The sequence below is a fragment of the Schistocerca americana genome, chromosome 2, assembly GCF_021461395.2.
Source record: "Schistocerca americana isolate TAMUIC-IGC-003095 chromosome 2, iqSchAmer2.1, whole genome shotgun sequence".
Lineage (NCBI taxonomy): Eukaryota > Metazoa > Arthropoda > Insecta > Orthoptera > Acrididae > Schistocerca > Schistocerca americana.
The window spans coordinates 623,471,107-624,489,506 of NC_060120.1; the positions used below are offsets into that span (position 1 = coordinate 623,471,107).

The window sequence follows — 1,018,400 nt, forward strand, 5'->3', positions numbered from 1 at the left end:
AGAGAGAGAGATATTTATTACCAATAACCCTTCCCACTCCAAAAGCGATGGCAATGTGCATTGTTACTACATAAGAAGAAAGGATGATTTTTACTATCCTGGATTAAATCTGACTTTGGTACAAAAAGGGGGGAATTATGCTGGTATTATTTTAAAGAACAATTTGCAAAAACAAGTTAGGGGTTTGATTTCTCATCAGGGTTTAGTTTTATTTTGTACTTCCCAGTTACAAAACATACGAATATCAGAAACAAATACTGAATACCATTTGCAAAAAGGTAGTTGTATGACCTATGTTAGTTTCCAGATAATAAGCTGTAATGTATGGGATAAATAATATGCTGCTACAAAAATCTTTGATCATTTACCAAAAAGCATTAAAAGCCTGACAGATAGCCAACCAGCATTTAAAATCAAACTAAAAGAATCTATGAATGACAGCTCCTACTCAGTAGACGATTTTTTAGGTATAAATAAGTGATTGGAAGAATTGTCATGTAATGATAGGTCTACCTTTCATTAAACTGACACTGTGAAGTATCGTATTCATGATCTGTGGAACAAGTATTCATGTAAGTAGGTACTGATTTTGTAGATATCTTATTTGATACATCTACGAAACAAACTGTTTAAACCAAAAAAGAGCTTTCAAATGAAACTGCTTTACGTTTTGTGGGTGAACGACACAATTGAGTTCGTTACATTCGATGTGAACACGTGTGTTTACGTTACAGGTTTCGTTGTTTATGCCGATTTATGAAGTCTATAACACTTTCTACAACCAAGGCACTAAAACACACACACGCAATATTTACATTTTATGCAGTGCATAACGCATATTGTTAGTAGAGAATGCATCTCATAATTGGTAACACTGAAATATTCGCAGCGAATATATTGCCGAACATCGAAAGTGTTTCAGCAGTTCACAAAGTTCATTGTGAAGTAATGGCTATAAAACCAAATTTGTACCGTGGTTAAGCAGTAATTTATCACTTCTAGCTGTGTTTACATAAGCTACATTTAATGTGGTGAAGTTAGCAGGAAATCCACTGAGAAATACTGGAAGTGAAATCAGGAATCAGAATGCTGCCTTGAACTCCCGCCGACGTTCTGCCAACAGTCACGTGATTCTATGTTGCAGCCACGCCAGATGTATAGCCGCTGCACTGCTTGCCCAGTCTATTAGTATCTATGGTCGAAGGTCGTCTTCTACTTCTTCTCTTGTCTTGGTTGCGTGTAGACGGACATCTTGCGAGTGCTGGCAAATGTAAGCATATTTGTACTAATTAAGCAGATAATATATTGATTTAATGTTATTGTTCACTTTTAATTTGTAAGAGATGATCCCGATTTCCATGTCCGCCTTCCTTGAATTAACCTGCATTCGAATAATTTACTGTGCAACTATCGCAGCGGCCGATGCAGCCAACGACGCCATTACGTGGCGATATTAACTTACAAAAATTTGCGGAAGCGAAAAACTCGCCCGCTATTAACATAACATATTTCTCCACAGCCGCCCGACGGCGCAGAAAATAAGTAGCTTTAAGATTCTTATTTTCAGTACAACAGCCGAGAGCCAGAGCCAGGAATCTACAATGCAATAGTTAAAAAAAAAAAAAAAAAAAAAAAAAAAAAAAAAAAAAAAAAAAAACCCCTCTCGCGCGTGTGTTGGCCGCAATTGTAATTAATATCTTAGGATTTTTTGCTTTAAAGTTAACTGTCTAGCCTAGGAAATTAATATGAAAAGTTTATTCCATTGTTCAACTTATACGCTCATGTTTTAAGATTAAGCGAGTCTAGCGTTCATTAACGTAACAAATAATTTCACTGAAGATTAATATTGTTAAAAAGAGAACTTCACAATAACATTTAATTGTAAATCAAAATTGAATGAAATATCATTTTGATTAAGGCCCACCACGTAAGTCTGCAACAATCGCCATTACCAATCAACTTCTGTAGTAAATAATAAATTAAATTACGACGGCCGACGGACGCGAGATATTATGAGTAGAAGAATTGCATTGTACGTTTGCCATTGAACAACGTCGGTAGTTTCTAGTCATGCATTACTAGTGGGTTGATTGGTGACAGAAGATTGCTGTGTTGGTTCAGTTATATGAATTGCACAGTTGTTTTGATCTGTAGAATGCCGCAGTGGATGGAAACCAACATTAGGTTCATTAAGAAGAAGAGAAATAACAAAGGTAAGGCCTATTGTGCAAGCCTCCTGTGTAGCTCTGTGGGGAATATCAAACGCATATGCACATGAGATACCTTCGGTGAAAAAATAGTAAGTAGAGTGCAAATTAAATTGTGTGTACTTGTGTATTTATGTTTTTATTTTTGGAGGGGATAATTATTCGTGTGTGTATCAGTGTTAAGGGTTAGTCAGTGCCTTAAAGTGAATTTATCATGGGTAAGATAGGACAACCTAAAGCATCCGTACCAGACGAACAAAATTCTGTTAACATGGAAAGTGAGGATCATTTGCAAACCGTAAACGAATCCCAAGTCCCAAGCCACCGCCCCGGATAACATAATTTCCGGAGCGAGGGTTGGGTGGGAGGGGGGGGGGGGGGCGAGGGTCTTTGGAATAGAGTAACAACCAACTCCATTGCATGGGCAGGGGGGCCAAACGAGTGCTAGATTAGGTGGGGCATCACTATGCTACCCGTTTGCAGACCCTTTTGCTGAATTTCTGCGTTCGCTCGAACAAAGAGACAGAGAAAGGGACGAAAAATTGGCTCAGATGCTACATGAGCAGGAGAAAAATTAACGCAAAAGCTCCATGATCAAGGGCAACAAAGAGACGAAAAACTGGCTCAAATGCTAAATGAGCAAGGGAAAGAATTTACTCAAAAGCTCAGTGAGCAAGAGCAGCGCTGTGAAGCGAAACTAAACAGTATCCAAAGCGAACTTGCCGAGATGCGGGACGCTTGCAAAGAAATACCTGATCTTGTGCAAAGCCCAGCCGGCGAGATGCAAAAACTAAAGATATCGCAGGCCAGGCTAGAAGACAATGTTCATGGGTGATGTGGAGGTAGATGCACGGAAAAGTATTAATAATTATTTGGAAGTGCAAGGTCAAAAAGTCGAAAGAGAATTTAATGATTGGCTAGAAGTAAAGGATCGCGAGATATCTGCAAAGATTGAATGCGATGTAAAAACAGCTGTAGAAGAAGCGACTGCGGCCGCGAGCGTAAATATTGATGCTAGCGCTGCCGCACTACACGCCGAATTAACACAGATCAAATCCCGTGCGAAAAATGGTTCAAATGGCTCTGAGCACTATGGGACTTAATATCTGAGGTCATCAGTCCCCTTGAACTTAGAACTACTAAAACCTAACTAACCTAAGGACATCACACACATCCATGCCCGAGGCAGGATTCGAACCTGCGACCGTAGCAGCAGCGCGGTTCTGGACTGAAGTGTCTAGAACCGCTCGGCCACAAAGGCCGGCAAATCCCGTGTGACAGCGTCGACTTGCTTCTGTAGCTTACGTGTAGTTTTGTTCCTCTTTTTCAATTCGGCTTTAATTGTGTCAGGGTCCTGCACCAGCTCCAATTGTTCAAGATGGAAGTTTAACGACTCAGTGTCGTTTGTGCACTTTTCTTCAACTTTCTGGATTCGTGTGTCAACAGTGGTTTTGAAATCAGTTACGTCTGCCTGTATTTGGTTCTGTGATTGCTTTATTGTGTTAAACTCATCTGTGACGGAAGTTATACTAGCGTCAACACGGGTTGTAAGACTAGTGAGCAACTGCTGTTGTACTTCCTGTCTTTGTTCTGCTAATGACTGGAAAAACTGATTGTTTTCCTCTGTCTTTGTATCGTTTTTGTGAGGTCTCGGTGTGAACTTTTAAGACGTGCATCTAATCGGATGTCTTGTTGATCTATTCTTTCGTTAACTGACTATATTCCATCTGTAAGCTTTTTATAGGTTTCACTACATGCCATCTTAAAGCATTAATGTCATCTCTCAGAGATTTGGTACTGTCTGCGCATTGCCTAGATATGGCTTCAATTTTATCGCAAAGATGTTTTTCACTGGCCTTAAGGTCTGCATCTACCTGTTTGAAACGGTTATCACTCGTTTCTGTATATGATTTAAGCTCGTCAATGCTGGAAAATTGTTCATTGAATTGAGTGGTGTTGTCATCTTGTTTTTCTCGTATGCTGGAAAGTTGTTCATTAAACTGAGTGGTGGTGTCATCAAGTTTTTCTCGTGTTACAGAAAACTGTTCATTTTCTTCTTTCGCTTACGCCTTCTGTCCCACAATTTCGGCAGAGTCGGCGTTGTTACAATCGGATTTGACGTGGAAATGGTGGCCGAATGCCCTTCCTGCCGCCACCTCGTACCCCCCGGGACAGAAACAGTGTACCCCAACTGTCTGCGTCTAGTGTAAATCATGAAATAGTGTGAATGTGTTGAAATAGTGTGAATGTGTTGCAAATGTCTGCGGGTCGTTTAACTGAGGCGGAACGTGGGGACCAGCCCAGTATTCACGTAGGGGAATGTGTAAAACCGCCTAAAAGCCACATCCAGGCTGGTTGGCACACGACCCTCGTCATGAATCCGCCCACGGGCCGGCGCGCCTACTCGGGTCCAGGAAGCAGCGCATTAGCGCTCTCGGCTAACCTGGCAGGTTGTGGAAAAACTGTTCATCATTTTTATTAAATCTTTCATTGAATATGTGCATGAGATTTTGAAATATTGCTTCCATATTGCTTTGAATTGATGCATCGAGTGTCACCAACATTGTCCTTTGTGACGTGGAGACATCATATACAGCCATGGACGTTTCCGTTTGTTGCTTTATCTGCAAAATTGTCGTTAATAAAATCCGACGGATTTCCAATAACAGACTGAGCACTTTGCACTAGTTTTTCCTCTGACATACTACTGGCGATCTGACCAATTGTGTGAAAAGTAGGCAAATCACCGACCTCACTCAGTAAACAGTCAAGTTTCGAATTGTGCACATCAGCCATGTGCAGATCTGCGGCGTCCGCAATACCGGAATCTACCGTCTGATTACTAGTCAAATTAGTGCGTGAAATTATGGTGTCAGGAAACTGTACATTACTTTTGGAAACGGAACTCATGTTTTCTGTGGTGCTTTGCACTGTCGCGCTGCAGTGGTCACTATCAATCTAAACATTGTTGTTAATAATAGGAAAATCGTCTATTTCGGTATCTTTAACTGTGAGATTACGCGCCGGAACCTTAGCAGTTTTGCGCGGCATCGTACATCACGCACAGGGTGCAAATCCAAAGACAAAAATTCAACACTCAGCTCAAAGAAAAGAAACAAGGCGGAACATAAGAATGCCGGTGAACTGTGGGATAATTTCGTGCAAGTCAGTAAACTGCGTTGCACCAAAAAATCTAACTACTATTATCGCTACAGAGTGGTTGAGAGGACAGAATATATTTATCTGACTATTTTAATATCAAAGAATTCGCAAACCGAACATCCTGGCAGAGCTGTCGCCAAGTATAACGTTCCTTAATATAATGAAATAATAAACTTCACGATTACGTTGAATGAAGTGTTAACTTTGGAATGGATACAGAACTCGATTTGTCGTGTTGCGTGTTGTAACTGCAAGTGGTGTGCTTAATCTGTGTTATTGTTAGCAAAACTTTACGAATCGATTGGGCAATGCAACTCCCAATACCAATAAAGAAATGTAGCCACTGCAAAATACATTCAGTCCCTTACGCACTGAATCATCTGACCCTGTTCAAAACTAATAACTTTGCTCCCTATGCACATAACAAATAAATAAAGTGTCTTGCCGCTAAAGCAGCAACAGAGTAACGCGACACATTCTAGTCTCTCATAAAAAAGAAGAATGTTCTAATTACAGGCTCAACAGCGTGCAATGCTGTCCATAACACTTGAAATGCACATGAAATTCTTTTGGCTGATAAACGAGAACATTTAAGAAAATTCAACTTCTTTGAAAATTATATAGCCTGGACTGGGAAGCGGTACTGATTATGGTGAATTCCTTAACACTCAGCTTTCTAGTAAAATTATATTGCAAGTTAAGTTTAGCTTTTCAAAAACATCTGACTATTGAAGCTACATTACAACTGATTCGCAAACAATGAGATTTAAACAGCAAGTATTATCTGACTTCATTAATGCAACATAAATGCTAATCCTCAAATTAGACATAGTTCTGTGAACAAGTCTTAAAAGCATTGCAAAAAGGAAATATTTAACTAGTCTTTTTCTCAATACAGTTTACGTACATTCTCGGTTTACTCAACAATTACGAATTATCAACCAACTCATCTATACCAACAGGCTGGCTAAAACAAAAATCATCATTATTTAAATCTTTACCTTATTTGCCTGAAGACTTTTGCTTCCATGTTCAGCAATATTGACATACCTACATTAATCTAACTCTTGGTGGCGTCACACAGCACACCACAGAAACTGCCTACTCCATCGTCTTTCACTCACAGACAGCTTCTACGACTGAGCGCCCAGCGCACTCTTACTCCAACAAAACAGTACAGTATCTTTGGCTCTGTGGTCGCGTACAATCAGCGATCCACATTATCGAGCCTATCAGAGACATTCATTGTTTATAGTGCACTAGTTTCATTTGAATTTATTAAGATTCTTATCTTATTCTGGTGCCACATACAAGTGTGCCCCAGTATGCTCCTTTCACAAAGAAATAGCAAACCTTGGAAATTTAGCTAAAGCTTCAGATTTTGAACCATAAATTATTAAAGAAATGTACAAAAAGATGTTGAAAATTAAACAAAAGTGAGCCAACAACTACATTACTCTAGAGCAGAGTTTCTCAAACTGTGCTCAACGAAAAACTCTTAAAAACACAGTTTTTTTCCAGTATTTTGACGATACTAACTATTTTTTTTTAATTTTAAAGTATCGCTGTTATTACTTATGATTAAAAATTTAAGTAATCACTGAATAAATAAATTTTTCCTCACTTTTAAAATTTTCATATCCTTCAAAATAAACAAGATGTTGCATCAAATTTTCCTATTAGACTGCAGGAACACACGAAATGTAAAGAATATAATCGAAGTGCATTCGATCTGTGTCTCATAAACAACGAACACACATCCACAAAGACTAACAATAGTTTTGGAACATTAATGAAAATACAATCTACGTGGGAAATGACGAATTTGTTTCGTAGATTTGTTTCTGAACTCTAAAACCATTTGGAACATCCATCGTAGGCTGCCAGATGCTTGATAGAAGATGACCTTTATTGAACATGTATTACACTACACTATTGGCCAGTTTCAGCCTGTAGGCATTTTCAAAAGCCTGTAATAACAATATCAACAAAGTAAAAAGGTAAAACACATTTTTGACGTCGCTATACGTTGCATATTATGACTGTTCCTACACTTCTTAAAGTTGCTTCGCTAAATATGACGCACATATCAGCAAAACAGCTGTAAGATAACAGCAATTACAACATGCAAAGAGTAATAATACCAAAGAAGTGTTTTACCTTTTTAGTTTGTTGATGTTGTTATTACCGGTATTTGAAAATGGATTGGCCGAAACGATAGTTTTAACATTCAGAGTTTTCGTCGAGGCTGTGGGGACCTGAAGAGACTAATAAATTTACGGCTTTGGTACCCACGATGAAGAACATAGATTAGTCTGATTAGATCAGTTTGGCGCAAACCAACAAGTTACTGTAAAGACAATACTACACACATCGCACGTTTACTTTACTATTGTTGTTGTTGTTGTTGTCTTAAGTCCTGAGACTGGTTTGATGCAGCTCTCCATGCTACTCTATTCTGTGCAAGCTTCTTCATCTCCCAGTACTTACTGCAACCTCCATCCTTCTGAATCTGCTTACTGTATTCATCTCTTGGTCTCCCTCTACGATTTTTACCCACCACGCTGCCCTCCAATGCTAAATTTGTGATCCCATGATGCCTCAGAACATGTCCTACCAACCGGTCCCTTTTTCTAGTCAAGTTGTGCCACAAACTCCTCTTCTCCACAATTCTATTCAATACCTCCTCATTAGTTACGTGATCTACCCATCTAATCTTCATCATTCTTCTGTAGCACCAATTTCAAAAGCTTCTATTCTTTTCTTGTCCAAACTATTTATCGTCCATGTTTCACTTCCATACATGGCTACACTCCATACAAATACTTTCAGAAACGACTTCCTGACACTTAAATCTATACTCGATGTTAACAAATTTCTCTTCTTCAAAAACTATTTCCTTGCCATTGCCAGTCTACATTTTATATCCTCTTTACTTCGACCATGATCAGTTATTTTGCTCCCAAATAGCAAAACTCCTTTACTACTTTAAGTGTCTCATTTCCTAATCTAATTCCCTCAGCATCACCCCATTTAATTCGACTACATTCCACTATCCTCGTTTTGCTTTTGTTGATGTTCATCTTATACCCTCCTTTCAAGACACTGTCCATTCCGTTCAACTGCTCTTCCAAGTCCTTTGCTGTCTCTGACAGAATTACAATGTCAATGTTTAAGACTAGTATATTGTAATGTACAATGTATAGTAATGTTCCTTATTAAGGAACTTTACCATACATTGTACATTGTACATTACAATATACTAGTCTTAAAAATCTAAGTATCTGTGTATAATGTGTTGATGTTGTGATCTTTAATGTGAAGACTGGTTTCATGCAAGGTATATAGAAAAACGAGGTATGCCATTCTGGCCCCTGGTGAGCAATAACTTCTCAGATGTTCTTGCGCGCTTTGAGTCACTTGGAGGACTGTCGTGGCTGTGCATTCCGCAGAACATGGATGTTGTATTTCGCACCCAAATATGTGCCATTCGTGAGCAAGGATCACTGTAATTGCACTGTGGCACACATTAATACTGCTCAGAATACGACAAACATTATTTATCATGGTTTTCCCAAAGATAAGCATTCGCTACATAAATAGATAGTTCAGTGCAAACGCGCGGACTAACCGAATACGAAAACTAAAAGTGTGTGTTAAGTACATTTGCGGCTGAAGATTATGAACTAATATGAGAAACAAACTTTTAGGGTTATCTTCAAGAAAGAATCTACTACCCTCAGCAACTCACAGCGTAAACATTCCAGACTGGCATGGGAAAGAAATTACAGAAACCAGGCGTGCAAGCGAAAAGGTAAGAAGTTAGACGATAAATAATATTGAAAATATAAATATAACTCAAAAATTACTTTAAAGTAGAATAATTCGCATAAACTTAAAGCTTTTTTTCATGCTATACTGGATTACTATGAGACAGTGAACGACTTGCTACTTTCTGTAGGATATTATTTCTCATGGATGTAGCCGATATTTTTTTCTAGTCTCAAGACTGCTATTGAACTCTTATGCCTGCACATATAGCGTGCTGGTCGTAAGTCTTAACAATAACGATGTTTGTCGCAGTGCGTGCATATCTCTGTTGATAACATCTGTTGGTAACACTGAAGGTTGAGAGTTCGGATCCTTTTATCGGAATAAGCTAATGTAGCTATTTACGTTACTGATGGTTTATCTCTTTTGTCTGTTATTTATTTGGTCAATAATGAGAAAGTAGTGTTTTTGTATAGCACTTTGTAAATACATTCAAGAATAATAAAAATAAATTAATTCCTTAGAGATCATGAAGTCGTGTACATCGCTGCGAAGCAATACATTTGCAAAAACGAACTTTGAGGGCTTTAGAAACTGCAACGGAAAAATAAAAGAAATTCTACCAGACTACAGCTAAGGATCCCTTCATGAGCTCGTTGAAGCAGAAGGATTTAGAAATTAAAGAACTGAGGATAGAGATTGAACTTTTAATAAAGCTAAATACACAGAAAGAAGCAGCACCAAAGAGATGTGGTGTAGCCTTATGGAGCAAAACAAATGCTCGTCGCCGTGTTCTTTTGTTACGGCGGACAAAAAGGTCATCTGACGCGAAGTAAACATCAAATTACACAGAAGAGTAAGCAAAGTGTTGTCAAAAAATTTCACACTGTCGCAAATACGGTAACTGTTGAATGAAAGCAAAAGTGCAAAGTGGAATTCAGAGGACATTGCCCAAGCATTGGTTTTAAGAGCTCTGTCGCCAGAAGCATACGCTTATTTGTGAAAACGAAAAATGCCATTGTTGTGCAAGAAAGGATAAAGGAATATAAACGCACACCGGGTACTCTCGAGTTTGTACTGTGCTTATTGAACGCTAAGTGAAATAGTTTTACTGCTCAAGAGTGAATGTTTATTGATCGTATAAGTTAGCATTCGTCGGAGGAGACAATGGTCGGTCCACATTCAACTGTTCAGATTTGTGTGATGCGTGGGTTGTGTAAGCAGTGGAAGCAACAAGTTTATTGTGACTTCGACACAATTACGACTTGTTTCTTTTTTTTCTTCAGAGCGTCGTTCAGACGGCTGTGAAAGTTTGGAAGGAATTTGTGCCGATACAGATAAAACATATTTCGCAAATCTAGCAATCGGTTTTAGGTATACTTGGGTTTTCTTCGATGTACAACATCAGTTAAAGTTATTGAGGAACCATTTTATAGATAAAGGCATTTTGCTACCTATTGGGTCCAAAACATCTGGGGAGTTTGGTTGCGAGCGGAAGCGTTTAAACTCAGAAGAGCGTTCCTGGAGCCACACTGTAACAATTCTGGATGTGTGGGTTGTCGCATTGTCCTGCTGGAATTGCCCAAGTCAGTCGGAATGCATAATGGATATCAATGGATGTAGGTGATCGGACAGGATGCATACCTGTCACAGTCGTATCTAGACGTATCTGGTGGTCCCATCTCGCTCCAACTGCACACGCCCCACACCGTTACAGAGCCTCCACCAGCTTGAACAGTCCCCTGGTGACATGCAGGATCCAGGGATGAATGAGGTTGTCTCCATACCCGTACAAGTCCATCTGCTCGATACAATTTGAAACGAAACTCGTCCGACCAGGCACCATGTTTCCAGTCATCAACGGTCCAACGTCGGTGTTGACGGACACAGTCATCAAGGGCACACGAGAGGGCCTTTGGCTCCGAAAGCCCATATCGAATATGTTTCGTTGAATAATTCACATGCTGACACTTGTTGATGACCCGGCATTGAAATCAGCAGCAATTTAGGGAAGGGATGCACTTCTGTCACGTTGAACGATTCTCTCCAGTCATCGTTGGTCCCGTTCTTGCTGGATCTTTTTTCGGTCGCAGCGATGGTCGTACGGGAAAGTCCCCGCTTTATCGCTACCTCGGAGTTGCTGTGCCCCATCACTCGTGCACCGACTATAACACCACGTTCAAACTCACTTAATTCTTGATAACCTGCCTCTGTAGAAGCAGTAACCGATCTAGCAATTGCGCCAGACACTTGTCTTATACAGGCGTTGCCGACTGCAGCGCCGTATTCTGTCTGTATTTGAATACGCATGCCTGTATCAATTTCTTTGGCGCTTCAGAGTATATTGCATAACGCAAAATCATTGATGAACCATTAGGTTTTCCAGCGGAAAAAAGTGAAGTAGGAGAGTCTAATGCAGAATGGACATCAGTTATATTTCTTGGTGGAAGTTATTCTACGTGGACAAAGAAAGTAGTGGAGTCTGAAGAATAATTTGCTGCTTTACATGGAAATAGTGTTGGCAAAAAAGCTAAAGTCTTTATGCTCTATTTTGAAACAAAAGTTCCTTGAGGTTCATGACGCAGTTCAGTACAAGGACGAGGTATCTGAATCAAAGTTTAAAGTCATGAAGAAATGTGCCATAAGGAAAAGTAGCTATGGAGTGCAACTTCATCTGGTAAACAGGAACTGAAATCTGGAGGAGGCTACATTGACATATGCTTCTTGATCAAACGAATGAGTTACTTTTCATCTTAACTATCATTTATTTGGTCCTCATGTGTAATACATCTATCATGGCACTTGATTTGATTTGTCCAACAATGTATTGAACCAAACCGAAAGAAAATGAACAAGTAACATGCCACAGCGTCCGTTGTGCGGCGCATTCGCCATACATTCACACAGCTGCTCTATGCTACGCAGCCTCTCCGTCACACGTCAGGGGGCTACATTCAGTAGCAAGCATGTCTGCCGGAATAACCCCCCCCCCCCCCCCTCTCCCCCCGCCACACCGAACTTGTGGTTTCGTGCACGTCACCGCTATAGTCCATGCCGTACATGTCCCTCCGTCTCTACATAACTATTGCAACCTACATCTGCTGACTGGACTCCCTCTATCATTTTGCTCACTGCGCCTCAATGAATTACCTAATTAACTATTGACTGATGCCTCCGAATGTGTCCTGTCACCCGTATCTGTCTTATAGTAATGTTGTGCCATAAATCCATTTTCTTCGAAATCCGATTCTGCACCTCTCCATTGCTTGTCCGATTTATCCACCTAGTCTCCAGCATTCGTGGAACATCACATTTCAAAAGTAAGCTTCTTGTCTGTACTGTTTATTGCAGAAGTTTCACTTCGGTATATGGCTCTATTGCAGACAAATACATTGAGAAATGGCTTGCAGACACTGACCTGGATCTCATGTCAATGCATTTCTCATTTCAAGAAAAGGGTTTCTTGATACAGCCAGTCTTCATTTTGTATCTCTTCACTTCTGTCACAGTTATTTCTTCTGTTATTTAAACAGTAAAACTCGTCTTCTGTTTTTAATGTCTCATTTCCTAATCTAATTTCCTCAGCATCGGCTGATTTAATTGCACCAACGCTCCATTTGTCTTGTGTTACTTTATTCATATTTGTTATATAACCCTTTTTCATAAGAACATTGTCCGCCCCGGTAGCTGAGTGGTCAGCGTGATAGACTGTCAATCCTAAGGGTCCGGGTTCGATTCCCGGCTGGGTCGGAGATTTTCTCCGCTCAGGGACTGGGTGTTGTGTTGTCCTAATCATCATCATTTCATCCCCATCGACGCGCAGGTCGCCGAAGTGGCGTCAAACCGAAAGACCTGCACCAGGCGAACGGTCTACCCGACGGGAGGCCCTAGCCACACGACATTTCCATTTCATTTATAAGAACATTTTACAATGTCTTAGCCGTGTGAGTGAACAGAGATTTGTGAGGGAGCTAAACGTTTCCAGTAATTACTACCATTATACCATGTTGCTTATAAGCGTGGAAATACATTTTTACAGTTTGCATATTTTTAACTGTGCCTGATGTCATACTATTTTTTAGGAGTTGATAGTGGGATCATGTCTTAAATAAACATGTTGTGGAAAATTGGAAATTTGTGGTAAGGTCTTGTGGGACCAAACTGCTGAGGTCCACGGTCCCTAAGTTTACACACAACTTAATCTAACTTAAAACTAATTCACTAGTTCACGTTGAGGATGACACACACACCCATGCCCGAGAGAGGACAAGAACCTTCGGCGGGGGAAGCCGCGCGGACCGTGACAAGACGCCCCTGACCGCTCGGCTACCCCGCGCAAACATGTTGTGTTTTTAAATAAAAAATGGCACATTTCGACAACTGGAGCGTCATTATCTCCTTACTGATGTCGTGATACATTTACACTGTGGCTTCACAAAAGATACGACGAACGTTCAGTAAGTAATGCAACAAAATTTTTTTGAAAGCAGGTTGGTTTTATTCAGGATTCCAATACTCCATATTATTCTCCAACCTTTTGGCTAAAAAATCCTAGTTTTCAATATAAGCTCTGTTCAATGCGACGGCCTGTATGCATGTTTTTTTTTACCGTGCCTGATGTGATAATATTTTTAGGAGTTGATAATGGGATCATATCTTCAAGAAATATGTTGTGTTTTTTAAATAAAGAATCACAAATTTCGGCAACTATTGCGTCATTATATCCATATTGATATCATGATACACTTACATTATGGCTTCACAAAAGATACAAGTGGCCTTTAATAAGTAATGCAACAAAACTTTTATGAAAGCAGGTTGGTTTTATTGAGGATTCCATTATACCTTATTATTCCCCACTCTTTTTGCTACAAAACCCCATTTTCAATGTTCAATGCGACGGCATTACACTGAAACCTTCCCGTCTCCTCTATATCTCTTTTGTTACGCAACCTTCCCTTCTATAACAACCTATGAAATCTTCCCTTGGGATTTCTATCTCTTGCTTAATAATAACAAATGAAATCTTCCCTTTGAAATTTATTCTCTTTCTCAATCTTCGCATACAAATTTAATTGCTGCTTATTAAAAGTGATTTTCTGATTATTTCGACGAAACATAGAATGTGTTGTCGTCGTGGCCCTCAATGGTTATCTGCAATAACCCAAAACTGTTCCTTACCTTTTGTACTGTTACTGGATCGCCATCTGACTGCTACATCGAACTGCGACATGAATATACTTACTCTGTTTTATTATACTCTATTAGCTGCTGGTGGACAGTCATAATAAGTGGCTGCATTTATTACCAAAGCTGACCTTGTTCTTTAATAGCAAAGTTGACATTATTCTTTAATTAATTTGACTGAAGTTACGTAATTCATAGTTAAACTTTTTCTTCACATCAATAAAATTTTGCAAAGTTTTACGTTGATGGTTTTTGGGATGGGTTATAATCAGTAATGCAAAATTTCTGGCAAAAATTAATTATATTCTGAATGAAATGATTTTAAAAACGTTCAAATGGGTCTTACTTTATACAATAATCTTACAACTAGCATTGCGCAAACATACCTTCAGTAGTCTTCAGTTTCTCAAAAAAATAGTTCAATAATGTTAGTTCCTCTTGTGATAATAGTTTGCTGATATCTCTGTACATCCGTTTATAATCTCTTGTAAATCATAGCTGGTGGCTGGCAGGTACACCGCTCCTCTCAACCTCTCGCTTCAGACCTGCTACTGACTCGCTTCACATCTCGCTTACTACTGACTTCCTACGAAAGCTAAAGTGCGGTCTCTCCCGCCATCAATGCTTTCTGGTGCAGACAACCCCTGCTACCATTACAAAATGTATCAATGCGGGGTGTTTCCCGCTCTTTTCTTGAAATGTATCCATACGAGGTCTCTCCCGCCCTTTTTAAAATTCTATCAATGAGCAGTCTCTCCTACCAACAATACTTTGGTGCAGACATTCCCGGCTACCACAATTATTTCCAACATGACAAATATTCCAGAATGAGATTTTCACTCTGCAGCGGAGTGTGCGCTGATATGAAACTTCCTGGCAGATTAAAACTGTGTGCTGGACCGAGACTCGAACTCGGGAGCTTTGCCTTTCACGGGCAAGTGCTCTTCCAACTGAGCTACCCAAGCACGACTCACGCCCCGTCCTCGCAGCTTTACTACTGCCAGTACCTCGTCTCCTACCTTCCAAACTTTACAGAAGCTCTCCTACGAACCTTGCAGAACTAGCACTCCTGAAAGAAAGGATACTGCGGAAACATGGCTTAGCCACAGCCTGGGCGATGTTTCCGGAATGAGATTTTCACTCTGCAGCGGAGTGTGCGCTGATATGAAACTTCCTGGCTGCTTGGGTAGCTCAGTTGGTAGAGCACTTGCCCGTGAAAGGCAAAGGTCCCGAGTTCGAGTCTCGGTCCGGCACACAGTTTTAATCTGCCAGGAAGTTTCATGACAAATATTAATTATTCCTACTTAATCCTATTCATAAAATATAAACATATTTCATAAATTGTGGTTTGACAAAAGAGAATAGAAATATACACGTATTACAACACCACCTTCCTGGAAAGACCTGTAGGCCTGCATGGTACTACCCTAGTGGTCGACGTTCGAGCCATCATCTTGCTGCATCAATAACCTTCCCATCATCCACGTACTGCTTCCTGTGGAGTGCATCCTTCATTGGGCCAAACAGGTGGAAACCGGAAGCTGCGAGATTCGGGCTGCAGGGTGGTGAGGAAGAACTGTCCAATGCTGTTTTGTGAGCTCCTGTTGGGTGACACCTTGCATTTTCACGGAGAAGGAGGAGTTCGTTTGCATTTCTGAGGTAACGAACGCGCTGAAGTCGTTTCTTCAATTTCCTGAGCGTAGCTTTGGGAGAGCCAGGCCTAACAAAACTCTACCATCTGGTGAGCAAGATGTATGAGACAGGCGAAATTCCCTCAGACTTCAAGAAGAATATAATAATTCCAATCCCAAAGAAAGCAGGTGTTGACAGATGTGAAAATTACCGATCTGTCAGTTTAATAAGCCACAGCTGCAAAATAATAACGCGAATTCTTTACAGACGAATGGAAGAACTGGTAGAAGCTGACCTCGGGGAAGATCAGTTTGGATTCCGTAGAAATGTTGGAACACGTGAGGCAATACTGACCCTACGACTTATCTTAGAAGAAAGATTAAGAAAAGGCAAACCCACGTTTCTAGCATTTGTAGACTTAGAGAAAGCTTTTGACAATGTTGACTGGAATACTCTCTTTCAAATTCTGAAGGTGGCAGGGGTAAAATACAGGGAGCGAAAGGCTATTTACGATTTGTACAGAAACCAGATGGCAGTTATAAGAGTCGAGGGACATGAAAGGGAAGCAGTGGTTGGGAAGGGAGTGAGACAGGGTTGTAGTAGCCTCTCCCCGACGCTATTCAATCTGTATATTGAGCAAGCAATAAAGGACACAAAAGAAAAGTTCGGAGTAGGTATTAAAATCCATGGAGAAGAAATAAAAACTTTGAGGTTTGCCGATGACATTGTAATTCTGTCAGAGACAGCAAAGGACTTGGAAGAGCAGTTGAACGGAATGGACAGTGTCTTGAAAGGAGGGTATAAGATGAACATCAACAAAAGCAAAACGAGGATAATGGATTGTAGTCGAATTAAATCGGGTGATGCTGAGGGAATTAGATTAGGAAATGAGACACTTAAAGGAGTAAAGGAGTTTTGCTATTTGGGGAGGAAAATACTGATCATGGTCGAAGTAGAGAGGATATAAAATGTAGACTGGCAATGGCAAGGAAAGCATTTCTGAAGAAGAGAAATTTGTTAACATCGAATATTGATTTAAGTGTCAGGAAGTCGTTTCTGAAAGTATTTGTATGGAGTGTAGCCATGTATGGAAGTGAAACATGTACGATAAATAGTTTGGACAAGAAGAGAATAGAAGCTTTCGAAATGCGGTGCTACAGAAGAATGCTGAAGATTAGATTGTTACATCACATAACTAATGAGGAGGTATTGAATAGAATTGGGGAGAAGAGGACTTTGTGGCACAACTTGACTAGAAGAAGGTATCAGTTGGTAGGACATGTTCTGAGGCATCAAGGGATCACCAATTTGGTACTGGAGGGCAGCGTGGAGGGTAAAAATGTTAGAGGGAGATCAAGAGGTGAATACACTAAACAGATTCAGAAGGATGTAAGCTGCAGTAGATACTGGGAGATGAAGAAGCTTGCACAGGATAGAGTAGCATGGAGAACTGCATCAAACCAGTCTCAGGATTGAAGACCACAACAACAAAAACAGCACCAAAAATGGTTCAAATAGCTCTAAGAACTATGAGACTTAACATCTGGGGTCATCAGTCCCCTATACTTAGAACTACGTAAACCTAGCAAACCTAAGAACATCACACACATCCATGCCCGAGGCAGGATTCGAACCTGCGGTCGTAGCAGTAGCGCGGTTCCGGACTGACGCGCTTAGAAGCGTTCGGTCACAGCAGCCGGCGAGGGTAGCACAATCGCTTCAGAGTTGATAGTTGGACCATGAGGGAGGACATCAAACAGATTAACTCCTTCAGAGTACCACCTTCGTCGTGACTTGACCGGCTAATGATACGGCTTGGAACTGTTTCTGCGGAAGAGAGTTGGTACGACGCCGCTCCATGGGTTGCCGTTTCGTTTCCGGCTCGAAGAGATGAACCCGTATTTCATCGCATATGACGATATTCGACAAAAAATTGTCACGATCAGCCTCGTAACGCGCAAATTGTACCGCACAGATGGTCCTTCGTTGATCTTTAGTCTTCTGCTAGACTGCGAAGAACACAGCGAGCGCGCACCTTTGAGTGCTTCTCGCGTCCGTCGGCCGTCGTAATTTAATATATTATTATTATGTTGATTGTTGCCGACTTACGTGGTGGGCCTTAATAAAAATGATATTTCATTTTATTTTGATTAACAATTAAACGCTTTTGTGAAGTTCTCCCTTTTTTTTAACAATGTTAATCTTCAGTATAAATTATTTTTTACGTTAATGAATGTAAGACTCGCTGAATCTTAAAACAGGAGCACGTAAGTTGAACAATCGAATAAACTTTTCATATTAATTTCCTCGGCTAGTCAGCTCACTTTAAAGCAAAAAATCTTTAGTTATTAATGACAATTGCGGCGCACATACGCGCGAGAGTATTTTTTTCTTACCTCCGTTGACCATTGCATTGTAGTCGGAGTCCTGACTCTGGCTCTCGGCTGTTGTACTGAAAGTAAGAATCTTAAAGCTACGTAAGAAACTTCCTGGTAGATTAAAACTATGTGCCGGACCGAGAGTCGAAGTGGGGGCCTTTGCCTTTCGCGGGCAAGTGCTCTACCAACTGAGCTACCCAAGCACGACTCACGCCCCGTCCTTACAGCTTTACTTCTGCCAGTACCTCGTCTCCTACCTTCCAAACTTTACAGAAGCTCTCCTGCGAATCTTGCAGAACTAGCACTCCTGAAAGAAAGGATATTGCGGAGACATGGCTTAGCCACAGCCTGTGGAATGTTTCCAGAAAGGCAAAGCTCCCGAGTTCGAGTCTCGGTCCGGCACACAGTTTTAATCTGCCTGGAAGTTTCATATCAGTGCACACTCCGCTGCAGGGTGAAAATCTCATTCTTAAAGCTACGTATTTCCTGCAACTTAGGGCGGCTGTGGAGAAAATTGTATATTATGTTAATAGCGCGGGAGTTTCTCGCTTCCGCTAATTTTTATAAGTTAATATCGCCACATAATGGCGTCGTTGGCTGCATCGGCCGCTGCGATTGTTGCACTGTAAATTACTCGAATGCAGGTTAATTCAAGGAGGGCGGACATGAAATCGGGATTACCTCTTACAAATTAAAAGTGAACAATAATATTAAATCAGTACATGATATGCTTAATTAGTACAAATATGCTTACATTTGCCAGCACTCGCAAGATGTCCGTCTACACACAACCAAGACAAGAGAAGAAGTGAAGACGACTAAAAAATAAACAAAAGAGCGTATCTTATCGTCTCTTTATATCATTTTGTTATATTTTCTTTGCCCTCGAAACTTACACAGAGAAATTATTATTTTACAGGTACATGAGAAAATGTATATTATTCAATTTTTAAATGTCTCTTCTTTATAGATACTGTTTTTAAGTCTTTTCCTATTATTTCACTGGGGACGCTATATTGCCCCCCGAAATGTTTATGTCTTAAAAAATGTTCGTGTTTTTTGACATAAATATTTCCTGTTTCATGTCCACAGTGTCCACACGCAGATTTTTTTCTTTCACAGTCCACATATGTCACATCGTATGTTTTAGTCATTGTACTTAATAATGTTTGTTGCACACAAAGTAATACAGATGAAGTTATTTACATAACAATATAATATACAATTGGTTACGAATATAATCATGTACAAAAGAAAAGGACATAGAATACAATTGGTTTGACAGTTATGTTATGACCTTTTACATTGGTACATTCATTTTGTCTGCTTCTTTTTGGTGTTGCAGTTTTTGCAGAGTTCAAAGGTATACAATCACGAGTTAGTCTGTAATTCTTGAAGTCCCAGGGGTGTCAACCGTTCGCTCTCCATCTGGCGCGGCCGTAGGGAAACCCTGGGAAAAACCTCGGCGGAGCGACAGATTAACTGCTGTGGTTACTTTCACTTAATTCTTTCTGGGATGTCATTGGAGTACAGGATGTGCATACGTTACGAACAATTTTTTGTTGCACTATGCAAAGAAATGAGATCATTATAACAATTAATATATCGTCGTTATTGATTGCGGTGTCGTTGATGATCTGCGTCGCGACGTCTAGCTCGCGACGGCTCCGTTTGATGTGTTGGGTGCTCGGCGTTCGCGGCGGCTGCGGAGAGGTCAACGCCCGCTCGACGCCAGCATATCTCTCGCCGTCGTGGAACGCCAGAATCAGCTTATCGGTTGCACGGTTGGCGATGCGTTTCTGTCTCGGCCGGGCGTGGCGGAGTGGGATGATATCCGCCCCCCGCGCTTGTTGGCAGGAGTCAGCTCAGCTACGCATCTCCGACGTAGTACATGAAACATAAACGCAACCAACGTAATTTTTCCCTCCCGCTGCAGATGGTTGCGCTAGTGGGAAAGAAGCATTTATTAGTGCGGCAGTTGTTGTTAAGTTTTCGCCAGTTTCCGAGTGTCAAGCCAGCATTGTCTTGCAGAATACATAACATGGATCTTCTCCCGTGAATGCAGTTTTGATGCGATACTGTTTCTATTACACGTCAGTTTTTTTTGGTAAAATTGTTTGTTTTCGCCGCACTCGCAGGTACTGGTGAGTGTCCCAATACGAGCTTAGCACAAACACTCGCCGTTTCTGCGGTTTTGCAACAGTCCACGCATCGCATTTCTATCTCGCGTTATTGTACTCACTGAAATTACAGTCTGTCCCAAAAATGTTGACTGTGGGTTCACTTCACGTTAACAGTTCACATTTATAAGCAAATTCACAGTTTTTCGTGCGTAATATTGGCGTTTGGCGTCTTTACTGCTGTTGAACGTTCAATACTAGCACTTCACTTTCCGTATCACAGTTTCACCTTCACAGTTTTTCACACTGCTTAAAGTAACTGTTCCGATTAATTCACAAACGCTAATGCATTTCATTCGGCCTGAACTGGATTTTGGATCGTGCTGTATTTTACCAGTCTCTCGCACTAATTACCTCGTCCATTTTCCACTTACAGAGTCGTACTTGCCTTCAGACTTTTGACTATACGATTGTATTTCCGTCTTATCTGAGGTAAGTCCCCATGTCATGTCTGCCTATTCACTGTGTACTTGCCCTCCAGAGCCAGGCTCGACTTAACAAAACTTTACCTCTCGCATTATTTTACACGTTTTGTAATCTAGGCCTAGCGTGCAAGTTCCTAGATTAGTGTTAGATTTGTGACTTTTGTTTACACGATAAATTCGTGCAAATCTCTGCCTTAGCAGATGGCAATATATTTTAACAGTGCTTTGCGTTAGTCGCGTTTACTGATTTGCTTTGTACCTTGTCCACAACACATGAGGTACCTTGGGTGATGTACACCCTGCACTAATGTTGTTTAGTAAATTATGATTGATCATATTTCAGGATCGGTATAGACATAAATACATGGAATAACATATACACTATAATATTGAATTTAATAAGTTTCATTACTACTACAGTTCAAAAATATTCATGACACACTAATGTAAAATTCTTTCATCATTACATGCTGTTGAATTTTTTTCAAATATTTTTAAAGCATTTTTAAAAATGAAATTTGTAAAATATTTTTTAACCTAAGTTCATTTTTCTTTAAAATGCAATTGCTTAAAAATACTGTTATTCCATAACATCTACAAAATTGAATAGTACTAATCCTGTGTGCCTCATTATCTTTACCAGTTACACAGAAAAAAATACACTATAAACTTAACCTACTACTCGCGTATGAAAAGTTGCTCTAATGAGCGAACGACTTTATGTCTTTGTAAGTATTTTTCTTATTTCCTTCGTAACTGCCTCCTTCTTTGACCACGGGATGGTGTAGTTTTCGTGACAGAAAGTATCGTGAGGTACCACTTCTATGTTATATGTGTAGCCCTCGATAACACCAGGTTTTTCCGAAAACACGTTCTCATAATCTGTAAGTAGCTGAGTCAATTCGTTTTGTTGTGCATCAGTCAAACGTTCTGACTCACTGACTTTCATGGCTATCAGTTTCCCTTTTTTCTCTCTGTCTTCAGTAATTAACTCTTTATAATATGCTTGTCTTGAATTTAAGTCAGAATATAAATTCATTACCTGTATTCCTTCGAATATCGACTGAAAGCTCCGGCAATATTTACCGTGCACTTCCCGTGTCCTCAACAATGGCAAAATTACACGTCTACCCTCATTCATACGGGTTACTTCAGAAGGATGTAGGTTGCAGTAGGTACTGGGAGATGAAGAAGCTTGCACAGGATAGAGTAGCATGGAGAGCTGCATCAAACCAGTCTCAGGACTGAAGACCACAACAACAACAACAACTTCACCGCACAAGAGGTCGATTTTTGCGTCCCTTTGGCGTAAAAATTCCATCCCCAGGTTGCAAGCAACACACGAATAGGAACGAGCTTTTCATTGTTTCATTGCCTACCGTAAACTCGAATTGCACCTGGTGCTTTATGATATGAGATTGTACACCTACTGCACCTGTTACACGACAATTCTTCGCTGGCAATACTGGTAATATATTATTTTGACTCAAGTACTTATAAAAATTTGCACTCATGACATTGGTTGACCCACTGGTATCGACTATTATCTGTATGTATATATCTGCTTGCAATATAGCCTGCACAACACTTTTGTCGGTTCGGTTACATTTCTGCGGCATGTCTACAAGTTCCTTTTCTATATTTATTCCCTCATTGTATCTCAGCATACAAAGTTTATGGCTGTCATCCGTGAATGTGCCCTCACTACACCATCCTGCAGCCAACAATGGAGAGCGTATTTTGGCTGTCTTTAGTTTAACGTATGAGCATTAGTGGGTTGACAGTTGTCTGTCTCTTCCACTAACCTCACATTATGGTTCTGGTTGTTGTTGTTGCTACTGTTGGGTTGGCCGCCCTGCCTCCTCGATGGTGAATTTTGATACTGTGTATGGCTCTGGTCTTGCGGTGGTCGGTTGTAACTTCCTGACATGTCCTGTGATGGACCTGGGTTGGCGTTCCATTGTGGCGCTGTGTTTTGTTGCCACTGTGGTGTCGGTTCATTACAACCACGCCACTGGTTTCGTTTGTTCCGCCATTGCGGATTGCCGTTACCATTATATCCATTAGACACGCGTCCATCATGATGTCTCTTCCGATTTTGACGATTATAACCGTTGCCGTTATAACCATTCCCATTGTTTGTGCCTCGATTCTGTTGCCTGTGCTCTTGCCTATTCCCGTTACCATTTGGTACAAGTTACTACCGTTTCTGTTGCTGCCATTGTAATCGGCTTTTTGTTGATTACAGCTTTCATGGTTCCACTTGTTTTCGGTTTTCATGTCTTCGATAAATAAGTCAACAGAATCCACTATTTCCATGAATTGTTCTATATCATATTCCGGCACATTATGAAATACACTCCTGGAAATGGAAAAAAGAACACATTGACACCGGTGTGTCAGAGCCACCATACTTGCTCCGGACACTGCGAGAGGGCTGTACAAGCAATGATCACACGCACGGCACGGCGGACACACCAGGAACCGCGGTGTTGGCCGTCGAATGGCGCTAGCTGCGCAGCATTTGTGCACCGCCGCCGTCAGTGTCAGCCAGTTTGCCGTGGCATACGGAGCTCCATCGCAGTCTTTAACACTGGTAGCATGCAGCGACAGCGTGGACGTGAACCGTATGTGCAGTTGACGGACTTTGAGCGAGGGCGCATAGTGGGCATGCGGGAGGCCGGGTGGACGTACCGCCGAATTGCTCAACACGTGGGGCGTGAGGTCTCCACAGTACATCGATGTTGTCGCCAGTGGTCGGCGGAAGGTGCACGTGCCCGTCGACCTGGGACCGGACCGCAGCGACGCACGGATGCACGCCAAGACCGTAGGATCCTACGCAGTGCCGTAGGGGACCGCACCGCCACTTCCCAGCAAATTAGGGACACTGTTGCTCCTGGGGTATCGGCGAGGACCATTCGCAACCGTCTCCATGAAGCTGGGCTACGGTCCCGCACACCGTTAGGCCGTCTTCCGCTCACGCCCCAACATCGTGCAGCCCGCCTCCAGTGGTGTCGCGACAGATGTGAATGGAGGGACGAATGGAGACGTGTCGTCTTCAGCGATGAGAGTCGCTTCTGCCTTGGTGCCAATGATGGTCGTATGCGTGTTTGGCGCCGTGCAGGTGAGCGCCACAATCAGGACTGCATACGACCGAGGCACACAGGGCCAACACCCGGCATCATGGTGTGGGGAGCGATCTCCTACACTGGCCGTACACCACTGGTGATCGTCGAGGGGACACTGAATAGTGCACGGTACATCCAAACCGTCATCGAACCCATCCTTCTACCATTCCTAGACCGGCAAGGGAACTTGCTGTTCCAACAGCACAATGCACGTCCGCATGTATCCCGTGCCACCCAACGTGCTCTAGAAGGTGTAAGTCAACTACCCTGGCCAGCAAGATCTCCGGATCTGTCCCCCATTGAGCATGTTTGGGACTGGATGAAGCGTCGTCTCACGCGGTCTGCACGTCCAGCACGAACGCTGGTCCAACTGAGGCTCCAGGTGGAAATGGCATGGCAAGCCGTTCCACAGGACTACATCCAGCATCTCTACGATCGTCTCCATGGGAGAATAGCAGCCTGCATTGCTGCGAAAGGTGGATATACACTGTACTAGTGCCGACATTGTGCATGCTCTGTTGCCTGTGTCTATGTGCCTGTGGTTCTGTCAGTGTGATCATGTGATGTATCTGACCCCAGGAATGTGTCAATAAAGTTTCCTCTTCCTGGGACAATGAATTCACGGTGTTCTTATTTCAATTTCCAGGAGTGTATCTTTTAATTTCAGTGGGCTACTTCATTTTAATTAATCTGATTATGTCACGATCGGACATGGGCTCGTCCCAGTACCTGGTTTTGTTTATATACTTTTCAAAATATTTGCGTAACGTTCCCACCTTAGGATTGTACATTTCTGGACTGTACAACTGCTTGCGTAGTCTTTCCTGGACGCTATCGGACCAGAATTTTTGCAAGAATGCGCCTTCAAACTGTTTCATCGTTAGACATTTTTCGGACATGTCGGTGGCCCACAGTGCCGCGTCACCTTGAATAAAGGAGACCACGAACTGTATTCTTTGTCTTTCCGTCCATGTCCTGGAAACACATTCCTGAAGCTCTTAATGAATACCACAGGGTGGGCATTTTGTTTTTCGCTATTGAAACGTTGGAATGTCCTGTGTTTTGTCACATTGTCCTCCTTTTTGCACATCTGATTGCTACCTTCTGTGGCATTCATTACTTCATGATGTGCGCTGCACGGTATCGCATATTGTTCGTGCCCATAATTCACATTAGGTTGCGGTTGCGCACTTGCACCCTGCATACCGTCAGCGTTATTATAGTAATCAGTACGCAGAATCGGATTCATTATCTGTCCGCCACTGTTTACATTGCTTTCCAACACAGTCTCCGCGCGACCTCCTGTTGCCAATTCGGCAACTCCGTTGTCACACGGGATATGATCAGTGTTAATTCGGCATGTAGTGCGGCAGCGCTAGCGTCAATATTTACACTCGCGGCCGCAGTCGCTTATTCTACAGCTGTTTTTACGTCGCTTTCAATCTTTGCAGATATCTCGCGATCCTTCACTTCTAGCCATTCATAAAATTCTTTTTCGACTTTTTGAGCTTGCACTTCCAAATATGTATCAATGCTTTTCGTGCATCTATCTCCACATTATCCACGCGGTTGGTTAAAGTCTGGACATTGTCTTCAAGCCTAGCCTGCGATATCTGTAATTTTTTGCATCTCGCCTGCTAAACTATACACAATTTCGGATATTTCTTTACAAGCGTCCCGCATCTCGGCAAGTTCGTTTTCGATACTGCCTAGTTTCGTTTCACTTCGCTGCTCTTGCTCTCCGAGCTTTTGCGTAAATTCTTTCCCTTGCTCACTGAGCTTTTGCGTAAGTTCTTCCCCTTGCTCATGTAACATTTGAGCCAGTTTTTCGTCTCTTTGTTGCCCTTGCTCATGGAGCTTTTGTGTTAATTTTTTCTCCTGCTCATGTAGCATCTGAGCCAGTTTTTCGTCTCTTTCGTTTCCCTCTGTTCTGACATCCTTTCTTCTTCCCTTTCTTTCTGTTCTCTTTGTTGTTCTTGCTCAAAGAGCATCTGAACAAATTTCTGATCTCTCTCCCTATCTCTTTCTTCTAACCTGCGCAGAAATTCTGCAAATGGGTCTGCAATCGGTGAGCATACTGGTGCCCTGCTTAATCTAGCACTCGATTGGCCTCCCTGCCCAGGCAGTGGAGTTGTTATTATATTCCCATTCTGCTGTGGAGCATCATTTACCGTCCACCGGTCCTCGGCCCCCGCTCCAGAAATTATGTTATCCGAGGCGGTAGCTTGGGATTCGTTTACGTTTTGCAATTGATCCCCACTTTCATGTTAACAGAATTTTGTTCGTCTGGTACGGATGCTTTAGGTTGTCCTATCCTACCCATGATAAATTCACTTTAAGCCACTGACAAATCTTTAACACTGATACACAAACGAATAATTATCCCCTCCTAAAATAAACATATAAATAAACAAATACACACAATTTAATTTGCACTTTACTTACTATTTTTTCACCGAAGGTATCTCATGTGCACATGGGTTCGATATTCCGCACAGAGCTACACAGGATACTTGCACATTAGGCCTTACCTTTGTTACTTCTCTTTCTCGTAATCCTTTTTCTTTTCTACACTTTTTCTTCTCCAGATCTCCTCAGGGTATGGTTTTGTTATTGTACATGTAAAAGAATTCATATAGGCATTAATATTTTACACCCATTAGACACATACATAATTACATTAATTACAATAGAATCATATTGATCGGGCCCCAAAGTTGCGGCGCCATTCTCGCGTCCGTCGTAATTTAATATATTATTATTATGTTGATTGTTGCCGACTTACGTGGTGGGCCTTAATAAAAATGATAGGGTAAACGATCCTATTATTGGCACCCCACCAGTAATTGGCACCCTGCTAAGAAACATTTTGTAATAAAGAAAGTTTTAAGATGGTAGTGCTGTTATAGAAACAGATGAAGACCTCTGTTTCCGCTTGTTGCGCTGCATTTGTTTCAACGCCTTCTGGGAACTGGTTTGGCGGGAAGCTGACCTGAAGTCGATTGTTGTGAAGTTCCCTGTGCAAGAAAGGATTTTCTAAGAGGTAAGTTAAGAAATACTGCCGTATATTAAGTGCTGTAACTGTGTGGACATCTCATATTTCAAAATTATGATACCATGGTTATCAAATACAATCAGTATGGAGTTACTGGAATAATTGAAACATTCTAACCTCAAAAGTGTAGAAGTTTAAGCTGTGCCAATAACTGGATTTTGAAAAGCCTGTAATTCTAACTATTGGCACCAGGTGCCGACAACTGGTATTTTGCATTGATTCACTTTCATAGTGAAATTCATTTTAATCTTGATAAGAATGGGAAATAAATGTAGCTGTAAAAACAGAAACTTCCAATGATAACTGTAACCAGTAAATGGCACCGTGCCAACAACTAGAAAATTGTGTGCCAATAACTGGAAAATTATGTACCAATGACTGGAAAATTATTAAGCAATAATTGGCATTGATTTTAACATTTTTCTGCATCTCTTTCATTATAGAAGTAAACTGAATGAAATATGGGTCCTAGGCGAAAGATTCATACAGTGAAGAAAGCCTTCAGGAAGCAATCCAAGAAGTAAAGAAAGGCATCTCATTCAAAGCAGCATCCAGAATGTACGGGATTCCCAGATCAACATTACAATTCCAGCTGAGTAATAAATATACCAAATCATCCCATGGGCCAGCGCCTATACTGACCACAGAGGAGGAAAACACCCTTGTTTGGTGAGTATTGCTACCCCTGTAGATTGACTCATTGACAAATTACAAGCTAATTCATTACATCTGACAATATTCTTAATTATCTTTTCAGGTGGATCTTTGAATGTGCTCAGAAGGGATTCCCACGGCGAAAACAAGATATTCAGGCAAGCGTGCGAGAATTTCTTCATAACAGTAAACGTCCTAATCCTTTTAAGGATGACACCCCTGGTAACAAATGGTATTCTGCCTTTTTAAAAAGGCATCCGGAAGTTTCTGAAAGAACACCTGAGGGTGTAACTGCTGCAAGTGCTTGTGTTAGTAAACAAGACGTGAGAGGATGGTTTACGTCCACAGAAGACCTCCTTAAGGAGGAGAATGTATTTGATGTGCTGTCATGTCCAAGCCGTATTTTCAATGGCGATGAAACTAATTTTGTTCTGTGCCCTAAGAAAGATATTGTACTTGCACCCACGGGCTTTAAAAATCTCTATGAAGTAGAGAAAGGTCCAGCCAAAGCTACTCTCACTGTCATGTGCACATTCTCAGCAGATGGAAAGATGTGCCCTCCAATGATAATTTACCCCTATCAGAGAATTCCTACCAAAGTTATCAGCAAGGTTCCTGAAAAGTGGGGCATCGGGAGAAGCGACAGTGGATCGATGATATCTGAAGTTTTCTTCGAGTTCATTTCTCCTACGACCAGTAATTCTGTTTGTTTATGGTCATAAAACCCATTTAACATACCACTTGAGCGAGCTGTGTAAAGATCTTAAAATTATTCTGACATCTTTGTATCCCAATTTTACACGAATATTACAGCCTGCTGATGTTGCTGTCTTCAGACCTCTCAAAAGTGAATGGAAGAATGCTGCATTCTCATTGCAAACAAACAACGGTGGAAAAGCTATAACTAAAGAGGACTTTGCACCAATCTTGAAAGAAATGATTGAAAAAATCGACCTTGAAAACACAATTAAAAATGGTTTCAGAGCTATCGGGTTGTACCCATGGAACCCAAGTAACACTGATTTCTCAAAGCGCTTGGGTAGTAATGTTTCTGACCGCAATAATATTACCAGCAACAGCAGGAAGTCAGAAATCCTGCCTCTTCCATACGACACTTTCGTTCAGGTTGTTGGAGAAGATAAAATAAATGAATTTGAGACTATACAGAATATGACAGAAAACGCTCATGGAGAAGATTTCTTTCTTCTATATTGGCTATGGAAATGTTATCAAAATGAAAAACAAAAACAGGAACAGAAAGCTACTCAAATCACGCCGTATGCCAACGTGTCCCTTTCTGATGAAAATTTGAACATTTCAAATCCACAACATGCCTCGAGTGAAGAAGCTAGCCAGAGTTCATCAGGAAGAGATGCCACAGAAAATACGCCTATAGTAAATAAAACTCCAACCAAATGCATAAACGAAGTGCTTCTTTGGTCAGAAACGCCAAAAAGGAAAGGAAAGCGACAAGTGGAACGAGTCCCATTTGTTTTAACCTCAAGAAAGTGGAATAACCTGCACGAAGAAAAGGTGAAAATGAGGGAGGATGCCATGAAACAGAAAGAAAAACGAAAGCAGGGAAGAGAAGAGAAGAAAATGAAAAAGCAAGCTACTCAACAAATTAATAAAAAGAAGAAAATGAAGAGAGATACCAGCATTCGGACAGAGCTGACATCCCAAGCTAAGCATTCAGAGGTTGAGAACGCTCCAGCTTCTACAAGTGGTTGCATGAGGACTAAAGAAAAAGAGTTTCATGGAATGTGCTTCAAATGTACAAGAAGTGTTTCTTCCAAGAAGGGATATGAATGTAATAGCTGTAAAAAACTTTTCCACTCTACATGCATACCCAGTGGACATCAAATACATATCCCAGATGATTCAGATGATGATTTCTTTGTATGCCATAATTGTTACGTGGTACATGATAGTGACAATACTGATGCCTTTGATGATGAAAGTGATTTCTCAGAATCGGTGGAATAAATTCTTACTGCTTGCATCACGCAAAGGCCTGTGAATAGCAGTTATTCAGGAATAGTACTCACACAAAGGAAAGGACTGAGAACAAACTCAGTTTGGTGTTTCTGTAATTCATTTGTTCTATTTGTATAGAGTGTTATGTAATTTTACTGAATTAATAAATTGATTCTCAGTTTTTCTTTATTTTCTTAATTTTCACCTTCCATTGCATTACCAAGCATTAGAAACAGCTTGTGATAGCTAGTTGTTAGTAATAATATTATTAATAATAAGTGAAGTCGTTATAAATTGGGGGTGCCAATGACTGGTAATGTGCATGCCAACTACTGGAAAATTGTGCCAATAACTGGTAAAATTTTACATATTTTTAAGCAACTTATTTAACATGGAAAATAAAGTATAATACTTTCGTAATTGTGGTATAATGTTACTTTAATATTCTAGTATGTTTTATGTTAGAATTATACATCAAGCAAGGAAAGTATTGAGGATACATAATTTACCCTACAAACATGTTCTTAAAGTGCCAATAATTGGATGGTTTACCCTATTTCATTTTATTTTGATTTACAATTAAACGCTTTTGTGAAGTTCTCCCTATTTTTAACAATATTAATCTTCAGTACAAATTATTTTTTACGTTAATGAATGATAGACTCGCTGAATCTTAAAACATGAGCACATAAGTTGAACAATGGAATAAATATTTCGTATTAATTTCCTCAGCTAGTCAGTTCACTTTAAAGCAAAAAATCTTTAGTTATTAATTACAATTGCGGCCCACACACGCGCGAGAGTATTTTTTCTTACCTCCGTTAACCATTGCATTGTAGTCGGAGTCCTGGCTCTGGCTCTCGGCTGTTGTACTGAAAATAAGAATCTTAAAGCTACGTATTTCCTGCAACTTAGGGCGGCTGTGGAGAAAATTGTATATTATGTTAATAGCGGGCGAGTTTTTCGCTTCCGCTAATTTTTATAAGTTAATATCGCCACATAATGGCGTCGTTGGCTGCGTCGGCCGCTGCGATCGTTGCACTGTAAATTACTCGAATGCAGGTTAATTCAAGGAGACGGACATGAAATCTGGATCACCTCTTACAAATTAAAAGTGAACAAAAATATTAAATCAGTATGTTATTGTTGTTGTGGTCTTCAGTCCTGAGACTGGTTTGATGCAACTCTCCATGCTACTCTATCCTGTGCAAGCTTCTTCATCTCCCAGTATCTACTGCAGCTTACATCCTTCTGAATCTGTTTAGTGTATTCATCTCTTGATCTCCCTCTAACATTTTTACCCTCCACGCTGCCCTCCAGTACCAAATTGGTGATCCCTTGATGCCTCAGAACATGTCCTACCAACTGATCCCTTCTTCTAGTCAAGTTGTGCCACAAAGTCTTCTTCTCCCCAATTCTATTCAATACCTACTCATTAGTTATGTGATGTAACAATCTAATCTTCAGCATTCTTCTGTAGCACCGCATTTCGAAAGCTTCTATTCTCTTCTTGTCCAAACTATTTATCGTACATGTTTCACTTCCATACATGGCTACACTCCATACAAATACTTTCAGAAACGACTTCCTGACACTTAAATCAATATTCGATGTTAACAAATTTCTCTTCTTCAGAAACGCTTTCCTTGCCATTGCCAGTCTACATTTGATAACCTCTCTACTTCGACCATCATCAGTTATTTTGCTCCCCAAACAGCAAAACTCCTTTACTATTTTAAGTGTCTCATTTCCTAATCTATTTCCCTCAGCATCACCCGATTTAATTCGACTACATTCCATTATCCTCGTTTTGCTTTTGTTGATGTTCATCTTATACCCTCCTTTCAAGACACTGTCCATTCCGTTCAACTGCTCTTCCAAGTCTCTCTCTCTGACAGAATTACGTCATCGGCGAACCTCAAAGTTTTTATTTCTTCTCCATGGATTTTAATACCTACTCAGAATTTTTCTTTTGTTTCCTTTACTGCTTGCTCAATATACAGATTGAATAACATCGGGGATAGGCTACAACCCTGTCTCACTCCCTTCCCAACCACTGCTTCCCTTTCATGCCCCTGCTTAATTGGTACAAATATGCCTACATTTGCCAGCACTCGCAAGATGTCCATCTACACGCAACCAAGACAAGAGAAGAAGTGAAGACGACTAAAAAATTAACAAAAGAGCGTATCTTGTCGTCTCTTTATATCATTTTGTTATATTTCTTTGCCCTCGAAACTTACACAGAGAAATTATTATTTTACGAGTACATGAGAAAAATGAATATTATTCAATTTTTAAATGTCTCTTCTTTATAAATACTGATTTTTAAGTCTTTTCGTATTATTTCAATGGGGACGCTATACGCTCTGACTGGTGGACGAGTGTATCTGCAATACCAGCAGAGACGTGCACTCGTGCTGCGAGGTGTTTGTTTGTGATCCAGCTGTCACCTCAAATGAGAGTGTTCGCACATTGCTACATTGCAGGAGTCACAGCTGTGGGCAACCGGCCGGCACGTGGGAGATCGGACATGTTAGCGTGGCCTTGTTGCGATAATAGCAGAAGGCTCGCTCAACGACTCACCGTGCTTTCGTTCACAGCCGTGTCTCCTTAGACATTCTCCAAGGGCCTATGAACATCTGCGATGCTTTAGTTTTCCGCCAAAAGAAACTGAATAACAGCTCTCTGCTTGGATTGCACCTCCGTTATAGCCGCTACTTTGAAAGTAACGCTTAGCGCAGCCACCTATCGGAACTCCATGAAACGGGAATATTCCACAACGTCCCACGACAAATTCCGAATTTTTTGAACAGAAATTGCCCGAGAAAAGAATGTGTTTCATTACTTATTGAACGACTCTCTTAAGTGGTAATATATGGATTTGGATTACCAGTTCCTCCATTTGCTTTACAATCGAAGAAAAAGTTGGTTGCAATCGGGGGACTGAAGCTAATTTTAAATATGTATCTGCTACAATACATAGTAGGTAAAAATTTTAAAGTCTAAAGTGTGTATGTGTATATATTACTATATGTAATGCCCGACATCTACAATAGTTTATCTGGCGACGTCCTCTCTATCTCGCTGTTGCTTTCATAGAATCAGATCAGTGAGTTCGCGCAGGGAGAGCCTGAGAGAAGACACACAGATTCGTTAAGTGTATACCAAATGGAAATCACGAAACGACGCCGTTGCTTGAGATAAACTGCTCGTACAATGAGGCCGTAATTCAAAGACGGCTACGTACAAGCTCATCAGTATTCCAGCGGACGGCTGCCTACTGAACGCATCATTCTGCGCATGCGTAAACTGCTGCCTCAGCAGCATTGGAGATAATTTGTGTCGCCGTGGTCAGTGTTGCTTCTCTTAGCACGACAGTCTGTTAACAGGTACGTCCGACTTGTGTGTGTGCGTGTGTTTGTTTGTCTTTCTTTTTTAGATAGATTTATCGAAGTTCTCGAGGTAAATTTTAACTATAACTCCTAAGAAAAGCACAGCTTGATTCTTATTGCGGCACCTCCCGCCGGAGGTTCGAATCCTCCCTCGGGCATGGATATGAGTGTTGTCCTTAGCGTAAGTTAGTTTAAGTAGTGTGTAAGTCTAGGGACCGATAACCTCAGCAGTTTGGTCCCTCAGGAATTCACACATATTTTTACATTTCGATTCTTACTGCACTTGTCGTATACTTGCTTCATGTCGAAATTACCATCTGCCATAAACTTACAGTACTGGTTACGAAATCGTATTAAAATTACAGTATCCGACAATGTTTACCTAGGCCTCCCCTGCTAACATACTACTCTCAGGTATTAACTTCTATTTTTTCGAGTCTCATAGCTCATTTGATTAATAAGAGTGGATACTGAATTGTACTATGTCTATCAACAGCCGCGCGGGGTAGCCGCGCGGGGTAGCCGCGCGGTCTGGGCGCATTTTCACGGTCCTTGCGGCTCCCCCCGTCGGAGGTTCGAGTCCTCCCTCGGGCATGGGTGTGTCTTGTCCATAGCGTAAGTTAGTTTAAGTTAGATTAAGTAGTGTGTAGGCTTAGGGACCGATGACCTCAGCAGTTTGGACCCATAAGACCTTATCACGAATTTTTCTATCAATAGTTGCAAAATTGAATGCCACTCGAAATAGCTAAGCACTAAAGCGATTTGAGTGAGTTTCAGTTTAAAATTAGGATCACAATGTATTTGCCTAATTACACTGTGTCTGATATAAAAGGAAAGAAAGTTGCATCCATAACTTCTTCGGTCATGCTTCATAATGGAGCATTACAACGATCAAACGAAGCTTTGTGCTCGTAAGATGTACTTTTTCTCGCGGAGTATGTGAAGATATAAAATCTTGGACCGTCAAATTCCTGCAAAGGTATCAAAGAAATGTGCTAAAGTTGAACGGTATGGCGTTCCTAATCGACTCCGTCATTATGTGTAGCCCTGCTACTAAGAAGAAACGTATTTGATCTTGTCCCTACTTTATACGACATAGACACAGAATTAGCTACGGCTGTTGTAAGTGGTACTATATGTAGAGTGAAAATCAATAACTGTCTAAGCGTCAAAAGAATCATTCCGAATTATTCAGTACCTTTTTTTTTTTTTTGGGCAAAAGTATTTCAATGAAAAAATCTCAACAATATTTTTTATTTATTGTCTACAGTAAGAATCACACTACTGTAAAAATGTTTTAAGTTCCCTTCGTTTTATCAATGAAAATAAATATTTTATTGTGAAAAACGCAGAAATCGCTAAATGCCGTACAGGTATCGGCAAAAACGAGGTAAGTGCGAATGAAAGAAATTTCAAACATTTATTAGTTTTGTTAATAATAAACATTATACAGATAGAGTATCCTGTGATGAAATTATTTTTAACTCTTCCGTTAATTTTATAGAGCACAAAGCAATTTTAATTGATTAACTGGCCGAAAAATGTTCTATTAGCTAGTTTCAAACACGGCAGCATCTGTTGCGAATCCCTTTTCTTTTCACCTGACTATTTGTTTTTACATTGTTGTGTCGCTAAAATAAATTCTTCATTATGTCAGTGGTAATCCTTTTTTTGAGAATCTTGTAGGTGCTCCAGTCTTCAAATTCGTTAAACACAGTTCTCATCTTGACGACACCAGGTGCATTTTTTTTCACTCGAATCCAACAACATTTGGAAATATTTATTTTCGTTGTGTTAATATATGTATCGACTGTCGCAAATGGATTATTAGGCATCGCATTCTCCATAAGTTTTACAATCTGCTTAGGTACTTGGCACTCTGACATTTTTTCAGCTTCTTACGTCTTTCAATCTGGGCAAAAGCTCCGTCACTCGCTGCAAAAAATTAGCCAGCTACGAGCATCTGGTATTTAGTCACACTGCACTGAAGGTCACATGCCTCAGCATGCCAATTTGCCTACCAAAATTTGCTTTCATTCCAGGGTCTCTCCGCCCCATGGGCGGACGATCCAGGTAAGGGAAATATTTACCAGCCCCACAACTAACGTTCCTGAACTCTCCCAATTGTGCCTCACAGGCGGATAACCCAGCTTATTCTTTCAGTTCTTTCACATGATATGTTTAGTTACCTTGAGCGCTGCAGCTTACCTAATGTTTCAGTGCGTCTGCTTAGAAGAATTTGGAGTAAATAACATTGTTCATAAAATCACAACAACGAACTTACTTGTTTTTAAGTAAAGTTTCACTTCGTGTCAGTATGGTTATCTTTGTTTATGAGCGACAGTTTTACTTGTTTGAAATATTTTCTGTGCATTGATATGTACTTTAAACAGAATCAGTTTTGATTTGATTTTGTATGGCTCACTCATTTCCTATTGTTTCTTGTTTGTTTGCTAATTTGTGTTGGTAGGTAACTCCTCGTTTTGCATCTCTTTTCAATACAGTTAAGAGGAAAGTTCTAGCGCGTTATGATTCCCAACTCATGCCGTTTATTTAGCAATGGCTGGAAAAATACCCGGAAATGTGTCTAACAGAAACAGGCTATGCAAATGATGGAAGAGATATTTTTTTGAAGAGTCTAACTCTTAAGGTGACCAAGCGATTCATATGTTCCTGCTGAAAACGATCTGTTAATGGTAGAACTTGACATAGGCCCAGAAATGGCCGTAAACGAATTGGATAAAATGGTTCAAATGGCTCTGAGCACTATGGGACTCAACTGCTGAGGTCATTAGTCCCCTAGAACTTAGAACTAGTTAAACCTAACTAACCTAAGGACATCACAAACATCCATGCCCGAGGCAGGATTCGAACCTGCGACCGTAGCGGTCTTGCGGTTCCAGACTGCAGCGCCTTTAACCGCACGGCCACTTCGGCCGGCGAATTGGATAAAAATATTTTGTATGAATAGAATGCAACTGCTACTACTAAAGACGATCACGACCACCCAACTGAAAATGTGAGGTACCTAATTTCTGATGATAATGTGCCAAATACAATACACACGGAATGTGACCCTCAAGATTCACCACATGTTCCAATTTCCTCTGTTAGTTTATCTCAGGACTGCTGAAGTGGCTTTGTTCCTTATTTCTGTGCAGTTAAAATGTTGTACAAGACTGATTAAACTCCCTTTGAGACATGGATTTTCTTTCTGGAACTGAATAAAAACTTAAAAATCTTCATCTTTCAACTCTTCATTCATTTTAAATTTTCAGATTAATCCCAATTTTCAGCAGTGGCTTAATACACTAAAGAGCCAAAGAAACTGGCACACTTGCCGAAGTGCCGCAACATGACGTGGCATGGACTTGACTAATGTCTGAAATAGTGCTGGAGGGAACTGCCACCATGAATCCTGCAGAGCTGTTCATAAATCTGTAAGACTATGAGAGTGTGCAGTCTCTTCTGCACAGCATGTTGCAACGGATCCCAGATATTGTCAATAATGTCATGTCTGGGGAGTTTGGTGGCCAGTGGAAGAGTTTAAACTCAGAAGAGTGTTCCTGGAGCCACTCTGTGGCAAATCTGAATGTATGGGGTGCCTCATTGTTCTGCTGGAACTGCCCAAGTCCATCGGTATGCACACTGGACATGAATGGATGCAGGTGACCAGACAGGATGCTTACGTACATGTCACTGTCAAGAGTCATATCTAGACGTATCAGGGGTCCCATATTACTGCAACTGCACACACACCACACCATCACACAGCCTCCATGAGCTTGAACAGTCCCCTGCTGACATGCAGGGTCCATGGTTTCATGAGATTGTTTCCATACCCATAGACATCCATCCGCTCGGTACAATTTGAAACGAGACTCGTCTGACCAGGCAACATGTTTCCAATCATCAACAGTCCAATGTTGGTGTTAACAGGCCCAGGTGAGCTGTAAAGCTTTGTGTTGTGCAGTCATCAAGGGTACACGAGTTTGCCTTCAGCTCCGAAAGCCCATATCGATGATGTTTCGTTGAATGGTTCGCACGCTGACACTTTTTGATGGCCCTGAAATATGCAGCAATTTATGGAAGAGTTGGAGTTCTGTCATCATTGGTCCCATTCTTCCATTCTTGCAGGATCTTTTTCTGGCCGCAGCGATGTCAGAGATTTGGTACTTCTGATAATGACGTCCTCCTGAGTAGTTCCAGCCCAGAGATCCGAATGAGGGACTATTTTACCTCTGGAATATTTTACCCAAGAACACAGCATCATCATTTAACCATACAGTAACGCTGCATGCCCTTGGGAAAGATTACAGCTGGAGTTTCCCCTTGCTTTCAACCGTTCATAGTACCAGCACAGCAAGGCCGTTTTGGTTAATGTTACAAGGCCAGATCAGTCAATCATCCAGACTGTTGCCCCTGCAACTACTGAAAAGGCCGCTGCCCCTCTTCAGGAACCACATGTTTGTCTGGCATCTCAACAGATACCTGTCTGTTGGGATTGCACCTACAGTACTGTTATCGGTATTGCTGAGGTACGCAACTAAGATATCATATTGTTATGCAGGCTGGAAAAATACCCGGAAATGTGTCTAACAGAAACAGACTATGCAAATGATGGAAGAGATATTTTTTTGAAGAGTCTAACTCTTAAGGTGACCAAGCGATTCATATGTTCCTGCTGAAAACATTCAGTAGTATTTGTCACATCATAGCAGAGATCATCATGAGTACATTATTACAACATGGTCTCTGAAACAGTATTGCAGTTGACAACCAGTATAGCGAATAAGTAATATAAGATTTGTAATACACATCATGTAAAGAGGTGTGGTCAGAATTGCAGTGAACTCCTGTTTCCTATTCACTGCAATGCTGGCGGTAAATTATGGCCATTCTGCCTTAAATTTTGGATGCTTTCAGACCCTGAGTGTGGGAAAGGCAGACCAAGAATCCCATGGTAAAATATTGTATCAACATTGGGAATCGTCCACCAATTAGTCAGCACTTGCAGCTGGCCATACATGAGCAGATATCCACGATGGGCCACAATCGCTAGCTAGTTCCGCAGACACCTCTGACTTATCTGGCCCACTGATCTGATAATACTCACAATGTCTTCAACTGGATGTGGTAACTTCTGTGAACTTTGTCACTTCCGCATTTTGCTGTTGCTAAAGTCTTGTTGTAATACATCTCCTGAAACATTAAACACCAATAACTCATTATCTGACATTTAATATCAATAAATTGTACCTTTTTGAGAGATCCTCAATTTGCTAGCATTTATTTATATGATGTAAGTTATAATGTGACTATAATAGAAAATATACCAAATATGAGCTTGACGAAATTCAATATGACCTCACCTGGAAGCTTCAGCCAAAATATCTTTGAAAGGTGTGCAGTCACAGCAGCTCTTGTAGTGTATAGGCAAACAAACACATGTGTAATGTAATATCTGTGTAATGTTACTTTTATATCTTTGTAATGCAAGTGCAGTTGAATCTGTGGACTGGTGAATCTGCAAGTGTTTTTGAGTTATATTGTTATGAGCGTACTAATACTGACCCACGTTCAGCAAATCTTTTCTCGTCTCTCTGCAATAAATAATCTTAACAACATGATTCCTTTCTTTTATCCACTGACTTTGTGGCAGGGGGGAAAGCCTTTCTGCATTTGCATTGTAAGATGGAGTGGTAAGAAACTGAGCAGTTTTTATCACTTCTGAATAGTGGGAATAACATCTAAATTTATCGAAAAAACATGGCCCACTTTTTGTGAATGAATCCATAGCTATGATCATGTTCTTCATTCACAAACTTCTTCAGGATGCAACAACCAGAGATACACCGCTATCCTAAATGCATTTAGAGTTTGATTCCATGTCCTTCCACTCAGACAATTCTTGAAGAGACATCCATCTAACACACATGAACTCCTGCAGGGGGGCCAACCATTTCTGAAGATATTCTGTACATAAGTAGAATCCAGGTACTGCTGCAGTGAATTTGTCACATTCAGCATGTATTCCATTGGTACTTTTCTTTTCCAATATAGTTTTTTTTGCACATAAATTTATTGGCTTCTCAATAGTTGGTATGTTATTAATGGACAGTATTACTCCAAGGACTTCAACAAGGGAATTAGTTTCTTTTTCAAGCACTGCTGTGTGTGAATTAAATATGCCAACTAGTGTATGTAGATGGTATGGCACAAATAATTCTTGCTATATTCATTTTCAGAGAACATCTTAATGATTGTAGGCAGGTTACACTCTGAGAATAGGTATTGTTTCTGAGCAAGGAACACTTGGATACGTTTGCTTATCCATGGAAGTCATGATAACCACCTTTTCTTGTTGTGGGATAATAATTCTTTGTATTAAATATCAGCAAATTCTAAAAACTCTTAAAGTTTAATAGTCTGAACTGTATAGTTCTGGAAGTAATGAATTAACTTGAAAATTGTACTTTTGATATAAGTTTCCAATGTGTCCACAGCTTGATGGATACAGATATTTAGGATATGAGCTGGACATTCGATGTCAGTCAAAAGTTCTCACCCTAACATCCTTTTTTAAGCTTTGAAAAAAATGTATTTCCCTTCTAAATCCTGCGCAATTCTCCAAGCATTGTGTTATTGTGTTACAATTATCTCCCACAAATGTTATATATTTATCAAGAAGCCACCTTTTCTGAAGATCACTCTGAACACAAATGGACAGTATCTGCCATCCAATTAGGTTATTTACCTAATTTAGTTTATTTGGATTGCAAACCCCCAACTTTGCATTCAAAATACTGAATAATGATTTGGACTATTTTCATGGACACATGGTCACTGCTATCAGTGGAAATACCACAGTAAGCTACATAATTATCTTCACAAATCTTCATAATACTTTCAACAGAATGAGGACAAAACACTGAGTTTATTATTACTTCTGCTTTCGTTCTTGCATTTGAAAACTTTTTTGCACTACTGGAATCTGGAAATAAGGATTTTGTCAGACTACTTGTGCAGTCCGTCACTTTACAGCTGTTATGGTGCTTCACAATATGAAACGCAGAAATATTTTTAGTGGCACACACACACACACACACACACACACACACACACACACACACACATTGTCTTCTTCTTTCACAAAAAACTAAGTTAATTTTGAAATGATGCTTCCCCTCTGATAGTTCTTTTGTGCTTTTCAGACTCCAAATGAGTTTGTAAATTTTGCCCTCATTTATTTCCCACAGACATGTATGTGCCAGATTTACAAACCCATGAACCATGGACCTTGCTGTTGGTGGGGTGGCTTGTGTGGGGTATCGTTTGATAGACCTGAGAAACATGTCATTTCTGAAGAAGTGAGCAGCCTTTTCAGCAGTTGCATGAACAACATTCTGGATGACTGACTTCTCTGGCCTTTAACATAAAACCAAAATGGCCTTGCTGTGCTGGTACTGTGAACAGCTGAAAGTAAGGGGAAATTGTAGCTGTTTTTTCCTAGGGCATGCAACTCTGCTGTATGGTTAAAATAATGATCTTGGTATCCCTTTGGGTAAAATATTCTGGAGGTAAAATTGCTCCCATTTGGATCTCCAAGAGGGACTACTTAGCAGGAAGTTGTCAGCAGAAAAGGCAAAACTGGCATTATACAGCTATCAGAGTACTGAATGTTAGATATATGTTGAAATTAGATATAATAGCAATTCGTGAAATTCAGTGACAAGAGGAACAGGACTTCTGATCAAGAAATACAGGTTTATAAATACAAAATCAAAAAAGATAATGCAGGAGTAGGTCTAATAATGAATAAAAAAACAGTAATGTGAGTAAGCTACTATGAACGGCATAGTGCAGCCATTATCATAACCAAGATAAACAAGAAGCCAACACCCACCACAATAGTACAAGTTTATATGAAACTAGTTTCACAGATGAGGAAGAGATTTTTAAAAAATCTGCGATGAGATAAAAGAAATTATTCAGATAGTTAAGGGAGACGAAAATTTAATTGTGATGGGGCTCATTATATAAAAGCTTTCAGACTGATTATATAATGGTAAGACAGAGCTTTCAGAAACATATTTTAAACTCTAAGGCATTTCCAGTGACAGATATGGACTCTGATCACACTTTATTGATTATGAACTGTTCTTAAAACTGTAAAAAAAAAAAAAAAAAAAAAAAAAAAAAAAAAAAAAAAAAAAAAAAAAAAAAATGGGAAATGAAGGAGGTGACACCTGGATAAGTTGAAACAACCAGAGGTTGAAAGTTTCAAAGGAAGCATTAGGCAACAATTGATTGCAACAGGGGAAAGGAATACAGTACAAGATATACCAGAAAAAGAGCTTTGAGAGATGAAACAGTGAAGGCAGCAGAGGATCAAATAGGTAAATAGACAAGGCCTAGAAAAAATCTATGGATATAACAGGATAATTGAATTTAACTGATGGAAGGAGAAATTATATAAATGTAGCAACTGATGCAGGCGAAAGGGGATACAAACATCTAAAAATGAGACTGTCAGGGGGGAGTGCAAAATGGCAAAGCATGAATAGCTAGAGGACAAGTATAAGGATGTAGAATCACATATGATTAGGGGAAAGATGGATTACATAGATAAAAAAAATTGAAAGGGCCTTTGCAGGAAAGAGAAGTGGCTGTATGAATATCAAGAGCTCAGATGGAAAACCAGTAGTAAGTAATGAAGGGAAATCTGTTAGGTGAAAAGAGTATATAGAAGGGCTATACAAGAGAAATGAACTTGGTCACAATATTATAGAAAGGGAACAGGATGTTGATGAAGATGGGATGGGAGATATGATACTGCAAGAAGAATTTGGCAGAGATCTGAAACACCTAAGTCAAAACAAGATCCCTTGAGTAGACGACATTCCATCAGAACTACTGATATCCTTGGGAGAGACAGCCTTGACAAAACTATTCCACCTGGTGTGAAAGATACATGAGAGAGGTAAAATGCCCTCAAACGTCGAGAAGAATATAATAATTCCAATTTCAAACAAAGCAGATGATGAGAGTTGTGAATATTACTTAACCGTCAGTTTGATAAGTCACAGTTGCAAAATACTGTAATGAATTCTTTACAGAAAAATGGACAAAATGGTAAAAGCCTACCTTAGGGAAGACCAGTTTGGATTCATGAGAAATGTAGGAACATGTGAGTCAACACTGATTCTCCAACTAACTGTATCTTAGAAGCTAGCTTAAGGAAAGGCAAATCTACCTTTGTAACATTAGTAGACTTAGAGAAAGCTTCTGACAATGTTGACTGGAATACACTCTGTGAAATTCTGAAGGTAGCAGGGGTAAAATACGAGGAGTGATGGGCTAGTTAAAACTTGTGCACAAACTATATGAGTTGTGGAGCGTGAAAGGGGTAGCAGTGGTTGAGGAGGGAGTAAGGCAAGGTAGTATTCTACCCCCAATGTTATTCAATCTGTACTTTGAGCAAGAAGGGAAGGAAACTGAAGAAAAATTTGGAGAAGGAATTAAAGTTCAGAGAGAAAAAATAAAAACTTTAAGGTTTGCTGATGACATTGCAAAACTGTCAGAGAGCAAAGGTCTTGGAAGAGCAGTTGAATGGAGTGGACAGTGTCTTGCAAGGAGGATATAAGATGAACACCAACAAAAGAAACAGAAGGGTGAGGGAACACAGTCAAATTAAATCAGCTGATGTTGAGGAAATTAGGTCAGGTAAACAGGAAATGAGACACTAAAACTAGTAGGCGAGTGTTGCTGCTTGGGCAGTACAATAACTGATGATGGCTGAAGCAGAGTGGATATAAAATGTAGAATGGAAACACAAGAAAAACAATTCCAAAGGAGAGAAATTCGTTAACATCAAACATAGATTTGAGTGTCAGGAAGTATTTTGTGAATGTTTTTTTCTGGTGTGTAACAATGTATGGAATTGAGGCATGGACGATAAACAATTTAGACAAGAACAGAACAGAAGCTTTTAAAACGTGGTGCTACAGAAGAATATTGAAGACTAGATGGGTAGATTGCATAACTAATGAGGAGGTGCAGATTAGAATTTGGGAGAAAAGTAACTTGTGGCGCAACTTGACTAAAAGGAGGGATCAGTTGATATGAGACATTCCGAGATGTAAAGGGATTGTGAATTTAGTAATGTAGGGAAATGCGGGAGCTAAAAGTCATAGAGGGAGATGAGATAGTGAATATAGTAGACAGATTCAGAATAAAGTAGGTTGCAGTAGTCATTCAGAAAAGAAGAGATTTGCACAGGATAGAGCTACATTGGAACAGTCTTCAGACTGAAGACCATCACCACCACAACCACCACCACAACAACAACAAAAAAAACACCACCTACATTTGAATTCATTCCTGCCCCATCTAAAGCAATGATACCTTCTTACAGTTGTATAGTAAAGTTGCATGCACTTTTACTCATAATTTTCATTAATTTAATACTATATTAAAGACCAACTTACTCATAGAACCATTACCAAACAATGATTGGGTACATCTGTGTGCAATGCCTCTGGGGGTGCAGGGAGAGCAGGAAAAACTGCACGTGGATTGTTGCTGGGAGAGGAATGGTGTGGGGGAAGGAATTTCCACCATCTTGATCAGCACTGACAATACAGGCCTGGTTCTGACTTCTTAATGATCACCTACTGTGGCACAAATTACACACAATAGTAACAAGGTTTTGAGAAATTCTAGTGTAGAAACTTTTATGTTGAAATGTGATATTTATTTGTGGTTCCAGCTATAGCACAAAGTTTGCAAACCCATACCCACCATATCAATGTAGGCAGGGCAAATAACGTTGCACAGAAGACTTTAACAGTCGCTTATACATCGTTTGGTTTTGAAAAGTCAGGTGCTGCACTGAAAATTTGTTGCATATTTTATCTCTAAACTAAGACAAATCATAATCCTGGATATTTTAACAAGTTTTAAAATTCCTTCTGCATGCAAATTTCAGGATCTGAGAAGAGGACATGTCTGGGAACATTCAGATGTATGATAGTCCTAATGTTGGCTTGCTGATCCTGTATTCAGATTTAGATGGCACAGTAGTGTAGAACAGTTGTAAGAAAACAGCCATGTTATTTTGTAGATTAGCTCTTCTATACTTAATTTCAAACACATGAAATGAAAAATGAAAATTCCATGACTTTTTCTTCACTAACAGAGAGGGGAAGAACAATGTATTTTTTTAAGGTGGAAAAAATGTGCTGTCTGGGATTTGGACGCTCTCAAAGTCTATAGATATAAATCAGTACACCACAGAGTCACAAATATGTAGATTCTGTATTCCATTTGGCATGCTGCATAATCCATACATATTACAAAACAGTGTGAAGAGTGTGTGTGTGTGTGTGTGTGTGTGTGTGTGTGTGTGTGTGTGTGTGTGTGTGGCGCGCGCGCGCATGCGTGCACACAAATTTGTTTGCATCCTAAACCACTCGAGTGATTTCAACCAAACTTGGCACACATACCCTTACTATCAGGCAACAGTCACTGTGGAGATAACAACAACCTACCTATGATAGTTGAGGAGATATGCCATCACAAACAATGAGATGTGTGAAAAACTGCCACATAATGTCTGACATCTAAATTTATTACTTCTGCGGTACTAACCCCATTTGCAATACATTTCACAGACAGTATCCACATGAGCCAGTAAATGCACCCACAAAATTATATAATGGTACCACACATAGTTCAGGACATATGACATCATAAAGACTGAGGTGCATGAAAAAATGCTACATTATGCATGAAGTTTCTATACATTTATTCTTTACTACAGTGGATTTTCTGTCAACACTGACAAGTCTCCAGATAGAAATAACCAATATTTAAAATCAAACACTCTTTATTTGCATGCAGTCACATGAAAATAACACAAGCAAAAACAACCCAAGACTAAATGTTTCCAGAGCTCACTGGATCCAAAGCTAGAGCACTCCTCATTCCTGTCTCATAGGCAAGCAATGGTCATCCCTACTCTGGAATATGGAGCACTGGGGAGAGGAAATGGGCATTGCCAAATACAGGGGTGTTGTAGGTCACTCGACGTGTGTTGGTTGATTATGCAAGATAGCATGACAACCCACGATCCAGTAAGGACGGTGGCAGTGTCAGAGGAACTGTGAAGAGAAGACTGATCCATATTGGAGCTGTAAGGAAAGCTCGTCACATGGGCACCCAGAAGTGTTAGTAGGAAAGTAGTCTTGCCAATGGAAGTTATAGGGGCCACTGTGGGAAATGGGGGGAGAATCGTCACATGCAGTCACTGATAGACTGATGGGCATAGGCTCAACACACACAAGATCTGGTTGATGCACAGGAGAGGTTTGGTATGTGCAGGTTCAAGGCCAGTGCACGATGATGGAGAACTTCACTTGAGATGTTGTGGTGGGATATGTTCCTTGATCATCCAAGCTGGTTTAACACTATGACGTGAAGCTGTCTGATGCTGGTCATCGATGAGGATGTCAATAGTATTAGCCGGGCATGCCAATACTCTATGCAGCAGTAGTGCTGGATTGCTGTATCATCCTGTTACATGATAGACTTGCATGAGTCCAGGGCTAAATGCAAGAAAACAAGGGAGCAGGTATGCAGTTATGGAGAAGGCATATGGATAGCAGCTATGTATGACTAAACATGCCCAATGAAAGTGTGGAGGTCAGATAGATTGACAGTTGCAGCATCTGTTGTGACAGTGCCACGACATTCAAAAGTGCCGCTACGTTAGTACGCGAACACGGCGATAGAGGCGCTCCGCTGCTCGGCCGAGCGCGGGAGCGCCACCTGGCTATGAACGGCGCCGGCCGGATGTCACGGCACGGCAGTCGAATGACAGATACGAAGTTAGTAACATGTAACCCGCTAGTGTTTCTACTTTTGTATATCCACGCAATTTATTGGTGATTAAAGGTTATAACACTTTTTGGCGACGAGGTCGGATATTTTTTTTTTCCTGCGTTGTGGAATTGTGAGTTCGTGTCGGGGCAGACATGGAACAGCTTATGCAAGCGCTTATTGAACAACAAACACAGCTGACGGCTGCTATTCAGGCGTTGTCGACGTCGCTTACTCCTCTTCTCCGCCTCCGTTCCCTCCTTATGACGAGGCCGCTGAAGACTGGAAGGATTATGAGAAGCGTTTGCGGCAACACTTCTTGGCTTTCGGCGTTGTCGACGCTCCTATGTGTAAGTCGTTATTTCTATCTTGGATTTCCCCACGGATCTATCAGCTGCTATCTCAGTTAGCCCCTCTGCGGGAACCTGCCTCTCTGTCCTTCCAAGAAATGTGTGACTTATTGTCTAACTATTACCGGAAAAACACCCATGTCGTTGCCGCCCGCGTGGCGTTCTACCGGTGTCGTAAACAGCCCCATCAATCTTACCGGGCTTGGGCGGCGGAACTACACGGTCTGAGTCGGAAATGTCAGTTTGTCACGGACACTCATCATGAGTCTTACGCTGATTCAATGGTTAGGGACGCTATTTTACGGCTTGCTCCTGATAAAGAAGTTCGGCAACGTGCCTTACAATTGCCAAACCCGTCGTTGTCGGAAGTTCTCAGCATCGCTCAATCGTTTGAAGTGTCTCACGCTGCTGGTGCGCAAATAGACGCGTGGTGTGATGTAGGCGCTGTACAAACCACTTTCGACGCGGTCAATTTGCCTGTTTCACAGGGAAACGACGATGTGGCGGCGGTGCACTCGCGTCAACAACGTCGCGTTGGGCCGCCACGCTCGCAGCGAAAACAGCAACCACAGAAGCAGGTTCGTTCCGCCCTTCCTTCTTGTCCACGTTGTTCCGTACAGCATGACAGGGCCGCGTGTCCAAAACGTTGGGCCACGTGTAATTCATGTAGGAAAAAAGGCCACATTGCTTCTGTGTGTCAGTCCCCTCAAGTTCCTGTCGACGAGGACGAGGCATCGGACATGGATGTTAACTGTGTGCTTTCTCAAACGAATAAGTTGTTTGTTACTGTTCATGTTCTGGATAAAGACATTCGCATGCAAGTGGACACTGGCTCTGCAGTAACTCTCATTAATTCTCGCACGTATTTGGAGTTAGGCTCCCCTACATTGTCTCCAGTTACGCGAAATCTACGAACTTAAAATAAGCAGAAAATTCCTATCGTTGGCCAGTTTGATGCTTCCACTGCCTACAAGTCGGTTGTTAGGCCCCTCACGTTTTATGTGGTGGATCATGCGGGCACTGAAAACCTGTTCGGTTATGATGCTTTCCAGTTGTTTGGGTTCTCCATTGATGATGATGTGCACCTCATATCTGAGGACATTCCGTATCAACAGCTGGATGGCTTGTGTTCTGAATTCTCGTCCGTGTTCTCTGCTGGTCTGGGTCGTGCCAAGGATTTTGAAGCCCACATTACTCTTAAACCTACGGCTCGCCCTAAGTTTTTCCGGGCACGCTCTATTCCGATGGCGTTGCGTGCACCTGTCAGAGCTGAGATAGACAGGTTAACAGCTTCGGGGATTCTCCTTCCGGTTACCTCCAGCGAATGGGCATCGCCCATCGTGGTGGTTTCTAAACCAAACGGGAGTCTGCGATTGTGTGGTGATTTTAAAGCCACTGTCAACGCTCAAAGCCTCATTGACACTTATCCTCTTCCCCGTCCTGAGGAGTTATTTACCAAGCTCGCTGGGGGCCAGTTCTTTTCCGAACTTGACTTATTGGAGGCGTACCATCAGTTGCCGTTGGATGCATCTTCCAAGGAATTTCTCGTCATCAACACTCCTTGTGGGTTGTATCAGTACCAGCGGTTACCATTTGGCATCGCTAGCGCGCCAGCCATTTTTCAGCGGTTTTTGGAACAGCTCACGGCTTCCGTTCCCGGCTGCATCAACTACCTGGATGACATTGTTGTCACGGGGGCCTCCACTGAGGAGCACCTTCGCAATTTGCGTTCACTGTTTCGGGTTCTGCATTCAGCAGGGTTGAAGTGCAATCTGGACAAGTCACAGTTCTTCCAACCCTCCATTGTGTATCTTGGTTTTCACTTGTCCCGTGAGGGTATACGTCCTCTACGACAGCACGTTGCAGCCATTACCGCTCAACCCCGGCCGTCTACGGTCAAAGAACTTCAGGCGTTTCTAGGCAAGGTTGCTTATTATCACAAATTCATTCCCTCCACGGCGGCGGTGGCTCATCCTCTGCATCAGCTGTTACGCAAAAACGTTCCTTTCTGTTGGTCCGCCGAGTGTGAGCAGGCTTTTGTCCGCCTGAAGGCTCATTTGCAGTCGGCGCCTTGTCTTGCCACATTCCGTCCGGGTCAGCACTTGGTTCTGGCGACTGACGCGTCACAGTATGGCCTAGGGGCTGTTCTCGCCCATCGGTATGAGGAGGAGTCGGAACGACCCATCGCCTACGCTTCCAAGACCCTCAACGATGCACAACGGCGTTACTCTCAAATAGAAAAGGAGGCGCTCGCTATCATTTATGCGCTAAAAAAGTTCAGCGTTTTTTTGTATGGTTCTAAGTTTCACCTCATCACCGACCACAAGCCGCTGGTCTCTCTGTTCAGCCCCTCGGCGTCGCTTCCGGATAAGGCAGCTCACCGCCTGCAACGTTGGGCCTTATACTTGTCTCGTTTTCACTATGAGATTCACTATCGCCCCACGGCCCAGCACGCCAACGCTGACGCGTTGTCACGTTTGCCGATGGGACCCGACCCAGTTTTCGATCGAGATGAACTACTCAGTTGCCACATTGATGAGGAAGAACGTCGTGCGGTCGAGGGTTTTCCACTCACAGGTTCGCAGGTCGCGTCGGCTACTGCGCGGGACCCGGTCCTGCGTCAGGTGATCGGTTTTGTTCAGCGGGGTTGGCCGGACAGGACCAAGGGCCGGGCATCGGATCCCCTTCACAACTACCATGCCTTGCGCCTTCGTCTGTCTGTTCGTGAGGGTGTTGTTCTTCTGGCCACGGATGGCGCATCTCCACGGGTTGTGGTGCCCGCCTCTCTTCGCAAAGATGTTCTCAAACTATTGCATGAGGGCCATTGGGGGATTTCTCGGACTAAGTCCCTGGCCCGCAGGCACGTTTATTGGCCCGGCATTGATTCGGACATCTCCCACATGGTCGCTGCGTGTGATCAGTGTGTTCAACAACTGGCTGCGCCTCGTACTCTGCCCTCTCCGTGGCCTTATCCGGCGCAGCCGTGGGAACGGGTGCACGCTGACTTTGCCGGCCCCTTCCTCGGCACTTATTGGCTACTGTTGATTGACGCCTTCTCGAAGTTTCCGTTTGTTGTTCGATGTCCGTCGCCCACCACTGCGGCGACGACGCTGGCTTTGTCCAAAATCTTTGCGCTAGAAGGTCTTCCATCCACAATTGTCACGGACAATGGCCCTCAGTTCTCTTCGCAGGCATTCCGTGATTTTTGTACTGGACAAGGGATTCATCATGTTACAGCACCGCCCTTCCATCCGCAATCGAATGGGGAGGTCGAGCGCCTTGTCCGCACTTTCAAAAGCCAAATGAAAAAATTCCTTAGTGATTTTTCCACAGATGACGCTCTGTTCCGATTTCTGAGTTCTTATCACTTCACGCCTCTGGGTGATCGCAGCCCTGCTGAACTCTACTGCACCTGCTTCACCCTGTCAGGCCTTGTACTGTGTCCCCTAGTGTGGGAAAATACCCGGTGGGCGCCGTCGTATGGGCACGGGGGTATGGATCTCGCCCTAAATGGATTCCAGGGGTGGTCCAGGCTCTTCGCGGCCGCCGGCTTTGTGAAATACGTACGGACGACGGCATGGTTGTTCGCCATTACGACCAGATCTGCCCACGAGTGGTGGCCACGCCGGTACCACCGCCCCTTCTTTCGTCTCCACCGGCCCGAGAAGCCAGTCCTGTCGCTGTTGCCGATCTTCCGGGCGTGTTGCTGCCGCCGCCGTCGCCACCGCCACCGCTTCCGAGTACGCCGGAACCGGCCCCAGTCGCGACGCCGCCTTCTCCGGGACCCATCTCACTGGAGCACACCCCCCCAGGTCCACGACACCTATGGATGCTGCTCCGGAGTTTTCACCCATCATCTCGTCCAGGAGGCACGTTCCACGCGGAAGCTTCCGTCCTGGACATTTTCGACCATACTCTCGTGTTTCTCCGCGGGATCTTCTCGGGGCCTCCCAAGAGGCCATGGATGTCTCCGCGCTGTCCGTGTCTCCAAGGAAGTGAGTGTTTTTTTTTTTTTTTTTTCAAGGGGGGAAAAGTGTTGTGACAGTGCCACGACATTCAAAAGTGCTGCTACGTTAGTACGCGAACATGGCGATAGAGGCGCTCCGCTGCTCGGCCGAGCGCGGGAGCGCCACCTGGCTATGAACGGCGCCGGCCGCATGTCACGGCACGGCAGTCGAATGACAGATACGAAGTTAGTAACATGTAACCCGCTAGTGTTTCTACTTTTGTATATCCACGCAATTTATTGGTGATTAAAGGTTATAACAGCATCATTGACAAAATCAACTTCAAAGACTTATGTCTCACCATATAGGATCTCAGCAAATGATGCTTGGAGGTCTGCCTTATAAGCTGTGTGCAATCCTACATAACCCAGGGAAGGGCATCAAACAACTAACCATCATTACACATGAGGGCCGCTTTCAGAGACCTGTGCCAATGTTCGAGTCCATTGCTCTGAGAGTGGTTTGTTGTAGTGCGAAATTTATCAACACTGCAGAGCATGCAGAGTTTGCCAAATAACAGGTGATTCAAACTGCCTTCCCTGATTAGTGTTGATGGATGTTGGCCACCCAAATCTAGCTATCCAGGAAGATACAAATGTTGATGCTACAAAATCACCAACGCCCACCATGTAACAGGTTAATGATGGACAAGATCTATCTGAAATCATCAGACATGGGTAATGACCGGGTGAGATCTAGTTGCATGTGTCAGAAACTGCCTCTTGGTATGTCAAATTTTCCTAAGGGGGTTGCATCTGTCTGCCGATTTTGCTGCACTGACATGGCACACAGGTGGGAGCCAGCACACAGCAGTCCCTTTTCACACCTAGCCACACAAACTGTTCTTTGATGAGCCGCAAAGTAGCCTTAGTGCCAGGATGTAAAAGATTATGCAAAGTGGCAAAAACTTTGGGTTGTAAAGCAGCCAGGACAATAGGCTGAGTGACACCTATGGATTTATCGCACCATAACGGACTGACCAAGGCAGTAGTTTGCAAGAAGCCCCTTAGAGAAGTGGAAGAAACCTGATGTAGCACCTGATGTTTGAAATCACTGTCCTGTAAGCAAGCCAGTTCATCAAAATTAATAGGAGAAAATGGCATTGACACGTGACTGACAATCAGCTGCCACATTTTCTGAACCATGGATATACTGGACATCCTTCATGTACTGACAGATGAGTTCCATCTGCTGAAGCCTGCATGGGGAAAAGTCAATAGTATAACTGTGAAGAGCATCTGTGAGGGGTCAATGATCCATGAAAATTGCTATGTTCCTTCCTTCAATGTATGAGTGGAAATATTTGACAACCTCGTACATTGCAAGAAGTTTCCTGTTGAAAGCCGACCACTTACGTTGAGCCATAGATAGTTTTTGGAAAAAAAAAAGAAGTGGCTGAGATGTGTCACCAATATGCTACTGAAGGAACACACCTATTGCAAAATCACCTGCATCCACCATAATAGAGATGTGCATCTGGCAATGGGTGGGGGAACGTTATGTCATGCTCTAAAGCTGTTTTGAGATCCTTGAAAGCTTTCATCATATCGTCAGACCACTGTACCCAGTTGTTACCGGAAGTTTATTTGCCAGCTAATGTGTTGTTAAGAGGGATTGGATAGTTGCTGCCTTCAACAGGTTGCACCTATAATAATTTATGGTCCCTAAAAACCTGCACAATTTGCAAAAAGTCACTCAGAGGGGTAGATTGTGAATGCTGTCGACCTGATCTTGTGGAGGGTGTATGCCCTCACAAGAGATGATGTACACAAGAAAGATCATGGGAGTGCATCAAAGTTTTGATTTATCATTATTAATCTTGACTCCATTACATGACAGTAAGTCCTGTGCCATGGCCAGCAATAAGAGAAGTTAAAGGGAAGTGAGTCTGTAAGACATTGCCAAATTTGAGCACCATTTCTGAGACCATAAGGCACATAACAAAATTTGTAAAGGCCAAAGGAGGTGATCAAGGCTGTTTTTAGTACATCACTCTGTTCCATTGGTATTTGTAAATATGCCTTTTGGCAGTCCAAACATTGAAAGTGCATACTCTGATAAGTAGCTGTGCGAAGTCTTGAATATGTGGGACAAGATAATCATCTATTATGGTACGCATTGAGACAATGACAGTCACCACAGAGGTGCACTGTGCTGCCCTAGGGGACTAAATGTATGGGGGAAGACCAATTACTGTCCAATGGCTGAACAATGCCTGCAAGCAGAAGCTCATCCACTGCAGTCTTAGTTGGGCATAGTTTGTGTGGAGGGAGGTGGCATGTGCTTTACGATACAATGGTGGGGCTATCAGTCATCACTAGGGCCTGGATTTTAATTACCTAAAAACAGTGAAATATGCAAGCATTTATGACCTAAAACTTACATAAATATGACCTTAAAAAATAAAATATGACTTAATAGAAATTTATTTACAGCATTCTTGATTGTTTATTTAATTTTTTATTCACCATAAAATACAAAATTCACTTCTCAAAATATTGTGAGTACAGTTCTTTCTTTCTGTAGGGTTTGTGGCTAATTTGCACCTATTTTTTGAATGTCTGAATGTTTTATTTTCTAAACGCAAAGTATCTATGGAAACAGTAAAACAATGTTTTTTTTCTACATAGTATTCAAAGTGTTTCACATTATTTAATACCGTATGTCAATTCTCAGTATCTGCAAAGTTGCACTGGATAACAAGGTGCATTTTCAGCTTTTCCATTGTCAAAGATCTACGGTTGTTGCTGAGGATAGTTTTATACCTGTAAAAGCTCCTCTCCACTTCACAAGACATCACTGGAGCATATTTGAAGGCAGCCAGGTCACTGGAGTTCAGCTTTGTTTCAGTATCTTCAAATGTAGCAGCATTCCCTGAAAGACTGTCACTAATTTTGCACTGTGTAGAATATCCAAGATTCCATTGGAAAACACTTTGCAATTTGGTTTTCACTTTTTCAGCCACATGACTATGAACTCAACCCAACTCACTCTGCACATGTTGTACAATACTCAGGGCCTCACCAAGCTGAGTGCCAACAGCTTCCAGTCATTTGACAGCTTTTGATATCACTGAAAAATTGGCATTGATGTATGCCAAGTTTCAAGGCAATGTATCTGTAAAAACTTCTTTCACAATTTTGATAGCACTTGATTAATCACTATCAAGCTCACAGAAGATTTTTATTTGGGTGTAGTTGGTGCAGTAATACTCAGCAGCATTAAGCCAAGAACCCCATCGTGTAAGAACAGGTTTAGGTGAGAGGAGTGTCGAAGGTGCTTGTTCCTTGAATTTCTGCACCCGTAGCAGAACCTTCACATAGATTTTCTTGCCACAGGAAATTAATTTGTCCACATCAGGGTAATTTGATTGTACCTCTTCGGCAACTCTGTGCTATGCATGTGCAAGGCAAGTAGCGTACACCAAAGGTGGGGTGGAGATTATGTAGTCCTTTGGCTGCTTTAGCCATATATGAAGCACCATCCGTTACAAGCAGCAAAACATTGTCTCTTTTCACACCATCTGCCCACAGTAGCTTCAGAGGCTTGTCAAACAAAATAGCAATTGTCGAATTGTTTACTCTATCGAGAGCTTCACATGTTAGTAGGAAAATATCTCCAGGGCCATCAACTTTTAGAACACCAACAACAACATTTGCAATATATTGCCCACTAATATCCGTAGTTTCATCTATTGACAGCCAGATCTTTTGCTCAGCAATAGTAATTTGTATTTTGTTGAGCACATCATTGTAGCATACAGATAAATAGTTCTTTCTCAGTGTAGATTCATCTGGAACTGGATGTGTTGTGTACTTCTCCGAGAACCGTCTGAAGTGTGAATTCTTCAGCTTTTCCAATGGGATGTTACAGTACACCGTCATCTCACACAAATCCTTTCAGAATGATTGCACGGTTGATGATTGACCTGTCTGTTCAGATAACAGCGTTTCCTGCTGTTATTTTCAGCACTTCATTTCACACAGCTGCTGTGTTTAGTGGTATTACAGTGTTGTTGCACATTAAAGTGCTTTTCTGCACTAACTTTAACTTCACACAGTTTACAAAATAATATTTTCCCATCAGTATTAAAGAACTTCTCTCCAAATTCTCGAACATATCCTCGCAACTTCACACTGTCAGAGCACTTTGCTTTAGGTATGTTGAACAAGGCAAAGGCTGTATTCAAACTGGTTACTGGAAGCACCTGTGCGACTGCGATGATTATTACGGCAGAAGCTGCCTTTGTTGGCTCTGAGAGCGTATTGTCAACTCTGCGCAACAATGTTTTACGTTCATGAAACGACTGTTGTGTTCACTGATTTTCAGCTACAGTCCTGAGAAATAAAGCTGTGTACTAATTTATCTGTTTATCTTTCATAGTAGCATGTTAACTATTGTCTGGTGAGCAACATATTCATTTTCTTATTCGTGTGTCCCGTAAGATACGAGAAAAATGGTATATGCATTTCTGGCAAAACTTGACAGAAATATGACCTATTATCTTAAAAGTTAGCCACAATATGACGTATTACTAAAATTCGTTGAAATATGACTTTATATGCACAATCTAAATACATTTTTTGACACTAAAATGCCTAGATTTGTGTATAAATTGTTCTAAAATTCACCCTATAGTTCAGAAAAAAATATGACTTGTCATTAAAATCCAGGCACTAGTCATCACAATTTTATGTGTCATCCTGTTCATAATTGCATTCATTTGAACTGACAAACATGACAAGGGGAACATCTCGAGCAGGAATCAGTAGCACACAAGAGTCACTAACATGACATGCCATTGCTGCAGGCGAAGGCAGGCACACCAGAGTCGTAAGAACTGCATCATTGGTATTGAGGTATAGTGGCATAGTTAGTCAGTGTATGAGGCATTGCACATCAGCAAGGGCCTGCTTAGCTGTTGAGATGGTGCGGTTCACTTCTGCATTGTGAATGCAAAGGTCTTCGACCACAGAGCTTTCAGAATGGAGCTGAGTGATAGAAGCAGTGAGGCAATATGCCAGAGAAGAGCATTCAATGAATGCTGTGCCAGTATCATCAGAGGGTTAAGGGGAAAGGGAAGTTGAGAGAGAGAGAGAGAGAGAGAGAGAGAGAGAGAGAGAGAGAGAGAGAGAGAGAGAGAGAGAGAGAGAGAGAGACTAAACATGCAATATGTGTAGCCAAAGCATGGTGCAATAAAGCAGACAACAGGAGGTCAGGTGACAGGTCAAAATGAATCAGGGAATCGATTCCAAGTTGATTCAACTGTAGAAGTGTCTTTGACATCAGCCATATGGAAAGATCATGTGAGCAGTTCACCAAGGATGAGTTTAATAGGTAACAGACCATGAAGTCAGCGTGAAGCATTGATTTATCTGCTGCTCAAAGGAAAAGTTTGGTATGTATCACATCTGCTACAATGTATGATAGTGATACAACACTGATGTCAGCTCCACTGTCGACAAGGAAGTGTTGACATGAGCATAAATCAAAGGTATATGGACTACCTCATGGAGTAGAGGAACAAAAAAAAAGTGCAATGTCTTTAGGTGATGTTCACCATCCTTGCAAGCCATGGTGCCTACTGAAGCATGTGTGAAGCATTTGGGAACACGCAGGATGGCTGGCAGTTGTGGGCGGCATCTGCAAAAGTTGTATGGAACCAACAGACTGGATATGCTGGTTGGGGGGCTGCACTTGGGTCTATTGGGATCACTATGCCTTCCATGGTGGTAGGAGAGGGGAGCAGAGTGGGGGCTATGTTGGTTTGGCTGTTGTCAGTGAAGTTCAGTGAGAAGCAGCCGGTGGTTCCCTTTGCTGACTGTTAGGTGCCTGCAGTTCATTGCATTGCTCAAGGTAAGCCTGCACCTGACCTCTGCCAGCTGATGGAGGAAGTATAGCTGCTGGCATACCAACCTCAGCAGCAGATGCTGCACTAACAATGGAAATAGGCAGTTGTGTCGAATAACAGCGTACACCTGGTCAGCCAAACATGGTTTATCCTCATGTGATGATGAGATATGAGGACGCAATTGTAATTGTAATTGTAATTCCTGTGGCAGTTTAACTAACCACAATGCCTAGAGTGCTAAGTCTGGCATGACCTCTTTTGTGACCTGAGTACAGAGGTGTTGACCCAGCTGGAAAGGGGTTCTTTCACATAATCTCTCGTCATAAATGATGCTGTGGATTGCATTTGCTGTCATATGTGAAAGAAGCTAGATAAAGAGTGCATGAGCAGAAGTGTATTTGTTATGCTCAGGTGGGTTTAGCAACAAGTCACTAATAATATTGAGATGGTAATGCAAGTGGTTCACCAAACTAGCAAAATGAGTGCCCTCATCTATGATACCATGTATGTCCAACAACTTGTCCAACAAGGTAAACCACATCATGAGCTTGTCCATATGTATCATCAGCACCTTTGGAAAATGATGTGGATGCAGAACCTGTGGCTGGGTTGATAGGGTGCAGACCACACAAGGGTCCAGAGAGGTAGCAGCCTCACGCATTCACCGTGCAGTGGTGATAAGTGTGATGTTCTAATGAAAGTCCAGCACTTATGTTGGCATGATACAATTCCCAGCACTCATAGGTTGTGTGAAGAAGGACCTGTATGTCACATGATGAACACAGCATGGCCAGCGCAGAAGAATCGTGAAGCAAGAGGGGTGAGGGGTGAAATGAAAGAAGTGGTGTCAAGGTGTGCTGCTGGTGACCTGTTATATGAGGTCTGTGTAGGAGGGGGCAGCACATGACCACAAATGAAATGCAATGCAGAAGCATCAACAATGGATTCCAGAAGGAAGGTGCGAAATCGTGATTGAGTCTGGAGTGGCGGAGTGGAACCATGGCTGGTACATTGCTCAAGCTCCAGGCCTGTGCAGTGCAGCAGGTTGAGTAAATTGAGGATATCCACATGCAGTTGACTCAAGTGGCCATTGACTGGTGCAGAAATGGGCACAATAAACAGCAAAGCAGAGAGAAGAAACCAGAATCTCATGCAGAAGTGACCTCCTGGCAAACTTGGAATCCAGTATCAGGAGTCAATGCAGGTGCAAGTGTGTGCAACACCCAGTGTGGCATGACAAAGGAGGTTAGAGTCGTCTGTTCTGGCTTCAGATTTGGAAGTCAATTCTGCAATAATAACGTCCTGCACTGTTAGGAAGGTTGAAAGTTGAGTCATTGTTTGAGCTGGTGGGAAACCACTAACAAGTGATGCACAAATTGAAGCGTATTCACGTAACTCACTTTGTCGACGCAGATTTTATATCGAAGCTGATGAGTCTCTGGTTAGAAATAATCAAACTTATACTCGAACACTCTTTATTCTCACACAATCACATGAAAATATCAAAGCATGCAAAAACAACCAAATTCTAAACGTTTTCCAAAGCTCATTGGATCTGAAGATATGCACTTCTCATTCCAGAGTCATTGGCAATTGATGGTCACCATACTACTAAGACGCTCCTACATTTGAGTCAGCTTAGCCTTGACACCTGGCAATGCTTTTGACAGTCTTCACCTGCGAAGCATGAATGGTTGTAAGTGAAAACAATAGCTGACAATAGAGCTATGAAGAGGCGTTGCCATAGAAACATTTACAAAGCTGCATTGTAGACATGCAAAGCAGCTGCACCCAGTGTATGGAAGCTGTCCAGGGTCATCTCACATAGAGTCTATTGCAGGAGCACAATATTAAGGTTTCATTTCTAACAGAGGTTGCCAAAATGAATTCCTGGGAAATGTCAGGTTTGTCAACTATAATGTGATAAAGAGGAGGGATGAAGATTATCTTGTTGCAATCCTAGACCACTAAAAGTTGATTCTATTGACCACTTTGAGGATTTGTTTGAGAAGTTTCCCACATTTGTCAAGTTGTTTATTGGCCATGGGCTACACTTTACATGAGAACCAAAACAAAGTAATTTCAAAAACACATTTTGTTCACCTTCAATAATGACAGTCAACACTAAGAAATAGAAATCACCAAATTAAGACAATAAATCCATTAACATGAACAGATGCAAAGTTCATTAGAAAACAAAATGATATAGATGCCAACAAGGCTGCATAAGACTTTTTTAAACTTTATTCCCCGTTTCTCTCGTCGAGGTTGATATCCAGCAGGATTTTCTCAATAATTCTTTCTTTCATATTTTAGATTTTTAATCTTCTCTGTTTCAAGAAAACATTATTTTTATAAATATTTTCTAGCTTTACTTCATAACTCATTGGAAAGCCTGAAGATGTAATTTCAGATGCTATACCTGAATCAAAAAGGTGGTAATCATATTCGTAGTAAGAACATGAAAGGATGTATTTTGTAAATAAGGGTGACTGCTGTACATAGGAAACCTTTTCAGATTTTCACCCCTAGCAAGCCCTCTAGTAAAATTTTAAAATACACCTTTTTGTATTCCACTTTGAAATGAAATCATTAACTCTATGTGTGTGGCAGTATTTTTTTGGAATTACAAAAATTATTCCACAAAAGTAATGTTTTTGTGAATGTGAAAAATTGTTCCAAGGTACAAGTATTCTATTCAAATTTAAAAGTGTTGCAACTGAGAAAATTTTGTCAACAGTGATTTAATGGTCTGTGTTACACTGTTGCTCTGCTACACACCAATAATTAATAGATGAAATCAGATTAAGAACAAATATTAGAAAAAAACAGGACAACTTAGAAATTTTGAAATAGAAGCTATTGGCAACTAACGCAAATTTCCATTTACAGGATGAGAAAATTACTAACAAATTGAAGAAACTCTGTTCATTTGCAAAATACCACATGTTTCATGGTAACCATCTACACATTATGTAACAGGTTTTAAAAATATATAGAATTGTACTGTCACAAAACTCTTTAACTGAAGAATTAACAATTCCTCCAAGCAGTTTGAATACATTATACAGCACTTAAATATGTAGAACTCATAATATTTACAAACAGTGCACAGAACACAACCTCATGTCTCACAACACACACTAGAAAATGCCAAAAACTGTTTGTGGTAGCCTATAGTGTGCATTCCATCATGCAATTCTAAAATCAGCCACTAGACTGAAACAATGACCAGAAAACATGTGTTCCCAAGCACACTATCCTCAGTGTACAGCACTCTCCCCTATTGTTAAAATATTCTTACAAATTAGGTACTAGTGCCAAAGCAGTCTACTTTAAAAATATTAAGCACATAACTGTCAATCTTTTGTGATACAATAAGTTTTGTTTAGTTCTTGCCAAAGTTTGTCCTTGGGACATGACAAGTTTTCACTTATAGAATCTGTAACATAAGAACTGACAAGTTTTGAATCTTGCTCCCTCTTGGAAAAATTTCTGAGAATGCCCATGGACCAATCAGAATGGTCCCATTAAAATGGGACTGTTTGGGGAATATAGATCTAAGAGGGTACTTGTTTCTGCTTGTGTTACTGATGATACAGACAATCTTATAATTTTTATGGATGCGGGTAAGCCAATGTGGGCATACTTGTACAAGAGATGCTACCACCACAATGTACAAAGAAAGCTATGGACAACATGATAAGACTGCATAAGTACAGGCTGATGCTGAATAGCTCTAAGGATGTACTTTAACGTCTCTACAGTCACTCTGTAGTACACTTAAAATTTTCGTATAGTGCAGGCTTCCACAACTGGTATTTATATCCTTGGTAACTTTTTATTAAATGGGAACTAGGTCTTAATGTAAGGCATGTTTCTGAGCTATAACAATGTTGTTAATCTTTCAAACTTAAAATAAGCTCAGAAAGCTGAACAGTTCATGACAGACCACAACATGCAATTTTCTCACATCCCTTTTCAGTTCTAAATGCCGGTTTTGCAATTTTCCAAGTCTGCTTTGTCTGGTAAAGACTAATGCAGTGCTCCCTTCATTTTCACTAGTTTTGTTGCCCCAAGAGCTGTGGATTTCCTAGAAACTAATTTTTTTCAGTTACCTGATAACTGACTGGAAACTGGCACCATTTTGGATATTATTGGGCTGCAATAAATGATGTTACACACTAAGCTGCAATCATATGATCTGTTAAATGGCTGCATGCAGTTCCAGTGGATGACCAGCATGACTAGACATGATTGACCTCTGGGATATTCTTGACTGCAATGAGATTCTTGCAGAACAGTCTTGAAAATATGGAGTGAGGCTTCCTGATTTTCTGAGAACACTCTACAATGTGTGTCACACCAATTATTGTTCTACAGCCAAGCTCCAGTTTCTTGTATTGTGGCCCAGTACGTAATTTCTAAAATTTTAGGAGCCCAAATGCATCTCTTCAATAACCCCCCCCCCCCCCCCCCTTTTCCCTACGCTGCCCAGCTCATAAAAATCACAAGTTTCAACTTTTTAAAACTTCAAGAATATTCACTGGTGCCAGTGCAACGGTGAATTATAGTTACATTGCAATTTAATACGCATGTACTATTTTAAATGTCTAGCACTGACTTGTTCCAGTGAGTTGAAAAAAAAATACGTATGAGATGTAGGAATGGTGTTCCAGTGCACACTAGCCAAAATTACTTAGAAAGACTTCTAAAATTTCAATGAATTTTCATATGGTGCTGCACTTGTCTTTAAATAAGTACCTATACATATGTCCCTTGTAATTAATAACATTCATATAAACTTCAGCTATACTATCTTTTTCCTCCAGTTAGTTAAGACAGTTAGCCTCTAATCAGGGTGTTCATGCTTCAGCTGTAACCGATTTTATACATTTTTCAGCCTCCCAACTAATTATCTATTGGTTCTGCTTTGAAAAGCAAGATGACATTTACTCATAGAATGGATTCTGTAAGTCCTTCATAGGTCACCAAACTCGATGGCATCAAATGTTCAGGCCAATGTCAAACATGTCCATGAGTCTGTGGTTTCCAAATTTGGAAATGGTGAACAGTCTAAAATACTACTATTAATTTCCTCTTTTATACTTTTAATGGAAATTATCTTTTATAAAAGTATGATACATTTTGGAATTCTGACATAAAATTTCAGTTGCAACATCCACAACTATGGGGGCTGGTTGTTAAACCTACTAAAAAAATATTCAGAATTAGGTTATTTAAAAAAATGTTAATATAGTGCCCTTATGTGATTATCTAGTTAAAGCAGCAAGATTCCTATTTTTGACATATTCCAGAAACACTCCTTTGATGGCAGCCACTTCCATGTTTGATAAAAATTCCTTCTACTGTACCAAATTGTCAAGTTGTGGAATGGATCTACACCATGAAAATTAGGTGGAACCAACTCCAATCTCAACTATTGCAATTCATTATTGTGATTGTTGCTTCATCAAATGTAGTGATGTCCCAGAGAAAAATTTTTCTAGTATGCCTGTCTTTGCCACTTTGAATCAACTCTAATTACAAACACTGCAGTAATAAAGGACAATTTTGTTCACTTAGGCTTCTGTATTTGTCCAAATAATCTGTCATGACATGACATGTCTACATTCTGGGTCTCCAAAAGCACTTACTAACTCATTCTGCAAACACACACCCACCCCCCCTGCCCCGACCATACTCCAACCCCTCCTCCTGCCCACCCCTTTCACCATTAAAATGGTACTCAGATACTCATCTTCTATGGGAAATCCTATTAAGGCTTTATTTGTGGGTTAATTTGTTGTTTGGGTTCAATAATATAATGATGACTCCAAGATTCCATTCACACACACACACACACACACACACACACACACACACACACACACACACACACACACACACAGATCCTATGTGCTATGCATAAATGTAGCCGTACATTACTGTTTGGTCGAAACTAAAATTGTGGCATCTCAAGTACACAGTGCTTTCTCAAATAGATTTTTTCATGAAGAATACTTGCAGAAAAGAATAATCATTCACCTGAGATGTTGCTAATGTTAGCTATCACAAGTGCATTCATTTTGCAATCTTTTATTGCCATATCATGAATAGTTTTGATGGTTTCACGTGTCTTAACAACAACTGATCGACTGCACTGCATTTACACTTCTGAACTTTTGCAATTCCACTTAAACACAGAGAGTATTCTAAAATTTAATCAAAGTAATATTAGAAAATGGCATGTTCGGTGGTAGGATCCATAGGAACTAAAACATTTAAGATTTTGTTGGACTCAGGAGCGCAACTGTCAGTAGCTACTAAGAGTTTAATGGGATGAAGGAAGTTAGACCCACCACGTTATAGGTTGTGTGGAGTAGGGGATAAGGAGGTCACACTTTGGGGTCAGTGACAGTTGACTTTCGCGTAGGGAAAGTCAGATTTGTTGCATGTATGGAGGTAGTACCTTAGGTAAGTGAGGGCTATGACATGATACTAGGAGTAGATTTCTTGCATCAACATCATGCCAAATTGACCTTGGACAACAAACTGTGGAACTTGGTGGAATGTTATTTCAGCTAGGGGAAACTCTTGTTGATGCAAAGCTGTTGTGAGGGGCATTCAATGTAATGAACAAACCAATTAAACCGCATACATTAGCATTAAGGCTTAATTTACATAAGTGTGTGTCTGGTGGGACCTGGAAGTTGCTTTGGGTAAGTGTGGAGTCGAATCTACCTGTGGGTACAGTATGTGTTAGTGAACCATTGGAGGATAATGATGTTTTGGGTTCATTAGGTTGTTTTGTGAAATGTAGTATTGTAAGTGTACAGGAGGGGAATGAATGGTGAGTAGTTCCCATGAACGTGGATAATTTTAGTGCTGTAGATGCGAATTTGAGAAAAGGAGTTTTAGTAGCAAGTTTGGATGTGCCAGATGATGAAGACTGGTGTTCAAGAGGTAGGTGAAGTGATCAACCACTAACTGCTGATAGAACTGCATTGCTTGACAAAATTAAGCATTTGAAAGGAGGAGAAAGAGAGCATATGGAAGAATTATTGTGGGAATTTAAGGATTTGTTTTTTTCCGCAAGTTCAACACAGGATACCAACAGGGAATGAAGCACCTGTTTGCTATAAACCATACAGAATAACGAGGTATTTCCAGCCAATGGTGGAGGATTTCATTGATTAGCAGCTTGCGGATGGTATTATAGAGCACAGTAATAGTCACTGGGGAGCGAGCATTGTTGTTGTGCCCAAAAAATCTATGGATGGAACTAAGAAATACAGGTTCTGTTGTGACTACTGGTACCTCAATAATGACACAGTAATGGACGCATACCTCATTCCAAACATATCGGAGATGCTGGATCACTTAGGACAGTGCCAGTACTTTTCCACCATGGATTTGACAAGTCATTATTGTCAGTTAGAGGTGGCTCCAGAGGATCATCCAAAAACTGCTTTCTCTACTCCTGGAGGCCATTACCAGTACATTAGAATGCCATTCGGTTTGAAAAATGCTCCAGCAATGTTTCAGAGGTTGCTAGACAGTGTCTTGAGGGGTTTGAAACCACAGCAGTGTCTTATCTATTTGAATGACATTATAGTGTTTTCAAGTAGTATGGAGCAACATAGACAGTGGTTAAGGGAAGTCTTTATGAGGTTAAGAGCAGCTCGTTCGACATTGAGCCTGGAGAAGTGTCATTTTACATTAGAAGAAGTAAAATATTTGGGTCATATTGTCAGTAAGGACATAGTGTGAACAGATCTGAGATTGGTACAGGCTGTAAGGGATTTTTGGGAACAAAAAACAGTTAAGGAAATGCAGTCATTCATCAGAATTTGCAATTTCTATCGAAAGTTTGTGAAGGGGTTTGCAGAGTTAGCACAGCTGTTGACGCGATTGTTACAGAAGAGTGTGAAATTTGAGTGGACAGAAGAGTGTCAGAAAGTGTTTGACAAACTGAAAGAAGTGTTAACATCAAGTCCGGTTCTTGTGTTTCCAGATTTTGAAAAGGAGTTAATACTAGCATGCTATGCATCAAATCAAGCATTAGGGTGTGTTCTTAGTCAGGAAGTTGTTGGGAAAGAACATCCTGTAGCCTATGCGTCTAGGCAGTTGAATGCAGCAGAGAGGAATTACTCAGCAACAGAGAGGGAGATGCTTAGTGTAATCTATGGTATCACATATTTTAAATGTTATTTATATGGGAGAAGATTTGAGGTAGTGACAGATCATGCTGGATTGAAGTGGTTGTTGGAGTTGAAGGATCCATCCACTAGACTCGCTAGGTGGGCTGTGAGGTTTAGTGATTTCGACTATGAGGTGGTGTTCAAGCCTTGGAAAAAGCATGGTAATGTGGATGCACTAAGTAGGAAAGTGGCAAAAATAGAAGTCATAGGTTATGACCTAACAGTATGGAAAAAATTACAGGATGTGGAAAATGATTGTCAATTGTATCAAACACAACCACAATGTAATATGTACAACAGTCTTCTGCGCAGGGAAATGAAGTTAGGACCAAGGGTAATAGTGCCAGTGAAACTGAGGGATGAGGTTTTAAAGGAAGCACATGATCATGTGTTATCTGGTCATGGAGGGTGTAGAGCAATGAATAGGAGAGTGGCGGAGAGGTATTGGTGGAGAGATAGTAAAGTAGATGTGGATCAGTATGTCAAGGATTGTATACCATGTGCGCAGAGAGCATATTTGAGTCGGAAACAGATACATCTACAATGATTGCTGGAAGCTACATGACCATTCTCTATTTTGGGGGCTGATGTCTTAGGACCTTTCAGGCGAACACCATTGGGGGACAGATTCGTTCTGACAATAATAGACCATTTTTTGAGGTATGTGGAGATGGTGGCTATGCCAAATCAATAGGCAGTAAGTGTTAGTAAACAACTGGATTTTGAAGTTTGGTGTACCAGAGACAATAATTACTGACCAAGGGACCTACTTCATGTCGGATTTATTGAAGGAACTGTGTAAATTGTTGAACATAAAGAAGTTAAGGATGAGCATGTTGCATCCACAGGCCAACAGAAGGGCATAATGGGTACACAGAACTATGGGAAAAGGCTGAGTTTTTATGTGGATTCTCATCACCATCAGTGGGATGAGTATTTGAAGCATATTGTACATGCATATAATGCAAAAATCCATACAAATACTGGTTTGTCACCATATGAGGTAGTGTACAGGTAAAAAATGTTGTCATTGTTTGATTTGGTGAGGCTACAGAAAAAAAGGACCAGTGCATCTGTACGTCAGTTCGCAAGAAGAATTCAGGATGTTAGGAAACAGGTACAAAAGATGAATATGAAGGCTTTGGAAAGGCAGGAAGATGCAGTGAAGTGGAAAGGAAGTTTACCACAGTATAGAGTAGAGCAATGGGTAATGCTATCCAGCCCCTATATGCCAAGAGGGAAAATGAAGAAGTTCCTCACGAGGTATCAAGGGCCATCCCAAGTAGTTCAAACCACATCCCCCATTAATGTTAAGCTTCAGCTGCCAACTAGAACAATGATAGTACACATTGGACCTGGATGTGATTCCAGGCATGTCACAGGAAAGAAAGAGAGAGTGAAGAGAGGTGTTAAGCACAGAGAAAACCAGGAAGATAGAGTACAGCATGATGTACTGTACGCTTTGTGATCCAGAAAGTAGTAGAGTATTTGTAGTTTTTTTGTGTTTTCTTGTTATGTGTCATTGATTTTGCATAGATTAATTAGGTATTATATTTTCATATGTTGTATGTGTTTTTGAGTATTGTGAGCCTGCTAGGGACAGCAGTATTTTTTGTAGAGGGAGGAAGGGTGATGGTGATCACTATCCTCAGGTCACTGAAAAGGGGAGCATTGAGCAAGTTTGTAGAAGTAAAAACTGAGGAGGTATTGCTGATTTCAGCAGCTAGCAACTGGTACACCAAGATGACAAGGGAGGAATTACGAAGCTGCCATAGAGGGAAGGTAATGGTACATCTAGCCAGGATGATAAGCACCAATCCGGACACATGCACAGTGCAGTTATTTTTAGTCAGGAGGAAAGAAATAGACTGTCCAAGGGACATCATGAAGCCAAAATTGGGCTTGCAATGGGTTGGGATGCAGTGGATCTTCTCAACCTACAAAAATTTAATAGCAGTAGCAAGTTGTTTTGAGCAGGGAGTATTTTCTGAAGCAAAATGTATAGAGCTAAAGGGGAGCAGAATTTTAATCAATGGAACTAAGCGTAACATAATAGGACCAATCTTTCACCTGTCAGCATCAATTTCAGAAGTCACACAATTGAATGTTATGCAGCCACAACTGTACTGGCCAGAAGCCACTTTAGAGTTTTTGCCAAGGCAGAATCTGACCTTGTTAAATCAAAATCTGGAGCCAGGTCTGTTGAGATTGGAAACCAGTTCATTTTAGAGCAAAAGGGGTGCATATCAGCAGAACAGCTTATGCAACATGTTGCTCAGTATAGGGAAAGGCAACAGCAAATAATGATCATTGTGCCAAGTGTCTTCGCAGCCTTAACTTTGTTATGTGTTGTTTTCATTCTGATCAGGCAGAGAGCCAATTCCAAGAGCGAACCAAGGGTAGTCCAAGTCCCAGTGGATTAGATACCAAGGGCGTGAGATGAGTAGGTAAGAGATTGATTGAGCAGTGGTCGTCCAGTAAGGAATTTTTACGTTTTGTTTCATGTCATGTGTTTTAAGCAGCACTAGACCACATTTAAGTTTTCTAAAAGTAAGGAAATATATCATAAGTGCTGACTCAAACAAGTTAGGAGTTAGTTAAAGGTCGACCCGGGGACTGGGTGTTTCCAAAGGGGGGAATAATGTAGCAGCACTACCATTTGGCATAGGAAAAGTCAGTTTTGCTGCAATATTTCTGAGCACACAAGTTACAGCCAGGCATGGGCCTGTTTACAGTGAGTTATGCTCACCAGCAGTTGCAAAGTAAAATAGAGGCCACAGGGGCATAGAACTGCCAGAAAAAGTACATGCAGCAGTTTGCATGGCACAAGTCATAGGCAGAAGGGGCCCATTGGCCAACCTAAATGTTATGAGTACGTGATGTGGAGTGATGCATTTAGCAAAATAGAGGCGCACAGCCACTTATAAGTAGGTGCCGGTTCACTAACAAAGCATTCAAGTGTGACAGCTCTCCTGGATGGCACGGCCTGTCACACCACCGGCTACAGGCAGCAGCAGATGGGGCACCACCATTCCAGTCCACAGCAGGTTACTGGTTCGACCCTCTGAGGCCAACACGGGGTCTGCAGCCAGCCAGTGGTAGGTCATGCCACAGCTCGCTACTGCGGGCAGTCTTGTTGGCTTCCAACATACACTGGAGGCATCCCGAGATGAGGGCCGCAGATTCAGACGCCAGATTGTGGGCGCTTTTTGTTGCCGTAATCTTAGCCATGCCGGCAAAGAAACACACAGTGGGTCGCAGTGAGCAGCGCTGATGCAGTGGGGCTGGAGACCGCTGAGTTGACTGCCGGTGCATCCTGACATCAACACAACTCTGTGGCCATACAAGGCCAACACACCAAAGGGCATTGCGTGGGTCGCTGAGGCAGCCATTCCGCGCCAAGCCGTTTCGCAGATGGTGAAGTGGTGTCCTCAGCATTGTGGGACCCAGTGACGCAGACCGAGAGAAACGGGGGCACTGTAATAATAAATCAGTTGGAAAGCTTGGACGAGTCTTAATACGGTGCCTTCTACCTATTCCCACTACATTTGGTGTTGCTGTTACATTCGGTGTCAGAAGTTGCTATTGCACATGCTATGTACACTTGAGATTTTCAACAATGCTTTGCAGAATTATTAGTGCCAACACTGATGCACTTTAACACACTTTTCTGCACTTTCATAGAAATTTATCAGTCTTACTAATCTACTCCAGTACCATAACATAATGCACAGTTATGGATTAAGTCAAGACTTTTCATGTGGAATAAAACCCCATCATGTTTAGAAAAAAGATAAGACTTTAGACTTAAGGAAGAACATAATACCCTCAACACCAAGAAGGTAAGCACTGGAAATGTGTGTGTTTCCAGATCTTAATTTTTGTAAGTCATGGTTGCAAAATACTATTGGTATCACACATCAAGTACTTAATAATGGAATGACCAATAAAAACTGGCATTGGGGAGATCAGTTTGGCAATAATGACTCTGTGACTTATATTAGAAGATTGCTTGAAACCCACATACCAGGTGATTAAAAAAGAAAGAACAGATTTCAGTTGTTTATTACAGATGAACTAATAAAACATAGAAACACATTGCACATATCACTTGATGGAGGAACATTCAAAGTTTTGACACAGATGCACTATTGTCTGTTTGTAGTAACATGGCAACTACACCACAAAATACATCATTTTGTGTGTTGGAATTTGCATGGAGTCAATCTATTGGTCAAGTGCAACCTCCTGTGTCGATCATAGGCGGAAGGGGCATAGAGTACTCTAATGACTTCGAGGCCGTACTGTAGCCTGACTGTCTATTGGCAAATTTGGCCCTAACCACAAGTAGTGAGTCCTGTAGTGTTACAGAAATGTCTTCTAGGAAGTAGCCTCACAGGTAAATTGGCTTGGGGGTCCTAGAGCTGGGGCCAGTGGGGGGTAAACACCAGATGTGTTCGATGAAGTCCATGCCAGTTTTAAGTGGTTCACTGACACCATTGTATTTTTCCAGCTTGCAAGATATCATAAGTGTTTGGTCATCATTTCAGCACCTTGTATGGGCTCTGTACATGGGGTGGAGGGTGGGTTTGACAGCTCAGTCCTGAACATGATGTGTGTACACAATTGGAGATCCTTGAGCACAGAGATGGTCAGTTTGGCATGGTGAGATGGCAGTGAGATTGGGATGCATTGGATGTGGTCCCTGACATGTTTCACTAGGTCTGGCAGGTTGATGTCCATAGGATCAGTGGTTTATGATACAAACTCTGCTGGGAGGGTGATCGGTTCCCAGTAGAGCACCTCTGCCAGTGAGGCATCCAGATCTTCTTTGTAGGCAGCTTGTATGCACAGCAGCACCCAGAGGAGGGCCTCCATCCTCTCCTAGTCATGACATACGAGTGCTGTCTTGAGGTCGTGGTGTCACCGTTCCACAAGTCTGCTGGATTGAGGGTAGGTGGCCATTGTGTGGCACCCGCAGAGGTGGCAGAGCTCTGAGAACAGGGCCGACTTGAACTGCTGGCCCTGGTCAGTTGTCAGGGACTCTGAGCAACTGAAATGTGCAATCCACAGTGTGACGAAAGCTCGGGCAACGATGTCGTCTGAGATATCAGTCACAAGTGAGACCTCCACCTATCGAGTTATCCTGTGTATGGGTGACATGATGTACTCATACCTGTTGGAATCTGGGAGTGGCCCCACCAACGCTCTGTGTAAATGTTGGAAATGGCCCTTCAGGATGAGGAATTTCCCAAAGGGAAGTTGGGCATGAAATCCTGTCTTACCCCATTGACACTGGATACAGGCTCTCATCCTAGCAGTGCAGACCTGTTTAGTGTTAGTCCAAACAAAATGTTCTGTCATAAGTTTCAGTGTCGGGCATACTCTAGGGCGAGACAAGTTGTGGAGGGGGTCAAAAACTGTCTTCCTGAAGTTCTGTGGGACGATTGGTCATTTCCTACCATGGAATACGTAACACTAAACTAGTTTGGTTATGCCTGCAATGGTGCACTGCTTGAGCTTGAGGCCCATTGTGTGTCCAGATAGCAGGTTTTGAAGGTCAGTGTCAGTTGCTCGTGCCTCTGCTAATTGGTCAAAGTCAAGGTGTGCCAATGTGGTGGTGAGTTATGAGAGGTAGTCAGCCACTGTGTTTTCTGCTCCCCATACATAGCGGAGTGAAATCAAATCCAGGTAGCAAAATCATCGAGGTGAGGTATTGGCTTGTGTGTTTTTAATAGCATCAACCAGAGGGTGGTGGTCTGTGTAGATAGTAAGTGGGCAGCCCTTGATGTCATCTCAGTTTTACCTAATTGCATCTTATGTCGCCAACAGCTCATGGTAGAAGGCTGGCCACATTTTCTGGTAGTCGGTAAGTTTCCACAAGAAAAACTGTAGATGCTGGGTTGTATGGCGGACTTACTGTTGTAGCTCTCCCAATCACCCGGTCACTGGTGTCAACCATCATAGCCATATGGGCGTCCAGCAACGGGAGTGCCAGGGTGGTGGTCTGAGTGAGTTCGGTTTTGATGCTCTTGAAAGCTGCTTGCATATCAGGAGTCCAAGTGAACTTACTGTTGCCTGCCATTCTCTTGCCATGGAGTGACTCTGTGAGTGGCAGAAGTGTTCTGCAGCATGGGGGAGGTGTTGCCAGTACAAATTAATTACCCCTAAAAAATGGCACAACTCTTGATAGTCCATCGGGGGTGGTAGATTGCAGGTTTGGTCCATCTATTCCAGGGTGGGGTGGATGCCCAAAGCATCAATGAGGTGGCCTAGAAATGTAACACATTTTAGCTAGAGTTGGCATTTGTTCTCATTGACCTCAACACCATGCTCTGATAGTTTGTCGAATACTGCTTGGAGGTGTTCCTCATGATCTTGAGTTGTTTATGAGAAGTCCAAGTAACAACAGCAAAAAGGGCATGGTAAAAAACAAGCCATCAATGAACCGTTGCCAAGTCTGGGCTGCATTCTGTAGTCTGAGGGGCATAAAGAATAATTCAAATAGGTTAAACATTGTAATTGTTGCCGTCTTTGTCAGTCCTCCATGGCCACTGGGATCTGTGAATAAGCTCTTTTGCAGTTCATCATGCTGAAGGTTGTTGTGTCAGCCAGTTCGTGGGAGAAGTCCTGAATATTGGACACGGGATAATTGTCAATGACACTGCACATGTTCAAATGTCTATAGTTCCTGCACAGGGGCCATTTTATTTTATTTTTTTCATTCTCATGGTAATTGGTGTAGTCCATGCACTGTCTGATGGCCTGATGGTGCCCTCGTGTAACAGTTCCTTGATCGTGGCTTTGGCCGCCTTTATTTTGTGAGGAGTAAAGCAGTGCGGCCAGCATCAGACTGGTGGGCCTGGGGTAGCATTAATTCTATGTACAGTACCATTGCATACGACGTTAATCTTTTTATGGGGCTGATGTGGAGTAGCATGTGAAGAACATGATCTGCTTGTGGAGGCGATATCGCTGTTTACACTTGGCCCAATCGTGAGAGCAATATCACTGTCTCCAGGTGGCTCACTCATGGGAGCATCATCACCAAAAGTAAGAGGCACTGGACTGACCTGTGGTTCTGGAGGCCTGGCAGCATCTCGGGCAGGTGGCTCTCGCTGTTGCTGCTGTGAGCTCAGATCGGCAGTTGTGGAGGTGTTCATTAGATGCTTGTGAGTTGGCATTGGTGTGACAGATGTTGGTGAAAATGGTAGTCACAATTTTAAGCTCCTCTAACAATGCCTGGCAATTTAGTGTGAGGTCCAGTACTGTTTCAGAAGTATCAGGAGGAGGCGACAGAGTCTTGTCCGTGAGTGGGTGGTCACTGTTTACTCCACTGATTGGCATGTGGCTGTCATGATGTAGTAGTAAGGCCCTACCCATGTCCCGCACAAGATTACAATGCCTCAAAAATCTGCACCCAACACTCGCTCTGTGGCATCATCCACAAAAAATGTGCATGGGCGAGGGGTGTGGTTGTCCAGTTGAACTGTGATAGAGGCTGTGCCTATCACAGGAATCACCGAATCGTTCACAATGTGTAGTTGTATAGCGGTTGATGCACATTTCCCAGGTGCCATCTGAGGTGCCAGTGTGGTAACGTTGGTGCCTATGACAACTAGGAAGTATGCTCTACGATGGTTGTCATAGATGAAGACCCGTGCACCATTAGAATGTAGACACAGGGTATGATAAGTGTTGTCATATTTTGTAGTGAGGCAGCTTGAACCATGGGAGCAACCTGTTGGGTTTGTGTCAGGCCTCTGTACTAGTTTGGGTAGCAGCAGGGTGGGTGACAGTGATGTGCATCATCACCAAAGCGTGTATGGAAACAGCAGGGGTGGTGCGACTGATTAGGCACAGCATCCTGACTGGGTGAGTTGTTGTGATGGTTAGGCATGGGTCAATAGCTGGGCGTGAATGCAGCAGGTGGTTATTTACATTCTGCTACAAACACGGCATCTGGGTCTGTCACAGTATCTGACTGTTGGTGCCTAACTGCTGAGGATTCTTACGAGGCTGCTGCTTGTGGGGAGTGGAAGAGCTTGGCTGAAGTCGGAGCAGCTCGGCAACTGTCAGTAGCCCAGGTGCTGTGCAGTGAGTACTGCATGATGGCCTCAGTGGGCGTGAATGGTGTGCAGGCTGACCCAGGCTGGCTGTAGATACAACCAATGTTGACATCGGTGCCGGAGCCAATGCAAGCGTTTATCAAGGTGTGATGGTCGTGAGGGCAAGCATTTGGTCAGCGAGGCATAACCGGGTTTCCACTGGTTTGTCCTCATGCATCAGCATGGCCATCTGTATGTTTTCAGGCAGCTTGAGAAGCCATTGTGACAAGAGAGCACAATCTGGTAAGAGGTTTGTGTTGATTCAGAGGTGTAACCTGCACCAGAATGCTGACAGGGTATCGTGGCCCAGCAACGTCTCAACAATGGCTAGTTGGAATTGATGTTCAGGTGAATGAGACAGGCACTGTTGTATGTGTGTCGTCACTGTCTCATATCTGTCAGTGGTCGGTGCATGCAATAGGAGGTCACTGATAAGATCGGTGTTGGTGTGGAGGTAGTTCAAAAGCACCAAAAACTTGTCATGGTTGTCTGTGATCCTGGCTGGCTGCATCATGCACTCACAGAGTGTGAACCATACTTGCAGAGAATCAACTAGTAGCAGTAGCAGATGTAGCTTGGTGTGTGGCTGGTGGTAATCTGCCTGATGGTAGGGGCTGGGACCAGTATGAAGTCATTGTAATCGTGCAAAGTACACAATGTGGGTTCGTGAACACCATCTGGTGGCACTGATAGAGATGGCAGCTGGTGACACAGCACAGTAGTTGCAGTAGGTGTGTCAGTAATGCAGGTGTCATGACGAATTATCACAGGACTTGGCGCAGGTCTCACAGCTGGTGCATCGGTGTTATGGAGGACAACATTGTAGTGGGGTGCCAAGGAACACTGTGAAATGGACGTATCCTACTTAATCAGTATTATGGTAAATGGTGCATTGGTGTAGGTCACCCAATGCGGCGGCTGTTGTAGGTACTCCTTGTGTTCCCAGAGAATGTGGGTCGCAGCTGCAGTCAGGCTCACCATATTGATATTCTGTGGTCATGAGGTGTGAAAACCCTGCTTGGTTGCAGGTAGACACAGTGTGCCTGCTTGTTGACTAACATCATGTGGCAGGTACAGCCTGGAGCACAGCATGGCTGTTGTCGGTGTGAGTCATTGTGATGACATGACGTGGGTCACAGCATGGCCGTAACAAGCGTGACATCACCCTGGTGTCATGCGGTATCACATGGAACATGATGTTCAGGTGTAGGCCTTGAGAAAACATGGTCTGGCACAGGAAGGTCACTTGTAGGATGGATTCGTCCACAAAAACCCATAAATATCAGTTCTCTGCAATGGAAGGCGGTCGTATATGGTGGCAATTGTTTGTCAACAATTGCAGTACTCTGGGGGATGTCCCTAATTTGGAACATTGCACACAGAATGTCAGTACATGCTGAGTCATTAGAATGAAAATGAGTGTGGTGTAGTTCATTAACACTGTCACTGAACAATACAGGGTCATTACAAATGATTGAAGCGATTTCACAGCTCTACAATAACTTTATTATTTGAGATATTCTCACAGTGCTTTGCACACACATACAAAAACTCAAAGTTTTTTTAGGCATTCACAAATGTTCAATATGTGCCCCTTTAGTGATTTGGCAGACATCAAGCCGATAATGAAGTTCCTCCCACACTTGGCACAGCATGTCCCCATCAATGAGTTCGAAAGCATCATTGGTGCGAGTTCGCAGTTCTGGCACGTTTCTTGGTAGAGGAGGTTTAAACACTGAATCTTTCACATAACCCCACAGATAGAAATCGCATGGGGTTAAGTCGGGAGAGCGTGGAGGCCATGACATGAATTGCTGATCATGAACTCCACCACGACCGATCCATCAGTTTTCCAATCTCCTGTTTAGGAAATGCCAAACATCATGATGGAAGTGCGGTGGAGCACCATCCTGTTGAAAGATGAAGTCGGCGCTGTCGGTCTCCAGTTGTGGCATGAGCCAATTTTCCAGCATGTCCAGATACACGTGCCCTGTAACGTTTTTTTTTTGCAGAAGAAAAAGGGGCCGTAAACTTTAAACCGTGAGATTGCACAAAACACGTTAACTTTTGGTGAATTGCAAATTTGCTGCACGAATGCGTGAGGATTCTCTACCGCCCAGATTCGCACATTGTGTCTGTTCACTTCACCATTAACAAAAAATGTTGCTTCATCACTGAAAACAAGTTTCGCACTGAACACATCTTCTTCCATGAGCTGTTGCAATGGCGCCGAAAATTCAAAGCGTTTGACTTTGTCATTGGGTGTCAGGGCTTGTAGCAATTGTAAACGGTAAGGCTTCTGCTTTAGCCTTTTCCGTAAGATTTTCCAAACCGTCGGCTGTGGTACGTTTAGCTCCCTGCTTGCTTTATTCGTCGACTTCCACGGGCTACGCGTGAAACTTACCCGCACGCGTTCAACCGTTTCTTCGCTCACTGCAGGCTGACCCGTTGATTTCCCCTTACAGAGGCATCCAGAAGCTTTAAACTGCGCATACCGTCACTGAATGGAGTTAGCAGTTGGTGGATCTTTGTTGAACTTCGTCCTGAAGTGTCGTTGCACTGTTATGACTGACTGATGTGAGTGCATTTCAACCACGACATACGCTTTCTCGGCTCCTGTCGCCATTTTGTCTCACTGCACTCTCGAGCGCTCTGGTGGCAGAAACCTGAAGTGCGGCTTCAGCCGAACAAAACTTTATGACTTTTTCTACGTATCTGTAGTGTGTCGTGACCATATGTCAATGAATGGAGCTACAGTGAATTTATGAAATCGCTTCAATCATTTGTAATAGCCCTGTATATTACTAGCACCGGTTATGTGAGAGGTGGGGATGGTGGCAGGTAGCCATTGTTCACCATGTATGGTCACTGCTGATGTAGCACAGTTAATTAAGGGAGTAGCAGGCATCATCTCGCCATCCTCACTGATAACATTATACTTGATTTGCTATTTAGTGTGTTCGCCCATTTGGTGAGTAGTAATGATGCCCTGGTTTGGCAGTTGTTGAAACAATGGGAACATTGTTGACTGTTCATGAACCACAGTTACACTGGTTATATCATCTGGGAATCAGTGAGAACACCAAACAGATGCACAAATAAATTATCTGCAGTGATGCCAGGCATCAAAGCACCATCATGGGGTGTATTCTTCATGGCGTGAAGTTTGCATCCCACGGTAATTGACAGCATGCCGGTGCAAGTATAACTCAGTATTTCACAGTGCAGATGAAAAGAAAATAACAGGGTCATCATTGTAGGTAGTGGGGAGTGGGTGTAGTAATTACAATGATAAATAAACACTTGCACTCCTGTCACTTACTAGGAATACTTTTATTCTTGCAGGGCATACACAATGCTTGTAGCATAGAACACATACTACAGAGAACTGATCTGGCAAAGATACAGTTTTTCTTGCTGTGGTAGGGCAGTGGTATTTTATGGGTCGATGGGGGGGGGGGGGGGGGGGCAGGGGGAACCAGTGGTTCTATGTCACCACAGATATCTCAGTGTATCGCTGCAAAGAAATATGAAATGGAATGAGCATGTGATGATTGAGGTAGGGAGGGAGAATGGTTGACTTCAGTTTACTGAGATAATTTTGGGAAAGCATGGTTCATCTGTAAAGGAGACCACATATAGGACCTATCTTTGAGTATTGCTTGAGTGTTTGGGATCCGCACCTGGTCAGATTGAAGGAAGACGTCAAAACAACTCAGAGATAGGATGCTCGATTCATTACCAGTAGTTATAAACAGTATTATGGAGATGCTTCAGGAACTCAAATGTGAATGAAGGAAGATGACATTCTTCTTGAGGAGTGTTATTGACGAAGTTTAGAGAACCAGCATTTGAAGCTGACAGCAGAATGATTCTATTGCCACCAACATATATTTTGTATAAGGACCACAAATACATGAGAAATTAGAGCTCAGAAGGAGGCATATAGACATTCATTTTTTCCCTTACTCTGTTTGTGAGTGGAACAGCAAATGAAATGACTAGTAGTTGTATAGGTACTCTCCATCAAGCACCGTATGGAGGCTTGCTGAGTATGTACATAGATGTAGATGTAGATTCTAGAAATTAGAAGTTATGTTTAACAGAGAATACTTCTCAGTTCTGTATGTGAGATTCTGCTCATGTTGATTAATTATTGACATTGCTTATGTTCAGTGAAATTTATTTAATAAACTTACATCTTGAGAAAAATTGAGAGCACTTTAGTCGTTAATTTTTGAAGGGGCCCCCATGATTTCAAGTGGTTAGGGGAGATTTGTTGTGGAAGGATGCTGAAAGTTAAATGGACTGACATGATAAGAAATGTACAAGGCCTCAGTAAGGGAACAAATATGTGGAAAACATTGACTGGAAGAAGGAACATGATGATGGGACATGCGTTATTATGTCAGGAAGTAACTTACAACTCACTACAGCAGGGTTTTCGAAACTGTGGCCTGTGGAACACAGGAAGTGAATTAGTGCTCTACAAAAAACTATTAATAACATGGAATTTCTTATTGTTTTATTTTTTATTTTTTTTCTTGAAATTTTGATTAATTACCTTTTAAAAATTTTATTATGAGTTCTCTGTTTTCATTATGATTTAAAAATCAAAGCTATCATCAAATAAAACAAGTTTATCTCATATTTTAAAAATTTTATTAACCTTTTAAACAAACAACCTGTTCCATCAAAGTACCAGGATTTCCAGAGTGTTTCATCACAGGGAAAGGTTTGGGAATCTCTGCACTAAATGGAGCTGCAGAGAGCCAACACTGTTGGGGAAGATAGATATACCCTAGAAATAATTGAAGATGATAACTGTAGATGTGCTCTGAGAATAAGGTGCTGATGCAGGACAGGAAGTCATAGTGGGCTGCATCCAACCAGTCAGAAAACTGATGGTCCCAGGGAATAAGGGAGAGGTCTCCACATGGTTTAGTCTGGCCTTGGCTTCAGAATAAAATTTGAATCACTCAGAGATAATCCAGACAAATTTGCAGTGTTGACACAGACTGTGTAGCTTGGTAGCCCACTTAAAATGATTGACCTGTGGTTCCTGCCATGATACAACCTCTCATAGCAACACAGAAGCCTCAGAACTGCAAAGTAGTCACAGCAGTTAGCAGAGCCAGTAATACATCCCAGAAGGAGATGCTAGTGAAGATATGCTATGTAAATGACCTATTTTTCTTGGCCACTATGGACTGACAAAATAAGAGCAAATGCAGGTTGTGCCTGAGCTGATGAGATGGAAGCAGCCATTCCAAGCTCCTCTAGTGGTATAACATTCGTAACTCTTGTTGCTCATGAAAGAATGGCATACTGTTGTTTTGCCTCTGAGAGCTTCAAAACTGTTTGTTTCAAAAGGTCGTCAATCAAAGTAACTAAGAAAATAATTTATTATGTGTTTCACACTCATCTACACAATTTGCTGCATCATAGGATAAACCCCAGCAGACTTACCATCTGGTGAGCAAAATACCCTCAGACTTCAAGAAGAATATGATAATTCCAATCCCAAAGCAAGCAGGTGTTGACAGATGTGAAAATTACCGAACTATCAGTTTAATAAGTCATGGCTGCAAAATACTAATGTGAATTCTTTACAGACAAATGGAAAAACTGGTAGAAGCCGATCTCGGGGAAGATCAGTTTGGATTCTATAGAAATGTTGGAACACGTGAGGCAATACTGACCCTACAGCTTATCTTAGAAGCTAGATTAAGAAAAGGCAAACCTACATTTCTAGCATTTGCAGTCTTAGAGAAAGCTTTTGACAACGTTGACTGGAATACTCTCTTTCAAATTCTGAAGGTGGCAGGGGTAAAATACATGGAGCGAAATGCTATTTAAAATTTGTGCAGAAACCAGATGGCAGTTATAAGAGTCGAGGGACATGAAAGGGAAGCAGTGGTTGGGAAGGGAGTGAGACAGGGTTGTAGCCTCTCCCCAATGTTATTCAATCTGTATATTGAGCAAGTAATAAAGGAAACAAAAGAAAAATTGGGAGTAGGTATTAAAATCCATGGAGAAGAAATAAAAACTTTGAGGTTCGCCGATGACATTGTAATTCTGTCAGAGACAGCAATGGACTTGGAAGAGCAGTTGAATGGAATAGACATTGTCTTAAAAGGAGGATATGAGATGAACATCAACAAAGGCAAAAATGAGGATAATGGAATGTAGTCGAATTAAGTCAGTTGATGCTGAGGGAATTAGATTAGGAAATGAGACACTTAAAATAGTAAAGGAGTTTTGCTATATGGGGAGCAAAATAACTGATGATGGTTGAAGTAGAGAGGACATAAAATGTAGACTGGCAATGGCAAGGAAAGCGTTTCTGAAGAAGAGAAATTTGTTAACATCGAGTATAGATTTAAGTGTCCAGAAGTCGTTTCTGAAAGTATTTGCATGGAGTGGAGCCATGTATGGAAGTGAAACATGGACGATAAATAGTTCGGACAATAAGAGAATAGAAGCTTTTGAAATGTGGTGCTACAGAAGAATGCTCAAGATTAGCTGGGTAGATCACATAACTAATGAGGAGGTATTTAATAAAATTGGGGAGAAGAGGAGTTTGTGGCACAACTTGACTAGAAGAAGGGATCGGTTGGTAGGACATCGGTTGGTAGGACATGTTCTGAGGCATCAAGGGATCACCAATTTAGTATTGGAGGGCAGCGTGGAGGGTAAAAATTGTAGAGGGAGACCAAGGGATGAATACACTAAGCAGATTCAGAAGGATGTAGGTTGCAGTACGTACTGGAAGATGAAGCAGCTTGCACAGGATAGAGTAGCATGGAGAGCTGCATCAAACCAGTCTCAGGACTGAAGACCACAACAACAACAGTCATGATCATTAAGGACTAATGCCTTTTCTACAGTTGACTGTTTATCAGTCAGTCTTTGTTCTTGCAGTTGTAACTGTTGAATTTTCAGCATGTGTTAGCACTTGTTTCAGAGACCAAATGACCTCATCAAAGAGGTCACTTTTTTTTAAGGAGACATATTTTACATTTCCCATTTTGTGTGGAATATACAGCCTACATTATGATTCTTTGTACTGTTTTTGTGCCATGTTTATGATATGTGGAAGCAAAATAGTGTGGCATTTGCTTAAATGAATGTGACAAACTGCCTTGTCAAGTGGGTGTACTAGACCAATGAGAAAGTCCATGACCATACTTTCCAATATAAAGCCTCTTTAATCAATTTAGCTACTGCTCCATTTCTACTGCTCTTGTTCTGTATCTGTACAAAAAAGGCACAAATAATATCTATAGATGAGTATACATATATTTGTCTCTGAATCCCAGAACATTTTTAAAATTCAAACAAAAACAACTGTTTTACTAAAACGAATTTCATCATAATCAGCATGTTTTTTTGACAAAACCAGTTTGTTAAAACCCAACAAATATTCTTCATAGATGATGTCTTTAGAGCCAGGGATAGAGATTGCCTAGTGGAATCAGTGGAACTTGTTTCTATAATTTTGGTAGCTTATGATTTACCATGACACTAAAGCATTTTAAAACACTTATGTCTTTGTGGGATATGTAGCTAGTTTGATAAGTGAATTTAAAACTTTTTGCCAAAAATACTGCATCATTTTATACTGAATGCAATCATACACATGAATGGAAAAAATTCTGAGATTTTCCAAAGTGACAAATATGTTTCACCAATATTTTATCATTTATGTATCTTTCTCTCATTTTATACACAAAATTAACACATCTGTTTTATTTATATTTATTTATTTGTTTGTTTGTTCGGGTTCCATAGATCCAGTATACAAGAGAACTGTATGGATGTGTAACGAGTCATAATTATACATGAGAACAGTAGCCTACTTATAGATGGTAGTGGATACAAATTGCAATATGTGTAAAGGAACAAAATATGTTAACATTTACAAGCTTACGCCCTTCTCAAACTAAAAGAGAGATATAAATCAATACAATAATAAATTACAATTATTCCATATTAAGTCATAACTTTTCTAGAAGTGAAGTACATTGTTATTCTGACATAGGTCATCATGTATAGTTAGAAAATGGTAACAGCAAATATTACAAGTCAATGTGCAATATTTAACTTACAGTATAGAAGTGTTTATCTCAAAGAACTCATCAAGAGAGTAAAAGGAGGGTTCCAGAAGATATTCTTTTAATTTACTTTTAAATTATGGTATTACACTAGTAATATTTATTATGTCCAATAGGTAGATTAGATTAGATTAGATTAGATTTGATTTGATTTGATTTACCTTCCTTCCAATTGATCTGTAGTGAGGAGGTCCTCCAGGATGTAGAACATGTCAGAAAAACAATAATACATGAAAAATATTTACAACTGAAACAAATAAGCTAATGTACCTTCCACAGGTCCCAAGTGGAATGATCGTCATTTTTTTAATGGACACTATATGAAAGAATCATTTTACAAACACTAATGCACAGAATTTAAAAAAGTTTTTTTATTTATAAGGCAATAAACATGTAATAGAACTACTATAATACTTATTTACAATGAACACATTACTGCACTGAAATTGTGCAGAAATTATATTGTACTTAAATATATACAGGGTTATTACAAATGATTGAAGCGATTTCATAGCTCTACAATAACTTTATTATTTGAGATATTTTCACAATGCTTTGCACACACATACGAAAACTCAAAAAGTTTTTTTTAGGCATTCACAAATGTTCGATATGTGCCCCTTTAGTGATTTGGTAGACATCAAGCCGATAATGAAGTTCCTCCCACACTCGGCGCAGCATGTCCCCATCAATGAGTTCGAAAGCATCGTTGATGCGAGTTCGCAGTTCTGGCATGTTTCTTGGTAGAGGAGGTTTAAACACTGAATCTTTCACATAACCCCACATAAAGAAATCGCATGGGGTTAAGTCGGGAGAGCGTGGAGGCCATGACATGAACTGCTGATCATGATCTCCACCACGACCGATCCATCAGTTTTCCAATCTCCTTTTTAAGAAATGCCGAACATCATGATGGAAGTGCGGTGGAGCACCATCCTGTTGAAAGATGAAGTTGGCGCTGTCGGTCTCCAGTTGTGGCATGAGCCAATTTTACAGCATGTCCAGATACACGTGTCCTGTAACGTTTTTTTCGCAGAAGAAGAAGGGGCCGTAAACTTTAAACCATGAGATTGCACAGAACACGTTAACTTTTGGTGAATTGCAAATTTGCTGCACGAATGCATGAGGATTCTCTACCACCCAGATTCGCACATTGTGTCTGTTCACTTCACCATTAACAAAAAATGTTGCTTCATCACTGAAAACAAGTTTTGCACTGAACACATCTTCTTCCATGAGCTGTTGCAATGGCGCCGAAAATTCAAAGCGTTTGACTTTGTCATCGGGTGTCAGGGCTTGTAGCAATTGTAAACGGTAAGGCTTCTGCTTTAGCGTTTTCCGTAAGATTTTCCAAATCGTCGGCTGTGGTACGTTTAGCTCCCTGCTTGCTTTATTCGTCAACTTCCGCGGGCTACGCGTGAAACTTGCTCGCACGCGTTCAACCGTTTCTTCGCTCACTGCAGGCTGACCCGTTGATTTCCCCTTACAGAGGCATCCAGAAGCTTTAAACTGCGCATACCAACACTGAATGGAGTTAGCAGTTGATGGATCTTTGTTGAACTTCATCCTGAAGTGTCGTTGCACTGTTATGACTGATGTGAGTGCATTTCAAGCACGACATACGCTTTCTCGGCTCCTGTCGCCATTTTGTCTCACTGCGCTCTCGAGCGCTCTGGTGGCAGAAACCTGAAGTGCGGCTTCAGCCGAACAAAACTTTATGACTTTTTCTACGTATCTGTAGTGTGTCGTGACCATATGTCAATGAATGGAGCTACAGTGAATTTATGAAATCGCTTCAATCATTTGTAATAGCCCTGTATATTCACACAGCATTCTTCTATAGCACATCACTATATTTCACTTTGTGAAACTCAAATGTGTAATATTTTGTAATGGGTGCCATCAAACTATATTCAGGACAGTGGAAATTAAAATGTCCTGTGGTGCCTCTTCTGCTCCCAGTGGGCTGGTTTGACAACCTGCCCCTGTTTTAAAAAAAATACAATATATACTGGATGGGATTATTTGTACCTGGGAGAACAGGAACTCTTCAGAAAATTTGCATTCTTTATTGCTTGTTAGCTAATAACTTGATGTTTTGTGTGACATAAAATTACATATAGGATACATTTTACTACATGAAAAAACCCAATGTCGTTGTCTAATACTGAAAAAGCTATTAATATGAATAGTACCCAAGGCTGGTGTGGTTTCTTGATCTGATTATCTGTATTTTGTCACTTTCTGCTAGATAACATGAAATAGATATGCCTAATATTGCAGCAATTGTAACACACACCAAATAAACGACACTGTTTTGGCACAAATGGTCATTTTTATAACACGACAGAATATAATGACGAAGTAGCAATATCAAATGCTTATTAGTCCTACTACAAGCAAAATGTTTCATGTTATGAAATAGTTTTACATTTCATCATATGCTCTAGCTTCTGAAGCATGAGATTGAAAAGTAGTAGTGCAAAATTTTTGTATAAATTTGGAATCGCCAGAGTCTTCTATAATTTGTGGGATGTCCTCATTTCTTCCCCTTCCTCACTCTAACAAACAATCTTGTCATCATTAATTCTGTAACTATTCCTGTCAGGATAAAACTTATACTCTGGTTAACTTGACTAATCCTGCCACAATCACCATTTTAGTTATCCTGCATTTATTCTCCAGTTAGGCTTTATTACATGTTCGGATACTAGGCACTTTGTGAAACAAATTCTTCCTCCCCCTCCTCCCCAGAAATTGCCACCCAGGGCAGATACTCCGGTTTGCACCCCGCCCCCTACATGCAGGCCTGTCGTCCATGCGTGTATCTGACAGCTTAGGCATGCCAGTAAAATTTTTCCGGGTAGCATCTGGCTGCTTGCTGCTATTGCTTATACAGTTAGCTGCCACACTTCTGTAGCCAGAAGTGGGAGAAGATACTGGTACTACTTACACATGACTCAACTGCGCACACGCATGAGCTTGCTCTCAACTGGTCAAACAAATCTAATGCAAGTAGTTGTCACATCACGCTCATCGGAGGTAATTTGCTGTTATGAAGCATTACATAGTCTTCCTAAAGCTGTTGACACATTTTGCTGTTAGCAGACGCTTGTTTGAGCACTGTAGTTTGTTGCTGTATATGGCACATTTCCTTGGCAACTTAGTTTTATTTTCGTTCTCTCTCTGTCTGTCTCTCTCTCTCCCTCTCTCTCTCTCTCTCTCTCTCTCTCTCTCTCTCTCTCTCTCTCTCTCTCTCTCTCTCTCTCTCTCTCTCTCTCTCTCTCTTGTTCATGTTTTATTGCTGCAATTATTATTCTGCAGTAGCAAGATACAGTAATATACTTTGTTGGAGTATTGTTTCTTAGCAGTCAATGTTACAAAAATGTAACTGAAAACTAAAACAATAAAAAATTCCTGGAATTCTAAAATCCCGGGTCTTTCCCAGTTTTCTCCAAGATTAAAAAAATTCCCAGGTTTTTCCCAAATCTCCCAGTTGTCCCGGGTCATATACACCCTGCACCAGCAATACCTCCACTTCAACAGCTGCCACCCTTTCCACACCAAGAAGTCCCTTCCATACAGCCTAGCCCCCTGTGGTCATCACATCTGCAGTGATGAACAGTCCCTCTTGAAATACACTGAGCATCTCACTGAAGCCTTCACAGACCATAATTATCCTTCCAACCTTGAACAAAAACAAATCTCCCATGCCTTATCTTTCCAATCTCCCACCAACTCCCAAAGCCCCACAGTCAAGCCACAGAGGAGCATTCCCCTTGTTACTCAGTAGCAGCCAGGACTGGAGCAACTGAACAACATTCTCCACCAGGGTTTCAACTACTTCTCACCATGGCCTGAAATGAGAAATGTCCTGCACACTATCTTTCCCACCGCTCCCACAGCGGTATTCTGCTATCCACTGTACCTACACAATATAGTCGTCCATCCCTACACAACCCCTGCTCCCAACCCCTTACCTCATGGCTCATACATCTGTAATAGCTTGAGATCCAAGACCTGTCCCATATATCCTCCAACCATCACCTGCTCCAGTCCGGTCACAAACATTACCTATCTCATCAAAGGCAGGGCTACCTGTGAAACTAGTCATATGATCAACAAGCTAAGCTGCAACCACTGTGCTGCATTGTATGTGGGCATGACAACCAACAAGCTGTCTGCCCACATGAATGGCCACCAACAAACTGTGGCCAAGAAACGGGTGGACCATCCTGTTGCTGAGCACACTGCCACACATGAATCCTTCATTTCAATGACTGCTTAACAGCCTGTGCCATATGGATCCTTTCCACCAACACCAGCTCTTCTGAATTGCACAAGTGGGGACTTTCCCTGCAATATACTCTATGTTCCAGCAACCTGCCTGCCCTCAACCTTCACTTTTCCTCACCCATCCAGCTCCTTCCCTGTTCCCATTACAGCACTACACAGCCCTCAATCCACCATCACACTCAGTGTGTTTACTTCTCTCCTTTTCCGTTAACCCCCCACCTCTTTCCTTCCCTCAATCTAACCTGCAGCACTTCATTGTCTGTCATCCCTAACCTACTATTCCTCCCCTTCCCCACCCCAGCCTCCTCCTTACTCCATCACGCACTAGTGCTGCTGCTCGCAGTGTGGCCTCAGTTGCCTGAGACTGCAGTCATGTGTGTGAGTTGCCTTTGTGTGTGTGTGTGTGTGTGTGTGTGTGGCTGAAAGCTTTATTTGTGACAGTTCTTTTGTTCTGCCTCTCTGCAACTCAGTATCATCGCTATATGATGAGAAGCAACTTTCCTTTTCATAATGTTGAACTTGATGTTGCTTCTTGGACCTTTTCTCTTCACTGCTTATATCAATGATTTCTCAAGTGACATGCCATTTGAGAATATACTCTATGCTGATGACATCACACTAACAACAACAGGTGAAAACGCAATGTGTTCAAAATTTCAACAGAGAAATAATAATAAAAATTACTGATCACTGGAGGCTGTCCAGCTGTCCACTAACAAAACAAAGATAGAATAACTTCATTTCAGTCTCTGGACAGCAAAGTCTGAAGGTAATAATAGCAAATTACTTGGACCTGTGGTCAATAAAAGATTCTTTTGAGGTGGACAAATTACTTAAGAAATGAACTATCAAGAATACTATTTCTGTTACATACATCAAGATAAAACGTCAGAAAAAATCTGCTACTGTAGTCACATTACACATTATTTCATTCATACCTACAATATGGAATACTGTTATGGGATCATGCATCACAGCTGGCTTACATTTTCTGATCACAGGAGAAAGTAAATGCACATATTCTAGGTTTAACCCCTTCCTACCCCCAGGAGACTTGTAGATGTCACTTCAGATCTCTTAAGATATTGACAGTCATTTGCAATTTTCTAATTTATGCCATAAAAATTTAAATCAACTTAACCAGAGAAATAATGTTCATTTGCACAACACAATTACTAGCACACAAGCTTGAAATTCTTCAACAAGTTAATGGAAACAGCCCACTTGACTCTTTTACCCAAGTTTTAAAAAGTTTCAGATACTTGGATGAAAGAGCATGAATCCTGCACAGTTGATGATAGCATACGTAAGTCATAATTTACATCCTGTTATTGTATGCAGTACGATATCATTAGAGAAAAGTTAAGGGTAATATAGGGGGATTCAGATAATGAAAGGGGGCTTGGTGGGAATATTTTTGAGTTAAGTGATATTCCCTATTAAGTGATATTCTCTATTACTTCTACTGCCTTCACATTTTGGAAATGAATCTCACATTTATCAAATGGTAAGAAAGTATGCAGAATTTATGGTGACTCACTATTGGTCTAGATTTTAATATATGTACCCTAACAATGGCTACTGATTGAAGGACCTAGAGTAATTGACATACTGCTTTATTTTATTTTACACAGGAAATTTACTTACAGGAGTTGAAATGTACAAGACACTTCCATTGACAATTTCTTTGTAGGCTCAGTTACCATCACACTTTATTGATACAAAAATAATATCAGATTTTTCATTTGGCCATGGTGTTCAAACTTACTTGACAAAATATTGTAACCAATTAGCTTTACATTTAAAAAAATACTGTCTAAAAAATTACAACCAACTCAGTCACAGTGTTTAAGAAAAATAACTGGAAGGACACTTGGAAGTAACATGCAAATCAGAAAATGTAGATACAATTTTAATTCTTTCTTGAACATATTCTGTAGCAGCTGGGTGCTGTTTCTTTCTACAACAAACATGGGTAGCTACTTGGAACAGATCATTTGTGGTACTTAAGTATCTAATATGAGTAAAAGAGGCCACCACGTGCTTCTGAGGGTTTATTGAACTCTAGAATTCAAACTCAAATACCACAAGCACTGTGAATTCCCCCAGTCTGTTATTAAAAAGATGAAACAAATGTACATCACACAAGAAAGTGAAGCATTCCAAGAATAAAACAGAATGAATCTGAAATGTTAGTAAGTGTGAAACAAAAGAGAAAATCAAATGTAGGGATGACTAAAACAGAGATTCAAAACAACTGATGTTCTAAAAATGGTCATAAATAATTTTTGTTGCAAAAATGGTCACATCATTGGCCATTAAATTTAATGTTTACTGTTGCACAGAGTCAGCAAACATTGTATCCTACAATAAATAGCTAAATCTAAAGAAATACAGGATGAATGTTCTGGCAAAATGCAAATAATTTAGCAGTACATCACCAGCAGGCATACACAGAGGAAAATAAAACTTTGCTAGCTGTTGGAAATGGGTAGCTAACAGCTCAGTGGGAGGCAGCATGTGTGCTAGCTAGGAATGGAGGAGGTTAGGTGTCGCATGAGCACAGGCTTAGCATGTGATACATGGATACCAGAGATGGTGAGGTATGGTGCACAATGAAGACGAGTATGAGTGGGTAAGAGGACATAGCGAGACAAATTTACCAAGAGCAGGCATTGTCTACAGGGAGAGCGACTATTAAAACTAAGTTGTGAAACACAGCCACAAGTCACAGTTAGTATCTTTTATTGATCAGTTTTGCTCTTCAAAAGCACATGAGCATCATCAGAATATACTCTGGAAAAGATACAAATTACGATAATATGGAAAACTAATATTGCAATTACATAAAGTACGTATTCTGATTCCAGTGTGGTGACTTCTGTTTAAAGTTGGCTGATAGCATTAAAGATTACCTTTAGAGTTGGCTGACAGCTGTAAACATTAATTTGGCTGTACTATAGTACTTAAAAATTATATTTTGGTTGCTTATCTACAGCACTTCATAAGATAACTGGGAGAACCCATGTAGATTAAATTCATTTTGTTCATTTAATAAATTTTGAGGGTTTTCTTTTTTCCACAAAAATTTCCCATTCTGCCAAAACATTTAACAGCAGAGCTTTATCTGCAGTACAGATAATTTTCTTACTGTCTTGTATCTCACCTAATGTATGTTAAGTTGTTCTCAAATGTTCATCGAATGCTGTAGGATTTGAATTTAAATTGCAATGTTGCTTATAATGGTGTTTCAAATGCTATTCAAATTTGGCCAATGTACATGATCTGACAATTTTGGCACTTCATTTTATATACTCCTGAATTACCATATTTGTCCATATGAACATTCTCCTTGTGTATTAGTGTGTATCTAAGGGAGTTGCTAGTTCAAAACTCCACTTTCACTTTCTGTTTGGGAAACATCTCATGAAATGGTGTATTATAGGACCTTTGTACGTCAGTGAAATATGCCTATATCTAAAATAATGTACTATAAATTTATCAAACAAACAAAACGAATTTAATGTACATGGTTTCTTCCAGTTATTTGATGAAGTGCTGTAGATAAGCAACCAAAATATAATACCTGCCATATCATCCGAAAAGAAATATTTTTAAAAATTGTAATTTTGAATGCATTTATGTATAAACATTTTTAATATGTATTTTTATAATGTATTTTGAAATATTTTTTAAATTTTTACTGGCATAATTGTATTTTTAAGTATAAGCAGATATGTACAGATCTGATATGTCTATACACTTGTCCATAAAACAAGCAATTAATGTAACTTTCATTTTCTGTAGTTGAAAATTATCTTTGGGTAGACTAGGACCTATACAATGTAAGTTACAGGTACTGTTGTACTGTCAAATTCATCTTTGGTGCTGTCAATGTCAATGTCACCATTTAGCATTCTACTTTAAACATTCTTTAAAGGTAAGTTTAAGTTACATAGTATAGCCAAATTAATCTTTAGAGCTGTCAGCCAACTGTAAAGGGAATCTTTAATGCTGTCAGCGAACTTTAAACATAAGCCATCAAAATGGAAGCAGAATATGTGCTTTATGTAGTGTCAATGTTAGTTTCCATATTATCTTAATTTGTATCTTTAACAGTGTATATTCTGATAGTGTTCTTGTGCATTTGAAGAGCAAAACTGGTCAATACAATTAACAACTGTGACTTGCGGCTGTGTTGGAAAACTTAGGGTGGCAAATTGTTGGGTAGAGGGTGTGGTGACAGTGGGTTAGTGGAAACTGAGGCCAGTAGGATTATGGGAGTGAAGGATGTGTTGCAAGGATTACTCCCTCCTAAGTAGATCAGCAAATCTGGTGCTGGAGAGAAGGGTCTAGATGCCATGAGCTGCGAGGCAGCCATTAAACCAGAATTTTTTGTGCTTAGCTGCATGTTATGCCACTGGGTTGCCAACCTAGTTTGTGATGTTCACCTGCTTTATTTCATCATTGATTGCCCTTGGTGTCAACATACTGCGTTGCTATACTGACTGAAAAATGGGGGTGGAAGTTCAATTCTGACTACTTTAAATGATGTAGCCGACAGGTGCATAGTTGCATTTCATGGTTCTTTACTTTCACTGTTCACAACCCCCCAATAATACACAGTTATATGGCGAGTGCACTATTGTTTAACTTTCAATAAGTTTCATTAATAGGTTGCAGGCAAACATCCACATACTGGTACAATACTTTACTGTTGAACATCTATGAGCAGTAAAAACCTAGCCACACAGCTCTTGCCACTTAATACAGTACATATTGAACACACACTGTCCTTGTTTTAACACACAGCATAATTATGTTACATTTATTTCACAGTTAGCCCACTTAATATAGTACATATTGAACACACACTGTCCTTGTTTTAACACACGACATAATTGTGTTACATTTATTTCACAGTTAAGTTCATGCATTGTTGTTGTTGTTCTAATCAACACAGATTTAAATTACAATGAAATGAATAGCATACACCCATTGATATAAGTCAACGGGGACAGTTGAAAATGTGTGCCCCGACCGGGAGTCAAACCCGGGATCTCCTGCTAACATGGCAGATGCTCTGTCCAGCTGAGTGACTGAGGACACAGAGGATAGTGCGACTGCAAGGACTTATCTCTGGCACACCTCCCGTGAGACCCACATTCCCAACTTAGTATCCTGCACTATATTCACAGTGCCCCTGCTCAGCTGGATAAAGTGTCGGCCATGTAAGCAGGAGATCCTGGTTTCGAGTCCCGGTTGGGGCACACATTTTCAACTGTCCCCGTTGACTTATATCAATGCCTGTATGCACCTAGGGGTATTCATTTCATTGTAATTTCATTCTAATGAGCTGCATGATCACTGATGGTAACTGTTCTTTCGGACATGTCCGAAAGAACAGAGACCATCGTCATATATACAACACAGGTTTCTTGTCAGAAACTCGGCCGTCGACTGACTGTCTCTGAACCAAACATCGGCCCTTGTATATCACCACAATAATAGAGATTGAAACTACACATTGTTCAATGTTTAATTTACAGAAATTGCAATTAAAACTTAATTGCTTCAATTAACTGCATACATCAAAAAATAGTGTCTTTATAAAAGTTTCTTCTACTACAAGGGTTAAGGCGTATTATTTCTTTAAATCATGAAATTAACAGATATAGATACGCAAACAATTCTTTTGACAAAACTGGTAATTACTTTGGAATTAAGGGCTAGCTTTGCTAACATGTTTTTGAATAGAGCCAAATGAATACTTAAAGAATGCTATTAGTTGTTACTTCAAATGTTTATAATTAATACTGAATTTATATTTGTTTATAAGTCAACAATAGCATTTAAGTTACGAAACAATTACTGATTTCACCCTATAACAAAAGATACTAACTAGGAATAGTCAAAATAAATTAGAAAATCAATTATATACATAAAACTAAGCACTTAATTAGATCTGGCATTATATTCTTTAAAACTGAGGACCAGCCTTTCTCTTTTATGAAAATGCAGATTACACTAACTTATGTTAATGGTAATTAGTTAAAAGAGAAAAAACAAATTTAAGTAGGCAGGTGGCAAAAGAAGAGGGGAAGTAAAAATATCCCAGCTTGCTTTGTCACATCACCCTCTCATTGGATTAACCAGATAGATATTGCAAATTCATTGAGCACAAATGGGCCCAGAAATTGGGTTTAATGATCTACACACAAAAAATTACACAAGAAATCTTATCAGAACTACGGTATATTTTTTCAAATTTATACATATATGAACTGGCCGTATGAAAATCCCCATACAAAATATTTACATACAGTGTATTGTACGATGGCACAAAATATTCACAAGTTATACAGTTATTAAAAATTAGGCATCTTCATCATAAGTGATGTCCTTTTTGTTTAAACAATGATTCCATTCTAAGATACATATCACTTTATACAAGTCCTGTCTTGCTAAACAAAATAAATCCTCATGGATTGCAAAAAGTTAAATTACACTGCACGTTCCAATTCACTTTTTAGACAATAAATTTCACTTGTTCAATGTTAAGCATTTTTCACAAGCACTTTCAGACTTTTAATGAGCTTTAACACACTTTCTGACCAAGTTGTCCACACCTTCAACAGGTCCAAGTGGCAGTTAGTAAGGAAATGCACTGTTATCAGTTCCCTTGGAGGTGGTTCTCCTCCGCCACAGTACATGAAAAATTGAGACAAAATACCCTACTTTAGTACAGCTACTTTTCCTTCTAACTAAGTATAATAAAAAAATGTTTCTCACTGAAAATGATAGTCATTATTTCATAAATAAATACCTTATATAGTTCTCATAACATCACAATAATTAGCACTAAAATTGACTATAGTATGAAAGGTGGGTACCAGAAAAAATTTGAAAATCAAGTACACATTACACCACAAAACATTAGTCTGAGTCATAACTCTGTCTGAAACTGGTTAAACTTGAAAGAGTTTTGTTTCCTTCCCACTTGCAAAACAGCAAGAAGACAAGATGTGAAGTAGCATAGATTTACTAATTGTTACGTTATAAAAAAATTTGTCATCTTCACGTAACTTAATTACTTCTCAAATCAAAATTAAGGGGATGGAAGTTGTACCAAATCATTGCCCCACTTCCCTACTCAACTCTGAGCACTACTCTAATTCAACCAGAAAATTAAATCCTCACAAAACTACAAAATGTTACCAAGTAGTTGACCTGTCCAAATATTCACATCAGTCTAGCACGACAGCTATCAGTTGATCAACAAAATTACTGTTCTTCATTCCAGTATTACCAACACAAATAGAAGTTTTCAGATAACCTATAGATCCAATGAAGCAGCATTATATGTCTTGTACCTCACTAAAATATTGCTCTTTTTGTTAAGCTCTCATTTCCCAGCTGCAGTGTCATGGATTGCACAGTATAATAGTGCTAAATGTTGCCTAGATCAAAAATAGATCATCAATATAGTTACACCACATTTGTTTGTATACGGTTATCTTTGTCATTAATCATGTCTGTCAGCTCCATAAATTTCTTACCTTTCTTACCTCATTAACTAGATGAGTGCATTCTCAAAAAATATCCCTACTGCAGAGACAGGCTACCTAACCATAAAGACACTAACATTATCCATTATTTTATTATTTCATTATCTAATAAATAAACACCTGCTCTGCTTATCCAATGCAAAATTGATACTACTGAAAAACACTCCACAGTAGCAGATCCTTATGCTAAGGCAAACGTAACTCTCATTACCAATCAGACAAAATTATCAGTTAGAAAAACTACTATTTACTGTATTTCATCAAATTGGTTGAGATTCTAGCCTGAAGGATGACATATACACGCATCTTGCTTATTCTTTCCATACACATTACTCCAGGCAACTATGTTTAAATTTGTAATTCCTTAATGTTAGAAAAGGCTGTACCATGACACAGATAGACAGTTATCTCACATATACTGATTGCACCAAGCACAAACACTTCTACTATACCACAATTAATATCAAGACCTAATATTCAAAATGGTTCTTACTGCATATTGTCTCTGCTGCTATATCAAATTCTACTAATTGCACACATGAGCTGATTACATCAGATGTTAATTATAGTTTTTAGATAACCTACACCATGTCTGCCACACATGCTGACACCTTTTATTTTCTGTTTACCTCGCTCCCTTGATAGAAATTCTTTAACCCTAGTACCAATTTACTTTCTTTCATCCTCTTATGATTCCCTTACTTTGTAACTAACAACACACACACACACACACACACACACACACACACACTCAACCACATACACACACACACACACACACACTTGGAAGTAGAAGATAGAATGTTTCTGATTCACTTATAAACTACAGCTAGGATAGGAGTAGAGGGATAAGCATTATCGCCACATAATGAATCCAACACAGAATGTTGAACCCCCTACTTGCTTGTAGGTCTTACTTTTGGTTCAATGCACTTATAGTAAGTTCCTCCTCTCCTTTTATGGAATAAACATTGCTACCCACACCATCATTTAACATCTCACTAAAGTTAGAAATTACACTTATCTTATTGTTGTTGTTGTGGTCTTCAGTCCTGAGACTGGTTTGATGCAGCTCTCCATGCTACTTTATCCTGTGCGAGCTGCTTCATCTCCCAGTACGTACTGCAACCTACATCCTTCTGAATCTGCTTAGTGCATTCATCCCTTGGTCTCCCTCTATGATTATTACCCTCCACGCTGCCCTCCAATACTAAAGTGGTGATCCCTTGATGCCTCAGAACATTTCCTACCAATCGATCCCTTCTTCTAGTCAAGTTGTGCCACAAACTTCTCTTCTCCCTAATCCTATTCAATACCTCCTCATTAGTTACGTGATCTACCCACCTTATCTTCAGCATTCATCTGTAGCACCACATTTCGAAAGCTTCTATTCTCTTCTTGTCCAAACTGGTTATCGTCCACGTTTCACTCCATACAAATACTTTCAGAAACGACTTCCTGACACTTAAATCTATACTCGATGTTAACAAATTTCTCTTCTTCAGAAACGCTTTCCTTGCCATTGCCAGTCTACATTTTATATCCTCTCTACTTCGACCATCATCAGTTATTTTGTTCCCCAAATAGCAAAACTCCTTTACTACTTTAAGTGCCTCATTTCCTAATCTAATTCCCTCAGCATCAACCGACTGAATTCAACTACATTCCATTATCCTCGTTTTGCCTTTGTTGATGTTCATCTTATATCCTCCTTTCAAGACACTGTCCATTCCGTTCAACTGCTCTTCTAAGTCCGTTGCTGTCTCTGACAGAATTACAATGTCATCGGCAAACCTCAAAGTTTTTATTTCTTCTCCATGGATTTTAATACTTCCTCTGAATTTTTCTTTTGTTTCCTTTACTGCTTGGTCAATATACAGATTGAATAACATCAGGGAGATGCTACAACCCTGTCTTACTCCGTTCCCAACCGCTGCTTCCCTTTTATGCCCCTCGACTCTTATAACTGCCATCTGCTTTCTGTACAAATTGTAAATAGCCTTTCGCTCCCTGTATTTTACCCCTGCCACCTTCAGAATTTGAAAGAGAGTATTCCAGTCAACATTGTCAAAAGCTTTCTCTAAGTCTACAAATGCTAGAAATGTATGTTTGCCTTCCTTAATCTATTTCCTAAGATAAGTTGTAGGGTCAGTATTGCCTCACATGTTCCAACATTTCTACAGAATCCAAACTGATCTTCCCCGAGGTCGGCTTCTACCAGTTTTTCCATTCGCCTGTAAAGAATTAGCGTTAGTATTTTGCAGCCATGACTTATTAAACTGATAGTTCGGTAATTTTCACATCTGTCAACACCTGCTTTCTTTGGGATTGGAATTATTATATTCTTCTTGAAGTCTGAGGGTATTTCGCCTGCCTCATAGATCTTGCTCACCAGATGGTAGAGTTTTGTCAGGACTGGCTCTCCCAAGCCTGTCAGTAGTTCCAATGGAAGGTTGTCTGCTCCCGGGGCCTTCTTTTGACTCAGGTCTTTCAGTGCTCTGTCAAACTCTTCATGCAGTATCATATCTCCCATTTCAGCTTCATCTACATCCTCTTCCATTTCCATAATATTGTCTTCAAGTACATCGCCCTTGGATATACCCTCTATATACTCCTGCCACATTTCTGCTTTCCCTTCTTTGCTTAGAACTGGGTTTCCATCTGAGCTCTTGATATTCATACAAGTGGTTCTCTTTTCTCCAATGGTCTCTTTAATTTTCCTGTAGGTAGTATCTATCTTACCCCTAGTGAGATAAGCCTCTACATCCTTACATTTGTCCTCTAGCAATCCCTGCTTAACCATTTTGCACTTCCTGTCGATCTCATTTTTGAGACGTTTGTATCCTTTTTGCCTGCTTCATTTACTGCATTTTTATATTTTCTCCTGTCATCAATTAAATTCAATATATCTTCTCTTACCCAAGGGTTTCTACTAGCCCTTGTATTTTTACCTACTTGATCCTCTGCTGCCTTCACTACTTCATCCCTCAAAGCTACCCATTCTTCATCTACTGTATTTCTTTACCACAATCCTGTCAATTGTTCCCTTAAGCTCTCCCTGAAACTCTGTACAACCTCTGGTTTAGTCAGGTCCCATCTGCTTAAATTCACACCTTTTTGCAGTTTCTTCAGTTTTAATCTACAGTTCATAACCAATAGGTTGTGGTCAGAGTCCACATCTGCCCCTGGAAATGTCTTACAATTTAAAACCTGGTTCCTAAATCTCTGTCTTACCATTATACAGGGTGTTACAAAAAGGTACAGCCAAACTTTCAGGAAACATTCCTCACCCACAAAGAAAGAAAAATGTTATGTGGACATGTGTCCGGAAACGCTTACTTTCCATGTTAGAGCTCATTTTATTACTTCTCTTCAAATCACATTAATCATGGAATGGAAACACACAGCAACAGAACATACCAGCGTGACTTCAAACACTTTGTTACAGGAAATGTTCAAAATGTCCTCCGTTAGCGAGGATACATGCATCCACCCTCCGTCGCATGGAATCCCTGATGAGCTGATGCAACCCTGGAGAATGGCATATTGTATCAAAGCCGTCCACAATACGAGCACGAAGAGTCTCTACATTTGGTACTGGGGTTGCGTAGACAAGAGCTTTCAAATGCCCCCATAAATGAAAGTCAAGAGGGTTGAGGTCAGGAGAGCGTGGAGACCATGGAATTGGTCCGCCTCTACCAATCCATCGGTCACCGAATCTGTTGTTGAGAAGCGTACGAACACTTCGACTGAAATGTGCAGGAGCTCCTTTGCGCATGAACCACATGTTGTGTCGTACTTGTAAAGGCACATGTTCTAGCAGCACAGGTAGAGTATCCCGTATGAAATCATGATAACATGCTCCATTGAGTGTAGGTGGAAGAACATGGGACCCAATCAAGACATCACCAACAATGCATGCCAAACATTCACAGAAAATCTGTGTTGATGACGTGATTGCACAATTGCGTGCAGATTCTCGTCAGCCCACACATGTTGATCGTGAAAATTTACAATTTGATCACGTAGGAATGAAGCCTCATCCGTAAAGAGAACATTTGCACTGAAATGAGGATTGACACATTGTTGGATGAACCATTCGCAGAAGTGTACCCGTGAAGGCCAATCAGCTGCTGATAGTGCCTGCACACGCTGTACATGGTACGGAAACAACTGGTTCTCCCGTAGCATTCTCCATACAGTGACGTGGTCAACGTTACCTTGTACAGCAGCAACTTCTCTGACGCTGACATTAGGGTTATCGACAACTGCACAAAGAATTGCCTCGTCCATTGCAGGTGTCCTCGTCATTCTAGGTCTTCCCCAGTCACGAGTCATAGGCTGGAATGTTCCGTGCTCCCTAAGACGACGATCAATTGCTTCGAACGTCTTCGTGTCGGGACACCTTCGTTCTGGATACAAACGTACCGCGCCACAGCTATTGCCCCGTGCTAATCCATACATCAAATGGGCATCTGCCAACTCCGCATTTGTAAACATTGCACTGACTGCAAAACCACTTTCGTGATGAACACTAACCTGTTGATGCTGCGTACTGATGTGCTTGATGCTAGTACTTTAGAGCAACGGGTCGCATGTCAACACAAGCACCGAAGTCAACATTACCTTCCTTCAATTGGGCCAACTGGCGGTGAATCGAGGAAGAACAGTACATACTGACGAAACTAAAAAGAGCTCTAACATGGAAATTAAGCGTTTCCGGATACATGACCACATAACATCTTTTCTTTATTTGTCTGTGAGGAATGTTTCCTGAAAGTTTGACCATACCTTTTTGTAACACCCTGTATAATCTATCTGATACCTTCTAGCATCTCCAGGATTCTTCCATGTATACAACCTTCTTTTATGATTCTTGTACCAAGTGTTAGCTATGATTAAGTTATGCTCTGTGCAAAATTCTACCAGACGGCTTCCTCTTTCATTTCTTACCCCCAATCCATATTCACCTACTCTGTTTCCTTCTCTCCCTTTTCCTACTCTCAAATTCCAGTCACCCATGACTATTAAATTTTCAACTCCCTTCACTAGCTGAATAATTTCTTTTATCTCATCATACATTTCATCAATTTCTTCATCATCTGCAGAGCTAGTTGACATATAAACTTGTACTACTGTAGCAGACATGGGCTTCATGTCTATCTTGGCCACAATAATGCATTCACTATGCTGTTTGTAGTAGTTTACCCACACTCCTACTTTTTTATTCATTATTAAACCTACTCCTGCATTACTCCTATTTGATTTTGTATTTATAACCCTGTATTCACCTGACCGAAAGTCTTGTTCCTCCTGCCACCAAACTTCACTGATTCCTACTATATCTAACTTTAACCTACCCATTTCTCTTTTTAAATTTTCTAACCTACCTGCCCGATTAAGGGATCTGACATTCCACACTCCGATCCGTAGAACGCCAGTTTTCTTTCTCCTGATAACGACGTCCTCTTGAGTAGTCCGCACCCGGAGATCCGAATGGGGGACTATTTTACCTCCGGAATATTTTACCCAAGAGGACGCCATCATCATTTAACCATACAGTAAAGCTGCATGGCGTCGGGAAAAATTACGGCTGTAGTTTCCCCTTGCTTTCAGCTGTTTGCAGTACCAGCACAGCAAGGCCATTTTGGTTAGTGTTACAAGGCCAGATCAGTCAATCATCCAGTCTGTTGCCCCTGCAACTACTGTAAAGGCTGCTGCTCCTCTTCAGGAACCACACATTTGTCTGGCCTCTCAACAGATACCCCTCCGTTGTGGTTGCACCTTCGGTATGGCCATCTGTATCACTGAGACACACAAGCCTCCCCACCAACGGCAAGGTCCATGGTTCATAGGGGGGACACTTGTCTTACTACTATCATTTACATTACTCTTACCTGTGATTACAGTACATTTTTATACAAGTGGCTCTTTATCACCACCTGCTCTAGTGGGAGCCAAAACTGGAGCATTATCTAGTTTAAATGGTTTGATCCAGAATTAAAATCATCTCCTGCATTTCTGTTATTTGAATTTCTCCTACCATTTCTGTACCCATTCTGGCTATCCTTCACTGAACTGAATTTCTACTGTAATTAGTCCTGTTCATCCCATTTTCCTGAAATTCTCTCCCTGATTGATTGTTGTCATCCAAATTCCTCCTACAATCTTCCACTGAGGGCTTCACTCTCTCCAGTTTATCAACATAATTCTCTTGAATCACTAATATTACCCCCATGGGCAGGTACAAGCAGTTCTCTAACTTTCTGAGGCAACTTAGTTTCTAAGCCCATAATTATTGATTCACTACTTAGCTCTTTGTCTAAATATTTCAGTTTGTTTAACCAAAGCTGACAGAAACCTTTCACAGTACCCTTCCTAGAGTCAATCTCTCTCCTCCCCAAAATTCACTCAAAATTCTCTGCTGCTTCTCTTTGGTCCAATATTCATCTAAAAATGGTTTCTCAAAACTATGCCACAAAGTACAACTATCAGCTACCTGAGGTGCCCATCCAGAAGCAGACCTGTACTGTAGTTCTGATAAGATTTCTTATATAATTTTTTGTGTGTAGGTCACTAAACCCAATTTCTGAGCCCATTTGTGCTCAATGAATTGCCCAGTTAGCTATTTGCAATATCTATCTGGTCAATCCAATGAGAGGGTGATGTGACAAAGCAAGCTGGGATATTTTTACTTCCCCTCTTCTTTTGCCACCTGCCTACTTAAATTCGTCTTTTCTCTTTTTACCATTGCTGTGTGGTGTTGTGGTTTCGAAGATGGATCTCATGATGGACGTCGGTAGTGAAGCTGCGCATCATGCAGCCCATTGCACACAGTTTTGAGTTGTAACATGACATCCTGTGGCTGCACGAAAAGCATTATTCAACATGGTGGCATTGCTGTCAGGGTTTCTCCGAGCATTAATCCGTAGGTAGTGGTCATCCACTGCAGTAGTAGCCCTTGGGCAACCTGAGTGAGGCACGTCATCAACAGTTCCTGTCTCTCTGTATCTCCTCTATGTCCAAACAGTCGCTTTGGTTCACGCTGAGATGCCTGGACACTTCCCTTGTTGAGAGCCCTTCCTGGCACAAAGTAACAATGTGCACACATTCAAACTACAGTATTGACTGTCTAGGAATGGTTGAACTACAGACAACACGAGCCATGTACCTCCTTCCTGGTGGAATGACTGGAACTGATCTGCTGTCAGACTCCCTCCATCTAATAGGCGCTGCTCATGCATGGCTGTTTACATCTTTGGTTGGGTTTAGTGTCTCTGAACAGTCAAAGGGACTGTGTCTGTGATAAAATATCCACAGTCAATGTCTCTCTTCGGGAGTTCTGGGAACCAGGGTGATGCAAAACTTTTTTTGATGTGTGTTATAAACTGTAACTCTTATCGTGCAGTCAGATAGTCTATGCATTGGCTACAATTGCTAATTACTAAAATACACAGAAATAGAAAATAAAAGATAAAGGAATAATTTAATAACAATAGTCCTATTCTAAGGTTTGTAATTGTTGCAGACAGCAGAGAAATATGTTGGGTAAATTTTGTTCAAGAAAGGACATCTGAAATACATGGAAGTGGTCCTACAATATTCAGTTAAAATACAGACAGAAAATACCCTCACCAAATGCAGTAAAGTTACATAAGTAATGATACAAGAATGGAAGCAATGTCCCCAAATTAAGTAGTCATCAAAGCCTCGCAGAAGCTAAGTCCATTTTGTGATCAGAATACATGAAAGATTCATCTGCTCAAAACAGTCCAAGGTTCAATATGATGATCCACAAATTAACATATATGATATCAAGAATAGTAATCCATGCTCTGTCTATTCTCAGTTATGTAAATCAAGTGGTTGAAGTTAGAGACCTATTCTGGAACACATTCAGACCTCTCAGAGAATGTAGTCCCTTCAGAACCTGAGATATTCACCACCAAGAACCAATCACCTATATGGCTGAATCAGTTACTTCAGGTAGGTCTGCCTTCTTCAAGATCTTGACATGATGTCCAGAATTGCTCCAATGAGCACTTCACTTGAATAGTTCCAGTCTCCACTTTACTCCAGCAGTGTTATCTCACTGCCCAACTCTCATTGGCTGAAGGCCATCCCCACCAAAAACATGTGATCCTCAAGCTCTACAGACGTGATTTGATTAATTAGACTACTTTCCCACACTGAACTAATGCATTACTACAACACTTAAACAAAGGAAAAGTTATAAACATTTAGCCATACTCAGAGCATTCCCCACAATCATAAATAAAGGTTTTCCATTAATAAATAAGACAGAATTCTTGCACAGGTGTGCTCATGATAAATGGAAACAAATTGTTGTTAAATATTGTTTAAGCAATTATTTATGCCTGCTTGACAGAAGCATCTTTTGGCACTTTTTAATGGTGGTGTCCTCTAAAACATGTGACTGACCACTTTTAAATTAGCATACTTTTGTAATAACACTTGGAATCAACATTTAAATAAAGTTACTGGCAAAATAGTAAACTGTTCATTACATACAAACACAAGTATGCCAAAATCTGAGGTATTCGTGCTGAATTCATTTGCTGTGTAAATGTGGAGAAGACAATGTTTTGACAAACATCTGAATAATGTAAAAGAGAGAAAAGATGTCATAAATCAATAAATAAAACAGATACAGATTATATAGATTTAAGAGATGATAGCTATAGTGCAGTGCTATCATCTGAGACACTGTTTGCTGAAATCACATGAAGCAATTAAAAGTTGTCAGTACACAGGTTCATTGTGTAAATGTTTAAATTCACTGTGAGATATTGAAGTCTGTTGTTTTATAGATACTGAAATGTTGTTATGTCATTGTATGTGTCTTATTTTTCTGAGATCACAGATGTATTCAAATTCACTTTAAGGTGTAACTATGACTTATTATCAAAGTTCAGAGAGCTGAAACTTAACTATCTTTAAGATTGTCTGACAGTCCACCATTTCCTGGAGCATTGTCTATTGTACAGAGGGCATGCTGTGGCAACTGTCCAACTTACCATTGTTCAGATTTACCCATTTCCTTTGACGCTGCTCATCTCTGCATGTGGCTGACCAGAAACTGTCAGCAAGCCAGGCTGTCCGTGGCGCACCCTGAACCCTAGGCCTGCCAGCTGTGCAACAAATTCATCTTTCCTCATACCAGTACTAGGCAGCTAATTAGCTCATCTAAATATATGTAATGTTATGATGATCACTAACAGTATGTGCCATAGATTACATCTCATGGACAGACCACTGGTTCGCAACATACCTTTATGCTACCAAGTTCAATAATATTAAGGCTGCGGCACAGGAACTGTTAAATGCAGGTACTGTACACCCCTCTGATAGCACCTCGTTGTCCCCTATTCACTTGTTGCCAAAAAAGACTGTTCTTTCCACCTCTGCAGGGACTTCCACAAACTGAACACTTGTACATCTTTGGACAATTACCCTATTCCCCACATTCAGGACGTTGCCAAGCAGCTTCACAGCATGCAAGTCTTCAGCATGACTGACTGCTGCAAAGGATACCATCAGATTCTGACTTTTAAGAATGACATTCCAAAATCAGTGATCACTGCCCCTTTGGACTGTTCAAATGCTGCTTCGTGCCATATGATCTAAAAAATGCAGCACAAACTTGGCAGCATTTTGTTGACTCTATACTGTTTTTGCTTTGCATGCCTCAATGACATCCTTATCTTTTCTCCCTCCATTGAGGAACATAAATGTCTTCTTCAACAGGTCCTACAAGCCGTTTCTGACCATGGCGTGGAAATTGACCACAAAAATCACAACTTCGATGCTCTCACATCCCATTTCTTGGTAATTCTGCATTCTGTCTCATCTGAGGGTATCTGCCCAATGTCTGATTGCATTGATCTCATCAATAATCTCCCTCTCCTGAAACCTATTGAGAACTGAGATGGTTTCCCAGGGTGGTGAACTTTTTTTGACATCATATTCCCCATGCCATCTCTCTTCAGGCCTCTGTAAACCAATGCTTTGGCTAGAGAAAACACTTCTGGGTCTTATAAGGTTCAGTGGTCTCAAGACATTAATTGCTCTTTCCATGATCTCAAGACAGACGTTAGAAATGCAACCACGTTGGCACATCCTATCACTGATGCTCACCTGTCCATCACTACTGATGTGAGTGAAACCCCCATCAGAGCTGCCTTACAGCAACAAGTCAGTGATCTCTCTCACCCTTTGCATTTCTTCTCCAAAAAAATTCCAGCCTGTCAGCCTTCGACAGGAAGCTTCTGGCCATTTATGAGGCTACATGTTACTTCTGAGAGGACACTGAGGGACAAGAAGTCCTTGTTTTTACAGACCACTGATTGCTGGCTAATGCCCTTCACAACCTCTAACCTGGTGTATATCCTTGCTACTTTTGCCATATGGACCTCGTATGTCAATATATGACTGCTATCTGTTACATTAAAGGGCCCGGTAATATCATGGCACTCTGCATGTCATGTGGGTATGCTGTCTCTTCCTGTCATTGACAGACTACATGTTGTGTATGAATGCTGCCTCTTCTGTCATTGACCTGAATGTACTCATGAGACAACAGCCTCTGGATGCAGATGTACAGTTCTCGATCAACGACCCTTCATCATCCCTGATCATACAGTCCTGTCATCTACCTGGCTCAACACCTCCAATTTTTTGTGATGTTCTCATGGGTACTCCCAGATCTCTGGTTCCAATAGCTCTTTGCTTTCAAGTTTTTTTTGACCTTACATAACCTAGGCCACCCTGGCATTACGGCTACTGTTAGGTTGGTCATGGAGCATTTCATGTGGTGGTGCTTTAACAAGGACTACCATGCTTGGTCTTGGGGCTGCCTCTCTTTGCAATTATAGCAAAACTGGTTGGCATGCCAGTTTGACATCCTAAGGGCTTATTTTATCGTGTTCATCTCAGCCTCATTAGGTCTTTACCCCCTTCAGGTGCTTGTCAGTACATACTATCCATTAATTATTGCAGCACCAGGTGGGTCAAAGCAGTTCTTTTATCTGATATTATGGCTGAATCTGTAGCACAAATTTTGGTTAGTGACTGGCTCACACGCTTCGGGTGCCCCTCCTCCATCACCTCCAACCAGGGTGGCAATTTGAGAAATCAATTTTCACTACACTGTGCAATGTGTGTGTCTCTAACAAATTCCACACTAAGGCATTTCATCATCATCAGAATAATAGCTTGTTGGAGTGTTGGCTCAGGACTTTAAGAACTGCTCTTATGTGCCAGATCCCTCCTGGTCAGAGGCTGCACCATGGGCCACACTGCTTTCAAGGATGATCTACATGCATCTTTGGCCAAGGTCTTGTACAGTGAACCTCTTTTTCTTACAGCCAAATTTGCTGAGGATGATGCTCCTCCTTCTTTGACCGAGCTGCATACCTTTGTCTAGCATCTACGCTCACACATGACCCACATAAGACTGGCTCTATGCCTTGAGTGTTCCTATGCAAAGAGTTGCCACATTGTGAGTACATGATGCTTCAAGACAATTCCCTTCAGCCTGCCCTTTGGCCCCCATATTCAGTTCCCTGTAAGGTCATTGCCTGTTCTGTGAATGCTACTGACATTTGTCTCTAAGGCAAGCACTATGTGGTATCACTTGACCATGTGAAACCAGGATGGATCTTGAACAATTCCATTCCCTTCCCTTCACCTTCTACTCAGCCTTTGTCCAGTGTGGACTTTCTATCCCATAGTATCACCCAACAGACACCATATGCTTCCCCTCGCAGTGATGCATGTTCACCCATTTTGATGAGGAAACCCACTCAATTCTTATCTCCTTGTCTGTGACTACTGCCATGTCTGAGGAACTGTCACCCTCTTCTGCCCACTTGGGCAGCATAAGGTTTGTTGTTGACATTTCAATGTATCCCATCAATGATCTCTCTCTTAACTGTGAGATGGGCTGCTGATTGTCCTCCTCACTCACCTGCGTTCTGTGGAGAATCCTCCCACCACTTCTGTAGTGCTACTTTGCACCTTCCACACTCCATCTGACACAGATGAAGACGCTGTCCCTGCATTCATCAACACAAACAGATGCCTTACCATGATCAACCAACTCCTTCAGCAGCACACTCGATTATGACCACACATTTTGTCCATCACCAGAGTGGGTCATCCCGTATGTCCTCATTGATGGCTCTGCAATTTTGACACTCCTTCATCCTTCCCATGCTCTACACTGCTTGGGGGGGGGGGGGGGGGGGGGGGGAGGGGGGGGGGGGGGGTCTCTGTGGCAACTATCTATATTTGATTGTCATTGTGCAAAATAAAGTGTCGTACACTTACTACTTGTATTTTGTGGTTACTATTAATCTCTCATACACAGCTTGACAAATTTATTACAACAGGCATTGATTGTCAAAAATTTGGCAGTAGTGTAGTATTATAATTTGGGATTTATTTATTTAATTTACTTGTTTATTGGAGGCTACATAATACTGATATGGTGCTATGCAGTTTAGTCAAATGAAAATAAAACAAGAATTTTGCACTTAAGTGTTCCGTAAACAATAGAATGAATTTTTTTCAAATTGAGTCTTACATCAGGAAACATATAATGATTGGAATGTTTTCAAAGCATGCTTAATAAGTTTAATTTCAATTGAGATCTGTAGCTAACTTCAATACTTGTGCTGCCATTAATATTATCAAAATTGTCTCCAGTAACAAAATTATCATATTACACAGTCTGAAAAGGTGAAGTTATGGCAGTTGCCCATTGACGACTTCAGGTATCATGCCCTCGGATCATGCTAGCTACCAGTTTTCAGGTTACTTTTTTTTTATCAGTTTCATTAATCATAGTCAACTATTGAGCAAAGCCCTCCATTTTGTTCACAATCTTTAACCCAATATCTTGACTTCTTTGGAGATTGTAGCATTTGTTCCATTTAATTTAATTTATTATTGCATTGCATTTGATTTGACATAATGTACTCCCATCGTTGCTGCCTGGTTTTTCACCTCTAACATGCACCATTGCTAATGCCTAAAGGGTATGACTGAAACATTCTCAAGACTTCTTGTGCAGTCATTTGTTTACCCATTATTTTAAGTTGTCTCAATGTATCTCCAAAAAGGAAGGTTCTGATTTGACAGCCACTTGATTAGATCATCATTTGAGCTTGTGCACCAGCTCATATAGAACAAGGATGGGAGACTAAGAAATCAAAAAATTGGATGGCCAGATAGGGATTAGAAAACTGCTCCTTTTGAATGTGAGTTCAACACCTTAACTAATGCTCCACCTCAAGATGTGAATTCATTCCAGGAACTCCACCCACATTCATCATCTAATCATCCTTGCTGGTTTCATTAAAAAGATCACACTTGTCAGTTTATAGATTTATGACGCTCTACCACACCATAAGTATTTCTGGGTGACTATATGTACCTTACAACAGTCAACAGCTATTATGAAAGGGCCACCTGTTAATTGGTATAATTCCACAAAAAAGTTGTACTCTAAAAAGTTATTGTAAGGATATAAAAGTTTTGCAACTTTTCCACCTTTTGTGACAGTACTTTTTGAGCATCCACATTTTGGAGTTATTTCTTATAAAAATACAGTCAAGAAATTACAAAGTTCTTCTTTTGAATGGTTACAACTACATGATGAAAACATTTTTTAAAAAATGTTTGGTGATTTTCAGGTGAAAAAGGGCTCTATTCAAGAACTGATGACACATTCCTCTTAGCTTTTTTAAGAGCGAGGAAGCACAATGTGAATGAAGCCTTCAGACTGGTAAGATTGTGGAACTGTATCACCACAGACATTTGTTTTACCTGTATTCATAGGTACATATGAGAGGGTGGACAAAAATATGGAAACACTAAAAACACAACACATTAACATGCCTAACATGGTGTTAGAAAACCACTGGGATTCAAAACAGCTGCCAGTCTTCTTGAATAGATAAATACAAATCCCGTTTGTTTTGAAAGGGTATTTTATACTGTTCTTCCTGCAAAATAATAGCAAGTTCTAGTTAATTAGTTACTTTCATGTTCTGTGGATAATTTTTGTGATAAATTGTTATGATGTGGAATCAGTCATTTCACATTCATGCTGCAAATTAATTTTTAATATTTCTCCATGCTGAACATTAAAAAGTCTTCTTTATAAATTAGTAATTCCTACTCATCATCTTCTATGAAATGCAAAGTATGGATACAAAATGTAACATATTTCTAGAAAAACTGATACAACATTTTGATACTGCCTTCCCTCTGAAAATGGTAAATATCAGAACTAATGCAATAGGCAATGGCTCGATTACTAAAGGAATTAGAACTTCTTGCCAGAGGAAAAGAAAACACCAAATCTGCAAGGGAAATAATGTCACAGCATATACGCACTTTCACAACAAAACATGCACAAAAATTTTACAAAAAGTCATAAAACAGGCAAAAAGAATGCACAGTGATAGGTATAGAATTTTTTTTTAAATCTACAAATAAAATTGAAGCTATTGTTACATTACAATAAAAAGATTACAGAACCAACTGAAATAGCAAATGTATTCAACGGCTGCTTCACTGTAGTAACTGAGAATTTAACAAAAACTAGTTTTGTTGGAAATCGGCAGAAAATAAGATAATCAGCTGTAAACTATCAATGTTTGCAGATCATGAAGGCAGGGAGGAAACAGTCAGTCGTGTTAAAGATCTAAAAACAACATACTCAGCAGGAATTGATAACAGACCCAGTAGAATCTTACCAGGTACTGCTCCAAAACGTTATTGACCTCCTCATTCATATATGTAACTTCTCATTAGAGATGAGCATCTTCCCTGATTAGCTAAAAATATTATAAGTTTTTCTGATATTCAATGCTGTTAATAAATACATTGTGCCAAATTACTGACACATTACATTAACATGCTGTTTTTCAAAAGTATTGGATAAAGTAATGTGTAATAAGTTAATAATGATTATTAATAAAAGTGGAACATTAGCCAGTTCTCAACATGGTTTCCAAAGTAAGAAATCAACTGAGACAACAATCCATGAATGTATAACCACTGTTTTAAAAGCCGTTGATGAAAAACAGCAAATTTCAGGTATATTTTTAGATTTCTAAAGTTATCAACATGGTAAACCACAGAACACTTCTAAACAAGTTAGAGTACTATGCATTAGGGGATTAGTAAATGAATGGATCTGTTCATTTCTCAGTGACCACAAGCAAAAAGTGTGCATTAGACATGTAGATTAAAAAGCAGAAAAAGCCTCAGAATACCTGTCAGAAGAACACCCAATCACCCCAGAAGAACACCCAATCACCTGTAGGATACCTCAGGAATCAATAAAGGGACCTCTTCTCTTGCTGATATATATCACTGATCTAGATATACATGATGGGTCATGATACACAACAGTATTAGTGAAAGCAGCAAAAAAATGATGATATCCAACATGAAGTAAACTCTGTTACAAATCAACGAAGTAAAGGATAAGCAACAAATCATCTTATAATAAACAAAAAGAAAACAGTAGGATTTAATTTCCATAACAGTCAAAACAATATCTTGGAAAATCTAGGTTGGAATGTAACAATGTTATGAAAAGGATAGTTGCTACTCACCATACAGTGGAGGTGCTGAGTCGTAGACAGGCACAACAAAAAGACTGTTGGACAGTTAGCTTCAAGGCCTTCGTCAAAAATAGCATACACCCACACACACACACACATACACACACACACACACACACACACACACACAGACTCTTTTTGTTGTGCCTATCTGCAACGCAGCTTCTCCACTATATGGTGATTGGTGATTAGCAACTACCCTTTTCATAACATTAAAACAGAGAGCATGGTCATCCAACAACCTATTGTGAATAAAGATGAGACAAAATTTTTGGCATTTAAATTCAAAGTGACCTAAAACAAGACAAACATATTGAAAACATTAATGCCAAGTTGAGTACTAGCTGCCGTTTTAAGGGCTCTATAAGGATGCATAAATGAACACTCTCAAGTAATTGTCTGTTACACATATTTTAATGCTCATCTAAAATGCAGACTCATATTCTGGGGAAGCTCAAGAGCAGCTTTGGAGACCTGCAGAATCCAAAAAGGGTCAATAGGATTACTACAGGCAGCTGAGATAGACATGTAAACCAATATTTAAAACATGAAAGTGCTACCTCTGTCATACTGTGTACTCTTGGCTCACTAATATAATTTTTTATAAAATGTAATTGGAAATGATCATGTATTAGAAAAATATGTGACTGACGTAATCATAACACTAAATTAAAATGTAACTTGCATTTACTACCAGTCAATCAAATAGAAAAATTCAATAAGTTGCCAAATGATATAAAATGTATACTAAAAGCTAATGCTTTTGAAAGATCCGTTAAAGAATATCTGTAGTATCACTGTTTCTATTCATTAATTGAGTACTTGAACTACAATAAAGGATAGATCTGTAACTTTTGTAACACATAACAATTAGAACTATATATAATCTTGAAAACTGTTCTCTGTAATGACTACAGTTAAACTCAGTATCATCATGTTCATTTTACTACATATGATCGAAAGACTAATTAAAATAAGTACACAAATAAAAGTAAACATTACTGTGATATAAATTCTTCTACAGAAAGGAAGGAGTTGTTAAGAACAAACTTTTTCAGTTTGTTTTAAAATTTTACTTTGGTGTCTATCAGGCAGTTTATGTTGCTGAGTAAGTTATCAGAAATTTTACTCATGGCATTGTGTGCCCCTTTTTTGCCAAAGGCGGCATTAATGTGGAGTAATGAATGTCATTTTTCCTTCTGGATTTGCTGTTATGTACATCATTGCTCCATTTGAACGACAAAATTCATGAGAGAATAAATACATTGTGAAGCAATTGTCAGAATTCCCAGCTCCTTAAACACATGTCTACAGGATGATCATGTGTAAAGACCATATCTCATTCTTACAGCAAGTGTTTGATTAATATATACTTTGTTAAAGATGAGTTTCCCTAGAACGTTATTTGATATGACATTATTGAATGTAAATATGTAAAATATGTCACCTTCCTGATTTGTCTCTCTCCAAGATTTGCCGTGATTTTAAGTGCAAATGTGGCTGAAATAAGTTGTTTGAAGAGTTCTGAACTGTCCTTTTTCCATTTTAAATTCTCATCACTATGGATACTCAAAAATTTTGATGTTTCCATGCTAGTTATTATTTTCTCACAATGTGTTACACTTATATTTGGTGTAGTACCCCTAGATGTGCAAAACTGATTATTTTCTGCCTTTTTAAAACTAAGGGTGAGACCATTCACAGAAAACAAGTCAATAACATTTCTAAGAACATTGTTAAGCATTTCAACTGTTGGTGTATGTGTGCTTGGATTGATTACAGTACAAATGTCATTTGAAAGAAGAATTAATTCTCCCTGTTTTATATTAGACAGAAGATCATTTACATATATAAGGACCTAAGACTGAGCCTTGGGGAATCCCATATGTGATTTCTCCTCATTCACAATGATGTCCCCAGACTACATTGGTTGAATTACTACGTACAGCTTTCTGCATACTTATGGTTAAATATGACAATATACACGGGCTAGCTACACCATCAATGCCATAAAACTTTGGTTAATCTATAAGAAAGGTAATCATGATGGAAGTAGATAGTGATTGTGCACCCTTCCCTCCAAAGTAGTTCACAAAAGAACAACATTATTGAGACCTGGTGAATGTGGTAGTCGGCAGAGATGCAACAGTTCATCCATGTGCACTCAAAACAAGTACTGGAGGACATGAGCTGTGTGAACAGAGGTCCTGTCAACTTAGAACAAATAATCACCATTGGGGAACAAGCATTTTACCATGGGATTTACCTGATCAGCCACAACTATCACATAATCCTTGTTAATAATGCAGTTTTGCAGAATAACTACAGGGTCCATGAAATGCCATGAAATGGCTGTTCAAATCATCACTGAACTCCCACCATGTTTTACTCTTGAAACATAAACTCAGACAGAAGTTGGAAATGGTATGAAACAAGACTCATCTGACCACATGATTATCTTCTGTTGCTCCACAGTCCAGGCATTGTGGCTAATGCACTCCATTTTCCTGATACAGCCTTTTGCATCACTGAGGCATGGTTTTGGAATTCCCTGCTTTAGAGCTCCCTCCATGTTGTTTTGGTGCTAACAGAGTTTGTGAGTGAGACATTCAGTTCTGCAGTGAGTTTTGTAGCTGCCGTCACCTTTTTTCTCTGTCATAATCCTCTTCAATGACCATCTGTCACAATCACTCAACACCCACTTCCATTCAAGATATGACTTAGCAGATTTTATTCTTCTGCTTTCCCTGTATGTGGGACAAATCTTTGATATGGTGGCTCTTGATATGTCGAACACTTTGGTCATTTGTGTATAGTAGGATCCACCATATGAGCACTAACAATGTGTACACAATCGAATGCACTCAGCAATGATATAATCCATGCACTACAACACAGAACACCACTCTGATCACAACTGACACCTGCAGTGTATTGAGGACATTGTACAAATACTATCCGTGGTCAGATAATACAGTGGAACTTTCTGGCTTGCTGGTTTGGCCAGCATCTCCAGTTGTGTTCAAGGATGCCTTTTTCATGGTATTTCCTTATTTTTGTCCGTCTCCTGTAGGTATAGAATCAGATTCAGTATTTGAACTGTGAAGAAATTTGGTTTATTTAAAGCAGCAGATTGTTGTGCATAAATGAACCTTTCATCTATATATGTGTAACAGCATTCCATTTCATTGACAGGTCAAATATTCGTCTCATCACTACATTTAACTGAATTAGTGATGCTAGTTTCAAAAATTTTTCTTTTCATAAAAGTTGTTTTCTGCTTCCATAAAGAAACTTACACCTCAACATATCACATGAAATTATTGCCATTTCTAATCTTTCTTATGAATCTCAATTTCTTGGATCTTGTGAATAGTTATGATCAGGGAAGTAAATTAACATTTGAGATTGCTTAACTGAGTTTTCCTACTGCAACATTATGTTGAAATACCCTTTCACTTTTTCTTCAGCTCAAGAACTTTTACAAAGTTAAGAAGGCTTATCCAAAACAACTTGAATGTTGCCTTCCATCAGAGAAAGGATATGTTTATGACATGGACATAATGACAGTTCTAGACCAAAAAGATAATGATGGGAGGATTGTAGTGATCATGCGGTTTGGTAAGTGTCATTCTTAAAGACTAAGAACTGCATATGAATAGTGTCCATATACTTGCACCTAAATATTTTGATATTGAAAATTTAATTCTTTATTGATTTTGAATCTTCAGATTGAGTATGAACATTTACATTCTTCAATGACAGATATTTTTCACATAACGTAACACCTTGGTTGTCTCACTATAATTTTTTCTTTAGTACAACTACACTCATGCTCATAAATTAAGGATAATTGCAGAATGTGCACAATGTGGCACTACACAAAACTGGTGCTGATGGCATAGGCACATAGGGAACATACATGACACAGAGCTGTAAGTCCACAGTATTGGTGATAAGTTAAGAAAACCATCCCGAAACACATGTGCTACAAAATGCCACTGTTTCTTGCACATGTACCCTGACATCAGTATGGGATATGATCACCATGCACATGTACACAGGCCGCACAATGGGTTGGCATAATGTGGATCAGGTCGTTGAGCAGCTGCTGGGGTATATCCTCCCATTCTTGCACCAGTGCCTGTCGGAGCTCCTGAAGTCTCGTAGGGGTTTGAAGATGTGCAGCGATACGTCGACCGAGAGCATCCCAGATGTGCTCAATGGGGTTTAGGTCTGGAGAACAGGTAGGCCACTCCATTCACCTGATATCTTCTGTTTCAAGGTACTCCTCCACAATGGCAGCTCAGAGGGGCCGTGCATTATCATCCATCAGTAGCAAGGTGGGACCCACTGCACCCCTGAAAAGGCAGACATACTGGTGCAAAATGACATCCCGATACACCTGACCTGTTACAGTTCCTCTGTCAAAGACGTGCAGGGGTGTACATGCACCAATCATAATCCTACACCACACCATCAAACCACGACCTCCATACAGGTCCCTTTCAAGGACATTAAGGGGCTAGTATCTGGTTCCTGGTTCACACCAGATGAAAACCCAACAAGAATCACTGTTCAGACTATACCTGAACTCATACTTGAACATAACCTGGGACCACTGTTCCAGTGACCATTTACTGTGTTCTTGACACCAGGCTTTACAGGCTCTCCTGTGACCAGGGATCAGTTGTATGCACCTTGCAAATCTCTGGGCAAATAAACCATGTCTTTTCAGTTGTCTGTAGACTGTGTGTCTGGAGACAACTGTTCCAGTGGCTGCAGTAAGGTCCTGAGCAAGGCTACCTGCAGTACTCCATGGCCATCTGTGGGCACTGATGGTGAGATGTCAGTCTTCTTATGGTGTTGTATGCTGTGGACATTCTGTACTGTAACGCCTGGACACATTTCCTGTCTGCTGGAATTGTTGCCATAATCTTGAGATCACACTTTGTGGCACATGGAGGACCCATAATACGACCTGCTCTGTTTGACCAGCCTCCATTTGCCATAGTATTCTACCTCTCATAACGTCATCAATATGTGTTCTTTGAGCCATTTTCAACACACAGTCACCATTACCACGTCTGAAAACGTCCGCACACTTACTTGCTGACATGCACCAACACACCTCTGCATATGTGGACTGCTGCCAGTGCCACCACGTGATAACCGCAGGTCAAATGCACCGCATGGTCATATCTCGAGGCGATTTAAACCCACGAACTGCCCACCAGAGCATTGTTTCACCCTGTATCAACGTCATCCTTAATTTATGAGCATGACTGTATTATTAACTGTTCAGATTGTGTGTAATGGAATTATTATTTTATTACTAAGGTTAATTAAATGATTCTTTCAGAAAAACTGGATTACAAAAAGATCGTAGTAGAAGAATGCTTCCAGACAATAGCAACAGTGCTTTCGTTTTGTTGTGAAGATCCTCACGTTCATATCTCTGGTGCAGTATTTATTGTGGATATGAAAGGGTATGGACTTCAACATTTCCTAGTTGCAACACCATCAAACTTATCACTTTTCATTAAAATGTTCCAGGTAAAAATCAGCATTCTGTTTTTGCAACTAATATTAATTGTAAGTCATGTATGTCTGCAAAAGAGATATGTTTGAGTAATCACATTTCATCTGTGAAAATATGATTTTACAGGACAGCTTTCCTTTGAGGCTGAAGGGTGTCCATATTGTAAATGCACCATCACTTTTTGCTGCTGTGTTTGCAATTTCTAAACCATTTTTGAAAGAAAAGATGAGACAAAGAGTGAGTATCGTATTGAAATGGTATTGGTGTACTTTGAAACAGCTTCTTTCTGTATTCTAATGTAGTGCCAATATAATGTCATGTTTTTAATATGCACTATGAACAGGGAAACATTAGACTTGTTTTTGATAACTGAATTTTTCAGATTCATGTTCATGGTAGAAACATGTCTTCTTTGCATGAATATGTGCCTTATGAGATACTACCAAAACAGTTAGGAGGAATGGTACCTGATTTCAACTTCAATTCATTCAGACACAAACTACAGCAAAATGAAAATATGATCAAAGGTAATGTATTCTTAGTTTGATATTAATCAACTTATACAAGATGGTTCAGAATTCTGTTTCTAACAATTAACATCCCTAAGTTTCACAGGTAGTCATGCAATTTTTGCAAAAACTAAGCTGTTGTCTTGATGATCCATATAATAAATTTAGTTTAATATGTTTTAGCACTGCTTATACATGGCATTTCTTTGTTGTTGTTGTTGATAATGATGATCATGATAATGGTGATGACACTGTTGGTGCTGTTACTGTGTTTATGCTAGCCGCAATAAATAACATACATATAGAAATGCTGAACTAGAACCACATTTAATCAGGGCTTGGTAAAGATGCACATGACATTAACTTGTGCACTGTACAAGAAGTGAATATTTCTAGTACCAGAGAGAGACTGACTTGGCTACTTGGCATGAACAAAGATACAGCATGTCAACGAAAGAGTTTACAGTGTATTTGAAGCACTTCTACTCTTACAAATAAACTATCAAGTATGTTGTAAGCAGATAAATCTATCACCTTGATAGGTAGCCCTAGTTTTCAAATTACTGAGTTAATAATTATAAGTAGAAAAATAAGAGAAAAACCAAAATTACTGTTTTTTTTTTTAAAAAAAAAAAAGAAAAAGCAGAATTGTCAAACACTGTCACAAGGATTGAGACAGGCCACTGGCCATTGTTTGGCCTGACATCAGCAATGCAGGGTGCCTATGCATGTGACTCCTCACCATGACAGAAGCCGGCTACCTACGAGTCTATGCTGGCCAGCATCGCCAGAGTGTGGTGTGCTGGTCTCATGTTACTGTGATGGAATTGTTCAAAACATTCCTCTTGACCACCAGTGAGTCTTTGGGCCCATTGGCCTGTCACTCTATCCCTCACCCCAAGTGCTGTCTACTCTACAAGGTGATGTGAGGAGAACTGATGTCACTACTGTGGGCAGCAGAGGGTGTATCACTCCCTGCAATGCAACATCCAAATCAAAGTTGTGATATCATCATTGTGAGATGACTGAGGCTATAGTTTGTGTTTTGGTGATCATCATGGGGTTGAGAGCTTGATGGCAGCGTAGCTGCAGAGTTACTTTTTTGAGGCTGGAGGAGCCATGGAAACTCTCTTAGTTTAGGGGTAATTCTAGGGATGGCTGGAGCCCATGTCATGTGAACGGTGTAATTTACTTGGGAATTCTGTCCTTTGTGCCAAATCTGTGGCATTTGTTTGTTTTACATCATCATTTTGGCCATATGCCAAGACAGTATAGGGAGTTCAGATGGTTTGTGCTTAGATAGAATAAATAAATGTGATATTGTTGGTAACTGAAGAGTGTTCAGTCCCTGTTATTTTTGAGTTATTATTACTGAAATTGTAAATATGAGTAAGAGTGATGCAATGGCATAATCAGAGACTCAAGATGTCACCAGTGAGGAAGCTATGCAATCATTAATTGATCAGGTAGCTCAGTTAAGGGTAGAGAATATACTTGTAAACAATAAATTAGCAGAGAAAGGCGACTTGGGGTTTTTGAAGTTGCAGAATCTAGGGGCTGGATCTGGCTAAGTGAACCTTTTTTCTCCCTTTTCCAGTAGGTCCTCTGAGGCTGTGTTATCAAATGTGGAAGACCTATTGTCAAGGCCTAATGAAGCCATGGAGGATTTTGTGGACAGGATTAGGAAACTTAATGTGCATACATATGAGCTGACACAGAGTGATGAGGCAAACAAGGCGTTGCTAGGAAGCAAAGCAATGGGCTGTCATTGCTTTCCTAAGAGGTTTAGTACTGGCAATATCAGGACTGCATACACTGGTGCACCTAGGGATCTCTACTTGGCAGTTAAGCTAACAGTGGAACTCAAGGAGATTGATGGTGTGAGAGGGGTAAGAGATCAGAGAAATGTGTTTGAGCAGATATGAGGTATTTTAATTGTGGACATATGGTGCATGTTTGGAGGAAGTGCTGTCAGTCACAGAGTGATGGGGGTTGTATGAACTATCAGTCATTCTGTGGGAATAACAATAGTTAGGGTATGAAACAGCAGCAGTATTATAGGAATAATTTCAGGGGTGCTCTGGGTGTTAATAAGCATCCGTTAAACTCAGAAGGGAGCCCCAGACCTGCTGAAAGGTGTTCTCAGTACAATTGAATGCAGTGGATATGAATACAGAGGTGGAATGTGCCATAGCAGGGATAATAGATGGTAAGAAGGGTACGTTTTTGTTGGACAGAGGAGTGTATGTGTTGGTGGCCTCTAGAGATTTAGTGGGTAAGAGGCAATGTGCTCCACCATGTTTTGATTTGTGTGTGGTGTAGGATAGTGAGATATGACCACTGGGGTCAGTGATGGTGAATTTCAAATTAGAGGAAACCAAGTTTAAGCAGTGTGTGGAACTGGTATCTCATGTGAATGAGGGCTGCAGTATGATCCTTGAGCTAGACTTTATGCATTAACATCATGCCATAATTGACCTTCAGTAATGTGTGATGGAGCTTTGTGGGAGGACATTCCTTCTAGGGGAAGCTGTCATCAACATTGATTTGCCTTGAGGAGCATCTCTTTTACAAGACAGTCCAGTTAAACTGCAAGCAATGACATTAAGGCTTGCATGATCATGTGGCGAGTGGCACTGGGAAGTCACTTTGTGTGAATGTGGAGTCTGACTTGCCAGATGGAAGAACTGTTATTATAGTTTCAGGACTTGCTCTTTCTATGAGGACCATTGCCTGTAATGAACATGATGCAACACAAGATTCCTACAAGGAATGAAGCACTGGTGTACAGAAGGTTGTAAAATATGCCACAGTCTCTGCAGCCAATTTTGGAGGGGTTTGTCAATCAAAAGTTGGCTGATAGCACAATACGAATAAGGGGGGGGGGGGGGGGGCAAGAATTGTTATTGTACCAAAGGAGTCTGTGGACAAAGGGAGGAAGTATCGGTTCTGTTGGTGTTACTTGCATTTGAACAGCCATGTGAACTACCAAATGCTTACCCCATCCAAACACCACAGAAACCATTGATAATCACAGTGATTGACTTGAGAATTAGTGCAATAAATTAGAGATGGACACAGAGGACAGAGAGAAGACTGTGTTTAGAGTATCTTGGGGACATTATCAGTACAGAAGAATGCTGTTTCATTTAAAGAGTGCACCAGTAACAATTCAGTGTTCATTGGATGGAGTGTTAAAAGAATTGAAGCCCCATCAATCTTCAGTGTATCTGGATGACATACATGTGTTTTTAAGAGATGTGCAGGACCATAGTCAACACCTGAGGGATTTACTCAAGAAATTACAGGCTGACATTTAACACTGAGTATTGAAAAATTTCATTTTAGAGTTGGAAGAAGTAAATTACTTAGGTCATTTAATTAATAAGTATGATGTGAGAACTGATCTGAGATTGACACAGGGAGTGTGGGATTTTCCAGTACCAGGAACAAGCAAGGAGTAATTGTCTTCCCTGGACCTCGTAAGTTGTAGAAAATTCATGAGGCAGTCTGCAGATAGAGCATGACCCTTTATACAATTACTACGGAAAGGTACCAAATTTGTGTGGCCTGAGGATTTTCAGAAAGCATTTGCTGCGTTAAATGAAGTTTTCATGTCAAGTGCAGAGTTAGTGTTTCCACATTTTCCAAAGGAATTTATTTTATTTTGTGATGCATTTGGTGCATTTTGAGCCTGGAGGTCAATGCAGGAGAACTCACTATCACTTTTGCAAGACAATTTAATGGAGCGGAGAGGAATTATTCTAGGACAGAGAGAGAGATGCTTAGCCTGTTGTACAGAGTGAGAGTCTTCTGGTGTTACTTGAATGAGAAGAAGTTTAAAGTGGAGACTGACCATGCTACTTTGAAGTTGTTACTATGTTTGAAGGACTCATCTGACAGACAGACAAGATGGGCATTCAGACTCAGTGAATTTGAGTATGAAGTAATCAACAAATCAGGGATGGAACACGGAAATGCAGAAGGTAGCAGTAAATGAAGAAGGTAGCAGTAATCAAGCACTAGTTTAAGACCTTGCTTAGTGTTAAGCAGCACAGAGTGCAGACAGACAGTGTAAGCAGTACTGTAAGCAGCAGCAGTTCAGCATGTGTGATGGATTATTGTGTAGGGAGATTTGATTAGGACCACAACTGCTTGTACCAGCAAAGTTAAGGGAAGAGGTGCTAAGACAGATGTGTGATCATGTTTTGTTAGGTCATGGAGGGTGCAGAGTGAGGACTCAGAAGGTGGCAGAGAAATACTGGTGGAGAGGAGGGAAAAGCAATGTTGATATGTACATAAGGAAATGTGTCAATGTGTGCAGCATGCATATTGGATTTGGAAAGAAGTACTATTTCAGATGTTGCCTTATTATTTTATTGGAATGGTTATGTTAGGTCTGTTCAGCTGATCTCCAGCAGGGAACCATTTTGTGCTGATTATAACAGACCACATTTCTTGTTACACTGAGGTGGTGCTGACTGCTGATGCTTGACCAACAAGCACTTAGAGTTCCTTAAGTGTCAGAGAATAGATAGATGTTGAAGTTTGTGGTGCCAGAGACAATAATTATGGATCAAGGGGTGAACTTCAGGTCAGACCTGTTGAAGGAATTGTGCCAGCATTGAAAGTGAAAAAAGACAAAACTGAGAACTAGTTCACTTTGTCCTTAATCAAATGGCATCAGGCATTTGGTAGGATGCTTATTTATTACGTTAACCCCCACCATACAGACTGGCACACATATTTATCTTTTGTGGTAAATGTATATAATTTGAAGGTACACACCAGCACTGAGCTGTTGTCATTCAAAATGTTTTATGATAAGAAGAAGATGCCATCACCATTCAATATGATTAAGCAGAAAGGGGGCAGGAATGGAGAGTCAGTCCAAGAACTTGTGAGAACAGTTAGGGAGGTTTGGAAGAAGGTCCAACAGGTGAACAGCAAGGCATTGAAAGCCAAGAGAATGCAGTTAGGGGTACGGGAACTTTACCTCAAGACAAGGTGGGACAGTGATAGATGTCAAGTCCATATACTCTGAAAGGGAAGGCAAGTTTATGACGCAGTATCAGGATCCATAACGTGTGATTGAAAACACATCACTTGCAAATGTAAAGCTGCAGTTGCCTACAAGGTCAACGATTGTATATGTAAGACATTTACAGCCATTCAGAGGTGAGCCAGAAGCAAGCCCAGGCATTATATTAGTGGAACCAAGGAAGAAAGGGAAAAGTAACAAGCAGAAGAATGAGCAGCAGGAAAGGAGGTCCATATACCTTGTATACTGTATGTGTTAAGGCGTTCAAGGTAATCAACATGTTTTGCGTTTGGTTATAATTTTCTTTTTTTGTGTATTACATAGGTTGTTAAGGTGATTTCAGGTAGGATCATATGTGTACCTTTAATTAATTGATGAGAGCTGCTGATTGGAGACAGCTGGCTGCTGGGGAGAAGGGAGCTGTCCTCTGGTTGCCATTAGGAGAAGGCAAGTGAAGGAGAAGACTAGTTTTGCCCATGCTGTACACTTTCATCTTTGTTGGAATATGGGTGCTGCCAGGTCATAGCTTGGACAGAGGAGCTACATTTTTCAGGCAGCAATATGTGGTATGATCTAGTCACAAATGCTCATTAAGTTTGATTTCAGTGTATGAGAACTATGGATGGAGGTAAGAAGTTTGAAGAGGTATTTTCGGCTTTACGACAATTAGTGTGTAGTAATGGAGTACTAAGGAAGGGTAAAAAGGGGATGGAGGCATACTCAAGATACTCAAAACACTATTTGGGTCAGCAGATGCAAACAACATAAATGAGCTGAACAGGACATCTGAAGCCCTAGAGAATTGTCAGAAGGGAATAGGGTGACTGTATATTTGCATTCCACGTGCTTTGTGAGTTTCGAGAACAGCATGTTCAACAACACACACATACCTCAGCAGCTAACTAGAGAGGTAATTAATTATAGCAGAGCATCAGCTAACAGACTAAACTGGTATTTAGAGGTAGTTCAAGCATGGATGCAAGTATCAATGCAAAATAAGAGTAAGAGGACTGTTGGAGTCACTGGGAAATAGCATCTGGCATGCAAGAGTCAAGTTGACCAGTTTGAAGGAGGCCGTTCATCAGGCACTTCTGATGTAAGAAAATATTATTATTATTGTTATTATTATTATTATTATTTAAGCATCAGAATGAGAAGGGAGGCAGCATATATTTGCATGGCTCCCTTTCCCATTTAGAAAGTGCCACATACCATTGTGGAACAGTGAACAGTGAGGCTTTGTGCGCATGATGTGCGATTAGAGAAGTTTTCTAAGAAATTCCTGGACGTCACTTGCACTGAAAATGTACCTAAGGGCTAGTTTAGAACTGAGTTGGTGAATATTACAAGGGAGGGGGAATATAAGTAGTATGTTAACGTCAGCCTTGACTATTCTGTCCGTACAATGACACGTCAGACACGGTTGGCTCTGTAAAAAAACTTGGCACACAGAAAGTAAATGATTAAGCAAACACAAATTTAGAGTATTTGACACTATAACTACGAACTTGGATGTACATATAACATGTTAACACTTACGTCAATAACAATGACAGTGCTTGAATGGTTTGAAAAGTTTATAAATCACATAGAAATGTCCATTTATTAACCACTCTGTGTTTTTCACACATACTAGTCTCACACGCAACAAAATAACAGTATTTATCAATAGATTTAAACAAATTACCAATCTTATAATGACGCCTATGTAATGGTGTGTCCGTTTTATACAGGAGATAAAAAGAGAGTGATATCATCCAGCAGTGGACGATGGGTTGCACACTTGTTTTTTGTAATATCCAAATGTCTTCAGAGTCTGTCTTTAATATCAATGTTTTTACATGTGCGTTGAATTAGTCTATAGTTTCTTAGGCACGTCAGTGGTGCTGGCTTCATTTCTCTTTGTAAATTGTCAAAATACATCATTACAACACATAGTTAAATATCATACATTGGCAAATAAATGGCTCTTGGCTTCTTTCATTACTCAAATCAGTGTTTTATGTGACAAGATGTGGTGGTGTGAAAATACAACATCTCACACTACATGAGCAATTGAACCTATAGCCTTATTATCACCTGAGCAATACCTGAAGGGGTAGAGAAAGGTGTAAAGAGAATTATCGCCATAGCTACAGTTAACATCAGAGCAAACAGCCAGAACCTGCCTTTCTACTACCATGGGGCAATGGCAGAAGCAAGAACAAATAGTGCATGGCTGTATGTGTCAGCGAAGGTACCATGGGCAACAAGCACACATTGTTTAAGTGTTACTTGGTGCACACCTGCCCAGTAAGGCTAGAAACTGTGGGAAAGTTTGAGCAAGTAAAAGAGGATGGTGCATTACTGGTGATGGAAAATGGGTATCAGAAAGTGGTAATGACTAAGGGTGAGGTACAGCAATGCAAAAGCAGTGTGGTTACCATATGCCCTACTCACTAGATCCAGATGGGAGGAAGAACATATGCCATGCATTTGTCCGGGGGCAAGGCAGAAGGTCATCCATGCCAAAAGTTGGTGATAGAACCAGAGCCGTACTCCCAGCAAGTGGATCTTCATTGGGTGTGTTCAGTGTATGATGGCATAATAGTGGTTTCAAGTTGCTATGAACAAGGGAAGCTCATAGAAGCAAGTCACTTATAATTAAGAAGCATTGGGCTGTTAGTTACTGGAACTCTTTGTGGTACAATGGGACCAGTACTTCAGTTACCAGCTACAGTACAGGAGTTACTCTTTAAATATAATACAGCCACAGCTGTATTACCTGGATAAGCCCTTAGAGATGTTTCCTGGACAAAACTTTATCTTCTTGAATGATACCTGGGAGCCAAGCCTAATTCATTCAATAAGTTACATGATAGCTGCACAGGATGGGTGAATCTTGGTGGAACAATTAATGCTGTATCAGGATGATAGGCATCATGTAACCACAAACTTGAGGGTCACAGTTTCTAGTGACATACTGACTCTGCTCCTCATAGCTCTTACTTATCAGAGATAACTAACCATTCAGAAACCCAACCTATGAGTAGCCCAGGTTCCAGTGGACTGGATTCCCTGAGCAAGCAATGGAGAATGAATTTGTAGAGCTTCGAAAGAGGGGAAGCAGCCATAAAATTTAATGTAGTAAATACTGTAATGTGTAATGTAGTATAGTTAGCAATAGAGTTTAAAAATGCCAGTCTGGTATAATCTTGGGAGCTTGTACACATTTTATAGATCAAGGGTGATATAGTCATGGTGGAGAATGTGTCCTGAACAAGACCCAAGGGACTGGGTCTTTCCCATGGAAGGGGACAATATAATGTCACTACCTAGTTTTTGTGAAATTTATGGGAGTTTGTAAGGAACCCACCTAAAAGTGTTGTAGTAGCATCCATGGGCTGGTAACTGGAGTGTTGAAATGTGTGGGTCAGTTAACACATATGCAAAAGTATTGTCAGGTGGACTAGCCATACTTGGTGAAACATACATCACACAGTAGTAATAGCCAGAGTAGGTGGACGATGCACCACACCAGGACAAGACCCGTGTTGTGCGCTACTTAACCAGAGGCTGGGCAACACTGCAAAAAATGTGCCTCAGAGGTGTGCATTTTGAGGCAGGTTCATTTAAAGTCCAGCAGCACTGCTATGATGCGATATCCATGCTACATTATGAGGTGAATGGCCACCATCAGCTGCTTCCATGGCTTCAGACTGGGTTAGGTCAGCCACCTCCTGCACTGAGCTCCTTGTGAGACTTGGTACCACAGTGCCACCAACCTACAATCCACATCTGCTGTCACCAGAAACCTGCTATGTGGCACAGATCATGTCCCGTGCACAGTAGTCTTCACCTGTCCGCCCCCACAGTGGATGCACATGGGTACTGAGTCACCAGGTGTGGTCATTCCACAGTGGGACACAATCATAGCAGAAACAGGATAATGCCACTGACCTAAGGACCATAGCCTATTGTCAGGTCTCCAGCCGTTGCTCAGCCAGCCGTCAACAATAAGTGGCAACACACCTCACCAAGGATGAAGCAAGCCGCCTGTGAGTTGATGCTAACCAGAGTCACCAGAGTGGGTCATGTGAACCTCACATTGTTAAAACTTGATGTGTATTTGGATTTGAATAAAAAATGTCTCTCAACTACCGGTGTGTCACTGGGCCCTAAAGCTCATCGCTCCACCACTCACCGCACCGAGTGTCATCTGCATTCTGTAAAGGATTAGATTTTCAATGACGTATCACCTTTACAGATATCTGTCAGTGTGAATAAAACTGAAAGTAGTGATGACCATATTAATAAATTGTAGGATCAGCTACTTAGCTGGTTTTACATTGGCTTCAGTGTCTTCTTTGGGAATGATTGTCAGAACAGGTATAGTCATTTTGAAGAAATTATCTACCAAGTTTATGTGGTACATCAGGATAGCAATTAAGCAATGGATAAAATTTTGTTGAAACTGACTGGGATGAAGCTAAGTGGAGTACACATATTGAGTATGCATTGATGGTGCAAACAATGTCAATACTTGGAAGAGGTGAAGAACAAACAAGCAGGGAGTTTATTGCCTCAGAATATGTGAAGGAAATGTCAGGAACACCTGATTCAATACTTTGATAACAATGCAGCACAATGCTCTTTTGTAATGGGGCTATGCATTTTAATTACACCTAATGACAATGAAACAATACCTTTTCATGCTGCAAACTTTGCATAAAGAGATGCTCTGATGCTCTGAAACTGAACACTAGACTAGCCAGGAGCACTGACAAGCTCAAAAAATGGGAGCACATTCAGTCACCAATACAGGGCATCACATCATCGACTTCTATAGAACCGTCAACTTCCTTCCACTTATTCTCAGAGTTTGGCCACTCCATCTGCATCACTAATGCATGGATGGCCCAGTGAATATAATGAAGTGTTACCAACCATTGGCTGATGGAGTCTACTGTTATGAGTCCACAGCCATTTGCCTGTGTAGGAAACTTCAACTCTGCAAGCTGCATTCCTGCCAATCACACCCGTGACCACCTGAAGATGAGAGTAGTTCAATTTTCCATGAATGAAGAACCGATCTCCCTGTCGGTGAGTTGTTTATCTAGGGAGCAGAGTGGTTGTACCACCACTCTTGGGCACTATAACTACTGCCTTACTGGTTGGGTGCTAGGACTGCCTCTCAGGCTGTCCTTTGTGCTGCTGCTGAGTCTTTTGCCGAAGAAATGGTGCACTACAGTGGATGATCCTAAAATAGTGGCTAATATTTTCAACATTCATTTCTTAACAGTCACAAATCAAATGGGGTGCTTGGGTTTGGTAAAGAAAGCTACAGAATTTGCGCTTAACCCCTTAACTAACAAAATAGATGAGATGCGTGTTCGGAAAATGGCAGTGAAAGAAATTGAAAAAGTAATTCTGTCCTTAAAAAGTAAAAGCTTTGCTGGAGTTGATAACATTTCCAGCAAATTATTGAAATATTGTTGTAGAGAAATAAGTACAGTCCTCAACCATATTTATAATATGTCCCTGGAGGAAGACGTATTCCCTGACAGGCTAAAATGTGGATTTATACAACCAATTTATACGAAGGGAGAATAGACTGATGCTTCAAATTATTGACCCATTACATTACTCTCAGTTTTTTCTAAGGTACTAGAGAAACTGATGCACAACTGAATGGTTGAGCCAACAACCTAGGAATGAGTGGAACATTGCCACTGGAGTAGCTCAAGGCTCGGTATTGGGCCCACTTCTTTCTCTTAACATTTATAAATGATCTGCCACTCAGCACAGAACATGGGAAAATCATCATGTTCACTTATGACACTACCACAGCAGTTAATAATCCATAATGGAATGCATCAAATGAATTAGTAAATAAGGCTTTTGCAGATATGACAAAATGGTTCAAACTAATGGTCTTTCCAGCAATCTAAAAAATACAAATTATGTTCTTTTATCCTAAATGGGTGAACATGAGATTCTAAAGGTTGAGTCCTCCAAGTTCTTGTGTCTGCAAATAGACAGCAAACTTAAGTGGCACTACCATATTCAAGAGCTGTCCAAGCTCAGCAACATTTTCCATGAAAATCAAATCAGACAATAGGGAGATGGCCACAATAAAAACAGCACACTTTGGCTATTTCCATCATCTTATGGCCTACGGTGTAATATTCTGGGGAAATCAACCAATAGCAAGAAAAGTGTTCCATGCACAGAAGTGAGCCTTAAGAATTATGTGTGGAGTATGTCCTAGGCACTCATGCAGGAATCTATTTAGAGATCTTCAAATCTTTACAGCAACAAACCAATAGTTTGTCCCATAATTGTGACACCAGAAGAAAACTTGATATTCTTTATGATCTAAGCACAAAGAGCATGGTGCAGAAGGGAGTTTTACACAGTGGCACCCAGATTTTTAATGCTCTTCCACCAATAATTAAAGAACTGGTTGTAAATATACACAGGTTTAAAGAAAAGCTGAGGCAGTTCCTTCTAGATGGATCATATTATAGTACAGATGAATTTCTAAGCCAAAATGCTAAGTATGCTTAAATCTATTTTTGTGGCCTTTATGGCCTAATCATCATTCTTTGTCTAGCTATTGTGTAGTTTAAAATTGAAATGCATGTATATCTGTATGCATAACAGTATATTTGTTCAGATGTCACGTATGATAACTCATAAGTAAGATTATATGTTAGCTTATTTGTTCCTGTTATTTATATGGTGAGAACAATGTACTTGTGCACTAAACAATAATTTGTAAAAATTTCACTCATTCTATATCCAGAGATATATTCTCATATGGATCTACAGAACACAAAATAAAAAATTCCTTTGACTGCTTGTATTCCAGTTAAGAGATTAGAGTATTGTAATATTTTAAGACTTACACAATGTTCAAAGATTATTTTTTTATAATAAAATATAGCCTATAGTTATGGTTCCAACTTCATTTGCTGTACATATTGTACATATTTTTTCTGGAGAATGTATGTGTGACATACTTTTCTTTACTTTTCAGAAAATTTTAGTAATGTTTCCTGTACAATTCCTGCAGAAAATTTTATTCTCTTATTTATCTCTCCTTCTTTATTGAAGTCACTCATTATGATCCTATACATTACTTACTTTTGTTTAACAGCTTTTATGACTCCTTATAAAGATATTAAACTTTTTATCTTTGCATGAAAATATCAAATAGCTCTCAAATGTCTTCATTTTCTAGGTATTTAATTTTGTGTTTGACATTATTTCAGTATAAAATCAACCAAAGTGTTACTTATTTTTGCTAAACATGGTATCATGTGACAGTTTGCTCAGACACCTAAATTTCTTATGACAAATGAAAATCTTATATTCAGAACATTTTTTTCAGCATGGAACAAATATGGATATGGTATGGAACCCCAAGACAATTTTGAAATTGGAATGTCAAAATGAATGTGAAGATTAACCTTACTATGTCTAGGTAGTATGCCCTTTGGTGGTAAGAAAAATTATTATGCATGCAACTGTATAAAAACTCAGTAAATAGAATTCAGAATTCTAGTGTTATGTTATACAGCCATGAAAACTGAAACATTTGTGCCATATGTATTAACAACATCATTGAAACAGTACAGAATTTATATGTTAGAAACAAACAATTTCGAACATTATCTCGTATAAATTCTTAGTGATTATAAATTGCAGTAAGAATTTAAATGTCTCCTGTCAAAGTGTAAAGTATATTCATTTTGTCTCAGGAAATCTGTTGGAGCTAATCTGAGTGACATTACATCTTATGTCCATGTCATTGTATATTTTTCAGTATTGAAACGCTTATTGTTGCCTTCTTATTCTTTCCAAATCAACATCATAGTTTTACCTCAGTTTTCATAACAAAATAAATATCCACATATGAACATTTTATGTGCAATAGCTTCTGACATAGATGAGTACTGTCAAGAATATGGAATTCTTAGACAAAGTAAATGCAATGAATATGTGGTGATACAAACAAAAAGAGACATAAGTGCACATTATTAAACACAATGAACACTTATTATCTACAGTCATAGTATCTGTATGTACTAGAATCATATTACCAATTTATTACCAATTCTGCATCCTTCACAATCCTTGGCTGGACAGAATGTGTCAAGATTACTATGAGAGTGAATCAAACATAAATGTAATTTTTGTTCCTAAGCATCAACAGTTGGTAGGACTGGATCCACTCTTCTAGTATTGTTGAGTGGGAATGTTAGGAGTGGGGAGAGCCAGCCATTACATACTTCCATTAGTTTTGTCAGTAATGCTCACAATGTTGGAGCAATAGCACCCCTCCACTGCACAATACATAATTATAAAATTTCTTGCTTGTGAAGGAGTTCAAGCAACAGAGTTTTCCAGGATTGGCTGCACAGTTTGGTGATCAAACATTGTTAGGGAGATGTTTCTGTATCTGCCATAAAGAGTTCAAGGCAGGATAAGAATATGTGGAAAATCAGCAGCATGACTGCCATCCCCAGACCAGCATTACAGATGAAAACATTCATGGTATTTTAGCATTCTAGAAGGCAATCAATGTGTGAGAATATGGGAAATTGCAGATGAGGTTGGAATAAGTCAGGAGATCTTCATAAATGATCTAATTTCTGTAAAGTGTGTTCTAGATGGGTGTGTTGCCTTTTGATGAAAAATTGGAAGTTGAGACATCTGGAGGTCTGTCAGAGGTTTACAGCAGGGTTTGAGAAAGAAAGTGATATATTTTTGAGTTGGATCATCACCTGTGAAGAAACATGGGTCCACCAATACAGTTCTAAAACCAAGCAAGCCAGTAAGGAGTCATGGAGGAAAGGGCAGGAAGCTCCAGTGAAAGCTAAGACTTCACTGTCAGTGAGCCAAGTTTCTTTCAACCATTTTTTTCTGACCATTGAGGCATTCTTCTCATTGAGTTTTTGCATGAGCAATGCACGGCCACTGCTACATACTACTCTGAGATGTTGAGGATGGTGAGGGATGCATATCACTGCAAAAGATGAGACCAACCGATTCGACAGGTCACCTCCTCCACAATAATGGCAGCCCCCAATACTGCAGCTCTACAAACTACAGGAAACGCATCATTCTCCTGACAACCTGGACCTATCACCTTACAATCTCAATTTGTTTGGACTGCTTAAAGAACCTATAGGAAGGCACGATTTAAAGATGACAGGGCACAGAGAAATTCGTGTGCAGCTTGTTCCTGATGCAATCAGCTACTTTCCAGAATGCTATGATAAAAAACCTTCCTTCTTGCTAAAATGGGAAATTATGTGTAAAATTAAATTTGTGGTGTCGATCTACATCTACATCTACATTGATACTCCGCAAGCCACCCAACGGTGTGTGGCGGAGGGCACTTTACGTGCCACTGTCATTACCTCCCTTTCCTGTTCCAGTTGCGTATGGTTCGCGGGAAGAACGACTGTCTGAAAGCCTCCGTGCGCGCTCTAATCTCTCTAATTTTACATTCGTGATCTCCTCGGGAAGTATAAGTAGGGGGAAGCAATATATTCGATACCTCATCCAGAAACGCACCCTCTCGAAACCTGGCGAGCAAGCTACACCGCGATGCAGAGCGCCTCTCTTGCAGAGTCTGCCACTTGAGTTTATTAAACATCTCCGTAATGCTATCACGGTTACCAAATAACCCAGTGACGATAGTTCGTATCGACCACGAAATTTAATATCTGTGAACTCTAAGTGCTCTGTCAAGTCTCCATCTTAACTTTACGTCAGTCAGTGCTTTGTTATACTTCATTCTGTATGGACGCAGTGTCAAGTAAATATATATGAGCTACAACATATATGGGAATTAAGTTTTCCATATCCCGATTACCGATCCCTTTCCATAGTGGTGACCCCGCAGTTCGTTCGTGTTTCACGTCTTCCTAGCCGGTGTTTATGCAACAGGTTATATGCACTACACAATGACCATGCCAAACAATGCCTTGTTTGAAGATGTGGAAGCACAACTCTGCTCACCGACTTTTGTCGTTTCTTCACCAACGGCGTATTCATCATTTACACACAGTGATTCACGTTCTCAACCAATGCCGTGTGCTAACCTCATTAGTTTTCAATGGTAGACAACTGTGCTGTTATAGTGAAAATGGACTCAGGCTTCACGTCACTGGATTATATCCATCTGACAGTGAAATGTGAACTGAACAATATTTCAAATCGCGTCTCTTCAGATCGAGTGTTTCAAGAACAAAGTGATCTCCTTTCAAACACGTATTTAGCCACCCACCGGCATGCTACATCAGTTACTGTCAGGCTGTGTGCAATGCCGCAATTACTACAAAACGCGCTTGATCTGTTCTGATCACGTGGTGTTCCAGTTGTGTCCAATTTAAATGCACAATTCAGTGTTTCTCATAACATGGACCCCTTACCTTACCTCAGTGGACCGCCACATGCACTACAGGCATGTTATGCAGCAGATAGTTTCCAAACGGATGACATTCTCAACCCCTCCCCCTCCCACCCACCCACCCTCACTTGTGGGGCTCCCCATTTCCAGTCGCTCAACTGCCTGCCGCTCCCACAGCACCACCTGTGTCTGCCGCACCGGTCTCTCATCCGGAAGCAAGTCGTTTCCATTGAGCAATCGTCACTCATGGTCCAGTTCCGGGGCCCCCTTCGTGTGCCATCCGTCTGCCCGTTTCCACGGTACAGTCTGTGCCTGCCATGCCATCTTTTCGTGCAACACAGTCAACTATGCCAGCTGCCGCTACTACAGATTCGCTCACCTGGTTTAAATCCGGCCCTACTGTGCCGGTCTCTGACTTAACCTCAGTCCAGCTGCTACCCCAGGAGACACTGAAGCTGCCGTCGTCACCCCCTCCTGGCTGCCTGCCGAAGCTAATGCCCTTATATGAGGACAACCCAGCATCGTGGTTCACGCTCATCGAGCATCTGTTCGAATTACATTATGTGTCTGACAATAACTCAAAGTTTCTTTGCCTCGTCACACGCCTCCACAACCACTCGGATTTGATTTGTGATCTGTCCCTTTCGCTGCCGCCTGCACCAAAATACGAGTTTGCAAAGAAGACTATAGTGGAACGACTTGCCTGCTCGCCACAAGAGTTAATAATCAAGATTCTCTACGAGGAGCACCTGGGGGAATGCACTCCCTCACAACTCTGGCGCCGCCTTCAATTGCTCATGAACGAACATACTATGCCTGACACCACACTATGGGCTGTGTGGTCTGCCAAACTACCTACCTACCTGCACCAAAATACGAGTTTGCAAAGAAGACTATAGTGGAACGACTTGCCTGCTCGCCACAAGAGTTAATAATCAAGATTCTCTACGAGGAGCACCTGGGGGAATGCACTCCCTCACAACTCTGGCGCCGCCTTCAATTGCTCATGAACGAACATACTATGCCTGACACCACACTATGGGCTGTGTGGTCTGCCAAACTACCTACCTACCTGCACCAAAATACGAGTTTGCAAAGAAGACTATAGTGGAACGACTTGCCTGCTCGCCACAAGAGTTAATAATCAAGATTCTCTACGAGGAGCACCTGGGGGAATGCACTCCCTCACAACTCTGGCGCCGCCTTCAATTGCTCATGAACGAACATACTATGCCTGACACCACACTATGGGCTGTGTGGTCTGCCAAACTACCTACCTACCTGCACCAAAATACGAGTTTGCAAAGAAGACTATAGTGGAACGACTTGCCTGCTCGCCACAAGAGTTAATAATCAAGATTCTCTACGAGGAGCACCTGGGGGAATGCACTCCCTCACAACTCTGGCGCCGCCTTCAATTGCTCATGAACGAACATACTATGCCTGACACCACACTATGGGCTGTGTGGTCTGCCAAACTACCTACCTACCTGCACCAAAATACGAGTTGGCAAAGAAGACTATAGTGGAACGACTTGCCTGCTCGCCACAAGAGTTAATAATCAAGATTCTCTACGAGGAGCACCTGGGGGAATGCACTCCCTCACAACTCTGGCGCCGCCTTCAATTGCTCATGAACGAACATACTATGCCTGACACCACACTATGGGCTGTGTGGTCTGCCAAACTACCTACCTACCTGCACCAAAATACGAGTTTGCAAAGAAGACTATAGTGGAACGACTTGCCTGCTCGCCACAAGAGTTAATAATCAAGATTCTCTACGAGGAGCACCTGGGGGAATGCACTCCCTCACAACTCTGGCGCCGCCTTCAATTGCTCATGAACGAACATACTATGCCTGACACCACACTATGGGCTGTGTGGTCTGCCAAACTACCTACCTACCTGCACCAAAATACGAGTTTGCAAAGAAGACTATAGTGGAACGACTTGCCTGCTCGCCACAAGAGTTAATAATCAAGATTCTCTACGAGGAGCACCTGGGGGAATGCACTCCCTCACAACTCTGGCGCCGCCTTCAATTGCTCATGAACGAACATACTATGCCTGACACCACACTATGGGCTGTGTGGTCTGCCAAACTACCTACCTACCTGCACCAAAATACGAGTTTGCAAAGAAGACTATAGTGGAACGACTTGCCTGCTCGCCACAAGAGTTAATAATCAAGATTCTCTACGAGGAGCACCTGGGGGAATGCACTCCCTCACAACTCTGGCGCCGCCTTCAATTGCTCATGAACGAACATACTATGCCTGACACCACACTATGGGCTGTGTGGTCTGCCAAACTACCTACCTACCTGCACCAAAATACGAGTTTGCAAAGAAGACTATAGTGGAACGACTTGCCTGCTCGCCACAAGAGTTAATAATCAAGATTCTCTACGAGGAGCACCTGGGGGAATGCACTCCCTCACAACTCTGGCGCCGCCTTCAATTGCTCATGAACGAACATACTATGCCTGACACCACACTATGGGCTGTGTGGTCTGCCAAACTACCTACCTACCTGCACCAAAATACGAGTTTGCAAAGAAGACTATAGTGGAACGACTTGCCTGCTCGCCACAAGAGTTAATAATCAAGATTCTCTACGAGGAGCACCTGGGGGAATGCACTCCCTCACAACTCTGGCGCCGCCTTCAATTGCTCATGAACGAACATACTATGCCTGACACCACACTATGGGCTGTGTGGTCTGCCAAACTACCTACCTACCTGCACCAAAATACGAGTTTGCAAAGAAGACTATAGTGGAACGACTTGCCTGCTCGCCACAAGAGTTAATAATCAAGATTCTCTACGAGGAGCACCTGGGGGAATGCACTCCCTCACAACTCTGGCGCCGCCTTCAATTGCTCATGAACGAACATACCATGCCTGACACCACGCTATGGGCTGTGTGGTCTGCCAAACTACCTACCGATCTACAGAGCTATCTGTCACCACTCTTATTCGAATCCATCGGCTCCCGCCTACGCATCACTGACCAGTTGTATTCGCTGATTCGCTGCTGCGGCAACATCAGTCGGTTCATTCCACACTGTTCATTGGCACAGCCGACCCCGCATACCAACCTTCAGCCGGTAGACGCAGGGCTCGCTCCACCGTCACCTCGTCTACTTCTCCTGGCAGCATCGGCTCCCTCTCTCCGCTGTCCGAGCACTCCAGGATCGCCCACGCCCCTTATGTACCGGTCTATTTAGCAAAACAAATCAACGAGGACAAGCAGCCCCTGCTGTCACAGTCTCCACCTCCTCCTCACACTGCTCACCTATTCTACTGGTACCACAAAGTGTTCGGTAACAACACAGGTTGCCATGCCAACACCCAAACACTGACCGTAGGAACTAAGAGACGCCGAGTCCTGCGGGAAACCTAACAGGCGTCCTCTTACATTACACTCTGTTCACTCACCCACCCGGCCAAGTGGTCGTCTTTATGTGACTGACATTGCGTCAGGTCTAGCTTTTCTGGTTGACACTGGTGATTACGTGTTGATCATACCTAATTCAATGGCTCCACCCACTTCTTCACAGATGAAGTCACTTCTACGAGCTGTCAACGCATCGACGTTACCTACCTCAGGCTCAGTAAAAGTTACGGTGACCCCAGATTCTTCTCTACGTTTTCCGTGGAGATTCTATATTGTCAACATCGATGAACCGATCCTCGGTATGGATTTTTTGTCTCATTATGAACTATCTACGAACGTCGTACAGGGTTCAGTGCTCCAACATCCTACGAACACTCACATACCATGCACCCACACCTATGTTCAACACTCTGCTTCCACAGCAACATACCATATAATACGCGATTGCTCCGCCCTTGCGGGCAACATTGTGACCTGCGTTACCGACCTACTGTCAGAATATGACTCGGCGATGCAACTCCACCAGGACAACGAGAAGCTGAAACAACGCATCGCATCCACTTACAGCGAGCTCGTCTTGGCTCATACCTCACTTCTGCAACTGCAGTCCACGGCGCCGCCAACTAAACAATATTGCTCGGCCGAGCCTAGCTCGAACTCTCACCATGTTAGTCCACAAACATTACTTGCGTGTGATGTTCAGACCCCCTGTCGCACTCACCTCATCCAGTGCCGTGTGTTTCAAACAGTGCTGCTAATGACAGTCATGCGCATGTTGCGACCATGCCCACCTCTTGGACAGCTACTGCGCGTGTTGATAAACATTCCCCCTCTCTCGCTCACTGGCCACATGACCCAGCGTCCATTGTGACCCCACGTGCGGCGCCAGCGCTGCTCTTGCCTGCACTGGTTGCCCAGTGCAAGGTTAACAGCGGACAGTCGTCGCCCGTTCCCCTTTGCTCAGCACTGCCACCACCTCCACACAAGCACCCGCCGCACTCCTGTAAGAGACATGTGACTTTTGTGCTACCTTTCCCCACTCGAGCTGACGGCTACGCCTCGTCGCGCCCTACTCGTCCGAAGACTTGGCGCCTGGAAATTAACCATTCTCATGTGCAGTTCTCAGTTTCTTCCGTCCCTGATGGAATGACGCACAAGATAATTACCACGGCCAGCCCTCCTATTAGGCATAAGGTCCAATGCCTCAACCCTATCAAGTTGCACATGGCCCGGCAGCAGATTAATGAACTTTTGGTGGCAGGTGTTCTGCAACCTTCAGACAGCAATTGGTCTCATCCCCAAACACGACGGATCTTTTCGAAAGTGCGGTGATTACAGACGCTTAAACGCTCGTACTGTCATGGACAATTACCCAATGCCGAACATCAATGACTTCACTCATATGTTATCGGGCGCCACAATTTTCAGTGTAATTGACTAAACGCACCTACCACCAGATTCCTGTGGCGCCGGAAGACATTCCTAAGATGGATATTATCACGCTGCTTTGTTTGTTCCGATACCACTTCATGCCGTTCGGCCTAAAGAACGCGGCGCAAACGTGGCAACGTTTCGTTGACTCTATCTTGCGACAGTTCGAGTTTTGCTTTGCTTATCTGGATGACTTCCTCGACGATGTAGTTTAACAAACTGTGGCATTCATTGTAGTAATGGGAAAGATTTGAATTAGTGAAAATGGTAGGAATAAAATATACGGTATTAATCACCAACTGTAATTACTCAAATAATTGGATTCTACAAATGTAGTTTACTCATTCAAGAAGTTATTCTGTCGCTTGTAAATGAAGGTACATATTGTAAAACGTAACTTTAAGATGAAAGCTTTTTAAGAACATTCCATCTTAATGACTTTATTAATTAAACTCGTATTGTTGTAACCAGATATTAGCCTAATTATAAAATTCTAGGCATCTGTTACAAATTCTGTCAATCAAAACCTGTTTCGTTTTACCCTCTTAGTTTCAATTATTGTTAGGAATGTGAGTCATTGTGTAATTAGCGTGTATTAATTAATTTTGTTAAGTTCATTATTGTACTCATCTTTAGATGGAATTTTCACATTTAAAAACATTTTTACATTATAAATTTCACATATTATTCAATTCTGTAATTTTAGACGTATTATTCTGTGTAATCAGAACATCTTAGCTTTGGAACTTTTAACGGTAAATACGATTAAAAATATATTGTCGTTATTAAGTAATAATGGTCCAAGTGACCATCCATTATTTAGAATATATATATAGGGAAGCAGCGAGGCTGCTGGGACAGGCAGTTTTGAGCTGACATCTCAAAGTGTAACCTGTGTTAATTACTTGAATACTATTACACTAAGATTTAAAGTCGTAAAAAAGTATGTTTCTTGATTTGTGAACCAGTCTGCTGTTTTACGAAGGCATACTGTACAACTCGGCCTCTTTGCAATGTGTCATTATGGATTTGATCAGCTGTTATGAACGGAAGAATAAATCTTTAAAAACTGGGACCGATCACTTTCACTGTAAACTACACACTTCATGAAGATCCAGGCAATCTACGAATATTTCAGTTATGTGGAGAAAAATTTCGCTTTTTAACCTTCTACTTATGATTCTAGATAACATCTGACGACATGCACTTTTGATAAGTCAGTTCATCTGTCTTCGAAGTTTTGAGGATAACCTTACCGACGAGTAGCTAATAATTAAGTAGAAGTGTTAAAAGGTCCATGTATTCAGTCTCCCGTTCAAAATCCCAATGCAAAAGATTGCATGCAAATCATTGCATGCATATCATATGGGACAGTGTATTTGGCGACAAATGAAAACTGGGGTAGTTACTTTCGGCTACAAGTTTGCAAAGGAGTTGCGTCCATATTGAATTAAAACTGCATATCTTGTCATTCCTCGTCATAGGCGGATACAGGGCATGTATCTCCTATAGAACGGTTTCCCAACGTGTGGACCCCTTAGGGGTCCGCCGGCTTTTTCTATGAGGTCCGCGGTCACCTTTCACCAAATCGCGTAAAAAAATGAGTAAAATTATTGAATAAAAATGTGAAAAAATGGTTCAAATGGCTCTGAGCACTATGGGACTCAACTGCTGAGGTCATTAGTCCCCTAGAACTTAGAACTAGTTAAACCTAACTAACCTAAGGACATCACAAACATCCATGCCCGAGGCAGGATTCGAACTTGCGACCGTAGCGGTCTTGCGGTTCCAGACTGCAGCGCCTTTAACCGCACAGCCACTTCGGCCGGCTAAAAATGTGAAAATCAAATTCATCACTAATTTTTTTTTTTTCGTGTGAAAAATGTGTGTACTTTTACTATAGGTCGTATTCCCAAGCAGCCTTTGCGGTTCTTAAGCGAGAACGTATACACAGTTTAGTGCCGGAGAATGCGGCTTCTCTGATCGACTGTTTCGCAACAATACGGGAGTCGTTTGTGCGCCGGCTCACGGCGCTAGATGCCCTGAAACCTTTTACGCATGCGCGGAGCGAGCTTTATCGACCAATCACAGCGCTCGCTGGCACGTTGCGGCCCCAGGCACCATTAAATGTTAAACTTGCTTTGTCAGTGCACTATTTCATTGGTCGATTCTTGATCAGTTTATTACTTCTAACATGGATCGGTGGCTGAAGTCAGGATCATTTTAGATGGGTGCAGTTGCTCCATTGCCTTCACAACAAGGGAAGTTTCCAATTGAAATGAATGAGGAGGGAGGACGACCAAAGGAAGAATAATCGCAAGAAGCTCCACAGCCAGATTTATTATGTGAAAACGCTGCAAGTACTCCATTGGTTGCAATATGCTGTGGAAGTGGAATAACCAAGAAGCATAAGTACAACGAAAGCTATTTAGAAATGGGCTTTATGGAGACAAAGGAGGGTAAAGCTTAGTGTGTAATTTGTGCGAAAGCCCTTCCAAACACTACAATGTTTCCAGTTAAACTGCGCCGTCATTTTGAAGGTACTCACCCGGATTTCCAGGCTAAAGACATCGATTTTTTCAAAAGTAAGAGTGCTGAACTAGCTGCTTCCCAGCATTAAATGAAAACTCATGCAAAAACAATTAATGAAAATTCATTAGAAGCTTCTTTCTTGGTTAGTTATCGAGTGGCAAAAACTGGCAAAGCTCATACCATTGCAGAAAATCTCAGAAAGCCGTGTGTTAATGATATTGTTTCTTGCATGCTAGACGAAAAGGCCGTAAAACTTGTATCTTCGGTGCCATTATCAAACAATACTGTCAAGGGATGCATTGTAGACATGTCAAATGATGTGAAAGACACTCTTGTTTCTCGCATCCAACAAAATTCATTTTCTCTGCAGATAGATGAATCCACCGATGTTGCAGGATTAGCGATATTATTGGCTTTTGTCCGTTAGGAATATTCTGGATGTTTTGAGGAGGTCTCTTATTGTGCAGACCACTACCTGCCAACACAACAGGTGCCGAAATATTCCGTCTGGTGGATGATTTTTTAAGGACTAACGAAGTTTCATGGTCTAATTGCATAGATGTGTGCACAGGTGGTTCAAAAGCTATGACGGGTCCTACAGTCGGAGCAATAACGAAAATAAAAGAAAACGCCAAGAATTGCAGCAGTAGTCATTGTGCTCTCCTCAGATACGCTTTAGCTACGAAACAAATGCCTGTTTCGTTCAAGAAAGTTTTAGGTGAATCCATTCAAATCATTATATACATTAAATCAAGGCCGTTGAAGACCAGACTTTTCACAATTCTGTGTGAAGATATGGGAAGCCTTCATCGTTCCCTGCTTCTCCACGCAGAAGTGAGATGGCTCTCACGTGGGAATGCACTCTCTTGGTTGTATGAATTAAGATTGGAAGTCTTAGCTTTCCTTTTGGAGCATAACACCAAATTAGCAGACCTTATTAATGACGAAAATTGGCAGTGTATACTTGCCTATTTGTCAGATATTTTCTCCAAAATGAATGAAATGAATATTTCACTCCAAGGGCAAAGTGAAACAAAGGTCATTGCTATCGACAAAGTTCGAGCATTCAAGAGGAACATTATTTTTTGGGCAGAGAGTGTCGAGGAGGGGGAGGTCGAGTATTTTTCTCTTTTCAAGGAGTTTTTGAAAAACAAAACATTGGCGCTTGGGAAGAATTTGTTTCATCAAATCCTGAAACATCTCCGAAGCTTGATGTCATTGTTGGAGCATTATTTCCCAACAGCTGAAGATGAGAAGCTGCAGAAATACGAATGGGTGGTTAACCCATTCACTGTGTCCAAAAATCCGAACACTCTATCCTCAAATGAATATGAGTTGTTGATAGAAATTGTCACAGACCCTACTCTGAAATCAGGTTTTGACATTGACGGTTACTCACACTTTTGGATCCATTTGGATAGCAAGAAATACTGCCCCCTTGCTGAAAAGGCAAAACGTGTAATTCTTCTGTTGCCACAACATACATGTGTGAATCTGGTTTCTCGATCTATGCTGCCCACAAAACTAAGTACCGAAGCTGTCTAGATGCAGAACCAGACATCCGTCTCCAGTTGTCAAAAATTGAACAAGTTTTCACAATTGTGTCGGCAGAAGCACGCTCAACCATCACATCAGGACTCCATTATTATTCCTGCAGACTCATCTATAGTAAAGAAGAAAGCATTTTTCTTCGTAGATGCTCAGTGAACATACCTGAACTATAACTCTGTAGGAATTTTGTTTCTGTCTTCTATCATTTACAAAATCATTATTAATTGAATTCTATTGGCATTGATATTTTTGTTACGAAAATTAAAATGATCTCTAAAGCTTATTTCTTTTCTTTATAATATATTCCGTCCTCTCAGTTAAAAATATGGCCTGCCTATACTTCAATTACAATTAATTGCTACTACTCTGACACTATATTGTGGCAACTGGCTGCGAGCGTAAACAAATGAGGACTTTTCACGTGCCACCTTGTAAAAGGTAAACCTCCTCTGCCAGAATTGTTTCCTTTGAGAAAAAAAGTCTTATGTTCCGTGAAATTCTTTGTCTTATATAGAAATAAGAGAGTCTGTTTGTTTGTTTTCCTAATTTGTTTACAGTCGAGGCTGACTGCCACGATTTAGTGTCCAGGTAGTAGTTGAAGTTGTCAGCTGTAGCTAAACTGTTGCCACGCTGCCTGCCGGTTGCCAACTGACAGTACACTGTTGCAACACCGCCTGCTAGCTTCCGGCTATGGACCGACAGCTGCCATTCAGTAGATACGCAAAGACGTAAAATAACTAGACTTTCAGAGCCATTTACATTGGCACGAAAATCGATTGTGGAACTGGAAAACGGCTTAAAAGTGGATTTCCAGAATCGATTTTGAAGTGTTTACCTGACCAACCAGAAGTGGAGCTGAGACATCAGCTTACGAAATCCGGATTTGGAAACGCATGTAAACTGGGTGAATGTATTCCCACATTGCACAACAGATGTCACAATAGTCCTTTCAAGGCAATTCCTTGGCCTCTTTTCTTTCGTGATGTGTTTGTATCCTGAATCATGGGTCTGCCTCTTTTCTTCACAGCCGCGCGGAATGGCCGCGCAGTCTAGGGCGCCATGTCGTCGTGGATTTCGCGGCCGCTCCCACCGGAGGTTCGAGTCCTCCCTCAGACATGTGTGTGTGTGTGTTTGTTTGTTTGTTTGTTGTCTTTAGCGGAAGTTAAACTTAGGTTAATAATGTGTAAAACTAGGGAATGATGTCCTCAGCAGTTAAGTCCCTTAGACTTTACATACATTTGAACATTTTTCTTCGGATTTCAAGAAAAACCACTCTCTCTCTCTCTCTCTCTCTCTCTCTCTCTCTCTCTCTCTCTCTTACACACACACACACACACACACACACACACACACACATGACTGCTACAAAATACGTATGCTCCTTACACAACAGTAGCCATACAGTGGAAGTGAACAACCACAAGCGACAGCCTGTCAACAGCAAACAGTTTGGATGTGACGTTGATTGCTCTTGGAGAAAGGCAGCTCCAATGTGTGAAATGTCAATTACCAAGTAATTTTAATTAGGCTATAGTGTGTTGAACAAAGGGAATAAATCCACTAGTAGGTGTCTGCATACAGTGGGAATTCAAATTGGATCGTTAATTTCAAGTTGTTTTCATTCATCTATAAACCAAAGACTATTGATACTTCTGAGGGGGGGGGGGGGAGGGGGGGGTCATTGGGAACATGGTACTTGTATTAAGAAGTTTTCAGTTCCCATGGGTTTCGCTCTGAAATTTAAAGTTAATGTGCTCTTGACTGATTAGGGGTCCACCATGGATTTTCGACTGAAGAAGGTGTCTGCCAGCTGAAAAGGTTGGGAAGCCCTGTCCTATAGGTTACTGAAACGCATTCCCGAAAGTATTCCGAATGCTCCACCGTGTAATGCAGTGGCAAAACGCGACACTGTAACTAGCGATATTGTTGTGGTTGATATTTACCCAGTGCCATGTAATCATGTTGATATTACACCTGACACTTCACGAAATTCGGATTGCGGCCGCAGTACGGCTGCTTCATCAGTGACTCAAGCTTCCCAAAAAGACCATAATCTATCTCCAGGCCAGTTGTCTAAAAGTAGTTTCCCGAGCAAGAGCTCCAAGAGCAAACACCAACGTGGTGGTGGTAATGTGAATGCTAAGTCAGAGTAACAATGTCCCTTGGCAGCTGCCCCTGTAACTTCAGTTCCTTTTGCCAACACAGAAGCAAAACACCAGCATTACACAACAGTGCAGCATCTACGAGAAATTATTAGCAAACAATAGAAAGAATTGAGGGCACATTCGCTCGTAACTGAGGCCCTGACACCCATGCCAATAAAAAGAAAAGCAGGGTAGCTGCACGAACACTGTGCTCGCCCCATAGCCCAGGTCTCAGGAGATGACACCCATGCAGGTTACGCAGTGCAGGTGGACTCGTCCCAATAAAAAGAAAAGCAGGGTAGCTGCACGAACACTGTGCTCGCCCCATAGCCCAGGTCTCAGGAGATGACACCTATGCAGATTACGCAATGCAGGTGGACTCGTCCCACGTTGTACTGACCCCCCCCCCCCCCTCCCAGAAAAAAAATCAGGTCACCAACAGTTACATGATTGGTCAGTTTTTAATCTGGCTTTTAATTAGTCATAATACAATACTTCAGTCTGAACTGCAATCCAAATTCTCCATTTCAAAGAGAATGGAGTGTTAAATCAATGTAAATTGTGATCTGAAGTTTTCCCGGCGTATTTCCAAATTGAACAATTCTCGGGTATCCGACCTGGTAGCATCGTAATTTCTCCACAATATTTCAGCAGATGTACACGCTACCATCTTCAGGTGGTTCCTGACGATAGCTGTGCTGTTCCTCTCAGCGCCCTATATATACTAGCCGTTACCCCCTCCACCGTTCCTCTCTTGGTGTCTTCGGTGCGGCCGGCTTGGCGGCTACTGGAGGTGGTGGGGGAAGCGGCGCCTGGGTCTGAACTGTGGTCTGCAGTCCCCCCGCTGCCGCCGTCGGAGGCAGTCCTCGATCTCTGGGACCGCATCTTTCTCTCCAGGCTGAGTGCAGGGTTCCGAGCCTGACTAAGTTGAAGGCCACTGTCTTTGTTAATTAGATCGTCCTGTAGTCGGATTTCGATGGCCTCTTTAGTAACGCAGTCCCAGAAGTAGGACGATTGACAGAGTATGGCCAGCCTTTATACACTCCTGGAAATTGAAATAAGAACACCGTGAATTCATTGTCCCAAGAAGGGGAAACTTTATTGACACATTCCTGGGGTCAGATACATCACATGATCACACTGACAGAACCACAGGTACGTAGACACAGGCAACAGAGCATGCACAATGTCGGCACTAGTACAGTGTATATCCGCCTTTCGCAGCAATGCAGGCTGCTATTCTCCCATGGAGACGATCGTAGAGATGCTGGATGTAGTCCTGTGGAACGGCTTGCCATGCCATTTCCACCTGGCGCCTCAGTTGGACCAGCGTTCGTGCTGGACGTGCAGACCGCGTGAGACGACGCTTCATCCAGTCCCAAACATGCTCAATGGGGGACAGATCCGGAGATCTTGCTGGCCAGGGTAGTTGACTTACACCTTCCAGAGCATGTTGGGTGGCACGGGATACATGCGGACGTGCATTGTCCTGTTGGAACAGCAAGTTCCCTTGCCGGTCTAGGAATGGTAGAACGATGGGTTCGATGACAGTTTCGATGTACCGTGCACTATTCAGTGTCCCCTCGACGATCACCAGTGGTGTACGGCCAGTATAGGAGATCGCTCCCCACACCATGATGCCGGGTGTTGGCCCTGTGTGCGTCGGTCGTATGCAGTCCTGATTGTGGCGCTCACCTGCACGGCGCCAAACACGCATACGACCATCATTGGCACCAAGGCAGAAGCGACTCTCATCACTGAAGACGACACGTCTCCATTCGTCCCTCCATTCACGCCTGTCGCGACACCACTGGAGGCGGGCTGCACGATGTTGGGGCGTGAGCGGAAGACGGCCTAACGGTGTGCGGGACCGTAGCCCAGCTTCATGGAGACGGTTGCGAATGGTCCTCGCCGATACCCCAGGAGCAACAGTGTCCCTAATTTGCTGGGAAGTGGCGGTGCGGTCCCCTACGGCACTGCGTAGGATCCTACGGTCTTGGCGTGCATCCGTGCGTCGCTGCGGTCCGGTCCCAGGTCGACGGGCACGTGCACCTTCCGCCGACCACTGGCGACAACATCGATGTACTGTGGAGACCTCACGCCCCACGTGTTGAGCAATTCGGCGGTACGTCCACCCGGCCTCCCGCATGCCCACTATACGCCCTCGCTCAAAGTCCGTCAACTGCACATATGGTTCACGCCCACACTGTCGCGGCATGCTACCAGTGTTAAAGACTGCGATGGAGCTCCGTATTCCACGGCAAACTGGCTGACACTGACGGCGGCGGTGCACAAATGCTGCGCAGCTAGCGCCATTCGACGGGCAACACCGCGGTTCCTGGTGTGTCTGCTGTGCCGTGCGTGTGATCATTGCTTGTACAGCCCTCTCGCAGTGTCCGGAGCAAGTATGGTGGGTCTGACACACCGGTGTCAATGTGTTCTTTTTTCCATTTCCAGGAGTGTATAATGGTGAGCCATGGCTGATTTAGTGACCTGGCGTAAGTCGGTATGGCGCTTGTGTTCGCGGCACCTCTCTTCTACAGTGCAGACTGTCTCCCCAATATATGATTTTCCACACTGACAGGGAATTTGATAAACGCCTAGTTTTCGAAGGCCACAGGCCACTAAATCAGCCGAGGCTGACCATTGTATAAAGACTGGCCATACTTCGAAGTCCTTCGAAAACCAGGCGTTTATTAAATTCCCTGTAAGTGCGGAAAATCATACATTGGGGAGACAGTCTGCACTGTAGAAGAGAGGTGCTGCGAACACAAGCGCCTTACCGAATTACGCCAGGCCACTAAATCAGCTGTGGTTGACCATTGTATAAAGACTGGCCATACTATGGACTGTGAAAAAACAAAAATACTTTGTCAGTCCTCCTACTCCTGGGACTGCGTTACTAAAGAGGCCATCGAAATCCGACTACAGGACGATCTAATTAACAAAGACAGCGGCCTTCAACTTAGTCAGGCTTGGAACCCTGCACTCAGCCTGAAGAGAAAGATGCGGTCCTAGAGATCGAGGACCGCCTCCGACGGCGGCAGCAGGGAGACTGCAGACCCCTGTTCAGACCCAGGCGCCGCTTCCCCCACCACCTTCAGTAGCCGCCGCGCCGGCCGCACCGAAGACACCAGGAGGGGAACGGTGGAGGGGGTAACGGCTAGTATATGTAGGGCGCTGAGAGGGACAGTACAGCATTCGTCAGGAACCACCTGAAGATGGTAGCGTGTATGTCTACCGAAATATTGTGGATAAATTACGACGCTACCCGGTCGGATACCCGAGAACTGTTCAAAATGTGAATTGTATTCCCGCTTTTCTACTGTTTTTTGTCTATCTTTCTTCTTGCTTGCAGTGCTTACCTGTCATGAACAGCTAAAACCTTTATCTGTTCTAACTCTAATACTAACGGTATTTCGGCGTTTCGCAAGGTATTGTCCTTCATTGACTTCCTTCAGTGTGGTCATTATGACATAATTTTCCTTCAGGAAGTAACTGCAAATGATTTTAACAGTGTAAATGGATATAACGTCATCTGTAACATCAACAACAATGTCAAATTTCACACTGCTACGTAACACAAGAAGATGCTAGCGCCTGACATTATTCAGATATTGCCAAACGGGCGCGCGACAGCCCGTGAAATATAGGTGTAAAATTTACCAACATTTAAGCTCCCTAGAGGACAGATAACACACGGACGCACGCTGTGTTCTTCAATCCTGAAGTCGTTCCCCTTCCGGCTACGACCTGTCCCTTCACTCTTGGTAGTGACTTGACCCTGTGCCGATCATCACCGTAAGGCCACAAATGTTCAGAAATTATGAATCTCCTAACCACAAAAGGCAATGGCCTTGCCGCGGTGGCTGCACCGGTTCCCGTGAGATCACCGAAGTTAAGCGCTGTCGAGCGTGGTCGGCACTTGGATGGGTGACCATCCAGGCCGCCATGCGCTGTTGCCATTTTTCGGGGTGCACTCAGCCTCGTGATGCCAATTGAGGAGCTACTCGACCGAATAGTACCGGCTTCGGTCAAGAATACCATCATAACGACCGGGAGAGCGGTGTGCTGACCCCACGCCCCTCCTATCCGCATCCTCCATTGAGGATGACACGGCGGTCGAATGGTCCCGTCGTGGCCTGAAGACGGAGTGCTACCCACTAAAGAACTGCGGGACACGTGGGGCCCCCAACTACAAAGCAATATACATATGTATACAATAGCGTTACTAGCAGAATAGGTCGTATTTATGTCTCCCAGTAGGTCTCAGATGCGCTAAAAATCATTGAGATTGTCCCAGTCGCAGTTAGCGATCGTTGCGGTTATGTGGTCGTTACACATATGCAGAATGGCTGTGCTGCTCCAGCTCCCAGAGTTTGGAAGCTTAATACATGACATCTTGCGATGCAGACTTCTGCTTGGAAGTGCAAGCTGCTTTGCCGGCAGCAAGAGAACACCTACAGTTCAACACTGGAATGGTGGACTGCTTAAGCCGGGAAGTCGGGTTCACTCTCGCATCTAATGTGCCGCCACAGCTTTTGGTTTGCTGTAGTGGCAATGTGAGCTACCGTTCACACAGTACCTCGCAAATTGTACGTAGTTGCACAGCTCAGTTCAATATGGGGTCAATTGAAATCATATGGGTGGTTAGGAATGTTGTAGTGCCGATTATGGCCTTGGAGCTGTGACAAGAGTTGAGTACTAGGAAGACGAAAACCAAATGATGGATCCGAAGATAGATTTCACACAGGAATAAATTAGGAGAAACAAACATGTTTATAAAAGAAATAACACTCAGAGATGAAAATACTGTCTGTAATGGCAAACTAACCAACAGCTGGCATACAAATCTCATCAGCAGAGACGCCACGCTTCCGAGATTTTAGAATCTAATTATATTTGTTGATACAGACATTTCGAATAACTAATTTTTAGTTTAACAGTTGCAACATCACACTCTGGAACTATTTCCTGAGTATAATGCACAATTTATACAATGCTTGGTCTCACAAACTATGAAGATTATACCACTCGCTTTTTTGGTTAAATATCACACACACACACACACACATTGCTGCAGAAAATCAAACATGGGTTGCTCTTCTTGTAGTTGTAGAAGTTGTGAAAGTGTATCTGCCGAACTTTGTTTTCACTTTTCTCATAAATAAAATTAAAAAAAACATTGAAATCGAATGGCGTACAGCAGCAATTACACTACGGTTACTGCAATAGAATGCCAGTGTTTCGAAATACTGCCACGAGGGAGCAGTGACGTAGCTTTCTACGGCTGTAACAATAGTTGCGTCTCGTAAGTAGTGCCTCTAAAAACTGGGAGTTCACACATGCAATTGCAGTACAATTGCAGTACGCCATTAGCTGTGGCGACACTTTCGTTATGTGTGGACCCAGCTTTATGCAAAGCCGCAGATAAGAATGGTCGCTCAATATTACAGTCATGAGGTATCTTCCTGGACATGATGCATGCTGTAATTTTACCAGCAATGCCTGAAGGATGCTCTAAACGCTCCTGTGGGACTAAATGACAACCTTCGCCTACATTTAAATCGAATCAAATCCAAGATCCTGCAAATTCATAGTGAAAGAGCAAAAGCAATCTTGGTCTGAAGTCGCCCTTGTGCACCATAGACGATACTGCCGTCGTATCACCTCGCACTTGAATAAAGACGAGCGCAAAGAAAACATGTAGCACCGATTATAATGGGAACTGGCGAGCATCTCTCACAGAAATCGAGAGATCGCCAAACACGTTACAGCCTATTATAAGACCTTATCCCTATATGTTGAGGGCGATGACGCAAAACTAAATAACCTGTTACATGACATGGAGTGCGACATTTTGGACACTGACTGCGAGAAATTGGGAGCAGAGGTATCGGTACAAGAAATGAAAGCAGTTTATAAAACTGCCCTAAAGGGAGTCTCCAGGACCTGATAGACTTCCAGCAGAGTTTTATTAGGTATTCTGGGACATCTTTGGAGACGAATTTACAGACATTACCAACGAAATAATTCTTGGCATCAAAGTCACTGCTAAATTTCTTGAAGACCGAGTTGTGCTTGTACTGAAAATACAACACATGTGCCGTGTTCCAGATTTCCGAATTACCGACCTCTCACCCTTGAGAACACTGATTATGACTGTGCCACAAGTTGTCTCACAATGAGGATGAAATCAATCATGGACAAAGCCATCAGCCCCCATCACACATATGGAATCACACATCGCAATATCTTCCATGCAGCATCTGTATATAGAGATAGCGGCAGCTTGTGAGCATACATTTTGGGTATTCACGAATTTTTAGATTTAGATATATGAGAGTGTGAAACTAATAGCATCTCCTGTATAACAGTTACGCTTATTAAAATATTTACATTACTACAGCGACTGTCAATAATAATAATAATAATAGCAATAGTGATAAAAATGGGAATATTAATAATATGCATAACTTGTCAGAAAAAAATTGTTTTTGGTTAATTTCGTTATTTTGTACATTATTAAGTACAGTTTAGGGCAAGAATGTATTGCTGCACCAAGAAGAAATGCAGATGACAAACTGGTATTCATTGGACAAATATATTATACTAAAACTGACATGTGAGTACATATTCACGCAATTTGGGTGCATAGATCCTGAGAAATCAGTACCCAGAACAACCACCTCCAGCCGTAATAACGGCCAGGCCAGGGTAGCAGTCGAACATTTTCTGTACCCAGAAAGGCCCGTACGGACCTGCAACATGAGGTCGTGCATTATCCTGCTGAAATGTAGGGTTTCACAGGCATCGAATGAAGGGTAGAGCCACGGGTCGTAACACATCTGAAATGTAACGTCCGCTGTTCAAAGTGCCGTCAATGCGAATAAGAGGTGACAGAGCCGAGTAACCAATGGCACCCCCTACCATCACGGCGGGTGATACGCCAGTATGGCGATGACGAATACGCGCTTCCAATGTGCGTTCACCGCGATGTCGCCAAACACGGATGCGACCATCATGATGCTTTAAACAGAATCTGGATTCATCCGAAAAAATGACGTTTTGCCATTCGTGCACCCAGGTTCGTCGTTGAGTACACCACCGCAGGCGTTCCTGTCTGTGATGCAGCGTCAAGGGTAACCACAGCCATGGTCTCCGAGCTGATAGTCCATGCTGCTGCAAACGTCGTCCAACTGTTCGTGCAGATGGTTGTTGTCTTGCAAACGTCCCCATCTGTTGACTCAGGGATCGAGACGTGGCTGCATGATCCATTACAGCCATGCGGTTAGATGCCTGTCATCTCGACTGCTAGTGATACGAGGCCATTGGGATCCAGCACGGAATTCCGTATTACCCTCCTGAACCCACCGATTCCATATTCTGCTAAACAGTCATTGGATCTCGACCAAAGCTAGCAGCACTGTCGCGATACGATAAACCGCAATCGCGACAGGCTACAATCCGACCTTAATCAAAGTCGGAAACGTGATGATACGCATTTCTCCTTCTTACACGAGGCATCACAACAACGTTTCACCAGGCAACGCCGGTCAACTGCTGTTTGTGTAATAGAAATCGATTGGAAACTTTCCTCATGTCAGCACGTTGTACGTGTCGCCACCGGCGCCAACCTTGTGTGAATGCTCTGAAAAGCTAATCATTTGCATATCACAGCATCTTCTTCCTGTCGGTTAAATGTCGCGTCTGTAGAACGTCATCTTCGTGGAGCAGCAATTTTAATGGACACTAGTGTAGTATTTTTTTGGAAGTGGGAGTTTTCCTGCTTTTTTATTTTTTAGGACAAATGTACAAGATCCCTCACACGAGTCCTAGTTAATGAATTAACTTGCATGCTGAAAATCAGACATTCTTACATTGCACTCAGACAACAACTTACGCTTATTATACATTTCTTTGTTCGCTTGTAGTCGTGCTTATTTAATTTTTCACTTCCTGGGTGAATGGATCTGGTCTGGGAGGACCTAATTCCTTTGTAGCTAGCCTTTCCTGGTAATTTTCTTTCACTCAGCACTTAAAACAAATTCAACGGAGTTCACATTGACACAACACATGAAAGCATAATCCAGCACAGTAAACAACCAACTCCATACACAAACTGCCATTCGTGGAACTGATTAAATTCAGGTAGTACTGTCTGCCAAGATGATCACTTGACTAGAATAGAAATGTGGCACTGAGAACAATAAGGACCAAAAGCACACCTTTATCGATCCTACATTTAACTGAATATCAAAGAAAACAGTGAGACAGCGTTTCATGAATATTCATATATACAATGTTGGCCTACAGCAGAGACAGACCTAACCCATCATGAGATCAACAGATATCAGAAGCGTGAATAAATGCTACAGTCTCTTAATTGACAATGACGTATTTTATGGTTCTCTGTGCCTCAAAATGATTAGTGTATCTTAAAACCCAAAACTTAATATATTATATCTCATTCATAATCTCATAACACAGGTTTTAGTGTCAGGATGACTATAAAATGTATTGATGTTTAATCTAATTTTACTATAAAGTGTGTGAATTGACATACCTGAAGAGTGTACTATGGTCTAGCAGGACCCAAGCGAAGCGAATGAGGATAAAAGTCTGCTGCCACCTAGTGACGTTGAAGGTAAACTTGTAGTTGAGTGGTTAGGCTAGCTGTGCACACCATGAACCATGCATGTTGTTTATCAAATCTGTCCCTATTTGGTCTGTAAGGCAATTACAACACACCAGTTGTGCATGTGCAAAAGCTCCTTGAAACGTGCACAACTGCAGGTGTGCTCACAACTCTGATGCCAAAGTTTTATGGAGTCACGAGGAGTAGCAATGTAGCATAGCACTGTAGATTTAGTGCTGTATATTTCAGATTACTGCTTCTGCGTTACGTCTAACAGCGTTCAAAGAAAACTAAACATTAGCTCCAAAAGTTGTCAAAAGTTAGGGTGTTTACGTGCACTTGTGGTGTTATACAACAGTCACCACTGTATAGAGATATAGTATCACATACGACAGTCAATGTTTCTTTGTTTGTTGCTTTGTTTTGTTTTATTTGGCCTCCAGAGTTTGTACTCTGTTTAGCAATTGAGAACACATCGAAAATACAAAAAATGGAATGGAAATCTGTACTGTAGCTTTTACCACTTTCCATGAAGGCCATTCCTTAAATAAAAAATTTATCTGACAGAATTTGACGTCTAATGCTTAAGAGCATCTCACCTGGATTTAATCCTTTTTAGCATTTCTCAGCAGTAGATTGTATGTGAGGCGCCAGCTGAGCCGAAAGTCAAATATCATACCGAGGAATCGAGCATGAGATTTTATCTGTAGAGTATACTTTTGGCATGTGGCGTGGTCAACAATGCAAGCAGTGCTCGATTTATGAAAAGGTACGATCACCGATTTTTGAACCTAGATCTCCAACATGTTGTAAGACAACCTTCATCGACGTGTTCTACAACAGTGACTAACTCAGTGTTAGCATGTATATATGAGTCTGCAGTTGAATAAACACAAACATCGCCTGCATATTGCAAAATTTTTGTCAACTGAGTATTCTTTCCAAATCATGAGTATACAGAGTATACAAGAGGCGGCCTACAACTGCACCCTGGGGCAAGACCTGAGAGACAAGAAACGGACCGAGCATGTGTCCTTTAAATCTGATACAGATTGTTTTTTGAGAGACCAAACAACTAAAGCCATATGTCATTCTCGAAAATATACCTAGATCCGTCAGGCTGTTCAAGAGAATCGGTATCTGCACGTGATCGTAAGTTCCCTTAACGTCAAGAAATGCGGCAACTACCGTTTCTTTTTCGTATGAAAGGGAAAGACTTAGATGATGTCCATAGCAAGTGACTACAGTTGTCCATAGTCCCTCTGCTTTTTCTAAATCCGTTTTGACCCCGAGGCATTAAATTACACTTGTCAAACCACCATTCCAAACTCGTTTTGACAGTTCGTACCAGTGTTTTTGCTACACAAGACGACAACGTAGTCGGTCGTTATTTAGAGGAAATATCTGCATCTTTCCAATTTTTCAGAACTGTAATTATAACTTGCGTCTTCCAAGCATCCAATAGGTCTTGTTTCATCCAATGCAGATTAAAAATGGACAGATTCTCAAGCATAGGATAATGTGTAGAGTCAATACCAGGACACCTACCTCACAATGTTTTAGTGCATCGTTTAGTTCTGCTTTAGAGAATGGACGAAGGAACATATGATGATAGTCATCTTCAACTGGAGGTGCATGATGTTGGAATGCGACCGTTGGAGGAGCGAGTGTATCAATAGATCCTTCTATCCAAGAGGTTGTAGCAAGAAGAGTGAACGGCACACAGCTGTTTGTAAAAGCTTTTGTTTTATACCAAATGTTGGACTTACTGGTTGCTTTATTGAGGCAAGAACAAAATTTAATACAGTTTTCCTTTTTTGTTTTTTTTAGGAATTTGTTCACATGCGCATTTACTTTTCTCACTTCCATGTAATTATCGAAGTTATGATTCTGGCGATAGGTTTTCAGAGTAAGAAAACGTTTTGCAACTTCTCTAGAGCAATCGGGATTGCACTAAGGAGGGGAATATTGCTTCATAACAGCAAACGCATTTTTATTAGGACTGCTTATATCCGCTGTGGCTTCTATAGCGTTTATAAAAAGCTGGTATGCTTCTTTTTCCTCTAAGTTGCTCTGTATAGTGTGACGGTACGTCACATAAATATTGATATTTTTATCGGTTGTAAACCGCAGTTAAAGTATTTTCTGAATATAATTATTGTAAAAGATATAGTTAATGTTCTTGAAACAACTGATATGCAGCGATAATTTAAGAGTAGCATCTTTATTTAATGTCTACGAAAATAAAAAAAAAGATCGAAAGAGACGCGATTGTACGGTCGAGGAGGAAGGACGCATTTTATGGAAAACACACTGTTTTGTTTCGCGTTACGGAAGGCAGCCATTGAGCGGCTACACATATTTTATGTAAGTTATTCTGTATTCTACTAAAATAAACTAACTATTATTATCACAAATGAATTTCTTTGTAATAGTTGTCACCTCAAATGCCCGCAGTGGCTAATAATTTTTAATAAGCATTTTTTCAGTAATTTGTGCTGCGAGAAGCTCATCTTCCGATGCAGCCTCTGGTCGGCCATTACGCGCCGAAGTATTAATTTATTTTTCAGGGTGTTAACATTATATGTAAATGCGAGAGATTTCGTTGTAAGAACCTATTTAAATTGCAACAGGTAATTAATCTACGTTAAAGCCCATTTTTTTAAAATTATACAAATTCCATGAGTTCAGTAAGTTTTATCTTGGCTGCTCCACAGCAACAATCGGAATTCTCTCGAGCCTTGCTTTGCAATCAATAAATAGAAATTAACAAAATTACATTCAATTCAGTTAACGGCAACTATATTTTAGTCACCACGTTCAAAATCTAAAGTTGGTACATGAATAAAAGCGGCCCTTCAAGAACCCATTTCATATTTACTTATGCACGTAAGTAAAAGTGATAAAAAAGATAATACCCCTGAGAGAAAGAATCATGCTCAAACAAAAGAAAAATTAATTAATTAAAAATAAAAAAATATTATATATATATATATATATATATATATATATATATATATATATGTATAATGTGACAAATGGCACCAACGTAACAATAGTTTCGAAGTTTCTTCGAATTGTGTCTTTATATTTATCCCACTTGGCTTCTGCAATTTCCACTTAGTATTTGCATAAAATATTTGTTTAGTATCAACTTTTATGTTATTGAATTCTATTGGGAGACGATCTGATCCCCCAGGGTAAATTTTAATGTGCCAGTTAGGAAGTTCAGTAGAACAAGGGGTGCAAAGCGTCGTATCTATTGCAGAACTCCTATGGAAGAGAGTAGACATCACAATGGGAGTCCATCATTGACTATCACAAAGCTATTGTTTTTGATAATGTCCATCAAACCCCTGCCATTCCCATACAATCATGTCTCCTCCCCATGCAACATGATGGGAATTCAGGTCACCACCTATTACAAATGGAGACCGAAGCTGCTTTGTTAGGAGCCTCAAGTCATCTTCCAAGATTCTATATTGTGGAGCTTCATACACAGTGACTAATGTAAAGGTTTTGTGAGCAGCTTGTATTTGCACAGCAAATAATTCAATTTCATTGTTTCTTGCATCGAGTGGGAAAATTTTGTGCGGCATCGAATTTTTTGCTAACATAGCGACGCCATCTTTCCCATCGATACGGTCCTCTCTTACTAAGAAATAATTTTAAAAAGGAACATTCTACTGAGACTTGAACCATGTTTCCCATAACAGGACAATATCAAGCTGACTGATGAATAGTTCTCTTTGTAAGCTTTCTCTGTTGGAATTGACTGATCTTGCGTTCCACTGCAATACTAAAGGCTTTATAATTTAGGATGGGAGAGAGTCAAAAATACCTGTACAAGAAGCCTGACATCGTTGTCGTTCATAGTACTGTCTCGTCGCTTATTTGAATAACAATGTTGATAAAGTTTATTATCTTGTCGATTAGTTCATTGTGAAGTAGAGGCTCTCGTTGATTTGATACTTGTGAAGTACTTGTGAACACTAGCACATAAAGATTCTGACTTATAGGAGTGACTGCATGTCACGTGGGGTATGGCAGGTTTTGATATTGAAAACTCATGTGCTTTAGGATACTCGCCAGATTCCACTTGTCGCTTTAAGGTCTGTGAGCAATGTGTGTCAGAAGAGGCTCATCCACATTTCCAGCACCAATCTCACTCACGCACTGATAACCATCTAAAGTTGTAGTGGACAGCGGTGGGAAAAGTTCTTTGGTATGGTGACCTGTCATGCTATTCTTTGTTTGAACAGAAACTAACGTCCCCCACGCAACTGAAGCGACGGTTGGCTTACGAGTAATGTGCAGCGCATCCCTGAAGTCTATGTCATTGAACGGTAGCTAGTTCCTGAGCACTTCGTCATCTATGATATTCAGGACAGGATCGATCCGCGGATGGGTGTTGACCATCACAGTGAGCACAAATAACAACAAGGGAGGCGCAGGAGTCTACAGAATGAGGCCCACTACAATTGCTGCATCTCATCTGAGATCGACAATGTTTGCTGATGAGGCCGTATCGGAGACATTTAAAGCACTGCCTGACAGCTGGCACATAAGGATCTGCAGGACATTTAGTTCCATGAATAAACACAGCGCCTGGTAAAGATCGAGAGTCATGGATCACCAAGAAGGTCTGCAGGTTCACAATTTGATATTTACCACCCATTAGATATTGCTTAGTAAAGCTCCTAATACTTATAATGGGGAATATAGATCGCACAACTTCCAAAATTTCGGCTTCTTCAAGATTTGTATATGGTTTTCTTATTACTCTCTATTTGTGAACAATGAAAGAAGCAATGTAAGCTTCTAAACTTTTAGATTTGAATACTTCACTGTTTACTAAGAGACTGGCCTTTTCTGGCGTTTTTAATTCAATCTTCACTTTGGTTTTCATGACAAGAGATATATTAATTGTAGAAATCTTCAGTTCAGGCACTAGAGCCATAGGCTGTAGGCGACCTGTGTATTTATCCAGACTTTCCATATAAACTATATATGGACCATTGTCTATTTGTCTGTGGCAGTTGGAGGACCTCTGAGTTGGTACAGACTCTACATACTCTAGAGGGAGACTGTTTCTAAGATTTTTTATGGCAAGGACCAGAAGCGGAAATTGCGTTTACATGGAGGCCAAAGACTTTTGAAACAATAGAGGGAAATGATGTTTGGTTAGCTACTGCAATAAAGATTTTTGGATTTCTTAATTCCAGACTAACCTCACTTTACCGTTTATTTTTGGTGCTGGTAAAATTGGAGGACTCCTGTTCTGACATCTCAATCTTCTTCTCTTCAGGGCGTATTCCAGATTAGCCCCTAGTGACCGCAAACGAATGGCTGATATCATCCATTGGAGAGTCCAGTCTAGTTCATGGAGATGCTCGAAAGGGAACAGAATCTTCATGTAACCTCTGGGCAGCCGGTTGTTGTCGATGTTAACAAGTAGGGGTGTCGAAATCGCCACCCCCTTGACATATGCCCCACCATACATGACAGGGCTGGTCTCATACGAATGGAAATTCTCAATCGGACCACACCTGCTGCCCTGACTGTCAGTTGCATCCTGGAGCCTGATTCTAAAACTTTTCCAAAGCCAAAACACAACACACTGGTGCGGATTTTAAGCCACACAGCCTTTGTCTTAATAGACCATAAACGTAGCTATGCTGTTTCGTATCTCTCTTCTTTATAGATACTACACCTTATAAAAAGAGCAGTAAACAGCTACAGACATTTATCCCAGAACAATCTGTCTGTGGGTTTAGAAAATGGATACAACAAAATACTCTGAAATTGATTTAAAACACCACCTATTATGTAAAAGATTTCTAAATTGAAAAAGTACCAATTAGGAATTCACCACTAAGTTTTCGACCCTTACCTAATTTTACTTACATCAGACGACAGATTTCCAAACTGTTATCTGTTTGTAGTGTATATGAAACCTTCCAGGTGAACATGTTTTATCACCAGATTTGTTATCACAATGACAATACAGAAGAAAAGAAGGAACGAAAAGAAAGAAAAATGATACAAAAACATTAGACACCAAATGAAAATCGTGTAAAGGGTATCTACTTTCTCAATGACTTTTCCACGTGTATTGTCATCTGGAGAGAATTGTCTTTACAGAAGTTACTTTGGTATAAATGCCTTTACGTTTTTATAATTATTATTTTATGCTGGAGGAATATGGGAGACTTTTTTTATAAGTTTTCTCTGCCTTTTTTCTCACTATTGAAGTCACCCACCTTAAGCTTATTAGTTTGACTCACATAGACTGAATTTATGTATTTAAAAAATACACAAAAGTAAAAAACAAGAATCTAGGAACTGAATTATTTTAAAAACATAACCGAAAAATTGCAGAAAAACACATGAAGTGTAGAAAGTTTATCCTATTTTTAAATCTTTATCGAAATGATTTCGATTCATCTATCACTATATTCAGTTATGTGAAAATTCCGAGCTACCAGTTAAAAAACAAAATATCAAATAATCTAGTTATATCGACGGTGCAGCAATGCGAAACATATATTTTTCGTTATCAGATGTGCAATGTTTTTAAAGGTAATCATCATACAAACACAACCATTACACTATGGATAAAACAATGCAGATGAAGATATAAATCAAAGAAGGGCTTGTAACGAAATTCAAACAAAATACGAAATAAATATAATCAACACAATAATGTGGACGAAAAGACAGTTTGGTAAAACAAAAGAAATCAAATCAAAATTAATACATAAAATTAATTAAAAACACATGAACTAAGGTTTTGAGTGGAAAAAGAATGATAGGAAGAACAATGAGAGCAAATGAAGAAGTTGATATTATGATGAAAATGATGTGACAAAGAAATATAAATAAAAAATTAGATTTAAATCGATTAACTGGACAAAAATTAAGAAAGTCATTTAGATAAAGATTTAAAAAATAGAAGAAACTTGCTGCACATTGGCGAATTGGAACCCACAACCTGCTACATGTGATGCTACTCTGCTATCCCTTACACCACGCAATCAAACTACTTGTTCCGAATTTTTTTTTCGTCAGTTACTCGCAAATGACGGCCCACCAGACTGAATGTCTGCAGTGTGTGATATCTGGGACCTTAACCTACTTAACCATATAGATCGTTCCAAAAGGTAGATCCCACCGCTGGGGACCTCTCCTTGCCACTTTTGACAGCTGTCTTTTGTACTCTAAAAGTATTCTTTGCTTCAGTAGTTACCCTAGAACATTTCATATTTTGGATGTGAATGAAAATAAACATTATAAACACTCGTAACTGCATGGTTTATGCATCTATTTAGGACCCTTAGGCTATAACAACCATTGGTCAGATTTGAGTTCATGTGTACTACATGTATGTACCATTTTACCTTACTCACTTGGCTCGTTTATGACACTGCTGTATATATTTTTTCTTGAAGATACCAATTTTTTCTACTTTTAGAATAATTATTATTATATCATCTTCAAATAACACCATTTCATGGACATCAATATTCAAGATCAGATCATTACAATGAAGATAAAAGGTTAGCGGTTCTAGTGCAGACCCTTGTGGAATACAACAGGTGAATGGAACTTTACTTGACAAGCACTCAGAAATTAGTTTCATTTTGTTATCTGTAAATCTTACCATAATACTTTTTGTGCAGTTAACTGGAAACTACAAAATCGATTCGTTTCATAAGGGATCTATGTCACAGTTTTTTGGTTCTTTAAGGAAACTCACGAGGTCAACAAAATAAAATAATTTTTTATGTCTGAATATTTCTGTTACTTGTTATTTTATCATCTTTAATTTTAGAACACTATGTATACTGAGACATGTTGCAATCTCTTTCAGTTTCTGGCTGCTAAAGCCATGCTGTGGGTGAGTTAATGCGATTTTTGCTAATAAATACAGTCAACCTATTATACATGATGTTCTGGAATATCTTTGAAAAATTAGATGTTAAAGTAATTGTGCAGAACTTACATATATTACCTTACTCTTCCACTTTGTTAATGGTTATGATTTTAGATGTTTTCTGCACTATTAAAAAAATTTCTAACTGGAAGACCAGTCACATGGATGAATTAGAGGTTTTATTGAATTTTGTAAACATTTTCCTTATCTTAGACTAGTTATACTACCATTGCTAGCTGCTTTCTCTGGTTATGCTGGTATTAAAAAATCATACTTACATTCATTATTCGGAATATACATTTAGGAAACACTACTATTCTTCAAGAAATATGTAATAATAAATAAAACACAAAAAATTCAAACATTCACATTCACTGTACAAGATAACCTTCATGTTATGCATACAAAAACTATCAATGTCAAAAAGTAATCCATGATAGAGGAATAAAACTAAACAAGAAACTTCCAAGTACTATTAAATTTATCACTGGTGTAAATAAGTTCAAAAACATGTAAGAATAAATCTACAATACCACTTCTTCTATTAAATTAAAAAAAATATTTTGGTAACATGTAAAGGAATTCATTTCTTAATTTACTGTTAATAAATTAAATTTGATACAGCTGTGTTACATAATCAAACAATTTTATGAAACATGAACGTGACGTCAAATGGAGATATATATAAGCAACAATAATTAATTTGACATTTTTTTAAACTTGAGTCTATAGTTGAGTTGTGCTTATAATGATTACTGGTTCAATTCAATTTCAGAACATCTTCAGATCTATTATATTTACAGTGCAACTCATCAGTTGTATATTGTGACAAAACGAGCAGCATGATTGATATTTCGGATGCTATAAGGAGGTAAACGCAAATATGTCCTAGAAATGAGTCTGCCAGTAGTATTGTGTATCTTCTAAAATTGCCGAGACTCTCTGCTGTTGAGGAACGACAAATATAAGGACATTTCTGAAATTAGCGGAAGCCCTGATCACAAATTAACATATTTATATGTCATCATCTTTCGTCATCATTTAACTTTAAATGTCCATTTATTTATGATACATGAAAACCAATTGTTAAATTATTTATGATTTTGATTACACTGTGATGAAACAGAATTTGGCACACCAACACTTATTTAATATCAGCGTGTTGTCATTGCAGTAGAGATTAAGAAGTAATAACTTATGTAAATATTATTTGTTAAGTTCATAAAAATATTAAGAAATGCGCTTTCAATCTAGTAATGCTACAGCAACAAGAAGAATATGGACATGTACAGTCATGTTCAAAAGTATCCGAACGACCTGAATTGCATTTCGCTTGATTTGCATGCAACCCACATAACGCAGCTGTCTAGCAGGTCCTCTAATCGCTCCTTGGTACAGTCGTTTGACCATTGAAAATGGTTCCAACAAGTCACCAGTAGAAAACATTGCTCTGTATCACAATAACTCAAGATGTAAAGTAATACTACGATACTACAAATATCAGGGAACACCTTATCACAGACTGTCCTTAAGGCTTGTAAGCTCACATTTATTACAATAAATGACATACCTGAAATATTACCACTCTCATTATTATGTCGGATAGGTAATGCACCTAGTAAGTTCGTCGTATTCATGATTTCCTCTTCAAAGTAACATACCATACTTATTATTTAACACAAAATGACATCAAAAATTTAAGTTATTCACGAGCAGCTAGTTGAGAATATGTATGAACTTCAAATGACACGACGAACCGTCTCGTTCTGCATATGGATTCAAACTCAGGTCATGCAGACTAAGCAAAGATTTCGTGACTGACGGAAACTAACAGTAATTCCTGATTAGGCATGCAGAGAGTGATATACCTCGATTTTAGATAGTATCAGTTAGGAAATACCAACTTTAAATTACATAAAGTAAACGCGAATTCCTACCCAGCACCTATTGTCCCTGTTAACGAACTATGAGAGATGTTAAACATTGCTTCTTAACAAGTAACTTATTTGAAATGCCGTGAGGTAAAGCTTTGTGTTGGGCAGGGATTCGAACCCAGAACCTAATAAGAAAGATATCGAAGCACAATCAACTGTGACATATAGGATTTTCTCGGCAGTAGCTATATGTTTTAACTGAAATGACGAGACGAAACATTAATTTTTTCCTTCCCAGGATTCCAATACGGCACCTATCGCTGTTATATTCTAGAGAAAACGTACGATAAATGTGGGTTTGTTGCACCAGCAGTGACATGTGAGCATGTTTGAAATACAAATAATATGACGAAAAGTTCGGTGCTGACTGGGAATAGAGCTCCATGCATATCGTTGTTGACTACACACAAAGAGACGTCAGCTACCGAATTTTTCTCCACCAGCAGCTCGGAATAACATCTTGAACTTACAGTGATCACGCAAATAGTTCTGTGTCTCGCTGGGAGTCAAAAACGTCAAATATCGTTAGGGTTGACAACGAATGAAAGTACATGAAAAATCGAAATTATTATCCACCAGCAGATAGGTGTTCTCATGCTAGAGCTTGATAATACATAATGAAATCCTTAGTGCCAGGCCAGGATTCGAACCCATTCACGCACAATACGTGGAGATGTTGAGGAATCTGGAGTTTTGAACTTGGTTGACCGAATCACCATGAACTAGCTGCCTCGGCTACCCAGTGCGTGCATTCATCTTTTATTTTGTAATCACCAAAATAGAATCACGTAACTGCCACCAACACCGAACTGCCAACAGCGTACGATGCAGAAATTAAAATAGGAATGTTCCTTTCCACTTGAGCTACTCTATTGCGCTATTGGTTTGTTGAAAACTTCGTGCAGTACAACAAAAAAGGTATAACTGTTTGTCTCTCATAAGTATTGACCTGGCGATATGCATTATCCCACAGTGCTGTGGAATGGAGAAGTTCTGGAGGAATTGTTGTTGACTTCTGGAGCTGTTAGCTAGTGGCGTAATGGTAAGTATCGTGTACATTACATAAGATGTCGCGAGTTCGAGTACATTCACTGCTATACTTTTTAAAACGCAATTCTGCTGTCTGCTAAAATTATCAAGCTAATGGGACTTGCAACATAATTTCCTTCAGTTCTCAACCCAAAATAGTCGTATGTGAGGAAAGGTCTAACTTCTGCAACATGTTGTTCATTTCAGGCTTAATAGACAGTCAGACAGTAGATGCATCTCGAAACTTTTGTATTATGTATGGGTAGACCGCATCGTGCCAAAATAGTTCGAAAAAGTATTTTCTACATTTGCTGTCGTCTGGTAGTGGCATTTTAGTCTTCTTCAAACCTTGTTTGACAGCTTTAACTCAGAATAAGTTTTCTACATACATGTAATCAATAAACTGCATGTGCATTTTCAGACTGTTATGGATGACATCAGACAATTTGCGTATATTGTTGATGATTAATTTCTCTCTCATGTTTACTATTGTTTTTACAACATTAAAGGAAACCTTACGAAAGTTGTGAACTGTATTATAAAAAATGAAATAAAACTACCCACGATAACCTTACTACGAAAGGCTGTTTTATTAAAACTGAGTATCTGTACACAAGCGTGCCTGTATTGTCACGAACTGGTAAAATACTACTCACTTAGATATTGATTGGGTCTGTGTTTAATTGGTATGCTGTGTCATACTCATTAGTGTCTAGAACTCGTAAACCGCTATTTGAAGGACGAGATTAGTTGCGATTTCCACGTGCAACGACTTTCCTCGGCTGAAAACCGTAAATTTACAATCTTTTGTTACACCTCAAGCGATAATAACTCAGATTATTCAATTGAAATGACAGGTAAAATCAAGTGAACTTTGAGGGTCAATTCCGTGCACACCAGGAAGTAACTCGTCGATCACAGAGTTGCCAAACATACATTGCGTTCTTGCCAAATCTCAGTTACAATACCAGCATGAAGAAGACGAACCGATGTGATCTTACAGCGGGCTGGGAAGTGACTATAGCTGGTGTCTCCCAGTCGTGGCTGCTACGACCTGGAATACGTAATGCGTCTGATTCGCATTTCTGTAACTAGGTTTAGGGACTGGAGCGTAGTTTCTAATAATACTCAGAACTGACTGCAAACTAAGCATCATAAATCAGTAACTCTCATAGTTGTTTTTATATTTCTTTCGTAAGTGTACTCAAAACTAAGAAATTCATTCACAGACGTTTTCGTGCGTCGCTGATAGTCGAGCACAACAAACAAATAAAAATAAAAAAAGAATGTGTGTGTTTGTGTGTGTGTGTGTGTGTGTGTGTGTGTTTGTGTGTGTGTGACAGAGAGAGAGAGAGAGAAAGAGAGAGAGATAAAAATCAAAAAGGATGAGAGAGAGAGAGAGTAAAAAATTGTAAAGAAATTGAATCATAGTATGTAAAGAAATCTTTCATTAAAATGACACGTTCCATATCATTACGAAATATCTTATTCATGATCTATGAAACAAGCATTAATCTAATGTAGTCTAATCTAATTATATCATATTGATGACTAGCCATGAAAATTCATGAATTACCGAAGCTTTTCCAATACCAGTAACCAAATCTAAACTTGAAAATAAAAGACGACAGTTTTTGCAATAAACCTGGACTTCTATCAAGACCCTTTCGTCCCTGTTAACTAACCACGAAAGATGTCTGATATACCTCTATTCTGAAGCAACAAAGTGTGCATGCATTTAAAGATGAAGTGCATGATGTGAAGTTCTCTGACGGAGATACGAACCCAACACGTAATCGGATTGTTAAGTAAGTAAAATCAAATGTTACATATCCGTTTCTCTTTCCAGCTGCTAGGTGCTTCGCTCTAAAATAAGGATACAAACTTTTGTGCCCAAGAGACAATCGAACTGCTTACCTACTGTGCATCCACGAATATAGCTTAAGTATCACTTGCTTACTCACCAATAGTAAGATGTGTGTGTGTTTGACCAGAAATAACGACACCTATTGTTGGCAACAAATGAACAGACATTAAAAATGCACGTTAATTTTCACTAACTGGCCGGTGTGCACGTGATAGGGCTTGAAATGAAATTATGAATAATTTTGTACTGTATCGGGATTCGTACCCATATATTTACATTTGGAGGAGATCTAGAGAAGACTGCAGTCTTGAGAAAAGGAACAAAATGATTGAACTATACTGTTCCGAGAGATTCAGATCCTCGAAAGAGGAGATACGAATTCGAATCACAGTCCAGCACCAAATTTTTCAACGTCTCTAGTTCAATCAAGGACAAGTAAAGTAAGAGCCCTGTTCCTTTAAATGGCTATCGGTTCATCAAATAAAATAAAATTTTCTAATGTAAGTAAGTTTACTGGCGACTGTATTTCTGTTTACCATGACTTCCGCTGTGTCATTTCCCAACATAAACCGGCTCTGCCCAGTTGGTAATGAAGGAACGTGATGTTTAATACGGATTCTGGATTATAACGTCTTTCTCTTGATGTAACCAGAGGGTAAAGTAAATCTGTTTGTGCCTCTTAAAAGTAAATGCCTGAACCCATGCATTGCACCTGTGATAGTTCGTTCCGCCAGACCATTGTTGCCACATTTCCCAGCCCCAGGAGTGTGCTGTAACAGGTGATGTGCTTAGCTTACAAAATTAGTCACGGTGAAAAAACGTGAGACTATTAAATGGTTAAGCAGAAAGCAAGCTTCTGAAGCGGAGATTATGCTATTCTCATGTGAGCAGGATGTAAAGACTCTTCTAGGCATCATAGGCTCGATGTAAAGCCATTTTGAAATTTTCACAAATTCAGCAAATTTCTTAGTTCGAGAAAATCCACTGGGAAGTGTGAAGTTATCGTATAATTCGATTATTACCGTCATTATTACTATCATTTTATTCATACCGCTGCTGGAACACTGTACTTGATCATTTGATGCCTTTCGGTCATTATAGAAGCAGTTTCCCAAGAACAGGTTCTTTCCCTGTCTACGGAATCCTTTTCATGTTAATATCAAACATCAGTAATAACTCGTAGATTACATTAAAACTAAAGTAATTGATGAAGACGTTACTTGATAACAAAAACGCGCTGCCTTTCTTCATTTACTTGCGCCTAGAAATAGCTATCGAGTACTGCCAAACCAAAAAACAAGAGATCTTACTGCCTTCCGATATACGTCGCTGTCAGTTCTTCAATATGATTTGGTCGATATGACCTGTTTCAAGTTGTGTATGACAGATAATGTTTTAGAATATCAATTGTTTTCCTTTGCAATAAACAGAAAGATTTTCATTCTAAGCTATCCAAGTCCAAATTTTCGCAATATTAGTTCAAATTTAATATTCGCTTCTATAATGTAGGAAAGTGTTTCACAGTTGCAAAACTCGCATCGGACTCATTGACCTTATACTTAGTCGCTGACCATAAATTCTAGCTCAGAGTGACACCAGATTAAGTAACCTAATGTAACGAAGACTGTTTGCCAGTGCTCTTTCTCACCGGAAAATACGCAATTCAGTCACTGGGCTCCATAAGTATACTGTAACAGTAATTTCTGTGTGTATGCAATGCATATGGATTAGAATTTAGTGCTCTCTCTTCCACATCTGTATACAATACGCCTGACCTAAACGGGCCCTTTATCATTACAGGTCCTGGGCAGTGCAGCATCATACTGACAACAGCACTGTGCTTATACTGACAACCTGACTGTTCGTATTACCTGATTTTGTAATAATTTAAATAAAACAACATGACCTTCCAGTGGGAGACATTTCGTCCCCCTTTTCCTTCTGTGAAATTTGTCAGTAAGCTTTTTGCCTTCGAACCAGTGAAATGCGGTAGAGTACGGCCGGTGAATGATTCACAAACCACGATTTAGTGCCATTAAGACGATTTATTTAAACCTCACAAGACTGCACATAGGTGCAATCGATTTCGAGGTGCAAAGTGTTTGTTATCTTACGTTTGTGACAGGTGGGAATAAGTGATTTCCAAAGACTTTTTATTGTACTGAAATAATCTTTTGTCACAAAGTAACAAGGTAAGTATTTTATTCGTATCTATTTTGTAGGAAACTGTAATCGTGATGGAAGATTATACACCTGAATGTTCGATACAACTGGTAGGAGAAAACGCTGCATATTAACCAAACCCTGCGCCTCCTCTCCGTATCCCCCTTTATTGCAAAGGAAAACAATTGATTTTCTAAAACATTGTCTGTCATACACAACTTGAAACAGGTCATGTCGACCAAATCATATGGAAGAACTGACAGCGACGTATATCGGAAGGCAGTAAGATCTCTTTGCCTTTGGGCAACACTTACACACATTCTTTTTTTAATTTTTATTTGTTTGTTGTGCTCGACTATCGGCGACGCACAAAACGTCTGTGAATGAATTTCTTAGTTTTGAGTACACTTACGAAAGAAATATGAAAACAACTATGAGAGTTACTGATTTATGATGCTTAGTTTGCAGTCAGTTCTGAGTATTATTAGAAACTACGCTCCAGTCCCCAAACCTAGTTACAGAAATGCGAATCAGACGCATTACGTATTCCAGGTCGTAGCAGCCACGACTGGGAGACACCAGCTATAGTCACTTCCCAGCCCGCTGTAAGATCACATCGGTTCGTCTTCTTCATGCTGGTATTGTAACTGAGATTTGGCAAGAACGCAATGTATGTTTGGCAACTCTGTGATCGACGAGTTACTTCCTGGTGTGCACGGAATTGACCCTCAAAGTTCACTTGATTTTACCTGTCATTTCAATTGAATAATCTGAGTTATTATCGCTTGAGGTGTAACAAAAGATTGTAAATTTACGGTTTTCAGCCGAGGAAAGTCGTTGCACGTGGAAATCGCAACTAATCTCGTCCTTCAAATAGCGGTTTACGAGTTCTAGACACTAATGAGTATGACACAGCATACCAATTAAACACAGACCCAATCAATATCTAAGTGAGTAGTATTTTACCAGTTCGTGACAATACAGGCACGCTTGTGTACAGATACTCAGTTTTAATAAAACAGCCTTTCGTAGTAAGGTTATCGTGGGTAGTTTTATTTCATTTTTTATAATACAGTTCACAACTTTCGTAAGGTTTCCTTTAATGTTGTAAAAACAATAGTAAACATGAGAGAGAAATTAATCATCAACAATATACGCAAATTGTCTGATGTCATCCATAACAGTCTGAAAATGCACATGCAGTTTATTGATTACATGTATGTAGAAAACTTATTCTGAGTTAAAGCTGTCAAACAAGGTTTGAAGAAGACTAAAATGCCACTACCAGACGACAGCAAATGTAGAAAATACTTTTTCGAACTATTTTGGCACGATGCGCTCTACCCATACATAATACAAAAGTTTCGAGATGCATCTACTGTCTGACTGTCTATTAAGCCTGAAATGAACAACATGTTGCAGAAGTTAGACCTTTCCTCACATACGACTATTTTGGGTTGAGAACTGAAGGAAATTATGTTACAAGTCCCATTAGCTTGATAATTTTAGCAGACAGCAGAATTGCGTTTTAAAAAGTATAGCAGTGAATGTACTTGAACTCGCGACATCTTATGTACCGTGCGCGATACTTACCATTACGCCACTAGCTAACAGCTCCAGAAGTCAACAACAATTCCTCCAGAACTTCTGCATTCCACAGCGCTGTGGGATAATGCATATCGCCAGGTCAATACTTATGAGAGACAAACAGTTATACCTTTTTTGTTGTACTGCAGGAAGTTTTCAACAAACCAATAGCGCAATAGAGTAGCTCAAGTGGAAAGGAACATTCCTATTTTAATTTCTGCATCCTACACTGTTGGCAGTTCGGTGTTGGTGGCAGTTACGTGATTCTATTTTGGTGATTACAAAATAAAAGATGAATGCATGCACTGGGTAGCTGAGGCAGCTAGTTCATGGTGATTCGGTCAACCAAGTAAATGAATTTACTGAACACGCTGCAAATTGATACAGGGAGCTTCTGTGTCAGAATTCTCAGCCAGTGTGGTACAACGGCGTTACGATAGAAAAATGAGCCTCTCAGAAGAGGATTTGGTGGTCTGTTGGGCTGATGATAGGTTCATATATCTATGGTCTGGGTTGGATTCCAACTTTGGTCAATGATTTTAGATAGGGAGAGACAGATTCCATTCTCTTCTGGCTACACCAAGTGAAGAAGATATAATGGCATTGTGGTCTGAAATTCACATTAAAAATGATATTCCTTCTCTACCAAGTAGATGTTAGGTTGAGCCACAACAAAGCCTGGAGTGGCGACATGTAGAAACTCTATCACCAGTAACCTTTCTTATAGTAGTTATTTATTTCTAGTGATGAAACAAACGCTATGTAGGCTCACAGGACACTTATTCCATCTTTTATCTGAGCTTCTGTATGTCGATAAAATTGGTTCTGAACTGGGAATGCAACACAGACCGCCCTTAACGCGGAATTTGATCCCTTCGTGACAATACAGCTCAGCTACAGTTTGTTGTTTGTTCAAAACTCCAGATTCCTCAACATCTCCACATATTGTGCGTGAATGGGTTCGAATCCTGACCTGGCACTAAAGATTTCATTATGTATTATCAAGCTCTAGCCTGAGAACACCTATCTGCTGGTGGATAATAATTTCGATTTTTCATGTATTTTCATTCGTTGTCAACCCTAACGATATTTGACGTTTTTGACTCCCAGTAAGACACAGAACTATTTGCGTGATCACTGTAAGTTCAAGATGTTATTCCGAGCTGCTGGTGGAGAAAAATTCGGTAGCTGACGTCTCTTTGTGTGTAGTCAACAACGATATGCATGGAGCTCTATTCCCAGTCAGCACCGAACTTTTCGTCATATTATTTCTAGTTCAAACATGCTCACATGTCGCTGCTGGTGCAACAAACCCACATTTATCGTACGTTTTCTCTAGAATATAACAGCGATAGGTGCCGTATTGGAATCCTGGTAAAGGAAAAAATTAATGTTTCGTCTCGTCATTTCAGTTAAAACATATAGCTACTGCCGAGAAAATCCGATATGTCACAGTTGATTGTGCTTCGATATCTATATTATTAGGTTCTGGGTTCGAATCCCTGCCCAACACAAAGCTTTACCTCACGGCATTTCAAATAAGTTACTTGTTAAGAAGCAATATTTAACATCTCTCATAGTTCGTTAATAGGGACAATAGGTGCTGGGTAGGAATTCGCGTTTACTTTATGTAATTTAAAGTTGGTATTTCCTAACTGATACTGTCTAAAATCGAGGTATATCACTCTCTGTATGCCTAATCAGGAATTACTGTTAGTTTCCGTCAGTCACGAAATCTTTGCTTAGTCTGCATGACCTGAGTTTGAATCCATATGCAGAACGAGACGGTTCGTCGTGTCATTTGAAGTTCATACATATTCTCAACTAGCTGCTCGTGAATAACTTAAATTTTTGATGTCATTTTGTGTTAAATAATAAGTATGGTATGTTACTTTGAAGAGGAAATCATGAATACGACTAACTTACTAGGTGCATTACCTATCTGACATAATAATGAGAGTGGTAATATTTCAGGTATGTCATTTATTGTAATAAATGTGAGCTGACAAGCCTTAAGGACAGTCTGTGATAAGGTGTTCCCTGATATTTGTAGTATCGTAGTATTACTTTACATCTTGAGTTATTGCGATACAGAGCAATGTTTTCTACTGGTGACTTGTTGGAACCATTTTCAATGGTCAAACGACTGTACCAAGGAGCGATTAGAGGACCTGCTAGACAGCTGCGTTATGTGGGTTACATGCAAATCAGGCGAAATGCAATTCAGGTCGTTCGGATACTTTTGAGCACGACTGTACTTGACTAGTTTAAATTTAGTTGCTGAATTAGATAAAAGGTGGTGAGTACGCAGGCTAATACACAGCAACAAAACTAGTACACACCTTTTTTACCCAATTAAAATGTAATAAATTGTAATTTTAACTGAGGGATATCCTTGGTGCCACTTTGTGTCAGATGTAACAGGCAAAACTTACACAAAGTGGGGGTTTGTGACAAAACAAGCAGTATGGCCAATCTATTGAATACTATAAGGAGGTAAACGCCAAAGTGGCCTAGCAAATGAGTGTGTCAAAGGTACTGTATATCCGCTATAATTGCCAGGATTGCCTACTGCTCACATACAGCAAACACATGGAGATTTATGGAATTAGCGGAAGCCATTAACACAAATTAATGTTTTGTGATCATTTACGTTTAAATGTCCATTTATTTATGATGTATGAAAACATATTGTTAAATTACTTATGATTTTTATTAAACTGTTATAAAACAGAATTTGGCACACACACACTTATTTGATGTCAGCATTTTGACATTGCAGTAGTGAAAAGATGTAATAATTTATATAAATAGTAATTGTTATATTCGTAAAAATATTAAGAAATGTGCTTTAAATCTTGTACTGCTGCAGCAAAAAATACAATACAGACATGTATTTGACTAGCTTCATAGATTGCCATTCGAAACACAAGTAAAAATTATAAATTGAAAGGACAAAATATAAATATTGCTTATGGAACAAGATGTATACATAAGTAGATTTAAGAATATGTCTATTAAACTTTTATAATGCATACAAAATAATTTATCCTAATAAGTGGGCCAAGAAAGTAACAAATTTGACTACAGTAGGGCGTCATGTGACCACACTCTGGAGGGGGAAGGCAGGGGTACCTCATCATCTTTCGTCGCTGTCACTGGAGGAGTGAAGATGGGCTTCTGATCTTCGGCACTGGAGCAGTGGAGATACTTTTCAATGAGTTTCAGTGGAATGTACAAAACATTGCTAGGTGTTGAAATTTTATATATGCTATAAACTCTGACCTATGTTAATCTCTGGAAATTCCATTCTATGCTTTGCTTGCATTGCTCTGCACTGCACAGTGATTCATTTGTCTGCTGTAAGTTCAGTTAAAATGTATGGCCATTTTTTCACTTGTTTCCATCGATTTTTACTTGTAAATTAAGTTACAATAAAAACCAATCTGCTGTCAGCTCATTGTCCTTTGGGATCCATCTCATTTAATTTGCAACAATCTGATTTAACAAAGTTGAAAATATTTACATAATTCTATAAAATTTCGCTGATCAATATTTTCAGCTATCTCAATGCATAATTATCTGGGCCAAAAGGAAGCAGCACATACCCACCCTTGGATGAAATCAAGCCAAAGTTATTGTATGTTGTGTGCTTGCCCAATCAATACAGCTAGCCATTGACAGCAACACAGAGAACATGCAGGTGGTTCACTTGTCAGGAAGCAGCCAGTGAGCTCGAATTGGGTTTGGCTAATCTAGGATTGTGCACCATATTCGTTACTGCTTCAGGATCTGGCATCCCTATAGTTATGCATGGTATCCACAGAAGATGATTTATTTGGGGGCTCTGAGCTAAGTCTGTGCAGTAGAATCAGTAGCGAAATATTAGGCATTGCTGGCGCTGTTGTGTGTCCATGCCAGATCAGATTCTCCACGTGTTTGTGATGGAGTTAGAACAAGCTATGACCTGTCATGTGTTTACAGCAATATCATAGGACCATTATGGCTACAATGCTGCCCATTCATGCTGCCAGGTGAGTCATACCATGTGCTATCATGTGGGGCACCATGCTGTGTCCACGCTTTGTCACAGGTTAAGCCATCTTCCACACCATTTCCAAGTTCTAATTAAGGTCCACGCTATGGCCACACGCTGCTGAGGGTCCACGCCATTGCCCATGCTTCCAACCGACTCATCCACATGCTGCCAGGAGTCCACACAGTGTCTCCTTGATGCAGCTCACATTCGATATGTTGCTGTTGTATAGCCCATAATTGCAGACCTAGACTGAAATCGAAAGATAAGTACGTCAGTAGTCACATTTTCGGTATTTGTGTTTCGAATCGCCAGCCATGGCCAACGAAATTGAAAAAGTGGCCAGTGAGTGTCAGATGTTGGAAATGATGTAAAAAATCGTAATACACAGAGAAAAGGAATAGGATGTGTTCCAGGAAGTGAATTAATTCATTCTTAAAGACATTAAGTGAGAGACTACTTGGGGAAATAAAAGCTGGTTTTGATCATAAATATGAAGAAATAAAAATTGAAATTGGTAAGAATAGTGAGGAACTGGGAAATAAAATCTCTGCTGTGTACAATAAAATTGCTCAGATGGAAAACAAATTTACAGAAATAAATGTTAGTAGTGTTAGACGGTTTAGATGAGTTCAACCCCTGTCAGAGTAAAGGAGGTGGGAAAAATGTTATCAGAAAAAATGGAGGCTGTACAAAATAATCTTGCACAGGAAGAAAAATGCACATTACTTGAAAGACAGACAGAGGCAGAAATTAAATCAATCAAAGTAGGAATTTCTGATTGTTGTTAGTGGATCAGTGGTAATAAAGGGGAACTAAATTGGAAAATGAATGTTTTGCTGGAAAAAATTAAGAGTGTAGAGGCAGATAACGGAAATTTGTTGTTGGGGTATCCTATGGGATGTGGATATGAGACATAACTTTTTATTGGGGAAAGTAAATACCATGCAATTGTGTTTTTGGTTGCATGCAATGACAGCTTCATGACAGGGATGAATGATGTGGCAAAAATCAAACTTGTTAAGAGACAGTTGGAACGGGATGCTCAAACAAAGGCTAACCAAAATGCAGATAAATTTTGTGATTTTAAAACATTTGAAAATTCGTTCTTGAATAAATTCTGGAGTCAGGCAAAAAAACGAAGACTGCAGAATCATTTTTTGAATGGACCTCATAACAAAAGTGGGAATGTGAGTATGAAATACTTTTGTATTAGAGAAATGAATAAATTAAATCATTTGGACAGGCCACTGGATGTATTAATAGATATTTCAACTCTAAGGAGAAAATTATCAGAGCATTTGCAATGAAATTTGATTCACAGTGCAACAGACTCAGTGGAGAAATTTCTGAATTTTGTGGAGAAAATGGACAGGGCACAGTGTCATAGACCAATACCTATGGAACAGCGGGAGAATGAGCAGTATGAGTACAGTAATAATCACAATAACAGATGAAGAGGGGATAGAACTGGTCAGAATGATCGGGACACAGAGTGGAGAGGCAGGCCACAAAGGGATAACATAAATTTTGGAGGGAGAAGCGACAATTTTGGTCAGAAGTGTGATACGGAAAGTATGAGGATAGAGGAATTGTCACATGCAGATGGACAAGATAGGCAGTCAAAAAACTAGTCGATGCCTTACTGGAGGTCTGCAGAGGGACTGGTAATTATAATGTGAATAGGGCCAGATAAAGACATAATGGGATGAGAACTAAAATTAGCAAGGAAAATATTGATATTGGCATATGTCATGTGGATGCTGTCCTAAGTAATGAAAAAATCTGAGGAGGTTTCAACAGTCATGGGGATAAAAATACAACATAGAACAGAACAAAATGGGAAATGGCTAATACCAGTAATGAATAGTATGATTTTAGCACTGGTAAGATGTTTAAAAGAGCAGAGGAATCAGAGGCAGATAAGGATAATATAGGTTTGTGTACAACAAAATTCATTGATATATCAGAGACAGATTTTGTAGTTTGGACAACAAAGGGAAAAAAAGTTGATATGGAACCAGAGTAATAATGCATGTCATGAAGAAGAAGCAGAAGTAATGTCTCTAGTGAATAGTGTGGTGAGTTACGCAGAAAGTGAGAAGGAGATCATTCAGTGTTAAGTAAAGGGTAAAATGAGTAGTGTCTGTGATAATATGGCAGATGCTGGAGAATTATATGTTGATAATGTTGACGTGCCTATGGTTGTAGATGATAATGACTGTTGTAGAGGTAATGAGTTAAATGTGGATATGGAAATGTGTAATGATATGGAGAATGTTGTTGTGTGTTGTCCTGAAGATAAAACTGAAATCAATGTTTTCTTAAATGGCGAGCATGCAAGTCTGAATGCAAGTTTTAGTTTTTTTAGGAAAGGGGGGGACTAATTATGATTTGAGTGATTAGGTATGATAAGCAAAATTACACAAAACCTTCTTTCCTGAAGAATAGGGTGTACTAAAATTAAAATTGCCAGGAAATTGGCAAATTAAGTGGAGAAGAAAGTGTTGAGTTGCCATTAAGGATCTCCTTGAAGGGGATTTTGGATAAATATGTAAAGCTATTTGTATTTTGCAGGAAGAAAGCAGAAGCGAAATAGAACATTATCTATTAATCAGAACTGAACAGACCTGAAGCAGTAGAGATAAGAGCCAATAATTGAGGTCAGTGTGGGACGAATTAGAGTTGTAGCATTATTACTCTGGATAAATTTTGTCTGCAATTTCTGAATCTTTCTGGCAACATGTTAAATGTTTAGGGTTAGTACAATTAACAGTTACAGGAATCAAAATTAAGACAGCATCTGGGACATGTAGTGAGCCCATCAACAAAGAAGTATCATTGAAATTCAAGGTTAATGATCACTGTGTTAATGTAAGTTGCTTTGTGATCAAGGTCTTGGCACTGAACGTAATTTTGGGCCTGGATCTCTTGTACAAATATGATTCTAACATTTTTACAAAGAACAGAATGATGGAATTTGATGCAGATAGAAACAGAAAGAAAACAAAATTTTAAGGAGAACAGGTCATACAATCATCATATTAAAAACCTGAACACCAGTTTATATAGAAACTCTGCATTTATTAAGAACACTGTACACTATACATCATCATATGCCAAATGCCAGAACAAGACCAAGAACAATATGCAGTGGCAGCACACGTTTGAAAAAGTCAGATGTTTTGTTAGTGCAAAGAGCACATTGTGTTGACACTCGATTTTCGTAGTCGATTACCGCCACAGAGCCGTCCTCCCCCCCCCCCCCCCCTCTAGTGAGGAGCACAGGGAGAGATGGTGATGTAGGTTGGCATGGCGCTCAGTCTGTGGTCGTGTCTAAAGATGTACCTGCAGGGCTTGTGGGTGTAGATGCCATTAATGACAACGTTGCATTGCCACATCAGTTGGCAGAGTGGCTGGCCAAAAAGGGAAACCAGAATCGAGCAGCCCAGCGATGTGGGGTCTTGGCAATCTGTGAGTGGCACAGAAATAGAGAGTTGGCCGTCATTGTCGACTGAGGAGGTGATGAAGCACTAGCGTCACAAGCTCAGCTCATCAGAAGCACTGGGAGTGAGAAGTTGCCCAGAAGGGGGGATTATGGGGGAGGGGGAGTCGTCCTGCAAAATTGCATCTTCGTCAAGTTGCCAAGCAGGTTTGAGATGCGAGGTGTACACACTTTGTCTTTTTCTGTGGAGCATATGTCAAAGGTCTGTGGCGAGCACCAGAATACTTTATGTGGGACCAAGTAGGTCGGGCGCAGTGCAGGTCACACTAAGTTGTCACGCAACGTCACATAGTCACAGACATGTAGGTCTTTGTGCACGAAGAAGTGAGGGCCAATGTGTGCCTGTGGCGGTGGGGGGCTTGCCTGAGCGGTGAAGTGTCGGATGCGTTCTACTAACCTTGGAAGTCCGGAGTGTGCAGGAGAGTTGGAATCCTCAACGAATTGCGCAGAAAGGACGAGAGGTTCCCCATACCATAAGTCAGCTAGGGAGGCTTTTACATCGTCTTTGTAGGCTGTACAGAGCTTCTGAACAAGATGTGTTGTGGAACATCACTGCATCGTTTAAAGTGCAGTGCCAATGCTTGACCAACCCGTCGCTCTGCGAGTGATAGGCTGCTGTACGTAATTTGTTTGCACCGCACAAATCACACAGCTTGTAGAAAAGAACAGCCACATATTGTTGTCCCTGGGCTGGCATGACCAAAAACGGGCAGCAGAACTGTGCTATCCAGGAGGCACTAAAGGCACTTACGACAGGGTCAGCTGTTATATCTGTAATCAGGATGGCCTTGACCCACCGACTGATATGATTGATGACAGACAGGTTGTATGGAAAACCCTCTGAAGGGGGCAGCAGGCCGACCAGGTTGAGATATACGTGACAGAACCTGCCTTTATGAATATTAAATGAGCCCAATGGTGGGTATGCATGGTGACGAACCTTGGAGCATTGGCAGGTTATGCAAGCACGGTTCCAGTTTTTGCAGTCTGCCCTAACCCTGTCCATACAAAACGCTCGGTTGTTAGGCTCGTGGTGGCCCAAATACTAGATGCTCGAGGTCGTGAATAACCACAAATATCTTTAGGAGTGAGACACCCAGAACTAGAGGGTGGGCCATGCCTATGGATACGTCACAGAAGACTTGTAGGGGAAGACTCCAGAATTCCGTGAGGCTCAATGAGAGGGAGGTAGACTCACTGTGTAGTAACTGCTGTATGTCATCATCTGTTTGTTGCTGGGCAGCTAGATCGTCGAAATCTCAAGTGAACGAGATTGTACCAACTCATGACATGTAGTAGGCGACGATGCTGTGTGCGCCCCTAATGTAACGGACATCAGTGTGATTTGACATATTAGGTCGATATGTAAGAAGCATCGGGGAGGGAGGCCCGCTGTAGGATTATGCATTGCATCAGCCAATGGCTTGTGGTCCTTAAATATTGTCACTGACCCACCCTTGATGTCTTCACGGAAATGTCGAACTGCTTCGTAAATGGCAAAAAGGTGTCAGTCGAAAGTGAATTATTTTGCGTAGGGAGGCAGACAACTTCCGTGTGAAGAAACAATGTGGTCGCGTGGACCCTCAATCTGCTGAAGAAGCATGGCGCCGATGGCTGTGTCACTCACGTCCGCCATGATCGATATCGGAGTGTTGGAGACCAGGTGTGTCAGAGTGACAGCGTTCCTAAGTATAGTTTTTAATGGGTCGAATGCAAGTTGCATGTCTTCTTACCATAGGACCTTGTGAAGTCCAGTAGTGTTCTTTCCCGCAGGTGCATCAGTCAATGGTGCTCTCAGGGACGCAGCATTTGAGATGTGTCGTCGAAAAAGTTTACCATGCCTAGGAAACGACATGGATCACGGTAAATCTCGGGCAAAGGAAGGTCCCGGCTAAAAGCGACTCATTCCGACATGGGGCGGATTCCTCCCGCAGAGACATTATAGCCTAGGAAGGTGACACTAGAAGCTGGCAACTGCAATTTGTCTTCATTGATCGCAACCCCATTCTCAGCGAGTATATTAATGACTCTAGACAGATGATGTTGGTAACCTTCAGAAGTAGCTGGCGAAGTAAGAATATCGTCTAGACATGCATAACAGTACGGTAGCGATAATAGCATGGAATTGATAAAACATTGCCAGGTCTGTGTGGCGGTTTTTAGGTCATATGGCATGCAGCAGTACTCACAGAGTCCAAGAGGGGTGATTACTGCAGTATTAGGGACGTCGTCCTTATGTACTGGGATCTGGTGGTACACTTTTCGAGAATCTGAAAACCCATGCACTCTGGAGCTGTTGGACGAAATCCTGTATGTGCGGTATGGGATAATTATCTAAGATTGTCTGGGCACTCAGTTGTCGGTAATCACCACAAGAACGAAATGATACACCCTTCTTAGGAACTAAGTGGATCAGTACGGACCAATTACTGTTGGACAGGGGAACAATACCAGAGTCTAGCAGCTCTTGTACTGGAGCTTTTGCGTCCTAGAATTTTGTGGCGTCAAGGTGCCGACCGTTGTGGCATACTGGGGGGGGGGGGGGGGGGGCATCCATGATGTTCAGTCAGTGACAAGTACTGTTAGTAATCGCGCCTACCACCAATGGACTTCCCTGAGCAACAACAGTGTGGGCAGGTGTAGGGACACTAGCGGCACTAGAGGCTGGAATGTCACCGACCTGTGGGAGTAGGCATCACTATGAGGGTGTCTATGGCATCTGTGCCATGGCGGTATTGGTGTGGTCGTGTCCCCATGGTGCACTGCATCCTCTGCTGCCTTGAATGGACGTGTCAGGTCAGCTGACTCAATGGCGTTCAACTGATGTAGGTTGGTAGTCTTGTGGCACTGAGTTGTTGAGCGGGCCAGGGTGGCTGTGAGCTCTGTAGTGACATGGGTACATTTGGTTGTAGCAGCAGACAGGCTGCCACAGCGTGTGATGGAAGGCAGTCGGATGTAGCGAAGACCCCTGGTACCGGGTTGCCGGTAGAATGGTGTTGGAGGGCTGCTGCTTTGAGGCCCAGCGAGAACCTGAATTTGTGTAAGAAATACATGCTGGTAATGGGGCGGTAGAAATCCGCGGCACAGAATGTCCAGGTGCAGTGTAAGGTGGATAAGAGCTGCAGTGGAAGTTTGGCTGAGCCATGGATACAAATTGTGGAGTTGTTGGCTGCCCAGAGGGGTATAGCAGACAGATGACAAGAATGCAGCAGGAGCGCTCGACTAGGAAATGACACTAGAGTTAGCATCCATGTCTACAAGAAATCAGAGCATGCTAATCCTGTCACAGGTGTACAGTCTACCGGCCAGATGGGCAGCAGTAATGGTTGGCCAAGGATGTGATTGGCGACCTGAAGTGTCGGTGCGAACTGTGGAGCCTATTCAGAACAGTGCTTCACGTTTGGGTAGTTCCAGGGCGAGTGACAAGAAGGCACGGCATTCCCAATGTAATGTGGTACCAACATTGTGGGTATGCTGTGTGCGACACCTAGTCTGGTGTGCTGGCAGCATACGAGTATTGGGGCAAGGCGGTCCTACGCCGAAGTATCGTTATCCAAGATGGCGGCGATGACATCATCCAAAATGGCAGCTGTGATGTCATCCAAGATAATGGATTTTAGCGGGAAGTTTGAATTTTGGAGGGAAGATAGGTCAATTGGGCTACCTCCACTAACCTAACCCCCTCCTCCCCCAGAAAAATGGAGGGAAGTTCAAATTCCAACAGGATAATGCATCACACCACAGTTACCTCTACTAACCTAAAAAAGTGGTGGGAAAATACTTCAATTGGGATACCCCCACTAACCTAAGTCATCTGACCGACACCTCCTAGGAACAGGTGCCAAGTTTGAATTTTGGCGGTAAAGAAAGGTCACTTGAGCTTTCTCTACTAACCTAAGAAAATGGTGGGAAAGAAAGGGCAGTTGGGCTACCCCTACTAACCTAAATAATCCAGCTGCCACCTAATCCTAGGAATTGGCGCCAAGTTTGAATTTTGGTGGGAAGATAGGTCAATTGGTGTATCTCCACCAACCTAAGAAAATGGCGGGAAAGAAAGGTCACCTCCACAAACCTAAGTCATCAGACCGCCACCTCTTTCTAGGTATTGGTGGGGAGAGGACTCAATCTGTGCTTGACAAACTCATTATTATTTTGCATGAACTATTTTATTTAAACAAATAGAGACATTACCACCATCCAGTGTGGTCGCCATGGGGTCTGGATTCCAACTGACCTATTACACAGTACCACAGCTAGAGGGCGCTCACATCTGTGATGTAATCCAAGGTGGCCCCCATGACGTCAGTAGATGATGCAAGTACCGTTATCCAAGATGACTGCTGTCATCCATTCCACGACGTAATACTAGATGATGGTCTGGGGTGGAGGAAATGGCAAGAAAAGGACTCTGCCTGTGCTGGACATAAGTCTTTATTTTGCAGGCAGTATCTCCACCACTAGATCTAGAGTCAAACTGACCTAGTATACAGTACTGCCACCAGAGTGTGCTGTCATCCCTCCTGTGATGTAATCCAAGATCGTGGTCTGGAGGGGGAAAATGGTTTGAAAATGACTTAGCCTGTGTTGGACTGCTGGAGAGAGTAACGATAGAGTGTACTTCATTAATTTTGGAATAATTTATTTAGGGATGGAGTATGTTTATCACTCTGATACAGAACACACATTCTGACATGCTTGGGCTCTCGCCACTCAGCCCACAGACCTGTAAACTACTCCTAAATAACGCTCTGCACACACGCAAACAATTCCTAAGTTACCAAAATAATTTCATTACAGACATGGAATCTCCTGCTAAATAATACAGTAGACAGCTCCTAAACTGTCCAAATAGCACATAGCACAGCCTGCAGACCTGCTCGCAAAATAATGCAACAGACACACAATCAACATGCACAAGCCCTGTCCACCGCCCCCTGTCCAGTAGACCGTACAGGAGGCTACCTGCAGCCCCGTGAAGTAAGGTGACCATCAGCTGTCAAACCATGCACAGTTGCCCTTTCGGGTCCCGCAAGCATGAGGTGGTGACATAACTTTCATACTTGGTACCTGAGAAATTACTATAGAAATACGTGTTCACCTAGGCACTATTGCTGACATGACCGGGCAGGAGCCAAGTCGTATTTGCAGATCACCCCAACACCACCTTGAGGCATCACCCAAAACACAAGTCAGTGCGACCATTTGCTCTCACACTGTTGCTGCCTACAGCAACCAGTTGAAAGTTCTTTCTATTTTCGAGTATACAGTTAGAATTCTCCAAGTGTTATACTAACGTCACAGAACTCCAATGCCTGCTCACGCCGGTCCCATATGCGAGACACCTCTAGGCATCATGTGTGTTTCACCATTGCTGATGCGATACCAGGGGCTACTGACATGACCGAATAGCACAGGGCACATTGTTCCTAGCACGACATGAGAGACGTGCCTAACTGTGCTTAACTGGCCAGCGTGATTGGTGCAACCTGTCCATCAGGTCTTACCCTTCCTGCTTTCAACACACACTAACGTTCTCACCGCTATGTAGAGACTCCTGTATTCCAGCACAAAGGATGTGAATGAATCGGCATTATGATTGGCTCTTATCGAATTTACCCTCTGAATTACTGATACCGCAGGTGTAGAAGCACACTCCACCTGTTTTTTTTTTTTCTTTCCGCAGACCAGACTTTCAGCAGTTATTTTACACAGATCGCCATATTGCACCGGCAATTGAATCTCACAAACTACCACACATATCGTCAAATACAGAAAGAATCTAACTCAGTTACACTGCTCTCCCACCTACTATGGGAGCTTGAATATTAGAACGTGAAACTGATACCCGACCCATCAATATATCACTGTGTACCATGTCGATGTAGTAAACATACAAATCCTATCCTGTGCCATACAAAGTCAGCCCTTTTACATCATTTGTACGTATACCGCGAAGACAGATAGCACAGTACGTATAATCGCAGCACTAGATATTTACTGGCAGGCTGGCAGGGCACCGATGCCCGACAGGTGGCCGGAGCACCCTCACCACCTTTGTTCTACAAATTCTGGCTCGCATCCCCTTGGTACAAACGCGTTAGTGTTTCTGTTCCGGACCTGCTTGCTTGCTTGCTTTTCTATACCCATCTCCAGACTCTGGGATTACACGAACACTGGTCTTTCGCATGGCTTGCCATAACATTATACCATTTTCACGGTACTTCTAGATATCAAGCACACAGTAGTAGTCAATTCATCCCTCGAGCAACATAATTCCGAAGATACAGACTGGAAATTATTTCTCTACAAACCTGAAACCTTAGCGTTTATCCCATCTGCGAGGACCTTTATGTGAGAACTCGAAACAAATAGAGGAAACTGGTATTTCCACTCTCGAATACCGAAATCAGTGATGTAACAGATTCCAAATCATCCCTACAATTTACAAGGTCAACTAAGGTCTAGAGAACTGGCAACAATTTACATGGGGGGAATAACGGTCCAACGCAAACGCACCTCCATATCCAATCTTCGCAAATTTCCACTTGATTCCAAAGCCGTCCAACACATATTAAGTATTAGTTCGCTATTCGGTCGTCTAGAGGATAACACGTTTAATTCATCTACATCCCTAGATTGAGGTCGTAAGAAAATGTACACTAGCTTTTCAGATCTCCAGTGTTACGCTATCTGCTAGAAATGATGTCCATGATTTGGAATCAGGTCTTTCCATTCAAGTACATATGTGCATTGGATCCTATTGACAAGTCCTTTAATGATTACAACCACTACTCAATCACATTTCTGACACTCTCATATCTCGAAACGAGTCACCTTCTCGAACCTGTCTGCTACAGTAAAATTCCAACCTAGTTGTAGTCAGCCCCTACTCATCTTGCAACTATTTCCATTTCTACAGCTTTGAGCATGTGATCGATCCAATTGAAGTCAGAACTGAACAGATGTAGGATAAAGCCATATCCCTCACCTTCTGCAACCCATGTTGAAACAGAACGACCTGAGTTAATGCCACAGGACCAGGTTTTGACCATTCGGTGGAAATGCACGCATTTGGTGCGCCTCCAAAGCAGATACAGATACTACAGCCCGAAGCAGATACGCGCCCTTTCACATCTATCAACCCAACATGTTGGTATGATGACGGATACACATACATACAGAAAACAGAGCAAACACTCTCCAAATGAGGACGTGACTGGACACACGAGTACAGTACTTTACTACACTTCCTGATCTGTGTATTTAGGCTAGGTGTTGGCAGCTGTGCTACATTTACAAGCAATTTTAGAACACAGAACGAGAGGTTATGTCATGATCGCGTGGATGGAACTGACATAGAAAAATCGATAGAATTGCGAAAAATGATGGGGAATAGGTACAAATTGACCGAATATACACCAAAATGCGGGGAAATTAGGAAGTACTTGCGTGTCTTCTGGTTCGCGCGGAACAATTTGTACATGGGGACAAGTATGCAGTAGCAATAGGAATCTGAGAAATCCTCGACATGGAAGCGAAGGGAATCAGGGAAGCAGTCAATCTTTTTCCGTCGAGGTACCATTTTTCTATATGTCTATTGAGGTATGAGTGATACACGCGAGTTGACTACAGTATTTGACGCTTTTCAGGAAGACAGAGAACCATCTGCCTCTAAACTTACTTACATCTGCGTTAAAGGATAACAGGGGGTGGACGGGGTGATCGATTGAGATCGAGCAGTAACAAGGTACGATTTAATGGTAGACTGATGATGCATTCTAGGGAGGGGGAAGTTGCTGCAGGTCAACTTTTCCACTGTTCTGTCAGGATGCATCAGTCGCGTGACATAGCTTGTGTTCGACTCGTATACAGAAACGTGTTCTGTATGTGATTTAAAGCACTGTCTACTTGTGATTTTTAAGGGTAAACTTGTGGGTCATCAGAGACTAACTAAAACCAGGTTGGAAATTTACTGTAGCAGACAAGTTCGAGAAAGGTGACTCATATTGAGATATGAGAGTGAAAGAAACATGATTGAGTAGTGGTTGTAAGCATTAAAGGACTTGTCAATAGGATCCAATGCAGGTATGTGCTTCAATGGGAAGACCTGATTCCAAATCATGGACATCATTTCTAGCGGATACCGTAACACTAGAGATCTGAAAAGCTAGTGTACATTTTCTTATGACCTCAATCAGCACATCAGCTACTACTACTGTTTGTGATTCTTCTCAATCAGTCATCGCCTATAACTCAGTGTACATATGGCAGAACCTCTGACTTGGTATCGAGACAGAATACGTTACTAGTACTAATAGAAATATCTAGCTGGGGCGGTGTGAGGGAGTCTCAAATACCGCTTACGTACCACGTTCCTTAACCGAATCACATTCAAAATTCAGCGATTTTATCATGACGTTGCATCGTGGGCTATGTGTAAACTGAGTTCTGGTCTGATAATACACATTCCTATGATCACAGTCTCGGTAGTTGTCTGGGAAAACTACCTCATTCAGAGGTAATGTCGTACCTCATAGGTACGCCCCTTTATTCTTCCTATATTCTATGGTAAAGGTCAATCCCCTTCTTGCTGCCCCTGCCCGCACAATGTATGTCAACCTCTCTTTGGCCTGCCAAGCTGCCCTTTCTTTTTCATTCACTAAAAGCTGGGTGCGACCTCCCCCCCCCCCCCACCCTTTATCCTTTGTGAGTAGGCCCCATGGCTCATCGCCATAGTATACATCTTCATGTATGCTATCACTAAATATTTTCTGGTAAATATCTACTTCAATCTCCAATATTGCTCATTACTACTTCATTTCATATCCTAGACTCCTCTTTTACTTTTCAACCTCTCTACCATACCTCTATATACCATTCGTTTCTTCTTATGTGTACTTACGTTACGAAAAGGTATACCATCTTTACTTAGGTTATCAGAGAGCCCCACTATTCAACAAGTTGTCAAGTCATTTATATAAATGTACATTTTTAGAATTAGTCAATGTAGAACCATCACCTATAATACCATGTGCTCATGCTTTCCCATGTGCACGTACTTCCCCCCTACAACACTTGATGGTTCTTACAAGCTCTCAAACTGTTTTCCTGTTTGTGTCTTTGTGTTTCTTTGTGTGTATGTCGATGTGTGCCCGTGCAGCCTGATTCTTCAGCCCACTTACTTGAAATAAATTGGAGGTTATAGGAAACCTTGGAGAATGAGAAGGATTTCAGTGTTAGAAGTATATGCATATGGAAAGAGGGAAAGATAGACCAGTACTCAGATGAGAAGTAAGAAAGGATAAAATAGAGATGCTTGCTAAGATCGAAGGAGAAAAAGAAGATAGCCCCAAAGACAGGAAATCCTTCCCACCCCCCTTCCCCAGGATCCCTACTTCGCTGGTACTTGAGTGAGAAGCTGGAAGAGGTGTGATGTTAAATGTCTCCAACAGAATGGACATTCTCATCTTCACCTTTGAAGTCCCCAAGAAAAGATCTTGGCAACTCCTATGGAATGGCAAATGATGAAGAAACAGTTACACTTGTCCGGTGAGGGTCATCTGAAAGGTGTGATGTGTGCGTAGTGTTAGTCATGTTTGTACCTACACTACACACCCTTTCCAAAAGTGATACAAACCCTCCCATTTATCTTATATCTCACAAAAGGTATAAAATTATTCTGTAGAAATAGAAAATTATACACTACGATAACGAAATTGTTTAGTCATTCAGTTTATACTATTTTCCACACACACATAAAGTACTTCGTTCAGTTTTTCACGTCTAGCTATTACTTTGCTTGAATAGTACTATGATATTACCTTTATACTAGTACCGTTTTCTCTTCGTTTCATTCCATGTTTAGAGATGCTGTTCATTCATGATTCTCTTACATTAGTCATTATCTTGTAGTCTTATTCGGTCACTTAAATGTGAACATGATAGGATAGTTTAAGAGATTCTGAATAGATTACAGAATAGTTGAAAATTTGAAGGGAATTGGATGTAGGAAAACTAATGTGGAAGTAACACCAAAAACAACTCAGTCACCGACAGTCGTCACTCCGCCCATTAACACTTAATGTTAACAACCCTGGGGAACAGATGTGACTCCACCCAGATCCTATGGATCTGATATTAACCTCACTTGAGCAAGTGCATACCAGTACCTCTTGTTAAATTTTGTGAGAAAGTCTCCCCACAACAAAACAATCACCACTTTACTAGGTAACACAACATTAGATAAAGTTATTCTATTTTCTACTTTATCATGGACAAGTTTGATTTCTTCATCCATAACCTTGTCAGTATCATTAGGTTTGGAAAAAGCAACTGTTGCAACGTTTCTGGATATTATACTCTCGGAAATTTCTCGATCTATAATTAGCTCAAAAGGTTCTGCCAGACTACTTACATTTATAATGTCAATGTTGACTATTTTTTCCCTGACAGTCCGTCCTCCATATTTACATGCAGACTGACAATGTGTGTACTATCAACTCATGTATTAACCTCTGCCATTTGCAACTGAATAATCGACCGTGTGCTAACACCTGGAATTTTCGATTGAATAATCGACATTACTTTCTTAATTCGATCTGTGCTCTCTTTCAAGTTATTCATTTCCTGTCTTACGGCATTACATTTAACATTGTATATATTTTCACAAGATCCTAATTTTTCATTAAGATCAGGTTCTTTATTGTTACATTTATCTTCAATATCTAATTCTAATTTCTGGGTCAACTTCTAAAACTGATCATCCTGCTTATGGCTAAAATCCGTAAACATTTTATTCATTTGGACTGTTAAAGAAGTGCTTAATTCGTTCTTTAAATTTACTCGTAAATTTTCCACTTTATCATTTAATACGAGAAACTTAGAATTTAAAGCTTCACTCTGTGCCTCCAGTTTTTCATTTAAAGTTGTATTTATTTCATTTCTCAAAGAGGCAATTTGAGCAGTTGAAGCTACACTCTGTGCTTCTAACTGTTCACTTTGAGTGGCTGTATTGGCCTTCCGGTCATCTAATCTAGCATTCAGTTCTTGTCTCTGGTTATCTGATTTAAGGCTTATTGCTTTAATTAAATTTGCTATCTCTGTCCAGGCATTTCCTTTGTTACACTCATTGCCATGGTTGGCTCTGAAGTTTCCCCAACTTTCTGAATAATATTCATGCCTCTACTTTTCCTTGACCTCATAATCATCTGACCTAAAATACAATATTGTGTACAGTAATTACATCCACAGTTTATTGTCATGCAATCCTTTCAACTGTGCCAAACAGTTGTTGGTTTTCGCTCTCTCGTCGTAGAGCTCTATGCTGCATCGGTGAGCAGGTGTAGAATCGGCACCAGTGAACAGCACGGGCGCTGGCAGCATCGAACGGTGGTTACCGCGTCGGCATCGTTGGCAGGATGCTGCGTCGACGTCGGGGCCTGCTTACTGTGTCGGCGTCGGCTGGGTCGACGTATGTGTGACGACTTCTTACTTCCCCACACCAAATCTTCTTAGTCGAACTATTCTCAGGGTCTTCCTTTGTTCGGTGCTTATTAACTTTTTCACCCCTTTTTCTTTGTCTTGTTACTCTCAGCTGGTATGGCAACTCAATGTATTCTTATCTCGATTTCTGTCGTAAAATTCCTCCTTTTCGAGTCCTAATCACGTCGGTCGCCACGTTCTGGCGGTTCGTCAGATGGGTGGCAAAAAATAATATCTTCTTATTTTCCGTAAACTGACGATCACATATACAAACTTCACTCTCAACGTACTTGTCGATTAGCGATGTAGTCGACTCGAAATACAGTAAGTTCCTTTATGTTCACTTAAATATATAACTTCGAGAGCCCCATTCAATAACATTTATGACAGAGTTGGTTTAATAACCATTCCTCTTCCCACAAAATCGTAAATATGTGATTTGGCTTTCCCGAGACCCAAAACCGGCGACTCTAGAGAGGAAGTAAGTAAGTAAGAAAAAGTAAGTGTCTTTTCTTTTCTTTTACACAATTCAACTGTTCACAATAATGACTGACGTAGCACCGTCACGGAGTAAGTCGCGCTTGTTCCTAGTGCTGGTCATGTAACTTCTGTGACGAGCGAGGCAACCACTTGCCCACGCCGATCGACCGTCACTATTGCCGTATTCTCTTGACACACGTCCACCCCGCGCACACAGAAAACAGGCGCGAGTTAGACACTCTCCCGTTTCTCACGTTCGTACGTAAAGTCTCGGGAGTTCGAGACGGTGGAAAGCGGTGGCTCTATAGAATTTGCGTCGAAATTCTCGGGTACTACAAATACTCTCTTTGAAATCTTTTATCGAAATGTATTATTTCTCGATATTCAATATCAATAACAGATTTTCAAGAAGTGTTTTGGTTCTTCATCTAAAGAAAAACTCTCCAAGCATCAGTCAATATTCATGGGGTGAGTCCACGACCGTTCATATCTTGTGTGCTTCAAAATTCGACGAGTCACTATAATGTGAAAACAAAACAAACAGAACAATGAAATCATTGTTATGCATGTAAGATTGCTCTTGTTGGATGGTGGTGAAAAACTTCTGGCTGATCACGTGTTATCTTCAAGGACCCGGAAACAGACAATGACACATCTCATCCTTTAAACTGGCGTGAACTGCATGGGGATCCAACACATCAATCGGTAGTACTATTTACCTGTCCTGCAGTGTTTGGGGCTATGCTGACTTAAGATAAAAAAAAACTGAAATGGAAGCACATTTGTCCTCAACTAATCCAGCAAAACGTCCACTGTAACGCAGTTCCAGCTAGCCTTAGTTTCATTACATTAATTTCCTAAAATAAATCCTATTCATAAGTGCTATGCACAGTTTTATAGGAATGGTGTGCATACTTTCGGACAAGCATGTCCTAAAGAACAGACACCATTGTATCGATTTACAGCAGTATATTAATATTTCATGAAAGAAATTTTCGCCTTTTGCTGCAATGGTGCATTGAGAGAACCCAGTGGCGACATATGAAAATTTCTGCTTGACCGGGATTAAAACCTAGATTTTAGGTGAGCAGCCACCTTTATGACTTTGGCTATTGAGACATGTCACCTGGCCGACCCATACCTCCAAACGCCTCACACTACAGTATAGTGTCCCCGGATCACTATTCTTCTTCGCTCACAATCTTAACTGTATTCCTGCCAAAAGCCGGACATTTTGTGCAACTGCGATGAAAGACTGTTATGTCATAGGTGTATATATCATATAGATATGGTGTCTGTTCTTTCGGACATGCATGACTGGCACTAATTTTCATTTGTCGCCACAGAGTTCTCTCGATGCCTCATTGCAGCAAAAGTCGAAAGCTTCTTTCACAAATCATGTACAGTTATTTACAGTGAAGATAGGTTCAATGTAAAGTATGTAATTATTTACACCCTGTGGTACTACATTTACCCACTGTACAAAAGGGGAAATACCAGAAGTGAACGTCTTACATATTACTAAAACTTAGACATAGAAACATCTACAAAAGTAACAATATTTTGTGGCACCTGCTGTTTTTTTTACTATCCAACTAGAAAGAAATTAAGTAGAATGTTGCAAGCTTTTATTACAATCCACCCACAACGGTCTCAGATAAGATTAATTTATTCTTCTCTTATACTTCCAAATACCAAATGTACATTCTGTTAATTGTAGGAAGTGGACTACAAATAATTGTTTCACTGTTAAATTGTAAATTATGGCCCATTGTAAAACCATGGCAGATGACTGTCCAGAATAATTGGACAATGTCAAGGTAAAAATTCGTGTGTATTTGCATTTTTCTAGACGTGGATCATTAAAATTACATGAGGGACTGGCACCAGGCTTGCTACTAATTGTTTTTTTTTCTGTCCTGCAGTGTTTGACATTACATTAAACCAAGCTAAACCCATTCAAACTCCATAGGCTTGCGATCGCCGCATTAACGCCACTCAATAACTCGCATTTACTTGTGAATGGAGACGGGCATCAGTGTCACTACAATTTAAAAAACGTTTTTGGACTTTTTTAGCTATACTTCACTTGCAGTAATGTATTGTCGATAAAGTATCTAACAGTAAGCTATCCACTATCAAACAGTTTCTCTACAGGTGCACTTGGTTGGGAAACAGCTTCATTTCACAATTATGAAAAGGTAAATATTTCACGGATAACTTTAGACACTACACTATCATGTATGCAAAAGTCAGATTTTTTAACAGCATATTTTTTTCCTAAAACGATTGAGAAACTTTACAGAACTAAAAGTAACTGTTTTTTTTTACAAGAAAGGAAAGCTTTTTTTAAAAAAAATGTGTACGTAAAACGATGTTGCATAGCCTTATGCACTGCCCAGAGTTTCCACAGTGCGAAAGTCAGAGAAGGGAATTTTTACATATTTTACTAGCCTGGCCCAGAGTACAATGTGAACACCCCAGTTGGCGGCTTGAGCTGCCTAGGCATGGGCCATGCCTGTGCATCCCATCCCAGCTCAGCCCCATGCACAGTGAGCATGCAGCCTTATGGTCAGAAAATTCGAGATCTACCTAAAAGAGCAATCCCTGTTGCTAATTATTTGGTCAGTAGCGCTTACACTTTGGTTAGTTACCCTAGCTTGGTATACACCCTTGATATCAAGGTTATACCAGTTGATAAGATTTTTAAAATTAGACTGATCATCGCCTTCTGTAAGAAAATTAATGTTAAAATCACCACAAATTACGACCCTTGGTTGTTTTCTTTTTATCACTTTTTATAATACTGGTGAGATATTTCTGCAGAAGGAGCACAATCTGCGCAAGGGAAATCTATTAACTGATATTACATAAATACCTGTATCTTTTATTCCAATATCAGACAATTCTATGTCTTTATCTGTAAAGTGAGAGTTGGATATGTCCATTGAAGTAGCTGCAACACTGTCTTTTGCAAATATGCAGCTTCCTTCATCTCAGGAGACTTCCCCTTTAAAGTGATGCACTAGTTTGAATTGTGATAAAACAACTGATTCTCTTTCAAGATACTTCATGAAGTGTTCAGTAACAGAGAGTATTTGGATATCTGACAGTTCACTATAAATACTCATTAAAAGTTATAACTCATTTAGTTTATTCTTTAATCGCTGTATGTTATGAGAATAGATTTTTTGACAGAGCACTGTTTCACACCAATCAATGCATTTCCTTGAGAAAATTCTGTCACCTTTTCATTAGTTACAACTGAACGTTAGGATTTATTTGTAGCATTACTGTTTGTATGCACCTTAACTGAAGTTGTTAAGTCTGATCTATTCTTAGAGGGGATGGTAGAAAAATTCCACCTTCCTTGTTGCAAGCCGCTTTGGCCTTAAGTTAGCACTTATTGTGCCTGATGTTATTGGTGTCACTGCTGTTGAAGGTGTCCCTGCTGATGATGGAGCTGTTGGAGTCATTGCTGCTTAAGGTGTTGCTGTAATTATTGCTGCTATTGCTGGTACCTTTGTCATGGTGGAGCTTTTGGAGCCGTTTCTGCTCATGGTGTTGTTGCAGTAATTGCAGAAAACTCTAATTTTGCTGTCCTTTCCGGTTTCTTTTGCAGTACTGCTTCTGTTGCTCCTCTTGATGGTGCCTCTTTGAGATCAGGTTTCAGTGCAGAATCTGTTCTACTCTGGTGGAGGTCAGCAAAGAAGCTGTCCAGTTTGATTTATTTTATTCTGTTGCTGCTTCCTATACTGTCCTTGGTAGCAATATATCTGCTGATGATTTTCTGTTCACTTCTGGTTGTGTTGTTATTATTCACTCATCAGTTCTCATCAGATGTTTTTCTACTGAAGTTGGTTGAGGTTGGATTGTTATTAATCATGATTTACTGGAGTGTACCAATAATGCATATTGTGAATTATTGCGATATTTTTCTTTTTCTTTAAACAATAAATGAAGTCCCTGTTATGTGTAGTCACTTCATTTGAGGAAGATGATGGTGTCCACTATAGAAGTGTGGTTACATCGTGAAACAGTTCTCACTAAGTTACTATACAGTACAGAAATTTTGTTGTTCCTGTCAGGAATGTTGCGTCTGAGTGGAATAACACAGACAGTCACTTTAGTGTGCGTAGTAAATTTACGAAATTAATAACTACCTGGTTTTCTCCCTGATTAGTTTATCATCTGCCCATTACATAGATGCAAACGTTGCAAAATTAATATCCTTGTACAGATGGATATCAAGATTGTTTCATAGAGTAGTTTGCACTTTTTACTTAGCATACAAAGGTTTCCTATTATAATTTGAAGTTATAATTTAAAAAGTAACTATCTGCTCAGAGGAAATTACAGACCCTTTTAGTTTTAATACATACTTAGTAATTTGAAAACATACTTAATTCTAAAGTTCCAGAAAGCAGTGAAAACCATTATTGGAGTAATGCTGTTGGAACAGTCAAAATCTGAATTAGTTACTTTATAATACTCTTCACAAAAGATGTAATTCACCAGATCATCCATAAAGCAACTTATTTTTATTCATAACAAGAAGTGTGAGATTATGTTCCTGACACTTTGGAAATATTACAAATTAAGCCTTTCATCAGGATTCTCCATGATCAAAAAATTCTCAGAATATCATTTGCTTTAAGGTACAGTGCTAAGAGAACTTGGATGAAACAAGCTTTATTGCACAAGCAAGCAAATATATCACTGCGTATAAAACACACCGTAGTTAGAGAGTATATGTATGTAAGAAACCATCCTCCGAACTTCAATCTATTGTCGAGATGTATGCATGCACTTACATCTCGAGTTCATGCCAGGCACTGTTTCGAAACGAAATTCAGCAGTTGTGTAGCTTACAAAACACAAATTTTCTCGCTTTCAAAACAAGTTTTCCCTACCACTTTGTGCACTACTGAAGGCTAAAAACGAAGGTTTAGGAAAGTATGAGGTCGAGCAGCACCCCTGAAGGAATTTATACACTGACATGATTCGATTACACACCAATGGGTTTGCCAGAAGATATATATGAACCAAAGGAAACAGGTAATACAATGTACAAAGATGGTTGTAACTTTATGCTATCTTTATTTATCTATATTTGTATTTCCAGTTACTGATATCTAAAAGATATATATTGATTCCAGGTTTCGGAAGATTTTGTCATTAATGGAACGGAAGTAGTAGAAATTGAAGGTCCATGTCCATTAGTATGCCATCTTCTCGTCCTCCTCGCTCCCCCCCCCCTCCTCCCACTGCCCAAACAATGGAAGGTAGGCGGAAGGCCAGACGGCGTTCAGAGTGCTTGTGATTTATTAATGAAATACTGAAGAAACAAGAAGTCAAAGAGACAGACGAGTGTGGTGCCTATGCCATGTATGCGGCATGCAAATTATGGGGCTGGCATCACTCCATGAGGAAATAACGGTGTACAGAATAAATCAAGTGGTTTTAGGAGCAGAACTACAGGAAAAAAAGTGTTTCAGTGAGTGTGAATGCAGCAGAAGAGTTAAATAGTACCGATTATCTGGGACATTCAAATTAAGTAACAGCGAAGAAATAGAGGGTGTTGTACCAGATAATATATGTTCTAAAGATGACAACATTAATAAAGTATCTGTATGTATTTAAAGATTTTTTTTAAAATTCAGTCACCATTAAGTTTACAAAACTCTTCATGTTTTCAGCAAGTGCTCCAAAAACTTCACATATTAGTTAACATATGGATCGCTTCAAAATGTAAAATAAATATGCTAGGCTGTTAAATGAATGAAGAGTAATGAAATGTTTGGTTCACTGTAATTCCTTTCCTGATATTTGTCTTTATTTGATACAAATAGTCGTAGCATACGAATCACAATTTCAGAATTGGAAAATGACGTTAGAAGTTATGTAGCACTTGCACCTCTTCCAAATTCAACTCATACCACTTTTTCTATCAAATGTTCTTGTGCGTCAAACACAACTACACCTTTCTCTCCACTTGCTTAAATTTTTAGCATTAATCCTAGTGATACCAACGCATTTTGAATAATGTGTATTACCTCCCTATAAAAATTAAAAAACCAAAATTTCTCAATTTGCTGTTGACTTATATTAATGGCATAGTTTTAATGAGATATTGAGGTGTATGTAGGGTACAGTACCTGAAAATACTAAAAATAATAATATTCATTGTGAAAAGTCACATCTACTGTTAAGGCTTGAATTTTTGGGTTACATTTAATTGAAAGTTTTAAAATATGTATAAAATCTGGTAGAAGGCTTCATGAAAACCAATATATATAATTTTGAAAATTAAGATACAAAGTACCCGACTAGAGTACAACACTTTCAAAAGATGAGCAGAAAGTCCTCTCTCCTCTAGTCTTTGATACTGTGAGGGGTAACAGCACAAAGCCACATATAAATATGAACTTGTCACAGTATCAAAATTAAAAATACTTAACAGTTGACACTTCTCACATTGGAGCCTGGCTTCCTCCAACCAAAGCGCTCAATATCTACATCTACTCGATACTCTGCAAACCGCCATGATGTGCATGACAGAGGGTATATCTGACTGTACCAGTTATTAGGATTTCTCCCTGTTACATTCATGTATGGAACTTGAGAAGAATAATTGTTTGAATGCCTCTGTGCATGTAGTAATTATTCTTATCTTAACCTCATGATCCCTATGTGAGCAATACATAGGGGATTGTAGAATATCCAGGGAGTAATGGTTTAAAGTCATTTCTTGAAACTTGGTTAATAGACTTTCTTGGAATAGTTTAAGTCTGTCTTCAGAGTCTGCCAGTTCATTTCGTTCTGTATCTCTGTGACACTCTCCCATGGACTAAACCCCCTGTTAGTACTATATGGTATGGGTACAAACACTTGAACAATATTCTAGAATTGGTCACCCAAGTGATTTGTAAGTAATTTCTTTTGTAGGCTGATTCCACCTCCCCAGTTTTCTACCAATAAACTGAAGTCTACCCTCGGCTTTACCCACGACTGACCCATGTGATCATTCCACTTCATATCCCTGCAAAGCATAACACCTAGGTATTTGTAAGAGCTGGGCGATTCCAGCAGTGACTCTAATATCAATAGTCATAGGATACTACTTTTTTCGTTTTGTGAAGTGTAAAATTTCACATTGCTGAACATTTAGAGCAAGTTGCCAATCTCTGTACCACACTAAAATCTTATCAAGGTCTGACTAAATATTTATGCGGGTTCTCTCAGATAGTACTTCATTATAGATAACTGCATCATCTGCAAAAAGTCTGATTTTACTGTTAATATTGTCCCCAAGTTCATTAATAGGCAACATGGGCAACAAGGGTCTCAACACACTTCCATGAGGCACAATAACAACCATCCAAGATAACATGATGTGACCTCGTTACCAAAGTCCTCAACCCAGTCAGAAATTTCACTTGATATCCCGTATGATCATAATTTTGACAATTAGGATAGGTGCAGCACTGAGTCAAATGCGTTTGGAAATCAAGAAACACTGGATTTACCTGGTTGCCTTGATCCAAAGCTTTCAGTACATCATGTGAGATAAGTGCGAATTGCACTTCACATGACAGAAGCTTTCGAAATCCATGCTGGCTGGCATTGTGGAGGTCAAGTACCTCATTACAGTTTAGCTCAGAACATATTCTAAGTTTCTGCAACAAACTGATGTTGATATTAAATGGCAGTTTTGTGGTTCACTTCTAGAGCCCTTCTTGTAGATGGATGTGACCAGTGCCTATTTCTAAGAACTATACAACGTTTTCTGTTCAAGGGATCTCCAATAGATTATGGTCATAAGATGGGCTAACTCAGCCACAAACTCAGTATAGAATCTGGCAGGGATCGCCCCAGGGCCTGGAGCTTTGTTCAATTTTAACGATATCAGCTGTTTCTCAATAGCACTAACAGTAATACTTATTTCATTCATAGTTTCATTGGCACAAGGATTAAATTGGAGCAATTATCCTGAGTTTTCCTCTGTAAAGGAACATTTGAAAACTGAGTTAAGTATTTTAGCTTTTGCTTTGCTGCCCTCAGTTTCATTTCCTGTTTCATTCGCTAGGGAATGGACACTAGCTTTGATACCACTAACAGCCTTTACATGCGACCAGAATTTCTTTGGGTTTTGTGAAATGTCAGTGGACAATATTCAGCGCTGATAGTCATTGAAGGCATCATGCATCACTCTCTTGACTGCTAAACACGTTTTATTCAGTATCTCTCTATCTGTAGCCCTACGTTTTCTTTGACCTATTATGCAGTAATCTCTATCTATTTAGAAATCTCTTTACAGTGACTTTATACAATGGGGGTTCTCTCCCATTATGAACTGTTCTACTAGGTACATATCTATCCAGTGTGTGATCAACTATTCTTTTAAATTTGAGCCAGAGTTCCAGTACATGCTCCTGACTTGTGCTGAAAGTTTCAAATTTAGTTGTCCTTAGTACTTTGGTCATCATTGTTGCCACAACCATGTTATGGTCAGTGATACCAGTTTCTATGTGGACATTCTCAAAAAGTTAGGTTTATTTGTTACCTTATGCCCAATATATTTGCATCATGAGTAGTGTTCCTACCTATCTGTTCTAGGTATTTTTGAGAGAAGGCACTTAGTAAAATTTGACAGTAGATCTTATCACGCCCACCACTAACAAGATTATAATTTTCCCAATTAATTGTTGAATGATTTGAGTCTCCGCCAATGATTACAGTGTGACTGGGGAACCTACATACAAGAGAACTGAGGTTTTCTCTAAAGTTTTCGGTTATATCAGGAGATGAGTCGGATGGGCGATAGAAGAATCCAATTATTATTTTATGGCCATCCCTGATACTGAGTCCTGCCTAAACAATATCACATTTCTATCTCGATGTGTTTGAGTTTCTTGTCTACAGCAACAAATATATCACTTCCATTTCCGATTTACCTATTCTTTCATTATAAAGTTAAATTTCCCCCAATAATCTCGCTGCTATCAATTTCAGGTTTCAATCAGCTTTTTGTATCTAGTACTATATAAGCTTCACTGCTTTTCATGAGCGTTTCAAACTCTGACCCTTTGCTGCGAATGCTTCCACAGTTTATCATATCATGCCCAAACTGATCGCTGTTTACAAGCTGCCACAGGAATTGGTCATTTCACTTTTAATTCCTTGCCCTTTCTATCTTGATGTGATTGCCTCATGAGTCCTGGGACTGTTCCTTCTATTTTGTATTTCACCAAATATGGTAACCACACTAAAAGACAAAACACACACACACACACACACACACACACACACACACACACACACACACACACGACAGTGCTAACGAAATACACACATGTTTCGTACACAGCACTAACCAGACGCTACAGGATCTTTCTGCGCAAGATGTGATTCAGCGTTGCTTATACAGTTACACTATGTGACCAACAGTATCTGAACATCCCCACAAAAATACGTTTTTCGTACTAGGTGCATTTTGCTGCCACCTACTGCCAGGTGCTCCATATCTGCGACCTCAGTAGTCATTAGACATCGTGAGAGAGTATAATGGGCCACTCTACGGAACTCACGGACTTCGAACGTGGTCAGGTGATTGGTTGTCAATTGTGTCATACATCTGTACGCGAGATTTCACACTCCTAAACATCCATAGGTCCACTGTTTCCAATGTGATAATGAAGTGGAAACGTGAAGGGACACATACAACACAAAAGCATACAGGCTGACCTCGTCTGTTGACTGACAGAGACCACTGACAGTTGACGAGGGTCGTAATGTGTAATTGGCAATCATCTATCCAGACCACCACACAGGAATTCCAAACTGCATCAGGATACATTGCAAGTACTTTGACAGATAGGCGGGAGTTGGGAAAACTTGGATTGCATGGTTGAGCAGCTACTCATAAGCCACACATCACGCCAGTAAATGCCAAACGGCGCCTCACTTCGTGTAAGGAGCGTAAACATTGGACGATTGAACAGTGGAAAAACGTTGTGTAGAGTGACGAATCACAGTACACAATGTGGTGATCCGAAGGCGGGGTGTGCATATGGCGAATGCCCAGTGAACGTCACCTGCCAGCGTGTGTAGTGCGAACAGTAAAATTCGGAGGCGGTGGTGTTAAGGTGTGGTCGTGTTTTTCATGGAGGGGGCTTGCACTACTTGTTGTTTTGCGTGGTACTATCACAGTGCAGGCCTACATTGATGTTTTAAGCACCTTATTGGTTCCCACTGTTGAAGATCAATTCAGGGATGGCGACTGCATCTTTCTACACAGTCGAGCACCTGTTCATAATTCACAGTCTGTGGCGGAGTGTTACACGACAATAACATCTCTGTAACGGACCAGCCTGCACAGAGTACTGACCTGAATCCTATAGAACACCTTTGATATGTTTTGGAACGCCGACTTCGTGACAGGCCTCACCGACCAATATCGATACCTCTCCTCAATGCAGCACTATGTGAAGAATGGGCTGCCATTCCACAAGAAACCTTCCAGCACCTGATTGAACTATGCCTGAAAGAGTGGAAGCTGTCATCAAGGCTATGGGTGGGCGAACAAAAAAATGGTTCAAATGGCTCTGAGCACTATGGGACTTAACATCTATGGTCATCAGTCCCCTAGAACTTAGAACTACTTAAACCTAACTAACCTAAGGACAGCACACAACACCCAGCCATCACGAGGCAGAGAAAATCCCTGACCCCGCCGGGAATCGAACCCGGGAACCTGGGCGAACACCACATTGAATTCCAGCACCACCGATGGAAAGCGCTACGAACTTAATAAGTCATTTTCAGCCAGGTGTCCAGATACTTTGAATCAGATAGTGTATTATAATCACAGAGGTCAGCTTGCGTTAGATAAGCTGCACATGGTCTTGTGTGATGCTGAACCTTTTAACTCTGCAATTCATCACTGTGACTAGTGGTGGGCAGGAAATCGCGTATCTGTTAGAAATCACAGTGATTGAGAAGTCACAGATATCACAATAACAACTTTACAAAATCTAACTGCGATTTCAGTCACAGTTAGCAGTCGGAAGTAGCATTTCACATTCAACGCCGTGAGCCATCCATGGGCCGAATTCGATACTCCTTTCTGCGATTTCAGTGACAAGTCGCGGCTAGAAGTCGCAAGTAGCAACTAAAAAGCGCAGTTAACAGTGTCATCTGTTGGCCAAAGCTCGTACCACGCTCATCTCTGCGACACGCTATCGAGTCCAACTGCGATTTCCGTGACAAGTCGCAACTAAGAGTCGTAAGTAGCAACTAAAAAGCGCAGTTAGCACTGCCATCTGTTGAGCAAAGTTCATACTACGCTATTCCCTACCGAGTCAAACTGCGATTTCTGTGACAAATCGCAACTAAGAGTCGCAAGTAGCAACTAAAAAGCGCAGTTAACAAATTTTTCCTAGTGCCATCTGTTGACCGACGTACGCACTTCGTTATGACAGACTTGTGCCTCACGAGATCGATGTGCTGTGTGTGCATATGAAGCACAGTCTAATATAACAGTCGCGACACTCACTGCTGTAAAAGTTGTTGCCGTTTGACAGATAAAGCGACACTAGCGCTCCAAGCGGTAGGTAAGGTGAACGTCAGACGCGTCGTAAGCATAATGTTTGTTTACATCCATTTCCTACGTAATTTCCGCATTATTTGAGTTATTTTCTTGCCTCCAAGGGTTTGTGTGGTATCAGAAGGCATATATGTTTCTAAAAATGATTCTAAAATAAGCGCCAGCACGGACAAAAATCATGAATAGAGTGGCAAGCTACAACACATTCGTGAAGAAACACTTGTGACATTGGACAGAATTGCAGCTTACCACGTTCATATCAAAAGAATATAAACACACAGATTCACATGTCAGAAGCACAGACATGTACCTCTACTTGCAAAAACGATCGACAGCTCGTTTATCGTTCTGTAGGCCTACTGCGTTTGTTTGTCATTTTCGCCTGTTGCCACAAGTACGACCTTCATCTTTTTATTATTCTAAGTGGGACAAGCAACTGCCAAATAGTGGGAAGAATATGCTGAAAACACTATAATGAGCTGATTACACTACATTTCGCGAAAAACCAAATATTTGTATAATTTTCAAACAATCTGTCAGTGAAGAAGGTGCTGACAAAATAATGTCATCACACGAAAGAAGCAAGGGAAATTAAGTGACTAACAACAGAAGTGAACGAAATACATACCAAAGAAATCAGCAGCCCAAATGAGCCAACTTCTTCAGTTTCTTATTTGCTTTCTTGTTGTTAGAAACTACGTCTTGATTCCAATATTTCAGCCTGTAAACGAGTCTCACTTTAACAAATAACTTGATTAACAGCAGCTTAGTTTCTTCACAACATCCAGGAGGAAAACTTGGGACAGCCATCAACAAGTTCACATATAATTCACCACAGTTTTTCTTGTGAGAATGTTCATCAAAAACTGAAGCCATCTGATTTTCACAATCCCTAAAAAATAAACAAATATTTTCACTGCAAATAACCAAGCTTCCAAAATTGTCTTCGTAACTTTTGAAATGGCAATAAAATTTGTCATTTGCATCTAAGTCCTGGCTGTTGTCTACAAGTAGATTCCTGCACTTGACACAATTATGTAAAGAAAAAAGTTTCTTCAAGATGTAACCAAACACATATCTCATCCTGTTTTGTTCTCCAAGGTCTGCTGGAACTTCCACATTTGGTAGCTTTGTTGCAGAACTTGTATCACTACTGCATAACAACTGTGAGACCTTTAATGTTTGAGCAGATTTCATGTCCAGTATTGCCTGACCCCAGTCAATTCCTTCACATTTACTGCTTGCCACATTAGAAGAATTTATCAGTTTGCTTAGTGTACAGTTGTTAAATGCAGCACAAAACTGCCTTGGAGATGGGTTGCTGCAAAAACCACCTCTCTGCCTTATAGTTGAAAAAAAGTTTTCCAATGTGTCTTGGTTAATTTTACGTGAGAATAAGTACAATTTTGTTCCAGTCAGTACCTCGGCAGCAAGCATTTCCAAAGCACATATATTGCTTAGAAGCCCCTTTACACATTTTATCCTCAGGGAGTAATCTTTCCCATCAGAGCCTACAAATTTCCAAGAGTGAATCCATGGCTTCATCACATGTAGAACATCCAGATGCTCTGAATCACTCCTAATACAGTTCCTTAGATGCACAGGCCCTTTCACACGGTATGTATTAAAGATATCAAAAATGTCATTAACTTTCTGACAAAAGTCTGAAGTGCCAGTTGCAGATAATGGCATACTACCACAAAACACAAGTGTGTCAATACCAGCTGCCACTGTATGGCTTAACACACGAACTGCAGTACCCACTTTCATTTTTGAAAAAGCTGGCAGTTCGACAGCTTTTTTAGTCAGCTTGGGAGCTAACTTGTATTTCCTGTGCAAGTCATTTGAATAGAGCTGAGAAATGTCCTTACAAGAAGCAGTACCAACCAAACCATCATTTGATGTATGAATTATGTCATACCTAAATAGGTTGTTTCTGATGCTCTTAAACAAATGTGGGGTGTCATAGAAGAAATAGATCTTCTGCTCCTCATATACCAAACTTGGATTGTCTTGTGTAATTCCCAGTCTCTTTCTCCAGTCCACAAAATTTGAACCCTGATCAGTCACACAGGTCTTCACAACCAAGCCAATTTCCTTAAGTCTTTTGACTACTTCATAAAATATAGCAGTCAAATGAATAGCTCCCACTGTTCCTTTACAAAAACAGTAAAGCAATGGTTGTTTGAAACATGAAAAAATGCCATTAATCATTATCACCAACACACTGTTGGCAATTTTAGCTGTGCGTGTAAACCCCAAGTCCTCAAAACCAATAACAGTGTCAGAAGTGCTGTCATATGTCAAATTTGCCATTAGCGACATTTCATCCAATGACATATTCACAAGTTTATCATTATCAGAAAAATGTTGCACCTTTTGCTTTAAAAGATGGAATATATTGTCACTTATCCCACATTTTATTTGTATGCCTTCCACATACCTTTGTAGTGTACGCACTGATGGAAGCATAAAACATTCTGATAAAAACCTGTATGCCTGAGTGCTGTAATATAGTAAATTTAGAGCAAACAGCTTATTTTCGTCTTTCCATCTTGCAGCACGTTTCTCTTTCAATGGCATGCTAATCTGGCTTAACAACAAGTCAAGGGCATCTTTTTTTAAATATCGGGATCCTATAGTCTTTAACATTCGTTTGTCCTTGTTCACTTGCTCCTTCTGATACAATTTCTGTCGCTGTCTGTAGGCACTTTCCTTGTCCCGTAATAGTTTCGCTCGAAGTCTAGCGATTTGCACATTCTGACACTTCACACGCTTTTGCAAGACACGAACAGCTGCACTTAATCTAACCACTTCATCGTCAAAGCAGGTCTGTGTTGACGATTCACACGAATCTGGCACTGATACATGGTGAGCTGAACCAGCTGCTTCTGTGTCATAGGACTGTTTTACTGCTTTAGATTGACTGTCGAATCTTTGTGGCAGTTTCCTCTTCATCGTCAGCTGAGGTGGCTTATTTGGAATGTCAAACAGGGTGGGTACTGCATTCCACACGAGTTTGTTGTTGTCTGCGTTCATGAACTGGTTTTGTTCGAAATGTAGCGAACAAAACCTAATATTACTATACAGGTACACTGGGTCTTTCTTCATGAGGTCTTCTCGCCTGCTATTAACAAGCCATTTTCTGCTCCTAAAACGAAACATTCATCATTTATACACATATAGTTTGCAAGTGAATCCTGACGATACAGTTTAGTAACATGATGGTTATACCTCTCAGGATCCTTAGGAAACCTAAAAAAAGACAGCTTTGGTGTCTTCTTTCTGTTGTTGGTGCAATTTATTGCACTACAAACGCTCCCGCCAGTAAAAGCCATTGTAAAAATCAAAATAAACAACCACTATTCTCCTTCACGATCGCGCCGAACTCACAGTGTAACCTACCAGCCGCTTGGGGCGCTGCTGGCGCTGTAGGCAACAAAATCGAGGCGAAGTGTCGCGACTGTTATATTAGACTGTGATATGAAGGGCTTATTTCGATAGTGGTACAAGTCCATTTTTGTTCATTTTGAGATACAGAGTCGTAAAGTTAAATGAGCGCTGAAAAATCTGCAGTTGAGATACCAGAAATATTCAAGCATATGGCTGCTTGCTAGAGATGAACCTTTATTTATGTTTGTTTGGATCATTAATTTCAGAAGCATTATAGACAGGAAAGTGGAGGTAATGGACTTGTACCACTATTGAAATAAGCCCTTCATATTATATGACGACGTGCACATTCAGCATCAGTTATGATTGGTCAAATACTGCTGTGACTCTGAATGTATTATATTAATAAGAAGCAACATTGCCTTTTTCTCCTGAAACTATCAAGTAACGTAACAAATGTGTTTGATTCTGCTTCCAATATGACAGTTTTGGTTAATACTCCACATGCCTACAGGACTTTGCAATGTTAACACAGCAGAACTCAGACATCTGTATAAGTGTAGTGAAATGAAAACAGTCATATGAATGCCTCACTTTTGTTCCAACACAGTTCAAGACTCGGGAGAAAAGTTTTACACCTGGTATTCTACACGGCAACTTTACACACAAGAACTTTTTGCCGACACTACTACCACCTACATAAGTACGCTTTTCCTATGTTACTTTCAAGTAATGCACTTAAGCTATTCCTGATTTAACTGGAAGATCTGTACTTCCCACTTTCATATCAACAGCCTCAAAATGCATATTGTAGATTTCGGGATATGTTACAGGTCAGTGTCACAGCAATATTGTGGAGAAAGGGAGGGGGGGGGGGGGGGGGGGGGCGGCATGTCACTCTCCAACAAGTATTTCCCAATAAGTAAGTGGGGGAAAATTACGGGTATTGGACGGCTTAACATGTGGAAAATGAGATTTTTATTATTCACTCACTGTATTTAACATTTATTATTCCTTTAAAATCGCCCAACAACTTCAATAAAACACAGTTTAATCATTCACACACTTATTTCACAACTATTTCACTTTTAAACTGCAAATCCTCTAAGAGCTGTGTTGAATCTTCACGAGTCTCTCTCTCAACTGCCTTGATGCGGATAGATACGTACAGCAACCAGTAATCAGAGTCAGAACTGCGTCTGCAAAAACACAAGGATTATTAAACAATTTTTGCTGTCACTAATTACTAACAATATAATTGACAGAGTAGATTGCTAATATTTGCTAACTATTACGGTACTGTATGGCTACTTACATATTAATTACACTATAAATATTTTCACAGTTGTTTCTTTAATACAAAATTAATGCAACGGAAGAACAGAAATCGCGGAAGTAGCAGAAATCGCAGAAATAGCAGTGGCGGAGGGATACACGACCAATGTTCCTTAACTGCAACAAATCACAGTTAAGAGGAGGAGGATATTAGTGGTTAACGTCCCGTCGACAACGAGGTCATTAGAGACGGAGCGCAAGCTCGGGTGAGGGAAGGACGGAGAAGGAAATCGGCCGTGCCCTTTCAGAGGAACCATCCCGGCATTTGCCTGAAGCGATTTGAGGGAAATCACGGAAAACCTAAATCAGGATGGCCGGAGACGGGATTGAACCGTCGTCCTCCCGAATGTGAGTCCAGCACAGTTAAGAATAACAGATACTAAAAAGTAGCATTCACAGAAATCACTGATATCGGAAAATCGCAGTTTAGCCCATCACTAACTGTGACTGTGACATCAGAGTCATAACTATAGCACCCTAACTTACCATAATGGAGTTGTCTAGTGATTGGTGTATAAACCTGATGTGTAGAAGCTAATAAGTTCGAAACTCGTCAAATGCTGTGACATTCTTAAATTTCCAAATCTAATCGAAATACTTTCATTGTTATTTTTATTCAATTTATTTACTTAAATGCAATTTTTTGCTGCTAATACTTTGTGGCACCTCTTTCATCATCGTATTGACTTTTTTATTTGCTCGTTTTTCCTATCATTCTTATTTCGTTTGGAATCTGCCTGTGTCACTTATAATCTGCAACCAAATGCCAATCACGACTGCTCATCGGTTGGTAACGTAGCAGCTCGTGAAGCCAGTATGAGGGTAGTTTCAGGCAAGTAATGACAGCGGGAAATTATAGTTTGCTTTTAGCACTGATACTGCATTTTTTTTTTTTTTTCCGTGGGTTTATTTGTAGAGGTTACCTTCAATCGCCGTGGACAAAGCGATCGTGATTTTAGCTCTGTGTCATCTGCCACAGTTCACTCACTGGTCACTTGAAATCAACGATCGACAGAGCATCTTGCATTTCAGCCATACTTCGCGGCGGCCGCTTCCTACGTTGCTCTGCGTTATACATTAACAGCACTTGTGAAGTGTACCGCCGTATCTGTGTGTCACCTATCACGGTCATTTAAAACCGAGCGGTAGCCAGCAGTCGATGTGGCAATTCTGAAGCGACAAGTGACAGAGGTGAACCGTCAAGCACAGCCATAATATATGATTGTGCTGTCAAGTAATTTTAAACGCACTATAGACATATCAGCAGCGTTGACCAGACACAAGAAACAAGGTTGCCGAACAACGCTGGAAACATGTTTTCAACAAAAACTTCAGTGTGTACGCTTCTTAGCAAGAATAGGTTTAACTTCTGATATTAGCAGACGACACCATCGTCCCCTAACAACGTCAACGTCAAAACGATCTTCCTGAGACTTCTTGACGTTAGTGTTTCGTTCTGTTGACGTCGTGTGTAAAAATGCAGCCTTTTGAAACGCATGGTGGGTTTTGGCGTTCTATTCCGTCAGGTGTGACTTGACGTTTTTAAGCACATGCGCAAAGTGAAATAAAAACTACATCTCGTTCTATAACTACCTTTGGACTAAAGCTTTGGCTATTTCACAAAGTTCATGCCCAAAGGGGAATAAAAAATGACATCTCGTATGTTTGGGATAAAATCTTTGGTTTGTTTATAAGTGTTTGCACTTGGCAGACGGCAGTCAGCAGCCGAAGTCTTGCTAATGTTGTGTTATTGAGGATTAGTTGTTGATGGTTGAGAAGTATGTATTTTTTGTGTGAAATATGAATGAACCTGCATTGTTGGTTTGGCAAGTACTTATTGCTGTTTGTAGCACTTGAACTTAGACAATGTCTCTACAGTTGGCCACGAAGGAATCGGGACACTATACCGAGGAACAGATACGGTCTGCTTACAATGAACTGCAGAAAGAGGAAGTAAGTGCTCATGTTTAAAAATTCGCCAGTCTGAAAGTGTTTGTAACAGTAGTTGTAATGTTGCAGATGGGAATTGCTGTTACAGTCCCCTCAGTTGTCAAAATTATTCAATAGAATAGAGATTAGTATTGTTGTTGTTGCTGTTGTTTTATACATCCATGGATAACTTTTTACAAAGTATTGCAGTTTTACGACGGAAAATAACACAATTCATATACATAGTCATTTAGATTAGATTAGATTAATACATGTTCCATAGATCATCAATACGACACTTCGTAATGATGTGGAACGTGTCAGGTTAATAAAAGATGTCTGTACAAGATATTACATTACACAAAATATTGCATGACACTAATGTTTAAGTTTTTTTCCCATAATTTATATCTAAAAATTCAGCCAATGAGTAGAAGGAGTTGTCATCTAGAAATTCTTTTAATTTATTTTAAAATATTAGTTGGCTATCTGTCAGGCTTTTGATGATGTATGGTAGGTGACCAAAGACTTTTGTGGCAGCATAATTTACCCCTTTCTGTGCCAAAGTCAGATTTAACCCTGCATAGTGAAGATCATCCTTTCTCCTGGTGTTATAGCTATGCACACTGCTATTACTTTTGAACTGGGTTGGATCATTAACAACAAATTTCATAAGTGAATATATATACTGTGAGGATCCCTAGATCCTTAAATAGATGTCTGCAGGATGACTGTGGGTGGGCTCCAGCAATTATTCTTATTACACATTTTTGAGCAACAAATACTTTTCTAATCAACGTTGAATTACCCCAGAGTGTGATGCCATACGAAAGCAGTGAATGAAAGTAGGCACAGTAAGCTAATTTACTGAGATTCTTATCACCAAAATTTGCAATAACCCTAATGGCATACGTAGCTGAACTCAGACGTTTCAGCAGACCATCAATGTGTTGCTTCCAGTTTAGCCTCTCATCAATGGACACACCTAAAAATTTTGAAAATTCTACCTTAGCTACAGACTTCTGTTCAAAGTCTATATTTATTACTGGAGTTCTGCCATTTACTGTACAGAACTGTGTATACTGTGTTTTATCAAAATTTAAAGAGAGTCCGTTTGCTGAGAAGCACGTAATAATTTTGTGAAAAACATCATTTACAATGACATCACTTAGTTCTTGGTTTTTGGATGTTATTACTATACTCGTATCATCAGCAAAAAGAAGTAACTTTGCATCTTCATCAATGTGGAATGGTAAGTCATTAATGTATATCAAGAACAGTAAAGGACCTAAGACCGAACCCTGTGGGACCCCGTACTTAATAGCCCCCCCCCCCCCCCCCCCCAGTTTTGAGGAATCAGCTGTTGTTTTAACATTTACTTACTTAAAGGTTTAGTTTGACAGGGATAGTAGAGGTTGATTGGTTGATTTGGAGGAAGGGACCAAACAGCGACGTCATCGGCCCCATTGGATTAGGGAAGGATGGGAAGGAAGTTGGCCATCCCTGTATTTGCAAGAAGCGATTTAGGGAAATCACGGAAAACCTAAATCAGGATGGCCGGATGTGGGATTAAACCGCCGTCCTCCCGAATGTGAATCCAGTGTGCTAACCACTGCGCCATCTCTCTCGGTGATAGTACAGTTTGTCGTCCGAGGCCTAGTGGTAGATACCACCCCATCATTTGGGGCGGTAATTTAGGGAAACCTATATCATAATGGTCTTAAGGGGGTTAAAGCCTCCCTCCTCCTTAATAGTGACCTGTATGATATGTGGACATAGCCTTAAACATGCAGTTTTCTGAAAAGAAAGATGATAAAAGTAAAGGCATAAAATGACAGAAAGCAACCACAACACTGGGTTCAGGCTCTGCAAGACTTCTGGACTGGTTCGTACTGTAATGTTGATTGTATTTAAGTTCAATAAGCTGGTGTATGTCACTTTGTTACAATGTTAGGTTAGAGTGACAGGCTGATCATGGCTTAGGGTGAGGTCTAGATTACGTTACATAGTTGTGAGTGGGAGACGACATTGAAACTGATTGGTAAGTCAAGTAGTGGTAACAGATTAATCTGTAGCATAACCTGATGCCTAGATTTGTCCAATGCTTATTGCACTTTGGTATTTTAAATACAGCTTTGTTACAAAAATTAAAACTGCAAAATACATTCATAAAACCTATTTTAGAATATGGAGACATCCTCTGTGAGTATTCTGATTGTTTACATGTTCCCTGTGAACTGTGAGCTTTGCTGAGATCGGGTGGCTAGTGTGCATCAACAATATAGATTACGATATCATTGGTGCAATTACAATAAAAGGGTATCTGTGGAGAGGTCAAACCAACCTATAGTTCCTGAAGAGGGGCAGCAGTACTTTCAACACATCCAGGGGCAGCAGTCTGGATGTGTGACTGATATGGTATTGTAACATTAGCCAAAATGGCTTTGCTATTGTGGTACTGCAGTTGGCTGCAAACAAGTAGGAACTATAGTTGTTACTTTTCCCAATGACACACAGCTTTACTGTGCAGCTTAATGAAGATGGCATCGTCATGGGTACAATGTTCTGGAGATAAATAGCCCCAGTTTGGATCTATGAGAGGGAAGTACTCGGGAGGATATCATAATCTGAAAAAAGACCTTGCATTCTACAGGTTGGAGTGTGGAATATTAGATCCCTTAGTGGAGTAGGTAAGTTAGAGAATTTAAAAAGGGAAATGCATTGGTAGTAGTTTGAACTACTGGAAATTTATGAAGTGTGGTGGCAGGAAGAATAGGACTTTGGTGAGGTGAGTACATGGTTATCAATACAAAATAAAATAGGGGTGATGTAGAAGCAGGCTAGTAATGACTAAGAAAAGAGAATGCAGGTAAGCTACTGTGAGCAGCAAGGTTAACATGCCATCACAGCCAAGATAGACACGAAGACAACACCCACCACAGTAATACAAGTTTACCGTATATGCAGAATAATTCTGCAGATGATAAAGAGATTAAATAAATGTATGATGTAACAAAGGAAATTATTCAGATAGTTAAGTGAGATGAAAATTAATTGAGATGCGTGACAGAAATTTGGTAGTGCAAAAAGGAAGAGAAGGAAATATGATAGGAGAACATGGGCAAGAGTAAATGAATGAAAAAGGACACCATCTGGTAAAATTTTGCATGAAGCATAATTTAATCATTTGAACACTTTGTTTAAGAATCATGAGAGAAGGCTGTATACATGGAAGACACATTGTGAAACTGGAAGGTTTGAGGGAGAGACAGCAATGACAAAAACATTGAATCTGGTGTGCGAGGCATATGATACAGGAAAAATACCCGCAGAGTTCAGGAAGAATGTAACAATTCTAATTTAAAAGAAGTTAGGTGCTGATAAGTCAGGATAGTACCAAACTACCAGTTTATAATTCATGGATGCAAAATATTTATTTACAGAAAAATGGAAAAATTGCTAAAACCAAACATCAGGTAGATCAGTGTGGGTTCTGTAAAAATGCAGGAACATGCGAGGAAGATAGGTTGAAAAAAGGCAAACCTACATTTATAGCATTTGTACATTCAGATACAGTTTTTAAGAATGTTCACTGGACTACACTGTGAAATTTTGAAGATAGCCCGAATAAAATGTAGTGAGTGAAATGTTATTTACAGCTTGTACAGAAGCAGACAGCAGTTAAATATGAGTCGTAAGACTTGAAAGGGCAGCTGTAGCTGAGAAGGTTTGAGACATGGTTGTAACTTATCTGCGAAGCTGTTCAGTCTATACATTGAAGGAGCAGTGAAGAAAACGAAGGGGAAATTTGAAAGGAAATTAAACTTCAGAAAAAAAAGAAAAAAATACTTTAAGTTTTCTGGTGACTTGTAATTCTGTTAGAGATGGCAAAAGGCTTGGAATGACTCTTGAACATATAAGATAAACATTATCCAAAGTAAAACAAGGGTAATGGAATGCAGTTAAATTAAATTGGGTTATGCTGAGGAAATTAGATTAGCAAATGAGACACTGAAAGTAGTAGATGAGTTTTGCTAATTGAGCAACAAAATAAATGATAATGGCTGAACTAGAAAGGATCCAAAATGCAGAATGGCTGCAGCCAGAAAAGCATTGCTGAAAAAAAAATGAAATTGTTAACACCTAATACCAAATTAAGTGTTAGGGAGGCTTTTCTAAAGGTGTTTGTCTAGAGTGCAGTCTTGTATGGAAGTGAAATGTGGATGATGAGCAGTTCAGACAAGAAAAGAATAGAAGTTTTAAAGTTTGGTGGTATAGTAGAATGCTGAGGTTTAGCTGGGTAGACTGAATAGCAGCTGAAGACATACTGAATCAAATAAGGGGGAAAAAGTAAATATTTGTGACAACTTGACTGAAAGAAGAGATCAGTTAATAATACACATTCTGAGGCAAAGAGGAATTGTTGATTATTAACTGATGGGAGGAATTGTGGGGGAGGTGGGAATTATAGATAGAGGCTAAGGCTTGAATACAGTAAGTAGGTTCAAACGGATGCTGTGATGAAAAGGCTTCCATAGGATAGACTAGGACAGAGAGTTGCATCAATCCATGACAACAACAGCAACATGTACGTGTATTGTACAACAACAAGAAGAACAATGAGATCTATTTTGAGGATTTTACCCAATATTCTGTGTGCAAAACTTACAGGCACACAAACATGAGCCAGAGATGTGATGTGAAATTCATATAGTATGAATAACCCCTTCCTATTACATTATTCTGTTTCCTCAGCACTGTCAATTCCCTTGGGCCTAGCTGTTAGAGATAAGGCAATTTAAGACCTTTAAGCAGCTCAGTACATACTTGTGTAACTCATTACAGCAATTCACATTATGCACACTGATCTTAATTTGGTTATGTAACATTCACAACTGTTTATTAAATTTGCCATAACACATGATGAGTGACTTTTGTAGAGTAATCTTGCACCAGGACAATGTCATACCCTCTCAACATTCTTCAGCTTTCTAACAGTTGGACTTGTAGTTCCACTAGCTATAAAAATTTTAGACTCATAATCAGTTTTGGGTGATAACAGAACTGACCTTGACTTGCTGATGGGTCTTTTCTGACTGTTCACCCTACAAACCAGATTATAGCAGAGAACTTATGGTACCAGTATTATTGTATTCTTTTTGTGTTACTTTCTGGTACATTTATTCTCCACGAACTGTCACACTTATTATAGCAAAGCATACTTCATACTGATGTTATTTGTCTATCATATTATTCCATTCATGGATGCTTCACTGGATGGACAATTGTCTGTGCTTTCTATATGTGCCATAATTTCAAAAATTTTATCAGTTTTGTTTTTCAGTATATGATGAAAGGTATTATGTTTATAAAATTATTGTGTAAACAGGTATTGGAATTTAAGAGCAGTTTTACACGGTCCTTGGTTCCTCTTCTTATACACTGCTTACTATGTCGGTAGAATTTGTTAAGCTACATGTACCTCCTAAAAGGCTCTGTCAATAATAACTGACTTTGTGTTTGATGAAACTAATAATTCCATTCTGGGTTCTGTGACCACCATTAGTTTTCCATCAGTGTAACTTCTGGATAGGCTTCAGCAACTGTGCAGTTTGACAATAGGCTAATATGTCTGTCAGGGGACAGAGATCTTGGCTAAACCAACCAGGCTGTGAGTAAGAAACAAACCTCTAATGAAATACTTCATTAGAGGTAGTGAAATAAATTTGTTATTGCAAAGGTAGAAAAAGGTCTAGCAGACTGTTAAGTCAACAATATTTAGATCATCATTTGAATAATTATGATGAAACAAGAAACTCAGTGATCAGGCAGAGAGGGTGTGCAATGCTGAGTGGCTGCAGTGTCATTTCTACATTCACCTGTGTGCCGTCATTTGAGTGTAACATGGACGGGCAAGAGGTCAGCACAGTGTGATACCAGTCTTTATCAGCTTTCCAGGAACCACTACCTCTCAGTCAACTAGTAGCTTGCTAGGTCTCACAAGGCTCAGTGTACCCAATTCCACTCCCCTCTCCAAGGGAAAAATCCCTGTTGGTACCAGGAATTGAATGTGGGTCCTCTGTATGGCAGTCAGGTGTGCTAACTGCCCAGCTATGAAGATGGACAAGCAAAAGAGCTGTGAATACTAATATGTCTTTGACAGAAAATTGAGCAATGGAAGCTTGAGCAGACACATATACCTGCATGTGGTCCTGCAGATCTACTACTGCTAAGTCAGTTGTCTCTCAGGACACCAGACCATGCTCAAAGTCTATCATTCATCTCAGTATGTGAGTAAGAAAAAATTAAATATTAAAACCCAAATTGTTGAGCCTGTACCTTAATCTATGAATGATAAACATTCACAAAGACAACCATTCAAAAATTTTGCATAAAAACCTCAGACCACACTAAATTTGTTCTGTCTAATGGATGAGATGATAACCCACCAGCATTGTCCATGGACTTGATGGTTAGCATCATGGAACCAATAAATCTCTTGGCTAAGGACCCAGCTCAAATTGTCCGGCTCGATGAAAGACAAAAGAAAGTGAAAAGCTTCACTTGTAATATGACTCTTATTCCACTGCAACAGAAATAGGCTCAAGTAACATGTGCAGGAATTGAGACACTTAGTGCAGGATAGACTCTTGTGTTTGTGCACCCAGGAGGCTCATTCTAAAAACTCTGACGTTCTTCGCTCTAAAGACTGATGCTCTCCACAGGAATGACATCACCAGTGCACCTAGTGGGTTTACTATCTGTTATCATGTGATTGCCCTCTGATACTGCCACATGCTCCTCCTCTGCACCTAATTGCACATAGTGTGCTACAAGGTGAGACCCAAAAATAGCTAGAATCGAAATGTTGCACATACGTTCTTTTTAGTTGCGCATTTTGCTGTTAAGTGGTGTTAGTTTGGGGTCTCCCACATCACTCAGCTGGAATCAGTTGGAGTTAAATTGTTTGTTTGTGATGCTCTGTTGTTTGTGTTCTTATTTCAACCCTTTGGTGATTAATGACATGGCTGACAAGAAGGAACAAGAATGAAAATTTGTTTTCTTTTAGGGAAAACTGCAGCAGAGACTATCGGGATGCTTCAACAAGCCTTTATGATGATGCTGTGGGGAAATCACAGGTCTGCAAGTGGTTTTCTCATTTCAAATCTGGCAGTGTGTCAACTGAAGACATGCCATGCTAAGATTGCCCTTCGACTGTAAAATACGTTGAAAACATTGCCACAATGAAATGTGCACTTGGTGAAGATCGTCGAAGGACCATTGACCAAGTTTATGAAGAAATGAAAGTGTCACGGAGCACAGTCCAGCGAATTTTAACCGAAGATTTGCATGTGAGATGGGTGCTGCAAAATTTGTTCCTTGCTTGCTCGCAGATGACTGAAGAGAAAAGTGTGTGAATTTTTGCTGCAACTTGAAGAGTAAAATGCAGAATGATCCAAATTTTCTGAAAATAATTGTGACTGGGGGTGAGAGTTGGTACTAAGGGTACAATCCAGAGTCAAAGCAAGTGTCGAGCCAGTGGAAAACTAGCTACGTCACAATGACCCAAGGAAGCCCTTCAAGTGCGATACACTGTGAAAACAGTGTTGATCCTTTTTTTTATGTCAGTAGCATTGTGCACAAGTAGTTCATTCCTCCAGGACAAACAGTGAACCAACATTTTTATCTGGCTGTGCTACTTAAATTACGTGACAGTGTACAACAAAAAGGACAGAAATGTGGAGAAATGGGAACTGGTTGCTCCACCACGACAGTGCTCCAGCCCGCATGGCTCTGACAGTTCATGGTATATAAAAAAAAATGTGCTGCTTGCGCTTTTGTTATCCACAGGTGAAGAAATTCTGAAAGGAAAGTGATTAAGTGATGTGGATAATGTCAAAGAAAACACACTAACGTCTTTGAAGAATAACGTGCCTCATGAGTTCCAGAACTGTTTTCAGTTGTGGCAAAAGCATTGTGACAAGTGCATTGATGCATATGGACACTACTCTGAAGCAGACTAAAGTACTGTAAATGTAGAGTTTATTAAAATTCAAAATAACAAAAATTCTGGTTATTTTTGTGTTCTCCCTTGTATGTGAATATGCAATCATCTGCTCCAAATGTCAGGCTGAAGAGGATATCTCTGTTATCTAGAGATGTTTGTCATATTTAGCAATACTTACAGGGCTATTGTTAGCCATCAGTCTTTTGTTATACACTCAAACATTAACACATTCTGCTCTATGACAAGTTCTCAGTGGCCTGCACTACAGTGACTACTTCACAATGTGAGTGCAAATGTCTGACAAAGCAGTGCTGCAAAATAAAGCCACCAAGTCAAGTTCTCAGTATGCTAAATTGACACTGTACAGACAACTCACAGTGCATGTAAAACTGCATACAGACATATTATCAGCTTGATTCACTACACCATTGATGCATCTGTGTCAAAGTTTGTGCTGAATCTTAGAAGACAACTCATTTTCTGATGGACATTGAGTCCCTGTTTTACAATGTAGCAACTAGGCTCAGAAGAGATTAAAACACAGACCATCTCATGAACAGCTCAGAGTCCACTCAACCACCCAGTCCAAAAATATTGTGTATGTATCTGTAGCCACTAGGATGATTTGTGGAAGGAATGGGAAGTGCACTGTTAATACATTCTACAATGCTGTAATAAGCATCAAGACTCTCCTGACCCACCAAGGAGACATTGCCCATAGTGGAGCCATTTGCTCAAATCATTGGCATCATCAGCCAGGATCCAAAATGCTACTACTGCTATGAACTTGCCAGGAGAGGTAGCTCAAAAAAAAAGTCGATTACCGGATGTTGCGGCACATCACAGTGAATTCTAAAGAAGTCCTCATTGGCTTTTTTAACTTAACATTAGAGACAAGACTGTTCTGTAACTCTAGGTAGGGGTGCTCACCACATCCAAGTCATGTGATAAACGATATATACCATAGTAAATGGCAGCAGCACTGGGAACTCCACTGGTTTTTTTGCTGGGTATGGAATTGATGAACCCATTGTCTCAGATCTGATGTGTGCCATCCGCCTATGTAACAATAAGCTCTGTACATGCTTTTCTGACCACTGTGTGACACTGCAGGGAAATATTGTATGTTACGGGGAATGTTTGACTTGATTGCCTTGATCACATGGATAGTACAAACTCTTGGAAGAAACCTGAAGATGAGTTGCTTGCTGATAGGGTGGAGGATGGATGTCGAATCAAAACGGACATTAGTGGGCAATTTGTGAAGCCCCAGCCACACCCGAATGGTACAAGCACCTTAAGAGAAGTGAATGTTTAAGCCATATAAACATACACAAACTGTGATGTGACCAGACAACAGTAGCAGAACACAAATCAGCTGTCACAATTTTTTCCAATAATTAAGAGAGAGGAATATATGCTAGAACGTTTCTGTATTCAGGAAGCTTGTGTGGGACAGCAGGATCCCTCAAATCAGTTAAACACCTCTGAAATCAGTCACTGCTAGCAGAACAGAAACTGCCGCTATATGTCAAGCATCACTGCTGCAGACTGCAAAATCTCTTGGTGAATAGTCAATCATGATGAAGTTGCACAGTGGACCAAATTTCAGTTTAGCTGTTGTGACTTGCAGGGACATAATAGCCCTTGACGCAAGTGAATTAAAGGAAGTATGGGAGGCTGATGAAGTGACTGATGTACATAACTTCACAAGAAAAATCAACTGAGGACAGCAAAAGACAGCTGCTTTTGTTTTGACTTCTGGTATGCCTATTCTTCCTGAAACTAATGAAGCAAACTCTGTGTGCTATAATTCAGCTGTACGTACAAAATTGTTTTGTGTTATTTAAACATTATCATATCACGCACAGTACACTGACGTTTAAGGTTCTGCTAACTGATGTTTATTGTTGCGAAACTGCCCATGGACCTAGCACTGCATATATATCCTCCCTCATTAATTAAATGTGGTGAGATCTTTGCTCCATAGAGTCAAGACTTAAAAGTGATGGAGTGAGGACCATGTAGTAAACTGAAAGTGACTTATAAGGTAAAACACCTAACTTTCTTCACAACATCCACTTTGACCACAGTGGAAAAGCTGGCACAGAAAGTTACCACAGCAACATGGACTGAGATAGTTAATAGAACAAAGTACATGTGGAAACAAATGCAGTAACAAAAAAACAGGTTACAACCTGAAAGCAGCTAATTAAGCTAGTGGTTACAAGTATTGCACAACATACCATGGTATGGTTGTAAAACCTTCACATTCAACAGCAAAATCCAAACAGGAAGCAAAGGAGGTTTACCGGATATATATTTGTAGTGGACTCATGGGGAAGAACAACTCCTGAGCTTCTGGGTGTGACAACTTAAATCCTTTTTCCAACTCAGATTCACTTGGTCCTTTTCCAAGGCATCTGGCTTGACATTGATTTCCACCTCTCTGAAGCCAACATTCAAACCCCAGTCCATATAAAACCTTCCAGTAGGCAGTGATACATAAGTGCTGAGAGCTGCCACCCCTTCCATATCAAACACTCCCTTCCCTGCAGTTCAGGTATCCACAGCAAATGGCAATATCTCTCTACATCCACACCAACAGTGTTTCCTAGATTTTCCTCTGCTGCAGCTACCCCACAAATCTTATTCACAAACAAATCTGGTCAGTATCCTCCATTCAATGTCTTTAAGTAATATAGTTCCCACTTCGAGAAATCTGGAAATTCGGAACCATCCACCCTTGTCATCCAGTATGACCCGGGCCTTGAATGCCTCATTACTTTCTTCTGCCAAGGCTATGATTTTCTCAAGTCAAGCCCTGAAATGAGAGTCTCTCTTTCTCTAATTTTCTCCTCATTGCTTTGTGTTATCCTCCTAACCTCCAAAACATCCTAACCTCCAAAACATCCTAGTCAAACCTTATGACATTCCAAACAGTTATCCCTATCCCAAGGTTACTACACACGCAAATGTCCCTGCTGTAAAATCTGTCCCATGGACACACCTTCTGCCACTTCCTCCAGCCCAACCACTGGTAAATCTGACAATATCAAAGCAGGAGCAACTTCCAAAATCGTGCAAGTTGCTCGTCACACACCTTGGGTCTACTGCGCAACATTGTATGTAAACATTTCGACTAGTAAATTGGCTGAGTGCAAGAAAGGGCATAGAAGAACTGTCCACCTTGAGGATATCTAGTACCCAGTTGCTTAACATGCTCCATAACATGTCTCAAGGGACTTGAGTGCTTGCTACACCACACAGACTATTTGGATGCTCTCACCAGACACTATCCTAACCCCCCCCCCCCTTCCCCTCCACTATGATCTCTCCCTAGAGATCAGAAAATGACAGAGTATGAAGTGAAGACTGAATAGAGAGAAGGAAGTGAGTAGTGCATTTAAGAGTTAAAGTTTGGAGGTAGGTGGTGGCGGGGGGCTAACGTTTTATGCCTGTATGTGTGTGGGACTTATTTGATTTAAATTTAATCAGTGTGTTTGAAAAAAGTTTGATTTTTGCTATTAGTGTTTATGGGTTTAGTGTTCCAGAAGAGTGAGGTGTCTGCTGTTATCACCTCTGATTGTTTCCATTTAATTTTGTCATTGGTGGGTGATTTATTCAATTAAAAAGTTCCACTAGAGCCAAATGGGTGGCATTGTACTTCCACATTCTGATGTGTTCATTGTGTATTACCTCAAGAGCCCTGCTGGTCTTAATATCTTTCACAATTCTAAGAGCTTCGTTGGTAGATACCTGATGCCTAAGTTTAGGTTCATGCTGCTTCTAGTTTTGTAACCTATGTCAATACCTCATATTCTCATTACATGACCTACTTTGTCTGTTTGGTGTTCTTGGTTGTTTTAGCGTGTCTTGTTGGTGATTCCTGGTTTACTGTTGTAGCTCCTGTCTGTTGCATTTTGTTAATGTATAGCTGTTTTGGTTACAAGCTTTTGGAGTAGTCATATTGATACTCCTGCTTCTCATTCTCCTTAACGCTGGGAAAAAAGTTAGTAGGCCCCTCTTTGTATATGGTCTTCATATAGAATTCAAAAAAGTTGTTTCTATAACTGCTTCGTTATTAATGCTGTCTGCTGTTAGTGTAACCTTGTCAGTTAACTGTGTATTCTTGAGCTGTCTTTCAAGGACAGTATAGTTTCTTATAGGTATATAGTATTTGCTCTCAATTATAAATGTCGGTAGTGACATAAAATACAGATCTGCCTAAATGTTGTTTTTAACAATGGAAACCACATTTCCTCTATATACTGTGCTTTGCTCATTAGCAGAAATGGACGTTCTCTTGTTCATGTTTAAGACTTTTTTGTGCAATAAACCTATCCAGATAACGATGTAAATTTGAAATTTTGGTGGTAATTGTTCTGTACATCTGTGTGTCATATATTAAAAGAATTGTCAGCAGTAAGTACACCTGTGATAAGAATAATTATTGGACAAGATGAAGGCACTCCATTTGAGATTTTACAGTCCTTACGAAGTTAGCTGCATCTTGTTGTTTCCAAAAGTGTAATAGCAAAATAATGCTGTAGCTATTTCCTTTGTAGCAGGTAAATAGTTCATGGAATTCAGATGTTTGTGGCTTGTTCAGTTGATTTCATATTTTTAACAACTGTAGTTTATTGGTATGTGGTTCTGTTTTATGGTATCATGCAGCAGCATGTATAGTACTTCAAAAATTGTTTTGTAAATCTCTTATCACCATAGTCTCATACGTGTTAAAACTTTTTAAATGATTTTTGTAATTATCTGCAAGATGTAAGTTTTGTATAGTTGGTTTCTACAGTGCTATATAAAAGTTTATAATGATAAAACAAAATCATCCCAAAAAAACTTTGGTATAATGATGCTCACTATTTTATGCCTGATACATATATAGAAAAATATAATTACTCGCCCTTTGTATCTGTGGTAGAAAAATATAATTCTCAGTTACTTTAATGCCAAGTATTTGTTGTTCACCAAATCAAAATTAGTCTCATGACTTTGTTGGAGGCTTAGTTGCTGCTAATAGCTTAAGATTTAGTACAAGTTGTCATGCCTGAGCTGTAAAGCCTTGTTCTCTAAGCAGCTCTGGGTGAGTCTGACTTCAGATCCAACAACTGTGATTCAGATAACTGCTGGCTCTACTCTGCCACTATCGGAGGCTCATCTAGTACAGCATGCTGTGAACTTTCAAGTAGAATCAAATGAACTACTCTAGAATTGTTTAATTCAGCACAGCGGGCAGGATAATTTCTCAGCTTGCGGAGGGAGGAAAGTTTGAAATGTCTCCTCGACACAGGAAAGGACTGAATACGCCCAAGCAGTAACACACAGTCCCATTAATGAGCTATGTAGAAAAGACTTGGAGTGAAATGATTGATCAACTGTCATCTGATCTGTACACTTAGCCACTCTCAATGTGAGTTAAGGAGTTGTTGATCCGCGATTGATGGAAAATTTTTGGTCATACACCGAAACGCTGAAGAAACTGGTATAGGCTTCCGTACTCAAATACAGAGATATGTAAACAGGCAGACTACAGCACTGCTGTTGGCTATGCCTGTATAAGACAAAAAGTGTCTGGCGCAGTTGTTAGATTGATTATTGCTGCTACAACGGCAGTTTATCAATATTTAAGTGAGTTTGAACATGGTGTTCTAGTCGGCACTCGAGAAATGGGACAGAGCATCTCCGAGGTAGTGAAGAAGTGGGGATTTTTCCGTACAACCATTTTACGAGTGTACCGTGAATATCAGGAATTCAGTAAAACATCAAATCTCTGACATTGCTGCAGCCGGAAAAAGATCCTACAAGTACGGGACCAACGATGACTGAAGAGAATTGTTCAATGTGATAGAAGTGCAACCCTTCTGCAAATTGCTGCAGATTTCAATGCCGAGCTATCAACAAGAGTCAGCATGTGAGCCATTTAATGAAACATCATCTATATGGACATTAGGAGCTGAAGGCCCACTCGTGTACCCTTGATGACTGTACAACACAAAGCTTTATGACTCGCATGGCCCGCCAACACCAGCATTGAACTGTTGAAACATGTTGGACTGGAAAACATGTTGCCTGGTCAGACGAGTCTCATATCAAATTGTATTAAGTGGATGGATGTGTACAGATATGGAGACAACCTCATGAATCCATGGAGCCTGCTTGTGATATGGGACTCCTGATACATCTAGATATGACTCTGACAGGTGACATGTTTGTAAGCACCCTGTCTGATGACGTGTATCAATTCAGGTCCATTGTGCATTCCAGCAGGACAGTGCGACACCCCACACATCCAAAACTGCTACAAAGCGATTCTTCTGAGTTTAAACTCTTCCGCTGCCACTAAAATCCCCAGACATGAGCATATCAGGGATGTCTTGCAACATACTGTTCAAGGGTACTCTTAAGGATTTATGGACAGCCCTGCAGAATTCATGGTGTCAGTTCCCTCTAGCACTACTTCAGACAGTAGTTGAGTCCATGCCACATCGTATTGCAGCATTTCTGCGTACCCACAGTGGCCCTTCACGCTATTAGGCAGTTGTACCCGTTTCTTTGGCTCTTCAGTATAGACCAGATGTACATTACTACTTGGGGACATAGTATTCTAGGACAGCTCCACCAAAGAGATTTTTATGCCTATCAACCTGTATTCATTTTCTTCCTTTTATCACAAGGCTTTTTAGCTACTGTCTTGATAATGTTCTGTCTGAGTGTTTTGAGTTGCAAATTGGTTTCCTTGAAGGGAGTATTTTAAGTGTAAAGTCTCTTTACCATAGCAGAGTCCACTGTAAGGAGCCCTGCTCAGTGCTCCTTTTCACTCATCTATGCATGGCGTCTTGCTCTGGTGTGTGGTGGTTGTGGCATGCAAATCGCTATGTGCCACATTTTAATTTACAGCGTCTTTTTTTTTAAGACATGTGGTGTACAAATTTCAAGATTATGTGAAACATCCAAGTGGTTCTCAAAAGTATAAGGGTAAAGCACCAGGGGTGACCCTTTGCTATAGAATTGTGGAAAATACTTTATATCCAAAAAGAACAAATGTTTTTGCTCTCATCTTGGTCTTCTATCAGAGTTAGCATGCATTTTGTAGGCGACAAGTGTATCAAATTCACTCTTGAAACCAATTCATTTTATGAACAAACTATATATTCCTGGAAAACCTTTAGAGGCATGTAATGGGATTTAGTTATGTATTTATTTATTTTAAAAATATATCTATGGTTTTGTGATGATAAAATATGTCATGTTGCAAAGACAAGTGTAATAGGTCTGTCCCTGTCCCTTTAGTTTTGATAGGCTATATTTTGCAGCCATTAGACTCGAGTGTAATGGCTTTGCTGAGAGAAAACTCTTCATTATGAAAATAACCTAACATTAAAGTTACTTAATCAAAGAATAAAAATGACACTTTGAAATAATAACAGCACAAGTCAAATTACTTTGATTTGTTGTTCCTTTAGCATGTAACACACTTCCCTAACAATGCCTACACTCATCCAGTCTTGTTAACAATTATTTTTGTTTCACATTCACACTAAAGCAACCATTGCTACATTGTGTTTCCACATTAAGTAAACAGGTAACTGCCAATCACACGCATAACACTTTTAACTGTTAAATCCAATTTCTATCAAGTTCTGCACATTACTTATCCGCAGCATGTGCCCTCTCTAAAAGGAAGCTCAACACCGACTCTACGGCATATTCCAAGATGGCTCATGTGCTAGTGCTGGTTCATTGTTTTCATTAAGTGCATCCAACATGCTGTGCTGCACAAAACCAAGGAAAAAGGTTCGGCACAGTCGGCGTGGACATCCAGAGCTTTGGAATCCCTCCTTCCACACAGAAGAATTTGTAGTATGAGCTACCCTCAGAACATATTCGCCAATTGGAAGAGCTCTCAGTGCCCTTACCCTGCGCCATCTTGTTGCCCATCACTGTCACCGCCGCTACGGCTGTCACCATCGCTGCTATCTGTCCCTGTCGCTGCTGCTACTGCCCACCGCCACTGCACATCGCTGGTCAGCTGCCTGCCTGAGCCGCCTGCCGCCAATCATTATTGAGTCGCTGTCCTTCCTTGCTGTCACCGTCCATCATCTTCATCACCCCAGACGGTGGCAGCAGGTAGACTGCAGATCCCAGTTCAGATCCAGGCACCGCTTCCCCCACCAACTTCAATAGCCGCTGCGCCGGCCGCACCAAAGACTTGATATGCCCTCTAGTGAGTAACTAAAGTTACTAAAATACAGAAGAAGTTTGTTTATTTGATTTGTTAAGTTTTCTGTCAATGTTAGAGATATTTTAGGCAATAAAGTTTATTTTAAACTCGTGTAAATTTTGTAAACACAAGTCATTGAAAATGGCATCTTGGAGAAAAATTATGCAAATAAACGGGCCAAGATTTATGATTTACTTGAAAATACAAGTGATTTTATTGACATAGAACATGGTAAAATATTAATGAATGATTCTTAAAGTGAAAGTGATACTTCGGAAAATAAATTTATAAATCATAATTCATTGCAGGAAATGAGGAGTCTTTGAATTCTGAAACACCTCTAGTCATTCGTTTGGAAAAATTAAAAAGAAAATACTACAGATGACAGCTGGTTGAGAATTACGCCTCCAAAGAAATATTTTGTAAGTTTAGGTTTCACTCAGAGAGATGTGGGTTTTCAATTTGCCTAAAAATAGTAGGCCTAGCTAATATTTTAAATTATTTTTTCTGCCATAATTACGGTAAATGATGTTTTGTGTGGAATTTGCAAGGAAATTAATGCATGGAATGATAAACCTTGGATTAAAATGTATGAATTTACTTAGTTAACTTACTTTCAAGGTTCTTTAACTATTAATAAGTGTTAAAACACTCAAAATCTAAAAATTTTCATAAATTCCAAATTTTTGGGAATCTTCCTAGGCCAAAGAACTATTCCTGCCAATATTTCGTTTTATAAGTTCCCTCCCACTGAGAGTATACCCGGCCCACACCACTAAAGGAGAGTATCTCAACAACAGATCATGTTACTGTATTTTGCCAGAGTATAACTGTTAACATTCTAATAGATTCTTCTGTGGCTTGTTGATGGAAGTAGTTAATAAGGAAAATATTTAGAAGTCTGCTATATAGTGAAAATATTTTTTGTTTCCATTGTTAAGTACTATTTTAACATATTACATAATACTAGATACTGACTAGTTTTCCAGCACTTTTAAAAAAAATGTCAGAAGTATGTGTAATTAGATTTACACATACAGATACATCTTGCATATTTGCACAGAGTTTGCTGATTGCCACTAGAGAACCGGAATAAGTGTGACCAAGCTGCTATAAGCTACTTTGAGTATTAGTCTCACAGATTATAATCTTCTTTTACTTTTTTTGTAGTGGGATTAGCACCCTTGAAAGAAAGGATTTGTAGGGACTCACTTAGTCACATGTTAAGCTTGTTTCCAGGATACTGATTTCATTTTGCATCAGACTATGCACTATAAAGATGTTACAATTCTTGATGCCGAACCTGTTGTTGTGGTTTTCAGTCCAACGACTGGTTTGACGCAGCTTGCCATGCTACTATATCCTGTGCTAGCCTCTTCATCTCTGCATAACTACTGCAACTTACATCCTTCTGTCTCTGCATACTGTATCCATTTCTTCGTCTCATTCTACAATTTTTATCCCTCACACTTCCCTCCAATACTAAACTGGTGATCCCTTGATGTCTCATAAAGTTTCCTATCAACTGATCCCTTATTCTAGTCAGGTTGTGCCATAGGGATTGTTTCCCCCCAGTTCTATTCAGAACCTCCTCAATTGTTACATGATCTACCCAGCTGATCTTCAGCATTCTTCAAAAGCTTCTATTCTCTCCTCATCCAAACTGTTTATTGTTCATGTTTCTCTGCCATACATGGTTACTCTCCACAAAAATGTGTTCAGAAATGACTTCGTAACACAAAAATCTGTATTCAGTGTTAACAAATTTCTCTTCTTCAGAAATGGTTTTCTTGCTGTTGCCATTCTACATTTTACATCCTCTCTACTTCGACCATCATCAATTACTTTGCTGCCCAAATAGCGAATCTAATCTGTTACTTTCAATGCCTCATTTCATAATCAAATTTTTTCAGCATCACCTGATTTAATTCAACCACATTCCATTATCCTTGTTTTGCTTTTGTTGGAGTCCATGTTACACGTTCATATTATAGCCTCCTTTCAAACCACTGTCCATACTGTTTAAGTGCTCTTACACATCCTTTGCTGTCTCTGATAGAATTATGTCGTCATCGACAAACCTCAAAGTTCTTGTTTCTTCTCCCTGAATTTCAGTTCCTGCTCCAGATTTTTCTTTGGTTTCCTTTACTGCTTGCTCAGTGTACAGATTGATAACATCAGGGATAAGCTACAACCTTGTCTCACTCCCCTCTTAAACAGTGCTTCCCTGTCATGCCTTGTAATTGCTGTGTGGATTCTGTACAAGTTGTAAATAGGCTTTTGCTCCTTGTGTTTTATTGTGCTACCTACGGAATTTCAAAGAGTTCATTCCAGTTAACATTGTCAAAAGTTTTCTCTTTGTTTCAGCTTGGGTCTTTCAGTGCTCTCTCAGATTCTGCCCACAGTATCATACCTCTTATCTCATCTATGTCCTCTTCCATTTCCATAATATTGCCCTCAAGTACATCTCCCTTGTATAGACCCTCTATATACTCCTTCCACCTTTCTGCTTTCCCTTTAGGAGAGTTTTTCCATCTTTGCTCTTGATATTCATATAGCTGCTTCTCTTTCCTCCAAAAGACTCTGTAATTTTCCTTTAGTTGGTATCTACCTTTCCGCTAGTGATATATACTTCTACACCCTTACATTTGTCCTCTAGCCATTCCTGCTTAGCCATTTTGCACTTCCTGCAAGTCTAATTTTATATACATTTGTGTTCCCTTTTACCTGCTTAATTTGCTGCAGTTTTGTATTTTATCCTTTCATTAATTAAATGCAATATGTACTATGCTTGCCTTTTTATCTATTTGATCCTCTGCTGGCTTCACTATGTCATCTCTCAAAGCTACCAATTCGTCTTCTACTGTATTGCTTTCCCCTGTTCTAGTCAACCATTCTTTAATGCACCTTCTGAAACTCTCAACAACCTCTGGTTCTTTAAACTTATCCAGGTCCCGTCCCATCTCCTTGATTTCCTATCTTTTTACAATGTCTTCAGTTTTTTAAAGCACAGTTCGTAAACAATAAGTTGTGGTCAGTCCATGTCTGCCACTAAAAATGTCTTACAATTTAAAATCTGGTACCTAAATCTCTGTCTTACCATTAAATAATCAGTTTGAGACCTTCTGGTCTCTCCAGGTAGCTTCCATGTATACAGCCTGTTTCATGATTTTTAAACCAAGTGTTAGCTATCATTAAATTTGCTCTGTACAAAATTCTACCAGGTGGCTTTCTCTTTCATTCTTTTCCCCCAGTCCATATTCAACTACTATTTTACTTTCTCTTCCTTTTCCTACTATTGAATTCCAGTCCTCAGTCACAATAAAATTTTTGTCTCCTGTGACTATCTGAAAGATTTCTTTTATCTGATCATACATTTCTTCAGTCTCTCCATCATCTGCAGAACTAGTTGGCATATAAACTTGTGCTACAATGGTGGGTGTGGGTTTCATGTCTGGTTTGACTGCAATAGTGCATTCACTCTGCTGTTCATAGTAGCTTACCCTCATTCCTATTTTTCTAATTCATTATTAAATCTACTCCTGCATTACTCCTGTGTGATTTTGTATAATTAGCCTTGTATTCACATGATCAGGAGTCCTGTTCCTCCTGCCACCAAACTTCGCTGATTCCCATTATATCTAACTTCAGCTTATCCATTTCCCTTTCTAAATTTTCTAATTTAAATGCTTGATTAAGGGATTTAACATTTCACTCTCCAATCTGTAGAATGTCAGTTTTGTTTATCCTGATGATGATGTCCTTGTGAGTAGCCCCCCCCCCCCCCCAGGAGATCCGAATGGGGGGACTATTTTACCCCTGGAATATTTTATCCAAGAGGATGCCATTATCATTTAACCATACAGTAGAGCTGCATGCCCTCAGGAAAAATTAGGAAAATATGTGATACAGTTAGTACTCTTAAATATTTTGTTTTCAGGTAAAATTTCATAATAATATGGATTTAAACAATTAGTTGTAAAAACTTTAATTTTCTGTTAAATAACATAAGTATTTCAATTACTTACATTTACAAATGTTATTGTTGAAGCATTACGTTTTTTAGTTCAGCAAGTTACTTTGCACTTTGTAATATATGTTGTTAAACAGTCTTGATATTTTTTATGCTGATGTGGAACTTTGAAAACTATAATTTTGTATGAAAATAACTGTACTGCAAAATCAACAATACCAGAGAAGGAAAGTTGCTACTCACCATATAGCGGATATGCTGCGTCGCGATAGGCACAACGAAAAGATTCACACAATTAAAGCTTTCGCCCATTAAGGCCTTTGCCAGCAGTAGACACACATACACACACACTCATGTAAACGCAACTTGCACTCCATCCTGGATTTTCTGTTGTTCGATTTTTGTAATGCAAAATCGATTTAATATTCCCTTAGATCTGACACTTCTGTTATAACTAATTGTAAACTTGAAAATACATTGTTAAAAATTATTAAAGTTTGTTATTTTTGTGATGACACATGTACTTTGCATCAGTTGGTATATAATCTAAAATTCTTCAGTGCAACATTAAATAACTAATAATAAATGTGAAATTTGGTCATAAGAAATTGTAATACTCAATACCATGTATACATTGAAAGCTATATATTGAGTAATATATTAAAATCTGTGTATCCCACACTCAAGTATGAGGTATAAACGTACGATGTTGCAACATGTTCTTACCAATTGAAGTTTCCAGCCATACCTTATAGACCAGCTCAAAGCTTTTAGTTTGCCATTATAGCATTCTCAGATTGATAGACTGAGTCTGGAAACATAAAACTCACAAATACTTGAAATTTCCGTGTCAGCAACAAGTAACTGGAATCCATCTCATTATCAGTGTAGCAACTGAAGAGCTTGCTGCCCATTATTACATTACCCACAACTAACCACTGCGGCAGTCCTATTGCTCAATGTTAATGACTGTGTCTTATCAAGTATCTTTTGAGGTTGTAAGCAAATGCAGGACTGCCAGATAACCTAACATTATTTATCTGTCTAAAACCGTTACCAAATTCAATGACTGAGGAACTAGATTAAGTTCCAAGAACTATATGTTGAATGGCTATTTTCAAGAGTCTTTAAAGCAGCTATTGCACAGTGGAATTCTTCAGTACTGGCCAGACCAATGTAATTCTACTATTATTTTAGCTGCTGGTAACTACATTGTCACCTCTTTAAATAATTTATAATTTTCCAAAAATTTTGTTGCAGCATATTCTTCTCTGTAAGAGCAGCAGCATCTTTGTAAATGTACATTAAGCTGTGGAATTCGTAACACATCTTGAAGGAAATCGTTTATATTTTGAAATTGCTTAAAGAATCACAAAATATCAAAATGTGAGCTCATATTCCAACACCAATCCATATTTCATTCTACCTTTAACCTATACTCCTCCTCCCAATGATGTGAAGATTCACCAGGAATGACATGTGGTTTGGATTCCATCTTAAACTGTAGGTCCCCTTTTCCCAGTAGGATTACTGGGGTAGGTTAGGGTCACCAAAGTGGCATTCAAATGAAGGACATGGCAGGTCATTGAGCCAACGGAATTATTATTATTACTATTTTGTGTGAGCTACTTTTAAATTTGAAAATCATTTGTAAGGATTCTAGGAATCCATTACTCAGCTTCATACACCTCGCGTAAGTATCATGATTAAAAAATTAAAGTACAGGGCTTTCAGCTCTGTACAAGCAGTCATTTCCTTGCATTACATCTGAGTGAAATAGGGCAATGCAGTGTACAATAGCTTGAGGAATACTCTGTATTCCTGTTTCTGCCAATTTCTAGCTCTTTTCATTTGGACATGGGACAAATTATGTAAATTTCTTTTTCCATATTTTCATCAATTTTTGTTGTGGAATTCCAATTTTTATCTTCCTCATTTTGTATTTCTTATGTCGCTGCCTAATAGTAGAAGTTCTATAGTGAAAAAAGTATCAAATTTAATAATATACATAATCACTGATGTATCTAGTATTATTTGTCTAAACGTTTCATGTATTCGTTCTATGTTTCTAGCATTTCTGTTTGAGAAGGTTGCTGTGAAGTATTGTGATTTAATTTCACCCATTGGCCAGGCACATAGTGTATTTGTTATTGGGAAACATTTAAAACCACCATAGTAGGAATGTAGGGCATTATCATATGGACTCGCCTATTTCAAACTGGGGCCTGTGACCGTTTTTGTGAATGCATCATTCTTTGTAACAAGAAGTAAAGAGACTACTGCCGTCTCAAGGAAATTTATTTCCTATTGTCTTCCAGTTAACTGGCCGCTATAGTATGTATTCCAGCATCACTTTGTTATTGTAGATACTAATTCACTTTGACAATTCTAATATTTCAGGAAAAAATTAATGATCAGTTGGGAACACTTCTAGGCAGGCAATGCCACCTTGAAGCAAAACTGAGAGGAATTTCAAAAGCACTACCAAACCTTCAGATAGTTCATTCTGATGCTAAGCAGTTAGTGGAGATGATAAGCTTTACTTCAACACTTGCAGAGAATGTGAGTGCCAAAGTCCGCCAGTTGGACTTAGCAAGGGTAAGTGTTTACTGTGATTTTAGACATGTTACATGAAAACTAGGTGTAAAATAGAGAATTTGACAATATGTCAGTCGAATTGCTGCTCTTGGTTGTTTCATTTGAATGGAGAGATGCTGTGTGTGTGTATTCTAGTTGCTGGTAAATTCCCACCAGAGATCCGATTCAGTATTTGCTAGGTATGACCTTGCCAAACACAACTTGTAGAACTAAACCACAGAAATTGCTGTGTTGACATTTTCTGCAGTCTTGCCAATGCCTTTGATTGTGCAGATCATAAGTTGCACCATGTAACGTAGAGTAGTATGATGTGATGGGTATTCCCTTTACATGAATAGAGTTGTATCTTAACAGTAGAAAACAGATGTCACATTAACAAATGATGCAATAAGAATAAGATTAAATTTGGAGAGAGAAAACATAAAATATGGAGCTTGACCCTCTCCTGTTCTAGCCTGAGATAAATGATTTACCCTAAACGTTTGAGAAGTCTGCAAAACCTGTCATGTTGGCTGATGTCACAAGTGGACTGATAAGTGTCCAAACACGCCTATGCGAGGTACAGCTAAGAGAATAATGAAAAAGGCATACAACTGGCCAACAACAGACAGTGTAATCCTTAACCTTACACAGACTTCTAAACAAACAAAAATTATTTAAAAGTACCAGAAATAGAATAAGTTCGCATGCACTGGATGAGGCTCAATTTGTGCAGTTGCTAGGCACCTGGATGGAAGTTTCTAGGCACCAGGGGGAGCTAATAAACTTGAGATGGCACCAGGAAGTGGATAAATCAATCAAAAAATTCAGAGCCATATGCTTTATACATAGACTAGTTATGTTGGCACACAGGCAGACTTGCTAGCATACTTTAATACGATACTGTTGTAAGGCATAATCTTACAGGCCAGAGCAACTATGGTTAAAGGTATTTATTCCTCAGCAACATGCAGTACGGATATTGTGTAAAGTTGATAACTAAACAACCTGCAGAAATTTCTTCATGTACCTAGAGATTCATACATTTCCTTGTCATGACACATTCTTCCTAATACTATTTGTGGTTTATAACAAAAGAGAATTTAGAATGAATTGTGCAATTCACAGCAACAATACTAGACATGCCAGTAATTTCCATGTAGATTTTGCTTCCATATCTAGTGTTCAGATTTACGTTTTATGTTCTGATGCTATATCAAATTATTACTGGACATCAAACAGGAAACTGAAAATCCCCAAACAGCAAAAAATCAAGTAAAAGGCTACCTTATTATGCAATATACACTATGTGCAAAAATATCCTGAGACCTAGTTCTATAGGATTCAGGTCAGGACGTTGTGCAGGCCAGTTCATTACAGGGATGTTATTGTCGTGTAACCACTTCGCCACAGGCCATGCATTATGAACAGATGCTCGATCATGTTGAAAGATGCAATTGCCATTTCCGAATTGCTCTTCAACAGTGGGAAGCAAGAAGGTACTTAAAACATCGACTTAGGCCTGTGCTGTGATAGTGCCATGCAAAATCAACAAGGGGTGCAAGCCCTCTCCATGGAAAAACACGACGACCCATAACACCACCACCTCCGATTTTTACTGTTGGCAGATGACGTTCACCGGGCATTCGCCATACCCACATCCTGCCATCGGATCGCCACATTGTGTACTGTGATTCGTCACTCCACACAACAGTTTTTCCACTATTCAATCATCCAATGTTTACTCTCCTTACACCAAGCAAGACGTCATTTGGCATTTACTGGCATGAGCAGCAGCTTGACCATGAAATCCAAGTTTTCTCACCCCCTGCGTAACTGTGATAGTACTTGCAGAGGATCCTGATGCAGTTTGGAATTCCTGTGTGATGGTATTGATAGATGTCTGCCTATTACACATTACGAACCGCTTCAGCTGTTGGCGGTTTCTGTCAATCAGCAGACAAGGTTGGCCTGTATGCTTTTGTGGTGTACACATCCCTTCATGTTTCCACTTCACTATCACATTAGAAACAGTGGACCTAGGGATGTTTAGGAGTGTGAAAATCTTGCGTACAGACTTATGACACAAGTGACATGCAATCACCTGACCACGTTCAAAGTCTTTGAGTTCCGCAGAGTGCCCCATTTTGCTCCCTCATTATGTCTAATGACTAATGAGGCCACTGATATGGAGTACCTGGCAGTAGGTGGCAGCACAATGGGCCTAATATGATTAACATATGTTTTTGGGGGTGTCCATATACTTCTGATCACATAGTGTATCACAGTATTTTGTTTCAGGGATGTAAATTCTACTTAACTCTAATACTCATATTAGACAAAATCAGACAATGGAAACTCCAGATTGAAATATCAACAGTATTAGTAAAATGATAGATTGCTACTCACCATAAAGATGACCCACTGAGTTGCAGACAGGCACAACAAAGAGACTGTTACACACTTTCAGCCAAAACTTTCTTCAACCAAGAAAACACACACACACACACACACACACACACACACACACACACACACACACACACACACACACACAAGCAAGCACACCTCACACAGACGTGACCACTAACACCAGCAGCTCTGAGCAGTGAGGTGTGCTTGCTTGAATGAATGTTTTTGTTGTGACTGTCTGCAATTCAGTGGGTCATCTTTATGGTGAGTAGCAATCTGTCCTTTTCCTAATATTGTTTATATTAGACAGATCTTCACTTTACCAGTATATAGACAGTTCATAGTTTCCTGTGTAAAACTACACAAACGATATGTTTGAAATTGAGTCCCAGACAATTACAACAAGAAAACTGCTATACATTTGAGCTTTCAGCTGAAAGGCCTTCTTCTTCGGTAGAAAACACATACAAAGATTCATAGAGGCACAACTCACACACACGACAACTGTCTCTGGGCGAGCAACTGGTCCTGATGGGAGAATCAGTCAGTAGATGCTGGTGGTAAGGAGGAGGCTGGAGTGGGGAGCCTGGGGGGGGGGGGGGGGGGGGAATGTAGTGCTGCTTGTGGGAGCATCAGCATCGTGGTGTGTTGTGGTGGGGACAAGGTAAGGCTGCTTGGTGCTTTCGGGAGGTTTGGGGTAGGAGGGAACAGCAGGAAAGAAGGTAAGTAGAGGAGGCAAAAAGACTAGTGGGTGTGTTTATGGAATAGAAGGCTATGTAGGAGTGGGAGCCAGGAAGGGGATAGGTGGGTGAAGGACAGAGACTGGCAAAGGTCGAAGTGAGGGAGGTTATGGGAACATAGAATGTATTGAAGAAGGGAGGGTTTCCACCTTTGCATTTCAGAAAAGCTGATGGTGGTAGGAAGGATCCAGGTGGTGCAGGCAGTGAAGCAGTCATTGAAGTGAAGCATGTTGTGTTGGGGAACATATTCAGCAGCTGTGCGGTCCAGCTGTCCCTTCGTCACAGTTTGTTGGTGGCCATTCGTGCGGACAGACAGCTTGCTGGTTGTCAAGCCCACATAGAAAGCAACACTTTCCTCGTGGCTCACATCACTGCAATAGATCTAGGTGCAAGACCTGTCCCATATATCTTCCCACTACCACCTATTCCAGATCATTCAGTCATCACCTATATCATCCAAGGCAGGCTGCTTGTGAAAGCAGTCAAGTGGTCTATGAACTAAGCTCTGCTTCGTATTTGGGCATGACAACCAACAATCTGTCTGTCTCCATGAATGGCCACCAAGAAACAGCAGCCAAGAGAAGGCTGGGCCACCAAGATGCTAAATGTCCTGCCCAATATAACATGCTTCACTTCAATGATTACTTAACAATCTGGGTCCTTCCTAGTAATACCAGCTTTTCTGAATTGCACAGGTGGTAACTATCTGTGCAGTAAATCTAACATCCCTGTAATCGCTCTTGGTCTCAACCTTTGCTACTCCCTTTCTTTCACCCACCTATCTCCTCCCTTGCTTCCACTTCTACACATCCTTTTATTCCACCAACACACCCACTAGTCTTTTTCCCCTCCTCTACTTATCTCCTTTCTGCACCCCTTCCTCTCCCCACCCCAAACCTCCTGACAGCACCTGACAACTTTACTCTGTCCCCACAATGTCCCTGCATGCTCCCACAAGCAGCACTACCCCCCCCCCCCCCCCCACCCACCCAACCCTACCCTGCTCTGCCATCCCTCCATGCACCAGCCACTTCCTTACCCCCATCATCATAGATGCTACTCCCATCAGGCCCTGTGGCTCACGTTCTCAGTGGCCAGAGTCGGTGGTCATGTGTGCACGAGTTGTGCTTCCATGAATGTGTGTGTGTCTTCTACCTTAGGAGGAGGTCTGTTGGCAAAAGCTTAAATATATAGCAGTTTTTTTGTTGTTCCTGTTTGTGACTCAGTGTCTCCTGTATATGGTGAGTGGCAGTCTATCCTTTCCATAATATTGTCATTATTCCATCCTGAATTTTCCATTGTTTGATGTGTTTGAAGTACTGGATAAGAGTGTTACTAGAATCTTGGTTTTCTGTCAGAAAGGTTACAATTTATAATAATTGGCCAGAAGTCATCAAGTAAAATAGAAGTGGTATCTGGCATTCCCCAGTGAAGCGTTACAGTCCCCCTACTGTTCCTGATCTATATAAATGACTTAGGAGACAATCTGAGCAGCCCTATTAGATTGTTTGCAGATGATGCTGTCATTTACCGTCCAGTTAAGTCATCAGAAGATCAGAAGGAGCTGTAAAATGATTTAGACAAGATATCTGTTTGGCGCAAAGAGTGGAAATTCACTTTTAACAATAAAAAGTGTGAGGTGCTCCACATGCTTACTAAAAAATATCTGTTAAATTTCCATCATACAATCACATAAATTTGAAGGTTATTGATTCAACTGAATACCTATAGATTACTGTGATGAAAAATTTAAAGTGGAACCATCACAGAGAATATTGTGGGAAAGATCAACCAAACACTGCATTTTAAAGTCAGAGCAATTAGAAGATGCAACATAGCTACTAAAGAACCTTCCTCCACTATACCTGTCTTAACTCATCTGGAGTACTACTGTGTGGTATGGCATCCTTAATAGACAGGATTGATGGAGGATATTGTAAAACTGAAAGAAGCACTGCTCATTTTGTATTACCACAAAATGTAGGAGACAGTGTCATGGATAAGATATACAATTTGGAGTGCTAGTATTAAACAATGGCTTTTTTGTTGTAGTGATAACTTTTCATGAAATTTCAATCACCAACCTTCTCTCAACTTTCTCCTCCAAATGCTAAATATTTTTTACTCACATCTCTATTGGAAGAAATGACCAACATAATAAAGTTAAAAAAAATCAGAACTTGCACAGGAAGATTTAAGTGTTCATTTTTCACATAAGCTATGCTATAGTCCAATACTTGAAAAATAACCTGAAAGTGGTTGTATGAACCCACCTCCAAGCACTTAAGTGTGAATTTTATGTGGATTTAGATGTTGGTGTTAATGTTCTGCAATTCCACGGCAGCTGATGCATATTGCTCATGTGGGGATTTATTTGCATGAACTGTGTATTTGGCTCTCTGATCGTGAAAACAGAGAGGAATCTCATAGTCAAACAAATTAAACGGCTCAGATGTGGCACCTGCAAACAAAAATATTCAGACCACCAAAAGTTCAAGAAGGTAGTTTTCTCCATAGATGTCTGCTGCAAATAGTCTTCCAACCACTTGTGACAAGCTAGCCTGATCGACAGATGTTCTATTAACAGTAAAGTTTCTCCTTTAATGTTGCCTCTGGCTTCACTAGCAACCAGAACGAAGGTAGGCAAAGACGTTAGTACACATGTTTTCACATCCAGATAGTCTGTGATAGGGAAACAGTCGTACATGCACGTGCTTCCCCCCCCCCTGCCTCCCCCCCCTCCCCCCCCCCCCCCCCCCCCACACACACACACACACATGCACACGTCTAAAATAAGCAGCGGACCTTTGTGCATGCTGCCCCTGATGTGCCCTCACTAAAGAAGGAAAAGTGTTTGGGAATGAAGCAGAAGAAAAATAACCATTATGTTGCAAAGTAATTTTTGTCAATATAGTGTGAAGGAAAAGGATTAGAGAGGGGTACAGTTCAGAAAAGTCACCCAGAACCTCGAGTCACAGGAGACTTACTGGATGGGATGAGAAGGAAGGACTAAGAGTTTAAAGTGGAAGATAGCGTAATACGCATGGCAGAGATTAGTAACAAAACACTGTATGTGGTAAAGGTTGGTGGAGGACGAGGGTTGGGAGGGGGGGGGGGGGAGGGGTAATATAATGGGCAGAAAAAAGTAGTGAAGAAAAGATTAGTTATTATGAAGAAACACTGAGACATAATAAATTAAGGCCAGGTGGGTGTCAAGAACCAAGGACATGTGAAACAGCAGTACCCACCTGCAAAGTTCAGAGAAACTGCTGTCCGGGGGAAGAAGCCAGATGGCATGTGTGATGGAACAGGCACTGTCATGTTGTAGAGCATGCTCCGCAGCAGGATACTGTGTGTACTCACCCTCTGTGTATGACCATTCAAAATAACTGATAACTTGGTGGTACCCATTCTGATGTAAAAGGGCGAGCAGTGTTTACATAACAGCTGATGTAAGATGTGTCATTTCAAATGTGGCTCTCCCTTTGATAGTGTATGTTTTGCCAGTTACAATGCTGGAATAGGTGGTGGTAGGAGGGTGCATAGGGCAAGTCTTGCAGCAGGGTGGTCAGAGGGCTAGGAGCCATAGGGTAGGGAGATGGGAACAGAAGGAGCATAGGGTCTGACAAGGATATTGAGGAGATTGGGAGGACAATGAAAAGCTGTTCTAGGTGTGGTGGACAAAAATCTCAGACAGAATAGATCTCACTTCAGGGCATGATTTTAGGAAGTCATGGTGTTGTCGTAGTAGCTGATAAATGCGGTCAAGACCAGGATAATACAGGGTGTCAAGTGATGTGCTCTGAAGTTGTTTTTTGAAGGGATCAGCAGTACCAGGATTGGATGTGATAGCCTGGGAAATCTGCTTCTGAACTGGTGTATTGCTGTAAAGAGTCTGTATCAGAACAAATATATTTGCCTCTCGAATACCAAGGCTGTATTGGGAGGAGGGGGGGGGGGGGGGGGGGGGGAGACATTTGACATGGAAAGGATGGCAACTGTCAAAATGTTTGTTAGTAAATTTAATATGGACAGAAGTAAGTAATTGGCCTTTGGTGAGAATGAGACCAACATCAAGGAAAGTGACATGTGATTCAGAATAGGACCATGTGAAATTTAATTGGGAGAAGTTATTTAGAGGGTCCAGGAATTTTATTTAACAGGTCAGCCTCACCATGAGTCCATACAGCAAAGATGTCATTAATGTATCTAAACCAAACCAGGGGCTGAAGGCTTATGGATCCCAGAAAAGCCCCCCTTCCAAGTGCCCCATGAGAAGTTTGGCATAGGAAGGAGCCATCCTGGTTCCCATGGCTGTACCCTGATCTGTTTGTATGTGAGCAAAAAGGATGTCATAGGTTTGGAACCAGGTGAGGGTTGACTGAGGAAATGTTCAGCAGCAGACAAACCATGTATGTGGGGGGTGCTGGTACAGAGGGAATGGTATCAGCGGTGACTAGCAAAGTGTGTGGTGGGAGTGGAATGGGCATGGATTTCAGATGATCTAGGAAATGGTTGGTATCTTGAAGCCAGGAACTCTTGGATAGTGAGGATGATTGGCTTTTTGGATCTTAGGAAGAAGATAAAAGGTATGGGTGTCTGGTTTGGGTGGGATAAGAAGTTCTCTGAATTGAGGTGTAAGTCTTTGTAAGGGGCCCAAGGTTTGTAAGGCAGACTGCAGGTCAGTTTGAATGACAGGGATGGGATCTCGATGGCAGATGCTGCATGTAGAGGTCTCAGACAGCGTAGACCTTCACTAACATATTCCTGTCAGTCAAGTACCACAGTGGTAGATCCTTTGTCTGCTGGGGGGATAATGATGGAGTCATCAGCTTTTGCGAGATGTAGAGCATGGAGTTCTGCAGAGGACAGGTTAGGGTCATGTTATAAGGACCTGAGGAATAGTTGTGAACCAATGCTGGATGTGAGGAATTCTTGGAAGGCTTGGAAGGAATGATTGTGGGGTAGTAGTGGTGGTGGATCAAGTTGCTATATCCTCATATCTACACAACACTTTCTCCCAACCCTATGCATCATGGCTCATATCCCTGTAATAGACCTAGCTGCAGGAGCATGCAGGGATGAGGTGGGAAGAGGATAGGGCAGCTAGGTCGAAGTCTGAAGGTGGGGAGGAGGGGTATAGGAGGGAAGTAAAGAGACTGTAGGTGTGTTTGTGGAATATATATCTGTGTAGTGCTGAAGTGGAAACAGGGAAGGGGGTAGGTGGGTGTAGGAAATGCTCCCACAAGCAGCACTTTACAATCCCCCAACTCTACCCTGCTTTTTGTAATGTCCAAGTAAGACTGTACAGTTAATTGGGCTTCTGCTATTCAGAAATGATGTTTACATTCTCCTGCTCATTTCACCTCCACAGAGGTCTGAAAACATACTGTGAAAGGTTCATTTCTTTCTGCATCAGATGTGACTCTTTACCACCGAGAACTGGAGCAACTGCATGGGTTTCACCTACCGCTCGTCATGCCCTCAAATGAGGAATTCCTGCAGTGGTATTCCACCACCCACCAAGCCTACACGATATCCTTGTTTGTCCCTGCACAACACTTGCTCCCAACCCCTTGCCTCATGGCTCATATCCTTGTAGTAGACCAAGATGCAGGGACAAGATGGGTAGAGGGTAGGGCAGCTAGGTTGCAGTCTGGTGGGTGGGTGGGGGATGGAAAAGGAGGGAAGTAAAAAGACTGTGGGTGCATTGGTGGAATAAAGATCTATGTAGTTCTGAAGTGGGAACAGAAGGGGGTAGGTGGGTGTAGAACAATGCTCCCACAAGCAGCACTTTACTGTCCCCCACCCCTACCCTAATATCTCTCCCCCTCCCTGCCCCAGCTTTCTCCTTACCCCCAGCTTTCTCCTTACCCCCAGCTTTCTCCTTACCCCCAGCTTTCTCCTTACCCCCAGCTTTCTCCTTACCCCAGCTTTCTCCGTACCCCCACCACCCAGACTGCTTCTTCCATTGTGCACTGCTGCTTGCAGTCTGGCCTTGGCAGCCAGAGACTGTGGTCGTGTGTGTGTGTGTGTGTGTGTGTGTGTGTGTGTGTTTTGTCTAATTCCAATGAAGGCTTTTCTGGCTGAAAGCTTATTTGTTTGACATCTTTGCCTATCTGTGTCTCAGCGTCTCTGCTATATGGTGAGAAGCAGTATATCCTTTTCACAATACTGTCATTATTCCATCCTGAATTTTCCATAGAGGCTATGACTTTAATGTACAGTTTCCTCTAAATCAGTTTTTTCTCTATTGTATTTGTCAGTTTGATATATTGCTCATATGTCTTCTAACTAAGCAGTAACCAGAACACATTAAACATTCCAAAAATTGTTGAGTTCATTTTTTACTTTTGTAGTTCTACAAATAAGTGTGTTTTGCAGGTTGAGGATATTCGCTCTTCTATTGAATGTTTCTGTTTTTATTATTTTTTTACTTTTAGAGCCGGGCATCAGAGTGCCAACAAAGGGTGCATGATTTGTTGGACCTGCAATTATGTAGCAATGGTGTGCAAGCAGCTCTTCACAATGAAGACTATGAAAAGGCTGCAGCTCATATACACAGATTTCTTTCCATGGATGAAACTTTGGTGCAGCAAACAGCTGATGATGTTGCTGAAGGTTGAGTCCCCAGTTCCTGTGAATTTTTGACAATTTTGTTTTAATTTAGCTTATCATTCTGCCAAAATTTTGAGACCTAATGTTGTGAGTATTCCATTTCAACAGATTGCACCAATGTCACAAATTCTTTCAAATTACTGCAAGAAGCTGCCTCTAAATTGAGAGTAATTGTAACCCAAAAATTTGATGAATCGGTAAGATCAGAAGATTTAGCATCTGTTGAAAGATTTTTCAAGATATTTCCATTACTGGGAATGCATGAAGAGGGTTTAGGGAAATTTTCACTTTACTTGTGTTCAAAGGTAGGTCATGTATGTTCTTTCTTGAATATATTTTGGTGGGATGTCTCATATATCAAATTAAGGAATATGATGTGAATATAATAGAGGGAAACATTCCACGTGGGAAAAATATATCTAAAAACAATGATGATGTGACTTACCAAACGAAAGTGCTGGCAGGTCGATAGACACACAAACATACACACAAAATTCAAGCTTTCGCAACCAACGGTTGCTTCGTCAGGAAAGAGGGAAGGAGAGGGAAAGACGAAAGGATGTGGGTTTTAAGGGAGAGGGTAAGGAGTCATTCCAGTCCCGGGCGGAAAGACTTACCTTAGGGGGAGAAAAGGACAGGTATACACTCGCGCGCGCACACACACACTTATCCATCCGCACATACACAGACACAAGCAGACCATGGTCATGTCCTTTTCTCCCCCTAAGGTAAGTCTTTCCGCCCGGGACTGGAATGACTCCTTACCCTCTCCCTTAAAACCCACATCCTTTCGTCTTTCCGTCTCCTTCCCTCTTTCCTGACGAAGCAACCGTTGGTTGCGAAAGCTTGAATTTTGTGTGTATGTTTGTGTTTGTTTGTGTGTCTATCGACCTGCCAGCGCTTTTGTTTGGTAAGTCACATCATCTTTGTTTTTAGATATAAATTAAGGACTGTGTTTGAAAGTGCTTTTATTGTATTTTAAGTTCCCATTTTTAACCTTGTTTTTTGATTAATGTGATGGAGTTTTTTGAGAGTATTCTTTTGTTGTGTAGGTGTGATGATGGTTCCTTAAAAAAGATTATAGCTCCACAGGCACTGCTTGTTTGTATAAAAATTCCAATGCTCTTTACCATCCCATCTGTTAGGTAAACATGAAGTTGTATGAGAAAGGAGAATTTCTTCTTGTGAATAGTGTTGGCCTTGTTTTGAAACTGAATGTGCTGGAAATGAGTGACAACCTGGTTATTTCCAGTGAGAAAGAGAGGGAGGGGGGGGGGGGGGGGGGGGAGATATTTGAAGATGTAGTGTTTATATATTTAGAATGAATGTGATATATTCTGCAACATTGTGTAGAGTTTTTAAGAGTGATTATTCATATGTGCTCTTGGGTGGTTTCATTACTGAAAGCTCTTTTATTCTTCAGTTGCAGGAGACAGCACAGAAGAATTTAAGAGCAGCTCTTGAAACGGCAGTATCTGACAAGAGAGCTAATGTTATATATGCAGACACTTTGACTCTTTTATTTGAAGGCATAGCGCGTGTTATTGAAATTCACCAACCTTTGGTGGAAACATATTATGGTGAGTAACCATAAAAATGTAAACAGATTGTATTCCACCTCTTAACATGAGTTATTAAGAAAGTTTAAATAGCTACAAATGAGAAAAAAAAATACTAAATAAAAGACCAGACAAGTGCTAGTATAACTTGCACTCTGAGGGTTCCATACAAACTCAGTTATGTCTATAGGTAGATCATCTATAAGTTCTGATGAGTTAATATCAAAACATGTGACATAAATAGTATCTCTTTTGATTACACTGACAAGGGATAATAGAACTTGGTATTTGGCATAAATTCATCTTGATACGTTTATCCATTCCAGGGGAAAAGGGGTTTTAACAGATGGACAACAAACGGCAAAAAATTGTTTGTATGTAATATAATTACAAATTAACAAATTTTTGGATTTTTTTCCGTTACTTGTACTGAGAAATATTGTTTCTTGCAAAATTTCATGATCTGTGTCAACTGGGAGTGCTCTATTGGTTGTAATGAATGAGTTTGAGTGTCAGAATAGAAACATAAATGGCCATATCTTTTGACTCAACGGACATAGAAGCTAAAGCTTTTACATCACCAAGGAACCGTAGACTTTAGTATTTGACATAAATTTCAAAATGATGCCTCTAACCATTCCTGAGAAAAAAGACAGACAAATGGACATTGTAAGTAAAAGTGAACTCATTCCAGATAGCTGAAATTTTAATGTGAAGAACTGTGACTTATGCTTTGGGGAACTAAATAATCTGAAGCATTCTTTGTTGTGATTACTTTGACCTCAAAACAAGCATGCGAAATGTCTTTGTATTTTAAGTCTTCAGGGAATAAATTTCAATCTTTTATAATTGACAATTTTTTTTTTTTTAGGAGACTAGGGTGATGCTCACATGTCCATACCACATTGTTGCATAAGCTACGAGTGGCCTCAGTGGCCTCAGGCTGATGCTAAATAACAAGTACCTCAAATATCTTGAACAGTACTGGTGAACTAAAATTCTCTATCTTGGGTTTGCGTAGTGCTACTAGATCTCTATTACTCTAAGCGTGTATGAGTACCAATCATTAGATGCAGCAGTGGATTGTTTTGCATTTCAGAGAATGGAACTGGTGGCTTAACTTTCTGGACCACAAGGAAAAACTTCTTTAACATCCAGTCAACTTCCTAGTGAGTCGTCTACTTAGGAATTGAATGGATGTAAAGACAAAATAGTCATTAGTAAGTTGAATCTTCAACATCAGACATAGTTTATTTGTATTACTCGTATTAGGGCATTTGAGACTCTGCTTAGGTGGATTGTGTGTTCCTTCAAATTTTTGTGAAATCAAAACAATTATTTTTCAATTTATTTTTTAAAAACTTCCATTTGATTCTGTGAACCACTGGTGCCCAGTCACAATTGCATCTGAAGAGAATGCAGGCAGTTTGTCCTTCCAATGACGTTTTTCCTGAATAAAATGTTGTAATAGGTTGTTTCCTTCTGCCTATATACCTCTAAAGTCTTATGATGGCATGTACCACTGTGAATTTGTTGGATTGTAACTCACTCAAATGCATTGAAGATGGCTTTTTATAGCGGAAATTTGGATATACAATAATAATAAAAAACTAATGCTATTGCAACTCATTGCCATGTTCCTGCCCTCCCTTTAGTCATTCCATATGGAATAAAAGTTGCTTAGTAGGTAACAAGTTACAAGACGTGTGAAAATGAGTTTGAATTACATGATGGTGGGAGAACAGCTGGTACAGCTTACCTTCTTTTTATATTCAGAAAGCTGTATGACAAATTGCTCAATATCCCAAACCTGTTGAACATCTGTGTAATTGGACAGTTTCGTTGGAGACTGTGATTGTAAATTTAAAATGTCCTCATGAAAATGCAATAGTGGCAGTATTGCATAAGTTATTAAGTTTTAGTGTTGTTTTAGTCTAACCTAATGCATTTATGACTAGAACTGCAAAAATAGTGGGAAATTGAAAGGCTAAATGTGGCAAAGTATCAGAGAGGTAGCCAATGATGAACTACAAAAAAAGTTCAGTTCTTGTTCTTGCCTAAAACTCACCCAGTTGTTGAAACATAGATTGGATTCATCTGTCTCAGTGTGAGACCTTACATCCCAGACTGAATGCAATACTTAGGTTGTCAGAAAATGTGACTGTGTGAAAAAGTGGCCCAGATTTTTATAAATCTTGAAATGAATGTTACTACTAATTGCATGAGCCAGTTATGCTGTTTCATTCAAGAATTGCCAGTTTGATAGAAAAAATTTATTGAAAAGCAGCCTCCAATGTTTACATCGGAGAATACTCTCAAAATGATTAATGTAAAAGTGCCAGTGTAGGTAATAGAAATCCATACAAATACCACATTTACAATTATTATTTTTCTGAAGCACTTCATACCAGTACTGGTAAGGTTCCTTTGATAAGTGCACAACCAAATCCTCCTCTTTGTTTCTGTAAGACAGTGTTACATCTATCACTTTGTTGTTGAGAGGACATTAATTACAGCAAATGTTGGTGTGATTTTTAAAAAAAAGAACATAACCACTTCCTTCCTCATGCTTATTCAGTTGAGCTAGTGCTCAATGTTCATAGGCTTCAAATTCTAACCTACCTTCCATTTCCAAGGCTAGTAGGCTGGGTATCAAGTGGAGCATTGCAACTTGAATTTGGCTACTCCAACTGGATCACCATCAAGCAGTCCATATTTGCCACACCAACAGTACCCTTACTACAAAGGGGCTGTTATCAATGTACAACAGTTTCTCTAATCACAGACTATACAGAATTTTGGTCTATATTGTGTATCTGTCATTTCATCAACTACTTGACAGAAAGACTATCACAGAACTGATCAAGAACTCCCAATGCACTTTATCTGATGGGAAACTTTAGCACTGTAACAGTCTCAGTATCCTTATTACACCTGTCCCTTTCTTTATCAGGACATAGTTGCTTACTTAACGATGACCTATGTCTTTGTGCAATCTGTAAAGGTGTCCTCTCGGCTCAGTACCTCTTCCCGCCCTCTGACTCTCACACAAATACTTTGTAGCCATCTATGTACTCTCCAGTGACAACTTCTGTTCATAGATATATCCGATGAAGATAGCAGTAGGACAAAGAGAATTATTAGTTTCTCCATGTTTAGAGAGTGCTGTTATTCTGCAGCTATATACTCAGTTAGTGAAAGGCCACTCCAGTTGTTGATACAGTCTTTATTTAAATTCACAATCAGTTTCAGCCATCAAATACTGTGTCAAAGCCAAAACTTATTATGGACTTAAATAAAGAATATATTAACAAGTTGAATGGACCTTTCATTGATTAAGAAATACAATTGCCCAGCTGGATTCTCAGTGACATTTAACTGGGCATTTATAGTCAGTGAGATATGTTTGAATTTCACGAATGCATTGAAATCAGGTGCAGGTAGGTAGCACTGCAGATGTCTCCCTGCAAACCTGGACACTTTCCATTGCTAAATCAGAAATCAAATACATTGTTGAAGAGAGCAAGAATCACTTGCAGAAGTGTTCCTATACTCCCCTGACTACAGTGACATAATGACTGAGACATAGGGTTCATGTTTGAAAAGAATGAGGTTCAAATCCTAGCTTAGTTCTCATTAGTATTTCTAAATCACTTCAGGTGATTATTAGAATCTACTTGCTATTTCCAGGAATATCTTCCTAAATATATTCCACTTCCCTCCTAGATCATCCTATATATTCTTTTCTTTATCATCCACAAACTGTGTAAACATCTCATACATTCGTGTAATTTTTTTATTATTATTAATGTTTTTTTCTCTGATCATATAAAAAAGTAATGATCACTTCCAGGAAGTTTCTGCAGACATTGTAAATTTGTGCATGCATTCTTAATCTATTTTCGTCTTTGTTATTTACATGTCCCATAGATTGTTTGAACAATTCTTTTATCAAAATGATGTGGAACAAGCCAATTTACAGAATATGTGTACATGATTAGTGCTAACATTAATGAACAAATTATCATTTTATTACTGGTCATACAATTACACTTAAAAACACCTGTCTTTTTTACTGGCTGTCAGTTTTTAGTAGCACTTCTTCAGTGGAATAGAAGCAGTTGTCCAGAAGAAATAGTTTTAAATTAGATTTAACCCTCTAACAGACGTACCATTTTTCGTAAAATGAGCAGGCGCACGGTGCACTTTGTACACATGTAAAGAGCTGTCTTGATGTTACCAAGGTAAACATGTATCCCTACCAACTGCTTATTTGATTACTAATTATCTCGTAGCTAACTGTCTCAGTGTGGGACTGTGCTGCTAGCTTGGTATTGGGGTCATTTTCTTGCGCAAATCATAAATTTTTTATCACCTAACTTGCTGTTAATTTTATTTTATTTTGTTTTACTGCTGCTCACTTAGACGTCTGACAGCACAACTTACTACTGTGTCAGCTGAAGCAATAATGAAGGGATAGGCACAGCTTGCAAGTGTAAAACAACAGTGGAATGGTAGTAAGCAATGTTATTTGTTATTGACGCATCTTATGCACAGACGCGTCCGCTTGAGGTTTAAAACTTGCTTTCCTCTGTGTCAGATATGTTATCAGGCAAATGATCAAAAATTTTTATTTCTGCATACTGAGCTCCTCTCTGAGCAACAGACAGCTTTAACAGTGGCTAATAAAGCTCATTTTACGATTAGTGTTGTAGGGATGTACATCACTGTTCTTTTCAAATTGTGATAGAGTATTTATGATGAAATTCATAAGCATTGTGACAGCACAGTTAAAACGCCTAGCTCCTTGACAAGGTGCCTACATGACGTCCATGGGTGAACACCACACATTATTCTTGCTTCTTGCTTTTGTGCTCTCAATACTTTCTTTGTAAGTGATGAGTTACCCCAAAAAATTATTCCGTATGACATTGTTGTGTGGAAATGTGCAAAATATGTCAGGAGACAGATATATTTGTTTCCAAGATTAGCAATTGACAAAGAGCAAAAGTGGCTGAACTTGATTGCTTGCAAAGCTCAGTGATACACTTTGTCCAATTTAAGTTTTCATCAGCATGTATACCCAAGAATCTACTCTACTTACTAGCTCCTGCTCATGTGATACAACAGTTGTTGGTATGATTCTGTTTGATGTACAGAACTGTTTGTATAGTGTTTTCTCAGGATTTAGGGAGAGTCCATTTTTAATACCTAATAAGTCTTTTGAAATATCATTTACTAACTCTTCTGCTGCCTTCTCTCTCATGGTATTTATTATAACACTAGTATTGTGTGCAAAAAGTACCAATTTTGCTTGTTAAATGTTAAGTGAAAGGTCATTCACATGTATAAGGAATATAAGTGAACTCAAAATTGAACCCTGTTGGACTCCCCTTGTGATTTTACCCCAGTCTACCTTTCCAACATTGTCTGAGTTATTCATCACAACCTTTTGCATTCTGTTTGCCAATTATGACAAAAACTACCTACTCGTAAAACCAAGAGTTCTGCAAAATGTTAGTTTTTCTAAGAGAGCATCATGCTCTACAGTTTACATGTTCAAAGGCCACAGAGAGATCACAAAAAATGTCAACTAGTGATATATTATTATTTAAATCCTCTGCTGTTTGGTGAATGAAGGTATAATAGCATTCTCAGTCTAGCAACCTATCTGGAATTCAAATTGTGAAATGCTAAGTAAATTGTTTCCACTTACTTGTGTGACTACTCGTGAGTACATTACTTTTTCGAATATTTTGGAAAAAGATGTCAGTGAGGAAATTGGATGATAACTGTTTAAGTCTGTCTGGTCACCTTTCTTATGAAGTGTTTTAATAATTGCATATTATAATCAGATTAGAAAAATTCCCTATGCCAGATACACATTGCTTATATCACTAAGGATATTACTTATTAGGTTGGAACAACATTTCAGAATTTTGTTTGAAATTCCATCAACCCTGCAACAACTTTTATTTTTTAGAATTTTTGTAATTGTACTAATTTCAGTGAAAGGTGTTGGTACCACCGCTAGTTGTGACATAACACACCAGACAAAAAAGTTTGTCCGTCTGGACACATCACACTAATACTATGCAACTTTGCTTCCAGCCTTGATAATAATGACCTCAGTTTGGTGAGGAAGAGTGTCCACAAGTTTCTTCAGGTAAACCACATCCAGATGAAGCCGCTTACTGACAATTAGATCCCACAGAGCTGCCAGATTGCAACTATGTTGATTGCTGCATTTCGCCCACTATTCTGAATAGTCTCCAACATTTTCTGTCTCATTAAGTTCTAGTGGTTTAGCAGACCAGTCAAGATGTGACAGGGTGCCTGAGTATTTGCCAAACCACAGACATATGCACCTTGTCATCTTAGAAGATGGAAGTGTCCACAGCATACTCATCACAAAATGGAGAAGTCTACATATACAATCTGCAAGCCACCGCACAATGCACGGTGAAGGGTCCTTGTATTACTAATAGCCATTTCCTTTCCTGCTCATCTCACAAATGGAGTAAGGGAAAAACAACGGTCTAAATGCCTCCATACAAACCCTGTTCCTTACCCTAAATATACTTTGGCGGCAATAGAATTGTTCTGCAGTCAGCCTCAAAGGCCAGTTCTCTAAATTTTTTCGGTAGTACCACACAAAGAAAACATCATCTTCTCTTCGAGTATTCTCACTGAGTTCATGAAGCATTGTGTAATACTTGCACGTTGATTACAAATATAGAAACATGCCTTTGAATTGTTTCAGTATCTTCCTTTATTCTGACCTAGTGGGACCCCATAATCTCAAGCAGCCCTCAAGAGTGGGTTGCACTAGTGGCCTGTAGATTGTCTCCTTTATAGATGAGCTACAGTTTCCCAAAATTCCTCCAATAAACAGAAGTTGACCATTTGCCTTCTGTACTACTGTCCTTATATCCCTGTTCCATTTTGTGTCACTCTGCAATGCTGTACCTAGATATTTAATCGACACAGCTGCATCAAGCAGTACATCAATAATGTTGTATTCAAACATTATCGTTTTATTTTTCCAATTCATGCGCATCAACTTACATTTTTCTACATCTAGATCTAGCTGCTTATTACACCAACTAGAAATTCTGTCTAAGTCATCATGTATCCTTCCACAGTCACTCAGCAATGGTACCTTCCTGTATACCACAGCATCATCAGCAAGCAGCTGCAGATTGCAGCTCACCCTGTCCATCAAATCATTTATGTATGTACAAAATAAGAGTGGTCCTACTGCAATTCTCTAGGTCACTCCAGATGATACCCTTTTCTCTGATGAACACTCGCTGTCAAGGACAACATACTAGGTTCTATTACTTAAGAAGTCTTTGAGCCAATCACATATCTGGTAATCTGTTGTTGTTGTGGTCTTCAGTCCTGAGACTGGTTTGATGCAGCTCTCCATGCTACTCTATCCTGTGCAAGCTTCTTCATCTCCCAGTACCTACTGCAACCTACATCCTTCTGAATCTGCTTAGTGTATTCATCTCTTGGTCTCCCTCTGCGATTTTTACCCTCCACCCTGCCCTCCAGTACTAAATTGGTGATCCCTTGATGCCTCAGATTATGTCCTACCAACTGATCCCTTCTTCTAGTCAAGTTGTGCCACAAACTCCTATTCTCCCCAATTCTGTTCAATACCTCCTCATTAGTTATGTGATCTACCCATCTAATCTTCAGAATTCTTCTGTAGCACCACATTTCGAAACCTTCAATTCTCTTCTTGTCCAAACTATTTATCGTCAATATTTAACTTCCATACATGGCTACACTCCATACAAATACACTCCTGGAAATGGAAAAAAGAGCACATTGACACCGGTGTGTCAGACCCACCATACTTGCTCCGGACACTGCGAGAGGGCTGTACAAGCAATGATCACACGCACGGCACAGCGGACACACCAGGAACCGCGGTGTTGGCCGTCGAATGGCGCTAGCTGCGCAGCATTTGTGCACCGCCGCCGTCAGTGTCAGCCAGTTTGCTGTGGCATACGGAGCTCCATCGCAGTCTTTAACACTGGTAGCATGCCGCGACAGCGTGGACCTGAACCATATGTGCAGTTGACGGACTTTGAGAGAGGGCGTATAGTGGGCATGCGGGAGGCCGGGTGGACGTACCGCCGAATTGCTCAACACGTGGGGCGTGAGGTCTCCACAGTACATTGATGTTGTCGCCAGTGGTCGGCGGAAGGTGCATGTGCCCGTCGACCTGGGACCGGACCGCAGCGACGCACGGATGCACGCCAAGACCGTAGGATCCTACGCAGTGCCGTAGGGGACCGCACCACCACTTCCCAGCAAATTAGGGACGCTGTTGCTCCTGGGGTATCGGCGAGGACCATTCGCAACCATCTCCATGAAGCTGGGCTACGGTCCCGCACACCGTTAGGCCGTCTTCCGCTCACGCCCCAACATCGTGCAGCCCGCCTCCAGTGGTGTCGCGACAGGCGTGAATGGAGGGACAAATGGAGAATGGAGACGTGTTGTCTTCAGCGATGAGAGTCGCTTCTGCCTTGGTGCCAATGATGGTCGTATGCGTGTTTGGCGCCGTGCAGGTGAGCGCCACAATCAGGACTGCATACGACCGAGGCACACAGGGCCAACACCCGGCATCATGGTGTGGGGAGCGATCTCCTACACTGGCCGTACGCCACTGGTGATCGTCGAGGGGACACTGAATAGTGCACGGTACATCCAAACCGTCATCGAACCCATCGTTCTACCATTCCTAGACCGGCAAGGGAACTTGCTGTTCCAACAGGACAATGCACGTCCGCATGTATCCCGTGCCACCCAACGTGCTCTAGAAGGTGTAAGTCAACTACTCTGGCCAGCAAAATCTCCGGATCTGTCCCCCATTGAGCATGTTTGGGACTGGATGAAGCGTCGTCTCACGCGGTCTGCACGTCCAGCACGAACGCTGGTCCAACTGAGGCGCCAGGTGGAAATGGCATGGCAAGCCGTTCCACAGGACTACATCCAGCAAACACTTTAAGAAACGACTTCCTGACACTCAAATCTATACTCGATGTTAACAAATTTTTCTTCTTCAGAAACGATTTCCTTGCCATTGCCAGTCTACATTTTATATCCTCTCTATTTCGACCATCATCAGTTATTTTACTCCCTAAATAGCAAAACTCCTTTACTACTTTAAGTGTCTCATTTCCTAATCTAATTCCCTCAGCATCACCCGATTTAATTTGACTACATTCCATTATCCTCGTTTTGCTTTTGTTGATGTTCATCTTACATCCTCCTTTCAAGACACTGTCCATTCCGTTCAACAGCTCTTCCAAGTCCTTTGCTGTCTCTGACAGAATTACAATGTCATTGGCGAACCTCAAAGTTTTTACTTCTTCTCCATGAATTTTAATACCTACTCCAAATTTTTCTTTTGTTTCCTTTACTGCTTGCTCAATATACAGATTGAATAACATCGGGGAGAGGCTACAACCCTGTCTCACTCCTTTCCCACCACTGCTTCCCTTTCATGCCCCTTGACTCTTATAACTGCCATCTGGTTCCTGTACAAATTGTAAATAGCGTTTCGCTCCCTGTATTTTACCCCTGCCACCTTCAGAATTTGAAAGAGAGTATTCCAGTTAACATTGTCAAAAGCTTTCTCTAAGTCTACAAATGCTAGAAACGTGGGTTTGCCTTTTCTTAATCTTTCTTCTAAGATAAGTCGTAAGGTTAGTATTGCCTCACGTGTTCCAACATTTCTACGGAATCCAAACTGATCTTCCCCGAGGTCGGCTTCTACCAGTTTTTCCATTCGTCTGTAAAGAATTCGCGTTAGTATTTTGCAGCTGTGACTTATTAAACTGATAGTTCAGTAATTTTCACATCTGTCAACACCTGCGTTCTATGGTTTTGGAATTATTATATTCTTCTTGAAGCCTGAGGGAATTTCGCCTGTCTCATATATCTTGCTCACCAGATGGTAGAGTTTTGTCGAGACTGGCTCTCCCAAGGCCGTCAGTTGTTCTAATGGAATGTTGTCTATTCCCGGAGCCTTGTTTCGACTTAGGTCTTTCAGTGCTCTGTCAAACTCTTCACACAGTACCATATCTCCCATTTCATCTTCATCTATTTCCTCTTCCATTTCCATAATATTGTCCTCAAGAACATCGCCCCTGTATAGAACCTCTGTATACTCCTTCCACCTTTCTGCTTTCTCTTCTTTGCTTAGAACTGGGTTTCCATCAGAGCTCTTGATATTCATGCAAGTGGTTCTCTTTTCTCCAAAGGTCTCTTTAATTTCGTGTAGGCAGTACCTATCTTACCCCTCGTGAGATAAGTCTCCACATCCTTGCATTTGTCTTCTAGCCATCCCTGCTTAGCCATTTTGCACTTCCTGTCACTCTCATTTTTGAGACGTTTGTATTCCTTTATGCCTGCTTCATTTACTGCATTTTGTATTTTCTCCTTTCATTAATTAAATTCAGTATCTCTTCTGTTACCCAAGGATTTCTACTAGCCCTCGTCTTTTTACCTACTTGATCCTCTGCTGCCTTCACTATTTCACCCCTCAAAGCTACCGATTCTTCTTCCACTATAATTCTTTCCCCCATTCCCGTCAATTGTTCCCTTATGCTCTCCCTGAAACTCTGTACAACCTCTGGTTCTTTCAGTTTATCCAGGTCCCATCTCCTTGAATTCCCACCTTTTTGCAGTTTCTTCAGTTTTAATCTACAGTTTATAACCACTAGATTGTGGTAATCTATTCCGTATTATTCTGTATGCTCATACCCATCTTACCAGTCTGCAGTGGAGCACTGTGTCAAATACTTTCTGAAAATCTACGAATAGGCAATCTACGTAATGCCCCTCATCTACTGTTTGCAGAATGTCATGTGAGAAAAGGTCAAGTTGAGTTCTGCACGAGTGATGCTTTCTAAATCTCTGGTGAATTGTAGACAGTAGTTTTTTTGTGTCAAGGAAATTTATTACATTTGAACTCGGAATACTTTCAACTGTTGTGCAGAAAACCAGTGTTAAGGATATTGGTCTGTAATTATGCAGATCATTCTTTTACGCTTCTTATAAACAGAAGTCAGTTATGCATTTCTCCAGTCACTTGGAACTTTGCTCTGAGTGAGAGAGTAGTGGTAAATGCAAGTTATGTGAGGGCGCAATACTGCAACCTGTAAAACCAAACTGGTATTCCACTGCACGTGGTGACTTATTTGTTTTCAGTTCTTTAAGTTGCTTTTCTTTGCCAGGGATGCCTGTACATCCTCTATTTGGGAGCTTGTGTGACAGAAAACAGTAATGTTGAGATAAATACCCAGCTTTTTGTTCATGGTACATGACTGAGTGGGTCTAAGCATGATATGAGAAACAGCCCAGAAACTTCTCATAACCACCTCCAGCCTGAACTACAGCAACTACACACTGGGAGCTCAACACTTCATTGTTCTTTCAGCACTTGGCATCATTTGAAAACAGGTAAAATTGCAACTTGTTTGGCCACATTGCATGTTCCCAGTCACCTAATGTCCAGTTTCTGTGTTTTTTGACCCACTGAAGATGTGCAGTTTTATCTGTCACTTAGAGCAATAAGTTTTTGCAAGATACTCAGCCCCTAATATCCTTTGCAAGCAGTTTCCTTCACAGTTTTCACTCAGGATCAGCTCTAGGGGACCTGCATCCACTGATAGCAGCAATTCCAGTTAGGTTTGAAACAGACTGTCATTGACAAGAGGTCACACTTGTCTCCAGCTCCTTTCGGTTAGGATCTTTTCACACTCGCTAATCTTACACTGTGTTACTGGCTATTTATGGTACAGTCAGTGTTTATCCACCAGCTAACTGTGCGACTTCATTTACAGTTTCATTATGGGCACATTGGAACATTATAGTTCTTCCTAGTGTTCTGTCACACCTTCATGTTGACTCATCTTCCTGTGCTGACTCCATATAACTGGCTGGCACATTCACACTACTTCATTGCAACGCTTTACATCAGCGTTGGATGACCACATGACTGCCAGGCTTCATCTCTACACCATCTCCATATCTGCTGACTATTCCTCCTCCTCCAGATCCCCTCCAGTCTGCTTTGCCACTGATTTCCAGATCTGCCATTAAAGTATTCTGAAATGTTTCCACTCACCTGAAGCGCTTGGCAAGCTTCATGTTTAATCCTTTTTTCCCACATCTTCACTAGTATTGTTCACTGGCATAAAAGTAATAGATTCTGCTTTGAATATACTTTAATGCAATCAGCCATGTTTCTGTCCATAAGGATCCTTCCAATTTTTTCTCATGCCTGCTAAGTTCTTGTTCTGCATAATCACTGCTCGTGCTCCCTCTAGCAGTCTCTCAGCTGTTGTAATAATGTGATTACTTGTTACTTACTTTATTTACTGTTGTTTCTTGTTTATTACTATTGTCAGATACAGGTCTGATAGCCATTCTCTCTCTTATTGTACTTGAAGAGTTCACACATGTACAAGCCCCATACTTAATACCGGGTTGTTGTAATTAAACTTTCTGTATTCAGCATGTTATAATGTGGAAACTAATTACCATACAAGTACCGAACTTGGTAGCATTAGTGTCAAGGACATGGAGAAGAGAAATAACACAGAATCAGTTCAGTCGAAACACTTTTAATGTGCTGCATCATACCATTACATGCCAGTACTGCTACGAAAGGGGCCCAATACAGCACCCATCAGTGTCCGGAAAGTCTGAATGTGCAGAATTGCATTCTGCACGGTAGAATGAAGCTTGTCCGTAGGTATGCTGGCTACCTCTCTTTATGTGCTGTGCTTCAGATCAGCACATGTGTGAATGTTCCCCTGGTAAACCCTGTCCTTCAGGTATTCCCACAACCAGAAATCAGAGAGACTGAGATCAGGTGATCATGCCGGCCAGGCATTTGGAAACGATCACCTGATAATTTGATTGTTTCCGAATGTGCTTTGAAGAAGCAGGTGAACTTCATGCGCAATGTGCGGTGGGGCCCCATCTCGCACGAAAATGTTGAGTTCAATATGTCTCTTTCCTGTAGGGCGGGTATGACATGCTGACGAAACATATCACAGTAACACTGGCCAGTCACACTTCGCATCTTTGTTCCTTGAGTGCCAACCTGCTCAAAAAAGAATGAGCCAATGATGAATGTAGCCGTAATGCCACGCCATACAGTGACATGTTCATCATACAGAGAAACTTCATGCACAGTGACTGGAGGTGAAGATCCCCACACTTGGCAATTGTGTGTGTTCACCTCACCAGTCAGAGAAAAATGAGTTTCATCTGAGAATGGTTTGAAGCACCTTCCGTACAGTGGACCACAGGATGTTCAACTGTCGTGACACAGGACATTGGGGATTGCACACAGCATTGTCTGCCATAGCAACAGCAAATTCATTAACCACCTGTGGTGCAACCAGTTGTTGGCCTCTCTTCCCAGAGCAATGCCCAGTTCTCCAGTTGATCCAGACTTCATCGTCATGCTTCACACAGCAGCTGGAGAAAGAGGACCCTTCCGTAATCCTTTCAGCTGGAAACATTCTCAAAGCGCAGCTCCAGCATTACTGTATTTTTGATAATAGAGCTTCACCATTAATGCCTTCCTCCTTTTGTCCAAGCTCGTGTTGACACATCAACAAGTGCACTGCGACCTGTTAGGTGTGTGAGACTATGAATCACAATGACTGATCACGGCACCTGGTGGCCATAGTTGGAAATGGACTGTGGTGTTGTGACACAAGGAAATCGTGCACCCCATACTCTGGACATCGATGCTACTATGTTTGGTACTTGTATGGTAATTAGCTTCTATGTTATAATGTGTTAAATAGGGAATGTTTAATTATAACTACCCAGTACTTAATGTTTCCAACTGTTGATTTCTGTTTCTTTCACCTGTGTTTTATTCAAACACTTTGGACAAGATCTGTCAGTTTTTGTTACCTGTAGGGGACTTTTGCAGTGTGTGTTTGACCCTACCATGTTTTTCATTGTGGTTTACTGCACTAGATGGATTAGGGTAAGTTCATTCTTAGAGAGTTGTTGAACTACTGTGGACATCTCTCTGTACTTCTTTGGAGCTTCCAGATCCTTCCACTCAGCACTGCTGACGCATTTGATGAGCCAGCATCTTGGGACAGGTCGGCGAGTATCTGGTGTAGTAAAATCTATTGACGTAAGATCAGACAGAAAACTTGTAATGTGTGTTTGGCAATAAGTAACTATTGTAACTCTAACGCACGGCTTTCCAGAGTGGGAAGGAGTGCCCGGTCCATGGCATGAATGCGCCCAGCAGACTTGTGTCAAGGTCCAGTCAGCCGGCCAGTCTGTGAATGGTTTTTAGGCAGTTTTCCATCTGCCTCAGCAAATGCGGACTGGTTCCCCTTATTCCGCCTCAGCTACACTATGTCGGCAATTGTTGCACAAACAAGTTCTCCATGTACGCGTACACCACCATTATTCTATCACGCAAACATAGGGGTTACACTCATCTGGTGTGAGACCTTCCCTGAGGGGTCTACCGGGGGCTGAACTGCACAATAACCCTGGGTTCAGTGTGGGGTGGCGGAGTGGTGAAGTGGACTGCAGTAGTCATCGTGGAGTTGTGGACCACTGCAGCTGTGGCGGGTACGGAGCCTCTCCATCATTTCTAGGTCCCTGGTTAACGTACAACATACAACTATTATAACTACTTTTTTAATTAAAATATTGTTTGCGTGTATATTTAATTTTCCTTTATTCTCTTTTAGGTCCAGGAAAACTTCTCACTGTGGTGACATACCTGCAGCGTGAATGTGACAGGCAAACTAAACATGTGATAACTGAGTTCAGCAGATCTCGTCATTTAGAAAGGAAAATACAGCAAGTAAATGACCTCATGAGGAGTAGCATTGGTGGCACCAGCAGCAATATATACAGTAAATCACCAGAGAAATTAGATCCGAAAGATTTGGATCTCTTATTGGGAGAACTGACCATCATGCATTCAAGAGCAGAACTTTATGTTCGTTTCATAAGACGGAGAGTTCTTGTAAGTGTATTAACCCATTAAGTACCAGTGTCCTATTTTGAGGACAGAGCACATATTCATTTATAAATACACAATTAATTATTAATTTGCAACTATTACTATTCTACGTCACTTGTTGATGCTTTTTATAAAAAATGTATGCTTACAGGAAATTAAAAGCAATAAATCCTACCATTAATTGGTTATTGAGTACTAACAAGGGAACCTTCCCAGCTCACCCCCCTCAGATTTAGTTATAAGTTGGCACAGTGGATAGGCCTTGATAAACTGAACACAAATCAATTGAGAAAACAGGAAGAAGTTGTGTGGAACTGTGAAAAAATAAGCAAAATATACAAACTGAGTAGTTCATGGGCCACATAGGCAACATCATGGACAATGTGAGCTCAGGAGCGCCGTGGTTTCGTGGTAGCGTGAGCAGCTGCAGAACAAGAAGTCCTTGGTTCAAGTCTTCCCTCTTGTGAGAATTTTACTTTTTTTATTTTTGCATAGTTATTATCTGTCCGTTCGTTCATTGACGTCTCTGTTCACTGTAATAAGTTTAGTGTCTGTGTTTTGCGACCGCATCGCAAAACCGTGCGATTAGTAGATGAAAGGATGTGCCTCTCCAATGGGAACCGAAAACATTTGATCACAAGGTCATAGGTCAACCGATTCCTCCACAGGAAAACACATCTGATATATTCTATATGACACTGGTAACGGCATGTGCGTCACATGACAGGAATATGTTGTCGACCCACCTAACTTGTACCTTGCCCGATTTAGGTTTTCTTGTGGATGTGATAATCACTCCCGAAAAAGTGATGAAAACATAAGAGTTTGTCACATAAACTGAAAATAAAAAAATTAAACTTTTCACTCGATGGAAGATTTGAACCAAAGACCTCTCGTTCCGCAGCTGCTCACGTTACCACGAGATCACGGCGCTCCTGTGTTCCTAGTGTCCTTGATGTTGCCTATCTTCCCATGAACTACTCAGTTTGTATATTTTGCTTATTTTTTCACAGTTCCACACAACTTCTTCCTGTTTTCTCAATTGATCTGTGTTCAGTTCTTCAAGGCCTATCCACTGTGCCAACTTATAACTAAATCTGAGGGGGGTGCGATGGGGAGGTTCCCTTGTAAGGAACACTTTTCGTTATTACAGGTATTTACTTTATCGACAATTTAGTAATATTTGAAATGTATGGCAAAGATCTTTTTTTGATTTTATAGTCAACAATGTGTCTTTTAAATTACTTGCATTGTTAGCTCAATTGGAGTTATATTCATTGTTTTCCATTGTTATAAAATTTGGTGTACTCGAAATAGAACACTGAGATTTGGTGTTATCATTTCAGTTATTTGTATTGCTGCACATTTGAATATGAAACTCTGCTACTGCTGCTGTATTGTCAGAGGAATTGAAGGAACAACTTCCTTCCTTGACTCCGAAGGAGATGTTTGAAGAACTGATGAACGAAAACATATACGAGTTCATAGTGAAAGAAACTGAGAGATATGCAGTAAATATGAAGAATATGCAGGTATTTTCCTCACAGTTGAAGAAGTGAAGGTCTTCGTCGGAATTCTTCTGTTTGCTGGCTACCATAAGCTCCCTGCTGAGAAGCTATACTGGTCTGAAGTTGAAGATGTTGGCATACCAATTATAAAGACAGCTATGTCAAGGAATAAATAGCAGAAGTTGAAAACATCGCTTCATTTTCAAGATAATGACTTAGACAATGAAAACAAACATGATTGCGGATTCAAAATTAGACCTCTCTTGAAAATGATAAATGAATCTTTTCAAAAATTTAGAATATTTGAGGAAAATTTGTCAATTGACGAAATGATAGTCAAATACTATGGACGAAGTGGGCTGAAACAGTTTATCCGAGGCAAGCCTATTAGATTTGGCTATAAGTTGTGGTCTCTTTGTGGAGCAGGTGCCTACTGTTTCAAATGTGATTTATACTGTGGAAACGACCCAGAAGATACTGCAAAGGATGACCTATTATTGGGATCAAGAGTAGTCCTAAACATGCTGGACTGCTTTGAAATACCCAAGAATCATTGTGTCTACTTTGACAATTCTTTCACTAGTAGAGATCTTCTGATTCATCTGAAAAATTTGGGTTTTCGAGCAACTGGGACTGTCAGAGAATCGAGTTGATGACTGTCCGCTACTGAGCAGCAACGAACTGAAAAAGACAGTTCGAGGAAATTATGACTACCATTTCGGCAGGAATGGTGAAGTCTTATTTGTTCAATGGCACAACAACAGATGCGTTACAATGGGTACAAATTTTGACAAAGTTGAACCTTTGGGAGCAGCTACGCGGTACAGCAGAGAAGCAAGTAAGAAGACACAAGTGCAACAACCTGCCGTTTTGAAGTCTTATAACGCGTACATGGGAGGTGTTGACCACCATGACTGGTTAGTTGGAAAATATGAGTCAGTAATTAGAGGAAAAAAATGGTACTGGATCCTATTTACATGTATGCTGGAAATGGCCCTCGTAAATGCCTGGCTCTTCTACAGACTAGTACATGGGAAAAATGCACTGGATTTACTGGATTTCAGACGTGCTGTTACAGTTACATACCTGAAATTGGACATTGGAAGATCGAATATTGGACGTCCAATGGAATACCCATCAAGTCAGTTGAGAGTGATACAAGACATCAGGTTTGATGGAATTGGTCATATGATTGAAAAAAGAAGCACGCAAAGATGATGTGTAAGAGCTAAATGCAACGGGAAACCAAAAACATGTTGTGTTAAATGCCATGTAACACTGTGTGTGAAGTGTTTTGTACCATTTCACAGGAAATAAATAGTTAAGACTTGAATACAGTTTAGTATGCTATACGATACTGTTAGATCCCAGCGTCCTATTTTGAGGACAGCCATTATATCAGCATGTATAAATATTCATTGGCTATTTTTGTACTTATTGTGGTTTATACACTATGTACATTATAATTAAGGAATAAAAATTCAATTAAAAAAAATAATTTGGGACTTAATGGGTTAAAACCATTCGAAACACTTCAGATTGTATTATTCTCTATATTTGTCATGATGTGTTACTGAGAGAGAATTTGCAAATATATAACACTATTGAAACAAAAATAATCAGTTATTGATAATATAATGTAAATGGATAGGTAAAAAGTCTACTCGCCGAGCGGTGGCGGGGGAAAAAACACACACACACACACACACACACAAATGGATTTAACTCTTACAAGCTTTCGAAGCCAATGGCTCCTTCATCTAGTAGAAGAGTTGAAGGGGAAGAAAAGGGGATGAAGGAAAAGGATCAGTTTAGGGAAAGGGGTACAGTTCAGGAAAGTCACCCAGAATCTGGGGTCAAGGGAGACTTGTCAGACAGGATGAGAAGGAAAGATTCAGTCTTTCCTTCTCATCCCATCTGGTAAGTCTCCTCTGACCCGAGGTTCTGGGTGACATTCCAGAACTGTACCCATTTCATTAAACCAATCCAGTCCTTTTCTTTCTCCCCTCTTCCTTTCCCTTCAACTCTTCTACCAGATGAAGGGGCCACTGGCTCCAAAAGCTTGTAAAAGTCAAATCTTTTGTGTGTGTGTTCTCCTGCTGCTGCTTGGTGAGTAGATTTTTTTATATCTCCATTTACATAACACTATTGAAATATTTATTTAGAAGACAAAGTATTAAGAACAACTCTGCACAGTACATGACTCTTCACCCAGCAGCTTTATCTAAAATGCATCTTGTGAGAGGTTTGTTAATGGGTGCCATCAAAACAATTTATCATATGGTATGGCTTCTTTATTTTTGTTAACCTAGTTTTTTCACCACTCTTTAACTATAAAGTGAAATTGTCTGTATTTTGCATCAGAAAACTGAAGAGTATATTTTCTGTCAGAGATATGTGGCACTGAAATATTTTCTGTTATAATAGCATGTGTTACATGACTACTGAAGACGTACATTCCTGTTACCGCTATTGCACTATAGCTATGATTGTCTGGGGGTCAATAAAAGTTCTAAATACTCAGCTCCAAAGGTTTGAAATAATTTTAAAAACTTATCTTGTATAATGCTGATTAAATATCTGCAACATGAAGTACATATCCGAACATTTTTTAACATGTATGCATTTTGCATAGAAAGTACAGTGGACTTGAAACAAATTATAACTTTCTTTAGAGCATAACAATTAAAAATAATACAGAAGAGGGGTGTTCCTTTATCAGTTCCTAAAATAGGGAGCTGGCTGTTTTGGAGCTAATGGGAATAGAATTTTATTTTCTGTTGTAACTTGTGAGGAGTTGAAAATAAGAGTGGACTAACTTCTTACTATTTTCAGCACCTTGTATTTCCTCCAACTACTACATGAATTACATTTTTTGCTATTCTGTATGCGTGGTTTTACCTTTATGAAGAAAAGATTTTAAATTGTAGGAGTTGCAGATTGGGTATCTTCTTCATTTGTATGTGCCTATTAGTTCTAGTACTGTTTCAGTAATTGGTGACTGGAAATTCCCTTTCTTTTTCCAGTAGTATGAAATTATAGCCTGAAAATTACAAGTGCATGCCAAAAAGTACTGTCTCCAAATATTTTTATGTGAAAACTCTTGAAGCTTTTTAAGTAAAACAAATGTTATTAACATCCTACAGTTTTATTCTTCATCTCTACGTATTTATTTTTCAACATGATCGCCATGGCAACAAACTCATTTATCCCAATGAGAGACCAATTTGTTGATACTGCCACTGTAGAATATGTGATATTGTTGACAGAGCCACAATCTCACCTCTGCTCGTATTACTGCATCACTATCAAAGTGAAGCCCTCAGTGTTCTTTAAGTTTTGGAAATGGATGAAAATTGAGTGGGGCCAAGTTGGCAGTGTACGGTGGATGATTGATGACAGTGAACCCAAGACATCATATTGTTGCAGGTGCCGTAGTGCTCGTGTGGTATGGCATTGACATGATGAAGGAAAGTGTGCCCCATGTGTGAATATGTCTTTCAATTCAAAACGCAGTTACTGCATGGTGTTTCTCGTGCACCACCATAGTTACTGTACATTACACATCACCATGTTACATGCTACAATTCGGAGCCCTCTCACGGCAGAGACCTGCAAATACAAAGTCATGAACAGTAAAGATGTAGAATGCTTATGCTTATTACATTTGTTTTATTTAAAAATCTTTAAGAGTTTTCACATGGAAAAATTCTGAGGCATTATTTTCCAGCACGCCCACATTTATAAATTATGGTGTCTGGAGGGGGCGGGGGGGGGGGGGGGGTTTACCTCTATCTGCAAGTTGCATGATGTAGTGTACTTCCTTGGTGTAATCCTGATGTAAATTTGATATGGAAAGTCTTGAAGCGTGGATGTGTGGTATGACCGCTTACAGTCATTAACGCGCAGTGAACTGGCTACATTGCCATGCCCACACGTTATGTTCAATGGAAAGGCTGGGTGACAGAAACGACTAGAGCAATTTTTGTCGTGACACATTTATTATTCACAAGTCTTACACTAAGTTACAAATACAATTCATCACTAATGGTCGTCCGTACAGGCGCATTGCACTAGCAGTACGGCTCGATCACCGATCCCAGAGGGTATACTCTCCAGTGAAGAGCCGTGGCGTGACCGCATGGACTGAGCGAGACAAAAGCCGCGTCACCAAATGTTCAGCTCCTGGTGTGACCAGAAGTCCGGAAGTGCCATGATGTCCGTGAAAGGGAGAAAGGCACTGCCAAATGGAAGGGTGCACACCGCGAAACAGGCAACTGCATTTAAGACTGCACGTATGCATTTGCGGGGGAGTCACATTAACTTGACGCACATAGTCAGTTGCGGGAGAAGTCGGAGACGTGCGACCCGTCGCATTGACCAGCTCGCTCTGTCTGCCTGCTTAGTCCTGTGCGATCTGGTGCATGATGCACCGTTGCCAAAATTTGGCGTAACGGTATAGCTGCACTCGTGAATGCCGGGTGTCGCTTACTTGTTTTGGCTGTGCCATAGTTCAGCCCTTTGCGTGTTTGAATGGTGTGGCCGCCACAGTCTGGCAGAAGGCAAATAATTTAGCAGTAAAGGTAAAGACTGAATAGTAGAGGCATTGAATCATAAGCAGGCATATAAGCCAAACTATTCTTGGAAAATAGGGGTGTTGTGATTTAAATGCATGCTTACAATTCTTGTAAATGCTTGGAAATATGGTTAGAAAAGGTTTTAAATCTGAGAACCGAGACTTGTATCACACTACGCTTGTATGGCGATAGATAATGGAAGGAATTAAGGCAACAATTTGTCATATAGTTAGAAAGTACTGAGCAGTTGATTGGCATGTAAACAAAACTGAAAACATTGTTATGCTTTTGGACAATATCCTGTATAAGAGCTAAATAGTACAAAATACAAATACACCTGCACAGGTACATTTCCTGGCCAACTGCATTTTATGGGTCTGCAGGTGTACTAGGGTGGGACATACGTGTCAGGTGGAATTGGTGAGTGGAGAAAGGAAGCAAGGGGAAGGGAGGAAGGGTTCAAGGGAAGAGTAGGCTGACTGTATGCACCCTATGCACACCATATTAATTTTTCACTTTTGTTCACTTGTCAATATTCTAGAATGATTTGGAGGTTGGGCTCCAAAAACCAGAGTCTCGTGTTGCAATGGTTGGAGAACTTGAAGCAATGCTGAAAGGAAGTGAACTTTCACATCGCATGCAAGAGCTGCTTGGCAACTACTTGCTGTTAGAAAGATATTTTATGGAGGAAAGTGTTAAGAAAGCAGTTGCTATGGACATTGTAGAGGATGGTTCAATAACATCCAGTATGGTGGATGATGTTTTCTTCATAGTAAGAAAATGCATAAGGTTAGTACTTCACAGTGGATTCATTTTTCTTTATAATTAATACAGTACATATACGTTCTGAAATCATTAAGTAATAAGTTAAGGAATTGCATTTACTAATATAAATTATTTTTCTGACTTTGTGATTAAACACTTTGTCATTTATCAATTTTAGTGTGAGATAGACTAGTCACAGTATGTGCTTAGGCTTTTGCAGTGTACTTTAGAGGGCTAAACAATGGATACATTGCCACAGAGCATTTTCCCAAAAATGATGATATGACATACCACCAGGATTTTTTATTTATCATGCTTTTGTATCATCACCCAAATGCCCACAGCTCTGATTTAAAAGTGTGCTGTTCAGATATTCAGAGGTTGTCAGATATTTGGGAGGGAGGGAGGGGGGGGGGGGAGAGGAGGAGGAGGAGGAAGAAATTCTTGTCATTGCGTTGAGTGTGTTGTCTAATACCAGGGTTACAAGCGAAGGGTCAAATCCCTATGAACAGGCATAGTTCAAAATGTGTGGCATCAGATCAGACATTCACCATCTTCAAATCGTGTTTAGCTAGCAGTGCAGTTTTCAATACCATATACTCATGAACCTTTTTCCTCCCGTACCTTTTTAGTTGCTGCTATTATAAAGTGACTATATATTAGACCCCAAACACTCTTGAAATGATAACAGACAAATTGTGTCTGAAAAGTTTGGTGAATGGTCCCAGAAAATAAAGGAAGCAGGAGTTACAAACAAAATACCTTTACTAACCTTCAAAGTAATCACCATTAACTACAGTGTACCTCCGATACTGATTGTAAAGCTGTTGGAACTGTACTAACAACAGATTGGGAGAACACCCAGAAGCACACCATTAATCAGTTACTCCAAGAGAAACTGAGAGATCACGGTAAAAATTTGAGGCAGAAAAACTTAAGTCCACAAATCAGCAATGATATGGAAAGCATTGCTCTTTCAGAACTGAGTTTTCTCTTTTCTCGGATGATATCACAGGAACCATGGATGAAAGACAACAAACAAATTACATATTCCTAGATTTCTAAAAGTCTTGAACACAGTGTGCCACTGCAGACTGTTAACAAAGGTCCAAGCTTACGGAATACTTTCTCAGATGTGAGAGTGGCTTGAAGACTTTTAAGTAGTAGAAACCAGTACGTTGTCCTGGACAGCGAGTGTTCATCAGAGACAAAGCTGTAATCACAAGTGCCTCAGGGAAGTGCAATAGGACCGCTCTTGTTCTCTATATACAGGTGCTTAAATGATCTGACTGAATGAGCAGCAATCTGTGACTGCTGATGACACCATAGTGGATAGGAAAGTGTCATCATTGAGGGAATGTAAGAGGATACACAATAAATTAGAGCATATATGTGGTGTGATGAATGGCACCTGCTCTAAATGTAGCAAAATGTAAGTTAATGCAGATGAGTAGCAAAAACAACGGTGTAATGTTTGAATGCAGTATTAGCGGTGTGCTGCTTGATACTTATACTTCAATTAAATATCCAAGCCTGTCAAGGCAATAAGGACAGTGGTAGGGAAGGTGAATGGTCAACTTAGGTTTATTGAGAGAATTTTAGGAAAGTGTAGCTCATCTATGAGTGGCCAGCTTTGGTTTATTGGGAGAATTCTAGGAAAGTGTAGCTCACCTGTAAAGGCAATCACATGTAGAACACTTGTGCAGCCCATTCTTAGATATTGCTTGAATGTTTGAGATCCCCACCGGGTTGAATTAAAGGAAGACATCGAAGCAATTCAGAGTCATGCTCCTAGATTTGGTACTGGGATGTTCTGTCAACATACAAGTGTGACAGAAATGCAACATGAACTCAAGTGGGAATTCTTGTAGTGAAGACAACATTCTTTTTGTGAAACACTGTTGATAAAGTTTAGAGAACTGACATTTGCAAATGACCTGTAAGGACCATATAGCCAAAATAAGAGAAATTAGGGCTTGTACAGAGGTATATACACAGCCGTCTTCCTTCAGTCTATTTATCAGTGGAACAGAAAGGGGGATGCCTAATAGTGGCACAATGTATGGTGCCATATGAAATATATTTGTAAATGAAACTTTTGTACTTTCTTCCACACCAAATTGAGGCAATTATGATGGGTAGATGTGGCTTTACGTGGCAGTTGGGTCAGGTGTGGTTATGCAGTATGGCCTTCACTTTCAGCAGTTGTCATTGTTAATTAAATTCACTATTAAGACCATATCTTAAAAATGGCTACATGCATTTACCAAACTGATTTATATGTTTTATCAATTACTGTCTTATGGCTCATTCGACTGATGATGATAAATAATTCTTGTCAGAAAATTTTAATATTCAGCACTAGTTGTAATAGCTCTTTCCAATTGCCTTAGAATACGCTGAAAAGTTGTTCATTTTATTTTTCAAGGCGAGCCAGCTCCAGCTCGAGCATAGATGGTGTATGTGCAGTTATAAATAATGCATGTGGACTGCTGGAAATGGACTACTGTTCTGTACTAAGGCAGCAGCTACGGCAAGGCTACCCTTCAGGCTACCTAGATCTTACACAGGCATATAATGTTTTGCACACAAGCATACAGCATGGCCGACTTCAAGCTTCTGACTCAGAACAAGCAAGAGTTCTGTTCCTGGTAAAGTTCTCCCTGCTATATATTTTATGAAAAATCTGTAGTCCTCTTTTCATTTTGAATTCAAAACCCCTTGTTATTCACTCAGACATGACAGCTGAGTCGTCATGATAGTCAAGATGCATAATCCCTGAGTATAATTACATATATGTATATGTTCAACTGTCCCGCCAACACCTGATTTTCAATTCATTTATCTTCTTGTTAATCTTTATCAGACCAACTTCTCACCAACATCATCTGAATGGAAAGCAATATGAAAAAAAATATAAATTACTTTTTTTTACCTCATTTGCTAATTCCATGATATGTCTTGCTTACATTTTAAAATTGCTTGAAATTTGCGTCTTTAGTGGTATTCAAGTTTTAACACATTGAAGAGACTGTGTAGCTCATATCTAAAATGGATGTGAGAAAAAAATTAATCCCTACATAATCTCACACATAAAGTGAAACACTTCACATAGTTGCAATGAACTGCATCAGTGGGCTCAGTTCAGTTCTTTGCACTGCTACTGTATTAAATAACTGTCACCTTCCTAGCTTTGGGCTGATGTGACGGAGTTAAAATAGTCCAATACCAATGATAAAGGCTCTACAGTAATCTTAAGTGCACAAAAAAAGATTCCACTTTCAGACCATTGGACTGAGAAATGTTCACCTTTACCAACTGATGTACCACTTAAAACAGAAATATTAAAAAAGACTAAATGAGGATATCGGTTTAAAGCAGAGTAATCCGAGAATCATGCCAGATCAAAACATTTCTAGTTTCCACAGAAAGAAATACATTGAAGAGACTGTGTAGCTCATATCTAAAATGGATGTGAGAAAAAAATTAATCCCTACATAATCTCACACATAAAGTGAAACACTTCACATAGTTGCAATGAACTGCATCAGTGGGCTCAGTTCAGTTCTTTGCACTGCTACTGTATTAAATAACTGTCACCTTCCTAGCTTTGGGCTGATGTGACGGAGTTAAAATAGTCCAATACCAATGATAAAGGCTCTACAGTAATCTTAAGTGCACAAAAAAAGATTCCACTTTCAGACCATTGGACTGAGAAATGTTCACCTTTACCAACTGATGTACCACTTAAAACAGAAATATTAAAAAAGACTAAATGAGGATATCAGTTTAAAGCAGAGTAATCCGAGAATCATGCCAGATCAAAACATTTCTAGTTTCCACAGAAAGAAATACAATTTATTAACACTACTTAAACCTTGCCAAGACTATCTCTCCAATAAATATAACCTCTAGGTAGCTAATGGCTCCATAAACTGATAAAAGGCCTCCACTGACTAATCGTGCACTAGGCCACAGCACATGCATATAAGAATTCTGCATAACTGATCAAAGTGCCATACACACACACTAGGTAAGCATTTGTGAATTCTTGTAAACTTTCTGTGCTGAAAAAATAATTTTATCAATCACTGTTAGTGACGTAACTGTTTTGCTATTCTCATTTACCATCCTTTTCCTCCCACAAATAGTGCTTCTCTAGTAACTGGTGTATTCTGGCAGGAATTCTCATATTATTATTATTTCCCTCTAAATGAAGTCTGCAAACATTCTGCACTCATTGAGAACCTCTCTGACAAACCACTGTCCACAAGTTAAACAAAACCAGCCCATTTGCTTCTGGCTGCAGATATAAGGGGACATGGCTTGGTCTTCTCTTGTCATAGGCACACACAGCTCAGCACCTGCTATACAATGTTTCCTAGTGCCAACTGGTGTGCTAGCACACTGTTGTCGTGTACAGGAGATGCAGTGGGAGGCGGGGGGAGGGGGGGGGGGAGGCAGGAAGCTGGACATAGAGATGAACCGGGGGGCTGTAGCTGTGGAGGATGGCATATTCCCAGCTGTACCCCACCATCTGGCTTGCAAGAACAGAGGATTGTCCTCCCGAGAACACTGTTTAGGATACATATTGAGTCCTTAGGGTGTCCCCTGGGGCGATGACGGTGATGGCGGGTCCAGGTCCAGTGGGTCAGTGAGCTGCGACGGCAGAGGCAAAGGTGCGATGTCTATTGGCTTGTCCTGGGATGCCATAACGATACGAGCAGGCAGCTGCCAAGGCCGTGTGGTCCCATGAGGCTGTGAATCTGGGGGAAGAAAAGCAGCAGAATCATGGGGCAAACAACAAATGCTAATTTGATTCTGGTGATGGCACTGCAAACCATCGGGACCTGTAATTGGATACATATATGTGCCAATGTGTTTCTGGATCTCACCTTGCTTCCAGCACTGACATTGGCCAAAAACTTTATAAAGTACAAGATCACACAGTGCAAATCAATACTTGCGGACCATCGGCAGTGCCGTATGCTGTGGTGGGTGGAGCAAGTGAAGCAGCGTCTGATGGTGGCAGCCATGCAGAAGTTCCACCAGTGATGGTCCGTCGTGTGGGTGGGAGCAATAGGAGGCGAGAAAGAGTTGCAATACCTGTTCCCATGTGTGGGAGGTGTGAAGCTTGGCCATCTGTTGTTTAAAAGTGCGTACGAAGCATTCTGCTTCTCCATTGGGCTGGGAGTGAAACTGAGCACTGGTTAGATAACAAATGCCATTTTGTCCACAAAACTGTTCAAAGTCATGTGATGTGAAATGAGGTCCATTGTCTGTAACAATGACTTCAGGCAATCCTTCAATGCAAAAAAATCAGTACAACACTTGAATGGTGCTACGTGACTTAGCAGGGTTCATAGGCACCGCAAATGGGAACTTGCTGAAAGAGTCTACCACTATGTTCCAAAATGGTCCCGCAAAGTCTATGTGCACTTGGTGCCATGGTGATTGAGTATTAGGCCAAGTTGCAAATGTCTGATTGGTTATCTGTGCAAGTGTAGCACTGACATCATCTGTTCATTGTGGGTGTCCATGCCCTGCCAAGTTCAGTGCTGGCATGCTAACTGTTTAGTGTGAACAAGTCCCCAATGTCCTTGGTGAAGCAGTCGTAAAACATCCTGTTTTAAAACGGTGGGAAAGAGCACACACTATTGTCCACTGTCAGATTGTACTAGGATCACACTTTGTTGTACTGAAAGGTTATGCTGATGAGCAAAGTAACAGTGCACTACTGAGTTCTGAATACTGTTCAAAGAGTGAGGGCAAAACTTGTGAATGTAATGCAACAAAATCTTCAGATCAGGGGCTGCTTTTGTGGACAGCGCCTTTTTTTCTGTAATTCAATGGAAAAGATTGCAGCAATTTAGAGCCCCATGCATCAATCTGTTAACAAGATGCGTCAGAGGAATCAAAATCAGAGTCGGGGCCAATCAGAAGGCGAGAAAGGGTATCAGCATTGCCATGTTTTGTGTAGGTCTGTACACAGTTTTGGTCTGCTACTGGAATAGAAGCAAAGTCCAACGTAATTTTTGAGCAACATGTGTAGGAACCATCTTTGATGGATGAAACAAGGACTGCAAAGGCCTGCAACCAAACAGATAGTGATGGAATTTTGTCACACCATACACAATAGTGAGAGCTTCTTTTTCAATTTGTGAACAACTGCACTGAGTTTGAGTTAACAACTTTCAGACAAAAGCGATAGGTCTGTCTTGTGCACCAATTCTGTCCGTAAGAGGAAGTGTCTACTTGCAAAATCAATGTACTAATATCTATCACTGAGCAAGGCATTTTTGAGTTTCTGAAATGCGTCGTGACACTCTTTGCAAATGAGACTGGGTTGTGTACACACCCTGACTGTTTATCACATGACCTAAGTACTGTAGTTCTGTCTGGAAAAAGTCACACTTTTTGAGATGACATTTGAGTTGAGTCCTGCATCTGACAACACTCAAAAAAGAGTACGCAGATTGGCAATGTGTTCCTCTGGCGTACGAACTGAGACGGAAACATTGTCAAGGTAGTTCGAACAGAACGACACTTGAGCAACCAGCTATTCCGAGTAATCATGAAAAAGGCAGGTGCAAAGGCACTGCCAAAGGACAAATGCAAATACATGAACAACCATAAGTGAGTATTAACAGCAAACACTTCTTCATATAGTGGTATTTGCAAATAAGCATCACACACATCTGTCTTAGAAAAGAAACAGTTCGCACCAAGCCTGTCCATAAGTTCCTCGGGCCAAGGCAATGGATAAGTGTCAATTATTATCTGTGGATTGACTGTAGTTTTGAAGTCAACACAAATGTGAATGCGACCAGAAGGCTTGGGCATCAAAACCAATGGACTTGCCCACTGACTGGCAAGTATTGGAGCAATCACACAATTGTCTTGCAATTTTTTTAATTCACTGGCTACTTTGTCTCGTAAAGCAGTGGGAACGGGACAAGCCCAGAAAAACTTAGGCTGTATGTTGTCTTTTGGGGTAATGTGCATTACAAAATTCAGAAGTCCATCAGAAAAGAGTTCAGGTAATTCCTTAAGCAAACAAGCTACACTGTCTGTTGGGTTAAAAGCAGTCACTGAAAATACATTGTCTTGGATGCTAAGGCCAAACAAGTCAAATGAATCTATGTCAAAAATATTTTCACTATCTCTTTATTCCAACACAGTAAATGCAACTGTCATAGTGTGAGGTTTGTAAGTGGCAAGCAAACTATACTGTCCAAGTAAAGGAATTTCCTGTTGTATGCAGTGAGGTGCATGGTGAGCCTAACTATTTGTATGTGGCACAGTTAAGCAAAGTTGCAGAACCACATGTGTCCAATTCAAAGGCAACACAATGTCCAGCAATTTGTAATGTTACAAATAGATTGTTGGAATGGCATCGCACTGCACTGGCGCGAGATGAGGGCACAACCTTACTTGAATTACTGCTACAACCTATAGTCGGATTTGAAAGCACTGCATCCACAGAATGTGCATGAAACCTGTTATTGCAAGAGCAGGCAGAATTGCGTTCTTTTGCCGTAGCAAGCAAACTGCCTGGAAATGGCCTTTCTTTCCACCTGAGAAGCATGTCGCATTGTGCAACGAGCAGTCTTAGTGCTTATGGTGAGCAAAACAGCGAGGGCGAGACTTCACTAGATTTACAGACCTGGCTATGTGCTGACTAGGCTGTCAGCGTGTCCGTGTGTGCACTTGTTGAGGCAGCTAAGTGGGGGCTGTTGAGGGCAAGAGGAGACTTGACCTGACAAAATTGACTTGACAAAATTTATCAGCAGCTATAGCACCGTAATCGAATTGTTATAATATTTGCAACACTTGATGGAGGGAAGGATATGAGTACTTGAGAATATGTTCTCTAATTCCGCTATCGCGACATTGTATGTGATCGCATCATGAATCATCATGTCACAATAAAAGTTGCCACAACTACAGTTGGAATTGACACTTTGTAGTGAGACCCTGTAAGTCAGTATACCACTGATGGTTCATCTGGTCTGTCTTTTTCTTAAGGTAAAAGAACTGAAATCCGGCTGCTGCAATCTGAATCTACTGTTTGTAATACTGACTTAATGCACCTACTACTACGCCATAGGACAGTGCATCGGGAGACAACATAGAGAAGAGTTTTTGAATTAAGCAAAACACAGGTGTTCCCACGATGGACAGAAAATAATGAGATTTCACAGTACCTTGAATTCAATGGACTTGACAGTGGGCCTGGAACTGGGTGAGATGTTCCTCCTCTTTTTCATTGAAGTGCTGAAGCGGGGAAATGTTGTTCAGTGGGACTTGGATTGGCTGATTGGTCGGTTGTGCAGCCGATGCAGCTTGTGTGGCAGTCGTTTGCTGTATAGTAGACAGCAATGTGGTGATTTGCTGTTTCTGAAACTGAAAAATCTGATTTAGTTCAAGAGCAAGAGCAGTCTGCGGCTGAGACGCAGTGGCAGGAGGTGGACGGGGTAGGGTAACCATTGCAGTGCTAATAAATTACAACTAAATATGAAAAGACAAACAGAAAAGCAATGTGTAAAACCTATGAAAAGAGAAATAGATAGTTCTGCAGCTCCCCTACTATAATTCATGCAACAACAAGAACAAATTAGCAAATAGAATCACTGTAACAACAGCTCCGCCTGCAGCAACCTAGAGTACGTGAAAAGCAAACAAAACATATTGATCAGATGCATGACCACTTGTTGTGGCTGTGCCATCTTGTAACGTTTTGCGGTTCCTGGCTGGATGAGGAGAGGGTAGTATGAAAGGTGGGTGGCCAGTTTCCTCTCACTACAACACAAAATGCACATGTGATTTAAGATATACTTTATTACATGAACCAATTGAGTACCTAACTTCAGTGATGTCCAATCTGAAGTTTTGTGATTAACAGCAGTCAACTAACATGTATTAATTATTGAATCTTGTCATTGTGCATATGGCAACTACATACAATGGCTAATGTTCCCTCACACAGTGTGTACATGACCCGGGAGATCCGGGAAAAACCTGGGAATTTTTCATCCAGGAGAAAATTGGGAAAAATTTGCAATTTTTTTTGTTTTAGTTTTCAGTTAAATTTTTGTAATTTTGACTGGTAAGAAACAATACTCTAACAAAGGATATTACTGTACCCCGCTACTGCAGAATAATATAGCAGCAATAAAAAATGAACAAGAGAAAAAAAATGAAAATAAAACTTAGGTTGCAAATGAAATGCGCCATATACAACAACAAAACACAGTGCTCATACAAGCGACTGCCAACAGCAAAATGTTTCCAAGGCTTTAGGAAGACTATCAATGCTTCATAACAACAAATTGCCTCTGATGAGCATGACGTCACAACTGTTCACATTAGATTCGTTTGAGCAGTTGCGAGCAGGCTCATGCGTATGCGTAGTTGAGTCACGTATGTGTAGCACCTTCTCCCGTTTCTGGTTACAGAACTGTGGTTGTTACCTGTACAAGCAGCAAATACTACTTGGAAAAAATTTACTGGCACGCCCAAGCTGCTAGGTTCTCTGGGGGGCAAACTGAGGTATCTGCCCTGGGCGGTAATTACATTGGGGGGGGGGGGGGGGGGGAGTATTGCCGCGGTTCGGAAATATCATTGATCCAGGGTGCACAGAGTAGCCTGAGTTGTGGAAAGGTGGATAGTCTCCACGTGCCTCGTGTTTATGTTTAGTGATATTTCGGTGGCCGGGAGCTATCAAGTGAATTAAAATATATTCACGTAATTATGGAAGGCTAAAATATGTTATTAGTTTCAGATTTTATTTCCACCATTCTGACAGTCGAGCATTAATCGCCTTGCAGAACAATGAAGTTATTTTTGTTGGTTTTCTAAAGAAATTTGGCTTTTATTAATCTTTTCCGCTGAGAGAGTCAATTTATTTGAAACAAAGTGTTTAATTCCACACTATTGGTTAGTTTCCACTGTTCGCTGCATATCAAAAGTGCATGTTTTCATCTTAGCACATGTGGCATAATGCCATAATAAAGAACCAAACACAGTACAGTACTGATACTCGAAGAAAATTTACTTCCAAATCTGGATACCCGAATGTGCACTTTAAGCTGAATTATGAATTGTAGTATGGTTCACAAAATTCTGATGCTCTTGGAGTGTCCTCTGGTGTCTTGTTTCTCTTATGACATAATGTAAGATCTTGTAATGTTTTACATGTACAAACATACGGGTTTCCTGTGTCATCGTAGCTGCGCAAGCGCGGTGATGCCTGTTATCTGGTGCTCTCTGCCAACTGCTGAAATGAACCTATTTCTAACAGGTTGCGGGAAAATATTGCGAATGGCTGTTTGAAAAGTGTTACATTCAAAGTAAATTTCCTTTTACACAAGATGAACTATGTGCAAGAATGTACAATGCATTTCTTAAATCACAGAGCATTTCACTCTCACTTAAAATCAACTCTTTGAGGATGACCATTAAGAAGAATTTTGAGACCGGATCAGACATTCATGTCGTTATTAAAAATTTTACTGGCACATTTGTATGATGTATCTTAAAGTGTAACACGTGCAAAAAAGATCAACATTGTGTGTGAAAGCTTAGCTTCTATTTCATCTTATTAATCTTAGAGACCAATATTATAGTGAAAGCTTTGCTTTTCTTGTAGCGACACTATGTATATTAATTTAAACCATTCACTTTTCAGATATTTGTGTGTACACACTACTGAACAGTAATATTGCTATTTGCTGACTACATCACCTGTCCTATGCTCTGAATATTCTCTGTCATCGGCTGGCACATCATGTGAATGAATGAGCTAGGACTGGCTTACTAAAGTGCATCGCAATCTCGATTTCAACACTTCGGAAAGTAACATGCGTTGAGTTTTGTTTTCTAAAGGGCGGAAAATTCTACTCCGGTGTATAAAACCATAAACATTCAAAGGATTGATAAGTTTTGCAGTTCCGAGGAAAAGTATACTGTCACTTAACACAGAAAAAGTGTATTTTCACCTGGGAGAAAGCAAACTGAGTACTGATGCGACATACCCAGGTACAGAGATTGAGATAGCTTGGTCGGCAGTGGTGGCCTATATGCATGCTGCCCAAGAGTTGTTATTGGCTCATAGCCTGGGAGCGTGTCTTGGTCTTCTTTTGTCATAGGAGTGCTTAGATCAGCACTTGCTATACAATGTTTTCTAGTGCCAACCAGTGTGCTGGCAAAGGTGTATGTCAGGACAGCTCCATTCTTCCATTTGTTATACTGAAGGCTTTATTGAAGCAGCTGGAATTATTGTATAGTCATTGAGCATTTGCCCTACTATTCCTATATTTACTACACACTATATTGATGTGAGGTTCTGGATATCTTAAAGGAATCCACTTATGTCCAGTTTTGAACCTGTATGCCCTGCTGCTGCCTCTATTGTAACCCGAAGGTGCAATGGAGGCATGCCCAGCAAGGTCTCCAACCCAGTAGTGGGTGTGCTGCTAATTTGTCCTGTTATGGCTAATCAGCCAATCTCTGCACTTTGCCAGGCTTCTCAGCAGCCACATTCTGTTGTACTTTATTTCACCATACTGTAGCCCACTAAATTATCATAGATCTTTTTACAGTGCATACTCCTGGGATTAGACCGCAGTTTTTAGTGGTGGCCCTTCTAGTACTCATAAGAGTACTTTTTACTTATCATGTTCGTGGTGTAGCAATTTTAATGGCCAGTAGTGTACATAAGCATATAAATTTTACAGGAAAATATTTTGAATAACAGTAAAATGATTTGTACCTTTTCTTTCTTTCATTGTTTCAGCAAAAACTTAAAAGGCAACCCTCATGTTATTATAATGTTATAATCAGAAGGCTGTCATTTTCATCTTGTTTGTGAATTTCGTTACTGACTACATGTTGTCTTTATTTAGGCTTACCTAAATAATGCAGATGTCAGTACAGAGTACATCGATACCTTGCGTCAGAGTTTGACTGAGGAGATACCGGGAATGTTAAATATGACTGAAAATGAATTTGCAAAACTTGAGAGCTGTCTTTCTGGACTGTCTTCAGTCAATGGAAGTCTGAGATCAGTAATAGAATATGGAATGCAACAACTAAAGGCGAGTGCTATAAAACCTCGCATAAATCCTTGGATTGACTCATTTCTCTCTGTCAGTCACCAGCTGTCTGAGGTATGTGAAATAGATTCATAATATAAGTGTTGTTTATTGTGTGTATGACTCGACAAAATTCCTCCTCTCTCATTTCATTCATATGTGTTTTTATTGCAGAACTTGACTCTTCTTTGTTCTATTTGATATAGAATCTGTAATTACCACTAATTGAGATGGTTAGGTCACAAATCTCCACTAGACCATCCAGATGTATATTTTCTGTTTCCTTAATTATGTGAAATGAATGCTAGATTTGTGATATGTGATTTATTCATCTCATTACGTACTATATTCAAATTATTTGATTTGATGTACAAGAGACATGTCAAGGTTTACAAAAAGAAACTTTTTTTCTCTTTTTTAAGAGAAATAAATAAGTTTACATTATATTTTGCATTTCTAAGTTACAGCTACACACGTACATAAAATAATACATGTAATACAATCCCTGTGTTCAGACCGTGAAACTGTCCTCAATGAATGACTGCTTTTAAAGAGACACCATAATTAATGAGTCTGTTGAAAACCTTATAAACAGTGGAGGGCCAAGGGAGGAATAGGGTTCACTGCTCAGTTGTTTAAGATCTTGCCATTCAGCTTCATGTCTGACAATTTGAGTGTTTCTTGGAATATTGACTTGGACAGCATGCTTACTGGAAGTTGGTCTCGGCTATCTATAAATGATAGTGTGACACCAGTAGTGCCGCAAAGTCCAGTTGGAGTCCAGGCAGTGAGCTTACACACTGCTTGAAATAAAAGTAAAGCACCCAGAACACATAGTGGGATGCTGATGTGACTTTATACACATACACACCATCATTGCAATTCTCTGTCATAAGTGGAATGACCAGCAGAATACATTATGTTGCTTGTGTGTACTGTTGTTGTCAGGCTTGGTATGGTGTATAAGGGGCTTGAAAAGCAACGGATGTTGAGTGAGCACTGTAAATGACATGAAGATGCTGCATACTTCTATGCGACACCTTTATCAACACCTGACAAAGTTGGCAAGGGGCCTCACCATGGTCTCCATTAGGCTGGCTCATCGAGTTATGCAGTATCCAGATTTGTGGGGCATTCAGGCGTGAAAGTGGCTCAATGTTGGACTGCATGGCAATGTGAGGGCAGGCACATTAATTGTCAAGATTCTGGTCAACCACATCTGACTACCACAAGGGAGGATCACTGTATTGTGCATCAGTCACCCCTTTATATCTGTGCCTGCTATCCAAGAATAAGTAATGGGCTGCCTGCAGCACTCTGTGTCATCCCACACCATTATTCAGAGGCTAGCAGTGAGCTGCCCATACCACAACATGAACAGCTGCATTTGGAGTGGTGCTGTGACGAGGAAGCGTGGACTGCTGATGAATGGCATTGCATAGTGTTCACCTGTTGTTGTGGTCTTCAGTCCTGAGACTGGTTTGATGCAGCTCTCCATGCTACTCTATCCTGTGCAAGTTTCTTCATCTCCCAGTACCTACTGCAACCTACATCCTTCTGAATCTGCTTAGTGTATTCATCTCTTGGTCTCCCTCTACGATTTTTACCCTCCACGCTGCCCTCCAATGCTAAATTTGTGATCCCTTGATGCCTCAGAACATGTCCTACCAACCGGTCCCTTCTTCTCGTCAAGTTGTGCCACAAACTCCTCTTCTCCCCAATTCTATTCAATACCTCCTCATTAGTTATGTGATCTACCCATCTAATCTTCAGCATTCTTCTGTAGCACCACATTTCGAAAGCTTCTATTCTCCTCCTGTCCGAACTATTTATCGTCCATGTTTCACTTCCATACATGGCTACACTCCGTACAAACACTTTAAGAAACGACTTCCTGACACTCAAATCTATACTCGATGTTAACAAATTTTTCTTCTTCAGAAACGATTTCCTTGCCATTGCCAGTCTACATTTTATATCCTCTCTATTTCGACCATCATCAGTTATTTTACTCCCTAAATAGCAAAACTCCTTTACTACTTTAAGTGTCTCATTTCCTAATCTAATTCCCTCAGCATCACCCGATTTAATTTGACTACATTCCATTATCCTCGTTTTGCTTTTGTTGATGTTCATCTTACATCCTCCTTTCAAGACACTGTCCATTCCGTTCAACAGCTCTTCCAAGTCCTTTGCTGTCTCTGACAGAATTACAATGTCATTGGCGAACCTCAAAGTTTTTACTTCTTCTCCATGAATTTTAATACCTACTCCAAATTTTTCTTTTGTTTCCTTTACTGCTTGCTCAATATACAGATTGAATAACATCGGGGAGAGGCTACAACCCTGTCTCACTCCTTTCCCACCACTGCTTCCCTTTCATACCCCTCGACTCTTATAACTGCCATCTGGTTCCTGTACAAATTGTAAATAGCGTTTCGCTCCCTGTATTTTACCCCTGCCACCTTCAGAATTTGAAAGAGAGTATTCCAGTCAACATTATCAAAAGCTTTCTCTAAGTCTACAAATGCTAGAAACGTGGGTTTGCCTTTTCTTAATCTTTCTTCTAAGATAAGTCGTAAGGTTAGTATTGCCTCACGTGTTCCAACATTTCTACGGAATCCAAACTGATCTTCCCCGAGGTCGGCTTCTACCAGTTTTTCCATTCGTCTGTAAAGAATTCGCGTTAGTATTTTGCAGCTGTGACTTATTAAACTGATAGTTCAGTAATTTTCACATCTGTCAACACCTGCTTTCTTTGGGATTGGAATTATTATATTCTTCTTGAAGTCTGAAGGTATTTCGCCTGTCTCATACATCTTGCTCACCAGATGGTAGAGTTTTGTCGAGACTGGCTCTCCCAAGGCCATCAGTAGTTCTAATGGAATGTTGTCTACTCCCGGGGCCTTGTTTCGACTCAGATCTTTCAGTGCTCTGTCAAACTCTTCACGCAGTATCTTATCTCCCATTTCGTCTTCATCTACATCCTCTTCCATTTCCATAATATTGTCCTCAAGTACATCACCCTTGTATAAACCCTCTATATACTACTTCCACCTTTCTGCCTTCCCTTCTTTGCTTAGAACTGGGTTGCCATCTGAGCTCTTGATATTCATACAAGTGGTTCTCTTCTCTATCTATCTTACCCCTAGTGAGACAAGCCTCTACATCCTTACATTTGTCCTCTAGCCATCCCTGCTTAGCCATTTTGCACTTCCTGTCGATCTCATTTTTGAGACATTTGTATTCCTTTTTGCCGTCTTCATTTACTGCATTTTTATATTTTCTCCTTTCCTCAATTAAATACAGTATTTCTTCTGTTACCCAAGGATTTCTATTAGCCCTTGTCGTTTTACCTACTTGATCGTCTGCTGCCTTCACTACTTCATCCCTCAGAGCTACCCATTCTTCTTCTACTGTATTTCTTTCCCCCATTCCTGTCAATTGTTCCCTTATGCTCTCCCTGAAACTCTGTACAACCTCTGGTTCTTTCAGTTTATCCAGGTCCCATCTCCTTAAATTCCCACTTTTTTGCAGCTTCTTCAGTTTCAATCTGCAGTTCATAACCAATAGATTGTGGTCAGAATCCACATCTGCCCCTGGAAATGTCTTACAATCATCATATCTCTGTCTTACCATTATATAATCTATCTGATACCTTTTAGTATCTCCAGGATTCTTCCAGGTATACAACCTTCTTTTATGATTCTTGAACCAAGTGTTAGTTATGATTAAGTTATGCTCTGTGCAAAATTCTACAAGGCGGCTTCCTCTTTCATTTCTTCCCCCCAATCCATATTCACCTACTATCTTTCCTTCTCTCCCTTTTCCTACTGACGAATTCCAGTCACCCATGACTATTAAATTTTCGTCTCCCTTCACTACCTGAATAATTTCTTTTATCTCGTCATACATTTCATCTATTTCGTCGTCATCTGCAGAGCTAGTTGGCATATAAACTTGTACTACTGTAGTGGGCGTGGGCTTCGTGTCTATCTTGGCCACAATAATGTGTTCACTATGCTGTTTGTAGTAGCTAACCCGGACTCCTATTTTTTTATTCATTATTAAACCTACTCCTGCATTACCCCTATTTGATTTTGAATTTATAACCATGTAATCACCAGACCAAAAGTCTTGTTCCTCCTGCCACCGAACTTCACTAATTCCCACTATATCTTACTTTAACCTTTCCATTTCCCTTTTTAAATTTTCTAACCTACCTGCCCGATTAAGGGATCTGACATTCCACGCACCGATCCGTAGAACGCCAGTTTTCTTTCTCCTGTTCACCTATGAATTGCAATTTTGCCCTATAATGGATTACCATCATGGTCAGGTAGAAGTAAATGGGGGGGGGGGGGGGGGGGGGAGGGGGGCAGCTTGAGGAGAGGCCCAAGTATTCCATTGTTTTGGAGAGGCACAACACTGTTACTCCTGGCATGATGATGTGGGGAGCTGAGGGTATCGCATCAGGTTATGGCTGGTAATGTCACAAGCAATTCTTGATGGCAAAACGGTACATCACACACACACTCTGCATCCTCATGTGGTACCTCTTGTGCAGCATTATCATGGTGCCATTTTTCAACAAGACATGCTGCATGATATTGAAGTACACCAATTGGCAGCGAGATCCCCAGATCTGTGCCTGGCAGAACATGTGTAGAAGCAGCTTTGGAGTCAGCTCTGTCTCTACACCAGAATCCAGGATATCGGGGGCCCAGTTGAACAGTTGTGGGGCAGCTTGCCTTTGGGCAGAATACAATGGCTTTATGACACCATTCCCAACCAATTTAGACGATACGTCAAGGTCCAAGGTGGTACGACGTCTTTGTACATTTAACTCAATTGTGTAATCGTTGAAACATCACATGCCATCTCAGGCTTTGAAGATTCATTTCGTTTCCTCCTCCACTTGTAGGTGCTTGAATGTTTTTGGAAGGCAATGTATTTTACCATAATATCTAAATAAGATGCATAGGTCACTCAGTGAAGTGTTTTGTTCAAAAGAGAATCATTAACTTTGCTAGAACACCAAAAGCTTATTTAGAATGAGCCCACTTCTATAAGTGGTGTGTGATATGAGACAAATGCTGCCAACAGACAATTGTGTACCCAATTTAGAGTGAAACTGTAGGCAGTTTTAATCTGATATAGAAATACATAACATGTCCTCTGCTGCAGAATGCATGTTCCATTCTGAAGCTATCTGTGGGCTACAACCAACATGTTCTCCTTGACAAGTTTTCATTCAGTTGTGTTCACTGCCTGTGGAAGGCAAGATTTTGGAACTGTGTTATAGTGCTGCTTGCAGGAATGTTCATTTCCAGATGTGTTATGCATATCAAAGCAGCACTTGAATACCAAAGAAAAACTGATACATGTTTATTGGGACTAGTTAAGTCAATGTTTTTGAATGAACAGAAAGAATTGGTTATGTACAAAAATCATAACAATTGAAAATACTATGCCAGAGGCTTTAATGAATATTCCATTATTTCATACTGCATCAGTGGGTTGGAGAAGGAACCACAAAACTAATTCTGATAATATAGAAGCCACCACCAGTAAATATATTCTTAATTTTCTCAATCTGCTGCAAAGAGAATTGATGTAAATAATTGGATAACTGTTTTGTGAAGGATCTTTAATTTTATCACAGATAGGTTTGACTGATAGCTTAAAGAGTTACTGAGATTCACCCTTGATTTATCCCAAAGAATAACATATCTGATGAAGATAGAAAGATGTAATAACAGCCAGTGACAACTTCTTTTCACTATTTTTATGGTAAATTTGATATAAAGATGCTAATAAGAGAACAATAGTACAGTGATTATGTGATAACAGTAAATATTCCAATCAGTACAGTACTAAAGTCCTGGGTGGGAAGGGACATATATTTATCTAAAATTTAGAAGAGCAGAAATGTAGAACTTTACACAAGAACCATCCCTGCTGTTGAAGTCTCTATCTACTAGATATTTAAAGAGAAAATTTCTTAGTAATTTGAAAAATTCAAGCTAAGAACCTTAATGTGTTGACTGGCGCCAGTGTTGATATATTCATGAATAATCATCAGTGTACCCTTACAGATAATTGCAGGCAATATACCCCATAAGTCTAAAATGTTTTAAAAATTCACTAACAAAAAATAGAGAAGAGTTAAGATGATGATTATAATGCTTCAAGTGTCTAGATAGTCTACTCTCCAGCATCCCCACCCCTTTTGCCTACCGGATACCTACTTGTCACTGTTGACACCCCCTTCCCATACACTAACATCCCTCATGCCCATCTTCCTATCACTATTGAACACTACTTTTCCCAACATCCTTCAGACTCCAAACCCTCTAACTCATTCCTCATATGCCTTACTAACTTTATCCTAACCCACAACTAATTCTCATTTGAAGGGAAGGCATACAAACAAAATTGTGGCACAGCCATGGCACCCTCCTATGCCAACCTTTTTATCAGCCATCTAGAGGAGACTTTCCTAACCCCCCAAAACACCAAATTCCTTGTCTGGTTCAGGTTCATTGAAGATATCTTCATTATCTGGACTCAGGGCCAAGACACCCTATCTTCATTCCTTCACAACCTCAAAAACTTCGATCCGATTTACATGGTCCTCCTCAACCCAGTGTGCCACTTTCCTACATGTTGACTTCCTCCTCTTTGATGGATCCATCCACACTTCTGTTCACATTAAACCCACCAACTACTAGCAGCACCTGCATTTTGACAGCTTTCATCCCTTTCACACTAAAAAAATCCATCCCCAATTTGACAGCTTTCATCCCTTTCACACTAAAAAATCCCTTCCATATAGCCTGGCCACCCAGGGACAGTGTATCTGCAGTGACAACAACTTTCTTGCTTAGTAAATGGATGTTCTTGCCATTTCCTTAACAGACAGGCACTATCCCCCAGACCTAGTCCGCAAACAGATCATCATGGCATTTCCCTCACACCGCCCCTAATAACCCACCACAAAGGAGTGTCCCCTTCATCACCCAATACCACCCCAGAATGGAACAACTGAACCACATCCTTCACCAGGCCTTTGATTACCTGTCATCGTGGCCTGAAATGAGGGACATCCTTCCTGGGATACTTCTCAACCCCTTCTAAAGTCATGTTCCGTCGGCCACCCAACCTCCACAACATTTTAGTCCATCCCTATGCCACTCCCAATCCCGACCCCTTGCCACACAGGTAATAGTACTATGGAAGACCCAGGTGCAAAACCTGCCCAATCCACCCACCCAGCACTTCCTATTCCAGTCCTGTCACACGTTTATCGTACACCATCAGAGGCCGGGCCACCTGTGAAAGCAGCCATGTCATTTACCAGCTCTGCTGCAATCATTGCACAGTTTTTTTTATATTGGTATGACTACCACACAGCTGTCCACCGGGATGAACAGCCACCGCCAAACTGTCGCCAAGAGCAAAGTAGACCACCCCGTGGCACAGCATGTATCTGAACGTGACACATTCGATTTCAATGGCTGTTTCACTACTCAAGCCATCTGGATCCTTCCCTCCACCACCAGCTTTTCTGAACTGTACAGATGGGAGTAGTTATCCTTACAACACATTCTCTGCTCCCGTAATTGTCCCGGTCTCAACCTACGGTAATATACTGTCTCCACACCATCCACCCAAAAGTTTCCACCCCCTCTGTCCTGTCATCATATCTCCCATCCTGTTTATCCTCAGCCCACTGCCAATGCATCTGCTTGTCTGCCATGTTCCTCTCCTCCCCCCCCCCCCCCCCCACACCACCTCATGCTGCATCTGTATCTAGTCCTGTTCTTGCACACGCCATCAGACAGCGTTTATCTCTCTCTCCCCACCTTTACACTACTGTCCCTTCCCTTTCCCCTTCCAGCTTGCTGCATGCATCCCACATGATGTTGCATTCCAGTTCGAGATGCTGGAGATGGTGGTTGTGTGTGCATGAAGTGTGCTTGCTTGCGTGTGTGTATGTGTGTGTGTGTGTGTGTGTGTGTGTGTGTGTGTGTGTGTGTGTGTCTCCGTGTCTCCGTCCTTTACTGATGAAGGCTGTGGCTGAAAGCTTTATGTGAGTGTCTTTTAATTGTGCCTGTCTGAACTTGAAGGGTCTTCTTTATGGTAAGTAGCAGTCTGTCTTTTCGTACATTGTTACTAAAATACCTTTGTATTGATTTAAATCTGTCATGTAATTTTTGTGTGACTTTCTTCATTTTAGAATGTTTATTAGCTTTATTATTGCATTCAATAACACTGGAAGACAATACTCAACAATCCTGTGTACTTTGCAGTATGAAAATAAGGTTGCATTACATTAGCAAACTACAATAAAGTAGTATTTATTTTTATCCATGTCATTCTGCTTGTTAGTAGCATGGTGTATTATGTACGCCATTTGTCTATAAAGGTTCAAAATTGATTTTATTCCTAGTGTACAAGAATCAGTGCTGTAATGTGATAGAAAATATGGATTTGACTAATCAGTTGTGAGCAGTCGGTGTTAAGAAGTGGATGTATGGCTCCAGTGTGTCGATTTTGTTGTCTCACAAATCACAATGGAGCAACATGTCCAAATCAAGTTTCAGGACATTCTCCAGAATGTTTTGAAGAAGAGAAAAGTTAGTCCCACACACAGTGACCCCCCCCCCCAGTGAAAAAAAAGCAACACCTGAACAACTGCCATGACTTGATTAATGAGAAATGCAGACACTTATTTCTGGGAAAAAATCAGTATGGGTAATGAGGCATAATGTTAGCAATATGAATGTACCACAAAATGACAAAGTGCAAAAACTGACATAAAGAGTCAATGTTTTGATGACATAACAGACATTCAAGGCAATGAGACAACACCCCAATAAAGGACTTTTCTGACACTTCAACACAGTTGTATGAACGTTCAGTGTATTGTCCTCAAGTAGGGGGTAGACTATCTAGAAACCTGAAGCATTAAAACCATCCTCTTAACTCTTCTCTATTTTTTGTTAATCAAGTCTTAAAACTTTTTGGCCTCGTGAGGTATATTGCCTGCAATTGTCTGTAAGTGTACACTGATCATTATTTATATTACTGTGGAAGACCCAGGTGCAAAACCTGCACAATCCACCCATCCAGCACTTCCTATTCCAGTCCTATCGCAGGTTTATCCTACCCCATCAGGGGTTGGGGCACCTGTGAAAGCAGCCATGTTATTTACCAGCTCTGCTCCAATCATTGCACAGTTTTCCATATTGGTATGACTACCAAACAGCTGTCCACCAGCATGAACAGCCATCGCCAAACTACAGCCAAGAGTAAAGTAGCCCAGCCTGTGGCACAGCACGTAGCTGAACATGACACACTTGATTTCAATGGCTGCTTCACTACCCACACCATCTGGACCATTCCCTCCACCACTAGCTTTTCTGAACTGCACAGATGGGAGTAGTTATTCTTGCAACACATTCTCTGCTTCCATAATTATTCTGGTCTCAATCTACAGTAATATACCGTCCCCACACCCACCACCAAAACATTTTTCACTCTCTCCCTCCTATCATCTCATCTCCCACCCTGTCCCCCCCCCCCCCCCCCCCCCCCACCTCCATGTCCGTGCTCACAACCTCCTGAAGTTGCACCTGTTGGCAATCTAGTCCCTGGACACTTCAACAGACAGCATTTGTCTCTCTCCTCACTCGTACACTACTATCCCTTCCCCTTCCCCTTCCCTTCCCCTTCCAGATTGCTGCTTGCATCCCACGTGATGTTACATTTCGGCCCAAGATGCTGGAGTTGGTGGTCATGTGAGCGCGAGGTATGTTTGCTTTTGTGTTGTGTGTGTGTGTGTGTGTGTGTGTGTGTGTGTGTGTGTGCGCGCGCGCGCGCTTTACTGACAAAGGCTGTGGCCAAAAGCTATATGTGAGTGTCTTTTAATTGTGCCTGTCTGCAAGTTGATGTATCTTCTTTATGGTAAGTAGCAATCCGTATTTTCATACATTGTTGATATTCCTACCTGGAGTTTCCATTGTTTGATATTTTATTACGTGTGAAACTTGTTGAAACAATTCCTCACTGAAGTAAGGCAAAAGAACACATTACTTTCAGAATGCTTCACATTTTTCAGCCATGAAGAAATCAGTTTTGGCCATTGGAGGTAGTAGGTCATTTGATTTTCTCTTCATTTTGTTCTCTTCTTTCTTTCTTTCATTATTTTCGTCTTCATTAATATCTGTGTTTATTAGGAAAATCTTTCCTTTTTCAGCGAATTTTTGTGTGTGTAAATTTTTGGCAATGTCCATATTGAAGAAATAGTATCACATTATTTGCTTTCTTTGCCACTTCTCTTCAAGTGCAATATTCTTCTACACAAAATACAGTTCAAAAATGCTAAATTGAAAAAGAAATGTAATACCCATGTTCCCAAGGCCTGTGTTCTGTCAGTTATTCTTGCAATATCTCTTCATGTCAGCTGTACATATTTCCCACTTGCAACTTCCAGTATTATTGGTTTCAGATCATGAAACATAGTCTTCCTTAGCTGGTGATGCTAAGCATTTGACATTATGGAAAATGAAGCCTGTGACTTGACTAGTGCCCATGCAGGTTGACCATCAGTGTGGGATTTCATGACATCTTCGTGACTGACACCCTCGAAGGATTTTTATCTGTGGCAACTTCACCTCCGTAGGTTGCTGTCTCATAAGTTTCCCTGCATTGGGCTGCTAGCTGAGTAGCACGCACCTCTGTATGGCAACAGCAAATGGCTCTGGTGTGTTGTGGAGTGACGTCATTTAGGGTACGACAATAGGCTTCATCCCACAGGTCGATTGTAATCACCTGCAGTTGACTGGTGTAAGTGAAACTATTGTGATGATTGATTTTTGGCAGCATAGTAGTATCTAAAACTTGTCTTCTACCTTTGCAGCAGTGTACAATCTGTTCATGGAATCCACAGTGGAAACATACAGGTTTGTTATTCTCTGTCTTCAGCAATCTGTTCTTCTGTGGAGTATTATACTTGGCAGAACAGTTGGCTCTACCTGCTTTGGTCAGATATTGGGTTGTCATTTGATGGATGTGGCACAAGTCTGAGTTTGCCAAGTCAGTTCTCAGTGGCATGTTTGATTGGTGACAGTGACTGGTGCTAAAGACTGATACCCCTTTTCTTCAGAATTCTCTATTACCTCCTGATGTATGTGGTTGATGTTCACAGCTACTCTCTCTTGCTTACTCAGTCTGACAGTTCTAGACGTCATAAAATGCTGTATCTCTTCTCTTACTACCTGGTGTATGAGAGAGGTGAGGTCATGGTGATCTTAACAACTGCCACAGTGACCACATTCAGGAGAAGCTCATCCGTCTGTTTTTTGTTGCATTTTCTCAGTGCATTGCCACTATTCAATGAAGTTCTTGGTTGTTGTGGCATCCTTTACCAGAAGTATCAGTTTTGGTCAGCTTGTGTTATACTTGGATTTACAATGTTGCATAGGATCAAAACACTCCTGTCCCTGCTATCAAGCTTCTCTTAGTGGTTTTCAAACCACTACAGGACTGTGCTGTCCAAGTAAAAGTACACATTCGCCACACACATCTTGTCATCCTACCTATTGTACGAGGCATGTCCAAAAAGTAATTACCATTTTAGCAAAAAACGTATTAAAACATTTTTCAAACCAAAATGTATTGTTACAAAAAAGACCATTTCTTAAACTATTTTTCTCTGGAGATGTCACAATTGTTAATATATTTGTCATACCAGGAAACCAATGTTTCCAAGCCCTCTTCTTAAAAAGATGCCACCAGTGAAGACACCCACTGCTGAACACCATTTTTTGTGCCATCCTCATTGTCAAAAGTACTGACCTCTAAAATCACACTTCAAGTTCAAGAATAAGTTGTAGTCACAAGGTGCGGTATTGGGGCTGTATGGCAGGAGACCAAACTGTTCCCAACCAAATTGTTGAATAAGGTTTCGAGTGACATCAGCATTATGTGGATGTATGTTGCCATGAAGCAACACAGTGCCTTGGCTGAGCATTCCATGGATTTAGTTTTGAATTGTGGTCCAAAGTTTTCTCAGTGTTTCACAGATTGTACTGCATTGATGGTTTCATATATGGGAAGGAACTCGACACACAGAATGCCCTTTCTGTCCCAGAACACAATGCACATGATTTTTTGTGCTGAGAATGTTGTTTTGAATTTTTGCTTTCTGGGAGATCATGAGTGCCTCCTCTCCATCGAGTGTTTCTTTTATCCTGGAGTTCCATGACAAAGCCATTTACATAATTAGTCACAATTGTGTTTAAGAATTCATCTCCCTCATCACTGTATCAGGAAAGAAATGTCTACATCTACATCTACATCCATACTCCGCAAGCCACCTGACGGTGTGTGGCAGAGGGTACCATGAATACCTCTATCGGTTCTCCCTTCTATTCCAGTCTTGTATTGTTCGTGGAAAGAAGAATTGTCGGTATGCTTCTGTGTGGGCTCTAATCTCTCTGATTTTATCCTCATGGTCTCTTCGCGAGATATACATAGGAGGGAGCAATATACTGCTTGACTCTTCGGTGAAGGTATTTTCTCGAAACTTTAACAAAAGCCCGTACCGAGCTACTGAGCGTCTCTCCTGCAGAGTCTTCCACTGGAGTTTATCTATCATCTCTGTAACGCTTTCGCGATTACTAAATGATCCTGTAACGAAGCGCGCTGCTCTCCGTTGGATCTTCTCTATCTCTTCTATCAACCCTATCTGGTACGGATCCCACACTGCTGAGCAGTATTCAAGCAGTGGGCGAACAAGCATACTGTAACCTACTTCCTTTGTTTTCGGATTGCATTTCCTTAGGATTCTTCCAATGAATCTCAGTCTGGCATCTGCTTTACCGACGATCAACTTTATATGATCATTCCATTTTAAATCACTCCTAATGCGTACTCCCAGATGATTTATGGAATTAACTGCTTCCAGTTGCTGACCTGCTATTTTGTAGCTAAATGATAAGGGATCTATCTTTCTATGTATTCACAGCACATTACACTTGTCTACATTGAGACTCAATTGCCATTCCCCGCACCATGCGTCAATTCGCTGCAGATCCTCCTGCATTTCAGTACAATTTTCCATTGTTACAACCTCTTGATACACCACAGCATCATCTGCAAAAAGCCTCAGTGAACTTCTGATGTCATCCACCAGGTCATTTATGTATATTGTGAATAGCAACGGTCCTATGACACTCCCCTGCGGCACACCTGAAATCACTCTTACTTCGGAAGACTTCTCTCCATTGAGAATGACATTCTGCGTTCTGTTATCTAGGAACTCCTCAATCCAATCACACAATTGGTCTGATAGTCCATATGCTCTTACTTTGTTAATTAAACGACTGGGGAACTGTATCGAACGCCTTGCGGAAGTCAAGAAGCACGGCATCTACCTGTGAACCCGTGTCTATGGCCCTCTGAGTCTCGTGGACGAGTAGCGCGAGCTGGGTTTCACACAATCGTCTTTTTCGAAACCCATGCTGATTCCTACAGAGTAGATTTCTAGTCAAAGTACTGACAAGTCACTCCATTTTGTGTACTTCTTTTTTTCAGAATCCAGTGGGAAGACAATTTGTAAAAATTTGAGTGACTTGTGACAATCTCAAATTTTGAAATTTGTGGGAACCTAACAAAAAGCTTTTATATTGTGAACCATCTGTTTTCACAAGTTTTATCATTCACTTTCTCAACCAAATCATCGACAACAGAAGGTCGCACGCTCCAGCGTCATCTTGAACATTGGCCTGTCCATCATTGAATTGTCTCACCCACTTTCTCACAGTTCCATCAGTCTTTACATTTTCACCAGAAATCTCTGCAAATTGATGATGAATTTTAGCTGGTTTAACATTATTTGCATTCAAAAACATCATTACAGAATGCCCTTCACAGTTGGCAAGCTCAGAGATTGTCTTTAACATTTTGACCAATCACTGACAAATGTAAACATAATGCAGTCCAGCTGTAATGGTGTCAGTTGAAAGACAATGAACCAGAGAGATGAGTGAGGATGTGCAGAAGTGTGACACTAGTGCTGCAGTGGTGGTAGAATGAAATGGTACTTACTTTTCAGACGTGCCTCATATTTGGCAAACCGGTCAAATTCTTGGAGCCTTTTCATCAGGTACAGACGAACAACTGTGGAAAATCCTGATCCAAAATTTTGTAACTTTATCAGAAAATAGTCATAATGTTATTCTCAGATGGTACTTCTGCAGGCATCACAAGCACTTATAGACTGTGTTAGATAAGAACTCCAGATTGATGAATTCCAACGAGTGCACATAACACAATTTGCCCTGGGTGATTGTTTGTTATTGTAGATGTTATCTACCATCATCAACAAGACAAGTTCCAGTATTCAGTCGAGATGCTCAATTAAACTGTGAAGCATTTGTTATTGTAAAAAGCTACTCAGACTCAAAGAAGGAAACTGCCAGCAAGGATCATAAGATTGTAGGTGGTCAAGGGCAACTTTGAATCACTAATTGTCACAAGCAGTAACAATTCATTCCTAAAGATATGTGTGTAAGGACAACTGAACCAGTCCAGAAAAGGCAGCTTATTGGCATCAGTGAAGATTCATGCTGCGTTACCACTACAGAAAATGTAGGGGAGGAAGCTGCCAGTGGGATCTGGCATGGCTGAGGGATAATGCCAGCAAGTGTTAGCTGTTTTGCAGCAAGTTTTGGATGTTTTCAAATCTGGAAAGGGAAAACAATAGACTAAGTGGGCCATGGTAATAACCCATACCAGCAATGGAGATCGCCCAACAATTAGCTAGCACTTGTATGGGATGTCACTGACCGAATCATGGATAATCTGGGAGGAAGTGGAAAATATGCTGCATGATGTCATCATTTAACCTTCAGAGACCTTGTTCCTCTCCTGTGATCTGTGTGAAGGAGAAGGATAGTCTATGGCATCTCTCTATTGACTACCTACAAATGAACAAAATCACACAAAAATATGTCTACCCATTGCTGTACGTTGATGACATGCTACACTACTTGTTAGGAGAAAATTGTTTCTCAGTTCTTGACATGCGAACAGGCTAATGGCAAATCGAGAATGACAAGGGTGACAGGCTGTCTGAGGACGACAGTCTTTTTGATTTCAGGGTTATGTCATTTGGACTAACACTCCAGCCACATGTGATGTTCAGCCTTCTTTGACATCTTCAGTTGATGATGTGTCTTTTAAGAATATCAGAGCTGCTTGATAACCATGTTGAATTGTGTCCACACTGTAAGCCTCCAACTGAATCTGAAAATGCATGTCTTCACCGCCCAAAAATCTGAATGACGATGGAGTCCGTCCCAATCCAGAGAAAATATCTTCTCCAGTCCCAACACAGTGTGACAAGAATGCCGAGGCAAAAGTTCACATGATACTTGTAGATATGGATAGGTGCAATTCTAGTACAAATTCAAGAAGGTGCTGAAAATGTGATAGCTTATGTTTCTAGACTACTCATCAAGTATAAAAAGAACTATTCTATATACGAGAATGAGTGTCTCGCATTTTTTTTGGCCATCATCATGTTCCAACCATATTTATTTGACGATTGATTCATCGTTGTAATGGACCACCATTCTCTGTGTTGCATGAGTAGCCTGAAGGATCCATTGCATCAACTGGCAAGACAAACACTGAGGCTTCAGGAGTATGACATCACAAAGGTATACAAAAATAGGTGCAGACACAAAGATGCCAAATGTCTTTCAAGGAATCATCACTGCATTAAATGACATTGCTGCAAATGAAGGAAAATACAACATTGATGAAAACTACAGAAGTCTTGAGGAATGGAGAACCAATGAAAGGCAAATTCAAACTAGTAAACAGGACATTTTATGAGGAACTATGATTCGCTGAGGCAGAAGTGGTTGCTCATCATCCCAGCCCATCTCCAGCCAGCTGTCCTAAAGTTTTTCCGTGATGCTCCAATGTCTGGTCACCTGGAATTCGTGAACTCTCTAGACAGAATCAGATGCAAGTACTCCTAGCTATGTTTGTACCAATCATTAGATGGTATGTGATTCACCATAAGGAATGCCAGCAACAGAAGCCCGTGCGTTTATTTATATAGATAAATCTGAAAAGAATTCAAATTAAATGTAACTGGACTGCAAATACTACATGGTATTGCATCCAAACTTCCTATTTTCCAATAAAAATTGTAGAGTGTAAATATGATAATTGACTGACCATTGTTGATTCATAATAAATCGGCATTTTGAAGAATTTTTATTCACATAGAAAAAATTGTGCTATTATTTATCAGACAGTGCTGCCGTCCATTGACGTAAAGTACCCACTGTATTTACTCGAATCTAAGCCGCACTCGAATCTAAGCCGCACCTGAAAAATGAGACTCGAAATAAAGGAAAAAAAAATTTCCCGAATCTAAGCCGCACCTGAAATCTGAGACTCGAAATTCAAGGGGAGAGAAAAGTTTTAGGCCGCACCTCCAAATCGAAACAAAGTTGGTCCATTCGAATATGAGACACAATTTAGGTATAATGAATGATGATACAGCTACAGTAGTTTGGTTCGAGTCGTAAGCTTAGCAGTTAAGCTTTACCAGGTAGCCATTGCTATGCGTCAGGCGCTCCATCCGTATTTATACGGGTACCCTTCCTTTTTCACGTGCTTCGTCTGGTTTGGATCGATTGCTTATTTTGCTTTGATCTGATAATTGCCGTTTTCTTTGTTATAGGTGTTTACGTCACTCTAAGCTGAAAATGCATTACTGTGCTGTGTCATACATTGTTTGTCGCATTCTGATAGTGCGTGTTTACGCCCTGTCGCCGCTCGCGGCATGGCTTGCTTTTGTGCGCGCTACCGCCGCTTACAATTAAAAAACAAGAGAGAGGAATCGTCTCATTAGCGAAACAATGGCAAGAGACTATTTGTTGTTACTTACACTGCTGCTGTCTTTGATAATGATCAACAAGAACCAAATAATAGACTGCGTATGATAGAACATGTTCTGAACGAGAGTTAGGCGAAAATTTTTCCCCGTTTGAAAATCTTTGCGGCCACTTCTTTAGTACGTCAAATTCTGAAATTAGAGTCGTCTTAGATTTAAAAATCTAGTCAGTTGCCGTGCTTAATTTCTGACTGTATCACTATTAGGCATAAGAATAATATATAAACATGACACGATACGTATATTTTTCCGCGTTTGCTGTTGTCTCTAGTTTCGTAGTTTATTAGGCAGACAGGATTTAAATGAGATAGCAGGAAGCGCGAAAGAATACATGGTAAAATGTTTATATTCGTATTACTCTTATGGTGAAGAGAATACTGCATGTGATTCACATTTCATCAGGTTCCTATTAGCAACCATCTCTTCTCACAGGTAGGAAAAAATTCAGAACTTAAGAGTTGGCCATATTGACAAACATGTCAAACAGTCTTGCCAGTCGGATTTTCGTAGTACATTGAAATTCTTCTACATTCGAAGATGAACAATTCAGAATTTGTACTATTTTGTTGGATAATGTATGAAAATGCAGTGGTCGAAACTCGGGGCGGAGAAAAAAATCTCATCTTCCATCTTTTTTTTCTTTAAATTTATTTACTGACACATTGGTTTTGGCGCCAGTATTTATCTTTGTGCCTACAAAGCATGCCTGTGTAGCGCTACATATATTCGACGGCAGAAGTTCGTTGTGGTGGCACCTACCAATATTTTTCAGAACTTCCGCTTGCTTTGCACTCGATTCTAAGCCACAGGCGGTTTTTTGGATTACAAAAACCGGAAAAAAAGTGCGCCTTAGATTCGAGTAAATACGGTACTCCCCAGCAAAGTATGTAAGCTGTTGTGTGGAATCAAGATCTAACATTTCAGTGAAAATAAATTATCAACTGGTGGAGTTCAATGATTAATGGAAAATCTCATATAAAGATGTGAAACAAATACTAACAAAGAGATAGAGGGGCTGGCCAGTACTTACCTCAGCTCAGTACAGTCGATAGATACACAAAAAACAGAACCGAAAATTTACGTTCCTAGCTTTCGGAACAAATGTTCGTTCATCGGGAGGAGAGAGGGGAAAGAAAGGGAAGAAGGGAAAGTGGATTCAGTTACTCACAACCCAGGTTATGAAGCAACAGGGAAAGGAAAACAAGGAGGGTAGCAAGGATGGAGGCATGGTTGTTAGAGGGAAGCCAAAGATATTCTACTGTAAGTACTGTGCCAGCTTCAAACCAAAGAGGATGCATACAGAAGTAAAGAGGTATATAGTATAAAGATAAACACAACTATGTAGGATGAAAAGATGCGTGAATGGCTAAAGAGGAAAGAGAAAGAGGAGAAGACTGAAGAGTAAATGGGAGTGAGGTTGTTTAACGTAGGTTCAGTCCAGGGGGATGGCGGGATGAAAGGATGTGTTGGAGTGCAAGTTCCCATCTCCGCAGTTCAGAGGGACTGGTGTTGGGTGGGAGAAGCCAAATGGCACGTACGGTGTAGCAGGTTCCTAGGTCCCTAGAATTATGCTGGAGGGCATGCTCCGCTACTGGGTATTGGACATCTCCTGGGCGGACAGTTCGTCTGTGTCCGTTTGTGCGCTCAGCCAGTTTAGTTGTTGTCATACCAATGTAAAAGGCTGTGCAGTGCTGGCATGTCAGCTGATAAATGACGTGTGTAGTTTCACACGTGGCCCTGCCTTGAATTGTGTATGTTTTACCAGTAGCGGGGCTGGAGTAGGTGGTTGTGGGGGGATGCATGGGCCAGGTTTTGCAGCGGGGTCGGTTACAGGGGTAGGAACCGCTGGGTAGAGAAGGTAGTCTGGGAATATTGTAGGGTTTAACAAGGATGTTACGGAGGTTAGGGGGGCGACGAAAGGCAACTCTGGGTGGTGTGGGGAGAATTTTGTCAAGGGATGATCTCATTTCAGGGGTTGACTTGAGAAAGTCATATCCCTGGCGCAGTAATTTGTTGATGTATTCGAGGCCAGGATAATATTGGGTGACAAGGGGGAAGCTTCTGTGTGGTCTGGGGGTAGGAACATTGTTGTTGGATGGGGAGGAATGTATTGCTCGGGAGATCTGTTTGTGGACAAAGTCTGCAGGATAGTTGCGGGAGAGGAAAGCACTGGTCAGGTTATTGGTGAAATTGTTAAGGGATTTGTCACTGGAGCAGATATGTTTGCCACGAATACCTAGGCTGTAGGGAAGGGAGTGTTTGAGTGGAATGAATGGCAGCTATCAAAGTGAAGGTACTGTTGTTTGTTTGTGGGTTTGATATGGACAGAGGTGTGGATGTGAGCTTCAACAAGATGAAGGTCAACATCCAGGAAGGTGGCTTGGGTTTTGGAGAAGGACCAGGTGAAATTCAGATTCGAAAAGGAGTTGAGGTTATGGAGGAAATTAAGGAGTGTTTCTTCACCATGAGTCCAGATCACAAAGATGTCATCTATAAACCTATACCAGGCCAGGGGAAGCAGCTGTTGGGTCTTTAGGAAAGCCGTCTCCATGCAACCTATGAAGAGGTTGGCATAGGACGGAGCCATCCTGGTTCCCATGGCCGTTCCCCTGACTTGTTTGTAGGTCTGGCCTTCAAAAGTGAAGGTATTATGGGTGATGATGAAGTTGGTAAGTGTGATAAGGAACGAGGTTTTTGGAAGATCTTCGGGTGGGCGTTGGGAGAGGTAGTGCTCAAGGGCAGAGAGACCCTGGGTATGTGGGATGTTTGTGTAAAGGGATGTAGCATCTATGGTGACAAGAAAGGTTTCAGGTGGGAGAGGAGTGGGAATGGATTGGAGGTGTTCTAGGAAGTGGTTTGTGTCTCTGATGTAGGATGGGAGTCAGTGGGTGATAGGTTGGAGGTGTTGGTCTACCAGAGCCGAGATACGTTCTGTTGGGGCTTTGAAGCCTGCTACAATGGAACGGCCAGGATGGTTCTCTTTGTGGATTTTGGGTAATAGGTAGAAGGTAGGGGTACGTGGCTCAGGTGGAGGGAGTAAGCCGTTGTGAGGCCTTGTGAGGGACCTTGGATTTTTAGGATTCTCTGCAGCTCGGCCTGGATGGATGGAGGGAATGGGATCCTGGGTAACAGCTTTGTAGGTTGAGGTCTCGGAGAGTTGACGCAGTCCTTCTGCCACATACTCCACACGGTCAAGTACCACAGCTGTGGAGCCCTTATCCGTTGGGAGGATGACAATAGCGCGGTCTGTTTTCAGCTCCTTAATGGCACGGGATTCAGCTGGGGTGATGTTGGGGGTTGTCGGGATGTTCTTCAAGAAGGACTGGGAGGCAACACTGGATGTGAGGATCTCTTGAAATGTCTGCAAGGGATGGTTTTGGGGGGGGGGGGGGGGGGGAGGATCCCTTTGAGAAGGCGGTCGGAACTGTTCTAGACAGGGTTCAACACAGGATCTAGTATTTGGGGGCTGTGTTTGGGTAGTGAAGTGATATTTCCAGTTGAGGTTCCGGGTGAATGAGAAGAGATCTTTAACCAGGGCAGTGTGGTTGAATTTAGGCGTGGGGCTAATGGTTAAGCCTTTTGATAGAACAGATGTCTCTGGAGGAGAGAGGGATCTGGATGAGAGGTTTAGAACTGAATTGGGACTGGTGATATGTGGCATTTGACTGTGGTTATAGTTGGGATTTGGTCTGTGTGGGGTATGTGCTGGGATGGGGAGATTGAGTAGGGCGGCTAGGCTAGGTTTGTTGGCTATGAGGGGGGGTTGTTGAAGTTCTGTTGTGGTTGGTGTTTGTGAGGGATAGGGGCCCCACTTCTTAGGTGTTGCACTAGCACTGTGGATAGTTTTTTCAGGTGGTGTGTGGCATGGAACTCAAGTTTGCAGCTGGCTTCTAGGATGATGTTCCTGAGTGTGTTCTCCAAGCAAGGGTTTGAGAGGTGGAGGACTTTGAAGAGAGATAGGAGCTGTTGGGAGTGGTGGTTACATGAAGTAGGGTTTTTTTTTGTGTATCTATCGGCTGTACTGAGCTGAGGTAAGTACTGGCCAGCCCCTCTATCTCTTTGTTAGTATTAGTTTCATATCTTTATATGAGATTTTCCATTAATCATTTAGATCACCTAAATGGTCAACATCCTTCATTGTTTTGTCCCTTTTGTTAGCTATCACTTACATCTGTCATCTAAACACTTTCTCTTCTTCAGTGTTTTATATATACATAAATAAATATTTTCGTCACCAACTGTGATAGTTTCATTTTCCTCTTATTATCTTGTTCCGTTTATAGTTCACTTCTGTTTTCTTATTTATTGATTTATTTATTTAACATTCCATAGTTTTAACGTTCGTTACTCGCTGTTTTCCAGCCAACAATCACTGCCAACAATCTCTTCCACACCTACGAGTATCATCCATTTCCGTCGATTTCGTGTTGCTGGCGATATTTTTGTGCCATTGGCTATCTTTCTCTGTCACAGTAGAAATTTTTTGGGACACTTCTGCGGCACGCGCGATCTTTTTTTGCGGCACGCGCGATCTTTTTTTGCGGCACGCGCGATCTTTTTTTGCGGCACGCGCGATCTTTTTTTGCGGCACGCGCGATCTTTTTTGCGGCACGCGCTATCTTTTTTGCGGCACGCGCTATCTTTTTTGCGACACGCGCGATCTTTTTTGCGACACGCGCGATCTTTTTTTCGCCACTCACTATCTCTGTTCTTGAGCAACGTGTGTTCTTTTCCCCTGATCTGGACATACTTGCTTGGTCTGGTCAACTTTTTCCGTATTTTTCTTATTTAGTGGTCTTCCTTTGGTACTGAACATTACCAACACAATTTCTTTCTTTCTCGTCTTTCCCTCCGTGTTTTATTCCTTCTTATGATTACTATTTTAACTTTAGTTATTTAATTTCCCTACCCACCAGTTACCCACTATGTACCCTAATCCTATACCACATTATTTACATTCAATCCGGAAACATGCATTCACCGTAGCCAAACTGCAATCCCACATACTTTTCCTCCGGTCCTGCTTAACCTTTGGAATTACCCCTAAAGGACTTACCTTAAAAGTTCCCATCTCTGGGTGCAATTCCTCCTTGCACCAGTCTCTCCTGGACTTCCAGAACCTTCAAATCCTTAGCCCTTACCCAACTTGTCCTGAATCTCTACCCTACTTCATGTAACCACCACTCCCAACAGCTCCTGTCTCTCTTCAAAGTCCTCCACCTCTCAAACCCTTGCTTGGAGAACACACTCAGGAACATCATCCTAGAAGCCAGCTGCAAACTTGAGTTCCATGCCACACACCACCTGAAAAAACTATCCACAGTGCTAGTGCAACACCTAAGAAGTGGGGTCCCTCTCCCTATCCCTCACAAACACCAACCACAACAGAACCTTCAACAAACCCCCCTCATAGCCAACAAACCTAGCCTAGCCACCCTACTCAATCTCCCCATCCCAGCACATACCCCACACAGACCAAATCTCAACTATAACCACAGTCAAATGCCACGTATCCCCATTCCCAATTCAGTTCTAAACCTCTCATCCAGATCCCTCTCTCCTCCAGAGACATCTGTTCTATCAAAAGGCTTAACCTTTAGCCCCACGCCTAAATTCAACCACACTGCCCTGGTTAAAGATCTCCACTCATTCACCTGGAACCTCAACTGGAAATATCACTTCACTACCCAAACACAGCCCCCAAATACTAGACCCAGTGTTGAATCCTGTCTAGAACAGTTCTGACCGCCTTCTCAAAGGGATCCTCCTCCCCTCCCCCAAAACCATCCCTTGCAGACATTTCAAGAGATCCTCACATCCAGTGTTGCCTCCCAGTCCTTCTTGAAGAACATCCCGACAACCCCCAACATCACCCCAGCTGAATCTCGTGCCATTAAGGAGCTGAAAACAGACCGCGCTATTGTCATCCTCCCAACGGATAAGGGCTCCACAGCTGTGGTACTTGACCGTGTGGAGTATGTGGCAGAAGGACTGCGTCAACTCTCCGAGACCTCAACCTACAAAGCTGTTACCCAGGATCCCATTCCCTCCATCCAGACTGAGCTGCAGAAAATCCTAAAAATCCAAGGTCCCCCACAAGGCCTCACAACGGCTTCCATAGACTTACTCACTCCACCTGAGCCACGTACCCCTACCTTCTACCTGTTATACAAAATCCACAAAGAGAACCATCCTGGCTGTCCCATTGTAGCAGGCTTCAAAGCCCCAACAGAACGTATCCCAGCTCTGGTAGACCAACACCTCCAACCTACAACCCACAGACTCCCGTCCTACATCAAAGACACAAACCACTTCCTAGAACGACTCAAATCCATTCCCACTCGCTCTCCCAGCTGAAACCTTTCTTGTCACCATAGATGCTACATCCCTTTACACAAACATCCCACATACCCATGGTCTCTCTGCCCTTGAGCACTACCTCTCCCAACGCCCACCCAAAGATCTTCCAAAAACCTCGTTCCTTATCACACTTACCAACTTCATCATCACCCACAATTACTTCACTTTTGAAGGCCAGACCTACAAACAAGTCAGGGGAACGGCCATGGGAACCAGGATGGCTCCGTCCTATGCCAACCTCTTCATAGGTTGCATGGAGACGGCTTTCCTAAAGACCCAACAGCTGCTTCCCCTGGCCTGGTATAGGTTTATAGATGACATCTTTGTGGTCTGGACTCATGGTGAAGAAACACTCCTTAATTTCCTCCATAACCTCAACTCCTTTTCGAATCTGAATTTCACCTGGTTCTTCTCCAAAACCCAAGCCACCTTCCTGGATTTTGACCTTCATCTTGTTGAAGCTCACATCCACACCTCTGTCCATATCAAACCCACAAACAAACAACAGTACCTTCACTTTGATAGCTGCCATCCATTCCACTCAAACACTCCCTTCCCTACAGCCTAGGTATTCGTGGCAAACGTATCTGCTCCAGTGACGAATCCCTTAACAATTACGCCAAATACCTGACCAGTGCTTTCCTCTCCCGCAACTATCCTGCAGACTTTGTCCACAAACAGATCTCCCAAGCAATAATTCTAGAGACCTAGGAACCTGCTACACCGTATGTGCCATTTGGCTTCTCCCACCCAACACCAGTCCCTCTGAACTGCGGAGATGGGAACTTGCACTCAAACACATCCTTTCATCCTGCCATCCCCCTGGACTGAACCTACGTTAAAACAACCTCACTCCCATTTACTCTTCAGTCTTCTCCTTTTTCTCTTTCCTCTTTAGCCATTCACGCATCTTTTCATCCTACATAGTTGTGTTTATCTTTATACTATATACCTCTTTACTTCTGTATGCATCCTCTTTGGTTTGAAGCTGGCACAGTACTTACAGTAGAATATCTTTGGCTTCCCTCTGACAACCATGCCTCCATCCTTGCTACCCTCCTTGTTTTCCTTTCCCTGTTGCTTCATAACCTGGGTTGTGAGTAACTGAATCCACTTTCCCTTCTTACCTTTCTTTCCCCCCTCTCCTCCCTGATGAAGAAACATTTATTCCGAAAGCTAGGAACGTAAATTTTCGGTTCTGTTTTTTGTGTATCTATCGGCTGTACTGAGCTGAGGTAACAACTGGTGGAGTTGACAAACTTGGTGTGAAAGTGTGGTTCAGTAAAGTTTCCTGCTACCGAAGTCTGTTTAAAAAAGGAGGTTCCAGAAGAAACATGGCAAGAATGTATCATAAGTTCTTGTAAGGACATATGCGGAACACCAAGGCAGTTTAATCTATCACAAACAAAATTACATCACATAGCACATAAGACACTGCCTTTATGTGTATACAACTGAAGACATTTAAGAACTAGATCCTCTTGACAGGAAGACCCTCCTGAATACAATTGTTTCCTCCACTTGCAGCTGTGTGTTTTACGACCCACCTTCTAATTTCTTATGATGGGTCTGTATTTGGCCTCTTGGCTGCTGTGACTGGGTTCAGGACCTGAGGTGGCATGTGATACGTCACCTTAGCCCCCATCTCCACCCACACTGTTGCCTGTGCCCCGCCACGTGGAGGTGGGCCATTTTGTTATCTATTTTGTTTTGTTCTTTTCTGTTAATGATGCAGCATGTTTGGAAAACTTTTGGAATTAACAAAATTTCACAGTTAAATAGGTAAGATAGAAATATAAATGTACTTAAATGGAGTTAATGATTTGGAAAAAGGAAAAGTTGAATGTATGGCAGAGAAAAAAAAGGAGAGAGAGAGAGAGAGAGAGAGAGAGAGAGAGAGAGAGAGAGAGAGTAGAGTGTCACTTCAGAGTTGCGAGTGGTGGTGAGAGTTTTGGGATTTGACTTCAAGACACTGACCGCCATTCACAATTTTTAATTGCTATACACTGTTTTAATACCTGGTGCAGATTATTAACTATTTACATTGCCATTTGTTTGAATTGCGTTACACATTACGTTGAACACTTTACATTTAACTCTACTCTGTGTACTCCTTGTTGTCGATGCATTTCGGCTAGCCTTCTGTACTGTCTTGTACTTCAATATTCTGCATAGATAGAATATGATACATCGTTTGTTTGTGAGTTAAGTTCTGACCATTGCTGTTCATATCGTATCAGTGTGTTTATAGATGGGTTCCCGGGTTCGATTCCCGCCGGGGTCAGGGATTTTCTCTGCCTCGTGATGCCCTTAGGTTAGTTAGGTTTAAGTAGTTCTAAGTTCTAGGAGACTGATGACCATAGATGTTAAGTCCCATAGTGCTCAGAGCCATTTGAACCATTTTTTGTGTATAGATTATTGCTCTGTGTTGTTTCGGTCAATGTGCAGTGTGTGTTATGTTTGTGAGCTGTCTGCAGAAGATGACTATGGTTCTAGGGAACCTTCTTCCCCACATGTGCATGTGGATGTCTGTTGCAGACACACTGATCAAGTGAGGAATTGTATCTTACCGCTGCTGGGATCGCTGTGTTTTAGTTTAGTCTTTCCCTGAGGTCAGGGAAGAAGGTGCACAGTCTCTTACCTTTAAACCTTTGTAGCTGTAGTCCCATTGACCTTGGCAGGTATCCAAATGCCAAGTTTTTAGCTGATGTCTTGTTTGTATGGGTACTCTGTTGCTCTCTTGAACCTGGTCTGGTCTCCCCATCTTAAGCAAGTACATCGCTGCCCTGTGTCTTACCATGAGGTGTATCGGGAAAACTCCATTTACCCCATGCAGTGCTTCCTCTGAGGATTAGTTGAAGGCCCCCTGACAGTCTTAATAAGACACTTCTTGGATAACCATGCATGTTAGCACACCACTTTCAGGCAAAAAAGTGCCCACCCAGGATTGAACCTGTCTGATGGATTAACAGTGAGGGCCAGTGTGCCAGCCAGCCTGGATGAGGATTTTAGGCAGTTTCCCATATCTGACTAGGTGAATACTGGGCTAGTACCCACAACCCATCTCAATTGCAGTTGGGGTACACGCCAACTCTGTGTAGATTTGGAATAAAGGCGAAAGAAGAAGAAGAAGAAGAAGAAGAAGATATTGTTGAGAGGAATCCCATTGTTGGTATGCTGCATCATACTCAAAAAATTTCAGACTTCTGTGGAAACATTTTGTTTTCTGCAGAAGACCCTTAGTATCTATCGGAATCGTATCCTAATTTGGGATACACAATGTACATACATAGTCTTAAAATATTCATGATAGCACAAAACAATATGTCTAATGTGGGCTAGTCAAATAAAGACATTTGTCCATTCCCTTGTTGAAAGGGACCGATGACCGTAGCAGTCTGGTCCCTTCAATCCCCACAAACCAACCAACCAACCTTGTTGAAAACTAGTTACTGCTGTAGTGTATATTTAGTGTATTGGAGCAATTTGTATACCACCAGACATTGGATCTTCAACCTGTCAGACGCACTCATTGGTATTTTACTCTTCACAACAAGATCTGTTCAAAAGTTCTTAAATGACAAATATTGAGTTCCTGGCTTAAATGTGATGGACTCATTCGGTGGTGATAGCCATTAACCTCGAAGACCTACTAACCTCTGCATCTGCCCTCCCTCCCTCCCTCCCTCCCCCCCCCCCCTTTTCAATCTGGTTGGTGCATGAAACAATGTGGAAATGTTGAAAATGGAAGAAATGTATTCTATGAGAATACTTGTTAGGCTCTTGCTCTCTATGTCAGTAAAGATATTTCAGGAAATTAAGTGCAGATGTGATGTTGTTCATAGCAGAATTGATCCACATATAGCAGTGCATTTATTGGTGGAAACTAGATTATTGGAAGAAAAGGGAAAATGAATATTTCTATGGATGTTACACACAAACACATTTGCACAGGTAGAGGACAGTAAAGGCAACAGTATTTGACTCAATGGAAAAGTTATTTGTGTTTTAATGTATGATACCAGATTAGTAAATATTTTAAAGATGCCAGATGATGTATATTTGTGCAGTTCATGCAGTTAAGTGAATTTCTGTAAGGGTGGATGTAGAAAGCTGAAGAAATCTGTTGAGGAGTTTTTCAATACAATGTGTCAACAAAGTTTCAGTGTTGATCCTCATGGTCTTAGGAATGTCCACATTCTTGGCACCCTGATTTTTCAATGACAATGATATAAATTTTTATGATTGATCCATTTCTTGATACAATCATTCGCTGCTGCAGCCCAGATTAGACTAATGTTGTTTTCAATATGTCAGCTAGCTAATGCTGAAAATTGGGACAAGTAGGATTGCTGCTAGGAAAGCAGCCTCCCACCACTTGTGTAGCAAACAGCTCAAGTAGATGAATGAACTGTGCGAGGTTGTGCGTAGTGATCAGTGTAGATTCTGTCATGCCATCAGTGATGGTCCTTAATGCTAACTAAGATAGCAGCGGTTACCAGACTGTATCAGGCAGCATATACAGCCATCATGGTGTGGCATTCCGCTGTCCGTCATACAGTGTCAGGTAGATGTACTCTTCCAATATAGCAATACCCACACACACTCCTCGAGTTAACTGAGGAGCGCCAAATGTTCAGGTACTCCCTGACCAGAATTATTTCATGACTCGTCTCCTGTAGTGCACATGTGAGCTATGGTAGATTGCATCTCACCTGATCTGCATTACCAACTATATCCCTTGACCAGTTGCGGCAACATACAGAAGTTACATAGAGTACTAACTCTGAACCTCTTCACCTCCTGCATGTCATGTACCACACTTGGGACTGGTGATTTTTCTCTGCATACAGAACACAAGTAACAGCAAAGATACATGCACCAATACTTTGCTAACCCTCCACAAGGTATCATTACCTACTGCAACAAGTTTCATCACTCTGTGTCATCAATTACACATAATAGAAATATTAGATGGATAAACATATTTTCCTACTAGTGGGACTGAAGAGGTGAGGATGGAATCCTGTATCTCTATGAGTGCCTTTCTGCATGATAGCAGGACAGTGTTGTAAATGCTGAGAGCTGTGTGTAGGAGAGCTTTAGTCTCAAACAATCTGTCCATAGATATACAGCTACGTACTGACAGTCATACATCTCAATAAAACTTCACTCTTAGGAGGCCATTACTTAAGAGTGCTCAGTTTTAACTTGGCACAAGTGTACATTCTTGGAGGGCTTTTAATGCATACTGTTTAATTTTGATCCATCTCTCTCTCTCTCTCTCTCTCTCTCTCTCTCTCTCTCTCTCTCTCTCTCTCCCCCCCCCCTCTCTCCCCCTCTCCCCCCTCCCTCCCTCCCTCCCTCCCTCACCCCATACAAAATTTGAAAGATTACTGTGTAATGCAATGTTTGCTGAAATATTTTATTCACTTGATTAAAACTGATAATAGAGTCATTATATTTGTAAGATTTCTTTTTTATCCCTCCAACAGATAAAGTTATAATTTTTTACTGTGGAGATAATTGGATAGATCATATTTTAGTAATTTAACTTAATATATCTGTTGAGCAGTATGAGGATATGTATGACCAAGCATTTGTTTCATTGTGAAATTATTCACATTCATTATATCTTAAATTTCAGGAAGAATTTTCTACCTATGATGCTAATGAACCTTTCATCCAAAACTTAATAATGAATTTAGATGGCTTCTTAAAGTCTTTTAAATCCAGCCTTACCCAAAATAACTATGATGTTCTCGTTAGCATTCTAACAACTGAAGTGACTTCTCACTTAGAAAAAGTTGTGCTGAAATCAACATTCAACAGGGTATGTATATTGGACTTACAAACTGTTCTCTATTAAATTTTACTTTCATGGAAGTTATGATAATGTACATGGATTGAGACATGTAACAAACTGTATTAACCAGTCTTTTGGGGGTTGACAGAAGTACATGAGAGATGAACAAATAAACTGGAAATACATAAAAAAACTATGGTGCAATGTATAAAGTATGGGTGGGGGGGGGGGGGGGGGGGGGGGACACCGTATTCACCAAAGAAAGCAATCTCTTGGATGTGTCAGCCTAGTTCTTCTGAAAGAGAATTCAGTTTATCTAAAAAATTTGGTGCTGGTTTCCTGCATAGCTTCCATTACCTGTGGCCAGGAAATTATAACTTGTATGTTCAAATATGTAGTTTGACTCTCAAAATGTTGTAGATTTATTGAACTTTCTGCTTTCAATACACTTATCTTTGTATTGCTGGTATTAAATCTGAATACACAAACAAAACTGTGATTAAATAGTGTTTATTGCAGAAAAAAATTGTGAAGGAATTCTTGTATTCAAATACATATGCAAACATGTGATCATTCTGTTTAAATTTCTTTTACAGCTTTTTACATCACAAAGAAGCACATGAAAAACAAGATAATACAAAATTTAGCGTTCATAGTGGAATACAGTGATACAATTTGAAACATGGAGAGATACACAGTTCAACTTTACATTCACAGGATTCACATACATAGGTTCATTTCCTGATGTACCTGCAGGAGAATCATTCATAACAATGTGATCTGTGAAAATAATTCAAGAAACGTATACAGCAACCATCTATACAGCAAATCTAGAATTACTACTATTTACAGATGACGTGTAATCTGAATAATCATCAAATACTATGATTTTATCATCTGTAGAATCTACAAGGACTTTGTAAATTAATTGTTCCAAACATTTCTTCTATTCACTGCACTTTGTGAACACAAAATCAACATGAAACGCACAAAACAAAGAGAGCTCTGAAATCAAGCAAAAGACAATAAAAAAGGTTTCAAAATGACAAATTTTTCAAGTGATGCTGCTACAGCCATTCAGTGGTCACAATGGAAACTATAAAGTATGCAAGCCTCACAGGCATATTCAGGAGTCGTAAATATATGTTCAACACCGCGTAAGATCATCATAACTGGCGTGACATAATATTAATTCCGCTGCATATCCTAGTTTCCTGCAGTCACTGTAATATTACGTTGACCACACCCTAAATGTTAAGACAGAAAAATCAAAACCATGTATCTCAATATTTACGAGTTGCATTACCAGGGTTGCCATAAGTTTCCCAAAGTGAAATTCCCTGATATTTCCCTGATTTCCAGACAAGTTTTAGCATCTTTCCCTCACAAATTCTGAGATATCAAGGGTAAGTTAAGACGATTTTTGACAATCTGTCTTTGCAACTATGGTACAAGAAACAATAGTGCAAATAAGGAAATATCTAAAGAAAAATCTTGCAAGCAGATGGCATTTTCTGATTTGAGCAAAAATCTTAAGTACTAACATCAACATCTTTTGTAACAAACTGTCTTTAGATGGAGAAAGCAAGCCAAATGTGTTCATTAAGACCACTGATGTTATTTTATTTCAATAAAACGAAATACATTTGGTGACAGAAATACGCATTTCCTTGGAGACACAAGACCGATTTAAATTATCTTTGCCGATTTCAGAAATAAGCTCAGAAAAAAGTACGCCTCTTGAAAGAAGTGTATAAAGTGGGGTAGAAGTGTGTAAACGAACACTGTCTGCCCAAAAAATATTGGTTCTACTATGTTCGTTATTGTCGGTTATTACCCACTGTGTTATATCTATTATTTTAAAGGTATGTGTGATTTTTCCTTCGTGAAATATATGAGTACATAGCATACAAACTGTCAGTGACTGGCAATTTTCTTCTTCTTATAATCCATACTTTCTAACACACAAACTACATTTGAAGTGCCAAAATGTACTAGAACAAATAAACTGTCTATAAAACAACATGTTGTACAGCATGCTTGCGGTGAGACAGTCTCAATTCCTGAAATCCATCGTCCATGGTCTCTGGCCTGCTGAGGAGCACCGCAGTCCTGGGTCCATAGATAAACCATGAAAATCCATTGCAATACACCAGACACAAACAGACCCGACCTGCGGGCAAATCGGTGAGACTAGATCCAACGGGCAGGGTGTGCACATTAGTGGGAACCAAATGGCTTCAGATCAGCAGGCCCAGTCCATTATAGATACCTGCAGAAATGGCCTCCAGTTTTCGCCCATGGAAATACTCATGTGGCCAGCTACTCAAGAGCCACAAACAGCATGTTGATGAAATGAGGCCGTAGTGATCAATCCATGCAATAGATAATGTGTTCAAATACTGTGAGAATGAATAATAATGAGGATAGGTGGCAACTCACCATAAAGATGGTTGCTGAGCTGCAGACAGGCATGTAGAAAAGACAATCACACTCACAACTAAATTTTCAGCCACAGCTTTTGTCAGAAAACGGGAGCACACACATATTTACACAATCATTCAGACACAACTCGTGCACACCTGACTGCCGTCTCCAGCCACTGCATCTACAGTTTCTGAGAATGAGATCCAGGCAAACCACTCCTCATGCCTCCTTGCCTGTCATCAGCAGCTGCCAGACTAGTCACAAGAAGTTGTGGCATCACTGACTGCATGCTGAGGGGAGTGGTAGGAAGGGGAGAAGCAGTAGGAATGAGGGAGCAGGGACGCAGCCCATGTTCTCAGATGCACCCAGCGAGTAACAAGGCATCACACCTCAGTAAACAAACCATTTCATCTATTAAGACAAAAATGAGGTTTTTTCAGTGTTTTTTTTTTCAAATTTCCCTGGTATTTCCCTGATTTCCCTGACGTGTTTGAAATTCCCTGATTTTCAGAACCTGTGGCGACCCTGATTACACTGATTGCATCGGTGTTTTTGATATTTCTTTCCCTGAAAATTTTCAACCTTTTACAAGTGTTCTTTGATATTGGACATGTAGACAAGATTGATTGCAGGAAAACTGGTTACACTGATTTCAGCCAAATACAAGCACTTGAGAAATATTTACCCAAATGAGTTTAAAAATCATAATTTGCAATTGCATCATGCATTGCACTTAATGTAATTTTCACAGATCACCAAGGTGACAAAAGTCAGGGGATATTCCTAATATTGTGTTGGACCTCCATTTCCCTGGTGTAGTACAGCAACTTGACATTGCATGGACTAAACAACAAGTAATTGAAAATCCCCTCTAGAAAATATTGGTCCATGTTGTCTCTTTGGCCATCCATAATTGCGAAAATGTTGCCGGAGCAGGATTTTGTGCACAGACTGACCTCTCGATTATGTCCCATAAATGTTCTACGGGATTCAAGTCTGGTGATGTTGGTGGCCAAATCACTTGCTAAAATTGTCCAGAATGTTCTTCAAACCAATCACAAACAATTGTGACACAATGACATGGTGCATTGTCAGCCATAAAAATCCCATCATTGTTTGGAAACATGAAATCCATGAATGGCTTCAGATGGTCTCCAAGTAGCCAAACACAACCATTTTCAATCAATGATCAGTTCAGTTTGACCAGAGGATCCATTCCATTCCATGCAAACACTGCTCTCACCATTATGGAACTGCCACCAGCCTGCACAGTGCCTTGTTGACAACTTGGGTCTGTGGCTTTGTGAGGTCTGTGCCACATTCAAACCCTACCATCTACTCTTACCAATTGAGATCAGGACTCATCCTAGGAGTTCATGGATTTCCAGTCATCTAGGATCCAACCGATACAGTCATCAGCCCAGGAGAGGCACTGAAGGGGATGTGCTGTTAGCAAAGGCTCTCAAATTGGTCATCTTCCGCCATAGGCCATTAACACTAAATTTTGCTGCACTGTCCTAATGGATACATTCATCATACATCGTACATAGATTTCTGCAATTATTTCACACAATGTTACTTGCTCCTGATTTACAGAGAATGTAGGATAAATTTTGAGGCTGCTGTTGCCTTGTATGCTGAGCGTTTTCCAGAGAAAGCTCGTTCTGATTTGTTCTTTTACACAGTTATGAACACTTTTATGTCTGATGGTGGTGTACAGCCCAGCAAAAAGAAATGAAGCAAACATGTTACTGGAGAAGCTAATGGAAATAGCTATACAGGCAGCAGTGCACCACAACCCAGAGATAAGCAACTGGCGATTACACTGCGATTCCGTTATGTCCGTATTGTCACAATGCTGCATTGTCATAAGTATCATTCATACCACATGTCACTCCATCAAGAACATCACGGCACTCATTTCCATATCCAGATAGTGTTTTGTGAATGGGCACATCAATAAATGTAAATAACTTCCTGTTCTTTGCTGGGGTACTGTTTGTTTATTTTTTGAACAGAGTTAGGTATAGTTGTTTTGTGGGAAAATGCTATTTCAGAAAAATGCTTAAATGTGCCATAAATGTATCCTTTTTATCATTCCAGTTTTCCACCTTTAGGAGAAAACAGAAATATTCCACATTTTCAGTATTCAGATTCCTTAAGTGTGTCTTATTCTATGGAAATTTGAGTCTTCTGCAGTATTCATTGTAAGAATTTAAGCACAATGATCAATAATATCTGTGTGCCACTTATGTGTTATAGGCATATTTATAGGCATATCTTCATGTAGTTGTCAAACCCTGCTCAGTGATAGATTCAGAAGTTGCTGTTTTCCAATATGGTTAGTTACAGATGGGCTTACATTGAATGACTGTAGTAAATTTATAATTTCATCTTTTAAATTTATTGGATTTTGAGAAATCAGTATTGAAATTCCAACATATGTTTCTATTTTACTTGTGAGAATTAATTTCGTCCGGAAGTTCCTCCATGTGGTAACAAAACATTTTCTTTCTCCATCTGGTTACCTGGACATGCAAACAATAATTGTATTTTACCTTGGTAATTCTCCTGTCAAAAGTTATATATTTTTTTAATTGTACAAATTATTATATTTGGTTATAATGTTGAATTCAGTATTTTCTCTAACATGCACACAGCTAACCCCATGACTACATTTTCCTACAAGAAGGTTGAAAATTTTAGCTAGGGAGGTGTGTCATCTCTAATGTATCTTGATTAAGCCATCGTTTCGTAAAACATAAGACAGAAATATCATTCAGATCACTTAACATTACTTCTGTGTCATTACGTTTATTGGACAGTGACTGAACATTCTTATGGAGCTACTTAAAATTATGTAAACAGAATATACTATTTCTTGCTTGACCACTTACCCCACTTTTAGCACTAATTCCTTCAGTGGAAAAAAATCATTATTTCCAGGGGTAGGATTCTTGGTGTTGGAATTTTGGTGCGTTGGTTCACCGGCTGTTAGGATTCTGCCTTTCCCTTGTTGAGATGTCTCCAATTTCCATTCTATTACTGTCAGTTTTTACCCCTCTGTCCAGTAATGACTGCCTTGTTACTGTATTTCTTGGTTTTAAATTCAGCGCAGTGGCGGTCTGTTACTGTTTCTTCCTTTTTGCTTGTTTCGGGGCGCATACGGGTACATAATTGTCTCTATGTTCTTTTTGGTACTTTCATTTTGAGATAACCACTTTTTACATTTTTTACCTGTTATTTCACTTCAGGACAGTCTTTTTTACCTGTTGGTCTATTTCTGTATGCTTTATTACTGTAAGTGGTTTTTCTGTTTTCATTGTATTTATAAAAGGGGCATTCCTGTGGGTAAATGTTACTCTTTCCTCATCTGTTGAAGGGTAGACCATGAGCTGTATATTCATTTCTTTCTAGTCATTCAATTTTAAAATTCACAGATGTTTCTTCCTCCACACATATGTATCAGTATTGATTTTTTGCTATCACAAAGTGATTTACAGAGCTGACTTTTCTGTTCAGGCTTTGGGTGTCATTTTGTCTAAGGGGTCCTGGATTTAAGTTACGTTCATTTTGTGTGTTCATTTCAGTGTGTATTACAGAGAATCCATAATGTTCCTCTGAAATTCTTTCAGAGGTTCTTGAATGTCGTTTGAGGCAACAAAAAAGATTAATGAATCACTCAGTGAGAAGTTCTCAGTTAATTTTTTCACATATTTAACAGCTACCTTCATTGGTGCACCAGGTTTTATAATACTTTGTAGAATGAGCTGATTGCCTAATTTGTCCTGCAGTAATTTCCCACAATTTCTTCCTTGACTACCACTTATGATAAGAATTATGTCTCATTGATTGTTGTCAGTGCACTACTCTTTTGTTTTCCAGTAGTCCGAATGATTTAGTTCAGAATCATCACATAAATTATTTTGCACTTCAAATTTATTGTGCACTGCAATTTGTTTGCCAGTACCTTTAATAGTAGTTAATTTGGGCCTAACACATCACTTACATAATAATTCAAATTTTCCAGTACAGCTTGTTCACGGTGACTTACCTGTGTTTGAAACTCTTATTTTAGGCAACGTGACACTGTTTTCTTCTTGCAGTACATTTATAACTTCATCCTTGTGTATCCAGTTTTCAGAAAAGGATTATGTTTCTGGCGGAATTTTCAGCATATTTTGCTTCATTGGTGATTAACATTTTTCTGCTTGAAGTTTATTTATATCCATTTTTAACTTGCTGGTAATAAGATGTAGATGTGATACATGCACATTTAGTTTCAAGATACCAACCCTACAATTTGCACACACTTCATTTTTACTGGAAATATTCAAATTTTTTTCAAGAACATGCACAAAATGTTTTACGCTGGCCGCTGTCATGAGTTACAGTTCCAGAGTATGTAAGACTAATCTGCTAAGATGTTATTAATATATTCATTCAGAAAGTTTAGCTTGATCATTTAAGCAGGCATTGCTAACTATTTTTAATTAATTACTCAGGTGTCATCAATTGTGGGCAAAATGAACAGCCCCATTTTAATTCCACAATTGCATCCTGCATGGCTATAAATTAGGCTATAAATTATGTGAAACAGTTTTGCATAGTGAAATATGTCTTTTTTTGCTTTATTCTTATTGAATATAAACCTTCAGCTCTTAACTCTTTGATTGTTGCAGATGTGATTTCTACATATTATGTTGAGTGCTAAATCATTAGCAGCAAGTCCAGATACCTGTGCTGAATACATTGTGTTCAGCCACTACCAAGTGCTGAGGTGTCCAAGCAGCCTGCCTCATTGTCCTGAATATTTGTGAATCACTAGCTGTTACTTTAGCAAGCAGTACTTATCAGACCATTCACAGCAATTCATATGGCTTCCTTCGCATAGTGGCTGTTTTTTCACTGTCTAGCAATTGTGATGGATGCAAGTCTATGGATGACATAACTAATATAGAGTCCCCAATCTTTCCTCTGTCACTTTCTCTTAGAACCTTTCATCAGGCTGCATACTATATTGTAGGCGTGTTCAACAAACACACATACCACACACACCTGTGCCCCTACATAGTGCCAGCTGGTTGCACAGTGCCTGTGTGGTGTACCCAGCTTTGTACACCCATCCAGGATGGGGGGCAGGGCAGGGGGGGGGGGGGGTGCATGCTCTAGCTCTAGCTCAAGGAAGAATTTATTCCTAAAGCTTTTGACAAATGAATGCTTTTGCTATTTGCTGAGGGGTCCCCCTTACCCCTAAATTAATTAAATTAATTTTTGTGCGAGACATAGGAAAAATGAACTGTTTACTTCATGGTAGCATCTGTTAAAATGAATCTTAATCACAAGGTACATTAAAACTCTTATCAATATTTCTACTGAGACATGAGTTACATGAATGTTTAAAAAGAATAAATATTATTCTGTTGTTTCACAGATATGAATCACGAATTGATAACATGACTGAGTTAAAATAACAGAATGAAGCATTGCAAAAGCCTTTATAGCACTCTCATGTCTCAGGAGAAATACTGGTAAGAGTTTTAAGGTATCACGTGTTTGTTGTTATGGATATATGGATAACAGATGCTACCAATGAGGTCAAGAGTTAATTTTTCGTATGTTTGGCCTAGTACTCAATTTTTATTTTAGTAAAACAGCTCTGTATTCTTATTATCATAGTCTCATAATCTATAAACATTGCAACTGTGGAAAATCTATAAATTGTTGTTTTACCATAGACAAATGAAGAGAAAAATTGTCATTGTAAGAAAGTTGTTAACTTTTACTCTCTTTGTTCTTTTTTAGTTGGGAGGTCTGGTGTTTGACAAAGAAGTTCGCACTCTTGTTAGCTACCTTACAAGTACTACATCTTGGTCTATCCGAGACAGGTTTGCACGTCTTACCCAAATAGCAACAGTGTTAAATCTTGAGCGAGTTTCAGAAATCTTGGATTATTGGGGGAGTAACTCAGGTCCCCTGACCTGGAGATTGACTCCTACAGAAGTTCGGCAGATACTAAGTCTCAGGTAGGTCCAAATATTTTAGATCATTAATATGATTGTCTTATATTCCAAGATAATCATATCATGAACATTTGTTTAGCTACTGTGGCACCCTACGTCAGTCTTGTTGCAATATCCCCCCTCCCAAAGACTGAGAGTAATGAAATCTACAATTTCACTCATCTTGGGAAGAAAGGATGAAATAAAATTATGTTGGGGCCATTTCAGGGGCAGGCATTGTTAACAAAATGTTACTTCATATGTGAACTGCGACAATATTTGTTTACTAATCCTTTCATTGTAGGAAGGGATATCACCACCAAAATTGCCATTTATTTAGGCAGTCACCAGTATCATTTCAGACTCACTGGATGAAACAATGGAAAATCCAGGACAGACTAATGACAGTATAATGAAAGGCATAGATTGCTACTCACAATATAGAGAAGATGTTGAGTTTTACTAAGTGTTATTTTGCAACATTAGCCTCACTTTTTTATGACATTAACTTTTCTGTTTTGGAAAAAATGCTCCTCACATATGACAAATTTGCTCACATTTATACAGATTCATAACAAATTGCAATACTTTCTGCTTGAATAAGGAAACGTTATGGAGCTTTAACATTCACTATCAGAGTTCTCTTCCAGATTGGTTTATTAGTGACTTTCAGCAGAGGAGAATTAAAAATGACTGATAATTGCTATCACAAAAATATCAGGGCTAGTGACAGTCTTAATATCATTTGTACCTCTTCCCATGATAAAGATAGAATTTTTATTTGCTCAGATTGTGCGCTCTCAGAGCATCCATGTGAAATAACTACAAGATGAAGCATCATCCAAGCATGATGACTTGTTTGGACCATCAATCCTTTGTGTAGTTTCATTCAGTCTGCCACAGTTTCCACTCCTGTGCCAATATCTCCATCTCAGAGGACTACTTACACACATGTCCACAATTATTTTTTGTATATATTTTAGTCTCTGTTTTCCCTTGCTCCCTACCATGACCGCTATTCCCTGATGTCTTAATACATGTCCTACCATCCTGACCCTTCTTTCAGTTAGTGTTTCCCACATATTCTCCTCTTCACTAATTCCATGAACAACACTCTCATTTCTTATCAGTCCAACTAATTTCCAACATCCTTCTACAACAGCCATTGAATTATGTATTTGTATCTGTATCATTAGTTGAACTATGGTTCCGTAAATACAGATTTTAAGGATTGGCTTTAAGTATGTAAATCAAACTACTTTTGTAACTTAATGTGAATTGCAAACTGAGTTGCGACTCAACAAAAATTGAGTTTGCTATGCTTTTACCCTTCAAATATATCTGTGAGAATTGCATACATATAGTGAAATATTCACAATTGTAGCTTCTTAATTATTATATACTGGACAAGGATCCATCTAAGATCTTGAGCATGGACATGACTATTGTGTCCTGTCTTAATGCTGTTTGTTTCCTTCTTAGAATAGAAACATGCCTTAAATAAAAATTCATCTTAAAGTACTCATTTGGATAGTTTGCTTAAGCTGCATTGTTAGACAAATTTGCACCTATATGTACACATATCAGCATTTTGATACTCAGTACATTCTATAATTGTTATCCCTGTTTTGTTTTAGCAAGATTTTGGAATGTCTAGTGCAAATGTTGCAATAAACATCACCTCCATGAAATATTACCAAACTGATCATTTTTGTTTCTGTATACTCAATATTGCGGTTGGAATTCCTGAATTTAAGTCCACCAAAATACTTTTATTTATGCAAAATATTATGAAAAGGATAGACTGCTACTCACCATAAAGATGACACATTGAGTTTCAGATAGGCACGATGAAAAGACAGTTACACACTGAGCTGTTAGCGAAAGCGTTCTTCAGAAAAGAAAATGCACACACATTCACACAGTCAGGCCCATCTCTCTCTCTCTCTCACTCTCACTCTCACTCTCTCACACACACACACACACACACACACACACACACACACACACACACACGACACGACACAACAGTCTTTTCATTGTGCCTGTCTGCAGCTCAGCTTGCCATCTTTATGGTGAGTAGCAATCTATCCTTTTCATAATATTGTTGAAATTCAAACCAGGATTTTCCATTGTTTTATTTATGCATTGTAACAGATGGAAACAACAAGGCAAAGGCAAATGCAGATCTTTTTTAATAAAGTGAGAAAGCTTAAAGGCAGCTCAATCAATGCTGTGATAATTTTCCAGTCCCATGACTGAGACATTGCTTGAGAAACAAGTGCTGTTCCAGTGATGCCCAAAAGTTGCGTAGTAAATTTGATGCTCAAAAAGTTCTCAGTGCCCTGAGGATGCGACACCTCCTGTTTCCATCCCTACCCCATCAGCAGTATCAGAGGTCAAAGAAGTAGTTTTAGAGGTAATTGTAATAGAAGAGGTTCTGATTCTTAAATACAGTTGTGAGATATCATTAATTACATTTGTTCACATTCAGATGGAAGTATAAAAACATTATCTGTAATTACTTTCACTATAAACTTTATCTTATATGTGCAATATATACTAGAAAAGTTTGGCAAGACAATTTCATTTGGTTCATTTTATCAAAATAATTTTCACTACATTTGGTGCCTCCCTTGATCCTTGAATTAACATCTGTTGGTCAAAAGTTCCCAGTTTTCCAGCCAGGTGGCAGTGCGAAATACCACGAAATTTCGATGAGCGAAGTGTCGAGATATGTGGTTGCTGTAATATTTTTATGAGCAGTGTGCCCCCTTCCTTCTGGCTACAGGCAGGCCGGGTACTGTCTAGCCAGCAGGTGGGGACAGGGTCAGGCTGCAATGCAGGGGGGTAGCAGGTTCGCTGTTTGCAATTCTGTGTTGGCATTATGGCCGCGCCTTGCGTTGGACGGCATTGGTCAAACTCTTGTTGTATTGCCGCTAATGTGGGATTCCATGCAGCACTTTGTTGGTATCCTTCATTTGTATTGACCAGTAAAAATACTTCAACAGCCACGTATCTCGACACATCAGTAGAAGATGACGAATAAACCTGAGAGCTTTCTTCCCACAGTATATGCCAGGAGAGCATGCGTCACCTCTAAGGGAAGGAGATGCTCTGCAGCTTCAAACAGCTGCAGAAATAATGGACCAGGAAAGCAAAACTGCTCAACACATTAGCTTCCCATCAACTATGTTAAGATGAGAGCATCCTACCACAGTGTGTGGAAGTACAACACCCAGTGAAATCAAAGAAAACTGATTGGATTTTACAACAAGCAGGCATGGCAATACCAAGGGAAGTGCATTCACTTTATTCTAAAAGATCTGGATAGGAATGCACATCCCTATTCGCATGCCACCTGCATATGGCAAAAGCACTATCAGCACACACCTGGGAATATGCAGACTGCAGCTCTTACACTGACAGTGGGGCAAAAAACTGAAATGTTCATCAAATTTGACCAACTGTCAGGAGCTCAAACAACAAACAATGAGGTTAATAATACCAGAGTTATTGTAAATTTGACAGATACAATTTTGGATTCAACTACAGTTTCAGCCCTTGAGAAATAGCTGAACTTTGCACCTGTTGCAAGGCCCACATAGATATCGTACATTATTAGCAGCATGGAGGAAGCCATCTGAGGCTCACCGAAGGAATGAGCACAGGAGATCTATCAGGACATCTGCAGGGTCATCAGTAAGTCTTAACTTCTGAAAACGAACATGACTGCAGCTGGCTATCTGATCACTGAGAGATGATACTGGCACTACAGTTCCTCCAGCAACAAAGAGAATGCAATTTTGGTGATGTGCACTGATGATTACCATCATAAACTTGTCTCTTTGCTACAGGACACAGCCTACAGTAAGATAAAGGTGGCTCCAACCCCAACAATAAGCAGACAAACAGTGGCTCTGTCGAATAACTCGAATCTAGCAGAAGCACTGAAGAAGCAGCTTTATCAGCGACACCAAGCCTTTATGGACTGCTAAAAATCCACAAGGAAAGGTGCCTGTGTGTCCAGTACTAGGTACCATCAATTCACACAATTATGGGCTGGCCAGATATCTGGTGATGCTTCTAAAATGCCTTATGGAACACTGTAGTCATCATGTTCAGAACTCAGTCAATCTCAGTATACTAATGAATCATCTCGGGCTTTCTTGGCAAAGCAAATAATTTGTAGACTTTGTAAGTTGCAGTTGTGACAATTTTTTGACTTCCATCAAATTAGTACAGCTTTCTATGAGGTTTTTTTCAGATGGGTTAAGCACTGATCTCAGTTAGTATCTAAGGTCTGATCTCAGTTACTATCTAACACCAATCACACTTTGGTTGGAGTGCATGCAGTGAGTAACTGAGATCTTTGCTCAAAGCATCTGAGAGAAAGAGCTAAGAAAGCCATCAAAGTGTAGTAGAAAATGATATGAACTAATCAGCAACCTTGAAATTCTAGAGAGGTTCTTCCATTATTCATTAACGAATTGTGCACTCCATGTGATGGAATGTGAACATTTATATCCATTACTTTCAATTAATGTGCCATTGCTTTCCCATGTGCAAATCTCTGCAAACCAATGCAGACATTAGTTGCACATCAGTTGCACATCAGTTGATTTTCCAGTTACAGATCATTAACTTTTTTTTTTTTTCCTCCCTCTTGCAGGTCTGATTTTCGGAGTGATGACATTAAAAGATTGAAGTTATGAGTACATCAGAATGCAAAATAAAACATAATTTTAGTGTGCAGAATGATATTATTGATAAGTGAATGGTAAATAAACTACTTTCAAAATTATTTTTGTTGCATGTTTTATTGTCCTTCTTTGGAAAAACATAAGTTTCTGATGTTCTCTGGAGGCAACCCAATGAAATATCTGTTTTTTTCCTGAATGGTAGATGTGAGAAAGTACAGTTGGAGAGCTTATCGCTTGTTTTTGAATAAAAAGTAAGTTTCTAATGTTAGTGACTGATGAAAGGAACTACTTAATCATATTACACATCTAGAAAACCGTAACGCTTGTGAGGTATACACTATCAAAACTACTGTCAATTGTGTTAAAATCATTAAGAACAAAAAGAAAGTGCTAATTTGTAATCCAGCTGAAGATGCCGAATATATTTGTACCAATCACTTTGCCACTTTGCTTCAGTAAAACATATTTGCAAAGTATAGTATACAGTAAAACAAACTTCATGGTACTTACAAACAAAAAATCACCCCAAAATGAAACTATTTTAAAATGAAGGCAGAAGAGCCTTTCCATTTAACTGGTGGCAGATATAAGGAGAATGTGAGGAAAATGTTAGTTAACCAGAGAATGAGTTATGTAACAAAAGTAAATGAAGTGTGGGAGGAAACAAATCTTCTCAATTATTAAGTTAGATAGTAAGTCAAACCCCAGATTAATGAAGATATAACAAGACTTTTTACAGTGGAAATAAACATTGTTAAATTGATTTCCCTCTCGTCATGTTGTGTCGTTTCTCCCTTATCCTGTATTCCAGCATGGTGTACTAAGTGTGTAAACTCCATTAGTTCGAAAATCATATCTTTTGTTTTCTAGACAAAATAATTCAAAACCAACCACATAAGCTGATGAGCCAAAGGTTTATGATTAATGCCCACCACGATACTGAATGCCGTTTGGTGGTGTTGCGGACACATGATGCAAGGAAAGCAAAGCAGCATCAAATGGAGAAAAGTGGCAATATGGACTGCAAATGGGAAAATCCACTCACTGACTTTAAAAAGTCATCCTGCACTAGGGAATGAACCTCTTAGAAATTGTGAATTTGATTGGCTGCTCATGTGATACTGTTGTAAACATCTAGGGACAGTCGTTGAAGGATGGTGAACCATGCATGAGAAGGTGACAAGGTACTGAACATCCCTGCCTCATCAAAGATTGTGGAAATTGGAGGTGTCCCATTCTGTAGGTAGTGATCTTTGGCAGATCTGATGAAAGAGTAGTGTTCTAGTGCAGGTGCAAGTGTTTGGAGCACACCGTTCAGTGCATATTGTTGAATATGAGGCTCTGCAGTAGACGATAAGTGTGTTTCCATATTGACCCAAGGACATCATCAGTTATAGTTGCAATGGGCATGGGATCATCAAGATTGGACAGTGGATTAATGGAAATATGTTGCTTGGTTAGATGAATCATGTTAGTCGTTACACCATAACCACAGTCGTGGACGAATATGCCACCAACCAGGTGAACAGCTGCTCAAAACATGCACCATGCCACAGGCACAGGCCAATGCCATCTGTATTACACTATGGGAAACATTCACCTGTGGTAGAAATAGAAGGGAACACGACAGCTACGAACTATGTATACATTGCCATCATGCTACTCAAACCAGTGTAGCATAATTATGGCCTTGTGACATGGACATATATCCTGCTGGAAGGTGACTTCACCACCAGGGATGGTATCAAACGTGCAGGGATGCAGGTGATCAGCAATAATGTATATGTACACTATGTGATCAACAGTATCTGGACACCCCTAAAAACATATGTTTTTCATATTAGCTGCATTGTGCTATCGCCTGGTGCCAGGTACTCTATATCAGTGATCTCAGTAGTCATTAGTCGCCGTGAGAGAGCAAAAGGAGTGCTCCACGGAACTCATGGACTTTGAAAGTGGTCAGGTGATTGGGTGTCACTTGTGCCATACATCTGTACACAAGATTTCCACAGTCCTAAACATCCCTAGGGACACGTACAGCACCTCGTCTGTTGACTGACAGAGATTGCCGACAGTTGAAGAGGGTTGTAATGTGTAATAGGCAGACATCTATTCAGACCACCACACAAGAATTCCAATCCGCATCAGGATCCATTGCAAATACTATGACAGATAGGCGGGAGGTGAGAAAACTTGGATTTCATGGTCGAGCGGCTGCTCATTAGCCACACATCATGCCAGCAAATGCCAAATGGTGCCTTGCTTGGTGTAAGGACTGTGAACATTGGACAATTGAACAGTGGAAAAGTGTTGTGTGCAGTGATGACTCACGGTACACAATGTGGCGATCCGATGGCAGGGTGTGGGTGTGGTGATTGCCTGGTGAATGTCCTCTGCCAGCACATGTAGTGCCAACAGTAAAATTTGGAGGTGGTAGTGTTATGGTGTGGTCATGTTTTTCATGGAGGGGGCTTTCACCCCTTGTTATTTTGCATATCACAGGCCTAAATTGGTGTTTTAGGCACCTTCTTGCTTCCCATTGTTGAAGAGCAATTTTGGGATGGTGACTGCATCTTTCAACATGATCGAGCACCTGTGGCATAGTGTACATGACAATAACTTCCCTGTAATGGACTGTCCTGCACAGAATCGTGACCTGAATCCTATAGAACACCCTTGGGATGTTTTGTAATGCCCACTTTGTGCCAGACTCACCGACCGACTTCGATACCTCTCCTCCGTGCAGCACTCTGACGAATGGGTTGCCATTTCCCAAGAAACCTTCCAGCACCTGATTGAACATATGGCTGTGAGAGTGGAAGCTGCCATCAAGGCCAAGGGTGGGCCAACACCATGTTGAATTCCAGCATTACCGATGGAGGGCGCCACGAACTTGTAAGTCATTTTCAGCCAGGTGTTTGGATACTTTTGATCACATAGTGTGTTTGATCAGAAGCTTTTCTGGCATATATGCTGTTTCTGTGGTTCTTGTGTGTACCACCAGATCCAATCATCTTGCTTTTCACTCAAGTCCCTGTGGAAGACTCCATAAAACTAATCTCAGGTGTACTGCCGGACCCAATCATTGAAGGCCTATGATATTTTGATGGACAATTGTACCACCATCATCAGGTGGTGCTGATGGAAAGAAGCGTGTGCTGTGGGTTTCTGGTGTCTATACCTCCCAGTCCAGAATTCAGGCCTTGCCAGCTCTGTGCCTTGCTCAGTGGTGGCAATGTGTCTGGCTGCAACAGTGGACGGGAGAGTCTCAGTTGCCTTCCGCCCCATCCCTGTCACATCTGACATCACAAGTGACACATTTTGCTTTAATGGATCTTAGTATTGGCTCCCATGCCATGCTCAGTTGGAAGCCAGTGTCCCTGTTGATTACATTATCAGTTGCATGAATTTAAATTGCTTCTTTGAAAATGCAGTCCCAAAATTTATTGGTGTTAGCCAGGATTTTCGTTTCCAGATCATTCTTTTTATGTCCATATTTAATGTGGTGTTCTGCTATTGCAGACTTGCTGGACTGCAATAAGCAGGCATGGTGCCTATGTTCTATGCATTGATTTGCAGTAGTGTGGATCGTTTGTCCGATATAAGTCTTTCCGCATTCACACATGACTTAGTACACCCCCCACATTTTTAAGAAACAGGCCATCTTTCATTTCCCCTAATAATGCTTTTGTTTCAGCTGGTGGACAGAAAACTTGTATTAGGTAATGTTTTAGCAGTAGGCTGCCCATTTTTGATGATACGTTACCAGTAAATGGTATGAAAGCTTGTTTTCTTTTCTCTCTATCTCTTCTTCTTATGTGTTTTCATCTTCCATGTCGTTCTCAGAGATCTTATGTTACAGAGCCGTCTGAATCTACCAGTTGCTGTATCCATTCTCATGGAAAATAGATTCCAGGTGCTGCAGCTCTGCCATTAGGCTCTGTTCATCTAAGGGGGACCATGCTGTGTGTACTACAGTGTTGAGGACACTGTTCTATTGTGAGAGATGGAGGCAACTGGAAGCATGGAGAAATAAATCTTTATGCTTTGGATTACAGTATACACTGTGGGCGAGTAAGCCATCGGCCTTACACCGAACTAGGGCGTAGAGAAAAGGAAGTTCGCCATCTTTTTGTATTTCCATGGTAAACTGGAGGTTTTCGTGGATTGAACTAGGATGTTCTAAGAAATTCTTTAGTATTTCAGGTCCATGTAACCAATTGACACCATATGAAAAGAAACACACAGGTTTTAGTTCAGCAGTTCCCAGTGCTCAGTCCTCAGGTAATCTATGAACAGATTTGCTACAGCTTGCAATGAGGGGGCTGCCGTTGGCTATGCCTCGGTCTGCTCTTAAGATTGCCCATTGCAAACAAAGTAAGTCAATTTCATAACATGTTTAAAAACCTTTGTCAGCCCATGGCTGAACTTCTCACTGATCAGTTGTATGCAGTCTTCCAAGTAAACTTGAGTGAAAACCAAGAAAGCATGATAGCAGTGTATATACATAGTCCACAGTCTGTACCTTAGTACAGACCCCATTAGCATGTGTTGATGGTGCAGTGCATGTTTGGAGCAGCCATTCACCTGGATGATATCACATTTGTACACAACCATCATCTGGTGTAACAGCAAATGTGATTCATCCAACCAGGAAACATGTTTCCGTTGATCCACCATCCAATCTTGATGATCCCATGCCCACCCCACTGCAATCATAATTGATGATGTTCTCAGGTCAATAAGGAAGCCCCCATGCTCAACAATATGCACTGTATGGTGTGCTCCGAAACATTTGTGCCAGCACCAGAACTGTATTCTGTCACCAGACCTGACAGGGATTGCCACCTATACAGCAGTACACCTGAGAACCATGGGAGCAGCATATACTCCAGGAAAGCCTCAGATCACATGCACATATGGTAATGAGACAGCCTGCATCGGTTCATATTTGATGTCTTTTCTGATGGTGATGTCATCTTCCAGCTGGGTAACTGTCCCTGTCACAAGGCCAGAAACATGTTACGGTGATTTAAGTAGCTTGATAGCATTTGGCTGCTTGATCTGAACCCTACAGAAAACCTATGAGATGATGTCAGGTGTCAACTCTGGGCCTACAAACCACCAGCCAGTAATTACTTGACTTGCTTGAAGAGATCTAGTGCTACATGCTTCTGGAAACATACTGAGAACTTGTCAAATCCTAGCCACAGAGAATTGCTGCTCTATTGCATTCCAGAAGTAGACTAACACTTTATTACGCAGGTGGTCATGTGTTTTGGCTCATCACTGAATGTTACCTTTCATTCAAAATTACCACAAAGTAAGTAAACGTATGTAACCTAATTAATAATACTTACACAACAATTACTGAAATAATCTGTAAACCCAGCAGAAAGAAAAAATGCATATGATAAATTAATGTCATATTTAGGAACATGATGAAATTGTAAGTATTGCATTGTACATTGCAAAATATAAATATTGATGCGGAATGCATTTTTTTTTAATCAGTAAAAGATTTCTGTTGAGAAAAAAGTTGAATTACAAAAAGAGACATAAAGTTGCTTGGCATTTGTTACTACCTCAGAGAGATGAAATTCCTAATATTGCAAATAAGAAGTAACAGTTTTGTCTCCTTGCATCTTCGTCTCTTGTGGGTCCCTCACAATATAGAGTCCGTATGACCTGTTCCTCCTTTCCATCTCTCCTCACATTGCTTTTAATATTTTGAAATTATGACACTCTTCATTCACATATTTTTCACATTTGTGATGAGAAAGATAATATCTCAGTTTATGTAAGAAACAGTGAACAATATAAAAATGCAGAATAATTTTATGAGTTTTCACATATTGAACCCAGCTCTGTTTTTTTTTTTATCCTGTAATCTGTAATAGTGGTGTTATAATTAGACCCATTTTACATCCCTGTGTATTCTGTGGACTATCTTAAGATAACTCATTGTACAGACTGGGAAAGCTAAGACAGGCTATATACTGAGGTGCAATTTTTGCTGAGTTATAGCAGATATGTGATGAATTTGTTGATACATACAAGTAATTTTTAATTTCTATAGCTGTTGAGTTATGGTGCTGATCTTCTTATACAATTATATACTTTTTTCGGTGGTAGTGGCCAGAGGCTTCAAAAAGGATTTCAGAAAGATAACATGTGCGGAACTTGATAAGTTGATTAAATAGTGACAAGATAACAGTGCAACAAACACTGGCCTATGTCAGGAAAAAAAGTCCCACAAATGGTGCAGTAAATATCTCTCTCTCTCTCTCTCTCTCTCTCTCTCTCTCTCTCTCTCTCTCTCTCTCTCTCTTTCATATGCTGTACATATCACTATCCCGTGAATTTTGTCACTTCAGTGTATATTTAATAATGTGACACTTATGCAGAATACATGCCTTATGTACCAGCCCTACCTCCATACTCATCAAGGAAACCACAGACTACATGGGTATCATGGTATAAAAATACATTACAGTTAGATGCCTGCATCTATACCTTGAGCCTTAGAAACTGCAGATTACACAATCATTAACATGAAATTCCCTAGATGGTTCTGCCTCTCTGGAGTGACATTGGATGTCTTGCTTCTCTGCCTACTGTATGTCTATGTCACTGCATCACTGATTACAATGTGTTGTGCCTGCACTTCAGGATGAGGTGTTGCCTTACTATCTATCATTAATAGTACACCGCCATCCCATTCCAGCCATCTGGGTTAGTAATACTATTGTGAAAAAGTCAAACAATGGAAAATCCAGGATGGAATGTAACAATATTCTGAGAAGGAAAGTTGCTATTCACCACATAGCGGAGAAGCAGAGTCACAGATAGGCACGACAAAAAGATTTTCACGCTTAAAGTTTTCAGCCAATGGCCTTTGCCAACAATAGACACACACACACACACACACACACACACACACACACACACACACACACACACACACACACACACAACTACAGTCTCAGGCAACTGAAACCATACTATGAGCAGCAGCACCAGAGCATGTTGGGAGTGGTGCCTCTGGGTGGGGAAAGGAGGAGGCTGGATTGGGGGGGGGGGGGGGGGCGGTAGGATGGTGGGGATTGGCGGACAGTGAAGTGCTGCAAGTTGGGCGGCAGGCATGGGCGAGATGGGGGGGAGCGGAAAAAGGAGAGAAATAGAGAGAAATAAATGACAAAAAAGATTAACAAAAAAGACTAGATGTGGAGGTGGAATGACGGCTGTGTAGTGCTGGAATGGGAGTAGGGAAGGGACTGAATGGTTGAGGACAGCAACTAACAAAGGTTGAGGCCAGGAGAGTTGTGGGAACATAGGATGTATTGCAGGGAAAGTTCCCACCTGCGCAATTCAGAAAAGTCGGTGTTGGTGGGAAGGATGCATGTGGTACAGGCTGTGAAGCAGTCATTGAAATGAAGGATATAATATTTGGCAGCGTGTTCAGCAACAGGGTGGTCCACTTGTTTCTGTCGGTGACCAGTCATGTGAACAGACAGGTTGTTGGCTGTCATGCCTACATAGAATGCAGCACGGTGGTTGCAGCTTAGCTTTTAGACCACATGATTGGTTTCACAGGTAGCCCTGGCTTTGAGGGAATAGGTGACGTTAGTGACTGGACTGGAGTAGGTGTTGGTGGGAGGATGTATGGGACAGGTCTTGCATCTAGGTCTATTGCAGGAGTATGAGCCGTGAGGTAAGGGATTGCGAGCAGGGGTTGTGTAAGGATGGACGAGTATATTGTGTAGGTTTGTGGACAGCGGAATACCGCTGTGAGAGGAGTGGGAAAGATAGTGGGCAGGACATTTTGTTATTTATTTCACTCTATTTCTCTCCTTTTCCACTACTCCCCCCCCCCCTCCCCACTTCTCCCCTGCCCACTGTCCAACCTGCAGCACTTCACTGTCCCCCATCCCCACCATACTATCCCTCCCACTCCCTGCCCCAGCCTCCTCCTCCCCCCCCCCCACCCCCCCACCCAATAGCCACATCCAACATGCACTGGTGCTGCTGCTCGCAGTGTGGTTTCAGTTGCCTAAGACTGCAGTCGTGTGTGTGAGTTGTATATGCGTGTGTGTGTGTGTGTGTGTGTGTGTGTGTGTGTGTGTGTGTGTGTGTGTGTGTGTCTATTGATGACAAAGGCCATTGGCCGAAGGCTTTAAGTGGGAAAATCTTTTTGTTGCGCCTATCTGCGACTCAGCATATCTGCTATATGGTGAGTAGCAACTTTACTTCTCAGAATATTATTGTGAACAAGTAAATGATTAGCTGTGTACACCCCCACCACATAGTGATCTTCACTAATGTCAACCAAACACTATTTTGAGAAGAACCTAACTACTGAAGCTCTGTGTAGATGACTACATAAGTAATATATATATAATTTTATCTAGTGGCCAGCAAGCATCTGTTAGCATCTTACGGTTTTAATGTTTAACTATTGCATTAGGCAGCAGGTGTCAAGTGATGGGGTTACAGGCATTGGCATTAGGCGATCTATTGCATTGTGCTTAGTGGGAGTGCTGTCTGGGGCAGCTATCGCTCTAAACTGCATGTGGGTGGCTGTGGTATGAACATATGTACTAGAATGGTTTTTAAGGCAAAAATCAAAAACTAAATCCTCTTTATTTGTACTATGCCCACCGTTTTATAACACAGAGTTAGATAAGTATCGTAGAAACATGAAAAACAATAATTTTCACAGCATGGAGCACATCATACAAATACTGGATTTTTACATTTGCTACTGTACCGGTTCAATATGAATCCAACAGAAGTGATCTGGAGCCCAGGTGCGGGATTCAGCCCAAGAAGTAACAAGACTGTTAAGTTGCCAGGCGTATTCGAACTAACGCATGCAGCTTTTTCACACGTCACTCCCGAATGTAGGCGGCATAAAGAACAGATCGTCATAAAAGAAGAAGAGAAAATGCTGCGCTTGGTTGGCTTCGAGGATTCTGTTTTTGATAGGCTCATTATACACGTAGCAGGTGACATTTCCTGAGCTGAAATTTAATTCTCGGATTCGGGTACGGAAAGAGACGACTGACTGTTAGTAACAGCTTCAGTGGCTTCAATATTTAGCTATATGGCGAAATCCTTAAATGCTCTCTTATGTTACACACAGCGTATGCAGAAAAAGTACCCTGTGGTTACGTCAGGAATTTTCATCATTCTTGTTTTTAGTTACAATAATACGTTAGCTAAAAACGATAACGTTTTGCGGTTTTCGTCTAAGGAGCGTATTGTGGGAGATTTGCAGCATATTGTTTCATGCCGCTTAAAAATTAAATGACATTCGAAGCTGTATTGCTTCTCTGCTCGTCTGGTTTTACGTGTGAACTGCAGCTGGCAACGTCACTGCAGGGGAAGCTGTATCAGCTGACCGGCCAGTGCTAAGTTAAATACGCCGGTAAAGCTATTGTCCCGTACTATCGCTAAGTCGGTGTGCGCGTAACCCACAGCTCAAACCGTACCCTTATTATCGTACTTGACAGTACTCGCGACAGCTTGGCTGCAGCCCCACGTGAAACTGAAATCCAATGAGGTTCCAGCAAACGCGGAAGAACACATAGTGCAATGTTTACGTCAGGCTTGTTCTTATGATGAACGGATTATAGGCAGTATCTCCGTTTTAAGAGGCTTTGGATATCATCTTGGCTTCCGTACTGTGTTTCATTATACGTTTTATGTTGTTTTGTACTGGGTATTCATTGACAAGTGAATTTTTATATGCTTTTGTTTGTTCCGTGTTTTTATGTTTCATTGAGTATCGGTCACTCAGTGATACAGTGAGATAAAGGATTTTATTGTGTGAAACCTCCAAACACAGTTTTGTTCACACCAAGCAAAGATCGATTGCTATCCTGACAATGGTGACCCTGACGTGATCTGTGCTGAAGAAGGAGGTTGAGGGACTATCACGGAATTTAAACGTCGTGAAAGATACAGACACCCCAACAGTGTCCAGACTAGTGGTCCGTTTACCTGCGTTCTGGCCCTCTTATCATTTGCTCAAGTTGAAGCTTGTTTTAGCTATGTGGGAATTACAGTTGACTCAATAAAATTCGCCCTCATCATGAGCCAACTTGACCATTACTATGCTGCAGAGATGCAAGATGTGATCACGGCGCCGCTGCAAAGCTCAAATCGGAATTAATCGAGAACATCGCTGTGTCATATGAAGAGCAGACCAGACAGGCACTGATGCAGGAAGACATCAGTGACCATAAGCCTTCGGAATATCTGACTCATGTACCGAGCAAAGTATAAACAATTACCATCCTGAAAACTTGCTATGCAGCCTGCGGAGCAGCAGATTATCTCCATGCGTCAAAGCGATTGTTGCATTGCAGATGAAAATGTCGTTGGACATAGTGGTGGAGCTTGTGGATCAGAAGCAGGAAACGTTGAACATAGGTTACCGCAGTGACACACTGTAGTGAACCGTGGCACAAAGTCAAGTGTACCAATTTGACTTGTTGTTGGCGAAAGTAGACATCATACAAACACAGTTCAGGCATACCACTGTCTCAGGGCGGTGCCAGAAATGGTAGGGGACATAGTCACCAGAGACCTGGAGGCTGACCATCAACCAATGCTGTGTTGTCGAACATAGAACATCCTATATGTCCATATCACCGTAAGTTCAGTGAATATGCATGTAAATGTACAACACTGTGTTCACATCCTTAATGCTAGTGGCAGCTGGAAGCAAGCACAATCAGCTGCTCAATAAAGCCACAGCGCCTATTTGTTTGTGAGAGGAGATCTGGTCAGTATTATACAATAGAGACTGGCTTAGACTGAAGCATTCTGCCAAAAACTTCAGTCTATCACTGTAGGCCGCTAGCTGTGTTCCTTTTATTTGCTGTGAAGAAGTCATTCATCCCGTTTACATGGGACTTAACTGTCTCCAACATTGTCGAGCCAATAATAGGGGCTGATCTTCTGGCACATTACCCTCTTTTACCAGATGTAGCCAACGCCAAACTGGTCGACCGCGTTACTGGACTGACAGCAGCGGGTTTTCACCACAAAACATTGCTGCATAGTGCCGAGATAGTAAAGGCATGCGACAAAGAGTGTGCTGCAGTGCTGGTGCAATATCTGACCTTGTCCAGGCCACCATGTGCACCTAAGCATGTGGCATGCAACACACTATGCTATATAGAAACCACAGATGGTCCACCGGTGTCTTGTAGACCGAAGACATTGGCATCCGATTGTCTGGCCGTCACTAAAGCAGAATTCAGTGCAGTGCTTAAAGAAGGCATAATCTGGCCGTCAAGTACCCTTGGTTGTCCAAGTTGCACCTTGTTCCAAAGAAAGGAGGAGCCTGGCCCCCATGTGGTGGCTGCCGTGCACTCAGTGCAAGAACTGTGACTGTCTACAGTTATGACCTGCACTGCACAACAGTATTCAGTGCTTTGAACTGCACCAAGGCACATACACACATACCTTTGGAAGAAGAGGACATTCACAAGATAGCAGTAATCACTCTATTTAGACTCTTTGAGAGCAAATTTATGATGTTCAGGTTAAAGAACAATGCACAAAGCTGGCAGAGGTTTATTGACTCTGTTATATGAGGACTGCCATTTTGCTTCACATAGTAATGTAAGCAATTAGAATAATTTGGCATGGTGTTGAATGTGGCCAAGTGTGTGACTAGACAGCCCAGAGTTACTGGGTCCCTAGGCTATCACAATTAATCTACAGGCTCCCTACCACTAAGTGAGAAGGTTGAAGAAACTTTGCAGATACTACAACTGTTGACAGGCAAAGAGTTGCACAGATTTTTTAGGCATGCTAAACTGTTACTGCTGACATTTACCCCACACAACAGAATTGTGTGACCTATTGAATGCAGCACTTTCTGGCCCTAGAGTTCGAGGTGGTATTCCAGTGCAGTGGACCAAAACAATGTGCTCCGCTTTTGAGACCACAAAAAACAGCACAGCAAATGCAGTACTGCTTGCTCACCCTAAGCTGAATGCACCATTGGCATTAGTGATAAACGCGAGCCAAATGGCTGTCAGTGTGATACTGCAACAATGGTCAGAAGATTCGTGGCTACTACTCGCATATATCTCCTGCAGATTGTCGCCATCTCAGCTAAAGTGGAGTGCATATGATCAATATGACCATGAACTCCTCGCCATGTACGAGGCATTCAAATACTTCTGTCCACAAACAAAAGTAAGGACGTTCGTGTCATATATGGATCACAAACCACTGATCTGTACCTTCAAAAAAGGAATAGCATCAACTGGTCTCCCCGCCAGTTCAACCATCTAGAGCTTATAAGACCATTTTGTTCGGACTTATGACAAATTTCCAGCATCGATAATGTAGTGGCTGTCTGTATCTCACGTGTCAGCAGCGTGGCGAGCCCATTGACTTTTCGGAACTGACACATGCGCAATAGGACGACTAAGAGCTCTGAACGTTGTTGACGATGCCGTGCCAGCATTGAAACTTGTCGACATTCCGGGGGAAGAAGCTAGACTATATTGTAACGTCTTCCAAGGAAGACCACTCCCTTTTCTCCCATTAGATTTCCAATAACAGCATTTGACAGTGTCCACAACCTAAGTCACCCTGGAACCCCTTCGCACCTTTTTCCTCATGTCACTCAGCTTTGTTTGGCTGGTTATGGGGAGGTACTGCCGAGAGTGGATGTGGACATGCCTTCAATGACAGCATTGCAAAGTGTCCCGTCAAATGCACACGCCAGTGGGAAGCTATCCAGACACAAACTCTTATTGCACTGAAATACATCTTGATGTTGTGGGATCATTTTCCCCATCGAATGGCCAGCGATGTCTCCTTACAATCATTGACCAATTTGTGTGCGGGCCAGAGGCGACACCTATAGACAACATCACTGCAGAAGCCTTAACCTCTGCCATCAGGTCAACTTGGCTAGCAGGTTTGGCTGCGCACTCCACATAACTAGCGACCTAAGCAGGCAGTCTGAATTAGAAGTGTTCGCCTATCTGGCTATATTCTACAGGTATATACATCATCAAAACCACTAGTTACCATCCCACTAGTAACAACATGATCGAGAGATGGCAGTGTTCCCTAATGGCAGAGCTCATATGTCATGGTATATCCTGAACTTCCACCCTTCCGATTGTTCTGCTGGGCCTAAGAACGACATATAGACAAGATTTGGACTCCTTGGCTGTGGAATTAGTTGATGGCGAACCACTTTGTATCCCGAGAAATATGTCGAGGCCAGCTTCCTACAGTTACCAACTCAAAACCAATCGGAATTCCTTCAACAATTAAGAGACCACATCATGCACTTATAACCCCCCTACAGCTTCGAGACACAGTATACCAACCACTTACATGTACTGCAACTTGGAAAGCTACACACACCCAATGCTCCAAATGGACAGTGTTAAACCACCACTGCAACTGCTGTACACTGGCCATTCTATGCCCCATGACAAAGTACGCAGACTTTTGTTATTGTGGTAAAGGGTAAGCCTATGACTGTTGCCATTAACCATGTCAAACTTGAATGCATGTACAAAGAAGAGCTGTCGCCTGCAGGACTGAGATTAAAGCAGCCTTCAGTACTGGTGCCATAAACCCTACCACATGAGCAACGATCAGCCAACGTCGACCAACAATTGGGCACAACTCATTCCAGCCATCGTGTACACTTCCCAGTCCAGTTCCATGACGACACTCCACTTCCACTGTGGGGGCTGATATAGTGTCTGCTACGAAATTTGTGCCAGCTGGGGGTGTTGGGTTAAGTTGTGCAGTGTTGTGTGCTTGTGTTTTTCTGTGTGTGTTTTTTGTGTGTGTTTTAACAAATAAGATGCAGCTGTCAAACAGCTTCTGCACCAACGATCAGGGGTGTTGTGTTTCATAAAATGCTGTACTTTCTTTTGTACTGTTTATTCTTTGACATGAGAATCGTTTTGTTGAGTATCAGTCTCTCATGAATACAGTGTCACCGACCATTTGTCTGTTTTACCTCTTCCTGAGTTGTTCATACGTTCACAATGTTTCACCTGCTAGTTAAATGTTCAGATCCATACTCAGCTTAGAGAATCATCGCTTGTCCAATCTGTTCAGCAGACATTGTTACCAAAATATAGGATTTTGTTCTATGAAACATCTAGACTCAGTTTTATTCACGTTAAGCAAAGGTCGATTAACCCAAATCGTGCTAATTCCAGCAGTGTTAATAACTAAATACGAAAATTATTTTGCCATCAATACGACTTTTCCCCATATTATTATTAAAAAATAAAATCAATAACGATTCGTTCTCAAGGCATTCAGTGTTTTATGTGTATGGGGCGTAGCGTGTAACAGAAAATCCACCGAGTATGGGGTCTACTGAACAAGCCAAGTATCGGCTTCAAGCTTTCTGCTTGTGATGTAGGGAGCGTTCTTGCTTCCTATTGGTTGTACCTTATGTGACACAGCGCCGAAATATCGCATATCTTTTTTTTATGCTTCACGGTAAGGGACACCAGAAAACTCGTAGAGCACCACGTCGGCGTTAGGCAACGCGTCCCGTGTGTTGACGTCGTTAGACTACACACAAGAACACGAGGCCGACGAGAAAGACAGGCCGCAACGCGGACATCATGCGCTGACCGTCACGTGACCAGGAAAGGCCGAGCTACAGAACTGCGCCAGTGTGTCTTACCTACGAACCATCTACAGGACAGAGTGCATTTCGGCTGAGTCAACATTTTGTTATCTATTAATACAGGTTTACGAACTGCATCATCTGCTAGAATGCGCAAATTTGTTGCAAGATAGTTTTCAAATGAATAATACTTTAAAATAGCTTATGATTAGACCGGTATTACAGACTAAAGTTGCCGCGCGTACTGTCCGCGCGGTTTGAGGCGACATGTCGCGGATTGCGCGGCCCCTCCCGCCGGAGGTTCGAGTCCTCCCTCGGGCATGGCCGTGTGTGATGTTCTTAGCATAGGTTAGTTTAAGTTAGTTTAAGTAGTGTGTAATTCTAGGGACCGATGACCTTAGCAGTTTGGTCCCTTAGTAATTCACACACATTTGAACATTTTGAACAGACTTAAGTTGGGAGAAAATGGTCAGATAAATGCACATTTTACTTGGGCTTTAGTTGGGAGAGGAACTTTTGTTCTTCACGGTCTTTTATTACGTACGAGGGGATTCACACGCATTTGAACATTTTGAACAGGCTAAAGTTGGGAGAAAAAGGTCGATAAACGCACATTTTACTTGGGCTTCAGTTGGAAGAGGAACTTTTGTTGTACACAGTCTTTTATTACGTACAAGATCCTCAATTGTACGACGATTTTCATGTTACTTTTTGCTCATTCTCATTTAAGATATTTATTACGTGACAAATACATTGCATTTATGTGAGTTTCACTTTTACCATTTACTATTTTAAGCCACAAACGAGGTAAATTAATTGTCCCATGTCATGAAATTAATTCTAGACAAAGAATGTGATAAAAAAGTTCACTGTAACACCTCCCACAACCACAACAAAATAGCAACTCCACCTTCTCTTTCTCTTTCTCATCGCGCGCGCGCACACACACACACACACACACGGAGAGAGAGCGCTTAGTTGACAGTCAAAACAAATCAAGCTAACTAGAAATGCAGAGAGAATTTCTGTTGGTTAACACATTACTGCAGAAACAGAGCATTAAATAAACTTAATCAGATTCATGAGCAACAATAACTACCAAATGGAATGAATGATCAGTACACTGATAGTCACGAGAAGAGTAGTTGTTTGTAACTTGGCAGCTCAGCCTCCAACAGTGTCCTGAGCACGACATCACAGCTGTTATTTACACCTGATTAACAAGAACTATACATAATTTCTTATGTGGATATTCATCTTCCTAATCAGTAAGGAACAGATATAAGAACCAGACATCTGCATAATTGTCTACTTTCTCGAATTTCGGGCTGGGTATAAAATATTTTATGTGGTTTGCACCTATCCTGTTACTGACTGGGTGAACCTCTGACAGTATTGTAGCTCTTTTAGCGTAACATGGTAGACCATTAGCTACAGTTCTACAAAACGCAACATAACAAAGTTACCAAACTTAATTTCACTTCACTCTAAAAATACATAATTGAAAGTAGTCATATTTTGGGTTGGATATACACACAGTATCAATTTATTCTCGAAACACTGTATGGCAGTTAGGTACAAGCATACAGTAAACAATTTCATATCTGCCTATGTGGATGCACACTTACATTTCTTCACTTTTCCTGATTTTCCTTGAATATCTGTGTCTTTGTCCTTGCTCTTTTTCTCAAAATTGTTTAAGTGAATTTTGGATGTATGAAGTGCATTCAAGTTCTAAGGCCTCCGATTTTTTTTCTAATTAACTATTCACCCAAAATCGATGAAACTGGCGTTACTTCTCAACGTAATCGCCCTGCAGACGTACACATTTTTCACAACGCTGACGCCATGTTTCCGTGGCAGCGGCGAAGGCTTCTTTAGGAGTCTGTTTTGACCACTGGAAAATCGCTGAGGCAATAGCAGCACGGCTGGTGAATGTGCGGCCACGGAGAGTGTCTTTCATTGTTGGAAAAAGCCAAAAGTCACTAGGAGCCAGGTCAGTTGAGTAGGGAGAATGAGGAATCACTTCAAAGTTGTTATCACGAAGAAATTGTTGCATAACGTTAGCTCGATGTGCGGGTGCGTTGTCTTGATGAAACAGCACACGCGCAGCACTTCCCGGATGTTTTTGTTGCAGTGCAGGAAGGAAAGGAATTTGTTCTTCAAAACATTTTCGTAGGATGCACCTGCGTTACCGTAGTGCCCTTTGGAACGCAATGGGTAAGGACTACGCCCTCGCTGTCCCAGAACATGGACACCATCATTTTTTCAGCACTGGCGGTTACCCGAAATTTTTTTGGTGGCGGTGAATCTGTGTGCTTCCATTGAGCTGCCTGGCGCTTTGTTTCTGGATTGAAAAATGGCATCCACGTCTCATCCATTGTTACAACCGACGAAAAGAAAGTCCCATTCATGCTGTCGTTGCGCGCCAACATTGCATGGCAACATGCCACACGGGCAGCCATGTGGTCGTCCGTCAGCATTCGTGGCACCCACCTGGATGACACTTTTCGCATTTTCAGGTAGTAATGCAGGATTGTGTGCACAGAACCCACAGAAATGCCAACTCTGGAGGCGATCTGTTCAGCAGTCATTCGGCGATCCCCTAAAACAAATCTCTCCACTTTCTCGATCATGTCGTCAGACCGGCTTGTGCGAGCCCGAGGTTGTTTCGGTTTGTTGTCACACGATGTTCTGCCTTCATTAAACTGTCACACCCACGAACGCACTTTCGACACATCCATAACTCCATCACCACATGTCTCCTTCAACTGTCGATGAATTTCAATTGGTTTCACACCACGCAAATTCAGAAAACGAATGATTGCACGCTGTCCAAGTAAGGAGAACGTCGCCATTTTAAGTATTTAAAACAGTTCTCATTCTCGCCGCTGGCGGTAAAATTCCATCTGCCGTACGGTGCTGCCATCTCTGGGACGTATTGACAGTGAACGCGGCCTCATTTTAAAACAATGCGCATGTTTCTATCTCTTTCCAGTCTGGAGAAAAAAAATCGGAGGCCTTAGAACTTGAATGCACCTCGTACATACAGATACGTATTGTAATTTACACAACAGAGTGTTATACAGCAAACATTTACACTTAGCATCAATGACTGCAGTGTTAATCAGCCTTCTGAAACTTAGATTGTGGGCAAGTGACAGCTGCTTTCCACATACAATGAACCGCTGTAGGTACTTTTCCAGTAGAAAAGATACTGTGTGCCATTCCATCACTACAGTAAAGACTGCCTCCTCAGATGATAAGTTTAGTCGACCTCTGTTCAACTCTTTTACAAAATCATAAGAAAATCAACTGCGATTTCTTCATCTAACTGTAACCATGCAGTGCATGTATCACACTCTGTCAATCTTTCACAACAGCATAACCTCATATGTAAATTGAAATAGGCAAAGTATCAGAGGGTATGTCATCTAGTGTAAAGCTTAAATTCATGAGATCCGAAAAAAATCAACATTTTCATCTTTACACTGCTGAACAGGAATTAAGGTTTTCAGATGTACATTTCCACTGTTGGCAGCAAACAGTACATCATTGTTAAATCTAAGTTTCTGATCATTTTCTGAAACCTGAACATAGCTAATATAATAATTGGCACAACTCAGTTGCTGGTAGGATCCAAATCGACTATCTAAATTATCAGACTGAAATTTGAATAGCAGAATACAAGCCATCTGATATTTGTCAAATAAGTAGGGAATTACTCCCAGTAAGGATTCTGTAGCCAAAATTAAAGATTGAAATGTTTGTACAGTTAAAGCAACATTTGATGGGACAGACTGCCTCCAAATTTTAAGCCAGTGAAGCATAGCATTTAAAAACTTCAACTGCTTAACAGAGGTGATTCTCATAGCTTCTCTTTGAACCTCTGGTCTTTAAATACACTTTTAAAGTTACAAATTTTCCACCAGTTTACAGTAATTTGAATGAAAATAGCAGTCTGATTTCTCTCTTCAGAAATGTTAGGGAGGTCTTTCATTGCATGTTTGTCACTACATTAATATCATTGAATAGTCTCAGAGATATTTTGACATTTTGCTTTTATATAGATGAAGAATACAAAACATAGGTCGAAAGTATGTGGCCATACCTGACCAATTAGTTTTTTCTGTTTCTCATACAGAAGTTCCATGTGCTTGTACTGTGCTGACAACATGACAGAATTGTTAGTCGTATCAGGAAAATGCAGTGTCTTGTTCACATTTCTATTTCTTTTCCAGTTATTTATGATAGATTTCAGTCTGTGCACAGAGTCAAACATAAAAACACCTTCCTGGAAGCATCCAGAGGATGTACAATGCAAGGTTGCAAGATTTTATTTGGAGTGAAGATTTCATAAGCTTTTCTGTTCACATCATTATTATTTGCTTATTATCTGCTATGAGGCTGACAACTATGAATCCTGTACTTTCTGCCATGGTCAACACTTTTCCTGTTAAGGACTTCAACTGTTCTGCTGTCATATTGGCAACTGATACAATAGCTACAACAGTCAGGAAACCATAAATACTTGAGCTGTCTTGACATGTGTTTCGGTATCCGAAACACTGCTTCCATATATTTCACCACATTTAAAGGGAATCTGTAGCTGAACATAAGTATCATCCATTAACAGAGAAACTAATATATCATGTGGATTTAAATAAGTAACTCTGTTTTTCAGATACTGAGAACTTTCTAACCATGAGTTGACTAGCTGATAATCGCAAATAAGTTTCTGAAGGGTATGTGGGCGTGAAAGAAAAATAACATCACATTTCCAGGGAGTATTATAAGCAGAAACTGAATGAACAAATAAACAGCAAGCAAGTATCATGGTTTTGTTTCCATAATGTCTGTTGTTTTTTTGGTATTTGTGACACATTAAGTTGTTCTATACAAAATTTTAAATATTCATTTTCTCCCTAATTTGATGTACTTTGCAGACACTGGACGACACATTCTAAATTATTTTTTATATTTGGAATTATTCCTTTTTTCTCCATTTGTAATATAACAGTTTCTAAAGTGTTTGCAGAGTTAAGTATCTTTGGATTATCTGAAAAGGACTTGACAACAAGTTTATTGGTGCCAACATTTATATTTATACTGTAACTCAAATCATAATTTATTGTGATGAAGGAAGTGATACAAGGAACTCCACTATCATGTCCCAAGAGACAAATGTGCATTTTATCACCTTCTTCCATCACAGACCACATACTGTCGTTAATATTTCTGTTTTCTAAAAGTGAAGTTATGTCCCCTAGACTTTCCAATGAATCATGCTCAAAATAACACTTATGGGCTTCAGTACTCCCCAAATAGCGTTTTGCATGTTTTCTTCTTCTATAGCTACAAGACATTTTACTTCAGACACAGATTTTGAACAGTATGATGGTGTGTTTGGAAATATTGTGGGAAGAACAACATCTGTTAGTTTAGTAATTACTCTTGGAAAAGCTTTTAATTCTCCCTTGTCCATAATTTTGTCCACCGTAATTAGATATGGCTCATCAAAATGTTTTATGCAAACACCTGGTTGTTTCACTTTGGAAAAGTCTGTTGGAATGTGTCTAAGCGAAACATTAAGACGATTTTCATCTGATGGCAATGAAAATATTGTTGTTCTTTCTGTTTCCGTTTTGTAAATGGATCTGCACCCAAAGACACTACACTTTCGTGGCATTTCGAAATTTCTCCAAATCTAGAAATAAAATGAAATGCAAGTAATATTTCTTGCAAGTAACTACCATGATGTTCGCTCAAGGATTATTTTACTGCTGCCTCACGAGTCTAACCTCATAACTTTAAATGCAAAGAATTTGGGTCATTTCTAGTGTCCGATTCCACTCGTCGGCTTTGAGAAATAATGTCATACCTAAGGCAGAGGCGCTACATAGAGGCAATCTTTGAAAGCTAATGATCATATTCAGATATTATACCGTCATGAATTAAAGATAACGAAAATAAATAAGAACAGAAAAAGATAAGTATACATGTCCAAAATAAATTATTATTGTAATTTATGTGAGTAAGAGAAGTACAGAGAACCTTTAAATCCAGTACAGTATAGCGCTTGGTGAAGTCGTAACATTATGAATCAGAATTAACTTTTAATACTGATTGTGAATCTAATGGGACAAGTGCACAAGTAACGAAAATTGACAAAAAGTAGGACATAACAAATACTTTATTCGGTAGCTGGAACTGACCTATATAGATTAATTCTGGTTACCAATTCCATCGATTCGACAGTTCGTTATTTAGATCGTTTTAACAACAAGTGTGTGCATTGAAGTGTTACAAGATTTCTACACATGGTATTACTGTCTTCATTACCATGAAAAAGAGAAAAATTTGGAAGCTGTAACTACAATATTTATTAAATTTTTCATGGTGGCTCTGAGATCAATAAGAAATTTACTGCAAAAATATCCAAAATTATGAACCATCGGAAAGTTGGAATCCATAACTAGAACTGACCTCCTCTATACGTCAATTCTAGTTTATGATTCCTGCCATTGGATGAGTCATTAATTAAATAGTTTTTTCAGCAAGTGTGTGCACCAAAATGCAGCCTAATATGATTTCTGCATTTGTAATTGCTCTTTGAATTACTCCAAAAAAGTTACTAATGTTGGAATGGGTAATTAGAATTGACCTAAATAGAAGGTCAGTTCTAGTTACCGATTCCAATGTTTGCTAAACAATGCAGTAGTTTTAGAGAGCAATTACAAATGTAGAAATGGTATTACGTTTTATTACTTAGAAATGCAAAAATAATTCACAAATGAATCATGGAGCGGTTGAAATTTGTAACTAGGATTTACCTACATAGGTTAATTATAGTTATCGATTCCAATATTCTTTATTTTTGTGGATATCCGTTTGTCATGCACTGGCTTTTCTTTTAGCATTTAGTGTGTCGGTTTCTCCACATTTTATCTTGCAGTTTCGCATTTGTTGCTATCCATTTAATTTTCCAATTTTTCTGATACATTTTAGTTTCTCCCAGCCCAAAACTTCCACTCTCCGCCAATTCTCCCACTAGTTTCAATAATTACTATAAAATGAACACTATTTTATAACAGTATGACTTCACCATGCACTTTACTGTAATGCAATTTAAAGGTTCCCTGTGCTTTTCTAGTCACATAAATTACAAAATTACTTCTTACCAGACATGAAAATTTGTTTTTCATTCTTGTTTGTAATTATTTTCGTTATCTTCATTTCATTTCGATATAACTCATTACTAAGTAAATAACTGCGTGAGTGTGATTGTAATTTTATCGTATTCTACATTCGTTTGTTTGCGAGTATGATCAACGCCATTGCTTTAATAGATTGCCTACATGTAGCGGCTTTGCTTTAGGTATGACATCATGGCTCAAAGCCGATGAGTGGAATCAGACACTAGAATTTATCCTTCCTTCCTCCACTGCTCCATGATAGCTGTATTTCGAAACTCAGTTAATCACGGAGTAATTGCTTCTGTACTCCAGTCTATTACAGCGTGTTTTCATTTTATTATTGCAGAAGTCAGAATTGTGGTCGGCAGGTACACTTTCACAACTTATGGAACTACAAGAATAATTACCTATGGTTATTTTCAGTGGCAGTGGCGCATGCGAGCGGGCGCACGCGCGCATGTGTGTGTGTGTGTGTGTGTGTGTGTGTGTGTTTCGAATCAATGATGTAGCACACAATCTTGAAAGATTTTTGGATGAATAAATAAATAAACTGAATATGTAACCAAAAAATCGAGACACATAAACTTCGTTCTATACTGATTCATTGTGGATATGGGGCAGTGGATGGTCAAGTGACAAGTGACTGTTCATATCGGTAAACATTAACGCTATGCTGTGTGTGACTGTGTGTTGACTTGTAGAGTTTGCTTTGTGTTGTTTAGCTGTTCAATTTTGCGTATTTGACGAAGTTTGCTCGTACCTGTTTTACGTATTTGGTTTGTGGATATCAATATTTCCCGTTTCAGCAATCGAGTGTTTTAAGAAAACGCACAATGAGTGGAAGAAGAAATCTTTTGTTGTTTTGATGGGAGATGCTGATCAGACTGCTTCACCGACTACTCCAAATGAATGTGATAGAACTTCTTCCAACAAGAAACTTTGTAACAGCAAAGAAAATTTTGAAAACTACGAAAGTGACAGTAATGATGTGAATGAAATAACTAACATTTCCTTGCTCTCTAATATTTTGAAAAGTAACATATTAAGCCAAGTATGCAAAGAAAGAGGACTGGAATTGAAAATAACTTCACACATTGGCTTGGCATCTAAAATGTTATTGAAGTGTAACAAATGTGGTGCAGAAATTTCGTTTTCTAATTCTAACCATATTCCTCATAGTGGTAATAGTGGAAAGAAGGTGAATGATATAAATGTTAGGCTAGAGTATGGCTTGCATTGCATTGGCAAGGGCAGTGCTGCAGGGACAATGTTGTGTGGAATTTTGAACTTGCCAAAACCACCAACCAAATTTGGATTTGATAATGAATTGGTGGAATCTTCTGCTGAAGATATTGCTCAAGCAACACTGAAGAAAGCAGTTGAAGAAGCTGTGACAGATAATGGGAATTGTAGAGATTTAACTGTTGCTGTAGATGGATCACATTAACATAGAGGTCATAAATCTTTAAATGGAGTTGTTACAGCTACCATTGGAGACAGTTGCAAAGTAATTGATGTTGCTATTCTCTCAAAACTTTGTAGATGTAAGGGCAATACCAAGGACGAACATAGTGAAAGTTGTGAAGCAAATTTTCACAGCATGGGTGGAGCGATGGAAGCAGAGAGAGTGAAAGCAATTTTTTCCACATCACCGGAGTGGTAGAATGTATGATACGCTAACTTGGAGCGATGGAAGCAGAGAGAGTGAAAGCAATTTTTTCCACATCACGGGAGTGTACGATACACTAACTATCTAGGAGATGGTGATTCTAAGGGTTGTAAAGCTTTAGAGGAATTCAAACCTTATGGCAATAAAATGACGCATGTAGGGGGCTTGCTTGCACAAACTAAAACAGAAGCTTAGTGGTGGTAAGAGGAAGAGGAAGTTGTCAGATGAAGCAATTGATAGATTTCAAGGGTATTATGGGTGTGCAATTAGGCAAAATATAAGAAGCATTGAGCATATGAGGAGAGCAGTGTGGGCATAATTTTTTCATACTGCATGAACAAATGAGCACACACAACATGCACTGTGCCCCACAGGTGGTGACTCATGGTGTAAGTACCAATCAGGAAAGGAATATGCCCATAAAAACAGTTTGCCAAATGCTGTAATTGATGTAATAAGCCCATATTCAGAGATTTATCACAGCCAAGTTTATTGGAAAAGTGTTTACATGGAAAACACAAAATCCAAATGAAAGTGTAAATAATTTAATTTGGATTAGGATTCCCAAAAGAGTGTTTGTACAGATAAATACATTGCATTTTGGAGTGTATGATGCAGTGGCAACATACAATGAAGGAAACATTATCAAATGTGATGTGCTGAAACGTTTAAGTTTCCAACCAGTACACAATACCATTTCCACAATGCGCCTACTTGTTGAAGAAAGACTAAGAGGTGCAGGAAGAAGAGACAAAACCCTAAAACATGCAGCAAAAGGGAGAAAAAGACCAGTGAAAAGGAAACTAACAGTGGAAAAAGAAGAGGATGCTGTTAATCCGCCATATGGGGTAGACATATATTAAAAAACTTTGGAAGCCATTTCCCGTAACTTTAAAATTTTCATCTTTGAGGGACATTTTCTCAACAACTGCTAACAGTATATCAATGAAATTTATCCACAATATTGTTTACTTCTTTTCCATCATTTTTATAACAAATTGAAAAAAATTGTATAATTCAAGAGTTATAGAAGAAAAAGAGCAAAATTTTAGAGAAAAAATAAGCATCTGTTTAAAAAAAATTGTAAAACAAAACCCAATAAATATTTCTTAACGAGGCATTATAACTTTGTAGAGAAATATTCACTGAACATGTAGTCCAAATTTCAGAGCAATATGTTTAATGGTTTTAGGAAAAATGTTCCTTCTATTTGCTAAAATTAACATGCAGGAGATGGATTGTTCTAGTTCCCCTTAAGTGATTTTGATCCTGATAGAGTTTTAAATTCATTGCATAATATTAAATTTAATTTATTTTCGATGATATTAATCTGTGGTGGTGCAGATCAAATTAATGAAGAGATTAACAGTAGTCCTAGAAATTTTCTAGTTCAAATTAATGTCAAACGAAAGAAGTTAATATATGGGTCCAATTCTGAGAATAAAATTGCCATCACTTTCAGACTAGGTTTCTTATTTCAGTTGCCCCATTTCTAACCTTTTAGAAAAGTTTGGTTTAAAAAAGGAAATATTTTTTTACAATAAAATTAAAGTAGACTAGACTATAATAAGTAGGAAGAATCATATGAGAGGCTTTATTTGAGAAATTTGGACTGCCAACTATTTGAAGGACACATTCCAAAAACGCTTTCACAGAATCAAGATGTTGATGTCTCCAGTATGCAAGTACCGATATATCTGATTGTCTTTACATGAAGTGCATAGAGGCCTGAAGATGGCATTATTAAGATGCTGCAACTGGTTTTATAAATAAAATAACTACTCAAACCATATGGATGTTCAGCGAGTTTCCTTGGTAAATAAAACGTCGTGTTTTCTGAAACCAAGCAATATAGAAATAATGGATTATATGCGATAAATGGTCCCCAAGTGTACTGTGTCAGCAAGACTCTAAAATCTCGGAGGAGTGGCTTGTCTGCAGATGATATTTACATTCCAGCGGTTGCTTAGTTTGCCATAGCATACCGCATTTTCGTCTTCGAGCGTTATTTTTTTCATAAATCTCTTTGTGGCCCCTGATTTATCCCTGAGCGAAATCTATTTTCGCATCCAACATTTAGGTTTCGCCTTCATTTTATTTAACTCTTGTCACAGCTCTAATGCCATAATCTACATTCTAACATTAATACCCGCATATGGTTTCAGCTGATGCCATGTAAAAGCCGTGCAACTATGTAGAACTTGTGGGGTCCTTTGTGAACGGTAACTCATAGTGCCACAACAGAAAGCCACAAACTGTGGGTTAACTCGCCGTTATACAATTTATAACAGGAAGGAAATGAAGGAAGGTTGGGTTTAACGTCCCGCCGACGTCGGGATCATTAGAGATGGAGCACAAGCTCGGTTTGTGTCAGGAATGGGGAAGGAAATCGACCGTTTCCTTTCAAAGGAACCATCCCGACATTTGCCTGGAGCGATTTAGGGAAATCATGTAAAACCTAATTCGAGATGGATGGAGGCGGGTTTGAACCGTGGTCCTCCCGAATGCGAGTCCTGTGTGCTACTCACTGCGCCACCTCGCGCGAATATAACAAAAGTTACTGTTATCGACATCATCTCTCTAGGCACATCAAGATTACAAACAAATGTGTAAATACGTGCAATTTGACCATAAAGTAATGAATAAAAAAGGAATTGAGGGTTAATAAATGTAATACGAGTTGTATTACCTCACTGGAAAGATGTACACAATCCACTTATTGACAGTGAAAAATTTAATATAATGTGTATAGTAACCTAAAAGAATTCAAGAAAGCGTTGAAAAAAAGATTCAATGAATTATAATTTACTTTTATTTTAAATTTATTTTTTGCGCGCGTTCTTGAGGAAACGGAAATCAATTGCAACTGCTGCTAAATAAGGCAGTTAATTTCCCACAGCGGGACCTCTCGACACAGTAGCGTTCGTCATACTGATTGAAATTACTTGGCAAATTGCTCGTATTTGAGTTTCGTGGCGAGTGACACATTGCAGGTGATGTCGCATGCGATGGATTGCTGCGACTCTTCGCTTGTGTTTTTTCCCCTTTATTGAATTTTGATTCCCCCCAAAGGGAGCGAGGTGGCAGCAGCTTGATACGCCGCTCTTCAGCCTACAGAATTTTTAAAGAAGAAGAAGACAATAACAATAAAAGCAGGCGATAAAAACGGTGACTTAAAGTGTAAAATGGCGGAAAATTGTGGAAGGTAAAACATAAAACAAAGGGGCGATGTTAATAAAATACACAGGAAGCAGACAAGTAGAATAGTCAGACAGACAATTAAAAAAACACGTCCACAGTCTGGTTTCTGTTCGCGAGAGATGTTCGCAACACTTCGGAAAAGACGAACAACACTGAACACTCACTTAAAACAGTGCACTAAAAAGTTGGCGCGGAGATGTCAAACCACAGCCAAGGGTAGATGGGGGGAAGATATACGAAGTGCGTGGGGGGGTGCGGGGAATATGTGGGTGTGTGTACGTGGGTGTGTGTTTAGCTCGTTATTATATAGCCGACAGGCCCGATACAGTCGAATGTGTTTCCGGAGTACAATCTCGACCGTCGTTTATTTGATATTTCTGCAAATCGATACCCCACTTCGATGCGAATCGTCTAATATTCGACTTTTAGGCGTTTAGTGCCAGGTGCTTGATAGGGATGCTGGGCAAAATAACAATAGAGCAACAAAGTTAAGGGGGTGTGGTGTTTGAAGCCGTAATTGGAAAACGTGTATATGGGTTAGCAGCAGAGGTCTGAATTTAAGGAACACCGTAGAATAATCATCATACAGAATGGTAAACTGATTTTGCTGGTTTTCTTTTCTCCCCACTTCTTATAGAAATAAGGGTTTTTGACATCTAAATTTAATTGTAGCACGGCCGCGTCAAGACGCGAACAACTGCAGAACAGCAAGAAATAAAGCGGAAGGAACGAGAAAAAAAAGTTAAACTTTACCGTGCTGGAATGGAGAAAGTTTTCAGGAAGGTAACGTTACTGAATTTTCCATTTTCATGTCGTCTCTGTAGCAATTAAATATTTATTTGCCGCTTTGATATTGATATTAGGGAAGGTAAGCACTCTGCCACTTAAGCTGTGACATAAATATTTGAGCAAGAAATACGGCCATCTGTGAACACTAATAATTTATATCAGATTTACCTGCGTGCAGTTACTGCAGTATATAAGACAGGAACCAACTGATAGTAAAGTTGTGGTCCAAGTCATGCGCTCCACATAGAAAATACAGAGTATATGCGTAAATTTTCGTTTACATGATATAGTAAAAAACTGAACTGAATACAGAGCAACATTGTGAACGACATAATTACAAGAAATGTTACTGTATTATCTGTGACTGCATGTCAGTAAGGGGTTGAACTGAGAGAGGGGATGCAATGTTCAAGACACTGGACTCTCTCTTGGGACGAATGGGTTTCTAGTGCCCATTCTTCTATCCAGATTTAGGTTTGCTGTGGTTTTTCTAATTCTGATTAAGGCATATTGTGCAGTGGTTTGTTTGAAAAGGAAATGGCCAGTTTCCTTCCCTCGTCATTCCCAGTGCAACTTTGTGTTACTCCAATAGCTCATTGCTTAACAACTTGATATTGTGGGTCCACCTTGACGCAAAACACTTGTGTTTTTGTTTATTTTATTTTTCCCAAACTTGTTTCACTGACTATATTGCTTTCATCAGTGTTTCTTCTCTTCTTCTTCATCATCATCATAATCATCTTCTTCTTCTTCATTCTGAAACTCCCCACAAATAGCACTGATGTAAACATTATAAAACATTATTACATGTGTACTTTTTGGTTCCTAATATTGTATTCTGTGAATAGTTTCATAGTATGTTATTTGCTTTGCCATTATTTCTGGCATATAATCTGTGTTTACATGACATTAAATACTAATCAGGCTTTCCTATCTCAAAGGGGTATGCAGATCTTCTGAATATGTTTGCAAGACCGGAAGGGATTAAAGTGTTGACCATTATGAGTACAACCCATCTTAGAGAAATCTGTTTTGGGCCAGGTGATCCCGTTTGTACAATTTGTTCAGTCTTTACTGTAATGGTCATGCTGGTGGTTCAGTGGAAATAACCTTCATTCTGCATGAACCACTACTCCACAGTGAATTTGAAAATCTCTCTTTGCTATCATGACACACTACTGGTGCTGATTTGAAGATATGCAATGTTGTACTGATTATGACAACTGCCCATCAATGATTCCATGCCTACCATTATTTCTAACATATTTGTATGTTTTATCCACGGTACTGTCACATATTGACACTAGACACTAGACCAGTTCATGTACCTATTACATGTTGGACTGAAAAGAACGGTTGTTACCATATAGTGGAGATGCTGAGTCGCAGATAGGTACAATGAAGACACGTTCAGAAAACGAGCTTTCTGCCAAAAGCTCATCTTCTGACAGTGTTTTTGTTGTGCCTGTCTGTGACTCAGCATATCCATTGTATGGTGAGTTGCAACCATCCTTTTCACGATATTGTTAAATTACATCATGGCTTTTTTATTGTTTGACATGTTAAACTGAATGACATGCACCTGTGAATATTGGCCGGATGCCGTTTTCATGTTTAATGCATCACTGCACTCCTGGGAAGTTGTAAATTATGGGTGAAAGTCAATTGAATTAACAGCATATAAAAACAGTCCAGCACCTTTAAGTCTTTGTGAAATACCCCATGCAGGTTCTTAAGCAATTTTACCCAATGTATTGTATATTTTTCTTTTTCTCTTTTGAAGTAAATTTTGATTTTGCCAGCCACATATCCACCAAGGCTTCTGCAAACCTTATGTTCAGCTGGTAACAGCAACTTTCTTCAGATATGAGATGAGCTATTCTGAACCCACATCAAGTTTAAAATAATGATAACTCTTAACACCTACCTCGAGTTAATTATCTGACTTTCCATAACACACAGATGATGTCAATATATTTGCTTCTATATCTATACTCTGCAAATCACCATGAGGTGCATGGCAGAGTGTATGTCCCATTTTACCAGTTATTAAGATTTCTTCCTGTTCTATTCACGTAAGGAGCATGGGTAGAGTGATTGTTTGAATGCCTCTGTGCGTGCAGTAATTATTCTAATCTTATCCTCATCCCAGTCATTGTTTAAGGATTTTATATTGTGATCAAAGACTGGGAACCATTTGATGCTTAATGTGTTCACATCATACGGCGCATGGTCTAATGGTGTCGCTGCCACTTGGGTCATGGGGTCCTGGTATCAATTCCCAGCCAGGCTGGAGATTGTCTTTGCACAGGTATGGGGTGTCTGTGTTGTCCTAATAATTTCATTTCACCTTCATCACAAATTTATGAAAGTTGCTAATGTGATGTCAGATGGAGAGACTTGCACCAGGCAGCTGAACAACCCCAACCAGGATCTTCCAGACAATAATGCCATACAGTCTCTCTCTCAAACTGCTTGATCTATTCCAGTCCAACAGTGAGTGGCGCTCATATCATTGCAAATTTGGTTTCCACTCTGGTGTCAAGCCTCATATGACACTAAGCATCCATGCTGCATAGTACTGCCATCTAGGGAAACTTGTGTTAACTTGGTGTCAAACTGTAGCAGTTGTGTTTAGCGAAAAGCTGTAATTGTTATTTTCAAGTTAATATGTGCTAGTTCTTCACGCTCAGTCTTTTCTAAGGAAGAGAGTGTAGATCTTTTAGAGGAATGTCCGAGTGAAAAAGAGAGTGACAGTGATTTTGATGATGACAGTGATTCATTTGAGTGAGATGATGATGGAAACAGACCACCCTGGAGAGTTTCAAAAAATATCAGCCTTGTAATGCTTATGTAATTATGTTTAAATGAAGGAGCGCTGTTTGTTTTAATGTATTCCCAAATATTTGACCAGTAGCTTCATTGTATTCACGAAGAGACTCACTCTGTTCTCTGTGGTATGCTTGCCATCTAGGTGGCTGCAATTTAAGTAAGAGTGCACAGAGGTGCCATGTGTCTGAATAACGGAGTGCAAAGGGTTAATGTGACCGAATTATTTTCCCTCTTTTTGCTGAAGTGCACACTCTTTGTTTTCTTAATATTCACTATTAACTTATTACATGCTGCCATGTTATGAACTTTCTTGAGGGTTTCAGTTGCTTTCTTTGATAAGAGTTCTGGTGTTTAATCAGTGATTGTGTTGCTGTCATCAGCAAAGAGAATTTTTTTTTTTTTTTCATGTGTTATACTGTGCCACATGTCTTTCATAAATATTGAAAATTTAATTGGATCCAATGCACTACCCCGAGGATGGCCTATGTTCATATGTTTCTTGTCTGATAGTTATTTTACTGCACAATTGTCATAAGCAGACACGTGAACTATTTTTTTCACTATCTTTTTTCACTCTGTTTTACTGGAACTACTCATTTGCTGTTGCTTTTACACCTAGTGCTTGTAACTTGTTTAGTATTTGGTGGTCAGCAGTGTCAGATCCATACACAAGTTTAAGAACGTGCTCGTAACACAGTCATCTTTGTCAAGACCTTCAAGTGGCACATTTGTGAATTCAGTTATGGCTGATATCGTACCTCTCCCACTTCGGAAACCAGAGTGTGCTTCGCTAAACAGGTTGTATTTATTAGTGTAACTGTCTTTTGTGATTGATTCAGATTTTTTTTGAGAAAATCAGACTTTAATGAAACTGGCCTGTGGTTTTCATTGCTGTCCACATTATATTTCTGTAGTAAGGGCACAACTCCTGTGCTTTAAATACTTTGGGAAAATACATGAACTAAAGGACTCATTTATTATGTTGTCTAAATGTGTGGACTGAGTGCAGGCAAGTGGTTCTCTGATGGATGGGGGAGTAGGCGCAGAAGATGAAAGCAGCCAATGCAGAAGATGAAGGCAACCAGTGATGACAAATATTTATTACATCTACAGTAGGTGGGGGGAGGGGGGGGGGGCAGTAGCATCTGGCTAGGATGGGCTGGCAATGGTGTGCTGAAGCCAACGCTTTTCATCAATAAAGCGTGACAGCAACCTTGCTCAGCAGTGCATTGTACTGCCTTGGTGTTGTGTCAAGCAGAAGTGCACCTCCTCTTGTAATTGAAGCCAGTACAATGCACAGAGGCAGTGTGGGGCCCTGGTGGTAGTCAGTTGTTGCCCAGGGCCAACACAACATGCGCAGCATGACTGGACAGTCAGCTTGAATACACAAGTCTAGTTGCAACTGATTAGTAATAATAGTGATAATGATATTGTCATTAGGCCGACAATCTCACTCGTATGATATAATGCAGTTGATAATTTAAAAGGAACAACAGACTAGTTACCAGCACTACAGTTTTGTGTTACATTTGGCAAATTCCATCATGGGTGTCAAAGCAGTGTGTGTGTGTGTGTGTGTGTGTGTGGGAGAGAGAGAGAGAGAGAGAGAGAGAGAGAGAGAGAGAGAGAGAGAGAGAGAGAGAGAGTGTGTCTTACCACTAATATATTGTACGTATTGTACATAAAGTGAATTGTCTGATGGAAGCTTGTCTTTTAGACTAAAAACTATCTGCTGTGTTTTGTTTTCATTTAGCAAGAGTCCATTTGCTTTAAACGAGTAGGATGCTAGAGCAATTGACTTTGCAACACAAGTTTAAAGATTACTAAAATCAATTCTACTGTGAAGAAAAGTGGTATTGTCTGTGTATAGTGCTGTACTGGATTTAATAAATAATGGCAGGTCATTAATCATTATTAGGAGCAGGAAAGGGCGCAGTACAGGTTCCAGTGGAACATCTACCTTCACTTGTTCTATACTGGACATTCCTTTACCAACACAAACAACTTGCCTATAGTTCTGTAGATAAGATTTTAATAGTTTTAGGGTGCCATCATTAATGCCATTTTGCCTAGAAGTTGTGTACGCCCTACACAGTGAAAGGCTTTGCTTAGGTCACAAAAAGTGACTTGACGGAAGCCCTTTGTCCTCAGAAACTCAAATTAGGTATTTGACTACAGAGTATATAGCATCAACAGTTGAAATTTTTCCTAAATTTTCAAAATAAACATATAACTGTTGGTAAATAATACATTCAAATAATCTAGAAAATGTTGGGACTGTGGAAATTGGTCTGTAACTCGAAGGTGAGTCCATATATCTCTCTTAATATACTGGAACTATCCTAGACATTTCAAGTTCATAAGGAAAATACCCTTGGATATATACTTTTTTAAACAATATGTTGAGGGCTACACAATAAAATCAATTAATTTCTTTAGCTGGTTGCAAGATATGTCTTGTGCATCTTCACTGTTTTACGATTTCATCTGTTTTACTATTCTTAGAACGAAACTAGGCGAGACCTCAGAGAAGGTAAACATACTTTTATTTGGTGATGATCTACAAACATTTTTAAAAAAGTAACTCTGATAAACTCATATTAGGTTTGATAACAGAATTTCCTACTTTTTCAACTGATTTAATAAAAAAAAATCATTGAATTTTTGGGAACAGATATTAATTAATTGTTTCTTCTGTTTTTGGCAACACTATTTATTAGTTTCCATGCAGCTTTCCACTTGCTGGTGCAATTATCAATACTGCTGCACTTGTGTACTTTTTTATCTTCCATGATGGCTTCCTTATACACATTCCTAAGTGCAACATAGTCAGATCAAGCTGCCATGGTCAATTTTCAGACTATTAAATATGTTGTACAACAACACTGTTTGATTTTTCAGATTTGTCAGCTGTTTAGTATTCCATGTATTTGTCTGTTTGGAACTTTGGTTTTGAAGCCTTTGTCAGTTACTTTGCATTTCTTTACATGAATGTTGTCATTAAATTATATAAAAAATGCTTCAAAACTTGTCAAATGTTATCATGGCTAACAAACCGTACATCACCATAACACTGGCCAAACCAGATTTTGTCAGCAAGAGACTTAACAAAGACTGATAATTTTATCATCAATGACAGGTCTGATAATAACTTTCAGGGCAGGGCTATTTATGTTGTTCTTATCAATAGGGAACCTACTGCTACATTTTAAAGATACAGAATTAGGATCTGAAAATGGAAGTACTGTCTCGTCACTTCGTACTTCTGTACCTTGAAAATTGACAAAGTGTAAGAAAATATTGTCAGGGAAGGCATGATCTCTGTCTTAGTAGATTTTTCATTTTTGTGACACTATGTTTATGTGTTCGAATCAAACAGTGGAAAATCCAGAATGGAATGTAACAATATTATGAGGAGGAAAGTTGCTACTTACCATATAGCGGTGATGCTGAGTCGCAGATGGCACAGTAAAAAGACTCTCACAATTAAAGCTTTCGGCCTTGAGCCTTCGTCAACGATAGATACACATACGCACACTCACACAAACGCAAGTCACACACATGACTGGAGTCTTAGACAGCAGCACCGGTGCATGATGGAAATGGCAACTGGGTGGGGGTAAGGAGGAGGCTGGGGCGGGGAGTTGTTATATATTCAGATCTCCACATGTTACAGTGTCATAACACATCCATTTAGCCTCTCTAAATTCATATAACAGCATGTCCAATTTTTCCAGGAAGATATTAATGATACGCACTGATAATATCCTTTGGTAACCTCTACAAGGATTTTATTGCTAATTTAAAACTGTCAATAACTATACCAGCAGGTTTGAAGTTATGTTCTTCACACAAAAGATCTCTGTTTAGTTTAATAACAGAGCAACTGTGTGATTAGTTAACATACAAGGGGCATTCAATAAGTAATGCGGCACATTTTTCCCCCCTCAAAACAGGTTGGTTTTATTTGGGATTCCAATACACCATATCATTCCTCACACTTTTGACTAAAAGACCTTATTTTTCCCTCTCTCTTTGCATGTGTGTTGAACTTACAAAAATGTGAGGGTAGTGTCTGTTATAACCCTTGATAATTTCCTCTTGTATTTACAGTGATGTACTTTGAAGCATAACACAGTCACACATTCAGAAGCCTTTAATTGGAACTGGAAACGGCAACAGATGTCTATGTTCATAGTAAAGACAAAATTTCACCCCATCCTAAACGATTCATCCAAGCAGGCTATAAAATGTGATTAAGATGTGCCCACCATGAAGGTTTCTATCTCAAAGTAGACACTACAACAAAAATAGAAATGGAAGTAATAAATGTGAAATAAATTTTTTCAGCAATTAATAGAGTTTAGAGTTGGTTTCTTTCTCTTGTTCCCTGAAGATTCATTTTATTTTGATGTGATAAAACAGAGAAGATCACAGGATGTAATTTTTATTTAGCAATATAGAAGACTGTAGCAACAACAAGAGGTATAATGCCAGCATATAACATGGAGTAGGAGGAAATGTAGTTTAGAGGTCAGTTAAAACTGGCTTTTATTCATGGCATCATGTCGCCTATATGAAGTTCTTGAATGACTATTGGGAGATGGGATACTGAGTCGCAGATAGGCACAACAAAAAGAGACTGTCACAAATAAAGCTTTCGGCCTGTAAGGCCTTCGTCAAAAATAGATGACACACACACACACACACACACACGGCTCACACACATGACTGCAGTCTCAGGCAACTGAAACTGATTGTGGTTTCAGTTGCCCAAGACTGCAGTCGTGCGTGTGACTTGCATTTGCACGAGTGTGTGTGTGTAAACTGAGTCTGGTTTTAGTTGCCTGAGACTGCAGTCGTGTGTGTGTGTGTGTGTGTGTGTGTGTGTGTGTGTGTGTGTGTGTATGTGTGTGTGTCATCTATTTTTGACGAGGGCCTTACTGACAGAAAGCTTTATTTATGACAGTCTTTTTGTTGTGCCTATCTGCGACTCAGCATCTCTGCTATATGGTGAGGGGCAACTTTCCTTTTCATAATATTGTTACATTCCATCCTGGATTCTCCATTGTTTGATTATTGGGAGATGGGACTACACTAAGCGAGGTCTGTACCTCAACCGGACGGAGAAAGGGAGGTTGGTGGATTTGATTAGTGAGAGTACGGCATGTGAGTGTAGGGCCACACAAGGTCAAATACCTATTGTCATGTGTATGAGCACCAGGCCTCTTTTAGGATAAATTGTAGCAACAGGCTCATGTCCCTCAAAAGTATCTCAACTGGTTCAGAGTTTTCTTCATTGTGTACCTGAAAGGTAGAAAAAATGTGCAGTATGTTAAAAATAAAGTACTTCAGCTTGAAGTTGAATTATAGCCACTGAACAACTCGGTGGTATTCAGTACAGATCAATGGTGTGAAAACATTGAAATACACTGCATAGAGCTATCATCATATGAATGTGCAAGATGCTACTGTAGAATTTCCTTAAAGGTGGAGGATCATGTGTTGCAACAAAATCTTCCTAAAACACACGTAACACCCACAGCGACTTAAACAGTAAGCACAGTGACACTGTTTCCCATAACATAGCATGAACTGAGGAAGACAATACTAAAATTAAAAAGTGAGAATTCAGTAGGCATAGAGGAGGTTAAAGTTTATTTTCTGAAGGCGTGCATCGCAGCAAACAAACCCCATTAAGAAATTGTGGTGATGCAAGACCTGATGTGGAAAACCAGGTGCTTGCCAACACCCAGACACCCACTGGCTCAGCATTTACACCTTGCCAGCAGTTTTGCAACTACAACCCAGGAAATGAGCCAATAACCAGTGTTTTGGTATGTTTTGGCGTTGCATGGCAGGAGGTAGAAGGTAGGACAAACAGTGTCAAATGTCATGTGTGAGTTAAAAGCAGTGCCTCCTCTATATCTAAATGACTTTTTAATTGAAGTCAGTGGGAGGAAGAAGCCTGTGAGATAAGTAACAGCAGTGTAAAAGGTTGTTTAGCACCTCAACATAATGTACAGTCTTAAGGGAATAACAGTTGCAATCTGAAAGTCTGCTGTCTGAACACTCAATGAGTAAATGATTAATAATATATGGTAAATCATTTTGGACTAAAGAGTAAGTTTGATATTTCTTGTTTGTGTGAACATTGGGCTACAGAGAGTGAATTTGCAGTTGTTAAATTATTTAAATGCAATACAGCAAATAGTTAGTACAGAAAATTTGCACATATGAGGTGATGTGGTAATCTGTGAGGGGCATTCAATCAGTAATGCTACACCTTTTTTTTCTTGGCCAGTTTCAATTGAAAAAATGCAGAGTTTGCTGTGGCACATTGTAGAATATTCCCACTTCAGCCCTGATAGTTTCATGAAGTTCGGACAGCTGGTGGCGCTATACATAACCTTCAAAATGGCATCTGTAATGGAGCTGCATTTCAAGCCAAAACCTGTCATTGAGTTTCTTTTGGTGGAAAACCAGAGCACCCTAGATATTCATAGGTGCTTGTTGAATGACTAAGAGACTGGACAGGGAACAAATTCATAATAAGTCATTGAGCGAAACATCTGTCATCATCGCAACAAGGTCACAGAAACCTGTTCGATCTCCTGTGTGACAGCCACCTGCATACAGCTGTGACTCTCACAATGTTGGACTGTACAGACTCTCTAATTCGAGGTGATTGATGGGTCACAAACAAATACCTTGATGCTGAAGACACTCATTCCAAAGGTTGAGGGATTCAAAGGTGTCTTATTCGACCACCAGGAAATTGAAGAAGTGGCTTCAGTGTGTTTGTCACCACAAAAATGCTAATGAACTTCTCCTTCTCAATGACAACGCAAGGCCTCACACAAGTCCACACACCCAAGAGGAGCTCACAGAACTTCATTGGACTGCTCTTCCTCATCCACCCTACAGCCCGTAACTCTCACTTCTGACTTTCATCTGTTTGGCTCAATGAAAGATACACTTCACGGGAAACAGTACGTGGGGAAATTATTGTTGCAGCAAGATGTTGGCTCCAACGTTGCCCAATAGAGTTGTACCGTGCGGGCATGTAGGCCTTCCCACTAAGGCCATTGCATTGAATAGATAGGAATTATTTTGAAAAATTGAGCTTTGTAGCCAGAAGAGTGGGGAATAATATGGTGTACTGGAATCCTGAATGAGTTGTCTTTCTTATTGAATGCCCCTCGTATGTTAACCAGTCACTCAGTTGCTCTGTTATCAAGGGGCTCCAGAACGCCCTATACTTGCAATGTTAAAATAACGCTTATAAATTGCATCTTTCCTCACAAAGTATTTGAGGTAGGAAGTTGAACTTTTTACAGATTATTTATTGGAATATGGGCTACAACTTAACACAGGGATTTTACAAAATTTTAGTTCAGTTATTAAAGATTTTTTTTTTTTTCAATTGTAATGAAAATTCACAACATTTTTTTGCAATTTTTTATTTATATATTCAAAAATATACAGTTTTTTGGAAAAAGGCTGTGTTAAATTATGCAGAAGGTACTGTGTAACATTTACTGAAAGTTTGAAACAAATATGTTTGGAAGATCCTTAGAATACATGTAATTAGTATGAGAAAATAAAAGTTTTGGGAATCGAGCGACAAAGATTGGATTAACTTTTTAGTGCATTCCAGGTCCATAGGATGGATTATCTTCATCCTCTGCAAACTCCTCCTCCAGCTTCCTCTTGTTCCTCCTCCTGTTTACTCTTGCTTGTATTTCTAGACTCTTTACAGCCCTGTATGCAGCCCGAAGGCGTTCCTTGTGTAAAGCAAGCATCGCTCGTTGTTGTGTTCGTAGATTTTGCTACCATTTTCTTCAGTTGCAGTTACTGCAACACTGTTCCAAAAGGTGGTCATGTATGAACACTTATCACATTTCAGTTGTATTTCACTAGCAAGTCCTACGTGCTTTATTATGGACAGTTCCAGACCAACTTCACTACAATGAATACATCTTACACAGTTTGAAAAAATTCCTTTGAGAACCGACATATCAAATATTTCATTCACATCCGATTGGCCCATAAAACATTCATAGTTTTCACTCATTGAACCAAGCATCTTCTGTGAAGTATTTTCTTTCCCACTTTGACTGCTATGGGCAGGTGTACTTGAGAGGTTAGGTTCACTCACTTGGTTATCGTCTTTATTGTTTACAGTAATAACACATACCTTTGGCTTTCCAACATTTCTCCTTTTCTGAAAAGCCTTCAGAGGATTTCTAATAACTTTACTTTTACTCATTATTATACTTCAACAAAACAGAGACTCAAGAAACAGAATTAATTACGAATATTTTCGAGATAACGACAGAGTAAATAAACATGAAACAATCGACAATCACACCAGCGATATATATTGAACCATCACAGGTTAGCCACAACACATACTTTATCTCACATCACTAAAATGTACCTGATGAACACGGACGTTAATAATAACACCATTTGACAGCAGTTTAACAGCGCCACAGTGGGTCACGCCCATGTAGAACACATTTCAAAAAAAATTTAAAAATAGTTGTAGTCTTCGGAATTGAATAAATTATATATCTATTAAAAGGTAATAGTCTGCAGATTCAGAAACCGCAAAAAAGTAAAAATTGAACTTTTCATGATTTTGAGCCTTTCCGGAGCCCCTTAAACTGGATGCAGATTTTTTGTATGAAGAACAGAACTTTGAGGCTGCTGGTATAGTCACTGACAGTTTTAAATTAGTAATAATAACCTTGTAGAGATCACCTATGGGTAAGAGAGAGTGAATTTGGGAGTGGGGAGCTCTGGAACAGTATATCAATTTCTCTGAGGCTACACTTCACCATCTTCTTATGAATCCGAAATGGATCAAAACAACTTCTTGTAGGAAAGAATACTTATTCAGAAACACTTTCATATGATGAAAACAAACATTTAAGTTTCCTGAAACTGTACTTCTTGTGCCCACAGGGTGTATCTCGGATCTCCATAGCAACAAATCTTGGTCCGATTCATCCAGATCGTACAGTACAAAGCGAATGCCACATTTTGTTCCATATGTTGTTTTATGAAATTCAGATGCTTGTGCTCTACCAATACTGCAACTTGTTTGAACAAAAGCACCACTAGTACACTCTTCTGCCTCCATACTGACTTTCCACAACAGTACTGACCAGTCTGAACTAGAATCTTAAAAACATGAGTAATGTGTAATTGTTGCTTGTTTCCTTTGTTGTTACTGCCTAACAATGACTCATTCTGTCCCTGAAAACTACCATTCTTTAACTTACTGTTGCCTAATGATTCCCAACAATTGCTGCAGCTTTATCTGAAACAAACTGTCTGCATCATCACTATTACTTGCTAAATCGTGTTAAAAGAAATGTAACCAAATACATCTCTGTCAACTTTTATTGTACACAAATGCCTTGCAATAATAAGTTGAAATTTTGCCACATATTATATTATGGTCTACTTATGCAGTGTGTGAACTTTGGCTTGGATACCACTTGTCCCTTTTGTGCTACCACACTTTGAAAATCCATGTTTTTCAGGTAATTTTTCAAAGTTTTGTATATTCATGTGCATGTAACTCAGTTTTTGTGACTGATATGGGCATGATGAGTTCTGTGTGTGTTTAGGCCACATTAAGCTTACCACAAAAAATTTATACCCTTTTTCAGTGAATTATATTTGGCATAGAGGGCACCTACAATATGTACCTTTTAATGTATTACATTTTGTTTTGATCATATTTTGGAATTTTTTGTTTTCCCTCAGAAATATGTTGTTGGTGGTTTGATTCATGGAGTGTGTTCTCTAAATGGATGTTACTGGGTTGTAAAAATATCACTTGACTGTGTGGAATAGTTCCAAAGTTATTAAGACCTGAAGTTAGATTGCCAGATGCAGGTTGCAATTTCCGGGTCGCGCCACCTTCTTTCACAAGTCATAATTCTGGAACTAATTGACAGGGGAAACTAATACTTTGTACATGAGTGTTCCACACATGGTAGAATTAGTGTACTGAATTTCAGTCAAATATGAGACTATGAGCTGGAGCCCCTGGTTGAACTGACATGGAATGACCCATGAGAATTTGAAGATGGGCGAATTTTTGGTGCTCTTATGGTGGATGCTTCGTGAACCATGGCGTTTCAAGAGGCACCGTACCAAAGATTTATATACCACATACAGGAACACCAGAAAAACATCATCCGCTGTATCACAGTGTGGACAAAAGTTTGTGCTGAGTGATCATGACCGTGGGTACTTGAAGAGGATTGTGACGAAAAATAAGAGGATGGAGGATGAGAGCTGCAAAAGTCACTACAGAACTGAATGTTGCACTTGCAAGCTCTGTCAAAAAACCACACACAAAGGGAGCTCTATAAGAAGGGAATTGCAGGGAAAACTGGATTTCCAAAACCACTCACCAGTGATGCAATTTTCCATAAGAGAAAAAAAAAAATTGTCAGAGCCATAAAACTTGGACTATGGAGCAATGGACGAATGTAATTTGGTCAGATGAATCTTGTTTTGTTCCCAACTTCTAGCCAAGTTTATGTACCAAAAGTAAAATGTGGTGGGGCTTAATAATGATTTGGGCACCTGTAATGTGATAATCCATTGGCTACATGGTTACTCTGCAAGATTACGTTACTGCCAATATATTTTGCAATATTGTTGTGCTGTTCTTGGCCTTGCAGTTCAGTGCAGTATATGGGCACAATATTATTGTCAATAATATTGAGCATGAGAGGGCTGCTTAATAGCTCTAGTATGAATCTGTGTGATCAGCAGTCATCGTCCTACACACAAATAGTTTCATGACAATGCACTGAGTGACTGTGAATTTGAAGTAATCATAATGAGAGTAGCTTGCAGGTTTCTAAGACAAATGAGTGGAAGTGTCTGTGAATCACCGAATTATGATGTAGCATTTCTTTATGAAATTTTTTCTTGATTTTCGAAAAAATAATTGAAGCAGAAATTAGGGATATATTCAAACACATTGTGTGGTATCCTAATCTTGAACTTCGTTTCCTACCTTACATTCCAGTCCTCCCCAATGTCATCAATATTGTAATAGCTGATAATGGGAATATAAGTGGTTTAACAATGGACACACAAAAATTCTAAAAACACTAGTTCCCTTTTTCAGTACAGATTCCTGAAAACCTCATTTGGTAGTGTAATTCCTGGAAGAAAGGAGTGCTAGTCCCGCAAGATGTACAGGTGAACTTCTGTGTAGTTTGAAAGATAATAGATGAGTCTATAAGGGTAGTCTGTGGATCGTGATTGAATAACTTGACCAGTAGAGCACTTGGGCATGAAAGGCAATAGTTCCATGGTTGAATCCTGGTCTGCTACACAATTTTAATCTGTGAGGAAATTTCAGCATTACTTTCTTTTCAGATATTTTGGTTGAAAACCATCAATCCATTGACAAGTCCAAACAGTGACAGTTGTTAACTTTCTTGACAATGACTGGGAGTTATTCAGTTGAAATATTGGAAGAGGAAATATTGATAGTGAGTGCCTGACTCAAAAATGGCAGAACACTCCTTATACAGTTGTAGACAGGAAATGTATTTACATTGGTATGCAACAGGCACCTGTTTGAAGGGCATCTGCAACATTAGTAATTTCTTTTTAGGGTACTTAATGTTGTAATCCCTGGGTAGCACATAAAACTTATAATCTGGTAACATCATTAAAGCAAATAATGTAATTTAGTTGCTATGAAAGGCACAGAGCAGTCTCTTTGTATAGCTTCTGGTAGCCTTGTCACATTGATTCAGTGTTTTGTGTATGATTTTAAAATTCTATTTATTGCATAGAAAGTTATGTTGTCTGAGGTGGTGTGTACCTCTGTATTAAAGTTATTAAAAGTAAAGTTAACATTAGTATATACCTATACTAACAAAGTAAATACCTGTATTCTTATAAAGTTTTTGGTATTACTGAAATGGAAAAAAAAGTTTGTTAGAATATCACATTACCTTCTATTGACATAATTAATTTGAATATAGTAAGAACTTTTAACTGATTAATTTATTTTTTAGCGCAAGAATGATGAATTGGATGAGGAGCTTCTTGAAGCAATTGGGCAGCTTCTAACAGCTAACCCAGATATATATACACTATGGAATATAAGGAGAGAGACACTACTACATTTCCAGGAATTCAGGTACATTGTGAGTAACGTTAAGTGTCTTAAGACGTTAACATGTTGCCACCAGAATCTGTTTTGTTACAGCCTTCAGCACATTTCATCATGGTGTCTACAGTTAATACCATACAATTGATGCTATTCTGATGTTTACTGTTGGTCATATACTGGTTTCTATCTTGACAAGTGGAATTTGATTTCTCACATTCAAGTATACATTTCTCTAAGATTGTTCTGTCTTTTGACACCTCTTTTTTGAGTAATCAGTCTTCTGACTGGTTTGATGCGGTCCACCGCAGATTCCTCTCCTGTGCCAACCTCTTCATCTCAGAATAGCACATGCAACCTATGTCTTAAATTATTTGCTGAATGTATTCCAGTCTCTGTCTTCCTCTACAGTATTTGCCCTCTACAGCTCTCTCCAGTACCCTGGAAGTCATTCCTGATGTCTTAACAGATGTCCTGTCATCCTGTCCCTTCTCCTTGTCAGTGTTTTCCACATATCTCTGTCCTCTCTAATTCCATGCAGAACCTCCCCATTTGTTAGCTTATCAGTCCTCCTAATTTTCAACATTTGTCTGTATCATCACATCCCAAATGCTTCGATCCTCTTCTGTTCCAGTTTTCCCACACTCCATGTTTCACTACCACACAGTGCTGTGCTCCAGACGTACAGTTTCAGAAACTTCTTCCTCAAATTAAGTCCGATGTTTGATATAGGTGTCATTTCATGTTCTTTACTCTCCTGAATGCATTGAAGATTGAGAACAATTCTAAAATACTTGTGTCTCATATGACAGATACTGTGTGTAATCATGTAATATATATTTTGTGTTTTCTTTTATCACTCCAAGCATCTGTTGCTTTTTGCACACATGGTTATCCAAAGTGATGTAATGCTTCCACTTGTAACATCCTTACAGCTGCTGGGACATCAGACAAAGGTTCTGATGATCATTATTTTACAAATAATTAGCCTATTTTTGATCAGTTTTGTATTATTAGTGTCTAGGTATTTAAATTAGACTTTTTGTAGCCGGTACTTTTATTTCATAACCTCTTTTGCTTTATAATGTGCGATTTACTAGTGATTTTGAGGTACCAGTTTCTGTGTCTTTCAGTATTTCATCCAAATAATGTGAGACAAAATGGTAGACGTTGCATTAATGCATACAACAGAAACTAATTATTGCCTTAGCACTGATAATGTTATTATATTGTGCCATGGTTGTTCTGAAATTTACAAGAAGTTGGCATCTTTTCTAATACAACAGGATCAGTTGCACATCACCTTGAGAGAGCTCACAAGAGAGAGAAAAACAGATTTATGAGTTTGCCAAGAAGGTTATTAAAATCTGTAAAACCTGTTCTAATATCTGAAAAGCATGAATTCTTCCCTTTTTGTCAGTATGTGATACTTTCAGATTGTCTCTCATTTTTATGAGAACAGTGAGAGTAATGTGATACCTACAGTTACATGTCAGATATTCGCATAGAAGGTTATTTGTAATTAACTTGTCAGTCATCATCATCAGTTATCTGCTATATTAGCAGGTCCTTTGCCTCTCCATTTTCTGCGATCCATTGCTTCCTTCTTAAGGCTGCTGTATGTTGTATCGTCCATCATGTCATCCAGTATCTGGAATCTCTTCCTTCCTCGCTTCCTTTTCCCTTCTACATAACCTTCTAAAACTGTTTTGATCAGTCCGTCATTCTTTCTTAATATATGCCCAATCCAATTTCTTTTTCTTCTCTTTATTACATCTAGTAACTGTCTTTTCTCTCCCACTCTTCTCAATATCTCTTCATTTTTTACTCTGTCCATCCAACTTACTTTTTCCATCCTCCGCCATGTCCAGATCTCAAAAGCCTCCAGCCTTTCTCTGTCTTTCTTCCTCATAGTCCATGTTTCAGTGCCATATAGAAGAACACTCCACACAAGACATTTTATGAGTCTCTTCCTGAGTTCTCTGTCCAGACCGCTGCAGAAAATTCTGCTTTTCTTATAAAACGCCTCTTTTGCCATTGCTATCCTTGTTTTAATTTCTGTGGTGCACTTCCAGTCGGTGTCTATCCTGCTTCCAAGATAATTAGAATTTTGCACCTGTTCTAGTATTTCTCCACTCAGCATAATTTTTATTTCCTTATTTCCTCCTAGTGCCAATACTTTTGTTTTATTTGTGTTAATTTTCATTCCATATTTTTTTCCGTTAGTTTCAATGGTGTCCACCAAATCCTGTAATTCTTTTTCCTCTGTGGCTAGAAGGACCATGTCACCAGCAAACCTCAAACACCCTACTCTTCTTCCTCCACTTTCTACGCCTTTGTCATCTAATGGGCATTGGTCAATCATATTTTCCAAGTAGAGGTTGAAAAGAGCATCCTTGTCTTACTCCTTTTCCTAGTCCAATCCAGTTTGTACTTTCTCCTCTCACTTTAACTGAAATTTTTTGATTAAGATATAATGAGTTTACAAGTATTCTGGTTTTCCAGTCCACTCTCTTTTCCCTCATTATAGTCGCCAGCTTGTCCCAAACCACATTGTCAGATGCCTTTTCTAGATCGATGAAGCACATACATAGGTCTCTTCCTTTTTCAATAAACCTTTCTCCCAAGATTCGTAGGAACCCTATTGCATCTTCGGTGCCCGTATTCCGTCTAAAGCCAAACTGCTCCTCGCCGAGATTCTCCTCCATTACTTTTTCAAGTCTTGTATTAATTATTCTTAACATCACTTTCGGTGCATGTGAAATGAGGCTGATTGTCCTGTGCTCGCTGCATTTCTTAGTTCCTTGTTTTTTCGGTAATGGAATCATTACTGTTGTCGGATAGTGCTCAGGCCATTCGCCACTATCATGTATTTTATTACATAATCTCAATATTTCTCTTATTCCATATTGGTTCAAGCATTTTAATATTTCTCCCAGTATCGTATCTATACCTACCGCTTTGCCATTTTTCATTGCAGCTATGGCAGACTCTACTTCTATCATTATGATGGTTGATCCTTTCTCGTCATCACTTACATGTTGTGTGATTCAAGTTCCAGAGTTTCTGGTTTGCTATTTGTGTCATATGGCTCTTTTAGATATTCTTCCCATCTCTGGAGGACATCGTCACGATCTTTGTACACTACCTCTTCGTCTTTACTCAAAATTTCCATAGTAGCACTTCCTGCTCTGTTTTGTTCCCATGTCATAGTCTTTACTCTGTTGTATAGTAGGTCGTATCTTCCCTTCCTGTCCAGCTCTTCAATTTCATCACATTCCTCTTTTAGCCATTTTTTCCTAGCCTGTTCTGTTTCTCTTCGGAGTTCATTATTTAACCTTCGGTATGTCTTTCTTGCATCTTCAGTGCACTTGTTTTTCAATTTTCTTCTCTCCTCCATCTTGGAAATCATTTCTTGTGTGACCCATGTTTTTTTTTTTTGGCCTTTTCCCTTTTACATATCCTATATTTTGCTGTCCTGCTTTAATGATTCCTTCTTTCAGCATATTCCAGTACTCGTTGGCATTATGAGGTGGTTCTTTGTGTCGTAATGTGTTGAGGAACTCCCGAGACAGCATTTCTGTAATTTGTTCTTTGTTGGATCTTATCTTCTCTAGATCCCACTTCTTCACCATGGCCACCTTCTTAAGTTTTTTCATTCTTATTTCTATTTCTGCCATAAGTAAGTTGTGGTCGCTATTAATATCTGCACCTGGTAATGTGTGTACCTTCTTGATTCCATTCCTGTATCTTTCTTCTACCAGTATAAAATCGATTTGGTTTCTGTATTTATCCCCTGGTGATTTCCAAGTGTAGAGCCTCCTCTTGTGGTTCTTGAACCATGTGTTTGTCGCTATCAGCTACCTTTCCCTGCAGAAGTCAATTAGCCATTCACCTCTATCATTTCTCTTTCCAAGACCATGACTGCCTACTATGTTTCCCTCTTTCCCTTTTCCCACAATGGTGTTCCAGTCTCCCATTACTCTTTTGCAGCATTTTTTATTTTCGTCCATTATTCTCTCTATTACATTATATGTTTCCTCTACAATTTGGTCATCATGTTCTGAAGTTGGCATATACACCTGGACAATCAGTAAATCTTTTCGTGCTCCTTTCAGCCTTACTCCAATAACCCAGTCATTTGCATAGTCTACATATTCCACACATTTAGCCAATTCCTTTGTCATAATCATTCCTACTCCATTCATTCCTTTTACTTCTCCTCCTGAGTAGTACAACACATGTTCATCTGGCTGCAACTCTCCATGTCCATTCCATCTTACCTCAGCAACTCCTACGAGGTCCATATGATTCTTTTCCATCTCTCTTTTAAGGTTTTCTAGTTTTCCTGCTTGTGGCAGAGTTCTAACATTCCAGGTACCAATTCTCGTTTTGAATTTTTGCCTCCTTTTGAGTTGTTCCCCCCCCCCCCCCCCCCCCCTCCCACCGGAGATCCAAATGGGGGACTATTTTACCTCCAGACACTGATTTAACATGAGAGGAAGCCATTTTTGTGCATAAAATGGAGACTGCATTATGCTTGTCAGTAACCTGCTCATAAACTGTGTAATTTAAAGCCGTAGTTAGCCGTGGAACAGCACAAATACATAAAAATCTAAGAATGCTTTGCCTGATTAATTCTTCAACAATGGTTTTATATATGCCCATTTACAAGTTACTGAGTATTTGCTCTCAGCCTAAAGGTAGTTTAACTAGTCTATTATTGTGACTTGACAGTAAACTTAATTATTTGTTTAACTTCTCATGATTGGGATTCACAGTCATATAATATTCCTTAAAAGACGTCATAGTCGCCGTTGACTGTATAAACAGTCAACGGCGACTATGATGTCTTTTAAGAAATATTAATTATTTGTAGCTATCAGCTCTTGCTGCTATCAAACAAATATGTAAAACTGATTTCTTGGATTCATTGTGCTCTTAAGAAATATTCATTTTACATTTTTAATTTTAAAGTAAAATGTTCGAATACTTGAATGATTATTTTTTGTAATAAATGGAAGGAAAGTAGACTGCTTTATTTGTGTTTGTGGAGATAAAAGGAAAAGAGAGAATAGTGTCTGGTGCTGGCAAACAGTCTGTTCTTTTCAAAAATCTGCAACAATTACCCCATTCCCCAGTCCACAAAAGGTTGTATAGACACACCTGGAATTTAATCCAGGCCGCTAATGTAGCTTAGGGTCCAGACCAGAAACTCTGAATCAAGTATCACTGCATCAGTTTAGCAACAACTGATACGGAAACATAGCATGGTTTGCACCTATCAGCCCTAAACCAGCACATCAAGGAATCATGATGTGAATTCAAGTTTAAATTGTGATAATAATTAAATTCTTGTTATGACATTGTTTGGCTTTTTAGTGTGTATAGTCCCATAGATTCAGCACTTCTTTTCTGAAACAGTGATACACTGCATCTTTTTTAAAACAGTTTTGCTTTTCCCTAATTATTAATGGAATTTTCAGTGTGGAAGCGATAAAGAAATATATCATTCACATAATGCAAGAAACACACAAAATCGCAGAGACTTATCTGGCTTTTGAGCTACCATTATTTATCCAGTGTAAGTAGAGGGAAGAAGTAATAGCTGAAAGGCTTTAAGCTGTGGGGAACAAAGAGATGATGAGGAGTTAATGAGTGGCACAGTAGAGGGAGAGACAAGTGGTCCTCTGTCTGTGGAAGTCACAAAATGAGAACTGAAAAGGGTTAGATTCATAGGAGAAGTAGGATTGTGGGAGGAAGCGTAATAAGTGCAAGATGGAGTGGTGGAGAAAATATCGGAATGGAAAAGTGAGGGTGAAGGTATAAATGGGCATCACAGGACTCACAGTGGAATGCAACCTTTTGCATATTCTATTTACTTATACTTACTTTTACTCAGACAGCAGAATTTTGCTGTGTGAACGCCTTCCCAGATCTCTTTTAAGATGTTCTTGCTATAAAATGTGGAGACTGGACAAGTGAGTGGGGTGTTACACCAGAATTAAAGGTTGCATAAAGATATTCCATGCGTTTAGTGGAGCAGTCAGTGTTCCATTTGATGAATGAAGGTCTCATATTAACATCCAGTTCATGAAATGAATAGAAATGGTATCCAGCTTTAAGCACTTTTAATTGCTGATTTAATGAGAGCAAGTTTATGTGCCCCTAGTCACTTGCAACACTCACTGATGGCTGAACTAACCACAGTTTCACACAACAAATAATATAATTTGTGTCCTCATGTCAAAAATGATGGGCTGGGAACACTACAGCTATTATTGAAATAACCATAAAGAAGACCAGATCAAGCCAGGTAGCAGTGTGGATTCCTCATATAGATTTCACATTTTATCTTAAGGAAACAATTTTACTTTATGTATTACTATTAGTTTGGTGCATAAGTTTGTAGCATTTTTCTAAAAGTTTAATAAACACAACAGATACACATGGCACAGATTTTAGTCATCAATAATATAGTCTCCTTCACTATTTACAACCATCTGCCACCACTTTTCAATTCCCCAACTGTAGAAATCACATGGTTTTGAAGTGGAGAACTTGCCGAGTCATGTTTGGAGCACAATTTCATGCGGAAAGGAAGTTCCTTGAAGGTTGTTTGATAGAGAGCAGAAAAGGTGAGAATCTAAGGGCACAAGGTCAGGTGAATAAGGTCGGTGCAGTAAGACTTCCCAACACAACTTCTCTATAGTGTTTTCTGTCAGTCTAGCAGAATGCAGGTGCACATTGTCAAGGAGTAACAACACTTCATGCAGTCTTTCTGGTCAGTTTTCTTGGATTGCTTCTGCAGGAAGTATCAGTTGTTGACTGTAAATACCACCAATGATGTTACACCTTAGGGAAGCAATTTGTAGTACACCACACCATCGCTGTTCCATGAGATACATAAAATTATCTTTTGTGAATGCTGCTTTTTTGGGCTCATCCATTCCTTACTTTCTCTTACATTAGCACAAAGGCATCATTTCCCATAATGATCACAGTTCATCACATTTACCAGTTCTCGAGTACACCAACATGAATCATTGTGGATAAATGTATTTAGATCATCAAACTCTGAAGGTCTTCCTGAACATGGAGTCATTAATGTCAAAAAAATCCTCCTTAAAATGTGAACACCATTTTCTTGCCGTACTTTGTTCAGTGGCATTATCCCCATACAGGGTGCAAATGTTTCTGGCTGCCTTTGCTACTGTCACCCATCTGCTGAACTCATACAGATGAATACGTTGGAAATGTTTTGATTTCTCCGCTTGGCATTCCATTTACTACTGTCCATAGCTCCACTCACTATCTCCAAATGACAACTCAGATAGCAACAGGGAACTACAAATAAAAAATAACAATCAATAAATAAACCCATAGCAACCGGAATACCAACATGCAAAACGAAAATGCTATGAAGGGAACATGAATTTGCATTTAGCTACAGTTTGGCTGTCGTAATTCATGCAGATGGATAGATGATTAGTTAACATGCCATGTAGAATGCTGCACACTAATTGCAGCTCATGTGGTGTATAAGGTTGCTGTTTTTGTGAGTGACCCTAGATTTTATAGGAGAGGAAATACCTGAGACTGGATTATGGTAGGAGACTGTAAGTGGGACTGTATGACAGATTTTACCCATGATTTGTCCACAAGGGACTGACCCATATGGCACGGTGTTGGGTATAGGGTTAACACAAGGATGGACTAGAATATTTTGTAGGGTGAATGATGGAATGCTGCACTGGATGATGATGATGATAAGTTTTTAGGCAGGATATCCAACATCTTAACCCATGAAATTGTGGGATAGAATACTGAATTGAGTGATGAAAGTCGTTTTTGGGGCTGGAAATTCCCCATCTTAGTGTTCGGGAAGATGGAGTTGAAGCCCTAGCCCTGGTGATAGATATGATTGACTTTCTCAAGGCACTCTCACATGTTTACTACTAGTAATAGTAGTAGCTTTATTTGCCTGTAAATAATTTTTACAAGGATATTGACCCTATCTTGGTATTGCAATCTCTTCGTTTTTTCTTTAGTGTATCTGTCTTACAACAGATTTTAATTGAAGGCATTCCATTGCACCCTGTTCTAAGCATCTTCCTTTATCCGTTTGTATGTTCATCCATTTCAAGTTCCAATTCTCTTTCTGTGGTTCTGGTTCCTTCTGCATTTCCCTCTATAATTCTTTCTGTAGACAATTTTTCAATGGCATGTGTCCCAGGCAATATCTCTTTCCTTTTGCTGAACACTTTCAATAATCTCCTCTTTTATACTATTTTTGTCATTACTTCTCCATTCTTAAGTTTGTCAGTTCACTTCACCTTAAGCATTCTTCTCCACTTCCACCTTTCAAAACTTTGTAAACATCTCTTTTCTTTCTTTTTAACTGTCAGTGTTGCACTGCTAAACAGCACTACCATCCAAATATGTTGTTGTTGTTGTGGTCTTCAGTCCTGAGACTGGTTCGATGCAGCTCTCCATGTTACTCTATCCTGTGCAAGCTTCTTCATCTCCCAGTACCTACTGCAACCTACATCCTTCTGAATCTGCTTACTGTATTGATCTCTTGGTCTCCCTCTGAGATTTTTACCCTCCACGCTGCCCTCCAATGCTAAATTTGTGATCCCTTGATGTCTCAAAACTCGTCCTACCAACCGATTCCTTCTTCTAGTCAAGTTGTGCCACAAACTTCTCTTCTCCCCAATCCTATTCAATACCTCCTCAGTAGTTACGTGATCTACCCACCTTATCTTCAGCATTCTTCTGTAGCACCACATTTCGAAAGCTTCTATTCTCTTCTTGTCCAAACTGGTTATCGTCCATGTTTCACTTCCATACATGGCTACACTCCATACAAATACTTTCAGAAACGACTTCCTGACACTTAAATCTATACTCGATGTTAACAAATTTCTCTTCTTCAGAAACGATTTCCTTGCCATTGCCAGTCTACATTTTATATCCTCTCTACTTCGACCATCATCAGTTATTTTACTCCCCAAATAGCAAAACTCCTTTACTACTTTAAGTGTCTCATTTTCTAATCTAATCCCCTCAGCATCACCCGATTTAATTTGACTACATTCCATTATCCTCGTTTTGCTTTTGTTGATGTTCATCTTATATCCTCCTTTCAAGACACTGTCCATTCCATTCAACTGCTCTTCCAAGTCCTTTGCTGTCTCTCACAGAATCACAATGTCATCAGCGAACCTCAAAGTTTTTACTTCTTCTCCATGAATTTTAATACCTACTCCAAATTTTTCTTTTGTTTCCTTTACTGCTTGCTCAATATACAGATTGAATAACATCGGGGAGAGGCTACAACCCTGTCTCACTCCTTTCCCAACCACTGATTCCCTTTCATGCCCCTCGACTCTTATAACTGCCATCTGGTTTCTGTACAAATTGTAAATAGCCTTTCGCTCCCTGTATTTTACCCCTGCCACCTTCAGAATCTGAAAGAGAGTATTCCAGTTAATGTTGTCAAAAGCTTTCTCTAAGTCTACAAATGCTAGAAACGTGGGTTTGCCTTTCCTTAATCTTTCTTCTAAGATAAGTCGTAAGGTTAGTATTGCCTCATGTGTTCCAACATTTCTACGGAATCCAAACTGATCTTCCCCGAGGTCCGCTTCTACTAATTTTTCCATTCGTCTGTAAAGAATTCGCGTTAGTATTTTGCAGCTGTGACTTATTAAACTGATAGTTCGGTAATTTTCACATCTGTCAACACCTGCTTTCTTTGGGATTGGAATTATTGTATTCTTCTTGAAGTCTGAGGGTATTTCGCCTGTCTCATACATCTTGCTCATCAGATGGTAGAGTTTTGTCATGACTGGCTCTCCCAAGGCCATCAGTAGTTCTAATGGAATGTTGTCTACTCCCGGGGCCTTGTTTCGACTCAGATCTTTCAGTGCTCTGTCAAACTCTTCACACAGTATCTTATCTCCCATTTCGTCTTCATCCTCTTCCATTTCCATAATATTGTCCTCAAGTACATCACCCTTGTATAAACCCTCTATATACTCCTTCCACCTTTCTGCCTTCCCTTCTTTGCTTAGAACTGGGTTTCCATCTGTGCTCTTGATATTCATACAAGTGGTTCTCTTCTCTCCAAAGGTCTCTTTAATTTTCCTGTAGGCAGTATCTATCTTACCCCTAGTGAGACAAGCCTCTACATCCTTACATTTGTCCTCTAGCCATCCCTGCCTAGCCATTTTGCACTTCCTGTCGATCTCATTTTTGAGACGTTTGTATTCCTTTTTGCCTGCTTCATTTACTGCATTTTTATATTTTCTCCTTTCATCAATTAAATTCAATATTTCTTCTGTTACCCAAGAATTTCTATTAGCCCTCGTCTTTTTACCTACTTGATCCTCTGCTGCCTTCACTACTTCATCCCTCAGAGCTACCCATTCTTCTTCTACTGTATTTCTTTCCCCCATTCCTGTCAATTGTTCCCTTATGCTCTCCCCGAAACTCTGTACAACCTCTGGTTCTTTCAGTTTATCCAGGTCCCATCTCCTTAAATTCCCACCTTTTTTCCAAATATAACATTTAGCAAATATTTTCACCATCTCCATTGGAAATCTTCTCACTGTTAGTAACTGATTCACATTTTCAGAGGATCTTTTTCCCATAGGTAATTTGTCCTTATTTCTTCTGTACAGCTTCTGTTCCGTGTCAGTAAACTTTCATATACAAAGATGATTTTATTTGTCCTTTCTTTTTTCCTTCTAAGAATATGTTAACTGGCACTTTCGTCTTGCTCTTTCTCATCACTTTTGTTTTTCCTACATTTGTCTTCATTCAGTGATCCTTGCCCCTTCTTTCAATACTCTTCAACATCTACTGTGCCTCCTCAGAGTCTGTCAATACTGGGTGATCATTCCCAAATTTTATAGTCAATTACAGTGTGTCTTGCGTCCTGTGTATCCTTACCTATCAGTTCTTTTCCATATATTTTGCATTACTTCAGTAGAAGTTAGCATTCTAATGCTCATCGTGTTCGTCTCCTTACTCCCTACTCATCACTTTTTGCTTTGTGTCATCTCCTTTATCAACCTTCTATCATTCCATTCTATATCAGCATTTTTTAAAATTCTTGATTCTATCAAATGCCTTCTCCCAGTCTGTAAAACAAATGTACACCTTTTTGTTAACTTCTGTCATTCTGTCTCCAATTTCCCTCAGACAGTCTATAACATCTCTTGCTCCTTTTTGAACCCAAACTACTCCTTAATATGACACTTATTACAGCCTTAATAACAACAAAAATAAGAAAATAATCACTTTTTTGACAATGTAATGTTATTGGATAGATAAAAAAATCCACTCACCAAGTGGTGGCAGGAGAACACACACATAAAAAAAGGTTTTATGTATCAAGCTTTGGGAACCAGTTGCTCTTTTTTCCAGCAGAAGGGTTGAAGGGGAAAGAAGAAGGGTGAAGGGAAATGACTGGAGAGGTTTAGGTAAAAGGGCATAGGTTGGAAAAGTCACCCACAACCCCAGGTCTGGGTAGACTTACTGGATGGGATGAGAAGGGAAAGACTTTATTACAGCCTTTGTAACATGACTGATAAAACTAATTGTTCTGTGGTCTTTGAATTCTTTTGCATTGCAGTTTTTAGGGTAAAGATACTGGAATGGTCTTTAGTAGCTTTTGAGCCAAATTCCTGTGTCATAAATTCTGTTTACTGCCTTTAAGAACAACAAAAATGACATAATACACGAATATAGGCATTTACGTACCTATAGGTTTATTTTGACAGTGATTGATAGGTAATTGGCCATGGCCTTTTCTGAATACAAGGGTAACTACTGCTACCTTGTTCAGTTTATCCCTAGTGCACGATATTGTTTACAGACAAGTTATTTAGTAATGCAAAAGGCTAATGATACACTGCTCATTAGTTTCTCACTTCCAGTCACTACTTACACTACATACTATCAGTTGACTTCAGGACCACTGTGATGATGCTTGGTTTCCATTTCATGCACCACACTTTCCCTGTTGGTAGTCTGGAAAGTTTGAGTCAGCATACCTCTATAATGAATAAGATGATGAGCTCACAAAGAGGATAAGGTATTAGTATTGTACATTGCATAGTTTTGAGACTAATATTGTCCAGAATAAAAATAAAGAAAACAGAAGAGAAAATTATATTGTATAAGTGTAGTGTGAAATGGTAAATGTTTTATTATTATTTACTTATTTGTTGCATTCTTTTGCCTAAGCAATCCTTCTCCGTATAGAACGTATTCCTTAACAGGTACTTTGTAACTATCTTTATTTTAATAATCTCTGTGGAAAATTTATTGTACAGTTTTATTCCTTGGTAGAAGATGCTGCTGTGAGTTTTAAGTTTATTCATTCTTGGTAAATGTAGGTTCAGTCTAGATCTTGTTCCATAGTTATGTAAAGAGTTATTAGTGCAGTAATTTATCAGTGTTATTTTTGATGTGCATAACTGATTGGTAAATAGACTCATAAAGTGTAGTTAAAAGCTACAGTGTTTTGAACAGATCTTTATAATGAGCTTGATAACCATTTTTGGTTATTATTCTTATTGCCATTTTCTGTAGTGTGAAAACTGTGTCCATATTACATGAAACTTTTCACCAACTGTGAATTTCACTGCTGAAAACTGAGTGTATGTATGAAAAGTACGCAACTCAAAGGCAATGGCTGTTAAACACTGATGACAGAACTGTAAGTGCATGACATTTTGTTTACAAATATCTTTGTGTGTCCACACCACTTCAACTGAGGATCAGTATTCATTCCTAGAAATTTTGTGTTTATAAAACAGTCTATTATAGTACAGTCTAAATTTAATTTCACAGTGTCATTTTCACTCTTCAAACCGAAACTCATTATATTCATTTTCTTTATATTCACTATCACTTTAAAAGATAAATTAAAAGAATTATCTGTGTCAGTCACTTCGTATTTATTCCCTTGACGCATGTCAAGGGCTTATAACCCCACTTTCAGGTGGATCAGTGGATTACAGTACATTTTTATTAATGGATGTAGTCACTTGTCTGCTTTGAGCTTCATTTAACTACAAATAAGGTATAATCAACACCTGTTAATGTAATATGGCACAAGGACTACAAATTTTAAACATTAACAAAGCTACATACAGTATTATCCAACAAAAATAACCCTTAGGTTTCTCATAAATACACATTTTCATTTTCACATGTCACATAAACATGAACCAATAACATAAACAGTCTAGAGACTGTACGGATGTAGAGATACAGTGCCTTGCAAGTCAAAGAACATTCATTATTAGCTAACATGGCATTTCAAATTTATAGGTAACAAATATATAATTATTTAGTTCTTTACAATCTTTTTACTTATGCATATAATTATTGCAAAAAACGAAAATCTGAAAGTTAAAAAATGAAAAACTTACAAACCTAATTTGATCATATTACACTGAAGTGACAATAGTTATGGGATAGTGATATGCACATAGATGGAGGGCAGCAGTATCACATACACAAGGTATAAAAGGGCACTGCATTGGCAGAGCTGTCATTTATACTCAAGTGATTCATGTGAAGTGGTTTCTGACGCGACTGTGGGTGCACGTTGGGAATTAACAGACTTTGAATGTGGACTGGTAGTTGGACCTTGACGCACAGGACATTCCATTTCAGAAATCATTGGGGAACTCAATTTTCCAAGATCCACAGTGTCAAGAGTGTGCTGAGAATACCAAGTTTCAGCCATTACCTTTCACCATGGACAACACAGTGCACAATGGCCTTCACTTAATGACCAAGGGCAACAGCATTTGCATAGAGCTGTCAGTACTAACAGACAAGAAACACTGCGTGAATTAACTGCAGAAAGCAATGTGGGATGAGTGACAAACATATCCATCAGGACAGTTTGGCAAAATTTGATGTAATTGGGCTGTGGCAGCATACGACTGATGCGAGTGATTTGCTAACACAGCATGACATCGCCAGCAGTGGCTTTCTTGGACTCTTCATCATGTTGGTTGGACCTTGGACAACTGGGAAACCTTGGCCTGGTCAGATGAGCTCCAATTTCAATTGGTAAGAGCTGATGATGGGGTTAGAGTATGGCACAGACTTCACGAGGCCATGGACCCAAGTTATCAACAAGGCACTGTGTAAGCTGGTGGTAACTCCAAAATGGTATGGGCTGTGTTTACGTGGATAATTGACTGCAAATGGCTATTTTTGGCTACTTGGAGATAACAATTGAATTTTTATGGATGACAATGCGCTGTGTCGACACACCGCGGTTGTTTACAATTGGTTTGAAGAACATTCTGGACAACTTGAGCAATTGATTTGGCCACCCAGATCTCCCAATATGAATACCATCAAACATTTATGGGACACAATCAAGAGGTCATTTCACGCACAGAATTCGGCAGCGGCAACACTTTCACAATTATGGACAGTTTAGAGGCAGCATGGCTCAATATATCTGGAGGGGACTTCCAACAACTTGTTGAATCCATGCCACATTGAGTTGCTGCACTACTCTGGGAAAAAATAGGTCTGACACGGTATTAGGAGGTATCCCATGACTTTTGTCACCTCAATTTAGTTTGTTATATTTTGGGTTGGTGTTTTACGTGTTGTTTTATGATTTTGGTTATTCAAAAATAGATAGTAGCAAAAGTCATGGTATACCATCTTGTATGTGTGAGGAAGCTCTAAAAAACTTACCTGCCACTGTATCAGATTTGCCATTGAGTGTGTCGTGTCTCTGATCTTGTCTCTGTTTTGCGTTGGGGATAAAATTTTCAAGTTGTTCATAAAGGTTCTGCTTGTGTCCTTTCTTTTTTCTTTGAAGTGGTATTAGATTATTTATCTATGTTTCAAAAGTGTGTCCTGTATCATTAATGTGAATAGTTATGGCAGATTTACTGAGGGTGCTGTACCTAAATGTGTTTATGTATTCTTAAAGTGTAGTTCGGAAGCTTTGTCCAGTCTGAGTCACATACTGTACTGGACATTCATTGCACTTTACCCTGAGTGCAAAAATTTGTCGTCTTGGATTTTATGTTGTGTGGCAGCGTATTATATAATTTATTGGTGGTGAAGAAAGGAACTCTTACATTACATGGCTTCAGTACATTAGCAATTTTCTGTGGACTGGCACCATGATAGGGAAGGCGTACTGTCCTAGTCTCTGCCTGATTGATGTTCTTATTTTTGTTTCTGTGTATTCATTTCCGTACACTCTCATTCATTGTGTGTATGAGTGCAGAATGAAAACCATTTGCAGCTGCTATTTGTTTAATTACTCCATTTTCATTTTGAAGCATTTAATTGCTCAGTGGCATTCTGTGTACTCTGTGCAACATAGAACTATATGCTGCTAATTTGTGTGATTGAGGGTGGCTCAGTAAGTAGACTGTTAGAAAGAGAAATCAGTGGCAGAAAATGCAGCACATTTGAAAGGTGTTTAAAACAAGTTGTTACTTTTGATAGTTCGGTAGGGGAGTGAATGGAGGAAAGTGTAGTTACCAGAATGAACTGAGCACATCAGCTGGCAGTGATACTGCCATGCCTACCCAGAGCATGTTATATTGGCATCCTGTATAAGCTGTTGGTGAAATAGCATGAGGGTATGGGAAGCAAGAAGCAGGAAGTGACAATGTTAGATTTGCATTGTTAATGCAAGTAATACCCAAATCTCTCTGTTGAAGTAAATAAAATGCAGTTGCTTGTTAGCTGTTCTTGTTGCTGGCTGTTTTGTAATACTATGAGCAAAAGTAGAAATCATTGTGCTATTGCTGAATGCAAAAGTGCTTCATATAAAACTATGGATGCCATTCATCATTGATTTCCAAAAGCTAGTGAACTACAGTGCAAATAGGTGTCATGGTGCAAAAGTGCTGACCTGGTTAATGTGAATAATGCAAGGACCGTGGCAAGATGCCCCAGACCGTGCGGCTACCCTGTGCGGCAGAGAGAAAATAGGAGTCCTATGTTTTGACGAGATGAATATAGATGGTTGCGTCTTCTAGGATTCATTAGACAATGTAATTTTAGAACCAACGAAAAACATTACAGTGGTAATGGTGCATGGTTTGTTGTCATCATGGAGACAGCCTGTATATTTTGACATCAATAGGACATGATTAGTGTGAGTTACTCCTGAACATAAAGCAGTTGGAAGTAGTTGAAACCCAAATTGCAGCAGTAATTTGTGATTCGGGAACCAACAACTCGAAGCTCTAGAAGGAGCTTGATGTTTCCACAACAAAAATGTGCTTTCCAAACCCAATGGACCCAGGGAGAAGTGTATGGGTCTCCTGTGATGGGCTACATTTGCTTAAATTACTTAGAAAGCATGTTATAGATGATGGAGTAACTCTGCCCAACGTCACAGTCTTGAACAAGAAGCTTTTTGAAAATCATTTAGCAATGCAGAACAGGGATTTAAGCGTCATATATAACATTACAGAGCTTGACATAGAAGTAGAAGGGATTCATAATCTCAGTAAACTCTCTCTGTGAACTTTACAGTGCCATTGAGAGTATGAGAGCTTCATACATGTTGCCTTCCAGGTTAAACCAAGACTGTTTTGAGAATTTTTTTCTAAAATTCATGGTCATGGCACATTTTACAGCAACCCAACAACTTTCAAAGTGAAAAATAGAATTTGGCTTCTAATACTGCCTGGAAATACAGAGACGTCCGCTTGTTGGCTACCGTATCTCTTATAGATAGACTAGTGAGGTGCCGTCACATATTTGTCTAACAGAAGATACTGAACAGGACTTCATAAAGTTCATCACAAATGAGTTGTGTATTAACATAACTGGAAATATGATAGCTGATTTGGACTGCACTAATTTCAGTGAGCAAGAAGTAGACCTGTTGCAGTTTCTTGGTGCTGAACCAGTAATCAGTGATGACTGAAATATATTGCAGGTTACACAGCATTTAAATGAAAACACATTGATAGTTTCTTGGGTTTTGTCTTAGAGAAACTTCATCTGGATTGCATAAACGGTAATGACTGGATCTCCACAATCTCCGGAGGTGGGCTCACGTATCATTCAGCTGGCTGGGAGGGTGGGGGTTGGAGGGGTGTGGGGGGGGGGGGGGGGGAGGGGGAGGAGAATGCAAAAGCACTATAACTGAGGTCACAATTAAAATTTTGCAAGGAAAACAGTCTTGTCAGACCAACAGATAACTCTAGAAACAGTACATCACCTTAGACTGACACATGAACGTGATTCTGAGGAACAATTCCACATTTGAAGAAAACTACTCTGTAGAAAACATGAGCTGCAAAATACTCCTGGTCCTAACAATTGCCAGAAGTTATCACTAGTTGTCACCAATTTATTCAGAAACATCCCCCCAGATGAAGCAGTGGAAGTTATTAAACCCAATTTTGATGATGATGATGATGATGATGATGATGATGAAGTCCCATACTCCTTCACAGAGCGTAGGGGAACAATGCGGGAGGCCCGCACCGCCGTACTAGGCAAGGTCCTAGTGGAGGTGGTTTGCCATTGCCTTCCTCCGACCACAATGGGGATGATGATGATGATGATGATGATGATGATGATGAAGACGGCACAACAACACCCAGTCATCTCGAGGCAGGTGAAAATCCCTGACCCCGCCGGAAATCGAACCCGGGACCCTGTGCTCGGGAAGCGAGAACGCTACTGCGAGACCACGAGCTGCAAAACCAAATACTTTCAATGTCTGAAACTATTGAATTCATTGACTTAGTTGAAATGTTACTAAATTGAAACTCTTTCACTTTCATTGATAAAGTATAGGAACAACCAAATGGTTTAGAATGGGCTTTGACATATCTGGGACCAGTATCTTCCTACACCACCTTAAGCAAAAATTATTTATTAACAGTGTACCATGTTTACAACACATTAAGTTTTACAAAAGATATGTGGATGACACTTGATTAATAATTAATAATTATTAATAAATTAGCAAGAAGTTGATGCACTAATTGAATTATCAGCAGCATGTGCAAGAACATTTAGTTTACATGTGAATTTGAAAGTCAGAATTCAGTAAACTTTTTAGACCTCACCATAACCAGAAAATGCAGTGAACATGTGCGTAGCATTTACATAAAACACACTACTATAGATATAAGCAGTGCAAATTCCTGTTCAAAATGAAAATGGAGTAATTAAACAAATAGTAGCTGCAAATAGTTTTCAACCTGAACTCATAGACAAAACGAGCAATAAGCTTAGGGAGTGAACAGACAGGAACAAAAGTAAGAACAACCATCAGAGACCAGTGCAGTATGCCTTCCCTACTTTGGTCCATTTCGCAGAAGACTGCTAATGTATTGAGCACATATAATATAAGAGTTGCTTTCTTCACCTCCAATAAATTATGTAATGGACTGCCACATGACACAATATCCAGCAAAGACAAATTTACCATTTCTGTTGTTTACAAGGTAAAGTGCAAAGAATGCTCCGCACAATATGTGGATGAGATAAGACAAAGCTTTGTAAACCTGCCATAACAACTCACAATAATGACACAGGACATGCTTCTGACAGCATAGATCTAATAATACTCTGAAGACTAAAGGCCACAAACTGAACCTCTACGAACATCTGAAAGCTTTATTCACAACACAAAACATTTGCAGTGACAGATCTGATGCAATGGCAATGCTCCTCAAGCATGCTAGACAATGTACCATAACTTTTTTTAGTATCTATTTTTGAGTGACCTAAATCATAAAACAGTTCCCAAATTACAAAAACAAAACAAAACAAACTGCATGTTGTCTTTTGTTCCCAGCCATACAGCTTGTATAGTAAACTGATCTGATAAAATTAGTTATAAGTTTTTAATTTTTTTAATTTTCAGATTTTTATACTTTGCAATAAGAATCATCTTAAGCATACGAACCTACTACACTGTTGTACCAGACAGAGAGGTGATTCTCTGACATGGCATGTCCCATGTGGTGGATAAGAGTCCTCACTGGCTTGCCAGTAGACTTACGCAGAATAAAACAGCTCTCACAGACCAAATGCACAACAGTCTCCACAGTTAACGACTGGAATTGTAATTTGGAGCTTGCTCCATCCAAGGTTGATTATCTTTGAAAGTCAAAAATTGAAGGAAATATTTGAAGGAAAAAATTGTCAAGGAACACTGCACTTGGATATGGTGGGCAGTCACTTTACTTGGATCATCTGAAAATACCCAAGATTGACAGAATATCAAAATTTAGATTTGAGACAGGATAGATACACTAAATAGCAACACACAACATAAATTCCATCATACAACCAGGGAAGCTCAATATTTTGACAGATGAAATGGATCACAAAGGGATTCTCATAACTATACTTCAAGAAACAAGAGGCACTGATCAGGAACCAATAGAATCACAAGGATATAGAATTTATAAGGGGACCCCAGGAAAAATGATAATGAAGTAACGTCCACAATTCAGAACTGGATTTGTGGTCAGTCTTAACATAATTGAATCCATAACAGAATTAAAATCACAGTCTCCCACACTATCAACACTAACTATAAAAGCTGCAACTGCAATATACACAATAATAAGTACCCATGTCCCAACTAATGATAAAAATAATAAAGAAGAACACAGAGAAGATGTGGCTGGGTTTTGGGAGCTTTTAGATCAAACAACATAAATAAAAATCACACCAAAAATTTTATTGGAGATTTTAATGCCTAGTTCGGAAGGGAAAAGAGATGTAGAGAGATAATAGGGAAATGGCCAGCACAAGAAAGAACAAATAGGAATGGCGTGAGGCTAATGGAATTTTGCAGAAACCATGACATTATCTCAATGTCAACATAATTCAAGAGAAGACCAAATAGGCACAAAACTTGGAACATATAGACTGGTGAAAAAGTAGAATGGTAACTGGCTCATTTCTATATGGACAAAAATTACCCTAGGGAAATCTACAGTGTGAAAGTTCTGAGAGAGGCAAATACTGGATCAGATCATTACATGATAAAAATAAAAATTAATTTCACCCCATTGACAAAGAAAAAAAATCTCATCCCAAAAAAAGAGAACCTACAACCCTCACAAATTAATAAATAACTCGGAATAAATAAAAATAAAAAAAAAACAGACAAAGAATATAAAAGTAACAGATCATCTAGAGGAAATATTTCCCCAGTTGAAACAAATAGCTGAACAGGTAGCCTCAGTAAATCCAAGCAAAAAACACCAATGGTGGAACAATGAGTGTGCTAAAACAATGGTAGATAGACACCAAGTCTGGTTAAGATATCAGAGTCATAAAACATAAGAATCACACTTGAAACTCTTAGAACAAAGAAAGAAGCCCTAAATCGAGAAGATCCCCCAGAATTATGTCAGATATATGCAGATACCCCTATTAAAATACTAGCAGAAAATATAAACCCACCCACAATCCACGAAGTCTACAAAGCTTTAAAAGAGCTCAAAAACTACAAAGCAAGTGGAGAAGGTCAAACATTCACAGAACTTTTGAAATATGCAGCAGAACCAGTGAAGATATCATTACACCAATGCATGGTGAAAATGTGGAACAAGGAAGAACTACCAGAACATTGGACTACTGCTGTAATCCACCTATTACACAAAAAGGAATATATATATATATATATATATATATATATATATATATATATATATATATATATATATATATATATATATAAAAAAAACAAAGATGAGGTGACTTACCGAACAAAAGCGCTGGCAGGTCGATAGATACACAAACAAACACAAACATACACACAAAATTCAAGCTTTCACAACAAACTGTTGCCTCATCAGGAAAGAGGGAAGGAGAGGGGAAGACGAAAGGAAGTGGGTTTTAAGGGAGAGGGTAAGGAGTCATTCCAATCCCGGGAGCGGAAAGACTTACCTTAGGGGGAAAAAAGGACAGATATACACTCGCACACACGCACATATCCATCCACACATACAGACACAAGCAGACATATTTAAAGACAAAGAGTTTGGGCAGAGATGTCAGTCGAGGCAGAAGTGTAGAGGCAAAGAAGTTGTTGAAAGACAGGTGAGGTATGAGTGGCGGCAACTTGAAATTAGCGGAGATTGAGGCCTGGCGGATGACGAGAAGAGAGGATATACTGAAGGGCAAGTTCCCATCTCCGGAGTTCGGATAGGTTGGTGTTGGTGGGAAGTATCCAGATAACCCGGACAGTGTAACACTGTGCCAAGATGTGCTGGCCGTGCACCAAGGCATGTTTAGCCACAGGGTGATCCTCATTACCAACAAACACTGTCTGCCTGTGTCCATTCATGCGAATGGACAGTTTGTTGCTGGTCATTCCCACATAGAATGCGTCACAGTGTAGGCAGGTCAGTTGGTAAATCACGTGGGGGCTTTCACACGTGGCTCTGCCTTTGATCGTGTACACCTTCCGGGTTACAGGACTGGAGTAGGTGATGGTGGGAGGGTGCATGGGACAGGTTTTGCATCGGGGGCGGTTACAAGGATAGGAGCCAGAGGGTAGGGAAGGTGGGTTGGGGGATTTCATAGGGATGAACTAAGAGGTTACGAAGGTTAGGTGGACGGCGGAAAGACACTCTTGGCGGAGTGGGGAGGATTTCATGAAGGATGGATCTCATTTCAGGGCAGGATTTGAGGAAGTCGTATCCCTGCTGGAGAGCCACATTCAGAGTCTGGTCCAGTCCCGGAAAGTATCCTGTCACAAGTGGGGCACTTTTGTGGTTCTTCTGTGGGGGATTCTGGGTTTGAGGGGACGAGGAAATGGCTCTGGTTATTTGCTTCTGTACCAGGTCGGGAGGGTAGTTGCGGGATGCGAAAGCTGTTTTCAGGTTGTTGGTGTAATGATTCAGGGATTCCGGACTGGAGCAGATTCGTTTGCCACGAAGACCTAGGCTGTAGGGAAGGGACCGTTTGATGTGGAATGGGTGGCAGCTGTCATAATGGAGGTACTGTTGCTTGTTGGTGGGTTTGATGTGGACGGACGTGTGAAGTTGGCCATTGGACAGGTGGAGGTCAACGTCAAGGAAAGTGGCATGGGATTTGGAGTAGGACCAGGTGAAACTGATGGAACCAAAGGAGTTGAGGTTGGAGAGGAAATTCTGGAGTTCTTCTTCACTGTGAGTCCAGATCATGAAGATGTCATCAATAAATCTGTACCAAACTTTGGGTTGGCAGACTTGGGTAACCAAGAAGGCTTCCTCTAAGCGACCCATGAATAGGTTGGCGTACGAGGGGGCCATCCTGGTACCCATGGCTGTTCCCTTTAATTGTTGGTATGTCTGGCCTTCAAAAGTGAAGAAGTTGTGGGTCAGGATGAAGCTGGCTAAGGTGATGAGGAAAGAGGTTTTAGGTAGGGTGGCAGGTGATCGGCGTGAAAGGAAATGCTCCATCGCAGCGAGGCCCTGGACGCGCGGAATATTTGTGTATAAGGACGTGGCATCAATGGTTACAAGGATGGTTTCCGGGGGTAACAGATTGGGTAAGGATTCCAGGCGTTCAAGGAAGTGGTTGGTGTCCTTGATGAAGGATGGGAGACTGCATGTAATGGGTTGAAGGTGTTGATCTACGTAAGCAGAGATACGTTCTGTGGGGGCTTGGTAACCAGCTACAATGGGGCGGCCGGGATGATTGGGTTTGTGGATTTTAGGAAGAAGGTAGGTGTGTATGTTTGTGTTTGTTTGTGTGTCTATCGACCTGCCAGCGCTTTTGTTCGGTAAGTCACCTCATCTATGTCAAGAATTCTATACTGTCATTATAATGGTGAACTTGAACTGGAACTAGAAGAGGAAGATTTAGACCATGGAGAAGAACAGGTAATCAGTTTGAAATTGGTAAAGGGTTACTTGGCACGAGATTAATGGAATTTTGCAGAAGCCATGACATGGTCTCAGAGTCATGTATTGATTGATCAAGAAGACAAAAACAACAAACCATAACCTTTACTTAACTTTAACAAATACCAAATCTAAAGTAAATGTCAGTTATGATTTAAACAGGGTTAAGACAGAGAGATAGTTTATTGCCATTACTTTTCAACTTTGCTCTGGAGTACATGATGAGGGAATGGTACAAAGAAAATCCTAAAAACATAAGAATTTGAACCAAGAAAGATCAAATTGTTTGGTATTCGCAGATACTTAGCATTGCTAGCTAATAACATTCAAGAAGCCAGAAATCAAATAACAAGCCTAAAAATACAGCAGAAAAAATAGGACTCAAAATGTCATTTGGAAAGAATGAGTAATGGTAGCAGATCCACTAGTAACCAACCATATAGCAGTCAATAACAGGAAAGTAAAAATAGTGAAATAGGTTAAATACCTAGGAGAAATTATAACATAAAACTTGGATGAGAAACCTGCTTGGCGAGAGAGAACTAACAAAATTATAAAAGCTCAAAAATTAAAACAGTCTACATACAATAAAAATATATGTCAGTTAAAACTAAATTAAAACATTACAAGAGAAAACAGAGGTGAGAAACTGAAATGCTTTTCAGAGCAACCCAGAAAAACAGAATTGACAAAATTCCGAAGGTAGAGAGAAGAATAAATAACTTACATAAATAAGAAATATCAAAAAGATGGAAAAGCTGGACCATATGAAATGAAATGGTGGCTGGCAAAATGGAGCCCATTGCAGATAATATATGAAAAAAAAGGGATCTCTTTTCACGGTCGCATTATGAGGACACCAGAAACAAGATAATCAAGAAAAATTATACAGAAACTTTGGGTCATGAAGCAGCAATTAGGCTGGATAAAGGAAATCATGGAGAATATGAAAGAGCTAGAGTTAACCCTGTACAACTTGGAAAAAAAAAAACCTCTAAAGGAACTGAAAAACTTAAAATTAAGATATAAAATGAGAATAGCAAAAAACAAACAATAAAAATGGTATTTACAGATGAGGAATGGCAAAAAAATCAGAATGAATGAAAAGATATTGAGCAGTTTGGAAAGATAACTTAATAAAGAAAGTGACCAGAAAACGATTGACTGAAGTGGTCCAATGAGACTGTAAAAGCAGAAGAAGAAGAAGAAGAAGAAGAAGAATCTTAAGCAAAAAGATTGTAAAGAAATAAACAATTATGTATCTGTTATCTGTATATTTGATTCACAGTGTAAACTAGTAGTGAATGCTCTTTGACTTACAAGGCACTGTAACTACATCTGTACAATCTCTGGACAGTTTGTTATTGGTAGGGGCAGGAAAATTTCGCAAAAATGAAACACGAAAAATAAAGCAAAATCAGTAGTTTTTAGTGAAATAGTGCAAAAGCAGAAATTTTTTCAAAGTATCATGAAATCTGTCGTTTTCCAGTATAAAAAAAAAAAAAATGTTATAAATCTGAGGATGACAGTTTACCAATATTCGTAACTGATAGTTATCGAATGTTGCAACTACATTTTGTCTTCCTTTTCCCTCGTCTATAACTTGAATACAACAGTTAGTTACCTGCATACAGAACTAAGATGTGACAAAAAAAAGCGCCAAAATTGGCAAAAAATACCGAATTTGGCAGTAAACACGAAGAAATTGGTAAAAGTATGACAGTGAATTTGGCAAAAGTATAACAGCAACATTGGCAAAAATACAGCAAATTTGGCAGAAATTACAGTTAAATTGGCAAAAGAAACACCAAATCTAGCAAAAAAAGTAATGCAGAAGTTAGCAAAAAAAGTAATACCGGAACTGACAAAAAAAGTGACAAAACCTGAAAAAAACTTCAAAGTTGGCAAAAACTAGCACCAAAATTACAAAAAATAAACAAAAAGGGAAAAAATAACACAGAAATTGGCAAAAATTAATACCAAATTTTACCATAAAATAAAACAATTTTTCCTGTTCCTAGTTAGTGGTTCATATTTATGTTGCTGTTGATGATGATGATTGGTTTGTGGGGCGCTCAACTGTGCGGTCATCAGCACCTGTACGAAGTCCCAATTTTTCCACAGTCAATTTTCTTTTCACAATCCAATACAGTCACTCTCATGAATGATGATGATGATGATGATGATGATGACAACACAAACACCCAGTCCCCGGTCAGAGAAAATCCCCAACCTGGCTGAGAATCAAACCTGGGACCCTGTGATCCAGATGCAGCAACGCTAGCCCCTAGACCATGAACTGTGTGGCATCTAAAGATGAAAATCCGTATTTGTAATGAACCTCACGGTTATTCTGCTGGAGCTTATAAGTAGCTTTACTATTGTTTAAAATTTGTAATCTTAGTGCCATATTACAGTAATAAGTGCTGATTATAGCTTATTTGTAGTGAAATGAAACTCAAAACATAATGTAAGGCACTGATACACCTGAATAGAGGGTATAAGTCCTCGAAACATGTTGAGAGAGTAAATAAAAAGTGACTGGCACATATAATTGTTGTAATTTATCTTTTATTGTCATAAACAGTCACAATTTCTTAGACAACACAACATGGATGACATAACATGATTGCGAACTCACCAGTTGTAAACTTATTTGAGGGTTTGATTTACTTTCTCTGCAAGGAGTTTTCAGTAATTATAATATTTCTCATACTAACTTTATTGGGAAAGTTGCTGATTTATACTAGGAACAGGTCTGATCTTAGTATGGTTCTCTAAGGAACTCCTGTGTTAGATCTCACTAGAAAGTGGTGGCTGAGTTTTTGATTCTTTTGAATAGCTTGTATAATTTTTCCCCTAACACCATCTCCCCTTTTCCCTCCCATATTTGACATTGTCAGATTAGGGTGACGTAAAATGTGTCAAGCACATAGTTTCTTCTTGACTTAATTGAGACCTTCACGGTGTTCAGCCATTCAACGACCCAATAATGTGATAACTGCATGTTTCCATTCTTAATGCTTGTTACATTCAAAGAAATATTGTAACAGCTATCTAAACATTTGGTGAATGCCTTCATCCAGAATCATCAGTTCCTTTGCCACTGCTCATTGCTTCAGCAGTAGGTTATTTGAAAACAATAGAATATTCTAGTAATTAACTTGCTAAGTTGTCTGCCACATTTTTATGTAAATCAGCTAATTTTTCTCATTACTGGTACTTACCAAGAAAATTTATTACTGCCATTAGGTACTTTGGTTGATCAGATGGTATATGCAGACTCATTTATCACCATCCATTTCAGTACTAATGATTCTGAAATGAGGCTTGGAAAACTATTAAATCTGTGCCATAGAGTTTTAACCTGGCTTCTCCAGAATTTAAAGTGAAATTTCTGAAAAATACATTGTAATCTATAATTTTCAGGAAAAAATTTTCTAAGTCAGATAACATCACTCAAAATGTTATACAACTTGATGGTAATATGATTGACCTCCACTTATAAATTTTGCAGCTATACCATTAAAACTGAAAAGTGTATAAGCTTTAGTCAGGATGTTAGTTACGTGTTCTGTAACATTTTGAGTGCCGCGACCTGATTTGCAGTCAGTGTCCAGCAATGTGTAAATCATATTACCATGCTACTGAAGCACGTTCCCACAATCTTCAGGACAACTGTGGAAACAGCCCATTCTGTAATTGTGTCATGCTGCTTTCAGGAAGCAAATGAGTGACACTGCTTCATGAACATTTCACCCTTGCCACCTTACAAGGCCATAAGATTGTCTGACGAATCTGCGTTGTTGTTTATTTTGTCAGCCACTTGTGTGATGAATATGAATCTCTTTCACAACAAAAAACCCTCCAGTGGCCCTGCTGCTGTGGAGCTGCAGAAGCTACTATCAGAACGTGGCCAAGTTCTGACATCTGACTGCAACCTATTATAAAGTCTGTGTTGTTGCAACATATTCTGACGTCTTTGTTGCTTCAAAAGAGACGAATGCCCACAAAAGATCACAATTCTTCCTTTAAAGCCAATCAAGTCTCATATAAGAACCATGTTAATAGTATCAGTATGTTGAGAAATGTCTTTACACTTGTACACTCAGATCTCTTTAGTAAACAACTGCTGCCAGACAAATAACCAAAAGCATTTGCATTTTGTGTACTGATGCTTGTATGCACCATTGATTTCCCATTAAAATTATGTGTGAATATGTCTGTCTCCACTATTTTTGTTAGTGAGGTCTTGGGTGTTCATTGTCCACAATCCACTGTGGTGCCATACAAGCAAAAAAGCAAGATCGAGTAATGGATCCATTAATTACTGAGCTTGACTTGTGCTTACTAATGATAGTAACACTCTTTATAACAGTATCCATTTCTAGTCACCTTGTACTTTGAACACAGAAAAAAGAGTAAACTGTTTCTTAAAGAACTTCTTCTGAACCTTATGAGCTGCACTTAAAATGATTATTAGCTAAACCCATATTTGGCTGTATAACATATTGCCAGTGGCATTTGATACAAGGACAACAAATTGAATAATCTCAGTTTGAAGGCTCTTCATCTCCTGCACGAAAAAAATCTTAAAATTTCACATGATCTGTTGGTCATCATTGAATCTAAGTCTAAATTTACTATCTTATTGTATGATACACATAGGTTTTGCATTAAGACCAACTTGCTCAGTGTGTGTGTGTGTGTGTGTGTGTGTATATATATATATATATATATATAAAAAAACAAAGATGATGTGACTTACCAAATGAAAGCACTGGCAGGTTGATAGACACACAAACAAACAAACACAAACCTACACACAAAATTTAAGATTTCGCAACAAATGGTTGCTTCATCAGGAAAGAGGGAAGGAGAGGGAAAGACAAAAGGATGTGGGTTTTAAGGGAGAGGGTAAGGAGTCATTCCAATCCCGGGAGCGGAAAGACTTACCTTAGGGGGAAAAAAGGACAGGTATACACTCGCGCACACACACACATATCCATCTGCACATACACAGACACAAGCAGACATTTGTAAAGGCAAAGAGTTTGGGCAGAGATGTCAGTCGAGGCGGAAGTACAGAGGCAAAGATGTTGTTGAAAGACAGATGAACAACCTGAAAACAGCTTTCGCATCCCGCAACTACCCTCCTGACCTGGTACAGAAGCAAATAACCAGAACCACTTTCTCATCTCCTCAAACCCAGAACCTCCCACAGAAGAACCCCAAAAGTGCCCCACTTGTGACAGGATACTTTCCAGGACTGGATCAGACTCTGAATGTGGCTCTCCAGCAGGGATACGACTTCCTCAAATCCTGCCCTGAAATGAGATCCATCCTTCATGACATCCTCCCCACTCCACCAAGAGCGTCTTTCCGCTGTCCACCTAACCTTCGTAACCTCTTAGTTCATCCCTATGAAATTCCCAAACCACCTTCCCTACCCTCTGGCTCCTACCCTTGTAACCGCCCCGGTGTAAAACCTGTTCCATGCACCCTCCCACCACCACCTACTCCAGTCCTGTAACCCGGAAGGTGTACACGATCAAAGGCAGAGCCACGTGTGAAAGCACCCACGTGATTTACCAACTGACCTGCCTACACTGTGAAGCTTTCTATGTGGGAATGACCAGCAACAAACTGTCCATTCACATGAATGGACACAGGCAGACAGTGTTTGTTGGTAATGAGGATCACCCTGTGGCTAAACATGCCTTGGTGCACGGCCAGCACATCTTGGCACAGTGTTACACCGTCCGGGTTATCTGGATACTTCCCACCAACACCAACCTGTCAGAACTCTGGAGATGGGAACTTGCCCTTCAGTATATCCTCTCTTCTCGTTATCCGCCAGGCCTCAATCTCCGCTAATTTCAATTTGCCGCCGCTCATACCTCACCTGTCTTTCAACAACATCTTTGCCTCTGTACTTCCGCCTCGACTGACGTCTCTGCCCAACCTCTTTGCCTTTACAAATGTCTGCTTGTGTCTGTGTATGTGCTTATGGATATGTGTGTGTGTGCGAGTGTATACCTGTCCTTTTTTCCCCCTAAGGTAAGTCTTTCCGCTCCCGGGATTGGAATGACTCCTTACCCTCTCCCTTAAAACCCACATCCTTTCGTCTTTCCCTCTCCTTCCCTCTTTCCTGACGAAGCAACCATTGGTTGCGAAAGCTAGAATTTTGTGTGTATGTATGTGTTTGTTTGTGTTTCTATCGACCTGCCAGCGCTTTCGTATGGTAAGTCACATAATCTTTGTTTTTAAATATATTTTTCCCGCGTGTAATGTTTCCATATATATATATTATTCTACCTGTGCATACTAATTGTCCAAGTATGGTATTTTACACACATGAATGCATATCTCAGATGCGTACAAATAAGACCTCAGAAGTAACAAAATGTACCCGTGAGTTCCACATTTACATTATTTGACATATATGTCAAATGTGACGAAGAAATGTCACTGCCTAAGAAGTCACACTAGTACCATACACAACAATGTGCTTATGAGGTAGGATGGATTTCCTATCCTAATGTATTAACGTAGACATGGTTATAATTGGGTTCTAGATATCCACATGGTTGTTTGCTTTCCAGATGAACGTCAAGTTGGACACCACAAAGAATTTGTAACTGAGGACCATGTCATTGATATAGAAATTCATGATGAAAGTAGGCTTTTTTCTGCTGCTGTGTATACAGTTGTCAGTTTGTGGATATCAGTGTACATACAATTGAAACTTCCTGGCAGAGTAAAACTGTGTCCTCAAACAGATTTCGAATTTGTGACCTTAGCCTTTCACAGGCAAGTGCTTTACCAATTGAGCTACCCAAGCAAGGCTCACAAATTGTCCTCACAGCTTTACTTCCACCAGTACCTCATCTCTTACCTGCCAAATTTCACAGAAGTTCTCCTGTATAACTTGTAGGGCTAGCACACTTCGAAGAAAGGATATCACAGAGATGTGGCTTAGCCGCAGCCTGGGGTGTTTGGAGGAGAACTGTAAGTTTGTAAGGGAGGAAGTGAGGTACTGGCAGATGTACAGCTGTGAGGACTGGACATGAGTTGTGCTCAGGTAGGTCAGATGGTAGAGCACTTGCTTGAGAAAGCCAATGTTCCAAGTTCGAGTCCCCGTCTGGTACAAGGTTTCAATCTGCCAGGAAGTTTCGTCTCGGTGCACACTCCGCTGCATACTGGATTCATTTGCATACAATTGTTTGTTGTCCCCTGTTTCAGATGAACCTTCCATTCCTTTCGTAGCCTCCACAAATTGGTATTGTTTTTACTAGCTTAATATAGTAAATACTCAGATGTCCTGTGTAGTACTATATTCATTTCACCTGCTACATTAATTTGTCATGACAAAGATGTAGAGAAAGGTTGCTTTTTTTCCTTTCTACTTCATTAGATAAGTTTTCCCTCAACCAGAGATGATGATATTAATTATTGATGTTATTTTTAAATATATTTATAATTATTGTAATAATGACTATTGTCATAACTGCTTCTGCAAAAGAATGATTACTACATTGTGTTTTTAATTTAGGTCCAAAGACCAAATGCAACAACTCATGGAAACAGAATTGCAGTTGACAGAACGTACATTACATGTTAATCCAAAATCATATGGAGCATGGCATCACCGTGCTTGGGTTCTTGATAATATGCCTGAATCTAATTGGTCAAGAGAATTGGCACTGTGCAATAAGTATCTGGATATGGATGAGAGAAATTGCAAGTATTGTTCTTTTGTTCACTTATCTGCTGTCACTTTGTAAAAGAAAGGCATCACAAGAAAGCAGCTAAAGTTTATCTTGTGTCCTACTTTATTTATGTCTGTTCAAATGCTAATCTGCAATAAATGAGCTATGTTACTGCTTGAACTCTGGAATAGAGCTGGACAGTAAAGGAAATGGGTAATTATGCTGTGAATAATATATTTACCATGTAACTCACACGTGCAGGCAATCCATAGATCTCTTTATTGAAACTCCGTTGGTAACTGCTAGACATTCAGAGAATAATGTATAATTTCTACAGTGCTAAAAAACATTCTTTGCTGCACCGAAAGATCCTTTCTATGTCTCTTGCTCCAACTGTGCACACAGTGTCTAATGTCACTATATGTTCAGTGTAATATTGATTATAACTGTCTGTGTCAATACTTTTTAAAAAAAATTTTTAACTGGGAGATTCCTCATTTTGAGTAGCAGGGTAAATACGTCAAGCATATGGTTATATTTCAGTTAGTTTAGTTGCTCCATAGTTCTGGTTGGTACCAGTTTCACTCTTTCCACTGTTCTCCATGCTTTTGAAAGAAGATAAATGCTGTATAGAAAATTTCTGTCATTAATATTAATGATTTACTAGAGAATTTTAAATTTATTTTACTGCTCATAACAAGCAATTTTACATGCATGGGCATCGTCAATATTATTAATGGTACACCAAGTTATACAGGCATTTATGCATAAGCCACCACTGATGTTGCTTTTTAAAGGTATATTATGTAACATCTGAAGATTGTTAGCTAACAAATGATGAAAAACAGCTCCTTTGACACAGTTTTTTTGTGTTAAAGCTGATCTGCTATTAACCATATAGAAATGTGTTGTATGCTTTCTGTCATACCTATCATGGTACAAACTCTGAGAATGCTAAACTAAAATAAGCTTCCACAAGATGTTTTTTGTTTTATTTCCGCTACAATCGCCAAGGCTGTCTCCTGCAACCCGAAAATCTTTTCCATAGTCATCTGGCAGGTTCCACCCCACAATACTTTTCCATAAGACAAGGAAGGATACACTAATCTGCAGAACGTGCAGTTCTCAGGGTTTCAGAATTAAGGTATGGTGATAATCTCCTCCACCAATAGGATTTTTGACAGAATCTCATCACTCCCAATATTTTGTTTACGTGGTCCACTCTGTTTAAAGTGAATATTAGTTGCTTTTTCTATGTTAACTTTTAAGTCGTCTCTTTCAACGTAAACTGTAGCTTTTCTATTCAACAAAGCTGGGCTCACAGTCTGTGCAAAAGACATCAGAGGTTGCATTGTTGTACACAGTGATCAGATGCTTATTATCAAGAGAACTTGGGAACACATTTCCATTATTTACGAACAGACACTGAAGTGTACATTTCTTATTCTTGAATGTCTCCTTGCTAGTACTTCTCCATTATCATACATAATTTCTGTACTCTGTAGTCTGCCTTTGAAATATGCTCCTAATAACTGTGTGAGATTTTCAGTGACACCACTCATTGCAATTTTCAATAGGTGTCCGCGATGACGTACTGTGTTGAAAGCTTTGGAAAGGCCCAGTAAAACTCCTGCTGCTTGGGATTTTTCATTTATTTTTTTCAAGAACATAATGGGTCAATTGTCCTGCTGCGGTGTAGTACTGACTTCTCCTGAAACCATGCTAGAAATTACCTAATACGTTAACACCATTGTATAAGGGGTAGTCAAATGAAAACCAATCTCCTGCTGTGATGGGACTGTGGAATGTTTCCATTCAAAAGTGATCACCATGTGTTGTAAGCCATTTATTGCTCTAGGAAATGAGACAATTAATTACTATTTCATACAAAGTGCTGCTGATGGATCCACAACTGCACCCTCTTCTGCAATTCCTTGTCCAACTGAAACTGATGTACATGTCTATCTTTCTAAAGATTTGAAAATCACTCGATGAAAGATCTGTGCTATACGGAGGATGTTGCAATGCTTTCTACCCAAATCGCTGATGTGTAGCCTTTGTCCGATTGGCAGTATGCGGGCAGGAATTATCATGCAGCAGGATGATTCCATCTGACAGCATTACGACAGCCCTATGGCAAAGCCAACAGGGGAAACATCCCACATCTCGCCTGCCAAAAAAAAAATCCAAAGCTGTTCACACTAGATCCAGTAAGTTCATGATGACTTGTTTCTTCGACTGAAGGAGTATCTGCTTGTCAAGTTCCTTGAGCATGGAACCACAATCAGTGTACAGTACTGTATAGACACTCTGCAAAAACTGTGATGTGCCATAAAGTCAAAGCACCCAGGAATGCTGTCAGATGGAATCATCCTGTTGCACAATAACACCAGCCTCCACACTGCCAATAGGATGAAGGCTATGCTTCAGGAATTTGAGTGGGAAACACTGCAGCATCCTCCGTACAGCCTGGATCTTTCACCATGTGATTTTCACATCTTTGTCGACCTGACGAAAGACAAGCATAGGTGTTGGTTTCAGTTGGACGAGGAAATGCAAGAGTGGAAGTAGTTGTGGATTCGTCTGCAGCCAGCTGCATTGTACAAAACAGAAATTGATTGTTTCATCTCCCACTGGGATAAAAAAGGCATGTGCTGTTTACTTTTGAATGGAATCGTTATATAGTTCGGTTGTGTTGGGTGTTCAGTTTTCATTTGGTTGCCCCTCATAATATTCCAAGAGGCTTGTTAACATTATTTTCTCAGTCAGTTTGCCAAATATTTACATTAAGGCAATAGGTCTGTGTAGTTCTGAACATGTTTTAACGTCCCTTTTTTGTGAAAGGTTTGATTACAGACAGTTTCATCTTGTCAGGGAATGAACCATTTTGAGAAATACAGCTTATTAGATGAAGTGATGCTTTCACTAGCTCTAGTTAATATTTCTTCAATAGAAGTGGAGAATTTTAATCTAATACTGCTGATTTATTTATTCGTTGTCATTAATAAGCTGCAGAATGTTATTGGTGTATACAGCAGGTAGTGTATTGCTGGTCTGTTAATTACTTGACACAATGTACATTGTGCGTGCGGTTTCGAGCAAACATCACTCTCAACAATATCTTCGAAAAAATCGTTAAAAAATATTGCTAAATAGAAAGACATCAGAAATGTCGTCATCTTTCACAGTCAGTTCTATGTTATTACTTTTAGTTTGTATTGAACTGTTCTGATTTTATTTGCAATTAACCAGCAAGACCTTGAAACATTATCTGATCTCCATATCTATTGGCTAATTCTTCATGCTTTTAATTCCTGAATTTTTTGCAGAACTGACATTTGCAGAGTTTTTTTTAATATAATTTAGGGTAAGTCTGTGTAGGTTATACAGGTTATGGGAAGGTTATAGATTTAGCTTCAGTTATCAAAAACTGAGTGTGGTGGTGATTTAAAGTAAGTAACACACAGACTGTAGGAGATAGGTTAAGAGCTCTGTCTGGCTGTGCAGATTTGATCTTATGGAGATTCCTTGAATTACTTAAGGTAAATGTGCACTGGAGTGAGCTGTAAATAGTGCTGATATTATAAATACCGAATGAAATTCGTATAACGCCTTCATTGGCCTCTCTATTATTGTTATTATTATTATTAGTAAGAAAATAAAAGAATTGGAAGAAGCATTCACTATGATATTTAACTGAAGCAAAGTAATTTATAATTCAGATTGAAGTGAGGAAGGGGGTCAATTTTTGGTGTTTACATGACTGTAGGTATTGTAACTCAAAGCTGCATTCTGGTAACATATACTCGAGAAACTAATGTACAGGGAATGCTGTTTCTCATACTTGTTCAAGTAATATTTGTTGTTTTCATTTTATATCATCCACAATAAATACAGTGATAAAATGACACACTGATTTGAAAAATCAATAACAGATGTTCATTGCTTAGCCTGCAGCCCATGGAACTGATAGATGTCACAGAATGTCACTATTGGCTCAATTGTCACAAGCTGCATTGTCTTGCTGTTGTGCTTCACTCCATTACATGCCTTCTTATGTGCTGTAAAAGCAGTGCAGACATTTGTCGAAGGATGTATCGTGCTTGTATTATCTAAAGGAATAATTGCAGTTATTGTGACTCACAACATAAATAATAGCGTGACATGTCAGTCAGCTGATATATTTTACGGTCAAAGTTCCTTACAAATGTCACAAGTGGAGTACTCGGTGCAAAAGAGCAAGCCACAAGAAGCTTTTTGCTGCCATCCCAATCTGTGCAATATCCTTGTCAGACCCTACACTCTTTCTGCTCTCTACCCTGTGGCTTCTACCTCTGTGACTGTCCCCACTACGAGACTTGCCCTATGCACCCTCTTACACCACCTATACTAGCCCTGTGACTGTCATATCTTGTAACAGCTGTTTAGATTGGCATAACTACCAACAAATTATCAAAAGGACAAATGGGCATAGGTAGAGGGTGTATACTGGCAATACACAATATTCTGTTGCAGAACATGCACTACAACTTGACAGTTGTGACCTCAGTGCCTGTTTCACCACACATGCCATCTGAATTCTTCTCCCAGACATCAGTTTCTCAGAACTCTGCAGGTGAGAACTGGTGCTACATCATGTTCTTTGTTCTTGCCATCCACCTGTTCTTAATTTATGTTAATTCCTGTGGTATCAGCATTTTTCATAGTAATTATTCCTTTCTTCACTCTATTTTAGTTTTCTCCACATCTTTCATTTTCTGACCTGTGTATTTATTGCCGTCCCCCTCCCACCTCTACCACATACAATCCACATAACTTTTCACTCCTGTTAACTGATGCACATTGTTTTAGCGTAATCTCTGTCTCACATATTACCCTGTCTTTCTTCTTTAAGCTCTCAGGTATTCAAATCTCATACGTGCAGTCCTCAACAATCAGTCTTTCCTTCTCATCCTGTCTGGTATGTCTCCCCTGGCCCAGAGTGCTGGGTGACTTTTCCAAACTCTGCCCCTTTTCCTCAACCTCACCAGTCCATTTCCTTCACTTCTCTTCCTTCCCCTTCAATATTTCTGCCGAAAGAAGGAGCCACTGGCTCCAAAAGCTTGCATACATAATACTTTTTATATGTGTGTTCTCCTGCTGCTGCTTAGTAAGTAGATTCTTTGTCTATCCAATACTTTGGACTATTTATCTGGTGCCACAGTTGCATTTTGAAAGTTCGTGGTGATTCCGTCCATGTGTTCCTACAAGGGGAGTGACGGAACAAGGAGGCTCAACTTAGGGAAGGCAAAACGGCTTTCGCTATTGCATTTTTCGCATTGTGCCCACTTGTCTGGGCAGTCACCCCAGGAATGGTTGTGAAAACAGTCCGGGCATGACAAGAGTTGACGCCTGTAGAGTGGCTGAGAGTTAATCCCTTATTCACAGGCTGAGCCAACAGTATGATGATGATTACATTTGACCTGCTGCTTCCTCCATATTGGCTAAGCTGTATGCACTACCTGGGTCAGAAGCAATGGTCGTCATGTCTGCTCAAGATTATAAATGGCGCCAGCTCTATGGGAGACTTCAAAAGATTGAGCCAGTTTCAAAACCTCCTGCAAGGTAGGGTCACTGAATTGCAAAGCTTTTTGACATACTTTCTTTTCTGGGGCCTTGAAATTAATATAATCCTAAATCGTAACCTCCACATACAATTCCTTAGTGTCGCGAGTAATGAAACGGCACTTTACTGGGCACCTGTAGTTCCACCGCCTAGGCATGGTGCAACTGGTTGGGCTTTTTGCAACACTGTTAGAATTCTGCTCATGATGATATAACATGACAGTGTCAGTGAAAATAGGCAATTAAGAGAGCACTCATTTGATCAAAATCAAGTTGGGCCACTTTAGTGGGAGAGGCAAACTTACAAAGCAGCTAATATGTTTGGGATGGAATCCAAGGCAAAAAGAGTGATTTAATGGTTGCAGGATCTGTAACCTTAAATACAGCCAAAATTTTGTCGGAGCTGCATCTTGTATGCATCCCAATTTTCATATGTTTCACTGAATGGTGAGAACAGCAGCAGATATGTAGCCGTATGATTTGAAAACAATTGGGCTAAGAGAGCCTCCTGGCACTTTTGTCCTTCGAAGCGATGTTTAAAGAATTGTTGAAAAATGATCTCTGTGGAGAAGCCTGGTGGCGGCTGATGCTGTGCTGGTTCCAAGTTTACCCAATGATGCATGAGTTTCAACCACTATCATCGTCATTTATCTTGCTACTAAGAACATAAATAATAGTATGGCATGTCAGTCAGATGATGTATTTTAAGTCACAATTCTTTACAAATGTCACATGCATAGTACACAGTTCAAAAGAGGAAGCCACAAGAATAATCCAGTATAACAGCAAATAGTTTTGTATGTAGAGAACAATAAGTGCACAGTACTTCAAGTGAAGAAGAAAAAGCCTGAGCGGCTTGCAGCAGCCACATAAGTGGACAGCCATAGTGAAACCTAGCACAGGTGGCACTAGGGGGTCACCTGCATGGCAGATTTGCGGCAGTGCCTCTCTCTGGTGGTCGAGCCCCATTGTAGTGGGGAGTGCAATAAGCTGGCAGGTCATAACTGCAACAGGCTGGCTGTGGTGGCATCGATGGTGTTTGTTGCCTGCTGAAGGGGGTGGTAGCTCTTGGGTTACCACAGCAGTGAACCATTATTAAAGCAATAATTTAATCCTTCTCTCATATGAACACACCTTTTTGATGTACAGGGTTACCCAAAAGTCCTATAACATTTGAAAATTCAATACTTCATTGTATAGTGTAGGTAAAAATTGAAACACGTGCTTGAAATGACAGGGATTTTAGTGAAACAAAAAAGTGCACAAAATGATCAACAGATGGCACTACATATGATAAAAAAGCAATAATTATCACAACAATCGACATTTAGCAAAGACAACGTTCTTTACAACAATTGCTCCACATGTTGGCCATCATTCAACAACAACACCTGTAGTCAGGGACAATATTGTGAACAGCATTGTATGGCATATCAGTAGGTGTAGGAAGAAAGCTATTGGATGTTGTCTTTTGACATCCTTAATGAGGTTGGATGATCATGGCAGATTTGCGACTTCAGGTAACACCACAACCAATAATCACACAGATTGAGGTCTGGGGACCTAGCAGGCGACGTTACGTAACACCACAACCAATAATCACATGAATTGAGGTGTAGGGACCTAGCAGACCAAGCACATGTAGCAATATGGATGGAGCACTGTCATGCATAAAAGCTGTACCTTCCAGTAGGTGTATATCAGGCAGGCTAGGACTGATATGATTCTGTAATATATCGGTGTACCTCGCACCTGTCACACTGACAGTTTGAAGAGCAGCGCACCTCGTTTCCTTGTAGGAAAAGGGCCCAGTCATGACGGTGGCTTTCTCATCATGCAGTGGAGTTTCCACTACAGTTGTAGGATTTTTAGTAGCCCATATCATGCAGTTGTGGGTGTTGACAGATCCCCACAGTGTGAAATGGGCTTTGTCAGTCCACAACACTTTAGGCAACCAGTCATCATCTTCCTCCATTTGTTCAAGTGCCCACACTGCAAAAGGGGTGCATCTGGCTCCCTCTCTCACTAAGTCATTTTATATCTGATTCTTATCCAGCTTAATTGGCTTGTTAGTGTCAAACGCCAACTGTTGACCAGTTTTGGTGCTCAGTTTTGGTTTCAATAAAAACCTATGTCATTTCAGGCATGTGTGCAAAGTTTTACCTCCCTAACTACATTACTTCCTAATTTTTGAATGTTTATAGACTTTTTGGGTCATCTTGTAGTTTTTATTACTATCATTTGTTCACCTTGTACTACTATAGTAGTTAGAGTTATTCTATAAAATTAATTATACAAACTGGACATTTATCACAGCTAAAGGAGCAAACACCTGATTTGACAATACTGTATGTAGCTCAGACTCGTGCTATGAGTGTTTGTGTTTAAAAATGAAGCTAGGAAGAACCGAGGATGGAGTAACGACGATTCAGACGTAGTGAACAGAGATGGCAGTAGCTATGTGCATGGGTGAGGTGTCTGTGTTTTTCTACATCTGTGAAGAGATTTTGTCTTATAGTGTAATCTATTTTTAAAAGTACTTGTCTGCGGCTCAGTGCTTCATCTATTTGGTGAGTAGCAGTCTTTTCATTTCATTGTCATTTTAAAATTTATTGAGACAACTGAACATCTTTTAGATGTCTTGTACGTGCCAGCCATTTTCATTTATTTTCCTTTTTTGTATGATATGTCTAGGACTAGTTACCAATAATTCAACAATGTCAAGTGATTTCATAGTCGTGTCACATAAAGGAAATAAGATTAGACCAAAACTGTAGGTAGTATTGCATTTAGGTAAAGGATTGTGTTAGGAAAAAAAATTACAGACGCTGATATCCTAAATAATGAAGCTAACTGAAGTCTTGCTACTGGTTCCTGCATTTTTTAAATTCAGTACAGTTCTTGTTATTACGTCATTGTAATGTTCGGCTAATGTGCTAAAATATACAATTAACAATTAGGACTTGATATAAATAGCTTTTACATAAATTTTCGTCCTGTTCCTAGTTCACACTTGGCATTACCGGCAATTTGTTGTTTCGAGAGCAAACATTTCTCCAACCAAGGAATTTGAATTCACGTCTGCAAAAATTACCACGAACTTTTCAAATTATTCATCGTGGCATTATCGAAGTCGTTTGTTACCATTGCTTTATCCAGACCCTACAAGTAGGCGTCCTATTCAAGAGAACAAGCACAAGGAAGGTGAGATAAAACTTCAAAAGTACTTTTTTTCTCATAAATGATCAAAAGATTAGCAAAAACATTTTAATAAAGATATATATCTGGATATGGAAATAAATTGTGCAATAGTCTGCTTCTAATCATAACTTTATTTAATAATATGAAAGTATTGGACTTTTGAAATGATATTATGAATAAAATCTCGTATTTTGAAACAGTAGTTTTACATTCTGTAGCATAATGGCCCTGTGATTTTATTTTAGCAATTTCTTACAAGTCACTTAAATTAACATTTTTCATTGTACAAATTTCTTGAGAAACAATGAATTCATGGAGCATGCTCTACAAAAATCTAACCATGAGTGTTAGCACGCCACTTCTGAGATTCAGAAAGGCACATCGGCCACAGATCGAAACAGACTAAGTGACTACAGTCTGGTACCTACATCCCACCTCAGTTACACAATTCATAAATATTTAGAAAACTTGCATGCACTCTCACATACCAGGTGTAGAAGTATGAAACCGGAATTTGGCCCCCCTGCAGGTCCGGGGGATAGAATAGGCTCGAGGTAATCCTGCCTGTTGCAAGAGGTAACTAAAAGGAGTCTCACACATTTCGGCTTTTATGTGATGGTCCCCTGTAGGGTTTTACATCCATTCTTCTAAATTCTCCCAAAGAGCGAGCCAGTTGGGGAAGGGTGCGTTACATGGTCCATTGTGTGCTGAGACCTTTCGTATCATTCGTCGACGTGGATCTGCACTTCCCCTCATTCTCTAGCTGTTGGGTGAGGTCACCCTGCTAGGTGCATTTTCCTCCATCCACTACACAGTATTGTTTTCTGCACTGATGTGATAATGGACTTGTTTGCACCTAATATCCAGCACGGTAGCCAGTTCGTTGTGGTGGGGCCACCATGTAACCTGTTGGTTGTAGCCCCCCTGAAACACAGGGATTGCTCTGCTGATGCCTGTGCCATTAACTCCCCACTTATGCCAAGGAGTAGATGCCTGCCATCTGGGGGCATTGGGACTTCCGGCAATGGCCATCCTGCCAGGTGACCTTTGCTGCGGCCGGGTGGTGCCTGTGGGGAGGCCCCCTGGTCAGAGTGGGTGGCATCAGGGTGGATGACATGCCATGAAGCTTAGTACATCATCACTTTCTGGTGGTCAAACACCAGTCTCTAAGCGCTCAAGGGCTCAATTCAATGCATGGAAGTATGAGCCCAAGTCGTTCCCCTCCCTGGCCACACCGTGGGAGGAACGCCATTCTAAGGATGGCAGTGACTCTTATTTGTCCCGGTACCTTGTCTGTACGAGAGCTGATGGGGAATCCTTCATGTCAATGGAACCTCAGCTTTTCATGGAGTATTTAGAGGACAAGTTTGGGGAGGTGGAGGAATTGTCCAAAATGCACTCTGGGTCAGTCTTGATCAAAACAGCATCCTCTGCCCAGTCAAGGGCGCTATTCGCCTGTGACAAGCTGGGGGATGTTTCTGTTTCCATCACACCCCGTAAGAACTTAAATATGGTCCAGGGTATTACATTTCACAGGGATCTTATTTTGCAGTCTGATGACGACCTGCGCGCCAACTTAGAGCAACGAGGTGTTCATTTCGTCCAGTGCTTACGTAGGGGTCCCAAGGATAATCAGGTGGCCACCGGTGCCTTCATCTTGGCCTTCGACGGTGATATATTACCCGAGAAGGTCAAGGTGATGGGTATACCGGTGTGATGTCAAGCCATATATCCCTCCCCCAATGCGGTGCTTTACGTGCTGGAAGTTTGGGCATATGCCTTCCCGCTATTCTTCCAGCATCATATGTCACGACTGTGGATGTCCATCACATCCCAATACTTCACGTGCCCTGCCTCTCATCTGTGTCAACTGCAAAGAGCACCATTCACCTTGCTCACCAGACTGCAGGATTCTCCTGGAAGAACGGAAAATCATGGAATACAAGACTCTTGGCTGACTGACCTACATTGAAGCTAAGAAGAAATTTGAACACGTACATCCTGTGCCTATAACATCTTCTTATGCCACTGCTACGAGAACAGTTATAGCCCCATCATTCCGCCAATTCCAGTCGGCTCTCAGAGCCATAAAACTACACCTGCCCCCTTGATGGTAGGGGGCACTTCCCTCCCTGTTGCTCCCGCACTCTCACATACCAGATGTAGAAGTATGAAACCAGAATTTCTGGAGCAACACCCCCCCCCCCCCCCCCCCCAACCATTGGTGACATCAGTCCCACCTTCTCAGCTGGAGAAGCATAAGTCTTCTTCGGCTCCTCTCACTAGGAAGAGGTCCCTTGCGTCACTCCCTTCCCAGGTTCCTACCAGTGGCAAAGTGGTCACCTGCCAGTGGCTGAAGCACCCGCAGGTAGCTGGTCATAAGGCTTCACGGTCCTCCTCAGTCCCTGAAACTGAATCAGTGAAGACCTCCTAGCCAGAAAAACGTATGGAGCAGCGAGAGAAACCAAAAAAGAAAAAGACCCCCAAGAACCAAGGCACTGTGGTGGCACCCATACCACCTCTACCTACAAGCTCTGTGTTTGAGGCTGAAGTGGAGATTCTGGCATCCGCTGAGGACCTAGATCTCACTGGGCCTCCAGGCACAATGAATGTTGATTGCACAGGTACTCATCTGGTGGCAGCAGGTGACCCTGAGGCGTAGGCTGCCTCATTGAGTGCTTCATGCCTTCCCAGTCTCACAATAACGTCATCCCCCAGTGGAATTGCTGTGATTTTTTTTCCACCACCTGGCTGAGCTACGGCAGCTGTTAAGCTTTACACCTGCTTTCTGCATTACCCTCCAGGAAACCTGGTTCCTGCCGATGCGGGCCCCTGCCCTCCGTGCATGTAAGGGACATTACAAGAATGTAGTGAATATAGTAGTATGTCAGGTGGAGTTTGCGTCTCTGTTCTGAACTCTGTATGTGGTGAACCTGTGCCCCTTCACACTCCTCTTGAAGCTGTGGCTGTCAGGATAAGGCTTATGCAGGAAATAATGGTCTACAATGTATATCTTTCTCCAGATGGTGTGGTAGACTGGGAAGCTTTCACCTCTGCTGTCGCCATTGAACCTCCCCCACATGGTACCACCGATATGGTAGCTGAGTGGGTCACTAGACCGTTCATTTCTGTGGCGGAATATGCGATCCCTTGTTCCTTAGGGTGCCCCCGGCGAAAGACAGTACCTTGGTGGTCACCGGAAATTGCTGAAGTGCAGGCTCTACTGTGGAATAAGCGGCACCCATCTCTGAAGCACCTAATAGATTTTGAACGGCTCCGTGCTCGCATTCACCAGCTTATAAAAAGATGGAAACAGGAATGTTGAGAGAGGTACGTCTCAACTATTGGGTGCCGTACGTCATCTTCCCAAGTCTGGACGAAGATCATACATGTTATTGGGTACCAGACCCCCAACAGGTGTCCCTGGCATTACCATCAATGGCATGTTATCTACCGACACAAATGCGATTGCCGAGCACTTTGCTGAGCACTATGCCCAAGCCTCTGCTTTGGAGAATTACCCCCAGCCTTTTGCACTCTCAGACTGCGGATGGAAGGAAAGTCCTCTCGTTCACTAATGCCACAGTGAACCCTATAACACACCATTTACAGAGTGGGAGCTCCTGAGCGCCATTGCGCATTGCCCCAACACAGTTCCTGGGCCAGATCGGATCCACAGTCAGATAGTTAAAAATCTCTCGTCCGACTACAAGCAACATCTCCTCATCATCTTCAACCGGATGTAGTGCGATGGCGTAATTGCAGGAGAGCACAATCATTCCAGTGCCCAAACCCGGTAAAAACCCGCTTGATGTGGATAGCTGTCGGCCCATCAGCCCACCAATTTTCTTTGTAAGCTGCTAGAACATATGGTATGTCGGCCGTTGGGTTGGGTCATGGAGTCACATGGTCTACTGGCTCCATGACAGGGCGGTTTCTGCCAGGGTTGCTCAACCACTGATAATCTTGTGTCCCTTGAGTCTGCCATCTGAACAGCCTTTTCCAGATGCCAACGCCTTGTTGCCATCTGTTTTGATTTACGAAAAGCTTAGGGCATGACCTGGTGACATCATAAACTTGCCATATTGTATGAATGGGGTCTCTGGGGCCCACTTCCGATTTTTATCCAAAATTTCCTGTTGCTCCGTACTTTCCATGTCCAAGTTGGTGCCTCCCATAGTTCTCCCCATATCCAGAAGAATGTGGTCCCGCAGGGCTCTGTATTGAGTCCATCTCTATTTTTAGTGGCCATTAATGGCCTAGCAGCAGCTGTAGGGCCATCCTTCTCACCTTCTCTGTATGCAGACGACTTCTGCATTTCGTACTGCTGCTCCAGTACTGGTGTTGCTGAGCAGTGCCTATAGGGAGCCATCCACAAGGTGCAGTCATGGGCTCTAGCCCAAGGCTTCCAGTTTTCAGCTGCAAAGTCGTGTGTCATACACTTCTGTCAACGTTGTACTGTTCATCTGGAACCAGAACTTTACCTTAATGACAATCCACTCACTGTAGCTCACTGTAGTGGAGACATATTGATTCTTAGGGCTGGTTTTCGATGCCGGATTGACTTGGCTTCCTCAGCTTAAGTGGAAGTGCTGGCAGCTCCTCAGTGCCCTCTGCTACCTGAGTAACACCACCTGGGGTGCAGATCACTCTACGCTGCTGCAGCTCTACAGAGCCCTTGCTCAATCCCGCCTTGACAATGATAGTCTGGTTTATAGTTCGTCGGCACCCTCAGCATTGCATTTACTTGACTCAGTGTACCATTGTGGCATTTGACTAGCGATGGGAGCTTTTAGGACGAGTATGGTGACCAGTGACCAAAGGAGTCCCTCTGTTGAAGGTTAGGCACGCACAACTGCTCGCCAGTTATGTGACACACCTTCGACTCCTATGCATCTGAATTACTGTCTCATTTTCCCAACCACTGTGGTTCGTCTCCCATATCGGCGGCCCAGGTCAGGGCTCATGATTGCGATTCTGTCTGAACTGGAGTCCAGATGCTCGAGGTCCATTTACGTACTTTACGTACACCTCCAAGGTGTAAACCTCTGCCGAAGCTTCACCTGGACCTTTCACATGGCCCTAAGGACTCAGTTACTCTCGCGGCTCTTCGCTGCCATTGCCTCTTGATTCTTGACATGTTCCGGGGCTCTGAAGTGGTTTACACCGATGCCTCGATGGCTGATGGTCATGTTGGTTTCGCCTACATTCACAGAGACCATGTTGAACAGCATTCCTTACCCAATGTCTGCAGTGTCCTAACTGCAGAACTGGTGGCTGTATCTCGTGCTCTTGAGCACATCCATTCATGCACTGGGGAGTTGTTTCTTTTGTGTACTGACTCCTTCAGTAGCCTATAAGCTTTTGACCAGTGCTACCCTCGTCATCCTTTGGTAGCGACCATCCAGGAGTCCATTTGTGCCCCGGAACGGACCAGTTGTTCAGTGGTGTTTGTTTGGACCCCAGCTCATGTCATAATCCCAGGCAATGAACTTGCCGACAGGCTACACAGAAACCACTTATGGAGATCGGCATTCCAATAACTCACCTGTGTTAATTATTATGCAGCAAGATTTTTTGGCTTTGGGGGGCGGAATGGCATAGTCTCAGTATGCACAACAAACTGTGTGCTATTAAGGAGACTATGAACGTGTAGAAGTCCTCCATGCGGGCCTCTCGCAGGGTCTCTGTGGTTCTCTGCTGGCTCTGCATTGTCCATGCTTGGGCAACCCATGGCTACCTCCTGCGCTGTGAACACCCACCTCAGTGTTGGTGCGGCACCTGGTTGACAGTGGCCCATATTCTTTTGCACTGTCCTAGTTTGCCTGCCCTGGGACATCATCTTTGGTTACCAGACTTGTTATCATTAATTTTAGCTGACAACACCTCATTGGTTGATTTGGTTTTACGTTTTATATATGAGGGTGGGTTTTACCATTTGATCTAAGTTTTGGCGCATGTCCTTTGTCCCTCTGTGTCCTTCACTCTAATGCTTTCAGGGTGGACGTTTTACCGTATTGCAGAGTTGCTGGCTTCTCCTTTTTATTCTCGTGGTCAGCTGCCGGCCGAAGTGGCTGAGTGGTTAAAGGCACTACAGCCTGGAACCGCACGACCGCTACGGTCGCAGGTTCGAATCCTGCCTTGGGCATGGATGTGTGTGATGTCCTTAGGTTAGTTAGGTTTAAGTAGTTCTAAGTTCTAGGGGACTTATGACCACAGCAGTTGAGTCCCATAGTGCTCAGAGCCATTTTTCTCGTGGTCAGCCAGCCATGGTAATCTGCTTTCTCGTTTCAATCTCTTCCACCTGTTTCTTGAGTCTCTGTGGTTTTCTTGTCCCCTTTTGTCCGTTTAAGGGGACCACACCCTGCTTGTCTAACCCATGTTAATTGAGGCAAGTATTTGACCCATTTCTGAAAAAACTATTTGATGCACGACCTTAATATTTTTACTGTATGTTACATGATGATAATAAGAGTCAACTGTACTAAAAATCTACTTTATCCATATTATAGTTTTTAAGAAATACTTTTTTAAATTTATTAACAAGAAGTATTAAGTTTTTTCTACGGAAAATATTTTTTGTGTGCTTCCTAATGGGGGAATATTGATGAATGTAGTACCAAAGGTGGCTTTTTATGGTATGCAAAGTCTCTGAAAATTTCACTCATTTATCTCTGATAGTTTCTGATATAATGGGGCATATGTACTGAAAATTTTAGTTTGCGGGAAACTGACTTTAAAGAAAAAAGTTTTGAAATTTGTTAATTACAGTTGATTAAAACTGTCCTGCTGGATATGATGACCCTTCTTTGGCCTCTAACAGGTCTTCCAGATTCTTTTTCACCTTCCTGGATGTTTGTCTTGCTTTCCTGGCCATATTACACTCCTGGAAATGGAAAAAAGAACACATTGACACCGGTGTGTCAGACCCACCATACTTGCTCCGGACACTGCGAGAGGGCTGTACAAGCAATGATCACACGCACGGCACAGCGGACACACCAGGAACCGCGGTGTTGGCCGTCGAATGGCGCTAGCTGCGCAGCATTTGTGCACCGCCGCCGTCAGTGTCAGCCAGTTTGCCGTGGCATACGGAGCTCCATCGCAGTCTTTAACACTGGTAGCATGCCGCGACAGCGTGGACGTGAACCGTATGTGCAGTTGACGGACTTTGAGCGAGGGCATGTAGTGGGCATGCGGGAGGCCGGGTGGACGTACCGCCGAATTGCTCAACACGTGGGGTGTGAGGTCTCCACAGTACATCGATGTTGTCGCCAGTGGTCGGCGGAAGGTGCACGTGCCCGTCGACCTGGGACCGGACCGCAGCGACGCACGGATGCACACCAAGACCGTAGGATCCTACGCAGTGCCGTAGGGGACTGCACCGCCACTTCCCAGCAAATTAGGGACACTGTTGCTCCTGGGGTATCGGCGAGGACCATTCGCAACCGTCTCCATGAAGCTGGGCTACGGTCCCGCACACCGTTAGGCCGTCTTCCGCTCACGCCCCAACATCGTGCAGCCCGCCTCCAGTGGTGTCGCGACAGGCGTGAATGGAGGGACGAATGGAGACGTGTCGTCTTCAGCGATGAGAGTCGCTTCTGCCTTGGTGCCAATGATGGTCGTATGCGTGTTTGCCGCCGTGCAGGTGAGCGCCACAATCAGGACTGCATACGACCGAGGCACACAGGGCCAACACCCGGCATCATGGTGTGGGGAGCGATCTCCTACACTGGCTGTACACCACTGGTGATCGTCGAGGGGACACTGAATAGTGCACGGTACATCCAAACCGTCATCGAACCCATCGTTCTACCATTCCAAGACCGGCAAGGGAACTTGCTGTTCCAACAGGACAATGCACGTCCGCATGTATCCCGTGCCACCCAACGTGCTCTAGAAGGTGTAAGTCAACTACCCTGGCCAGCAAGATCTCCGGATCTGTCCCCCATTGAGCATGTTTGGGACTGGATGAAGCGTCGTCTCACGCGGTCTGCACGTCCAGCACGAACGCTGGTCCAACTGAGGCGTCAGGTGGAAATGGCATGGCAAGCCGTTCGACAGGACTACATCCAGCATCTCTACGATCGTCTCCATGGGAGAATAGCAGCCTGCATTGCTGCGAAAGGTGGATATACACTGTACTAGTGCCGACATTGTGCATGCTCTGTTGCCTGTGTCTATGTGCCTGTGGTTCTGTCAGTGTGATCGTGTGATGTATCTGACCCCAGGAATGTGTCAATAAAGTTTCCCCTTCCTGGAACAATGAATTCACGGTGTTCTTATTTCAATTTCCAGGAGTGTAGATGCAGACCTGTCTGCATCGGCTATCCTCATGTTATCGCATTGTTGCAGCCCAGTGATCATTTTTTCACCAGGATTAATTCCCAGCTTTTTCAGTACCCAGCACTTTCCAATTTTACCACAATTGAATGTAATAACAGCATCATGAACTCCTAGTTTCATTGTATGTATGCCTTCGAATACAGTTTTAGGAAGGCGGTTCCAAATTATGCTGTTGAAACATTCATTTGGGTTCTGCCTCTGCCCATGCAGACATTTCCTTAGGTCAGGATGAGCCAAGTCTCTGAAAATAGGGTTAATTGCTGTAATAACAGCAGCAGGAAGAGAATGCTGATGAGAATAAGATTCTCCAGTTGCCTGAGCTGTATTGTATTTGCACCATGAATATTCTCCTGATGGACACAATCCATGACATGGCTTATCATCAGTACAGGACTTATGGAAGAATATGGCCCAAACATCTCTCTTCATTGCCTCCAGATTTTCTTTATTTCTCCTGATTACCTGCCCATAGTATACCTGCAAGTTTTCTATAACAACTACTCGCAATCACACTTGAACGAAACTAACCGCATCTTTGAAAGCTTGTTGTTTACAAACAGCAGAAACAAAAGATTACCGACCGTTGCATTCCAAGGATAGCCAATACACTCAGGAGTAAAAAAAAAAAACCTAATGTGCAATGTCGGGGATATAAAGATCTAAAATACATGCAGAAAAGTGTTCCACGTGGATGGCGGGCAGTAACTAGTGATCTAACCACGGACTTCTAGACTGAGCCACACACAACTGATTTCAGCAAAGTGTACGGGCCTGAAGATGGTGTTGACATAACACCAAAACTAGTAGCGAAGTAAATAAAAAATCTTAAATACAGCTGGAGGAATTTTATTTTTAATAAAAATTCTTGTTCCAAGTATCACTGAATAATGTCTAGCCATCTTATAAATTTTATCAACTACTGACCTTATTGAGTTTTAGAACATTATTATTTCAAGTTTTTTGTGTTCATGCTCACTTACATCAAATGTTTGGTGTAAAGTAGACAACAGAATAACTGATTTGTTTTGTGTAGGCACGTAAAAAGCTAAAACAGTACCCAGAAGTGTTCGATAATGGAGACCTTTGTTATGATGGCAACTTCTCTTTTGGTATCTTTTTCTGGGTGGCCTGAAGAGTTCCCAACAGTGTCAGTTAGCAAGAAGTTCCTGTCCAAAATCAGTACCACTTCCCCTTGGCAATCAAGTACATCATGCACCACTCATTTCCCTTGATTTATTTCGCTTACTTCAGCAGATGACCTTGTATATAGTTGTGCATTTATGAGATAATTGGTCTCATAATCTACAGCATCCCACACTTTTATGCCACAGCTTCCAAGTTTTTGAGGAATGTACACTTTGAATGGACACTGTTACCTGAAGGTACACAGGTGCTCATCTACTGTAGTGTAACGCCCTGGGATGTAAGACAAAAGGCGTGCATCAACAAACATTTCAGCAGTGTGTGTCTGTTCAGCTTTTGATCCAAAACCAGCTTTTCTTTCTTCTTTTGTTAGTATAAGGGGCGTTCAAAAAGAAACAAGCCAGAGGGATAATTACAGAAACCAGTACCTGCATGTTAGAAGTATTGACCATGGCTGTTGAGACACTTGTCCCACTGTGACAAGGAGGTGAATGGCCGTCTCATAAAATTCCTAGGGCTGCGATGTTAACCTGTTCCGCTTGTAGAGCTGGATGTCGTCATCCGAGGTGAATCATTTGCCCCTCAGACCCTTTTAAGGGGACCAAAAATGGCATAATCACAGAGAGAGAGGCACAGACTGTATGGAGGGTGGCCGAGAACCTCCCATTTGAATTTATGCAAGAGCACGGTGACTGTGTTGGCTGTGTGAGGCTTTGCATTGTTGTGGAGCAGAATGACCCCTCGGGTGAGATTGGCTGGTCATTTTGATTTGATCACTTGGCGAAGGGTTGTCAAGGTTTGTGAGTAATGCTGGGCATTCACTGTTGTCCCACGCTGCAAGAAGGGAAGCAGAAGGGGGGCACCTTGGTCAAAGAAGAATTTCAGCATAACCTTTTCTGCACTCGTACGGATGGCCTTGGCTTTTTGGTGGTGGTGACCCTGGATGCTTCCACTGGATTCTGGTTCGAAGTGATGACACCATGACTCATCTCCAGCTACTACTCGTGCTAGGAACTGATTCCCTTCCCGAGCATAGTGCTCCAGATAAGCAAGACAGTGGGCCATTTGATATGCTTCCTGATGTGGTTGAAGACTGTGGGGCACCCATTGGGCACAAACTTTGCGCATGTGCAGTCGTTCCTTCAGGATGGTGTGAACACTTCCAATGCTCAATCTGATCATGGTGGCTATGGCTTTCACTGTCACTCCGCGATCCTGGGTAATGAGTGCATCCACCAGCTGGACGATGTCATCGGTAATGCAGTGTGGTGCTCCAGACCGTGCATAATCGGCTGCCGACACCCATCATTCCCTGAAGTGCTTGTGCCACGCCTTGACCCATGCAAGGGACATGCAGTGTATGCCGTACACTTGTGACATTCGTCAAAGAATGTCTGTTCCTCCTACTCCTTCTGCTGTCAGAAAATGAACAACACCTCTTTGCTCTTTTGTTGATGCCTCCATGTCACTGTTTTTGCAATGTGACTGGCACAGTTGGACAATTTATGCATGCTGGCTGCTGTTAGCTCTGTGTAGTCACATGACGTGCACGCGTGCCCTCTAGCGACGGACTGTGAACTTCCACGCTCTGATTGGAACCACACCTCGTTTCACACGTCACAATATTACCATACTGTCGCCAGCTTGCGCATTTCGGACTCTGACTTATTTCATTTTGAACGTCCCTTATATATTATCAAACCTGAGGCGTATAAGATTATCTTACATTCTTGAAAGCTCATTGTGTCATGAAAAATCTGTAAGCCATACTCATCTTACCAAAATTCACTCAAAGGTTTCCCCACAAGGCTTTTTATAAACCAGCTACTATGAGTTGACCAAAGAATGCCTGTAGTTCTGTAGAGTCAAGTTCAATCCAGCATGCAAGATATGTGTGTAGAATTTTACTATCTTCTGCACAATTATTGTCAAGCATTACTATTACACTTGGCATGTGATTGGTGATAAAAAGTCTGAGGCAGTCTGCTCTTGTCTGGAATTGTGGTCTGAGGTGATGTAGAATATGCGCAGTTTCTTGTATTGTATTATTGGAAGCCTGCTTGCACACATCAGATAGTACTATGTCATGAGTTATGTTATTTGTCTACTTCAAGACACAAGATTAAATGCACTAGTTTCCTGAGTGCTATTATCATCTTCACACTCATTCAGATCCCCTTCATCCCTGACCTGTATATCTTCCTCCGTTACATCTAAATCAGCATCATTCCCATCCTCATTTCCAAAACTGATTCGTTATACCTGTCACTAGTACATATATCTGCTGAAGCGTGCTTGAGACTGTAGCCCCTTTCAAAGTGTATATCATCATCAATTATTAGTAAAACATAATACTACATCTTACTTTGACAATATCCAATTGGTTACTGTGAATTTTTTACAACAGTGCACGGGTTTGTATTTTACAGAAATTGGCAACAACAGTTGAGAAGAAGCATTATTGCCAAGTTTTTTTTTAATTTTTGTAATAAAATTGAAATATAACATTTGAAATGACATATTGTGTGCCTGAGGAATTTTCTGACTCCATTGCAACAGTTTCAAATTATTTTACAGTGAACTGGGATATAATGATAAAAATTTTGCCCAGTTATAATAAAAGGTCCATAAAGAGCATATCTAGAGGGTGAGAAGCCTATGTTCATGTTAAAACTGTTTCTTTGAATTAAAAGAGCCTTGTAGTCCAAAAGACCCTAGACAATGATTAACAAGTATTAAACAGCATGAAACTCTAGCTAGCGACAGGATGCTTTGTGCTACCACCACATAATATGTGTTGAAGTTGGATGGCCTAAAATTTGACAAGACTCCAATTTGCCAGTTTTTGCATTTTGGTAGAGTTACTTCACTAATAGTTTGTATATGAAAGCATAACTGATCTGAGACAGCATTTGACTTACATAAATAATTTATTTAAACTGGAGTGCACAGCTTGTACAAAATTTAAGTAGCACCATTAAGTAATATGTTAAAAATCATGTAATTTATTAACTTCCTTGTGTTTATATATTCTGTACAAAAGTGATATTAATCAGATGATAAATGAGTTATAGCATCCCTCACCACCAGACCCCCAAGAAAATCTGGAAACTTGAGATAGCAAAATTATGTAGAGTATCATATTTTGAATGATATTGTATATAGTCAAGCACAGTAGAAAGAAGAGTATTGTAAGGCTTATTAATTCATCTTATTATTTCCGTGATATTAGTGTTGTACAATTTGATAGTTACAATTTGTCTTCCTTGCACCTGACTGCGAATGACTCATTGATGCACTAGTCCCATGTGCCACCCTTCCCCCCTTTCTTTTCCCTACAATGATTTCTTCTCCATTCCCCTTTGCTCTGAAGACTTTGTCATTTATTCATTCATCCTCATCATTATTATTTGGTGTCACAAGAATCACTAATTATGAAGCTTCAGCTTACAATATCCAGCTCTCAATCACTAAGTAGTATTTGCACTTGTGGGTTTGTTGTATTAATAGACAGTGCTGTAAGGAGTTATGGACTTTTGGAATATATTTCAGGGAAGTAGTGCCTCTGTGGAATATTAAGAGTAATCTAAGACACTATATTGCTGAGTACTACATTTGCAAGACATCGAAGACTGTACATCTATCATGTAGCTTTAGGTTTGGATATGAAAGGACATATTCTTCAGCTCATGGCACTAGTCTCATTTGTTACATTTTCTTTGCTGCATCTTGTACATGGTGTTACTTTTGTTGTCCTTCAGCATCTGTGCATATCTCATAAAATTCCTAGTACTCAAGATTCAACTCTAATTTCAAATTCAGTGTCTATGAGCCCAGTTGTTTGTGTTTTGGCAGTTGATAAGTAGGAACTTCTCTTTTGTTAAAAATATTGTTAGCTATCAGTTTTGACTTTCATTTTGAATATATTTAGCTATAAATTATTATAGCCACAAGGTAAATTAAAACTGTCTGCCTCCTGCAGGAAAGTGCTCTACTGACTGAGCTACCCAAGCATGACTCATGATCTGCCCTCACAGTGTTACTTCCACCAGTACCTTATCTTGTATCTTGCAAACTTCCCAAAAGTCCTCCAGTATACCTCGGGAGGACTAGCACTCCTGGAAGAAAGAATATTGTGTAAGCAAGGCTGTGAGGGCAGGTTGCAAGTTGTGCTTTGAGAGTTCAGTCAGTAGAGAACTTATCTGCAAAAGGCAAAGGCCCCAGGTTCGAGTCTGTGCCAGCATACAATTTTAATCTGCAAGAAAGCTCAAATCACATCACTGCACACTTTGATGTACAGTGAAAATTCACTTTGGAACTGCAAGATAAGATCTCAAATGTGATATATAATACCAAATCACTTGCTAGAGAGCACAAGATGATCATTTTATACAATGATCTTTTCTTATAGTAGTGAATAAATACTACATAATTAGTGCAATGCATAGCATAAAATAATGTGTTCTTTTTGCCTTATAGTACATGTGCATTTAATTTTTGTTTGATTTTGAGGAGATATGTTATTTATTTCTAAATTTGTTTACAGAACTAGAACTGGTACAGAATGCAGCCTTCACTGACCCAAATGATCAGAGTGCTTGGTTCTATCAGCGCTGGCTGTTGGGTCGTGGAAAACAACCATTTATTGTGCAGAATGCTTTTGTTTCACGTGACATCATATTTATTACAATGAGTCAGGAAGTGAGTTTAGCAGATGTTGAATTGAAGCTCATTATAAATGGCACTACAGCACAAGGTGCATGGCACAGCAGCGACGGAAATGTTTACTCACATTTATGGGTATCCTTTTACATATAGGATTACAAGAACTGTTAGTGATATGAGATTATAACTTCTACTTTAACAAACTGACATTATGTAATACAGGTTGAGGCTTGTGTAATTTATCCAAACAAGTAACTACTTCTTTAAAAGTGTAAACAGTAGTTCTCTGGAATATGTATTAATGCGGCACTGTATGAAAAATTTTGGAATATTTGTGAAATGCTGTCAAGTCACATAGGTGACTAGAGGAAACATGTTTCTTAGTAGTTAATTGTAGACTGTAATTATTGTTTTGTTGGTGCACATGGAGTCCCCACAGTGAAATAGGACTCATATTTGGAAGGAGAGGAGGTCTAATTCTGCCTTTCCAAATATGTTTTCTGCAGGTTTCCTGCGTCCTTTCAGGAGGACAAAAGAACAGTTTCCTCAACAAAGCTGAGTTGAGTTCCTTGGTGTTAGTGCTCCATCTGTAATCATTTTAGTTTTGGGAGAACTTCCTAACCAAAATGACAGTGCTTTTGCAGTCGTATTACATGAAGTTGTATCTTTCAAGAGGGGACTTCAAGAAATAAGTTACACTTTACCATAGCAGCCCAAGTAACTTTTGTTTAATCCTGCAATACATTTCAAAATGATACACGACACTGTTTTTCTACATAGTTACCAAGTCTCCATAAAGAATGGTCAGGATATTCTACCAATCGTTCAGTACCTCTAGAATAGAAATCCATTCTTCGATCATGGAGCCATTCGAGAACTATTGTGTGAATGTTCTCATGGTGGAAAAATCTTTTTCGACCCAGATACTCTTGCAGCTTTGTGAAAAGATGGAAGTTACATGGTGCCAATATATACAGCATTTGGATATTTTCCACACGAGAATTGTACTGTCTTGTGTGCTTCGACTTTGGAATATGCTTTCAGTTGCCACACAATTTCATTTGGACATTGTGATGCGCATATTATCTGTACCACAGCAGAACTATGTCTGCAGGACACTCGGAACATGTACTCTCTGCTGACAATGTTCCACCCTTGTTACATAATGGTGTTAGTGTGTGATGACATGTGTAACTTACTTTCTGAAGTTCGTATTTACATCACTTCGCAAATATCCAATATTTATATGAATAGTATTTGCTTTCCGTAACTTTCACTATTACTTTAGCACAGCAACAGGAAAGTTAAAAAAATGTAAATGCAGTCTTCTGGAAGCAGAAGTTCTTTTATGTAGTAGGAGGGGAAAAAAACAAAGTAATGCTTTCCATTGTTGGTCTCTGCCTCACAATGTCATTTAGTTTCTCATATGAAACAGAGTCCTGGATGGATTATCACTTTATCTCTGGACAGTCTTATTTCTTCTAAGCTTTACTTATTACATGTAAGAATGAACATATGCTTCTGAAAACTAGTTTTAGTGTCCGCTATTGATGTATCTGTATGCTCCTAACAGTTGTGTAAAAGTTTTTTTCTTCTCTTTACTTCTAAATCTACATAGGATTTCTGTAAATGGAATAAAATGATGTTGCTATAGAGTGTGATCATGGCTTGGTAATGTATTCTCACTTCAGTTTAATAACAGCTAATTGTCATTGTCCGTCTTATATTTATTCGTGTATATTATTTAACTGTCACAGCTCTCTCTCAAACGTCGTTTATTTGTATGTTTTAGTTTGTATTGTATTTAACTGTTCATCATTGGTCTTATGTGCTCTCTACTTGTTCCTGTATAATTGCACAGTTATGAAGAGGTTCCTTTTTTGTCAGTCATTCGAATTAATATGGAGTCCTGCAGAAATTTCAGTCCTTAGTCAGGACTGGCGGCATGATTTGTTGTGAGTGTAATTTCTTAATAAATTTTTAACTTGCTATTGCAAATATTCAAACCGTTTTCGTTTTCCTGTTTCATATAGGCCAACTAAGGACCACAACATTCAACTATTGTGTTTGGAGTAGGGTTTGATGCTTGCTCAGTGGTCGCACATCCTCTGGTTGTGTTTTCTTTCCTCTCCATTCTGCAGATGGCACCTATCGTCTTTCCTGTTGGTTTGTTCTGGAACCACATTCGCTTAAGCAGTCTCCTGAGAGATGTCAAGCCTTTTTAAGTTCTGTACCTCCAAGATCCTGCTTATCTTTTACCATTTCCATCTACATGGGCTGCTTCTTTTGATGGTGTATGGGAAGCTGACAAGTCAACCTGCTGGGATGCATCCTGTAGACAGGTCCATACAAGGAAAGGGGAGAGAATATCTCCATGACTTAATCCTGTCATCATTTCAAAACTTCTCGAAAGTGGTCTTGTGAACAATACTCATGGTTTTGTTTAAAATGTGCTGTATTAGATTAAGGGGCTTCTGGCCCAGTCCTAATCCCCACAAAGAGTCTGTCTGCTAATCAAGTCATATGCACTTCTTACGAATTTTTGCTTGTTTTATACACACTCAGCAACACACTTACTCTAATTGTATTTAACGATTCAACATTTGTTGTTGCATGATAAGAACTTTGCCATACTCTTTTACATTACAGTCATGCAATAGGTCAGTGCAGCCAACCAAATAAAAGAAAAAAAAGGTACACTTGCAGGGGCATGTATTAAGGTACATATATAAATCATTAATATATTTTATTTCTCCTTTTTATCAGCAGAAGTTACATTCACATTGTTGGCAAATTAATGATGCTGACATATAAGACATTCTGCTTTAGACTATTCTCACTAGTGTAACAGTCAGGTAATTTGATGGAAATATTTTAGATTTTCCCCTTGTGTATACCTGTTTATTTCCTGTTGGTTGTACTTCAAAATTGGTAAGCAGTTATGACTGCAAAGAAAATGTATTTTACAATTGTTTTATGGTGTCATGATCTGCAGAAATGATCCAGTGAGTGTAGTGGATGTTGGCATTGGATCATAATTTACACCAAGGCTGCATTTGCATTGGCACCGACGACGGTCACCAGATTACAATGGCTTACTACTTGGTAATAATGTGTCCGATCTCTTTGATTAGTTTTTGGTGGGATCAAGGGGATTACGTTAGGATCTACTCTGTCAAGGAGGTTAGAATGTATTTCAACCTCCTTTGGTGGGATGGATGGCAGTGCTGGGAGCCAAGTGCTCGCTTGTGGCCTTTGCTGTTATAAAGATGCTGAACACGTGTGAATGAGCTATATGTGTTACGAAAAGAATTTGGTAAGTATTATACACTCTTTCCTCTGTTACAGAAATAACCAGACAAGTTTTACGAATATGCAAGATGAAGAGAGAAATGTTCTATTACTTAATCAAGTTCATTTGTGGTGACATTGTGCAGAGTGTTTGTAATATTGCTCTTCCACTTCAAATAAATTCAGCAAAACAGACAAATGTCAGTTAACTGTCAATGACTGTCATTCAGAAGATGTGTGAAAGACAAACAAATTTTAGAAAAAGATTCTCTGTAGACCTAAAGTACTGAAAATGGGAATACATATATCACATTTGCAAACCACCTTATAACAGAATCACCACACCACTGTCATAAAAATACCAATAAACAGTAATAATAATTTCTAGACAGCTAATGCTCACCAACCACAACCCAAAAAACAGCCACTACAGCAACTTTAAGCATCAAAATTAACGTATGCCAACTTTTCACTTGAAAACATAACGTTTTGAAGCTTGAAATTTCTGATACAGGTATTGCATGTGTTACAGATGATATACTGCATTAATTACAGGCATAAGGTTGAAAGGCTAGCCAGCCACATAGCATGAATGTTGTAATTTGAGGTAACAATCTAGTAATTATTAAATTTTTAAGTTGTTCAAAACTTGCCTTTTCCAATAAAGGAGTGATTTTAAACTGTGGATTCCAAGACATGCCCCTGTTGCTAAATTGTTTATCCTCAGGATGCATAAAACTTCTACTTTCCTGTATTAAACTTAAAAATTTTTCACAATCCATATTTTACTTGTGTGATTGTCAGTCAGTTTGACTGAAGAAAACAAACAGATTTGAATTTCACACCTACTGTCTCTCTGAATTTGTACATTCAAGCAGTTGGCTGCACTGAGACTGATCACATACTGGCATAATGCTTTGAAAACATCAGTTGTTTTCAGCTGACGCCAGTAGTCTGAGGAACTCCCTGGCGAGGTGCCATTGTCACTGCAGTCTTAGACTGAAATAAAATTCTCATAATACCAGCATCAAAGCATAGACTAGTTAGAATTGTTGTTAAAATCATTTGTTTACACATGAGCAAAAACTGAGCAGTTTGATGAAAGGGGCAAGTGAGAGTGAAAACCTGAAGTTACAAGTAAGTTGTTAATTGATGCACAGATTTATTTAAAGTTTGGAAAAAATTCACAAGGACTTTGGCAAAAGAATGGTTGGAAGCTTTAGAGTACAGCCTTACTCTACCAAACAACACAGTAAGTAGCACCAAGATTTACTGATGCATATTTCAGTCATTCATGAGTGAGGTTTTATTATTATTATTATTATTATACACATAGTAGACCATTTGTGGATCATGTGAAGCTTCTACAGTTCTTCCTGCGGTTTTTCCATGAGACCTTCGTTTTCTCACTCATGGCTTTCTTTGTTTCATCCGTCCACTGTGTACTGGTCTTTTCAGTTCTTGTCTCTGGCTGGACTTCCTATTTTGCTTCTGTAGATGTTACAGTCTCCAGTGTCCTGAATGGTGAGTTGAGGATCAGTAAGGTCTCTTCGTACCTGTAAGGTTTTCAGTGGCTGTGAGTATCTGGCATGTGAGTCTATACTCAGGGAGTTGTGTATGTGTCCATTGAATTTAAGGCGTCTTTTTCGAATGTCTGCAGCAATATTTGAAATTTCCTTTGTAGTTTTGTTGGTTTGTAGTCTATATCCAGCTGCAGTTTTTCGTGGTCCAGGGATTTTCCTAATGATCTTTCATTCTTCTTTTTGTAGATTTTGTAGTAGCATAATGTTATTATTATTGTTTTGCAGTTTGACAAAATACTAATGGTTGTGTGACTGCACCGTCATGTAAGGTGCAATCAGTCCTCCCAAATTCATACCAACAGATCCCATGCCCACGTTCTGGAGGGGGAGGGGGGGCTGGAACTTTTTTATGCCTACTTTCAATTCGCCATTCGTACTGGCATTTCGGCTGCTATTGCGGGCAGTCTTCTTCAGGGTGACTGTTTGTAGTTTGTGGTTACTGCTTTGTATATGTTGTTTGGAAATGGCTGAGAAGTCGGAGTTAAGAGGCTGTGAAGACAAGTGTGGCAGATCCACACAATTTAAACTAGCCCATGTTTTAGCTAGGAAGCCTCTTACAACTAAGGAAAAAAAATCAAGGGTGGTCTTCCACTATGAGCTGTGATGAAGGCCACAGGCTGTTGTTGTCTTCTTCGGCAGTTGTAGCAGACAAATGGGCTGTTTGTGCTTTCAGAGCTTCCCCACTGCATACCATAAGCACCTGACAGCAGATAATGGGGAAGCACTGATATGCCTCAAGCACCAATATGCTGTGAGCAGAACCATATTATGATAACAGCTTAAAAAATTGCCTGCAGTAATCATGTCAGAATGGCCAACATTTTCAAATAATACATATAAACAAGTAGTCATGGACCACAATTAGTCATTCGGATTAATCCTTTACAGCATGAATTTTTGGTCTTTGCTGTTGACAATTATCAATTTTTTATGTCATTACAATAGATTAGAAACTGCTATAGTTGAAAGAAAACCAGAAAAATGTATCTTTTTTCGTCCTTTACTTTTTTTTTCTTTTAAATGGGATTTGAGAGTCCCATAAAGTCGTAATGGTATAGTCATTGACAAGCATTACTTCATGAAACTGTTTTTGGTAAAAACAATTTGCTCTATCATTTACACATAAAAACACCTTACATTTGGAACACTTTGAACCGGTTTTTTTTACTCTATATCGTAGATAGCATAGTTTTCACTCTGCTCCAAGATTTGGATTTGAACTTCATAGAAAGTGAAATTCTCTTCTTTCTTCTTTTGTTCTAGAAAGAGTTGAGAGATATTTCATATTATAGTGCTGTCTTCAGCTTCTGGAGAATAAGTGTAAATATACTGTTGATCTTGACATGTGGCGTGGTGTCATTTTTCATTTGTTTTGCCCATAAATTGTTGATTTCGAATCATTTTCAAATGTGGTTACTGTTATGCAAACACATGAAGCTAAAGACCTAATGGGACTCACAAGTACAGAATATTTTATACAAAAATTTTCCAAAATTCTTAAATATTTTGTGCTTCGAAACAGTTGCTGGCATAAATAGACTTACCACAAAATTGCAGAAAGAATACCAGATCAGATTATCACAGCAAACACTCAAAATCAAGCACAGAATGGCCACCTTGCAACTATAAGCAACCAGATAGTGTGAAGTATGCGTGCTCTAAGTTCTGCAGTATGTTAAAAGTGTACCACACCAGGAATAAACAGTGCACTGCAGTTCCGTTAGTCTTCTGACAATGAGAATATTTTTTCCCTTTTTTTTAAAAGTGTGATTCAGAAGTCCCACCAGATCATAAAGATTTAAAGCTGCCCGCAATAGTAGCTGAACCATTGGTAGTTTTATCACGTATGCTGCAGTGACACTGCAAAAGGTTACTCTTTTTTAGTGCTAATGTTTGGTACATTACGTAGTCCTTAAGATTACTTATGTAATATTGCTCCATCATATTTGAGATGCATTTATTCCAACTTCAAAGAGCAGACATGTCCAGCTGTGTAACAACCATAAATCTTGTGGTACTGAAAGAGTTGTAGAACTCTTAACCTTAACAAGACAAAAGATATTTTCACCATCATCAGAGATGTATCATGGTGACGTCATTTTATCCGAAGTTGCCGTACAAGTGATGGAAAAAAATACAACACATTCTATACACGTTCCCCTTGTTATTGATGGGGATTTAGCTTGGACAAGCACAGAAAGTCAGTTTGGACTTCAGTTTAGTGAAGGGTTGACATCAGTTTTGGAAGAAGAGCTAGATTCTTGTGCCCAGCTGCTAGAGCTGGAACCAGACAGTAAATGTGTGTTTTGTTTGCTTGCAGATGCGCATTGTTGGTAGTTGTAGCTACTGTTGTGTTGGTGTTTAAGAAGTGTTGTAATCAGATAGCCTGTGTTTAATTTCTTTCCAGGGACGCTGTTGACATCAATATTGTTGATGCAGGCCATTGACCGGCATAAATACAGAGAGGCTACAATGGAAAAGTTACAGCTACTGAGCAGAGTTGACCCATTACGTAGCGGATATTATAATGATCTAAGTAACCATTTTACTTTTAACTCTTATTACACACATAGATACTTCATAGAGCATGTCTAATATGTATTTCATTGATGACTACATACGTATGCATTCCTAAATACCACTCATAATGCACAATCATTGATTGTGCATTTTGTCTGTTGCTCGCTTATTCACAAACCCAATTATTTTACCATGGGAGGTAATAATGGACCATTTAATAAAGTACTGTTCAATGCTAACTTCAAAGCTAATAAAGTTCAGATTACTTTCATGTCAACAGTCTGTTCTTTATGGAACTGGAATCCACGGATGTTAAATATGAGAGTTTTTCCAAGGATGTATGCTTGTCACCTTTTGAGAAATGTCACTTCAGCCATACAGTGTCAGATTTGAGCAACTCACTGCATTTTGTCATCCTCTGGAAAGTGCAATATCTCTCACTGCTATTCTGAAACCTGTGTCACACAACCTCTGTGAATTAGTCAATGTGAATTTTACATCCATCATGTATTTGATGAGGTATCATACCAAATTATGGACAGAGGACAAGGCATAGTCAAAAGTTTTAATTATTATGTATTAAAAAAATATATATTTCAACCATGAAGTTTGATGCTGGTATTTGGCTTTCTACATATTCTTCAGTGCGACATGACTTGGTGGAAACCTTGATTATGGAGTTTCCATTTTGGCTGTTCATGAAAAAGTTCCACCACCTCACTCATTCTGAAAATGTGTGCCAAGCAATAATTTCTTCATCCTAGGAAGGTAGTAGCAGTCATTGGTGCCTCACCAGGAGAATGTGGGGAATGCAAAGAAGTACCATGTGTGTTGTGACTAGAACAAAGTAGGTTGTCCTCTTGAAGCAAAACCATCTTGGACAGATTCCAGTGATGCTTTGTCTTGACAGCCAATTGTAACCTCAACTAAAATATTTTAGCATCACCTTGAACTATGACAACTGAGTCCTCACTTTTTTGTGTAGTGGTTGGGGTGTATTTTTCCTTCTTTTCCTGCTGTTGTTTATTTTGTAAGATTTGTGATGGGTCTTGTACCAGGACTAGCAGGAAGTTTGTCCCAGGCAGATATAACAGGGTAATATTTTGTCAACCCCGATACACTGCCAGATGAAAGTAGTATTACCTTATCTTCTCTTCTCAGAGTCCGGATCCTTGTGTGCCACCTCCCTGTAAATCCAACTGCGGTGAAGATCCCTGTAATGCTCCCGCAAGTTCTCTCTATTTTGCTGCTAAATAAAGTCACACGTCTCACAAACAGGGGTATATTTTCCCAACATTTTCACTATTACTTTTCACAACACAACTAATAATTGCTACAGTAATACAACTCTCTTGAGTACATTCAAACGTCCATACATGTATACTGTAGGACATGAGAGAAAATCCAGAACAACAACTACTGCTCTTCAGTTGTTCATTACGCCCTTGTTGGTGCGTCGTTTATTCCATGACTCTTGGATTCAGGCACTTGCTGCACCATGGCACAAACGACTCCCGGACAACCAGTGGTTGAAATACCATTTTTACTGGTCCCTTTCTTGCCGGCTCCACCACTGCTCCACATTCACTGCATACAAGAAAGGAAAACACACAGTTTACCTTTCCCACTACATTTATCCTTATTCAATTTACTCACGAGCATCTCTTGTCAATGATTTTCCAACCAGCTTGCTCAGAATGTCGTGCATGATGTTGAAAACTGCTCGTGAGTGATTTTCATTTTTTCCACTGTTGCCTCATTGTGATACTCTCATCCTTGAACACCAGGGCTTCCACTTATCATGTGATTCATGATTATTCAGAAGACGCAGTCTGCTTCTTATTTGACACCAATGGAAGTCTCTGTGCCATACGAGGGGGAGTTGACAGTTCCTTAGATTTTCCTAGTTAAAGTTGATGTAGATTAATCCTGATGTTGCATTAAAACTTGTTCTTTACATTATATGCTATAGTAATTGCATAGCAGTAACAGTGAAACTTCCTGGCAGATTAAAACTGTGTGCCCGACCGAGACTCGAACTCGGGACCTTTATCTTTCGCGGGCAAGTGCTCTCAAGTGGTAGAGCACTTGCCCGCGAAAGGCAAAGGTCCCGAGTTCGAGTCTCGGTCGGGCACACAGTTTTAATCTGCCAGGAAGTTTCATATCAGCGCACACTCCGCTGCAGAGTGAAAATCTCATTCTGGAAGCAGTAACATTGTTTTTTATTTTGCTGTGCCAGTTCAAAGTGAACATGCCACAAGAAAATGGAGAATTCACATTGAAAGATAATCATGCCGACAAAATTATTGATGTGTGTGGTACATTGCGTGATAACTGCTCTTCCTACTCCATATCAAGAATTTGGTTGCTGCATTTAAAACAAGACATTCAGCACTGAGAGATGGGTTGCCCTTCTAGGATGGTCCTTGTCAGTTTCAGAAACAGTGGATGCTGTTTGTTCCATGATCACGAATAATTGATAAAAAGATAACAGAGACCCTGGGCATAAATCAGAATATGTGCGTCATTTTACTCATGAGATTTTGAGCCTGAGAAGCTCTCAGTCAAGTGGGTTGCCAAATGTCTCAATGCAGACCAAAAGCATGAATGTGTGGGTGCTTCACAATTCATTTTGGTCTAATTTCACTGGGATCTGCAGGATTTTTGGATCGTCTTGTCACTATGAATAAAATATGGGTGTACACTTATGATCCAGAGATCAAAGAACAATCCAAAGAAAGGAGACTCAGTGATTCTCCACATTCAAAGATGTTCAAAAATCAGCAGACATGTTTCTCGTATCTGTCTTTTGGGATAATGAAGGTATCTTAGTTATTGACTACCTACCACATGATGAAACCATCACAGCAAAGTACTGTGTTGAATTTCTAGACAAACTGAAGCAGTAGTTAGTATCCAAACACAGAGGAAAGCTGAGAAAAGGAAATTTGTGTCTGTGAGAGAATTCCTCTCATCATAAAGTGGCTATTGGCAGATCTTAATCCTCAAACATCCACCTTATTGTGCTATCCTGTTTCCCTCAGACTATTATCTGTTCCCAAACCTCAGAAACATCTAAGGTAAGAATTTCTGAAAATTGGGGACACCAGAAAGGCTCCAGATGAGTGGTTTGCTGCACAATTGATTTGATACCATAAATGTGTTGAGCTCAAGGGGAGATATGTTGAGTGAATAAAATTTTTTCAAACCCATAACAGCATTTTTTCATTATAGTCAAGGACTTATCAGCAACCTCTTGTACAATGATAGATTGTTCAACATTGTTCCCAGTCAAACACAGAAAATGAATTGCTGCACCATTTTGTTTTCACTCCTCTATCCGTGTGCTACAAGACTGTGGTGCAGGAATTTCAATTTGTACCACGACCGTAGAGACATACCGACAAACAAATAAAAATACTGCTCAGAAAATGCACAACATGATTGATTTATGAAATAGTATCAACACCAGTTCACATAGACTACACAAAAACCAACTTTGCCCATCGTAATTTCTCAAATCATCTCATTTGATTTTATCTTAAGTCTCCGCTACACCTTACAATTCCAATAGATATGAGTTTATTGCCACTCAGCACTTTCTCTTGAAGGCTAGCACCAACCTGTAATATAAATAAATACTAAATGCTTTATATTCATAATCCAAGATTGAAAGAGTTTTTTTGCTGTAAGTTAATATTGGTGCAATTTTTTCCATTGTTTTTAGGAAGCAGATACCTGATGGAGTACGCAGTTGATGCTAACCAGACTGCAGTAAAATCTGCACTGCCAAAAGAAATTAACTTGTCAAACAGCTCTCTTACTGCTCTTTACCATGTACATCATTTAAGCTTATTCAGAAATGTGGATTTAAGTTGCAATATGCTTAAGTTATCTTTGGCTAAGCTGCATTTACTGCAAAATTGCCAGGTGTGTAAACACTGATATTAAAATGTATATAGTCACAATTATTTGTGATTGTCCTAACATAAGTTTATGAAATTACAGGTACTTAAACTTGACAACAATTGTATTAATACATTAGCTGCCTTTCCTGAGCTACGGCAGCTGAAGGAACTATCTCTGCAAAACAATGAAATAACTGGTTCAGAGGAATTGAAATATCTTAAGAAGTGCAGGAAGCTTAATAGTGTTGATTTATCAGGAAATCCTATAATGGAAAATGATGATAACAATTTGCCAAAAATAGCAAAAGAAGCAGTGCCATCACTGCAGAAATTAAATGGCTTTCTTATATGATTTGATAATTTACTATAAAAAAACCAAACTTATTTTTTATTATTTACATTGTCATTATAAAAAGTATATAAAAATAAATAAAATTGTTATGTACAGTCAGTCTGCGTGTAAAACAATTCTGTGCCTTAAAGCTTTTATATGTCATATCCCCAAGGATCATATGGATTAAAATGCATTTCAGGGTTTTCTTTCTCACTTGAATCATCTGAAAAGTCTGTTTCACCACTGTCCTGAGAATCGTAAAGTGGTACTGGAGCATGATCTGTAATACAAGAGAAGTTTTGATTAAATCCAGTGGGATTCACACATGCATTAAAAAAGCTTGCCACAAACATTAAATTTTCATGATACCAATATACATAAGATAATGCATAACCTATTATAGCCAAGTATTATCAAGTTGAAAACAATTTATGAGACAAGCTTTCACTGATCATAATAGTGCAATAAAGCTGTTTCAAATTCAGCTGTGACGTGCTGTAGTTGTTGATGATAATTTATGTAAATCAATTGGTTCTATTAAGGAGAATTGAGCTGCTGCCTTGGTAGAAATATACATAGAATGCTGCAAATTGCATTATGAATGAATGTATAGAAGAGTCAGTTATTTGTACAGATTTTCTCACGTTCTTGAAGTCACACCATAAATAATTCATGTCACACACTTTTGTACTTGGAAAATCTTAGCTTGGCTTGATTGGTTACCCCAAAATATGATACCATATGATGATATGGAATGAAAGTAACAATGTACACCACCTCTTTTTTTTCTAATTTTTACATCACCTATGTCACATTGTAAACAATGAATTGTTTGTGTATTTCAACTGTGTTGTGTGCTCCTCCCAACTGAGTTTATTTTATCAAGTTGTAATCCCAAGACTTTAACACTGTCAAGCTCTTGTACATGTTCTCATATATTATGCATTGTTAGATGCTAACTTATAGTGCGATTTTCAGATTTTAATGGGAGAAAACTGGATGGGGGCCATGTCCATGACCTTTCATTACCTGCTATTTTTAAAACTAGGTTTAATGTGCTACATTATCTTCAGACAAAACAAATTTGGCATCTGGTAATGTTACCATTGAATGCTGTGCGGCCACAGGCTATGTGCCTGGCCTGGTGGTGAAACATCAATCACTAAGCATGCAGCAGTCACAAAATTCCATAACTATAGATAGACACATATAATAGGACTAAAAATTATCCTAACTTTATTACTATTAGCTCCTTCCTCATGAAGAAAGAAGGATATGTTGATAAGGTTAGAAAGTATGGGCAGATGTCTGAGATACCACGATGAGAGGGATCCATCTGTTTGTACACAACATGTGCACCCATCTCGTTCTGGGGTCTGAATGACCTGCCCCTCCTTTCCAGCCATCCCCAAACTATCCATTGTCCTTTCCTAAAAAAGGAACTAATGGTTCTAAAAGTTAGGATAAATCAAACTATGGAAAATCCAGGATGGAATGTAACAATATTGTGAAAAGGAAAGTTGCTACTTGCCACAGAGTGGAGATGCTGAGGCGCAGGTAGCTTTTTGTTGTGCCTGTCACAAATAATAAAATTACTGGCCGAAAGCTATATTTGTGACAGTCCTTTTGTTGTGCCTATCTGCGACTCAGCATCTCCGCTATATGGTGAGTAGCAACTTTCCTTTTCATGTTGTTGTTGTGGTCTTCAGTCCTGAGACTGGTTTGATGCAGCTCTCCATGCTACTCTATCCTGTGCAAGCTTCTTCATCTCCCAGTACCTACTGCAACCTACATCCTTCTGAATCTGCGTAGTGTATTCATCTCTTGGTCTCCCTCTACGATTTTTACCCTCCACACTGCCCTCCAACACTAAATTGGTGATCCCTTGATGCCTCAGAACATGTCCTACCAACCGATCCCTTCTTCTCGTCAAGTTGTGCCACAAACTTCTCTTCTCCCCAATCCTATTCAATACTTCCTCATTAGTTATGTGATCTACCCATCTAATCTTCAGCATTCTTCTGTAGCACCACATTTCGAAAGCTTCTATTCTCTTCTTGTCCAAACTATTTATCGTCCATGTTTCACTTCCATACATGGCTACACTCCATACAAATACTTTCAGAAATGACTTCCTGACACTTAAATCTATACTCGATGTTAACAAATTTCTCTTCTTCAGAAACGCTTTCCTTGCTGTTGCAAGTCTACATTTTATATCCTCTCTACTGCGACCATCATCAGTTATTTTGCTCCCCAAATAGCAAAACTCCTTTACTACTTTAAGTGTCTCATTTCCTAATCTAATTCCCTCAGCATCACCCGACTTAATTCGACTACATTCCATTATCCTCGTTTTGCTTTTGTTGATGTTCATCTTATATCCTCCTTTCAAGACACTGTCCATTCCGTTCAACTGCTCTTCCAAGTCCTTTGCCGTCTCTGACAGAATTACAATGTCATCGGCAAACCTCAAAGTTTTAATTTCTTCTCCCTGGATTTTAATACCTACTCTGAATTTTTCTTTTGTGTCCTTTACTGCTTGCACAATATACAGATTGAACAACATCGGGGAGAGGCTACAACCCTGTCTTACTCCCTTCCCAACCACTGCTTCCCTTTCATGTCCTTCGACTCTTATAACTGCCATCTGGTTTCTGTACAAATTGTAAATAGCCTTTCGCTCCCTGTATTTTACCCCTACCACCTTTAGAATTTGAAAGAGAGTATTCCAGTCAACATTGTCAAAAGCTTCCTCTAAGTCTACAAATGCTAAAAATGTAGGTTTGCCTTTCCTTAATCTTTCTTCTAAGATAAGTCGTAAGGTCAGTATTGCCTCACGTGTTCCAGTGTTTCTACGGAATCCAAACTGATCTTCCCCAAGGTTGGCTTCTACTAGTTTTTCCATTCGTCTGTAAAGAATTCGTGTTAGTATTTTGCAGCTGTGACTTATTAAACTGATAGTTCGGTACTTTTCATAATAGTGTTAAAAGTTAGGATATCTTTTTATACTTGGTATCCCAGGCAGATGCAGGCAGGCGAGATAACATGTTGTTCATGACTGAGAGTCAGAGTGATCCATGACTTCCCATTAGCAGCGTGAGTGTCATAAACGTTGGGCAGTGTCTGTGGAATTTCAATTTTCCTGGTTCAGCCACACTGAGTCCAGAGCCAGTTGCTTGCCAGCTTCAGCCTGTGTTCTTGTTTAGACGGCTTACACTCACTGGCTTTTGTGTGTGAATTCTTTGAGCTGTTATGCTCTCTTAGTTGTGTTTGTCCCTGGCTGCACTTTTGATTCTCTGCTTGTGGATTAGGTTGACACACTGTGTTTGTTCACAGTGTTTGCTCATGTAATGGTACTCTACACACATTTTTGAGCATCTTCCTATGTGACACATAACAGCTGGTGACAAGAACTTGTTCTCGTGTGTACATTTATTTTTGTGTCAGTGTTTTTATTGTGGCCATAATGGACCCAGCATGTTTGGAGTGTTGGAAGCAACAAATGCAGCTGCAGGAGGAGCAATAGCAGCAGCAGCAATGCGAGTGCATGTGGCACAGCCTTTGCTGTTGTCACCAGCTCCTTTTTCAAGTTTTGATGAAACCAGAAAGGGAGGAAAGTTATTTACACATTTGAAGCTCTATTTTATAAATATGAAGCTCTACTGCCAGGTAAAGTGTGTCACCAAACCTGTTGCTGTCTTGTTGCATTAGTTTGTATGTGGTAGTGCAGAAATTGTGGCCCTTTATGGAGCCTGAAAAAGCTGAATTTACACAACTGTGTCAATTACTAATACACTTATATGGACACCAGATGCACATGGTAGCTGGCCATTTGCAGTTTAATCAATATTAGAAGTGTCCTGGGCAGTTGTATGCAGTGTGGATGGCAGACTTTAGCATGCAGATGTCATTTTGAGTGTAAACATTGTAGTAATTCCTTGTTCATGATATACTGGAGCAGCTGGCACCATTCAAGTCTGTGCAGACCAAAACTTTAGCAGATTCAGATGCAACATCAGACAATGAGGCACAAATTGAAGAGGAAACTGTTTTCAGATGAGACTGACAGGTGATAAAAACATCAGTCATACCAGCGAGATGGGTCCCCAGTGGAAGATACTGAGGCTATAGCAATTGCACTGTCAAGTCAGCTGGACAGGTGTAGTACTGGGATGGGTACTCTGATGTCCCAGTGCAGGTCTTCTACAAACTGATCTTGGTCTCTGCTGTGCAAGTCTTCTGCTGACTTCACAGCAGGCATGGAGTGCTGTACTTCCACAGCGCTCATGGAGTGCTGTACTTAAACAGCACTGGCCTCATCTCGCAGGTGAAAAAGTCTTGCTTAGATTGTTGGTCATTACACGAGAGGAGACAATGCCCCTATAAATTGCAACTTGTCACACCTACCGTATGTCAGGCCACTTTGTAGCTGAGAGTGGAAAATGTCAGCGCTCTGCGCCACAGGACAATGTCCCTGTATTTGCACCGAGTCCACAAACAAATTAGCACACCTACAGCCATGCTGTATTATGGCTGATTTGAAGATAGCTGGCTTTTGCACAAAGATCAAATGGGCCTTCATCTATCTAATCCATTTGGATACTTATCACAAAGGGGGAAGGGAGCTGCTCCATGTTTTAACACTCTCAGAACCAAATAATACTGTACATTGGGCAGTGACTTCCTTTCCGGGCTGACTGCTAGTTGCAGCCAAATACAAAGTGTGCAACACCATCTCCGACTTTTAGTTCTGAATTCTCAGTTGGCAGAAAATATTTTCAGTCTCGATGCTTTCAGTACTTTTGGATTTGAAGCAGTCGACCAAGTTAATCTGGTCTCAGATAAATTACAGACATTGCTGCAGTCATTCAATCAATTTTTTGGAAAGTATCTGAGTGGAGCCGTCAATTTTGAGGCCTGCATTAGATGGAAACTGCTGGCAGTTTCTAATTTCTGTCAAGCCCTCCCAATCCCCTTTGCTACATGAGATAAAATGAAGGAGAACTCAAGAGGTGTCAGAATCTCAGGGCAGTGTTATCAGTTTTAGCAAGCCTTTGATGGTCGTAGTACAGAAAGCCAATGGTGAAACAGTTTTTGACAATTTCAAGTGCACGATCAATGCACAAAGTGAAATAGATGTTTATCCCATACCATGTCCTGAAGAATTGTTGGCGAAGTTAGCCAGTAGTCAGTATTTTTCCAATATTTACCTCCATGATGCATACCTGCAGTTGCCGTGGGGATTTTAGTATTAAATACTCACTCTGGGACGTACGAGTTTAACTGGTTGCTTTTCAGGGTAGCTTCAGCTTCAGGAATATTCCAGCATTTTCTTGGGCAACTTATCAAAGACATTTGCAAAATTTGCAGGAAATTTTTCAGTCACTGTTAGCCAATGGGCTGCCTTGCAAGCTTGAGAAATGTAGATATTTTGCCCCCAAGAGCACAGTACTTACGGCAATATAGTACCAACAGCAAACCACATTGCAGCAATCGACAAACTGCCCGTTACTAAGAATATCAGAGCCACAGTCATGTTTAGGGAGGGTAAGTTACTGTGCAAAGTTCATGCCATACGCTGCTCACCTTTATCATTTGTTCAGTAAGCTTCATGGGAAAGGGGTGAAGTCTGTGTGGTCAGAGTCATGTCAATTGGCATTCCATAAATTGAAGCAACACCTCCGCCCAGATCATGTTTGTCCACATTTACTCCTGATAAGCCTCTGACTCTGGCTGCTGATGCATCACAATATGGCACTGGTGTTGTACTCTCTCACAGAAAACCTGATGGCTTGGAGCAATCTCTACTATAGAGAAATCATTCCCAAATTGAGAAGGTGTCACTTATGATCTTATATGGTGTTAAAAAGTTCCCCATGTTCTTGTACAGCACTAAATTTCACCCCTTACAGACTATAAGTGGCTAGTCCCCCTGTTGGGTCCCCAGACAGAACAGCACAGCATTGTGTTGTGTTTCTGAGTAATTAGTCTCACGAGATTCACTACCAACCCACCTCCCAGCATGCAAATACAGACGCTTAGTCACAGTTATTGGTTGGCTCCGAAGTCAACTTTGACAAGCAGGATGCAATCTGTTTTCACTAGACCACAACCTTAGGGTGCTCTTAACAAATTTCCATTGACAGTGCAGGAAGCTGCGGCAGCTACACGTGAGGATCCACTCTTGCGCAGAGTCATTACAGCAGTCCAGCAGGGATGGCCGGACCAATTTCCTGCAGATCAGACCCAGCATGGTGCCCTACTGCTTGTTACAGAAGATCACGATTGCCACATTAACAATATTATGAAGAGGATAGGTTGTTACTTACCGTAAAGATGACACACTGAATTGCAGAACGTGTACAATGGAGACCCCTTATGCATATATGACTGCTATCTCCGGCCAGAATGCAACTGTTGCGTGGGGAGGAGGGGGGGGGGGGGGGCGAGGGACAGGAATCAACTGTGGTATGGCGTGCATGAAATAGATGGCGGCAGGACTAGACTGCCAGATGCAGGAATCAGGAAGGAACCTTGCCACAGGACGGCACATCACCAGTGACAAAAACCCCCTTGCCCAGTATGCAGAAGGTCTCACAAAGGCCTTCAAATACAGATACTATACCTGAGTCCTAGTCCACAAGCAGATTTCCCATACCATATCCCCACATATCCCCAATCTTCCCATCACCCTCAAGAATGCCACCTTTATCACCCAGTACCACCCTGGACTGAAACAACTCAACTCCCTTCTTCATCAGGGCTTTGATTATCGATCATCATGCCCTGATATGAGGGCCATCCTATCCAAGATCCTTCCAGTACTGTTCTGTCACCCACCTAACATTCACAATGATCATATCACTGTGGAAGACCAGGTACAAAATCTGCCCAATCCACCTACCCAGCACTTCCTATTCCAGTCCTGTCACAGACTTATCCTACCCCATCACAGGCCAGATGAACTGTGCAAGCAGCCATGTTATATATTAGCTCTGCTGAAAACATTGCACAGCTTTTTGTATTGGTATGACTACAAACCAGCTGTCCATCCGGATGAATGGTCATTGCCAAACTATGGCCAACAGCAATTTGGACCACCCCGTGGCACAAAATGCAACTCTGAACATAACACGCTTGATTTCAGTGGCTGCTTCACAATCTGGGCCATCTGGATCCTCCCTTCCATCACCAGTTTTTCTTAACTATGCAGATGGGCATTGTCTCTACAGCATATTTTCCACTCCCAAAATTATCCCGGCCTTAAACTACAGTAACCTCATGTCCCCAAACCAACCAATCCAACAGTTTCCAACCCCTCTGTCCTTGATTTCCTCCCAGTACATGTCCTCTCACCCTCAATATGCATCGCTCTCTGCCAACGCACCTACCAGTCTTGTCCTGCTGCCATCTAGTCCCTGCACACTCCACCAACCAGTGCAGACTAATCTCCCCCACCTTCTGCCATCTTTACGGTGAGTAGCAACCTACCCTTTTCATAATATTGTTTATACTTCAACCTGGACTTTCATTGTTAGAATTACCACAGTATTATTCCACCATCATTGCGACAACACATTCTGCTGCTGTTACATGCATCTTCTTGGGCACTGGTCACTGAAACGTCTATTGGCCAACAATTAATTCTGCAGTAGAGCATGCGGTGTTAGCCTGTTCAATGTGCCCCCACAACCAGGCTCCCCCCCACAAAATTTTCTGATGTTAGTGGTAGACACCTTTTCTGATTCCCTCTTGTGCTACTAGGTTGTTCTCCACAGTGTTACATTCTACAGTTCATGCCTTAGCTGCCATTTTCACTATTGAATATGTGCTGCACACTTTGTGTCAGACAGTGGTTGCCAGTTAGTGTCGGAGTAACTTAGCAGTGTTCTTACCAAGCAACTCCAATCAATGGATGCAGTCCGATTGAGATGGTGCACAGTTGTCAGCCTTGTGATCTTTTTGACCTATTGCGTGCGGCGCCACAGGCCCGTGGTCCAAGAGCTGTGCCACAGTTATCAGCAAGGTTTAGGCTAATTGTAAGACATTGTGGTAGGAAATTAAGGAGTGGAAGGGGGAAGATTCGATGGCATTGGTGTTACACTCTCCATCTTCCTAGCAGCAGGCACAGGTTGCACCCCACAGTCCCCTCATCCACTACCATTGGATGAAGCTTCAGCCCTTCACCATTTCCAGCAAGGCCCTCGACATTCTGCCAGAGTGTGCCCAAAGGCACCAGGGCAGCGAACCCCTAACCTAACTAACCTAAGGACATCACACACATCCATGCCCGAGGCAGGATTCGAACCTGCGACCGTAGCAGTCACGCGGTTCCAGACTGAAGCGCCTAGAACCGCACGGCCACATCTCGTGTGAATCCTTTGAGTTATTGCACTTTCTTACTTCCATGTTTATACATGACCACACTTTCAGGGTCACTCCTTGTGGGTTACGTTGACACTCGGCATTTGTTCAGGGCACCACGTGCTGTGGTACCCTGCAATCATTTTTGAGCATTTACAAAACACCTCTGTCTCATTACAAAAGACCTAAAATTGCACATGTTTGTGTGTGTGTGTGTGTGTGTGTGTGTGTGTATTAGCAGTGCCACAATTTTGCCACCAGAAAGTTGAATAGATATCACTTGAACCATTTCATAGGATTTCCTATGAAACTGCAATATTCTAATTTACTTGAAAGGGTACAGTGATTTATGCAGTGAAACTCCTTTGTTATACCACAGAATATAATATTAGTGTGTAACTTATTGTGCAATGAATTATGTACATTTTCACAGTATATGGACTACTGCCAGGTAGTCCATATCAAAAGTATCCCAACACCCCCAAAAACATACATTTTTCATATTAGGTGCATTGTGCTGCCACCTACTGCCAGGTAGTCCATATCAGCGATCTCAGAGTGTGACGCTCCGCGGAACTCACGGACTTCGAACGTGGTCAGGTGGTTGGGTGTCACTTGTGTCATATGCCTGTACGCAAGATTTCCACACTCCTAAACATCCCTAGATCCACTGTTTCCGATGTGATAGTGAAGTGGAAACGTGAAGGGACACATACAGCACAAAAGCATACAGGTCGACCTCATCTGTTGACTGACAGAGACAGCCGACAGTTGAAGAGGGTCGTAATGTGCAATAGGCAGACATCCATCCAGACCATCACACAGGAATTCCAAACTGCAGCAGGATCCACTGCAAGTACTATCACAGTTAGGCGGGAAGTGAGAAAAATATTGTGTAAAGTAGGTAACTGCACACACTCGCAGGGCTTCTCAAGGATCTTTCCTACACATATACACAGTACTTAACTGGTAAAAATGAGGTTAAAACACTGTGATCTTCCAGGGGGGTGTTTTTGAAATTTATTAGATTTCTTAAAACAATATTTTAATGCTTTCCTGTGCATTTTAAAAGTGTGAGTACAACATTTATACTGGTTAAAAATAGTCCTGTAGTAGCACGTCTCAAAATCTGTGGTTTTGATTTTTTTTTCGTCACAGGTACTGGTACAGAGTACCATTATGTACCATCACGAATCATGCACTGCATATACATGTCCTCAATAGCTACCTGACATCAACTAATAGATGAAAGACCTCCTACATGCTTCCTTATGCATGTTAGTCTTCATACATATCTAACCAATCCTGTATGGATTTTTAATGTCATCTATTCATTTTGATCTTGCATGTTTCCTGGAATCCAGCAAAGATTTATGCTCCATCTGCATTCCTTTTGCTTGGCCACATGTTCCACCCACCTTCACTTCACTTTCATTACAGTCTTAATTAGGTCTTATACTCCAGCACTTTACATACTCCATTTGTTCGTTTGCCTGTGTGTCTTAGTAATTCCCAAGATGGGTATTTACATTTATCTCTGAACAATCTTTAGGTTCTGAACTATTTTGACATCAAAATGCCGTCCTCCATTAAACGATATTAACTTTGATCTACACAAAAATTTGACATTGTTGTACCAGAAGTCACATAGTACATCACCTTGTGCTGTTATTTCAAAATCCATGATTCATCTGTAAAGAGCCTCTTGGGGAAAAAAAGGTGGAGCGAAAGGGAAGAGAAAATATATTTTAATTTAAAGTACTATTTTGCAATACACTTACCTTCAGTACTACATACTGGTTCATGAGTCTGCAGCACTTTACAACAGGAACTGTCACCTTCTGTTCTGTGAATCTGTGTGTCTGAAAAACACATCCCCTTAGTTAAAATTTGCTTGTCCTGCAAATCTTGTTTTGGTTAACATAAATTACCAAATTAGCAAATAAATAAGACTTACAACAGAACAGAAGAATTAACTTTGATAAATAAGGACTCTTGGCCTTTGAAATTTGTTTGGATGGATTTAATTGGTTATAGAGATTTATGTTCCTTATATCAATAGACCACCCCATGAACCATGGACATTGCCGTTGGTGGGGAGGCTTGCGTGCCTCAGCGATACAGATAGCCGTACCTTAGGTGCAACCGCAACGGAGGGGTATCTGTTGAGAGGCCAGACAAACGTGTGGTTCCTGAAGAGGGGCAGCAGCCTTTTCAGTAGCTGCAGGGGCAACAGTCTGGATGGTTGACTGATCTGGCCTTGTAACACTAACCAAAAAAACCTTGCTGTGCTGGTACTGCAAACGGCTGAAAGCAAGGGGAAACTGCAGCCGTAATTTTTCCCGAGGGCATGCAGCTTTACTTTATGGTTAAATGATGATGGCGTCCTCTTGGGCAAAATATTTCGGAGATAAAATAGTCCCCCATTCGGGTCTCTGGGAGGGGACTACTCAAGAGGCGGTCATTATCAGGAGAAAGAAAACTGACGTTCTATGGATCGGAGCGTGGAGTGTCAAGGCCCTTATTGGGGCAGGTAGGTTCGAACATTTAAAAAAGGGAAATGGATAGGTTAAAGTTATATATAGTGGGAATTGGTGAAGTTCAGTGGCAGGAGGAACAAGACTTTTGGTCATGTGAATACAAGGTTATAAACACAAAATCAAATAAGGGTAATGCAGGAGTAGGTTTAATAATGGATAAAAAAAATAGGAGTGCGGGTAAGCTACTACAAACAGCATAGTGAACGCATTATTGTGGCCAAGATAGATACGAAGCCCACGCCTACTACAGTAGTAGTAGTACAAGTTTATATGCCAACTAGCTCTGCAGGTGACGAAGAAATTGATGAAACGTATGATGAGATAAAAGAAATTATTTAGATAGTGAAGGGAGACGAAAATTTAATAGTCATGGGTGACCGGAATTCGATAGTAGGAAAACGGAGAGAAGGAAACATAGTAGGTGAATATGGATTGGGGGTAAGAAGTGAAAGAGGAAGCCGCCCGGTAGAATTTTCCACAGAGCGTAACTTAATCATAGCTAACACTTGGTTCAAGAATCATGAAAGAAGGTTGTATACATGGAAGAACCCTGGAGATACTAGAATGCGTAAGATAGATTATATAATGGTAAGACAGATTTAGGAACCAAATTTTAAATTGTAAGACATTTCCAGGGGCAGATGTGGACTCTAACCACAATTTATTGGTTATGAGCTGTAGATTAAAACTGAAGAAACTGCAAAAAGGTGGGAATTTACGGAGATGGGACCTGGATAAACTGACTAAACCAGAGGTTGTAGAGAGTTTCAGGGAGAGCATAAGGGAAGAATTGTCAGGAATGGGAAAAAGAAATACAGTACAAGAATAATGGGTAGCTTTGAGGGATGAAATAGTGAAGGCAGCAGAGGATCAAGTAGGATCCCAGTTCTAAGCAAAGAAGGGAAAGCAGAAAGGTGGAAGGAATATATAGAGTGTCTATACAAGGGCGATGTACTTGAGGACAATATTATGGAAATGGAAGAGGATGTAGATGAAGATGAAATGGGAGATGTGATACTGCGTGAAGAGTTTGACAGAGCACTGAAAGAACTGAGTCTAAACAAGGCCCCGGAAGTAGACAACATTCCATTAGAACTACTAACAGCCTTGGGACAGCCAGTCCTGACAAAACTCTACCATCTGGTGAGCAAAATGTGTGAGACAGGTGATACACCCTCAGACTTCAAGAAGAATATAATAATCCCAATCCCAAAGAAAGCAGGTGTTGACAGATGTGAAAATTACAGAACTATCAGTTTAATAAGTCACAGCTGCAAAATACTAATGTGAATTCTTTACAGACGAATGGAAAAACTGGTAGTAGCCGACCTCGGGGAAGATCAGTTTGGATTCCGCAGAAACACTGAAACACGTGAGGCAATACTGACCCTACGACTTATCTTAGAAGATAGATTAAGGAAAGGCAAACCTACGTTTCTAGCGTTTGTAGACTTAGAGAAAGCTTTTGACAATGTTGACTGGAATACTCTCTTTCAAATTCTGAAGGTGGCAAGGGTAAAATACAGGGAACGACAGGCTATTTACAATTTGTACAGAAACCAGATGGCAGTTATAAGAGTCGAGGGACATGAAAGGGAAGCAGTGGTTGGGAAAGGAGTGAGACAGGGTTGTAGCCTCTCCCCGATGTTATTCAATCTCTATATTGAGCAAGCAGTAAAGGAAACAAAAGAAAAATTCAGAGTAGGTATTAAAATCCATGGAGAAGAAATAAAAACTCTGAGGTTCACCGATGAGATTGTAACTCTGTCAGAGACAGCAAAGGACTTGGAAGAGCAGTTGAACGGAATGGACAGTGTCTTGAAAGGACGACATAAGATGAATATCAACAAAAGCAAAACGAGGATAATGGAATGTAGTCGAATTAAGTTGGGTGATGCTGAGGGAATTAGATTAGGAGATGAGACGCTTAAAGTAGTAAAGGAGTTTTGCTATTTGGGAATCAAAATAACTGATGATGGCTGAAGTAGAGAGGATATAAAATGTAGACTGGCAATGGCAAGGAAAGTACTTCTGAAGAAGAGAAATTTGTTAATATTGAGTATAGATTTAAGTGTCAGGAAGTCATTTCTGAAAGTATTTGTATGGAGTGTAGCCATGTATGGAAGTGAAACATGGATGATAAATAGTTTGGACAAGAGGAAAATAGAAGCTTTTGAAATGTGGCGCTACAGAAGAATGCTGAAGATTAGATGGGTAGATCACATAATTATTGAATAGAATTGGGGAGAATAGGAGTTTGTAGCACAACTTGACTAGAAGAAGGGATCAGTTGGTAGGACAAGTTCTGAGGCATCAAGGGATCACCAGTTTAGTATTGGAGGGCAGCGTGGAGTGTAAAAATCGTAGAGGGAGACCAAGAGATGAATACACTAAGCAGATTCAGAAGGATGTAGGTTGCAGTAGGTACTGGTAGATGAAGCAGCTTGCACAGGATAGAGTAGCATGGAGAGCTGCATCAAACCAGTCTTAAGACTGAAGACGACAACAAACAACATATCAATAGAGTTAATAATCTAGAATGTCGGTCCCAGTATGTTGCTTACCTTGTTCTATCATAGTGAAACATGCTTCAGATTCAGTCTCTTCATAATCATGATCAATTTTTAACCAGGATTTCTTCTTCTCTGATTTCAGCAGTCGAGGCCATTTGAAACCTGAAAAATAAACTTGCTTTGGTCTGAAACTTAATGATTATAGACAGTTAAATTGTATAAAATCTCACAACAGAAACAATATACAATTTCAGTAAATGCTGTTTTTGGAAGTTTGCATCAAAAATGTTTTTAAAATACATGGACTTAAAATCTTTATAGTTCTATTAAAAAGCTACTTACTGCTACTATCTGACAAAAATACGAAGCATTCAGAAAAGGCGGAGAAAACGAAATGTAACTTCATGGATTGAGAGTGTACACAATGATGTTATTTCAGTGATTACAAAATCGAGTAAAATTTACTAAGAACGTCACATAATGTGCCCACTCTGGCTTGGATGCATGCACTGGTTTGGTTGGGAAGAGTGACATAAAGCCACTGAATCCTCCCTTGAGGCAACCTGAGCCACAAAAGTTGTAACTGGTCCTTGACATACTGGGACTGAGTTGATGTCTGGGCTTGCCCACATGTCTTCTATTGCATACAAACCAAAGGAGAATCAAAACATCATGCAGACAGTTTTTAGTGACATGTACCATTGGTGGATGAGCTCTATCCTGCTGAAAAATGACATCATGATATTGCTGCATGTGGGGACACAGGATATCCCTGATGTACTGCTGTGTTGTTACAGTGGAAGAATGGGATCTCTTCTTATTGTGCTGCCAGCTGTGGTCATATGGTGTAGTGCAGAACTGTGATTCACTGCCGAACAGAATGCATCACCATACGTCAGCAGTCCATGTTTCCCAGTCACAGCATAATTCCAAATACAGACACTGTTACTGGTAGCCTACATATGGGGTGGTAATTCCCTAATCCAGCTGCTGCTAGTCTCCGACCAATGGAGAAGGATGACAAAGAATGTTGCAGGGAATCGATTACTTGTTCTCGGATGGCAAGTACAGATGTTGCAGGTTATGGTGTGCTTGCACAATACGGTGGTCCTCCCTTGTGGTGGTCAGATGTGACTGACCGGAGCACTGACAAAGAGTATGCCTGCCCTCACGTCTCCAAGTAGTCAAACAATCGGCCAGATGGTATGACGACACACCTAAAGCAGTCATGATGTAACACAATTCTGTATGATCGAAAAATCTGTACCAACTGAATGGCAAAAGCTAACAAGACTGACAATGTTATACAACAGCCAGATAAAAGCCTCCTTCTTAACAGATGTGTCACAAGGAGACATCTCCCGCAGTGAGATTGAATTTTTGAACCATCTACACAGTGATGTAGGTTAAACTCCCAAATTTCAAGCTCTGCACTCATTCCACTGGTGGGCCCTCATTTATGAATAGTTGACGAAAAAGATTTTTAGAATTTTGTGTGATGCTTCTCTGCACGGGTGGCCTGTGGGCTGGATTCAGCCGGGGATTGTTTTCAATCCAGCCTGCCGAAAAAAATTTGTGGGAGACAGGGAAGCACTCGCATTGTACTTTGCGACACATTTTTGGATATTTCTATGGACACTCGGCTCATCTCGGGTTTTCTGATCATGATGCAAAATAGATAAAGTTTTGTTTACTCCATGCACGTGCAATGCAATTTTGCCGCTGCTGGCTTTGAACAACAAAGAGAAGCTTACAAGACTGAGCATGAAGTAACGGCCAATGTGCTCATGTGTCTGCAGTGAGAGGGGAAACAGCTCACTATCTTGAAGAGATGAGGTGAGAAGTATTTTTGTCTTCGGATTGATGCTGACAACAAACCATGCCTATGTTGTCAGTTAGTAAAACTATTTTTGGACAAATATTTAAAAAATTCTTGTGAATATTAGCACACTAAATTTCAAACACTTTAATGACCTGCCTGTGGCCAAAAACTGCTTAGATACTCCTAATTGATTGTCAGTTGGGATTGTTTACCTCATTGCTACATTTTGTTTTTCAAGCCTTTCTAGGCTTAACATTTGCACTTTTTTTTCTGTTGTGGACATGTTGAAATTGAAGGTAACTTATAATGAATTAACTGCAATCAGTTGCTTTCATATGGTTTTATTTTTCCATGATGACACTTCAAGATGTCTGGCATTCCATCTTCAGATGTTTACATTTATTTACATGTCGTGAAGGTTGTGTCTTTTTAAAAGTGTTGTAGAATTTTGCAACACAGCTTTATTAAGACAGCTCTTTTAAAATGTAGTAAGTAAAGAAACAATGTTCATGATGCATAAATAAATGCAAGCTTCTGAAGCTGTGGTGAAAACGTGTTTTGAGGCATAATTTGTTGGTATGGAGTGCTGGAAGCAGGTGCCATCATATTAATGCATTTACCCCATAAACGTTAATGTCAAGGACACTATAGTTTTGACTTTAGGCACTAAGAGCGCTGCTGTTGAGGCCCACGAGCTTGAGTAAGTATGTGAATCAGGCCTGTGGGTCAAGAATGTTACTCATGCCTGCTCTACTGCTATAAAAAAGAAATGTTATATACATTGGTTGCATAGTGTTATGGTTAAGACAGAGTCCCCAAAGGCAAAAGGTGAATTTTTTTTATTTCTAAATCTTTATTGAAAGGACTCTGATTATTATTTTTATTCAGTTGATTGGTTTATCTGTGATTTTTTGTATTTGTCTTCCTTTGTCACATCATTTTAATCATTTTATTAACTTTTTCAATTACTATCATTTTTTCTTCCTATCATTCTTTTTCCATTTGGAATCTTTGTTATGAGATTTTAATTATTTTTACATATTAACTTCAATTTAACTTAGTCCATTATACCATCCTATATTTTCATTCAAGTTCTTACATTCATTATTTCTATACCTCATTTTACTTGATTTTCATTTAACTTATGATCCCGTCTTTTCTTTAAACCTTTATCTGTGTTATTTTGTTCATAGTGCAATAGGAATTTATATTTTAAATTTTTGCAAGATATTTACCACCCAAAAATGAACATATTGTAATGAAAAGGACATTTCTTATACCACTGTACATTCAAAATAAATAGTTTATTTCATCTTTGTGTTTCAATCAATAGATCAATATTTTCACATGTTAATTAAATTCACAGGCACAAAGATTCCAAATGGAAAAAGAATGATTGAAAGAAAAACAATAGAGCAATTGAAAAAGTTCATATGGTAATTAAAATGTTGTGACAAAGGAACAGAAATAAAAAAAATTACCTTTAAATCAATTATAAGTAACTGAATAAAAATAATGATCAAAGTCAGTTTAGCAAAAATTTAAAAATAAAAAAATTTGAAAGCAGCTAATAAGGTTTGTGCCCTGAACATTTTGTATGCTACACAGCCAGCTTGTATGAGATTTCTTTTTCAAAGTTGTAGAGCGGCATGCGAAATTTTTTTTGTAGATTACTTGCAAATGAGGGCCCACCAGTGGGAATGGTTGCAGAGTGTGATACCTGGGACTTCACCATATAGATGCTTTCAAGCATCGATCCCACCGCTGGGGACCTCTCCTTGTCAGTCCTGTGTGATGGGAACATCAACTGTACAGAAACCCGAAGAAACTGAAATATAAGGGTGAGCATAGAGGTTAGTCAAATTGGAATGTTAAAACTGATGTCATCCCTGTTATCATTAGCGCCCTGAAATTAAAATTAGATGACTTGGAGATCATTCTGTCCAGAATACAGTACGTTATAATGATAGTGAAGTACAAGATACAGTAATGTCTGAAGCCACCTACATCTTGCATAAAGTATTGTGGGATCGCTTAAGTCACCAGGTATATTCTTGAGGCAACTGGAAGCAACGATAATAATAGTAATAGTAATAATAATAGGCCTCCTGTATGTTCTGCCAGTCGTAAAAGGCGACGAAAAGAACAAACCACTAATAGGGCTAACCCCCCTTTTAGTGTGATTAGTTGGTTCAGGACAGAACTAAAGAAGCCTCGGACAAGCGCCGTCATGGTCGGGGACGACGCTTGAACCCTATGCCCGCCCACAATGGTAACGACACTGCTAGCCAACTGGAAAATGATTTAAATCCAAATAGAGGTGTTTTGCAGGATATGCTTCCTGCAACCACCCTAGAAGGAAAACAAAGACAGAGGATGAGATGGTCAGATGAAGTTAATCGACACCTCATGTTCTGTTATTACCAAGCAACAAACCTAGGAACCAACACAACTGGATACAGATCACAAGTATACACAACATTTATTACCAGATACCCAGAATTAAAATTTTTAACAGAACAACGACTAGCTGATCAGATCCGTGTAATAACAAAAAATAACAGGATACCCCAGTCAGACAACAAGTACAACAAATACTGGAACAAAATAATGTGCAATCAGAAGAAGAAGAAAATACAGTAATGGACTCAAACATCCCAGAGCAAACAAACAAAGAACAACACGCACCAATTAAACAATCAGAGGAAAACGAAATCTTAAGACAGCCACCAGAACAAGCACAAATAGAACACGAAGTGACACAGATGTTAGATATAGAAGAAAAATTTCAGCTAACATATATAGAATACAAAGACACAAATACAGACATTAGACCATTCTTGCATAGACCACCAAATAACCCACAAGTCGAAACAACAATAAAAACTATCAACACAATCATACACAACAAAATAAATGAAAACACAACTATGGAAGAGTTACAACTACTGGTTTATATAGGAGCACTCACTACACTAAATATACACACTAGGCAGAGATCAGAACCAACCAACACACAGAAGAAACCCACAAAACCAGCATGGCAACACAGACTACAGATCAAAATAGAAAAACTGAGAAAAGACATCGGACAGCTAACACAATTTATAAGAAATGAAATCTCGGAAAAAAAAACGAAAAAGGTTAGGTAAAATCTCACAACAAGAAGCGACAGAGCAATTAGACGAAAAGAAGCAGAAATTACAAGCATTAGCCAAATGACTCAGAAGATACAAAAAAAAGTGAAAATAGAAGGAAACAAAACCAAACATTCAACACAAACCAAAAGAAATTTTACCAGACAATAGATAACACACACATTAAAATAAACAATCCACCAAACATAACAGACATGGAACACTTCTGGAGCAACATATGGTCAAACCCGGTACAACATAACAGGCATGCACGATGGATACAAGCAGAAACAGACACATACAGGATGATACCACAAATGCCTGAAGTGATAATTTTGCAACATGAAGTCATCCAAGCAATTAATTCTACTCGCAATTGGAAAGCCCCTGGAAATGATAAAATAGCAAATTTCTGGTTAAAGAAGTTCACCTCAACACATTCACATCTAACTAAATTATTTAACAGTTACATTGCAGACCCATACACATTCCCTGATACACTTACACATGGAATAACATATCTGAAACCTAAAGATCAAGCAGACACAGCGAACCCAGCTAAATATCGCCCCATAACATGCTTACCAACAATATACAAATTATTAACTTCAGTCATTAAACAGAAATTAATGACACATACAACACAGAACAAAATTATAAATGAAGAACAAAAAGGCTGTTGCAAAGGAGCACGAGGATGTAAAGAGCAACTGATAATAGATGCAGAGGTGACATATCAAGCTAAAACTAAACAAAGGTCGCTACACTACGCATACATTGATTAGCAAAAAGCTTTTGATAGTGTACCCCACTCATGGTTACTACAAATATTGGAAATATACAAAGTAGATCCTAAATTGATACAGTTCCTAAACATAGTAATGAAAAATTGGAAAACCACACTTAATATCCAAACAAATTCAAATAATATCACATCACAGCCAATACAGATTAAGCGTGGAATATACCAAGGAGACTCATTAAGTCCTTTCTGGTTCTGCCTTGCTCTGAACCCACTATCCAACATGCTAAATAATACAAATTATGGATACAATATTACTGGAACATACCCACACAAAATCACACATTTGCTATACATGGATGATCTAAAACTACTGGCAGCAACAAATCAACAACTCAACCAATTACTAAAGATAACAGAAGGATTCAGCAATGATATAAGTATGGCTTTTGGAACAGACAAATGTAAGAAAAATAGCATAGTCAAGAGAAAACACACTAAACAAGAAGATTACATATTGGATAACCACAGCGACTGCATAGAAGCGATGGAAAAAACGGATGCCTATAAATATCTAGGATACAGACAAAAAATAGGAATAGATAATACAAATATTAAAGAAGAACTAAAAGAAAAATATAGACAAAGACTAACAAAAATACTGAAAACAGAATTGACAGCAAGAAACAAGACAAAAGCTATAAATACTTATGCCATACCAATATTGACCTACTCATTTGGAGTAGTGAAATGGAGTAACACAGACCTAGAAGCACTCAATACACTTACACGATCACAATGCCACAAATATAGAATACATCACATACATTCAGCAACAGAAAGATTCACATTAAGCAGAAAGGAAGGAGGAAGGGGATTTATCGACATAAAAAACCTACATTATGGACAGGTAGACAATTTAAGAAAATTCTTTCTAGAACGAGCAGAAACTAGCAAAATACACAAGGCAATCACTCATATAAATACATCTGCTACACCACTGCAATTTCATAACCACTTCTACAACCCTTTAGATCACATAACATCAACAGATACGAAGAAAGTAAATTGGAAAAAGAAAACACTTCATGGCAAGCACCCGTATCATCTAACACAGCCACACATCGATCAAGACGCATCCAACACATGGCTAAGAAAAGGCAATATATACAGTGAGACAGAAGGATTCATGATTCCAATACAGGATCAAACAATAAACACCAGGTATTACAGCAAGCATATTATTAAAGATCCCAATACCACAACGGATAAATGCAGACTTTGTAAACAACAAATAGAAACAGTAGATCACATCACAAGCGGATGTACAATACTAGCAAATACAGAATACCCCAGAAGACATGACAATGTCGCAAAAATAATACATCAACAGCTTGCCTTACAACATAAACTTTTAAAACAACACGTTCCTACATACAAGTATACACCACAAAATGTACTGGAGAATGATGAATACAAATTATACTGGAACAGAACCATTATAACAGATAAAACAACGCCACATAACAAACCTGACATCATACTCACCAATAAAAAGAAGAAATTAACACAACTAATCGAAATATCCATACCCAATACAACAAATATACAAAAGAAAACAGGAGAGAAAATTGAAAAATACATCCAACTGGCTGAGGAAGTCAAAGACATGTGGCATCAGGATAAAGTTGACATCATACCAATTATACTATCAACTACAGGAGTCATACCACACAATATCCACCAGTACATCAATGCAATACAGCTACATCCAAACATATATTTACAACTACAGAAATCCGTAATTATTGATACATGTTCAATTACCCGAAAGTTCCTAAATGCAGTATAACACATACCGTACAGTTAAAAGGAAGTGACGCTTGATCAAGGTCCGCGTCACTCCATTTTTAACCGGACTTAACGTCTGAGAAAGTGAAGGAAATAATAATAATCTCTATTGCCCAAAAAAATCTTTTTCAGAGTGAATAAAGGCAAACCTATGCTTATAGTGTTTGTAGGTTTAGAGAAAGCCTTTGACAATGTTAACTGGAATTCACACTTTGAAAATCTGATAGCACGGTAAAATAAAGGAAGGAAAATGTTATCCATAACTTGTACAGAAACCAGACTGAAGTAATAAAAATTGGACACGAAAGGGAAGACATAGTTGGGAAGGGAGTGAGTCAGGTTGCACCCTACCTATAATGTTATTCAATCTGTACACTGAGCAAGCATTAGAAGGAACCAAGGAGAAATTTTGGGAAGGGAGTTAAGGTTCAGGGAGAAGAAATAAAAACTTTTGAGGTTTCCAAGGATATTATAATCCTTTTAGAGGAACAGTTGAATAGAATGGATAGTGTCTTGAAAAGGGTTTATCACCAAAGGTAAAATAAGGATGACAAAATATAGGCAAATTAAGTCAGGTGATGTTGGCAGAATTAGAGTAGGAAGTGAGACACGGAAACAGTAAAATAACTGAGATTGGCAGAAGTTGCGAGGGTATAAAATACAATTTGACAATAGCAATATAATTGTTTTTCAAAAAGAAAAGTTTGTTAATATTGTCTTCACAACAGGTGGGTCCCTCTCATCCTGGAATCTGAATGACCTAACCCTCCTTTCTAACCTTCACCAACCTATGCATCTTTCCTCCCTGAGGGAAGGAACTAAAAGCTCAGCAGTCTATGTAATGGAAGGAAGGTAGCTGACACTAGTAAACTAGAAGGATGGTTATAGATGTGTAAACTGGAATACCATAACACATTAAGTAGGAGAAGGTATTAGAGACAAGAAAATGGGTAGTGCTGATGGGGTACCCGTGGTCTAGGGGTAGCGTCTTTGATTCATAATCAAAACGTCTTCGGTCCCGGGTTCGATCCCCGCCACTGCCTAAATTTTGATAAATAATCGGCATTGGCGGCCGAAGACTTCCGGCATAAGAAGTCAGCCTCATTCTGCCAACGGCCTTGTCAAAGAGGGCGGAGGAGCGGATAGAGGTTCAGGGCACTCTCTTGTCCTAGGGGTGGGAAATTGCCCCTAAAGGCGGAAGAATCAGCAATGATCAACGACATGAGGATGCAGAAGGCAATGGAAACCACTGCATTAAAGACACGTAACGTGTATCCACAGGACATGTGGCCTGCAATTGAAGAAGTGTCATGATGATCTCTCCATTGGCAAAAGATTCCGGAATAGTGCCCCATTCGGATCTCTGGGAGGGGACTGCCAAGGGGGAGGTTACCATGAGAAAAAGATTGAATAATCAACGAAAGGATAACGTTCTACGAGTCGGGGCGTGGAATGTCAGAAGCTTGAACGTGGTAGGGAAACTAGAAAATCTGAAAAGGGAAATGCAAAGGCTCAATCTAGATATAGTAGGGGTCAGTGAAGTGAAGTGGAAGGAAGACAAGGATTTCTGGTCAGATGAGTATCGGGTAATATCAACAGCAGCAGAAAATGGTATAACAGGTGTAGGATTCGTTATGAATAGGAAGATAGGGCAGAGGGTGTGTTAACTGTGAACAGTTCAGTGACCGGGTTGTTCTAATCAGAATCGACAACGATAGTTCAGGTATACATGCCGACGTCGCAAGCTGAAGATGAACAGATAGAGAAAGTGTATGAGGATATTGAAAGGGTAATGCAGTATGTAAAGGGGGACGAAAATCTAATAGTCATGGGCGACTGGAATGCAGTTGTAGGGGAAGGAGTAGAAGAAAAGGTTACAGGAGAATATGGGCTTGGGACAAGGAATGAAAGAGGAGAAAGACTAATTGAGTTCTGTAACAAGTTTCAGCTAGTAATAGCGAATACCCTGTTCAAGAATCACAAGAGGAGGAGGTATACTTGGAAAAGGCTGGGAGATACGGGAAGATTTCAATTAGACTCCATCATGGTCAGACAGAGATTCCGAAATCAGATACTGGATTGTAAGGCGTACCCAGGAGCAGATATAGACTCAGATCACAATATAGTAGTGATGAAGAGTAGGCTGAAGTTCAAGACATTAGTCAGGAAGAATCAATATGCAAAGAAGTGGGATACGGAAGTACTAAGGAAAGACGAGATACATTTGAAGTTCTCTAACGCTATAGATACAGCAATAAGGAATAGCACAGTAGGCAGTACAGTTGAAGAGGAATGGACATCTCTAAAAAGGGCCATCACAGAAGTTGGGAAGGAAAACATAGGTACAAAGAAAGTAGCTGCGAAGAAACCATGGGTAACAGACGAAATACTTCAGTTGATTGATGAAAGGAGGAAGTACAAACATGTTCCGGGAAAATCAGGAACACAGAAATACAAGTCGCTGAGGAATGAAATAAATAGGAAGTGCAGGGAAGCTAAGACGAAATGGCTGCAGGAAAAATGTGAAGACATCGAAAAAGATATGATTGTCAGAAGGACAGACTCAGCATACAGGAAAGTCAAAACAACCTATGGTGACATTAAAAGCAATGGTGGTAACATTAAGAGTGCAATGGGAATTCCACTGTTAAATGCAGAGGAGAGAGCAGACAGGTGGAAAGAATACATTGAAAGCCTCTATGAAGGTGAAGATTTGTCTGATGTGATAGAAGAAGAAACAGGAGTCGATTTAGAAGAGATAGGGGATCCAGTATTAGAATCGGAATTTAAAAGAGCTTTGGAGGACTTACGGTCAAATAAGGCAGAAGGGATAGATAACATTCCATCAGAATTTCTAAAATCATTGGGGGAAGTGGCAACAAAACGACATTGGTGTGTAGAATATATGAGTCTGGCGATATACCATCTGACTTTCGGAAAAGCATCATCCACACAATTCCGAAGACGGCAAGAGCTGACAAGTGCGAGAATTATTGCACAATCAGCTTAACAGCTCATGCATCAAAGCTGCTTACAAGAATAATATACAGAAGAATGGAAAAGAAAATTGAGAATGCGCTAGGTGACGATCAGTTTGGCTTTAGGAAAAGTAAAGGGACGAGAGAGGCAATTCTGACGTTATGGCAAATAATGGAAGCAAGGCTAAAGAAAAATCAAGACACTTTCATAGGATTTGTCGACCTGGAAAAAGCGTTCGACAATATAAAACGGCGCAAGCTGTTCGAGATTCTGAAAAAAGTAGGGGTAAGCTATAGGGAGAGACGGGTCATATACAATATGTACAACAACCAAGAGGGAATAACAAGAGTGGACGATCAAGAACGAAGTGCTCGTATTAAGAAGGGTGTAAGACAAGGCCGTAGCCTTTCGCCCCTACTCTTCAATCTGTACATCGAGGAAGCAGTGATGGAAATAAAAGAAAGGTTCAGGAGTGGAATTAAAATACAAGGTGAAAGGATATCAATGATACGATTCGCTGATGACATTGCTATCCTGAGTGAAAGTGAAGAAGAATTAAATGATCTGCTGAACGGAATGAACAGTCTAATGAGTACACAGTATGGTTTGAGAGTAAATCGGAGAAAGACGAAGGTAATGAGAAGTAGTAGAAATGAGAACAGCGAGAAACTTAACATCAGGATTGATGGTCACGAAGTCAATGAAGTTAAGGAATTCTGCTACCTAGGCAGTAAAATAACCAATGACGGACGGAGCAGACTCGCTATGGCAAAAAAGGCATTTCTGGCCAAGAGAAGTCTACTAATATCAAATACTGGCCTTAATTTGAGGAAGAAATTTCTAAGGATGTACGTCTGGAGTACAGCATTGTATGGTAGTGAAACACGGACTGTGGGAAAACCGGAACAGAAGAGAATCGAAGCATTTGAGATGTGGTGCTATAGACGAATGTTGAAAATTAGGTGGACTGATAGGGTAAGGAATAAGGAGGTTCTACGCAGAATCGGAGAGGAAAGGAATATGTGGAAAACACTGATAAGGAGAAGAGACAGGATGATAGGACATCTGCTAAGACATGAGGGAATGACTTCCATGGTACTAGAGGGAGCTGTAGAGGGCAAAAACTATAGAGGAAGACAGAGATTGGAATACGTCAAGCAAATAATTGAGGACGTAGGTTGCAAGTGCTACTCTGAGATGAAGAGGTTAGCACAGGAAAGGAATTCGTGGCTGGCCACATCAAACCAGTCAGTAGACCAAAAAAAAAAAAAAAAAGTGTTGATGGCAATGATGGTGGTGGTAGTGGTGGTGGAGGGTATTAAGAAAATTTATTAAAAAGTCTACAAGCTTGGATATTATCTCAAAAATTAACTGCTTATTTCTGACATAACATCCAGATTTACAAACTTCTTAATATTTTTTAAATTATTGTAGAAATTTTAATAAACAAGAAACAGGGCAAAATGTCAAAACATAGTTCATATAATTATGAAATTATACTGCTGTTTGTAAGATCTTCATCCAGAGACTGATTTGAGGCAGCTCTTGCTACTAGTCTAACTTTTATATGCTTCTTAAGCTCTACGTAATTAATGCAGATACGTCAACTTGAACCTGATTACTGTAGTCTCTCTCTTCTATTACCAACTTAACTATTCCTTGATACTTCAAAATGTCTCTTGTTTTAGTTGAATACTGCCTTAAAAGCTCTCCTTTCCATGATTTGATTCAGTATCTCTTCATTAATTATCATATCTCCCCAAATTCAGTTTTTTTTTTTTTTTTGTTTTTTTTTTAGCTCATTTCAAAAGCTTCTATTCCCATATTGCCTTGTTGCTTGTGCTGTTTATCATTTACATTCTGCTATATGAGGATACCATACAGACAAACATCATCTGTAAATATTTCCTAAAACAGAAATTTATTTTTGATGTTAATACATTTCTCTTTTTCCAAAAATATTTGTTGCTATTGCCAGTCTGTAAATTTATATCCCCTCTACTTTGGATAGTCTGCATGTATCCATGCATGAATTACCATCACAGCTAACACCAAGAAGTATTTTTTTCTGAAAGTATTTAGGTACTGTACAAGACTCCCGAATTTATGATATTTCAACAGTTATTTTTCTCCTAAGATAGCAAAACTCTAAAACAACTTCTAGCATTGCATTTCGTAATCTAATTAGATCAGCATTGCCAGAGTTAACCTGCCAATAATCCGCAAACCTTGTTATACTTTGGTTGATATCTATCTCATGCCTCATGGACATTGCTATGGTGGGGTAGAGCTTGGGTCCCTCAATGACACACATAGACACACTGTAGATGCAACAAACACAGAGCAGTATCTGTTGAGAGAAAGACATATGCGCGGTTTCTTAAGGTAGGCAGCAGCCTTTTCAGCAGTCACAGGGGCAAGAGTCTGGATGACTGATTCCTCTGACCTTGTAACCAGTATAGCCTTTCCGTGCTGGTGTAGTGAACGGCTGGAAACAAAGGGGAAACTACAGTGTTATTTCCCTGAGAGCATTCAGCCTTGCTCTACAAATGATGATTAAATGATGATGGCATTACCCTTGGGTAAAATATTACAGAGATAAATCCCCCCCCCCCCTGCCGCGGATCCCCAGACAGGGCTAGTCAGAAGGATGTTGTCGTCGGGAAAAACAAATCTGGCAATTTATGGGTCAGAGAGTGGAATGTTAGATCCATTAACCGGGCAGATAGATTAGAAAATTTTAAAATACAAATGGATAGGTTGAAGCTAGATATAAATGGGATCAGTCAATTCAGTGGCATGATTAACAGGACTTCTGGTTAGGTGAGTACACGATTACAAATACTAAATCAAATAGGTGTAATACAGAAGATCTAATAATGAATACGAAAATAGGAATGCGAGTAAGCTAATACAAACAGCATAGTGAATCCATTATTGCAGTCAAGATAGATGTGAAGTCAAAACGAGACATTAGTACAAGTTGATATGCCAACGGCTCCGTAAATGATGAAGAGATTGAAGAAACGTATATTCAGTAGTAGGAAGAGAATATGGATTGGGGAAAAGGAATGAAAGAGGAAGCCACCAGATAGAATTTTGCACAGAGCCTAATTTAATCATTGCTAATACTTGGTTTAAGAATCATGAAAAAAGGTTGTATATGTGGAAGAGACATGGAGATACCGGAAAGTATTAGACTGATTATGTAGTGGTAAAAGAGATATTTCGTAACCAACTTTTAGTAGAACATTTCCAGGGGCAGATGTGGACTCTGGCCATAATTTAATAGTCATGAAATGCAGACAAACAGCATAAATCACAAAAAGACATGAAATTATGGAGATGGGACCTGGATAAGTTGAAAGAACCAGAGATTGTTGATAGTTTCTGTGGGACTGTTAGGCAATAACTGAGAAACAGGGGAAAAGAAATACAGGAGAAGATGAGTGGGTAGCTTTGAGAGAAGAAATAGTGAAGGCATAAGAAAATGAAACAGGTATCACAGGAGATATTGAATTTATTTAATAAAATTAGATAATATAAATATGCAGCAAAGGTAGCAGATGTAGGGAATACAAAATATACACATGTCTAAAAAATGTGATTGCTAGAAAGTGCAAAATGTCTAGAGGATAAATGTAGGGATTTAGAAGCATGTATCGTTAGGGGAAAGATAGACACTGCCTACAGGAAATTGAATCGTTTGGAGAAAAGAGAAAAAATTGTATATCAAGAGCTCAGATGGAAAACCACTACTAAGCAAAGAAGGGAAATGTGGAAGGATTATATAGAAGAACCATACAGGTAAATGAACTTGAAGGCAATATTATAGAAAGGGAAGAGGAAGTAGATAAAACTGAGATGGGAGGTACGACACTGTGAGAAGAATTTCGCAGAGTGCTGAAAGCCGAAACAAGGCCCCTGAAGTGGACGCCATTCCCTCAGAACTACTGAAAATTCTACGGGGAGACAGCTATAACAAAACTATTCCACTTGGTGTGTAAGATGTACGAGACAGGTAAAATACCCTCAGACTTCAAGAAGAATGTAATAATTTCAATTCCAAAGAAAGCAAGTGCTGACAGGTGTGATTACTATCAAACTATCAGTTTAATAAATCATTGTTGCAAACACTAACACAAATTAGGATTCCACAAAAATGTAAGAACATATACGGCAATACTGGCTCTAAAACATCTTAGAAGATGGACCAGGAGAAGGCAAACCTATGTTTACAAATTTTGGATGTTTGGAGAAAGCTTTTGACAATGTCAACTGGAATACACTCTTTTTAGTTCTGAAGGTAGCAGTGGTAAAATACAGGGAGCGAAACATTACATACAACTTGTACAAAAACAAGATGGCTGTTGTAAGACTTGATGGGCATGAAAAGGGAGCAGTGGAGAGAAGGGATTGTTGGAGTATAGGAAACCAAAGAAAAATTTGGAAAAATAAATAAATAAAAAACTTTTAGGTTTGCCAATGACATTGTAATTCTGTCAGCAAAAAACTTGGAAGAGCAGTTTGATGGAGTGGACAGTACCTTGAAAGAAGGGTATAATATTGACAACAAAAGCAAAACAAGGGTTATGGAATGCAGCATAATTAAAGCAGGTGATGCTGTAGGAATTAGGTTAGGAAATGAGACACTTAAAGCAGTAGATGTATGTAGTATCTGGCTATTAAAATAGCTGAGGATGGCCAAAGTAGAGACGATATAAAATGTAGATTGGCAAGGAAAGCATTTCTCAAAAAACTAAATTTGTTAACACTGGATATAGACTGAAGTATTTGGACCAAAGATGATTATAACAACAACAATGACCTTTTCTCAAGAGACTACCCATTCTGTTCATCTGATCTGTCGTGTTCTTTGATGTCTATGCTGGAATTCCTTTGCCAGGTTTCTCCTTGGTATCCTTTATTGCATGCATCATGTACAGATAGAAGGGTAAGAACACTTTATCATTTACTTTTAAACTGGTGCTTCCCACTGATGTCCTTTGACTCTTATTAACTGTAGTCTCATTTCTGTAGAAGTTGTAGATAACCTTCTGCTCTCTGTATCCCTGACAACTTCACAATCACATGTGATTCAATACTGCCATTTCAAAATCTACAAATGTTATAAGTACAGGTTTGACTTCTTCCATGTATCTTCTAAGATAAGTTGTAGAGTCAGTTGACTCAGTGTTCATGATTATTTTTTTCAGAAACAAATCTGATCTTCCTCTAGCTAGACATCTACTCATCATTACTTTCTTCTGTAGATACTATTGTACCTATGAATTATTAATCTGATGGTTTGGTAAATATTCACACATCTCATCACTTGCCTTCTTTGGTGTGGGGATAATAATACTTTTTCTTGAAGTCTGAGTTTATATGGCCTATCTCATACATACCACATAACAGGATTGGAATAGTTTTGCAAATGTTGGTTTTCTCAAGGATCACAATAATTCTGAGGGGCTGGCATCTACTCCAGGTGTCTTAATCTTCTGTGCTTAGTACGAATCTGCCACCTGAACATTTAATGTTCATACAGCTGCTTCTCTTTCCTCCAGAGGTATCTCTAATTCTTCTATAGGCAGCATTTATGTTCCACATAGCCGTGTGAGCTTGCTTTTACATTTTTGCATTCATTTACATTAAGAAATGTAAAATTACAATTTACAACTGGCAAGCAGTTTTAATGATCATTTCTTAAATCTAATAGAGAGAAAATAGTAGAAAGCAACAGAGAGAAAACATCTATCAAGTTTAACCAACTGGCAAGTTCGGCAACTAGTCCTGAAGTCAAGACAAAAGTCTTGCAACAGTAAAAGATCACTTGATGTTGACAAAGATTCCACTAGAACATTCAGAAATTGTTTTCACAAAAGCAATGCTCCTAATGCATTGTAAGTACAGATAATTCTTTTAACGCAATTATAGTAACATTATAAAAGAAAAATAACAGAAAAGATATCAACACCCTGTAATTACTAACAAGTTTTTTAATGATGCCATTGTCTAAAATTTTTGAAAATCTTGATACCAACAATGAGTGTAATAAAACCCATAATAGATTATGAACATTACATAACTGAGAGTAACCAGTTAGTATTATTTTCTGGCCCCTTCATATGCAACTGACATTAACAAATGTGCTTCCAAATGCTAAACAACAATAACAGTAAACAGAGACTGATAACTGGGAAGTTCCAACTAAGATGGAAACTGTTGCGGCATGTAGTGGATCTATTATTTCACCACTGCACCATCTCTCTTAATTTTTTTTTTTTTTTCATTTAGTCCAATCTTACTTTCACCATCTTCACCTCCTGACAACTGATTTGTAATGCATTGCAGCCTCTTATCAAGAGAGAGTACTTTCACTCTTTTTCCGTCAGCATTTACATAAATTATGATTTTTCCTTTCTACCTTAAGCAATACGAGATATTTACCTGTCAAAACTTTTTGTAGCCTGATTTGCACATACAGTCCTTTGGCAGAGTGGTTAATATTGTCTGGATGAAATTGCCCATATGTCTCTAAAATGAAGTGATAAAGGCCATCATTGTTTGTGCTGTAACAAAATAAACTAAAAATTATGGAATATCAAATAAAAATTATCTTAATCTATAATATTCACAGCACATATATTCATAATATGTAAGTCAACCATTTAAACTATAATTGGCAACATATCCAAGCAAAATACTGCTCAGCAGAGAATATTTTGAGTATTGAAAATAAGTCTTTATCATGAATCACTAATTTTGCCTACATACATGAGTAACAAACTGTAAAAATACCAGAGAAAGAAAGTTGCTACTCACCATATAACAGAGATGCTGAGTCGCGACAGGCACAATAAAAAGATTCACACAATCATAGCTTTCGGCCATTAAGGCCTTTGTCAGCAGTAGACACACACACACACACACACACACAACTTGCACACATGTCTGCAGTCTCAGAGAGCTGAACCCCCCCCCAAATCAACCAACCACCTACCTTTGAAACAAAACATATCATTGATTCTGCATATCAGGGTTCTGACAGTTTGTTGCTAGGTTTGTGGAGGAATGTGGGATTAGATTTCTACATAGAGGTCATGTAATTTACATAAATAACAGGCTGCTGATTTGCATATGTGGTGAAGGTGCCCAATAGCAACCCAGATGGATTTCATAGGATTTACATCAGGCAAATTTGGTCATTGAGACAGCAACATGAGTCCACTATAAGGCTCCTCAAACCACTGTAGTATGGTTTTGGCTCCTAGACACACACAGTTATAATGCTGAAAGATAACATCACCACTGGGGAAGACATCAAGCATGACGAGATGCAGGTGGTTTGCAGCTGTCAGTTTGTCTTTGATTACTACCACAGGTCCTATTGCAAGCACAGGAGAATAACTCACATAGTGTAACACTGCTCCCACCAGCCCATGCCCATGGCGCAGTGCATGTATCTAGCTGCCATTCACCTTCATGATGGAATTTGGAGAGATGATTCATTTCCATAGCAGTTTTTTTTATTGATGCACTGCGCTTACCCAGAACCCTTCCAGCAAATTTCAGTCTCCTATTTGCCTTTCCTAATATTAATCTTAAGCATTTGTCCCATTTCATATTGCTTCTTAATCTTCTTCTTCTTCTTGTGCCTCTGTCCCGCATCTGCTCAGGGTTGGCATGGTTATTAACGGATTTGGCACAGTTAATTTAAGGGGTGGCCAGATGCCCTTCTTGTCGCCACCCTGTCACCTCCCTGGGGCAGAATTAGGACACCCCAGTCCGCGTGGAGTGTTGTTCCTGTGAAAGTTCGCAAAAGCTTTCCAAACATATGTGAACAGTGTAACTAATTTGGGAATTGGGTAGCAACCCAGTATCCATCTAGATGAATGTGGAGAAAAGCCTAAAAACCATATCCTGGCTGGTCAGCACACCGAACCTCTACGTTAATCCACAGGGCAGTTCAATCCAGGGCTGAGCACCTCCCATTGCTAGGTGTGGCAGTTTAATGTGCACTCCTATCTGGGTGATTATTTCATACTGATTTTTAGTACTATCACTAAATACTTATACAATGTGCTCAATACTAATCTCGTAATCGGATACCACCAGGTGCTTTCTCTTTGTGGCAGGCATTATCTTGTGTTAATCCAAATTTAAAGAGAGATGCCGTTCATTACATCTAGTGGTACTTTGGTCCAAGTCTTCCTGCATTTCCTTACAATCAACTAATGACAGTATTTTCCTGTAGACAACAGCATCAGCAACAGACAATCTTAAAGTGGTATTATTCTTATCATCAGATAAATCATTTATATATACTGAGAACATTAGAGCTATTATGTTTCCTTTGGGGCATGATACTACTTTAGTTTCTGTAGAAATTTTGTCATCTAATGTAACATACTGGGTTCTATTAGTCACATATTCATTGAGCCAATCACATATACATTAAGATACTCAGTATGCTTCTATCCTGTTTGGTATCTGACAATGGAGTACAGTGTTGAATGCCTTCTGGAAATCTAACTCCAGTTACTAAAGGAATGACACATGTCTGAGCTTACAATATGCTCTATGATCCTGTAACAGACAGATGACAGCAATGTTAGTCTGTAATTTGGTGCATCTGATCTTTTATCCTTTCCATAAACAGGAGAGACCTGTGCAAGAGACTCTTAATATATAGAAGCAAGGAAAAAAAGTTTCTGCAGTCCATTCACTGTAAAATCTAACTGGAATTTTGTGAGGGCCTGGTGCATTGTTTCTTTTAAGTAGTCTTAATTGTTTTACCATACCACAAATATTAAAATCAATATCAAACGCCATCTGGGAGTCCAAGCTGTAGTCAAATGCTGGTCCAGCAGATTACTTGTGTATAAATGCATTTTCAAAAGCGGAACTTAATATTTCAGTTTTCTGTCTGTAGTCTTCATTTTCAGCTCAGATGGATCCACAGGAGACTGAAGTAATTTTTGGTCATGGGTTGGTCTGCAGCCAGGAGGTCTAAAATATTTCTTGTGTGTGTGTATTGTTGGATTAGTTGTTTGAGACAGTTGTCAGACAACATACCCAGTATCACTTTGCAGGACTGGCTGTCCTTACTGCTGACAACAGATTCATTATTTTTTTCACATGATACTGGACAGATTAGTCACCACCTACAACTACTGTATGCTCAAGGTACTTCCATGCTATCGAGTTAAGGCTATTTTTGAATGACTCCATGACCAATGTGTCTGAATCTAGTGGTCAGTAGAAATATCTGATTATTGATGTACACCCCCTGAACATAGTTATTCTTGTTCATATTATTTTGCAGTTGGAGTCATTTTGGACCACACTCAATTTCTGATTGTCACTCACTCAATTTCTGATTGTCACTCACTCAATTTCTGATTGTCACTACAAACACTCCGCCTCCTGGAGAGTCTTGCCTGTATTTCTGATATACTTTCCACTATTGCCAATAATTTCCCTTCTCTCTACTTAAACTGTCAAAGAATTTCCAGTGCCTAGCATAAAGTGGGGGTAGCTGCTTTCTATGGGATGCATGAGCCCTGGAACTCTGTTGTGAATACACCGTCAGTTAACAACAACTATTTTAAGATTCTCAGTATCTGTATTTGATATCTGGGAAGTCGAAATAATTGTGTTCTACAATGCTGGTTTTCTGTTGGTGATCTTCGAGTTTCAGCTAAAACAAAGTGTATACTCTATCATCCAGGTAGCTGTTTCTGTAGGGCAACATTACCAGTTTTTACAGTGTAGCATAGGTAAAATAATCTACAGCCAACCTGGTCACTGTGGCAACAAAGCCTTTGCTTCACACCCTACACTCCGCTACAGACCTGAGCACCCCAATCGGTCCCCAGGCAACTGTGCAGAGACCTCATGAGTAAGGCTAGCTGCCTTCATCACATCCATCAGTCTCTGGAAAGAACTGAGAATCGTCTCAAAGCTGAGGTTTTGTTGTTGCTGAGGCTTTCAATTGTTACCAGGGTGGGCTCTTCTACAGGGTGCATGATTCTTCACTGGTTACACACTGAGGGCACATCCAGTTTGTTTCCTTCCAGTGACACTATTTTCTAATAAAGGCCTTTTTGCATTTAACACTGGAACTGCCTCTTCTTTGCCCTCTCTGGGTACCTGGGCCGCAGACAGACCAGAGAGTGCTGCATGAGGAGGAGAAGCAGAGACCGCTGGCTCTGTCTCACTATGAGTAGGAGACAATGCCTCAAACCTACTTGTTAGAGTATGAGATAATCTTTCAGCCATTAGCCACATAATATCTTCCTAATGAAACAGCTCTACATTTGAACACATCTGGCAAGCCACCATCAGGTAATAGTTTATTGCCAGACTGGAATTCTCTGTGGATTATGTTGTCTAAAATAGTAGCTGGTAAGATCCATGGCAACATCACAACAGGAGACTGCTACATGTCCAACCAAACTCCATTTCATTTTCATTGCAATCCAAGTAAGATCTTTCACTGCAATTTGTTCTCTAACCCAATTATTTTCTTCTAGTAATTTCTAACCCACCCCACTAATTCACAAGCAACCCCAAGTTCATGAAAGGTTCTCATGCCAAAAGCTCATGTCTCATTGTTACAGATCAAAACTGGTCACTCGCACTGATTGCTTGATTGTATTCTCTGCTTAATAGAGTAATCAAAAGCTTAGTTTTGAAAACTATATCTGTGTTACTAATTAATTCCAGTCAATTTTTACTCTTGTGTTGATAACACATTATTTTAGTTTTAGTATAATTAATTTGCAGGTGTATTTTCAAACTTGCTCTATTATGTTCTTCCATTCTTTGTTGGAAGTTTTTCTGCACTGGAGGCAAGCAGTACAATGCCACTGGTTAATCAAAGCTGGTTCAGTATGTTCCATGGACAATATACAAAAACACCCCTAGGAAAGCTGAGAAACATTTTTGTGACACGAAATCTCCTTACCCCACTTCTCACCCCATTCTGAATTTCCCACAATCCTGACAATATCTGAGGATCTAGTATTGAGATATATTCTTCAATAGTACTAATAGAATCAGTACCATTTTTTAAGCACTATTAGTACATATTTTGTTGAAAACAAGTCAAAAGCTTTCTCAAGATCCAAAAATCATTTACAGCTTTCACTACAGTGACTTGGAAACTATACTTTTTCTCCCTGTGTAGTCCGTGATAATTTTAATGAATATTTCATACATATTTTAAGGGTCTATAGTTTTTACATCTTATTGGTCCCCTTCCTTGTGAGTGGAACAGTTACAGAATTGTTACAGTTTTGATAAGTTCTCTTCCTCTACTGTACTGTTTTTATTACTTTTTTAACAAAATACTATAGTCTATACTTACTATACTCTATAATTAATATACTCTATATTTCAAATGGTTTTATAGGGCCCATATGACACTTCTTGCTTCCTTTCATTATTAACTACCTGTGTTTCAGCTTAATCACTTTAACTTATAAATATTTAAACAAATATTTGAACACTTATACAATTTTCACTCTGTTTTTTGTTACAGTGCCACCTTAACTGATATAAAGTTATGTCTGTCCATCATAAGATTCAGATTTTCTCCATATCCCTGGGGCTTTCAATTGCTTTATCTTGTCAGATTTTCATCACACCTTCTTACATCCTCTCACTGATAATTCCATATTTTTTTATTTAATTCTGCATGTTTTATCATGTGTTTATCATTATTTACTTAAAATTCTTACTTTTTTCCAACAATTGTTCGTTTTGAGATTTTCTTTAGATTTGCTTTCTTCATACTTGTGTCATCTATTTCTGCTTGTCTAAATTACCGTTATAAACATCTGCCTCTATTGCCTGCCTGCATCAGCTCCAAATCTTAAGATGCCGAAACTGTTTCTTAATTCAATGTTGCATAACTACTTATTCTTATTTACATTTCCATAATCTTCAGTTCTGTGATTAGTTTTTAATTTATTTTTACACTGCATCTTACTAGACTATAACAACTTTTATTTGGAAAGAGGTCCAGAACCATTAATTCTGCCCAATTTATTTGTTGCCTGCTGAAATATAGTCAAGATAAATTTTTGTGCCATTTTGTCCTCTTCTATTTGTGTTTCTGAAAGACTCTGTTAAGGACAAATATGTTGTTGTTCTTGGCAAACTCCACTAATCTCTCTCTCTCTCTCTCTCTCTCTCTCTCTCTCTCTCTCTCTCTCTCTCTCTCTCTCTCCCCCCCCCCCCCTCCCTCCCCCCCAACTGTCTTAGGATTCCAAAATCTGCTGCAGTAAACAAAAATGCTGAATTAACTGGGCATGCTCTATGGCATGAAGCGATTGTATGAATTCCCTCGCTCTATTAGTCCCAGTATTCTTTCACCTAGTGTGGAATAACATTTCAGGAAGTCATATGCGACAGTAGGACCTCAAACAACACTGTCCATGGAACACTATCCTTCCAGAGCTTAGTGACAAAAGTGAAAACTTGTCAGAGCTACGCTCACAGCATTCTCAGACCAGACCTGAGGGCTCCTGAATTTCAGAGCCTCAAATCAACACAACCAGTTCATCATGCTGATTGTCAGCAGAGCTGTAAAATCAATCTTGTCATTTAGCAGTAGTATATTAAACAAACTAAATATGTACTGTTACACTTTATAATGCTAAACTATGCTAAAGCCATTCTTCATCAATTTTGTTTTAAGAGGAGGAGGAGCCAGAGGTGAGAGGACAAACAGTTACACACAAATCTACATCTACTACATGGATACTCTGCAAATCACATTTAACTGCCTGGCAGAGGGTTCATTGAACCAACCTCACAATTCTCTATTATTCCAATCTCATATAGCGTGCGGAAAAATGAACACCTATATCTTTTCATGTGAGCTCTGATTTCCCTTATTTTATTATGGTAATTGTTTCTCCCAGTGTAGGTCAGTGTTAACAAAATATTTCTGCCAAGTGATTGAAATTTCGTGAGAAGATTCTGCCGCAATGAAAAGCGCATTTGTTTTAATGATGTCCACCCTAAATCCTGTATCATTTCAGTGACACTCTCTCCTCTATTTCACGATAATACAGAACATGTTGCTCTTCTTAGAACTTTTTTGATGTACTCCGACAATCCTATCTGGTAATGATCCCACACCACGCAGCAGTATTGTAAAAGAGGACGGACAAGTGTAGTTAGGCAGTCTAGTAGATCTGTTACATTTTCTAAGTGTCCTGCCAATGAAACACAGTCTTGGGTTAGCCTTCCCTACAACATTTTCTGTGTGTTTCTTCCAATTTAAGTTGTTCTTCATTGTAATTCTTAGGTATTTAGTTGAATTTACGGCCTTTAGATTTGACTGATTTATTGTGTAATCTAAGTTTAATGGATTCCTTTTAGCACTCATGTGGATGACCTCACACTTTTCGTTATTTAGGTCCAATTGCAATTTTCGCACCATACAGATATCTTTCCTAAATCATTTTGCCATTTTTTTTATCTGCTGATGACTTTACTAGTCAATAAACGACAGCGTCATCTGCAAACAATCTAAGACAGCTGCTCAGATTATCTCCCAAATTGTTTATACAGATAAGGAACAGCAAAGGGCCTATAACACTATCTTGGGGAATGCCAGAAATCACTTCTGGTTTACTCAATGACTTTCCATCAGTTACTATGAAATGTGACCTCTCTGACAGGAAATCATGAATACACTCACTAACTGAGATGGTATTCCATAGGCATGCAATTTCTCTACAAGCCGCTTGTGTTGTACAGTGTCAAAAGCCTTCCACAAATCCACAATTATGGAATCAATTTGAAATCCCTTGTCAATAGCACTCAACACTTCGTGCAAGTAAAGAGCTAGTTGTGTTTCACAAGAATGACATTTTATAAATCTATGTTGACTGTGTATCAATAGACTGTTTTCTATGAGGTAATTCATAATGTTTGAACACAATATACAGGGTGTCCCATTTATCTTGACCACCCTAAATAACTGTTTGTCCAGATGTAAATTAAAAAATGTTTCAAGTAAATGTTCTTTAGCTGTCAGGGGGACATCAATCAGCATGATTGCCTTCATCGCAGCTTTGTTTCTTACAAAGATATGAACAGCGGTATGACTTTTTGAAATGGTACCCCACATTTTTTATTTGGTAATTCATTTCCTCTCCTAGAGACCTATTCAAAAATGTATCACAGTGTACCATTCACTGAAACACAACTTTATTAATTACATAAAACGACACTGACTTTGAGCCCAGGATCACAAACTTGTCCACTTGGTGGAGTTATCAGAAAACAAATGAAAATCAAGTAAAAACATAACACAAAATTGACTCTGACTCTCCTGCACCCATTGCCCTGGAGTAGAACATTCAAAGGTGCTCAAAGTAGTGACCCTGGACACCGAAACACTGGTGCACGTGTTGAATGAAAGAATTATCTACCGCTTCCAGTGTTGCCTGCTGAAGAGAATTACAAGTAAGCATGATATGTTCCTGCATGTCTTCTGGAGTTGTTGGAATATCAGGATAGACAATGCCTTAATGCATCTCCAATGAAGAAAGTCCAGAGGATTTAAATCAGGAGACCTAGCAGGCCAAGTAACTGTTCCTCCTCGACCACTCTATCTGGCAGGATACTTTCGGTTCAGAACATGGCGTGCACGCAAGGCATTATGTGTTGGACATCCAATGTGTTGATACCACATAAGCATTCTGGTTCTTAGCGGCACTTCATCCAGAAGAGGAGGAAGAACTTGTCTGAGTAAGTTGGCATATGCTGTGCCATTTAGACTACCATTGATGAAATAAGGGCCAATAATTGTAGTACCAAGCATCCCATACCAGACATTAGCTCTCCATTGTGCTGATGTTCCACCTGTCTAAGCCATCACGGGTTGTCGTTGGACCAATAATGCATGTTCCTTGTATTTACCTGTCCTTTGTTTGAGAAGGAACATTCATCAATAAATAGAACATTCGAGAAGAAGTTTGGGTTGGCGAGGATTTGCTGCTGTGCCCACTGACAGAACTGTACACGATTCTGGAAATCATTCCCATGCAATTCTTGATGTAGGTGTACATGGTAAGGATGGAACCGGTGACGTGTAAGAATTTGATGTACACTGGGTTTAGGAATGCCAGTCTTGCGTTAAAGCTGTCGTGTGCTCACAAGTGGATTCATAGCAACAGAAGCAAGAACAGTAACTTCGGCAGCTTCGACTGTGCGAGTGCTATGATAATTGCGTTGTGGTGGATTGAAACTTCCCGTTTCCTGAAGTGTCACAACAAGACAAGAAAACATCCATCGAGAAGGTGGGTGCTTGTCAGGATATCGCTCTCTGTACAGTTCCACTGCCTGCGAACATTTTTCCTACCTTCAGCAACAACAACTACAATAAAAGAAACATTATGGCGATGCAGTTTAAAGGAAGGACGGCCTTTACTGTATGCCTACTCTACACAACAGTATTTAAAAGGACTAAACTACTGTATTAAATGTACTCGTGCTTAAGAAACCAGTATTGGAATTAATGTTCTGCTAACTTACATTCCCCATAGATGACTAGCATTTCTACCTTCTCTTAGTTGGTGTACATTCTACTCACACAACTCTTCAACTGATGATGGTTGATGGAATGACAGGTGTGCATTCTACTTATGTTTGTATTTGTCCTCTGTCAACATCAGCACGTGGATGTGTTCCATTACCTCGAGTAACTGCACTAAGCACTGGGAGTGTCAATGTTAATGTTGTGTTATGTAATTAATAATGTTGTGTTTCAGTGAATGTAACACTGTGATACATTTTTGAATAGGTCTTTATGAGAGGAAATGAATTACCAAATAAAAAATAAAGGGTGCCACTTAAAAAAGTCATACCGCTGTTAATATCTTTGTAAAAAACAAAGTTACAACGAAGGCAATCATGCTGATTGATGTCCCCCTGACGGCTAAAGATCATTTGCTTGAAACATTTTGTAATTTGCATCTGGACAAACAGTTATTTAGGGTGGTCAAGATAAATGGGACACACTGTATGTTCCAAAGTCCTGCTGCATATCAATGTTAATGATATGGGCCTGTAATTTAGTAGATTACTCCTACTATCTTTCTTGGATATTGGTGCGACATGCACAACTTTCCAGTCTTTGGGTACGGATCTTTTGTCGAGCGAATGGCTGGATATGATTGTTAAGTAAGGAACTATTGTATCAGCATACTCTGAAAGGAACCTAACTAGTATACAAGCTGGACTGGAAGATTTGCTTTTGTTATATGATTTAAGTTGCTTCACTACTCCAAGGATATCTACTTCTACGTTACTCAGGTTGTCAGTTGTTCTCTATTCGAATTCCGGAATATTTACTTCATCTTCTTTGATGAGTTATACTCATGGAAAGTAGGTGTTTGAAAACAGTTTGACAGCTGCATGCCATTTTAATAATATGTGGTTGAAAATATTACTTGGCTTCGTATGTACATAAAATCTCTCTCAGTTTTTGATAACCGTGTGAAATGAATGTCATATTTTTCATACATTAATTTCCTGTGTTCTTAGCTGCAATGTAAGATAGTTATTAGCATTTTTCTACAAAATGAAGCAGTAAAAATGCTGAAAAAGTCAAAATCTGAATATATGTAAATATCACTCAATGGAATGGCATTTTTAGAGAAGTACTTTATGTATAGTATATCAAAATTGACATTGCATATTTCTACCCAGTTTGACTTAGTTTTAATATCTGCTTCCTATTTCCACATCAGTAAGTTATTATACAGTCATAAAATCCAACTGCCAAATAAAGCAGATGAATTTTCCAATTTTCTTACATAAGAAACAAGAAATAATCTGAGCCAGGCACAAAGAAACCACTTAAACATAACCAGCTGAGAATGATGATGCAGCGACATTACAGAACCTGTAACTCAAAACTTGGTGCCAAAAAATATTCCAAAACTTTAAACAGAGAGACTAATTGCACCACATTGCTTTGTCTATTGAACTAACACAATGAATTCACAGGGCAACTAAACACACTTACCTGAATTCAACTGTGGTTCCTGTGCATGACAAATAATATTTTTCAACTCCCACCAAAGCAATTTTGATCCAAACATGTGACGCATTCTGTCGCCAATGAACTTGAGGTATTTTTGCTTCAGTTCTTAGTGTTGGCATTGTATCCTGTACACTGTGTGGTGATCTTTCAGATGTGATCTCTGAAGATACGTGAATGTCACTGCTACCATTGATACAGCTGTTATCTTTCACTTCTTCAATCAAAACACTGTCCTTAGAATCACATTCCAGTGACTCACTGTCATCTGACAGCTTATTCTCCTAAGGGATAAAAGGTATATGTTACTGAAAAACACTACCACAAGTTTTATGAGTACACTCCAGAAATATTCCATAACATTTATGTACACTATAGTTGTTCAGATTTCACAACCTCTGAAAAAGGATCACATAAAAATTGTTTGGAATAAGTTATTGAAATTATAGATTATGTTTGACTTTCTGATTGTGACTAAAAATAAAAAGTACCAAAGCACTCACTCATAAAAAGAATGGAACCAACTAAATTATTACAATGAAAATAGTGTAGTTGTATAGCTAAAATTTTATGGATGCAACTGAACTGTTTTCAGTACAATTTTGTACCATTTTTTGTGCAGAGAACTACTTAATTCTTGGAGCAATGACAGGCATGGAAATCAGCATTATTTGCTTTAAAAAAGAGTCCAGCAGCTCAATAATCTACAACAATATCAACATCTATACTCTGGAAACCACCATGAGTGCATAGCAAAGGGTATGTCCGATTGTACCAATTATTAGGGTTTCTTCCTGTTCCATTCAAATATGGGGTGCAGGAAGGATGACTGCTTGAATGCCGCTGTGTGTGTAGTAATTATTTGGATGTTATCCTCATGATCCCTATGTGAGCAATACATAGCGGGTTGTGGTATATTCCTAGAGTAAACATTTAAAGCAGGTTCTTGGAACTTTGTTAATAGACCTTCTTGGAATAGTTTGCGTATGTCTTCAAGAGTCTTCCAGTTCACTTCCTTCAGTATCTCTGTCACATTCTTCCATGGATTAAACAAATCTGTGACCATTTGTGCTGCCCTTCTTTGTATATGTTCAATGTCCCCCGATAGTCTTGCCTGGTGAGGGTCCCACACATTTGAGCAATATTCTAGAACCAGTTGCGCAAGTGATTTGTGTGCAATCTCTTTCATAGACTCATTGAACTTCCCCAGTATTCTACCATTAAACCGATGTCTACCACCTGTTTTACCCACAACTGAACCTAAGTGATCATTCTACTTCATATCCCTACAAAGTGTTACACTCAGGTATTTGTTTAAGTTAGCCAATTCTAACAGCGGACCGAGAGAGGTGGCACAGTGGCTAGCACACCAGACTCGCATTCAGGAGGACGATGGTCCAATCCCACGTCCGGCCATCCTGATTTAGATTTTCCATGATTTCCCTAAATCGCTCCAGGGAAATGTTGAGATGGTTCCTTTGAAAGGGCACCCCAGACTTCCTTCCCCATCCTTCCCTAATCTGATGAGACCGATGACCTAGCTGTCTGGTCTCCTCCCTCAAACAATCCTCTAACAGTGGCTCAGTGATATTATAGCCGTAAGATACTACATATTTTTCTTTCGTGAAGTGTAAAACTTCACATTTCTGAACATTTAGAGCAAACTGCTAATTTCTGCACCATGTTAAAATATTTCCAACATCTTACTGAATATTTATGCAGCTTCTTTTAGAGAGAACTTCATTATAGATAACTGCATCACCTTCAAAAAGCCTGATCTTACTATTAATATGTCCGCAAAGTCATTAACGTACAACATGAACAGCAAGGGTCCCAACACACTTCCTTAGGGCACAACTGAAGTTACTTCTACATCTGGCAATAACTCTCCATCCAAGATAACATGCTGCATTTCTCCCTACCAAAAAGTCCTCAATTCAGTCACAATTTTAACTTGATATCCCATACGATCATACTCTTAACAATAATTGCAGGTATGGTATTGAGTCAAATGCTTTTTGGAAGTAAAGAAACATACATCTACCTTGTTGCCTTGATTCCAAGCTTTCAGTATGTCGTGTGAGGAAAGTGACAATGGGGATTCACATGATTTGTGCTTTCAAAATCCATGCTGGCTGGCACTGAGGAGGTCATTCTGTTCATGATACCTCATTATGTTTGAGCTCAGAATATGTTCTAAGATTCTATAATAGGTATTGGACGGTAGTTTTGTGGATCACATCTACTACCCTTCTTGTGACCTGTGCCTTTTTCCAAGAGCTGGGGAGGGTTTTTTTGTTTCAGGGATGCACAATAGATTACAGTTGTAAGAGGGGCTAACTCAGCTACAAATTAAGTACACAATCTGACAGGGATTCCATCAGGCCCTGGAGCTTTGTTCAGTTTTAATTATTTCAGCGGTTTCTTAACAGCACTGACACTAATAGTTATTTCATTCATCTTTTGGGTGGTACAAGAATTACATTTGTGCAATTCTCCTTGGTTTTCCTTTGTAAAGAAACAGTCGAAGCTTATTTCAGTATTTGCTTTGCTACCCTCAATTTCAGTCCCTGTCTCATTTACTAGGGACTGGACACTAACTTTGGTGCCACTAACAGCCTTTACATATGACCAGAATTTCTTTGGGTTCTGTGAAAGATCACTTGACAATATTCTGTTACAGAAGCCATTGAATGCATTTTTAATTGTTCTCTTGACAGCCAAATGCGTTTCATTCAGCATCTCTCTCTCTACAGCACTATGTCTTGTTTTATACCTATTACGTGGTAACCTCTGTTTCATTAGAAGTTTCTTTACAGTGACTGTATACCACGGAGGTTCCCTCCCATTATTGACTATTCTACTGGGTACACATCTATCCAGTGCATGGTCAAATGTTCTTTCAAACTTGAGTCATGCTCCTGCCCTGTGCCGAAAGTTTCAAGTTCCTCATTGTGATATGACACTATTGACTTTTATCTAATTTAGTGAACATATATACCTTTCTGGTTGTTTTAGTTCTCCTTTGTACTTTGGTAACCAGTGTTGCCACAGCTCTGTCTTGGTCACTAATACCAGTTTTGATGAGGACATCATCAAAGAGGTCAGGTCTATAAGTTGCCATTAATCCAATATATTTCCATCATGGATGGGGTTTCTATCTATCTATTCCATGTAGTTTTCAGAGAAGACATTTAATAAAGTTTCACAGGATGTCTTATCAAACCCATCACTAACAAAACTGTAATTTTCTCAAATGTTGGATGATTAAAGTCTCCACCAATGATTACAATGTTATTAGGGAACTTCCGTACAAGTGAAGTGAGGTTTTCTCTAAAGTTTTCAGTTACGTCAGGAGATGAATCTGGTGGGTGATACCGAGTTGTGCCCAAAAACTCTCACAAGCAGCTTCAATTTCTACCTTGGTCGATCTAAGTTTCTTGTCTACTGCAACAAATACACCATCTCCATTTCCCATCTGCCTATCCTTTCGATATACAGTTTAATTTTCCCCAAAAATCTCACTGCTATCAATTTCAGGTTTCAACCAATTGTCTGTACCTAATATTATGTAAGCTTCACTGCTTTTCATGAGCACTTCAAACTCTGGAACTTTGTTGCAAATGCTTCGGCAGTTTACCATTAGGATTTTAATACTCTCACCTTTGGGAGGCATTTCTTTCAATTTTACACTGATACTTCTGGGTTTCCTACAGCTACCGTTATCTGGATTGGATGGAGAGTCGCCGAATCTAAAAAGCCCTTGTGTGCACTCCACACACAGTCAGCTACCTGAACAGCTGGATCTGATGTGTAGTGCACATGTGTCTCATTTACAGGGACCCTACAGTTCTCAATGCTATGGCACAAGTCCAGGAAGTCACAGCCTAGCTTGTCACAGAACATTTGAAGTCTCTGGTTCTGTCCTTCCACTCGGCTCAGAACCAAAGGGCCATGATCAGTTCTGGGGACAATGATGTAAATTGTGAGCTTTGCTGAAACTCCATGAGCAAGGCTGGTCTTCTTGACCTTCTCTGTCAGTCACTGAAATGATCCACGAATTACTTCAGAGCCCACAAGACAGGCATCATGATGCTGGTGCACCACAATCTGCAGTTGGTTGCACCCTGTTCCCTCAATGGCTGATGGAATAGCCTCTTCAACATGTTTAATGATGCCCTGGCCATTCATACGGAGAGCAACTAGTGTCCTTTCCTGTCCCTTGCTACCATTTCCCTAAGGGGTACCATCATTCGCCGTACGTATGAACTGCTGACAATTAATACACTCCTACCCTTTTGCAATTGCCTCCTCCTGACACCAGACAAAACAGGTTTCCTCAAAACAGGTAAAGTGAGTCCCACTGGCTCAGTTTCAGTGAAAGACGGCACCTCAAACTTATTGATTAGGAAGATTGGTACAACACCTTGAGCCTTACTGGTCCCCGCCCACCCAGTACATCTACCATTGACACACCACTTGCAGTCAAGTGGACAATTAATGACAGATCTTGTATTTTCTGCAGGGGAGGCATGATTCATGGGAGAAGACAGTACTTGAGGTATGTCTGGTACAGGTACTGCAGATCACAACTCTCAGGAACTCTTTCAACAAACCGATTTGCAGCAGCTGCCAATCATTTGCAATTTCCAGCTGCTTACTATGTCAACCAACTCAGCCCGTGTTCGAGGATGGCATTCACAGTGGAGCTGCATTTTGGCTGGTGCAATGTTTTACAAGGCAGTGAACAAATAACTTTAAATTAAGCCTACAGATTATCTTTTAATCTGTTGAACTAAAAAGTTTCTAATTCCCTATGAGGATTGAAGCAAACACACAAAACAAGATTTCTATTAAGGCAAAAACTACTAGTTTACTAAAACATTTTGAGGTTAATTATGGTTGTTACAAACTTGAAAACGGAGTTAATTTATGATAAATGCAGATTATATCTTCTTTAAGGAAAACTAAATGTGACACAGTATGTTAGCCAAAAAATCTGCTACAGTAACTAAATCACAAACACTGATTTCCTACAAATTGCGCATAGATTATGCAAAGAACAGTTATAGCTTCTGAAAATTCTCAAAAATGCATTTTTATCTTTGTTGATTTACAAAGCAGTTCAGGGTTGATGTAATCATTGGCAGAACTGTGAACCACAAACGCTGATTTGCTTTGAAATAAATTAAGTTTCCAAACACTCTTACTGGTAACTTAGGAAAATATAGTTTTGTAAGCATTTGAAAATTCTCAAAATAACCTACCATCAGATTAGAGAATGACTGTTTTGAACAAGAATAGGCCTACTGTTCTAAAAATTTTTAAAAGAGCAGAATTAAATTAAGCCTTCAATTGATGATAACAGTACGAATTTATCATGGTACTCACGAACTTTTGAAATTTCACAACAGATCACAATACAAACAGGTACAGATACAATCAGTGAAACATTACGCAGGAATGATGCAAACAGTAAAATATTTTAATCTAGAAATTTAAATTGGCACACGATGTTGTACACGTGGTCTCACACAAAGGAAAATTCCAAAGTCATTTTTTAGACATAAATAATTGTTCATATTGCACACATTTTTCACTTGGCTGATTCTGTGCATACTTCAACACTAGCATGTCAAAGAAGAAGAATGCAGTGTTAGTTTATCTTGATCAATATTGCTAATATGTTTCTGTAAGGGTGACATGAAAAAACAACGGAGGTCTTGAGCCTTGTGCACGTCTGTCAAACCTTTTTTGAACAGAATCAGTTATATATATGAATTGGTGCATTGTCAGCTCATCTTTGAAGACAGCATTTGTACTAAATAACAATAAATGTAATATCAAAGGTGGTTTTTGGTCACCTAAAATGTACACATAATTCCTGTCTGTAACTAATTCTTATAGCACGGAAAGGACCGACAAAATACCAAGGAAATGCACACACAGTGTCACATAGTCCCCCTCCACCCACCATCTTAATTACTGGAAATAAATAGAAATATAAGTTTTATGGATGAATTTATGGTTTTGGGAGGCCATGTGTGTCTGTATTTGAATGCTGAAATAGAGTCAGGTTTCAGTGTAGCTGTGGTGCAATTGTTTATTTAATTTATTTGTGCCTACATTATTTCTGTTTTATTCAGGTAAATGTATGACATACATAGGTGCCTCTATACACTAACAAAATAACAAGTGTGATGGCACAGTTTTAAGGCACTGAATTTGTATTTGGGAGAAGCACGGTTAAGCAGCCTGCCAAATCATCCAAATATAAGTTTTCCAACCTAATCTTTCTTCTTTTCCATCAATATATCTTTCTAACAAATTTCAGAATGGAATATCAACAATATTATGAAAAGGATAGAGTGGTATTTACCATACAGATGACGAATGAGTTGCAGACAGGCACAGTGAAAAGACTGTCACACACTGAGCTTTTGGCCAAAGCCTTCTTCGGAACGGAAACACACAAACATTCACACAAGCAAGCACGTCTCAATCTTTTTGTTGTTCCTGTCTACAACTCAATGTGTCATCTTTACAGTGACTAGCAATCTATCTTTTCATTAATAATGTATTTATATGTATGTATGTCTGTCTGACTGTCTGCCTATATACAAGGTGCGAAACAAATACTAACAAAGAGATAGAGGGGCTGGCCAGTACTTACCTCAGCTCAGTACAGCCGATAGATACACATAAAACAGAACTGAAAATTTATGTTCCTAGCTTTCGGAACAAATGTTCCTTCATCGGGGAGGAGAGAGGGGAAAGAAAGGGAAGAAGGGAAAGGAGATTCAGTTACTCACAACCCAGGTTATGAAGCAACAGGGAAAGGAAAATAGGGAGGGTAGTAAGGATGGAGGCATGGTTGTCAGAGGGAAGCCAAAGATATTCTACTGTAAGTACTGTGCCACCTTCAAACCAAAGAGGATGCATACAGAAGTAAAGAGGTATATAGTATAAAGGAACGTAAATTTTCAGTTCTGTTTTATGTGTATCTATCGGCTGTACTGAGCTGAGGAAAGTACTGGCCAGCCCCTCTATCTCTTTGTCAGTATTTGTTTCACATCTTTATATGAGATTTTCCATTAATCATTTATATACAAGGTGCCTAGCTCTAATATCTGTAAGAACTATGTTAACTTTGATGTTACGAAAACAGCATAGAAAAAGGTTTTTTGGCTCCAAAAGCTTACATTTTATTACATTTAAATTACATATTCCTTAAGAAAACTACAATGACCACTAGCATTTCTGAATATAGGTCTCCAGTATTTTTCGCATGAGAATAGAATACCTGTATGAGTCACACTTCAGCAATATAACTTTTGTGTAGATCTGACAAGACATTATGGATGAATAATACATTAAATGTGGGGATCTTTGTGTTGATGTTGTGGCCATTTGAACGATGTACCAACTTGGGTGTTTAGACCACTCTCCATGCCGAGGCAAGCAGCACATCATGTCTAGGTCAATCTACACAGAGTGTGGAAAAAGCTTCTGTATACTGCACATTTCACATTGTTGCAACAATAGCACAATAATCCCAATATTCGTCATACTTTCACTCCATAATTTCTCTTCCAACAGACAAAAGAATTATGTCACTGGCTTTTCTTGTATGAATCTGCAATTCTGGGAGTAGAAAGGTGAAAGAGGTTGGGCAGGTGCCACAATTGCCCCATTTAAAAAAATGCTAATGACACTGCATTTTTATAGCATGTCATCCACATGACTTTTCAGTCAGACAGCTGTTTTGGAAGTCAGCAAACTCCGAACTACATTCTTGCAGGTGATACAGTTACTTGGAACACCCTATATGTTCAGTGATCCTGATTGTTTGAGAAGTCAAAATGAATTTAACACACTGCAACAGAATGCTTGCTGCTACGACGCTTCTGAATGACGAAAAACCTGGTTTCACAATGTGACTTGGACCCAAACCTTCCCTAGCAACAAGACAAAAGTCCAAGTTCAAGTTCAGATTTGGCACACTGCTTTAGGCTAAGACAACAAATGCGATTTTTCCAGGGGCATTTGAGCTGGGCATCTCAGTGAGTGTGGCCACACGATACTGGAACTCACGACGCTGGTACACAGGTGGGGCACATCTTCAAGTGTTGCATGCATCAAAATGTGCCCCAGCCTATCTCACAGCAGGAATTCCAGCAGCCTGAGTGACCACATATGCAGTTTTTCATGTGGCATTCTGTCCATTGTGCGCTCCCAACCAGAACGTTTCAGTGTTGATGAGCAACATGAGTTATGTGGACAGTGAGCTGTTAATTCTGGAGGTACAAAAATATCCATGTATTTATGATATAAAGTGTGCAGACCATAATGAAGATTGGGTCACGGCTAGCAGTTATTGAACAGAAAGGGAGAAAATTGAACTGAAACAAAGAAATAAAGCTGATAGGTACAAAACTATATTTGCAAGAAGTTTCTTCTTCATATTTTGGTTAGGACAACCATTTATGATTTACTCCTTACAGCAGTTCTGCCAAGGCACTGATCCATGATCATGACAGAAATAGTCTGAGAAATGGTGTCTGGAAAACTTTCTATGTGTGTTACCTCCAGTCCCATAGGCGACTTGTTTAATAGACATGTCAGTGTGTCCTCGGAGTTGTAGTCATCCACAATCCTCACACAACTGTGAAGCACACAATATGTTGTAAGTATAATGTCAACAAATTTAACACTCACATCTATCACCTGATGCAAAATCTACAATTTACCAGCTAAAAGGCATTAAAGAAAAAGTCTAGCTCTTGAGAAGCTGTTGGTGGGGGTTTTAGTTGTCTAGTATTTTTCTGGGAGAGATCTTAGGAGGTTTTCACAGAGGTCAAATTCCTTATCAGCCACAAATACAAGTGGAAAAGATGTACAAGTAGGCCCGTTTGCAAGTGGTTTTGGCTGAGGCAAAATTCATATCTTGTGTGTAAATTTTTTTCTCCAGATCATTTGCTTTGAACAAAATTCATGGTTTCAACCCCCCACATCAACATATCTGTAACAGTAACTGCTATCTTCCAAGCTACTAGAGCAATGAAAAAGTTCTGACCACTGTGTTTGTTTTAGATATGTCAGTTTTCACTACAGATAGCAGTTTTTCAAATGAATTATCTACTATGATAATACTCACAAAATACATCGGTATATTCCTAATGTAGAAAAATGAACTTTCCCTTTGTTGACATGTTACAGGGTAGATTAATCATTTCCTCTGCTGGCTTTGGCTTCAACAGAAACAAGCGAGTAATAAACACAGTGTACAACCTGAATTGCTATTCAATGAAACACTGTTCATTGGTGTTCTCGAGAAGTTGCTTCTCCAGCATGTGTATTGTACATCTGACTGCTAACGCCTGGTACTTTTTCCTGCTGTGTGTGGCCGGCATACTTGTTCAGATCCTGACTGCAATTTTTCCAGCTCTAATTCTATTGGAGAAATTGCATGTGTGGCCATAGCCTTAAACTGTTTAGACAGTATAACTGAAGATTTTATTTTGAGCGGATTAAGCTGATGTTACCAAAACATGAGAAGAAAGGAGTGAAGTAATGTAAGGACGTAACATCCTGTCAAAATCAAGGTCACTAGAGAGACTACTAAAGCATGAAATGCATGGGGAAGAAAATAAGCCATGCTCTTTTCAATGGAACCGTTTTTCCTTTTTTCTTTAGCGATTTATGAACACCATAAAAGCATTAATCTGGATACCAAATGGGGTTTTGCATCCTACTCTCCTCGAATGTTAGTCCAGTGACTTATGCACCGTGCCACCTTATTTGGTGATGAGCTGACATGCTTGCACATGTAGATCTTGATACAGGTGGCACAATGTCAGTCTTCAACACATTTACTTTAGCTATTTGTAGTCTTACAATCTAACCACAATTTTTGTCCACATTTGTTGACTCATAGGAAAAGAGATGCCTTAGAACTGCATACTAACTTAATTCATTGCAGTAACACACAAATCTTGCATGTTAAGAATAGTTACACATAACATTGTAGACCAGTTTTTCTAGAGAATCAGTGTTTACGTAATTTAGTAACCATTTGTACATATGGTTAGGCAAAAAGCATCTTCTTACTACTACACTGACATTGTGATTATTCGACCAGGTTAACATCTGTACTGTTTCTAACTTTGGGTTCTGAGTAGCATTTTCCTCACAATGCTACCTTTTCAGTAGTTCTTTATCACACCTCTACGGCTTTGAGCTCCCAAAGAACCAAATTTTGGTTCTAAAAGATTAAGGTCATCACCACTTCTTTAAAATTTCAGTTGTTCTGCCATAGGACTTAGTTTTTTGATCATTGTTAAAGAAATGTTTTATCTTTCTGTATATTATGTGTAATCCACAAAATAAGAAAGCTGTGTCAATAACAGAAGAAATTAATGAATCAAGTTATGAATGATAGTGAGAGTTGACTTCATTAGCATGTTGCTAAGACAAAATGCTGACACTCATACCAGGATAATCAACAACTGGAAAAGGTCTCTTGATCTGAAAATTTTTTAATTTTCACAGTCATGTGTGGATGAACATGGTTTGCTTTAGTCATCAGTCTTCTGACTGGTTTGACGTGGACTGCCACGAATTCCTCTCCTATCTCAGAGAAGCACTTGCAACCTATGTCCTAAATTATTTGCTGGAAGCATTCCAATCTCTGCCTTCCTCTACAGTTTTGCTCTCCACAGCTCCCTATAATACCACGGAAGTCATTCCCCGATGTTTTAACTGATGTGCTGTCAACCTGTCATTTCGCCTTGTCAGTGTTTTCCACATTTTCCTTTCCTCTCCGATTCTGTGCAGAACCTCCTCATTCTTTGCCTTATCAGTTCACATAACTTTTAACATTCATCTATAGCTCCACATCTCAAATGCTTCGATTCTGTTTCCCCACAGTCTATGTTTCACTACCATACACTGTTGTGTTGCAAATGTACGTTCTCAGAAATTTCTTACTCATCTATCTTTGATACTAGTAAACTTCTTTTGACCAATAATGCCCTATTTGCCAGTGTTAGTCTTTTGATGTCCTCCTTGTTCTGTCCATCTTTGGTTACTTTGCTACCTACGTAGTAGAATTCTCATTTCTGCTACTTTTCATTACTTTCATCTTTCTCCAATTTACTATTAATCCACATTCTGAAATCATTAGACTGCTCATTCCATAACAGATCATGTAGTTCTTCTTCATTTTCACTCAGGATAGCAATGCCATCAGTGAATCATATCATTAATATCCTTTGACCTTGAATTTTAATTCCACTCCTGAATCTTTCTTTTATTTCCATCATTGCTTCTTTGATATACAGATTGAACAGTGGGGGCAAAAGACTACATCCCTAAAACCTGAGCACTTCCTTCTTGGTCGTCCACTCTTATTATTCCCTCCCAGCTCTTGTACATATTGTATATTACCCATCTCTCTTTTACATTGTCAAACGCTTTTTTCAGGTTCACAAGTCCTTGAATTTCTTTTAGTCTTGCTCCCATTATCAAGCACATCATCAGAATTGTCTCTCTGATGGCTACAACTTACCTAAAGCCAAACTTATCATCATCTAACACATCTTCAATTTTCTTTTCCATTCTTCTGTATATTATTCTTGTAAGCAACTTGGATTCTTGAGCTGTTAAGCTGATTGTACGATAATTCTTGCACTAGTCATTTCTCACAGTCTTCAGAATTGTGTGGATGACATTCTACCGAAAGTCAGATGGTATGTTGCCAGACTCAATCTACAAATCAATGTGAACAGTCGTTTTGTTGTCACTTGCTTTTAGAAAGTCCGATGGAAAGTCATCTATCCCTTCTGCCTTATTTGATCTTAAGTCCTCCAAAGCTCTCTTAAATTCTGATTCTAATACTGGATCCCCTCTCTCTTCTAAATTGAGTCCTGTTTCTTCTTCTATTACACCAGAAAAATCTTCCCCTTCATACAGGCCTTCAATGTACTCTTTCAACCTATTCGCTCTCTCCTCTGCATTTAACAGTGGAGTTCACATTACCACCCTGGCTTTTAATTTCACCGAAGGTTGCTTATGACTTTCCTATGTGCTGAGTCAGTCCTTCCGACAATAATTTCTTTTTCAATTTCTTCACATTTTTCATGCAGCCATTTCATCTTAGCTTCCCTGCACTTCTTATTTATTTCATTCCTCAGCGACTTGTATTTCTGTATCCCTGAATTTCCCTGAATATTTTTGTACTTTCTTCTTTCTTTGATCAACTGAAGTATTACTTCTGTTAGCCATGGCTTCTTCACAGTGATCTTCTTTGCACCTATGTCTTTCTTTCCAACTTCTGTGACTGCTCTCTTTAGAGATGTCCATTCCTCTTCAACTGTACTGCCTACTGAGCTATTTTTATTGCTGTATCTACAGCCTTAGAGAACTAACTTCAAGCACATCTCGTCATTCCTTAGTACTTCCGTATCCTACTTCTTTGCACACTGATTCTTCTTGACTGATCTCTTAAACTTCAACCTACTCTTCATCACTACTATATTGTGATCTGAGTCTATATCTGCTCCTGTGTAGGCCTCATAATTTAGTACCTGATTTTGGAATTTCTGTCTGACCACGATGTAATCTAACTGAAATCTTCCCGTATCACCTGGCCTTTTACAAGAATACCTCCTCCTCTGATGATTCTTGATCAGAGTAATCGCTGTTACTAGCTGAAATTTATTACAGAACTCAATTAGTCTTTCTCCTCTCTTTCTTCTACTCCTCTTAAAACTGCATTTCCAGTCCCCCCCATGACTATTAGATTATCATCTCCCTTTACGTACTGTATTACCCTTCAATATCCCCTTATATTTTCTCTACCTCTTCATCTTCAGCTTGTGATATCGGCATGTATACCTGAACTATCATTGTCAGTGTCGGTTCGCTGTAGATTCTGATAAGAACAACCATATCACTGAACTGTTCACAGCAATGCACTCTCTACCCTACCCTCCTATTTATAACAAATTCTAGTCCCGTTATACCATTTTTTGCTGCTGCTGATATTACCCTATACTCACCTGACCAGAAATCCTTCTCTTCTTTGTTTCACTTCATTGACCCCTACTATATCTAGACTGAGCCTTTGCATTTCCCTTTTCAGATTTTATAGCTCCCCTACCACATTCAAGCTTTTGATATTCTACCCCCCCTCCCCCCCCCCCCCCAACTCGTAGAACGTTTTCCTTTTGTTGGTTATTCATACTTTCTATCATGGTCACCTCCCCCTTGGCAGTCCCCACCTAGAGATCCGAATGGGGGACCATTCTGGAATCTTTTGCCAATGGAGAGATCATCATGATACATTTTCAATTACAGGCCACATGTCCTGTGGATGCACATTGTGTGTCTATAATGCAGTGTTTTCCATTGACTTCTGCATCCTCATGCCACTGATCATTGCTGATTCTTCTGCCTTTAGGGCCAGTTTCCCACCCCAAGGACAAGATAGTCTGAACCTCTGTCCGCTCCTCCACCCTCTTTGACAAGGCTGTTGGTAGAATGAGGGTGACTTCTTATGCTGGAAGTCTTCAACTTATAATGCTAATTATTAATCAAAATTTAAGCAGTGGTGAGTTGTGAACCCGGGACTGAGGATGTTTTGATTACTAATCAAAGATGCTACCCCCTAGACTACAGAACATATATATTTAGGAAAGATGCAGTTGTCCAATATCTTGCAAATTTACATTTTGAGACACTGGTTGTTTACATGTGATAGCTTCTCATCTTTCTCTGAAGAATTTCACCATTTCTTGATGTGGGTGTACAACAGAAACATTCAATTACTATTTTAGGCATACCTTAAATAAGTATCTTCACTCAGATGATCTTCCATTCTCATTCTGTATTTGTCTTGATAATTGTACCTTTACCACTAACCCCTTCCTTTTTCCATCTGCAAATAGCCCAAGAGGATAACGACAATAGGTAAACCTTTGTATTAGCTCTAATTTCTTGAGTCTTCTCACTGTAGTCATTTTGCAAGACATATGTGGGACGATGTACTATGCTTTCCCATTCTTCTCAGATTGTTCTCTCTCACAGTTTCACAGTAAATGTCTCCATGATGTAAATGATCCTGTGATGAAACATGCCCCTTCACATTGGATCTTCTTTACCTCTTCTATTAATCCTACCAGAAAAGGTCCCAGACTGATGAGCAATATTCAAGAATCTGTGGAGCAAGTGTTCTGTAAGCCAGTTCTTTTGTAGATGATGTATATTTTCTTTGAGATTTTTGCTATGACCCTCAGTCTAGCACATGCTCTTCCTACTATTTGTTTTATACAGCTATTCCACTTAAGGTTGCACTGGATAGTTACTCTTAGATATAATACATTAGAAACTGTTTCCAGCAATCGATCATCAACAGTTTAATTCTGAAATACTGGATTTTTTTTTTCTATGTAAGTGCAATAGGTTTCATTTATTTACATTCTGGGTCAACTGCTAGTCCCTTCAGCAATTCTCTACATTTTGTTTTGCATATTGCTACAGCCTTCTGACATTGCTACCTTCTTATAGATAACTGAATCATCTGCAAACAACTTTATGGAGCTTCTGATGTTTTCTCCTAGATCCTTTATATAACACTAATGGTCCTATCACACGTCCTTTGGATATTCCAGAAATTTTGTTCCATTAAGGGTGGCTTGTTGAGTTATATCTGCAGCAAGGAAGTCTTGAATCCAGTCGAAATCTGATCTGATACTCAAGACGCTCACATTTTTTTTCACTAAATCACAGTTTAGGACTGTTTCAAATGCTTTCGTGAAGTTAACGAACATGGCATCAACCTGGGTGGTGATGTCTACAGTGCTACAGATCTGATGGAGAAACAGAGACAGCAGAGTTTTGCTAGATATCTGTTTACAGAGTCCTTGATGATTTTTATAGAGGTGATTCTTGCTCTCCAAAAACTTCATAATACGTGAACATAAAACATGTTCCATAATTCTATAAAAGACGGATGCCACCAATATAAGCCTTAAATATGTGCACCTGTCTGATGACCCTTCTTGAAAACAGGAATGGTATGCACTTTTTTTCCAGTTGCCACACCCCATTTACTGCTCAAGCGACCTATGATACACTGCTGCAAGAAGGGGAGCAAATTCTTTCACATAATGTCACTAAAATCTCACAGGTATCTCACACAATCCACAAGCCTTTCTACTACTAAGCAGTTGTTAGAAGATGTGCTAAAAAGTAATGCCTCAGAATTTTTCATGTGAAAGCCCTTACAGCTTTCTAAGCAAAGCAAACATTATTAACATTCTACATCTTTATTCTTCATGGGTACATATTTATATCTTAACATAATCACCCTGGCAACAAACATGTTTCTCTCAATGGGACACAATTTGCTGTTGCTATCACTGTAGAATCTGTTGTTGAAGCCACACCCTCATCTATCCTTGCACTGCTTCATCACTGTCGAAATGAATTTTTTGAAGGTGTTTTATAAGTTTTGGAAATAGATGAAAATTAGATGGGGCAAAGTCAGGTCTGTATGGAGGATGATTAATCACAGTGAATGCAGGGCGTTGGATTGTTGTAGTTGTCATAGTGCTTGTGTGTGGTCTGGAGTGGCCATACTGAAGGAGAGGGTGCACTATGTGTGGACAACCTCTTCTGCAGTTGGAAACTGCTTTACAGCATGCTGTTATGCTATTTTTAATTTTGTTCAGCTTGAATAAGGCTATTGGTCTTATGGATGGCCTCTCAATTCAGGTGACTGGTATCACTGGTGATGACAAGAGACACAATCTGTAGTTGGCTGCACACAATGCATTCAACAGCAGTCAGAAGAACCTCCACCACATTTCGAAAAGGACTTGCTGACAAACACAGACAGTCCAAAATGGACTTACTTTCTGATGACCTAGTTTCTTTTTCCCTGAGGAGCTCTCAATAATGAGTAACTTCTTCAGCAACACAAGTCTAGAACTTGCAGAAAGAATGGCCATTGTCCCAAGATGTTAGGAGGCTTATGCTGGTTTAGTTGTACTGTCAGAAACGTAACACTTCATATTGGCTGTTAAGGTGCATACGGCCATGATCCATATTCACTCTCCAACTATAGATCAGTAGATCAATGGGCTCTAAAACTGGATCACACTAACTTGTTAATATCTATATATACATTCAATATCTCTGATGACGCCATTGATATGGGGCCCACACACACTTCTGGAACATTCTAAGATGGGGTGCGCAATTGTTTTGTAAGCAATGTCATTTGTAGATGGACTGCATTTTCCAGTATCACATGAGAAATATGCTAGGATGAGAGGCATGAGTGTTTTATAACAATTAACAATGAGATAATCAGAAATGGAGCACTAACTCAATAAGGGAAGGAGCTCAGTCATTTCACTTACACAGGAATTTTTCTGGCATAACCTAAATTGATTTAGGGAAGCCTAGGAAAATCGAATCTGGAGGTCCATACAAGAACTCAAACTCTACTCCTTTTGTCCCTGAAAGTGCTATCTAATAGCTGTGAACCTACAATTATATTGAGACCCCCCCCCCCAAAAAAAAGAGCAGACCTTTGTTATAAGAATTTATTCATGGACCTTTTTACAAAATTCCTTCAGCAGTCACCTTCAAAGTACTCTACATTAGATGTGATGCACTTGTAAAGTCTTTTTCCCACTGTTAGAAGCATGCCTGGAACCCTTCAACTGTTATATTGTCCATTGCTCTTTGCAAAGTTGTTTTTACTGCCCCCACATCATCATAATGCTTCCCTTTGAACATTTTTTTTTTCATTCGCAGGAATAGGAGAAAGTTGCATGGGGCTAGGTCTGGCAAATATGGAGGGTGGGGAATGACAGTCCATCCCTGAGAAGCCAAATAGTGGGTCACTCTTAAGGCCGTGTATGCAGGAGCATTGTTGTGATGAATTAACCAGTCACTTGACTGCCATAATCTGAGCATTTCCTCCACACACCTTCTCGCAGATGTCTTAAAACTCCAAAATAATACTGCTGGGTAGCAATCTGGCCAGGGGGTACAAATTACCAATTCCAAAAAGACAATGGTCATCATCTTCACATTCAACCTCACTTGCTTTGCTTTTCTGGTTGGGAGTCCTCCCCAGGCTTGATGCTTTCTTGGTTTACCCATAGTAAAAATTCTCATCACCTGTAATGACTTTGTTCAAAAAGTATGGATTACTTTCAGACTCCATTTTCAAGTCCTGGAACACATCAGTTTTTGGCCCTGTGTGAGAAGGCGCAGAACAAATTTAGCAGCAACATGTCTCAAGTGCAAATCCTCACTCAAAATCTGCTGGCATGCTTGCCTCTGCTGAAATTTGGAGGATCATGAAACGATGATCCTGGTTGAATTTTTGGTAGATTTTTCTCAGTGTTTTTCTAGTTTCATTATGTTGCAAGGTTTCCGAATGAGATTGGTCTTCAACACTCATCTCACCATGTTGAAAGCTCCAAAAGCAGTCAAAAACTTGTGTGCAGCCCATAGAATTCTTCTGGGAAGTCTCTTGGAAGCATTTGGTGACACTCCATTGCTGATCTTTTACACAAGAAACACAACTTCACTGACATTCTTTATTCTTTTAAAGTTGCCATGACAACTTGGCAACCAGAACACGTCCAACAAGCAGAGAAACACAACACTATATTCACCAACACATTGACACCATCTGATCTGTACCGTTGTTTTGTGGAGATCTATATTAACCTCATCTAGTAGGAGAACTTTGCACTATGTTTATGAATGGCAGTGCCCCCCCCCCCCCCCCCCCTCGCCCGAGACACCCAAGGAATTGAAGGAAGGTGCAGTGTGTGTAATTTCCAATCATTCTGAGACCATGACACACATTTTATTAAATAATAGCTATTGCTGGACACCCGTAATTACTTTCATCTACAAGGAAATTTCTTTCTTGTTTGAATCATTGAATCAGTTAATTACAATGTCCATGGAAGGATAAGCCACATGCAGTGGTTAAAGGCCTTGATTCAACTAAGAAGTCACGGAAATGTACACTTCAACTGCAATGTCATCAATGACAATATGCCATACAGAACTTGATAACTGGAGGATTTCCACAGTTTGTAGTATATGAACATTGTTGAACATGTATAAGATATTACACCTCAAATAACATAACTTTGGGATTGATAGTTGCAGTGGTGAGCAGAAAGTTTCCTGGTGAGCAGTCATGCAGAGAATCCCGAAAAACAGGCTACGCAGTGAGCATGTAAGGGTTAGGAGGGGGGTGGGAGGGGGGGGGGGGGGGCAGCGACCCACTAGATGGCGACTGATCTCTGTCACCAGACTCACTGACATGCAAATCACAAAGTTATTTTACTTGAAGTATAGATCAGTTGCGGACAATGGACTATAGCTCAATTAAATCAAAAAGTCACACTACTGTCTTACAGCCCAGCCAGAAACAGATCAAACAATACAACATTTTTGCAATGTGATAGACCTGTATTTTGTTACGAGAAATGACTAACAGAAATATGACCAAAATACACATATAATAACTGTGATTGAAAAATTAAGTTCTAGTTTAATTTCATTTTTCTAAAAACTGTTTCAAAATTTAATGTTTTCATAAAAATATAAAATGCTGGTTCACTAACCTTCAGTAGACAATCCATGAAGGCGTAGAAATCCTCATCATCCATTTCAAATTCATTAAAATCAAATAATGGTGTCTTCATGTCATCCTGAATTTTTGCACCGTATGGTACTAGCTGATTGTTTTGAAGTCCTACCAGTACATCACCTGGCTTATTTATCAACTTATCCAAATTATCATCATCATCATCATCAGAAGCAGCAGCAGCATCATACTGGCTCTTTATATCAGTACCATGATCTTTATTTAGTCCTTTATTTTTAGCTTTTTTCCTACTTTCCACACTAGATGACTGCTGCTTTGTAAGAACACAACTATCAAACAAGTGCTTCTCACTTTCACTAAGTTGAGCAAGTCCACGTTGAACTAATTTTTTATTGATTATTGGTTCTTCAGTATCTTCGTCATCAATCAAAATCACTCTGTATTTATGACCTCCTGTTACTGTCGCTCCATTTTCTTTCTTCTCACACACCTATTTTAACAGAGCAAATTTGAGCTGCTGGTTCAAGATACAGTGAATAGTTTGCTGAACTTCAATAATCTTAACATAGATGGAGAAAATATTGTTTTGGCTAAAGCAGTTAGCAACCAATTAATAACAATACTTTAACATCAAGGAAAACTAAAATTTAGGTATGCTCCTCACATGACTTGGACAGCAAAATAACACTAATACGCACATTACACTAATATGGGAAGGGGTTGGTTGGTTGGATTAAAAGAGGGAGAATGGGACGAAACTATGAGGTGATCAGTCCCATGTTCTGAATAAAACAAGCCACAAGTGTGGGAATAAAACAACCAAGACTGACAACTCAGAACAGAATGAAAGGAAAAACCACAAGAATGATGAGGGGCAATAAACATATAAATGGACAAAAGGCGACAAGAAAACAACAGAAATGGAATGAAGAGATTAAAACAACAAAGCAGATTACCATGGCTGGCTGACCATGAGAATAAGAAAGGAGAAGCCAGCCACTCTGTAACATATTAAAACCTCCACTCAAGAAGCACTAGGGTGGAGGACACAGAGGGACAAAGGACATGTGCTAAAACTTAGATCAAGTGATAAAACCCACCCTCAAGAATAAAACGTAAAAGTAAATCAGCCGATGAGGCGTTGTCAGATAAAATTAGTGGCAACAAGTGCGGTTACCCAAGATTTCGTCGCTGGGCAGTCAAAGTGTGACAGTGCACCAGAATACGGGCCACTGTCAACTGGGCACCATACCGACATTCAGGTGGGTCTTCACCACGCAGGAGGCAACCGTGGGTCGCCCAAGTGTGGCCAATGCGAAACCAGCAGAGGACAACTGATTCTCTGTGAGAGGCCCGCATGGAAGTCTTCCACACATTTACAGTCTCCTTAATGATAAGCAGTTTGTTGTGTGTACTGTTAAGCCATTCTGTCTCCCAAAGCCGAAAAACTCTACGGCGTTAAGTCAGAACACTGGTCGGTTCAGAGATGCCCATCTCCAGAAGCAGTTTCTCCGCATAGCCTGTTTGGCCAGCCTGTTGGCAGGTTCATTGTCTGGGATTCTGAAGTGACCTGGGGTCCACACAAACACAACTGAATGACTGGACCGTTCCAGGGCATAATGGACTAGTGGATGGACGGTACCAAAGGATGACGAGGGTAACACTGGTCGATAACTTGTAGACTGCTAAAGGAGTCAGTACACAGGAGAAATGACTCACCTGGGCATGGGAAAATGTGCTCAAGAGCACTAGATATGGCCGCCAACTCTGCAGTGAAAACACTGCAGCCATCTGGTAAGGAGTGCTGTTCTATATGTCCTCCATGAACATAGGCAAAGCCAACGTGACCATCAGCCATTGAGCCATGGAGCCATGGAAATGTGGGTTAGAGCCCCAGACTGCGCCTTGCAGATCGCTCTGTAGTCGCCGCTCAGCAACACCAGTACTGGTGGAGCAGTATGAAATGCAGAAGTCATCTGCATACAGAGAAGGCGGGACAGATGGCCCTACAGCTGTTGCTAGACCATTAATGGTCACTAAAAATAGAGATACACTCAATATGGAGCCCTGCAGGACCTCATTCTCCTGGATATGGATGGAACTATGGGAGGCACCAACTTGGACATGGAAAGTATGGAGCAACAGGAAATTCTGGATAAAAACCGGGAGCAGGCCTCGGAGACTCCACCCTTATAATGTGGCAAGGATATGATGTCGCTAGGTGGCGTCATACGCTTTGCGTAGATCAATAAAGACGGCAACAAGGTGTTGGCATCTGGAAAAGGCTATTCAGATGGCAGACTCAAGGAACACGAGATTAACAGTGGTAGAGTGCCCCTGGCAGAAGCCATCCTGACATGGAGCCAGTAGGCCACGTGACTCCAGGACTCAACCCAACCGCTGACACATTATACGTTCCAGCAGCTTACAAAGAATGTTGATGAGGCTGATGGGCCAATAGTTATCCACATCAAGCAGGTTTTTACCAGGTTTTAAGCACAGGAACGATTGTGCTCTCCCGCCATTGCGATGGAAAGATGCCATCGCACCAGATCCAGCTGAAGATGATTAGGAGATGGCGCTTGTAGTCGAACAAGAGATGTTTAATCATCTGACTGTGGATCAGGTCTGGCCCAGGAGCTGTGTCGGCACAATGTGCAAGTGTGCTGAGGAGCTCCCACTTAGCAAATGGGGCATTATAGGGTTCACTGTGGCGTGTAGTGAATGAGAGGACTTTCCTTTCCATCCACCATTTGAGGGTGTGGAAGGCTGGGGAATAGTTCTCCGACGCAGAGGCTCGAGCATTGTGCTCACAAAGTGCTCAGCAATCGCATTTGCATTGGTAAATAGCACACCATTGATGGTAATGTCAGGGAAACCTGTTGGGGTCTGGTATCCAGAAAGACATCTGATCTCCATCCAGACTTGAGAAGGTGACGTATAGCACCCAATGGTTGGTAAGTACCTCTCCCAACACTCCTGTTTCTGTCGTACAAGGGCTGGTGTACAAGGGCACAGAGCCGCTTAAAGGCTATCAGATGCTCTAGGGAAGGGTGCCGCTTATGTCGCTGTAGAGCTCGCCAATGCTCTGTAATTGCCTCAGCGACTTCCAGTGATCACCAAGGGACTGTCTTTCGCCGGGGGCACCCTAAAGAGCAAGGGATCGCATTTTCTGCTGCAGAAACGATTGTGGTAGTCACCTGCTCAACCATCACATAGATATTACAATGTGGGGAAGAGTCAGCGGTGACATCAGAGGTGAAAGTTTCCCAGTCCATCTTGTTTAAAGCCCATTTGGGCGTGCATCCATGAGCCTGTGAGCCTGATGCCGGGGCAGTGACATAAAGATAGGGAAGTGGTCACTACCACACAGGTTGTCATGCACTCTCCAGTGGATAGATGGGAGAAGTCCTGGGCTGCAAATTGATAAATCTATGGTCGAGCAACTACCTCAAGCCACACTGAAACGTGTGGCGGCCCCAGTATTTAAGAGGCAGAGGTTGAACTGAGACAGTAAAGTTTCGACATCTCTGTCTCTGCCTCTGCCAGTAAGCACGGTGTCATGCCACATGGGGTTATGGGCATTAAAATCTCCCATAAGTAGGAAAGGTTTAGGGAGTTGATCAATCAGTGCAGCTAATACATTCAGGGGTACTGCACCATCTGGAGGAAGATACACATTGCAGACAGTTATTTCCTGCGTTGTCCGTATTGTGACAGCCACAGGTTCAAGAGGGGTTTGAAGGTGCACAGTTTCACTACAGACTGAGTTTAGGGCATAAACGCAAACTTCCCCTGACACTCTATTATAGTCACTTCGATCCCTGTAATATCCCTTATAGCCGTGGAGGGCAGGGGTCGCATTAACAGGAACCAGGTTTCCTGGAGGGCAATGCAGAAAGCAGGTGTAAAGCTTAACAGGTGTCGTAGATCAGCCAGGCGGCAGGAGGAAAAAAAAAACTGCCGCAATTCCACCAGAGGATGACACATCATCGTGAGACTGGGATGGCATGGAATATTCAATGAGGCAGTTTACGGCTCAGGGTCACCTGCTGCCACCGAAGTTTTGCCTGAGTAGTCCATATCCATGGTGTCTGGTGGTCTGGCGCGATCCAGGTCCTCAGCGGACACCAGAATCTCCACCCCATCCTCAGATGCAGAGCTTGTAGGTAGCAGTGGTGCGGGGGGCACCGCAAGTCCTTGTTCTTGGGGGTCTTCTTTTTCAATTTCTTGTGCTGTTCCTTGGGTTTCCCTGGCTGGGAGGAATTTACTGAATCACTCTCCAGGACTGAGGATGTGCATGAAGTCCTACAACCAGCTGCTTTTGGGCTCTTCAGCCACTGGTGGGTGTCATCTTTCCCACTAGCAGAAGCCTTACGCTTCTCTGGCTCAGAAGTGGGGATTGAAATCCCCAATGGTTTGGGGGGGGGGGGGGGGGGGGGGGGGTGTTGCTGTTGAAGTAGGTGGTGTGGGAGCGACAGGGAGGGAAGTGCCCCCCACCATCAAGGGGGCAGGTGTGGTCTCCAGATTCCGAGATGTGGCAGGAATTCGAGGAACTGATGGGGCAACACTGTTCCCGTAGTGGTAGCATATAAGGAGGTCATAGCCACAGGATGTAGGCGTTCAAATTTCCTCTTAGCCTCAGTGTAGGCCAGTCGGTCCACAGTTTTATATTCGAAGATGTTCCTCTCTTTCTGTAAAATCCTGCAGTCTGGTGAGGCAAGGTGAATGATGCTCTCCGCAGCTGACACAGATGGGAGGAGGAGCACATGGGCTATTGGGATGCGATGGACATCCACAATCTCAACAGGGGGGCTGGAACTACAGCGGGAAGACATATGGCTGAGCTTCCAGCACTTAAAGGACCGCATCAGGGGAGAGATATATGGCTTGATGTTTGACATCACTGCAGTAGACCATCACCTCGGCCTTCTTGGGTAATGCGTCACCCTCAAAGGCCAAGATGAAGGTACCCTGATTATCGCTCGGACCACGATGGATGCGCTGGACGAAATGAACATTGTCGTCAGACTGCAAAAGAAGGTCCCTCTGGAATACAATACCCTGGACCGTATTTAAGCTCTTATGAGGCGTGATGGTAACAGAAACATCCCCCAACTAGCCACAAGTGAGTAATGCCCATGACTGGGCAGAGGGTGCTGTTTTTATCAAAACTGACCCAGAGTGCATTCTGGACAAGCCCTCCACCTCCCCAAATTTGTCCTCCAAATGCTCCACAAAAAACTGAGGCTTCATGGGCACGAAAGATTCACCATCAATTCTTGTACATACAGGGTACGGGGGGCAAATAAGCTTCACTGGCATCCTTAGCCTGGCATTCCTCCTGTGGTGGGGCCACGGAGGGGAGCAATTGGGGGTCATACTTCCGTGCATTGAATTGAGCCCTTGAGCGCTTAGACTGCTGGTGTTTGACCTCCAGCAAGTGATGATGTACTAAGCTTCATGGCGTGTCATCTGCCCTGATGCCACCCACTCCAACCAGAGGCCCTCCCCACGGGTGCCACCCAGCCGCAGCAAAGGTCACGTGGCAGGATGGCCATTGCCGGGAGTCCCGAAGCCCCAGGGTGATGAGCATCTACTCCTTGGCATATGTGGGGAGTTAACGGTTTAGACATCAGCAGAACGATCCCTGTGTTTCAGGGCGCTACAACCAACAGGGTACATGGCGGCCCCACCACAATGGACTGGCTACCATGCAGGATATGAGGTGCAAAGAAGTCCATGGTCATCGTCGGCAAAGAAAGTGACACTGCATAGTGCACGGTGGAAAACACACCCAGGAAGGTCTCCTCGCCCAAGAGACGGAGAATGGGCAGGACTGCAACGTGACGCTGAGAAAGTGGGCTAAAGATCTCAATGCACGATGGACACGATGCACCTTCTCCAATTGGTTTGCTCTTCGGGAAAATTTTGAAAAATGGAGGTCAAACCCCACAGGAGACCATCATCTAAAGGCTGAAACATGTGAGACTCCTTTTAATCACCTCTTACGACACGCAGGAATACCTCGGGCATATTCTAGCCCCTGGACCCACAGGGGGGTGGGGGGTGGGGGCGGGGGGAAGGGACTGTTCAGACCTGTCACATCGAAAACAGCACTCCCCCCCCCCCCCCCCCCCCCCCAGAATGAATATGGATATTCTGGCTTGGTGCTTATAACCAAGGGATGAATATCCAAGAAATTTACTGCACATAATCAGGGAAGTGTGACAGTTTAAATATCTGTGCTGCCCTATTTTGAAAATGAATTTTAATTCAATGCTTAGTTAAAAATGACAGCTAATATTCATGCCCCCTTACACAATTCAGTTTGCCCCACAGGTGACTGGTAAACCTGTCAATAGTTTGTTATGGAGGTATACAACACCCACCCAAGTGAAGCCATTAACAAAATATATGCTGATATTTGATGTGAAAATAGAGGAAAAACTTGAATTATCTCTGAAAGATAATATAGAAGATAAAATTACCTTCTCAGATAACCATTTTCATATGTCGCGGGGAGTAGTGGTTGTGTTAGAAAGAGCATCTAGCCACGAACTGTCCTAACATTGACACAATCCATATAACAATGCTGATGCCATAGAGAAACGGGAATAGGGGAGGAAGAAGATACAGAAAATCAAACAGCTCAACAGAGATGTTGAAACACAGAAATGAGATACAGAGATGAACACAAAACTAGTGAACGAAGGTCAAAAACAGATGTGCATAGCATAGACAGCTAATGGGATAAGTAATAGAATACATGCAACAAGAAATTCTACATATACACAGGCAAACTACAATTATTCCATGCTCTGCAAAAGAAATTAAGACTTCAGTTAACCAAAATATCTTATGAAGTTGATAATACGAGGGCTATCCACAAAGTACATTATGTTTTGGAATTAAAAATAAATAAAGTATTGGAAATTTTTTTTATTACATACAGATGAAAGCCACACATAAATACTACTTTTCTACATAGTTGCCATTTAAATTAAGGCACTTATCGTAGCGATGGACGAGCTTGGAAATTCCTTCGTTGTAAAATTCGGCCACCTGCGCCTTCAACCACGTAATGACTGTCTTTTGGGACAGAAAAGGTGTGATTTTTGTGGATTTCCTGGAAAGAGGCACTACAATAAACTCTCAAAGGTATTGCCAAACTCTGCACAACCTCAGAAGAGCAATACAAAACAAGCGCAGGGGAAAGTTGGGCTCAAAGATCTTGCTGATTCACGACAACGCCCGGGCCCACACGGCAAATGCCACTCGTGAAGTTCTTGAATCTTTTAAGTGGGAGATGTTTCCTCATTCGCCGTACAGTCCCGACTTGGCACCGAGCAACTTCCACTTATTCCCAACAATGAAGAAGTGATTGGCTATGCAGCGTTTTGATGACAACGCACAGCTTCAAGAAGAGGCAACCACGTGGTTGAAGGCGCAGGCGGCCGAATTTTACGACGAAGGAATTTCCAAGCTCGTCCATTGCTACGATAAAAAAAATTCCAATACTTTATTTATTTTTAATTCCAAAACGTAATGTACTTTGTGGATAGCCCTTGTATGTCACATGAAGTACTAAAAATCTTTTCTTCATATATATGTTTTCAGTTGTATATGCTATACATCAGTATCACAGGGGATATTTCCAGACAGACTGTAATACAAGTATGCTGTTGTCAGACTCATTTACTAGGACAGTAGTAAGACAGATACTAGTAATTACTGACTAGTCACACTATTTACCTCCTCATCAAAAGTACTGGAAAAATTATGTATAAATAAACATAACACAGATCTCACAAAAAAATGATACTTATGCATTCTCAACAGGGATTTCAAAATGATCTCTTCACAAAATATGCTATTTTTTAAATCAGATAACACAAAATTTTTAATGTCAAAATATTGGCAACTGGCATCTTCAGTGACTTTTCAAAAGCTTTTGACTGTGCAGTTCACAGTGTTCTCCAACGGAAGTTCAAATTTTATGATATTAAAGATCTTTGCTGGTAACTGGTTTTCCATCCTACCTATGTGAAAGAATTCAGAATGTTGCGCTAAGAAATTCAGAGAGTGTTCACAATGAAACAGCATCTTCTGGAATGGGGAATAATCAAAACAGGTGTACCAGTACCACAGGGATCTACACTGGGTCCAAGTTTGCTGGTCTTATACTGAACAATCTTCTATCATAAATCTAAAAAGCAGCCATACTTCTCTATGCTGAAAATCCAAGTGTTATAATCATGGCTAAAGGAGTAACTTAAACACCTGAAAGGTAAATAACATTTTCTTGAAAATCAATAACTGGTTCTCTGCAAGTAGACTGCCACTTAATTCCTGTTAAACGCATAACATACAAGTCAGCACTGCACAAGGCCCGAACCACACCACTAGAAATAATGCACGAGGGTAAATCAATACATGAAACAGAACAGTTTAAATTTTTAGACATTTATATATGGTTTCCCTGGAGGAGTGGCCAATATTCATGGATATAACATGGAAGATAATCCTAAGTGAAAAACATCTACATGTGTACCTTAAGAGTTATTAGCACTTGTTCATCTTCGTTACTGTGAGACACATCTCTTCTCCTAAACAAACGCTTATAGCTTTTAAGGTATGCATTTTAGAGCCCATTTTTCCTTAAAATTTTTCTTGTATTGATCCATACTACCTCCTTGTAGAACATGGGTATCAAAGAGACTGCAGCAGAAGATATTTGTTTTGCAGTACTGACAATCAAGAAATGCTCAAACTCTTCAGGTACGCATTTTAGAGCCAATGCTCACTAAAAATTTTTGCTACAAGTTGTTATTTCTGTCAAGTCCCTGAATATTGACCTTTCCTCCTGGGACACCCTGTATTGACAAGAATCTGAAATGAAAGTCACACATTATACTCATCATCTATTTCAGCAACTTTTGCATTACAGATAATATCAGACCTTGGAGATGTAAAAAAAAAAAAAAAATAAATAAATAAATAAAAAAAATTATCATTTTTACTATTTTCTTTCATTAATGTCTAATGACATTGTCTTCTGGGACAACTGATCTTTGAAGAAAACAAGTGTTTGCTGCACAGAAGAGTGTAGTGTTTGTTGTTCAATCCAGAACTTCTTGCAGGCAGCTCTTTAAACAGTTGGGCATACTGACAACCACCTCACAGTACACTTGCTCCCTAATGAATCTTGGTGTCAACAATCAAGCACAGTTTCAAAACAACATTGACATCCCGAAATGTAATACTAGCCCTAAATATGATACTAGAAGGAGAAATGATTTACAATATCCATCAATCAGCCTTAGTGTGGCATAGAGAAGAGTGAGACTCTCTCTCTCTCTCTCTCTCTCTCTCTCTCTCTCTCTCTCTGTGTGTGTGTGTGTGTGTGTGTGTGTGTGTGTGTGTGTGTGTGTGTGTTTTTAAGAAAGGGATTGAGAGAGATAATGAACTTAAGAATGTATAAATCACTCTATGAATGCAAGATGATGATGATGATGATGATGATGATGATGATGATGATGATAATAATAATAATAATAATAATAATAATAAAATACTTAAGAAGTTATATAAATTGTCAGTGTGTTGTCATATGTTCTTTGGGCAAGATGTAGAGGACGTCTCACGAAAGATGTCCAGGAGGGGTCCACAGGTCGTACATGTAGAAACAGAATCATATGTGGAATGTCGGCTTGAATTGATATGAAAATTTCCCAGTGTCCACGTTCCCAATTATTTGATGATATGCAGATTAGTGAAGAAATTTCAAAAGACTGGGTCTGTATTACACAAATGAAGGCCTAGAGAACTTAATGCTTTAACCAAAAATAAATTAGATGAGACAGGGGAGGCCTTGAAAAGAAGTCCGAGAAAATGTCTGCACCATTTGGCACTTCAGACTGGTGTGTCAAGAGCATCAGCTCACAGTGCTGTGCACAAACTGAAACTGAAACCACATGAAATAATGGTAGTGCATCAACTGAGAATCTCAAATACTGTTGCTTGACACTGTTATTGACACCAGCTGTTACAGTCTGTGCACAATGGGTAAGTTGATGCTTTTTTTCTGATTAAGCATGGCTACATTTATCAGGATACATTAATTCTCAGAACAATTGATGTTGGAGCTTTGAAAATCCTCATGAGTTAGGCATGCAATTAGTGTAAGATGAATTATTGGACCAATCATTTCCACGAAACAACACATTCAGATAGTACCCCCCCCCCCCCCCTCCTCCAAGAACTAACGCCTAATGAAAAGATGTATGGTTATTTCATGCTGGACAATGCAAGACCACACATTGCCCATGCTTCTATGACAGCAATACAAAGTTTTGTCATGATACAGTAGTTGACTGGGCTCCTCATTCTCCAAATTTAAATCTATGTGATTTTTATCCCTGAGGAATGTTAAGTAAGACAAAGTGTGTGCAACCAATCCCCATATGCTCGAAGAGTTGGAAGACTGGCTTCAGCTAGTCATTTCCCAGATTTTGGCTGGTGAAATTTGTCAAGAATTTGCTAGTGTGTTCAAGAGACGTCAGACTGCTCTTACCACAGAGGGACATCATTCTGAGCACCTACTGTAAATAAAGGTAAGCTTAGGTTAATCAGATGCAACATTGTTTGTGCTCATGGTAACTCAGCGGAAGCACGCATGCAGCTCACTACTCCCACATCAGTGTCCGAGAGTCAGGTGTAGTGGCACCCAGCAGGTGCGGTGCTGGCAGCTGGGCCGCGTGACCTGCGGACCCCTCCCGGTTGTTTCTTGTCAGACACCCTGTACTTTAATTATAAAATCTGACCGTAGTGAGAAATTGCCACTATAATCCAAGGAACATGCAAATAACTAACAAACAAACATGAACCACAGAGAAAAGACAAGGAAGATATTGCAACAGCAAATGTACATCAACGTGAAGAAAATTGATTATTACAAAGTAAAGGTAGAAAAGATGTTCACAGATATAATGGGTTAGTGGACCAACGAAAAGTTAAATTTTTTGTAGTACTTCCATTAGATATGGGATGCCTGTCCCATCGAAGGCAGAGCCACCTGTAAAGCAGCCATGTTATCTGACAACTCAGGTGCAACCACTGAGCTACTTTCTACATGGGCATGACAGTTAAGAAGCTGCCTGTCTGCATTAAAGGCCATTGCCAAACTGGGCCCAAGAGATATCTGGACCACCCAGTTGCTTAACATGTTGTCCAACAATATGATGTGTTTTGTTTTAATGCTAGCACCACAGCCTTTGTCTACGGATTCTTGCAATCAACACCAGCTTTCCTGAACTGTGCGTGTGGAAACATATCCTTTGTCCCTATAATCCTCCTGGCCTCAACTTCTGCTAATCGCTCTCCTCCACCTGCCTATCCCCCATTCTGCTCCCACTCCGTACTACACAGGTCTTCTATCCTGCCAATGCACCAACACAGTCATTCCTTCTTCTCTTCTCTTCTCAGCCTCTCAATATTGCACTAAGCAGTCCTGTTCTGCCCCCACCATGTCCTTGCACACTCCCACAGGCAGCACTAGCATCATCTCCACTCCTACATTGGTATCCCTCCATCTTTCCATACCCCCATCCCATGTGTCCTCTTTACCCACACTACTCATCCTAGCTAGAATATTGCCAGGGTTACCACGAGTTTCCCCAAGAGAAATTCCTTGATATTTCCCTGATTTCCAGACAAGTTTTAACTTTTTCCCTGACAAATTTTGAGACCTCAGGGGTAAGTAAAGACATAAGTTGACAAAAAGATGTAAGGACTTCCATATTTCTCCCCTGTGTGAGCAAAAATCTTAAGTACAAACATAGGCATCTTCTACAATGAAATGTTTTTAGGTGGAGAAACCAAGCCAATGGCATGTGTGTTTCAGAAAGACCACTGTTACTATTGTAACACATTTGGTGACAAAAATATGCATTTCCTTGGAGTCGCAAGAAAGATTTAAAATACCTTCACTGATTTCAGAAATAACCCCAGAAGAAAGTAGGCCTCTTGAAAGAAGTTTATAAGGCAAGGAAGAGTTGTGTAAACCAACAGTATAGGTGACTGCCAACAAAATTTTGGTTGTATCACGTTTGTTATTGTCAGTTATTACCCACTGTGTTATGTCCAGTATTTTCTTTTCAGATGTATTTGAATACATAGCGCACAAACTGCCAGTGACTGCCACAATTTTCTTCTTATTACAGGGTGTATACGCAGACAAGAAAAAAAAATTCCCGGATTTTTCCTGGATTTCCCGGTTAAAATTACACTTTCTCCCAAGGGAAAAAGCACTTTTTTCGTGTTAAGTGACAGTATAATTTTCTTCAGAACAGTAAAACTTATCAATCCTTTGAATGGTTATGGTTTTATACACCGGCATAGAACTTCCCGGACCTTTAGAAAACCAAACTCAGTAAAAAAAAAAGTGTTTTGGTAAGATCTTTAGTGTGCAGCAACATTTTGCATATTTTCGTATTACGAAAGTGTAAATTTAAATTCCACCAAACACCGCATGTTACTTACCGAAGCATTGAAATCAAGATTGCAATGCGCTTTTGTAGCCAGTAATAGCTTGTCATGTGATCTCGCCAGCAGATGACAGCGGATCTTCTAGCGTAGGATACGTGATATAATCAGCCAATAGCAATATCACTGTTAAGTAGTGCGTACACACAAATAGGAAAAGTGAATAGTTTAAATTAACATACACAGCGTTACTACAAGAAAAGAAAATCTTTCACATATAATGTTGATTTTTTTTGCGCGTCTTACACTTTAAGGTACATAACACAAATGTGTCAGTAAAATTTTTAATAAAGACCTAAATATGTGATCTTCTGAGTACAAAATTTTTCTAAATGTACGTCCTCAAAGACTTGATTTTTAAATGAGAGTCAAACGCTCCGTGATTTAAGAAATTCATCGTACATTCTCGCACATAATTCATCTTGCATAAAATGAAATTTACTTTTGAAAGTAATGCTTTTCAAACAACCATTTGCAATATTTTTCTGTGACCTGTTAAAAATAGGTTCGTTTCAGTAGTTGCCAGAGAGCGCCAGAAACAGGTGTCACCGCGCTTGCGCAGCTACGATGATGCAGGAAGCCTGTGTGTTCGTAGGTGTAAAACATTAAAAGATCTTACACTATGTCACCAAAGAAACAAGACATCAGAGGACACTCCAAGAACATCGGAATTTCGTGAACCAAACTACAATGCGTAATTCAGCTTAAAGTGCACATTCGTATGTCCAGATTTTGATGTAAATTTTCTGGAGTACCGGTACTGTATTATCTCATGTTGGGTTCTTTATTATGGCATAATGACATATGTGCTAGAAGATGAAAACATGGATTTTTGAAATGCAGCGAACAGTTGAAACTAGACCATAGTATGCAATTAAACACTTCGTTTCAAATACATTGACTGCCCCAGCGGAAAAGATTAATAAAAGCCAAATTTCTTTAGCAAACCGATAAAAATAACTTCATTATTCTGCAAGGCGATTAATGCTTGACTGACAGAAAGGTGGAGATAAAACCTGAAACTAATAACACATTTTAGCCTTCCGTAATTATGTGAACGTATTTTAATTCATTTGATAGCTCACGGCCATAGATATCCGTTTTGTTTTCATTTAATGTGAGAGCAATAAATGAAGAGGAAACAGCAAAATCACTAAACGTAAACACGGGTCACGTGGAGACTCCCCACTACAACTCGGGCTGCTCTGTGGATCAGCCCTGGATCTCCGATATTTCTGATCCGGGGCAATATTAGATAGTGGCGCCCAACCACACGTCTGTAGCCAGAAGTGGGAGAAGGTGCTTCTCATACGTGACTCAACTGCACATGCACAAGAGCTCACCCGCAACGTCTCAAACGAATCTAAAGTAAACAGTTGTGATGTCACGCTCATCGAAGACAATTTATTGTTAGAAAGCATTGCCTAGTCTTCCCAAAGCCTTTGACACACTTTGCTGTGGGCAAACACTTGCATGAGCACTGTGTTTTATTGTTGTACATGACGTATTTCTTTTGCAACTTAAGTTTTATTTTCGTGTCCTCCCCCCCCCCCCCCCCCCCCCCCCTCTCTCTCTCTCTCTCTCTCTCTCTCTCTCTCTCTCTCTCTCTCTCTCGTTCATATTTTGTTGCTGCAGTATTATTCTACATAAGTGGGATACAGTAATATCCTTTGTTAGAGTATTGGTTCTTACCCGTCAAAATCACAAAAATTTAACTGAAAACTAAAACAATGAAAAATTCCTGGAATTCCGAAAAATTCCCGGGTTTTTCCCGGATGTTCCGGGTCGTATACACCCTGTATTATCATCCATCCTTTTTAAATGCCAAAATGTGCTAGAATAAATAAAATGTCTATAAAAGGCCACACTGCACAATGTACTTGTGGTGAGACAGTCACAAATCCTGAAATCCATCGCCCACAGCCTCTGGCCTGCCGAGAAGGACCGTAGTCCTGGGTCTTTGGATAAACCACAAAAGTCCACTGCATTATGCCACACATAAACAGACCTGGCCTGTGGGTAGATCGGTGATACTAGATCTGATGGGCAGGGCTTGCACATTAGTGGGAAACGTTGGGCTTCAGAAATGGCCAGCAGTTTTGGCCCATCATGAAAGTCCACGTGTGTCGAGCTAGTCACATGTCATAGACACCACGTTGATGAAATGAGACAGTAGTGCTCAATCCATGCAACAGATAACTTGCGCAAATACTCTGTGAATCAATACTAATGAGTATGTATAGCAACTCACTATAAAGAAGATTGCTGAGCTGCAGACAGGCACGTAGAAAAGACAATCACACTATCAAAACTAAATTTTCGGCTATAGCTTTTCATCAGAAAATGAGAGCGCTTTCTCTCTCTCTCTCTCTCTCTCTCTCTCTCTCTCTCTCTCTCTCTCTCTCACACACACACACACACACACACACACACACACACACACACACACACACACAGATGCAACTCATGCACACATGATCGCTGTCTCTGGCCACTGCATCAACAATCTCTGAGAATCAGATCTAAACAAACCACTCCTCACTGCCTCTGACTAGCCACAAGGTGGCAGCACTGACTGCAAGCTGAGGAGAATGGTAGGAAGGGGAGAAACAGTAAGAGTGAATGATTAGGGAACTGGCGTACGTACTCAGCTGCGTCCAGCCGGCGACGATGCACAACATCTGAGTAAAAAAACCATTTCATCTACTGAGACAAAAACAAAATCATTCCTTTTTTTTTTTTCAAATTTCCCTCATATTTGCCCGATTTCCCTGACACATTTGAAATTCCCTGATATTCCACTTTCCAGAACTTGTCGCAGCCCTGGATGCTCACATCTGACGCAATTGAGTCTTAGCGCCCGGACACAGTGGACATTTTGTGTGTGTGTGTGTGTGTGTGTGTGTGTGAGAGAGAGAGAGAGAGAGAGAGAGAGAGAGAGTAGCAGTAGTAGTAGTAGTAGTTGTTGTTGTGGTCGTGTTGGCAGTGGTGTGAATTTGTCTACTTCTGAAGAAGGATTTTGTCCCAAAGCTGAAATATTTCTCCCATTCATTTTTAATGGTGCCTGTCTGTGACTAAACACCTCCTCTATGTGGAGAGTAGCAATATATTAGAAAAACCATGACACAAAACAATTAAGATTTGCAGAAAAACACAAGAAAAAGTTTGTCGCAAAGTTAGCTTTTGGCCAACAAGGCCTTTGCCAAACATAGAAAGCACATGCGCACGTGTGCACACGCACGCTCGCGCACGCACGAACGCACGCACTCACTCACTCACTCACGCACACACACACACACACACACACACACACACACACACACACACACGACCACAGTCTCTGGCAGCTGAAGCCAGACTGCGAGCAGCAGGACATTATGGGAGGGGCAACTGGGTGAGGGTAAGGAGAGGGCTGAGGTAGGGAGGGGGACAGATGGCAAGGTAGTGGTAGGACACAGTAAAGTGCTGCTGGGAGCAGCAGGGACGAGGTGGAGAGTGGGGCAGCTAGGTGCAGTCGGGAGGTTACTTGGAGGGCAGGCGAAAGAGGGGGAAGGGTTACTGGAAAATGAGAGAAGTAAAAAGACTGGGTATGTTGATGGAATCAAGGGCTCTGTAATGCTGGAATGGGCACAGGGTAGGGCTAAATGGGCAAAGACAATGACTAATGAAGGTTGAGGGCAAGAGCGTTACAGGAACGTAGGATATACTGCAGGGAGCATTAGCACCTGTGCTGTTCGGAAAAGCTGGTGGTGGTGGGAAGGCTCCAGATGGTGCAGGCTATGAAGCAGTCATTAAAATAAAGGATGTTGTGTTGGGTGGCACGCTCAGCAACAGTGTGGTAGAGTTGTTTCTTGATCACAGTGTTTCAGTGGCGATTCATGCAGACAGACAGCTTGCTGGTTGTCACGCACACATAGAATGCACCACAGTGGTTGCAGCTTAACTTGTAGATCACATGGCTGGTTTCACAGATAGCCCGGCCTTTGGTGGGATAGGTGATGTTTGTGACAGAACTGGAGTAGGTGGTGGTGGGAGGATGTATGGGACAGGTCTTGCATCTTGGTCTATTGCGTGGATATGAGCTATGAGGCAAGGGGTTGGGAGCATGGTTTGTGTAGGGATGGACGATGATATTGTGTATGTTCAGTGGGCAGCAGAATACCAATGTGGGAAAAGTGGGAAGGATAGTGGATACGACATTTATCATCTCAGGCACAACGAGGGGTAGTCGAAACCCTGGTGGAGAATGTAATTCAGTTGCTCCAGTCCTGGGTGGTACTGAGTCACCAGGGGAATTCTCCTCTGTGGCTGGATGGTGGGGCTCTGTGAGATGTTGGGTGACTGGAAAGATAAGGCACAGGAGATCCCTTTTTTTCGAGGTCGGGAGAGTAATTACAATCTGTAAAGGCCACGGAATATTTCTAGAGGGACCACTCATCATTACAGATGCTACGGCCATGGGTGGCTAGTCTGTATGGAAGGGACTTCTTGGTATGTAATGGGTGGCAGCTGTCGAAGTGGAGATACTGCTAATGGTTGGTATGTATGATATGGACAGAGGTACTCTTACAGCTATCTTTGAGGTGGAGGTTGACATCGAGGAAGGTGGCTTGATGGGTTGAGCAGGACCAAGTGAAGCAAATGGGAGAGATGGTGGTGTTGTTCTGGACATATGTGGACAGGGTGTCCTCAACTCGATCCTGATTGCGAAGACGTAATCTATGAATTTGAATCAGGTGAGGGGTTTGGGATTCTCAGTCTTTAGGAAGCATTCCTCCTACATGGCCCATGGGATGGTGCAATGCTGGTGTCCATAGCTGTCCCCCAAATTAGTTTGTAGGTAATGCCTTCAAAGCATAAATAATTGTGGGTTAGGATATATGCAGTTGGTTGCGGAGACTAGGAAGGAGGTGATTGGTTTGTAATCTATTGGGCACAGAGAGAAATACTGTTCAGTAGCGGTAAGGCCATGAGCATTAGGGATGTTAGTGTAAAGGGATGTGGCATCAATAGTGATGAGCAGGGATCCATGTGGTAAAGGAAAAGGAACTGTGGAGAGTTGGTGGAGGAAATGGTTGGTTTATTTTATACAGGAGGGTAGGTTGTGGGTGATATGCTGAAGGTGCTGATCTACAAGAGCAGAGATTCTCTCAGTGGGGGCACAGTAACCGGCCACTATGGGGCATCCTGGTTGGTTGGGTTTATAGACTTTAGGAAGCATGAGGAAGGTAGGAGTGCGGAGAATGATAGGGGTGAGGAGAGAGATGAACTCTGGAGAGAGGTTCTGGGATGGGCCTAAGATTTTGAGGAGAGACTGGAGATCCTACTTGATTTCTGAAATGGGGTCACTGTGGCAAGGTTTGTAGGAAGATGAATCTAACAGCTGGCAGATACCTTCTGCCAGATAATCCTTGTGGTTCAAAACAACAGTGGTGGATCCTTTGTCAGCATATAGGATTATAAGGTCGGTATCAGTTTTTAGGTGATGGATTACGGATCTTTCTTTCAGTGCAAGATTAGTTTGCATGTAGAGGGTTTTGGAGAAAGATGGCGAGGCAAGATTCAATGATAACAAATTCTGGAAAGTTAACAGGGTGATTTGGGGGCAGTGGGGACGGATCACGGTTGGATGGAGGAGTGAACTGAGCCACACAGGATTCACCATTGGTCTTTGGTTGAGTCTGATTGATAGGGTTGGTGGCAAAAAAGTGTTTTAATTGCAGGGACCAGGAGAAAGAGAGAAGTTCTTTAACAAGTCCTGCATGACTGAATTAGGGGTGGGGCTACACAGCCCTCTATTCCAGCAACATACCCAGTCTTTTTACTTCTCTCCTTTTCTGCTAATCCCCCCCCCCCCCCTCTCTCCACCACCCTTCATCTAACCTTCTGATTGCGCCTAGCTGCTCTATTCTCCACCTTGTCCCTGCATGCCCCCAGCAGCACTTTACCATCCTCCACTTCTACCCTGCTATCCCTCCCCATCCTCATCTCTGCCTCCTCCTTACTCCCACCTGCTTTCCTCTCCAATAATGCTCCGTTGCTTGCAGTCTGGCTCCAGCTGCCAGAAACTGCGGTAATGTGTGTGTTAATTGCATTTGTGTGTGTGTGTGTGTGCGTGTTTCGTCTATTTTTGACAAGGGCCTAGTTGGCCAAAAATTAACTTTCTGAGAGTCTTTTTGTTGTGCCCTTCTGCAACACAGCGTCTCCATTTTATGGTGAGCAGCAACTAGCCTTTTCATTATAATGTTACATTCCATCCCGGATTTTCCATTGTTTGATTTTGCCAGATGGCTTTCTTTCCATCCTAACCTAGTGCTGTCTTCCTTTGTTACTATTTTCCAATGCTTTACTATACTTAGCGTCCGTCCTTCTTCCTCGTGTTTCTCTTGTCGCCTTACAAACTGCACTGCATACTCTACTTACGAGCCACCCTGTATCAACCGTCTCGGCCGTGCACAATAGACAGCTACAAGACCACACTGCTGGTGCAGCATCTTACGTCCCACGTTACACCTGCCGATATCATTAATCCTATACCTTCATATTGATCACTCCCCCTGCGTCACCCTCTTGTATTTTCCGCACCTTTACTGTCCCACATGAACTTGCATCTCATCCTACCAACATTTCCCCACCCCCCACTCCCTATCCTCTCTATTCCAGTTCGCACCTACTAGTTTCACCTAGGCTAGTTATTTTTGACATCTCTCTTTTGACACTTATCCACCCACAGACCTGCAACCCACATTACAAATATTTTTAATTTTCATTTGAGCTCATTGTGACTTCACACCAATTTCAGTAGGTTTTTGCCTTTCACTATTGAATAAATAAGATTTGTTAGAAGATAAATAGTGACATCAAAAACTGTGTGATAGAACAATAAGAACTGAAGAATGTGTCTTGGCTTTCATATTTGTGCTGGTTGTAAATGGGGGAAAGGGGTCGACACAGTACACATTATAGTTTCACTAATTATTTACATTGTTGCTTTAATAATTCTTATGCTTCCAGGGACAAAAATAAAGTACATGATGTGTGAGATTGTGACAAATGGAAGGACATAATTACATTACATAGGGACTTCGAAAGTAAAATACACATGGTATCCTACGCTAAGATCATTGCACAACAAGAGTGGTGCTTTTTCAGAAGAGAGCGCGTGTTCACTATTTCCTGCGGACACAGTTCTGCTGCAGTATGAATAACAGGGGCATCATAGTGTGAGAGTGAAATGACACAGCAACTGGAAACGTACTCCAATGCTTAAGTATGGGAGTCTATGATTCTTGTGGACAAAACGTATAAATTGCAAACAGATTCACCATAAAATTCTCACAGGACAGTATGATTCTTGTAGAAGGGGAGGGGGAAAAAAACCACACATCTAAACTACATCTACATACATATTCACCGTGAACTCTTTCATAGTGAAGTGATGCCAACAAGTTGATGAAGACTACACAGACATGGATGATGATGATGATGATCAGGAAGTCCAGATCTTGCACCATGCATTTTGCATCTTGTCAGGAAGCTGATGATGAAATTTACACAGTGGTTGGATGGTTACATAATCAAGGAGCGGATTTCTATCATTGAGGATTCCTGGGGTTAGCAGAATTTTCTGTTAACAGAGACTCAGTCAAAAAGTAATGTCATGCATCTATTTCACTTTGAAGCGTATTGCAACACTGAAAGGCTACCTGGCCAGCCATAATAAAGTATAACTACATTCTGAAGTCCCCTAATATCTATAAATAAGAAATTAGAAGGGACTCAGAGTTACGAATCTTTCTTTAGCTTCACCTGAAGAGAATCTCCAATACTCAGAAAATATTCAAGAAAAGGTCACACGGCAAATCCCCTGAAATAAAAGTTTTTTCAACAATGGATTTTGTATGTCTAAATGATGTAAAGTGCAGAATGGAATAACAACAATATGGAAAGGATAGACTGCTACTCACCACAAAGACGAGGAGTTGAGTCTCAGTCAGGTACAATGAACAAATATGATAGAAATATATTAGAGAATTCCAAATTATAGTAGATGAATTAAAAAACAAAACACAGAAAACCAAAACAGCACAAGACATACAAACTAGACTATAAATGAAGTTCAACTAAATGACTACAGGAAGACTGATCTCAAACAAAGAAAGAAAGAAAGAAAGAAAGAAAGAAAAAATATCTGACAGAAAAAAGAAATATTGGGCAGACAGAAGAACAAAAATCCCTTTATATAATAATAAATTATAACAATCCTTTACTAAACTACTATCTTGTTGTATTGTACTACATAATTATTATTGAACAAGCAGCTTGTGTCTGTGTATGTGCGGATGGATATGTATGTGTGTGTGCGCGAGTGTATACCTGTCCTTTTTGCCCCCTAAGGCAAGTCTTTCCGCTCCCGGGATTGGAATGACTCCTTACCCTCTCCCTTAAAACCCACATCCTTTCGTCTTTCCCTCTCCTTTCCTCTTTCCTGATGAAGCAACCGTTTGTTGCGTGTATCGACCAAACAAAAGCGCTAGAAGGTCAATAGAAACACAAACAAACACACAAAATTCATCCCTTCATATATATATGAACATAATAGAGGGAAACATTCCACGTGGGAAAAATATATCTAAAAACAAAGATGATGAGACTTAGGAAACAAAAGTGCTGGCAGGTCGATAGACACACAAACAAACACAAACATACACACAAACAAACACAAACATAAACACAAAATTCTAGCTTTCGTAACCAACGGTTGCTTCGTCAGGAAAGAGGGAAGGAGAGGGAAAGACGAAAGGATGTGGGTTTTAATGGAGAGGGTAAGGAGTCATTCCAATCCCGGGAGCGGAAAGACTTACCTTAGGGGGAAAAAAGGATGGGTATACACTTGCACACACACACATATCCATCCGCACATACACAGACACAAGCAGACATTTGTAAAGGCAAAGAGGTTGGGCAGAGACGTCAGTCGAGGCGGAAGTAAAGAGGCAAAGATGTTGTTGAAAGACAGGTGAGGTATGAGCAGCGGCAACTTGAAATTAGCGGAGGTTGAGGCCTGGTGGATAACGAGAAGAGAGGATATACTGAAGGGCAAGTTCCCATCTCCGGAGTTCTGACAGGTTGGTGTTAGTGGGAAGTATTCAGATAACCCGAACAGTGTAACACTGTGCCAAGATGTGCTGGCCTTGCACCAAGGCATGTTTAGCCACAGGGTGATCCTCATTACCAACAAACACTGTCTGCCTGTGTCCATTCATGCGAATGGACAGTTTGTTGCTGGTCATTCCCACATAGAAAGCTTCACAGTGTAGGCAGGTTAGTTGGTAAATCACGTGGGTGCTTTCACACATGGCTCTGCCTTTGATCGTGTACACCTTCCGGGTTACAGGACTGGAGTAGGTGGTGGTGGGAGGGTGCATGGGACAGGTTTTACACTGGGGGCGGTTACAAGGATAGGAGCCAGAGGGTAGGGAAGGTGGTTTGGGGATTTCGTAGGGATGAACTAAGAGGTTACGAAGGTTAGGTGGACGGCGCAAAGACACTCTTGGTGGAGTGGGGAGGATTTCATGAAGGATGGATTTCATTTCAGGGCAGGATTTGAGGAAGTCGTATCCCTGCTGGAGAGCCACATTCAGAGTCTGATCCAGTCCTGGAAAGTATCCTGTCACAAGTGGGGCACTTTTGTGGTTCTTCTGTGGGAGGTTCTGGGTTTGAGGGGATGAGGAAGTGGCTCTGGTTATTTGCTTCTGTACCGGGTCGGGAGGGTAGTTGCGGGATGCGAAAGCTGTTTTCAGGTTGTTGGTGTAATGGTTCAGGGATTCCGGACTGGAGCAGATTCGTTTGCCACGAAGACCTAGGCTGTAGGGAAGGGACCGTTTGATGTGGAATGGGTGGCAGCTGTCATAATGGAGGTACTGTTGCTTGTTGGTGGGTTTGATGTGGACGGACGTCTGAAGCTGGCAATTGGACAGATGGAGGTCAACGTCAAGGAAAGTGGCACGGGATTTGGAGTAGGACCAGGTGAATCTGATGGAACCAAATCCCATGCCACTTTCCTTGACATTGACCTCCATCTGTCCAATGGCCAGCTTCAGACGTCCGTCCACATCAAACCCACCAACAAGCAACAGTACCTCCATTATGACAGCTGCCACCCATTCCACATCAAACTGTCCCTTCCCTACAGCCTAGGTCTTCGTGGCAAACGAATCTGCTCCAGTCCGGAATCCCTGAACCATTACACCAACAACCTGAAAACAGCTTTCGCATCCCGCAACTACCCTCCTGACCTGGTACAGAAGCAAATAACCAGAGCCACTTCCTCATCCCCTCAAACCCAGAACCTCCCACAGAAGAACCACAAAAGTGCCCCACTTGTGACAGGATACTTTCCGGGACTGGATCAGACTCTGAATGTGGCTCTCCAGCAGGGATACGCCTTCCTCAAATCCTGCCCTGAAATGAGATCCACCCTTCATGAAATCCTCCCCACTCCACCAAGAGTGTCTTTGCGCCATCCACCTAACCTTCGTAACCTCTTAGTTCATCCCTACGAAATCCCCAAACCACCTTCCCTACCCTCTGGCTCCTATCCTTGTAACCGCCCCCAGTGTAAAACCTGTCCCATGCACCCTCCCACCACCACCTACTCCAGTCCTGTAACCCGGAAGGTGTACACGATAAAAGGCAGAGCCATGTGTGAAAGCACCCACGTGATTTACCAACTAACCTGCCTACACTGTGAAGCTTTCTATGTGGGAATGACCAGCAACAAACTGTCCATTCGCATGAATGGACACAGGCAGACAGTGTTTGTTGGTAATGAGGATCACCCTGTGGCTAAACATGCCTTGGTGCAAGGCCAGCACATCTTGGCACAGTGTTACACTGTTCGGGTTATCTGAATACTTCCCACTAACACCAACCTGTCAGAACTCCGGAGATGGGAACTTGCCCTTCAGTATATCCTCTCTTCTCGTTATCCTCCAGGCCTCAACTTCCACTAATTTCAAGTTGCCGCCACTCATACCTCACCTGTCTTTCAACAACATCTTTGCCTCTTTACTTCCGCCTCGACTGACATCTCTGCCCAAACTCTTTGCCTTTACAAATGTCTGCTTGTGTCTGTGTATGTGCGGATGGATATGTGTGTGTGTGCGCAAGTGTATACCCGTCCTTTTTTCCCCCTAAGGTAAGTTTTTCCGCTCCCGGGATTGGAATGGCTCCTTACCCTCTCCATTAAAACCCACATCCTTTCGTCTTTCCCTCTCCTTCCCTCTTTCCTGACGAAGCAACCGTTGGTTGCGAAAGCTAGTATTTTGTGTGTATGTAAGGAAAAAAAGGATCTCTAAAGTAAAACTACAACCTAATAAACATAATGTGTGTCAACATGGATAGAGCAGCAGATATTTACAAAACAGATGAAGATAAATCTCATGCGTGTGACTATCATTTTGCCTTGAAGCCAGAAACAACATGCCATGATACTGATTGCGATAGAAGAGTCATGAAACCATGTTGCCCGCTACTTATAAGCACCAAATGTTGATCACAATATAGCCAGTGTTGACAAGAGCACTCCAGGTGATGTCATCAGGAATGAGATCACATGAACCTGAGAAGCAGGCAAGTATTCTTTTCGGATTATAACTAATTAAAAGGAAAAAACAAAAGAAAAAATATTTTATGTAATTTTCGGGACAGTGAAGCTACATGTTAACTTGATGTTCACAGGTGTCTCGGACAGAGTGCTACAGATGAAGAAACAGGTGCATGTAATTTTTCAATACGCCCATGTGTTATACACATCTGAGAGATGAGGACAGATGATGACAGATGTACTATAGGTCCCATTTTATCACACGTAAACAATTATGTGATTGTATAATCAGTTTCAGCTGTATGCTGGCTGAAACAAAGATTCATCACTTCAAATGGTCATTAATGAACTTGAATCACTTAATCATGTCAAGTCACCAGTTCAGACACAGTTTTTCGTACTTTGAAGAGTCAATGGCAGTGTTCCTGCACTCATGCTCCTGTGCCTCTCATCACGTATTTAACATACATCCTTGTAAGGTGGAGGTTTCTGTAACCATAGCTAGGTCTGTTGAACTGTGGTCTTTCTATTTCTGTTATAAACAGAACTGAGGGAAACTCCTGTCATCAATAACATGTACAATAGAAGAGATGACACTAGCAACAGTACTTAGTATAATTATGAAATTGAGATACTCAGTCATTTTCAACACAGTGGCATAGTAAAAACTCATTTATTGTACTACTTGATGGGAATAAAAAGCCCCACACTTATCACCCAACTGATTTGATCATAAACTAATTGCACAAGATAGCATATTTTTATAAAAATTTCATCACTCATTCATCCTCATAGCATCACTCCTGCTCCAAATGTCATGTGCCATCACCATCATCATTTTAAATATCATCATCATCATCATCATCATCATAATTGTATCATCACCACAATTTATTTCGACAGATAAATCAGATCACATGTCATTTTTACACTGTCAAAGGAATTGGAGCATATTAGATTGGATTGCAGCCAGGCAGATGCGCATGTACGAAGCTCTCACTAAGTTAAGCAATTGTTGTTGTTGTTGTTGTTGTCTTCAGTCCTGAGACTGGTTTGATGCAGCTCTCCGTGCTACTCTATCCTGTGCAGGCTTCTTCATCTCCCAGTACTTACTGCAACCTACATCCTTTTGAATCTGCTTAGTGTATTCATATCTTGGTCTCCCTCTACAATTTTTACCCTCCACGCTGCCCTCCAATGCTAAATTTGTGATCCCTTGATGCCTCAGAACATGTCCTACCAACTGGTCCCTTCTTCTTGTCAAATTGTGCCACAAACTCCTCTTCTCCCCAATTCTATTCAATACCTCCTCATTAGTTATATGATCTACCCATCTAATCTTCAGCATTCTTCCGTAGCACCACATTTCGAAAGCTTCTATTCTCTTCTTGTCCAAACCATTTATCGTCCATGTTTCACTTCCATACATGGCTACACTCCATACAAATACTTTCAGAAATGACTTCCTGACACTTAAATCTATACTCGATGTTAACAAATTTCTCTTCTTCAGAAACGCTTTCCTTGCCATTGCCAGTCTACATTTTATATCCTCTCTACTTCGACCATCATCAGTTATTTTGCTCCCCAAATAGCAAAACTTCTTTACTACTTTAAGTGTCTCATTTCCTAATCTAATTCCTTCAGCATCACCCGACTTAATTCGACTACATTCCATTATCCTCATTTTGCTTTTGTTGATGTTCATCTTATATCCTCCTTTCAAGACACTATCCATTCCGTTCAACTACTCTTCCAAATCCTTTGCTGTCTCTGACAGAATTACAATGTCATCGGCGAACCTCAATATTTTTATTTTTTCTCCATGGACTTTAATACCTACTTCGAATTTTTCTTTTGTTTCCTTTACTGCTTGCTCAAGATACAGATTGAATAACATCGGGGAGAGGCTACAACCCTGTCTCACTCCCTTCCCAACCGCTGCTTCCCCTTCATGCCCCTCAACTCTTACAACTGCCATCTAGTTTCTGTACAAATTGTAAATAGCCTCTTGCTCCCTGTATTTTACCCCTGCCACCTTTAGAATTTGAAAGAGAGTATTCCAGTCAACATTGTCAAAAGCTTTCTCCAAGTCTACAAATGTTAGAAATGTAGGTTTGCCTTTCCTTAATGTGTTTTCTAAGATAAGTCGTAGGGTCAGTATTGCCTCACGTGTTCAAACATTTCTGCGGAATCCAAACTGATCTTCGCCAAGGTCAGCTTCTTTCCATTCGTTGGTAAAGAATTTGCTTTAGTATTTTGCAGCTCTCTGATAGTTCGGCAATTTTCACATCTGTCAACACCTGCTTTCTTTGGGATTGGAATTATTATATTCTTCTTGAAGTGTGAGGGTATTTCGCCTGTCTCATACATCTCGCTCACCAGATGGTACAGTTTTGTCAGGACTGGCTCTCCCAAGGCCGTCAGTAGTTCCAATGGAATGTTGTCTACTCCCGGGGCTTGTTTCGACTCAGGTCTTTCAGTGCTCTGTCAAACTCTTCACGCAGTATCGTATGTCCCATTTCATCTTCATCTACATCCTCTTCCATTTCGATAATATTGTCCTCAAGTACATCGCCCTTGTATAGACACTCTATATACTCCTTCCATCTTTCTGCTTTCCCTTCTTTGCTTAGAGCTGGGTTTCCATCTGAGCTCTTGATACTCATACAAGTGGTTCCCTTTTCTCCAAAGGTCTCTTTAATTTTCCTGTAGGCAGTATCTATCTTAACCCTAGTGAGATAAGCCTCTACATCCTTACATTTGTCCTCTAGCCATCCCTGCTTAGCCATTTTGCACTTCCTGTTGATCACATTTTTGAGACGTTTGTATTCCTTTTTGCCTGCTTCATTTACTGCATTTTTATATTTTCTCCTTTCATCAATTAAATTCAATATTTCTTCTGTTACCCAAGGATTTCTACTAGCCCTCGTCTTTTTACCTACTTGATCCTCTGCTGCCTTCACTACTTCATCCCTCAGAGCTACCCATTCTTCTTCTACTGTATTTATTTCCCCCATTCCTGACAATTCTTCCCTTATGCTCTCCCTGAAACTCTGTACAACCTCTGGTTCTTTCAGTTTATCCAGGTCCCATCTCCTTAAGTTCCCACCTTTTTGCAGTTTCTTCAGTTTTAATCTACAGTTCATAACCAATGGATTGTGGTCAGAGTCCACATCTGCCCCTGGAAATGTCTTACAATTTAAAACCTGATTCATAAATCTCTGTCTTACCATTATATAATCTATCTGATACTTTCTAGTATCTCCAGGATTCTTCCATGTATACAACCTTCTTGGCCACAATAATGTGTTCACTATGCTGTTGGTATTAGCTTACCCGCACTCCTATTTTTTTATTCATTATTAAACCTACTCCTGCATTACCCCTATTTGATTTTGTATTTATAACCCTGTATTCACCTGACTAAAAGTCTTCATCCTCCTGTCACCGAACTTCACTAATTCCCACTATATCTAACTTCAACCTATCCATTTCCCTTTTTAAATTTTCTAACCTACCTGCCCGATTAAGGGATCTGACATTCCACGCTCCGATCCATAGAATGCCAGTTTTCTTTCTCCTGATAACGACGTCCTCTTGAGTAGTCCCCACCCGGAGATCCGAATGGGGGACTATTTTACCTCCGGAATATTTTACCCAAGAGGACGCCATCATCATTTAACCATACAGTAAAGCTGCATGCCCTCGGGAAAAATTACAGCTGTAGTTTCCCCTTGCTTTCAGCCATTCGCAGTACCAGCACAGCAAGGCCGTTTTGGTTAGTGTTGCAAGGCCAGATCAGTCAATCATCCAGACTGTTACCCCTGCAACTACTGAAAAGGCTGCTGCCCCTCTTCAGGAACCACACGTTTGTCTGGCCTCTCAACAGATACCCCTCAGTCGTCGTTGCATCTATGGTACGGCCACCTGTATCGCTGAGGCACGCAAGCCTCCCCACCAACGGCAAGGTCCATGGTTCATGGGGGTAGGCAAGCAATTAATATTGAAATAAGAGCTAATGTAGTTAATATTATATTTTAGACTATTGCATTTACTTCTTATCTAATTTATCTATTGAAGGTTTCGATTTTCTAAACGTAATTACATCAAAAAGGAAGTATTTCATAAAGGCCGGCAGCTGCGAGTTTGTTTACATACTTAGACGCAAATTTCGTACGAGCGTAGATATCTGTTTTTGACTAGATTTAGCGCTTCAAAGTTAAATTAATTCATATCTCTCGTCCAGAATTTGTGTGGTTAATTAAAAGTTTCTGAAGCAAGTTTATAAGTTTGTTTACGTTAGTGCTTAGTTACGTATCAGTACAGGTTATGAAACTACTGTGTTTTTGAAGTTATTTTCTGCTTTTGTGTTACGTTTTACTATCAAACCATGTGTGACAAGTGTGGTGGTCGCCACAGAAACTTGAAAGAGGAGGTGTTCTGTATAGACTGTAGGTTGTGGTTTGATTCGGGCGAGTGCAGCGGAGAGGAAATGAGGGTAGATAATGAGGCTCTTCCACGGCAGTGTAGGTTATGTAGAGAAGACAGAAAAATCGCAGAACAGGAGGCAAAGATTTGTGCCCTTAAGGCTGAATTAGAAATCGCAAATTTCGAATTATGTAAGCTAAGGGAGGAAAAGGACTCTGGGCACTGGGAAACGGTAGCAAGCAAAGGGCGAAAAAGAGAAACAATTGATAAAACTTCTGAAATTCCGTTAGCAAATCAGTTTGGCTTGCTATCTGAAGTAGTGGAGGAAGAGCTCATTCAGGTGTAGTTGAATGTAGGTTGAAGCAGAATACTAGTTTAAAGAAGAAAGACAGGTCGGGATCAAACCAGAATAGGAAAAGAAGAATTTTGCTTATAGTAGCAGTCAAGGGAGGGGTGTGGGCCAACAGCTTTAGGAGAAATTAGGGACAGAGTAGCAAATCACAAGTTTTGTGAAACCACGTGCTAGCCTTAGCCAGGTGACAGAAAACTTAGGTCAGCTATGCAAGGATTTTGAGAAGGAAGATCAGGTAATTATAGTTGGCTATGAATCCAAGATATAGTATTAAGAGTGACCTGGACAAAATAGGAGCAGAAACTGGGCACACGAATGTGGGGTTTGTGGAAGTCTTTCAGCGCCATGATCAGCCCTGGGTAAACACTGCTGTAAGGCGTGTTAACACTGAGCTGAACGGGATGCTCCAGACACCGGCAAAGTCTCACATGAGTGTTGTTCCAGTTGATGCTATTGGTAGGTGGGGTTACACTACACATGGCCTGCACCTTAATAGGAAGGGGAAAGATAAGTTAGCTTCTCTATTAGCAGATACTGTAAGGGGGGCCACGGTCACACAAGGGGTAATCCCTGTGGTTATTGGGACCAGGCAGACAGGTTTTTTTAGGTTAAAGCCAAATTCCAGATAGACAACAACCAAGGAAAATAGAAGAAAAGAAACTTCAAGCACAGCAAATAGGGATAAAGCTAAGGGTGGTATCAACCTACTTCACCAAAATATCAGGGGAGTAAAAAAATAAAGTAGATGAGCTAATAATGTCTTTAGATGATCTCAAAAATAAGAATGAGATTGATATACTTCATCTGTCTGAGCACCATGTAACTGTGGGGATGGAAAATGTCAGTATACATGGGTATAATTTAGTATCTTACACTTTTATATCTAGTATGGATAAAGGAGGAGTTGCCATTTTCATAAAACAAGGGTATAAATACAGAACTGTTGAAGCAAGCAAATTTTGTGTTGATCAGCACTTTGAGGTTTAAGCATGTGAACTTCAGCTAGAAAATGTTGTGTTGAATTTCGCAACAGTGTACAGGTTTCCACTAGGAGATTGGGAACTATTCAAAAAAAGTTGCCTCCCTATTATGCTGTCTGTCAGACAAAAAGAAGAAGTTATTAATCTGTGGTGATTTCAATGTTAACTTTCTAAGCAATTCTGATACGAAAAGTGAACTATAAGTGTTGTTAACAACATATAACTTAGAATCAGTGATCAATTTCCCTACACGTATAGCTCAGGACAGTAGTACTCCAATAGATAATGTATTTGTACATCAAGAGGATGTAGAACAAACACATGCTTCGCCTGTGGTAAATGGATTATCTGATCATGATGCACAACTGATTAACTTACAAGACCTAACAGGGTGTACACTTCAGAAACCATTAAGTAAAAGTGTGAGCATGCTCAACCCAGTATCTATAGACCACTTCAGAGAAAGTTTAGGAAATGTAAACTGGGATGATGTATATAATGAGCCAAATGCTAGTGATAAATGCAGCATATTTCTTGATAAATTTATATCCCTTTTTGAACATTGTTTTCCAAAGAAAATTACTAAATGTAACACCACACACACCTTTCAAAGAAACCTTGGATTAATACAGGTATTAAGTGTCTTCAGAAAGAAAAAGAAAACTGTACGAGACAGCAAGAACTAGTAAAGATCCGGAAGTAATTTTACACTACAAAAATTATTGTAACATACTGAGAAAAGTTGTAAGGAAATCAAGAAATATGTATGTTAGAGAAGAAATAACAACTCCAGCAATAAAATCAAATCAATATGGAATGTTGTTAGAAGGGAGACAGGAAAAGTAACCACTGGGGTAGGTAGTATTACTGTTAAAGAGAATGAGACCATATTAACCTACAGTAGACAGGTAGCCAATGTATTTAACAATCACTTCTTAAGTGTACGAGAAAAAATTGGTGAGAATAGTTCAAAAGAAAAAGCCAAGCATTGCATGGAAGAGTCAGTTTTGAAAAATTTTAGTCAGATTAAGTTTCTTCTAACAACCTCTTGTGAAATAAGGAAAATTGTTAAATCTTTGAAAAATAAATGTTCTGTTGGAGTAGATGACATCTGTAAAAAGTTATTAAAACAATGTGGAGCAATTACAGCTGATGTTTTGAGTTACATATGTAGTGCATCACTGACTCAGGGTATTTTTCCAGACAGGTTAAAATATGCCATTGTCAGGTCCCTCTACAAAAAGGGGGAAACCACAGATGTCAATAATTACCGGCCAGTATCCTTGCTTACAGCATTTTCAAAAATCTTTGAGAAAGTAATGTACTCAAGAGTGGTTAGCCATCTCAACAGTAATGGGATACTTAGTAAATCACAGTTCGAATTTCAGAAACGCTGTTCCACTGAGACAGCAATATATAATTTCACTGTCCACATAATAGAGTCTTTAAATAGTAAAATGTCAATAGTAGGAATATTCTGTGACTTATTCAAAGCATTTGATTGTGTAAACCATGACATTATGTTAGAGAAATTATAATTCTATGGTATAAATGGAACAGCATATGAGTGGTTTAAGTCATATATACAGAACAGGAAGCAAAAAGTCTCTTTATATGCTTCAAGTGATACAAAGGAGTGTGTGTGTGTGTGTGTGTGTGTGTGTGTGTGTGTGTGTGTGTGTGTGTGGTTTCAGGTTTTTGGGTGCTAAAGATACAAAGGAGTTTGCCACTTCATCCAACTGGGGTGAAATTACATTAGGTGTTCCACAAGGTTCGATCATGAGTCCCCTCCTGTTCTTGATGTGTGTGAATGACCTCCCTTCTTATGTGAAACAAGATGCTAAACTGACACTGTTTGCTGATGGTACAAGCATAATTATTAATCCAGTAAAAGAAAGTCTGACAGAAAATTATACAAATAAGTTCTTTGGAAAAGTTATTAATTGGTTTTCTGTGAATGGGCTTGCTCTGAACTTTGAAAAAACACAGTACATCCAATTTTACGCTGCAAAAAGTATAATTCCTTCAATAAATATAACACATCAAAAGAAGTCAGTAGCCACAGTAGAGCATACTAAGGTTTTGGGTGTACATATAGATGAGAATTTTAATTGGAAAATTCATATTTTGGATCTCCTAAAGCAACTGGGTTCAGCAACTTTTGCAATCAGAATAATTGCCAATTTTGAGGATGTAGAAATTAGTAAGCTAACATACTTTGCATACTTCCACTCTCTGATGTCATACGGAATAATATTCTGGGGCAACTCAACACTTAGGCAAAAGGTATTCACTGCTCAAAAGAAAGTAGTTAGAAGAATGTGTTGGGTTCATAGTCACACAACTTGTAGGCATCTGTTTAAGAGAGTAGGAATTCTTACAACTGCTTCACAGTACATTTACTCAGCAATGAAATTTTTTCTCAACAACATGGACCAGTTTAAAATCAACAGCGACATTCATGATTACAATACCAGAAAAAAGAAAGACCTACACTATCCTTTAAGTAAACTATCTTTGGCACAGAAAGGTATAAAATAAATGATTAATGGAAAATCTCATATAAGATATGAAACAAATACTAACAAAGAGATAGAGGGGCTGGCCAGTACTTACCTCAGCTCAGTACAGCCGATAGATACACATAAAACAGAACTGAAAATTTACATTCCTAGCTTTCGGAACTTTGTTCCTTCATCAGGGAGGAGAGAGGGGAAAAAAGGGAAGAAGGGAAAGTGGATTCAGTTACTCACAACCCAGGTTATGAAGCAACAGGGAAAGGTAAACAGGGAGGGTAGCAAGGATGGAGGCATGGTTGTCAGAGGGAAGCCAAAGATATTCTACTGTAAGTACTGTGCCAGCTTCAAACCAAAGAGGATGCATACAGAAGTAAAGAGGTATATAGTATAAAGATAAACACAACTATGTAGGATGAAAAGATGCGTGAATGGCTAAAGAGGAAAGGGAAAGAGGAGAAGACTGAAGAGTGAATGGGAGTGAGGTGGTTTAACGTAGGTTCAGTCCAGGGGGATGGCGGGATGAAAGGATGTGTTGGAGTGCAAGTTCCCATCTCCGCAGTTCAGAGGGACTGGTGTTGGGTGGGAGAAGCCAAATGGCACATACGGTGTAGCAGGTTCCTAGGTCCCTAGAATTATGCTGGAGGGCATGCTCCGCTACTGGGTATTGGGCATCTCCTAGGCGGACAGTTCGTCTGTGTCCGTTCATGCGCTCAGCCAGTTTGGTTGTTGTCATGCCGATGTAAAAGGCTGTGCAGTGCAGGCATGTCAGTTGATAAATGACATGTGTGGTTTCACACGTAGCCCTGCCTTGAATTGTGTATGTTTTACCAGTAGCGGGGCTGGAGTAGGTGGTTGTGGGGGGATGCATGGGGCAGGTTTTGCAACGGGGTCGGTTACAGGGGTAGGAACTGCTGGGTAGAGAAGGTAGTCTGGGAATATTGTAGGGTTTAACAAGGATGTTACGGAGGTTAGGGGGGCGACGAAAGGCAACTCTGGGTGGTGTGGGGAGAATTTTGTCAAGGGATGATCTCATTTCAGGGGTTGACTTGAGAAAGTCATATCCCTGGCGGAGTAATTTGTTGATGTTTTCGAGGCCAGGATAATATTGGGTGATAAGGGGGATGCTTCTGTGTGGTCTGGGGGTAGGAACATTGTTGTTGGACGGGGAGGAATGTATTGCTCGGGATATCTGTTTGTGGACAAGGTCTGCAGGATAGTTGCGGGAGAGGAAAGCACTGGTCAGGTTATTGGTGTAGTTGTTGAGGGATTCGTCACTGGAGCAGATACGTTTGCCACGAATACCTAGGCTGTAGGGAAGGGAGCGTTTGATGTGGAAAGGATGGCAGCTATCAAAGTGAAGGTACTGTTGTTTGTTTGTGGGTTTGATATGGACAGAGGTGTGGATGTGAGCTTCAACAAGATGAAGGTCAACATCCAGGAAGGTGGCTTGGGTTTTGGAGAAGGACCAGGTGAAATTCAGATTCGAAAAGGAGTTGAGGTTATGGAGGAAATTAAGGAGTGTTTCTTCACCATGAGTCCAGACCACAAAGATGTCATCTATAAACCTATACCAGGCCAGGGGAAGCAGCTGTTGGGTCTTCAGGAAAGCCTCCTCCATGCGGCCCATGAAGAGGTTGGCATAGGAGGGAGCCATCCTGGTTCCCATGGCCGTTCCCCTGATTTGTTTGTAGGTCTGGCCTTCAAAAGTGAAGTAATTATGGGTGAGGATGAAGTTGGTAAGTGTGATAAGGAACGAGGTTTTTGGAAGATCTTCGGGTGGGCGTTGGGAGAGGTAGTGCTCAAGGGCAGAGAGACCATGGGTGTGTGGGATGTTTGTGTAAAGGGATGTAGCATCTATGGTGACAAGAAAGGTTTCAGGTGGGAGAGGAGTGGGAATGGATTTGAGGCGTTCTAGGAAGTGGTTTGTGTCTTTGATGTAGGATGGGAGTCTGCGGGTGATAGGTTGTAGGTGCTGATCTACCAGAGCTGAGATACGTTCGGTTGGGGATTTGAAGCCTGCTACAATGGGACGGCCAGGATGGTTCTCTTTGTGGATTTTGGGTAATAGGTAGAAGGTAGGGGTACGTGGCTCAGGTGGAGTGAGTAAGTCTATGGAAGCCGTTGTGAGGCCTTGTGAGGGACCTTGGATTTTTAGGATTTTTTGCAGCTCAGTCTGGATGGAGGGAATGGGATCCTGGGTGACAGCTTTGTAGGTTGAGGTGTCAGAGAGTTGACGCAGTCCTTCTGCCACATACTCCACACGGTCAAGTACGACAGTTGTGGAGCCTTTATCCGCCGGGAGGATGACAATGGAGTGGTCTATTTTCAGCTCCTTAATGGCACGGGATTCAGCTGGGGTGATGTTGGGGGTTGTCGGGATGTTCTTCAAGAAGGACTGGGAGGCAACACTGGATGTGAGGAATTCCTGAAATGTCTGCAAGGGATGGTTTTGGGGGAGGGGAGGAGGATCCCTTTGAGAAGGCAGTCGGAACTGTTCTAGACAGGGTTCAACACTGGGTCTAGTACTTGGGGGCTGTGTTTGGGTAGTGAAGTGATATTTCCAGTTGAGGTTCCGGGTGAATGAGAGGAGATCTTTAACCAGGGCAGTGTGGTTGAATTTAGGTGTGGGGCTAAAGGTTAAGCCTTTTGATAGAACAGATGTCTCTGGAGGAGAGAGGGATCTGGATGAGAGGTTTAGGACTGAATTGGGACTGGTGATATGTGGCGTTTGACTGTGGTTATAGTTGAGATTTGGTCTGTGTGGGGTATGTGCTGGGATGGGGAGATTGAGTAGGGTGGCTAGGCTAGGTTTGTTGGCTATGAGGGGAGTTTGTTGAAGGTTCTGTTGTGGTTGGTGTTTGTGAGGGATAGGGAGAGGGACCCCACTTCTTAGGTGTTGCACTAGCACTGTGGATAGTTTTTTCAGGTGGTGTGTGGCATGGAACTCAAGTTTGCAGCTGGCTTCTAGGATGATGTTCCTCAGTGTGTTCTCCAAGCAAGGGTTTGAGAGGTGGAGGACTTTGAAGAGAGATAGGAGCTGTTGGGAGTGGTGGTTACATGAAGTAGTGTAGAGATTCAGGACAAGTTGGGTAAGGGCTAAGGATTGAAGGTTCTGGAAGTCCAGGAGAGACTGGTGGAAGGAGGAATTGCACCCGGAGATGGGAACTTTTAAGGTAAGCCCTTTAGGGGTAATTCCAAAGGTTAAGCAGGACTGGAGGAAAAGTATGTGGGATTGCAGTTTGGCTACGGTGAATGCATGTTTCCGGAATGAATGTAAATAATGTGGTATAGGATTAGGGTACATAGTGGGTAACTGGTGGGTAGGGAAATTAAATAACTAAAGTTGAAATAGTAATCATAAGAAGGAGTAAAACACGGAGGGAAGGACGAGAAGGAAAGAAATTGTGTTGGTAATGTTCAATACCAAAGGAAGACCACTAAATAAGAAAAATACGGAAAAAGTTGACCAGACCAAGCAAGTATGTCCAGATCAGGGGAAAAAGAACACACGTAGCTCAAAAACTGAGATAGCGAGTGGCGAAAAAAGATCGCGCGTGCCGCAAAAGCGATCGCGCGTGGCGCAAAAGCGATCGCGCGTGCCGCAAATAGATCGCGCGTGCCGCAAAAATGATCGCGCGTGCCGCAAAAAAGATCGCGCGTGCCGCAAAAAAGATCGCGGGTGGGGCAGAAATGTCCCAAAAAATTTTTCTTGTGGCAGAGAAAGATAGCCAATGGCACAAAAATATCGCCAGCAACAAGAAATCGACGTAAATGGATGATACTGGTAGGTGTGGAAGAGATTGTTGGCAGTGATTGTTGGCTGGGAAACAGCGAATAACGAACGTTAAAACTATGGAATGTTGAATAAATAAATCAATAAATAAAAAAGAGAAGAGGACTATAAACGGAACAAGATAATAGGAGGAAGATGAAACTAGCACAGTTGGTGACGAAAATATTTATTTATGTAAATATAAAACACTGAAGAAGAGAAAGTGTTAAGATGACAGACGTAAGTGATAGCTAACAAAAGGGACAAAACAATGAAGGATGTGGACCATATAGGTGATCTAAATGATTAATGGAAAATCTCATATAAGATATGAAACAAATACTAACAAAGAGATAGAGGGGCTGGCCAGTACTTACCTCAGCTCAGTACAGCCGATAGATACACATAAAACAGAACTGAAAATTTACATTCCTAGCTTTCGGAACTTTGTTCCTTCATCAGGGAGGAGAGAGGGGAAAAAAGGGAAGAAGGGAAAGTGGATTCAGTTACTCACAACCCAGGTTATGAAGCAACAGGGAAAGGTAAACAGGGAGGGTAGCAAGGATGGAGGCATGGTTGTCAGAGGGAAGCCAAAGATATTCTACTGTAAGTACTGTGCCAGCTTCAAACCAAAGAGGATGCATACAGAAGTAAAGAGGTATATAGTATAAAGATAAACACAACTATGTAGGATGAAAAGATGCGTGAATGGCTAAAGAGGAAAGGGAAAGAGGAGAAGACTGAAGAGTGAATGGGAGTGAGGTGGTTTAACGTAGGTTCAGTCCAGGGGGATGGCGGGATGAAAGGATGTGTTGGAGTGCAAGTTCCCATCTCCGCAGTTCAGAGGGACTGGTGTTGGGTGGGAGAAGCCAAATGGCACATACGGTGTAGCAGGTTCCTAGGTCCCTAGAATTATGCTGGAGGGCATGCTCCGCTACTGGGTATTGGGCATCTCCTAGGCGGACAGTTCGTCTGTGTCCGTTCATGCGCTCAGCCAGTTTGGTTGTTGTCATGCCGATGTAAAAGGCTGTGCAGTGCAGGCATGTCAGTTGATAAATGACATGTGTGGTTTCACACGTAGCCCTGCCTTGAATTGTGTATGTTTTACCAGTAGCGGGGCTGGAGTAGGTGGTTGTGGGGGGATGCATGGGGCAGGTTTTGCAACGGGGTCGGTTACAGGGGTAGGAACCGCTGGGTAGAGAAGGTAGTCTGGGAATATTGTAGGGTTTAACAAGGATGTTACGGAGGTTAGGGGGGCGACGAAAGGCAACTCTGGGTGGTGTGGGGAGAATTTTGTCAAGGGATGATCTCATTTCAGGGGTTGACTTGAGAAAGTCATATCCCTGGCGGAGTAATTTGTTGATGTTTTCGAGGCCAGGATAATATTGGGTGATAAGGGGGATGCTTCTGTGTGGTCTGGGGGTAGGAACATTGTTGTTGGACGGGGAGGAATGTATTGCTCGGGATATCTGTTTGTGGACAAGGTCTGCAGGATAGTTGCGGGAGAGGAAAGCACTGGTCAGGTTATTGGTGTAGTTGTTGAGGGATTCGTCACTGGAGCAGATACGTTTGCCACGAATACCTAGGCTGTAGGGAAGGGAGCGTTTGATGTGGAAAGGATGGCAGCTATCAAAGTGAAGGTACTGTTGTTTGTTTGTGGGTTTGATATGGACAGAGGTGTGGATGTGAGCTTCAACAAGATGAAGGTCAACATCCAGGAAGGTGGCTTGGGTTTTGGAGAAGGACCAGGTGAAATTCAGATTCGAAAAGGAGTTGAGGTTATGGAGGAAATTAAGGAGTGTTTCTTCACCATGAGTCCAGACCACAAAGATGTCATCTATAAACCTATACCAGGCCAGGGGAAGCAGCTGTTGGGTCTTCAGGAAAGCCTCCTCCATGCGGCCCATGAAGAGGTTGGCATAGGAGGGAGCCATCCTGGTTCCCATGGCCGTTCCCCTGATTTGTTTGTAGGTCTGGCCTTCAAAAGTGAAGTAATTATGGGTGAGGATGAAGTTGGTAAGTGTGATAAGGAACGAGGTTTTTGGAAGATCTTCGGGTGGGCGTTGGGAGAGGTAGTGCTCAAGGGCAGAGAGACCATGGGTGTGTGGGATGTTTGTGTAAAGGGATGTAGCATCTATGGTGACAAGAAAGGTTTCAGGTGGGAGAGGAGTGGGAATGGATTTGAGGCGTTCTAGGAAGTGGTTTGTGTCTTTGATGTAGGATGGGAGTCTGCGGGTGATAGGTTGTAGGTGCTGATCTACCAGAGCTGAGATACGTTCGGTTGGGGATTTGAAGCCTGCTACAATGGGACGGCCAGGATGGTTCTCTTTGTGGATTTTGGGTAATAGGTAGAAGGTAGGGGTACGTGGCTCAGGTGGAGTGAGTAAGTCTATGGAAGCCGTTGTGAGGCCTTGTGAGGGACCTTGGATTTTTAGGATTTTTTGCAGCTCAGTCTGGATGGAGGGAATGGGATCCTGGGTGACAGCTTTGTAGGTTGAGGTGTCAGAGAGTTGACGCAGTCCTTCTGCCACATACTCCACACGGTCAAGTACGACAGTTGTGGAGCCTTTATCCGCCGGGAGGATGACAATGGAGTGGTCTATTTTCAGCTCCTTAATGGCACGGGATTCAGCTGGGGTGATGTTGGGGGTTGTCGGGATGTTCTTCAAGAAGGACTGGGAGGCAACACTGGATGTGAGGAATTCCTGAAATGTCTGCAAGGGATGGTTTTGGGGGAGGGGAGGAGGATCCCTTTGAGAAGGCAGTCGGAACTGTTCTAGACAGGGTTCAACACTGGGTCTAGTACTTGGGGGCTGTGTTTGGGTAGTGAAGTGATATTTCCAGTTGAGGTTCCGGGTGAATGAGAGGAGATCTTTAACCAGGGCAGTGTGGTTGAATTTAGGTGTGGGGCTAAAGGTTAAGCCTTTTGATAGAACAGATGTCTCTGGAGGAGAGAGGGATCTGGATGAGAGGTTTAGGACTGAATTGGGACTGGTACAAAGTGAAGGTACTGCACCCGCGATCTGAATTGGGACTGGTACAAAGTGAAGGTACTGTACCCGCGATCTTTTTTGCGGCACGCGCAATCTTTTTTGCGGCACGCGTGATCATTTTTGCGGCACGCGCGATCTATTTGCGGCACGCGCGATCGCTTTTGCGCCACGCGCGATCGCTTTTGCGGCACGCGCGATCTTTTTTCGCCACTCCCTATCTCAGTTTTTGAGCTACGTGTGTTCTTTTTCCCCTGATCTGGACATACTTGCTTGGTCTGGTCAACTTTTTCCGTATTTTTCTTATTTAGTGGTCTTCCTTTGGTATTGAACATTACCAACACAATTTCTTTCCTTCTCGTCCTTCCCTCCGTGTTTTACTCCTTCTTATGATTACTATTTCAACTTTAGTTATTTAATTTCCCTACCCACCAGTTACCCACTATGTACCCTAATCCTATACCACATTATTTACATTCATTCCGGAAACATGCATTCACCGTAGCCAAACTGCAATCCCACATACTTTTCCTCCAGTCCTGCTTAACCTTTGGAATTACCCCTAAAGGGCTTACCTTAAAAGTTCCCATCTCCGGGTGCAATTCCTCCTTCCACCAGTCTCTCCTGGACTTCCAGAACCTTCAATCCTTAGCCCTTACCCAACTTGTCCTGAATCTCTACACTACTTCATGTAACCACCACTCCCAACAGCTCCTATCTCTCTTCAAAGTCCTCCACCTCTCAAACCCTTGCTTGGAGAACACACTGAGGAACATCATCCTAGAAGCCAGCTGCAAACTTGAGTTCCATGCCACACACCACCTGAAAAAACTATCCACAGTGCTAGTGCAACACCTAAGAAGTGGGGTCCCTCTCCCTATCCCTCACAAACACCAACCACAACAGAACCTTCAACAAACCCCCCTCATAGCCAACAAACCTAGCCTAGCCACCCTACTCAATCTCCCCATCCCAGCACATACCCCACACAGACCAAATCTCAACTATAACCACAGTCAAACGCCACATATCACCAGTCCCAATTCAGTCCTAAACCTCTCATCCAGATCCCTCTCTCCTCCAGAGACATCTGTTCTATCAAAAGGCTTAACCTTTAGCCCCACACCTAAATTCAACCACACTGCCCTGGTTAAAGATCTCCTCTCATTCACCCGGAACCTCAACTGGAAATATCACTTCACTACCCAAACACAGCCCCCAAGTACTAGACCCAGTGTTGAACCCTGTCTAGAACAGTTCCGACTGCCTTCTCAAAGGGATCCTCCTCCCCTCCCCCAAAACCATCCCTTGCAGACATTTCAGGAATTCCTCACATCCAGTGTTGCCTCCCAGTCCTTCTTGAAGAACATCCCGACAACCCCCAACATCACCCCAGCTGAATCCCGTGCCATTAAGGAGCTGAAAATAGACCACTCCATTGTCATCCTCCCGGCGGATAAAGGCTCCACAACTGTCGTACTTGACCGTGTGGAGTATGTGGCAGAAGGACTGCGTCAACTCTCTGACACCTCAACCTACAAAGCTGTCACCCAGGATCCCATTCCCTCCATCCAGACTGAGCTGCAAAAAATCCTAAAAATCCAAGGTCCCTCACAAGGCCTCACAACGGCTTCCATAGACTTACTCACTCCACCTGAGCCACGTACCCCTACCTTCTACCTATTAACCAAAATCCACAAAGAGAACCATCCTGGCCGTCCCATTGTAGCAGGCTTCAAATCCCCAACCGAATGTATCTCAGCTCTGGTAGATCAGCACCTACAACCTATCACCCGCAGACTCCCATCCTACATCAAAGACACAAACCACTTCCTAGAACGCCTCAAATCCATTCCCACTCCTCTCCCACCTGAAACCTTTCTTGTCACCATAGATGCTACATCCCTTTACACAAACATCCCACACACCCATGGTCTCTCTGCCCTTGAGCACTACCTCTCCCAACGCCCACCCGAAGATCTTCCAAAAACCTCGTTCCTTATCACACTTACCAACTTCATCCTCACCCATAATTACTTCACTTTTGAAGGCCAGACCTACAAACAAATCAGGGGAACGGCCATGGGAACCAGGATGGCTCCCTCCTATGCCAACCTCTTCATGGGCCGCATGGAGGAGGCTTTCCTGAAGACCCAACAGCTGCTTCCCCTGGCCTGGTATAGGTTTATAGATGACATCTTTGTGGTCTGGACTCATGGTGAAGAAACACTCCTTAATTTCCTCCATAACCTCAACTCCTTTTCGAATCTGAATTTCACCTGGTCCTTCTCCAAAACCCAAGCCACCTTCCTGGATGTTGACCTTCATCTTGTTGAAGCTCACATCCACACCTCTGTCCATATCAAACCCACAAACAAACAACAGTACCTTCACTTTGATAGCTGCCATCCTTTCCACATCAAACGCTCCCTTCCCTACAGCCTAGGTATTCGTGGCAAACGTATCTGCTCCAGTGACGAATCCCTCAACAACTACACCAATAACCTGACCAGTGCTTTCCTCTCCCGCAACTATCCTGCAGACCTTGTCCACAAACAGATATCCCGAGCAATACATTCCTCCCCGTCCAACAACAATGTTCCTACCCCCAGACCACACAGAAGCATCCCCCTTATCACCCAATATTATCCTGGCCTCGAAAACATCAACAAATTACTCCGCCAGGGATATGACTTTCTCAAGTCAACCCCTGAAATGAGATCATCCCTTGACAAAATTCTCCCCACACCACCCAGAGTTGCCTTTCGTCGCCCCCCTAACCTCCGTAACATCCTTGTTAAACCCTACAATATTCCCAGACTACCTTCTCTACCCAGCGGTTCCTACCCCTGTAACCGACCCCGTTGCAAAACCTGCCCCATGCATCCCCCCACAACCACCTACTCCAGCCCCGCTACTGGTAAAACATACACAATTCAAGGCAGGGCTACGTGTGAAACCACACATGTCATTTATCAACTGACATGCCTGCACTGCACAGCCTTTTACATCGGCATGACAACAACCAAACTGGCTGAGCGCATGAACGGACACAGACGAACTGTCCGCCTAGGAGATGCCCAATACCCAGTAGCGGAGCATGCCCTCCAGCATAATTCTAGGGACCTAGGAACCTGCTACACCGTATGTGCCATTTGGCTTCTCCCACCCAACACCAGTCCCTCTGAACTGCGGAGATGGGAACTTGCACTCCTACACATCCTTTCATCCCGCCATCCCCCTGGACTGAACCTACGTTAAACCACCTCACTCCCATTCACTCTTCAGTCTTCTCCTCTTTCCCTTTCCTCTTTAGCCATTCACGCATCTTTTCATCCTACATAGTTGTGTTTATCTTTATACTATATACCTCTTTACTTCTGTATGCATCCTCTTTGGTTTGAAGCTGGCACAGTACTTACAGTAGAATATCTTTGGCTTCGCTCTGACAACCATGCCTCCATCCTTGCTACCCTCCCTGTTTACCTTTCCCTGTTGCTTCATAACCTGGGTTGTGAGTAACTGAATCCACTTTCCCTTCTTCCCTTTTTTCCCCTCTCTCCTCCCTGATGAAGGAACAAAGTTCCGAAAGCTAGGAATGTAAATTTTCAGTTCTGTTTTATGTGTATCTATCGGCTGTACTGAGCTGAGGTAAGTACTGGCCAGCCCCTCTATCTCTTTGTTAGTATTTGTTTCATATCTTATATGAGATTTTCCATTAATCATTTAGATCACCTATATGGTCCACATCCTTCATTGTTTTGTCCCTTTTGTTAGCTATCACTTACGTCTGTCATCTTAACACTTTCTCTTCTTCAGTGTTTTATATTTACATAAATAAATATTTTCGTCACCAACTGTGCTAGTTTCATCTTCCTCCTATTATCTTGTTCCGTTTATAGTCCTCTTCTCTTTTTTATTTATTGATTTATTTATTCAACATTCCATAGTTTTAACGTTCGTTATTCGCTGTTTCCCAGCCAACAATCACTGCCAACAATCTCTTCCACACCTACCAGTATCATCCATTTACGTCGATTTCTTGTTGCTGGCGATATTTTTGTGCCATTGGCTATCTTTCTCTGCCACAAGAAAAATTTTTTGGGACATTTCTGCCCCACCCGCGATCTTTTTTGCGGCACGCGCGATCTTTTTTGCGGCACGCGCGATCATTTTTGCGGCACGCGCGATCTATTTGCGGCACGCGCGATCGCTTTTGCGCCACGCGCGATCGCTTTTGCGGCACGCGCGATCTTTTTTCGCCACTCGCTATCTCAGTTTTTGAGCTACGTGTGTTCTTTTTCCCCTGATCTGGACATACTTGCTTGGTCTGGTCAACTTTTTCCGTATTTTTCTTATTTAGTGGTCTTCCTTTGGTATTGAACATTACCAACACAATTTCTTTCCTTCTCGTCCTTCCCTCCGTGTTTTACTCCTTCTTATGATTACTATTTCAACTTTAGTTATTTAATTTCCCTACCCACCAGTTACCCACTATGTACCCTAATCCTATACCACATTATTTACATTCATTCCGGAAACATGCATTCACCGTAGCCAAACTGCAATCCCACATACTTTTCCTCCAGTCCTGCTTAACCTTTGGAATTACCCCTAAAGGGCTTACCTTAAAAGTTCCCATCTCCGGGTGCAATTCCTCCTTCCACCAGTCTCTCCTGGACTTCCAGAACCTTCAATCCTTAGCCCTTACCCAACTTGTCCTGAATCTCTACACTACTTCATGTAACCACCACTCCCAACAGCTCCTATCTCTCTTCAAAGTCCTCCACCTCTCAAACCCTTGCTTGGAGAACACACTGAGGAACATCATCCTAGAAGCCAGCTGCAAACTTGAGTTCCATGCCACACACCACCTGAAAAAACTATCCACAGTGCTAGTGCAACACCTAAGAAGTGGGGTCCCTCTCCCTATCCCTCACAAACACCAACCACAACAGAACCTTCAACAAACTCCCCTCATAGCCAACAAACCTAGCCTAGCCACCCTACTCAATCTCCCCATCCCAGCACATACCCCACACAGACCAAATCTCAACTATAACCACAGTCAAACGCCACATATCACCAGTCCCAATTCAGTCCTAAACCTCTCATCCAGATCCCTCTCTCCTCCAGAGACATCTGTTCTATCAAAAGGCTTAACCTTTAGCCCCACACCTAAATTCAACCACACTGCCCTGGTTAAAGATCTCCTCTCATTCACCCGGAACCTCAACTGGAAATATCACTTCACTACCCAAACACAGCCCCCAAGTACTAGACCCAGTGTTGAACCCTGTCTAGAACAGTTCCGACTGCCTTCTCAAAGGGATCCTCCTCCCCTCCCCCAAAACCATCCCTTGCAGACATTTCAGGAATTCCTCACATCCAGTGTTGCCTCCCAGTCCTTCTTGAAGAACATCCCGACAACCCCCAACATCACCCCAGCTGAATCCCGTGCCATTAAGGAGCTGAAAATAGACCACTCCATTGTCATCCTCCCGGCGGATAAAGGCTCCACAACTGTCGTACTTGACCGTGTGGAGTATGTGGCAGAAGGACTGCGTCAACTCTCTGACACCTCAACCTACAAAGCTGTCACCCAGGATCCCATTCCCTCCATCCAGACTGAGCTGCAAAAAATCCTAAAAATCCAAGGTCCCTCACAAGGCCTCACAACGGCTTCCATAGACTTACTCACTCCACCTGAGCCACGTACCCCTACCTTCTACCTATTAACCAAAATCCACAAAGAGAACCATCCTGGCCGTCCCATTGTAGCAGGCTTCAAATCCCCAACCGAATGTATCTCAGCTCTGGTAGATCAGCACCTACAACCTATCACCCGCAGACTCCCATCCTACATCAAAGACACAAACCACTTCCTAGAACGCCTCAAATCCATTCCCACTCCTCTCCCACCTGAAACCTTTCTTGTCACCATAGATGCTACATCCCTTTACACAAACATCCCACACACCCATGGTCTCTCTGCCCTTGAGCACTACCTCTCCCAACGCCCACCCGAAGATCTTCCAAAAACCTCGTTCCTTATCACACTTACCAACTTCATCCTCACCCATAATTACTTCACTTTTGAAGGCCAGACCTACAAACAAATCAGGGGAACGGCCATGGGAACCAGGATGGCTCCCTCCTATGCCAACCTCTTCATGGGCCGCATGGAGGAGGCTTTCCTGAAGACCCAACAGCTGCTTCCCCTGGCCTGGTATAGGTTTATAGATGACATCTTTGTGGTCTGGACTCATGGTGAAGAAACACTCCTTAATTTCCTCCATAACCTCAACTCCTTTTCGAATCTGAATTTCACCTGGTCCTTCTCCAAAACCCAAGCCACCTTCCTGGATGTTGACCTTCATCTTGTTGAAGCTCACATCCACACCTCTGTCCATATCAAACCCACAAACAAACAACAGTACCTTCACTTTGATAGCTGCCATCCTTTCCACATCAAACGCTCCCTTCCCTACAGCCTAGGTATTCGTGGCAAACATATCTGCTCCAGTGACGAATCCCTCAACAACTACACCAATAACCTGACCAGTGCTTTCCTCTCCCGCAACTATCCTGCAGACCTTGTCCACAAACAGATATCCCGAGCAATACATTCCTCCCCGTCCAACAACAATGTTCCTACCCCCAGACCACACAGAAGCATCCCCCTTATCACCCAATATTATCCTGGCCTCGAAAACATCAACAAATTACTCCGCCAGGGATATGACTTTCTCAAGTCAACCCCTGAAATGAGATCATCCCTTGACAAAATTCTCCCCACACCACCCAGAGTTGCCTTTCGTCGCCCCCCTAACCTCCGTAACATCCTTGTTAAACCCTACAATATTCCCAGACTACCTTCTCTACCCAGCGGTTCCTACCCCTGTAACCGACCCCGTTGCAAAACCTGCCCCATGCATCCCCCCACAACCACCTACTCCAGCCCCGCTACTGGTAAAACATACACAATTCAAGGCAGGGCTACGTGTGAAACCACACATGTCATTTATCAACTGACATGCCTGCACTGCACAGCCTTTTACATCGGCATGACAACAACCAAACTGGCTGAGCGCATGAACGGACACAGACGAACTGTCCGCCTAGGAGATGCCCAATACCCAGTAGCGGAGCATGCCCTCCAGCATAATTCTAGGGACCTAGGAACCTGCTACACCGTATGTGCCATTTGGCTTCTCCCACCCAACACCAGTCCCTCTGAACTGCGGAGGTGGGAACTTGCACTCCTACACATCCTTTCATCCCGCCATCCCCCTGGACTGAACCTACGTTAAACCACCTCACTCCCATTCACTCTTCAGTCTTCTCCTCTTTCCCTTTCCTCTTTAGCCATTCACGCATCTTTTCATCCTACATAGTTGTGTTTATCTTTATACTATATACCTCTTTACTTCTGTATGCATCCTCTTTGGTTTGAAGCTGGCACAGTACTTACAGTAGAATATCTTTGGCTTCCCTCTGACAACCATGCCTCCATCCTTGCTACCCTCCCTGTTTACCTTTCCCTGTTGCTTCATAACCTGGGTTGTGAGTAACTGAATCCACTTTCCCTTCTTCCCTTTTTTCCCCTCTCTCCTCCCTGATGAAGGAACAAAGTTCCGAAAGCTAGGAATGTAAATTTTCAGTTCTGTTTTATGTGTATCTATCGGCTGTACTGAGCTGAGGTAAGTACTGGCCAGCCCCTCTATCTCTTTGTTAGTATTTGTTTCATATCTTATATGAGATTTTCCATTAATCATTTAGATCACCTATATGGTCCACATCCTTCATTGTTTTGTCCCTTTTGTTAGCTATCACTTACGTCTGTCATCTTAACACTTTCTCTTCTTCAGTGTTTTATATTTACATAAATAAATATTATCGTCACCAACTGTGCTAGTTTCATCTTCCTCCTATTATCTTGTTCCGTTTATAGTCCTCTTCTCTTTTTTATTTATTGATTTATTTATTCAACATTCCATAGTTTTAACGTTCGTTATTCGCTGTTTCCCAGCCAACAATCACTGCCAACAATCTCTTCCACACCTACCAGTATCATCCATTTACGTCGATTTCTTGTTGCTGGCGATATTTTTGTGCCATTGGCTATCTTTCTCTGCCACAAGAAAAATTTTTTGGGACATTTCTGCCCCACCCGCGATCTTTTTTGCGGCACGCGCGATCTTTTTTGCGGCACGCGCGATCATTTTTGCGGCACGCGCGATCTATTTGCGGCACGCGCGATCGCTTTTGCGCCACGCGCGATCGCTTTTGCGGCACGCGCGATCTTTTTTCGCCACTCGCTATCTCAGTTTTTGAGCTACGTGTGTTCTTTTTCCCCTGATCTGGACATACTTGCTTGGTCTGGTCAACTTTTTCCGTATTTTTCTTATTTAGTGGTCTTCCTTTGGTATTGAACATTACCAACACAATTTCTTTCCTTCTCGTCCTTCCCTCCGTGTTTTACTCCTTCTTATGATTACTATTTCAACTTTAGTTATTTAATTTCCCTACCCACCAGTTACCCACTATGTACCCTAATCCTATACCACATTATTTACATTCATTCCGGAAACATGCATTCACCGTAGCCAAACTGCAATCCCACATACTTTTCCTCCAGTCCTGCTTAACCTTTGGAATTACCCCTAAAGGGCTTACCTTAAAAGTTCCCATCTCCGGGTGCAATTCCTCCTTCCACCAGTCTCTCCTGGACTTCCAGAACCTTCAATCCTTAGCCCTTACCCAACTTGTCCTGAATCTCTACACTACTTCATGTAACCACCACTCCCAACAGCTCCTATCTCTCTTCAAAGTCCTCCACCTCTCAAACCCTTGCTTGGAGAACACACTGAGGAACATCATCCTAGAAGCCAGCTGCAAACTTGAGTTCCATGCCACACACCACCTGAAAAAACTATCCACAGTGCTAGTGCAACACCTAAGAAGTGGGGTCCCTCTCCCTATCCCTCACAAACACCAACCACAACAGAACCTTCAACAAACCCCCCTCATAGCCAACAAACCTAGCCTAGCCACCCTACTCAATCTCCCCATCCCAGCACATACCCCACACAGACCAAATCTCAACTATAACCACAGTCAAACGCCACATATCACCAGTCCCAATTCAGTCCTAAACCTCTCATCCAGATCCCTCTCTCCTCCAGAGACATCTGTTCTATCAAAAGGCTTAACCTTTAGCCCCACACCTAAATTCAACCACACTGCCCTGGTTAAAGATCTCCTCTCATTCACCCGGAACCTCAACTGGAAATATCACTTCACTACCCAAACACAGCCCCCAAGTACTAGACCCAGTGTTGAACCCTGTCTAGAACAGTTCCGACTGCCTTCTCAAAGGGATCCTCCTCCCCTCCCCCAAAACCATCCCTTGCAGACATTTCAGGAATTCCTCACATCCAGTGTTGCCTCCCAGTCCTTCTTGAAGAACATCCCGACAACCCCCAACATCACCCCAGCTGAATCCCGTGCCATTAAGGAGCTGAAAATAGACCACTCCATTGTCATCCTCCCGGCGGATAAAGGCTCCACAACTGTCGTACTTGACCGTGTGGAGTATGTGGCAGAAGGACTGCGTCAACTCTCTGACACCTCAACCTACAAAGCTGTCACCCAGGATCCCATTCCCTCCATCCAGACTGAGCTGCAAAAAATCCTAAAAATCCAAGGTCCCTCACAAGGCCTCACAACGGCTTCCATAGACTTACTCACTCCACCTGAGCCACGTACCCCTACCTTCTACCTATTAACCAAAATCCACAAAGAGAACCATCCTGGCCGTCCCATTGTAGCAGGCTTCAAATCCCCAACCGAATGTATCTCAGCTCTGGTAGATCAGCACCTACAACCTATCACCCGCAGACTCCCATCCTACATCAAAGACACAAACCACTTCCTAGAACGCCTCAAATCCATTCCCACTCCTCTCCCACCTGAAACCTTTCTTGTCACCATAGATGCTACATCCCTTTACACAAACATCCCACACACCCATGGTCTCTCTGCCCTTGAGCACTACCTCTCCCAACGCCCACCCGAAGATCTTCCAAAAACCTCGTTCCTTATCACACTTACCAACTTCATCCTCACCCATAATTACTTCACTTTTGAAGGCCAGACCTACAAACAAATCAGGGGAACGGCCATGGGAACCAGGATGGCTCCCTCCTATGCCAACCTCTTCATGGGCCGCATGGAGGAGGCTTTCCTGAAGACCCAACAGCTGCTTCCCCTGGCCTGGTATAGGTTTATAGATGACATCTTTGTGGTCTGGACTCATGGTGAAGAAACACTCCTTAATTTCCTCCATAACCTCAACTCCTTTTCGAATCTGAATTTCACCTGGTCCTTCTCCAAAACCCAAGCCACCTTCCTGGATGTTGACCTTCATCTTGTTGAAGCTCACATCCACACCTCTGTCCATATCAAACCCACAAACAAACAACAGTACCTTCACTTTGATAGCTGCCATCCTTTCCACATCAAACGCTCCCTTCCCTACAGCCTAGGTATTCGTGGCAAACGTATCTGCTCCAGTGACGAATCCCTCAACAACTACACCAATAACCTGACCAGTGCTTTCCTCTCCCGCAACTATCCTGCAGACCTTGTCCACAAACAGATATCCCGAGCAATACATTCCTCCCCGTCCAACAACAATGTTCCTACCCCCAGACCACACAGAAGCATCCCCCTTATCACCCAATATTATCCTGGCCTCGAAAACATCAACAAATTACTCCGCCAGGGATATGACTTTCTCAAGTCAACCCCTGAAATGAGATCATCCCTTGACAAAATTCTCCCCACACCACCCAGAGTTGCCTTTCGTCGCCCCCCTAACCTCCGTAACATCCTTGTTAAACCCTACAATATTCCCAGACTACCTTCTCTACCCAGCGGTTCCTACCCCTGTAACCGACCCCGTTGCAAAACCTGCCCCATGCATCCCCCCACAACCACCTACTCCAGCCCCGCTACTGGTAAAACATACACAATTCAAGGCAGGGCTACGTGTGAAACCACACATGTCATTTATCAACTGACATGCCTGCACTGCACAGCCTTTTACATCGGCATGACAACAACCAAACTGGCTGAGCGCATGAACGGACACAGACGAACTGTCCGCCTAGGAGATGCCCAATACCCAGTAGCGGAGCATGCCCTCCAGCATAATTCTAGGGACCTAGGAACCTGCTACACCGCATGTGCCATTTGGCTTCTCCCACCCAACACCAGTCCCTCTGAACTGCGGAGATGGGAACTTGCACTCCAACACATCCTTTCATCCCGCCATCCCCCTGGACTGAACCTACGTTAAACCACCTCACTCCCATTCACTCTTCAGTCTTCTCCTCTTTCCCTTTCCTCTTTAGCCATTCACGCATCTTTTCATCCTACATAGTTGTGTTTATCTTTATACTATATACCTCTTTACTTCTGTATGCATCCTCTTTGGTTTGAAGCTGGCACAGTACTTACAGTAGAATATCTTTGGCTTCCCTCTGACAACCATGCCTCCATCCTTGCTACCCTCCCTGTTTACCTTTCCCTGTTGCTTCATAACCTGGGTTGTGAGTAACTGAATCCACTTTCCCTTCTTCCCTTTTTTCCCCTCTCTCCTCCCTGATGAAGGAACAAAGTTCCGAAAGCTAGGAATGTAAATTTTCAGTTCTGTTTTATGTGTATCTATCGGCTGTACTGAGCTGAGGTAAGTACTGGCCAGCCCCTCTATCTCTTTGTTAGTAAAGGTATAAAATATGCTGCTATAAAACATTTTGATAAATTACCAGATGAAATAAAATGCCTGACAGACAGCAGTAATAGTTTCAAAAACAAATTGAGATCAAACTCCTTGACAACTCCTCCTATACCATAGATGAATTCCTGAATATGAGTAAATAAATCTGGAGGCATTTTGTGCCATTTAAGGAAATGGGACAGATAACAGAAATATTTACGTATTAAAAAAAAAAACCTTATTTCCTGTGCGAATTTCTTGTGCATTTGACACGTTCCACATCATAACGGTTTTCCATGCCATTGATCAATGGAACACGTAACTAACTAAATAAATAATTATAGAAGAAGGCAACACACTTTCAGACCCAGTTATACAATTTTTATGCTTCTATTACTTCACTGTTAACTTGACATAAAACAATATGATGTTAACTGATGAAAGGGGAAAATATAAGAATGCAGTAAATGAAGCAGGCAAAAAGGAATACCAACGTCTCAAAAATGAATACCAACGTTTCAAAAATGAGATAGACAGGAAGTACAAAATGGCTAAGCAGGGATGGCTGGAGGTCAAATGTAAGCATGTAGAGGCATATCTTACTAGGGTTAAGATAGATACTACACACCGGAAGCAGCTACTAGGGTAGCAGAGTACGTGTGGCGTGCACACGGGGGTTTTTTAGGTTAGAGGGACCCCCCCTTGGGCGAAACGATAAAATACCTGACGGCTTACCAGAGAGGACATTATCATCGTTGATAAAGAACGTCCGTCCTCAGAGACCAAAAACAGGAAAAGTTAACGTAATATTGGTAAACTGCAGGAGTATCCAGGGCAAGGTTCCTGAATTAGTATCTCTTATTGAAGGAAATAGTGCGCATATAGTATTAGGAATGGAAAGTTGGTTAAAACCGGAAGTGAACAGTAACAAAATCCTAGACACAGAATGGAATATATACCGCAAGGATAGGATAAACGCCAATGGTGGAGGAGTATTTATAGCAGTAAAGAATTCAATAATATCCAGTGAAGTTATTAGCGAATGCGAATGTGAAATAATCTGGGTTAAGTTAAGTATCAAAGGTGGGTCAGATATGATAGTCGGATGCTTCTATAGACCACCTGCATCAGCAACCGTAGTAGTTGAGCGCCTCAGAGAGAACCTGCAGAACGTCGTGAAGAAGTTTCGTGATCATACTATTGTAATAGGGGGAGACTTCAATCTACCAGGTATAGAATGGGATAGTCACACAATCAGAACTGGAGCCAGGGACAGAGACTCTTGTGACATTATCCTGACTGCCTTGTCCGAGAATTACTTCGAGCAGATAGTTAGAGAACCAACTCGTGAAGCTAACGTTTTAGACCTCATAGCAACAAATAGACCGGAACTTTTCGACTCCGTGAATGTAGAAGAGGGTATCAGTGATCATAAGTCAGTGGTTGCATCAATGACTACAAGTGTAATAAGAAATGCCAAGAAAGGAAGGAAAATATATTTGCTTAACAAGAGTGATAGGGCACAAATCGCAGAATATCTGAGTGACCACCATCAAACGTTCATTTCTGAGGAAGAGGATGTGGAACAAAAATGGAAAAAATTCAGGAACATCGTCCAGTACGCCATAGATATGTTCGTACCGACTAAGGTCCAAAGCGAGGGGAAAGATCCACCGTGGTATAACAATCATGTACGAAAGGTACTACGGAAACAAAGAAAGCTTCATCATAGGTTTAAGAGTAGTCGAATCATAGCTGATAAGGAAAAGCTGAACGAAGCGAAAAAGAGCGTAAAGAGAGCAATGAGAGAAGCATTCAACGAATTCGAACATAAAACATTGGCAAACAATCTAAACAAGAACCCTAAAAAGTTTTGGTCATATGTAAAATCGGTAAGCGGATCTAAATCCCCTATTCAGTCACTCGTTGACCACGATGGCACCGAAACAGAGGACGACCGAAGAAAGGCAGAAATACTGAATTCAGTGTTCCGAAACTGTTTCACTGCGGAAAATCGTAACACGGTCCCTGACTTCAGCCGTCGCACGGACGCCAAAATGGAAAATATTGAAATAAACGATATCGGAATTGAAAAACAACTGCTATCACTTAGTAGCGGAAAAGCATCCGGACCAGACGAGATACCCTTAAGATTCTACAGTGATTATGCTAAAGAACTTGCCCCCTTTCTATCAGCAATTTATCGTAGATCGCTGGAAGAACGTAAAGTACCTAGCGACTGGAAGAAAGCGCAGGTCGTTCCCATTTTCAAGAAGGGTCATAAATCAGATGCGAATAATTATAGGCCTATTTCGCTTACGTCAATCTGTTGTAGAATAATGGAACATGTTTTGTGTTCTCGTATTATGACGTTCTTAGATAATACAAATCTCCTTCATCATAACCAACATGGATTCCGCAAACAGAGATCACGTGAAACTCAGCTCGCCCTATTTGCCCAAGAAATTCACAGTGCCGTAGACACTGGCGAGCAGATTGATGCCGTATTCCTGGACTTCAGGAAGGCATTTGATACGGTTCTGCACTTACGTTTAGTGAAAAAAATACGAGCTTACGGAATATCGGACCAGGTTTGTGATTGGATTCAGGATTTCCTAGAAGAAAGAACACAACATGTCATTCTTAACGGTTCAAAATCTGCAGATGTAGAGGTAATTTCGGGAGTACCGCAGGGAAGCGTGATAGGACCTTTATTGTTTACAATATACATAAATGACTTAGTTGACAACATCGGTAGCTCCGTGAGGCTATTTGCAGATGACACGGTTGTCTACAAGAAAGTAGCAACATCAGAAGACTCGTACGTACTCCAGGAGGACCTGCAGAGGATTAATGCATGGTGCGACAGCTGGCAGCTTTCCCTAAACGTAGATAAATGTAATATAATGCGCATACATAGGGGCAGAAATCCATTCCAGTACGATTATGCCATAGGTGGTAAATCATTGGAAGCGGTAACGACCGTAAAATACTTAGGAGTTACTATCCGGAGCGATCTGAAGTGGAATGATCACATATAACAAATAGTGGGAAAAGCAGGTGCCAGGTTGAGATTCATAGGAAGAATTATAAGAAAATGTGACTCATCGACGAAAGAAGTAGCTTACAAAACGCTTGTTCGTCCGATTCTTGAGTATTGCTCATCAGTATGGGACCCTTACCAGGTTGGATTAATAGAAGAGATAGACATGATCCAGCGAAAAGCAGCGCGATTCGTCATGGGGACATTTAGTCAGCGCGAGAGCGTTACGGAGATGCTGAACAAGCTCCAGTGGCGGACACTTCAAGAAAGGCGTTACGCAATACGGAGAGGTTTATTATCGAAATTACCAGAGAGCACATTCCGGGAAGAGATGGGCAACATATTACTACCGCCCACATATATCTCGCGTAATGATCACAACGAAAAGATCCGAGAAATTAGAGCAAACACGGAGACTTACAAGCAGTCGTTCTTCCCACGCAAAATTCGTGAATGGAACAGGGAAGGGGGGATCAGATAGTGGTACAATAAGTACCCTCCGCCACACACCGTAAGGTGGCTCGCGGAGTATAGATGTAGATGTAGATGTAGAAAGGAAAATTAAAGATACCTTTGGAGAAAACAGAACCATTTGCAAGAATATCAAGAGCTCAGATGGAAACCCACTTCTAAGCGAAGAAGGGAAAGCAGAAAGATGGAAGGAATATATAGACAGTCTATGCAAGGGCGATGTACTTGACGAAAATATTATGGAAATGGAAGAGGATGTCGATGCAGATGAAATGGGAGATATGATACTGTGTGAGGAGTTTGACAGACCACAGAAAGACCTAAGTCGAAACAAGACCCCAGGAGTAGACAACATTATATTAGAATTATTGACTGCCTTGGGAGAGCCAGCCCTGACAAAACTATACTATCTGGTGAGCAAGATGTATGAGACGGGCGAAATGCCCTCACACTTCAAGAAGAATATAATAATTCCAATCCCAAAGAAAGCAGGTGTTGACAGATGTGAAAATTACCAACCTATCAGTTCAATAAGTCATGCCTGCAAAATACTAATGCAAATTCTTTACAGATGAATGGAAAAACTGGTAGAAGCTGAGGACGGGGAAGATCAGTTTGGATTCCGTAGAAATGTTGGAACACATGAGGGAATACTGACCCGAAGACTTTTCTTAGAAGATAGATTAAGGAAAGGTAAACCTACATTTCTAGCATTTGTAGACTTAGAGAAAGCTTTTGACAATGTTGACTGGAATACTCTCTTTCAAATTCTAAAGGTGGCAGGGGTAAAATACAGGGAGCGAAAGGCATTTACAATTTTTACAGAAACCAGATGGCAGTTGTAAGAGTCGAGGGACATGAAAGGAAAGCAGTGGTTGGGAAGGGAGTGAGACAGGGTTGTAGCCTATCCCTGATGTTATTCAATCTGTATATTGAGCAAGCAGTAAAGGAAACCAAAGAAAAATTCGGAGTAGGAATTAAAATCCATGGAGATGAAAGAAAAACTTTGAGGTTCACCAATGACACTGTAATTCTATCAGAGACAGCAAGGGCCCGGGAAGAGCAGTTGAACGGAATGGACAGTGTCTTGAAAGGAGGATATAAGATGAACATCAACAAAAGCAAAATGAGGATAATAGAATGTGTCGAATTAAGTCGGGTGATGCTGTGGGAATTAGATTAGGAAATGAGACACTTAAAGTAGTAAAGGAGTTTTGCTATTTGGTGAGCAAAATAACTGATGATGGGCAAAGTAGAGAGGATATAAAATGTAGACTGGCAATGGGAAGGAAAGCGTTTCTGAAGAAGAGAAATTTGTTAACATCGAGTACAGATTTAAGTGTCAGGAAGTCATTTCTGAAAGTACTTGTATGGAGTGTAGCCATGTATGGAAGTGAAACATGGACAATAAATAGTTTGGACAAGAAGAGAATAGAAGCTTTCAAAATGTGGTGCTACAGAAGAATGCTGAAGATTAGATGGGTAGATCACATAACTAGTGAGGAGGTATTGAATAGAATTGGGGAGAAGAGAAATTGGTGGCACAACTTGACTAGAAGGAGGGATTGGTTCGTAGGACATGTTCTGAGGCATCAAGGGATCACCAATTTAGTATTGGAGGGCAGCGTGGAGGGTAAAAATCGTAGAGGGAGACCGAGAGAAGAATACACTAAGCAGATTCAAAAGGATGTAGGTTGCAGTAGGTACTGGGAGATGAAGAAGCTTGCACAGGATAGAGTAGCACGGAGAGCTGCACCAAACCAGTCTCTGGACTGAAGACCACAACAACAACAACATTAATGTCTGAGGACAAAGATAAAAGTTTTTTCGTCTTTTACTAAAAGTGAAGTATTCATCTGCAGTTTCTGATAATTTGGGAAACTAATTTTATTGGTATATGAATCAAGAATGCAGATATTCATATTCTCCACAACAACTATTACAGGTATACTCAGTTTAATAAAGTTGTTTGTATGGAGCTGTCGAGTTCCATTTCTGTCTTCAAAGAATCTGCCAAATAAAGATTTTTAACACTACATCCAACGTCAGCTTTGTAGTTCATTGTAAACACTCTTTACTGTAATATTAATCTTACTATTAATATCATATACTGAATTAGAGACAGTGAAAAATACCTTCATTCCTTCTATAGGCAAATTTTTAAAGGGGTTTTGTATTAAAAATGCCACATGAACTAATGCTCTGGTTCATTACAATTTTACTACTATCTAGCAAAGTTAATATCAAGAGTTTGGAAGGAAAGTGGATGAGCCTATGACAAATTGAAGCTGTGGGTTGGTTTAGGAGGTGTAACTATATGCGATATCTGGGAGTGCACTGCCTGCTTAAGACGCGGATCTAGGATCAGATCCTGGTGTGGCACAAACATATTTCATAGCAGTTCTTTAAAGTACGTGAACAAAATATTATGCAAACAAAACTATCAACATTTTGCCTACAGTTATGGGCAGCTCTTCTTGAGATATTAATAATGCCAGTAGTTTTATTTGACAATGGCAGGGTCACACACACACAAAAGAATTTTAATACAATGGATTATGCTTGTGAATAGCTAGATTGATATACAAATAAAAATATAATATTCATATACAAATAATGATATATTTAATCCAAAGCTGCCTTTCAATTAAAAGTTACAGTAAGAATATCAATCATAAAAATGATAGTAATGATAATGTAATTGAGGGCAAGCCTGACCTTTGCATGAACATATCTTAGTAAACCACTGTCATCCAAGTACATCATATCATAAAATGTATCAGTAGTTGCAGTTCCCCAGTTGCTTTCTGAGATTTGGAGCACACCAGCCAGTTCACATTCTACAGCCTGTAATATACACCAACAACAAATTAAAAACAATTATATAGCCTGTAATATGCACCAACAACAAATTAAAAACAATTATTTATATATTGTACAATTCAAAGAATGTGATCAATATAATAAAAGCAAATAAATCAGGGAACTGGCAACAAAGTATACGAATCCATACCTATATAATAACAAAAAATTCAATTATAATTAATTACATGATATATATGATTTAAATTTGTTAAATTTACATCTTCCATGTCATGAGCAATAATAGTAAATAATAAATTACAAGAAAATGGACATATTTGGAAAATATTATAAACAACATATTCAGTACTTGCATCATTTCATGAGTTTAGGAAGATTGAGCTTCATATATCACTTACCTGCAGCAGAGTTTTGAAACATTTCTGGTAACTGGCCTACAAAGTCAGAAAGACATTTTGAATTCTTGGATAGTTACTGAAATTTTTCCTTTATCACTTAAACCAGTTCCTTTTGCAAAGCCTGTATCTTCATCTTTAGAAAAAATGCCTGATATATTGAGCTCTCATTTTCATGGTGCCTTACTGCTCACAAGCAGTATCATAATGACAAGACAGACGACGACACAGTACAGATGATTATGAAGCTGCCTCAATGCTAAGGCTGTGTGGGTTTAACATGTACAAGATATTAACTATGTAAAATAAGGGAAGGCAACTACTCTCCAATAGCAGGTCGATGTGTGGAGGACATTAACAGGAAAAAGTATTTGTGCTAGCTTTTGAGCATTCACACTTTTTCTAGCCATAATCGCACCCGTGTGTGTGTGTGTGTGTGTGTTTTTAACATGTGTACTTTTGATAGAAAAAGAGCAACTGCTCAAAAGCTAGTGTGAATGCTGTTTTCTGTTAAATGTTTCTGTCCTCTGCACATCCACCTGCTACAGATGAGTGGTTGCCTTTCTCTTATTTCATATACTGCTCCACTCAAGAATTTATATTATTGTCCAATATTACTGTGTGTTTTATTATTTTACTATAACTGGTAGTATGTACACTGCTGTAGGTGTTTTGTTATTAAAATTAATCCATTGGTTCTAGCCCAATATGCCTGTTACTAGACAGATATAAAGGTACTTAATCATTGTTGTAAATATGAAGTGTGCTGTTGGCATATGACCTTCAAAACAGCATTCCCTACCAAGCCCTGCTCACATAAATTGCCGTTCTCTCATAACTGGTGTATCATGTGTGACTGTGCACTTTAATACTATATGTTACTTTCATCTTTTGATATGCTAGGTGGTTAGCACATTTGTTGAATACTGACAAAAAGGAAACGCATAAGGTCTAAATGTATTTAGACAACAGTCAAAGCAGTTACTTGGCAAATTACCACACCTATTATCTGTGTTCTGTATAGCAACTGTTTTATAACTTCAACTAATAATGAATATGCTGGAGAATTAATTCAGGGAAAAAAACTTTTTTAACATGGCAATTTTAGAAAAGTCTCTTTTGTCTAGACTGGGGATAAACTTCAACATTTAATGGAAATACTTAACCGTGTTTTGCAGCAATATGCACAGAAAAAATTCTCTTGTGTTTCCAGCCCTGTTAAGTTATTTAAAATCCAGGAGCTTTCAACTGTTTGCAGACAAGCAAGGAGTACTCGGTTGTCAGCTCATGAATTTCAGGCATGATTATCAGTCACAGCAAATAATGCAGTTGGAGGAAGCTGGTGCTCCAGACACGAAAGGCTAAGTCAATTACATCTACTAGAAATGTTATAGGCAATGTTTGCAATGATGCAAATAAGCCTGTTGTGTTGTTGTTGTTGTTGTAATAGTAGTAGTAGTAGTAGTTGTTGTTGTTACTGTTAGAGTAGAATAATAATGGGCAAGTCTTCTGGGCCATATGGATGAAAAAACACATTAAGAACAGGTCTGGATACGGATGTACTTGCCCATCATTAAGGAGTTTTGCCAAGTAGAAAACTGAAGGATGAGAACATCAATTGCAGAAAGTTCACCCTGTTCACCAGATTTAAGTGCACTCTGACTTCCACCTGTTTCCTCTTTCTTTCTTTCTTTAAGATGTTTTGACTGAGATATTGGTTTGCACCCAAGTATTTTGCAAGCCTTCCAGAAATCATGGGTGAAGTCTAATCATAAATAATAAAAATAAATTAAAAAGAAGAAATAAAAAAGTTAGCAGAGGGCACTGATTCAGATGAGTATTACACTAAAGAATTAGTACACTTTTATCCCGAAAAGTATATTTCACAGTCACACTGAGAACATTTTCACAATAAATGAGGTGTGAACATTGCTGTTGTCTATGGCTTACTAATATAAATATCTTTATCAACCCACAGTTACAGTTTATGCTCTCTACCACACACTGCAGTACAAAACATAATTATAGTATGTGGATATTTTGCCTACACTTCTGCGTATGACAATGCCAGTTAATTATGTGGACCCTCCAACAACAAGGTCAACCTACAAATCAGTTGTAATACATAATATTCTATTCCAATATATTCAAAGTGAGTCTTATTTTAATAGTTAGTCTCAACTTGCAAAATACCCTACATTCAATTCTCGGGGATCACCTCTAATTTTTTGATGTGAGAAGATCTGGAATGGGGTGCATAGATCATCATGAGGTCAAGTGAGATGCTACTTCAATATAAGAGCAGTGCATTTGTCACACAAAAAGTCAAAGATGGCAAGAAATCAATAGGCTTCCACTACATTTGACTTATTTATTGGTTGCAAAATGTTAGAAAGCAAGATCATAATAACAAAACAATTAAGAAGCAAACACATATTATTTCAAAGATAATGTTGTTTGTCTTGTATGTTTGACAGACACACTGATGTTAGATGAGAATTTGTTGGCCAGCCTCCAGATGGTACTGCTACATATACTCCGTTCATCATAAGAATAAACCTGATGTAAACATTACACAACATCAACATATTCTTCCGCATTTGCTGAAACTTCATTGGATTTCGTTTCACATGGGACTGAAGCTGTATCGAGTACAGTCAAGTACAACAATGAGAATAAGTTTTATACTGTGCGTTATGCAAACATTGACTCAGAGATAATATGGAACAACAGCTTTACTGATGCATTTAACTTCGACAGCACTGGCCTGGCAAGTGATCCAACTCAACTGCAGTGGTGTAAATAGTTGCAGTAACGACATAAAGAAAGAGAAGGAGAAAGATAACTGGCATTCTACGGATCGGAGCGTGGAATGTCAGATCACTTAATCGGGCACGTAGGTTAGAAAATGTAAAAAGGGAAATGGGTAGGTTAAAGTTAGATATAGTGGGAATTAGTGAAGTTCGGTGGCAGGAGGAACAAGACTTCTGGTCAGGTGACTACAGGGTTATAAACACAAAATCAAATAGGGGTAATGCAGGAGTAGGTTTAATAATGAATAGGAAAACAGGAATGCGGGTAAGCTACTACAAACAGCATAGTGAAAACACATTATTGTGGCCAAGATAGATATGAAGCCCACACCTACCACAGTAGTACAAGTTTATATGCCAACTAGCTCTGCAGATGACGAAGAAATTGAAGAAATGTATGATGAGATAAAAGAAATTATTCAGATAGTGAAGGGTGATGAAAATTTAATAGTCATGGGTGACTGGAATTCGAGAGTAGATAAAGGGAGAGAAGGAAACGTAGTGGGTGAATATGGATTGGGGGAGAGAAATGAAAGAGGAAGCCGTCTGGTAGAACTTTGCACAGAGCATAACTTAATCATAGCTAACACTTGGTTTACGAATCATGAAAGAAGGTTTTATACATGGAAGAACCCTGGAGATACTAAAAGGTATCAGATAGATTATATAATGGTAAGACAGAGATTTAGGAACCAGGTTTTAAATTGTAAGACATTTCCAGGGGCAGATGTGGACTCTGACCACAATCTATTGGTTATGACCTGTAGATTAAAACTGAAGAAACTGCAAAAAGGTGGGAACTTAAGGAGATGGGACCTGGATAAACTGAAAGAACCAGAGGTTGTACAGAGTTTCAGGGAGAGCATAACGGAACAATTGACAGGAATGGGGGAAAAAAATACAGTAGAAGAAGAATGGGTAGCTTTGAGGGATGAAGTAGTGAAGGCAGCAGAGGATCAAGTAGGTAAAAAGATGAGGGCTAGTAGAAATCCTTGGGTAACAGAAGAAATATTGAATTTAATTGATGAAAGGAGAAAATATAAAAATGCAGTAAATGAAGCAGGCAAAAAGGAATACAAACGTCTCAAAAATGAGATCAACAGGAAGTGCAAAATGGCTAAGCAGGGATGGCTAGAGGACAAATGTAAGGATGTAGAGGCTTATCTCACTAGGGGTATGATAGATACTGCCTACAGGAAAATTAAAGAGACCTTTGGAGATAAGAGAACCACTTGTATGAACATCAAGAGGAATGCGGGTAAGCTACTACAAACAGCATAGTGAAAACACATTATTGTGGCCAAGATAGATATGAAGCCCACACCTACCACAGTAGTAGTCAGATGGAAAGCCAGTTCTAAGCAAAGGGAAAGCAGAAAGGTGGAAGGAGTATATAGAGGGTCTATACACGGGCGATGTACTTGAGGACAATATTATCGAAATGGAAGAGGATGTAGATGAAGATGAAATGGGAGATACGATACTGCATGGAGAGTTTGACAGAGCACTGAAAGACCTGAGTCGAAACAAGTCCCCGGGAGTAGACAACATTCCATTGGAACTACTGACGGCCTTGGGAGAGCCAGTCCTGACAAAACTCTACCATCTGGTGAGCAAGATGTATGTAGCAGGCGAAATACCCTCAGACTTCAAGAAGAATATAATAATTCCAATCCCAAAGAAAGCAGGTGTTGACAGATGTGAAAATTACCGTACAGTCAGTTTAATAAGCCACAGTTGCAAAATACTAACACGAATTCTTTACAGACGAATGGAAAAACTAGTAGAAGCCGACCTCGGGGAAGATCAGTTTGGATTCCGTAGAAATACTGGAACACGTGAGGCAATACTGACCTTACGACTTATCTTAGAAGAAAGATCAAGGAAAGGCAAACCTACGTTTCTAGCATTTGTAGACTTAGAGAAAGCTTTTGACAATGTTGACTGGAATATACTGTTTCAAATTCTGAAGGTGGCAGGGGTAAATTGCAGAGAGCGAAAGGCTATTTACAATTTGTACAGAAACCAGATGGCAGTTATAACTTGGAAGAGCAGTTGAACGAAATGGATAGCGTCTTGAAAGGAGGATATAAGATGAACATCAACAAAAGCAAAACGAGGATATTGGAATGTAGTTGAATTAAGTCGGGTGATGCTGAGGGAATTAGATTAGGAAATGAGACACTTAAAGTAGTAAAGGAGTTTTGCTATTTGGGGAGCAAAATAACTGATGATGGTCGAATTAGAGAGGATATGAAATGTAGACTGGCAATGGCAAGGAAAGCGTTTCTGAAGAAGAGAAATTTGTTAACATCGAGTATGGGTTTAAGAGTCAGGAAGTCATTTCTGAAAGTACTTGTATGGAGTGTAGCCATGTATGGAAGTGAAACATGGACGATAAATAGTTTGGACAAGAAGAGAATAGAAGCTTTCAAAATGTGGTGCTACAGAAGAATGCTGAAGATTAGATGGGTAGATCACGTAACTAATGAGGAAGTATTGAATAGGATTGGGGAGAAGAGAAGTTTGTGGCACAACTTGACCAGAAGAAGGGATCGGTTGGTAGGACACGTTCTGAGGCATCAAGGGATCACCAATTTAGTATTGCAGGGCAGTGTGGAGGGTAAAAACCGTAGAGGGAGACCAAGAGATGAATACACTAAGCAGATTCAGAAGGATGTAGGTTGCAGTAAGTACTGGGAGATGAGGAAGCTTGCACAGGATAGAGTAGCATGGAGAGCTGCATCAAACCAGTCTCAGGACTGAAGACCACAACAACAACAACGACATAAAAAGTGACAAGCTGAGAACAATATACCTTTGAATGTCATTTAGTTTTGAAACAAAAGGAGATAATACATGGTAAAACTCAGATGTTATGCTTCTTAGGAGACTGGATGGAAAACATAACTTGCTCTTGATCTTAGCTAACATGGTATTGTAATTAAAAACAAGAGTGATATGAATTCCTGACTTTAACAATGGTAATTTTTCTGTATGAGATACGTGCGGTGCAAAAGCACACTGATGGGATTTTACCACGTGGTTAAATATTTAAGCCACTAAAGGTATTACACTCAGTCACCTGGTAGTCTCTGAACTCCTTTCATATCGGACTCGGAGATTGCTTATCTCAATGGTTGGCCTGTGATAGTCACATTGCCAAACCAGCTGGACTGGTCTTTGCTTTATTAACTCTACCATTCCGGTTTTGTGTACTCTGCTATGGTTAATAAAATTCATATTGAGAGTGGTAGCAAAATTTACATTACAAGTACTCACTGTTTTCATACTGGTTGTTTAATGGGCAGTATTAACCACAGGAGGTGAAATTTTTAGGACCGCTGACACACAAATGTAAAATTATTTGACGCCATCATAGCTTTCAGAACTATTAGTTCTTTCCTCTGGGATGAGCAGGGGATTGGTTGGGGGAGGCTAGAAATATGGGCAGGTCACTCAGACTGCAGGATGAGAGAGAGCAACAGGTGGATATTTCTCATCCTGGAGTTTGAATAACCTGTCCTCCTTTTAACCTTCCTCAACCTATCCCTTTCTCATCCCAGAGGAAAGAACTAATAATTCTGAAAGCTATGACAGTGTTGTGTACTTTTATATTTGTCTATCAGCAGTAGTATGTATTTCCCCTCCGGAAAGTAATCACCGGCTTTTCTGTCCACTCCTGACACAAACGCATAATCTGTAATCAATGGCAACTGAATGAAAGCCAATAATGAGAGTGAGAAAGTGTAAGTATAATGCAGGTTTGAAATCCAGTTAACAGAACAGTGTGGTTGACAGTGTCTCAGGCAATGGACTGTACTAGACTGAGTCATGGCTTACTGCCCAGCCCCGTAGCTGTGAGCTGCTCAGCCCATGTGACATGCCACTCATGTCCATGGTGGTGATCAACATATTTGACCTGTAGTGAATATGAGCAGTTATCAATGTCAGCCATCAGCAGGGATATTAAACTGGCCAACAATTCTGTCACATAATTTTACAGTTTTCTCAAGTGAGTTTTCCTTTTGAAATTATTGTTTCAATGTAAAGTTATTATAGATTGTCACTTTAATGTAAAAGTGCTGTTACAAATGGCCAGACCCAATCACATAAGTATCTAGCAAACTATGTGACCTTCAAACCAACAGTGCATACCTGGAATGGAAGTCGATCAATCCATGTCTTGCTTATGGGTGCAACATCTTCCTGGTTGACTGTCGCACGATCTCCACAATCAACGAAGAATAATTCATATTTTCCTTCAACAATTTTAAGGACTTTAGCCCTGTACCACCTAAGAAAAAAAATAAAAATTCAACAAAAATGTCACTTGCGAGGAGAAAACATTTCTCCTGCTTAAGGAAAGAAAAATAATAAATCTAGGTACTAGTCAACTATCTTCCACAACCAGCAGAGCCATAGTAAATTACAAGCTGGAATTAATGCAACTATACGGCATTGTGCATCCAACAAAATGATTTGTTACAGTAGAAACTGCAAAAAATTTACAATTTCTTTTATAAAAACCAGGAAATTTATGAACGAACAGATCACCCAAAAATATGCAGATTGAGGCTATGTAAAAGCCAGAGACAATACCAGACTAATGCAGCTGATAAAACGATAGTAAAATTGAGGCAGCAGGAAGGAACAGCAGAACTGGAAAGCACACGAAAAATAGAAACTGACACTTTACATCACCAGCTCTAGGTCTTTGCAATACTTCAGACATTCCTCCACGTACTGAAATTACTTGCTTAAATGCACTAACGTATGGTGTGTGTGTGTGTGTGTGTGTGTGTGTGTGTGTGTGTGTGAGAGAGAGAGAGAGAGAGAGAGAGAGAGAGAGATATTTCACCCATTTGTTTTTCTGCCTTACATCTGTTACTGAAGCTTTTATTCATAAACTGAAATTCTTAGGAGAAATAATGAATATTACAGAATGTTCTTGCTCCGGTCTTATGTAACACCCACACAAACAATCAACCAATTAATGCATACTATACTGCCACATATACAAGGAGTACCAAAAAGAAACCAAACTATTTTTTTTTACTTATTTATTCACATTTGAAGCACAAACCTTCATCTCCTTCAAAGTATTCTCCACTTCCACTAATACACTTGTCTAATCTTTTACTCCGTTTCTCAAAACAATGTCTAAATTCATGTTTTGTGTTACTTGACAGTGCTTCCATTATTTTCTTCTTCTTCTCAGCAACATCAGCAAAATGCTTTTCTTTCATGTCACTTTTCATTCTAGGTAAAACAGGGGGGGGGGGGGGGCTGTGAAAGCAGGGGCAATGTCACGGTGGAAAAACAAGTCACCTGACAGCCACAAATCAGGCTGATTATGCTGCACAGGTTGCACAATCTTTTCAGAACTTCCAAATAGCAAGCCTGACACTGGCACACACTCTGAATGGTCAACACCTGTCACATTAAAAAAAAAAAAAAAAAAAAAGCCTTGTTTTAATGTTTGATTTCGCCTGACAAGCTTTCTTCAGGCAAGGTAAATTTGAAATCTTCCACTGGCTTGACTGTTGCTTTGATTCAGGATTGTAACTGTAGCACCAAGCTTCGTCACCTGCGGTAATTTTTGAAAGAAAGTTTGTATCATTTCAGGATGTTTCTTTTCAAAGCACAGCATGATTCCACACAATCTTGTTTTCATTCAGCAGTCATGGCACAAATCTGGCAGCCACCATTTTCATTCCCAAACCTTCTGTCACAATTCACTGCACCGAACTCCAAGTCACTCCTGACAACTCCACAATTTCTTCTATAGCCCATCTAGCCCGTCAGTAATCTTTATTAAGGATTGCACAAACGTTTTCAACATTTTCATGTGTTCAGGCTGAGGATGGACAATCAGAACAAGGTTTTTCATCAACTGACGTTTCACCATGTCTGAAATTGGGAAACCACTCAAACATTTGAATTTTCCCCATAGCATCACCCTTGTATGCTGTTTTTAACATTTCAGGAGTTTCTGTTCCACTTTTTCTGAGCCAAAAGAAGATTTTCACCACCACTTGCTGTTCATGATAATCAGCCATTGCAAAAATGATAATCACACAAAACAGTTGTCAATATAAATTCTGCCGAAACTAGTCCTGATCTCCTTCAATGAGAGTACTCAGCTTACTGACTATGTTCACTCTATGTGCTCCTAGTGGCAAAATGCGGTACTACAAAAACTCTGCCCACCAAAAAAACTAGTTCAGTTTCTTCTGGGTACCCTGTCACATGTTACTGATTCCAGTTTCCACAGGTGCCATATGTTGAGAATGATATAATCATTGCTCTACCTTGGCTGCACAATATCGTCCTCTGTTGTATATGAGACTAGTAGGCAAGCCTATCGTAATCCTATGCCTATGTGATGCAAACATGCTTCAGTTCAAATATTAGTGTAAGCACCACACAAATGCCAGTAGACCTGACTTGATAACAAAGATATAAGTGCTTTGTCACTTGTGTCTGGCATAAACAGTGATAAAAATGTGATGAATATCATGCTCACAAGACATTTCATTACATTAAATGTGTGCCAACTTCAAAATGGCTAACAGCTGCAGCTAATCATGAATTACATACATTAAATGATCACATTGTTTATCACATGCAGAAAAGTGGTTACATCCGTCTCTAACTACACAAGTTTGATAGAGCACTTTCTAAAGCCTAAACTTTGTAAGGTTAAAGTGTACACGTTCCAATTATGTAATCGTGAAGAAAATCAGGTGTTGAATATATTTATAGCCCAACTTAAACTAGTAGACACTTGACAGGTAGTGGGCTGGAGTACTCCTCCCATCAATACACCAAGCAGTGCCTAGCACTGTCGGTTCCCACCATGTTGCCACTTCCGCTTCACTGGCCTGTGTAAAACATTTGCCCTGTGTAGAACATTGTGTCAGCCAGTCCTCATTGATTCACTGCAGTAAGAGACTTTGAATTTCATGTGCCTTAAAATATCTGATGATAGTAGTCGAAAGAGGAACAGACCAAGGCTACACACACCTAGAAAAGTACTGCCTCGCGAAATGTGCTGCAACCAGAGGTGGCAGGCAAGGCTGCCTGGTGCAGTGTCAGAGGCTGTAGGGGAGGGAGGGAGAGAAAAAGAAAGGGAGTGGAAAGGAGAGGAGCAGAGAAAAGGAAAAGATCAATGGATGCATTGGCAGAGAGCACTGTAGTATGGGGGTGAAGGGATGTGGGTTGGGAGGAGGTGACAGGACAGAGTGGGTGGAAACTGTTGAATGGAGGGTGTGAGGACGGCAGGTTACCGTAGACTGAGGCCAGGATGACATCAGGAGCAGAGAATGTGTTGTAAGGGTAACTGCCATTTGCAAAATGGCTCTGAGCACTATGGAACTTAACATCTGAGGTCATCGGTCCCCCCTAGAACTTAGAACTTCTTAAACCTACATAACCTAAGGACATCACACACACCCATGCCCAAGGTAATACTCAAACCTGCAACCGTAGCAGTTGCGTGGTTGCGGACTGAAGCGCGTAGAATCGCTCGGCCACTATGGCCGGCTTAACTGCCATCTGCGCAGTCCAGAAACGCTGGTTGTGGAGGGGAGGATCCAGATCCAACAGTACCTGCATTTTGACAATTCTCATCCCTTCCACATCAAAAAATCCCTTCCATACAGCCTAGCCACCTGCGGATGGAATATCTGCAGTAACAAGGCCTCCCTTGCACAGACACAAAGGCAGGTGCTATGCCCCAGTCCTAGTTCACAAACAGATTTTCCACACCATATCCCTACATACCCCCAATCTTCCCACTACCCCCAAGAACCACCTACACAGGAGTGCCCCCTTCATCACCCAATACCATCCTGGACTGGAACAATTAGAACCCATTCTTCATCAGGGCTTTGATTATCTGTCACCATGCCCCAAAATGAGGGACATCCTACCCAGGATCATTTCCACTCTCCGAAAGTAGTGTTCTATCACCCATCCAACCTCCACAACATCCTAGTCCATCACTATGCCATTTCCAATCCCAACCCCATGCCATAGGGATCATATCCCCGTGTAAGACCAAGGTGCAAGACCTGCTCAATCAACCTGCCCAGCACTTCCTATTCGTCCTTGTCACAAGATTATTCTACTCCATTAGAGGCCACCTGTGAAAGCAGCCATATCGTGTAGCAGCTGCAATCACTGCACAGCCTTTTACGTTGATATGAAATGTTGTATGGCTAGGGCCTCCTGTCGGATAGACCGTTCGCCTGGTGACGTCTTTTGAGTTGACGCCACTTCGGCGACTTGCATGTCAATTGGGATGAAATGATGGTGGTAAGAACAACACAACCCCAATCCCTGAGCAGTGAAAATCTCCGACCCAGCCGGGATTCGAAACCAGGCCATTAGGTATGACATTCCATCATGCTGACCACTCAGCTACCAACGTTGATATAAATATCAAGAAGCCAAACTGTGGCCAAGAGCAAAGTGGACCATCTTGTTGCACAACATGCAGCAGAGCATAATGACTTCAATGGCTGCTTCACAACCTGGACCATCTGGATCCTCCCCTCCACTATCAGCTTTTCTGAACTAAGCAGATGTTAGTTATCCTTTCAACTAATTCTCCACTCCTGAAATTATTCCACCCTCAACCTATGGCAACATACTGTCATTACCACCCTCCACCCGATAGTTTCCACCACCTCTGTCCTATCACCCCCTCCCCACTCATGTCCCCTCACCCTCACTGTGCAGTGCTCTCTGCATGGAGCCATAATCTTTTCCCTCCTCTCTTTACCACTCCCTTTTATTCCCTCCCTTCCTCTGCCCCACAGCCACCCAATGCTGCACCTGGTAGCCTTGTCTGACACCTCTAGCACCTGCACACTCAGCCAAACACCACTGTCTGTTCTTCCCCCACACACATCCTACTGCCTTTTCCCCTTCCCCTCTCCAATATGGACTGTTGCAACCACTTGATGAATTTCAGTTTCAGTCTGCCCTGAGGAACAAGAGACAGCGTTCAAGTGTGTGTCAGGTGTGCTTGCTTGCATGAATGCATGTGTGTTTCTGTTTTCTGATGAAGGTTCTGCTGAAAGCTTAATGTGTAACGTAACAATCTTTTTGTTATATCTGTCTACAACTCCATGTGTCATTTTTATAGTGAACAGGAATCTTGTTGTTGTTGTGGTCTTCAGTCCTGAGACTGGTTTGATGCAGCTATCCAAGCTACTCTATCCTGTACAAGCTTCATCATCTCCCAGTACCTACTGCAACCAACATCCTTCTGTATCTGTTTAGGGTATTCATCTCTTGGTCTCTCTCTACAATTTTTACCCTGCACGCTGCCCTCCAATACCAAATTCGTGATCCCTCGATGCCTCAGAACATGTCCTACCAACCGATCCCTTCTTCTAGTCAAGTTGTGCCACAAACTTCTCTTCTCCCCAATCCTATTCAATACCTCCTCATTAGTCATGTGATCTACCCATCTAATCTTCAGCATTCTTCTGTAGCATCACATTTCGAAAGCTTCTATTCTCTTCTTGTCCAAACTAGTTATCGTCCATGTTTCTTTTCCATACATGGCTACACTCCATACAAATACTTTCAGAAACGACTTCCTGACACTAAAATCTATACTCAATGTTAACAAATTTCTCTTCTTCAGAAACGCTTTCCTTGCCATTGCCAGTCTACATTTTATATCCTCTCTACTTCAACCATCAGCAGTTATTTTTCTCCCCAAATAGCAAAACTCCTTTACTACTTTAAGTGTCTCATTTCCTAATCTAAATCCCTCAGCATCACCCGACTTAATTTGACTACATTCCATTATCCTCGTTTTGCTTTTGTTGATGTTCATCTTATATCCTCCTTTCAAGACACTGTCCATTCCGTTCAACTGCTCTTCCAAGTCCTTTGCTGTCTCTGACAGAATTACAATGTCATTGGCAAACCTCAAAGTTTTTTTTTTCTTCTCCACGGATTTTAATACCTACTCCGAATTTTTCTTTTGTTTCCTTCACTGCTTGCTCAATATACAGATTGAATAACATTGGGGAGAGGCTACAACCCTGTCTGACTGACTTCCCAACCACTGCTTCCCTTTCATGTCCCTCAACTCTTATAACTGCCATCTGGTTTCTGTACAAACTGTAAATAGCCTTTCGCTCCCTGTATTTTACCCCTGGCAATTCAGAATTTGAAAGAGAGTATTCCAGTCAACATTGTCAAAAGCTTTCTCTAAGTCTACAAATGCTAGAAACGTAGGTTTGCCTTTCCTTAATCTTTCTTCTAAGATAAGTAGTAGGGTCAGTATTGCCTCACGTGTTCTAATATTTCTACAGAATCCAAACTGATCTTCCCCAAGGTCGGCTTCCACCAGTTTTTCCATTCGTTGGTACAGAATTCGCGTTAGTATTTTGCATCCGTGACTTATTAAACTGATTGTTTGATAATTTTCACATCTGTCAGCACTTGTTTTCTTTGGGATTGGAATTATTATATTCTTCTTGAAGTCGAAGGGTATTTCGCCTGTTTCATACATCTTACTCACCAGATGGTAGAGTTTTGTCAGGACTGGCTCTCCCAAGGCCGTCAGTAGTTCTCATGGAATGTTGTCTACTCCCGGGCCTTGTTTCGACTCAGGTCTTTCAGTGCTCTATCAAACTCTTCATGCAATATCGTATCTCCCATTTCATCTTCATCTACATCATCTTCCATTTCCATAATATTGTCCTCAAGTGCATCGCTCTTGTATAGACCCTCTATACACTCCTTCCACCTTTCTGCTTTCCCTTCTTTGCTTAGAACTGGGTTTCCATCTGAGCTCTTGATATTCATACAAGTGGTTCTCTTTTCTCCAAAGGTCTTGTTTAATTTTCCTGTAGGCAATATCCATCTAACCCCTAGTGAGATAAGTCTCTACATCCTTACATTTGTCCTCTAGCCATCCCTGCTTAGCCATTTTGCACTTCCTGTCGATTTCTAGCCTTCCCATAATTGTTCAAATTCCAACCTAAACTTTCCATTGTTTGAAATTCAGAAAATATTTTTGGCATCTGCATCTACATCACCACTCTGCAGTTCAGACTTAAGTGCCTGGCAGAGGGTTTATTGAACCACCTTCAGACTATTTCTCTACCATTCCACTCTCTAATGGCTTGAACACTTAAACAAAAACCCGCTTCTCCATTCACCATGTGAATCAAAATTGTAATAAAAATGTGACTTTGCTTTGGTGACAGCTGGGGCCAAGTTTGGGTAACTTGAGCCCCCAAAGTTGCAGTGTAATAAGTGAGTCAGTTGTCAACTCACCCACTCGTTGTGGGGTGGACATGCCGAAACCAGATAGCCCTTTTTGCCATCATTGAGAAAACTTCGTCTCAATAAGTTTGAGTCCTTTGTTAAGATACATGTCACTGCTGGCATGTGCTGCCCCTTGATACCAGTATGTAATCTCTTCGAGTAATGTGGTTTTTTATTTGTTCCAAAGTGTCATAGGGTTCAAAAGTCCACATGCTCAAAATGATAGTGAAGAACTCTCTCAACATGGCTGATGACTGGCTCAATCAGTGTCCTCCATCATAAGTGTCCCAATGGCCATCATCTTCCAAAAGTCCCAATGTCCCACATGCTTGCTGGTATGTGGCTTTTTTCTGTCCATCATCTATTTGAGGATCTGAGAACTGATGGGTGTCCCGTACATGGGTCAATATTGCACTGTGTAATTCTGCCCAGTACATCTAATGCCTTTTAAAGGGGCATTTTGCACATGATGCTTTCATTCTTTCCATGATGCATTCCGTATGTTATATTTTGGTACTTCCAAGTACAGCAAAATTTGGGCAAAGTCATCCAACTGACACAGATGGAAAAATGCAGTCACAATGGTAATGGGTGGTGTAGCTACCCGATCGCGTAAATTGGACTCTGTGAAATACACACGCACACCATAGGGAAGGTGCACCTTAAGATGAATCACTATCAGGTGCTTCTCGTGACATGGTAAACCCAATATCATCCATGCCACTTCGTTTCTGCTCACATATTGACCACAATAGACAACTACACTTCATCTCTTGTTTCAGTATTAGTGTAGCACACTGCTGCATAATACATATCACCTGGTCATTACCTTTTCTATGTACTTGCAAATGTATTCCATTGCCTGAAGCAAGTTACAAATCTCCATATTAATGTGTGATTTAAAACTTTTAAAAAGGAGCAGTAAGTAAGGAACCAATCAGCTGTTTGTCCACTATCTCTTGCGCGGTAATTTTCAGTTTAATTGTAATCGTATGTCCCTCCTCCTCGGGTGCTCCGCATCTGTACGACAGATATCCATTCTTGTTCATTTGGGTCTCTTAACAGAGCCTGAGGACACTTTTTTGTGCATTTCTCATCCTACATGTACTCAGTCATGGTTGGCATTCATACTGTGTGGCTGGCGGATGTCAGCCAGTGTGAGCACTATGTTCATTTTCGGTTTCTTTTTCTTCGTCCTACCCATCCGGATGTTACATTTTTAGGTCTGTTTGATCATGTGGCCCTCTCCTTTCTTTTTTCTAGTTTCACCAATATGTAGTGATCTGGAGCCCTTGCACTGACTGGCCCAACCTCATGTTATGTGTTACCAAATATAATAAATGAGTTGGCTTGTTTCAGTAGTCTGGTCTTCTGGTTTTTACAGATGCGTTGCATTGTATTTCTTCTCTCCTCTCCTTTGTAAAAATTTCTGTACAAAATGAAACAATGCAAAATCCAGGATGGAATAATTATGAAAGGACAGACTGCTACTCACCATATATAGAGGAGTGTGAGGGGGGGAGGGGGGGGGGGGAGAGGGGGAGGGGGGCAGAAAGAAAGGAAGGAAGGAAGGAAGAAAGAAAGAAGCAGGTAAGCCGTGGTCTGAATAAATAATAAGTACAATTGAAGTGGATCTCTTTAAAATAAAGTAAAATTTTGCTTATATCCATTTTTAAACAATGACGTTGACAATCTGGCATATCTGATAATACAGCACTGACATAGCCCTGAGCATGCCTGCCAGTCAGGCTGGTCAAGGTCCTTCTGCACTGAAATACCAGTACATCATTTACTGTGTCAAGCATGGTGAGTGATTAATTAATCCATTGACTCATAATCAGGAGAATTGCAAATTAAATCCACATGTTGCTACCTAGATTTAACTGTTCCATAGTTTTCTTAAATTGCTTTGGACAACTGTCACTGAACTCACACAAAATTCCATAAAATAAATGACTAAGACATCAAATATTTCACACACACCTCTAAATGTGTACATTCAATAAAAAATACCATCATTATGATAACTATGAAATCACATTATTGTGTCTCGTGTCATTTTCAGACTACTATCAATGTTTTATACAAGTAAAAGAAAACTTGTGTGGTGACAAGAAAATATTTACTAGTTGCACAAACAGTAAAAAATTGGTGACAGGAAGAGCATTTGGCCACAAAGTTAAAACAAAATAAATTTGTCAAATCATGAAGACAGCACACCCCATATGGTGAGATAAATGCCAGGAGAGAGAGAGAGAGAGAGAGAGAGAGAGAGAGAGAGACAGACAGACAGCACAAGAATCAATGAAATATTTATATTTCTGCTGTTACAGTACACATTGTTAAGGAGAAACTCACATGTCTTCCGGTGGATATCGCCCAATGCAGTAATCTCCTATGCTAAGATTAGGTGTTCCTGCTTTGATTTCAGCGCCATTCTGCAGTTCCTTCTCCAGTTTTTGATAACTGTAAGACACAAGATAAAATATGTACAAAATGAATGGTCTACCAAAGAGATGCTGAGATCTATCTATGTTTATTTTCTGGCAGTTAATCAAGCTCCCCTTAGCAGATACTCATGGCTATAACTTCTGTTGCACAAGAAAAAAGATGGGTGCAAGATGCATTATGGATAGAGGCAGACTTTGTGGTGTCATCAGTGTGCTCCTGTCTTTGTGTTGCCAAACCTAGTAAAATAACAGTGGGGTAAGCAGAACATTTGGCCACTGTATTTCCTTTGATAACCATCACCATCACTTCTTAAAGTAATACTTATTATTGCATTTGCCACTCTTAATGGACAGTACACTGATAAGACTTTCATAATAAACTAACATGAAAATCAATGACAAATGTTCTGTGCACATATTGAAACACATGTTATAGAGGGACCTTGAAAAGTGATGTTACTGCTTGGAGCATAACTTATTACACTTTCTGTCACTGCATTTTGCCCCGTGACCCACCTTATGTGCACACTACTACAGTAGTCGTCATTTCGATTACGGCTGCAATTATATGGTTTCATTTGCTTTCTGAGGTGAGAGCGAGATATGAATAACGAAACAAAACTTTATAGGATGTGTGTTTATTATTAACAGCAAAATACAACAAAAATGTGTACCGATACACTCCAAAATGGTTGAAAATACCATCGGAAGTGTTACACATTTGTAACTGTCAAACTGAGAACCTCCCTCACTCTGCTGCTACATTGCCAGTAAGTGCCATCTTCAGCTGAGGCACTTTCTTTAGTAATGGCAGCCTCTGATGTCCTAATGATGAAATATTTTTTTAATCAAGTAATCTATTTAATAATATAATGGAAGGAAACATTCCACGTGGGAAAAATTATATATAAAAACAAAGATGAGGTGACTTACCGAACAAAAGCGTTGGCAGGTCGATAGACACACAAACAAACACAAACATACACACAAAATTCAAGCTTTCGCAACAAACTGTTGCCTCATCAGGAAAGAGGGAAGGAGAGGGGAAGAGGAAGGAAGTGGGTTTTAAAGGAGAGGGTAAGGAGTCATTCCAATCCCGGGAGCGGAAAGACTTACCTTAGGGGGAAAAAAGGACAGGTATACACTTGCACACACGCACATATCCATCCACACATACAGACACAAGCAGACATATTTAAAGACTAAAGTCTTTAAATATGTCTGCTTGTGTCTGTATGTGTGGATGGATATGTGCGTGTGTGCAAGTGTATACCTGTCCTTTTTTCCCCCTAAGGTAAGTCTTTCCGCTCCCGGGATTGGAATGACTCCTTACCCTCTCCTTTAAAACCCACTTCCTTCCTCTTCCCCTCTCCTTCCCTCTTTCCTGATGAGGCAACAGTTTGTTGCGAAAGCTTGAATTTTGTGTGTATGTTTGTGTTTGTTTGTGTGTCTATCGACCTGCCAGCGCTTCTGTTCGGTAAGTCACCTCATCTTTGTTTTTATATATAATCTATTTAATAATTTTGAATTGTGTTCAAGACCAACTTTATGGAAGATTCACTGCAGCAAAATAAAAATTGTGGTGCCCCAGTGCAGTGCTAGTTCTGTTCGCATGAAAATCATGTTTGTAGTATGGTGATTTAGCCAGGACAACATAGAAAACAAGAGTGGGGAATGCTAAAAACATGCAAAACAAAATCACTATAAAGGGCTACAGTAAAAATTTAACAGGACATTCTTGTATGCATATAAAATGATTTTGTTTGATCAGAGCAGAATAAACCAGAAACCAAATCTTATAAAATGAAAGTTATTAAAATGTTTTAAGAATGTTTAATTAATAATTGCTAATATAGTGTTATCATTTAGATGAAACTAGTTATCTCAATCAAGACATTTTGCCATCATACTTTGCCTGCTTTATGTTGGTTGTTTTCCAACTATTTTTAAAGAAAGTGTCAAGAAGTAAGCTGAACAGTGATCTTGCATCAGACTTTTTGGGATTATTTCATGAAAACTATTTGCACATAACATATTATGCCACTGTGAAAAGGAGGTGTTTCTGACTTCCAACAGATACTGGTAATAATTTCAAAAAACAAAAACTTCAGTCACACAATGGGAGCTGACAGAGTAAATACGTGGGCTGTTCTGACCTTATTTTTTATTGTTGAAACTAACAATGGTATCAGGGCGCTCTGTGTTTGTAGGGATACGTAGCGCAGATGCATGATTTTTTTCGTGACTATGGAAACAAGTGGTTGCTGGCTACTTATTGACTAGAGAACATTTGTAAGTGATAGTTGTCAGATTTTGTGTTGTGGGCAAAATGACTGAAAAATTGGAACAATGTTACTGGATCAAATTTTGTTTTAGAATTGGCAATTCTCACATTTAAACAATTCACATGATTCGACAAGTATTTGGGAATGAAGCAATGGGTACCACACAAATAAAGGAGTGGTACAGCCACTTCAAAGATGGCTGAGCATCAACGAAGAAAGGCAGGCTCTCAAACATCTGTGAATGAGGTTGTTATTGATCAGAAACAGGATTCCATTTATCAAAATGAAAGCATCCATCATTTCCAAGAGTTAAAAAAGCAAAGCAAATCTGCAGAAATGTCAAAGTTGTGCTGTGCTGACCATCTTTTTTGACTCCAATGGTGTGGCCCATCAGAAGTACGGCTCATAAAGCATTAGTGTCAATACAGAGTACTACCAAGAGGTTCTGCCTCATCTTTGCGAAGCAGTAAGGTGCAAATGGCTGGACGGGTGGTCAGTAGGCAGTGGGCACCTTCACCACGATAATGCATCTGCTCATTGTTCTCAGTTCATAGCTTTTCGATCAAACACAACATGGCTGAGGTTTGTCAGCCTCCCTGCTTCCCTGACTTGGCACCAAGTGACTTCTGGCTTTTTCCTAAACTGAAAAAGACTCTGAAAGGGACCATATTTCAGAATAGGGAGACATTACGCAGAATTCAACAGAGCAGCAGCACACAATGGCAAAAGAGGCTTTCCAGTGATGCTTCCAGCAGTGGCAGCAGCACAGGCACCAACTCCATGGGGCTTGAGGGGGCCCGAGCCCCCTTGTAAAATCACAAAATTATGATGGAATTTTCCTTGTTTGACGATAGCTGCCTTTTAAAATACATTCAGTAATGAGTTAAAACAAATAATTATTATGGCAGTAAGCAGGTTAACAAGTGTGAATCACGATAGTGTTACGGTACTGCGGGCACACTTAGAATTTTTCCCAGTGCATGATCCTTCAGGTAAAGTCTGGCGCTGGCTGGCCAGCACTGCGGCCATGGTGACATCAAAAGAACTGGAGCAGAAGCACCTGGAAACCTCCGCCTCGTGTCACCTAGATGCTTCAAGACATTACAGTGCTGCGGTTATATAAAGCCCAACCTGCTGTCGCAGTCATTCAGTGTGGATAGCTTTGTTCAGTGCATGCTGCAAACGTGTTTAGTGTTCCAACTTTAGTGTCCAGTGGACTATTTTATATGACTATATTTTATTCGTTTATTTTAGTCTCTTAGTGTATTGTGAATTAAGTTTGCAATGGATAAAATTGTTACCAAAAAGGCGCGATTGGAAGTTGATGATACTGCAAATCAACCTCCAACAATTACTGTGTTGTCAATTGCTTCGTCATCTCCAGGCGAGAACCGTTCACAGCCAAAACCTAGACAATACGGTAAGGGAAGATCATTTCCGAAGTCTTGGTTGATCAAATATACATGGCTAGAATACGAAGCATCTACTGAAAAAGCTTTTGCAAAACCTGCAAAGAAGCAGATGCCAAAAAACTATTACAATTTTCTTAATTAAAAAGAGAGAGAGAGAGAGAGAGAGAGAGAGAAGATGCATTTACTTCTGTAGGGTTCCCTAACAGGAAAAAGGCTTTGGAAAAATTCCGTCTTCATGAAAACACGTTTATGCATAAAGGTGTTCTGAAACTAAATTCTATCACTAACTGAAGTGTGGCCTCCCAAATGAATGAACAGTTCCCATGATATTCAAAACAAGATCATTGATCTACTAGGAAAGTCTGTGTTGAGAAAGGTATTGGCTTCAATCAAAAAGACTGAACTTTTTTCTATTATGGTTGATGAAACAAGTGATTCTTCGATTCATGAACAAGTGTCATTTTGTACACGTACTGTTGATGACTCCTTAATCATCAATGAAGACTGTATTGGCTTATATGAGACCCCCAACACTGAATCACAAACTCTGTTTAGTATTTTAAAAGTTTTTGTTCGTCTTGATTTGTCAATGGATAAGTTAAGAGGACAGTGCTGCGACTTTGCCTCGAATATGAGAGGTAAGTTCAAAGGGCTAAAAAAGTTAGTTTTGGATATACAACGAAAAGCACGTTATGTTCACTGCACTGCTCACAGTTTAGACTTGGCAGTTGTAGACAGTCTCCACCATCTTACATCTATGAGGGGTAGTATGGCTTTAACCAATGACTTAATAAACACCGTAAGGAAATCCAACAAAAGGATGGGACTTTACAGAAGCATACGACCACGCTGGTCAACGACCCCTGTGCCCGACTCGATGGACTATGTAAACTTCTAGTATCTTGAGAATATTGAAGAACTTTGAAGACCTTCTACAGATATTTGAAACATTTTTTGCAGAGGACAAAACAGAGGCAGGTTACAAATGTGCAGGCTACCTTGAGTCAATGGTACAATTCAAGACTTATTTCTTTTTACGCCTTTATTGCCATGCAATGGATCCCAGTAGCGGATGTTAATGAAAAAATTCAATGCCCTCATCTAATTATTGCTGACCTGGAAAAAATATATGAGGGCTTGATTTGCATATTGAATGGAAAGCATGATAGTTTTGAACACTTTTGGGAATTTTGTTTAAAAGAAAATCCATCACAAGTTGATGATCCTTCGCTTCCTTGGAATTGAAGTATACCAAAGAAATATGAAAACAACAAAGCCAGCTCACAGCACACTTTCAAAACCCCAAAGGAATACTACAAAGCTATTTACATTGAAGTTTGTGAAACTGTTCAATTTGCATTACTGAGTGCTTTGCTTCAACTGGACACACACAGGTCAATGCAGTTGAACAAAGGTGTTTGCTTTTAGTAAACAGAGGTGAAACAAATTTGTAAAAAATCAACTGAGTTTTCCAAAAATGACCTAGACATTGAGAGACTGCGCTGACACTTGAATATGAATATGTTAGCCAATATTGCTAATAAAAAACATCTGGTCTTAAGAAACATGTGTGATGTAAGAAAGTACATTACACAAGAGCCTGCAGTTGGAGAAATGTTATGTGAAGTAGTGAAGTGCATTAAGCTTCTCCAAGTAGCTCAAATCGCGACAAAAACAGCAGAATGGTCATTTAGCGCCCTTAGATGCCTGAAGTCATATCTCCGATCAACAATAGGACAGAAGCAATTGAACAACTTGGCTGTTCTTCATGCCCACCGACATGTTTTGGATGAATCGGATATCTAACCAGTCATCAATGACTTCATATTCAGTAATCCAGTCAGACGGTCAGCATTTGCACCTTTCTAAAGACACTCTAGCCCTAATAATGGCATTTAGGGCAATATTAAAAATCTTTATAAAATAGAGAATTAAATACATACATAATGTTAAATTTTCAGTTTGAAAATATTAGTACTAGTTTATTACTGTATTACTATACTATTGTATTAGCTATTTTCAAATACATAAATATTTTTAAGGTGTAAGACCCAAAAAACCCTCTATTTACATACTTTTTGACTGAAAGTATTTGGCATACTGTATTAACTTTATTAACTGTATTAAAGCATTAACTTTGAGATACTGTTTTTATTTAATGAACCTTGAGCCTTACTCAAAGTGCTATTACTGTTGCGACAGCAATATTTTATGTTTTGTTCTTTTAATGATAGTTTAGGATTTATTTAAATATAATTTCAGTCTTTTCAGAGCTATATATTCACTGCTCTGTAATAGTCTATAAGCATGATTATTACTGTAAATTAAATTATCTTTTTATGAAAATACCGTGTGTGTTTATGTTTTGTTTCTTTTTTGAAAGTCAAAAAATGTGTCAGGCTTGTCGAGTTTCCCAGAGTGTTGAGTTAGCGAGAGTCCAGTTTCCGGGATTCTAATGTTCATCATATGACTCTAAAATGCTTAAAAAAACTTTAAAACTCACTATTTTTCATCTAATATTTAAAAAATTTCCCGGCACAAGACCCCAGTATGCCCCCCCCCCCCCAATATTTTTTATAAGTCGGCGCCCCTGGGCAGCAGCGCTGGGAGTGACGTGTAGAAGCTGAAGGGGACTATTTCAGGGTGACTAGTGACAAAACAGCTGTATCTAAATAAACACTGATTTTATAAATAAAACTCTTGATACTTTCTGGACAGCCCTTGTACAAGTAAAATGTGGTGTAGAGAGGCAAACATACTTTCAAGCAATTTTATGTTCAAATGTTCAAATGTGTGTGAAATCTTATGGGACTTAACTGCTAAGGTCATCAGTCCCTAAGCTTACACACTACTTAACCTAAATTATCCTAAGGACAAACACACACACCCATGCCCGAGGGAGGACTCGAACCTCCGCCGGAACCAGCCGCACAGTCTATGACTGCAGCGCCTTAGACCGCTCGGCTAATCCCTCGCAGCAGCAATTTTATGTTTTAGCCAAAAGTGCCTTTTATGTTACATCAGAAACAATTTTTAGCACATGAAAATTTTGGTTAAGAAGAACAAAATTACCTCTGTCTGATGCAAAACACACACACACACACACACACACACACACACACACACACACACATTGTAATTTGGAACTACATTTACTCACCTTTCTTCCCATTTGGCATTTCTTATGAAGAACTGACTAGGGCTATCAGCAGTAAAGAATGCAATTTCAGTGTTGTCTTGCTCTGAAAGAAATGCCCATTGGGGTTCCAGACTACCCTCCTTTTCATTTTGGCACTGCTGAGCTTCTAAAAACAATCAAGTCATTAGCAGGCAAAAATCATAAAATTTATCTCTATTCTTAACTAATAAGGCTTGTTAAAATATCTCTGACAATTTGCTATCTTTTGGACAAATTCTTTTTTGAGTTACAGCACACACACATCTGTCGAGTACACTATGCCAACTGACTACACAATGCTGGGACTGCAGTTCTACAGCTTGACTACAGAATTGCAGTCTTGGCCTGGCAATGTGTACTGGTCTACTGCGGTATTTATAACTTTTTACTTGATTGTATTTCCTTCCTGTCCTACTATGTCTGAAGAGTGTGTGTGTGTGTGTGTGTGTGTGTGTGTGTGTGTGTGTGTGTGTGTACTGCTGCCTGAAAAAGCATGTCAGGGAATCGTATACACCTGAAGTAGATCAGTTTTTGTTCCAGTATTATGCGTAACTTGGAGCAAACTGGTTTCAGTTACTGTAATACTCGTTTTCTTATTCCCTTTGACATTCAGTACAAGCCCAACCACTGCACTTTCTTCTTTAACTTTCAGTATGAGAATCTTTAACTATTCCTCACTTTCTACCATCAATATGGTATCATCTGGATATCTAAGGTTATTTATATTATCTCAGCTATTTTACACCCATCAGTTCTCTTACTATACTCTGCATATAGACTGCATAAATAAGGTGAAATATACAGCCTTTAATACTCATTCCCCAATCTTGACCCATTTAGTTTGACATATTGATTGCAACACTTTCACCACATTTTTCCAGTGACTTTGCACAAGTTTGCTGGAATTACATCATGTTCATTAAACTTGTTTTTATTGTTATTTTCTATGACCCATTAGACTTCGCTATCTAACATCTTGTTCTGATTCTTAGTTCAGATTTACATCACCATATATTTCAAAGTCCTCCAAAGCAAGTTCCATGTAACTAAAGATTGTGATTTGGCGGAAATGATTGTTTCAAGTGCACAAGAAGTCGGTGGCCTATGCCAAAAAAATAAACAACCAAAGAAATTCAGTGCCAAAACTGAAATCCTTTTACAACAGAGGAGAGAAATGAAAATCCAAACCAATCGTGACATGGTGGCGTATTCCGAACTATGTAAGGCAGTGCGAAGAGAAATGAAAACTGACATACAGAAATTCACTGAAGACACTTTACGAGCAAGCTTGGAGAACAAGACAAGTTTAAAGTCAGCCAAACGCAAACTCACAATAGGTAAAAAGCAGATTATCGCACCCGATGGAAATGAAAGTCGAATCACTGAAAAGGAGGCAGTTTTGAAGTTCATCAGAGACTTTTATAGCAATTTGTATAGCAATCCAGGGGAAAATTTGAGTGTATCTAATTTAAATGATATATCTAGTGTTCCAGATATACTCCCATCGGAAGTCAAGTGTGCTCTAGATAGCATGAAGAAGGGAACAGTGCCAGGTGATGATGAGCTCAGCGTTGACATCCTCAAACTGGCAGGAGAGGTAACAATAAATCACTTGGCAAAAGTATTTACTTCCTGCCTGCACTATGCTTCAATCCCACTATCGTGGAACAAGGCTAAGATTATTTTGATTATTTTGATACACAAGAAAGGAAGTATTCACAATATTAAAAACTACCGTCCTATCAGCTTGCTCTCAATTTTGTACAAAATTTTTACAAAGATCTTGTTAAACCGAATTAGTTCCACCCTAGACTCAGCCCAACCTATAGAACAAGCTGGATTCCGAAGCAATTTTAGCACTATTGACCACATTCTGACCGTTAGTGAAGTGATAAGCAGAGCGAATGAATACCAACTGCCTCTCTGCATTGCCTTTGTTGACTTTGAAAAGGCATTTGACTCCGTTAGCCACGTAGCTGTCCTCCAAGCTTTGAGTGAGCAAGGAGTGGGAGCAGCATACATTGAAGTGCTCAGGAAAATCTACGAGAATTCTTCAGCTTATGTTAACATCGGCGAATCAACTCAAGAATTCCGCATCATGAGTGGTGTCAAGCAAGGCGATCCCATCTCCCCAAAACTGTTTCTCTGCTGTATTGGAAATGGCTATGTCAAAGCTGAGCTGGGAAGGTAAGGGAATTAGAATTAATGGAAGAAGGCTTACCAACTTGAGATTTGCTGATGATATTGCCTTACTGGCCAAAGACTTCGCAGAGCTCCAAAACTTAGTTACAGATCTTGCATCGGAATGTCAGCTGGTTGGCTTGAACATGAACCTTTCCAAAACAAAAGTAATATCCAACAAATGGGTCCCAGCTGGAGATGTGAAAGTCAAGGACAGTCTACTAGAAGAGGTCAGTGAATATGTCTACCTTGGCCAGATTATAAATATGAAGGGAGACATAAGACCAGAAATCTATCGACGCATCAAGCTTGGCTGGCAAGCATTTGGGAAGAATTCAAAAGTATTCAGATCAAAAATGCCAGTAAATCTGAAGAAAGCAGTATTTGATCAATGCATTCTTCCTGTGATGACGTACGGATGCGAGACATGGACACTGAACTCATTCACAAAAGGGAAACTTAGGACAGCACAGAGAGCCATGGAGAGATCAATGCTGGGCTATACAAGAAAGGACAGGAAAAGGGCAGATGACATCCGGTCTGTGACGAAGGTTAATGACATCTTAGAGAGAGTAGGTTCCTTGGAATGGCAATGGGCTGGCCACGTCGCAAGAAGAAAAGACAACAGATGGACGAAGTTAGTACTGGAGTGGAGTCCGAGAGAGCACCGGAGGCCTAGAGGAAGACCACCAGACAGATGGGACAAAGACATCAAGAAGATCGCTGGTAACACCTGGCAGAGAACTGCCCAAGACCGTCCCACTTGGAGAAGACTTCTGAAAGCCTACCTGAATCCACGACTCGAAGAGTCCACATCATCTAATGATTGAATTGGCTGATGATGATGATGATGATGATATTTCAAATATTTTAGGGTAAAAAGAAAATACAATTAAATAAAAAGTCATAAATCCAACTGTACACCATAATTACAGTGCAGTAATTGGCACTCTTCACTGTGTATAAAACCACATAGGTGGTATGACCTACACTTGCAACAATCAGAAGCATCAGTAAAGATTAATCCTTTCAATGTTGAAACTTAATCTATTTTAGTTTAAAGCAATGTAAACTGAAAGACAAACAGTGAGCTTTCATCTTATAACTTCCCTATTTAATGCTGCATTGCAAATTTCAAGCTATATTAATCCAATCTTTGGTTAGGTATGCTGTTTACAAGGTTGAAACATACCTTGTAAATTTCTTGATTCAGTTGGTAAAAATCTTCTGTTTGAAACCAGAATGGGACAATAAGCAAAGTAGTTCTCAAGTTGAAATCTTTAAATGAGGGATAAAAAGTACACAATGTGTACGATTTAGGTCACACTAAATTTAGTCTATATCCAGTATCCATGACATCTGTGTGTTGTGGAATCTCAGAACATTTTCTGAGTTCAAATATAAAGAGGTATCTCAAACAGAATGACCTCTCTCATGCCAACCATCATGGATTCTGAAAACATCAACCACGTGGACCAAGGCAGTCAGGAACGTGCAGTATCTCTTGACTTCTAGAAAGCATTCGACTCAGTAATACACCTAAACTTACTATCAAAATTACAATAGTATGGTGTCTCAAGTGACATGTATGACTGGGTTGAGGTTTCATTGGTGGGAGGACACAATAGGTTTCTTGGATGGAGAATCGTCGACAGATGTAGACGTAACTTCAGGTATGCCCTGGAGAAATGTGCTGGGACTCTTGCTGTTCATGTTGTACATTAATGACCTTGCAGACAATATTTATACTAACCTCGGAGTTTTCACAGATCATCAGTTATCTAAAATAAAGCACTGTCACAGAAAAGTTGAACGAATACCATCAAGTCTTGAGAAGATTCAAAGTGGTGCACAGTTTGGCAACTTGCTTTAAATATCCAGACAGTCAAACTTTACACTTCACAAAAATGTAGTATCCAAAGACTACAAAATCAGTGAGTCATGGGTGGAAGAGGTCAACTAATACAAACACTCAGGTGAACAACTTTGTAGTGATATGAAATGTCATGATCACATAGACTCAGCCATAGGTAAAGCAGGTAACAGACTTCATTTCATTGATAAACACCGGGTAAATGCAATCAGCCTACAGAGGAGAGTGCTTACAAAACACTCCTGTGACCCATCCTAGAATATTGTTACAGTGTGAGAGAATTGTACCAAATAGGACTAACAGGGAATATTGAATATATACAGAGAAGAGCGACATGGGTGGTCACAAGTCTGTGTGACACATGGGAATACATCACAGAGATTCTGGAGAAAATGAAGTGGCAAACATTTGAAGATAGATACAAACTATCCTGCGAAAGGGAAACAATTTTAAGTGATGAATCCAGGAATATATTACAACCTCTTATGTATTGCTCTCACAATAACCACAAAGACAAGATCAAATTAATTACAAAGACAAGATCAAATTAATTACAAAGTCAAGATCAAATTAATTACAGAAATCACACAGGTGCTTAAAAGTATTCCTACTTCCCGTTCCCCATAAATGAATGAAATGGGTAAAAGCCCTAATAATGGCTGTAGGCTTCACAGTGGTTTGTAGAGTATGGATGTGGATGTAGATGAAGAATGAAGTAGCAACTTGCAAGAGAAGATGCAATGTTACTCATTGAATCTCCATATAAGTGCATCTGCATATCGTTCTTTTCCTCTTCAACTTCATGCATCCATTTGCTGGAAATGATGAGCATGTGTCATAGCACACTGCTTCCTAGGTTGGGTAGGAATCTCCCGTACAGTTTATCAGCTGGTACACCTGTGTGTTCTGTTGTGTACTGTGTTGTGCTTGTGCTTCCAGGTGATTTATGTGCAATGATGTCTCTAAACTTTAAAGAAAGCATGCTGAAATTTACAGATGATTGCACACAAAGAGAAGTCATGTGGAACTCCACTTTTAAAATTTATTTGAATAAATATTTCAGTACCCTCAGTACTAAGCATGGGCTTGACTTGATAGAAATAAAAATGTGGTACAAAGCCTATGGTCATATTACTGTACAGAATGTGATAAGTCTTGAAGTAGGAAAACAGAGAAGGAAGTAGGCTACATATTTACAAAAACTGCATATGAAAACTGCTGACAAAACTTCTTACTTTGGAAACTTAATAGTACATAAACTAATGAGTCAGCCACCTAAACAACTGAAAAACATGGCACAGGTGGAGATTCTCAACAAATTACTAGAAACTGATGAGGACACTGATAATGTAAATATACATTTGGAAAACACAACCTCTGCTGTGGTGCATTCTAGGAACAATGATGTTTTTGAATTTTCAGCATTCAAGGACTTTGATCTATAATCGTTACTGAGCAAAGTTGTATAAATTATTATTTTTATAAAATGAAATACAAATGATGTAACGTAAACCAACTAATATTTACATAACCATTACGAACATCCCTGAAATGTTTCACAGTTTCATAAATAATCACTTACCTGCTTTGTTTGTAAATGCGAAATAAATATCTCAAACTTGTATATTTGTTGCCAGATAAGAAAATGTTATTGTCAGCCTGATCACTGCAAAAATTGCAGTGTGTATAATAGTGTGTTGATTAGAGATACAAGTTCTCAGTTTCACAAGCAGAATATAAAGATCTTGCTGCAATATTTTTCTGAATTTTTGTGAACAAAAGTCATTATCATTTCGTATTCTCACTTACAGTAATCCCGTTATTTAGGTACTGTTTTAACCACAGCTAGCTCTGTGTTTTTTCTTTATGTTACCTTTCTTTGCAATAAAGTTTGGGGGTGGATGCATAACAGACTACTTGAATAATGAGGTAACATATGGACATGAAAGCATACTTTTGAACAGTACATTCTGTTTGTTAATTTTTGTGTATATGGTTTTGTACTCATGAGGTTGTGCTTTCTCGTGAGGTTGTACTTGCACACAAGGAAAGAGGCATTGTATGATTATACAAGAGCCTTTTTAGATGATATTACCTATTTCATCATCTTGAAATAACATATGGCCTTCTCCAGAATGAGAACATCTTTACTTGCTATTCTAGTTGGAGAGCATGTTCTAGTCATTCTGGGACATCTTGTCTCTCAGTTACAAATACGATTACAGAGGATCTGAACATAACAAAGAACGTCTGATCACAAAGAGAATTTCTTAATATGTCTCCACTTCGTCTGCTCCAGAAACACTATGTATTGTAGGGAAATCAATGCTGAAAAACAATTTTATCTTAATTTCCTCTTTAGATTGAAATTTCCATCCAGTGTCACATCAACAACAGCTTTCCATCACCAAGATTATCAGAGATGGAGCACTATCTCAGTTGAACAAGAATGAGTAAGAACTGGGAAATCATTAAAGAGGGTGTACCAGCATTCAGTAAATGTGTTTTAAGAAACCACATATAGCTTAAAACAAGTTGGCTGAATGGTATTTGAAAACAGCTCCTGGTTGTATCATATTTGAAACAAACTCCTGCCACAAACAATGTCAGTGTTTTAACCACTGTCCTCTTATTCATCTGTTAGTAACATATCTGTATGTGTACTCACACATTGAAACGAAGTGAGGTCAAACAGTTCCACTTGCTCTAAAACCATTCCCAACATAAGTATTTTCTTCCTTTTCACACAGCTTGCACGTATACTACATGTACTTAAAATTTCTAAATTCTTTGTTAAGCTGCAATTTTATAAATCTTATTGTTGAGAATATAATGTACATGAGGCTGATGATAACACTATTGACATTTTGTATAGAAACATTTTCTTTAAGGCAATATTCATAACTGAAAATTCATAAGTACCATGTGCACTTAAAGATCTGATGCCCCTAATTATTGTTTGTTTAAGGAATTCAAATGCTGGGCTGGTCCCCAAATTCCACATCAGAGAATATGATAAAAAAACAGTTAATGCTTAACTAGTATTGTATAACTTTGTAACATAATTGGTATTGTGGAGTCTGTCAGACTTTAGAAGTTTGCTGTTGATTTATACAATACTGTCTTTACTTATTAATTGTTTATTAACAGCAACTAGTTACAACTTGTATTTTCAAACATATGAAAGCAAAATAATTATTAATAGGAAAATACTGAAAATATGCAAGTTATGTTCTGAAAAAGTGGACTTTCCTACTTTTCTCAAAATCAACAAATAAAACCTCTTGTTATTAATTCTACACTACGCCACTGTTTCTTAAAAGACCAAGAATCAGGAATAGAAACAAAATTGCTGGAAAATTTCTACGATGAATTTACATTTTTATGTTAGCTTCCACAATTTTTGGAGATCACAGTACAGGCATCATATGGGTACTGGTTCCTGGTGTCTGTCATATACACCATTTTTAATCTATATTTTGCTGATTTTCTTGACAGGTGCATCTGAAATCTATTCTGACCACGGAAAGGCACAAGAATTTTATCAATACGCATAGCACTGCCTGGAGAGTAATACTGCTGACAGTTCACAATCAATCTTTTAAAAAAGTTTGACATTGCAGCAGTTACACCTTTTTTCCTTTGTGCTCTGAAGAGCTGTTGATACAAACAAAAATGTTTTCATATAATGCTGTGAAAAATAATATGTCTGGTTCCACTAAGTGAGAAGAGATGATCTGTGGATTGATCGCAATATTTGGAAGTTGCTATGAATACAAGGAACATCAATATCATGTGCAAAAGATATGTTTTTTTTTAGATAACTTTTGTTTTACCAATTTTATCTTTTGACCACTGTAGAATCTCATCCAAAACATCATGATTAAAAAGGAGACCCCATACTTTTTTCACATCTGATTCCAACCAAATCATTTCTTCCAAAGACATTTTGAAGTTTGGTTTATTTACTCTCAGAACTCATTGGGTATAATCAGTCTGTTCAGGCTGTTTTGAATTATGAGATAGACCTGACGGAGGTTCCATATTGTACGTATTAATTATGAGGCACTGTCATTAACAACCATACTATATTGCACAATAATTATCACAATAGACATGAAATGTTAGTAAATACATCCGATAAATAAGAATCCTGCAACTGGTATCATACTCTGAGAGCCGTCACATCAACTTTACTATAAATTTGTGCATTTACTGAAGGTCAGAAGTGCTACTGGCACCCCATCTTCACAGCAAGTAGCCAGCACCACAGCTTAAAGGGACATGGAGGGAAAATGCACAACGACCCCGGAAAGGGCAGGGATGTCCACCAGAAAGCTTGACAGCCATCTCACAGATGTATGATACCAATTAAGGGATAAAATATGAAAACACATGGCACAAAGTTTAGACGATTCACAGACAGATAGTGTACAAGACTGCCCTCCCTTTAGGTATTTTGATGACTGAGGTGTCAGGAAAGACACCCAGCTGCAAGGTTAAATAATAAAATAAGATTTACCAAATCCCAAACAAGCAGATCCCATACTAGATGGGATATAAGTGGCAGCCAAATGAAAATGAAACATCTACATCTACATCTACATTTATACTCCGCAAGCCACCCAACGGTCCGCAAGCCACCCAACGGTGTGTGGCGGAGGGCACTTTACGTGCCACGGTCATTACCTCCCTTTTCTGTTCCAGTCGCGTATGGTTCGCGGGAAGAACGACTGTCTGAAAGCCTCCGTACGCGCTTGAATCTCTCTAATTTTACATTCATGATCTCCTCAGGAGATATAAGTAGGGGGAAGCAATATATTCGATACCTCATCCAGAAATGCACCCTCTCGAAACCTGGACAGCAAGCTACACCGTGATGCAGAGCGCCTCTCTTGCAGAGTCTGCCACTTGAGTTTGCTAAACATCTCCATAACGCTATCACGGTTACCAAATACCCTGTGACGAAACGTGCCGCTCTTCTTTGGATCTTCTCTATCTCCTCCATCAACCCAATCTGGTACTGTGGAAAAAAGAGTAAACTGCTTATTATTTAAAAAGTAATCACCATAACGTTAACACATTAATCCCACAGAGAGAAAAGACAGTCAGTGCCCTCATGGAGAAATGTTTGTGGTTGTCTACAGGTCTATGTTTGTACCCACGCATGCACCTCTTTGTCTGTAGCCAACCAACAGCCACAATATTCTCTTCAGGGCTCCAAAAATATGGAAATTGCATGGGGAGATATCGGGACTGTATGAAAGACATGTAAGGTTTTCAGGTTTTCCCAGGGAAACTTCTGCAGCGTAGTCAAAACAACAGGCATGCAGGTTCCAGGAAAGTCATGATGACCTTTTCCTTTGATTGCAAGGGCCCGCTGATCATTGACTTTCTGGAACTCAGCACGACAATTAACACACTGCAGTATGTGGACTCTTTGCAAAAACAGAAGCACGCCATTTAGTCAAAACACCCAAGAATGTTGACAGACAGCATCGTTCTGCTGCAGAATAGTGTCCACTCACATGCTGCCAAAGTTGTTTCAAGTACATTACAGATGTTTCGCTAGGAAGCCCTAACACATCCTCTATAGAATCCCAATCACTCCCCATGCCATTTCCTTTTTGAGCCCTGAAGACAGACGATTTGCTTCACATGAAGAGGTGCACGCCTCATCACAACCACGGTTCCACAATCAACTGCAAACATTTTTCCATAAACGCACTCACAGTTTTGTCTCACAGTGGGATAAATGTATGAACAGTTATGGGATTACCTTTGAAATTGTAAACAGATCCCTTATTTTTTCCATCTGTCCCTTCTAAAAGGCATAGTGAAAAGAAGTAGTGTACCTAAACTTCCTGGCAGATTAAAACTGCGTGCTGGACCGAGAATCGAACTCGGGTCCTTTGCCTTTCACGGGTGAGTGATTTACCATCTGAGCTATCCAAGCATGACTCACAACCCGTCCCACAGCTCGCCAGCACCTCATCTTATAACATCCAAACTTCACAGAAGCTCTCCTGCAGACCTTGCAGAACTAGCACTCCTGGAAAAAAGACATTGTGGAGACATGGCTTAGGCACAGCCTGGGGACTGTTTGCAGAATGAAAAGAACGAGGTACTGGCGGAATTAAAACTGTGGAGACGGGTCGTGAATCATGCTTGGGTAGCTCAGATGGTAGAGCACTTGCATGCAAAAGGCAAAAGGCAAATGTCCCAAGTTCGAATCTCGGTCCGTCACAAAGTTTTAATCTGCCAGGAAGTTTCATATTAGCACACACTCCACTGTAGAGTGAAAATTTCATTCTGGAAACATCCCACAGGCTATGGCTAAGCCATGTCTCTGCAATAGTCTTTCTTCCAGGAGTGCTAGTTCTGCAAGGTCTGCAGGAGAGCTTCTGTGAAGTTTGGAAGATAGAAGACAAGGTACTGGTGGAATTTAAGCTGTGGGGATGGGTCATAAGTCATGCTTGGGTAGCTAAGATGGTAGAGCACTTGCCAGTGAAAGGCAAAGGTCCCAAGTTCCAAATCTCAGCCCTGCATACAGTTTTAATTTGTCAGGAAATTTCATATCAGTGCACACTTTGCTGCAGAGAGAAAATTTCATTCTGGAGTACACCTAAACTTTGTAATATGTTAGTCAATGAAATATACAAAACATAAAATCTGAGTTTCTATAAAAAGCTTGACAAGCTTTGCTAGAAAACAGGAAGAAAACAGTGATTCTAAAAATCTGCTCCAGGAAACAGAACTTGGTATTATAGCTTCAATAAAATAACTTTGTGGCTGACAGACTGCAGAGACAGAGGACAATGTTGCTGGCATGCAGCCAGCCATGTTAGACAAACTCTGCATGTACCTACAAAACAGGCAACACAGGTAGCATGTGATGCTTGAGAGAGAAGTAAGATTGGCTGGTGGCGGGCCTCTACAAATTGACTAACTCAAATTTCTATCACAAAGCTGTTTTAATTGAAGTGTAATATGATTTTGAGTTAAATGAAATCACTTCACTGCCAAGTGTATACATTACTCACATTTTTTATGTCTTGACTGAGTATGTAATATCTTCGTATTTTATGATTTTATAGAACCCTTCCTACAGGACTCTTTTAAACAGATGCAGTGGACAACAGCACAATCAGCCACTGCTGAGCTACAGTAGAGTACAGTTAAATGGATGAAGTCTTGCATAATGTCCATCTGGTCAGTTAACTTTGAGTAATACAAGAGTATAGTTACACAATATTAGCAGCCTATATTCAGAAAGATTTCCTTCCCTCCCCCTCCAAACCCTTAGGCAAAATACTTTTTTCAGCCTCTGTACGTTATTAACTGGTTCTGTGATATAATGGAACTTGTCATCTGCAAGCTGATCATCAGGAAAATATGCCAAGACAATCAATGTGATCTGATTAAACATTAACTTTGACAGTATCAAGCTGATTATTTAAATTTATTTAAGCATCTATTGGTTCACCTAATAGATAAGAAATGGAAATGACAATCAAGGCAATTACTGTTACAACACAGGGAGGTAAGCTAACAATTAAAGAAAAATACATGTGCATTTTACTGCTTTAAATATGTTGTACTTACATAAATGAAATTTGAATAAAAAATGCTTACCTGAACAGTATTCCGGCAAAACCAACCCAGCTTCTTCACATAATGTATACAACCTTGACATATGATGTGGATTTTCTACACCAAGGTCATTTTCTAATATCTTTTGCCTCAATGAAAGAACTACAGCAGTTGTCTTCAAAGCAGGAAGTAGTTGATGGCATTCAATAGGATCAAGCCATAAGGTAGCAGAAAGGCTCAATAGTATCTGCAATTCACATTTTATCATAAATACAGAGGAGGGAGATAAAAGTGTGAGTTTTTTCTCATGTGCTTCTGTACAGGCAGTCAACACAGCCGTTGTGTATAAACATACATGATCTTGCTTATTTATACTCTTTAGGTACACCAAAATTAAGTTACAACACATGGCTTGGAATTAACTTCATCACACACAGAGTTGTTTATAGAATAGAAAACTAACTGTATGAGAGGACAGTTATCTCCTAGCTAAATAAAGGATGCAGTGAGTAGCATACAGTCTGCTCACAAGAAAAAGAGCAAATTCTGACAGGGGTGCAGAGAGTGAAAGAAGCAAGCTCTGATCACTGAATCCCAGCACACAGGCTGTGGAGGGGATTGGAACAGCACAGGGAGAGGGGGAGGGGGAGGGAGGGGGGGGGGGGGGGGGGACTGAGCTAATGTCACGCAGTGCTGGCAACACAGTTGTGTTCACACATAATTTGTTCCCAAGTGGCAGTGTAAGTGCCCTCTATTAGCCACCCACTGAAACAGCTATCAACTGCTAGGTATTGCACGTCTACAAATTGAGACATGGGTGTAAAATCATTTTGCAGGATTCAGGAATGCAGAATTGACAGTTTCATGTTCAATGATGGTCCTGTTGCTACAAATTCCTGTTCAGTTCTCATAGACAACTTGAAATTAAAAAGAACCAGTAGTAAAATTTGCACTCTGGACAATAAAGAAAGAATGAGTGAGATCTGGAACATTTATCCACATATGTAACGCTGAACTGTATGTACACATAAATCACTCAGAATAAGTCTCATTACATTTCTCATCTTTGCATATGGTTATTGTTGCTACTGTCTGATTCAGCAGTATTAATACTGATTTTGTCTATTCAGAGTTAAATGATACCATTGCGCCTCCCATAATCTTCTTCCAGTTGTTGGACCTTCCTTAAGTACCCCACCTAGTCATCAGCAGTAACTGACAGAAGTAATTCCTTGCAATCTTAAATAGATTGTCTTTGGACATGTTGCCTGAAATGTTGTGATCCCTAAACAGCCGTTTTACTTTTGTCCATGCCAGTTTTTCAGCACTCAAATCACAATTAGAGAGTGTCAAGCAGATAACTATGTGGCCTTTCTCTTTTGCCGTTTTGTCGATCATATATGATTTTTAGCAGGTCTATGTTCTTGAATTAAAGGAAACAGAGCCTGCTACCTCATGCTCTCATTACAGGCAACACACCTCTTTTGCAATCATTCGAACATCCTTCCTGTGTTATCATACCTTGTGGGGTCTTTTTCCCATCTGTCGGTTATGGTATGCATCACTGTCGATCACAATGACTGACACTGTAGAAAGACTTGGAGACCCATAATTGCAAATCACTTTTCAAAGTTTTCAGAATTGATTTGACCATAGTAATGTCCTTTTGCAGATTTAACCCAGGATTTTAGTCGGGTCTCCCTGACAAACCCCTTCCTCACTCCACCACTTCCAACAATAAATCAACAAAAATAATCGATTTTTTGAAAATATAATGTAATTATATAGATAAAAAATATACTCATAGCAGGAGAACACACATGGGTATTAAAGCCCGAAAGCTTTCGGAGGGGTGGAGGGAGGGTGTTTCCTGATCCTATGGAGGAGGGCTTTGAAAGGCAGCTACTTCCTGACTTTTCTGTGTGCCTGTATGATCCTCACAATCAAATAAAAATAAAGCGATGGTCACATCTGGAATGATGAGAGTTATGCAAGAATACATAATAATTGTAAACAAAATACATTTTCATGAGAAAATGATGCTGTATCAGCAACAGCTGCATATAGAAAATGAAAGACAATCTCTCACAAAGATCTGCAATAATAAATGAAGAAAATTTGAATCCATGTCCCAATTTACTATTTGACTTTTTAATGACAAATTTATTTACACACAAAGCAGGTGGTCTGTGTCTTTAGTATGCAGTATGCTGATGTGACTCACAAGTTACTTTTGACATTGTTCTGTGGACTACATTCTTTGAAATTTTGAAGGTGGCAGGGACAAAATACTGGGAGCAAAACGTTATTTAGAACTTGTACAGAGAGAAGACAGCATTTAGGAGAGTTGAAGGACATATAAGGTAAACAGTGGTTGAGAAGAGAGATAGACAAGGTTGTAACCTATCCCCAATATTAGTCAATCTGTATACCCAGTATGCAGTAAAAGAATCCAAGGAGAAATTTGGAAAGGTAAGGACTTAGAAAAACAGCTGAATAGAGTGGATGGAGTTTTGAAAAGAGATTATAAGACGAATATTAACGAAAGTAAGACAAATGTTATGGAATGAAGTCAAATTAAATCAGGGAATGCTGAAGGAAGTAGGTTAAAAAATGAAACACTAATTGTAGTAGCTGAGTTTTGCTATTTGGGCAGTAAAATAACTAATGGAAGGCAAAATAGAGAGGATATAAAATGTAGACTAGCAATTATTAAACAATAGAAATCAAACAATTTACAAGCTAAGCTGCAACCTCTGTGCTGCATTCTATGTAGTCATGACAACCAACAAGCTGTCTGTCCGCATGAATGGCCACCAACAAACTGTGGCCAAGAAACAAGTGGACCACCCTGTTGCTGAACACGCTACCAAACATGATATCCCTCATCTTAATGACTGCTTCACAGCCTGTGCCATATGGATCCGTCCCACCAACACCAGCTTTTCTGAATTGCGCAAGTGGTAACTTTCCCTGCAATACATCCTACATTCCCGTAACCTTCCTGGCCTCAATCTCCATTAGTCACTGTCCTCATCCATCCAGCCCCCTCCCTGTTCCCATTCCAGCACTATACAGCCGTCATTTCACTGCCACACTGTCTTTTAATTTCTTTTATTTCTCTCCTTTCCGCTACTCCCCCCCCCCTCCCCCCCCCCCCCCCCCCACACACACACACACTCACCTTCTCTCCTACCCTCCGTCTAAACTGAAACACAGGACTGTCCGCCACTCCCACCATACTATCCCTCCCCCTTCCCACCCCAGCCTCCTCCTTACCCCCACCCAGTCGCCACTCCCATCATGCACTGGTGCTGCTGTTCGCAGTGGGGTCTCAGCTCTCTGAGACTGCAGGCGTGTGTGCAAATTGCGTTTGTGTGTGTGTGTGTGTGTGTGTGTGTGTGTGTGTGTGTGTGTGTGTGTGTGTGTGTGTCTACTGCTGACAATTGCCTTAATGGCCAAAAGCTTTATTTGTGTGAATCTTTTTGTTGTGCCTATCGCGACTCAGCATCTCCGCTATATGGTGAGTAGCAACTTTCCTTCTCTGGTATTGTAGACTAGCAATGTTAAGAAAAGTGCATCCGTAGAAGAGAAATTTGTTAGCACTGAAATAAAATTAAGTATTTTCTGAAGATATTTGTCTGGTGTACAGACATACGGAAGTGAAATGTGGGCGGTATGTAGTTGACACAAGAAGACAATAGAACCTTCTGAAATGCGGTTCTATAAAAGAATACTGAAGATTAGATGGGCAGATCAAATAACTACTAAGGAGGTACAAAATAAATTGGGGGAAAATAAATTTATCACACAACTTGATTAAAAGAAAGGACTGACTAATAGGACACATCATTAGGTATTAAGGAACAGTAAATTTTGTACTGGAGGGAAGTGTGTGTGTGTGGGGGGGGGGGGGGGGGGGCGTGTTAGGAGGAGACCTAGGTATGAATACTGTAAGCAGATTCAGATGGTTATAGATTGTAGTAATTATTTTGAGATGTACAGGCTTGTACAGACTAGACTAGCATGAAGAGGTGTATCAAAGAAGTCTTCAGTGTGATGACCACATGAACAACGTTACTGAAGAAGAGTAGGTGAAATGTATCAGCTACAGAAATGAAACATACCATTCACATATTTTGCATATACTGTATATTGTATTTTCTTGTACTGACCTTCCCTATCATGAACTTTCCTTGTTCTTCATTGTCATCTACACTGTTTAACCATTCATACACCTTCATGCTAGCTGCATGGCTCCAGTTCCAGTCAAGATCACAAGGAACTAAATGACACAAAAATACATCAACAGCTTGAGGTGGGATGTGTCTGAATTCTTCTGGAATGTGAAGCAACCTAAACACCTAAAAACAAAAAAAGAAATTGGAGAATTTGTGGTATATTGTTAACATGCACATCACGAAAAACCTCAACAACACCAATACAAAAAACATGTAATATTTTAAATACACATTACAACATTCAAATGTATTAATATACAATTCCTTCCATAAATATGCGGAAGCATTCATAAGGAATAACACACCAATTAAAATAGAGTCCTGTGCATTCCTGCTATTAGCATATCTTTGTGGTCTACACAATGGAATACACAGCTGGGACAATTTTACCCCTAACGTATATTTCACAAAGTTGTATGTCTCTCTACATGCACTGACTATTATGCGCACACACAGGCACAAAAATACACACACTTCTTACTCTAGCCATAATATTACAATTAGCTATGAAGTTACAATTACCACCTCAGAAAATATAAAATAACATGATTAATTTTTTGTTTCTTTGCATGTACATATCTCTAGTTTGATATGCATTGAAATTCCTGTACCATAGTATGTTGCTAGAACATGTAAACAAAATGATGGCGCCCACAGACAAAGTGCAGGGTCATGCAGTAATTCAGTTCCTGCATTTGAAGGGCAAAACTGCTGCAACAATCCATGCTGACTGGATAGAAGTGTATGGCAACAGTGAACCATCATATGACATAACATGTAGGTATGCCGATGTTTCCCGTATGGTCAAACAACTCTAAATGATGATGAGTAAAATGGCACACCATTTCTAAGTGAAAAAATGGGAAAGACTAGAGATGAGGAGATCATGGTGCTCAAAGACTGATGTATCACAAATTGAAGTGATATTGGAAAAGTGAAAAGTAGTTATTGATTTGTTTTTAACATCTTGCATGACTTTTTGAACAGGACGAAGGTCAGCACACGCTGGATTCCACAACTGCTCACAACGGCCACAATGATTCAAAAAGTGCGCCAAAATGATGCAGCAGCAGAAATACTGCAGCTATGTTAGTCTAATCCAGATGGTTTCTTCAGCTACCAAGTACCATGGATGAGTGGTTGCATCATTATGATCTTGAGAAAAAGGACAAAGCGAGCAGCGGAAACATGTAGAATTACGCTACTGAAAGAGGTGAAGCCCTGACCATCATTGGGAAAGATGATGCTGAGTATTTTTTTGGAACTGCATGTTGCGGGACTAACATATGTTTGCAAGGGGAAAATCATCACAGGAGGAGCATGCTACTGAAATATCCGGATGGGCTTTCAGAGCGCAATCAAGACGAAGCATTAACAGGAAGTGTTTTTGCTCCATGATAACATCCCAGCCCATTCCGCATGAACACATTTACACGCGCGGCTTCTGTGAGCTATCAAATTATGCCTCACGCCCATAATCTCTTGACACAATGCCCAGTGACTTTTCCTACTTTCCATGTATGAAGAAATCATACTGTGGCAGACACTTTCAGAATGAGAACAAGCTTATTTTAGTGGTGGGATGTTTTCTGAACAGTCAATATGTAGATTTATACAAACAGGGTCTCTGCCAAGTCATCAATCATTGGGAAAAATGTGTCACACTGAAGGGCGAATACATTGATTTAGGTAACAAAATTTTATACAATTTTATATCAAAAAATTTGTAAAGCAGAGTTCAAATTCTCTTAATCCCTCCTGACAGCTATAACTGATCTCTTAATCCATTTATCCATTAGTTAGCTTGTCTTCACTCTCATCACTGTTCTCTGAGTGTTCCTCTCCAACAGTGCTTTACTAAATTTTTGAGAATTTATTTTTCGTTTAAATGCATTTTGCTTTCACTAAAACTCATAAGAAGAAATATATGCAAGTTATTATTGAGGTCAATACTTTCTCATGACTTCAAAACAGGGGAAAATACAGGGACAATGAAATCTTAGACATAAAAGCAAAATACAATGTAATCATTAATGTAATATTAAGTGTATTGGTTACCTTACAAGCTTCGTACTGGCCATTATCCAAAAATTTTACTTTAACATCTGTGGGATTTTTGTGAGCATCATACTTCAGAATAGAAAGTACCTGCACTCGTTTATATAAATTTTTATCTGCTTCTATGGCACAGATGTCGTTCACCTGTGGAATTCCATGAGACAACCTGCAAAAGGAAAGATTAGTATTGGAAATAATTTTGGAAGACTGAGGAAACTTCCAACTTAGTTTTCTCAAAATATATATCCCACTGATAGAAACAGAAAAAATTAAAAGACACACAGCACTAAACTTTCAAAATGGCCAAGCTGAAAGAGTTAACAATGCTGCTCAATCAGTGAATTCTATACTCTGATTGATAAAAAAAGTTAAGCATCCAGATGGGCTGGAGCAAACAAAATGAAACTTCATGGCGTGAGAGGGTATACAATGCCATTTAAGTGATAAGAAAATTGAGTAAAATGGTAGTATGAGCCCACTTATCAATATGATCTTGCACCCCTCTGGCCTGGACACAAGCATTGATTCAGTTGGGACAGCTAAAGGCTGTTAAAATCATTGTATCCTCTCCTGGTGCAAGCTGGCTCACATCTGTTGTAACTGGTACTTGATGTCTTTGCCATTGGCACTGGGACTGAGTTGAAGTCTTAACTAGTCTCGCACATGTTCAATCGGTGACAGATCTTGGCATCTTGCTGGGGATGAGAGTATCACAATGTCATATTGACAGTTCAGAGAGACATGGCACGCATGGACAAGCATTGTCCTATTCAAAAATGTCAGTACAATACTGTCACACGAGAGGGTAACATGAGGATGCAGGTTGTCTGTGACATACAATTGTGCCACCAGAGTGTCTCAGTCACTATCAACCATGACCTGAAGTCATACAAGATGCCTCCCCAAACTACACCAGGGGTAACACCATCGTACTTCTCCAAAATATTGGAAGAAGGTTACCTCTCCACCAGTCACCACCACACTCGCCAACAATGGTCATCCAGGCTAGAGCAGGACTAAAATTCGTCATCATTCAATAGGGAACCATTTGCCAGCTGCTTCTTGGTCAAGATACCATTCAAAACATATTAATTTGTGATGTGGTGTCAACAGCAGCCAATGCATGGGATGGTGATTTCCTCATCTGGGCACTGCCAGTCACCAACCAATGGTGAGGTGTGACAAAGAATGTCACACAGAGTCCACTACAAGGGTCGCACAGATGAGAAGTGGTTATGATGTGTCTTGTGCATTATGTGGCAATCTTCCCTTGTGGTGATCACACAGGGCCAACTAGAACCTTGACGAGTATGCTTGCCTTCACATTTCCATTCTATCCAACACTGGGCCATTGTCACATCTGAATAACCAAAAAATCTGGGTAGTGGCAATTCAGCCTGCTGGCCAAATGGAAACTCACAATCAGGTCCTTTTCAAACTCTTAACAAGTGCTGATAATGCGGTGTTATATGAATACACGGCATGTCTATGTTCTTCACAGTGAACAGTCAATGTCTGACACTGTTTGCATCTCCTATCTTACCATGTATAATAACAATACTGAACATGAATAACACCAATGCTCTCTGGTAGCTGTTCTAGCTGTCGCAGAGAATTGCAGAGTTTGTAGGTGTTACAGTCACATCTGACCACTTGTTCTGGTGGCTTTGTTTTTTTTCTCTCTTTCTTTCTTTCTTCTTTTTTTTTTTTTTTTTTTTTGAGGGGGGGTTTATACTATTCATAGGTTCATTTCCTATTTTCTTCTTTAACAGCAATTCAGACTATTGACCTGTTGCTATAACTCATTAAGAAAATTTTAACATTTTCTTTGCAACATATCTTACAAGAAAAATTTTTCATTGGTGGTTGAAACAGCACATGGAAAGGTGGTCAGAATAACACTCCTCAGAAAAAAATACGCCAGAAGAAAACTCTTGCACAGAAAAAGACCATAATTGGAACTCTTCTCTCAGGAGAGTTAATCTGGAGTTGGAACGGCTGTGTTTGCCATGTGCAGAGTCACATGTTGACATGCTTCCCCTTGATTTTGTCAGTAGATGGGATCATACAAACTATGGCCTCCACCTCAACTGGAAGGGGATGAGTAAACAGGCTGGGCTAATAGCAGAAAATTTAGGGGTGGGAGGTGGACAGGGAGGGGGGGAGGGAGGGAGGGGAAGAAGAGGTGCTGTCACGAGCAGTAAAATACAGCAAAGTACCAGAGGTTCTAAGTGTCAGAACAGGACATTTTTATGATAGGAAGGAGAGAAAGAAATGAAGTTTTCAGAGTGGTTACTACTGAAACAAATGTCCAGTTTCAGAAAGAAATTAAACAACAAGTTCTGGCACACTGCATCAGCACAAACAGCTGTTGGTTAGAAATTTTCAGCAATCATCCAACTGTGTCCCAATGAATGTGAAATTTCTATCCTCAGATAGACAAAGAAATCTCATATCGGTGCTGTTCCAATAGTTACTAAAGGATGATGGTGATATACCATACTTCTCATTGCCTATGCTTGAATGGGAAGACTAAGGACAAATGAGGAAATGTAAGGGGTTCCGTCAGCACAAAAAGGCAAATACTTTTGGTTACTGAACCTTTATGGCATAATTACAGCACTAGGTGAAATTCAGAGTTCAGACGGAAAGTTTTACAGGAATTTAAATACAGTCTCCCAGTTCATCTAGTAAAAATACATGAAAAAATGAAATCAACTTGTTTTATCAGAATATTCAGGAATGGGAGTGGGAAGTTGTTAACTTGTTTGAACACCTTTGTTAGTTTCATGATTAAAGGGACCAAACCATGTGGTAATCAGTCATTTCTACCTGGAACAGGCAAGTAAACAAAACTACACACCAAAGAAGGATGGTGTGTGTAAAACCCGAGGAAAGATAACCCCGGGGTCTACCAAAGGTCAATAAAACCTAGAGAATGGAACACAGAAGAAGAAAAGGGGGAAAGGAGGAAAGGTGGGTGAAGTGCCCCATCCAGGAAGCAGCCGGAGGCCCTCAAAGGCATTCCGTGTACCAAATCCTTAGACCCCGACAGCATAATACTAATTGAAGGTCTGCTGCCAGAACACTGATCCCAAGAGGCAGCTTGCCAGTAGTCCGTTTGGCCAGTCTGTCAGTGAGTTTATTCCCCCAGGATCCCAATGGGACCCAGGGTCCACACAAAGACCACCAAGCACCCACAATGTTTGATGGCAAAAAGAGAGTCCTGGACAGTCAGGGACAAGGGATGGCGAGGGTAACACTAGTCAAGAGATTTTAAACTGCTCAAAGAATCACTACACATGATGAAGGACTAACCGGTGCAGGGATGGATATGCTCAAGAGCATGAGATATGGGTACCAATGCTGCAGTGAAAACACTGCAGCAATATGGCAAGGAGCGGCGTACATTACATCCCATATGACCATAACCAAAGCCAGTGTGACCGGCAACCATCAAGCCATGAGCATAGTCTACTGCTGAAAATCAAAATGTGCCAAGAATGGAGAAGAACTGGCAGCAGAGGGCTTCAAGTGGAGCCAAGTCTTTCAAACCATGTGATATGTCAAGACAGAGCTGTGGATGGGGGATTTAGCACAGAGGTGTATGCGAGTGGGCCTGGATAAGAGGTTGTAGAGGGGAGAGCTGGAGTTCCAAAAAAATGGGACTGGATGAGGATGGCAATTGTAACCCCACATCTAGGGCACTGTTGCAGGAGGTGGATATCTATATCTGGAAAGAGAAGGCATTAATTTGGGTGCTCTGGGGAGCAGCAGATGTGCAAAGCATATGCGATCAACTGTTGTTGGCACAAAACCCGCAATAGTGGAAACCCTGGCTCTGCTTGGAAGCTAATCATGAAGGTAATCCGAAAGGCCAGTCATACCCCAAAATGGTGTATTGGGTCCAACATCTGCAACGTTGAAGGTGATGCTGAACTATATGCAAGGCTCGCATGATCCAGTCAGGACTGCACCAAAGCTTGTAAAGCTGTAGCAGAGTAGAGCAGTCGATGCCCCAGTTGGTATTGTTGAGGCATCAAAGGGCACTGAGGTGTGTCCAACGTGTCTGCTTTAATGGACAAAGATGGGGAAGACATGTCAACTAGGCATCAAAGACCAGATCCAAAAAGCAAAGCGAATCCATCACTCTGAGGTATGGCCATGAAAGTACAGATCCGGTTGGTATGCGCAGTATGGCGATGACAGAAATGCATAACGTAGGTCTTGGCAGCTGAAAATTGAAAGCTCTGTGTCGGAGCCCAAGATTTTGCTTGGTGTATTGCTCCCTGCAGTCTGCATTCAGCGACACCCATTGCAGACGAACAGAAATAAATGCTAAAGTCATCAGCATACAAAAAGTGGAACACTGTAGGTTGCACAGCAACCATTGATAGCCACTAAAAAGAGAGGGATGCTCAAAACAGAACCCCATTCTCCTATAGATGGGAGATGCTACAGGAGCTGCTAAACTGTACCTGAAAAGTGCGACACAAAAGCAAGTTCTGGATAAAAATCAGGAACGGACCACAAAGGCCCCACTCATGTAAGGTGGAAAGGATGTGATAGTGTCATGTGGTACTGTAAGCTTTATGCTGGTCAAAGAAGACGGCAACAATGTGTTGATGCTGGGCAAAAGCCATTCAAGAAGACTGGAATAAAGGCACTTTCTCGCAACTGGGAACGGAATTCCCCCTCAAAACAGAAATGGTTGAAAACGGCAAGTATATGACATTGGCTAGCCACTGACAAGTGTTGAAATATTTGGTTGTGTACCCCGTCCAGTCCAGGAGCCACATCGCGGCAGTGCACACGGACATCAAATGGGCTGCAGACAGACAACAAATGGGCTTGAATCGTTCATTGGGCCAAGTAGTGTCCATCACTAGTAATGCGGAGTGACAACCATGAATGTACGGTTGGACCCATATTGAGAGGGAGGTGGGCGACACCCCTTGGGATGTCAGTGGACAGGGGGGCACTCATCACAGGGCTTACCATTTTCTTTCACTCCTTTGGAGGGTGAGAGGTGGTGTGGCTGAGAAGAGATCAAGCCACAAAAATATCAGGATCCAATGAGAACGACAAGCCACAAAAATATCAGGATCCAATGAGAACGAGTGACCTTGAGCCCACAGAGTGTGGGTCCCACTTCTGACTCAAAGTACCAGGCTTCTTGTCCTGTAGATGCCATGGATAGGGGCTCCGAGAGGAAGTCCCACCCCAGTGTGTACCAGAGAAGGAGCACGTCTGTACAAGGAGAGAATGGGAACTGCCAGGGAGGAGCAAAGGGAAGGGGGGCATGATGGAGGCAAAGAGGGAGGAGGAGGAGGAGGAGGAAAGGACACAACAGAAGCAAAGGTATGCTTTAAAGCTGCTAGGTGGAGACAGTAGAATTTTTGTCAAGTGTGGCTCCACCTGAGACTGCAGTCATGTGTGTGTGTTGTGTCTGCATGAGTGTGTGTGTTTGTGTCTGGCATTTATTTCTGATGAAGGCCTTACTGGCTGAAAGCTATATATGTGACAGTCTTTTTGTTGTGCCTATCTGCACTCAGCATCTCCACTATAAGGTGAGTGGCAACTTTCCTTTTCATAATATTGTTTCTTAAGGATGAGTTACACAACAACATTATTCCATATGGCACTATTAAACGAAAATACACAAAATATATCAGCTTGCTGATTTGATTCCACCCAAGATTTACAATTATTTGAAGTTCAAATCTGGTTGAACCAAGCTGTTATAGGAGGTTCAAAAAGTGTTTTTTTCTTCCAGTTTGAATTCTCAACACCAGAAATAATTACAATTTTTGAAGTCTGCACTCTAGCTTTTATTTCCTCATCTTGTATTACACTTATCACTGGTGTAGTACCTACAGATTTGGAGAACTGAATATGTTGTGTCTTTTTAAAATCGAGAGCAAAATTACTCACAGAAAACCAGTCACTGTCATTTTCAAGAATATTATTTACCATTTATTCTATTGCAATATATATGCTTTGACTGATTACAAAACTAATGTAATCCACAAAAAGAACTAAATCTTTTGAGGATGCTGAGCACCACAGCTGACAACATTGATGAGTAAGAAAAACTACCTCAGCTGTACCATTACACATATTGTGTTGCAACTGGCTTCATTCTTTTACTATTCTCAGGTTCTGGAGTTGTTCTAATGTCTTGCCATAAATGGTATGGTTGTTGTGATGACGACGACGACAACGACGACGATGATGATGATGATGATAAGGTCCCATATTCCTTGACAGAGCGTAGGGGACGATGCGGGAGACCCACACCGCCGTACTATGCAAGGTCCTAGCAGAAGTGGTTTGCCATTGCCTTCCTCTGACCGTAATGGGGATGAATGACGACAATGATGATGATGATGATGATGATGATGATGATGACGACGACGACGACGACACAACAACACTCAGTCATCTCGAGGCAGGTGAAAACCCCTGACCCCGCCGGGAATCGAACCTGGGACCCCGTGCTCAGGAAGCGAGAACGCAACCGCAAGACCACGAGCTGTTTGTTGTAAGGAATGTTAAAAACCAGATACAAAAACACTGATCATAAACATCCTGCCAATCACCTGGTGGAAGTATGGTGAGTAGACACAGAATGCTCCATGGGAGTTTACTGTTCATAGCAATTTGTGTCTGCTCGCCACACTTCCACCGGACCATTACGGCATGACTTTAGCACAACTCAGTAACCTAAAGATGTTCAAAGAACGAAATGGTTGTAACACAACAAATGTGTAATGACTAATTCTGCTTGTTGCATATTAGATGAAAGATAACTTACATACAGGGTGTTACAAAAAGGTACGGCCAAGCTTTCAGGAAACATTCCTCACACACAAATAAAGAAAAGATGTTATGTGGACATGTGTCCGGAAAAGCTTAATTGCCATGTTAAAGCTTATTTTAGTTTCGTCAGTATGTGCTGTACTTCTTCGATTCACCACCAGTTGGCCCAATTGAAGGACGGTAATGTTGACTTCGGTGCTTGTGTTGACATGCAACTCATTGCTCTACAGTACTAGCATCAAGCACATCAGTACGTAGCATCAACAGGTTAGTGTTCATCACGAATGTGGTTTTGCAGTCAGAGCAATGTTTACAAATGCGGAGTTGGAAGATCCCCATTTGATGTATGGATTAGCACCGGGCAATAGCCATGGTGCGGTACGTTTGTATCGAGACCGATTTCCAGAACGAAGGTGTCCCGACAGGAAGACATTCGAAGCAATTGATCGGCGATTTAGGGAGCACGGAACATTCCAGCCTATGACTCGCGACTGGGGAAGACCTAGATCAACGAGAACACCTGCAATGGATGAGGCAATTCTTCGTGCAGTTGACGATAACCCTAATGTCAGTGTCAGAGAAGTTGCTGCTGTACAAGGAACATTGACCACCTCACTGTATGGAGAGTGCTACGGGAGAACCAGTTGTTTCTTTACCATGTACAGCGTGTGCAGGCACTATCAGCAGCTGACTGGCCTCCACGGGTACACTTCTGCGAATGGTTCATCCAATAATGTGTCAATCCTCATTTCAGTGCAAATCTTCTCTTTACAGATGAGACTTCATTCCAACGTGATCAAATTGTAAATTTTCACAATCAACATGTGTGGGCTGACGAGAATCCGCACGCTATTGTGCAATCACGTCGTCAACACAGATTTTCTGTGAACGTTTGGGCAGGCATTGTTGGTGATGCCTTGATTGGGCCCCATGTTCTTCCACCTACGCTCAATGGAGCACGTTATCATGATTTCATATGGGATACTCTACCTGTGCTGCTAGAACATGTGCTTTTACAAGTACGACACAACATGTGGTTCATGCACGATGGAGCTCCTGCACATTTCAGTCGAAGTGTTCGTACGCTTCTCAACAACAGACTCGGTGACCAATGGATTGGTAGAGGCGGACCAATTCCATGGCCTCCACGCTCTCCTGACCTCAACCCTCTTGACTTTCATTTATGGGGGCATTTGAAAACTCTTGTCTACGTAACCCCGGTACCAAATGTAGAGACTCTTCGTGCTCGTATTGTGGATGGCTGTGATACAATACGCCATTCTCCAGGGCTGCATCAGCACATCAGGGATTCCATGCGATGGAGGGTGGATGCATGTATCCTCGCTAACGGAGGACATTTTGAACATTTCCTGTAACAAAGTGTTTGAAGTCATGCTGGTACATTCTGTTGCTGTGTGTTTCCATTCCATGATTAATGTGATTTGAAGAGAAGTAATAAAATGAGCTCTGACATGGACAGTAAGCGTTTCCAGACACATGTCCACATAACATATTTTCTTTCTTTGTGTGTGAGGAATGTTTCCTCAAAGTTTGGCCGTACCTTTTTGTAACAACCTGTATATGGGAAACAGTGGAGTTGAGACTGAGCATTGTGGACTCCCATAAATTATCTCTCCCCAATTAGAAGAATCTCTCCTGATTGCACTGGCTGAATTATTAAGTATGACTTAGTGCGTTCTTTTAGTTACAAATGACATTGTCCATTGCTTGGCTTCATCATCAACTCCATAAAGCCTCAGTTTATCCAGGAGAATATTGTGATCCACACAGTCAAATACCTTAGATAGGTCACAAAAAATATCAGTGTTGCTATTTTGTTATTTAGTGCTTGTAAAATTTGGTGAGTGAATGTGTACATAGCATTCTCAGTTGAGCAATACTTTTGAAACACAAGCTGTGATTTACTGAAGATATTGTTGTTGCTCAGGTGGAGTACTATTCTATAACACACAGACTTCCAAAAATTTTGGAAAATGATGTCAATGGCAATACAGGTTGATAGTTATTACATCTCTCCAATCATCTTTCTTATAAAGGAGTTTAACAATGGCAAGTATTTCCATCTTTCTGGGAAAATGCTCAGAGGAATATAAATACAAAAACAAAGTAAATTCAATATATACCAGGACACAGAAGCATGTGTTGCGAGTCAATATTGGAATGTAATACTTGTGACTGTCACAGTACACAGGTGATTGGGTAGTTTTCATTAAACATTTTGATGGTTTATTGTGCTGTCTGTAAAAAGAGAGAGAGAGAGAGAGAGAGAGAGAGAGAGAGAGAGAGGAATTAGTAGTTAGTTAAAATCAAACAATGGAAAATCCAGAATGAAATAATGGCAATAAAATAAAATGGTAGATGCTACTCACTGTATGGCTAACAAAGGCTCCACCACTGTTGTCAGATTTGTCAACCTACAACCTCTGCCACAGTGACCTCATCCTAGCGATCCAGCAGGATCTTTAGTGTCTCTTCAAATCCTTGGGCCAAAGCCATAACCTCTCCCCCTTGGCTGTCTCTCTCCTCAACCCTACCACTACCCGAATGCCTGCCTTCTACATGCCTACTTAAGTCCATAGACCCAAACATCCAGGACACCCCATTGTCACCAGTAACTATACCCCCAGCGAGAGAATCTCTGTTCTTGTAGAATAATCCCTTCAGTCTATTACCTGCAACCTACCCTCCTACATAAATAATATCAACCACTTCCTCCCCCAGCTCTCCACAGTTCCTCTCCATTTACCACAAGGTGCCATGTTCGTCGCTACTGATGCCACCTCCTTATACACTAACATCCCTAATGCCCATGGCCTAGCCCCTATTGAACCCTGCCTTTCCCAGTGCCTGATGGATTCCAAACCTACAACCTGCTTCCTGGTTAACATGGCCAACCACATCCTCACCCACAGTTACTTCTCTTTTGAAGACATCAACTATAAACAAATCCGGGGTATGGCTACAGGCACCCACATGGCACCATCCTTTGCCGATCTATTCATAGGACATTTAGAGGAATCCTTCCTAACCACCCAGAATCCCAAACCCCTCACCTGTTAGAGATTCACTGATGACATCTTCATTGCCTGGACTGAAGGCGAGGACACTCTATCCACATTCCTCCAGAACCTCAGCACCTTCTTTCCCATTCATCTTTCCCATCCTGTCAATGGCAGGGCTACATGTGAAACCAGTCATGTGAACTACAAGCTAAGCTGCAACCACTGTGCTTCATTATAAGTGGGGCTTGACAACCAACAAGCTTTCTGTCCGCATGAATGGCCACCAACAAATTATGGCCAAGAAACAGCTGGACCAACCAGATGTTGAGCATGCTGCCCAACACAACTTTCTTCATTTTAATGACTGCTTCATAGCCTGTGTCATCTGGATGCTTCCTATCAACATCAGTTTTTCTGAATTGCGCAGATGGGAACTCTCCCTGCAATATATCCTATGTTTCTGTAACCCTCCTGGCCTCAATCCACAGTATTATTACTTCCCTCCTCACCCCCCCCCCCCCTCACTGCCCCCCTTTGCCCAACATCTAACCTCCCAACTGCACTTAGCTGCCCTACCCTCTCTCCACCTTGTCCTTGTATGCTCCCCCAAAGAACACTTTACTGTCACTCACTCGTACCCTGCTCTCCTTACCCCTACCAGCCCCAGCCTCTTCCTTCCTCCCACCACCCAGACTGCTTCTCCCCTCACGGACAGTTGCTTGCAGCCCGATCCCAGCAGCGAGGGATGGTGGTCATGCGTGCAAGCGATGTTTGTGTAAACATCTGTGTTAGTATGTTGTCTATTTTAAAAAGAGAGCTTCTTAGACAAAAGCTTATTTGTTTAGTAGTCTTTTTGTTGTGCCTGTCTGTGACTCATCTTCTCCATTTTATGGTGAGTAGCAATCTAATCTTTTCATAATATTGCTAGTAGTTAATTAGTTAGCTAGTTTCACGCTCTACGGATCATTCATACTATTATTCGTAATGATGTAGAATAAATCATTTTGCATTCACAACAGACACCCATATATAAATACAGCTGCATGCTGACCATTACTTTTTTAATGCAGTTGTAAGACATTCTTATACACCATCTTTTACACATTACAAAGTAGAAATTCTACAGAATAGGAGTTGGCAACGTGAAACATTTTCAGTTGAGTTCCAAATTTAAATTTGGTGTGTGTCACAGTTTTTGTACCATTGGGTAAGTGGTAAAAAATTTTGCTGGCAGTATTGTGCACCTTACTGTAATGTGGAGTAATGAATGTAATTTTTTCTTCTAGTATTGTAGTTATGGAAATCACTGTTTGCTTTGAACTGCAGTGAATTATTAACAACAAACACGATGAGAGAATAAATATAGTGCGAGGCATAGTCAAAATACTGACCACCACATGCTATTCTTACAGAAAGTTTGAGAGTAACAAAGACTTTCTTAAAGATGAGTTTTCTCACAACATTATTCCACACTATATTACAGAATGAAAATGAGCAGAGCATGTCAACTTGCTAATATGACTCTCACCAAGATTTGCAATGATCAAGGTGCAAATCTGGCTGAACTTAGCCCTTTTGGGAGTTCCAAAATGTATTTTTTTCCAGTTGGCATTCTAATCGATATAAACACATAAAATTTTTGATTTTTTTCACCCTAGCTATTATTTCCTCATCATGTGTTACATTTATCACTTGTGTAGTAGCTCCAGATGCGTAGAACTGAATATGTTGTGTCTTTTTGAAACAGAGTGTGACTGCTCGCAGAAAACCATTCAATTTTACTTCAAAGAAATTTAGTTACCTTTACTTCTGTAGCTGTATGTATGTTTGGACTGACTACAATACTAGTGCCACCCACAAAAAGGGACTAATTCTGCTTGTTGTACATTAGGCGGAGGGTCATTCGCAGACACGAGAAACAACAGCGAAGCCTTATGAAATCCCATAAGTGGTTTCTCCCAGTCACAAGAATCTCCCCTGCTTACAGTGGTTGGATTATTAAGTGTAAATTTGTGTATTCTTTTAATTATATACGACACTATCCACTGGTTGACTACACCATCAATTCGATAAAATCGCAATTTATTCAGGAAACTGTTGGGACACACACTGTGAAATGCCTTAGAATTTTGGAAAGTGATATCAGTGGCAAAATAGGTAATTAGTTATAGATCTCTCTCCCATCATGTTTCTTATACAGGGGTTTAGCAATGGCATATTTCAATCTCTGTGGATAATGGCCCGAGTTAGTAGTAGTATTAGTAGCTTTATTCATCCATAGATCTCTTTTTACAAGAATATAGGACATGTCAAAGTATTTACAAGTTTATATCTAAAAACAAAGATGATGAGACTTACGAAACAAAAGCGCTGGCAGGTCGATAGACACACAAACAAACACAAACATACACACAAAATTCAAGCTTTCGCAACAAACGGTTGCTTCATCAGGAAAGAGGGAAAGAGAGGGAAAGACGAAAGGATGTGGGTTTTAAGGGAGAGGGTAAGGAGTCATTCCAATCCCGGGAGCGGAAAGACTTACCTTAGGGGGAAAAAAGGACAGGTATACACTCGCACACACATACATATCCATCCGCACATACACAGACACAAGCAGACATTTGTAAAGGCAAAGAGTTTGGGCAGAGATGTCAGACGAGGTGGAAGTAAAGAGGCAAAGATGTTGTTGAAAGACAGGTGAGGTATGAGTGGCGGCAACTTGAAATTAGCGGAGGTTGAGGCCTGGCGGATAATGAGAAGAGAGGATATACTGAAGGGCAAGTTTAGATCAATTTAAAATAATCTAATTCATATACACGTATATTTATAGACTTCTAGTTAGACATAATCATTAGATTTACTCCTGGTATACAATACTTTTTTTCCAAATAAATTATTAAAATAATGTAATGCCACACCGTTCACTCATATCTCACTATCAGTCACTGCACACTTCACTACACACACACACACACACACACACACACACACACAAACACACACTGGTGATCTCTGGGCCATTTTCTGTACTGCAACTTCCCACTTGCTATCCTGAAAAACTGAGTCAGCATCCCTCCATAATGAGTGAGAAAGAGGTGTTAGTATTGTGCTATGCATAGCTTGGGATAACTTTTTCTAGAAAGGAAAAAAAGAAGGAAAAAGCATAAAGTGAAGGTGTTATGTGGAATGATGGATGCCTTATAATAATAATAATAATAATAATAATGTATAAAATGTATTGCACAACAGGTCCTTTTTAGCTGCCTTTTTAAGTAAGTGTATTTTTACAATTTCTTTAATCTCTTTTGGTAATTTATTGTACAGTTTTATTGCTTAGTAGAAAATGCTGTTTCGAGTTTTATGCTTATTTTTTTTTGGTAAATGTAAGTTGAGTCTATCTCTTATTGTATAGTCATGGACAGAGCTGTTTGTGCACTAATTACCAATGTTATTTTGATGTGCATAACTGACTGGTAAATGTATTCACTTGGAGCAATTAAAATACCCAGTGTTTTGAACAGATCTTTACAATGAGCTCGACTAGTAGTGATGCATTACATATTTCAGCAAAGACAGTGCTTATTAAATGGGAACAAAACTTCAGTACTCTGTTGGAAACTGCATAAAATCAAGATGAGCTATTTTTGAAAGGATGTATAATTTTCTTCATTTTAGAAGGAGAAGTGGGTGAGATTTCCAGTAGATTGAATTTTAAGTAAAAATAAGTCATTTGTTCAACATCCTCCTTTGATTTTTCTCTTGAACTGTTAGTCCCCATGTTTTCTTCTATATTCAAGAAATGATTATTAAACATATCTGCTATCTGTGACAGATCACATATAGCCCTTTCATTTAAATCAATAGTGACGTTATCTTGTTCTGTGCCTTGTTGTCCTGTTTCTCATTTTACCATATAGTCCTAAACTCTATTGTCAGAATATTAATTTCTGACATAATGTGCAGGTTCCTTGATTTTTTAAATGACTTTTCTTAGTGGTGCAGTACATATTTCAAGAAAGACAGTGCTTATTAATCAGGAACAAGACTTTGGCATTCTCTTGGAAACACCATCAAATCAAGACGAGCCATTTTTTAGTGGATATATAATTTTCTTACCCACTAGATTGAATTTTAAGTTGTGGTAAGTCACTTGTCCAACATATTCCTTTGAGTATATTCCTTTCAAGTAGTTTCTGTAGTGTGCTACTAATGCTAGATTTTTACTTGTTCTTGCCAAATGATACATTTCCCTTTTTCTTTTACTAGATACTTTAATGCTCTTAGTGAGCCACGGTTTTTTACATGGCTGCTTATTGCCCTTTGTGATTAGCTTATGCAGAAAACTATTTTCAAATGATGATATTAATTTGTCATGGAGCAGATTACATTTTACATCAGCATCTGGTTCATTATACATTTCATCCCACATCACCTCTTGTAAACTGTTCTTAAAAACGTTTGTCTGGAATTATTAATTACTCTAACGGATTTCCACTAAGAAGTATCTATACTGCAAATCACTATCTTAATTATCCTAACTAGCTGTTTATCACGATCAGAGAGTGTGTTTGCTACTTGATACACAGTTATTTTCTTGCTTTGGGCTTCATCAAAGGAAATATTTTCAATTAGAGTCCTACTGGCTTTATCCACTTGTATTGGAAAGTTAATTACCGAGAGCCAAATAAGGTTTCCAGAGTTTGTTTCCTATCAGAATCCTTTGAAAAATCTACTCTGTAATCAAAACAGGCTATTAACTGCTTGCTGTTGTGTGACAGATAGCATAATAGGGAATCCATATTCATCATAAACAGTTCAAAATTCCCAGTGGGGATCTATATAAAATTACAAGTGAACTATTTTCAATAATAATTCATTAGCACACATTTCTATGAGATACGCTCATTGCAAAATCTACTTGTTTCAATGTTTTTGAACTTGTGATCTGCCTTAATGTATGAAGTCTCCTTTTTCAAAATTCACCTCCTCCAAAACTGTAATTTTTCAGGAAACACAAAAGACTTGTTTTAGGGATATGTGGGTGGAAGCAAATTTTTGTAAACTTCACATGTAATGTATTAATTTCTAAACAGCAATTGATATACCCATGAATCTGCATACATATATTTAAAAAAGATAATGAAAAATTTAAAATTTGCTTTCTATATAACATTTTGATGAACAACTTTTTTTTGGTCATTCATTTACAAGAGAAACACAATAAACAAGTATATTACATGTAACTTTTTTAAAAGTATTACTGATGTAGAATGCAGTAAGACAAACATTTAAAAATTTTAAGTCAACCGAAGAACATGTTTATAGTCCATTGTCTCACTCAATTCCCCCAACATCTACATTTTCCGTCACATCACTTATATCTGCACTATCAACAGCACAGAACTCTGTGGTTCCATTGGGTATTTCAATGATCTTCTTCAACTTTGCCACATCCTGGCTCTTTTCTTGACTGAAATGGTTCATTGCTTTAGTTTTTTCAGCTGTGTCCATGACTCTGAAGAATTTCTGTCCTTTCTTGAGGATCTCCACTGCAGTTGACTCCCTACAATATATATATCTAATGGAAGTCTCAACCTTGAAATCACAACTTTTTTGTGCTGAGTAACTTAGGTTTTGGCAATACAGAAAGGCAATTTGGACTTTAAAATACTGCTAAACTTCTGTTTGAGATCATACACATTGCAGTCGTCTTCCATTGCTTTGACATCACCACTGTTTCTCAGGATGTTGTGATACTTCTTAGATGATGTCATTTCTTCTTTCTTTCTGTATTTTTTCCCACATTCCCGAATGCCTGATCAGGAGGTATATAGCTGTGCCCCTGTATTGGAAAGTGAAAATTGACTTTTCCAAGAATCTTGTGTGTGTGTGTGTGTGTGTGTGTGTGTGTGTGTGTGTTGTCTACGTTTGACAATGGCCTTGTTGGCCAAAACGTATTTTGTGACATTCTTTTTGTTGTCACTATCTGCAACTCTCTGCTACATGATGAGTAGTGACCATTCTTCTTTTCATAACATTGTTACATACCACATCTTTGTCGCCATTTTTGCAACTGACAATAAACGGACAGAAAGCAAGTATTATGAGGCCTACTGCTACTTCTGCAAATGTTACCAACCTGCACAATGAAAATGGTTTTATAGAAATCGAAAGGCTATTCAACCTAGATAAATTAGCTTCAGAAAACAAGTTTTGGTAGAGCAGTCTTGTGGCAGAAACTGAGTTTTGGGGGCACTCGATAGCTCCTAACCACGGAAGTAACTGGGTTTTGAAAAAACTGTTTTCTGAAAAAGAAAGGTGGCTATCTCTCATAGCACAATCCACAAAATACTCATTTTGTCCATTTTTGTAGAAAGTGAGTTTTGAGAAAACAGCACTCATACGTAAAAGTCCTCTTTTTCCCTTGTTAACAAGCATGGTTTGAAAAGTTCTTAGAACGGAATAGGAAAAAAGCACTTACATCACTGAAACTTTTCTTTATTTTTCAATGTTGTCTCGTAGTTCATTAATGCACTTGGTCCAATGGTGTTTCAGTGCCTTGATCCCATCTCAAAAATGAGTTTCCCCCAGGCTTGCAAAATAGTTGTTAACTCCAGCTGTCAATTCTTCGTTTGAAGTGAATCTTTGTCCACCAAGAAAAATTTTCAATTTTGGGAAGAGATGGAAGTCTGACAGAGCCATATCAGGTGAATAAGGCAGGTGTTACCTTAGTTCGTGTAATTTTGCCATGGCAATGGCACATGTGTGTGGGCACGCAATGCCCTGATGGAAGATGGCTTTCTTTCTTGCTAAACCTGGCCTTTTTTTTGTGTACCTTTTGTTGCAATTTATCCAGGAGGTTAGCGTAGTATTCTCCAGTAATTGTTTGCCCAATGGGAAGATAATCTACAGACAGAATCCCCTTCGCATCCCAGAACACTGATGCCATAACCTTTCCCACTGAAGGAATTGTCTTTGCTTTCTTTGGTGGCAGAGAATCAGCATGTTTCCACTGCTTTGACTGTTTTTTGTCTCTGGGATATAGTAGTGCACCCAAGTTTCATCTGCGGTCACAAACCGGCACAAAAAATCTTGTTCGTTTCTCCTAAAATGGGACAAATATTGTTCCGATATGTCTGTCTCATGCGTTTTTGATCCAGCGTCAAGAGTTTCGGTATCCATCTTGCAGATAATTTTTTCATTTCTAATTCTTCAGTTAAAATGTGGTATACCCCTTCAGATGACATCTGGAAAGGAATTTCATGCACTTTCAATTGGCGATCCTCCATGACCATTTTGTGCACTTTTGCAATGATTTCTGGAGTAGCGACACATCTTCACTGACCACTGTACAGATTATCATCTAAGCTCTCCCGACCAAATTTAAATTCATTTGTCCACTTGGAAACAGTTGAATATGAAGGAGCAGAGTCCCCTACTGCATTCTGGAAATCGGCATGAATGTCCTTTGCTTTCATACCTTTCTTTACGAAGCACTTAATCACTGCTCGAATCTTGATTTTTTCCATCTTCGCAAATCACTATGTGGGAACAACAACAGAGCCACGTCACCGCCACAGCTCTTTTCAAAGAGCACTGATGTGGCAAGGCAACAGTCCAATGAATATTACGTGAACAACTTGTTGCACTAGCACTGACCTCTCGTGGTGATTCTGAGAACTTTTCAACCCCCCCCCTCCCTCGTCATAGTTCTACATGCTAGAGTATAATCTTTCATATTTAGCTTCTCCATCCCTGCCATTGCATGGTTCCACAGGTCATCTATCTTTTCAGAACTCTCTAAACTTTCCAAACAGACAATAAGCTTTTCTTACATTATAACTCAATCCTCTAATATTCTGATGAAATAAGATAGCCTTACTTTTCTGTACATTCTTAAGCATTTTGTGAGGCTCTTCTGTTGTTGTAGCTTATTTTACAACAGGGTGCCTATAACCTGACTTTACCCTAAAAAAGGTATCCCTGTGACTCCAGTAACCATGGGATCACCCATCCCCATGTGTTTTCTGCAAGAAGTTCGGCGAACCTATCTTTCTCCCTCTTATTCAGGTGTTGGCAGTGTTTAGTATGTCCCCATCTCCCAACTGTAGCAACAAGCACTGCTCTCATATGAGAGTCAGTCAGCAGCAGCCCACTCAACTCTGTGTTCATGAAGATCACAGCAATGTTTATCCAAGGCTGGCCCTGCCACTGCAGGAGCTCCACAATGCTCACCCTTGTCTGTGAAGTTGCTGCTCCTACTCCATACAGGTCACATTCAATGATGTGATTTCCGAAGATAATCGCGTGATCCCCTGTATCAAAATCCTTTCACAAATTCCCTATGAACCATGGCACTGGGCTAAGGCTAGTACTTGGCTTCACAATACTTGGGACCTGGTACTCCATTTGTAATTTGTCCTGTACGCTCAAACCTAGTTGAAAAAGTTAAGAGCTTTCACACAATACTTGTTACCTTCCTCCTGTTCCCACGAGCTTTGTCTGCCTTCAACCTATGTATTTCTAGTCTGTGGTAATTTTAATGTAAATTTCTTGAAGAAATCTGATAGTAAAACTAATCTGTAGGTCTTGTTAGTTGCTTATAATTTAGTACTAGTCACAAATTACCCAACCCCAGGTAAAGAAGTTGGAACTACCCTTAAAGATAACACACACCATACAACAAGCGAAAGTTAAAGAAATGCATGAATATCCTGTAGTGAATGGATTGCCAGAAAATGATGCAAAGTGTAGTGCTGCTTGCAGGGATGCGGTGGGGACAGATCAGGACTGCTAGGTCAGGAGGTATGGAGGAGGGAAGCAGAAAATGCGAGGAGTAGAGGACAGGAAAAGGAGACTATGCGGGTGCTGGGGGAAAAGGAGACTGTGTAGTGCTGGAGTGGGTGAAAGAAGGGGACAGATGTGTGAAAAACGGGTACTATCGAAGGTTGAGGCTAGGGGGGTTAAGGAAATGTAGGATATATGCACAATTCAGAAAAGCTTATGTTGGTAGGAAGGACTTTGATGACGCAGGCTGTGAATCTATCACTGAAGGGAAGCATGTTGTTATGGGCAGCATGTTCAGCAACTGGGTGGGCATTCATGTGGACTGTCAGCTTTCCTCCACTTTGGCAGTTGCCAACCATTCAATACAAAGAAGTCCTTTCCATACATCCTAGCCATCCTTGGCCATCACATCTGTAGTTACAAGCAGCCCCTCTGCAAAGATACCAAGGGTCTCAATGAGACAGAATGAAATTACCCACTCAGCCTTGTACAGAAACAGGCCTCCCATGCCTTGTCTCTTCAGCACCCTACCACTTCCCAAATACTCACCATTCAGCCATGAAGGAGCACTACCCTTGTGACACAGTATCACCCAGCACTGGAGCAACTGAATCACATTCTCCAACAGGGATTTGACTAACTCCCGTTGTGCTTTGAAATAAGGAATATCACCCACTATCCTCCCCACTCCTCCTGCAGCGGTACTCCACCGTCCACCAAATCTACGCAATATCCTTATCCGTCCTTCCTCAACCCTTGCTCCCAACTCCTTGTCTCATGGCTTAGATACCTGAAATACACCTAAATGCAAGACCTGTCCCACACATTCTCCAATCATCACCTATTTCAGTCTGGTCACAGGCATCTCTTATCCCATCAAAGACAGGACCACCTACGAATGGAGTCATGTGATCCACATACCGAGCTGCAACCACTGTGCTGCTTTCTATGTGGGCATGACAACCAACAAGCAGCCTGTCCGCATGAATGGCCACCGACAAACTGTGGCCCTGAGACAGCTGGACCACCCAATTGCTGAACATGCTACCTAACACAACATGCTTCACATCCTACCAACACCACCTTTTCTGAAAAGCACAGCAGGAAACTCTCCCTGAAATATATCCTAGATCCTGTAACTTGCCTGACCTCAACCTTCCTAGTCCCTATCCTTCACTTACATATCCCCTTCCCTGCTCCCACTGGAGTACTAAACAGCCTTCTATTTGACCAATGGGCCCACTAGTCATTTTTCCTCTTCCTCTCCTTTCCTGCTCTTCTTCTCCCCCCCTCCCCCCCCCCCCCCCAAATATCCTGACTGCACCCCGCATCCACCATATCCTTGCACGCATGCTCCCACAAGCACCACTATACCTCCCCCACCCTTACTCAGCTATTCCTACCCCTCCCTCCCCCCACCACCCTTAGATTACTTTTCCATTCTGTTGCAATTGCTCTATGCAGTCTGGCCCCTGCACCCAGAGTCAGTGGTCATATGTGTGCGATTGTATTTGTGTCAATGTGTATGTTTTACTACTTCATATGAAGGCCTTGTGAGCAAAAACTCAAGATGTGTCTCAGCATTTTTGTTGTGCCTGATTGTAATTCAGAGTCTCCTCTATATGGTGTGTAGCAATCTACTCTTTCTGTATTATTGTCATTATTCTATCCCACATTTTAAAGATCCAAAACTGCTTTTATTCTATTGTAACGTACACTATATGATCCAAATTACACCCCTATGTAATGTGGAATTGACCACCATGTATCACAAAAGGTGGAACTGCCAATATAAAAGGAGGCAGGGAGTATTGAGTTGTCAGTAGGGAAGCTGCAACAACAGTATGGGCTGGTCAGCATAACTCACTGACATCAAACATGGACTAGCCATTGCATGCCACCTGAGTAACAAATCCATAAGGAACATATCAGACCTCCTAAAGCTTAACAGTGTGATTATGAAGTGGATAAGTGAAGGAACAAACAGCTAGCTAAACCAACATCAGTCAGACCTCGTTTACTGTCAGACAGGGACCATCTAGCATTGTGGAGAGTAGGTGTAGAATACCGTAGGAAATCAGCTGAAAGAATTGCTCATGAGTTCCAACGTGCTACCTGCAATCCATTTAGCACAATGACTGAACATAACGAGTTAAAAAGAAAAGGCTACGATGGTTGAGCAGCATCTCAGAAGCCACACATTTCTGTAGTCAATGCTTAGCAACACTTAGACTGCTGGACAGCGGACAATAGAAAAACAAGTGATGACTCATGCTAAGCCCTGTGACAATCTGGTGGAAGGGTCTGGTTTTGACGAATGCCTGGGAAACATTACCTGTCACCATGTATAGTGCCAAAAGTGAAGTATGGGGGAGGTGGTGTAATGATATGGGAGTGTTTTTTTGTGGATTGGGTGTGGACTCCTTATTGAGCTCAAGAAAACGGTGAATTCAGAAGGATATGAACACATTTTACAGCACTATGCATTGCATACAGTAGTGGAAGCAGCATCTGGGTGGCAATGGTTTGTCGACAATAACATCCCTGAAAAGGTCTGGCTTGCCCAGAATCCTGAGCTGAACTCAATGGAACACCTGGGGGTGAGATAGAACATGAAACTTCACTTCATACCTCAGTATCTAACATCATTACCTTTTCTCGTTTTGGCTCCTGAGGAAGAACGGGCTGCCATTCCTCCACAGCCATTCAGACACCTCACTTAAAATGTTCCCAGCAGAGTTCAAGTCACCATAAGGGTGAAGGATGGACACACCCCACAAATAGGTGTCCGGATATTTCTAATCCGATAGTGTATTAAGTAAAGCTGTAAAACATTCTGGAAGTATGCACATCAAGTCTGAGATTGACAGATCAGACAATAACATAAAATCAATATTGAATATTGTTTAAAGAGAGAAAGGGAAAGAAGCCACAGAAAATGACACTTTCAGGTAAAGAGAATGGGAGCATTGCAGAAGGCAGTTCATTTGTAGCAAATATTTACAGTAATTAATTTTTAAAACAGCAGAGAAAATCGGCACGAATAGTTGAAAACAGAAAGCAAAACAGAGCACCAAAGAGGTGATACAGAGAACATTTAGTGAAATAAAAATTAGTATAACACGGATAATTAACTCCACACTGCCCTCCAATACTAAATTGGTGATCCCCTGATGCCTCAGAACATGTCCTACCAACCTATCCCTTCTTCTAGTCAAATTGTGCCACAAACTTCTCTTCTCCCCAATACTATTCAATACTTCCTCATTAGTTATGTGATCTACCCATCTTATCTTTAGCATTCTTCTGTAGCACCATAATTTCAAAAGCTTCTACTCTCTTCTTGTCCACACTAGTTATCGTCCATGTTTTCACTTCCATACATGGCTACACTCCATACAAATACTTTCAAAAATGACTTCCTGACACTTAAATCTACACTCGATGTTAACAAATTTCTCTTCTTCAGAAACGCTTTCCTTGCCATTGCCAGTCTACATTTTATATCCTCTCTACTTCAACCATCATCAGTTATTTGGCTCCCCAAATAGCAAAACTCCTTTACTACTTTAAGTGTCTCATTTCCTAATCTAATTCCTTCAGCATCACCCGACTTAATTCGACTACATTCCATTATCCTCATTTTGCTTTTGTTGATGTTCATCTTATATCCTCCTTTCAAGACACTATCCATTCCGTTCAACTGCTCTTCCAAGTCCTTTGCTGTCTCTGACAGAATTACAATGTCATTGGCGAACCTCAATGTTTTTATTTCTTCTCCATGGACTTTAATACCTACTCCGAATTTTTCTTTTGTTTCCTTTACTGCTTGCTCAATATACAGATTGAATAACATCGGGGAGAGGCTACAACCCTGTCTCACTCCCTTCCCAACTGCTGCTTCCCTTTCATGCCCCTCAACTCTTACAACTGCCATCTGGTTTCTGTACAAATTGTAAATAGCCCTTTCGCTCCCTGTATTTTACCCCTGCCACCTTCAGAATTTGAAAGAGAGTATTCCAGTCAACATTGTCAAAAAACTTTCTCTAAGTCTACAAATGCTAGAAACGTAGGTTTGCCCTTCCTTAATCTAGCTTCTAAGATAAATCGTAGGGTCAGTATTGCCACACATGTTCCAACATTTCTACGGAATCCAAACTGATCTTCCCCGAGGTCAGCTTCTACTAGTTTTTCCATTCATCTGTAAAGAATTCGCATTAGTATTTTGCAGCTGTGACTTATTAAACTGATTGTTCGGTAATTTTCACATCTGTCAACACCTGCTTTCTTTGGGATTGGAATTATTATATTCTTCTTGAAGTCCGAGGGTATTTCGCCTGTTTCATACATCTTGCTCACCAGATGGTAGAGTTTTGTCAGGACTGGCTCTCCCAAGACCGTTAGTAGTTCTAATAGAATGTTGTCTATTCCGGGGGCCTTGGTTCGACTCAGGTCTTTCAGTGCTCTGTCAAACTCTTCATGCAGTATCATATCTCCCATTTCATCTTCATCTACATCCTCTTCCATTTCCATAATATTGTCCTCAGGTACATCACCCTTGTATAGACCCTCTATATACTCCTTCCACCTTTCTGCTTTCCCTTCTTTGCTTAGAGCTGGGTTTCCATCTGAGCTCTTGATGTTCTTGCAAGTGGTTCTCTTATCTCTAAAGGTCTCTTTAATTTTACTGTAGGCAGTATCTATCTTACCCCTAGTGATACTCGCTTCTACATCCTTACATTTGTCCTCTAGCCACCCCTGCTTAGCAATTTTGCACTTCCTGTCGATCTCTCCTCTAGCCATCCCTGCTTAGCAATTTTGCGCTTCCCGTCGATCTCATTTTTGAGACGTTTTGTATTCCTTTTTGCTGCTTCATTTACTGCATTTTTATATTTTCACCTTTCATCAATTAAATTCAATATATCTTCTGTTATCCAAGGATTTCTACTAGCCTCGTCATTTTACCTACTTGATCCTCTGCTGCCTTCACTACTTCATCCCTCAGAGCTACCCCATTCCTCTTCTACTGTATTTCTTTCCCCCATCCCTGTCAATTGTTCCCTTATGCTCTCCCTGAAACTCTGTACAACCTCTGGTTTAGTCAGTTTATCCAAGTCCCATCTCCTTAAATTCCAACCTTTTTGCAGTTTCTTCAGTTTTAATCTACAGATCATAACCAATAGATTGTGGTCAGAGTCCACATCTGCCCGTGGAAATGTCTTACAATTTAAAACCTGGTTCCTAAATCTCTGTCTTACCATTATATAATCTATCTGACACCTTTTAGTATCTCCGTGGTTCTTCCATGTATACAACCGTCTTTCATGATTCTTGAACCAAGTGTTAGCTATGATTAACTTATGCTCTGTCCAAAATTCTACCAGACGGCTTCCTGTTTCATTTCTTAGCCCCAATCCATATTCACCTACTACATTTCCTTCTCTCCCTTTTCCTACTACCGAGTTCCAGTCACCCATGACTATTATATTTTCGTCACCCTTCACTATCTGAATAATTTCTTTTATTTCATCATACATTTCTTCAATTTCTTCGTCATCTGCAGAGCTAGTTGGCATATAAACTTGTACTACTGCAGTAGGCGTGGGCTTCGTATCTATCTTGGCCACAATAATGCGTTCACTATGCTTTTTGTAGTAGCTTACCCGCATTCCTGTTTTCCTATTCATTATTAAACCTACTCCTGCATTACCCCTATTTGATTTTGTGTTTATAACCCTGTAGTCACCTGACCAAAAAGTCTTGTTCCTCCTGCCACCAAACTTCACTAACTCCAACTATATCTAGCTTTAACCTATCCATTTCCCTTTTGAAATTTTCTAACCCACCTGCCTGATTAAGGGATCTGACATTCCACACTCCGACCTGTAGAACGCCAGTTTTCTTCCTCCTGATAACGACGTCCTTCCTGAGTGGTCCCCACCCGGAGATCCAAATGGGGGACTATTTTACCTCCAGAATATTTTACCCAAGAGGACGCCATCATCATTTAACCATACAGTAAAGCTGCATGCCCTCGGAAAAAATTACAGCTGTAGTTTCCCCTTGCTTTCAGCCATTCGCAGTACCAGCACAGCAAGGCCGTTTTGGTTAGTGTTGCAAGGCCAGATCAGTCAATCATCCAGACTGTTGCCCCTGCAACTACTGAAAAGGCTGCTGCCCCTCTTCAGGAACCACACGTTTGTCCGGCCTCTCAACAGATACCCCTCCGTTGTGGTTGCACCTACGGTACGGCTATCTGTATCGCTGAGGCACGCAAGCCTCCCCACCAACGGTAAGGTCCATGGTTCATCTCTTTAACAGTGTTAAATATCCATTAACATTTTTTCACTATATTTATTATAATTATATTTTAGCACTTGAAAACCTCCATCTGAAACACTTTCTTTCACTTTATAAAGGAAACAGATTTTTACCGTACTGGTGAAAACAAGTTCACCACATTCATTGCAATACAATACAATTATATTTCCAGTTCTAACATGTAAGATTTCTGGAGATAGTTGTACTAAATATGTTCTGACAGACTTACCTGTTGTTCTCGTTGAGGAAAAAAGCACTGAGGCACATCTCAATCTTTACATATTCACTATGTAAAATATTCTTCTTTCCACTTAGATCAAAATGTTCCAGAAGTCTGACAGAAAAGTGTGTCACATCATGCACATGAAGTACTTTGAATTTGACTTTACCATTGCTGTGGAACATAAGTAACATGAGAAAATGATGAACAAAGAAAGAAAAGAACTGCTTATAAGTTCTCAAAGTTTACAAAATAGAGTACATACACAGGGAGATTCCCAACAACATCCTCTTCTGGAATAATCACATGTCTATATAGGCACTGTGATCTGTCCCAACATGCACCAAAAGCTTTTATATTGTAACATAATGGCAAGTCCACTTTTTCTTCATCTTTCTTCTTTAGTATAGACTGGAAAAACGTGTTGGAATTATATGCAGCAAAAATGATCAATTAACACACATATGCCCTTACGTGAGGAGAGATTCAGCAACTACCAATTTGATGGCATACTCAACTTTAGGAGGGGAAATGATTAGTATTGCCAATAGACATGTATAAAAGTACACATCACTAGCTTACTTTTGGGGTTATTAATGGCTTCCTCGAGGAGAAGGGGTAGGAGAGGAGAGGGGCGGGGCCCGAGGAGAGGAGAGGTTCAAAACATGACACTTAGCTTTATGGGCTTTTGATGCCTTTCTCAGGGAGGAGAGGAATATAGCTTGGGGAAGGTTACAATATAAGGGCAGGTTACTCAGACCCCAGGATTAGAGACCCACCTGTAGTAAGGACTCACATACTTTGCCTTTCGTATTTATCAACAGCAAATATTTTGCCTACAGACAGTAAATGTTGGCCAGCAACCCTATCACATAACATAATCGTTTTCTTAATTTAATTTTCCTTTTGTTACAATGTATACAGAGTAAAACTCTCATTTACCATTAAATTTCTCTGTGTTCACCTGCAGGCTCTCTAAGCTGACAAACCATGGTAAAATGTTTCTGAAAAGTGTGTTATGGTGTACACAACACATACTACTAGAGATATGTTGCACCATCTGAATATTAAGTTCACATACTACTAGAGATATGTTGCACCATCTGAATATTAAGTTTCAAACTGATTTAAAAAAATGAAAAATGTAACACACTCAAGTAATGGCCCAGCACAGTACCGACAAGTGTTATTTGATCCAGTGCAACAGAAGGTTGGGTGGGTGGACGGGTGTTGGATGGGGGGGGGGGGGGGGGGGGGGGGGGGGTTTGGAAGTTGCAAGAAATTGGTTTTATTGTAGATATTAAAAGTAGTTGTACTTGTAATCTTGTCATTTACAATGTTCAATATAATAACTGTAAACGAATTTTTTACATTTTTTCTTCTGGCTACTGAAAACTGAAAAACAAAATTCTGAAGATACTTACTGCGGAAACTGCCTCAAGGTCAGGGGAGACTGTAGCTCCCAGTCGTTTCATTAAATGTACAATTGTTGGCAGCTGTTTAGCATTTTCTTCTCCCATTAAAATATGAACAACACACTCTTGATGCAATGCCTGAAAATACCAAGTGTAGCTAAAACAGTCTTCATTGTATTTAAATATTAACCTCTCTGTGATAACAATAGATAAAACTGCTTCTGCTGTGATACAAGCAGCTACACAGCACAACAGGCAGTATTTAACACTCAATTTGGCTTTAAATTTTATAAAATTACTGTCAAACGAGATACAAGGTGGATGAAAAGACATATTATATTACAAAACGCTCACGGGCTTAAGAGTTAATTAAACTACCTCAGTTCCATGCCGCCCAATGAGAGATTGAATGAGAAGTAATGTTTCTGTCTTGTAACCTCAAGATAGTTTCACAATGAGCACTTAAAATATATATATATATATATATATATATATATATATATATATATATATATATATATAAAAAACAAAGATGAGGTGACTTACCGAACAAAAGCGCTGGCAGGTCGATAGACACACAAACAAACACAAACACACACACAAAATTCAAGCTTTCGCAACAAACTGTTGCCTCATCAGGAAAGAGGGAAGGAGAGGGGAAGACGAAAGGAAGTGGGTTTTAAGGGAGAGGGTAAGGAGTCATTCCAATCCCGGGAGCGGAAAGACTTACCTTAGGGGGAAAAAAGGACAGGTATACACTCGCACACACGCACATATCCATCCACACATACAGACACATGCAGACATATTTAAAGACAAAGAGTTTGGGCAGATTATTTTCTAACTGAGATGTCAAAAGTGGTGATGTAATTAGGGTTAGTCATGGAAAGGTTGGTAAGACATGTTGCAACACTCCTTATTAGTCAAAATGGTCTTCATGCAAAACCTTGCAGTCTGTGACACTTCAATGGGTTTAAGGGAGTAACCTGTGGAAAAGACCTAGAGCAGTCAGTGGAAGAAAGTGCCAAACCTCAGTTTAGCAATGATTGGTCTGTGATTCATCAGTTTCTTCCAGTGTACCCGATGACTGAACAATCCACAAGTGTCTTGCCGCTTCCTAGTGTCCAACATGCACAATATTTCGGCCATTAGACATGTTGCCATCATCAGGTGCCCTGACGAACTTACCCCCTGCAGGCACATGTCGACTTACATGCCCTCTCCACTGCAAGCAGTTCTCTATGTGGTCTGCAATTCTCAGAGACTTGTATTTACCACATAGGATCATCAAGAAATTGTTACCACAAGAATCTGTACCACCAAGTCTTTATGGACTCCCAAAGGGCCACAAAAATGGTGTCTTCTTATGCTCCATCGTCAGCAACATCGGATCTCCCACACACTGCTGGCAAAATATCTGAAAGACTTGCCAAGCCATTACGTCATTAAATGTCCACATCACATTCTCAAGTCTGTGGATTTTGTGAAACATCTCAACCACTTCAGGCTAAAAGACTTAGGTATATTGGTCAGCTTTGACACTGTTTTGCTTTTTACCAGAGTTCCTCTATAAGAGTCACTTAAAATCATTGATCATAAATTTGATGGTAAGACCACTGACATTTTCAGTCATGTCCTGACCTCCACGTATTTTCTATTTAATGTAGAATACTATGAACAAATGGAGGGAGTTGCAATGGGCAGCCCACACTCACCCCCTGAAATCATCCGAATGGAAACTCACTTGCTTTTTCTGCTATGTGGATGACATGTTTGTCATCTGGCCCCATGGAAGGTACAAACTCCATGACTTCCTCACACATCTTAACTCCATTAATCTCAACATCAAATTCACTACAGGGACTGAGGTGGAAGGAAGATTACCATTCCTTACCATTATGGTCAAGTGAAGAGGGGTCACAGTGTTTGTTGGAAGGAAACACACGCTGGCCTGTACTTGCACAAAGAGGTTACCACTACCCTATGCAGAGGAATGGAGTCTTGGAAACACTAGCACAAATAGGGCACATTATCTCAGATACAGAGTGTCTTCACCATGTACTAGAATACCTCAGAACTGTATTCCGAAAAAACGGTTGCTTAGAGTGACAGATTAGGTGCGCTCTGCACCCCTCCACTACAATGTAAACTATGGAGATGGATGAGGTTGCATAGGAAGAAGCAGCCACTGCCTTTTTATCATACACTGGTGCACTACAGGGAAAGACTGAAAAAACACAAACTAAGAAAATGCCCGCTCAATAAAAAACAGGCATTATTGGGGAGCATCAAACATGACCTTAGTTTGTGGCAGGCTAGTGTACATCAAATTCTGTGCCAATGTGGCAAGACACATGTTAGGCAAACAGTGTACACTGTTGGAGATAGATGCCAGGCACACCACCAGCACACTTGAATAACATATCCCAACAAGTCAGTGGTCACAGAGCTGTCTCTTGGCCACCCTTTGTTGGTGGGCATTCATGCAGACAAACTGTGGCTAAGAGACACCCAGCTGCTTAGCATACTGCCCAATACAATGTTGTTCACTTCAATGACTGCTTCATAGCCTGTGTTATGTGGTTCCTTCATGACAGCACCAGATTTTCTGAACTGTGCACGTGGGAACTTTCCCTGCAGTAAACGATATGTTCTTTTACCCCACCTATTCCCTTCACTGCTCCCATTCCAGCAATACTCAGCCTTCTAACCCATCAATCCATCAACAGTCTCCTTTTCCACTACTCTAATTCTCCCCTTTTCTGCTCCCCCCTTCTACCCTCCCGATTGTATCTAGATGCCCTATCCTGCCCCCACCATGTCCCTGAATTCTGCTATAAGCAGCACTTTACCATCTCCCATCCCTACCCTGCTATCCCTTACCCTCCCCACCCTAGCCTCCTCCTTACCCTCACCACCCAGACTGCATCTCCATCATGCTCAGTTGCTTGCCTCAGTGGCCAGACACAGCAGTCATATGTGTGCAAGTTTTGATTGCATGAATGTATGTGTGTTGCCTAGTTTAGAAGTCAGAGATTTGGCTGAAAGCTCACACGTTTAGCTGTCTTTTAGTTGCATCTTTCTGCAGCTCAACATCTCTATATGGTGAACAGCAATTTATCCTTTTCATAATATTGTCATTATTCCATCCTGGATTTTCCATAGTTCGAATTTAAATTAGACACTAAAAATTTTCTCTTTTTCAGAAATGCTTATTGCACTTAGCCAGTCTGCATTTTATATCCTCTCTACTCCAGCGAACTTATTCTGCAGCTTTAATAGCAACCTTTATCTACTACTTTTACTTTCTCATTTCCCAGTCTAGTTCCTTCAGCATCGCCTGATTTCATTCAACTACATTCCATTACTCTTTACATTTGCTGATGTTCCTCTTACAAACTCTTTTCAAGACGCTATCCATTCCATTCAGCAGCTATTCCAAGGCCTTTGCTATATCTGACAAAATTATAGTCATCTGCAAACCTCAACATTTTTATTTCTTCTTCCTGAACTTTAATTTCTTCCCAAAATTTCTTCTTGGTTTCCTTCACTTTTGCTCAATGCACTGTTGTAATTGAGTTTCCAATAGTATGAATAATTACTATGGCACAAAGAACTTTTTTCCAGTTAAAATACTCTTTTGTATTACATTTTTACATTACATGAATTGTATTGCTTGGATCCTGTGAAGAGTGATCTCAGGAATGTGGAAAGGAATACAGGATGTACATCATTTTTATGTGCAATCAAACAATTTAACTTTATGATAGATTATAGTGCCTTTGATTGTGGCACCATGCACAATCATTAACCCGGCTCCAGGGAGGTAGGGTCCCCTTCCCTATTCCTCCACTGGGGTAATTCCTGTCTGGCGCATCCATGTCGCGGGGGTGGGCATCCCACACTTCAGTAGGCCGGAGTGATAGGATGGCTGAGTTCGGGCAGGGACCCAATCCCGTGGGATATAACACGGAACCCATGCCCAGCGTTACGGGTGAAGACTTTAATGGCAGCGACGATCGAGAAGAAAGACTTCAGAACGGTGTAGCTGGCAGATGAGGCAACCCTCTTTTCTGAGGATTAAATGAGAAGGGAACCACTGCCTTGTGGTGGAGGAGAAACTGCAAAGGCTAAGGGAGACAACCCCAACAGAAAATCCTTCTGTGCGTTAGACCTAGCAACCCAGTAAGAAAGTCTTCATATATTGCTTTCAAAACACAGACGAGCCTCGGAACGAACCACTCAGGATTTGACTCCACTGCTTCTTCAGGTACAGGTGTGAATGATGGGAGACATGATGATATTCATCAGCACAAGAAGATGAAACCAAATGGACTAAAAACCAACCTAAATATTGGCACCCTTAATATATTAACCCTCAATGGAAAAATAGAAGAAATGACAGATGTACTAACAGAGAAAAAGTTAGATATTTTGGCATTAAGCAAAACGAAGTGGAGGGAAAGGTTGAGAAGAATTTGAGAGGAGGAGGAAAACTGTACTGGAGTGGGAATAGCAGGTTCAGAAGAAGTGGTGTGGCAATAAGAAAGTACAAGGTGGTCAATAAGAAAGTACAAAGCTGTATTGAAAGTGTGAGATATGTTATCCGACAGGATCATAATCTTAAACCTGAGATTCCAAAAAGAAACACTAAAAGTTATTCAGATATATGCACCTCAAGTGGGATGTAGCGAAGAAGAGAAGATTGACTTTGAAAATGACTTAGAGAAACATATAGAGAGTGCTATATACTGAGGGGAGATTTTAATGCCAGGTAGGCAAAGACGAAAGTGATTTGAGCAAGTGTTGGGATGTTTTGGATATGGAGGCAGAAATGAAGAAGGGGAAAGACTCCTGGATTTGTGCCAGAGGAATGGAATGAAAATAGCAAATAGCTGGCTTATGAAAAGAGAAGTCATGTTATCAGCAGATGCAGTTGGGATGGAAGAACCAAGAGTGTAATTGATTATATTCTAGTAGATAGGGAATGGGGAGAGAAAGTAACAAATATGAAGGTAATTCCAAGTGTGAGTGCAGATGGAGACCATAGATTACTGGTGGGACACTGGAAAATGAGTCAGTGTGTGAAAAATAGAAACCAGCGGAAAGTGATGAGGATATGGGATTGGAAACTAAAGGTGAGTGAAAAGGGTGTTGAGAAGTATAGAGAATTGGATACGGGATTGGAAACTAAAGGAGAGTGAAAGAGTTGAGAAGTATAGAGAATTAATCACACAAAAACATCCAAAAGAAGTTTTCTGCGATGTAGGAAAAGAATGGAGTTTATTAAAAGACACTTTAGTCAAAGCACCACAAAAAGTATGTGGTAGAACATGTGGAAAAGAGAAAGTAAGACAGACTAGTTGGTGGGATGATACCACAATCCAAGAAGTTAGAAGAAAAAAATAGAGCATGAAGAAAGTGGTGGATAACTAAAAACGACAAGGATCATAAAAGATATATAGAGAAAAAGAAGAAGTGCATAGAAATAGTGGAAACAACAAAGAAAAAGGCATGGGAAGAGTTTACAAAAAACTCGCAGAAGAGGTGAAGAGCAATAAGAAAATGTTCTATAAAATGATGATAAAAGGAAGGCTTTTGAAGTACCAGTAAAGATGGAAACAGAGGATGGTACTGTGATTGAAGATCCAAGGAATATAAAAGATCTCTGGAAAGAACATTTTAAGAAACTGTTAAATGCTGAGGAGCAGGAACACGAGGAAAGAACAAATAATGGAGAAACTGAGAGCAGCTGGGAAGCAGGATTAGGACAAATTATATGGGAAGAAATGGAAATAGCTGTGAAGAAGATTAATGGGGGCAAAGCCCCAGCACCTGATGAAGTATCAGTGGACATGATAAGAGCGCAGGTCCAGTGGGAATGCAGTGGCTGTGTAGAGTACTATCAAGTGTGTGGAGAAATAGTACAATACCTGACGATGGGAGAAGAGGAGACATTGTTCCCATCTTCAAAAAAGGCAACAAAAGACTTTGTAAAAACTACAGAGGAATAACCCTTATGAGTCACAGAGCCAAGATTTTTGAAAGAATTTTACTAAATCAAATAAGTGAAAAGGTAGAATAGGAGCTGGGTGAAGAACAGCATGGGTTTAGGAAAGGAAGAAGCACAATCAACCTGATATTTTCTATCCGTCAACTGATGGAAAAAAATGGGAGTATAACAAAAGGGTGATAATGGTTTTTATGGACATAGAAAAGGCATATGACTCAAGTTAACTCTGGAGGCAGACTGTGATACAGCTGATGACAGCAGCAATCTGTTGGGATGGGTTTGGAGAGGGATAGCAGAGTGGGAGTGAGGGAAGATGATGCACTGTGTGTGGGAGTGCACTGGGATGTGGTGGAGATACTGCAGGACTGCTAGATGCTTGATGCTGTGCTACAGAGGGGAGGTGTGAGGGGGTGACTGCACTGGTGGGGTACAAGGCATGTGCAGTGCTGGAGTGGGAGCAGTGAAGGAACAGATACATGGAGGAAAGGGACTAATGAACAGTGAGACCACAGTGGTTACGAAAGCAAAGGATTTGTTGTAGGGGGAGTTACCACCTATGCAGTCCAGAAAAGCACAGGATGTGAAGCAGTCATTCAAGTAAAGCACAATGCCTTGGGCAGCACATTCAGCAACTGAGTGGCACTACTGTCTCTTGGCCATCATTTGGCACTGGTCGTTCATGTGGACAGACATCTTGTTGGTTGTCATGCACACTGAAAAAGTAGCACAGTGCTTTCAGCTTAGTCCGTGGATTGCAGGACTGGAGCAGTTGATAGTGGGAGGCATATGGGGCAGGTTTTGCATCTAGGTCTCTGCCATGAGGCAATGCTTTGGAAGCAGAGATGGACATGGATATTGGGTAGGTTAGGTGTGTGAAAGAGTACCACTGTGGGAGGGACAGGGACAATAGTGAGGAGGAATTCCTCATTTCAGGTCACAATGGGAGGTAGTCAAAACCCATGCAGGGAATGTAATTCAGTTGCACCAGTTCTGAGTGGTACTGAGCCACAAGACAAGTGCTCCTTTGTGGCTGGACAGTGGATGTGTGGGAGGTGGTAGGTGACTAGAGAAACAAAGCATACAAGATATATCTTTGGACAGGGTTGGGACGGTAATTGCGGTCCATGAAGACCTTAGTGAGACTCTTGGCATATTTGGAGAGGGATTGCTTGTCACTACAGATGCGACAACCACAGATGGCTAGGCTGTATGGAAGGGACTTCTTGGTATGGAATGGATGGCAGCTGTCCAAGTGGAGGTATTGTTGGTGGTTGATAGGTTCAATGTGGACCGAGGTACTGATGTAGCAATTAGACAGATGTCAACAATGGGGAAGGTGGCTTAATCGATTAAGGAGGATCAGATGAAGCAAAATGGGAAGAAGGTGTTGAGGCTTAAGAGGAATGTGGAAGAGTCTCATTACCCCCGGTCCAGATAATGAAGATGTCATTAATGAATCTACACCAGGTGAGGGATTGTGGATTCTGGATGGTTAGGAAGGATTCCTCTAGAAGGCCCCTGAACAGGCTAGCATAGAATGGTGCAATGTAGTCTGCCCATTGCTTTACCATGGATTTGTTTGTAGGAGATGTCTTCAAAGGAGAAGTAATCATGGATGAGGACATAAATGACCACAGTGATAGTAAATGTGGATGAGAATAGAGTTATTCATAGCGATGAGGAAGGAGCTTGTAGGTTTGTAGTCAGTCAGATGCTGGGAAAGGTAGTGTTCAATAGCAGAAAGGCCGTGGGCAGTGAGAATGTTACTGTAGAGGGAGGTAGAATGTACAGTGATGAGTAGGGAGCCAGGTGGTGCCAGAACAGGAAATGTGGAGAGTCAGTGAAGGAAATGGTTGGAGTCTTTTATGTAGAAGGGTAGGTTGCAGGTAATAGGCAGAAGGTGTTGATCTACATCAGCAGAGATTCTCTAAGTGGGGGCAGAGTAACCAGCCACAATGGGGTGTCCTGGGTGGTTGGGTTTATGGACTTTAGGAAGCAAGTAGACGGTAGGAGGTATTATCTATTGGAGGGACCCTGTTGGCTGTCAGATACATCCACCTACAAACTGTGCCACAGTGAACCCCTTCCAGAAATCCAGAAGCATCTCCAGTACCTCATGAAATCCATGGTTGCATCCATGAACCTCTCCTCTGAGTCTACCTCCCTCCTCACCCCCATTACTCCCTGTGCTCCTACATTCTGCATGCCTCCTAAGGTTCATGGATCCAACCACTCAAGACAACCCTCTGTGGCCAGTTACTGTGGCCCCTCTGAGAGAGTCTCTTTTTCATTTATCAATACCTTCAGCCTATTATCCGTAACATAACTTCCAATATAAATGACATCAACCAACTCTCCATACTTCCTGTTTCTTTATCACCTGGCTCTCTGCTTGTCACTGTCGATGCTACCTCCCTCTACACTAATACCCTCACTGCCCATAGCCTTGCTGCTACTGAACATTACCTTTCATAAAGCCTGACTCCAGACCTACAACCTCCTACCTGATCACTGTGTCCAACTATATCTTCATCTACAAGCAACTCCATGGTACAACATAGAGCACCATCTTATGCCACTCTACTCATTGGCCTTCAAGAGGAATCCTTCGTATTGACCCAGAATCCCAAATCCCTCATCAGCTTCTGATTCACTGATGACATCTTCCTGATCTGGACCAAGGGAGTGGACATGCTATCCCCATTCCTCCTGACACTCCACACATTCTTCCCCATTCATATTACCTCGTCCTTTTCAACCCAACAAGCCACAATCCTCATTATATACATCCACCTTGAAGGTGGCTACATCAGGACCTATGTTCACATCAAACCTACTAACCACCAACATACCTCCACTTCGACAGCTGCCACCCATTCCTTCCACACAGCCTAACCACCAATGGTCACTGCATCTACAGCGATAAGCAGTCCCTCTCCAAATCTGTCAAGCATCTCCCTGTGGCCTCACAGACTGAAATTACTCACCCAACCTTGTCCAGAAACAGAACTCCTGTTCTTTGTCTCTCTAGTCACCTATCACCTTCCACATATCTACATTCCATCAATGCAGTAACATTCCTCTCAGTACCACCCAGGACTGGAAACAGAATTACATTCTCCACCATAGTTTCAAAAGCAGAGCCACCTATGACAACAGCCATGTGAACTGCAAACTAAGCTGCAACCACTTTGCTGCTTTCTATATGGGTACGACAACTAGCAAGCTGTCCATCTGTATGAATGGCCATTGCCAAACTGTGGCCAACAGACAGCTGGGCCACCCAGTTGCTGAATGCCCTGCCCAGGATAATGTGTTTCACTTTAATGACTGCTTCACTCCCTGCACTATCTGGATTATTCTTACCAACATCTGATTTTCTGAATTGTACAGGTGGGAACACTCCCTGCAAGAAATCCTTCATTCCCGTAAGCAGCCTGACCTAATCCTATGCTAGTCCCTATTTCCCACCTACCTCTCCCTATCCATATCCCAAACCCTATCCCTTTCCCTGCCCCCATTACACACACACACACACACACACACACACACACACACACACACTTACTTTCTATCCCACCAACATACCTACTACTCTCCTGCCCCCAGCACAGTTTTCCAACACTGCACCTAGCAGCCCTATCCTGTCCCAAAAATTTCCCTACACATTTTTACAGGGAGCACAGCATGTTCCCCCATCCTGCCCTATGCTGCCTCTGATTTCTGTGACCCACCCCAGCAGATTGCAGCTCAAATCAGATGCAGCCATAGCTGGGACCCAGAGCTCAGAGACAGTAGCCATGTTTGTGTGAGCTGTTCTTGTGTGTGTGTGTGTGTGTGTGTGTGTGTGTGTGTGTGTGTGTGTAAGTTTGTGTATGTATTGCCTACTTTGGAAGACAGGCTGTGTACAAAAGCCTAAGATTCTAGCAGTCTTTCTCATTGTGCTTGTCTGCTATTCAGTGCCTTCTCTATGAGGTGAGTAGCAATCAGTCCTTTCTAAAATGTTATTAGTTCTAACTGGAAAAGAGGCACTTGAAAAAATTCTACAGCTGCTGAAAACATTTGAGAATAACTTGAACCTCGGTTCCATCAAAATGGGCTAAAACTGAACGTCACCCACCCACCCACCCACCCACCCACCCACCCACACACACACACACACACACACACACACACACACACACACACACATACTGCTATGCCCCTACATGATGAAGACTGGGCAGACAGTGCCAGTACTGTATTTCAGCAGGTGGATTAAGCTGTGGTGGTGGCAGTTTTTAGGGAACAAGCAGGAGATTTCACAAAAGCTTAAAATATGTATCACATTTGTGTCATGAAATCTGTGAAGGAGCCAATATTTATCATATGCATTGTATAACATGCCAAGATGTATAAAATAATAAACATGGAAAATATGTTAACGCCTGTCAGAGAAATAGCTAATTGTACTGACTCTCAAGACTTAATTCAGCAATACCTCCCTGGTTTCTTAAGCAAATTAGAAAGTGAATGTTCTTGTTCGCCTTAGTATATTTGAGGTATGCTGACTACCAAGCTCAAAGATTGTAAACAATTCTAGGATTGTAAGAAGAAATTTGTCCTTCCTAGTCAAGACACAAGCCTGTTGCTTGACACCATATGGCTGCAAGCATAAACGAATTTTTTGAGGTTTATTAGGGGTTAAACACTGAGTTCATTAGTCCCTTTTTACCATTAAGAAGCAAAACCTAAAGGTTTCCAGTAGAAGAACAGAATGTACTACCAATCTGATGTTTGCTGCATCATCTGAAGTAAAGAGTGAGGTAAAATCAGTGGGAAGGAAATAAAACATCAAAAAGTAAGAAACTGCAATGAGGTAAGAAAGGTGTGCCAATCTGAAATCGCCAGACCCTCCCTGCAACTGGTCTATTCCATAGCAGGAGATAAACTTGCACACTCCAGCAGTCTCCCAATCACTATAGAATACAGGGTTAATTCTCGAGTAAGTGAAACATGTGTTTTCATTCATAATTAAAAAAAGGCAAAATAATACCAAAAGTTAAAAAAAGGTTAATGTAATAAAATGCAACAGAGTGGAGGAGGTGCGCTGGCCAGAAGGTTCTGGAGGACCTCCAGACCCAGTACTATGTTGGGAGTTCCACTTCCACACTCTTCCAGTGGTTCCCCATTCACTGTAGAATATTAGTTGTATGTTCAAGTCACAGAATGAGAATAAAGCAGATGAGACCATGGTAATGAACTTCATGTGAGTATGTGTATAAACCAGTTTCTCAAAATAAAACATAAAACCAGAGACGCTGCTTGGATGTCATCATTTAACAGTAGAGGCAGAGTTGCCAAGCTTAAGTGTTTCCCACAAAGGAGTGAAGTTGGAGCACCCTAACAGGGTACAAGCCACTGACATGAGGTGTATCACAATGACAACAGGGTAATCACCTCGCCCGAGGATGTGATGATAAATCGACCAGATATGACCAATATGTAGCTGGTACAGGACAGCAGATTCCCTTTGAGAAGGGTGAACGGAAGAGTGCCATGTGGCCATGGATTCCTTTACGGCATAGCTTGTTCGTAGTTGTCACAGTGAGCCATTCCTCGTTCCTTGCCGCCAGAAACTGATGACGACATGTTGTCTTCAAGGCGGATCCCAGTGTCCTCATTTCCAGGATTTCCATCTCAGTAGCATTCCTACTTGACATGGAGTCAAGAGGAATCCAGTCAAGTTCCCAGTACTGTAGAGTTGAGTAAGAAGATCATGTATGGGCAAAATCAGTGGATTACAAGGAGAGCATTGCTTGTGGCATGCGGGCCTGTTAGAGAGTCACCATAGATAGGAAATTTTTGCAAGAGTGAGTGCACATATAATCAAGCATTTGGATAATGGCTACTAATTCCGCTGTAGAAACGGTATATACAGACAGTTGTGAGTGTTGTTCACGACCCCTGGAATGTGTGAAGGCAATGTGATCATCAACCTGTGAGCCATCAATAAAGATGGCTGTAGAAGTACGAAATTCACCACGAAGTGAGAGAAACAAGCCAAAAAGTAGAGAGTCCTATCATTTCTGTTGAAAAGGTTCAGCTATGTCTCTGGATGAGGTACACACTGTGTTGTTTGGGGAGGGGCGTGTTGTGAAGAAACCTGCCAAGATGGTTCAAAGGAGGAAGACAGATGTCAGTGCAAAGAGATTCCAGACAAATTTCTGCTGCTGGAATGGCCAGATACTGCAGTGGTAAACCAGGTACAATAGCTGTAAAGACGAAGGGACTGCTGATCCATAAGCAAGATGCCCGTAATCTAGTTGGGATAGAACTAGTGCTTTGTTTAGGTGCAAGAGAGTAGAGCATTCTAGATCACAAGAGATGTAAGTGGGGCAGTGGTGTGTGCTGACTTTCAACTGGCCTTTCTTTTTAAGGTGGTAAATATGTGGTAGTCATGTCAATTGAGCATCAAATAAAAGTCACAGAACAACTATATAACTCTACAACACCGGGCATTTCATTATGAAAGTAGAGTTCCGGATCTGAATGAACAGTTCTACACTGGCAGAAGTGCATGCTACATGTCTTTGCAGTGGAAAACAGGAAACCACAGTTGCGAGCCCAGGACTGTGCTTTCCTGATGACATCTTGCAGCTGGTATTCAGCAACATTCCTGAAGAACTGTGGCAAATACAAAAGACATCTACATATAGGGACAGTGGGACAGTGAGACCATAGGCCCTAAAGCATCTACAAGCCCATTAATTGCTATCACGGAAAGGGCCACACTCAGCATGAATCCCTGTGGGACTCCATTCTCCAGTATATGGAAGGTGCTACAGGACATCCCAACTTGGACATGAAACAACTGTAGAGACAGAAAATAAAATAAATTAAAACAATCGAGAAGGGCTTCCAAAACTTCCTATGTACAATGTGGTAAGGATGTAGTATCACCATAATGTGTCACACGCCTTTCTTAAGTCAAACCAGACAGCAGAGATATGTTTGTGACATTCTTACACACACTCCATAGAAATTAAATGCTTAGTTGAGGATCTGCACTCCCTAAATCCACACTTGATGTTGGACAAAGGGCTCTCGTCTCAAGAGTCCAACATAGCTTTTGGTTCACTATTCATTCATGCAACTTTCACACAACATTCGTAAGGCTGATCGGTCTGTAGCTGTCCATTTTATATGAGATTTTACCTGGTTTCAAAAACTGGACAATTGTGACTTCAATTCCCCAGTGTTGGAAACAAACCTCCACATCAGATACCACTGAAGACCAAAATATGTGGTGTTGGTAATCCACAGTTGGATGTAGCATTTGATTGGGGATTTCATCAGGTCTCAGCTTTGTGTCATGACTTACGACCAGAGCATGAGGAGTTACCATTCACTGAAAGGAGTGTTATATGGTTCCAGACATTGAATAGTGAAGAGTGGGTTCTTATCCTCTACCTGTCTTGTGTGTAGCCGAAAGGCTGAGGAGTAGTTGTCAAATGCACATGCTTGAGCAAAGTGTTCTGGATTAACAGTAGGGTCAGAATGAATACTGTCATCTAAGAGAATAATGGGAATGCTAGTTGCTAGCTGGTGATCATAAATACAATACACCTGTGAAATGCATTGTGGCCCACACCTGTGAGGAAGAGATATGAGTTCCTGTTTCAGCAACATACTTTTCCCAAATTTTTCCCTTCTGGTGTTTCATAAGCTAGTGTGCCTGGACATGAAACCTTGAAAGACACTAAGATTTTGAACTAATGGATGATGTGTATGTCATTGGGGTCCCCACCAGCAGTCTTACATTGCCTGAGAGATTTCCTGTTTCTGTTATTGGAGTGGTTCCCACAGAATGGGGAATTGTCAGTACTAGTGTCATATATTAAGTTGTCAATATTCCCTTGTAGAGTAGCATTGAATGGTAGGGCATTACTGAAAGAATATCAACTGTATTTCTTAAGTTTCCACTATCGATGGCACTCAGTTGGGTGACAAAGTGGGAGGGCCATAACAATCTGAAAATGATAAATCTTATAGAGATCACTATGTACCCTCCACTAGACTGAGTGGAGAAGGCTAGAGTTACAGATCAGGAGATCAATGGCTGCATACATTCCATCTGCCAGACTAAAATAAGTTGGTGTGCCACTGTTTAGTGAATGTAAGTAAAGGTCTGTGATTAATTGTTCCATAGTGTAAATCTGTTAGATGTTCTACTGATGCCTCACAAGAGTTCTGGGCACTGAAATCGCCTAGCAGGAGGAAGGGTGGAGGTAGCTGATGGATCAGGTCAACTACCAACCGATAAGTCAGCTCCCTGACTCAAAAGAAATATGTATTACAGAGAGAAAAACACATAGTTGTCCGTAAGCAAACAGCCACAGCCTCTAATGCAGTACTGAGTGGAATTTGACCACCAAAAGTGCCTGCAAGCATCAGTATGCAGACACCACCTGATGCCCTTTCAAGATCAAAACTATTTTTGAAATTGGCATGATCGTTATGTAAGGTAGGAGTATATGTTTCACAGAATGGAGTTTCTTGAAGGAGTCTGTACATACAGCTATATAAAAGGAAAGTAGGTATCCAAAGTGCCACTAGATGGCGAAGAAAACTATTACAATTCCACTTGATGAAGGCTGTGGGAGTACCCAGGGATGGTGGGAAGAAAGCGAGAAGATTAATCATATTTCAGCCTCTGCCTATATCACCTGTTGAGTTGGAAAGAGAGGGAGGCAGGAGGTTTATGTACAGCTGAGACCACCTGGTCCATCTTCACCTTCCATTTTTTCTTGTCCTCTTTCTGCTGTTTATCTTTATTCTCCTTGTGGCATTTCAACTCCAGGTGGGGACTTTTTTGTTTGTGATATCAGAAAGGGGGTATGAACGAGCTGTCCTGGGGCCCATAGCCCGTGTCTGATGGTGGCCCAGTAGGCAGAGTTAGTCTGCTGAAAAGGTCCAGAGGAAGATGATCCTCTACTGGGGGATGCTGGATAAGTAGGTGGAGAAGTAAGTTTCCCAATACAGGTGTAGTGGGAACAAGAGAGAAAGTGGGTCCACTCATCTTTATATACAGATTTTTATTCCTGTACCCAAAACAAATTCATGTAAAATACTGCATCGGGGATGAAAAGTGCAGTTCTGCATCAGAGTGGTAAAACAAAGCCTCCAATAACCACTCAATTATCCTTTGACTGCTGTTGGGTACGGTGAACAAAATAAACATCGGTTTTTCCAAATGTGTACACAGTTTCTCATCTCTCTGTAACATGAGGGTCAATGAAAAGTAACACCCTTGTTCACGTTGAGGTTCTTGTGGAAGATGGTGGAAGTGAGTGGGGTGGAGAGGAGGGTGATGGTGATTGGAATGTCACCGAGTTTCTTGCAAGAGAGCCATGATTGCGACTGAGTAAATATCTCTGTTTGAATGAGGATAAAGCAGTCACTTCATCTTTTTAATACTGGATATTACTTCCTCAAATTTTTCTTCAATACATTCAATTAAGAACAATGATTTTGTATTCAAAAAGGCCTCTTCCATCACTTTGGGAACAAACTAACAAGGACAGGTCCCCAGTAGTACAATCAACATTTTGCAACCACCTATGTGGTGGTGTAGATTAAGGGCCCAATTATCACACCTCGAAGCCATTCACCCTAGTGAACCATCGTTTAAGAGTAAAAGCCGAAAAACAATTCAGCCTGTTCCTCTAGAGCAATAAATTAACAAAATAATTAAGGCTGCTGCCTTTGTGCAATGGATAGTGTAAAAGACTAGAAAGACATAGGTGGCGGGTTCGAATTCTGTCAGGTACCTGTAAAAAATAAATAAATTAATTAATTAAAAAGCTATTCAGGTAATGTTTTTAAATTGTCTAATCCTTGCCAAGTAATTTTAACCATTTCATTAACTTTTTAATTTGTTCTCATATTGTCTTCCTGTCATTCTTTTTTCATTTGGAATACTTGTCCATATGGTTTTAATTCTCTTTTATTTGTATGTTGTAATACCTAATAATTTAAAAATACCAATCAAACAACTAAAAAAATGTAATAGTTATTAGTATTAATACTGATTGTGCAACAGTCACAAAAATTTATTTTTCGTTGTGAGGTGTACAGTCTTTTGGGTGGTAATTGTCATACAAACATTTGAAACACGAATTGTTCTCACACAACGGACAAACTATAAAAGCAATCTTTTTACATTCAAATAGTTTCTTCACCAAATTCAAAGGGAAGCACACTTCATCCACGTTAAGAAATACTGTTTTTTCATTACCTAACTTCAATCCATACCAGACATACCTCACCATATTTTGGAAGGCTGGTGCATACAGAATCCGATGAAGGGCTTAACGTATTTCGATTACATTTTCATTTTTAGCCATTTTGCATGTATCTTGAAGAAATTCAGGTTCTCTCTGGAGTTTTTTAATAATATTTTTCCCATGCCAATAAAAACATACAGCACATGGCTGACACAGAGGCGTAAACTTTGTAGGAATAATTTTCACAGTGTATGTAGCTTTTCCAGCACTGTTCACAAATATTTCGTCATATAACATGTTGTTCATCTGACCACTCCATGAACTAAAAAGTAACAAAAAATCATTTTCTTTAATGTAAGGTTTCATTACATACTGCAAATATTGTCTGTACAGCTCTTTTGTTAATTTTCTTGATTTTGAGCAGGTCACGACCATATTTCCGTATTCTGACTCCAAACGTTCAGTTTCTTTAGCAATTCTAGGTCCGAATTTAACTCTGACTTCCTGCACACTTAAGAACATGTCTGGTAGCAATTCATTGGTGACTGTCAAAGCATATTGTGCTGTATACGAATGTATAGCTTTTGCCAAATTTCTGTTTTGCACCAAAACCGCTTTTGATCCCTGAGACTTAAGTGAACTATGATACATTGATTCGTAATTGCAACCCATTTGATCAATATTAATAACAAGGCTTGGATTGTAATCACCCATTAATCAGCACTACACGTTTCCTGAATCGTTCTGCTGCTTCTACAGTTTCTTGAAGTGTTGCAACGTCATTTGCACTAACGAATTTAGTCAATTTTCTCTGACATATTCCATGTTTTATTTTAAATTTTTTTGTCCACTTCCCACTTGCAAAGGAAGAAAAGATTTCTGATACAGAACAGCGATATCAACTGCCCATTGTTGCAGTGTACGCGTCGTCACTTGTTCCTGGCATATTTGAGCATCTTTATACGTTTCAAATGTTTCGGTATCAATTAGACACAGAATACTGAATTTAGTTCCTTGTTGTTTGACATCTTGTTTCCATTTCCTCAAGTATCCTTTTCTGCATAAATGAGAGAAACCACTTTGTTGAATTTTTTTCAATGGGTAATTAGGATGATATTCAGCAAAGGCAACTGCTTTTGATTAGTATTGTAATGGAATGTATGTCGATGGAGGGTGGGGTGGGTGGGTGGAGGTGGGGGGTTGTTCAGAAAGGAGATATCTCTCTTTGTAAACAGACAATGCATAGCGTAAGACATTTATGAAAGTTCCTCTCATGTCTTCATCAAATTGCTCCATTCTCTCATCATGACATTTGCTGATTGATGAATCTGCATTGTCACACATTTAAGAAAAGGAGGGAGAGAGAGAGAGAGAGAGAGAGAGAGAGAGAGAGAGAGAGAGAGAGAGAGAAAGAGAGAGAGAACTGATTTGTGATTGGTAACTGCAAATCCACCAATGATTTTGAGCTCAGTGAAGAAATGGGAGCAAATGAAACAAGTTAACATAAAGGTTAAAATGACTTGGCAAAGGCTTAGAAAATTACATTACATTACAACTGAAGAAAATAACTGAAGAAGGGAAAAAAAAAATTACAGAATATGATGGAATTCGAACCTGCCACATTCAGTTTTCCATCCCTTTACGCTATCCATTACGCTACAGCATCAGTTGAAATGTTAATTTAATGTTCTAGAGGAACAGGCTTAATTTTTTCTAGCTTTTACTCGTAAATGAGGGCCCACCAGGGTGAATGGCTTCAGAGTGTGATACCTGGGTTCTTAACCTACACGACGATATAGGTGGTTGCAAAAAGTAAATAGTGAGGGGAATATTTCTCACTATTTCCATCAAATCTACTTTCTCTTAAGGTGTGGCCAGGGAGGGAAAGCCTGTGGGTCACATTTTTCCACAGTGAACCAATTAGTTCTGCCTGGAGAGACAGCTAGGGCCCTGCAGTCACCAGCAAGTGACGTTTGATCCTCTTCACTGCGGACATCTGCCATTGTGTCTTCCACTCTGACTAGAGGCTGTCCCCATAGGCACCACCCTGTCACAACAATGGCTGCCTTGAAACTCGATGGGTACATATTCCTGGCCATGCTTGGGGAGAATGCAGCTCTGGTAACAAAAGTGAGTTGCTAAGTTATTAGGGGGCTATGACTGTGTAGGTATCTGAGGACCCCCTACAAAGAACTCAATGGACTGGCTACAATGAGAAGTTTCGCAAATCTAATTCAATCACTCGCACAAAAGGTGCTTAAGATAGAATTTCAAAGTGGTTGAATGTGTACCACAATGGGTGACATTCTCGCACTACTCTAACTTTTTTTTTTCTTCTTCTTCTTTTGTTGTTTTTGGAGGGGGGGGGGGGGGATGATGACGTTGATGATGACTATGAGAATAACAACAACAAAATGAAAGTCATCCTACAGACCAAGTCAGAGACAAGATGGAGTCAGAGAATAGGATTGCAGCCCAGCAAATGAAGCAGAATCGCAAGGGCTTCGGATCCTGCATTAATCAGTCACATTCTCACAAAAGAACTATGAGCCTCTGGAGGGTGTTTACAAAATTTTATCATTGTTAATGTAAGACAACACTTGCACAATTTAAATTTAAACTGCATAGAAACAATTGAGTCATTATAAACATGTAATACAAAGTTAAAACGTTCTGTGGTAAACTAGTTTTTGGGAAAGCAGTTCAGTAAGTAAGTAACTCTGCTCTCAGGTCCAGAGGACCACGCAATGCTGATTGGCTGGTATTTCATCTTCTGCCATTTAGTCTCATGCAACTGCGGTACAGCAGGGCATGAGGTCAGCACACAACTCTCACAGCTGTTGGTGGATTTCCAAACCTTGGAGGCTGCTACTTCTCATTGAAGTAGCTCATCAATTGGTATCAGATGGGTGAAAGGACCCCATTCTAGTCATCCCATCAAGGAAAAATTCCTGGCAGTACCACGAACTGAAACTGGGTCCTTCAACACAGCAGTCAGAGCACGCTGAGCTTTCAGCTGCAGAGGAAAACGTGAAAAGCAGTTAAAGAATGGCAATTTAAAGCAGTTTCTGACATCCAATGTGAACAAGGCCAGATCAAGCTAAATTTTATCATATCAGAAACCTGCAGAAAAACTTAAAATGAAGCAATTTATGAAGATTTTAAAATTTTGGAATACAATATTTTTCTGTTTTTCCTTCTTCTTCTTCTTCTTCCCCTTCTCCTCTTCCTCTTTTTTAGATATTTGATCAGTGGGTAATCAAAAGCAAATGGAGGTAATTCAGATGCAGTGTGATTCAAATTGAAAAGCAAAATTACAAAATTAGGTGAAGTGGATATGCCTTGATTTTGCAAAACCTGCCAGGTTTGCAAACACCAGAGAATTCGCACATGAAATTATATCCATGTTTAGAAGTACTTTTCAGAGTGCGTAATTATTTACAATAATTTAGAAAATTAAATCTCCTGACTTTCATCTCGAGATTGTACCAGAAGTAATCAATCCAAACAAAATTTCCCCAAAGTAGGAACAGTAGTATCAAAGTATAGATGTTAAGTGCCAGGCAGAAAAAATTAATAGTACATTGTTGTCCACCTCCACTGTACTGTTTATTCAAATTAAACAACATTTCAAGGGCACGTTTCTTGTTCCTTTTGTACCTCCCTTCGGTTCACATACTCACACACAGCATTAATTTGGCCCGTCTTAGTTTTGAGTCTAGCGTGATTGTTTAAACAATAAGTTTTTTATATATTTTTTTTCGCCAGTCTGAACTCTGCTGCATTAAGGCAGTGGTGGGTAAAATAGATGAGAAGTGGCGAAAGAAAATAAATATCACCTAGGATCATGCCAGAATTCATTCAAAGTACAGGTTGTAATTACGTATTGTAACAACATAATCAACAGTAAAGGAAGTTTCCAATTGGTGATTTAAAAAAATTACTACACAGATAAAAATTAAACACTCACAAAAATGGAGTGAAAATCAATCTTGAGAATTATTATTTGATAAACAAATACATTGACACAAATCTAAAGCACACAATACATTCAAGATGCAATAAAAGATAACAAATATTAACAGAATTGCGCCAAGAGTAATCCACTATGGTGCATGGGTATGAGAGATTCCCAGAAATACTGCATTGTGCATCAAAGAGAGGACTGCATGTCTGCATTTGTCTATAATCCATCTCAGGGACATCATACACTGATCCTCCAGGTTTTTATTGCAAATAGCAACATCAGTTCAAAGACATTCATTAATCTTTGTGCGTCCATACATTCTGTATTTGTCTCCAGCTATTCTGAAGGTGGGAGATTTTGTTGGTCCCTCTAATTTATCCAAGTCTCTAATCAAGAAGTTACTTACTTCTTGAGCAGCTAAAGTAAAATTCAAAATCATGCCTAGACCTTAAGCATTGAGTAGAGATCAACAGACCATGGAACAGATGTAATATAGAAGCAGATAACTTGATTCTTAATATAGAGGCAGACAACTTGATTCTCTTTCTATAGGCTGTTGTTTCCTTTCTAATTCTTCCCTGACATATGTGGAGAAGCAGAATGCTGAGGCAGTAGTTTTTGTGAAGGGTTAGGTGAACACTACACAGTGAGAGAGGACTAGCAGTACTGAAAAAAAGAAAGTATGTGACTTTTAAAATGTAAAAATATATCCATTGTCTATGTCTGGGACATTTGTTCATATTCAAGGATGATATTTCTGTTTCACTTCCAAAATTACTTTAGCAGCAACAGCTTGTACACACAATTATGCTCAAGACTGTTCACTTCCAAGTAATATTAGCCAGAAGTTACAAGTACATTACTTCACCTTTTGTATCAATGACAGTACCAATGTCATCCTTTTCCAAAGTCTAAATCAACCACTGTACCACCCTAGTAGTTTATATAATTTATCATAAGAAATAGGATTTGGTTCAAAAATACCACCACCCACTGTTAGTTTGAAACAAGGAGTATTCTTAGTAAAATACAAAGAAACATATGTAATGACTATCAAAATAGACATGCATTATAATAACTAATGCTAAATCTCTAATGTACACAAATATTATAATGCCAAACTCACGTCATTTTCTGAGAACATATCCCTGTAATTACTCATGAGACATGAAAAACGAAATCCAAATGCTGATTTTGATTCACTGGGAAGACCATAATGTATCAGCCATAGAGAATCTGTTATCTTTAAGTCATATAATATTGCATCTGAGCAAACAAGAATGGGATATGAACCTGATATTTTCATGAGATTCCACTTCCTGTACACATCTGTGAAGAGACAGTCAGGTGATCACGACAATTGGAGAGTAACCAAGTAACATTCAAAAGAATAAAATAAAACCATGCATAACCATCATGACATAGAAAAATTCATTTTTCTAAATGCCTGAGACACTCATAAACTCACCTTCAATGTCAAAATGTAGCATATTTTCATGAGCAATCAGAACATGTTCATATGCTGATTTCAATGCAAGGCCTAGTTCAGCAACATCCTCTACAGATTCAGAAACAACTACCATTTTATACAAACCAAAGTTACTGTTCAGAAGATCTGAAACCAATCAGAAAACAAATATTACAACAAGAAGATGGGAGAAAAATAAATAAATAAAAAGTAGGTGACCTTTTATTCCTGAATCACTAATGTGAAACAAGTTGTAAAGTTTTTTGGATGACAATGCTCCGCTACACTAGCTGTTGAAACAAAGATTAGAATATCCCTTTAATTTGTCTTTTCCACTGCTGCACACTATGGCTGTGTAACTATTTTAAATGTATGGTATAACCTGTTAGACAGTCAAAACATGCATTGTTCACACATTGTTGTAACACAGCTGGGTGGCTGGAATTTAAATAAAAACAATACATGGTTCTTGGCCATGCTCTTTTGGGGTCATATGCTTGACACAACACCATAAATGTTAACAAAGCTGTAACTTTTTTGCATCAATATACATCTTTCACTTGATGGAATTTACTGTGTAAGTCAGTTGTCATGTTTTCAGTAAAACATTTCATATCTGGGAGAAGGGTATATTTACTTAATTATTCCTAGTACATTATATGAGTCACATTGCAAGTCTGTGGGTCTCTGCAAGATGCCAACGATGAATATTTTATTTCAATGAATTATTAAGCATTATAGTGCAAATATTAGTCATAATTTTATATCATTAACTTTAACAGTTTCTGTGAAGATATTTTTCAATATTGTAGAAGGAATTACCTGACAGAAAGAACCTTAATTCACTCTTAATCTCCATACAATTACTCACAATATAGTTAATATCGTTTGATAAGTACTAAAGAAAACAGAAATATCTGTAACAAAAAGTGCATTAATAAATATATGTATTGTAAAGAAACAGCTGTCAAAGTAATAATTTTTGAATGAGGTTAAATTCATTGGTGGAGAAGCCAGATAAATCTCAATGTGTACCATTATGTCATTCTGCACCATGACAAGTTTCAATGATGACATGTGTATGGGTTTGTTATGGATTTATAATTTTTCGATTTTTGTCCATGACATTTGAGAAAAAGTGTTTTTATAGTAATAACAAGGGCATAAAATTATGTTCTGATGTACAGACAGTCTTGTTGTTAGTAGTATTGTAAGAACACTGCTAAACATAACAGCATAGGACTTACGTGGAATTTAAGCAGCAGTCACAACACAATATAAAAGTTAAGAAAAAAGTATACAAAAATATACACATATAATGTGAACAAGCAAAAAAATTCTTTTGACCATCAGTATGAAATCAAGTAGGAAGCAAAGGGGTATACTACAAACAAATAAGTAGAAGACAATGTAGACTACACTGCAAAATGAGTGCAGTGCCAACCCTCCACAGGTAAACATGTCACAGCCTGGTATTTGTGCTAACCTTAAATGCATTTTCACCTTATATGCATATATTTTTGTATACATTTTTCTTAATTTTTATTTTTTGCTATGCTGTTAGCTACATATTATTTAATTAATTCCTTTATCCTCAGTCTATTTGTTGTATTTTATTTTGTAAATTACATGTTCTTATTGTAAGTAGGTGTAGTTGTGCACCATCTATTGGCAACTTGCAATTTCCTTCTGGGCCAGCACGAGCACACATAGTCGATTAGTCTGCTTACAATTCTAAATGGGCCATGTACAAATAGATCCACTTAGCACTGCTGTATATAATGTGGATTGGTTGACAAGTTACTGGTGTAACAATATTGCATGCAAAATATTGTATATCAATATGGTGGGTTTGACCTCTGCAAAATTTCGATTTATTTATTTGCACATCACTGCAGCCTGTTATGTGGGTTTGTAATTTGCATAATTTGGCTTTGTTTATTGCATTTTTGGATTTTATTTTATACTGATGATGTGTCTGTTTATTTCTTAGGTTTTGAACAGTTAACATTTTATCTCAACAGTACACATCATTATTTTAATGAGATCCATCTCTTACATAAGTGTCCATTGTGATGCAGATGTTGCATCTTAGCCTCATTTCACAAGCACACACAACATGTGTTTTTATAACTCATATTTAATTGAATTTTTGCTTTTATTATTACAGTTTGTGTAATCCCTTCTGGTACTTTACCTCACTGCAATTTTCTGCTATTATACCAGATCTGAAGATGGAGGCATAATCAGCTGCAACTTGTCATTTAATGTCATTCATATGCAATCTTGACTATTAACATATTTTATTAAAAACATTTTTTACTTTATGTATTTTGGCTATTAGTCAACTATGTTTGTTTCAAACACCTTTCCAACTCATTGAGCAGTAACCACAGAGTCAACATGAAAAGAGAGTATAAATGAATTCCAGTATGAATTGATAAAAAAATAAACATTTCAGTGTTTGCATAAGGAGTATAATGGTTTGTGATCAGAAAATGTAAGTTTAAATATGAAACTACTAATCAATCAAAGATTAACAATAACATGAGTACACTAAATAGGTTAGGATACAAAAAAAAAAAAGACTCAGCTACTAGTATTAAATAGTGTAAAGGGGGGAGTACGAGGATGGACTGACTGGAATTGTGAGCCAGACAGAGCATTGTCATTTGTTAATGGTGGAAAGTCAATACTGGATAAGGAAATAAAAAAATTAATCAAGAACAACCGTATAATAAAAATAACTAATTAGCAAAACAGAATAAGGTTTGTCTAGGTTGGTAAGAAGAATAAATACTAACAAAGAGATAGAGGGGCTGGCCAGTACTTAGCTCAGTACAGCCGATAGATACACAAAACAGAACAGAAAATTTACGTATCCTAGCTTTCGGAACTTTATTCCTTCGTCAGGGAGAAGAGAGGGGAAAAAAGGGGAAGATGGGGACGTAGATTCACTTACTCACAACCCAGGTTATGAAGCAACAGGGGAAATGTAAACAGCGAGGGTAGCAAAGATGGAGGCATGGTTGTCAGAGGGAAGCCAAAGATATTCTACTTTAAGTACTGTGCCAGCCTCAAACCAAAGAGGATGCATACAGAAGTAAAGATAAACACAACTATGTAGGATGAAAAGATGCGTGAATGGCTGAGAGGATTCTGTTTTGTGTATGTATCGGTTGTACTGAGCTGAGGTAAGTACTGGCCAGCCCCTCTATATCTTTGTTAGTATTTGTTTCACATCTTTATATGAGATTTTCCATTAATCATTTGGTAAAAAGAATTTCATTTCCAGGGCAACAGACAACTCAACAATAAATTCCCACATCACCAGTCAAAATATGAGATACAGCCAATTTTCTTTTTTTAATTTTCAAAATACTCTGTCAAGATCATGGGATGACAAACTATGTAGAAAAGTTTGCAATAAGTTATTTGGATGGAGATGTTGATTAAAGAGGTATGCTCCATTTGGAGCAATTACTTATCTGGGAGAAATCTGAGAGGACATTGAAATAAAAGTACTAGCTGCTCAGGGAAAAGAAGATAAATGGGATGGAATTTAGAGATCCCGAGAGGTGGAACCAAAGTTATTGATACAATTTTTGAAGCAATGAAATATATTAGATACGATGAGGTAGGGCTGTTCAGGTAGAATTACAAGACTCTTAATTCACATGACTGAGAGGATACGTGCATCTATTATATGAAGGCAAATGGATATGAAGAAACAAGCTCTGATGTAAAAACTCATGAACAAAGAAGTTAGGATTATAACAGACTTACGGAGTGAGATAAGTGTTATATCTTAAGAATATTTGGAAAAGCAGAGATCCAGATGGGTTTGTCCAGTATCACCAATTAAGGACCTTAGAACAGGAAGGATTATTGGAGGTAAATGGAAAGCTGTTAAGGAGAGGCTCTTTAATCATTTCCATCAGGCAGTAGTGAGGAAGAATGAACAGTGGTTACAACATTGGAGTCACATGCAAGAGGAGCAGGATACAAACACCTGTCTGGCCCAATAAACTTAGATTTTCTGTGATTTTCTCAAAGTGAATCCCAGAGTGGTACTCTTGAAAAAGAATGACTGATTTCCTTCATCACATTTGTATGACTGAAGTCTGGGTCTCATCTCAAACGACCTCATCATTAACTAGATCTACCCCTCCTATTCTTCTTTCCTTTCATTATTAGAGTGGACAGCAGCTATGAAGGTGGGTCAAGGTCAGATGCACAGAAGCACATAGAAGTGTACCAGGCAACTCATGGCCAGTTGTGCATCTGATGGCCATTGCCAAATGCCAGAAGCAGACAGCTGAAGCCTATAGTGGTAGTTTGATGACCATTCAGAGGATATACAATGAAGCTACAACGTCCACGCAAGCCTGCAGCTCACCTGTTTTCAAGTCACCAGGTAAGCAACACAACTGCAAAAAAGAAGCAGATGAGCTTGACGATTTTGCAAAAATCATTTTGGGTTCACAGTATTCAGCAAGTATACTAAAGGCGAATATCCGATAGCAGAAAAATTAGTTTTGCACATGAAAGAAGCCAAAAATTTTAACAGAAGAAAATGGACTGTATTGATGATGCCGAAAGACATGTGGTTCAGATCTCAGAAAATGAACAACGCCATCTCAAATTTATTACACAGATGAAACTTTCACAAATTAAAAACCATCCAAGGACTAAGGGCTGGAAGACAGCAAATGGGTATGATGGATTAACAGTTTCAGTTAGTAAGGGTAATAGAACTGCAGTGCTCCATGTCAGATCAGCAGACACGGGCTATATTCCCAAGAGTAATATGGTATCGATAGCTACGATGCCACAATGTAGGTGTACTCTGCTAGGTTGGCACTATGACACCGACACCGACGACAGTGCCCTCTAGCCGGTGCTGTGCAGCTCTACAAGTGCCGCTCCAGATTCTACCTATTTGATTCCGAGGAGACGACCTAGCAACATTGTTTCTACTTCATAGGGGACTAGCCATTACAGACATTGTTACTTCAGTTACTTCAATGACAGTAGGTCCAACTACTAGTAGCAGCTAGCTGTACGGCTTCCCATCTACGTGCTCACCTGTACACAAAGTTCAGTATTATCAGTTGTGTATGTTCATACCACAGTAAAAGAGTTTTAACTTATTTGCAGTACCGAAGCATTTCACCTTTTTCTACTCCTACTCACTTCTACATTCGGCCTAACCTTCAGTTTACAGGAGCAGACCCATGTGCTGCCTTCCAGGCAGGATACTAAAAGTACACTGTTTTTAAAGACATTAAAGGCTAAGATTTCTTAGATTACCATTATGAAATGACATACAGTGTGTTCTATCAGTGGTTTAAAGAACAACTCTTGCTCAATATTTGGGTGTGTTCGGTTATTGTCATGGATAATGTGAGGATCCACTCAGTGCAAGTGAACAAAGCTCCAACTACGAACATAAAAAAGGCAGACATTATTGCATGGTTGTAATGTAATGGAATATCTTATGCTGTCAAACACAACATTGAGCGTGCAGAATTCAGTGGGTTGCTGAACACTCAGAAACAATGCAACTTGTCTCTACAGTCTGTGATCTCGGCATGGTATATGCTCGGCATGGTATATGCTTCAATGCCAGTTGTTGGCTATATCTGGTTTGCACATTACACTGTTTACGAAATGGACTGGCACAAAAGTTCTGTGTTAGCTCTATTAAAACACACATTTGCTCCCTTGTCCATATGCTAGTTATGTTGTTAGGTCCGTAGTATATATAAATAAAACTTCAATCTCCATGGACATGTTACATGGCAAAAAGAAAAGTACCATGTCCAGTTTATAAGGACATATCTTATAAAAGATCATCACACGCAGTGCAATACAAATTCTTACTTGATCACTGTTCCTGTTAAGCAGCAAAATCTTTACAGCATGTTAAATAAGAAACTCAACAAAAAAAAGTGTGAAATATCGTACTGCAATCAGTGCAATCTGTTTTGTAGATTAAGCAAACCAAACAAACTCACTCCTCAGAAAGACACAATTATATTTCCGTAACATCAAATATTATAGAACATACTTTACTTAAACTAATAAGAAAATATCGTAACCTATTAGAAAGCATGAATGCCAGTAATAAAAATATTTGGACTTAGTGTGGTGCGAACCAGCAACACATCATCTGTTCTTACCAGTCTGCAAGGCTGCTCATTGCACCACACCAACCATGACTGTCCAGTCACTCTACTTTTTATCCTACTGGCTACAGAAAGCTTTCATCATAGGTAAGTTCTGAGCAGACATTTAATTATAACAAACTGTATTAAGAACATTGCATTTCTTAAGGATCCTCAGTGAGACATTGCCTTGAAATGGCATATGTTAATAATATGTAGGTTACAATAATTCTTTAACTGCTAATATGACGTTTCCCGTTATTTTATTACAACAAATCATACAATTAGTGATGGTTTTTTGAGAGATCCTCTATTTTCTGATGCTTAGAAATGGCAATACATATGGGCTTCAACTGAAAGCCAACATGGCATCTTGCAAGTTGTAATCCTACCCTCCCACACATCACCAGTCTATTTTCAGTCACTTCATAAAGATTAATTCGTTTCTAAAGCTTCGAGACGTTTAACTTTTTTACTTATCTTCATTTTCTCATTGTTGGCTGTAGTTCATCACATCTAGGGGTAGATTCTTGAGACTGAAATTTTTTAACTTTATGAGTTCCAGGTGATATGATAAATATTAAGTAATGCTGTTGCATTCTCTCTGTTTCTATGACTCTCTTTATTTTATCCCATTCTTTTATGTCACACTATCTTTACAATCTCCACTTTAAAAACAGAAATTTACATTGTTCCTGCCAAACAAAACATGTCCGATTCCATCACAGGCATGCCCACTACTCCTAACACATTCTGCAGTACTAACAATGTTCCAAAGAGTTTATGAAACAAAAGAGTTCATGAACTTTCTTGTCAAAAGAAGAATCATCACCAAGTTATATCATTATTTTATAAATGAGTCCAGAAATAAATTTAATAAATATCGTCAGAGTGTGCAGTTTAATAATAGGAATTGTAAGTATGCCAGATATTTCATAATTTCAAATGTTTTTAAAAGAAGGGTAATTTTAACTGTACATACAAAGTTAATACATATCAACTGTAATTAATTTCTTTTTATACATTTTAGCCCAAAATATAATACATTGTACACAAAAATCAAATGAAATTCATTTAGTTAAACAGCTGAGATAATGTTCTCATATACAAGTTTCAAAAATATTCCTGGTATCGGCTATTTCTATTATAGAGAGGTAATGTTAGAGGAGGGTGTCCCATTACAGAGTCTGTACTGAGAAGAGATGGCGTGCATATGACGTAGGTGGCATTCGTCCACCTCATTGGTAAATGTTTAAACACACGTTCCAAATATCTGTCATGTTACATGTTGCTTCCGGAAAGACTTCCCAATGTGGTTTTTCCATAGTGTGATGCCAGAAACTTGGCATACTCAATGCTCAATGCTCAACGTTCAACGTTCAAACGCACTGCCCATGTACCAATGGCTTTAGAGTTTGTCATATATATGAGCACAACTGCTGGTTCTTATCAATGTCTACAAGCTTGCATACAGAGTTTATGTGGTAGACAATGCTGTAAAGGAGCATGGACACTGTGCTCTTGGGTTACCCCCATACCTCTGCAATTACAGCCCGGTCAAGCTGGTATGGGCTTGGGTGAAAGCATATATTGCGAGGGAAAAAAAAATACATTTAAAATTGTAAATGTTGAGAGGCTTACACACAAGGCAATAGAAAGCATCTCAAGATCTGCATGGGCAACTTGTGTAAGACATGCAGAAAAACTGCAGGATGAAGACTACAGCAGAGGAGTTGGCAGGGACACAACCATGGAATCCTTTGTTACAGATCTTGCTGAAAGCACATCATCTATGCCAGACAGTGAAAGCGATGGCATGCATTTCTTAGTTTGACGTACGTAAACATTAATTACTGCTACTTATGAATTTGTAAATGTATGATTGTGTCAGCAGTTGCATTAAAAATTACTGACACCTCAAGTATTCATCTCTGCCTCATAATAATGCAGTTTTCTTCATAATACATATTTCATTCAATTAAATACATTTATCGTAATACAGTAGTAGGTTGCAGAAGGCAAGAAAATTAACTTTCAGCAGCCTTTTGAACAACCAATTTCTCACATCATTAAGGTCACACATTTTTAAAGCTTGAAAATGCTTTAAATATACTTGATCACTGCTGACATGTAATGTACACAACACAAAAATTCATTTACTTAAAAAACATATCGTTATTGTTTTAAAGACAAAACAATGAACATTGACAGTATTTAAAGGAAGAAGACACATCATCATTACTGACAAAATTGTGTGTGTGTGTGTGTGTGTGTGTGTGTGTGTGTGTCTCGCTCTTCACATTACTAAGAATGCAGTTCACTGTGGAACAATGTGTATTGTGTATGCTAGTGCGCTGTTAGCATTCACAGTGCATGAACTGAGTGAAGAATATTGGCAGCATTGCATCAGATCTTCCCTCTCTCCCTTTGCAGAATGCACGCCACACACGCCTTAATAGCTGCTCTCCACTCCAGACGATAGTGAATTTGTACACAGTTTTCTGATTGTATCACAGTAGTTAATCCTTTTCATGGGAATGTTTAATGAAAGAGAGAGTTGTGGACTTAAGAGCCAGCAAGTTATTCTTTTATATGTGTAAAGACAAATAAGAGTCAGATTTAAAGCCATATGGTGGAAATAGAGGAATGAATTGCTTCACCCCAGACAATAGCTGGAATGAATTTAGCTCAAAATGATAGAGAAGTGACAATGGAAGGTGATTGTAATTCATGATCTGAAGAGCTTGTAGAGCAGAAATGTGTGCAGGCCAGTTCTAAAAAACAACCTAGGAGAGTTATTAAAATGTTACAAATAAAGATTCTCACTTGGATCACACTTCCAGAATCAAAATTAATGCTCTTAATATTAAGATTTTTTTTTTTTTTTGAAAAATCTTAACCTATAGCAATTGCACTAAAAGACACCGTGACAAGAGAAATTTAAAATAAACTTGGCAGGGGCATAACCTAAAGACTGTGCAGCCCATACACTAAATGATAAAGAAAGCAGTGTGGACATGGTGCAAGGACACTACACCAGATCATCAAAATTGAGAGAGTTACCAAAGATGACACTTAAACCAGTTTTAAGTGATCCACTATATAAGTGCAACAGACCTGACCCTACGGTTTTGGCGAGATACTGTAGACCCAAAGCCATGACTAAATACTGCTTTTCTGTTCAAGCACGAATCACACCAATTTTGTATCTTGCTGTTTGGACTGAATTTATGAAAAATAGCAGGTTGCTACTACTCATTAGAAAAATAAACAATTTATGTAGATGATGTTTTGACAGCAAGATTGTTAGTGACTATAACACTGACTAAATAAAAGTTGAAGAATCAAATTTCCATGTAACTCCAGTAAATTTTATCTCGCTTTTTCTCTTACTATAAGGGAAAATCATTTTCTTGAGTGTTGATCACCACAGTTATTAATGAACATGTAGTCCACGTAGCATCACAGATTCAGAAATTGAAAGAGATCTGACAAGTTTAGTTTAAAGTTATTTGTTTACAATTCAGAAAACATTGCATTCAACCTCAACATAGAACACTCAATGTTGCTCTCTGCCATGGGATGAGTTAGTTGCTGTTCATGACCAGCCAGAAGTCATTCTGATTTTTGTCAAGCAATTGGAAATTGCTCAAAATGTATGTGTGGGATAGGCTACTGAGACACACATACTAGAGATACCAAATCTACTTCAAGTACTATCCTCTCTCTTGGACACTCCCTCTTCTGCAAGAAATACAAGACCTATCACATTTTGTTGACTTAACTATGACATATTACTAATAGGTTTGAAGATCCTGTACAGCTAAAATAGAAACAAAAAAGAGCTACACCATCCTCTCAAACAACAAATCTGAGGTGCTATCTCACAATGAAACTAAAACACCAAGACTGTGATATGCTACACCTTTTGGAATGTCTGTCAGAGGGAAGCAAGTCCAAAAGAGTAAGGATTTGTTAATTATCATAATTTTGAATGCACAGTGAGAAATGGCACCCCTTAATGAAATATCCAAGGGTCAGGAAGGATCACACTGTGTACTTAACACTGTACATCTGGGGTCTTCATTCAGTATATGATATGGCTGTTCTGCCAACCACTGGGGGAAGGGATGCAACCAGCAGTAGAATCCACAGAGATAAGAACTGAAGTTCCACGTGAGAATGTTTGGGCAAACCTCAATATAAAGTATGGGCATAAGCTTGTAGTTGGATATTTCTACTGACCACAGGCGTATCTCCAGATGTAACCGAAGACTGTAAGAGATATCTTCAGTGCTCTAGTACTTTTGTTCTCCAATCATACAGACACCATTAGAGGACACGTTAATCATCCAATTCTTGATCTGGATAATTGTAGTTTTACAAATTGTGGGGATGGTATGACAACTTGCAAAACATTACTAAAACCTTCTCTGAAGGCTACATGGAACAGATAGATCAGAAGCACATTAACAAAGGAAATATACTGGATCTAATGACAAGAAACTGACCAGACCTCTTTGATAGTGTCCATACTGAACTGGTATCCATGACTGTGATATGATGGCAGCAACAATGATTAACAATAATACAAAAATCGATCAAAACAAACCCCCTCTTCCTTCTCCATCAACCCGTCTGCCAGAAGAAGGAGTCACTGTCTCCGAAAGCATGCACATAAAAAAAAAAAAAAAACTTTTTTTATATGTGTGTTCTCCTGTCAGTGTAGTTGGTGAGTAGATTTTTTTTTAATCTATCCAATTACATTATATTATCAAAACAAATAGCAAGATTTGCATGCTTGGCAAATTCCTCAATGAGGAATTTGAAACATTTAGCTCTAAGCAGGAGCATACAGAGGAAAGGGGGTTCAGATTTAGAAGAATAGTTGGACCAAGCAGTGGATAAATTCATTATGGAAGGAACCCAACATATATACAGCCTCTATAAGGAAATTTCTAAAGAAACCGCAACTACTGCACGATGTGTATAAAACAAAGCATAGAGATACAAATATAATGGAAGGAAACATTCCACGTGGGAAAAATTATATATAAAAACAAAGATGAGGTGACTTACCGAACAAAAGCGCTGGCAGGTCGATAGACACACAAACAAACACAAACATACACACAAAATTCAAGCTTTCGCAACAAACTGTTGCCTCATCAGGAAAGAGGGAAGGAGAGGGGAAGACGAAAGGAAGTGGGTTTTAAAGGAGAGGGTAAGGAGTCATTCCAATCCCGGGAGCGGAAAGACTTACCTTAGGGGGAAAAAAGGACAGGTATACACTCGCACACACGCACATATCCATCCACACATACAGACACAAGCAGACATATTTCTGCTTGTGTCTGTATGTGTGGATGGATATGTGCGTGTGTGCGAGTGTATACCTGTCCTTTTTTCCCCCTAAGGTAAGTCTTTCCGCTCCCGGGATTGGAATGACTCCTTACCCTCTCCTTTAAAACCCACTTCCTTTCGTCTTCCCCTCTCCTTCCCTCTTTCCTGATGAGGCAACAGTTTGTTGCGAAAGCTTGAATTTTGTGTGTATGTTTGTGTTTGTTTGTGTGTCTATCGACCTGCCAGCGCTTTTGTTCGGTAAGTCACCTCATCTTTGTTTTTAGCATAGAGATACAGATAGAGATATGCTAAATGACACTTGTTTGGCTGTCTAAAGGACAATTTGTGAAGCCTTCAATGACTGCTGTAGAAGAATGTTATCCAGTGACCTTTCACGAAACCCACAGAAAATCTGGTAAAATGTAAAAGTTGAAAGTTAGCTCCCTGACACTCACAGATGAACAGATAACACAGGAATTAAAACAGAGTAGTAAAGCAAAAGCAAAAACATTTAACTCCACTTTCAAATGTCCCTTTACAAAGGAAAATTCAGGAGGATAGCCCCAGCTCAATCCTTGGACCACTGGTAAGGTGTGTGATATGGATATGACAGTGTCAGTGCATATGAAACAGCTGAAATTGTTAAAATTGAACAAACCGCCAGAGCCCAGTGGATTCCATATTAGATTGTTCACAGAATTTGTGTCCAAGTTAGCCCCTTAACTATAAGAAACCACTGATCCCTCAAATGAAAAACTGTATCCAAAGATTCAGAGAACACACAAGCATATCAATCTACAAAAAGGGTAGCATAAGTTATCTATTAAGACCCATACAATATCTTTGACATCAATCTCTTGTACAATCATAGAACTTATTCTGAGCTCAAACATAATGTGGCATCTCAAAGAGAATGAATTCGAGAAACATTGGTCATGCAAAGCAGCAATTCATGTTTTCTAACATGACATTCTGAAAGCCATGCAACAAAGCTGTCAGGTAAATGCACTATTTCTTGACTTCAAAAAGCATTTGACTCAGTACCACACCTACATTTATAATCAAAAGTAAGATCGTATGTGATATCAAGCAAAGTTTGTAAGTGGAGTGAGGACTTTTTGGTATGGAAGAGGGAGTATGTTATCTTGGCTGAAGAGTCATCGACACATGCAGCAGTAATGTCAGACATGCTGTAGGTAAGTGTCACGGGAACCTTGTTGATCATGTGACATATTAATGAACTTGCAAACACCGTTAACAGTAACCTTAGACTTTTTGAAAATGATGCTGTTACCTATAGTAAAGCACTGTCTGGGAAAAGGTTGCCAAAATATTCAATAAAATCTTGGTATGATTTCAAATTGATACAAAGGTTAGTAACTTGCATTAAATGTTCAGAAATTTACAACCGTGAATTTCATAAAATGAAAAAAATGTAGTATCTTAAGTCTATGATATTAATCAGTTACAACATATATAGATATTTGGGTGTATTTATTTACAGGGATGTGAAGTGAAATGATCACAAAGGCTCTGTTACAGCGTGTCAGGTGGCAGACTTTAGTTCATTGGTAGGATACAGGGAAAATGAAATCATTGTACAAAACAGACCACTTACAAAGAATTTTTGTAACCAGTTCTCAAAAATTGCCAAAGTATGTGGGGCACAAAGCAAACAGGGCTGCCAGGGAATACTGAATACATAAAAAAGAAGGTCACAGGTTTGCTTAGCCCATGGGAGAGAAATTCAGAGATATCAAAATACTTGAAACTAGCAGACACTTTAAGATACACCAATTATCTTACAGAAGTGTACATACCATGTTTCAAGGACCAGTACCTTAGAATATACTAAAATTCCTATGTATCTCTTGTATATAAACTGCAAAGACAAGCTCAGAATAGTTAAAGTAAACAAAGAGGCATTTAAGCAATCATTCCCCCCTTGTTCTATACACTAAGCAACCCTACTAAGAGCACCGAAGGGAAGTTTCTTTTGCCATGCATTTCACAGAGGTTTTGCAGAGTACAGATTTTGATGGAGATGCTGGAATGAATGATACCTGTCACCTGGGTTCTGAGGACAAACTTGGATTATTTTGATGCCCGACAGATACGAGATTGTGACAAATGGCCTTGCTCAAGTGATTTTAACAAAGATCACAATCAACTTCATCACGTCCAGAACTGGTTGTTATTAAGTTTTGTATCGAGTGGAAGGATTGAACCAGACACTTAAAATATTCTGCAATTTCCTAAAGGTTAGAAATTAAATTGAGAAATACAGGATATTAAAAATGGTTCAGGGGGTTCTACACATCAAAGGTTGCTATACAGTTAGTGCACAAGTGTGTGCTTGCAGATTATGTGACTTTCCATCCAGTTCAGATAATCATTGCTGTAGGAGACCCTGAAATATTAAGACCTAAAGAAATTTCCTCTGCAGATACAAAAATTAAAATGCTAAAGATCAACTGCTGAAGCTGAAGTTGGAGTTTGAGATGCTTCTAAAAAGCAGTGGGGCTAACATAATGTGAACGTGTTCAGATATGCTGCCACTCAAGAATGTGTGTGCTGTGCATATGATAACAAGCTCAGCTGAATTTTGATCCAAATCTACCAGTATCTGCTCAAATTCCGAGCAAATTCATTGAAATGTACAACTGAATTTGTTGTTTTACTTCTTTTTTTCATCTTTTTGCCTCATTTTCAATCAACTGTGTGTACAATGATTTGTCAGGATTGATGTCATAGTGTTATTCTCACTGCTTTTCTGTTCTATATCAGAGTAAATTTCAAATTTGTGAAGACAGTGGCATTCTTCATGGTTGAACTGCTGGCCAGAATTTAACTGTAAAAGAAAAATAGTTCATTCCATGGGAAGAAAAGGAGGATAGATTGGGAAATGCTGGAATGGAAGGACAAGTGACTCAGACCTCAGAATGAGAGGGACCCACATGTTTTGGTCATCAGCTGTACTTGCATTATGGCAAATACTATGTATTCACAAACTTCTCAACTGTCATATACATGATTTGTGAATCTTACAGCTACTTGTCTTATCGTGACATGGGAAAATGAGTTGAAAATTACTGCTACTTCTCAAACACACACATTCAAAAACTTTGTCTTGATATTGTTTAATTCTGAGGAAGTGTTACTTCCATGAGAATTTCGCCAGCAGAGAGAAAACTGTTAATTGCAGGTAATAAATATTGTCAATAAAGTGAAAATGTACCGTATTTACTCGAATATAAGCCGCACTTTTTTTCCAGTTTTTGTAATCCAAAAAACTGCCTGCGGCTTAGAATCAAGTGCAAAGTAAGCGGAAGTTCTGAAAAATGTTTGTAGGTGCCGCCACAACTAACTTCTGCCATCGACTATATGTAGCACTACACAGGCATGCTTTGCAGGCACAAAGATAAATACTGGTGCCACAACCTCAGCATCAGTAAATCAATTAAAAGAAAAGGTAGAAGAATGTAAACATTATGCCATGTATTCTTTCGTGTTTGCTGCTATCTCATTTAAATCCTGTCTGCCTAATAAACTAGGAAAGTAGAGTATGACAACAGCAAACGTGGAAGAATATACATATCATGTCATCCAGAATGAGATTTTCACTCTGCAGCGGAGTGTGCGCTGATGTGAAACTTCCTGGCAGATTAAAACTGTGTGCCCGACCGAGACTCGAACTCGGGACCTTTGCCTTTCGCGGGCAAGTGCTCTACCAACTGAGCTACCGAAGCACGACTCACGCCCGGTACTCACAGCTTTACTTCTGCCAGTACCTCGTCTCCTACCTTCCAAACTTTACAGAAGCTCTCCTGCGAACCTTGCAGAACTAGCACTCCTGAAAGAAAGGATATTGCGGAGACATGGCTTAGCCACAGCCTGGGGGATGTTTCCAGAATGAGATTTTCACTCTGCAGCGGAGTGTGCGCTGATGTGAAACTTCCTGGCAGATTAAAACTGTGTGCCCGACCGAGACTCGAACTCGGGACCTTTGCCTTTCGCGGGCAAGTGCTCTACCAACTGAGCTACCGAAGCACGACTCACGCCCGGTACTCACAGCTTTACTTCTGCCAGTACCTCGTCTCCTACCTTCCAAACTTTACAGAAGCTCTCCTGCGAACCTTGCAGAACTAGCACTCCTGAAAGAAAGGATATTGCGGAGACATGGCTTAGCCACAGCCTGGGGGATGTTTCCAGAATGAGATTTTCACTCTGCAGCGGAGTGTGCGCTGATGTGAAACTTCCTGGCAGATTAAAACTGTGTGCCCGACCGAGACTCGAACTCGGGACCTTTGCCTTTCGCGGGCAAGTGCTCTACCAACTGAGCTACCGAAGCACGACTCACGCCCGGTACTCACAGCTTTACTTCTGCCAGTACCTCGTCTCCTACCTTCCAAACTTTACAGAAGCTCTCCTGCGAACCTTGCAGAACTAGCACTCCTGAAAGAAAGGATATTGCGGAGACATGGCTTAGCCACAGCCTGGGGGATGTTTCCAGAATGAGATTTTCACTCTGCAGCGGAGTGTGCGCTGATGTGAAACTTCCTGGCAGATTAAAACTGTGTGCCCGACCGAGACTCGAACTCGGGACCTTTGCCTTTCGCGGGCAAGTGCTCTACCAACTGAGCTACCGAAGCACGACTCACGCCCGGTACTCACAGCTTTACTTCTGCCAGTACCTCGTCTCCTACCTTCCAAACTTTACAGAAGCTCTCCTGCGAACCTTGCAGAACTAGCACTCCTGAAAGAAAGGATATTGCGGAGACATGGCTTAGCCACAGCCTGGGGGATGTTTCCAGAATGAGATTTTCACTCTGCAGCGGAGTGTGCGCTGATGTGAAACTTCCTGGCAGATTAAAACTGTGTGCCCGACCGAGACTCGAACTCGGGACCTTTGCCTTTCGCGGGCAAGTGCTCTACCAACTGAGCTACCGAAGCACGACTCACGCCCGGTACTCACAGCTTTACTTCTGCCAGTACCTCGTCTCCTACCTTCCAAACTTTACAGAAGCTCTCCTGCGAACCTTGCAGAACTAGCACTCCTGAAAGAAAGGATATTGCGGAGACATGGCTTAGCCACAGCCTGGGGGATGTTTCCAGAATGAGATTTTCACTCTGCAGCGGAGTGTGCGCTGATGTGAAACTTCCTGGCAGATTAAAACTGTGTGCCCGACCGAGACTCGAACTCGGGACCTTTGCCTTTCGCGGGCAAGTGCTCTACCAACTGAGCTACCGAAGCACGACTCACGCCCGGTACTCACAGCTTTACTTCTGCCAGTACCTCGTCTCCTACCTTCCAAACTTTACTGCTGTAGATGGAAAACACTAACTGGAAAACTGGATAAAAAACTGATAAACCACAGTGTGTTGCAGAATACAACTCAAATAATGTAGCAATTTATTAATCTGACACGCCACTGAACTCGTAAGGATTAGTGTGCAATACCTAACAATGGTATTATTGTATTTTGCCTCCCACAGTCATTATAAGAAACACTTTTGACATTAGAGTAAACAAGCCCAGTGCTGACCAAGGAAAGCACATCGCACTGTCCATAATTTCAAGACAGTAGTGCAGATATTGTCAAGTAGTTCATACTGTCTTGTTGAACTACCATGATAAAAGCTAACAATAAGTCACCCGAGGTGCCCTCACTCCTGGGTACAATAATATTGTGTTTGACTAATAAGACTGTGAAATGGTAAACATTTGTTCCTTATATTCGCAGGACAGTAAAAACAGCAAAAGATGTCAACAAAAGTGTTCTATCTATTTCTGGTTAGATAACTCGTAAAAAGTTAACAAAAGTGTGGAAAAATCTTGGTACAGGAAGAGCATCTGATGATACAGAATGCATTTTCTACACAGGAAAAAAATAAATCCTTTCCCCGGGCTTCAGCTACAGATCACTGGGACCAGTAATGACATCCCACCGATTCCAGAGTGGCATTCTGCCTCCCACCAAATCTACAAAAATCCCAGTCCATCATTATACCAAACATACTCGAAACCCCTTGCCACATGGATCATACCCCAGTGGAAGACCCACATTCAAGACCAGTCCTATATGACCACCTACTACATCTTACTCCAGCTCCATCACAGGCTTCACTTGTCCTATCAAAGAGACAGAGACACTGCTACTGCAATTTTTATGTCAGCATGACCACCAACCAGATACCCACCCAAAGGAACGGCTCCTGCCAAACTGTCCGAAAGAAGAGCTGAGCACCAGTTGGCAGAACACTTTGCCGAGTACAACGTACTTGGTTTCAAAGGCTACTTCACAAGTCGATCCATATGGATCCTTCCCTCCAACACATGCATCTCTAAATTATATAGCTGGGAGTTGTCCTGCAATGCATGCTTCACTTCTGTATTGCTCCTGGTTTCAACCTCCTCTAGACACCTACCCCATACCGACCTCAGTGTGTCCAACAGGACCATAACTTCCTCTAGTATGTTTCCCCACCACAATTTACTCCTCTCTACCATTGTGCACTGCATGCAACTCCCTCTGCCTGTAGCCAGAATGACCTCATTTGTGCTGGTGCCTGTGCGACATTCCTATCCCATAAATTTGCTGTCTCTCTTTCCTCCATTCCTATGCCTCTCCATCCCCAACAACAGCCATCCTTCTCCAACACTCACTCCCACACTCTACCTCCTTTCACCCCTCCCCAAACCCCCCAACTTACTCCAAACAACACAACCCCATACCCCTGTCGAGCTCTGTACAATTCAGGATCTCTAGTGTTCGGTGAGTTGCTACCTTTAGTCCTTATATTATTTGAATGTTTAAACAAGCAAAAGATGATACAGACTTTGCAAAGAAATATTTAATCTTTACGGCAAAAGGAATTGTTTCAACAAATATAAACTAAATTACTGGAATGTTGGCTCATAGCTGCTGCAGATATAAGCAACAAAGAAGCTGTTCATTTCTGTGTAGTTATTAACTATCTGAATCTCTGTGCTATGAGAAGAATGAAACACATAAGGCAATTATTTCACCGTAAATTAAAACTTCCAAGATAAAATCAACAACTGCGAATTATCTTTTGTGAAGAAGAGTGGCAAGATGGTGGAAGTGACTGAAAATAAACTACCCAACAATGCTTAACACTCACGCCACTCATCAGTTGTGAACAGTACACATTGACAAGCTGGCTGAACTTTCTTCATTCATCTCTCTTACAAAACTTTTCTTGTATCATGCACAACTATTTGAAGGTTCAAGAAAACTCAGCCTTTCTTCAACTGTTGTACATTTAAAATTTTTCTTTGTCATTTTCTACCTTTCTGTTGCGATGTTGTACAGTCACAATATCAGTAGTATCACCAACCTAGTTTTATTCTGCTTCCACATGAAGAGATCCGCAACAACACTGAATGAAGTATAGAACAGTACAAACCCTCATAACTATAGAACACATCAATACACAGTCTCATAGGGGAGCATATAATAAGCAAGCAAACATAAGTGATTGAGGGCCCAGTGCGTCAGGCTTATACTTTACTGTTGTGCACATGGCACAGGGCTTGCTGCCCTGTCTGTCCAGGTTGCGAGGTGACGTCTCTAGGCCGGCCATGGAGGCACTTTTATCACATGCTGTTTGATTATGCACACTCGCACTATAGTGTTACAATAAACCTTCCCTCTTGGGAAAAAGCATTCGTAGTGGAGATGTACATGTCTTCATTGGTTGGTGACGACTGTTGGAACAGGTGTCGTACTGTCACAGGAGAATATGGTCTGCAATGATGCATGTGCAGATAGACTTGGTGCCCACTCCTCTGTAAGAAGCTGTAAGGGAGCACTGATGATTATGGTGCTGTATCCATGTCCACATCCTGGTAGGCACTCAGCTATGGAGGCAACAATGAAAACGGTGATGATGATAGCGGCTGCGAAGATGGAGGCAGCCCGGCGCTGACTACTCCACCTGGTGGTGATGGCACTCTGAGCGAAGATGGCGCTGGAGCCAGAGGAGGTATGGATTGCATCGTGAAGGCCAGTGCAGATGGTGGAGGTGACCATGGGGATGGAGAGCTCTCCAGTATGCAGTTGGTCACACGTGAATGGAGCTGGTTGTAGTGTCTTGACACCAAGCCACTGGAAATGTGTAAGAAGCAGAGGTGGCAGCCTTGGCAACGTTGGATGTCTGATTGTATCCACTTAGGGTAACAGCCAAATCTGCAAGCCCAAATGACGGAGCCCAGATGAACTGGCCACGAGGCAGGTGCCGGGGGATGGCAAGGCATCATCTGGAGCAGATGAAGCAGCATAAAGGGCTGGCAGCCATGAAGCAGCTCCTCCAGGCTACGCTTGCTGACTGGAATGAACCTATATGAAATCAAGAAAATATCTAAGGGTTCCTCAGGAGAAGATTGAATGATATATTTTTTTCATTTGGGTTTTGAATGTACAGACCAGCTGCTCCACCTCTCCATTGGACTGGGGACGAAGGGAGGGGCTGTAACATGCTGGATGTCACTCTTTGTATAAAAATCTTCAAAATCTTGAGACACAAACTATAGGCCGTTGTCCATCACAAGCACACACAACAATTTCTCAAACGAAAATATCTTTGAGAAGGTCATACCCGTATCCGCTGTGGATGTAGATGGGTAGCAAACCACATAAGCAAATTCCGATAAAGCATCAACCACTACAAGCCAAAAGGAGTTAAGGAACGGACCCTTAAAATCAACATGAATATGCTCCCAGGTGCACTGGGGGATGGGGACTCTGTGAAAGAGAAACTGGTGGTGCCATGTGACGAGTGGCACACTGCGAGTAGGATGATCTCATTGTCAACACCTGGCCAAACACACAGCGGTGGTCCAGAAATTTTGTATGAGAAACACCACAACGGTCCAGGTGGAGAAAGAACATGGCATCGCAGCGCAATGCAGAAGGGATTACAACGCTGGGCGCTGACTCTTCGGTAACCAACAGAAACACACCATCAAGAAGAACTGAGAGGTGGTGGCGGGGAGCATAATAATTATGTGAAGAATCCAAGGATCAGCCCAGTGGTTTATTCGGTCAGCCATGGTGGACAAATTGAAAAACCTGACGTAAGACCAGATCGCCCTCAACGGCCTCCGAAATCTGCTTACTAGTAATGGGAAAACCATACAAGGTGTTTTGGGCTTTGATGTCCAAATGGAAAGACAACAGTTCATCTTGATCAAATGCTGGATCAGGACCAATCTGCAACTGAGAAAGTTCATCCACATTAGTGTGTCGTATGTTGGTTGGAAATGAACCTCATAGTTACAGTGTGACAAAAACAGAGCAAAGTGTTGCAGGCGATAGGCCACTTTGTCCAGTAAAGATGCAGAAGGACTGAAAAGAGAAACCAGAGGTCTGTGATCAGCAAAACTTAGAAATGTATGGGAAAACATGAAATTTTTTGAACATGTACACAACAGCAAAGGCTTCTTTTTTCCACCTGTGAGTAGTGCTGTTGTAGTTTTGGAAGTGTACATAATAGGGCCTTTGGAACCTTCTGCATATTTATGCATGAGAATGGCCCCAAGGCCATGCAGGGAGGTGACCATGGCCAAAACAAGATGTTGGTTAGGTAACAAAGCAAGGTGCCAAGTACAATTTTTACTTAATAGGACAAAAGCGTGCTCACAGGTGGGCAACCAGTGAAAAGGGACATCTTCATGTAAAAAAGTAAAAAAGCATGAAGTGACTGGGCCAATGTGGTTGCATCAGGAACAAATTTATGTTAGTACATAATCTTTCTGAGAAAGGTTTGCAACTCTTTGACATTGGTAGGATGCAGCAAAGCTGTAATGGCATCGCCTTGTTGGCATAAAGGCTTGAACCAGCAAGCGAGACTTCATAACCGAGATAGATGATAGATGGCTGAAAAAATTGTGATTTGTCCAAGTTCCATTTCAAAGCAGCAGCCTGTGGCACTGTGAACAAGGCATGACAGTTCCACAGATGTTCATCTATTGAGGAACCTCAGACCACACAATACCATACAGTTGGTAAATGCACCTGGGCACAGAGGCAAAAAGTTGCTCCAAAAATCATTGCAAAATGGCAGGGGTGCTAGCCATGTAGGATGGCAGCTGCTGGTATTGATATAACTCGAAGGGGGTATTCACTACTAGAACATATTCGGAATCTTTATCTAGAGGCAGTTGTAAGTAGGATTCTGACAAATCTATTTTGGAAAAATATTGGCCCTTGGAAAGCCATACTAAGAGTTCATCTGAACAGAGTAAGAGACAGGTATCAATAACAGAATGTAAATTTACAGACACTTTAAAGTCACCACAGAGCCAAATGCTGTCTTAGGTTTTTTGACAATTGCCAACAGAGTAACCATTCACTACAGGTGAGAGGCATCATAACATCCAAAAACGTAAGTTGATCTAGTTCCAATCTAACTTGCTCCCATGAAGCTACCTGGTCTGAGTGGGCACGAAAAAAATGGAAGCACACCTTCAGCTTCATTGTGATGTGAGTCTTAAAATCGGTAGCACACCCTAACCTCCCAGAAAACAGGGAGGTATGTTCCAAGCCGAGCATGTGCAGTTACTGGTACAGGAGCTGAACCGATTCCAGATGCACTTCTCCAGAAAGAGAGTACCCAAAAATTTTGAAGGCACTTAACCCAAATAAGTCTCCAGTTTGGCATCATCCACTACTAGGAAGATTAAAGGCCAAGCAACTGTTATGTACACTACAGAAGTTGAAAACTATCCCAATATTGCTATTTGTTGTAACTCACTAACTGATGAGATGTAGGGGCCAACCCTTGTGATCCAAGATCAACGGTAGGTTTAAGAATTTAACAACATCACTAATTGCATTTTTAAAATCTTGTCCATCACAATTACTTTACTTCAATGTAAAGTTTGTTTGGGGCTACCATTACTTGGGAAATACTATTCACATCCATGTTCATGTATGGTGAAGGAGGGAGAGTTGCGAGCATGCGCACACGCACGCACACACACACACACACACACACACACACACACACACACACACAGTCACAATATGTCCCTCTCTCTCCCTTTTTTTATTTTTACAATGGTTGCACATCACTCAGTGATTTGGGCACGTGGTCCACTCATGTTGAGCAAAGCAATAAGGGCACTTTGGAAGAGGAGTACATGGCTCCTGTTGTGGCACAGATTGCTGCTGCTTAGCATGGAGCTGCCCCATGCGGTACGGTGGCCATAGTTGCTATGTCATCTCCTTGCCCATGAGCTAACCGATGGTGGCCAAGGAGAGGAACAATGACGGCTGCTTCACATCATGCTTCTATCGATTTCCTACTGCCCTAGATACTTCAAAAGACTGAGCAATATTCAGAACATCTGTGAGAGAGGGATTTCACATTGTAAAGCATGTTCATGAACTTTCCTATCAGAAGCCAGGCATATAATAGGTTAACAAACCATCAAATCAGCATATGAGTCACAGTCGGCCTCACTAACAAAACTGGTACCAATGGCTAAGCCCATGAAGTTCTGCTGCCCAAGCTCTGTAAGACTGATGTAGCCACTTTTGAAAATGGTAGAACTCAACATGAGCAGTGATAACATGAGTACATTTGCAATGACAATCAGAGTTTCATCAAAATAGAGACTGGCAGGTTCCTGAAGAGAAGCTAGCTGACGGAAAAGGTGATAAACATGAGGAGATATCCATGACAGAAATAAGGCTTACACAAATTGGGATCAATGAATCTAAAAACTTGAAAATGTTTTTAATGGAGTTTCTCATATGCATCCCAATCTTCTGCAAAATCATCCACTGGAGGTAACGGTGGACGTTGCATCAATGGTGGTGGAACCTAGTGTGTCAACGAGGTTGCCAAATTGTTTAGTGCCAAAGGGAGAATCTGCTGCTGATTGTTGAGAACTCAAATCCAGCAAGAAACTGAAGAACTTCCTTCAATGATATGTTGACTGTATATTGAATCAAAGAAACAAAACACGCAGAATAGAAAAGCAAACTCATCGCCAAGTATGTTGTAATGTTATACAGACACAGTCTCAGAAGTAACACCAGCCAAGTTTTATTCTGCTTCCACATGAAGAGAGCAACAACAATACTGAACGAAGTACAGAACGGTAGAAGGTCTCATAACTGAAGAACACATCAATATACAGTCTTATAGGGGAGCATACAATAAGCAAGTAAACGTAAGTGATCTGAGGGCCCAGTGTGCTGGACTTTATACTGGGCTGTCGTGCACAGCACAGCATTTGCTGTGCTCAAAGCTGGCCACAGAGGCACCTGTATCACACACTGTTTGATTACACGCACTCACACTACAAGGTTACAACACTTTCCCTTCCTCCTGATGAGAGAATTTTTAAAAAGTCATGAAGATCGAACTCAACTACAATTTTTCATTTGTATGCGGGCTGTTTTGTTCCAGTCATTGATATTCCGGCAGTTATGTGGACACTTACCTTCTGCCATAATCACTATGTAATTAGGGTTTACTTCAATGTGAATCACACAAAATTCATCAAAATATTCTGTGCAGTACATTGATCAAAAGTATCCAGTCGCACTCATGTAACTCAACGAGATGTCATGAGAAGTGGACCCACCAGTATAAAAAGAGGAGGAGAGTCCTCTGCTATCCGTAGAGGAGCAGTAACAGCAAAATGAGTCAGTCAGGACAGCTCTGTGATTTCACATGTGAATTAGTCATTGGATGTCACCTGAGTAACAAGTCCATCAGGGACATTTCAACCCTTCTAAAGATGCCCAAGTCAACTGTTTGTGATGTTATCACGAAGTGGAAATGTGAAAGAACAACCACAGCTAAACCAATACAAGGCAAACATAATGTACTGACAGACACAGACCATCTAGCTCTGTGGAAGGTGGTTGTACAGAAAAATCACGTAAAAACAGAGGACCGAATCACCTGTGGGTTCCAAAGTGCTACCAGCATTCCTGCTAGCACAATGACTGTGCATAGAGAGTTAAAAAACGGAAGTGCTACAATGGTTGAGCGGCTCCTTGTAAGCCACATATTTCTACAGTCAACGCTAAGCAACGCTTGAGGCAGCATAAAGATCAATGCCACCGGACAGAGGATGACTGGAAGTGATAGATCTGAAGTGATGAATCACATTCTACTTTGTGGCAATCTGATGGATGGGTTTGGGTTTAGCAACTGGCTGGAGAATGTTACCTGCCATCGTGCATAATGCAAGCAGTGAAGTACAGAGGAGGTAGTGTTACACTGTAGGGGTGTTTTTCTTGATTAGAGTGTAGTCGCCTTATTGCAGTTATGAAAACACTAAATGAGGAAGGGTACCCATGGATTTTGCAGCATTGTGTACTACATACAGTAGAGGAACAGTTCAGAGATGATGAGCATTTTACCAACATGGCAATGTATCCTGTCATAAAGCAGCACATGAGAAGCAAGGAGTTGTAGGCAATGACATTCCTGAAATGTGCTGGCCTGTTCATTGCCCTTACTTGAATGAAACAGACATCTTCTGGGATGAGTCAGAATATCAATTTCGCTCTACACCCCAGGGTCCAATCTCACTACCTTCTCTGGTTCTTGATCCTGTGGGAGAATGAGCTGCCATTTCCCCATTCCTCCTCCAGACACTTCACTGAAAGTGTCCCAGCAGAGTTCAAGCCATGATAAAAGTGAAGAGTGGACATACCCCATATTAATAGGTGTTCACATACTTATGATCAGGTTGCGTATATGACCTTGATGTGCTGTTTTGAATGTATAAACCATCTAGATGGAAAGAAATTTACTGAATGTTCTTATTTGGCAGGCAGTTATTTAAAAACACTGTTATGTATACACATTATGTTTGCGAGGACAACACAGCCACATGGAAAGCAACATAATTTCACTTCCACAAAGCACACCTTAAAAAAATTTCTGTACTTACCAAGAAGTTTGGACTTTCTATCAGCTCTCTTGACAAAATAAAGATTTGGCTTCAATTTAGCATACACAGCTGCCTCCAAATAAGATCCAATACAAATTACTGGATTTGATATAATATTGTGAGCAAAAGATTCAAGAGGTGAGCACCACTTCTCAGATGAAGCTATCACTTGTAAAGATACAGATAGTCCTGCTGCTCTTTTCTTTAACGCTTGTTTGCATTCTGCAAGAATAAGCTTCACCTGGAAATTGAGTCACAAAAAAACCTCTCTAAATGAATGAAATAAAAGTACATAACATTCATCCTAATTAGAGAACATTTTCCACTATCACCACCGCCATCACAATCACTACCCCCATCTCATCTCATCTCATACACTGTATGGAAATAATCCACTGTTATTTACTATGCCAAAATAATCTGTGTAATATGTGATGTTTCTCAATAAAAGGAACAAATTAATACCTGAGAGGAGAAGTAACAAATAAGGTCTAACAGGAGCTCATTTTAGTCATACAATGCAAAATCCTTTACAGCAAAGTGGGCAACACTGGACCTCCACAACACACATCTGTCAGCTCTTGTGATTCTACAGCACAATGATCATGAGCCATCAGTACCAGTTCAGTCTCAATGTGTAATCAGGGAATTTTGACAACCACCTTGTAGGATCAGACTTTCTTCTGTAAGGCCTCACAAAAATGATTTATCTGCGTGTAATGCCTCCCCACGAAGCCCATGAGAATGTTATTATGAATTAATAGCTGATATTAAAACTCCCCTGTGATATTAATAACTTGCTTTAAGTAATCATTTACATCAAAATACATGTTCCACGTCACTGGAAAGTGCATGGGAGAGGGTACATAATGCCCGTGTTAGCCATTCCCTATCTTTTTACATTTGCCAAAGGAACTACATGTTTCTTCTGTTTCATGTTGCTTTGTAGTAACACTCCATGGTATTGAAATACATATATGAATAACTTGGGAAGAGAAACAAATTCTGAGCTGCACACATAGCTATGTTCTTTAATAAATGTGTTAGTTTCAGTGGCTGATAAACGTATACCAAGTTTACATCACAAATATTGTTAATAATAATATGAAATAGGACAGGCTCTTATTCACCACATTAAAGAGGTGCTGAGCAACAGACAAATTTAAAGGTAAAGTAAGCTATCAGACAGAGAGAACCTTCACGATATACAAACACACACACACACGTGCACATGCTCACTATCATATACACACAATTCACAAATACATGGCCACTGTCACCTCTGAGAATTCAGCAATTAAAATCACAAATAATCAATGTGTCATTTAATTTTGTTAGCAGAATTCTGAGAGGACTCAAAAGTAACTCACAATGAATTGTGAATTACTGTTGTTTGAAAATTTTCACTTGCTTAATGAGAAGTCTAAAATGTTATGTTCACTGGAAAGACATGCTTAGAGCATAAAACAAGAAACAATGAGGCAGTTTCCAAAAAGCCAAATTTGATAAGGATGGAGGGAACAGGGGGGGGGGGGGGGGGTTGTTATTTTAGATTACATATTGAATGTCTGATTTAATATTTAAACATTCTCTCTACCTTGACAGTAAGAAAGTGTAATGAACTATTTGGTACCTTCTAAGAAGAGAGCGAGTGAGTGAGAATAGGTATTCACAAAATATATTAAACTCGACCTTCGCCCTTTTGATTTACGAGGCCCAAATGGTTTCGTGTAAAGTGCCCAATGCCAGCGGTTTACACTGTAAATTTAAAACAATGAATAGCTATCCAAGACAGACTGAAAGAAAAGGATCAGTTATTTATACCCGTCCTTGCTGTTTTCATTCAGCTGTTCTTTGTCCTTAAAAACATATCCAACATTTAGCCAAATCTTTCCTAATCAGTCATCTACTGAAGAAGAAACTTCTACTAACATACTATGCAATAGCTTTTTCACACCAGTGTTACAATTTCTAAAAGTTATATTTGGCAGTCTGACCTTTGATTATTCATTTTGCTTTCTCTTTTTTTAAAAAAAATTCTGAACACATTATCTTTCAATAAAATAAACTCTCCACTGCCACTTCACTATGATGCAAATTAGTCAATGGGGAGTAATCGTAAATTTAAATTATGAGTAAAATCAAACAATGGACGCTCCAGACTGGAATATCAACAATATAAGGAAAAGGATAGATGGCTGCTCACTGTAAAGCTTACACGTTGGTTTGCAGACAGGCACACAAGAAGACTGTTACACGTTTAGCTTTCAGCCAAAGCTTTCTTCAGAAAAGAACCCCCCCCCCCCCCCCATACACACACACACACACACACACACACACACACACACACACACACACACACACACACACACACAGACACGCGCGCACGATCACCATCTCCAGCAGCTGAAACATTCTGGTTCGATTAGTAAGCTATTCTTTTCCTTATACTGTTAAATTATGAGCAACATACAAATATGCTTCAGTTTGCTTACATGCATTTCTATGATGCTAGTATGGTTAAAAGCATCACAGATATAAAACAAGTTAACTGACAATACATGAATGTGGCTTTATGATAAAGGTATAAACAGAAACTATCAATTACTATCTTACCTCTGAAAGAAATCTGAATGATAAAACATCCACTTCATCCAAAACAAGGTGGCACAACCTACTGAAGTTGACAACAAGAGGACCCTTCCGTAGAAGCCTCCACAAACATTTTGGTGTAGAAACCAAAATATGGCAGCCATTTACCAAATCATTCTGTTTCAGAGAAATAGGAAATATCTGTAATAGTACATCACAAAGAAAGAAAACTGATCTATATACAATGATCAAATCCCTGAATTTAAAAAAGAAAGAAAAAAGTTCTATTTGTAGAACTGTCAGTAGACTAATTATTATTCATAAGCATACTGTACAGACTGAGAAGGAAACCCACATATTTCAACATAACACAAAATTAGTCACCTGTACCCTTACAACACTTTACATGTATGAAGGTATCTTGTCAGAACAGTGTAACAACACAATTCTTTCTCTGTCTGAAAAAATGATTTAAACAGAATAATTACAGTACAACTACAACCTCATATACAGATAGAAAAAAACTCTACCTATGAAGTGCTAGCTGCAATTAAAAGTCACACAAGTGGACTCTTAAGCATAAGCACTGCAGAAGAGAGGAAATGAGACTAGCCAGAGATTAGATAGGCACGTCATCTTACACCTCAAACTCTTGGTAAAGAAAATCATATACTTGGGAGTCAAACTGACTGATGCAGGAAAAGCCACAATAATGATGTTGTTGTTTTTTTTTTCTTTTTTCAATTATACACTCTGCTAAGCCAAAACATTACGACCACTGCACATCATGAGGTTGGATGCCGCCTAATGACTTAACACGCTATGGAAGGCATGTAAGTGCAGCAGAGACGGATGAGGAGTCACCCTAGCGAAGATATGGGCTGAAAATGGAGAAATCCACTGCGATAAGTGACTTTGTCAGAGGACAGATTATTATTATGCAAAGCCAGTGAATGAGTATCTTAAAAACGGTCAAGCTGATCAAACGTTCACATGTTACTGTTTTAAGCATCTACAGAAAGAGGTAGGAGGTCAGTGAAACTACCACTAGGCACTAAATGGTTGGACATCCAAGACTATTCACAGAATGTGGGGTTTGGAGGCTTGTCTGCTCTTTAAAGTAGGATAGATGGTGATCTGTTGCATCTCTGCTGAAAGAGCACAATGATGGTGCACGCACAAGTATTTCGGTGCACACCATACATTGAACATTGTTGGACATGGAGCACTGCAGAAGATCACCCCTACATGTTCACATCTAACCCAACAACACCGTAAATTATGATTGCAGTGGGCATGGGACCATCGGGATTCGAATGTTGATCAATGGAAACATGTCGGTTCTTTGAGTAAATCACATTTCTTCTGCACTAGGTTGATGGTCTTCTCCACAAACGCCATCATCGATGCTAACAGTGGCCCAAAACGAGCAGTGCGCAATGGACACAGGCTGGCGGGAACAGCATTATGCTACAGAAGACATTTTCCTGCACTTGCACAGGACATCTGGTAGCAATCAAAGACATGCTGACAGCTGCAAACCACCTGCATTCCTTCATGTTTGATCTCTTCCCTGATGGCTACGTCGTCTTTCAGCAGTATAATTATCCATGTCTCGGAGTCACAACTGTGCTACAGTAGTTTGACAAGCTTTATAGTGAGCTCATGTTGATGTCTTTGTGACCAAATTCGGATGATGTAAATCCTATGGAACCCATCTAGGTCTCTATCGGGCATCATAACCACGTACGCAAATCAGCGATCCATTATTTATGTGAATTACATGACCTGTGCCTAGACATCTCTTGTCACATATCTCCGCAAAGCTACCAACAAACTGTCAGATCTGTATTTCATTCTAAGATGGACAAACAAGTTATTGAGTAGGTGTTCATTTGTGTACACAGTCATGGTCTTCTCAATACAGATGAATACAACAACATGACCCAAAAAAAGTGTGTACAAGACATCAAAATGAGAGAAATGTGAGACAAAAAATGTTCCTCCAAAGCAAGGCAAACATTTATTGTAAGCAGCTTGGAGGAAAGCCAGTGAGAGTTGATGCAAGAAGTGGAGTAACAGTCCTCTGCCTTGGTACTTTCCAACTTGCGGCTGACTACAGTCTGTACCATTTGCCATCTGAAAAATATTGCCTTAGAAGATGACTTCACTGTCAGCTTTGCTCCGCATTTCCCTGTGTATGTTCTCCAGTTTTAATTTTTATTTACAATACCAGTTCCAAAACAGAAAATTGCTGTAAAATGTGGGTGCAGGTGTCACAACCCTATTGTAAGCAAGAGGCAGACAAAACACTTTATCTCTGAATCTGTCTGAACAGAATAAAAACAAATGAGTACAGTGGAACCTCACTTAACAAGCACCTCCCATAATGTGCAATTGGCATAACGAGCAAAACAAATTCTAAAAAAAATATTTGCTTAACAAGCGATATTTCACATAATGAGTGATGACAATTTAGTATGATGCCACCAGCCATTTGCATGTGGCAGGGGAAACATTCAACAATATGAATACCTTTCACTGTCGGCAGTGACATATGAACAATGACTTTAGTATATACTGCAGTCTGGGTTTCGTGCTCTTTTTGCTACCATCTTAGTGCAGCTTGTGGTCACACATTTTTCTACACTTCTGTTCACACACTTGTCTTTTTTTTTTTTTTTTTTTTTTAGGAATGTCCCTGAAGATAAAGCCGCAAGACAACGACCATAAGAGAAAGAAAATGACCTTAGAAATGAAACATAAAATCACTGAGAACTGTGAATGTGGTATGAGCATAGCTGATTTAGTACGCACATACAATCAGTCTATATCAACTATTTACACTATATTCAAGAACAAGGTTAAGGAGATAGATGCTTCAGAGAGAGTGACAAGAGTACCTAAACAATGGTTTCATATTCTGGACAATGTCGAAAGATTGTTTCTTGTATGGATAAAAGAAAAGCAATTGCAACATGACACTGTTAACGAGAACATCATTTCTGAGAAGACAAAAATGATTTTTGCCATCCTCGTTAAGATGACACCAGGATCATCAGTGTCCAAAGAAGTATTTAATGGAAGCCGTGGGTGGTTTAAGAGAAGAAATGGGATCCACAGCATTGTGAGGTATGGCGAAGCAGTCAGCTCCAACACAAAAGGCAGCAGAGAACTTCATCAGCAACTTCAAGATGCTCGTAGATTCTGAGTGTTATCTGCCACGACAGGTTCTTAATTGAGACAAGATGGGTCTATTCTGGAAAAAGATGCTGAAGCATACCTTTATAACAGCAGAAGAGAATGCCTTGCCCAGTCACAAGCCAATGAGAGACCAGCTCACACTGCAATTCTGTGCCAATGCTGCTTGTTTACCATTCAGAAACTCCACAAGCCTTCAGTAAGTGTAAAGTCCATAAGAGAAGGTTAAATGTGATGCAGAAGTCCAACAACAAGTCTTGGGTGACACATGATCTTTTTTTGTGATTGGATCAATGAAGTGTTTTGTTCTTCAATGAAAAAATATTTGCTTGAAATGAATCTGCCACCCCATGCCTTGCTTGTAATGGACAATGCTCCTGCCCATTCTCCAGGCCTACAAGACCAACTCCTTGAAGAATTTCAATTTATCAAGATCCAATTTCTGCCTCCTGACACCACTCTGTTACTTCTGCCTATGGACCACTAGATTATTTCTAATATTAAGATGATCTACACGAAGCACTCATCAAGAATTGCTTTTTAGTTGACTGAAGCTACCAATCTCACTCCCAGAGAGTTTTGGAAACATCACTTCAACATCATTGCCTGCATCAAGATGATCACAAAGACGTGGGAAGGGGTTACCAAGAGAGCTCTCACTTCTGCTTGGAAGAATCTTTGGCCAGAGTGCATTGCCAAATGTGACTCTGAGGCATTTGAGTCAGTACCTACGGAGCTTATAGTCAATGAGATTGTGTCTTTGGCCAAGAGCATGGGACTAGAAGTCGACAACAATGATATCGATGAGCTTCTGGAAGATCATAGCCAAAAATGACCACCAAAAGGCTTATGAAGTTGCAGTGGGTTTCAAACCAGGAAGATGTGGAGAGGAGTTCTTCAGAGAAGGAGGAGGAGGAGGAGACGACGGTAACAGCAAATCAACAACCTTCTGGCACAATAAAAGAAAGCACGGGAATAGTTTGCATTGTACATTGAAGATCATTACCCCAATAAAGCAGTGGCTACGAGTGCTACAAATTTATTTGATGATAATGTTGCGTCTCATTTCACTAAGTGTTGCAGTGTCGGCAGAAACAAATGAATAGATATAGCTTCCTAGTAAAAAAGAATTAGTTATGTAGTGTGAATAATTAAGTACATACAGTAAAACCCCTATTTTACATGTTTGATTGGTCCAGACTCAAAAAACGCAAAACTGAGGAAAATGTGGAATTGAGGAAAACATTAAAACCCGATAAATACAAGTAAAAACACCTGGAATTAGCATATATAATTAAAAACCACAATCCTCTCCAATACATTGTATAAAATCTGTATAAGTGAAGGAAATTAACTATACAATACCATTTTTATACAATAATTTGTGGTAATGAATTTCATGAGTGTGTAACAGCAAGTAAAAACTCATCAAAAAATTGAAATTGAAATTGATATTCGAGTATAAGGTAATTGAGCTCTTTTCCGACATGCCACAACCACAAATTATACATCAAAACATGCATTTTCGAGAGATCGTTCCTTTGTGCGCACCCAGAAAAAAGTAAAAATTGATTAACATGGTGAATTAAAATGAAAATACCACAGCAACTAAATTGTTAAACCATAAGCATAAATGCGGACATCTGCTTAATGGCAAAAATTTGCCACAATTGCTGTTACTGTTTAATGCTTCTCTTACAAGCCACACTTTAGATGTTCACCATTGTTAAAGTGTTACTTTAGGCTCGATGAGAGGAACAGAGATGTGAAAAAATGAGTTTACTTCCCCAACTGACATTACAAGCTTATTAGGAGTTGACTCAGTGAATTTCTGCATACTGTGTAAACTGTAAATTTGAAAGAACGTGCAGGCACTGCAATTTCACTTCATGCCCTCTATCACTGCTACCAATCTTTATGATCTACACTATGCGGTGCAAAGTATATGTGTGAGTAGTCTACATAGTTGTTGCAACTGTTTTGTGTCAGATTTGAATACAAAAATCTAAAATGTGCTATCGCAAAACCCTTGTTTTGTTTCCATGTGACACCTGCACCACAGCACATCATCTGCATGAAAAGAATGTTTTCAGCACTTCACAAAATGCTTTCACCCCTACCTGTACTCCTGTCATTGAAGGGCCACTCCCCTTCTCCACACAACCAGCAGGCAAGCTCATTTTACTTGTGTTGGTGTGGTGTGTCAGGTGTGCTGGCTATTGTATGACTTAACAAGTTGTCAGCCAATATAAGCTCACACCTGGTCCCCTTTCTCACGTGTTGGCTTTGTCCTAAACACTTTGCATCGACTGTCTTGGTTTTCCATTGCTGCTGCAATCTGGCAGTAATTGTATCATAAACGTTGCAAGTTGTGCTGGCAACGTAGATCAAGGATTCATCAGCATTTCCTCTCTCATGTCTCCCCTTCCCGCAACAGCCTTAAATATTCTCTCAACTCCACCATCACCCACGGAACGAACCATCTGTCTTTTGTGCCACTTGTAACTCATTCAGTCACATCAAATGTCAATAGGAAGAAAACAGGATGAAGTCAAGCAAGATTTTGAGTAAGAACTTAGAATTGAGATAAATCTTATTAGGAAGAAACATAAAAATTGGGGAATTTCTAGTATAGATCTTATGGGTTTTTCACAAGGCAACGAGTTTATAGTGTGAATAGCGAAAATGTAAAATCGGAGAACTTAAAATAGACGCTACACTGTAATACTGTACATATGACTTTCTTTGAATAAATGTCATGACGAAGATAAAACTTTTTAGTACTTTTTCCGCATGGAATGCATTATCATATTTTACATTAATTTATATGGGCTAAAATGTTTCACTTAATGGGTGTTTCACACTTAAGAATGAGATTCTGGAACAAATCATGCTTGCTGTGCAAGGTTCCACTGTACTGTGATGAAAACCACATTTCAGTAGGGCACCAGTATTAGTGATAAACTATTTATACAGTAGTTACTGAGACACAAATGAATCTGGTACAATGACAATTTTATATATTTCTGCCACTCAAATCTCATCATGCCAGTCAATGTGATTGCATTCACAAAAATGTTTTTAAAATAGTGTGCACTATTCTACTCATTGTCACACTGCTATCACTACTGTTCTCAGCAGCAGACAGCACTGAGAATGTATGAATATATAAAGTGAAAATGAATAACAGTAATGGAAATTCCTGGTTGGAGCAACATGTAAAATAAGGGAAGGCAACCACTCACCTATAGTGGATCATGCATGCAGCACAGCAATACAAAACAGCATTCACACTAGCTTTCGGGCACTAGCTCTTTGTCCAGCAATAATGAACACATTTACACACAGTCACACAGACACCAAACGCACACTCCCGTGGCCACAAAAAAAAGGGGAAATGACCTGACAGAGAGAAAAATATACATAAACTACTCAGAAAAGTTTTTCTTTACCCTCATCACTCACAAATATTTATTATTATTATTATTATTATTTCTTTCCTTTCTCAGACTTTATGTCTGGCTAAAAATGGAAAGTGACGCAGACCTTGATCAAGCGTGACTTTTAACTGTACAGTATATGTTACACTGCATTTAGGAACTTTCGGGTAATTCAACATGTATCAATAATCACAGATTTCTGTAGTTGTATATATAAGTTTGGATGTAGCTGTATTGTGTTGATGTACTGGTGTACATTGCGTGGCATGACTCCTGTAGTTGATAGTATAATTGGTATAATGTCAACTTTATCCTGATGCCACATGTCCTCGACTTCCTCCGCCAGTTGGGTGTATTTTTCAATTTTTTCTCCTGTTTTCTTTTGTATATTTGTTGTATTGGATATGGATATTTCGATCAGTTGTGTTAATTTCATCTTTTTATTGGTGAGTATGATGTCAGGTTTGTTATGTGGTGTTGTTTTATCTGTTATAATGGTTCTGTTCCAGTATAATTTGTAGTCATCATTCTCCAGTACATTTTGTGGTGCATACTTGTATGTGGGAACGTGTTGTTTTGTTAGTTTATGTTGTATGGCAAGTTGTTGATGTATTATTTTCACTACATTGTCATGTCTTCTGGGGTATTCTGTATTTGCTAGTATTGTACATCCGCTTGTGTTGTGATCTACTGTTTCTATTTGTTGGTTGCAAAGTCTGCATTTATCTGTTGTGGTACTGGGATCTTTAATAATATGCTCGCTGTAATATCTGGTGTTTATTGTTTGATCCTGTATTGCAATCACGAATCCTTCCGTCTCACTGTATATATTGCCTTTTCTTAGCCATGTGTTGGATGCGTCTTGAACGATGTGTGGCTGTGTTAGACGATACAGGTGCTTGCCATGTAGTGTTTTCTTTTTCCAATTTACTTTCTTTGTATCTGTTGATGTTATGTGATCTAAAGGGTTGTAGAAGTGGTTATGAAATTGCAGTGGTGTAGCAGATGTATTTATATGAGTGATTGCTTTGTGTATTTTGCTAGTTTCTGCTCGTTCTAGAAAGAATTTTCTTAAACTGTCTACCTGTCCATAACGTAGGTTTTTTATGTCGATAAATCCCCTTCCTCCTTCCTTTCTGCTTAATGTGAATCTTTCTGTTGCTGAATGTATGTGATGTATTCTATATTTGTGGCATTGTGATCGTGTAAGTGTATTGAGTGCTTCTAGGTCTGTGTTACTCCATTTCACAACTCCAAATGAGTAGGTCAATATAGGTATAGCATAGGTATTTATAGCTTTTGTCTTGTTTCTTGCTGTCAATTCTGTTTTCAGTATTTTTGTTAGCCTTTGTCTATATTTTTCTTTTAGTTCTTCTTTAATATTTGTATTATCTATTCCTATTTTTTGTCTGTATCCTAGATATTTATAGGCATCTGTTCTTTCCATCGCTTGTATGCAGTCACTGTGGTTATCCAATAAGTAATCTTCTTGTTTAGTGTGTTTTCCCTTGACTATGCTATTTTTCTTACATTTGTCTGTTCCAAAAGTCATATTTATATCATTGCTGAATACTTCTGTTATCTTTAGTAATTCGTTAAGTTGTTGATTTGTTGCTGCCAGTAGTTTTAGATCATCCATGTATAGCAAATGTGTGATTTTGTGTTGGTATGTTCCAGTAATATTGTCTCCATAATTTGTATTATTTAGCATGTTGGATAGTGGGTTCAGAGCAAGGCAGAACCAGAAAGGACTTAATGAGTCTCCTTGGTATATTCCACGCTTAATCTGTAGTGGCTGTGATGTGATATTATTTGAATTCGTTTGGATATTAAGTGTGGTTTTCCAGTTTTTCATTACTATGTTTAGGAACTGTATCAATTTAGGATCTACTTTGTATATTTCCAATAACTGTAGTAACCATGAGTGGGGTACACTATCAAAAGCTTTTTGGTAATCAATGTATGCGTAGTGTAGCAACGTTTGCTTAGTTTTAGCTTGATATGTCACCTCTGCATCTATTATCAGTTGCTCTTTACATCCTCGTGCTCCTTTGCAACAGCCTTTTGTTCTTCATTTATAATTATGTTTTGTGTTGTATGTGTCATTAATTTCTGTGTAATGACTGAAGTTAATATTTCGTATATTGTTGGTAGGCATGTTATGGGGCGATATTTAGCTGGGTTTGCTGTGTCTGCTTGATCTTTAGGTTTCAGATAAGTTATTTCATGTGTAAGTGTATCAGGGAATGTGTATGGGTCTGCAATGTAACTGTTAAATAATTTAGTTAGATGTGAATGTGTTGAGGTGAACTTCTTTAGCCAGAAATTTGCTATTTTATCTTTTCCAGGGGCTTTCCAATTGTGTGTAGAATTAATTGCTCGGGTGACTTCATGTTGCAAAATTATCACTTTGGACATTTGTGGTATCATCTTGTGTGTGTCTGTTTCTGCTTGTATCCACTGTGCATGCCTGTTATGTTGTACCGGGTTTGACCATATGTTGCTCCAGAAGTGTTCCATGTCTGTTATGTTTGGTGGGTTGTCTATTTTAATGTGTGTGTTATCTATTGTCTGATAAAATTTCTTTTGGTTTGTGTTGAATGTTTGGTTTTGTTTCCTTCTATTTTCACTTTTTTTGTATCTTCTGAGTCGTTTGGCCAATGCTTGTAATTTCTGCTTCTTTTCATCTAATTGCTCTATCGCTTCTTGTTGTGGGATTTTACCTAACCTTTTTCGTTTTTTGTCCGATATTTCATTTCTTATAAGTTGTGTCAGCTGTCTGACGTCTTTTCTCAGTTTTTCTATTCTGCTCTGTAGTCTGTGTTGCCATGCTGGTTTTGTGGGTTTCTTCTGCGTGTTGGTTTGTTCTGATCTCTGCCTAGTGTGTATATTTAGTGTAGTGAGTGCTCCTATTATTATTATTATTATTATTATTATTATTATTACTGTTATTGCTGTTGTTATTGTGATCTGAAACTTTTTTCTAAATACTCTACAGATTACAGGAACTCACTATGTAAAGTCATCTGTTTAATGAAGGTAAAAGTGAACCTGTATTATTAATGCATGGAGTGCATTGTATCTCCAGCAGCAAACAGCACAATGTGGCTTATGTAATCTGTCCAATGTGACAACACTGAAGGGAAATTTTAAGCATACACCATGTGTGCATTATTACTTACTTGTTAGCATGTGAAGTTGTCTGCCAAACTGGCATACACTGCAGTAATATCATTTGCACATTCACCTGTTACTTTGAGACACAAAATATTAAGGAGCTATCTCATAGTAGACACCTACAATTAACAACACCATGCTACAGATTATACCTAAGAAGGCACTGCGAGGAGAATGCATACAGCCTTTCTTGGAAGTAACTGGGAGAGCTTTGTCAACCCAAAAAGTACACAACCACCTATAGACAATCCACCCAGCCCTAGGCAGTCATTACAAACAACTGTACAAACCACCAGCATCATCGTGTGCAAACAAAGTGAGCAAGTGAACATTAGAGTGGAACCAGGATGAATGGAATCAGGTTCTTTTCATCACTAGATCATTTATGTGTTACTGGAAACTGACTATGTCTTTACAGTACTGCACTTAAAACACATTGTACTTCATATCACTTGCTTCCAGATCACTCTTAGAAAATAATCATCCAGTTTTTTCTGTTACTGTTTTTCATTCACTTTTCCCTTGATGATGGTTCTCAAAAATATTTATAAAGGCAGACAAATTATGGTCTACAAAACTGTTATGGCTTTCTTGACAAACTGCCTGTTGGCTTCTGTCTCGGATTCTTTGGCCGAGATTCGTCTGATGATTTTTCTGACGTTTCACCATCATGAGTGGTTGGCATTTTCAGAGTTTCACTGTCTATTCCTGGTGGTGGATTGGAGCCGAACTCGCGGCTGCAGATTATATGTACCTCGCGTGCCAATGTCCGAGATCTTCTACATGGTCATTTCCAGTGTAGTTCTCTTGCTACCTGCATTGTTCGTTCGTTGCAGCACTGGAAACCAGGATCCATTTACCTTGAGGCTTTCCTGTTTCTTGTTGAAGCTATTCTTGTGTTCATGTATTTCTACAGCTTCTCTGAACAAGTAGGTGTGATAGTTCTGCTCTTCAGCCAGAACTTCCGTGTCGGTGAATTTTACTACAAGGTTGGTCTCGCACAGCACATGCTCTGCCACAGCCAGTTTCTCCACCTGCCTCAACCTGCAATGTCATTTATGTTCTGTAATGCTGGTGTTGATCGATCATCCACTCATTCCCAACATAAACTTTTCCGCATGGTATATTTCTGGCATTGCAAGTTGGTCCCTTTTCTTCTCTGGCGATCTGAGGCACTCTTTGATCTTCTTTGACGGTTTGTAAATAGTCTTTATGCCAAGTTTGCACAATATACGGCTGATTCTGTCCGTCACTATGGGAATGTAAGGCAGAAAGGCTGTACCTGATCTTTCTATTTCTTATTTGTCACTTTGTCAAGTGTTTGGCTCTGTTATACTTCTAATATCACTTGTGGAGTACCCGTTGCTCCTCAGAACACTTTCCAAGTGTTGTATTTCACGTCTGAGGTGCTGTGGCTCACATATCCTCTAGCCCGCATTAGGAGCATATTAATCATGCCTCTTTTCTGGCATTAACAATTTTGTATTACACCTCTACGGAGAGGAGATTTGCAGATTGTACTGACGCCTTGATCAACGATGGAAGAAGAAAGTGCGATTGATGTCCTCTCTCGCCTTTCTGTTGCGGAGCCAGTATGAAGGTGCTAACCAATTTTCTTGAAATGTAAGCATCTATTCACCACCGCCAAGCACATCGTATCTATGACAGAATAGAACGAGCTTTTTTTCGTGGGTGAATTGATACAACATGGAGGGACTTAGCAAGAACGGATGAGGAACTTTTGGACATTTTCTATCAATTATGTAGCAGAATGCATTGAGACGACTGGGATAAGATCGACAGCATCACCCACAGGAGCATGCAGAACAAACTTGAGTGCTGCACTGAGCAACAGAGGTAAAAGTTTGCAAGATGCTGGAAAGCAGACTGACGGGGCGATTCCCAACATGTCACGCACAGTGGTCACCATCACTGAACAACTGACTGAAGAGGAAGTGACCGTCCTTCAAAAAGGAGGAAATTTTGTTATCATCCTGAGAGCTATATCTATGGAGGACATCATTGCTAATACTGAAGTGGCCATTCAGACCCTTCCATGTGAAAGACCAGAGGAAATGTGCACTGAAACAGCCAGGCTACTGCACCGAGCAAAACCACCAGCTTGCAACCTGAAGAAGGCCATTAAAAACCTTAACGCTGACAACAGTGTATTGGTAGCACCTGCCAATGAGGGAAATGAGATTGTCATAATGAAGACCGAATATTATAAGCAGATGATCTGGGACCTATTAGATCCAATGATGTACCGGAAACTAAGCGCAGATCCCACACATCGTATCACACGGGATATGAACTGGTTAATCAGGGCACCTTCTCTGCTGATGGACTTACAGCGGAACATGCGCAATACAGAAGCCCTACCACTCCGGCTGTATGGATTACCTAAGATACATAAGAATAACGGTCCACTAAAACCGATAGCAATCCTGGCTCATCGACGAATAAACTGGCGAAACATTTGGCCCCTTTGCTCCAGCCACACGTGGGGGAAGACTGAGGCATACATAAACAACTCAACATTTCATTGAGAAGGTGAAGAAACTAAAAGTTGTGCCAAATGACATCCTGGTCAGCTTTGATGTTGTTTCTTTGTTTGCAGAAGTGCCACTCAGGGACTATCTGGAGCACATCGGTTCCACCTTCCTGCAAGACATCACAAAGCTCTTTCATGTATGTCTGGACATGAGCCATTTCACATGGAATGGCAACTACTATGAGCAGCTGGAAGGCATCACCATGGGTAGCCCTCTTAATCCAGTGGTGGCCGACTTCTTCATGGAACACTTCAAAGCACAGGCACTGGACTTGGCACCTTGTAAACCTAAGGTGTGGTTCAGATACGTTGATGATACCTTTGTTGTGTGGAGTCATGGTGAAGAACAGCTCCAACATAAAATTTAGTGTGGAAGTAGAAAAGGACAAAAAACTACCATTTCCAGATGTGCTGGTCACAAGGGATGGTGAAAACCTGGGGCACAGTGTGTATCCAAAACCAACACACACGGACCGATACCTGCACAAACTATCAAATCACCACCAGAGCCAGAAGAGAAGGACGATTAATATGCTCATAATGCTGGCAAGACAAATATGTGAGCCACAGCACATCAGATGCAAAATACAACACTTGGAAAGCATTTTGAGCTGCAATGGGTATTCCACAAGTGATATTGGAAGTATAACAGAGCCAAACACTTGGCGAAGTAACAAATCAGAAAAAAAATGTCGGGTACGGCCTTTCTGCCATACATTCCCAGAGTGAGACACAGAATTGGCCGTATATTACACAAACATGGCATAAAGATTATTTACAAACCGACAAAGATCAAATAGTGTCGGAGACCAGCAAAGGAGAAAAGGGACCAACTTGCAATGCTGGGAATATATTGCATACCATGCACAAGTTTATGTTGGAATGACCGGACGTTCGATCAACACCAGGATTACAGAAGAAATGACATTGCAGGTTGGTAGGAGGAGAAATCAGCTATGTCAGAGCACGCAATGTGTGAGACTGACCATGTAGTAAAATTCACTGACATGGAAGTTCTGGCTGTAAAGAAGATCTATCGCACCCACTTGTTCACAGAAGCTGTAGAAATACACAAACACAAGAACAGCTTCAACAAGAAACAGGAAAGCCTCAAGTTAAATTGATCCTGGCTTCCTGTGCTGCAGCAAACGGCTGTAGCAGGTAGCAAGAGAATCACACCAGAAACCAACGCAGAGAAGCCCTTGGACATTAGTGCGCCAGGCACATATAGTCTGCAGCTGCAAGTTTGGCTCCAATCCACCACCAGGAATAAACGGTCAAACTCTGAAAATTCCAACCACTCATGCTGGTAAAACATCAAAAAAATCATCAGATGTATGTCGGCTGAAGAACCCAAGACAGAAGTGAACAGGCAGTTTGTCTGCATACTCTTATAGTAGCTGAACATAATTCGGGGCCTCAGTGTGAAAAATAACACCTTCACTCTCTCCCACTATCGAACATTCTTTGTTCCCTATACTCACACCATTTAGCAGACATCATTGTTTAACCACTCATAGATTTTTTTTTACCTACATCTTTGCAACCAGAACTTTGTTCTTCAAGACAAATCAAACAAGTGGCAGTATGATATTCCTCACTATCATTACCTTCAAAGCAACATACAGGAGAGGGTGTTGCAATTTACTTCCATGGGTGAGCTACTGTTGATATCACATTGTCCCCAGCATTACAAAAACTGTGAATTGCACTGGGCATGTTCTGGGGATTCACAGGAACTGGGAATATCTGAACATTTTTGCACAAGCTGTTTCATGAGATTCGACTGGTAATAATGTTTTACAGCTGCAATCAGACCTTGGCCCATTTCCTGTATCAGTGGAAAGTACATCGCAAAAGGACAGCTCCTTCAGGTAATTGTTTCTCCTCCAAATATTTATTGACAGCAGGAACAAACACAGAATGGAACCAGTCTCTGAATGCAGTGCTGTTGATTTATGCTCATTTTTAAGCATATAATAAATCAGTAAGTTTTGTTTTTTTTTTTTCTTTGTGAGTGCATGGTGCTTTTGAGTGCTCTATAACAAATGGCTTCAATCTGTGGTCATCACTGAATTTGCACACAAACAACAATCAGCCTTTCCTTACAACGGTCACATCTGGTAGAATGAGCTCCATTGTGAAAGGATAAGGTTCATGTGGCCTTGTCCTCCTAGCACAACCAGTACTGTCAAGTTTTATCGCTATTGCAACCTTTTTGTGGGAGAAAACTGTTTTCTTTGATGTAACTGAAGAATTTCTCACATAAAGGATATGCTGCATCTTTATAGCATTAACTTTCTCACCCTGAACAGGAATTTTTCAAACTGTGTAGCAATGTTTAAACCAAGTAGGCCATCTTGACAAAGCATTAAATATTTCTTCAAACTTTAGGGTTTCATGGAAGTCTCCTGTCTTATCTATTAACCTCGAACCTGATGGGGAAACTAACTGTCCACTCTTCTAATGGAACCACAAAAGCAGCACTTCATTTTGTTTCACAAATGTTGAAATTTCCAGTGACTTATGCCATAACTGACCAGGTCAGTTCTCAGCTTTGATTGCAAAATTTGACAAATATTCTTAAGTTATCTTTTAAATCTCTCATTGGTTTTATGTCCATCCCAAGTTTTACTGTAGATTAACCTTTTCCTAACTTTTCTATAACTTATAATTTCTTTTGTGATAATGAAAATAATCAATTATTGACAATATAACATAAATGAATAGATAAAAAAAAATCTACTCACCAAGCGGCATCAGGGGAACACACACACAAAAAGGTTTAACATTTACAAGCTTTCATAGCCAGTAGCTCCTTCTTCTGGCAGACGAGTTGAAGGGGAAAGATGAGGGGTAAAGGAAAAGGACTGGAGAGGTTTAGGGAAAGGGGTACAGTACAGAAAAGTCACCCAGAACCATGGGTCAGGGGAGACTTACCAGACAGGTCTTTCCTTCTCATCCCGTCTGGTAAGTGTCCTCCGACTCGGTGCTCTGGGTGACTTTTCTGTGCTGTACACCTTTCCCTAAGCCTCTCCAGTCCTTTTCCTTCACCCGTCTTACTCCCCCTTCAACTCTTCTGTTAAAAGAACGAGCCTCTGGTCCCAAAAGCTTGAAAAAGTTAAACTGTTTTGGGTGTGTGTTCGCCCGCCACCACTTGATGAGTAGATTTCTTATCTATCCATTTACATTACACAATTTTCTTTTGACTGTTAGAACAACACATCTGAGTGTATGTATCACCTTAGCACACACAACCATTAGTTATTTCAGCAACAGAAATGTGATAAGTGAATGAGATTAAAACTCATTGTCAATTATCAGTTTTAAAAGCTATGGTATTACTGGGATCTGTGAGTGGCTGCAAAAGTACAGTCAATAATGTATTGCTCCTGGCACAGTTTAACAGTAAGCTTTCATTTCATAATAACACAGAGATAGAATTGTGAAGGAAACCACCCCATTAGAAAACAAAAATAATTTTCTGTTACTTTCAGCTTTAGTCGAGTTGAAACTTATCAACCTTAATTTCATATGGAAAGGAGTAGGCCAACATACTGACAGGAAATCAGCCATGAATACGTTACAAGATAGTGTGCCTGCATTTATTTAAAGAAAACATGGGAAACAATGGAAAAATATTTCAGGGATGTCTGACAGTGGGGTTGGGGGCCCATCATCTTCATCTTCAGGTAGTAAGACCTGGATTACATGCATAACAGTTTATCTTAAATGAAAATATTTATTATAAATGTAACAGAATGCTCCAGGTTTCATTTTTTACTTAATCAAATCTTGCCAAACTATGTGCAGATGCAGATAATATGCAAACTGGATACTCTGCATCCTGATAATCAGAAACTTACAACATATATTTTAATCACATTTATAAAGTTTAAGCACAGTCTCAAATAAAATTTCATTAAGATCATGTACAGTCTTTCACAACACTTAAAAAAATGAAATAATTCTACATGAATGAAATATTGTTTGACATATAATCATCATACCACTTTTGTGCTGTCAGCTCCCCCACCATACGTGACAACAACTTTGTATGGGCTTTTCTTGGAAAGAAGCAGAGTACAAGCATTGCCTATCCACTGCGCACTTGCACTGCTTGAGCAGAGTATTAGGCTCACAGGACCATTACCCAAAGGTAGCTGGAAAAATGGTCAGGGCGTCTCTATACAGTTTGTTCCATAAATTTCTTGGTGAATGTAAGGTATCAATTAAGCACTATAGTTATACAAAATACATCTTTATAACACAGTGTCACATGTAATAATTAACTGCAAGCTTACAACACAAAAAATTCTGTATATTTTCATTTTTACTCTGCAAGTATACACCTTGATTTGAATGGTCTCTCTCTCTCTCTCTCTCTCTCTCTCTCTCTCTCTCTCTACCTCGATTTGAATGGTCTATCTCTCTCTCTCTCTCTCTCTCTCTCTCTCTCTCTCTCTCTGACACACACACACACACACACACACACACACACACACACATTGAACTTAAACCCAAAGTAGTCTATAACTATTGGTTATCCATCGGAGCTGACTGCAATCTAATTAAAAAGAACTACACCAGACACGTTTCGCTTTTTTTTATAAAGCATCTTTCATGGTTATTCTGTAACTTGGATACATATGTTTGTATATTTTTTATTGTTTTTGATTAAAAACAGAATTTTCTTTATAAAATTGGACTGCAAGTTACTTGAGGTGTTTCTTCACATATTTTGCTAGTTCCCACCTTTCTAGCAGCAGTTGATGCCGAAAGGCTTCATTTCCCATTTGCACTTGGAATTCTGCAGCATTTCCTGTGCTGCATTATTTACAATTCACTTTCTTAAACTGTTTGTCATTCTAGACTCCACAGTGTTTATGTCTGTTCAATCGTTTTCATTGACACTGTGAGTGTTGCCAACCTGTGTGTGTGTGTGTGTGTGTGTGTGTGTGTGTGTGTGTGTGAGAGAGAGAGAGAGAGAGAGAGAGAGAGAGAGAGAGAGAGAGAGAGAGAGATAGTGAAATTGTCTTGTGCGTAGGTAAATACGTAATCTTTTTCGGGTGGGCGGAAGGGGGGGGGGGGGGGGGGGGCTTGGACGGTGATTATAGGACAGACAGAAACTGGGAGGAGATGGTAGTGGTCAGTGCAGTGGAGCCTGTGGTTATATGTGTACACGTAATGTTATATTAAGTGGTCAACGAGTTTAAAGAGCGTGTGGTGTGCCAAGTTGATCTTATCATCTATGAGTTGTTTCTTTTCTGTTATGGTTTTTTGGATGTGGTAATTTTCTTGTAAGGTGAGGTGTATTTTGTTGCTGTTTTTCCTTATTATTTACATGTCTGTGTCTCTGGTTGTAATTTTATGTTGGTGTTGATGTAAGCGTTCTGCAAAAGTTGAGTGATTTGTCCTATACTTCCGTGCTCTTACAGTACCTGGTATCACATGTCCTCCTGGTTTAACCTACGTATCTTCCATCACATTTATTGCATTTCGGTTGGTATATTTCTGATACGTATCAGTTTTTCCTATTGTTTTTGGAAAGTATTTCTGAATTGAGTTGCTGGTTTGGTGTGCTATTTTCATGTATTCCTTTTTGAAAATATTGGATATTCTGTGTGTGTATTTGTGATTGTATGTCATTGTGTACCATCTTATTCTTTCTGTTTCTTTCACACTTCGTATTGTTTCTATTCTTGTATTTTGTGTATTTGTTTATGTGCGATTTTGTCCTTGTATTGATGACAGCTGAGTGTTGGTTCTTCCTGTTTCTTGATTTTCTTGTTCAATTTTGTTGCTAAGTTCTTTTGTGTCCTTCATTTGCGGCTATTTGCATTATGGTATTCATTTATTTTTTGTAATTGTCTGTATCTAATGGTACTGTGTTTAGTCTGTGGAGCATGTATCTAAGTGCTGCCTGCTTTTGCGAACTGGGGTGTTGTGATGTCTTATGTATAATTATGTGTGTTGTTGGTTTTCGGTATATGTCAAGTGTGTGTTGGTTGTTTTGAATATTTATGGTGAGGTCCAAGAAATTTAACTGTCTGTTTTGCTCTTTCTCTATTGTAAAAAGTATCTTATCATGATCAGAATTTATGTGTATGTGTAACTCGTCAATTTTATTGTTTGGTTCATCTATCAGGCAAAAGATGTCATCCATATATCTAATGCAGTATAGGATGTTGTTATTTGGCAGTATTTTGTTAAATATAATCTGTTCTACATGGCTCATAAATATGATTGCTATGGTTCCAGACACCGTGGATCCCATTGGTAATGGAATTCATTATTGAACTGAAAGTAGTTCTGTTCTGTTATCAGCTCTGCAAGCCTGACTGTTTCTTTGATGTATTCATGTGGAAGTGTTCTGCATGTTTTAAAATTTGTTCTATAATGTTTATCATTTCAGTTATTGGTATATTGAATACATATTCTCCACATCAAATGATAGGAGGGTGGCTGTGTCTGGAACTTGTATGTCTTTTATGTACTGAATCAATAGTGGCGTGTTTCTTATGGTCCTGTCCTCTTGTAGTTTGTAGTTTTCTGATAAGATTTTCAACAAGTATCTTTCAAGTGGATAACAGAGTGTTTCTCAACTTTGTTTTGAACCTATTAGTTGAATCTGATTTTAGTTTTATGATTTTATTTTGTGTGATGAACTCTTGTGTCTTTCTGATGTATTGCTCTTTATCCATTAGAACCACTGTGTTTCAGTTATCTGCCCTTGTGTTGTGTTCCCGTAGTTTCTTTCTAAGTTTTGTTGGTGTAATGGAATCTGTATCATTTCAGTTTCCTCTGCTTTCATTCATCTGTGTTATTATGTTTTCAATTTTATAACTGACTAGCTCTCCTGTCAGACTAATGTTTACCTCACTTGTTTCATTTCTGTTTTCCTGTGTGAGAATGCTTTCTGATTCAACTACGGGGTTTTCTATGCACTATGTGAGTTAGTGAAAGGTCTCTCTCTCTCTCTCTCTCTCTCTCTCTCTCTCTCTCTCTCTCTCTCTCTCTCTCTGTCTGTCTCTCTCTCTCACACACACACACACACACACACACACACACACACACAGTTTCACAGGTTGGCAATACTTAAAATGTCAACAAAAACAAACGAACAGAGATAAACACTGTGGCAGTGCAGAGTGAGAAACAGTTTAAGAAAGTGAAAAAGTGAAGTGTACATAACGCAGCACAGGAAATACTGCAGAGTGCAAAGTGCAAATGTGAAATGAAGCCTTTCAACACCAACTGCTGCTAGGAAGAAGAGAAGTAGCAGAATACGCTGTTTTTAACCTAAAACAATCAAAAATGTACAAATGTATGTATCAAATTTACAGAATAACCATGGAATAAAAATTATACCTAAATATATTAATGTACAGTTAAAAACAGTTCTGCCAGTGCAGAGAAAATGAAACAAATAGCTCAAAAATTTGGCTAAACAATGAAATCAAGTTTCTTTATGACAAGAAAACAAGTCCTACATTGGGAACTATATAAAGCACATCTTAATCTTACAAGTTTTCTGAATAATACTGCTGTTTTCTCCCATATTGTAAGCGAGGTTGAAAATCGTACATATGCAGTGATATAAAAACAAAAAATCCTCACAAAGGAAGATTGCAAATTTAAAAGCTAAACAAACACCCGACACAGCCACAAATTACACACAGTCTAACAAGAAACATCACTTCTATCCACGACTGGTCAACCTCACTGACACTGTTTCGCATACAGGAGGAGTAAAACTACTCAAAAAAAGATCTGAAACACGTCAGCAAACAGATAGGTGAGAAATACATATAAAAACTTATAGTTTAATCAGAAAGCAATCTCACACAGAAAAACAGAAACAAGTGAAGTAAACAGTGGTCTGACGAGAGAGCTACTCAGTAATGACATCAAAAACATAACACCATAGATGAAAGGAAACAGAGGAAACTGAAACAATACAGATCCCATAACACTGACAAAAACTTAGAAAGAAACTACAGGAACACAACACTATCATCACAAGGGCAGATAAGTGAAACACAGTGGTTCTCATGGATAAAGAGCAATACATCAGAAAGACACAAGAGTTCACCACAAACAATAAAATCATAAAACTAAAATCAGATTCAATTAATAGATTCCAAACAAAGTTAAGAAACAACTCTGATAGACATTGGACATACATTAGAAAACAATGGAAAAGGAAAACTGGTACAAACAAATCCCAGTGCACCTTTCCTCCAATGCCAACCAAAGCTACACAAGCAAGATCTCCCCGTCAGAGTTACTGTAAATTATAGAAATGCTCCCACTTACCCACTTGCAAGATACCTGTTGGAAATCTTACCAGAAAAGTACAAATTACATGAGGACAGGACCATAAGAAACACGTCAAATTGATTCAGTACATAAAAGACATACAAGTTCCAGACACAGCCACCCTTCTGTCATTTGAGGTAGAAAAAATGTATTCAATATACCACATCAAAGAAGCAGTCAGGCTTCTAGAGCTAATAACAGAAAAGAATTACTTTCAGTTCAATAATGAATTCTATTTACAAAGTGAAGGATTACCAATGCGATCCCCAGTGTCTGGAACCATAGCAAACATATTTATGAACTATGTACAAGGGGCATTCAAATGAAACCCAGTCACTAGTGTAAAGTAACGGTAAAGATTTATGTAGTTAAACACAGTACACACGCTCAAAAATAGTTGCCAAAACTGTTGGCACATTTGTCCCACTGCAACACTAGCCGGTTGAATCCATCCTTGAAGAAGCTAGTAGGCTGCTGTCAGATCCAGGCCTGGGCCCAGTCACACACTTCATCGTCTATTGCGAATCGATGTCCGTGAACAGATTGTTTCAGAGGTCCAAACACATGAAAGTCACACAGTGAAAAGTTGGGAATACACGATGGATGTTCCTGCATTTCTTACCGAAACTGCTGCAATGTCCTCTTCATCACATTGTGTGGGTGAGCATTATCATGCAGGAGGATAACGCCATTGGACAACATGTCTTGGCGTTTCGACTTGATGGCTTGTCTAAGGTTCTGTAAAGTGGCCTGATAACACTGGGCATTGATAGTGGTTCCCGTTCCAGGGCCCTTGTGGTCACAAAAAAAAAAAAAAAAAAAAAAAAAAAAAAAAAAAAAAAAAAAAAAAAAAAAAAAAAAAAACCCCCTTGCACTGCTTGCTCTGAAGCTTGCTTTCCGGTTCTAAATGGTGACAAAATGTTTCATCACCTGTGACAATACGGGACAGAAATCCATAGTCCTCCTCATGATAACATAGCAGATGACTCAAAGACAGTACCATTTGAGTATTACGCTACTCGGCGAACAGTTGGTGGAGAACCCACTGTGCACAGATTTTTCGAAAGTTCAAGTGTTGATGCATTATGGTGTGGGCGGTGCCCAGGCTAATACACAATAATTGATGGATCTTGTCTATGGTGATTCTGCAGTTGTCCAGGACTAAAGCATTCACTTCCACAACCATTTCCGGTGCGATGACACAATGAGCCTGTCCAGGACAAGCACCATCTTCCAGTGACTCGCACCCCTCAAGGAATCATTTGCGCCATTCCACAACACTTGAACGACTCAGACTGTACTCACCATACACAGCCTTCATCCTACGATACATACCACGGCCTCCAACTCCTTCCACTGTCAAAAATTGAATCACTCCTCGTTGTTCCTGCTTACTTGCCTGCATGTTCGTTAGTGGACGATAACTGTTGTGACCACCTTCTCTTCGGTGTGAAACCACATTGGTGCTATGCAACATCAAAAGGCGTGCAAGCATCAGTCTCTCTACCAATAGATGGTGCCATCATACCCACAACTACATGGTGCCACCTAGCATGTGTTACAAAGGCAGACGCACAGACCAGGTTTCATTTCTATTAACCTCATAGAAAAGATTATACTTGACAAAATACTGCCAAATAACAACAACAGCCTATACTGCATTAGATATATGGATGACATCTTGTGCCTGATAGATGAACCAAACAATAAAATTGACGAGTTACACATACACATAAATTCTGATCATGATAAGATACATTTTACAATAGAGAAAGAGCAAAATAGACAGTTAAATTTCTCGGACCTCACCATAAATATTCAAAACAACCAACACACACTTGACATATAACGAAAACCAACAACACACACAATTATAGATAAGACATCACAACACCCCAGTTCGCAAAAGCAGGCAGCACTTAGATACATGCTCCACAGACTAAACACAGTACCATTAGATACAGACAATTACAAAAAAAGAAACGAATACCATAATGCAAATAGCCGCAAACGAAGGACACAAAAAGAACTTAGTAACAAAGTCGAACAGGAAAATCAAGAAACAGAAAGAACCAACACTCAGTTATCATCAATACAAGGACAAAATCACACACAAATAAATACACAAAATACAAGAATAGAAACAACACAAAGTGTGAAAGAAACAGAAAGAATAAGATGGTATACAATGACATACAATCACAAATGCACACACACAATATCCAATATTTTCAAAAAACAAGACATGAAAATAGCACACCAAACCAGCAACTCAATTCAGAAATACTTCCCAAAAACAATAGGAAAAACTGATAAATATACCAACCGAAATGCAATAAATGTGATGGAAGATACATAGGTCAAACCAGGAGGACATTTGATACCAGGTACAAAGAACATGTAAGAGCATGGAAGTATAGGGCAAATCACTCAACTTTTGCAGAACACTTACATCAACACCAACATAAAATTACAACCAGAGACACAGACAGGTAAATAATAAGGAAAAACAGCACCAAAAAACACCTCACCTTACAAGAAAATTACCACATCCAAAATACCACAACAGAAGAGAAACAACTCATAAATGATAAGATCAACTTAGCAAACCACACACTCTTTACACTAGTTGACCACTTAATGTAATAATACATGTACACATATAACCACAGGCTCCACTGACCACTACCATCTCCTCCCACATTCTGTCCTATAATCACCGTCCAAGCCCATCCCTGCCCCCCCCCCCCCCCCCCCCCGAAAAAGAAAAAGCCAATCCACCCCCACTCCTCTCATGCCGCTACCTATGTACAAGACAATTTCATACACACACAGGTTGGCAACACTCACAGTGTCAATGAAAACGAATGAACAGACATAAACACTGTGAACCGCAGAATGAGAAACAGCTTAAGAAGGTGAACCATAAATAATACAGCACAAGAAATACTGCAGAATTCCAAGTGTATGTGGGAAAAGAAGCCTTTTGACACAAACTGCTGCTAGCAAGAGGGGAAGGAGCAGAATACGTAATGAAACACCAAAGTGACTTGCAGATCAAAAAAAAAAAAAAATTACGAGTTTGTTTATTGTATCTAATTATAATATTGGCTTAAGCTGCTTATTTTAAGCTTACGCAGTAAAATATAACACATTAAAATAAAAATTAACATGAAGTCAGAAGCCAGTAGCATCATTGTTGACTGTCCTCTGCATGAACATGATGTTGCCAGTTATTGAGCAAGGTGCAGCTTATCAATAACTGTCAAAGCTGTTACGATGCAATGAATTATGCCTAGCTGGTTGTCCTGAAATATTGCTTGTAAGTTAACATACACAAAGAAATAATTGTAAAAGCCTATTTAGCTGTTATATAATGCTATTGAGCTGCTTATTTTGAGTTTACATTGTAAAACATAATATAAGAAAAAGTGAATTAACATGCAATGAGAAGCCAGTAAAATCACTATTACACTGCGCTGTATGGAATATGTATGTGTACGTATGTATGCAAGCATGTACGCAAGCAAGACACTGTTGGCTACTTAGCAATGCAAACTCTGAGTATTGTTTGTAAGTTAACGGGCACACAAGAATAGTTATAAAAACCTACTTAACTCTTACGCAACAATATTCATTACTCAATAAAGGAGATAAAAATGAGTAGCATTTTACCAAAAACAGATACAAAAAATAAATGACTTAACACTGAAGGTTACCTAGCAACATATGCAGCATAACTACAGCTATTAATAACAATGTAATAAGTAATCACTAGCTATCTGCTAGTCGTAAGAAAAACAATGTGTGTTTTACTGTATTGTATTACTAAAAACCTTATACATGCTATACATGTTTGCCAGTTAACAGTGAAAAGATAGAACACAGGAGTAAGTATTCATATTAAAATAAATTGAAATAATTTTTCTTTTTAAAATCAATCTGTTCATTCACTAACTGAGAAGAATCTTTTTATATTGTGCATAAATCTAGTTCCCTCCAATAAACTGAAGCACAAACTCTTTAGGGCTGTGTGTAGAACATTTAAATTATATTCAGTTGTTCCATGGGAATGTTTGCTTTCTATTAAATACTGCTAAAAAAAAAAAAAAAAAAAAAAAAAAAAAAATGCTACTAGAACACCTACAGTAACTCCATGATAACTTATTTTAAAATTACATCCTGTCTGTCCTACGTAGCAGTTCCCTCAAGCATCACATGATACTTTATAGAAACCCGAACTTAAAAATCTATTGTAATGCTTTTTTACTTTACCAAGTAGACTGAGGCATAAAGTATTGTTAACTGAAAAGGCCACAGTAACGTCAGGATGGCTAAATAATCTAGATACTTTACCAGATGTATTTCTTTTCGAGGTCATGTTAAATCTTTCCTTTCTTTTTCTCCGATCAGCTGGGGCAAGGGCCCAAAATTTCAGTGGCCTGTAATGGGAGTTTGAGGATTCTGTGAATCATTGCTAAGAAGAAAGCTTTCTTATATACATTTGGATGACAGGAGTCTGCATTTATTATAACATCAGAATTTGTGGTCTTGCTATACAGGGTGTTACAAAAAGGTACGGCCAAACTTTCAGGAAACATTCCTCACACACAAATAAAGAAAAGATGTTATGTGGACACGTGTCCGGAAACGCTTAATTTCCATGTTAGAGCTCATTTTAGTTTCGTCAGTATGTACTGTACTTCCTCCATTCACCGCCAGTTGGACCAATTGAAGGAAGGTAATGCTGACTTCGGTGCTTGTGTTGATATGCGACTCATTGCTCTACAGTACTAGCATCAAGCACATCAGTACGTAGCATCAACAGGTTAGTGTTCATCACGAACGTGGTTTTGCAGTCAGTGCCATGTTTACAAATGCGGAGTTGGCAGATGCCCATTTGATGTATGGATTAGCACGAGGCAATAGCCGTGGCGCAGTACGTTTGTATCGAGACAGATTTCCAGAACGAAGGTGTCCCGACAGGAAGACATTCGAAGCAATTGATCGGCGACTTAGGGAGCACGGAACATTCCAGCCTAAGACTCGCAACTGGGGAAGACGTAGATCGACAAGGACACCTGCAATGGACGAGGCAATTCTTTGTGCAGTTGATGATAACCCTAATGTCAGCGTCAGAGAAGTTGCTGCTGCACAAGGTAACGTTGACCATGTCACTGTATGGAGAGTGCTACGGGAGAACCAGTTGTTTCCGTACCATGTTGAGCGTGTGCAGGCACTATCAGCAGCTGATTGGCCTCCACGGGTACACAATCTGCGAATGGTTCATCCAACAATGTGTCAATCCTCATTTCAGTGCAAATGTTCTCTTTAGGGATGAGGCTTCATTTGAACATGATCAAATTGTAAATTTTCACAATCAACATGTGTGGGCTGACAAGAATCCGCACGCAATTGTGCAATCACGTCATCAACACAGATTTTCTGTGAACATTTGGGCAGGCATTGTTGGTGATGTCTTGACTGGGCCCCATGTTCTTCCACCTACGCTCAATGGAGCACGTTATCATGATTTCATATGGGATACTCTACCTGTGCTGCTAGAACAGTACGACACAACATGTGGTTCATGCACGATGGAGCTCCTACACATTTCAGTTGAAGTGTTCGTATGCTTCTCAACAACAGATTCGTTAACCAATGGATTGGTAGAGGCGGACCAATTCCATGGCCTCCACGCCCTCCTGACCTCAACCCTCTTGACTTTCATTTATGGGGGCATTTGAAAGCTCTTGTCTGCGCAAACCCGGTACCAAATGTAGAGACTCTTCGTGCTCGTATTGTGGACAGCTGTAATACAATACGCCATTCTCCAGGGCTGCATCAGCGCATCAGGGATTCCATGCGACGGAGGGTGGATGCATGTATCCTCGCTAACGGAGGACATTTTGAACATTTCCTGTAACAAAGTGTTGGAAGTCACGCTGGCACGTTCTGTTGCTGTGTGTTTCCATTCCATGATTAATGTGATTTGAAGAGAAGTAATAAAATGAGCTCTAACATGGAAAGTAAGCGTTTCCGGACACATGCCCACATAACATAATTTCTTTCTCTGTGTGTGAGGAATGTTTCCTGAAATTTTGGCCGTACCTTTTTGTAACACCCTGTATATTCATGGTTGCCACAAGTTTTGCTAAGTGAAATTCCCTGATATTTCCCTGATTTTCAGACAAGTTTTAGCATTTTTCCCTGACAAATGTTGAGATTCATGGGTAAGTTAAGATGTAAGATGGCAATCTGTCTTTACAGTTTAGGTACAAGAAACAATAGTGCAAATGAGGAAATATCTAAAAAATCTTGCAAGCAGATAGCATTTCCTGATATGAGCAGTGTGTGTGTGTGTGTGTGTGTGTGTGTGTGTGTGTGTGTGTGTGTTGGTACTTGCGGGCACTCAATTCTGAGGTTATCGGCACCCTTACACACATTAAAAGAAATGAATGTGGAGAAACTTAGTAAAATGTGGTCATACATGCAAAGACAGCGGAAAAAGACTAAAGATGCTATACAAGAGACTAAAACATAAGTAAAACAAGAAAGGAGCTAAAATGACACCACAGGAAATTGTCACTGGCTGGCCACTTGCATAATATATGGACGAGCCAGTCACCCTGTGAAAGAATTACAACCTTCTCCTTAAAATCTTGGTAAAACGTTGGACAGTTCACAAAACTTTTAAACCCTAACCACATTCATTTGATTATTACCTAAAAGAGATTGCTGATCCATCAGCAAATCAGCCAAGGCCCACTGGTTGGAAAATAAAACACAGTCCAATAAAATGTGTTGCACAGTGATCTGTACGGCACAAGTGCCACACACTGGAGAGTCCTCTTGCCGGAGCAAGAATCCAAGCATCATAGGGCTGTGGCCTACGCAAAGACAAGTAAGGGGGACCTCATCCCATCTACATGGCTGGAAGGAAGTACACCACACCCGCATTATGGGCTTCACTAAACTGAGTTTATTGTCAGTCACTCCCAACCATTCATCCTCCCACCGACGCAAGACTCTTGAGCTCAACAGTGAGGTGATAGCATGCAGGGAGGTGGCACACGGAAATACCTGCGAATCAAGACATGTCACCTTGGTTGCTAGATCTGCCCCTTTTGTTCCTAGCAATGCCAATGTACCCTGGTACCCAGCAGAAGGTCTACTCTTTCCCCAGTCGCCTTAGTTGGAGGAGTGCATCCTGAATGGTCTGGACTACTATAACTGCTGAGTACAAATGTTTCAATGAGTGAAGAACACTTAGAGAATTAGAGCAGCCAAGAAGTTTAGCACTGCAAAAATGTGTTATCTGCTACAGTTCCCACTAGATCACAGACAATTCTGCACCAAAGGCAGTAAACGCTTGAGACAGTCGAACCTTCAGGACACGATCTGGGAAAACAACAGAGCAACCAACAGAATCCCCATTTCAATCCATCTGTAAAAACAGCTACATAGTAGTGGTGCTCAGATAAAATGTCAGAAAATATTGCATTAAAAATGGAAGCAGGAGTGCAATCTCTCTTGTACTGCACCAGGCTGTTAAAACCCTGGATTTGGGGCCATACTGGCTCCACACCGAAGAACTCCAGCACACATTGCAGGCAGATCCCTATGACATTGTAGCACATGGACGGTTGGAAAAAAGATGTTCCAGAGGCAGATAAGCAACAGTATGGTGTGTGAGTGAAGTCGGAGATGCGAGGAACTTACACGCCTGATGCACAAGCAGGAGCTGCCGCTGGATAATAAGTGTCAGTTCCCTGGCCTCAGCACAGAGGCTGTGTATGGGACTGGTCCAACAAGCACCTGTGGCCAGCTGAATCTCCTCATGGTGGAGTTCGGGAAGTTGCCTGTCTGCCATATAAGATTAAACCATTTGAGGAGGATTTCCTTTGATGCTGCTGGCAAATGGCAAAGCAAGCAGTATCAGATTTCATCATGACTGAGTGCAGTATCACGAATCTCAAGACAGTGCTGATTTCAGCTCCCAGATGGAGAAGGGCCACACACTGGAGAGTCCTCTTGCAGGAGCAAGAATCCCAGCATCATAGGGCTGTGGCCTATGTGAAGACAAGTGAGGGGCCATTGTCTACAGCGTGTAGGCCTCAGAACAATTGGATCTAAGTCCATCTTGCTCCTCTTGACAACTGCACGGTAGTGACGAAATGCCAGATCCTGGCTGGCATTGGCAGTAGTTTGCGCAAAATTCTGCGCTAGTGTCTGCGCAATGTCTCCACACGCCATTTGGAGACATCCCTGTGTCAGCACTGCTGTTACTGGTGAAGGACTGTGTTTACCAGAAATCCTTCTGATGGCTTCCCATACTTTTGTAGAACAACTGGAATGGTTGATGGAGTCCAAGGCTGCTTGCCATGACCTTTCTTTGCTCTCCTTAGCCACATGTCGTGCTTTTGCTCTCGCGACTCGAAAGGTTGTAAGGCTGCCTGCCGTAGGGTGGCTTTTAGATCATCGAAGAGCCATGCGCCTATTCCATCCACCAAGGCACACGTCACCTCTGAAGATGACTTCAGGACTTTGGGATGGATAAGTCAGCAGCATGAGGGATCACTTATGTGATATGGTCCACACATTCCTGGACGCTGTTGCAAAGTTCAAACACAGCTAGCTGGCTGAACAGCGTTCAGTTAGCCCTGCTGACCATCCATGTCGGCGGTTTCTCTTCATGTAGTGCTCCATCCAGTATGTGAATACAGATTGGGAAGTAGTTTTCTCATCATGTAGTGCACCATCCAGTAGGTGAAAATGGATTCGGAAGTGCTCACTGGAATGAAGTTCATCAATGACCTCCCACTGAACAGTCAGCAAGGGCTGGAGAGCAAAGAGATAGGTTGATGGCCAAGAATGATGCAGTTTGCCGAGAATGACGCAGTAACAGCACAGAAATGAGTTGGAGGACCAGTGTTTAGGATGTACAGCTCTTGAGACATCAGGAGACTCTCCAAAACTCAAGCACGAGGGCAAGTAGAGGTCGAGCCCCACAGGACGTGATGAGCATTGAAGTCTCCCAGGATGAGAAATGGTCAGGGGATTTGTTCCATAAGATCTGTGAGAGCCTCAGCGTCTACTGCATCCATTGGAGGTAAATAAAGAGAGAAAATTGTAATCCTGTGACATGCACTAATTTCAACTGCAACTGCTTGCAGGCCAGTAGCCATGGGGAGAACGGAGGAGTGGTGTACATTATTGACAAACACGGCAACCGCTCCTTTAGCCCTTTCCCCAGTCAGGTCATCCTTGCGATATAGTGTATAGCCCTGTAGTACAGGGGCATCAGAGGCTTTAAAATGTGTTTCCTGTAAACATATGCACAGGGGGCATTGCTCTGCCAGAAGTTTCAGTCCCCAGTCCATCCAAATGTGTCTTGAACCCATTAACGTTCCACTGTATAATGGGAGCCATCTATCGGGGGGTGGGGGGGTGGGGGGGGGGTACATTCACCCTGACTTTCTGCCGGGAAGTGAGCCCACAATGAGTGGAGGCTCAGCCTTGTGGTGAGAAGATTGCTCCAGTCCGATATCAAGTTCCATTACCTCTGAAGAAGATTCGAGAGAGATGTCAGATAGGATGACGATGTCTTCCGACTGTGTACACCATTATCCTTCAATGGGTGATGCTTTGCCTTCAATTTCGATTTTTTGGTCTGAGGTGGCTTTGAAGCCAGAACCTTGGAAGTGGTAGTGGTGGTAGCAGTGCTGGGCAGTGCACAAGACTTGATCTGTGAAAGGGCAGGAAATTTCAAGATGTCAGCAACCACGGCCTTTTCTGAAGTCCTGGGGAGAGGGGCAGGCTTCAGTGTAACTGCAGCAGCACAAGTCATTGACAAACGCAGGTGCTAGTGCTGACACTAACAACCTCTGTTTGTGTAGCAGCATCAGTTTTCAGAACTGGCTGTTTCAGAATGGAATAAAAGGAGGCAACGAACGTGCGTGGCTGCATGGACTAGTATAGTTTCTTGGCTTCACCATGCAGGATGCACTTTGTCATTTTGACCTTCTGAATCTTTTGTTCCTCGAAGAAAACTTTGCAGTCCCAACTCCACACTTTGGAGGAGCAGCCAACTCCATCATGGATGGCTTTACCACATTTCCCACAAGTGCCTTTCCCTTTCCAGCCAAGAAGAGAGTGTACAAAGTGCTGGCATTTAAAACACTGGATTGGATTTGGGAAATAAGGTCATATACTTAGGCATAGGAAACCTGCATTGACATGCTCTGGCAGTTTGGTGCTGTTAAAGGTAATCTGATTTTACAAGTTCACCATCCACCCTTTTCATAACATTTTGTGCATCAGCAATACCTAGCTGGGACCATTCGGCTTTCAGTTCTTCTCAGGGAATGTCAACTAGATACCTGCAAGTCACAAAACCTCTGCTGTAGTTCAAGATGTTGTGCAATTTTAGTTCTATCGCATATTCCCCATGGCAAGGAGCTTTCTGAATGTTTTTTACTTTTTAGGAGCTAGATGTTTCAACCAAAAGAGCACCATTGCGCAAGCACTTAACACGTTTTAAGCTGCCAGCAATGCCTTCTAAGCCTTTCTGTACGTAAAATGGTGAAACTCTCTCACAACTACCCTCTCTTCTTTAAACTATAAGAAACACTTTCCGCGAAACAGCACGCATTCTGTTACTATGGACTGAATCAGGAGGACTGGCTACATGAGCCCTCTTATTAGATTGGGTGTTGGTACCTTCCAGTGGTCCACCCTTTCTGCAGGGAGAGGGGAAAAAAGTTTGGATGATTCATTTCGGTCCCACGAGCTGCTAGGGAAATAATGATCCACTCAGACAGAGCCCCACGTGCCTTAGTAAGCCTTATACAACTGAGGTGTGTCATATTCCCCACAGGTTGCTCGCTAGCCACTGTTCCACCTCAACAACCATGCATCCCATAAAAACACTACTTGCAATCTGGGCAGTCAAGCCAAGATCCCCATTCCCTGAGACACACAATGTTCCACCACCACACCACGTGGTGGTAGCTGAAGCATGCCCAGAGCTTGGGTGACAGGGGACTGGAGGCACTTTCCAGTCCCCCACTCAGGAACCGTGGGTTCGCCAAGTTCATACCCAGCAAATGAATGCTGGGTATGAGCCCCTGTGGGCCTGATGTGAGCAAAAATCTTAAGATCGAAGATCAACATCTTTTGTAATGAACTGTTTTTAGATGTAGGAAGCAAGCCAAATGGTATGTGTTTTTCATTAAGACCAACGATGTTATTTTATTTCAATAAAACAAAACATATTGGTGACAGAGAAGCACATTTCCTTGGAGTTGCAAGACAGATTTAAAATACCTTCACTGATTTCAGAAATAATCTTAGGAAAAGAAGGCCTCTTGAAAGGTGGGGAAGAATTATGTAAACCAACACTGTAGGCGACCACCAATAAAATGTTGGTTCTCCTATGTTTGTTACTGTCAGTAATTACTCACTGTGTTATATCTATTATTTTACATGTATTATGTGATTTTTCTTTCGAGAAATGTATGAGTACATAGTGTACAAAACGCCAGCGACTGACACAATTTCCTTTTTCTTATTGTCCATACTTTCTACCATATAAATTACTTTTGAAGTGTCAAAACGTACTAGAACAAATAAAATGTCTATAAAATGCCACACTGTTCAGCATACTTGTGGTGAGACAGCTGCAATTCCTGAAACCATCGCCCATGGCCTCTGGCCTGCTGGGGAGCACTGCAGTCCTGGGTTCATGGATAAACCATGAAAATCCGCTGCATTATGTCACACACAAACAGACCCAGCCCACAGGCAGGTCAGTGAGACTACATCTGATGGGCAGGGCCTGCACATTAGTGGAAAATGAATGGCGTCATATGGGCAGGCCTGATCAAATACAGAAAGCACAGAAACAGCCCTTTGCAGCTAAATCCACTCATGTGGCCAGCTATTCACAAGCCACAGACAGCATGCTGATGAAATGAGACCATGGTGATCAATTCGTGCAATAGATAATTTGTTCAAATACTCAGAGAATCAATAATAGTGAGGATAGGTACCAACTCATCATAAAGATGGTTGCTGAGCCGCAGACAGGCATGTAGAAAATACAATCACACTCTCATGCACATTCACACAATCACTCAGACACAACTCATGCATACGAGTGCCATCTCTAGGCGCTGCATCTACAGTCTCTGAGAATCCAATCCAAACAAACCACTCCCCATGCATCCCTGTCTCTTGTCGGCAGCTGCTGAGCTAGCAACAAGAAGTGGTAGCAGCACTGACTGCAAGATGAGAGGTGTGGTACGAAGAGGAAAAGCAGTAGTAATGAGAGAGTAAGGAAGCGACACATGTACTCAGTTGCACCCAGTCAGCAACGATACACTACTCCTCAGTAAACAAACCATTTCATATACAGAGATAAAAAACAAGATTTTTCCGGTGTTTCTTTTCAAATTTCCCTGATATTTCCCTGATGTGTTTGAAATTCCCTGATATTCTCTGATTTCCAGAACCTGTGGCAACTGTGATATTGCAAATTGATGTTTACCTGCACATATTGAAATGGTTAAGTCTACAAAATTTATACTATTGTCTTTTTCATCCTCTACTGTAAAAACCAGATTGCAGTGAATATTGTTCAAGTTATGTAACACAGCATCAGTATCGTCTTTGGGCCCTTATATTAAATAATACTATCATCTCCAAAGTTTTATACGATATGATTTTCTCTGCAATTTCAGAATTACTTTCAAAAAATTTAGTTCCGATGAAATTCATAAAGATGTCAAGCATTGTTCCACTTGCCAGACCATCGTTCCGATGTATATTTTCCAATTAAAAGAGAACTAGTTGAAGGCTAGTGTGATTTCATTAGTTTGGAAAGCAGACATATTAGAGTATAATTTTTTCATATCAAAACATGCAAAATCTGCATCTTGTGACATGTCAATGCGAGAGATTTGTTGGGCTAATTCACAGCTGTTTTGACCCCTTTTTCATGTAAACTGAGTAGCGAATAGAGTTATGTAACAGCTAAACAAGCTTTTACAACTATTCTTGTGTGCCTGTAAACTTGCAAACAATACTCAGAGGTTTTCTATGTCTACTAGCAACCAGCTAGATATTCTTCATTACATTGCAACATCTTTGACAGTTATCGATAAGCTGCACCTTGCTAAATAACTGGCAGCATCCTGTACATGCAGATGGTCCTGTAGAGGGCAGTACAATAGCTATGTTTTAGCTTCTTATTTTACGTTAATTTTCATTTTAATATGTTATATTTTATGGTGTAAACTTCCAATAATGAAATTAGGCCAATGTTGTAATTAGATACCATAAGTTAGCTGGTGAAAAAAGTTCTGCATACATGTTATACTTGTTACTAAGTAACCAATTACACCCTAAGTGTATGTACTGTCCCATAGAGAGAAGTATAAGTTATCAGCTTTTTACTGTATGCTACTTTATGTTGTTATTTTTTGCATCACAAATATAATTGTGGTTAATCTTACAGCCAATACTATAAATAGATATTTTAAGTTAGTAACCAAAGTTTTTGTCATGTATTGAATAAGCATTCATTCTATTGCTTACAAATGACGTGTGGAGATGACTAGGGCTGGATCTGCTGCTATTTAACCATATCACATCATCATTTCTCCAGCAGTTGACAGCATCTGGAGACTTCTGCCTGCTCCATGGATCCATCTCCACACATCAACTTTGAATGCCACTTCATGTTTTTTCATTACACTGTATATATTTTAACTTGATGTCCCTCTACATTTATAGTATGCTATACTGCAAAGTATGGTCTGAAGATGGTCTGCCTTGGAACTGAAGCTGGTCACCAGTAAATGTGATGTGTGTGATCTAGACTGTTTTTCTAAGCACAATTGTTAAATTGATCACTGTTTTCCCAAAATGTTGTCAAAAACATGTGAGAAACATGGTTTCCTATTCCCTTTCTGTGACCAAATCAAGGTAGTACTTAAACTCATAAAACTATATGAAATTAATAATGAAAAACTTTAACACTAAACTGGGAAATAGCAGATTTGAAGCTCTGGCAGGACATTTTGGTTCACGAGCATGAAATGAGAGAGGTGATCGCCCAAACAAACTTTGATCCAAATTGGCCTTGAAGGCACAATGGTACCAACTGACCATCTTATCATCCTCAGTCCATAGGCGTCACTGGATGCAGATATGAAGAGGCATTGGACAGCACCCCTCTCTCCTGAATGTTGTCAGTTTTTGGGACCAGAGCCACTACATCTCAATTACATACCTCCTCGATTGTCCTCACAAAAGCTGAGTGCAACCTCCTTGTGAAGAGCACTTGGCACACCCCAACAATAACCCAAACAAGTATTAGCCAAGTCCAACAGTACTTAACTTCAGCGATCTGATGATAACCAGTGTGACCACTACAACACTGGCACAGTCACTTATACTTGGTTCAGATTACTACCTCAATAACTATTTACATGGATATCTCTAGTAGACAACAAAGAAAATATAGTTCACAACCAGAAAGTACGTAATTTAATCAATAAGTGTTTTGGAACATCAGTCACAAGAGCATCCACTTATCCTGACACAGACTTATGATTTGAGCACAGACTATTCATAGCCCCTCTAAAAACAAAATTCGTAAAACACAACTCCACAAAAGAAGACAGCTAATAAAAAAAACTCAAACGACCTGAACTGAAAAGTGAAGTGGGGATGGATATCAACAGTAAAATAGTGACAACCGTGACACCTCTGACTGATCAAGAAAACTGTTCCAAGTCCGGGAAGAGATGAATAACATTATGATAACCACTGCTGCAGATAAGCTATGATATTAAAGAAATGGGTATCAAAAAAAGAAATGAATAACTTTCATTGATGAATGAATGTTGAAAGCACAGAACCCAAGAAGATCTAACTAATTAAAAATAATATTCAGAAACTTCTAAGGTCAAAGATTAGAGTAGCAAAAAATGAATCATTACAACAAGAATGTGAAGAAATTGAAAGCCTGCAATGCTTCACATGATGATTTAAACTTATATAAAATGTTAAAAGAAATTACTGGGATTTACAGAAGAATAAACATATCTTGACAGTCAACAAAGTTAATAAAATAGTTCTTGATGTTACGGAGAAAAAAAAGGTCTAGAAAGACTATATTAGGAGCCTCTTTACACATGGCAGAGCAAATTTTGAGATTTGTAGAAATGATAATCTAACAGGACCTCCAATTATGACCTCAAATACCAATAAAGCTGTAGGCCTCATGAAATTCCCATAAAACTCATTAAATTTCTTGACGAAGAATGTATAATGTCTGACAAAAACTTTTTAATGTAATTTATGGTACAGGTCATTACTCTCCCCAATGGTTATCAACTTTCATTTCCTTGGCAAAAAAGAGGAATTTGTGAAAATTTGAGGACCTTAGACTCATTAGTCTTATGAATCATTCCTTGAAAATATTTCCAAAAATCATCCATCAAAGATTATGTGAAATATGCGAAAAATCCATTTGTGATTTGTAATTTGGATTTAGGAAAGCTTTAGGTATGCTTCAAAGATTTAATTACACTACAAATTCTAGTGCCAAACTGCTACGATCAAGATAAAAATTTACACCTATGTTTTATTGATTATGAAAAACCTTTTCACAGAGTATAAAGTCACAAACTAATAGAAATTCTCAGAAGAATAGGTATAGGTCAGTAAGACATCTGCTATACAGAGAATTTATATCGGAATCAGACAGCATTGGTTAAGTTTGATAATGGTGTTATCGACCCCTATTAATAGGTGTAAAGAAGCCTGACATGGATACGTTCTGTTATTTAATTTGTACTCAGTGATTATCTTTCAGGAAGCATCTGGAGATATAGAAAAAGACATACAGGCTAATAGAATCTTCATTATCAATAACATTTTACTTTTCTGTTGATACAGTATTGATTGTTGATGATTTTAGATGACCTTCATCAAAAGAGTAGGAGATTACAGCAGATATCTAAAGTCTGAATATCAACACCAAGAAGACACTTGCTATGACTGTAACACAACAGCACAACTCATTTACGAGCGAAAATCCATGATTCTACAGCTCCTTGACACAAATACTAGACAAGTTTAAGTGCCTCAGAATGTGGCTCTGTGAGGACTGAAGAAGGTACAAGAAAATAAAATGCTGCACATTGAATGCTCATAATGCTTTCATAAAATTCAAGAAATATCTCAGAAGTGCAGACTGAGACCTAAATCTCAGAGTTTGACTTGTAGTATACTACATCTGGTCTGTATTTCTATCAGTTCTGGTGGATGGACACTAAATATGACACAAAAAAGAAAATCTTGGTCTTTGGAATGAGGATTTATTACAGAATGCTCAAAATACTGTGGACAGCAAGAAATGTTAACAATGTCTGAAAGAAGAAAAAAAGTGTGGGTCTAGAATGTATGTTACAGAACATCAAATATATACTTCTATAGTTGGTAATATATGGGAACACTGATGATAAAGAAGAAAAGGGCAAAAAGATTACCTTAGTTATATAGCATATCAACTACTACTTACAACTTCACGTTTCCAAGGCGCAAAGACTGTCCCATAAAATTTCAGGAGTGCAGCCACATAAATTCAGCTTCTCCTTCTAATATTTCAGCTGAATAACATCCAGCCATCTTCAGAGTGAGCCGAGGTGACTTAACGCTCCAGCACTTGCTTCATCCTTTTAAACCCAAGGATTGAAGCACTGTGTATGCGGCCAAAGATATCTTTGGCCACATACGCAGTGGTTGGGTCCTTGGGTTTAAAAGGACGGAGCGAGTGCTAGAGCTTTAGTCACCTTTGCTCACTCTGAAGTTGGCTGGATGGTATTCCGCCAAAATACTAGAAGAAGAAACTGAATTTATGTGGCTGCATGCCTGAAATTTTATGGAACATACTACTTATCACAGTTAACACAATAAAGATGCACTGAGTGGCTAACAACATCCATTAATGGATAAGCAGAGGATGAGGAGGAAGAAGTAGATATGTACCTAGCACAAATGTAAGGGGGGGATAATCTGCTACAGCGCTAAGATAAAGTTCTTTTTCAGAGTGCTCACACTCACACACATATGCACATACACATGTCCAAGTGGTTCTCTCCCACTGCTGCAGCCTGAATTGGGTGAGCACCCATCACCATTACTCTATTGTTTACAATAAAAATGCAAGTTCTCAAATGAGTGTGAGGACAGGGAAAGTATGTAATGGGTGCAAAAAAAAAAAAAAAAACTTCAGGAGGAAGGCTAAAAAGGATCATAATAATGTATAACATCCAGATGTATTTAAGAGAGGTGACTGGCACCTCAGGCAGGGGGAGTGTAGGGGTCTACTAGTAAAACTGCTGAGGTGTAATATATAATATGAAAAGGAAAAGATATAGGTGAGATATGGTGAAAAATAAGGAAAGAAAAATACAAGTGAGATATGGTGGCATATAAAGGAAAGGGGAGCAGTGTAAAGCTGGTATGTGCAGAAATGCGGAATGGGATGGGAACAAGTGGGGTAAAGGCATATGGAGAATAGGAACTATTGAACATTCAGATCAGGAGAATATGCTGCACAGACAGCACCCAGATATTCACTGCAGAAAAGCTCATGTTTCTTCCTTTCAGCCTGAAGACAAACATCATTAACACTGATTTGCAGCAAAAGTTGATTACTACCTGTAATTTACAGTAATTTTATTTTAATAAAATCACCTGTGATAGAAAAATTTGAAGTTCCAAATCCCATAATCTTTGGCTTTTATGTGGTAGATGAAATTTAAAACAAGTACAACACATATGCCTTTATCTCAAAACAAGTCATTCAACTCATTTGATGCAGAAACTGACTATGGCCAACAAAGTGACTAACCTTTAATGCAGTGAGTGAGAGTGTGTCTTTGGCCAAACAACCATGCACTCAGCTGTTCACAATGACTGAATGTGAAGAAAGGCTCCACGTTTTGGATTCCACAGGAAGAAAAGGTAGGAGTTTGTCATAAGTTAGAGGAAATGCCAAAAGAAGTTACAATCTCTTTAAATAGCTGGCAAATAATTATGGGATGAAATGTCAGTTCTGTGTACCACACAACATACACTAATTCCAACAGTGGTAATATATAAAATGTTCTTGCCAAATAAATGTCTTGCTACTCCATTTCCAAGCCAACAAATAACTTCTGTTTTAGCATTAATTCAGGCACGCTGTTGATTGGCTTCCGCAAGCAATGACCACTGACAGCAGATTGTACTGCTAGACAGGTGCACCTTAGAAACACATTCGCAGGGAGTTTAGTGCCGATCAGGGGGAGGTCCACGATTAAGAGCAGAGTGGAATACCTTCAGTTGCAGAGGCAGTTATTGAGATGATCCAGCGCGAAGTGTTTCAAAACAGGAGGATCACTGTCTGTGAACTTGTTGCTCATATTCCTGGGAGTTCTTATGGTACAGTTGGAAGAGCTGTGATGGAAAAATTGGGGTGTCACAAGTGTTGCAGTTGATGGGTACTGTGTGTGCAGACTGCAGAACATGAGGAGAAATGCCTTCATGTGTTCACCAGTTTCTTCAAAAGTGTCAAGAAGATAAGGTAGGTTGTTGGTCTCCATTGTTACGGGAGGCGAAATGTGTGTGTGTTTCATTCCACTCCCAAAATGAAAGAAAAATCCAAACAATGGCATCACCCAGGGTCACCAGTTGCAAAGAAGTTCAAACAAACTCTTTCAGCTGGCAAAGTCATTGGCCACTATGTTATGGGATAGTAAGGAGATACTGGTGATCGATTTCATGGAACCAGGGACGACAATCAACTCGGACAGTTATTGTGTAACACTACGAAAACTCAGGCGAGCTATCCCGAATCGCTGGAGCGGATGACTGGCAGAAGGTGTAATGCTGCTTCATGATAAATCCTGACCTCATGTCTCCCACCAAACCCAGAAACTTTTCATAAACTTTGGTTGGACTGTCATGCCCCACCCACCTTACAGTCTGGAACTTGCGCCTAGTGATTATCACTTGTTCCCCAAGTTAACGAGACACTTGGGTGGCCAACACTTCCAGAGTGACAACGAAGTCAAAGAAGAGGAGAAATGCTTCCTCAGTGGGTTGGTGGTGGAATTCTACAACATGGGGATACAGAAACTGGAGTATCGTCTACAAAAATGCATAGAAAAAAAATGACAATTTTGTAGAAAAATAGAGCTAAGTTTCTTCTTTCCAATGACATAAATTTCTATGAGAATAAACAATGTTGTCTATTTGTAAAAATGAAGTGAATTGTTTATGTATTTATTTTTCCTCTGATTTGTACTACCCCTGTATTTATTCATGACTGTCACACAATGAAAAAAAAAAAATTCTCTGTTTGTACATACATAGTTAAGGATTAATGAAAGGAGTCTAATAATATAGTGCACAACGAACTGATGGAAACAACACTTGGTTTATGACCACAGATGAGAGATACAGGCAGGTAACACTCTAAAGAAATGAAACATATTACAATACTGTGCAATGTCTCATATCTAAATTTACATTGACACACTGAAAACCACTGTTAAGTGCCTGGCAGAAGGCACTTAACCTAGTACCAATTGTTAGTGCTTCTGCTCATTCCATTCCTGATGTTACTCATGACATTTTCAAGTCAAAACATGTAGTTTACAAATGAACACAATCATCATATATGGAATTGCGTTATAAGATTTTCTATATTCAATATAATTAAATTTTATGGCACAAAATAAACAGTTAGCATTTCTAGGCATAGAATTGTTTCTGATTCACCCAGTAATGACAAAGCAAGAAACATGCCTGGATTTACTGGCTTTCTACATCATAGGAAGATATTTAAAAGGCCTGAAATCTTTCTTCAAATAAAACAATTTTAAATATAGTTATGGAAATCTTGGTGAGACTTCATCATGTTGGAGACACTAAAACATCTGATCAAATCTTCATAACTGACTAAGATTTCTTCATGTAACAACATTAATGATGCAAATTACTGTTTCCAACAAAACACATTTTTCACTGCTAATAGTATACCATTATGAAGCTTAACAATGTAATACTGAAATAAAAAATAACAACAAGATTATTCTAAAAGTATGTTCCTAGATTATCTAGAAAAATAAATAATAAAGGTTTGTACTTACATCATCATACAAGTTCTTCCGAAAAAGAAATGATATCAATGGGACAATATATGAAAGTGTCTTTCCAGATTTAGCTGGATTCACCATTACAACACTGTAACCACGTAAAATTGCTGGCCACATATAAGTCTGAATACGCATTGGTTCAATTATGCCCAGTCTATAAAGTGTCTGTAAAAATAAAGAACAGGATGCTCACAAAATTGTAGTGAAACCTTGAAAATTACGAAAATTACTGCAGTGACTTAACAAAGTGCACAAATGAACAACAAAATATCTGATTTGACAGGATACTGAACAAAAACCATTAATGTACATGGAGGAAAATATGAATTCTGTAATTGGAATCATTTGAAACCACATACTTGTTTTTTACAGTACATATACAAGAAAAATAACATATATCAAAGATGTACAAAGGTTACTCTGTTAAAAAGTAAGAATTAACAGTGAAATCTTGAGTGAAGAGTGATAGGTCCATTCTTCAGCTTTAACTGTGTACCTTTTTTTTATATATTTCTTCCAATCCGCTCCAATTCCTTTCCCTTCTTTTTCTACTTTGTTCCCAAACAGAAATTGCTCAATCTACACAAAGATCATTAATAAAAACATATTTTTTTCCACTGTGGGCTAGCATGCAATTCTCCCATTCTTAAACATATTTGATGATTTGTCTATGGTATCCTTATACCAATCCACTGACAAAGAGAAAAGATACACATTTAATATTACTTAAACATTAGATTTTTATTTTATTTTACTTCACTTTAACAACAACATGGAAACCACAGACTACTACTCACTCCACAGAGGCAGCATTGAGTCACTAACAGGCACAGTGAAATGGATAATAAAAAAATTTAGCTTTCAGCTAAAGTCTTTCCTCACAAATAGAAAACACACACACACACACACACACACACACACACACACACACACGGGGCTTACTTTGTACATCACATGGCTGCTTTCACAGATGGGCTTGCCTCTGTTTTGGTAGCAGATGACTGAAAAGACTGGAGTAGATGGTAGTGGGAGGATATATGGCACACATCTACTATGTAGGTCTATTGCAGTGATCCAAGCCATGAGATAAGGGCTTTGGAGCAGAGGTGGAACAGAGTGAAATAAGAATATTGCTTAGGTTGGGTGGGCAGCAAAATACCACTGTGAGGGGAGGGGGGATATTTCTCATTCAAGTGTAGGATGACAGAGAGTTGAAACTGTGGCACAGAATGTGATTGATTCACTTACTCTAGTAATTACCACCTGTTATCCCCACTGCAATTGTATTTTGCTGGCCATCCAACCTAAGTAATATCCTTGTCTATCTCCATTCCAGCCCTGCTCCAAACCCCTTGCCCCATGGCTCATATCCCTGGAACAGACCCAGATGCAAGACCTGTGCCCTACATCCTCCCACTATCACCTTCTCCTGTCATGTCACAGCAATCTCCTACCCTATCAGAGACAGGGACACCTGTGAAAGCTGCCAAGTGATGTACAAACTTAGCTGCAATCACTGTCCCGCATTCTAAGTGGGCATGACTACCAACAATCTGCCTGTCTACATGAATGGCCACTGTCAGACTATGGCTAAGAGATAGCTGGACCAGCCAATTGCTGAAAGTGCTACCCAATGACTGCTTCACACCCTGTACCATCTGAATTCTATCTGTTGTGACTTGGCAAGACAGCCAAGCCACTATGAGGTAGCCGAAAGGCACGCGTTTAAGCTCACGCAGGCTGGCATGAGGTCTGGAACAGTTAAAGGAGTTGAGTCTAGTAAAAAAAGTACGTAGCTTCTGGAATACTTAACTTTAATTCATAATTGGTAAACATCGGTCTGACGGTACATGCATCACAAGATAAATAGCAAATGATAATGGCGCCTTGCTAGGTCGTAGCAAATGGCGTAGCTGAAGGCTATGCTAACTATCGTCTCGGCAAATGAGAGCGTAATTTGTCAGTGAACCATCGCTAGCAAAGTCGGCTGTACAACTGGGGCTAGTGCTAGGACGCCTCTCTAGACCTGCCGTGTGGCGGCGCTCAGTCTGCAATCACTGATAGTGGCGACACGCGGGTCCGACGTACACTACCGGACCGCGGCCGAATTAAAGGCTACCACCTAGCAAGTGTGGTGTCTGGCGGTGACATCACACTATCCACAAACACCTGATTTTCTGAATTGCACTGGTGAGAACTCTGCCTACAGCACAACCTTCATTCCTGTAAACAACCCCCCCCCCCAACCACCCCCCCCCCCCCCCAGCCTCAAATGTCACTAGCCACTGTCCTCCACCTAGCTGTACCCTTCCCTGTTCCTACCAAAGTACACACATGCCTTTTATCTCCCCAGTTCACTAACAATCTTATCCTCTTCTCTACTTCTCTCCTCCCCCCTCCCCACTTCCTGCTCCCACCTTTCCTCCCCACAACCACCCAATGCAGCACCTAGCAGACCCAATTTGCCCCCCCAAGTTCCTGCACTTTCCTGTCCCCCACCAAGTTCCTGCACAGTCCCATATGCAGCTCTAACATCCTCCCCCACAATCACTATTTGTCCCATGCTCCACCTTACCCACAACATCCACCCCAGTAGACTGCTGATCACTTCAGACACAATCACATTTGTGTGTGTGTGTGTGTGTGTGTGTGTGTGTGTGTGTGTGTGTGTGTGTTCCTTTCCATATTGTCATTATCTCTTATTCCAGCCTGGACCTACCAGTGTTTTATTTTATATCTGGGCTTCCTTGGACCACTCTGTTCAAATATACCAAGATTTATACTGGTATTTGTTACTGCTGCGATCACTGATACAGGCAATGTCATGTAGTGGTAAGCATCACTGGCTGGTGTGCTGGGGTCACCAGTTCAAAACTCAACAAACAGTAATTATTTGTTTTTCATAATTATCATTCTTGAAATATCTTATGTCTGTATATCTGGAATATTCAATGGTTCTATAGATACTAGCACTCTGGAATATTCAATGTTTGTATAAATAAATTCACTGTTCCATCCAGGAGATCAACGGGCGCTAATAACCTCGCTGTTGTGCGCCCTAAAACACTACTCATCATCATCATCATCAGGAGATCAATTATGTTCTGTCTGTACATTGGTATCAGTAACAAATGTGCAGCACTTAGCAGCCCCATCCTGCTTCACTGATGGTCCTGCCTTTCGATTCGGAATTGATCACGGTTTCGACATGACATTGTTAGGTACTTCAAAAATTCTCCAAACAGGCAACACAAAAACCGTCACCTACACGGACAGGAACCACAATGCAGGCAAGCAGTACATTGTTCCTATGGTCCCTATATTCAACAGACCAATGGATTCCAAGTCAGCAGTAAGTCAGCTGCACATCAGACATCCATCAGTGTTCTCCAGAGATGCTGGTGAGGACCCGACGAAATGACTGAAAGGATTTGATCGAGTCGCAAAATTCGACAGGGGAGACGACCTGATGTGTTTGGCAAATGTGTGCTTCTACTCAGACAGCACAGACAAGCAGTGGTTCCACAATAATAAAAAGATGCCCAATACCTGGGACAAATCCCAGTCTGAATTGAAGAAAATGTTCAGCGATAATCAGCAGCCAATACCTGGGACAAATCCCAGTCTGAATTGAAGAAAATGTTCAGCGATAATCAGCAGCAAGTCCATTTAGTAGGAGAACAATTGAAGAACAGAGCCCAATGTTATGAAAATATGACACAGTAGCACATATATCAAGTTTTGGCCCTAAGCCACATTGTAAATTCTAACGTGACAAAAGCTGAAAATACCATACACTCAAAAAAGGGTAGCAGAAGACATGTACCTAGCTCTCCAGACAAAGGAAGTAAAAGTAATAGAGGAATTCATTCAGTGGTGCCAGCAAATCGAGGAAATGGAACAGAAAAGAGTTGAGAAATGAGGAATGACTGACTGCCGAATGTAATCCCTACATAGTCCCTTGTGGAAGACCACCATTAATGTACTTTTCTCATACAGCAGATGGTAAGAGAAGAGATACAGCAATGTATGGGAATCAGAAATGTCGGGCCAAGTACACAAGAGACAGTCACGAATGTGACCCGATATGCCAGGAAGTAACAGAGTGTGCTGAGGATGAGGCAGTCTATAGCGCCAATCACGACCAGTTGAATGCGCCATGAAGAATGGACTCTACCAACTTGGAACTTACACCACTGCCCTCAAATGACAACCCAGCATGCGACCAAAGCAGGTACAACAAATTCCTTCATCAAGTAAAACAATAGTTTGTTTTCATCGTAAACACCACGGAAAAATTGTGCACTACACTAGAGAAAAAAGATAAATGTTTGGCAACTATGCTACAAGACATCAACCATCAAAACAGCCTTCTTTACACCAGTCATCTACGGACAACTGAAGTCTACCTGTGAGCCAAAGCTGATCACTGTATCCTGAATGACGTCATTCCCCAACACACCACAGCTGTTTCCCATAACTGTACAAACATGCCTATTGCTCGCCTAGCTATCAAATTCAAGAAAACTAAGCAAGATGACCACCTATGGAGATGAGGCTGTCAGCTGTAAATCCTCCATGGATGACAGTTACCATGATGATAGGAAATTTCACTGACATCATCATCAATGGCCAACCAGTCCCACAGCTAGTCGAATCAGGAGTTTCTCTTTCTGTAATGTTGAATGTTTATCATCACCAACTAAAGAAGACTATGTTCTGAGATACAAAAACAATTGTGCAGAGGGTCACAAATGGGAAACACATCCAGGCCACAGAAACATGGATGACAAGAATAACTAGGAACGGTAGGACAAAGTCCATCCAATTTGTTGTCATAACAGAATGTAGCCATGATGTTATTCTTGGACTGAACTTGTTTCAGGTATCACAAGATGCATAGACTGTGGAAGATAGCTCCAGATCGATGAAGATGTTCCAGCAAGCACACATGACAAAGATTGCTCTGGGCATTGTTCAATTTGAAGACATTGTTGCTCCACCATCATAAACAAGAAGAGTTCCGGTTGTGAATTGAGTTGCACAGTGAAACTATGAAGCTTCTGTTGGCTGGAAGAAGCTACTCAAGTTCACAAAAGAAATCTACTTACCAGCAACAGTCACAAGCATTGAGTATGGTCAAGGAGAATTTTGGATCACTAATTGTCACAGGAAACCACAAGTCAACCCTAAACATAAATGCATAGTGATAGCCAAACCAATTCAGGAAGGGCAGCTTGGTGTCATCAGCAAAGGATCACACTCTGCTATCGCTACAGGCAAGGCAGAGAAGGATGTTACACTTGAACTGCCACTAAGATCTGGCCTAACTGAGGGACAACATCAGAGACTAATAGCCGTTCTCCATCAGTTTTCGGAGGCTTTCAGCCCCCGTAGTGGAGAAAGGACAGCAGCCCATGATAAAATGCCATCTCAACAATGGAGATCACCAACAATCAGTCAGCACTCATATAGAACATTGCTGGCTGAACAATGGACAATCCAGGAGGAAGTGGAGAAGATACAGCAAGACAGCATCACTGAACATTCAGAGAGCCCTCGGTCATCTCCAATGGTCCTTGTAAAGGAGGAGGATGGCACATGGCATTTCTGCACTGAGTACCAATGACTGAACAAGGCCTTGAAGAAACATGTGTATCCAGTGCAGTACATTGAAGACACACTTGACTGCTTGAAACGAGCAAAGTATTTCTCAACAATAGACATGTAGCCAGGCTACTGGCAAATTGAGGTTGAAGAGGCTGACCTCTACAATCGTAAAATTATGTCGTATGGAATGGGTAGTGCTTCACTAGCATTAAAACGTATGATGTACAACCTGCTTCTACACTTTAAATGGATGACATGTCTTTCGTATCTGAATGACATCATAGTTTTGCAGTGACATTTGAAGAACACCTAAGCCTACTAACAGCCATGTTGAAGTGTTTTCCAACTGCAGTTTTCACACCGAATAAGAAAATGTTCCTCTTTGTCACCCAAGAAACAAAAATCTTGGGGCACCTAGTCAATGGTTGCACCTAGTCAATGGTTGTGGAGTCCAACCCAATCCGGAGAAAATAAGAGTAGCTACAGATCTACTGACTCCTCGGCACATTTGTGATGTTAGCAGTTTTCTCCTAATGTGCTTGTAGTACCAGCGGTTAATAAAAGATTTCTGTGTCAATGCATGTCCCTTGCATGAAACACTGCAGGGAGACAAAATTTCCCTGGAGCGAGGCACAAAAAATATCTTTCCTTGTCCTTAAGGAGGCTCTAACGTCTCCTCCAGTTCTAGAGTTATATGATGAGAATGCCAGGACAGAACTTTACACTGATGCTAGTGGTTTTGGAATAGGGGCAATTCTAACAGAAATTCAGGAAGGTGCTGAAATGGTGATAGATTATGAGCCCAGGCTACTTTCCAAGCCTAAGATAAAAATACTTTACAACCAATAAAAAGTGCCTTGCAGTTATTTGGACCATCAACAAGTTCTGACCATATTCACTTGGCAAACCATTCTTCACTGTGACAGACCACCATATCTATGCTAACTGACTCACCTAAAGAATCCATCTGGTCGACTGATGAGATGAGAACTTGGGCTACAGGAGTACATCATCGCCTTGGACGCAAACACAAGAATGCTGACTGCCTTTCAAGTTGTCCTTTAGAGGAACGCAGTGTGGATGAAAATTCAGTCATCACTGTATCAAATGACACCCTACTGCCGAACAGAGGGAAGCTCCAGCACTGATGAAAACCATATAAGCCTTGAAAAATGAGAAACCAACCAAAGGAGGATTCCAATCAATAAATGTAACATTCTGTAAGAGGAACTACGATTTGATGGGGCAGCAATGATTGCTCATCATCCCAGCTCATCTGCAGCCAGTGACCCTTGAATATTTTCAAGAAGTTCCAACATCTAGAATTTATAAAGATTCTAGACTGAATTAGACGTATGTATCAATAGCCAGGTCTCTACCATTCTGTTAGAAATTATGTGAGCCACTGTAAGGAATGCCACCATGTACCACAATTACCACTGGGGCATCTGGTACCAATTCTGCCTGCAGCAGAATAGTTTCACTAAATTGGAATCTACCTCTTGTGGAGGTTCCTAAAGTCAACAAACAAGGATGGATGGACAATAGTCTGCACTGACCACCTTACCCACTACACTAACCAAAGCTCTGCTGACTGCCGCCAACTGTCTATCATCCACAAATGACTGGCCACACAGAACAATTTAATAAGATGTTGGCAGATATACTATCGATGTATGTTGATGTCAAACAGAGAGATGGATACAATACTGCTTGTCATGGCATTCATATACAAAGTAGTGAAGCAAGACACTACAGGGTTCACACAGTTCAGACAAAGCACTGCAACACCAAGCACCAGCCAGGAGCTAAAGTCTTTGAGAGTTCCTGTATATATTTACACCTGTGTGGTAAGTGGAACTATTGGAAAAATTACTAAAGCGCTTCTTCGGGCACACATCATATCATTTGTCTCTTGTTGGATGGCACATATGAAGTAGAGGATTATGACCCTTCATCAAAAAGTGTAGAGACATTGTCCATGACCTCCAAATAAAGCTGTGTTAGAATCCAGAGGGGCCGATCGATGACGGGAGATTCAAGGAAATTGAAAACCACTCTACAATTGTGAAACTTTACAGGAGAGGCCACCTTTCACTTTCATCAAAGTGAAGAGGATGTAATGACACATGCAGAATGTGAGAATTGACTAGCTGCTTTAGTCAGCTCCAGAGAGGACTTCTGAAATGGCATGTCACTGTTTTTCAAACGTCACTGTTTTTCAAACAATGCTGTGAGCTCTGGTGCCATCAGTGTGGAGCACTGATTAGTTCCAATAGGTGGCATGCTGCCTGTCACTGGCTCAAACTGGACCACAAGCAATTATTTATTATTTAGTATTTACCATTTCTGGAAGGTTCAGTTCTGCTCTGCCTGTTTGTTGGTATTCTTAAAACCTGGTTTAAGTGTTAAATGCTGTATTTTATTGACGACCAAGCTTTTGGATTTGGAAGTCAGTGTGGTTACAAAATGACATTATTATTCAATAATACAATGCTTATACAAAGGATAATTGTAAATAATTTTCAGGTTAAGGGTTTAATCCTCTCCATCTGCCCAATATCTCCTCACTCTTTCAGATTTGTTTTGTCTACCCTTCCTGCAGTCCTTTTATTGATCTTTATTTGTTGTCTTGTTTATGTGTCTTGCATTATTTTGGTTTTGTCTCTTTTATTTTTTAGGTCATCTAATGTGGTTCTCTTACATTACTCTCAATTTCTGTGTTTCTTTTAATATTTGTCTTACTATTTTTCAATTTTTCTATTATTCACTTACTAATTCTGTTTTCTGTAATTAATTCAGGAAGCCACTCTTCAAATAGCAGAGATGTCGAGTCATTGAAAGCTACACACAAAAGATAATGAAAACTTGCTAGTTGCAGAAAAAAGCCTATAATGAGGCAGAGCGCGCACGCACGCACGCACGCACGCACGCACGCGCACACACACACACACACACACACACACACACACACACACACACACACACACACACACTACCTCAGCCCAGGACTTTTTCTGAACTCTAGCAAGTTTTCATTCTTTTGTATGTGCCTGTCAATGAATGAACACTGGTGCTATTCAACAAGTAGTCTCCTTCACTCCACAATCATTTACATTCTGCTAGAACTTTCCTGACTCTATAAATTCTGTTTTCTGGTGTTCTGATCAGATCTCCAAAGAATGACATGTGTTTCTTTCTGATTGTGGTTATTACTGGCTCTGTTTTCTTATATACCATTCCACCTAAAGCTATTCTCCAATGCCTATTATTCAATTTTGTTTATTTATGGGCGTCTTACTTACTCTTCTTACAATCTTGAGTATTTTGTCAATTTCTGTTGTATTAGTTGCTTTGAAGATGGTGCAGATGCATATGTTATTTCTGGTTGTGTGACTGTTTTACAATGTATTAATTTTGCAAGTATCAATATTCTTTCTTTTGTTGTATGTGTTTCTGGTACAGTCTGTAATTTGCTTTGTTCTTTGACGTATCAGCTTCTCTTTTGGGATTTATGTTATGATTTTACCTAAATATTTAAATTTATCAATTGATTTTGAGTGCTCATTTTACTATTGTAATTTTGTTTTTCAACTGCTGGAGCCAGCAACAAAATCTCTGGTTTTCCTTTTCTTTTCTTGAAAACAGGAAAAAATTAAAACAGATTTTCTGTGCTATTTCTTGCAGTGATTTAACTTCTTGTCTGGTTTCTTGAAGATTGTTGGCTGGGAGAGCAAGATCATCAGCAAATCCCAGTCTAATAGTGTCTGCTTCATCTGATTCAGAATTATCACTACAATCTGATTTCAAAACTAATTCAGTGCAGTAATGCAACAACTGTAGATAACTGTTGTAAAATGCTTTTTCTATTTGATGATGCGTGGCTACATACAGCCTAAGACATTTACATGTTTTGTGACAAGTTATTTATTATCATTTAAATGGAAATATGTTTAAGATATTTTGTCTTTTTCCATGCCCATGAAGACCATTTCACTTGGTATCTGTCGAAAGAACATCAGCTTATTTGTTTTCTTTGTAAATATCTCTTGTGTATTTTATTTTTCTGGTATGTTCTACATCCTGGAGGATCTTTTTGCTATGTATCTATTCGGATGAGAAGTACATCTAATACACCACTGGCCATTAAAATTGCTACACCAAGAAGAAATGCAGATGATAACCGGGTATTCATTGGACAAATATATTATACTAGAACTGACATGTGATTACATTTCTACGTAATCTGGGTGCATAGATCCTGAGAAATCAATACCCAGAACAACCACCACTGGCCGTAATAACGGCCTTGATATGCCTGGGCATTGAGTCAAACACAGCTTGGATGGCGTGTACAGATACAGCTGCCCGTGCAGCTTCAACACGATACCACAGTTCATCAAGAGTAGTGACTGGCGTATTGTGACGAGCCAGTTGCTCGGCCACCATTGACCAGACGTTTTCAGTTGGTGAGAGATCTGGAGAATGTGCTGGCCAGGGCAGCAGTCGAACATTCCCTCTATCCAGAAAGGCTTGTACAGGACCTGCAACATGTGGTCGATCATTATCCTGCTGAAATGTGGGGTTTCGCAGGGATCAAATGACGGTTAGAGCCATGGGTCGTAACACATCTTAACTGTAACGTCCACTGTTCAGACTGCTGTCAGTGCGAATAAGAGGTGACCGAGACGTGTAACCAATGGCACCCCATACCATCAGTATGGCGATGACGAATACACGCTTCCAATGTGCGTTCACAGCAATGTCGCCAAACACGGATGCGAACATCATGATGCTGCAAACAGAACCTCGATTCATTCGAAAAAATGACATTTTGCCATTCGTGCACCCAGGTTCGTCGTTGAGTACACCATCGCAGGTGCTCCTGCCTGTGATGCAGTGTCAAGGGTAAGCACACCCATGGTCTTGGAGCTGATAGTCCATGTTGCTGCAAACGTGGTCGAACTGTTCGTGCAGATGGTTGTCTTGCAAACGTCACCATCTGTTGACTCAGGGATAGAGACGCGGCTGCACAATCCGTTACAGTCATGCGGATGAGATGCCTGTCACCTCGACTGCCAGTGATATGAGGCCGTTGGGATCCAGCACGGCGCTCCGTATTACACTCCTGAACCGACCGATTCCATGTTCTGCTAACAGTCATTGGATCTCGAACAACGGCAGCAGCAATGTCGAGATACGATAAATCGCAATCATGATAGGCTACAATCCGACCTTTATCAAAGTCGGAAACGTGATGGTACGCATTTCTCCTCCTTACACGAGGCATCACAACAACGTTTCACCAGGTAACGTCGGCCAACTGCTGTTTGTGTATGAGAAATAGGTTGGAAACTTTCCTCATGTCAGCACGTTGTAGGTGTCGCCACCGGTGCCAACCTTGTGTGAATGCTCTGAAAAGCTAATCATTTGCATATCACAGCATCTTCTTCCTGTCAGTTAAATTTCACGTCTGTAGCACGTCATTCTCGTGGTGTAGCAATTTTAATGGCTAGTAGTGTATATTGTAAATGAATCACTTTAACCTCTTATCATTTTAACACTTCCAATTCTTATGTTCTATGGATTATCCTCATACCATTCTCTCATTATACATTCCAGTGTACAGGTGAACAGTAATTATATCAGGCAGTCATCAGTCTTGTTTGAATTTAGAAAGATTTGCTTGTGTGAAACTCAGCTTGCCCTTCTCTCATATGATATCCTGTGAACCATGGATGAAGGGCAAAAGGTAGATACCGTATTCCTAGATTTCCAAAATGTGTTTGATACGGTGCCCCACTACAGACTGTTAACTAAAGTCTGAGCATTCATATTAGGTTCCCAGATATGTAAGTGGCTCACAGATTTCTTATGTAATAGAACCTTGTGTTCAGGCAGGTGTGTGGGGTCAAGCAATGTCATGAAGCACAATTACATCCTGAATTGGAAATGTGTGCCTTATCTGACAATATGCATGTTGGCAATAGTGATCAGCGTTTACTGTTCGATGTTCATGAAGAAAATCAATGAGAAGAATTCCATTAAAACTAAAACAGACTTGTAGCAGCCTACATTCACACACATCATCAAAAGCTGTCAGCTGATTTGTTCATCGTAGCTGTCAAATGAGTTCATTTGCTGGCCACAAGGAGCTTTAATTATTCTCTCTCTGGTGCAGTGCGATGCTCCGTGGCTGTTGATTTTCCGACACAGAACTTCAGTTAGTTACCATTCAAGCTTGGATGATCCAGTTTACTTCTGTAGCAATTGAATATGCCCTTGTTTCATGATGAGTTCAGATTACAGCTTGACATTACTATTTAGCAAGTCGGAACAAGTATCTGTAGTTCATTTAGATAAATGTTTTGATCACCATACTCCGGAAGTGATATCCTGTGCATGTACCTGGCTGAGTTTATGAACATTTGGTTCAGAATACTATCAATTAGTCTTGTTGACAGTGGTGACCTCGACATGATCAGCCACTGTGAGTCAACCTGCGATACCAGGGGAGTTATGAGAGACTTCTCAAGAGTCAAAATTTTCTGAGGTAGTAGACATATGTGCCATATCAAGACTTGCAATGTACAAATACCCCATTTTGACAACACAATGCCACAGTATAGTTTGCTCAAGGTGAGACACGAGTTTTCTCTGTGCTGGAGTAACCATATACTCTCCAAATTTGCTCTAGTGGTCAGCAAGCTAGACCTGTTATGCTGCAGAAATACAGGACAATAACGACATATTCTGTGAAAGAGTGATACAAGAAGCTCAAGCCAGAATTGATATGCAGGGTGTCCACCTCGCAGGAAGAGCGTGTGAGGCAACAGTCGTCTCAGTATTTCTGACATCCATGCAGCAAGGTCAATGCAGGCACGGTACCAGGCACTCTGCCGCATACATTGTGGAGCAGCTGATTGCCCACTCGAGTAAGGCTGTTGTAGTGTTCCAGACAGAGTTGCCACCAGATGCCATAGCAGACCTGGCAGATAGGATTTGGGACATGATTGTGCCATCCCCATGCAGTACAGCAGTGACAGCATATAATAGCACATCGATAGCTACAGTGACACACGCAGATTATGACTGCTTTGCAAACAAAGTTGATGCCCTAAGAAAACAAATCAGGGAGCTACTCTCTTGCCAGAACACTATGGATGCTTTCATAGAAAATCAAAAAGTCTTTCCTTTGTGAACCCCTTGTCAGCATGCGGCACAGTACAGTCACCACGCGACATTTGTTGGTATAATACGGAAATTGGATGTAGATGCACCTGATTGCCAGTCATCGTCTCTCCTCTCCATAACAGATCAGAATACAGGACGGAAGCTTTTGGTGGATACAGGTTCTGATTTATATATTTACCCTCAGGCACTGCTACATAAGTATCAGCGGCCGACTTTGATCTACCTCTCTGTAGCCAACAGCTCGACCACAGCAGTGACTGAACCCATGTCAGAGCTGACGAGCAAGCGATCTACCATCTGACGCTGAACATCATCAATGCATGTCTCAGCATCTCCGGCCCAGCTGCTGCCATGTTTTGAAGCAGCACAGCTATGCACAGTCCTAAGTTTATCCAGCTGGCAGCCAGCAGATACACCATGCTGTTGTAGCAGCTCCCATCCATTACACGATCCCCAAGTGCTTCAAAAGAGGTACATCCCTGCACTGTGCACTATATGAAGACTACTATGGGCCCACCAATTTCATCTACGCCAAGACACCTTGCCCCTGGCTGTTACGCTATTGCCAAGGCAGAACACAATATTGTGCTGAAGGAAGGCATCATTCATCCTTTTATCAGTCCATGATCATTGCCTCTACATTTAGTGCCCAAAAGTGGGGGGCCATGTGGAGATTACTGCACCCTTAATGCTAGAATGGTGCCACATCATCATCCTGCACCAATGTCAAAAGACTATAATTATGGTTTATGTGGCGCAACTGTATTAAGTGTGCTAGACTCTGCCAAGGCCTAAACACAAATTTTTTGTAGCTGATGAGAATTATATCAAATACAGTTATAATTACACCATTTGGTCTCTTGAGTCTTAATGACCTTTGGTTGATGCAGTGCTGCACAATTCAGCATAGATTTATAGATTTTGCATACTTTGACGACGTCCTTGTCTTTTCAGCAGCAGCAGAGCAGCACCAAAAGAACTTGGCCAAAATCTTTAAACACCTGAACCAAAATGGGGTTGTATTAAATATGGCCAAGTGTGTTTTTCCACCAACTTGAGATTACTTTTTTAAACAAGCTGATCTTGCATGAAAAGGTGTGGCAATGTTCAGGATTTCATGGCCAGAAATCGCAATAGAAGTGCACCGCTTTCTAGAAATACTGAACTTTTACTGCATTCTCTGGTCCTCACATCAAGGGGAAAACACCAATACAGAGACAGATTTCACTTCTGAAACAGCTACACAAAGTATAGTGAATGTGGCATTCCTTGCACAAACCACAATTGGTGCCGTATTGCAGCACATAGGTGGGGCATTGTAGCATTTGGCATTTTATTCACACACGCTCTCCATCACAACAAAAATGGACCGCATATGACCACGAACTACTTGCTGTGAACAAAGCTATTAAATACTTTCACTCAAGTTGGGGGCAAGAGAATTTACAATTTTCACTGACCACAAACCATTCGTCTATAGCTTCCAATAGAATGACAAATAAGTTCTTGCCACAGCAGTACAATGAGTTAGAATTTATCGCTCAATTCAGTACTGATGCATGTCACATATCAGGAGTTGATAACATATTATCTTACTGCCTATTCCATGTACACAGCATAGCTAATTCAATCGATTTTGCTCCACTTGCTAAAGAACAAGTGTCAGACCAGAAGCTTCAAGACATTCCGGAAGATGCTTCTTCCAACCTTCAGCTGAAACTGATTGCCGTTCTCATCACAAATGTACAGCTTTATTGCAAAGTCTCAAATGGGAAATCTCCTCTGTTCCTACTTTCCTCGTTCTGCAGTCACGCTTTTGAGAGCCTTCGTGTCTCATGCCAACCTGGCACTAGATCTACAAATCAACTGACTGCTAACCATTTCATATAGCCTGGCATGCAGAAGGATTGCTGAGTGTGGACTCATGCATGTGTTCAATGTCAGTGTAGTAAGGTGTCTAAATTTCACAGACACAACTGCAAGATTTGCACATATCCATACTGACGTCGTAGGACCACTGCCTCTGTCAAATGATCAACAACACCTGTTAACAGCAATCAACCATTTTATCTGCTGGCCTGAAGTAATACCAGTCAACAATATTTCAGCAGAAACAATAGCCTCCATCTTTGTTTCACAGTGGCTGTCATGCATTACATATCACTCCAGACAGTGGCCGGCAATTTGAATCTGAACTGTTTGTACAGCTGAGTAAATTCTGTGGTGCCATATTCTCAAAGACCACAAGCTATCATCTAGCAAGTAGTGGCATGACAGAATGCTGGCACCAATCATTAAAAGGTGTACTCATGAGTCATGATTCAAATTGGACAAAAGCAATTCTATTGGTCTTCCTCAGTCTGAGAAGCATTTAGAAACCCGACCTGGACTCTTCGTGGGCTAAGCTCGTTCATGGTGAAATGCTGCAACTCCCTCGCAAATTTGTTGATCCAAGTGCAATCACAATGGATGACATCAATCAAGCTGATTTCATTTCTCACCTGAGGGAATGGGTGACCCAAATCTGGCCTTATCAAGCATCAGGGCAAGGAATTCACACACCTATGTACACAATGAGCTACAGTCATGCATATGTTATGCTACATACAGATGGCATGAAATCAGTACCAAAACTTCCATACACAGGCCATCTTCATGTCATTGACATAGCTGGAAGAACCACAAGGATTTTGATTAGCTGCAAAAACCAACACCGTCTCCACTGACAGTGTTAAGCCAGCCTTTGTGCTGCATGCACAACGTAATCAGCTGCAGCCTTCACCTGAGGTCAACCTCCACTGGAAGCAAAACTTCAATGAGAGCACCAAACACATCTTGATTCGCAGACAATGCACCACTTTCCCCAAGCAGGCTGGTTTAGTGGTATACATCAGCACACATTGTCAACAAGTTTTCAGCTGAGTTGTTCATCACAGCTGTCAAATGAGTTCACACACTGACTACCAGGAGCACTGTGATTATTCTGTCTTTGGTGCAGTGCGACACTCCACGACTGTTGATTTTTCTGACCCAGAAATTCAGTTAGTCATCGTTCCAGCTTGGATGATCCAGTTTACTTCTACACCATTTGTATCTGCCCTCGTTTCAATTCACGTTCAGATAACAGCTCGTCATGACTATTTAGTGAGTAGTATAAGTTTCTGTGATTTGTTCTAAACAAATGTTCTGATGACAGTACAATGGAACTAATGTTTCATGTTTGTACCTGCCTGAGTTTATGAGCACTTATAACATTTGGTTCGAAAGGCTACCAACTAGTCTTGCGACAGAGCCTTCCTCGTGGAGAGATAGTGTTTGGCTTTGATTGGTGCAAATTCGTCCTTTTTGTGCCATTCCAAATTGCTTTTTTTATTCTAATGTGTGATGGTGCACCCACATTTCCCTGCATGTCAGAATCCAGTGCAAAAAATGTTCCACTTCAGTGTGGTTTGTTGTTGTTGGGGTCTTCAGTCCCGAGACTGCTTTGATGCAGCTCTCCATGCTACTCTATCCTGTGCAAGCTTCTTCATCTCCCAGTACTTACTGCAACCTACATACTTCTGAATCTGCTTAGTGTATTCATCTCTTGGTCTCCCTCTACGATTTTTACCCTCCACGCTGCCCTCCAATGCTAAATTTGTGATCCCTTGATGCCTCAGAAACTGTAGTGTTTCAGTAAGTCGTTTACAAATCTCCAGATAATGAAATTTGTGCAGTGTGGTGAGAAGATGAGGCATCCACCTTGTGAACACTTACTGAAATCAAAGATTGTCAGTAATGATCACCTGAGCACTAATGCAACTTATGCCAACCTCAGTAGCAAGTTCAACAACTGCTATTTGGTGACCATCTTCAATAAGCCAGCTAACGATGCGAATTTTTTCCTCAGTCATGCTGGTCGCAAGACAATGTCAGTGATCTGCATTCTCAATTGTTTCTCGTCCGCATGGGAACTGTTTGTTCCATGTGTACACTTACGTCTTTCTTAGGGTGAGGTCTCTGAACTGTGCCACAGGTCTTTCAAAAATTTCGGGCAATTTTATGCCCTTAGTTGGGAAAAAACTTCATTATAAGGCGTTGTGCATCTCTTGCTCTGACACTGTTTTTCTGACTACAGAAACAGTATGACAATGTTCTAGATGTCGAGAACAATAACTGGAAATGAAAGCACCGATGAGCAGAGATCATGCTACTTTCCATTTACAAAAAGGTGTGTAAAACAAAAATTCCAATTGACATCTGGTTCATACTCTTATTACATTAAAAGTACAGATGGACTAAAAAACTATGCTGTAGAGAAGCAACACCCAGGTGGATTTAGAATGTTATGAGCCCAATGTCATGAGCCCAATGAAACAGGGAGTGTATCATTCATTATATTATAAGTATTCTTTGGATTGAAGAAGATTTATGTTTTACAATATTCAAAAATGTCAAATTGCATGCTTTGTGAAGAAAAGACTGAAATTAGTCTTTTAGATCTAATAAAAGTGTGAAGTAGTTGCAGTGCAGTCCAAGTCAAGTGTAGAATTACATCATCTACTGTGCAAATGTTGAGCCACAGGAAACTACACAGACTGTTAGCATGCTGCAGCTTGGACGCATTGTAATTCTACACTTGTCTTGGATGTCCCATCCACTGCAACTATTTGATGCTTTTATTAAGTCTAAAAAATAACTGATGATGGTCGAAGTAGAGAGGATATAAAATGTAGACTGGCAATGGCAAGGAAAGCGTTTCTGAAGAAGAGAAATTTGTTAACATCGAGTACAGATGTATGTGTCAGGAAGTCGTTTCTGAAAGTATTTGTATGGAGTGTAGCCATGTATGGAAGTGAAACATGGATGATAAATAGTTTGGGCAAGAAGAGAATAGAAGCTTTCGAAATGTGGTGCAACAGAAGAATGCTGAAGATTAGATGAGTAGATCACATAACTAATGATGAAGTATTGAACAGAATTGGGGAGAAGAGGAGTTTGTGGCACAACATTCCCATTCCCAAAACAATATCCCCATTTCAGCTTGGGCTACTGTTTGCTGCCCACTCACCACATACTCTCCTCTTCAGCAGTCTCATACCTTTTCCACATTGGGTACAGGTTCTTATAACACAAAGATTTACAACATATTGCATTTGTTGTTACACTTATTATAAAAGACTGGTATGTAGTCTGTAGACTATCCCTAGTATGAATATCATTAATATATATGTTCTATAACATAGGGTGCATACCTCATGGACCTCCTTGGGAAAATTTGCTTCTGTTATTGTTCCTATGGGTTTAAATGTTTTATTTTGACCATGTACAAGAACTGTACTCATCACCAATCTTTCTGAAACTGAAGCAGAGTCGTCCACTTTAAAAGCGGGCCCACTGCTGTACGTTTCAGGCAATATCACTTCCTCAGGCTCAAATCTGCAAGACATAGAATACCATTATAGACATATTACTTGAGAGCACACTAAAAACCTATCATAAATTACAACCTCAGTAAAAAGAAAAACAAAAACTTATTACATTGTACCCCAAAGCAACTGTGACATCATTCTTTTATCTGATCCAGCATGTCTATAGCTCAAGAGACCAATACTGTATTTTCACCATTATATCCACATTCAAAGAGAGGTCTGTGGCAAGTAAACGAAATTAGTCTTATTTATTTCACTCTCAATTTGGAAATATATTTACAAACAAAAATACAAACATAAGATTTAATTTTACTCATCACATCACATTTGATCAGAGCTTTACAATATACAAGGAAACCAATGTCCTCTGCACAAAGTGTTGGGTGCAGATAACATTGAAGTAGGTACTTCTTGAAATCAAAGATGTTGAAAAGAGAAAAAAAAAGTTACCTGTCTTTACATGGAACCATCAGAAGAAATATCAAGAGAGAGATCTTGATTATTATTGGATATCTAAGTGGAAAAGTTGTAAACAACAACGAAGGCCTAGAGCATGTAATGGGAGTCCATGGTATTGGAGATGTGATGAAACTCGGAATACGTTTTCAAATTCCTGTGCCACTGACGATTTGGTGATTCGAAGTACAGTATTACCACACATGCATTGCCATAAGGTTACAAGGGTAGCCCTGATCACAGAGCAGAAAATCAAATTAATCATATAGCACTGAGTAAAAAATTTAGGTCATTGATGGGTGTGAGGAATAAACATGAAGCTAATGTGCCACCTTACTGTTGAAAATTTTAGACTGAAAATTAAGACTACGAATAGAGTTTTAACAACAAGTATGCAAAACAAGAAGAATTCTGTACTGAGCTAAGTAACCACTATGAGGTATTCCAAATGGCACAGGAAAATAATGAAAATAACAATGATACATGGACACAGGTAAAGGATATCTATTGCAATGTGAGTGAACAGGTCATTGGCTTCCAAAGCCATTTGAAGAAAGATTGGATGTCTGAGAGTACATGGAATTTGATCAGTTGCAGAAAACAGATTAAGAAAAAAATAAATATGAGTAAAACAAGATAACATAAAACTCAAATATAAGCTGAGTATGCAGCGACTGACTCTCTAGTAAAGAGGAGTGTGAAAAATGATAAGTAGATGGATGAACAAGCTCTGAAAGCAGAGAGAGCACAGAGAGGGGTTATGTTAAAGAACTATACAATATCACCAGAGTGGTGTCAAAAAGAGGATTCAGTAAAAATAGACCTGTGAAAAGTAAGCAGGATAGATCGTTGATGGTAGAAGAGGATCAACTTAGAAGGCGTAGAGAACATTTTTTCAGACGTCCTGAACAGAGATCAACTCAAAGAGGGAGTGAGATGATGGAATGCGACAGTTGCCAGTGAGAGGATCAACCTATACATACCAAATGAGGATGAAATTCAAACAGTCTTCAAGCGGATAAAGAATGGAAAGGCTTCAGAAATGGATAATATTGCAACTGAGGTGCTTAAAGCAGACGCTGACACCACCAGAAATCTAATGCATCCATTGTTTGCGAAGATATGGATAGAAGAGAAACTACCAAAGGATTGGAAAGAGGTACTGATAATTAAGCTGCCAAGGAAAGGGGATACTAACAACTGTAATAATTAGTGATGCATCATTCTCCTATCTCTACCAAGCGAAGCACACTCTAGATTAATGCTAAACCACATTAAGGACACTGTGGAGGCACAGCTAAGAAAAGAGCAAGTGGGGTTTAGAGAACACCGGTGTTGTGTTGATCTAATAAACACTACCTTACATTTATTGATTTTGAGAAGACATCTGACACATTTAATAGGAAAGTTACATGGTATATCTTGGAAGAATATGGAATATAAGGGACAGTCAAATGAAAACCGAACATCTGCCACATTGCGACAATGGAATGTTTCCATTCCAAAGTAATTATCACAGGCGTAAGACATTTATACCACTGGGAGACAAGATGATCAGTTCATGTTTTATAGAATGTGATCGGTTGTTGATCGATCCACAATCGCATCTATTCTTGCACTTCCTCATCCAACTGAAACTGGCATCCACGAATGTGTTTCTTCAAGTGACCAAAGATGCGAAAATCACATGGTGGAAGATACGGGCTGTACAGAGAATGTAGTGTTCCCCAATATAACATAACAGGATGATAGTGTCTGACAGAATTTCTAAGTGTTTTGGCTTTATGGCGTGTCATAGTTTCTGCAACGTGTCTTTATAGCACTGCACACTGATTGCAGTTCCATACGTGAGGAAATCTATGAGCAGAGGGCCCCTGCAGATGAAGGAAGTGGTCATCATGACCTTAACAGAATTGATGTGAACAGCTCTGGATTACTTTGGCAGGAGAGATGAGTGATGTTTCCACTATTGGCATTGCCTTTTATTCTGAGGCTGTAAGAATACTGTTGGACAGATTCACCCTGTTTCACAACAATGCCCAACCCCATGCTGCCAATCAGACAAAGGCATCAGTGGTTTGGTTGGGGAACACTGCAACATCCTCTGTACAGCCTGGATCTTTCATCGTGTGATTTTCACATCTTTGGTGACCTGAGGAAAGACATGCATACATTTAAGTTTCAGTCAGATGAGGAGGTGCAAAAGTAAGTGTGGTTGTGGATCTGTCAGCGGATGACCCTGTTGTATGGCAGAGGAATTGATCATCTCCTCTCCCAGTGAGATAAATGTCTTAACACATATGGTGATTACTTTTGCAGCACGGAGTGGCCACGCAGTTTGAGGCACCATTTCATGGATTGCGTTCGAGTCCTCCCTTTGTGTGTGTGTGTGTGTGTGTGTGTGTGTGTGTGTGTGTGTGTGTGTGTGTGTGTGTTTTGTTCTTAGCATAAGTCAGTTCAAGTAGTGTGTAAGTCTGGGGACCAATGACCTCAGCAGTTTGGTCCCTTAGGAATTCACACACATTTGAACATTCAATTATTTTTAAATGGAACCATTCCATGGTCCTGTTGCAGCAGGTAGTAGGTTTCCATTTAACTGTCCCTAATACCATCACAGACTATCAATGTTATTAAAGCAATGTATGAGGGATATGAATGTATGGTGCTGCACAACACGAAACTTACTGATCGTATCCAAACAAATGCTGAGGTGAGGCACTGGTGTGTTCTGTCACCTACCTTGTTCTTGTTAGTGCTGGACAGCACATGGAAATCAGTTGTTGCTGGTAGGAAAGAGGTATTCAATGGGGAGTGAAAGATGGACTTGAAGACCGTGATTCTGCTGATGATATCTGCTCTCAAGAAGATACTGTGACATGGAAGAAAAGCAAGACTGCAAGAGGAAGCAGAAATTGCAGGACTAAAAGCAACTGTTCAGAAAACTAAGGAAATAAGAGTCTGATCTGAAAAACAGGCAAAGCTAACAGTGTATGGATAGAAACTGGAACAAGTACACTCCTTTGCAAGTCTAGGAAGCCCCGTTTCAAAAGACGGAGGGACGGAGGAAGATGTAAAGAGTGAGATACAGAAGGCAAATAGCATCTTTGTCCAGATAAAACCTGTCTGGCATAATAAGAACATCTAAAGACAATCCAGGCAGTGACTGTTCAATAACACTGTACAGTCGGTACTCCTGTGCAGTCATGAAACATGGAAAGTAACAAACATGATTGTAAAGCAGCCTGAAGTCTTCATTAAACAGCGACTTCAGCAAATTATAAATGTGAGGTGGCCAGATGTAATCTCAAATGATGAATTGTGGGAAATGGCAAACCAGTGGCCAAGCCAGGGGCAGATAAAGAAAAGGGAATGGAACTGAACTGGCCACACAATATACAAATAACTGTTGAAGAGGTGGCACTGGATTGAAACCCACAAGAACACGTAGCATGGCCACCAGAAGAAGACCATGAAAAGAAAGATGGAAGAGGCAGGTCTGAAAGCCAGTAAAAACTGAAATGAAGAGAAATGTTTGGCTGCCAACAGAACCAGATGAAAAGTCTTTTGGTTGCCCTATGATCCCACAGGAGCAACAGGAAGTAAATCATGTGACTTTCCATGAAACTCACTATTTACTTTACCAGCACAAAAGCCTCACTAACTAATGTCCTCCTTGTATCTTCCCAATCCTAATAGTAACCTGGTCAATACCTTCCATATCAGCCACCTTTCTCTGTGTCACAGCTGTTTAGCTGCCATTAACCACTCGTGAAGGTAAATAAAACAACTCCATGATCTAATAGGTAGTGCCAGTGACTGCTAATGCAGAGATCAGAGGTTTGATTCCCAGTAACCACATCATATTTTTTGTGATGGGAAGGCCTGGAACATAGTCTACTCAGCCTCACAAGGCCAAATGAGAAACAATATGATAAAATAAGCAGCAAAACTGACACTAAGGAGAATAATACAGAAAGACTTGCATTAGGCTGGTTGCTATATGACAATTATTTATTCTTGAAGCTCATATGTTGTTGGGGAAAGATTTGAATAGACAGTGGGTGGCCCACTACGCAGCTCCTCCTTAAGCCTCTCCCTACTAGCGGCCATTTCTTAGCTTACAGAGTGTGAAGCTATCCCGATTAGGTAATGGGAAGAAAAGGGAAAATATCATTTTGAAGTTATTTTTTGCCAATTTTGGTATTCGTTTCTAATGGCTTACTTATGAAATACCACATGTTCCTATTTTTGTCTTATTTCACTGTTTTCCCTTTACATTAAACATGAAAATATACCCATCAATAATAATTTATGTTTATTTAAATCAAAGATCATACTTACTTTCATTATTTTTATATTGCACTCATTAAATCTAATCAATGAAAGACAAAATTATTTTTGAAACCATATACAGCTGGAAGTTTTTCAAAAGAGGGCACTGTCATAATTCCAAAATTTTCTTCTGATATTTTATGCCACAAATCTGTCAATACTTCACAATAGTGTGAAAACAGTTGCAAAGTCTAAATTTGAACAATGGAGACAAACTGCCATCACCCAACACCAGACCTCTGACAATGTTCACCTATATTGCTGGCAGGAAAAGTATGTTTTCCACTAAATTATTAAGGTATTCGTATCCCTCCAGAAGATCTTACATGGCTGAGACTTGCCATTCTAGATACACTTCACAGACTCTTTGACAAGTCAGCATTAATACAGTTCACTATCATCCCATGGCTGAAAGAAGGTCCTAGATCTGTGAATGCAGTATTAATAGATGGATCTGTGGCCATAAGAGTTGTTAGCGAACTTGAAGATGCAACGCAATGAGTTTCAGTGTTTGCTTCACTTCTACCTGAAGTATTCACCCCTTCATATTTCTCAGATGATTACTAATTCGATGATCAAAAATTCATTTTCCCACAGTAATGAAGAATATTCCTTTTAATTTGGAATACCCATAATCTTTTACACAGCGACATCAGATTCCTCCATATTTTTGTGCAACAAACTCTAGCAAAACGTACACAGTTTGGTGAGATCTTTAATGTGATGCAGCAACTAAACTACACATTTTTGTAGTACACGATTATAAATATGAAAACCGTCAAATTTAGGTTCACAAACACATTAACATTGTACCTGCTCAGTATTCTAATCATCAGCCAATCACAGCAGGGGCCATGCGACATCACACAAATGGGGTTCTGTCAGTAAAAGAGAATTCAATATTGTTTTTATGGTTTTATGAATGAAGTTTATGGTGATGGCATGATCAGCTGCATTGGCTGAGGACCACATTATGTTGAAAGGTATCAGAAGCCACCTTGATTTACATGTCTGCAAAACTGAAGTTCTTTATTTGGTGTTTTTCACATTTATAGTTGCGTACTATGAAAATATCTTAGCTTAACTGACAAATCATGTTAAATATCTCCCAAAAGATGCCTTTTTTGTATGATAGTGGTAAAATTTTGGGGGAAATTCAAGTAGATGACTAAAACTGTTACTGGAATCTAGTTTGTTTTGACATCACATCTGGAACTATAGGGTTTTTTTCCCACCCATAAGACAAACTCTTATTTTAAAATACACACATTTATCAGAATTGAGAAAAATGTCAAAATCCAGTTTCAGCATTCAATAACTTGTTAGTTAGCAATACTAGTAAACTGTCATCCTCAGATTTGCAAAATTTTTAGATGGAAACAGGGAAAATTCAAATTTTGTGACATTTAAAAAAAAAAATTAACACATTGTGCTAAAAATCGCAGCATTTAAGAGAAACTTTACTGTCTGTAATAATATAGTTTATATGTTGGAGGACTCAGCATACAATTTCCACTGACAAAAGTCAGTTTGGTATGAAATGATCTGTACTAGACAGGGGAAGTACATACAGCAATAGGCAACCACAGGTCCACCATTAAAGCATGGATGTAGGCCCCACAGATCAGTTTCACTGGAGATTTGATGTTGTTCATACAATGGTTCTTGAATTTTAAGTGTTTTGTCAGGCATTACCCACACGTACTTTGGAGTTAGTGGGTCATTCACACTGAGGTACTCTGTTCCACAACTGAATAGTACAGATTTATGTCTTTGAAGCATTTGTTCTTGATTAGCACCTGATATAAATTCTAAGAACAGTAGTAAGATTCCAAGATTCCTCTCCACAGACTTGAAAGTCCTGCTCTGGGCAGTGAGAACAGGTCATCTGAATACAAGAAGCCTCTTGTATTTCTACTAAGTGGTTGGTTGTTGTTGTACATGTTAAATGATAACAGAGCGAAGATGCTTCCCTGAAGTTGGCTATTCTTCTGTACTCTCCAGCAACTGTGTTGGATATAATAATAATAATAATAATAATAATAAAACTGTGATTTTTAAAGAAGGGTGTTGTTTATTGAAATGTAAATGTTTCATAAGGTTGTACAATCTGAAATTTTTTAGAATTTTTGAAGGTCTGCATGTATTATACCTACATAACAAAATTTCTGTTTGGCAAATTATCAACAGTAGAGGTTTTATTGACATTTTACAATGAACTTTACAGTTGACACAAAAGATATTGCCAGAAAGCTAATGATTTTATAAACAACTTGTAACTAATTTACTTCTTGTTTTAGAAAATGGAGTTGTATGTTTGTTTTGCTAGGGATGAACAATCTCATACTTTATATATTTTATGACACAGAATTAATTTAACTCTGGAGGAAAATAAGCAGCTGATCATAAAGCTAAATCACACTTGTTAATAAACTGAAATGTCATTATATTTCAGACACACAAACTACTTGTTTTCACTAAAATGATTCACTTATTAAAATAGAGTAGAATTAAAAAAGAAAAAAGGAGTGGATTCATTTCATAGTATATATGGTGGACATCCTTTGGCCTTGTGCTGAGAAACAATACTTGATCATAAGACCATTATAGGATCACAGAATACATGGCTGTAAATAGGAAAGTAAGAAAAGTACAAAGATATTTCTGTGTAGCTAGAGTGACAAGAGACAGATTCATCTCCAGGCCTGAAAACATCAAGCATCAACAAATAAAGTTCAAGAGTATTGTACAATATATCTTATACAGCTATATTTTGCGGAAAGCTTTTAAGGATGGGAAAGACAAACTACAACTGGGCTCTGATATCAGGAAGCTCCTACAAAAGAAAAGAGAACTTCAATGCAAATTTAAATGTAGTCAAAGCCTCACAGACAAACAAAAATTGAATGAAACCAAAATTAGCAGAATTTGAAAATAAAAATCTATCTACTGAATCAACAGTAAATCCTAAGAAGTGTTTGTCTTATGTGGAATCAGTGCACTGATCTAAGCTATCAGTCCAGACATTCTGTGACCGCAATGGCACCAAAACATCACAAAGAGAAGGCCAAAATACTAGATGCCCCCCCCCCCAAAAAAAAAAAAAAAAAAAAAAAAAAAAAAAAAAAAAAAAAAAAAAAAAAAAAAAAAAATTCACTAAGGAAGATAGTACTGTGGTTGCTCCTTTAAATCATGGAACAAATGTGAAAATGAAAATTATAGAAATATGTGACCACAAAATAGAAAAGCAACTGAAATCGTTCAACAGAGGAAAACACAATAGACCTCATGGATTAGCAACATGGCTGTATAAAGAGTATAAAAAATAACTTGCTCCTCTTCTAGCAGCAGTGTAATATAGGTCGCAGGAGGGTGGAGCATTTCTAGTGATTGGAAAAAAGTGCAAGACATTCCCATTTTCAAGAAAGGTTGTCAAACAGAAGCACAAAACTAGACCCATATCTACGATATTAGTCTGTTGTACAATTCTGTAACATTTTATGCTTGTTTATAATAAAATTTCAGGATGCCAAAAATGTCTCCTGTATGAATCCACATCAGACCCAAATACAATAACTGTGTGAAACTCTGCCTCCCTATGTTCATCCAAGACATCTGGGAAGCAGTAGATACTGGTGGCCACAATGATGCCATGTTCCTAACTACCAGGAAATGTTTAATACAAGTCTGCACTGCTGCCTAATGAACAAAATATGAGCATGCAAATCAAAGGATGCGTATCAGATAAACCTAACCCACAAAAATCTTGTAAAGGCCAAACTGTTTCAATAATAAGGTCACACACAAACCCCACAAATAGGTATATATCAGAGCAACTGTGTGAGTTTCTAGCAAACAAAACACAGCATGCTATTCTTAACAGAGAGAAATCTTAGGATGCAAAAGTAACTCAAGGTGTACCGCAAGGGAGCGTTATAGGACCAGTTCTTCTAACAAAATATATAAATGACCAATTGGATAAAGTTGGAAGCTCTTTGGGGCTGCAGCTGACGCTGTTGTATGCAGAGAAGTCTCAACACTACAAAATTGTATCAACCGATGCTTGGTGCTGGGATTGGCAACTGACCCTCAACATATACAAATGTAGCATATTGTGCTTAAATAGGCCAAAGGATGTATGATACACAATCACAGAACAATCTCTGAAAGCAGCCACATCCATGAAATACAAAGGAATACAGATATGGAGTGACAAACTGGAAAGACCACTTAACACTAATCACAGGTAAGGCAGATACCAAACAGATCCACTGGAAGAATCCTCAAAGGAATTAGCTTACAAAAACATCATTCGACTAATAATGAATATTGCTTGTCAACCTGAGATCTGTACCTTATTAGGTTGATAGAGAAAACAGAGATGACCCAAAGAAGATCAGTGTGTTTCATTACTGGGTTAATTTAGTAAGCAAAAAAGTGTCACGGGGATGCTGAGGCAACTCTAGTGGCCGAAGCTGTAAGAGGGGCATCCTGCATCATTGTGTAGTTTCTTATTAAAATTCTGAGAGTGCACATTCCTACAAGAGTCAGCTTGTATATTGCTTACTCCTACTTATACCTTGAGGAAAGATCATAAACATAAAATTAGAGAGATCTGAATTCACATGGAGGCTTATCACAATAGTTCTACAACAAAGAGTTTGCCACTGCAAAAGGAAAGTGTTGGTGATACAGAAAGTACCCTCTCTCACACACAGTAAGGTGGCTTGCAGAGTATACATGTAGACTTTTTTTTCCACCTCTTATATCTTTATGTGCATTCTTTCTCTCCTCCATAATAATAATATGGCAGCAGAGGCTGTAGGAACATTATTAATTATATGAAAATGAGAAAGAACAGAAAGCGCAAGAATGACTTAACTACAACGTAAAAAATGAATTTACCAATATGTAATGTATGATTCCAAAAAATTTGTTGTACAACAGATTGTGCCACCTTGACATGGCCTCCATATTTCACAAAAACGAAACAAATTATCTTGTCACATTTTTACAAATCAAGGGATATGTATCAGATAAATCTAACCCAGAAAAATCTTGTAAGGGCCAAACTGTTTCAATAATAAGGTCCCACATAAGGCCCACAAATAGGTATATATCTGAAAAGCCAAATAAGTAACCTTTGTGAAGATAGCATAGGAAATACTAAACTTCTAATCACACCCACAGCAAGGGCAATCAGTGTTGGAGGCAACAGGTGCAAGGTACCACACACTAGCTGGGTACGGGTTTGTCTGAAAGCTGTTAACCTACTTGCATGGTTTTAAGCAGTAAGATCATGATCATCTGCCCACTCCTTTTTAAGCGCACTGTTAAGTGTATTAGAAATAAAATGCATCATCCATAGCACACAGGACCTACGCGGTACCTCTATGATCCAAACATTATTAACCGAAGTACAAGTATCTAACACTGTACTTTCAATTCCATTCCTCAATACAACAAATCTACCGCTAAACAACATCGCTCTCTGATCCAACAGCAGTGCTCATAAACTGAATACATATCTGTAGTGACACTGTCACCCACTACACAAAAACACCAACTACCTCTAAATACCCTTTTCTCTATTAGTGTATAGTTGCAAATATTAAAATTCTTCATTAAAAAAAAGAAGTGTTTTTGAAACTAAGGTAGTATTATCTTAATAGTTATAAAGCAATGATTGGTCAAAACTTTATAACCACTTGCTTAATAGTGTGCTGACCACCTCTGAAATGCAATACAGCAATGATTCTGTGAGACATGGATTCGACAAGTCCTTGGTTGAATTCCAGAGGCTTGTGGCACCTGATGACTATGCACAGGTCATACAATTCACAAAAATTACAGGTTACTGGTTTGTGAGCACGATAGCATCCAAGGTGTGTGCCGTCAGGTTCAGATTATGTGAATTTGTTGGCCAAGACATCAACATGTGTTCACTGTCATGCTTCTTAAACCACTGTAGCACGATTGTGGTCTTGTGACATATACAGTCATCCTGTTGTAGGACACCATTATCAAAAGGGACGACATCCAGCATCAAGAGATGCAAATAGTCCACAAAAACTATCTCTTATGTATTGCTTTATATGCAATACGAAGAGAAAACTACAATTGTTTTTTGTTTTAATACACTGCAACATTAATATATCTATGGAATACATAATGAAAAACCAATGCAGCCATCCAGAACATACTATCCATTTTTGGTACAGTCATGTCCTACCCTACGAGAGGCAGGGCCACCCGTGAAAGCAGTCATTCTGTAATAACTCATTTGGTAACTGTGCAATGGTGAAACACACACTACTCCATTGTTTTCAGTGTATTTCACAGTGCTGAGTTCAGCATATATTTATTATTACTCCAATAAGTCTACATCACTTGGACTTAATCATACAGAGCAATCTAACAACATAGCATTTTTACTACTCATTTTTGATTTGTACTCATCATCTGCTTATACAATTGCCACCAACATATTTCAGTGTGTGTACCTTGCAGCATGCAGTGTTTTTATAGAATGTCACATTCTGTTCAGGAAAGGAATGCAATAGTTGAAGCAGCACGCGTAAAGTATCTCTCACAGAATCATGGGCATTATCGGGTGATAATTAGGTAACTACAAAAGTTCTGGCAGAGGGCAGCATCCTTCATTGGGAAACAACATCTAAGGATCAGTGTTAACTACAGTTGCTACAATAGCTATAGAAATAATCAGCAATATTCGGGAAAGGTTTTCCAGGAATGAGTAGAAACTTAGAAATATGCTGAGTCTGATATTTTTTCTACTATTTTTATAGCTTTTACGCTAACAATAACAGGAGAGGTGTCCAGTAAGTAAGTTTGCATATTTTATAAAATAAATAAAGAAATTTTTATGCACAATTTGTCATGTTTAAATAATTTTATTCACATTGTAAATGCTTCTGTTACTTATAAAGATAGTTGCCAAACTTTTCCAGGCACTTTTGGTAACATGACACAAGTTTTCCCAAACCAGTACAGTATCAGGTCAGGTGCAGTGCTCATAACAAGCTGTTCACTGTTGATGGGACTTCATTCTCAGTGTTGAAGTGCTCATCTCCTAAATGACCTTTCAGTTGCAGTAACATGTGAAAATCACTTAGGGCAAAATCTGGTGAATATGAAGAATGTGGGAACACTTCCCAGTTGAATCTTCCGAGCACTGCCTGGATCATTTGAGCTGCGTCAGACTAATCATTGTCATAAAGGAAGAGAACTTTGTGAGATAAAAGTTAAGGGCATTTTCTTTAGGTGGTAGCTTGCAGGTTCCTCAAGACATTACAGCACTTCTCTGGATTCATTTTGGTGTTTTGATGCATGTAGTGAACGATTAACACATCCCAACAGTCCCAAAAGATGGTTGCCATAACCCTCCCTGCTCCATGTCTGAGCTTTATCTTTTTTGTTGCCCTTTTCCTGGTTTCTTACAAACCCTGCTCTGATGTTTTGTTTTGGGACTCGAATGATGGGCCTAGGTCTCAACCTCATTTGCTCATACAGCCTTCCCCGCAGACAGCTGTTAACTCTTGATGGATATCTACAGCAGTTAGTTGCATTGCTACGAAAAAATGAGTGGCAGAGCACAGCTCACAAGTGGACAAATTTTGTGGCGGTAATTCCATGCTAATTGGCAGAATACTGGCATGATGCTGTTGTACACATCACAAGCTGTTACGAGTGTTTTCAATCCTTATCAGCAGAGAAATAAAATAGGGAAACTTACTTAATGGGTTACCCTCGTACTTTGTATAATCTGATAACTTCTACATCCAGTTTACCTGTTATGAGCACAGTTATCACTTCTTCCTGCCAACTAGATAGTGACAGTTCATACATCCCATAGTTTTCTGGCGAGTTCATAAAGTATTTATGTAAGAATATGTATGGTGGCTTAACAGTTCCACAAAAGAGACTTCCGTAATGTATTCTTGAAAAACAAAGTTGATGAAACAAATGTTCACACAAATTAACATTTTAATATGGCTATTTAATTAAGATTTAAGACCACTAGACAAACAACTTGTAGGCATCTGATTTAATGCAACGCACTCTTCAATGTAGGAGTGTAGTATCACTTACAGAACAACTCTGTTTTCAGAAGAAAATGATTAGAAGTAATAAATATTTTAGATGCATATCATTTTAATTTATATCAATGTTATTGATAACTCTTATTTGTCATTTCGTTTGGAACAAATGAGTGTAACTTCACAGTGTTCCTCTAATATTTTCATTCAAAGCTTCAAGTCTTATTATCCTTTGCATAGAAAAAGCCTTCCTCCTCCCATCTAGCGAATCCTTACTATTTATGAACACTTCATCATCATTTGGATCCCTATCTCCAAGCCCAGCTAAGCCCAACCTAAGAGATCTAACAAGTGTGTGTTGTGTGTTTGGAGCTTATGGGCACTCAATAGTGAGGTTATCAGGGCCCTTACACACATTAAAAAAACCAAATGTCGTTAAAATAGCAAGATTTTAGCATACGCGCTGACATGACAAAGAAATACTAAAATGTGCTGTACAAGAGATTAAAGCACAGTAAAATGGCAGAGGAGCTGAAAAACAGGCACAGGGAAATGTGACTTGCTGCCCACTTACAAAAAAAGAAACAATGGGCAAGCAGTCACCATGTGAACACATTAAAAGCAGTTCCCTAAAATCTTGGGAAAAATATTGGACAATTCACAAGTTTGAACGTTATTTAAAATAAGAGGGCAGACCGGTTGGCAAATCTGCCATGGTCCACTGGTCGGAAATAAAACACAGTCCAATAAAATGTGCCGCACAGTTATCTCTACACCACAAGCACCACACATTGGAGGGTCCTCGTACAGGAGTAAGAACCCATGTGTCATAGGGTTGTGGCAACTGAAGATGAGTAAGGAGGACCTGGAGCTTATTGTCAGTCATTTACAGCCACTCATCTTCTCACTGACACATGACTTTGTACCTCAAACAGAGAGGTGATAGCATGCTGGGTGATAACACACTGAAATAACTGAGGATCACAACATGCCTCCTTGCTACTAGATCCGCCCTTTTGTTCCCTGCAATATCAATGTGCTATGATACCCAGCAGAAAGACACCTCCTTCCCCAGTCATCGTAGTTGGAGGAGGGCATCCTGGATTTTCTGAATTACTTTACCTGCTGGGTACAAACTTTGGAGAGAGTGAAGAGCACTCACAGAATGGAAACAGACAAGAAATATAGCACTGGAAGAACATCTCATCAACTCCAGTGCCCACAAGATTGCTTATATGTCTGTATCGCAGACAGTAAACTCTTGAGGCAGTTTTCCCGATAGTGATGAAAAACTGGATCCTGGCTGGCATTGGCAGAGTTCATGCAAAATTCTCTGCCAGCGTCTGAGTGATGTCTCCAGGCACTGTTTGAAGACATCCCTGTTTCAGTACTGCTACTATTGGTGAACAACTGCATTTACCAGATATCTTCTTGATGGTTACCCATACTTTCTTAGAACAAGTGGAATGGTTGATAGAGTCTAGGAACACTTGCCTTAACTTTTTTTCGTTCTCCTTAATTACGCTTGAGCCTTGGCTCTCGAGACTCGAAAGGCTATGAGGTTGTCTGCTGTAGGGTGGGATTTAAATTGGCGAAGAGTGGTATGCCTGTTCCAGATTACTGAATGGCATTCATCTGTCCAGCAAGGTACATGTCGCCTCCTAAGATGACCTAAGAACTTTAGGATGAATACGTCAGTGGCATGATGGCTCACTTGCACGATGTAGTCCACCCATTCCCAGACACTGTTATAATGTTCAAACACAGCCAGCTGGCTGAACAGCAGCCAGTTAGTGCTGCTGAACATCTATGTTGGTAGCTTCTCTTCAGGTAATGTTCCATCCTACAGGTGAATGTCAGTGGGAAGAGGTCACTGGAATGAAGGTCGTCAACTACCTCCCATTGAACAGAGTCTGAGAGGGCTGGAGATCAGAAAGAGAGGTCAACCCAGTAGCAGTGAGAATGACCCAGTAGCAGTGTAGAAATGCGTGTCAGTGTTGAGGATGCACAGCTCTTGAGACGTCACAAAGCTCTCCAAAACCCGACCACAAGGCCACTGCCACGTAGAAGTTGAGCCCCACAAGACATGATGGGCTTTAAAATGTGTTTCTCGTAAATAAAGGCACAGGGGATGTCCCTGCCCTAGCAGTTTAATTCTTCCACGTGTGTCCTGAACCCATTAATGTTCCACTAAAATATGGGAGCCACCTACCACAGGGGTTGTACTATCACCCTGTCTTTCCACTGGGTAGGGGAGCCTGGGGGGTGGGGGGCTCGGTCTTGGGGTGAGATGATTGCCCCAATCTAACATCAAGTTCCATTGGTTCTACTGAAGAGTCAGGAGAGATGTCAGATGGTATGATGTTGACATCATCGAACTGTTTACTTCACGACTCCATCGATGGGGGGCGCTTGGCCTTTGATTTTTTGTCCTGGTTAGGCTTCGGAGTCACCACCACAGCAGTGGTAGTGGCAGTGCTAGACAGTGGACCGGACTGAACCTTAAGGGGAGCAGGGTGCTCCGCAACGTTAATGACCACAGACTTCTCAGATGTGTTGGGAGGAAGTGATGGCTGTGAAGCAGCTGCAGCAGCACCACAAGTACACTGACAAATGCAGGTACTAGCACTAACACTAGCTACCTCTGTTTGTGTAGCAGCATCACTTTTCTGTGCTGGCTGTTTAACAACTGAAGCAATGGAGGTAGTGAATACTGGAGATTGCATGGTTCTTATAAACTTCGTGGCCTCACCACAGGGGATCCGTCGTGTTGTTTTAATCTCATGTATCTTCCACCTTTCAAGCAAGGCATAGCAGTCCCTACTCCAGACAGGGTGAGAGCAATCCACACACTTTGGAAGAAATGAACATCTGACTTAAAGTGCTATCACCTAAACAGCGCATTGGGTTAGGGATATAGGGCCGCACATTAAAATGAGGATGGATGAGTTGAATTTAATCAGATCACCTTTCACACTTTTCATAATATTCTGCACATCTACAATGGCTTATTTGGCCCATTCAACCTTCAGGTCTTCTTTGGGGATGCCCACCAAGTCTCTGCATGTCATAATACCTTTACTATAGTCCAATGTGGCATTGAGTCTCAATGGCATATTCCCCAAGCGTTTTGGCCTTCTGTAGGTTCGCCACTTGTTTTCACCAACAGTGTCCCATTTCGTAACCACTTAACTACAATTCCCTGCAAACCCCTCTAAAACTTTTTGTATGTAACAAGATGACAAACTGTCAAAATTTCCCTCTTTCTTTTTAACCAATAAAAACATACTCTAGCCAGCAGCATGTGTTCTATTACTGAACACACTATAATTCTTGACAATCCCCAAGTCCAGAGGAATGGCTATCGAGCCTTCTTATTTGACTGGATGTTAGTACCTACCAGTGGGCTACCCATTCCACTGGGAGGTGGAAGAGAAAACTTTGAAGGATACATCTTGGTCCCATGAGCAGTTAGGGAAATAAAAGTCCACCTAGACAGAGCCCTGCGCACCTAGATAAGCCTTATACAAACGAGGTGCAGCACGTTCCCCAGAGGTTGCCCACTAATGATTGTTCTATCTCAACAGACATGCGTCTCATCAGCGTGCAGCACACCTTGAAGTTGAGGGTTTTTTTAATATTTTTTTATAGAGGTTTTTATCATCCTCATGATCTGGGCGGTCAAGCCAAGACCCCAATTCCCTCTGACACACAATGTTCCACTGCTGTCCCATGCAGCGTTTGCTGAAGCATGCCCACAGCTTATGGTGACGGGGGACTGGCGGCACTTACCAGTTTCCAGCTCAGGAACTCTGGGTCGCCAAGCTCATAGACAGCAAACGAAAGACAAGCCCCTGAAGGGTAAGAGATCTCACAATTATAGTATTGTTATATGTGGCATAGTTGCAGCCATTACATAGTGAATATCATGTAGTTGGTATAAAGCACAAAACACACATGTAGTGCTGGTTCTGAACGAGACACATGGAGCTTGTTGCCCCTGGACCATTCCTCTCTCCACAGCAGTCCACTTCACAAGCACAGCTTGCTTCCTCCATTTGCTGCATAGCAAGCACTATGTTTATGTCTCACTAATTTTACTCATGACAGAACTTCAGCATATCAAGACAGTATAAAATAGTTGAAACTATTGCCATACTACAGTCAGTGAAATCCAGTAAATACCCACCAAATTACAGTCTAACAGCATTCTTAAGTATATGCTCAAGATGATCATCTGTAATAGGATATAGAAACAGGTTAATAGTAGTGTTATTCCTCATAAGCAAGCTGGCTTTAGAGGAAGCTGCAATTGCTACAAATAGGATTCCATAAAGGTTTATAAACAGTGGCTGTATTCATTGGCCTGACCCTTGTTTATAACACAGTGTAGCTGGAGTCGAGTTGAAGCTAAAGAAAATGATTCCATGCCCAAATTTTATCAAGCTCATTTAAACATAAGAAATCAATACTTAATGAGTCACAAAAACCTAGTAAGTCATTCTGTAAAAAATGGGCTACCACCAGGTTTAGTATTTTCTCCTCTTTTACTTAATGTTTATACTGCTGATACGCCAGTAACAATCTCTCATAATTCTGCTACACTGATGTTATGGCAATAGTGAACCCAAAAATATATAGGAGAAGGTGAACACAGTCTGAGAGCAGATATGGAACTATTGAATGAATATTATAAGAAGTGGTGACTGCCCAAATGCAGCCAAAAAAAAATTGGACATGTTATCTCAGTAACTGCCTAGCAGTATGAAAAATAAATAAATAAATCTTGCAGTTAACTGGATCAGAAATAATGTGATAAGGATACTGTTGGGAACAGCCTAAGGAGTTCAAGCAGGTATCTTACGTACAAGGGGCAGTAAAATGAAAATGAGACAAATGGGAAAAAGTAAGCAAACTGTTTATTATTTCAAATCACCGTTAACTGTTGATATATTTACCCCATTGAGTGAGAAGTCAGGCAATGCCTTAACTGAGAAATGTGTTCAGTTGCGTATGTAACTATGATTGTAAGCAGATGTGCACCTCTTTGTCTAAAGCAAATTGATGGGCATGAATGTCTTTTCTCAGGGCTCCAAAAATATGGAAATTGCATGGGAAGAGATAAGGCCTGTATGGTACGAAGGTTGTTTAGAGCACACTGCAGAAGTTTCACTGGGACAGCCCCAATCTCTCCCCATGCAATTATTTCCATATTTCTGGAGCCCTGAATAAAGACACCCATGGCCATCAGACAAAGAAGTGCATGCCTCAGTATAATCACGGTTATGTAGGCAACTGCACACATTTTTCCATAAAGGCATTTACTGTTTTGTCCCACAATAGGATAAATGTATCAACAGTTCTGGCAATTACTTTTCAAATAACCAACAGTGTACTTATTTTTTGCCATCTGCCTCTCTTAATCTGACTGCCCCTTATACTGCTGCATACTCTCTAGTGTCCTATAGAGTTGCGCTCCAGTATGGTGCAGGAGGCGACACACCAAAAAATACGTCTACCTAAACGAGTCAATGCATATTACAAGGATGAATGAAAGATGCAAAAGAATTTTTTTATACACATTTATTTAAGCTTCAGAAGAATTCATGCACACGAACCTATTTTTCATTGTAGTCTCCTGAATAGGAAACACATTTTTCCCAACAGACAGGCAGTTTCTTGACCCCATTTTCATAAAATGAACATGGGTGTGACAGCAGCCAATTGCACATGAACACTTTAACATCACCATCAACGTCAAATCTATGTCCTCCAACTTCTTCCTTTAGAGGTCCAAACAATTGAAAATCACAGGGCGATAAGTCTAGACTGAAGGGAGGATGTTCTAGCATGGTCGAAAACAATTCCTGAAGTTTTTGTAGAGTTCAGGCATCTATGTGGGGTTGAGCATTGGCACCCACCTAACGAACAATTTCCGAAATAAATGGCTGTCGGTAATGATCACCTAAGCATTTTGTTTAGGTAAAAATCGAGAGCATGTATGAATTTCAAAAAAAGCATGACACTGTTCTGTCTATAATAGCATTTATTTTCAACTGGTTTCTGTTTTAAAACATTAACAAGGCAGGAAAAATATTACAGAAGTATCATGTGTCACACATGTCTTGAGATAAAGTTTACAATAAATACACTGAAGAGCCAAAGAAACTGGTACACCGTCTAGTACCGTGTAGGGTCTCCGCGAGTACACAGAAGTGGCGCAACACGACGTGGCATGGTCTTGACTAATGTCTGAAGTAGTGCTGGAGGGAACTGACACCATGAATCCTGCAGGGTTGTCCATAAATCCATGAGTACGGAGGGGTGGAGATCTCTTCTGAACAGCATGTTGCAAGGTATCCCAGCCATGCTCAATAATGTTCATGTCTGAGGAGTTTGGTAGCCAGATGAAGTGTTTAAACTCAGAAGAGTGTTCCTGGAGCAATTATGTACCAAGTTTGGATGTGTGGGCTGTCATATTATCCTGCTGGAATTGCCCAAGTCCGTCAGAATGCACAATGCACATGAATGGGTGCAGATGATCAGACAGGATGCTTACATACATGTCACCTGTCAGAGTCATATCTAGACATATCAGGGGTCCCTTATCACTCCCACTGCACGCGCCCCACACCATTACGGAGCCTCCACCAGTTTGAACAGTCCATCGCTGACATGCAGGGTCCATGGATTCATGAGGGTGTCTGCATACCCGTACTCATCCATCTGATCGATGCAATTTGAAAAGTGACTTGCCTAACCAGGCAACATGTTTCCAGTCATCAACAGCCCAATGTTGGTGCTGACGGGCCCAGGCAAGGCGTAAAGCTTTGTGTCGTGCAGTCATCAAGGGTACACGAGTGGGTCTTTGGCTCTGAAAGCCGATATCGATTATGTTTTGCTGAATGGTTTGCACGCCGACACTTAATTATGGTCCAGCATTGAAATCTGCAGTAATTTGCAGAAGGGTTGCACTTCTGTCACGTTGAATGATTCTCTTCAGTCGTCATTGGTTCCGTTCTTACAGTAACTTTTTCCGGCCACAGCAATGTCAGAGATTTGATGTTTTACTAGATTCCTGATATTCACAGTACACTCATGAAATGGTCATATGGGAAAGGCCCCATTTCATCGCTACCTCGGAGATGCAGTTTCCCATCACTCGTGCGCCAACTATAACACCACGGTCACACTCACTTAAACCTTTATAACCTGCCACTGCAGCAGTAACTGATCTAACAACTGTGCCAGACACTTGTCGTCTCGTATAGGGGTTGCCTACCCCAGCACCGTATTGTGCCTGTTTACATATCTCTGTATTTGAATACACATGCCTATACCAGTTTTTTGGTGCTTCAGTGTACATGAATTTCCTTTAAATGTACACACATAGACAAATCAGTTTTAACAAATGTGACTAAACAGGAAATTCACATGAGGATTGAGTGGACTGAGACTGTTCCACTCAACCCTCATGTTATTTTCCTGCTTAGACACATCTGTTAAAACTGATCTGTCTAATGTCCATACATCTACATGGCAAGATATGTACGACACACAATACATCTGTAATATTTTTCCTGCTGCGATGATGGTGTAAAACAGATACAAGTTGCAAACAAAGGTTATTGCAGACAGCACAGTGAACGCATTTTTTGAAGATCACCTGATCACTACCGTAGCTTACACCAACCTCAGTAGCAATTTCAGCAACATTTATTTGGTGATCATCTTTAATAAGCTGGCTAAGAATGTGAATATTTTCCTCAGTCACGCAGGTCCTCGGGCGATGTCATGGAGCTGCATTCTCGGCTGTTTCCAACCTTTGCAAAAAAGTATGTATCATGCGTATGCTTAAGATTTCCTCAGGATATTGTCCCCAAACTGTTACTCAAGTCTTTTGAAAATTTGGAATCGTTTTACATCCTCCGTTGTGAGAAACTTGATTATAATGTGTTGTGCAACAGACGACGGTACCTCTTGCTCAGACATTGCAATTCTGCCTAAAGAAATGGTATAACAATCTTCTAGCTGTGGAGAACTGTCACTGGAAATGGCAACAACAACAGGAAGCGATCGCATCGCTCTATGCTTACAAAGAATTGCATAAGACAAAAATTTCAGTTTATGAAACTTCCTGGCAGATTAAAACTGTGTGCCGGACCGAGACTCGAACTCGGGACCTTTGCCTCTCGCGGGCAAGTGCTCTACCAACTGAGCTACCCAAACATGACTCACGCCCCACCCTCACAGCTTTAATTCCACCAGTACCTGTCTCCTACCTTCCAAACTTCACAGAAGCTCTCCTGCGAACCTTGCAGAACTAGCACTCCTGGAAGAAAGGATATTGCGGAGACATGGCCTGGTCCGGCACACAGTTTTAATCTGCCAGGAAGTTTCATATCAGCACACACTCCACTGTAGAGTGAAAATCTCATTCTAGAAACATCCCCCAGGCTGTGGCTAAGCCATGTCTCCGCAACATCCTTTCTTCCAAGAGTGCTAATTCTGCAAGGTTCACAGGAGAGCTTCTGTCAAGTTTGGAAGGTAGGAGACGAGGCACTGGGGGAATTAAAGCTGTGAGGACAGGGTGTGAGTAGTGCTCGGGTAGCTCAGTTGGTAGAGCACTTGTCTGCGAAAGGCAAAGGTCCCGAGTTTGAGTCTCTGTCCGGCACACAGTTTTAATCTGCCAGAAGTTTCATATCAGTGCACACTCCACTATAGAGCGAAAATCTCATTCTAGATTTCAGTTTATATTTTATTCAACCTTGTATAACCAACGAAACCCACACTAAGACCTTGGTTGCATGCACTTTCATTGTTCTGACAGACATGATATGACAACAAGCCACAATCAAGGAATGGAACAAGTTTCATGCTCCCGTATTTCCAAGAGTACTTCTGATCCACACTGTGCTGGATAATGCTCCTGACTGAAGTTCCACACAACTGAAGGATGCCTGGAAAGAGAGATGGAAGTGTAGCATAGGTTTTCGTAGTAACAACTACAAATACTACACTATACAAGCGCCAGAGTCTAAGGTACCCAGGAAAGTCAGTGCCGCCTGAACCGGACCTCAACAGGCTGTGCTAGAAGTACGACTACCCAACGGAGATGGAACATAATTGAAAGCCCTGAATGTGACTGAGTGGCAGCAATGTGAATAGTGGAGGACATTGTCCTGCAGTGCTGCAAGACAAGGCATTCTGGGAAATGTGAGAATGTCCTGGAAGCTGAAGCTGTGACTTGGATATCAAATACTGAGAGAGATCTATAAGTGAGAAAGGCTGTACAAAAGTTATTTTTTGTGATTTGTATCAATTTTGTCAGAATGTTGTATTCTCCACAATAACATAGCAAATGAATGCAACTTGAATACCTCATACCTTGTCATACTTGTTTAGTTATGTACTGAATAGTTTACTATTTTGCCAGTAACTTTATTTAAATGTTGATCAAAAGTGCTATTAAAAATCATATTAATTTAAGAAGTGGTCAGTTCCATGTGTTAGCTGACACCACTACTGAAACGAGAACCAAAAAATGCTTCTATCAAACAAATGTAAATAACTGTTTAAGCCACATTTAACAGCAATTTCTTATCAATTAATGTGAGCGCATTGGCGCAAGAATACTGGCATACTTATTTGTGAACAAACCTTTATCTATTTATTGTACATGGTCCGAGTGTGACTGAATGTTTATAACATTTCTTATTTAAATATTGTTATAATATATTTAGTGTGGCAAATGGTGAAGTTGAGTCAAATCATGTCAGTAGATCTTACGAACAATGTATACATGGTGGGAATGGCCTTCAGCCAATGGAGAAGCAGGCAGTGGCAGAGCACCACTGGATGCATAGACACTAATATCACACTACTCCATAACCAGTAGGAAAAAGGGGAGGGCTGGTTATACTTACGAAAAAGAGAGTTAACTCCAAGAACCCTCAGGGTAATGGATAGTATTTGTGCCACAGCAATGCATCTGGAAACACACAAGCTTTTACTGCTGACAGCTCACAAACCATCAGCGGCAAATATTTCAATCTTCGTAATGCAGCCTGAAAACAACTTAATATATTTATGCAGTCTTAAAAGAGAATCACTGATTGTTGAGCCATGGACATAAATTTTTTATCAGATGGTACTGATCAAGAGGGGACAGTTTTGGTGGTATATACTTTGGGTTACCTCCAACAGTTAAGTTCCCAATTGCAACTGAAGGACATGATGCACCAGCCAATTTCTAGTTCTTAACTTCTCTAAATAAAAAAGCAATATCAGTGACTAATTGGGCCATGATGGTGAGATGTTAAATACATTGATCAGTATAGATTCAGATCATGGAAACAAAGTATTGCATCCCAGAATCATAAATTCAAATTGTTGTTTGCAGAGTAACATTGAATCTACACAAGTATCTCAAACTCCTAGTGGACCATCTTCCACAGATTTTAGAAGACATTCCACTTCAGACTAGCAGGAACCTGTGGTATCAACATGATGGTTGTTCAGCCCACAGTGTACAAATTATGACTGTGTGTCTTCAGGTATTGTTTTCAAGTCAATACGTTGGATGAAGAGGGCATGTACCATGGCCGGCCCGTTCTCCACATCTGACGCCATTGGATTTTTTTCTGTGGGGGAAGCTGAAAGACACTGTGTACAGGGACATACCAACAACACCAAATGGTATAAAATGGTCTATTGCTGCTGCTTGCTCTGCAGTTCCTATTGGAATACTAGAAACATGTGCATGGTACACTGCAAGCTTATACTGACACTGGTGGTGGTCATTCTGACTACAGGCTTTCAGGGTACATTGGTTATTTACGTGACAGATCCCACTGAGGTACTCTATTCACCTTTGTCTTTTGTTTATCCTTGGCAATGTCCCATTTAGCAAAACGACACATCTGGAGACACATTAACATCTGTGGACTGCACATACACACTCATGTCTAATTCAGATTCATTTGTGCTACCATTTGTAATAAACAACTGTCCATGTTTACAATTTTCAAACCGTGATATCTCATAGACTCCTTGCAGTAGACTAATGCAACAAGCACCTTGACATTCAAATTTACTGTACTTTGATTGTGGTCCTACCAATAGGCTTTGTTACATAATATCTGTACTTTTGTAAATAAACACACAATCAAAAATGACAACACACTTGTGTACAGGCTGCAAATGTTGGGGCCCCTGCCTTATAGCCCCTTCCATTCCTGATATATTTGCATGCAAGTTTTAGGTGATTCAACCTGTACAGTAACAGCATGTGTCTGGCTTCAAAGACCATGAGTTCTTGATAATGAAGCTTTGGCATTGAAACTAGCTGTGATCAAACAAATGAATAAAATGCAAGTGTAGAAAAGTTACTTCCAAAAATTCCACAAGTTCAAGTATTTAAGCAACACCCTTCCTACTTGTCATTTGTCTAGTGGTCATACATTATAAAAAAGAATGAGCATATGCACTCAATGCTGCCCCAGACACATTCACTTAATTGGGCTGTTTTGATCTTCAGTCAAAAGACTTGTCTGATGCAGCCCTCCATGCTAGCTCATCTGTGCTAGCCTCTTCACCTCTGGATAAATTCTGCACTTGCATCCATCTGAACCCAAACCAAGCAAGGTGGTGCAGTGGTTAGCACAATGGACTCGCTTTCAGGAGGACGGTGGTTCAAACCCATGTCCAGCCACCCTGATTTAGGTTTTCCATGACTTCCCTAAATTGCTTGAGGCAAATGCCGGGATGGTTCCTTTGAAAGGGGACAGCGGATTTCCTTCCCCATCTTTCTCTAATCCGAGCTTTTGCTCTGTCTTTAATGACCTCTTTGTCAACAGGATGTTAAACACTAATCTCCTCCTATTACTACTCCATTTGAACCTGTATATTCTCTTCAAGCCTTGGTCTCGCTCTACAGTTTTCACCCTCCCACTCTCCATCATTACCAAACTGACAATTCGTTGATGTCTTATAATGTGTCCTATCAATAGATCCTTCTTTTACAAATAGTGTCAAGCTGTTTTTTCTCCAAAATTCTATTCAGTACCTCCCCATTAATTAAGCATTCTACCCATCTACTCTTCAGTATTCTCCTGTACGACCACATTCCAGAAACCCTTATTCTCTTCTTGTCTGAACTGTTTATATTCCACATTTCTCTTCTGTACAAAGCAACACCCCAATACATTCAAGAAACATTTCCTCACAAAGAAATTTATATTCAATGTTAACAAAATTCTCTTTTTCAAAAACAATTTTCTTGCTATTGCCAGTCTGCATTTTATATTCTCTTTATGTTGGCCATCATCAGTTATTTATTTCCCAAATAGTAACACTCATGTACTACCTTCCTGTCTTATTTCTCAACCTAATTCCCCTCAGCCTCACCTGGTTTAATTTGACTACATCCCATTACCCTTGTTTTACTTTTGTTGATATTCGCCTTATAACCACTTTTCAAGACACTATCCGCTCAGATCAGCTGCTTTTCCTAATCCGTTTCCATTTCTGACTGCACTACAATGTCGCTGGAAGATCTCAAAAGTTTTTATTTCTAGTGCTTGAACTTAAATTCTTTTTTGAAATTTCTACTTAGTTTCCCTCTCATCTTGTTCAATGTACACATTGATTAACAGGAGCAGAGGGAGGGGAGGGGGAAGGCACTACAATCCTGCCACAATCTCTTCTCAGTTATAACTTCCCTTTCATGTCAACTCTTATAACTGCTTTCTAGTTCCTGTACAAGTTGTAGATAACCTGTTGTGCCCTGGACTTTATCCTTGATACCTGCAGAATTTCAGAGAGAATATTCCAGTCAACACTGTCAAAGCTCTCTCTACATCTACAACTGCTACAAATGTAGGTTTGCTTTTCTCAGTGTAGTAACCAAAACCAACCGCGGGAACGCCTTGGGCTGCGGATTGGAGCCGCCAGGCGGGGAAGATGCTGGCGGTGGAGCACGCACCACCGGGTAAACACAAGAACGAGTCGGACGACAGACCAACGACAACCGACAACGACCGACTATGACTGACACAACAAAGAAGAGATAAACAACGGAGGCTTGTAGAAACCACAACACCAAACACCAACAGTAAATCCACTCGGAACCAGAGCCAGGGAAATGTCAACAACTAGCAACGACCAGAACGCAGTACCGCCGAGATAGAGACACAATCCAGAGCGAGTACCAGACTGCTGGACTAGGGCAGAGTGGGTCCCTATATACTAAACCGTGGTCTGCACGTGGTGTGGCGGTGGCACCCCCGCTGCGCAGAAGAACCGCCGCGGACGTGGAGCCCTCTATGGGCTGGCCACGTCCATTTGTTCTGGCACGTGCTCGACTTCCGCAACGGGAGGAACTAGACTCAGTCTTATCCCCTAAGCTAATTCATAGGGACAGTACTGCCTTGTTTCTTCCTACATTTCACCAAAACCCAAACGGATTTTCCCTGAGGTACATTTCTACCAGTCTTTGCAATCCCCTGTAGGTAACGAATGTAAATATTTTGCAAACCATGTCTTAACTGAGGTTTTGGTAATACACACGTGGCATCAACTGAATTCTTTGAAATTTGAATAATTAAATTCTTCTGTAAGTCTGAGGATGAAATACAAGTTGGATAGTATTGCAATGGCTGCTATCATAAAGAACTTATAATTCTGAGGGAATGATTTACACTCTAAATGCCCTTTTTATAATTAATTGGGGCTTTTCATACTCTGTCAAATTCTTCTCGCACTATCAGTCAACCCTGAACTGCTCATGTTTCATTTTGTGTTGATCTCCCTATATTCACTTGATCAGAAACTCTGGTCTATCTGCCACCACATTTCACTTACTCTCACTATGTATAGATTCAACTTTCCATTTCCCTCTTTAAATTTTCTAACCTTCCTATCCCATATAGAGATTGTCCAAATGGAAAAACATTTTGTAACATTAAGTCATACAGTTCATGTGCATTTTGTCCTTGGCTTCTCATTGCTTTCAGCACAGCAAGACAATATTGGCTAATATGGCAAGGCAAGATCAGCTAATAGACCACACTGCTTCTCCTGCAACTACTGAAAAGGTTGGTACCCTCTTCAGGAACCATTTTTTAGTTTGGCCTCTCCAAAGACACGTCTCCTATGTGGTTGCACATTTCCTAGGGGGATTCACCTCAGAATGATCAGAATATCTCAAGCAATACCATAGGTTTTTAAAAAATTGTGTTAATAGATAGAAACATCTTATATAAAATTGTGCAGGCTTCCGTGGCCAGAGTCAACTAACATGAAAGTTTTCTGGGTAAAGTACCATGTCATACTGTAAATGACTGTCATTGATGAAACTTTTCAACTGTAGTTACAACGGCCTTCTTCTGGGTCTACATGTTAAGAAACATCTTATTTCTGGCAGAAGTTTCAATCACATTATGTTTCAAGGAAACGTGCAGTGCAGCATTCACTGTGGTTCACATGTAGAAAGCATTTTAATCTGAGCAGTTAATCATTGGCTGAAAAGTGACTGAGTCACTGTCAGGCAATCCAGGCCCATCGGGAAGCTCAAAGGCATAGATTATTTTAATTGAACTGACTGTGTTCTTGGTGAGTTGTATATAATTACACAGCAAAACACACTTTTTTGCCAATGTTTAACAAAATGTTAAATTGAATGACCTAGATTCTGTGTAACAAGTTCCCTTATTAGTGTCCCTGTTTCAAATATGTTATTGGCATCACGTTGTGTACTACGAAACAATCCACAAGCGCAAAAAAATTATTAAGTGGTTATTTCAAATATATAAATGTCTCACAATATACAACAAGGAAACCAAGTTATTAAATGAGATATTACAGTACTAGAGATTGCATATAGAGATTCTCACAGCACAACCAATATCGACATCAAGACACTATTTACTATGCAACAGTGCATCCAGTTCGTTTCTCTCATTTTCACTTATTTACAGAAAGAATTTTAGTCTTTGGTACACAACAGAATTTCATAATTTGTGTGGAAAGAGGGTGCAATCAATATAAATTTCCTATGCTATTCTGACACTTTCAAGAAGTGGTGAGAAAGCAAATGTTGTTTGGTTTTAATAACAGTTCTGGCTGACGTTTCAATGTTTTTCAATTTGTATTATTTCAGTCCTTCAAAGAAATTACCCTCTTTGTAAATATCTATGGAATATGTGTGGGTTGTATCTAAATAATGTTGTGTAACTGTGGAGTGTGTTTCCAGCAATTTTCAGCATCCACAAGATCCTTCAGTCATAGATGCTACTGTTCTTTTCTTAGCTAGAATATGAAGTGTCACTGTGGTATGTGTTAGTGCTCCAGCCTGCTCTGGAATTTGCCGTGAATAAGGGTGGGTTGGTAGCCATTGTTTAGAGTACTGTTTAGATGGTACATAATTCTTTGTCTAAATGAATTGTGGACTGGTCACAGGGTAGCATAAAGTGGAATGCAGCATGTTTTTTGGAAACTTTATGCTGTGAAGTAATTAGAATCCAAGTCTGAACATGTTATCCTTGTATATTTCAAACTGGTCTGTTCCTGCTTCGATTTCTGTGTGTATGGCCAGAAAGTTCACAGCCGATCAAAAGTATCCATGTACTGTTATGTAATGTGGAACTGACCATTATATGTCACACGAGGTGGAACTGTCACAATTAAAGGAGGCAGAAGCAGTAATAGCGGAATGGGTTGGTCACGAGAATTCAGTGGCTTCGGACATGGACTAGTCATTGGATACCATCTGAGTAATAAATACATCACAAACCTTTCAACCCTTCCAAAGCTGTCCAAGTTGACTATTGGTGATGACATTGTGAAATGTAAACACAAAGGAACCACCACAGCAAAACGAGGGTGTCAGTCAGAATGGTGACTTCACTCCAGACCTCAGCATCCAACATCACTATCTTCTCTAGTTTGGTTCTTTAGGAAGAATGGGCTGCCATTCCTCCACAAAAAACTCAATGAAAGCTGTTGTGTCTGGAAATTATTTTAGTTACATGTCATATTATAAGAAAGAGATTCAAACAAAAGTTATTGGCAGGCACACCTGGGTGCACTGTGAGGTGATATAATGGTGAGTAGGACATTTGGAAAAGACAATGCGTTTGGAACCAGCTGCTCACCAAGTTATGACATGAAGGTCAGCCAATGCACTAGCACATGGCTACCACTTTTCACAAGGCCAAGAATGTGAAGGTCTGAGGCCGCACTCATGATAGGAAAAATTCTGGTACGAGCCTTGTCTATTAGACAAAATATTCCTAGCATGCCAGAAAGACAATGAAGAGAGTTGTGTGCTATTATAACTGAGTGAAACAGACCCCCAATAAGCATATGAAAGAGCAGCCATAGCCAGTATCAAATATGACTGTGAGAGTACCAACAAAATATACATGCAGTAATCAGCCTGTGAAGCTGAGGCAGGAGCCAGTGACATTGAGTATTAATCCGGGGGCACAACAACAACTGATAGAGATGCAGCAAACTTACAACTGTCTGACATAAGTGACATAAGTACCACTGAATAGTTTTGAACAGAGACAGGCTCTCTCTGCCTCAGATAGCAGGGTAGCAGGTCTCACTTGCTAGTAGCAAGTACTTGCATAGTACTCATCTCTGAGTCCAGTGCTATAATAATTTGGCCATGTGGCCACGGAAGTTAGTAGTTAGGCGCAATCGCAATTTTTTCAGCAGATGAAGATCAAGGGGCAACTATTGCATGTTTCTCTGAGTTAGGCACCCCAGGTACTGCATTTAATAGCAATTAGAACAAGAAGCCGAGTGGCTCTTGTCTACTGATAATAGGAAGCCCATTTGTTGGTGAGACATCTCACATATAAATATGTTTAACAGTAAATAAACTTGCTTAAATAGTTCATATCATATCACTTTGGCAGATCAGCCCTGTCAAAGATCCTTCTCTGTTCCCAGCACCAACCCTACAAGAACCAAGAAGGTTCCACTCCCTCTCAACTCCATTATAGAGATTAATTATGGGAAAACACAACAGAACAATATTGTCATCAACATCCTGACTGCCCCATGTAGACTACACAAACACTATATTGATCCAGAATGAGATTTTCACTCTGCAGCGGAGTGTGCGCTGATATGAAACTTCCTGGCAGATTAAAACTGTGTGCCCGACCGAGACTCGAACTCGGGACCTTTGCCTTTCGCGGGCAAGTGCTCTACCAACTGAGCTACCGAAGCACGACTCACGCCCGGTACTCACAGCTTTACTTCTGCCAGTACCTCGTCTCCTACCTTCCAAACTTTACAGAAGCTCTCCTGCGAAACTTGCAGAACTAGCACTCCTGAAAGAAAGGATATTGCGGAGACATGGCTTAGCCACAGCCTGGGGGATGTTTCCAGAATGAGATTTTCACTCTGCAGCGGAGTGTGCGCTGATATGAAACTTCCTGGCAGATTAAAACTGTGTGCCCGACCGAGACTATATTGATTGTTTGGACCTGTGATGGGGTGCAACAACGTGTCCCCAGCAGAGTTCATGCCATCATAAAGGTGAAAGATGAGCACACCACATCTTAATGTCCACTAATAAGTATACAGATACTTTTGATCAGATAGTGCAGATACCACTTACTTCAATACATTTTTATCTTTCCACCTCACAAACAGTCTGTGTTGCTTAGTTATGCAACTGGCAACAAAACTCCATCTTTAAATACTGTGAATATTAGTAAAATACTCTGTTGTGTAATAAACAGGACCCTACTGCCAATATTGATTGTGCTGTGAGAAGCACCATATTCATCCTGTAAGTTGGAAGTTATCCCTCAACATCTCACACCACTTTATTTCTTTCTTATACAAGGTGTCCCAGAAATCATGCAGCAAACTTCTAGGAGAGGTGGGGCACATCATAAGGATTGATAATTGCATGGCTACCCATGCCCACAAATATTGTTGTATACTGCAAGGTGGTGCTGTACATGAGAGTACTGGAGGGGAATGTGAGGACTCCTCATCTGAGTGCTGCCAGAATACGAGGAGCAAGGAAATGTATGCGAATTGTGAGCTTGCAGACATGCACTTAATGTATGGAATAACTGAGTGCAGTGCAGGTGCCGAGCACATTTATCTAGAACATTTCCTCGACAGACAAAAACCACACCACAGTTTGTCTGCGTGTTTGCACTGAAATTTGTGAGAGTTCAGTTCATTAGAAAGTGACGGGGCTACTTAGTGGCGCAGGCCTTGATCGGTGCATTCAGTTGTTAGGGAAGGAAGTCTGCATGGTGCTGTGGAGACTTATCCAAGCACCAGCATATGTGCTTTAGCATCAGACATTAGAATGTCTCATAGCAGTGTCCAGTGTGTTTTGAACACCTTACATGCTTCTTGTCTCCAAAGAGAGCAGTTATTGCACACCAATGACCATCCTGCACATGTGCATTTTGCACAGTGGTTTCTGAAACAAAGTGGCCGAGATGTGCATTTCCCCACTTATGTATTGTTCACTGTTGAGGCCACATTCACTAGGGATGGTGTACTAAATCATTACAATTAGCAATTGCGAGCATGAGAAAACCCCATGGTGTGCAGCACCATGCAGCAAAACATCGCCTCAAAGTTAATGATTAGGAAGGTATGGCTGGCAACTATTTAGACAGGCTGTGGGTTTTTACCGTTCTGCTTGACCATCAAGAATTATCAGACCTTTCTGGACAAGGTTCTTCCTGATTTTGAAGATGTACCAGCAACTGCCCTGCTCATTTTGGATTGGCTGTTCATAGGCACGTGAACAGGTCATCGATGGACTGGCTGTGGCACACCCGTTCCCTGGCCCCCAAGCTCATCAGATTTATCAAACCTCAATTTCTCTCTGTGGGGAGCCATGAAATTTCTTATGTATTGTGATCCTGGGGAGTCTGAAATGAATCACACCACAAGAATTGTATGCGCACATGCTACAATCAATAAACTCTTGGTGTGCTCGATCATGTACAACAGTCAATGCTCCATTGGTGTCAGGCACGCATGGTGTCTGCTGGTGCAAACATCGAGCATCTGTTGCAACATCAGAGCTGTGTTCATGTCGTACATTACGTATACTCATTATATCCAATAAATGTTGCAAATGAATCACTCGTTTCCTTTCCGACCTTCGACTTCCGCTATCAGTTACGCCGGATGTTAGCGGCCAGGGGTTGCTACACAATTCTCAATCATGATGATGTACCTCACCTGCCCTAGAAGTTTGTCAGAATATTTCTGGGACACCTTGTATACTACAAGACCATCATTTAATTTTAATTAGCTCTTAATTTTTTGTTGGTTGTAGATTCTTTGTCTCGAGGTAGACTACATTCTTTGTTTTGAGGTAGACCCCAAGAACTCGTTTAACATCTTTCCAGCAGTACCATTAGAAAATGGGCTTTAACAAGAAACTTTGACCACATAAATAAAATTTTGTGAAAAACAAGCAACAATTAAATTCTTGTGTATTTTACAATGGAAGCTGTAGAAGTTATTGTCATAGATTTATTAATGACTGTTGTTTTCCTATGAATACCTTCTACGCTGAGATCTGTAATCAGAAATCAAATTATACATCTGCTGAAAAAGTTTACAGAGTATACTGGTAAATTAGACTGGGAGCTGGTTCATTTTTCCAGTAAGAACACCTTCATATATAAGTTTTTGCTATACAAATTGTGTTAAGTGCAAAATTGGCCAAAATAAGGTACCTCTGCAGACACATAGTGTTAAATAAGGCTGAAAGATACTTATAAGTGAAAAGGTGATGCATGAAGAAAGTTAACAAATTTTGAGTTACATCAAATGCTTCTTGTGTACAACTCAGTGTCTTCCTACACATAGTAATATGGAATTACAGTTTCACTGTGTATAACTTCGACGGCAGACAAACTTTCTGGTTTTTGTGGCACAAAGGCTTGGCATCAAGAGTAGCAAAGGAGATAGGACATTTTGAGTATGTCACAAAGGAATTAAAATGTGAAGTAGAAGTTCTAACCGAGTATTCTGGTACATGTGCTGGATGAACACATACACAAGCATTTGAAGTGTGAGGTTTTGTACAACCTGATGGACAGAAAAATAGGAACTTTCTGATTGTTCTATTGGGAATATGACTGGATGGAGGAAGGAAGGAAGATTGGGTTTCACATCCCGTCAACATCGAGGTCATTAGAGATGAAGCACAAGCTCGGATTGTGCAGAGGATGGGGAAGGAAATTGGCCATGCCCTTTCAAAGGAACTGTCCAAGCATTTACCTGAAGTGATGTAGGGAAATCACAGGAAGCCTACATCTGGATGGCCAGACATGGGTTTGAACCGTTGTCCTGAATGCAAGTCCAGTGTGCTAATCATTGTGCCATCTCGCTCGGTCTCCATGACTGGGCATTGCTGATTAGGCAGTGACTTTGCATCACATTTTAAAATATAAGCTCCAGCAACACAAAGTACACAACAACTGTCAATTTTGCAAATAGAGACAAGTATAGTATTTACTCTGAATAAAATACTCAAGCTTGCAATAGTTGCCTTCACCATCATCATCATCGGAGTTAAAACCACTGAGTGTCCGCGTTGGCACAATGTTCTGCTTACATAGATGCAATAGCAGCATCTGGAACCTTCCAGAAAGGGCCGAAGTGACACATGTCCAGAAGGCAAGTTGGGCAGCTCGTAGCAGCTCCATCCTGCCATGGGACCTACACGTCAAGTGGTGCAAGGGGCTGGTGCCACATTCAAAACTGCTGCTTCTGCCTTCCTACAAGCGTCAGGCCTCCATATTTGCTATCGCTTGATGGCCGAAGCCTGTCCCCCTGACCTACTAGGTGTGTATCCCTGGTCTCTGTTAAAATTGTCACTGTTTATTCTAATTTTGGCTACTACTTTAATAACAGAATTCTAAACTGTCATCTTTTCAAATTATATTCCATGTCCAGTTTCTAGGCAATGTTTACCCATGACCGACTTCTCAATTTCTCTTTGTTTAATAAGTTGTAGGTGCTCTGCACAACACTTAGCACAGTGCAAATAGCTTGTCCTATGTAAATACAATCACTTTCACAGAGGACACCATACACACCAGGAACTCCAAAGACCTATGTTGTCTTTAACGGGCTGTAACGTATCTCATAACTTGGAGGCTGGCTGGAACACTGGTCATAGTTCATGTCTCTCCAGCACACATACTGTCTTGCTACTTGTTGCTCCATAACATGGAAGGAAAGCAGTTAGCTTGGCCCTTTCTGCCAATTCCTGATGTACCTATCATAGATGGTACCTGAAAGCTTTTCTAGTTTCTCTCTTGGTGTAACCATTTTCCCAGAACAATGCTGAAATTCAGACTCTAGATGGTCAGCATAAAAATGACAAATGGTTGCAAAGCATCCACTTTATTTAATTCTGAATCAGTGCTAAATAAACACAGTCAACAATAACACTGACTTGTTTATGCTAGACATTTTATTCACTGCCACGACAATAAAAACATTTACCTACAAATTACTTTATTAAAGCTTTGAATGTAATAATCACATGTAAAGCCTATAAATAAAATAATATCATGGATTAAATGGCACACCCAATTGTTTAATTCTAAGTAACTAGTGGAAAGATACAAGGGCTAAGTCTCTGTGGCAGATTCAACTGCGTCTTGACTTTAAAGGTGGTTTTAGCTGCCACAGTGTTTCATTTTGTTCCATGTTCCACTGCTAAATTAAATAATATATTTTCTTTGTGAAGAGTGGTCACTAAATAAGGTGAAGTGACATTCTAAAAAAAATTGAAACAAACTATCAAGATTACCTAGAAATAATTACTGCATACTGTAGATTATACTTTTTAACATTTACATATCATGTTATAAGTGTAAAAAGAAGCCAACAGCTAGAGAAGTGCAAAATTTGGTTTCTGATTATGCCACCACATTACTTTCAAGACAAAGTATTCTTTTTATTGCCATTCATATGCCAATCTCACAGGTACTGCACAAAGTATGTGTAAGAGTTTTAAAGAAAAGCTAAATACAACAGTCAAAATGTACTGATTTAGTTTAAGTTTACAGAAACACAATTTTTGTCACTGCAGTCCCCCTTCCAAGCAACAGGCCATGAAACTGATTCACACACACAATCTAATTAGCTGTTTATATGATGACAATCATCTTTTAAATCTGTTGCTCTCCTCCTGTGTATTCCCTCAAAGACAAAGCTATTAGGTAAATTTACCTTACTGTAAACTACTTCATAGCACTATTAGAGAAAAGTATGCTATCATAAAAAAAAGGTAGAAAATTGCAATAAAAAACCCCATCAAGCAGTAAAATAGCAATTATGGGCTGAAAACAGAACTTACTGTCTGCTTGTCTTAAAGATGAGCCATGGTTGATAAAGATACTTTCATACAGTGTACATGTTGAGCCATACACTTTTAGTTTCATTTGAGCAAAAAATTTAAAACTAGCAAATCTTATTTAAAATTAAGCATCTTTCCGTTTTTCAAACAACATACTCTGATGACTTGTCTACATTCACCTTATTTACTGACTCTGTCTCATGCAATTATTTCTGCTCTGGAAGTTAGCTTACAAGCATTAATCAACATATCATTATGCATTAATTTACAGCACTGTGTGGCAGATACTTAGAGAAAAATTTAAATTATTACTTTACAACTTTTTTGCGAAATTTTCTGCATTATTTAAGAAAGAGAGAGGACAAAATGGTACATAACTTTTTTTAATCCAGTTAGAGCCCCACATGTCTCTCTTAGTACATTTGTACAGTATTATACTCTCCTGAAATCCTCCACATATTACAAGTCAGTTGTGAACAGAATTACCTACACAGTCAAAATACAAAACTGATAATGAAACTGCAAATTTTTGTGCTTATAGGTGGTTTCTTACTGCATTATCTTTTCTTTCAATGGAATACTTCACACAATCAACAATTCTGGTTTATGGGTGTCACTATCTTTCATCATATAACACATGTCAAACTTAGTCCTTGTGGTGGTCTTTAGCAACTCAATTGCGCTATTTCATTTTTTTCTCTCTCATTTATCATAGGTATTTCCTTTCCTCCTATATCATCAGCATGATCTCTGCTAGTAAGGTTGAGTAATTTCCTGCCAGAATTGTTTATTCCTCAACTGAGAAAATAACTCAGATTTCTCTTAATGATAACATTACACATGCAATGTGTAGCTTACAACAAAACTATAACTCACAATAGACCACACAATCAATTTCACATTTTACATTGTGATGATAACATAGACAACACATTAAATAATGGAACTGAAATTGAATAATGGAAGAAATGGTCTCTTGTAATAGGTACCACCTGACATCTGCAAAAGTAACATCATGACTTTGATTCCACCTATGCCTACAAACTTTTACAATGAGATCCTCATACAGCATTCTACTTTGATTCCAGTTCCCCTCTTCACCCATTACTAATTGAATTTCTTTTGTCAAAAGAAAATTTAGGAAGCTGATATATGTACTCCAATGATCAAACATTACACTAATTTTAATTGCTTAGCCATATGTTATAAGGTACTGAGTTCTAACGCAACAAGCTACAATGTACTAAAGCCAAGGTCTTGGAAGTGTGTTCCACTAAAACAATCCAACTTTGCAAGAAACCAGTTAGTAAAGACATGATGTTGGACAATGTGTGTAACATTATGACTTCCCTTTAAACTTTGTAGCAAGTTGCTGTAGTACCTAAGATCTCAGTCCAAAATGAACAGTGGGAAATTTAATTTAATCTATATTAATTAAAAAATTATTTGTGTGTAAAAAGACCACGTGTTAAGTATTTATAACAATAATTCAGATCACTTCTGCTGCCCTTCTTGTAGAGGGATGTGAGCTATGGTTTCTTCCAAACAATGAGCACAATTTTTTGTTCAATGGCTCTATGGTATATCATGGTTAACCTGACAATAATTCCATTCTTCAGTTTTGGCAATTTCAGTAGCATCTTAGAAAGTTTGGCAGCAGTTCTAGATACTGCAGAAAGCAAGCTATACATTAACACTTATAAGAAGAGGAACAAGTATATGAACCCACTGCCAAGTACTTCCAATGGTGTGTCGATCTTCAATACAGTCACTTTACATATTCAGGTGATAATGTGAGTTTTGGAGCCCATATGTAGTCATACAACTATCACTCTCATTTATACACAATTAGTAACATTCGTAACTGTCTCTTCCAGGAAAACAGGACATTTTCTGCTCCAAAGTAATTATTGTTCTGGACAGTTAATGCATGCTTGCAACAATGAGCACTCTGTGTCTTCTTTCACTGACACCTCATTTGCCTATTCCCCTGGTATTTGACACAATATAAGTACATTTAATATCTATATTATGTAACACTACACAAATAGTTTGGAAGTTCTGTGTCTTACTCAATTGTACCAGAGACAGTTAATCAAGAGTCTTCTTTGTATAGGTGGTACAATAACAGGAATTATGGATCTAGCTTTTTGTTAGATAAGATTAATTTCTATTATAAACATAACACTACAATTTAGGAACTCAGCCCAAACTTTAAGACAAAGTAATAATGACATGGCTCTTCTCCAGTTGTCAGAGTAGGGCACATGTTATATACAAGGTTGTGATCATTTCTCACACCTAGGAAGAAAGATTACGAGAAACATTCATAAAAATGATCAACAGTGGCATTCATTCACTTAAACTCAGAAACAATTTTTTTTTTAAAAAGCAGCCAAACATAAAAATTCCACAATAACTATCACAAACCAGACACAATTTTAAGATATATGGTACCGGTACTTCAACAGAACATTTAAAGAAGCTTTCTCAAAATACTAAGCATCCAGGTGATATTTTAAATGTTCAGATACGCCAAAATAAGCAAATAGTAACATAAATTTTGGCCTTCTGCCAAGTAATTCTGAAAACGTTTCAAACACCTCAAAGATTCACCCACCTTAGAAAAATATTAAACAAGGACCGCAAATACAAAACAAGAGAAATAAGGCCTCATATAGAACCGTATAGTCAGTTTTCTTCACTCACTCCCTTTGCAAGTGGAATAGGAAAGAGAATGACTAGCAGTGGTACAAATGTACCCTCCCCGCCATTTGCCATATGGTGGTTTGTGGGGTATGTATACAGCAGATGTGTTGGAGAGAGGCATTTGTTTGGTAATTGTTGTGTTTTATGGTGTTACCTGGATGGCATCTGTACTTGAAATTACTCTGTGACAATAGTACACCTTTACTGTCACATGATGACGGAAAAGCCACGAATGATAGTTACAAACAGGAACAGGAAAGGTGCGAGAACTGACAATCTCCAGACCCTTACTTCAGCTATTCCACAGTACAGCCTTATTCAATGTCACTGTTCCTACAGGGACAATACACAGGAGATGTACAAATATTCATACATTCCAGCCTTTTTTTAAAAAATAAAAATAAAAAAAACATGCTCACATTCTTACCATTTTTGAGGCAGATTTTCATGAGATTTTAGGAAACACTACATTCTTGGAGACGAATAAAAAAAATAAATAAAAATAATCTTGTATGGGAAGAAATGCAACATCAAGACTCATATCTTAACTCATGGAAAGGGCTTAACTCCAAGAATTAGGCTACTTGGGAAGCAGAGTTACGTCAGGTGTGAGTGGTGAAAGCAAAGCTATAAGCCAAATATACAAAAATAAATTAGCATTTTATAAAGTAAAAGACCTTACTGCTTCACATAAAATTGGTGCTTAAGGCCAGTGAATACCTTGGAAGATGAGAATGATGCATGAACTCTGTGCAAAGCTGAAAAAAATGAGTTTAGGCATTTAGCATGTAAAGCTGTAAGTGAATGCTGTAGATAACATGGACACAGAGGACAAAAAATTAAGTAGCTTTACAGGAAATCAATGATTCATTGTGGCAGTAGAACAGTATTAAAAGAAGACAAATGGAACCAACTATCTCTTTGTTCTCTAGTCTTTCCTTTCCCATATGTACATTTAAGTCACCTTCAGTATTGCTTCCACACCCTTAATTCTATTTCCTAATTTCTCTAGGAATTCCTCATGTTCTCCTCCTTATTTCCTGTTTGTGGTGCTTATACTTGGATGAAGTCATTCACTCCATTACATGTCCTTAGCCGAATCTTCTTCATCCTGTCACTTGTGTATTCGACTGCTTCCACATGTTGTTCTAGAGTTGGTTTTACTATTGTACCCACTTCATTTTTTGCCTCTTGTCTGCCACCCCAATAAAGAATGCATTCTGTCCTCATTTTCCTCTTTCCTCCCACCTGACTTCACAAAGTCCGAACATTTCTACATTCTCAGTCTCCATGAAATCTATCAGCCTTTCTGCCTTCTCAGTCATTGTCATCACATTAATGATGTCCACCTCCAACGCTCCCTTCTCATAGGTCCCTCAAAACTCCAAGAATGCATGTTGCCTGCAGGGTATGCACAAATCTTTCCTGAGCCTGATTTTCAAGTACCATTCCAAATATATATTATTATTACTACTATCAGGTCGCCATTCCCGAAGGCTCTTTAGAGCTACTGCCAGCACAGGTTTAGGCCACTGTTAACATGGAGAACAGACACATTTTGTAGTCCCTCCTGTGAAGAACAGACGCTACACATAATACAGTACGAAGACAATTCTTCCACTTTTTCCATCATTGAGATGTTTGTATTCTCTTTTGCTTCCATAACCATTGACTGTCTTCACCGTTTACCCCGGCAAGGGGCCTTACAGGGTGTTACCATCTGGAGCCAGATGGATCCAGGTTTTTTTGATGAGGTTCTTACTTCTCTCCCTCCTCCTTCGTAACTACTTGCGAGACTAGGCCCAGGGCATGGGAGTGGCATTTATGGTAAGTCCAATCCATCTTCATGAATGATCTTTACATAGCTATATTATACCCACTTAAGAAAAGTTGGTTTATAATCCGGTAACTAGGTAACACTTGACCATATTTCTTCTCCTAGTTTTTTTAATGCAACCAACTGACTAATGTGTATTGGGCAACAATACTTGTTTCCCCCTAGGAACTTGTCACGAGCTCAGTATCACATTGTTACAATTTCATCAGTAAATGCCCTAGACGTAAACCAATCACTCAGCCCAAACCACAGTCTGCTGTTTTTAATCTCCCATTTCTGTCTACTCTTATACTGTGAGGCTCTATGTCTCTATGTAAGACCCAGTGTTTATGACAGACTAATAGTGCAAAAATCATCTCATAGAAGAAAGCCTTCATCATATCTGTCTTCAAATAATTGCCTTGACTTAAACCATCCAGAAATTACTACCGGTTCGTTGACATCTAAAAAAATTAAGTAGATTCATCATCATTACATCCTCTAATGTAACATCATCATCATCATCATCATTATTTATTATTATCATTATGCATTATAAAAATTTATGTATGTACGTTCTACATCTCCTCCTAAACCATTGGATTAATTTCAACCAAACTTGATACACATACCCCTTACAATCAGGCAGCAATGAGATAAGAACCACCTACCTACTACAATTCATGAAATACAATGTGACAAACAATGAGATGCATGAAAATCTGCCACATCATGCATGACATTTAAATGTGTTACTTTTGTGCTACAAAACAGTAAATTTTATAGACAGTATCCACATATGCCACTAAATGCACATAAAATGTTATATTATGGTACTGTACATAGTTTAGAAGGTATCATGTCATAAAACACTGAAAGGTGTGAAACAGTGCCGCGTCATGCATGATGTTTAAATTTATTATTTCTTTGCTACTAACTCTATTCACAACATATTTCACAGACAGTATCTGCAAATGCTACTGAATGCACTTACGCAAATAGGACAAATCATTCAAAAGATATGACATCATAAACACTAAGATGCTTCAAAAAATACTGCAGCATGCATGAAGTTTTAACACATTTGTTCTTTATTATTAAGATGTAAGACATAATAAGATATAGGTGGAGAGAGAGTAGGACAAAGATAGTCACAGACTACTTTTTTTAGAAAAGGGAAATCATAGACATTTGACGGATGTAACTGCACTCCCAGGAGAAGCTTTTGATGGGGACTATCGATTAATAGTGGCAAAGATGAGGATGGGTAAAAAAGATGGAATAAAGGCAGACAGGGAGAAAAGATAAAAAGAGAGTAGGATGATATAACAAAAATTCAGGGAGTTGTTTAAGCTCAAAATCTCAAGGACTGAATGTGGAAGTTAGGAAGATGAATAGGATAAATTCAAAGGGCATTTGTAAACTCCGCAGAGAACACATGTGGCAGAATGTCCGGGAGCACAAAGAAAACAGATACACCATGATGGAATCAGGCAAAGCAGGTACTAAAAGAAAAGAAGAAAGTATGGCAAGAAGGCAACATAAATAAAAAAGAAGACAGTAAAAGTAAATAGAAGGGTAAGAAAGTGGTAGCGGAAGAAAAGAAGAGTACCTGGGAGGCATTCACAACAGAGCTGGAAAATGATGATACTGGGGGTAAAAGGATGCTGTATGGATTCACAAGGAATAAGAGGAAAGAAAGCACTTACACAAAGGTGTTGAAAGGGGAAAATAGAAAGCTAATAACATAACCAGAGGAAATAAGGAAAAGGTGGAAAGAGTACTTCGACAAAGTACTAAAAGTAAAAAACAGCAATGAAAAGAGACAAAGTCTAGCACGGGGACCTGGACCTGGAAGAAGAGAAAGAAGTTACAATGTTAGAAGTAGAACAAGCACTGAGAAGAATGAAAACAGGAGAGAGAGGCACCTGGTACAGATAAAATAAGGGTGCAGTTAATAAAGGCAACAGGATCTACTGGTCTGCAATGGTTATATGGATTGCTAAGATGCATATGGACTCAGAAATGTGTGCCTGGAGAGTAAGGAAAGGGAGTAATAGTTCCAGTGGTCAAGAAGGGAGACAGAGAAGTATACGATAACTATCGACGGATTGCACTCGCATAACAAGTAGCAAACATAATGGAGTGGATAGTGGAAAGAGATTGAGGGAAAAAGTGGAAGGTCAGTTAGAAGAGAAGCAGTATGTCTTTTAATGTGGTAGATCAATAGTGGACCAAATCTTTAATAAGAGACAGTTGAGGGAAAGTCATTGGGAGCATGGGAAATAACTGGTGATGACACTTCTTGACTTAGTGAAGGCTGACAATAGCGTCCCCAGAAAAAGGAGAGAATCAAAGTTTTAAATCAAACAATTTACATCCTTTAAGAAATGTACGACAGAAACTTCAGCTGTGTCCAGAAATGAATGGTTTAGGAATGTCACAGGGTTGGGACAAGAAACTGTGATGTCACTATTATTATCTAGAATGGTGATGGATTAAGTTGTGTGAGAGAGAAAAGAAGCTCACAGAGGAAGGGAAATTAAGTTATTGCTATTTGCTACTGATTTCATGAGGTGGGGAACCAACAGTAAGGAGGTACAAGAAAAAACAGATACCTTAAATGAAAAAAATTGAGAGATCAAACAATGGAAACAAAAAAATTGAGAGATATTTAATGAAATGCAATGCGGAGAAAAAGCAAGACTATAGTGCTAACCAAAGGTGACGGAAAATCCAAGGGACAAATTAATATTCAAGTGCAGCATTTTGAAACTGTGGATAACTTTAAATACCTAGCAAGTGTGATAATGGAAAATGCCGATGCAAAAGTTAGGAAAAGGATAGAACAAAGCAACGTAAGTTATCAGTGTATGAATGGCTTAGTACAGAGAAAGGAGGTGCCAATGAAGTGTAAGGAAGTGCTGTACAAGCTGTGCTTTACACCCATACTGACATATGCATTGGAGACCTGGACATTGACAAAAAGAGATGAGAGGAGAATCCAAGCCAGTGAAATGAAATTCCTAAGAAGTATGTTAGGGAAAATGAGGAGAGACTGAGTGAGAAATGAAGATGTTAAGAATGAAGTTGGAGTGGAAAAGTGAAATGGGTGAATTGAGAAGAACAGGTTAAAATCGTTTGGACACTTAAACATTATGGAAGATAGAAGAAGACCAAAATGAATGATGGAGATCAAGCTTGAGCAAGAGGGCCCTCGAGCTAGATGGATTGATTCAATAAACACAAGTTTAAGAACAAGGAATCTGGACTGGAACAAAGCAGTTATAAAAGAATGGTGGAAAAACAGAGCAAAGTGGAGACATACCACAAATGTCCCAATCTGGCCTGATGCTGGAAAAGGGGAAACAAAGATGACAATGAAACTGGATGAGGCGTATATAAAAAGAAAAAGAAGAAGAAGAAGAAGAGGAGCTACTGCATGCCCTTCTAACACATGCATGTGGGGTGCACAGTTGGGGGGGGGGGGGGGGGGGGGTAGCACGAAAAAGGGAGATCTCATACAGAAGATGTCAGTCAAAGATGGGGTGCAAGAAATTTATGGATGATTTTTACATTTGGTTCACATAACATGCACCTTGTTACATAGGTGGTAAGTTTGATGACGTGATCTGAGGTTTTCCCGCCGTACAGAAATCTTGAAAATTTCTCAGGTATTCAGCCGGGTAGCATCGTCCAAAAGGCACAATATTTCGGCAAGCCGACTTCTTGCCATTTTTAGGCGTTCTTGGGATCTGATTGATCTCTGATGGATGCCAACTTTATATAATCTCCATCCCTCGCCCGCAGCCTCCGTCTGGGTGCTTCCGAGCGGTCCACAGCTGGTGGTGGGGGAAGGGCAGCGCTGGATTGTGAGGGAATTGCGGCGCCACGCGACAGATTATGGGCCGCAGTCCTTCCACAGCTACGGCCGCTTGTTTGACTGCTGTAACACCTTTGTGCCATCGTAGTTCATGTCATGTCCATGTGAGATGCAGTGCTCTGCCACGGCGGACTTGGTGGGCTGTGTGTTGTCTGTGTGGCGTTTATGTTCACTACATCTCTCCTCTACCGTCTGGATGGTCTGGCCTATATAAATTTTCCTGCACTGGCAAGGGATGCTATACACTCCCGGTTTCTGGGGTCCTAAGTCATCCTTGACTGATCCTAATAATGTTTTCGTTCTCGATTGAGGGCGAACCATGCACTTGACATTATATTTTCTGAGTATTCTGCTGATCTTTGCCAATGTGTTCCCGACATATGGAATGATCACTGTCACAACCAGTTTGTCTTTGTCCTCGGAAGGCTGCGGTCTCGGTCTCTTCGGTCTTGAGGCGCGTTTTATCTGCCAGTTGTTGTAAGAAGACCTCACGGTGAGCTTTGACTTGGTATCCCTCTTTACTAGGTTACCTTTAAGAGACTCCCTAAGCCTCATAGGAGAAAAATTCAGACCAACAGTAACGAAAGTTTTCGAATTTGTACTTATGTCAACATACTTTCTGTTCGATGGGAACTACTACGAACAAACAGATGGAGTAGCGATGGGCTGTCCGCTATCACCAGTAGTGATACCGGGGCATACTGAGCACATAGTAACATACGAACTGATGATGACACATAATGGAAACTCCCAATCAATTTCATGATTTGATGATTGTGAAACACAAGGAAAGTGAGTGGTAATTAAAAAATATGTGAACCTAAAATCCAATTTCTGATATCTCATACTATAAAAAATACATAAATAAATACAAAAACTATATACAGAAGCATTTCCTTGCAAACTGCCAATGGAATGGTCATGAGGACTAAATTTGGTGTATCTCAAAATCCTAAATTCAACTACTTATTCAAAAACATCCAATCTTTATAAGACAATTCACCCTCAGCCAATTGAAAGTATTTTTGTCACACAATTTTTTTTTATTTTTTTTTTTTTCATTTAGATTTTGGCAGCTCTGATGATGGTAGTAAACCAAAACTGGTCACTCTGAATTGTATAGTATACATGATCAAGAGGGACATTTATTCATGAACTATTTACAGACAGCCTACAGAATCAACCGGAAAATTTTTTGTAAGACATCAGTATTCCAGAAGGTAAAACTTGAGACCTTACAACAATACATACGGAAACCTTCAATTAAAGAACTAAAGACCCAGAAACAATAATCCTGACAAAATGTTTTAGGCTATTCAATACAAATCAGGAAAATGAACATTACACTGGCATTCTCAGGACAAACAGCAGTAAATACCCTCCAAACAAATTTTCATCCTTGTACTCTCAATGAATGTTATGGCCAACTGGCTACTGGAAACTGAAAGAAGCCCCCTATATAATGTCTGTTTACACTTAGAAAATTAGCAGCCAAAATCATTTGTGGACAATATAAATACCAGAACTAATTAAATTTTGGTAACACAGCAGAATACAAACCACACAGAGAAGAGTAAGACAACTGGGAAAAGAAAAATCAAACACATCATGTACTTAAATTAAATTGGGTTTCTTTGCTGGAAGCAATTATCATAAAAATCACAATTACAGTAAAATAACATCCAATTCATCACATGCACTTGTACTGCAAGTGTAATTAATTACAAGAAATATTGACTGAACTAGAAACTATTTCTTAAAAGCTGTTTCATATGGAAGACCAAGAAAGCTAAAGATACTTCCCAAGTCAGTCAACTCTGATTTAGGAGGCCAGTGCAAATGCTGGGATGGCTTCTCAAGTAGCATTCAGACAATATTACAACTATTCTTGCAAACTGTAGAGTAAGCAAAATATTTACTATAGTTATACACCAGAATTTCAAACTGTAAACCACATGTAAACAGATTCAAGGTGTACAGACAAGGCCCAGTAAAAATTCCTAGGTATCACACAAGATATGGAATTTAACTGATGAAAGGGGAAAATTTAAAAAGCACCGTGTAGAGCAGAGAAAAGAGAATATAAATGTCTAAAAAACCAGACTGACAGGGAGTGAAAAATGAAAAAGTAGGACTAGCTAGAGCAGAAATGCGAAGCTGTAGAAGCACGCATTACTATGGGAATGATAGATGACTGTTGTTGTTGTTATTGTTGTTGTTGTGGTCTTTAGTCCTGAGATTGGTTTGATGCAGCTCCCCATGCTACTCTATCCTCTGCAAGCTTCTTCATCTCCCAATGCTTACTGCTACCTACATCCTTCTGAATCTGCTTAGTGTATTCATCTGTTGGTCTCCCTCTGCGATTTTTACCCTCCACGCTGCCCTCCAATGCTAAATTTGTGATCCCTTGATGCCTCAGAACATGTCCTACCAACCGGTCCCTTCTTCTTGCCAAGTTGTGTCACAAACTTCTCTTCTTCCCAATTCTGTTCAATACCTCCTCATTAGATATGTGATCTACCCATCTAATGTTCAGCATTGTTCTGTGGCACCACATTTTGAAAGCTTCTATTCTCTTCTTGTCCAAACTATTTATCGTCCATGTTTCACTTCCATACGTGGCTACACTCCATACAAACACTTTCAGAAACGACTTCCTGACACACAAATCTATACTCGATGTTAACAAATTTCTCTTCTTCAGAAACGCTTTCCTTGCCATTGCCAGTCTACATTTTATATTCTCTCTACTTCGACCATCATCAGTTACTTTGCTCCCCAAATAGCAAAACTCCTTTACTACTTTAAGTGTCTCATTTCCTAATCTAATTCCCTCAGCATCACCCAACTTAATTCGACTACATTCCATTATCCTCGTTTTGCTTTTGTTAATGTTCATCTTATATCCTCCTTTCAAGACACTGTCCATTCCATTAAACTGCTCTTCCAAGTCCTTTGCTCTCTCTGACAGAATTACAATGTCATCGGCGAACCTCAATGTTTTTATTTCTTCTCCATGGATTTTAATACCTACACCGAATTTTTCTTTTGTTTCCTTTACTGCTTGCTCAATATACAGATTGAATAACATCGGGGAGAGGTTACAACCCTGTCTCACTCCCTTCCCAACCACTGTTTCCCTTTCATGCCCCTCGACTCTTATAACTGCCATCTGGTTTCTGTTCAAATTGTAAATAGCCTTCGCTCCCTGTATTTTATCCCTGCCACCTTTAGAATTTGAAAGAGAGTATGCCAGTCAACATTGTCAAAAGCTTTCTCTAAGTCTACAAATGCTAGAAACGTAGGTTTGCCTTTCCTTAATCTTTCTTCTAAGATAAGTCTTAAGGTCAGTATTGCCTCACATGTTCCAACATTTCTACAGAATCCAAACTGATCTCCCCCGAGGTCGGCTTCTACCAGTTTTTCCATTCGTCTGTAAAGAATTCGCATTAGTATTTTGCAGCTGTGACTTATTAATCTGATAGATATATGGCACTTATATGAAAATTAAAGAAATCTTTGGAGAAAAGAGAAACAGCTGTATGAATATCAAGAGCTAAGATGGCAAGGCAGTACCAAGCACAGTAGGGAAAACTGAAAGGTGAAGGTATCTATAGAACGGAAACACAAGTGAACTTACAGACAATATTATAAAACAGGAAGAGGAAGTGAATGGAGAATAGCTGAGAGATGATGCGCTACAAGAACAACTTGACAGAGCACCTGGAGTATATAACATTGCCTCAGAATCATTAAGACACTTGAGAGAACAGACCATCACAAAAATATTCCATCCAGTGTGCAGGACATACGAGGCTTGCAAAAAGAACACTCACTCCTCAAGAAGGATGTAATAATTCCAATTTGAAAGAAGGCTGGTCTTGACAGATGTGACTATTACTGAACCATAATATGACGCAGTTGTTTAACATTGACACACTACTTACAGAACAATGGAAAGACTGGCAGAAGCTGACCTCAGGGACGATTAGTTTCAATTCTGGTGAAATGCAGAAACAAGTGGTATAATAATGACCCTAGGACTTTAAGCTTGTGACTATATTGACTGGGATATACACCCAGAAATTCTGAAAGTAGCAAGAAAAATATGCCAGGAGCAAAAGGTTGCCTACAATTTCTACAGAAACCAGACTGCAATTACAAGAGTTGAAGGCTGAGGAAGACTACCAGCAATTGAGAAGAGAGTGAGACATCATTGTAGCGCATCTACAACTTTGTTCAACTAGTGGATTGAGTCAGTAGGCAATGGTAGCTGAATCAAATTAAGAAACGAGGCACTAAAAATAACAGGTTAGTCTCGCTATTTGGGCAGCAAAATACTGATAATGGCCAAAGTGAAGAGGATATAAAATACAGACTGGCAACAACAAAAAACATTTCTGAAAAAGAGACTCTGTTGACACAGAATACAAATTAAAGTTTTTGTAAGTATTTTCTGAAGGTAGGGGCAGGGGTAGGGGTAAGAGGGGGAGAGGGGGGAGTGGGGGCAGGGGGCGAGGGAGAGTGGGGGCTGGGGGAGAGGGAGAGTGGGGGCAGGGGGCGAGGGAGAGTGGGGGCAGGGGGCGAGGGAGAGTTGGGGCAGGGGGCGAGGGAGAGTTGGGGCAGGGTGAGAGGGAGAGTGGGGGCAGGGTGAGAGGGAGAGTGGGGGCAGGGTGATAGGGGGAGTGGAGGCAGGGTGATAGGGGGAGTGGAGGCAGGGTGAGAGGGGGAGTGGAGGCAGGGTGAGAGGGGGAGTGGAGGCAGGGGGAGAGGGGGAGTGGAGGCAGGGGGAGAGGGGGAGTGGAGGCAGGGGGAGAGGGGGAGTGGAGGCAGGGGGAGAGGGGGAGTGGAGGCAGGGGGAGAGGGGGAGTGGAGGCAGGGGGAGAGGGGGAGTGGAAGCAGGGGGAGAGGGGGAGTGGAGGCAGGGGGAGAGGGGGAGTGGAGGCAGGGGGAGAGGGGGAGTGGAGGCAGGGGGAGAGGGGGAGTGGAGGCAGGGGGAGAGGGGGAGTGGAGGCAGGGGGAGAGGGGGAGTGGAGGCAGGGGGAGAGGGGGAGTGGAGGCAGGGGGAGAGGGGGAGTGGAGGCAAGGGGGAGAGGGGAGTGGGGGCAAGGGGGAGTGGAGGCAGGGGGAGTGGATGCAGGGGGAGAGGGGAGTGGGGACAAGGGGGAGAGGGGAGTGGGGGCAGGGGGAGAGGGAGGGAGTGGGGGCAGGGGGAGTGGGGGCAGGGGGAGAGGGAGGGAGCGGGGAGAGGGAGGGAGCGGGGAGAGGGAGGGAGCGGGGAGAGGGAGGGAGCGGGGAGAGGGAGGGAGTGGGGAGAGGGAGGGAGTGGGGAGAGGGAGGGAGTGGGGAGAAGGAGGGAGTGGGCAGAAGGAGGGAGTGGGCAGAAGGAGGGAGTGGGCAGAAGGAGGGAGTGGGCAGAAGGAGGGAGTGGGCAGAGGGAGGGAGTGGGCAGAGGGAGGGAGTGGGCAGAGGGAGGGAGTGGGGAGAGGGAGGGAGTGGGGATAGGGAGGGAGTGGGGAGAGGGAGGGAGTGGGGAGAGGGAGGGAGTGGGGAGAGGGAGGGAGTGGGGAGAGGGAGGGAGTGGGGAGAGGGAGGGAGTGGGGAGAGGGAGGGAGTGGGGAGAGGGAGGGAGTGGGGAGAGGGAGGGAGTGGGGAGAGGGAGGGAGTGGGGAGAGGGAGGGAGTGGGGAGAGGGAGGGAGTGGGGAGAGGGAGGGAGTGGGGAGAAGGAGGGAGTGGGGAGAGGGAGGGAGTGGGGAGAGGGAGGGAGTGGGGAGAGGGAGGGAGTGGGGAGAGGGAGGGAGGGGGGAGAGGGAGGGAGGGGGGAGAGGGGGAGTGGTGGCAGGGGGGAGGGAGGGGGGAGAGGGGGAGTGGTGGCAGGGGGAGAGGGAGGGTTGTGGGGGAGAGGGGGTGGGGAGGGACATGAGGGGAATGGGAGGGCCATGAGGGGGATGGGAGGGCCATGAGGGGGATGGGAGGGCCATGAGGGGGTTGGGAGGGGGGAGGGGAGGAGAGGAACGAGGGGAGGGATGAGGCGAGGGGAGGGATGAGGCGAGGGGAGGGATGAGGCGAGGGGAGGGATGAGGCGAGGGGAGGGATGAGGGGAGGGGAGGGATGAGGGGAGGGAGGGATGAGGGGAGGGAGGGATGAGGGGAGGGGAGGGATGAGGGGAGGAGAGGGATGAGGGGAGGAGAGGGATGAGGGGAGGAGAGGGATGAGGGGAGGAGAGGGATGAGGGGAGGAGAGGGATGAGGGGAGGAGAGGGATGAGGGGAGGAGAGGGATGAGGGGAGGAGAGGGATGAGGGGAGGAGAGGGATGAGGGGAGGGGAGGGATGAGGGGAGGGGAGGGATGAGGGGAGGGGAGGGATGAGGGGAGGGGAGGGATGAGGGTGTGGGTTGGGATGAGGGTGAGGGTTGGGATGAGGGTGAGGGTTGGGATGAGGGGGAGGGTTGGGATGAGGGGGAGGGTTGGGATGAGGGGGAGGGTTGGGATGAGGGGGAGGGTTGGGATGAGGGGGAGGGTTGGGATGAGGGGGAGGGTTGGGATGAGGGGGAGGGTTGGGATGAGGGGGAGGGTTGGGTAAGACCAAGGCTTGCGTATAGTACACAGATTCTTCTTCAAATGGCTGTACATGGCTTCGTAAAAGTAGTGATTGGACTGGTGACAATAACTACAACAACCAGAACACAGAACAGTCTTCTATTAACAAGACTGCAGGCTTAATTAACATAAGCTCATGGTGTGGATGTCATGTAAAAATCATATAGTCCACTACTGACTGAGGTCATTTTGGTGGACAGCATCTAGATGTGAATTTAACTATGCATTTCTGTGGATTTCTGTTCAGACCTGTTCCATCTCCAAACTGTATTTGATACAAGAGACCATTGTTGTTCAATTGTGTGCAGAGAGAGTATTGAGCTTCTCAGAGACTGAAGGAATTTGACTGCAGTTTCTGTTTCACATATCTTATACATCCTTGCACAGAGGTGCCATTTGAAGGCCCAATTGGTCATTCTACAAAGCTAATACTTCCACCTTTAATGACTGTTCAGGCTCGTACACATATATTATCAAAATAAAAGAAGCATGGCACAAACATATCTCTAAAAAGTTGCAGGGATATATTGCCTTTGCACCTCTATCAAAAACTATAACTCCTACTGAGATAGCTCCTTATTTCCAACAAACATAAAACCAGATCACATCAGGGAACCATCACAAACACCAGCACAAAACTGGTATCTTTCCTCAACCTATCTTTACAATGTTTCCAGGTCCAACCATATTCCCAATACTCTCTACACAAATATGAAATTGAAATGGCATGCAAGTTGCATGCTAATATTTATTCAATTCAATTATTGGCTCGTAAAATAAATCACATAAATTTTATCCTAACATACCACCCATATCCTTTACAGAATGGTAAGAGTTCAGCTTTTCTACAGAATTTACAAATTTTCTTATCTGGTCCAAAAAAGGCATTACTAAAGAAAGAACAACACTGTGATATGTCCAACATCTTTCTGTGCTTATCTATTATAGTAACTCTCTGAAGCTCTCTCACAAAAATAGTCCCTGTAGTCCAACACAGACTATTCTTTATTGTTTCAATAACAAAGTGCTGCTTGTGTTCGGATGGGAAAGATTAAACAAACTTCTGAAAGTTTTAAAGACAATCTTAAGCAGATCAAATTAATCATAAGGCTAAAGAAAATTTAAACGCACTGCCCTTCCTCAGTGTATTCAATTACTGCAAAGCCAACACTAGCTATGACCAAATTGTGTATAACAACTCCATCCACCTAGACCTGTATTCATTAAATAAAACACTTTTCTCCCTTGACATACAAGCACACTGTTCTGTAACAAACTAATGGATACATTATGAACAATGTCATGTTCAGGATACCCAATGTACCTGCCATACAAAGGAGGGACCAACAGAAAGTGTTTTAAAAATTGTTATAGAAAGTTATATACACAACATTAGCACATAATGGCTAGAGAACAATAAACTGCATGAAGAGCGTCAAAACCATGCCAATGTTCCATTGTGTTGATCAGTTACAGGAATGGCTGGTTAGTCTAGTTACGGGTTTGTAAAACTGTCTCATAACATATTATCACCGAAGTTGGTCAAACTGGGGAATCTCCAGTAGCAGGTTATGTTTACTGACATGGCTGAATAGTTTTCATGGACTGATCTTTCAAAATGTATTTCCAAATTAGTGTTCCCATATCTCCAGTATCTTTTACAGTCTCCTCATGCAAAATGAAATACATACACTTAAAGGTAGTAACTAGAGAACATGTTCTGCAACTGATTCAGTATTATTATGAAGTATGCTACCCATAGTTTCAGCCATCTATTGAATATTTGGTCATAATCATAAGCACTTTAGTATTTGTTTCAGGGTAGTCTTGTACAATGTAAATATTTCTGGATTAAAGGACACCACTCACCGAAATGCTGAAGCACTGATTTACCTATCTTTTCCTACTTTGTTGATATTCCAATGAGATAGAGACTTTTATCGCTATTTTTCCTTATTCCTGAAAATTTATGTTTGGCTTTAATATATTTACAACCAGTAAATAAAACCTCAAACACTGGTTTTACCTCCTTTGTCATCTGTTCCAAATCATGTGCAACATAAAAAGTGAGAATCAGCACTCTAAATGGGAAGGAAGGAAGGAAGAAAGGTGATCAGAATGAACACGTCATTATACTTTAATATTATGACTGGAAAATAACTCTCCATGTGAGGCAGCAGAGGTCAGTTCCACATGTGGAGGAATAAACCAAAATGTGAAGGGCCATAAAAATCACTCCTGAAAGGTAATACAAAATCTTCATCCATAATTCTAAAACATAAAATCTCTCAAGTGGAAGTTTTATTTGAGAACACACTGCAGACCTTATTCAGCAAATTTACTTAACTGTATATTATTCAGGAAGGCTGGTGACAAATTTTCATCACATTGTCTCCTGTAATTGTTAAATAATTTTTGTAATTACTAATCACTGAGTCAGCTGGCACAGTGGTTAAAGCATTAGTCTCATGTTCAGCAAGACCAGTGTACAAATCTCTGTCCAGCAGTCCAGATATAGACTTTCCTTGATATCCCTAAACTGTTTAAGACAAATGTTCAGATGAGAGGCAGATTTACTTCATGATACTGGTAAATCCTAGCTTGTGCTCTGCCTCTAATAACCTCACTGTCAGCAAGACTTTAAAATTTAATCTTTCATCTTCCTTAGTTCACCGATGATATATGAACATCAATTTTCTCCAGTGGGTTTTTTGAAAAATATACCAGATACCCAGGGAAAAGATTTCAACAGTTAGGAATACCGAGTGATAGATATTTGCTGTGGCTCCATATAGTTGAAACAATATATTCTCTTCAGTTTCACACAATTTTGACCATCAAACATTCAGTAACATGTTACAGTATCCATCTGAGGTCACAACTGGTGTCACATCATCATCAAATACATGTGGGCATTACAAACCAAACACAGCTGTAGTGCAACATACAATTACATAGAAATGCACCGTACATCTGGTGTTCACCATTAACCATACTGTTTGTTTATTAGAACACATATGAAGAGCACAGATAGTCACTACTAACCCACCTGTCAAGGCTTGTCATCCACAATGACCACTACTTGATGGTATCTCCAAAACTAACCGTCAAATATTGGATTGTGCATGTTTGACTCTAAAAGTGAATTAAATTTTTCAAGCAGCTATGTATGATTTTTGCTGTCCTTCAAAATGAGAAAGTATTCTCTCTAAATGTGGAAGTTACTTTAGGCACACTCAATAGAAACAGAGTACCAATGCACACTTAATTACCTCAATCAAACTGCTCTTAGGATGTTAAGGCAGATGCAGAAACTTCAATCACACACCATTCAAAGTTTTGAGATTGCTTACATTTCTATTTTTTGTTTAACTCCCTATACTAAACAGTATCATAAAAACATATATTCTTTAAGATAAAAGCAACAAATGTGGAAACTCCTGTGAAACTTTCTGTCAGATCAAAACTGTGTGCCACACTGAGACTTACCTTTACCTTACACAAGCAAGTGCTCTAATAACTGAGCTACCCAAGCACGCCTCACAACCCCTCCTCACAGCTTTACTTCTGCTAGTACCTCATTCATACTTCTGTGAAGTTTGGAAGATGGGAGATGAAGTACTGGGCGAAGTAAGGCTGTGAGCACAGGTCACGAGTTGTGCTTGGGTAGCTCAGTTGGTAGAGAACTTGCCCACAAAGGGCAAAGATCCCGAGCTTAATTATCGGTGTGGCACAATTTTAATCTGCCAGGATGTTTTGTATCAGCACACACTCTGCTGCAGAAAGAAAAATTCATCATGGAAATTCCTGTATTACAATGCCACTTTTTATCATATTCAATATCTAAAAATACAGCAGGTCACGTATTGCAGGATCTGTTGTCAGCCACAAACCATGGGATAAATATACTAATATGAAATGACACATTAGAAGCTGGCTGTTCCAGTGCTGCCCCATAGAGCAGGAGTGCCACAGGACACTAGTCAGTTTGCTCATGGGCTAGCTGCCAAGTGGTCCTATTGCACAGGTTCTGCACATGTGTGAGTCACTTGGCCACCACTGCTCATGGGTGTTCGGCCAGGGCAGTATGACTACATGCACTACTGTTAACATGTCAGCTACTTGCCCATCCCTACCCACCTGTTTTCATGAGTGCCTGGATGCCTGTCGGGCAGCACTCGAGTTAGTACAGCCTGTCATAAAGAAAAATGAGCATTCTACAAGGATGTTTCAACCAGTTATGACAAAAGAAACTATTTTCAGATGATGTTCTACACCTTTCTAACAAAGCTGAAGTGTAGTGATAACCATACTATGAAAAATACAAAGGTGTCAGTCCTAAATACCTAAAAACGTAATGCCTTAACAATGATAAGTGTTCGCATTTTTAACAATATTAATTAATGTATATTATTAATGGTTCACAAAGAGCAGTCTACAAAACAACTGCTTACATAACACACATGAACCACCAAATAATATTAACAGTAAAGAAAAGGTATATACTGAAAAGCATTGCACAGTGTGTGGCAGTTAGAGCATGTCATAAGATGAAAAGGTCAAATATAAGTCCACAGAAATCAGAGTCCTCTACCAGGAGCTACATACAAGCTAGTAAACAAAATTAGTAGAAATAGTAGCAGACTGCAAGTGAAACAGAAAGAGGGTGATTTGGTGGTGGGAGCAACCTCAATCATGCACCAAGAGTCACACATGCAATACAAAGAATAGTAAGCAAGCTCCCTTCTCCCCCCAACCCCCTCCCGCCAGCCCTCATCTCCCTTACAACTGAGACACTGGTTCAGTGCAGTGAGCTTGACATTCACTCCATCAGTTATTTGTTGTCCTATTGTTTGTATTTTATTTCATCTACACTTAAGCTACAGAATCAAATGTAAACATATTTTTTGTGATTGTCATGAGTAATTGTAGCACCAGTATTTTCTAGAGTCATTTTTCACTCTCATCAAATGACAGGAATCTTCTCTTGAACTAAGTGTTCACAGATCCAGCAAGTACATTTCCATCAGTGGTGCTGACTATCCTTGCAGTAATTACAGAAATACTGTTAATTTATGTTGCAACTTCTTTAAGTTATTAAATTACCACATTAATTCCCTTGCACTTATGTCACTCACAACCCCGTGAAAACAGATTTAAACTTGTTAAGAACTTGTAAAATACTAATGAAACTTGAAAACATGATATCACTGGGCAGGAATCCCCAGAGAAAATCTTTCGACAGTAAACTGATGATTGGTATTTCTACCTCCAGTCTCTGGGACTGGAAATAGGAATGAATCAAAATAAATATGGAACCCTTTTCTCAACTGACCTTTCCTGTTAAGTACATAAATGTGTTAGGCAAAAAAAGTAGGACACACACACACACACACACACACACACACACACACACAGAGAGAGAGAGAGAGAGAGAGAGAGAGAGAGACCTCATATTGTTGAAGGAAAGATAAGGAAAGATTGACAAGAAATAGTGTTGCCTGCAGGCACATAGTTGTAAGTTAAGTGACTATAAATAGTGCTGCAAATGCTAGACATTGAGAAGATGCAGGGAGTAGAAAGGACGCTCATTGTGAAAATACTATTCCTTCACTTAGAGCTTATGCGCTTGTTTTGCCTACGTGCCTTATAAAATACCATAAGACTATAATTTCTGTGGGAATAATCTGAGATGACACACAGCTTGGAAGTGACTACAGTGTTATACATTCAAATATTTAGAATATGAAGGTATTTGTTGGCTACACATCCCACAGTTTGGCAATGACTACTGCATGTGCATTCTGTAGATTCAAATCTATTTATCTCATGAAAACCTGGTATGTCTGGTGGTAAATTATAAATAAGAAACAAATTGCAATCTCCAAAGATACCTGTCCAATATGTAGATTAATTCTCAGAGAATGTCTTAAGAATACACCTTCGGGAAATAATAAAAATAAATAACTGAGAAAAGAGCATGCATTAATGATTGACACTATCACAAGTCCCTTATACTCTAAGGAAAACAATGGAAACTCTGTGTCGTTTATACTCTAAAGATGTAATCTTAGCCCTTCTGTAATACCGCAGTGGCAACTATCTTACAACAGAAAACAAAAAGGTTACAAGATGCTTTCGCGCAGTCCCTTTTCAGTACTTTTAAAACCTCTTAAAAATAATATTAAAGTGAAAAAGGCACCATAATCCTGCACTTAATATCTCTGAATTCACTTCAAAATATTTACAATCAGTAGTTTCACAAAGGACCCATAAACCAAATAAACTTAAAAAATGAGCTCGTACTTGCTCAGAAAAAAATACTGTTTTCTGGGAAAGAAATACTGGTTGACACACTTCCAGTTTTGGTACTCACATTTCCACATTTCCTTTGTGCAGCTTACTTCTGTTGTTGGTAGCAGGTAACTGACTAGTATTTTGCAAATCATTCAAAGCTTGGCTCTCTCTTTGATGATCACGTTGAGTAGTGTGCACAACACACGCTGACTGTTGTGAATTGTTTGGTTGCCCACGTTTACTGCTCTTGTTCTTCAACAGAAAATCTAAGAGTGATATGTTCTTACCATTCATTTTATCTGATGAGCAGTCAGTAGTGGCCCTATTTTCTACCTCTCTTATTAATACATGTGCAGCAACTTGATCTGCTTTTTTTTGGCTGCATGATACTTCATCATTGCAATTAACTGAGTCAGTTTGTGATGTAGCAACAGACGAAACAGTCTCATTTATTTTTTCGTCATCACTGAAGTCTTTCATATTTTGTGGCAGTTGAGTTGCATCAGTTTCTTTAGTTTCTGTCGCATCGACAGCTTTCTGGGAGAGGCTGTTTTTCTTCTGATAATTTTTTTTAAAGAAATCAAGTAAACTGTTATTTTCCATTTTTGTTCTACCATTGGCCGATACCGGTTTCACAAGTTGCAACTGATCAACTGAAGTAACACCTGCATTTAACTTTTCAGAAGAGGAAAGCGATAAGTTTTTTACACTCCTAACGAGACAAGGTGTTTCACTGACCTTTGTTTCGGCACCCACTGGAATGAATGTACTGAATTCCGGAGGATTCACAGTCTTTGGGATCTGTTGTAGAGGGCTATTTACTTTAACACTGTTGCCTACATTTTCAACCTCAATATCATGCTTCCCTAAACTTGATGTATCCAATGCACCTAATTGCTCATCAGAAGCTTTATGCTTTCTATTTTTACAAACAATCAGTTCCTTCTTCTCCCGATTCTTGTTCAGTGAATATTCTTTCAAAAAATCTAAAAGATTTGAATAAACTTGTTGCTTCCTTTTACAAGCCGCCTCCTCCAATTCTTTGTTTGAAGAAACAGAACAGAAAGCTTCATTTCCAACAGAGGAAAATTGCCTCTTTCGCTTATGAACTTCCATGGACTCTGCAGTAACAGACTGTGAACTGGAACTAGTGTGTACTTCCTGTGAAATTCAAAGTGAAACATTACATCAATTGTCATATTACATAATTATACACTGTTTAATGAGTAATTACTTTGCTTACTTAAAAAGCAGATTCCAAAAGAACAGAAGCAGTAAAATCTAAATTATTATTCATAGAGAGGAATAAATGTTGTGCAGAAAATTAAAATTACTACAAAAAAGGTTTCTAAAAAAGTCCATACAGTAAAAATTTAAAATTTCTTCCATTTCATCACTGCAGCTCATACAGCAGCCAGTGTGGATTCGAGACAAAAATACGGTCTTGGTTGCAGGCAAAAAGGAAGAATGTTTAAAACCAAGTTTCAGGAACACCTGCTTACAACAAGACAGGAGATAAAACAACACTCACCATTCATAGAACATCTAAAGGCATCTATCCATTGCCTGCCTACTATCAATAATATGAAAATTTGCATTTTGCCCACAAGGGATGGAAATGTAATTTAACTGAGGAATTTGAGATCACTAAATGCACATTTTTTGTGTTGATGTCCCTGCTCAATGATGAGCTTATCAGTAAAAATTAGTCTTTTGTGATTTAATGATATCCCTTTTTAAAGTAGTTTAACCTTGTTACTGTGAAGTATGGTAGTATCTCTTTTGCATTTGGTTGACTACCTTAGCTTTATGGCATAATTTAATTTTTGTTTTTTATATTTATGACACCCTTTTCATAAGGCATAATTATCTTACTGGATGGATGCCAGTTAATTTTACTCTTATTTTCAGGGCTATAATTTTAGAAATTATGTACACTGTGATTTATAGGGTTACTTGTGTTCTGAATATCAATATGGTCCTGCACAATGGATGATGTATTGAGTAGCCAATGCCATGTTTTTGATTCTACTGTACTACTTGCACTCGACGCCCAATCACCATGCTTTTATGCATTCTATGTTTATAAGCGGGGTCACTTGTTCACGTTGTGCTCCTGCTCCATAAAACTCTGCTATGCATCTGTTCCGAATTCTTGCAGTGCCCTTTACGCATGGCAACGAGTAAGGAACCCATATGACAGGCACTGGAGATTTTCAACTTTTTGATATCCCACTCGCATTTTGCTGATGTATTCACATTGTGTAATCATTTTATGGACAGACTGCACCATGATCAGTTTCTAGAACCTGAAGATGCCTACCACAGACAAAACATGTCACTGATGTTTGAAAATAAAAACCTCCATAACCAGGACTGTATTTTTAACTCATCTCCAATACATATTTTACAAAATTTCATATCTTAATCTAAATTTTGACATCTTGTAAGTAATTAGACTAGAAGCTGAAGTGAACGCTGACAAATACAATTCTGACACAAGTTTCCAACTACTATCAAATAAGAAGTGACCCTAAGTAGAAAATTAATGAGTAAAACATCAACCTCACAGGTGAAAATCCAATTTGCTAACTCTGTTCTCACACATACATGAGCACCTTTTTCAATTAAGTAAGTGCAAGAAATTCAAAGTAGGTTCAAGAAAACAGAGTAGAATAAAAATGATACCATCATCATCATCATCATCTCAGCCTTTTCCCCACTTCATGTGGGGTCGGTATAATTAATATGATACCATATTATACATAAATAAACATGGCTAAACAAAGACTATGACTACTGGTGTTTATTGTGAGAAACAGTTACCTACTCTTAACTTTCAAAATGGTGCATGGGTACTTTGTTTTCTACTGCAACATGGAAACAAGTGGCACAAAGGTTTTGATGGGATGATCTCCTTCAGCCATAATACAATTTAAATATGTCTGCTTGTGTCTGTATGTGTGGATGGATATGTGCGTGTGTGCGAGTGTATACCTGTCCTTTTTTCCCCCTAAGGTAAGTCTTTCCGCTCCCGGGATTGGAATGACTCCTTACCCTCTCCCTTAAAACCCACTTCCTTTCGTCTTCCCCTCTCCTTCCCTCTTTCCTGATGAGGCAACAGTTTGTTGCGAAAGCTTGAATTTTGTGTGTATGTTTGTGTTTGTTTGTGTGTCTATCGACCTGCCAGCGCTTTTGTTCGGTAAGTCACCTCATCTTTGTTTTTATATATAATTTTTCCCACGTGGAATGTTTCCTTCCATTATATTATAATGTAATTGAATAGACAAAAAAATCTATTTACTGAGCAGCAGCACGAGAACACACATATAAAGGTATTTAAATTTGCAATCTTTCAGAGGCAGTAGCTCCTTCTTCTGGCAGGGTTTGAAAGGGAAGAAAGAGGGATGATGTTAAAGGACTGGTAAGGTTTAGGAAATGGGGAGAGTTCAGAAATGTTGTCCAGAACCCCGAGTAAGGGGAGACTTATCTGTACGGGATGAGAAGAAAGGACAGAGAGCTTAAGGCTGGAAATACGGTAATACACAAAACACTGTATGTGGTAAATGTGGGGAGGAGGAATACACACGTCAGAACAAAGTACTGAAGCAGGGAATAGTTCTGTGAAGAAACACTAAGAGCGAAGAAATTAACAAAAATTAAGGCCAGGTGGGTGGCAAGGACCACGGACCTGTCTAACAGCAATTCCCACCTGCGGAGTTCTGAGAAACTGGTGTCTGGGGGAAGAAGCCAGACGGTGCTTGTGGAGAAACAGGCACCAAGGCAATGACTGTCATGTTGCACAGTATGCTCTGCAACAGGATATTGTGTAATTTTTTTTCTGTTTTCTGTCTTTCCCTTTGTTGCTCTAAATTCGTGGAGAAAAACACAACAAAATGTAATATAGCAACGTATTATATCCACCACATAATATGTTTACTGTATGTACAAAAGGAAACACACATTTCAGGCCACTGCTGATGCTTCCCAAATAAAATAAGCGAAACGCATATGGCAATAAGCAAACTGCCTTCATTTAGTTGCATAGACAGTTCATACCTCCACGAGGATATTGTGTGTAGCCAATGGACACCCTCTGCTGATCTGCTGATAACCATTCACCATAATTGACGATTTGATGGTAGTCACGCCAAAGAAAAAGGCTGAACAGTGTTTACATAACAGCTGATATAAGACGTGTCGTTTCACATGTTGCTCTCCGTTTGATAGTATGTGTTTTGCCAGTTACGAAGCTCGTATAGGTGGTGGTAGGAGGACACATACGGCAAATCTTACAGTGGGGACAGTCACAGGACTAGGAACCACAGGGTAGGAAATTGGGTGCAGAAGGAGCGTAGGGTCTGACAAGGATATTAAAGAGATTAGGAGGGCATGAAAAGCTGTTCTAAGTTTGGTGGGCAAAATGTCAGAAAGAATGGAGCTCATTTCAGGATACGCTTTTAGAAAGTCATAGCCTTGCGGAAGTAGTAAATTAATTCATTCAAGACTAAGATAATACTGAGTGACAAGAAGTGAACTCTAAGTTTCTTTTTCTTTTTTTTCGGGGGGGATAAGCAGTATTAGGATTGGATGTGATGGCACAGGAAATCTGCTTTTGAATGAGCCTGGAGGAGTAATTACATCCAGTGAAGGCTAAAGTGAGAATGGTGGAGAGTACTGCCGTAAGGAGTCTCGGCTGAACAAATATGTTTGCCTTGAATGCCAAGGCTGTATCTAACATGGAAAGGATGGCAAATGTCAACATGTATGTACTGTTATTTGTTAGCAGTTTTAATGTGAACAGAAATGTGTAACTGAGCTTCAATAAGGAAGGGATCAATTTCAAGGAAAGTGGCATGGGATTCTAAATAGGACCAAGTGAAATTTAATTGAGATAATGTATTAGGAGATTTCAAAAATTTTAACAGGTCAGCCTCACCATGAGTCCATATGGCAAACGTGTCATTAGATATCTAAACCAAGCCATGGCTCTAGCACTATGGGACTTAACATCTGAGGTTATCAGTCCCCTAAACTTCGAACTACTTAAACCTAACTAACCTAAGGACATCACACACACCCATGCCTAAGGCAGGATTCGAACCTGCGACCGTAGCGGCCGCGTGGTTCTGGACTGAAGCGCCTAGAACCACTCGGCGACAGTGGCCAGCCCAAGCCATGAGCCAAAGGCTGATGGATCACAGGAAAGCCCCATCCAAGCGACCCACGAAAAGGTTGGCATAGGAAGAAGGCAACCTAGTTCCCATGGTCGTGCCGCTGGCCTGTTTGTACTTCTGCCCCTCAAAGGTAAAATATTTGTTGGCAAGTATAAAGTTAATTAAGGTGAGCAGGAAGGATGTCATTGATTTGGAAACAGGTGTCAATTTTTCCCTGCCCCCACCTCTACAACATACAATGCACTTATCTTTTCACTCTTATTAACGTGTACACTTTTTTTGTCAGTAATATCTACTTTGTATATTACCCTATCTTCCAGCTTTAAGCTCACAGATTTTGAAATCTCATCCAGTGCAGTCCCCCACCACTCAGTCTTTCCTTTTCATCCCATCCGGTAAGTTTCCCATCACCCAAGGTCCAAGTGACTTTTCCAAACTCTCTCCATTTTCTAAATATCACCAGTCATTTTCCTTCCCCTCTAATCCTTCTGCCAGGAGGAGCCATGAGCTCCAAAAGCTAGCAGATTTAAATATCTTTACATGTGTGTCCTCCTGCTGCTGCTTGGTGAGTAGTCTCTTCATCCATCCAATTACATTATACTTTCAACAATTGATTATATATAATTTACAATATTTTTTAACCTTAATACAACAAGCAGGCAGGCCAAAGCAAAAATTACACAACAGAGGCTGTATTTATGTTGTTCTTGGTGTCTCGTATTGAGTTTTCATTTCAGACCTCAGCTTTGGTGCAGCTCCTAGCTTTGGTACAGCCTGTACTAGGCCAAGGAGCAGTGCAGTCAATCTAATGAAGACTTATATTATGCAATTTCAAATAAACATTAATGGATTGGTAGCGTCAAAAGAAAACATTAAAGAGTCATATAACAAATGAAACACACTGTGCAATATTCCTTAATATCCAGCTGAGTATAAGTGAAAATTGAGTCATCACATAATAATAATAATAACAAAATAATAATAATAATAACAATAAACCCATTGTGCAACTTGGAGAGATCATCTATAACCAGCCACAAATCACAATTTAATGGATGGATTCAGCCAAGAATTTATAGTACGACACACAGCCATGCAGTCTTCTTGTGATTTTTGTACAATATAGCCTCTGTCCTCCTCTATCAAAGTACATGCACCAGAAAATTTGGTGAAAAAGTTTTGGATGCCAAATTTTGCATAGTCTTGGAGGCCCATGCCACAACTTTAGCTTGCTACATCCTGAAAGAGGATTCTTTAAGCTTCAGAAGCGATGTGGTTTGATTTTTGATGCAAGCTTGCTTATGGCCCAAAATAATCGCTTAAAAATATTACTTTCCATACACAGTGAATATGTTTCAATGTGAGAATGAGTAAACAGAAAGTAAAATTAATGAAAACTGGTTTTGTGCCAGCAAAAATACAAGAGTGCATATGTGAAAATCAACTTCAGGCAATACGCTGGAGTAACACAAATGAAAATCCAGAAAGCTAGAATTTTAAACACACTGTACAACTGGAATAGTTCTTTCCCAGTTCACACTGAATAAATTGCCTATACTGTCTTGTTCAGATTCTGATTAAATATACTGGCTTCCCAATGTTGTTGCTGGTGCTTTTATGATTTTAAACATGTGCTGCTCTGGACTCCAGCAAGTACCTTTAGCAGATGGCAAGTGGAAGGAATGAGCAAAACAATACGGATGCATAATGCTGGCAAATGTGTCTTTTTGTTCTAACAAAACTCCACATACATTTCCCAACACCAAGCATTGTCATAAATACAAGCAACATACTGCCTGGGATGTACTGTTGTAATTTAAACAGTTGGAATTTCTTTAAATGCTTTAACTGTGAATGCTCCACACCATCACTGGCACTCTGCTGATCTTGTTTAAACCAATGAGCTTGAACTGGTGGTTTTCTCTTGTTCCAGAAATTGTGTCAGTTTTGCCAAAGTATCCTTTTTCATCAAATTGAATTAGTTCAGTTTCTTTCTGTCTAACATAAAGAAGACAATGCCTGAAGTTTTGTCACTGCAAAACCTAAACAGATGAAGAGGTATCAAAATTTGTTTATATAAAGGCCTCTGCAAACTATAATGAGCTGCCAGTCTTTTAGCTAGTTAAATCACTGGTTTCAAGGAAACAACACTTGGAACTGATAAAATTCTCGAAATCCTTGTGTTGGGCAGCAGATCCATCACTACAGTAGTGAATGTGCTAGAATTTTCATACTGTTGTATTGAAATATTTGATCAGCCTCATTGCAATGGTATCACGATGAATGCAGTAACTAATAACATAGACGCTTATTTTCTGAAGTTCTTTACCACCAAAGTAGACCATAAAGGGATGCAATGTGGCTTGGCTGTTCTCCCAATGAAACCCTTGAAAAGCATCTTGAATGACAAATGAGTAGTTCTCACAAAAATCCATCAAAATGATCTCTTCACCATCTGCAATATTTTGTTTCAGGTGCCTCAGATATGAATTTTTGTGTTTTGAAAAGAAATGGTGTCCTGTCAGATCTCAATTTTTTTGAAACCACTCCTCTACAAATTCTTCTGCAGTGGTATGGTGTGTCTCTAGTGTATCCCTGTCAGTATGAACCACTGTTCGTATTCTATTTCTTCTTGATCATATTCTTTGAAAGTCTGTACCAAATAGGTTTCCAGTGGAGGTTTTCCAGGACGTTGTTCACAGAGTTGCAGCAAGCAGTCTTTTGATTTCAAACACCATACAGCTTTCTTAATTAATTCCTTGTAGTTTGGCATTTTGATGTATTATCTACACATAAATTGAGTGTGTATAAGCAGCATCTACTGTAATACACCACTCCACAAAATTTTGAGAAACCCAATTCACTACTATTTTGCTTATGATAGGCTACGAACATTACTTTCAAGTTACAAAGTAGGAGGGATTTCTGCTCATGAACTCTTTCACTATCCACTCTTACTGCCATGCAATCTTTTTTGCCTGGACACAGCCAAGAAGATTAATCATCTTTAGGGACTCTGAGGACTTTATGTTTGACCTTATCATCGAGTCTTTTCTCTTCCATTGTGCACATGCTACCAAGATGGCAGCCTCCATCTGTAGCTTACTTGCCTGTTTCACCATTATCAAAAACCATTAAACTCTTGGATAAATTATAGTGACCAATTCCAGCCACTGGCTTTGACCAATGGCATAACACCTAAGCCAAATATACTAAATAGTAGTGATATTTTAAGGCAAGAGGCTTACTTGTAAACAAACAATTATATCACAGAAAGGAAAGACAGTACAAATGCTTGGGATAAATTACAATCAGTTCATGAGATAAATCATGCAGCGACAAATTATATAAAGATAAATAAAATATATAAAAATAAAGACACCAGAAAAAAAGGCAATACAGTGAAACCCCTATATTATGTTTTTGTGCAGTCCAGATTCACAAAATGCAAAACTGAGGAAAATGTTAAAACCCCCAAAATATGAGTAAAAACACATGTAATTGGCATATATGATTAAAAATCACAATCCTCTCCAATACTTTGTATAAAATCTGTCTACATGAAGGAAATTAAATGTACAATACAATGTTTATATAGTAATTACAGTAATGAATTTCATCAGTTCTTACAGAATCACAGATATGCAACAACAAGTAGAAACTAATGAAAAAATTAAAATTGGAATTTGGGTACAATGCAATCACGCTGTTCTCTGACGTGCTATGACTACAAACTATACGTTGAAAACATATGTTTTTGAGAGGTCATCTTTTGTCCTCACCCAGAAAAAAGCAAAAACTAATGAGCATATTGAATTGACCAAAAACATCACAGCAGCTAAGTGGTTAAACCATAAGCATAAATTCGGACATCTGCTTAATGACATACTTTGTCACCATTGCTGTTCTTGTTTAACGTTTTTCTTATGAGCCGCATTTCATATGCTCACTACTGTTAGAGTTATTTTAGGCTTGATGAGAAAAACAGAGATGTGAAAGAAGAGCTTAATTCCCCAGTTGATGTTACAAGCTTATTAGAAGTCTGTTCAGTGAATTTCTGTACACTGTGTGCTCAGGTGCTACAGTTTCACTTATACCCTCAACCACTGCTGCCAATCTTTACACTCTACAGTGTGTGGTGTGTGTGTGTGTGTGTGTGTGTGTGTGTGTGTGTGTGTGTGTGTGTTTGGTGCAAAGTATACACATGAGTAGTTCTGCAACTTGATCATGTCAGATTTGAACACAAAAGTCTTTAAAATGTTCTATCACAGAATCCTTATTCTATTTCCGTGTGACATCTCCCTCTTAGCACATAATCTGCACGAAAAGTATATTTTCAGTTTTCATCCCGACCTGCACTCCCGTCGCTGAAGGGCCACTCCCCCTCTCCACACATCCAGTAGGTGAGCTTATTTTACGTTTGTTAGGGTGGTGGAGTAGCTGTGCTGGCTATTGGGTGACTTAACAAGACATCAGCCAATACCAGTACACTAGCCAGAAATGAGCAACATTTCCTCCATTATTACCGAGCATATTCTACGAGACTCAGTGTTTGAATTTAAAAGGTTGACGATTGATATTGTTGTTGAACAAAGTACATTGGAAATATATGCAAAAAGATGAGACAGAGTTATGAGTGGCACTAGAAAAGGGCCCGTTCATTACGTATTGGCTCGCTCCAGAACACTTCAAGTTGACTGTACTGTTTTTCCATTACCGATGCAACCTGGCAGTAGTTTTATCATAAATGTGCGTGAAGTTAAGTTTTGCAAGTTGTGGTGGCAACCTTGATCATGCATTATGTCACACATTTCCCCTCTCACATCTCCCCTCTCCCCAACGACCTAAAATATTCCCTTAATTTTGCCACCACCCATAGTGCAAAACATCTGTCTTTTGAGCCACATATAATTTTTTCAGTCACATCAAATGTTACTAAGAAGAAAATGGGACAAAGTAAAGTGATACGTTGAGTAAGAACTTAGATTCGTGGTAAACCTTACTAGAAAGAAATGTAAAATCGGGGCATGTTTAGCATTGATCTTACGGGGTTTTCACAGAGGCTATGAATTTAGGGTGTAGAATCACAAAAAATGTAAAATCCAAGTTCCTATAAATTATCATCATAGTTTACATGAGCAGGTGAAAGAGCCACAGACAACCTTTAAAGTCCACCACAATATCAGGCATTGTAAGCTTGTAATATTAGGGAATAATGATGATAATAAATACTGAATTTAAGGGTGAATATAGTGGGAAAGTGGGGGATTCTGGGTGTGGACAAACTGAAATCTAGCACAACAACCGCAAAATGAAATAAAAAGTAAAATATGAGAAATGTAAAAAGGACATAAACCAGGAATAAGGAGAAAGCAACACAGAGCTCCTAAATGAAAAGGCACCTCACAAGTAACAACAACTCGCAAAAGAAAAACAGTTGTTGGAATTGGCAACTAGAATTCTGCTATATAGATTAACACTAGGAGGACCATCTGACCAGAGAGCGTTGTTGAACATTTAATAAACAGTGTACATTTTAATTTATGAGGCGTATTTTTCATGACTTTTAATCTGCCTTTGTGGTTTATAGGGCTATTACAAAAACTTAAAGAATTGTAAACATTTTTACCTTAAAGGACTGCAGCCGGACGTTCTGACAGGTGAGATATTTTTTACATTGGATTGATTTTTTCATCCACTTAGCTGATTTTATTTCATTGTTGCAATCTCATTTCCTCTCTCTCTTTATTTTTACTTTATTGCAATAGTGGACATACTTTAGCTGCTGTTCTCTGTCAATATGCTGTTGTGTTCAGCAGAAGTTTAGTGCTCCTCCTCAGTACTATGGCACGCCGGTGTCTTGGTTCGTATGAAGAATTACTGACTTACGTGAACAGTTTACCAGAAGAAGATTCTAAAGGAGAAGGTATTTTTGAATGTGATGAGTTGGATGATAAAAATGACAAAGATTATAAAGATGACACTGAATATCAGCCCAACAAAACAGAACAAGGTAAATCATCATTTCAGAAGATGACTATTCAGAACCTGTACAACATACGAAAAACCCAGTGCATACATTCGACTCCAGTAGCATCACAAATCAGTTCTCGCGGCCAGGGAAAAAAGGGAAAAATCGCATCCCCTTCAGCATTTGGAAGCTTGAAGTGCGGAGGCTGCTGCCGACGAAACAATGTGGACTCAAATTGCACCAGGGCATGCACATGGAAAGGTTAGGGCATCACAACATGTTGATAAAAACTCCTATGCCAATGTGTAATGCTAAAAAACTTTTATACTCAAAGGCAGTTACTTGAGTGCATGGCGAGTGTTGATAGATGATAATATTCTACAAAACATAAAAAAAGCTTTACAAAAATTGGAGCCTGAGAATCTCCAGGATGACACACGAGTACTTGATATTGCCCAATTAGAAGCTGCCATAGCTATAATGTACGCACAGGGAGTGTATGGAGGAAAGATCTTCTCCCCTGAAACTTCTACGGTCTCAAGTGTAAGGGCATTTTTTTATCGCACTATGGGTAGAAATAAGTTCACAGAACTCATGCAATTTTCAAGATTTGATGACAAGTACACTCATGCCAAAAGGCTCAAGCCCAATGGCTTTGCAGCAGCTACCCAAGTCTGGGATTCATTTGTAGCTAACTGTATCCAGAACTATAAACCAGTTACATTTATAACCGTAGATGAGCAGCTCCATCCATGCAACGCTCACTGCCGCTACGTACAATACATGAGTAATAAACCAGACAAATTTGGTCTGAACTTCTGGCTTGCAGCAAATGCCATTAGTAAATGTATGATGAATGGACTTCCTTACTCGGTAAACAAAGTGACAGACCGACAACATACCTGTTGCAGAGCATGTTGTTACGCGTCTCATGAAACCTTACACTTTGAAAGGAAGAAATATAACACAGACAATTTCTCAACAGCCAAACATCCTGCAGAACAGTTGAATCACGAGAACATAACCATGGCAAGTACAATGAAGAAAACCTGAAGAGAATTTCCTCCATCAGCAAAGTTTAGTACCGGATCTTTGTATGATGCTATTTTATACAAATCAGATGACACAACAACCACTTCCTATTAGAGGAAGACCAAGAAAAATGTTTTTCTATCGAGTTAAATACACCAGTCAGTCACAGTGGACAAACACAGAAAAATAAATCTCCCTGAGAGTGAGAGTTTCTACAGTCAGTTGCAGTGGACAAACAAACACAGAAAAATAAATCTTCCTGAGGGTGTGAGCTTCTACAGTTCCACTGAATTTAGAGTTGATATTCTGGACCAGATGTCTCAAGTTTGGTTGCCTCAAATGGCCTATGCACGTGTTTTTCAATTTCACAGAGCTTGCCAAAATCAATGCCTGCATCCTTCACAGAAAGACAACAGGAGAGAAAGTTACGCAGCAAATGTTTCTTTTCAATTTAGCAGAACTCTTCCTATGTATGTACAATCAAGGAAAGGAACTGTTCATATATTCAGTGCGGCCACCGAAATACGTAAGATAACCGTGTGGAAAACATGCCAGGTAGGAGAACGAAAAAGTTTGGAAAAAACAAAAAACTGTGCGTGCAAAGCACGAAATTCATATGAGGTCCATGTGCCGGTAGTGTTCAGTATGTGTGTGCAAAGTGTTTTGACAAAGATGGTGGCTTAGATTGAAAAGATGATGTAGGGAGGGGGAAAAAGTTATTTTCTCATAGTTGCTACAGCAATTCGTGTCCATTTTTTGTTATTTAGATAGATGTGTAAGATTTAAATAGATGTGTAAGACCTGTTTGGGGCGTTGAATGAGTACAAGTCATACAGATAAGAAATGTTATTGTATGATTATATACTTATTTACATTTGTAAGTTTAGTTTAAACTGATTTCGTATTTACAGTATAGTCTTTACTTCAATCTTTTTTGTTTAATTAAATATCGTACGACAAGCATAATGCACTACTGACCTATAAAGACACTGTAATGAAGAAATTTAAGAAGTAAAGCTGAAAACAAAGAAGAAAAACTACACCGGTCAAAAGACCAGTAGTGGTCCTTCTCGGTAGCTCGCTAATGCCAGTCCTTCTAGTGTCAATTCTAGTTGACGATTCCCAAGCTTCATTATTTTCAGTAATTTTGCAGTAGGTGTGTGCAGCTTTTTGTTATTGGATTTCAGTTTTTGGTGTTGCTTCCAGTACTGCTGTGATAAACAACAAATCCAGGAAAATGAAAATGACATAATAAAGGAACATGGCGCAGTAAGACCCACACATTATCATGTTGCTATGCATCTCCATCTCCAGTGGTGACTCCTCCAGCAGAGGTGGAGTGTGCGCTGATATGAAACTTCGTGGCAGATTAAAACTGTGTGCTGGACCAAGACTCGAACTTGGGACCTTTGCCTTTCGCTGGCAAGTGCTCTACCAACTGAGCTACCCAAGCACGACTCACGACCCGTCCTCACAGCTTCAGTTCTACCAGTACCTCATCTCCTACCTTCCAAACTACACAGAAGCAAAAGGCAAAGGTACTGAGTTTGAGCCTCGGTCTGGCACGCAGTTTTAATCTGCCAGGAAGTTTCACTAAGGATTTTGTTTGGAATTACTCTGACAGATTAATAGTTTGCAATTCTTGTACTTGTGGTATCAATAAATAAGTGTTTACCATTTTATAGGTCATTTCACTGTGCAGTAGTCACTACACAAATGGAGATGACGGAACTGAGCTGAGACACCCAATTCCTGAAACATGTTTCATCTAAGACTCTCTGCTCAGATTGTGTGGACACTGTAGGGTAAGCAAAAAAGTGGTTACCCAGATGGATGTGACCAGAGGTGATTAAGAAAGGGCAGGAGAGGAATCATCCACCAGTGGATGCACTGTAGTGCCTAGAGGAGATGGCAATGGCTACTGCCTGGGAACGTGCAGATGGAGCTGTCCTCCACTTTCAGCATAAATGCCTTGCACTCCTTTTGTTGCTGGAAGATTCTGGGCCCCATCTGTCCCCACAATCAAATGTACATACCCAGACCAAGGTGCCCAGGCAAAACTTCGGTGCTGGCTTTGGGCATGGGGCTGTCATCAGCAGGTGAAATAGCGTGTGCAGATGGCAGCCATGCAGAAGCTCTGCAGGACCCTTAATATCTATGGGCGTGACTGTGTAAGAACTTAAAAAATATGCACCCTCCACAGTACTGTCACCAGTGTACTCAAGCATTTGAGATTTAAAGGTGCGCACCAAGCACTCAACTTCACCATTTAGTTGCAAGTGAAAAGATGAGTCCCAAATGTATTGGCTGCCATTTGTTGCACAGAAGTCCCTAAAGGATTGTGGTAGAAACTGGGGATTATTGTCCATCACCAAAGTCTGAGGATAACTTCAGTGAAAGAGATTTTCAATGAGTCTATAATGGTGCCTACCTGCACTGTGAACCTGAGGATGACTATATACGGGAAGCGGGAATATCCGTCTATCACAATGAGCCAGTTTGTTCTTAGAAAGGAGCCAACAATGCTCAAGTGGACCCACAGCCACACTCGCGGGTGTAAGCCATGGAGAGAGTCATCTTGGGAGCTACTTGCTGTTTGGTGCACTTGTTGCATTACTGGACCATCTGTTCTATTTGTTTGCTTCTTTCAGGCCATTATACATGGCATCGCACCAGTATTTTTTCCCTGGATGTCCTACAGTGGTTGGAATATACAAGCACAGAATGACAGGACATAATGAGAGGGGTATGACTACTCACGGCGAAACGTGCCGTAGCCTAGGGCGCAACTCCATCAACAAAAAGCAACTGCTGCCATTGCTAAAAATATTGATAAAGAGGATCCGCTTTCCTTTGCAACAAGTGGTCTGTCCACCGCTGCAGAATGTTGTGATGCACATGTTGTAAGCCGGGATCTGCACCCATGGCTGCCACGATGTGCTTGCCCATAGTGGGGAATGTGTCGACTGTGAGCTGTGCTTCCTCATGGAGATAGAAACACAGATTCCATTCTTCGCTGAATGACTGACTGGAACCCATCAGTAGCCAGGAGAGAGCATTTGTATGTTTATACACGGTACAGAAGTGAATTTAATAATTGTATCTGCTTAAGAAAAGCACCCAGCACTGTAACAGGTTAACTGTTTTATTAGGGAGCTGTTACGACAGACTGAACAATGAAGTAGTGATTTATGGTCCATTGTGAGATGAAACATCACCCCATGCAAAAAGACAAAATTTTTTGAGTGCGTATATGATGGCTAAAGCTTCTTTTTCAATTTGGGAATAATTCCTTAGAGCTTCTGTCAAGTCTTGGAAGCATAAGGTAGTGGCTGCTCAGTCCCTCAGAATAGCGATGTGCCAGGAAGGCCTAAAGTGTCAGCTGCCACTATTAGCTATTTAGTACACTGGAATGTACTGAACTTGAGGCCGAGTGAAGACAAGCTTTCATAGTGTGAAATGCGATCTCGCAATCCTATGTCCAAGCAAATGGGGCATGCTTCTTTTGTAATTGATTCAATGAGTGAGTGATCTTTTAAGCATTGAGGAAGGAAACTTATTGCAGTAGGAAGCCACCTCGAGAAAATATAACAGTTCCTTGACGCTCTTCAGGTGAGATAGTGCTGTGATGATTTCCACGTGAGTGGTTGTTGGTTTGATACCTCTGCACAATAAAATCAAATGAAATGTCGTGTGGCTAGGGCCTCGTGTCAGGTTGACCGGTCACCTGGTGCACTTTTTTGAACTGACAGCACTTCAGCAACTTGCGCGTCGAAGAGGATGAAATGATGATGATGATGATTATTATTATTATAAAGAGAACACAACACCCAGTCCCTGAGTGGATAAATTTCCGACAAAGCCGGGAATCGAACATGGGCCCCTTAACATGGCATTCCATCACTCCGACCACTTAGCTATTGAGGTGGACACCTTTGCACAAAATTACTGGTCCCAAATATTCCGTTGATGGCTGAAAGAACTGAGATTTGTTGAGGTTACACATTAAACCTGCTTTGTGGAGTGTGTAGAACAGCGTATGCAGTTTCTGGAGGAGGAGGAGATTAGTGTTTAACGGCCCATCAACAATGGGGTCATTAGAGATAGAGCACAAACTCAGATTTGGGAAGTATTGGAAAGGAAACTGGCCATGCCCTTTCAAAGGAACCGTGCCGGCATTTGCCTGAAATGATTTAGGGAAATCATGGAAAACCTAAATCAGGATTATTGGATGCGGGTTTGTACCACTGCCCTCCTGAATGCGAGTCCAGTGTGCTAACCACTGCACCATCTTGCTCAATCAGATTCTGGAGATGGGCCTTGGTGGACATTCCCGTTACTACAATGTAATCAGGATAATTTATACAGCATGGCATATTTTGCAATAATTGCTCAAGAAATCTTTGAAACAGGGTGAGAGTGCTTGGAATCCCGAACACTAAGCACTTGTATTTAAAGAGACTGAAGGAAATGTTCACTACTAGGAGCTGCTGTGACTCTTCATCAAGCGGAAGCTGCAGGTAGGCTTTGGTTAAGTCTGTTTTTGAGAAATATTTCTCACCAGCTAGTTTGGTCATTAATTCAACTGTCCATAGTGTCAGATAAGAATCAATATGAGTCTGTCCATTTACTGAAGTAGCTGCAAAGGCTCAATTTTCTGGATGGTGTTTTTATGATTACCAATTGCATTGCTCATTGACTAGAAGCAACTGGTTCAGTGAGACCCAATTTTGTTAGGTGATCAAGTTGTTCTTTAATCTGTTTGTTAACAGCTAGTGAAAGAGGGGGTACTCTGCAAAAGTGAGTGCAAGTGGAAGATTTAAGTGCGATGTTGGCCGCGAATCCCTTTGCATAACCAAGTCCAGGAGAGGTGATGTCAGTGTGTTCTTTGTATAACGCCTATAAGTCCTGAAAAGATACTTCGTCTGACACTAAGTTGACAGTATCTGCAACTGTAAAACCAAATGACTTGAATGCCAGACCAAAGAAATTTTCTGGTGAGCTGCTACCAACTACAAGGAAAGTTAGTTGCTGAGCAATACTTTTGCATTTGGTGTCAACTGCGACTAGGTCATTCAGAGGAATGGTTTGCTTTTTGTAGTTTACTAAGTGCCAAATGGCTGGAGACAGGAGAGGTGCACCATTTTTCCAGCAGTTACTTGCAGTAGTATTGGTGGAACATTGACGTGCACTGTGATGAACAATTTGCTGGGTACAGAACTGCTGGCAATGATAAATTTTATGTCCATAGGCTTTTCTTGCAGTTGTCAAGAAGGGCTGCTATGTGTCCTGAGTTATTGCACTTGTGACAAGTTGCCAAGCAATGGCACCAGTCTCCCCAGGAATGTTTCCTAAACATGCTGAGCAAGATGGAAGTGGACAGCACCCAGATTGTTTACCTGCTGAGGCACATATAGAGGCTTGGATCTGTTCACGGGCAGGCCACACAGCCACTACTGCTTCACCATCCAAGACCACCGATGCCTGGTGCCCACCGTCTGGTATACTGACAGCTGCTGTGTATGCCCACGTTTCTAATTGTTGGCTCACTGCATTTGAAACTTCGAAAGATTGTGCGAGATCCGGAACTTGTTCAAGTGATGGGCCATCAAACTATAGAGCCTGCTGTCTAACTTCTTTACCTGGGGCAGAATGGATAATGACGTCCCAAACTATTCTGCTGGCATTTGATTCCTTATGTTTGGAAATGATGAAATGACACTTTAGACTAAGACCGTGTTATTCTGTCGCCTGCACCCTGTATGTCTGATTAGGGTGTTTTTTACACTCATAAAATTCTACCCTAGACCCAAAGACACGCGCATGCTGGTGGTGGTATGTGATTAGTAAATTGCACATCCTCTCAAATGATGGTTGACCACCTGTTGTCACCCAGCAGCCCCCCCCCCCCAAATCCCCGCCATACAGTTTCCAGCTGCCACACAGGGTGCCACAGCACCTTGGCTCCCATGCTGTGGAAGCACTCCCAGTAGAACCAGTGCTCCAACTACTCCATAGCACCGTGCAGCTCCCGCACACAAAGCTGGCATCACTACAACAGGTGACTCAACAGGTACCCATTTTTGAACCCGCATGCCTCCATCCACAAAGGGCCCAACACCACCGGAATCACTTCCAGCCCTACAGTCTGCAACCGTTGCAATCAGCAAGCAGGCAGCAGGGATCCAAAAGAACCATGGACATCGCATTTGTGAGGGCCTACCAGCATGTCAAGTCCCACAGTTTTTACAGTCACATCTCTCCCCCAAGGAGGGAGGTATGTGATAATGCCCACATGTTATCACATTGCTGGGTGTCTCCATCTCCTGTGGCAACTCCTCCAGCAGATGCTGCCGCCATCCATCCAGAAACCACTCGGAAGTACGTGCGGTTGACGTTACCACTCAAACAATGGCACACCATTTTCACTTTACACCACATCATGCTACATCATTGACGCTAGACTGCTAGCCAGTGTCAACCATTCTAGACAGGCCACCAGAAACAGTACCTATTTCCCCATCGCAAGACTGCCATACTGACGTGAGCACCAATGCTCATAGTGCATCAAAGACATCTATTTAAACTACAGCACTTACTCCACTTGCTGCACTGTAAATGACTGTGTTCTTGTACTCTGCACTATAACTACCTTGGAACCTACTACTGGACTTTGTTTGAGATCACTCTGTCAGATTAACTGTTAGCCAGTGCTTGTACTTGTGGTGTCAATAAACAAGTGTTTATTGTTTTACAGGCTGTTTCACTGCATAGTTGTCACTACTTGTGGAATGACAGAGTGACACCATATATGAAACTTGTGAAAGAATTAGCAGTACACATCTACTACAAAAATGCGAAAATAGCAAAACTTGGTATCAGTAACTAGAATTAAACTGTATAAATCAGTTCTAGTTACCCATTGCACAGCTCATTATTTTTCACATTTTCACAGTAAATGTGTGCAGTGGTTTGTTATATAGGATTTATATTTTTTATGTTGCTTTCTATATTACAGTTGTTGCAGTAGGTGTTTACTATATATTTTTTGAGAATTTTGATGTATGTTATCACTCTCTGTACTACTGCGTAAACACAATAAATAGCAAACCTTGGAATCAAGCACTAGAATTGACCTGTAAAGGTGAATTGTAGTTACTGAATTCTAGATTTGTTATTTCTCACAATAGTACAGAAATCAACAATGCTGAAAGAAAACACTGGAGACACGTACTGAAAAAACTCAAATGTAACTGGCTTAGAAGCAGCCAGTAGAATTAACCTATACAGGCCAAATCTACTTGCCTGTTACAAGGTTCTTTATTATCTGTAATAGTCTATGACATTTCCAAAAATTAAAATCCTAAAAAATATCAGTGCCTATATTGACTACGAAAACACGAAAAGTAACAAACCATGAAATCGCAATATAAGCTGTGCTCTTAGCTTCCTGGCTAACCAAACACTCAGAAATCGCAAAGGAGATGCACAGTAGGCTGCTTGTCAATGAGGTGACATACGAATTTGAGAATAAGCATGCATTAACACATTTTTTCCACTAATTTCTGTGCATGCACTTTTATTCCCATGTCTCTACTAATGTCCTCAAGGAAAGAGGCATTGTGTGGACATACCTTAAGAGAATCAAAAAATTAAAAAAAATAAAAATTTATGTTTGACACTGAAAGAAAGAAGGTTTACATTACAGAGAGGTGGTCTCTCAAAATTCCCTTAGTAGACATACAAGACTAACCAAGAAACATTATTTCCACCAATGTCTCACATAATGACTACAACACTAAAATTAAAGAACTTCTAGCTTCTAAGACACTGACACATTATGTAGTCTCTGTCATGTCACTCATTTGGCTTGTTCAGATCAAATGTTATTGCAGTGGTGTCAATGGAAATTTGAGGAAGTTAGACAAATTCTTACTTCCAAAATATGCACCATCAAGTTCCAGAAGCTGGTGAATCCACTCACATAGCTTCTTGAGCATACTGCTCAGGAGCATTTAAAAGGTAGGAACTTACTTCTGGAGACCTACAATGATATCTGTGGATGGTTTCTTTTGATTGCGGCGAAATCTGGGCTGAGATTGCTTGCTCTGTGCACAGGGCCAGCATCGAGGCAGAATAATTATCTCACTCGGATCGCCTTTGGTTGCTTCTCCTGGATTCTTTTGCAAAGTTTAAGACAAAATACACCAGCTAACGATCCACAATTACCACCTTCCATTTCAAATATGGTATTCTGTCCATTTCCAGAAATGAAAGTACACTTCATTCTTCTATTAAACGCTGTTTTATTTTTCACTTCTGTTTGATTAGCAGCATTTGGAAAAGCCCAGAAGCATTACTGCTGTTTCCTCTCAGGACAAAATGGTACAGTTACATGTCATTCCCAGTTACCAACTGATTTGGACCTAATCAAGCCAAACTTATAAAATAACTGCTGATGAACGCAATTGCTGAGCTTTCTGTTTCAAGAAGATGGAGTTGTATCACTTGAATGCAAATCATCATCACATGAATGTTTTCATCTGTGCCACACTGATGAGCCATCATTTGATTGTTAGACAATCATGCCCTTCATTGTAGACACTGAGGTTGGTGTTGGCTTAATCATAACAGATCACCAGCCCAACTGCCATGGCAGTGCACAGTACACAGGATTCTTAAGAAAGATTATGACACTTAAACGGTAGAGCATAATTTAACAAAAATGCAACTGAACCTTTGTAAAATGGTAATAAACAGAATCACTATGCACTTCAAATCCTCTCTGTCGGGCTATTAAGGATATTAAATACTGAAAAGAGTTCTTCCCTCGAAAATTTTCAAATACGACAACCAGGTAAGTTTTCATATTCAATTTGTTGCCAAAGAAAAACATCAATAAAATAAAATGAATAGTAATGATCCTCATCTGCACTACATACAAAATACAAACTGACATCCACGCTTAGATCAAACACAAATAGTTTTTTGCAGATTAATATATTAAACTTGGTTTTTCTGCAGAACTGTCCTACCTCACATAAATAGCTGTAACTAATGAGCTGCAACTGAAAGGCTGGAGAAGGAGAGACACCCACAAATAAAAGTGACAACTGAATTGGATTTTTTTCATTGTCAATATCTTGTTCATAGTCATGGCGAAGTGACATCTGATACAGTCTCTTGGGGAATGCTGTTTCCATTAAAAGCTAAAGTACCTCCAACTTAAAAGTGATAAGATGCATACATCAGTGGTGACAAAAGTATTTATTGTCATAGCTAACTCAGTTTAAACAGGAAAATAATTTGAGTGAAAGTAATCTCTGAAGATCAGTCACACATGATACCTGGATGCTTTTATAAACAATCTGCCTCCAAGAGCTGTAGTGGCAGAAAGCTTCAGGGAAAAATTGCAGAATTGACTCATCAATTTGTAGACCAAAAGTCACAGGGACAAGGATTTATTTGATATTGCATTAAATGACTTACCCAAAAATTACTGGGTACAGTTAGTTACAGAACAATCTTGTTATGGTAACATCTTAATCTCTTGGCGAAGAAAGATTTGCATTTTCTGACCCATTTAATGTATACAAGGGAACCAATAAGCATATAGTCGTAGCATCAATGGCAAAACGTGGCAACAGAAATGTAACTAAAAGTAGAAAACTATTTCCACTTAGAAAGTGTGACAGGATACAGATTGAATCAAACAATGGAAAGTCCAGGATGGAATAACAATATGGAAAGGATAGATTACTACTTACCACATAGCGGAAGTGTTAAGCCACATACAAGCACAAAGAAACAGACTACCTGAGGGGTAAATAAGAAACATTCCTCTCTAGGTTGAAATCTTCAATAGCAGAGGATAACATTCGAGAGTTTGAATTACCATCTTGTGAAGGCTGCGCACTACCACTCTTTATTAATATTAAGGTTAGAAAGTTGTTAGAGAAGCAAAGACAGGTTCATCACTGATTTGAAGGGAGCAAGGAAAGAAGATTTAATGACCACAAGCTTGGACTGGGGAAGAGTGGTGAATAAAACCTACCTTGTTCTTCCAAAATAGCCATTCCAGCAATCAACTTAAAGAACTATGGAACAATGGGAAACATAAAGCCGGATCACTTGCCACAGATCTGAACCATCATCTCCCCCAAATATAAGTCCAGTATCTTACCACTGCACCACCTCAAGTACTACCATACATTTGTAAAAAGAGGCCACCTAGTTGATAAACGAAATCTGAATGACATCTAAGTGGGTAAGGAGACAACACAAAAATTGTTCAATGACTTTGGAAAGAAAATTTTATCTACTGATCTGATGAGATGTAGTACAATGTTCCGATTCTACGTAACATCATGAAATGGATCAAAATCATCTAGCCAGTCAATCAGTGATCATGCATCAAGACTGAGAAACATTATACTACAATCGTTCCACTGTATCTATGCATGAACACCAAAATTATATACTGAGATTATGACCAAAAAAATCTACTAAAATAGCTTAACAGAGGAAAAGTTAGCTGGTCCAGATGGGATGATTTCTGAACAGTATAGGGTGGTAATATTAACTTTTGCTACTTATGAGTGTCCCCTTGAAAAACAAGTGATCATGAACTTTGTGGAAGCATTTGTAACGACATGTGGAAGAGAAATAACATATAAACCACTGAAAGCAACACATTTTAATTTCCACGTGAGAAGGTAACATTTGTTAATTGCATACCATGTTTGCGTCTCAGGTTACATATGTTCCTCAATGTGATGACCATCTGCATCCACGACAGCCTGGAACTCCACTACAGATAACATTCCACAACCGTTTGCAGCAGTTTTCGAATGGCAGACTTTGGAATTTTCAGTTGACATGACACAGATTATGCATTGCTCAGGGGTCGCACAGGGCATTCAGCATTCTCAGCCACAGCAACAGTAACTTCGTCAACTATCCTTGGCACAATCGGCCATCGGCTCTCCCTGAAGCAATTCCAAAATCGCCAGTTAATTCAAACTTCTGAATCATGTTCACCAACACTGGTGCAGAATGAGGACCTCTGGACCTCTACAGATTCCTTCAATGTGCAGATAGTTTTGAAGAGGAACAGCACTATTGCTGCTGTTCTGACAAAAACAGCTTTACGAGTACAGCCCCACTCACCTTGTCCAGACCTATTTTGCCTGTCTGCAACTGTAATGCACACTGATGCTTGTGTTTCAGACCTTCATCGTCTTACCAGAACCAATACCTAAAGGCAAATCATGACACTAGCATTACTAATAATACATATCCTGTAACATACAGTCTGAACATCATTCCTATAAAGATGGGTACCTATATGGCAAATAGTTTTCCATCTACACTGGTTCAAGCTGTGAAAGTTTAATTATAGCTATCCTATAGATTACGGAAAATAATGTGCTCTGTTGCTAGCAGCAGTTTATGAGAGCTCACTGGAGCAAAAAAACATTCCAAGTTATTGTTAATAGGACACAGGTCACATTCATTTTGAATAGGGTAAATGCACAGACAAATAAGTATAAGAATTTATCAATAGTGTCAATCAGTTGGAAAATTATGGAAAACATTAATGAACAATAAAAATCAGGACAATTTTGGAGACCACAAATACCCTCTGTAGGAATAAATATAGCTTTGATTAACAGCAATCCTCAAAAACTCAGCTTGTTCAGAGTGTCTATGACATAGATAACTGCACCCACAGTGATGTCACTTTCCTTGATATTCAGAAGGCATTTGTCATGTGAATAAAATATTACACCAACTTTGTGACTAGAATGAAGACTTGCTATAATACATTGTACCTAAATATGTAGAAAGACCCATTACTATTTGATTACATAACTGGCAATCAATCACTGGAAACAAATGCAGTTGTCAAATATACATAAGTATCTGAAGTGTAACAACCACATAAAACCAGTTTTAGCAAAGATAGAGGGCACACAAATTCACTGAAAGAATCCTATGGAAATGTAATTTACCAACAAAGGATGTAACTTGAAAGCTCTAAGTCCACCGATTTTTGAGTATTTCTCATTCATCCATGACCCAGCCAAATGTAATTACTGGGGGAGAGCCAAAGAAAATTGCTGTGTTCTATCACATGTTAACTGAGTACGTATCTGTGCAACACAGGGATGCTCACACAACTTATGTGTCAAACCCTACAAGATACACATTGAATGCATCAATGAAGAGATTTACTGATAAAATTCTGTGAACACATTTCTTTCTTACTTACAGGGTGGAATGACCATGACACGTAATATAAGAGAAATTCAAACCCATATACAAACTTATTAACAATCTTTCTTCCTGCATGCCTTTCATGACTGGGACAGTAAAGGGGAGAAATTACACAGTACAGAAAGTACCCTCCATCGCACGGAGTATGGATTTACAGGGTGTCCACAATTAAAGTTTCAGTTTTTAAATGCTGTAGAAAAAGAGAACCACTGCTCAGAATGGTGTCAAATTTGAACAGCATATTACTGCCACAGGAGAAAATGTCATGGAATAAAAAAATCTGAACGACAATTTGACCAACAGATGGGATTGTAAGCATCAGAATAGGTATACCAACAGATGCACGGCACACAGCTGTTCCTCAGTTTGCTTCCAAGATGCCCAACATCACTGTCTCCATGAAGGATCACACACTGCCAGTAAAGCTCTTATACACGAACAGTGACTGTGCGCCAGCAGCCCCGCAGAAATTCTACACATTCAAGGGTATGAAAAAGGCATTGGTGCGATGTCTGCTACAGACCTGGAGAAAATGATTACAAATTCAAAAAGACAGGTTCTTTTGAGGTGCAGTGTGGCAGAGGGAAGAAAGCAGTTTATCTGACGTCTGTTGAAGAGGGTTCGAGCCATGGTGTGAAAACCTGCAGTGTACGGGGAATTTTCCGAATGTTGGAAATGCCTGTGAGCATGGTGCATAAAATCCTACATAATATTCTGAATTGCTATCCATACAAAATCACCCATGTTCAGGAGTTGCTTCTTCCTGCTGACCTGCCAGCATGACAAATGTTCACTCTGCAATGTCTTGCTTGCATGGCAGTGGACAATGATTGGCCATGGAATATTATGTGAACGGACGAAGCCCATTTCCATCTCCAAGGACTTGCCAATACACACAACTGTAGAATTTGGGCAATGGAAAATCCAGATGCACAACAACTGGTACCACTTCGTTCTGCAAAGGTGACTGTGTGTGAGCTGAAGGCATCGTTTATGGTATGTCATGCCAACCCTTTAACGGCACGGACAGGATCATTTTTATGCATGATGGTGCTCCTCCACACACTATACAGCTAGTGAACTGGCTGCTGCAGACTCATTTCTGGAGCTATAGAATTATCAGCTGTCATTTCTCTACAACCTGGCTGTCCAGATCAGCTGATCTTAAACCATGGGGCTTCTGGCTGTGGAGTGATTTGAAAGATATTGTGTTCAGAGCTCCAATTACAAATGCAGATGAACTGAAGGCACACATTGTGTAAAACATTCTGAACATGACCCTCAAGACATTCTGATCTGTTGTGGAACCCACTGTTCCTTGATTTCAACTTATGGCAGAAAAGGGTAAACAGTATATAGAACATGCCTTGCGCCAGTCTCACAACAATTAGAAATCAATGTCATCTTGCTTTTTATATGGTTCTTGGCCCCAGGACAATTAAAAGCCAATGTTGTTTTGCTTTTTATACGGTGTTTGGCCTCAGAACAATTAAAAATCAATTTTTCCCACCCCGTGTGGTATGATCTTGCTGTGACGGATGGGCTTACCTAATTAACAGTACCACAACTGTTGACTGCTGAACTTGTGCAGTCATGCACACTGAACAACATGGATGGTGTAATATGCAATTTAAACCACAGCCATAGTATTCCTGATTCATCATCTGTCATTTGTAGCCGACCCCATTTAAATTAAGACACTTACAGCGCCATGTACTGGTAAAATTTTCATCATCCCCTCCCCCATCAATAATATGCTGTTCAAATTTGACATCATTCTGAGCAGTGGTTCTTTGTCTACAGTCTTTTAAAACCGGAACTTTAAGTGTGGTCATCACGTACGTATAGACTGGTACTTATATATATCCAATTCATGCAGTAGGCACAGTATTTTACACCCCAAAATAATACTGTGGCGCCTTTCTCAAAAAATTATATAAAAAAGAGTGAACTACTCACATGGTGTGTGTTTTGTGTGATATAGCTGTCTCAAAAGGCAATGTTATCAACTATAAAATGATATTGCCTCGAATTGCAATAGTGGTGATTAAGAATGTTTATGGATTACAAAAAGAAACGATTTTGATACTGTTCTGACAATACTCATGTTAGCTACAAATATGTGACATACGTGTGACAGTTAGTAATACTGAATTTATCTGCCTCTCTGAATGTGCCATTTGCCATGAATCAGATGGAGAATGACTTGCACACAGGACAGGCAGTTAAACAGTTTAGTATCCATACTCCAATATGATGATCACGTGCCTGTTGCAGCTTCTCTCTACACAGACATAATGTATTTATACTGTAATAAAATGAGCAGCCCGGCTTCACTTTTTATGCTAATTAATTTCTATTTTATGCTTAAAGGATTCAATTAATTCAATAGGATAGGTGCCAGACTGGTTACTACAAGCCAATTTAAGCATTCTACAGTGCGTGCACAAATCTGAAACACATATTAGGAAATAAACATGGAGATATGGGATATCAAGCAATGAAATATCAATATTCACAAGTACTTATGTATTAAAATGCTGATAATGAGTATCAGTAAATGACAAAAACCTTAATAATTGGTGATTGACTGACAAAAAATAAATATATACCCTCTGCTCAAGGAGCAAGCTTCTCTCATGGCATTTACCCTACGCAACACTGAAGGTGCATTCTGTAGAATTACAAGTTTTGGTATATAATGGTACGAAGCTCAAGAAAAGCAGAGGATAGCTCCCAAGACTAGGTTGATGGCAAGCTGGCAAAAACTGTCACGGTAGATTGCCATCTGGCGAATAGCCAGAGACTCAGCATGGCAACCAGTATAGTCTATATATGACTGCACCCTCAGATTATGGATCATCAAAATGGGATGATCTGCAATACTCTCAGCAATACTGCATGGATCAGGCAGTAGTGACAGGCAATGCCAAAGCTACCATTTTCAAGCAGCAGCAGATAGAGGGGCATCTTGACCCTTCTAATGCTGCAACTGAACAGCGCTGTTTCACAAGGTGTTCTCTTGTCCTTGCACTTCATTTCCCACAGCTTACTCTCGCTGATCAGTCCACCACACATTCTGCATCCAATGAGGTGTAACATTACAAACTTGAGAGTTCCAGTAAATCTTTTTGGTGTCCATTTCTCCATCAGACAAAAATCCTTCAGAAATATGTTGCAATCAGAATTTTTGTGTAAACAGTGCTTCTGTCACTGGAAAGTCTCTTCTATGAAGGATAGATTCCTACTGACTTGTTATTTTCTAGTGGCACCTTTGGTGTAGTTGCTCTGCTCTGTCACAATCATTCTACAAGGACTGACTGGATGGCCTAGAGCATTGGTGGGCAACCAGCGGCTCGTTACCAGATCCAGCCCGCAATTGGTTTGCATGTATGCAGGCATGTGTGGACATGCATGCATGTGCATGTGCTCTATATACCTATGAAAAACATGTATAATTTTGTCATGGCTGTGCTCCCACCAGTGAAGAATTTTGGGAAGATGGACCATAATCGTTTTTCTAAAAAAGTACCAATACTATGGGCAACACGGTTCAAGAGAACTGGTACGTGAATTACATTGAAACAGATGCACCCTATGGCATACTGAATACTGCAGTATGTTCAGTTTTGCATGAGCATTTGACTGTAACAAATATCTGTTCTGGTGGATTCTCCATAATTCAAACAAAACTAAAGAACAGACTCGTATCAGTTTAGTATAAGCAAATGCTCAAAAAATACTATCTAGGAAAAGCAAAAGCCGTATGTGTCATAACAGATAACAGAACTTTGATATGTCTGTCTGAGCTGGAAACTATGCAACAGATAACTCTTTGGGTCATATGAACCAAAAACAACAAGGGGGTTTGTTCACAAAGTACTTCCAAGAAAATGATCGCTTGTTTCCTTGGCTGCAACAGACATGTTGCAGCCAATGAAAGATCAAAACACTAGTTAAAGCTGAACTGTACACAATTCTTTTGCAACTAGTACTGATGAAAGTAGGAAAGACAACTGAAAACATATCATCATTCTTCATAGTAACAATGCCAGCTGTAGCTCAGGATTGATTATTCAACAAAGAAAAACACTGAATTAATGTCTCACTGCCCATTTTTTAATTCCCTTTACGTAAAACAAAAAAAAAAGTTGCTTCACGGAGATTACCAAAACTGTTTAGAATCCATAAAGAGCAGAATACTTTGAAAAACAATAAAATGATTTGTTTTTATAGGTGACCTACTGGTCGGTATTGTCATTAGTAAACCATTCAATGCAGCAATAATCATAAGAATACCTTCTTTAAAGACTGTCTGGCTCTTTCAAATGTAGTAAGGACTGCTGTACAATTTTTGGGTGTCATAGTATGACCTGTATTTGCTTTCGATAATACGTCAAAAGGTTTGCATTGCAAAAGCTGAAACATTTCTCACTGATGAAGTAATTTTAAATTTTGCAGTGTAAAGTGTGTGTGTTCTGCACTGCTAGGTAACAATCTGAAGTATACAAAATGTTACAGTTCAATATGTACTACAAGTGTAATTAAGAGCATTATTTGTACAGGGTGGTTTGTTGGAAATTTAATTTTTCTTAAATATTCACAAATAAAAGTAAAATACATGTATTGGAACCTGTAAGCCATTATGTACTAAACATATTAGCTCTATTGTTTAAATAATGTGGGATCTACCCAATTAAATCATTACAAAGATGGATACCGATGATGACAACATAAGCAGCAGTGGTTCTAATGACATTAAAGAGGGATCACTTGTTAGCAACTCTTTCATGCTTATACTAGTAATTGAAGGGTGAGGACAGTTTACAAAGATAATTAATTTTTTTCCTTACTATTTTTCATGCGAAGACTGAATTTAATAATAAGTTGTATGTCACAAACATTGCAATAGTTGCATTGCTTTGGCTTCAGTCTTTTGCCTGTGACTGCTGTGGAAGTTGACTAGACTGATTTATCTAAAGCAAAAATAGAGTGAACATAAGACAAATAATGGACTGAAATGAAATTCTGCTTTCATCATACAAAATAGTTAGTTTGGATGAATGTATGAAGTGCTTCTACAGACTTAGGGAGAAGTTATTGTTTTGGAATACTTCAGCTTAGTTTTTTAAACAAGAAAAAAAGGAACAGGATGAGATGGATAAAGACATGTGAAAACTGCACATCCTAAATTGAGAATGGCTGATGTATCATGTACCAGTTTTAATGCCTTAAAAACTTTGTGCATGTTTTACTCAGTCATTGTACACAGCTTTGAATCGTAGTGTCTTGTGATGTTCTGGGCATTTTGCTTTATTTTCTAGGATGCGGGAGAAATACAAATGTCAGTGCAAAAGAAAACTCTGAACCTCAAAGTGAATCACAAGTCACTCTTGATAAGGTCATGAAAGTCTCCGAACATTTACATCTGATTAGAAATAACACATGTGCACTTGTAACTCTGATTACTTTAGGGACCTAATTATTCATTCCATCGTGTCATAAGCATGGACAAATGACCTAGTTTAGTGCTAAAGTGGGGTCATTTCTACTTTTGACATCATATTTGACATTACTGCCATCATTCATGGGCTTAATGAAAAATTAGTGGATGGCACACAGTCAAGGAATCGTTCCCAATCAAGATCAGTATGCTGGCAGAAAACTACTGAGAAAATGTGTCACAGTATTAAGTAATTCAAACACTTTACAAAGGGATCATAACTGTTTGCCAGATGTGAGATCAGAAACAGAGTTTGCAGGGTTTGGTTATGAGTTTTCGGTATTATACAATTTCAGTCTTATTTCAGGTAAAAACAGGCAGAACTAAACATTCCTGTCAACGACAATAATATTAATCATTAATGATTCCTGCCAATGGTAAGACTGTTACTGTCAATCTGAAACGAAATTAGTATTACAAGAAACAGATATTTTAAAACCCAGTTTGTCAATCTGAAAATTTAAGAATGATTAGATTCTGATCCATTATTGTGATACTAAGAAATGCATCCTAGAGCAATATGCAATCTAGTCAACTGATCAAAAGTTAATGTCAATGTCTAAGAAACTGTGAAAGGGTCTCAACTACCATGATTCACACATTGATTTGTAACTTACTTCTCTCACCAACATTAATCACAGTGAAACTGAAAGTGTAAAATTTCTCTGTGATGATTTTCCACACTGAGAAGTGGATTAGAGGGCAAGTCAGTGCACCGAAAAAGTGTGTTTGTTATTTGGGAATACTTCTCTCTCTTTGGCCATGATCTTTCATTGGCAAAATGAATTCAGACACAAAAGAAATTCTCTTGCAGATGATAGTTCTCAGGTACTTATACAATAGTTAATCTCAAAGACATTTTAAATTCTGTTTATATTTTTCTCATATGGCTTTGTACATCAAAAGTGTACTTTACCTTCTAACTTGTGCTTTCTTAGGACATTCTTAGGCCTATACCTGCAATGCGATGTAACTAAAAAAGTTCAGTCTATGGTAGCTGTCAACTGCCTGCAAAAATCTAACAGCATACTTCACTGGAAGATTCAGCTTTCCCTTTATATCAGAAAATAATGATCCACTGCTGTCTGGCATACTTCCTATGGTCCACCCTGTTCATCACAGAACCAAGTAGAAAGTCATTAAAGAGGTAGACAAGACATCAGTAATACTTTGAACACAAAGTCACGTGGAAACAAGTTCTACATTGATCCAATTATTCTGAATCGGGTTCCTAGGAATCATTACATTTAAAGACCAGAATACAGAGTTCCCACTGGTGTTTGTTACCTGCCAATAACCATTTGGTGGCAAGGCACCAACCTACAAACGTTGCAACTTTGTACAGTAAGAAATTGGACTTTTTAAATTGTTTAACATAATTGGTTTGAGTGTGCTGTGTCCTTCTGCCAGTGTGTGCGAGTGTGAGTGCGCCAAGTGTAGTGTAGTCACACCTGTGTACTTAACTCACTTGACAACGGTATCAGCATGGGCCAGCCACAAAAGGCCACCTGTAGGAAGCATGCACACAACACGATCTCCACTGCACAGTCTACCAATGACTTGCGCCTATATATATGCGCGGAGTGATGCTGACTCACCCTCTCTATGTTCTTTATGTAGTACTGCTCACATCAGTTGTTCTGCGTATCACTTGTGTTGCACCTTTTATACGATTCTTGTCTTGGTACGTGTGGAGTCATGATAGGCTTATTTCTATTATTGTTCAGAGGTTTTTGAATAAAGCCATATTTGTGTTACTTGGATCAGTTTCGTGTATTACTTGGTTACTATATAACTGGTGATGAGTTTGCAACAGTTACCGCATGTGCAGTCTTTCAGTACAGTTTGTCACGTTTAGTCATTATGGATGCCGTGCTGCCGGCCCTGACTGAATAGCTTATTTAGGCAGTGACCACTATGTTAGCTTCCATTAACACACAGGGTACCACTCCACCGATCCATACACCCATTTTTCCTCCATATGACCTTCCAGTTGAGGATTGGGAAGCTTGTGAAAAAAGATTTGGGAAGCAGTTTTTGGCTTTTGGTGTGAAAGACTCGAATTTGTGCAAAGCCTTATTCCTCTCATAGATTACACCTAACGTGTATCAATTACTGTGTTAGCTTGCCCCTTCATAAGAATCGACAGCTTTTTCTTTTGATCACATGTGCAGTTTATTGTCCAACTACCATCGTAAACGAATGCATGTCATAGCGGCATGAGTTGAATTCTATGATGCCACAAGAAACCAAACCAGTCATACTGGGAAGCCGAACTTAATGGCGTTAGCCGTAAGTGTCAGTTTTTACTGATGCTCATAATGTCTCTTATGCAGACACTATGGTGTGTGACAATGATCTGTTTAGATCTGAACAAGCAAGTACATCAAAAGGGTTTACTCTGTGGAAACCACCCTTTGGCAGAAGTTTTGCAAATAGCATAATCTTCTGACATTTCCCGCGCAGCGGGTAACCAAATTGAACCATGGGGCAACATGGTAGTTATGTCACAGTATGTGCCCAGTAGGACGACAGGTAGCTTGCACAAGGAGGTGGCAGTGGTGGTGGTAAAATGTGGACCCAGTGCTTAGCAGACCAAGACTGGCCCAAGCAGCTGCGACCGCCACAGAGGCAGCATCAGCGTTCTCTGTTTCTGTCTTGTCCTTACTATTGCATCCTGCACAAACATTCGGTGTGGCCTGAGCACTGGGCTACTTGTAATGCTTGCCAGAAGAAAGGCCGCATCGCCTCCACGTGTCATACACCAAAGGTTGCTCAGGATATGAATATGGATGTAAACTGTGTGACTACAATGCCTGTGACTTCTCCCAAGTTGTCTTATCACGTTGTGTGTTTTTCACCAAGTGCTCCGGTTGCAAGTCAACATTACAGAATACTCAAACCTATGTGAGTTTAAGTTGACAACCGCTTAACACTGGTCAGGCAGAAGCTGTTCAGTCATAACAAACAGAACATTGTGCTGCTGAGACAATTTACATATCTGCCTCTTACAAGTCAGTGATTCGTTCTATTACATGTTTTGTGGCTGCTGATGCCGGTGTTGAGAACTTTTTCAGGATGGACATATTTCAGGCATTTGGATTTTTCATCTTGGGTCCGATCAGGAACCGTGTTCTCAATTGGAAACACTGTGTGAGGAGCTTCTGGACTTCTTTGGGAGTTATAGGTTGTGCTAAGAATTTTTCTGTTCCTGTTTTTTTGTTGTGTGTGTCCTATTCCTGTCACCTTGAAAGATCAACTGAAAGCAGAATTGGACAGACTTCAATCTCCAGGGGTGGAGTAATCTGTTATGGCTAGTCCACTGGTTGTAGTCCAAATGCCGTCGGGGAAACTTCGCCTCTGTGGCGACTTCAGTATTACCGTCAATTTGCAGTTGATCGTGGATATGTATCCTCTTCCATGCCAGGAGAGACTGTTGGCAAAAATACCGGGTGACCAGTAATTCTCTAAAATTGATCTGTCTGAAGCATATCTGCAGGTCCCTATGAACGAAGACTCTCGGCAAGTTCTGGTTTTCAATGCCACTTTTAGCCTTATCAATATTTGCGCCTTCCTGTTGGTGTGGCTAGTGGTCCTGCTATTTTCCAACAGTTTTTAGAGCAACTGACTACACCTGTCCCAGGTTGCATTAATTATTTGGATGACACTATCATGAGCTCCTCCATGGCCCATCACTTGAAAAATTTGCACATTTTGTTCTCTGTCTTACAGTCTGCAGGCTTATAATGTAACTTCACAAAATCTCAGTTTTTTCAACCTTCTATTGTTTATTTGGTGTTTGAGGTCTCCAGGGATGGGGTTTGCCCTCTGCCAGACCACATTCTGCTGTTACGTCTGATGTGTTGGCAAATGTGCCAACACCTTGTAGACAGAGGAGGCCGAAATGCATGCTATCTAACGCAGACGGGCGTGAATTCTGGAACAGGCTAAGTAGTGAATTCTAATAAGAAAAGTATGCAGCTCCTCGAATACTTATCTTTTAATTCCTTCATGTGAGTACAGCATTCTGGATGAGACTTTTCATACGATAACTATCAAACTATGTAAGGCTAATGGCGCCTTGCTAGGTCGTAGCCATGGACTTAGCTGAAGGCTATTCTAACTGTCTCTCGGCAAATGAGAGAAAGGCTTCGTCAGTGTAGTCGCTAGCAAAGTCGTCGTACAACTGGGGCGAGTGCTATCCCGTATCTCGAGACCTGCCTTGTGGTGGCGCTCGGTCTGCGATCACACAGTGGCGACACGCGGGTCCGACATGTACTAAATGGACCGCGGCCGATTTAAGCTACCACCTAGCAAGTGTGGTGTCTGGCGGTGACACCACAACGTCTATGCCTTGCCCCTTGTCCACAAAGGAGTTTCACGCCTTCCTAGGGTAGATAGCCTACTACCATAAATTCCTGCCACACCTAGCAGCCATATTGACCCACCCAATGTATGCCTTATTATACAAGAACGTAGCTTTTTGCTCGAGCCCAGACTGTGAACAAGCTTTTCAAATGCAGAATTTCAAACTACTCTCAGCCCCTTGTTTAGCTACATTCACTCTGGACCAGCACATAGTTTTGGCTATGGACACCTCACAGTAAGACCTCAGCACAGTCCTAGCACACCGATATGCCAACAGCTCTGAATGACCTGTTGCTTGCACCTCTAAATCTTTCACTACAGTCCAGCAGCATTACTCTTACGTGGAAAAAAAGAGGTTCTTGCCGAGTCTATGCTCTCCAGATTTTTTTTTTTTTTGGCACAGCTCCAAGTTTCAGCTTATGAATGACCATAAACCATTGGTTTCCTTTTTTAACACTCACACTTCCTTGCCTGACAAACCAGCACACTGTCTACAATGCTGGGCCCTGTTCTTGTCTCATTACATTTAAAAAAATCTACTTTTGACCTATGTCTGAACATGGTAATGTGGATGCCTTGTCCCACCTATCTGTGGGTCCTTATCTTGACTTTGATTGTGAAGAATTACTTTGCTTCCATCTTGATACTGAAATGCAGGCTGTGGTGAAGGCGTTCCAATTACAAGCTCGTGCATAGTAGCTGTCATTGCCAGAGACCAAGTTCTCTGACAGGTAGTTCGGTTTGTTCAATACGGCTGGCCAGATAAACTGCCAGGTCGGTCTTAGGATCCCCTGCACAAATATTTTTCCTACTGGATTGCATCTCAGTCTTTGACGGTGTTTTGCTGTTGTCCACAGAAGCTCTCTCTCCCTGAGTAGTCATTCCCGCCATGTTATGGCACATGGTTCTACGCCTTCTCCATCAGGGCCATTGGGGAGACATGTTTTTTACCTAGGGATTAATGGCGAAACTGTCCGTTTTGTTGTGGCTTGTGAGTAATGTGCCCAACAACAGGCAGCTTCCAGGGTGTCTCTGCTCCCTGGCCTGATCCATACCAGGCATGGGAACTCATTCATATAGACTCTGCAAGTCCCTTCTTAAATTCCTATTGGTTCTTGGTTGTGGATGCACATTTTGCCAGTTTTCTTACATCCTCCAGTGCACGTCGATGTCAGCTGAGGTCACAATTCACATGATTTTGAGGGTCTTTTTCTACTGATGGGTCGCCTTGTACCTTAAGTTTCCAATAATGGGTCCCAATTCATTTCTCACACCTTTCAGCTGTTATGTTCCCGTCATGGCATCCATCATGTTATGGCTCTGCCATTCCCCACTCAATCAAATGGCAAGGCAGAATGACTAGTGCATACATTCAAGTACCAAATGAAGAAGTTCCCTGTGGATTCTTCAGCAGACAACACTCTTCTCTGTTTTCTGGGCACCTATCGCTTCACATCTATGGGGGAGTGGTGCCTGGGTGACACGCTTCACAGCCGGCAGCCATGCACAGTCCTCCACCTTCTGTGGGCTGCACTGCACCTGCCACAGTTGGGTTCATCTGGCCGCTTAGTGCTGGGATTGCCAGTGTGGGCATGAGGTTTTGATTGCCAGTCCAAGTGGATACCGGTCACTGTTGTCTGGCTGGAGATAAAGTCTTTGTAATACCTGTAAGGCCGATAGGCTGGCGATGCACCACTCTGATCAGTTATGCCCCGGCTCTCCGCCAGAGGCTACCAGTTCATGGGTAAGGCTCCCGTTGCCACAGCCTGTCCTGCCACCTCCACCTCGAGCCTGTCATCATCTGCTGCAGAGCCAACCCTGTCTCACTGGCTGCCTCACTCACATTCGGCACCCTGGGGTTCCAGCTCTCGTGTTCCAGGCACAGATCCATCTCTGGCCTTGGGTCTGGTGTCGCAGCCTGTTGTTCTGATTGGGTTGCCTCCACCAGCGCCCTCACCATCATCGGTTCAGCCATTATCACCAGTGGGTCCATCTCCATCTCTTCTGCAACGGGACCTGCCTGCTGAGAAGGATGCGGATATGGCGATGGCACCATAACCCTGTCATCCCATGTGTGCCCACTGCCTTCGGGCATTCCTGCATCTTGGCACATTCTGGCCCTACATCCGATGCACGCCGCGTGCTTCATCCCAACACTACCATCAGCACTGGCTGCTGCTGCTCCGGATGCAATGGATGCATCCCTAGTCAGGCTGCTGGAGTCTCATCCATTGCCTGTGCAAACCTTTCCGCGCAAGGGAGAGGTGTGCTGTATCCTGCTATTGTGTGTATGTGTGTGTGTGTGTGTGTGTGTGTGTGTGTGTGTGTGTGTGTGCTGAATGTAGTGTCACCACGTGTGTGTGTACTTAAATCAACAGCCAACTCTGTGAGGGCCGGCCACTAGAAGCCACCTGCAGGAAGCATTCACATGGCACAGTCTCCGCCGCACCATCTATCTGTGACGCATGCCTATATATGCGTGGAGCAGCACTGACTCACCCTCACTATGTTCTTTTAGTTTGTACTGCTCACAACAGTTGTTCGATGTATCACATATGTTGCATCTTCTATATGGTTCTTTTGTCTCATTTCGTGCGGAGTCACGAGAGGCTTATTTCCATTGTTGAATAAGGCCATATTTGTGTTACTTGTATTGGTTTTGTGTATTACTTGTTTACTACAGGGTACTTTATGTAAATGACCTCTACAGGAAGCTGAGCATCAGCCAGCTCTCCCTCTTTTCTAGCTTCCTTTTCCAAATATGATAAATTTTAGCAAAATGAATCTGAATAAAATGATTTTATCTATATATCACCTATCAGCATGTATATTCTTCAAGCTATTTGACCAGTCACTGCTCCTTCAAAAATGTTTTTTACTATGAATTACGTTCTCATTCAGAAAACTATCCAATTAGTGTTTAAAAATGACGAAGTAGCAAAAGTAAATACAAAGAAAAATCAAAAGAAAATTGGCTGAATTACTATGAGATATCATTAGGTTGCATTTAATTCAGAAATTAAAATTCTCTTTGTAAATATGGACCGATTTTCTTTTGAGAGATACAACAGAGAAAGGAGTGCAATGCAAATTTACTGATTAAATCTCCCTACTTCCAAGTTCTGTAATTGACGAAATATTACATTCAATCCTATTATTGTTTAGAGGAACTGGTGAAATAAAAAAAATCATGAAAAAGCTCATGAAATAAACTGTAAGAAGATGTGAAACAAGAGATGACAATAGAATAAGCAAGCAGCAGTAATAAAAACCAAGTAAAGGTGATAGAGATAAGAAGAGCAAAAGATACAAACGCAACTCCTAAAATTTGCAGGTGATGCTACAGACTGAGACTGCTGCCTACTAAACATAAATAAGTCAATAATTTACAATCACAGATCTCAACAATAAAAATTAAAGTTGTAAATATTCTTTCTTGGCAGCTCTAGGACAATCTGCAAATAATTTGGCCAAATTTTTCAACGTACTCACTTTTACAAGGAATGTCACTGAAACATTTACTTTCTGAAAACTTTTGAATTACATCGAACCTCGTCATGCTTACCACTTCAGACGCATCACAAGGCAAACTCTCAGAATAAAAGTCACTCTCACTACCACTCGAACTGTCATTCAGCCCACACTGAAGGAGATCTGCAACAGGAAAGTACTTTTCAACTGATACTGTGTGCTTCATTTGCATAAGATATACTCTGAACAACCAGTTTAATACATTTGAAAACACATTGTGCAACAGACTGCTTAAATATAATAACCATATATCTTGGAAATACTTCTCATTAAATTATAGCCTTTAGTTCTTCCAGACATGATAGAATCAGGAAACGCAACAGCAATTTTTACTGAAAATTCAGTTTAAGGCTACAACAACATAGCTATACCAAGTTAATAACTAAAATAGAACTAACTTACTAAACAAGCAAAAATTATATAGACTACATTTATTCGAATAGCACAGCATTTCTTTTTGTATGTAAATCAAGTTTTTCTTCTCACTAATATTTCCATTGTTTCTTTCTTTGTTAATTAACTTGACAATTATCAAATAGTGTTGTAAATGCTATCAAGTAACCTAAGAATGCAGTGACACATTGCAAAAATGGGAACAAAAGTCCTTAATGCAACCTATAAATTTCTTATATCTTTTAAACCATATTTTCTATTGTCTGTGAAACCTTGGAAGGTAATGAAATCAATACTTGGTCAAAAGTTATGACAAAGCAGAGTGTACACAGGTAAAGGCACTTGACTTGCATTTATAAGTAGCTTGCTAATCCACATCCAGCCATCCTAATTCAGTTTTTTCCATGACTGCCCTAAATGTATTATTGTGCACGCTGAGATGGTTCATTTGAAAGGGACACAGCTAAATTCCTTCACAATTGCTGTACCTGAGCTTCTGCTTCAGTTCTAAAGACCATGTCATCAACAGAACATTAAAAGAGCAAACGTGGTAAACCTGAAAGATGATGGTATATTTTTGAAAGGTTTCTGTGAGCCAAATGCACCCTAAATTTCAATTACAGTTTAAAGAAATCACATAAAACTTAAATATGAATGGCTGGATGGGGATCTGAACTCCATTCCTTCTCCCAAATGCAAGTCCAGTATCTTGACCACAGCACCACCTACCCGAAATAAAATTTCTTGGATGTGTCATTCATGGTGTAAAATCTGGCAATGAAACTCTCCTTTCTGTTAATTATAAACAGTCACTGAGAGGCCAATGAAAGTGATAAACACCATGCAATACTTGAAACTATGGAAAGTACTAACAGTGAGTTATTCAGGGATTTACTTAACATTCATTTGTGAGCATAAGCCCCGATTTGAGAAAACTGTATCACTTTCAACAATAAGATCTGACATGCAAGTGCCACAATAATGTGAGATGTTTCAAAAGTTCTGTTAGAAGATCACTGTGGAAGCAGAGATATAACTACACTGGAAAACAAAAGAAAACACCAGCTGTTGTACACTTTACATTTGGTAATAGTAATTTTGAGGGGAGGTGTGGGAAATTCTCAGTTACTTACAGCATTGATGCCTAAGTGGTCAAATCATCAGCTACAAAGAATTAGAGAAAATTACCTTAAAATTAAGAATTTATGGAAGTGCTTCTTACAGTCTATCAATTAATGGCCAAAGAAAATACATTTAATTAATTGACATATTGACAAATAGTCTGTAGCTGATTACTATATAGAGGTGATGAACATACTGAAATGGTAATTCCCATTATCTGATCATAAATTTCTCCACTATTACACTGTATGAGTGCAGTTTCAATCTGGTTATATAATTTTATATAAAAACAAAGATGAGGTGACTTACCGAACAAAAGCGCTGGCAGGTCGATAGACACACAAACAAACACAAACATACACACAAAATTCAAGCTTTCGCAACAGACTGTTGCCTCATCAGGAAAGAGGGAAGGAGAGGGGAAGACGAAAGGAAGTGGGTTTTAAGGGAGAGGGTAAGGAGTCATTCCAATCCCGGGAGCGGAAAGACTTACCTTAGGGGGAAAAAAGGACAGGTATACACTCGCACACACGCACATATCCATCCACACATACAGACACAAGCAGACATATCTGTCTGCTTGTGTCTGTATGTGTGGATGGATATGTGCGTGTGTGCGAGTGTATACCTGTCCTTTTTTCCCCCTAAGGTAAGTCTTTCCGCTCCCGGGATTGGAATGACTCCTTACCCTCTCCTTTAAAACCCACTTCCTTCCTCTTCCCCTCTCCTTCCCTCTTTCCTGATGAGGCAACAGTCTGTTGCGAAAGCTTGAATTTTGTGTGTATGTTTGTGTTTGTTTGTGTGTCTATCGACCTGCCAGCGCTTTTGTTCGGTAAGTCACCTCATCTTTGTTTTTATATATAATTTTTCCCACGTGGAATGTTTCCTTCCATTATATTGGTTATATAATTTGATAATTTACATAGTATTTTTTTGTGAACAGGTCTATTTCAATATGTTTTATTGATACAACTGAAATAGATTGTACAGGTTGTTAGGGCACATCAGCATAAATAACTCTTTCAATTGTGATATCTCAATCTGTACAAACAGAATAATGATGAGTATTGTAAATGTATATTTGTTACTATGGATGATTAAATAAGTAATCACTTATGTGGAGATGTTATTTTATTGTGCTATCAGTACAGTAAAATGTGTGTGTCTCAACTTTAGTACAGGGTTTTACTGTTCACAAATTCTGACCAACAGAAGTGTGCACATAATAAACACAGGGATGGTCAAAAGAATATGACAAGATCACTGCTTTTCAAAACATACAACATACTTCAGCACAAAAATTCAACAAGGATACAATTTGTTTTGTTATCATTATTATTGTTGTTGATTCAAGCTGTTGCTCTATGGCTTTTCCTTTCATAACTGTTCCTCTATCGTACAAATAACAGTAACACGCAAGACGGTACATTACTTCATGAATAATTCATATATTGGGGTTTCTGTAATATCTCCTTACCAACTGCAGATACTTTTAAAGAATGTTACTGTAGGTTCACATTGGTCTGAATACAAATCCATGTCTTGAGGTATTTATGAGAAAGGGGAATAAAAATATTAAAAACTTACACCCACTCTCAACCAACCAAATTTGCTCTCTCTCATTCTCATTAATCCCTACCTGCAAAAAATGATTAATGTAATAGGAAGGCTAAAATAGTAACACAGAGATGTGCAGTAGGCCAATTACTTACACAAAAGACATGGTTGGACCTCTCTAGTGTTCTAAGGAATGAACTGGACATTACACAATCTTAACATTTGTAGTAACTTTCTCATATTGTCAGGTAAATAGATTGCATACATCTGCCTCTAGAATGAACATAAACCACAGTCAGCTAATGTGGTGTACACCAGACACTGATGCACTCCTCTCGCTTGGACCAAAAAGCCATGCATCATCAAAATATGACCTATGTGTAGACATGTGACAAGTATGTCACCTCACCTGTGTGACTGGAAAGAGATTCATCATGGCCACGTCAGTTATTTTACTAGCCATAGCTTATTATCATCATTTCCAGTCATTCTTTCTCCCATCCAAGACTCCTTACCTCAAAAGTGAAGGGAACAGCACACTGAACCAAATGATTATCACATGCCTCTTTGGTTAGCACATCTGTTAAAACATTTCCCTGGATTGTCATGTGCCCTGGTACCCAGCAACATGACAGGTCATCACCAACCTTTGTTGGCAGTGAAGGTAGTCCTGGAATTCTAAATTACTTCATCTGTTAGCTACACGCATCGTAGAGATTGAAGAGGACATTTTTATTTATTTTTTTTAAGTTGGAGCAGATGGAAAACCATTTAGCATGAATACATCTAATCTGCTCCAGTGTCCTCAAAATTGCGCGTAGCTCTGAATTAAATACAGAAAATTCATTTGGTAGAGTTATCTAGAGGACACAACCAGGGACAACCATAGAACAGCCAAGAGACCCCAGCTCATACTCACTTGTGAATACAGGTATACAGTTTCATTGCTCATTTAAAATTTTGTAGCATCTTGAATTACAACCTATGCCATATTACAGCCTCTCCTTTACATCACAAAATTAAAATTACAGGAAGAACACAGAATAAATATATGTAGAAGGACACTTTGGAGTTGCCCTAGAATAGTTTTTCTTACAAGTACTTATGATGATGATGATGATGATGATATTTGGTTCGTTGAATGCTCAACTGCGTGAGTATCAGTGTCTGTACAAATTCCCAATATTTTCACTGTCCTGTCTCGCCACTTCCACAAATAATGACGAAAATGATGAATGCAGCACAAACACCCAGTCTCCAGGTGGAGAAACTCCCTGTTCTTACAAGTACTCTCATGCATCAATTCTATGTCAAAAAAAATATTCTTATACAATACAGAGCTGCCTGCACAGCAACCCTGTAATATAGCCAAATCCAGCAGGATCAGGCTTCTGACAGCAGAGTGATACCTCCTAAACCTGTACTGAGAGAGTATAAGGAGATTCCTGGTATTTAGCTCCCAAAATAAGCAAGGTGTGACCATATATTCCAAGGAATTTCCCAGACAACCCATTACAGTAACTCTACTGATGCATGTTTGGTTCTTTCATGGTTTGAGAAATGGGTGGTAATTACAGGGAGCACACTGTAATCCTTTGTCCCACATGAATGTCAATAGCTGCTTGGGCGCCTGTAACCAGAGGGATAGTAGAAAAGTGGTATGTGTTATTTACAAACACAGCCACCCCACTTTTGGCTATTCCCCATAAAGGTGACCCTAACAGTGGAAGGTACAGCCCCAAAGGAGCATCAGTGACTTTGGTGTTCACTCAATTCATTTCAATTCAATTTATTGCCACGAATTTTAGACATACTATCTGGAAACTCTAAACAGGTGATACACATTCTATAATCATAGTGACATACAATATTTATTATGTATACAGTAACAAGTTATGTTAACAGAACCACTGAGAATATAATGTTGTAATAAAACAAAACACTGAAAATAAGAATTAAAAAACACATAAAATGAAAGGAATTAACTCAAGTTCCAAGTGAGCAACTTCCAGCTTATACCCTCTGTGCATGTGCGCGCGTGTGTGTGTGTGTGTGTGTGTGTGTGTGTGTGTGTGTGTGTGTGTGTGAGGTTGCAGTGTTAGGGGTAGTGGGTGCATCATTTCCATCTCTCTCTGGGCATTTCCAGTGCTGGATGGTACGGAGCGCACTCAAGTCGTACTGCCGCTAACTCCAAATTCCATGCCAAATTCAGTTGGTATTCTCTGCCCTTACTAACAAGATTCTTGTGACTCATTACAATGGATTCCTTAATAATGCTGCCTCAACAGTCTATTGTCTGTCACAGCTTCTTGGTGTTTTGGAAATCAAAGGTGTGGTGTTCCCTGATGCTAAGCTCTGCTACTGCTGATTCCTCTGTGTGTCCCAGTCATACATGCCTGAAGTGCTCCTCACAGTGTTTAGAAATACTGCAATTTGTTAGGCCAATGTATTGGTGGCTGCATTCACAGGCACCACTGTATATTCTCACTACACTCAGTTTTACTGGGACTTTGGGAAAGCCAAGGTATTCTTTCATCTTATGCAGTGGTCAGAAGACAGCTTTTAAGTTGGATTTTTCAAGCACCCTCACAATTTTGGCTAAGATCGGTCCCTAGTACAGAAGAAAAGCACATCTCATCTTCTTCCTCCCCTTCCCAGATTAATGTATCTTTTCTCCTCTTTAACGTCTCACTAATCTGTGCTTCATTGTACCCATTTTTGCAGAATACTTAGGAGCACATCAGGTATGTACAAACGGAACACACACAGAATCAGAACACACCTTTGAATTTCAGAACACCAAAGTAATACTCTGAGCAATTGGTTATTGGGACAGCTATATAAAGGAATCCACTGAAACATGAATTCGTGAGAATCTGGTTGATAGGGGCAAAGGGTTAACAGCAATACAACGAGAGTGTGACCAAACCCGTCCAGCACATAAGTTGCACCCAGAATGCCCAGACAGACATGTGAACGGGACATGTCACCCCTACCATTGCAAACTCAGCCGCCTCCCCACCTGCCAGCAACACAGCACCCAGTCATCCATAGCCAGTTGGACGCGGTACACCACTAGTATAAATATTGCAACTTCTGCAATATCTCAACACTGACTAGAACATTATGAGTATGGCATTCTTTGATACGTCATGGTATTTTAACAGTGTCACCTGGCTTGAAACCCGAGACTTTTTCAAAACAATATATAGCACAAGAGTTTACACTCACACAAACACAGAGCTTTCAGTTACAGGGAACAGGTGGCACTCACCAGACCCCAATTCAGAAATTTCAATTTCAATAAATCCATATCCAGTCAAAAGCAGTCGAGTTCCCTGAAGCGCTGTCATTTAGCATGACTTTAAAAGCATGTATTGGTTATCGAATGTCTCTGATAAGATGAGCATTATCACCTCCCCCTCCCCCACCCACACACACACACACACACACACACACACACACACACACACACACATGCACACAAACTGCTAGGTGCAAGAACTGCAGTAATTTACTATAATGCAGGTAATTACTACACTTGTCACAAGCTAACTAATAAGGCAAAAATATCCACTCTTAGGGCACAAACAAAGTGTACCGTATTCCTGTGACAAATTATGAACACAGTGCCTCTTTTCAAAATGATAGCGTGCATCCTGTTCCACTACAGCAATGGTTAGTATTGGGAACTGTTACTACTTTAGCTAGTTGGTTAGAAATGTAATAATTGTCAGAGTTACAGTAAACTACTATCACTCTTTAATCTAACACTTGCAGGTGAATAGAAAACATTATTTTACACATTTTTGTTCCTATAGCACACAAACAGTACGTCTCAAATCACAGGTACCGATGCAAACCATTATTTACTCAATATCTCAAAAGGGTAATATAAAATGCATTAATAAATGGACTCATATACTCTTTATTTATGAAGGAATGTTCCCAACTGCAGAGGATACCGTTATGTATTTATTTCATTGTACAGAAATTGCTGCAAAATTACAAGCTTACAGAAAAACAGAACAGACCAATAAAGCCAAAACTACAGCCTCGTCCAATTGTTGTATAGAAATGCACTGGTGATGGTTCCCACACCAAAGAAATCAGCAGTGGTATGTATTATCAGAATTATAGGTAAATAATGCTATGTTGGTTCAAACAATGATACATTCTGACTACATTGTTGAATATCAATTTAAGATAGTTTGTTTCCTAAATATGTTGGAACTACCATTAAGAATGACAATACTGTTTTTTGTTACGTAAATTTAAAACACACAAAACCAGCATGCAGATCATTCACTGGCCATTCTGTAACACGAATAAAACATCGTACCACAAGCTCAAGGAACAGAACAGAAAAAAACTGATACATTCTACACTCTTGTGATCTGTGAATATAAGGGACAGGACCCAGTCATATTTAATCCCTATCTTCAAAGTCAACATGTGTACATACAAAGGTATTTATCAGCTGACAACATTTTAAACTCATCTTTTCCACCCAGTCCTCCACACAATAAACTGTTGGTAACAACAAATGTGGTTACTGTTGAGAGTTACACACTTGGAAATATCATTTGAACATCGTTACCTGCCTCAAGATGATCGAAAAGAGGAAAGAAAAGGTTACCAAGAGCACTCTCACCTCTGCTTGGAAGAAGCTTTGGCCGGAGTGTGTTATCGAATGTGACTCTGAGGTATTTGAGTCAGCAGCTGTGGAGCCTATAGTCATTGAGATTGTGTCTGAAGTGAATAACACTGATATTGATGAGTTTGTGAAAGATCATAGCCAAGAAATGACCACCAAAAAGATTATGGAATTGCAGTGTGCTTCACAGCAGGAAGTTGTGGAGAGTTCTTCAAAGGAGGAGGAGGAGGAGGAGGAGGAGGAGGAGGAGGAGGAGGAGGAGGTGGTCATAACAGCAAAGCAACAATCATCTGGCGCAGTACGAGAAATGCTGAAAGCATGGGAATCGGTTGCAACTTACAGTGAAAATCATCACCCCAATAAAGCAGTGGTTAAGCATGCTACAAATTTATTTGACGATAATGTTGCATCGTATTTTCGCCATGTTTTGAAGCGCCGCCAGAAACAAATGGCTATAGATGGGTTCCTAATAAAAAAGAATTACTTATGTATTGCGAAAAACAAAGCTAAACTAAAAAAACTAAACTCCGCCCGAACAGGCCCTGCAGTCCCAACGGTACCATCTGACCACCGTGTCATCTTCAAACCACAGGCGTCACTGGATGCAGATATGAAGGAGCATGTGGTCAGCACACTGCTCTCCTGGCCATATGCCACTTCACGAGACTGGAGCCGCTACTTCTAAATCAAGTAGCTTATCAGTTTGCCTCACAAGGGCTGAGTGCACCCCACTTGCCAACAGTGCATGGCAGACCACATGGTCACCCATCCAAGTGCTAGCCCAGTCCGACAGCAAACTTCAGTGATCCGGCAGAAACTGGTGTTACTACTGTGGCAATGCCATTAGCATTGTGAATAATAAAGTACATAATATTATACATATAATTTTCTTTGAGTTAAAGGCATGAATGAGATAAAACTTTTAGCACTTTTTCGTATTTTACATTAATTTATAAGGGATCAATTGTTTTGCTTAATGAGTGTTGTGCACTATGAATAAGATTCTGGAACAAATTATGCTCACTATGCACAGTTCCATTGTAATCAGAATTCATAAGTATACTGTGACTTTGTATCTGCCACAACTACAGTCATCCATGTCAGTACACGAAGGACTGTGATCATGCTTACAATGAGGTGGCATTGCAATCAGTCCACAACAGCTGTTCAACTGATGGGTCAGTGACAAGTTTCAAATATAGGTAAGAACTTTTTCATACCAGGCTCAGAACAGAAGCTGATCTTAAGTTTACACATTGACAGAACAATGTAAAAATGTTATCAACTTCCAGTTCCGACTGGAGTGATAGGGCTAAAGAGACAAAACGATGAGATCATCAGTCCCTCCATCCAATACGCAGCGAGCCAGGAAGAGCCCTCAGACACAAAGGATACAGAAGGCAAATCTTTTCTCACCTTCAGAAACCAATGACAGATGTAAAACAATAAGAAGAACTAAAAAGATGGGAAGGACAGAAGCCAGGCCAGACCACCGAGAAAGGGCAGCCATGGGCCCTCTGGGTCAGAGGAAGTGAGTGGGCACCCTTCAATCCCTCAAATGACCAATGACACCAATGAACCCTACCTCACAGAGAGGTGTAGAAACCAATTTCACAGGTAAAATGTAAAACCAGATCAGCCGCTCTGACATTGCCCTTTAACAACAGAGACAGCATGTTAGCAAGTTTAAGGTTTCACAGTAAGGTGGCCAAATTGGTGCAATCTGGCAGGAGGTACGACCCCATGAGAAGGGCAGCACACTGAGACAGTGGGTGGATCCAGTCAAGTGTGGCCAATGTGAAGCAGACAGATCAGTATATTTTATGAGAAAAGCATAAGGGTGAGACTGCCACATGGTCATGGTCCCATTTATTGCTTGGGCCTAAAGTTAACCAAATATCCATTTCCAATACCCACATCTCCAAAGTCTACATCCTGATAGACAACTTGGCCAACCGATCAGCATGTTTGTTCCCTTGGACCCCAATGTGACCTCTGGCCCAGGCAAAGACAACTGACCATCCAGCTTGATGAAGGTCAGAAAGGAGAACTTGGATGAGTGGTGAGAGTAGCACTGGTTGACAGCCAGAAGACTACTCAGGGAGTCACTGCTTATGAAGGTTACTGAGAACTCAAGCAATGGCCATCAATTCTGCAGTGAATACACAGCATCCATTTGACAATGAGCACAGTTCACTGCACCTTGCATGTGTGTATGCAAAAACAATTTGTCTGTAGACTAGATCCATCGATGTATATCACTTCTGAACCCACAAACGCATCAAGGAGTCCAAGAAAAGGTGGCAAAAAAAAATCACAGGGTCAACAGAGTGTTTTGGTCCAAACGATAGCTTGAAACCAATCCAAGGACAGGGTATACATCATGGGAGGAAAAGTCGATTGCTCCCTGACAAGAGGCTACAGTGAGACAAGTTGGAGTTCAGAGTATTCACACAGTATGCAAACTGTGATTGCTACTCCAGTCCAGGGTCGCTGTTGTGGGAAATGGACCTCCCTAACAGGAAAAAGGACACGGTAGTTTGGATTCTCAGGATAGCAGTGAATGTGTATCGCATAGTTGAGTAATAGTTGGCATCTCTTCTGTAGTGGAGGGATCCAGCCACCACAAGTAGGCTGTTCATATGGCTGGTCCAAAATGCACCTGTTGCAAGTCGGACTCCACAATGGAGTATTGGGTCCAGCGTCTGCAATGCTCATGTTGAAGCTGAGCCCTATACCAGACTCCCACAATCAAGACAGGACAGGATCAGAGCTTTTTAAAGACGCAGATGTGTAGAGTGGTCTGTGCTCCAGAGAAGTGTATTAAAGGTTGATCAGAATGTTCACTTGAGCTGGCGAAGATGAGGAAGCCACATCAATTGGGCAACAAAAGTCTGCCCCAGAAAGCAGTAAGACTTCACCACTTTGGGCAACTTGTTGTTGTGGTGGAGTTCTGATTGTGGATGGACAGTAGGATGGCAACAGAAGTGCATGACCCATGTCGTGGTGGCTGATAACTGGAAGCCATGGTGAGAGGTCATTACTGGCACTTTCGTATGGTACCCTGCAGTTGGCATTCAGCAACACCCACAGAGGAGGAGCAATATTAAATGTAAAAGTCATCAGCATACAGGGAGGGTGACACTGTAGATCTCACGGCTAGCGTTATATCATTGATAGCCACCAGAAAAAGAAGACACTTAATACAGAGCCCTGCAGGGGGGGGGGGGGGGGCATCAATTTGAACCCAGAAAGTACGGTGCAATGTGAAGTTCCAGACAAAAATCAGGAGCAGGCCCCAGAGACCCCACTCATGTAGGATAATGAAGATGTAATGATGCCATGTGGTGTCATAAGGCTTTTGAAAGTTGAAAAAGACAGCAATGAAGTGTTGACACTGGCCAAAGATGACTGGATAGCAGACTCCAAGCAGACAAAACTGTCAGCAACAGAACAGCCTTGGCCAATACCACCCTGGGACATAGCCAAAAGATGCTGGGACTCAAGGTATCATGTGGTATGTGTTTGCTGTACACAGAGTTATGAATGTATGTATATACTCTGCACAACACCCAATCATAGTCAGCTCAATTCTTAAAATAGTCCTAAATGCTGCAGAGGGTGGAGGTTTGCAATGCTGCGAACCAAGTTTCCTGAGGGCAATGCAGAAAAAGGGGAAATGTAAGAACAGATATCATAGCTCAGCCACATGGTGGAAAAAACCAGTACAGTTCCACTGGAGGATCTTGCTATCGGTATCCTGTGGTGGCGTGAAGGGACCAAGGAGGAAGGCCATACACTAGCATCACCTGCTGCCACCAGTTGTGAGGATGCAGAACAATACACATCAGTTCTGAAGCTGGTTGTGTGTGGGGTTAGTGGCACAGGGACCACTAGGAACTCTCCCTTGTATACAGAGGCAGAACATGCAGAGTCCATCTTCTCCTCGCATGTTTGCAAGGGCTTGTCTGCCCTATTTTCAGGGACATGGGAAAAATATGAAGCCCTACAACCAGCAACCTGCCTTTCCTTCAGCCACTGGCTGGTACCCAGTTGCAGGTCAGCAGAATACTAGGAGGGAAGCGTCCCACGGGTCATATTCCTGGTAAGAGACACGAGGAGGGTGTTGCTTCCCTGGCGTGAGGATGGAAATCAATGTGCCCAGGGGGTGGGAAACAGTAGGAGGGGGGGCCCAAACCAACAGGGCAGTGGGTGTAGTCAAGCAGCCCTGAGGGTTCGACCTGGAAGGCACAAAGGGTGAGGGTACTGTTACTAGAGAGGACGATGTCTTTGTAGCCATAGCAAATGTCATCATCATACACACAGGATGCAGACGATGATATTTCTTCTTTGCCTCCTGATACACGAGTTGGTCACAAATCTTATATGAAAGGTGCTTCACACCGTTGTCACAGATGGAGCAGGGGCACATGGAGCATCCCTGCACAAATGACATCCACAATCCCTACAGACAGAGCTCGTGTTACACTGGGAAGACATGTGCCCGAATCTCATGCATTTGGAACACCACAAGGGAGGGGTACATATAGTCTTCAAGAGCAAGGTGATGGGCCCCGTACCAACCCTATTGTCCTTTGTGCCCTACTGGATATGATGGACAAAATGCACACCCTGTCACTACAAACTTGCACTTTTCATTGGTCTGTAAAAGGAGGTTGCAGCGGAAGGTGATATCCTATACCATGTTGGGACTGTTCCGGAAGGTATGGGCAATAGCTACAGTAATGTCCTCAACTTGTAACAGGAAAGTAGTACCCACAACTGAGCAGAGGATGCTGTTTTAATCAGAACCAAACCACTTTTCATTTATGAAATTGCTGCTAATCCCCCGAACCTGTCCTCAGTGGGTTCAACAAAGAATAATGGCTTTGTGGCCAAAAAGGAATCTTCGCCCGAACTAGAACAAAGTAAGTATTTTGGCATGTATTCCTCCCCTTGTCTCTTAGCCTTACATGATACGTGAGTAGTTCATAGTTCAGTGCCACAAATTTATTACAGAGGATTGTTCAACATTTCGTTGTACATAGTTGTTCAGCTGCATATGATCTCCTATGCAATCTTTTAGCAATTGGAATACTAGCCTATTTTACAATAATTTGTCAGCCATGAGTAAATTTATTTCAAGCCGAATAATTTGAAAATCACATAAAAACCTTTTTTTTAATATGTGTGAAAATTTTTGTCGATAGAAATTAACTATTCTTTGGGCGAAAAGTGTAAGTTCAAAAACAGCAAAAAATGAGAGATTAGAATTAGTAAAACTCTCACATATGCTTGAAGGTTAAGTCAACATTCAATCTTCAAGCATAAGTACATTCGTGTCTGCTGTTAAATTGTGGAAACTGGACTCATGCCTTTCCGTCCAAGAAGAACAAATTATTCCTTGTCTCTTAATTGGCGTTTATGTAGAAGATGCTGCACTCATTTTGGAAGAAAACATAAACGAAAATCTTTGAAAAAATGAAATTAACTGAAACTGTGACCACAGCAATTCATCACCGGCACCAGCAGTGTACTTAGTATTGCTGGTACCGTACCACAAGTCTTCCACTGAAGAATCATTATTAAGTTTTGTTCTAGTTTTGCATTAAAATCCCTCATCACCATTACATAGTGAGATTTTCTGTAATTTTTCTTTTTTGTAAATAAGGACAGATTATGAACATGTTGGTATACAAACTTGATGATTTCCCAAAGTTTCTTTCGCAGATTTTTAAAACCTCCACCTGAATTTCCTCCCAGGTCAATTTCTCTGTAATGAAACATACGTTATGATTTTAATTCTATTCAGTCTACTTTTATTTGTCACACTGCTGATAACACCGTTATAGTTAATTTCGGTTGCAAAGCCACTAACCTATCTTCAAATCCTACAGACAATCAACTTACTGTGCCTAAATAAAAGACAGCAGAAGCAATTAGTTTCCTAAGGCAGCATCTATTTAAACAAATTTCATTTAGCAAGATATGGGCAGAGAAGCACAATCTGTTTAAGAAAATTTCATGGAGCACAGTAAGGGCAAAGAAGTAGCTGGTTGGGTCTTTTGACCTAAAGCAGTTGCTTAAGTTCCCTCAGCCCACTACTACAAATATTTGTTCACCCAGGCTGGAATACCAAAATGACAGGAATTCACACATGGCAGAATTTCTTCTGACTACTCTACCAATGTTACAATTGTCTAAGAGTTGAGTCACATGACCAGTGTTAAACCTCAGCAGAACTATAACATCCATAATCTCAGCCTGGTCCCGAGTGCTTCTAAATTGAAAAGACTGGTATCAACACAACCAGTTAACATTATCATCACCTGCCAACAGGGACCTCATTGACATGTTGTCATTTACTGCTGAATCAATCATTGTTTGACCCATAATAATATAGATCAGATGGTTCCACATTTTCAGTCACCATGCTGTCTGCAGTGCTAGTTGCTGAGCAGTCCATCCATCACATAAGGGATCCATCAAGATTGTTAACCTTGGGTACAAAGAACAGAACATAACGAATATCTAGAGATCGAAATCTAGTGTGGCTGAGACCATTAAACCTCACAAAGGTGTAATTAAGCAATCATCTCCCATCTTGCAGTGGAGACACATTTTATAGCTGAGTCAACACATTCACTGGCAATTAAAAGGGAAGTAAAACAGAGAGAGCTTATTAGTACTAACAAATCATTCTGTGACACAGTTAGTTTAAAGGTCCTTAAACACATCAGTATTATTACATAATGGGCAAGTTTCCTCAGCCATACATTGTCTCTATAATTCTGAAGCACAATCTTCATTGGAACTGCTACACAAACTAAGTTACAGTGATTGCTGACTTGTCGCAGAACTGAATATTCAGTGCGGTATTGATATTAGGTCAGGGTGAATACTCAAACTTGGAAAAAAAATTCCCTTAGAAACCCATGTGTGAGGAGGAAGATGGTGTCAAGAAGCTCCTGATAAATTAATGGAAATTAATTGTGAGTGGAGGGTGCAGCATACCACAATAATGGCTTTTCTTTCCTCCTAGCTGAGCTATAAACCAGCCATAAGCAGCAGTTTAACCACAGTTTTTGAACATCAATAATTTGTGTGGAATAATATTCACATAATTAAAACGCTGTGAAAAGGATAGTTGCTACTCACCGTATGGCAGAGATGCTGACTCGCAGATAGGCACAACAGAAAGACTGTCACAAAATAGCCTCTTAGCCAACAAGGCCTTTGTCAAAAATAGGGCATACACACACACACACACACACACACACACACACACACATGACCACAGTCTCTGGCAGCTGAAGCTACACTACACACAGCAGCAGCAGCAGTGCATGATGGGTAACACAACTGGGTGGGGGTGAAGAGGCTGGGGCAGGGAAGGAGAGGGATAGCAGGGTAGGGGTGGGGGACTGTGATGTGTTGCTGGGGAGCATGCACAGCCGAGGTGGGGAGAGGGTAGCGTAGCTATGTGCAGTTGGGAGGTTAGACAGAGGGCAGGGGGAGAGGGGGGGGGGGAGCTAGTGGAAAAAGAGAGATGTAACAAGACTGGGCGCGTTGGTGGAATAGAAGGCCGTGTAGTGCTGGAACGGGAACAGGGAAGGGTCTAGATGAGTGAGGATAATGACTGACAAAGGTTGAGGCCAGGAGGGTTATAGAAATGTAACTAATCCACCAATGCTACCAGTCTTTTTACTTCTCTCGTTTTCCGCCTTCCCTCTCCCACCTCTCCCCTGCCCTCTGTCTAACCTTCCAACTGCACTTAGCTGCTTTACCCTCCCCCCACCTCGTCCCTGCACGCTCCCCGGCAGCACATCACACATCACAGTTCCCCACCCCTACACTGCTGTCCCTCCCCCTCACTGCCCCAGGCTCCTCCTTACACCCACCCAGCTGCCTCTCCAATCATGCACTACTGCTGCTGCTCATAGTGTGGTTTCAGCTGCCAGAGACTGTGGTTGTGTGTGTGTGTGTGTGTGTGTGTGTGTGTGTGTGTGTGTGTGTGTGTGTGTTTTGTCTATTTTTCACAAAGGCCTTGTTCGCCGAAAGCTTTTTTTGGGCCTCTCTGCAACTCAGCATGCTTGCTATATATGGGGAGTAGCAACTATCCTTTTGCAACTATCCTTTTCATAACATGTTACATTCCATCCTGGATTTTCATTGTTTGACTTCTAAATATTAAGTATTTTAAAATTTGTGATTCATAAAACTCAATAAAACTCTATTTCAATCCTAGATTAAAAATTCCTTGAGATCCTGTGAAATTCCTGAAATTCCCTGAGAATTCCCTAATTTTTCCAGGTAAAATGTAATTTTCTGAGAATTTTTTCCAGAAAAAATCGCCACCCTGTATGTCTGCATGATGAGATACAATGGCAAGCCACACGTATTTTGTATGTTTAAAATTTACTTACAGTTGTGAAGGACAGCAGGTTTTACTGCAATTTCAGCACTGCAACTGTACTTTAACATAGATAGGTTCACCTTACCCTGCTTATCTGAGCCTAAGCCAAGCCCTCAAATTTCTTAACTGTAGAAAATTATTGTGCCTTGTAGCTATCTTTCACTTCAGTACATGAATCTCAGCGGGCAACTTTGAAATACTACTATTTTTTCTTCTTGAATGTTTGCAGGGCACACGTTACTTCAGATAGGATGATTACCAGAGCAACTAAAATACAAAGGAGCGATGGGCAATCAGTATTTCATGAAGAGTTTTGGTTTAATTCTCACCCTTTGCATGGTGATGTTGGGTAACCACCTTGCTGCCATTTTAAGTAGCATTTCGAGTTTGGTATAAACAGCCTGAAGTTAAAGCTGATGAATCCTGAAGTTCCATGCTCTTGGCATTGCAGTGCTGTATGTTAAAATGAAGGCTGCTGTCATAAGTTGTGGATCATACTTTCCATATGTCTTCTGACTATGGTATCAGTATATATTTCCCATTGCAGTACAGCTTTGTTGCATTTAAAGTGCATGTCACATCAAAAAAAGGCTAGTTTGAATTATTCTGTACATCTACTAATCAATGGTGGTCAATGCGAAACTGAAGAATGAAAATTTGGATCTAATATCCAATCGACAGAGTATTTAGAGATAGAGTATGATTTTGGATTGGGAAAGGAATCAGGAACACATTCAGCCATAAATCAAGCATTCTATTAAACAATTTAAGGAAACCATGGTAAACCACCTCCCCCCCCCCCCCCCCATGAACCATAGACCATGCCGTTGGTGGGGAGGCTTGTGTGCCTCAGTGATACAGATAGCCGTACCGTAGGTGCAACCACAACGGAGGGGTATCTGTTGAGAGGCCACACAAACTTATGGTTCCTGAAGAGGGGCAGCAGCCTTTTCAGTAGTTGCAGGGGCAACAGTCTGGATGATTGACTGATCTGGCCTTGTAACACTAACCAAAACGGCCTTGCTGTGCTGGTACTGCGAACGGCTGAAAGCATGGGGAAACTACACCCGTAATTTTTCCTGAGGGCATGCAGCTTTACTGTATGGATAAATGATGATGGCGTCCTCTTGAGTAAAATATTCCGGAGGTAAAATAGTCCCCATTCGGATCTCCGAGCGGGGACTACTCAGGACGACGTCATTATCAGGAGAGAGAAAACTGGTGTTCTACAGATCAGAGCGTGGAATGTCAGATCCCTTAATCGGGCAGGTAGGTTAGAAAGTTTAAAAAGGGAAATGGATAGGTTAAAGCTGGATATAGTTGGAATTAGTGAAGTTCGGCGGCAGGAGGAACAAGACTTTTGGTCAGGTGAATACAGGGTTATAAATACAAAATCAAATAGGGGTAATGCAGGAGTAGGTTAAATAATGAATAAAACAATAGGAATGCAGGTAAGCTACTACAAACAGCACAGCAAACGCATTGTTGTGGCCAAGGTAGACACGAAGCCCACGCCTACGACAGTAGTACAAGTCTATATACCAACTAGCTCTGCAGATGGCGAAGAAATTGAAGAAACGTATGATGAGATAAAAGAAATTATTCAGGTAGTGAAGGGAGACGAAAATTTAATAGTCATGGGTGACTGGAATTCGATAGTAGGAAAAGGAAGAGAAGGAAACGCAGTAGGTGAATATGGATTGGGGATAAGAAATGAAAGAGGAAGCTGCCTGGTGGAATTTTGCACAGAGCAAAACTTGGTTCAAGAATCATAAAAGAAGGTTGTATCCATGGAAGAAGCCTGGAGATACTGACAGGTTTCAGATAGATTATATAATGGTAAGACAGAGATTTAGTAACCAGGTTTTAAATTGTAAGACATTTCCAAGGGCACATGTGGACTCTGGCCACAATCTATTGGTTATGAACTGTAGATTAAAACTGAAGAAACTGCAAAAAGGTGGGAATTTAAGGAGATGGGACATGGAAAAAATTGACTACACCAGAGGTTGTACAGAGTTTCAGGGAGAGCATAAGGGAACAATTTACAAGAATGGGGGAAAGAAATACAGTAGAAGAAGAATGAGTAGCTTTGAGGGATGAAGTAGTGAAGGCAGCAGAGGATCAAGTATGTAAAAAGATGAGGGCTAGTAGAAATCCTTGGGTGACAGAAGAAATATTGAATTTAATTGACGAAAGGAGAAAATATAAAAATGCAGTAAATGAAGCAGGCAAAAAGGAATACAAACGTTTCAAAAATGAGATCGACAGGAAGTGCAAAATGGCTAAGCAGGCATGGCTAGAGAACAAATGTATGATGTAGAGGTTTATCTCACTAGGGGTAAGATAGGTACTGCCTACAGGAAAATTGAAGAGACCTTTGGAGAAAAGAGAACCACTTGTAAGAATATCAAGAGCTCAGATGGAAATCCAGTTCTAAGCAAAGAAGGGAAAGCAGAAAGGTGGAAGGAGTATATAGAGGGTCTATACAAGGGCAATGTACTTGAGGGCAATGTTGTAGAAATGGAAGAGGCTGTAGATGAAGATGAAATGTGAGATATTATACTGTGTGAAGAGTTTGATAGAGCACTGAAAGACCTAAGTCGAAACAAGGCCCCGGGAGTAGACAACATTCCATTAGAACTACTGGCAGCCTTGGGAGATCCAGTCCTGACAAAACTCTACCATCTGGTTGGCAAAATGTATGAGACAGGCGAAATACCCTCAGACTTCAAAAAAAAAAAAAAAAAAAAAATAAAAAATAAATAAAAAAAATAATAATTCCAATCCCAAAGAAAGTAGGTGTTGACAGGTGTGAAAATTACTGAACTATCAGTTTAATAAGTCACGGCTGCAAAATACTAATGTGAATTCTTTACAGACGAATGGAAAAACTGGTAGAAGCCGACCTTGGGGAAGATCAGTTTGGATTCCGTAGAAATATGGGAACACGTGAGGCAATACTGACCCTACAACTTATTTTAGAAGCTAGATTAAGAAAAGGCAAACCTACGTTTCTAGCATTTGTAGACTTAGAGAAAACTTTTGACAATGTTCACTGGAATACTCTCTTTCAAATTCTAAAGGTGACAAGGGTAAAATACAGGGAGCGAGAGGCTATTAACAATTTGTACAGAAACCAGATGGCAGTTATAAGAGTCGTGGGACATAAAAGGGAAGCAGTGGTTGGGAAGGGAGTGAGACAGGGTTGTACCCTCTCCCCGATGTTATTCAGTCTGTATATTGAGCAAACAGTAAAGGAAACAAAAGACAAATTTGGAGTAGTTATTAAAATCCATGGAGAAGAAATAAAAACTTTAAGGTTCACTGATGACATTGTAATTCTGTCAGAGACAGCAAAGAACTTGGAAGGGCAGTTGAACGGATTGGACAGTGTCTTGAAAGGAGGATGTAAGATGAACATCAACAAAAGCAAAACGAGGATAATGGAATGTAGTTGAATAAAGTTGGGTGCTGCTGAGGGAATTAGATTAGGAAATGAGACACTTAAAGTAGTAAAGGAGGTTTGCTATTTGGGGAGCAAAATAACTGATGATGGTCGAAGTAGAGAGGATATAAAATGTAGACTGGCAATGTCAAGGAAAGCGTTTCTGAAGAAGACAAAATTTGTTAACATTGAGTAAAGATTTAAGTGTCAGGAAGTTGTTTCTGAAACTATTTGTATGGAGTGTAGCCATGTATGGAAGTGAAACATGGACGATAAATAGTTTGGACAAAAAGAGAATAGCAGCTTTCGAAATGTGGTGCTACAGAAGAAGGCTGAAGATTAGATGGGTAGATCACATAACTAATGAGGAGGCACTGAACAGGATTGGGGAGAGGAGGAGAGTGTGGCACAACTTGACTAGAAGAAGGGATTGGTTGGTAGGACATGTTCTGAGGCATCAAGGGATCACAAATTTAGTATTGGAGGGCAGCGTGGAGGGTAAAAATCGTAGAGGGAGACCAAGAGATGAGTACACTAAGCAGATTCAGAAGGATGTAGGCTGCAGTACGTACTGGGAGATGAAGAAGCTTGCACAGGATAGAGCAGCATGGAGAGCTGCATCAAACCAGTCTCAGGACTGAAGACCACAACAACAACAACAACAACAACATGAAAAACCAACATGGGCTGGTGAGATACTGAACTGCAGCAGTCGACGATATTTAATTTCACGCTACATGGCTTGCCACAAGAGGCACTGGAAGCACTGGACAGCAATAACTGTCCTATTCCAGACTGTGCTGTGACCCTACTTCGGGGGTTATTCAGGTTCGTTCCTTGTTATATGCAGCAACACAATACAAGGGTTAGTAATATGGATGAAGTGTTGCCGCCGCCTCCTCCTCCTTCTCCTCCTCCTCCTCCTCCTCCTCCTCCCCCCCTGCCCCCTTCCCTATCACTCTCTGTACAATCTACATTATAGTTCCATTATAACCTCACAGAAAACAACATTTTTGCTTAAGTTCAATGTACTGTGTGATTTCATAACACACACTATCATCCAACAAAGCAAAGCCCACTTTGCAAGTGCTTCACTGGTTCTAATTAGAGACGGTTACTTCCACTGCTTTCTAGATGTAGAAAGGTGACATCATCTTGGAACTACTTTCCACATTTTGGACAATTATAAATGCATTATACCAAGCCGTACACATTATGTCACTTTTCATACTTGTTCTTTTTATTTCAAGTTTCTCAGAAAGGCTCACCATTCACATTCTCTTTGTTGGTTGGATATTTAGTCACTGATGATCCACCAAAGTTGCTAGGTGTGTTGAAAGTAATAAGTCAGATTCCACGATGGTCCACAGAAACAGCACTTTATTCAGACAAAGACCCTAGCACCAGAGCAAGCCAAATACATCTGGTATATGGCAAGTGTCTCAGGGGTTACCTCCTACTGAATTATTCAGCTCAATGTGATGTGCAGTAAACTATACAGTAGAAGCATTTTAACAGGTGCTTTTAACAGAATGCAGATGGTTATGCTACAATCATTATTTCTGGTTTTATAACTGACTTTCAGCTATACTGTTCAAGAGTTTGCTTGAAGACCAATAGTTTTCTATTTTGTTTGAGAATAAGCAGAAACTAAGTTCATGATCACTTGTACAGATTAACATTAGGGGGCCAGTGGACCAACTAGGGCCTAGTTACTAGGCAGTTCCATATGGTCACTAGCTGGAAACAGGAAATCTAGCTCATTTTCCTAAATTATCATCCATGCATGATGTTCACAAAGACTGTGAACGTTATTCACATAGTTTAGTTGCCCTTAAGGGAGAATTTGGTCGACGCTTTCAAGACCTGACAGCATTAGACAGTGATTTTGATCTGTTCTCCTCTCCATATTCAGCGAATATTGAAGAGATTCGTCCTGAGCTGCAACTAGAAATTATTGGCCTGCAGTGTGACAGAGAATACAGAGAGAAATTTCAGAACAAGAAAAACATTTTGGAATTCTACAGACACTTCCCTCAGGATAGATTTCCTCATTTGCACAAACTGGAAGCTTCAATAATATCAATGTTCGGTTCCACGTATGTTTGTGAACAACTGTTCTCTGCAATGAAATGTAACAAGACGCGCCTGAGAAACGCATTGTCTGATCGAAATTTAAACTGCACGCTGCGCCTACAATGCACAAGAACAATTACTCCGAACATAGACGCAATTGTAAAGGGAAAAAAGTACAAGATAACCGAGAATCCCACACTTCAGTGACACCTTTTATTGTGTAACAGTTCACAAATTAATACGAATGTAGAGGCATACACTAAGCTAATAAAATTATGTGGCACGTGTACATTCTCCTTTATTTGTTTCATTTGTCGCAGTAATAATTCGTGAGTGATATCCCTGCAGGTGGCCGCGGATTTACATTGACTGGCGGCAGCTGTTGTGTGCCCCACGTGACTCTCCCCACTCTCCGCTCTGGTCCGGTAGTGGGGGTAGCGTGCTCGCGCTGCTCTGTGCTCGCGCCTTGCTGCTCACAGCTTGCTCCGCAAGCAAGTATGTTGTGAAGCCCTGAACTAGGCAGTTCCATACGGTCACTAGCAAAAGGTTTCAAATGGTAACGGCTGACATGGGGTAAAGTACAGAATACAGCACAGGTTATTAAATCATGATAAATGCTAAGAAACTTTAGTTTCTCCACACATATAAAAGGTTCAAACAACTTATGGGAATGCAGTGCCGTGACGTCTTTGACAACCACCAATATCTTGACAGGCGAACACTCCATTATTTTCAAGAGACAAATATAACAAGAAAGTGCTGTGCATGGAAAGCCTCTCAGCAGATGGGGCTTTCTGCATATGCCATATTTCGGTTCTTGATCAGCACAGCCCTGGATACTGAAGGTTAAAAATTTGCTTCATAGAACTCTCTCACTGCATTTGTACCTAGAAAATGATGGGGTGTTCACCTGTCAAAATCCCGGAAGTTGTCAAAGATGTCACCACGTTCTACTCTGTTAAACCCTTTGAACACGATAAACATGTCCAGAGTGCAATCCAAATTGAGAAACGTAAACAAACAAGATCAAACACTGAATATCCATATGCCACAATAACTGAGGCTTTGTGGATTACATTAGGCCACATGGGCCACTTCCAGCCATAGTATTTATCATCAATATTGCCCCCTCCCCCCCTCCCCCCTCCACACACACACACACACACACACACACACACACACACACAAGAACATCCACCAAAACGTCCTATGACATGTCTGTGCCATAATGGCAGTTCCATTATCAATGTGATGCCATGAGTCAGTCATATGCCTCTGGAGTGCTGCTTGAGCTCGTCTGTAGGGGAGTAGGTGCCAAGACTTGTTCACAGAGTGGCAGCAGTTCTGCCTTCAACTATGCTTCACTGTCTTAATGCTTTCCTTCTGCTGCCTTTTCTCATGTGGAGGAAGTCGGTGGTGGTGGGTGAAAGAAGTGGTGCAGGGAGAGGCAGTGGTTTCACCTCCTTTGACAGGATGGTTGTGTTTTGGGTCCATGTCAGCACATTGTGGACTGTCACAACTTGGCTGGTTCTCAGGTCGCCACTGCAGCTGGTCCTCAGGTCAGACCAGATGCTTATGGTCACAGCCACAATGCCAAGGCTGTCACCTCCTCCTGTTGACAACGATGCCTTGGGGCCCATCTGAGATTCTGTAAATTAATGTGGGCCCAATAAATAAAAAAAATACATAATTCTATTCTTGTTTGTTAGCAGGTATGTCTGGAGTCTTGGTACACATTCAAACTGTCTCACCACAACAATGTAGCTCATCACAAATGGAGCCAAAACCAAATGGTGCAGCTCATTGATAAAGTGGAGTATCATGCTGTAAATATTTTCAGCAGCAGCAGAAATGTTACAATTGGAAAGAAATATTTTTCCCCCCCTTTCCATCAGTCATCACACTTACCAGAAGCAGACTGCCTGACTTCCTCTCCTGTGCCAACCTCTTCATCTCAGATTAGCACTTATAATCAACAGTCTTTTTGTTGCGCCTTTCTGCGACTCAGTGTCGCTGTTATATGGTGAGTAGCAACTACCATTTTCATAACACTGTTACATTCCATTCTGGATTTTCCGTTGTATTCTCACTTATCTCATTTTTACTACTCCTCATCATCTCCATCTTTTTTTCAATTTTACTCTCAGTCTATATTCTGCTCTCAGTAGATTGTTCATTTTGTTAGTATTCCCACAATTCACTTTCACTGAAGATAGCAATGTCATCAGTGAATTTTATAACTGATTCCTACCACCCTGGCTTTTAAATTCTGTATATTATTCTTGTCAGCAACTTTGATGTGTGAGCTGTTAAGCTGATTTTATAATATTTTCACATTTAGCTTCCTTTGCTATCTTTGAACCGTAATACTGGATCACCTATGACATCTATATTCTTCTATCACAGCATCAAACAATTCCTCTGCACACAGAGGTCTCCAATGTGGTCTTTCTACGTATCACCTCCCTTATTCGCGTTAACAGTGGATTTCATCCTGTACTCTTAATGATGAGACCTTTGCTTTAAATCTAACCAAAGGCTGTTTTGATTTTTCTATATAATGAATCAGTCCTTTCAACAATCATTTCCCTTTATATTTCTTCACATTTTTCCTGTGGCCATTTCATATTTGCTTCCCTATTAGCTTCCCTGCACTTCCTATTTATTTCATTTCCTAAGTAAATTATACTGCTGTATTCCAGCCTTTTCCTGAGCATTTTTGTACATCGTTCTTTTGTTGATCAGTTTCCATGTTTCTGCCATTACCCAAAGTTTCTCCATAGTTATCTTCTGTTTGTCTGCCCAGTTTCTGTGTTTGCCCTTTTTAGGGATTTCCACTCCCCTTCAACTAAACTGCCCACTGTGGTATTCACTATCACAGTGTCCACAGCAGGGTCAGCCACAGAATGCAAACCTTCACACATGGACAATGTGATGCTTATATGCAGGTCGAGGCTCAGCCTGTCTCGGCACTATTCCCTTCCAGATAATTGCCATCTAGCGATCTATCTTCACAATCATTTAACACTTTGCAGACCTAGGAAACTGGCCATTTATACCATTATTTAAAGTGTTGCTGGCACATGTTATTGATATATCACATACTAAAAAAAGGACCAAGATTCGAAATATATTTTTCACATGTTCTTTAGCTCTTTGACAGTTTATGAATTTTAAAATGATGACAGAAAGTATAATTATCTTCCCCCAAAAAAGTGTGAGGTGACTTATGAGCAATTTATTCCTCTTGAGCTTCCAAAATTTCTTGCTCACTCAACAAAAATGACTTATTTGTAGCAGAATTATAACAAACTGCAAGAACTAATGAGAACATGCATAAAATCGTGTTAATGTGATCAAATATTTACTGAGACATTTGGAACAGCAGCTGTTATGTTCACTAATTTTTCTTTCGAAATAATTCTAGAAATTGACAACTGAAGGCAGCATCTGTCAAGAGACAGGTAGCAAGATATCTCTACACTGTTCTCACACAAAATTAGTCCAGTTTTTGAGTGATACTTGGCTCACATGTCAAGAAAATCTTGGCCTGAGCTATACTTTGGTGCGGTCTTTTTAACACAAAGTTGTGGCCTGAGCCATGCTCAGGTTTGATCTCCAAAGTGTTAAAATGAATGGAAATCACAGAAGCGAGGGACGAGATCTCTCAATACCTATTATATAGCTGCATAATTGATGGAAATTGGAAATTTGGTCTGAAATTGCATTACAACACCATGCAGGAATAATATAAAGATTTATGTGAAGCTGAAAGAGCTAAAAATAATGTTTGACAGACGATTTGTATGGGATTCATTGTGTTAAATAACATGACATGGATCATGTGATGCAATCGGTAGTGTGAATAGCAAAATTTTCTGAAGTTGCACGCATTATTACATCATTAGCTGCAAGAGCTTTTGATGGAATTGAATGAAGAGCTTGGAGACATTATACATTACTGCAAGTATGTTGATTATGTCAAAGGATATGCCTGAAACAAGTTTCCAATTTAAGATTGGTTATTGTTGAATTATTAAAGACAAAAGGAAAACAAGAACAAAAATAATAAGCTCAAGAATGGATTGCAAACCTTACATGTTAAATACAGTTGACTGCAGACTGCCCTCAGCAAGATATTGCAAGGTGATAAAGCAACCTATCTTTGCTTTCACAATGAAAGTGGATGTACCTAAAAAGAAAATCACATTGCTGAAGGGACAACTTCTGACAACGAGCATTGTACACTTCCCTAAGCTCACTAGCATTAATGAAAATGTGAATTTAAAACAATTCACTGTGGTGTTAAAGGAATTAAAGCATAGCTGTCTAGATGTTTCAGGATGCCATTTCAGTTGAAAGGGTCTCTATGTGTCTCCAGATGTAATTCCCATTTAAAAGACAAATTTATTTATGTTAAAACCATCCAGGTGTCCTATGCTGCTTGTCTCAAGAAGAGCTTCCACATTTTCACAATGAGGTTGCAAACATGATAACAATGTTTTGATCAACATGTGAGCATGAAATACTTATTTTTCTATTATAAAACCAAATAAGTCATGATTACATAGCCGCCTGAGTGACGACAATCTGTGAAACTGTCTGCGTCTGTTTTTTTGTAAAGTGACAAATTTGCACCCACATAAATTTGTTACGTCTTTAGCATGCCAGAAGTAATTTTAAAAATGTTTTGTCTGTGATCTATGTTGTTGAGGAATATGAAACAAAGCCACATGCAGCACTTAAACAGATTCCCCCCTCACGGCCCCTCAGTGTGGCATGGTACTGGGGAAAGTGCGCATTCGGGCAAGGGAGATCTGCATGCATGCACAAGTACAACACAAGAGCAAAGTTTTTCACCATCCCTGTTTAGCAGCCTTAGAGAAATTCAAATGTACATCATCATTCCACAGTACTTCAGTATCCCCCATTTCCACATAGCTTCTTCTTGGGGATTCTCTTAAACTTCAGCCTACTTTCCATTAATCCTAAACTGTGATCTGAGTCAATAATTGCTCCTGGGTAGGCCCTACAATCCAATATCTGATTTCAAAATCTCTGGCTGACCATGATATAATCCATCTTTCCATGTCCCCAAGCCTTTTCCAAATATACCTCCCCCTCATGTGATTTCTGAACAGTATATTTCTATTAGCAGATGAATATTACATGTCTGCATGTACTCTTCGACTATTATTGTTGGCACTGGTTGGCTGTTGATTCTGATGAGAATAGTCCTAGCACTAAATTGCTCAATGTAACTCACTTTCTGTTCTACCTTCCTACTCATAACAAATCTTATTCCAATTATACCATTTTCTGCTGCTGTTGATATTATTCTATAGTCATCTGACCAGAAATCCTCGTCTTCCTTCCAGTTCCCTTGACTGAGTCCGACTACATCTGGACTGAGGCTTTCCATTTCCCGGTTCAGATTTTCTAGCTTTCCTACCACACTGAAGCTCCTGACATTCCATGCAACAATTCACAAATTGTTACCCTTCCACTGGATGGTTAACCTTTTTCTCATGGTCAACCCCCGACCCCTTGGTAGTCTCCTCCCAGAGATCCAAATGGGGGATTTCTTGCCAATGGAGAGATCATCAGACACCCTTTCAATTAAAAACCCACATTTTCTGTGGCTACACCTTAATTTAATGCATTGGTTTCCATTGCCTTTGCACAGTACTTCATTTTATCCATAGGCTGCACCATTTTCATCTGATTCCTCTGCACGCATGCTAGAGGACTGTGATACAGGGATTTCTATGAGTACCAGGACTACAGACATGTATCTGCAAACAAGCAAAAAATTAACAACATAACATTATTTTTTTAGAGGTAATAATCACTTTGTGACTATCTGTTGTACACAGGAGCCCATTTAATAACACGGCTGTCTGTGTGGGTAGTGGTCATGCTGGGACTGTTACAGCATGTCCAAGACAGTATGTGGACTGCATACATGTAATATCTTGGCCAGACTAAGTCAGTTTACAAGGCCAGACCTTTATGTTGCAAGAAATCTAGTGAGTGCTTTTCTAGAATTAGTTGGAGTCGTAACTTCTCATAGATATGGTTTATAAGTCTTGACCAACTGCTCCACTTCAGAATTCAACACTGTTTGTAACTGAGCAGCGGTGAGGTGTTCATTTGCAGGATTTTTGGAACTCAGGAGCCTTAAATTGAGGGGTGTTTGTTTTTATTTTTAGACACTATCATAGTAGGTGTCCCTCTATTGCGAACGTGGTGGACACGTAGCTTTGCCAGGCATGCTCAGAGCAGAGACAGGAACTGAAACACTACTCCATGGCTGCCTTGTTCTGATATGTTTGATGGCAGCAACAACACTAGACCATTAAGTGTGCCTTAATCTAGCACATACCCCACCCTTAAATATGTGTGTGTGTGTGTGTGGGGGGGGGGGGGGGGGGGGGTGTGGAGGATCATAGGACAGATCACTACCTATCATCGAGATAATCCTGTAAGTAACAAGAGGACATGGATGATTAAGCTGAAGCAATGTCACAATGGAAAAATGTCTGCTATGCCAGGTCCGTTCCCTTTGATAAATGCTCTGGCCGATATTGCCACACAGCAGGCAACACCTTGTGAAGTAGTGGGTCATAGTCTATTTCTGACACTGCTTTGTGTACTGTGATTGGAAAATTGTAGAAAGTCACTGGTTGGTGTATAAAGCAAAACATAGTGCCTCATGCCTGTGCCTGATCTACTAGGCAGACAGGGAAGAACATCCGCATTTACATGATGCACAGTAGGCTGACAATAGACTTCATTATTGTAATTAACAAGAAACAATGGCCACTTTTGCTGCTGTTTCGCTCTTTTATCAGGGAACTCAGGGTGGAGGTCAAACAATGATATCATGTGTGTAACACTGGTAATCAAATGAAATTTGTCCCATTACAATAAACGCGAAAATTCTTGAATCAAATATGATTGCCAATTACTCTTCCCCAATTTTCAAGTAGTTGCCTTACACCACCTTTAATGTTTTCTACATGAATCCAATAGGTTATTCCATGTTGACTGCATATTGCGATACAATAGTGCTCCGAAGCCAAAATCTGACACATTAGTAGATGGGGAGCTGTTTTAATGCATTTTTTATGTTGCATGAGTGGTTTCTGGTATTCTTCCATGCACCCAAATTTAAGCCCCTTTTCAGATAGTTAATTACTGGCATGTTTGAATGATAATAATTGGGGCCTCTCATTATGATGTTGAATTTGTCATCTTTACAATTACAGTACACTACCTCAATAAAAATTAATGCAACATGTTGACCATTTATATGATTTCTTAAGCTACATTTTTGTTGCCAAACACATATAGTGATTTATAGTTAACTATGTTCAATATCTCTCTCTCTCTCTCTCTCTCTCTCTCTCTCTCTCTCTCTGCCCCCCCCCCCCCACCCTTACTACACCCCCTCCCTTCTTAATGCCTCACAGCCACAAGTACACACAGTTAATTTTATTTTCTATTAAATTCTTTACATCGATGGGTAGGTTGTCAAAGATTTTTATGCCTCATTCCTTCCTGTGCCACAGTACAACTGACTGATGATGTAAATCTTTTCTCTCTTTAGCATTGCACAGGATATGCTAAGAACAATGGTCAATATTCGGGGATATGGCAAGAATGATCATTCAAAGCAAAAAAGTCTAGTAAGCATGGACTCTAAAATGCATACCTTAAGAGCTATGAGCACTTGTTTAATAGAAGAGACATGTTTCACAGTAATGAAGGTGAAAAAGTGCTAGTAGTTGTGAAGGTATGCATTTCAGAGTCCATGTATATTGAACATTTTTTCCTTGTTTTGGTCTACACGGAAAGCAAAGAGCTTGCAGTAGAAAAGCTTTGTTTCACAGTATCGAAGATGAAGTGAACATGGCTCTTAAAGTACACTTTTTAGAGCACATGTTTTTTGTTTCAATTATTGTTCCTGTCAAATCCCTGAGTACTGACCATCAATCCTGGGACACCCCGTATTTATGAATGCTGCTGTGGTCGGCAGACTGTGACTGATGTTAACAACAACACTCATAAGGGAGTAAATGTACTATGAGGGTAGTGTCAGTAGGCCCAGTTGTTAAAGAGCTGCCTGTACAAAGTCCTTGAGTGGACACCATATATTATCCTTATTACACACTTCTAGACAATAAACAGTTTTTCCTCAATGACAAGTTACCTACTGAATGAAAGTAGGGAAAATAAGTCACCTATTTGACATTTCCATCTCCTTAATCTGATATACTGCATATAAAAGTTGCAGGCCTTAAACATTTACATTCTGTAACATGTGACTTGTGATTCAGGTCCTTATCAACAAAAGAACATAAGATTTTTGAATATTCTTTTCCCATTTATAGTTTTACCCTCATGTAATATTTCTAATGGTCTGATCGTGCCTTCTGCAATACTGAATTGCATGTATTGTGTTTTATATAAAGCCAGTGACAATCCATTTGAAGAGAGTCAATTAACACTTTTCACAGAAATACCATATTTTCAAGTGTTAAAAGTTAATCATAAGATATTATGGTAATACTTACATCATCAGCAAAGAGAACCATTTCTGCTTCTTAAATACATGATGGAAGATCATTAATATGTAACAAGAACAAGAGCAGGCGCATTATTGATCCCTGTGGCACACCTGCAGTGCTTATTCCCCAGTATGAAGATGCTATTTCACTGTGAGCACTTCCTGAGTGCTACATACTGTTTCCTTTGGGTTAGTCAGGATGAGAACCAGTCACTAGCAATGTCTCTGATGCCATAATATTTGAGCTACTAAGACAGTGCTGTGAACTATAAAATAAATTGCATCTACCAAGTCACATAAAATACCAGTTGACAACATACTGACATTTAAATTTTGTATAGTCATTTGTGAATTGAAAAATAGTATGTTCTGTAAAGAGGCACTTGTGAAAATCAAACTGAGACTGAGTATCTTATTTTGTGAGAGATGTGTTCTGGTTCTTGCATACATATTTTTTCCAGTAACTTTGACAAGGAGGCAGATAGTGAGAGCAGTCACTAATTATTATTATCTGTCCTTTACAGTGGCATATTTTGGACCGTCTGGCAATATCCACTGTGACAGTGATATCTTTCATATGTGGTTGAAAACACTGTACATAAATCGATGACCCAAAACATTATCACCATCTGCTTTTCAGTGTGTTGGTTCCGCGTACAGAACGCAACACAGCAGAGATTATGCATGGCATGGCTTTGATAAACCCTTGATAAGTTTCTGGATGTATGTGGGAAAAGTTGTCTACACACAGTTCACAAAATTCTTGCAAATTATGGGTTGGTAATTTGTGGGTGCAGATTTGGTACCCAATAGCATCTCAGCTGTCTTTCCCTGGCTTCAGATCAGGCAAATTTGGTGGCTAAGACATCACACGCTGCACAAGTACCACGAGTATGGCCTTGTGACATTAACAGTTATCCTGCTGGAAGATGCCATTGCTGTCTGCGGAGACACCAAGCGTGAAGGGATGTAGGTGATTCACAATAATGTTCACATAGTCCAAAGATGTCATTGTGCCTTCAATTACTACCACAGGTCCTGTGGAAGCCTAGGTGAATGTGCTCCATTCATAATACTGTCCCCGTTGGCTTGCATCTGTGGTGTGGTGCATGTTCCACACAACTGTTCACCTGGATGACTAAGTATCTGGACATGACTATTGACCTGATGTAACAAAAAAGTTCAATGATCCATGGACCAAACCTAATGATCTTATGCCTACTACGGTCTTAACTGACAGTGTTGTTGTGACAACATGGCAACGCATAGAGATCATCTGCCGTGAGCTCCACCTTCAACAATGTGTGCTGAAAGTTGTACTTGGTAAAACTTGTGTCTGCACCAGCACTGAACTCTGTCATCATATCTGCCACAGATCATCAACTATCCTGCTTTACAAAGTGGGTAAGCATTTGATCTCCAAATTCTGAGAAAAGGAATTAATGGCAAAGACCTGGTAGCCAATTCATGGTTTCATCTTCCTTCAATCTCTTTCCACAGATGCTCATGGCAGCAGCACATGAACAACTGACCAGTTTCAACCCACTTACAAGACACTTGTTCCCAGGAGTGTAACTATAACAACTATAATATATAATATAATAACACTTTGTAAAAGTCTTTTTATATCAGTGCATTTCCCATTTGTATTCCGAATCGTCATTTCCCATTTGTGTCTGCTCTGCTAATGTACTTTCTTTATTGTGTTTGTGTCCAGAACACCACCACGCTGCAAACAATCCCGCAGTGGGCAATGGTCATAATGTTTGGCTCATCTGTGCTTCTGAAGGACAGGATTTTAGTACTTTACTTGAGATGTTGTAACTCCACGATAGTCTATGCTTCTGAGAGAGTTCGCTGAATTCTTAATTTCTTTTGCAGAAATAGGAATAATTGTGATTTTCCTGCGCATATGTGACATTGCTTCTTGCATTTATTCCATCATTTTAATCCTTGAATTGTCCATACCAGTCTTTTGCATTACCGAACTGCAAGGAAGTGATAATTAAATACATAGGCTACCTGACTGCTCTCACTTATTATGTGGCTGTTTTATTTACCAGTGAAGTCCTTAACTAGTTTCCTAAGAGTCTCTTTCAGTTACTGCCCATACAGATTTAATTTTACTATATGAACCACTAATGTCAGACATTATACAATGTTTATTTTAAACTTGTAATCTTTTTCTTAAGAAAGAAACAATACTTCTTTTAATATGTAATCAGTCCTACCTCTGTTTCTCCTAACAATTTCCAAAAAATTCTTTTTTCCTTGCACATAAATTTTTTATTCCTTTTGTAAACCAGCATTTCCTGATATCTTATTAGTGTCATACTTTACATTTTCTTGGGAAAGCGGCTGTTAAAGATTGATAAAAGCCCACCCACAAATACATTCCATTTGGAATTGTCGTCTTTTGCATTATACATATCCCTCCAGCCAGCTTCCTGCTGCCTGTTCATTAATTAATCTGTTTCCCACGATACCTCTACACTGTAATTAGTTAAGTTATTCTGTATGGCTAGCTGTGCTTCATACAATGGAAAGACCAGGTAGGAATAACAATGATAATATGAAAAGGATAGATAGATAATCAACATAAAAATGACATGTTGAGTAGAAGGCAGACACAATGAAAACACTGCTACCCATAAAGATATCAACCAAAGCCTTCATCAGAAAAGAAAAATGCACACACCTTTCACACAAGCAAGCTCACCTCACACACACAAGGGACCACTACCGTATTTACTCGAATCTAAGCCACACTTTTTTCCGGTTTTTGTAATCCAAAATACCGCTTGCGGCTTAGAATCGAGTGCAAAGCATGCGGGAATTCTGAAAAATGTTGGTAGGTGCCGCCACAACGAACTTCTGCCGTTGAATATATGCAGCGCTACACAGGCATTGTTTGTAGGCACAGAGATAAATACTGGTGCCAAAACCTCTGCGTCAGTAAATAAATTAAAAAACAAAAAGGTGGAAGACGAGCTTTTTTTCTCTGCCCCGAGTTTCGACCACTGCATTTTCATACATTATCCAACGAAGTAAATACAAGCTCCGTATTGTTCATCTTCGAATGTAGCAGAATTTCAATGTACTAAGAAAATCCGACTGGCAAGACTGTTTGGGATGTTTGTCAATATGGCCAACTCTACGTTCTGAAATTTTTCCTACCTGTGACAAGAGATGGTTGCTAATAGGAACTTTTATGAATTGTGAATCACATGCAGTATTCTCTTCACCATAAGAATAATATGAATATAAACATTTTGCCATGTTTTCTTTCGTGTTTGCTGCTATCTCATTTAAATCCTGCCTGCCTAATAAACTACGAAACTAGAGTGAGACAACAGCAAACGCGGAAGAATATATGTATCGTGTCATGTTTATATTCGTATTAAGTGATACAGTCAGAAATGAAGCACGGCAATTGACTTGATTTGCAAATCTAATTCTAATTTCTGTGCAGAATTTGATGTACTAAAGAAGCGGCCGCAAAGATTTTCAAACGGAGAAAAATTTTCGCCTAACTCTCGTTCAGAACATGTTCTATCATACGCAGTCTTATTTGGTTCTTGTTGATCATTATCAAAGAAAGCAGCAGTGTATAAGTAACAACAAATAGCAGTCTCTTGCCATTGTTTCGCTAATGAGACGATTCCTCTCTTTTTTTTTATTGTTAGCGGCAGTAGCGCACACAAAAGCAGGCCATGCCGCGAGCGGCGACAGTCCGTAAACACGCACTATCAGAATGCGACAAACAATGCATGACACAGTACAGTAATGCATTTTCAGCTTAGAGTGACGTAAACACCTATAACAAAGAAAACGGCACTTATCAGATCGAAGCAAAATAAGCAATAGATTCAAACGAGACGAAGCACGTGAAAAAGGAAGGGTACCTGTATAAATACGGACGGAGCGCCTGACGCATAGCAATGGCTACCTGGTAAAGCTTAACTGCTAAGCTTATGACTCGAACCAAACTACTGTAGCTGTATCGTCATTCATTAGACCTAAATTGTGTCTCATATTACAATGGACCAACTTTGATTCGATTTGGAGGTGCGGCCTAAAACTTTTCTCTCCCCTTGAATTTCGAGTCTCAAATTTCAGGTGCGGGTTAGATTCAGGAAATTTTTTTCCCTTTATTTCGAGTCTCATTTTTCAGGTGCGGCTTAGATTCGAGTGCGGCTTAGATTCGAGTAAATACGGTATCTCTGGCCACTCTGGTCAGAATGCAGCTGAAACACATCAAATGAGACAAAACTCGGCATGGGGTGGAGAAGGGGCAGGAATAGCAGGATCTACGTGAGGGAAGAGGAAACAGTACTGCCTGGTAGTGTGTGCAGAGACTAGTGGTGGCAGGACAGAACTTAATATGCTTGATTTCAATGGTTGCTTCACAACCTGAGCCATATGGATCCTCCCATCCACCACCAGCTTTTCTGAACTAGGCAGACAGGGATTATCTTTACAACACATTCTCCACTCTCGAAGTCTTCCCTGCCTGAAACTACAGTAATCTACTGTTCCTACACCTTAACCCACCCCGAAACCACCTCACAATTCACTTCCCCTCAGTCCCATTGTGCTCTGCTCTCCGCTGGTGCACCCAATGGTCTTTTCCCCTTCTCTGCTTCTCTCCTTCCCACTTCTCATCTTTCCCCTTCTCCCACCACCACAGCTTCCCGATACTGTGCCTGGCAGCCCTGTCTGTCACCTCTAGTCCCTGAATGCTCTACCAGGCAGCATTACTTCCTCTTCCCCCACCAATATCTTGTAATACCTACCCGTTTCCGGACCCCCTCTGGATTGTTGCTCCTGTTCAATGTGTATTTGTTGCAGTCCAGCCTGAGTGGCTGCAGTTAGTGGTCATGTGTGAATGGAAACTTATATGTAACAGTCTTTTTCACTGTGCCTGTCTTTAACTCAAAATGTCATCTTACAGTGAGCAAGCAGCTTATCTGAATGAAGTACTTCACTTTAAAAAGGTTTACCTCTCATACCTGTAATCATAGGAATTTTACCATTTCTTAGTTCATTGCTCAGGTATGATATTGGGGCAACCTGTGCTGTACACATCTTGTAATAATTAACTTTCCTGTAGAAGAAGTCCAACTCTTAAGGTCTTCTTCAGGACTGTTATTTACTGCATCCACACAATCCAGTAGGGCTGTTCTTTTACTCAATATGTGCCCTATGGCAGATACATGCTATGTGCCCCAGCTTTTTGCATACAAAATATGACTTCAAGGAATGAGCAATAATGTTTTTCATGCCTGGTGGTGCAATCACATATATATATATATATTATTCATGATAGCTTTCTTTAGATTTGTGGGCAAAGTCATGCAGCAAATCGTTCTGTGAACTTTTGCTCACTAAATGAGCGGACAATGGTTGATAAGTGTTTCTTGCTGTGCACATATACAAATGACGAGTACAGTGAATCACCAACTCCTTTTCTAAGCACTGTATCCCCCTTCTATAGACCAGCGAATGAAAGTGTGTTCAGTGATGATGCTGATTCATAAGCTGATTGATGGACAAAAAAATGACTACTAGTAAAAAATTCTACACTACTATCATTTGTTGACTGACGAACACGACAGCTATTCAACACTACTTTTACCATCATACATAATGTTATTTCACGAGCTTCAGTGATTTTTGGAACATTAGTTAATGCTGGATCAGGTGGCTCCATTCCTTTGCACTGACTGCCTTATCTGGTACTAGATGCGAGATAATGTCACAGGTTGAGATATAACAGATGTGCCACAATGTTACATGAGAAGTCGTTCTTGTAGAACTGCTTGTTCTGCTACACATGTTTGGTTAAGTTACTTAACACACTCAACTTGAACCAAGTCACCATCGTATGGGTTTGGCGACCACAGCTGTCAGGCAGAAAACCCCAATACCAGAAAAACTCAACTACTTACACTATGTGATCAAAAGTATCCAGACACCTAGCTGAAAATGACTGACAAGTTTGTGGCGCCCTCTATCGGTAATGCTGGAATTCAGTACAGTGTTGGCCCACCCTTGGTCTTTATGACAGCTTCCACTCACGCAGGCATACGTTCAATCAGGTTCTGGAAGGTTTCTTGGGGAAATGCAGCCCATTCTTCACGGAGTGCTGCACTGAGGAGAGGTATCGAGGTCAGTTGGTGAGGCCTGACACGAATTCGGTGTTCCAAAACATCCCAAAGATATTCTATAGGATTCATGTCAGGACTCTGTGCAGGCCAGTCCATTACAGGGATCTTATTGTCGTGTAACCATTCCGCCACAGGTCGTGCATTATGAACAGGGGCTTGACCGCGTTGAAAGATGCAATCGCCATCCCCAAATTGCTCTTCAACAGTGGGAAGCAAGAAGGTGCCTAAAACATCAATGTAAGCCTGTGCTGTGATAGTACCACGCAAAACACAAGGGGTGCAAGCCCCCTCCATGAGAAAAATGACCGCACCACAACACCACCGTCTCCAAATTTTACTGTTGAAGCTACATACGCTGGCAGATGATGTTCATCAGGCATTTGCCATACCCACACCCTGCCATCAAATCACCACACTGTGTACCATGATTCGTCACTCTACACAAAGTTTTTCCACTGTTCAATCATCCAATGTTTACGCTCCTTACACCAAGCAAGGTGTCGTTTGTCATTTACCGGCGTGATGTGTGGCTTATGAGCAGCCGCTCGACCATGAAATCCAAGTTTTCTCATCTCCCACCAAACTGTCATAGTACTTGCAGTGGATCCTGATGCAGTTTGGAATTCCTGAGTGATTGTCTGGATAGATGTCTGCCTATTACACATTATGAGCCTCTTCAACTGCCGGCAGTCTCTGTCAGTCAACAGACGAAGTCGGCCTGTACACTTTTGTGCTGTACATGTCCCTTCACGTTTCCACTTCACTATGACATCAGAAACAGTGGACCTAGTGATGTTTAGGAGTGTGGAAATCTCACGTACAGACGTATGACACAAGTGACACCCAATCACCTGACCACATTCGAAGTTCACGTTTTCCGCATTGAGCCCCATTCTGCTCTCTCACGATGTCTAATGACTACTGAGGTCGCTGATATGGAATACCTGGCAGCACAGTGCACCTAATATGAAAAACGTATGTTTTTGGGGAGTCCTGATACCTTTGATCACATAATGTAGTTTAGAGCGTTGTTGTAGTGTCAGCACACTTCATACAATTTCTTACAAATAGTAGGACAGTATTCTAACAATTAACAACATGAGGAAAAGACAGAATGCTATTTACCGTAGAGATGGCATGTTACACTGCAGAAAGGCACAATTAAAAGACAATTACACATTAGTTTCCGACCATAGGCTTCGTCAGAAAAAAGAAAGAGAAACACTAACACATACACACACATTCATTCACACAAGCAAGCACACCTCACGCACACATGACCAACATCCCTGGTAGCTTGGGCCAGAATGCCAACAATTCAATTATTCTGTCAATGAAGTCAGTTATTCAACTAGCCTTGCAATGAAGGACAAAATGGTGTAAGTAGACCTCCCAAGTGCAGGTAACTCAACCCCAGGATGAGAGAGATCCACCTGTAGGTAGGTGTAGTGTACTGCCCTCACCCTCACCTTTCCTTATCTCCCTCCCTTTTTTTTATTCAAAAAATGTACTCACTTTTTGTTTTGGTGGCCGTGCCGCTCTTGGTTGCACATTAGGCGGCTTGATTGCCCCATACAACAGCAAGTGTCAGCCAGGTACTACCAACAAACACTGCTTGTACATCACAGGTAAAGTTCAGATGGAGTCAACGAAAAACATTTGGACCTCCAATCAATTTCTGTTTATTAAACTGCCCAGCCAAGTCAATATCAATCGCCTTCAAACTGCGATACACAGGTACACTGTGCCGCCAGCGATGACGGTAACCACATCGCAGAGGCATTGCTGTGGCACGTTAACACAAGTGAACGTAGCAAGCCAACGCCCAGCGAGACACCCAGAGCTATGCGTCTGCACTCCTCGACGTTCGTAGAGCGAATGACGCTCCGTGCTGCGGCGCAGCTGGACCCCAGTAGTGCTTATCGCAACCAAAACTTCCGGTCGCCACGTGCTCGCACAGTGCCAGCGCGCCTTATCAGCCCGACCGGAAGTCAATTATTCTGCAACACGGGCCTAGTAATACTAGGGCCCGTGTTGCCATTGCCAACTTTCGCCCATAAAAAGAGGTACTCATCAGCATTTAACTTCTTCTTCCTTCTCATAGTCAAAACAAATGGCATGCTTGGAACAAGAGTACCATAAGGCTGTTTAGCCAACAGTCCTGTAGTCTTAGCAATACTCCACATCTTCCAAGCCAAAATGTTAGCATATGGAAATGCTTCAAGGCCACCATAATCTGCTTGATTGCCCCCATACAACAGCAAGTGTCAGCCAGGTACTACCTCCAAACACTGCTTATACATCACAGGTAAAGTTCAGATGGAGTCCATGAAAACTGATGAAAGAAGACTGTTTTCTGGACACTATACAAGAACTTGGCCTTCATGTCATGAACAGTACTCTAAACCCACCTACTTTCCAATATCTCACAGGTAAGGCAACAAATATAGATATCACCCTTGCAAACTCTCAAGTCAGTGTTGGCATTGCAAAGTGCAGGGTCTGTGATGGACTTGAACCAAGTGCCCATAATTTCATTTATTTTACAATTACAGAAGCAGATAATGACTTAGGCACTATAATACAATCTGTGCAAAGTTAATGTTTACGCAAAGCCGACAAATTGGTGCAAGCAAGAGGTCTACAATTCCTTGGAGTCCCAACCTACAATCCTTAAGAATCAGAGCAAGGCAGGCAAGAATATATTTCAAGAGACAATTAGAGGAAACAGAATGACAAAGACTGAGTTTCTCTAATCTATCCCTCTCCCCTCCCTGAGGAAGGAACTAATACTTTAGAAAGCTAGGATAGTATGTCATTTTTATATGTACTGATCAGCAATACTACATATTTCACCTTCTGAAGGTATGTACTGGCCAGCAATACAGTCTCACAATTTATGGGACATTAATTAGAGAAAACTCAGAAAGCTGATGCACCATTTTTTCCTTTCCCAAGCAGAGTATGCACATCACTGTTGCCACAGCAATTTATCCTTCATTACTATTTGGATGCATGCAAGTGTGTGCCCAGGAAGGATCAGCTTATTCAAGCCATTCCAATGAATCTGACACTTGGTTCATAACTAGCACATAATTGGCAACTGCTTAAAAATACATGTATGTCTACTAATCTGCTCGTAGTAGGTACACTACAATTGTCTCAGCATGTGGCCTAACTAACAAAAAATCATTATCTTTCAATGGTGCCCAATGTGGAGCCATACTAGAACTATTAATTAAAACCATGACATTTCAGTGCTCACTGTGCGAGCTAAATGATAACCAAATTTGTTGTTTGTGGAGAAGGATGGTTTTACATTAATATTCTTAAATTGTTTGCCAATTTTTTTAATGTCCCATAAATTGTGCAGGTCTGTGAGGTGTTTTTTGCCTTTCTGTGGTGTCTGTATTACAAGTACTGGATTTCATTCTGTTGGAGAATCTGTCAGCTGAGTCTGCCAATTATCCAGTATTCACTGCAACTTCTGCTACAGTATTAATTTCTTGTATGTACAGTTTCTGGCTTAACAGAAGTGTCTGTGTGCCCTATGTAGCACATATGTGAGTGCAGCAAACTTATGCATGCATGGATGGTGTGATAAGTTATGTATTGTTGAATCAGTGTAGGTTGGTCTCCTGTAGATAAAATAAGTGTAACATTAAATATTATTTCTTAGGAAGTGTAAACTTGTTACTAAAACGATTTTATTTTTTGTTATTTACATTAATACATACCTTCGAAAATCTGTGTCTCAAATACTGCATATTCCTTATCACAAAGCTCTTCACCAAGATTAATAAAACCCTCATCAACGGATAGGTAGAGGTCAACATACAGCCTCTTCCGACTTTTGCTTTGTTGTTTTTGTACAATGTAACTCCCAGAACTTTGTCTCAGAACATGTCTCACAAATATTGCAGATGCAGGACACCACATTTCAGATATTCTGAAAAAATAATTGCAACATATAAGAGCATACAACGTAATAAAAATCCTATACAGCCTGCTTAAAATTAAAACAGTATTTGTGAATGAAAGAGATTTTGCATTGTTTTGACACACTATGTTGGATTACAAACCTGTTTGCTGATTAATGACAGTTTCCGAAATCCATTATTTTTATGTATATGAAAACACACATCGTAAACTGAACATTAATAGAAAAGAATTGGTTACCTATGAAAATCATCCCCCCCCCCACACACACACATTTGTAGCAATAATGGGAATACGTAGAAAAGGAATGGAAATAGTGTGATGAGAAGGTAGAGCTTGCGCAAAGTAACATGGCACCAGCACAGATGTGTTGGCTCTTCCCATGCAAAAAAACACCCAAGAATGTTTTGTGATAGAGCAGTTGACACAATGGTTAAATATAAACTAAATCATGACAGAAGGAAAAGTGCTCCAGTGTGTTATTAATTGAAGGCACACATTATAAAGTGGCAATTGCCAAATTAGTTAAGAAATGACAATCTCTGAAGAATTTGAGTATATATAATTTCCCTACACTATGAACTGGAAAATGTTGTTGTATTATGTAGCTGCTTCTGTGATAAAGTGGTGCAGCTCCACTGACTTATTATAATGAGAATGGGTGAATGGTTAGAAGGTGCTTGTTGTTTTTATTGTGGTCCTCAGTCCAAAGATTGGTTTGGTGCAGCTCTCCATGCAACTATATCCTGTGCAGCTCTCTTCATCTCTGAGTAACTACTGCAACCTACACCCTTCTGAATCTGCTTACTGTATTCGTCACTTGGTCTCCTTCTATGATTTTTACCTCCCATAATTCCCTACAGTAATAAATTGATGATCCCTTGATGCCTCAGAATGTGTCCTACCAACTGATCCCTTCTTCTAGTCAGGCTGTACAACAAATTTCTCTTCTCGATTCTATTCAGTACCTCTTCATTAGTTACATGATCTACCCATCTAATCTTCAGCATTCTTCTGTAGCACCACATTTCGAAAGCTTCTATTCTCTTCTTGTCTAAACTGTTCATCATCCATGTTTCATTTTCATACATGGCTACACTCCATACATACACTTTCAGAATAGACTTCTTGACACTTAGATCTATACTAGATGTTAACAAATTTCTCTTCTTCAGAAACTCTTTTCTTTCCATTGCATTCTACATTTTATATCCTCCCTACTTCAACTATCATCAGTTATTTTGCCTCCCAAATAGCAAAACTCATCTTCTACTTTAAGTGTCTCATTTCCTAATCTAATTTCCTCAGCAACGCCTGATTTAATTTAACTACATTTCATCATCCTCATTTCACTTTTGTTGATATTCATCTTATATCCTCTTTAGAGTTTCTCTGCATTCCATTAAACTGCTCTTCCAAGTCCTTTGCTGTCTCTGAGAGAATTACAATGCCATTGACAAACATCAAAGCTTTTATTTCTTCTCCCTGCACTTCAATTTCTACTCCAAATTTTCCTTTTGTTTCCTTTACCGTCTGCTCAATATACAGATTGAATAACATTGCAGATAGGCTACAATGCTGTCTCACTCCCTTCTCAACCATTGCTTCCCTTTCATGCCCCTTGACTCATAACTGCCATCTTGTTTCTGTACAAATTGTTAATAGCCTTTCCCCCCTATATTTTACTCCCGCCATCTTTAAAATTTGAAAGAGAGTATTCCAATCAACACTGTAAAAAGCTTTCTCTAAGTCTACAAATGCTGTAAAAGTAGGTTTGCCTTTTTGCCTTTCCTTAACCTATCTTCTATTAGAAGTTGTACTGTTAGTATTGCTCCACTTGTTCCTACATTTCTCCAGAATCCAAACTGATCTTCCCCGAGGTCTGCTTCTATCAGTTTTTCCATTCTTCTGTAAAGGATTTGTGTTAGTATTTTGCAACCATGACTTATTAAACTGATAGTTCGGTAATTTTCACACCTGTCAGCACCTGCTTCTATGAAACTGCAATTATTACAAGGTGTACAACTTTGCTTCCGCCATTTGCTGATAGGTAGCAACAACAGTAAGTAGCGGTCGAAAGAAACAGATCGCATACATAAGGCAGTTAGTTTGGACCTCAGTCAACATAACCTCATTCAAATATTAGTCGATTTGTGTCAGCATCATAGTGTTGTTCTTGATTGAAAATGTCAGTTTACGAGCCTAATTCTCTTCATTTGCTGGAGGTGTTACTGTTTTGTTTCAATATGAAGAAAACAGCGGCCGAGTCTCATCAAATTCTCTCAAGTACATTTGGTAAGGACGCTATTAGTTAAATAATGTGCAGTGAGTGGTTTCAACGCTTCAACAATGGTGATTTTTAACGCCGTAGACCGGCATAGTGGTGGAAGAGAGAATGTTTCCGAATATGCAGAATTGGAGACAATGCTGAGTGAAGACTCGCGTCAAATTCAAGAAGAATTGGCACAATTAGTAGGAGTGACACAGCAAGCCATTTCAAAATGTCTCAAGACCATGGGCATGATTCAGAAAGAAGGAACTTGGCTCCTGTGTGAGCTGAAACCAAGAGAAGTTGAACAGCATTTGCAAACTGTTGCTTCAGAGGCAAGAATGAAAGGGATTTCTGCATTGCATTGTGACCGGGGACAAAAAATGGGTTCATTACAATGACCCTAAACGCAAAAAATCAATGGAGATATCCCGGACATGCTTCCACGTCAACGGCCAAACCGAATATTCACGGCTGTAAGACCATGCTCTGCATTTAGTGGGACCAGCTCGGCGTCTTTTACTATGAGGTGTTAAAACCAAGTCAAACAATCACATGTGCTCATTATCAAACGCAAGCGTCTGAGTAGAGCATTAAAAGGCAAATGGACACAATAAATTTAGAGGCAAGATAAAGTGATTTTGCAGCACGACAACGCTCGACCCCACGTTGCAAAAGGGGTCAACATGTACTTGGAAACATTAAAATGGGAAGTCCTACCCCACCCGCCATATTCTCCTGACATTGCTACCTCTGACTATCACCTGTTTAGATCACTGGCGCATGGCCTGGCTGACCAACACTTCCAATCTCATGAAGAAGTCACAAATTGGATCAATCCATGGATCACTTCAAAAGATGAACAATTTTTTTGACGTGCGATTCGTACACTGCCTGAAAGATGAGAGAAAGTAGTGGCCAGGGATGGAAAATACTTTGAATGATAGCTGTGTACCCAATTAGTTTCATTAAAGACTCAAATGCTGGGGAAAAAATGGCGGAAGCAAAGTTGTACAGCTTGCACATTCTTCTTGAAGTCTGAGGGTACTTCACCTGCCTCATACATCTTGCTCATCAGATGGAAGACTTTTGTCATGGTTGGCTTTCCCAAGGCTTTCAGGAGCTCTAATGGAATGTTGTCTTCTCCCGGGGCCTTGTTTTCACTTAAGTCTTTCAGTGCTTTGTCAAATTTTTCACGCAGTATCATATCTCACTTCTCATCTTCATATTGTCCTCTTCTGTTTCCATCTTACAGACTATTTAACAGGTTAGATAGATTTTCTGTGCGTACATCAACTGTTAAAAATAGGAAGCTGAGCCTTAATTTATTTCATTTCCACTTCCTATTTTTCCAGTTTTATTTCTATGCTCTATCACTTTTCTTCTACTTCAACATGCCTACTTCAGCAATTTCTCCATTGAAAAATGCTTATACAGTTTACAGTTTCTGTCTCACACTAAGCACTAAAATGCATTAAGAGTATTATAATTCATTCAGCTGAAAGATTTTGTTTCAGAATCTCGCTAACAAGCAGTAAGCATGTTGTTGTTACATGTGTTATAAGAAGTTACTTTCTACGCAGATTGTAAATATCTGTAAGTAATATCTCAGCAATGTCAAGCAGTGTAAATGAAAAGTGTGGACTCAAAGTTTCAGTCCAGTCTGCAGTTAAATTCTGCTCCACGAACAGATAATACATAGTAGTGTGAAGCCATCTGACACTGAGCTGTCCTCAACAGCCGAAACACACAGGGAGATCCCCATCTCATTGTCATAAAACCTTGCATTAATTATTCAGTTAAAAAAACTGAATTGTTTATTCTTTGCAAAATAACATTTGAAATGGCAATGTAAAAGACTTCACATAAATCTAATGTGCTGGTCAGTAATCATACGTCAGAATCTTTCATTGTCATTGACCACATACAGTAAAATAGGCTTTCTTAATAATATTAGGTAATATCTTAATAATATTGAGTTAGAGATGAACTTAAATTATTACAATTAACCTTTACAATCCACGTACAGATTAACTATCCTATATACAGCTATAATCCTGAATATTAATGTCAATAGTGCCCATTTCGCAGGGCTCTTTCATTTCGTAATATCGGTTTTTTGTCAGCAAGTCATACAATTTTGTTTTGAATTTTTTGAATGGCAGAGATTGAGCAGTAAGAGGCAGCTTGTTAAAAATTTTGAGGGTCTTTATTTTATGAGAGTTTCCTGTTATAGCTAGCCTGTGTCTTGGAATGTCAATGTTTGCCTTATTTCTGGTGTCATGTTGGTGTATTGTTTTCCTTAAACACATTCTTTAATGCTGTTCTTGACAGAGTGCAGACGCATAGACGTACAGCTTCACAACTGTTGGCAGCTTAAGCCTGATAAAAAGAGGTGACAGTGCTCTTTAGAACCAGCCTTGCATAATATGCGGAAAACTTTTTTTTGGACTTTTAAAATGTTGCTGATATGAGGAGAATGTCCTCATAAGAGAAGGCCATATGAGATGAGAGACAGAGAGAGTCCAAAATATGCCATACGGAGATGATTATTACAAACCATATCTCTCAGTTTCCATATGAGGAGGACACTCGTGAGATCTTTTTACATATTTGATTGATATGTTCTTCCCAACTGGGTTTGGCATCAATATTTATTCCTAAAAGTTTGACACATTTATTTTCTACCTCCTTAATCAATCCTAACACATGCTTTTGAGTTTAATATGGATCACAGACAAGTTTACTGGCTGCAAACCAGTTCAATGCAGAGTCGACAGTTTCTTGCGAGATCTTATTAAGGCTTGGGACATCATGATGCGAAGAAAGTAAAATTGTATCATCACCTTAGCGGATTACAGACTATGATACACAATGGGGCAGCTCATTGATAGCCACAGTGAAAAAGAAGGGGCCAAGGACCGAGCCCTGTGGTACACCTGTGCTAACTTCTATTAAGGGGGATTGTCTATTTTTAATTGAGACAAACTGTCTCTTGTTAGTCAGGTAGGAAGAGATTACTCCCAATGTAGATTTCTGTAGACCATAATACTCCGATTTTGTTAGTAATATGTTAAAAGGAATGCAGTTGAAAGATTTACTTAAATCACATAATACAGGTGACACCATCATCTTAATTTCGAAAGCAGTTAAAGTCTGGTCAACAATTTCTAGAGCAGCTGCAGTGATGATTTTACCTGGCTGAAATCCATACACATACTCACTGTTGTGCAAAAGGGCATATTTTTCAAAGTAATTACTTAATTGAATGTACAAGAATGATTCAAATATTTTTGAGAATAGTGGCACAATAGAAACTGGTCGATAGTTCTGGAGTAGTAGTTCATCACCCCTCTTGTATATGGGGATAACTTTTGAAATTTTGAGCAAATCTGGAAAAACTCCATACTTTAAACATTTGTAAAATAAAAACGTGGCTCACTTATCAAATGAACTGTTCTTTTAACAAGTAAATCTAATGTACTTGTCAGTGATCACATACGTTATCAGTTGTTATGAAATGTAAACTTTTTGTGCACAATACATGATTTATAATCTGGTAATCCTTTATTTTAGTGAAACAATTACCATACCCTGCACATATTAACATAGGTATTCCTTCAGGTAGTATATTAAGACAAATTATAATGTTAATAAATAACAGTGACTTTGCAGAAAATACGGTGCATGGAGAAGAATGCATTTTTGTGATGACACCAATATTATAGTAACTTTAATAAAACACCACAATCGTAGTAGAGAAGGTAAATTAAATTTTTAAGGATATTAACCACTGAGCAGAATATAGTAAATTAAAACTAAACATACAAAAAACAAACAGCACAAACATTGACTCAAAAAGGGAAGCAATTCTGTCACATTACATATAAATGATAAATCTATAGACTGTATAGTAAATACAAATATTTTAGGGATGAATATTGGTTATCAACTGACATGGAATCAACAAAGATACTGCCAAAGAGAATGTCCTCAGTATGTTATGCCTTTCATAGCAAGTTACATCCTTAGGGTCCTATTAATTATCAATATTTAACAGGCAGTAAATTGTGGTGACATGCTGTTATATGTACACTCAATTCAAAGCTACAGGATTACTTGCACAAATGCACAAAACATGGACAATTTTCAATTTACAGAAATGAGCTGTAAGAATAAAGAATAGTATTACATAAGAATTCTATGCAACAGGCTCAGGCCACTTTCTGCCAATACCACACTACCTGCAGCAAACCCACGAACTGTCAAACCTTCATTCCACACCACAACACTTCCTGCTTGCACTGATTTTCAACTGCAGACAGTTTGCTGTCCTGTGTGATTCGCCAAGGAATTGCCATAGGAGCGCAGTTGAGAGAAATGGTTTGAGTTTTACATGCTTGCTTTGGGAGTGAGAAGCTTATGGGGGTCCACTGCGCTGTGTGGACAAAGTAATCAACAGAACTGCTGCAGCTCTGAATAGAAACAAAAACACCACTGTGAAGATTGGGAAGGAAATGTTCAACAAATAAAAAGAAACTGAAAAATCATCAAAACTTACTCCTGGGGGAAAAAATGTTGTATGGATGTATTACCAACATCGACTCATTTGCAGGGGATGCGATTCATCATCATGTTTATGATGATTAGAGCAGGAAGGAACATCCAACACTCAGGAAGTTACTGGTGACACTTAAAGAAACAAAGCTTTTCAAAGCAGTGTTATACCCTCATCCACAGTTTTGCACAACCTATGCTTTTACTATGGAGATTTCTGTGGCCGCAAGCTACTGATGGAGGGAGATAATATAGCTGCATGGCAATTTCGATTTTTAAGTGATATTCATAGCATAAACATCAACAAAGTAGTGTGATTTGACGAAACATGGGTCAGTTCTGGTCACATTGTGAAGGAGGGCTGGACAGACAACACAACTAAAGAAACAATCAGATTGCCTTCCAGCAAGAGGGGCAGACTTATTCTTCTTCATGTTGCCAGGTTTTCTCACAAATAGCCCCCTGCTTTTTAAATCAAAGAAAACCGGAGATTCTCAAGAAGAAACAAACCACTTTACATTTACAAAATTATTCAAAGATCCACTAATACCAAATCTTGAATAACCATCAACAATAGTTCTAGGTAATGCTCCTTACCATTCAGTTGAGGTTGACAATGCACCTACCATGGCAAACCAGAAGAAGGAAATCATTAACTGGTTTCAGTGCCATAATGTTGATGTAAGTGATGACCTTAAAAAGGTGGCACTTATGGGGGAAAAAAAACTCCCTCTAAGCCACAGTTCTCTCTATACGAATTCGATGAACTGACAAAGAAACATAGACATAAAGTCATTAGGCTACCACCTTACCACTGCCATTTCAACCCAACACAGTTAATATGGGCCCAAATTAAAGTTTACATTGGCAGAAATAATAATAAATTTACCCTCTCTGCAGTCAAAGCACTCACAAGAGAAGCTGTCAGGAATATCATCTCTGCAGATTGGAAGAAGTTTTGAAATTTGAATAAGATGGTCTTAATGGCAACTAATTCCACAGCAAGTTCATCTCTCGAATTCAATCTGTACCACACAAAATAAATATCACTGTTTACAATATAACTACTGTAAAAAAGAGGCCCTGTTATTTGTATTGCATTTGTTCTTTCTAAACAACAGAAATTGGTCTATTTAATACACATTTTCACACAGTGATAAACAGCCTTAATCTTCCAGAATGAGACTTTCACTCTGCAGCGGAGTGTGCGCTGGTATGAAACTTCCTGGCAGATTAAAACTGTGTGCCCAACCGAGACTCGAACTCGGGACCTTTGCCTTTCGCGGGCAAGTGCTCTACCAACTGAGCTACCGAAGCATGACTCACGCCCGGTACTCACAGCTTTACTTCTGCCAGTACCTCGTCTCCTACCTTCCAACTTTACAGAAGCTCTCCTGCGAACCTGCTAGGTTCTTACGTTTTTTCCCCTTGTACTGGGCCGATGAATTGTAAATCATTGTAAAAATGGTTTCTGGATGGATAAATTACTATATTAGATTATGCACTAAGATGGAAGTGCCCTAAAAACATGATATGGGGGAGGCTCTAGACAAGCAAGCTCCATTCAAATGGTGTATAATCCGTGGATATATTTTATGACAGAAGGAGTCATCTGCCACATAAATAAAGGGCAGACTGGAGCATTTTACACAAATGCTGAAAACAAATGCAGGTGCTGCTGTATGCAATAGTGTTTCATAGAGGAAGACACACGTTCACTATGAGGTCAACATAAGGAAGAGGGCAGGCTAACAGAAGGAAATAATAATTGTATGACAATACCATCGGAGTTCTGATTCATGATTCATGAACTGAAAATGTCATTCTTCTGTATCAATCCATCTCTTTCAGCTCCCTATAAGTTCTTGAAATGGAGTAGAAAAAAAGTACTTACATCACTGAACCTTTTTTTATTTTTCAATGTAGTCTTATTGTAGATTAATGCACTTGGGCCAATGATGTTCCAGTGCCTTGATCCCATCTCAAAAAGGTTTCCTCCAGGCTTGCAAAATAGCTGTAAACTCTGGCTATCAATTCTTCATTTGAAGTGAATCTTCGTTCACCAAGAAAAATTTTCAGTTCTGGCAAGAGATGGAAGTCTGACGGAGCCACATCAGGGGAATAAGGCAGGTGTGGCAACAATTCATACTTAGTTCATGTAATTCTGCCATGGCGACAACACGTGTGCGGGAACCCATTATCCTCCAAATAAAACTCGTGCACTGGTGGGGAGCGCCAAAGATGACCTCGGTTTGAGGAAGGCCGGCGTGTACCAGATTCCGTGTCAGTGTGGCAAGTCGTATATTGGTCAGACGATGCGTACCGTCGAGGATCGATGCCGTGAACACCAGAGGCACACTCGTCTGATGTATCCGAGCAAGTCGGCGGTCGCTGAACATTGTTTGTCGGAAAATCACGCCATGGAATATGACCGCACGAGGATTCTGGTACAGACGTCGAGATACTGGGACAGCATTGTTAGAGAGGCCATCGAAATTCGCACCAATGACGACCTCATAAACCGTGACTGTGGCTATAATCTTAGCAAGGCTTGGGAACCAGCGATCGGGTTAATCAAGAGTAAATCGAGCAAACGTACAGTTGTGACGACCACGGCGGACAGAGCCATCACTCAGACGTCATCTCAGACGCCGTCGCAATCTGTTCCACCGCGCGACCATGGCGCGGGGCGCGGATGGCGGAGGGAGCGCGCCGCGGGCGGAGGGTATTTAAATCGGTCGCCGCCGCGACCGAACCCAGTTCCCTCTGAGCAGCCATAGCGTACGGATCTCCGTGCCGGCACGTTCACAGGAGCTCAGTCCGTCAGTTCACCTGATGATGGCGACATGTATGATCGCCGAAATATTGTGCCCGTTGGACACTATAGACCGGCAGCACACCCGTGGATATTTTGACTATTATTCCGATATGTCCATCGTCATGCGCTTTTGATCCAGCTTCAACAGTCGCAGCACCCACCTTGCAGATAATTTTTTTCATTTTTAATTCTTCAGTTAAAATGTAATATATCCCTTCAGATGACATCTGGCAAGCGTGAGCAATTTCATGCACTTTCAATTGGCGATCATCCGTGACCATTTTGTGCACTTTTGCAATGATTTCTGGAATAATGACACATCTTGGCCGACCATAATTTAAGTTCTCCCGACCAAATTTAAATTCATTTGCCCACTTGGCAACAGTTGAATATGAAGGAGCAGAGTACCCCAGTGTATTCTGAAAATCGGCATGAATGTCCTTTGCTTTCATTCCTTTCTTTACAAAGTACTTAATCACTGCTCGAATCTCGATTTTCTCCATCTTCGCAAATCACTATGTGGGAACAAAAACCGAGCCACGTCACCGCCACACCTCTCTTCAAAGAACACTGATGTGGCACATTTGTACAGGCAACAGTCCAATGAATATCATGTGAACAACTCATTGCACTAGTGGTGACCTCTCTGGTGATTCCAAGAACTTTTCAAACCACCCTCGTATTAATCCATAATGAAAATTTAGCCATTTTTTTCTGTCTGTTTTAACTACATGCTTTACAACAAAGCAATCTCTATTTTATGTTTAATTTCATTTCTTTTCCCATCCTGACACCATCCTCTTTCCTTTCCATTCTTCTTCACTACTAGCCTTTCCATCCAAATACTTTTCTCTTGTCATCAGGTGCCTTTCCTCACGTTTCTTAAAATATTTTCAAATCTGTTTTTGAAATTTGTATACATTCAAGACAGCGCAACATGTCTCTCACATGATATCCAGATTATCACCACAAACAAAATGTTGTCTGACATGCTATTTTATGTGCCTAATTGACAGAACAGCCTGAGATTAATCTGGTGTGTTGTTCAGTTAAAGGATATTAACTGATAGTGATAGGCAACTATAACTGAGTAGGTGGAAGAATGTCCCTAATAGCTGTGAGTGCTGTTCACAAAGCACCAAGCATCCAGTGCACGTTGGTCTATCGATTACTCACACGATTTTGAATGCATTGCTGTTGATTTTTGAATATTTTTGATCAAATTCTAAGTTGATTTCTGAATGAATCGTAAATTGATTTGTGAATGAATCGTAAATTGATTTTTGAATGCGTGCATAGTGTACGTGATGTCTCTGCCAGAGGAATCCCCGTCGCATCTAGAGATAAGCTTTCCGACAGACAAAAGGGGACGGGTCTATACAAGCTGAGCGAATAATGCTGGAAGGCTGGCAGCCGCTGAAGTTCTATTCTTGGAGTAGCACGGAAAACACGTTGTACGTACACGTAATAACGCCTAACCGGAGAATAAATGCGGAATAACTACACCGGCGATTGTGGCAGGGTTAGTGAAGTTAACCAGAGAATAAATGTTGACACTGGCAGGAATAGTTACAGAATTAGTGATGACAAGATTGTTAGAACGAGGAATGAGAAGAAATGCCGACTCACACAAGTTACAGAAGAATATGACGATTCCAAATTTATATAAAAATTTCGTACTACCACTTTTCGATCTCATGCTTCAGAAGCTAGAGAGTATGAATGACATATGAAACTATTTCCTAACATAAAACTTTTTGCTTATAGTAGGCCTAATAGGCATTTGATACAGACAGTGACAAAATACACGTAATCAGATCGAGAAACCACACCAGTCTTAGGTACTTATTTGTATTAACAGCTTTTCTAGTATTAGACAACGACATTTCGTTTTTTCATATAGCAAAACATTGACGAACTTTGATAAGGTAATAGATTCTTTCCCAGAAAGGAAAGTACACCATATAAAGCTGTGGCAAGATTAGAGAGAAAAAAAAGCTAGGCCTTTTGGGCTGAAGAAATGTGTACTGTCTTGCTTCTCTCTTGTCTTTGCTCATTTTATGTATCATATATTTAATTTTATGCCACACAAAACAACAAGTTATTAGCTAATAGGCAGTAAAGACTGCAAATTTTCTGAAGAGTTCTTGTTCTGCCAATTACGAATAATCCCATCTAGTATTAATTGAGAGATTTTTTTAAGAGGGGCAGGATGTCAAACCGACCGACTAGGAGTAGGAGAGGCACCACAGGACATTTTAATTTCCACTGGCCGGAATATAGGTCGATTGCACTCATTACAAAATACTACATGTTAGAATTCCACAGAGCGATATGCCGAGACGTCCGATGGAAGAATGCTGTGTGAAGAGGCTTGGCACTGCACTCCGGCACACTTTAAGGCCAAATAACATGTCTTACGTTCCCTCATATATGTTTTATGTATCAGACTCTTCAGAAAGATATGCGCTACAAAATGAAGATATTTTTGAAAAGTCGATTTTTTAAATTTATCTCAAACGCTCGAGGGAGGGGGAGCGCCACTATATAATATTGTCCCAGTTCGGAAATATCGTAGATCCGGACCTGATGCACAGAGCAGTCTGAGTTGTAGTGGGGAGCTGGTAGTCTCCATGTGACCTGTGTTTACGTGAAGTGATTTTGTTGTTTCCTCTTCGTTTATTGCTCTCATGTACAATGAAAACAAAATGGATTTCTGTGGCCGGGAGCTATCAAGTGAATTAAAATACATTCACATAATTACAGAAAGCTAAAATATATTATTAGTTTCAGATTTTATTTTGTTTCCACCTTTCTGACAGTCAAGCGATCATCGCCTTGCAGAACAATGAAGTTATTTTTGTCGGTTTGTTAAAGAAATTTGACTTTTGTTAATCTCTTCTGCTGAGGCCAATTTAATTGAAACAAAGTGTTTAATTCCACACTATTGGCTAGTTTCACCTGTTCGCTGCATTTCAAGTTCACATTTTCATCTTCTAGCACGTATGGTATTATGCCGTAATAAAGAACCAAACATGAGATGGTACTGGTACTCCAAGAAAATTGGCATCTGATTCTGGACATACGAATGTGCACTTTAAGCCGAATTATGCATTTTAGTATGGTTCACAAAATTCCCATGCTCTTGGAGTATCCTCTAATGTCTTGTTTCTTTTATGACATAACGTAAGATCTTTTAATGTTTACACGTACGAACATACTGGCTTCCTGCATCATCATAGCTGCCCAAGTGCGGCGACGCCTGTCATCTGGTGCAACTGCTGAAACAAATCCATTTGTAACAGGTCGCGGGAAAATATTCTGAATGGTTGTTCCAAAAGCGTTATTTTCAAGTAAAGTAAATTTCCTTTCACACAAGATGAACTCTGTGCATGACTGTCCAATGAATTTCTTAAATCACAGAATGTTTGACTCTCATTCAAAAATCAAATCTTTGAGGACGACCATTTAGAATATTTTCGAGCCCAGAAGATCAAACATTTAAGTCGTTTTTAAAAATTTTACTGGCACATTTGTGTCATGTATCTTAAAGCGTAACACGCGCAAAAAAGATCAACATTATGTCTGAAAGCTTAGCTTCTCTTGCGGCTTATTAATCTTAGAGACCATTATTATACGTGAAAGCTTTTCTTTTCTTGTAGCAACACTATTATAGTAATTTAAACCATTACCTTTTCCTATTTGTGTGGTCTCACAACTTAACAGTGATGTTGCTATTAGCTGACAACATCACATATCCTATGCTCTGAATATCCGCTGTCATTGGCTGCAGAGAACGCTTGACATGAGCTACGACTGGCTTACAAAAGCGCATTGCAATCTCGATTTCAATCCAGAAAGTAACATGCGGTGTTTGGTGGAATTTGAATTTATACTTTCGTAATACAAAAATATGCAGTGTACATTTTGCTACATATCAGACATCTTTCCAAAACGTGTTTTTTCCCCTGAGTTTCGTTTTCTAAAGTGCCGGGAAATTCTAAGCGGGTGTATAAAACCACAACCATATAAAGGATTGATAAGTTTTACAGTTCTGAGGAAAAGTATACTGTTACTTAACACGGAAAAAATGTATTTTCATCCGGGAGAAAGTGTATTTTTAACCGGGAAATCCGGGAAGTTTTTTTTCCTTGTCCACATATACACCCTGCAAGGGCGATACCCGAGGCGAAAGCACCACAGTCAGCACTGTTGAGAGTCCATCTCTCTGAGGGAGGGAAAGGACAATCAGGAACTGGTCACAGACACACAGGTCATTGTAGACTCTCCAGTGTATGGATGGGGAAAGACAAAGGCTGCAGATGAAAGGTAAATGACAGAGAAATTTCTGTGCACCACAGTGAAGTGTGTGGGGGCACCAGTATTCCAGAGGCAAAGGCTAAGTTTTGCCAGTAAGTTTTCAAGTCCTTTAATTGCAGCCAGTGATCATAGTTCCACCCCAAAAAGGATTGGTTGGTTGGTTGATTTGGGGAAGGGGACCAACCAGTGAGGTCACTAGTCCCATCAGATTAGGAAGGAAGTCAACCATGCCCTTTCAAAGGAACCATACTGGCATTTGCCTGAAGCGATTTACAGAAATCACGGAAAACCTAAATTAGATTGGGCAGATGTGGATTTGAATCATCTTCCTCCCAAATACTAGTCCAAAAAAGATTATGAGCATTGAAATAACCCAAGATTAGGAAAGGTGAGGGTAGCTGAGATACCAATGCAAACAATTTGTTCATAGAGACTTCACCATCGGGAGAGAGGTAAACGCTGCAGATGATATCATCTTGAAATGCCCTTATCCGAACAGCCACAGCCTCCTAAGGTATATTCAGAGGCACAAGTTCACTATACAGAGTGTCCAGAACATATTTGCAAACTCCACCCGACACCCTGTCACAGGTAGCATGATTCTTATAATATCCCCTGTACCCACAAAGGTCCAGGGTCTGCATTGCTGGAAACCAAGTCTCCTGAACGGCAATGCAGAAGGCAGGGGAACTGCTTACAAGATGTCATAGTTCAGCCAAGTCGTGGAATAAACCTATTACAATTAAATTGGAGAATAATGTTGTTGACGTTCTGTCAGGTTGTAAAGGGCCTAAGGAGACAGGTTATGGCCCGGTGTCACCAGCTGCTGCTAGCTGAGGGGTTATTGCATTACTACACATAGGTTTCGGGTTCTGTTGTGTGGTGCACACTGGAGCCTCAGGGGCCGCCGGAATCTCTGATTGGTTGGTTGGTTGATTGGGGCTGAAGGGACCAAACAGCAAGGTCATCAGTCCCTTGTTGCAAATGTGGTCCATTCAGATAGTGTGACATCTCAAAAAAGTCAGAACGATAAAAGGGAAAAGGCTAAAAGTGCAGTCATGTCGTCAACGGTAAAAACAAAATGAGGTAATACAGCAAGAGAGCGACCCCAACGCTACCATAGAGGCAGAAAATATCCCACCTCTGAAGCAGTAGAGGCAAGACCACTTGCGACTTAAAAGCGTTCAACCGCTAGAATGTAGAAGTGCTTATGGGAAAAGGAGACTAACCAATACTAAAAAATGATAGAAACAGAGTAAAAGAGGAAGAAAAGAGGATCTTGGCCAGGGAGGGGAGTCGGGAACCTCCAAAAACAGCTTACAGTGGGAGGTAACCCAACGCTCACCGCCCTGCCCCAACACCAGAGTGAGACTAAAAACCTTAAAACTGAGAATAGAAACCACTTTCCCGGAGGAAACTAAGAACCTGTTCGACTATCCGGGAATCGTCAACCAACATTAAAGGTAAAGTGCAGAGCAGTCTGTACTTAATATGCAGAGCCAAAAGAAGAGGGCATTCCACCAAAATGTGGGCTACTGACTGGAAGCCTCCACAACCACAAAGTGGGGGTGGCTCATTATGCAAAAGAAAACCATAGGTCAGCCTGGTATGGCTGATGCGGAGACGACAGTGTGGTCGAGTCCTTTCGGGAGAGGTGAAAGGAAGAACACCACGGGCCTGGTGTCACCTTAATCGCACGAAGTTTATTAGACAGGGAGGTAGGCTCCCAAGAGTTGGCCCATGATTGTGCGACGTGGGATTTGATGTGAAGCCGTAAATCCGCTGCAGGTGGGGTTACAGAGAACGGAAGGGGGGGGGGGGGGGGGGGGGGGGGGGGGGAGTGACTGCTCCCCCAGCCAAACGATCAGCAAGCTCATTTCATTGCCTGGGATACCCACACGGCCAGGGACCCAAAGGAAGTCGACGGAATAAGCAGCACGGTGAAAATCGGCGAGATGGTCATGGATGGCCAAGACCAAGCGATGGTGCAAAAAACACCAGTCAATAGCCAGAAGGCCACTCATTGAGTCCATACATAACATAAGGAAGTTGTGTTGGGACTGTTTAATAACGGTAAGGTCCTGGGAAATTGCCATCAATTCCGCAGTAAAAAAAACCCCATGTAGATCGCAGCAGATGATTTTCTGTGCCAATAGAGGACGTGAAGGCATATCTGACACGATCACCAGATTTAGAGCCATTGGTGTAAAAAACAATAGCATCCCGAAACTCCCATAAAATTCGGCAGAAAAAGGAATGGAACACCTTCGGGCGGATGGAATCTTTCGGACCTCGGTGGAGATCCATCCGAATTTGGGGACGAGGAACTAACCAAGGGGAGGTGGTGCGGAGGGAGCATGGAAGACAGGACAAAGAAGGAAGCTGAAAATCACAGCGAAGAGACGCAAGGCGGAGCCCAACAGGTAAACCCGCCTGAGGGCGGGAATCAGGTGGGCGACATCCATGGTCTGGGAACAGGATAGAACAGGAAGGATGAGTGGGAGAGGAACAGACAGCGATTGCATAAGACACCAGAAGCTGGGTCCACCGAACAGAAAGGGGGGTGATCCCAGCTTCAACCAGGAGACCATCAACAGGGCTAGTAGGGAAGGCACCGGTGGCCAAACGGATACCACGATGGTGGACTGGATCCAGAAAGTGCAGTGTGGAAGGAGCAGCCGAACCATTAACTTGACAACCATAGCCCAAGCGAGACAGAACTAAAGCACGATAAAGGCAGAGAAGGATGGAGCAGTCCGCATCTCAAGAGGTGTGGGCAAGGAAGCGAAGAACATTAAGTTTACGGAAACATCCTACCTTTAGAAGTCGGATATGGGGCAGCCAAGTGAGCTTGTTGTCGATAAGAAGACCCAGGAGATGAAACTGTGGGACCATAGGCAATCATCGTGCATCGAGATAGAGCTCTGGATCGGGGTGGATCATAGTACGGCGACAGAAGTGGACCACCCACGATTTTAAAGAAGAGAATTGAAACCCGTGTGAGAGGGTCCACACAGAGGCACGCCGTATAGCTCCCTGGAGCTGCCGCTCTGCAGAGGCCATCGAAGAGGAACTAACCCAAATGCAGAAATCATCCACATACAGGGCAGGGGCGACCAAAGGACCGACAGATGCCACTAGTCAAATCAATAGCAATGATGAAAAGAAATAAACTCAATACAGAACCCTGTAGGGTGCCAGTATCCTGGATCCGTGGAGAACTAAAAACAGTACCAACCTGAACCCTGAACGACCGATGGAACAGGAACTGGAGGATAAAAATCGGGAGTGGGCACCGAAGACCCCACTGATGAAGTGTAAGAAAGACGTGATGGTGCCAAGCCGTGACATAGGCCTTGCGAAGGTCGAAAAATACTGCAACCGAATGGTGATGCTGGGAAAAAGCTTGCCGAACTGTGGATCCTAAGCGAAGCAAACGATCGATCGGAGACCGTCCCTCTCGGAAGCCACAGTGGTAAGGGGACAATAGATCCCGAATTTCGAGGACCCAATTGAGCCTATAGGCTACCACCCATTCAAATAACTTGCAAACAACATTTGTCCATTCAAATAACTTGCAAACAACATTTGTCAGACTAATTGGCCAATAGCTTTCAACAAATAGGGGGTTCATACCAGGCCTAAGGACAGGTACCACGATGCTATCCGTCCCCTGAGAAGGGAAGTCACCCTGGAGCCAAATACGGTTGAACACCCGGAGAAGATGTTACTGTTGTGGAGCACTGAGATGTTGAAGCAGTTGGTTATGAATGGAGTCTAGACCAGGTGCCATATCATGAGAAGAAGAAAGTGCGGAAAGAAATTCCCATTCAGTAAAAGGTTCATTGTAAGATTCTGACTGACATGGGGTAAAACATACGGCGGAAGCTTCGGCCCGCTGTTTCCGGTGAAGGAAAGCAGCCGGATAGGAGGCTGATGCTGATGCCGTTGCAAAATGGGTCGCAAGATGTTCCGCAAGAATCAATAGGTCCGTACAAAGGCCATCTGGAAGGTGAAGGCCTGGGAGGGCGGACTGCCAATGGCACCCTTGGAGAGAGCAAAGTGTAGCCTATACCCGTGACATAGGGACAGTAGAACCGAGGGAAGAAACATAGCGTTCCCAACATATCCGTATGCTCTGTTTGATTAAATAACGGGCTTTAGCGCAAAGGCGTTTAAAGGTAATAAGGTTGGCAATGGATGGGTGCCTCTTAAGGTGTTGCAAAGCTCGACGGCGATCACGGATGGCTATGGCAATGGCCGTACTCCACAATGGGACTTGCTGGCGGCGAAAAGGTCCACATGAGAGCGGTACAGTAAGGCTAGCAGCGCGAACAATCGCATCACGTAGGATGTCATCAATACAACCCAACAAAGAGGGAGAAAACATGACCTGTGCAGTGTATAGGGGCCAATCGGAGCATTGGAAAGACCAACGAGGTCACCAGTCCATTGGGGAGCGGGAAGGGAGCGAGAGAATCAACAGGAAATGGTCACTATCACAAAGGTCGTCGTGTGGCGACCAGTGTAATAAAAGGAGGAGGGAGGGAGAAGAAAGAGAAAGATCAACGGGCAGAAAAGGTACCTTGACCGGCACTGAAATGAGTAGGGGAGCTATCATTAAAAAGGCACAAGTCGTGGTCTGCAATAAACTGGTCTATGAGAAGACCTCGTCTAGATGGAAATGCACTGCCCCATAAGGGATGATGAGCATTAAAATCCCCAAGAAGGAGGAAGGGAGGAGGAAGTTGCTGAAGAAGGGCAGTTAAGGCAGCAGGTGTAAGAGTCCCGTCAGGAGGGAGATAAAGACTGCAAACCGTGACCTCAGAGTCCAGGTGGACCCTAACAGCTACCACTTCCAATGTAGTTTGAAGAGGAATCCACATGCTAGCAACGTCTGTACAGACCAATGTACAAATGCCACCAGAAGCCCACAGGGGGCCGACCCGATTTCGACGGAAAACACGGAACCCACAGAGGGTCGGTGAGTGATCATCAGTAAAATGTAGAACCACACAAGCTGCAGAGTAAGACGAAATAAGGGATTTCAACTCCGGAAGGTGACGGTAATATCCATTACAATTCCATTGGATAACCACTGAACGATGATTCAAATGGGGGTTGAACAGGCTAAAGCCAGTCATGCTGCCGGGTCACCACCCGTCACCGACAAGGAGGGGGTTGGTAAGCCAGGGATGGGACCTCTGGTGACACCAGAGGCTCGTTGCCCCAGGACTTATGTTTCTTCTTCTTTTCTGTTTGAGATCGAGGAGGGCTGTGTGGCATAAAGGAGACAGCTGCAACAAGATCGGGCGACCTGGGGACCGAAAGACCGTGGTACTCGCGGTCGTCGCGTGGCAGCAGACCTTTGGCCTGGAAGGTTCCAGGAAGGGACGCCCTTGATCGGCAGACGCCGAAGAAGTGGGACACTTCTCCAGCTGGGGAGGGGGAGCAGCGCCTGGAGGAGAAGGTGTGGGAGCCACAGGGGAGGGGGGGAGAAGAGGGGTCTGGGGGGGGGGGGGGGGGAGGGGTGAAGCATAACTAGATGTCATGGACACAGGGTGAAGACGTGCATACTTCTTACGCGCCTCAGTGTAGGTTAAACGATCAAGGGACTTATACTCCTGTATCTCCTTTTTCTTCTTATATACGGGGCAATCTGGTGAACATGGAGAATGATTGCCATGACAATTAACACATGCAGGAGGGGGAACACAGGAACTCCCCTCATGGAGTGGATGTCCACAGACACCACAGAGAGGGGCCTGCGAACAGCGGAAAGACATGTGTCCAAAACGCAAGCACTTAAAACACCTCAGAGGACGTGGGATGTATGGCTTCACATCACATCAATAAACTATAATCTTTACTATCTCAGGAATGGTACCCCTTCAAAGGTCAGGATAAAGGCACCAGTATCAATGTGATTGTCCTTTGGACGCTTCTGAACACGCTGAACAAAGTGAACACACCTCCGTCCGAGATTGTCCCGAAGTTCCTCATCAGTTTGAAGGATGAGGTCCCTGTGAAAAATCACACCTTGAACCACATTTAGAGACAGGTGGGGGGTAATGGACACAGGAATTGTGCCAAGATGGTTACAGGCACAAAGGGCCGCAAACTGGGCAGCTGAAGCAGTTTTAATCAACAACGAACGCGACTGCAACTTGCTCAGGGAGTCCACTTCACCGAACTTTTCTTCAATGTGTTCCACAAAGAATAAAGGTTTGGTATTGGTTATTGGTGAAAGTATCCCCACCAGTCCTGGTGCAAACCAGATAGCGGGGGAAAGGTTTTGCCCCTAGCCGACGGGCCTGACCTTCCTCCCAGGGGTAGCCATGGAAGGGAAGGCCGAAGGGGCAGGAGAAGCAGTACTAAAAGAATCAGTGCCAGGCAGAGAGACAGCTGCAGAAGAATGGCCAGAGTTCTGGACCCGTATGTGTTTCATTTGCATAGCGTCCGCCCTGATACCACCCACTCCAATCAGGGGCTCTCCTCACAGGTGCCACCCAGCCACAGCAAGGGCCATCTGGCACGGCAGCCATTGCCGGGAGTTCCGATGCTCCAGGATGACAAGCAACCACTTCTAGGCTTACATGAGGTGGTCACAGCTCATGTATCAGAAGTGTGATCCCCGTGGGTTCAGGGGGCTCAACCAAAAAGGTACATAGCGACCCCACCACACGGGCTGGCTACCGTGCAGGCTATGCACCCTAGCATCAGACAACGACATGAAAGAAAAGGTGGAATGAAATAGGAGGGCACACGACGGAGATACTAGGTAAGGTGCTCTTCCCCAAATGGCTCACACTATGGAAGAGAAATTTAGTAATGGAGGTCAAACCCCAGAGGGGGACTAGGGAATGCCAAAAGGATGAGGTGATTACGCAACAAAACTAAATTGCAAAACCAACATAACCAGGAGGATAGCAGGGCCAACATAAGCAAGGACACCAAGACAGAGAGAGGAGTGGGCGAAGGGGAAGGAGCAAGGAGAGGAAAGGAGGGAAAGGGCAAGGAAATGCAGCTCTGGAAAGAAGGAAGGCTGCAATAGCTCTGGGCCTCTTGCTCGCCACGCACGTACTCACGAAACAACCGTGAGCCCCCTGGGGGGCCAGACTCTCTACCTCGGTAAAATCTGGTGGTGTGGGCGCCACCGGAATATTCTTCTTGGAGAACTTTTTCTTTTCTTTCCTCTCCTTAGAGAATTTTGATGACTGTGATGGCTTCTCTGAATCATTTTCACCTAAAGATGATGACTGTGAAGCCCTGCGACCAGTAGCCTGCAGCTCCTTTAGTCACTGATTGGTGTCTGGTTGTAGACCAGTGGAAACCTTGGAAGGAAGTGTTCCGAAGGATTCCTTCCTGGCAAGAGCAGGTGAAGCAAGGTGAGGACCAATGTCCCTGGTGGGTGGGAACCCACTGATCCCAAAGTAGGTGTGGGAGAAGCAGCAAGAGGGGAGCTCCCATTCATGGTGGGGGGGGGGGGGGGGGGAGGGGGGTTTTGAGCAGTACTGTGGGCCCACTGCAGCAGGTGTAATGGGCGGAAGTACCATCACCAATCACCATAGGGGGTGAAGTCATAGTAGCTGTAGTATATGATGCAGTTCGACATGTTGGGTGCAGCTGCTTGTATTTTTTCTTGGCCTCTTGTAAGTTAGTTTGTCCAGAGTCTTGTATTCTTTATTTTCTCTTTTCTCTGGAAAACAGTACAATCTCATGAGCAGGGAGAATTGTATTTTCCACAGCTCACACAAATGGGGCGTGGGGTACGAGTGTTCACATGCAATCCCTGCAGATGCCGTTTTCAATCCAAAGACATGTGCCCGAATTTCAAACACTTGAAGCACCAAAAGGGAAGGGGTTGGGTAGGGTGGAGTGGGGTGGGGTGGGGTTGGGTGGGGTTGGGTGGGATGGGATGGGGTGGGGTGTGAACATATAATTTCAGATCACATCGGTATACCATCACCCCAAATTTGTCTTAAATTCTTCACAGAGAAATAGAGCTTTGTGGGCATGAAGGAATCACCATCAGTCCTTGTGCAAAATAAGTGTTGTGCGGAGTACTTCTCTACTTGCTGCTTAGCCCTACATTCCTCCCATGACATAGCTACGGAAGGGAACATTTTAGGGTCTTAACTCTGCATTAAAAGAGGATTTTCCTTTCACAGAGACTGCTGGTGATGTATGGCTACCAGCGAGAGATAACCTCATCTGCTTCATTTGTGGCTCATCCACCATGGTGCCAGCCACTCCAAATGGGGGCTTTCCCCATGGGCACCACCCAGCCTCAGCAATGGCTACCAGGCCAGTAATCCATCTCTTAGAGACCCCATGCCTGTCATGAAGACACATACGTTTCAGCTCAGGCACCAGCAGTGTGACCCCTGCGTAGTCAGTGACTACCATCGTTGAGGTACTTGACAACCCCCCCCCCCCCTCCCCCACAACACGATGGCTACGGTGCTGGGATTTGGATGTATTACTTCATTAAAGGGAAGGGTGCAAAGATGGAAAGGCACACAGGTGGAGCATACACTGCACCAGGTGACCTTCCCTGTATGATCTGCACTTCTGGAGAATTTTGAAAACTGGTGGTTAGATCAAACCCAACAATGGAGACCATGTGTTTACTTAATGAACATTTTTAGAAAAGGCCGGAAGTTGAAAAACGAGTACCAAATTGTAAACCAGGTCCAAGCAGGGTTTGCACCAAGAAAACCATCAGATGGAGAGGCAGACAGGAGAGGTATAGTGGAAATATAAGCTTGCAGCACAGAAAGGAAGTAATGCTGCAAAAGTTAGGGCCCTGTGATAGGCAATCCTGTACTCACAAAAGAGCTGTGAGCCCCCTGGAGTTAGCTACAAGGGGAAGTACAGGGCTATTACAAATGTAGCTCCACTCATTGACATATGCTCACGACACACTACAGATACGTAGAAAAACTCATAAAGATTTGTTCGGCTGAAGCCGCACTTCAGGTTTCTGCCGCCAGAGCGCTCGAGAGCGCAGTGAGACAAAATGGCAACAGGAGCTGAGAAAGCGTATGTCGTGCTTGAAATGCACTCACATCAGTCAGTCATAACAGTGCAATGACACTTCAGGACGAAGTTCAACAAAGATCCACCAACTGCTAACTCCATTCGGCGATGGTATGCGCAGTTTAAAGCTTCTGGATGCCTCTGTAAGGGGAAATCAATGGGTCGGCCTGCAGTGAGCGAAGAAACGGTTGAACGCGTGCGGGCAAGTTTCACGCGTAGCCCGCAGAAGTCGACGAATAAAGCAAGCAGGGAGCTAAATGTACCACAGCCAACGGTTTGGAAAATCTTGCGGAAAAGGCTAAAGCAGAAGCCTTACCGTTTACAATTGCTACAAGCCCTGACACCCGATGACAAAGTCAAACGCTTTGAATTTTCGGCGCGGTTGCAACAGCTCATGGAAGAGGATGCGTTCAGTGCGAAACTTGTTTTCAGTGATGAAGCAACATTTTTTCTTAATGGTGAAGTGAACAGACACAATGTGCGAATCTGGGCGGTAGAGAATCCTCGCGCATTCGTGCAGCAAATTCGCAATTCACCAAAAGTTAACGTGTTTTGTGCAATCTCACGGTTTAAAGTTTACGGCCCCTTTTTCTTCTGCGAAAAAAACGTTACAGGACACGTGTATCTGGACATGGAAAATTGGCTCGTGCCACAACTGAGGACCGACAGCGCCGACTTCATCTTTCAACAGGATGGTGCTCCACCGCACTTCCATCATGATGTTCGGCATTTCTTAAACAGGAGATTGGAAAACCGATGGATCGGTCGTGGTGGAGATCATGATCAGCAATTCATGTCATGGGCTCCACGCTCTCCCGACTTAACCCCATGCGATTTCTTTCTGTGGGGTTATGTGAAAGATTCAGTGTTTAAACCTCCTCTACCAAGAAACATGCCATAACCGCGAGCTCGCATCAACGATGCTTTCGAACTCATTGATGGGGACATGCTGCGCCGAGTGTGGGAGAAACTTGATTATCGGCTTGATGTCTGCCGAATCAGTAAAGGGGCACATATCGAACATTTGTGAATGCCTAAAAAAACTTTTTGAGTTTTTGTATGTGTGTGCAAAGCATTGTGAAAATATCTCAAATAATAAAGTTATTGTAGAGCTGTAAAATCGCTTCAATCATTTGTAATAACCCTGTATATGATGTGCAGTAAGTGATTAATATCACTATTGTTAGTTGCCACATGCTAGCTTGGTTCTCAGTTTGATTCTAATACTTTCTATTCACTCTTCTCTACAGCTATCAATTATTTATTGTCTTGCCCTTTACTTATCTGTTTCCACTTGAGTCATGGACATTGCCATGTGCCTCTTCCAGTTTCTTATCTTGCTTATGTCCACATAGTGATTTTCTCTCACTCCTCCTCCCTCGTTCCTCGTGTCTCTGATCAGAAAAATGATCTGTTGGACTTTAATTAACATGCCACTGTGTTCTCTCTCTGTTTCCTTGGACTTCTGCACTTAATGCCCACTGTGAAACAAGGTTATTGTCTGGCCAACGTGTTCCATCTGTTAGCACCTCATCTCCTAGCTCACTACCACTTCACCTCAGATAATGTAAAAGTTGTTTAATGAGCAAGATTTAATGTTCCAAAATGTAGTCACCCACATTGTGTGTGTCTCTATGTCTAATATAAGTTTTGTTTTTCTTATTGACATACAGTTTACTTCAGAAACCTTTCAAATATAAGTTACATATCAAATAGTGACATTATACTTACATTCGTTTCATTTTCATCACATTATAATCTAAATCCACAGTTGTAGGTACAACACCATACAACTCAATTTGATAGGCCTGAGGTTTTAACCTCATCATTTCACGTGGAAGTTCCTTAATTGCTCCATTTCTGACATCTATAGAGATACCATAATCTACTAGAAAAACACGATAAATGTAGCCTCGGTCCAGCTTCGAGAGTCTAAGCACAGTTCCTCTGTGCCATCTGCGGGTTAGTGGATGCTGCACTGCGACCATCTGTGGCAGAATATATAAAAATCCTAGAGAATGTTGCAGTCAAATATGAAAATAAAAACTGCTGAAATAAGAGTAATGCCAAGAGTAAAGTTTACATACACAAAAATGAAAAACCAGGCTTCTACTAATAGCTTTCCAATGTTTTACGCAGTATATTCAATGAGATAAGCAGGCAACCAGTTAACAGCAGAAGTAAACAGAAGATGTGCAAAGTGTTAGAGAGGATGGAGATTTATTTCCTTTAACTATTAGGGATAGATGGTTGGTTGGAGATGGGGTGTTACAGGACCAAACAACAAGGTCATCAGTTCCTCAGTCAAGAAAAACCAACTACCCTAAATTATTTAGCCTCTGTACGAGATCACATGAAAAGATTATCAATTAAAATATTAATGCAGTCAAAAAGTTATCTAAAGTTCTTTGTAACTAACTGTCAACAGACTGGAATTATGTTAAATTTTATAGAGAAAACTAATTTTGGGCAAAGATCTGTCAAAAAAATCTACGTATTTTGTGAAGGATAATGCTGCACCTGAACATCAGTGATCTTTTAATTCTTAATTAAAACTTTTTATGTCAACATTTTAATAAAGCTTTGTAAACTGGTATTGTTCTGGGTTTATTTATATCATGTGTCTGTCAAGTCAATGTAGTTCTAGTTTTGTTCGAGTACAAGTTGTTGATCACAGTTGTACTTCGCCAGCATACAGTATTTCTTAATCAGTGATAAGTTTCGTCACGTATTTGAGATCAATAATGAAGGTTACCTATTCTGTCATTAATTAATGTAATCATACAAAAGCAGGACCTAATCAGTCTACATCCAAACTTAAGTATTCTAAAAATCAATTACTTTCTATGGGCATGGACACAGACATGGATATATTTGTGTGGGGACACGATAGCAAGATCTTTAGCACCTGCGCAAAAACAGATTGCGATGAGTGTTGATAAAATACACAAAACAGGAAAATAAAACAGCACGTACAACATAGGTAACAAAAGTTGGAAAACTATGTGCGTACCCGCACAGAACCACGGAAGGAAGTATTGCGTCAGGAGTAAAACATTACCGACATAGGAGAAAAGTGCTATAAGGAGCTAAAACAATATAGCAGATGGACATGGCTGGCTGACCTCAAGAATAAAACAAGGAGAAGCCAGTCACTCTTGACACCCCAAAACATCCAGCCTATAAGTTTAGGCCAGAGTACAGACACATAACAGGGCAGATCCCCACCAATATTTGCTTCTGCCCTTGCACCACACTCCATAAAGATATGGCTTACAGAGATGTGCACACCAAAGCATCACAAAGTGGAGGATTCTCTCGCCATAGTAAAAAGCTATGTGTGAGAGGCCAGTTCCCAATTCTAAGACGCATGAGGGTCACTTCATACTGCCCGAGCAACTGGCAGGAGGAAACGCCATGGTTGAGTTGTTGACTTCACCAACCGCAGCTTATTGGCTGTCACCGCCAGCCATTCCTCATCCCACAACTGTATGCACTTCCTGTATAGTGCAGAAACAACAGCCCGAAAGGGAATACGACACTGAGCCACATCCTGCCCTCTGCAGGCCTCCTTGGCAGACTGATCGGCCTCTTCATTTCCCCATATCCCTACATTACCTGGCACCCAGCAGAATGACACCTGCTTACCCTGCCATTGGAGCAAGTAAGGTTAGTCATATATCAGCCAGACCACTCCTCAGTTGGGTACAGGTTCTGTAATTATTGCAAGGCACTAAGGAATTGGAAAATGAAAAACTGTTTGCCCCGAGTATGATGCATCTACTTCAGTGTCTCCAGGATCACGTGGAGCTCCACTGAGAAAATGGTATACTCGTGAGGAAGGTGAATCCTGGTCAGGGAACACGACAGAGCAGCCAAGGGAATGCTCTTGTTTACTGTGAAACCATGGTGTATATCTAAAATGTTAAAATACAGAGACTGAAATGTAAAATCTGACGTATGATCTTTCTTAAAATTTGTCAAGTCTAAAGTACATCTGGGCCTCTGGTGAAGCCGAGGTGGAAATCTGCTTCCACAACGATGTAAAACATGAAGACTGGCCACACCCATCTTTAGAAGGCAACCCTGTGTACGAATCCCATAGCGCCTCGTTGCATGTTGCCACTTACGAAAAAGCCTTTCCAGTGGAGGCTGAGCAATAGTATGGTAGGCGAGTGTGTATGGTGTGAACAGAGTTTCATACGCCTGACGCATCATAAGTAGCCATTGCCTGACATGAGGTGGCGGTTCACCAGCCTTCGCACAGAAGCTTGGTACAGGGCTTGTTCTGAATGCCCCAGTGGCCAACCAAATCCCTTCACGGTGCATTACATCCACCATCTTTAAATAAAATGGTCTCGCAGACCCATACATCAAATTCCCTGTAAAACCGGAGCACACATGTCCTGTCTGCTCCCCACGTACTGTGGCTAAGACATTTTAAAATACTGAAAGTCTTAAGTAACCATTTTTTCAGGTCCTTGAGATGTGGCAACCATGTAACCTTAAGAGTCAAATATGAGGCCCAGAAACCTCACTGTGTCTTTAGAAGTAAAAATAGTGTCCCACGTCCTCAACTCAGGAAAGTTTAAAATGAAATAAGAACAATTAAAAAGAACACATACAGACTTCTCGGTGGAAAACTCAAAACCACTCTTCTGCGCCCATTCATGCAAGTGTCAAAGCGTTAGTTGTAACTGATGTGTTGTCATTGCGAGGCTTGAAGAAGAAGAAAACACAGAGAAATCATCGACAAACAAGGAACACTGGACAGGAATTTTCACTATGGATGTAAAGACAGTCACACTTAATATGCTACCTTGAGGGACACTGTTCTCCTGCTCAAAGTGATCAGACAGGACGTCACCAACTCTGTATCTAAAATATCGTGGTGAGAGGAAGTACTGAATAAAAATGGGAAGACAAACACAAAAACCCCATTTGTGAAGCTGCCCCAGGATAAGTTGCCTCCAAGTACTATTACAGGCCTTCTCGATGTCAAAAATATACCTCGAAGGTGATGCCGGCATAGGAAACACTATTGTTTAGCCGACTCCAGGAAGATAAGGTTATCGAAGGTGGAGTGATACCTCCTGAACCCACACTAAAAGCGACTAAGGAGTTACCTGGCTTCTAAGGCCCAGACAAGGCAGCAGTTGACCATCCACTCCAAGGTCTTCCCCATGCAGCTAGTGAGGGCAACACTACAGTAACTACTTGGGCATGTACGGTCTGTCCCAGGCTTTAAAAGGGGAACTAAAATTGCCTCATACCACGAGTCGGGAAAGTGACCTGACACCCAGATGGCATTAAAAAGTGTGAGGAATATATCTTTGTTTTGCCTTGTAAGGTGCCACAGCATACTGTAATGCAGTCTGTCATGACCAGGGGATGTGTCATGAGCCGCAGACACTGCAGGATCCAGCTCCCACGAAGAAAATGGGCAATTGTAATCTTCATCAGAGGTGGACCGGAAGTCCAAACTAAACCTCTATGGCACTGGAAACCTGGATCCTGAGAGGCTGTTGCAGTAACTGTGGCAAAATACGCTGGCATAGTCTCGCCAATGTCTCATGGATTGGTTTGGAGAGTGCCGTTCCCCATTACAGCAGCCATGGAGCATCTGCCTTCTCTCCCAGAAATACTCCTGATGGTCTCCCAAACGACGGAACTTTTGGTGGAATGATTAATGGTGTTCAGGAACTGTTGCCATGACCTCTCCTCTTACTCTCTCGAATAATTCGATGACTCTTTGCACTCGCCACCTGAAAGGCTGCAAGATTCTCTGTAATTGGTCGACACTTGAACCTACACAGAGCCGCATGCCTGGTCCTGATTGCAGAGCGGCATTGAGCACTCCATCAAGAGACAGGTTGCCTCTTCTGTTGTCCCGTGGACTGTGGAATGAATGCTGCAGCGGCGTGGTGGTTCATTTTAGTAATACGACACCCATGCCTCAACATTCAAACAATGTTCAAACTGCGCCAATTGAAATTTTGAGGGAGCACTTTCTTGGAAGAGTTGAGCAACATATTGCTTCCTCCCACATACATCTCATGTAATGACCACAATGAAAAAATTCAAGAAATTAGAGCCAATAAATAGGCTTACTGACAATCATTCTTCCCCATGTGCCTTTCATGAGTGGAACAGGGGAGGGGGTTGAGGAAGGGGGGGGGGGGGGGGGGGGACAACCATAAGTGTCCTCCATTGCTCACTATTAGGTGGCTTCTGGAGTATGATGTATATGTAGATACAGTAGCAGCTAGAGCTAATTTTCTGTGAAGAATGCACAGCATCAGGAAAGAAAATCATTGTTGCCTTCTTATTCACCTCACAGCAACTTGGCTGGATCAAAATCACGCAAGAAAGCACATCTGGTGGGACCTGCAAGCAAATGGCCAGCTGAAAGTGCCAACTGGCAAAAGAAACATGCTTATGTATGGTCTGTCATGCAGGGTCATTCAATTACGGCTTTATCGAAGGTGCAAAGCTAATATTGACTTACTGCAAATACACCGATTATCTTCAAGAAATGAATAGTGACATAGGTAAAGACTATGTTTTTGCGTTTATTATGTGGTTTAGAAGAGGGTTCTGTGATTGTCATGGATAATTCCAGTTATCATTTGAGAACAACAGAAAAAATTCCTAGCTGAAGCACAGAGAAGGAAGAAATCACACAGTGGCTAGAAGAGAAAAGTATTTCCATTTCAGGTCACTATACAAAAGCAGAGATGGTGGTGGAATCCAGGCACCAAAATATGAATAATCAATAGAATTTCACAGCCTAACAGCAGAAATGGGTCATGACGTTGTAAGTTTACTAATACAAACCCATAGAAAATATATGGACACTAGTAAAAAGAAAGGTTACATCAAGAATGAAAGATGTGAAGAATCTACATGAGGAAGCAATTGATGATGTCACAATGTACCACTGGATTAACAATTTACACCATGCTGAAATTCTATTTAAAAAAAAAAAAAAAAATAGAATTTCTGAAGGCAGGCATCCAACGAAAGTGCACTGAAGGTATTGTCATTACTTCAAATGACTCCTCAGTAAGTCAGTATTCAGAGCAATAAATCCCATCCCTTCCCTTTGCTGTCCTCTTCTCTTTCCTCCCCCTCCCCAATTATCAGTACAAAGCAGAACAGCCACCAAACCTGACTGTGCTGTCATGTTCTTCAGTGTTACTTGTGGGGACCAGAAGACCAGGGGCAGTGGCAAGGGTGACGGGGGGGCTATACCTACCCCCCCCCCCCCACACACACACACACACACACACACACACACACACACACACACACACACACACACACACAGAGTATCAAATTACACTGGATAAAATGACTTCAGAAATCAGTGAATATATTATTCCATTAGAATCAATCATTTTTTAAATAATTATATAGCAATATAGGTTGCAATGTATTCCAAACACATTTTAACAAAAGAATAAGAGCGTCAAATAGTTTACTGCCTAAACCAATAAATATCATTTAACTTAAAACAGGCATCTTGTTATTTATTAATGCACATTTTTTACCCTGAACTCTAAAACAGTTACCAAGAACTACATTAATCAACACCAAATTTTACCAATTTGTTGGTAGAGGACCCCAACTCTCCTTTTGTTAAGCCATATTCCATTCCCCCATTCTCCCAAAACCCCTCCCCCCTTGACCAACTTCTAGAATCGCCCCTGCAGAAGACTTGCGTCTTTTGTCTTGCAGCGATGTTAAAATTAATGTGCAACCTCAGGGAATGCTTGAATGATCACATAATCAAAACTGAAATAGTTTTATAATTTAACAGATGAACATTAATAATGTATATGGCTGTAATATACCTTCTAAACACACAAGAATACATTAATATGAAGGGGCTGCTATCTCACTACAGTGTTTTCAAAGCATTTTCTTGGTGTATGGATTTGATACCATAATGAAGTGTTCAAAATAAGTCACTGACAGCTTCTGATTATAAAATCATTCTTGAAATGTGCTACCTAGCGATTTCAGGCATCATTTTCAAATGAATGCCTTGTAATGCACTGAGCATACAGACAGCATTATCTGACAGCATAGTTCGCTTAGATCGGCTAGACATGTGGGCCAAAGGCTGCCAACTCGTGGCAACTGAGGTGTGCAGTGAGAAAACAAGTGGGTGAAACCTGCATGAAAGGTGGAGGGGGTGCCTTCTCCACTTACCCTTCCAGCTGCCACTTTCGTAGCTCCCTACTATATGTATAGTACAAATTTTGTTGAAACTGGATCAAAGGCTTCCCCAAAATGTATGAATTTGAGGCAAATTGGTAAGTCATCTAATTGCTGCTTTCTACAATTTATTCACAACTTTGTGATCAAATTTTGTAACCTTTTGCTCTGTTTCAGTATCTATAGAATGCTCTTTCCCATTGATTAACAAGAAAGTTGTAATATTATACTCCATACTGTACAGACCAGTTAAGGTAAATGTGCCTAAAATGTCTTCTTTCAGTCACCGCCCTCCTCCCTAAGCCTTTCTCACAAAAGTATCAGTTCCTGTATATCACACTATAGTTTACCTTTACATAATGAGATGTTTACTGGTCTATAAAGATAAAAAGATCTGTATTGAAAGTCGGACATTTATAGAGAAACTAGGAGTCAGGATTTACCTCAAATTAGACTTCTTTTATGGAGTGCAAGAAAATACCTAACATGTAAGTCAGATCAAGCATAAAGGATATTACAATTTTCTAACACAGCTTAGCAAATCATACCTCTGCTTCTTTTGGTAGGAAATGATCAGATGCTTTTGCCTGACTGCAGCGGATTGACAGTATTTCTTCCTTCACAAGGAATTCTTTACGCTGCTCAGACATTTTTATGTCGTTAGGGTCCATGACCCAAAATGCTGAACTGCTAATCATGTCACCTAATACTACTTTCTTAGCATCCGATGGCAATTCAGCAATGATATTATGCTTCTCCATGTTAACTCTGAAACAATATTGTTATAATTAGTCCTCAAGCACACAATTATTTTCAGCTTACATAAAAATGTATAACATGCAGAAGCTTTACAGTGTATATGAGCTACATATAGGTTACTTCAGTTTTCCACATTTAAACACAGAAGTATGAAAAGAAAAGGGAGGGGAAGACAACTGGCCCACAAAATGCAGGAGAAAGATGGTGCAGACACAGGTCAAATTGTTAGTTCATTATTTCCACATTGCTTCCAGACAAACTTGACAACATTTTAATACCACTGACAGCAAAAGAACCCCATGAAGAAATACTGGAATGTGAAACAAAAAGGATACAAAGTGCTCATTTAAAATAGCACTTATTTTAAAGGAAAATGAAGTGAAAAGAAAAGAACAAAAAGTAAGTTACTCAGATACCTGAGCCAGGAGTTAAATTAAGTTACAAACTAGTAATAAACCATGGTTAAATTAGCATCAATCTCTCACTGAAATTTTAGTTTCAGCACTTTCAAGTTTTCAGCAATAAAGTAACTCTCTTCTTACAAATTAACAAAGAGAACTAGAGGACTACAAAATAATAAGCATGCCAGTTCCAGTGGACGATTAAGGACATAATGTACAAGGTAGCAAGCAGCACTGACAAATTATTTTTGCATTGCTTCAGAACAATGATACTAAAAGTTCTAAAAACTTCCAACAACCCAGGATCCTTTTCTATAATTAGCATTGAAAACAAAGGCACACTATCTGCTGATGCCAGTATTGATTGATATCCCTCTCCTCAAGTGATTAATTCTCATTATAAGCTGCAAACATTGTAACATAACTCTTCTTACGCATCAGTTACTTCTACGATTTGCATTTATCCTTATCCCTTGTGGCGTTGCTGGTCTCCCATTGAGCACCTACCTAGGTGCGGATAGGGGAATGCTCACCAGATACGGTGGATATCCCGGAAATAAAATGCTGAGATGGAGCAAAACTAATGGCTGCCTTGTAGCTTGATATTGGCTTATTAAAGGCTAAAGGAAGAAAACCTTGAAAATAAATTACCTGGTCCCCAAGGTTGGCAGTTGTGTCAAAAAATTAAAATGTAAAAAAACCTAATACTATGCCTCAGAAAAAAAACGAAATCTTGAATGACAAACTGGAGAAGAAACAAAGGAAATGACATTTGGATGCTAAATGTGCAAGATATCTACACAAAACTGAATATATTACCAACAGAACTTTACAGGTTCAAAATGGACGTTGTCATAGTCTGTGAGACCAAGAGGAAAGGTGAAGAAGAGGAACTTGGTAATTATGAACATACTTGGAATGAGGCGTCCAAAGTGGTAACAGTCAAAGCAGGAGTCTCCATTATGACAAAGAAAGAACAGAAAAGGAGAATCACCAATTGGAAATTTATTGATGAATGTACTATTGTGGTAAAAATTCCTATTTGCCTGGGAAGTTATAATTATTGGTGTATATGCACCCACGAATGATGCAAGAGACGAGGAGAAAGATACCTACGGAAACTACAGAAAAAATACCAAGGAGGAAAGAACTGACTGTCATAGGGTATATGAATGGAAGAGCAGTAATTAGATAATCATCTCCAACAGTGGAAAAAGATGGAGGGGCAGAATGTAATGACAATGGAGAACGATTGATTGAAATTTGTGAACAGTTTGGACTGAAAATTACCAACACATTTTTTAAATAGAAGGCTATCCATAAATATACTTGGCAACAGAATACTAGAGAACTTTGCTCTATAATAGATCATACTATCATTAGTCAGACAAGTAGATTCAAGGCAGCAGATGCTAGATCTTATATGGGAGCCCAGTGTGTATCACACAGTTATCTAGTAAAAACGAAGAGCTTTTGGCCATGGAAGAATGCAAAGAATTATTCTAAAAACATTAAAACGAACTGTGCTCAGAAAGCTCAAAACATACACTTCAATACTGACAGCCTACAAAATGAAAGCATATGAACATTCTTTGCTGCCAGAATGGAAATAAGATTGGGAGAAACATTTCAACGAAGTACACAGGAAATATATTAATACATAAAATCCAGTGTTCTAAATATAGCAACAGAGGTGCTGGGAATAAGAAGAAACAACCACAGCTGTACAGTAGAACGGTTGTCAGAGGAAATCGAGGTGTCAGTTACAGAAAAGAGGACTGCATTTAACCAGTCATTGAATGATAAATTGGATAAAGTGATTAAAAAAATAATGATAGCAAAAAATGAAGCATGGGAAAGGATATGTACACATGAGTACATGGAGATTCAGTATCCAAGGAAATGAAGATGGGCTATATTAAAACAAACTGGGATTTGGGAGAGCGAAAGAAGTGCACTCAGTGGTCAGTATTAAAAGGACAGGAGACAAAAACCTAAACCAATCTTCAACTAATAACACCAAAAGAATGGGAAGAATATTTCTGGAAATTATTAAATGAGGCTAGAGTATATGGAGGAAGGAACAGTAGAAGAAAAGGAACAGAAAGAGGAGGAGATCCAAACTTTAGAAAGTGAAATGAGTAAGGTATTAACAACAGGGAAGAGTGGCATATCACCTGGAACATATGGTGGTGACAAAATTGTGAAATTAATAAGATGGTTCTTAAATAAAATGTTACATGGAGATTCAGTATCCAAGGAAATGATGATGGGCTATATTAATACTATATTTAACAAAGGAGATTTCAAAAGTTGCTCAAACTATCGAGGAATCTGTGTTATAAACATGTTAATGAGAATTTTTGGGAAAATGATTAAAATAAGCTAGAAATAAATTTTAAAACCCAGGAAGAACAATGTGGTTTCACAGCTGGTAGATCAAGCGTAGACCATATTTTCACATTACAACATATCTTAGAGAAACATAGGGAAAAATCAAAAAACAAAAGATTAATTTTTGTAGATATAAAAAAAGCAAATGATACTGTCCTGAGAAAACTACTTTGGAGAGTGTTACATACATCGAACATAAAGGGTCCTTTAATTAAAATAACACACAAGATAACATATGTCAAGGGAAAATTGGTAGTACACATCCACAGAAATTTAGAACAAGCAAGAGTCTGTTACAAGGCTGGCCCATTTCACCAACATTATTCAAAATCTCTATAGGCATATGTCTTAAGAGATGGCCTTGTAAATGCAACAGATGTGGTTAGAAATCAGAGATGGAGTTTCTTCACATCATCTACTGTTTGCTGTAATCTAGCAGTTATAGCAGAAAACAGAGATATAACCAGTTAGCAATGGAATACAGAAACTGGTGATTGAAGATTAATTACTGTACCAGAAAACAGAATACCTCACTAATGATCCAGATGACTTTTACATAGAGGGTGAGAAAATTAAGGTGGTCACTACTTTCCGCTATTTGGGATCCATTTTAGAGCTGGAGGAAAAATCAGAGCTAGAACAGTGGAAGTAAGATTATTGGGATGTTCAGCTCAATCTTGAAGTGAAAATGTAATAAACTGAACCAAAAAATCGCATAAAAATCGATACTAGAGAGCATAGATATGTACGGAGTGGAGACTTGGATAATAATCTGAAACATGTAAGAAAACTGCAAGCAGTAGAAATAGACTTCTGATGAAGGTGAGAAAAAAGGACACAACAAAATAGTAAAGACAACAGAAGTAAGAGAAAGAATACATGACACAATGGATAGAAGGAAGTTACAATGGTATGGCCATGTAAGAAGAACGGAGGAAACCAGAATACCAAAAATGATCCTGGAATGGGAACCAGAGGGAAAGAAGAGAGGAGGTCACCCTATGACCACCTTGTTCCAAATTGTACAATTAACAACGAGCAGACCTGAGGCAAAGGAGCAAGACTTACAACACAAACACCTGGAAAGAAATCATAAGGAGATAAATTAAGATCTTATCTAGGCCCCTAACACATAAGAACCACGAACCATGGACCTTGCTGCTGGTGGGGAGACTTGCGTGCCTCAACAACACAGATAGCCGTACCGTAGGTGCAACAACAACTGAGGGGTATCTGTTGAGAGGCCAGACAAACATGTGGTTCCTGAAGAGGAGCAGCAGCCTTTTCAGTAGATGCAGGTCTGGATGATTGACTGATCTAGCCTTTTAACACTAACCAAAACGGCCTTGCTGTGCTGGTACTGAGAATGGCTAACACCGAGGGGAAACTACGGCCGTAATTTTTCTCGAGGGCATGCAGCTTTACTGTATGGATAAATGACGATGGCATCCTCTTGGGTAAAATATTCCGGAGGTAAAATAGTCCCCCATTCGGATCTCCGGGTGGGGACTACCCAGGAGGATGTCGTTATCAGGAGAAAGGAAACTGGCGTTCTACGGATCGGAGCGTGGAATGTCAGATCCCTTAATCGGGCAGGTAGACTAGAAAATTTAAAAAGGGAAATGGATAGGTGAAAGTTAGATATAGTGGGAATTAGTGAAGTTCGGTGGCAGGAGGAACAAGACTTTTGGTCAGGTGAATACAGGGTTATAAATACAAAATCAAATAGGCGTAATGCAGGAGTAGGTTTAATAATGAATAAAAAAAATAGGAGTGCACGTAAGCTACTACAAACAGCATAGTTAACGCATTATTGTGGCCAACATAGACACGAAACCCATGCCTACTACAGTAGTACAAGTTTATATGCCAACTAGCTCTGCAGATGACGAAGAAATTGATGAAATGTATGATGAGATAAAAGAAATTATTCAGGTAGTGAAGAGAGACGAAAATTTAATAGTCATGGGTGACTGGAATTCGACAGTAGGAAAAGGAAGAGAAGGAAACATAGTAGGTGAATATGGATTGGGGCTAAGAAATGAAAGAGGAAGCCGCCTGGTAGAATTTTGCACAGAGCATAACTTAATCATAGCTAACACTTGGTCCAAGAATCATGAAAGAAGGTTGTATACATGGAAGAACCATGGAAATACTAGAATGTTTCAGATAGATTATATAATGGTAAGACAGAGATTAAGGAACCAGGCTTTAAATTGTAAGACATTTCCACGGGCAGATGTGGACTCTGACCACAATCTATTGGGTATGAACTGTAGATTAAAACTGAAGAAACTACAAAAAGGTGGGAATTTAAGGAGATGGGACCTGGATAAACTGAAAGAACCAGAGATTGTACAGAGTTTCAGGGAGAGCGGGAGAGCATAAGGGAACAATTGACAGGAATGGGGGAAATAAATACAGTAGAAGAAGAATGGGTAGCTTTGAGGAATGAAATAGTGAAGGCAGCAGAGGATCAAGTAGGTAAAAAGACAAGGGCTAGTAGAAATCCTTGGGTAGCAGAAGAGATACTGAATTTAATTGATGAAAGGAGAAAATACAAAAATGCAGTAAGTGAAGCAGGCAAAAAGGAATACAAACGTCTCAAAAATGAGATCGACAGGAAGGCAAAATGGCTAAGCAGACATGACTAGAGGACAAATGTAAGGATGTAGAGGCTTATCTCACGAGGGTAAAGATAGATACTGCCTACAGGAAAATTAAAGAGACCTTTGGAGAAAAGAGAACCACTTGCATGAATATCAAGAGCTCAGATGGAAACCCAGTTCTAAACAAAGAAGGGAAAGCAGAAAGGTGGAAGGAGTATATAGAGGGTCTATACAGGAGCGATGTTTTTGTGGACAATATTGTGGAAATGGAAGAGGATGTAGATGAAGATGAAATGGGAGGTATGATACTGCGTGAAGAGTTTGACAGAGCACTGAAAAACCTAAATCGAAACAAGGCCCCGGGAGTAGACAACATTCCATTAGAACTACTGGCAGCCTTGGGAGAGCCAGTCCTGACAAAACTCTACCATCTGGTGAGCAAGATGTATGAGACAGGTGAAATACCCTCAGACTACAAGAATAATATAATAATTCCAATCCCAAAGAAAGCAGGTGTTGACAGATATGAAAATTACCGAACTATCAGTTTAATAAGTCACAGCTGCAAAATACTAACACAAATTCTTTACAGACGAATGGAAGAACTGGTAGAAGCTGACCTCGGGGATGATCAGTTTGGATTCCGTAGAAATGTTGGAACACGTGAGGCAATACTGACCTTATGACTTATCTTAGAAGAAAGATTAAGGGAAGGCAAACCTACATTTCTAGCATTTGTAGACTTAGAGGAAGCTTTTGAAAATGTTGATTGGAATACTCTCTTACAAATTCTGAAGGTGGCAGGGGTAAAATACAGGGAGCGAAAGGCAATTTACAATTTGTACAGAAACCAGATGGCAGTTATAAGAGTCGAGGGACACGAAAGGGAAGCAGTGGTTGGGAAGGGAGTGAGACAGAGTTGTAGCCTCTCCCAGATGCTATTGAATCTGTATATTGAGCAAGCAGTAAAGGAAACAAAAGAAAAATTCGTAATAGGTATTAAAATCCATGGAGAAGACCTAAAAAGTTTGAAGTTCGCCGATGACTTTGTAATCCTGCTACTTGGAGGAGCAGTTGAACGGAATGGACAGTCTTGAAAGGAGGATATAAGATGAACATCAACAAAAGCAAAACGAGGATAATGGAATGTAGTCGAATTAAGTCGGGTGATGCTGAGGGAATTCGATTAGGAAAGGAGACACTTAAAATAGTAAAGGAGTTTTGCTATTTGGGGAGCAAAATAACTGATGATGGTCGAAGTAGAGAAGATATAAAATGAAGACTGGCAATGGCAAGGAAATCATTTCTGAAGAAGAGAAATTTGTTAACATCGAGTATAGATTTAAGTGTCAGGAAGTTGTTTCTGAAAGTATTTGTATGGAGTGTAGCCATGTATGGAAGTGAAACATGGACGATAAATAGTTTGGACAAGAAGAGAATAGAAGCTTTCGAAATGTGGTGCTACAGAAGAATGCTGAAGATTAGATGGGTAGATCACATAACTAATGAGGAAGTACTGAATAGGATTGGGGAGAGGAGGAGAGTGTGGCACAACTTGACTAGAAGAAGGGATCGGTTGGTAGGACATGTTCTGAGGCATCAAGGGATCACCAATTTAGCATTGGAGGGCAGCGTGGAGGGTAAAAATCATAGAGGGAGATCAAGAGATGAATACACTAAGCAGATTCAGAAGGATGTAGGTTCCAGTAGGTACTGGGAGATGAAGAAGCTTGCACAGGATAGAGTAGCATGGAGAGCTGCATCAAACCAGTCTCAGTACTGAAGACCACAACAACAACAACAACAACAACAACAACGTAACATGTAATAATCTCTGTTTATTTGTTATGTAGCAGAAAAACCTCTCCACAGAGGAAAGTCTCAATAAATAAATAATTTATCGTCATACTGGGGTGCCTTACGTAAAGCACCTTTTAACTAATTCTTAATTTAGGAAGAAGACTATTACCCTTGCATTGGCCTTCAACCTGAATAGGGAAATACGGAAGCGTCCGATCCCGCCCGTCTGCTTTGACCCATGACGTCACAAATATGGCGGAAACAAAAACAAACACACACACTTACCACAAGAAGCCTAATGACACTAACGGGACAAGTGCGGGAAATGGGGTGTTTTGGGTGGGGGGCACACTAAATATAAACAAATTTAGACGCCTTGCGTAGCTACAACGTGTAAGTGAAGACAGCCATGCGTGAATACCCACCCACCTCCCCAGGGGTCGTAACCCCTGCAACCCATAGAAGATAAAGATGCTTCAGTAGCTGACTAGTGTTTTTTGTCTTTTTAAAAAGAAATCTCACGGGCTAGAACGAACAGATCAGAAAGATAAATATAATAAACTAAAACAGAAATTGGAGGAAACAGATAATTAAAATAAGTAATAACTGCTTTTAAATTGAAAAAAAAAAACTCACAAGATAGAACGAACAGATCAGAAAAGTAAATAAAATAAGATAAAACAGAACTGGAGACAGCCACACTCAAACCAAACTCCGCGCCGTCATGACGTCACACACAACACCACCCTTACGTCACGGGTCAAAGCCGACGCGTGGGATCGGACGCTTCTGTCGACCCCCTGAATACACATCCTTGTCCTATTCTGCACCACTGATCAGTCAGACACTATGCAACAGTCAAATTTTGCTGATACTGCCCATGAAAATCTGTAGTGCACTACCAGTGTTCAGCCTCTACCAGTGGAGCTATTTAAAGCAAAAAGTATTGAGTGATTGTGGATCAATTCTTTCTAGTGGCAGAATAATTACTATTACCCGACTTATTTCACTGTTGTTTTATTCAAATGTAATACTGCAACAGTTCATCCAATCCTAACAGGTAAATAACACAGCACTAGCAATAAATATTGATATATTTTCCTTATGTTAAACTCACAGTTACTCTATTGTCACACAGTGATTCCTGGATTAATAATCTACTACTACTACTACTACTACTACTACTACTACTACTACTACTAAATTCTTGTTCTTATGTGCTTATTATAATACATCTTCGTACTTAAATGGTTGATTATTTTTATGTATCAGGAGCAACCTGTCCACTGTGCATCCATACATCCATGTAAATATGAAGAACACCTTAACAGTAAATTGCAAATGGTAACTTTTTTCCCTGTGCATGTAGCATATAAATATCAAGAGATAGTTCACTCGTTGTTATGTATAAGTAAAGATTAAGCACAAAATTAAAATGCTGCTGTTTACTAACAAATGTCACGCAGCTACTGCGAAAATTACCAGTAATATTCAAGCTTTTTGTTGTTTGCTTCTTTTACATAAACTGTTTACAGTTCAATATTACAAAATGATAAATTTATGTGAACTATAACAACAAAAATATGTATACATACTACAACATGCAAGGGATGTGTATGTACCTCAGCAAGTTTCAGTCGATAAAAAGGTCCCTCTATAAAACAGAGATTCTGTCTCTATTCGAGGTCACCGCAGGTAACAGTCAGGTTTTGTGGAAATGCTAAGTATTAGATTTCAATATTTTTCGCTCTTAACACAGCACTATTACACAAAGCAAACTACAAGAGTACAACTGACATAAACTGAAAAGACGTTGCCCGTTATTTGTTCATTATATGTGAACGAACACAAGTACTATGATCACTGTTCCACCAACCATTATACATTTCAAAACCCAGAACGTACCCACCCAACTTTCATATTTACCACCAACACCACACATGCAACACGCCGGCCGCAACGTGCTACCAAACATCATCCACGAAAGATATGCATTAAGCTAGAGCTCGTAATTTCCCGCAAAATTTTTACCAACAATAACATAAGGTTCTTACAAAAGGAAAAAGCTTTTGCAGGAATTTTTACTGACATAGAAAGCCAGATCTTAAAAAGAATGCGCACAAACATAACTTTATTATTATATTTATTCGAATTGCGCAATTTCAGACTGCACAAAATAATTAAAACCTTGATTGTCTTTCCTGTGTGCCCATATTTCTGTAATTCTTTTGATATAAAATTGTTTTCTCACTTCAGACCAACTTGTCCCAGACTTCTTTGTCAGCTTTTCCTCTTGTCAGTTTCCCATAATTGAACATTAGATCTTAAAGTCAAGGCCAATTCACACTGTCCGTCACGGCGATGTCACGTCAAGGTGTATTCACATTGTCCATCACGTCAAGCCAGTTTTGTTCTGGATATCATTACACTACATTAATAGTTCTTCCATAGATCCTGAATACGATATTTCGTAATTATGTGGAACGTGTCACTTTAACATAAGTTTTCTTTAGCAGTATAATAAGAATAATTGTTATTATTATTTTACAGTTGCCACTTCCTTTACAAAAATTCATCTATTGTGTAGAAGGAGATGTCATTTACAAATTCTGTTAATTTGTTTCCAAATGCTCATTGGCTATCTGTCACACTTTTAAAGCTATTTGGCAAATGATCAAAGATTTTTGTGGTAGCATTATTCACCCCTTTCTGTACCAAAGTCAGATTTAACCCAGAATAGTGAAGATCGCCCATTCTTCTAGTGTTGTCTTCACTGCTATATTTGAATTGGGATGGGTTATTGATAACAAATTTCACAAGCGAATATATAGTACTGAGAATATCCCAGGTGCTTTAAATAAATGTCTGCAAGGTGATCTTTGGTGGGCTCCAGTTATTATTCTTTTGTTGCAATTAAAACTTTTTCACGTAATGATGAATTAGCCCAAAATATGATGCCATATGAAAGCAGTGAATGAAAATAGGCTTAGTAGGCTAATTTCCTGATACGTTTAACACCAAAATTTGCAATAACCCTAATAGAATAAGTAGCTGAACCTAACCATTTCAGCATATCATAAATGTTTTCTCATCAATGCACAAACCCAGAAATTTTGAATATTCTGCCTTAGCAATACACTTCTGTTCATAGTCTATATTTACCAATGATGTTACGCCATTTACTGTGCAGAATTGTATACACTGTGTTTTCTCAAAATTTAGTGAGAGTCCATTTGCAGAGAACCACTTTATAATTATCTGAGAGACATTATTTACAATTTCCACAGCTTATTCTTGTCTGTTGGGTGTGATTCCTATATTTGTCTCATCAGCAAAAAGAACTAGCTTTGCATCTTCATGAAAATAGAGTGGCATATCATTAATATATACTAAGGGCAATAGAGACCCTATATTGCAACTTGTAGGACACCATTCCTGATACCTCCAGACTCTGCTGATTTTTGGAAATATCTGTAGTATTTATTTCAATCTTCTCCATTCTTCCAGTTAAATATGAATTAAACCATTTGTGCACTGTCCCACTCATACCACAATACATAAGCTTATCTAGAAGAATTTCATGATTCACACAATCAGAAGCCTGTGAGAGATCACAAAATATCCCAATGGGTGATGTTCAGTCATTCAAAACATTTAATATTTGATCAGTGAAAACATATATAGCATTTTCTGTTGGAAAGCCTTTCTGAAAACCAAACTGACATGTCGTTAATACTTCATTGCTACAGATATGTGATGCTACTCTTGAATACATTACTTTTTCAAGAACTTTGCATCAAGTTGTCAGAAGTAAGACTGGGAAGTAGTTAGCATCAGACCAATCCCCTTTTTTATGCAATGGTTTAAGAATAGTGTATTACAGTCTATCTGGAAAAATGCCCTGCTTCAGTGAGCTACTACGTATATGGCAGAGAATCCTACTTATCTGTTGGGAACAAGCTTTTAGTACTCTGTTGGAAAAGCCGTCAACTCCATGTGAGCTTTTACTTTTGATGGAATTTATTATTTTCCTAATTTCAGTAGGAGAGATGGGTTGAATTTCAGTTTTATCCCATTGCATAGGTACTGCCTCTTCCATATTCTGTGTTTCATTTTCTAATGAATAACTGGATCCTATTTTCTCTTTGACACTTAAAAAATTATTATTAAAAATGTTTCCTATTTTTGACTTTTCGTTAATAAACTTTTCATTGAGTTTGATAGAAATACAGTCTTCCTGTGCTCTCAGTCACCCTGTTTCCCTTTTAACAATATTTCAAACTGTTTTAATTTTGTTATCAGATGTGTCAATCTCAGATATAAGGCACATACTTCTGGATTTTTAATAACTTTTTTAATACAGTGCAATAGTTTTTATAAAGTTTCACTGTTTCTGGTTCATTACACCTCCTAACTATAACATACGTTTCCCTTATCTGTTTACAAGTTATTTTTGTCTCTTTAGTAAGCCATGGCTTTACAGGTGGTTTCTTACAATTATATTTCACTGCTTTCTTAGGAAAACTGATTTCAAATACACTCCCAAACGTATCATGAAATAGGTTAAATTTTATATGAGCATTAGGTTCCCTGTACACCTCATCCCAGTCTAGCCGTTTCAAGCTTTCCCTAAAATTTTCAATTGTTAAATCATTAATTGAACACATTATTTTGTAGGACTATTTTGCATTACTGCATAGAGCTACATCATATACTGTAACTAGCTGTGCATCATGATCAGAAAGACCATTCTCACAGGAAAAATTTTTATTTGTTTAAGTTTATCTTGGTCTGTAAAAACATTGTATATCAGTGTCATGCTTTCCTGTACCACTCAAGTAGGAACATCAGTAACTGACATCAAATAGAAATAACAAAGTAATTTCAAGGTCAAGCTTTCTATCAGATCCTTTCAGAAAATCTATATTGAAATCCCCACAAACAATAATTTGCTTCGTTCTGTCTGACAGACAGCACAACAAGGAATCCAAGTTTTTCAAAAATAGCTGAAAATTTCCCAAGGGGGACCTACACACATCTACGATTATAAAAGTACTTTTATTTAGTTTAAGCTCACATGTACATGCTTCTATATATTGCTTTACACAAACTTTTTTAGTTTCTAAATTTTTCACACTATGACAGATTTTAACATATATGGCAACTTCTCCTCTCTCCATAATGTCTCTACTTACATGTGCTGAAAGCTTATATCCACCTACATTTACCTTTTCCATATCTGTGGCTATATTATGTTCAAACAGGCATTGAATGTCTGTTCCACCCTCAGTTTTTAAATCTTATAAACAAACAAGAACGTTATCTACTTTGTTTTTTAATCCCCTGATATTCTGATGCAATACAGTAATATTACTTTTCACTGTGCGTATATGATGACCTTGTAACATAATAAGACTCTTTTTCACTGTACTTTTATGCAAATATTGATATATTTTAGCATCTCTAGTACCTTGCTATCTGAGCTTCTCTTATGCTTAATTTCATTCAATGTTGAATCATTGGTCACTGATCTTAGCCTAAAAAAGAGGTAACCCCATGAGTAAATATTTTTCTATCATCCCAGCCAGTTTACCCTTCCCTTTTCTATTGAGGTGCAGAACAAGTCTTGTGATGTCCCACCTACCAATACCATCAACAGGACCTTCTTGTGCAATCACAGCAATTTTTTTATTTTGCCAAGTCATTTCATGGTCTCTGATTTTACTGTACTGCAGTTTCATAAAAGTGTAGTAATTGTCTTGTCAAATTCTTTAATAGCAACATAAAACGTAATTCGAGTTTTCTAATGATCTGTATAGCATACTGTTTGACTTCTTGATTGGCTAGCATTACTGTAGGTACTTTGAGCATCACGAAATGCAGTTCTCTTTTTTCTATGCATCTTATTTGATTGGCTATATTTTCAACATTATTTTTTCGAATCAGTTCTCCAAGGTACTGACATCTTTAGATTAGATTCGTTATGCCATGTTTTCTGTTCATGTAGTTTGGTGCTTTTGAGATCCATGTAATATCTTCAGTCTTTTAAAAATCAGAAAACCAATTATCTTGCAATTTCCTGTAAGAGCTCTGTTGGTAGGATATTGCAGTATAACAAGTTTGTTAGTTAGTTTCATGTTCCTCAGATCATATTCATATCACAAATTAATTTGTAAATATGGCTACATGTTTTTTTTTTTTAAATATACAAACATGACTTTGTAATTCCTACACACCAGGTTTATCTGAAAATAGCTCTTCATATACGCTAATCAGGAAGGACACTAAAGAGCCATGTAAAAAAACGTGAATCAGTAGAAGGATTAAAGCACCTAGGAAAGGAAAAGGGAAATATATCTTTTGAGGAGAACGAATAGGGATCCTGTGGTAGTTACACACTACAAAAACTACTCAGAATTATTAAGAAAGGTTATTAAAAACGCAAGGAACATGCACATAATGTAAGAAATCAGTACTTTAGACAATAGACTTAAAGCTACATGGAATGCACTGAAATGAGAAACAGGGCAATGAGCCACAGAACAAGACAACGTCACTACTGAACTGACTGGAAGCGCTATAAATGATGAGTCACAAAAAATTCACACATTCAAAGAAAGTTTTGCATCACCCCAGTTTCCAGAACTCCTGAAGATAGACGTTGACTGTGGATATTGTATCACAGACACAGCCCCTTTGACTGTTCAGGGATACCACTAAACCCAGCCAAAGATGTAAATAACCACGAACGAGCAGTACCTATCAGATGGAGGGAACCCAACAGCCGATTAGTTCCAGTCATTCGACCAGGAAGGAAGTACACGGCTCATGCTGTTTGTAGTTCAACCATACCTATACGGTCAACAACGCGGTTCGATCGCGTCCGCATTGTTACTTTGTGTCAGGAAGGGCTCTCAACAAGGGAAGCGTCCAGGCGTCTTGGAGTGAACCAAAGCGAGGTCGTTTAGACATTGTGGAAATACAGAGAGACAAGAGTTGTCGATGACATGCCTCGCTCACACCACCCAAGGGCTACTGCTGCAGTGGATGACCGCTACCTACCGATTATGGCTCGGAGGAACCCTGACTGCAGCGCCATCATGTTGAATAATACGTTTCCTGCAGCCATATGACATCGTGTTACGCCTCGAACTGTGCGCAATAGGCTGCAAGATGCGGAACTTCTCTCCTGACGTCCATGGCGAGGTCCATCTTTACAACCACGACACCATACAGTGCAGTACAGATGGGCCCAACACCATGCCGAATGGACCACTCAGGATTGGCATCATGTTCTCTTCACCAATGAGTGTCACATATTCCTTCAATCAGACAATCGTCGGAGACGTCTTTGGAGGCAACCCAGTCAGGCTGAACGCCTTAGACACACTGTCCAGCGAGTGCAGCAAGGTGGAGGTTCCCTGCTGTTAGGGGGTGGCATCATGTGGTGCCGACGTACGCCGCTGGTGGTCATGGAAGGAGCTGTAATGGCTGTACGATACGTGAATGCCATCCTCCAGCCGATAGTGCAACCATATTGGCAGCATACTGGCGAGGCATTCGTCTTCATGCACGACAATTCGCTGCCCCATCGTGCACATCTTGTGAATGACTTCCTTCAAGATAATGACATCGCTCGACTAGAGTGGCCAGCATGTTCTCCAGACATGACTCCTACTGAACAAGCCTGGGATAGACTGAAAAGAGCTGTTTATGGATGACGTGACCCACCAGCCTCTCTGAGGGATCTACGCCAAATCGCTGTTGAGGAGTGGGACAATCTGGACCAACAGTGCCTTGCTGAACTTGTGAATAGTATGTCACAATGAATACAGGCATGCATCAACGCAAGAGGACGTGCTACTGAGTATTAGAGGTACCAGTGTGTACAGCAATCTGGACCACCACCTCTAAAGGTCTCGCTGTATGGTGATACAACATGGAAAGTGTGGTTTTCATGAGCAATAAAAAGGGCGGAAATGGTGTTTATGTTGATCTCTCTTCCAAATTTCTGTACAGGTTCCGGAACTCTCGGAGACGAAGTGATGCAAAACGTTTTTTGATGTGAGAAAATACATTTTATAATGATTTCTTAAGTATAGTAGAAAGCATAGAAACGAACAGTTCAAGGCCAAAACCCACAGCAGTATATTGAAAATGTAACTCTCAAAACTCCTTCTTGTGAATGTGTCATCAACTTCTCCTTCTGAAATTAAGAAAATTATACAACCTCTCAAAAATAAAACCTCATCTCGTTTTGATGGTGTTTTCAATAGATTACTAAAGATTTGTTCCCATGTAATTAGCACAGTCTTATCCGAAATCTGTAATGCATCACTAACTCAAGGCATTTTTCCAGAGAGACTGACATATACTGTTGTTAAGACTCTGTTTAAGAAAGGTGGTAAGAGAGATGTGCAATAGTTATTGACCTATTTCAGTGCTGACATCATTGTCCAAACGAAGGTACATATTCTAGAACAGTATCTCACCTTAGTGACAATAGTATCCTTAGAAAATCACATCTGGGTTTCAAAAGGGTTGCGCTACTGACAATTCCATTTACACGTTCACTCACCAGATTTTACAAGTATTAAATAATAAAACAGTGCCAGCTCATATTTTCTGCAAGCTCTCTAATGCATTTGACGGTGTGAATCACAGCATTCTTCTAGGTAACCTGACATTTGATAGGGCTGGTGGTATAGCCACCAATGTCATATGTAACAAGAAGAATCCAGAAAGTTGTACTTAGTAATTCAAATAATATAGTCCAGGGACATAATTCTGACTGGGGTGAATTCGTGTGATGGGTGCCCCAAAGTTCAACCTTACGTCCACTACTGTTCTTCATTCATCTAACCAATCTTCCATATAATATACAACAAGCAGAATTAGTTCTTTTTGCAGACAACACTAGTATTGTGGGAGGAACTGAAACTGAGATTAGCAAAGCAAAAGCTGAAATGCTTAACTCCATTTTCTAACGTTCCTTTACAAAGGAAAACCCATGAGAATTGCCCCCATTTAATCCTCATGCCACTAAAAATATGAATGAAACAATTATTAGTGTCAGTGGTACTAAGCAACAGCTGAAATCGATAAAACTGAACAAAGTTCCAGAGCCCGATGGAGTCCCTGTCAGATTCTATACTGAATTTGTGGCTGAGTTAGCCCATATTCTTTCTACAAGGTGGGGCAAATAAAAGTGTCTCAGAGAACAGAGTTCGTGGGTACATAGAAACACAACAGAGGAAAGAAAATACAGTACTAACGTGACTACAGCAGACGTTGAAAGTGATCACCATTCACCTCTTGGAATTTTTGGGCCATGACCAGCAAATTACTGAAAGCAGATAAAGCCGGACTGCTGGGATTACTGCAGTCTTATTCGAAATGTTCTGTGCAGTTTTTGTAGACTATGAGGGTTGTTGCAAAGCACCTTAGACCTGACAGCTCCCCACACGAAGTAATCGCACAATGCAGGTCAAGTGAGCTGGTTGGCCACATCTCTGCTAACAACTCTGAAAGGCGTGAAGATTTTGTAAATGTGGTCCAATGTTCAGCCAGCTGTATGGGCAATTGCTCCATACTGTTGGGAGTAACTGTAAGTCTTTTCCTCCTCCATTAATGCTGCCACAAATGATTTCAAAATGTTGGCAATTTAACACAATGAAGTTAAAGTATGGTGAAAGAAGATGGGACCAACTATGTGGTGTGCACACCCTCCACACGAAACCCCAACCCCCTGAACATGCAAAGGTATTTTTTGGAAGTTATGAAGATTCTCCACTGCCCAGAACCTGTGATTCTGTGAGTTGACATAATCACTTAGGCGAAGCCAGGCTTCATTAGATGTAAAGAACACATCCTGTCCAAGTCATCCACTGTTATTTCAGTGAACAGCCACTCTCAAAACTGGAGGCGCTGAGGAGCATTTCCTGATTTTAATACATGAACTCAGTAGGGATGCACGTGCAGATCGAGTATTCTTCTGCATGATTGACGTGATATGCCTGTCTGTTGTGATAAGCTTGGGCCGATTCGGTAGGACTCTGAAGCATGTTTTGGTAAACTGCAGCCACATTTGCAGGTGTGCAGCCGCATTTCGTCTTTTTTTCCTTGTGCAAAACAGATCCTGTATAACGCCATTTTCAGACTAAGCATTGCATGGCACTCTTTCCTTGCACTTTGACACCATTAAACTTATTAGCAAACAACTGATCACACTGTTTCCACGACTTTGTTGTCACTTAACTTTTCACAACGAACATCCACTGCTCCACTGTAAGCACCATCGTCCCCTTTACACTGCTCCACTCACACTAAAACAGCCCACATTACACTCTGAACTAGTGTGGATCACATGGATCACTATAATTCGTTCATCATAAGAATAAACCTGATGTAAACAAACACAAACGCAATGATTAGTCAGAAGCCGTAGCACATGAACAGTGGTGTTTTTACGCTCTTGAAGTAGATCCTACTTATGTATTAGGTATCTTATCAATAAGTTACGTTACATGAAACTTTAAGATGTTCAAATATATTAACGGCCATCAACGTTTTACTTAATCACGCTTTAGATCCGTGGTTTTTATTTCAAAAACCGTGTTTAGTCACAGCCTCTGCAGCGTTGTCGCGCTGTTAATGCGCAGTATGAAAATGGCTGAGGCTGCTTTCTGCTCCGTAGGGAAACACGCGTGTGGAACACGGTTAAAAAGTGCCGAGAAATAGGCTGTTTTTAATGTTTTTCATACATTTACGTAGGCAATCGGCTTTCAAAGTTTTCCCAGTATTGTATATACTGTAGTTGTTAGACAATTTGAACATTCAATGTGTAGCGCAGTTAGTAGCGTAATATGATACAAAACAAGTGCTATTATTTGTGCGCAGTTCAAATCTCTCTACTGTTACTTTTTCTCCTCTTTCAGTTTTAAACATCTACATCTCGTAATTATAAAACTCATCATCAAATGCACGTCTTCTTGTTTCGAATTAGGTACTGGGCGCGAAATTCCTGTTTGCATTTCAAATACAAATTCTTATTCATCGATGTTTCGTGAAAGACTGTTCCTAAAAGTTGTTTAAAGTAAGAAAACATAACAATTTAATTTTTTAAGGCAAAAATGAAAAACCAAGTCCTGTTTATTTGCACTTTGTCCATCGTTTCATACCACAGAGGTAGATAAGTATCGTAGAAAGATGAAAAAAATCATTTTCACAGCATCGAGCACATACAAATGCTGCATTTTACGTATGTTACTGTACCATTACAATACGAGCCCAACCAAACTGATCTGGAGCCAAGCTGCGGGATTTGGCCAGAGAAGTAACAAGAATGTTAAGCTGCCAGACGTACTGGCACGCAGCTTTTTCACACGTCACTGACGAACGCTGGCGGGATACAGAACGACTCGTCATGAAAGAAGTAGAGAAAAATGCTGCGCCTGGTTGGATTCGTGGATTCTGTTGTTGATAGGCTCGTTATCAACGTAGCAGCGGTGACACTTCTGGAACCGAAATGTATTTCTCGGATTCGGATAAGGAAGTAGCTAAGAGATTACCAGACGACTGACTGTAAGTAATACCTTCAGTGGCTTCAATATTTAACTATACAGTGAAATCCTTCAGTATTCTCTTACGTTACACACAGCTTATGCAGAAAAATTAACCTGAGGTTAAGTCAAGAGTTTTCAGCGTTCTTGCTTTTAATTGCAGTAGTACGTTAGCTAAAATCGATAACGTGTTGCGGTTTTCGACTAGTCGTCTAAGGAGCGTATTGTGGGAGATTTGCAATGTATTATTTCATTCTGCTTAAAAACTACATGACATTCGGAGCTGTATTTCTTCTCTGCTCGTCTCATTTTACGTGTGGACTGCAGCTGGCCACGTCAGTGCAGCCTAGCTGTACCAGCTGACCGGCCAGTGCTGTCCAAGTTAAATACGCCGGTAAAGCTGTTGTCCCGAATTATCGCTAAGTCGATGTGCGCGTAAAGCACAGCACAAAAAGTACCCTACTGTCGTACTTGACAGTACTCGAGACAGCTTGGCTGCAACCCCATGTGAAACGGAAATCCAATGAGGTTCCAGCAAACGCGGAAGAATACATAGTGCAATATTTACGTTAGGTTTACTTTTATGATGAACGGATTATAACGTGCGCTTCACGAGGTGTGTTTATTTGCATGCATTCATGTCCAATAGTATCCGCTCGTCTGGGTCAGTTTTATTTGCACCAACCTGTATAATCTACTGTAGATTTCTCGAACAAAAAACCTTGCCCAGTTCTTGGGAAAAATCACAGGTCACACCCAACTACAAGAAGGTAGAATAAGTGATCCACAAAACTACTATCTAACATCCCTGACATCGATTTGTTGTAGAACCTTAGTATATATTTTGAGATCAAATATAACGAAGTATCTTGAACAGATTGACTCCCTCAATGCTAAGCCGCATGGGTTCCAAAAACGTTGATATGCGATACCCAAATCACACTTTTCTCACATCACATACTCATAGCTTTGGATCAAGGCAGACCAGTGGCGGATACATATTGGGTTGTATGAATAAAAACGGGAACATTCTCCAGAGTTGATACTTAGAGCAAAAGAACATTCTCAAAGAACGTGGAGCCGCCCGCAGTTCAGTACCTTTCTAGATGTTTGTTCGAGGTTTACGTCCGGTTCCATACAGTGGCCGATACATATAGCGGGCGCGCGCCCCTCCCCTGGCGGGGTCGGCCGCATTGCCAGCCGCGTCGCCCTTGCCAGTCAGCCCGCACGCTGTTCGTTTCTTTCGTCAGTCGACTGAATCGAGTTATCGACTAGTTGTACTTTCCTATGAAGCACACGCGTCCGCGTCATCGTATTTTATACGTTTCGGTCAGGCACATAGATAGCTAACACACACCTACGAGAAAAATTGCGGCCATTCTAGTGATCTCGATACGTTATACTGTCTGGCATTTGTTCGAGAAAAGTCGCGAATATTCTATTGTTTTATTGTAGCTTCGATATACAGCTTTATAAATGCTGGCTATTTACCGAATAGGAAGCTAGTTTACATTCAGAAGCAGAAATATTAAGACTGAAGAATGAATAAGTAAAAAGTTCCAGTGGTAGCAAGTGCAAGAGTGAGAGTGATGAGTTGATTGTGAAGTATTAATAATAGTAAGTCATAGTAATTTCTCTGTAAAAATATTGTTACGAGACTTGATACAATATTTTTACTAATAACGTAACAATATTTTCTCATACCTAACTCATATTACAATATATCTCCGGTAATAGTGACTTGGGAGAATATTCCTAAAACGCATTGGTACTATATAGGCCCTCTATCGAATGCAATAGAAAGGAACGGAATTGACAATAAAAGTTCCACACACATAAATTGCCGGATGACGTAATCATTGGAAACTCGCCCTTTTATTATACGTCGTAAAGTATATATTGGCTTGTTGCTTTTACGGTAGGTATTTGTTCACACTCCAGAAAAGTCTCAAAGCGAACATTCTGGCAGCGAGTGTTCTCGAAGCAGCCGAGCCACATATATAAGGGAAGCAGAGTCGCTGCCAGGAAGTCAGTTTGAAAGCTACAATGGTCGCCCTAACTTGGAAGTTACGAAAGGTGAACAACTGCGATTATTTGCTATTGCTACGGACTTCGGTAAGTGCTGTGCTTAGTGATATTAGAAATACGCGGAGTGTGACTGTGTGTTTTAGTGCTAAGAGTACTAGTGTTGCATTTTTCAGTGCGAATAAAGTGTTTATTCGAGAATAATTGGCATCCAATTTACCTGTGTCGTAATAATATAATAAAATGGATCATTATGTAATAAGAAAAAGAACAGTAGAAATATCTCAAGATTCCGGTCACCATTCGGCCGCAAAAACACCACCAGATGTACAGGCAGAGCGCAGCACTTACTCGAAACTTCCACAATAAAGTTTATCGACTGATTCCTTTAATCCCGCGGATATTGGCAATTATTTGGATATATTAGTGTCAGGAAATATTAGTGACGATATAAAACGCAAGCTTTTCACAGCTCCAAGGAAACAGGTTATATCTTTCCTGCTTCCGAGCACAACAAGAGGAGACGGGTTGAATGCAGAGAAGCGCACGATTATCACTTTGAACAGTATCTATGGCTGGTGTTCTTACAAGTTAAAAATGGACTTCTTTGCATTAACTGTTCAGTTTTTGTGAATAATAAAATGGTTGCTGGAAAGAAATCCATTATCACCAAGAAACTTGTGACTGAACCACTAACAAAGTTTGCCAAACTTATTGATAAAGATGGTGACCTTGAGAACCAGCGTCAACAGATGCAAAACTATTTTTGGCGACACGAGACAACCGCGAACTTTAGGTCATAAATCAGTTGTCAAGACAGAGAATGGAAAGCATTAGGGAAAACAGAGACCGTCTTGTACCTATAATAAAAGCAATCATATTCATAGAAAGTAAAGTATTCCTCTGTGGGGGCATAGAGATGATGGGATTCTATTAGAAAACGAAAATGATCGTCAAAGTATACTGAGTAACGAGGGAAACTTCAGAGCTCTTCTAAGATTTAGAATTGATGTTGGAGACTTGCAACTAAAACTTCAGCTTGAGACCACTTAAGCGAACGTCACTTACGTAAGTTAAATAACGTGTAACGAACATATTTCATGCTGTAAAACAGTGATCTTATCGAGAATACTGGAAGAAATCAAAGATTTTCGTTATTACAGCATAATATACTATGAGACTACGGACATAGCGCACATCGCCCAACTGAGTTTAGTTACAAGATAATTATGTTGATGGTGACGGCAAATTACACGAAAGATTTTTGGGTTTCGTTGACATCCATAAAGAGAATGATTGTAGTGGAAACATTGACGATGAACCTCAAGAGAGTCACAATGAAGAGCATAGTATTATACTACAATTCTAAGGAGACAGGAAAATCCTTCTCTGTCACTGGAGAACTGTGTGAGTATAGGCTGTGATGGTTGCTCAGTTAATATATCAGAATTGAGAGGAGCCGTGGCTACAATAAAAAAGAAAGCTATCAGCACTCAAGTAGCACCATGTCGAAGTCATCAGCTCAACCTCGCTGTCTCTCGCAGTTGCAAAGTTACAAGTGTGAGAAACTCAACCTGTTACTATTGAAGAAGTAGTAGTGCTCTTTAGAGCGTCTAGCAAGCGGTTCGCAACATTGAAGAGTCACCTAAAATACTCGCTGCAGTCACATTGTCAAACGAGATGGGTTGAGTGACATGATGCTGTTATTCAATTCGCAGCTGATCGCGGAACCGTTTGCACAGTTCTTAAAGAAATAGTGTTGGAGTGATAGAACAACGGCCGCCAAAGCCAATATTCTCCTTCGAGCTCTCTCTACACTACTGGCCATTAAAATTGCTACACCACGAAGATGACGTGCTACAGACGCGAAATCTAACCGGTAGGAAGAAGATGCTGTGACATGCAAATCATTACCTTTTCAGAGCATTCACACAAGGTTGGCGCCGGTGGCAACACCTACGACGTGGTGACATTAGGAAAGTTTCCAACCGATTTCTCATACACAAACAGCAGTTGACCGGCGTTGCCTGGTGAAACGTTGTTGTGACGCCTCGTGTAAGGAGGAGAAATGCGTACCATCAGGTTTCCGACTTTGATAAAGGTCGGATTGTAGCCTATCGCGTTTGCGGTTTATCGTATCGCGACTTTGCTGCTCGCGATCCAATGACTGATAGCAGAATATGAAATCGCTGGGTTCAGGAGGGTAATACGGAACGCCGTGCTGGATCCCAACGGCCTCGTATCACTAGCAGTCGAGATGACAGGCATCTTATCCGCATGGCTGTAACGGATCGTGTAGCCACGTCTCGATCCCTGAGTCAACAGATGGGGACGTTTGCAAGACAACAACCATCTGCACGAACAGTTCGACGACGTTTGCAGCAGCATGGACTATCAGCTCGGAGTCCATGGCTGCGGTTACCCTTGACTCTGCATCACAGACACGAGCGCCTGCGATGGTGTACACAACGACGAATCTGGGTGCACGTATGGCAAAACGTCATTTTTTCGGATGAATCCAGGTTCTGTTTACAGCATCATGATGGTCGCATCCGTGTCTGGCGACATCGCGGTGAGCGCACATTGGAAGCGTGTATTCGCCATCGCCATACCGGCGTACCACCCGGCGTGATGGTATGGGGTGCCATTGGTTACACGTCTCGGCCACTTCTTGTTCGCACTGACGGCACTTTGAACAGTGGACGTTACATTTCAGATGTGTTACGACCCGTGGCTCTACCTTTCATTCGATCCCTGCGAAACCGCGAGACCCTACATTTCAGCAGGATAATGCATGACCGCATGTTGCAGGTCTTGTACAGGCCTTTCTGGATACAGAAAATGTTCGACTGCTGTCCTGTCCAGCACATTTTCCAGATCTCCCACCAACTGAAAACGCCTGGTCAATGGTGGTCGAGCAACTGGCTCGTCACAATACGCCAGTCTACTCTTGATGAACTATGGTATCGCGTTGAAGCTGCGTGGGCAGCTGTACCTGTACACGCCATCCAAGCTCTGTTTGACTCAGTGCCCAGGCGTATCAAGGCCGTTATTACGGCCAGATGTGGTTGTTCTGGGTACTGATTTCTCAGGATCTATCCACCCAACTTGCGTGAAAATGTAATCACATGTCAGTTCTAGTATAATATATTTGTCCAATGAATACCCGTTTATCATCTGCATTTCTTCTTGGTGGAGCAATTTTAATGTCCAGTAGTGTAATTGCGAGTTTATTATCACTCTTCTTAGAATGAGTGACCTTATGAGCATAACATATCCAGTCAGCAAACTCTTACAAGACCGTAGCTTGGACGTCGCGATGGTAAAAGCAAAATTAGATTCGACGCTTAAGGTGTACGTCGGCATGAGAGCTAATGCTGATAGCCAATTTGCTCGTATTGTTGAAGAGGCGAAGGCAGTTATGGAAAAGTTAGACGTGGAGATGAGTGTTCCTCGTGTTACACACAGACAAAGACACAGTGAAAACTGCGATCGTAATGTTGATGCTACGACATATTGGAAAAGAACTGTTTTTATTCCAACACTAGACTGACACGAGAGAACGTTTTGCTGAAGAAAATATTTATCATTTAAAATTCAACATACTTTCCCCTCACATCTCCTGAAACATGACGGTAATGATCAGATAAATTGAATCAGTGCTTAACTGAACTACCGTTCTTTGAAGAAGAATCAGTCTTAGTGATTAAAAAGAGACTAATGCTGTACAAAATATTTGCTTGTCTGCCTGCATCTATTGCTAGAGTAGAAAGAAGTATTTCAACATTTCGGCGTACAAAGACATGGCTGAGGTCGACAGTGAAGCTGTAGTCTACAGGAAAGTAGTATCAAAAATGAGGATTTGCAGAAAATAAATGCGTAGTGTAAGGACTGGCAATTATCTCTCAATATCAGTAAGTGTAATCTTCTGCGTATAACAAAGTGAAAATCCCCATGAATGTACGAGTACAAAATAAATGCCCAATCTTTGGAAGCGGTAACATCCGTCAAGTATCTGAATGTGAATATTCAAAATGATCGCAAATGGAACGATCAGATCACACAAGTAACGAGCAAGTCGAACTCTAGATTGTGGTTTATTGGTAGAATCCTGAAGCGATGCAGTCCTTCAACAAACGAACTTGCTTACAATACGTTAGTCGTCCAGTCTTAAAGAGTATTGTTCGCCTGTATGGGACCCTTACGAGTTGGGTCTGATTCAGGAGATTGAGAAGATCCAAAGAAGAGTGGCAAGATTCGTGACTGGTACATTTAGTCATCGCGAGAGCGTTACAAATCTCATAGGAAGTTTGAAGTGGGACACACTTGCAGATAGACGACGCGCTAAAGGAAAGGGGCTGCTCACTAAATTCCAAAATCCGATCTTCGCCGGGGATGTAGGGCACGTATTATTACCACCAACTTTCAAATTGCGCAATGATTACCATTCAAAGATAACGGAAATTAGAGCTCGTACTGTGGCGTGAATAGTGCCTTCCGTCACACACCGTTTGGTGGCTAGCGGAGTATACCGGTATATGTAGATGAAGGAGGACCGACTTAATGGCTTAGCTCTGTTGAACACTCACCCTGGCATTGATTGTCCTATTTGGCGATGCAATTAACCAATTTGGCAGGAAGAATAGGCGCATAGAATTCATCATTTAGGGAAGAGAACCACAATTTGTATTTTTTTATATCATAAGACGGCATTGTTTTGTATATGTGTATAATCAGTTTAAATAAAACTTTCTTAAAATTTGCATGTGCCTTGATTATTTTTATTACTGTAAAAGTAAAGGCAGCTCAAGATATCTGTAGTGCCTCTCCATACAGTTCATCTTTGCAACCACGACACCATGCAGCACGTTACAAATGGGCCCAACAAAATGCCGAAAGGACCGCTCAGAATTTGCATCACGTTCTCTTAACCGATGAGTGTCGCATATGCCTTCAACCAGACAATCGTCGGAGACGTCTTCGGAAGCAAGCCACTCAGGTTGAACACCTTAGACACACTGTCCAGCGAGTGCAGCAAGGTGGTGGTTCCCTGCTGTTTTGGGGTGACATTATGTGGGGACGACGTACGCCGCTGGTGGTTATGGAAGGCGCTGTAACGGTTGTACGATACGTGAATGTCATCCTCCGACCTATAGTGCAACCATATCGGCAGCATATTGGCGAGGTATTCGTCTTCATGGACGACAATTCGCGGCCCCATCGTGCACATCTTGTGAATGACTTCCTTCAGGATAATGACATCGCTCGACTAGAGTGGCCAGCATGTTCTCCAGACATGACCCCTACTGAACAAGCCTGGGATAGACTGAAAAGAGCTGTTTATGGATGACGTGACCCACCAGCCTCTCTGAGGGATCTACGCCAAATCGCTGTTGAGGAGTGGGACAATCTGGACCAACAGTGCCTTGCTGAACATATGGATAGTATGCCACGACGAATACAGGCATGCATCAATGCAAGAGGACATACTACTGGGTATTAGAGGTAGAGCAATCTGGACCACCACCTCTGAAGGTCTCGCTGTATGGAGGTACAACATGCAGTGTGTGGTTTTCATAAGCAATAAAAAGCGTGGAAATGGTGTTTATGATTATCTCTATTCCAATTTTCTGTACAAGTTCCGGAACTCTAGGAAACTGAAGTGATGCAAAACTTTTTTTGATGTGTGTATAATTTTCTGGAATTTTCTTTAGTTTCATTACCACCGATTTGTAATCCAATTAACAGTACACTGGAAAATTATTATTTCATTGTATTTTGATTGTGTGAGTGTTTCGGAGAGACTGTGAGAGTGAATAGAGGACTACGTAAATGTTTATGTGGGAAAGTTGTTGTGTAATAGGGGAATTTGTGACTTATGTCTGAGTGAGCTTGACTTTGTAAAGGGGAGCCAGACGGGGTGTTGAGTATTAAATGTATTAGTAATATATTTTGTGGAAAGGAATCGTATTTTGTTTTCATTAAATTTTATCTAGCTTCGGAATTTCTAGTCTAAATTACGTCTGGTAATATGATTGGCTGACATTAGAAATACCGCGAATATAGAAATGCTCGAGTTGATCTGATTGGTTGTTTAACATCCTGGCCAATAGGAATTCAATATTACTCGCGCTTTTAAGTATGGTTTGGTGCCTCAGATCTATGGGTTGAAAAATCGCCAGGAAGCCGTCTTCTGGTAAACACCAGTGTTAAATCACGCTGATCAAGTGAAAAAATCTGCCCGTTTGATTGGTTTTTGTGTAGCTGATGAAAAGCGACTTCAGTTTTCAATATTCTGAGAAACTTTGAACTTTGTGAATTATTTATTTTAGATGATTTTGCCTGTGAATATTTCAAGCCTTACACAAGCTCCGCGAGGTGTGTTTCGTGCAAATTACGAGACATTATGGCGAGCGCTTCTGTACAAGAAGACAACTGAATGAATGAACTCGCCAACAGTTGTGGGTCAGTGACTGTTTAGGATGTTTAAAATATCATTTCGGACTAAATATCTTCTGGCTGTTTTTGGGTGTGAACTTGTTAGAGAGACAGTTAGTAACATTGCATAATTGATGTCTGGATATCAAATACGGATTTGGTAGCAATTTTCCTTGTTTTAAAGCCAATAAAGCAACTAAAGGGACATTTTTGACATTTTTTAAAACGGCTCGTGCAACGCTCGATAGTTAACTTTCGACTACTACCCATAGACTAGTGTTATGTGGCCTTTGCGTGGTAGGTATGCAGTCGAATTTTCATCAACGCTGCTTTTGTCGGCTAAACCAATATCTGCCATTGCAGAGTGAAGGGGCAGACAACCTGAAGCCTATACAGGTAGATGGACAGATTGGTTAAAGGATATTGAGAGATCAACCGGCCCCGCTGCATTTGGTGCATTTAGCGGCCGAGAAAAGTAAAGTTCAGTGTGGAATGATCTTCAAAAGTATCAGTGTAAAGCCCATGGCAGAAAGACCCACACGTGTGCAGATAAACTTGTGAACTGAAGCGATAGAAGAAGAACTTAAATCCAGTGCAGAACTGTGAACAGTATTTGCGGAGGTTCGGGACACAGCAGGCGAAAAGGTCACCGAATTTCACGACGCCGACGTTGGCAGATGGGAGCAGCGTCCGCAGCAGATCGGCAGCAGGAGCAGTTGGCACCTGTGGACGGTGCTGTGGGATCCCAGAAACTGGAGCGGAGCTGGCAGCCTTTGCCGGACGGACTCGCAGTAGCATCTCGCCATGTTGTCATCGTGGAGCAAAAGCGAAGTAGTGTTTTGCATCTATGGTGTGTGGGTAAGGAAAGAAAATTTGTCAACATGGACAAAAGTGATAAGCCTGAATAATTGAAAGGAAGGAGGATGTAGGTTTTGATGACAGAGTACTTGCAGATGATGGTATGAGAGAAAATTTTTGTTTTGATGTGTCTCAAATTAATGACAGTGGTTATCCAAATTCAGTGTGTGATAATTATAGGTCAATTAATAAGCAAAACATGGTGGAAACTAATGTTATGGTGGCATCCGGTCTTGTGAAGAAAATGAAAAGGGTGTCATGTCTTGAAGTTGAAGAGAAAAATATAAGTACTCCTGTTCAAGAAATAAGTCGGGAACAGACACCTGGTCCTAATGTTAAATTAGTACCATTTACTGCAACTGAAGTGAAAGTAGAGCCAGAATCTTTGCATTGCAGCCATGTTCCAAGACATTATGAAACAGATGAGAGGTATTAATAATAAAATAAGTGGAATGGATAATGAAATGGATAGTAAAATAAGTGGATTAGTCTGTGAAATTAAGCAGGGGTTTGTAAAACAGTCAGCACAGTTTGATAATAAACTGACAAATTTTTAAGAGGAAATTCAGGAGGAAATAGATCACAGATTTCAGGTTTAAGTGATTCTGTAAAAAATGAGATATTGCAGCCTAACGAAAGTGAGAAAGGACAATTTTGCTACGCAAAACACGAATGTAAGAAGGATATTGTAACAGTAAACGGTGAACTGACTAACCATATTAAGCAAGTTTCTGAAGGCAGAAAACAGCTAGGTGAACAGTGAAGTACTGTCTTGACATAAGTACAGGCCCAAGTCGATCATGTTGCAATAAAATGTAACAAGGATCATAAAATTCTGGCTTGTAAAATTAGGAGAAAAGTGACAAATATGAACTGTATGAAGGACCCTGCATTGTTGGCACATTTACTCGAGATGGCGGATCCATAATGGCGGAGATAGATGTGGCAACAGTGAAATGACGTCATGGCGGGAAGTTCAAATTTTGGCGGGAAAATAGGTCGATTAAGCTACTTCCACTAACCTAAACCCTCCTCTCACCTCCCACCCTCCCCTCAGCCCTTCAGTCCCCAAGAAAATGGCGGGAAAATTTTTGTGGGAAAAATGGCAGGGAGAAAAGTCACTTGGGCTACATCCACTAACCTATTCATCGAACCACCACTTCTTCCTAGGAACTGGCAGGAAAAGGATGCAGTCTGTGTCCAGCTGCTGGAGAGGAAGGAGTGTAATTTACTGTATTTATTTTCAGTGGGAAGTTGGAACAATTTATTTAGAGATGGATTTTACATTGTTTATTTATTATGCTGATACAAAACACTCGCCCTGATATCCTTGGGGTTACAATACATAGTCCACAGATCTCCAAATGCTCGCAAATTACCGAAATAATGCAGTACACTGATGTACAGACACGCAAACAACTCGTAAATTGTCAAAATAATGCATGTATAACACTCTGCAAACACTCTCACTAATTATAAACTGTCGAAATAACATACTGCACAGCCTGCAGACATGTTCACAAAATAATGCAGTACACTGATGCACAGACACGTTCACTACGAGTAAAAGTGTCAAAACATAATGCATGTATAACACTCTGCAAATACACTCAAAACATTTAAACAGCCGAAAATATTGCAGTGCAAAAATACTTTCTGAGACACCAAGGGATCACAAATTTAGCATTGGATCGAAGTGTGGGGGTTAAATTCGTAGAGGGAGACGAAGAGATGAATACAATAAGCAAATTGAGAAGGATGTAGGTTGCAGCAGTTATTTGGAGATGAAGAGGCTCACACAGAATGGATTAGCATGGAGAGCTGCATCAACCAGTATTCGAACTGAAGACCACAACAACAACGGCGCAGCATGTGAAACACTTGGAAGACGTACTTAGCAATGTGCGATCTGCACATCTGACGCTTAGCGTAGACATCAGTGGGCAGAAACATCCAGCAGTGCATGCTAATGCAACTAAACAAAGCAGAGCGTAACTAATTCAGTACAGAAAAGGTAATGCTGGTGGCGATATATGAAATAGCATACTTTCGTTATTATTTATATGGACTGAAGTTTAAGGTCGTCGCAGCTCACATATTAATGAAATGGCTGTTTGGGCTGAAAGATCCATCAAGTAGGTTAACGAGAAGGGTACTCAAACTCAGCGAATTGAATTATGAGGTGATCGATAAACCAGGTAAGAGGTACAAAAATGCAGACACATTGAGTAGCAAGGTAGCAGTGCTGGACGCGCTAGATAGAAGTGTATCGGAGTGACAGAGAGCACAAGGGGTCGACAGAGATTCAGATTGCACATGAGAGCTTGCCCTGCAGAACGACGAAATGCGGACTGTGCGCATTGGTTCCGGCAGCGATCAAGGACAAAGTGTTGCACCAAGTGCATGACCCTGTGCTGTCAGGTGACAGAGGACACCAAAAAGTGGACAGACAAGTAGCGGAAAGGTTCTGGAGGCAAACAAGGGAAAGTGATGTCGAGTAACATCTTAAGGACTGCATACCCTGCACACAGAGAGCTGATCTTAGGACCAAAAAATCGCTTTGCAAAGACTACCAGACTCATTGAAACCCTTTCGAAAAGTTGGGTTCGATATTTTATTACCACTGACAGGACATCCACTGGAAATAAATACGTACTGTCAATTATAGATCATTTTTCAAGGTTCTTAGCAATAGTGGCAATTCCTACTCAGCAGACTAGCATAGTAGCACAGACTTTGGTTAACAGCTGAATATTTAACTGTGGTGTACCTGATATCTTAGTTACGGCTCAGGACACGAATTTTGTATCAGGCTTGATAAAGCAGTTGTCACGTTCTTTGTATCTGGAAGTAACGGACAGGCCTGTTCCATCCACAAACTAATGGAAGAACAGAACGAGTTCACAGGACCACCCCTAAAATGTTGAGTTACTATGTTAACACCAGCATAGTGACTGGAACACGCATGTGTAACACGCAGTGTTGCGCAGCAGAACAGTTTTCTTGTGGAGGCTTTAAATTTTGTTGAAGCTCTCGCAGGGTTGCTCGGAACAGAGTAAGTTACTGCTGGGCTGGTGCGCCAAACGTCATGCCAACATGTCATACTGCTGATGCGCAAAGCGTCGGAACAGGGCGGAAAGAGACTCAAGCACCAATGTGATACTTAGCAAGGCACAGTGAGATAACACTGGGTAGCTTCACCAACCAAGCACCACTACAGTGTTAAATTTAGACAGAAAGAGCGGCTCGAGACATTCAAAAACACATTCTGTCGCGCTGCCATTCTGTGCTGGTACGCTCGCTCTCTATGACTCTATTTGCCATTGCACTGGGCCTAAAACTGCGCCAGATACACAGCAGCATCAGTGGAATCACGCTGCGTGGCACGACCATAAAATGCAAAGTGTAAGAAGATGACGTAGAATTCTTTGCATGCGAGAAGGAAGACCTTAACAGGATACGAGAAACTCTGCAGAACTTCGAACAGGCGGCAGGGGCAAAAATAAACCCAAGAAAGGCAGTCCTCTTACTGATTTTTCTAAACTAAACGACGACAGCACATAGTACACAGCAGTGCAGATGCAGAAAAGTGTCTGGCCAGGCGCATATTGGGACACAGGCGACGAAGGACAGGGCATCACAGCACTGGTTTTTTGTGACTCTACGGCAAGAAAAAGGAATGAAAGTGAGATAGTGTTGATACTTTCATCCTTCTTTACCTCCTCTGCATTACTGCAGATGACGTGTCACTGAGCACATTTGTACTGTGCACGCAGTACACGTGAGGTGCCTAGTTGTTTCCACTGCCCTGTGTGGAATACATAAGTTCTTGTACACTTAACTAACCTGCTGTCTTTATCATGATGATGTCCCCAGCGCAGAAAACAGCACGTAGGCCGTGGATTCCTTTTCTTGAGGCTGAAATTAACTTCGCAAGGAACTGCTGCTACGAATAAACTATAACTCATTTGCGATGCCACTCGCGTATTTATTGATATAGACACGAGGAACTATTCTTGATCACAACGTATTGAACATATCTTTCCACAGTCATTATATCTGGCTAAAATAACATGAAATACATCCTGCCACAGACAACATGTCTGTCTACTGGAACCGTCATAACTGGAGAATAAAATTACGTGAATCAAATACTACTATTACAGACAACATGTCTGTACCTAGCGACGGTCGGAACTATAGTAAATAAAATTGCATGAAACAAATACTGCTATAACAGACAAAATGTCTGTCTACTGGAACGGTCAGAACTGGAGAGCCGGACTGCCCGAGACACTTCGCGCGCCAAGCCAGCTAGGCGTTAACCGAACGCCACCGAAGTACATCGGCAGTAATATCGTCACTATTTTGTTTTAGTAATACGTTGATTTTAATAATTTTGAAATGACTGATTGATAGCTGGCTGTTGAGAGATGTTTCTTTTAAAAAAGTGAAGTAATTTGGATGACAGGTTTAATTAATAATAGCAACTAAAGTTTAACGTTTTGGCGCCCTACCGCCGAACACCGCAGCCAATCACAGAGCAGCAGCATCATGCAGGCGGTCTTTCTCACGGGAATGGTACCGAATCTAACATCTGCCACCGGTACCTCAACCCACATTGCGTCATCTCTATGCTTCTTGCATCTCCACTGCCCTGGGAATAGCTCCCTTGAGCCTACATCCTACATCTACATTTATACTCCGCAAGCCACCCAACGGTGTGTGGCGGAGGGCACTTTACGTGCCACTGTCATTACCTCCCTTTTCTGTTCCAGTCGCGTGTGGTTCGCGGGAAGAACGACTGTCTGAAAACCTCCGTGCGCGCTCGAATCTCTCTAATTTTACATTCGTGATCTCCTCGGGAGGTATGAGTAGGGGGACGCAATATATTCGATACCTCATCCAGAAACGCACCCTCTCGAAACATGGCGAGCAAGCTACACCGCGATCCAGAGCGCCTCTCTTGCAGAGTCTGCCACTTGAGTTTGCTAAACATCTCCGTAACGCTATCACGGTTACCAAATAACCCTGTGACGAAACGCGCCGCTCTCCTTTGGATCTTCTCTATCTCCTCCGTCAACCCGATCTGGTACGGATCCCACACTGATGAGCAATACTCAAGTATAGGTCGAACGAGTGTTTTGCAAGCCACCTCCTTTGTTAATGGACTACATTTTCTAAGGACTCTCCCAATGAATCTCAACCTGGTACCCGCCTTACCAACAATTAATTTTATGTGATCATTCCACTTCAAATCGCTCCGCACGTATACTCCCAGATATTTTACAGAAGTCACTGCTACCAGTGTTTGTTCCGCTATCATATAATCATACAATAAAGGATTCTTCTTTCTATGTATTCGCATTACATTACATTTATCTATGTTAAGGGTCAGTTGCCACTCCCTGCACCAAGTGCCTATCCGCTGCAGATCTTCCTGCATTTTGCTACAATTTTCTATTTCTAATGCTGCAACTTCTCTGTATACTACAGCACCATCCGCGAAAAGACGCATGGAACTTCTGACACTATCTACTAGGTCATTTATATATATTGTAAAAAGCAATGGTCCCATAACACTCCCCTGTGGCACGCCAGAGGTTGCCTTAACGTCTGTAGACGCCTCTCCATTGATAACAACATGCTGTGTTCTGTTTGCTAAAAACTCTTCAATCCAACCACACAGCTGGTCTGATATTCCGTAGGCTCTTACTTTGTTTATCAGGCGACAGTGCGGAACTGTATCGAACGCCTTCCGGAAGTCAAGGAAAATAGCATCTACCTGGGAGCCTGTATCTAATATTTTCTGAGTCTCATGAACAAATAAAGCGAGTTGCGTCTCACACGATCGCTGTTTCCGGAATCCATGTTGATTCCTACAGAGTAGATTCTGGGTTTCCAAAAACGACATGATACGCGAGCAAAAAACATGTTCTAAAATTCTACAACAGATCGACGTCAGAGATATAGGTCTATAGTTTTGCGCATCTGCTCGACGACCCTTCTTGAAGACTGGGACTACCTGTGCTCTTTTCCAATCATTTGGAACCTTCCGTTCCTCTAGAGACTTGCGGTACACGGCTGTTAGAAGGGGGGCAAGTTCTTTCGCGTACTCTGTGTAGAATCGAATTGGTATCCCGTCAGGTCCAGTGGACTTTCCTCTGTTGAGTGATTCCAGTTGCTTTTCTATTCCTTGGACATTTATTTCGATGTCAGCCATTTTTTCGTTTGTGCGAGGATTTAAAGAAGGAACTGCAGTGCGGTCTTCCTCTGTGAAACAGCTTTGGAAAAAGGTGTTTAGTATTTCAGCTTTACGCGTGTCATCCTCTGTTTCAATGCCATCATTATCCCGGAGTGTCTGGATATGCTGTTTCGAGCCACTTACTGATTTAACGTAAGACCAGAACTTCCTAGGATTTTCTGTCAAGTCGGTACATAGAGTTTTACTTTCGAATTCACTGAACGCTTCACGCATAGCCCTCCTTAGGCTAACTTTGACATCGTTTAGCTTATGTTTGTCTGAGAGGTTTTGGCTGCGTTTAAGCTTGCAGTGAAGCTCTCTTTGCTTTCGCAGTAGTTTCCTAACTTTATTGTTGAACCACGGTGGGTTTTTCCCGTCCCCCACAGTTTTACTGGGCACGTACCTGTCTAAAACGCATTTTACGATTGCCTTGAACTTTTTCCATAAACACTCAACATTGTCAGTGCCGGAACAGAAATTTCGTTTTGATCTGCTAGGTAGTCTGAAATCTGCCTTCTATTACCCTTGCTAAACAGATAAACCTTCCTCCCTTTTCTTATATTCCTATTAACTTCCATATTCAGGGATGCTGCAACGGCCTTATGATCACTGATTCCCTTTTCTGCGCTTACAGAGTCGAAAAGTTCGGGTCTGTTCGTTATCAGTAGGTCCAAGATGTTATCTCCACGAGTCGGTTCTCTGTTTAATTGCTCGAGGTAATTTTCGGTAAATTGAAATCTCCACCTAAGACTATACATGCTGAAAAAATTTATGTGAAATGTATTCCAAATTTTCTCTCAGTTGTTCTTCCACTAATGCTGCTGAGTCGGGAGGTCGGTAAAAGAAGCCAACTGTAACCTAGCTCGGTTGTTGAGTGTAACCTCCACCCATAATAATTCACAGGAACTATCCACTTCTACTTCACTACAGGATAAACTACTACTAACAGTGACAAACACGTCACCACCGGTTGCATCCAATATATCCTTTCTAAACACCCTCTGTGCCTTCGTAAAAATTTCGGCAGAATTTATCTCTGGCTTCAGCCAGCTTTCTGTACCTATAACGATTTCAGCTTCGGTGCTTTCTATCAGCGCTTGAAGTTCCGGTACTTTACCAATGCAGCTTCGACAGTTTACAATTACAATACCGATTGCTGATTGGTCCCCGCATGTCCCCGCATGAGCCTAATATGATGGCTGAATAAGCCAGAAATATTACAACTCACGGGTGTAAATGCAACAGCGCAAAATTGAGACACAGGGCAGTGAAGACCAGGGCAGAGCAGCTTGAGTCTCGAAGTGACCAGCACACAGATTAAAGCTCTGTATAATATACAGAGCTTATACAGATCTTTACACACTACTGCGCCAGCGCCACGCAGCTGGCAGCCTGCATACAAACCACTTGCTCTCGCGTGGTGGACACAACAATGGAAACTGCCTCCCGATATTACCTTCGCTGCGCTGCCCTGCGCCGCCATTCTTCGACCGGGTCGTAGTACGCGCCGTGCCTAGGGCTGCAGCTGTACGCGTGTCCACTAAAAATGACGGCACAAAAATTCCTTCGCTCAACTTCGACGCGATCATTACTTTTCATTTCAGTGGAATCTTAAGCTTTACTTGATTTAGAATTAAAGAACGTATTTTTATGAAATATTCTCCTGAAGCGATTTCTCTGTTAGTCCTTAGTAAGGCTGGAACATTTTGATTTTTGGGTGAAAATTTTGACCTGCTTATAAAGATAAGCATAACAGATTTCGCAAAGTGGAGTTCATTTGTGTGGAGTAATTTCTACTGTGCAGGTGAAGGCTTGCCTGTCGCCTACAAAAATTTGCTCGTAAGTGACATCAGCATGCCCTTCCCACAAGTAAATAATGTAAAGAAATGTTCCTTGTCTCACGTATGGAAGAATGTCAGAAGATTTTAAAAACTATTCGAGCAGCACTTTCGTGAACTTCCCTGATTTCGTGCGGGTCACAATTGCATCTTTTTTAATTTATGTATCAACCCGTCAATTCTTGTTTTTTATTTACATTCCGACCAAATTTTCCAGATGATTCTTGCCTACGTAAGAAAACGTAATGCTATTTCTTTCCTGGCGGAGTTACACTGTGCGTTGAAGAAATGACTAATCCCGTTCAAATTGCTTTTCACTCCTTGTACCTCAAAGGATCTATTGAATGTCGATTGGTACTGGCAGCTGTTTTGATCGGTATTAATTACATAATCTAGGACAAAATTGTGAATCAGTACTTGCATCGGTATAAAGAGTCATTCTGCAGCTGCTAATACTTCGTTCATCGTTGAGAACTCTTTGGAACTGTACAAATTTTTAGATTTTAGCTACGAACCGCAAACTGGATACACATTTGAAGAATGTGTGGTGTAAGGATTCATTTATTAATGAAATTACTAGAGCAAAAATGAGCATTTTAGTTTCCCGTGACATGTACTTTATTTATTTCAATGACAATGTGTTCGATGAAACTGAAGAAAAGAAAGAAACAGGATGTGAATCGGTGCCGGCAGCGTTGTAACCGTGCCCCTGCACTACGCTACTCACGTGAAGCGTAACACTCATGCATAAAAATTCACCATCGAATTTCTCGGGCACCAGGGGCCGTCGCATGAAGTGCCACTAGACAGGTACTGAGGACAGGTCCCTCTACAAAATATCTAAAAAGAGACCAGTCCATTCCGACATGTCGAAACCTGCCCTGAAATTTTTTTGTATAGGAAAAATACACCGAGAGAAACAACATGTCAAAATTTTACCTGCCCATGTTCTTGGCACATCGATAAACAGATAACATGGCGCAACACGATCGTTACTTGTAACGCGAATTTCAGTTTTCGTTGACAGTTTCTCTGGCACAAATGTTCACAGCTATTATTCCATCGAATCTGCAGCTCATTTAATACCCATAATAATTAGCAGTTACCTAATTAATTTTCTTTATGATTTCTTGGTATATGCTTCCTAATAGCATCTTGTACAGGTGCTGACAGATTGAGTACGGGAGTCCTTTATTTTCAATAAAAGAAAAGGGAATTTTTTTTTAAATGCGTGAGCTGTATGTGCCGCTATCCCACGGCTTGTTCACGTGCTCTACAAACAAACAGCCTTTCTGCTGACGGGGAGACGCTTAGGGAAGCGTCGCTTGCCTAGGCAGAGCTCCTACAGCAGCCAATCAGAAAGGTCCAGGAGATCACACGTGAGCGCCCACCGCGCCGAGCTGCGCGGACGAGGCGTGTGGATCGCTCTCTTTCACTGACAGCCCCCCGACGAGATCAGACGCATTGGCCGGTTGCCTCCGTGCACTTTTCGAGCCCCGGCTCAATCTGTTTGCGCCTTAGGGCCGCTAAACTCACATAATGTACCCTGGCTACGTCAATCAGTAAATGTTTTCTCAATAAACGGGAGGCAGTTTGCCGACCGGAGTTGAAAAATTACCACTTGTTCTTTTTTAGACCCCACATCCTGACATGCACAACTGGTGTCAGGAGTGGGATCTGACCCGCCATGCAGTCTAACAAGTATTGAAATTACAGCTAGATGCCGGGACATTTTCTTTGACCCGGGGGCCATGCAGTAAATTAATTTCTTGTGGTGCTGGAAGTACCGATACGACACTGTATTATTACATGCAGCTGTCCCTGTTGCCGTTGCGTCGGCCCTGGTGGGCCGTTTTATTTCAGCATTAACGCACGCGATCCAGCGACATCGCCTCGCATTGACCATCACGCCGCCAGCCGAGCCGCAGTCAGCCGGATGCCACTGCATCAGATGCTGCCGGGGCAGCACTTCTCACCGCCGCCGTAGTGTCACTGCGCAGCCTGCAGTCAACGCCCGGCTGCTGCTTCGTCTGCCTACGCCGCCTTTGCCGCCGCCGCCAACGTCGCCGCCTCCAGCATAATGAAGTAGTGTAAGTCGCGAGCAATTGCAGTAGCCTGGCCTCGCTATCTTTGTAGCAATTCCTTGAGTTGTTTGTGAAGTCATTTTGTAAACATGCCTGACACCCGTTCAAATAAGCAAGCAGGAGCAGCTGCCGAAATTCCTGGCGCAGACCCTGTCACTATGTTAGAAAACAGATAAGACAGTTAACCGTGCAAAAGACTGAATTGGAAGAGCAGTGCAATGCGCTTGCGGCGGAAAGCAACAAAAAAGTTACAATTGAACAAGCAGCTGCAAGCGCCTCTACAGTTAGCCCAGTTGCGCCTATGTCCACTCTTGTTGGCAGTTTCCCTGCCGCAAATTTCATTCCGGATTTCGCGGGTAAAACTAACGAAAATGTAACGACATTTTTGCAGTGTGTCAAATATGTAGGTAGGACTTGTGGCTGGCCTGATAGTTTCCTTTTGAGTGTGCTGAAGCTGAAACTAGCAGGAGACGCTCGAACATACGTTGAGTCAGTCGATGCTCTGCTAGATGCTATCACTTTTGAAGGCTTGGCTAAAGGATTAGCAGAGTGCTATTCCGATAAGAGAGGTGTCAGTTATTATCGGGATTTGCTGTCTACCTTACGACAGAAAACCAATGAAGATTTAGAAGTATTTGCTGATCGAATCCGCACGGTATCGTGTCGCACTTATGTGCTTATCAACTGCCAGGCCCGTAATGAAGTTTCAATAGAGGAAGCAAAAGCAAGGGCTATAGACGATTTCACTCGAGCAATTAACCCGCAAACCGGGACAGAAGTGAAAATGGCTTCCCCTACCATATTGCACGAAGCTGTGCGAATTGCACTGCTACGTGAGGAAGCAGGGAGATTTGTTTCTAACCCACCGCGAAGTAACGAGTCGCGGTGTGTGTTTCTTAATGATGCAAAATGTCAGTGCTGCGGGAAGTTTAATCATACTGCCGCGCGCTGCCGTGCACCGTGTTGTGGCAGATGCCACAAGATCGGGCATACTAATGCCACATGCCCCCAAAACAATGTAACCAGACAAAGGCAGCAAAATGTTCCACAGACAAACAGGCAACGGGGTAGTTACCAACAGGGAAATGGTTGGGGGGCAGGCTCAGCCACCAACCCTCGCCCCCGATAAAAGTAATGAAACCGGTGTATAAAAAACAGCAGAAAGATGAGGTGGCAAATGTTTTGCTAGAGGGTAAACTCAGGGGTAGAACAATTAGAGTGTTAGTAGATACGGGAGCACAAATTAGCGTGCTGTTTGTCCCCTATCACGATAAGCGGAGGTTGAAACTGGCCCGCTATCACATTGCTGGATTGGGTGAGGGACTGATCATTCCCGCCAGGTCATCTTTCGTTAGTTTTCAGTTAAGTAAAAAAACATATGGTTTTAATATGGATGTTGTACGGAAACGTAGGAGGGACTTTGATATCATTCTAGGCAATGACTTCCTCAATAAGTACCAAGGGGTAGTCGATTATAGGACGCACACCGCCCGATTTGGTGAGGAAACTCACTTTTTCGGCGGCGTTCGGACCGAAAGCGCGCGAGGAAACTGTGAGGGACGGCCACTCTCACAGGATCCGACAGAACCGCGTACATGACCCATTAAATCGTTACGCCCAGTTACCATTGAGAGTGGGACAGGCAAAGTTCTATGGATTGATATCAAAGCTCCATTGCCTACTAGTTCAATCGTTTTGATGGATCCGCTCCGTCAAAACGATGTGTTGGACAGGTTACAAGTTCATGTGAAGAGAGGTTTATGTGCTGTAGAGAGAAAAGGGAAGATGTTTTGTGTACCGGTATGTGTCGATAATTTTGGTTTGAGAAAGATAGAGATTCCACGTGGAACAGTTTTAGCAAGTGGTCAGGAAATAGGAGATGATGATTTTTCAGTGGTAAATGAAGGTAAGAGTCGAAATAGGAAGCAGTTCCCTATTAGAAGTGTGCGTACCCTGATAGCCTCTTAGCAAAAGCAATTTAATGAAAAGTTAGAGCATTTGAGTAAAGCAGAGCAGAGGCTAATATGGCCCATACTGGAAGAATTTGCGTGGTTGTTTGAGGAAAGGCAATATTTGCCTGCTACTGACATACAGCACGAGATTCCCACCGGGGATGCTAGACCTATATCTCAAAAGGCACATAGGATCCCTTATCATTTACAACCAATAGTGGAAGACACAGTTCAGCAGCAGCTAGCAGCAGGGATTATTCAACCCTCTGCCAGCCCCTGGTCGTCCCCAATCGTTCTGGTTCGTAAGAAATCAATCAATGGCGAGAAGAGTTATAGGCTCTGCGTTGATATGAGAGCGGTGAATAAAGTAACAACACCTGATACTTATCCTATGCCTCGTATTGACGAAACCCTAGATCAATTAGGAAACTGCAAGTATTTCACCACTTTAGATATGCGATCAGGGTATCATCAGATTCCTATAGCTCCCAAGGACAGACCTTAAACCGCCTTTATTGTGGCTTTGGCTTTGCATGAGTTTTTACGCATGCCATTTGGTCTCAGGAATGTTCCTGCAACCTTTCAAAGATTTGCTGATTTATTGTTACGCGGTTTAAAGCCCACCACATGTTTAGTTTATTTAGACGATATTATTGTATTTTCTGGAACTATTGAAGAACATGCAGAAATGTTGAGGTGTGTTTTGTCACGTTTGCAGAGTGCCCATTTAAGTCTGAAGATAGAAAAATGTTCATTTGCACAGTCACAAGTCCAATACTTGGGACATGTCGTTAGTGCTGAAGGTGTCAAACCAGATCCTCGGTTGACTGAGGCTGTGAGAGATTTTCCCATCCCAACCAATGTAAAAGAGTTACAGTCACTGCTTGGCCTATATAATTACTATCGCCGGTTTGTGAAAGATTATGCCACCATAGCTAAGCCATTAACCAAGTTGTTGGAAAAAGGTGCAGTTTTCGAGTGGTCAGAAGAATGTGAAGTAGCTGTAAAGAAGATTAAATAAGTACTAACAAGCTCACCTCTGTTAGTCTATCCAGATTTTGAAAAACCTTTTATTCTTGCAACCGATGCCTCAGATTTTGCTCTGGGTGCAGGCCTTAGCCAAGAATACAACGGAGAGGAAAGACCTGTTGGGTATGCCTCCCACCAGATGAATCAGACTGGAATATATTATAGTACTACTGAAAAGGAATTGCTTGCACTTATGTTCGGGGTAAACTATTTTAAATGTTATTTGTATGGTAGAAAGTTCACTGTAATAACAGATCACGCGGCATTAACTTGGATGTTGAATCTGAAAAATCCTAGCAGTCGTTTAACTAGATGGGCTTTAAAACTTGCCGAATATGACTACGAGGTTAAGCATAAACCTGGTAGATTGCATTCTAATGCTGACTCCCTGAGTCGTAAAGTAAGGGTAGTTCAAACAAATGATGTTTTGATTGAGGAACTGAAAGAGGCGCAAAGCCGAGATGTTGAATGTCATAGGTATGTTACCAGTGTTGATTTCATTACTGAAGATGGTATTTTATATCGAAAGACACCAGGTGGTAATAGAGTTGAAATTACTATGGAATTGCAGTCCAGAATATTAGCTCAATGTCATGATAGTTTGCAAGCATGCCATAATGAGCGAAGAGCAACAAATGCAAGGATAGCTGCACAGTATTGGTGGAAAAACAGAAAGAAAGATGTTCAAAAGTATATTCAAAATTGTTTACCTTGTGCTCAAAGAGCACCCCCTCCTAGGACCAAAATACCTTTACAAAGCCTTCCAGAGGCGACGAGAACATTCCAGAATATTGCCCTGGATATTGTCGGTCCTTTTCCACAAAGCAATCAAAACAATAAATATATCCTGTCCATTATGGACCACGTTTCTCGGTACCTTGTTTTGGTACCTCTCGCTGACAGCAGAGACAGTTGCTAGAGAATTTGTCAATCACTTAGTTTTGCCTTTCGGCAGACCTGACGCTGTTCTAACAGACCAAGGGACGAACTTTATGTCAGCTTTATTCGTTCAAGTGTGCAAGCTTCTAGGAATCAAAAAGTGGAGAACCACCCCCTTTCATCCAAAGGCAAATGGCCGCCTGGAACGTGTCCACAGGACAATTAAGAAAATGTTAAGTTACTATTTAAACAGAACGCATTCAGATTGGGACCGTTATATCAATATAGTCGCTTCAGGCTATAATAGCCGTGTCCATGAGTCAACAGGCTATTTGAATTGGACAAATTGCCCCCAGGTGTGGACGTAACTGAAGTCAAGAGGTTAGCTCGCCGTTTCAAGTCACTTTGGAAACAAGTTCAAGCCAATAATGCCAAAGCCACCAAAAAACAATTACAGAGGAGTAATGAGAATGCAGTAATGCCCCTTTACAAGCCTGGAGATTTAATCTTGTTGCATAACCCAACAGTAAGACGAGGAAGAACAAAGAAGTTTGCACCTCAATATGAAGGATCATACCCTATCATTCGGTTAACCTCTCCAGTAAATGCTGAAATCCAGTTGCCAGATCGGTTAGTGATAGTACATTTTGATCGTCTGAAACCCTTTTATGGAAAAGCACCTTATATTCCGACAGTTTTGCCTAATCGATAGCCTAGTAGTGTACCAACTATGCCAGGACCTACAGTGACTAAAGTAAAGAAAAAGAAGGTAAAACCTTTACCTGTCAGACCTAGATATTCCTTAAGGAACAAGCATCCTTACGCATTGAGGTCAAGGGACTAAGTTTGTATCTTGTTTTGTAGTGTATCAAGCGTAGCTGTTAACTCATATTCATTTGAAGTTTCATGTAATACTTGTTCAGTTGCATGCGCTGCTGCAGCCTTAAGTGCAGCTTACTAATATGTAAGTGCAAAGTGTAGAGTAAGTAGCGAGCAAGTAAAGTGCTGGAAGTATGGGCTGAAACGGCAGCATTATTATATTCTATGAGGAAATATCTGCTCAAATAGTACGATAAGTTGTTGCGAGGGCTCCTAACCACTTCCTGAATGGAAAAAGTAATTGACAAATAATACGAGACTATCATGATCCTATACTAACACGAGTTTAAAAATCAATCCTGGGATATTAGATCAGCTATAGCCACTGTTTGTATCTTCAATGTAATTAAGTTCTCCAGAGCTTAAGATAACGGAACGATTACAACTGTCCACATTTTCTGCAGTTCTTGTGTATCACACTAGAGGATATCAGACCCAATGCTTGTAATCGCTGGGTCACTCTCATACTAGCTTCATCTGCCTCGTTGTAAATATCACACTACATCTCTCTCTCTCTGTTTCCCACCCTGGTAGTACAAATCCACGCTTGAACTATGGAGTTAACCCCACAGTTTAATCTATATATCAATAAGATAACAGGACGAGAATGGTGTGGTTTTGTAATCATTTATTATCGAAAGAAATAATTACACAATACATACAAACCTAACATTCAGCCTGGAAGGACACAGCAATTTTAATGATATTTCTTTTCACACGTTGCACTGTCCATCTACACAGCATACCTATGCAAAGTACGTATGACTATCAGTAACAAAATACGCCTACTAGTGCCACTGTAACGAAAGAGAGCTGGTAGCTGCACCGAAGTTTTAGCGCGTCATATGCCTACACTGAAATGCTGGAGAGAATGACAAAGAACGTTGAAAGGTAAGTGTTCTGTGAAGAGGAGTGATCTGTGTTATGGTACCTGGTTATGGGAACTACACTTGTAGTATTTATGCCATTCATCCTCCATACGACAGTACTGGTAACTTCCCTTTTGAATATCGCTGCAATAGCTATTAACCACAAATCATTTTGTCTAATATTCAAATAAAGTACACTTTTTTATAATGATGTCTGCCAACATACACAACACAAATTGCTATCTTTTAAGAGGAACTTTTATTGATTGCCTAGCAGAAGCTAGTGAAAACTTTTCCCAGGTTACAAACCAAGTGAATATTCAATGTAATTTCTTCAATACTATGTGATGAAAAAGTAACTTATTTAGTCAAAGTTCACATAGAAAGATCGTTGTCTATGCGCTGACGTATACTGGCACTACTACGTAATTGGTAGAGGACACAATCATTTCTAATGTAATGCATCTCAGTTCGTATAGCGCCCAATAATATTTTTCCGCTATCTTGAAAAACAGGGATTAAAAGTTTTTGTGTTCCACCTTTAAAGAGACTATTGGTATTCGCGGTTGCAATTTAAAGGAAGTAGTACCGCTCTTGGGCGTCTTCGGGCGTACTCCTTCGCCATACACATTCAGGAATTGGCGGATACACATAACTTAGTGTAGCCGGCCACTACGATGTACATTTCTGTATCCAACCTGGCTATGTACGGAAGGGAGCTGGGCTTGGAATCGTCCGATAGAGAGCACTACTTTAAGAAGAACAGAATCAGAATCGTAGTTAGAGTTGAAGTATTGAGTGTCGCAACTTCACTAGTTCGGCATAGTCAAACACTAGTGTACTAAAGTCATTCACCCACATAGTGACAAATAACAGGCCACACCATCGCAGACAAAAACAAAACATAACTAAGCGTACGAAGGAGCGCACAGTTGGCTGATAGAGCGTCCTTGCTGGAGACGCCAGAGCAGTGCATTCCGTTAGATACGCAGCCGCACGCACACCCACACACCAGTACACACTACGTCGAATGAATCACTGCGCCACATTTTGTCATTTGTTACGTCATCTAATGAACCACATTCGTCCTAGTTGATGAATTACACTACTACACGAAGTATCTTATACCTAACCAAACGCAAATTACATAAAATACACTAGTAAACGAAATTAGTCCTACCTTATCTACAGCCTTGCAACTAATTCACACTCTTATGCTGTCTGAAATGCAACCTATGGCGTTCAACAAGCGCGTATGAGAATTACAGGATACACAACTGTCGTGATACGCCATGAAACGGCTTCTGCACTACTAGTGTAAATACGTCTAACATATACACATTTGCTGTCTTCTACAATGCAGATAATCATTTTCCTTAGCTAATGAAGAATAGAACACTATTAGCTTTCATACAAGTGATCATTATAGAAGGCTAACTCAGAGAATTATTCACTGTTTACATACGACACACCTATAAAATTATGTCTTACTGATCGCAACAGCGGCCCACCGAGCAGACGCCACAGGTAAGTCATGGGTCGTCGAGATGTCGCCGTGGTGCTACAGTACGTGCTCAGGTAAGTCTACAGGATTAGGGAGATACATGATAGAAAGAGGATAGGGCATGACACACACCTACTGACAAAATAGAGGCAGAGTTAATGACAGCTGGTCAGCATAATTACTCATGCAAATCTATACTTCGAGTCAAGCTCAATAGGGTATTCTTTCTTCACTAACGTTTTCCAGTCTGTTCCTTTGGCATTGGTCCCGCTAGATAGTGGATAGGAAGCGAGGATCTCGTCAATCCATTCATGCTGTCACTAATTAAAAGACGAGACCCTCACGTAACCTCACAGCCGTCGTTATTCAGCATGGAATAGCATAACTATAGATAAAATATGCATACTTTACCATAACAGAGTAAGTGGATTTAAAGAAAGAACCATTTATTAGAGAGTCTGGCAGGGGTTATAGGTGGTACAAAACAAGTGAGAGAATCTCATCATTTCACTGCCACGATTTTATTACAATTTAACACCTCAATGAATTACATCTGACTCATATCACCACTGTCTCACTCGCTCCTATTTGCTATTACCGTCATTTACGCACTTTGTGCCGATCACACCACCTTGCATTAAAAGTAATGTTTTCACACACCCAGTAATGGATGTCCTTAGTATTCATAGCCATGGATCATGACAGTCTCCTTTCAAGTGACGTAATTCGTCCGGAATTAAATGTCTTAGTGCCAACTCGTAGCAGATTGCACATCTATGAGTTCTGAGACGACTATACTGCCTTCCAGGCGCTTTGCAGTGCTTGCTCACTGATCTAAGTCATAAGCTAATTTATGCTGTGTGTTTCATTTTATTGTTTTGTATTATTTTATTGTGCTGCTAATTGCATTATGCCTCATGTCAGTTTATTATGTTGTATGTGTGCATTTTTTTTGTCATTTTATGTTGTATACCTTCAGTTTGTATGCGCAGGGAACACGGGGCCATGTCTCAACCCTCCCCCTCCCCTCTCTGTATTAAGGGATAGTTACTTACTATTATCTTTCCTTTATGAATCAAATAGCACCTAAGCCATGCCGGTTATTCTGCTACCTTGCATAACAAGGAGCGGCTCCGCGATAAAAACTAATACACCTGTTTGTCTGTGGGAATGTTTCGCTGCCACCGCAGCGATGGAAGACTGACACAGTCACTGACGTGTCAGATTGATAGGTTGGACTCAGTAAATTACGGAAACTACTCAGGAATGGGCCCAAGCGCTACGTAGTAATTGGCCAAGGGTAAAGGAACGCCTGCTGAGTTGGCCTGAATCACAACTGGCTAGTTCAGCGAGAGGCAGATTCGCACTCACAATGGACAACGATTAATAGGGACAACTATTTCGTTGGCTCGGTTTTTTCACGCTGACAACACACGACATGCTGGTATCCGTGCTGCCGAATCGGTGAATACCTGCAGACGCCTGTGATTGCAGTTAATTTTTGAAGCCCTCCCCTTTTATTACTTACTCTACTGCCGAGCCCTCGGATCTATCCTGTCTTTCTTCTTTTGTTGATGAGTATGCAGTGGTACTGTAAATTACTCCAACAATACCGGTCCTATCCGTCTTTCCAGCCATTTTTCTCATCGAGGTATCGCTCCTCCCTTGTTGCAGTGTCCATGTTTAAGCAGTTCTCTGACGATCTATTGTAAAGTGAGAATCGTGTCTCTATCTAGCTAAGCAAAGAATCAGTGTCCTTCAACAGTAGGCGAAAACCTGCGTTGGAAATTTTTAAAGACGTAACCATGGGCATTACTTGGTTGTTCCTAAGGAGAGCTTTGTTCCTCCCTTAAAGTACATAAATACAATCATCGTGTTCGCATTTTCACTTTTCCTTGCTGTTCGTGACTTTTCGTGACACTAAACACAAGTGCGACGCGTAATTTGCGTCGTAGCAACGATACGATACGTACTTGGAAGAGCCACCACACAGTTCTTAGTGCCAACATAAATTATCTCTCAGCGTAACTCGCTAAACTAAGTACGCCAATACTCGGTCGTGTAAGATGGAAGTTTTATTCGCGTACTACTGTGAAGCAGTGCAGCGCGCAACACACGTGGGCGTGCGGGCACGAGCTGCCTGATCAGCAAACACGCGTATCACATAACGTCGTAGTAACGACGGGCGGTGTGTGCAAAGGGCAGGGACGTAATCAACGCGAGCTTATGACTCGCGCTTACTGGGAATTCCTCGTTCATGGGGAACAATTGCATGCCCCAGTCCCTAGCACGAAGGAGGTTCAGCGGGTTACCCCGACCTTTCGGCCTAGGAAGACGCGCTGATTCCCTCAGTGTAGCGCGCGTGCGGTCCAGAACATCTAAGGGCATCACAGACCTGTTATTGCTCAATCTCGTGCGGCTAGAAGCCGCCTGTCCCTCTAACAAGAAAAGTACAGTACGAAGGATGTCATGCGACTAGTTAGCAGGCTAAGAACGGCCATGCACCACCACCCACCGAATCAAGAAAGAGCTATCAATCTGTCAGTCCTTCTGGTGTCCGGGCCTGGTGAGGTTTTCCGCAGCCACGCGCGTACGTATTGTAATGGGTAAACTTTACTGTTCAGCTACGCTTCACCTCCACAGAATGGGCAGTAAGTCACTCTGAGCTTTAAAATGCTATGCATTATTACAATGTTGATCCGCCTTTCTTGTATTACAGTCATTACATACTGCATTATTTTGCTGCCTTCTTAGAACCCGAGTATTATGCCAGGTGTTGGCACATTTCTTCTCCAACAATCACGTCAGCGAATCTCGAGTTTTCATAGGAGTAAAGAGCCGAAGTATCTGTCTTGTTAAGTTGCTGTTCCCAATTTGCCTGAAGCAATCGGGGTGTAGTAACCACTTCAGTCGTGCTGTTAATTGCTTAATGCCTTGATGTCATGGTGCTTGGTTGTTGCCAATGCTTCTCACGTAACCATCTCTCCGCAAATGCTTGCTGTTTCATCCTTTTCTGCCATGCTCTGCCTTACTTTTACCTGATGCCGAGAAACATTTTGTTATCCTCGTAAATATGCACTGGTTTGCTTAATCCACGAATCTCGATCACTCAATAACAGCAGTAGCAAGTCCTTCTTCAAGTTAGTTACTATTCAGCCCATCTGGCAATCACAACCTTGTACACCAGAATCTCTTTCACGGCCACTATCATCGGTTTTTTCTCTCATTACCTCTGTTGCGTCTATGATGATGAAGTCCCATCTCGCTTTGGCAACCCATAGCGAAGAATAGCCACATATTGTCAGACATAGTGTATGAACTACATGTTATCGCTTCATGAACACCTGCACAACGTTCCTTACACATTCACAGACACCTCATCCACATGATACGTATACACAGTCATACTCACCCCACCCTGAAAGGGAGAGTACAAACTCTACTACAGGTGATGTATTAAAAGGGTTCAGCTGCACTTGTTTTGTTTGCATTTCTGGCGGTTAAACCCTCTATCTGGTTATCGCTTTTGCATCTACTCACTTTATTTGGAGGGAATTATTCGTTAAATACTTCTCACCGGGAAAACCTGTTACAATTCGCGCAGAAAACGCTTTTCAACATAGTGCGCAATGTGTTGTCTAGGGTAGCTGCAGCGATCTGAAGTCACCCCGGAAATAAAAACTCCGTAGATAAAGGGCCTACGGAATTTTCTGAAAATTGTTATCACTTACAAAATGTAATTAACGCCATTCTCTACATGTGTGTAACCTTCTCTGTAAAGGAAACAAGCAGTCCTGTACTTTATCGCATGGTTAAGTGCTTCCATCAACACGCTTAACCGTTTATCTGCATCTAGCGGCTAAGAAACCTTCAACCTCAACAGATTGACTCTCATTGATATCGCACCAATATTCTGGGTGAAGACCCATACATATCTATATATAAAACAAAAACACACACAAATAACACGTAGGCGCTGCTGATCCCCTTTCAGTCACACTTCTTACATAGCCGTGGGCTTATTCTGCTGACTAATTCACTCAGTCAGATTGTGAAATTGTCGTGTCAGTCTTCTACACGTGATTGCTGACTTTACTTATTCTGATCATCACTAAATTGACACACAATATTTTTAGCGCAACGCAATCTGACTTTATTAATCCCTACAAAAGAATGGCTCTGACTGACAATAACCTATACCTTTCGTCAATCTCTTACCTCACAAAAATCTTCGTTGCTCAAACTACCGCAATACAGCGAGCACCAATACTGCCAGCTAAATAAAAGATTCTAACTACTGAAATCACTAACTACTGATAGGCAAGTTAGCAAATGAAAGATTTTGATAAAGGACAAACAATGTATTTACCTTAATAGTGTTCAAAAGCCATTATATATATAAGTCCATGATATCCAATATTACAAATTTAGTCTTTCTGATGGACACACGTCCAGATAGTCCGCTCTCAAAATTCCGCCATCTCTCTCCCCACATCCACCACTGCTGGCGGCTCACCTCCAACTGCGCAATGCTATGCGCTGTTCACATCCAGCTGCCCAACACTTAATAGTGTTCAAAAGTCATAATATATATATAGCAGTCCGTGATAAATCCTTAGGGGGGTGTACACGCTTACTTTGTGTACCATGTGTTTGGCAAGCACAAGGAGCCCTAGCTAATATGGTATTTGCTTATACAACTTTACACATCGGTACCATATTTCTCTAACACATAAATTACACAGCTATCTGATCATTTAACTGAGAGAGACAAACATTTATTTTACTACATGAGTGACCGATGTTTACGTAATTACACAGTTGGATAACTTCACACTTATGAAATTGTATTTTGTATGTACTTTGTGAACTGTTCATATATTTTTTGGAACCATTGTGATACTATGAGAGTTTTGAATGATGTATTTGGTATGGGATCATGATTTTTAAAGTACATTTGAGGTAGATGACACTATTGAAATGAGCAGAGAATTCTTTTTAAGTTTTGAAATTATTGGAGGAAGCTACGACGATTCTGAGATTTGACTGAGGTGTTATTATTACGACGACGATGTGTATTATGCTGTTGAGGTATGTTTATGATCAATTAGCTGATGCTATGAGGAATTTGATTATGCTACATATTTATTATGATGAAATATTGAAGAAGTGTCGACGAATATGTAGATGTGTAATAAGGTAAGGAATAATGAGTAGTGGTTAGGGGCTCTGACTTGTGAAAAAGGATGTTGGAAACCAAGAATCGTACTTTAAGAGTTATGAAATGTGTGTAAATGCCTGAATGTATCACAATGCCGACGCAAATTTTTTGGACACTGTTATATTTATAGGATTTTGTTTCTACACATTTGTAACGCAAATTCGCGACCTGTGAAATTTTTATGAGACTGTCACTGTAGCGGAAACTGCTGTCGTAAATATTTCGGTAAGAAAGGTAAGTGATCTTGACGTAATGAGTTTTGGGCGCCCAGCTGAGAGATAGTCGTCCGACAAAAGAAAGCCATTAGGTGGAGGAAAAAAGGAGGCCATTATCCTCCCTATTGACATTTCCTTGCCGAAAGCATCGTAAATACGACACGCTCAAACTTGAAAACATATGATTACTCTGTGGAGCTCTTAATTTATGATATTTACTAAAATGGCTAATGAAATGATGAGAAACATTTTACATCTATTGTCTTTCTAGTTGAGATTTTTTTGCCTTGCGAGACGCCATTTGCCTAGTGAATGACGTTTCATATGTTGCTTTATAGATACATTTGCCTATTTTGTTTAATATCTAGTTTCTAGCTGCACTGCAGCATTGGTTACAATAAAATTTAATAGATGTACTAATATAGGTATTTTATGCCTACAGATCCAGTAAATAATAAATTTATGATCTACTTCAAAAAAACGAGGGAGCACAAAAAGACATTTCCCCTCACAGGAATTGCATACATAATTTTTGTCAATGACTGGTAACTTTTTAGTAGTGTTAAGTTAAGGTGATGCATCACTCTAGTGTTAAGATGTGACATAGGTATTTGACATGGCCATCTTTACTGTAATATTATTTCTGCTTGAACTTTGTCATGTTTAGGTATAAGTTATAGCATTTGCTGCTGCTGTTTGCCAGGCATAGTTCTACTGAATTTTACAGTGTATTAAGCTAGTTTAATTACTGATTTATTTTTCTTGTTGCTGCTCATTGCCTCATATTAGTTGTAATATTGCAATTGCTTTGCTAATTTATATATACTCCTGCTTGCTTTGCCAATTGCCATTTTTTTGTCATTGCTGTTTGTGTTGATTTGTTATGTGCTGCTGCATTGCCTCGTCCCTTGGTATATATATCTGAGCTCAGTAGATTTAAGTTACCTTAAGAGGGGGTAGACTATATAAGAAACTAACTATGATGAATTGGAAGAAATGCACTGAGAAGCTATAAGAAAATGGTTTGGCCAAAAAAAGTATTTTTGAAAGAGGATATGAACAAAAAAGTAGGGTTTAGGGACAACAGGTTTAGGTAGGATTTTCTTGTAAATAAATGATGAGGTAAGATAATGGAAAATAAATAATGAGGTAAGAAATATGTGAACATATAAATACAGAAAGAATGCTTGGATAGGATTTTTTTGGTGGAAACAAATGTTGAAATAAGACGAAAGATCTATGGAATGAAATTTTGGGTTGGACTGCAGTATCAAATGTTACAATGAAAACAAACCCTGTCCTTTCCTCCTGTGTTATTCTGCTATGTGTTTGTGTACTCTTGTGTATTTGTCTTCTTCCATCTTTATGTGTTTAGTTAATAAGATTTATGTTGTAGAAGTTTTCTGATAATATGTTATTTACTTTGTAGAGATGTTTAGACATTATTTATTCTGTTCTGTTTCAATGCTCATATGTGAAATTAATGTTTCGAAAACTATTCTCATTATTTTATATATTTACTTATGTCATAATTCCTGTAACACTGTTTATCTCTATTCTTTTGCCAAGCCTATATTACTACAAATGTTATCTGTATTATTATGTCTTTTGTATTTTGTACCTTTGTAATTGTATTCTCATGTCGTAAATTTAAAATTGTAATTGACAACAGTTCATCAAATTAAGTTACTTGTGAGCATTCATTTCACTGCACACATTTCTGTTGGTCATAGTATACACAGAATATGCGAGAAAAAAAGTGGGGTTTTAGTGTTTGCACATATGTTAATAATTCAGCAAGGGACTGGTTAACAGCATTGCTGGTTCTAAGGACAACTCGAAAAACTTTGAGTGCACAAGTGGTGGTTCATGGACTTGCTATATTGTCAACAAGACTCTTCGATGGTGATTGTGCACCTGCACAGTCGCAACGGATGGCTGCTAGCCATCACTACAAGGGCTACAGAGGTCTACACCTTTGATGACTCACCAATACCATTATTTCTACAAGGACTGCAGTGGGTCTGCACCTCTGGTGGCCCACCAATACCGTAATCTCTACCAGGACTACAGTGGGTCTGCTCTTCGATGACCTACCTACCAATATTCTTCAAAACTTCGACTGACTCTGCTGTGGGTTTGCTCTGTTGTGGCCCATTACCTGTCTACATGTCAAGAGTCAGCACTGTCTTTCCGTTGGAAGGACAACACTACTTCTTCAAGACAGCATGGAACTCCACTACTTCCATGTGCATTTTCTTTTACTGCTCAGACATTGGAAAAAAAACATTGCAATTTTACTGTGATGAATGATCAGGACTGTCTTTATGGACTGTGAGAAAATTTTAGCTTTTGACCAACATTGTCTCAATAAGTGTGTGCATTTGATTTCTTTGTTATTGTAATTATGAAAAAAATTTTCAAATCTGTATTGGCCACTGCCCAAAACTATTCGTAAAATTTTTTTGGCGGAGCATGGGGACTATGTAAGTAGGCTATTTTCTTTTAAAAAATTTTTTTGTAGGGATTATTAAGTCAGATTGCGTTGCGCAAAAAATTTTGTGTGTCAATTTAGTGATGATCAGAATGAGTAAAGTGAGAAATGTCTGAGTACGTTCAGTTCTACTCAGCTGTTTGAAAAGAAAATAATGTAAGAGGTTTATCAGCACAGTAATTCATTAATTTTTCCAAGGGGACGTTACACAGTGAAGTTGCATCCGCCTCATCGGAACATACTACTCTCCGACTCCATTGCACGGTAAATATTAACCAAACATTATTACGCACTGCTGTGCTATATTTTGTCGTCATTACTACATACAGTCGCATAGAGATATTCTCACGCCTTCTCTCTCTTCTGAATGCAGGACACTACTACACTCTGTCCTTTCATTGGCCACTTCGGCGGTGTCACTCATAATCTATTGGAGTTGTTGAATAACTACCAGGAGAATAGCGACCAGACATTACACCATGAGATGCTGTGCTTTATTGATTCTTTTGACTGGAGCTGTCATTCTCCCACCCTTTAGTAATCATCCATCATCGTCAGGTATCATGTTTGAACTTTTGAACAACTTGCTATATACCCCCCATCAAGCGGTAATGCGTGCCGATATACAACTAACCTCCATTAAGGAAGAAGAGCCAGCTTTACAACTTATCAATCGCCTATTGGCCTTTGAACCTTTACTTGAACAATCAGGGCAGACTTCCACCTTACACACTCTGTGGGATTTAAAACAAGCACTGCTAAACACTCAAGAACAACTACGAAGCATCTTCGACACTGTGCCCCTAACTCAGGTTAAGAGAGCCTGGTTCAATGCCAGAGGTGCGATACTCAAAACTATCTTTGGTAACCCCGACCATGCTGACGCTAACCGCTGGGACCAAACCCTTCGTCAAGTAACTTTTACTACTGACCAAAATCGAGACGTACTGGTCCACCAGCAATTACGCCTCACCCATATTGAAGACAGTTTATTAGCTGCTACTATGCAAATTCGTGTCGTGGAAACTGACCTTGTACACCGGTACGAAACATTCAGGAATGTTATCCAATGGGACCTTGAGTTTTTATATCATACCATAACTAATGTGACCTACACTTTGGAGATAACGAGAGCGCTACAGATCTTACTACACAACACCCACGTCATTCAGTTACATATTAACACCTTCGATACTATTACTCTGCTAGGACTACAGCATAAGCTTAGCCCTACGTTAATGCCTGCAGAAATGTTCCTGCAAACTCTGGCTAACGTTTCGTTTCATCTGGCATCGCCAATGTAAATGCTTTACCCCGTTTGGGAATCTTCGCTAACCCATTATTATGCGGCAGCTACAGTACATCTTGTGCGAACTTCTCAAGGACTGTGCGCACAGATTTCTCTAACCATCACATGCGCCAACTGCGAGTTTGAATGCTACCGATTACACACCTTTCCGGTTACTTGGATTGCCCTACGAAAACAAGTTACTTGGCAAACTAATGATATCTTAGCTATTAGCAAAGACATTCTGTCATGCAGCTGACTGACCTCCATCAGTGCCTTCGTCCTCCGCGTATGCTATCGACCTTGCGTGAGCCTTGGTTTAAACCAGCAGGGGAAAGTTTATTATATTTTGTACCTCAAACATCTACAATTGCTTTAATATGCTATGACCATGTTTTAGTGTCTCAGACGTATCGTTTCGCACTAGAAAACAGTGGATTACTGTTCAACATGTTCAAATGGTTCAAATGGCTCTGAGCACTATGGGACTTAACTACTGAGGTCATCAGTCCCCTAGAACTTAGAACTACTTAAACCTAACTAACCTAAGGACATCACACACATCCATGCCCGAGGCAGGATTCGAACCTGCGACCGTAGCGGTCACGCGGTTCCAAACTGACGCGCTTAGAACCGCACGGCCGCACCGGCCGGCTCAACATGTTCACCTGTGATTTAATAACACCTACTGTCAAACTGTAAGCACACCTAACACAAGTAAAAAATTTGAGCCTCGGACCCCTTTTACTTTATTTACCTGAGGTACCCATGGTACTACCATCACCCGATAGTGTACCCAGGCTACCCAACGAGTCCGATGCTCGATTACTGCAGTCAATTGACGAATTACTAGCTCACGAAACGGGCCAAATCGCCCTGGATCGAGCATTTGTTCACATAGCTACCTGGCGGACACAGAAACAATTGTATACGGTTACTCTGCCTAGTGCCCTGACTGTTCCAACCCTGATTGTCGCAGGAGCCGTTCTCTGGTGCCTGTATAAGAAAGGATATTGTAAACACACAAGTCAACACAACCAACTGTCCCTGAGGCACAGCCCGAGGGTGAATTTCGACAAGAGTAACGTCAGGCATGGTCTACCATAGTGAAATACACTCTTTAACTGAAATAAAGTTTGTATTGTCTAATGTTCATTTACTATTATTGTTATCATGTATCAATGTATCTAATCATGTAAACTGTTGGGAAATATAGCTACTGTTCTAGCATTGTTATCAGGGAGTAGTGTAATTATCTTTTGGGGTCTAATATTTTGGGTAAAGATACTAGAGATGACTACTGAATGTAGGAAACCTTAGTTTATTTGCTACTGAGGCCCGCCCCTGCAAACTTTACTGATACAATCCCTGGGGGGAGTGTTTCAGTACACAATAAACAGCTGCCACCATGTCCCTCCTTCCCGCCATCCCCACCTGAGGGAACGACAGTGTATCCAATGCTGCGCGGCGCCCTGTGCTGCCTCGCTCTCCGCCAGTGGCAGATGGACCACCCCGTCACAGCACTGCATCTGACCCAAAGATTCTCACTCTGTTTATTTTTCAATGATTGTCTATATTATATGTGGAAGATATACCATCAACAGTTAGAACTTTAACTCTATTGTGTTTAACCAACTGCAATCAGTGTCCCTACTCAGAAACAAATGCCTTTTATATTACATTATGAACATGTTTTACCTTTCTATTATCTGTATGTGAAGCAATTTTTTAGGTTGTTTCAATAAGTCTTTAATTATTATTTTGAAGCTATTGACCATAGAAACTACCTCTCAGTTTGAGAATTTCAGTGTTTTATCTAATTATTTACTATCTTCATATTCTGTTTATGTTAACTATGTTTGTCAATTGAATACTTTTATTTTGTGGAATTAACTAATTTGTTACAATTACTACCTTCATATTTTAGTTTATATTCTGAAACTGATTCCACTACGCAGCAACGAGTTTAACGTTTGCCAAACAACGCAAAACAATTACACATTTCTAGAGGCACCTGTAACCTTCAAAAGATCAGCGCTGATTCAGTTCAGCCAGCATGTACACTTCTGCTACACCAAGTTTAACGTTGCAAGTATATACGATTAACAGAATCTGTAATACTTCATTCCAATGTTATGAAACTTTTGACATACTTTTAACTTTTTGTGCTAATATTTGCATTCTGATACAGTAATGATTACGGGAAATTATCGCATTGAATTATGTGTGATAAGATCAATGTCTCTAAATATTTTATGATTTTGATCACCAAACTCACAACAATCTTCCTGTATAATATCGTTTTATTTTTTTTAAAAAAAGGGACTTTCTTTTTATGTTGTTGTAAAACGACTCCAGTATACATAGATGTTTCTGTAAAACTTAGATCCATCCCACCCCCATTTTTGCAAATATTAGCACACCTGACCAAGGGAGCAAATTGTTTTCTTTTATCAACGAGCAACAACTAATTTTCACCATAAAACCTCGCTCCCGCGGAAGGGGAAGGAGATGTACAGGTGCTGACAGATTGAGTACGGGAGTCCTTTATTTTCAATAAAAGAAAAGGGAATTTTTTTTTAAAATGCGTGAGCTATGGATGGCAATGGATCTTCACAAAGCCGTGCACGGGCCCTGGGTTGGCGACACATCAGATTTTTCCAGTATGTGCCGCTATCCCACGGCTTGTTCACGTGCTCTACAAACAAACAGCCTTTCTGCTGACGGGGTGACGCTTAGGGAAGCGTCGCTTGCCTAGGCAGAGCTCCTACAGCAGCCAATCAGAAAGGTCCAGGAGATTATGTGTGAGCGCCCACCGCGGCGAGCTGCGCGGACGAGGCGTGTGGATCGCTCTCTTTCACTGACAGGCCCCCGACGAGATCAGACGCATTGGCCGGTTGCCTCCGTGCACTTTTCGAGCCCCGGCTCAATCTGTTTGCGCCTTAGGGCCGCTAAACTCACATAATGTACCCTGGCTAGGTCAATCAGTAAATGTTTTCTCAATAAACGGGGGGCAGTTTGCCGACCGGAGTTGAAAAATTAACGCTTGTTCTTTTTTAGACCCCACGTCCACCTCAGCCAAATCCTGACATGCACAATCTGTTTCTGTGGAATAAAATTAATATTTTCACTTGAAAAGATGAAAAACGATGAACGTGGTATACAATCGAAATCACCTACTTCTCCTGAAAAGCTACGCATATGTTACTAATTAGTTGATTTCTTGGACATTCATTCTAATGATATCGTGCAAACATAACAAGAAATAAGAAATAACTCGGACGATTCCCTGCACTGCGGTTCGATCGATGATTGTTGTAATGGCTCAAATGGCTCTGAGTTCTATGGTACTTAACATCTGTGGTCATCAGTCCCCTAGAACTTAAAACTACTTAAACCTAACTAACCTAAGGACATCACACACATCCATGCCCGAGGCAGGATTCGAACCTGCGACCGTAGCGGTCACACGGTTCCAGACTGAAGCGCCTAGAACCGCATGGCCACACGGGCCGGCGATGATTGTTGTACTAATTAAAGTCCACAATAGAAACAGAATATCTTCCAAGCCCGAAGAAAACGTACAGTATTAGCTTTCAGTCAGAAAGAAAAGGCTGTAAATTTTTTGATGAAACGACCTAGGGAGAAAACGCACAACCAGTGTGCAAAGCCGGTTTCGTTTCGTAAAATCTAAATATGAATTGTATAAAAGAAGAAAGGTTTGCACGAAGTACGAAACGTGCGCAAAAATTAAACAAGCGAAAGTAAAAAAGGGAAACTTTTCGAAAAATTTAGAACTGCTCATGAGAGTCAGATCACCATTATAGAGGGAAATCTACGAGACTGGGAGCTCTCCAATCCAAGGGAGGTGAACATTATTGATACCTTGGCTTCTTCAACCTGATTAAACAAATTCAGGAAATGATACAGAAAAGGAGGTCGAAAAATTACAAAGTTTACCTCAAGCAAACGGGTTGAAATGTCATTAACAGGCTGTACTGTAGAGAAATTTGCAGCTGACGTTACGACGAAGCTTCTTGTGGTCCCATAAAAGCTGTGTATCAAGCCAGTCAGTCAGGTTTAGTGCAAAACGCAGTTGATCATTTCGAGCGAAAAACATACGGAGACAAATGTTGCAGCTAATGAATGCTATGACATAATCGAATACAACAATGCCAGTGATTCTTATCAGTGGATTATTGTTTCCACAGCTTTATCGATGTCTTCAGGAACATCAACAGGAACCTGCAAAAGTATTGTAATCAATGTAGCAAAATCTGCAAATATAGGAGAGAACAATTATCAGTGTTACGTCTTCTTACCATCTGCAGAAAATAATCCATTGCTTTTGTTGGACTCATGGCCTGGACAAAACGACACCTCTTTAGGAGGACAACGAAAGGACTATTAATATAATACGAAATTCATCCGGAACTAATAGTGTGGTTCAGCCTATCAGTAAAAGTAATTCAACAGTGCAGAAAATAGTAGGAAAATATAATTTCCGATAGCTCTTTGTCATTTCAGGTTTATAAGCGGATCACTGTTAAACTTCATTCATTCCTGCATCGTCAATTTGCATCATCACGTTTTACGAACTTCATCAAGTATACCTGGTATGCAGCACAATATGCAGAACAACGACCACTATCATTTCTTACTCCATTCTACACTATTGGCCATTATAATTGCTACACCACGAAGATGACGTGCTACAGACGCGAAATTTAACCGACAGGAAGAGGATGCTGTCATATGCAAATTATTAGCTTTTCAGAGCATTCACACGAGGTTGGCGCCGGTGGCGACACCTATAACATGCTGACATGAGGTAAGTTTCCAACCGATTTCTCATACACAAACAGCAGTTGACCGGTGTTGCCTGATGAAACGTTGTTGTGATGCCTCGTGTAAGGAGGAGAAATGCGTACCATCACGTTTCCGACTTTGATAAAGGTCGGATTGTGGCCCATCAAGGATTGCGGTTTATCGTATCGCGGCATTGCTGCTCGCTTTGGTCGAGATCCAATTACTGTTAGCAGAATACGGAATCGGTGGATTCAGGAGGGTAATACGGGACGCGTTGCTGGATCCCAACGGCCTCGTATCATTAGCAGTCGAGACGACAAGCATCTTATCCGCATGGCTGTAACGGATCGTGTAGCCACGTCTCGATCCTTGAGTCAACAGATGGGGACGTTTGCAAGACAACAACCATCTGCACGAACAGTTCGACAACGTTTGCGGCAGCATGGACTATCAGCTCGGAGACCATGGCTGCCGTTTCCCTTGACGCTGCGTCACGGACAGGAGCGCCTCTGATGGTGTACTCAACGACGAATCTGGGTGCACGTATGGCAAAACGTCATTTTTTCGGATGAATCCAGGTTCTGTTTACAGCATCATGATGGTCGCATCCGTGTTTGGCGACATCGCGGTGAGCGCACACTGGAAGCGTGTATTCGCCATCGCCATACTGGCGTATCACCTAGCGTGATGGTATGGGGTGCCATTGGTTGCACGTCTCAGTCACCTCTTGTTCGCACTGACGGCACATGGAACGCTGGACGTTACATTTCAGATGTGTTACGACCCGTGGCTCTACCCTTCATTCGATCCCTGTGAAACCCTACATTTCAGCAGGATAATGCACAGCCGCATGTTGCAGGTCCTGTACGGGCCTTTCTGGATACAGAAAATGTTCGACTGCTGCCCTGGCCAGCACATTCTCCAGATCTCTCACCAACTGAAAACGTTTGGTCAATGGTGGCCGAGCAACTGGCTCGTCACAATACGCCAGTCACTACTCTTGATGAACTGTGGTATCGTGTTGAAGCTGCGTGGGCAGCTGTACCTGTACACACCATCCAAGCTCTGTTTGACTCAATGCCCAGGCATATCAAGACCGTTATTACGGCCAGAGGTGGTTATTCTGGGTACTGATTTCTCAGGATCTATGCACCCAAATTGCGTGAAAATGTAATCACATGTCAGTTCTAGTATAATATATTTGTCCAATGAATACCTGTTTATCATCTGCATTTCTTCCTTGTGTAGCAATTTTCATCGCCAGTAGTGTAGTTCTGTCTAAATAAAACTAGTAATTTCTGTGAAATGCCAGAATTCATTAATTTTTCCTTTATGAGGTGTCTCTTCTGTAAGGAAACTGTTTGTTTTCGTCGTCCAATAGACACTTTGCATTTTTGTGACTACAACAGCGAATAAAATGGCTCTGAGCACTATGGGACTTAACTTCTGTGGTCATCAGTCCCCTAGAACTTAGAACTACTTAAATCTAACGAACCTAAGGACATCACACACATCCATGCCCAAGGCATGAAAGCTACTCAAAAATTTCATGATTTGAGACTTTTTAGTAAGGTTCAAGTGCTTAAAATTGATGTGTGTGCACTTTGGACGTGGCGCTACACCCTCTTTGTCACGGCTGTGATCACTCATTCGTCGACACGTGCGCTAGTGCTACACAAATGGCTTTTATAATAGGTTTTTTGTGGGGCAAAAATTAATAACTTTAACAGTTAAAAAAATACTTGCATTTGTTTCGGTGTATTCTTCCTGTGCGAGAAATTTCAGGGTAAGTTTCAACATGTTGGATTGGACCATTTCTCTATATGGCTCATCAAAATCGTGATTAACAGCTCTATGGAAGCTTAGTAAGTAAAACATCAGAGTAATTTGAACGTTTCTTTACATATATAAGCCGACTTCCGAATTTCCCTTTATGGGAGTATATGTGAGTATTGGGACAAAGCCATTTCTACTTCATTCTCCATTGTTGCCAGATGCATCCAAGATGGCAGGGATCACGTCATCCAAGATAGCGGCTTGTAGAATTGGCAACATCGCATGACGTCACCCAAGATGATGGTCATGACGTCATTCAAGATGGCGGATTTTGAAAGGAAGTTTGAATTTTGGTGAGAAGATAGGTCAATTGGGCTACCTCCACTAACCTAACACCCTCCCCCAGAAAATGGCAGGAAGTTCAAATTCCATTAGGATAATGCAGCCTCTACTTGTAAGAAAAATGGCGGGAACGAAAGTGCAGTTTGGATACCTCCACTAACCCAAGTCACCCGACTGTCACCTTGTCCTAGGAAATGGCAGGGAGAGGACTCAGCTTGAGCTGGGCTTCTGGAGAGAGGAAGGAGTGTACTTTATTTATTTTGGAACAATTTATTTATAGATGGATTTTGAAAGATAGTATATTAATCACAGTGATACAGAACACACACGCTGACATGTTTGGGATCATGCCAAACAGGCTACAGACATACAAATCACTTCTAAATAATGCAATACATTTATGTCCAGAGATCCAAACAACTCGTAAATTGTCATAATAATAATACATCGGAAAGAATCTGCATACATGCTTGCTAATCATCAACTGTTGAAATCATGCACCAGTATTTATTTAAACAATTTGAGGCACTACCACCGTCCAATATGTTCACCATGAGGTCCAGAATCCAACTGACCTAGTACACAGTACCATCACCAGAGAGTGCTGTCGTCCATTCCATGATGTAACCCAAGACGATCGGGGGAAATGGTGGGAAACAGTGTGGTCGCCACAAGGTTTGAACCTAGTACATCATACTGTCACCAGAGGGCACTGTCGTCTGTTCTGTGACATAAACCAGGATGACTGTCTGGAGGGGAAAATGACTCAGTCTGCACTGGATGTTCGAGAGAGGAAGGCATGTAGTTTTTTTTTTTTATTTTGGAACAATTTATTTAGGGATGGATTTTCCAAGATAGTATATTTATCATACTAATACAAAACACACACTCTGACATTGTTGGGGTCACACCACACAGCCCACAGACCTGTAAACTACTCCTAGAACACACTCTGCACGCAAACAACTCCTAAATCACTGAAATAATTTCAGGACAGACATGCAAAGTCCTCCTAAATAATGCAGTACAGTGATGTGCAGACATGAAACCAACTGGCAAACCGTCCAAATTCCACATAGCACAGCCTACAGACCTGCTTGCAAAATAATGCAACAGACATGCAAACAACATGTGCATGCACTGCCCACCACCCCTCTCTCCGGTGGACTGCACTGGAGACTACCGCAGATGCTCCCAGAAGTCGAGATGCACCAGCAGGTGTCTAACCACAAACAGGTACCCACAAGCATGAGGTGGCGACATTCCTTTCATACTTGACACCTGAGAAATTCCTCTCAAAACACATGATCAGCGAGGCACCATTGCTGACGTAACCGGATGGGAGCAAAGACATATTTGCAGAGTGCAGACGCTCCAAGAGCGAGAGCCACTGCCGGACACAGGAGTGCACGAGCCATCACCCTCACACCACTGCTGACAGCAAATGAAAGTTCTTCAAGAGTTATACTGACGTCAGATGTCTGACTAAGTAAGTGCCATGTCATCCTCCTGGTCATGCACATGTGTGTTCACTGCTGCCGACGTCATCCCCCTCTGCAGAATTGCAGAGCGACTCACCCTCACAAATGCTATAGAAAACTGTTCCAACATTCGCGATTTCTAACGAAAAATGTATTACACACTTATTCAAGTCGCACATCGTACTGTAGAAAAACTGTTACACTGTCGTGACATGTGTGTGATGCACATACTGACGTCACAGATCGTGCTCTAGAAATACCATTGAACCTCTAGTGACATGCGTGATGCACATACTGACGCATCGCTGCATGTAGCTACAAACCATCGCAAGCACATCTAACAAGGTTCACAATCTTATACTGATATCACATGGTTATGTAAATTAACAACGGAGACGATCTCTTAGAAATTGTGTAGTGTCCAAGAAATAGTTAATGCTCGCTTTCTTGATGTCTCAACTTGTATGCACAGAAATTCTTTCCCTAACAGAATATGTTTACAAAAATAGCTCAGAATAACCTCAAATGCATTCTTCCTCAAGGTCCTAACGTAGCACCCCGTCCATCACATGTTACCCTTCCTGCTTTCAACATACGCAAACGTTCTCACCGCTATGTAGAGACTCCTATATCCCAGCACAAAGGATGCCATGTGAATGAATAGAGCATTATGATTGGCTCTTATCGAATTTATCCTCCAAATTACTGATGCAGCTGGTGTGGAAGCTCTGTCCACCTTTTCTTTCTTTCTGCAGATGAGACTTTCAGCGGCAGAAAAAACTATTTTACACAGATCGCCATATTGCACCGACAATTAAACCCTGCAATGTGCACCTACATATCGTCAAAGATGGGAAGACTCTAACTCAATTACACTGGTCTCCCATTAATGACAGGAGCTTGAATATTATAGCATGAAACCTATCTCCAACCCAGAAATATATCACTGCATACCGTGTCGATGTAGTAAACAATCATTTGCTATCCTGTGCCATACAAAATGATCCCTTTTACATCATTCGTATATATACCGCAAAGACAGACAGCACTGTATATAGTCCCCACAGCACTAGATATTTCTATGCGAGATCATCGGTCATCCACCCCCAACAGGTGACCAGAGCGTCCTCAGCGGTCCGAAGTCATTCTCAGAACTGTTCTACAAATTTAGGCTCGTTTCCCCTCGCCACAGACGCGTTCCTGTTTCTGGTGCCGACCTGTTTGCTTGCTCACTTTTCTACACCCATCCCCAGACTCGGGGATTATAAGAACACATGTATTTTCACATGGTTTGCCATAATATTATACCATTTTTGCAGTACTTCTCGATATCAAGCACACGGCAGCATCCTACCGATCGTTCGCGAGACATAATTCTCAAGATATAGACTGGAAATTATTTCTCTACAAACCCCAAACTTTAGAGAGGTGGAGAGTGCTCTAGACCACTAAGTAACTAGAAACTTGTCCCATCTGTGAATACCTTTACGTGAGAACTCGAAACAAATAGAAGATAATGATAGTTCCACTCGGGAATACCTATGTTGGTGATGTAACAGATTCCAAATCATCCCAATAATTTACAAACACAACTAAGGTATTTCTCATGTCTAGAGAACCGGCAAATGTTGTGAGTAGGCTGTTTAGGTTTTTATGTTGGTAACGCCACGTAGAGTATGAAAATCGCTGACTGCGCTGTGTGCATTCTGTGGCTGGTAGGACTTATTGTTGGAATGTTCGCTTGTGTAGTGTCGGGCAGTTAGATGTGAACAGTGCGTAGCGTTGGGCAGTCTGGAGGTGAGCCGACAGCAGTGGTGGATGTGGGGAGACAGATGCCAGAGTTTTGAGCGTACGATCTGGACATGTGTCTGTCAGCAAAAGGAAATTTGTTTAATTGGATGTCACAAAATTATATATATTTATTATGTCTTTTGAACGCTGTTAAGGTAAATACATTGTTTGTTCTCTATCAAAATATTTCATTTGCTAACTATGCCTATCAGTAGTTAGTGCCTTCAGTAGTTAGAATCTTTTATTTAGCTGGCAGTATTGGCGTTCGTTGTATTGCAGTAGTTCGAGTAACGAAGATTTTTGTGAGGTAAGTGATTCATGAAAGGTAGTGGTTATTGTTAATCAGTGCCATCCTTTTGTAGCGATTATTGAAAGTCAGATTGCGTTGCGCTAAAAATATTGTGTGTCAATTTAGTGATGATCAGAATACGCAAAGAGAAAACAGTCTCAGTACGTTTAGTATTACTCAGCTGTTTCTGTATCAAATAACGTAAGAGTTTTTCCAGCACTGTCATTCATAATTTTTCTAAGGGGGCATTTTAACATGTCCATCACCTGATAGATGCACACACCACAATCGACGTACCCCCAACTAAATAAAGACGCGAAATTTTCACCTGCTAGATGCACACACCACAATCCGTGTTCTCTCAACTAAATAAAGGCGCTAAATGTGCACAAGCAGCCAACCGAAGAATCTAAATGGGAGGGAATAACGGTCCAGCGCAAACACACATCCCTATTCAATCTTCTCAAATTTCCATGCGATCACGAAAGCTCCACAACACATACTAAGTATTAGTTCGCTATTGTGCCGTCTAGAGGACGACACAGTTAACTCAGCTACATTCCTGCATTCCAACAAACCTTTGCATTCGGACGGCTCCTGCTGTTAACTGGAAATGTGAATCATTCTCACCACAGGCCACACATAGACGGAATCATCTTACGAAATCGGTCACATATATATTTGATTGTTATCCTTACAATTAAATGTTAGGATATCCGTTTCAGTTGAATGACATTCGACAATGACCAAAGTATTGGAAATACACCATGCTGAGGGCTGTGGGACTGGAAATAAAAATATCGGTGCCATTCTTATGACTTGACATACTCTTCCCTTTGCTATCACAGTACTCCACGTCAAATCCACATCTTCCTTACGACTGGACATAGTCATTTCCATTGCACAAGTCAGAACACAAACACATACTTAATAGGCCTGATGCTCAGGGTGAACCTATCACACATCCCCTACTACTACTAAGTATAATACTTGGCCAATAAATGATTCCAGACGATACAAAACAATACTCAGTGAAGATCAACAACGGGTGGACTTGTCTCATAAGTTTCTCTTGCGAGTGATACCACTGTGTCTTAGAAAGAGAGGCGTAATTGTCTTACAAACCGCCAGATGTTACAAACCCGATCACAACAACTACTGTATGTTACTGTCACAAGCGCTCTTGGTTCTACGGGTACACACTAGTATCCATGTTAAAAGTTATACTTGCTTTATAAATCGAAGTATGACATTACCTCCAAATGAATTTTTTTTTTCCAGAGAAATACCGAGATGGTGATCGTAGGAGTGTATATTATCAGACCAGCAGTACAGTTACACGTAGCCCACGATGTAACCTCGTGATAAAATCGCTGAATTTAGAGAGTGATTCGGCTAAGGAACGTGGTATATAAGCAATATTTGCGACTCCTTCACGCTGCTAGATATTTCTATAGTATTTGTAACATATTCTGTCTCGATACCATGTCATAGGTTCTGCGATATATCCACTGAGTTACAGGCGATGACTGATTGAGAAGGATCACAAACAGTAGTAGTAGATGGTGTGCTGACTGAGGTCGTAAGAAAATGTACACTAGCTTTTCAGATCTCCAGTGTTGCACTATCCGCTAGAAATGATGTCTGTGATTTGGAATCACATCTTTCCATTCAAGCACATACCTTCGTTGGATCCTATTGAACTCTCATATCTCGAAACGAGTCACCTTTCTCGAACCCATCTGTTAGAGTAAAATTGCAGCGTGTTTTCAGTCAGTCCCTAGACATGTTGTAACTGCTCCCATTTCTACAGCTTTGCGCATGTGATCGTTCCAATTTAAGTCAGAACTGAGCAGAAATCCATATCCACCATCTTCTGCAACCCGTGTAGAAACAGAACGACCTGAGGTATTGTAACAGGACCATGTTTCGACCATTCAGTGGACATGCGCGCATTGTGGTGCGTCTCCAAGCCAGATACAGATACTACAGTCCAAATCAGATCTGCATCCATTCACATCTATCAACCCAACATGCTATCTTCATTATTCTGTACCATCCAACAGAGAAAAATTACGAACTATAAAAGCTCCACTAACTTCATCCGATATAGAACACACCTAGGCACCGATGCTGATACTATGGTACATAGCTGCCGCAGAGTCGAGTGTGGAGAGAGAAATGTCGCAATGCTTCCAAGAATAGCACAGGGTGCATTCCTCCTAGCAATCCTAATGGGGCAGCCTGTCCTCAGTGAATTCACCCATCAAACTGCTGCTGCTGCTGCCAGTGTGGGATGATCCTATTAAATATACAGGTACTGATCCAATGCAGAGGCCAGTTTGAAGTTTCATCACCTGTGCTGTAGGAGGATGATCAAATCCAGTGGACTATACTGTAAATCGCAAGAGACGCTCTCTGTGGCCCTGTCTCGTTGTTTGAAACATTATTTTTTTCTGCTGTAACACGCTTTGTAGACTGCCATACATTTTGTTTTTCTGCCACGACTTCGAGGTCTGTGTCAGGTTCTAAACTGACATTAAGACCCTCTGATCCACAGTCTCTTGTAGATAACTAGACGTCACACAGTGTAAATCATATTATTACTGCAGCTTCCATAACACACCACACACTGGATGATTTTTAAATAAAAGACAGTTACAACATCAGTAAACTGGAAGAGTTTGGTCACGTCGTGGAGAGTTTCCAAACTACAATCCGAAGGTGATCCACAAGCTCTACATTTAAACACATCTCTCATAGTGATGGAATAGCTGATGACTCTACATTCCATTTCGACTGATTCATCATCAGTCATGTACGCGATCACTGTTTCGGTGCTATGCACCCCAGAAGGTGCTGTCCCTCCACCAAAACTCTTTCTCCAACTCAAACAAGCAAAGTCAGCCAGTTATTATTTCGCAATCAACCGCGTGCCAGTGGATGGACGGAATGCAAAAGACATCATCGATGTAATCTAATAATAAGCACCACAGTTGATAGTGTGAACAATTTTAGCAATTTTACAGTAATTTCAACACTGACCAATGTTGTGACACCATTTTTCCCAATTTCAGTATCATAGCTAAACCACGCCTTCTCCAGTTTGCGAGTATCATTGCGAATTTCGATAGATGACTGTGTAGTAGGTCCATTCATTGTGAATTCTCGAACACATACACCATCAAAGTATATCAGAAAGCGCTCTACAAATTTCTAAACCTCGAGCATAGTACTTAATTTATGATCTATCTCTCTGTGTTTAGGAGTCACAGAGCATTCTCGCTGTCTTAGGGTAAAATTAGAGAGTGAAAACCCTTCTCGCACTGTCACTGACCAAACCGCCCTGTAGCACTTTTACCGATTTAATCTACAGCCGACCAGGAGAGGACTGCTATATTCAACGTCTTGTGAATGAATAGAGCTTGCCAAGTACTCACCCATCCAAGGGGTGCACAAGATTTCTCGAGGTGCACCCATGTCGAGGAGTTTAGCACTCCTCATCGATGTATAGTAACACATTTGAAAGTATGTACGTCTGCAGGCTTTCGTGGCCATTGTCACTGAAGTTAAAATCTTCTGGGTTATTAGGCCGAGTCATGACGCGGCCTGATAACCAAGAAGATTTTAACTTCAGATTTGAAAGTGTTGAGATGTAATAGCAGACGGATAAGAAGAACTAGAAATGGATAATTTTTATGCGCAATGTGGCTCCAGACGGATGGAGTTCAAAGCATTTTCACGTAAATGAACCAAGCTATCAATGTTAAAGTATTATTCCAGAGTCTAGGATCAGTACCTGGAAGGTATTGGTAAGAGAGAACATAAATACCAACACTCCTAAGGCTACAACGTTCTGCAATTAACACGGGCTATAATGTTAGATCGCTTTCGTTTACGACCTATCAGTCATATGGAATGTAGCCCTGTTAATGCTCCAATGTAAGAAATATATTTCGAGCGCATGACATACATCGTTCTTCCATCCCATCCATCCACTGCCACACTGTTGGTTACGAAATAATGATTGCCTGACTTCATCTGTTTGAGTTGGAGAAAGAGTTTTGGTAGAGGGACAGCACCTTCTGGGGTGGATAGCACCGAAACAGTGATCGCGTACATGACAGCAATATGATGAATTAGTCGGAATGGTATGTAGAATCATCAGCTATTCCGTCACTATTACAGGTGAGTTTAAACATAGAGCTTGTGGATCACCTTCGGATTGTAGTTTGGAAACCCTGCACGATGTGACCAAACTGTTCCAGTTTACTTATGTTGTAACTGTCTTTTATTTAAAATCATCCAGTGTGTGTAGTGTGTTATGGTAGCTGCAGTAATAATATGATTTACGCTGCACGACGTCTAGTTTTCTACAAAAGGCCGTGGATCAGAGCGTCTTAATGTCAGTTTAGAACCTGACATGGACCTCGAAGTCGTGGCAGAACAACAAAATGTATGGCAGTCTACAAAGCGTGTTACAGCAGAAAAAAATAATGTTTCAAACAACGAGACAGGGCCACAGAGAGCGTCTCTTGCGATTTACAGTATAGTCCACGGGATATGATCATCCTCCTACAGCACAGGTGATGAAACTTTAAACTGGCCTCTGCATTGGATCAGTACCTGTATATTTAACAGGATCATCCCACACCGGCAGCAGCAGCAGCAGTTTGATGGGTGAATTCACTGAGGACAGGCTGCCCCATTAGGATTGCTAGGAGGAATGCACCCTGTGCTATTCTTGGAAGCATTGCGACATTTCTCTCTCCACACTCGACTCTGCGGCAGCTATGTACCATAGTATCAGCATCGGTGCCTAGGTGTGTTCTATATCGGATGAAGTTAGTGGAGCTTTTATAGTTCGTAATTTTCCTCTGTTGGATGGTACAGAATAATGAAGATAGCATGTTGGGTTGATAGATGTGAATGGACGCAGATCTGATTTGGACTGTAGTATCTGTATCTGGCTTGGAGACGCACCACAATGCGCGCATTTCCACTGAATGGTCGAAACATGGTCCTGTTGCAATACCTCAGGTCGTTCTGTTTCTACACGGGTTGCAGAAGATGGTGGATATGGATTTCTGCTCAGTTCTGACTTAAATTGGAACGATCACATGCGCAAAGCTGTAGAAATGGGAGCAGTTACAACATGTCTAGGGACTGACTGAAAACACGTTGCAATTTTACTCTAACAGATGGGTTCGAGAAAGGTGACTCGTTTCGAGATATGAGAGTTCAATAGGATCCAACGAAGGTATGTGCTTGAATGGAAAGATGTGATTCCAAATCACAGATATCATTTCTAGCGGATAGTGCAACACTGGAGATCTGAAAAGCTAGTGTACATTTTCTTACGACCTCAGTCAGCACACCATCTACTACTACTGTTTGTGATCCTTCTCAATCAGTCATCGCCTGTAACTCAGTGGATATATCGCAGAACCTATGACATGGTATCGAGACAGAATATGTTACAAATACTATAGAAATATCTAGCAGCGTGAAGGAGTCGCAAATATTGCTTATATACCACGTTCCTTAGCCGAATCACTCTCTAAATTCAGCGATTTTATCACGAGGTTACATCGTGGGCTACGTGTAACTGTACTGCTGGTCTGATAATATACACTCCTACGATCACCATCTCGGTATTTCTCTGGAAAAAAAAAATTCGTTTGGAGGTAATGTCATACTTCGATTTATAAAGCAAGTATAACTTTTAACATGGATACTTGTGTGTACCCGTAGAACCAAGAGCGCTTGTGACAGTAACATACAGTAGTTGTTGCGATCGGGTTTGTAACATCTGGCGGTTTGTAAGACGATTACGCCTCTCTTTCTAAGACACAGTGGTATCACTCGCAAGAGAAACTTATGAGACAAGTCCACCCGTTGTTGATCTTCACTGAGTATTGTTTTGTATCGTCTGGAATCATTTATTGGCTAAGTATTATACTTAGTAGTAATTTAGTTGAGGGAACACGGATTGTGGTGTGTGCATATAGCAGGTGAAAATTTCGCGCCTTTATTTAGTTGAGGGAGCGTCGATTGTGGTGTGGGCATCTATCAGGTGAAAGACATGTTAAAACGTCCCCTTAGAAAAATTATGTATAACAGTGCAATATAGCGGTCTGTGTAAAATAGCTTTTTCTGTCTCTGGAAGCCTCGTCTGCAGAAAAAAATAAAAGGCGAACGGAGCCTCCACACCGGCTGCATCAATAATTCGCAGGGTATATTCGATAAGAGCCAATCATAATGATCGATTCATTCACATAGCATCCTTTGTGCTGGGATATAGGATCCTCTACATAGCGGTGAGAACGTTTGCGTATGTTGAAAGTAGGAAGGGTAACATGTGATGGACGGGGCTCTACGTCGGGACCATGAGGAAGGACGCATATGAGGTTATTCTGAGCTTTTTTTGTAAACAAATTCTGTTAGGGAAAGAATACCTGTGCATACAAGCTGAGACATCAAGAAAGCGTGCATTAACTATTTCTTGGACACTATACAATTTCCGAGAGGTCGACTCTGTGTTTATTTTATATAGCGATGTGATATCAGTATAAGATTGAGAACCTTGTTAGTTGCACTTATGATGGTTTGTAGCTATGCACAGCGATGTGTCAGTATGTGTATCACATATGTCACGAGCAGTGGAACAGTTTTTCTAGAGCACGATCTGTGAGGTCAGTATGCACATCACACACATGTCAGGATCATTGAAACAGTTTTTCTATAGCACGATCTGCGACTTGAGTACTCGCGTAACACAAATTCCATTAGGAAACGCGAGTGGTGGAACAGTTTTCTATAGCGTTTGCGAGGATGAGTCGCTCCGCAAATAGGTCTTCGATGGACCCCAGAGGGGAATGATGTCGGCAGCACGAACACACACACGCTGTCCAGAGAATGACATGTCACTTATTTAGATAGACATGTGACGTCAGTATAACTCTCGATAAACTTTCACATGCCGTTGACAGTGGCGTGAGGTTGATGGCTCGCACTGGCTTGCATACATTGGTGGCTCGCACCCTTGGAGCGTCTGTGCTCTGCAAATAGGTCTTCGCTCCCGTCTGGTCGTGTCAGCAATGATGCCTAGATGATCACGTACTTTGAGAGGAATTTCTCAGGTGTCAAGTATGAAAGGGATGTCGCCACCTCATGGTGCAGGCACCTGTGCATGGTTTGACAGCTGCTGGTGCATCTCGACTTCTGGGAGCATGTGCGGTAGTCTCTTGTGCAGTCCAGTGGAGAGGGGGCAGTGGGCAGTGCATGCGCACATTGTTTGCGTGTCTGTTGCATTGTTTTGCGAGCAGGTCTGTAGGCTGTGTTATGCGCTATTTGGACAGTTTACTGGTTGGTTTTGTGTCTTCACATCAGTGTACTACATTATTTAGGAGGACTTTGCATGTCTGTACTGAAATTATTTTGGGTGATTTGGGAGTTATTTGTATGTCTTCAGAGCGTTATTTAGGAGTAGTTTACAGGTCCGTGGGCTGTGTGGTGTGACCTCAAGCATGTCATAGTGTGCGCTTTGTAGCAGTGTGATAAATATACGATCTTGCAAAATCCATCCCTAAATAAATTGTTCCATAATAAAAAAAGTGCACTCCTTCTCTCCAACAGACCAGCACAGGCTGAGTCATTTTCCCCTCCAGGCAGTCATCTTGGGTTATGTCTTGGAACAGACAACATCACCCTATGGTGTACTAGGCTCAGACCTCGTGGTAACAACACCATTTCCCGCCATTTTCCCCCACCGTCTTGGGTTACATCACAGAATGGACGATAACGCTCTCTGGTGGTGGTACTGTGTACTAGGTCAGTTGGACTCTGAACCTCATGGCGAACACACTGGATGGTGGTAGTGCCTCAAATTGTTTAAATAAAGGCTCTTGCATGATTTCGACAGTTGACAATTAGCATGCATGTTTGCAGAGTCTTTCCGATGTATTATTGTTATGACAATTTACGAGTTGTTTGGCTCTCTGAATATAAATGTATTGCATTATTTATGTGTCGGTTTGCATGTCTGTAGGCTTTGTGGCATGACCCCAAGCATCTCAGAATGTGCGTTGTGTATCACTGTGATAAATATACTATCTTTCAAAATCCATCCCTAAGTAAATTGTTCCAAAAATAAATAAAATACACTCCTTCCTCTCTGCAGCAGCCCAGCACAAGCTGAGTCCTGTCCCAGCTGTTTCCTAGGACGAGGTGGCGGTTGGGAGACTTAGGTTAGTGGAGGTAGCCCAACTGCCCTTTCTTTCCCGCCATTTTTCTTACATTAGTAGAGGCTGCATTATCCTGATGTAATTTGAACTTCCTGCCATTTTGTGGGGGAGGTGGTTAGGTTAGGGGAGGTAGCCCAATTGACCTATCTTCCCATCAAAATTCAAACTTCCCACCAAATTCGCCTTCTTGAATGACGTCACGACCGCCATCTTCGAGGATGTCATGGGTTGTTGCCAGGTCTACACACCTCTATCTTGGGTGACGTCATCACCACTATCTTGGATCCATCTGACAACAATGGAGAGTGATGTAGAAGAGGTCTTGTCCCAATACTAATGTGTGCCAGGTAGGTCCGATTCGAAATTTTAGGTACCACTATTCTACCGTTCCTGTCATCTTCGCATAATCTTTCACTGATCCTGTCAATACCCCTGTGTACTGTGATATACTGAGTTTTTACGTCATGTCTCAGGCGACATCATGCTGTTCGCAAAGGCGTTTGTGTCAGTCGTCTGCTGCCGTAGCCCATTAACGCCAGATTTAGCTGCACTGTCCTAATGGAGACGTTCATTGTACGCCACACATTGATTTCTGTAGTTATTTCACAGAGTGTTGCTTGTCTGTTAGCACTGACAACACGATGCAATCACAGCTGCACTCGGTGGTTAAGGGAAGGCCATTGGCCACTGCATTGTCCTTGGTGAGAGGTAATGCCTAAAATTTAGTATTCTTGGTACACTGTTGACACTGTAGATCTCTGAACATTGGATTCCCTAACGATTTCCGATATGTAATGTCCACCCAGGGAGCTGATTGTGTGTTGGACGCTCACAAGGTTTATTTAAATTAGGCGACTCTCCAGCCAATCCAGATAAAAACAGTTGTTGTATAAATGGTTATATCAGTGTAAGTTCATCTGACAATCAATTTGGACTGTTACAGTTTTGTTACTGGTGAACATGACAACAGATCCTGTGATACACACTGAAAACTATCTAGAACAGGTGGTTCAGAATCCCATTCATGATGTAAATGTACACATCAAAAGAAGTTTTGCATCACCGCAGTTCCCAGAACTCCTGAAGATCGACTGTGGATATTGTATCACAGACACAGTCCCTTTGACTGTTCAGAGATGTCACTAAACCCGCCCAAAGGTGTAAACAACCATGCATGAGCAGCGCCTATTAGATGGAGAGTGGTCCGACAGCTGATCAGTTCCAGTCATTACACCAGGAAGGAGGTACATGGCTCGTGGTATCTGTAGTTCAACTATGCCTAGATGGTCAATACCGCGGTTCGATCTTGTCGGTTTGTTAATTTGTGCCAGGAAGATCTCCCAACAAGTGAAGTGTCCAGGTGTCTCAGAGTGAACCAAAGTGATGTTGTTCGGACATGGAGGAGATACAGAGAGACAGCAACTGTCGATGACATGCCTCGCTCAGGCCGCCCAAGAGCTACTACTGCAGTGGATGACCATTACCTATGGATTATGGCTCGAAGGAGCACTGACAGCAACGCCACCGTGTTGAATACGACTCAACCTGTGCGCAATAGGCTGCATGATGTGCAACTTCACTCCTGATGTCCATGGCGAGGTCCATCTTTGCAAACCACGACACCATGCATCATGGTACACATGGGCCCAACAATATGCCGAATGGACCACTCAGAATTGGCATCAAGTTCACTTCACCGATGAATGTCGCATATCCTTTCAACCAGATAATTGTCGGAGACATGTTTGGAGGCAACCAGGTCAGGCTGAACGCATTAAACACACTGTCCAGCGAGTGAAGCAAGGTTGGGGTTCTCTGCTGTTTTGGGGTGGCATTATGTCGGGCCGATGTATGCCACAGGTGGTCATGGAAGGCGCCGTAATGGCTGTTCGATATGTGAATGCCATCCTCCAACCGATAATGCAACCATATCGGCAGCATATTGGCGAGGCACTCGTCTTCATGGACGACAATTCGCGCCCCCATCGTGCACATCTTGTGAATGACTTCCTTCAGGATAGCGCCATAGCTCGACTAGAGTGGCCAGTATGTTCTCCAGACATGAACCCTATCGAACATGCCTGGGATAGATTGAAAAGAGCTGTTTATGGATGACGTGACCCACCAACCGACTGAGGGATCTACGCCGAATCGCCGTTGAGGAGTGGGACAATCTGGATCAACAGCGCCTTGATGAACTTGTGAATATACAAAACTACCGTCCAAGATACTTGACATCCATTTGTTGCAGAATCTCATTACATAGTTTTAGCTTAAACATAATGAGGTATCTCATACACATTGACCTCCTCCACGCCAAACAGCTTCGGTTCCGAAAACAACGATCATGTTAAACCTAACTCGCATTTTTCTCACATTATGAAAGTACGCTTATATGGGGTATCAAGCAAAATTTCTGGCTGCATTGTGGACCTTTTGGTAGGGAGGAGGCAGCATGTTATCTTGGATGGAAAGTTGTCGACAATTATACACGTAACTTCAGGTGTGCCCAGGTAAGTTTGCTGGGACCCTTCCTGTTCTTGTTGTCCAGGGTGATTCCTGGATGATGTCACAGACTGCGTGGATGATGGAGAATGATAAATGTATCAATCTGAGGTCAGGGACTCCGGTCCAGAAACGTCCGAGCCGAAAGATATAAGCGAAAATGTCCTGATGCCTCCAACAGTACAATACGTGTACCGGTACTGTTATTGCTAACACTGAAGAGTAGGCAGTTCCTGGCCCACTTGTTATTCGTCAACGGTTGCGGGTTTAACATGATGGAGGCCCCCCCTCCCCCCTCACTTTGAACTGAGGGTTCCTGAACACGGGGATCAGACATTCCCTGAAACCTAGACAGGCAGAGGAGGTCCTGCTTCGTGATCAGCACGTTCACCTGATCTCATCCCACTTGGTTTCTTCTTGTGAGGCCAAGTGAAAAGTCTTGTGAAGAAGGCGCCTGTCGAGACTGAATAGGATCTCCTGGCAAGAATTCTTGCTGCCTGTGACTGTGTTCACAAGACAGAGGGGTTTTACGACAGGTACGACAGAACTTTGTGCGACGATGCTATGCTTGCACTGAGTCAGGGGACATCATTTTGAACAACTATTGTAAATGTAGAGCTTGTGAAACTGTGCAAGTAAATGAAATTCATTGTTACTGTACCATAAACTTAAGATTTTCGGTCCCTCTGACGTCGATTTACATGCGTCGTTACTAGTTTATCAAAGGGGAAATTATCTGAGGGTATTGTTGCTCATTCGGGGGGAATTACGTACGGCATGATCAGGGTTCAGAATTTGGTGCCCTTAGTTTGAGTGCTGCACAAGGCTAAGGCGGAACATGTGTAGATTTTCGCTTATACCTTTCGACACGGTCGTTTCTGGAGCGGGGTCCCTTACCTCACATTGATACATTCACCATTCTCAATCGTCACGGAATCGCCCCATACACTACGCGATCAAATGTATCCAGGCACCCCCAAAAAACATACATTTCTCATGTTGGGTGCATTTTGCTGCCACCTACTGCCAGGTACTCCATATCAGCGACCTCAATAGTCATTAGACATCATGAGAGAGCAGAATACGGCACTCCGCGAAACTCAAGGACTTCGAATGTGGTCAGGTAATTGGGTGTCACTTGTGTCATACGTCTGTACGCGAGATTTTCACATTCATAAACATTCCTAGATCCACTGCTTCCGATATGATAGTGAAGTGGAAATGTCAAGGGACACTTATAGTACAAAAGCGTACAGGCCGATCTCGTCTGTTGACTGACAGGTACTGCCGGTAGTTGAAGTGGGTCGTAACGTGTAATAGACAGACATCTATCCAGACCATCACACAGGAATTCAAACTGCATCAGGATCCACTGCAAGTACTATGACAGTTAGGTGGTAGGTGAGAAAACGTGGATTTCATTGTCGAGCGGCTGCTCATAAGCCGCACATCATGCCGGTAAATGCGAAAAAGACGCCTCGCTTGGTGTAAGGAGCGTAAACATTGGACGATTGCACAGTGGAAAAACGTTGTGTGGAGCGACGAATCACGGTACACAATGTGGCGATCCGTTGGCAGGGTGTGGGTATGGTGAATGCCCATTGAACATCATTTGCCAACGTGGGTAGTGCCAACAGTAAAATTCGGAGGCGGTGTTGTTATGGTGTGGTCGTGTTTTTCACGGAAAGGGCTTGCACCCCTTGTTGTTTTGCGTGGCACTGTCACAGCACAGGCCTACATTGATGTTTTAAGCACCTTCTTGCTCCCCACTATTGAAGAGCAATTCAGGGACGGCGATTGCATCTTACAACACGGTCGAGCCCCTGTTCATAATGCACGGCCTGTGGCGGAGTAGTTACACGACAATAAAATCCCTTTAATGGGCTTGCCTGCGCAGAGTCCTGACTTGAATCCTATAGAACACCTTTGGAATGTTTTGGAACGCTGACTTCGTACCAGGCCTCACCGACCGGCATCGATATCTCTCCTGAGTGCAGCACTCCGTGAAGAATGGGCTGCCATGCCCCAAGAAACCTTTGAAACGTCTCTGTGAAGTCGTTTCATAAGACGCTTGTCGAATTCGGTAAAACGTTACTACCTGATTTTAGCTCAATTCATGAACTCTTCCAGAAAGACTGAGCACTCAAATACGGCCTATTGAATATTATATGTGTGTTTTAATGTGGGGTTTCGGTTTTGTTTTGTGGCAAACACAGAGTTGGTCATCGTCTGCTGGGAATAGACGATTTTGCTTCTCGTTCGAATGAGACCACAGGATGACCAACATAGGTTTCCAGTATCTGAACAGAGAGGTTTACCCATCTTTGTCGAAGGCTGTTTTTGTGTGTGAAGTTGGTGACGGAGCGGTACCCTTCTGATAGCTTCCGCTGCACGGGGAGCTAGGTAAAGCACAGGGAGATAGGTAATCTCGAAAGACAAAGCGGCACTCTTCGGAGACCGCTTGGTGGGTACGGATTGTAGCTCTTTAAGGGGGTTTCAGGTGTTGAAATACTTAAGAACTTCAGCTTAACTGAAGCGTGTGAAGCGAGTTATTTTTCCGAATGTGCCATAATTATATTGCTTTAAGTAGGCGTGTTTTGGGTGTTTTAGTTAAAAGTGTGGAAGTTACTTAGTTCATTTTGAACAACGATGAAGTAGAATTTCAAAAGGTAAATCTGATTAGGAAAAGCTGGTTAGGGTCACTTCAACCGAACGTGAGTGTAATACTGTGTCGGAACGAGTATGATTTTTAATGATTTTTAATCTTATATTTTATGGAAGTTGCTTTTGTCTTTGTGTGTCGATTTTGTGCCACGTGTTTGGTAATCAGTAACCCGTCTGATCCACGACGGCACCGCAATAGGCTTTATTTTAACAGTTTGCTTGTTAATGAGCTATAATTTCTGCAAGAATATCTGTTCTTTAGTGCGCTATCTACAAAGCAGCACAACAGTTTGATTCGGAATGCACCACGTGCTCTATTTCGGCCGTTTGCAAGCAGCAGACGCAGTCAGTATGTTGAATAATTATCGCACAACCTCGTGCATTGGTCAAACCTCTGTCCAGAATAGTGCATGCATAGAATCGTAATGCGAATCTCACTTATGGTATTAACGCAAAGGAGATGATAGTATCATTGTCTCCCACCCCCGTTTCCTGTGTTTCTTCTTGCTGTAGTTAAATTGTGCTCTGTTACATTCTCACGTAATTCTTAAATATTTCTAGTCAGGCTCCAGTTATGTGTAGTTAGGATGTGTAACCCAATACTTAGATACAATAAATAATCTACGTGAAAGATAAATTCTGTGGTGTTGATCTTACCCATTTACTCCGATTTCCAATCCTGAATTAATCAATTTGCTTCATGCACGACATGGAGTGTTATTTATCTGGCTTCTTAAAGAAATTTGCATACTTGTAATTAAATTATTAAAGTAATTAAACTAATAATTTTCCATCTTCGTTTTTTTAATGGTTAGCAAGGGCTTGGGCTGGTGGCGCCCCTGAATTTCTGAATTTTTATCATTATTTGTGTGAGAGAAGCAGCTAGAAATGCGAGATAACGTATATGGCTCGATGAGAAACGTCGTAAAGATAGTAATACGTTACATATGGCCGACCCTGGTCTAGGATGCGCTAGACTTGCGAACTTCTGAAAGATTAAGTTAGATTTAAAAGTGTATTAATATATGCAATTTTTTTCACAGCGCTCAGACAACTTCTGTGTTGCTTGAGAGAGAGTATTTCTTTCGAAGTTGTAAAGGGTGTTGGTTGTTGTTTATTGTATTTAATATGTGTTTTCTTTTTTTTGGGAATTGTGGGATTTGTTAATATGTAATTGGTTTTCTTGTGACGAAATTAAGTGCCGGCCACGTCCAATTTGCATTCTTATTCAGTCACATAATCGTTTGCTCTCGTGATTAGGGGACGCGTATGTTATTTTTGTATTATGTGGATTTTTTTCTTGAACTATAAAACTACGGATACGCGGAGCCGTGTAAAAAATAGTCGGGATAATCAGGACGACAGTAGCAAAGGATGAATGCGAATGATGGGCCCGTAGAATACATGGAAAACACGATGCTGAACTCAGTCGAACAAACGGAAGCAGTAAAAAGTCGTGTCAATCCAGATTGTCACCAAGTACAAGACATGGAGGATCTAAATAGCAATTAGAATAAATCAAGTATAGAGAAGGAAGGTAATGAACCCACCAATAACCAGTTTAATAGTATGGGAGTAGACATGAGGGCGCTCTTACAAAATATCATCGGGCAATCAGGCAAGATCGACGAGATTTATGAATATACGATAGAGGCTTATCAACAGACACAAAAGCTATTGGAGGCGAATCAGAAACGATTAGAGAAACTTGAAAATAATGTTGTGAATAATCTGAAGGAATTTCATACTACATCGTGTAAAGAAATAGCCACAGAGATAGGGAAAGCGGTCAGTGTTGTGGAGCAACATACCGGGCACGTGGAAAATGAACAGCTAAGACTGAATAACGTGGTCGAACAGCAGGCACGAATCATAACGGAGAAATTCCAGGTTTTGGGAATTCAGGCGGAAAGGGACGGCACGAAGCTATTGTGTAAGATGCAGGTAGCGGGCGCGCAGTGTCCGGAGGCCATTAAGACCCAAGTGGACCTCAATAGCAGCGCGATTAGTGCTCTCCAAGACGAGTTGGAGTGAAGCAAACAGGGAAACGCTTCTGAAACCGAGGATATAAGAAATAAGCTCGCGAAGGCTGCAGAAATGGTAGGGAACTGTTCGGCGGCTGGTACTAGCGAAAACACGGAAGAGGTGGGATCCTTGCTGAAGTTCCAGAATGGACAATATTTAATAAACCAACAACAAGTGAGAGTAACCCATGATTTAGTTGAACGTATAGGGGAGCTTGAAAAACCCGTTGAACATAGTCGAAAGGTGCCCGGACGTAATAAAACACACGAAAGTGCGGAGAAAGACACTGGACACGAGGACGGATGGAACAGTAGCGAAAACGAGTGGGCAGGAAACTCATTGGGGCGAGCAATGAATTTACGCGCACGTTCTCCGCGAAGAGAAAGGGAGCATGTGGATTTCAAACACTTTCTTTCGCTGAGAAAGTTCCATGTGTTCAGCAACGCAAGTGATGGGATCCACCCCGTTGCTTGGATGCAGCAATTTGAGTTTGCGCTACCTCCGTCGTGGCCCAGCACGCACAAAAGGGAATTTATGTGCAGTTTTCTAGCAAGGGAACCCGCCGCAAGAATGAGAACAATGGCGCGTAGTTGTGGCACGGTATGCGGATTCAAGGCATCTTTCCTTTAGGCCTACTGGTCAGAAGCCACACAGGAGAGGCTAAAACATAAAATATTCATGATACCTTTCCTAAGAAACTCAGGTTTCACGAGCGCAGCTCGGCTTTTGATCATATGCTACAGGCGAATCAGTATCTGTATGAACCGTTCGGACCAGCAGATCTGATCAGAATTTGTTTAACTAAACTGCCGGCACATATGCGCCACATCGTCCTTGTTGCGAGATGCAAAGATGATGTGGAGGCCTTCAAAGGAATTCTACAGGAACTTGAGGACGACTCGGAAGCGTATACATCTAATTTCGCAGGCGAACCCCGTAGTGCGCAAGTTGGCTCAAATGGCTCTGAGCACTATGGGACTCAACTGCTGAGGTCATTAGTCCCCTAGAACTTAGAACTAGTTAAACCTAACTAACCTAAGGACATCACAAACATCCATGCCCGAGGCAGGATTCGAACCTGCGACCGTAGCGGTCTTGCGGTTCCAGACTGCAGCGCCTTTAACCGCACGGCTAGTGCGCAAGTACAAGAGTCGAATAGGGGGCGCGAACGAAAACGATTACGGAATGATGATCGACTGAATAGAAACAATAATAACGGGTGGCAAAACTGTGGGGATAAGAGGAACAATGGGTTCAATAGGAACCGACAATTTGGCAATGAAGAGTATACGGAAATCATGTTACGAACCCCGGAAACGGTGGAAATCGTGACCAAGAATCCAGAAACCAACCAGCCAGAGAACGCGATGCGAATAGGAATAGGGAAGCGCGAGTACCACCAGGGGTGGAAATTAGGCCGTCACCGAATTGAAAATGAGAGGCAAGAACTTTGACTCCAGACCGGTGCGGAACGGAGCGAAATTGCAAATAGGACGGACACAAGCATTTTGTACTTAGGGAACGAAGACATATGGGAGGATTTATTACGGGAGGCTCCAGGCAGAGAAGTGGCGGTAGTTACGCCCGTTGTAACGATTTCAATTGGTGAATTGAAATTAAAATGCATTCTGGACACAGGTAGCCCATATTCAATTATTGGCGAAGACACATTCAGGCAGTGCGAGGAGAGGGGAAATTGGCCTATTCTTCCGGTGCGAGGGACGAGAGTAAGGGGAGCGATTCACGGGAAAAGCGTAGAAATCAAACGGCCATTTCGGATTAACTTCACATGCCAAGGTTACGAGTTTGAATTTAATTTTTAAATTGTACCCCTGATGTGGGTGGCGGTCATTCTGGGGACCGATTTTATGAGTGCACATGATGCAAGAATTAACGTTAGTGGTGGATTTATGACGGTGGAGGTTCATGGTCATCCCGTCAGTTTAAATTTTGATGAGCGCGTGCTGCGCAGTGAGAGTGAAACGAGCTGCCCGAGATTTTCCGTTTGTACCGAATCGCAACCCGAACTCGAGTTCAACGTTAACCTGGTGGATGGACCAGTTTCGATGTTCTCTGAGCAGTGTCAAGATGATAGTTTTGGCAATATTCTGAACGAAAGAATCTCCTGTTCCGAAAATGCGGATGGGGACCGTGAAGCGTTGCGTCGGATTGTATCAAACCACGCAAGTGTATTTGTTGAAACACCAGGGACAATAAAGGGTTTCAATTATAGGTTCAGAGTACGTGAACACAAACCGTTTCTTTGTTAAACCATACCCTATCCCACTGACGTACAAGGCAAATGTGGCAAAAGAGTTAAGATGCTAGAGCAAGGAATTATTGAAACGGCAAGAAGCTCTTACAATTCGCCTTTACTCGTGGTGCCAAAGCGGGATAAGTCTGTCCGTTTAGTATTAGATTGCCTTTAGATAAATACGGTAATAATGCCGGAAACAGACAGACCAGAAAGCCTGGACGAGTTACTCCAACGCTTCCGTGGTGTTAAAGTATTATCCTCCCTGGACCGCCAGCCCCTGTGGTCGAGCGGTTCTAGGTGCTTCAGTCGGGAACCGCGCTGCTGCTACGGCCGCAGGTTCGAATCCTGCCTCGGGCATGGATGTGTGTGATGTCCTTAGGTTAGTTAGGTTTAAGTAGTTCTAAGTCTAGGGGACTGATGACCTCAGAAGTTAAGTCCCATAGTGCTTAGAGCCATATGAACCTCCCTGGACCTCCGATCGGGTTTTTGACAAATAGCTCTCGATCAGTCCTGTAGACAATATACTGCTTTCCTATGTTACGGGAAGTGTTACCAGTTCCGTTGCCTTCCGTTCGGGTTAAACGTATCTTCTGCCGCGTTCAACAGAGGATTAAACAGTATACTACCCGATGACCTGAAAGAACTTGTTACGGTATGTGTAGATGATATTTTAATTGCCGAAAAATCATGGGATGATCATAATTGGGTACTGGAAAGACTTCTGGACGTCTTTACAGAGGCTGGGGTGACCGTCAATATGGAGAAATCTCAGTTCGGACGGAAAGACATTAAGTTTTTAAGTCATATTTTCTCTGCCAACGGGATCCGCCGCGACCCAGATAAAATCACGGCTATAGCCGAATGTGCGACCCCCACGACAAAAAGGCAACTAAGGGCATTTCTAGGACTGTGTAACTTTTACAAACGATTTATTAACGTGGGACTATCGTCCACGCCGCGTCTATGTTTATTGACGAGCAAAAATACAGTCTGGATATGGGACCAGCAGGCAGACAATGAGTTCAATAGTTTAAAGAAAGCGCTAAGCACTGCACCTCTGCTTTCACATCCCGACTTAAGCCAAGAATTTTGCTAGATCACGGGCAGCTCAATAAATGGCCTTGGGGCGGTCGTGTTTCAAACAGGCGGAAAAGACGATCCCATGGAATGGAAGACAATTCTCGTTCGCCAGCCGTGTACTCACTCGCTGCGAGCGAAATTACTCAGTAACGGAGCTTGAGACGCTGGCGATCGTGTGGGCTTTCAAAAAGTTTAACTACAATTCGTTCGGCCGAACGACGCGAGTTTTTACTGACCACCGGGCCCTACAATTTTTAATGAGTGCAAAAATTGGGCAGGGAAGGCTAAGTAGATGGACCCTTTTGCTACAAGAATACCATTTCAGTGTAGAGTACATTGCTGGTGAGACGAATGTCATAGCGGATGCACTGTCAGGTGTACCGATAGGGCTCAGAGATACTAATGAAGGTGACCTAGAAGAGAATAATTTCAGCATTATGTATATAAAAAGAGGTCGCATTTGAGAACTATATCAATGCCTCGCTGAGTGACATTAGTCACGAGCAAAATAAAGATGACTTGTTGCGTGATATCAAAGCGAAATGGCATGACAAGTGCAATGCCGCGCTCCGGGAGCATTACCTAGTACGGAACGGGATTCTACTTAAGAAACGAGGAATCCGACAATCGATGGCTATTAGCCATTCCCGAAGAACTAGTGAACAAACTGGTATGGTATGTGTACTTAAGCTACGGTCACTTTGGTGCACGGAAGTGGTTTGAAAAGTTGCGGGAGACCTGCTACTTCAATAACATGCTACATCTACATCTACATCTATACTCCGCGAGCCACCTTACGGTGTGTGGCGGAGGGTACTTATTGTACCACTATCTGATCCCCCCTTCCCTGTTCCATTCACGAATTGTGCGTGGGAAGAACGACTGCTTGTAAGTCTCCGTATTTGCTCTAATTTCTCGGATCTTTTCGTTGTGATCATTACGCGAGATATATGTGGGCGGTAGTAATATGTTGCCCATCTCTTCCCGGAATGTGCTCTCTCGTAATTTCGATAATAAACCTCTCCGTATTGCGTAACGCCTTTCTTGAAGTGTCCGCCACTGGAGCTTGTTCAGCATCTCCGTAACGCTCTCGCGCTGACTAAATGTCCCCATGACGAATCGCGCTGCTTTTCGCTGGATCATGTCTATCTCTTCTATTAATCCAACCTGGTAAGGGTCCCATACTGATGAGCAATACTCAAGAATCGGACGAACAAGCGTTTTGGAAGCTACTTCTTTCGTCGATGAGTCACATTTTCTTAGAATTCTTCCTGTGAATCTCAACCTGGCGCCTGCTTTTCCCACTATTTGTTTTATGTGATCATTCCACTTCAGATCGCTCCGGATAGTAACTCCTAAGTATTTTACGGTCGTTACCGCTTCCAATGATTTACCACCTATGGCATAATCGTACTGGAATGGATTTCTGCCCCTATGTATGCGCATTATATTACATTTATCTACGTTTAGGGAAAGCTGCCAGCTGTCGCACCATGCATTAATCCTCTGCAGGTCCTCCTGGAGTACGTACGAGTCTTCTGATGTTGCTACTTTCTTGTAGACAACCGTGTCATCTGCAAATAGCCTCACGGAGCTACCGATGTTGTCAACTAAGTCATTTATGTATATTGTAAACAATAAAGGTCCTATCACGCTTCCCTGCGGTACTCCCGAAATTACCTCTACATCTGCAGATTTTGAACCGTTAAGAATGACATGTTGTGTTCTTTCTTCTAGGAAATCCTGAATCCAATCACAAACCTGGTCCGATATTCCGTAAGCTCGTATTTTTTTCACTAAACGTAAGTGCGGAACCGTATCAAATGCCTTCCTGAAGTCCAGGAATACGGCATCAATCTGCTCGCCAGTGTCAGCGTATTCATCATGTTATTAAAGTTTGTAGACCCTGTCAACGAGCAAAACCGCCCATTGAGTCATATGCTGCACCACTACATCCTATTGTACCTAGAACATTTAGGGAACTTGCGGTTGTCGACCTCCTAGTGCCCCTCGTTCGTTCACAGAGAGGGTATGCGTATGTACTAGTAGCAGTAGAACTCATCTCGAAGTTCGTGTGCTTGACACCATTGTAGATTATATTATAGTCGCAACCAACGGTCGTGGGATGCACACTTGAGTGCTTTCCAAGACCTCCTAAATGAATTACCAAATGATTCGTCAAAGCTACCACCGGTCCTCGCACTGAAAAACACCGAGGCACGGAATAAGATCAAGGAGACTGTGTCGTGGCCAACAGAACCAAGCTTACGGCACAGCGCCGTGGTCAACGTCGCACTAGAGAATATTAAAAAGGCGGCGGATGCCAGAGCGAGGGCGTATAAAAAAAGAACCAGAGATCACATTCACAGTGGGGCAGAAAGTACTTGTAAGGACTCACAAATTGTCAAATAAACGGAAAGGTGTGTGTAAAAAGTTCTTCAACCTGTTCAACGGACCATTCTGTGCGACGCGTACTCCACATCCACATGTTGTGGAAGTAGAAGGACTGCGAAACAAAAAACCAAAAGGGTTACGTCACACATCCAATGTGAAACCATTTGTGGAATAAAAGTCAACGATAACGAATCATTGTAAGGTAATGAAGAAATGTTGTATATAAAAGTGTAACTTATGGGTAATTGTTTTTTCTATCTAAAACTTATGTTAAAGGTAGCTTTCCTACAAGCAGGCTGTCGAGGCACCAAGTGATACAGCAAGTAATGAGAAGAGAGGACAGGAGACTGCTAATCATGATGACAGCGAGTAACAAATTTAAACTTATTTTGTTTTATTACTATGCCAGTCAACAGTTTATTGCTAATGAGTAAATGTATGTAGTAGCTTTAGAGAATATATTATTGAGTTAAAATAATGACATGTGGTAATAACAATTTTTTTTGAACAGGAAGTTTTTCATGTAAGGTTTACCAGTGAAATAATGTAAGACTTATATGTATGCTTGAAGGAGCGAAAATCAACAATGTCACTCGATACCAGGAACCAGTGTCACCACGCCCATAGGGAAAGGGCACACCACGAGCCTGGATAGTGGTGGTATTCAGCATCATGCATGTAGCGCAAATGGGGTAGATTAGCAGAAGTATTCTGTATAATAACAAGTAGATTTTGATTGCGATTTGATGTAGGTAGTAGTTAAAAGTGATGTGGATGGTAGTTAAAAGTAGCTAGTAGGTGTTGGAATATCACTAATCAATTTCCTTGTGTTGTCTGTGTCCCCACGAAAAAAAAGGTGATCACCACCATATTGACAGAGCTCAAATATTTCTCTTTTAGATCTTTTTTTTTTTAGAATAGTGTATATTTACTCAATTAGTCAATTAAGTTTCAATTGAAGCTCATGTGTAATTCACATTGTATAATTCACTAATCTCTGATGAGGTACTTGTGTTTAAGCAAGTCAGTGCATTACACACTTGACAAACTTTCTTTAGTGGGACCACTGAATAATTGGTTAAAAAAATTGTTTTAATGTGATAAACTGCAGACCTGTTTGAAGATTTTTTTGCACTTGGTACAAGTAAACATTAAACTTCTAGAACATTAGAATCCTATATCATTTTATTTGTATTTCCGACAATATTGACAATCAGGGGTCAAGACATTATTGGAGTAGTAGCTTGATAAATGTTACTACATGAAGTCCTACTGGACCAGTCAAGTTTCAGATTTTAATGGTGTTTGTAAGGAACAATGTGAAATGATGGAGTTTCGAGACGGAAGTTATTGTATAAACATCTTACTGTTTGCCCAAATTTTTGTCAGTGCAGAATTGTTTGGGTGGAGCAGCCGGACGAGTGGCACGGAAAGTGGCAGTGGGAGCCCGGCAACGTAAGACAGCGGGGCCCGGAGAATGTCTGCACTCCGGCCAGCTGGCGGCCCGGCGCGGCAGAAGGAAGAGGGGCAGCTACCCCCTATCTTCCCCTCCTTCGCTCACCACGGCCGGTGAATCCTATTTTTTTACGGACCTTGGGTGAATCAACCAGACGCAGTCCGTGTGTGCGCCAGCCGCATGGCAGGACCAATGCAGCCGGTCCGGCGGCGTACACACAAATAGTGGATGACAGGCGCTGTGGAAAGATGGGGAAGGTGCAAAATAGCCGATGTCCTCTGCTGCCTAGGATGGCGCGCATAAGAGCCATTTAGCGCCATCCTTGCGTGAGGACATCTTACCCACCACAATGTCACCTGATAGTTCGGGAGTAGCCGCTCCTAGACTTTCGTGGCACAACATACTGGTCGATGCTCTGTGCTGCAAAGAGTGGTACAAACAAGAGCCAATCAGTGTCGCTCTCGTGCCAGAGCATCCACAAGACAAAAACCAGCTGTGGCCGCAAGAAAATTATCTAACATTGCCAATACTGAGGACTGTATGATCGTCACAAGTGGAAGCTGCGACAACAAATTACCACTTGACGTTTCTCGGAGACGATAGAAGCTGTGCGAATTCTCACGGATGTTACTGAGTAAGGAGAACAATTAAAGTCGGTGGAATAAGAGACAGTTGGACACACCACTGCGAGTTAGCTCGACAGGTTGCCTCCATCTCTATGTAAACACAAAGAAATGTGATTGTGCAGTGCAAATATCCGTATGACAAGTGATATTTAAAAACAAGTGTGCAATTTTTTTAGCATTTTCTGTCACATCCATCGTTCTAATTAAAGAAAGACAAAGTATTTTCACAAATTATTGCTTGAACATTTTTAGGAGTTTCCTTTTTAAGGAACCAAGGTTTCAAATAATGTATTTTACAAAGACACATGTTTCTTAAATTTTATGATGATACACTCACACTTTAGTAACACATTAGATCCTTATTTTCATGGTCTACTGTTTCCGTTATTTGTATACTATGTAATATTATGTCAAAATATGTATATATTTTTTTGTTATTATGACTATCATACGTTATACAAGATTACATCCATGTACCATGTAACGTGTTTTCATGAACTATTTTTCTTTATTATTATTTTGTATACAGTATTGTGTAACATTGTACCTATGTAGTGGGTTTGTCTAGTACTATAGTTGTTTTAATTCGTATACTAGGTAACATTATGTGTATAATTCGTATTTTAATAATGCTTATTATCAATTGTTGTGGTACCTTGCCTATAACTGCTTGTTTCATTACCGACCAAACGAGGTCAACAGAAAATTAAGGAAATTGGTGCCACAAGTACCTTTCAGTATAAATTTTAAAATTTCTTTTCCTATTTTGGTTGTGGTACTTTGCCTATAACTGCTTGTTTCATTGACAACTGAATGAGGTCAACAGTAAATTCAGCAAATTAGTACCACGAGTAACTTTCAGTATAAATTTTAAAATTCTTTATTAAGTAAATATAATACTTGATAAGATGTCCTGTCGTGTACACTGTCTTGGGTCACTCCCACACACCATTTTTGCTATGGTACTTTGTCTATAACTGCTTGTTTCATTACCGACCGAATGAGGTCAATAGTTAATTCAGTAAATTAGTACCACAAGTTAATTCACAATATAATGATTTTAGCATAAACTTGTAATTATCCTTAAGTTTCGGAATTACTGGTTGCCTGAAATCATACGTTTTTGTTTATGAAATTTAAGAGATGATAAGCCTGTTGGGTAACATCATAGCATGACAATAACGTTCCCGGCACAGTCCTTTTTTTGGGTGGGGGGGGGGGGGTGGGGGGGGGGGGGGGGGGGGTCGGTGTGATGAAACGTCTCTGTGAAGTCGTTTCATAAGACGCTTGTCGAACTCGGTACAACTTATTCGCTTTACTACCTGATTTTGGCTCAATTCATGAACTCTTCCAGAAAGACTGAGCACTCAAATAAGGCCTATTGAATATTATATGTGTGTTTTAATGTGGGGTTTCGGTTTTGTTTTGTGGCAAACGCTGGGAACAGACGATGTTGCTTCTCGTTCGAAGTAGAGCACAGGATGACCAACTTAGGTTTCCAATACCTGAACAGAGAGGTTTACCCATCTTAGTCGAAGGCTGTGTCGACGGCTATTATTGTGTGTGAGGCTGGTGACGGAGGGCTACGCCTCTGGTACCTTCCGCTGCACGGGGAGCTAGGTAAAGCACGGGGAGATAGGTAATCTCGAAAGACAAAGCGGCACTCTTCGGAGACCGCTTGGTGGGTACGGATTGTAGCTCTTAAAGGGGGGTTTCCGGTGATAGGAAGCAGGTGGCGTTAGGATTGGGATTGGCTCTGAGCACTATGGGACGTTGAGTTAGGACTTCGTTATGTTTAACTGTTGGGATACTTAAGAACTTCAGCTTAACTGAAGCGTGTGAAGCGAGTTATTTTTCCGAATGTGCCATAATTATATTGCTTTAAATAGGCGTTTTTTGGGTGTTTGAGGTAAAAGTGTGGAAGTTACTTTGTTCATTTTGCACAACGACGAAGTAGAATTTCAAAAGATAAATCTGATTAGGAAAAGCTGGTTAGAGTCACTTCAACCGAACGTGAGTGTAATACTGTGTCGGAACGAGTATGATTTTTAATGATTTTTAATCTTATATTTTATGGAAGTTGCTTTTGTCTTTGTGTGTCGATTTTGTGCCACGTGTTTGGTAATCAGTAACCCGTCTGATCCACGACGGCACCGCAATAGGCTCTATTTTAACAGTTTGCTTGTTTAATGAGCTATAATTTCTGCAAGAATATCTGTTCTTTAGTGCGCTATCTACAAAGCAGCACAACAGTTTGATTCGGAATGCACCACGTGCTCTAGTTCGGCCGTTTGCAAGCACAGACGCAGTCAGTATGTTGAATAATTATCGCACAACCTCGTGCATTGGTTAAACCTCTGTCCAGAATAGTGCATGCATAGAATCGTAATACGAATCTCACTTATGGTATTAACGCAAAGGAGATGATAGTATCATTGTCTCCCACCCCCGTTTCCTGTGTTTCTTCTTGCTGTAGTTAAATTGTGCTCTGTTACATTCTCACGTAATTCTTATTTAAATATTTCTAGTCAGGCTCCAGTTATGTGTAGTTAGGATGTGCAACCAAATACTTAGATACAATAAATAATCTACGTGAAAGATAAATTCTGTGGTGTTGATCTTACCCACTTACTCCGATTTCCAATCCTGAATTAATCAAGTTGCTTCATACACGGCATGTAGTGCTATTTATCTGGCTCCTTAAAGAAATTTGCATACTTGTAATTAAATTATTAAAGTAATTAAACTAATAATATTCCATCTCCGTTTTTTTAATGGTTAGCAAGGGCTTGGGCTGGTGGCGCCCCTGAATTTCTGAATTTTTATCATTATTTGTGTGAGAGAAGCAGCTAGAAATGCAAGATAACGTATATGGCTCAATGAAAAACGCCGTACAGATATTAATACGTTACATCTTCCAGCACTTGACTGAACGTATGCCTGCGAGAGTGGAAGCTTTCATCAAGGCTAAGGGTGGGCCAACACTATACTGAATTCCACCGTTACCGATGGAAGGCGCCACGGACTTGTAATTCATTTTCAGCTAGGTGTCCGGATACTTTTGATCACATAATTATGTTAATGACCTTATGGATAGTATTAACAGTAACTCAGACTTTTCGAAGACGATACAGTTATCTATAATGAAGCAGAATCTGAAAGAATGTGCACAAATATTCAGCCAGAACTTGATGGCATTTCTAAATGAAGCCGAGACTGGAAACGTGCTTTAAATGCTCAGAAATGTGAAATTGTGCACTTCACAAAACGAAAGCAGCTCTACACTATGACTGTAATATCAGTGAGTCATAGCTGGAATCGGTCAACCATGCAAATACAAAGCATGTCCGGAAAGTCAGTATTGTTTTGTTCTACCGCCATTGCAACTCTAGTGTCGCAGTTCCGCACATTCCATCTCGTCTCTCTGGTTCTCTGTCTTCCCACTAACGTCATTGCACCGGATTATGCTATGTTTACGGTTGTTAGGGACCGTTCAAAATGTTGAAGACCATCCCTGAACCTGCCGACTGTGAAGTGCGTTCTGCAGTACAATTTTTGAATGCAAAGAATGTTAAGCCAGATGAAATTCATCGTCAACTCGTAGATTTTATGAAGAAAATGTGGTGACCGATGGAATGGAGAGAAAGCGGGTGAGACAATTCAGTGATAGATGAACCAAAGTTGATGATGAAGCACGGAACAGGCGGTCTTCAGTTGTCAACTGTGGTCTGGTTGAGAAAGTGAATGGGAAAATTCATGAAAACAGACAGTTCACAATGACAATGCTTTGTGATGAGTTTCCACAAATTTCAAAAACTGTTTTGCAACAGGTTTTCACTTAAATTTTCCTAAATTGTGTTCCAGTTGGATCCCGAAAATGTTTACAGATGTCCACTGTGTTGGGTCTCTTCCCATAGGTCAGAGCATCAATACAGTACGATACTGTGAAACACTGAGAAAACTTCGGCGTACAATTCAAAACAGAAAGTGTGGAATGCTGAGTCAAGGCACTGTGATGCTGCATTACTCATTCTGCTGGTGCCGCTCGAAACCTTATTCAGTAATTTGGTTGCGAGCAGTTTGATCACCTGTCGTACAGCCCCGATCTCCACCTTCAATCACTTGTCCTTGAACTTGAAACTTGATTTTGGAGGCAAGCGATTTGACAGCGACGACAATACAAGGAAACGTTAAAAAAAATAAAAAATAAAATACAATAAAAAAAGCAGTGGCGGCATCTTGCTATGTAGAGAGTGTAGAAACATTGTTTTCCTCCTACGACATTGTAAAAATAAGTTTTGGTTTTAAATAAACGAAAAATGTTTTTATGAGTTTCTTTCCAAAACTATATACTTCCCGCTGATGCTTCTTACCTGGGTGTAACAATTTGAAGGGACATGAAATCGAACAATCACATAGTCTCAGTTGTAGATAAATCAGGTGACAGACTGCAGTTCACTGATTAAAAACTAGGGAAATGCTCTCAATCTACGACAGAGACTGCTGACGAAACACTCAAGCAAGCCATCCTAGAATATTGCTCCAGTAAGTGTGGCCCATACCAAATAGGTGTAATGGGATATTAACGGGTACAAAGAAGGGAAGCATGAATTGTCACATGTTTCTTCAACCACTGGCAAAGTTTCGCGAAGATGCTGAAAAAACTGAACTGGCAGACAGACGCTTGAAGACAGAGACAAACTATTCCATGAAAATCTACTTAAAAAGTTTCTAAAACAAAGTTTAAGAGATGATTCTAGAAATATATCACAACCCTCTATATATCGCACCAATAGGGATCGCGAAGACACGATTAGATAAATTACAATGTGCATAAAGGCATTCAGTCATTCTTCCCACGCTCCACATGTGAATGGAGTGGGAAAGGACCCTAATAAGTGGTTCACTGAAACATACTCTCTGCCACGTACTTCAAAGAGGTTTGCGGGGTATGGATGTATATGCTTTGTTTTACACCCACTGTGGAGTAGTCGCCGGCCGGAGTGGCCGTGCGGTTCTAGGCGCTACAGTCTGGAACCGCGAGACCGCTACGGTCGCAGGTTCGAATCCTGCCTCGGGCATGGATGTGTGTGATGTCCTTAGGTTAGTTAGGTTTAAGTAGTTCTAAGTTCTAGGGGACCGATGACCACAGCAGTTGAGTCCCATAGTGTGGAGTAGTCATTGTTTCTTTAGAAGTTTCTTAACAGCTGCTTTATACCATGAAAGGTGTTTCGTGTCACTAATTCTCTACTAGGTATATATTTATCCAGTGTTTGATCAACTACACACTATAGCTTTGCAGTTCTGATGTACCTATAAAAATATTATCAACTGTACTAGCACTGCTTCCATAACTAATGGAATTTGTATGAAATTATATGAAATGGCAAGGGACTGACTGAAGTGTAGCTCTAGAATGGGTGTACCCTTAAAAATTAAATTTAAATCACAGTTCACTATTACCTAATTACTCAAAAGTTTAATGCTACATCAAGTTGTTTCGTGAAAAAGCCAAAATCTCCAGCTGAAACCCTGCATATCATGACTAATAACTTTCCATGCTTTTCCATGGCTATAAAATGCTGATCATTGCATGATATAAGAGGACACAATTTTTTATGTTCGCACTCCTTCTTAACACTAACAGTTTCAGACTCGAAATACTGAAAATAAGATTTTTTTGGATTTTCTTTTTTTATTAGATTTTAGACAGATTAAGAGAGAATAACATGAAAAACAAGTGTAACATATATTAGTATGGTTTCAAATGGAGCTAATGCGCATGAAATGTCGTTAATCTAGGTGGCAATGCAGTTCCTTACTGCAGATAGGTATCTGGCTTCTTGACAGAGAGCACACTTCCATCTGATTCTGTGAGGTTCCTTCTTTGTGGTACAATGTACGTCTACAGCTACATCTACATGGTACTCTGCAAATCACAAGCAAGTAAATGCCTGACACAGGATTCATCGAACCACCTTCTCAATAGTTCTCTGTTATTCCACTGTCGAATAGCTTGTGGAGAAAACGTACACCTATTCTGTATCTTTCTGTTTGGGCTCTGATTTCCCTTATTTTGTTGTGATGATTGTTTCTCCCTACGTAGATCGGCGCTAGCAAAATATTTTCGCATTTGGAGGAGAAAGTTGGTGCTTGAAATTTCGTGAGAAGGTCCTGCCGCAACAAGAAAAGCCTTTGTTTTACTGATTTCCATCCCGAATCCTGTTTCATGTCCATGACACTCTCTCTCCTCCATTTCGCGGTCATACAAAGTGTGCTGCAGTTCTTTGAACTTTTTCGATATACTCCATTAATCCAGTATGGTAAGGATCCCATACCGCACAGTGCCTTGAGGTGTCACGCAGTGGTAGACGCTTTGCCTCTGTTGTACGCTTTCCAACTCAAAGAGTTTTACATTATTTTTGCTAATGGTTCTGATGCTGTACTTCAACGTCCAGGACTTCCCGATTAATCTGGGAAATTATTTGTTGCAGCATACTATCCCCAAATCGAGATCACTGTGTTCAGCTAACACATCGTCTCCACTTCCGCTGCTGCTGTCAATCTTTGAGTCGGCAACAGAAGAAATCCCTTCCAAAAGGCAGGCAAGAATTTCCTTTTCCTTTATTCTGCGAGAGTACGTCGTGAGAAACTGGAATTATGGCTGACTGTCACTGCTAATGATGTTCCCCTTAAGAGCCACAGTGGCTTCAGAAGGAACCACAACAATAATTAAGAAAATAATTAACAGTACATAAATTTAATTGTTATCGCATTACACAGAGTATAAATTTGAACAGGACAATTCTCTGTACCTAATCCATGCCCAAATAATGCCTTGTACAGAAAAATTCAATCATAATTTGAAAACAAAGGCAATCGGGCGCCGCATGCAAAAATGGCTTCTACATTAACTTATGAAGTAGTTCAAGCTGCACCTTCTAGAGGGCAACACTATTGGAGACATAAAGGGTGGCTACAGATATAGATAGCTACTATGCATATGCCACGAAATGAGAAAATTCTAGGTGGCTTCAAACGGAACCACATCGTCTGGAAGGGATAAAGGGTGAACCAAAACTCCAGCGACAAAATTTCAGTGCTTGTCCAGGGATAATTTCTGATTATTTTGATGCAAGGGACCCATGGTCTTCGCTAACTCATTACACAGCAATTGCATTTCATTTGCTTTCTCAACCTCATTTATCTTTGTATTTGTATTGCATTGAAATATTTGTGCAACTGTATAATTGAAGATAATATGGAAGCAAAGTTGTTCCATTCACTCAGGATACTTGCTGTTCACAACAGTTTTGTCCACTTCGCTCTTCGCCCTTAGGCTTGAGATCAGTACTGCGCTCGGTTTTGTCTTGGATTTGTTTTTCTGGCTATGTTAGTTGCACGTTAACAGTGGTGCACTGCAGTATTGGTAGGTTTGCTGGTAACGAGCTGCCTGTACACACCTCACGTATGGGCTCAATGAATACAATGAAAGAGCGGCACAATGACGCTGTGTTGCGATGGCTGAGTACAAGTTTCGTCTGTGCCATTGCATATCACAGATTTTTCACTGTTTTGAAATTATTTTTAACGAAACTGAGTAAATACCCTTGAGCATCTTCGAAATTTTGCTGGTGAAATTCAGGTCCATCATGTATAAGTAACATCTCCTCCTTTTACTTCACAGTGGTTTATGCTCTGTGAATAACTATTAATTCTAATGGATAGCCCTTACTCGACGTATCCATAGCGAAACGCAAAAAATAACACAACCACTCTTAACAATTATACAGGGTGTTTATAAATGGCTATCGGGGTTTTAAGGTTTTATAATATTTATTATACTAAACTTACAATTATAAATGATATGTCAAATGAAAGAGGAACTCAAACAGTTTTGCCAAGAGCCTTATAAATGTTCAATGTGAGCACCATTTGTCACACGGCACACATCAAGTCTATAGCCGAGTTCTTCCCAAATGTTGATAAGCTGCTTCAATCTGGTTTCTTAATTCAGGGAGGTCTGCTGGTAGCAGAGGCACGTACACATGATCCTTGATGAAGCCCCAAAGGAAAAAAATCGCGTGGCGTTAGGTCGGGTGAACGTGGAGGCCATGCAAAGCAAGCCCTGTCATTGGGCCCCTTGCGGCCTATCCACCGCTGGGGTACAGTGAAGTCTAGCGGATTGCGGCGGAAACATGGCGCGCTGCGCATGCGCACTGGTGTCAAACACAACTGTTTGAGTTGCTCTTTCATTTGACATATCATTTATAACAGTGAGTTCAGTGTAATAAATATTATAAAGCATTAAAACCCCGCCGCGCGGGATTAGCCGAGCGATCTAGGGCACTGCAGTCGTGGACTGTGCGGCCGATCCTGGCGGAGGTTCGAGTCCTCCCTCGGGCATGGGTGTGTGTGTTTGTCCTTAGGATAATTTAGGTTAAGTAGTGTGTAAGCTTAGGGACTGATGACCTTAGCAGTTAAGTCCCATAAGATTTCACACACATTTGAAGAACATTAAAACCCCGATATTCATTTATAAACACCCTGTACAAATATGTCGCCAGAGGCCTACTATATTGGCTTACACGAGCGATTAGTCGCTTGGCTATTACGAGCAATCACTGATGCATCACTGTGATTTGTCCACAATCGTGCGGTTGAAGAAAGGTCTTGCGATCTAGCGAGAACTTGCTGCTATTCGTCGCTTCTGTGTGGGGCCCTGAGATGCCATCAACCACCTTCGTCAATGTCTCTTTTCCCTCTACGCGTAACTGATATGTAAGATGTTTGTGCAATCGTTATTTCTGTGTGAGAGTGTCTATGCAGTAGAATGAAATATTTTTTAATGTTAATTGGTGTTTTTGAACATTTATTCTACTCGTATTTTTTACACACAATATTACTATAATGCAGCAAACACTTGTGCAAAAAGGCGCCAAATAAATACGTTAAAGCATTGCACATTATTGCCTGATTGCGTAAAAGGGAGAAAAAAAGGAATAAAGGAAACCCGAAGAAAAATAGTGGAAATCATATGGTGCAAATCGCTAATTTGCTCCATGTCAATAACTCCGAATTCGACGTTCTTTGGAATGTTTTCAAAAATACATCGAAATGACGAAAACTTACAGGAACTGAGACCTCTGTTCTCGAGAACAAAAAGGAATTGAATACATAACCGAGAACTGAGAACTTCAACTAGTACAGCACCATTTCTTTCGAGTTTAATTTTTATGATTTTTTGTACAGTAATCCACTTGCGTAACATTGTGCACAGAAAAGACCTTCCATGTGCTAACTAGCCGCTGTAGTGTTTAAAAAAAGCACCATTACAAAAGGTGTACCTTACACAGGCATGTATCAGTCGTGTTATGTAAACTGAAATCGGAGGGGAAGAAAGGTAAGGAACTGTTGAAGTCAGCTGCATTGGAACTTTATGCAGAATCAACGCTGATGTATGAAAATGTGTGCCAGACCAGATGAAAGAACACACCACTTGGAATCCACAGCAGTGATACATACATTGTATTATGTAAACTGATGGTGGAAGAGGGAGAAACGACACATCCGAAAGAACAGACACCACGCCTTCATATAATGTCTCAATCGACCTAGCAACACTCCCCACTCCCACCTTCATAAAGAAGGAGGAAGACCAGAGTTTAACGTCTCGTCGGCAGCGTTGTTATTAGGGATGGAGCACAATTCCCCTCACACATAACTACTATCCCGAGTACCAAACATCCTACATCTACATTAAAAATTTCCAGGAATCATTGGCTTTAAAAGTGACCCATATTTTTGGCTTGCTTTAAACTTCAGGTCATCTGTGAGTCAGTTTTTTTTTTGTCTGTGATTACGATGGGTCAGAATACATTATCCACTACTCCCTCAGACTTCATGTACGCTCTGGTTGTGTCGAGAGCCGCTTTGGCCTGCTTCGTAATCAATGGCGGTGCTTCTTCGACCTCCCCCTCCTCCTCTTCCCCCATTTATCTTTGTCACTGCTTCAGCCTCTTTTTTCCGTTCGCTGTCTTCATAGAGTCAACAATCTCGGCTTCTCTTAGTGCTCCTGCTACTGCGACGACGTTATCCATATCCATGTTATCTTTAAAATGAACGTGAGCGGTGTTACAGTGAGTCACCACTTTCGTCCATTCGGACTCGGGGAGTCTAAGTATTGTGATACTTCCTGGCAGATTAAAACTGTGTGCCGGACCGAGACTCGAATTCCTTTGTCTTTCGTAGGCAAGTGCTCTACCAACTGAGCTACCCAAGCACGACTCACGCCCCCTCCTCACAGCTTTAATTCCGCCAGTACCTCGTCTACAACCTTCCAAACTTCGCAGAAGCTTCAACCAGTTTTTCCATTCGTCTGTAAAGAATTTGTGTCAGTATTGTGCAACCATGATTTATTAAACTGATAGTTCAGTGATTTTCACACCTGTCAACGCCTGCTTTCTATGGGATTGGAATTATGATATTCTTCTTGAAGTTGGAAGGTGTTTCTCCTGTCTCATATATTTTGCTCACCAGGTGGAAGAGTTTTGTCATGGCTGGCTCTCCCAAGGAAATCAGAAGTTCTAATGGAACGTCGCCTACTCCCGGGACCTTGTTTCGACTTACGTCTTTCAGTGCTCTGTCAAATTCTTCACACAGTATCATATCTCCCGTTCCATCTTCATCTACGTCCTCTTAGATTTTTATAATATTGCCGTCAAGTACATCGCCCTTGTATAGACCCTCTATGTACTCCTCCCACCTTTCTGCTTTCCCTTCTTTGCTTAGGACTGGTTTTCCATCTGAGTACTTGATATTCATTCAGGTGGTTCTCTTTTCTCCAAAGATCTCTTTAATTGTCCTGTAGGCAGTATTAAATGGTTCAAATGGCTCTGAGCACTATGGGACTTAACATCTGAGGTCATCAGTCCCCTAGAACTGAGAACTTCTTAAACCTAACTAACCTAAGGACATCACACACATCCATGCCCGAGGCAGGATTCGAACCTGCGACCGTAGCGGTCGCGCGTTTCCAGACTGAAGCACCTAGAACCGCTCGGCCACACCGGCCGGCTGTAGGCAGTATCTATCTTACCCCTAGTGATATATGCTTCTACATCCTTACATTTGTCCTCTAGCCATTCCTGCTCAGCCAGTTTGTACTTGCTGTCAATCTCATTTTTGAAACGTTTGTATTCCTTTTTGCCTGCTTCATTTACTGCATTTTAAATTTTCTTCTTTCATCAATTAAATTCAGTATCTCTTCTGTTACACAAGGATTTCTACTAGCCCTCGTGTTTTTACCTACTTGATCCTCTGCTGCCTTCAGTATTTCATCTCTCAAAGCTACACATTCTTCTTCCACTGTATTTCTTTCCCCGTGCTCTTGTCAACTGTTCCCTAATGCTCTCTCTGGAACTCTCTACAATCTCTGGTTCTTTCAGTTTACCCAGGTTATATCTCCTTAAATTTCTACCTTTCTGCAGTTTCTTCAGTTTTAATCTACAGTTCATAACCAATAAATTGTGGTCAGAGTCCACATCTGCCCCTGGAAATGTCTTGCAATTTAAAAGCTGGTTCCTAAATCTCTGTCTTACTATTACATAATCAATCTGAAACCTTGCAGTGTCTCTAGGCCTCTTCCACATATATAACCTTTCTTTCATGATTCTTAAACCAACTATTAGCTATGATTAAGGGGAGCCAGAACGATCCATCTCCTCCATGTTAATTTTAGCAAATAGAAGGAACACTTTTTCTAAAACCATTATACATATTGCTCTGAAATTTGGACTACATGTTCAGTGAATATTTCTCTACGAAGTTATAATGCCATGTTAATAAATATTTATTGGTTTTTGTTTTACAATTTTTTTAGACATATGCTTATTTTTTTCTCTAAAATTTTGTACTTTTTCTTCTATAACCCTTGAATTATAGAATTTTTTTTGCAATTTGTTATAAAAATGAATGAAAAGAAGTAAACAATATTGTGTATAAATTTCTTTGATATACTGTTAGCAGATGTTGAGAAAATGTTCCTCGAAGATGAAAATTTTAAAGTTACGTAAAATGGCTTTCAAAGTTTTTTCCTGCCCCGTATGATCGATTATCAGCGTCCTATTCTTTTTCCAGTGCTCTTCTTCCCTTTTGCTGCATGTTGTAGACTTTTGTTTCTTCTTCATGCAACTCTTAGTCTTTCTTCATCAATTAACCACACTGTGGAAATGGTGTTGTGTCCTGGTTGGAAACCTAAACGTTTCAGCACATCACATTTGATAATTTTTCCTTTGTTGTTTGTTGCCACTGCATCATACACTCCAAAATGCAATGTTTTTATCTGTACAAATACTCTTTTGGGAATCCTAATCCAAATTAAAGTATTTACAATTTCATTTGGATTTTGTGTTTTCCCATGTAAACACTTTTCCAATAAACTTGCCTGTGATAAATCTCTGAATATGGGCTTAATTACATCAATTACAGCATTTGCCAAACTGTTTTATGGGTACATTCCTTTCCTGATTGGTACTTACACCATGAATCATCGCCTGTGGGGCACAGTGCATGTTGTGGTTGCTCATTTGTTGATGCAGTATGAAAAAAATAATGCCCATACTGCTCTCCTTAAATGCTCAATGCTTCTTGTATTTTGCCTAATTGCACATCCATAATACCTCTGCAATCTATCAATTGCTTCATCTCTCAATCTTACTCTTCCTCCAAGGGTCTATACCATCACTAAACATCTGGGATCCTAATGTCTGCTTTAGTTTGTGCAAGTGAGCCCCCATGCACTTCTACACATGTCTAATGTACTCCTGTTTTTTAATGTGAATTTCATTGCCATAAGGTTTGAGTTCCTCTACAGCTTTATATCCCTTAGAATCACCATCTCCTAGATAATTAGTGTATCGTACATTATACCACCCTTGTGATCTGGAAAAAATTGCTTTCACTCCCTCTACTTCCTTTGCTCCACTCGTATCATGAAAATTGGCTTCACAACTTTCACTATGTTCGTCCTTGGTATTGCCCTTACCTCTACAATGTTATGAGAGAATAGCAACATCAATTACTTTGCAACTGTCTCCACTGGTAGCTATCACAACTCCATTTAGAGATTTATGACCTCTATGTTGCCGTGGTCCATCTAAAGCAACAGTTAAATCTCTACAATTCCCATTATCTGTCACAGCTTCTTCAACTGCTTCCTTCAACAGAAGATCCCACCAATTCATTATATAATCCAAACTTGGTTGGTGGTTTTGGCAAGTTCATAATTCCACAAAACATTGTCCCTGCAGCACTGCCCTTGTCAATGTGATGCAAGCCATACACTAGCCTAACATTTACATCATACACATTCTTTCCACTATTACCACTACAAGTAATACTATTAGAATTAGAAAACGAAGCTTCTGCAGCACATTTGTTACACTTCAATAACATTTTACATGCCAAACTAGTGTGCGAAGTTATTTTCAATTCCAGTCCTCTTTCTTTGCAAACTTGGCATAATATGTTATGTTTCAAAATATTAAAGAGCAAGGAAATGTTAATTTTTCTAATTCATGTAATTACTGTCACTTTCATAGTTATCAATTTTTTTCTTTGCTGTCACAAAGTTTCTTGCTGGAAGAAGTTCTATGACATTCATTTGGAGTAGTCAGTGAAGCAGTCTGAGCGCCATCTCCCTTCAAAACAACAAAAGATTTCTTCTTCCACTCATTGTGCCTTTTCTTAAAAAACTCAATTGCTGAAAAGGGGCATATTGATATCCACAAACCAAATACGTAAAACAGGTACGAGCAAAATTCGTCAAATATGCAAAATTGAACAGCTAAACAACACAAAGCAAACTCCACAAGTCAACATACACGGTATAGCGTTAATGTCTACTGATATGAACGGTCACTTGTCACAGAGATAAAGCCATACAACGTTTGAAAACAAAACACTGTCTAATTCCGCAAAGATACCCTGCTTGCAGCCAGCGAGCGGCGCCATCAGAGGTGACACACCAAGTCGCTGCAACCATTTATCTGGCACGTAAACTTTGAATTAGAATTTAGAATTCACTTAGAAGGCTGAAACTTTATTTGTTTTATTCAGAAAACTCCAAATAATTTTATAATGAAAAAACCAAAAAACGTAAATTTTATCATTTTCATCATTTCGGCTCCCCTTAAGTTATGCTTAGTGCTAAATTCTATCACGCGGATTCCTCTTTCATTCCTAACTCCCAGTCCATATTCACCTAGTACTTTTCCTTCTCTTCGTTTTCCTACAATCGAATTCCAGTCCCCCATGACTACTAAGTGGTCGTCTTCCTTAACTATCTGAGTAATTTATTTTATCACATCATACATTTCTTCAATCTCTTCATCATCTGCAGAGGTAGGTGGCATATAAACTTGTACTACTGTGGTAGGTGTGGGCCTCAAGTCTATGTTGGCTACAATGATGCACTCGCTATGCTGTTTGTAGTAGCTTATCTGTGTTCCTATTTTTTATTCATAATTAAACCTACTTCTGCATTATTGTTATTTGATTTTGTATTTATAACCCCATATTCAGCTGATCACAAGTCTTGTTCCTCCTGCCACCAGACTCCACTGATTCCCACTATATCTAACTTTACCCTATCCATTTCCCTTTTTAAATTTTCTAACCTACCTGCCCAATTAAGGTATCTAACATTCCACACTCTGATCCGTAGAACGGCAGTTTTGTTTCTCCTAATAACAGTGTTCTCATGACTAGTCCCTGCCCGGAGATCCGAAATGGGGACTATTTTACCTCTGGAATATTTAACCAAGATGATGCCATCATCATTTAACCATACAGTAAATGTGTATGCCCTCAGGAAAAATTACGGCTGCAGTTTCCCCTTGCTTTCAGCCGTTCACAGTATTAGCACAGCAAGGCCGTTTTGGTTGATGTTACAATGCCAGAGCAGTCAATCATCCAGACTGTTATCCCTGTAACTACTGAAAAGTCTTGTGCCCCTCTTCAGGAACCACAAGTTTGCCTGGCCTGTCAACAGCTACCCCTCCATTGTGGTTTCGCTGTTGTGCGCCCTAAAACACTAATCATCATCATCATCATCCATTGTGGTTGCACCTACGGTACAGCTATATGTACTGCCGAGGCACGCAAGCCTCCCCACCAACGGCAACATCCATGATCCATAAAAACTTCAATCAAAATTCCCATAAACCAGTGTCGGATTCAAACAACAATTTTACATGCTTAAATATTAAATACACCAGCTGCTCATTTTCATCTTAGGCCTACGTCAAAAGTCCACTTGTTCTGAAACAACTGATGATCGTTTGCTCTAGAGATGGGCAAACTCGTTCGCCCTTGGGAACTAGTTCACTGGTGACCGCTCTTTTTTGGGAAACGTTCATTTTTACTCGTTCGCCGTTCATTTGTACAGCGTATATGGTTCTTATGAAAAACAGAAAATTAATAGCATAGGCGCCAAGACAGGGTACTTGCCTCGCCCCTTGGGTACGGAGTTTTTATTCATTACAAATTTTCACACACTTGCAGAAGTAATTTTTGTGATTCAGCAAAACCTCTTGTTTAGTCAACTGTAGCGTTATGTGGCTGATCGCTGTTGTTGTTGTCTTCAGTCCTGAGACTGGTTTGATGCAGCTCTCCATGCTACTCTATCCTGTGCAAGCTTCTTCATCTCCCAGTACTTACTGCAACCTACATCTTTCTGAATCTGCTTAGTGTATTCATCTCTTGGTCTCCCTCTACGATTTTTAGCCTCGACGCTGCCCTCCAATGCTAAATCCCTTGATGCCTCAGAACATGTCCTACCAACCGGTCCCTTCTTGTCAAGTTGTACCACAAACTCTTCTTCTCCCCAATCCTATTCCATACCTCCTCATTAGTTATGTGATCTACCCATCTAATCTTCAGCATTCTTCTGTAGCACCACATTTCGAAAGCTTCTATTCTCTTCTTGTCCAAACTATTTATCGCCCAGGTTTCACTTCCATACATGGCTACACTCCATACAAATATTTTCAGAAACGACTTCCTGACACTTAAATCTATACTCGATGTTAACAAATTTCTCTTCTTCAGAAACGCTTTCCTTGCCATTGCCAGTCTACATTTTATATCCTCTCTACTTCGACCATCATCCGTTATTTTGCTCCCCAAATAGCAAAACTACTTTACTACTTTAAGTGTCTCATTTACTAATCTAACTCCCTCAGCATCACCCGACTTAATTCTACTACATTCCATCATCCTCGTTTTGCTTTTGTTGATGTTCATCTTATATCCTCCTTTCAAGACACTGCCCATTCCGTTCAACTGCTCTTCCAAGTACTTTGCTGTCTCTGACAGAATTACAATGTCATCGGCGAACCTCAAAGTTTTTATTTCTTCTCCATGGACTTTAATACCTACTCCGAATTTTTCTTTTGTTTCCTTCACTGCTTGCTCAATACACAGATTGAATAACATCGGGGACAGGCTACAACCCTTTCTCACTCCCTTCCCAACCGCTGCTTCCCTTTCATGCCCCTCAACTCTTATAACTGCCATCTGGTTTCTGTACAAATTGTAAATAGCGTTTCGCTCCCTGTGTTTTACCCCTGCCACCTTTAGAATTTGAAAGAGAGTATTCCAGTCAACATTGTCAAAAGCTTTCTCTAAGTGTACGAATGCTAGAAATGTAGGTTTGCCTTTCCTTAATTTATTTACTAAGATAAGTCGTAGGGTCAGTATTGCCTCACGTGTTCCAACATTTCTGCGGAATCAAAACTGATCTTCGCCGAGGTCGGCTCCCACCAGTTTTTCCATTCGTCTGTAAAGAATTCGCGTTAGTATTTTGCAGCTGTGACTTATTAAACTGATAGTTCGGTAATTTTCACATCTGTCAACACCTGCTTTCTTTGGGATTGGAGTTATTATATTCTTCTTGATAAGCTGGCGTACGAAAAGCCGGCCCCGAGTACAGACTGCTCGCCAGTTACTCACGATTGGTTGACCGCTACGAGCAGAATTGATAAACATGTAATAATTAGGCAGTAAAGAAACAACAAATAAGTTAATGCAAACAACAACTTCGAAACAGCGGATGATGATTGGTGGGCGACAATGAGCAGTTTAGTACTCGGGCCCGATTTTTCGTACGCCACCCTATACCACTGAAATAATATTGAAGAAGTTATCACATTCTCTTTGCAAAACGTGACACCAGGCACTCGATTACGGAGCGCGGTCTTCATTCGGTTATAAGTCGGTCTGCCTTTCATAACAATGAACATGCTGTTTTACCTTGGATCAAAAAAAGACGAAAAATGGCCACTCGTGTGTAATAACAAAAAAACCTTGCCTTTTTATATCTTTTGCTGTTTATCGAAATAGTGAAGTAAGCTGATTTTCCCTTCTATTACCTGAAAAGATGAATGTATTACATACCACGTAATTTTTATGTAATTTACGTAATTATAAAATACATTTTTAACTACCGGTCGTGAACGCTGAATAGAATACGAAAATAAAACCAGAAGTCCAGAGCTAAAAAAAGGTTTCAAATAGATCTAGAATGAGCGTGCGCAGCGAAAGAAGCGAACAACAACTCGATGCTGAACTAAGCAGGAGCAGTCGGCAGTGGAACTGCGACGAGTGGCCACGCGAAGAAGGACGAGTCTGGCCGAGGGAGACCGAGACAGACGGGAACGTGACCGAGGCTGGGAACGAGACCGGCCAACGTGCCGAGATCGACTGTTTCCCGTTCCCGGGAACTATAAGTAGAAAGCCGCGACCGAAGTGAACTATGAAAGACTGTTCCTTAGAGTACGTTCCTCTCTCCTTCCGTTCATATTGGTGAACCGTTCATTTGGACCCGTTAGTTCGCGAACGACCCATCTCTAGTTTGCTCCTTCACGTTTCTCCACGCCTTATCCAGCATTCTCATAACATCTAAAATGCTGATAGTTGTAAGTGTTGTCCTTCGGACCACTTCCTACCTGTATGTTTCTTTGGAATTTTTCAATATTCCTTGATCTAAGGGCTGCAATTTCGACTTAGTGTTAGGTAGTTAAAACTGTACTGCCACGGATTTTAACGGAAGGATAGCATTGTGCGCACTGTAGTTTTCCACAAACAACGCAACTTTTTGATTTTCAAGAGTAATTTTCCTATCAAAATCCTTTAACCTGTTGGAAAACACTTCTGCAGTCATCCATGCTTTCTTGTTCATAGATGCTTTCTTGTCCGCAATGTACTCCACAGGAAATAACTTACACATGGAAAACATCGCGGTTTCTTAGGTTTTTTGATCATAACTGGCTTGATTTTTTGTGTGCCGGTCATATTTGCTGCTAACAGAACGGTAATGCAACCTTTGCTTAGCTTGCTTCTGTGATATTTTTCTCATCGGAAACTCAAAAGCTTGCCTGAAAGAAATCTATAAAAATGTCCAAATTTGTCTTCATTAAAAACCTCATTGGGTTTGTAATCTCGAAGGATATTCTGCAATTCTAACTTTCACTCATCACAAATTTTGTTATGTACACTAGCGCTTTCTCTGCTCGCTTTTCGGAAAACAGTACCGTGTCTTTTCTTGAAATTGTCTAATCACGCATTACTCGCACGAAACGTGTCGTATCCCAACGCTGCTGTGAAATAATCTGCGTTTTCTTTCAAAATACGCCCAGTAATGTTCACATAAATGTTCCTCTGTTATTGGAAAAATTGCATTGAACACTCTTCTAAATTTGGAAGTCGCGCTTCGTTGATTCCGATCTGTCACTTCACCTGTGATAATCACGCGGTCTTTGTTCTTGATTATTGTCGAAAGTGTTTGCCAAAATCCCAGACTTTGCTGCTAAGTCTTTCTTTGTCTTCATTCCTGCTTTTCCTTCGTCAATTACCTTTAGCTTTTCAGCGATTGTCAGATATTCCCGCTTACAACCCGTTCATGGCACTTACAGCTCACAATCAAAACAAACACTACGTAAAATCGCACCTGCAGAAAGGGCGTGGGAACTAACACAACACAAATCTCACTGACGCAGGGAGGAGAGGAACTGAGATTCCCCTATTTGTGTGCACTTGATATACAGAGATAGCATATGAAAGACTTCGATGTATAGAGGTAACCTTGACATAAAAAATTTTTGTCTTCTAAACTCAGATATACAGGGAGATTTTTTCCACTATGTACAAACTCGAGTGATTAATCAATGAGAGGATATGGAACAAAAAAGGTCTAATCAGCTTATGTCTGGAAATGCATGGTTTCCATGCATCACACTTTGTTACAGAGGGTGCGGTCTAATAAATGCTGTACCATGCAGCCACAGTTACAGTATGCATGGTTTCCTCCTAGAGAGAGGCATTGTTCCTCACACGTCATGCCCTATGGCCCACTCCTGCCATGGGAATCGGTAATGTTGTGTCTGATTCACTTCTCTTGCTGACTCACCTTGTAGTGGATGGGATACAGTGTTGTACACAACAGTTCCATATTCGAATCGAGAGCTTGCCACGATATGGTGTTTACTTATGGAAAGGCAAATGGCAATGGGTGGTGGGCAGCAAGGTTGCATCAGGAGACCTATCCCCATCGACAACCACCACAGCATTCAATGTTTGCCCGCATCTCGTGGTCGTGCGGTAGCGTTCTCGCTTCTCACGCCCGGGTTCCCGGGTTCGATTAGCGGCGGGGTCAGGGATTTTCTCTGCCTCGTGATGGCTGGGTGTTGTGTGCTGTCCTTAGGTTAGTTAGGTTTAAGTAGTTCTAAGTTCTAGGGGACTGATGACCATCGATGTTAAGTCCCATAGTGCTCAGAGCCATTTTTTTTTCAATGTTTGCAACAGTGTTTCGCCACTTGCCTGAGACAGGGTTGTTTCAGGAACCAGGAAATCATGAAGGATGTACCCGAAATGTTCGGACACCATACTTGGAGGAAAATGTGATTAACACTGTGGAAGGCATTCGCTGCATCTGTACCAGGCAGTTGGCCAACAGTACAGGGTATGCCATACGACTGTGTGGGACATTCTCCATGACAATTGTTACTACCCTTATCACTTATAGGATGTGCAGAGTTTACTAGGGGCAGACTTTCCACATCAGGAGCAATTTAGTCACTGGTTTCTTAACCAGGCAACCATCATTCCAGGATTTGTGTCATCCATGTTATTCACATATGAAGCCACTTTACACGGAGTGGTATCTTCAGCTTTCATATCAGTCATCTGTGGGATAGTATGCAGAACCCCATGGTATAGTGACAGTGAATCATCAGCACTGGTGCAACCAGAATATGTGGGCTGGGATAATTGGTGACCATATTTTGAGACCAATCTTCCTTCCATGTAACCTAACTGACGTTTTCTGCAGGTGACTGTACCGCCTGTGGAAGAAGTGCCATTGATGATTCGAAGGGTTATGTGGCTGCTACATGATGGTTCTTGTATTAAATCATATTGTTTTCTCATTCTTTTCTTTTCTTATATATAAGCTATATACTGAATGAGTTATAGACATCACCAAAGGTATATAACGAGTTGTTTTGTAGCAAAGGTAATGTTTTGATACGTTGTTAACTAACTGTATGAAACAAAATAAGAAATACGCTCTTCAGTTTATTAATTCCTGTATCTTCACCCTTTTGTTTCGAGAAGTGGTAGTGCACGGACATATGCTTGGATCCATTGTACTGTTAATTAAAAGTGTTATAAAAGATTATTGGAAAACCAATGTTATGAGGTCATCTCCTACCTGTTCATCACTTCACTCGCAACCAAGATCCTACATCAAAAGGTGGTTCGGTGTAGACAAGATGAATTTACATGTTATCCAGAGGAGCGTTCCTGCAATGACATTGTCAAAATCAAGACTAAACACAATGGACTTAACATGAAGCAGTACGTAATGAAAATTACATTTATTGACCTTAAACATATTGATATTAAAGGTTTGTTGATACTGGTATCAGTTAAAGTTCACCCCAGATTGTGCACAGATTTATAAATTACCTTCTAATTTCTTTCAACTATTCTTTTCAATCAGTTTCTCCAATTATACAAGCAATTGTGGGAATGGAAATTGATTGATTTCCATTCCCACAAACCTATTCATGCTCCAGCCCACTTTACTGTTAATGTCCAGACGCATCTCAGTTGGGTCTTCCCCAGACGATGGATTGGACAAGTGGGTCCAGTTGTATGGCCTGCTCATTCACCAGATCTCAACCCATGCGATTTCTGTTTATGGGGCAATCTCAAAAGTATTGTGTATGCAGTGTCCATTCCAGATGTGGATACACTGGAGCAGTGTATTCATGCTGCATTTGACACTGTTCACATGCAGCCTGGCTGATGTGAACATGTGAGACAGAACGTGCTGTGGTGCTTACATGCATGTGTTGAGGCACATGGAAACCATTTTCAGCACGTACTGTGGCTGTATGGTACAGCACATGTTAGACTGCAGTCTCTGTAACAATGTATGACTGAATAAGTGGTCTCTAGTGTGAAAAACATGCATTTTTGGTCATAACTTCATTACACCTTTTTTCTGTATCCTCTCATCAATCAATCCTTAGAGTTTGTGCACAGTGGAAAAAATCACCCTGTACAGAGGTCAAACCTGCTCTTCTTTAGCCTTCCAAAACTTTGATAAAACAGTGAGTTTTCTTTGAAATATCAAGGTTTTAGGCTTCCGAGGGAAAGGAATGAAGAAAAGCTCAATACAGACAGGTCTTTGATATATCAAGGTTCAATATATTGAAGTTTGACTGTACAAATGGCCCCTAGCCCAGAGGCTATCCAAAGCACTTGACCCTACATTTTTATCACCAATAAAAACTGAAGTATGAGCCCCGGAAGAATCCTGTTATAAGTGTGGCATTTTGGAACATATTAGGTAGCACATGCTTATCAATAAATACAGGAATTTACACATGGTATTACAAAGTTATCTGTGCAACACCTGCTCTACTAACCTGCTGGAGAGAGTTGAGTGCATATGGGAATCCTAACATGCTCAGAGCTGAACCAGTGAGATAACAATCAAGACAACAAAGTGATTCACAGGGGAAGAAGGGTGGTTAGGGAGGTTGCAATGATTTCTTACCATATGGTGGAAGATGTCTAATAGTGACAGCATATCATAGTCATGCATGCTGTGTAAAAACTGTGATGGCTATAAATGACTGACATTACTATTTTCTGCTAAAGGTAATGAAAATGCAAATTGTAATCTGACTCAAGGCAGCAAGCACAAAGTGTAGAGCATGTTTGTGACAGGGTCATCTGGCTGCAACCATTGGTCCAAAGGACAACCAAGCAAAATGGAGGCTGGAGTGGTTGTGCTCCTGGGTCTTATAATATTGAAGTACCCAGTCTCCAGTGAGTATCCAATCTTGAAAGATACAGTAGATGGGAGGACCAGTGTGCAGGATCTTCCTTCTGGGTCTATGGTCCAGATGCCTTTTGTAAAAATAAATGATGTAATGTAATCTATTTACATTCTTGCAGCTGTCACATCTAATTTCTTTTATTATTATTATTATTATTATTATTATTAATTTGCTAATTCCACACTCAAATGCAAATAACTGTAATTAATATACTTAAACATAATAAAATCTGCTACTGCAGTAAAGTGTAAACAACACATGTCGAAGTAAATTTGTGTGCTCCAGGAAAGTATGTTGGGGCCCTTGCGGTTCATGTTGTGTGTTAATGATCCAGCAGACAATATTAATAGTAACATCACAACTGTTGCATATGATACAGTTATCTGTAATAAAGTATTGTCTGAAAAAAGCAGTACAAATGTTCAGTATGATATTTATGAGAATTCAGAGTGGTGTGCATATTGGCAACTCACTTTAAATGTTCATTGCGCACTTCACTTCAGAAAATTCAAAAAGGTAGTATCTCGTCAATACAATACCTATAGGGTGATCAGAAATCCCTGTTACAAAATTCTAGGACTTGTAGAGGGGACTGAGTACATAATATTTTGAATAGGAACCCATGTCTGATTTCAGTTCAGATGTGTAACTCGTCCACTTCTGCTTGACAAAATGAATTAGGTGTAACAGTACAGTTATTAGGTAAAAATTCAAAAGGATATATAAAAAAACATTCATTTATCATTTAAGCACACTTGTTTGTATTAATACTCAAACATTACTTATTTACATTATTTCAAAACAAAATCAAGCCTACCATACTGCCACGAAGAGGAAGGTGTAATTAGATGAATGACGAACGCTAACTTCACTTAACAAAGGTTTATTCAGCACTTGCTCATATAAGAGCACAGAGCGAACTGCCTCCGGCCAGAGCACATACAGTATATATACAGCTACAGAACATTGCAGTACAATGATTCTTGACATTTATGGATACTTCTAGAACGTACTTGAACAGAATATAGAAATTAAAATCGTACAGTCCAGGTGAGTTTTGAAATCACGACCCTCCAGGCAACAGTTTATTATCATAACCTCTACACCATGGTGCTACTCAGCTTCTTCTGCGACATTGCTCCTTCCTTAAGTGAACAGCGTCTTGGTGTTACGTCGTCCTTTTCCAGGAACGAGTCATTGGTCTTGCATACTCTGACTCCTGATGACTGATGCACGCCCTTGCAGTGATCTTCTTAGAACCTCTTTTGCTGCTCCTCAGCTTCTTCTGACTGACTGAAGCTAGAACTGACGGTGATCTTCTTAGAACTTCTTTTGCCGCTACGCTCTTCATCACCATCCTCATGGATATCCAACCAACCCAAGCTCTTGTGGACTCTGGAGCATCATATTCAGTCATTTTGGAGAAGTACAGTCGCCAGTTGCAGAAAACCGTATTCATCAACAACAAAACATCTCTGATGAAGGTGCTAATGGGAAATATGTAAAACCTACAGGAAGATGTACCATTTGTGTGGGTACAAGTGGCCATACACAGCCCTTAGAATTCATTGTCTTACTAGAGTGTAATCATGACATCATTCTCGGATGGGAATTTTTGAAAGCTTCTCAGGCAATTATAGATTGTGGTCACTGGATTGTGCTAGACGAGATAAGATACTGTGGACAGGAAGATGCGCATCCGAGTGTGTGCAGACTATGTTTGCTGGATGAAGTGATCATTCTTGCAGTCGGCGCTAGAAAGGTAACTGTCACGTGTCATGCCATACATCAACCCATGGACCTTGTAGTGGAATGTAAGAGAAGCATACCACTCAAGAATAACTTGGTCATCCCAGCCTCTGTCGTCTCGTTTAAGAATGGATTCGGTGAATTGTGGATAGTTAACTGTCGCCGAGAACCGCAGATCCTTCCAAGATGCATGTGCATAGCAAATGCTGAGCAGTTAATTGAAGAACAGCTGGGCATCATAGAAACCTCCCATGCCTAGTCTGTGGGCGAAATTAGCGCTACCACTAAGAGACAAGATCTTCTAGCTCGACTATCACCAGATCTCACTAAGGAGCAACAGAAGAAGCTACTTGCCATTCTTCGAGAGTTCTCTGAATGCTTCAATCCACAGGTGAAGAGCAAGTTAGACAAATCGACGGTGAAGCACTGGATTAGCACTGGAGACCATCAACCAATAAGCAAGAGAGCATAACGTGTGTCAGAAATGGAAAGTCGAATAATCCGCATCGAGGCAGGGAAAATGTTGAAGAATGACATCATTCAGCTGTCGCAGAGCCCATGGTCATCACCAGTGGTCCTCGTCAGGAAGAAGGATGGCAGTTGACGCTTTTGTGTTGCTTACAAGAAGCTTAACAAGATTACTAAAAAGGATGTTTATCCTCTTCCACAAATTGATGATGCACTAGATTGTCGGAAGGAGGCTAAGTTTTTCTCAACCATAGACATGTACTCAGGATACTGGCAAATCGAAGTAGATGAGGCTGATCATGAGAAAACTGCACTTGTCACCCCTGAGGGCCTGTATGAGTTTAAGATAATGCCGTTTGGTTTGTGTAATGCACCAGCAACTTTTGAAATGATGATGGATAATCTTGTAAGTCACCTTAAGTGGACAATGTGTCTTTGTTATTTAGATGACATTATAGTGTTCTCAGAGACATTTGATGAACATATAAAAAGAGTGAGGGGCATTATAAGTGTCTCCAACAAGACAGACTGAAACTTGATCCAAGAAAGTGTCTCTTTGGAGCAAAAGAACACAAAATACTTGGACACCTTGCGTCAAACGAAGGAGTGTGGCCAGACCCAGAAAAGGTGAGATGTATAACAGGATTTCCTATTCTTAAAAGTATTAGAGATGTGAGAAGCTTCTTCGGATTATGTTGTTATTACCATCGTTTTATCAAAGACTTTTGTATAAAGGCCAGGCCACTCCAAGAGTTGTTAAAATCCGATGCTAAATTTATCTGGGGCAGTGCTCAACAAAATTCTTTCAATGTGCTGTGAAAAGCTCTGACGACTGACTCTGTACTTGGACTGTATGATGAGAGAGAACTACACACAGATGCCAGTTGGTATGGGATCAGAGCTGTTCTGGTACAAATTTCTGATGGAAAAGAGAAGGTTATAGCCTACGCTCCTAGGACACTTACAAAAGCCAAGAGAAACTAGTCAATTACAGAAAGAGAATGTCTTGCTGTGACCTGGGCCATGTGCAAATTTCGACAGTATCTCTATGGAAGGCCATTCACAGTTGTTACAGACCATCACTCACTTTGTTGGTTGACAGGTCTTAAGGATTCAACAGGATGACTCGCCAGGTGGGCACTATGTCTCCAAGAGCATGACATTACCATAGTGCACAAAAGTGGAAGAAAACACCAATATGCCGACTGTCTCTCAAGAAAACCTGTGCAAGACCATCAAGACTTTGATGAAGATAGTGACTGTCTCACTGCACTACAGGATCTCTCAGCTGACCTGAAGAAGGACGCCAAGATATCTCAAATTATGCTCGCCTTAAATCAGTCAGAGGATGTGAAAGGACAATTTAAGGTAGTTAATGGATTACTTTGCAAGAAAAAATTTGATCAGTTTGGAAAGAGGTGGCTACCAATGATTCCTAAACACATGCACTTAAATGTTCTACAGAAATTCTATGACACACCTGAGGCTGGACCTTTAGGATTTATTAAGACATACGATAGAATACGAAAGAGATTCTTCTGGTCAGGCTTATTTAGGTGTGTCCGACACTATGTGTCACACTTTCGAGGGTGCCAGGGGAGAAAGGCAGTTCCTCAGAAACCACCTGGCCGACTCATACCAATTCCACCAGCCGAAACGCCTTTCCAGCATGTTGGAATTGAACTCCTCGGACGATATCCAACGTCTGCTGGTGGCAATAGGTGGATTATTGTTTGCACTGATAATTCTAACACGATATGCCATTGCAAAAGCTGTGAAAAGCATCCGAGACAGTTAAATTCATCGTGGAAGACATTGTATTAAAACACGGTGTCCCAAGGTTGTTAATTACGGATCGAGGGAAAGTTTTTCGATCGAATCTTGTGACAGAGATAAACTGTCGGTGCAACATTACTCATAACATGATGACTGCCTACATTCGCAAACTAACGGGCTTACTGAATGCCTTAATAAGATCTTGACCGACCTGCTATCAATGTTCGTCAATGTTGAGCAGAGAAACTGGGATGAGGCACCATTTTTCCTGGTGCATGGGCATGAGGCAACTACGACGATGGACACTGAGTTTCCATTACACCCTGATGACGTGGACGAAGACTACATCAGCCAGGTGTTAACAAGAGTTAAGGAAGCTCAGCAGTTAGCTCGACTCTGCAAGCTGCAGGCTCAAGAAAACGATTGCCAAAGGTATGACGTGAGACACCGCCCTGTTGTCTACCAGCCGGTGAGTTCGTCTGGATCTTCACTCCTATTCGGAAGGTTGGTCTCCCTCAGAAGCTCCTCAGGCTCTACTTTGGACTTTATAAGGTTGTAAGACAGTTGTCTGATGTTATTTATGAAGTTGAAGATTTCGACCCCAACATAAGACGACGTAATATCAGAAATAAAGTCCACGTCCTTCGAATGAAGCCCTATAAGGATCCTGTAACTGAGAGTAAATTCGAAGCTCAAGCGACAGGCAACTACGATGATGGATACTGTGTTTCCATGACATCCTAATGATATGGATGATGACTACATCGGCCAGGTGTTAACCAGAGCTGAGGAAGCTCAGCAGTTAGCTCGACTCTGCACGCTGCAGGCTCAAGAAAACGATTGCCGAAGGTATGATGCTAACCACCGCCCTATTGTCTACCAGCCTGGTCTTCACTCCTGTTCAGAAGGTTGGTCCTTCTGAGAAGCTCTTCAGGCTCTACTTTGGACCTTATAAGGTTTTAAGACATTTGTCTGATGTTACTAATGAAGTTGAAGATTTCAACCCTGTCACAAGACTACAAAAGATTAGAGATATGGTCCACATCCTTCAAATGAAGCCCTATAAGGATCATGCAACCCAGGGTAAATTCGAAGCTCCAGCGACAGACAACAAGCAGAAAGGTGACGAAGATCATAGTGGCAAAGAAAGTTCTGATAAGAGCACCTCCAGGGCGAACATCAGTCATCGGGAGTCAGAGTATGCAGGACCACTGGCTTGTTCCCGGACTCGGAGGATGTACCACTGAGGGAGCAATGTGGCAGAAGAAGCTGAGAAGCACCATCACCATGGTATAGTGTTTACGATACTAGACTGTTGCACTAGGATCGTGAGTTCAAAACTCACCTGAACTGCAAAATTTTAATTTCTATATTCCGTTTGAGTACATTGTAGAAGTATCCACAAATGTCCAGAATCATTGTAATGGAATGTTCTGTAACTGTATATATACCATATGTGTTCTGTCCGGAGGCTGTTTGTTCCGCTCTCTTGTATGTGCAAGTGCTGAATAAACCTTCGTTAAGTGAAGTTAGTGTTCATCATTCATCTAATTACATCTTCTTCTATGTGACCATACTATATGTGCAGAACAGCACTGATGCATTACAACAGCAGCCCAATGTGATTACCACCAATTGTGTTAGAGACATTGTACCTGTGAACCATGTTGTGGTACACTCTCTGCATCCCAACTGCTTTCTCTTCAATTTCTAGTGCAGTGGCCAGAGCTCATTCCCGCAGATCTTCCTCTGTCTCCACAAAAGTCTCGTAAAATAAACTTTGCATCCAACCCAGCAAGAAGTAGTCTATAGGAGTTAAATCTGGTGATCATGGCAGCCACATGGATGGACCACCTAGGCCTATCCATCTTTCACCACATTGTCTGTTGAGATGACACTGGAACCGCATATGAGAAGTGAGATGGTGCACCATCATAGTAAAATCACATTTTTTGATGGACATTCAGTGGCACCACCTCCAAGAACAGGTCCATTAGGTTTTGTAGGAAGATCAAGTATGCAGGACCAAGGGAAGCAAGGTATGCCCCAACTACATGACCGTCCCAAATACCTGCCCACACACTAATACCAAACCAATGCTGAAATCCATGAACGTGTGCGGCATGAGGGTTTTCATGTGCCCAGACATGGCTGTTTTGTGAATTCAGAACACAGTTCCCATTGAACTTACATTTAATATGTGAACAGAACTCGACATGGAAACAGTGGTGTGTTGATGCAGTTGTGCAGGAACCATATGCAGGTGTACCTTCGTAAGTGGTATGGATGTAATTATTGTCATTGCAGAACATCCCATATGATACTGTGACTATCACTTGTGGCGTGTACTTGTTGACAGATTCTCTTCAATATAATGCACTAGATCATCTTCAAATTCTAGTGTGTGGTGTTGCTATGGAACACTACAGTCCTGCCTCCTCATGGCGAAGGCACCTGTTTCTCAGAGCAGTTGTGTAACTTGAGCAAAAAGTGTGTGTGATGGTTTGCTACATCGCAGAAAATGTTCATATTATAGCTGACTAGCAGTTCCTCTCTTACCTCAAGCTTTGCTATAAACTAGGATCATGTTTGTGTATTCTGAAAATGTGTACCAAACCATGTTTATTGTATCAGAGCTACACAGGCATTGAAAAGATCTCACAGCAAGGCAGACATTAAGTGACATCATATGACCAGCTCAGCTAGTACACATCATCCTGCCTATGCTATTGCAAACCAGGATATGCAGTTCAGTCTTTTCTCTTCCCCTCAGCAGACATGGACCCTTTATATATCTCTATTGAAACTGTAGTATAATGGAAACAGTACATTTCCAGACATGGGTTCTTGTTCAAATTATTATGTACTCGATCCCCTCTACAAGTCTTTGAAGTTTTTAACTGGAATTTCCAAACAGCCCGTATAAGTCACAATTGATGTCAGTTGACACATACATACATGTACAAAAACTTGTGGGCCTATAATATGGAATGATCACATAGACTCAGCTGTAGGTAAAGCATGCAGCAGATGTAATTTCATTTGTGGGATACTGGAAAAATGCAGTCAGCCTGTTAAGGAAATTCCTTATAAAACACTCACGTGATTCATCCTAGAATACTGCTCAAATGTAGGGGCCATGCCGAATAATTCTAACAGAAAATATTAAACATAAACAAAAGTCAGCAAAAAAGACCACTTGTTTGTTTAATTCATGTGAGAGTGTCACAGAAATACTGAAGAGTCAAACACTTGAAGATAAGGGAAGAATCTAATGATATGTTGCTATCTTCTGTGTACTGTTTGCAAAGACAAGATTACACTATGAGATGCACCAAGGCATTTAAGCAGTCTTCGTTCTGCCCATGCTCTGCATGTGAATCAAATTTGAAGGAACATTAAAAAGTGTTACAATGGGAAGAACACTTTCCCATTCACTTAGATATGTGTGCTGGTATGGTTAAATTACATTACAGATTGTACGGTAAAATTTTAATCAAAATGATCAGAACATTAAAATGTATATTTTCAAGAAAACAAGCTGTATTTAGAACACTGCAGAAAGGGAGATGGGAAGAGGGAAATTTCTGTAAAAGGAAATATGAACTGATTAATGATGTCCCCAAATATAAAAACTTGTGCTTTTAACCTTTTAATGAAGTTTTTTCGCCAGCTGCTAATTTAGGCTGAGCACTTCCTTAACATATAATCTATGATTCCTCCAGAAATATATTCCAAAACAAGTTTAACAAATTTTAATCTAGTTTTTTTAATGGTTATAGATTGATGCATGACAATCCACTGCCCCTCTCCAAGACATGGCAGCTCATGTGGCATGATTTCACATTTCAGTGGCATTCAAACAGCTGGTTGATATTAATTGGTAACTCATTCATGTGTGGCATGTTCAAAGAATGACCAACTGCAGTACCTCATCTTTGTATATTTACATGACGATTAGGACTAAGAAGATCTTTTCCACTTTAATGTGGACTTGGCATTTTTCACATTAAGAAATAGAAACAGAGGATAAAGAAGAGACAAATTAAAAAAAATAAAAATAAAAAAAAAATTAAATAATCATAGCATTGTTTGACACTCAATCCCAGACCTTTAGATTAGTAAACCAATATTTGCTGGTTTCTTTTTATAAGTTTAATTAATTTAATAATACAAAATTGGAAATAATATTTTTCTGGTGCCATATTTTTATCTTCATCTCTTTACATTTGTGAGAGGGTGCAACCAATTAACACACAGTCATTCCCCAAATTTAAGCTTCTAGAAACATTGAAATAAAAATTTGTTGTGATGTTATTGCAGTGATCAATTAATTCATTCCAAGTTGTCTTTCATATGAATAAAGTGTATCTACGAATACATTAATGTTTTAAAACATGTTTCCTGGTTCTGTTAGTGACTGAGGATAAATCTGCTACTTACCTATCATCACACAATAGCACTGCATGAAATTCATGCAGTGCACTGCAGTCTTTTTGGTATTGAATTGTAATGTTCTTGCAAAAAAATTAATTTCTTGATACATTGGTATCAAATTCAGTAAACTATCCGATCCATGTAAGGTGCATATTTGTAGCCATTGAATGAAGCACATTCAGTGACTAGCTTACATTTTCTTGTACTCACAAATGGCCTAATTATTCTTTTTATTCAGCACTTGGTACTGCTGCAGCATACGACCAGGGCTAAAATATGTGTTGTGTAACTCATGGACATCACATGCACGAGTTCCTTGGAAAAATGTAGTGCCGAATTGAATCCACACAAAAATATTACTAGGTGAACACTGTCTTCTACACCTATGCTTTTATAATGGCAAGTGAAAAGTATGACAGCTGTATCTCCATTAGCACCCACAAGACTGTAGCCAAATGGGGGATCCAAGGGGTGCAGACCCCCGCTATCACCTAAATGAAATTTCACACAAGGTAACTGCCATGTACTGAAATTGAAAGATATTTTGATTTTCAATCACACGATAAAAAAGGGACATGCACTATCGATGGTCAAGAAGACCACCAATGGATTTAAACTACCTATAAATCTGTAATACGATCAGCTATCGGGTATTTTAGCCAAGGCTATTGTTGGCCTTGCTTGGGCTCAGTTGTTTTTCTGTTAATCAGTTCAGTTCTACCTTTCAGTTGAATTTAATGTAAATGCTATCATTTATTCATTTATTTATTTATTAATTTGGTGCTGTTGCTGTTGTGGAAGTTTGTCAACATGGATGCACTTGTATCAAGAAAGAAGAGGAAAACTGATTTTGATTCGCCTGATTGCTTTATGGCAAGTTAAAAATATGTATGCATGACTGCAATAGCCTAATTACCTATCTACAGCTGTTTAATTTTAGGTCATAGAATTAAGGCTTTCACGACTGGACGACATAGCTGCTGGTAAACCTTTTGCGATGTGAGGTCGTGGTCCAAGAAACTCTTCTGTTCCTGATGTTTTGTCCAGGAATGCACTGGACATCCTCAGAGGTGCTCCTCCATTGAGTCTTACTGAGTTGGCAAGAAACAGAAGAGTTGCTTGGCCCCCGACCTCACATCCCGAAAGGTTTACCAGCAGTTTAATATTAGCACTGGATTTGTTGTTTTGAGGCTGGTAGAACTTTGGCATTGCAGTATTTCACAAGGCATATGAGTGGTTAGTGTCATTACAAATAACACTAAATTAAAATCGCTGCCAAAATGCACAATATTGCCCAATCTGTTCACCTGGGAGGTACTGTTATGAAAACCAGTAACAAGACAAAAAGATGTGGAGGGATTCATAGGTGGTGGAAAGCATATGTGACGACAGCACATTCTATAGTTTATCCATTTCTAAAAGATTTTTTTCGGCGGGCTGCTTGAATTCGTCTAAGTTGACTCTTCTTTGCATTACTTCCTCCCTGTTTCACCCAAAATCTATTTACATTCTTGTAATACTATAATAACTGAAGTCAGTGATTCCATGCACAACTGAATCTTAAAATATGTATGCATTAATGAACTCTCAAATGACTGAACATGCACAATTAAAGGAAAAATATTCAATGTTAAAATTCAATCGTATGTGAATCCATGCTGTCTGTTCTTTCAGACACGTTCAAAAGAACAGACACTGTGCAGTCATATAACTGAGTCGACTCGATGGGTATCCACCACCTTCAGTGCAATTGGAACAATCACTTTCTACCTCCTGCAGGAAACTCAAAGTAGCGAGCATGGAGGACATGAATGAGAGCTGTGGACCTGTAGTGCTGGAACAGAATGTGGGTTGGCTGAGGAGCGTACCAATGTGGCCCCCACAACTGCGATAAACACTGTGTTCAAATGGCACAGTGGTTAATGAAACTGCCTAGTAAGCAAGAGATCCCAGGTTTGAATCCCACTCCAGCACATATTGTCAATCCATGCCATTGACACTATAGACAGTGCTGATGCAGCTGACATCATGAGTTCCTTCCCTTTCCTTCCTTTCCTTTTCTCTTCCCTCAACCTTTAATTTAGATAGAATTCAATCTCCTGTTGTGATGCATTTTATTTTACATTAAACCATATACAATAACCACTTTTTCCAAATTCTCTGCTGACTTGGCATAACTCTCTCTAGCAATCCCTGGACTTGGGGGCAAAGTGGATTGAATCCATCTGGTGGCACCCTTGAAAATGGTTTTCTGTGGTTTCTTGTTTTCAATATAGGCAAATGGCGAAGTTCCTCCCTTATTGTTGGCCACAGCCTATTCCTTCTGGATAACTTTCTTTCTGGAAAGATTCTAGTTTCCTTAAAGATGCAGCCCCTTAGCTTAAATGAAAAGAGCTGCACTGGAGGTTGTTGAGCATCCCTTCGGAGTATCCTGGCACTAAAAGCCATATGATAAATAAACAATAATCAAAATTCTACTAATTTAGGCTCATGCATTTGTCTGGCAGGGCATTTTTTAATACAAAAAACAATCTGTCTTACATTGCAAGAAGTGACAAATGCATACTTCAATGAGGAAATTTGGGACAGTGTAAGGTTAAATAATTATGGATCTTTTGTACTTTCACCACCAAAAATTGTTGTAGCTTCTTTGTCGAACCGAGATCTCCTTATTCCAAAAGTCATGTTGGTAATAATAACTGTCCCCCGAAAGATCAGCGCTTGTCCATTGCTGAGCACTTCCTCATCTCATACCCATACTGAAAGAGGAAGAGCATGAAATGACCTTAGAGAGTGAAGGGAGACTGGATCATGATTGCTTCTTAGTGGTTTGTCAAAATACAGCACTCCTAAATAACGAGATTATATCACCACTTGGTGAAAACTCTGAGATCATTGTAACAGTTTATCATACTTTTCAGAATACACGAAAAACTTAATTATTTTTTAAGGTCCTCTTTAACAAATGAGACCCCCACCCTTTTGACAAAATCATGGCTAAATCCTAGGTACTCAAATCTTTCCAAATACTTCAGATTCACTAAGGATTCTTCAATGGTGTGCTTCTGGGTATTCATCCAAGTTGTTTCCATTTTATGCATAATATTTCGATGACTCAGTCATCATCTGCAGGTGATGTGAGCTGTGTGTACTCACTGCCTTGACTTCAATCAGAATGAAATATTGTTGGTCTCAAGTGGACTCCAATCAGATTGAAATATTGTTAGTGTCAAGCTGATGCAGTGAAAACCCTATTCTACATTTTTGTGTGGTCCAGACTTAATAACAAAAAACTGAGGAAAATGTATAATGAAGAAAATGTTAAAACACCCAAAATATGATTAAAAATCACCATCCTCTCCAATATTTTGTATAAAATCTGTCTAAGTGAAGGAAATTAAATGTACAATACAATGTTTATACAGTAATTTGTGGTAACAGGTTTCATCAGTTCTTAAAAAATCACAGATGTGTAACAGCAAGTAAAAACTCGCCAAAAAAATTGAAATTAGTATTTGGGTACAAGGTAATCAAGCTATTTTCTGACAAGCTACAACCACAAATTGTATGTTCAAAACATGCATTTTTGAGAGATCATTATTTGTGCTCACCCAGAAGAAAGAAAAAATTGAGGAACATGTTGAATTAAACCAGAAACATCATAGCAGCTACGGGGTTAAACCATAAGCGGAAATGCGGATGTCTGCTTAATGACAAATTTTGTCACCATTGCTGTTATTGTTTAACGCTTTTCTTACAAGCCACACTTAATATGCTCAACACTGGTAAAATGTTATTTTAGGGTTGATGAGAGAAACGGAGACGTGAAAAAATGAGTTTACTTCCCCAATTGACGTTATAAGCTTAATAGAAGTTGGCTCAGTGAATTTCTGTACACTGTGTAAAATGTAAATCTGAAAGAAAACTCAGGTGCTACAGTTTCACTTCACACCCTCTATCACTGCTGCCAGTCTTTATGATCTACAATGTATGGTGCAAAGTATATATGTGAGTAGTGTATGTAGTTGCTGCAACTATATTGTGATAGATTTGAACACGAAAGTCTTTAAAATGTGCTGTCGCAAAACCCTTAATTTATTTCCGTGGGATGTCTCTGTTATAACACAATATCCGCATGAGAAGTATAGTTTCAGCACTTTACAAAATGTTTTCACCCCTATCTGCACTCCTGTCATTGAAGGGCCACTCCCCCTCTCCACACATCCAGCAGGCAAGCTCATTTTACTTGTGTTAGTGTGGCGTGGTGGCTGCACTGGCAATTGGGTGACATAACAAATTGCCAGCCAATAAGAGTTCACTATATTCGATTCACGAACGATGGCAGTTCGCGCAGCTCGAGATACTGTTGGGGACTGCATTGTTTAGTGTGTATACTGCAAATAATGTCTCTCACCTCCTTGTGCAGAATTTGTTACTTACCACCACCATCGACTGTGACAAGTTGCAATTATGGCACAAAAATTCACTAAATAACTCTCTGCAATCACGTTAAATGGTCACATCGGCTATGATATTCACAGCAGAGTGCTGAAAACACTACTGAATGCTCATTGGCTGTCGGAGAATACATACTGTAGATGTGCAGAACATATGTAAAATTGACAGTCATTGTTTGTGACTTCAACAGCAGGCAGAAATGGGCAACCTTTCCTCGATTATGACCAAGCATATTCTTCAAGACTCAATGTTCGAATTTCAAAGCTTGACAATTGATATTGTTGCTGCGTACAGTCAATCAGAAATACACACATTAAAAAAAATTTTGCATCACCTTGGTTCCGAGTGTTCCGGAACCTTTACATAAAATTGGAATAGAGATCAACATAATCACAATTCAGCCCTTTTTATTGCTCATGAAAACCGCGCAATGCATGTTGTACCGCTATACAGTGAGACCTTCAGAGGTGGTGGTCCAGACTGCTGCACACACCAGTACCTCTTAATACCCAGTAGCAAGTCCTTTTGCATTGATGCGTGCCTGTATTCGTCATGGCCTACTATCCACAAGTTCAGCAAGGCACTGTTGGTCCAGATTGTGCCACTCCTAAGTGGCGATTCGGCATAGATCCCTCAGAGTGGTTGGTGGTCACCTTGTCCATAAACAGCCCTTTTCAATCTATCCCAGGCATGTTCAATGGGGTTCATGTTTGGAGAACACGCTGGCCATTCTAGTCGAGCGATGGCACTGTCCTGAAGGTAGTCATTTACATAATGTGCATGATGGGGGTGCCAATTGTCGTCCATGAAGACAAATGCCTCGCAAGTATGCTGCCGATATGGTTGGACTATCAGTCAGAGAATGGCATTCATGTATTGTACAGCTGTTACAGCGCCTTCCATGACCACCAGCGGCATACATCGGCCCCACATAATGCCACCCCAAAACAGCAGGTAACTTCCATCTTGCTGCACTCGCTGGACGGTGTGTATAAGGCATTCAGCCTGACCGGGTTGCCTCCAAACACGTCTCTGGCGATTGTCTGGTTGAAGGCATATGCGACACTCATTGGTGAGGAGAATGTGATGCCAATCCTGAGCAGTCCATTCGGCATGTTGCTGGGCCCATCTGTACCGTGCAGCTTGATGTCATGGTTGCAAAGATGGACCTCGCCATGGACCTTAGGAGTGAAGTTGTACATCATGCAGCCTATTGTGCACAGTTTGAGTCATAACACAATGTCCTGTGGCTGCACAAAAAGCATTATTCAACATGGTGGCATTGCTGTCAGGGTTCCTCCGAGCCTTTGTAGTGAAGTCGAAGTAGATACTCCGTGCGAATTGGTATGGGTGGAGGTTATACTTAACAGCCAAACTAAGTTAATAATTGGCTCCTTCTACCGACCCCCAGACTCCGATGATATAGTTGGGGAACAGTTCAGAGAAAATTTGAGTCTCGTAACAAATAAATACCCCACTCATACGGTTATAGCTGGTGGGGACTTCAACCTTCCCTCGATATGTTGGCAAAAATACTTGTTCAAAACCGGTGGTAGGCAGAAAACATCTTCCGACATTGTCCTAAATGCTTTCTCCGAAAATTATTTCGAGCAGTTAGTCCATGAACCCACGCGAATTGTAAATGGTTGCGAAAACACACTTGACCTCTTAGCCACAAACAATCCAGAGCTGATAGAGAGCATCATGACTGATACAGGGATTAGTGATCACAAGGTCGTTGTAGCTAGGCTCAATACCGTTTCTTCCAAATCCACCAGAAACAAACGCAAAATAATTTTATTTAAAAAAGCGGATAAAGTGTCACTAGAAGCCTTTCTAAGAGACAATCTCCATTCCTTCCAAACTGACTATGCAAATGTAGACGAGATGTGGCTCAAATACAAAGATATAGTAGCAACAGCAATTGAGAGATTCATACCTCATAAATTGGTAAGAGATGGAACTGATCCCCCGTGGTACACAAAACAGGTCCGAACGCTGTTGCAGAGGCAACAGAAAAAGCATGCGAAGTTCAGAAGAACGCGAAATCCCGAAGATTGGACGCGCGAAATTTGGCACGGACTTCAATGCGAGATGCCTTTAATAGGTTCCACAACGAAACATTGTCTCGAAATTTGGTAGAAAATCCGAAGAAATTCTGGTCGTATGTAAAGTACACAAGCGGCAAGACGCAGTCAATACCTTTGCTGCGCAGTGCCGATGGTACTGTTACCGACGACTGTGCCACTAAAGCGGAGTTATTGAACGCAGTTTTCCGAAATTCCTTCACCAGGGAAGACGAATGGAATATTCCAGAATTTGAAACACGAACAGCTGTTAGCATGAGTTTCTTAGAAGTAGATACCTTAGGGGTTGCAAAGCAACTCAAATCGCTTGATACGGGCAAGTCTTCAGGTCCAGATTGTATACCGATTAGGTTCCTTTCAGATTACGCTGATACAATAGCTCCCTACTTAGCACTCATATACAACCGCTCACTCACCGATAGATCTGTACCTACAGATTGGAAAATTGTGCAGGTCGCACCAGTGTTTAAGAAGGGTAGTAGGAGTAATCCATCTAACTACAGACCTACATCATTGACGTCGGTTTGCAGTAGGGTTTTAGAGCATATACTGTATTCAAACATCATGAATCACCTTGAAGGGAACGATGTATTGATACGTAATCAGCATGGTTTCACAGACATGGTTCTTGTGCAATGCAGCTAGCTCTTTATTCGCACGAAGTAATGGCCGCTATCGACAGGGGATCTCAAGTTGATTCCATATTTCTACATTTCCGGAAAGCTTTTGACACCGTCCCTCACAAGCGACTTCTATCATCGAGTAAAACTGAAGTGATATCAGGTGTTCCCCAGGGAAGCGTCCTGGGACCTCTGCCGTTCCTGATCTATATAAATGACCTGGATGACAATCTGAGCAGTTCTCTTAGGTTGTTCGCAGATGATGCTGTAATTTACCGTCTAGTAAGGTCATCCGAAGACCAGTATCAGTTGCAAAGCGATTTAGAAAAGATTGCTGTATGGTGTGGCAGGTGGCAGTTGACGCTAAATAACGAAAAGTGTGAGGTGATCCACATGAGTTCCAAAAGAAATCCGTTGGAATTCGATTACTCGATAAATAGATGAATTGACAGCCTTGAGAATTGTACTAAGTACCTGGGTGTTAAAATTACGAACAACTTCAGTAGGAAAGACCACATAGATAATATTGTGGGGAAGGCGAACCAAAGGTTGTGTTTCATTGGCAGGACACTTAGAAGATGCAACAAGTCCACTAAAGAGACAGCTTACACTACACTCGTTCGTCCTCTGTTAGAATATTGCTGCGCGGTGTGGGATCCTTACCAGGTGGGATTGACGGAGGACATCGAAAGGGTGCAAAAAAGGGCAGCTCGTTTTGTATTATCACGTAATAGGGGAGAGAGTGTGGCAGATATGATACGCGAACTGGGATGGAAGTCATTACAGCAAAGACGTTTTTCGTTGCGGCGAGATCTATTTACGAAATTTCAGTCACCAACTTTCTCTTCCGAATGCGAAAATATTTTGTTGAGCCCAACCTACATAGGTAGGAATGATCATCAAAATAAAATAAGAGCAATCAGAGCTCGAACAGAAAGGTTTAGGTGTTTGTTTTCCTCGAGCGCTGTTCAGGAGTGGAATGGTAGAGAGATAGTATGATTGTGGTTCGATGAACCCTCTGCCAAGCACTTAAATGTGAATTGCAGAGTAGTCATGTAGATGTAGATAATCCATAGACAGCAGTCATCTACTGCAGTAGTAGCCCCTGGGTGGCCTGAGCGAAGCATGTCATCGACAGTTCCTGTCTCTCTCTGCATCTCCTCCATGTCCAAACAACATTGCTTCGGTTCACTCCAAGACACCTGGACACTTCACTTATTGAGAGCTCTTCCTGGCACAAAGTAAGAATGCAGACACCGTCAAACCATGGTACTGACTGTCTAGGCATGACTGAACTGCAGACAACACGAGCAATGTACCTCCTTCCTGGTGGAATGATGTGAACTGAGCAGCTATCGGACCACTCTTCATCTAATAGGCGCTGCTCATGCATGGTTGTTTACATCTTTGGGCAGGTATAGTGACATCTCTGAACAGTCAAAGAGACTGTGTCTGTGATACAATATCCACAGTCAATGTCTATCTTCAGGAGTTCTGGGAAACTGGGTGATGCAAAACTATTTTTGATGTGTGTACATGCAACAAGAAGAGACTGAGTTATAAGTGACACAAAAACAAAGGTGATGGCTGGGCCCCTTCCTCACATTTTGGCTTGGTCCAGAACACTTCAAGTTGACTGTCTTGGTTTTCCATTACCACTGCAACCTAGCGGTAGTTTTATCACAATAGTGCAGTGAAGCTAAACATTGCAAGTTGTGTTGGCAACACCAGTTGTGGATTACATCAGCATTTCATCTCTCATTGTCTCCCCTCTTCACAATGACCTAAAACATCCCCTTAACTCTGTTACCACCGGTGTTGCGAACCACTTGTCTACTGTGCCACTTGTAACTTGTTCAGTCACATCAAATGTCAACAGGAAGAAAATGGGACGAAGTCTAGGGGCACATAGATTAAGAACTTAGAATTGATGTAAAACTTAGTAGGAAGAAATGTAAAATTGAAGAATTTTTAGCATTAATCTTAATGGGTTTTTCACAGGGGATATGAATTTATTGCATAGAATTGCAAAAAATGTAAAATCGGAGAACATAAAATCAAAGTTCCATTGAATTTATAACCATGTTCCCTTTGATGTTGTTTCCTCTCCAAAGCTCGCAATGATATTCTGCATATTCTGTGGAACATATTTCTCTCATCATTTCCTAGGGCTGATGTACGTGGTGGCTGGCAAAAATCTCAGTAAATCAGATGCTGGACCCACACCTTATTCAAACTGAAACCTCCATTTCTTTATTACGTTTTTTCAGCATCTATATATTGATAGACTAATTATGCAGTGCTAGGAACTTAGTGTATGCATATGATACTGGTCTCATCCTATTTCATTTCACAATTATATTTGACACAATACTTGGAGACAGCTGGTTTAATCAGTTATTTTAGTCAGGTACGACGATGTTCCTCACATCTCTCCTTGACTATTCTAATGTTCTGATCCTTGTAAGACATGCTACATTTGCATGGAATGTGGAACACATCTGGCTTTTGGAGACCTAGATTGACTTTAATATTACAGAGAAGAGTATTTTTGTCAGTGGGAGGGAAATACACTGGATGCCATATATTTGTAGGAGTCTACCACTCTTTACAGGTACTGGGCCAGAGTAAGTGATTCTCGGCTTTTCTTGCTCTCACTTTTTTCAGGCATCTTGGATTTTGACTATAATGATGAGAGTTATCACATCTTCGGAACAGTATTCTTAGGTATGTCTAATTCTTCAGTGATGCTCATCCCATCTGAAGGTGTTTGGGCTCTATGGGCCAGAGTCTTTTGCATTGTATTTCTCTGTGGACAGTGGTGATGGCTGGAGACATAGATATAGAGGTCAGTGGGCAAGACGTTTCCCATTGAGCTTGAACACTTTTTGGGCTAATTACTCTTTAATAGGGGAAGAATGTTAAAAAGGAAGGCCAGGATATTCTCAACCAGGGATGAGAGAAGACCCATCTGCAAAGAGGACAAGTACAGACCAGATTATTAGTCTACCCTCGTCCTCATTGCAGGTGGGTGTCTCCCATCCTGGGATCTGAGTGAGCGTCCTTTCTTTTTAACACTCTCCAACATATCCCTCCCTCTTCCCCAATGAAGGACCTATTACTTCCAAAGGCTACTTAGTGGGTGCGTCTTATATGCCTATTGACAGTACTGCACATTTCACATCCTGAAAGTAAAAACTAGCCCCCAGTTATGTCTTGTAGGTTGAATTTTACTTTGATAGAATTAACTGCCTTATTGTATGAACTGTTGTCCAAATTGCTTGTCAGATGGATACTGAGTTTCTGGAGTTTACAACAACTTTCTGCTACACAGATACAATAAATATGCATATGCACATGGTGGAGAAGAGGGTGACAGTGTGATTAGGTCAATGACAGTACATTAGCAAGCACTATGGCAGCTTCGTTTAGGGGACAGAGGTAGAAAAGAAGATAGATTATAGATGGAGAGTAACTGAGAAATGGAATGAAAAATGCAATTAATAACAGTGCAGGAAGGAGGAATGGGGAGAAGATATGATGAAAAAATCACTAAGAGAGAAGAAATAAAGATAAAAATTTAGTGTATAAATAATGAAATTCCACCATTGAGGAAAAAGGGGGTGACGTAGTGTTAATGCATCATATAAAGTTGATCGTCGGTAAAGCAAATGCCAGACTGAGATTCACTGGAAGAATCCTAAGGAAATGCATTCCGAAACAAAGGAAGTAGGTTACACTTGTTCGCCCACTGCTTGAATATTGCTCACCAGTGTGGGATTCGTACCAGATACGGTTGATAAGAGGAGATAGAGAAGATCCAAAGGAGAGCAGCGCACTTTGTTACAGGATCATTTATTAATCGCGAAAGCGTTACAGAGATGACAGATAAACTCCAGTGGAAGACTTTGCAGGAGAGACACTCAGTAGCTCAGTACGGGCTTTTGTTGAAGTTTCGAGAACATACCTTCACCAACGTGTCAAGCAGTATATTGCTCCCTCCTACGTATATCTCGCAAAGAGACCATGAGGATAAAATCAGAGGGATTAGAGCCCACACAGAGGCATACCAACAAACTTTCTTTCAACGAACAATACGAGACTGGAATAGAAGGGAGAACCAATAGAGGTACTCAAAGTACCCTCCGCCACACAACGTCAGGTGGCTTGCGAAGTGTGGATGTAGATGAAGATGTAGATGTAGATGTAATGGAAGTAAAGTCTAGGAGGGTGGCAAGATGTGAGAATATGCAAGTAAAAAATTGCAGGAACCCTGATGTGCACATCAGAACTGTCAAAATGAACTGAAAAATTACTTCATATTATGTACTAGCAAGAGTAAAGCAAGTCACTTGAAGATACCAATGAGGCAAGATTCACTGTGACCGTGATAAGTAGTTCAACAGAAATGGGGGCAAATTAGCAAAAATACAGCCACTTGATTACCTCTGTGTGTCATCACAATATTGTCCACAGGACTACATCTGATACGGTCCACATTTATAATGTTCTGCTGAGAAAAGTAAGAAAATCTAAATTAATCTGAAACAGCAGACTCAAATTCAACTGAAGGCACTGTGAAAATACATTTGTTCAAAATAGATGAAGTATTTTAAAAACACACATTTTGCATGTGTAGACTGAATGAGAAAGTATTTTTCCCATCTGACCAAAGTAATCATTTTCGTAAATGACATTTATTTTAAATGTCCTTTGTACAATAAGCAACATAACTTCTCATATAGAGGAAAAGATAAACACAATAATGGAAATCTGTATTCTCAGCATATCATGCTTCTTCACCTACAGTACAAAGACCAAAAATAATTATTGATTACACTCCACATGAAAAAAAGAAAATGGTAAAATGTGAAATTATGTGGATAATGAATAATGTACCTACCATGAAGGCTTTGCACAACAGTACAACAATGTCGCTATGTAGTGCTGTTGCCCTAATAGATCAGATTAGATTAGATTAACATTCATTCCAATTGATCCATAGTGAGGACATCCTCCAGGATGTAGAACATGTCAGAAAAACAATAATACATGACAAATATTTGCAATTGAAACACATAAGCTAATGTACTTTCCACAGGTCCCAAGCAGAATGATCATTATTTTTTTTAATGAACACTATATGAAAGAATCATTTAACAAACACTCATTTACCAAGATCACATTAATGCATTGAATTTAAAAAAATGGTTTTTTTTATTTATAAGGTAATAAACATATAATAGAACAACTACAATACTTATTTACAATGAAGACATTACTGCACTGAAATGGTGCAGAAGTTAGATTGTACTTACACACACACACACACACACACACACACACACACAAAAAACCATCAGTTGGTTCTACTGAGAAATTCATGAATGAAGTAGAAGGCGTTGCCCACAAATAAATCCTTTAGGGCCCTCTTAAACTGAATTTCATTGGTTGTTAAGCTTTTTTTGGCTGGTCACAAGTTATTGAAAATGTGTGTTCCTGAATAATGCACATCTTTATGTACAAGAGTGACTTTAAATCCTTGTGAATATTATTCTTATTTCTGGTATTGATTCCATGAATTGAGCTGTCTGTTTGGAAAAGTGATTTCTTTTTAATGACAAATTTCGTTAAGGAATAAATATATTGGGAAGCAATAGTTAGAATCCCTAGTTCCCTAAACAGGCTTCTGCAGGATGTTCTTGAGTTCACACCACATATAACTCTTGCATGTTTTTGTGCCTGGAAAACTTTAGCTTGGCATGATGAGTTACCTCAAAAAATAATCCCACATGACATTACGGAATGAAAGTAAGCATAGTATGCCAGCTTTTACATTTTTATATCCCCTATGTTGACACAATTTGTATAGCAAATAGAGATTTGTCAAAATGCTTCAGCAGTTCTGTGGTGTGTTCCTCCCAGTTGAATTTATTTTCAAGCTGTAATCCCAAGAATTTAACACTGTCCTTATCTGCTTGCACCATACGTTAGGCATATACTCGTGGGACACCCCTTATAAATTCTGAACTGCATGTAGTGTGTTTTTTCACAGTTTAATGACAAAGAATCGGCTAGGAACCAGTGATTAATGTCCACAAATATTTTATGAGCCTACCTTTCTAAGACTACACTTGATTTGCTATTTATTGCAATGTGTGTATCATCAGCAAACAAAACAAATTTGGCATCTGGTAATGTTACTGATGAAAGGTCATTGATATACAAAAGTAAAAGTAAGGGCCCTAAGATGGAACCTTGTGGGACCCCATATGTAATTAGTTCCCAATTGAATGATGCCAGAGAGCTTAATACATGTCTCTTTCCTAATAACACCCTTTGTTTCCTGCCAGAGATATAAGATTTGAACCATTTTGCTGCATTTCCTGTTACACCATAATATTCTAATTTACTTAAAAGGATACTGTGATTTACACAGTCAAATGCCTTTGACAGATCACAAAATATATCAGTCGCCAGCAATTTTTTGTCTAATGAATGAAGTACATTTTCGCTGTAAGTGTAGATAGATTTCTCAATATCAGAACCCTTTAGAAATCCAAACTGCGACTTTGACAGTATGTTACTTGTGATAAGATGATTATAAAGCCACTTGTACATTACCTTTCCTAAAATTTTTGAGAATGCTGGCAAAAGTGAAATTGATCAGAAATTTGATGCTATTTCTTTATCTCCCTTCTTAAACAGTGGCATAACTTCAGCATATTTCAACCATTCTGGAAATATTCCACTGATAAATGACTGGTTACACAGATAACTTAATATGTTACAATCACATTCTTTAATTAACTTTGTTGATATTTCATCTTACTCACTAGATGTTTTTGATTTTAAAAATTTTATGATGGACATTACTTCTGCTGGGGTAGTGAGGGTGAAATTCACATTATGGAAGTTACTTGAAATGTCTGGTCTGAGGTATTCCATAGCATCATCTACAGAACCTGACAACCCCATCTTTTCAGTAACAGTTATAAAATGTTTGTTAAAAAGTTCTGCAACACTATACACATCTATCACCAATGTATCATTTACTCTTAATGCTGTTTGTCCCTCTTCATGTCTGGTTCTACCAGTCTCCTCCTTCACTATATCCCATATTGTCTTTATTTTGCTATCTGATATGGCTATCTTTTCCTTGTAACATATTTGCTTTGATGTCTTTATTATACAGTCTAATATTTTGCAGTATTTCTTGTAACGTGCTATAGCATCAACATCAGAACTGTTTTGAATTGACACAGTTTTCTTTTTGTTTTACAAGATACACCTATTCCTTGAGTAATCTATGGCCTCTTTGTAGACTTTGCTCTAACCTTGGTTAGTTTTGGGGGGAAAACAGTGTTCAAATGAGGTAAGCACTTTATTAGCAAAAGTGTTGTATTTTTCATTCATGCCATGAGCACTGTAAACATCGCTCCAGTGAATGTCTCTGAGGAGTGTCCTAAAACAATCAATTTTTGGCTTATTGATTACCCTCTTGAGCTCAGATTTAACAGATTTTATATCCTGTTCAATATTAACATTTAACAGAAGGAACTGCATGTCATGGTCTGAGAGGCCATTGACTATTGGTTTTGTAATACAATTTTGTTCATTGGAATTTTCAATAAATATATTATCAATGGGTGTTTGTGAGTAATTGGCTACCCTAGTGGGGAACTTTTCAGTGGGAATTAAGTTGAATGACAATGTTACTGACTCAAATAAGTTCATATTGGGAGAGTCTTTGATGAAATCTACATTGAAGTCACCAGCAACCACTATTTGTTTGCTTTTGGTTGATAAATGGGTCAGTACAGCTTCAAGCTGGTTTATGAACAGATTAAAGTTACCTGCAGGTGCTTGATACACACTAAGTGTGAAATTCTACTTCTGTTGGACATGCTTCCATATGCTGTTCTAGGCAAAATTTATGAATGTTTATGTTCTTAAATTTATGACAGTTCCTGATGGGCAACTCCTCCTTTTTCCATTTCTGCTCTACAAAAGTGAGATGCTAACCTAAATCCTGTAACACTTAAAAGTTCTGTACCAGTGGTCACATGATGTTCAGAGGCAGATTATGTCAGCTGGGTTTGAGGACTCTAATTCATCTATGCAGATAATTAATTCATTAATTTTATTTCTCAGTCCTCGAATATTTTGATGCAATAAAGATAGCTGACATTTCACATTGACGGAGTTAAAATTGGGTAGAGTTGAAATTTCTGCCGATTGTTGAAAATTCTTACCCAACAGCTGTTTATGATGATGTAATAAGCTAGAATTATGTTTTTTGGTTTCTTTCTCGAACTGAAAGTTTGTCTCAATCCTAATCTCTCTTAAAACTAGGTTTCTTTCTGTCCTTTCTACTCTAAAAAAGTAGTCTTTTCTGAACACTATAACCACTGGTATTTTATCACTCATGACAGTGCCTCCTCCCTTTAACTTTACTGCTATTTTTCCAGCCAGTTTACCCCTCCCTTTCCTGATGAGGTGAAGGTCATGCCTATTATAATTCCACCTATTGAGAGAATCAACAGGAACCAAACCAATGTGTGACCCTGCACCCGACATAAGCAGCCGTTCCAATTCCAAATTAACTCTCTTGAAGGAAGAGTTCAAATGAGGTCAGTCATGGCACCCAAGAACAGATACAAACTCAATACTGGTATGCTTCGATGGTGATGCAATCTTTGCCGGGTCACTCTCTACACTGTACCCAGGATCTCTGGTCACCCACTATAACCACGGTGTCTTCCTTAGTGAAATCTTTGCAAAGTGATCCTAAATCCTCTGTCATCTGCTCCAGACTAGCACTAGGTTTAAAAAAATTGGTGACCTGGTATTCTGATCCTAATTCATCCTGCAAAAGTTGGCCAACACCTCTTCCATGGGAACTACCCAACAACACTTTCTTTCTCTTTACTGATTTCCCACATTCTGACTTTTGAATTTGCTACTGGACGTTTGTTGTGCCCTGTCTACACCTGCAACTGCTTGAGGCTCACCAGCTTCTAACTGAAGCAACAGGTCAAATCTATTTTCCACATTCACCATGAAGCTGTCAGACAAAGTTCTAGGCCTGTTCCTCCTGTTGCCACTTCCCACTTCTCTCTACCCCTCTCCCTCCTTCACCTGTCAAGATCTCCTCTGGCCTTTTCTAACTCAGCCTGAAGGGCAGCAATTTTTCCTCCTGTTCTAGTGCCTTCCTTTCTCTACTACATATCCTACAAAACCACTGATGAGTCTCATTCACTTCCCCTATACTCACACCACTACAGTCACCCACAT

At 40.6% G+C, this 1,018,400-nt stretch overlaps 4 protein-coding genes and 1 non-coding gene across 15 annotated transcripts; 4 read left to right on the top strand and 1 right to left on the bottom strand.

The window, feature by feature from the left end:
- The first annotated feature begins 1,212 nt into the window (after positions 1 to 1,212).
- Positions 1,213 to 127,365, top strand: LOC124595264 (clavesin-2-like). Of its 7 annotated transcripts, XM_047133935.1 has the most exons (9): positions 1,240 to 1,270; positions 9,080 to 9,183; positions 38,078 to 38,287; positions 106,253 to 106,344; positions 111,667 to 111,817; positions 113,559 to 113,752; positions 113,865 to 113,975; positions 114,121 to 114,265; positions 126,664 to 127,365. In XM_047133935.1, exons 3-9 carry the CDS (start codon positions 38,269 to 38,271, stop codon positions 126,726 to 126,728), a joined length of 777 nt encoding a protein of 258 aa, XP_046989891.1. In that variant the 5' UTR covers positions 1,240 to 1,270; positions 9,080 to 9,183; positions 38,078 to 38,268; the 3' UTR covers positions 126,729 to 127,365. The 7 variants fall into 6 exon arrangements, with proteins under 7 accessions (XP_046989887.1, XP_046989891.1, XP_046989885.1 ...); XM_047133933.1 differs by lacking the exons at positions 1,240 to 1,270; positions 9,080 to 9,183 and adding an exon at positions 33,088 to 33,148; XM_047133934.1 differs by lacking the exons at positions 1,240 to 1,270; positions 9,080 to 9,183 and having other exon boundaries at positions 37,554 to 38,287.
- Trnas-uga lies at positions 15,507 to 15,581 on the top strand. Its single transcript has one exon. It is a non-coding gene; the product is annotated as a tRNA-Ser (tRNA).
- A 76,041-nt stretch (positions 127,366 to 203,406) lies between the features above and the next one.
- On the top strand, positions 203,407 to 314,174 carry LOC124589549 (conserved oligomeric Golgi complex subunit 4). Of its 3 annotated transcripts, XM_047131563.1 has the most exons (14): positions 203,407 to 203,523; positions 203,624 to 203,698; positions 220,227 to 220,340; positions 226,292 to 226,489; positions 236,064 to 236,241; positions 236,347 to 236,543; positions 237,662 to 237,818; positions 252,566 to 252,846; positions 259,470 to 259,717; positions 262,122 to 262,344; positions 271,600 to 271,863; positions 300,783 to 300,968; positions 309,174 to 309,394; positions 314,043 to 314,174. In XM_047131563.1, exons 4-14 carry the CDS (start codon positions 226,421 to 226,423, stop codon positions 314,083 to 314,085), a joined length of 2,067 nt encoding a protein of 688 aa, XP_046987519.1. In that variant the 5' UTR covers positions 203,407 to 203,523; positions 203,624 to 203,698; positions 220,227 to 220,340; positions 226,292 to 226,420; the 3' UTR covers positions 314,086 to 314,174. The 3 variants fall into 3 exon arrangements, with proteins under 3 accessions (XP_046987519.1, XP_046987518.1, XP_046987517.1); XM_047131562.1 differs by lacking the exon at positions 220,227 to 220,340; XM_047131561.1 differs by lacking the exon at positions 220,227 to 220,340 and having other exon boundaries at positions 203,408 to 203,698.
- Positions 314,175 to 341,185: 27,011 nt separating this feature from the next.
- LOC124596377 (geranylgeranyl transferase type-2 subunit alpha) lies at positions 341,186 to 421,892 on the top strand. Its single transcript, XM_047135492.1, has 10 exons — positions 341,186 to 341,379; positions 341,459 to 341,569; positions 356,479 to 356,603; positions 387,024 to 387,211; positions 395,791 to 395,988; positions 410,021 to 410,274; positions 417,072 to 417,312; positions 417,421 to 417,549; positions 421,261 to 421,463; positions 421,542 to 421,892. The coding sequence occupies exons 1-10, from the start codon at positions 341,377 to 341,379 to the stop codon at positions 421,791 to 421,793; spliced, it is 1,704 nt and encodes a 567-aa protein (XP_046991448.1). The 5' UTR covers positions 341,186 to 341,376; the 3' UTR covers positions 421,794 to 421,892.
- Positions 421,811 to 891,933, bottom strand: LOC124596376 (putative ATP-dependent RNA helicase TDRD12). 3 transcript variants are annotated; one of them, XM_047135490.1, is made up of 29 exons: positions 891,600 to 891,933; positions 882,563 to 882,782; positions 875,523 to 875,779; positions 850,584 to 850,795; positions 810,470 to 810,558; positions 772,654 to 773,735; positions 715,861 to 716,044; positions 697,817 to 697,987; positions 673,292 to 673,444; positions 656,934 to 657,086; positions 654,318 to 654,558; positions 628,860 to 629,006; positions 628,518 to 628,720; positions 607,153 to 607,281; positions 605,994 to 606,139; positions 605,738 to 605,902; positions 580,556 to 580,721; positions 578,432 to 578,620; positions 574,299 to 574,503; positions 562,592 to 562,733; positions 555,643 to 555,750; positions 546,139 to 546,277; positions 538,668 to 538,796; positions 481,469 to 481,942; positions 462,786 to 463,084; positions 452,180 to 452,301; positions 435,247 to 435,357; positions 431,924 to 432,004; positions 421,811 to 422,055 (listed from the first exon to the last, which is right to left on the bottom strand). In XM_047135490.1, exons 2-29 carry the CDS (start codon positions 882,773 to 882,775, stop codon positions 421,928 to 421,930), a joined length of 5,838 nt encoding a protein of 1,945 aa, XP_046991446.1. In that variant the 5' UTR covers positions 882,776 to 882,782; positions 891,600 to 891,933; the 3' UTR covers positions 421,811 to 421,927. The 3 variants fall into 3 exon arrangements, with proteins under 3 accessions (XP_046991446.1, XP_046991445.1, XP_046991447.1); XM_047135489.1 differs by having other exon boundaries at positions 562,592 to 562,736; XM_047135491.1 differs by lacking the exons at positions 810,470 to 810,558; positions 875,523 to 875,779; positions 882,563 to 882,782; positions 891,600 to 891,933 and having other exon boundaries at positions 562,592 to 562,736; positions 850,584 to 850,646.
- Between the last annotated feature and the right edge of the window lie 126,467 nt (positions 891,934 to 1,018,400).

Coding starts and splice junctions, on each gene's coding strand:
- LOC124595264 (XM_047133931.1), top strand. CDS start 28,716: ATGATTGAAAAAATCGACCTTGAAAACACAATTAAAAATGGTTTCAGA.
- LOC124596377 (XM_047135492.1), top strand. Junction 395,989..410,020: donor AGAGAACAAGCACAAGGAAG/GTGAGATAAAAC, acceptor ATTTGTTTACAG/AACTAGAACTGGTACAGAAT. Junction 421,464..421,541: donor ATTTACTGCAAAATTGCCAG/GTGTGTAAACAC, acceptor ATGAAATTACAG/GTACTTAAACTTGACAACAA.
- LOC124596376 (XM_047135489.1), bottom strand. CDS start 882,775: ATGGAGAAGCATAATATCATTGCTGAATTGCCATCGGATGCTAAGAAA. Junction 773,736..810,469: donor CTTGTGATGCGTCTGAAGTG/GTAAGCATGACG, acceptor TGAATTTCACAG/GAAGTACACACTAGTTCCAG. Junction 606,140..607,152: donor ACCTTGAGGCAGTTTCCGCA/GTAAGTATCTTC, acceptor ACGTTTTTCCAG/TCTATACTAAAGAAGAAAGA.
- LOC124589549 (XM_047131561.1), top strand. CDS start 203,612: ATGTCTCTACAGTTGGCCACGAAGGAATCGGGACACTATACCGAGGAA. Junction 226,490..236,063: donor GCCAGTTGGACTTAGCAAGG/GTAAGTGTTTAC, acceptor TTTTACTTTTAG/AGCCGGGCATCAGAGTGCCA. Junction 300,969..309,173: donor TGAAATCAACATTCAACAGG/GTATGTATATTG, acceptor GTTCTTTTTTAG/TTGGGAGGTCTGGTGTTTGA.